This window comes from Aotus nancymaae, unplaced genomic scaffold (genome assembly GCF_030222135.1).
Source record: "Aotus nancymaae isolate 86718 unplaced genomic scaffold, 86718_ANA_hifiasm-v0.15.2.pri h1tg000108l, whole genome shotgun sequence".
NCBI lineage: Eukaryota > Metazoa > Chordata > Mammalia > Primates > Aotidae > Aotus > Aotus nancymaae.
This window is the reverse complement of record NW_026988523.1, coordinates 21,145,534-22,298,966: the sequence shown is the minus strand read 5'-3', so window position 1 is coordinate 22,298,966 and position 1,153,433 is coordinate 21,145,534. Positions and strand designations below refer to the sequence as shown.

Here is a 1,153,433-nt window from a genome sequence, read left to right as displayed (position 1 = left end):
GGCTGCGTAGTATTCCATGGTGTATATGTGCCACATTCTCTTTATCCAGTCTATCATTGATGGACATTTGGGTTGGTTCCATGTCTTCGTTATTGTAAATACTGCTGCAATAAACATACTTGTGCATGAGTCTTTATAGTAGAATAATTTATATTCCTTTGGGTATATGTCCAGTAATAGGATTGCTGGGTCAGATGGTATTTCTGGTTCTAGATCCTTCAGGATTCACCACATTGTCATCCACAATGATTGAACTAATTTACATTCCCACTAACAATGTTAAAGCTTTCCTTCCAATTTTTCCACAGGCTCACCAACATCTATTGTTTCTTGACTTTTTAATAATAGCCATTCTGACTGGCATGAGATGGTATCTCATTGTGGTTTTGATTTGCATTTCTCTGATAATCAGTAATGTTGGTCTTTTATTCATAGATTTGTTGGCCACATAAATGTCTTCTTTTGAGAAGTGGCTGTTCATATCCTTTGCCCACTTTTTGATGAGGTTGTTTATTTCTTGTACATTTGTTTTAGTTCCTTGTAGATTCTGGATATTAGACCGTTTTCAGATGAGTAGATTACAAAAGTTTTCTCAAATGCAGTAAGTTGCCTGTTCACTCTGAAGATAGTTTCTTTTGCTGTGCAGAAGTTCTTTAGTTTAATTAGATCCCATTTGTCAATGTTGGCTCTTGTTGCAATTGCTTTTGGCATTTTTGTCATGAACTCTTTGCCCATGCTTATGTCCTGAATGCCTAGGTTTTCTTCTAGGATTTTGATGGTTTTTGGTTTTACATTTAAGTGTTTAATCTATCTTGAGTTAATTTTTGTATAAGGTGTAAGGAAGGGGTCCAGTTTCAGATTTCTATATACGACTAGCCAGTTTTCACAGCACCATTTATAAAATAGAGAATCCTTTCCCTATTGCTTGTTTTTGTCAAGTTTCTTGAAGATTATATGGTTATAAATGTGTGGTGTAATTTCTGAGGTTTCTGTTTTGTCCCTTTGGTCTATATGTCTGTTTTGGTAGCAGTACAATACTGTTTGTTTACTGTAGCCTTGCAGTATAGTTTGAAGTCATGTAATGTGATGCCTCCAGCTTTGTTCTTTTTGCTTAAGATTCTCTTGGCTCTATGGTCTTTTTCTGGTTCCATATGAAATTTAAAGTAGTTTTTTCTAATACTGTGAAGAATGTCAATGGTAGATTGATAGGAATAGCTTTGAATCTATAAATTACTTTAGCCATCTGGCCGTTTTTACAACATTGATATTCTTTCTTCTACTTGATCGATTTAGCTTGTGTATGCTTCACAGAGTTCTTGTACTGTGTTTTTCAGCTCCATCAGGTTATTTATGTTCCTCTCTAAGCTGGTTATTCTAGTTAGCGGCTCCTTTAACCTTTTATCAAGGTCCTTAGCTTCCTTGCACTGGGTTAGAACATGCTCAGCAGTGTTTGTTATTACCCACCTTCTGAAGCCTACTTCTGTCACTTTGTCCATCTCATTCTTCCTCCAGTTCTCTGCCCTTAATGGAGAGGTATTGCAATCATTTGGAGAAGAGGCACTATGGCCTTTTGGGTTTTCAGCATTTTTCATTGATTCTTTCTTATCTTCATGAGTTTGTCTGCTTTTCATCTTTGAGGCTGCTGACCCTTGGATAAGGTTTTTGTGAGGACTTTTTTGTTGATGCTATTGGTGTTGCTTTCTGTTTGCTTGCTCTTCTTTCAATGGTCTGGTCCCTCCTCTGTAGGGCTGCTGTGGTTTGCTGGGGGTTTACTTCAGGCCCTGTTCATCTGGTTCGCTCCCAAACCTGGCGATGTCACTTGAGGAGTCTGGAAAATAGCAAAGACGGGTGCCTGCTTCTTCCTCTAGGATCTCTGACCTCAAGGGGCACTGACCTGAAACCAGTAGAACCATTCCTGTATATAGGGTGTCTGACAAGCCCTGTTGGAGTGTCTCACCCTGTTGGGTTGCATGGGGAGCAGAACCCATTTAACAGTGCACTTTGGCTGTTCCTTGGTGGTTGGAATGTGTCATGCTGGGGGAAAATTTGCTCCTCTGGTCTGCTTGGATTCCTAAGAACTAGCAAGAGAAAAGACTAAGTCTGCTGGTCCATGGAGACCATAGCCATCCCTCCCACTAGGGCTTCAGGCCCAGAGAGATCAGAGTTTTCTCCCTGAGCCTGTGGCTAGGGTTGTTGGAGTTCCTGCAAGGGAGGTCCTGTCCAGTGAGAAGGGATGGATCAGGATCAGGCCTGAAGAGGCACTCTGGCGCAGTCTGCCACCATCAGTGTGTTGGGCTCTGGGAAATACCTCTTGGGACCAAGCTGTCCAGCCTCCCTGACTCCGGTCGGGGAAAAGCGTGGTCTGGAGCTATAGAGATGGCTGACGCCCTTTCCCCACCCTGGAGCTTAGTGTGTTAGGAGGTAGCAGTCCCACTGTTGGTTGCTAACCGTCCCACAAGGAGCTCAGACAGCAGGCTTAGACAGTACGCAGCTGCAGTGGTCCTGTCCAGTAACAAGGTAGGCTTAAGCAGAGTCTAGCTAAGCGACTGTGGAGAATCTGCACAGCTCCCTGGTTGGGACCCTAGGCCCTGGTAGCATGGACTCCAGAGTGGGATTTTCTGATGCACGGGTTGCACAGTTCCATGGAAACAGCGCCATTTCCCAGGCTGGGTAGCATGCTCACTTACCGTCTCCCTTGTCTGGGGCTCTCAGGTGGGAGAGCCTTTCTTCCTCTGGCTGAGTCACGCCAGCCGCCTAGTCAGTCCTGATGGCAGAAGTCGCATCTCTCGGTTGCGGGCGCAGGATTCACCTGTTTTGGTTCTGTTGGATGAGAGCCTCTGATCACTGGTCCTTCTAGTCAGCCATCCTGCCCACTGCCACTGCCCCCTGGGCTAACTTTTTAAAAACTTTTTTGTTGCTATTTTGAAGAGACTGGATGCCGCTGTGGTGTTCAGGCTAGTCTCACACTCCTGGGCTCAGGCATTCCTTCCACCTCAGCATCTCCAAGCACTTAAGGCACTGAGCCAGACCTAGTTTAGTTTTTTACTCACTGCTGTGTATATTACACTTATTACTGAAAAAATATTAACAGTTGCCACATAATAATAGTTCATGAAATTTTGTGAATGAGTGAATGAATGACTCTTAATTCAACCATATTTTGATATTTAATATTTAGTAATATTTAACATCTTGATGTTTTGAATTTACAAAGCACAGTTTGACAGATATTCCATTTAATGAGAAGTGAGTACAAAGTATTTTTTATAGCTTATAATACAAAATTGGTCTGACAATGCAAAAAATACTTAGTTCTTCATGTTATTAAGAAATATTGTGGCTCAAAAACTGAAATGTAACATTATGTAAAATTGCACAATAAAGAGGAGCAACAGTATAAAAATTTATTTCAACTTTGGCTGATTTTAATTTGTTGGTTTTTTTGAAGAACTTCAAGGCAATTCATACCTAAAAAAACCTACTAATAAAATTTATTTTATTGAATATCTTGATAACACAAATCTAATGAGCATCATTTTTCTTTTGAATAATTAAGCATTGATGTTGTTGATATACCCATATGCTGGTAAATTGTAATAATTATTTTGTCAGTGATCTGAATGTGTTTGTTTCATATGCACTGATTTTTGAGAGTGTTCTTTACAAAATCACAAATTTAGTTTCTTTCCTAAGAACTCTGATCAAAATATATGTATTTTGTTTAATACTTACTTAAATCTTGAAGGTTTGGTTTGTAAGTGTAGTATTTTTCTCTAATGTTTCTTATAAAACCAAAGAGTTGTTTAGTTTTAATTTATAAAATGACTGGCAGTAGTCACCTTTTCTGACACTCTGTTTACTTTGGGAAGTTATTGTTTGTTCAATGAAATTTTCTGCAGCAGATAATCTAGTATGCAAAAATCAGTAAATAATGTCACCCAGTACAATAAAATGTTAGGAGTGCCAATTTTCGCAATCAGCTTTTCAACTTACAATGTTAAACAAACTAAAATGTTCAAGTGAAGCAATCATCTCTGCATGTGGTTGTGCATGGCTTTCAATATTAGAGGTCATTTTAACAACTCAAATTCTCCTTTCTCATTTTCTTTAATAACCAGCTTATCTTGTTTAATTATTTCAAACAAAGCATTTATACCCACTGGATTCCCAGCTGTTTAAGATAATTTGTGTTCAATAAAGTTTATTGTTGTACAAGAAATAATGAGAAAAAGGTACATTCTTTTCAGACTATAATACTTTTTCTAAGTGAAAAAGTAAGAATTTCAAAGCTCGCAGTGCACCATTGCTACTTGAGTGATGCAGTTGAGTACCTTCCTAGAAACAGTTTATATCATTTAGTTTAAGAGGACAATTGTGAAGTTAAATGTTTTTAAGAGTAATATTAGCTTACGTTTTTTGAATTTTATTTTTCTGATACTTTACATGCACCTACAGAATCTACCAAGAAAACTGTATGTCATATAAATCTTAATATCATTTACTTATGTCACCTGGTAATTTTATTTTAACCATTAGACAATGCACATTTTAAAAATAGAATTGCAACTTTTAAAATAATACAGTCTTAAATACCCTGAAATACCTTCTTACTCATACCCTGAATGATATCTCAAATCTGTTAACTTCTTTTAAATTCCACTGCCACTACTTTAGTTTCTTCTCTATTATCATTTATTCCTGGATGAGAGAGTATCCCTTTTGACTTTTTCTAATATGTTCTGCACCCAGAAGTATGAATCATTCTTTAAGATTGTAACTTGATTGTCTTATGTAAACACTGTAATGCCTTCCGATTGCACTTAAAATCACATTTATAATCCTGGAACTTATGAATCATTCTCCTGCCTTCCTCCCTGACATCATCTGCCATGTTTCCTCTGGATTTTGTGGGATCAATAGCATTGCCTCTCTTAACATTCTCTACATACTAAAGTCTAGTTGGTGCCCACAGAATTCTTCGGCTGGAACCAGCTTCATCACCTTGACTTCTGTTCTCCTTTGGGCTGAATGCCCCCAATATTTCCTGCCCTGTTATTGTAAATAATTAAAATATGTAACAATATATCTAAGTATCAATTTCTAGTTTAATATGTTTTTGTACCAATGCTTCATCAAAGTAACTTATCCCTACTATGTTCACTATTATGCCTCAGTACCTAATGCAGTATCTGCCAGACACGCCCATTGAACTATTAAAAGTATGAGTAAAGAAATTAATGACAACTTATGTGATCCTCTTCTGCTTTGTGTTTTGTAGACTGTATTGTCTTTGTGTCTTTCACTAAGACTATAAATTACTTAAGAGAATCAGTCATTCTCTCTCTCTCTCTCTCGTTTTAATACCTCTTTCTCTAATAGGATTAGCAATAAAGAATAACCCACCTTTCACTAAACCATTAACAAATATCACATTTCTTATGACATCCAATTTATATGAAAACTTTAAGTTCTACTAAAACATTCATTGAGTTCCAGTCTCCAAACTAAGCTCCATAGCTTTATACATTTCCTTTGAGATTTTTCTTTTTTATGTTGGAATAGTTTCCTTCCATCTCAGCCTGTGAAAATCTGACCTACTCTTTAACACCAATCCCAAATACAACCTCCTTTACAAAATTATTGTCTTATTTCTACAAATAAAAGTTATTTCTCAATCATTTATTTTTCCATAATATTTTTATCTATATAAATACATTTTACACCTCCTATTACCCAATATAACATATCTTCTTACTGCTGTAACAAAAATAAATCTGAATTGAAAGAAATCTTAGAGAACTTGAAGGCATTGATGCAATAGAACCAAAGCAAAACTCTCTAAATATCTTCTTCAAACATATCTCTTCTTTAAGTATATTCTGTGAATATATGGATTTAGTAAAAACAGTTATCGCCCGTAGTCAATTTGCTCATTTATCATTTTTTCTTATTACAGTTCTTCCTTCAAAATTCCACTGTCTAGGGACAATTATATCATTTGTTGAATATCTTGGGGTGTATAAACAATTTTTTCCTCGGATCACTATTATAATCACTATATGTATATATACATAAATAAAAGTCTGAGCTGTATTACTATATTGTTAGTTTACTCCAAACAAGATCCATCTTCATCATTTTTCCTCAAGCCCTTTGCCCAGCATCAATCCAAAGCACTAGGAATAATAATTGCTGAATAATATTTTAATGAATCACCAAAATTTAGTTTACCCATAGAGTCTATACTTACATAAACTTAAATGTTTGTAAAAACGTGTACATTTTCCTGGTGAAAGTAATTTTTCAAGTGAGATAATCTAGACTAATATCATGAAATTTATAGAGAACATATCAGAGCATTTATTTCAGGAAGCTATGTATTTAAAAAAATTTATTTAAGGGAACACTTAATTCAAAAAGTTTATGAGGGCCGGGCGTGGTGGCTCAAGCCTGTAATCCCAGCACTTTGGGAGGCCGAGGCGGGTGGATCACGAGGTCAAGAGATTGAGACCATCCTGGTCAACATGGTGAAACCCCGTCTCTACTAATACAAAAAAAAAATTAGCTGGGCATGGTGGCGCGTGCCTGTAATCCCAGCTACTCGGGAGGCTGAGGCAGGAGAATTGCCTGAACCCAGGAGGCGGAGGTTGCGGTGAGCCGAGATCGCGCCATTGCACTCCAGCCTGGGTAACAAGAGTGAAACTCCGTCTCAAAAAAAAAAAAAAAAAAAAGTTTATGAAATATATTTTACATAATTTTCTATGTTTGCAAAATAATAAATATACTCAAATATTCATAAAATTGTCAGTTTTAGAAAGTACTCATGGTAGTTATTCTTGCTTGAACTGTTTTGCAAATTACTGTTCTTCTTATTAATCTGATATACAATAAAATTAAGAAAGTTGATCTTAAAGATGAAATAACACATAAGTGATAAATACAACAATAGAGTTTCCTTTGGTGAGGTTAAGGACCAGATAATTTTATCTACTTTTCAGTAAATTATAGTTTTTTTACCAAAATTAATACTACGAATACACTAGTACACAGATACTACTATAATTCAACATTCACTTTTTTTATTACAAGAGTTACCTAATATTAATAATTATTCGTGTTTCCAGATTTTTCTCTTGGCCCATCAATCCTACCTAATAAAACCACATTTATATCCATAGAGTCAGGCTTTGGTTATAGTTATATCATAGCAATCACTAAAAACACTTCTTTGAATTTTAAATCCCTATAGAAAGATAGTAAAATGGGACAGATAGCTTTCCTGATCCTGTCACCCCTTCAAACAATTTATCTAATATTGCTTGCTAACTTTTATTTGTTCTCTGTTCTAGTTCTTTCTTTATTTATTTATTTATTGAGATGGAGTTTCGCTCTTGTTACCCAGGTTGGAGTGCAATGGCGCGATCTCGGCTCACCGCAACCTCCGCCTCCTGGGTTCAGGCAATTCTCCTGCCTCAGCCTCCTGAGTAGCTGGGATTACAGGCACACGCCACTATGCCCAGCTAATTTTTTGTATTTTTAGTAGAGACGGGGTTTCACCATGTTGACCAGGATGGTCTCAATCTCTTGACCTCGTGATCCACCCGCCTCGGCCTCCCAAAGTGCTGGGATTACAGGCTTGAGCCACCACGCCCGGCCTAGTTCTTTATTTTATAATGGCTTTATTGGGGTATTGTTGTTATATATAGAAGAAAGAACTGCAATAACTTATAATACGACAAGTCTCAACATATGCAAACACCATCATATCATCATGTATACCATTATCACAATCAAGGTAAGAGACATATCCGACACTCCCCAAATTTCCTTGTTTCCCTTTGTTTTTTGTTTTTATTTGTTTTATTTATTTATTTATTTATTTATTTATTTATTTTGTGGTAAGAACAAGATGTGAAATCTACCCTCTTAATCTTTGAAGTGCACCATTCTATTTTGTCAACTCTTGGGCCTATGACAGACAACAAATCTCTACAACGATTTCATCTAATATATAGAACCATTTTACTCAGGTCTTTAAATGCATTTTTCTGATACTATCTTTGTTAATTATTCTCTTTTGAAATGAATATGCTCTTGCATCATGTATTTCTATGCAATTTCACCCAACATTGAGAAAAGAAAAATCTGACATTAATCTCTCCATAATGTTCTCATCAGTGCTGAAATAAAACAGTGATTGTTCTTTTTCTGAACACCTTCAGATTTTTTTCAGTGGCACATTCTACCTAGTATTTCATTTGACGGCCATGTAATCTTTTCCATTAGACAAAAATGTACACTGAAAATAGTTTCCTTTATTTAATGTATCTTTTAGTTCCCAATCCATTGTACAAAAAAAAAAAATGCTTTATAAATGCTTGTTAAAGGAAAGCATTGATATATAAACACTTTTACATAACTAAGCATAAAAACATGTAAGAATTTCTTCTCAATCATATTTTAATTATATTGGCTTATCTCTGTTGAATTAAGTAAGCTTGGGCATATGTAAATTAAGCCAAGCATTTCTGTAGCTCCTACAAGATTCTTCAGGTCCTTTTAAGGAGATTTCATTTTGAAATAACACAGTACCAAAAAATTTGGAGTTAGGCATTTTAATGTTGGATGCAACAGTTTAATGATATCATGGACAATGGTGTGATTGTCCTGGACAATGGTGTGATTCTTTAGCATTCTCATTCTTTTCATGGCACAGGACAATTGAAGGAGTAAAACATTCCACATCCTTAAAGTACAGTGCCCAGAGAAAAAGGGATCAGGAAAAAGAAAAAAAGAATGAAACTTCTATTTATTCCTTCCAAATATGGAGGAATGTCTTTCCACAAAACCATTTAGCAAAATTTTCCAAAGTGTTACCCAGGGTTGATTCACATGTCCAACTCTAGTTCATTAACTGGCAAAGGAAAACAGGATCTTTTTAAATGGACTTAAAACAATCATTACTCAGACTCGACTCCTAGGGCATACTGCTGTCCAAAGAAAATATGAATTTTCTAAAATAAAATATAAAAGATGTCTAGTATACATATAAAACTAACTGTGCTACCACAGTGTAGGGCCCATTTCTTTTCTTTTTTTTTTTTTGAGACAGAGTTTTGCTCTGTTGCCAGTCTGGATTGCAATGGCATGATCTCGGCTCATTGCAACTTCCAACTGCTTGGTTCAAGCAATTCTCCCTGCCTCAGCCTCCTGAGTAGCTGGGATTACAGGTACATGCCACCATGCCCTGCTATTTTTTTGTAATTTTAGTAGAGACTGGGTTTCCCCATGTTGGCCAGGATGGTCTCGATCTCCTGACTTTGTGATCTGCCTGCCTCTGCCTCCTGACGTAAGCCACTGCGCCCAGCAAAGTCTGCCTTTTAATTTAAATTGTAAATTTTCATTTGATTGCATGTTCAAGCTAGAGATAAAAGAAAAAAAAAAACATAATATTGCATGAGTTTCTTTCCAATGTTTGCTTTCTCTTTTGCATTTGAGTTGAAACACACAAGCACACATACACACAACTTTATGATGCTGTTTTTCTCTACCGAATGCATTATATTTATTTCTTCTCAGGTCATGCGAGTAAACTCAGCATGTACTTACTTAAGCTCCTTTGTAATATATTAAAATTGCTTTGTGATGTATTTAAATAGCTTGTTTTGCCCCCAAAATATTAGTTTAAAAGTGGCAGACATATCTTTGTATATATCTTTGTATTCTTGAAATCCCGGACAATACATCATTTACAGGATCTATTTCCAATTGAATTGCTGAGTAGGGGAAAGGATGGATGAGGAGATAAAAGAATAAATGGTCTTGTCACACCCCATTATTTTCAGGCTCAATTATTGTTTCTTCTTAGTGACATATTTCAATATCATGCTTTCTGTTTTATTTTTAGTTGCTAACTAGCTACACCCTCCACTGATTTCCAACAATCCCCAAGCTGTATGTCCCTACAATCATTTTAATTGGTTTACTATACAGAGATTTATTGGTTTCAAGTCTTAGAGTGAGATAAAATAGCTTATCTACCCTATTCAAAAGTGAGTTTTAGATTGCAAGCTATGAGTCCCTGGCCTACTATTGTATGTTTAAAAATGGGCTGGGCGCGGTGGCTCACACCTGTAATCCCAGCACTTTGGGAGGCTGAGGCAGGCGAATCATTTGAGATGGGGAGTTTGAGACCTGCCTGGCCAACATGGCAAAACCCTGTCTCTACTAAAAATACAAAAATTAGCCAGGTGTGGTGGCATAAGCATGTAATCCCAGCTGCTTGGGAGGCTGAGGCAGGAGAGGTGCTAGAACCTGGGAGGTGGAGGTTGCAGTGAGCTGAGATGGCTCCACTACACTCCAGCTTGGGCAACAGTGCAAGACTCTGTGTCAAAATAAGTAAATAAATAAATAAATGAAAGATGGTTATTTTGGTGGTTTTGTAATATGCCATCTTAGCTAAACTGGAATTATATTTCCCAGAATTTCTTCCACCTTATTGTTCCAAATTGGCATTGATAATGAGATAAATTTGCATGATGTCCATTAAATATACTTGAGTTAGTAGCCACTTTCACAGCCTGAAGGTCTTTGTAAGCGATGCATAATTTTGCATATCATACGCATTGTCACTAGACTACAGGTCACCTGCTTGGTGTCATGTACCAGCCAGTGATCTCATTCTTTCCACTCCTACCTGATGTCCTCTTTCAGCTTTTACAGATGTTTAACTAGGTGCAAGTATATCTCTATATTAAAAGATTCCTTTGTTCTGCATGTAACCTGCATCATCAAAGTTGTTCATGAGACACAGACCGGGCATTCAATTGTGTGTGTGTTACTATTTTTCTTATGGGTTCCAGTTTTTCCTTGATGTCTTCCCATTCTTGCCCATTTTTTTTCCTCAAATTCAGTCTTAATAACTCTGGGCAGATAATACTAGATGTAGAAGCAACACACACCACTTAGGTGCTGGAATTGTGCAAGGTTAATTCCTGCAACAAATTCCTTAATAGATGACACATACAGTAATTCTGCTGCTCTGATCAAACCCAAGTTGATACCATTAAACAAGAAGTATTATATATTCATACATTTGAGCAATGAATACTTTTTTCTAGTTTCATTAATCCTAAGAGTCATTCTTTTTGCCTTAAAATGAAAAAAAAAATCAGGAAATAAATCCTCCATAAAACTCAGCAGAGCTGCTAGAGAGATTCAGTGCTGTCATGTCAAAATCCAACACTAAGCAGAGTGACAGGCAGCTTTCTAAGCAAAATGTTTCAGCACAGAAATGTGGCAGCTTTTCTGGGATAATAAGCAAATACACTTTTATTTTCTTCGTATATTTACTTTATAACTTTAATATTTTAAATAATAATGACAGCATCACTTCTCTGTCTTCAGCCCTCTTCTGTAGGAACCTTGAAATCAGAGTCTGTGTATTTGTACTCATGTCATCAATTCTAAGTTCATCGTAGGTTCTCAAAACATTAGTTAAATAAATGCATACCTTAGCAGAATGCATTGAATGAAAATACACTTCACAAATGCCATTATTATGTGGATCTCATGAGTAGCTGCGCTTTAGAAGCACAATGATTGAAGGTAACAAATGTTTCAAGGGAACAGCGAATCTAGTGAAAAAAAAAGGTAAGAGACATGAGTAATTTAAAATACACTAGAGAATCCTCATATGAGAGAGAAGCTGAAGAAGAAAGACAGGAAGAGAGAGAGAGTGAAGGAGAGAAAGAAGAGGAGAGAACAAGAACTTATTTGAAATACTTTTTAAAAGAATTCCACATGGATAAAGGCTTTACTAATTCCTAATAAAGACAGATTTAGTTACCACTTAAAGATATTGTATATTATAGTTTGTTTGAAAAATTGATTACTAGATTAGAATTGAAATTATTTTAACTCTAATTGGAAAAGAATTTGGCAATAACTAACAAAGCTATTTGTTAGCCCTTTGAATCAACAATCCCACACCAATGAAGTAAACCTGCATATATACTTCTACACACATCTCCTACTTAAAAATATGCGTGAAGTCATTCATGTCAGCATTATTAGTGAGAACAAAATAGCAGACACCTAATGGGCATAGCTGGACTACTACTTGAATAAATACTGTTTATCTACATATTGGACTCTATAATATAGTACAAAAAATAATGAAAAGATGAGGAGATTGAATTCTGTCATGACAGTCTAAGGACCTGTATGGACATGCCACCCAGTGGTACCGGTGAAAACTACTAAAATAAATAACCAGACATTGAAAGTCTCTCAAGTGGTTCTGCATACAGGAAATGAAGAAACATTTATTTGAAGAATACCTAGCAAAACTAAAAGTACAGAGAGTCTGTGGTGTTTACATCCTACTTTCTCTTATCTTAGTGTGATGCAAACTCTAATCCTTCCTTTTTGCCCAGCTCCAGTTTGAAGGCTGGGCCATTCATCAGGAGGGACAGGGCATCAGCGTTTCTTATGCTGCCCCAGCTAATTTTTGCAGAGTCTAAGTTCCACGCAATTGAGGATGAGAGTAGGGACATCTCTTTTTCCTCTCAGTCACCACTTATGAGATGGAGGCTTTATGTTAGGTCACAGGGGAAATTGTAGTTGAAAATGCTTACAATAAAAAAGAAGGAATAATTCAAATTAAGTAGCTGACGTCTCAACTTAGGCAATTTGAAAACTATCAAGCAAAAGCAAGCAGAAGAAAGAAACAATAAGATTAGAATAAATTTAGGTGGTACAGAGAACAGAAAATGAAAACCAAAATGAGATGCCACTTCAGATCTACTGGTATGGTAAGAGTAATAAAAAAGTCAGAAAATAATGTTTTTATGTGGATATGGAGAAATTGAAGCCCTCTTGCAATCTCAATAGGAATGTGAAATTTTGAAGCTACCTTGTAAATTATTCTCATACATTTCAAAGGGTTGAACACAGAGCTACAGTTGCCCCAGCCACTCCACTTATAAATATGTGCCCAAGTAAAATAAACAACGTATGTCCATGCCAAAACATGCTCATAATATCACTATTTATAACAGCCAGAAGGTAGAAAGAACCCAAAGTTCGTAACTGTTGAAATAACTAAATAAAATACACTATATACAACAAGCAAAATATGTATACATGCATATAATGGAATATTATTTGGCCATAAAAAATAAAGAAGGACTGATACATGCTGCAATGTGATGGACTTTGCAATGTGCTAATTGAAAGAAATTAATTATAAAAAATACATCACATAAGACTATTTGTATGAAATCTTCAGAATTGTCAAATACAGCATGTAGATTAGTGGTTCACTAGGGCTGAAGAGGATTGTGGATTAGACAGATATATCTAAAGAATATGAAATTTCTTTTCAAAGTGATAGAAATGTTATGTAATTAATTGTGGTTGTACAAATCTGTGATTATAATAAATTATTAAATTGTATATTTCAAATTGGATAATTTTATAGTATGTGAATTATATTTCAATGAAGTTGTTACAAAAATAATAAAGCTCCATGTACTGATATGTAGACATTCTCCTGCTATGTCATTATGTGAACAAAAAAACAACATGTATATATGTATACATATACCATGTGTGTATAAGTACATATTAAATATATATACATATTACATATGTATTATGTATGTAGACTCACATAATGAATATGTAATATGTGTATACAAATATGTACATAATTATATATATATATATATATATATATATTTCTTTTTTTTGAGACAGAGTGTCACTCTGTTGACCTTATAGAGATAGTTTTGCCATGTTGCCCAGGCTGGTCTTGAACTCCTGAACTCAGGCGATCCATTTGCTTTGGCCTGCATTGGGATTATATCCTGATAAACCCATTGTAAATTGAAATATCATAAGTCAAAAATGCATTTAGTACATCTGGCATACTGAACATTATAGCTTGGCAGAGCATACTTTAATCATGCTCAGAACAGTTATATTAGCCTATTAGACAAAATAATATAACTCAAAGCCTATTTTATAATCAAGTTTTAAATATGTTAAGAAATTTAGCTATACATTACATCAAAATTGTAAGATTTTGCACTATGATACAGTAAAAACATCATGTGTAACAATCATAAATCAGACACCTCCTTTATACTGTATTTGATTAAGAAAGAAGAAGAAATACCAATATATCCATTTGTAAAAACTCAGAAGTATAATGTAGTGATTATGAAAAGCAATTACCTACAGGAGTTGAGTGGTAATTGTAAGAATAGAAAAAGAAACAGGAGTACCAAGTAAACATTTTCATATATTTTAATAATTAGTATAACACAGAGAGGAAATACAATAAAGTAATTGAAATTGAAACAAGTAACCCTAACTTATAACCTCATTGATACCATTACCTCACATAATAAAACTAAAGGAATTATTCCAATAACCTTTAATTCAGTAATCTTATTATATAACTTCATTTGGGTTTATGCTAAGTCCATATATGAACTAAAAGTAAAACTGAATTTATTAGCTGTTTTGTTGTTTCATTTGTGGGAGTAGTGTTGTAATAATACATTTTAAAACTACTTCAATATATGATTGAATATATGAGTAAACATTAATATATTATTGTTGAGAACCAATCTGTTAATTTTGAGTTAACAGAATGATGATACCTATTGGAAAGATAGCCAGTAATAACTGGATTGGATGTAGAAGCTCATAACTTAAATTTTTTTCTCAGGGTTATTCCCTGAAAAAGTTTGGTATCTGTGACATCTCAACTTTTCCAGTAGAAATATGACATTTAATACTTGCCATTGGTTCACGCATTCTCTTCCACACACAAAAAAGTCCAATTTCTAAAAAAAAAAAAAAGAAGAAGAAGAAAATTTGGGGTCTGGTGCTAAGACAGTGCAAGGCAGTCCTGTAATGAGAAAGTAATAAAATGCTGTACAGATACAGAAACAAAGGATACAGAAAAAGGAGCTCTCAGCAGTCAAATTTGGGACAACTGGAGCATCACTGGAAAGATTGCAGTTTACTGATTAAAAATAATTCATGAGGTCTTGAAGTATTTTATGTAGATTTTATCATTTTTACAGCAGTTTAGAGTCACAACATAATTAACTAGAAAGTACAGAGAGTTCCAATGTGCCACTTACGCTCCTCTGCAACACAAACCCACATACAAGGCCCACCCCACGTCAACATCCCGCAAGAGTGATACATTTGGTAGTGGGTGCACAAACATCAACACAGTATTACCACCCAAAGCCTGTGGTATACCTTACTTCAGGGTAGTTTCTTGGCTTTGTATGTTCTATCAGTTTTGACAAATGCATAATAACATATATTCACTATTGTAGTAGGCTAGAGAATGGTTTCACTGTCTTAAAGCCCTTGTTCCTATTATTGATTCTTCCACTCCTCCACCCAGCCTCAGCCCCACTTACTTTTTTTTCCACTGTATCCTCAGTTTTGCCTTTTCCAAAATGTGATAGAGTTGGAATTATACAATATGTAGCCTTTTCATATTGGCTTCTTGCATTTAGTAATATGAACTTGTTTCCTCCACGTATTTTCATGGCTTCATAGTTCACTTCATTTTAGCCCTGAATAATTTCTCATGGCCTGGATATACCATTGTTTCTCTATTTACCCACTGACAGACATCTTGGATTTGGCAATTATTAATAAAAGTGCTATAAACATCCACGTGCAGGTTTTTGTGTGCATACGTTTTCAACTCATTTATGTGGATAAATACCAATAGTGTGATTGATTATATAATAAAAGTATGTTTCTTGATATAGTTTGGCTGTGTCCTCACCCAAATCTCATCTTGAATTGTAGTTTCCATAATCCCCATGCATCATGGGAGGGACCCAGTGGGAAGTGATTGGATCATGGGGGCAGTTCCCCCATGCTGTTCTCATGAGAGTGAATGAGGTCTTATGAGATCTGATGGTTTTATAAGCATCTGGCATTTCCTATGCTTGCACTGGTAAAGAAGGTGCCTTGCTTCCTCTTTACTTTCCACTATGATTGTAAATTTCCTGAGGACTCCCTAGCCATGCTGAAATGTGAATCAACTGAAACTCTTTCATGTATAAATTACCTAGTCTTGGGTATTTCTTCATAGCAGTATAAGAATGGACTAATTATTTAATTTGCTAAGAAACTGCCAAAGTGTCTTGTAAAGAGGCTATGTCATTCCTGCTAGCAATGAATGAGAGTTCCTGTTGCTCCATATCCTTGCCAGCATTGAGTGTTGTCAGTGTTTTGGATTTTAACCATTTTAATAGTTGTTAGCAGTATTTTATTGTTTCCACTTTTCACTTCCCTAATAATGTATAATATTCAGCATCTTTTAATATGCTCATTTGTCATCTCTATATCTTCTTTGGTGAGATGACTGTTCAAATCTTTTGCCTATTTTTTAATTGAGTTGTTTGTTATTTTATTAAGTTATCCACAAAATAACTTGGATTTTATTCGGGATTACATTTAATCAAGACACTAAGAATTGATATTTTGGCAATATTAAGTTTTCTTATCAATGAGCACTGAATATTGCTCAAGTTTTTTATTTTATTCATAAGACTTTAGTAGATTTTTACAAGATTGTTTACAAATTTTGTTAATTTTATGCCTAAATATTTCATTTTGGGGGTACTAATGTAAATAGTATTGTGTTAATATTTCAAATTTTAATTGTTCATGTCTGATATAAAGAAAAGTGATTGATTTTTTTAATCCTGCAATCTTGCCATGATTGTTTATGAGGTTTTACAATTATTTGTTGATACTTTAGGATTTTCTACATAGACAATCATACCATCTGTGACAAAGAGAGTTTTTTTCCTTCCTTCTCAATTAATATGCATTGCTTTTTGTTTTATTTTTTATTTGTTTACTTCTTCTTGTTTTTTGAGATGGAGTTTTGCTCTTGTTGCCCAGGCTAGGAGTGCATGATACGATCTTGGCTTATTGCAGCCTCCGCCTCCCAGGTTCAAGTGATTCTCCTACCTCAGCCTCCCAAGTAGCTGGGATTACAAGTGCCTGCCACCATGCTCGACTAATTTTTTGTATTTTTAGTATAAGTGGGGTTTCACCATGTTGGTCAGGCTGGTCCGAAACTCCTAAGGTCAGGTGATCCACCCGCCTCAGCTTCCCAAAGTTCTGGGATTACAGGCATAAGCCACCGTGCCCAGCCTTATTTTTTGAGACAGAGTCTCACTCTGTCACCAAAGCTGAGTACAGTGGCATAGTGATCATGGCTCACTCTAACCTCAACTTCCCAGGCTCAAGCGATCCTCCCACCTCAGCCTCTCCAGTAGCTGAGACTATGGTCATGCACCACTATGTCCAGCTAACTTTTTATTTTGTATAGAGAGAGGCTCTCACTCTGTTGCCTAACCTGGTCTCAAACAACTGGATGCAAGGGATTCTCCCACATTGACCTCCCAGTGTGCTGGGATTACAGAGTTGTGCCACCATGCCCAGTCCAGTGCATCTTCTATTATTTCTTTTTTTGTATTATTGCAATTGATAGGACATCTAGTATAATGTTGATATAGAGTGGTAAGAGTACACATCCTTGCTTTGTTTCTGATATTTAACAAGAAAGCTTTTTTTTTTTTTCCACAATTAAATAAGATGTTAGCTGTAGGGTTTTTGTAGGTATTCATTATCAAGTTTAGGATGTTTCCCCTATCCTTAGTTTTCTGAGATTTTTTATCATAAATGATGCTGATTTGTCAGAATTAATTTTTCTGCGTCTGTTGATATGATCAGGAAATTGTTTTAGCCCATGACTATCATGAATTACATTGATTAATTTTCAAATGTTAATCAGCCTGCATACCTGGAATAAATCCCACTTGGTCCTAGTGTCTGTGCTTTTTATACTGTTGGATTGGGTTTACTAATATTTTGTGAAAGAGTTTTGCATCTATGCTCATAAGAGATACTGGGTTTTAGTTGTCTTTTCTTATAATGTCATTGTCTGATTTTGATTTTGGGATAATGCTGGTCTCATAGAATCAGTTTGAAAATATTCCCTCTGCTTCTATCTTCTGGAAGAAATTGTAGAAATTTTGTATAATTTGTTTTTTAAATAATTGGTAGAATTCATCATTGAATTCTTGTTTTCTGTTTTGGAATGTTATTAATTGTTGACTCAATTTTTAATAGGCCTTAATATTTTTCATTTTTTCTTATGTGAGTTTATGCAGATGGTTTCTTTCAAGGAATCATACCATTTCATCTGGGTTGTAAAATTTATGGGGATAGGGTTGTTCATAGTATTCCTTTGTTACTCTGTTAATATCCATGGTGTCTATAGTGACAGCCTTTTTAAAGCTTATGTTATTAGTAATTCATTCCTTTTATTAGTCTTACTAAAGGCTTATCAAATTTATTGATCCTTTCAAAAACTAGTTTCTGTTTGATTGACTTTATTTTCTGTTTTTAATTTCATTAAATTATAGGCTAATTTTCAGTGTTTCTCTTTTGCTCTCTTTGAACCTATTTTTCTTGTTTCCAAAGCTGAAAGTTTAGATTTTTAAATTTTAGATAGGTTTAAAGAAATGGCAAAACCGCAATTACTTTTGCACCAATCTGATATGTCTTATTTTGTTAGATATATGGATTCAATGGCATAGATTTCCCTTTGAACACTTAATTTTCTGTATCCCCAAATTTTTATGAGTTGTATTTTTATTTTCATTTATTTCCATTTCAATTTCAACTTCTCTTGAGCTCTCTTCTTTGATATATTATATAAAAGTGTATTGTTTTATTACCAATATTTTGAGATTTTCTAGTTTTTCTTTTTTTCTGTTGTTGATTTCTAGTATAATTCCTTCATGATCTAAAAGTACACATTGTATAATTTCTGTTCTTTTAAATGTGTTAAAGTGTTTTTACGTACCAGAATGTGGTCCGTCTTGGTGAATGTTCCATATAAGCTTGAGAAGAATGTTTATTCTGTTTCTGTTGGATGAAGTATTCTAGAGAGGTCATTTAGATCCAGTTGATTGAGTGTACTATTGAGTTCAACTGTGTCCTTAATGATTTTTCTGCATGATGGATCTGTCCATTTCTGGTACACGGTGTTGAGGTTTCCATCTGTAATGATGTGTTCATCTATTTCTGCTTGCCATTTTATTTGTTTTTTCCTCACATATTTTGATGCTCAGGTTTTAGGTGCATGTACATTAGAGATTGCACATTGCTGTAGAATTGTCCCCATGTATCACTACGCAATGCATCTCTTTATCAGTAGTAATTTTCCTTGCTCTGAAGTGTGCTTTGTGTAAAACTACTAAAGCTAATCTACCTTTGTTTTGATTAGTGTTAACATAGTATATTGCTGCTTCTTGCCTTTATTTTTTATAAAATACTCTCTATATGTGCCTTTACATTCTGTCCATTTTTTTTTCATTCCCCTCTGACAGTCTCTGCCTTTTAGGTGGTACATTTAAATCACTGATATTTAAAGTGATTATTGATATAGTTGGGATAATACCTAACAATTTTGTTACTGTTTTCTATTTGTTGACTATCTTTTGTGTCTATTTTTGTCTCTCATTCCTTTTCTGCCTTCTGTGGTTTTAATTGGACACTTCATATAGTTCCATTTTCTTTTCTTTCTTAGCATATTAAATGTATTTATGTGTTAACAGAATATATATGTATATATATTTTATTTACAGAATATATATGTATATGTATAGAATATATATTCGTGTGTGTGTGTGTATATATATACACACACACACACACACTTTTTCTGATGGCTGCCATCAAGTTTGTATATTTTATTTAGAGAATATATATGTATATATATTATTTACTCTATATATGTATGTATATTTTATTTACAGAATATATATGTATATATTCTGTATATATGTACATATATAAATATTCTGTAAATAAAATTTACATATATATTCTGTAAATAAAATATACATACATACAGATACAAACACGCACACTTTTTCTGATGGCTGCTATCAAGTTTGCAATATGCATTTACAACTAATACAACTCTCCTTTAAAATAACACTATGTTAATTCATAGGCAGTACGAATAATTCATAGCAAAGTGTTTCTACTCTCTTGTTCCTTTTATCACTGATGTCAATTATTTCACATTTCCATAAACTATAATCTTTGAATACCTTGTTGCTATTATGTGGACACTGTTATTTCTTAGGACTACTAAAAATAAATAAAAAATATTTAAAATCTTGATTAATGGCTGGCACAGTTGCTCATGCTGGTAATCCCAGCACTTCGGGAGGCTTTGGTGGGTGGATCACCTGATGTCAGAAATTTCAGACCAGACTGGCCAAAATGGTGAAAGCTTGTCTCTACTATAAATACAAAAAATTAGCTGAGGATGGTGGCAGGTGCCTGTAAGCCCAGTACTTGGGAGGCTGAGGCAGGAGAATTGCTTGAACCTGGGAGGCGGAGGTTGCAGTGAGCTGACATTAGGTCACTGCACTCCAGCCTGGGCAACAAGAGTGAAACTGTCTCAAAAAAAAATATCTTCATTAATTCTTCTTTAATGCTCTTCTTCAGGTAGATCCAAGTTTCTGACATATATCCTTTCCCTTCTCTTTGAAGAACTACTTTTAACGTATTTTGCAAAGTAGTGCTACTGGCAAAAAATTCCTTCTATTTTTGTTTACCTTAGTAAGTCTTTATTTCTCTTTCCCCTTGAAGAGTAATTTCTCAGGATACAGAATTGTAGTAGTTGTTATTGTTTTGTTTCTCTCTTTTTCATGAGTGAAATTAGTGTCCTTAAAAGAAGAGACACAAGAGCTTGCCCTCTGGCTTTCTGCTGCCTTTTGAGGATACAAGGTGAAAGTGGCTGTCTGCAAACTGGGAAAAATGCCCCCACAAGACACAATCCCCACAATTCTTGTAAGCTTTGTCACTCCAAACTCCCATTTCTGACTCTTTAACTCTGACCACTGCTCTCTGTTTAGTTTCTTCCTCTTTGCATGTTATCTGGAAAAGGCATCCAGGCAGGATCCTGAGATGATTATAGGTCTTTGGTCATTTCTTTTCCTCCTCTTGGGGATCACAATAGTATATACCTGTAGTCAAATCTCTCCAAACATTTTTTGTTTGTTTGTTAGTTTTTATTTTGTCCAGTTTTCTAATTGTTTATATTGTCAGGGAAAGTTTGCGACCAGTTACTTTATCACGGTGAACATGCAATTACAATTATTCTTTCTAGTTTTTCAGTTGCCGTTCAGAATCTACATGTTTTTAATTTTCTCCACTGACTGCTACTTAAGTACTTCCTTGGTTGATTCCTACTCTTCTTCCCGATATTTTAATGTTGGAGTGCTGAGAAAAATTGTACACCCATACATGTAAATGTACATTAAAATAGTGGATAATTTGAAAACCAAAATCACCTAAGTGTATTTTTCAAATAATAAATATAGAAAAAATAATAAACATTTAACTTCTTCTTAAATTAATGTCTCTATTGAATTTCATCTCAATCAAAATCAGAGCATATTATTTTAGGATATTATTTTAGGGATAAATTATTATTTATCCCTAAAATAATAGATATTTTTTAGAGATATTATTTTAGGGCTAAAACTGTTTAGATAATTTTAAAATGTGATGGAAACACAAAAGGCCAACAATCACAAAGGCAAGAAATGAAGAGAAAAAGCAAAGTTAAAAGAAGTATCCTGGCAGTTTTCAAGACTTCTGTCATGGCTACAATAATTTGAAATAACATAATATGGTGCTTGAGTAGAATAGATTTAAAAAAATCAATGAAAAAATTAATACCCCAAACCAGAAATACATATGCAGCACTTTGTTTATAGTAAAGCTGACATTGTCATGCTAAAATCAGAATGCTCATTTTATTCAAAAATGTGGCCTCAACTGGATATAGACAAGAATAAAAAAAATTGTGTCACCAACTTCACTCACGGAAAAGAATAATCGGCCGATAAATAGTAAATATTAATAAAATATTTTTAAAATAAGGCTTTTAAAGTTGAAACAATAAATATTTCTTTGAAAAGCCATAAAGTTCTAACTATAAAGGAGAAAACAGAAAATTGCACTTCATTTAAAGTGTGAAATGTTCATCAAAATATACATTTTTATCTTGGGGTATGCCATAGCATAGATAAAAGTATTTCCAATACATATATCAATATCTCACATCAGAAATCAAAAGGGAAATCCTAAAAGTCAATACAATAGAAAAGAGAGAGAGAAAAAAAGGACAAAATAAAGAAATAAGCAATTCACGGAAGAGGAACCTCAAATATTCAGTAAGCAATGAAAATATGCTCAACTTTATTAGTCACAGGGAAATGCAAATTACTGACTTGTGGGTATTCATTTTGTATTGAACATATAGGGGACTGATGTCTGTGTATATAATATATACACCATGAAATAGTATGCAGCCATAACAACAAATGAAATCATGACTCTTGCAGCAACATGGATGGAACTGGAGACCTAATCCTAAGTGAAATAATTCAGAAACAGTCAAGTAAGACATCTTATCGCTAGTAAGATTTGAACAATGGCTACACAAGGTCATACAGAGAGGAATAATAGACACTGGAGACCCCAAAACGGTGGGAGGTGCCACAGGGATGAGGGTTGAACAATTAATTATTGTGTATAATGTTCACTGTTAGGGGATGGTTACACTGAAAGCCCAGACTTCACCACTATATAGTATATCTATGTAACAAAACTATATTTGTTCCCCAAAGTTTATTTAAAAAATTTTCCTCTTATTTTGATAATATCTTTAGAGCAGGCAATGATTTTTGCTGTCATAATTTTGACATTTGCTGTGTTTCTTGGTTTTGTTCTTTGTGATTTAAACTAAGGTTATTTAATTTTGTGATGGAGGTGAGAGTTGAAGGCAAAGGGTAAAGAGAAACACAAAGATGCTATTGGTAACACCATACAGTAAAATATGTCTCTGATAAGCTGCTGATTTTATTTAGTCTTTTAAAAAATATTTTCTCCTCTTCTTACTGTCTATCGACTATCTCAAACCTCCTTAAGGGTCTATAAGGTAAATAGCCTCTTTCTTTAGCAGTTTTTCTTCTAGTTCTCTTCTGGATATTCTCTTCTTTAATTTGCATTATTTATAGACAGGTTTGTAATATTCGTCTTCTTTCTTCCAAAATTGTATTAAATCTCTGTTTATTATCTTTATAATTATAAATTGATTTATTTCCCAACATTTTAATGAGATTTAAAAACAACAAAACATGGGACCACTAAATTTGTTTTCAATTTACCAACTTAAATCAGGCTCTCAAATATTATAATATATGATGCTAGCCAATTGTTGATGTAATGCACATTTGTAAACTTTTTCTTGCCTAGCTTCCATTTCTTCCTCTTGAGAACACATTTTGCTCGGAGGAAATTATTACCTTCCTTTGCTTCATCCATTTACGTGTCTCAGAGATATTGTCAGAGGGTATAAAATGGACATAAATTAGAGTACTCTACATTTCTTTCCTGTGAATATAATTTTATAAGAATGAATAAAGGCAACGAAACCAAAAAATGTTGAAGAGATCCCATTCCAGTGATGACATATGAGATAATACTTCATTTTTGTGTTGTTATTACCATGTTTCCAGGCCTAGTTTTCCTGTCTACTGTCTATTCTCATGCCTATTAGTTCTACTTAGTCAATGAGAGTCATTTACTGTCACTTTCCTTCAGCGATTACTGATAGAATAGATGTAAATATATCTTGTGAATTGGAGATTCATTTATAGGTTAAATAACAAAGTTGAAGAAAGCTTTTTTCTATTTGTAATTGCCTTTATGTTAACTGACTTTGCCCAATACCCACACATGGGTTGAATTTCCAGTTTTTTATAATACATTTCATAAAATGTAAGCTCATTGAAAAACATTTTGTTCTATTAAACTTTTTCTTAATACTGGCATTATGTGACTTGCAGCAAAGTGGCTGAGATACATAGTTTAAATAAAAGGTACATAAGGAAGACAAAACATGATTTTTCTGATTTGCACTTAACAGGAATAAATTTGATGTTGCTAAGGTTTAAAACTAAAATGAAATATAGTAAAAGTTCCATGTGAATTGAACCCTCAGAATTTGTCACAATTGAATAGTTATAGCCTGGATGATAAATGACTGAAGAATTTTTAAAAAGACATGATGAAGGAAGAACATAAAAGTGTTAACAAAACAATAAACCATTTTAAAGATTTATTTGGCCTATATTTGTAAATGGACTGATGAAAAGACCTAAATATATCAAGTAAATTATGCAATTATTGATTATTTGTATTATTAACATCCATAAGCATTTATTTTCTAGGTAAAGAAATCTATCATTGAGATTTAAATTTGATGCCATCTATTTATCCTCACATTATTGAATGTAAAACAATATTATCTTTGATACAATAGTATCAAAGGAAAGAAGAACTGCATTATACATATAATTCTGTGTGTTCTAGATACAATATGCTCATTTAAGTAGAAAAGTTCAATGAACTAAATTTTTCTCTGCCACCAGAAATTTTTCAATGGTTGCCTCTGGCTCCATCTTCTAGACAGAAAATCAACAAAGAAACCTCAGACTTACTCTGCGGTTTAGACAAAATGGACCTAATAGATATTTGCAGAACATTTCATCTAATGGCTGCAGAATACACATTCTTTTCCTCAGCGCACATCTCATTCTCAAAGATAGATCACAAGATAGATATGTTTCTCAAGGATAGATATGTTAGCTCACAAAACATGTCTTAAAACATTCAAAAAGACTTAAATAATATCAAGTTTCTTCTGTGACCACAATGGAATAAAACTAGAAATTAATAACAACAGGAATTTGGAACACTATACAAATACATGGGAATTAAACAAAATGTTCCTGAATAACCAGTGGATCAAGGAAGAAATTAAGAAGGATATTGAAAAAATTACTGAAACAATAATAGAAACACAACATATATATAAGTACCTACATCAAAAGAGAAGAAAATCTTCAAATAAACAATCCAATGATACATCTTAAAAAACTAAAAAGCAATAGCAAACAAAATCCAAAGTTATTAGAAGAAAAGAAATAATAAAGATCAGAGCAGACAAATGAAATTGGAATAGAAAATACAGAATATTTTGTATTTTGTACAAAATATTGATGAAACAAAAAGTTGGTTTTTTGTAAAGTTAAACAAAATCGACAAACCTTTAGCCAGGCTAAGAAAAAAAAAGAGAAGATATAAATAAATAAAATTAAAAATGAAAAAGGAGATATTACATCTGATACTGCAGAAATTCAAAGGATCATTAATGACCACTATGAGCAACTATATGCCAATAAATTGGAAAATCAAGAAGAATTGTATATATTTCTAGACACATGCAACCTACCAAGATAGAATAAGGAAGAAATCCAAAACCTGGGCAGACCAAGAGCAAGTAACAATAAACAGTCTCCCAGTAAAGAAAAGACCATGGCTTCACTGCTGAACTCCACTAAACATTAAAGAACTCTGATAAAGACACATCAAAAAAAGAAAACTATAGGCCAGTATCTCTGATGAATATTAATGTAAAAATGCTCAATAAAAATACTAGCAAACTGAATTCAACAGTTCATTAGAAAGATCATTCATCATGACCAAGTGAGATTTAGACCTGGGATTCAAGAATGGTTCAACATACGTAAATCTATCAATGTGATACATCATATTAACAGAATAAAAGATAAAAACCATATAGTCAATTGAATTGATGCTGAAAAGTATTTTTAAAAATTCAGCATCCCTTAATTATAAAAACCCTCAAAAAACAGGGTATAGAAGGATCATACAACATAATACAAAGCATATATGATAGACCCTCAGCTAATGTCCTTCTGAATGTAGAAAAATCAAAAGCCTTTTTCTCTAAGATCAGGCTTCCCTCTGAGATCAGCAACATGACAAGGCTGCCCACTTTCACCACTGTTATTCAGCATCATGCTGGAAGTCTTAGCTAGAGCAGTCAGACAAGAGAAGGGTATAAAGGGCATCAAAATTGGAAAGAAGAAGTAAAATTATCCTTGTTTGCAGATGATATGATATTATGCTTGGAAAAACCTGAAGATTCAACAAAAAGCTATTAGAACTAATAAATTCAGTAAAGTTGCAGGATTCAAATCAACACACAACAATCAGCAGCATCTCCATGTGCCAACAGTGAACAAGGTGAAAAAGAAATAACAAAGTAATCCCATTTGAAATAGCCAACATAGAATGAGATACCTAGACATTAACCAATATATGAAAAATCTCTATAATAAAAACTACAAATGATAACAAAAGAAATTGAAGAAAACACCAAAAAAGGGACAATATTTCATGTTTATGGATTAGAAGAATCAATACTGTTAAAATGTCCATACTATCCAAAGCAATCTACATTATTCAATGCAATCTCTATCAAAATACCAATGATATTATTCACAAAAGTTGAAAAAAAATCCTAAAATACATTTGGAACTAGAGAAGACCCAGAATAACCACAGCTATCCTAAGTAAAACAACAAAACTGGAGAAATCATATTATTTGATGTTAAGTTATACTAGAGAGCTATAGTAACCAAAGCAGCATGGTACTGGCATAAAAAAGGACACATGGACAGAGTAGAGAACCCAGAAACAAATACACACACCAACGCTGAACTCATTTTTGACAAAGTTGTGAAGAACATACACTGGTAAAGAGACAGTCTCTTCAATCAATGGTGCTGGGAAAACTGGATATCCATAGGCAGAAGAATGAAACTAGACCCCTATCTTTAGCCATATTCAAAGTTAAACTCATAGGTGATGAAATACTTAAATCTAAGACCTCCAACTGTGAAACTACCACAAGAAAATATTGGGAAAATCTCCAGGACATTGATCTGGTGAAAAATTTCTTGAGCAATACCCCACAAGTCAGGCAATCAATGTAACAATGGGCAAATGGGATCATATTAAATTAAAAAGCTTCTGCACAGCAAAGAATATAATCAACAAAGTGAAGAAACAACCCACAGAATGGGAGAAAATATGTGCAAACTATTAATCTGAGAAAAGATTAAAAATCAGAATATTTAAGGATCTCCAATAACTCTATAGAAAAAGAATCTAATAATCCAATCAGAAATGGCCACAAAAATTGAATAGACATTTCTCAAAAGAAGGTATAAAAATGACAAGTATTTGAAAAGGTGCTTATCATCATTGATTATCGGATAAATGAAAATCAATACAGCATTGAGGTATCATCTCACCCTAGCTAAAATAGCTTATATCCAACACACAGGCAATAACAAACGCTGGCAAGGATGTAAAGAATAGGGAACCCTCGTACACTGTGTGTGGGAATGTAAATTGGTACAATCACTATGGAGAACAGTTTGGAGGTTCCTCGAAAAACTAAAAAAGAGCTACCACATGATCCAGCAATCCCACTGCTGAGTATATATCCAAAATACAGGAAGTCAGTATATGGAAGAGATATCTGCATTCCTATGTTTGCTACAGCCTTGTTTACAATAGCAAAGATTTGAAAACAACCTAAGTGTTCATCAACAGATTAATTGCTAAAGAAAATGTGATACATATACGCAATGGAGTACCACTCAGCCATAAAAAAAATGAGCTCTCATTTGCTGCAACACGAATGAAACTGGAGATCATTGTGTTAAGTGAAAAAAGCCATGCACAGAAAGGTAGATATCACATGTTCTCACTTAATTGTGGGACCTAAAAATAAGTACTCTGGGATTTAAAATTTAGTTGAACTCACGGACATAGTAAAAGGAGGGTTACCAGAGGCTGAGAAGGGTAGTAGTGGAGTGGGGGTAGGGCGGGGTGGTGAATGGGTACGAAAAACTCCAGAAAGTATGAATTTGACCTAGTATTTGATAGCACAACAGGATCACTATAATCAATAATAAGTCAGTTAACATTTACAAATAAATAAAAGATGTAATTGGATTGTTTGTAACACAAAGATAAAATGCTTGAGGGATGGATTATCCATTATCCATGTGAATATTTTACATTGCATGACTGTACCAAACTGTCTCATGTACCCCTGCATATATATACCTACTAGGTACTGACAAAAATTAAAACTTAAAACAAAAAAAATCATCTTGACTTATGATAAAATACGCTGAAAAGATTATCAAAGATGCATGAATCCAAGGTTTACTGGCATTTTGGTCTTAAGAAATATTCCCCCACCATGGAGGCAAAATTACTTATAAAACTTGAAAATATTATTTGCATCTATAACAAAATGAAAGTTACATTTAGCCAAAACAAAAAAGTAGTGTTTTTAATTTGTAAATATTCACATTAAGTAATTAGTTGCTAATAAATAATAATAAAATATCTCTTAAGTTATGTTCATACATATAAAAGGCGGAGAACTCTAATATGGCTTCTGTGAGTCCATCCCCTAGAGTATATGCCTTTTATGACCTCCTGGCCACCACCTTGAGGGTGAATGTGTGATGGGCTATCATTTTACAAACAGGAATTTCTCATATTTAATTAAAGTATCGAATCAGTTAACTTACTTGAGAGTGGCCTCTAAGCACTAACATTGATCTCTAGCCACAAGACAAGAAAAAAGTGTCCAGAATTTCAGAGACCTTGGAAGCAGACTTTTGCCTACTTGAACCACGATGAAGACAGTGTCAACACCTTGATGTAGATCTCATGAGAACCAGAACTGAGAACTCATTCACGTGTGTTGACCTGCTGACCCAAAGAAACTCTGAGACAATAAATTTGGGACCTTTTAAGTTACTAAGTTTGTGGTGATATTTTTGGTTTTGCAGAAATAGAAAACTAATAGCACATAGCATAACATTTGTGGCTAAATGAAGATAACATAAAGCATTATCTGTACTACAGTGTTCTACATTCCTCTTATTCCCTTCAAACCATATATATATATATATATATATATATATATATATATCATATATATATAATATTTAAGAGATGTGGAATTTTTTGGATATTAATTTTTCTAAATTAGCAATTCTAACTTGCTCTTAGAGACAGCTTTCTATTTTAAATAATCTCACAAATTAGAAATACTACTTTAATACAAAACAGATTTATTCTACCTTAATAATATACTTTAAAATACTGAGAAATTTTGGATATGATGGAGTCATTAAGTTCAACAAGTGGTATGTTTTCTTATGTACACAGAAATGTAATGAATTTTTATAAAAACACAATTTTTAGTATTTATTATATTGATTTTTAATCAATTAGATAATCATATGCAAAAAGTAAGATAACCATAATGCAATTTCTTATGTTTGATAGCTAAAAAATTTTAACTGCCGTTTTATTCTGATGAGTAACGGACAGAGATTATGAGTGAACATACAGCTGGACAGTAGTGCAAGGAAAAGGAAAGGTTTCCGGTTTGATACCAAACAAAGTTATATGATATGTAACTGTGTGCATTTTGTTTGGCAAATAGTAAATACGGATTATAAGTAAATTTTCTCATCATGTATGTCAGTTTTAAAATAACGTTTTTTAATATCTTTTTTATTCAGCATTACATATTTTCTTCAGACTTCTAGAGATCAATAACCTTTATATATTTGTGAAAGTATTTAAATACAGAGAGCTATCAAGACAGTGAAGTATTGTAAGGGCAGTATCTGGAAGAGGCAAAAAGCGTAGATAGGCAGGCTACTTTGGCGCCCTCTTTTCCTCTATTGGTTTTTTTTTTTTTTTTTTTTTTTCTGAATCTTTTAGAGACTGCCGAGAAACTGAGAAGTTAATAGGATTTTGGTAGATTAATGAGGATGCTGGGGATAAGAATAGGCGTTCAGGGCTTACAAAGGAGAATAATCTCTGTTAAGCAAAGCTGATTTTAGGGTGGTATACCAAAGAGACACATCTTGAAATCAACTCAAACCTTGACTAGAGGCAGGTAACTTGGGAAACCGTGTGCCCTTTCCATGCCTGACTATGTTTAACTGTGCTGTGCAATATTGTAGCCAATAATTGTATGCAGCTATATTACTTTAATTAAAATAAAATGTTTCGATTTTTAAAACTTAATTTAAAACAGAATCTAAGCTTATTGATTATACCTTATTTGTTGTCACTAGCTAGAAATATCAGGTAATTCAAAACAGAGTTCAGTAGTTGGCTTTCCTAGCTTGGGCTTACTTTCTTAAAAGTATGTAATGTCCTTCGGAATTCACAGAAAATCCTGATTATTTTCCCCTGAAGGAGGCTGATGTGGTTTCTGGTAAATTACCTTAATGGTAACTGCTAGAATAAATTGGTTGCTACACAAAATATTGTTGCAAATTTTTACCTAATGCCCTTTTTCTGTCCCAGGATGCCATCCATGGCAAAACATGACGTTTAGATAGCACATCTGCTTAGGCTCCTTAGGCTGTGACAGTTCCCTCTTCTTTTTGCAGGAGTCTTAGAGTTGAATTACAAAGGGATTGATACAAAATCTAGCTCTGACTCCTTTAAATCTTTGTTGGTGGCACTAAATTTATAAATTTTCTCAGGATATGGTACTGTATTTATTTATTTTTTTATCCTGATCAAGTATTTGAGGATATTTAAGGGGTTTCCACTTGGGCCTCCCTGTCCGTTTGTATTTGCTTACTGTAAGTAAAATCCTTCCAGAATGTGTTCCTGCCCTAACTTTACCTGATCAATAGCTGACCTTTATCCTCACATTTTTTTTAATTAAAGAATATATCAAAAAAGAGTTGGTGCTTTAGTATTTCTTGGAACATAGTAATCACAGTGATATCTATTGAATCAGAAAAAAACCCTACTATAAAATATAAAGATATTACATCTTTTAAAAATTTGTTGTCCATGTTCTGTTTCTATGTTGTAATAAATTTCATTGAAGCATATATGTTTCCTAAAAGATAAGCAATCTACATAAAATATTATAATTACATCAGTATTTAACAAACTATTCATGCATTTAATAATAATATTAAAGTCTTCATAAAAGGTCATATTCGCTGTTCCATTATGGTTGAGGGAAATAAGTTAAACAAACTTAGATTGGTTTCTTTACCTCAGAAATGTTTATAATATTTAATATGACAATATACCTGTGAGTGTTTAAGTGGAGCACATATTAGGCAGAAGATTTTTAAATTACTTGTTGATAGTACCGTTTTGTTGTAGTTTTAATTCATAAACACCCTTTTACAACCACTGAATTAGAAAAAAATCATTTTGGAGTTTGGTGCCCATTTTTAGCATTTAATTAGGTATCAAAATGAATATTCTTTTGAATCATATGAGCATTGCTTTAAAATTGCGCCATTCTATTTTAAGTTTGTATACATAACGAAATGTAATTTATTTTTGTTATGCTTAATTTGGTCTATAAGTACTGTCCTTTACTTGGTCTTTGTTTTCATTACTTTGTTCATTAAAGTAATTATTTAATTATAAGTCATTGAAATCAGCAACTATGATTCCACATTTTTGATTCTAAACTTTTAGAGTGATATATAAGAACTTTTATTATATCTATTTATAGATTATAGATATTCAGGAAGTTTACTAAGAAACAAGTTTACTTGAAGAACTCAAGGAATGTAAAACATACATTTTTTAAAAAAAATCACTATCAGATGAATATTAATATTAGTAACATAGGAAAATCTCTTTGACAATCTAATATGTGGTTAGATTAGTTAGGTTAGAAAGTGAACTCTATTTTGTATTTAGTTGTATTTAATTAGATTAGGTTGGAAAGTGAACTCTATTTCCTATAGGGATAAATAATTACATAAATAAATAAATAGTATAAATCATATTTGAATTTAAGGCATTTGATTTTAAGGTATTTGCACATTTCTCTGCAGGTCGATTATGGGCTTCAGTTTAATTTTGAAGATATATCAGAAAAATATAACAGCTTAGACATAATCAAATTTGATTCTTTGAATATGAAGTAGAAAATTTTAGTATTCCATATAATATACAGCACATTTTTTTCTCACAGTAAATATAGATTCTTAGACAGTTTGCTAGTTTTAAGACCTCTCATTCACAGGTCTATTCTAATCATTAATTGAATTAATGTTCCAGAACATCTGCTGGTTGGAGAATCCTTAGAAATATAGAAAGACATGATGTCTGTATTAATAGAGGTGATAATACGAAATGTCCTACAACACAGATATATTTAAATATAACATATTCACATCATGCAATGATACGAGAACTGACAATGCAGAGTATATTTTTCAATTAAAGTAATGCACATAGCAAAACAGTAGTACAGTATCATAAAATTTATGACTTAGGCACAAAATAACCATGAGTATATATTTTAAACATATAAACAGAGTAAATATGAATCTTAGTCTTATACTTCAGAAATACTGAAAATATCTCTTTTTATTTTCAAGTTTTTAATTTTGATTGATTGTGATTCATATTTTACCTTAATAAAACAAAACTTCAGTTGTTTAATTGAGAACACAAGCTGAGGATACTACTCAATTATGATTGTCTGTGTGATCTGTGCACATTAGTATTTCTGTCCTATGGTTTCTCATTTATAACATAGATAAAATTACAGTACTTCTGAGATGTAAATAAAATTATACATGATAAGCTTTTATAAAGTGATTGGTTCATATTAAGTTTTCACACAAATTAAGTTTTCACACAAAATTGTTTCTGTTTTCATTATTATTATTTATAAATATTAATATTATAAGGACTTCCTCCTCTGTTTTACAAAGGTTGGGTTTCACTCTATTCAAACAATGGAAAGTACACTCAAGTTTTCTTTTAATGTTTGTACTTCTTTAGAGAAACCTAACCAATCTGGTTATTGCTGAGATGACAGTGGACTGATTGCGTAATCTTATGAAGTCCAAAGATTATTTTAAAGTCATGCACCTGATAACAACATTTAGGTCAACACTGACCGTATATACAATAATGGTCTCATAGGATTATAAAAAAACTGAAAAATTCCTGTAGCCTAATGATGTCATAGCCTTTGTAATGTGATGATACTGGTATATAAAAAACATGTAATCCCAGCACTTCGGGAGGCTGAGGCAGGTTGATCACCTGAGGTCAGGTGTTTGAGACCAGCAGGTTCAACATGGTGAAACCTGGTCTCTACTAAAAATATAAAAAATTAGCCCAGCGTGGTGGCATGCACTTGTAATCCCAGCTGCTCGGAGGCTGTGGCAGGAGAATCGCTTGAACCCAGGAGGTGGAGGTTGCAGTGAGCCTAGATCCCGCCACTGCACTCCAGCCTGGGCGGCAAGAGTGAAACTCCATCCCAAAAAAAAAGGAACCAAACAAACAAACAAAAAACCTACTGCACTGCCAGTCATTTAAAAGTATATAATAATATTTTAGGCCTTCACCTTCGCCGACCACTCACTCACTGACTCAGAGCAATGTACAGTTCTGCAAGCTTCATTCAAGGTTTAAGTGCCCTGTACAGATGTCTCATTTAAAAAATAAATTATACTGTATTTTTATTGTACTTTATCTTCTGTGTTTAGAGAGATTGGGATACACAAATACTTACCATTGTGTTACAATTTCCCAGAGTATATAGTTTTAATTCAGTATTAAAGCAGTACGTACTATATAGACTTGTAGCCAAGGAGCAATAAGCTTTACCACACAAAGTGTTAAGTAGGCTACAATGTCTAGGTTGTTTTGTGAACTCTGTGATGTTCACACAACAACAAAATGCCTAAGAACACATTTCTCAGAATGTATCCCCATTGTTAAACAAAACATGGCAGGATATCTATTGCATATTTTATGGACTCCAGAATATTTGGAAAGTTTGAGAATCCACATCCCAAGCTTCAGTCCCTCTAGAAAAGGCAAGGAACTATTCTAAGAAATTATCTCTGCCCCAAACCACTGTGTTCAATGGAGCTTCAGGCCACAGATCTTTTAAGAAGACCAATGATGTTCAGTACCTTTCAAGTCTGTTACCATTATTTGTTTCTCTCTGGAAGCTCATGAATACCTTTTATTCCTCTTTGTCTTATTTTTTCTTGGAATTTTTTAAACTGAAGAACTGGTTCACTGTGTTACAGAGTTGCTTAGGGGCTGGATGTTGCAGATTATATCACCATGGTTTCTTTTACAATGTTCTTTTATATTTATATTTATTATCAATTGGACTTTGATCTAGAGCACTCTCATCTGATACGTTTGCCAGTAGCAACATGGGACCATTTTAATCTCAACTTAGATTATTTAACCTTAAATAACATTAAAGTTTCAATTTCTCAGTTATACTAGCTATCTTTAAGTACTTAGTAGCCACATGTGGCTAATGGCCTCTATAGTGGACAGTGGAGATATAGAGTATTTCTAAAATCGCAGAGAATTCTACTGGACAGTTTTAATCTAGAGACTTGATCTGCTTCACATTGATTTCCTTTATTTCATAAAATTACTGCCTAAGTAGTAATGCAAACTTCCATTAGATCAACAGGTACTTAATATATGTATGCTTAGTTTTTGTGATATTATTAGTCATTGGTCATCATTGCCTAGGTCAGTCAGGTCTTTAAGGGTTGATTAAAAAAAGAGATATAACATTTTTATTTTATTATTATATGGATTTATTTTATAGTGAAATCCTTCTATTTGTCTTTAAATATCAGTTACTCTGAGGTTAGAAAACCAGAGGAAAGAAAGTATAAATTCTGTATTATTTCCCTTATCATGTTCAAAATAATGTTTTTAATTCTTAGCATTTCTCAGTTTAACCAATGAGAAACTATTTGTATTATTATGAAAACAAGAATGTAAAAACATATATGATGTATTTTATTGAAACATAACTATTTGGTTTGATTGTTGCATTTGTTGTTTTTTTTATCTTTGGCTCCTGGGAGCCTCTTCAAATTGACTCCTGAGTCATTTCACAAGATGATAATTTCCTCATATGATAGACTCTTGTGGGAGTATCTTATCAAAATTGCTTATCCCACACTAAAATTTGAACTTATCTATATAAACCTTGTCTTCTTTTAATGGAAATGGTTTCAAAAGATAATATACCTAATAACATTTTCTGTTGGCCTTATAAAAATCCCTGAGAGTTATAAATATATGTTTGATTTCAATATCAAGGCCTAGGAATACAGAGAAAACCAAAACAGATATTGAAATATATTGATGTCATAAAAATAGTTACATCTGAAAAAACTGGAATGGCAAAAGTCATGGAGACTATACTATAAATTTATCTATAGTGTTTGTTTTTTTTACAGTGATACAATATGTAAATACTGAAGTATATAAATAAATACATCTATAATGAAATATTTGGATAAATCTTATATTTAATAAAGCCATAATTTATTATATTGGGGGTTTAGAGATTATGCATAATCAAATTATAGTTTTATACATATAACCTTTTAAAATTCTATTTCAACTAATATAACATATGTCAGATTATAAAATTTGGAAAATAAAAAAATAGATGAATAAACAGAACTTGCTGTGGAGAGATATCATTAAGTTAAATGTCTCTGGTGTCTGACAAGATTTGTCCCTGGTTGTCAACTTCTCCACATTCTTACTGTGTGAGCCAGAATCAATTTCCCTATCAGTCAAATGATGATGATAACTGGAGCCATCCCATAGTGTTGAGATTACCTGACATACCTGATCCAAAACACATGGCACAGAGTCTTTCATACAGAAGATGCAAAACAAGTTGTTAGTATTGATATTGGAACCAGTCATTACTATCTTTATTACATACAGTATGAACATTGCCTTTAACTTAAATTGAAAATGACCACATAAAAAAGAATATGTATATGAAAAAGTAAATATGCTTTTGATAAAATGGTGGCATTTTTGTAACTTTTTAATGTATGCAGATCTTTCATTTTAGTTTTAATTAAGAATACTTTTATGGCTAGGGAAAAGACATGAAAAAAGGAGGTATGATAATTTCCAATGATCACCTTAAAATACCTCACAATCTGGCATGTCAAGCAGGCCTTGCCTTCCTGCATTATTCTATTATGAAAAAAAATTATGTGAAGTTAATGGGGGTCTCCCTCTATGTCAGGTGAAATCAGTGTCAACATTATCCCTAGGATAGAAAGCACTGCTACCTTGTTGTAATTATGCTGCTGAAACGAAGCAGACTCCTCTTTGTTTTTTTCCATTTGCATATCAGAGGAATAGACACTCTAATATAGAAGAAAACATAATGAATAGGAGTAGTTTTACAAGCTCAAAATATACAATTGGTATTTAAGTAACATTTTTATAAATCTTTTTTGGTAACTGATAAATTTAAGTGGAAGAGAGACTTAAAAGGGATTCTGATATTCAGCACTCCACCTTTAAGTGGCTAAAGACAAGTCATAAAGAACAATTTATTAAAAATAGAACATATCTTCAATACCAGTTTCATGGCAGGCAATCACTAAGGTGATTGGTGTTAAAGTGAGTGGATGAGAGAAAAAGAGTGAGGTTTAGTAATTGGTTAATGGCCACAGAACTAAGGTATAGGGGCTGATTCATTAACTCTTATGGAGAGAAAATGTTTTGACAGATACTATAACCATCGTCCAATCTCAAAGTATGAGACATTTAATCTCTTATATCATTTTTAGATCCTAAAAGAATGCATTAAATTGTGCTCAGAGCTCTTCAGTAAAGTGATGTAATGTGTAATTTGACATCAGAAGCATATCACCAAAAGGTATTATGGTCCATTATCACCAAATGGTATTATTCTCTTTAAATTCTGACATATTGTTTGAAAGTAGTGGTTTCTAACCTTTTAAGCTACAGTATAAAACTCAGAAATGTGAAGTTTTTCAATTGAACTGCTGGACATAGAGAGTAGAAGAATGAGGTAGGGAAGGGTAGTGGGAGTGGGATGGAGAAGAATCAGGGGTACAAAAAATAGAAAGAATGAATAAGAACTACCGTATAATTGCACAATAAAGTGGATATAATCAATAATAACTTAATTGTACCTTTTATATAATAAAAAGTGTATAAGTGGATTGTTTTTGTAACACAAAAGATAAATGCTTGAGGGAATGGGTACCCCATTCTCCATGTTGTGAGCATTACACATTACATGCCCATATTAAAACATTTTATATACCCCATAAATGTATACACCTACTGTGTACCCACAAAAATTTAAAAATTTAAATTAAAAATATATATTTATGAAGTTTTAAAGAAATCCTGTTTCTTCAATGGACTATTTTTGAAATTAATTACAATTCAAGAAGGATCATTTTCTACACTGTTCCATCATGCTCAGTGACAGAAATGGGGCTTGTCCTTCCACAATCCTACTGTCCATCTTGGGAAAGCAGACCCCAGTGCCTGAAAGAATTTACTTATTAGAGTATTGGACAAGGAGAAGGCAGATGGATGCAGGATAACAAACTTGAACATAGGTGGTAATAAGAAGAGTTTGGCTGAAGTGGCATGGTGTCTCACTTTGTTGAAGTTTCTATTTCTATTTGATTGATCATCTCTATGTCTAGAAACTGGCTTGCATGCTTTCAGCTCTGTTATGGGCTGCATTGTGCTGCCCTGTGCTCCTGCCCAACTTTATCCAATAACGTCCTAATCCCCAGCACCCTAATTGAATATAGGGTCTCCAACAAGGTAACTAAAGTTAAATGAGGTTATATAGGTTGGTTCTAATCCAGTATGACTGGTGTTCTTATAAGAAAAGTTTAGAGCACAGGCACACACAGAGGGAACTGATGTGGAGGATACTGGAGCCAGGGGACTATCTAAAAGCCAAAGAGAGAGGTCTTAGAAGAGGCCAACCCTGTTAACACCTTGCTCATCAGAATTGTGAGAAAATAAATATTTGTTGTTTACACCATCCAGTTTGTCGTACTTTGTTGTGGTAGTCCTAGCAAACTAATACAAACTCTGATTCCTTTCTCTCATGGTGATCTCCCCAAATCAGGAGACTTCCTTTCATCAAAATCAGGGTCTCAGATGCCTAATATTTTCTTAGTATCAATCCAGTCCTATCTACTATTTTCAGGAGAGGTTCTTTCTCTCTCATTATCCTCCTGATCTTTCTTCCTTTATTTTTTATGCACTCCTGTTCTGCTTCTTTAAAACCTTCTGCTTTAATTTTCAGCATAATATAAAAACAAATAAGAAGCATGAATTTTAGCAAATCTAATTCTCATTCAGACAATGTAAATACCCTAATGTGACTAGAAACAGAATTAAAAGTATTGTGGGAGACAAAAAATAATATTTCAAGAGCTTAAAACTCATTAGAAAATAGCGATTTAAAATTATTTTGGTAACAGACCTGGCATGGTGGCTCATGCTTGTAATCCCAGCACTTTGGGAGGGCCAGGAGGTCAGATCACTTGAGGACTGGAGTATAAGACCATCCAGGCCAACCTGGTGAAACCCCATCTCTACTAAAAATAGAAACGTTAGTTGGGAGTGGTAATACATGCCTGTAATCCCAGCTTCTTGGGAGGCTGAGGCATGAGAATCCCTTGAAACTTGGAGGTGGAGGCTGCAGTGAGCTGATATCACACCACTACACTCCAGCCTGGACAACAGAGCAAGACTCCATCTCAAATAATAATAATAATAAAATATTAAAATAAAATTATTTTTAAAATTAATTTATTCTAAAACTACCTCGTGCTTTCACATGCCTTTGCACAATTTTCATACAGACATCATATACAAACAGTGGTTTTGGTAGCTATTACTTGATAATAAGTTTTAGAAAATGACTGTAAGATGTTGAAGATAGGTACAAATTCAAGAAGAAAATTTGGGCATAATACTTTGCAAAACAGAGAAATGAGCGACAGTCAGGCTGATTCTATGAACAAGACATATATTGCATCTAATTGCAGTATATTTGTAATATTAATAGTAATTATTTTCTCTTGGCTGGAAGAGACTGTTGTGATTGATAGTGTTTCCTATATACTTTACATTATGGCTTGTTGAGTCATATACTATCTGACATTTCTTCCCTAGAAACATAATTTGGTGACTTTGCAGTTTCTCTGTATATTTTCTTCAATAAATATCATATAATTTGAATGTTTCATCAATGTAAATGTTATACTTTTACTTCATTAGACAATACCTAAATTGCAAAATGAGAACTGGGGCTGTATGTAGAATAATGATCCTAAAAATTATACATCTGAAACACTGTAATAAGTAGGAACTAAATGTTCACTCTCAGCATAGAATCTAATCATGTCAATTTCAGTGTCAATCATGGTGCTAAGGACCCTTGATTTTTCTTAGACTTTAATAATTTCCATGACTCACACACAATATAAAAGCCTGAGAAAAATGCATAATTGTTTCCATTTACACTTTATTCCATCCATTTCATTAAGATAAAGAAAAATAAAGAGCATAACAAAGCAAATAGTAAATTGAATGTTTCCCAATATGTAAAATGTTAAATAATTAGAATCCTGTAACTCATTTATGGCCAATAGGGATGATTTTATCTTTTCTAAAGATCTAATATACACTGCAACTACAGCTTGGGAAATTTGGATCTTCTAACCCTATCTGAAATATAGTTATTTTTAACTTTTCTTTCTATTTATATTCCCTTTATGGATTTTCCCCTAATTCTTGTCGATATAATTGTATTATTTCAAATGTATATGATACTAGTAAAGTTCCAAAAGTAAAACCACTAACAAACAGTGGATAAAAAGATCAATGAAACAAAGTAGGTGGGCCAGTAGCAGATCCACACAGATACAGTCAGTTTAAATTTGACAAAGTGCCAAGGCATTCTAAAAAGGAAATGAAAGATTCCTCAACAAATAATATTGAACATACTGGAGAAATGTATGATAAAGAACTAAAATAAATGCTTATCACAAATTATACATAAAAATGCATTTTAGATAAGTCCCACATATACATACATGATCTAAACAATAAAGTTTCCAGAAAGAGACACAGGATAATATGCTTATTATCCTGTATTGAGACAGGCAAAAACTTCCTAGGACACAATAAAGTGCTAATCATAAATACTAGGTAAATGGATTTTATCAAATTATTAATATAATTGACAAATAAAAGTTGTATCTATTTATAGTCTATAATATGGTGTTTTGGTATGTGTAAATTGTGGAATGATTAAATAAAGCTAATTCACATAGCCATCACCTAAGATATTTACTTTTTATGGAGAGAATATTTTAGAGCATTGCTAGCTCTGTCAGCTATTTTCAAGTACACAGTACAGTATTAATAACTATAGTCACTATTACTTGTCTATTTTCTGGGGCAGAGATTACATGTCCACTTTAGTAAGAAATGTCTCAGAGAGCTGCCATTGATATATTAGGCCCTTTCCTACAGATTTGTCTGTATCTTTGAAATTATTAGCAAAGCTTGATAATAAACACGATTTCTGATTTACTGAAATTTGATTTGACTATCTAATCATTTGATCCTTTAAAATTGCTAGTAACTAAGACTAGCAATTTTACTCCAAGATATTAAACAAAATAAATAGAAACATGTTAGCAATAACAGCAAAACCAAAACCAAAAGGTGTACGAGAAAGTTTATAGCAGCTCTAACTAAGAGTACCAAAATGCAAGCAACTATCAATAGGATCACAATAAAAAAGCTTTGGTATGTTCATACAATTGAATACTATTCAGAAAAAAATGATAAACTAAAAATAAGTACAACAACATAGATGAATTTTTAAAATATGTCCATTAAGTGAGAGGCCAGAAACAAGAACATATATATAAAAGCATATATATGTTTTGTGATTTATTTACATAAAGTTTTAGAAAAGATTATGATAATAGAAATCACATCATTGGTTACTTGGAGAAGAGGGAAGGTTTTGGCACCATGGTAGTATTCTACATCTTTCTTTAATGAAAGATTTTTCCGTGATTGCATACATTATAAAAAATATTGACCTGTCACTCAGTAGCTGTGAATTTTATTGCATATAAGGAATACCTCAATAAATATAAGTAAATTTTAAAAGATACAGATATGTGTACTCAGGGAAGCATCATTCCCTTTTTTGCCACTTCACCCCTTGTGATAGCCACCTTCTAAGAAAAATTTCTAGTTTTTCTTCCCTGTTTTTCTTATTCTACAACATCAGAAGCAACAGAAACAACAACAAATAAAATAGATTATTGAGTATCCATGGTGAGGGTTGGTAGTAGTAATTTACAAGACAACAAAACTCCATTGAGTGTGCTTAAAGAAAAAATATCACAGTACAAAACACAGCATTTTACTCTCTCCTGGCTAGATTCAAGTCTTACATTTTCAAAATGACTCACTTCCAACTGCCTTACTTTAAGCTTCTGTCAGTACACCTGAAGAAAAATAAACAAAATTAAGATACATGTTTATGAAAGGAGTTTTTTAAATCTAATTGTGCATAATATTGGCACAAATCATAATAAAATAATATTGTACCTAACAAAAGCTGGAGAATTCCTTAACCCATGATTTATTAAATTTATCAAATATTTATTGAAAATAGAAAAGCAGATTTTGAAATAAAATGCATATGTAATAATTTATGCATTCTTACATGCACTGACTGAAAATAATCTTTAGTTGTGTTGTGGCTGTTGCCCTCTGCTTGGGTGGCTGAGGGAATGGCTTCTGATCTGGTTCTCAATGCCTTCACTGTCCTTGTCCTTTGTTCTACAGATAGTTGTGTTTACTGTGTTCTTCCTCCCATCTGCCATACTTTGGGGCATATGTATTTGTTTATATACCTTATTTTAGTTTGTATTTTGCATTTGAAATTTCACTCAGATTTCACTTTAAGCGTGATTTTATTTACAAACAGCATCCTGTACTACAAATTGAGTAAAATATTTTTCCATTTAGCATCATAACAATAAGTTGTCTTTTATATTCATATTTGATGCTATAATTCTCTTTTCTGCTTGTGTTCTTTAGATCCTCATCACTGTTTAGTGCTTATTATGCATATAAAAACATCATAATCTTTACAGGGAGGATGAATTAATCACCTTAAAACGGATTCTTCTACATTGCAATGCCATTCCTCTTATACTTGAATGCTCTATCATTCAAAGTCCTTGACTTATTTTCCAGTGAATCTATGACTAATATTATGTCAGGCATAAAAGTTTTTATTGTGTTTTCAGTTACACACTTACACTGCTGTGTCTCCATTTTGAATATGCAACAATAGGACAAGGATTATGCTTCATTAATCTCTCTCATTCTCTCAGTCTCTATTACCTAAGTAATAGTTTATGCAGTAGAGGGCATCTGTCTTTTTGAAAATCACCCCTCCCCAGCACATAGCCTATACAATCACTTGCCACTTGTTCCTACTTAGGCCTGGCCAGTCAGAACATTCCATGTCCATAGTCACAATGACTGACTCAGTGTTGATAACCTGGTCCAACCCAGGCCAATAAGATTAGTTACCCTGCACATCATCTTTTCTGAAAGAAGTAAACCCCAAGATTTCTGGTACTTTATGAAGTTTTCAATTAATTAATTTCTTTCGTTTCTTTTAACGTGGTTGTTTTTCTGCAACTTGAAAGTGAGCGAGCCCCATGTAAGCCATATTTATACATTAACAAGTCTTCTCCACTTTCTTTCCTAATGTTTTAATACAAAAGACAGATTTTTATTCATCGTAAAGCAACATAAACCTCTCTATCGCTACCCACAATTCATTTGAAAAGTCTCGATTCATCAACCAACATGTTGACAGCAACTTTCTACTGAAAAGACAAAATAATTTTGTAACTGACTTTGTTTCAAAAAGATTTAATGTTGGTTTCATTCTTAATAATTAAAAAATGTAACTAAATGAAATCAGCCACATGTGGAAATCTACATACATAGTTTAGAATCTGAATGTAAAGAAAATGAAAATATTGTGTTGATTCTCTATTGTGTTTCAGCAGAAATTATTTTAGAAAAACAGAGAAAGCATTTAATGCAAACTTGTATATGTATAAATGTCACAAATTAACCTACTGCATGGTAAAACATTATCTGCTGATGTGCTGGGGAAATAAGTTTAGCTTTTTTTTCCTGCTTTTTCTTCTTTTCTGTAGTGGTAATTGTGCAGAGAACTTCTGTTGCATAGCATATAAGTAACCATGCAGAGAATAACAGCTTTGTTTTATTAACCTTTTATTTATTTTAATAAGAAAATTTTAAGAAGCATCAATGCATTTTCCCTACATTGCCTACAGTTTTATTGTTAACCTGAGAAACTTACATCACTTAGAAATTTTTGAAGGTTTTAATTACTGAAAGAAACCACTGACATTGAGTCTACCTAATTTGTTTGCAAACTTAAATCATGTTTGATTCATCATTTCCTAGCTAAAATACATTCAAGAAATTTTAAAGTGAGTTATTTGGAGCCTTGATTATCAAGTATTTTTTTCCTCCATGTTATAAAGATATATAGTCTTCAAACGTAACAAAATGTTATTATGTATCTAGATCTACACTTTGGTAATAAAATACCTTAAAAATACCCATGATGACTTTCTGCACACATAAATTCTAGTTTTCTAATAGGCATAAAATGCCTTAAAATTTGTGGAACATTTGGTACTGTAATTGATTAGAAAGCTAAATATGTAGTGTGTACTCTGTCAGAAAGATAGGTCAAGGGAAAGAAAAGTCAGAGGTTTGTGATTTTTAATGCTGTACATATAAGGCAAAGAGACTTTCAAATTAATCCTTTCAGAGATGTGATTATTACTTTTGGAAGGTCTAAATCAAAAGTATTAGACAAGTCGCTAAGAGATGACACATACCAAAGACTACAGCATTTTCAGGCCGATGAACTGAGAGACTTTCTGGCTTATTTTTCAATTTTACGGCTGTTATCTTGTAAAGAGTATAGTACCTGCTGTCAGAAAGTAATTAACCTTAAAGTACAGGTAGTCTCATTCAAGAGAGAAAGGCTGACCTTTGCCATCCTAAAGCCCTGTACACTATTCCAAATACAGGAAGGGTTCATTCTTTTTGTGATTTCACTCCAAGAGAAAAATCCTAAATTTTTTTTTTTTTTTTTTTTTTTTTTTTACTAAAAGACCCATTCAGATTCTAGTTGGGAAACAAAACAAAAAAACGTAGAGCTAATAAAACACACTCTATATAAAAGGATTCAAAAAAATAATTGCCTTTGACAAAATAAACAATATTATTATTCTAAAATAATCTGTGAAAAAGAAATATTTGAATGCTGATGGTAGTTCTAGTAAAAATTTAGTAGAAATTAATCGTGGAATAACTATGAGACAATTGGCAAACTTTTGTTCTCCTTTTTAGAGTTACAGAGACTGAGGCAATAAAATATCCATGTATTTTATATGGCAAGATGTCTAAAATAGTGCAAAGAATTTATTATCTGTAGAGCCAGACTCCTCAATTATTTGTGGAATCAAATTCTGATTAACACTATGGACTATCTTTCCCAGACAGAAATGTGCGCATGCCCAAATTTCCCAGGGAAGAAATCCACTTACTTATTTTCATTTTACTGATTTTGGTCTAAGTAATTTGTAGTTTTAATAGTCAAGAAAGATTGGTTTTCAGGCACTATTTTTTAATAAAGGTAAACCAATAAGTACTTCATATTATCTGCCACCATCTCTCAGCTTGATTACTCCAAATGTGCTTTCTAATCAGATTGCACTTTGCGTATCTATTATTTCTTACGCCATTCTGGAGGTTTGAAAGGTAAGTCATTTTATTTTTCTTCAGATTTTGCTTATCCAAAATCATTCAACTATATTTTATAAACAAGTCTATGTAAAAGTGATTTCTTTTTCAGATTGGTTGCAAGATTCTTTAATTATCAAGGACACATTGCAGCTACTGATTTTAATTGATAAAGTTAATAAAATATGAAACAATATTTTCTTGATGAAATTTCCTGTCTACTCTAATTTCTTGATCAAATCTGCATTTAAGTCTGGCCTGAGTATCATCAGAGCTGGAAATCCGAAGGCAGCCATCTCTGCCTTCATCCTGTCCATCTACAAGAATTTTATTCGTCTTAATTTTTTAAGAGTCCAAGACCAGTAACTGGTGAGCAGCAAGACTGGCGCTTGTTTATACCAATGTACACCCACTGGTAGGAAGTAGGCACATTAGCAAGTTAGGTAAAACTACATTCAGAATTAAATGTAAAGACACATAATCTTGTCATCTTTATCCACAGTTTTTTTCTGCTCTCTCTCCGAAATTGTCCCAACTGGGTTTTCTAGCAAGCCATTAGTGATTTGTCAAAGGCTACCAATTGCAAATTCTTTTCCATTCAGATTGTGGATTAATATTTTTAATGCATAAATTGGGTAAAGGAAAGGGAGAAATGTTGAGGCAGCAAAGAGCAGATTTCAAATGCAGGCCAGCTTGCACAGTGAATATGGTAGAAATGTGAGATGGCCTGGGGGTAATGACCACCCAGGAGTAAGGCAAGACTATTTTGTTCATTTGGTCAAAAGTGAACCTGTCTGAAAAAAAGCATTTTGTTGTTATTGGTATTTTGCTTTTTTCTTGGATTTCCTAATTTGTTTCCTTGGGAAATAAGATATGACATCTGACTCTGCCTCTTTTCCAAGTTCTTATCTAATTTAAGTCACATTAGAAAAATTATCACTTTCCTACTATTTAATATGAGCTTAAAATTTTTTAAATGTTATTCATTTTCATATAATAATGTATGGAACAGTGTCTGCATAGAAGACCTCAAAATTAGTTCATTCTCAATTTATGTAATTCAGTAGTATTTTTAGACTGATTTCTTCTGGACATAGAATTGCTACTTGGCTGATTTTTGAGATTTGCTTCAACTCCTTGCTGAATTTTGTTCTCAGTTGTTTAAAATGAGTACAAAATTTATGTGCTCGTGACTTCAAATGTAATCTTCAAATGTAGACTCTTCAAATGTAAACTTCAAATGTACTCAGTTTCAGATCAACTCAGTTTATAAAACCAGTTTACTTTCAAATTCTTTAGCCTTAAGAACTTAGGTTAGAGGGATCATACTTTCCGATTTCAAAATGTATTACAAAGCTACAGGAGTAAGAACAGTGTGATCCTGGCATAAGGATAGACATGTAGATGCAATATATATACTGTTTCCTTACTATATAATTTAATAGAACAATATTGAGAATCTAGAAATAAATCTTCACTTTTATGGAAATTAATTTTCAGTGATGCCAAGACCACTCGATAGACAAACTATATGTTTTTCAGTAAATGGTGAGAGGGTAACTGGATAGTCATGTGACAAAAAATAAAGCTGGGCTCCTGACGCATAGTATGTGCAAAAATTAATGTAAAATGGATTAAAGGTCTTGATATAAGGGATAAAACTGTAAAACTATCGGAAGAAAACATAAATCTTTGTGACCTTTGGTTAAGCAATGGTTTCCTAGGTATTACATCAAAAGCATAAGAACAAAAGGAAAAATTAGATACATTTTTTAAATTAAAAATTTTTAATTTTTTAAATTAAAATTTAAAAATAGACACATTTAAATTTAAAATGTTTGTGCTTCAAGGGATACCATTAGAAAAGTAAAACATGATTTACAGAGTGGAAAAATGTTTTTAAACCATTTTATCTCATCAGAACTTCTATCCAAAATATATAACGAATACTGTAATAAATAACCCAATTTGTTTTCTTTCTTTATGTTTGTTTTTATAACTTTGAGCTAACAAAAGTCAATGGTTTTGAAGTGTACTTGCAAATAAACATTAAATGGTGGATTTGTCGAAATAATTTGCTGCTACTCATCACTGTTTTATATGTAGCCTGAGTCACACGTGAGGACATTGTGATAGTTCTTATTAAGTGTCAACTTGAGTAGATTGAAGGGTGAAAAGTATCGTTTCGGGGCATATCTGGGAGTTTCCTAGTGTTACTAGAAGGGATTAATATTTTAGTCAGTGGCCTGGGAGAGGAAGACTCAGTCTCAGAAAGACCCACCCACAACATAGGTGGACGTCATCCAAGCTGCTGCCAGCATGGCTCAAAAAAGCAGACAGAACTTAAACATAAGACGTAACACCATAAAAACACTAGAAGGAAACCTAGGCAAAACCATTCAGGACATAAGCGTAGGCAAGGACTTTATGACCAAAACACCAAAAGCATTGGCAACAAAAGCCAAAATAGACAAATGGGACCTAATCAAACTTCACAGCTTTTGCACGGCAAAAGAAACAGTCAATAGAGTGAATTGGCAACCAACAGAATGGGAAAAAATTTTTGCAGCCTACCCGTCTGACAAAGGGCTGATATCCAGAATTTACAATGAACTAAAAAAGATTTACAAGAAAAAAACAAACAAGCCCATTCAAAAATGGGCGAAGGATATGAACAGATACTTTACAAAAGAAGACATACATGAGGCCAACAAACATATGAAAAAATGCTCATCATCACTGGTCATTAGAGAAATGCAAATCAAAACTACATTGAGATACCATCTCACGCCAGTTAGAATGGCGATCATTAAAAAATCTGGAGAAAACAGATGCTGGAGAGGATGTGGAGAAATAGGAACACTTTTACACTGTTGGTGGGAGTGTAAATTAGTTCAACCACTGTGGAAAACAGTGTGGCGATTCCTCAAGGACCTAGAAATAGAAATTCCATTTGACCCAGCAATCCCATTACTGGGCATATATCCAAAGGATTATAAATCGTTCTACTATAAGGACACATGCACACGAATGTTCATTGCAGCACAGTTTACAATAGCAAAGACCTGGAACCAGCCCAAATGCCCATCGATGATAGACTGGACAGGAAAAATGTGGCACATATACACCATGGAATATTATGCAGCCATTAAAAAGGAGGAGTTCACATCCTTCGTAGGGACATGGATGAACCTGGAAAACATCATTCTCAGCAAACTGACACAAGAACACAAAATCAAACACCACATGTTCTCACTCATAGGCGGGTGTTGAACAAGGAGAACACATGGACACAGGGAGGGGAGCACTATACACGGGGGTCTGTTGGGGGGAGGGGGGATAGTGGGGGGGTGGGGAGTTGGGGAGGGATAGCATGGGGAGAAATGCCAGATATAGGTGAAGGGGAGGGAGGCAGCAAATCATACTGCCACGTGTGCACCTGTGCAACAACCTTGCATGTTATTCACATGTACCCCAAAACCTAAAATGCAATTAAAAAAAAAAAAAAAAGCAGACAGAAAAAGTTACAATAAGCAAACTTGTCCAGTCTTATGGCCTTCATTTTTCTACTGTACTTGATGCTTCCTTCCCTCAAACATTAGACTCCAAGCTTTTCAGCTTTTGGTCTCATGGACTTACATCAGTGGTTTGCCAGGGGCTCTCAGGCCTTTGGCCACAGACTGCACTGTTAGGTTCCCTAATTTTGAGGTTTAAGGACACGAATTGACTCTTTTGCTCCTCAGCTTGCAGATGTCCTATCATGGGACTTCACCTTGTGATCATGTGAGTTAATTCTCCTAACAAACTCCCCTTCATATGTACGTATATCCTATTAGTTATGTCTCTCTAGAGAACCCTGACTGATACGAACATAACCTATATATACTCTACATTTATTATGGATTAGAGACAGATTAATCTTAACTTATTATAGATTATAATATATAGACAAATGTTACAGAGCGACTCAATCACTCTAAGTCATAACCATATGCTATCATTAATAGTAGATGAAAGAAACAGAAGTAATTTGATTTAGGACTCTTTTGATCATAATTGGTTTTAATTCTTAAGTAGATTACTACATAGATACAATATTTTTGAGAAAGGAATTTGTAATGATTAGCAAACAAAACTTCAGATAAGATGTAACTCCATTAACAATTATTTAATGGAACTGATAGATGATTTATAAACATTAATTTATCTGTTTATTCATAATAATAGCATAGGCTGGTTTAGTGCACTAATATTTACAACAAGTTGATCAAAACGTTGTACATTTCTTTGTTCCTTCTTGACTCCCACTGCTTCACTTGCTTACCCTTAAAAATTAATAACAATTGTGTAAAGGCTTAAAGTGAATTTGTGTGGAATTAATATACACAATGTATTTTGGTTTTAACAAGATATTTAATAGAACTCCAAAACACTATCTACAAACAGGAATTTATGACAAATAAATAGCCATTATTTTTTAAGAGAAATGTGTCAGTGACCTCTATTTTAGGTACAAATGTTATTTTTTTAGTCAAATTTTATTGAAGTGTTTTTACAAAGCCATAAAAATTTAATGTATTCTATTTAAGGTTACTAAATATAATAAATTATAAAGAGTATGCATGAAAATTAAAGTTGGTAATATTCACTGTGATGTTCAAGTTGAAACAAACAGGATGTTCTTTAATGATTATTGTAATACATAAATTTGCATGTCTTCCACATCCAAACTTCCTTCTCTAAGCAGCAGACCTCACTTCTACAGACTACATACTTACATTCATGTTTATACTGTTTGTGCCCATCCTTCTGGTCATAATAGCTATTTTGATAATAGTAAATATATTTATTCAGTTTTCTATTTTTAACAAATGAATTCCTAAGAAGTTAATGAAGAAGTCATGCAAAAGAGCCTAGCAAATTTATTTTTTAACTAAAAGTTCAATATAGACTGATACTGCATTTGAATCTAATATTTTCCTGGATTAACCAGAAAAGAAAATATCCAAATCAAGATTGTGGAATGGCCCCACCATCATCATGTCTTATTGAGAACGTTTTTTTTCTATACGTTTTAAGAGTGTAATAAATACAATAGAGCCCAAATTACATTAAATATCTTAAAGAAACATTGTATGGAGAATAAGTGGAAAGTGTGGATGGAAATCTAAAATTATTCTCCAGCTCTACTTGGGAATTGAGCCCAGGGATCTTCATCCATTATGTTCATTTAGATGATACAATTCTGGACTTCAAATCAATATTGTAATTGGATAAGACAGATTTGGGGAAAGAGTTGGTTTATTTTGCACAAAGAGGGGTGAGAAATGCTGAAGATTGAAGACAGTGGTGAATTATATGTGAAAATGACCACCCAAAATTCTTCAAATGCTTGTCTGCATACTTCTGTCTAGAAGTGAAGTCTATTATGTTTTGCCTTTAAATCTAGACTGGATTGTGAGATGCTTGTACTGCTAAATGTGGAAAATGTGACATTGTGCTAGCTTGTTCTTAAGCACTTAATAGGCCTTCCCAGAAAGTAAAATAAAATATGAAGAGATGCCGGGCGTGGTGGCTAACTCCTGTAATCCTAGCACTCTGGGAGGCTGGTGGGCAGATCATGAGGTCAGGAGTTCAAGACCAACCTGACCAACATGATGAAACCTTGTCTCTACTAAAAATAAAAAAAAAAAATTAAAAAAAAAATTGGGGCATGGTGGCGCATGCTTGTAGTCCCAGCTACTCGGGAGGCTGAGGCAGGAGAATGGCTTGAACCCAAGAGGCAGAGGTTGCAGTGAACCAAGATCATGCCACTGCACTCCAGCTGGGAAGGCAGTGTGAGACTCCATCTCAAAAATAAATAAATAAATAAATAGAAAAGAGACAGTAAAGAGGAAAAACAAGAGCAGAGCCCTAGCGAAAGCCAAATCAAAGAATGGCTGAAAGAATATCTGAAAAATAAAGACAAAGAAGTAAGACCAGAAATTGACAAAGCAAAGTTTGGAACAAAATATGCGATAGTATGGGGGAATAAAGAATGTAAAACTTGGGATTATAAAATGGCTATTAAATTTGGAAGTTAATTTATTCATTTTATATATATATATTTATATATTTATATATATATATGTATTGACCACTCTATACAGAACTCACTGTTAGATTTGTAGTAAAAAAGGCACTAAAATAGACTTGTTGATTTCAAATCATTTGTTAAGTAATAAGAAAGGATGTTTATTACCTCAACAAAACACCCGTTACCAGAGTGACGGGACAAAAGGTGAGACACATCAGTAGGTAAAAAATGAAAGACTGAGTAGGACCATAAATGCAGATCTTTCACTCATCGTGATTGATGGTTGACTATCAGGAGATTGAACTAAAGCATAGAAGGTGATTGAAATTTTAAATAAAATGTATTTTCTATTATTTTGTTTGAAGAAATCTGAACATGAGAATACAATGTGGGAGGTGGAGAAGAATATTAAGGCTCTTATATTACTCATCACACACACATACACATACACAGACACATACACACACACACACACACTGGATTAACTAAAGCTTTATACTTACAATGTAAAAATAAATCTATAAAGGAGAATACATTTATTACTAAGTGGAATGAGGAAATTGTAAGAGAAAAAGGTAACAAAAATTAGTATAGAGAAAACATTAAAAGAGGGTGACAAAAATAATTGCAAACCATGAATATGTTTGTGTGTTTGTGTGTTTGTAGGTGTTCACTCACACAAACACACATATATTTAGTAAGAGAGATTGGGAAAACATATTTGCAAGGCATATAACCAAAAAATCCATAATAATAAGTAATATTATTTAGTAGCTACTGTGGTTTTGACGGTATATAGAAAAATGTGAAGGCATCAGACCAGATTCTTCATTATAATCAATTTAAAAAGAAAAGGTGATATTATTAACTTTTATAAAATATGTATTTATGTTACTTTCCTAATTTGAATGGCTATAAGTTACTCTTGTAAATGTGAATAATCATAGACTTTTTAAAGTAAGACAAAATAGATAGCAGTTCCATTGATTGGAACTGTGTGAGGAAATATATGGTATTAGAAGGATGAGAATAAGAGTTGAGGAAACAGTGACTATGTCAGTGTCCCTAGAGAAAAAGGCCAATAGGGACAGAGAGTGAACGGTAAGTCTGGAAGCTGAGACCAAATAAAAGACAGCGTTCAGTTTCAGGCAAATGAATTTATTGTTTTCTTCTTTGTAGGCTTTTGGTAACCCATAGAAGTATTTGATCAGAGATGTGAATGCAAGTTTTTAAGAAGATCATCTGATAGTGTTCTACATATGTATTGGAGTAAGAAAATACATACCAGTGAAATGATGTAAGAAGCAAGAATAATTGTCCCCACATGGGAGGTGACAAAGACCATTATTTTTCTGTAATATTTAGAGTATTGTATCAACTGAAATGATTTACCTTGCTAAATTGTGAATGGCTTTATAATTTCTTCCCAAATTTACTTTTAATAACAGAACAATGAATGTCACATTGATCCATGTTTTATTCAAGTCTTCTAACTCAACTAGAGCCTGAATTTTCATGCTGTATTTGGCAGGGACAACTGTCATCATAATTTTGTAAAATAATGCTCAAAAATGAAAATTAAAAACCTAGTTACAATTGTCTTTGAAGTTTGTCAGTTCTGTTCTGTGATAATTCTGAAAAGGGAGATAAACTCAGCTTATGAAAAAAAGAAGAAAGGAAGTGAGCTATTTAATCTTCTTATACTGATAATTGCAAATTATGATAATTCTTTACATTGTGTGCACCTAGTACTTTCACATGACTGGGCTTAGACATCCTTGAGTATTTCAGTAAAAATGAAGTTTATATTGTAATAGGTGTCTGTTTTGTGACCAAGATTATACTTTTACTTTACCTTTCAATACATATTATGTATCTTTCATACCTAGACTATCAGATGGTTATTTTAGCACAATATACATGTGGAATATTCACATATCTATTTTTCTTCCTTGTGTCTAGGTTATGTCCACAGACAGATGCATTAACAGCAAAAGCTGTTGAAAGATTTTTCCATTCACGGATTTTAATGAGAAAGGATGAAGAATCAAAGTCCTTTTAAGGATTAAGCAAAGGATTGGTATGTATTGTATTAGAAAATCTTACCAATTTGCATATAAAGTATAGGATTTAGCTTGGTATAAATATATATGTGTATATTTTATAAAGAATAACATAAAATGTTTCCACTCTTATAAATGCAAAAATAGAGAACATCTGGTAGAGAGAGTAATTATATTAGTATTCATCACATTATAATATTTATAATAAAGAAAGTTGTGCTTTCTAAAAATTTATTTTGTTCTGAAAAACAACATTTGTTAGTGGCAGAAACTATGCAGCAAGAAAATTAGGATATATTAGATAATATAGTTTTATTGCTATACTTCAGGGATGTGAAGGAGGCTTTTGTGATTTACCACAGACCTTATGAAAGAACAGGATGCTTAAATTTGAGCCTCTTCTGTCTGTCTATCTATCTATCTATCTATCTATCTATCTATCTATCTATCTATCTATCTATCTGAGACAGAGTCTTGCTCTCTGGCCAGGCTGGAGCACAGTGGCATGATCTTAGCTCACTGCAACTGCCACCTTTCAGGTTCAAGTGATTCTCCTGCCTCAATCTCCCAAGTAGCTGGGATTACAGGTGCACCACCATACCCAGCAAAATTTTCTGTATTTTCAGTAGAGACAGGGTTTCACTGTGTTGGTCAGGCTTGTCTTGAACTCCTGACCTCAAGGGATCTTCCCGCCTCGGCCTCCTAAAGTGCTGGGATTATAGGTGTGAGCCACTGTGCCCAGCCCTCTACTCACTTTAAGTAACACTATATACTCATACAAAACTTCTTACATGTCAGATCAATAAAATACTTGAATATTGTGTTATTTTTTCTGTGCTCTTTGAACCAATAATTTGGAAAAGTTAATATTTTTCACTATAGGAGTGAATATAGACTGTACATTTATTTTTTGGGTTGTTACTATACTTTAAATTCTGGGGTACATGTGTAGATCATGCAGGTTTGTTACATAGGTATACATGTGCCATGGTGGTGGTTTGCTGCATCCATTGCCCAATCATCTACATCAAGTATTTTTCCTAATGCTATCCCTCCCCAATCACCCTCACACCCTGCTATTCCTCCCCTAGCCCCGCAACCCCCAGGCCTCGGTGTGTGATGTTCCCTTCTCTGAGTCCATGTGTTCTCGCTGTTAAACACCCATTATGTGTGAGAACATGTGGTGTTTGGTTTTCTATTCTGGTATCAGTTAGCTGAGAATGATGGTTTCCAGTTTCATCCATGTCCCTGCAAAGGAAAGGAGCTTATCATTGTTTATAGCTGCATAGTATTCCATGGTGTATATGTGCCACATTTTCTTTATCCAGTCTATCATTGATGGGCATTTGGGTTGGTTCCAAGTCTTTGCTATTGTGAACAGTGCTGCAATAAACATACATGTGCATGTGTCTTTATAATAGAATGATTTATAATCCTTTGGGTATATACTCAGTAATGGGGTTGCTGGGTCAAATGTTTCTATTTCTGGACCTTTGAGGAATTGCCACTCTCTATTCCACAATGGCTGAATTAAATTTACACTCCCACCAACAGTGTAAAAGTGTTCCTATTACTCTACATCCTCTGCAGCATCTGTTGTCCCCTTTTTTTTTTTTTAATGATTGCTATTCTACTGGCGTGAGATGGTATCTCAATGTGGTTTTGATTTACATTTCTCTAATGACCAGTGATGATGAGCTTTTTTTCATGTTTGTTGGCTGCATAAATGTCTTCTTTTGAAAAGTGTCTATTCATATTCTTTGGCCACTTTTTGATGGGGTTGTTTCTATCTTGTAAATTTGTTTAAGTTCGCCATAGATTCTGAATAGTAGCCCTTTGTTAGATATGTAGCTTGCAAAAATTTTTTCCCATTCTGTTGGTTGCCAGTTCCCTCTATCGATAGTTTCTTTTGCTGTGCAGAAGTTCTTAAGTTTAGTTAGATCCCATTTGTCAATTTTGGCTTTTGTTGCATTGCTTTTGGTGTTTTAGTCATAAAGTCTTTCCTCATGTCTATGTCCTTAATAGTAATCCCTAGGCTTTCTTTCTAGGGTTTTAAGGTGTTCAGCCTCATGTCTAAATCTTTAATCCATCTAGAGTTAATTTTTGTATAATGTGTAAGGAAGGGGGTCCAGTTTCAGCTTTCTCCATATGGCTAGCCAGTTTTCCCAGCACCATTTATTAAATATGGAATGCTTTCCCCATTGCTTGTTTTAGTCAGGTTTGTCAAAGATCAGATGGTTGTAGTTGTGTGGTATTCTTTCTAAGGCCTCTCTTCTATTCCATTGGTCTATATCTCTGTTTTGGTACCAGTACCATGCTGTTTTGATTACAGTAGCCTTGTAATATAGTTTGAATTCAGGTAGCGTGATGCCTTCAGCTTGTTTTTGTTGTTTTGTTTGTTTGTTTTTGCTTTGTTTTGTTTTGTTTTGTTTTCTTTGCTTAGGATTTTCTTGGCTATGTGGGCTCTTTTTTGGTTTCATATGAAGTTTAAGGTGTTTTTTTCCAATTCTGTGAAGAAAGTCATTGGTAGCTCGATAGGGATAGCATTGAATCTATAAATTATTTTGAGCAGTATAGCCATTTTCATGATATTGATTCTTCCTAACAATGAACATGGAATGTTTTACCATCTGTTTGTGTTCTCTCTTATTTCCTTCAGCAGTGGTTCATAGTTCTCCTTGAAGATGTCCTTCACTATTCCTGGGTATTTTATTGTCTTTGTAGCAATTGTGAATGGGAGTTCACTCATGATTTGGCTTTCTGTTTGTCTATTATTGTATCAGAATGCTTGTGATTTTTGCACATTGATTTTTTATCCTGAGACTTTGCTAAAGTTCCTTATCAGCCTATGGAGATTTTGGGCTGAGACAGTGGGGTTTTCTAAACATATAAACACGTCATCTGCAAACTGGGACAATTTGTATATCCTTTCTATTTGAATATGCTTTATTTCTTTCTCTTACCTGATGGCCCTAGCCAGAACTTCCAATACTATGTTGAATAGGAATGAGGAGAGAGGGCGTCCTTGTTTTGTGCCAGTTACCAAACAGAATGCTTCCAGTTTTTGCCCATTCAGTATGAAATTGGCTGTGGGTTTGTCATAAATAGCTCTTATTATTTTGAGATGTGATCCATCGATGTCTAGTTTATTGAGAGATTTTAGCATAAAGGGCTGTTGAATTTTGTCAAAGGCCTTCTCTGCATCAATTGAGATAATCATGTGGTTTTTGTCTTTGGTTCTGTTTATGTGATGGATTATGTTTATAGATTTGTGGATGTTGAACCACCATTGCATCCCTGGGATGAAGCTGACTTGATGGTGATGGATAAGCTTTTTGATGTGCTGTTGGATTTGGTTTGCCAGTATTTTATTGAAGATTTTTACATCAATATTCATCATGGATATTGGCCTGAAATTTTCTTTTTTAGTTGTGTCTCTGCCAGGTTTTGGTATCAGGATGATGTTCGTCTCATAAAATGAATTAGGGAGGATGCCCTCTTTTTGTATTGTTTGAAATAGTTTCAGAAGAAATGGTACCAGCTCCTCTTTGTACCTCTGGTAGATTTCAGCTGTGAACCCATCTGGTCCTGGGCTTTTTTTGGTTGGTAGGCTATTATTGCTGCCTCAACTTCAGACCTTATTATTGGTCTCTTCAGGAATTCGACTTCTTCCTGGTTTAGTCTTGGGAGGGTGTACATGTCCATGAATTTATCTATATCTTCTAGATTTACTGGTTTATGTGCACAGAGGTGTTTGTAGTAATCTCTGATGGTAGTTTGTATTTCTGTGGGATTGGTGGTAATATCCCGTTTATCATTTTTTTATTGCATCTATTTGAATCTTCTCTCCTTTCTTTTTTATTAGTCTGGTTGGCAGTCTTTCTATTTTGTTGATCTTTTCAAAAAACCAGCTCCTGAATTTGTTGATTTTTGAAGGGTTTTTTGTGTCTCTATCTCCTTCAGTTCTTCTCTGATCTTAGTTACTTTTTGTCTTCTGCTAGCTTTTGAATTTTTTTGATCTTGCTCCTCTAGTTCTTTTAATTGTGATATAAGGGTGTCGATTTTAGATCTTTCCTGGCTTATCATGTGGACATTTAATGCTATAAATTTCCCTCTAGACACTGCTTTAAATGTGTCCCAGAGATTCTGGTTTGTTGTTAGACTGTACATTTAATAGCCTTTAAGATGAATGGAAAGGTTTTGCTGTTTTTGTATGTCATTTTTATATAGAAACCAAAAATTGATTTACAATGTTAGTTTCATTGTCCTAAATATTCTAAATTGATATTTACTATGCATCTATATGTAAAATGTAAGACTTGAGAATTAATGGACTTGAGATTAGATTGGTAGAGGAATAAATTGATATTTAATCATGCATATGCAATGGAAAACATAATTATATTCCAGTCAGATATTTTCATGAATACTCTCATAACTCAACTCCAGGTTACATTTGTGAAGTTCAAGGGCTTAGCTTCAAAGCACTTGTTATTGTTTTAAAACCCTGTCCCCCAGAGAAGAGGTAGAATGTCTATCCAATAATACATTATTTAAGTACTCTACTAGTTATTTAAATGCAAATTTTCATTCGTTTTTTATAACAATACTGAGAAACAGAAGATTTACTTTATATTTTATATATGAGGAACCAAGATTTAAAGAATTAATTGCCCAAGGACAGATAATAAGAAAGTATTATAATCTTATTTTAAATCTGAGTATTCTCATATTAAAATACATTCTCTGAATTCCACCTAAAAACAATGGAACTTAAACATTTTTAGCTATAACCTCATGTGAAAAATACAAAATCTATTAACAGTTGTAGAAAAGAAGGTAAGGTAATTCTATAAAAATGCATGTGTAATCATGTGATCTTCCTAATTGTAGTAAATACAGTTTATTAGTGTTTAATGTGTTCTAAATATGTTTATTAAAATATAAACTATTTTCATATTTTGAATGGTAACTTGTATTATAGAAACCTTTTGAATATAGTAGCAAGCATTACTTTTAAATTCATAAGTAAGCTCACAATAAAGAGGTTGACATGTATAGGTACAATAAGATACAAGAAATTTGAAGAGCAACAATTGAGTTTAACACATATAGGGACAAGTGTCTAGACTTTGGCCTCCATGAAGTCAGAGCTGTTGCTGAGATCCTCACAATAGTCTGAAATGCTTGATGAGATATACAGTTATGAAACAAACAACTATAAAATTAGTCTAGTCCATGAAAAGGAAAGAACACAGAAAAATTTTGATTGCCCTGCCTAGACAATAAATGTTGGGGGAAAAAAGAAATGAAAGTAAAATAACAAATCAATGGAATTTATTACTGTGATTACTTTAAAGGCATATCTAAATTTGAATTAGAATTCAAATTTAAAACTAAACTAAGATTTTAGGAAAAGGACTGGTCCTAAGTTGTAGTTATCTAAGACAATAAGCTGACAAAAAGAAGCACACTGACTCCAAGAAGGTAGAAATGTAGTGTAGGCCAATGTTTTGATGGAGTCACCCATAAGAAAGTCCACTTGAAGAGAAACTTACAATTAAAACTTATAAAAATGTAATGAAAAATTACTCAAGCCAAAGTCAGATGAATATTATAAATGCATAAATTTAAATTTATTAATGACATAAAATTTATCATAAATATAAGAAAATATCTGAAGAGTATAAAAAATTGCCATACATATGTGAAAACAAAAAAGAACTTTTAATAATATAACAGAAGTTAAATTATCAATGAATAGTAAAGAGGCATTTCTAGATGAAGAGTATTTTATAATGATGAAATGTTCAATTGACTAGCATGAAATTATAATTATAAATTTGTATATACAACTTCAAAAGCATAAATCAAAATTGCAAAGTACATGCAAATCTATAGTCTTGGTGGGAAATGTTAAACTCCACTCTCAGTAATTCACAAGATTTTCAAAAACTGATAAGAAAAGAAAATTCACAGGATTTTCAAAAACTGATAATTTACAACAATGTATAAAAACTTGTTTTGGTCTCTAGGTCCAAAAAATCCTTTGGTATTATAAAATAAAAGCTGGATTATTTTTAATATAATTAAAATATTAAATGTTTACTAAAATTGACAATATGTGACCTATAAAGAAAAATTTTATAAAAAATTTTCAAAGACTGTTATCACTCAAATAAAACATATTACCAGTCGTGGTAGGAACAAATTTTCTCTGTTTCAAAAAGGAGGAGGTGGAGGAAGAGGCAGCAAGAAAAATAAATAAAATAGTTTTAGATTTTTTGACATTGGAGACTACACATCACAATACTTTGATTATCTCTGAGGAAAGGAAAAAAATAAGTAAACATTAAGACACCAATAACTATTTGGCTTTTACTTTTAAAAAATTGTGTTGTAGAACAAAATACATAAACATACAACACAAAGAAATCCCAGTCACTCTATGACAATCTGGTTTGGACAAGGTAATACGTGTTGCCTTTCAGGGAAGCTGATACAGCTGGAAGTAAAGGGGCAGAGTTTGGGATGCAGAAACAGAATCCAGAAAATTTCAACAAGTACCATTTTGTCATTGCCGAATACGGAAACATACATGTATACCATGAAATTTCATGTGGTGGAGCAAACAAGGCCAGGGAGCTGTGAGCTGAACTGTTTCCATGTTCCAAAGGAAGAGAATGTATATGAGTTCTGACTAGTCAAATCTCAAAATCGTCATTAATCATTCAGGGCATTCAACAGAGTCATCAGAACCTCAGATGGAGAGTAGTAAGTTAAAGTTCTATGTTGTGAATCCAAGAGCAACCACTAGAAATAATATTATTAAGCAAAAATGGAGATAGCATAGATTCATTAAAAAACATTCAATCTAATTGAAGATAATGGTTAAGTTAATAAACTCAATTTTAAAAACTCAAAATACATCAGAAAAAAAGGAAAAGAAACAAAAAAGTACAAATAAAAAAACACAGCTATCTAAATTACTCATTTTTGTATATGGAAAAGTTTCACAAAAGAGCGATTCTGAGCCTTTCATTACAATAACACTTTCAACTCGCTTTTCAAATACATTCATAACTCAAGTGAATACTGTCAGGCACAGCTCTATTGAGTCAACAGATATTAACAAGATACTATGTGTTTGTAAAACGTATTGATAGATTTTGAGAATATAATGATGATTATACCTCCCATCAGTGATCTTGCATTTCAACTTTCTTATGTGGCACTTATCCTGGAAATTCCATACCTGGAAAATAGTGGTCGAGTGTAGAGCAGCGTCCAATAAATATCCTGCCTAAGTTGTAAAATAAAACTCATATGATGGAGAGTTACAGAACACCTTAGAGGAATCCACATTACTGAATGTCATTGTTAAGGATACACACAAAAAAAGCCTCATCAAGTATTTTTCTCCTCAGTGTATTTTCTGTTAGCTCCCTGTTGCAAAAATATCATACCAATGATTTGCCTTCAGAGTAAAATATTAAACTGGAAACATTCTCACAATCCATTCTTGTTCTAATTTGCTGCTGACATTTATGTACCTGGCATACATAATCACACTAATCTCTTTCTAAACCTCCTAAGTGTCCTGCTGGACTAAACTGAATTTAAAAGACAGCGACTTCAAATACTGCTGTGATTCTTAACAGGTTTGCATTGACACCATTATTGCCTGATATACTATATTTGATATCCTATTTATTTCATTAAATATAGTTGAGAATTTTTTTTTGCAACACCATCGAACTACACTTAAAAAAATTTCTCTAATTAGAAATAATAATAAATATATTGATATAAGTGTTATTTAAATTTTCTTTCTTATGTAGTTCCATAGTAGCATTTATATTACCATTTATGATGACTTTTTATTAGCTTGATAGTGGAAGAATTCTAAATTAAATTGCTAGTTTCTATTTTTGTGTATATTTAATATTTTTTACTAGTATATAGCTTTGCTGGCTTTAGGAGCTTCTTTTGTTTCCAAATGCTTTTAATGTGACCAATTTTTTAAAATGTGTGTATTGTGGTTGTTATTTCCAGTATTTTTCTTAAGATACAAATCATAAACTTCTAAACGTTAGAAGGAAAAGATGTATAGTCTTATCTATAAGCTAAAATTAAGTTAATAGAAAGAGTAGTTTAAATCAAAATATATTAATCTTACCATGACTAGAAACATTTATTTGTAGTAGAGAAGAAATGGTGCCTGTTATTTGTCTGGCGTGTGAGCCAAAGAAGAAATTAAAGATAACATTTTGCAGAAGAGAGGGAGTGGGAAGCATTTCACCTTTATTTGGCACAAATTTCAGTGTGGTTCCCCTACTTATCACATCTACTTCTGGACTGCCACCCTTTTTTTAAATACTTAGTGGTTATTTTAATTGAAAGGATAACAGTATTTTCAAATCCTTTATAAATGATTATATATACTTTTTTTTGTATGTATAGCCATTTTTTCCTTTTTTCTTTATAATTTTATTTTATGGATTCAGGGGGTACATGTGCAGGTTTGTGACACTGATATACCGCATAATGGTGGGGTTTGGGCTTCTAGTGGATCCATCACCCAAATAGTGAATATTATACCCAACAGGTAAGTTTTCAACCCTCAGCCTCAACACACACTCCACCCTTTTGGAGTCCCCAGTGTCTTTTATTGCCCTTTGAAACTGTCCATATGTATCCATTGTTTACCTCCTACTTTTAAGTGAGAACATGTTGTATTTGATTTTCTGTTTCTGAGTTATTTCACTTAGGATAATGGCTTCCAGCTTCATCCATTTTGCTGCCAAAGACATGCTCTCATTCTATTTTATGGCTAAATAGAATTCCATGGTGTGTACATACCATATTTCCTTTATCCAGTCAGCTGTTGATGTACACTTAGGTTGATTTCATGGGTTTGTTATTATGAATAGAGCTGTGATAAACATGCAAGTGCAGGTGTCTTTTTTATGTAATGATATATTTTCCATTGGGTAGATGCCCAATAGTGGGTTTAGTGGGTCAGATGGTCATTCTATTATTAACTCTTTGAGAAATCTCCATACTGTTTTCCATTGAAGTAGTACTAATTTATATTCCTTTTTCTCCCATCCTAGACAACATCTGTTATTTTCCAACTTGACTTTGGTGTGAGATGATATTCATTGTGATTTTAATTTGCATTCCTCTGATTAGTAGTGATGTTAAATATTTTTTCATGTTTGTTTGCTACTTGTATATTTTCTTTGAGAAGTATCCGATCATATCCTTTGCCCACTCTTAAAAGGGCTGTCATTTTCTTGTTGAGTTGTTTGAGTTCCTTGTAGATTCTAAATATTAGTCATCTGTTATAATAGATGTATATTTTGCAAATACCTTCTCTCATGTGGTAGGCTGTTGATTTACTCAGCTGATTATGTCTTTTGCTGTGCAGAAACTTTTAAGTTTAATGAAGTCCCGCTTGTTTATTGTTGCTCTATTGCATTTGCTTTTATGGTCTTAGTCATTAATTCTTTGCCTCGGCTAATGTCCTGAAGAGGTTTTCTTAGGTTACTTCTAGGAATTTTTTGTAGTTTCAGGTCATATGTGTAAATCTTTAATCCATCTGGAGTTAATATTTTTATATGGTGACAGACAAGGACCCAGTTTTATTCTTCTGCATATGTCTATCCAATTCTCCCAGCACCATTTGTTGAATAGGAAGTATTGTCTCTATTGTATAGTTTTGTTGATTTGTCGAAGACCAGTTGGTAGATGTATATGTCTTTATTACCTGGTTCTCTATTCTCTCCATTTTGTTCCATTCATTTATATGTCTATTTTTTCTGCTTGTGTCATGCTGTTTTGGTTATATAGCCCTGTAGTATAATTAAGATCAGGTAATGTGATGCCTTTAGCTTTATTCTTTGTGCATAGGATTGCTTTGGCTATTCATGCTCTTTTTCTAGGTATCATTTGATTTTTAAGATTGCTTTTTATAATTCTGTAAAAAATCTGTTGGTAACTTCATAGGAATTGCATTGAACCTTAGATTTATTTGGGCAGTATGGTAATTTAAATAATATTAATTCTTCCAATCCATAAGCATGAGAGATTTCGCCATTTGTTTGCACCATCTATGATTTCTTTCAGCAGCACTTTATAGTTCTCCTTGTAGAGATCTTTTACCTCCTTAGTTTTTTTGTGTGGCTATTGTAAATGGAATTGAGTTCTTGATTTGATTCTCAGTTTCAACATTATTGTTATATAGAAATGCTACTGTTATTTGTAGTTGATCTAGTATCATAGAGCCTTTTGGATGAGTCTTTATGGTTTTCTAGGCACAAAATCACATCATCAGTAAACAGAGATAATTGACTTCCTCTTTTTCTATTTGAATGCCTTTTATTTCTTTCTCTTGTCCGATTACTCCAGTACGATGTTCAACAGGAATGGTGACTGTGGGCATCTCTGTCTTGTTCCACTTCGTAGGGTAAATTCTTTCAACTTTCTCCATTAAGTACGAGGTTAGCTGTGGGTTTGTGGTGTATGGCTCTTATTTTTTTGAAGTATGTTCTTTTGATGCATAGATGGTTGCAGGTTTTTTTTCATGAATGGATGCTGAACTTTATCAAATGCTTTTAATCATCTATTGAGATAATCTTATGGTTTTTCTTCATAATTCTGTTTATGTGGTGAATGACATTTATTAATTTGTGCATGTTGAACCATCCATACGTCCCTGGAATAAAACCTACTTGATCATGATGTACTTATTATCTTTTTGATGTGCTGCTGGATTTGGTTTGGTAGCATTTTGTTGAGGATTTTTAATCTATGTTGATCAGTAATATCAGCCTAAAGTTTTCTTTTTTGCTTGGTGCTTGACTGATCTTCATACCAGGGTGACCTTCCTTTTTTAGAATGAGTTAGAGAGTCATCCCTCCTCATTTTGTTTTTTGTTTTGTAAACAGAAAGACTGGTATAGGCTCTTTTTTTGTATCTCTGGGTAAATGTGGCTATGAATCCATCTTGTTCTGGGCTTCTTTCGTTGGAATATTTTTGATTACTCTTTATATTTCATAACTCATTATTGGTCTGTTAAGGGATATTGTAAAAAGTTGGTCAACTCCTAGATTGCTGTATAAAGAGGACTTTGCTATCTGTACATTCTATTTGCTTTGCAAAAACAGAATCAAATTGGATCAAGCTAAAGTTGGAGTGCATTTTAAGGATACTGGGATGATTCATTAAATAGAAGGAAAAGAATGGGGCTATACTCAGAAACATACCAGGATCTCAGTTTAAATGGTCATTTAAAAAATCTGGTTTGTATCTGGCTCATCAACTCCATTTCATTTACTCTATTTGGAAAAGAGTCTTCTGTTTCTTTAGGCAACAAAGGATTTTACTTTGTTGTAAGTATACAAAGCATACTTGTTTGTAAGTGTACAAAATATATATTTATACATACTCCACACCTCACATACATATACACTTCCTATATTTAAACTTCTAAACTTATGTATTACTGGTCAAGCTAACCAAACATATATTGTTTCTTGGTCTCAATTTACAATTCCTGGGAAGATTACTCATGAGCTAAAATTTAGCCAGGGTTCCTCCTATAAGTCAGGTAACAATACGGAGGGAAGGTGATTATATTGTAAACACATGGCTGACCATAACTGTCCCCACGTCCACATCATTATGTATATGGAAGATGGAATTCCTCAGATTGTTATTATATGGTAGATAATAAATTAACAATAAAAGTAATATTGGACACAGTCTTTTCCCCAAAGGGCAATCAAATAAATCGTGAATACCTAAAGCATGCTTGATCTAAACAGAAACACACAGTGTTAATAAAACTACAAGTAACTGCATACACACAAAAAATCCATGGCAACAATAGTAATAGTTTGTAATATTTATTAGTCTCTCACATTACGTTGCACAAATATTTCTAAATATTTCTTTTGCATTATTTCATGTTACAATAGACAAAAGATAAGTAATATGGGACCACCATTTATACATAAGAATTATCTGACTTAGGTAAGTCAAGCAACTTGACTAAGGCTGCACAACTGTAAATGTGTCATGTCTGAAAACTAATGCTGCCCTCCTCTCTACTAATCAATTTTGCAGGATGGAAAAACTTAAAAGAATTATAATTTATCAAGTATATATATTTATATATATGTGAATTTAATAATTTTATCTGAGGATACTAGTTTCTAAAATGTTTACATAATAAATGGTAATGTTAATAATACACACTTGTTTCAACTAGAAAGTTTAATTAAAACTGATTAGAGGGCTGGGCACAGTGGCTCACACCTGCATCCCAGCACTTTGGGAGCCCAAGGCGGGTGGATCACTTGAGGTCAGGAGTCCGAGTCCAGTCTGGCCAACATGGCAAAACCCCATCTCTACTAAAAATACAAAATATTAGCTGAGCATGGTGGCAGGCACCTGTGATCCCAGCTACTCAGAAGGCTGAGGCAGGAGAATTGCTGGAACCTGGGAGGCGGAGGTTGCAGTGAGCCGAGATCAGGCCACTACACTCCAACCTAGGTGAAAGAGAAAGACTCCATCTGAAAAAAAAAAAAAAAAAAAACTGTTTACAGGACCAATTAAATTCTGCATGCAAAAATTTATTACTAAATCTGTGAAGGAAAGACTAACACTTTTAGTTTGACTTTTTGTTTCCTCAGTCAAATTTAATTCAAAATGAATGAGAAGCTTTGCAAATTTCTGCAATAATACTAATGTTAATTTAAGAAAAAGATTGATGCTAATGTAGGTATCAGTCAATAGTAATCTAATATTAAATTTTATATTATATTATATTTTATGTATTTTATATATACATTTTGTATTCTGTATATATTTATATTAATATAATATTAATATTAAATATGGATATTTATAGTAGCCAGAAGCTTCCTAAACTGCTTCTTGTTTTGCAGCTTAGCAAACTAAACATTATGTATATTTTAAAAGTATAATTTTTCTAACATTTTAAGTTAGTCGTGTATTTGAATCACATACCTTTAGCCTTGACTTTTTTTAATGATTCTAAACACATTTTTCACTATTTGAATAGAACTCAGCTCTTCCTCAAATTTACATTTGCCTGAATGATTTATTTCAATTAAAGAACTGCATGCAGTTCTCTCAGCTTCATTCTAATGGGTTTAACAACACACTTGACAAACTTCACCTCAGCAAGAATTTGGAATTTGGCTTATTTTGACAGAAAGATATATGATCTTGGTGAATGAATCAGCTGCCTTTCTGAATAGTATAATTAACTATTAAAAAGATGTATAGCAAAAGATATTAATACCTTAATCAAAATGATACTTATTCTTAAGTTGTATGTGTAAATTTAAATATGCATACAATATATTTATCGAAGTTATGCAGTGTGGTTCAATATTGTTATTTTAAATATCTGTTAAGCTTCTCATGCAGCAAGAAAAAAGAACTATTCCTATAGGATACTAATATATTCAAATTCAGAAAGATAAATTTATTTTCTTATAACATATGAGTGAAAACTTGGTAACACCTCATGCTATTCATACAAGTGTTTACTAGACCACGATGTGCCTATGGGTATTATCATCTAAACAACTTTCCTTACTTCTCCTACTATGTTATACAAAAGTAGTTCCCAGAAAATACAAAATTGATGAATAAATTCGGCACTGAATATATTGTTTTAATATATGCTTTTTAGAGCAAGACGTTCTTCTAATTTATTTTAGGTCTAATGAGCAAAGGCTGGTGGTATAGCACATGACACAGAGCAATGACTTCAAAAATTCATAGTAAGAAACAGTATTTTACATTATAAGCCAAAGTACATACCTTTAGATATGTATACAATAGGTATGCATTCATATATGAACCAAGAAAAAAATGAGATGGATTAGATGTGACGCATTTTGATTTGAATTGTTTTCTATTTTATACCATCCTTTTCTATTCTGTTTTAGTTCACTTTATAATGTTGGATGAGGTCCACTAAATAGATTTTGCAAGAAACAGTTTGTAAGACAGTACTCTAAAACCATTTCTTTAGAGGTCTAAATACTGCAACCTCACTGCCCCTAGTGTGGTATTTAATTCTGCTTTGTTTATCTTCTACTGTGAGTTGCGAAAATTTCAAGAAGGAAAAAAAGTACATAAACTTACTATTTGTAGAGAAGACTGTCATCCATACAATGGTCCAGAATATTTTGAGTATGTTATTAGAAAGGTAATTTATTAAATTATTAGAGATATTAGAGACTTGATCCAACTAACCTAAAATGTTGAAAACTCTATTCTCCTCCAAAAAAAGGATGAGTGACATTTTTCAGTAGCAGAATTTTTGGCATAGCTCATCTATAAAGCAGATAAAACTCAGAGAAAATCTATTACTCCCATTCAACTATGAAGAATACAAATTTTAATAAGAAGTGAAATTTCACAGTAAAAAATGAGGGTGAATGTAGTAAGAAGGATATTGCTAATTTATTAGACCTGTCACTTACATTTCCACTCCCACTATGACATCGTTTTAAGTCTCAGTGAAGTATGAAGATGAAAGACTTTTGAAGTCATATCAAAGAAAAATAAGTTCTTTGACACAGAATACAGGTACCTGAATTTAATGTCTTCTCAGCTTTCACTTTCAGCACTCATTCATTATTTACCAGTATAAACTAGTACAATTAACAATAATTGTAGTAGCAGTTTCAGGTAAACAATTTTAATTACTAAACCATTCATGATTCAGTTATTGAATGCTAAATGGTCTATTTAACAAATGAAATAGATCATTTTAATGTTAAATATGTAAAATCATTTAATAAAACGTATATATTAAATTGAAAGTATTTCTATGTCAATACATAGTTAATATATATAAAATTTCAATGTCTGGACATATTAAATTTCAATAAAATTGTATGTTATCTAGAAAAAATCATATATATAATTATTATGCCTTATTTTAAATAATTATTTGAATTTTATTTGTTGCAAAGAAAAACATGCATCCTAAAGTTTATACCATTCTAAATTACTATATAAAATGGTGGATTGATATTAATTTTATATCCACTTTTTCTCCTCAATTTATTAGGTATGATAATTATTTGTAATAAATAGATAATGTAACATTATGATAAATTTATTTTAATATTACTGAGAAAAAAATTTAGTTTAGAATTCTTGACTATTACTTAAAGAACTTTTCCCCAAAACATTGCTTATATAGAATATCATTACTGAATATTATTTTCTGTTTGATCTGTTAATTTCTCTCAGAGAAGTGTTGATGTTGATCACTATAATAGTGGTTACATCCCTTTACTGAATTCTAGTGGTTTTTTTTCTCATATATATTCATGCTTTGTTGTTAGATGCATGTATTTTTATAATTGTCATGTCTTGTTGGATAATTGCACTGTTCATCAATATATTAGTTAGGTGCTAAAGCAATTGCAATTTTTGGGATTATGTTTAATATTTGAATTAAATATTCTGAAATTAATATGATTATTTCTGAAATTAATATGGTTATTTCAGCATTTTTGAAGTTAATGTATCATGGTATATATTTCACCATTCCTTTATTTTAATTTATCTGAATGTTTATATTTAAATCTGATTAATTTTAGACAGCATACACTTGGGTCTCTTCTTTTAATCCACAGTTATGATCTATCTTTTAGTTGATATATTTGGACTATACACATTCAAAGTGATAGTTGATATAGTTAGATAAATAATTACCATGTTTGTAACTGTTTACAATTGTTTGCCTTTGTTCCTTGTTTCTTATTTTCTCTCTTGTTTTTTGACTTCTGTGATTTTAATTGAGCATTTCATATCATTTCATTTTATCTCCTCTTAGCTTACCAATTATACTTAAAAATGATAATGATTGCCCTAGTGTTTACAATACCCATTTTTTTAAGTAACTAATTCCTTGTCCAAACAACACTGTACCACTTCACATGCAGTATAGGTATCTTAGAATATCCCCAAATTCCTACTTTCTGTCCCTTGTGAAATTGCTATCATTCTCTTCATGTATTTATATACTGAAATAAATCAATGTATCATTTCCATCATTGTTTTTAATAAACAAATATCATTAGATAAATAAAGGACAAGAAAATTATTTTTAAATTTTATTCTGTCTTTGATGAGCTGCAATCCTGTATGTAGATTCATTTATGATCACTCTTATTTGTTCTCAGCTAAACAAACTTTGTTAACATTTATTGTATGGCAGGTCTGTTAGTGATAAAGTTTCTTATTTTGAGTGTCTGAGTAATTTTTCTACTGCATTTTCAAAGAATAATTTTGTAGGTTATAGAATTCTAGGGGCTTTATTTGAAATATTAAGTATTTTCTGTGTGTTTTTCTAATTTTTGACAAGAAATGACCTGTAATTCTTATATATATATATTTTTTATAGTAAAGTATCCTCTAATCCCTGGCTTGTTACAAGATCTTTCTCTTTGCTTTGATTTTCTGCAATTTGAATATGGTATGTAAAGGTTAAATTGGTCCCCCCTTCCAAATTCATATGTTTAGTCTATAAACCCCAGTACCTCAGGATGTGACTTTATAAGGAGAAGAAAAATTTTACAGAGCTAATCAAGTTCGAATGAGGTAATTAAGGTGGGTCATAATCCAATATAATTGGTACTCTAATAAGAAGGGGGAATTTAGACAAAGACATCAATAAAGAAAGGATAATGTGAAGGCACAGAGAGAAGCGAGAGCTCATAAGCCTAAGAGGAAGGCCTGGAACAGATCCTTCCATCGTGGTACTCAGAAGGAACTAATCTTGCCTGTATTTCAGAGTTCAATTTCAAGACTCTGAGAAAATAAATTTATGTTTTTCAAGCCCCATACTCTCTGATATTTTCTTATGGCAGCCCTAGAAAACTAATTCGTACACCAAGTTTTGATGTTTCAAATTGTTTGTTCATTTCGCTGTTTGTCCTGCATGTTTTAGATATAGCTCTCTGTATCTGTCATTAATTTTGGAAAGCTTTGAGCCATTATGAATCAAATATTAATTCTGATTTCTTTTCTCTTGTCTTTCTGACATTCCAATTACACATTTTGGAGCTGCTCAATAGTTTTTGAAGGTTATATTCTTTCCCTCTCTCCCCTATATTTTTTAATTTTGCAAATTAATTGTGTGAACTTTCATTTTTTTTGTATTTTTTAAAATTTGACTTTAAGTTCTGGGGTACATGTGCAGAACTTGCAGGATTGTTACATAGGTATACACATGCCATGGTGATTTGCTGCCTCCATCCCCCCATCACCTACATTAGGTATTTCTCCTGATGTTATTCCTCCCTAACTTCCTCACCCCCTGCTATCCCTCCACTTGCCCACTACCACCCAACAGACCCCAGTGTGTGATGCTCCCCTCCCTGTGTCCATGTGTTCTTAATGTTCAACTCCCACTTATGAGTGAGAACATGCAGTGTTTGGTTCTCTGTTCTTGTGTCAGTTTGCTGAGAGTGATGGTTTCCAGATTCATCCACATCCCTGCAAAGGACATGAACTCATCCTTTTTTATGGCTGCATAGTATTCCATGGTGTATATGTGCCACATTTTCTTAATCCAGTCTATCATTGATGGGCATTTTGGTTGGTTCCAGGTCTTTGTTATTGTAAACAGTGCCACATTGAACATACATGTGCCTGTGTCTTTATAATAGAACGATTTATAATCCTTTGGGTATATACCCAGTAATGGGATTGCTGGGTCAAATGGTATTTCTATTTCTTCATCCTTGAGAAATCACTACAGTGTCTTCCACAATGGTTGAACTAATTTATACTCCCACCAACAGTGTAAAGGTGTTCCTATTTCTCCACATCCTCTCCAGCATCTGTTGAATCCAGATTCTTTAATGATCACCATTCTAACTGGCATGAGATGGTATCTCAATGTGGTTTTGATTTGCATTTCTCTAATGACCAGTGATGATGAGCATTTTTTTCATATGTTTGTTGGCTGCATAAATATCTTCTTTTGAAAAGTGTATGTTCATATCCTTCGGCTACTTTTTGATGGGGTTGTTTTTTTATTCTTGTAAATTTGTTTAAGTTCACCATAGATTCTGGATAGTAGCCCTTTGTCAGATGGGTAGCTTGCAAAAAATTTTTCCCATTCTGTTGGTTGCCAGTTCACTCTAATGATTGTTTCTTTTGCTGTACAGAAACTCTTAAATTTAATGAGATCCCATTCATCAATTTTGGCTTTTGTCGCCATTGCTTTTGGTGTTTTAGTCATAAAGTCCTTGCCTATGCCTATATCCTGAATGATATTGCCTAGGTTTTCTTCTAGGGTTTTTATGGTGATAGGTCTTATGTTTAAATCTTTAATCCAACTGAAGTTAATTTTTGTGTAAGGTGCAAGGAAAGGGTCCAGTTTCAGCTTTCTGCACATGGCTAGCCAGTTTTCCCAACACCATTTCTTAAACAGGGAATCATTTCCCCATTGCTTGTTTTTTCAGGTTTGTCAAAGATCAGATGGTTGTAGATGTGTGGCGTTACTTCCGAGGCCTCTGTTCTGTTCCATTGGTCTATATCTTTTTTTTGGTACCAGTACCATGCTGCTTTCATTACTGTAGACTTGTAGTATAGTTTGAAGTCAGGTAGCATGAAGAAGTTGAATCCCTGAATAGATCAATAACAAGGTCTGAAGTGAGGCAGCAATTGACAGCCTACCAACCAAAAAAGTTCAGGTCCAGACAGGTTCACAGCCGAATTCTACCAGACATACAAAGAGGAACTGGTACCATTCCTTCTGAATTTATTCCAAACCATACAAAAAGCAGGAATCCTCCCTAACTCATTTTATGAAACCAACATCATCCTGATACCAAAACCTGGCAGAGACACAACTAAAAAGGAAAATTTCAAGCCAATATCCATGATGAACATTGATGCAAAAATCTTCAATAAAATAATGGCAAACCAAATGCAATAGCACATAAAAAAGCTTATCCATCACAATCAAGTCAGCTTCATCCCGGGGATGCAAGGCTGGTTCAACATATGTAAATCTGTAAACGTAATCCATCACATAAACAGAACCAAAGACAAAAACCACGATTGTCTCACTAGATGCAAAGAAGGCCTTTGACAAAATTCACTTTGTGCTAAAAACTCTTAATAAATTAGGTATTGATGAAACATATCTCAAAATAATAAAAGCTATTCATGACAAACCCACAGTCAATATCATACGGAATGGGCAAACCTGGAAGCATTCCCTTTGAAAACTGGCACTAAACAAGGATGCCCCTCTCTCACCATTCCTATTAAACATACTGTTGGAAGTTCTAGGCAGAGAAATCAGGCAAGAAAAAGAAATACAGGGTATTTAATTAGGAAAAGAGGAAGTCAAATTGTCTCTATTTGCATATGACATGATTGTCTATTTAGAAGACCCCATCGTCTCAGCCCAAAATCTCCTTAAGATGATAAGCAACTTCGGCAAAGTCTCAGGATACAAAATCAATGTTCAAAAATCACAAGCATTCCTATACATCAATAACAGACAGAGAGCCAAATCATGAGCGAACTCCCATTCACAATTGCTACAAAGAGAATTAAATACCAAGGAATACAATCAACAAAGGATGTGAAGGACCTCTTCAAGGAGAGCTACAAACCACTGCTGAAGGAAATAAGAGAGGACACAAACAGATGGAAAAACATTCCATGCTCATGGTTAGGAAGAATCAATATCGTGAAAATGGCCATACTGCCCAAAGTAATTTATAGATTCAATGCTATCCCCATCAAGCTACCATTGACCTTCAGAGAACTGGAAAAAATCACCTTAAACTTCATATGGAACCAAAAAGAGCTTGCATAGCCAAGACAATCCTAAGCAAATTTTGGGAATTTTCCATTTGAAACTCACTGATTCTCTCCTCAGCCATATTGAGCCTGCTGATGAACCCATCAAACGTATTTCTTTGTTTCATTTCTGTTACATTGCTTTGGTTGCTAGCACTTCTTTTTGATATTTTTTCTTAGAATATTTACCTGTCTGCTTACCTTCACCACCTGTTTTTATATGTTGTTTACTTTTCCATTAGTTATTTCAAATTTATTATTTAATTACAAATTATGTCTTTTACAGTAGTCTGATTCTGATGCTTCGTATGTTTCTACACTGTTGGTGTCCTTGTCTATTGGCATTGTTATAACTTCTTGTAAATGACACATATGTGCAATAGGAATTGAAATTAATTGGCCTTTTGTGTGAAAACAATGCTAATACAGTTATCAGTTGGTCTCTGTCTAACGTTTTTGATAGCTATAGGTGTCACAGACTTCAAATTTTTCTAATACTTTTATTTTTGTCTTGCCTGTTGACTTTGGGAACCTCTAAGTACTCCTCCTTGGAAAAACTATTGCAGGTGCTTCCACCATAATCCACTGTGATGGAGCCCTGTTTGTGTAATGATAAGGCATGGAGAAATGAGTACATTCTGCAAACTTCCAATTAAAACATCATTTTTAAGTAGATTTATTTTTAGTATTGTGATCTTCAATGGTATTTCTGGAAGTTTTGGAGCAGTGAGACTTTTCTTTATGGTACTACAATGGTAGGTAAAGATCACTATACATTGTCAAAACTCACAGAAATTACAACTTTAAAGGTGAAGCTTAATGTAAACTTTGGACTTTGGGTGACAATGATATTAATATAGCTTTATCAGTTATAACACATATACCACTGCAATACAAGATGTTAATAATGGAAGAGGTTGTATATGTGTAGGGGCAGGAAGTATGTGGGAACTCTGCTCCATTTTGCCATGAACTTTACAATGCTCTAAAAATAAAGACTTTTTAAATATTTTTAAACCATTTCTTCAATATTATGGTTGTTAATTTTTCCTCCTAACCCCTACTTTTTCCCAGCATATTTATTTGGGCACATTCCCAATATATTTATTTGAAGCTCTGATCCTCATTGATTGTTTTCTCCCTTTTAGATAATATAGGAAGGCTGGAGGGTTTTAATGGGAGGTCTTTTCTTCTCCCTAACTGTGATAAATCTCTGTAAATTCTTTTCCCCAGAATAGTAAACCTTGCTACAGAGAAGTATCTGTTGTATTTTGCAATGATTTCTCCTCCTCTCCTCCTGCCAGAGCTGTGAGAGATGCCTTCAGATTTGAACCATAGGGACCAGATGATGTTCCCGGAAACAAAGTCTAAGAAGTGTTGCCCTTCCCTAAGACTATGACTTTCAGGAATTTTTTGTTTTTGTTTTTGTTTTGTTTTGTTTTAATTCTCATGCTACTATGGACTCAAGCTCCAGGAATGTATCAAAATCTCAATTTAACTCTGTCTACCAGTTAATAGCTCAAGGTACTTTGACTCAGGTAAGATTATCTTGGTTGCGACTCTCAGGATTCTAGTGTGCCCTGTAGCCTTAGTTCTCTAAGTGGTCCAAGAAAAGTCATTGATTTTTAGTTTGTCACTTTTCTCTTGTAAGAGTGGGAGTGATGAATTCCAATCTCTTCATATGTTGCAGCTAAAATTATAAATCTCCACTTTTGTAGAATATATAAATATGATCATCTCAGAAAAAAAGTTTTGTTTTTTTTTTTAAATTAGATTCTTTTGTCTCTGTCAACCTTCCATTCTCAGCCTCACCCTGATCTGGCACATGGTAAATAACTGAAAAACGTATGAAATTTGGTTGAGTGAATGAGTAAATAATTAAATGACAAGTTTCAAAATAAAAAAATTTTATAGTAGAAAAGAAAGGCTTAAAAATACTAATCTATTCAGGTTTGGAGTATCACTTGCTTAAAGTTCAAACTCAAAGAAGGGCCCTTTATCTCAACCCACATCGTGAATCTAGAACGTCACACTGTACCAGTTTCACATGTAACAGGAAGTATGGGAGAATCAGCTAAGTTAAAGAAAAGCGTTCATAGTAAGAGGCTTAATTAGAAATTCATTTAAGCTGCCCACATCATGGGTACTAATTCTGCTCCAGTGAGTTCCAAAGATTTTGGTAATTCTCAAGTTAGGCAAGTCCTCTCAAACCGTGTGGCAGCCTATCATGTAAAGCACATCACCTACAAAAAGGAGGAGTGATCCAAACAAGCCTGTATGTTGAGCTTTATTTCTGTAGATGCTCAGCATTTTCAGTGTAACAGTTTAATTAAATGTTCTTTATTATCCCTTTATGCCCTTGACTAATGTATGAGAGCAATTTTTGTGTTAGAACCTGTAGAAAAGATGGAACCTCAGTGTAGGGTGTCCACCCAACATCGTATGTCTTCCAAACAATGTCATGTGCAGGTTATCAGGGAGTACAGGTTCTTCAGGAATGATTTGATTCAGGAATTCCTTTGCCATACTTGTTTATTGTTTTTCAAATATGACAAGAATTCCCTCACCTCAAGGACTTTTAATTTCCTGTTTTCTCTGCTTAGTATGGTATTCCCTATATGTAAGCATGGACTACTCCTTCACCATTTTAATATCAACTTATTATAAAGGACATTCTGAATCACTTTGTAAATAATAGTACCATGCTTACACGAATGATTAATATACTTCAGTACTTTTCCCCCTTTTGATACCTTTGGGGGAATAATGCACAAATTTGTGTATGATACATAATACACAAATGATTAATATACTTCAATACTTTTCCCCCTTATGATATCTTTTTCATTATAATGTTATCATCATCTGGCAAACTACATTTTCATTTTTCATGTTTGCTCTATCTCCCTCAACTAAAATATGCATCTCAAGGATAAGATAAGTCTTCATCTTGTTTCTCATTGATGTATTCGTATTACCTAAAACAAATCACGTGTTGATTTAAAAAAAAGACTGAAAATGTAAAATTTAAGTACTACCTATTTTTCATACCAATACAAGATGAAGAATGATTAGATGTATATGCACCCCTAAGGCTAGGGTAACTAGAAAGAAAATGATTTTTCATTTTAGATGAAAAATACATTTACTTTTATGGCACTGTTGCTTGGGATATTTTCACAATATCCACCTGGTAACACTCATTTTTATGTCTCTTTGTCTATGGAGATTGCTGCTTCTGGACAGGTTTTCTGTGTTGGGTATGGAAGGCAACACAAGAAACTCTGTATTTCTCTCTCATTTGTAAATAAATAATATAGTTAACTCACAGTCAGAAGCTATGTTTACGGATGTTGATCTAATAAGTTTCACAAAACTATAGGTATGTTGATTGTGATTTTTACAAATATGGATGCTTTTGCAAATTTTCTTTGATGCAAACATTCTTTGGGTATAGTTGTCCTGTGGAGTCCAAGTGAGATACAGAACAATACATTGTCTTAGTTTATCTTTTCTAATTTTTATTTCTGATTTATTTTCTTTAGTATGGTGATATATTTCTGAAATCATTTTCATATTCTATGTATAATGAAATAACTTTCATTTTACCAGGGTCCTCACAGGCTAGTTTCATGTGTGTGTGTTTGAATACAATACACATTTCCATGAACTCTGAAATAAATCCCCGCTCTTCTGATTGCTGCTCTTGAATTTAAATGAATTAAAGTAAAAAAGAAACACAGCTATATTATATGTAATTTTTAGTATAATTTTTTAACCAACAAATGCCTATTTTAATATCTGGCATTATACCCTTTGTGGCTATTTGGGTTATATTTTTTGAGTCTCCATGAGTCTTTTGTACTCATTACCATAGTGACACCTATCCCCTGAACAGTGTTCTCAGTGAGAAATGAGTGTAAATGGCCTCAACTGACTATTTTTTTATTATCCTTTTTCCCTTTTAGCCTCTGTTACTGAAGGACATGCTGACCTATCTACCTAAATAGAAAAAAAAAATTTCAAAGAAAGAAAAAAGGGGGAAAAAAGATCCCGAGGCAAAGGGGACTACATGGTCAAACATATTAGTTTTGGGAGCTTGAACCCTGGCTTTAAGACAAGTTTTTACATCCTTAGGGATTCCAATTTTATCATATGTCATGACAATTATAAGGCCAGCATCCAAAGGAACATTTACTTCAGTAACATGGAAAAAAAAAAAAACGCAGTCAGAGTGTCAGAGATCAGAAGAAACTTGTAGCCAAAATGTAAATAGTTCAGTAAGTACTCCTTACCAAGGACTCTAATTTTCAACGTTGTTGTCCTTGACCTAGAGAGCACATAGCTAAAAATGTATGAAAAGCTTTGCTCTAATGCTGACCAGAGCAGAATAATGCCTCTAAAGTAGTTTCAAAGTGAAAAGAAGAAAGCAATAAGCACAGTGGTTGGTAGATTGGAGACTGTGGGAATATTCACTCAAAAGAAAGCCTTCATATCCAAATGAAGAGAAATGAGGGAACAGCACTGCAGACAGGCCCTGGTGTAGCTCGATCTGTTTTGACTCAGCTTATTTTCCCCATCACTGAGAAGGGGCAGCTGTACCATCAATCATAGTCAGATCATTTTTTCTCTGTTAAATAGACAACTTGTCAGGTAGGTAACTAAACGGATGTTATGCTCCAACAATGTCCCTTAGGAACAGAATCAACACTGTGAGCATGACTTTCCCAATACAACATTTCATTACTACGACAGTAGCAGTCCCAACAGCCATTCAGTGAAGTCAACATCAGTTGAACTTTAGCAGAATGGAAAATGTTACTTCAACAAAAAGTCGACCTGATTGAAATAGTTTCCCTAGTAGCTTATTTATTCACACAGAATACTTGTCGGGGTACCCTGCATTGTTTTAAGAGGGTCACAATTAAACCCACACTTTAAACTTAAAACTAAGTTGTTAAAAATCAGATGGATTTTGAAATTAGTATGAGTTTAAACGGTGCCATGCCAGCAATGTGTTTCTAGGAAGAGGTTTACATTAAAGTATATTTTGCTGCCTATGTGTGTCTTGAGAGATGACTATTTGATTTTGTTACCAATTTTAGAAGTAGAGCATCTTCTACCATACGACTCATAGTGGGGCAGTTCAAAAGTTCTTCAGATAGACTTTTTTGAATGGGTAGATGATATCTCGAGCTGTTTGGTATACTTTATAGTTTTGAAAATTGTAACTATTTCAAAAACTTTTTTTGTATAGGAAAAATGAAACTGTAGCATTGACTATTTCATCAAAATATATGTATCTGTTAGGAAGGTACTATGCAAGGATGTTAAAAATCTCCAAAAGAAAAAAGTCATGTGTACTTAACAATGGGGGTATGTTCTGAGAAATGCATCTTTAGGCAATTTCCATTTCATTGTTATGCAAATAACAGAGTGTTTGCTTACACAAATCTGGATGACGTAGCCTAGCATATACCTGGGCTATATAGAATTTCCTATTAATCCTAGGCTACTAGCTTGTCCAGCATGTTACTGTAATAAATTCTTTAGGTCATTATAGCACAATGCTAGGTATTTGTATATATAAACATTATCTAAACATAGAAAAGGAACAGTTAGACTATCGTATAAAAGATTTAAAAATGGTACACTTCCACAGCCCATTTTAACAGGAATAAAATTTGAAGGGTTGTTTCAAATAAAATTTGAAGGGTTGTTTCAAATAAAATTTGAAATAAGTTGTTCTGGGTGAGTCAGTGAGGGAATGTGAAGGCCTAGAACATATAAAGTCTACATTGTTGTAGACTTTATATGAACATTGTACACCTAGACTACCCTAAACTTTTTTTTTTAGATGTAGTCTCCCTCTGTTGGGAAGCTGGAGAGCAGTGGTGCAATCGCAGCTCGCTGCAACCTCCGCCTCTCAGGTTCGAGTAATTTTCCTGCCTCAGCCTCCTGAGTAGCTGGGATTACAGGTGCATGCCACCATGCCTGGCTGATTTTTTTGTATTTTAGTAGAGACAGGGTTTCACCATGGTAGCCAGGATGGTTTCGATCTCTTGACCTTGTGTTTGACCCACCTCAGCCTCCCAAAGTGCTGGGATTACAGGCGTGAGCCACCGTGCCAGGCCAATTTATTATTTTTTTAAATATTTTTTTCTTCTATAATAAATTAACCTTAGTTTACTGTAACTTTTTTACTTTATAAACTATCCAATAATTTTGACTTTTTGGCTGTTTTATAATAACAGCTGCTTAAAACAAACATACGGTTCAGCTGTATGAAAGTATTTTTTCTTATATCTTTATTCTATATACTTTTTTTTGTTTTTAGATTTTTATTTTATTTGACTTTTTTATTTTGTAAACTTTTCTGCAAAAAACTAAGACACAAACACACACGTTACACTAGACTTACACACACAGTAAGAATCATCAATATCACTGTCTTCCACCTCCAAACTTTGTCCACTGAAAGGTCTTTAGGAGTAATAATGCACATGGAACTATCATCTTCTATCATAAGAATACCTTTGGCTGGGCACGGTGGCTCACGCCTGTAATCCCAGCAGTTATTGAGGCAGAAGCGGGTGGATCATGAGGTCAGGAGTTCAAGACCAGCCTGGTCAGCATGCCGAAACCCCATCATGCTGACCACACTTGGCTAAAACTACAAAAATTAGCCAAGTGTGGTGGCGGGTGCCTGTAATCCCAGCTACTCGGGAGGCTGAGGCAGGAAAATCCCTTGAAACCGGTAGGCAGAGGTTGCAGTGAGCTGATCATGCCCCTGTACTCCAGCCTGGGCAAAACTCCATTTAAAAAAGAATACCTTTTTCTGAAATACCTCATGAAGGACCTACTTGAGGCTGGTATAGAGTTCATTTTTTTATATAAGTAGAAGAAGTACACTATAACAATAAAAAGTATGGTATAGTAAATACATAAACCAGTAACAGTCATTTATTATCGTTACCAAGTATTAGCTATTGTTTATAATTGTATGTGCTATGCTTTTAAATGACTGACACCTAGTAGGTTTGTTTATGCAATGTCACCACAAACACATGAATATGCGTTGCACTACCACATTATAGAATTTATGTTATCACTAGAAATTTTTTAAATAGGCATTTTTCAGCTATATTTAAAAAATTTTAATTCCTATGTTTAAATTTTTTTTAATTCTATTTTAAAATGGAAAATGTTCAGCTGTATTGTAATTTAATGCGATCACTGTCATATATGCAGTGGGTTGTTGACTGAAATGTTTTTTGGATATATCCAAAATAATTCAAATCAGAATCTAGAAGTGATATCTGCACTCCCATGTTTATTGCCACATTATTCACCATAGCCAAGAAACGGGAAAAAAAGCAGTGTCCATCAACAGGTGAATGGATAAAATTTGTGAAATATGCAGTCAATGAGAACGTATAATAGAGTATCATTAAGCCTTAAAAAGGAAGAAAATTAGCCATTTGTAGCAACAAAGATTAACTTGAAAAGCATTATGCTAAGTGAAATAAGCCAGTCACAGAAGTATAAATAGTGTATGATTCCACTTTATATAAGGCATTTAAAATAGTCAAACTCATAGAAGCAGAGAATATAATAGTGACTTCCAGGGACTGGGAGATGAGAGAAATGGTTGTGGATCAATAAATATAAAATTTTAGTTATGCTAGATAAATAAGCTCTAGAGATCTGTTGTACAATCTAGCACCTGTGGTTAAAAACATAGCATTGTGTACCTCAAAATTGTAAGGAGGATAAACATCATGTTAAAGATTCTTACCACACATAAACACACACAGAAAAAGGAAAAAAAAAAAAAGGAAAAAGGAACACCAAGAAAATATGGAAGGTGTTGGATATGTCTACTGCCTTATTTGCAGTGATAATATCACAGGTGCTTGCATATGTCCAAACTCATCTTTAGCATAAATGCATTAAATCTGTGCATTTCTTTGTACATCAATTATATCTTAATAGCAAGCACACATATGCTTAACATATGTTGCATTGGATTACTAAAACACATGAGTGCCATTATGGAAATTTTATCCTTCTTCATGTTTTCTCAAATAACAGTTAATATTCAGCTACTATTTCACCAATGACCTCACACCCTGATATGTGAGTGAAGTGGCAAATCAAGATAGAGAATAACTCAATGTGCTAAATGAAGTGTGAGCAGACAGAAAAATAATAAACAGGTTTAATGGCAGGTGTGGAATATGGAAGAGGAAAGACTTTCTCTTTTTTGAAAACCACTGCAGCCTTTGCAAATACATTCTATGTTCAACTTGCATACATCATTTTCTATCATTTTAAAATTTTGAAAATAATTTTTATTTCTTATTGACATTAAAAAATCATGTTTTAAGAATTTCTCTGATTGGGATCATAGTCTATTATGTTATATTTTCTAAACGATTCATTTATGCGCTCTTAAATAATAAACACATTTATGCTATTTTTTCTATTAGCAATTACCTTCTCTGAAATTCGATTCACAAGCTGTTCAGAGCATACTTTGATGGCTCTGCCTTTCTATTACTGCTCCTCAATTTCCTCCTTAGAAGTTATGTCTCAGATTATGAAAAATTGCATGATATATAGGTGATTTTGTGTAACAGATCGGTATCTAAGGGAAATAAAGAATGAAAGACAATGCATCAGATCTACCTTTGCATTCAGAAAAATCTTGACCTGAGCCAGGATGCATGAATTTAGCATTTTTCCTTCGTAGCTACACAAGGAATTTCTTGTAATCTCTGTAAGATTGCAGTTAGCTAGAAATACCAGGCTTATAATATGGTACCCAAATGAGTTTTCGAAAAGAGTAAGTAAAAATAAAATAAGTTACAAACATGATTAACACCCAATGCTAATGCAACAGCTGTTTGCCCTCATATTATTCATTCCTTTGTTCATTATATGTTTACACCATTTCACAGATGAGTTATTAAGAGATTATCAATAGATTAATTTCCTGTAAATTATTATTTTTCTTAATGGCTTTTTTTAAAGAAAAAAATTAAAATTTGCCTAAGATCTTAACTATAGCTGCAGTCACACAGTAAAATTATTTAAGAAATATATTCAATTTACAACTGAATTATCAGTTTCCTTAATTTTAACTGCGCCTCTTGAGCTAATAAAAAATGCCATATTTTAAAAATATACAGATTTTATTTGGTAAAAACACTTAACATGTGATCCACCCTTTTAACAAAATAGTGAGTGTATAGTACGACATGAGCAACGGGCACAATATTGCACAACAATTCTCTAGAATTTATTCATCTTGCTTGACTGAAACTTTATTTTATTGAATAATAACTCCCAAATCCCCCTGCCACTGGCAACCACCATTTAACTCTTTGATGAAATGAATTTGACTATTTTAGATACCTTATCTAAGTAGAATCACAACTATTTATACTACTGTGACTGCATTATATCACTCAGCATAATGTTCTCAAGGTTCATTCATGTTGCTGCATATTTCAGAATTTCCTTCTATTTTAAGGCTAGATAGTATTTCATTGTATGTATATATTACACTTTATCCATTCATCTGTTGATGAACATTTATGTTGTTTTCATATCTTGACTATTGTGAATAGTGCTTCAATGAACATGGGAGTGCTATCTTTTTAATACTTTATTTTTAATTATTTACATACTCAAGAGAGATTGTTGGGTCATATGGAAATCCTATTTTTAATTTTTTGAGAAATTTCCATATTGTTTTACATAGAGGGTGCAACAGTTTGCATTCCCAATAGTGTGCAAGGGTTTCCATTTCTCCACATCCTTCTCAATATGTGTAGTCTTGTGAGTGTGTGTTTCAGAATAATAGCCATTCTGATAGACATGAGGTGATATCTCATCATGGTTTTCATTTACATTTCCTTCATGATTAATGACATTGAACATTTTTCACATATATTAGTTCATCATTTGTATATCTCTAGAGAAATGTCTATTAAAGTTATTAGTTCATCTTTAAAAATTGGAGTTACTAGGTTTGTTTTTTGCTATTGAATTGTAAATGTTCTTATATAATTTGAAGAGTAATAAAAAATTATAGTATTGGCATAGTGACAGTCATATAGACCAAGGAAACAGAATTGTGAGACCAGAAATAAATCTATGCAGTCAACTAATCTTTGACAAGAATGCCAACAACACATAACAAGGTAAGGGAAGTCTCTTTGAGAAATCATTTTGGGAAAATTGGGTATTCATGTACAAAAAAAAAAAAATGGAAACTTACCTTAACACCGTACAAAAATATCAAAATTACTGTAGATTAAAGACTTAAATGTAAGATCTAAAACTGTAAAACTCCTGGAAGAAAACACAGGGGAAAAGTTTCTTAATATTATCAGGGGCAATAATTTATTGCATATGACCCCGAAAGTACAGACAAAAGCAAAAGTAAACAAGTGGGATTTCAGCGAACTAAAAAGCTTCCATACTGCAAAGGAAACAGCCAACAGAGTGAAAAGCCACCTCATGCCTATATAAGTGGGACGAATTTGCAAATTATATATGCACCTTATTAATGGCTTAAAGTCAACCTTTCATACACACTGGCTTTCAAAGAAACTTGAAGCCTTTACTTAGTAAGATACACCACTGAAGCAGAAATGAAAGTTTTATGCTAAAGCAACTATTAGTCCTACCAAAACTAAACGTGTGCATGCACACACACACACCTATAGCTTTTGATGTGGATGTTAACAATCACTAGAAAGAAAATGAATTCTGATAACAAATCTGTGTGAAAACACCTTGAAGCCTGCTGTACTGATTGCAAGGCTGCCTTGCCAAAAGCAAACACTGCTGTGAGAAGGGGAGCAAGCCTGTCATTTCTTTCAGTTTGTTTACATAAATTTTAAATTACTCCTTCTCAAAGAATCGTTAAGTTTTGTTTGTCAATTGTTGAAACTTATGTTGGAGAAAGCTGTTATGCCCCCGAATTTTTCTCTCCAAATGTACGATGTTGTACTTAACAGATGGGATAAAGCAATTTACAAATAATTCCAAATTATACTGTGTTTGCATGGTACTTAAGTGAAACATTTCACAAAAATAAAATGCTGCATTTTGATTAGAAGCTAACCTATTCAAGACATTTTATGAATAGCTGGACTCGGACGATCAATATGGTCATTTTGGAGGAATATAAGTTTATATTAGACAAATTTCTGATGGTAATGCAAAACGATTTTTTATCTTATAGCTGAGAGAACCAGTCATCATGCTACATTTGATTATTTTAAGCATTGTTCTGAAAAACTCATCTCTCATCTCATATTATAGATTTATTTATGTTAATAAGTGAAGTAGTCTGGACTCATCAAGTATAGCATGACATGGGCAGCTTCCAATTGCATGTTTCCTCAAAAACCTATGGCCTTTGAGAACTTATTAATATTTTATTTCTCATTACATTTTATTAAATATTGTTGCTGATTTTTAATAATTCAGCATTTCAATGATATCTACATATCAATCAAAATGTGCCAATATCATTTTTATTGATTAATACAAGCAAAAATGTGCTCTACATTTTAAAGTATTTAAAGCAGGACTTCTATTAAAATTCACATGTGTTTCCTGTATCACCCAGCACATCTTTTTACAATAGTAGCTTCAGTGAAAATTCTTTGAAAGAATTCAACTGGCTATATAAAATAATAATAATGACAGTAATAACTACAATTAATCACTCGTACATTTGTGACTTAGTAATAGTAAGCTGAGCATTAATAATTTTCAAGGCACTGCATACGGATTGCCTTGTTTAATTCGCTATACACCTTATACAGCTGCTATTAGTATTTTAATAATGATTTTTACAGGTAAAATACATCCATTTAGAGAGACTAGATTTAGAGGTTTTGAGATTTAAAAAAAATATTTTTGAGCCTCTATTTCTTTATTCTTTCTATTTTTTTATAAGATAACTTCCTCTTCTCTCCACTTTCCAAGAATACAGCTACTCTTAAAGTATGTATTTCCACAATATAGTTTCTTATGCAGAATTGTTTATTCAGCTTTAACCTCATGTTTTCAGGGATGAGGTCTAATTGGCTTATTATTATAGCTTTGCTCCTGTGACAATAAACTATAGCATGTGTATACAGTCGTGTGTCTGTGTCTTAGGCAGAAGAGGGGGTTCTTACTGAATTAAAGCAAATGAGAGCCCACCCATGTTCAATAGTTTGAAACTGTGGTGGTAGGTCTAAATGTCGAGACTGTTTCAGTAATGAGTAGAATTGAGTTGTTACAGCCTCTAAGATTTTCCTTTTTTATTAAGATACAATTTACATATAACAAAATGTCATGATCTGAAGTGTTGAGTTTGAAAAGTTTGGCTAGTATTATACACCTATGTGCCCAAACCCAAGTGAAGTGAAGATATATAGTGAAGATACGTAACATTTCCACAAGCGAGAAATGTCTGTGCTTGTTGTGCCTTTTCCAGTCACTTTTCCTCAGGTCTTGAAACAAGCATTTTCTTACTTTTATCACTGTAAACTCTCAGTTCTAATACTTCATATCAGTAGAACCATACAGTTCTATTTTTGCTTTCTCATATCCAGATATTTTTGAGATTCATTCATATTGTTTCGTTTAGAAGTAGCTCATTTATTTCTATTACTAGTAGTATGCCATTGTATGAATATTACACAAATTGCTTATGTATTGTTTGTGGACATTTTGGTCATTTCCAGGATTGTTTATTATGAATAAAGCTGTTGTGAACTTGCTTTTACAGTTCTTTTTGTGGACACAGATTTTCTTCACACTTAGAACCACTGCATGATTCTCATTGCGGACTAGGAGCATTGAGTACAAAACATTGAAGTTTTCAGCCAAATATAAGAAAGATCTTGGGAAATAGCTACAGGTATTCAAAAAAAAGTAATAAAATATTTCATGATACAGGTAATTGTACATGATTTAAAAGGTTCAAGTAGAAGGTGAAAAACATATCTTAAATGTTGGGAAGGATTTTTTGCATTTGTGGAAATTAAGGTAGTTACCTTCTTTGTACTTTTTCAACTCTAGTATTCTAAAATGACAGGATTATGTTATTTAGTACATTTAGTAGATTGACTACATCTAGTCCATTTACTTGGCATTTTAAAACAGGCAATTTCTCTAATGCAAATCATACATTTTTTAAGGAAAGTAAATTGAATCATAAAAATATTTAAAGAATGTAAGTAGAATGTTAATCATACTGCAAGGAAATTTATCTTGCATCATTGCATTTGGGGAAAAATGGTGATTGTTACGTTAAAATTGACATAGAAGATTTTGCACAGAGTACAATTATTGCAATAGTCAGATGTATTTTTACATGTGGAAATGCAATTATTTTTTACTGTTAAGAGATACTCAGCATCAGTGAAAAATGCTGTATAATCATTAGAGATTGCCAAAAATTTAACCTTGAAGAGAACATTTTACAAGGACAATATCTGCATATATACAACTCCTCAGGGCATTTTTGCACACAACTGCTAGTATGCATATACAAAGATCTTAAATTTGTGTTTCATATTTAAAAAAAAGGTATTCCCAATTGACTATAAACCACATAAGTAAAAATTACAATTTTTAAATTTTAATTAAAAGCTGCTGAACCATGATTTACTAAACTCAAAGTTTTTATTTTTTCTCATTGTACCAAATTTTAAAGAGTGTTATTTAACAAAGTGACTTTGGTTTGTGTGAATATCCTTTCAAAATATTCTGGCAATGTGACTTAGCAGCAGGGCTTTTGCCACTGACTCAAACTACTGAAAAAAAAAATACTCTAAGAAATGCAATTGTTCTGTGAGAGTCCTCTGTGGGAAGTAGAAATGAACAATGTGTTGAAATGTAAATTTCCTTCAGAGTCTTACAAATGCTGCTCTACAGGGATTTCACTTTTCAAAGGAATCTTCTATATTTACTACTCTTCTTGTTAAACTGTAACTCCCTGGGCCAGGATTTGTCAAATGATCAGAGAACTGTCACCACAGGGCTAATTCAGGCATGTTCCCACACTTGTTACATTGCATCCATTTCTGTCTAATACTAAAAGATTGTGGTATGGAAGAGATTTTTTTAAATGCAGCTTTTAGAATATTTCCAATGCCTTAATAACATAAAAAAGTTAATAAATAGGGCCATTCTTGAGACTTAAGTTAAAAGCTAAGGATACATCCTATTGTATGTCATTCTTATCTCCATCCACAGCTTAATCTAATGTGTTTATAAAGATTAATTAAATTAAATATGTGAAGCAATTTTGAATTTGAAAATAACTTGGCAACTTCTTAAAAAGATTTCTAACTTGTTCTCAGCTGCAATGTTGATGTAGAGGTAATTCATAGACTGCTGCTAGGAACCGAATGAACTTCAGAGATATTTCTTTTTGATTATCAGATTCTGTAGATAATTTATCCCCTACTGGATATATTCACTGTATATTATGTATACTCATGACACTTTAGATTAATAGATTTCTTAAAGTATTTTTCAGATCAGAAGCTTTTGGTGATGAGAAGTAGGATTTTCTGCATTGTCAATACCATTCCCTCCTATCAACCAGAACATCTTGTTAATCTGCTTTGATCTGGTTCCTTATAGTATTTCCACATTAAAAGAGAATTGTATAGTGAATATTTACACATATACTACACAGGTGCACGTGTGTATGTGCACACACTCACAGACCCCAATTGTATATGAGATTGCTGTTGACATCCCAACTACAAACTTGTGTGAGCCAATCACTCTGGTATTTCATTATGCAAATAGGAAGTTCTCCAGTTAGAGGGGGAAATGTCTATTACAGAACAATTGCATTTCTTAGAGTATTTTTTTTTGTTGATGTCTACATCTGTGAATTGAGCTATAAGTGTAGTTTAGATTTAGCTTATTAATTATGGAAGCTGTCATTTCCTTTTGTTGTAATGAATATGCTTCTATTCATATATAACTGGTGTCTGCTGTACACAATATGGGACACCATGGAGCATTTTGAGAAGCTGACATAATCCGATTTATGGTATAAAATTATTCTTCTGCCAGGAGCTGTGGCTTATGCCTGTAATCCCAGCACTTTGGAAGGCTCAGGTGGGTGGATCACGAGGTCAGGAGTTCGAGACTAGCCTGGCCAACATGGTGAAACTCCATCCCTACTAAAAATACAAAAATTAGCTGGGCGTGGTGGCACGTGCCTGTAGTCCTAGCTACTTGGGAGGCTGAGGCAGAAGAATCGCTTAAACCTGGGAGGCGGAGGTTGCAGTGAGCCGAGATGCATCACTGCCCTCCAGCCTGGGTGACAGAGTGAGACTCCATCTCAAAAAAAAAAAAAAAAATTTCTCATTTGTGGCCACTGTGCTAAAATATCATACAGAGTGGCAATTGTAGAAGCATGGGAAACCATTGCCCAGCTAGCTCAACAACATAGGTAGGAATGACACTAGATTCAACTGGCAGTTACAAGCAATTGTTAGGTGATGTCAGTATTTTAAAAGAAGTATTGACTAACTAGATTTCCAAAAGATTAAATATGGTATGTAGCAGCACTGAACATACTGTTAGTTAAAAATGTATGGTACATGCATTGGACATAGAATAAATGGCATTTGTAGGTATGATAGTTGCAGCACAGGAGGGCAAGGAACAGAGTAAAGAATGTCTCTGTGGAGGATGGTCACATTAATTGAGACTGTAGGAACAAGGAAAACAGTTTTAAAGGGGAAGGTTGTTTGTAATTAAATATTTACCTACAAATCTTAGTTGTTAAATCTACTAAGTTACCTATTCCACTGTTCTAAAAATTCCAAGTTTAGTGCTTTAAAATAACATTTTTAAAATAAATTACTGTTAGAGGCTCATCAATCCTGAGGATAATACTGGCTAGGCTCAGGTCAGCTGGACTGAATCATGCATTTGTGGGTTGTTTGTTGATACATTTTGAAACCAGCAGCTTGGCTTGCAATAGCGGAGCAGAACCAAAGTAAAAAGGAACAAGTTTAAGAAAATAATAATAAGTAAAGAAGAAGTAAAAGATAGAGCCAGGAAATAACACAACATATATTTTTTTCATACTTACATATATTCCAGAAGACTTAGGTAATTAAAAATGTTAGACTCTATTTTTAATAAAAATAGCATTACTTGAAATTTATATACTTAATATTCGAGAGTAGCTCCGTTGCTTAAAATATAGCTTTGGGGAAATAAGCACAATAAAAATTACATTCTATTAACTCCCCAGAAGACTGAGAAGAGTTTATGTTATGTTCTTAACTCTGTCCCATGGCCATGTTTAATTAAGAAATATCTTGTATCTTTTTAAATAAATTATACATTCAACACATGTATATGTGCACACATATGTACACACACACACACATATACACACACAGTCTCAAGATTTGTATACCCCTGGATAGAGCTTCTATCAATTCAAAAAGTAGAATATATTATCAGAATTTTTAAAATAAAAAAAATTGGTAATGATAAATACTTCAAAGTTATGATTATTTCTTTTTTTATTATACTTTAAGTTCTGGGGTACATGTGCAGAATGTACAGGTTTGTTACATAGGTAAACATGTGCCATGGTGCTTTGCTGCACCCATCGGCTACATTAGGTATTAATGCTACCCCTCACCTAGCCCCACAGCCCCGACAGGCCCCATTATGTGATGTTCCCCTCCCTGTGTCCATATGTTGTCATTGTTCAACACCCACTTCTGAGTGACAATGTGTGGTTTTGCTTTTGTGTTCCTGTGTTAGTTTGCTAAGAATTATGATTTCCAGCTTCATCCATGGTCCTGCAAAGGACATGAATTCATCCTTTTAATGGCTGCATAGTATTCCATGGTGTATATGTGCCACATTTTCTTGATCCAGTCTATCACTGCTGGGCATTTGAGTTGGTTATAAGTCTTTGCTATTATAAATAGTGCTGCAATAAACATACATATACATATTTCTTTATAATAGAATGATTTATAATCCTTGGGGTATATACACAGAATTGGGATTGCTGGGTAAAATAGTATTTCTGGTTCTAGATCCTTGAGGAATCACCACACTGTCTTCCACAATGTTTGAACTAATTTACACTCCCACCAACAGTGTAAAAGTATTCCTATTTCTCCACATCCTCTCCAGCATCTGTTGTTATCTGACTTTATAATGATCATCATTCTAACTGGCATGCGGTGGTATCTCATTGTGGTTTTCACTTGCATGTCTCTAATGACCATTGATGATATTTTTTTCATATGTTTGTTGGCCACATAAATGTCTTCTTTTGAGAAGTGTCTTTTCATATCCTTCACCTACTATTTTGTGAGGTTGTTTTTTTTTTCTTGTAAATCTGTTTAAGTTCCTTGTAGATTCTGGATATTAGCCCTTTGTCAGGTGGATAGATTGCAAACATTTTCTCCCATTCTGTAGGTTGCCTGTTCACTCCAATAATAGTTTCTTTTGCTGTGCAGAAGCTCTTTAGTTTAATTAGATCCCATTTGTCAATGTTGGCTTGTGTTGCCATTGCATTTGGTGTGTTGGTCATGAAATCTTTGCCCATGCCTATGTCCTGAATGATATTTCTTAGGTTTTCTTCTAGGGTTTTTATGATTTTGGGTCTTACATTTAAGTCTTTAATCCATCTTTAGTTAATTTTCATATAAGATGTAAGGAAGGGGTCCAGTTTCAGCCTTCTGCATATGGGTAGCCAGTTTTCCCAATACCACTTATTAAATAGGGAATCCTTTCCCCATTGCTTATTTTTGTCAGATTTGTCAAAGATCACATGGTTGTAGATGCATGGTGTTATTTCTGAGGCCACTGTTCTGTCCATTGGTTTATTTCTCTGTTTTGGTACCAGTACCATGCTGTTTTGGTTCTGTAGCCTTGTAGTATAGTTTGAAGTTAGGTAGTGTGATGCCTTCAGCTTTGTTCTTTTTACTTAGGATTGTCTTGGCTACACAGACTCTTTTTTGATTCCATATGAAATTTAAAGTAGTGTTTTTCTAATTCTGTGAAGAACTGCAATGATACCTTGATTGGGATAGCATTGAATCTACAAATTACTTTGGGCAATATGGCCATTTTCACAATATTGATTCTTCCTATCCATGAACATGGAATGTTTTTCCATGTTTGTGTCCTCTCTTATTTCCTTGAGCAGTGGTTTGTAGTTCTCCATATAATTTCTATCATTTGTTAGTAGATGAAAAATTAAGTCCTCTGTGTTTTCCTCTTCAGTATATCCTCCCCACTAATATCCTCCCCCAAAACTTAGTGAAAATGAATTGTGCATCTGAGCCTTGCTTAAATTACAAACCTGAAAATTATTAGCTAAATAATATTCTTTAAAATAACTATACATATGTATATATATGACATAAATTTTAATAAGTCCCTAGCAGTTTAGTAAAATTGTATTTAATAATATTACATAACAAAATACCCTGAATTCAGTAGCTTGCAGCCACAAGAATTTATTATTCCACACGTCCCAGGTCTGTTGGTCATGAACTTGAGCTGGACTCTGCTTTAGACTCTGAGTCAGGTTTGATAATAGCTGTCCCACATGTCTCCTTATTCTAGAGCTCAGTCTGAGAAATCAATTAGACAAGAGTAAAGAAAATTTCCCCTTAAAAACTCTGGTGATTTCATGCCACACATAGATATACAATTTATTAAAAGTCTTATTTTTCATTTTTCAAATGATTATATCATTAAATTTGTGTTATTAATTATTGCTTCAGAAGATTTATTTAATGTTTGCAAATTGATATCTGTGAATTAATGGACAAAATGTTAGAGAAAGGCTTGCTAGGAAGAGGAAGTTGAGGCTTACCAAGATGAAACTCAAATGTAGAGAAAGAGTTTTCAGCCCCACAATGTACTCTAATAAAGCACTCTACAAGTGATTACCTATGGGAAACAGAGACTCACTCACCTCCTCACCTCATCTAGTTTTACCACTCTTCAAAATCTTACTGGAATAAGTATGCTTGAAGCTAGTATTTATCAGAGTAGAAGTAGCTTTATTTCTAGCCATTCAGGGTCCTTTCTCAATACCCTTGGAGATAAAAATTTAGATGACAAAGAGCCTACTACCAGACAAGATATCAGAAAACATACGTGCTTCTGAAAGCAAAAAATGGGTCAAGCAAAATATTTATATAAAGTAAGTAATGTTGAATGCTTTGTAAGCATAAATGAGTCCGTGAGGTATATACATATTTTCTTTTTGTTTAAAATCATCAAAGTGCTGCTGTCAGGTAAGATTGTAAAAAAATTAACCTGCTACATGTAGAGTTTAGAAAACATCTCATAAGGTCTAAAGCTTGTACTGAGGTGGTGGGCATTCTTCTCAACAACATTTGTTACAGTTAACATGATTATTTATTTTGTTTTATACTTTTTACTAAAATAACCATTTAAAACCATTCAAATTTTGAAAAATAATATGACGTGATCCCACATAATCTGTGCTTGCTTGCTCCTAACAGAATGCAACTAAAATAAAGGTAGAAATAAAGGTAGTAATAAAGGAAAAAAGTTTCAGGCTTGACTGTATTTCTTTAATTGATACAGTAATGCACACTTAATGATAGGAATACTTTGAGAAATGTGTCATTAGGCAACTTTATCATTATGTGAACATCATGCAGTGTATTTGCACAAACCTAGGTGGCATAGCCTACTACACCTCTGGGCTATGTGGTATAGTATATTCTCCTAGGCTGCAAACTTGTACATTATTTTTCTGTATGTAACTGTAACACAATGATAAGTATTTATATATATAAACATTATCTAAACATAGAAAAGGAACAATAAGAATGTGATAGAAAAGATTTTAAAATTCTATGCCAACATACTACTTACCAGAAGTGGAATTTGCAGGGCTGAAAGTTGCTCTGGGTGAGTCAGTGAGTGAGTGGTGAGTAAATGTGAAGCCTTAGGATATTACTGTACACTACTGTAGACTATAAACATTGTACATTCAGGCTTTACAACATTATTTAAAATTTTTCTTTAATAATAAATTAATGTCATCTCACTTAACATTTTACTTAATAAACTTTTAAATTTTTTTTAGATTTTCGGCTCTTTTACAGTACTGCTTGGCTTAAAACACAAACATTGCACAGCTCTGCAAAAATATTTTGTATCATTATATTCTTAAATATTTTTTCTATTTAATTTTTACAATTTTTAAATATTTTTGTTAAAAGAAAAAAGACACAAACACACATACATAGCCCATGACTACACGGGATCAGGATCTTCAATATCACTGTCTTCTACTTCCACATCTTGTCCCACTGGAATGTCTTCAGGGACAGTAAAATGCATGGAGGTATCCTCTCCTATGACAATAATGACTTCTTCTGGAATACCTCCTGAAGGACCTACTTGAAGCTGTTTTACAGTACACTTTTTTTTAAGTATAAGGAATATACTCTAAAATAATAGTAAAAAGTACAGTAAATGCATAAACCAATAACAGTCATTTATCATTATCAAGTATTATGTACAGTACACAATTCCATGTACTATATTTTTATACAACTCACAGTAAGCAAGTAGGTTGGTTTATGCCAGTATCGTCAGCATCAGAGTAACATGAGTAATGCATTGAACTACACTACAATGGCTTTGAAGTTACTAAGAGATAAAAGATTTTTTAGCTCCACTATAATCTTATGAGACCACTATCACATAGGTGATCTGTCATTGACTGAAACATGGTTATGCAGCACATGACTGTACATAATCATGCCATTTTGTGAAAGAAACAGTTGACTTTCTCCTTTCCAATTTGAAAGCCATTTATTTCTTTCTCTTTCCTAATTGCTCTAGCTAGAATTTCCAATACTATATTGAATGAGAGGTAAAAATGGGGAACGTTGTCTTGTTCAAGATGTTAGAGAAAAAGCTTAAAACTTATCCCTGTTTGGTATGATGTTAGCTGTGCGTTTGTCATTTGGTCTTGTGCTCTTTGTATTGTGCTTATACAAAAATTTTTGATCATTTTTATCATGAAATGATATTGAATTTTATTGAATGCTTTTAAAGCATCTATTGAAATGATCGTATGTTTTCCCCTTGATTTTGCATTTATTGATTTGTGAATGTTGAACCACTATTTCATCCCTGAAATAAATCCCACTTTATCAGGCTGAATAATATTTTAATGTGCCACTGAACTAGGTTTACTAGTATTTTCTTGAAGATTTTTGCACTTATGTTCATCAGGAATTTTGACCTGTAGTTTTCTTTTTCTGTTGTGCCTTGTCTGGTTTTAGTATAAGAATAATTTGACCTTCTAAATAAATTTGAAAGTATTCATTCCTTTTCAATTTTTTGGAATAGTTTGAAGAAGAATTGATATTAGTTTGTTAAATGTGCAGTCAAAATCAGCAGAGAAGCTATAAGGTCCTTGGCTTTTCTTTGATAAGAAAGTTTTTAATACTACTTCAATCTCATTATGTATTATTAGTCTGTTTAGGTTTTTTATTTCTTTATGAATAAATCTTGGTAGATTGTAATTGCCCAGAAATGTATCTGTTTCTTCTAGGATTTTTAATTCATTCACACATAGCTATTCATAATAATCTCTTAAGATCCTTTGTATTTTTGTGACTATCAGTTTTAATGTCTCCTTTTACCTCCCTGAGTATATTTATTTCAGCCTACCCCCCGTCCTTTTATTTTTTAGCCTCATTAGGGATTGAAGATTTTATCTTTTCACAAACGAACTCTATTTCCTTGATACTTTGTATTGTTCAATTAGTCAACATTTTGTTTATTTCTGCTTTGATCTTTATTATTTTTTTCTTCTACTGATTTTAGGCTTGGTTTGTTCTTAGTTTTCTTGTTCCTTGAGGTGTAATATTATATTGTTGTTTATTTAAGATTTTTGTACTTTTTGGATGAAGGGATTTATGGCTTTAAGCTATTGCTTTATCTCACAGGTTTTGTGAGGTATGTTGTGTTTTTATTTTCACTAGTCTCAGGAATTTTAATTTCCTTTTTAATTTTCTATTCACCTAAGCTTGTTTCTGACCATGTCATTTTATTTTCTAGTTTTGTACAGTTTCCAATGTTCCTCCTATTATTGATTTTGAATTTTATTTCCTTGTGATGAGAAAATATAATTTTAATTTTTGAAAAATTGTTAAGACATGCTTTGTAGCCTAACACACAGTCTATCCTGGAATATGTTTCACATATATTCTGCAGCTGTCGTATCAAATTTTTAATAAATGTCTATTAGGACCATATAATCTATAGCACAATTTAACTCCCAGGTTTATTTGTTGATTTTCTGTCTGGATGACCTGTCTATTGCTGAAAGTGGGGTGTGGAAGTCTCCTACTATTATCGTATTGCAGTTGATCTCCTTTAAGTCTATTAATATCTATTAATATATTCTTTATATATTTAAGTATTCTGGTGTTGGGTGCATACATATATATAACTGTTATATCCTTCTGCTGTAGTGACCACTTTATCATTATATAATAGCTTTGTTTGTCCTTTTTAAATCATTTTTGATTTAAAGTTTATTTTATCTAAGAATAGCCACTCCTGCTCTTCTTTGGTTTACTTTTATGTGGAATATTTTTACTATGCTTTCACTTTTAGTATATACATGCATTTTTAGGTGAAGTCAGTTTCTCCTAGGCAGAATAGTTGGAATTTGATTTTATTTTATTCCATTTATCCACGCTGTCTTTTAATTGGAGAATTTAATCAATTTACATGCAAGATAATTCTTGATAGGTAAGAACTTACTTCTACCATTTTCTTACTTGTTTTGTGCTTGTTTTGTAAATCGTTTCTTCTTCTCTTACTGTCTTTCTTTGTGGTTTTGTGATTTTCTCCAGTAGTATGTTTTGGTTCTCTGCTTTTTACTTTTAATGTATGGATTGTAGCTTTTTACCATGTGGTAACCATGAAGATTAAAAAGTAACATTTATAGTTATAACAAACTATTTTAAACTGAAGGTATCTTATTTTATTCATCATATATAAAATTCTACATTTTTACCTTCCCTCTCATTTTTTTTTCTGATTTTGATGTCAAAATTACAGTTTTTTGTAATTTATATCCTTTAACAAATTATTGTAGCTATAGCAGTTCTAAATACTTTTGCGTTTTAGCCCTTATAGTAGAGATAAAATTGCTTTACACACCACAATTATAGTACTAGAGTATTTTGAAAATGACTGTGTATTACATATTTTTTTTTTTTTTTTTTTTTATTGCATTTTAGGTTTTGGGGTACATGTGAATAACATGCAAGGTTGTTGCACAGGTGCACACGTGGCAGTATGATTTGCTGCCTCCCTCCCCTTCACCTATATCTGGCATTTCTCCCCATGCTATCCCTCCCCAACTCCCCACCCCCCCCACTATCCCCCCTCCCCCCCAACAGACCCCCGTGTATAGTGCTCCCCTCCCTGTGTCCATGTGTTCTCCTTGTTCAACACCCGCCTATGAGTGAGAACATGTGGTGTTTGATTTTGTGTTCTTGTGTCAGTTTGCTGAGAATGATGTTTTCCAGGTTCATCCATGTCCCTACGAAGGATGTGAACTCCTCCTTTTTAATGGCTGCATAATATTCCATGGTGTATATGTGCCACATTTTTCCTGTCCAGTCTATCATCGATGGGCATTTGGGCTGGTTCCAGGTCTTTGCTATTGTAAACTGTGCTGCAATGAACATTCGTGTGCATGTGTCCTTATAGTAGAACGATTTATAATCCTTTGGATATATGCCCAGTAATGGGATTGCTGGGTCAAATGGAATTTCTATTTCTAGGTCCTTGAGGAATCGCCACACTGTTTTCCACAGTGGTTGAACTAATTTACACTCCCACCAACAGTGTAAAAGTGTTCCTATTTCTCCACATCCTCTCCAGCATCTGTTTTCTCCAGATTTTTTAATGATCGCCATTCTAACTGGCGTGAGATGGTATCTCAATGTAGTTTTGATTTGCATTTCTCTGATGACCAGTGATGATGAGCATTTTTTCATATGTTTGTTGGCCTCATGTATGTCTTCTTTTGTAAAGTATCTGTTCATATCCTTCGCCCATTTTTGAATGGGCTTGTTTGTTTTTTTCTTGTAAATCTTTTTTAGTTCATTGTAAATTCTGGATATCAGCCCTTTGTCAGACGGGTAGGCTGCAAAAATTTTTTCCCATTCTGTTGGTTGCCGATTCACTCTATTGACTGTTTCTTTTGCCGTGCAAAAGCTGTGGAGTTTGATTAGGTCCCATTTGTCTATTTTGGCTTTTGTTGCCAATGCTTTTGGTGTTTTGGTCATAAAGTCCTTGCCTACGCCTATGTCCTGAATGGTTTTGCCTAGGTTTCCTTCTAGTGTTTTTATGGTGTTACGTCTTATGTTTAAGTCTTTAATCCATCTGGAGTCAATTTTAGTGTAAGGTGTCAGGAAGGGGTCCAGTTTCTGCTTTCTGCATATGGCTAGCCAGTTTTCCCAACACCACTTATTGAACAGGGAATCCTTTCCCCATTGCTTGTTTTTTTCAGGTTTGTCAAAGATCAGGTGGTTGTAGATATGTTGTGTCACCTCCGACGCCTCTGTTCTGTTCCATTGGTCTATATCTCTGTTTTGGTACCAGTACCATGCTGTTTTGATTACTGTAGCCTTGTAGTAGAGTTTGATGTCCGGTAGTGTGATGCCTCCCGCTTTGTTCTTTTTGCTTAGAATTGACTTGGCTATGCGGGCTCTCTTTTGGTTCCATATGAAGTTTAAGGTGGTTTTTTCCAGTTCTGTGAGGAAGGTCATTGGTAGCTTGATGGGGATAGCGTTGAATCTGTAAATTACTTTGGGCAGTATGGCCATTTTCACGATATTAATTCTTCCTAACCATGAACATGGAATGTTTCTCCATCTGTTTGTGTCCTCTCTTATTTCGTTGAGCAGTGGTTTGTAGTTCTCCTTGAAGAGGTCCTTTACGTTCCTTGTTAGTTGTATTCCTAGGTATTTTATTCTCTTTGTAGCAATTGTGAATGGCAGCTCGTTCTTGATTTGGCTCTCTTTAAGTCTGTTATTGGTGTATAGGAATGCTTGTGATTTTTGCACATTGATTTTGTATCCTGAGACTTTGCTGAAGTTGCTTATCAGTTTCAGGAGATTTTGGGCTGAGGCGATAGGGTCTTCTAGATATACAATCATGTCGTCTGCAAATAGAGACAATTTGACTTCCTCCTTTCCTAGTTGAATACCCTTTATTTCTTTTTCTTGCCTGATTGCTCTGGCTAGAACTTCCAGTACTATATTGAATAGGAGTGGTGAGAGAGGGCATCCTTGTCTAGTGCCAGATTTCAAAGGGAATGCTTCCAGTTTTTGCCCATTCAGTATGATATTGGCTGTCGGTTTGTCATAAATAGCTTTTATTATTTTGAGATACGTTCCGTTGATACCTAGTTTATTGAGAGTTTTTAGCATAAAGGGCTGTTGAATTTTGTCGAAGGCCTTCTCTGCATCAATTGAGATAATCATGTGGTTTTTGTCTTTGGTTCTGTTTATGTGGTGAATTACATTTATAGACTTGCGTATATTGAACCAGCCTTGCATCCCTGGGATGAATCCTACTTGATCATGGTGGATAAGCTTTTTGATGTGCTGTTGTAGTCGGCTTGCCAGTATTTTATTGAAGATTTTTGCATCTATGTTCATCATGGATATTGGCCTGTAGTTTTCTTTTCTTGTTGAGTCTCTGCCGGGTTTTAGTATCAGGATGATGTTGGTCTCATAAAATGATTTGGGAAGGATTCCCTCTTTTTGGATTATTTGGAATAATTTCAGTAGGAATGGTACCAGTTCCTCTTTGTATGTCTGGTAGAATTCGGCTGTGAAACCATCTGGGCCTGGGCTTTTTTTGGGTGGTAGGCTCTTAATTGCTGCCTCGACTTCAGACCTTGTTATTGGTCTATTCAAGGTTTCGACTTCTTCCTGGTTTAGGCATGGGAGGAGACTACTGTCCAGGAATTTATCCATTTCTTCCAGCTTTTCTAATTTATGTGCATAGAGTTGTTTGTAATAATCTCTGATGATGGTTTGAATTTCTGTGGCATCTGTGGTGATATCCCCTTTATCATTTTTTATTGCATCTATTTGGTTATTCTCTCTTTTCTTTTTTATTAGTTTGGCTAGTGGTCTGTCTATTTTGTTGATCTTTTCAAAAAACCAGCTCCTGGATTTATTGATTTTTTGTAGGGTTTTTCATGTCTCTATCTCCTTCATTTCTGCTTTGATCTTAGTTATTTCTTGTCTTCTGCTAGGTTTTGAGTTTTTTTGATCTTGCTCCTCTAGCTCTTTCAATTTTGATGATAGGGTGTCAATTTTAGTTCTCTCATTTCTTCTCATGTGGGCACTTATTGCTATATATTTTCCTCTAGAGACTGCTTTAAATGTGTCCCAGAGATTCTGGTATGTGGTGTCTTCATTCTCGTTGGTTTTGAAGAACATCTTTATTTCTGCCTTCATTTCAGTGTTTATCCAGTCAACATTCAGGAGAAAGTTGTTCAATTTCCATGAGGATGTGCGGTTCTGGGTTGGCTTCTGAATTCTGAGTTCTAACTTGATTGCACTGTGGTCTGAGAGACTGTTTGTTATGGTTTCTGTTCTTTTGCATTTGCTGAGGAGTGATTTACTTCCAATTATGTGGTCAATTTTAGAGTAGGTGTGATGTGGTGCTGAGAAGAATGTATATTCTGTGGATTTGGGCTGGAGAGTTCTGTAAATGTCTATTAGGTTTGCTTGTTCCAGGTCTGAGTTCAAGTCCTGGATATCCTTATTAATTTTCTGTCTCGTTGATCTGTCTAATATTGACAATGGTGTGTTGAAGTCTCCCAATATTAATGTGTGGGAGTCTATGTCTCTTTGTAAGTCTTTAAGAACTTGCCTTATGTATCTGGGTGCTCCTGTATTAGGTGCATATTTATTTAGGATCGTTAGCTCTTCTTGTTGTATTGATCCTTTTACCATTATGTAGTGTCCTTCTTTGTCTCTTTTGATCTTTGTTGCTTTAAAGTCTATTTTATCAGAGATGAAAATTGCAACTCCTGCTTTTTTTTGCTCTCCATTTGCTTGGTAAATCTTCCTCCATCCCTTTATTTTGAGCCTTTGTGTATCCTTGCATGTGAGGTGGGTTTCCTGGATACAGCACACTGATGGGTTTTGGCTTTTTATCCAATTTGCCAGTCTGTGTCTTTTGATTGGGGCATTTAGTCCATTTACATTTAGGGTTAATATTGTTATGTGTGAGTTTAGTCCTGTCATTTTGATGCTAGCTGGCTGTTTTGCCCATTGGTTGATGCAGATTCTTCATTGTGTTGCTGCTCTTTACCATTTCGTGCGTTTTTGGAGTGACTGGTGCTGGTTGTTTTTTTCTATGTGTAGTGTGTCCTTCAGGAGCTCTTGTAAAGCTGGTCTGGTGGTGATGAAATCTGTGAGTACTTGCTTGTTCACAAAGGATTTTATTTTTCCTTCACTTATGAAGCTTAGTTTGGCTGGATATGAAATTCTGGGTTGAAAGTTCTTTTCTTTAAGGATGTTGAATATCGGCCCCCACTCTCTTCTGGCCTGTAGGGTTTCTGCTGAGAGATCTGCTGTGAGTCTGATGGGTTTCCCTTTGTGGGTAACCCGACCTTTCTCTCTGGCTGCCCTTAGTATTTTCTCCTTCATTTCAACCCTGGTGAATCTGACGATTATGTGCCTTGGGGTTGCTCTTCTAGAGGAATATCTTTGTGGTGTTCTCTGTATTTCCTGGACTTGAATCTTGGCCTGCCTTGCTAGGTTGGGGAAGTTTTCCTGGATAATATCCTGAAGAGTATTTTCCAGCTTGGATGCATTCTCTTCGTCACATTCAGGTACACCTATCAAACGTAGATTAGGTCTTTTCACGTAGTCCCATATTTCTTGTTGACTCTGTTCATTCCTTTTTACCTTGTTTTCTCTAATCTTCCCTTCTCGTTTTATTTCATTGAGTTGATCTTCAACTTCTGATATCCTTTCTTCTGCTTGGTCAATTCTGCTGTTGAAACTTGTACATGCTTCGCTAAGTTCTCGTGTTGTGTTTTTCAGCTCCATCAATTCATTCATATTCCTCTCTAAGTTGTCCATTCTCGTTAGCATTTCATCAAGTCTTTTTTCAAGGTTCTTAGTTTCTTTGCATTGGGTTAGAACATGTTCTTTTAGCTCGCAGAAGTTTCTTATTATCCATTTTCTGAAAGCTGATTCTGTCATTTCATCACACTCATTCTCCGTCCAGTCTTGTTCCCGTGCTTGTGAGGAGTTATGCTGCCTTGTAGGGGGAGAGGTGTTCTGTTTTTGGGTGTTTTCATCCTTTTTGCGCTGGTTTCTTCCCATCTTTGTGGATTTATCCGCCTATTGACTTTGTAGTTGCTGTCTTTCTGATTTTGGTAATTTTAAGTCTGCAGCAGCTGAACTCATAAACCCCCTTTTCTTCTCCCCAGGTGTTCTGGCCCAGGGGTTTAGCACTTTATGTTTTTCAGCTGTGTTGCTACCGTTTTCCCTGCCCACAAGGTGGCAGTCTAGTCACACTCAGCCTGCAGAGGCTTCGCTGAGCTGCTGTGGGCTCCGCCCAGCTTCCGTGTGAGCTTCCCTGCAGTCCTGTGAGTGTAGTTAGAACTGCTTCCGCTATGCTGGCCCGCCCCTGTAGTGACGAAGTCTCTGTAGTGGCGGGTTGTCTTGGTTACGGAAAATTGCCCCGGAACTGCAGGGTGTTTCCCGATGGAGGACGCCCCTCCACCACAGAGCTGGACCGTCCCGGGTTCAGCCGTGTTTCCAGAGGGGCCCTCTTTGTCCGGTAATCTCTTGGCTTGCCTCCTTGCCACAGCTCCCCTTGCTGGCCCAGAGGGGACACAGTCTCGTTCGCTTTGTTCAAGGAGCCGCTGCTCCCCGCCCCCCGTGCAGGCCGAACGGCTGCTCCGGTCCAACCAGCAGCGCTGGGAACCCGGGGAGCTTTACCGCCTGTGAATCTCCTGGTCTGTGGGCAGTTAAAATCTGCTGCCCTGTGTGCCTCTGCGTCAGCTGAAGCAGCGACTCTGAGATTCCTGGCGCTCCCTTGCCCGGGGGTCTCCTGGCTTGGCTCCCTGCTTCAGCTCCCCTTTCTGGCTCAGAGGGAACTCTGTCTCTCTCGCTCTGCATAAGAAGCCACTGCCCCCCGCTCCAGGGCGTAGGCTGAGCGGCCACTCCGCTCAAACCAGTGGTGCTGGCGACCCGTGGGGCTTTTCCTCCTGTGAATCTCCTGGTCTGTGGGCAGTAAAAGTCCGTCTGGAAATGCGGCGTCCACTCACCCTCTGCGCCTTCTCTCGGAGCTGCAATCCCGACTTCCTCCTAAGCGGCCATCTTGGATCCTCTTACATATGTTTTTGAGCTTTATACTTTCATCTGTTTTATTTCATTAATTAGTGCCCTATTATTTCAGCCTAATGAACTTTTATAGAAATTATTATATGGCAGGCCTAGTGGTGATGAATTGCCCTGATGCTTGTTTGTCCATGAAACTTCTTATTTCTCCTTATTTTTGAAGGACAGCTTTTCCAAGTAAAGTATTCTGGCAATTTTGTTTATTTGTTTGTTTGTTTTTTAGCACTTTGAATATAGCATCCCTATCTCTCTTGGCCTGTAGGTTTTCTGCTAGCCACTGGAATTATCTTTTACATGATGTTTCTTATCTTTTGAAGCTTTCAAAATTTTTTTGTCTTTAATTCTTGATAAGTTGATTATGATATGTCTTGGACAAGTCTTCAAGTTGAATTTGATTGGAGACCCTGGATGTTGGCATCTTTAAACAGATTTGTAACATTTTCAGCCATCATTTCATTAAATATGCTTTTTTACTCTTGTTCTTCTCCTTTTGAAGCTCCTATTATAAGAAAGTTTGTTCTTTTGATGGTATACCATAATTCCCATAGGCTTTCTTTACTGTCTTTCAGTCTTTTTTTATTTTTGCTCTTCTGACTGGATAATTCCAAATGTGTAGTCCTTGAGTCCACTGATGCTTCTTTTATACTTAATTGTGTCGTTATTGAAGCCTTCTATTACATTTTTGTTCAGTTATTGTAATTTTCATCTCTAAGATGCCATGTGGTTTTTTTTATTTTTATTATTACTTCTATTTGTTTGTCAAAATTCTCATTTATTACCATACTGTTTTTCAAGTTTCAATTAATATTTGATCTTTATTTTTGTGTAGCTTACTAAACTTTAAAAAGGTTTTTTCTAAATTCCTTTTTATTTATTTATTTTTAAATTATACTTTAAGTTCTGGGGTAAATGTGCAGATCTTGCAGGATTGTTACATAGGTATACACATGCCATGGTGGTGTGCTGCCTCCCTCCCCCTGTCACCTACATTAGGTATTTCTCCTGATATTATACCTCCACAACCTTCCCACCCTTTGCTATCTCTCCCCTACTCCCCAAAACCCCCAATAGACCCCAGTGTGTAATGTTCCCCTCCCTGTGTCCATGTGTTCTCATTGTTCAACACCAACTTTTGAGTGAGAACATGCAGTGTTTGGTTTTCTGTTCTTGTGTCAGTTTGCTGAGAATGATGGTTTCCAGATTCATCCATGTCCCTGCAAAGAACATGAACTCATCATTTTTTATGGCTGTATAGTATTCCATGGTGTATATGTGCCATCTTTATCCAGTCTATCCCTGGTGGGAATTTGAGTTGATTCCAAGTCTTTGCTACTGTTAACAGGGCTGCAATGAACATATGTGTGCATGTGTCTTTATAATAGAACTATTTATAATCCTTTGGGTATATACCCAGTAATGAGATTGCTGGGTCAAATGGTTTATCTATTTCTAGATCCTTGAGGAATCACTACACTGTCTTCTATAATGGTTGAACTAATTTACACTCCCACCAACAGTGTAAAAGTGTTTCTATTTCTCCACATCCTCTCCAGCATCTGTTGTCTCCTGATTTTTTAATGATTGCTATTCTAACTGGCGTGAGATGGTAACTCAATGTGGTTTTGATTTGCATTTCTCTAATGACCAGTGAAGATGAGTATTTTTCTTATGTTTGTTGGCTGCATAAATGGCTTCTTTTGTAAAGTGTCTGTTCATATCCTTTGCCCACTTTTTGATAGGGTTGTTTGATTTTTTTTCTTGTTTATTTGTTTTAGTTCATTGTAGATTCTAGATATTAGCCCTTTGTCAGACGGGAAGCTTGGAAAAATTTTTTCCCAGCCTGTTGGTTGCCAGATCACTCTAATTATTGTTTCTATGGCTGTGCAGAAGCCCTTAAGTTTAATTAGATCCCATTTGTCTATTTTGGCTTTTGTTGTTATTGCTTTTGGTGTTTTAGTCATGAAGTCCTTGCCTATGTTCATGTCCTGAATGGTATTGCCTAGGTTTTCTTCTAGAGTTTTTATGGTGTTAGGTCTTACGTTTAAATCTTTAATCCATCTGGAGTTAATTTTTGTATAAGATGTAAGGAAGAGAGTCCAGTTTTAGCTCTATGCACATGGTTAGCCAGTTTTCCCAACACCATTTATTAAACAGGGAATCCATTCCCCATTGCTTATTTTTGTCAGGTTTGTCAATGATAAGATGGTTGTAGGTGTGTGGTATTACTTCTGAGGCCTCTATTCTGTTCCCTTGGTCTATATCTCTGTTTTGGTACCATTACAATGCTGTTTTGATTACTGTAGCCTTGTAGTATAGTTTGATATCCGGTAGTGTGATGCCTTCAGCTTTGTTCTTTTTGCTTAGGATTGTCTTGGCTATGAGGGCTCTCTTTTGGTTCCATGTGAAGTTTAAGTTGTTTTTTTCCAGTTTTGTGAAGAAGATCAATGGTAGCTTGATGGGGATAGCATGGAATCTGTAAATTACTTTTGGCAGTTTGGCCATTTTCACAATATTGATTCCTCCTAACCATGAGCATAGAATGTTTTTCCATCCCTTTGTGTCTTCTCTTATTTAGTAGTTTGTAGTTCTCCTTGAAGAGGTCCTTTACATTCTTTGTCAGTTGTATTCCTAGATATTTTATTTTCTTTATAGCAATTGTGAATGGGAGTTCACTCACGATTTGGCTCTCTGTCTGTTATTGGTGTGTAGGAATGCTTCTGATTTCTTCACATTGCTTTTGTATCCTGAGACTTTGCTGAAGTTGCTTATCATTATAAGGAGATTTTGGACTGAGACGATGGAGTCTTCTAAATATACAATCATGTCATCTGCAAATAGAAACAATTTGACTTCCTCTTTTCCTTATTGAATACTCTTTATTGCCTTTTCTTGCCTGATTTCTCTGGCTAGGAATTCCAGTACTATGTTAAATAGGAATGGTGAGAGAGGGCATCCTTTCCTAGTGCCAGTTTTCAAAGGGAATGCTTCCAGATTTTGCCCATTCAGTATGATATTGGCTGTTGGTTTGTCATATATAGCTTTTATTATTTTGAGATACATTCCATCGATACTTAGTTTATTAAGAGTTTTTAGCATAAAGGGTTGTTGAATTTGTGGAAGACCTTCTCTGCATCTATTGAGATAATCATGTGGTTTTTGTCTTTGGTTCTGTTTATGTGATGGATTGCATTTATGGGTGTACATATGTTGAACCAGCCTTGCATCCCCGGGATGAAGCCTGCTTGATCATGATGGATAATCTTTTTGGTGAGCTGTTGCATTTGGTTTGCCATTGTTTTATTGAATATTTTTTCATTGATATTCATCATGGATATTGGCCTAAAATTTTCTTTTTTAGTTGTGTCTGTCTCATAAAATGAGTTGGGGAGTATTCCCTCTTTTTGTATTATGTGTAACAGTTTCAGAAGGAGTGGTACCAGCTTCTCTTTGTACACATGGTTGATTTCAGCTGTGAACCCATCTGGACCTGGGCTTTTTTTGGTTAGTATGCTATTAATTGCTGCCTCAACTTCAGACCTTGTTATTGGTCCATTCAGGGATTCAACTTCTTCCTGGTTTAATTTTAGGAGGATGTAAATGTCCAGGAATTCATCCATTTCTTCTCAATTTACCCATTTGTGTGCATAGAGGTGTTTGTAGTAATCTCTGATGGTAGTTTGTTTTTCTGTGACTTCAGTGGTGATATCTCCTTAATCATTTTTTTGTTGTTGTTTTTTGCATCTGTTCGATTCTTCTTTCTTTTCTTTTTTATTAGTCTGCTTAGCGGTCTATCTATTTTATTGATCTTTTCAAAAAACCAGCTCCTTAATTTATTGATATTTTGAAGGGTTTTTTATGTCTCTATCTCCTTCAGTTCTGCTCTAATCTTAGTTATTTCTTGTCTTCTACTAGCTTTTGAATTTTTTTTGATCTTGCTCCTCTAGTTCTTTTAATTGTGATGATAGGGTGTCAATTTTAGATCTTTCCTTGCTTCTCATGTGGGCATTTAGTGCTATAAATTTTCCTCTAGACATTGCTTTAAATGTGTCCCAGAGATTCTGGTAAGTTGCGTCTTCATTCTCATTGGTTTAAAGAACATCTTTATTTCTGCCTTCATTTCATTATTTATTCAGTAGTCATTCAGGAGCAGGTTGTTCAGGTTCCATGTAGTTGTACGGTTTTGGTTGAGTTTCTTAGTCCTGAGTTCTAAATTGATTCCAATGTGGTCTGAGAGACTGATTGTTATGATTTCCATTTTTTTGCATTTATTGAGGAGTGATTTACTTAAAATTATGTGGTCAACTTTAGAGTAAGTGTGATGTGGTGCTGAGAAGAATGTATACTCTGCAGATTTGGGGTGGAGAGTTCTGTAGACATCTATTAGGTCTGCTGGGCCCAGATCTGAGTTCAAGTTCTAGATATCTTTGTTAATTTTCTGTCTTGTTGTTCTGTTTAAGATTGACAATGAAGTGTTACAGTCTCCCACTATTATTGTATAGGAGTCTAACTCTCTTTGTAGGTCCTTAAGAACTTGCTTTATGTATCTGGCTGTTCCTGTATTGGGTGTATATATATTTAGGATAGTTAGCTCTTCTTGTTGCATTGATCTTTTACCATTATGTAATATCCTTCTTTGTCTCTTTTGATCTTTGTTGGTTCAAAGTCTGTCTTATCAGAGACTAGGATTGCAACCCCTGCTTTTCTTTTGCTCTCCATTTTCTTGATAAATCTTCCTCCATCCCTTTATTTTGAGTCTATGTGTGTCTTTGCATGCAAGATGGGTTTCCTGAATACAACACACTGATGGGTCTTGACTTTTTATCCAATTTGCCAGTCTCTGTCTTTCGATTGGGGTATTTAGCCAGTTTATATTTAAGGTTAATATTGTTATTTGTGAATTTTATTCTGCCATTTTGATACTAGCTGGTTGTTTTGCCTGTCAGTTAAAGCAGTTTCTTTATTGTGTCAATGTTCTTTACCATTTGGTACGTTTTTGCAGTGACTGATACTGGTCATTCCTTTCCATGTTCAGGAGCTCATGTAAGGCAGGCCTGGTGGTAATGAAATCTCTCAGCAATTGCTTGCTTGTAAAGGATTTTTTTCTTCTTCACTTATGAAGCTTAGTTTGGCTGGATATGAAATTCTGGGTTGAAAGTTCTTTTCTTTAAGGATGTTGAATATTGGCCCCCACTGTCTTCTGGCTTGCAGCGTTTCTGCCGAGAGATCCACTGTGAGTCTGATGGGCTTCCCTTTGTAGGTAATCCAACCTTCCTCTCTGGCTGCCCTTAGCATTTTTTCCCTCATTTCAACCCTGGTGAATCTGACGATTATGTGCCTTGGGGTTGCTCTTCTTGAGGAATATCTTTGTGGTGTTCTCTGTATTTCCTGGATTTGAATGTTGGCCTGCCTTGCTAGGTTGGGGAAGTTTTCCTGGATGATATCCTGAAGAGTGTTTTCCAGCTTGGATTCATTCTCCCCATCACATTCTGGTACACCTATCAAATGTAGATTAGATCTTTTTACATAATTCCATATTTCTTGGAGACTTTGTTCATTTCTTTTCATTCTTTTTTCTCTAATCTTGCCTTCTCATTGTATTTCATTGAATTGATCTTCAGTCTCCAATATCCTTTCTTCTGCTTCATTGATTTACCTATTGAAATGTGTAAGCTTCACGAAGTTCTCGTGCTGTGTTTTTCAGCTCCATTAAGTTGTTTTTGTTCTTCTCTAAGCTGGTTATTCTAGTTAGTATTTCATCTAACTTTTTTTCAAGGTTCTTAGTTTCTTTTCATTGGATTAGAACATGTTCCTTTAGCTCAGAGAAGTTTGTGATTACCCACCTTCTGAAGCCTTCTTCTGTCAATTCGTCAAATTCATTCTCCATCCAGTTTTGTTCCCTTGCTGGTGAGGAGCTGTGATCCTGTAAAGGAGTAGAGGCATTCTGGGGTTTGCTGATTTCAGCCTTTTCATGCTGGTTTCTTCCCATCTTTGTGGATTTATCTACCTTTGGTTTGAAGTTGGTGACTTTTGCATGGGGTCTCTGAGTGGACATCCTTTTTGTTGATGTTGAGGCTATCTATTTTTGTTTCTTAGTTTTCTTTCTAACAGTCAGGCCCTGTGCTGCAGGACTGCTGGAGGTCCACTCCAGACCCTGCTTGCCTGGGAATCACCTGCAGAGGCTGCAGAACAGCAAGGATTTCTGCCCATTCCTTCGTCTGGTAGCTTCATCCTGGAAAAATACCCACCAGATGTCAGCCAGAGCTCATTTGTGTGAGGTGACTCTTTGGATATACAGGGGTCAGGGAGCCGCTTGAGGAGGTAGTCTGTCCCTTGTCAGAGCCCAAGTGCTGTGCTGGGAGCTCAGTTGCTCCCTTCAGAACTTCTGGGCAGGGGCATTTAAGTCTGCTGTAGTAGAACTCACAACAGCTCTTTTCCCAGGTGTTCTGTCCTGGGAAGGTGTGGCTGTATTCTTAAGTCCCTGACAAGCTGCTGCCTTTTTTCAGAGAAGCCCTGCCCAGCAAGGAGGGAGTCTAGTCACAGTCTGCATGCAGAGGTGTTGTTGAGCTGCTGGGGGCTCCCCCAGCTGCTGTGCAAACCTCTTTGTGCTTTTGTTTACACAGGTAAAGTAGAGCTGCCTCGGTAATGGCAGATGCCCCTCCCCTCATGGAGTGTGACTGTCCAGGGTTGAGCTCAGACTGCTGTGCTGGCCGCGAAAATCCCAAGCCAGTGGGATTCAGTGGCTGGTCTCTGTGGTGGTGGGACCTGCGGAGCCAGCTCACCTGGCTCCCCGCCTTCAGCCCCCTTTCTCTCTGGGGTATGGGCGACTCTGTCTCACAGGGCTACAGGTGCCAGCCAAAATGGCTGCTCAGACTTTTTGCTGGGAACTCACAGCACTGGCTGAATCAGCCACCCAGATTTGCCCTGGAAACCCACAACACCTTTTGGCATGCAAGAATCTCCTGCTCTGTGGGCTGCAAAAGCCAGGGGAGAAGAGCAACATTTGATCCGGGTCTCTGGAGTGGCCAGAAAAGTCCCCAGTAGCCTCTGTTGGGTAGGAGAGAGTGCCCTCTGGCCTGTTGCACTTCCCTGGTGAGGCAGTGGCCCACCTTGTCTCGGTTTTTCCTCCTTGGGCTACACCCCATGTCCAACCAGTCCCATTGAGATGAACCTGGTATCTTGGTTGGAAATATGGAGATCACTCGCCTTCTACACCACTCTCGCTGGGAACTACACTCCGGAGCTGTTCCTATTCAGCCATTTTGGCAGAAGTCAGATTTTTTTCTAAATTCTTTATCAGTCCTTTCATAGATATCTACTTCTTTGAGGTCTCTCATTAGGAATTCGTTGTTTTCTTATGGTATTGTCATAATTTTCTGCTTCTTCATTGCTTGTGTTCTTGTGTTGGTGTCTGTGCATTTGGGGATACAACGTCTGCTTGAGGACTTTACATGTGATTTTGACAGGCCAGACTTTCATGATTTAGTCTAGCCTGGCTTTCTCGTTAGGACAGCTGATACCAACCATAGGCATGAAGTTTTCTGTCAGGTTCTCTAGTTGGGTTGGGCCACTGCCTTTGCTCTCAGGTCCAGTGGAACTGATGGCTGGGCACTGTGATCACCTCTGGTCAGCCAGTGTTGCAGGCTATATCGCCTTCCTGGTAGTAAAGCTGTTTTACATCTTCAGTTAGACAGGGCTGTGTGCTAGGCTCTGGAGTTAGGTGGAGTTGCTGCTCGAGATGGGCGAGTCCAGAGGCTATGTTCCATAGAAATGCATTATTAAGGCTTGCCTCTCTTCTTAGGCAGAGCTTTGGGGTATGCTCTAAGATTGGGCAGGTGGGTTCTTGGTTAGGGATTCAAGTCAATGGTACTGTCCACTGAATTTCTGGGTTTGACCAGAGTGGCTTTGTGGATAGGCTGTGCTACTGGTGCATCTCTGAGTGGACACCAGTGTTGGCAGGAACACAGAGCTACCACCAAAGTGCTGGTCCCTGTGAGCCCAACCCCTTTTCTTTGTTTCTACCTGACTCCAGGCAGTCTAATCTTACAGTTTCCACCAGTGTTCCCTGTGAAGTGAAGCAATATTGTGCCCCTTAAGAAGTGCCCCAAAGTACTGGGAAAACTGCATGTACCATATTGGGTTCTCTTTTCTAACTTTAGAAACTGTGTTCTTAGGGGAATTCTCTCTGTGTGGTGCATTGTTGACTTGGAATTGGAATTGGAGCAAAGAGCTCAGAGTGAGATAATTTCTCTTACTCTTCTAATGCATTATTTTGGGTTTTGTGGTCCACGTGGGTGTCTCAGTCTCATTCCCAAGTTTTAGAATTTTCACAAAGGTACTTTTATTTTTTAAGAGTTACTACTTGGACTTTCTGCGGTGACCTCCTATTCTGCCATCTTAATGATGTCCAAAGCTGAGATCTTATTAGATTTTTTTCTAAAAATACCCTGAATTGTTCTATAATTAAGGCTATAAATTCTAAGAATAATAATTTTAAATCTCCTTCTATGACCTTTGATTCTCTAGCCCCGTCCTGCTCAATAAAGTTTCTGTGAAGACATAAATGTCTATAAATTTGTGCTCTCCAATATAATAGCCACTAGCCACATTTAACTATTCAGAAATTGGAATAGAGATAGTGTGATTAAGTAACTTGAGTTTTAATTAAATTTAATGTTAATTAATTTATATTTATAGTTAAATAGCCAATTGTGGCTTTTCATTACCTAAGTTGCCTGCTAAGGGCACAGTGTGAGTGTCCTCAGATGTAGTCAGTCAACAAACACGATGGAGAAGCTGAACATCAGCCATGAACCCTAACCTGAGTCACTTCACATATGGAAACTAGGTATTGATTATAAAATATATTTAGAACGATAAAGGTAGTGAATGACCCTGTTTTACTTTGTTTTCCTAACAAGTACCATAAACTGGGTAGCTTAAACAACAGAAATATATTTTCTTGCAGTTCTGGAGCCTGTAAATTCCAATTAAGGCAAGGCAAGTTTGGTGTTATTCTGCGGTCTCTCTCGTTGCCTTTCAAATGACCCAATGTCTTCACATTGTGCTTCCTCTGTGTGTATTTGTGTTCTAGTCAACTTGCCTTATAAAGGCGTCAGTAACCTTAGAATAGAGCCCACACAAATGACCTCATTTTACATTAATTACCACTTTAAAGGCCCTATCTCCAAATACAGTCACATACTGAGGTACTTAAGACTTCAACATAAAAATATTGAGAGGACATAATTCAGCCCATAAAACAACCTATATCACTTAGCTATTGCTGGATAGTAAGGCATTTCAAAAAACAAGCACTTATTTTCAGACAAGTATCAACAGTTTGCTTGACTGAGGCTGGGTTTGGCTTGACAGCTCTCACTGCAAATCTGTAGTCACCTTTGCATAAGGCTGCAGAAGTTGGGATGAGTTTGGTTCCAGATTTCTCTCATCCTCTTCTTGGGGCAATGAGTCTAGAAGAAAAATGCTCTGGCTGAGGAATATACAGGAAAATGAAAGTGGAAAACACAAGACTCCTCAAGTTTAAGATGAACTGGTACATTGTCACTTCCATCCATTTACTATTGGCCAAAGCAAGTCACATGACATACCCCCAAAACTAGGGGAGCTATACTTCGTCTATGATGAAGCGATAGGGTAAAGAATTGAGAACACTATTGCAATTTAGCCAAAAGCCTTTACATTTTGTAAATCATGCATGGTCAAAGTCAAGAAAGCTGAATTCCATCATTAAATAAAAAGACAAAATGATATGTATAAATGAAGGAAAAATACAAGATCGTACTGTAAATAAACACAGAGTGGAATTAATCAGGGACTAGGACAATTGCTGTAAAGGGATTCACATAGCAGAGATGCAAGTTGGACATTTTCATATTCAAGAAGGATTTCTATTATTAATGATACTGGATTTGGGGAGGATGGGAAAGCAGTTTATTGGGAACTATCTGTGGTTCAGTTTTATCATTGATGCAAAAAAGAAATAATTCATTGTTGCTTTATTGACAGATTGTTTTAGATCATTTCTGTTTTAGATCATTTTACAAAATGAAAAACACAAAAGACTTTCTATTTTACATTGAAGAAAAGTGGTCACGATTAAGACCCTTAAGCATCATGCATATTCCTAATCTTCATGAATAAGGTGGCATAGAATATTTGCATAAGACTATATTTTTGATGCTTCCTTATGCCTGTGTTTGTTTTTCATTAATTATGCACGATCTCCAAAAACCAGCTAAATCCCAGTGTGCTGCAACCTGCATTCCAAAATTTTATTTTTATGTGTAAGGTGTACAGTGGAAAAGCTGGATCCAGGGGAAAGTATTTAATTCAGTTGTTGGTGAATCAGAGAACACTGTTCCTCCAACTCTCTCTGTCTTTACTATTGCTGAAATCTCATTATAATCGTCTCAAAATTCAGTGTTATTTACACTTTATTTGTATACAGAAATATATTAGTATTTATTAGAGCCAAAAACACTTTGAGAACAAAGTGGACTAAGTTTTTAAGACTAATTACTTTCTTTTCCCAGACAATTTATTTTGCATGTCTTAAGAAAAATTATGGGCGATATCTAAATTATCCTAGTTTTACTTAGATTACCAGTAATTTTTGTACTACTGATTTTACTACTGATTTTAGTAGATAACCACTCAGTTGATAGGGAATTTTTGAATTAGAAGGATGCTTTGAAATATATTATAAAGTGGCAAAGGTAGGAAGGACTACACATAAAAGGCACTTATGAACAATTAAACATTATAAGCTAACAGGAGCCATGAAGCAAAAAGGCTACAGAGAATGGGGTTGGTAGGTGATTACAAAAGAACAAAAAGATGAGATAGAGCTAGAGACAGACAGAGAGAGAGAGAGAGAAAGGTTGAGATAGGGAATTTAAGACATCATGATTATAGTAGATTAACAATATCCTGCTGCTAAGAAAACAAAATAGAGACTGAAGCCAGGTTCCTACACTTTCTCCAATACTTGAACTGTTGCAGTTGTTGAAAGAGGCCACCAAATGACCATTCTAGGGTATGTGAGAAATTTCAGTTATCTTTCTTTTAATAAAACCCATTGCTTTAAGAAGTCTGAGTGAATACAACTCGAGTCCACAGTATCGTGACAAAGTATCTGCCTTACTCGAAGGGCGTACGGTCTGTATCTCCATTTCGGGAAGTGCCATGAAAGCATGGAAATGAATTTAAGAGTTGAAATATATAAGGGTTTAAAAAACCATTATATTAGTACCACAGTATGATATAGGTATTATTACATGCACTTTAAAAGTGAGTTTCTCTCACATTCATTTTTTATGACTACCATAAAAAAATAAATGACAAGTGCTGGTGAGGATGTGGAAAAATAAGAAGACGTATACAGTTAGTGGGAATGTGAAATGATAAAGCCACTATGGAATATAGTATAGCATTTCCTGAAAAAAATTAAAGTAGAAATATCATATGGCCCAACAATTCAATGTTATCTCACTTGAAGAATTAAAAGCAGGGACTTAAGGAGATATTTGAATGCCTGTATTCATGATAATATTATTCACAAGAGCCAATTCACAGCAAGTCAAATGTGCACCAAGAGATAAATTCGTAAACGAAATAGGTTGTATACACAAAATAGAATATTATTCAGTTTTTAAAAAAATTATGACACATGTTACAACTTGGATGAACTTTGAGGACATATCTTAAGTGAAATAAGGCAATCACAAAAGGATAAATATAGTATGATTCTATTTATATAAGGTACCAGGAGCCAAAGTAATAGAGACAGAAAAGTAGAATGCTGGTTTCCAGAGGCCAGTGGAAGCAGGAAATGAAGAACTATTATTAATGAGTATGGAGTTTCAGTTTTTCAAGAAGTTCTGGAGATGGATGTTAATGCTAGTGGCGAAACTATGTAAATGTGGATCACCTGAGGTCAGGACTTTGAGACCAGCCTGGCCAACATGATGAAACCCTGTCTCTATTAAAATACACAAATTAGCTGGGTATGGTGGCGGACACTTGTAATCCCAGCTACTTGGGAGGCTTAGGCAAGAGAATCACTTGAATCCGGGAGTCAGAGGTTGCAGTGAGCCGAGATCCGGCCATTGCACTCCAGCCTAGGCAAGAAGAGTGAAATTCTGTCTCAAAAAACAAAACAAACAAACAAAAAAAGTGAGTTTCAGACTGGTTAAATAAAGTTCCTGAGCTTATGGAACTTTGAGATGCTACAGTGTGGCTACAAATCCACTTTCTCTGCTTCTGATTACTAAGTTCTTACCAAATTTACTTAATAAGTATGCAGACCCTGCAGTGAAGAGTAACTGTGCTGTGAAACGGAACAATAATTTATTACATGGAATGATACTGTATTATCCATGATTATAAGTTATTTTGGAATGATAAAATGTTAAATGACTTCAAGAGTAGTCAGAGCAAATTTAGTTACAGCAACATTTACCAACAGAGAGTAGGTATCTCATCATCTATTTATGGCAATTTTCTTTTGAGTGTAAATAATGCACAGATGTTAAGGATCATCACCTACCTATAGTCTGTAAATCCAAGTGAAAGGACAGAGTTGTCACTTTGATCTTAACAGAAGGCAGAAATGTCATGCTGTTCAGCATCCAACCCCTCATTGGTTAAAATGTCACTTTGTCTATAGAGGCAAAATATTTATTGCCTCTATAATCCACATATTATATGAAACCTAAAATTTTCCTTGAGCTGATATAATTAAATGCTTACTTAGAAATACATCATATAAATTTATGATGCTAATAATCATTTTCTTTTTAATGTGTATCTGAAACATTTAAAAGAAGAGTAATTTGTTGGAAAATCCTACAAACATTTTCAGGTTTTTCACTGCTTCTAAAATGTTGGCATTTTGATATAAAACTTTTTTTTCCCCAAGAGGGAGATGAAAAAGGATATGTTTGGGTGCCTTACTTAACAGTAGACAGATAAATCTAATGAGCATTAAATTAGACTAGTATCAGGGTTAGCCATATGTGTATTTCAGTTTAATTGGAGAAAACTATAGAGTTCATTAATCAAATTCACTATGCGACATACACAAAATGTTGCAAATGGCAAAGGCTTGCAAATACAAATACTAGAAATCATGGATCTGTACCTCAAATATAGAAATTGCTTTTATTCAACATATTTTTTGCTAGTTCGAGTGTCCATAACTTAATGTGAATTATATTTAATGACACAGGGCTACTAACATTTTAAACATGATTCAAATAATAAACTTAAGCCATTTTGAATGTAATTTTAATGTTTGATTGATAAAGATACAGATACACCAATAAATTAATCTTAAGTTCTTCATTAGTTTAACAAGATTTGTACAAATGGACTTCATAGGTTGTGTTGGGGTCTTAAGAAGAATAAGGGTGTATAGGAGATGATTGTTGTTTCTATATGTTATTTCGCCTTCCCTCTCTGCTACCCTTTGCCTTTGCTCAGTGCATGGCCCCAGGCAAGAATTATGATTTTTTAAACCAACCATGACACTCTTATCCCTTCTGTCATATTGGTAACTTTTCCACCCTCTCCTGCAACCATGATGTTCCGTTGAGCACGCTCTAACCAATGCAGTGTAAAAGCTTCAATGCTTGTGTGCTTCAGGGGATGAAACATGCTTCTTATTAAAAAAAAAAGTGAAGGACAACCAGAGAATGGAAAGGTTCTTATTCATGTGCCTCTTTTTCTGCTTGGGAAGTTGAAGATATTCTATAACTTTCATGAGACTGTATTTCCCAGACATTGGAATCCAAAGCGAGGGACTACAGAGTGATTCGACAGCGCATAATTGGGAATCAAATTAAAAACCTGGCATCTAACACTAGCTAAGATTTGAATTTGAACAGATCTTTTTACCTGGATTAGTCACCTGTGATTAAATAAATCTGAGAGTGAATACTTTGAGAATAAATCAAATAGACCCTCCACTATTTGTTAAAGGTTGGGGAGGGATAGCATGGGGAGAAATGCCAGATTTAGGTGACAGGAGGGTGGAGGCAGCAAACCACATTGCCATATATGTACCTATGCAACAATCCTGCATGATCTACACATGTACCTCAGAACCTAAAGTACAATTTTTTTTAAAAAAAAGAAAAAGGTAATATATTCAGGAATAAATATTCAAGATATTTTTTAAAAATGCAAAGATTACTAGTTAACAATTTATTATATGGAATTTAACACAAATATCTTGTAGCTACCTGAACTTGAAATATGTATAATTTAAACTGGATATATTTGTAGGAAAAATACACAATATACTTTCAGAAGACCCACTATACTTGTTCAGACACTGTAAACACATGTAGTCATTTCTAAATGGGTGAGAAAGAACATCCTAACAAAATAAACAAATATGTTTAAATGAGTCAAAATGCATTAATGAGCAGAGTTACAATTTAACTGCAAACTGTCTTTATGTTTTCAGTTTAGTAAAGATAGAATATTTAGCATTATTTTTAGTTTTTTATTTAGATAGAATAACCCTAAGCATGAAAAGATCTGCTTTCCTTTAACCTAAAGAAACCACATAATTTTTTTGTTTGTTTGTTTGTTCGTTTTGTAATATTATCCTGAGAAAGAAAACTAAAAATTAAGGACCCCAATTCACTATTCCAAAAGGAAAAAAATAAGGTGAAAACTGAGTCTTGCTGCAACTTTCTTTTTGTTCCTAAGCAGATACCTACAGATAAAAGGTTAAGTATCTCCACAGGTAGCTACTCTCTGTTCATCTTATCTTATGTAAAGTGCTGATTTACTGAGTGAGCATAAGCTGACCATTTCCCTATTTGTTTCTTCGATCGATCTTGCAACTTGTGGATTACAATACCCCCACTCTTTCCCCTCCAGCCCGTTTTTCCTCTTAAATATTGAAGCCCTCAAATTCATCTTTAGAGAAAGGCGAAGACCTCAGACTGCTTCTCTGATTTTTACTTTTTTCCCTTCTGGGCATGTCCTTAACCTTGGCAAAATAAATTTCTGAATTGATTGAGACCTGTCTCAGATACTTTCGGGCTTACAATCCTAATGTAACATGTCTGGATCCATGGTTCTTTCTAAAATGTAGTCATTTGTTATTTGAATAATATGATTCTAAAGAGCAATCTATTATTTTTTTCCTAGAATTTCTTGATTATTTCCACAACAATATTTGCCGTTACTGAGTTAAGCTTGGTGTGTTTTCAGGGTCAAGTCTCATTTAACTTTGTCCTATGTTTGTATTACATCTTTTAATAAGACCAAAAAATTAAATTGCATTTATATAAAATGGAAAATTGTCTTTACTATGTGAAGTGTGTGTTGAATATGATGATTCAGATTTTAAAAACAAAACAACAAAAAACAGTTTCTAAAATGTTTTTTCTAGTGAAAAGTTTGCCAACCAATAAGGGTATTCACTTATAAAATTAATTAATCCCAAAGCAATTTGCTAGCATTTGTTTTAGGTTGTCCTAAGTATATGACCAGAATTTGAATTTATACCTATGGCCTCAGATTCTCCCACTAAGTTACAGAAGAAGGTAAATAAGAAGGTCATCAATGAAGAAATTGAAATTACTAGAATTGCTCTCAAATTCATATTTAGACTCTTTTCTCAGCAGATAAAGTTAGGCTGCCAAAGGCCTAAAGGATTTCTTTTGGTCCTTCTATAATAGTGCCAGTTTGAAGGAGTGTACCTTTTCCCTGGGGAACTCTTTTCCATATACCAGGACATTTTTATCCTTTTTCCCTATACCAGGGAAATGTATTCACTACATTTGCTTATTTTGTATTTTTCACTACTCAGCTCCTTGTATTTGGAAAAATAACGATTCTGAGAATTGCATTATAACATCATTTACCAGGTTATCTCCCATCCAGCAGGTTACATTGGGAATCCTGAAAACAATGAAGCTACAGATGTGTCGGTTTGTGAGATGTGAGCTCAGGTATCTATCTGGGGAATTAATAAAATAAGTTATTTTTTTAGAAATAAAGATAATCTAGAAGATATTGTAGTAAAATGATTAAAATAGTAATTATTTTTAAACTACATACAAGATGTAAACCACATTTCTACTTTACAATGTAAAATAAGTAAGCACAGATCTTATCCTACCAGTGAATTCTCATTTACTATTTTTTTTTTTTTTTGGCTTCATTGGAAGCATTTTATTTATTTTTGAAATTATTATTTTTTTATTTTACTTTAAGTTTTGGGGTACAAGTGCAGATCTTGGAGGATTGTTACATAGGTATACACATGCCATGTGGTTTGCTGCCTCCATCCCCCCATCACCTACATTAGATACTTCTCCTAATGTTATCCCTCCCTAATCTCCCCACCCCCTGCTATCCCTCCTCAACCCTCCCAACAGACCCCAGTGTGTGATGTTCCCCTCCCTGTGTCCATGTGTTCTCATTGTTCAACACCCACTTATGGGTGAGACCATGCTGTGTTTGGTTATCTGTTCTTGTGTCAGTTTGCTGAGAATGATGGTTTCCAGATTCATCCATGTCTCTGTGAGGGACATTAACTCATCCTTTTTTATGATTGCATAGTATTCCATGGTGTATATGTGCCACATTTGCTTTATCCAGTCTATCGTTGATGGGCATTTGGGTTGGTTCCAAGTCTTTACTATTGTAAACAGTGCCACAATGAACATATGTGTGCATGTGTCTTTATAATAGAACAATTTATATCTTTTGGGTATATACCCAGTAATGGGATTGCTGGGTCAAATGGTATTTCTATTTCTAGATCCTTGAAGAATCATTACACTGTCTTCCATAATGGTTGAACTAATTTACACTCCCACCAACAGTGTAAAAGTGTTCCTATTTCTCCACATCCTCTCCAGCATCTGTTGTCTCCAGATTTTTTAATGATTGCTATTCTAACTGGAGTGAGATGATATCTCAATGTGGTTTTGATTTGTATTTCTCTAATGACCAGTGATGATGAGTATTTTTTCATATGTTTGTTGGCCTCATAAATGTCTTCTTTTAGAAAGTGTCTGTTCATATCTTTCACCCACTTTTTGATGAGGTTGTTTGCTTTTTTCTTGTAAATCTGTTTTAGTTCTTTGTAGATTCTGGATATTAGCTCTTTGTCAGATGGGTAGCTTGCAAAAATTTTTTCCCATTCTGTTGGTTGCCAGTTCACTCTAATGATCATTTCTTTTGCTGTGCAGAAGCTCTTAAATTTAAGTAGATCCCATTTGTCTATTTTGGCTTTTGTTGTCATTGTTTTTGGTGTTTTAGTCATGAAGTCCTTGCCTATGCCCATGTCCTGAATGGTATTGCCTAAGTTTTCTTCTAGAGTTTTTATGGTGTTAGGTCTTATGTTTAAATATGTTTAAATCTTTAATTCATCTGGAGTTGATTTTTGTATAAGGTGTAAGGAATGGGTGGAGTTTTAACCTTCTGCACATGGCTAGCCAGTTTTCCCAACACCATTTAATAAACAAGGAATCCTTTCCCCATTGCTTGTTTTTGTCCGGTTTGTCAAAGATCAGATGGTTGTAGATGTGTGGCATTAGTTCTGTAACAGAGATATACAACAATGGAACAGAATAGAGGCCTCTGTTCTGGTACAAGTACCATGCTGGTGCCAGTTTTCGTACCAGTACCATGCTGTTTTGATTACAGTAGCCTTGTAGTATAGTTTGAAATCAGGTAGCATGATGCCTTCAGCTTTGTTCTTTTTGCTTAGGATTGTCTTGACTATGCGCGCTCTTTTTTGGTTTCATATGAAGTATAAGGTGATTTTTTCCAGTTCTGTGAAGAAGGTTAAGAGCATCTTGATGGGGATAGCATTGGATTTGTAAATTACTTTTGGCAGTATGGCCATTTTCACAATATTGATTGTTCCTAACCATGAGCATGGAATGATTTTTCATCTGTTTGTGTCCTTTCTTATTTCCTTGAGCAGTAGTTTATAGTTCTCCTTGAAGAGTTCCTTCATGTCCCTTGTTAGTTGTATTCCTAGGTATTTTGTTCTCTTTGTAGCAATTGTGAATGAGAGTTTGTCATGATTTTGCTCTCTGTTTGTCTGTTATTGGTGTTCAGGAATGTTTGTGATTTTTGCACATTGACTTTGTATCCTGAAACTTTGCTGAAGTGGCTTATCAGATTAAGGAGATTTTGGGCTGAGATGATGGGGTCTCCAAAATATGCAATCATGTCATCTGCAAATAGAGACAATTTGACTTCTTTTCTAATTGAATACGCTTATTTCTTTTTCTTGCCTGATCGCCCTGGCTAGAATTTCCAATACTGTGTTGAATAGGAATGGTGAGAGTGGGCAGCCTTGTCTAATGCCAGTTTTCAAAGGGAATGCTTCCAGTTTTTTTGCCCATTCGGTATGCTATTGGCTGTGGGTTTGTCATAAATAGCTTTTATTATTTTGAGGTATGTTCCATTGATATCTAGTTTATTAAGAGTTTTTATCATAAAGGGCTGTTGAATTTTGTCGAAGGCCTTCTCTGCATCTTTGAGATAATCATGTGGTTTTTGTCTTTGCTTCTATTTATGTGACAGGTTATGTTTTTAGATTTGCCTATGTTGAACCAGCCTTGCATCCACGAGATGAAGCCTACTTGATCGTGATGAATAAGTTTTTTAATGTCCTGCTACATTCGGTACCCTGTATTTTATTAAAGATTTTTTCAACAATGTTGATCATAGATATTGGCCTGAAATTTTCTTTTTTAGTTGTGTCTCTGCCAGGTTTTGGTATCAGGATGATGTTGGTCTCATAAAATGAGTTAAGGAGGATTCCCTCTTTTTGTATTGTTTGGAATAGTTTCAGAAGGAATAGTACCAGCTCCTTTTGTATATCTGGTAGAATTTGGCTGTGAACCCATCTGGACCTGAACTTTTTTTGTCTGGTAGGCTATTAATTGCTGCCTATACTTCAGACCTTGTAATTCTCTTATTTCTTTATTTTGAACCATTTCTCTGGCTGGGATTTGTGTGTGTGTGTGTGCACACAGATGTGCTATTTAGAAGAATACAGAATTAATAGATAAAATGTTCCATATTCCTTATAGCTTTCTTAAAATCTTCCCTTTGTCTTTCTAATCAAAACCAATTTAGATTCAAAGAGAATTTTAGGGTCATATTATTTTTGCTCAAATCTTCAACTGTCCATTAAATCTGTCACTGAGGTTTGGTGGTCAGTCTATTTGCACATTTGTTTATTGAAGAGATTGTTCTTTTTTCCCTCTAATTTCTATGAATTTTCTTCCTAAATGCCTGTGCAATACTTTATTTTACTTTGGATTTGGCACTCTGATTAATACTTATTTCAAATTCTAGCCTTCACTGATGATTTTGTATCCTAGAATAAATTATGTCAGTTTAATTACAGATTCAGTTTATTTTCAATGTAAGGAATCACATATATTTATTTTTAATTTAGAGAATCTCAAAATGACAAATCATTTTCTATTAGACTTTGGATGTGATTTCTACTCAATTTTATTCTCTTCTCTAATTTTTTGATATGACATATCCAAATGTTATAACTTATTTATTTACATAGGTTATTATATTGGCTAAATCATACAGTTTGCTAAATCTGAGATATTTACAAGCACCTGAAACTTGTATGCCTTAAATCTGCAGTGTAAGAAAATAAATTTAAGCTATATTTCAAGTAATTCAAAAATATTAAAGTGTCAGATAGTTTTTATTGTTTTGTATTAATCATTATGTTATTTTTTATTTAATAAGTATTACCCCTGACTGGCCAATCATTAATGAATTGTTAGCTCTTTGTAACCATTGCACTTTAATGCTATATATCTGATATTATATAACATAATATCAGTTAGGAATTTTAATGCATTGAAGATTTTATTAAAAAGATGGAACTAAATTCTACTTTAAATTTTATAGGTGGTTAGAACGTAATATTTTTTCAATTCTAGAAAGTTCACTTACCTCCAATAAGAGTTACAATTTTTATTACAACTTTACTTGAAAGGTAAAATAAGAATTCCACAAAAAAGACAATATAACCAGTCACATCTTGATTTAAGTGCACAAAATCCAAAGCATGTAGCAGTCACAATAACTGAGACACCTTAAGCCTATGTATTGATTTTTTTTCCTACAAATTCAGTATATCCTGGCTAATGATAAAGCTCAGTTTCTGTGAAATTATATGAAGAGATTTCTTTGATGATACTCTGCCAGCTTCCTGGAGAGAAACAAGCTGGAGGTGACAAGTGCCAATACACTGTGGCATAAGTAGAGCTTACCTTAGATCTTGGCATTTCGGTTTTCAACAGTAAGAGAAGCAGTCAGTCATTTCAGCATCAATCAGGTGGATATAGAGTGACTTCATGGAAAGTAGCAAATTCATTAAATACCTTGATAGCTCTTCTAGAAGCTTTTTCTGAAATAGGTGAGATAAAAGGGCTTTTAAAAATAAACTAACAAATAAGTTGGACATGTTAAAATGAAGAAAACATGTTGGGGGCATGATTGATGAGATGCCTCAGAATGTTATCCTTGGGAAACTAAATGTAGATTAGACAAGTCACCAGAGCCTGAAGTTGCCAACTAAGGTAGCTAAATCCTCTCCCTTTAGAAAGGATCACATGTAGGACGAACTTTATAATGCTGCAAAATTCAAAGCTGATTTTGCTTTTGGTTTTGGTTTTCTCTTCGTCAATAGCAAGAACAAATGCACCTATATATTTTAAATATAAAATAATAAGGTCATATGTACATTGAAGAGTAAAGCAATAAAATTACTCTGAATTCTATAATATATTTGCTACAAAATATCACCTTCGAATATTTTGTTTTTATTTTTCTTTAAAACTTTGCTTTATTTTGTTAATGAATAAATAAACTATATAATAGGTTGAAAGAGAAAAAGAACAATGAATTGTTTTATTGTTCCACAGAGTCCATTTTTTTATGCATATATTTCCCAGAATATAGAATTGTAATAGTTAGAATAGAAATTCAAGAGATATACCATTGAATTTTTTAACTGTTTCATGATCCAAAGTGTATTTGTGTGAAGGATGAGAGCAATGGAAAAATGAAACTTTACATTTTGATTACGTTACATTTTCATTAAGTAATATTCAGTGACTTAAATGTGTGTGAATGTGTATGGGTGGAGTATTTGACCTTCTGTCTCCTGTAGGCTACTAAGACTCTTCCAGGGTGGGAGTGTCCCTTTTTGTAAGTTATAAACTGTACTTTTTCAACAGGGTATTTGGCTGGTGTTTATGAATCAGCAATTAACAGAAGGCATAATGAGTGCCATGAAAATGAAACTTGTGTTTATTATGTCTTCAGCCTCATTAAGGGCCCTTGTATTCTCAATTTAAAAAATGTTATAGATAAACATTTGCATTTGGTAGGAATTTTCAATGCTGTTGCTTGGCAAATTGCCAAGTGGGAGCAAGAATATGAAATGATCCGCCTTTTTCAAAGGAGATCTCTAGCAAATAGTGTTTTTCATGTGAAAGATATGCCAAGGAATTTAGATTAAGTAATCCTTACAGTAAGTCTAAGAAGAAAGGTAGTATCGTTATCCCATTATTTTGATGCAGTAATTTATTTTAGAGAGGTTAACTTGCCCAAGTTCATTTGTGCATTAGCAGGTAACAGAATTGGGACTTGCATCCTGGTCCTCCAACCCCACATATGATGTACATCTCATTACACGACGATGGTATACAAACTTAGAAATTAAAGTACCTACTGCATTCCGACAGCTATGAGAGCGGAGACTGCCTAAATTCAGCAGAAGTAGCTATAATTGGAATAGCAAGATTGCAATTGATTCTAAACATTTGAATGTTTACAGAAGTATTTTGGTGCTTTTGACTCTTTAAGATAAATTTTTCCCTGGCCTTCCGAATTGACATGGCACGTATACATGCATTCAATACGAGCTGAGAGTGGGATCTTACACGACTGGCATCATATATTCTTTACCTCATTATTATCTTGTTTCCTCTTCCTTTCCACCTAATTCATGCTGCTTTACTCATGTTGTTCTCTTTGGATGTATAAAGGTTTGAATATAAATCCTCATAGTTTGGTAACCAAGAAATCAAAAGACAAAAATATTCACTCTAACCACCCTCTGCCCTCATGTATAGAGTAACTGAAATAACAACTCAGTTGTCAAAAGAGGGGGAAGGGTACCTAATGGAGTCTTAGATTAACATAAAATCTGCCTGGATAGGTATTATGAGGCCTACTTTTCTCAATGTTGGAGTGACTTCTTTATAGGAACGTGTATGACAGGATCTCTCTTGTCCACTATTCCCACATCTAAAACAAACTTTGCAGAATGTTTCTTTCTTGTTGTGGTAGAGTTTAATTGCCAATCCCCTATTGGTTCAGGGTTTTAGGCTTAGGTTTGTCAACTGAAGGTTGAGGATTCAACCATCAGTCTTGGAAGCTAAGGTGTTTGGATAAGAAAATTTCATCAAAAACCCAAGAAGTTTCTGATTTATCTGTTTCCATTCAGTTACATGTGAAAGAAACAACGATATAATGAAACATCTACCTGGAGTAGTTCTTCAGCTTGGGTGACTCTTTTATTTACTGACATCTATACTCATTTAATGGCAGCTACCTCAAGGGCATCTGAAATAATAGGCTGGGTGAACAGACAGTATGCATAATCTGATCTTTGCACCTGGGTTGGTGGACATTTTATGTCCAAGTACAGCGATGTGTAGGCTTCATAATCTCATTGACTGTTGCTCAGAGAATAGAAGTAGTCGGCATTTACAGCCCCACAAGTCTCCAAGTTAGTGTATTCTAAGTAAATTTAGATTGCAGCTGTACTCTGAGAAAGCCTTTTCAGTATGACCTCCATCTCTGCTCCAGCCTATTAATCTGACCTGTATTACTTTGCTAAAGCAACAAAGAGCTAAAAAGGAAGGCCAATATTTGGACTTTCATGCAGGCTTTGTAGTTATGTTGTCTGCCTCCTTTGGTACCTCAATGAAGTGATTGTCACGACAATCAAAATCTTTTAGTTAACTTCAATAACTCCATTCAGATTATTAGTTAAGGTATGGTGTTGTAGCAAAGTTATTAATTGGTTCAAACAAGATAAAAATTATTTTTTTTCTGCCAAACTTTCACCATATCGATGCTTAGTCTGGAGAAGGAAGGAAAGTCATCCATGTATCCTAAAATTATTTTTTACTTGTGACCCCATCATCTCACAGGGATTTTTCTTAAACATAGTTGACAGTGGATCTCCAGCATGACATCTTAATTTCAGTTCTAGGGAAAGGTAAAATAAAAACATCAACAACAACAACAACAAAAATACAAAGAACTTCTGTTTCAACAAATTGATCTATAAATTGCTTGTGTTACTTCTGTTAACATCCGCTTGTCAAGATTATTTGGTTTTATGACTGTAAATTGATGTAAGAATGACTAGGGGTTCCAGATGAATAATCATGATTCTGCTAAGACTCTGACACTGGTGATTCCATTGCAAAAAGTACAAAGGGTAGAACTGATACAGCGGCGGGGTGGGAGCACATTTGGCAATTTCTATTCTGGAAGGAAGGTACACACTGTGATCTACTCGTATTTCCTCTTCTATAAATAACTACATAAATTCTGCTCTTTCTCATGACAGTTTATTTTACTTAATTTGTAGAAATTCTTTTTTTTATTTTCAAGGTGGAATCTCACTTTGTCACCCAGGCTAGAGTACAATGGTGTGATCTTGGCTCACCACAACCTCTGCCTCCTGGCTTCAAGGGATTCTCCTGCCTCAGCCTCCCCAGTAGCTGGGATTATAGGCATATGCCACCACACCTGGCTAATTTTTTGTATTTTTAGTAGAGTCGGGGTTTCTCCATGTTGGTCAGGCTGGTCTCGAACTCCCAACCTAGTTATCCACACCCCTCGGCCTCCCAAAGTGCTGAGATTACAGGCATGAGCCACTGCACCCAGCCTGCAGAAGTTCTTTAGATAAAGATAGTTATAGATAGCTAAATAGAGAGCTGAATAATATATATAAGTATCTTAATTTCTATTAGTTATATAGTTTCAAATATTCTTCCTCCATTTGAAGGAAATGTGCTTTTTATATGTAGTCATTTGGAATATAATTTTTTTTTAATTTTAATGTAACTGAATCTTTTAAAATTGTCCTTACAGTGACATATTTAAATGTTTTATTTAAGAAATCACTTGTTTCTCTGAGTTATAAGATATATAAAACCACTGAAGTTTAAGAATTTTGCTTTTCAAAGTTGTCTTTATCTGGGCAATTTTTAAAATTCAATTCCATTGTTAATAGCTTATGGATATATAATTAATATACAAAAACATTGCACACATTAATATGTACAATTTGGTGAGCCTAGCCTTATACATATACCCACAATATCATTACCACGATCAAGGTAATAAGCATATCCATCATGTCCAAAAGTTGTTTCCTTGTGTTTCTTTGTGTGTGTGTGTGTGTGTTTGTGTGTGTGTATTCATCATAACACTTAACATGAGATCTATTCTCTTTACAAGTCTTTAAATGAATGACACCATACTGTTAAATACAGAGGCATGATGTTTTTCAGCAAATCTCTAGAACTTACTCCTCTTACATCACTGAAACTTTATTCTCACTGAGTGACAACTATTTATTCCCCCCTTCTCCAAACCCTGGAAGCCACCCTTCTGCTTTTATGAGTTTGATTATTTTAGATACCATATATAAGAGAAATCATGCAGCATTTGTCTTTCTGTGTCTGGCTTATTTCCCTTAGCACAGTGTCTTCTGGGTTCATCCATGTTGTCACAAATGGTAGGATTACCTTCTTTTTAAAGAATAAATACAATTCCATTGCATGTATATGACAAATCTGCTTTATCCATTCATCTTTTGATGGATATTTGGATTATTTCTATATTTTGGATAGTCAAGATTTTCATATGCCAAGATAGAGATATAATCCAAATATCCAACTGCTACAATGAACATAATGGTGCAGATATTTCTATGAGGTATTGATTTCAATTATTTCAGATAAATAATTGCTAGATCATATGGTAGTTTATTTTATTTTTTTTTAAGGAACTTCCATACTATTTTCCAGTGACTGCACCACCTTACATTTTAATCAATAAAAGATTTCAACTTCCTCCACATCTTAGTCAACATTTGTTTCCTTTGTTAATATATGAGTGTATATATACATATATATATAGCACTAAAAGAGTTAGAAATCCTTTTTTAAAATTTTCCTATGAATATATTGCTTCCCCAGCAGTATTTGTTTCATCTTATGTGTCATATCCTTTTCCTAAGTTGACTTCTTTATTGTGTTTCTTATAGATCTGCTTATTTATCTTACTTGTCTGTTTTAATTATAATAGATTTATAATGATTCTTTATATCTAGTAGGCTAAATACTACTGGTTGGACTTCTATTTCAGCCACTGACTGTTCATGGTATTTTTGTTCACAGATATTTTGAAATAAACTATAAATCTTCATAAAACTTGGGGATTTTTAATGAAATATATTAAAACTATAAAACATTTGGAGATACATTGATATATTGATTCATAGAGTCTCCCATTTACCAGCAATGATATATTTCTGCCCATATATTTTGGAATTTAAAAAATATCTTTCAGTAAACTTTTTAAATTTATTTAAGTTTTAAATGTATTTTGTAATATTTATTTATTTATTTATTCATTTATTTATTTTGAGATGGAGTTTTGTTCTTGTTGCCCAAGCTGGAGTGCAATGCCATGACTTTGGCTCAGTGCAACCTCTCCCTCCGGGTTCAAGCAATTATCTTATCTCAGCCTCCTGAGTAGCTAGGATCACAGGCACACACAACCATTCCCATCTAATTTTTTATATTTTTAGTAGAAATGGGTTCAGTTAAATTAGTAAGTCTCTAGTTAAGCTAACAAAGAAAAAAAGAGGGGACACAAATTACCTACATTGCAATGAAAGAGGGACTGTAACTACTGATCCCAGAACATTACAAGGGTTAAAAGGGGATTCTGGTGGGGCACCCTGGCTCATGCCTGTAATCCCAACACTTTGGGAGGTCAAGGCAAGTGGATCACAAGGTCAGGAGTTTGAGACCAGACTGACCAACATTCATCATGTTAGCCACTGAAGAAGTTAGTAACATTATAAATGACAGAAGATACATACTGTTTATTGCATTAGAAGAATCAATGTTGCTAAGATGTGATTATTCTCACCAAGATCTGTAAATTCAATGCAATCTCAACTGAAAACCTAGCAAGTATTTTAATAGATATTAATAATGTCATATTAAAGTTTTTATGAGATGGAAAGGAACTAGAGTAGCTAAAACAACTCTGAGAAATAAGAACAAAGTTGGAGAACTCATATTACCTGATTTCAAGACATTACAACATTAAATAATTTTGATAGTTTAGTATGTTAAATGTATATATGCTTTTTATATACAGAAATTATATATGTGTATATAGAATGTATTAAGTATATACACATATAATTAATGTGTGTATATATGTGTGCATATATTGAAAAATGCCTGTGTTCATGTATACAGATAATCACTGCAGAAACAATTTTAGGTATGTTTATACAGAGCTTAATATTCATGCATGCTTTTTCTAGCCGTGTCCTCTGAAAGTGCCTAGGAGTAGTACACCAGTAATGATGATCACATTCAGTGTCTAGATCTTTGTTGCTAAATACCATTTTTCAGTAAAAGTGATTAGGGCTCCTTGGAGAAATGGTTGATTCTCGAGCTGAGACTGAAGAAAAACTCAATGAGTCTAAGGTATATTGCAAGGCCAGAAAGTAAGAAAGTTGGGGGAGGGGGAAAGTATGTGTCATAAGGACAAAGAGTCAACTTAATAGAAGGCTCAATAGTTGCAGCTGGAAAAGTCTGATGACATGTAAATAAACATGACACTGAATTATAACACAAGGAATAATATAAAAGCTTTCACTATTATAAAAAATATTGCATAAGTAAATAGAGGAGAAAGGGCAAATATTCCTTACTTACGAATCCAATTAAAGACCGAGGGCAGTGGCTCATGCCTGTCATCCCAGCACTTTGGGAAGCTGAGGTGGGTGGATCACTTGAGGTCAGGAGTCCTAGATCAGCCTGGCCAACAGGACAAAATCCTGTCACTACTAAACATACAAAAATTAGCTGGGTGTGGTAACACACATCTGTAATCCCAGCTACTCGGGAGGCTGAGGCAGGAGAATAGCCTGAACCTGGGAGGTGGAGGTTGCAGTGAGCGGAGATTCTGCCACTGCGCTCCAGCCTGGGAGACAGAGCGAGACTCCATCTCAAAAAAAAAAAAAAAGAATCCAGTTAATAAATGTAAATGGAATGAGAGAAATACTATTCACCACTAGAACAGTATGGTAATAATACTACAAGCAAGATCACTGGTGGATGCTAAAATCAGTTGGTAAAACTTTAAGGAGAAATGGAACAATTGCATATCCTCAAAGTGTCTCTTCCATAATATTCATTAATTTCATGGAGGTTTTAATACATGACTGCAACTTTTAAATACTCCCCCATCTTTTGAGAGTGGGCTGGACTTAGCAACTCACTTATAATAGAACATGGAAACAAAAAATTTCAGCAAATAATTTTGGCAGTCATCACCTTAACCATGTGATCAACGTTAATATCACCAGTAATAAATTATGCTAGTATTATGCATTCTCAGATATGATACATTGAGAGTGGCATTTTATCTCTATGGTATTCTCTCCAAATATCACTTACCCCAATGTAATTTTGAAACAACATCAGAGATACCCAAATTGAGAGAAACTACACAATAAATCTGACCAGTTCTCTTTAAGCACATCAAGATTATAAAACATAAGAGCAAGATAAAACATTTAATTTAATTTTTAAAAACTGTCATAGATTGGAGGTACTACATACATGATTACTAAATGCAATGTGGATTATATTTTTGAATAGCAACAAAAAAGGAGCAATAAAAGAACTAGTAAAAAAGTCTGTAACCCAATTAATAATGTACCCATATTTTTCAGTTGTGATATATGGGGTGTGTGTGTATGTGTTTGTATATAATATTTAAGTATTGTGTTAACATTAAAGGAAATTATGTACAGGGCATATGAAAACTCTGTATTATATTGCAACTTCTTTTCTGTAAATCTAAAAGTATTCCAGGCTGGGTGCAGTGACTCATACCTGCAATCCCAGCACTTTGGGAGGCCAAGATGGATGGATCTCCTGAGGTCAAGAGTTTGAGACCAGCATGATGAAACCCTGACTCTTCTAAAATTATAAAAATTAACCAGTTGTGGTGGTGCTTGCCTGTAGTCCTAGCTACTCGAGAGGCTGAGACCAGAGAACTGCTTGAACCCGGGAGGTGGTGGTGCTGGCTTGTAATCCCAGCTACTCGAGAGGCTAGGACAGGAGAATCACTTGAACCTGGGAGGTGGAGGTTGTATAAAATATGTAAGTTCTATGTATCTTGGTTAATGCAAGATAATACATATACGTTCTAAAATAAAAGATGCAAATAATAAAATATATTCAATATTTAAAATGTTTTTTGAAAATAGATATGTTAAACCAAGAACAAAATAAATTAGGATAGTATCTGTGCATCATAAATTACCATGTTTGGTCGTATGTGTATCATTTAAGGAGAGCTCCTATTTCAGTAAGCAAAGGAGAACTGTATTAGTTACCTATTTCGAAATAGAGTACTACTCCTTAACTTATCGGTCTAAGTTTTAGTTTCTCAGGGTTTCTGTGTCTAAGAAATTTAAGAACGCGTTAGAATGGTGGGTTTGATTTAGTGTATCTCATTCGGTTATAGACAGAAAGACAGTAGTGGGCAGAGGGATTGGCTTCCCAGATGACTCACATGGCTGTTGGCAGAAGGCCTCAGATCCTCGCTGGCTGTTGGCAGGTACTATAATTCCCGGATCTAATCTGTAGGCTACTTGTTTCTTCTGATGACATGACAACTAACTTCCCCAGAGTGAAGAATTCAAAGGGGAGAAAGCTTCAGTACTTTGCATGACCAAGTCTTTAAGGTCATACATGATTACTTGCGTATTATTGTATTTGTCCACAGTCAGTGACTAAGTTCAGTCATACTCAAGATAAAGGAATTAGACTCTGCTTCTTGAAGGCAGGAGCATCAAGGAATTTGTGAATATATTTTAAAACAATCATAATAATTAACTTATAGTAATGACAGGACAGGTGCTGAAATATCCAGGGTAATGTATGAGAAAGTAAAGAACATAATGCAAAACTCTCATCTAACCCATTTCAATTGGTTTTGGTTTTCCTTGTCATTGGTCTTTTATTCTCCTTTTTCTTCTCCAAGGTTTCTTAGACCATTGATTTTCTAATGGTGTTTGCTGCAGGTTTATAACCATATAATTCATTCTTTCTTCAGTCTCAAGTGTAGGTTTAGGAGAGGCTGCCAGGAACCCGTATGTAGTAGCTATCTTGTGTGGAACCGTGCTCATTTCTCTTTTATAAATATAGTACTTAAAGTACTCATGCTTATTTATAAATATACTTATTTATAAAATTTACCTTCCCTATAATCTGTGGCATTTCCTTTAATAGAGTCAATGCTTAATGAATATTTTTTGACCAATAAAAATATGTCCTTTAAAAATTATAGTATATAATTAATCATTATGCCTTAAGTAATACTAATATTATGCAGTGACCAATTTGTTGTTTTATAACAAAGGTTTCATAAATTATTTCAGATATATTAAGTAATTCAGAGCCCCTAGATTTTTCTAATTCTAAAGTCTGGAACTTCTGCTGAAACCTTCATGCACTGAAATACATTAAAAACAAGTAGATGTGTCTATAAATATTAGGTAGTTGTGAAATGTAGGCAGAAACATATTAGTGGTTATTCAACATTGTGAGGTTTTTTTTGTTTTTTGTTTTTTTGCCGTGTGAGTATCTTAGCTGCATAGAGTCAATGCTAATGATAATAATTGAAACATCATACACATCTTACTTTTCAGTGTTTAAAGCTGTCTTTCAATAATGGGTGTTTCCAGATTACTTGTTTTACATCTTAGTCGATGCCGTGACTAATTTCAGCATATTCAATCGACAGCACAGCTTTTCTCCAGCTAATGCCGTTGGAAGAAATTAAAATGGAATTTTATGGGTTCACTTTGTGTTTAAAACAGATTTGAATACTCAGTAGGATGCATATTATTTTATTTCTCATATCTCACATCCTCCAGGTTTTTATATTACAATCAAATTGCGATACCATGATGTGACCTAGTTGTCATTTCTTTCTCTTTTTTTTTGTAGTAAAGTTCATGAACTGGGTATTAGTAAAGCATTTTCTTTCTAGCACACACTCAAGAAGTCTCCAAGTGTTCCAACAGTCTGCTTGGCAATAATATTTTATTGTCATTTTTAATGCCAAGCTCATACACATTTTTTACTATGTTGCTAAATTATATATTCCAGTTCAGTCACATTTAAACATTACATATTCCAGATTGTGATCCTCACTGTGTTGCAAACAGCATTATGCCTAGTGCAGCTGTCATAATGAAAGTATTATAAAGTGCTGCACAGATATAAAATGTAAACTTAAATCTGCAAATTTCACAGAAATTAAAGATGAGCAGGGATAAAATTAACATCGAAAGCCTTGCTAGAAGATCGTTACAGATATATTAGATATATTAAATGAACACATATTTATAGAGATTCTATATTCATGTATCACCTTATTGCATGCTTCTTTCATTAATTTTTTGAATGTCAACCACATCATTTTTTAAATGCTGAGCACGCAGTAGTGAATAAAGCAGGGAAATTCCTTCCTACATGCTGCTTACATGCTAATGGATAAAGACAAACCTCAAATAAATAAACATGAAAGTATATAACATATCATATACATATGAAGAAGAATAGTAAAACTTCGCATGAATGATGAGTATTCCTGAGACAGATTGGAGGAGGGTATTTATTTTGTATACAATGGTCACGGAAGTTGTCTCTTGTGAGGAAATTGTTTAGCAGAGACCTGAAGAACTAAGAATATTAGCTAAGCTCATATGTACAGTGTACCAGGTAGAAGTCACAGTGGGTCCTTCGGAGGTGGGAGCGGGTATAGCATCCTCAAGGACCAGTGTGGAGGCCAGTGTGGCTGGAGCAGACAGAGAGATGGGTGGGAAATCAAAGATGCCAGTGGAACAGGTAGCATTGAATCTGTTTCAAAAAGAATGTTGTGAACCATTTTAAGGACATTTTTTAACAGATTTATAATTTAGAAAAGTTTAAGATTAATAGAAGAATTGAGTTGATATTAGAGAGTTCCCATATATCTAATACCCAGTTTCTACTTGTATTTTCTTCTTACATAGTAGAATATATTTATTATAATTATTAAACAGGAATTTATATATTGTTTTTTATTAAAGTCTCTAGCTTATTCAGATTTTCTTAGTTTTTACAATGTCCCTTTTTTGTTTCAGGAGTCCATTCAAAATACCACAATACGTTTAGATGCCGTGTCTCCTTAGGCTCCTGTAGGCTGTGTCAATTTCTGTGACATTTTTGATGATGTTGACAGTTTGGAAGACTACTGAAGTATTTTGTAGTATACACCTCTATCCTCTATTTGAATTTATCTGATGTTTATCTCATGATCAGACTAAGGTTATGTGTTTTGGGGACACAGGTCACAGAGATGAGGTGCCATTTTTATCACATCAAATAAACACTATCAACATGATTAATGACTGTTGATGTGGACCTTGATTGCCTGGCAGAGGGGGAGTTTGTCAGGTTTCTCCACTCTTTTTTTTTTTTTTTTTGAGATGGAGTTTCGCTCTTGTTACCCAGGCTGGAGTACAATGGCGTGATCTCGGCTCACCGCAACCTCCGCCTCCTGGGTTCAGGCAATTCTCCTGCCTCAGCCTCCTGAGTAGCTGGGATTACAGGCACGCGCCACCATGCCCAGCTAATTTTTTTGTATTTTTAGTAGAGACGGGGTTTCACCATGTTGACCAGGATGGTCTCGATCTCTTGACCTCATGATCCACACGCCTCGGCCTCCCAAAGTGCTGGGATTACAGGTGTGAGCCACCGCGCCCAGCCCCATTTCTCCACTCTTAACTGACTGTTCTCCCCCTTTTTTTTTTTTTTTCCTATACTGGACTCTGGAAGGAAGACAGTATATATATCACATACTTACAAATGGGGGCTAATCTCCCTCTCCTTGATAATGGAGAATCTATGTAAATCATTTGGAAATGTTCTGCATGGGAGATTTGTCTTATCTCCTCTTCTTATATATTTATTTGTTCACATAATATATCATTATGTTCTCATCAACATATATTTTGTATTACAATCTAATGCAAACTGTTTCTTGTTCAAATTGTTTCAGCACTGGCCGTTGAGAGCTCTTTCAGTTGGCTCCTGTGTTCTGTTGATATATCTCTACAGGCGTTTTTTGTTTGGTTTGTTTGTCTTTGCTTTGGGATACCTCCTCATTTTCCAGGATGATGGGATGAGCTGTGTTCATCTTGTGTATTTCTAGGCCTAGCTCTAGAATGAGCCATTTATCCAAAGAGCTCTTGTTCCTTTTACTGGAATATAATATTAGAAAACAGGATTTGGATGCTAACTGTGCATGTTTCACTGGGGTGTCATTTCTTTTAGGACCTGCTAGCACCTATCAAAGATATACATGTCTACATACTCATCTTTATATATTTACATATAAATAAATGTTTCCATATGTGATAATCTATATGTTACACTAATAATCTGAGTTTTTTACCTCTATATTTTATTAATTGATGGGTCTTCCTGATGCCTCTTGCCCTTACTTTTATGTAAATTCCCACTTCGACAAGAAAAACTTCACTTTCATGATTTACCATCTATTTATTTTATTGTTCAGTTCCAGTATACATGTGTAGAAGAAGAATCAAGATTGTCCACCATATCCCCATTAGAAAAACTTCATTAGACGGTAGAGTGCTTTTGTGATGTTTCTTTTGCCTTTAGTCTTACATAGGTTTCTCATTTCCAAAGTTATGTAGTTCAGCAGCTACCCTCCTTCTCACTGAGGTTGTTTCATGTATTTGTAAATACCATTATGTTCTCTTGTCAAAGTCTGCATTGCTTCCTAGAATCTTCTAATCACCTAAATGACTTTTTTGTTTGCATACACTAAGGCTCATCATGTGCTATAAGGTCTATGGATTTAAACAACCATATAACGTCATTTTCCACCGTGACAGTATCATACAGAATAATTCCCCTCCCCTATATGTTCCCTGTTCTTTTCATCCCTGTCCTCATCCCCCAACATCCCAACATACCACTCATATTTTTACTCTCATAGTTCTGCCTTTTTCAAAGTATTATCTAATTGAGGTGATACAGTATTTATCCTTTTCTGACTGCCATACTCAGCATGTGGGAGCTTGATGTAAAGAAATCAGAGTTCAGTTCTATGGTTTGAGAGTAGCCACAACACTGGAATCCAAGTTCTTGAGGGGGCTAATCTGTGTCTGAGTGATGGCAAAAATTTTATTATTAGATCTCACTGAAACCACCAAAATTGTTGACTGCCTGTTCTCTCGTATATTACAGTGCAACCTGTTGATCAACAAAAGAAAACTAATTAAAACTATTACAATATGGGAGAATGCCATCTTAACAGGCGTGTGTATGCAGATAATTTATATGTGAAGTTAAAAAGTATACTGATATAGAATATAGATAAAACATGACACAGATACAGATGTCGGTATAGGTATAGACATATAGATAGAAAGACACGTAGAGAGATGCCAAAAACATGTTTTGAAATTAAATTAACGGAAATTTTTGTTTTAAATTTATTTGAGTAGTATGATCTTGTTCTATGTCTTCATTATAATTGTGCATTTCCTAATTAACTAGTTTTACCTTTCTTCTTTACCTTTTTTTCTGGATATCAAGTAGCAAAAATTAAGTTAGTCATTTTCTCCAGTTCAAAGCATATTTTTGTTACTGATTTCTGAAAACCTCTCTTGATGTACATGAATGATTTTAAACATCCATGTCTAGAAATACCTAGTCAGCTTTTGAATTATGGATAGCCCCTCAGAGATAAAATAATACCTCAGTATTGATTTCCATTTTCTCCTGATAACTAATAATTTTGAGTATCTCATTATGTAATGGTTACCATTTTGAGTTTCTTCTCTAAATTTTCTGTTCTTATTTTTTGCTCATTTTTTTATATTAAGTATTTGATAATGGACATAGATTATTAGGTTACTAAGTTCATTATTAAATAAAACGATTAAAGTGTGTTACATTAAATTGAAAAGTTTTATGATTTAATGCTATTTTCACATATTTTGGAAAGTTAAAAAATATCTTATAATATGGAAGTGCTTCTCTGTTTTCCTCTCAAAAGAGATTCTAACCTTTAAATGGCAAAGTTTCAACTGCCAAAACATACACTGAGATTCTGGTGCCCTATAAACTTAGAATGAAAATAATTGCCATTGGCTCTAGAGTAACAGCAGAAGGGTGGGTCACCCTCTGGCACCTTTGACTTTCTACAGTGAAGTCAGAGGCAAAAAGTCCATGTGAATCTTAAATGTGAAAATGACTATATTATTGATATTTCACTTAAAACCAGAAAGAAATCTTAAAAGTGCATTTGTGAAACAAGTTTTTAAAAACTTTTGACAAAGTGTTTCTTAATATTTTAACTCACAACAAAAAAAGTGTTAGCATTTTTATCACAATTTTATTTAAAATAATAAAACCATAGGCTACTATTAGTAGAAATCATATATACCACATACTGAATGAAATTAACATTGCCTTTTACAGATCATGTACATACATTTAAATCTGATTAACAAAATGTATTAAGGTAATTAACATAACTATTTTTATGTTCTCTATGACTTCATAAGCAAACAATGTATCAGTAGAGACCTACAAATACTTTTAATCATTTATACCCTATTTAAGCAACAGTAGATCAGTTATTTAATTGATTTGGTTATGTAGAATTAACTAGGTCAGTGGTTTTAAACACAAATGTTCACCCTTTTTTTCTTTTTTTTTTTTTGGCCAATAATAATTATTTGCTATCATTAGATAGTCCAGCCTTTGGACCATAAAAAAAGAGTAGTTGTGTTTGTAATGATTCTTACAATTATAAATTACGTCTGATCTATATATGAATCTTAAATTTTAATAGTTACAAATTTAGTAATATTTGTTAAAGTTGAAAAATTTGGTAAATGTAAATGCACAGAGGCCTGGGGTATGTTTTTTTACCTAATTGTATGGTTAGCATACATTTAAATGCAAATGATTTTTCACAAAACTATAAAGAGTCAAAGCAGCATTAATTATTTTGTATTTCTGGCACCTGGGATAAACCCTAAGAATGATAGGTTTTCAATAAATAGTTGTTGCTTTAATGAAAAATAGTAAAAGCACATGGAACATGTTCAGCTTCATCGATCATGTAATTGCATATTAAAATGAAAACAATAATAGTTGAGTTTTTTGCCAATCAATTTTCAGTAAAGGTAAACCCAACTAGGAATGAACAATTGCATTACAAATGCATGTAATTATTTCAGAAATTGTAGTTAATATTATTGGTGGGGAATATTAATTAATTTAGTACCAGAGGTAATGCCTGCCACATGGGAGAATGCAATAAGACTCTGGTTAAAAATATGTTGAAGAGGCTGGGCGCAGTGGTTTGCACCTGTAATCCCAGGCTTTGGGAGGCCCAGATGGGTGAATCAACTGAGGTCAGGAGTTCAAGACCACCCTGGGCAACATGGTGAAACCCCATCTCTACTAAAAATATAAAAATTAGCCGGGCATGATGGTGGCTGCTTGTAGTCTCAGCTACTCAGGAAGCTGAGGTGGGAGAATTCTTTGGACCCAGGAGACAGAGGTTGCAGAGAGCCAAGATCACACCACTGCACTCCAGCCTGGGTGACAGAGCAATACTTCATCTCAAAAAAAAAAAGAAAAGAAAAAGAGAAAATTAAATGAAGTGAATGGATTAATAAAATATGGTATGGTAAGAAAATACGCCACATTTTTACCCCCTCATACATGCCAATATTGCATACAGAATGCAAACTTGAAGGAAGGAAATCCTTCAGTGTGCAAACATCCATGAACCTGGGTTACATTATGCTAAGTGAAATAAGCCAGACATAGATAGACAAATAGTGCATGATCTCACTTATATGTGAAATCTAAAAATGCAGAGAGTAGAATAGAGGTTACCAGGGTGTAGGGGACTGGAGGAAATGGGTAGATTTGATCAAAGGGCACAAACTATTATGCAAAATGAATAAATTCTCGAGATCTAATGTACAGCACGGTAAGTATATTTAATAATATTGTATTTCATACTTTCACCACACACTAAAGTCTGTTTTCACCACACAGTAAAACAAACAAACAAAAAAAATAGTCATGTGAGGTGATGGATATATTAATTAGCTTGATTGTGGTAATTATAGCACAATGTATACATATAACACATACATCAAAATATTATATTGTACAACTTAAATATACATAATTTTCATTTTTCAATTATACTTCAATAAAGCTAGGGGAATATTACTCAGTAAACTGAAGTTTAGAGCAGAAATAAAAGATCATGCAGTGTGGAAAATAACTGAGGATTTAATTTTCTTCCTGTCTATTCTCATTTAAAATCAAAGTATTAAACATGGCAGTACATAATTTTGGAAAGTCCAATGAGCAAAATACATCTAGGGATAAAGGTTCTAAGAATAATGGGCGAGAAAAAAGGTCTGAATTCCCACATGTTCTTGTTTTGGATACAGAAAATAGCCGATACAGAAAACTTACTACAATCTTGTCATAGAGTAGAAATCTTATACTTAGAAATGTAATGGTTGAACATGAAAGAGTATCAAAGCATGGATCATTTGGCGTTACTTTGATGCTAAGGATTGAAATGGTTCTTACTCAACTATATCTCTCTGTGCAGGAGACATGCAATTGTGAGGTATTCTACAGAATAAATTGGCAGTGACTGTGCAGCTGTAGATGAAAACATCATGCAGTGTTGACAAGGTAAGTCAGAAATACATTATAGAGAATTTGATATTAGTTATGTTGTAAATAACAAAAGCTGATTTTGCATAGCAAAATAAAATAATTTGTTTGAGTAATAAAAAAATTGCCAAACAATTTTGAATTACCAAGATTCCAGAATGTAAGTAGTCATAAAATTTTAAGAAATCTCAGAAGCAGTGTTACTGAAGTTTATTCTAGAATATTAGAGGATATAATTTTCTCATGTTATTATATTTTATATAACAGATTATAACAGAAATATTGTATAATTATGCATATCAAAATGGACTGAACATTTTTATTCATGAATTGATTTTCTGGATACATATAAATACAGATCTGACTTGGCTTTCAGATTTGTAAATTCAATTTTATTTTATAAAACATTTATTGAGATATAATTAACATATCATAAAATACAGTCTTTAGAGCGTACAATTTGGTGGTTTTTAAGATAGTCACAGAGTTGTACAATTCTGCCAACTTAAAAATTTTAGAATATTTTATCTTCCAAAATAGAAATCCTGTACCCATTACAGGCAGTTTCCGTTCTCTTCAAATCTCAAACCCCTGGCAACCAGTAATCAACTTTTGGTCTGTGTGGATATGCTTATTTTTAAAATTTCATAGAAATGTGATCATACAATATGTGGGCTTGTGTCTTCTTTCAATTAGTATATTTTCAAGGTTTATCTGTGTTGTTGCATGTATACTACTTCATTCTTTTCATTGATTAATAATATGTAAATATGAAATATTTTGTTAATTCATTAATCATTTCATGAAAGTTTTTGTTGTTTCCACCTTTTGGCTATTACAAAAAGTACTGCTAAAAACATTAGCATACAATCTTCACGCAAAGGTGTTATGAATTTCTCTTGGGTATACGCCTAAGAGTGGGATAGCTGAATCATAGAAAAGTCAGTCCACTACAATGAGTATGTTAACCGACTGTAACTATCATGTAGTTCTGATGACCATAACATCAGACATATACTTGGTAGATTCTTACAAAGTTGAATATATACCCACATATGAACCAACAATTTCACTCCTAGGTATTTAAGATAAATAAAAAATATATGTTTACAGATTTTTACACAAATGCTCACAGCAGCATGATTTATAAGGGCTCCAAGTGGAAATGCAGTGGACTGAATATATCGCCCAAAATTTACACATTGAAATCTTAACCCCTAAGCTGATGGTATTAGGAAGTGGGGCCTTTGGGAAGTGATTAGATCAGAGGATGGAGACTTTGTAAAAGGTCATGAGAGTGAGGCTTTTATAAAAGATCCCAGAGAGACCCCTTTCCGGTTCTTCCATGTATCATTACAGTAAAAAGACTGCTGTGTAGGAAACGGGCTGTCACCAGACAACAAATGTACCTTGATATTGTACTTCCCAGCCTCCAGAATTGTGATTAATCAATTTGTGTTGTTTATAAGCCACCCAGTTTATGGTATTTTTGTTATAGCATCCCAAACAAAGAAAAATAAGAACCAAACTAAATGTAAATTAATAGTGATCAGAGGGGACACCCCAGCAGCTGGGAAATGATGGCTGACTAGAGACATCAGATGCCCGTTCTTCTAAGAAGGGCCCAACTTACAGGTGAGCAATCATGGCCCAAGTAGAATACTGAGAGAATTCCAGAACCTATCAGAGAATCTGTGGTAAGAAGCTGGACAAAATCAAGGAAGCAAGGGTTTGGCAGAGATTGAACCCCAGGGAGCTTGAAGCCTCGTGAAAGGGAATATGGGCATATTTTTTGCTACCCTTACCTCTATGGCAGACTGCCAACTGCTGAACTGTTGGAGAGGCCCTCTTCCTTTGTAAACCAAAGCAATTTTTGTGGGAGGTGATGTGGGAACTTCTTGAGGACAAAGCACCATGTGGCCAGCTCACACAAGTTCACTCACACAATACCCAGACCCTAGCCAAGGCCACAGGTGCCGTAGGGTATGCAACCATTGTGGTCTGCAACCATTGTGGGCCTTTATCCTGCCAGGGAGTCTCAGCTTTTGTGTCCGTAATACTAGTTTTCTGCAAACATTCCCTAGAACCTGCTCAGATTGCAGCAATCACGAATCACCAGGACCCTGAGGAGCTGCAGGATTCCCAGACATCTAAGCCTCAGGATGGGCCCCTCCAAGGTGAAGGGAGAGTGCAGTGCACCAAAGTGTTCCTTAAGACAAAGGAAACCAGATCGCATACTCTTCTCTGCCAAAGAGCTCCCTGCTAGTGAGCAGAAGTTTACTGTGCCCTTCCTTGAGAAGATGCAGGTGTGGTGCTAGTTTCTGTAGGGAAGGAATGTGGTTGTGTCCCAGCAGACAGGTGGCACTGGTACCTAGAAGTGTATCTGGAGAGAGGGATTCTCCCAAGCTGCCAGCCACTGCTGTAGAGGCGGCTACCCCTATTCCTGCTGGAGCTTGGAACTGGTGTGCTTAGAGACAGCCTTTCCAGGACTATGGGAACAGCTGCACCTCCACTGACAGTGGGCTCACTGGCCTGGGCTTCCATGAAGGGTGGGGCCAATAACTGTCCCTGCATGGAGAAGCAGCATTCCTGCAGTAGAATACAGGCAAACCACAGAGCTGTCTGTTTTGAGCTGAGGAAAGAGGTCCTGCCTCAAGGCCAGTTTGATGGCAGCCACAGGGGAGGTGTTTTCTATGGCCTTCAGTGCATTGCTGCCTAAAGATAAAAGACAGTTTCTATCTGAACCAAGTAAGTCATGAGGCCTAGGACAGGGGTGTGATAAGAAAGCAAATCATGTTCCTGCCTGTTCAGAACATGCAGGTGGTGCAGCCTCCTCCCCCACTGTGGAGACCTCAGTGTATTACACCATGAATTCCCCCCAGAGCCCCTCACCTTTAAGGTAGGTACTTCTGCTCCTTACTGAGGTATGAGGGGTAAGCCACCCCTTATCCATAAGAGCCACCTACTGGAATGGAGATTGAACTGCACAACCAAATAAAAAAACCTGCAGACAGAAGGGCCATAGGCCCAGACAAGCAAATGCTGAGAAAATGTATCATCACTAGACTGACCCTATAAGAAAAGGAGTTCTAAACAGGGAAAGGGAAGGATGATTACTTGTCTTATAAAGGAATACAAAAGTATAATACAGAGTCATAAAACAGTTACACTGTTGAGACTGTAAAGCAACTAGATAACAACATTATGATTGGAAGAAATCTTCATGCATCAATATTAATCTTGAAAGTAAATGTTATAAATGCTCTACTTAAAATATATAGACTGATGGAATGAATTAAAAAAAAAAACAAGATTCAATCATACGCTGCCTAAAGCAAAAAATAACAAAGATCAGAGCAGAACTAAATAATATTTTGGCCAAAACCAAAACCAAACAATAAAACAAAACATTGGTTCTTTGAAAACATAAACAAAATTGATAGACCACTAGGTAGGTTAACAAAGAATAAATGGGAGAAGATTAAAATCTCCACAATCATAAATTTTAAAAGTGATATTACACCTGATGGCCCAGAAATGCAAAAGGTAATCACAGACAGTTATGAGTAACTCTATACACACGAACTAGAAAACTAGAGTAAAAAAAGAATTTCTGGAAATGTTCAACCTCTAAAGATTGAACCATGATGAAATAGATATCTTTAACAGACCAATAAATATCTTGAACAGACCAATACTGAGTAGTGAAATCAGTAATAAACAAAAATCTCAAGAAAAAAATCCCAAGATCACACGAATTGGAAAGATAACCTACAGAATAGGAGATAATATTTGCAAACTATGCATCCTACAAAGGACCTATAACCAGAATCTAAAAGGAACTCAAACAAATAAAATGACAAAAACCCAAATAATCTTATTAAAAAGTGTGCCAAGGACATAAACAGATATTTTTCAAAAGAACACATACCAGAGGCCAACAAACTTGAAAAAATGGTCAACATCACTAATCATGAGAGAAATGCAAATTAAAACTACAGTGAGTTACCATCTTACACCAGTCAGAATTATAATTATTGAAAAGTCTAAACACAACAGATGTTGGTGAGAAGGCGAAGAAAAGAGAATGCTTATATACTGTTGGGGAAAATGTAAATTAGTAAAATCTCTATGGAAAACAGTATGGAAATTTTCCAAAGAAGTAAAAATAGAACTACCATTCAACCCAACAATCTCACTACTGGGTATATATCCAAAGGAAAATAAATTATTATATTAAAAAATAAAAAAAAACCTTGCATGCTTATTTTTATTACAGCATTATTCATAATAGGAAACTCATGGAATCAACCTAAATGCCCATCAACACAATATTAAAAAAAAAAATTGGAAAGAGCAAGATGGTTAACTGGATGCACTCTGGAAGTGCCACTCCCACAAAAAGAGACTAGGATTTTGACTAATCCAATATAAATTGAACATAACTTCAGATAAAAACACTAAATGTGGATGGATAAAAGACACAGATACTGAGGCTGAAGGGGGAGGAAGGTGGAAATACTGCCTGGGGTGTATGAATGCTAGGGTTGGTTCTCAGCCCTGAACAATTCCTGGAGAAGGGGTGACTGAAAGGACTGGAGGGGCACTCATTCTCACAGTGGTCTTCTGGGATCTGCAGAAGACCATAAACCCCCACAGATGTTTAGGCTGGCAGGGGGCTAGCCGCAGAGATTAGCCAGAGACAGAGCTGCAGCAGTCATGGAGCTGAGAACCTTTGACCATGGGATAGCTCTGGCAGAGCCCATCCTTTAGTGTCCACATCCCAGAACTGCTCATCTTTCTCTGAGAGGTTCTGGCTACAGCTAACCACAAGGGAGAAAGCAGGGCCTACCTCCTGAAAGGACTTGGGCATGTCTGTCCTGCAGGAACGTGCACATATTGGGATTATTTTTTCTCCACTGCTAAGCCTGGGTGCTTTGCTCCACTTGAGTACATTATGGCAGCCTAAAAGCATTTTTCTATTTCAGCACACCTAGAACTCAACCCTGAGGGTCCAAAAGAGGGAGACATGGGCAGGTCTTGGCACCCCAGGGCTGCAGCACACAGCTCAGGAGTGCCATGCTGGGATCTGTGCCCAGCATTTGAGCAGGGTAGGAGCCCGCATTCTAAGAAAACTGAGAAGGGTTATTTTTACAATTTCATAGCCTTGTTTGGGACCTAGGCATGTCTCTTTCCAAAGAGCTGGTCCAGAAATGCTGGAACCACAGATCTCCCTGTTGGTTCTCCTCCCAAGGGAGCCCCATGGCCTAAAACACCTAACAGCAATGACAATAACAACAACAGAATTGTTAACACAGTGCTAGTGATCACAGGTAGCTTGCCCAAGGCCCAGGAATGGATTTGACGAGGAGTCGTCTCTCTCCCCCTTGCACCATGGAACACAGCTGCAAACACCAGGATACAAAAAGAGCCAAGCAGCTAAGAGCCTATCTACCGCCCATTGTTTTCAAATGCCATCTATTGGATCACAATTCAAACTACAACACTGAAAAACATTTGACTAACTCTGCCTTCTGCAAAACCAAGGTCGAGAATTCAAGAATGAATAAAGACCCTGTACAGAGCCTTAGCCATCTGTAAACTTTAAGAAGTGAAGCCAACTGTTTATATCCAATTTACATTACAGTTAAAGCAATACTAACCCTTCCAGATGAAAAAGAATCAGCACAGGAACTCTGGAAATTCAAAAAACCAAAGTGTCTTCTTACCTTCAAATGTGCTAACAAGCTCCCCAGCAATGGTTTCTAACCAGTTTGAAATGACAGATATGAAATTCAGAATCTGGATGGCAAGGAAGTTCTTCAAGATTCAGGAGAAAGTTGGAACTCAATTTAAGAAAGCAAGGCAATTCAGTAAAATAATTCAAGAGTTCAAAGACGAATAGCCATTTTCAAAAAGACACAAGCTGAACTATTTTAGCTAAAAAAATTCACTACAAGAATTTCATGATTCAGTCACAAGTACTAACAGCAGAATAGACCAAGCTGAGAAAAGAATCTCAGAGCTTTAAGACCAGATCTTTGAATCAACTTAGATAAAATGAAGAAAAAAAAACTTAAGAAAAAGGAACATAACCTCTAAGAAATATGGGATTATGTAAAAAGACCAAGCTTATGACTCATTCATATTCCTGAGAGAGTAGGAGAAAGAGTAAGTAACTTGGAAAATATATTTGAACATAGAGCCCATGAAAATTTCTCTAATCTCACTAGAGAGATTGGCATGCAAATCAAAGAAATACAGAGAACCCTAGCCAGAATCTATACAGTACAACCATCCTCAAAGCACACAGTCATCAGATGCACCAAGGTCAATGAACAAGAAAAATTATTAAAGGCAGCTAGAAGATGGAACCCTATGGGGCTATCAGCAGACCTCCCATCACAAATTTTTAAAGTTAGATGATATTGGGGACATATTTTCAGTATCCTTAAAGAAGAAATTGCAAACAAGCATTTCATATCCTGCCAAACTAAGCTTCATAAGTGAAGGAGAAATATTAATAAAATCTTTCTCAGACAAGTAAATGCTGAGGTCATACCTTTCCACTAGACAAGCCTCATAAGAGGACCTTAAGGGAGTGCTAAATATAGAATCAAAAAAATGACACCTTCTCCCACAAAAGCCCACTTAAGCACATAGCCCACAGGCACTATAAAGCAACCAGATGATCAGTCCTACATAACATCCAGCTAACAACATAATGACAGGATCAAATTTACACATGTAAATACTAACCTTGACTGTAAATGGGCTAAAGCCCTAGCTTAAAAGACAGAGAGTGGCAGGATGGGAAAAAGACTCGACCACGTGTTGTGTTCAAGACACCCATCTAACATGCAATGACACCCACAGACTCACACTAAAATTGTGGAGTAAGATCTATTATTGCAAATAGAAAACAAAAAAGAGCAGGAGTTGCTATTCGAAACTAATAAAACAGACTCTAAGACAAAATTAAGAAGGACAATGAAGGGCAATGCACAATAATAAAGAACACAATCCAACAAGTCTTAGCTATCCTAAATATATATTCCCCTAACATTAGAGCACCCACATTTATAAAACAAGTTTCTTTTGGCCAACAAAAAGACTTAGACAACTATACAGTAATAGTGTGAGACTTCAGCAATTCACAGGAAGTGGTAGACAGATTATGGAAGCAGAAAACTAAAAAAGAATCCCTCAACTTAAACTTGACACTTGACCAGTTGGACCTAATAGAAATCTATGGAACACTCCACCCAACAATCACAGAATATACATTTTTCTTATCTTCACACAAAACATATTCTAAGATTTATCACATGCTCAGTGTGTTAGTCTGTTTTCACATTGCTATAGAGTAAAATCTGAGACTGGGTAATTTGTAGAGAAAGAGGTTTAATTGGCTCACAGTTCTGCAGGCTGTACAGGAAGAATAATGCTAGCATCTGCTCAGCTTCTGGGGAGCACTCAGAAAATTTACAATCTTGGCAAAAGGTGAGGGAGGAACAGGAGCATCACATGGTCAAAGCAGGAGCTCGAGAGTGAGTAGGAAGGTGCTACACAGTTTTAAATGAGTAGACCTCATGATAACTCACTCACTGTCTGACATGTCTTGACTGTGTCCTCAACCAAATCTCATCTGAAATTCCCACGTGTTGTGGGAGGGACCCAGTGGGAGGTAATTGAATTGTAGGGGCAGGTCTTTTCCATGCTGTTCTCATGATAGTGAAGAAGTCTCACAAGATCTGATGGTTTCAAAAATGGAAATCTCCCTGCAAAATCTCTCTTCTCTTGTCTGCCACCATGTGAAGCATGTCTTTTACCTTCTGCCATGATTGGGAAGCCTCCCCAGCCATGTGGAACTGAGTATATTAAACCTCTTTCTTTTGTAAAGTGCCCAGTCTTGGGTATGTCTTTATCAGCCATGTGAAAAATGGACTAAAAAAGTAAATTTTTACCAGGAGTCGAGTGCTTCTGAAAAGATACCTGAAAATGTGGAAGCAACTTTGGAACTGGGTAACAGGCAGTGGTGGAAGAATTTGGAGGGCTCAGAAGACAGGGAAATGTGAGAAAGTCTGGAACTCCCTAGAGACTTGTTGAATGGCTTTGATCAAAATGCTGATAATTATATGGACAATGAAATCTAGGCTGAGGTGGTCTCAGATGGAGGTGAGAAACTTGTTGGACACTGGAGCAAATGTGACTCATTATTTTTTAGCAAAGAGACTGGTGGCATTTTGCCTTTGCCTTACAGATTTGTGGATCTTTGAACTTGAGAGAGATGATTTAGGTTATCTGGCAGAAGAAATTTCTAAGAAGCATATGCATAATAATCTATGGTTACAAAAAATTAATAAGTCAATATTGTATGAGGTTGGGGTGAGAGAAGATTTGCATCTAAATGATCATTTTTCGTCATTTTGGAGTGACAGAAACTCATGATAGAATTGATTTAGAAAATCAATTCTAAATTTGATTGTCTTTGTGATTAGAAGGGAGTATATATTGGCAAAATTCTTTAAAACGTCCATTATACTTGTTTTCAGAATATTTTATTAAATTATACTTCAACAAAGTCATTAAAATCAAACAACTAATGTCAAAAGAACATAAAAAATAAAATGATATTGTTTGAATACATGCAGGGAAAACATTTGTAAAATTTAAGATAATTTTAGCAAAATTAGTGGATAGTATTTGTTGATAAAAAGTAGAATAAATAAGTTTTTGGCAATATTTAATATAATTTTAAGGTAAAAACTATCAGTTAACTATAAATATGAAGGCATATCATAAATGAATGACAATTGTGCACAAAAGAAAATATTGCACTTATTAAATATTGAAAATGTTTTTCCTGAGATTAAATAAAACAAACAAGAACACTTTTACTTTAATTGCAATACCCCCACCTCTATTTAAGGCAAAGACATTTTGGATAAGTATAAAAGTGGAGCATGAAGAAGGTATAGACTGTCATTCTCACTGATAGAAATATGTTTGTAAGAAATGTCAGTGAAATCTAAGCAAACTCCATGAGAATGAATAAAGCAGTTTAGCAAGGTATATGAATACAAGATCAATACCGAATGATTATTGTGCTTCTATCCACCAGCAATCAACAATTAAAAAATATACTATGAAAGTGTTAAAATTATGAAAATTATAATTTTCAAAATCTAGGAATAAATATAAAATATATTCAAGTTTACTAGAGTCACAAGTTATTATTAAAAGAAAATTTTAAAGGCAAACAAAAAGAACTACAACATGTTTGAAATTTAGGTGATTGATCATTTTTAAGTTAGGAAATATCCTTACATTGATACAGAGACACAATGCAATTTTAATCATCATTCAAGTAGGGTTTAATTTATGGGGGTGTGTGTGTGTGTGTGTGTGTTTGCGCGTATTGCAAACTAATAAAGAAAACTAATATGTTGAATATGAGAACAAAGTTAGAGGACTTACACTTGCCAATCTCAAAAGTTATATTATTGCTATAGTAATTGAAATTATATCGTATTGGTAGAAAGACATCTAAATGAACCCATCGAAAAGAATTTTGTACAGAACCAGATGTACCTATATATAAAATTACGTGATTTGTGCAAAAAAAGAGCCATTGGAATCCAGAAAAAAGGAATTATTTTCAATAAAAGCGATTTGACAATTTGACCATCTATATGCAAAGAAGAAAAAATTAATCTTATTACCTTATACTGTATATGAAAATCAATTCCAGATGAAGTGTAGACTTCATGTGAGACAAAGTAACAAGTTTTCTAGAAGATAGTATAGAAGAATATGTTCATGAACTTTACAGAGGCAAACATTTCTTAAACAGGAGGAACTGAACATTAACTCTAAACACTGATGAATTTCACTTCATTAAAATTAATGCCCTCTGCTCCTCAGAAAGCATTGTTAAAAGAAGGAAAGGGAAAGGCAGATAATGGTAGATGTTAGTCTCATTGCATAAGGCAACAAAGACTAATATCCAAAATATATAATGAAGAGTAAAAACCAGTCTAGGACTAAAGGAGTGAAAGAAAATCCACCTGAACTGAAAGCAGAAAAAGCAACTCTACCATTAATCACAACAGGACAGACCCAGATAAAGCCAGTACAAAATTAACTGCAAACACTGTTTATCCCAAAGTCCTGCAGCAGCTGTGAAATGCTGTAATAATCCTTTCTTTAATGACTACTGCTTTTTTTTTTTTTTTTAATCAATGACATCCTAGAGCCACTTTGCCAGTCCTATCTAATACTGGTAATGCCTAATCACTAAGCTGTCCTTGCCTCATGACAGAACCCAATCCGTAGTTAATCTCTGCTTCTAAACCCACCTCAGGTACAGAGTCGAATCAGAATTGACTCTTACTTTCTTTAGATTCTCCTAAGAATCATTTGATGAGAAGCCAAACCTTACAAAAGAGGATTCCTTAATCCCTCTTGTGGAGTGGCATTTTGAAGTTCCTCTGGAATTCCTTTCTTGCTTTATCAGGTCAGTAAATCTAACTTTGTCAGACTGTGTTCTTGTCTCTTGTGCGCTTTGATTTATTAGGCTTTTGCAAATAATAATCACCAAAAAGATGTTGGGGGGGAGTGAGGGGGACAGCGAGGGGTGGGGAGTTGGGGAGAGATAGCATGGGGAGAAATGCCACATATAGGTGAAGGGGAGGAAGGCAGCAAATCACACTGCCACGTATGCACCTATGCAACAATCTTGCATGTTTTTCACATGTACCCCAAAACCTAAAATGCAATTAAAAATAATAATAATAATAATAATAAAGTACAGACAACTAGAAATATATTCATTATTCATTAGGAAACTGTAAATCAAATCCACAATAAGGTACAGCTACGTACTCCCTAAAATAGCTAAAGTTTAAAAGCTGAAAATACCAAAAGTTGGAGGATGTGTGGAATAACTTCGTCTTTCACACTGTTGCTGGGAGTGTGAATTGTTGCAGCCTCTTTGGAATGTTCATTAGTTGTATCTTCCAAAGTTGAATATAGGTATGCCCTATAATCAAATGATTCCAGTCCCTACCTCTAATAAAATTCTATGTATATATGCAAAAATATATTCATGTAAAACAATACTTATGGCAGCATTTGTTATAATAGCCTCCCACAAGAATAACCAAAATGTCCATCAACAGTAAAATGTATAACTATATCATAGGATATACATGTAACTGGACAGTAGAGATCAATGAACTGCTGTTACTTGCAGCAACATTAATGGATGTCTCACACATTTTAAAGAGTAAAAGAAGACCAAAGTAAGGTCTATGTTATTCCTAACAATCCAGGAATCAATGTTTTAATTCCAGAACAGGATACCATGGAGAATGCATAATTCCATTTATATGAAAGTTGGTAGCATATAAACCATATTTGTGTTGATAAATGTTTGGTTCCATAGTGATTGTAAAAAATGTATGACTTATGGGGTGCTGATTATCTATGCTAATCTTGGAAGTTGTAATAATCATGTCTTTATTTAGTCAGTGACAATTCTTTGAGCTATGCATTTGAAGTTAGTGCATTTAAAAAATATTTTTGTTACATATTAAATAAAAATAAAATGAAAAGATTTGAATATTGTTAGATGGTAGCTAGATGATGAATAAATAATATGATATTTTGGATTTTCATAAAAGCAACTTTATTGTTTTCTTTTTATTCAAAGTCTCACCTATTCAATGTATTATGGCAGGTATTTAACAATAGTAAGTATAATGCATTAAGAATTAAAACTCAGCATGAAGTTTTTACAAATTTCATCCATGAAGCAAATTGAAGTTATTTTTTTAAAGGCTGTTACAATAAATTATATAATAGTGTTAAAGGGAAGCGTAAACTTAGGGAAATTTGTTATAATTCACTACATCAGGAAATTACAAGAATTCTAAAACATCTCACTCTAATCTTTATCATTATAGCATTAAATATTTATGAATATGAAATTCAACTTTATATTTATTTATTTATTTGCTTTCCAATTTTTCTTTAGATTCAGAAGGTATGTGTGCAGGTTTATTACATGGGTAAATTGTGTGTCACGGCAGTTTGGTGTACAGAAAATTTTATCACACAGGTATAATATATCAGTATAATATCAGTATAATACCCAAGGGGTCGTTTTCCAATCCTAACTCTCTTTGCACTGTCCACCTTCAAGTAGACCCCAGTGTCTATTACTTTGTTCTTTGTGTTCATGTATATTCAGTGTTTAGCTCCCACGTATAAGTGGGGTCCAGCTTCAATCTTCTGCATGTGGCTAGTCAGTTATTCCAGCACCATTTACTCAACAGGGAGTCCTTTCCCCATTGCTTAGTTTTGTTAGCTTTATTGAAGATCAGATGTTCGTAAATGTGAGGTTTTATTTCTACATTCTCTAACCTGTTCCATTGATCTATATGTCTGTTTTTGTACCAGTACTATGCTGTTTTATCTACTGTGGCTTGTAGTATAGTTTTAAGTCTGGTAATGTGATGCCTGTAGCTTTGCACTTTTTGCTAAGGATTGCTTTGGCTATTTGGGTTCTCTTTTTATTCCAAATGAATTTTAGAATTTTTTTCTAATTATGTTAAAAATGTTATTGATAGTTTGATAGGACTGGCATTGAATCTGTAAACAACTTTGGGCAGTAGGGCCATTTTACTAATATGAAGTTCAACCTTAAAATAATAAAATTTGTGTATATATTTAGTTTTATCTAAGGGAGAGTAACTAACAAAACTAAAAAGAGAAAATATATAAGTCAAAATAATGCAATGTTTTACTAAACTTCTTGGGATAATATGAAAAGGAATTTATTTTTATATTCTACAATATTAAATGACGATCTCAGTTTTATTTTCACAAAATAAACTTTCACAATGCTGGCTGACACTTTGCTGGGAAATACATTCTATATTAATCTTATTTTAAAAAACAACTTTCATTTGAATGCTTTATTCAAGTGAATCATCAATACTACAACATGTATTCTTATTTTTCCATTTTAACAGATGAGAAACATTAGATATGTAAGATAATATGAAAAGCATTTTGCTAGATCCTACTCAGAAATTGTGGAGCCTGAATTTTTACCTGAGAAGCATAACTTTAAAACCTGTGCTTTTAATTGTTCTCCTATGCTGTTTTTTTTTTGAAAGTTTCCATAATTTTATCACATGAAAATAACTTATTTTTAAAAATTAGCTATATAACAAATGTCACGTACTACAATATCCTTTCTTGAATAGTATACAGTAGATTAACAGCTCCTATGCCATTTAGCTCATTATGTAATAAAAGTGAACAATAATAAGCATGATTTTAGGAAGGTACTGTTCTTTTTTTTCTGCTTATAACAGCATTAAAAACATATTTTCAGCATCATTGCTTAATGTATAATACTTCTTGAGCTTGTATTTACTAAATTTTAGTATTTTCTATTTTTAAAATAACTTTATATTTAAAATTTTTTAATAATTTAACAAATAAAATTAAATTTTAATTCTAATTTTTAGTGTGTTCTGATTTTCATAAATACTTGTTATCTTTTATATATTTTCTTAAAATATAATGAAAACACATTTTATGAAGGAGAAATTTAATAATTTATTAAGTAAAAATTCTGTTATTATATTAAAATTTGTCACTTTTGATATATATAGCCCCAAATATATTTTACATGTAGATTTAAAAAATTGTTAGGCTTTAGAAAATTAGAAATATATTACTCATGTTGTCATTTACTTTTGTGTGTTCTTGGGCAATTTGTTTATGTTTTGTAAACCTCAATTTCTTTATTTGTCTAATGAAGATAATCTGCATGTGTGTGTGTGTGTGTGTGTGTATGTATAACATATTACATATATTTTGACAATTACAATAATATAATTATATATGCTAATAATTAAAATAACTTAAGGCATATCATTTAAGCTCATTATGTGTATAACTTTAATCATTGCAAGCAGCTGAAGTAATCAATCTACTCAAATCATAAGTGACCAACCTAATGAAAAGTAAATGTTAACATGCTTAAAGTCATCATCTTAGAAAAGAAATTATCATTCTACAAGTTCAGTGGAAGTTGAATTAAGGTCCATTCTTAAAATATCTATTTCTAGTCAACTATAAGAAAGGAAAAACTGCAAGGTTTGAACTCTCACTTCTCTAACATTTCCTTGTACCAAGGGGATGAGCTGGTGCATCCAGGAATTCTGAATTCCAGTCCTGCCACTAGTTGGTCATGCCATTAAGATAACACTGCAATTGTAAGGGTCATGCCCAACAACCATGTTTGGTGTGGGCCAGTTTAATCAGCAACCAGTAAGATAAGCTGGCACCCAGGGGTAAGAGCTGGTATTTTCCTAACCATGCAGTTTATATTCCTAACAATTCAAGAGTCAATATTCTAATTCTAGAATAGTAGGCCATGAAGAATAAGATTCCTTGTTTTTTATTCTGAGTTTTGGAAAGATTGACCAAGAGTAACCAAGGGGGAAGACTCTTGAGGGGAGTTATTAATCTATTTCCTGATAAAATTTTATTCCCAAAGAACAGAAACATGGGGTACCCTCTCCTCTCACAGCTGAAGAATCTGCCCTATCTTAGTGATATCTTAAATAAAAATAGAAAATAACAGAGGAGGGCACAAATCAACCAGAAGAGAAAAATTAAAAGAACTTCAAAATTTCATTCCTCGTCTTATGTGTTTAGAGTAATGGAAGTGTCATTGGTATAGGTGGTCTGTAGGAGTTTGCTCGTTAAAAACACATTGAAATGGTAGAGTCATCTGGTAACTCATATAGGATATTTATAATTCATGCAATCTCATATCAGAACACTCTTAACAGCTTACTAATCAACATCAGGCTATCCTGCACAAGATACAATGAGAATCCAGTGTCCTATGTCAGCATTTCTGCTGTGTTTCTATGACAATGACAGTAACCAGCCTTACAGTCCCTATGGGTTGAAAAGGTACAGTTTATTGAAGGTGTACTGCATGATGCTGTGTTAGTCTGTTTGTATAGTGCTATAAAGAGCTTCCCAAGACTGGGTAATTTATAGAGGAAAGAGGTTTAATTGACTCACAGTTCATCATGGCTGGGGAGGCCTCAGGAAACCTACAATCATGGTGGAAAGTGAAGGGGAAGAAAAGCACCTTCTTCACACAGCAGCAGGAAAGAAAAGTGCTGAGTGAAGGGGGAAGAGCCCCTTATAAAACCATAAAATCTCATGAGAACTCACTCACTCTCAACCAACCCGATTGGATTACCTCCACCTGGTCTCTTTCTTTACAAGTGGGGATTACAATTCAAGATGATATTTGGGTAGGGACACAAAACCTAATCATAACAGACGCTTATTGGCCACACTTGAGATGAGGTGTGCGAACTGAGAAGTGTCAGTTTGTCCAAGACTGATTCCTTGCAATGTGGACTTCCAGAAAAGTACCTGGACTTCTCTATCGTTCAGAGGAAACTTTCTATGGCCCAGTACTCAAGCCAATACATCTTCATCATCTTTAGGTCTATCACAGGGCCTGTAAAGTGCGGGAAAATGGCTCATGCTTCTCAAACCAAACACTATTTTGGGGAATGCTCCAACTAGCTCGTTATGTGGTACGTGCAAGACGTAGCCACCGGCTCGCTAATCATACCAGGGGAAGATCTAGGGATAACCCAGACGATAAGTATTGAGAAGACAGGATAATCCAAAAGTAACGATTTTGCTTATATCATATTTGTATCTAAGCTACAGATTCCTTAATCATTCAGGAGAAGACCCCTGCATTGGATATCTGGCCCTGCTAGACGTCTTTGGGCTTCCTCAGAGTAAATGAGTAATTATAGTCTCAAATACCTGTGGCTGGTTTTGGTAGCATAAGTTTTCTGGACAAAACAGTGGGCTTAATATGAGTATTACATAATCAGTTTCTGTTTGTTTTTGTTATTCAGAGTCACTTTGAGGACGCTTGTGGTAGAGACTAAATAGCCTGCAGAATCCACATTTTTCTTTTCTCCTTGTTAATGAAACTGTTATTTTGTTGGGGGCAGCAACTCCTCCCACAGGTAGAGATGGCCAAGTGACATAGGTTTGGGCAGTGCAATATAAAAAGAGAATCACTGGGTAAGATTTCAGGGAGATAGGCTAAGATGGCAACCTGTTTTTTCTTTTGCTCTTCTCTTTCTTGCTGCTTGGAGATTCTCCAAGGAGCTCTGGCAGGCATCTGAGAGCACAAGATGAGGTCATACTCTAATGGTGGAGTGGAAATCTGGGACACTGGATACATGATGAGAACCTATCACCTTGGACTCTTGACTTTTTAAATATAAATAGAAATTGTTTGTGTTTGATTCATGATTTTCTTGACTTTCTGGCATAGTCAACTGAACTCGGTTCTACCGTATAGCATAATGAAGGCAAGATGTAAATAGATGTAAATCTAGGTAATGTGGTTTCTTCTTCTACAATCTTAAGTTATTAATCTACAAAGGTTATCCTAACATTAAAATATATACATACATATTGAAATTTATAAATAAGTACATTATGAAATTTAAAAATATCATGTAAATATGCATTCTTGTTTTTCACATATAAGTTATAAAAATAGAAAATAAGACACTAATAGCCACAACTATAACATTTCCATTTTACTTTTAAATTACACTGCATATTATATAAGAGTAATGTACATTATATTAAAATGTTAACAAAGTGCCCTGAAAAATAAACAGAGTCTTAGTTTTAACAATCTCACAAGTAGATTGATAGATTTCCTCATGACTTCACTTCATTTGGTCCCTGTACGTTTTACCTGTCATTACAGGTAAAGTGGTGAAAAAAAAAACTTTAGTAAATGTAACATTAGATGCTGTGGTAATATATTTCCATAATACTCTGATTTTGTTTATTTTCCCCATTAAATATTATAAATTATTATTGACTAAAAAAGAATATTTAATAGATATAAATGGCATAGCTCATATTGTCAAGTGTACATTGTGGTAGAATGAAAGAGAAAATAATATTGAATTAGATTATTTTAGCTTTGTGCAGTTACACAAAGCATCTGACACCAAAAATCACCAGCTTCTTATCTGCAAAATAAGAATAAACTCTGCTAAGAGATGTGAAGAATAAAGATAATGTATATAATCTAGCTGCCTAGACCAGTGCTTAACATTTGAAAAACTTTTGGTAAGTGAATTCTGACAGTGTTTATTATAACAAATATGGCACTATTGGATAAATATATATGAGAAAAATAAATAAAAGTATGGATATCTTAAGTAATTCATATTTCAAATAAAGTAACACCTGAATTAAATGAAGAAATTTGAAGTTTCTAACTCAGTCATGATGTTTTAACATAAAAAATTCCTTCTCAAATTTTCAGTATGATATTTCAGTTAATGTATTACAAAGTCATTGTAATACCTAATTTCAAATATGAGTTAAAGTGCAATTAATACGTTAGAATATCTAATGTAATTGAATCGGAGCAATATCTCAGCTAATTTTACTCATTCTACATCAGTGATTTAAAAGAAATACTCCTACCTTAGGTATTTGGTTTAGAATTAACAGTAATTATTCACATCACCACCTACCCCATTTCTCAGATAGTTGTTTGCACCAGATAACTTTCCACTTTCTCTGTTACATAGCAGTTTAGGCACTTATTATTTCAGATAGGAATCCTCAATATCATTAAACATATTATTTATTGTTGTGTTATTGCTGACTAGTAAAGTGCCTGACATGTAGTTTTTAAATTTTTTTTACATTTATATATATATATATATATATATATTTTATTTTTTTTTTAATTGCATTTTAGGTTTGGGGGTACACGTGAAGAACATGTAAGATTGTTGCATAGGTACACACATGCCAGTGTGGTTTGCTGCCTTCCTCCCCATCACCTATATCTGACATTTCTCCCCACGTTATCCCTCCCCAACTCCCCATTCCCCGCTGTCCCTCCCCTAGTTCTCCCCCACAGACCTCAGTGTGTGATGCTTCCCTCCCTGTGTCCATGTGTTCTCATTGTTCAACACCCGCCAATGAGTAAGAACATGAGGTGTTTGATTTTTTTTTTTTTTACATTTAATAAACCATTGGTAAGGAATCGATACTTTATTTGGTTAGAATTTTATGGTGAACACCAGTCACTTAATTGATAGGATGTTTTTCTGTGCCTTTATTTCCAAGACATTGTAAAGAACAATAGGAAATGCTAACATTGTTATTGATGAAAAAAAGTAGTGATAAAAACATATTTAAATCACATCAATTTTTAATTTTTTCAATAATACCCAATAGGATAGGTTGCTTAATATATGGTGAAAATGGTCTCATTTTTAAAAATGATGTAACACACGATAGTTTACTATCTATATTATCACTAGATTTTAAAAATTAATCAGCATGAGATAAATCTAATCTTCTAATTTATATATATCTACTTTGAGGTTAAAAGCACATACTCTATTCAAATCCTTTACTACTTACCTTAAGGAAGACATTATTTGGGAAGAATTAAATTCATCTTTACCATTTTTAAATTAACAACAGAATTGCATTATTATTATTTTTTATTTGTTTTGCAACAGGATCTGGCTCTGTTGCCCAGGCTGCAGTGAGCTGTGATGTGATCATGGCTCACTGCAGCCTCCTTCTCCTGGGCCCAAGCAATTCTCCCTTCTCAGCCTCCTGAGTAGCTGAAACCACAGGCATGCACTGCCATGCCTGGCTTTTTTTGGTATTTTTTGTAGAGATAGGGTTTCATCATGTTGCCCTGAGTAGTCTGGAACTCTTGGGGTCAAGCTATCCTTCTGCCTCAGCCTCCCAAAGTGCTGGGATTGCAAGTGTGAGCCACGTGTCCAGCCAAAATTGCTTTATTAAATTAAACGTTTTTAGTGTGTAATTCTGGATGCACTACAGTCTTAAGAAACAATACAGAGACAACCTATGTACCCTTTAATATTTGGCCGAATCATAGTACGATACCACAATGAGGGTATCGACATTGAAGATACAGTGCATTTCCATCATCACAAGGATTCCTCTCATTGCTCTTTCATAGCCACACTTACTTTTCCTACCTCACTCTCATTATCGTCTGGCAACCATCAGCCTGTTCTCCAGTTCTGTAATTTTGGAATTTCAAGAAGGTTATATGAATGAAATTGCCCGATATGTAACCTTTTCACTCAGTGTAGTTCTCTGGATATTCATCCATGCTGCTGCGTGAAATAGCTTCTTTGTCCTGCTGAGTAGTATACCATGGTAAGGATGCATCAGCACAATCTGCTTAGTCATCCGCTAGTGAAGGAACAACTCAGTGTTTCCAGTGTGGGGCTATTACAAATAAAATCACCTTAAACATCTGTATATAGATTTTTGTTTGAACTTAATTCTTCATTACTCTTAAATAAATATCCCAGAGTGTAATTGCTAATTTTGTATATCAAAAAAACAATTTTTTAAATGCAACTAGATAATATTTTACATTATTATTCTCTGAGAAAAAGTAAGTTAATTTTTATTTTTCAGTCACTGGCATTGTCCATCCTTTTCCCCATATTGAACATGTTACAAGGGGTTTTCACTTATATTCTAAGAGTTAAATAAAGCATTTGTTCGGTTATGCCAAAAATATCCTTTATTTTTAGGTCTGAATTTAAATGAAATATTTTCTATTTGATTAAATAACACTGTATTTGACACCAAAAACTTAGCTTAATGCCAGATCATTTCTCAATATACCTATCAGCTAATGAATTTTGACTCTATCCAAAGACTTCCAGTTAAGTGTCATTTTAGGCACAGTTTTAAGATTTTATTTTACTATCTACTTTCATCTCAGATAAAAATGTATACCTAATATGTATTTGTAAGTTGAATTTTTGCCATTATCAAAAGAATCAAAAAATTATGTATGGTCTTCTTGTTCTTACACACACAATTTAGTTAAACATATTGGTACATGTTTTAAAATAAATAAACTTTTTCAGGTTCAGTATTATGAACTGAGAAAGACCTAGAGATGTTATTAACATCTTGCAGTAAAAACGAAGAGGGAGAGCAAGATGAAGAAGTAAAACAGGAATAAAGGAAAAAGCTCCTTTTAACTTAATTATGAAATTGTGACATTGTACGTTGCTTCAGTCTCTTCTCTATATACACTACACTGGCATTCCCTAGTGAGTTTATAGTGTTAGTTTGGTGCAAAAGTAATTGCAGTTTTTGCCATTACTTTAATGGTAAAAATCGCCATCACTTTTTCACCAACCTAACATAGTATGGCCTAAGCAAAGCAAAAATCTCAAACATTATGAGTTATGTATAAAAGGAAGCATGCCCCATGCACTGTGATAATGTAGAAAAGGCTCTTATTACAGGCTGGATGGTGTCAGATACGCGGAGTTGCCAAAGGAGGCTTCTTAGAACGGGAAGCGATTGAACTGAGTGTAGAAGGATAAAAATGAGAGCGCACAGAAGACATTAACAGGTTTCCAGAAAGAGAAAGCAATAGAAACAAACAGGCAAGGAAGAAAACGTGTGTTTAAAACTTTAGTAGTTTGGTAACAGCAGAGTAAAAATGTGCGTGAGAGATATGTGAGAGAAATGGTGGAGTGATGGAATAGGGCTTTTTGTATTCTGCTAACAGGCCTGTGCCATGACTTACACGGATTTTTAGTAGAATGATAAGTGTAGATATATTTTATACATAAATCACTTGGGTTAAAATATAGAGGGTAAATAGGAGGTAATAAAAATAAATATCAAGGGTTCCATGATGTGTTGATTGTAACAATTAGAAACTTAGGTAAGAAATGCCTGATGTAGGCAATGGGGCGGGGGTGGGGATGGAGACAGCAAACCACCATGGCGTGTATGTACCTATGCAACAATCCTGCAGGATTCAGGATGTGCACGTGTATTCCAGAGCCCAAATACAATATAAATAAATAAATAGAAAGAAAAGAGAAAAGAAAAAAATAATAATCATATAAGCCAAAGATCTAAACTAAAACAGAGTGAAATTGGTATTAAACAGAAAACAACAGTTTAGAGACATATTTAAAGGATGGATTCACCCAGAGTGATGCAGAAGAAAAGGAAGAAATTCTAGATTACTTAAGACTTGAGTTTATGATTTGAATGAATGGATAGATTGTGATGAAGTTTTAAGTTTAGGAGAACAGTAGGACTGAATTAAAGGAAAAAGTAGACCCTGTCACTCGAGGTTGGAGTTGTTTTCCTGGTATTTTTGAACCCCTAGCAAAATAATGCCATGGAGGACATTACTGTTGTAGAACTGTTCAGAAGTTACTTGCGTTGTCATGGTGTCACTACATTCAAGAGGCCATTTCTAACTAAACATTAACAGTAAAGAACCTAGGAACTCACTACATCAAGTATTTATGTATATATGAATAGCTATGGCAGACCAGTATATACTTTATGCTTTCAACTTTTCCTAAAAATATTTTTAGAGTCTACCTGTTACACCTGCATAGCTATTGACTACCTAGACTCTTTTAAATATGGTCAATTATACAGGTAGTACCTATGTCACATATGTGTAGTCTGATAACATCTCTTAATTAAAGGTGTTAATAAACAACAGATAGAGATTAATGCTTTATTGTGATAAACATGTCTGTTTGAAACTAGGGGAAATGCTCATAAAAATAAAGCGTAATTCTATCATCACTATAGAAACAATAAAAACAAAAAGAGCCAGTTAAAATATTAAAGTTTATTCAACATATAATATCTGAAAAGATAATCTGTGAAAATCTTTGGATAAATAGATGTAGCACTCATAATTAGAAAGCAAATACTAGAAAAATGTCCATCGTTACAAAGGCAATTTTATTCCTCAAGTAAAATTCCAAACATAAAAAGGAATCTAAATGTTATTTAAAAGGATATTATTGTAGGACTACAGTAATTAATTCAGTGTAAAATATGCGGGTTTTAGAACATTCCAATTGTTTTGTCTTTTCAGATATTACTACAATGGCATCATTTGTATGAATGTTTCTTCACATGTGAGATTGTGTCATTAAGTCATACAATATGCAGCAAAGATTGTCAGATAAAACATATAAGCATTCTATGTGTTATATATACATACATATTGACATGTGTCTATGTGTGTGTATAGATATACAAATATTATACTGGTATTTCCGCATGAAATAGTCCTTCCCAGTTCTGAATCTGGGTGAACTCTGCGATCTTCAACCAACAAAGTGTGGCAAAAAGTGATGCTGTGCCAATTTAGGGCAGAAAATTTAAGACGATCTGACAATTTGTTAGGAAGTTAGTAGCCATGTTAAGTCAACAACTCTGAGACTGTTACGCTTAGACAGATAAAGGAAGTCTTAGGTAGCTGAGACAGCCACAAGTAGATACCACTGAAGAGAACTGAAGAACTCTCCTGGACCAGAGAGAACTCTTCTCCCCAGCTGAGAGTGCTGGAAGAGCTCCCAGCTGACACCCAGCACCAGATTACCAGCAATGTGATTGTGCCGTCTTGGACATGGATCCTGACTAGATGCAGACATTCAAACCACACATTCTAATTGACACACCAAATGTGTGTCAATAATCTTGATCACTCCTGATGCAGTGTGGAAAGCATTTATGTTTACAATGCCTTATCCAAATCCCTAACCAAAAAGTCATGAGCAAATAAGACAGTTGAGTCTACTCTAATGTGAATACTTTCTTATGCAGATATATTAATTTGCTAGGGCTGACATAAAAACAACAACAACAATGTCATTTTGAGGTCTTAAACACAGAAGTTTATTTTTTTCAAAGTTGCAGATGCTGAGAGTTCAAGATTAAGGTGCTGGCATATTTGGTTTCCCCTAAGACCTTTTTATTTCACTTGCAGACGTCTGCCTTCTCATTGCATTCTTTCATCGCTAGATTCTCTTCCTCTTCTTATAAGGATGCCAGTCATCTTAGATTAGGACCCCATACTTATGAACTTATTTAATCTTAATTATCTCTGAAAAGGTTCTATATCCCCAATGCAGCCACACTGGGAGTTAGAGTTTCAGCATGCAAATTTGGGGGGGGGGAGCACAGTTCAGTCTATAAAAACAGATATACGTAATTTAAAAATTAATACCTAGAGGCTGGGCATGTTGAATAAAGCCTGTAATCTCAAAACTTTGGGAAGTTAAGGCAGGGGGACTGCTTGAGGTAAGTAGTTAGAGGCCAGCATGAGCAGTCTCTAAAATGAATAATAATTTTAAAAATGGCCAGGTGTGATGGCACACACATGCGGTCCTAGCCAGAGGATTGCTTAAGCCAAAGTTTGAGGTTACAGTAAGCTCTGAATGTCCCACTGCACTCCAGCCTGGGCAACAAAGCAAGACCCTCTCTCTTAAAAAAAGTAGGAAGGAAATTTCTATTGAGGCAGAAGAAAATGTTTTAACTGGTGAGACTACCACTTGTAGAAGTATGGAAGATAAAATATATATTTAACAAACTAGAGAACTTTTAGATTTGGCTAAAATCATTTCAATGTAGACATTAAAAGTGACAATTAGTGTTTTAGTTTTATTCATGTGTTTCTCAGTACATTTTGCTGTAGTAGACTATCACAGAGTGGGTAATTTGTAAACAATAGAAGTTTATTTGGTTTACAGTTCTGGAAGCTGGAAAGTTCAAAATCGAGGGGCCAAGTCTGGTGAGGTTCTTCTTGCTGTGTCATCCCATGGCGGAAGAGTGGAAGGGCACATGGGCATAAGCGTGCAAGCAAGACAGGAAGGGGCAACCCCTCCTTGTGATAACAAATGCATCTTCACCGTAATAGCATTAATCCTTTCAGGGGGCTAGACGCCTCATGACATAATCACCTCTTAAAGGACTTACCTCTCAACACTGCTGTGTTAGAGATTAGATTTGCAACACCGGAACTTTGGGGGACACATTCAAACCATAGCAATATGTATTTTTTTTTAATTTTTACCTAAATGGGATAAGGTATAAATTAAAATAAATGAATTAATGAAAGAACTTATCACTTTCAAGCAAAATTTAAATAAAATATTTTCAAAGCACTTATTATTATTGTAAAATAAAACTGTTTCTCAGTTCTAATTTATTGAGCCAGCTTGAGGTTCTCAAAATGAAAAAGTTCTTAGCACAAAGCAAAATCAGGAAACTGCCAGTAAAAGTCACCTTCACAATGAGATTCCTATATAACCTTTAATGAAAACCTTAGAAAGATCTAAGGAGGGGCATCAAGACTCTCTAAACTGTATAATGAGACCTGAAAAAAGGTTAACCCCACTGACTTTGAGCCTAAAGTAGAGGAGAGTCTATTTCAAGGAGGGGTGTGTTTGTGTGTGTGTGTGTGTGTGTGTGTGTTCATGTGGCATGTGTGCATATGTGTATATTTTGTCTCCTGGCAAAGATTATAGTTTAGTACACAGGAAACACACATATTTGTAAAGAAAAATATATTCGTCTGGACAAAAAATGTTTGAAATGTTTCCATATGAAAAGAGGTTTTAGGCCTCCAAGTCCATCTGAACAGGAAGCAACTTAAGAAAACTACTTAGCTGAAAACCTGGGACATTTTTTGGGGGCTGAGAGGGGGAATAGGTGGAAAGTATAATTCAGAAGGAAGAGTCAAGAACCATAGAATCATATAGAATCGAAGTATATCCAAATACATCCAATGATCATGATCACATAGAACTATTTATAGAAATAAAATTGGACCCTAATAAGGACTGTGTTCAGCTCTAATAGCCGGGCCCTAATAGTACATGCATTCAGCTAGATTTAAGAATTATATGGACTAACAGCTGCTATCTGCCTTTCATCAACCAACCTCCATCATGAAAAAAATATTAAAGTTATGTAATTCTTACCTCAAATATGTTGGATATATGGAAAGAAAGTAACTTATCTGCTAAATTTATAGATTATGAGTTTAAAAATTACCATATTTGAGTGGCCTAGACCTGCCTTACCAGATGAGATCTGGGACTTCAAACCTGAGCTTCATGCTGTAATAACATGAGAGTTTGAATTCCTTTGGTGGGTAGTTGAATGTGACTTGCATAGGTTAAGTCACACATTAGTGGAGGGTCAAAGATCAACCTATTGTAAAAGGTTATATTGGTGGTCCCAGTGAATATGCTTCCTGGTATTTACATTATTGTAGAACTTCAGCTGCCCCTCCTCCTGCCCAAGATGGGCCTGTGAGCTGCTTTAATTAAGTGATGTGTCATTTCTGGCCCTAAACCAGAAGAAACTTGGGCAGCTTCTGCTTTTGCACTTTTAGAAGCAAGCAACCACATAAGAAGTACAAATACCCTGATCCCATTATGCTGGGGAAAAAACCCTAATATCACCATGTGCTAGAGAAGTGAGGAACACAGTTGACAGTGAGCATACTCTTCTCAGTTGAAAATCTCTGTTGAGCTTCCGGGAAACAGCCAGAACCATCTTGGTAGTCATGTGCATGAGACATCTTGCAACTGAATCATCCTTTCCCAGCCTATACATTCTAACTGTTCCTCAAACATAGAAGCAATCCTAGCTGAGGTACTACGCATGTGAAACACGAAATAATCTTGAGCATTTCATCCCCATCAAGCACCAACTGGAGCAAAGATAAGCTGCACCTGCAATGTCCTGAGGACATTCTTAATCCATTAAATAGAAAACAGATGAAACGGTTATATTAACCCATTCAGTTCTGGGATACTGTGTTGTACAGGAAGAGGTAATCAAAATATTCTGACGAAGTGCTGATAACAGTAACTCATACAATTCTTCTGATTATAAAGATCAAACTAAGTAAGAGAACTGAGTAAAATTTCTCATATCAAGAACTTTGCAAGGCCACTGTAATAAAGAGGGATTTTTTTTCAATAATTTTTTTTGTAATTATTTAGTTATAGTTCCATCTGAAATGATTTGGAATGTAGCCATATAATACTTTCTACTTTTAAAAGATATGCCTCTATTAAAATAAAAAAGTATAGATCCATTGGTTTTAATTTCAGTCCTTCTAAGATGTATACTATTGGCCTTCTGAATAAACTAAGCTGGGCTACTCTTTATGGGCTAGCCTTAGATATAGCTTTTCTCCTGTAGATGAATATTACATTCCTTATCACTTTATGAATAATTCTCTTGGGAACAACCTACTGCTGTTGGCAGCTCTTAACATTTTTCCTTGTCTTTCACCTTTGTGTAAGCTTGAATTAATAATTCAGATTGTCTTTTGGTTATATATGTCCTATGCTATGGAACTTAAATATTCATTTTTCTATATTTTGATGTGATTCCCTGGCCTCTGAAATCAACTTCTGTAGAATATTAACAACTAATGTAAACATGTCTCAGAATTGACCAGATTGAGGACTAGAAGTCTGTATTTATAAAGTTTTGTGGTAGATTCTAGTATACACCTAAGTTAGAGAACCACTGTCCTAGATATCATAAAGTCTATCCTTACTTATTTCATGCCATACTTAAGACATGTGTATATTTATATTAATAGTAATTCACAATGGTCCCTCACAATGCTAGTTGATTAATACAAATAAGCATCAGTACATAAATAATAACACTAACCTTTATAGTGATATCCAATATTGATGATAATGTGACACATAAGAGTAATTCTGGAGAAATAATTAGATATTGTCTTGCATTTAAGATTTCAGTCTATTGGAAGGTAGAGAGAAAATACATTTTCTGAAATATAAAAATAAAAGATAGTTTAATTCATATGGACAATGTAAAGGATATGACAAATTTTCTAGGGCTTTCAACAAGATAAAGAATTAGGTGAGAATGAGAGAGGAGATGCCTGATGTTTAATAGTGCATAGAAAATAGAAACAAGAAGTCCAATAACCTATTACATTTTAATTGAACAGAGGAAATATTGTTACAAGTATTTTATATTGTGTGACATTTAACATTTTATTTTTCACAGAATCAAAGCATAGGTCAACTTTTAATATTTTTTTGATAGAAGCAAAGAAACATCTGCTTTAGCCATTTTGTTATTTGGACTTGGAAATCCAATTAAAGTACATCATGGATATTGATGCAGACAGAAATGCACACAGAGATATAGATATTTATTATGAGAGAATCACTGCATGAACGGCCTGTTTTTCATTCCACCTGGTATATATACCACTTGACACTATCCTCCCACACTAACTCTGGACTTCACTATTGAATTATTTGGGCCAGTCAGAAGCTTAAGAAAGCACTTTTGTTTTTTCCATTTTTTTCTTTTGGGCTCCTCCCAACACAGTGAGTAAATGCTGAGAGCAGCCTAATGGAGGAATGTGAGCAGCACATGGAGTCATCGCAGCTAGGTCATCCTAGAGCAACCAGCCTATGCCAAACAGTCAACTTCTGCAAATACCTGAATGAGTCTAGCCAGGATTAGTGGAGTCCAACCCATGCCACTGTAACTTCAGAGTGCGATGAGGTGCATGCGTAAAGATAACTTTTGTTGTTGTAAAGCACTAAGTTTTAGGTGGTTTGTAGTATGACATTATTGTGAAAACAGATAAATTAGCCTAGAAGTGAGAGCAAAAGTTGAGCAAAAAATGAGCTGGCAGAAGAGTATGCTAAGGAAGAGGAATCATTTATTGTGGAGACTCATGTGAAGGAAAGCTTGGTTTGCTGGTGAAAACCAGTGTAAGGTATGTAGACCATGTTATGTGTTTTGGGATTGGGAGAGATTCATTGCTGTCATGCTGAGGTACCATTAATTTACCGTTTTAAAAGCCATTTTTGTTTCCTGGAACATAATAACCCATTAATTGTTTGAATCCCAAGTTGTCAGTAGTCACCTGATTTAAATTTTCTAGCAAAATTTCAAATGTGATAGGAATCCCCCCAGAAAGTTATATTACTGTCTCAGAAAACTATTCTCTGTAATTAGGTTGTCAAATTCAGGGAGAATAATTATTTATAAAGTCTCTCAGAAGCAACAACACTCCTCAATGAATATTTGAAATTCTCATTGACTTTGCCAAACTTCATACAGTCACAAGTAAGCTCAGGATTCTTCATAAAATATTGAATAAAATGAAATATCCAACAAGATTTGAAACCATTCTTTAAAATGAATATACTGCAGTTTCAAAAATAAACATAAATTTGTTCATTCACTAACATAATTTAAAAAAAACATTTTGTTATGCCTTTGTTAAACTATTATTCATTTATTCTTACATGCTTAGGCATTATGGTAGGCACTGGAAATACAGTGATGAACATAATAAACCACTGACAAGAATGGACCATGAACAGCATAATTACATGTATATTATCTGATTTATCATGACAAGCAAAGTGTGGCTGTAAGTGGTTGTAAAGTCAATAAAAATGCAAATTTAAAATTTTGATTTTTAGGAACAAAGACAATGTAACTATTACCAGATAAAAATATGCATTATCTGCTGTAACTGTACCCTGGCCACAATAATTATGGAATTTTTGAACTTTAAAAATAATTTTTAAGCAACTCATTTAGTATTTAAATTGATAGGGTCGAAATGTAACTATAATTTCTATTAATATGTTGTAATGTAAAACTTTATGTCTGTGCATTCTTTCAACATCAACGCAAATACAGCACACATACCCACCAATGTCACGATTTCAGATAAAAAATGTGCCACTCAGAAACAACGTAACTACTTTTATTTACATACAGAATCATCTGTATTGTTACAGACATAAGTTTTATCCTGTCAAGTATAATTCTGAATGGTGTTTTTTATTGTGAAAAATAATAGGAAACACAAAGTTCAATGCAAGTGTCTTATGTGAGAAAAAAAGCAGAGAAGGAATTACAGAAAAAACTTTGGACTACAGCCAAAAACAGACGAATAACCCCAAATCAGTGAAAAATTCTGGCAGCAATGATAACAGTATTAATTAATATTATATGCAAAATATATTAATTCACCTAATGCTATGTGTTGGTGTTTTACCTCATTGTGTATTCAAATAATTAGTATTTTTTTTTTAAGTGTGCAAAATTATATTACGAGGTTCAAATAAGATTTTTATGCTGCTCTAGTCTATTTGGAACAATATAGTGTAGAAGAGGCCAGAATAACGATTTATTACTTATTATCCATTGCTACATTTTTTAGTTAGCCATTAGTACTTGTTCTTCTCAATATTCTTAGAAAAATAAATGATAATGAGAAAGAATGTTTTTGTTTTGATGCAATACTACTTAGAACTATAAAAATCAGGATATGTTTTTAGTAATTTTTCATTTCTTTCTTGAGGATAGTTGTTTATAAAAAGTAGGCATTAAAAATTTAGAACAGTTTTATTTACAGATTCAATGCAATCTCTATGAAATTGCTAATACTATTCTTCACAGAAATTAAAAAAAAAAAAAAACCGTTCTAAAATTGCATGAAACCACAAAAGACCCTTAATAGTCAAAGCAATTCTGGGTAAAAGGAACAAAACTGGAATCATTACACTGTCTGATTCCAAAATATACTACAAAGCTATAGTAACCAAAACGGCATGGCACTGGCATATAAACAGACATATATGCTCAACATCACTCATCATCAAGGAAATGCAAATCAAAATCACAAGATATCATCTTACCCCTATTTGAATGTCAATTATTGAAAAGACAAAAAATAACAAATGCAGATGAGAATGAGAAAAAGAGAAAAGGGAATTTTTATACATTGTGGTTAAAATGTAAACTAGCACAGTCATTATGGAATAGAGTATGAAGTTTCCTTAAAAATTTTGAAGTGGAACTACCTTATTATCCAGCAATCCCATTACCCAGTACTGGGTATATATTCAAAAGGAATGAAATTACTTTGTCAAGGAGATAGCTGCACGAAGTCAGGAGATTGAGGCCATCCTGGCTAATATGGTGAAACCCCATCTCTACTAAAAATACAAAAAATTAGGTGGGTGTGGTGGCATGCACCTGCTGTCTGAGCTACTCAGGAGGCTGAGGCAGGAGATTGCTTGAACCCGGGAGGTGGAAGTTTCAATAAGCCAAGATGGTGCCATTGCACTCCAGCCTGGGTGACAGAGCGAGACTCCATCTCAAAAACAACAAAAAAGAAAAGAACAATTTTATATTTTTGTGAAGATAATAACAGAGTTCTCATACGCACTGTATCCAGTCTCAGCAATATTATCTTATATTGCATCTTACTTTAATATGGTTAATTTGAAACAATTAGTGAAACAATACATTTTTCTCACCTAAATTTCACACATTATTCAGATTTCTTCAGTTTTATTCCATAGTTTTAAGCTAACATTCATTTCCTGTTTCAGAGTCCTATCCTAGATACCACATTACATTTAGTAATCATATCTCCTGAAGCTCTGTTTGGCTGTGACAGGTTCTCCAGATTTTCCTTCTCTTTGATAGCTTTGAGTACAAGACAGGTATTTTGTAGACATACCAGTGACTTATCACTGTTGGTGTTAACTTTGATTGCCTTGTGGAGGTAGAATTTGTCAGGTTTCTCCACTGTGGAGTTATTCTTTCTGTCCTCCTTTATGAATTGTACTTTCTGTAAGGAAGACACTAATTTCAACTCTCACAAAGGAGCATGCAATTATTCACAAGCTCCTTAAGAGTAAAATTTCTGCTTGTTTAGAATTCCTCTACACAGGAGACTTGTGTATTTACTTAATCATTTATTTATGTAAGTGTGAATTCACAATTATTTATTCTATAGTTTGGAATAAAAATCTAATACTATTCTAAAATCATATCTTAATTTGTATAATTTTAAGGGCATAAGTGCAATTTTGTTACATATATAGTTTAAATAGTGGTGAAGTCAAGGTTTTTAGGCTATTCATTATTTCACTTAACATAATGTCCTCCAGCTCCATCCATGTTGCAAATGACAGAATCTCAGTCATTTTTAGGGCTGAATAGTGCTCTATTGTGTATATGTACCATATTTCCTTTATCCATTACTCTGTTGATGGACACTTAGATTGCTTCAAAATCTTGGATATTATGAATAGCACTACAATAAACATGGAAATGAAGATGTATCTTTGATGTATTTATTTTCTTTATTTTGGGTATATATCCAGAAGTGAAATTGCTGTATCATATGGTAGTTCTATTTTTATTTTTTGAGGAACCTCCAAACTGTTCTCCACAGTGGTTGTACTAATTTACATTCTCACCAACAGTGGATGAGAGAATTCCCTTTTCTCAACAACCTCATCACTATTCATTATTACCTGTCTTTTGGGAAAAAAAAAAGTCATTTTACTTGGGATAAGATGATTGTAGTTTTGATTCTTATTTCTCTGATGAACACTGATGACAAGCATCTTTTCATATGCCTGTTTGCCATTTATACATCTTCTTTTGAGAAAAGTCTATTCGGATATTTTGCCAAGTTTTAAATCAGATTATTAGATTTTTTTAATAGAATTGTTTGAGAACTTTACATATTATGGTTATTAATCTCTTGTCAGATGAATAGATTGAAAATATTATATCCCATTCTGTGGGTTGCTGATTGTTTTCCTCACCCTGAAGATTTTTAACTGAATGTGATCCTATTTGTCCATTTTTGTTTTTGTTGCTGGTGCTTAGACCAATGTCCTGGAGAGTTTCTCCAACGTTTTCTTTTAGAAGTTCTGTAGTTTGAGGTCTTATATTTATGTCTTCAATCTATTTTGGTTTGACAATTATATATCTTGGGGGATCTAGTTTCATTCTTATGCATATGGATATCCAGTTTCCTAGCACAAGTTATTGAAGAAACTATCATTTCCCCAATATATGTTCTTGGCTTCATTGTCAAACATGAGTTCACTGTAGATGTGTGAATTTGTTTCTGTGTTCTCTGTTCTGTTCCACTGATCTATGTGTTTGTTTCTATGCCAGTACCATGCTGGTTACTATAGCTCTGTACTATAATTTGAAATTAGAAAATGTGAATCTTCCAGTTTAATTCTTTTTGCTCAAGATGGCTTTGGATATTCTCAGTCTTTTGTGAGTCCATACAAATTTTAAGATATTTTTTCAATTTCTGTGAATATTGTCATTGGAATTTTCATAGGAATTATACATTGAATCTATACATTGTTTTGGATGGTATGAACATTTTAACAATATTAATTCTTCCAATAGTTCTTCCAATAGAACATAAAGTATATTTCCATTTTCCTATGCTTGTTTTTAAATTATTTGCATCAATGATTTATAGTTTTCACTGTAGAGATCTTTTACTTCCATGATTAAGTTTATTTTCAGATATTTTATTTTGTTTGTAACTATTATAAATGTGATGATTTTCTTCATTTCTTTTTCAGATTATTGCTGTTGACATACAGAAAAGCTACTGATTTTTGTATATTGATATTATATCTTGTAACTTTGCTGAATTTATCAGTTCTAATAGTCTTTTGATGGAGTTTTTAGGTTTTTCCAAATACAAAATTTTGTCAGTTGCCAAAAAGATAATTTGACTTCTTCCATTCTAATTTAGATGACTTTTATATCTTTCTCTTGTCTGATTGCTCTTGCTAGGACTTCCAGTACTATAATGAATAGTAGTAGTACTATAATGAATAGTAGTAGTGAAAGTGAACATTCTTATCATTTTCCATATCTGACAGGAAAGGTTTTGAGTTTTTAGCCGTTTAGCATAATACTGGCTGTGAGTCTCTCATATATGACTTTTATTATGTTAAAATGTGTTCATTTTATACCTAGTGTTTGAGGATTTTTATCATTTAGGGATATTGAACTTTATCAAATGCTTTCAGCATCAGTTGAAATGATTATATGGCTTTTATCTTTCATTCTGTTGACATGATATATCACATTGACTTGTATATGTTGAATCATTTTTGCATCCTAGGGATAACTCTCACTTGGTCGTGATGAATATATTTTTAATATGTTATTGAACTTAGTATTTTGTTAAAGATTTTTTCATCAATGTTCATTAGGGTTACTGGCCTATAGATTTCTCTTTTTTTTTTCCCCCTGTGTCTTTGCTTTTGGTATCAGAGTAATAGTGTCCTAGAGAATGAAATTGGAAGTAATATTTCTTCCTCTATTTTTCAGTTTGATTTGAGCAAGACTGGCATTAGTTCTTTAAGTGTTTAGTAAAATTTAGTAGAGAAGCCATTGGATCCCAGGATTTTCTTTGCTGGAAGACTTTTATTATGGTTTCAATCTCATTACTTGTTATTGGTCTGTTCAGGTTTTGGATTTCTTTAGGGTTCAATCTTGGTAGGTTGTACATGTTTAGAAATTTATCTATGTTTTCTAGGTTTTCAACATTATTGACATATTTCTAATTTGACTGTGCTGTGCTTTGAGAGAGTGGTTGTTATGATTTCAGTTTTTTTGCATTTGTTGAGGAGTATTTTACATCTAATTCTGTGGTCAATTTTAGAACATGTGTCTTGTGGTCATAAGAAGAATGTATGCTCTGTTATTTTTATTTTTATTTTTTGTAGAGAGTTCTGTAGATGCCTATTAGGTCCATTTGATCCAGTGTTGACTTCAGGTGCTGAATATCTTTGTTATTTTTCTGGTCAAGGGATTCCTCCTTCTGTGATACTAGAAGCCCATGATTAAAGCAGGTTGCTCTTGCCAGTTCAACTCACCTATTCTGCCATAGTCAGGAGTAAGGAATGAGTTCTGGTGCAAGGCAGCCCCATGCAGGGTTCCCAGCTTCCTCTTCAGCCCAGCTTCTCTGTCTTCCCTTTACCCATTCCCAGTACCTTCTCTCTGAAGATCTGTTAGGCGTACCCCAGTCATCTCAGTCCCTTAGTGACAGCTGGGGCCTGGGCACAGCTGGGGCCTGGATTGCCGATTTCTACTAAAATTTTTAAGCAATTTTTCTTGTTTTTTTGAGAAAGCTAGTTATATGCTACCAAGTCGACCGTCAGGAATCTTATGATCTTTAACTACATATATTTTGTCTTATATATAATGTAATAAAAATATTTAAACACTTTCTCTGTCTATATAATGACCTCAGAATATTGGATTTTTTGAATTAACCTATTCAGAATGTTCTTCCCTTTTATCAATGTATAATAGAACTTTGGATTATGTTTATAATTAAATTTTCTTTAAAAAATTTAATAAAGAAGCAAAAGTGTAAGGCATCTAATTCTACACAGAAAGACATACTGGTGATTAAAAAAAATAGTAAGTAAAATAATACCCAACTGGAAAGAAAGAAACAGTAAAAAAAAAATTAAGTGATTATTAAGAATATGAACACCTTCTTAAAAAGAGACATATTTCCATGCTCTAGAAAGACAGAAAAAATCTGATCAGTAGCACATTTAGGGAAACATGATAGGTACCTTGAAGAAAAATATGAGTGGTTGGACAAATTAGATTTGTTGTGGAGAACATGATTTTGGAAAATATTATAATAATGTTTTGTCTAAGAAGAATTCGATTTTAATTTGATTGATTGAAATGTCTCTAGTTTCAGATGTGTGTGTATCCTACAAAAAGGTGTTTGATTTTGTATGGAGGGTAAGAGAGGATGATCAAATAGTACTGTTAACTGCTTATTATGAAAGAAAATTTTACAGAAAAGCAAACTTATCATGATACATACTTGATACAATACAGGAGAAAAAAATGTTGAAAGAAAACAAAGCAATTAGTATTCTCTTACCAATGCTATACTAAGTTAGGTCACTGGTCATAACATAATCTTTAAAAATCAAAACAGTTAAATATTTCCCCCAAATGGCTTGATTTCTTGTAAAATCTCTGCTTTATGGTTATAGAAGGGATTATCTTGTATTCTATTTGAAACAGAAAATGCTGTATGTATTCAAAAATTAACAGAATTGTGTGAGCACGTGAATGAGCATTTAGTTATGAGTAGATGTCTTAAACACAAAAACCAAAATATTTGTAAGTACATATTGAAGGTCACTTGGGAAAAAATGCCAAAAAGGGGTACTGTATTTTTTACACTGATCTCAAGTAACCACAGAAGAAAATTATAATAATGATGGAGGTGGTTAGTTATGGATTTTCATTCAACTAGCAATACTTCAGCTAATTATAACCCAATATTTACCATGTACTTAATAGTCCCATTAAATTGGCTCTGAGTCTCTTCCTGAGCATGTGAGGAAATCCAGTGCCTCTACCTTGTCTTCAATTTCTAGGCAAGTAGTAAATATTACTCATCTATTTCTTACTTCATTTTCTTTGCTTCTCTAAATCCGAATATATTTTATACCATGATAATTGAAACTTTACTCAGTACTCTGACACAAATCTTCAATAGAATATATGATCTCAATTTTTCTTAAAAAGAACTCAAAAATATTGTCATGATTGGGAGTTACAATTCAGCAAAGCAGAGGAACAGAACCCCTGACTGTACCTGTAGGAGTTTTACTGACACTCAGTTTTAGCACTTGGCTGCGCCCTTTCGACCTTTTGCTCTTCCTTTTTCTTTAAATCGTATTTAATTTTTGATCTGTATTTTCTTAGCATTCAATGAAATACTTGAAGATGACTACTATGAATCCTTTGTCAGTGATCTTATAGAGCTCCATTTCATCTAGGTCCATTGTTGGAGCTTCATTAGTTTATTTTGTTGTCATATTTTCCTAATTTTGAAAAATAATCCCTTTGTCTTTATGTTGAGGAGGTGGCTACATCTTCCATTTTTTGCAAGTGTGTTTTGGAGGCAATAGACCTTTACTAGCTAGTTTAGCCTGGGATCATGGGTGGGCTGGCTGGTACCAACTCTGGACGGCAGACCTGATTACTGAGCTCTCTAATTAGACTGGGTTGCTTCTGGTACTCTGAAGTCAAATGGTAATATTGACTGTGCTTCATGCTCTGGTGAGGCCAGTAGCTGGACTCTGCCATCATGTGGAGCTGCTGGCTAGGCTCTGCAATTGCCTTTAATTCAGCAGAGCTGCAAGTTATTATTTCCCCTGGCTAGATAGTATTTTTATTTAAAATCCATACTTGAGCAGGGCTATGTGCTGGGCATCAGAGTAGGTGAGGTCTCTGGGGTCGTTGCTCAGCCACAGGGGGATGAGTAAAGCCAAAGGCTCTGCTCCACTGCTATGCATAGTGTTGGGCTTGACTCCTAGCCTGAGATAGGCTTAAGCAGAGCAGTAAGTTTGTCAGAGTCACCACTTAGCAGCTAGGGTTGGGTAGGACACAATTGTCCTTCCATGGGTAGTTGCTGACCTGCCGTTGCCAGCCAGTCTGGGGAGAACGGGATTTAATGTTTACTTCTTTCTGTCTAGCTTCGGGCAGGGTAAATGCTCCCTCTGCAGGTAATCACTGAACTGCAGTTGCTGCTCAACCCGGGTGGAGTCTGAAAGACCTGTAGACTATGCTTCCTGCAGGATGATGTTGGCTAGTTTCTCTGGCGTGGAAGCGCTGTTGGCTCCAGTGTGGAGAAATGGCCATGAACCACACCTGCATTCTTTGGTTCTAACTGACTGCAGTTAATGTAGCCCTGTCAGTACTCCCAGTGTTTCTGCGGGATGAGACAGGAGTGAACTGTTCTGTGAAGTGTTCCAGAATGGTGGAGAAGCTGAATGTCCATCTCCAACTCACTTTTCCCACTGTACAAACCATGGATCCAGGATAATTCTCTGTGTGTGGTGGGTGCTATGTCAATTGTGAGAGGGGTCAGTGCAATCAAAGAAATCTATTTCTCTTGCCGTTAGATCTAGGAGGGAGTGAAGCCTGGGGACTCCTATCCTGCTATCTTGCTGATGTCACTCCCTATTTTTTTTAACTGTAAATGAATGGCAAATTATTTATTAAAAAAATTTTTTAGACCACTGAATTAAGACGTTATAGTATATAAAGCATTCTCTTTGTCTTTCTTTCTGAAGCCAACCCAAATAACAACATGATTGACAAAATATTGTATATGTAATTAAGAAACATCTATACTCTTTGAATACAACATGTAAAGTTTGGTTTATAGTTTAGGTAAAACCAGATTGGGATAAGGTATAAACTCACAAGATCATTATGCTTTGGAAAGAGCCAAAAGTATTCAGACTTTGAAACAAGAAAGAGCAAAAGTTATCAAAGCACATGGTTAACTCTTAAGTGTAAAACTTTATTTCCTTTATGTTCCTTTATTTTGGAACAAGATCAATGTTTGACACATTAGTGGGAGAGAGAATGGGCTTAAATCTTGATTATGCAGTGGCAAAACTATCTTTGAAAATAAAAAAGAAAGAAGGAAACAGTAGGCCAGGCAAAAGATGTCACAAAAAGCTAAGTAACTGCTTTCTGTCAGAAAGAAGAAAAAGAAAAGACTAAATTAAGAACACAAATTCTATATGATATGGAGTTTACTGAGCCTGAAAAATATCTTGCAAGATTGCATGTGAGTTATATCTGCAGATTTGTCAGTTGATGAGAGGGTCTCCTGTAGGTTACAGCTCAACCCTAATACATGCCCAATATAAACAGCTAAATTTACAATATTTCACAAATAACTTGTACAGAAAGAACTTATAATATGATTAAGAATCACAACAGGCACTGGGAAAATCCACAAATACATTAAGAATAAAAATAAAGGGAAAATAATTAGACTAAGAAAAGGCAAAAGAAGAACATAAAAGTAATAAATACATCAAAGTGCAATATAGCACTTTCTGTAAAATTTTTAAAATATTCAAATGAAATCTGGCTTTTCTGATGGACTCATGCTAATATCAAAAGATCAAAGGACTCAGAAACAAAATGCTGTCAGGACCAGATAAACACGAAAATGGCAAAAATTGGGGGAAAATAGAAACACAAAATGAAAATGAAGTTTGTATCATAAGTAGTAAAAAAAATTTATAGACTGCTCAAAATATGGCAGGGTCATTGAGTCTCATAAAAATTGATCAGAGTTATATTAAAGAGGAAAATAAAGGACAAATTTATATTTTATGGACTTTACTCAAAAGGAGATCCAACATATTTACAGTTGCTCTTAGAAATGAAAACTGCCTCACACCTGTAATCTCAGCACTTTCGAGAGGCCGAATAAACATGTCAACATGCATGTGATGAGTTTACCTGAGGTTAGTAGTTGCCTGTCTATGTAAAATGTACAGATATATAGTTATACTAAAGGCTATATCTATTTATAATAATTTTAAAAGGAATACTATGTATACTTTTTTTTTTCTGAATTGGTCGGACTGTGTATTTTTTGAATGAGCTATTGCAGCTAGCAAGAGAAAAATGTATTATGGAGTCATTTGAGTGTGTGCTAGCCACCTTTCTATATTAAAACTTCAAAATAATGAATGATTTATGAAGATTCTAGAGAAGCACCATTTGTAGATTTGAGATGTCACTTATGCTTTTTGTCCATTAGATTTGTTGCCCTCTTTTGCACTTAAATACATCATTTTTCTTCTTTACCTCAACCTTCCATAAAAATAATGATTTTTTAAATCACCATTTGAAACATTACCCTGTGGAAAATATCCTATGAAAGTTATTTTAAGGAAACTACTGAATTTACTTAAAATTTTTATTGGAAAGAATAATGCAGCAATAGATATACTGAAGTTTTGCTCAGCAAAGAAAGGATTAAGTAGAAATATTGTTTGATCTGTTGAAGTTCATATGTATTTACATAAATTATAGCTAGGAAACTCTTTTTTCCCTTTCATTACTCTAAAACTTGCTTTATCCATATGAAAGCAATTACTTTTATCAAGGTATATGACTAAAGTCTGGCCCTGTTCATAGTTTGTTTTTCTAAGGTAGCATATCCTAAAAATGGAAACTGTGTTGCTCCCTCATGGGCTAGACACATATAACTTCATTCTATCACGGATATTACTGTATTTGTTATGCCTTTTTTTTTTTTTTTTTTTGGTTTGGTTTGGTTTTATTTGTCTTTAGTAAGTAAATTCTGTAATTTCTATCATTATCTTAAATTAGTTTTTGAAATTGTAAATATGTGTGTGTAGGGGCATGATACATGTGTTTTTACTTTTCCAATGAAAAGAAAATTATAACAATTAAATCTGCTTTTCATTGTATTATTAGCCTCCACCATCATTTGTAATATAGCTCTGCAGGATCTAGAGAGAGCATTTTAAAATTTTATAAACTGAAAATTTCTATTTATTAGGTTTCATGGAAGTAAAGTATAAAATTTTACATTTGATCTTGTGAGATGCCAAAGCAAAATTTTATTAGTTGTTTGTAATTCTGGAATAAGACACGTGTAATTATTAACAATTTTCATGCAGACTTATAATATTTGTGAATACAGTCAGAAATGAATAAAAATTATTTAGTCAAAGAACTTGAAATATTTTTAATAAAAATAACTCCACAAAAATTATAACTAAAAGTCAATATGTTATTTTGTCCATATTTCCCTAAAAAATTATTCTTGAGGATTGTATTATTTTATATTTTATTCATTTTTTTACTGATATCTAATATTTATACATATTAATGGGGTACATGTGATATTTTGTTACATGCATATAATGTGTAATGATCAAGTCAGGGAATTTAAAGTATCCTTCACCTCTGATATCTATCATTTCCATATGGTGGGAACATTGCAAGTCCTCTTTTCTGGCTATTTTGAAAGATTTGGTACATTACTGTTAACTATAGTCATCCTACTCTGCTGTTCAACAGTGGAATGTATCCTTCTATTTAACTGTATGTGTTACCTGTTAACCAGTCTAAAAGGCATCTCCTATTATTCGACTACTCCAGGGAAAAGGCTTCACCCAGAGCAGAGGCAGTAGAATGCCTAGGAGTTTAGAACTCAGGAGGAGTGTGTGGAGAGCTGACCCTTCCCTGCTTTGTGTGAAGAGGCACTTTGCTTTTACATCATTCATTAACAGTGGAGTTTGAATCCTTTGGTTAAGTTTCCCAAAGTTAGAAAGTATTCATGCTCAACTGCTTGAGATTTAGAAGTAACAACCCTTAACCAAAATTGCAAACATCTATCCTTGGCCTTGTCATCAAGGCTAATGATGACAAGAGAATATTAAGTATCCAGTTTTACGAGGGTGGAAATTTAGGATCTGTTTATTTTTTACTGACTTGTTCAGAAATATATGTGTATATATATGTATATATGTGTGTGTGTATATATATGTATATATATGTGTGTATATATATACGTATATATATACACACATATATATATTTCTGAACAAGTCATCTCAAAATATAACTATATATGTGTGTAAAATATAACTATATATGTGTGTATATATATATAACTAATTTTTTATATAAATTGCTTTAGTTTGAACACCAAATAATATTTGTGTATTAGGGTTTATTTTGAAAAGCTGAGTCAGGTTAAATATTAGCCAATAATTTATAGAATGAATAATAGAGATAGTTGTTTTTGATCAGAGAAAATTTCTTCATTATTCATTTTAACATTCTCTATTAATAACTGTCTTTGTAAATAAACTGACTTCAATTTAACCAGAAATGTGATGTAATCTGCCAAAACTATATTAACATCAGAGCATGAATTTTAATAAGCCAAATAGAAGACTGGAGGACAATGAATTGTGCTTCTTATAGAACGCAATTTTGAATCTTTAATGCCCAGACAAACAATTATACACACTATACAAACATATGTGAGAGCATAGTAGAAACATTTTTGCATGTGCAAGAATTCCAAAGTTTTGGTTTTCATATACTTTAGCCAAACAAGTTAATTGAAGGTGAATTATAGCAAATAAGCATGAAAACTGAAAACAAAGAATATATAAGAGAAGTTCCATCAGTTCAAGGAAAAGAAGTCACAGGAAAAGATATGCATTGCAGCAGGCATGTAGAAAACATTCATTCTGAAATGAATAAAAAACAACAATTAGAGTGCTTTGACAAAAAGGGAAGATTCTATGCACTAGATGATAAGAATATGGTCAAAGTGGGTTAATCTTAGGTTAAGGAGAAAACTATTAAAATTCATGAAGGGAAAAAATAATAAACTATGAAAGAAAATATACCCCAAATATAAAGTCAAATATAATGTGTAGCATTAGATTGAACAATTTTTTTTGAGACAGGTTCTCACTGTGTCATTCTGGGTGAAGTACAGTAGAGCAACCAGGGCTCACTACCAGCTTCACCTTCCTGGGCTCAGTTGATTCTCCCACCTCAATCTCTTGAGAAGTCGGAACTACAAGCATGCATCACCATGCCCGGCTAGGCTAATTCTCGTATTTTTTGTAGAAATGGGATTTTGCTATGTTGTCCAGACTGGTCTTGATCTCCTGGGCTCAAGTAATCTACCCACCTCGGCCTTCCAAAATGCTGGGATGACAGGTGTGAGCCAGCGGGCCGAGCTAGATTGGACAATTCATTATATGCTAGTCAAGTTTTTCTGCAAGTACTGATATTAACATCACTGTCTTTTAAGCTACATGGAGGTCTTATATTGTATACATAGAGAAGGAATTAAAATAGAAACACACAATTTGGATATTTATGGTGTCAGAATACTGTTGTTTGTTGCTTATAATATTTTTAGTGACACTGTTGTTAGAAAATACGATTTTTATTCTACAGTTAGGCTTTAGAATTTTCTTTGGCATGGCTTCCTTGTTTCTTGAAAATTTCACTGTCTGCCATAACCATCTTAGTTCATTCTTCTCAAGAAATATTAACTTTTTTTCCTAGCCATGTTTGTTCCCATCTTAGAGCCTTTGTGCCAGCTACTTGATTAGTGTTTAATGTTTTCCTTTTTTTTTTCTTTTTCTTTTTCTTTTTTTTTATTTTACTTTAGGTTCTGGGGTGCACGTGCAGATCTTGCAGGATTGTTACATAGGGATACATATGCCATGATAGTTTGCTGCCTCCATTCCCCCATCACCTACATTAGGTATTTTTCCTAATATTCTCCCTCCCCAATCTCCCCACCTCCTGTTATCCCTCTCCTAGACCCCCAACCCTGACAGACCCCAGTGTGTAATGTTCCCCTCCCTGTGTCTATGTGTTCTCATTGTTCAACACTCACTTATGAGTGAGAACATGCAGTGTGTAGGGTTTAAGGTTTTTCTGAGTTTTGGCATGGTTTGCTTCTTCCTGCCAATCAAGCTTCAAGTTAAAACATGTTTATACAGGCTTTCTCTAACAACCAAATCTAAAGCAGAGATTTTTTTCTATTATAGGGAATGTAAGTTTTGTGTGGATATAAGCTTTGTATGGCCATTTTTTATATCTGCTGGGTATCTGGGAGTTGAATCACTCACTGACTGTTTATAAATGTATTTTTAACTTTATAGGAAACTGTCAAACTATTTCCCAATTGATTGTAGCATTTTATATTCCTGCCAACAATGAATGAGAGGTCCAGTTGATGCACACTTTCAACAACAGTAGATATTAACACACTTTGTAATTTTAGCCATCTTAACAACTATGTGATGGTGTATTCTTGTGGTTTAGTTGGTATTTCTCAAATGATTAATAATGCTGAGTATCTTTCCACATGCTTATGCATCACACACACACACACACACACACACACACCATATTTGGTGAAATGCTGCTCACAATTTTGCATATTTCTTTTTAAACAGGTTGATTATATTACAACTGAGTTAAAAATTAGTTATATATTTGGGATCCATGAACTTTGCCAGATACATGTTTTGCAAATATTTTCCTCTGTCTGTTTCTGGTTTTTATATTTTTGTATCATTGACCTAAAAAAGAAATGTGTTTAACATTTGTAGATGTCAAGTATCAATATTACTCCTTCATTGTGTCTACTTTTGTGCCATATCTGAAGCATTTGCAAAGATTTTCTCATTTTCTTCATGAAATTTTAGAGTTTTAGTTTTTTATTTAGATCTCTGATCCATTTTTAGCTGTTCTTGTTGTGTGAATGTTAAGAGGAAAAAAATGTAGTTTACTTACGTAGTTTACTTTTCTCCTACTATTTTTCTACTACCATTTGTACCTATTAGGGGCCTTTTTGCAAAAAGAAAGCAACTTCCCCTTCTGTTTAAACTAGTCCTAATGGATTCTACTACCCTCAACTAGGAAGTCAGCCCAATAGATACGTTTTATTGAAAAGAATAAAGAGATGAAGCAAGGGAGGAAGACAAAGCATCCAAGTCAGAGCCTTTAATAAGATGCTTTAACTTCATGTTGAAAACAGGGAGCCAGTGAAGAATTTTAGGACAAGAAGTGACATGGTTATATTTACACTTTAAAGTGTACTCTAGCTTCAGTGAGCAGGAACAATACATATGGTTTGCTGCTATCTCATTTGTAGTACTAAATATTTATCTGTCCCATAAACCCCACAAAGAAATATAAAAGCATTCAAAGAGCAGTTGAGGAACTGATGTTTATAAATGTATCCTCTTATTCTGAGCATTAATCATTGTCTTGTTACTATGCCAAATACTCAGTAACTTAGTTCATGTGCTCAAGACCTATGTTTTCTAGGTGGTAGAGCTGAAGAGGATGAATGAAGATTGCTTTACTAGATAAAGTAACAGTTAACATTTTGTATGTCTGTTATTAGTAAAATTTTACTTTTAATAAAGGATGAACTGCTAAATATAGGCCTTGTAAGTAAATACAGCAAGCCATTGGTATTTGTAGAAGCATACTGCCTGGAATCAGAGCCAGAGAGTGAACAATAACATTGTTAAATACAGACAACATCGTTCCACACTTCCATAGTAGATAATTACAAACCTGTGTCTGATGTTAGCCAATGTTTCGACAAAAATAAGAGAGAAAGAGAAAGGAAGAAAGGGGTAATTAAAGAAAGAACAAAAATTACAGTAGGGGGTTGAACAGCTTGCCTTAACTCTAGTAGGAAAACCAAGTTTAAAAAAATGCAATTTAAGAAATATTCCCAATTTACATTACGAGAATCATTTGCACACTTGCAAAAGTGGACCAATTATTTAATTTTAGGCAGATACATAAGTAGATGGAATACGGTACTGTTCAAATGTAAAATCACTAATTGTTGTAGAACATTCTGAAGATGTTTTACACAGTATAAGTTAATTATCATGAATTAGGATGTGTGCTCATCAGGCAAGGATAAGAGCTAAAATATTATTTGATCTATCAAAAGCTTTAGGGAAAGCTTTGAAGACATTACATTAATCATCATTTTATCATATGCTAATCACATTAAGTTTGATTCTATACTTTCTTTTACATTGTATGGTTTTTAATTATATCAAGTGAATTCAACGCTTTAACGGAAAGGTCAACTCTGTAGATTTTGAGTTTTCAATAGCCGACTGTTATTAAAAAAAGAGAGAATGTAGTTTTAAAAATTCATACTTGTAAAAGTTTGAAATGGAATGCTAATTAAAGAATATATCTAAAAAGAAAACAATTGTAAGTAAATTATACTGTATTCCTTTTTTTTGTTATTTTGTTCAGAATGATATGTAACCCTAAAATATCACCTTAATAATTACTTGATTATCTTCTTGTTCATTTTCCTTTTTCTCAGAACTGTCTTTTTAGAGGTTCCATTTTTACTCCTTAGTTGAGTTTACCTATTTCTTATATATTTCTTTGTTCATTAATCCAGCTAGTTTTTAATAGTTACTCAGTGTCATCTTGGTCAGCCAACCCTATTAATAACAAGATTTGTTGACAAGTGCTGGATTTTCTGCAAAAGCTTCATTAATTTTGGTAACTTCTCCTGATAGAGGAGAACAGAGTTTAGTAACAGCTTTCACACTTTCCATTTCACACATCCCACATCCATTTTATTTGTTTAATTTTGTCTGTATTTCAGGCAGAGTGCAATCCCAAAGTTTCCTGTGCAAACCTTCCAATTCCCACTGTTCCAATACCGTTTTCAGTTGTTATCCGTTCACATTGGTCCATGAATTTAATATTGAGAGCTGAGCCAGGTCATGTACATGGTCCAGAGAGCACTTACCTCAGCCTCCAGGGCCACAGTGGGCAGGGCAGACAAGCAGTGGGCAGGGTAGGCCCACAGGGTCGCAGCTACTACAAGTGTCTGGTTCACCTTGGTGCCAGGGAGTTGTGCAGCGCCTGGGCAGTCCCAGGTCAGGGCGGCCTCAGGCTGGAATGAACCAGAACATGGTTCTTGTCCATTTTCTAACTATAATATGATCTGTCTGTTTTGAGCAGGAATGGAATTTAGTTGGACTTTGAGATTTAGAAAAATATTGGAAGAACTGAGAAATCAAAGTTCAGAAAGTTCACCATTACTGTCTCAACCAAGAGTTTGGAAGCATGTGATTTCCAACAACTCCCTGAGAAAGTGCTACATGTCTCCATTTAAAAAAAAAAAAAAATTTATTTTAAGTTCGGGGGTAAATGTGCAGGCTTGTCATATAAATAAATTATGTGTCACAGGCATTTGGTGTACAGATAGTTTTGTCACCCAGGTAATAAACATAATACTTGATAAGTAGCAATTTGATCCTTTCCCTCCTCCCACCCCTGACCCTTAAGTAGACCCTGGTTCCTATTGTTCTCTTCTTTGTGTCCATATGCACTCAAAGTTTAACTGCCACTTACAAATGAAAACATTTGGTATTTTGTTTTCTGTTCCGGTTTTAGTTTTCCTATAATAATAGTCTTCAGCTTCATTCATGTTGCTGCAAAAGATATGATCTCGTTATTTTTTATGGCTGCTGAGTCTTTTATAATGTATATGTACCATACTTTCTTTATTCAGTCTATCGTCGACAGGCTTTTAGGCTGTTTCCATATCTTGCTATTGTGAATAGGGCTGCAATGAACATACATATCCATTCATCTTTATGGTAGAATGATTTATATTACTTTGGGTTTATACTCAGTAATCAGATTGCTGGGTTAAATATTTCTGCCTTAGCGTTCTTTGAGAAATTCCTAAACTGCTTTCCACAATGGCTGAACTAATTTGCATTTCCACCAGCTGTATACAAGCATTCTCTTTACTCCACAAACTCGACAGCATTTATTTTTTGACCTTTGATAATAGCCATTCTGACTGGCATGAGATGATATCTCACTGTAGTTTTGCTTTGCATGTCTCTAATAATCAGTGATGTTGAACATTTTTTTATTTACTTGTTAGCCATGTCTATGTCTTCTATTGAAAAATCTCTGTTCATGTCCTTTGCCCACTTTTTAATGGGGCTGTTTTTTTATTGTTAATTTGTTTAAATTTCTTATAGATTCTAGATATTAGACCTTCTTCATGTGCATAGTTTTCAAATATTCTCTTCCATTCTGTAGGTTCTATCCAGAAGCTTTCTAAATGTTCAGGGAGAAATTAGGCAGTAGCAACATGAGTGGATTTCCAAGGTGTGCCAGGAAGCTTGTGTTTGATCACGACTACCTCTGAAAAATAATGGCTTGTCCATTTTTTCTACCGTCCTCATCCTGCATTAGTGTCTTTCATTGGCAAACTCTGACCTGAATCATGTCAGGAAGGATATGGATGAGTAGTTCATTCCCTCTTCCTGATGATGAAAAAGAAATCTTAAAAAGGAGTGGGTAAAAGAATGTGGTATTGGTTGAAAATGGAAGATTTGAATATTAACTTTTACTACTGCTTCTAAATAATGGCAAGTTGAACTAAGTTAACCTGTCTAGAAAAATAATTAAATAATATTATAAGCAAATATTAAAATTATCATTAATAACAGAATGATTGATTAATGTTTAATAAGTGAAATATATTATTAAAATTTATTTTAAACATTTTAATACACAAATGAAATTATGTTAAATTAAAATTTCTCATTTGATAATATTCAAATTATACTAAAAAGCCATTTATTCTACTTTCTTACATTCATCCCCATTTATATCATAAACTTAAGTGCTGCCAGCACCATATTTCCCTGCTCATATGTTTGCTCATGTTAGTCCTCTTTGTGAATTAGTCTTACAGCTTAATCTTCACATTTCAAAGTTTTACATGTTACTGTTCTTGACTGTCCTAAAGATAGTGAGAATCTCATTCACTTGCTTATTCTGTGGCTCTTGAGGGGCCTTCTGGGAGTTTCACAGTGTTAATTCAAATTCTAGCCTTTTCAATCGAGTCTATATAAATAAGCCTTTATCTTCAGTGCACAACTCCTAATCAGTATTTATTGAATATTTATTACATCTTAGCCACTCTTAGTGGAGCTAAAAATTCTTGCCACCTTAATTTATCACCTGGAAAACAACAAGTCAGGGGTTAAATCTCAAATGGTTTCAGTGAATGGACCAAGACTAGACGCCTATATAATTGCAATAAGGAATGGAGATCTGGTCACTGTTTTATAATTTTCCATTGCATAGACATAAACTCCCATTTACTCATAGGTAGATTTATATATTGGTTTCTTCTGAATTGGATGTGGTAGGAAGTTTTTTTTTTTCCCCAGGGAATTTCAGCTTGGCAGTCCAAGATTTTAAGATCTAGAAATGGAGTGAGGTGGAGTTGATAGAAAAAACAGCAGGTCCATTTTTATTCCATTCTCTAATTTAGCCTTATCAGGAAAACAAGAAAAAGAAACAACTGGTATTTTGTTTTCTAACTGACTCCAGAGTAAGTTTCTCAGTTGGTTAAATACTTGGAGTTGAAAATAACGCTATTAGTAATTAGCACTCACAAACCTAGCATAACACTCTGTCTTTAGTTACATTTATGATTAGGGGAATTATATGTTTGTTTTCTCCTATAGTTATAATTCTTTATGCTGTCTTATTTGCATTTATCTCCAATAACTTTCCTGTAATTTGTGCACATAGTATACACAATGAAATATACAATACTATACATGTACATCATGTATACTATAATGTATTACACATGTTACATATATAGTGTATTACTATATTATATATGTAATGCATGTAGCAATACATTGTATATAACATATATAATAATGTATTATATATATTTCATGTTAAATGTGAAAAACATTTACATATTTATGTTCTGTATTTTTTCAGCATATATATGAGAATGTTCTTAATACAGCATACATATGAGTATGCATATATGAGCCTATATATGAGACTATTCTTTCAGCATGTATATATAAGGATTTTCTAAATACAGTTTACATAATTGGGCAGAAAACTATATTGTGCTTTGTTTATGTAAAGATGAAAATCTTCCAAGAGGCCTATGTATTTGGTTGAATAATTTGATACAGCACTTAAGAAGCATAGTTAATTATCAGTAGATGGTTGCTGAGCTGCTTTTAAAGGAATTTAAGTTCAACTAATAGAATTTCAATTTTGCTGAATAGAACGTGTGGTATGTTTGCTTAGGACAATGGAGAAAGGTGGGGAAAGGGAAAAGAGAGGTGATGTGACTATAAGTCAGAGATGAAATTATTTTATTTTCCTGAATATTGTAGGATATAAATCTCCAAAATGTATAATGTAAATCTTATGAATTATTAATGAAGCATGAAGTGTTTTGTCTGTTTGTTTCTTTAGTGGTCACTGGGGCAAGCACTAATGGTAGTTTCAAGGTGGCTGAATTGATAACGCAGTATGCCCACTTACATCCATTTATTCTTGGTCTAGTCTATGTGACAGGTTTGTTGAGCACCCAGGACTTGTTGGGGTGCATATGTGAATGACATTTATTTTTCTCCAATAGCTGCCAACATATATCTGCTTAATTTCTTTTTAAATGTATTAAACGTATTTGAAGTTTATCTCATTAAAACAAACACTTTGCAATGAAAATTAATACTAGGGTGTAAAATATAGAGTATGCAATATCTAGATCAATCATTCCAATTTAAATCCTCCATTACCTATGCAGTGGAACCTTACGTCTCTGTCTGCTTCCAGTATCTGAGGTTTAGAGGCTTCCATGTTTTTTACTCCTCTTCCCTTACTCTTCTTCCTAAGAGTGAGCAATGAAAAAATTGGAGAATGTATCAATTTCCTAAGATCACCTTAACAAAGCACCACAAGCAGGGTGGCTTAAAGCAACACAAATTTGATACGGGAAGGGGGCAGGGAGTGCTGGGTAGAGAAGGGCGGGGTCCCTGGTGAGGGCTCCACCCTCGGGCCTGTGCACAAGGACCTAAGAGAGGAGAGGCACTCCTCTTTTTCTGCCCAAATGTTGCATTTTCCAAGATGACTCTGGCCCACCACGCCTCCCATCTTGTGCCCATAAAAAGCCTGAAACCCTAGTGGGCAGACACAAGCGGCTGGACATTGAGAGGAGCAGAGAAGCAGAAGAGCACACTGACAGACACCAGCAGATGCTGGCAGGCCCTCAGGTGGCTAGTGGACATGGAATTCTGTTGGGGGAGGTCAGAGGGGTGCTGGCCACTGCGTGGCCTGACTCCAGGGGAAGACCATCTTCCCACTCCATCCCCCTGCTGGCCTCCCCATCCATCTCACTGAGAGCTACTTCCACCACTCAATAAAACCTCGCACCCATCCTCCAAGCCCACACGTGATCTGATTTTTCTGGTACACTAGGGCAATAACCCAGGATACAAACCCCGTATTGCAAACCCCTCTGTCCTTGCAATAAGGCAGAGGGTATAATTGAGCCGACTAACACAAGCTGCCTGCAGATGGCAAAACTTGAAAGTGCACACTGTAGCACAGCCCCACCGAGGCTTCAGGAGCTGTAAACAGTCAACACTGAATGCCTTTTGAGCAGTGGGCCACCTAGGAAGGGAGCCACACCCCTGTCACATGCCCTGGAAGGGGTCAAGGAACTCTTCCTGTCTCAAATCTACTCTTGCAAACTATTCTGGGGGTTAGATGTCTGAAACGAAGGTGTTAGCAGAATTGGTTTCTTCTGAGGGCTTTGAAGGAGGATCTTTTCCTTGCCTCCCTTCTCGTTTCAGGTGACAACCAGCATTCCTGTTGCTTTCTTAGCTTTTAGATGCATCACTGCACTCTCAGGTTATAATATCACGTGGTATTCTCCCAGGATCTCCATGTCTCCTTATAAGGACATCAGTTCTATTGGATTAAAGACTCATTCTCCTCCCATATGGTCTCAACTAACTACACCTACAGTGACCTCATTTACAAATAAGGTCACACACATTCAGAAGTATTGGGTATTAGAACTTCACATATATTTTCCTGAATATACAATTTAACCCATACCAAAGAAATACATAAACATGTCATTTTCTCAATTGATAATGCTTTAGTACTCTCTTGGCTTTCTGTAAAACATACATTTGGTACTGTGGGGCAGAATATAGTTTCCCTCCTGTTGCCAGATTCCTTGACATGAAAAATTTATGGATTGACCAATTTCCAATAGACCCATCTCTGTGGTCTATTCAGGCCTTTTCCTGTTGGAGTTTCCCATTCAGAAACTGACCACTCAGATTCTGGTGCGGAACCATAGAGCTAACTATATTTAACTAATTTTCCACTTAAACGACAGGAAAATTAACAGCTGATTTGTTGTTTTTTCTTCTGTGTTCCTTGTCATATTTTTTAGAATTTTTTTTCACTTGCTCAAATTCCTAGAGAAGATTGATCAGCAAATCCACTGAATACCTGTTGGAAATGAATGGCCTGGCTTTCCATCAGTCACAGGAGCTTCACAAATATTCGTTTTGGAGTCCACCTCTTTGACTAGGCAGTGGGGAATTGTTTATAAGATTTTGATGGCATACCACAAACATCAACACTTGATAGATGAAAGATAGGATTTTTATTGTTACTTATCGCTCTGAATGAGAGAAGGCTGCCAGGCAGGGCCACACAAGGTTTGCAGCCTCAGGACAGAGTAACAACAAATTGGAGCCTGTGGGGAAGCTCATGCATGGCCATCAGGGTAGGGTTAGCTAGGTTTTCTGGGCTACCTGTGGATTAGCTAATTTGATAATTTAATAATTTCAGTTGTCTGGAACCTGACCGTGGGGCAAACAGGGTGAGGGCATAGTAGCTTCTAGTTGACAGCCCAATAAGAGGAGTGATTGGTGGTGTGGACGTAAGAGGCTGTTCAAAGACAAAAGCTTGTATTACAGGGAAGAACCCTGCTGTTAACCAGTAAGGAATGATAAAGGCATAATTTCTCACTAAGGTCACCATACCACTATTTATTCTACATCTTCTGTAATGACTGAGTCTTCTGCTTGCCTGGGATATTTGAGCACATTGTGTCCCCTCTGGGGCATGTATCTGGTGGCTCTTGGCTGTCTCCCTCTAGATTTTGTTGACACTCCGCTCCCACTTTGTTCAGCTTTGGGAAAGAGTTTCCATCTTTTTGTGGCAATAATTAAACTGTTCCATTAAACATTTTTTGTAATGACATTTAGTATGTTCTATTTCTTCAGTAAAATAAATTCATACCAATTAAACCAATATTCACTGTCAGAACAGGAAATATGTACTAATATCCTGTACACAAAGATAAACTTACTTCTCTTTGAGTTATCTTCTTCAGCCATAAGTATTCAAACTCTCTTATGCTTCCAGTAGATTGAAAATTGTTTATATGTTACCTATAATTCTCTCCTCCATATTCCAAACCATGAGTTCAAATTTTATGAGATTACATTGAAAAGCATTTCTGGCACACCTGTTACTGAATTAATGGTATGTTTCGCTATCTTTGCATGATCACAATTTAAAGCTCCTCTCAGAAGATTTTTTTAATGATTTTAAAATTGGGGGGGTATCTTTAAGAATCAGAGAACATTCTCCAGGTGAAAAAAATAAAACACTTAGAAAGGGGTTCCTCTTCAATCCTTTGCTCTTGTTATTTACAACTACTAGTATCTTAAGAGTTTACATGGCTTGAGGAGACACAGGAAATGAATAAATGGTAATTTTTCTTCCTTAACACTAGAACAATAGAGACTAAAAACCAGTATATTCTTAAATACTAGTTATTTGATTGCTCAAAAAATGGTATGAGGGAAAGCAAACAAATCCGTAGACAGAAAAATTTGTGAAATTCAACAAAATAAATCCATCTCTTCCAGCTTCACAATGTGATTTAACATATGAAACGATATGAGGAATTTTGCAGCAAATCAGCTAGACAGTATTGATTAATTCACATTTTATAAAAAAGAAATTGATCATGGCAGTTGTTTTCAGCATATAACACTTCAGTGATTCTAGAATGTCATTTTTTAAATGACTACTATCTTTAGAATTGGGAAGCATGGGAATTTGTTTAAAACTTCTTCTCACCTTTGGTCAGGTTGCAGTGCTGATATTTTTATAATTGCTTGTATATGTTTAATTTTCTTTTTTGTGGCTTTTCATGTTGCTGTCACTTCAGTTTGGTTGTGAATTATTGTCACCACATTTGTTAAATTTAACTGCCAGTTAAATGTTTCATTTGCTTTCTAAAAATCCATGGAAACCATCTAGTTAGATGAAGAGGTCCCTGGCAAAGACTTGCGGAATAGCAACATTAGCTTGAAAGAAGATTTGGGAAACAATAACACAAAACTATTTTAAGAAATGTTCAATCACTGGAATTAAAATCTAAGAAGTTTAAATATATGGCAATGGTTGTTATTAAAATTGAATTCTCTCTCTCTTTCCTTAAACACATGCAGAATCAACACTGAAATGTTACAGCAAATTGATATATGTGAAATATAAAAACTTCCTAGATTAAACATAATTAATCCAGAGGTCACTTTTATAGTCCATAAAATAACTAAGCTAGTTTTTGATTAAACTCATATAGTATAAGCAAGAAAACTAGACACAACTTTATTTCCCATGTTGCAAATTACACAACAAAATGTGTTACCATTTTTTCCTCCAAACAACTTTTGATCATGCCTGTTGCTTATGCTGAAGGTCCAAGGCAGTGAGTCAGAGTTAGAAAGAGGGGAGAAGAGTGGAAAGCATTCAGCTGGGCGGTCAGAGGAGACCACTGAGAAGTGGGAATTTGGGCAAGCTTGAAGGAAATGAAGGAGTTAGCCACTGAAAATAGCATGGCATGCCACAAAGGAGCTAGTACAAAGTTCTTAAGGTGGAAAACTATTTGATATGTTTGAGAGAATGCAAAGAGTTCAGTGTTGCTGGGGTACTGTGAGTGAGATAGATATTAGTGGGAAATGGTATCAAAGAAGTCATAGGAAACACATTCTCCAGAGGGTGAACAAGTCTGCCAATGTGCCTGCTACTGCTCTTGTTTAAGCACTGAAAACCCTTTCTCACAGGAAACCCCTCAATCTCAGGAAAACTAAGACATCTGGTCACCCTGTAAGAATCTGTGTAAGGCAATTAACAATTTTAAAAGAGAAGTCAACAGTATCTCCTGCTTGTTTGGACTGAGTACTTACAAGATGAAGTTAGTATCACTTAAAATGGACCATGAATGAGATGGATTTGGAGGAAAAAAATTATATTTGGAACAGTTGGATATGAGTTTAAGATTCCTAAGAATAAAGTTGTCAGTCTTTAAATCAAATGATATCAAAATTATGAATTTAGATATCATAAATAGTATAGATGTAAAAGAGGGACAAATATTGAGTCCTGGCGGATAGGCTGAAGATAATTGGTGAACTTAAACAGTGGTTCTAATAGAGTTGAAGGTGAAGATTGGTTCTATACCATTTAAGAAAGAATGGGGACTGGAGAAAGTAACAGAAGACAATCAAAATAAACTCTTTCAAGGGTCTTTGCTGCAAATAAAGAGAGATTTGGGGACATAGCATGCCTAAGAAATGAAATAATACATTTTTTTAAAAAAGGAGAGAGATAACAAAAAGTAAAATAATTATTTATACAGGGAAGGTGGAAAAATCAATGATGCAGATTAGAAGAAGAACAAACTGTTATATTTGTATCCTTAATTTAGAGAGAGGAATGTGCAAAAATACATTTTACGTAAAAGAATGTTAGCTGATCCTTTGTAAGGTGACTGGAAAAAGTAACTGAACAAAAAAAGATACAAGTGTAGATTTTAGAAGTTATAGGTGAATGTGGTGATGAAAATCTGTAGAATTTTTATTATTATTGTTTCAAGGCTTTTAATAAGCAAAGTCATCATCTGAGAATGGGAAAGAAAGTATGGAAGGGTTAAAAGAGATAAAAGAGAAAGATGAATTGGTTTCCTAGGAGAAAGAAGTATGGTTGAGGGAAACAAATGACGGCCCCCTAGGCAGTGCTACAGGCCTGCTGAGCTTGTATTCATCATTTGAAGTGAGACGAGTCTATGACTTGGAGTTTTTGTCCAGTTACTTTTACCTACATTAGAGCAAGGAAAGAATAAATAAATGGTTAGTTTGAGTGTGCTATGATTTGTGCAGGAAAGCACAGCTACATGAAAAAATTCAAGAATGTTTGAGGGTATGTGAGTGTGGTTTAAATGAATGACCATGAAATGGAAAGTGTATAAGAAGCAAGAAACAGAAAGCATAAAAGTTAGTGAAAACATTGAAGAATACACATGTTATAGGTCTTGATAGTTTTGAAGGATTGCTGTAAATGCCAAAAGAAGTCACCTGGAAAGAAGTTGGAAGTATTTAGAAAAATGAGTGCAATAAAATGAGATTATTGTAATACGTATATAGAGGATATAACCCTGAGAATAGATGATTCATTAAGAGAGAGAGGAGATAACAAGATCATAGGTGAAATAAATTCACAAAAATTAGAGGTCATGGTGTGTGAGGATTTCTATAGTTCTATAGAAACTGTCAAGAATTAGGACTAAGAATAATGAGAATAGTATGAAGACAGAAGCAAAAGTGAAGGCCCTTTGCTCTTCGTGGATGACACAGAAATAATGAGGTGTAATGTGTGATACGACATAAGGTACTAAGAAGTCACCCACCCTCTTATAGCCACCCTGACCTGCAGAAAGAGAAAAATACTCCTCTTAAGAAGGAGCAGGAGTTTCAATATCCTAATGGAAAAGCCAAGAGATAATGTAAAGAAGGCTTTTAGAGCCAAAGTTGAGGATATGAAGTATTTCAATATTGGTGGACTGTTGAAGGGTTTCCAGAGTCGTGGAAAGGTTAGAGAAGGGATGAAAAGGAGACGCACTATATGGGGTGTAGAGGATGGAGAAGATGATGGATGAGCAAGATGACTGTAGCTTCTTATGTCAACAATAATAAACAGAGCAAAGGGCATATTCAAATTGACTCTGATGAATCCAAAGACATCCATTGGTATTGGTAGGCTGGGGCTATTTTCAGGGCAAGAAATGTAGGGCAGCTTTATCTCAGAGATATGTTCGCATCCTTCTTTTTGCTTGCAAATTTAAAAAGTATACAGTTGTATAATAATTAATTATTAATTTAATAAAGATATTTTAAGGTAAACTGCTATAATCTAAGTCTGAAAATAGTTCTACAATTATTACTTAGGCTGCTTTGTTGCTTTTACTTTTCCACTTTTTTGGGTATTTTTGCTTGCTTTTTGTGTATTTAAAAATATTTCAAATTTTATTTTAGATTTGAAGGGTACATTGCAGATTTCTTACATGGGTATTTTGCGTGATGATGCAGTTTGGAGTACGCATGATCCCATTGCTCAGGTAGCGAGCACAGCATCCACTAGACAGTTTTTAGCCCTTGCTCTCTTCCCTCTCTCCCCACACCAGTAGTCTCTTGTGTCTATTGTTCCCATCTGTATGTTCACATGCACCCAATGTTTACCTTCTACTTGTAAGTGACAATATGCAGCATTTGGTTTTTTGTTCCTGCATTAATTTGCTTAGAATAATGGCCTCCAGTTGAATCCACATTGCTGCAAAAGACATGATTTTGTTCTTTTTTATGACAGCATAGTATTCCATGATGTATATGTACCATATTTTATTTATACAGTCCACCCTTGATGGGCACCAAGGTTCAGCCTATGTCTTTGCTATTGTGAATAGTTCCATGATGAATATATGAGCACATGTGTTTTTTTAGTAGAACAATTTATTTTCTTTTGGATTTAAACCCAGTGATAGGATAACTGGTTTACATCCAATAGGTCACATCGTAGTTCTGTTTTAAATTCTCGAAGAAATCTACAAACTGCTGAGAAAAGTAGCTGAACAAATTTATAATCCTACCAAAAGTGTGAAGTGTTTCCTTTTATTGGCAGCCTCATCAGCATCTGTTGTTTCTTCACTTTTTATCATGTCTCACATCAGAAGAACCATTCTCACTGGTGCAGGATATCTCATTATAGTTATTTGCATTTCTCTGATGATCAGTGATGTGGAACATTTTTTTTCATGTGTTAGTTCTTTACTTACATGTGTTTTGTTGAAATGTGTCTGTCCACTTCTCATGTGTCTACTTCTCATTGGGATTATTTGGCGTTTGTTTGTTGAACTGTTTAAGTTCCTTATAAATTCTGAATATAGACCTTTGTCAGATACATACTTTGTGGATATTTTCTCCCATTCTATAGGTTGTCTGTTTACTTATTTTTTGCTGTGCAGAAGCTGTTTAGCTTAATTAGGTCCAATTTTTCAATGTTTGCTTTTGTTGTGATTGCTTTTAAGGACTTAGTCATAAATTCTTTGTCAAGGCTGATGTCCAGAATAATGTTTAACAGGTGTTTTTCTAGGATATTATAGTTTAAGATCTTACATTTAAGTCTTTAATCCATATTGAGTTAATTTTTGTATATGGTGAAAGATACAGTCCAGATTCATTCTGCATATGGCTAGCCAGCTATTCCAGCAGCATTTATTAACAGGGAATTCTTTCACTGTTGCTTATTTTTGTCAACTTTGTCAAAGATCAGGTGGCTATAGGTATACTATCTTATTTTGGGGTTCTCTATTCTGTTTCGTTGATCTGTATGTCTATATGAGTATCAGTACTATGCTGTTTTAGTTACTGTAGCTTCATAGTATTGTTTAAAGTTAGGTCAATGTGATTCCTCCAGCTTTGTTCTTTTTGCTTAGAACCACATTGTCTACTTGGACTATTTTTTTGTTCTATATAATTTTATAATTTTTTTTTAATTCTGTGAAAAATGACATGGGTGGTTTGATAGAAATAGCATTGAATCTGTAAATTGCTTTGGGCATTATGGTCATTTTAATGGTATTGATTCTTCCACTCAAAGAGGATGGACTATTTTTTCATTTGTTTGTGTTGTCTGATTTCTTTCAGCAGTGTTTTGTAGTTTCCAATAAATTGTTTTTCTAGATCCTCTAAGTATTTTGTTAGATCATTACTTTGACATCTTTCTAACATTTCAATGAAGGCATTTAGCACTATAAACATTACTGTCAGCACCACTTTTCCTGATTCCCATAGATTTTGGTATTTTCTGTCTCTGTTTTCATTTATATCAATTTTTTTAAAAGTTCTGCCTTAATATCATTGTTTACCTACCATTTGGGACCAAGTTGTTTAATTTCCATGTAAATGTGTGCTTTTAAGAAATCTTCTTGGTCTTAATTTTTATTTTTTTCCCACAGTGGTCTGAAAGTACAATTGGTATTATTTCAAGTTTTTCAATTTATTGAGAACTGCTTTATGGCTGAGCATGTAGTCAATCTTAGAGTATGTTCTGTCTGAAATGAGAAGAATGTATATTCTATGGTTGATGGATAGAGTATTCTGTAGATGTCTATTAGGTCCAATTAGTCAAGTGCTGAATTTTAAGTCCAGAATATCTTTGCTAGTTTTCTGTCTCAGTGATTGGTCTAACACTGTAGCAGTGTTGAGGTCCCCTTCTATTACTGTGTAGTTAAGTATTTTCTTAGGTCTACAAGTACTTGTTTTATGAATCTGTGTGCTTTACAGTTGGGTGAATATACAGTTCCGATAGTTAAGTCTTGTTGAATTGAACCTTTTATCATTATGCAGTGCATTTTGTGGCATTTTTTTACTGCTGTTGGTTTAAAGTGTGTTTTATCTGATATAAGAATAGCAACTCCTTCTCATGTTTGTTTTCCATTTAAATGATAGATCTTTCTCTATTTTTTACTTTTAGCCTATGAGTGTTGCATAGCGATGAGATGTGTCTCTTGACTACAGCAGGTTGATGAGTCTTTTTTTTTTTTAATCCCACTTGTCTCTTTCTGTCTTTTAAGTGGGGGCATTTATATTATGTATATTCAAAGTTAATATTAATTCATGAGGTTTTGATGCTATTGTGAAGTTGTTGCTGGTTGCTTTGTAGTTTCTATTGTGTGGTTGTTTTACAGGGTCTGTGGGCTAGGTAATAAAGTATGTTTTTGTGGTAGCAATATCATTCTTTCATTTCCACGCGTAGAACTCCCTTAAAGGTTTCTTGTAAGGTTGATCTAGTGGTAACAAATTCCCTAGTGCTTAGTTTCCTGGAAAAGATTTTATTTCTCTTTCTCTTACAAAACTTAGTTTGGTAGGATAAACAGTTTGGTAAGACAATTGAATTATTTTTATCTTTAAGAATACCAAAAATAGACCTCCAATCTCTCCTTGCTAGTAAGGTTTCTACCGAAACCTCCACTGTTAGTCTGATTGGGTTCCCTTTGTACATAATCTGCCCTTTTACTCTAACTGCCTTTAAGATTTTTTTCTTTAGTGCTGACCTAGGACAGTCTGGTGACTATATGACTTAGTGACATACATTTTGTATTGTATCTTGGATGTGTTCTCTGGACTTTTTGTATTGAGATGTCTATCTCTAGCAAAACTAGATAAATTTTCATGAATCATTTCCTCAAATATGTTTTCCAGGTTGCTTACTTTTTCTCCTTCTCTCTCAAGAATGCCAGTAATTTGTAGATTTGGTCACTTTACATAATCTCATATTTCTCAAAGACTGTTCATTTTCTTAAATCCCTTTTTGTTATTTTTTTGTCTAACTGGGTTAGTTTGAAAGACTGGCTTTCAGGCTGTGAAATTATTTCTTCTTAGTCTGGTCTATTGATAAAGATTTGAATTGCATTTTGAACTTCCTTAAGTGAGGTTTTCAATTTCAGAAGCTATGATTAATTTATTTGTAAGATGTTTATCTTTTCCTTCATTTCCTTGGTTGATTTAGATTTTTTTGTGTGATTTTCAGCACTGTCTTGGAGCTTGTTGAGCTTCTTTGCAATCCATGCTTTGAATTCTTTCTCTGTCTCTTCTGACTTTCCAGTTTGTTAAGAACTGTTGGCGGAGAGAGCTAGTGTGATCCTTTGGTGATGTCACTATATTCATATTTGTCACAGTGCTAGAATTCTTGCATTGGCTCCTCATCTGAAGACACCGGCACTTCCAATTTTTATAATTATTTTCATGCAGATGGCAAAATCCTTGTGTCCTTGCCTTCTTTCTCTATGATATTATTATATTTTACTTCCCTTTCTCCTATTTCTTGGGGGAGTGACTGTAGAGAATGTTGAGTAGATCCTTTTGGCTTTGCTTCTATGGCCCTATACATTCCATCACCAGTTTTTTCTTGGGTTGTGTAGTTTGACCTTCTAGCCAATAGATTGTGCTTATAGGTAAGAGCCAACTGTAGACAATGAAGCTGAGTGGACACTTGATCTTTGTTTACCAAGAGAAGCTCACTGTTGAGCTCCATGGGTTAACAATGGGTTAACCCAGTGATCTGAGCAAATTTATCTTCTTACTAATGGGAATTTCGAGTAATACTACTTGGAACAACAATATAACACACGAGTATATGGATCATGGTATATTTCTTTATTTGATTCCATCTTTCTGTAATATCTCCAGTAGCATTAACCAATACTCTAATAAATATATTTAGTTGTGAAATTGAGTAAAGTAATAGGCACTTCTTAGAAATCAGAGAAAATATCGAACTTTGTATAATTTCCCTTGCCAAATAAGCAACATTTAGGACATAATGTATCATTGGTTCCTTCTTTTGTCTGAAAGGAGTTTAAGAAGAGGATCAAATGCCTTTATTGAAATGCAATATGAACTTATATTTTTCCTATAACCTAAGATTAATGAGCATATGAGATTTTGATAACTGTGCTATTAAAACAGAAAAGGTATGCAGAAAGAGTGAAAGACAGACATTACTATGAGCAAGCAGATGTTTTTTTCCATGTAATAATTCAGGCTTTCATCAGAAAGCCTGAATTATAGTCTGTACATTGGTATTATTGCAATTCAAACCATTAACCTTCTGAAGCACTAGTTTCTGCATAAGGTACATTGTCATTGCAATGCTCTTTCTCTGTGAAAGTCTGTGCTTGCTTGCAGAGTGAAAAGACTACTGAATGGACTTAGGGTTTATTTTCTGTTCCAAAGCAAAACCCAAAAAGATTTAAAAAAAAAAAAAAAAAAAAAAAAACCTCCCAGAAAACCCCAATTCCCACTCCCCAGCAGCTCAGAATGAGGCATAAGCTATTTAGCCATTTTCAAGGAGAAACAAAAATATCCTAATTACAGAATCAGTAATAACGTATTGTCAAAAAATACTATGGATAAAAGTGAAGAGAAACACAAAAAGAATTAGAAGAATAAATTAACAGTTCCAAAAAGAATGATGTACAATTATAATGCACAATTAAATTCAAGGCTATTTTTTCACAAAAGAAAAGAGAAAATGGCATACCTAAATAAGCAATGCTTTGTTTAAAATGTAGTTTTGGTTTTCTTAATTACTGCTTAAGATTCAGATTTTCCTTTTAGGGTTACAAGGACAAATAATCATTAGTTTCTCTCATTTCTATAACACAAGCTTAATGAGATGGTAGAATATTACATCTCTTAGCTTATATGTCCCAGACGAGTCTAAAAAAAAGCATTAGCAGAAAAATTATTTCGTTCATGTGGTCTCTCAATTAACCCTTTAAATACTGTAAGAGAGCTATGATAGCAATGAAACCAAAACGTATTTAGATTATTTTCTTGCTAATATAATGATGTATATATCTTTTAATTAAACAAATGCATACATTAAAATAATTTTAGTAATACTAATTAAGCTCATAATTTAAATGAAAGTGTGATTCTAGATGATTTCTGAGGTTTTGTTTACCTCCAAAACTCTATGTCACTATTTGTAGTTTCCAAAGTATGTATTATCCAAAGGTTTGGTAAATAACGTCGGGTAAAAATATTGAAATAGTTTTAATATATATAAATGATAAAATATATTCTACATAATAGATACAATGGAATCTTTTTAGTATGCTTTTCTCAAAATGAAGTAGTTTCATTTTTTAATTGGTTCTTTTTATCATATTCAAAGTGAAATGCTTTCAGACACCTTTATCCCAAGTATTATCTACCACATTATTAAACGTTGTTTAATAAACAGTCCTCAGATAATAACAAGTCATCAGGTAATAAAGTACATTTGGTAACTACAAATTAGATAGAATTTTAAAGCTAAAAGGAACCTCAGAAAACATCTAGACTCATACTTTCGTTTAAATTATGAGGTTACACTCGCATCTAAATAAACAAAGTGATTTGTTATAAAAATTGCCAAATAAATAAAATAAACTAATTTACAACCGCAATTTTGCTAGGGAACAAGTAGAGACTTCAAAACAATACAGGTTTCTGGAAATGAAGTGCAACATTTTTTTATGGCAAATAGTTAAATTTCATGAAGCACTGGCTCTATGATTACTTTCTATAAAGGTTGACAAGCATTATTTTTAAAATACACTTTTAATCTAAACATGTCAGCAGTGGGTTTCTTTTTTTGGTCAAAAGTTAAACTTTATAGGTTATTTCCTAGTGAGATTTAGAAAGGCAGGGCCCTAATTTCAAAGGAGATGCAACTGTTATCTCACATTGAAATAAATAATCATAATACCTTTGCTATAAAACTGTTTATATGTTACCTATAATTTTATCATCCATATCCCAAACCATGAGTTCAAATTTTATGAGATTACATTAAAAACACATTTTAATATCTGCCATTTACTTAGAGTAATGCACACTTTGAAATAAACTTGGAGAATTAGCAATAATTGGTTTTAACTTCTAACAGAGCAAATCATCATTATTCCTTTCGACACTACATCATTTAATACTTTATTCTAAACTTCAGGTTGTAAACTATTCCTTTAAATATTTGGCAATTTTATTTAAATCTCATTTTTAAGCTTAAAATTTCTATCTGATTTCTAATAATTGGTGACCATTTACTGGTTGTTAGCACAACATGAGGCAAAGGTAGATTACAAAACAGGACCTCAGTTTAAGTCAGGATCTCAATTTTCAACTACTTTACACTGTGGCCAGGATATATGCAGAAAAAATAATTATATACAATAAAGAAATGAAATTTTAGATTTTTTAATTTACTCAACAGTAAAGTCTAACTCAAAGTTTGCTGTGAATACTTAGAAAACTAACACACAAAGGCAATTTAGCTCAGTGTCATGCATATAGCAAACAATTATAGAATCTATTATAATTACTAATTCTGATAATGTGGAAAGTGACAATTAATAGAATGTTTAGTTCTCTAGGACCTTTACTATGTGAATGCATCTATCGCAGACTTGAAAAATAACAGATTATATGTGAAAAGCCAAATGTATTTATCAACCTGTTTAACTAAATTTAGTTTAGTCTTTTTTGAACTAAACAACTAAAAGTGTCAATAAATTCTGTCACTTTTATAACAGTGTGTCAGTAAAAACAGAATGAGATTGCTTTAAGATAATTGCAGCAGACATTCAATTTCCTCAAAGTGCTGAACTTTTCTCACTTTAATGAATCATGGACATTTCACAGATATCATATTAATTGTTTAAGCAACCTGTGCATCAACAAGCGTGAATTATGGTACACCCATTTTAAGAATCCTCTAACACAATTCACTTCAGCATATGTAGTAGCAAAGCTATTAACACCAGTGCCTATATTTAATTAACGTGTGGAAATGAATGAGGATTGAGTGCAAATGTGTAAATAGAAATAAAGCATTGCTTATTGTAACAATGAAACATGATGGAATGAATGAAAATAATAGTGATTTAAGATAATACAATAAAGTGGTAATTTTCATAAGCTGGGGAAGAACTTAGTTTTTAAGAGACAGTGAACAGTTTCTAGAACATGATGCTGCTGTACCATAACATAATTCCATACCATCCTGTCCCTCAAACCTGAAACAGGTGTAAACACTTAGATACGTGCTGCCCTAAGTGTTTTGCGTATATTTACTTTGTTCATGCTATAACAACCTGTGAGGTAGGCACAATTCATAGAGCCTGTATTTGAAAGATGAGAAGTTAAATAACTTACCTAATGCCACAGAACTTAGAGTTACCAAAATCTATATTCAAACTTGAGCAATCTGCTCGAAAGTTTGAACTCATAATCACTATACTCTACTTCTTCTCTAATATCTTTCTGCTTTCTGTCTGAACCCTAATATTTTGAAGACCTAACACATTAATTCTTAACTGCAGCCTACGAATGCAAGACTCAAATCAATACTGACTTACATGATTTTATCTTTTTGTTCATATTCATTCTTTAACGTTCCCTCACACACTCCCCTATCATTGCCTATTTTCCTCCTCTTCTTCTTCATTATTACCATTGTCATATATCTACAGTTATTTCTTCAAGTGGTCTGGGAGACAAGTGAGGGCAACTCGACTGTCTAAAACTTTATGCTATCTCTTTGTTAGCTAATATTTATTTTTGTCATATAATATGCTAAATATTTTAAATGCATTATTTATTAGCAGCCACTTTAAAGAGACCACTTAAAATCACTGTTTTAGTGGACATAATAATTACAATTATCTTAGTTAAAGGTTGTTCATAGACCAATAGAGATCACACTATGGAAATACTTAGATTGAGTTTTTAAAAATAGTTCAATTACAAGCTTTATTCCAGTGTTGATCATAATTCTGAAAATACAATTCTGAATGCCATAATCCCAAATATCAAAATTATAAAATACCAAAGTCTCTTAAGTCTAAATCCTGAAAGTCTGAATCCTAAAGTCTAAATCCTAAATTCCTAACACCTCACATATTGAAAATCACAATTCTGAAAGATTGAATCCTGAGGGTTGAAATCCTAAAAGTTGAATTCTGGCAAAGAGATTAGTGCATTTTCAGGTGTATGCAGCATAGTTGCATCATGGTAGGCAGAACTATTACCTTGTTTTTCTTCATTTTCAAATTAAATATGATTCAAGGAGATTCGTTTGGGTGCCAAGTTGACAAGCGGTGGAATTGTAAACTTAATTTTAGTGTCAACTGGACTCAGTTGAAGAATACCTAGAAATCTGGTAAAGCATTATTTTGCTTGGGTCTGTGAGGGTGTGACTGCAGTGTGGGCCCAGAGAGAACAAATACGCAAGGCAAATTGGTCTTTCTGAGAGCTGGGACAGATTTTTCTTCTGCTGCCTTGGACATCAGAAATTTGACTTCACCGAAGTGCATTATCACAATGTAGACTTTGATTGTAAGCATTATGAGTCTACCTAAAAATTTTGAAATCTTCTCAGTAAATGAAGAGATACCATTTTATTGCACATCTGGCTTTGTGAAAGATAAAATTTAGAAATATATTTTTATATCCTTTATATTCTTATAAAGGACATAATAAAGAATTATATCCTTTATATTCTTATATATTTTTATATCCTTTATATTCTTATAAAGGATATAATAAAGAATTATGTCCTTTAATAATACAAATGATTCAGTGATGAAGTAATATGTATAATAATATTTAGCACTTATAATCTTCAAAACATTTATAAACATTATCTAATTAATCTTTGTGTCAATCCCATGAGACAAATGAATATCATTCTTTTTTACTTATGGTTGAACAAAAATTGTGTAAAATTTCCACGTCACAGAACACAAAATGTTAGTTTTGTGCCACTGATCTCAGTAACTCACGGATTTTAGACTAATTGCAAATTTAGATTTCTAAACATGATTCACGTTGATTTTTAGAGATCAAGAATATGATTTCTAAAAGTTGTAAACTGTAACCAACATTATATAAATACTTAAAAGACAGATGTAATTGTTTCAGCTTTCAGTTGTAAGAGTCATTCTTTCCATTTATAGACAAAACTCTGAATTATCTTTTTAATATTTTGTGCTTTATTTCTTCTTCAATTGTAATATGGCATAAAACATTTACATTTACTTCAGTATCATCCTTAATAATGATTTTGAAACAAAAAAAAAATACAGTTTCACAGTAACAATGGATACTGGGTAAACTACAGATGAAGTATTCCATCCTAACCACATAACCCTCATAGTGTTTTAGCAAGTGCTAGCATGTTGATATGTGGAAGGCTTTCCCTTGTTCACACAAACATACATGTTTGGAGATACTCAGTGTGTTTTCTTGTACATTTTTATTTGGGGATAGTAACAGTCGACACCTTGTTTTGTCATTTACTTATTTACATTAAATGAAGAAATCTAAGCTACACACCTTGCCTCTCTTTTGCTCAAAATTCTGCAAGAGCTGAAATTTAAGGTCATTTCCATGTTCTACAAGGCCCACGTCAGTTGGTTTTTCTCCATCCTTGCTTTACCTCTTTCTCAGTCTCAGGTGCTGGTCTCCCTCCTGGACTGCTCAAGTTTGCTGGCACTTCAGAGTTTTCCATTATTACATTTACAGCTTTCTGCCTAAGAGACTTACCCTCAGGTCTCTACCTGACTCACTCCTTTTCTTTATTCAGACCTCTGCTAAAACTACCTCCTTGAAGAGACTCTTTCTGACCACCAGAAATGTGTGAGTGGGCAATTTCCTTGTTGTGCGAACATCATAGAGTGTCCTTACACAAACTTAGATGGTGTAGCCTACGACGTACCTGGGCTGTATGCTGTAACCTGTTGCTCCTTGGCTTCCTTTATATCCTATTACTGTACTGAATGCTGTAGGCAATTGTAACACAATGGTAAGTATTTATGTATCTAAACATAAATAAACATAGAAAAAGGAAGGTCAAAATAAGGCATAAACATGTACAAATGGTGCACCTGCATAGGGCACCTCTATAGGGCACCACCACACATATCTAAAACAAAAAGAAAAAATCACTTTTCTCTATTCATTATTCTATGGCCTTTACTCTGATTATTCTTCATTCTAGCACTTAACAAAAACTGATACACAATATTTGTTGATCCATTTACTGTTTTTATTGTTTTTCCCATAATCTTAATATTGAGCAAATAGTGAGTACTGATATTTTGGAAACTGCATTTTATTAGCGACTAATACATTCGAGTTTCTTATCACACATCTATAGTCATGCACCACATAACAGTTTGCATAATGAAGAACCACATGTACTGTGATGGTCCCACAGGATTATAATAAAGCTGAAAGGTTTCTATCAACCGATGACATCATCCTAACTGCCCAGTACAACACATTACTCACGTGTTCATTGTAATGCTACTGTAAACAAATCTTTTGCATTGTCAGTCTTATTAAAGTAATTACATACAATTATATACAGTACATAATAGTAATGATAATAAGCAACTATGTTATTGGTTTATATATTTACTATGCTGGTGTTATTTTAGACTTATATAAAAACAGTTAACTGTAAAACAACCTCAGGCAGGTCCTTTGAAAGGTATTCTACGAAGAAATAATATAAGGTTCCTTCTGTTGTTGTGATAGAAGATGACAGCTCCATGGGTGTTATTGCTCCTGAAGATCTTCCAGTGGGACAAACATAGAGGTGGAACTCAGTGATGATGATTCTGACCATGTGGAGGCCTAGAATAATAGGTGTATACACACCTTCATCTTTAACAAAACAGTTTAAAAAGTGAATAAATAACAAATTTTAAAAATAGAAAAAGGCTTTATAATAAGAATATAAAGAAAGAAAAATTTTGTACAACCATACGATGTGTTTGTATTTTTAAGCTAAATCTTACAAAAGAGTCAGAAAGTTAGCAAAATTTAAAAGCTATTGTTGTTAAGCAACACAAGACTGAGTAGCGGATAGGTTTTATTTTTCTGTAAATTTTTATATTTCTTGTCAAGTTTTCAAAATGTTTATTTTTAACTCTTCCAAAATGTGTATTTTTATATAAAAATCTGCTTTATGAATATTAGATATTTATTATCTGAGTTGGATTATTTTTATATCTTGTCATAAAAAATTGATTTTTAATATAGCAAAATATATCTATTATTCATTTATTGCTTATAAGATAGGAAGAGCTTCCTTATCCTCATACAGTACATGTAGTCCCCTAGGTCTTCTTATAAATTTTAATTATTAATACTGTAAGTCATTTTGGATTTTTAAAAAATTATAGTGTGAGATAGGAGTCTACCTTTGTTTTCTTCTTGATTGGCACACACTAATCACATTTATCAACTAAAACTTAAAATTTAACTTAAAATTCCACCTTTGTCATTTATTAAAATATATGAATATATTCCTAGATTATGAGTAATATTTCTTATATCTGTACTAAAATATAATGATTTGATTACAGTGACATATTTTGATATGTGATATTGCAAGTCTCTTTGTACATTTTTTTTTTTTGCGATTCTTGAGTATTAAATTGTCTATAGTATTAAATTAAAAGAACAATTTGGGATTATGTGCTTAAATCCATTAAACTTATCATTTTCTTCTTCTCTTATTTTAAACCCTGATGACTTACCCTGAATCCTCCACACACAAAAAAGAACCTACAAAAGGAATTAAAGAATGGGTCCTTTATTTAGAAGGTGCAAATATAGGGTAACAAGAATGGAAGGAAACAACAGGGGAAAGGAAGGTATGATGCGAGGGAAAGTCAGGCGTTGCCACGCTGGCAACTGATTTTACACAAGCCTGCAACAAATAGAACAGACTATTCCAACAGCTCTGACTGGACACTTGGGGCTTCTCCGAAAAATCTTCAAGGTTAAACTCTTTCTTTGTGCAGCACAAAAAGAAGGGAATAAGGCATATTTGTCTTTCTGGCTTCCACTTGTCCTTGTTCTCCTTCTCCAAGGATTTTTCCATAAGCCTTCAATTCTGCCATCCTCTCAGACTGTCTTATCCAGCTTGTCCAGCACCATGTTGGATCATAAACCCTATAACCTTCAGTGTGGTTCTGCCTGCAAGTCTTCATTGTCAAGATGAAGCATAAACTCCAGGCGCACAGCGGATTAGTCTAGCTATGAACTGGCAGTGAAAGAGTGCCTGGTCCTCCCACTCCACATTAAGTATTAAGTCTCTAATTGTAGCAGCATGGTTCTGGGGAAGCAGAGGCAGTTTAAAAACACGAAGAGGTGCATACTCTTTGTTCTGATAAAACTGGATTCATGAAATAAATCAGAGAGTTCTCCATCTTTTTTCTAAAATACATATTTTGGGCCATAGAAATATCTATGATCCAAAATGGCAAAACGGCTGCTAGATTGTGTGTGTGTGTGTGTGTGTGTAAAATATATAAACATATATTTAAAACATATACACATATACACAAATATATACAGGTATATATATTTTATACACATATATAATATACATGCATGTATTATATATTTCATACACATATATATTTCTATTGTTTATAGAATAGATAGAATGCAGTGGAAAAGTTTTTTGTTTTATGTAGAAATTAGAATATTTAGACACATCTGAATAGTAATTTAGATACAGTCTTATTTGAAGACTGTGACCTAGATAGAACAATATCTTAATTCCTTTTATAATAAGCTTAAGAGTTTTATGAATTACCAGTCTAAAATAATGTTATAACCACTTGAAGAATAACTACAGATGATTACATTAACAATAAAAATTAAATTTATTTCCAGACACTGGAGAAATTTCAGTGGAAAGATTTGTGTTCATTTGAAAGTTAGGATAGAGCTAATTTAATAGTTATATATTAAAATGTCTAATCAATCTTAGTATTTCAAAGAAAAATCGTCAAAACATATTTCTAGAATTTTAATTAGCTGAGTTATCACTATTTCTAGTAGTAATTCACAAAACTATTTTTGCTACAATGATTTCCTAATAATGTTGAATCAAATGTGACAGTATAACAATGAAGATTAACAGAATTTCTACTCATCATGATCTGTTTATTTGAGAATATTAAATCTACGTTATATTTAGTTTCTAAAATATACTACTCTGAAGGATGTTGTTCACCCATGGGCTTTACCCTAAGTGAGCTTTTAGATCCACTGAGCTCAATGACTTTATATGAATTTCCAGAGATTTTTAACACCAATTTTATAATTTTCTTCTATCCATACATCATAAATGCTACATCTATTGTGATAAATCTAGTATTGCTGTTATTATGTTCCTATAGTTGATTTGCCTGAAACTTTATTTCAGCCATGTACTAGAAGGATTATATCTTTGACTCAGCTGTCATCCAGGATCTCAGACTCTTGGGTTACTCTGTGACCAAAATCTATTTGTTTCTAAACTTTTCATTCACTTAATCCTATAGTTTTGCATGATCGTTTTTTTCTTTGGTCCTTAAATTTTTTCAGATACATTACACATCTTCACAGGTGTTTCCACACAAATAGTCAATTATGTTTCCCCAAATATTTTTCTTCGCAATGTGTAATTCTTAATATTATGAGAGAAAAAATAAAATTATGCCTTATTCTATATATACAGTATCCAGCCTCAAATCAATGGTTATTGGCAAATTTTTTTCATGCATCTTGTATTTTCTTCTAATGTAACTTTCAGTGGCTTCTTCTGCCTTTTATATATTCTTCAAATCTGCAATCCCAAAATTTTTATCCAAAGTACCTACCTTCACCTTCTGAGAGTAATACTACCAGACATCAAGGCCTTTAAATGATCTTTTTTACGTCTGAAAAGGTTTATTGTTTCATTATGCATTTTGTTTTTCTGACCTTCATCATGATTCAAACACAAATAATTCTTTTCTCTTTCCTAGCACTTATTTTTTCTATTTGAAATTTGTCTCCCTTTCTAGGCTCTTACTTTAGCAATTATTCTACTCATTAACATTTTGGAGGTCTCTAATAGCTACTTCACTTTTGACTAGAAATATTCTCTGCTGTTTCTTTTTTTTCCCATAATTTAGGCTGTGGTTATTTTTGTTTTGTTTGTTTTTTTATTGTACTTTAGGTTCTGGGGTACATGTGCAGGTCATGCAGGATTGTTGCATAGGTACATACATGGCAATGTGGTTTGCTGCCTCCATCCCCCCATCACCTATATCTGGCATTTCTCCCCATGTTATCCCTCCCCAACCTCCCCACCCCCCACTGTCCCTCCCTTGTCCCCCCAAACAGACCCCTGTGTGTGATGCTTCCCTCCCTGTGTCTGTGTGTTCTCATTGTTCAACACCACCTATAAGTGAGAACATGTGGTGTTTGATTTTCTGTTCTTGTGTCAGTTTGCTGAGAATGATGGTTTCCAGATCCATCCATGTCCCTACAAAGGACACAAACTCATCATTTTTTATGGCTGCATAGCATTCCATGGTGTATATGTGCCATATTTTCCTTGTTCAGTCCATCGTTGATGGGCATTTGGGTTGGTTCCAGGTCTTTGCTATTGTAAACAGTGCTGCTATGAACATACGTATGCATGTGTCTTTACAGTAGAATGATTTATAATCCTTTGGGTACATACCCAGTAATGGGATTGCTGGGTCAAATGGAATTTCTATTTCTAGGTCCTTGAGGAATCACCACACTGTCTTCCACAATGGTTGAACTAATTTACACTCCCACCAACAGTGTAAAAGTGTTCCTATTTTCTCCACATTCTCTCAGCATCTGTTGTCTCCAGATTTTTTAATGATCGCCATTCTAACAATAAAAAAATGCCATATCTTCATAATTCTTTAGTTTGGTATTATATTTCTCTACTTAAAAACATTAAAACATAAAAATTCTTCTAAAATCTACACCCTGCCCTTAATAGTCTAATGAAATTATTTCTTAAATGAGAAATAATCTAAATGTTTACAAAATTATATTTTCCTGTTGTATTATCTTTTATTTTCTCCACAAATTGTGACCGTATTCTATATAGACATATCTCTTGTTTTAAAATCAGCAACTTTTTAAGAGGGAAATAAGGCTTCTTAATAGCATTACACTTATTTCCATTCCTTATGTATGCCTAAATTTTATCTGTCATTGACAATGGTATCTCTTTTACTTACTATGCTTTTAATCAAGCATGACTGTACTCATCCTATTCTCTTGATGAAGGATGTCATTGATTAGCTTCCTAAACATCTCTGTCATCCTCCTCCTATTGAAAGAAGTTGTCCAAATTACTTTAGAGCTACAAATCTTGATAGCAATTAGGTTCTGTCACTTGGATGCATGATTACCACATTTGGAATATGTAAATAAGGTTAGATAGGTTATTTTTAATCATGATTTACATTTCTCTTCACCCCTTCATAGACACTTTTTTTCCTGTTTTCTTATTTACTTTTGTTCCTTCTTACATTTAACATCAAGTCATATTTTATAAATATAATGGCTATCTGTAGCATCATTTCAAGTTTGATTCTCCAACTTCTTGCATTTCAAGAGGCAATTCTAGTGGTGACCTGATGGCAGAAGCTTCTTGATTCTGCTTCCCAATCTGTACAATGCAGTTGTGATTTTGAACTCATACATCTAGTGTCATCCACAGATGTAGAAGTTTTCCTTTTGGATCATTTTGTGTATTTTTGGGCAATTATTTCTAATGGTTCATCCTAGAAACCATTTGTCCAGCTACAATGACAGTTTGTAAGCACTTACTCCTATATTGCTCTTTCACCAACTCATAAGTGGCTTCATTCACTACCACGAGTTTAATTTTTGTTTCTTCAGTAGATGACTAAAAAATGGACATATTTTACACTGTGAATATACTGGAGAGGAAAATACTCGTTTTTGGTAACTGGAGATTGGTTGAAGAGTTGATTCTATCAGCTACTGTCTCTGATGCTTCAGGGGAAAAAATCAATTACTTTGAATTTCAAGCTTCTTAATAATAAGAATAAAGTAGTGATACTTATCTTACAAAGCTGCCTGAAAAATAAATGAGATTATGTATTTAGAAGCATGTAGAATTGTCATGGACACACATTATTTTTCCCTGCCCTTTCACTTTTTAAGCTTCTTTTTCATAATTTTAATCCTCACCTAGATATATACTAATGATATGCAGGTGCTATCTCAAATATATCATCTCTAAAATAAAAGTAACCTGTAAAATTTCTGCTTTTCTTAACCTTCCCTGCAAGGAATTTATTTATTTGGCACCACTTTAAAATATTTGCTACCAACATATTTGTCATGTACCATTAATATCTGCATAATTTCCCACCTTTCCCAATCCATGAAAAACATTTTCATTATATTTGCAAAAATTTCTATAACATATATATTTCTTTCCATGACTTCAGCTATTATCTAATTCAAGCCATTATGTCTTCCTAGAATTTTTAAAATTTATTGAACTTGCCTTTTGTGCTCTATGTAGTACTTACTCCTTATCTTTATATCTATTTTGTAAACAGTACAGAAGGGAGGTGGTTATATCAAAATACAAGTCCAGTGATGCCACTTCTCTTCTAAGGAAGCTTGCATTGCTTCTGTATTGTATATGCATTTCCTTAGGATTTGGATCCTAGAACATCCCTGTGTCCCAGATTCTAGTTGAATGGGACTCATGGTGTGTGTTAAGTGTGAATTTTCCCCCACTTGATGTTGCCTACACTATCTTTCTGACTTCAGTTCTACTTACCCCAGCTGCTGCCTCCATCTGACAAAAGTTTTATGTTTTTCAGTTTCTCCCATTAGGAACACCATTGACATTTTTCAATTTCTCCCATTAAGGGCAACATTAAAACTTTGGCATGGTAAGAAAGTTAGTTATTTTTCACAAATATATTCATTGATATATGAATCTTTCTACTTGTGTTTTAACTACTTGAGAACAAGGGTTTTATTTACCACATGTTCTTAGTGTTTTTAATTGAGTGAAAAATCAGGGAAAAGTTGAGGAAGTGCTGTTTTAGTACTATTTTTTGGAGTTATTTATGCTATCAAAACATAAGACATATTTTAATGAATTATTCTATTAAACAAGTAAGAAAAACAAAAATAAGAAAACCCTCTCCATAAGCATTACCAATATTTCAACACTTATACCATTGTGGGAGCTCCATATATATCAAATCTTAATGCTTTATAATTTGTGCAATTAAACCTGTTTGGTGGGTTTCAATTTTAATTTCACTCATGATTTTAAATGATCTTATCATAATAGGACAAGAATTTGTAGGAAAAGTGATTTTCATTTTTACATTGATGTTTATTGAAAAAATTATATATATATATATATATATGGAATGAAAATTAAGAGAAAAGAAAGGTCAAAATGGAACCTTCCATACCTTTTAACAATATGTTATGCATTCAGTAGCTCAAAAATTATTTCAAATTGATTTTTATACTCTAGTCTATTTGGCAACTTAGCTAAATATGAGAGCCAGCTATTTCTTTCATATTTACTTTCGAGAAGGCAGGCTATCCTTTGATTGTTAAATTATAAGGTTGCAAAGTATATTCTCTTTTTAAAGCTAATAAAAGCTAGACATAAAAATTAAGAAGTATATTTCAACCTTTGTGTGTGTATGTGTGTGTGTGTGTGTGTTGGATTGTATAGTAGGTAGAGGAACAGGACATGGACTTAAGAAAATTTTGAAACCTGATTCATTTTTCTCCTATAATCTATTATCTACTTTCTTTGGACAACTGTTCAAATACCTATATAAAAATCATGTTATCTGCCACATAAAATAAATCCTCAGAAGCGATTAGGACCATGTGAAAAAGTGACCTTTTGTGCTTAAAAGTTTTATCTAGAGCTATCAGAATTCTTAATAGATTTCTAATTTAAAAATATCACATCACTATACAAGCTAACTTGTTTTATATTTCTGATACATATATATCCATTATTATCAAAAAGGCTCTTGTTATTTCATAATTATTTTGGTGGTTCTACCTTAAAATAATTGTAAACCACTTCAAGTAAGTTTTGAACTTCTTGATGTAATAAACATAAGTGTACATGTAAATAAATCACTGAAAACTCATCAGGATTTATACTTCTAGTAGAAAGAACTGAAGAATCTTTAAAGATATATGTCTAAGTTTTGAACTTTGTCTCATAAATTTTTTATTATGGATATTTTCTTACAGCATCTTATCTCCAGAGCCCTTTTTCTCTTAAATTATATATTTGAGACAATCTTATTATATACCTGTGGTAAAACCTCAAAGACCTCACAGCTTGTTCATGACTTGACTAAACACAGTGAAAATGAAGATATATTTTGATTTTGGATTATCTTGAACATGATGATATGTATCATTCTAAATATTTATGTTGCAATACTTGTTTATATTACTTGTCATATGCTATGGGATTAATTTAGAAGAAGGTCATAGTAATGAAATGTCAAGTGACAGAATAAGAGGGAAAAGAAAACAGTTAGAGGAGACACTAGATTGAAAATGATCTTATGGAAACAGAAGTTGATTCAGAACTTCAACAATATCTCATAGTCAACAAGCAAGTTTAAGAAAGCAGAACTTCTCATAATTATCTTAAGTATATGAAATGGAAGTGAATGAAATGGTGTCCAAATATGTAAGGTAAACCAATGACTATGGCCACTCTCCTAGATAGACTATACCTAAAAGGAAATTAAGGTTACATGTGCATAAAATTAACTTTGGTAATGATGATAAAATGAGGGTTCATAATTCTATGATAGTCTGAAAGTATAATATTATTGTAACATCAAATATTGAATATGATGTGTTTAGCAAAAAATAATTCATGAGCAGAGGCTGCCAGGAAGATGTTTAAGGGCATCCTAAGAGATGTGATATGATCACAAACACTGGGGGAGGATCTGTTTTCTGCCATGATTAAATTCAGGAAAAGATTTCATCAGAAAAGAGACTCACAACTCCACTCCAATGATAAACTGAAAACAAATTAAGTGTAGGAAAGCGGTGTTTAGGCAAAAAAGTAGAGACATGGAGTCTTCTGGACAGAGTTAGAAAATCATCGTATGATTGTCATCCAGCTACTGAAAAAGCAGTCTTCAAGCACTTGGTCCAACATAGTTGGAAAAATAAAGCTTTGAATAATAGAAACATTTGTAGATTATATACTCAAATACAATACTTTGTTTAAGTATCATTGATGAATGATGAAATAATAATGATACCTATAAAGAGAACAGATACTCGCATACCGAACAGAGGTGAAGTTCGATTTATAGTCAAATGTTACATTTATATGAAAGTTTCATGCTAGCTCTTTAATTCCCTGACTGTGGGTGATCCTGAATTTCTAGGTGACGTTAAATTGAGTTTATACAACATCCCAGTGCATACGCGTTAGAAGCTATCATAATAGTTCATTCTTGCACTTCTATAAAAAACTACCTGAGACTGGGTAATTTATAAATAAAGAGGTTTGATTGACTTACAGTTCCACAGGTTGTATAGGAAGCATAACTTGGGAAGCCTTAGGAAGCTTACAATCATCACACAAGGTAATGGAGAAGCTGGCATGTCTTACACAGCTGAAGCAGGAGGAAGAGAAAGAGTGAAGCAGGAGATGCCATACACTTTCAAGCAACCAGATATCTTGAGAACTATATCAGGAGACAGCACTAGGGGGATAGTGTTAAATCATTAGAAGCCACCTCCATGATCCAAACGTCTCCCACCAGGACTCTCCTCCAATACTGGAAATTAGAATTCAAAATGAGATTTGAGTGGGAGCACAGAGTCAAACTGTATCAGTGATTAAATGTCATTGCCAATTTCCTAAAACGCAAACTCAGAGAAGCGCATGACTGTTCCTTTGACTTACAAACAAGTGATCCTATGAAAAATTGGTGAAAAAGTGGGAAAAACTGAACAAGAAAGAAGTTGCACAAGTGCTGGATTCCAAACAAAGCCCATTTATCCTGCTGGAAAACTGTGAAATATAAGGGAGACATTAGTTAAAGGATACTCAGGAGAAACCAAAACTCTGGTACTTTGGAGCCCAGGGACAGGCCCCTGAAGATGCTCAGGTAGTAGAAACAGAAGCACACCAAATAAAGGAATAAATCCTCTGAAAGTTCAGCGTGATTGGAGGGTATATTGGTGGGGCAATGTCTGCAGAAATCATTTATAGCTATTCACATAGCTGATAGTAGTCATATTCCATGTTGTATCAAATGCCATTGCTGACATGTAAATTTTTTTAAAATCCAGATTGTGGGGTTAGTAGTTTTCAGAAGATTCAACTGTCATTTTCACAAAATTCTGAGTTATAGAAAACCAAAATTGTTGTAAAATATAGATCATTGGTTCCATGTAGATTAGTTCTTCAGAGAGAACTAATACAGGTAAACACCTTTAATTAATTAATTGGCTTACAAAGCCACACTTAACTATCGAAATGCATTCTAAGCTATACTATGTAAATTTGTTAGAGATTGATTAATAAAATTTAGATAACATTACTTAAGAGTCTATTAGAATTGGGAAGTAAAATTATTATTGCCATTATATTTATATCTAATTAAAATTAAAGCTATTAGTTGGTGCTCCTCTTCACTCTTTTCATGTAGAGATCACCCATTAGTGAACAGCAGCAAGAAAGCATCACTATCTAAATGTTATTTATCTGAGTAGATCTTGAATAACATGGTAATTCTTTGGCAAGAATAAAGAGGAATAATGATATTAGATGGAATTATGCGTGGATATCTATTCATTGCAGACATCGGAGAGACTACAATTTGTTTAAAAAAAAATGACCTCTTAAGATCATAGAGTTAATTGGTAGGATTTTCTTGATATAAATTAGGTGTAACCAAATCACACTAATTTTTTAAATAGAGATTTGGATTGCATAATTTTTAATCTCTGAAGTTCACCATGTTGGTTCCAAAGTTTAAATTTTTTTCTTGAGAGAAAAGAATTAAATGCCCATGAAGTTTCAGTCATGAACCGGAGGAATCTATGTACCTGTATGATCTTGCTCTTGCTCTAGAAATATAGTAGTTACATCTGTATTCCCAAGACCAATTCTTTGTCATTTATATAAGTTGCAGATACCTTGTGCAACTCTGCAACTTGCGTGTTTTACAGTTTTTATGGTTTTCTTGCATAAGAAAACATTGTTAGTTTTACTCTGGTTCTATTTATTAGTCTCTACCTTCTTTCATATATTTTTTAGGTATATTTGAAAAATCTTTGCCTATTCGAAGTTCATAAAGACTGTCTTCTATAGTTATTTTAACAGTTTGTACAATGCTGCCTTTCACATTTAAGTATTCCATCCAGTATTAATATATAATTTTTGTCAAGAAGGTATCTATTATAATTTCTTTCTGTAAGGATATCTAATTTTCTCAGTAATGTTTATTTTTAAGTCTCTCTCATACTTAGAGTTCTACCTGGTCCTCCTCTCAGATTTTCACATACACTTGTGTCTGCTTTGATGTCTATTGTGTTTCAAAGCCTGTCCTTCCCTCCAGATATTCCACTATCTTAATTTATACTTTTAACACTTTCTCACTGTTAACTCTTCATTTTAATGGATAGATAATGCTTTGGTTTATTTTCTGTAATTTTATATTATCTTTCATTTTATATAGGAGTAGTCTAAAAATTGGCAATCTTTTTATATATTTGACCAGTTAAAATAGTATTTTTAACCACTTGTGCATAGGAAGTGAAATTTCATAGTTTAATATAAATGTAAAAGATGGTTCCATGTTCTTTTCTATTTTTCTAATGGGTTAATAGATATTTGTTGTTTATTTGAATTGTTGACACATGAAGCTATTGTGTGTGATAGCATAAATTGAAAAGTTTTTCTGAATTTTAGAAAATTCCTAAAAAGTCATTTTTAATAGGAAAAAGGATATATTTCAAACCTCATTAGAAAAATGCAGATTACTCTGCATAATATATAATATCTATCTCTATTTATATTTTATTCCCCAAGTTTTTTTTTACTTTCAATAAGAAATAAAACCATAATATTATTGATTGAACAGATTATTGCTATTTAATCAAAATGACTTTATTATGGCTGTAGAGTATAATCGTGCTCATATTCAGATTGATAAAGCTAACACAGCTTTTGATTAATAATGGGATATTATGTAAAAATTCAATACCAGACCATACATTGAAGAGTTATTTAAAATATATTTATAAATAACTAACATCCCTTACGAAGATAACACCCCTTCTTAAGGGATGTTCCTGTATCTGAATAGCTTGTTGGTTAGGCAATGACTGGAATAGATACTGTGCTGAAAAACACATAAGCGCATAAAGGCTTACGCCCTTTGCTAATCAATTAGTTTATGAATTGAGGAGCACATTCAAAGTCGTGATCAGTTTTCAAGATTTCCTTGTCTTTCACTTTTCTCCAGGTTATCTAGGGTCTCAACTGCCCAAACATAGTATCTTTCTCAGCCAGGAATATATGGAGAAATTTGCTCATCCCTTCCATAGCTCTCATTTTTCTAAACTCTCCTATTTAATGTTATGGTTACGGTTGCGTCTCAGCTAGCAAAGCTACAGATGTGCAGAATCCTTTCTTAATGGCTCTGCCACTTGTAGCTGGAAAAGATTTGGGCTTCCCCTTGTCAGCTCAAATCAAGTGTGTTTCCCTCTAAAAAGAAAGCTGCTAAGGCTTTTTATTACCATCTGCCTGTTGGAAAAGAAGAATTCTTACCAAAGTGCTAAGAAGAGAGGGAAGAGAACAATCCCAGAATCACATCTATAGGTTTTCTTATTTTTCCATTCTGTCACCATAATCCAAGCAAGTAGTTATTTATAAATATATTTTAAATAACTCTTCAATGTATGGTCTGGTATTGAAATATATAATTAACATCCCTTATTTATAAAAATATATACATTTATATAAATATATAAATAACATCCTTAGGAAGACAGAATTTTTAAAATTTTACAATAGGTTGAAAAAATTCTATACAGTTCAGTAAGTGCCTGAACAAAACAGGAGGGATGGATTCTACAGTTTATGTACTGATAACTTAATTAAATAAAATAGCAAACTTCAGAAAAAAATATATATATATATTTAAATACAGAGTTGCAATTCTATATTTATTTGTTTTATTTATTTATTTTTATTTTTTTGAGACTGAGTCTTTCTCTGTCGCTCAGGCTGGAGTGCAGTGGCATGATCTCAGCTCACTGTAACCTCCACCTCCTGGTTCAAGCTATTCTCCTGCCTCAGCCTCCTGAGTAGCTGGGACTACAGGCACAAGCCACCACACCTGGTTAATTTTTTTTTATTTTTAGTAGAGACAAGGTTTCACCATGTTAGCCAGGATGGTCTTGATCTCCTGACCTCGTAATCTGCCCTCCTTGTCCTCCCAAAGGGCTGGGATTACAGGCATGAGCCACTGTGCCCAGTGCTATACTATGTTATTGAAAATGTTCTATTTTCAAAACAAAATTAGTAAACATGCAATGACACAAGAAAGTGTGACCCATACTTAGGGTGAAAAATGGTCACAATAAACTGACCATGACCATTCTGGGTGTTTCATTTTGCAAAAGCTTACTTCATAGAAGTTATTATGAATAAATCTACAAAGCAAAGAAACTATAGGAACAATGTGCCAACAAATAGGGAAATACAATTGAAAAATACAAACTGTGACAAAGAACCAAATGGAATCCTGTAGGTTAATAATACAGTAATCAAAACGAAAAGCATTCACTAATTATACTCAACAACAGACTTGTTAAAAGAAAAAAACCTGTGAACTTGAAAATATACTGATAGAAATAATCTAATCCAAAGTATAGAAAAGAAAGCATAAATTAAAATTAAAAAGAACTCACTGACCTATAGAACACAATCTTCCAACATAAGTTCAATAGGAGTCCCAAAAGAAGAAGAGATATGAAAAATGACAGAAAATTTGAGAAAATTAGGACCAAATACTTCTTAAATTTTATGTCAAACAAACCATTAATCTAAGTTCAACAAATACAAAATGAATCACACAAAAACACATGATAGTCAAACAGTTGAAAGCCATAAGGTGAAATACAATTCTTCTCAGATAAATAAAATACTGTGAAAATGTGTTTTCAGCAGACTTTTCCCATAAGAAATACAAGAGGAAGGACTAATAATGAAAGAAAATGGATCAGATGTAGTCGCTGATCTACAGGGGCAATAACAGAAATGGTAATGTGTGGACAAATATGTGGACTACATGTGTGTGTGTACAATTTTTTTCAGTCTTTTATTAATTTAGTAAAAAGAACCATAATATTGACCCAACAACAATTATATCACTAAATTACTGGGTTTATGAACTATTTAGGTGAGTTATATATGTATATCATAGCAAAAAGGAAGGGAATGGAATAATACTAGTGTGCAGTTGCTATGTTTTATAAAAAATAAGTTGTATTAAATTAGAGATGCTTATGGTAATTTTAGAGCAACAACAACCAAAAAAACTAAAAAACAAAAAGAGAAGTTAAAATGACAAGCTAAAAATATATATTTAACAAAGAAGAGGTTTGTAAGAAAGGAACAAGAATATAAAAAACATAATAAACATAAAAATTTTAAAATATCAAAGAGCATAATGAAAAATCCAAATCCTAACATATAATTATATTAAATGTGCAGACTAAATACTAATCCAAGGCCATCAATTTCCAGACTGGATGGAAAAAAATGAAGAAAAAAATTGATGTAGCTAAATTTTCACTATACAAAATATTGTATTCAAAGACACAATTAGATTTAAAATAAATGACATAGCAGGCAGCAACAAATATAAAAGAGATGGAGTAACTATATTATTTTCAGACATATAAGATTCTAAGAAAAAGAATATTACTAGAGACCCAGAGAGACGTTTTATTTTAAAAAGGTTACACACAACAGGAAAATATAACATTTATAAATGTATTTGCTCTTAAAAGAGCCCCCAAACACATGAAGTACACACACACACACACACACACACACACACACACACACACACTGTAGAATTGGAAAGAGAATTTCAAATTTAAATATAATTGGAGATTTCAATAGTGCTTCTTAGTAATTGATAGAACATCTTGACAGAAAATCAGTAGGTACATGGAATACTTGAATAACATTATCAACTAAATTAAACTGACAGGTACAGAACTCTAACCAGCTGCAGCTGAATACACATTTTTATCAAGTGCATGTGACACATTGTCTAGGATAAGCCAAATAATCAAATTTGTCTAGGATAAGTCAAAAAATCTTATTGTATTTAAAATTATTAAAATTATGCAAATTACATTCTGTAATTTCATTGGATTTTAATCAGAAACCACTAGCAGAATAAAATCTAGGAAACCTCCAATTATATGGAAATTAAATAACACAATCAAGTTACAAAGAAAACCAGAAAATATTTTGATTTGATTGAAAATGAAAAGTAGCAATATATCTACTTTAAAACTACTAACCTAAGCTGCTTCCACCTTAAGAATCTAGAAAATGAAGAGTAAGTCAAATCAAACACAAACAGAATAATGTGTGTGGGGATGAAATATAAGAATAAAAATAAATGTGATCAAATAGCAAAAAAATTAATGAGACCAAAAATAATTATTTCAGAAGATAAAAAGTGGATAACCTACCCTATAGACCCATTAGTGACAGAAAGAGAAAAGAAACATACACCACACACACACACACACACACACACACACACACAGACAAGTTACAAAAATCAGAAATGAAAGTGAGTTTTACTACAGATTTTGAAACAATTAAAAATATTAGATCATATTATTTTTAACATGTCAATAAAATGAAGTACACAAATTTCTATCAACACAAATAATCCTTATAAACTTTTTAGGTAAATGAGAGTCTTATTAAACTTGGTATTAATAAAAGAAATGGATTTAGTAAAGAAAAATATTCCCCAAAAACAAGTTCAAGCCCAAATGGTTTCAACATGTGATTTCTATCAAAATTATGAGAAAGATTTTATACAGGCCTACACAAAGTCTTACAGAAAATAGAGAAGGAGGAAATGTTTTCCTTCTCATTTTATAAGTCCCATGTTTCCCTGATATCAAATGAGATAAAAACATAACATAGAAAGGAAAATACAAAATAGCTTTTCTTGTAAAAATAAAAATTTTAAATTAAATATTAGCTATTAAGCAAAATATAAAATAATCATGTATCAGGAGCAAATGTGTTTTATTCCAGAAATGTAAGGTTGTTTGACTTTTAAAATTAGTTATTAAAACCCACAAGGTTAAAAGAATAAAAGAAAAATACCATAAGATCATCCCAATAGATGTAGAAGAAGGATTTGATAAAATTCAGCATCTATACAGTTTTAAATGTGTCAACAAACTAAGAGTAGCAGCGGTAATCATTAACCTAATATACAGCATCTATGAAAAACATACAGCTCACATCATACTTAATGATGTAGGTCTGAATAATTTGCACCTAAGATTGGAAAAAGAGCAAGGATGTTCACTCTTGGCATTGCTCATCAATACAGTTGATTCCTGAACACATGGGTTTGAACTGTGCAGGTCCACATATAGGATGATTTTTTTCCTGCAAATATATTGGAAAATTTTGGGGAGATCTGTGACAGTTTGAAAAAGCTCACAGATGAGCCACGTAGCCTAGAGACATTGAAAAAAAATTAAGAAAATTTAGGCATGTCATGAATGCATAAAATACATGTAGATTTTGATCTATTTAAGCGTAACTGTTTATGTTTTTGGTAAGGTTTCAGGTCAGCATAGGCCAGTTAGTAGTTTAGATTTTGCTGAGTCAAAAGTTATATGTGGATTTTTGACTGTGTAGGAGGGAGTTGGTGGCCCTAACTCCTATAGTGTTCACGGGTCAATTGTGTTTTATAGGCAGTTCAAGACAATGCAGTAAGACCCAAAAGAGAAATTAAAGGCAGACAGTTGGGAAAGGATGGCATAAAACTGTCTTTATTCAATGATGGCATGATCATATCTGGAGAGATTCTTAAGGATTTGGGAAGGATTATCTATCACCTTTCTATAATAATGTTTAACAAGGACATGAGATATATGATTCTTATATAAAAATCAACCAGAATTCTATCGACAACTTACAGTTTTCAAAAGTAAAGTTAAGAAAAGTATTTCTTTCACAATAATATCAAGATCAATATAATACGAATAATTTAACAAAAGATTTTAACAAAAGAAATTCAATTTCTGTATACTGAAAACCATGAAACATTACTGAAATAAAATACTACTGTGAAATACAAAGGAAAACACTATATACATGCAAGAATGTGAACAGCCTCAAAAAAGGGCCAGACGCATAACTACTTACTGCATGATTTCAAATCTATACAATTTCATGAGAAGAAAAAAGTATAAAAATAGAATCAGATTAGTGGTGGTCTGAGGCTGGGGATCATGAGTGATGTTTCTGGAGTGAAGAGAATGATCTAAAGTGGAAGATGGAGATAGTTACCTAACTGCATAAATTTATTAAGTCTCATTGAAATGAACAATTAAACTGAGTGAATTATATGGAATGTAAATTTTGCCACAATAAAGTAAGTTAAAGAGAAAAATAATCATAAGAAGATAAATAAAAATATTCTCTAAAACCAAAATCTGACTGAGAGAAAAAAGAAAGAGAACAGTACTGAACATTTCCCAAATGTGACATTTGATGAAAACAAAAGAAACAAAGCCTGTAATGGTTTATTCAGAATCCAGTATGAAAATATAATCTCTATAGATTGATCTAAAACAGTTATGAGCCTATTTAAAAACTGCCACAATAAAATTTTCAAAGTGCTAAGACATTAGATATCTTGATAGACATTTTATTCCATGATCTGACACAGTACGAGGTCAATAAAGTTTGATTGAATAAATGAATAAACATAATTTGCTATCTTAATTTGTCTCTAGTGATTTAATTTAGACTTTTATGCAAATCTTTATTATATATTTGCATACATTTGTTAGAAATATTAGTTGACTGAATATAACAGAAATAGCATTAATCATAAAGTGCAAATGTATTTTGTTTGCTGTTATGTTTTTCTTACATCTGAAGTGGATTAATAAACAGAAACCAATTAATTGCTTCATTTGCTTCCATGGAATGATATCATTCTCTAGAAAACCACTAGGATTGTGAATAAAAACTACTTAAGTTTAAGCATTATGCATTATGTGATATTTATTGCTGATTAAACTAGAAGGAAATAGCATTTCTTATAAATAAAAAAATTTTTTATTAAATATTAGCTATTAGGCCAAATATAAAATAATCCATGTATTTTATAAATATTTATATATCTATCATGAAGGAAGTGTTTTATTTTAAACATTTTATTCATAACTGTAGATGTCCCTTTCAATGGTTTAATTGAACATTTTATTAGAAAATTATTCTGAGTTTTTTTAAAAAGATACTTCTCAGCTTGAACAGCATTCTTAATGTATGCATATACATTTTCTACTTTGTTTAATTCAGATAAACTCGTAAAACCCAAATCATACTTATCCCTTGTTTTCAAAGAGTATTAAATTATTGTATTAGAGTACTTTCATTAAAATAATGTATAAAAAGATATCCTTTCTCTCCATGTTCATGTAGAGTTTTCATATTCATCAGTTTGAGATATACTATTGGTGTCTCTCTTCCCCATTCATAGTAAACACAATTAACCATTCTCTTTTTGACATAGTTCAGGGAGATAGGCTTTGATCCAACTGACTCTTGGCTAAGCCTCTAGACCCTAAGACTCAAACAGATCAAAACTACTGATTCTAGGATAAAGACTTTGAAACTCTGCATTTCCCATGGCAAGGATTTACAGTTCCCTCTATTTAAGTTTCACATATTATTAGAACATTTTTACTGTGTATTTTTTTTAGAAATAAGCATGGGTAAACGTATAATGATTTTAAAAGCACCTTTGTCTTGTGACAACCAAATGTATTTTCAATTAAGAAATTTTTTTTTAATTAAGAGTTTATTTGTACTCTCCTGAATTTTAGACATAAAAAGCATTCTTAATAAAGTTTCATATTAAAAATTGTAGTTCCGAAATTACAGTTAAAATCTAAGGAAATTTTTTTATGGTACAAATTTTAGTCGGTGATGTTTGCATGTCCCAGTTTCATAAGTTTACCTCCCTGATCTTTGAGAACAATCCACTAGCAAATTGACCTTAAAATTAATCAAACTCTTAATTTTATTCATAGACACAGAGTCATGCTTTATATTTAGAAATCAAGCAACACACACACCACCACCACCACCACCACACACTTTTCCCTAAAACAAGATAGTAATGCTTTAAAAAATAATTTTCCGGACATTTTACGAATTCAAAATCTTGAAGAAACGAGAGTTATCACTACAGTGGTCTGGGTGTCCTTCCCTTCCAAATGAAATCTGGACAAAGCACTGATTTACAGTGTGAATATCTGGTCTCAGAACTTACATAACTCCTACCCTTATCTCTCTAGCTGGTTAGCTAAGGTTCCTTGCATCTCTCACAAATTGCACTTCCCTCTGCCTATATTTATTCAATGTACTTCTCTGTTTAATATTGCTTTTTTACATTCGTTTTATTTTAGCAGAACTTTTCAATGAATCTCATGACCAATATCCATCACTTTTCTGGAAAATATTGACTTAAATAAAAAGCAGTCTTGCCTCCATTTTAAATAAACTACTTAGAGAAAGTTTTATACTTCTAGTGGTGAAAAATATTTCAAATCCTTATCTGGCACTGGGGTATAAATGAAACCTGGAATCTCTAGCATTAAGTGTAATTTCTTTCTTCTTATTTTACCACTCCATTCTCCTATTCAATAAGTGACCTCTGGTTGTCCTCACAGCTCATTATACATTAATTATAATGCATGAACATGCTAAAAGACACTCCCACCAGTGCCATGACAGTTTACAAATGCCATATCAGCATCCAGAAGTTACCCCATATGGTCTAAACAAGGGGAGGAACGCTCAGTTCCGGGAAATCCCTGCCCATTTCCTGGAAAACGCATGAATAACCCACCCTTTGTCTGGCATACAATGAAGAAATAACAATAAGTACATTCAAGCCAGCAGCCCATGCCACTGCTCTGCCTATAAAGTAGCCATTCTTTTGGCTAAGTAAGGTATACTTGCTTAATAAACTTACTTTTATTTAAAAAAATCTAACAAATTTAACATTTAACATATGCATCCCCCCAATACAATGATTATATAATTATAAGCCTCAAATAAAGTTAATTTGAGAAGCTAAACATTTTAATTATGTATTGCCAAACCCCTATTTGGGATAATTAGACAAGCCACATTTTGAAATTAGATGATCCATATCACATAGGTACAGGCTCTAAAACAGGGAAAGTAACTGCTCGCTGGCTCATGCTCACCCAACACACAACAAAGTTTGTTCTATATAACTTTATTTTAGATGTTTCTCTCTATATGTATATATGGTATAGTACCCCCAGTAAATAAAACAAACTTATTTTTAATATTTGTCCTCCTGAAGTCTTTCAGCCTACAAATTGAATATAGATTGCATTCTTTGTTATTTAACTTGTTAAAACAATTATGAATTTCAAATATTTTCATGAAAAATACTTTACTTTTAAAAATTCACTTTCTAGTCTTCACTTTGGCTTATTTTTATTCACCAGTAAAGGGCAGCTTAGCTTTATAGCACCTGTCAGTATGGCCAGTGATATGTTTCTCTCAGTACATTTGGATAGCAGTGCATGGAAGAGCTGGTAGGTGATACCAGTGCGTTGTATAGCCAGTCATCCTTTTGCCCAGAAACTTACTAAATCCTTTTTATAACACACTTCATCATTCCTATCCACAGGCCTAATAAGTCTGTTGCAGTAAAATGGTATAGTTCAGCTTTTCAAGCAGATTTTGTTCCAAATCGAACTAATATGATACATTACATAGAAGGAGGCTCGGTAATGAAATCTGTAAATATTTCTGTTATTTATTTGAAAGTTACATTTGTTTTCAGTGAGATTGTGTACATAAAATAAAGGTACACATCTATAATGTGTGACTGTGTGCTGTGTGAGGGAAAAGTATGGTGGGGATCTAAACATTTTTGAGAGGCAAATATTGTCAGCTTGTTTTAAAGAAGGGTCCGTTTATACATACATTTTGTGTTATATTAATGTTTCATGTACTATATACATAGGGTAAATACATTTTTATTTAATGTGCAACATTAGTGTAATAAATACAAACCACATGAAAGGTGTGATTTAAGAGAAATTTAGGGAAACCTGATACAAACTGTTCAATTAAGTTTATTTCTTTAATTTCCATAGGTTATTGGGGAACAGGCAATATTTGGTGACATAAATAAGTTCTTTAATGGTGATTTTAGTGCATTCATCACCTGAGCAGTATACACTGTATCCAACCTGTGGTCTTTTATCCCTCACCCCCTTCCCATCCTTTCCCCTGAGTCCTCAAAGTCCATTGTGTTTTTCTTATGCCTTTGCATCATCATAGCCTAGCTCCCATGTATGAATGAGAACCTACAATATTTGCTTTCCTATTCCTGAGTTATTTCACTTAGGATAATAGTCTCCAGTCTCATCCAGGTCACTGTGAATGCCATAAATTCATTCATTTTTATGGATGAGTTGTATTCCATCATATATCTATGTCTGTCTGTCTGTCTATCTATCTATCTATCTGTCTATGTTTCTTTTTCCACTTGTTGATTGATGGGCATTTGGGTTGGTTCCATGCCTTTGCAATTGCAAATTGTGCTGCTATAAAGATGAGTGTGCAAGTGTCTTTTTCATATAATAACTTCTTTTCCTCTGGGTAGATACCCAGTAGTGGGATTGCTGGACCAAATAGTAGTTCTACTTTTAGTTCTTTAAGGAATCTCCACACCGTTTCTCATAGTGTTTGTACTGGTTTACATTCCCCAAGGAGAGTAGAAGTGTTCCCTGTTCACCGCATTCACGTCAATATCTATCTGTTTAATTTTTTGATATGGCCATTTTTGCAGGAGTAAGGTGGTATCGCATTGTGGTTTTGATTGGCATTTCCCTGATCATTGGTGATGTTGAGTATTTTTTCATGTTTGTTGTCCATTTGTGTATCTTGTTTTGAGAATTGTCTATTTATGTCCTTAGCCCACATTTTAATGGGATTGTTTGCTTTTTTCTTGCTAATTTGTATGAGTTCATTGTAGATTCTGGATATTAGTCCCTTGTCAGATGTATAGATTGCGAAGATTTTCTCCCACTCTGTAGATTGTCTGTTTACTCTGCTGACTGTTCCTTTTACCATGCAAAAGCTCTTTAGTTTAATTAAGTCATTAAGACCCAGCTATTATTTATCTTTTTATTTATTTATTTATTTGAGATGGAGTCTTGCTTGGTCACCCAGGCTGGAGTGCAGTGGCATATTCTTGGCTCACTGCAACCTCTACCTCCCACGTACAAGCAATTCTCCAGCCTCAGGCTCCCTAGTAGCTGGGATTACAGGTGTGTGCCACTATACCTAGCTAAATTTTGTATTTTTAGTAGGGACGAAGTTTCACCATGTTGACTAGGCTGGTCTTGAACTCCTGACCTCAGGTGATTCGCCCACCTCAGCCTCACAAAATCCTGAGATTACAGCCATGAGCCACTGTGCCCGGCTATCTTTATTTTTATTGCATTTGCTTTTGTGTTATTGGTCATGAAATCCTTGACTAAGACAATGTTTATAAGGGTTTTTCCAATGTTATCTTCCAGAATTTTTATAATTTCAGATCTGAGATTTAAGTCCTTGATTCATCTTGAGTTGATTTTTGTATAAGGTGAGAGACGAGGATCCAGTTTCATTCTCCTACATGTCGCTTGCCAATTATTCCAGTACCATTTGTTGAAGAGGGTGTCCTTTACCCACTTTAAGATTTTGTTTGATCTGTCAAAGTGCAGTTGGCTGTAAGAGTTTGGGTTTATTTCTGGGTTTTCTGTTCTGTTCCATTGGTCTACGTGACTATTTTTATGCCAGTACCATGCTGCTTTTTTAGTGACTATGGTCTTACAGTGTAGTTTGAAATCAAGTAATGTGATGCCTCCAGATTTGTTCTTCTTGTTTGGTCTTGCTTTAGCTGTGTGGGCTCTTCTTTGGTTCCATATGAATTTTAGGATTGCTTTTTGTCATCTGCGAAGAAGGATGGTAGTATTGTGTTGAATTTGTAGATTACTTTTGGCAGTATGGTCATTTTCATAATATTGATTCTACCTATTCATGAGCATGGGATGTGCTTCCATTCGTTTGTATCATCTATGATGTCTTTCAGCAGTGTTTTGTAGTTTTTCTTATAGAGATCTTTCTCCTCCTTGGCAAGTTATTTTCCTAAGTATTTTATTGTCCTTTTTCATCATTTGTGTGTCCACTGTAGTAGCACACTTTTTATTTTCCTTTGCATTCACAACTTGGCTAACTGGCATAGGAAGCCTCGCTTTCGGCCTATTTTGGCTTTCAACATGCCTTCCTCACTTAGCTTGATTAGTTCCAGCTTTTGAGATACAGTGAGAGATGTTTGACTCTTCCTTTCACTTGAGCACTTACACACCATCTTAAGGTTATTAATTTGCCTAATTTTAGTGTTACTGTGTCTCAGGGTTTAGGTATGCCTGAAGAGATGGAGGGAGATGAGGAAAGGGCTTGCCAGTGGAGTAGTCAGAATACACACATTTATTAAGTTTGCCCTCTTGTTTGGTGGCTCTTCAAATAATTACAAGAGTAACGTCAAAGACCACTGACAATGGTGCTGCTGTACTCCAGCCTGGGCGACAGTGTGAAATTTCTTCTTAAAAGAAAAAAATTACCTTATCATAATAATAAGGAAAAGGCTTGAAATATTACCAAAATGTGACAGACACAAAGTAAGTACATACTCTTGAAAAAGTAAAGACTTATGCAAGATTCAGGGTTGTCACAACCTTCAATTTGTGAAAAAAAGAAAAAAAATTAAGGATCCCTGATCAAAGGGCCACTGCACTCCAGCCTGGGCAACAGAGTGAGACTCCTCTGATTCCAAAAAGAAAAAAAAAAAGAAAAACAGAAGATTTACTAGTGTGTGCTAATCTATACACTAAGCATTATTGTTTATGTTGGAGATATAGTGGTGACCACAACAGAGAAGGCTCCTGGTATTACAGATATCTTATTCTAGTCAGAGTAGGAAGAAGATGAATGAGTAGGCAAATAAGTGATAATATCATATCAGAATCTTAGTGCACTACAGCCTCCCCTATGGGGTTTAAGCGATTCTTGAGCTTCAGCCTCCTGAGTAGCTGGAATTACAGGCAAGCGCCCCCAAACCCAGCTAGCTTTTGTATTTTTAGTAGCGACGGGTTTCACCAAGTTGGCCAGGTTGATCTCAAACTCCTGACTTCATGTGATCCACCCACCTCAGTCTTCCAAAGTGCTGGGATTACAGGTGTGAGCCACTTTGCTGGGCCAGGAAATCTTTTTATACAAATGCAATTATTGAGCTGTTTCTCCTGTTTCTGCATTTGACAGCAAACTCCATGTGAATAAGGAACATATCTGTAGTTGCTAATCCCTACATCTTCAGTCTAGCAAATTACTTTGAACAAATTGGGTCCTTCCTACATCATAGTTGAAAAAATTAATGAAAGTGAATAAATATTAAACAATTTTACAGATTATCAAAAGTAATCCACTGGAAAAATTGGATAACAGCATATGAAAAAATGCTTAAGCTTATTGATAAAAAGAGATCTAATTGAAACATTAAACAAAATTCTGATCAGCATGTCAAAAATGCTTTTTAATTGGTGATATCTAGTATTTTCAAATATGTGCAGAAATTTGACATGTTAAGAACATTTAAAAAGCTAAGTTTCTTTTGCTGTCTCTCCATTTCTCTCTCTGGATACATTGTCTGAATCCCTTATTTTAAGTTTTGTTGGGGAACAGAGCAGATCTATCCCCTCTAGAAAAGCTAAGATGATGAGATATTTGCCTTCCTATCTAAGTTTCTAGATCATTATCATCACATGATGTAAAGAAGTCCAATAAAATATTGTGGAAAATTCATTATATTGTTTCAAAAGGCTAACTTCTATAACAACTCCAAAAAAACTCAGCAGTTTAATAAAATAGTATAGTATTTATTTATATAAAATCCAATCACCATGTGGCCTTATCCATGGGTTTTTCCAGTCCAGGATCCTTCCACTGTATAGCTCTACTTTCTTCATGACCTTAGAATCCTTTCCCATTGTAAGGATAATGGTGGATCATCTGTGGTAGTGATGCATATTCCTGTTGTATGCATTTCCTTTAGTCAGAAACCAGTGACATGGCCTGATCAATACAAAGGAAACTGAGAAATATTGTTATGTGCAGAATAGGAGAAGGAATTAAGTCTGGTGAGCAAATATTTATACATACATTTAGAGAAGTTTGTTAGAATCTATCAAAATTTAATTTGTATTCACAGATTTACCCTAACATCCCATTTCTACAAATATGTCTTACAGATACAAAGTGAAACTCCATCTGAACACAGTAAGTGATATCAAGAAAGTGACCTAACATAGTTAACATTCATAGCTAACAGTTTTGGTGATCCAGCTGCCCAATCCAAATCCCTGTAAATTCAACCTGTGACATGGTTTATGCCATCTGGTAGATGCTGTGAATTCTGGATTAAGTATTGATGAGAACATTTCTGGGACCTGTGGTTGGCTACTTCCAAAAGTGGCAGTAATTGCAACAATCTCCTAAGTAGTTAACACACTTTTTACCAATCTATGCCACACAAGATGTTTGGGCCAGAGGAATATTGGGAATGTAGCCCAGTTTAAGAATGAAAAATGATTGACATCTGTTTATCCCATTCAAAAACAATATTCAAATTCATATTGTTCAGAAGAGCTGATTTTTGTCTCCTCAAACATACATGTCACATCATTGGTACAAGAAATTTGTTACACTGATTACAATAAATATGGGAACAATGTATATTTGCTTGCAAAATAAAGCTAACATTCATGATGTTGCTTATACAACACAGAACAAATATAAAGTTAAGAAGAACAAACATGGATCTCTATGTGATGCGATTGGATCTATATGTGATGCAGTGTTTTTAGAAAGATGTCAATAGCATTAAATGATTAAATTAAAAGGTGCTGAATGAGTATTGGTGAACATGAAATATTATTTCTAAAGAAAAAAATATACATATGGTGTTTTGTAGCTTTTCCCTTTATTTCACCAAGATAATGTCTTATTATAAACATCCCATATTTTCTGCTCACTATATATCATTTTCTGTTGATGTTAATGTGCTTTGAAAAAGTTAACTGTTTCCTTGGTATGTTATGTCTGATTCCCATTACACCTTGTCCCATGTATTCAGTATGGTCTTTCTTTCATCATGGGAAAGAGCATATAGCAGAATGTAGAGACAAAAAGCTATCTGTATGCATGTGTTCATAATTTTAAAAATCCTAGGCTATTTTGGCAATGGAAAGAAATCTGGCCCAGATAAAATATCTAAGAAAATACATAAAGAGAACTGTAAAAACTTTTCATGCTCCTCTCCCAAACCTACCAGATCATAAACAGTGTCTCTGTGAAAAGAAGCTGTCTGCCCCTACCTAATCCCCAAACTCTGAAAATCCCAGGAATAAACAGCAGAATACTTCAAAAAAGATTTCAAAAGCTGAGAACAGAGTTATAAAACTTGATGTGTATTTTCTACTTATGACAAAGTTCAATTCTAACTAGGCATATTTCAAGCGCTCCACAGCCATATGCGGAGAATGGCTCCTGTACTGTACTGGACAATACAGTGCTAGGATGTCGCTCAGCATTCCCACGGCCCAGCGTGGTGAGGGGCAACAGTGTGGTACCCATGCATCCAGTGTTGTTATCAAACTGAAGGCAGAGAAACAGGAGGCCTAATGGGCCCAGAGGGAATGAGGAGCAGAGAATGTATCTTGCCAGAACTTTGCCAGTGGGTAAACAGACTCAGCCCAGAATAGGGAACTGATTAAAAGTAAGGTTTCACTAGCCTGGCAGAATTAGAATGTTACTCAATTGTGGAAAAATAGCATACCTTATATTTTGTGGTCTGAGATTTATACAGTACATAATTTAATTAAACAAAGAAAATAGAAAAGGGTAACAGTAACTGTTGAATTAACTAGAGAAGTAGGTTGGACCAGGGGAGAACTCTTACCTTTTACTTTTGCTTTGCATTGTGTAAATGCGAACACTTAAGAGAAAGTTGTGGTAAAATGCATCATTTTACTTTATTCTGAGGAGAAAATAAAATTTGTCATGTTTCTGATGGAAAAAGCTGAAATAATTGCACTTTTCTGCTCAGGACTTCACTTGACAATTTTAAGAACAGTGCTGTTAAGCAGAAGTTTCAGTTCAATAATATGAATTTAAAGGCAATTTCTACATTTTTAATATTCTAGCATCAATTGATCTTAAGCAGAATATTAACTATGTAGAACACGTTATCCTATTCAAAATGATTTTGTTACTTATGGGTTTTTAAAATTAGTTTTCCTAGTAGCACATAAAATAATCGAGTATTTATAACTTAGATATTTCTAAGTCCTTTGAGTTATTGATTGTAGAAATAATAACTATTAATCCAGACTCCAAGTTGCTTCTTAAGAAGATAAAACTGGACAATTAAAATTACTAACAAATTAAGATTCAATAATTATGTTACTATCATGTAAAAAGTTCTAGTAAAAGAATCATGTAGACGTTAACCCATCCCAGCATGCAAAGCAAAAGTAGATCACTTTGTCTTTCTTTAAATAAATAGCCCTGGATGCTAAAATGTATAGTTTGTTTTCTGTCCTCATATGGTGAAAATAAACAATTGGTCTGACTGTTCACTTATAATTATCTGCTTAGCTGAACCGCTACAGACAAGTTATTTTGTCCTGCAGTTAGGATACACAACGTTTTGTCAAAAGTAGAAAAACAGATGTAAAACTGTAAAAGAGTTTCAGAATGAGGATTATATGTGAACCCCATAAGATTATACTGTCTATAGTGTATAAGACTTTAGGACCTAACCATATGTGGCTGCTTAGATTTAATTAAATTTAAACAAAAAATTAAGGTTCTCAATTGCACTATCCAAATTTCTGGTGCTTAGTAGTCACAAGTGTGTGTTGTTTACGTGCAACACATAGACATAAAACATTTCCATCATCACAGAGACTTTCATTGGACACCATCTGTAAGTTGACACTGCATTGAAATGTTTATCATTTTAGAGGGCAAACACTAACTCTTTAATACGTGGCTAGTAATTAATATTTTATTTTTGTAGATAATACTCAAATATGATATTTCATTAAATATATAAAATATATTACCAATAATAAATGTAGGAGCACAGAAGGTTTTTATATTAGTGAAATGGCAGAAACAATGGGAAGGAATCCCTGCCTCTTTCAACGTTGCTCTAGGCGTGCCGATTTTGTTATAAGATTGCATAATTTTAATATTATTTTAGTATAATTCTATGCCACTCAGCTATATAGACAGATCTTTATAATTTCTGGGGTCATTTATCTGGAAAAAAATGAGTGCTCTCATATGAAAATGAGAGGAAATGGGTTACGACTGTAAATTGATGGGATAAAATGATATTTTCTCATCATTTAAACAATGGACAGATCAAGGGATAAAGAAGGGCACTCTGGAATAGAGCTGGTATTCATTACCAAGAGCTAAGCTGAAAATTGGAAAGTGAAGGATCATTACAGTGCTATCTGCATGCTTTCTTTTACCCCTGGAATGTCATGGGGAATGGGTCAGAAAGCCTCAGAAACCATTGTTCCCTGACTCAATCAGAACTCCTGTCTTTTTAAGTCAAACTACTCATGTTCCTTGTATTCTACATTCATTCCAGTTTTGCTGAAAAGATTTTTGAGATTCCTATCTGCCCCACTGTACTAAGAATATTAAAATTTGAACTTTGTTTAGACTTGAGCAAGAGTTCTAATGTTGAAATTTACCAATATCCAAGAATGGAAATACTCTGACCACAAAGCCATGAGTGTTACCAGTACACACACATACCTACACATACACACATTCCTTCTACTAATAAACTTTATAGGTTTTATGTGATTTATTTTATAAAGAAAATTTATTTTAGAAATATAACGTTAGAAATTAGGTAATTTATTTTCCTTGAGACTTTCTTTGTATGCAACCATTATCCTATTAGATACAAATTGTATAAGAAAATGATTATGTAAAATAATTGAAGGAGAACATCTGTTATGATATCTTAGAAATAAAAAAATTAATTCTATACATAAATACACTTCTATTATTGCTTATATTAATTTCACTTAATGTCATTTTTCTTATTTTCAACAACCATAAACAAGTAAGGGAACCAATATGCTCTATATGATGTAATTTCTCCAAGTCATGTTATTCCTTGAAGCATCAGTCAGCTCAAAACGAAGTCAAGTCACAAATTTCTTTATAAGTTACTACTGTTAGAGTCACCTTTGAAAGAGCTTTATAGGACTATAGAAATACTGCACAATTGTAAAGTTATTAAAGAAGCACTCATTTAAGAATAATCAGGAAACAAGTATTTTGCATCTTGAAAAGTTGTCTGTTTCACTACTGTTTTATTTTTTCTAAAAGATTAAGCATTAAATTAACAATTTTGTTTAATGTTGACAAATACATAGCTTTACCATATTTATTCCCATGACATGATAATTTATTGCATTTCCTATTTTTTAAATAAAAAGTCTAATTAATTAAGTTTCTATCTAATGTTGCCTTATAAAAAACATTTCTAAAAACCCATTTCAGTAGGAGTAGCAATTACTGAAAGGCATTTACTAAGTTTCTTGATTTTCCTCTAATAGTTTTAATAAGAAAAGAAGAGTAGTGTCATTAAATGAAATGTTTAATACATAATTGGCCTTGTTCAGTTTTTACTTTACTTAAATAATTTAATTCTCAAATGATTTTACAACATAAGCATTATGCTTTCTGCTTAGATATGAATAAAACTGGGTTTACAAACATTAAATAACATTCCCCAGTTAATAATGATGATCGAACAAGATTTCTGTTTGCCTATATTCTTTCTGCTTTTCCTGACAACAATGTGTAGAGGACTATCTGAAATCGTTGACTCCAAAATCCCCATATATATGGGTTGTGAATGTTGAAACAAATAGAAGTCTTAAGAGCCTGCTCTTCTTCCACAGCAATAATCCTAAAACAAAAACAAATTAGATGAGGTTTTAATTTTAAAACAAGGTATGGTTTGCTTATCAGGTTAATTAATTTTGTTTCTTAAAACCTTAAATTTTTATGAAACAATGGTGATGTAAAATGAGACGTTGATAATTTTCAATACAATAAAAGCATAATTGCATTGACAATTAAATAGGAAAGGAAGGCTTTATTCACGACTATTGCAACGAGGAATAGAACAAATCCCCTGAAATAAAAGGCAACAGAGTTTTTTGTCTGTTTACTTATGTTACTTATTATGTATTTATTTATTTAACTTTTAAGTTCAGGGGTACAAGTGCAGGTTTGTTATATAGGTAAACTTGTCTCATAGGAGTTTGTTGTATAGATTATTTCATCACCCAGGTATTAGTCTAGTACCTAATCATTTATTTTTTCTGATCTTCTCCCTTCTCCCATCTTCCACCCTTAGAAAGTCCCCAGCGTAGAGGCTGGGCACGGTGACACGCCTGTAATCCCAGCACTTTGGGAGGCTGAGGTGGGCAGATCACGAGGTCAGGAGATCCAGACCATCCTGGTCAACATGGTGAAACCCTGTCTCTACTAAAAATACAAAAATTAGCCAGGCGTGGTGACTGACGTGTGCCTGTAGTCCCAGCTACTCAGGAGGCTGAGGCAGGAGAATCGCTTGAATGCAGGAGGTGAAGGCTGCAGGGAGTAGAGATCTCACCACTGCACTCCAGCCTGGGTGACAGAGTAAAGAAAAAAAGAAAAAAAAAAAAAGGAAAGAGAGAAAAAAATTCCCCAGTGTGTGGTGTTTCCCTCTATGTGTCCATGTGGTTCTCATTGTTTAGCTCCTACCTGTGGAACAGAAAGGCAGCTGAGTTTTAAAGCACTGGTGTGAGCGAGTTGAAAAGTGCTGGAGGACTTTAGGGAAAAGTTAGTCAATGTGATTAGACCATCTGTGTTTGTTAATTGTCCCTTTCGGAAGTTAGACTTCTATCTTCTCACAGAGACTGAGAAACAGAGGCACTATTCCGTTTATAATTATATTTCAAAGACATGGCTACCAGGTCTTTGAGAAAGACATTCTCAAGTTGATAAACTGTTGTAAAACTGGTAAGAGGCTGGGAGAAGCTTTACATCTTGAAGAAGGGCAAGAATTTACAATGAAAAGTTTCTAAATTAGACGCACTAAGAATAGAGAGGCCAGGATCCTAAAACTAGGAAGCATTCTTACTGGAGTTTAGTCAATCTGAGGAAATGTGAAGGCTGTTTTAATGAACACTTGACACGCACAGTTACAGTCTTCCTTTTACTTTTTCAGTTTTTATTTTGAAACAATTTTAGGTTTACCCCTCATCCCTCAATTGAATAAATAGTACAGTTCCCATAGCCATTTACTCAACTTCTCCTATTTTTATCACCCTACATATCACAGTGTAGTTATAGAAATTAGGAAAGTAACGTTAATATAATGCTATTAACTACTTTTCAAAACACGTTTTAATTTCACCAGTTGCTCCACTAACTTTTTTTTTTTTTTTGGCTCAGGATCCCATTTAATTGTCATATATCTGCAGTCTTTTTCACTCTATGACAGCTTGTCAGTCTTTGTGTGTCTTTGCTGACAGACAATTTTGAAGAGTACTAATCAGTTCTTTGGCAAACTGTCTCAATTTGGGTTTTGTCTGATTTCACATGATTAGACAGAGGTTGTGCAGTTTGGGCAAGAATGTCAATAAAATTAGGTTATTCTCTTCTTAGTGTATTATATCTGGGTGTACATGATGTCAATATACCTTATTACTGATGTTGATGAGTTTATCACTTGATTAAGGTGGTGCCTGCCAGGTTTCTTCCCAGTAATTACTATTTTTCCCTTTATACTAATTAGTATCTTCTGAGAAGACACTTTGAAACTATGCAAATATCATTTTTCTCATCAAGTTTTACCTGCTAATTTTAGCAATCGTTGATTGTTCTTGCTTGCAATGATTATTGCTGTGGTGTTAGTTAATAGTGATTTTCTATTTCCATCATTCCTTCCACATTTTTCATTAAAATTCTACCAAAAGGAAGAGTTGGCTTCTCCTAATTTTTCTGTTTTTCCTTACTCGTTTATTTTTATCAGATAGACTTTGATATATACTTACATATGTATACTCCTGAATAACCTAACACTATCATTATTTTATGTTTACAATGCTCCCTCTCTTGTAAGTATTCCAATTTGAAGACTTAGACCTAGGGGATTTGGGAGCAACAAAGAAAACTTTCTCCTATGTATGTGTTCATCTGGTATTAATTGAATGGCTTTACTGCTCTAACAGGGACTCCCTAAATATAGTGACAAAAATATAGGTTTATTTCTGTTGTTACTATCCAGATTTAGGTATTCCATGGTGGATCAGTGTCTCTTTCATCTTTAACTTATGGTGACTCGTTGAGGGTCCATAAAAGCATCTGCAGTTTTTCCCATCTCGCCTCTCAAAGAGCAGAAAGAGGAAAAACACAAGAGCACATGTCAAATTGCTACAAGGCCTGTTTCCTCTCAAATTTTATTGACCAGAACTAGTAATGCATTTGCATCGATCTGTGAAGATGGCTGGGAAATGAGTCTAACTAGGAAAGGAAATTCTAGCATATGTAGAACTAAACCTCCATTATATTGAAAGAGAGAAAAAAAAGTATTAGGGAAGAACTGAGTGTCTGACTTTAGACAGACACGAAACAAAATAATATTGACCAATGTAGTTTCTCCTGGACATAAATTCAAGGTGGCTTTTGGGAGTATACTGATTTCATAGATTGTGGGAAATTTTAATAAAGCATTTATTCCAGAATTTCTAAAACTTGAAAGAGAAAGATAAGCTATTCTAAATTTAAATAAAATTTGGTTCAGTTTTGAGTAGATATTTATCCCAGTAAATTACACATTCCTACTTTATTACTATGCAAATTCCATCATACATTATGACAGGAGCTGTTTCATTCTTTACTACTGCTATGTTTTCAGATGTGAAAAATTGTCTAAGACACAAATTAGATGCTCAATAAATATTTGTTACACAAACAATCAAATAATATGTATGTAAGATTTCTACATACCAGGTTAATCTGAGTATATGTTCCATAAAATAATTGAAAATATAATAAATGATACAAATATGTAGAGGATAAATATGGCTTAAACATTAGTTATGTTGAATTTATAATTCCTGTTACATAGTAAAATATCCAAAACATACTTATTACTTATTAAATGCTTATACATGCCAGTTCTCAAAAAAACCCTATGGAGTTGAAATGTTCTTATCATAATATTTTGCATAAGAAAATGAAGATGCGAATTTTAAATTCCTCTTCAAGTCCAGGCATTTTAAAAGAGGAAAAGCCACGTCACTAGGCTCTGGCAAACTATATGTTGCACAATGTCGACAGCAGCATATAACACCACACATCCTTTTCTTACAGTGGGACTTCCACATTCCTCACATTAAGTACCTGGGTCTGCCTTCACTCCCCTTAAATCTAGATGAGTTTGCGTCCATGGGAAAAGGGACTCTGTATAACTTCCATGGGAAAAGGGACCCTATACGATAAGGTAAGGTAATAAAAGACTGTGGCATCTACTTCTCTCTTGGAACACTTGCCCTCAAGGCTTGACCCTCCATAGATGCCGTCCTCGGGCTGTGGTGTTCTAAAAATCTCTAAATAGCAGATGCAGAAATCACATAGAAAAGCCTGTGATGATGTGATGACATGAAGCAAGATGACATTTTCCTGTTCTAGCCACCATCTGGTTGCAACAGTAAAAGAGACTTGAAGTCAAAACTGCCAGCTGAGCCCGTCCCTAATTCCTTATTTACAGAAATTGAACTTTATAAAAATTGTTGCTTTAAGTTATTAAGTTTTGTGGTGATATTCAAATTGCACTTTCTAACTGAGGCCTTCACTGATTGCCATGGGTAAAACTGAAACTTTTCTGCTCCCCCCCATGCTCCCTATTTTCCTTAACTTGCTTCTTATACCTCTAACACAGTCTAACTTACTATATATTTTGCATATTTTTTCTTATATTTAGTCGAGATACCGACTGAAATGTAAACTCCTTTTTTATTAAGCAATGATATTTGGCCATTCTGTTTACTGTTGTAGTCTCAGTGCCTGGAAGTTGTTCTGACACTCAGTCATCACTGAATAAGAATTTATTGAATGACTATCTGAATGTGATGAATAAAAGAGGAGATAGAGGGGGAGAAGAAAAAGAAGATAGCTTTATATAGATTAAATAAATAATGATGATGTTGAGGAATACGTGGTATAGATATTCACATGTATCTGAAAATGCTTGATGTGATTTCTCTGAGCCCATCCAAAACCAGTCATATATATTTAGAGCTTTTATTTTAGTTCATTTTATTTGTTATCAAAGAGATTTTAGGGAAGTTCTTGGGTGTATAAAATCTCCATTCCATGAGAATGAAAACAAAACAGAATAAGAAGACTCATGATGGTAAACAGAAAAATGATCATGGCATTTGACTTGCCTTCCTGGTTTCAGAACTCTGTGGTTTTTATTGTTGATATGGTCCCTCAAATTACACAGGCATGACTTCTTTGCTTCATTTTGGTTTCAGTAATGTAGACACATGAAATGCTGGTGAATTTTCCCATGCCTAACAAAAGCAGAGTTATTGCTAGACATGGAAACTCTCTGAGATTTTAGCATCCTGCAGTACTATTTTGTCCATGAAGGTGTAAGTCTTTAAACAGACCACAGAGTGCATCCGTATCTGTATTATTTATTTCACACATGTCAATCAAATATTTTCTTTTTTTCTAAAACATCTTATCATTTTATAAATGGTTGTCAGACAACTGTATGTTTTCATCAGTAGAAAATGCCTTTATTTCTTTCTTCATAAATGTTATACACTGCCCAGAAAAATTAGAGTATAAGACAATTGCCAATAGAAAGATCTGTTAAAGAGAATGTCAAACACAAATTTTAAATTTTCTACTGTCATATTCTTACTTTATTCTTCCACATCTTATTAAATTAGAAATGCTGAAGCAATTTTGAAAATTATTATTTTGTATATAATAAAGTGAAGTTCATAAAGACTATACTTTTGTCCATTTTATCATAAAAATAAATAATTTTAATAATAACAATTAGTCTCAGGCTACTAATATAACATGTATTTAGGATAAATTTAAATGTAATCATATCTGGTATCTATCCAATTTTCCACAATTTTAAAGATATATATTCCACAGGCTCAATTTTTTGTTTATTTAACTGCATTTCATTGTTGCTTTATGCTCCAAATGACATTCCTGCCAAAATTAAATATGTTCCAACTCCATTTATATTTTGTCCCTTGGATGACCATGGAGTGACCTTGTGTACAATGTAGACCAGTAACTAACTGCCTTGATTAGCATTTAAAGGAACTTGTGAAACACTTTCAGTGCTAAATCTTTCTTATTAAACTTAGAATTTTTTTTATTACCAGTCTATATTTGGACCAGTTCTGCAATTTGTAGGTCATCTGTCCAATCTGCTTATATTTCCTGTGCATGTTTGAAAAAAACTGTCCAATAAAGGGGTCCAATTTTCTATTCAGGCAGACATAATTGAGTTAGTGATATAAGGAGTCTACTTCTGTGGATAAAAAGGTTTTGTGTAAAATTTTTTTTTGTAATTTTTTCCCAAAATCTCGACTGCTACATTAAAATAATAAAAGATACATTTCACTCTTATCTCATTCTAATATAAATATATAGACTTCCTTTAAAACCACTTCCTACATATGATACAAAAGGTCAGATATGCAACTCAAGTACCAGGATTAAGTTTGAAACAAAAAGAGAATCTTCTCAGAGAAGGAAAAGTATCTATTTATGGGAAAACCTACTTACCAAACATATTAAAAACTGATTCTGTTTTCTCTATAAAATATGTTGAATAAATGTAGGTTTTGTAGTTCTTAATATTTAAAGGACTAACATGATTTTGTTCCAAAATTGTGAGTTTTAAATTAATGCACATATAATCTAAGAAGTTTGTTCTCTGGATTTGGAGAAGCATTTATGAGTAAGATGTTATGGTATTAACATTACTTACCGGTTTTAGTATGTTTGTGCTATCGTTTGGATATTTGTCCTGCAAATCACATGTTGAAACTTGATCCCCAGTATTGGAGGTAGGGCCTAGCAAGAGGTGTTGGCCCATGGAGGCAGACCTCTCGTGAATGGCTTGGTGCTGTCCTTATGATAATGAGTACTCTCTATTATTACAGTTCTCAAGAGACAGCTAGGTGTTAAAAATGGCCTGGCACCTACCTCCTTCACTCTCTCTCTTGCTTCCTCACTAGCCATGTGATCTCTGCATGCTGGCTTCCCTTAGTTATTTGCCATGAAGCTAAGCAGATGCCCATGCCATGCTTCATATACAGTCTGCAGAACCATAAACCAAATAAAACTGCTTCATAACTTACCCAGCCTTAAGTATTCCTTTATGGTAACACAAAAATGGACTAAGATAGGTCGTATGAAAATTGGTGTTAATTTATGGTTGCATTTGTGACATATTAAGGCTATTCATTGCCTCTCACTCACAAAATTTGTACTTCTCCTTTAGGATATATCTAATGAGATATTGTTATTTAATTATGATTGTATATCTTACCAATATCAAAGAAATGTCAAACTCATTCCCTTAAAATTATTTGCTGTGTATTTCCATGTGTGTATTAGTTTCTTATTGCTGCTGTAAAAAATAACCCCCACTTGGGGCTTAAAATAATAGACTTTAAAAAATTTTATGTTTCTGGAGGCATCAGAAATCATAAATGGGCCCCACTAGACTAAAACCAAGGTGTTGGCAGGATTACATTACTCTCTGGAATCCGCTCCCTTCCCTTTTCCAGTGGGTGGCATTCTTTAGTTCCTACCCACCTTCCTTCTCCAAAACCAGCAATGACAAGTAGAGCCTTTCCAAAGGCTGGTGGCGTCTTTCTCATAACATATGCATCACTCTGACACTCCTGCTCCTGATCCATCTTCCACATTTAAGGACACCTGTGATTACACTGGAACCACCAGATAATTCGGGATAATCTCCCTGTTTTAAAGTCAGCTAGTTAGCAATGTAATGCCGTCTGCTACCTTAATTCCTCTTGCCCAGAATGTAACCTTTTCACAAGTTCCAGAGATCAGGACATGAACACATTTAGGAGACCACTATTTTGCCTTCCATAATATATTTCAATCAAAGACGTAGATTAAAGTGTATATTTATGGTAATTAGTTTGTTACTAAATGAAACTTTGAAACATTCCAATTTAAAAAATTATAGTAGGCTAGGCATGTTGGCTCATGCCTTTAATCCCAGCACTTTGGGAGGCCAAAGGAGGCGGATCACTTGAGGTCAGGAGTTTGAGATCAGCCTGGCCAACATGGTGAAACCCTGTCTCTACTAAAAATAAAAAAGGATTAACTGGGCATGGTGGCACATGCCTGTATTCACAGCTACTCAGGTGGCTGAGTCAAGAGAATTGCTTGAATCTGGGAGGTGGGGATTGCAGTGAGCTGAGATTGCGCCACTGCACTCCAGCCTGGATGACAGACCCTCTCTAAAATAAATAAAATAAAATAAAATAAAATAGAATAAATTAATTTATATAAAGCCTCCTAAGGTGTCAGACTCTTTTCTGCTAATATTTTATTTTCTGAAATATACACAATATAGTGGCTACTATAATACCTATAATATAATGAGATAACTTGTGGAATTTAACTTACCTGCATGTTTAATTTACTTGGTAAAACATAGAGAATAACTCAAATGCTGTTCATTTACAACATATACAAATGACTTTAGATAATTTGAAAGCAGTATAAGAATGGAGTAAAATTGCTATTATTAAGCAATAAATTCTACATGTTTGTATACACAGTTTCATTTTTAGTGAATACTCAGCACAATTTGATGCTACATTACTGCCCACATACTTTTCTTTCTACAGTATTTCTCCCAAGTCAGCAATCAATCTATTCTTTCAAATTAATGTTACTTCTAACAAGAGACCAAATCAAACTATGGCCAAGTTCCAGGGATCTTATTTCCTGTTCCTGTGTATTCTATTGAAATTTATTTGCAGCATTAGCATGCTGATGGCAGTAAATCTGCTTATTCGGAGAGAAAATAATGGATGTCATGTATATACAAACTCTTATGGGAAAGCGTTGTGTGAATACAATTTCTGTTTTGATCTTCAAGATGAAATATTAATGGAAATACTTTTCTAATAATGTTCATTGAAAAAGTAATTGGAATAAAATTCTAACACTCTGTCAAGTGTTTACAGTTAAGGGTTATATTAGTGATGTCTAAGTTCCCAGTGTGCTAATTTTATATCACTATTTATACAGCAGGAATGATTAGAGACTTTTCTTTTTTTGATTGTACTCCATATATATCAAAAGAACCATCTGATTACTTACTTCAGAGAGACCCTGTTGCCTGAATGTCCTGCCTTATAAGTATGTTCGTGGCAATATTTAATTCAACTCTTTAGATTTATTTTCTTAATGACAAAATAGATGAGCTAGGCCAGATATTGTATTTAAGTATATCAAAAAGAAGGTCAAGTGATTATGCTTTAAATTTATAATTTATATTTAAAAAATGATTTTGTTTACTGTTCTGTTTATAGAAAACTTTATTCTATTGAAGATATAAATACTTAATTTTGTTTCAACTTTTCTCATACCAAGCATTCATATAAATGTGCAAAAATACAATACACAAATAGAGAAAAAAAATTATGCAAATAATAATAACAAAAGAGAAGTGGCCAATATTTTAAGTTCAAAAAGCATAGCCCCTTTGACTGAAGTCTTACATAAATGTTTCCTGAAGAAATATCACATTAATTGCACCAATACATATGCACATGCCAGTACACCGTCATTTAGAGTTAAATAATAAAAAAAGCTACTTGGAAGTTTCGAAATGACCAAGAGTATAGCTATCCTTTTACCCTCCACTCTGGTCCTGCTACCATTCACACTGCACACAGAAACAGAATGATTTTAAAACTATATAAATCAGACAATCTCCATATCAGTGATTTTGAGTTTTCCATTGAATTTAGCATAAAATCAAGTTCTCTAACATTGTTTGTAAAGCTCTGCAAGATTGGACCCTTAACCAACTCTCTAGTACCTTCTAACTCCTGCCTCCATTCACTTCTTTATTAACTCAAAATAACATTTCTCCTAAACTCCTTTCACTTTTGTTCTTTCTGATTTTTTCTCTTTCCCTAATTCCTTTACTGACTAGTTTCTCTCATTGTACATGTCTTAACTCAAATATCAACTTCCTGGTGAGGCTTTCCCTAGTCAAATATTCTAAAGTAATTGTTTTACCATTTATTTCTCATTATCACATAAATATACTTATTTCTTTTGTAGCACTTTTTCATTATGAATTTATTTTTCTACTTATTTACTTGTTTAATATCTATTTTACCTGCCAGAATATGAGTTTTATGATGAAACAGTATGTGTCTGTGTTGCACCTGTGTTTCTAGCGCCTGTAGGATTAGAATCAGGAAAACGGTATGGCACTTAATAAATAATTGCTAAAAGACTAGTATAAATTATTGCCTTTAATCACGGAATCCCAAAACAGTCCACAAAATATTATGTACTTTTGTAGATGCTGGCATTTGAAGATCTCCAAAATATCTTATCAAGTATATAAAAATCTAATTCAATAGACTGTATAAATTTATTCAACAAATTTTATTGAATACTCCTTATAAGACTTGTACTGAAACTTCCATTCTTGGGCACCAGACAAGAATTCAGGAACTACCAAGTGTGGATACCCAAAAAGTTTGTCACACTGGGTCTTTGCCCTCACTGGTGGAGGGAAGCCACCCCATGAGATGAGGCAAAGGGCCCACTGACCTGATAAGACACTGCTATCCTCTGATGGCAGAGCTAAGAGAGCATTGTAACATGTCCTCTGGGGCCTTTAGGGTCACAGGCACACCCACATGGATGCTGCTGCGGACCCTGAATGGAGTTTCTGGTTTCTGCACTCTATCATGTGCTTTCTCCCGGGAGGGGTGGAGCTCAGTGGACCTAAGTAAAGAGAGTTTGCTCCTGCCAGCGCGGAAGCAGCCAGCCGGTTCTGGCACTCATTTGCTCACGTGCTCTCTCCCGCAAAGGGTTTAGTGCAGCAGGCTGAGTAAACAGGGCATCCCGGTTGTAAATCTTGTGAGAGGGTCAGGAAACATCGTGCATCTGAGTTGTTACCTTTTTTCCATTTGTATTGCAGTGATGCAAACTGAATTGGTTGTTTACAATGATATAGTTCTGTTTTTAAAAAGATGATTTTCCCTTTTTTGCTTAATACTATGGAAAAAGCATTTAATCAGACCTATAGTGGAAATATCTGTGTTTTAAGTCAAAATAATGACTTAAAATATTAACCTTCGGGATTAAATATTTACTATTTAAAAACTTATGCACATTTACCAGATGGATATAAAACCACTATTATGTTTACCCCATTATTTTCCATGATTATCTATGAATAGTAAGATTATGTTTATTATTATACTTTACAGTATTTTGTATTCTATGGATATAGAATCTTCTATACTTTCCAAGATGGTGATGTTTCTTTTATGCTTCAAAATAAAATTTTATTTTTAAATATATACAAAATAAGTAAAAATAAAAATAATTATTATGTAAAAAGTTTTATTTTTGTGCTAAGACTATTTAACATGAGATATACCTCCTTAAATTATTTTAAAATGTACAATACAGTATTTTAACTATAGGACAGTGTTGCACAGTGTATCTCCAGAATTTATTCATCTTTCATAATTAAGATTTTACATACAATTTGCCTTATTTCACTTGTCATAATGTCCTCAAAGTTTAACCATGTTGTCACATATTGCATGGTTTCCTTTTTATTTAAGGCTGAATAATATTCCATAGTTTGTTTATATCACCATTTCTTTATCTATTTATCTGTTGGTGGATATTTAGGTTTTGTTCACAACTTGCCTATTGTGAATAGTGCTGCAATGAACATAGGAATTCTAATACCACTTCAAGTCCCTAATTTCAATTCTTTGCATACATACTCCAAAGTGGGATTGCTGGATCATGTGTAGTTCTAATATTAATTTGTTAAGGAACTCCCATATCATTTCTAATTACAGCTGCACCATTTGAATGTCCCATCAATAGTGGACAAAAGTTCCAATATCTCCACACCTTAACTAACAAGTGTCTTTAAAAAACTAGACATTCTCATAAGTGTAAGGTGACATCTTATTGCAGTTTTGACTTGCACTCCTGATGTTTACTAATATGAGCACCTTTTCCTATACCTGTTGGCCATTTATATATCTTCTTTGGAGAAATGTCTATTCAAGTTTTAACCCAATTTTATTTAATTTATTAGTTTTTGACACTAACTTTTTGAGTTGTTTTATATGCAAATGTATTTGTCTCTTCCAAAAGTCATGTTGATTCAGTGCCTGATGAGGCAATATTGAGAGATTAAACCTTTAAGAGATGTTTGAGTTATAAGGGCTTTGTCTTCATGAATATATCAATCTATTCATGGATTAAAGCTTAATCGATTAATGGGTTAACACATTAACAGGTTATCATGAATGGGACTGGTAGCTTAATAAGAAGAGGAAGGGAGACCTGAACATGTTAGCATGCTCACCCCTTTGCTATGTGATGCTTTGCACCTCCTCAGAGTTCTGCAGAGAGTTCTCACCAGTGATAATACTCTTACCAGATGCAACCATTTGACCACAGACTTCACAGGCTCCATAACTGTAAAAAACATATTTCTTTCTAAATTACCTAGTTTCAAATATTCTGTTTTAAGCAACAGAAAATGGACTAATACATTATATATGTGGGAAATTAACCTGTTATCTGATTTACGGTTTGCAACTGTTTTCTCCCATTCTGAAGGTTCGTTTTCCATTATGCTGATTGTTTTCACTGCTGTGCTGAAGCTTTTCAGTTTTGCCTGTTTTTTTTTCCTTTGGTTGCATATGCTTTTGGTGTCCAATCCATGTCCAAATATACAAAATAGAAAGTAAAAAAATTAATTTATGCATACATAGTTAATTTATCTTCAAATAGGGTTTTGAGAATACACAAGAAAGAAAGAACAGTCTTTTCAACAAATGGTGTTGAGAAAACTGGATATCTTTATCTTACTTATACCATACACGCGCGCGCACACACACACACACACACACACTCAAAATGAATTAAAGAGTTACACTTAAAACCTGAAACTGTAAAACTTGCAGAAGAAAGCATAGGTAAAAAGCTTCATGACATTGGTCTTTGCAAAGAATGGTTGTCTTATGTTTCTCATGACCTTTAAACAATATATTAACCTTATTTATGTTTCATAGCAAATATGACCGTAGGGAGTTCAAAATATAACATATATTTTACAACATTCTACAGCTCTGGGAAAACACCAAATTCAGATGTTTTTCTTTTCTGAAAGCAAACCATTTTCTGTCCTGCCTTTCGAAAATGTACTTCTTCAATGTGAAGGTAGAGGACTGCTCCTACTGTGTAATGCCTTTGAGGGTGAAACATAAATTACTTTGAAGGACAGAGAACAAGTGAGCTTTGAGTTTCCTCTTGAAAATTTCTAATATAAGCTTATTATGAATTGAAATATTTTATATTTTATTAGGTATGTTTATTCTTTTCTCCAGCTTTTTTATTTAGCTCTCTTTATAATATGCCCAAGGAGTGCCATTGGAAAAGGGGTCACAATGGATTTAAACTAAAGACTGAGATGATTGTTATATGTCAATTTTAGTTTCAGTTTGCTAGGGTTGCTATAACAAAGTGTTTTGAACTGAGTGGTTTAAGTAGAATAAATGTATTGCCTCCCAGTTCTCTTGGCTAAAAGTCCAAAAGTTAATCTTCAGGCTTGGTTCCTTCTGAGGGCCATAGAGATAAAGGTGTTCCACATTTCCCTTCTGGCTTTGAGCAGCTTGCTGGCCATATTTACCATTTCTTGGCTTTCAGATGCATCACCCCAATCTTTGCTTTCATCTTCACATTTTCCTTGTGTGTTTCTTTGTGTGTCCTAATTTCCCCATTTTATAAGGATACCAGTTATGTTGGACTAGGAGCCCACCCTACTCTAATAGAACATCATCTTAACTAATTACATCTTCAAAGTACTATTTCTAAATATGGTCACCTTCTGAGGTACTGAGTGACTTCAACATGTGGATTTTTGGTGAACACAATTCAACCATAACACCTGCTTAACCATCAAATCTCAGTACACAGTAGGAGGTATGACCATTTTCTGCCATCCTAGAGCTTATTTTATTGTGGGAGGTGGGTAGAGAGGGGTAAAGCAATGTGACAGCATAAGATGACAAATCTCACAAATGAAAATTAACCTGAATGAAGATCATAAAAGTTCCATTAATGAAGGGGTTGTTGGAAAAGGCCTTTCTTAGGAATAACACTTGAGCAGAGGCCTTAGGTTGCAAGTGCTATAATCTGCTAGGGGAGTCTTCCTCACTAAGACAGGAGCATCCAGCAACAGAATGAGGCCGATTTTGAGACAAGCATGATTTGAGGTAAGAGAGGTATGCTGGGTTGATAGGGTGATATGGGGCCTTAGACACTTTTACTGTTTTTGTTTTTTTTTTTTCATTATATTTCCAGTGAGAAGAGAAGCCACTAACATGTATTTGCATGAGATGAACTTGAAGAACAGACTGATGGGTGGCAGATAAGGAGAGGCAGAAGAAGGGAAATCGGAAAGGAACCTGTGTTTGCAGTCCAGGAAAAACCTGAGAATACGCCAGAATTAGCAGAGGGTTGGCAGTGAATATGATAAGAAATAGAATTGAGACAGATAATTACAATTATATGCTGAGGGATTAGATGATAAGTATGTGAGAGAGCTATGAGTCAATGATGTTTCCAGGTTTTAGGCCTAAGCAGTTAGGTGGATAATTATACCAGTTTCAGAGACAGAAAATCCTGGGGAAGAAGCAGTCTTGTAGCATAAACCTAGAGTTTTCTGTGTTCCTGTAATGAGAAAAGCGTAAAATGTCTATTAGGCATGTAAGTAATAAGGCCAAATAGTATGGATATATATATACTTCCAAATTTAATGACAGAGCTTTTGCTGGTTAAATGAACCGATACTGAGCTCTGGGAGTGAGCTGGGAAGTGGAGGTTGGCTTTAGAAACATTTTAATTTGCAAGACTTTTAAAGTTTAAAAAACTTTAAATAGTATAATTTTGAAAATGTTTCTCATTAAATGGCCAAAATCAGTTGATCTGTGAACTTAATTGCAAGCTCTCATGGGAAATTGAACATCAGCATTGAGTGATTCTGTCTAGTCTTTTTATGTTAAATTCTATCAGTTAGGCTATCATTGTCTATAATTCCACTCTCATCATCCATTCCACTGCGAGCACTGTAGACCGACAGCTCTCACCGGTTCAGGTTCTCTGTCTTCCTTGCGGTTCTCTGAACATGTCAAGCATTCTTTTGGCAGAGGCTGTGCACTTGATGGTTCCTCTACCTGGAATTTCCTCCCGTCTTCAATAGGTCTTTGTTAAATGTTGCCTCTTCTGAGATGCCTTCTTTCACTATCCTACATAGAATAGCATGGTTGTCCTGTCACTTTCTCTCTCTTCTTCTGCTTTATGTTTCATTATAGCATCTTCCCCATTGATATGTTATACATTAACTATTACTTGCCTCCCTAGAATATCAGCTCCATCCTTACATATTTTGATACTACAGTATTAGCAGAGCCTAAAAGAGCATTTGGCAGAGACAAGGTATTCTATTTTTATGAATATTGTTAAATATGTGTCAGTTAATCAGAGTGAGGTCCTGATAAACTTAACCATCCTTTGCAAATATAATTAAATTACAGCATGTTCATGCTACACCCATCTTGATGAAGCATTCCTATTAAAATAACATTTATTATCTCAAAATTGTGAGACAAATGACTTTGGAATATTCAAAATCAGTCTTTCAATATTGTGGGGATAGATTTAGCAAGCAGAAAAACAGAAATCCTGCTTTATGATAATAAGAAACAGAGAAGGTTTATATTCACACATAATGATGACTACTATATAAATATTTGCTAATATTCTTTCTAATCTAAACGAATTTGATTTTCATTTAGGGTCTTATATTCTCAAATACATATTTATAATTTCTTACTACTGAAGCTTATAGCCAGCTCTTTTCTAGATTAAATTTTAATTAAAGCTGAGTTGAAATAGTTAATCGTTTGTTTATACACCACAGTTATAAAATCACATTGTACATACTCTGATATAAATGTTATTGAAGAAATTTCTCAAAAATAAAATATAAGATGGTGTATCTATTTTATGATATACTATTACTGTCAAATATCTTTCTCTTTTCACCTGTTTGAAATTAGATCTTTGTCTGCTAAACAAATTACTCATCATTAAACTGTTCTTTTTATAGAAATAAAGCTTTTTCTCTCAACTGTCTCTAATTATAATGGGTTAGAAGTATCAATTTTACATTTATATTAACTTAAATTGGTTTTTACTCCCTAATATTAGTTTCGGAAAAGGGAATTATAATGTTGTCATGAAATGGCAAAATGCGTGTTATATAAATAATCACTCTCCTGTTAAGCTTTCTAGTGAGTTCATTGTTTATCTGGCATCTATATAAAAACTTGCTTTTGTCTCAATTGCATGTTTACAAAATTATAAATGCTATGAGAATGCACTTTACCTTTATTGAGCTGAATGGTGGATGATATAAGCTAAATTAAATTATTGAAGTTATCATTGTTTCTGTTCATTGTGGAACCAGCTTAATTAAATTATTACCAGCATTCACATAAATGTTTTGAACTTTTCAACTTTGTAAAAATGTTGGCAACCCTTTTTTTGTATTCAGAATCTAACATGGTGATTTCTGTATTAAAGAATGACAAGTGCATCTCCATTGTTACATTTCCTCTACATTGCCTACAACACATAAAAAGGTGAATAAATAAAATAGATTATTGCCTTGGTAATAATCTGTATTATTTATTCATTCCTGCACAGTGAATTTCAGAAGAAATTTAAATATGTGGGTTCATTTTAAAACTTGTATTATTGAAGTAGTAGAGTAACTCAAAATATGAAGCACCCAAAGTAGAATATATTTGTTTTGTTTGCTGTTACTTTTAAAGAAAGTGATCTCTTTTGGAAATAAACATATAAAATAGTCCCACGAGGATACACAATCAATGCACTCCTGACTTTTAAAGAAAGTAGAACTATTTCACTGAAAGTGGCAAATTATTTAAGAAGCCACTATGATAACTTGATAAGCATCTTAAAAAGACGTTTCATTTTTGCCAACAAACTATATTTTAAATGTATATCAAATTTCTTATCCATCAGTGACCCATTTGATAGAGTTTTTTTTCCTTGTAATACATGGGATAGGTAAATTTTTTCTGCTGCCGTATTAAATACCATATATTTTAGAATCAGCTAAAACTCTTTAGATTTTTGTGTGTCTTTTCTGGTATTTTGAGTTTCTATCAGCTACAATCTTTGAGGTTAAGTTTGTATTAATTATAAAGTTCCTTCCCTAAAATCACTTATAAGACACTGTCAATCACATAAATACTCTCCTTGTTAACATCTTCATTAAATTTCATATAAAAATTGAAAAGCAATTTCTTTCTAATTCTTTTCTAAATTTCTTAATGAGCCTCAATGAGAACATTTGTTGCCTAGGAGTTGCAAATTCCTTCATCTTTAGGGGAATTTACAGACCTGCTAATTGGACTTGTGTGCTATTAAAATGCTTAAAACAGACACTATTCCTTTAAAACATAAATTTTACCTTCTATCTATATCTACATCTATATTTTCTATCACTTATCTATCATCTATCTATCTATCTATTATCATCTATCTATCAAGATAGGCTGAGAAAGACAGAGTGAACACACAATGTTTAATCTTTAGTTTCTCCTAATAAACACAACATTTTCTAGTAATCTTCTTCTGCAGAAAGACCCTCTGAGAGGTTTTAATTGTCTTTCTTTCTTACCCCTACAATGCTTTTTGATTGCCCTAGAATCACTTATACAATCTTTTGTGGATCAATGTTTGAGTTTTTGTGGTAGTTAAATCATTATAACTAAACAAGTAATGAGCAAAGTCTATATAGAATGATAGATACATATTTTCAGTCTTATTAACTATATATCCTTTAATTTACTCACATATATTTACAAAACACATAGTTATCAAAATATCTGTAATTATTATCTCTTGGATAAAAGTGATGAACCCTCTTTTTTAGTATTTTACAAAAATATTATTAGAAATAGAGTTTATATGCCTCCGAAATTTAGGTGGAGAAAAAGAAAATAAATAAATAAATAAAAAGAAATAGCATTTATAATCTCATAATTAAGTGATATAGAAAGAAAATTTTCTGCCTATTCTGCCAAATCTTCCCTCATGGCGCTCATTTCCTGTGAGTGCTCATGGCACTGCGTGACTGCCTGTCACCTGAATACCCTCATTATAGAACTCTCACCGCTCAGTCCATCTGTTCTTCATTAGAGTCCATGAAGTAATCACCACCACACACTGTACACTGACCACCCCTCTGTCGTTTGTGTGAAAAACGGGGCAGTTTTCGGGCTGAGTGATGGGGAGAGAAGTTACCGCTCTCAACTTCCTTCCCTTAGTGCTTTGATTAACCCTTACCAAAATATAACTACTATAGAAATTCCCTTGTATTTTACACAACGTTCAAAATAGGGACAACTTGCTCTTTATGTCACTAATCTGCGGTTAATTTTAAGATTTAAGGTTTACATAAGAAACCTGACATTAAAATACACTGTGGATTTTTAAAAAATATTTCCTCAATGCACTCAAGAAACATTTCCCGATGTCCTGAAATGTGTCATGTACTATTTAAGATCACTGTGATCATCAGAGAATTTATATAACTTGATAAAGAGGGAAAAGAAAGAGACAAACAGGACTCAGATGCTTGAAATGTGCTGGCAGACACAATGTCGGCACCCCTGAGGAAAACAGCTTGCTAGGGGAGGGAGGCAAAGAAAACATGTTCAGTTTTGAGGTTTATTTTGAAATGGCAGAAAGACACAAATGTGAAACTAGACCTCAAGGAAATAATCAGTGGTAGTTATATATATTTGTCATTCAGCACAGTAGCTTGGTGGAATTCCTAATATTTACTGAATAATTTTCAAGAATTGTAAAGATTAATGCTTATGAAAGGCATTTATAGAAACTGAAATTAGAAAAGAACTAAAGTCTGTTCTGATTTTAGGAAACACTGGTTTATTAAAATTACATTGTTCTTCCATGTGTGAAAAAGCCCCTGCAATTACATTCATACTCTGTATTAGGCAAATGAGTAAGTAATGGATCCCATGAGGGAGGACATGTTCCATCAAATATTAGGAAGAGTCATAAAAAGTATAATGTACAGGTATGGAGAGATGTATTTCTATGTTATTTTGGATTCACCACTGAGATAAGCCTAAAAGTCTTTGAAAAAATAAAGAGGTTGATAGAAAACACTTGAAATTATGACCTTTATCTGATCACATCTGAGATGATAGTATAATGTGAGATTATTCTTGGCCTCAAATTGTCAAAGGGACTAGTATCTGTGATTTATTTCACAGTGACATTAATTTTTAATTTTTATAGGTACATAGTAGGTGGATGTATTTATGGATTACATGAGATATTTTGATATAGGTATGCAATGCATGATAATCGCATCAGAGTAAATGGGGTATCCATCACCTCAAGCATTTATCCTTTGTGTTATGAAAAATCCAATTATACTCTGTTAGTTATTTAAAAATATACAATTAAATCATTTTTTACTATCATCAGTCAGTTGTGCTGGCAAATCCTAGGTCTTATTCTTTCTATTTTTTATATCCATTAACCAGTTTGATGAGTGAAATAAATAATTTCCTAAAATTCTTGACCTTGTATTAAAAGGAAAAATATTGTTTCAAATGTAATATCAAAAGTTGTAATTAAGTGTAGAAAAATAAAGCAAGTTTGAATGTATACATGTATGTGTGTGTCTATGTTAAGTGTGCACACACTAGTGTGTGTGTATGTCTATGTGTGTCTGTGTGTGCTTAAGTATATCTGTATATGTGTGTGTATATATATGTGTGAGTATATATGTGCGTGTGTGTATATATATATGCATATTACTTTGAACAATGGCTTGCAACAGTGTTCCAAAAGTAGCTGAAAGAGCTACCAACTGAAAAGGGAATACTGTTGATTTGCAGGTGGAAGGTAATTGTGAGCAGAGTCTTGATACAAATAAAACAAAACTGATGATAAAATGCCAGTTTTCAGGGCATGATGAGAAGTTGGACTTAATTAGTTCCAGATATGCCTGGTAGGATTAAGAAAAGGATTGGTGATTGAATAATGAAATTCTTGTTCCCATGACTGGGGTAATTTGGGGTGAGCACTAACTCATCTTAAAATGAGCGGGTAGAGCTGGAAGATCTGTGGACGATGAGCTTGGCTAAGCTCCAAAACTCCACCTGAATCAGGTTAAGAATTGGTGAAAATCTAACACCCATACCCTGTAAGTCACAGAATAACTATGATAGGCCAAAAGAAGATTCACCAGAGAGCAAAACAACCATATACATTTGCAGCCAGTCTGAGATTTGAATTTGAATTAAGACATTTGAATTAAAAGCATATGTAAAAGGTGTAAACAGGATCACTTAATCTTACCTGAAACTAATTTTTGAAGTTGTTACTGCAAATTACAAAAGGGATCTCATTTCTTAGTTACCAAAGAGTTTGTGAAGATTATTCTTAATTCAATTGGACCTCATATTTCTCACACTGAACACTTTAGAGGTGAAATAAAAGACACTATGAGAGGGACTGTTACCCAGAATACGAGGTTAAGGACATTGCCCTCATATACAGGCCTCTACAGATTACTCTTGGGTTTCCAAAGACAGCATAACTCATATGTATTAATGTTGATTCTGTTGTTGAAACCACTGTCTATAAGGGATCATTGATGTGAGAGATATAACCAGATATTACAACTAGATACTTTTTTGGGAAACATTTTTCTAACACTCATTTAAGAAAATAATTTGTACATCATAATCTTTGCTAAGCCTGTAAAAATTTCACCAGTTGAAGAGTAAAACAATATAGGGGGAAAAAAATGCTCTTCTTAAACAGAAAGCAAAAACCTGCTATTCCATCTGTATCTGCACCATCATCGATTGGCAGATTTTTATCATAGGATAAACTACACCTTTGCTAGAATAGTGTAAATTGGGCAGATAAGAAAGTCCAGGAATGAATTGTGTATTAGTCAGGGTTCTCTAGAGAGGCAGGACTAATATGTATATATGAGGGGAGTTTATCAAGGAATATTGACTCACATGATCACAAGCTGAAGCCCCACAGTAGACCTTCTGCAAGCTGAGGAGCAAGGAGACCAGCCCCAGTCCCAAAACCTCAGAAGTAGGGAATTTGACGGTGCAGACTTCAGTCTCTGACTGAAGGCCTGAGAGCCCCAGGCAAACCACTGATGTAAGTTCAAGAGTCCAAAAGTCGAAGAACGTGGAGTCTGATGTTCCAGGGCTGTGCAGGAAGCATCCAGCACAGGAGAAAGATGAAGGCCAGAAACTCTGCCAGTCTAGTTCTTCCATGTTCATCTGCCTGCTTTTATCCCAGCAGTGCTGGCCGCTGAGTAGATGGTGCCCACCTAGACTGAGGGTGGGTCTGCCTCTCCCAGTCTGGCAACATCCTCACAGACACACCCAGAAATAATACTTTGCATCCTGCCGTCCAATCATGTTGACATTCAATATTAACCATCACAGTTTGTATATAAAAAATAGAAGGATAAAGAATCGTTCTACTAGAAATATAAAATGATAGTAATTGTAATTATTCAACCTTGGGCTGCTGCTGAAGTGAGAGTGGAGGTTGAAAGCCAAGACCTTGGGGAAGAAAAGTGTTGCCAAGATGATAAGAAGAGAGTGTTGCAAAGGGCCTGTGGTGAGAGGGCTACAAGTATGAGTCTCAGGGCCTGGTATTGTATTAATATTCAGTACTAGGATTAATCATACTGACTAATCTTACCTTTGAGTTCAGGGTGGAGCTTGTCGTGTGTGGTCAATGAAACGTATCCTGCTTTATATGCCAAAATGTCATGTTCTGATATTCTTTGATGATGTAGAAAAGGCTCTGAATGATAACATAAATGAAGAACTCATGAAGGATTTTATAATTTCTCATACTGTAGATTATTCCACTAGTGTATATTATTTATCAAAGATTTAGTTTCACAAAAATATCTAAGAATATATAAAGACTATTTAATAAGTGTCTGACTAATCAAAATTCAGAAACTAATACTAAAGTTACATGGAAAATAATGAAAAAGTAACATAAACTTGAGTCCACAAATGAATAAAGTATGGGGAAAACAATAATATCATTTTAAAATGTGAGAGTCAAAAATCAAAATTAAAATATACTCAATGGAAAGGTTGAGAAAGGGAAGTAATTTACATTGGGGAAGGAATTTGAAAAGAGAATCATACACAATAGAATACTATTCAGTCATAAGAATGGAGAAAATTATATTATTTGTCACAATGTGGATAAACCTGGAGGACATTATGGCAAATGAAATACGTCAGGCACAATAGACAAATGCTGCATAGTCTCACTTGTATGCGGAATCTTAAAAAGTCAAATATATAGAAGTAGCAAATAGAATCGTGGTTACCATCGGCTGGGGGAATGGAAGTGGGGAGGCAAGGAATGGGAAGTGATTGGTCAAAGGCTACAGAGTTTCAGTTAGACAGAAGTAATAAGTTTTGAGAGCTATTGCACAACATGGTGACTATATTTAAAAATAAAATATTGTATATTTAAAATAACTAAAATAGTGAGTATCAAATGTCCTGCCACAAAAAATGATAAGTAATGAGGTAATGGATAGGTTAATAAATTTGCTTTAATCAGGCCACATTGTACACATATATCAAATCATACATTGTGCCCCATACATGTAATAATTATAGTTTTTCAATTAATATTAATAAAAATTTTAAAAAGGAAAAAGGAGACATGGTAAAAGGTATAAAACTAAAGTTTATTATCTTGTGTCATGAAAACACTTTATTATTTCAAATAATTTTTTGAGGTTTTTTAATAAAAAAAATTTGACATAGCATTTCACATATTCATGGGGTATGTGTAATGTTTTGTTACATGTCTAGGATATATAATGATCATGTCATTGTATTTGGAAAATTATTCACTTTGAGTATCATTTTCCATGTGCTGGAAACAATTCAAGTCCTCTCTTCTAGCTATTTTAAAATTTACAGTACATTATTAATTATAGTTACCTTACTCTTCTTTCAAACAGTACAGCATGTATCTTCTATCTAACTGTACATTTGTAATCATTAACCAATCTCTCCTTATCCCTCACTCCTACTCACACAGCCTTCCTAGCCTTAAGTATCTATTCTCTAACTTGATGAGATCAACTTTTTTACCTCCTTCATATGAGTGAGAACATGTGGTATTTTTCATTCTGTGCCTGACTTATTTCACTTAACATTATGACCTTCAGTTCTATCCATGTTGCCGCAAATAACATAACTTCATTCATTTTATGTCTGAATATTATTCCATTGTGTATATGCACCACATTTTCTTTATTCATCTGTTGATGTACATTTAGGTTGATTCCATGTCTTTGCTATTGTGAATAGTGCTGAAATAAACATGTAAGGTCAGGTATCCCTTTGATATATTTATTTTTTTTTCTTTGGGTAAATATCTAATAGTGGGATTGCTAGGTCATATGGTAGTTGTATTTTTAGGTTTTTGAGAAATATCCATACTGTTTTCTAAGGTGGCTAACACTAATTTACATTCCCATCACAGTATATGAGAGTATACTTTTCTCCACATCCTTGCCAGCATCTGTTACATATTTTTGTCTTTTTAGTACAATCTGAAAAGAAACCAAAGTACTGTATTTTTAATGTCATTATTATTATTATGGCTATTAGGTTATAAATTGTTTAATTCATCCATGCATATTTACCATATACTTTAACTACAAGTTTTGAATAATAATTACAAAATGCAAAAAACCTTGGAATATAATCATGCTTCCTATTGTATTAAATAAAAATTATTCTCATGAATACAGCATTAAGAATGCTTTGTTTATCTTAGATTGATTTCTATTTCTAAATAAAAATCTTTTTCAAAATTTTTCCTAATAAAACAAAATGAAACTTCACTTAATATTTGTTTATATTAATCCTATTTGTGATTTCTTTTGTTTTTAATTTGATTCTCAAATGCTCAATTTTTAATTCTACACAGAAATTTATTTGTCTTCTAGTCAGCTAAAATTTTCATATTTACATGTGTCTTATTAAGGTAAATGTAACTGAAAAACAAAAGAGAGTAAAAAGGGAAAGACATTCCATTCAGAAATTACTTTACATGTGGTTTGGGATAGCTCTTAGTATAAAAAGTTGGTGAATATAAAAAAAAACCATCAAATTCAGCTATCTGGGAGCAATTAAAAGATATAACCACTGTAATAATTTGTGCCTCTGTCTTTGGTTTATTTCCAGAAATATTCTTATAAAAACTTACATATAATAATATCTGAAGATATACAGTAAAAGTATTAAGTTAATTTAACTTTGAACTAAAATCTATAATTTCAGCAAACATTAGCATATGCCAGGTGCTTTTTTATAGGCATATAGGATACAAATACATAAACGAAAGTTTTGCCTTCTATAAGCTCACTTTAACAACTAGTAAACTGACATAGAAATACTCATTAATACATTTAATTGAAAATAATAACAATACTAATACATGTACTTGTGATAAATTTGAACTAAAGCATTGAAAACAATATAGTTGAACATGTTCTCCATGTTCCAGTGCCCTATGTACATACAAGTGTCAGATGTTATTGTAGAGATCACTTATATTTAAAAGATATATTAACTTTGTCTAATAATTTATTTTAGAAAATATCAGTTTGATTAACTTAATACAGTTCATTTTCAGGCATGAATAATTTATAACTGTTTCACTGACTAGATAGAGTTCATTAAATTCTATTGATCCTGTGGTATAATTGTATATGGAATGATTAATGCATGAAGTTCAATTATCAGTTATTAAACAAAGACTACTGACATACATGTCTTTCATAATTAAGAGAGTGTTTCAATACATAATGTGGGGGTAAGTGATGAGAATAACCAGGTAATTGAAAGCTAACTATTATTAGAAACTGTCCAGTAATTGAGAGTGAATAATTCAATACACAATCGTTTCCAATTATGTTCTTATTTCTGTTTTATTCACTCTCCTGGCCAACTGAGTGGAAAGAATCCTTTATTTTGAAATCAGTTTCATAAGGCATTGAGAGAAAAAGAAACAAAGCCTTAATGATTATTCATCTGAATGAAAACAACATGGTCACATATAACATCTAATATATGATGGCATTTAATGAGAAATACTTCTTTCTTTGTTTCTGTTTCATTTATATGGATTTGTCTTTGCAAGACAAGAAAGAATAAGAAATTTGAAAATATTTTCTATTACAAAAAATGGTTTATTTTATGAGGAAAATTTGATCAAATTAAGCATTGCCAATATATTGTGTCTCATATTCTAAAACAGTATCTTTATGTTGCTCTTTCTGTAGTTCCTCAGTCTAACTATAAGTTATTTGATATAAAGCTACAAAGTCGTATTTATCTTCGTAACTTCATAGTCTAAGAAAAAGTGCTTTTCACAAAAGTAAGCAATAAATAACAATTTGAATAGAAGAATAAAATAGCAAGAGGAGGAATGTGTAAATAAATGAATGACCTACAAAATATGTATTTTGGCTTATGTGAATAAATTGTAATAGTTTTAAATGCACAAAATGATTTATTCAAAAAAGTAGTTTACTTTCAAACCCAGATTGAATGTGAGAAAATTTAAGGATAAATTTATTTCAAACCTGGAGTAAAAATGACATCAATAATAGCTCACATTTATTGAATTCTTGCCATGTACCAGTTACTCTTTTAAGAGCCTAATGCATAATCAGGTTTAATTCTGGATGTAAATCTATAAGGAAAATGCAAATTTAATTTAGCTTTATGCTAATATTAAAATTTATAGATTCTTTATACACACAACTAAGCTTTGCTTACCTCCTTCATTCCTAGGAGTAGTTAGTTACTATACCAGTAAATGTCACTATAGCTATCTAATACCCTACTTTTAGTTATTTTAGTAGATATTACAAAGTTTTAAAAATAGATGGAACAGCAACAATCTACCAAGTAAGTACACCAAATAAACATCTGACTTAAGCTGAGAGATTTTGTCATAGAAAACATTCTGCATTGTATATAAAATATCAGTTAGCTCTTTTATTGTATATATATATTTTTTGTAAAGCCTGTACTTAAGTGAAACCAAGATATAAATTTCAAAGGTTTTGTACTCCAAAGACTTCCTAAATATTCTTCCATCTATTGGAACAGTTGTATGTTTGACCTGAAATCATTCATAGCAATTTATTTTATTTTATGGATGTTTCATTAAGTTTGAGCAGAACATTCTGGTCTTTGCTTAGCAGATTGCTCTTCCAAGCCCTTCTTTGTCAAAGTATTCATATTGATTAATTCTGTTTTGTAAATGACGTGTTGAAGTTCTTTTGTGATTATATAACCTGGGTTCAGCTTAAGAAAGGTAAAAGTAGTTTTTCAGTCCTTGTTTTCAAAATTTTCTTTACAAGAATATTGCTTCATCTCCTCTTAACCTGCCTTGAAAAGAAACTATATGCCATGCCAGCTTTTACTGTTTCAAAAGTAAATACGTGATGGTGTAAAATTACAATGAAAAAGTTATGAGTTTGTACTGGACAGAATGATCTTTCATAGAAATACTATATTTTCTGGTATTACCAATCTTCCTTCCTAGGTAAGAAAATAGTTTAGCTAATGAAAAATAAGCAATTCCATCTGCTTCAGATGAAATGGCTTAGGGGAATAAGGCTGGAGAAAATGCAGCTTGCATGTGTTTGTGTGTGTAAGGAACAGGAGCTGAGACAGACACTCTTCGGAATACTGATTACATGCAATATATGGGGGCCGCTATGTGATTTTGCTTGTTTAGCTGGTGTTTTGAGACCCAACATAAAGTCTCACTGCACATTTCCAGTAATAATAAGGGGGAAATGGATGCTTAGAAAGAATAAATTCTAAGTACCGAAGGGGTCATGAGTAATCTCTCCTTAGCTACATTCATGATGATGAAGGTTGCATAGATTTTGAGACTCTTTGTCTCGAAATAAGAAAATGGATGTTGTTCTTTTGGTACACAGTTAACATTATCTATACTAATTTCCTCTTCTAGAGAGATCAGCCTCTTCATTGTCCTCAATGGAAGTCTAATCTGAATGCCAGAGAAAATTGGTATATCCAACCTGACAACATTGAGAAGAAATATGTGTAAATGCTCTCAAGAATTGAACTCTACCTACTTAGAAGACCTCCAGCAGATCATGAGGTCAGGAGATGGAAACCATCTGGCCAACATGGTGAAACCCTGTCTGTAGTAAAAATACAAAAAGCCACATGGTTTATTTTGGTCTCTAGGTCAGTAATAGCAAGTGACCTCAAATCCCCATTCTAAATCACATCGTTGGACTTCCTGGTGTGGTCAGCCCATGCTTTAAGAATATCTAGTAACCTCAGGTGACTAGGAAAATAATTTTATAAGACAGTACATCCTAAAGACTTAGAGATTACCTCTCAGAAACCGAGGGCAAAAGCCAGATCTCTCTTTTGTCAAGGTTAACTTATTTAGCACACAATTCTGTTTTGCTGTTTTTTTCTCTCCTTCCTTCCTTTCTTCTTCCCCCCTCCCTCCCTCCCTCTCTTCCTACCTCCCCTGTTCCTTCCTTCCTTCCTCCCTCCTTCCTTTGCTCCTTCCTCCCTCCCTCCCTTCTTCCTTCCTTCCTTCCCCTTCTTTCCTTTTTCTCATCCTTCTTTCCCTCTTCTCTCATTCCCTACCTCCATCCCTTTCTTCTTTGTTCCTTTTTCATTTTCTGTTTTCACCTAAATATTTTCATCAACCTCTCTTCAAGTTCACTAATTTATTTTCTCTGTTTGTTTGTTTGTGGCTTTGTTAGGTCCACTGACATGCCCTTGAGACATTCTTCAACTCTTTTACTGTGTATTTCATTTCTAGCATATCTCTTTCATTTTTTTTATATAGATGTTAATATCTCTGCTGAATTTTCCCACCTAATCTTGAATGTTATCAACCACTCCATTAGACCCTATAAGCTTTAATCATAGTTATTTTGCATCACCTGTCACTTCCAACATCTATGTCATATTGGAGTCGAGTTCTGATGATCACTTTGTCTTTTTAAATATGTTTTATTTTGTATATCTCATGATTATCTTTTGAGTGCCACACATATTATGTAGAATAGTAGAGCTGAAGTAAATAGTATTTATGCAAATAAATGGGCATACCTTTCTGCTAGACTTTCAGTCTGGGGGATTGAGCTTTCTACTTAGAAGTTGGGCTAGATTTGAGATTTACTGTATCACAGCCTGTAAATTCCCATAGAATAGTCTGTTTAGAGTGCATTATTCTTTTTACCCCGCCAACTGCTGTTCGATCCTGAATTTTAGGTCTTCTCTGTGCGCTATGTCTCAGAGAGTTCCTTATTGTTCCCATTCTCCTGCCAGACAAGTTCTGCTTATACTTGTTATACGAGTTTTTCTGTTGTTGCCTGGAAGGGTGACATTAGAGGAGTATGTTTTCTCTTGTTTTGATTAAGCTTTAATTTTAAGCATGCACTCTTTTGCTGGGTATGGAGTGGGTAGATATTTTAATTCCTGTGCCCATTCTCTGGGTGTTTGTATGAGCTGCTTGATTCCTCTTCTTTCCCGGAGTAAAAGTTATTTCCCTGTTTTTTCAACACTAAAAATTATTTTATTTATTTATTTTTAAAGTGCTGAGATATTTATTTACTAGAAATGACTAGGTCATTCGATGAAGAACTGGTCAACCTATAAACATTTCCGAAAACTAGAAACCAATTCCTCCAATTAACTCTTAATCAAATTTTAGTTTATGTTTGTTATTTTTTTTAATAATGGAGAGTAAATCTGGAAAACTATAGTTATTTGTGTATAAGCAGTTGATAAAGAATTTTTTTATATCCTTTAAGTTCTGGGGTACATATGCAGAACATGCAGCCCTATAAGAAGAATTTACTAATGCCCTGAGGGCAGGAGTATTATTCTCCCCTGCTTTGTAAGAATTGTGTTTTTAATCCGATTGATTCCAGGTGTTATTTCTGATCCCTCCCACACAGTTTTGGTTCTTTTCTCCCAGTTCCTCACCACAATTGTTACTTCACAGAATTCTTTCCAAACTTTTCTGTGAGTTCTCATTGCAGATTGTGGAAAAGCAGCCTTAATGAGGAAGGAAGGAAGGAAGGATGGATGGAAGGATGGAAGAAAGAAAGGAGAGAAACAGCAAAACAGAATTGTGTACTAAGTAAGTTAATCTTGACAAAAGGGAGACCTGGCTTTTGCCCTTGGTTTCTGAGAGGAATCTCTTAAGACTTTGGGATGTACTGCCTGATAAAATTATTTTCCTATTCACCTGAGTTTACTAATAATTAGTAATTATTTTTCATTTAGGGATAAATAATTATCGCTAATTATTTTCCATTACTCTTCCAACCAGAACACAGCTATCATAAGTTAGTCAACTATTCTAAATGGATACCTCTTTTGCTGTTGTTTCTGTGCAAAATGAGCATGGTCCTTTCTCAATGACTTCATTTCCTTCATTGGTTTGGAAAAGTAATGAATTTGAAATTAATATGACCGCTTTTCATGAAGAAAGGAGCAACACTCCTATTTCTTTTCTTACTAGAGTAGAAATCAGATTAGAAACTACTCTTTTAAACTATGAAAAATTATCATAATGATTTCAAAGTAAATGCAGAAAACTTAACCAATATATTTTTTGATCTCCTAATGAAAGCAGAAACCTATTTCTCACAACACTTAATAGTCATCTGTTTCTGCCTTTGCTGTGGGTCTTGGAGACAAATCACAAACTTTTAGCGAATATACACGAGAGCATTAGGCCGGAAAGAAGGTACTTGCTGCTCATTTTGGAAGATGCCTGTTGCTGTCTTTAGACTTTTATGACTCCACTCAATAAGAGAACACATGATGTCACAGAATAGCCATTCCTCTTTGTGGGGAATCATGTGCAGATGCTATCAGCACAGAACAATGAGGAGAAACATATTTTGTAAACATAACTTGCCTAAGCTGGAGAGAACATAGAGGAAAACAGAGCTTACTCTCTTATTCTCCTATTAGGCAGGAGAATAAAAGAGTAAGCTATGTTTTCCTCCTTGTTACTCTCTTATTCTCTCTAAGAGAATAAGAATAATATTATTCTGCCTAATAGGAGAATAAGAGAGAATAAGAATACGCTCTTATTCTCCTATTAGGCAGGAGAATAAGAGAGTAAGCTATGTTTTCCTCTTTGTTTTTAACTGATAAATAAGATTAATTTAACATCTTGATGATAATTTGTTAGCTCTAAATGAGTAAGGGAGATAATTTAGTTCATTACCAGAATTGGGCCTTATTCTGAACCAGACATCAGCGGAAGTCATGGCGCTCTTAGGTGAGCACCACTGAGATCAGATGTATGCATTAAAACCATAGGTTAGGAAAAGGCTCATTAAGGCACATGAGTCCCCGAACCGAGACTGGAGCAAGGCATCAGATAAGCCTAGATTTCTTCAGAATCATTCACCCTGTACCTCTTAGTATCCTGGCTTATTCTAGACTCAATTTTCCATCCACAGAATTAACACAAAACTCTGCTTCTTCCTTCCTCTAGAAAAGTCACCTAAAGTGTATCTCAAACAATACTGAAATCCTTTCTGAAAACTGTTTAAGAGGCAAGACTTTATAAATAAAGGTTGCTCTAAAGAAAATACAATTTTACAAATTTCAGCTTAATTCTAACAGAATGAAAGCAAAGCTCAGAGAAAGAGTCATTTTATAAGTCTACAACTGATAAAATTATCAGAAAAAAAAACAAGAGGAGAAATCCAGACCTGAAATTATAATATTATAGCAATGTGTGTCTGCTTTGTCCTGGAGAAGATACAATGAAAGCAAGAACATTATTGACTTCTTAGTGAGAAGGTTTAAATTCAAGTTCATGATTCCATATGAAGGAAATACGTGTGTTCTTTAAAACAGAAAGCTGTGTATCTTCCCAAACCACCCATGCGGATCCATTATTGTTCTTTCTACCCCAAGAGGCAGCTCTCCATGGACTTCATCATACGGGATCTCCTGGCTTCTGACTTTCCGTTTTCTTTGACAGATGTGAGGGGAGATGTGGATGCAGGAGACGGAAGAGTGGCTTTGCATTTACCCCGTCTTCCTGCCTGGCTGTGGGTCTGGCAAGGCTGTGTTCTACAGCCAGGACTCCTCTTGGGTCATTCCTTGTCTCCATTTCCAGCCTTCACCGGATGCAGGTGAGAAACTAACGTTGGCTTCTCTACTTTCGACTTTAAAATGACAGTGACAACTGCCTCCACTGTTACTCATCTCGGTTGCCTTTCCATCTTTCTTCATCAACCTTGCCCGCATCTCTGGAAACAACCCTGTCTTTATAATCTTTTCAATTAATTCCTTTTGAGCATGCCTTCTGACTCTTTTTGGGAACTGGGCTGAAACAGCCATCAACATGAGAGCCTGAATTCCAACCCAAGTAGTGTGGCTCCAGAACGTCTTCTCTTAAGAATAGACCATGAAAGCAGAGGTGATGCCATTTCAGTTTAACCTGAGGCCCCATTGACTCAGTCGCTAACATGTGTGTTGGAATTTTTTCTTCTCTTTAGTATGTTTATCACTTGAGTTCTCTGAGAACACTTTCTGCTTGCAATATTTCTTAATGTAAGAGCCACTTCATGATGCAATTCTCTCTCTTTTTATCTCACCCATCTTACCCAAGAACTCCTGATATGTGTTATCACCAGAGCCAGCTTACTCTGGTGATGGGAGTGTCATTTAAAATCTTTTTATCGTAAGAATAAATTTTCTTGCCGGTATAAATAAGAATGGATTTCCCATTGGACACTGGGAAATGTGCTTTTATATCCCCTGGAAGCAGCAGTTCCCAGTTTTTAACCAATAGGCTACAGGATCAGGAAAAGCCTTTACAGTCAGCTTTAAACAACATTTGTTCTTGATCTAACAGGTATATTTTTAGCTCTCTGCTCATAACTCAGGAAGAGGAGTTAAATTTCTGCTCTAAAACTACTGGTAGTAAATTTGAGCACACTAAACTTTCCATGACACCTCTGATTTTTATGTCACCATTATCTTTATAGCCTGGCCTTTGAAGGAACTGATAACTCTAAGAGACTTTGCCCTCTTTTGCCAGAACATATGCTTAAAGAGATATGAGGTGAGGTGCTTTAAAATAAAAATATAAACTCTATTACAATGTGCATGGATATTTATGGTATAAACTACAGTATAATAAAATTTTTAAATCCATATTTTAAGCACACATATGTATCAGTAGGACTCTCTTCAAAATTGAGAAAATAATCAACCAATATAATAAGGTTAAACGAGACATTTTATATTTTGAAACTACTGTCAGTGGGTTCAGTTTGAAGTGTGGGTGGTAGTGAATGCTGTTACCTCCATGAGATGACGAACGCGTGGACCATGTCTTAATGCTCACACCTACTACTGCCACACACTTTAGATAACCATAGCAAAAAGAAGATAACTTGCAAATTCATTAATGCCTGCTCAAATATTCTTGTGAGCTTTAGGTTTCAAGACTAAGGATGGCTTTTTCCTCTGTCCTCAGTGCTGCCCCAGACTACTCATGATTCCCTGCATTTTATGGGTTGCCAGTGTTGAGAGGCATGGTATGGACTTGAGAAGGCCATTCGACATAGCATTATAATTTTTATTTTACAACAAGTACTATCACTCAATTATGAATGCCAACTAATCAATATCTTAAGCTCTGACCATGCAGATTCTAATCTCTCCACCACTGGCGTAGATTTGCCGAGTGGAGGGGAACGTGCTAATAGAGTTAGTTCCAGGTCTCCAAAGAGAGATAAACTGTTCTCCTCTTGAGAAGGTGTGTGCATCTGTGTGTGTAGTGGGGAACAGAGAGAGAAGAAAGATAACTTTTACTAAAAAAATGGTAAAAATAATGTCAGATAGTAGAACAAACATGATTTGACAATGTTGTCAGAAGCTACATGGGGTATCAATAAAGAAAAGAGAACGTCCACGTTAGATGAAGATAATATAGCTTGCCACTGTCCCCACTATTTCAATTTAGCACTTATGAATAAAACTCTTCTCCTTACCTGTGATTCATAAGAAAGATTTTATCCAAACAAAAATGACATTTAATGGAAAATGTTATGATCATTAAAATACAAAGTATTTATAATAATAATATCAGAGATTATATTAACATATTTACAATTATCAAACTTGATTATTATAAGTAATTATGGATTTTTTATTAAATATATGTAATATTCAGTGTATTATTATTATAATTTTAAAGACAGTCTGTTTATGTAATTACAACTAGCATGCTATGCTAAATACTGTGAAATTAATTGCTGAATAAAATATTTATAAATATTCCAAAATTAATAATATATTTCAATAATGCTTTATACTTCATGAAATTTTCCATATATTGCTTTGTATTTGTCATAACAACTTTGTTAGCTATGCACAACACAAAGTCAGTCTTTTGAAGGTTCATTGTACTGTCCAAAGTCTAACAGCTTGAGGAAGATTTGGCTATGATCCCAACCTCCATCACCTTACTTAAATAGCACATGATACTGCATCACACAATATGACAAAACATATGTATTTAGTGATAGTATCACTCAGCATACATCATTTAGGACAGGAAAAAAGTGATGGTGCTTAATGATGCAATGCAAATCTAACAAGTTCACATATAAAAACGGCATAATTTCAGGCATAATTTTATTATCAGAATTTATTCATTCAGAAAATGCTAATGAAGGAAGTACTACATGTTGGCTTCATTGCAAGTATTAGAGATGCTATAAAACAAATCAGATACACAAGTATCTGCCTCATAGAATGCATATTTTATTGGAGGAAAAAGGCACCAGAGAAAAGATAACTTAAACATGTATTATACTGGATACTTGTACGTGATAAGAATTAGTCATAGTAATAATGCAGGAAAGGGAAAGCTTAAATATAACAGAGTGACCAGGACCTTACTAAAAAGTTTGAGTAAAAACTTGAAGGGATGTGATATCTGATCAACCAATCAAGTTCAACTGCAGAAAAAGAACCAGTAGGTGATATATATTGGGATACTTATTGCAAGATATTGGGTTGTGGACTATGAGGGCTGGCTAAGAAAATCTGGAATAAACGGGGCAGGCCATCGGGAAGGGCACTGCAGAACTCCTGGACTTGAGAGCTAAAGCTGTTACCCAAAAGCCAAATTTCTTCTTCTGGAAAACTTCCATTCTGCTCTTAACATGTTTCATCTTGTTAAATCAGACTACTTAGATTATTGAGGACAATTTCCCTTGTTTAAAGTCAGCATATTATGAGTTTTAATCACATTTAGAAAATATATTCGCAGCACACTTAGATTAATATTTAATTGGCTAACTGGGAACTGTAGTCTCACCAAGTTGTTGGACAATATTGACCATCACACTGGGGGAAGAAAATTCTAGGCAGAGGAATGAGCTACTGACAAAACACATGGCCCTACTGAAACAAGAGGGCCACGTGTTTCGGATGATGTTTTAGTAAGTCCAGGCTGCTACAACCAAATGTCATGGACTGGGTTCTTCATAAACATTGTAAACAATGAAATGTACTCCTCACAGTTCTGGAGGCTGGTTAGAGTCTGGTGAGAACCTACTTCTAAGTTGCAGACTGATAATTTCTTGTTGTACCCTCGTGGCACAAAGAAAGTGAGAGAGCTCTCTGGGGCCCCTTTTATAGGGGCACTAATCCCATGCTTGAAGGCCCATTCTCATGACCTGGTCACCTCCCAAAGTTTCTACCTCCTAACACCATAAAATTGTGGATTTGGATTTCAACATTTGAATTTTATAGGGACACAAACCTTCAGTACATTGCAGATTGAATGAGTGAGATGAAGAATGGTGGGAGAGTAAGTCAGAGGGAAAACTAAATGGCTCGATGAACATAGGAGCTTGTGAGTTATAGCAAGAAGTCGGGTTTATACTCACAGTTTAAACATTACAGGGTGCTGAGAAGAACTGGATGATCTGAATTATGATCTGAATTATACTCTATGTTATCATCTGGCTTCTCTCTTCAGATTAGACAGGGACAAATGCATTGGGAGGCCAGACAATATCTCATGATAGCAATGAGAGTGATGTGGAGTTTAAACGTTCTAATTGTATTTTGAAAGCAGAGCCATAAATATTTGCTGATGGGCTGCATAAGAAATATAAGAAAAGTATAAAAATAAAAGTTGTTCCAATATTTTGGCTACAGCAACCGGGAGACTGGTGTTGACATCAGCAAAGAAGGGCAAGACTTTACGAATTTTATTTAGCAAAAGTCAGAAGTTCAGTTTTGCATTCGCCACATGTCAGATGCCTGTTAACTATCTAAATTGAGATGCTAGATTGGTGGTTGTATACATAGGTCTGAGATCAAAGACTATGTCCCAGTTGAGATTCATCAGCCTATAAATAGGGTTTAACGTTGTCAGTGTGGATGAGAAAATGGTAAGGAAAGTAAGACATTAATGTATACGTTTTAGATTTTTAACATTCCTTTTTTGTTATTTTTTAAACCTTTTATGGCTTCTGATTGATTTTCAAGTTCTTGTACACATATAGTCATTTGAAATGTTCTATATTGCATTAAATGACATAAGAATCACTCATAATCTCACCACTCAGGTCATGAATAATATTAAATTTTTGACATGTTTTCTTACAAATTCTCTCTATACATTTATTCCTTCAATGCCTTGAAATCATAGAATACATGATTTTTTTCTAATAATTACTTTCCTTAAAATTACATTTAAATATTACCTTTAATAGCTGTATACTATTCTGTTGTATACAATAGTTAACTCTTCAGCTACTATTTTTTACTTGCCTTTTTCTTCTGTGAAATGAATATAGTTGCAATGATTATTCATTCATAAATATAAAATTTTAGTTATAATTATATATCATAATGGATTGTTATACAAATTTAGTCACAGTTTTCACCTACTCAGCAATTGACAGAAGAGTTTGATAGTATGTTTTACGATCTTGTTGATCTGAAATTCTAGTTCATAAATGAAGATCAATATTTTAAAGGGTATGTTAAGTAACAAAAATACACACAAACCAGAAATGTGTGTGTTGTAAATGAAAAAAAAAAATCTCTTTTCAGCGAAAGTAGGCAATCCAAGGTGATTAGGATAGGCTGTTCACTGCTGCAGGATGACAGAGAATCTGTAATTTAGATGGCCTACTTCCTAGAAATAAATGAGAAAAGCTGCTTAAATATGTGTGTCACCTAAGATAGGGGAAGTGATGTTTAGACACTTTTATTATCTTCCTAGTTCATGAGAAGAAAAGTTCTCAAACATCCGCAAACCTATTCTCACAAGACATGCATCTAAGACCTAACTCTCAAAACACCAATTTCTGAGCTTTAACCTACCAAAGAATCTTCCATCCCTAGTGAGCAATTTCTACTTTTGCAAAATGGCAGAGCATGTCACATTTGACAACTACTTACAAAAATCAGTTTCCCTCAAAAGAGGGCTATTTGTGAAAGAAATTAATACACATACTGAAGCCTGTTAAAGTCTAAAATGAGATTGAAAACAAGTCTTTTTGAGCTGCTTGAGACCTTTTCACTCTATTGCCCTTTGGTTTCCTACATCATTCTTGTTCTGGTTTTGCTGAATACTATTTGTTTCCTCATCTAACTGCTGATTACTGCTACTTAGATCTTTGCATAAAAGTATCCAGTCTATGATGAGTCAGTTTAATTTGGTACTTTATCCAGGAAATCCTTTTCTTTTTCAAATTTTAAATTGTATTTTAGATTCTTATTTATATGTTGACGGGTATTTTTTCATCAACTTGTGGGATTGTTTTATTAGGACTGTTGCTGAATAAGTGATGGGTGAGCAAAGAATTGCTTCCAAAATAACCAATTTCCCATAATCCACCTATATAGAAGGGGTATGATGTTTTGTTGATGATATCAACAGTTCTGAAAATAAACAAATGCAAAAAATGTGAACATTATTAATATCTAATTGCAAATAATATACATCAAAACTAAAGTATGGGAAATCACTGTAATATAAATGTCAGTAAAGCCAAAAAATCAACACTCATATTTATATAAGAAATTAAAGATATATATATTTTCTAGCAAAATTTTCTTCAGGAGAAATGAAATAGCTATGTTAGATACTCTACATGTTACTTATCTTATTACTTAATCTACATTGTTAATAATGCAGTCTGGTTTAAAATGAGAAAACTTCCAAATCTGTAATAAAACCACTTCAATTTAAATTGAAATAACTTCTAAAAGCTAATGTAAAAACCAGAAAAGATCAACATAAGGCCAATTATCCCAGCCATCAAGGTGGGCACACAGACTAATTTATATTTTCCTATAATGGATGATAGTTGCTTTGTATTATTAGTATAATTTAATTCATCTAGCATACTACAGTGCTATATAAGACTCATATTTTATAGGAAAAATACTGCTATGTTTTTTAGGAAAAATAGTTTTGTTTCAAAAATGAAAATATTTAATTTTTTTATTAAAATAGGCTTGTCCACTTTGAAGAGGTGAATCTTAACAGGAGAAAGAATCTAGAGTTTATTAATAATGTTATTAAAAGCAGAATAAGGAATGGTTCGTGAATGAGAAAGAGAGAAGCTAACTATAAGAAAGGAAATAGGAGATTCAAGGCTCTGAATTTAGTTTATAAATGTCTTTATATAGATATGTGTGTGTGTATATATATATATACATATATATATTTTATATTGCACTATAGGTTCTGGGGTACATGTGCAGATCAAGCAGGATTGTTGCATAGGTACATACATGGCAATGTGGTTTGCTGCCTCCATCCCCCCGTAACCTATATCTGGCATTTCTCCCCATGTTATCCCTCCCCAACCTCCCTACCCCCACTGTCCCTCCCTTAGTACCCCCCAACAGACCCCAGTGTGTGATGATCCCCTCCCTGTGTTCATGTATTCTCATTGTTCAACACCCATCTATGAGTGAGAACATGCAGTGTTTGATTTTCTGTTCTTGTGTCAGTTTGCAGAGAATGATGGTTTCCAGGTTCATCCATGTCTCTACAAAGGACACAAACTCATCATTTTTTACGGCTGCATAGTATTCCATGGTGCATATGTGCCACATTTTCCTAGTCTATTCTATCATCAATGGGCATTTGGGTTGGTTCCAGGTCTTTGCTATTGCAAACAGTGCCACAATGAACATATACATGCATGCATCTTTGTAGTAGAACAATTTATAATCCTTTGGCTGTATACTCAGTAATGGGATTGCTGGGTCAAATGGAATTTCTATTTCCAGGTCCTTGAGGAATCACCACACTGTCTTCCACAATGGTTGAACTAGTTTACACTCTCACTAACAGTGTAAAAGTGTTCCTATTTCTCCACATCCTCTCCAGCATCTGTTGTCTCCAGATTTTTTAATGATTGCCATTCTAACTGGTGTGAGATGGTATCTCAATGTGATTTTGATTTGCATTTCTCTAATGACTAGCGATGATGAACATTTTTTCATATATTTGTTGGCCTCATATATGTCTTCTTTTGAAAAGTGTCTGTTCATGTCCTTCACCCACTTTTGAATGTGTTTGTTTTTTTTCTTGTAAATCTGTTTTAGTTCTTTGTAGATTCTAGATATTAGCCCTTTGTCAGATGGGTAGATTGCAAAACTTTTTTCCCATTCTGTTTGTTGCCAGTTCACTCTAATGACTGTTTCTTTTGCTGTGCAGAAGCGATAGTGTAATTAGGTCTCATTTGTCTATTTTGGCTCTTGTTGCCAATGCTTTTGGTGTTTTAGCCATGAAGTCCTTGCCTATGCCTATGTCCCGAATGGGTTTGCTTAGGTTTTCTTCTAGGGTTTTTATGATGTTAGGTCATATGTTTAAGTCTTTAATCCACCTGGAATTAATTTTAGTGTAAGGTATCAGGAAGGGGTCCAGTTTCTGCTTTCTGCACATGGCTAGCCAGTTTTCCCAACACCATTTATTAAACAGGGAATCCTTTCCCCATTGCTTGTTTTTGTGAGGTTTGTCAAGGATCAGATGGTTGTAAATGTGTGGCATTGCCTCTGAGGCCTCTGTTCTGTTCCATTGGCCTATATCTCTGTTTTGGTACCAGTACCATACTGTTTTGATTGCTGTAGCCTTGTAGTATAGTTTGAAATCAGGTAGTGTGATGCCTCCAGCTTTGTTCTTTTTGGTTAGTATTGTCTAGGCTATGCAGGCTTTCTTTTGGTTCCATATGAAGTTTAAGGTGATTTTTTCCAGTTCTGTGAAGAGGGTCATAGGTAGCTTGATGGGGATAGCATTAAAAGCCCCAGACAGGCTCACAGCCAAATTCTACCCGACATACAAAGAGGAGCTGGTACCACTCCTTCTAGTTTATAAATCTCTTACGTCATCTGTGCAAATTTTTATTACTTTTAAATGAGGGAATTAGACTTGATACCTTCTAAGACTTTAAAATTCTCAGATTTAATAATCCCATGAAAATTGCTAAATCTTGGATACGATATGTTTCTTTGTCCCCACCCAAATCTCACGTCGAATTTTAATTCCCAGTGTTGGAGCTGAGGCCTGGTGGGAAGTGATTGGCTCATCAGGACAGTGTCTCATGAGTAGTTTAACACCACTCCCCTTGGTTCTGTTTTCTTGATGGTGAGTGTATTCTCATGAGATCCGGTTGTTGAAAAATGTGTAGCAACACCCAACCCCCAACTCTCTTCCTCTTGATCTTGCCTGGTGAAGTGCCTGCTCCTCCTTTGTCTTCTACCATCACTGTAGGTTCCTGAGGCCTCCGCAGAAGCAGAATCCCACATGCTTTCTGTACAGCCTGCAGAACCATGAGCCAATTAAACCTTTTTTCTATTTAAATAACCCAGTCTCAGGTATTTCTTTGTAGCAATATGAGAACAAACTAATACAATTATGTATTATTCAAATATCCAATGGGGAGGGGGTTGAGGGAATGTGTTCTCTTTCCGGGTCCACAAAGGGGCATAGTTTTAAGAGCAAGAACTTCCCAGCACCATGTCCCCCTCCCATCTCTCTCCATCTGGGAGATTTAACAGTTTATGTTTAAATTTCATTGGCACGGGAAGAAACTAAGAGTCAATCACTCCAGTGGAAGTTCTATGAAACTCCTTTCATTGGCCAGGGGTCCTACAGAAGGTGGGAGTTCCTCTCAGGTTAAAAGTCCCCTTCTTCTGCACCCCTTTGGATCCCATGTTTGGGTCCCTTCCACGAACACTCTCTTCGTGGAAGCCGTCTTTCTCTCTCCTGGATTTCCCCTCTGGAGTCCCCTTCCACACACTCTCGTGGAAGCCTGTCTTCCCTCCTAAACTCCACCTCTCTATTCCCTTCCACTCAGTGTGGAAGCTGCTTTCCTCTCCTGGATTCCATCTTTCTGGATTCTCCCACTCAGTGTGAGAGTTAGCTGCTTCTTTCTCCCTCCTTCTCCTGTTTCTCTCTCTGCTTAAATAAATCACTTTCTACAAACACTTTTGAGTCCCGCATTTACCGTACACTGCACCGTGGTCCCCTCTCTCATTCTTGAGAGGGTAGGAGACCAAGAACCTGGAGAAACATCCTCTCAGGGGAGCTGAGGGCACCCTGAACCCCTGAACCCCAATATAACAGAATGAGATAATGATGGTGGAGATTAAAGAGCTGGAATGTAGGTCAAGGAGCAGTATTTCTTTCATGGAATATGCCTTACATAGTCACAAGCCAATTTATTGCTAGTGTTCTGAATATTGTAACTCATTATGTAAATGGGAGGTATTAGCAGAGCATTTAGTATTTAGTCAACTTTAAGATCTAAAATTATATATATACACACACACACATATATATGTGTGTATGTGAGTGTGTGTGTATATATATATATATATATATATATATATATATATATACTTTTTATTTATTTATTTAGAAATGGAGGTTTGCTCTTGTTGCCCAGGCTATGGTGCAATGGTGGGATCTTGACTCACTGCAACCTCTGCCTCGCGGGTTCAAGGGATTCCCCTGCCTCAGCCTCCAGAGTAAGATTACAGACACCCACCACCACACCTGGCTAATTTTTTGCATTTTTGGTAGAGATAGTGTTTCACCATACTCGCCAGGCTGATCTCGAATTCCTGACCTCAGGTGATCTACCCGCCTTGGCCTCCCAAAGTGCTTGGATTACACGTGAGACGCCGCACCTGGCCTAACATGATATTTTTATTGCTTAAAGCATTTTGAAATTATTATTTCTATGGTATTTAGACTGATGATTATAGCCCTGAGGAAGAAAGTTCAAACTGGAACCAAGCTAAGTATGGATGAATAAAAGAATTAAAGTTCAAAAACTGGTTCTGATTATTATCAAACATAAAGTCTTCAGCAAATTACTTTCTCTTGATAGGCCTCACTATCCTCACCTATAAAATAGAAATAATAAGATTAGAGAGGCACTGTGAAACTCACATGTGGTATTTGTGAAAACATCTGGCACAAGTGCATATAGATGGATGCTGCTTAAATTTTATTAAATTCTCAACTTTTACCTTCATCATCTAATCCACTTGTCATAGCTGTCTGTTAAATCTGCTTCACAAAAACCTCTCACATCTCATCTTTCTTTTTCTTCTCATTGCCAATAGTTCAGTTTGAGCCTTCATTACTTATTTTAAACTGAGAATGTTAACTTTCAACATTATATACCCACTTCTGGGTATATATCCAGGAGAAATAAAATAACTATCTTGAAAAGATATTTGTACTTTCATATTCACTGCAGCATTATTTATAGTAGGCAAGAAACGAAAACAGCCAACGTTTCTATTGTTGTCTATATATATGCACATATGCATATAGACATATAGATGCACACGCATACATCACAATTTATCCATTTTATATATTGTGATACGTATGTAATGGAATTCCATTCAGTCTATAAGAAGAAGGAGATTCTGCCATTTGCAACAGCATGGATGAACTGGGGTACATTAAGCTAAGTGAAATAAGCCACAAAAAAACAAATACTGTATGATTTTACTTATATGTAGAATTTCTTTTTAAAAAAGACTGGGTGCAGTGGCTCATGCCTATAATCTCAGCACATTGGGAGAGTGAGACAGGAGGGTGGCTTGAGTACAGGAGTTTGAGACCAGCTTAAACATCACGAGACCTCCTCCAACGTTGAGACATACTTGTAGAATCTCTATGAAATTAATACCATTCTCACAGAAATTTATGGAAAATTAAAGGCATAAAGGTTATGTAAGTTGTCCAGAGTCTACTTTAGAGTTAGCGGAACCAATAAAATTTAGATCATGCTTTTTGTTTTACCTTTGAAAACATCTATCCTCTTGTTTATCAATTTCAGCAGAATTTCAGTAATAGTTCACCATTAGTATGTGAGATCAAGATCTTTTTTTTTCTCCCACCCGCTTAGCTTTCAGTCGCTATGTTGACCCCGCCAGAATCACGTGCCCAGTTGGGCCACTCCCCTAGCCGCTGTCCACATTAGGGACCTGTGGCCACCAGGTGAACGTCCTGGGTAGCTTTTTTATCCTGCTGCCTGGGACTGGGGAACACAGGAGAGGCCTGCCAGACCATGCACCAGGCCAGCGTGCTTCCTGGTCCGCTGCAGCTTGGGCTGTACCTCGCCCCTCCCCGCTGTTTTTCTCTGGCTGACCTCTGGGCGCTGAGTTCCGCTCTGGGGCTGGGCTGTTTCCGGCCGGCAAGGAGTGGAAAGCGGTGTGCTCAGCCTTTCCACCAGACAGGCTCCTGCAGGTTTTGGTCCCAGAGACAATATTCGAAGGATAGAGAAGGAGATGAAGAGCAGAGAGAGAGCTTGGAGGTAAAAAAAAAAAAACAAACAAACAACAAAAAAAAAAACCGTGCTTTTAATTCTGGCTGGGCTGCCGCCGCAGCTTGGCACTGCTGCTCCAGTGTTAGGAGACAGGACAGACTGGGCCTGGTTTTACTAACAATTTTGAAGTTTTTTTTCTCTGGCGCTACCCCTTTCCTGGCTGTACCCCTCTTTCTGGTGTACCCCTCTCCTGATTGGCTCACCAAAATGTAATATTGGGGTTCAGGGTGCCCTCAGCTCACCTGAGAGGACATTTCTCCAGGTTCTTGGTCTCCTGCGTTCTCAAGAATGAGAGAGGGGACCACGGCGCAGTGCGCAGTAAATGCCGGACTCAAAAGTGTTTGTAGAAAGTGAGTTACTTAGAGAGAGAAAAAGGAGAAGGAGAGAGAAAGAAACAGCTAACTCTCACACTGAGTGGGAGAATCCAGAAAGATGGAATCCAGGAGAGGAAAGCAGCATCTACACTGAGTGGAAGGGAATAGAGAGATGGCGTTTAGGAGGGAAGACAGGCTTCCACGAGAGAGTGTGGAAGGGGACTCCAGAGGGGAAATCCAGGAGAGAGAAAGACGGCTTCCACAAAGGGAGTATTTGTGGAAGGGACCCAAGCATCTGAGTCCCAAGATCAAGATCTTACATGAAAATCAGCTATTAAGATACTTTGGTTTTGGGGAAAAATCTAAGAAGCTACCGCATACTTCTTTTTTTCCTTCCACTAGTTGCTCTTGAGTATTTGCCAGATTTTCAAAACAATCATCAAAAGTTAGCATTTTTTTCAGAGTAAAACTTTTATTTAACTACTGACTACTGATTTTCAAGTTTATTAGTTTCCATAAACTATACGCACAATTGTCAGATGTTTAAAGCAATCGAGCTTAAATTGATGAGACTTTAAAAGCATTTGAACATGCTGACTAGTGTGGTTATTTCATGTCAAAAAAAAAAAAGAAGAAATAAATCTGCCCAATCTAGTTGAAGGAGAGAGAAAAGCAAATAGCAAGAAAAGATTTTGATATTTCTCCAAAATAATGAGGGTGAAAATAAACACTTTCTTCAAAACAAGAGGTATATTTTTAAATTAAATCTTATCTCTTTAGCACAACCATATTTGCTACTGACTTTAGAGCAAAGAATTTATTTGTACATTAGAGCTGTAATGTAAAAATAAAAATAAAAATAAAAGTCTGAAGACATAATAATTCCAGGCTCTGCAAGCTCTAAATAATTAGTCAGTACCCTGTAGGACATGGGGATACTCACAAATATATCATTTACCATTAAATCATGAGAAAACTAAAAGAAAATATTATCCAAAAAAAAAATAAGCTTCTAGAAAATTCCTTAGATTATACACTAATACAGTTTTAATTTGCATAAACAAAGCTGAACTTATTTTTATGTGTAAATATTATATTACTGTAATTAAGAAGAGAAGGTATTGAACAAAATCGTAATTTCTGATGAAATTTCAGATGCAAACTGATCTCTCAGGAAACTCTGAAGAGTGAATCATACCTCACAGTGTATCCTACCTGGAGGAAAAGGACCTGGGTTTTAAAATCTCAAATGTGTCAGTGATTATCTATAATCACTGTTGGAGAAATAAATATAGCCACAAATTTTTTTAAGCATTTCTGGTTTTTCATATACAGGCAACTCCAGTGCTCAAAGGCATTCATATAAAAAAAATGTATAAGTGCAATCACACAGAAACTTGCAGTGGGCCCTGAGCTGAGAAAGGGATCCAAGGGGAATGGGATGGGGGTGGGGGAAGAGGGCACAATGTCACTGTAGAAATGTTCCATTAACACCCTTTTCTCTATGACAACCCTATTACTCATTATAGGTAACTGAATGAACATTTTAAAATGTTGCATTGGAAGAAAAAAGATACTGAACCTACATAAGGTAAGGTTAAAATATCCTTCATAATCAAGGATTGAACTATACATTATTTACAAACTTTAAGCGCAAATTTTGTCAGTGAAGTTCCGGGATAGTGCATAGAGATTGCCTTGAACAACTACTGGAAAATCATTGAAGACACAGGTAATGTGGAGGAGAATCTATGTGGCATTTCGAACAAAGCCATTTAGAGTATTCTTGAAGGCATTTAAAGTTGATCATGATAAATTCATGTTGCTATGGCTTTCAGAAATTCTTCTAGTCAGACGGGTATTGTGGCTCACGCATGTAATTCCAGTACTTTGGGAGGCTGAGATGGGTGGATCACTTGGGGTCAGGAGTTCAAGACAATCCTGGCCAACATGGTGAAACCTCATCTGTACTAAACATACAAAACAATTGGCCAGATCTGGTGGTGCATGCCTGTAATCCCAACTGAGGAGGCTGAGGTAAAAGGATTGCTTAAACCTGTGAGGCGGAGGTTTCAGAGCCAAGATCGCACCAGTGCATTCCAGCCTGGGTGACGGAGCCTGACCATTTCAAAAAAAGTTGTTTTTTTCTAGTCATCAGAAATGTGGGCCTTGCTTGAACTGAAGAAAAAAACATACATGATTCTAGTAATGTTATACAGACTATTCTAATTGTGGCTTTTCTGATCATGTAACATTAGAGCAATTTGAAGTACCAGTCCATGATCTTCATTATTACTAGATGAACCATGACTATATTCTTCTTAGAGAAAGCATGACATTATTTGTTTATTCATCAAATAATTAATAAATGCAAACCATGTATTAAGCAATTTGCTAGGTCTGCAATTTTATGCTGCTTTTTGGTGGTGTTGAATTTTTTGCCATGTATAAGGTTGTTGGTTTGATATAGTTTGACATTTATTTTTGGTTTTGTTACTTGTGCTTTTGCTGTCATATCCAAAAAAATGATTTTCGGGACTAAGGTCAAAGAGCTTTTCCCTATATTTTCTTTTATTTGGAGACTAGAAAGGCAATTAAAATAAAAACAATAAAACAAAAGTGTTTTTTATTTCTTTTTGAAAAGACAAAATTGAAAAGTCTTTGGTTAGACTAACCATGAGAAAAAAAATAGAACTCCAATAAATAACATGATAAATAACATGGTCATTGTGAGTGATGCCACAGAAATACAAAGGATCACAAGAAACTATTACAAACAATGAAATGTCAACATATTGGATGACTTAGAAAAAATGAATAAATTCATTGAAATGTACAACCTACCAAGACTGACTGATGAAGAATCAGCATATTTTAACCAGTGATGAGTAAAGAGATTGAATCTTAAATCAAATACCTCCCAACAATGAAAAGGCCAGGACCAGATATCTACACTGGTGAACTCTACCAAGTGTTTCAAGAAGAATTAATGCCAATTCATCTCAAAAACTTTCAAAATACTGAAGAGGAAAAAATGCTTCCAAACTCACCTCATGAGAGGTATGTGGGTCATGAAGTCTCCTCTCTCCTGCATGGATTAATACCCATTATAAAAAAGACTGGAGGCTTACTCGCTCATGAGCTCTCTTGTCAAGGAATGCCTTCTGCCATGTTATGATGCTGCAAGAAGGTCCTCACCAGTTGTGGGCCCTCAGTCTTGGATGTCCCAGCATCTGGAACTGTGAATCAAATGAACTTCTATTGTTTTTATATTACACAATCTCCAGTATTCTATTACAGCAGCAAAAAATGAACTAAGGCACACGTCTGTCAAAAACCCATGCCTCTGCAGCTGCCACTGCCAGAGAAAGAAACTCATTTTACTTCTGGTTTCTAAAATATCTAAGTATGTTTCATTGGCAGAATTTGAATAACACACAGAAACACAAAAGGGAACATAGAATGGAGTAGAATCAGATCACAAACAAGCACTATCCAGCAAAAAGGAAACAATCTTCAAACAAGTAAAGCTCTTTGAGGATTTGTCTAGGGTCCTAAAGGACCTAGGCCACTGGTGACACTAGCCACAACAATTTCAGTGAATGGATGAGTACATCACATTTCAATGGTGAATTGAAGGTGATAGGAGACTCCCAGAGACAGATGCTCATGTCAGGAGACTTTGCCCTAATGAGAAATAGAGAAGACATTTAATAATTAGTATTACAAATGGGACATGAAATTTAGTGAACTGTTTCACCCCACTTTATTCATTATTATTCATTATTTTTCTCTCCCTACCTTCTTCTCGTCTCTCTTTCTCTCTCTCACCCTCTCATAAGTTAGGAAGAACATGCAAAAAATATTTATTAACCAAAAGAAATCTTATCTAGTGGGAAAAGAGGGAAGTTCTAGACACTCTAGAGGAAAGGGATAAATGATAGGGCAATATCCCTGAACGATTTATAAGATAAAATTCACAGTGAGGTTGGCCAGAAGAGAAAACTACCCTTGGCTTTTTTTTTCCTTAGCAATTCTACTAATCTCTGCTACGTCACTCTGCCTCTAAGCATCGGTTACACTGTTGAGTTCTGTTGGTGGAAAGAGTTCAGGCTCACTTTACATTTTAATACAGAAATATTTTCAGATTGATTTTCTTCTGGAAAAAAAAAGCCTCACTGTTGTGTAGAATTTAGTGTATTATGGGAGTCCCATGTTTAGTTATGGGTGATCCCACTTTTCCTCCATTTTAAAAATCACATGGCTCTCTCTGATACTGAAAATCATCATTTTTTTGTTTGTTAACAGTTTTTTTTATTTTGTGTCTACTATTTTGCAGATTAAAATAGTATACTAGTTCTATGCAACTGCTATTATGAAGACTATATTTCAGAAATATGATAATTTCTTTCAATCAACACCTAAATTCTAATCCCCTTAAAAAGGGGTATCTAGTAGATTCCAGGCACATACCAAAAATCCATAAATCAGGAAATTTAGAAGTTTGATTTTATAATTACATTAAAAAGAGTATCTGAGTCCATTCTTTTTCTTCACCTTAAAGAAATACAGTAGATAAATGGTAATGGTTATTGGCACGTAGCTTCTTTTGTAGTATATAGTACTATAAACTTTATATTTTATTTCTACATAGGCTTTTTTTGGTGTCATGATTCCAGAAATATTTATGTAGCTGTAATTTCTTAATGAAAATATAGTTTGGAGTGTGGAAAGCCATCTGACCTAGCATGAGAAACCTTTATTATAGTCCTCACTGCATCTGTAACTACATCTATGACTCCAATCATATCACTTTATTTCTCTGGAATTCAGTTTTCCACTGTTTAAATGATGATAATACTTATTTGATTTTTCTTAAAAGTGGGTTATTTCTATGGACAGTAAATGAAATTTGTGATTGAAGACCTTAGCAAAACTCACTGTTAATTCCACCTATGTAGAAGAAAATTAAACTAGCATCAGGTCATGGGCTGAATGAAAATGTCTTTCTAGGTTACTGAAGAGGTGGAGAAAGACAGATCATCTTGTGACACCTGGGGATGGGCCTTACTTTCTCTCTGAATGAGAATGTAGACTTGCTGGTGTTACATTGGTTTCGGAGGTAGGAAAGCCAGATATTTGGAAATCCTTAAATGGAAATAACATGTTTTCCCAACATTGCTTCTAATAAAGTATTGTAAGCCCATATTTACATGATAAGACAGTGCATAAAAAATGTTATGTTGTTTTAGAACTCTGATGATTTCTCCATGATGAGAAATCATCACATAGTTAGGGAAAATGGCTACCAGGAAGAAGGAACTTCACTTATATCTTCTTCTCTCTGTCATCACCATACTAGCTTTATTTATTTTTTAATCTTTGGCTTAATAAGTTGGCTGTAACTGTATTTGTTTTCTTTCTGTCAAAGCACAATTTGCTTGAAATGCTTCAGCCAGAAGTAATATAATAGGAATAGACTCTGAAAAATTAGAAATGTGTGGCACACATTTAAGGCAAAGCGTGTACTCTTAGGGCTGGAAGATACTCAAGAAGATTGAAGAGTGAGGTGGGGACATTGGGGAGATGTTGGTCAATGAACACACAATTTCAACTGGGCAGGAGTAATAAGTTCAAGATATCTGTTGTGCATTGTGATGACTACAGTTAATAATAATACATTGTACACTTTAATCATTGCTGAGTTGGTAGATGTGAAGTATACTCACCATGAAAACACAGTAAGTATGTAAGGTAATTTATATGTCAAGAAACTTGATTTAGGCATTTCACAATATCCGTATATGAAAACTTCATGTTGTATACCATAAATACATATATTTGTCACTTAAACATAAATAAAAATAAAAATATGAAAGATTAATATGTTTGCATGTCATTGATATTTGGAAATTCATCTGGATATATCATATTTTGAAAAAAAGTACTTAGTGTATCAATAATGAAAACATAGTATTATAAAGAAAAATGTTTTTAACTGAGATTTACATTCCAACTAAAAAGTTTCCATTATATATTAAGGCAAATCAAGATGTGCATTTTAAACTATTTTCTGGTAAGCCTCTGTTTCTCCTTTACAGATTAAACTCAGTAAACACAATTGAGAATGTCACTTGTGGGTGTACATCTTGAGAATTAATGATGTAAAGATGGGGCAGTGAATTGGATTTGCTCATATGCATCAAGAAAATCTAAGATTCAATCTTCAGAGGCCATTGGGATGGATCCATAGGGATGCAATGAATTACCTCCTGGTCTGGATATTTTTCTTTTCTAATTCTCATTGGTGTTCTGGATTCCCAAAGATTTCATGGTCCTAGGAAAATCAGCATGTTCTACTGGCATCTAAAGCTGAGAGTCTCTGTAGCAAATCTAGGCTCTGACATGCGATTCTGTAAATAGAAGGTACAGGTCCATTCAAATAAGTTGCCAAAGAACTCATGTCAGGGATAGGAATAGCATTTGTCAGAAGAGATAAATTTAAAGCATAACTTTTATTGCAGCTTTGGAGTATATGCTAGAAGAGTTAAGAATTTTGTGACAGATTTGAGAATATGGGAACTTCTAAATTCAAAATAGAATGTTGAACTGAAATTAGCTCCACATGCTATTCAGTTTTAAAAATGCTTGTCACAGGAAATTGTTCTAGCTAACGTGATAATAGTTTAGACATGTCCATTAGCCTACCCACACCACTGGCTCAGCTATGATTTGAATTAAACCTCTGTGAATAAAATACACAGAACATTTGAAGGCAATATTTTCCTATCTTTCCTTTACTTCTGCAAAAATTCTGAATATGATTTTAGAATGGCTGTATTCCTCAAGGGTGTCAAAATTCCACAGAGTACTTTATGGCTTTTGTTTATTTTTTCTTTCCTTATGATAAATTATAGAATTACATTATGGAATTCACTAGCAAATTTGTCTAGATATAGAATATAAAATGTGCTTTTGTCAGAATTAAACCAATGTATTATTGTCAATAATAGGCATTAATATTGTTATGCAGTTAGAATGCGTCAAGATACATTACACATATAAACTATGCACTATAAAGGTTTTATGCTCTATTTTCTTTCAATGGATGCTTAACTCGATAAAGATATTACATGAATTGCTAAGGGAAAACCAAGTTGATTAATTATTATTATTATTTTTTGAGATAGAGTCTCACTCTCATGCAGGCTAGACTACAATGTCCCCATTATAGTTCACTGCAGCTTCAAACTACTGGGCTCAAGTGGTCCTCCCAAGTAAATAGGACCACAAGCCCATGCCATCACACCTGGCTAAGTTATGTGTAGAGATGAAGTATCACTATGTTGCTCAGGTTGCTCTTTAACTCTTGGCCTCGCATGAGCCTCCCATCTCAGCCTCCCAAAGCACTGGGAATACAGATTTGAGTTACTGTTCCTGGCCTGATTTTTAATTTTAAAATAAAACTGTTCTAGAATTTTTAGGAGTAGTCATTGGTACTTTTAAAAAATATACATTTTTGAGTTTTCTAAACATATTGGTATGTTAAATCAATTTTTATATTTGTCATTATTTTAGAAGTACTTAAAATCAGACCATACTTACATGCACACAAATTAATATTTACAAAAATATATGCTTCATGAATGTAGTGGAAGTTTAAATCAAATCTTTGACCCTGGCCTTAAACTGTCTGTCAGAGTTTTCCCCTCCTTAAAATGGGATTAATCAAATGTACCATAATGTTTTTGTGAAGATTATATATTAGTCCATTTTCATGCTGCTGATAAAGAGATACCAAAGACTTGGCAATTTATAAAACAAAGAGGTTTAATTGGACTTAAAGTTTCATGGCAGAAGGCAAGGAGGAGCAAGTCACATCTTACGTGGAAGGTGTCAGGCTAAAACGCAGAGCTTGTTCATGGAAGCTTCTCCTTTTAGAACCATCAGATCTTAGGAGACATATTCACTTTTAGGAGAACAGCATGGGAAAGACCTGCCCCCATGATTCAATTACTTCCTACCAGGTCCCTCCCACAACATGTGGGAATTCAAGATGAGATTTGAGTGGGAACACAGACAAACCCTATCATTCTACCCCAGCCCCTCCCAAATATCATGTCCTCACATTTCAAAACCAATCATGTCTTCCCAGCAGTCCCCTAAAGTCTTACTTTAGCATTAACTCAAAAGTCCGCAGTCCAAAGGCTCATCTGAGACAAGGCAAGTCCCTTCTGCCTATAAGCCTGTAAAATCAACAGCTAGTTAGTTACTTCCTAAATACAATGAGAGTACAGGTATCGGGTAAATAGAGCCATTCCAAATGGGAGAAACTGACCAAAACAAAGGGACTATAGGCTCCATATAAGTCCAAAATCCAGCAGGGCAGAGGAATCTTAAAGTTCTGAAATGAACCCCATTGACTCCATGTCTCACATACAGGTCATGCTGGTACAAGAGGTAGGTTCCCACAGTCTTGGGCAGCTCCACTTCTGTGGCTTTGCAGGGTACAGCCTCCCTCCTGGCTGATTTCACAGGCTGGCATTGAGTATCTGTGGCTTTTCCAGGTGCATGGTTCAAGCCGTCAGTAGATCTACAATTCTGGGGTCTAGAGGGCAATCAATGGCCCTCTTCTCACAGCACCACTAGGTGGTGTCCCAGTAAAGACTCTGTGTGGGTGTTCTAACCCCAAATTTACCTTCCGCACACCCCTAGCAGAGATTCTTCTTGAGGGCCCCACCCCTGTAGCAAACTTTTGCCTGGGCGTCCAGGCTTTTCCGTACGTCTTCTGAAATCTACACAGGGTCCCAAACCTCAATTCTTGATTCTGTGCACCCACAGGCTCAACACTATGTGGAAGCTGTTAAGACTTGGGGGTTCCACCCTCTGAGGCAACAGCCCAAACTGCATCTTGGTCCCTATTATTCACAACTGGAGTGGATGGCACACAGGGCACCAAGTTCCTGTTTGCATACAGCACAGGGACCTTGGACCTGGCTAACAAAACCATTTTCTCCTAGGCTTCTGGGCCTGCCATGGAAGGGGCTGCTATGAAGACCTCTGACATGCCCTGGAGACATTTTTCCCATTGTCTTGGGGATTAACATTCAGCTCCTGGTTACTTATGCAAATTTCTGCAGCTGGCTTCAATTTCTCCTCAAGAAAATGGGTTTTTTTCTTTTACCACATTGTCAGGCTGCAAATTTTCTGAAATTTTATGCTCTGCTTCCCTTATAAAACTGAATGGCTTTAACAGCTCCCAAGTCTCCTTTGAATGCCTTGCTGCTTAGAAATTTATTTCTCCAGATACCCTAAATCATCCTTCTCAAGTTGAAAGTTCCACAAATCTCTAGGGCAGGGGCAAAATGCTGCCAGTCTCTTTGCTAAAACATAACAAGAGTCACCTTTGCTCCAGTTTCCAGTAAGTTCCTCATCTCCATCTGAGACAACCCCAGCCTGCACCTTTGTTTTCAGGCTGCCGATAAAGACTTACCCAAGACTTGGCAATTTACAAAATAAAGAGATTTAATTGAACTTAAATTTCCATGTGGCTGGGGAAGCCTCACAATCATGTCAGAAGGCAAGGAGGAGTAAGTCACATCTTAGGTGGAAGGTGGCAGGCAAAAAAAAAGAGAGAGCTTGTGCAAGGAAACTCCTTTTTATAGAGGAGTCTCATATCTTATGAGACTTATTCACTATCCCAATAACAGCACAGGAAAGACTTGCATCCATAATTCAGTTACCTCTCGTCAGGTCCCTCCCACAACATGTGGGATCAAGATTAGATTTGGGTAGGGACACAGAAAAACCATATCGATTTCGTTTCTAAGTACATACCAGTACTTAGTATAAAGTATGCTTTACAAAGCATTGTTAATCTTAAAATCAGGAAGAGTTTATGGCATGTAATTTTTGTTTAGTATTTATTTGTTGAGGAACATTTAGGATGTTGCAAAAATAATTGCAGTTTTGGATCCTGAATTTTAAATGATTATAACTAGGCTGAGACAAACCTTTATTAATCAAAATAGGAAACATTATAATCAACACATTTTTGCTAATGAGAAAGATGTTCGTTTAATCCTGTAACATAAAATCCATGATTTGGGATTCAACAAACCCTCGGAAAGCATTTTCTGCCTCCTGCTGGTTGTGGAAGTGTTTTTCCATACAAAAAGTTGTTGAGATGTTTAAAGAAGTGATGGTTGGTGAGGGGTCATGTGAAAATGGCAGATAAGGCAAAACTTCGTAGCTCAATTCATTGAACTTTTGAAGCATTGGTTGTGCAATGTACAGTCAGGCATTGTTGTGGAGAAGACTTGGGCCTTTCTGTTGACCAATGCCGGCTGCAGGCATTGCAGTTTTCAGTGCATATCACCAATTTGCTGAGCATACATCTCAGATGGTTTCAGCAGGATTCAGAAAGCTGTGGTGGACCAGACCAGCAGCAGACCACCAAACAGTGACCATGACCTTTTTTTCTTCGTGCAAGTTTGGCTTTGGGAAGTGCTTTGGAGCTTCTTACCAGTCCAACTATTGCTGGTTGTCATATAAGGTCCACTTTTCATCACATGTTACAATTTGATTGAGAAATAGTTCATTGTTGTTGTGTAAAATAAGAGATACCACTTCACAATGACATTTTTAAAACATTTTTATTCAACTCATGAGACATCCACTTATCAAGCTTTTCACCTTTCCAATTTGCTTCAAATGCCAAACAACTGTAGAATGGCCAACGTTTATTTCTTAGGCAACTTCGTGTGGTTGTAAGAGGATCAGCTTCACAGATTGCTCTTTATTGGTCATTGCCAACTTCCAATGGCAGGCCACTATGTTCCTCATCTTCAAGGCTCTCTATTCCTTTGCAAAACTTCCTGAAGCACCATTTCACTGTGAATTCCTTAGCAGTTCCTGAGTCAAATGTGATGTTGACGTTGTGAGTTGTCTCTGCTGCTTTATACACATTTTAAACTTGAATAAGAAAATCACCCAAATTTGCTTTTTGTCTAACATTATTTCCTTAGTCTAAAATAAACATGAAGTAAACAGCAAGTAATAGTAATGGCATTAACAAAAAACGTGCATTCAAACAATGTGTAACATAATCACATTTATTTAAGAATGTATTCCAATATCAAATGGAAATTCCAATATCAAATCCAACATCAAATGGCAAATTCCAAAAGCAAAAACGGCAATTACTTCTGTATCAAATAATAAACAAAATACCACCACATTCAATTTTTATATGTTTCACAAATATCACATCATAAATATTTTGTAGCATAAATGGTTGAGTCTAATTACATCTGTTGAACTTAAATTTCCCGATGAATTCAACTTTATTGTTCTGTTTTCATGTTTTTATTAGGAATAAACATACAAGCATAATCAAGCATTTTTTCTCATAAATGACGGTCTGACCCTGACTGGCACCTGTGCTTGCATCCACATCTTTGCTCTGGCCTCATAAGCGTATCAAGTAGAAAATGCAGGACCTGAATAACTTAAATAAAGATTAGCTTCACCGGATGCTGCTTCTTTATAAAGAGGATGAAAACAAATTAGCTACCTTATCTTTTTTTTTAATCTGAGAAGTTGGAAAGGATCTACCCTGTAGTCCACTTCTCTTCTGAACCTGAATGAAGAGAGAAGTTTTCTTAATAACTGAAATAGATAAGGGTTGATACAAAAGCTAAATCTGGAATGTTACAAGTGTGAGGTATTCTTACAGTCATTTTTCTGCATCTGTATTTACATTCTTACATTCTTGGGTGGTAAAAAAAGGAAGCATGAAACGCCACTGGCAGTTCATAAACTTGGGCTTGAATATTTACCGTGTCAATCTCAAATGATTTTTGTGAGAATCAAAGAAGATCATGTATATATATATTTTTTGAAATGTATTAACTGAAGGAAGTAGAATTCTTCAATTAGACATTTATTGTATTTTCATCAAAACACAATAGTTATTTTATTTTTAATGTTTAATTTAAGCATTATATAATGTTTATAGTCACCTTCATCAAAACCATTTATTGAACTATTTTACCTTAATGCATAACATGTAATGCATATGCCTTATAAGATTGTGATTGCTAGGAGGATCTTTATATTTTCTCAGGACTCTAGAATATCTCAAGTTGTGTCAAAGCACTTTCTAAAATTCAAAGAATAAAATGAACATGTGTATTTACCTAAAATGTAAAAGTTGTCTATACAATTTCTCGGTAGGTAATGTGTGGAGGGCAGTCTGCTGCAGAGAGAGGCCCTGTGGTGAGCCTTGGGGCAGGGCAGAGCTGGGAGCCTATGGCTGGCCTACTGCTTGCTATCTCTGTGATACTGGCGCAGTAACCAGAGTCATCTTTAACGAGAATAAAAATGTAGTTACCTCACACAGTTACGAGGTCTAGGTGAGGTAATTGAATTTAACCCTAGCATTGCTTAACAAATGTTATTTGCATGTCTCAATAAAACAATAAACGCTAATCCAGTATTAAAATACTTGAAAATCTCTGGAAATATAGACAGGGCCCTTCCATTTGGTGTTTTCCCATCTCCTGTAAAACGTTTTCCCCAGGTGATCATTTGCCTTCTTACTTTTCATCAGTGAAGCTTCTGTTTAAATATGACTGTTGATTAATGGAGTCATTTCCTGAGCAACCTGTAAGGTAACTGTCAGCTGGGCTCAGTGGCTCATGCCTGTAATCCCAACATTTTGAGAGGCTGAAGCAGAAGGATTCTTTGAGCCCAGCAGATGGAGATCAGCAATCTAATATGAAACCATGAATGCACCATGAAACCATGGTGAAACCATGGTGCAATTTCATGGTAAGACCCAGTCTCTGCCAAAAATTAAAAAAAAAAAAAATAACCAGGCACAGTGACCTGTATCTGTGGTTCCAGCTATTCAGGAGGCTGAGGTGGGAGAATCGCTTGAACTTGAGGTCGAGGGTGTAGTAAGCCTTGTTCACTCCAGCCTAGGAGACACAGTGAGACTCTGTCACAAAAAACAAAAACAACAAAAAATAGTCTTTTCAGAACTTTTCTCTAGTTAACCATCACCTCTCATATTTCTCTTATAATTAATCACCATGTGAATCAATCTACTTGGTTAGCGTTTATTGCAGTATATATACTTAGATGTACATATAGTTAAATTATCACTCAAATACCTTTTTAAGAAATTGTGCAACATGTGACAAATTGGATCAAAATAGCTATTTTAACTTAAGGCAAAATAATTTCTCCTTTTTTTGGTAAGATTTTCTTAGCTAGGGCTGCCATCACAAAATACTATTGACTGGGTGGCTTAAACAACCGAGACTGATTTCTCACACTTTCGGAGGCTGGAAGTCTAATCGATGTGCCACCCTATTCAGTGCCTGGTGAAGGCTCTTCCTGGCTTGCAGACACCCAACTTCTTGCTAACTCGTCACATGGCCTTTTCTAGATGTGCTAAACAAGGGGAAGGTGGGGGTGGGGGTGGGGGAGAGAGAGAAAGAGAAAAAGAGATCTCTTCCACTTATTAAGCCACTGGTCCCATTATGAGGGCCCCACCCCCATGACCTCATCGAATTGTAACCACCTCCTAAAGCCCATCTCCAGATACAATCACACTGAGGATTAAGGGTTCATCATATGAATCTGAAGAACACGCAATCATTCAGTTGATAACAAAGATCAAAATATTTTCCCAAGGCTTTTTTGTGTGTGTAAAAGCAATATACATACCTTCAGAAGGTTTTTGTGTAAAACCTCAGTCACTAGTGCATTAAATACTGCATTAATTTCTACTGTTATATACTGCAATTTTCAATGCCCATGATTTTGCCAGCTATTATTTCTAGAGTTTTAATTGAAGGAACATTTAGAACATTAAAATAATTTAAATTTTATTTTTATTGCATTGGCATTTCCTGGATGATAATAATTTTATGTTTTAAAAATTGGGAGAAACTATTTATTACAGAGCTGACAGTCCATAGGTGGACAGTTCATAGGAATTATAAAAGACTAGACTATCCACTTGATTTATTTTATTCTTAAACACTTAATCAGACTTTCATAACTAGAATAAACTGCTAAGGAAAATTAAGCTCCATTAATTATTTCAAGGCCAATTTATTGATCACTTCTACTAAAGAATTATTTCAAGAGCATACAAAAATTCAGATAAATGTAATTCAAATTTTTATGAAAGTGGTCTAGAGATCATCGTTCATGATAAAAATAAACGTGATTTATAATCTGAATGCGTAAAATAAAATTCAATATATTGGCAATAAAAATGTCATTTATTTGAATGAAAAATTAAGATACTGGTTTTCACAATATTCTGTTTGATTGAAATTCCATTTGTTCTTATAACCCCATATATTTGCATATTCTTATAAAACTTAAAATTTAATTTTACAAAATCAGACAATTGTAATGACAAAATTGTATAATAGAAAATATACAAAAATGATAGCATCTATGGGCCGGATGCGGTGGCTAATGCTTGTAATCCCAGGACTTTGGGAGGCCAAGGCATGTGGATCACTTGAGGCCATGAGAGACCAGCCTGGCCAACATGGCGAAACACCAGCTCTACTAAAAATACAGAAAAATAGCTGGATGTGGTGGCCAGGCACCTGTAATCCTAGCTACTCAGAGGCTGAGACAGGAGAATCCCTTGAACCAGGGAGACAGAGATTACAGTGAGCTGAGATCAAGCTACTGCACTCTAGCCTCAGCGACAAGAGCAAAACTCCGTCTCAAAAATAAAATAAAATGAAATAAACATAATAATAGTCTATGACACATCCTATGTTAGACAAGTGACATCCAATATCATTTGTAAAAAATAATCTAAAAAGTAAATTTCATCTTTTTAAAAGATGTAATTGAACAGAAAGTAAAGTTAATTCTTAATATGAAATCCTTGGAGGCATAAAATTGTCACATATACAGAATTGTTGAATGAATGAGAAAAAGAAAGAATCCTGGATTTATTTTCTCTTAGAAAAACTTTAGGTATAGTTAATAAACAGCAAAATTCAGATAAGGTATATGAATTAAATGACATAGAGAATCAAGTTGGAAATAGATTAGATACAAGGTCAGGAGAGATCCTAAATCCTTAATTTTAAATTTCTTGAATAGTATAAATGAATTAAAATGTGGCTCTGGATTTATTTTCTCTTTTAGGATCACTGAGAAGAGCACATTTCCTTATCATCCTATGTCTAAGATATTTATTCATTAAAGCATTTTTTTTTTCCTTTGGAGACTGAATCTCACTCTGTCTCCCAGGTTGAAGTTCAGTGGCGTGATCTCAGCTCACTGCAACCTCCGCTTTCCAGGTTCAAGCAATTCTCCTGCCTCAGCCTCTCGAGGAGCTGGGATTGTAGGCATATGCCACCGTGCCCAGCTAATTTTTGTATTTTTAGTAGAGACAGAGCTTCACCATGTTGGCCCGGCTGGTCTCCAACTTTTCACCTCAAGTGTTTCACCCATCTCGGACTCCCAAAGTTCCAGGATTACAGTCTTGAGCCACTGCACCCAGCCTAAAGCATATTTTAAAAGGTTATTTGAAAATAATGTTTGACATGCAAAAAAAAAAAAAAAATGGCAAACATAAATAATGCAAAGAGCCCCTGTGTACTCTTACTCAGATTTACCCAATGTTAACATTTGGACAACTTGATAATTTGACATTTGTGCTTTGTCAATCTTCTTTTCTATCCTAGTATGTATCTCTTATTTCTCTTTACCCAAAATGAACCTTTGAGAATCAGTCACAGGTAGCATGTTTCTGTATCTCTAAGTATTTATATATATATATATTTCTTAAGAAAAAAGACATTCACTTGCATAACTACAGAATACTTATCAACTTTGTTATATTTGCTATTAGTATACTACTTTAACCTGCCATTACATTCTGATTTTGTTAGCTGATCCATTAATAGTTTTTCCTCCCATCCAGTGTGATGTCCAACCTACATTACATATGACATTAAGTTGTCATAAATCTCTAGTGTATTTTAACCTGAAGTATTTCCAAGGCCAAATATATATATTTGAGGTTACCATGAGACTTGCAAATAATATTTCATAACCCATTATTTAAACTGATGACAAGTCAACACTGATTGCATAAATTTACAAGCAAAATGAAAACTAATAAAAACTTCATATTTTAAACTCACCTCCCTACTTTTAACCACTTTTTTGTTTCTTTTTATATCTTATTGTACTGTCTTAAAAATGTGTATTAATAGTTAATATTTTTGATTGGTTTATCTTTCATCTTTCTACTCAAGATGAGTGATTTAAACACCACAATTACTGTATTATAATTTTCTATATTTTTATCTGCACTTACTGTTACCCATGACTTTTATACCTTTAGATGATTTCTTACTGCTCCATCTTTTCTTTCAGACTGAAGAACTCCCTTTAGCATTTTTTTGCAGGGCAAGCCTGGTGTTTATGAAATCTCTGAGCTTTTGTTTATCTATGAAAGTCTTCATTTCTCCTTCATGTTTGAAGGATCTTTTCTGCCAGATATTCTATTATAAGGTAAATGGGCTATTTCATCCTTCAGCAATTTAAATATGCCATGCCACTGTCTTCTGGCCTGTGAAGTTTCCACTGAGAAGCCTCTTGCCGGAAGTACTGGAGCTCCGTTGTATGTGATTTGTTTTTGTTTGTTTGTTTTCTTCTGCTGCTTTTAGAATCCCTTCTTTATCTTTGACTTTTGGGAGTTTGAGTATTAAATACCTTGACATCTTTTGGTTAGATCTGCTTTGCGTTCTATAACCTTCTCGTACTTGAATGTTGATATTTTTACCTAGGTTCGGGAAGTTTTCTCCTATCCCTTTGAATAATCTTTCAACCCCTCTTCCTTTCTTTCCCTCCACTTTAAGGCTAATAACTATTACACTTGCCCTTTTAAGGCTGTTCTTTAAATCCTGAAGGTGTGCTTCATTGGTTTCTATTTTTTTGTTTCCCCTGATTCCCAATTTTCATACAGATTGTCTTTAAACTAATTCTTTATCCTGCTTAATCAATTCTATTAAAAGACCATGTATGTTCAAGTTTCTCAACTACGGAATTTCTGCTTGATTTCTTTTAATTATTTAAATCCCTTTGCTAAATGTATCAGATAAAATTCTCAATTCCTCCTCTGTGTTTTCTTGAATTTCATTGCGTTTCCTCAAAGCAGCTATTTTGAGTTATCTATCTGAAAGCTAACATACCTGTTTTCTGGATGGGTCCTTTGTGCCTTGTTGAGTTCATTTGGTAAGATTATCTTTTCCTGGACGGTGTTCATGGTTGTGGATGTTTGTTGGTATCTGAGCATTGAAGAGTTAGGCATTTATTGTAGTCTTCATAGTCTTGGCTTGTTTGTGCCCATCCTTCTTAGGAAGACTTTGCAGGCATTTGAAGGGATTTGGCTGTTGTGACCCAAGTTATTGGTCACTGCAGCTTTATCTGCAGTAGAGGGCAGTTCAAGCCCATTAATTCTGTCGTTCTTGCAGACTTGTAGAGATACTACTTTGGCGGTCTTGGATACAATCTGGAAGAATTCTCTGGATAACTGTGCAGAGGCTCTCTATTCTCTTACTTTCTCCTCCAAAATGGAAACTCTCTCTCTGTGCCAACCTGGCTGGAGCTGGGCGTGGGTTGACAAAATTCCTCCTGTGACCACCACCACTGGGACTGTGCTGGGTCAGACCTGAAGCGAGTAAAACACTGGGTCCCGCCCAAAGCCCACTGCAACCACTGTTTGGCTACCAGCTGTGTTTGCTGCAGACCCTAGACCTCTATTATCAGCTCATAGTAAAAGCTATTCAGAAGCCTTTATGTCCTTCCCTCATGGCAGCCAGTTACTTGGGGTCCCCGGCAACTTCAGAGACGCTATATGGGAGCCAGTACCTGGAGTCAGAAACCCAAGAAAACCACATGATGTGCTATTTTGCTGCAGCTAAGCTGGCATCAAAATCACGAGACAAAGTTCTTCCCACTCTTCCCTCCCATTTCCACAGGCAGTGAAGTCTCTCCTGGTGTCTACCACCACTTCAAGCCCATGTGGAATCCTGGCAAAGTGGTGCGGATGTTTGCTTAGAGCCCAAGGTCTCTTCAGTCAAATTGTGATGAATGTTGCTAGGACTGCTATCATTGGGCAAAACTCAACCAGCATCCACGGAGGTAGCATTTATGCCAGCCCTAAGCAATGAGGACTCATCTATCCCAGTGGTTAGAACTTAAGTTTTGGCAAATCTCACTGCCATGGGTACAGTGCTCTGGGGTTCTAGGTAAACTTAAAAGGCCATTTAGGCCACAAGGACTGCAACTCCTAGGCAAATCATGGTGCCAAACTGGGCTTGGAGCCAGTGAACTCGTGGGGCATGTGACCCACTGACACATTAACTCTTCAGGGCAATGGGCTAGTCTCTGGCCCAGAGTAGGTCCAGAAATGCTGTCCAAGAGCCATGGCCTGGAACTGGGGGCCCCAACAGCCCACTGAGTATTATTTCTTACTGTGGCGAAGCTGGCTCCTAAGCTGTAAGACAAAGTCCCTTTTATTCTTCCCTCTTATTTTCTCAAGAAGAAGGCGTCTCTCTTAATAGCCACCTCTGCTGTGAATATGCTAGGTCACAATTGAAGCCAGCACACCTCTGAGTCTCACCCAAGGCCCGTGGTTTGTACTACCTAGTGACAACTGCTGATTATTCAACACCCAAGAGCTCCTTAGTCAGGTGATAAATTCTGCCAAGACTGAGTCCTTCCTTTCAATCTTGGCTCACTGCAACCTCCGCCTGCCAGGTTCAAGCAATTCTCCTGCCTCAGCTTCCCTAGTATCTGGGACTACAGGTGTGTGCCACCATGCCCAGCTAATTTTTTGCATTTTTAGTAGAGACAGTGTTTCACCATGCTGGCCAGGCTGGTCTCAAACTCCTGACTTCATGAACCGCCTGCCTTGGCCTCCCAAAATGCTGGGATTACAGGCATGATCCACCGCACCCCAGCCAATTCTTTTATTATTTTAGTTATTTGTATCATTGACTCTGTAGGTTTTTTCTTGTATACTATCTGCAAATAGAGTTGGTTTTATTTATTTTGTTTCTATTTTATTCTTATAATTATTTTGTCTAGATTTTCTTCTATAATAGCATGCATAATTGTCCAATATTAGTGGAGATAATGGTCATCTTCACCTTATTCTTAATTTAGTGAGAACAAGACATACACACTCTTTTTCATTCTAATATAGTAGGTAAAATGATTTTGCAAATACATTAGTTATCTTTGATACATGGAATATATTATGCTATATATAATAAAAACTTGTTTAAAGTAAAAAAAAATAAATGGTAGAGGTGAATGTGAAGTCAAGACACCCTTCTCCCAGAGTTGTTGTCTTTTTATATTCTTGATGTCATCCCAGTTGCTATAATTGCACTTTGAATGGAATGCATATGTTTCTCTTTCCTTGAGTTTTTTGTTCTTTTTTTCTCTTCATTCCACTACTCTTTGAATAAACTGTCTTGTGCTAATATCCTAGAAGTTTAGAAGATTGCAGTGCTTCTTTTGGTTTGGTGTGTGAAAAGTATATATTGGCCCTAAGGACTGAAAATATAAATAAATAGAGCAGGAAAAGAGAAACACATTGCACGTGAGTGCACAAGGAAAGAAATGGATCCAATGTTGCTATTAACTATAGAGATGATTTTTTAAAATTAATTTTTGAGATTCAATCTTAACTGTTTTTATTTCCTCCCCAAGTCTCAAGTGTGCACCAGGGCATTTGGATTTTCTCTCTAATAATTTCTTAGAGAAACATTAATGGATTTACGAGCATATGTCAAACCGAATCTTCCTTGTGTTGATGAGCGATTTAAACATGAATCTATATTTCTTATTGCTGGCATACCTAACTGTAAAATTAACACGGACTAATAGAAATGAAACAAGATTTGGCCTATAACAAACAAGTTGCTTTGCTAATTTGGAATAATGAACATACTGGCTTTATTAAAATAATGAATTAATTGCATTTGAGTAGTGTTCACTACTTTAAAAACTTGAATGGACCAACAAAAGAAATAGGTGAATGTTTCATATTTCTTGTTTCATTCATAATTTTTTAGAGAGGTTCAACTTGCAGAAAGCAAATATTAAATTTACTTATTAAAAATTACCTTTATCTCTCTCCAGCTGAGAAAAAAATAAAAGTCTCATCCATAATGCTTTTATTTTAACTTTCAATTTTATTTTCCTTTTACTCTGAAGGTAATACCAGCTTTGCAAAAGGAATTAAAACTTTTCTATCTTGGCATCTGTTCTGGAAGAGATAAAATAGCAAGTGGATGTAGAAAATAATTTATCTCAGTTACCACCCTTTCTGTTTTCTGTATGTTCTTAAACATTTTGTGAGAATTTGGGAGAGTCTCTCTTGTGAGCTGCTAACTGGATACCATTTTGAAATGCATTCCCTTCTTTCAGATACATAAGTAAATGAAAATACTTGCTCATATATAGAAGGCACATTCTGTTTCTCTGCCAGTGTAAATGATCTGCTTTATTTTCTAGTCCATCATTGCAATTTTCTGAGACAGGAATGAAAATAATTTCCTTAGCATACACAGTAACAAATTAGAAATTATACAAATGATTTTCATTTATTTTACTTTTAAATATTTGTTTTACATGTGTTTAACAAGAGGAGAAAATGTTCTTATACACAGAAGCATGGCAAGGCATATGTCAGAAGATCTAAAAATATTTTATTTTTATGATTTTAAAACAAATATTTTAAAATGTCTTTGTTAAACACTTCATGTTTGAAAGAAATCTAATATTTCTGAAGATCCCTTTTACTAAATATAAAATAATCAGAACAGAAAAGTAGACTTCCTTAGTATTTTATTTGAAATTTATAATAAATATGAAACAGCTCTTAGCAATTCCAACTAATGTATCTTTCTATTGCTTATATCATAAACTATATATTTGCGAACAATGCCACCTCAAACTCAATTTAATCACCATCCGCAATAATTACCACAGGCAATAGTCATTTTAATATTCTATTGGAACAGCATTATCATTTGCAAAATCTACTCCCATAATAATTATTTGAAAGTAAATAACTGTGAAATTCTGAAACATCTTCAATGACCTTAATTAGTTTATTACAACAGGTAATAGTCTTATAATACAAAGACCTAATGGTTTACCTCTGCCTTAGTCATGAAAATGATGAAATAGAAACCATTTTTATTATACATATGAGAGTATTAATTTGATATTTAAAATATATCTATTATTAATATATCATGCAGTATGTCCACTTTTTTTTTAATATACTGTATATCAAAGTTGCCTCACAGGTAAAGAATAGAACATATTAAATAAATCTCTTGAAGCATAATTTATCACAAATTCCATATGTCAAATTTATATTGTACCTTATTTTTATTAAGTCAAAATTGATTTAATTGAAGTATATCTTTTTACTTGTAACCGATTAACATTCAGCCAATTAATTTTGCTTAAAAATTACTAGTATAACTACTCTGGTATGTAAGAATTAATTTTCTTTACATCAAGTGTAAGCCTTGTCAATATGAGTTGAAATCACAGATAGGCATCTCAATAATTTTTAACACAAATTCGAGTCAATTGACTAGTACAACATTTTTCTATATTCAAACCTGCAGTTTATCTGTGGCATCTCTATATGTAAAAACTCTTACCAGAGTTCTTAATGGCAAAACTTCATCCATTGTCTTATCAACTCATTTTATCGAATTTGACCTTACTTCTTTGTTTATTTGAGGTATTTGTTCTTTACGTATAATGGCTTAATCTAAATTATATGTTAAGTGATTATAAAGGAAGGAATCTGTCTCTATATTGGGTTTCTTTCTTGTCCAGTCATCTACAGGCATAGCAAAAGTCTTAAAAGCTTAAAAACTTAAATATTCTACACTAAACACCTTATTTCTCCTCAAATAATTAGGTCGTCTTCCTGGGGATGTGTGGTTCTGTTTTCAGGAAGAAAGCATGAAATCTTCTTGAAGATAATCTCGTTTTGTATTGTTCATAAAATTCTGGTCTAAGTGCCAGTACATTATTAAATCCAGATTTCTGATCTGTGTTTTTCCTTCAAAACAAAAAATAGTTTTACTAAAATTCAATCTGGTCTGAGTATCAACTTCTACCTCATACATTTTTCAAATCTCTGCTAAATATATTTTTGTCTTGCGGTATTTTTTCACTTTCATATCTGCTAAGCCAGTCAACTATTTCTTTCTTACACTTGTATATCAAACCTCTCTTAAAAATTTAACTAGCAATCTGCTTGAAAATGGATTTACTAGAAAGCAGTTTCACATAACATATCAATTCATATGACTAAAATGTAAACTATAGTTCACTTCAGAATCCGTGGGTTTTGTCATCTTTCATATTTGCTAGTTGATAGCAAAATATGTTACAAGTTAGCATTTTCATATGAAAAATCAGGTTAATATAAATTATTATTGTTGATTAAACTTAATGAATAATAGCAATTAACAACCATGTTTAATTATATATCTTCTTTGTTAATATTTATAATTTCATGATAAGATGATCCCATTATATACTCTTGTCATATTAATAGCATATATTTTTTAAACCATTATTTTAAAAAAAGCTATTTTATGTATACAGGAATGTAAGATATTATTCTCATCGTTTCTTTTCATAAGAAACAAATGTTCATGCTTTCTAAGAGTCCTGGAGTGATATCATAGAAATACCTACTGGCTTAAAACTATCTTATGGTGAATTGCATGTTTAACAACAACAACAAAAAATTTAAGTTTTAATATGAACCTCTGGTCTCTTGCATTATTTATATTTATCCAAAGATGATTTCCAGAAACAATTTTAGTCAGGTTTTTAAAATTTAATATATTGTTATAAAGAGAGGCAAAGATATGAAGTAATGGACTATTTATATTTTCATGGTTGACTTTAACCAATACATTTCAAATTAGTTATGTTATTTAGGCTTTACAAAAAAAAAAAATTTCAAATGAAAATCTTACCATGACACATTATTTTAGAAATTCAAGTAAAAGTAGTTTGACCCAGTAGAAAGAGAATAGGGCTATGGTGGCCTTTTTAAAGAACTTCACAGAATTCCAATGACTACCAAGGAGCACAGCTTGGAAACCAGCACTGAAGGAAATTATTACTTTGCATCAAAATAGATAGTTTCAAAGCTAAGCTTTTGTTAAACTAATTGGCTGTGCCAGCCTTTTTCATAGCTAGGAAACAGTTTAAATTGTCATTTTCTTTTGTAAAATGTTTTTCATTTTGAAATGAATTATGGAAATTCCATAAATATAGCATATTTACAACATATATTGCATATTTTCTGTATAGTAAACATACTAGGTAATGTCTTTTAATAAGAACTTTATATGAATATATGTAAATTAAGCTTTAAAACCATGATATATTTACCAGATTCAACATGTCAAATAGTTGAGTACTAGCTGTTATAGTCTAGTCTTTGTGGAAAGCAGTGTGGTGATTTCTCAAAGAACTTAAAACAGAATTACTATTCCACTTATTAATCTCATTCTTGGCTATATACCCAAAGGAATATAAATCATTCTACCATAAAGTTATTTCCATGCATATGTTCATCACAGCTCTATTCACAATAGTAAAGACATGGAGTCAACCTAAATGCCCATCAATGGTAGACTGGCTAAAAAAATAATAATAATGTGGTACATACACACCATGGAATATTATGCAGCCACAACAGAGGACAAGATCTTGTTCTTTGCAGCAACATGAGTAGAGCTGAAGGCCATTATCCTAAGCAAACTAGTGCAGAAACAGAAAGCCAAATTCTACATGCTCTCACTTATAAGTGGGAGCTTAACATTGAGTCCACATGTACACCTGAACCTAAAATAAAAGTTAAAAAAATAAAAAAATCAAACCATAAAGTTGGTTTGCCATTCTTCCTTTCAGGTCGGGGAGGTGTGAAGAGTAAATAAATGGGCACAAGATAAATGAGATTTTGCTCTTACATTTCAGAATTATTCAGTGGTAAAAGCCATTCCTTATGAGAATCTAGAAAGTTTCCTTTGAGGGTGTGGAATTCAATTTGTCTTTGAGTTTTAGAAGAATTTTAATACCTATGTATGGCTGAGTAAATGTGCTCCAGGGTAAAGGAAAAGTGGAGTGAATAAAGGGACATAGGAAGAGTTAAGAAGAGGTTGAGGACAAATAAATAGATTAATATACCGGAATTTAAGGTATGTTGGCGTAGTAGAGCCTGTTGGCTAACATTTGGGAAAGGTAGGGGTCAGATGTGTATTAATTAAATGCCAAGTTGACTTTGAAATCTTAGAAATAAATGAAAAAAAAAAGCTAAATAATTTAGTTTAAGGTCAGTGCTTATGAAATTATCAGTGCTATGTTGTGTTTACCTTATTCCTACAGTAGCTCATATAGTGAGTAAGAAAGAAAAGGTATCAAGCTATGAAAATATAGTTAAAAGTGTTACTGGAACCAACAAATACTGTGTTAGAAATTCAAATTCTATGAATGAAACATTTCCTCTCTGACACCCAGAGGAACATTCTTGTGATACACTATTTAAAATTCTATTTTAAAATAGATCTGGTTTTAAAGCTGTGTTAACTCCTATATTTAGTTAGAAAAAATTAATAATACCTAATATTCGATAGTATAATAGAATAACTATAGTCACTAATAATTGTACATTTAAAAATAAATAATGTAATTGGATTGTTTGTAACTCAAAGAATAAATGCTTGAGGGGATGAATACCCATTCCCCATGATGTGCTTATTTCACATTGCATGCCTGTATCAAAACATCTCATGTATCTCATAGACATATACCCCTACTATGTACACATCAAAATTTTAAAAAGTAAAACTAAAAATTAAAATCAAAATTTTTAATCACTTTTATCTCAGTAAGGACAATTTTAACATCTCTGAGTTACTGTGAAGGTGGAATAAAATAGCAGTTGCGTATGACTGCAATGCAGGTAGTACTCAAAGCCAAACTACTGTTCTCTTTCTGATAAAACTCATAAATAGAAGTTCCATCCATATAATGGAGGGGAACCTTGCTATATAGAGCTTCTTTGGAAATAGTATTATAATACAGAGACAGAGAAAAAAAAGATACAGTGGCTAAATTTCATTTAGTTTTCTATTTGTTTAGTATTTTTAAAATTTTTATTGCCTTTTATTATTTTATAACAGTTATACCAAAGAAAAATATATTTCATTTGTCCTAGTTATGGTTTTAGTATGCCATCTCACAATAATACAAAAGGGAACTTGCAATCTCAAAGGTAGATTCATAATTGACTCTTCCCATTTAGGCCAATATTGTTCTTTCCCTAGACTTTATTTTTCTTATTACGGCGCCCTTTATTTTTTCACCTAACACTAGAATCTTTCTGGCAGCACTATATATGCAAAAAAAACATGCAACTACTCATCTGTATGGTAACAGAAAATAGATCAAAGTCGACAAAATATTTAATTGACAAAAAAATCAGCCACCATTTTCCAATAGGCACTAAAAAATAACTTTTAGTGACATTCCTTTCAGCTTTCTTTGATAAATAGAAAAACAAAGTGAGATCCCAGGAGCAAATGTGACCAATCAGGGAAGCACTCTATTTCATCTTAGACGCATATTTGTAAACTTTGTTTAGCTGGAGAAGTGCAATTTATCTACTCTCCTTCACCCAATTTTTCATTCTTTTTGACAACTAACATTAAGGGATGGCTGTTCTTTCATTCTTACTTGTAATTGCTTGTTTTACTTTTTAAAAAATGTATATTAAAAGGGAGGAAAATGAAACTTGTTTGTACTTGACATGATATGTAGATGAATCTACACTTTTCTTCATGGCTGGCTTGCGGTAAGAACAACAGAAAAATCCCACATCTTCCCCTTTGATCCTTTTTTTCTTCTACTATTTCCATATTCCTATTCATGTAATTGTGTGTGTGTGTAGCTTGCTATACTCTGAGAGTAGCTCTGCTTTAAACAAGTAATAGAAAAATTAATCAGAAGCCTACACATGGCTGAATTTGTGGATGTACAAGAAAACTTGTCAAACAAAATAATATAAACATCAAAATTCAGACATGTACTTTCATTCTTTAACTAAAATAAAGTTTGTCACAAAATAACCAGTTATAGTCAAATATATAAAGGCTTATGAAGTATAAGTCATTTATTGTGCCAGTCTAAACATTCTTAAATAATCAGCCGAGTTTTAGAAAGTATTTATTTGATCAGTCTTTAATGCTGCTCTCATTGGGTGATTAGCTATGACTTCACAGAGAAACACACCCACTTATTGTGACATCTATTCACTCTCGCACTTTGGTGCAATAGAAGGCTCACTAGACAAAGTATTTACACAACATAGGCAGGTACGTGCCTGGATGCTTGTACTTCCCATATGCCCTGGACTATGACAATTACCGTCAATAATGGCACCTAATTGCCTGCCCAGCTACCTGCTCTCCACAATCTGTTGGCCAGGACTGGGACACTCCAGAGGAGTGGGCAAAAGCTATAATATAGCCCACCACTGCCCTGACACACCCTTGGTCTGCTTATTGATCTCTAAGTTCTACCAACAGCTGCTCTCATCACCATTACCTACTTTTGAAACAACAACAACAATAGCATCAAACTGTTAGGTGGTTTCTAGACTTAATAAATAAAGAATTTCATGCATATTATTTATTCTTTTTAATGTTAATGAATTCTATCTTGCAATTTGATAAAATACAATTGAGTACATTAACATATTTTCTAACGTTTAAAATTCCCTGAGGATTTTATTTATCATTATCTCTATTATCAACCAAATCTAACTCATAGCACATTAGGTAGCCATTAACAAAGCTTACCTTAACTTTCCACACCATGAACTATGTCTTTGTATTGAAATATACATTATCAACTTAATTTTAGATTTTTTGCAATCATTAAATAAACATTTGCAAACAGAATTAAAGATACTTAAATATCTAAACACTAAACCAATTTGTTCTGTAGCTATTTTCAACCTAGTGGCTGATACTAGCCTTGTATATAAATAAAAATGATGAAAGGAAAGGGGCATTCAAGATTGACTAAGCAGAGAAGTGAAATGGTAGCAGCAGTTTTATAAGTCAGTGTTTAAACCTTCTGAACTATGCACATGAACTAGACTGTAATTTCGATATGTTTACAACATTTACTTCTCCTTTGTGTAAAAGACAATCAGAAAATTTGTAAATGCTAAGACATTTGTGTTCCACTAGTTATTTTTAATTTGATGTGTATTGTTGATTTCTTTCCAGAAACTAAAAATTATTTGCCTATATCTCTAAGTATATTCCCTGTCTTTGGTTTGTTTTCCTCATTGGTATTAATACTAAATGTACAGTTATTAGAAAAAAATTTCCTACAACTTGAAATAAATATTTAGAAGTAATTCAACTATCTTTATTTTGCTATTCCATGTAGTTTTTCTTCTAAACCAGAGGCAAGAGTTTTGAATTTGAATTAGAAGCTATAATTGAAGACTCCCTTATTAATATAAAGCTTAGAATTGTCTGAGGAATTAGCAAGTGTTTTGATTAAACTATATTTTTGCAGATGAATAAATGAATAATTTTAGAGTCAATCAACCTACACTAAATACTATTATAATAATACTTTAAAGTCACACATGCCACCAATGATTTCTAGAACAAAAAAGTTCTATTCTCCAAAAGAAAATTTCTTATTTTTTACTTAAAATATCAATGAAATGTACTTTGATACACTTTGTCATATTATATAATACCTATCCTGAGATCACCTAGTTTGACAATGTGTAATTAAATAAAATGAATACATTGTGGTATTTTCCTTCAAAAATGGGGCAAGATACTTGCTGGGGAATCTCTTCAGCAAGGCATTCACTAAATCATTATGCAATAAAATGGGATTTATTATTTCAGCAATACCTAATTAAAATTTGATCTGTTATTCTTTTTACTCTAAAGAAATATATTTACTAGATAACACACCACTAAAGCCAATTTAAAAATAACTAAGCATGAAAGTATTCCTTGATTATCACTTACTAGTATGAGTCAAATTGTGGAACAGTAGCAAAGAAACCCATTGTGAATTGACATTTTGATTGAATTCAATTATGAGTCTTCTCAGTGTTTACTTACTCTCTCAGCTATAGGTCTGACTGCATGGTCAACTTCACCACTTAATTGTGCAAGGAGGGGCTTACTCTAAATTACAATACTTATCATTGATGCATAATTTCATTTAATCCATGTGACCCCATTCTGATGTAGTTATTAATATCTCTATTTTAGGTTGAAAAAACTGAATATTGAGATAGAATAATATTTTATCTATAAACACAAAACTAGTAAATAGTAAAACTAATTCAAATTCAATCTATCTGAATCTAGGGACCATACTGTAAATCAATATTGGAGTACATGGGCAGTGCTTAAAATTTTATTTTAATATAACTTCAGATTAAATATGAAAGCAAATGAATACATTTTATTTGATTTGATTATGGAGACTATTAACATGATTACAAAAGGTTATTTAAGTAAAATAAATTAATGTAGTTGAGGTTGTAGTTTTGTTGAAATGTTAGTAACTAACCCAAAATAATAAACTAGTGAAAAGTAAAGAGTAGGGTAATTGAAGTCATTATTTTGAGCACATCTTAAGTAGATACCATTATTCCTCCATTAAATTATAAGAAACTTTAATGAAGAAAAAAACCTAAGAGGAAAAAATAAACTTGGCAAAGCAGAGAGAAAAAGACTCAGGTGAGGGGGCATGATTTTGCAAATGTGCCATTATTGCATTTTGTCAGCATATCACAAATTATTCAATGATTGCTCATGACGATTAAAATAATCTTACATATTTTACCTTCTCAGACATACATCACTGATGAACACCTGGAATCTGAATAGATTTGAAGCAAATCTTTCTGAAATCCAAAAGAGCAATATATTTTAAGAAGGCATACACTAAATATAAAAGTGCCATCTAGCATTTTAATACACTCAAAATTGTATATATTAGCCGATAAATTAATAACTGCACTGGGACATTAGCGAGAATCTGCTACAAATAGAATCAAATCTAAGTGATAAGAGTCTCAACCATCTATGTAACCAAACTGTGACTTAACTGAAATGTTGGTGACCATATACTTCTGTGAGAAAGAGTTATAGCAAGATAACTGTTTAAATAAAGTTAAATGTGTTCTTGCATAAATAAGTATACTGCAAGTATTATATACTTAAATTTTAAGAAAATTAAGAACAGAGGGAAAAAAGTACTCCATTATGGAATATTCCGAATATTTGATCAGCATTTTTGTGATGTTGTTGCCACACTGTTTTCTCTAAAAAATTATAAGAAGATAGTGAAATATAATTATTTAAACATTCAATAAACATAAATGTTATATATATATGTGTATATAAAAAACACTGAACACTAGACTTATTATTTAGTAAACTAAAAATGGTTATGGTAAGTGTAAGTCAAACGAAGATCAGTTTATTCCTAACAAACAGCCTGGACTCCATCAGTTAAATATCCACTACCCCATTTCCAGTATAAATACAAAACAAAAAGCAATGAATCCTCAAGAATGACTGACCTTGGGACTTGACAAGTCTGGCCTTATGTATAGACAGGTTGTTGAATAATTAATGAATTTTATTTCAAGAAGTTGCTTTTCCTGAATCATAAAATATTTTATGGGGCCTCAGGAAAGATTATAGCCATAACTTATATAATTGGCTTCACATTACTTTCTTGTATATTTGTTCTTTATGTGTATCTTATTCATATTTTCCACATTTTATATATAATCTGGCAGACTACTAGCTTTAATTTCTATTGATATTGTTACAATAATTACATTATTTTAATGAGATAAAAATGTAAAGTATAGTTTCTCTTTCTGAAAAGGTAAGAGTACACCTATCACTTTTAAAAATACCGTTACCACACTCATTTCCAAATTATACTGGCATACTTTGGAAATCTAAAATTATATAAAATTGTTCTTTAAATATTTTGAGATTAATGAAAATACTAATTAAGTTTAACTCTTCATATACTGTGTGCTATAAAGGTCAAATATTTACTGAGAAGTCACTTTCTAAAACAAGGTCACTCTCTATAAACAAACATAAACCCATTAACAAGAGATCATGCACTATCCCATGCATCATCTGAATTAAATGTCATCAAAAATATTAAATCTGTTTATTATTTTTTAAATGTATTTTAGATGATTAATAATAGTACATATTTGTGGGGTAAAATGATACTGAAACCATGGAAAGCAAAATCATAGATAAGAAAGCCTTCTGTATCTCACCTTCATGACTCAGCATTTTACTTCTACGGATATACTCAATAGAAATGCATATATATTTATAAAGAGATGTACACAAAATGATTATAAGAGCATTTTGTTTAATATAACAAAACTAAACCAAACCCAAATATCATTAGTATTTGAAGATAATTAAGTTATGATATACATATTCAATAAAAATGCATACAATGAGATGGGTAGATTCCCCAAATATAAAAGTGAGTAAACAAAGCCAAGCAAAAAAAGAATATATAGTTTTTTAATTCAATTTATTAACATTTTAAAATAGAAATAATAATCAATGATAATTCAATTTAGTTTTCCTTTGTGATTTCTAATGACTGGATCCTTGATATGAGGCGTTACTGTTGTGCTTATAGTGTTCTATTTCTTAATCAGGCTATTAGTAATTTGGGGTTATTTCATCTTAAGAAATTCATCTATTTGTGCATCTTTATCTGTGGTACATTTAATAAAATGTTTACTTTTGAAATTCCATTTGATTATTTGATGGACAATCATTCCCTGGACCCAAAACAGAACCTTTGGTGCAGCTGAAACACCAGATCCTGCTTTCCACTTTTTGTCGCGATGATGGTTTATTGCCAAGATTTTCTCTCACAATTCTTGTCAAATTCAATTATGTGTCTAAAAATGCTTGTATATTTTAATGAGCATTTCTAATCTTTTGTTGAACCTGGGTTCTTGGGTTATTGGGCTGGCTATGTTTCAAGTAACAGGAGTGCCCAGAATGCGTCTGGTTCTGTTTTCTTTGTTTTTAATTTTTTTTTTTTCAAATTTCACTTAAATCTACACATTTTGTGCTATTTCAGTAAAATTTCCCTCAATTTTGAGTTTGATTTTAGTTTTTATACCAATCACTCCTTTGAAACAGCTGTAATTTCCAGATGGATCTTTGTTTCTTAATCTCTTTTCTCCTCATTTTCAGCTTTTTAGCTTGTTCAGTACACTCAGTCTCTCAGGTGTGCCCTTAACATCAGCATTAAAATTTTCATAGGCTTGTGGTACTCTTTACTGCCTCCCATTTTACTTTTCTTTTATGTCCTTGCTGTGATTTGAATCCTTCAATCTCATGTAGATTTCTGTTTTTCATGGACTGTCCTTTTCATGTGACTTTTTTCCTATGTCATTTTAAATTTTTCTGGCGAGTGGAAAAAATGTTTATTTAAAATCTTAAATTCCTAGCATGTGTTACCACTCGGATTAGTTTTAACTCTCTCTCCACAACCGCGTTACCTACTTTGAAGGACCTAAATCCACCAGGAGCTAATGTAATATAGTCCCACCAGTCAAGCCCAACTTTTTGCTTCTGATAGATGAGACTTCTTTCAGAATGTGGCAATATGATGAATAATACAAACCGTGGTATCTAGCATTAGGTGAAAAGTGGCAGAGTGATTGTTTCCAAACTTCTTACTTATCAGCAGGAATACTTGTTTTCATAACTCAAAGCATTATTTTCTTGTTTAAAATCAATTTAGTTCTTTCTTTTTTTAACTATATATAAATATCAGATTTAGGCAATCTTTTTTTTTAATTATTTTTTACTGATGTAAGTTTTTATCTTTTGGGTACATTATTTAAAAGATAGTCAAGGAGAAATTTAAATTTAGAATGTAACTAGTAAAACTTAAGACAAATTTACCTTTTTATTTAAAGCAATTATACTTACTGGATTCAATTTACTTTAGACATTATTAGGCAATTAAGAAGGATTTATACCATAGCTCACAACATAACTCCTTTTTTTTGTTTCATATTATAAAATATATTTTCCTTAAGTTTGTAATATTTTTCTAAATATTTAGAAATATGCACTTTATTTTATTTAATAAAATTCATGTTAAAGACTATCAGTTCTTGAATGATGTAATTTTTCATAGATTATAAAAGTTACATGAATCTAAAAAAAAATCAAGTAGGACAGAAATTAATGAAATGAGAATTAGAAGTATTATGAGAGGTTTTATAAGGCATCAGTCATGATCTGTGTAGCCTCAATAAGTTACTGAAAGTCTTTGAGCCACAGTTTTCCTTTGTTAAATGGGGTTAGTGATATCTGTGTTGTTATGGTAATATAATTCCTATAAAGCACAGTGAACAGTGTCTAGCACTTAAGTAAATACTAAATGGTAGGTAGGCTTTTGAAGTCACTAAATGGATTTAAGGCTGATGAACAGTATGGTACAGAAGTGTATTTCCCCATATGGAGTTACAAAGCCTTTTGATATAAGTGTCAGAATATACACACAAGAAAATACTGGGCTTAAATAATTTTAAACTTCTATCTACAATTTAAAACAAATTATCTTTTATATTTCATTTGTGTTTACTTTCTAAAAGAGAGAAAGTTGTACAGTTTTTTTCACAAACTTTTATTATGAGGCCCTTCTATTAATGTCAACCAGAACAGCATCTACATAATTTTGAGAAATGCTGGTGTGCAGGAATAGATAGGAAGCCAATCTTCTACAAAACTAGGTTGGTAATTTTAGCTCAGTGACATTTTACAAATCACTGATCATTGTAAAGTCTAATGTGTTTTGTTATCTAAAAATGAATATGATGCAACTATTTAAAGAGTTAAATAATATTTTATAGCATACAGAACACAAAAGATACTTAGTAAAAGTTAGTTCCTGTCACCAGGTCACCATTTTTTTTGTTTATGTAACAAAACTTCTTTTTTTTTTTTTTGAGAATAAGTTTCGCTGGTTGCCCAGGCTGGAGTGCAATGTTGGCTCACCACACCATTGGCCTCCTGGGTTCAAGTGATTGTCCTGCCTCAGCCTCCTGAGTGGCTGGGAAATAGTCATGGGCCATGACACCTGGCTAATTTTGTATTTTTAGTAGAGATGTGGTTTCTTCATGTTGACCAGGCTAGTCTCAAACTCCTGACCTTGTGTGATCTGCCTACCTCGGCCTCCCTAAGTGTTGGGATTACAGGCGTGAGCCACTGCATTTGGCCAAACAAAGCTTCTTTAATTTTGTCTCTTTGGCATTCAAAACAAAAAAAAAAATAAGTAATTGTAGAGCACAATAATATCACAATGGGGGCATTTGGTCTATATGTTGAAAAATATTGCTTTGGACTCTGTGGAAGATGATAAAAATATGCTTATAAATTACCTAAACATATTATTTCACATTTTGATAAGAAGAATTTTGCTGTACACTATAATTTTAATAGAGCATTTAAAAAAGAAATGTTACTGTTTATATCTAAAATGCACATGTTCACATTTCTATTTTTGTTTGCTTTTCTTCCAAGAAGCTACATCTATTTGAGTGTCCCTCACCCCACATCTGTTAATCTTAGCACACATTACTATCTCTTATATATGAGATTGCATTGCCAACATTTTAATAATCAAATTTGTCTTTCCCTCAGATAAACACCAGAAAAGCCATAAGGTAGAATGGGACATTTCATAAGAAGTTGTAAAATTCTAAAGATAATCAGTACCTCAACATTTGTTAAATAGAATTAACCCAACTGTAGGCTGTTTGGCTTTGTTTGGGCTTTTCATCATGTATGGAGACTTAGCTGTCATTCTCCCTCCAAAGAAGACCTTCGTGTATAATCGTTTGGGATACACAGATTTCTGTATCTGCTCCAAAGTCAATTCCCCTGTTGTCAATCCCTGGCTTCAAAGCATTACTCACAGGCCTACCTAAGGCATCTCTACTCTCTTGAAAATCCAAGAAAGCTGCCCTCCTGGGATAAGTTGCAAAGATTACCTCATTGGCCACAGGCTTCAAAGTGGACAGGGGCTGAGGAATAAATATTTCTCTCTTAAATGTTCAGTTCTAAACTTGTCACTGTCTACCTCTTATTTCCATTAGATTACCACTAACATAAAAATATTATGTGTAATGTTGTCTTCAAAATTTTGAAAAAAATAGGGGAAGGTTACTATACATTATATTATGAGAAAAAAATTGAATATTTTACATCTGTTTTTCTTAGCAGTGCATGCTCAGATATACATTGTCATTATATGTTCCTGGAGTCAGTTTACTTTGTCAAGGCCCTTCTTCAAATTTGAAGGTCAATTACACTTTGTCTCCTTAGATTTCTGTTAGGAAATATTCTCATTGCGTCTTACGCTGAAGAGACCAGAAACCTTGTTTCACTTCTTTGCCTCTCTGAACCAGTTTAGAGAGATTTAGTTTTCATAACAAAAAGCTTATAAAGATGTTTTCCTAAGTAACAGATGATCAAATTCATATTATATGTCATAAAGGACAAGTTATTTAAATTCTCTAAGCTTCAATTTCTCAGATATAAAATAGGAATAATTACTCATCTCAAAAGTGGTGTTGAAAATTGAGTGAACTGATGCGTGTAAGGTCTTAGAATCGTCCACGCTATATGGTAAGCTGTTTATCTTAGTCACTGTTGTGATTGGTGTTCACTCTGTCATTCATTCATTTGACAAATATTTATTGAGTGCCAGCTGTGTGTCAGGTGCTCCTAAGAAAACTGGAGAATAAGAGGAAAAAGATAGAGGCTCTGACCTTCAGGAGCCTAAAGCCTGGTGAGACAAAAAGAAAAAAAAATCAGGTAGTGATATTGCTTTGAAATAATATGAAGGCAGATGCTGGGCTAAAAAATGCCAAACGGCAGAGTCATTATGAAAGTCAGGGAGGACCCACTGAAGAATATTTCACTTGGGTAGAGATCTGAATAATGAGGCAAAGTAGTTCCAGTGTAAAGATCTATGTGAAAAGTGTTTCAGGCATAAGGGACTGCAGGGATGAACATTCTGAAGCTTGAACAACCTTGGCTTGTCTCAGGAACACCAAAAAAGTTTTGCATGCCTAGAGTAGAATAAACCATGATGATCAGAGATGAGGTCATAGAGAAGCTGTCAAATGTGGTGGTGATAAATATTCATTTTTTTTCAATGTCGTGGAATGACTAGAGGGTTTTTGATATGGAGTTATTGAACTCAGATTTTCAGAACATCTCTGGCAGTTATGAAGAGAATAGACTTTAGGGTATTGTGGTATAGAAGTAGGTTTGTGAGTTTGATTAATTCTACTTTCTCAGGGAAATACGATGGTAGGTAATCCATTGAAAGTAAGAAGAATTAGTTGAATAAGTACAGAATAAAACTTTTGAAATAATTATCTTAAATACAACACATTGGAGAAAAATGCTAAGTATTCTGTATATCTTTGAGGACCTGGTCAGAATGGTTATGAAGTTTTCTTCAGGTGTGTTTACCTATACCATGGGTTTGGGAACAATGTAGTCTCAGAGGAAGTAAATAGTAAGGTTAAACCAGATTTTCTTTTTTTCTACGTGTCTATAAATGAGAGAGAGATAAGGTAAAGTAAATTAACTTAAGGCTGAATGCAATCAGCTTATAATGTTGGGTTTTCGTAATGAGAAAAGAGACCTCACGAGAAAACAGCAACAATAATTTGGTGAGGTCAGTGGATTTAAAAGTGCTGTTTGAAGTAAAGTAATTGTTGGAGAAACGTTATTAGATTATGTCTGCTGAAAAGTTTGGAGGTGGTGGTCAACAAATAAGATGCCGAAATTGGGATTTTTAAAAAATGCGACACAACTATTAGAAATAACGAAACTTAGAACATTAAAAGTTAATGGAAATCGATGGAGGAGTGTTATCTGCGAAAGTGCAGAAAGCAGTACCAAAGAAAGTGGCTTCAATTGTAGTCATTCAAAAGTACGTCTCCTCACTTCTCTCTCTTCACTGTTGTCTCACAGATAAACGTTATGCTAAAGACACACGTTTAGAAGATACACTTTTAGAGATGAGTGAAATGTTAGATGTCTTCTAGTTCAATCCTTTTATTATACACACAAAACATCTGAAATTTAGAAGTTGTGGGGACAGTGGTGCCCAATTATTGTCCTCAACATTTTCCCTTAACAGAACCGTACAGTAGTCTTTGGTAATAATATCTTCTGCCTGAAGCTCTCAGCTTTCCAGCTTCCCTACTAAGTAGGGCAGCAGTGTGAGGCATTTCTAGACTATAATATACAAGCAGAAATAGCAGAATGGAAAATCTGTTAAAAAGCCTAGACCCAGCAGGCATGTACTCTTTGGTCTTTTTCATTTATTTCCTTTCTCTGTCTACAATTCAGAATAAAATATTTAATTTTTTAACTAAGAGGACTAAATCCATATACTAAGGAGATCAGAGCATAAAGATGGAAGGTGCTGAATTCCTGATGGGTTTTGCAGAACATGTGTACCAACTCTTCCTCTAGATTTCTTATTATTCAAAGTGTAACCTGTGGGGTGGTTAGCAAGGGAGAGGAAAAATACATCCTCCCCGCAAAGGTTAAATTATTCTCTTAGTATAGCTGTGTTCTTTTCTACCTTTTGGTTATAAACTAGTCAGCTCTATTGTCAGTTAATTCATCTTATATGGGAGTTAAAGAAAAAAAAAGCTCACAAGAAAAGAAACAGCTTACAACTTTCTAAATGTTAAATGTTTTCTCCCATTTGCTCTGAGTCTGAGTCACAAATAGCAAGCAATAGTGTAACCAAATCTTCTACCATAGCATAAAATGAAATTCCACCTTTTTGACTTAGGTCTTTGCTGTCTAAATTTTCTTTCTCTACACAGATCTACTACAAGCTCTGAATTCATTAACAGGAATGAAATAAGCTGCCTCTTACAAAATCACTCAAGTTACTCAAATAAGCAGATTAGTTTTTCTCAGGTATCAAAAAGTCTTGGTGCAGATTAAAGCAAAATAAATCTGATTTTCCCTACTCATTTACAATAAATAATAATAGGAATTACATGAGGAAATCTTTCAGGGCAGTTTGTAAAGTAAATTTGGAAGCCTTTCAGGTTACTAAATAAATGGGTCATAGTAACACACCCAACTAAGGAATGTGTTCCCTTCACAATCTAAATAGGCCCCCCTAGGCTCTGTGCCTCTTTCTTTGATGTAGGCAGGGCCAAATGCAGCAATTTATCCTTCACCTTGGAAGAAGTGTCTCAACAGGTCCCACACCACTGGACAGCTAGAAATTCTACTGAGGTAGAAGGTCCCTAATTTTTAGTCAGATTTAGTTCCCATTCTCTGACATGCAAATGTCTCACCAATAAGTCTAGTGTGTTTGTTATTTTTTGCTCACTTGATCCAATCAGCATAATGTCATATATGTAATGGACAAGTGTAATATCTTGTGAAAGCAAAAAGAGATCAAAGTGTCTTTGAACAAGAGTATGACACAAAGCCTGAGAGTTGATATACCCCTCAGGTAGGACAGGAAAGGTATATTGCTGGCCTTGCCAGCTGAAGACAAATTGCTTCTGGTGAGTCTTATGAACAGAAATGAAGAAAAAAAATTTGCCAAATCAATGGCTGCATACCAGGTACCAGGAGATGTGTTAATTTGCTCAATGAAACCACACCTTCTACAGCAGCTACAATTGGAGTCACCACTTGGTTAAACTTATGATAATCCAATGTCATTCTCCAAGATCCCTATGTCTTCTGCACGGTCCAAGTAGGAGAGCTGAACGGGGATTCGGTGGGTCTTTCAAGTCTTTATGGTTGTGCTAATCTCCACAATCCCTCCAGAGATGAGATATTGTTTTTGATTTACATTTTTCTAGGTAGAGACAGCTCTAATGTTTTCCATTTGGCCTTTTCCACCATAATAGCCCTTACCCTATCAATCAGAGAGCCAAAGTGGTGGTTCTGCCAGCCGCTAAGTATGTCTATGCCAATTATGCATTCTGGCACTGGGGAAATGACCACAGGATGAGTCTGGGAACCCCCTGGACCCACTGTAAGTCACACCTGAGCTAAAATTCCATAAATCACCTAACCTCCACAAGCCCCTGCAGTAACTGGAGGACCACAGTGATGTTTCAGGTCCACTGGAATCAATGTCAGTTCAGAGCCAGTGTCCTGTAGTCCCCCAAATATTGAATACTTCCCTTTTCCGAATGCACAGTTATCCTGGAAAAAGAGTAGAGGTGTCCTTGAAAAGAATGGGAGAAAGAGTAACAGCATAAATTGTCCATACTGTAGTGGGGTCCATTCTCAAGGGGATGCAGTCTCCCCTTCGCTCAAAGAGTTCTGGGTCTGTAAACTGGCTCAAATCTAGAAATTGATTGAGGGGCCATGATTCTCTGATTTTATAATTGAAATGAGTCTCTTGTCCATTCGAGCTGGAAGGTTTCTGCTTATATAGATTAAGTAGGAATGCAGTAGGCTTCCTATTGATTTCATTTATTAATTAGCCAATGCTAGAGCTCTACAGAAGTCTGAGTACTCTTAATTGCTGCTTTGCCTTTGCTGTTCATTACAGTAGCTACACCCACCTTGCCTTTGATGGTTGAGTGCTGCTACTTGGATCCTGCCACCTTGGGATCCAGTTATTCCCATTGCATTTAAATTTTGTAGTTGAGTGACTGCGATTCCCACTATTAAATATGGCATATAGAGAAGAGCAATTACAGGGCTCTTCAAAGATGCAGGTGCTACCCTCACAAATCTATTTCACAATGCATTGGTCAAAAGTATATTTTCTGGACCCTCTCAGCTGAGATGAGTAGGTCTAAAGTGACTAATCCACTCCAGCATCCCAAACTCCCTAAGACTTTAGGTCCTTTCCTCTATATCAAACCAAGGAAGATTAGGCATTTCAAGCTCTCTCACAGTGGGCTATCTTTTAATCCATATTTCAGCTAACCAAGCAAATAAACTAATAGAACCTTTTTTAACTCCCTGAGCTGCAACATTAAATGCAGAATCCCTACTTAGTGAGTGCAAATCATTAATTCAGCCTGATATGACTCTATGTTTCTTCCACCATCATCCCACACTCTTAATATCCATTCCCATGTCTGTTCTCCAGATTTCTGCTTATGTAAATTAGAAAATTCAAGCAGTTCTTTTCAGGTGTAGGACACCCCTTCCGGGTCACACTCTCAACCTCACCTCTGTAAGCTCACTGGGACTTTAGTCTAGTTATAGATCCAGAGGCAAACAGGGATGTTGTAGGGGCTTCTGAAGAGAATCAGCATTATCTTGCCTGGCAACTACCTCAGGGGAGACCATCTCTGTTGCCTCAGGCAGCACAGGGTTTATCTCCTCAGACAAAGGTGGAAAGGCTGATAGCAGGGTGGGTCAGGGAGGGAATGTTGCCACTTCCTGGGATGGGAAGGTGGCAAAAAAGGTTCATCAGAATTTGCAAGTTCCGTGTTCCCCAGCTCCATCAGGGTCCTCCCGTCCCCATTCTAAGTTTCAGGGTTCAATTCTTTTTCAGTCAATGCCCTCACATTAATAGTAGACACCTGGTGAGGCTGTGCATGCATCTTTCACTGCAGGTCAGCCCTGCATGATAAGAGCTGGTGTCTGATTTTTAACAATTTTTGCTCTTTCTTACAGAAGATAAGACTCTCACTCAGGGCAATATTAGCAGATTTGAGGCTCAGTATCAGGGCGTTAGAATCCCTGAGTTTATCATTTTCTTTCATCACTTTGTCCAGAGAACTTAGAAGAGTCACTAAACTCCTTACCTCTCATGAGTAGTGAATCAGAACTATCACATACACTTACTTTGCATAACTCTCTAAATAGTTCATGCCAAGGACTCTCAGTATTCTCCATACTATTGGAAGTAGAGTCCTTAGCATTTTTAGTCTAATCATTTTAAGCAGTCAACTCCAGAAACCCCCAAACCAATGTAGAACTCCACCTTTAATATTCTCTTCCTCTAGAAACACTCTTCATAACAAAATCTATATTAGTCAGGGTTCTCTAGAGATACAGGGCTAATAGGATAGATTCATACATATAAAGGGGAGTTTATTAAGGAGTATTAACTTACATGATCACAAGGTTCCACAATAGGCTGTCTGCAAGCTGTGGAGCGAGGAAGCCAGTCCCAGTTCTAAAGCTAAAGAACTTGAAATCCATGTTTGAGGGCAAGAAACATCAGCACAGGAGAAAGATGTAGGCTGAGAAACTAAGCCAGTCTAGTCTTTTCATGTTCTTTTGCTCGAGTTTTATTCTGGCCACACTGGCAGCTGATTAGATTGTGCCCATCCACATTAAGGGTGGGTCTGCCTTTCACAGCCCTCTGAATCAAATTGGCAGCACCCTCACAGACACACCCAGGATCAATACTTTGCATCCTTCAATCCAATCAAGTTGACACTCAGTATTAACCATCACACTTGTGAGAAAGTTACCAAAATAATGGTTAAATACTAAGTTCCAAAGGCCATTAGGAGTATTCCCATTCTGCTAACAGTCTGTCAGCCTGGATGTTGTTTTTATATGTTTTACGTCACCATATGATTTTCTTTTATTCTTGTTTTCTTTTTTTCCTGGAAACATGCATTTCTTTTTTTTTTTTTTTGAGACGGAGTTTTGCTCGTTACCCAGGCTGGAGTGCAATGGTGCGATCTCGGCTCACCGCAACCTCCGCCTCCTGGGTTGAGGCAATTCTCCTGCCTCAGCCTCCTGAGTAGCTGGGATTACAGGCACACACCACCATGCCCAGCTAATTTTTTGTATTAGTAGAGACAGGGTTTCACCATGTTGACCAGGATGGTCTCGATCTCTTGACCTCGTGATCCACCCGCCTCGGCCTTCCAAAGTGCCGGGAAACATGCATTTCTTGATTGTTTATACAATTTATGTTTGCATTATAATAAGAAAACTTGCCTTATAATGAGACTCTGGGGAATAGTATTGAAAAGAAAAAAAAAATTGTTCCCAGGAGGATATTGCCTTTTTCAATGTGATTGCTTTCCATTGAGGCATAATAGGTATTACCTCAGGCTTTATTAAGAGATTATTATTTAGATGTATCAATTTAGCTCTGCTAATTCAATAACAAATATGCATTTCTGGACTTTTTCTTAATAGAATTAATACTGAACTAAATGAAGGTGATTAAGTTATTAAATTTTTAAATTTCAGTGATACTTTCACATTTGAATTCATGACCTCTAAAGCAGTAGCATGGCATAAATCCTGCTTCTTAGAACCTAGTTGCTTCATAAGTTGGTGGAGAATTATATTTGAACACAAAATTGTTTTTCACATATTTTTTAACATCATGATTAACAATTTGATTTCAGTGAGTTCTTAATGTAGATAAGAAGGACTTTAAATATCAAAATAAATCAAAATAAACTAATTACAACAAAAACCTTAGCTTAGCAAAATCACTGGGCTTGAGCATAGAAAAACTTTTTTCTTAGACATGACAAAGGTGCTTTTTTTGTTTGTATCTTGTTTTCTTTTCCCATAATTACTAATAAGATGTTTATTTTTGCACAATTTTGAGTATATAAACACAATTTAGCCTCATTCCTTAATAAAAATGTGAGTGTGTGGAAATGTTTAGACTTATTCCTAGAAGAAGTACTGAAGGTATTTGAAACTTGTAGTAAAGTTAAAATTCACATGCAAAGTTTATAAAAATGTTATGCTTAAAAATTTTGCAATCAGAAAAGACTAGTAAATTTTTTATGTGATGTAAACATTAACTAAAAGTAACATTGGAGCACGTTATATGTTACACAAAGCACAGAGAAGTTCATGTCTTGGAGACTGATATGATTTGGCTGGGTCTCCACCCACGTCTCCTCTTGAATTGTAATGCCTACCTGTGGAGGGAAGGACCTGGTGGCAGGTGATTGGTTTAAGAGGGTGGTTCCCCCAGTGCTGTTCTAGTGATAATGAGTTCTCAGGAGATATGATGGTTTATAAATGAGAGAGCCCTTAGCACAGGCTCTCTTCTGAGGACATGTAAGAAATGTCTTATAAATTACCCAGGCTCAGGTATTCTTTATAGCAGTATAAAAAGCATTTTAATACAGAAATTAAAAATGAAAACTTAAAAACTTGGAAGAAACTAAGAATTTGTATGTGTAGCTTCTTTAAAAGACACTATGAAGTTTAGATTAATAGTTTTTACTTTTTCTCCTTTTTTTTTTGAGATAGACTCTCACCTTGTCACCCAGGCTGGGTGAGAGTCTCACTGCATCCACCTCCTGCCTGGTTCAAGTGATTCTCCTTCCTCAGCCTCTTGAGTAGCTGGGGCTACAGGCACATACCACCATCCCTGGCTAATTCTTGTATTTTTAGGAGAGACAGAATTTTATCATATTGGTCAGGCTGGTCTCAAACTTCTGACCTCAGGTGATCTGCCTGCCTTGGCCTCACAAAGTACTGGGATTACAGGCATGAGCCACTGAACCCCACCAATTTTTGCAGGTTTTAATTCAAAAAGGAATTGGAATGAAAACAATTGGAATAAAAATGTTGTTAAACAATTTTATAGTTTATTACTTTACCTTAATATAGGCATAATTCTTAGTGTAGCATAATTTTATCAACACTAAAATTCACTTACATTTGTTTTTTTAACTTTGGTTCTCTCATTATATTGCTACTCTAAAACAGGGCAAATACTATGTCTTCAGCAATTGTGCTTTGAAAATCACTCTGACTGTATATGTTGATTGAAAAGAGAAATGGATTAAGAATGTTAACTAATTGCCTAAATTTCTAATGGGGCCTTAAATCCTCACTTGAACATATGTAATCAGTATTAAAATATAGAGTACGTATTATCCATTAGACATTGTTATATGAAATCTGTTAATCTTCAAAAATACATTGAAATAATTATTGTGATCTGAGTTTGCTGACACAGAGAGTTAAGTGTCTTGCCACCTGACACATCTAGCACATTCTCTAAGCAACATGATTCAGAGTCCATGTTCTTACCACCACACCATTGACTGCTTCTACTTCTACTGAACGTTCTGGGCAGGTTTAAAACGTTTGGATAGTGGAAGGCCAATACGGGAGTACTTTATGATTTTTGTGATCCAAAGCCTATTTATGTGGCTACTGTGTACATTATTTCTGAAATTTGATAATAAAATTTTCTTCCAGGTGGAAATGTTAGCAGTTAGAAAAGGTGAGGCAATGTTATATGCAAATACTGGAATTATTATGCTTTATAAACTATAATAGCATTAATTAAAAGACATGTCTCAATTCCAGAGGTGTTAAAAACATAGAAAAACATACATTTTTAGTTTATTAAATGGAGTATTATCTGTATTCACTTTGACTGAGTTAAGTTAAAAGAACTTTGTGTTTTTTACCTAAAACACTTATAAAAACACATTTAGACATTATTTTTTATATTTATCCCTGTCTAAGATTTATTTATCTGTTATGCAAACTTCTTTCCCGTTTCTCTATAAAGTGATTCTTCTCAGGGCAATGCATGACTACCCAAGATTAGAAATTATGGTAGCTAAGAAAATGGTGGTGGTGAAGATACAGAGGGTGGAAAGAATTTGAAATCCATTTACGAAGTGGGATTGATAGAAACCGAGTATGGATAAAATATGAGTTTAATTATTTGAATGATCAAAGTGATTGTGTCTTTACGTGTTATCCTAGTGGCGAGCAGAGTACTAGTATTCACTTGCTTCCGTATATTTCACATGGAAACACACAACTGCTATTTATATTCATTTGTTTCTCTTCACTTGTCATATCTTAATTAGGTCATAGACATTGACTTTGGAAGAGTCCCTTTACTTACGTTTTACTTTATTTGCCTTTTCTCATGTGTATCTAATAATTAAAAGTATGATGTTAATCCGGTAGTACTATCCTTCCTCTACTAGTTTAGACTAATGGTATTTCATCATTTGAAAGTTGTGTAAAATGTTCTGATAAACATATATTGAATACTTCTCATTAAGTTCTTAAAATGATATTTTTGACTGATACAAAATAGAAGAAAAATCCGATTTCTTCTTATTAATAGCTATTATCTACATGTTTTTTGGGAATCAAAAAAATTGCAGAAGGAATTTAGAACCACCTTGTATAAATGAAGGAATGTTGTGACTTTTTAAAAAGTAAGGAAGCAATTAGAAAGAAGCTCCAAGAAATATATTTTTAAAAAACAATAATAAACACAAGTTCTCACTGTCTTCCTCAGGCTGGTTTCCAACTCCTGGGTTCAAGTGATCTGCCTGCCTTGCATCCTAAGTGCTGGAATTACAGGCATGAGTCAGCAGGCCTGGCCAGTGAGTAATGTTTTATTTTATGAAAATTAATAAATGATACTTAATGCTTCAAGAGGAAAATGAATAATAAAAATGATATTGTGTGAGATTTTATCAGGTAACTCTTTGGTTTCTCTGCCTGTTTTAAGCTTTGCATTTTCCTTACTAATGATTGTTTCAAAACATTATTTGTATCACAGTTCATATTTTACATTTTAGAGAAAAATATTAATAATGAGATGTAAAAGTATTCTCAATGAACAATTCTTACACTAATATCCCAAAGTGTTCAGCTTTCAATATTTCACAAATATTTATTCCTTAAACTGAATTATATGCTTTATATGTTTGTCTCTTAGAGACACTATCTTCTTTGAACAAAAGAAAATATCCCAAGGCTATGAAACACCTTTCCATAATTATACTAATGAGTTTTCCTAATGCATTCAATCAAAAAATCGGTTCCTGAGTAGGAGCTGCCTTCAAGTGAAAAATCAGTTTTCATAGCTACAAGGCAATTCAGACAAAAATAATAAATATTATAGGAGCTGGCCAAAATTTAAATTCAACGTGAAACTTTATAACTTTACATATTTCCCACTGCTCTCTAGGAAATCTCTGTTCACATGCAATATCGAAAAGCAGAAGAAGAAAAGTTAGGGATTATTTTGACTAGACCAAATTAGAAGATTTTTTTCCTTTTTCCATTTAGTTTGACAGATATTAATTTTGCGTTTATGCTTCAGCATTGCTTAAAGCCATGCTATTAATTTTCAATTATACGAGTTAAATTCAGGTCCTACTGCCATATTCAGAAACACAAAATTAGTAATCAGTGTCCTACTAAGTAATGAGGGACTTATAAATAATATTACATTTAGTCAGAAACTTCACAGGATAGTTCCGCAAAGACATGCAGGAGCAAGACTTCATTCAACATGTGTTCTTTCTACAAGTTTCACTGGACACCTTATTCAAGCACTGAGCTAGATTCAGGGAATACAAATTGATTAACACATTGTCTTTGCCTGCAAGCATTTATGATTTATCAAGAACTTGTAACTCCTTTAAGTCCACTTAAGCAGACTCCAGAGCTCTGGAAAAAAGGGGACTTAGTGAAGCAGCACTGATGAGAAGTAATTGTGACTTCTTATCTCAGAGCAAAAGTATTTTGGTTTCTACACCTGTTTTCTTATCTGTTGATGTTGGTCGTCCTACGGATCACAGAAGTTCACTGAAATGGATGAGGTGAGAAGTCCGTGGTGAATCCCGAGGCTTACTGATATAGAAACAGACATGTTGAAGGTACCTCTTGAATACATTTGTAATTCTACAAAATGATATTTGAGTATCTCTAAAAAATTAAAAGAAAATAGAAGTATAATAATTTTAATCAAATTCGATATCATCACACAATAACAACATTATAATTTTTCCTATTAGTGCTACACACAAGTGTATGGCTATTTGATAACACATATGAAGAAAGTACAAGAGGGTAAAAGTGTCAGCTTTTAATTTCTTTCTTTTTTAACTTTTTTGCACAAGCTGAAACTTTATTTTTCATAGTAGGGAAATGAGTACTTTGACTTGGATAGAAGACCTGAGTTAAAATCCTGCATCTAGCCTTTGCTGAATCTTGAAATTTTGGTAAGAAATTTTGAGCTTCACTGTCTTCATCCAAAATATATGAATAATAACACACAACTAACTGAAAGTATTATACAAATTTAGGGAAATAATGGATGATAGGAAATAGCCATTGGCAGATGGCTACAATTGCTAATGGAATCTCCATACCTAGGGAAATAAGACAAGTGTTGAGAAGGGATCAGGCTTTCAGGCAGAATCTGAGCTATGCTGCAGCTAACATAACACTTTTCTCTTGCTATTGTAACAAATTACTGTAAACTTTGTGGTTAGAACCATATAAGTCTAGTATCTTGTAGTTCTGGAGATCATAAATCTGAAAATGGGTCTCATTGACCTAAAACCAAGACATACTCTTTTCTGGAGACTCCAGGGAAGAAACTTCTGTTTTGTTCCCCCTTTCAAAGGTGCCAAATTCTGTGGCTCATGTCACCATTTCTTCATTTTCAAAGCCAGCAAAATTGGCTGAGTCCTTCTCACACTCATCTCTCTGGTTCTCTCATCATGAGAACCCTTGTGATATTAAGCTCTCCAGATAATCCAGGATGATCTCCCACCGCTTAGGTCAATTTACCAACAATGTTAATTTCATATACAAAATCATCATTTGTCACGTAAAATGAGAGGTTGCAGAGATTAAGATTTGAGTATCATTTGGGAGCCATTATTCTGCCTACTATACCACCTGTGTAGTCAGTGATTGAATCTGTAGTGTCCTTGGGAAGACAGCTGAGAAGGAGCTCTAAAACTCCTGTGAACTTCGATTTAGACCAGGTACTACAAGGCAGAAAATTACAAAGTTACATGTAATAAAGAATGCATAATTTAAAATGAAATTATATCCAAGAAAATTTATCTAAACTTCAAAATAAATTTATTTCTGAGACAATCAGCAAAATTAATTATTAATACATGAAATCATATTAATTTTACATGGCACTCAAGCACTCATAAAAATTTAAAATAAAGTATATTTAGGATGTTCAGATAGGTGCATGGGATATAATAAATAGACATTATATTAACAAAAATTTACAACAGGCAGAGATGTAACAGGAATAAGTCAGTACAAAAATAATCAAAGAAATTTTGAAAATAAAAATGGCAGAAATTGACATTTAAAAAGAAAAGATAAAAGCACTTAAGAGACCAAATAATTTTAAAGAATAGACATTGTTAAAAAAAAAAAAAAAAGAGAGAGAGTACTGATTAGAAGAGAATACTGATAAATTCTCCCAGAATATAACAAAGAGAGAAAATAAATAAAATACATAAACATGGTCACTAATTAATACACATTGAATGGTACTGAAAATAAAGCCGATAATGTGATACTTGAGAAGAAACCTGAAGGAAGCGAAAGAGGCGAGGACAACAATCACAAATGCCTTGATGAGAGAACTTCATATACACGCAGAGTGAGGAGATCGTATGGCTGAGCAGAGAGACCGAGGGAGAGACCACTTGGCAGATATTGCTAGAGAGATAAAAGGTCAGGATTAGGTAGGTTTCAGTACACATTGTAAGGAGTAAGGAACTTTGGTTATCAATGGAGAAAGACCTTAATTGTTCACTGTGTTTGAAGTTTTCACTGAGAAGTGATGTGTTTTTGTTTAAATTTCATTATTGAAATCACAGCATATATCCAAAATTAATTCCAGGTGTAGAGTTCATTTTACCATTTGCAAATAGAAGAATGAATACAGTTAAAGAATAGCATTTGTTATTACCACAATTTCTAAGCAATGAATTTAATCTGACTGGTCTTTACTGTCAGTATCAAAAGTCAGTCAATATATACATGAGATACATGAATAAATCACAAGTAAAATAAGCATAACTGAGTAAACACTATACATAATCAAGCATATAAATTATGAATAGATGAAAATAAGATCTATGGAATAAATGTTGACATTATTTTGGAAAACTGCTACAAAGAGTGGTTTGTTTTCTTAGTTTTTCTTTATTGTGTTTCTTCAATAATACTGCAGTGACTTTTTAAATAGCACCCATCTCAAAAGTATTTTCTTTCATAGCTTGCATGTTTGATCTAGATTAAAAAATAAAAGACAACCAAACACAAGAGTACACAGATTTTCTCCTATGTTTTCTTCTACGACTTTTATAAATTTTGCCAAGTACTTTTTCTCCATCTATTGATATGGCATGTCATTTATTTTAGTTTAATGTGATTAATCTATTTATCAATTTTTGAATGTTTAAATAGTATTGCATTTCTGAAATGACTCCACTTGGCATGCTATCTAATCCTTTTGATGTACTGCAAGGTTCTATTTATTTAATAATGGGTTAAGAATATTTACTTCTATAATCATGATAGGCATTGATCTTTAGTTTCTTTTCTTGTAATGTACTTACCTGGTTTTGGTATTTAGGTAATGTCGGCTTATAAGAATGTTTAGGAATTGCTCCCTCTGTATTTTCTGAAAGACATTAAAGATTGGTGTTAGTTTTTCTTAAATGCTTGAGAAAATTCACCAATATTTAAACATGATGTTTTGGTTTTGGAATATTGTTGGTTCTTAATTTCTTTAATACATACAAAGCTATTCAGATTATCTCTTCTTCCTTGAGTAAGGTTTGGTAGTTTGTATGTATCATTGAACAAGTCATTTTTATATATGTTAGCAAATGTTCAGGCATAGAGTTATTTATAGTATTACCATACTACCCTTGTAATGTCCACGAATCAGAAGACTCCACCTCTTTTTCTGATATAGGTCAGTGTGTGTGTGTTTATTTGTTCTTATTATTGTTTTAATTTATTCGTTTAATTTAACTTATGAGGAATTAGCTTTTGTTTTCCTGATTTTCTCTATTGTTTTTCTGTTACAATATAATCACTTTCTCCTTTTTGAAAATATTTTCTTTCCTCTACATGGTTTGGGATATATTTGCTACTCTTTTTGTAGTTTTCTCTCGTGGAGGCTTAGGTAGTTGATTTTAGGTCTTTCTTTTTTTTTTTTAATAGATTTTGATTGTGAATTTTATGATTCACTTGTCTCTCCAAAGTTTGTAGCGAGGTTTGCACTGCTACCTCAGTTCTGTAATGGATCCAGGAAAACTCACGGATTTCCAAATTCAAGTTTTGTGATGATATTCAAGTTCTGTGTATATTACAGGTGAAAGCAGAGGTCTCTTCCTTTAAAAAAGATTTGAAGTCAAACTTATGTCCAAACTGATTATAGCACCTTTGAAATGTCTAGCCAAGTGCAGAAGTAGAAAGTATATGGGAAGCTGATATTGAAGGAAAATTATATTCAATAATTTGAAGTAAAAACCTAACTTCTTCAGAAAAGTAGAAAGGAACATTATATTACTGGATGGTAAATACTGGAATAAAAGAATGAGGAAATTTTCAGTGTGAAGTCTATTCTTGATGTTCATGTCAAGGGCATTCATTTATTATCTGTTCATAACCAAGGACTTCTAACTGGATAGAAATAAATATAGCTACCCATAAGAAAACCGTTATCTGTTGAAAGACTACAGAAATTATGGTAGTCTATTCCTCATGTGAGTTTTCATGCCACTTTAATATGATAATATTAAATATATTGTATTATATTTATAAATCAAAGGATTAAGTACCAAAGATCTGCTACCTAAAAATTTCAGGTGACTTTATTCCAGATTTTATTAATTATTTGAATAAACCTTCTTTAAAAACTACTATTGCTTCCTAATACAGAGTTCACTGACTCATTTTACCACTTCTTGAAGCATGAAAGCATTTTTAATATTTATTTGCATATACTATTTTGATGAATTCAGGGTATGAAAACACATATATTGCTATTTTCTGGACATTTATTACTTTCAGATTAGTTTTTGAAGTTTTTTCTGCTTTTATTTTAAAATCGCATCACAATCATATAGCAAGAAGTGTTTATGAAATGCTTGTTCTTAATGTATTTCAGGTAATTAATACTGGGTACTAGAAAGATTATGTGGCCTCAACTTTTATCTGTATGTATATCCATCTTGTTGTATGATCTATCAAGCTTCTTACTATCATAAATATGCCCCATGATGTGATTTTATAATTAACAGTTATTAATAATGAGGACTGTAAAATAAGAAAAAAAAAGTAATAAATAGTCTAAAAGTATGGGCCTGAGCTCTTCTTTCCTGATTAAATTTTGTGGAGGTTTAGAGCATAACTATAAGGATAATCATTCTTGGTTAACTTTTTTATTTTATTTCTCCAACTGCAGTTTTTCTTAGTCTCTCGTTCTTGATTCCTTTTTGGTCTAGTCAGGAGACCAGAAGTTTGACTTTTAAAAAGTGGAAACTACCATTTTACAGAATGTGAATGAATTTGTGCAGGTTATTGGTTGGCATCTTTAGAGGAAGTGATTCATGTTGAACAATCCCAAGACTGGCTATTACTACATTTTTAGTGAAACATATATTTAATTAAATTGCAAAATTTATATGTATTTTAAAATAAAAAAATGTGAAATACCTCTAGATACTTACATCAAAGATAAACTCTACAGATGTTTTCTAATAAAAATAAACATGTATTGGGCAGTTCATTAAGTGCCTTCAGATGCACTGAGAGTTTTCTATGTCTTACCTCATGGAAACTCCTTAATAATCCTATGACTTAGGGGATTTACTAACTTCATTTTATAGTTCATGAATTTAAGGTTTGATGATATAATTAACTTTCCCCAAATCAGAAAACAAACAAGTGTTTGAACCATGATTCACCCTCAAGCACTGTGATTTGAAAATCCTCATTTTAACCATCACTTGCTACTGCCTCCCAACACCTCTTTTATAAATGTCCCCTCGGAAACATATAAGAAGGTAACTTACAGCATGATATTTTGCTGGTCAGTTTTATGGCAAGTTTTGTGCTATGTTTTAGTACAGTGACACCCTCAGGAGCTATTATGTCTTCTAGGACCATTTCTTCCTATATTAAATGGCTCCTATTCTCTGTAGAATATGCTACTAATCTTGGCCTATATTTTTAGAACTTCACAAGACTTTACTGGAATAAGTTACTTACTTAGAGTTTTCCAAAATATGACCTATGCAATAGTTATCCCAAAGAAATATTCTGCCATAAAAAGATAAATAAATCACTCTCAAATGGAATAAGAAATACAACTTTCATCTTATATTGTATGAAAACACAGATATTTTCTTTTTTCCTTTACAGTTGGATAAATTATTTATTTTTAAATTTTTTAGAATATTTAAAATGTATCTGACATACATTAAGCTGAGAAGAACTCACATTCCAATATCATTACAACCATCTGTATACATTTCCTTGATTTCATTTCTTCATTTGCATCATAAGCAACCACTATTCTGAATTTTGTTTAGATTATTCTGATGCCTTTCTCCTATCACATATACATGTATTCTTAAACCATCTATGCTTTTATTTTTCTGCTTTATATATTATATAAATGAAATACTGGTGATTATATTCTGCAACTTGTTTATATCACTCTATAACATTTATGAGATGCATTCAGTTTACATACAACATATTTATTCACATGTATCCAAAGGTGAATAGTACTCCCTTGTGTAGACATGCTAAGTTTATTTATCTATTCTCAAGTTAATAGAGATATACAATTTTTGTATATTAAAGACAATGCTACTCTAAATATTCTTTCATAATTTTTGTACATATATGTGTTGTTCTCTGTTTTGTATTACTGATTTGTTTTTCATATCACTTCCTTAATTAATAATTAGAAAATGTCTCAGCAAAATGTTTGTACCAAATTTGGGGAGCCCCGTTTCACCCTCTTGGTCACTCTTTAACCCTTTTTTGCGGGGGAGAAGGCAGATGGAGATTTTTGTCAGTTCACAATATATTCACTGGTCTAGTTACAGCCATCGAGGAAATCAGTATTAGAGCGTTGCAATAAATGCATGAGTAAGTCTTTTTACTTAGGAAGTCCATTATTGATACACACATAAACCACTTATTTCAATTTGATCTTCGTTACACTAACACTGATATTTTGATCCTCTCTTAAATACTCCTTTAACTTAAATATTTAAATTACTTAGAGAAGGAAATGAAGTAGTTTTTTCCATGACACCCCACTTAATTACCAGCAATATAACTGGATATATTTATCAATAAAAATTAATGTTCTTAAATTACAGTATTTTTAAATTTTAAACCTGCAGTTTTAAAACTTGTAAAGTCAATTATGTATGCCATAAGAAAATATAAGAATAACCATGGTACTGGTACTAAAACAGATATATATATATATTTACCAGTGGAACAGAACAGAAGACGGTGTGGCATATGCTCAAGGATCTAGAACCAGAAATCCCATTTGACCCAGCAATCCCCATTATTAGGTATATACCCAAAGGATTATAAATCATTCTACTATAAAGATACATGTACTCGTATGTTTATTGTAGCACTGTTCACAATAGCAAAGACTTGAAACCAACCCAAGCACCCATCAACGATAGTCTGGATAAAGAAAATGTGGTACATATACTATGCAGCTGTAAACAGCAATGAGTTCATGTCCTCTGCAGGGACATAGATGAAGAGGAAACCATCATACTCAACAAACTAACAAGAAACAGAAAACCAAACACCACATGTTCTCACTCATAAGTAGGAGTTGAACAATAACACATGGACATAGGGAGGGGAGTATCACACACTGGGGCCTGTTGGTGGGCAGGGTAGGGGAGAGAGAGCATTAGGAGAAATACCTAACGTAGGTGACGGGTTGATGTGTGCAGCAAACCACCACGGCATGTGAATACCTATGTAACAAACCTGCATGTACTGAACATGTATCCTGGAACTAAAGTATAATAAAAAAGAATTTAAAAAAGAATGAATTAAATACTTTGCTAACTTCTTTGGAGTTACAGAATCAAGATGTTTGAAAAAGATAGTACCTGATTGGAACCTTCATGCTGAGACAACGCAGCTTTAAATTTTTTTTTCTTGACTCCAAATTTTTGAATTTGGCTCAGAATGTATAGGTCTATGATATTTTCACACAATGACAAAGTAATGGTGGGTAGGTGTCATTACATATTTATTAAACCCCATAGAATGTACCACACAATAAGTATTAATGTCATCTTTATACTTTAGTTAATAATAATATAGCAATATTGGATCATTAATTATAATAAATGTACCATACAAATGCAAAGTGTTAATAAAAGGGAAACTGGAGGGTAGTATATGGGAATGATACTTTTTGCTCAATTTTTCTATAACCTAAAACTTCCCCTCAAAGTCTACCAGTTATTTGTTTATTAACGTGACAAAAATTTTACACTAACAGTTTTTCATTAATCATTTGTGGCCTACAAGTGACTAACTGCAATTTAACAGAAGGCAAAATACTTATGGCTTATATTAAAGATATTGAAAATCCAAAAGATTTTTTCTACTCTCATGCTCAACAATCAACACCATTACCCCTGGGCACCAAAATATCTGTGTGGATTTTTCTCCATCAGCAAGCAATCAATTGTTCAGTGGACATCAGCTAGATATCCTCTATCAGTGACTCAGTGAAACACTTACTTGCATTGACTGGTTTAGCATAATGGATAGTATATAGAATACCAATAAACAACAGATAAAGAGAAGAATAGGGTGAGGTATGGGAGAAGGGTCAGGGAGGGGGCTTCTATGCCCTCCCTGGAGCACCCATCCTGTAGGAACCTCCACATGTTCAGCTATTTAGAAGCCCTGAAATACTGTACTTTGGGTTTTTGTGAAACCTTCATTAAGTAGGCATGATTGGTTAAGTTATTGGCTATGGGTGATGAATTTTACCTTCAACTCATCTCTCTTACCTGAAGGTTGGAAGGTATGGTTGACCCCACATTCTAATTATACTAATTATTCTAATCATCTAATGGCCTTTCCTGTGACCAGCCTTCATCCTGAAGCTACCAAAGAGCTTCCAGTGTCAATTCATCTTATTAGCCTAAAAAGACACACTTATCACTCTGAAGATTACAGGTATTCTCAGAGCTCTACGTTAAGAAAAGGTGAAGAAGACTAGATGTGTGTGTGTGTGTGTGTGTGTGTGTCTGTGTGTATACACACACAATGAACCTGATTAATCAACTCAGATATATATTGATTAATCAGGTTCATATATATAAATATATATATATATATCTGAGTTGATTGATCACATTCATATATATATATAAATATGAAGCATGATACTCACACTTCCTTTCTACTATTTCTATTGGTTTCCATCTTATTATCTTCGTATTTAGAATTTAAAAGTTGTAATTCTGAAGCTGAAAATCATTGAAGAATATCTAGCTATCTATGAATGAAATCATATTCTAGGTACCAATCAATCACAACCTGGTGAGGTTGCAAGTGACAGATATGTTTTTCAGCATTTGATACATTTAAGTAAAACTGTTTGCTCTGTCTCTTTACCAAAATGTAATCTCTGTCTTAAGACACAGGAAAACATAAACTTAAAAATAGTATTTTGGAAAAATATTCATTCATTTATATAAATAAATTTATTTTAAAAGACATAGTTTTAAATATTGAAACTATAAAATGAAAATTAAAGCACTTTCATAATTTAAGCTTTTATAGTTAATGTTGAATTTTACGTTGTACAGATTCTCATAAAATATTACCTTTTGAATGTTAGTTTTTACAAATGTATATCCAAATGATTTTATTTAAAAAATCATATATAACCAAATATGAGGTTTTCTTGAACTTGTGAAAAATTGTATAATTCATTTGCATAAGCACTTTTTATCACAGTGTCATCAGTTTACATAATTAAGAATAAAATGATTAAGATAACTTAATTTTTACTTACTGATTTTAAGCTTTAAAAGCAGTAGCAATACAGCTTCTTAAAATGTGATATTTGAAATTGAGATTACAATAATATTAATATATTTTGAATAAAGACATGAATGATTATATATGATTAAACTAGAATCATAAAGGTAAAAAAGTTTTTTACAAAGTGACTAAAGAATTTTTTCTTATGGCCTATTTAAGTAAAATTGGAAAAAAAATATGTAGTTTAATGGAATTCCTCCATTGTAATTCATTCTTTAAGGCAATAAAGATCAAAATTAGAGCAATCTCATCCAAGCTGACTAATTTAAAAAATTACTTGGAATTGTCTACATTTAAGAAAATGGTGATATTTGAAGAATAGGGATAAATGAAGCTGGTCTGATATAAAATTTAATCACCCTTTGATAGGTTGCAAATTTTATTTTCTATGCCTAGTTACAAGTTGTCTTTTCTCATAATGCTTGAAAGCTGAATAAGACCTAATTGACTAAAGATTGCTTCACCATAAGTGCTTTTCAAAAGTGAACAGGCCGTAATAATATTTTATTGTTCGTGATTCAAACTACATTGAATGTTAAAGTCTTACCACAATGTTTTCAAATGAAAGATTTTAATTTTGTAATTTTGGGTTTTCTCCACAAATTTACATCCACTCCCATGTGAACAAGCTTAAAAACTATGTAAGATATGTCTGTATGTTTGTCTATTCATATGTAGGATATTTAACATTGCCAGAGAAAGCAAGGTTATAAATCAGTCTGTGTTATGCACTGACTTTATCAACTATAAAACTACAGTACAAACTATGATGGAGACTGACATCCAAGAAAATGATTTTGCAGACTACGTTTAAATATCTGACTTACAGATAAAAAAGAGCATAGTTTACTAATATCTTTGTACTTTCATTTAGAAGCACCTGTACAATGACATTTTCAGCTTTATTCTTTTTGTTTTTAATTATTTTTTAAAATCTAATAATAGTATATTGTATAATAAATATTTCTGTAACAGACAACTCTTTTAACCTGCTATTTTAAAATACATAAAGTTAAAATTTTATGTGCAGTAACTACACCTTTTATCACTAGCCACATTACATAACTAATTCATTATAGAAGTAACACTTCTGCTATTGATCTACATATGTTTTCTTGATCTGCATCCTAATTGATCAGTGGTTTATTGATTAATGTCTTTTGATTACATACACCAAATTGTTTTACACTGATGTTATTTATTTGAAAGTCTTATAAAATTATTATTTTTGTGGCCTTCACTAACACTGAAGTTTGTTGCTATTCTCATACAAATCAAAACACAATTATTTTTAAGGGTTAAATACAATGGCAACACAGAATTACTATTATTACTATTTGTGTATATATTCTTAATAATGATGTTGATTTGCAAGTGACATGATATACAAGTGGTAGTTAAACATTATTTTAATTATTGAACATTTTTCTCAGTGGTTATAACATGTTCTCTCATGTAGGTGCTATTATTATTTGTATTTAATACATAAGAAAACTATATCTTAGAGCAATTAAGTAACTAACATGATTTGGCTTTGTGTGCCCACCCAAATCTCTACTGCATGTTAATAATCCCCATGTGTCAAAGGTGGAACCAGGTAGAGATGTTTGAATCATGGGGGCAATTTTCCTCATGCTGTTCTCATGATAGGTGAGTTCTCAAGAGATTTTATGGTTTTATACGGGGTTTCCCCCTTCACTTGACAATCATTCTCTCTCCTGCTGCTCTGAGAAAAGGTACCTTCACCATGTAAGTTTCCCGAGGCTCCCTCAGCCATGTGGAACTGTGAGACAATTAAACCTCTTTTCCTTATAAATTAACCAGTCTTGGGCAGTTCATAGCACTGTGGGAACAGACTCTGAAGTAAAGTGGTACTTCAGAGGGTGGGGTGCTGCTATAATGATACCCCGAAATGTGAAAGGAACCTTAGAACCGGGTAACAGGGAGAGGCTGGAACAGTTTAGAGAGCTCAGAAGAAGACAGGGAAATGTGAGGAAGTTGGAAACTTCCCAGAGACTTGAAGGGCTCAGAAGAAGGGAAGATGTGGGAAAGTTTGGAACTTCCTAGAGCCTTCTCAGGCTTTGACCAAAATGCCGATAATGATATGGACAATGAAATCCAGTCTGAGGTGGTCCTTGATGAAGATAAACAACTTTTTGGGAACTAGAGTAAAGTTTACTCTTGCTTTGTTTTAGCAAAGAGACTGGTGGCATTTTGCCCCTACCCTTGAGATCTGTGGAACTTTGAACTTGAGAGAAATGATTTAGGGTATTTGGCAGAATAAATTTCTAAGCAGCAAAGCATTCAAGAGGAAACAGATCATAAAAGTTCAGAAAATTTGCAGCCTGATAATGCAATAGAAAAGAAAAACCCATTTTCTGAGGAGAAATTAAAGCCAGCTGCAGCAATCTGCATAAGTAACAAGGAGCCAAATGTTAATCACCCAGACAATAAAATAAATGTCTCCAGGGCATGACAGAGACCTTTGTGGCAGCCCCTTCCATCACAGGCCTGGTGGCCTAGGGAGAAAACATGATTTTGTGGACCAAATCTAGGTCCCTCCTGCTGTGTGCAACCAAGGGGCTAGGTGCCCTGCATCCCAGCTGCTCTAGCCATGGCTAAAGGGGGTCAAGGTACAGCTTGGGCTGCGGCTTCAGAGAGTGTAAGTCCCAAGCTTTTGTAGCTTCCATGTGTTGTTGGTCTTGCAGGTGCACAGAAAACAAGAATTGAGTTTGAGAACCTTCACCTAGATTTCAAAGGATGTATGGAAATGCCTGGATGTCCAGGCAGAAATTTGCTGCAGAGACAGAGCCCTCACAAATAATCTCTGATAGGGCAGTTCAGAAAGGAAATGTGGGGTTGGAGCCTCCACACTGAGTACCCACTGGGGCACTGCCTAGTAAATCTGTGAGAAGAAGACCATCACCCTCCAGACCTCAGAATGGTAGATCCACTGACAGCTTGCACCATGACCCTGGAAAAGCTACAGACACTCAATGCCAACCTGTGAATGCAGCCAGGAGGGGGCTGTACCCTGCAAAGCCACAAGGGCAAAGCTGCCCAAGGCCATGGGACCCCACCTCTTGCAACAGCATGACCTCAAAATGAGACATGATGTCAAAGGAGATCATTTTGGAACTTTTAGGGTTTAATGATTTCTTATTGAATTTTGGACTTGCATGGAGCCTGTAGCAGCTTTGAATTGTACAATGTCTTATACTTAGAATGGATGTATTTACCCAATGACTGTACCCTCATTCTATCTAGGAAGTAACTAACTTGCTTTCGATTTTACTGGCTCCTTAACTTGTCTCAGATGAGACGTTGTATGTACCTGGACTTTGGGTTAATGTTACAATGAATTAAGGCTTTGCGGGACTGGTGAAAGGGCATTATTGTGTTTTAAAATGTGAGGACATGAGATTTGGCAGGGGTGGGGGTATAATAATATGCTTTGTCTCTGTGTCTCCCCACTCAGTTTTCACCTTGAATTGCAATAATCCCCACATGTCAAGGGCGGGACCAGGTAGAAATAATTGAATCATAGGTCAGTTTCCCCCATGCTGTTCTTATGATAGTGAGTGAGTTCCCATGAGATCTGATGGTTTTATTGGTTATATACAGGGCTTCCACCTTCGCTTGACATTCATTCTCTCTCCTGCCACCCTGTGAAAAGGTGCTTTCTGCCGTGATTTTAAGTTTCTTCAGGCCTCTTCAGCTATGCAGAATTCTGAGTCGATTAAACCTCTTCTTTATAAATTTATCCAGTTTTGAGGATTTCTTCATAGCAGTGTGAGAATGGACTGAAACAGAAACTTTTCCATTCAAGTCATCTTCTCTAGCACATCCTTTAAACACATCACTATGCAATCTCTTTAAAAATTGAGAAAGATGATACCTTTTTATTTAATATTTTATAATACAAAACTCTTGCTGTTGTTTTATATTATCTTTATTTCTTGGAGAGGATTCTGCACTAAATCGTTTGAAATATCCTTTTTGATATTTTTGCTAAGTCACTTATTTTAAAATATCCTTAGTATTTCTATATGACATATTATTAGATACCTTCAGACATATAGGAAATAGACAAAGTAGTGTAATAAATACTCATGTGGTTATCACCCAGATTCAGCAATAATCATGTCGTAATAAATTAATTCATTTATATTTCTCTCCATCCTCATATTAACAGCTAATTTCAGATATGTTATTTTATCCATATATATTATATTATATTTATCTATCATCTATCAATTTATCTTTTATTTGCAATATTACCACAATGCCACCATCATACAAAAAGCATTTATCTGTTAAAAACTTCAAATACCTAGTGTCAAAAATTCTAATTTAAAAGATCACATATACACATATATGTATTATATCGTAACACAGTTTTTGTATTTTGAATGCACATTTTTAAAAGATGTATATCTTGTGATTGGCTGACATATCTTGTGAGTCTTTTAATCTATAGGTTCTCTTTCCATCTCATTGTTTTGTTTTCCTTTTAGTAATTTATTTTGTAAGAAATTGCATTATTTTTACTACAGAATTTAACACAATCTGAATTTTGTGATTTCTATCTATACTATGCAGTATTAGTTTTGTTTCTGAAAATGTTTAATTATAGTTAAAAGATTGATCAGATTCAATTTCAGAGGTTGGTGTTATGTTATTTCATCAGGCAGCATGTACATGCCTCTCTTTTCTGATGTGAATAGCCATTGATGTTTAATGCTTGGGTTAATGGGTTCATTGAAAACTTCAAAATACAATCATAATATTTTAATTCCCTTATTCATTTTCAATTTAGTAGGTGGAATTCTTCAATAGAGCAATTAAGCCTCATCAAATTTTTAGTTACATTGATACCTAGTTTATGTTGAAAGCACAGAATAAATGCTTAATTCTTTCATTAAATTTTATAGGTTTAAAATAATGAGTTGATTTACTAGACATTTGAAAAGAAAAGAACATAAAACGTAAATACACACACACACATACACATATATATACTCATTTATGAGTTGTGATTTAGATTTGAAGTGTAAATGTAGTATGAGTTAAACTCATCTATGCTTATAGATATATATGAGTTTATTTTTAGCTTCCACCTATGAGTGGGAGCACACAGTGTTTTTTGCGAAACAGTGAATTTATTGGGAGCAGATGCACACTGTAAGGCATGTTGGAGGTGTTCCTAATACAAAAGAAATATGTGTTTGATTGCCATTAGTATTTATTCAAAAAATGAAAAAACATTAGAAATTTAAAAATAATTGAGAATAAGTGTAAGAACTTTTTTAATTTTTAATTTACTTAACAGAGCACCCATTGTAATTAATGCATTCTGGGTTTTAAATAATACATATAGAAATAAAATATATGTAAAGAAAAACATAAAAATAGTGGAAAATATGAAGTATATTTTCATAAGATTCTGACACAGACATGGAAGGTAGAATGGTATTATTAAAGATGTACATTGCAAATCTGAAGTAACAAATTAGAAAAATAAAGATGAACTAGTACTATACATGAATATTTGAATTAACATGGAATAGTTAAGGATACTCACTTAATTTAAATGCCAGAAAAGAGCAACACAAAATAATAAAATATAAATCTAATAGAAAATAACTTTCAGGATGGTAGATTTCATTCCAACTATATTACAATTACATTAAATGTAAAGTCGCAAGACCACAATAAAAAATCAGAGATTTTTAGATTTCATTTAAAAATAGCAGAATTCTACTATAAAATGTCTACAGAAAATTCACTTTACATATAAAGACAGACTGTTAACAACAAAAGGTTGAAAATGAAACTTGTGTCTTATCATTACTAAAAAGAGAGCTGTACTGGCTATGTTAATTATACAATATAGACTTTAAAATAAAGAAAATTTCCAGTGATGAAGACATTGCCTGGTCATAAGTGGAGGGAATTCTTAGCCTGTAGGACAAGCTGGCAAAGCTTTCTTAACCTCTCTTCCTTCTTGCTTTCCCTAAAAAGTAAGAGTAAACTGATTCATAAGGTTTTTGATTACTACATTTTCCTTATTTATTCTATGAATGAGAACTCTAGAAAGAATCCATTGCCAATTCAACATTTATGTTGTTTAGAACATATTTTTAAAATGGGAAATGCAGTAGATACAAAGGGGAAGAAGTAAGTCAGATAAGTATGACTGTGGCTCAATAATTATGTTGCAAGTTTCTACATTACAAATGGCATATACTTAAATATTACTCCAAAATATGAGACAGTAGATAGAAATGGATCTTCCCAAAAGATATAGAAAATACAATATCACATTATTTTCTTATGGAAGATGTTTTTCACTTTTTTCCCCAGAATCAGGCTGACTAGGATACTAAGAAAACTTAAACCAAGATTTTTCTTTCTTTCTTTTTTTATTATACTTTAAGTTCTAGGGTTCATGTGCAGATCGTGCAGGTTTGTTACATAGGTATACATGTGCCATGGTGGTGGTTTGCTGCATCCATCACCCCATCATCTACATTAGGTATTTCCCCTAATGCTATCCCTCCCCAGTACCCCCACCCGCTGCTATTCATCCCCTAGCCCCCCACCACCCAGGACCTGGTGTGTGATGTTCCCTTCCCTGTGTCCGTGTGTTCTCATTGTTCAACACCCACTTATCAGTAAGAACACGTGCTGTTTGGTTTTCTGTTCTTGTGTCAGTTTGCTGAGAACTATGGTTTCCTGTTTCATCCATGTTTTTTGTATCACCAACCTCCAACCAACTTCACAGACAATTGGTTTTCTACTGCCAAACAAAATATTGTACTTTGTCCTAAATTTTGTTGTTATAAATATATGGAATATGTTTTATTGACTTTGGAACAGTATTGAAAGGTCAAGTTTCATCTGTTTATAGTGTTACCATCCCCACTATACACTTGAGTGAAATCCTCTCTTGCTAATATTGAACAGAATAAAAATATGGGAGACAGGCAGTTTTAAGAGGAAGAAGATAAGTAGCATTTATTTTCCTTGAGATTCTTCCTTTTTTTCCCCTCAAAATTAGGCTATTTCAGTTTTGCACAAAGTCAATAATGGAACAAAGTTTCTCAATCTGGGGATATTTATATGCTTAACATTGTTTAATGTGATCTCTGCTTCCATATGTAGAGGCACTAAATATATATTTTAGAAACCACCACACTTCAAATCTTAGATTTGTCATGGTGTCACTTTAGAAAATTATATTCTTGGTCCTCGGTTTCTTCATCTGTTAAATGAGAAGATGATAGTATGATTTAAAAGAGATGTTGTGGGAACTCAATGCGTATATGCATATAAAGCACCACATCGAATGGCATTAAGCTCAGGGTCCCACATAAGCACCCAATAAATGTGAACTATTGCTGTCATGGTTAACACTGGTGAACTCAACTGGGAAAATAGCTAGGAAAAACTTGATAGGTAGTAAATTTCTGGTGAGTACTTTAATTAAAAATGGAAGTAGGGATTCCTTATGGCATCCTTCAACAAGCTGCACAAACATACCTATGAATAAATAATTTAAACACAGTAACTTAATCAAGATCTTACAATAGCATAGTCCTCTGTGAGAGGCAGGGCGATAGGAGTGTTTATGAGGGAATATGATATCTTCCATTTTCATTAATAGAAGTTTCCTTCCCTCTACTATTTACTCACTTATATAGATGCAGAAGATATTTATCTCATAAAAAACAGGGGCTAATTTCTCAGGTACAGGGATTGTGAAAAAGAACAGGCAAAACTATCATTAATTACAGATAATAAAATTGTTAAACTAGAATAACCCCGAAAAAGAAACTGTTTGATTATAAAACAGTTCTGTTATATGTCAAGATGTAAGTTAGACATATTAAAGAGAAAAGCATTAGTTTCATATGCTTCACTAAATTCCAAGAAATAATATAATGCAAATTACCTCAACTACCGTAGGAACAGAATACAGCATTGCATTTCTAAAACAAAATAAAGCTACTTAACTAAAGAAAACTAAAAACAAACAAAAAAAATTTCAAAGCAAAAAGATACTTCGAGTAAGGTTTTGAATAATTGGAAAGATGTATCCTTTAAGAAACGAAAAAGAGGAGAGAAAAGGAAAAGGAGGAAGTGGAGGAAGAGAAGCAGGAGGTGAGAAAGGGAAAATGTATTTTTTTATAACTCCATAATTTGGAGACAAAAAGTATACAGTAATTTGAAGACAGGAGGTTTTATATAAAGAAATTATTAACAATATGCCTGTGATTGGTTATTAAGGGTGAATAAAAGAAAAAAAATGGATTCTAAAAATTTCTAAGCCTTAAGGAAAACAGTTGGAAGGGAGCTCTCTTTCACAAAACTGTAATTCAGCCATCGTTGGAGAGTGTGTTACTGCAGCCTACTAAATTGCAGGGAAGTTGCAGGATCACCGTAGTGGTCTGAATGTGTCCACAGTGTTGGACTGAGCCTGGTGAGCAGGGAGCTGTGGACAGAGACTGAACCTAGAAGCTCCTTATTAGTGTGACATCTGACTGAGGCTGGAACATGGGTAACTGTGGTTGGATCTGTCAATCAAAACATCACCCACTGGGATGCTATCTGACTAAAGGTAGTGGTCAAGGAGCCAGAGACTGGCCAGCAAACATAAAGCCCTTATGAGGATGCTGGCAGATCAAAGTTGGCAGTCGGAAATCCTCAATCGGCTCATCGTAAATAGTTGAGTTTGGCCAACAAGGAATGGTAGGCCAGGAATGGCAAGAAGGTAACCCTCTGTTAAGTGTCACTGGGTCAAAACTGGCAAAAGGAGCTCTGCCAGCCAGGAAACCCCATCTGGGAAGCTGGGTAGCAAAGGCAGAGAACCCAGAGGGTACCTGGCAAGCTATAAGCTGAGCACTACTGGAGTCTCTCTTAATTGGTGAGTGCTTTAACAACACAGGAACCAGACAACAAAGCATACATGAAAGGGAAGGAAAACTTTTCTTCTTACCTCCTCCAGGGTCCTTCTATCACCCTTCACTGACAAAGTTTAACAATGTGATGGCTGACAAAGGAGAAACGCTGTAGTATCACAAGCAGGGCAAGGAAAGGTCAGCTTGGAGCTGGGAGGCCATAAATTAATTAATATGCACAATTTGAATGTCAATTGTGTTCCAAGTGATGTGTAGACTTAAAGCAATTGCAACTAAATTCAAGCTTGATTTTGGGAGAATCTGTCAAAAATATATTCATGTAAATCTGAAATGACAGGTTTAAATATGAGTCTAAGGAGTCGCAAAACTCTGCAAATGGGATGCGATGCAGTCCTGGTAATCAGGGCTCCAACTTCTTCAACCAGAGCAGCTCTGCTTTCGTCTGCTTTACACTTTTGAGTGCTGCATAGGCTTCGTTTGAAAGACTCTGCTATCAAAGGAAAGCATTTGAAAAACATATTCTGCAGTGGAAAAATAAGATAAAAGAAGAAAAATGAGATATGAGACTTGGCAATCATTAAAACAGTACAATTACCCTAGGCTAAATATTGGAATATTTATTCAAATATAAATAGATTGCTGTGGATTGCTTATATATAGACACAATTATAATAAACAATTTGATGTATGTTATAAGTGGCAACTCAAATCAAAAGAAAAATGTTTATCTTTCAAAAAAGGATGTTGGTATGCTTGAAAAAGCCATTCTAAAAACAAAGTGTCAGTTTATATTCTTACATCACTTACACAAATGAATTCCAGATGGAGTAAAGAGTAAAAATAACAAATTTTAAAACCCTGTGAAAGTTTAAAAAACAGATATTTATCAAACCTAGAACGTGGACAGAATTTATAACACTAGAAGAAATAGATGCACATACAAGCAAATATGTACATATGTCTCCTAATATTAAACCTTTTTAATATCGAAATGTAAGTAAATAAGCAAACTCTTATTTCAAGTGATTTCCATAAAAACAAAGGTGGCAAATTGTAAAAATAATGATTATTTCTAGACTCCTCACAAAGAGTTGTTATAGGTGACTAAAAGGGATGCTAATAAAACTTTATAATGATAATCAAAATGATTATAATTAAATCAGCATGTCTAAGTGTATCAAATAACCTAACGTAATTACCCAGGAAAATCTACTGCTCAAAACTCTACATTGGATACTGTAATTAATTTCTGTCCAAATCTAGCTGAGAAGAATCTGTAAGCATGTAATATCAAAAATAACTTCAGAAAGTTGTGATTGAATGGAAAATGCTGGCCCTCAGCTATAAAAAATGTAGTACTCTAAAGTTATCAAATGTGGAGGGACATTTTGCTACATTCCTACTAAAGAATTTCACAAGCATGAAAGATTTATAGGCCAATGTCAAGGAAACTTTCACTAGAGTTAGGTGGAACTGAACTTGGAATAAAACATGGGTTTGTAATCGTAGAGGAGTAACCAAGATATACTAAGATATAAATAGCACTAGCTAAGGTTATAAGACAGGAGAGTAAAGATATAATTCAGCTATAGTAAAAAGAAGACAGCAAATGTGAATTCTGGAGCAGATTACAGAGTGCTTTGTAAAGTCAGTCACAGCATGGAGATTTTACTACAGTAAGCCTAATGCAACATCTGCATGTCTGATGACTCTCAGGGGAAAGAGACTAGAAATAGAGCACAAATGAGAAGCCTAATGTAGTTTAAGTTAGGGTTAAAATTTGCTTATGATACAGTGAAAGTTTATATATTAAGAAATCAACTCATAAGTAAACCTTTTCAAATTGACTAGAATCAAGGAGAAAGAGAGAGTAAATGTCAAAAACAATCCAATCACTTTTCAATCTTTTGGCAAAACAAAACAAGACAGGACAGGAGTGCCACTAACCATGGCCAGGAATGCTAAAGGGATGTTGATATGAAGGGAAAATCATAGTTTTGATTTTAGACTTGCAGTGGAATGGGGAAACGCAATAATTAAGTAAAACTTTCTGTAAGTAATAGTCTCATCAAGGACCCAGGAGGAAGACAAGACTACGTAGGCTCAGTATGTAGCGGTTAAAATTAAGTACTAAACTGAAATTTATTATTTATTCATCTTCCTACAAAGAAACATTTCGAAAACGGAACTTCATGTGGTGTCCATTTAGACCTCTGAAATTAGTCAGAGAAAACAAAATAATTTTAAGAGTATTTTGTGTATTAAAGTTAATGGGAAAAGCTATCGGGGAATTCCTACAGTTGTCTTTCTCATAAAACCCATTCTTTCTTTCTCTTTCTCTTCCTTCTCTCTCCAATTCACCCTTAGCTTAATCTTGGGAAGTTAATTCCTAATTTATCCAAATTTTCTCCTGGCTCGCTGCTGTGGGCCAACTGTTTGTGTTTCCCCAAAATGCATGTATTAGAACCTAGTAGTATTAAGTAGTCATTTGGGAATCCGTTTAGTCATGAGGGCTCTGCTGTCATGAATGAGAATAGTGCCCTGACAAAAAAAAGTTGAAGAGAGCTGCCTTGTCCCTTTGGTGATATGAGGTTGCTGCAAGAAGACACCGTCTTTGAAGCAGAGTCCTCACCAGACAGCAAATCCGCCTGCACCTTAAGCTCGGACTTTCCAGTCTCTAGAACTGTGAGAAATATGTTTCTGTTGTTTGTAAACTACTACCAGGTTTTGATGGTTAATACTGAGTGTTAACTTATATACATATATACATACATATATATATATAGAGAGAGAGAGAGAGAGGATATACACACATTTATATATCTCCATATATATATCTCCCCTATTATTTCTGTCCTGACATATATATCCTATATCCTATTAGTTCTGTCCCTCTAGAGAACGCTGAGGAATAAGACATGGGTTTATAGTCATAGAGAAGTAACCAAGATATATTAAGATATATATTAGTTTGTAGTCATAGAGTGTATGTGTGTGTGTGTGTATCCTGGTAGTTATATATATATATGTGTGTGTGTGTGTCTGTATTAAGAATTAACTTACGTGATCACAAAAGTTTCACAATAGGCTGTCTGCAAGCTTGAAGAGCAAGGAGAGCCAGTCTGAGTCTCAAAACTGAAGAACCTGGTGTCTGATGTTCAAGGGCAGGAAGCATCCCCCATGGGAGAAAGACGTAGGCTGGGAGGCTAGGCCAGTCTCACTCATTTCCTTTTTCTGCCTGCTTTATATTTGCTGGTAGCTGACTAGATGGTGCCCACCCGATTAAGGGCAGGTCTGCCTTCCCCAGCCCACTGCCTCAAATGTTAATCTCCTTTGGAAACAGCCTCACAGACACACCCAGGATCAATATTGCATCCGTCAGTCCAATCAAGTTAACACTCAGTATTAACCATCACAACTGGGTAGTTTACGAACAACAAAAACATATTTCTCACAGTTCTAGAGACTGGAAAGTCCGAGCTTAAGGTGCTGTCAGATTGGTGAGGTGTCTGGTGTCTGGTGTCTGGTGTCTGGTGAGGACTCTGCTTCAAAGACGGTGTCATATATATACAGATAGAGAGAGAGAGAGAGAGGAGATATATATAGAGAGAAATAGGGAGAGAGGGGATATATATATATACACTTTTTAATGCACTATATATAATGCAATTTTATTACATGTATTCATGTATTCATCACATCACTTAAGAAATAGAAAATCACCCTCACTATTTGAGTTTGTTTGGCATGCTATAACAAAATATAACCGGGTAGCTTAGATACAACATAAGTGTATCACTTACAGTTCTAGAGGCTGAGAAGATCAAGATCAGAATGTATGCATGGTTGAGTTCTGGTGAGGGCCTTCTGCTGGGTTGCAGACTGCTGACTTCTTGCTCTGCCCTCACTTAGTAGAAGGGAAGGATAGCTCTCTGAGGCCTCTTTTATAAGGGGACTAATCTCATTCATGAATGCAGAGTCCTCATAGCCTCATCACCTCCCAAAGGCCCCAGTTTCTAATATTGTCACCTTGGTGATCAGAATCAGCATGTGAATTTGTGGGGACATAAACTCTTAGATCATAGAAATCCCCATACAAATTCCTCTTATTTTCCTTTTATAGCATCCACCTTCTTTCTATATACCTACTCACACACTAATCTTTTCTAAATGTTATCTAAATGAAATCATACAGTATGTAATAGTATGTAACTTTTAGGAATCAGCTTTAAAAAATTCAGCATAATTTTCTTGAGATTAATTAAAATTGTTGTGGAGATCACTAATTCATTCGTTTTTAATTCTGGGTAGTATTTCATGGTATGGATGTACCACAGTTTGTCAGTTTATCTGTTGAAAGACATTATGCCATTATGAATAAAGCAATTAAGAACATTGATATCCAGGTTTTTATTGATTGAATATAAGGTTTTCTTTCTCTGGGATAAATGGTGAGTCTTATGAAAGTTGGACATTTCGTTTTCTAAGACGTGACTACAGTATTTTACAGAATGCTTATTCCCTTTTTATATGCCCATCAGAAATGTGTGAGTAATCAAGCATCTCCACATCCTTGAATAATTTAGTGTGGTTACTAATTTTAGCAATTCAGGTAAGTTTGTGGAAACATCACATTGTGGTTCGAAGGTGCATTTCTCTAATGGCTAATAACATCAAACATGTTTTCCAGGTACTCATTTAACATCTGTATATTCCGTTTGGTGTAATGTCTCTTTATAAATTTTTTCTATATTCTACTTGGTTTGTTTTATTTTATTTTATTTTTTTTTGTGGATGCTAACATTTTAATGTCCTCTTGTTATCTGCCTCACTTGGATACTGAGGAGTGTAATGGTTCCACAGAGTCATAAAGTAGCCAGTACCCTTTTTAGCTTTATTGTTATTACCAACTCTAGCCTATTTTTGACTGTGGTGTTGAACTATTTCAGATAATTGAGATAGTTACAGGCTCTGGGTAAGAAATAATTATGACATGAATGTGAATACAAGGTGATTGTTTTATAATACGACGTTTTGACAATTCTTTATCTTTCTAGGTATTAGTACATTATTAGATATATAGTTTGCAAATATATTCCCCCTGCCTACAGTTTTTCTTTTTATCCTCTTATTGAGATCTTTTGCAAAGCAGAAGTTTTTAATTTTGATGAAGTTCAAATTTTTCTTATATGGTTTATATTTAGGTGTTTTTTTTTCTTGTAAATTTAAGTTCCTTAGAGATTCTGGATATTAGACCTTTGTCATAAGAATAGATTGGTATTTTTATATTAACTCAGTTCTATGTATTATTTTTATATTCCCTTTGAGATTTTCTCTTTGGCAGCTAGATTATTTAAAAGCGTGTTGTTTAATTTTCAAACATTTTATGATTTTTAAAAATCTTTCTGTTATTGCTTTCCAGTTTAATTCAATTGTGGTAAGATAATAAATTCTGTATAATTTCAATTATTTTCAATTTGTTCACTGGTTTTATAGCCTAGGATAGTCTGTCTTGGTGAATGTCAGACAAATAATTAAAAAGAAAAAGCATGTTTGCTATTGTTAAGTGAGGTGGTTTATATACATTGATTATAGCTTATTTGATTGTGTTGTTTAGCTCTTCTCTATGATAATAGGAGACTTTGTATCTTTTATTTTGCAGGCAGTCACCCTGTTTGTTTTAGCACACAGGTTCCTGGTCTACTTTTGTGGGCTGTGAATTCAAATACAATTTAGTTCTCTGAGGCTTTGCATTGTTAGCTTTGCCTGCTAGGTTTATCTGGTGCAGCTGGGATTACCATGGCTCCTTGATCTTGATTCCTGAGAGGTCACGAGAGTTTTCTCCAGGAGGAGCAACCTGGTGATTCAAAATGAGCGAAAAGGTTCTCAGTCCCATAGACCTTCTGGGAATGTCCCTTTTGAAAGTGCTACCTGGCTCTTTGGTGACACTTGGTGAAGGAGGAGAGTCTTGGGCTCCTGGGGATAAAGGTGTTTTCTGCCTTTTGCGGCAGAATCTCCCTGTTCAGTACCACCAGTTTCGGGCTGCCTGTTGGTAGAGATGCAGTGCCTCAGGACCCCAGGTAAGCAAAGGATTTCTCCTATCATCTTATAGTCAGTGATTCCTGATCAATTCTCTTGGCCTTGTGTTGTCAGTGGAATATTCATTTCATTAAGCAACAGATGTTTCTACCTCAATCACTATCCATTGCTAGGTTGGGGGTAAGGAAATACCAGGCCTGGCTTGTGTTCTGATGAGTGGGAAATGAAAGGCCTCTGTCACTTTGCTATTCATCCAGTTCTAGAGAGAAGCACATCAATTTGTTTTCCTACTTCCACATTTCAGAATTCTCCTTTGGTTGCATTATTTCCTGGGTTTATAGTTTTAATTAATGAGGCAGACCTGGAAGCAATGATTCTGTATCATTTTATCTGGACCTGAAGTGCAATATCTGGTGGTGGTGGTGGTTGTTGATGTGCTAGCTTTTAAGTTTGCCTCCTAAGACATTTATTGGCATCGTAATTCTAGAATGGTTTGGTTAAAAAAATACATCTAACTCCGGAAATATAATATTCTCAACTCCATGAAAGCAAACCGTATTAAAAGTAAAATTATTTTATAATGAGATATTTTTACTACTTCTATAGTTAATGCTTTCTGGATAGAGTCCAAAGTTCCATGGACCAAGGGGTCCATTTTTGTATACTTACAAATACAATTGCTTATGCATATTTTTACTATGCTGCATATTACCGATTTTTTTTCTATATAAGAAATCATTTTGGTAGGATTCTGCTCACAATTTAAGTGTCGTTAATTATCCTTACTCTTGAAATTGTGGTTTGAAATTGTAAGCAGGCCTTTGAGTGTTGTGAACAGTGTGAATCCTGAAAATGACTGTAAGAGTTGAATTGCTAATTTCAAAATTAAAAGCCTTGCATGAAGAAGGTGATACGTAGCAAGAATTGGTTATATGAAATGACTGCTACAAGAACTAAGAAAAATCTTAACAGAATACAGTCTTGATGGAACTGGAAAGTACAAGAAAAATAAACTCATAAACTTTTAGAATAGTTTTTGGCAAAGCATCAATTGATGAAATGTTTCATGTTTTACATGGGTTGGCAAATGAGTTAGATAGAGCTGTCATAAATATGCTTTGAATTATGAGACATAAACCAAAGTCTGTAATTAAATGGAATAAACATAAATTTTGCATATCTTTATGAATAAATACAGAAAACCTGTTTCAAATTCTTTGCAGACTTTTAAAAAATTCACAGTTTTAGTGCATATGAAATTTAAAAATTTAGCAAAGTTTAATGCTAAATTTTATGCCTAAATATGTGTAAAAATTGTGCATTTTAAGATGTTCTTTAATTCAGATTAAAGTATTTACACAGGGGTTGCTTATTTGTTTGTCACTTAAACATTAGACTAGAAATTGTCTGTTTGAAAATATCTGAGGGTCTTCACTAGGCCACGTGGTTTTTCTGCAGTATATGATCAGTCTCAGGATTATCAAAAGTTTAGTAAAATATTATTTCTATTGGAAAACGTCTGAGGAAACATTACTACATTTGCTATATTTTCAAATTAGATTGAAATTACAAAGGGTGGCAGCAAATGCTTATTAAATAGTTACTAAAAATATTGATATATTTACATTACATTGAATACTTAAAAGCATAATATGCCTGCCTAAGTTTACATAAAAACTAATACATGTAAAAATAAAACAATAAGAAATACCAATTGAAGCATAAAACTTTATGTATATACATATTCATATATACACACACAGGTATTTCTGTTTCTATGTACTTATAATTTGCATGTGTATATTTATGATGCCAACATTTATAATATTAATACTAAAACAGCAGTATTTGTGTATATACAAATATTGAGGAAGTGCAATCTTGTGAAAGAGCACAGATTTACAGTCAGATAAATTTATATTTGAATTTATGAGTGTTATTAAAGATTAAATAAGATGATAAATGTAAAATACCTAATATATTACCTGGCATATAGCAAGTGCTCATATATACTCTATGTCTGCTTACAAGCATGCAACTTTCCCAGTCACAAAGCTAACAAAATAAAATGTAAGATGTTCAATAATCTGGAGTGCTAAAGATTAGAAAAACTTGGCTATTCTGGAGAGCTATTTAGAATACTTATACCCTTGCACTAAATTATTCCACTTAAAAAACATTTTTTCTTAAAAAAAAAGAAACAGATTTCATACACAGATTTATATGCATAAATGTTTATTATAGCATAGTAATTTGAATAAGAATGAAAATAGCCAAACTGCAGAAAAGCAGATACTTAAATATGTATGATAGTTTTATATCCTGCTATATTATACAATCATTAACGTTACACTAATGCAGAATTTTACATAGCATGGCAAATCAATAAAGCAAATATATATATATATATTTTCTTTTCCAAAATAACAAAAATATTATTAAAAATAAATGGAAAGAATCACTTGATTATTTAAGGTTACAAAGCAATACTATTTGTGTGATACTGCTTTAGCCATTGAAGTGATTTGGCTGTGTCCCCACTCAAATCTCACCTTAAATGCCTATGTGTTGTCGGAGGGGCCTGGTGGAGGTAAGCAAATCATGGGGCAGGTCTTTTCTGTGCTGTTCTTGTGATAGTGAATAAGTCTCATGAAATCTGATGGTCGTATAAGAAGTTTCCCTGCATAAGCTATCTTTTTGCCATGTGCGTAAGATGTAACTTGCTCCTCCTTGCCTTCTGCCATGATTGTGAGGCCTCCACGGCCATGTGGAATTGTAGGTTTGTTAAATCTCTTTCTTTTGTAAATCGCCCAGTCTGAGGTATGTCTTTGTCAGCAGCATAAAAACAGACTAATACGGTCATCAAGGAAAAATTGTAGTAGCTTGTTAGAATTCTTTAGATTCTGATGATTCATATATTCTCTAAACTTTGTTAGTGGCATAATAAGAAATAAGGTATTAACAGATCAGGTTTTTATTACATTTTTTTCAAAAAACATATAATACACAAGAAATATACAAGCCTCTCTAAAGAGAGAGTTTCAGGCACGTGAACAGTAGATGAAGGGCTATTTTTACTGTCATTTGGTCATGCAATCACATTACATCACAGAAGCTGTTCTTTACCCCAGTCTTTCAAAGATTGACATTAATTACAGAAAACCCAAAATAAATTGCTCATATATGCAATATAATGGATAACATGGAAACCAAAACATTAAATCCCCTCTTTGTCTACTTCTCTCACTTCCCAAGGATGCTTTTGTGTTTTAGCTTTACGTGGTCTTGCTATTTTTTATTCTTTCTATTTGGTTAAAGGAAAAAGAGAAAAGAGCAGAAGTGAGCCAAAGACCAGTGTGGGTCTGATGTCACCCCTATTATCCCAGCCCTTTGGGAGGCAGAGGCAGGCAGAATGTGTGAGCTCAGGATTTCAAGACCAGTCTGGGCAATATGGTGAAACCCTATCTCCACAAAAACTTAGCCAGGCATGGTGGCATCTGTGCAGTTTTCTGTACTCAGGTACTCAGGAGACTGGGGTAGGAGGATCACTTGAGCCTGGGGAGGTCAAGGCTGCAGTGAGTGAAGATCATGCTGCTGCACTCCAGCCTGGGTGACAAAGGGAGATCTTATCTCAAAATAAATGAGTAAATAAATAAATAGTTTGATAGTATGAATAACTCTAAAATCTGTTGAACTAGGCATTGAAATAAGCATGAGGTTCTAAAACCAAGTGGGATGAATAAGTCCTGGGGAACTAGTGTATAATAAAAATGCTGCATTGTATATTTAAAAATTTTCTAAAAGGGTAGATCTTATGTTAGCTGTTATTACAAAATGATATAACAGGGTGAAGGAAACTTTTAGAGGTGATGGATAAGTTTATGACAAAGATTGTAGTGATGGTTGCTTAACTGCATACTTATCACCAAACTCACTAAATTATTTGTATTAATTATGTACAGATATTGTATGTCAAAAAATTAAATATCAAGTAAGAAATTAGTGAACTCACTTTTATAGGGTTAAATTGCCATGAAATATTTGAATCTTAAATCCTTACACAGCAAAAAATTAATTCATATTCAGCTATCCTAGAGAAAATCATTAAGCAATTGCTTATGTCAAGCATGAGACCAAATTTGAGTATACTATGACAATCGAATAGCAAATTATCTTTTTTGTAGTGTTTACACTATAATGAGAAAGACAAACATTTAAACAACCTATTATAAATATATCTTAAGTGTATTTGAATACAGAATCCTTAAGATTACAAAGGACAAGTTATCTCCTTTTCCTTCTAAATGAACAGCTGTAGTATTTCACTCAGAGAATAACTGCTGGTGATGGATGCTCTCAGTTTCTGTTTTCCTAAAAATAGGTGTATTCTGTCTATACCTGTCCCTTCAAGAGTTCATTACTAGCGATGACAATCCCAAATCACTGTAATCCAAGCACAAATTGAGATTTGCTGCTAGTCTTCCGTTCTGTGTAGTCTGACATCTCTGATTTATACAGATATTTGGGTGGAGTCCCTTAGGTCCCAGACCAGAACATAGGTTTTAGCAGAACCCAGTTTTTTTTTTTTTTTCCAATACTACGTTTTGGTTTCCTCCTTTCCTTTTTCTGTATCTTGGCCCAAAGTACTTTGTTCCTTTTTAACTCCATAATGCCTTCAAGCAGATGTGTTTGAACTCTTTGTCAGTTTTGATAGATATTATCATTGAAAGGATTGATCCAAATTAACTAGTATACCAGTATAGATAAATCATAAAAGTTTTCAAACTTAGCAAAACTTCTAAATCTATCTAGTAAGTACACCAGAAAACCTGCATTTTAGATGTTGCTCCTTCAATATAATTTCCAGCAATAAGCATAGCAAGTATCATAAAAACAACAATAAAAAACTCTACAACGCTTTGATGAAAGCGTAGTTTTGGGGTCCATTCCTTCATGATGACTAAGATTTCCAAAGATAAATACTGTCAGGTGTCTTCCTCCACATGATAATATTCTGCTCTTTATTACATTTTGTGGTTTATAATATACATAGAATTAAATATAAAACAATAGCAATTGCCTTTTTTGAAAGCAAAAGAAGCAATAAAATAGATATTAAACAAAACACCAATTAAACCAAAGGAATCTGGAAAGAAAAGCAAATGAAAGAAAATATAAATGATATTTAAAAATATATTGAAGAGACACTGCTAATATAAAGACAGTTTTAAAATTAAAAAAATAGGGAAAGGTCAAACATGGTAATATTAAACATGAGAGCAATTGCGGTTTTGTTAATACCAGATAAAATTTATTTTAAGACAAGAAATACTATCAGAGATAAAGAGGAGTTTTTCATGTAGGTGTAAGTAAGAAATAAGCTTTCTCATGTATCAGTTGTTCATACAAGCATGGACCTTTTCTGCTATGTATATTCTGTTCCATTGGGAATCTGTTTCTCTTTTGTTTCTGTTACATTGTATTATCTCTTTCTATACCTATATAATGAGTGCTGATTACACGGTGATACAATCTTACATAATTTTTTTCTTCAAAACTTTTGGCTATTCTTGGTCCTTTTCATTTTTAGTAAATTTTTGAATCAATTTGTATAGTTTCCACCAAAAGAGTACTGAAATTTTGAATTGTATTACATTTAATATAAATATTTAATGTAAGTCACATCTTTGTAATATTGCATAAGTAACATCTTTATAATACTGAGTTTTCCAGTACATTAAGGTGACACGCTACTTCATTGTTTTGGTCTTCCGTGATTTCTTTTGATGTTTATTTTTCTTTCAGAGTACAGGCCAGTCACATATTTTATTAGATTTATTCTTGCATATTTTATGTTTTTTAATATTCCTTTGTGAATTGGTTTTTATGTGTACATAGATGAATAATTAATTTTTGTATATAAAATTTTTATCCAGTGAGATTGCTATATTTTCTTACCAATTTTAATGGCTTATCAGATTTTTTACTTTTCTATCCATTCTTGGCTGATTTTGCTATGATCTCCAGTAAAACATTGAATAACTGAGAATAATCAGCTTTCTCATATGTCCTCATTTCAGGAGGAAGACATATATGACTTCATTGTTAGGCATGTAGGCCTTTTCAAAAATATGTTTTACTAGATTAAGAATGATTCCATTTCATTCCTAGCAAACTAAAATATATTATCATGAATAGCTGCCCAATTTTATCCATTGTTTTGCCACTATTGGGATAATCAAATGTTATTTTCTATTATGAATTAATGTGATACATATTTAAGTTGATTTTTAAAAGTTATACAAATATTACATTACTAAAATAAACACAATCTATTCATATTACATTATATTTACTTTTCAAAGAATATAGTTTGGTAATATTTTGTTTAATTTTATTTTTTCATCAATCACAAGAGAGAAATTATTCTATAGTATAATATTCTATCAATGCCATGATCTTTTTTTAATTAAGGAGTCAGGTTTGTGAATTTAGTTTTGGGCCTGTTGAATTTGAAGCTCCTGTAGGGTTTCCATGTGTCTACTGAACAGATAGAAATAGATGGTTCTAGAGCTCAGGAGAGTGATTTGCACGAGAGCTGTATGTTTTGAAGTCGTTGGCATATAGGTGCTACTTACAGCCAAGGGAACAAATAAGACCACCCCGGAAGACGAGGTTGAGTGGGAAGAGGGAGAGGACAAAGCCTGGGGATCTGTAATATTTTTAATATGGGGGAGCAAAGGAGTCTGAGAACCAGTTGGAGCATTGCAGGGTCTAGTGGGTGTTCTTTTGTGTGTGGAGAGGACAGATGGTAGAAAAGAAAGAGACAAGGAAACAGAGATAAGAGAATAATTCAGCTGGGCTTGGGGGACCACTGCTGCCGGGGGCAGAGTCCAGCAGTGGCCCCAAATGCCTGCAGCACTGATATTTATTGTATACAAGGCAGGGGGCAGGGGCAGGGGCAGGGGCAGGGGCAGGGACAGGAGAGTGATTGGTAGGGGTCAAGCAAATCACATTCTCACAATACGGGAGGCCACTTGGGTACAGTTCAGGGGTTCCCATGGGCATAGTACAGGGGGCCACATGGGTACAGTTCAGGGGGTCCCATGGGCATAGTACAGGGGGCCACATGGGTACAGTTCAGGGGGTCCCATGGGCATAGTACAGGGGGCCACATGGGTACAGTTCAGGGGGTCCCGTGGGTATAGTACAGGGGGCCACGTGGGTACAGTTCAGGGGTTCCCGTGGGCATAGTACAGGGGGCCACGTGGGTACAGTTCAGGGGGTCCCGTGGGTATAGTACAGGGGGCCACGTGGGTACAGTTCAGGGGGTCCCATGGGCATAGTACAGGGGGCCACATGGGTACAGTTCAGGGGGTCCCATGGGTATAGTACAGGGGGCCACGTGGGTACAGTTCAGGGGTTCCCGTGGGCATAGTACAGGGGGCCACGTGGGTACAGTTCAGGGGGTCCCGTGGGTATAGTACAGGGGGCCACGTGGGTACAGTTCAGAGGGTCCCATGGGTATAGTACAGGGAGTCACGTGGGTACAGTTCAGGGGGTCCCATGGGCATAGTACAGGGGGCCACATGGGTACAGTTCAGGGGGTCCCATGGGTATAGTACAGGGAGTCACGTGGGTACAGTTCAGGGGGTCCCATGGGCATAGTACAGGGGGCCACATGGGTACAGTTCAGGGGTTCCCATGGGCATAGTACAGGGGGCCACGTGGGTACAGTTCAGGGAGTCATGTGGGTATAGTACAGGGGGCCACGTGGGTACAGTTCAGGGGGTCCCGTGGGTTTAGTACAGGGAGTCACGTGGGTACAGTTCAGGGGGTCCCATGGGCATAGTACAGGGGGCCACATGGGTACAGTTCAGGGGTTCCCATGGGCATAGTACAGGGGGCCACATGGGTACAGTTCAGGGAGTCATGTGGGTATAGTACAGGGGGTCACGTGGGTATAGTACAGGGAGCCACGTGGGTACAGTTCAGAAGGCCCCTCCCTTTCAGGTAGCCTCTGCAAGGAGGGGAGGCATGTACGTCAGTATCTTTCTATGCACTTATCAGAGAGATCAAAAGGCTTTTAGGATTCCTCTATTCTTACTTCTCACAGCTTCTAAGAATTTACAAGGGAGCATCGGGTGGGAAAGTGGAACAAGAAACTGGACAAGGATAGTGACCATCGGAGCACAGCACCACGGACAGGTGTTTAAGCCCCTGCATGTCTGTGGGCCGGCCTGGCAAGTGTCAGGCCTACCTCAAGATCCGGCAGAGCAGAGTTTTCTCTGAAACTCCCCAGTGAAAGGGAAACTCCCTTTCACGGCCTGCTAAGTAACGGGTGCCTCCCGAGAGGCTGGCGTTACTGCAAGGCCTGCCTGCTAGGTAGCCGGTGCCTTCCCAGGCACTGGCGTTACCGCAAGGCATTTACTCTCACCTCCTGGTCACTTCTCACGATGTCCCTTCAGTTCCGAATTCTATTTCACTCGATTATGTCTATACTATAAGATAAAATGTTCCTACACTAAAGCAAAGATTAATAGAGAATAATGTTGTAATAAGATTGATTATATAATTGATTATGTGATTGAATTTAATATCTATTTGGTGTCATTTCTATAACTAAGTAATCAGTAAATATATCATTGCTATAATTAAGTAATCAGTAAATTATTCGGTATCATTGCTATAACTAAGTAATCAGTTATTTATTATGCTGAGACAGATTGTGCCTTCAGTCTCTTGCCATGGCATCTGGGCAACTTTCTTTCCACAGAGAATAGAGGAGTCAAGGCTTGAGAGCTGCTCTCAGAAAAATGCTTACATGGGATTCAAGTTAGCCTGAGTCTCGAGAAAAAGAAAGGTGACCAACAAAACCAAATATCATGGAAGTAAATGTGCAGTGGAAGGAAGGGTCCTTGGTGAACGTGGTATGAGCAGTTTTTAGGGGAGAGAAGCACCTGAGTCCTAATAGGGATGAGAAGGAGGGCAGGAGGCTGTGGCCATGCTGTATGAGTTCTTCAGTATTTTTCTTATGTTTATATGTTATTTTTTAAGCTATATGTATATATATATATAACTCACCTCTTTCAAAACTTTTAAATAATGCTTTATCTGTATCTCCATCTTTGCTTAGGCTTCTTAAAGTTACAGACTAGCTCATCTCTGCTTCCTCAGCTACTCTTTACCTTATTACTTATTTCCTTTCATTTTTTTTTTTTTTTGTTTCCATTAGAGAGGTTGGAGCATTTTTTTTCTTTTAAATTTTAACTTTTATTTTAGACCCAGTGGGATACGTGTGTAGGTTTGCTACATGGGCATATTGAACCCAGTAATAAGCACAATATCCGATAGGTGGTTTTCCACCCCACGGCCCACTCCCGTTTTGCCCCCTCTAGTGGTCTGCAGTGTCTGTTGCGTCCATGTTCAGGTCCATGTGTGCCAATGTTAGCCCCCACTTAGAAGTGAGAACATGCAGCATTTGGTTTTCCATTCCCATTTTAATTTGTTTGGCAAGAACTGATTTTTTAGAGTTCTTTTAGTTTCACAGCAAAATTGGATGAAAAGTACAGTTTCCACACACTCTACCCCTTCATCAACCTTCCGGACTATCTACACCCTGCACCAGAGTGGCACAGGTTTTACAATCTGTGCACTTACATCAACACGTTGTCACTCAGATTTCATAGTTTATATTAAAGTTCAATCAGAGTACTGTACTTTGCAAGAGTTTTGACATGTATTATATACATTTGACAAGATGCATTATGACATGATTCCACAAATACAGCATCACATACATAGTTACACTGCCCTAAACACCTTCTGGAATCTGCCTGCTTCTCTCTCCCTTCCCCTTAACTCTTGGCAACCACTGATCTCGACTCCACCATTTTGCATTTTCCAGAAGGTTATAAAGTTGATAGTATGCAGTATACAGACTTTTCAGGCTTGCTTCTTTCAATTTATAATACATATTTTTTGCTTCCTTCATGTTTTTTCATGGTTTAAAAGAATGCTTCTTTCAGTAGCAAATAATATTTTATTTTTGGATATACTGCAGTTTACTTGTTCACTTAAGTGCGTCGTGATTGCTTCCAAGTTTTGGAAACTATAGATCTACAAACATCCATATGCAGAACTTTGTGTGGACGTACATTTTCAACTCCTTCAGCAAATGCCAAGGAGTACGATGGCTGGATCATAATGTATATTTAGTTTTATAAAACTCTGCCAAGTTGTCTTCCAAACTGATTCTACTACTCTGCATTCCCAGTGGCAATGAATGAGAGTGCCTGTTGCTTCACTTCCTCACTAGTATTAGATCTTAACATTCTGGATTGTGATCAAACAGGCATTTCTCTGATGATATATAATATAGAGCATCTTTTTGTATGACTGTGTGCTACCTGTATATCTTCTTTGATGAAGTGTTTGTTAAGGCCTTTGTGCCATTTTTAATTGGGTTGTTTGTTTTCTTATTAAATTCTGAGTATTTTTAGTATATTTTGGTTAACGGTCCTTTCTCAGCTATGCCTTTTGTGAACATATTCTCCTAGTATGTGGCTTATCTTTTCATTCTCTTAACATTGTCTTTCACAAAGTAAAGATTTTTAATGTTAATGAAGTCCAGCTTATCAATTATTTCTTTCATAGGTTGTGCCTTGGCTGTCACATCAAAAAAGTCATCACTACACCTGGATGAACTTGATTTTCTTCTGTTGTTTTTAGAAGCTTTATAGCCTTGCATTTTACATTTTGGTCTGTGATCCATTATGACTGATTTTCATAAAGGTTTCAGGGACTGAATCTAGATTTATTGCTTATTTTAGATATGAATCTCCAGTTGTTCCAGCACTATTTGTTGAATATACTGTTTTCTCCATTGTATTACCATTGTTCCTTTCTCAAAGATCAGTTGACTGTATGTATGTGGATGTATTCCTGGGATCTTTAGTCTAATACATTGATTTATTAGTTTCCTCTTTTACCAATACCACACTGTCTTGATTACTGTAGCTTTACAGTAAGTCTTAAAGTTAGGTAGTGTTCATCCTGCAACTTTGCTTTTCAACAATAGGGTGTTGGCTATTCACGATATTTTGCCTCTTCCCATAAGCTTAAGAATCAGTTTGCTGATATGCAGAAAATAACTGTCACAGATTTTTATTGGGATTGCATTGAACCTAAAGATAATGCTGGGAAGAACTGACATCTTGACCATAGTGGGTCTTCCTATTCATGAAATTGGAATCTCTCTCCACTTAATTCTTTCTAGATTTCTTTAATCAGAGATGTGTTGTGTTTCTTCTATACATCTTGCACATATTATATTAGATTTGCACCTAATTAGTAGGGTATAATAGCTATGTTTTTAATTTCAAATTCTACTTGCTCATTGCTGGTATATAAGAAAGCAATTGACTTTTTATTCTAATATCATATCCATCAACCTTGCTATAATCACATATTAATTCCAGGAGCTATTTTGTTGATTCATTCAGATTTTCTACAAAGACAATCATGTCTGTAAACAAAGATAGTTTTATTTCTTCCTTCACAATCAATATGCCTTTATTTAGTTTTTCTTCCCTATTGCACAGCAAGGAGTTCCAGGACAATGTTAACCAGGAATTGGGAGAGGGAACATCTTGTCTTGTTCCTGATAGTGAGAAAATTTGTTCCTGATGGTGAGACAACTTCTATTTTCTCACAATTAAGTACAACCAAAACTGAAGGGTTTTCTTTTTTTTTTAACTGATTTTTTTAAATCAAGTTGAAAAAGTTCTCATATATCCCTAGTTTATTGAAACTTTTTTTTTTTTTAATCATGGATTTTGGATTTTGTCCAGTGTATTTTGTGCATCTGTTGATATGATTTTGTGATTTTTCTTCTTTGGCCCACTGATGTTATGGATTACGTTGATTATTTTCAAATGTTGAATCAGCCATGTGTACCTGGAATAAACCTGATCTAGTATTGGTATACAATTTGTAAAAATACTTTGTTGGATTCAATTTGCTAGTACTTCATTGAGGGTCTTTGCTTTTATGTTCATGACAGATACTGGTGTCTAGTTTTCTTTTTGTGTAATATCTTAGCTTTTTTGGTATCTGTGTGATGCTCATACCACAGAATAAATTAGGAAATATTTTCTTGTTTTTATTTTCTGAAAGCAATTGTATGAACATAATTTTTTCTTTAAAGGTTTGGTGGAATAAGCCAGTGAAGTCAGTTACTTTCTACTTTGGAAGATTATGAATTACCAACTCAACTTCTTTCATATATATAGGCTTATTTAGATTTCTGATTTCTTCTTGCGTGAATTTTGGCAGATTGTGTCAAACCAGATGAAACTGGTTTATTTCATCTAGATTATTAAATTTGTTGGCATAGAACTGTTCACAGTATTTTAAATTGTTTTTAAATTTTTAATGGTATGTGTAGTGATACTCCCTTCTTTCATTTCTGATATAATCAATTTGTGTTATCTCTTTTCTCTTAGCCTGGCTAGAGGTTTTTTAATTTTATCAATCTTTTCTATGAACCAGAGTTTAGTGTCATTAATGTTCTTTATTAATTTTTTTGTTTGCAATTTCATTGATTTCCTCTTCATATTTTTAATGTATTTTATTCTGCTAACTTTTGATTTACTTTTTGTTGTGGTGGTGGTTTTAGTTTCCTAAGGTGAAGAATTTGATTATTGATTTTTAGATTTTTCTTCTTGTCTAATATATGCGTTCAATGCTGTAAATTTCCCTCTAAGCATTCATTTTGCTGCATTCCACAAGTTTGGGGAAAGTGTGTTTTTGTTTTTACTTAATTCAAATATTTTAAATTTTTCTTGATAGTTTGTCTTTGACTTACCTGTTATTTAGAGGTTTTTTTAATGTCCACATGTTTTGGGATTGTCTAGTTATCTTCAGGTTATTCATTTCTAGCCTAATTCTCTCTTGGTCTGAGAACAGAAATTATATGATTTCTATTCTTTCTAAATGTTTTAAGATGTATTTTAGGGCCCAAAATGTAGTCTCTCTTGGTGAATGTTTTATGTGAGTTTGAAATAATGTGTACTCTGCTGTTGCTGGATGAAGTAGCCTGTAGATGCCACTGGTGGGACGGTACTATTGAGTTCACCTGTGTCCTTGCTAATTACCTGCCTGCTGACTCTGTCCATTTTTGATGAAGGGATGATGAAGTATACAATTATTACAATAGATTCTTTTATTTGTCCTTGCATTTCTATCAGTTTTTGTTCAACATATTTTTATGCAATGCTCTATTATTAGGAGCATGCATATTAAGGAATGCTATGTCTTGTTATTTGACCCTGTTTTAGTCCAAAGCATCATAAACTGAATAGCATATTAAAGAGGAATTTATTTCTTAAAGTACCGAAGGCTTAGAAGTCGTAAATCAAAATACCAGAGCATTCAGTGTCTGATGAGGATCCAGTTTTTATTATAGACAGTGTTTTCTCACTGTGTCCTCAGAAGGTGGAAAGGTGCATGTCAGTTTTCTGAGACCAGTTTTGTAAGTGACTAATCCCATTTTTAAGGGCTCTGACCACATGACACAATCATCTCTGAAAAGCTCCACTTCCCAATACAATTACATTGGTAATAGAGCTTTGAAATCTTCTCTGTCTCTAATTAATGTAGCTATTCTTACTTTAAATAAAATTAGTGTAAGCATGATTTATCTGTCTCTATACATTTACCTTTAATCTACATATATACTTATTATTTAACATGGGTTCCTATAGTTGCCATATAATTGGGTCTTTCGTTGCTCCAATTGACAGCCTCTGTCTTTGTGCCTTGAAACTACTGATATCCAAAGTGAATACTAATACAACTGAATGAGTATCTTACACAGTCATTCCTATTTTTTATTTGTTACCCTTATTTTTGTTTAAATTTTTATTTTTCACTCTTTTCCTGCCTTTGGCGCTTTTAATGAAGCATATTATATGGTATTATTTGCACTTCCTTTTTTCTTAGTATATCAATTAGACTTTTTATCTTTAGTTGTTTTAGGTTTTTATCTTTAGTTGTTTAGTGGTTGCCATTGAGTTTACAATATATATTTATAAATAATTCAAACTCACTTCCAAATAACACTATATCCTTTACTGCTTCAAGGGTAGCATGAACACCTTATAACAACAAAACAATCCTAACTTTTCTTTCCTGTCTCTTGCATAATTGCTATCATTCATTTTACAATTATATAAACACATATAAACATATATATGATGTGTAACTATTTAATTAAATACATTACTGCTATTATTATTTTGAATAAACTATTACATGTTAGAACTATGGACTATAAGAATAAGTTTTTATTTTATCATTACTTTTTCCTTCTTTAGCCCTTTCTCCTTATTTATGTAGACATAAATTTCTAACCTATGTTATTTTCCTTGACTTTAAAGAACTTCTTTTAACATTTCTTGCAAGGCAGGTCTGCTGGCAACAAATTCCCTCAATTTTTACACGTTTGAGAAAATATTCTTCTTTACTTAGAAGGATAATTTCACAATGTACAGAATTATAAAGTTTTTATTTTCTTAAGACTTTAAATATTTCAATTTACTCTTTCCTTGAATGTTTCTGAGAAGTCAGATGTAATTATTACGTTTGCTCTTCTATTAAGTAAGGCATTTCCCGCATCTTACCTGGCTTCTTTCAGGATGTTTTTCTATATCTTTGACTTTCTATGGCGCAAAAATAATATGCCTAGATGTTGTTTTGGGGGCATATATTCTGCTTGGAGATCTTTGAGCCTCTTAAAGCTGTGGTTTTGTGTCTCATATTAACTTGAAGAACTTCCTTTTAATTTTGTTTCTGGTATTTTCATTAGATGCGTCATACATATTCGGAGTTGTCCTATAGTTTTGGATATTCTAGTCTAAATGTTTTATTCTTTGTTCTCTTTCCTTCACAGCTTGGAAAGTTTCTGTTGATACCTCTTAAGCACAGAGATTCTTTACTTACCTGTATCCACTCTTTTAATAAGCCCATCAAAGGGGTTCTTCATTTTTGTTATAGTGCTTTTGATCCCTAACGCTTGGTTGCTGCTGTTGTTCTAGGACATCCATCTCTCCGCTCATGTTACCCATGTTATTACTATGTGTAGTTAGAGCTATCTACTTTATCCATTAAAGCCCTTTGCATTTTAATCATAGTTACTTTAAATTCCACGCCTGGTAATTCAAACAACCTTTCCCTGTCTTGTTCTGATGGTTCCTCTGTCTCTGCAAATGGTGTTTTTTGCCTTTCAATATACCTCATAATTTTTTCTTGATGGCCAAATGTGATATACTGAGTACTGAGCTGTCGTACATCAGTCTTTGGTAATGTGGTGGTAAAGCTTGGGTTGAGAAGAGGTACTCTATGACTAAGTCTCAGGCTTTTAGTGAGACTTTGCCTCTGGATGGTAAACTTTCCACGTTTCTAATGTTTTTCCTCACCTACATTGGTACAGAGTGGCTAGAGTTGTCTAGAATTTGGTATTTCATTTCCTCCAGGCTTGTTAGGCTTTGATAAAACTCCAACAGGTTAGGCCCTGGTAAACTAGCTTTTCCTAGACAGACCTTGTGAAGAACAGGGTGCTCTGGCATATTTCAAAATAATCTCTTTTTCCCTCTCTGTGCTGGAAGCCCAAGAATATTTTTCTCCAAAATTTACTGTGAGAATCTAGTTAATTTCCTGGAGGTAAAATGCAGAAAAGTGTGATGGTCAACCTATGATGAGGTCCTCGTGGAGTTTTTAACTCTCAGACTTGTTTACTCTGAGCCTGGAGCAATACCTAAATTATACTTCAGGTTTTTCTACTCCAGCACTGACTCCCACAGAGGTTTCTGCTCCCACATGTTGTGCTTCTCTATGTAATCGCCTGTCTGTCTCTTCAGTTTTGGGGATAGCAATTTGCCAGTGAACTTATTTCTCTTATGAATTTAAGAAAAGTTATGGATTTTTTAGCTTTTTTCTGATTGGTAGTACAGAAAGGCAACTTCCAAGCTCCTTACATGTGGAACTGGGAATCAGAAGTTGTTCATGTCTTTTTAACACTGACTATACCATTGTTTGAATGCATCACCTTTTACTCAACCGTTCTCCTACGTAAGGAGATCTTATTTCCTTCCAAGTTTTGGCAATTTCTATAAACATCCATGGATAGGCAGGTATTTGTGTGGACTTAAGTTTTCAACTTGTATGGGTAACTATTGACAAATATGATTGTAGATTGTATAGTAAGAGTATATTTAGTTTAGTATGAAACTGCCACTCTGTCTTCCAAAGAGGCTACTTTATCAGTGTTCTTGATTTTGGCCAATCTAATACATGAATAGTGGTATCTTGTTTAAAATTTAATTAAAATTTAAACAAGCTTTAACATAAGTATTATTGATTTAGATATTTATCAACTATTTTAATTTTAAAATATTATTCAGATTTATTTTATAAACAGTTCTCATCATTTTCAATCAGGTAAATACCTCATTTCAACATTTCATGCAGGTGAAAATAATTTAACCATACATTATACTTTGATTTTTATTTCAGTCCATATCCTCCTTTTGACTTATGAAATAAGAGAATGTAAAATATGAAGTTTGATTTCTAATATTGTGAATTTTCAGATATATTTACTTCTTATTGTCAATTGATGATGTCTTTCTGAAAATTATAGGTATGTTAATATATTAGCAAGATTTTTTACCAAATGTAACACTTAAAAATCTTGTATACTGACCAGACTTCAATTACCTTAATATGTCATTTTATGCTTACCAGCATTATATATGTCACTTATAGCTTAAGATTAGACTAGCAACAATGTCATTATATACAAAAACCCACCACTTTGCTAAGTTGTTTTCCAATCATTTATTACAACTGAATTTTAATTTGTAAAAATATTTAAATTCTTAAACAGAATATGAATTCCAAATTTATTGGATTCTGAGTCTTTTTACAAAATATTATGATTTAATAAAACTGAACCTTACAGCTTTAACTTAATGGTATCAAGCCAACATGAAAATACTGCTTTATTTACACAAGCATTCTCAATTTGTAATGGTAAAAGGTAAAATGTGATCAATGACATTATGAAAACTTATTTTGTTGTATGAGCTTTTATGAGAAAAAGGAGACAAATAATAATATAAATCACATTTTAAAAGCTATTCATCAGAGGAGTAAAACCAATGTTTAAATTTTAATAAACAGTACATATTTGTTTTCATGCTAGAGGCAGAATGTTTGAAAGAATAAAATAAATACATTGAAAGTTTTTCCAGATGTGAAATTTTTGCTTCTACTCTTAAGGTAACTCACTTTCATTTAGAAGATTTGCCATACTTCCAGTTTAACCCAAAGCAGCTCTTCAGCGTCCGTTTGTCAATTTGGTTGTATATTCTGGGAAATGCCCTTTTAATATTATATAGTTTTTTCCTCCAACTTATTCATAATAGTTCAGGCTCAAAATTTACAAAACATTTTTGGCATCTACTGTATCCTAAATATTTGGGCAAAATTTTTTGGCATGTATTGTATGTGTATATTTTGTATATGAATAAATAGTACTTCTATACAAAAATATAGAAATAATATATTTGCATAACTATATAAATATATATTTTATCTCTGTATATAAATATATAGATTATATTAATGTCTATAAATTATTATATTTTTATATATTAATATTTAAATATTAATCTAAAATACATCTATTTAAATATTAATATTTATAGTATTTCTATATTTTTATATATAGCATTTCTGCATATAAAATATAGAAATTTATATGTAAAATATATACATATAGAAATGCTATATATAAAATACAGAAATACTATGGATGAATATTTATTAAATATTAAATATAAAATTTAAATTTATGGATATTGTATTTATAAATATACAAATACTATATATATACTATTTTATATATTTTCTATATATGCTATTCTATATTTACATAGTATTCCTATAAAAATATATAAATTCTACATATAAAATATAGAAATACTATATAGAACATAGAATATACCATAAAAATATAGAATATTGTATATAAAGATATTTCTACATTTTAATATAAACGTTTATATTAAATAAAATGTAATTTATTATCTGGTAGCAAACCACTTCCTATCTTCCTCTCCCACTTACCCTTCTCAGGCTCTAAGAGTCATAATTTTGCTGTATACATCTTTCACCTTAATTTTTAGCTTCTACATATGAGTGGGAACAAAGAATATTTGTCTTTAAGTGGCTGCCTTACTTAATTTAACATAACGTTCTCCAGTTTTTCCATGTTGCTGTGAATGACAAGACTTATTCTTTTTATAGCAGAATAGTAACTCCACTGTATACATTTCTTCATCTGTTGATGGACGTTTAGGTTGATCCCATATTTTGACTATGGTGAATAGTGCTGCAATAAACATGAGGGTGTATATGTCTCTTTGATATATTTATTTCCTTTCCTTTGGATAAATACTCAATAATTGAATTGTGGGATCATATGGTGGTAGTTCTATTTTTAATTTTTTGACGATCTCCACACTGTTTTCCATAATAGCAGTACTTACTTACATTCACACCAAAAGTACATAATTTTCTCTTTCTCTTCATTCTTATCAGCAGTTACTTTTTGTCTTTTAGATAATCGCTGTTCTATGAGATGTTATCTCAATGAGGTTTTTGATTTGCATTTCTCTGACAAAATTAGTGGTGTTGATCATTTTTTCATGACATACTCATTTTTAAGTATTTAAGATACAGAAAAATTCTATTTGAAATTTTGTATTATCATGACTGTGTTTAAGGTAAGTAATCAGAAAGATTTTCTTTATATCATATTTTCTCCCTAATCATTGTATAAGCCAAGTGCTTCATATAACTATTTATTTACAAGATTCAGTTTGGGTATGTAATTATTATATAATAAATATGTTCCCATATTTATTTGAAAAATTAACTTTTAATAATCCTAAGAAAACTTTAAGATACATTCTATTAATATCACTTCTTTGTTAATGGATTTGTTTTCCTTCTCATTTTCAATGATTAGTGAATCATTCATAAAATAACATAAATTGATCTTAAACTATTTTTTTCTATTAGGCAAACTCTATTAAATTAGCACAATATCTATATGTTTTGAGTATAAATAAATAGATTTGTTATAAAGTGAAACAAATAAATCATCAGTACCTCTCGGTGATTTTTTTAACTACTTATCTTAACCTCATATTTTTACCCAAAAAAGTATGCTTCCTTAATATTATACTTTGTTTAAGGGCCAAGATTTATTACTTAAATCTTGTATCTTTTCTCCTATGTTGTTTGGCTCAGAACTAAGCAAACAGGCACCTTTTAATGTTAGTTGAATTAAATTAAATTGATTGATACAATATCTATTTTGAAATATTCAATATGTATTTTAATTTTGAAGTATATTCAATAATAGGTATTCCATATTGTCATAAGAATTTCTAAAAGGACATAAATAAGCCAAAAATAAATATTTCTTAATTTACTCCATATGAATTAATGATATTTGCTGTTATGAAATTAAGCAAATTTTTTTGGACTTTTTATAGCTTAAAAACTATATAAAGCAAAGAAGCTATAATTATGAGAGTTTTAAAATGGACTTTATCTCTAAGTAGATTTGGACATATTTCTGATAATTTTTACATCACTGAAGAAGTGCTGAAGGCCAAATATTTAAATCATGATGTTAAAATCAGCTAATTTGCCCCTTTGTGTTTTTAATTTGAACATTTTGTATACGTTTATTTAATGAGATTCTAATTTTCTAACATATTTGATTTCTATTGGCTTGATACCACCTTGTTAATCACCTGTGTATAGGTTTTTCTCATAAAATGCTTCCTTTCATGGTGTGCAAACATTTACTTATTTTCATAAGTAAATATTTTAAAACCTATTAAAATAAATATTCTCTAAAGAACATCTGCATCTTAAAGATGCAGTTTAAATAGTAATTCTTACAAATCTCCCTAATCACATGAAACCTCTTCCTTATTTGACCAACCTCATTATGCTTCCATTTTAGTGATTGTCAGTTATGTAATGCTATACAGCAAAATTCAGATGGGAAACTCTTTGGTGGCAGAAACTGCTTAGTTTTAAACTCACTTGTGTATCAGAACTTTTTGTACATATTAGGTATTAAAAGTACTTATTATATAACCATGCTTACAAAATAACCTAAACACAATTCTTACAAATAAAATATTGACTTCCTTTTAAAGATTTTATTGTTAATTTTCCAGGTAATAAAACCAAGCAAAAAATGTCAAACACATCAGATAGAGTAGAAATAAGATACATTTTTTTTTTGAGACAAAGTTTTGCTCTTGTCACCCGAGCTGGTGTGCAGTAGCATATTCTTGGCTCACTGAAACCTCTTCCTCCCAGATTCAAGCAATTCTCCTTCATCTTCCCGAGTAACTGAGATTACAGGTGCCTGCCACCATGCCTGGCTAATTTTTGTATTTTTGGTAGAGACAGAGTTTCACCATTATTGGCCAGGCTGGTCTCAAACTCCTGATCTCATTGATTCACCCACCTCAGCCTCCCAAAATGCTGGGATTACAAGTATAAACTACCATGCCCAGCCATATTATACATTTTTTTTTTTTACAGATTTGTGAAAACTATTACTTGTTTTCTTCCAATTTCAAATTTTTCTTTGACTTATTTGAATCATTTTAATTTACAATTGTCATAATTTATCATGGTCTATCCAAAATAGATTGATCTTTCCCCTCAAAATAAATTTTACCACAAGAGGGGATCTTCTTTACTTTAAAAATTTTTATTTTTTTCTCTCATGAACATTTTCTCTAATGAAAACCAAACTGAATTTTTGATGTTTGCAGTTCTCAGAAAGTAAGAAGTTTCTGCTACCACTAGCAATCTTCTCACAAGTCCAATATTCAGAATGAGTGCCCACATTATGCATTCAAATCACTTATTTGCATACTCAGAGATACTTTTATATGAAAATGGATAATTGCAAATCTAAATATCCATCAGCATGTGAAAATATACCATTTGCATATGCAGCTTAAATGTCTGTTTCTGTACATGATGTTAATGTGCAGTTATCTGCAACTTTTTTGATGTGTTGCTCTTCACTCTTTGAATCTTCCTTTGTTCTTTGTTCTAACAGAAGTTTTTATTTTTAGAATATAGTATGTGTGCTAGCATTTTTGTTAACTGTATTATTTTTCTATTATATGGAGAAGGCTTTTTAATCCCAACAATGTATTTTGTGCTGCTGCAGAATCAATGGCTCTATGGGAATCACTGCCCAAATCTTGTTAATTAATCTTTACCTTATCTTCCTTCTTAAAATTCATTGTTTTTTTTTTCGTCTGTTCATTTCCCCTTTAAGTAAATTTTGCCTATTAACTGAAAAAATATATTCCAAATAGAAAAACATTATTTAATGAATTGAACCTCTCACCTCTGTATTACTCTTTTGGAATACCCTTCCTTCTTCAAATCTTCAAGAAGAGAAATGATAACATAGCCTCCCCACCAATCCACCTATCCACTCTTCTATGAACTCCCTCAAACAAATAACATTTTTTTATCATTCTCTAATTAAATACTATATTTTATTCATCTGTTCAAAACCATTATTTTCCACCTTGATTCCTTTTATTCATTCAGAAAATGTATTTTGAGTACCTCCTGTGTCAGATGCTCTTCTAGATGCTTACAGTATGTCGGTGAACAAAACCAAGATTGCTGCTACCTTCTAGTGTGTTGGGAAAAGCAGCAAAGGAGAAAGGACTTACAGAGTGCCTATGTAAATTGGTTATGAGTAACATATAAGCAAGGAATAACAAACTGCAAAGGCCGCAGGAGGCCTCTGGGGAGAAAGGCCTCTCCCTCTCCATGCCTCATGTTCCGGTGCAGGGTGACCTCGGCTCTGTTACCATAAATATTGTACTCAAGGATATAAAACCCCTTCATAGCACTATGACGTAGCCAGACTTATAGGCTCCTTGTAAGGCCCTCATTCCATCAGCTGCACATAGATAATAAGCTGAAGATAACCACATGTTCTTGTTTTGTGAAGCTCCCAAACCGCCACTGTTATTAGGATAACACATCAGTTCCAGCTCACTGGTTCACTTCCGGCTCACTGATTCTCTCCACCATCACTCCATCCCTACCCTATAGATCAAAGTCATTGTAATCAATAAATAGTGTGTATGATCAGAGCTTGGGGCCTTCACTGTCTCCTCCAAAGTAATGAGTGATGGCCCCCCGGTCCCAATATCTCTCTTAATCTTTTTCTCATTCCTTTGTTGCCACCAAACAAGGGGTACCCAAGTGGGTGATGTAGGGCTGGCTCCCTACACTAATGGAGAAGGCAGACAATAAAGAATAAACATCATACATGAATTAATTTTGTATTATGTTAGAAAACAGTAAATGATCAGGAAATAAAAATTGGAGCAGATGGAGTGGTATTAGAATTAGTGTTGGGAGGAGAGAAATAGATGAAGTTTTAAAACAATGGACAGAGAAAGCCAAATTAAGATAAGTGAAGTTGAAGAAAGTTAGGAAAAAGGATATATAGGAGAAATCATTCCAAGCACAGTGAAGAGACATGCAAAAATCAATACTGGAAAGAATGACCGGCTCAACTGAGAAACAGCAGAAGGCCAGTGTGTTGGTAAAATGTGAGAATAGGAGTAGGATATGAATTCTGAGATAAGTTGTTGCTTCCTTTTTATTCATTTAATTTTTTGCTTCCCTCAGTCAAACTATCCTACAGAGAGTTACATCATTATACTCACTATGCCTCATTCTTCTTCCTCTCATTTTCACTTAAAATTATTTCACTCAGGCCTTCTCTGTGACTATGCCAAAGAAACTACTCATCAAATTAGGCAATGAGTTCCACATTAATATAGCGAAAGGTCAGTTCTGACCCAGTGCTCATCTAACATAAATTCTCAGCCCTCTTCCTTCTTGAATCTCTTGTGTCATTTGGCTGGCTTTCTTATAACTTTACTGGTCTCTCCTTCACAGTACATTTGCTGTGGTATTGTTTTAAAATGGAATTTTGATTGAAAGCATATTAGTGGGTTCAGAGAAAGAGATTGGGAAGAACCTTTCAAGAACCTTTCCAATGGAAAGGTGGAAAAGAACCTTTCAGGGATGATAGAAAAATTTTATATGTTGATTGTAGTGGTGGTAACATGTCATGTATTTGCAAAAAGTCATCAAAATGCCTACATGAAGTGGAAGCATTTTACTGCATTAAAATACTCTCTTCATAAAGGAAATCATTAAAAAATACTAAGGAATCATAATAAGCCATAGAAAGAGATCTGTATTTGTTTAGTGCAACTGATTATAAAAAATGTACCACAGCAGCAAAGAAATTTTAAAAATTATAATATAGTTATTGATTTTATAGAATTAAAAATACATAAATAATATGCTTTTAATAATTTTCTATAATTTTAAATGATAAATTTACTGAATGAATTTATAAATTTGGTTATATATGTAATTTATCTCTCTAGACTGTATGAAAACTCATAATAGTTCAAAAATATACAAATAGATGTTCAGCTTATTAGTTCTCAATTAAATAGTGCAAATTAAAATTTCTATTAGATACAACTAACGGCCAAATTTTCAAGAAAGAAAACCTGATAATACATGTTGGCAAGGATATGGAGGGTGGGACTTATACATTATTGGTAGATATATAAATATTGCATCAGCTTTGTAAAATAATTTGGTGGTGTTCATGCTGCTAAAAGTAGTAAGGGTATCAGTTTCTAAGCAGGGAATAACAACTGGGCAGTCTTATTTGTTTATTTCTATTTTATTATTCAGTGATGGTTATATATGTATTTTTTGTTTATGAATGTTCATCAAGCTGGATACTCATAGTTTATATAGTTCTCTATACATTCTACTTTAGTAAAAAAAAAAATTTATGGCAGGTACAATTTTGAAAAATACGCTCCTTATCCATATTGTCAAACTGCTTTAGAAAAAGGAATAATGACATACTAGTTCTAATAACAATATATAATTATATTATGTCACTGCATATATTACCACAGTTTTAACATTTTTAAAAGTTACCAATTGAAAAATCAAAAAATAAAATTTTAGATTGCATTTATGATTATTAAAGGAATTAAAAATGATTATATATGTTGCTTAAATGCAACCTAGTATACTTTGATAAAAATGTAAGTGGAAGTTTTATCCAAAAATTCTTCCCTTTTTTTGTGGTAATGAAATATCATTTGTTCCATGTGAACTGACCAAATTCTTTATCTAAGATAGTCACAAGTGTTATTTGTTTTTGATAGAAATAAATAGTCCTTCAATTGCTGTATTTAAGGGCATGCAGATTGTTTCTTTTGCTCAGACAGATACAATTTGTTTTCAATTATTTCCAGCATTTTGCACACCACTGCAAGAAAACGATTAAGAGAATGTTTCAAGAGTTGTTTGCTGATGTTTCTCTGACATCTTAAATGTGATTAGATAAGAGAGGCAGTTTTTAAACGTAATGACATGGGTGTATGAGATATCTTAGCTGCCACAGAGGTCTTTTTTAAACAAATGTTCACAGTCACCTCACTTGCCTTGCTTTTTAAAAAAGTATTAGACATGAAAAGCACAGTTTAAGTTGAAGTGAGAAAAAATGAAGGCTATGAATTTTGTTTAAAAACAGAGAATTTTCCATTTAAATTAGATATTTTTGTTTTCTTAATCTGTACAGAGATTAAAAACAAAAGCAATGATTTTATTACATACATTATTTTATATAGCATGATCTAAAGCTCATAGATCACAAAAATTAAAAAATACTTCATTTTGACATGAACGTCTTAATTTTCATAGCATACAGTTTTTAAAAGAAAAAATTAAGTTTAAAATGGAAATTTAAAACAAAACAATCGATGTTTTGGAGAGACGTTTTATTCGGTTAATATAAGAAAGATGCAATGCATTGTTCTTTGAAGGCTATAGTTTTCCTGAGATAGAGAAGAGAAAAACAACCCCAGCACTTTTGTTCTTGCTATCTCTCACCATTTTCATAGAGATTAATTTTATCTATTTGATATGTAATATGATTACATGCATTTTGAAGATGTTTACGGAAATCTTTTTTATAGCAACTCATAGTCTCATGCTTGTACTCGGTTAGAGCAAGTATAAAAATAGTAAACTGTGTTTATTTCCTTTCATTGTTCAATTCTGACTATTAAAATTAAATAAATATTAGGAACTACTGCTACTACTAGGGACACAGGTGTGTAATTAATGTTTGCTTTATGGCTAATATCCCAGATATCCTCTGCCATACTGAAATACTTATGTAAATTTATATGCCACAGATCAGAGATGGACCGACAATTTTATAATCCCATCTGTGCATCTCACTGGCTACATAATCTTAAAAACATAATTATGCTCTATATACATGCTTGTCCCACCTGTAAGATAGACAAACTAGTCTCAGAGAATTGTGATGAGGGTAGAATTAAATAGTATAAAGTATTAGCTCCCTTCCTGGTAAGACTTAGCTAAGAGTCCTAGATAATTATATTATTATCATTTGAGATGGAGTTTTCTGCTTGTTACCCAGGCTGGAGTGCAGTGGCTTGATCTTGGCTCACTGCAACCTTTGCCTTCTGGGTTCAAGCCATTCTTCTGCCTCAGCCTCCCAAGTACCTGGGATTACAGGTGGGTACCATCACGGCTGGCTAATTTCTGTATTTTTAGTAAAGATGAGGTTTCACCATGTTGACCAGGCTGGTCTTGAGCCAGCATTGAGATCTTGAGGTGATCCACCCATCCAAGCCTCTCAAAGTGCTGGGATTACAGACGTGGGCCACTGAACACGTGCCCAATGATCATATTACTAATATATCATATTCATTGGAAATTATTTAAATTATATGCAGATGTTTATTTTATATCTTTCATCTATGCACCTAAATAAACATCACTTATCATACAGATATGTAAATATAAATTTATATCAGCATCTTCGATCAATAAGATATCTTGCCATCAAGGCCTTTCCTCTTAATTCAGAATCTCTTTATACGACAGTGGAAAGGATAACTTATTTTACAAAGAATATCTATAAAAAAGATATTTTTTGGGCCGGTCGGGCGCGGTGGCTCATGCCTGTAATCCCAGCACTTTGGGAGGCCGAGGCGGGTGAATCACGAGGTCAAGAGATCGAGACCATCCTGGTCAACATGGTGAAACCCCATCTCTACTAAAAATACAAAAAATTAGCTGGACATGGTGGTGCGTGCCTGTAATCCGAGCTACTCAGGAGGCTGAGGCAGGAGAATTGCCTGAACCCAGGAGGCGGAGGTTGCGGTGAGCCGAGATCGCGCCATTGCACTCCAGCCTGGGTAACAAGAGCGAAACTCCGTCTCAAAAAAAAAAAAAAGATATTTTTTGCCAGAAATATTTATTTGTTAAATATCATAGGAGGACTGATTGCACTGGTAATGAAGAAATAATTATGATATAGTTGCCAAAAAGTTGCAGGCCTGCTTGGTTATTTTAGATAGTCTTAATTTTTGTTCCTTCGTATGCATCTGACTGTCCTAGTTAATATTTATCTTTCACTTGGCTCTTAGCAACTGCTGATCCTGCTGGAAATGAGTCCAGGCTCTAGATGACAAGTCTCTTTATAGATTTTGTTGTTCACCCACCATTTTTTTAGACCAAGGTTCTCTGAGGAAACATTAATATTATCCATGAGAAATAAAAATATTTTTGATATCTTCAGATGAACTCATTAAAATATGCACAATTTAAGAATTCAACTATGAACTGAACTTACTAATTTGGAAATATCCTTTAAAGTTCCCAACTTGGTAAGGATTTAATTGGTCTACTTTAAATTAGTGCATTGGTTTTGTAATAATTATTTAGTGTTTTGCTCTAAATATTCCACAATTCAAACTTTTTATATTTTTTTCACTCAGTTTACTTTTGTAAATAAATCCATAAAAGATATTTTTACTTCTGGGCTTCATAAGAAAGGTTTAGAATACTGTGTTAAGGGTAGGATACTGCAAATTCTCCTACATAATCAAATAGATTCAAAGTATTTTCTGTTCTAAACCTGACTTTACTTTGTGATAAATATATGTTTATTAATATTTCAAGGGAATAAAAAATGTAAAACAAAGTATACCAAATACAATCTGTAATATGATCAAACCAGTGACCATGTTTGAATGTACCTATTACTTTTAGGTCTATTAAAAGTTACTTATTTTGCAGTGCAAATATAAAGTTTTCATTTTTCTTTTATTTTTTTGTTTATATATGAGATTTTATACATAGTATGCTTGATGATTTTTGTTATTAGCCTGTTTAATAAATATGTAAAATAATATTGTTCAACAGTGAACAATGAATCTACTTTTATGAACTGACCTAATTCAACAGCAACCAAAATGACCGAAGGTTAGTAAATCCAGATATAATAAACATCACTGAAGTGTTAAGAATGATTGCAGCTTACATACCCAAAATGTTTGTTTGTTGTTTAATCCTTTAAAAGACCATGTACATTCAAACGTGATCACTGGTTTGGTTATATTACAGATTGTATTTGTTATATTTTCTTTTTTAAATAATTTTTCTTTCCTTGATATATCAATAAACATATGTTTATCACAAAGTGACTTCAGGTTTAGGACAGAAAATACTTTGAATCTATTTGATTATTTAAGATAATTTACAGGATCCTACCCTTAACACAATGTTCTAAATCTTTTTATGAAGCCCCAAAGTGAAAATATATTTTATAAATACATCCTTTAAAAGAGTCATCAAGAGCAGTAGTAGCTTTCAAACTTTCTTTGTGGTTTTTGATTCAAAACGCAAAAAGAAAAAGACATTCTTATAACTATACACACAACTAAACACAAAACTTATCAAGCAATATTCATGTGGACTAAGTTGAGATGACTTTATAAACAATTAGAATGGTTTCTTTTTATACCTCATAATTTGTCAAAGCGAAATCAAAGAAAAGAATAGATGTACTCATCTAAAAAGTAATGCTCATGTATGTGCCTTTTCTTCCCTCCTCTCCTATCCTTCTTCCTCTCTCCCTCCCTACCCTCTTCCCTTGCTTCCTTCCTTTCTCTTTTTCCCTCCCTCCCTTGCTTCCTTCCTTCTTTCCTTAGTCCTTCCTTTCCTCCCTGGCACATATTCTTTGTTTGGAAAGAATTTAAGAATTTGCTAATACTACAAGGTGTTTTTCATATTAAGCATATAGAGAGACTATATTAATACATATGAATAATCTGTTATATGTAATATTATGTATTTTATATATTTAGAGATAGAGTATTTCTGCCTAAAGAGATTCATAGTAAGAAAGAGACTAGTAAATGGGGCTGAGAACGGTGGCTCACGCCTGTAATCCCAGCACTTTGGAAGGCTGACGCGGTTGGATCACTAGGTCAAAAGATCAAGACCATCCTAGCCAACATGGTGAAACCCCGTCTCTACTAAAAATATAAAAAATTAGCCGGGCGTGGTGGTGCGTGCTTGTAGTCTCAGCTACTCGGGAGACCGAGACAGGAGAAACGCTTGAAACCAGAAAACGGAAGTTGCAGTGAGCCAGGATTGCACCACTGCACTCCAGCCTGGAGATAAAGTGAGACTCCATCTCAAAAAAAAAAAAAAAAAAAAAAAAAAGAAAGAGGCTACTAAATGATGTTATCATATAGATCACATAATAATTAACATATTCTGGATTATTGAAGGGGTAGAAAACTAGGGAAAACTGGAGAGAAGGTACAAATTATGAGTTGAAAATAATTAGGCAAGTAAAAAGCATAGGTGAAGGAGTAGCTATGAACAGGAGGTGAGGGATAATATATGCATAATTTTGTAATTGTGAAACAGAGACGGGAAGTCCCAAGCAATTAAAGATAAGAGATACAAAGAGGTCAATAAAAAGAATAAAATACCCCATATGAGGACCATATTAAAGACTTCTGCCTTCTGACTTTGTAGGTATAGAACATCATGAAGTTTTTTTTTAAATTATATTCTCAAATAAATTCAGATTAACAACTGAAATTACTAAAAATGTATTAAGGAGAGTTGTTTTATAATTCCACAATATCGAAAGAACATTTTAATATTTTAGAGTGTTCATAATTAGTGTTTTTCAACATAGATTGATATACAAAATAGGTTAAGACGAATAAATGGACACATTTAGAAATATGCTTTCAAAATTAAGAACATATATATATATATACACACACACATATATATCTTTGTAAACCTATTTTGAAAGAATAATATACTGGTTGCTAAAAATAATTTTTTGTTAGATATATGGCCTACATACAGGAAAGTACACAGATTATTAGTGTGTAGATTAATGAATGTCCCAAGGAAATGCACAGTCAAATATCTATCACAGATAAAACTCATGAGATACTACCAATACCCCAGAAACCCCCTCAACTCATTTATATTCGTTGCCTGCTGCAATGCCACTGAACACAGTCACTTGAACGTGAGCAAGACTGTACTCCACCGCTCTGCCCACCACCTCCCGCCTCCACTGCTACTTTCTTGACAATATTGGGGATGTCAGAAGACAATTGCTTGATCTGGTGATCTTTTGTTTCTAGTTCTCCCAGATTAGAATATGCCTAGACAACTCACAATGTTAGTCAAGACCTGGCCGATTTCTTCTCATTTTCATAGTCTCTTTGTCTATGTCACACTTACTGATACACAGACCAGGCATCCATCCTCAACTTTGGAAGGTGCAAAGCTCACACCACACCTACTCACCTATGAATGGCTCAGTTCTCTGTGGAATTCAGTTCTTTTAAATCTTTTTTCTGGTGATGCTCTAGGTTATTGTATTACTTTGCTAGCGCTGCCGTAACAAAGTACTACAGACTGTGTGACTTTAAGAATAAAAATTTATTTTTCACCGTTCTGGAGACTGGATGTCCATGATAAAGGTGTTGGATGTTAGTGGAGTTTTTTTTTTTTTTTTCTTTTAGGTCTCTCTCCTTGGCTTGTAGATGACCATCTTCCCCCTGTGTCTTCACATGGTCTTTCTCTGTGTGTATCTGTGTCCTAATTGCCTCTTCCTATAAGCACGCCAGTAACATTGAATTAGGACCAACTCCAGTGATCTCATTTCAACTTAATTACCTCTTTAAAGACCCTGTCTCCACATAGAGACACATTTTGAGGTACCAGGGGTTAGGACTTCAGCATATGAATTTCAGGGGGACTCAATTCGTCTCATAACCATAATATATTTTTAAAACATTTTTATTTTTCCTGGGTTTTTTTTTTTAATATGTGTGTGTCTGTTTTGTTTGTGGTGTTGTTATTACTGTGAGAACAAAGAACTTTTGCTTTCCCTTAACTGGACGTGAGAATCAGAAACCTAGTTTCTTTGATGAAATCCGGTTGTCTGCTGCAATTTTCTCTTTGTTCTCCATTTTCTTCATCATGTTAATCATATATGGATTGTTTTGGGGATCTTCTACTGTGTATTATTTGGAGTTATTTCTTTTCCTTTTTTGTTTTAAATTGAATCTACAGCATTTTCAAAATCAAAATCTGGCATTTCTTCCCATGTTATCCCTCCCCAACCTCCCCACCCACAGCTATCCATCCCCAGCCCCACCCCAACAGACCCCAGTGTGTGATGTTCCCCTCCCTGTGTCCGTGTGTTCTCATTGTTCAATACCCACCTATGAGTGACAACGTGTGGTGTTTGATTTTCTGTTCTTGTGTCAGTTTGCTGAGAATGATGGTTTCCGGATTCATCCATGTCCTTACAAAGCGCACAGACTGATCATTTTTTATGGCTGCATGATATTCAATGGTATATATGTGCCACATTTTCCTTGTCCAGTGTATCATTGATGGGCATTTGGGTTGGTTCCAGGTCTTTGCTATTGTAAACAGTGCTGCAGTGAACATACATGTGCATGTGTCTTTATAATAGAACGATTTATAATCCTTTTGGTATATGCCCAGTAATAGGATTGCTGGGTCAAATAGATTTTCTATTTCTAGGGCCTTGAGAATCACCACACTGTCTTCCACAATGGTTGAACTAATTTACACTCCCACCAGCAGTGTAAAAGTGTTCCTATTTCATTTGGAGTTATTTCTACTCATTCGTTGGTGTTTGGTTTTATCTCGGGACATGTAAGGTTTAAATTAAATCTTGATGCTCTATACAGAAAATTAGAGTTAATTCAAGGTTCTAGATGTTTAGCTCCTGGTCTCAGTAAAAGAGGCAAACTGCTTCAATTGAATCTTCACTTGAGCTATATTAAGACTCAGTTTTAATCTCCCTAAGGGTGTGTTTCTTGATAGTTTTCCTTCATCATAGAATTAGGTATTTAATGTTATCAGCGAAATGACCAGGCTTTCCTCTTAGGAATTTCTGACTTTCAAATATCTTTGTTGCTAGCCGACCTCAAATAGATTTTTATATTTTCTCAGTTTTTTTTAAGTTGTTCTCAGGGGTGTGATAAAAACCATTACTCCATACCCTTGGCTAGAAGTAAAGGTCTCCTAAAATTTTAATTTTACAAATAAACCTTCTACAAATAAATGCTAATTCCTGTTTTATGTTTAAAAATGAATGATAATAACTTGAATATCTTAAACAGAGCTAGGGTTAAATATATTTTTACAACACAAACCAGTGATTACTAGACAGACACAAAAATATTAAGTATAGAAAATGTGGGAAAATGTAATAATGTTTAAATTATTCAGTAGGAATCATCACATCATTGTGTACATAGTATGCTTGCTATTGAAAAAAATAGTTTTAAAACTGTCTTGACAACAGAAAATCAAACACCACGTATTCTCACTTATAAGTGAGAGTTAAACAATGAGAACAGAACACAGACACACAAAGAGGAACAACACACACTAGTGCTCACTGGAGGCTGGAGGGTGTGAGGAGGGAGAAGATCAGGAAAAGTCATTAATGGGTACTTGGCTTGATACCTGGGTAACAAAATCATCTGTACTACGAATCCCCACGACTAAAGTTTACCTGTGTAACAAACATGCACGTGTACCTCTGACCTTAAAAATGAATTTAAAAGAAAAACTGTCTTGACTGTACTGGTAAGTATACAAGTCTGTTTTTCACAAGAGCAGGTGTATATATTATTGACAACTGAGACTTCCTTTATTTTAAAAGTTTTAGTTTAAAACTAACAGACTTTACATGTTTTTGGAAAATCTTGTCACACTATATATTTTCTTAAATTTTTCACAAGTATATTAATATAAAGCAGCACAAAGAAAGCCTTATTTTATAGCAATGCTTTCTAATTTTAATAAGCCTGTGATAAACTTCTCAACCTCTTCTCAGTATGTATGCACAAATACACACACATACACTTCTTATGGACACTGTTGAAATGTCTTCAGTCTACTGAGTATTTTCATTGAGCCTATAGATAACTGGGAAATGTTGATGCATATTTATTGTTTTGTCATGTACATTAGGAGATGACCCATATATTTTAGGGTTTTTAGAATTATCGTCCATCCATTAAGTTCTCAGCCATACCTTCACCCAGTTAAGCCCAATTATTTCCAGCTGTATTAACTTCGAAATTGTTTGCTTAGGCTCAGAACATTTAATTTACATTTTATTCAGCATATTTATATTTTAAATATACCACCAGTAAAATGATTTGGCTGTAAGTAGTTTGTATGCCTTATATATCTCTTTATTTCACAATGCTATTAGTCCATTAATTTACATTTTAGAAAACACTAAAAGGTATGCCTTTTTCTCAATTTATTATGCTTTCTACCACTTCTTGATTTTATAAATTTGTTATGGTCCCTATTATGGTAATGCAGCATTGCATGTGGACTAACTAATGATGGCAGGAAACTCACATGCAAAAACATACGTGCACACTGCTGGATCGAGTTTACTATTTAATAAAAATACAAAAAAAAAAAATACCTGATAAGAAATGAAAGCAAAGAAGGAACACCATGCAGCTCGCCTGAGACTTCCTGAGCCTCACAAGCCACTCTGTAGGAACACTTTCAGGGATAGATTATGAACGTGTGTCTCGTCAGATACAAGAAACTGTATTTTATCCTGAGACAAAATCCCTGAGGCTTATACATATTAAGGAGAAAGTTAAACCAACCATTTGCTTTCATTCCTTTCATTAAAACAGTGTTTAATGAAATATGCTTCCTATAGGTACTGAGCCTAAATCAGCAGCAGTAAGACCAAGATATCAGCATTGAGGCGGGTGGGGGCAGAATCAGAGCACGAACATTCTGGAGCAGTGCCTGCCTCCAGCATTCCAGTGTCCCCAAAATCATATTTCTCTACAGGTGGGGGTTATATTGAGGTCTCAGGTAGATACACTTTTTGCTCATAGTTACTTTGTTTTCGTTAAACTCATGGGAATAACTGTACTTCTACAGTAAAAGATGTCCTCTCAGGTTTAGTGAAAAAATAAAGTCTCTAAATTTCGCATTTCCACTTTGAAAAAGACATAGTATCATATAGGAAAATATTTGTCTTATATAAAGGAAACAAGAGCAAGTCCCATGATAAATGAAAAAATATATCTGTCTAGGTCTAATCACTAGAAAGAAACCGAATAGTGATTTGAACAGGGAAAGTTGAATACAAAGAATTACTAACTGTGGCATGGGATTGCAGTAACAACAAATCACATTCAGTGTGCTGGACAAAGAAACATATTTGTGACCCAAATCTTGCTGATTTTGAAACCTCTGCTTAGAATTATGTTATCATATCTCAACAGAATATCTAAGCACAGTTCAAATCCCTTTTTTTTTTGATGGAGTCGTGCTCTGTCACCCAGGCTGGAGTCCGGTGCCACGATCTCGGCTCACTGCAGCCTCTGCAGTGAGTATACATTTGTTGATTTGTAAGTTTTGAATACCTACTAATTTTCTCTATTGAAATCTGAGAACCTGTCTATCATATCCTGTTCCCTAATACAGCAAGGTAAAAATATATACTAAATGCAATTAGATTATTGTTATCTTAAAAGGCTGTGTGTCAGTATTTTATCTGAGCTTCATTTTATTCTATAGTTTCTAACCCAAAGTTTTAATACCTGCAATTTTGAGGTAGGTGATTCCTGGGATTTGTGTATGGCTCAAGTAGTTCTACCAATTTGCTATTAGAAGTGCTTTTCACCTTTCCTTCTCATTTTTTTTCCTCAACCATTCAGCTGCTTATTGCTAAATTGTATTTGGGTTATTTTTCTTAATTGTTGGTAACTTCAATCTGCCACAGCAACAGAAATTCCATTTGTTCTGCTTAGACCATCATAGCTGATTATAGAATGCCTTCAGTTTAAATCCACATCAGCTGAAGAAATGTATCTTACAGCCCTAAGAATTCTGCATTTTCTTTTGCACATGATAAAAGGAATAAAAATGGAGAAGAATTAAAAACCTTTGTTTACAGTTTCTAGAAAATAAAAGTGAAGCAAACCACCATGGCACTTGTATAGCTATGTAACAAACCTGCATGTTCTGCACATGTACAGCAGAACTTAAAGCATAATAAAAAAAGTGAAGTAATATTATAATTTAACTATAAATAAGGCAAATATGTGTAAAAGATGACACCATCAATTATTCTATTAACTACATAATTATAAAGGACTTTCAAGGTTTTTTTTAACAATAACTGAAACTCAGTTTTAAATTTAATAAAAGGTTATTTAAAAAGAGAACTTCAGGAATCATTTTCCAAAAAAAAGAAAAAACTCATCAAGAAAATAATTAAAATAATTTAGGCATATGATGTATTTCAAGTAACATCCTGGGATATATTTTAGTATTGCTATGGACTGAATTATGTCTCACCAAAATTCATGTTGAAGTCCTAACCCCAATATAATGGCATTTGGTGATGAAACCCTGAGGAGGTAATTAGGTTTAGATGAGGTTATTCAGGTCTGCCTGCATGACAGGATTAAGCCTTTATAAAAGAGGGGCTAGAGAGTTGCTTTCTCTCTCTCTCTCTGTCTCTCTCTCTGTCTCTCACTGTCTCTCTCTCTCTCTCTCTCTCTATATATATATATATGTATGTATGTATGTATGTATATAGATCTTATAATTCTAAAATTTTGATTGAGAGTTCAACACTCATTCAGTATAGATAAACTTTGTAAATTTTGCCAATACAAACATAAACAGTAGTTTATGTTTATATAAAATTAGCTGAAAATAACCATCACTAGTAAAATTTAGAGGAAATTCTCTAAACCCATATGAATTATTAACCTATCCTTGGATAAAATGATGAATGCTATTAGTTAAAGGATATTCTATTTAGCATGTACATTATATTTGATATACCCATTTTATTTTGGCCGAGTTTTTATGCAAGGCTGCTGCCAAACTGCTTACATAAATCCACAGATGAGTTGTTTTTCAGTAATTCCGAAAGCTACTAATGGTGTGTCAATTCTGGGGATAGGACAGTAAGTGTCAGAGGTGGTTGTAACATATAATTATGTATTATTCATCCAGAAGATAATTGTACCATCCAGTTGGAAAACAAGAACACTTGAGAATCTCCAGAGCCAATAGAGGCTTAATAATCCTTATTTTTGCATCAGTTCAGTCTAATTTCTAATATCACCTAACAACTCTGGCTAGGTTTTCAATACGACAATTTTTTCTTACATTTGCTTCTAAATTCTATGACAGATAAATCAGATCCTGATTTGCTATTGAGTATATCTTCAGTGATCTGGATACGGACAAATTGCTCCTCATGACTAACATTCTAAAACTTGGTAGTTCCGCAGAGCAATAGTCAAGGGAAGTTGGAAAGGTTCATATTGCATGCTAGCAGGGTGGATATTCATTAGACAGAAGAACAATCTGTGGATTTAGTAAGGAGATCATTCCCTGTGAATAGTAACGTCCAGATCTCAGACAACATTTTATATAGTCGGCAGATTCTTGGGGAAAATTTACGTGTTTTATTTTAAAATATTAATTGAGATGATAAAATAAAGAAAAACATGGTATAAATCTTTTTATAACCATAATCTTAGTATTTTCTCCAAATTAGGCATGTGTGCATTACCCTTCTGCTACCTTTTAAAAAAAATTTTCCCATCTGTTCATCCTGGAAAACTCAAATATCTCAGGCGTATATAACATGCCACAGGCTCACATTTTGTGATTGCAGGTGAAATACTTCCTATGGTGATTTCAACACTTTTCTGCTGCCCAGTGCCAATTCTTATTCTCACCACATTTCGAGAAATATTGCGCTCCTCCCTTTAATCAGTTTGAAATTCTTAAAGTTGAACCAGCTGGTAGGAAATTTAAGACCAGTGGAAATGTATCTATTTAGACACTCAACATTTGGATAGTATCAAGAAATATTGTGCCATGTTGTGTCAATATTTTTTCAAGCATTTCATCCAAATCATAATGTCTATAAAATACTTGATAAGTTTAAAAATATGTAAAAATAAAGACTTATCTTGAAGAGTTTGTAATTACATATACAAATATAATATATAGATTGAATGTTCATCAGAAAAGTTATTTTAAGGACTATTTTCTAGGCCTCCAGGAATATATCAGTTTCTTCCTATGTATATTTAGCCACTTTTATTTGTTGCAGATAGTATGAATATTGCATTTATCTTTAGATATATTCATCATTACATAGCATGCTATATATAATTATAGATTTTTGTCAGAAAATATGTATAATTATCTTAGAAATAATGTTTATAGTCTTTAAATGTTTATTTTTTTAATTGTTAATTTTGCTCAGATTTACTCAGGGATTTATGTTTTGAAGACAGCAGCATGAAACTGAAGCCTACCAATTTAAACACCAAAATGTGGGGAAGAGGAGGAATGCAGGAATCTAAAATAGGGAGAAGGGAAAAATAGGTGTTAGAGACAAAAGAGACAGGCATGTTTGGATACTTATTAAAGGGGGTCTCAGGCTTGTTCTAAATGTAATCTCAATGAAAATAAAAATTTCTGCTTCTTTTGAGCACCAAAAGTTATGATTAAGAATTTGCTCCTTTGGGTTCTAGCCTAAAAGTGTAGTATTTTTTAGCTCTTTGAGGGCACAATTGGGACAAGGGTTAAAAAACAGAGTTAACTTTGGGGAGCCAAGGTGGACGGATCACCTGAGGTTGGGAGTTCCAGACCAGCGTGACCAACATGGAGAAACTCCATCTCTACTAAAAATACAAAATTAGCTGGGCATGGTGGTACATGCCTGTAGTCCCAGCTACTTGGGAAACTGAGACAGGAGAATTACTTGAACTGGGGAGGAGGAGGTTGCAGTGAGCAGAGATCATGCCATTGCGCTCCAACCTGGGCAAGAAGAGTGAAACTCCATCTCAAAAACAAATAAATAAATAAATAACCATGGAGTTAAAATACAGTCTGATTTTGGTGTTTCAAATTCTGAATTTCTCTAATGCCTCCCTAGACTATAGCTACATTGATCATAATTGATGTTCCATCAAAATATGTTTGGTGCATTTCATATTTGCTCCTTCACATATATAAATATGTACTTTTGCTGTATTTGATTTAATGTTTACTTTATTACACCATTAATAAACAATGTAGACCAAATTGGAACAATCCGCTCTCTGAAACATGTTTCCATTTTGATAAAAGACTATGCATCATTCATATCTAGAACTTTCTTATTTTCGAAAGGGAATTGTCATGCAATTCTCCTTTAATGATAATTTGTCTCTTCTCTACAAAACACTGTGATAACATTTTAATTTCTATGTTTATTCAAAATTACCACAATTAAATGATCCTGAATACAGTAGAATACAGTGAAAATCAATAGGGTGAAATTCTTCATTATCATCAGGAAATGAGTAAAACGTGATAACCATATAATCATCAAAATAAATCAAAATAAATTATAAAAAAATCAAAACAGAAAAGAATGTATAATCCCACGATACACACTTTGATCATTCCAAGTTCATGCATAAGTGCAGATGATTGTCCTTTCCTTGTTTTGTTTTTATTGAAATTCACTTATATGATACTTATGTGAATAAAACTATGAAAACATATAATAAAATGTAGACTAATGTAAGTAAACACTTTTTATTAAATTTTTGCACACACAATTTTTCCAATTCAAATTTTCACAGTTCTGATTTTTATATGTTCATTTTGATGGTATTGTTTGCACTGGCAATTGGTTAATAAACATATTAAGTTAGAAGCATTATTTTCTGTCAGTTCTATCAGTCGTTGTTCTTCAGTCTTTAACATACTGTAAGATATTGTTTAAGGCAACTGCCCTTTCTAGCTCAGTAGCTCAAATAAAGGGGAAGAGTGCTGTTTTTTTCCCAGTTGAAAGCATTTGAGAGTGGGAATAATTCCAGCAAGTGCAGCTGAAGCGCTTATCCAGTTGTCATTTTGATTCTATATCATTGTTTGTTTTTATAACTATGTTTACAGATTGGTAGCATTTGAAAGCACTCTACTTGCTACGAATTTGATAAGTGATTAAAAATTTGGCAAATGTTTTCTCCAAGAGCTTCTAAATAGACTCTATAAACAAAGCCAAACAAAGAGGTGCAGTGTGAATGATGACTTACCCTAATAGTTTCACAGTATTTAATGAGTACAGTAAGAGATATGTTTACGGTGTTTTTTCCTTTCCATGAGGCATTGGGAAAAATATGAGCATGTAGCCGTCTTTCCACAAGAGGGCTTCATGTTTCAAATCAGCATTATCATACTTATTTGGAACTATGCCCAGAAAAGTCTACTGCTTGTTAGTTTATTGAATAAAGAAGAGTTTCTACTGGAATATTTGGTAACTCTTCTGGAGAAGAATTTGAGGAAATAGATTTATGTATATTTGTATATTTAGGGAAAATATAGACCCATGTGTTCAAATATTATTTACATTCACATGTTTGACTCATTGACACATATATGATTATAATTTTATAATTTGACTACTCTTCAAGAGATTTTTTTTCTGAAGAAAATTTTTAGACAACCGTACTAGTTTGGGTTCTCAAGAGAAACAAAGCCAACAGGATCTGTGTATCTTGTAAATCTCTATGTCCCTCTGGGTATATGTCTGTGTCTATATACATATGTATGTATATGTGTGTATAGATATACAAGCACATATGTATATGTATGTCTGTTTATCTACAAAGAGATTCATTATAGTAAATTTGCTCATGCATTTATAGAGACTGAGAAATACCACAATCTGTTGTCTGCAGGCTGAAGACTCAGAAAAGCTGACAGTCCTCTTCCAGTCTGAGAATAAAGTCCTGAGTACTACCAGTGCTGATGGTGGTGTAAGTCCCAATCCAAAGGTGGGAGAAAACCAATGAGTAAGCTCAAACAGGCAGAGACAGGCAACACGTTCTCCTTTCTTTTGCCTTTTTGATCTATTCAGATTAGCTGATGTCCACCCACATTGAGAAGGACAATCTACTTCACTCAGTGTACTGATTCAAATGCTACGCTTATCAGAAACACCCTCACAGACACACCCAGAAATCATGCTGGTCAAATTTGTAAGCATCCTGTTCTTAAACCAATCAGGTTGACACAAAAATTAACCATCATAGCACTTCATTTTCAGTTTTTATAGACCAGAATGTTTAAGGTAAATTGCTGACTCTTAAGATGTTTCTCTCACCATATTACTCACCAGTCATTTTTTATTTTACATTATATTCACTAGTATATTACTTCATTTATTCATTCATTATTATTATTATTTGGAGATGGAGTCTTACTCTGTCACCAGGACTGGAGTGCAGTTGTGCAATTTCGGCTCCCTGCAACTTCCATCTCCGGATTCAAGCGATTCTCCTGCCTCAGCCTCCCAAGTAGCTGGGATTACAGGTGCCCACCACTGTGCCCAGCTATTATTTTGTATTTTCAGTAGAGACAGGGTTTCACCATGTTTGCCAGGCTGGACTCAAACTCCTGACCTCATGGTTCGCCCGCCTTGGCCTCCCAAAGTGCCGGGATTACAGGCATGAGCCACCACGTGGCTCTATTTTAAAAAATTATCCGTATTACTTGTTAGTCAGTTATCCATTATTTAACTTGATGGTTATATAATTATCATTAAAATATATGTTCCAAGCCTTTTTCTTTTAAATTCTGTTTATCTTATATACGGCATGATCCCATTGGAGATTTGCTATAACATGCATTATTTGTTATAACTAAGAATCAAATTATTGTTTTGTGGGCCAATTAATTTAAAATTATTAAACATATATGTTGATGTTATAAATTGCATTGATATAACTTCTATGTTCAGTATGTGTATAGGTTTGTAAAAATATTAAAAATTGTAATAAGTACTTTTCATAAGATAAATATGGCTACAATTTTATTTTAATACCATCTATCTATTTCATAGAAGTTATCTATAAAATGTTGCAATTTGACCTTGCATACGGATTTTCATGAGAATACATACTTAATTGAAAGAAAATTTAATTTTTATGAAAAGTGTTATGAAGTTTTTGAAATAGAAGAATATGTAATGTTTATGGTTAATACTGAGTGTCAACATGATTGGATGGGTGGATGCAAAGTATTGTTCCTGGGCATGTCTGTAAGGGTGTTGTCAAGGGGGATTAACATTTGAGTCAGTGCACTGGGAGAGGCAGACCCGCCCTCAATTGTGGTGGGCACCATCGAGATCAGCTGCCAGTGTGGCTAGAATAAAGCAGGCAGGAGAAGATGAGAGAGTAGACTTGCGGAGTCTTCCAGCCTTCATCTTCCTCCCGTGCTGGATGCTTCCTGTCCTTGAACATCAGACTCCAAGTCCTTCAGCTTTTGGACCCTTGGTTTACAGCAGGGCTTTACCAAGGGCTCTCGGCCTTGGCCACAGACAGAAGGCTGCACTGTGGGCTTCTCTACTTCTGAGGTTTGAATCACCACTGGCTTCCTTGCTCCTCAGCTTGCCGATGACCTATCGAGGGACTTTACCTTGTGGCCGTTTGAGTCGGTTCTCCTTAATAAACTCTCTTTCACACACACATATAGCCTATTAGTTCTGTCCCTTTAGAGAACCCTAATACAGCAATACTTGTAAAGATACATGAAATTGTATTTTTCCTTGTGAACACCCAAACTGGGAATCCTAATTTATAAACATCGTAGCCAATGTTGTTTTCAATATAGTCTCAGATTATAGTTTGTGTATGTTTTTTTTTTTTTTTGAGATACAAAAACCTCTGTCAATATGTACCTTGTAGATTTAAGGAACACATGTGATGTTTATTGAGTACCTCATCTTTAAAACATTCCTTTAAAAAGTATATCAATTCCTGTATTTTAAAGTTCTTTTTTATCCATTCATTTTTATACATTTTTATTGATAATGAATGTACATATTTTGGAGGTAGATGTGATTAGTTGACACATTCTTATAATACGTAAAGATGGAATCAGAGTTATTGGGATAACCATTAACTTAAATATTTACCTTCTCTTAATGCTAGAGAAACTTAAATTATCTTCTAGCTATTTTGAAATGTACCATAGATTAGTGTTCATTCTAGTCCCCTTACTGATATATCTAGTCAGTTTTTAATGATTACTTTTAAGGCAGAAGTATTGAAAGTAACTTTGTTTACTTCCCTTGGTTCTATACTGAATATTTAGTATATACTGAATGAATATTTTAAGTTCCATTAAGAATTTACATAGTCACTTTGGGAGGCCGAGGCGGGTGGATCACGAGGTCAAGAGATCGAGACCATACTGGTCAACATAGTGAAACCCCGTCTCTACTAAAAATACAAAAAATTAGCTGGGCATGGTGGCGCGTGCCTGTAATCCCAGCTACTCAGGAGGCTGAGGCAGGAGAATTGCCTGAACCCAGGAGGCGGAGGTTGCGGTGAGCCGAGATCGCGCCATTGCACTCCAGCCTGGGTAACAAGAGCGAAACTCCGTCTCAAAAAAAAAAAAAAGAGAATTTACATAGTGTTTCTTATGCATACTCTCATTGTTTAATCCAGATGACAAAGCTATGAAATGGTGAGCAGTACAATCATTTTATTTTATGTTATAGTTTTAGTGGGAGTATTTAAGGCACAATTATTAACAGTGTCAAATTCGTAATTTCCCAATTATTTATGGACAATTTATATCAATAGGTATAATATTCATAGAACGTTTTTAAATTTTTAAAATGGAAAATCTATTGATTTATAAATAATAATGTATGTGGTCTGGAAACAGAAGGCTAAGAAGCTAGCTATACCAGGCTTCAAGAAAGTGCATGTATACAGCTCCTGGTGTGTTTGAGAACTTCAAAAGAACAGAGCAAGTGCAGCAACTGTAAAGCACAGCAAGAGCTTTAGTGAGGTTAGAGAAATGTTAAGGATAATTTATGTTAAATGTAGAAACCTAAACTTTATAAGTGTAATGGAGATCTTTAAAAGGTTTTAAGGAAGGGGTGATCCAATTCACATAAAATAACAATACTCACGCTACTGGTCAGAGAGTGGACTGAGATGGAAAGATTAGAAGTAGGGAGTTTGTTAAAAGGATAATGGTAGTGAAGGTGAGGGAGGTTGGAGACCTTATCAAAACTGTAGCAATAGATAGAAAAAAGGAGGCACAAGCATTGTCTAAATAAGGCTGAACTAAAATGTAGCGTTATCTTTAATCAAGTCACACAAATATTCACAGAATAAAATAAGCTAAGCAGCTATAGAATTATTCCAATTAGAAGGCCTGAAGTCATTCAAATTTAAAAATAAATTCATAGGTATTTATGGGATCATTTTTCTCTTTGTTTTCTTACCAGCACACATGGAGTTAAATGATGAACAATGTTATTTATCTGTGTTTTATTTCTTTTCACAGTCTTTTCCATGCTTCAGTATTATACATGATAGAGTAATTGCATTAGAAACATGAAAATAATACTCATTAAAATTTACAATTTGAGCTGAGCATGGTAGAGAGTGCCTTTAATCACAGCTAATCAGGAAGCTGAGGCAGGAGAATCACTTCAGTTCAAGAATTCGAGGTTGCAGTGAGCTGTGATCACATCACTGAACTCCAGCTTAGGCAGCGGAATGAGACTCTGTCACTAGGGAAAAAAAAGTTTCAGATATAAAGTTTTGTTTTTGTTTTTTTAAAAAGTCTTAGCTTGCTTTACAAGCTACATAATGGCCTCATCTTGGGGTTAAATCATTGTATGTGATTGGAGCATTTGATACTTAGCAAAATTCTAGAACTGTGGAGTATTACCCTTTCTTCATTTTGAAAATACTATCTTTAATATGTTTTGCTCAACTTTATCTATGATTCTTATTTACTTTAAAGGTTATGATTGTTCCTGGTCAATTTTCCTCCTTAATAGAATTCATCTTATTCTAAGAAAGCGGCTTTAAGAGCTGAGTAGCACACTCTTCTTATTCTCCTCACAATGGAGGTGGCGAAATGCCACTCTATTATCATTAAAGGACCAGGTGAGTCTATTGAACTTGCATGATAGGGACAGTGTGTGCCTGATGAAATGCTTCAGCTGCCAGTTAGCGAAATTTTGTTCAATCAATGTAAAGTGCTGAGGTGACACATCCTGCTTTAAATTGTGAAGAGTATTTTTAAGTAGTCGACTATGATATTCAATGTCAAGGCACTGTAGTGATGTATTTAAGTTTGAAAATGCCTTACCGACTTTAAGTGCTATAAATTTACCTTTTGTGAGTGATAAGTTTGACTTTACAGAAGTTTGGCAGAGTCTCACCATTCTTCCAGCAAATATTAAGAGTTAGTTTTTTCTAACAGTCTATTTCAGTTAAATCTTTTCAGACCTTTCAAGCAAGATAGCAGTATAAATCAGGTAGCTGTTTTATATGTGTAAACACATCACAGCTCGATTACAATTATATTATCAAAATTCTCCATATTTTCACAAAAAAGCCAAGGCAGAGAATTGAAGATGATACTTAAATGTGAAAATGTTACAAGCAAGGAAAGATGAGATAATCAGATACTTCCTTTAAATAAATCCAAATTAGGAGAAATATAACCAAAATGTATAAATGAAATAGCATATACTTAAGATTGCTGATTATACAAACAATATGCTAATTCTATGCCAAAATCCACATGAAAACAGAAGGATAAAGAAAAAGAGGAAAAATAGAGAAAAAATTGTGCTTAATTTAACATATCTTCAAAAGGAACTTAATATGAATGTTTCACTTTATTATAGGAGATGTCAGTGAAAAACCAAAAGCAATTTCATAGAAGGCGTATCTCTTAGTGTAACTCTTAAATTCTGTCAGAGCATCTCTAGAATAAAGCTCTAATAAAATTTATGTTTTATGCACTGACATTCCCCTTACCCCAACAATGTCAGCCTTGTGATTGACACATCTTCAGCTGATTGAACTTCTTCAAATGGGTGAGGGAGTTCAGAGAGATACAGAAGCAAACTGCCCAAGCTAGCTCTGGGATCTCTTTGGAAAAAAGAATCTCTAAATTGTTTTACTCTTGTTGCTAGAGTAGTCTGGTAAAATTGACAATGATGTCATAGGAGACAATAATTCCATAGTTTGAGAAAAATGGAATCCAGTGATAATCCTTTATCTCAATTCTTCTTGAATTTTATCCAAGTTCCCTAATTTGAAATGGAAGTTTTTGCTGAATTTCCTAGATGGGAAACAATATGTATACTGAGAAACATAAATAATTTATCAGAAGTCTAGATTCACATGCCTTTCAATTCACTGGAAATAAAACAATTCTTACAAGAAATATTTATCTTTGTAGCTCATATTATTTTAAAAATAGGGTTACTATGAATCACATTTTAATTCCTGAATAAAAAATATGTTGAATCGAGTGAACAATAAAACAAAAAATTTTGAAGCAATATAAAATAACACTATATATAGACATAAATTATTTTCCTTAAAATTATATTTAACTTATTATTCAAGTGAATATTTGCAATTATTAGCTTTGTTCTTCCTTATTCATAAGGGCTTCAAGAGATATTTTAAATTGTCCAAAACTTACTATATTTATAAGAGAAACTAAGAATAAAGAAAAAAAATTTTCATTCAGACTATTGTTACTAAAAGAGAATAAACTTCAGGTAATATTAGGAAAATAGAATATATATGTGTGTGTGTATATATATATTCTATAGAAAATAAATATATAGAAAAATATATATATGTATATTTTTTCTTGAGATAGAGTTTCACTCTTGTGGCCCAGGCCGGAGTATAATGGCACAGTCCTGGCTCACTGCTATCTCTGCCTCCCCAGTTCCAGCAATTCTCCCACCTCAACCTCACATGTAGCTGGGATTACAAGCTCCCACCACCATGCCTGGCTAAGTTTTGTATTTTTAGTAGAGACAGGGTTTCACCATGTTTGCCAGGCTGGTCTCGAACTCCTGACCTCAGGTGATCCACCAACCTCAGCCTCCCAAAGTCCTGGGATTACAGGCGTGAACCACCATGCTTAGCAAAAAATATATTTTTTAATGAGAATACTTTAGATTGAAGAAATTACTGTCTTCATTTTCTAGCTATGCATATATTGACCATAGTGAAAGAAAAAAAAAAACTTGGTATGATTTCTAAAGTTTTTAAACTTTGTATTTTTCAATGATTTTGAAAATATATTAGAACAATATATAATTTTAATTAAATTTTAAAAGTCAAAATGAATGCAAGATAAGGCCACACCCTCTTGATACATGAGAAGTGATAACTTTAAATAAATGTAGTCCTCTACTTAGAAAACTTAACGAAACATCTCTTTACATGCAGGTTCTGTGAAGTATTGACTTTTATTTTGTACACAAGAGATTGAGCAATTACTGTGTTAGGCATCAGAATAAGACCATTGCTTTGTTATTTTTTAAATCTTCTCAATGAGCTTATTGAATGGATTTTATCAGGAATATTTGTAAATAAAATTAGGCTTAGAGAGGTTAACTAAATTGCCCAAGTTCAGTCAGTTAAAAAGCTACAGACAGTTTCCCTCCCAAACTCTGCTCTGAGCTTCTAGCAGGAACATTATAAGATAAAAGGATGTTTTTCCTGAATAAAATAAATTTTTCAATGCAGAATTTTTTAACCTCAGAGATGTCAGCAACACGAATGTAGTTTTTCAGTTGATTATTTCCTGTAATAATGAGGGCAGTTCAGCAAGGGATCGATGCCATTTGCTGTAGAGCATTACTGCAGAATTAACCACATATCGTGAAATTTTTATTAATGATTACAAATATACCAATCACATATTTCTGAATACAAAGCATCTAATAGCATCTTTACCCTTTTGGAAAATGGTACACGAAGAAGAACATCTAAGAAAAGAGTCCAAAATATTTCAAAGGTATTATTTCTTATAAGTTTTCCATAAACACTCTAGCTAGTAATCTTTCCTATACAATTGTCACACTAAAAGGACCTTCTCAACTCTCCCAGTGACTGACGGCAATGCCTATTATGACTTACAGCTTTGAGATGTGAGGTAAATGCCTGGGTAAACATCATAATGCAATACAAGATGCATTACATTTTTTTCCTGCATGTGTGATGTCTTCTTTTATCTTGCCCTAACTTCTTCTTTCAGACAAGATAGCCAATAGGTAATTCTATCCCTATTTTTCTACAGAAAAGAGACAGCAAACTGGAACTGAAAAGTGAATTTAACTTCTCTTACTAAAATCACCAATTTATTTTCATTGTCTGTGTTTGGATGAAAAGATGCTTAGAGAAATCAATGAGACGTCTTTAGTCACTGTTATGTCTCTCATCATTTTCATCTCTAGGTATCATCATCGAGTGTGTTTATGCCTCACATAGAATTATATCCACATCTCATACAAAATTACACATTTATTTTGCTCATCACTAAATACTTCAGTGCCCAGTATCTAAAATTGCATTTCGAGTACCGATGTGAATTGACTCACTCTAAAATCTAATTAACTTTGAGAGTTTCGCCTTTTTATTTTCTGGCATCTCCCTAGGTTTGAGGCCCTATTCACTTACCTGCTCTTTGAACACTTAAAAATTATCTTTTTTTAAATTTCCCAATATCACACAATTATATCCATGTGACACTGTTTTAATGCATTTTGTGTGGCTCTAAAGGTATACCTGACACTGGATAATTTGTAAATTAATAGGTTTATTTGGCTCAGTTTTGCAATCTGTACAGGAAGCCTGTGTTGCTTGTAGTGAGGGCCTCCATCTACTCTTTCATGGCAGAAGGTGAAGGGGCGGTGGGAGTGGGCACATTACATGGTGAGAGAGGGAGCAAGAACGGTACCAGCTGTTTTTAACCTACCATCTCTCACATAATCTAATAAAGTTAGAACTGACTGATGCCCATGGCATTGGCATCAAACCATTCATGAGCAATCCACCCTCATGAGCCAAACACCTCCCACTAGACCTGACCTCCAACACTGGAGATCACGTTTTAAAGAGAGATTTGGAGGGAACGAATATCCAAACTGTATCAGTCACTATCCTGCTATTTAGCATTCATGATTCCATTTTCTAATAACAAGATTTCTAATCTCAATGGAAACATGCCTTTAAAGCAAACTGGGAAGCAGATGTTTCTTGCTATCATAATTTTAAATTGATGAGTCTCCTCACCAATGAGACTTGAATTCCTCAGCTATAATTTAAAAGATCCTAGAGAAAGGCTATTATTGGCCTCAATTACATCAGAAAATCACTATCTCTAAAACAACTAGCAGTGTACAGAAAGAAGAGGGACAGTCCCCTGAAGAATAGAAGAACGTCTGGAAAGGTGTTTTAATTTTTGCGATCAGTTAAGACATTTTAAAACTCCAAAGGGCAAAAAGAGCAACAAAACCTTCCTTGAAAGGTGACAGAAAGTGTACAGGGCAGGAAAACAGATGTATTGATATATAAAACTCCAAAGTTCATGAGTATATAGGGCAGACTTCAGTATCACTTAATCCAGCGTTTAAAATGATGTCACCCTCGCCTTGTCTGTCTCCATCAGTACATCTCTCTTCAAGTTTGTTTAATTTTTAGTCCTCATGTTGTATTCAGGTGGTGGCAGCAGACCCGGGTTTTCACGTGGTCAGCATCAAGTTCAGTGGGGAGATCCATGACTCTCTGATGTAGTATTCCCAAGTAAAGTCTCAGGAATTACTTTCCTCTGCTTGGATTATGTGTCTGTTCCTAAAGAAATCAACTTGGCTTAGGAAAATGTTGCGCTGCCTGACTTTGGTCTTTGATACCTGTAACACCCGGAATCACTGGATAGTTTCTCACCCAGGCCACTGCAATAAGAATAAGAAAGTGAATTGGCCCAGACTGCTATTTTTAGATTAGTGGCAGTAGATCCCCAAGTTCAAACACATTTTCTTCTTATGCAAACATGTTGAAAATATCTGCATTTTAATAATTCAGTGGTACCACATACATGTCTAAACTTACTTGGCTTTTTCACCAAAACATTTAACAAAATATCTCATCTACCTACTGAGTCCAGATGCAAATCCTGGATCCCAGCGTATTTTAAATGTCTTTTTATTGAAACTAGATATGCATCATAAGGCTAAATAATGCATTAACTTACAACACATAAGTAAAAATGATGGATAGAGAACTGAATACGTGCAGTAGAGGAAAAAAAGCAGAGATATGTATTTGGGAAGGAGAAGTAGGGACAACACAGAGTAATACATTACATAGTTAAGTTTAATAGCACTTTGCTTGAACTGCTTGAATGAAATGTTTAATTTTAATATTGTAGTGCATTATTGCACCCTTGAGCTTTATACAAACCCTTATTTGTAAGTACTTTGCTACTGAAGAAATCATTCCCTGATATATCTTTTCTGGATGAAATATTAGTAATTTTTCATCAGATTGCTAAAGTTTATTTTCCTATTCATTTAATTTGGGGTGGGGACTTTTAGGCATTATTTTATGTGCATTTAATTAAAAAACTCAGAATTACATTTACTCATTTAAATATACTGTTATTTATATTTTATGTCATTTTTCATTTATAATAATTACGTACAGAAAAATAGGCCTTTTACCTATTGTGTTTTTGTGATAATTTCACATTTATACTCTAAAATGAAGCCCAACTTCTTAGTGCAGAATAAATTGAACTCACACTAAGAAGTTCACCTTACTCTGCCTGGAGGAAGTTCTGAGGCTCTGAAATGCTCGTCAGCTCAGTTTACACTTCTGGGGTTACTGACTGATAAATCATTATATACAACATTTTAGTGCCTTAAGAGAACAGCTTGCTGTTTTTGCAACATAAATCAGACTAGTATAAGAAAGCACTTGTTAGATTACACAGTGAAGTTCAGAAGACAAAATGATTACAAGTTAACTTAAAAACTTCCCACCCACTGTTTTCTACAAAGAGAATCAGTTGTGTTTTAATCTTTTTTCTTTTTTTCCAGACAATGTCACTTTTTCATTCAGGCTTCAGTGCAGCAGTGCGATCTCAGCTCACTGCAACCTCCACCTCTCAGGTTTGAGCGATTCTCATGCCTCAGCCATCCAGTAGCTCGGATTACAGGCATGTGTCACCCACTTGGCTAATTTTTGTTCTTTTAGTAGAGACGAGGTTTTGCCATGTTGGCCAGGCTGATCTCAAACTCCCAGTCTCAAGTGATCTGCCTGCCTCAGCTTCCCAAAGTGCTTGGATTACAGGTCTGAGCCACTGCACCCAACCCGGTGTTTTCACCATTTTTGATTCTGTTGTTTTGGAGTTTCAGAAAGAGCAAAGAATGAAACGGTAGAATAACTTATAATGTATTCTTATTTATTAACCTCAACAAATGCCACCAATGTTGGGAGGCATGTATTTTTATTTTGAAAGCTGTGTGTAGAGACTTAGATTTAGTCCTAGCGACTCTGACTCATAATTGTATAAAATATGAAACACTGTGAACTGATTTCTGCCAGTACTAATGCACACACACTATATATCATTAAGATATATTAAGAAAAAGCATGGGATCTATTTGATTTCAAATTAAAACAAAGACAGTTGTTTAAAAATTTGTCTACTAGTATTTGGAAGAAAGACATAACAAGACTGATTTTAGTGGAGCTGAAAGTCAAAAGGGTAAGAATGAAAAATTTTGGTAGAAATCAAGATGTTCTGATATTCACAGGATCGCTGAATACACTCTACAGGTAGAAGAATGGGGACTCTTGTAATACTACAACATTGGCGCTGCCCATAGATAAATCTCACTGTACTTGAACAATTTAATCTTCATCTGGGACAGATTGTTATGGCTTAAATAATGAAAGATTCTACACAAACACTTTTTTTCTGTTTGAATAAGCAAAAAGTCTACAAAAGAAATGAGTTATACACAAACTATTTAAGTCCCTTACAAGTATATTTGATTAACTTTAATTTGATTTTCTACTGATAAGCAATGAGATAATATTTTAATTATTTTAGGAACAATTTTTACATCCTAGCTTTTATTTCAGAAGAATGAGGCAATATTGTAATTGGATATTTAAGCTGCCATATATATGATTGTTATCATTTGCATGATGCTAAATAGGACAGGTTACACATCTGTGTTTTGCCATTTTTTCTTGTTCTTTTTTGGTGTATTGTTTTCAACAATAACTTAAAGATAAGAAATAAAACCTATGTAGAATTTGACAACTGTCCCCATATTGGAAACAGCAGTATCACAGGCGCTCTTTAGTCATTCTTCACTTAACTGTCTTGCTAGGCAAGACTAAAGTCCCTCTATAAAGCACACTGATTAAAAACTACAGCAAAATGAATGCCTGTGTCTAGTACTCTACATTTTAGAAATACTGCATAATCCTATTTTAGCAATTTGAGGTGTACATTTATAAGTTTGAGACATAATTTATTCCCTGCATCTCTGTGTCAGTTTTATTTTAATGCAATTCCAGAATAAGTACATGAATGAAATGTAAATGTAAAAAGAGTAATATCAGTAGATATTAAATTCGAAAAAAAATATTTTTTCTGTCAAGGCACTAAAAATTGCCTACTTGAAATTACATTTCGTTAATTAACTTTAAGAAAAGGGAGAACAATTATAAAAATTAATAGGATATTAAGTCATTCACCACGGATGGCAAAAGTTGACCTGTATTCATTTTTTAATTGTCCTAATCTATTCTTTTTTCTTCTCTTCAGTTCTAATTGTTTTTATCCATTGAGAACTGATGGATATCCATTGAGAACTAACACACATTACAATTTTGTGTTAATTTTTTCATTTTTTTAAAGTATAATATCTGTCACAAACATAAACGCAGGTTTTCTTTGTTTTGTTTTTGATTTCTGAAGCGTATGCAGTATTGTATTTGGTTTCCACGTTATCATAATTTTAAAAAATTATTTATTATACTTTAAGTTCTGGGGTACATGTGCAGATCGTGCAGGTTTTTACACAGGTATACACGTGCCATGGTGGTGGTTTGCTGCATCCATTGCCCCCATTGTCTACATTAGGTATTTCTCCTAATGCTATCTCTCCCCAATCCTCCCACCCCCTGCTATCCCTTCCCTAGCACCCCACCCCAGGCCCTGGTGTCTGATGTTCCTCTCCCTGTGTCCATGTGTTCTCCTTGTTCAACGCCCACTTATGAGTAAACATTCGGTGTTTGGTTTTCTGTTCTTGTGTCAGTTTGCTGAGATGATGGTTTCCAGTTTCATCCATGTCCCTGCAAAGGACATGAACTCATCCTTTTTCATGGCTGCATAGTATTCCATGGTGAATATGTGCCTCATTTTATTTATCCAGTTTATCATTGATGGGCATTTGGATTGGTTCCAAGTCTTTGCTATTGTGAACAGTGCCACAATAAACATACATGTGCATATGCCTTTATAATAGAATGATTTATAATCCTTTGGGTATATATCCAGTAATGAGATTGCTAGGTCAAATGGTATTTCTATTTCTAGATCCTTGAGGAATCACCACACTGTCTTCCACAATGGTTGAATTAATTTACACTTCCACCAACAGTGTAAAAGTGTTCCTGTTTCTCCACATCCTCTCCAGCATCTATTGTCTCCTGATTTTTCAATGATCGCCATTCTAACTGGCATGAGGTGATATCTCAATGTGGTTTTGATTTGCATTTCTCTATGACCAGTGATGATGAGCTTTTTTACATGTTTGTTGGCTACATAAATGTCTTATTTTGAAAAGTGTCTGTTCATATCCTTTGGCCACTTTCTGATGGGTTGTTTTTTTTTTTCTTGTAAATTTGTTTAAGTTCTTGTAGATCCTGGATATTAGCCCTTTGTCAGATGGGTAGATTGCAAAAATTTTTTCCCATTCTGTTGGTTGCTGGTTCACTTTACTGATAGTTTCTTTTGCTGTGCAGAAGCTCTTAAGTTTAATTAGATCCCATTTGTCAATTTTGGCTTTTGTTGCCATTGCTTTTGGTGTTTTAGTCATGAAGTCCTTGCCAATGCTTATGTCCTGAATGGTATTTGCCTAGGTTTTCTTTTAGAGTTTTTTGTGGTGTTAGGCCTCATGTTAAAATCTTTAATCCATTTAGAGTTAGTTTTTGTATAAGGCATAAGGAAGGGATCCAGTTTCAGCTTTCTCCATATGGTTAATTTGCATTTCCTGCCTATTGGTAATAAAAGAAAAATTTGAATATTTATAATTGGAACATAAATTTTTTTAAAGAATAGTATTAATTGTTTAACTTTTAAAATATATTTAAACAAAATTAGATAACATACACAGATATACCTAACATTTTTACCATAAGGTCAGTTTTCTGTCAAATTTGAAGATAAATGAGACATATTTTGATTTATTTTATGAATTGGATTTAATTTGAGAAAAAAATATTTAGGATGCAACTTTATACTACACACAAAAATGCTACCAGTAAAAATATAATGTCTATCCTTGTAGATTGTGTTATATAAACAGAAATTGTGCTAAGTGACATCAGAATTTTAAAAAATATCTAGGACATTAAATTTCTTGTTTGTAAATTGTACTCCTTATTTTTTCCAATTAAACATTTCTTCTCCTCAGAAGTAAGCCAAAGCAACATTTTTTTCATGGTCTATGTGTTGGAAAACACATACACAAAAGCAAGGGTTCTATGTTTATAAACAACAGATTAAAATTTGAAGGTTGTTTATGTAAACCTCCTTAAAGAGTTAAGTATCTTTGCCTGGTAGTTTGCATATTTTCACCATTTACCCCTTACAAAAATTACTTTAAGCTTTTGCTTTTCCTTTTAACAAGTAGACTGAGGATTTTAAGAATTAATTGCAGTAACTCTTTTTGCCTTTCCTAAAATTTTATTTTTATTGTTCATAATATGGAATCCTAAAGATGCATTTCCACTTGCGGATTAAGAAAGGGAACCGTTTGTTGTTGGGAATAGCTGTATCTTTTATTCTTTTGAAACTTGAGTTCTCAAATGACCCGTTTCTATAGTCTCTCTTCTAATGCTTATGGAGGCTAAGACTTAAAGTCAAGCATATAACTGGGAAGATTTTGCTCATTAGCTCTAACCCAAGCCCTCCTGCAGTGCTTCACTTCCCTAAAGCAGTTGCAAATTTTAAAAAATAACATTTGGCTCTTGGAGAAGAAACCCGGGGAAAAGCTTCACCTGGGGAAAAGAATTTATTCTTCATTATTCCTTCTATGAAGGCATATCCAGCACTTAAAATATATTGTTCTAGGGGTATTTCTGTATTGCTTTGTTTTGATTTTTTTCTTTGCCTTTTTGAAACAAAGACACATAGAGAAGAGAGAAAACTACAACTTGCAAAATAGAAGGTTATTGAAATCACAACAAAAAGTGAAACCATCAGAACGAACTCCTCTTAGCCATACTATTTTTCTTATCAATCATTTGGATTCCTATTAATCCAGTAATGTGATGTTTGTTATAGATTGTTGTCATTTCAAGCTGATTATTTAAAACCAGTTTATTTTAAATGTGTTTTGTTATTGGTGGTGTTTTAATTTTGTTTACAATTTCAATATTATACATAGATGGGGCTGATTATCACTTATGATTCTGAGACAGTGGCAATCTGCCTGTCTTTGACATATGCAAAACAGATGTTTTAAAGATTTGAGAGTAAAATTTCCTTCATGCTTCTGGAATGGCAGAATGGAGCACTAACAAGAAATTTTGTAAAATGTGGAGAACATACATATAACTGCAAAGAGTCCACCACTTCAGTCAGCATCCACCCTAATTGTAAATTCATAAAGTAGATAAACATAGGAATACTTGTATTCTCTCTAGCTACATTGAATTAGTTTACTTTTTTTGCATATGTAAGTAGTAAGATATTAAAAAATGTACATTTTCAATTAAGTACAAAGTCTATGTTGGTGTATGTTATGAGTGACCACCTATTAAGGGATTTTATCAGATTATCTCTTCCCTCTCTGTCATTTCTCTGTGTGTGTGTGTGTGTGTGTGTATGTGTGCGGTTTCTCTGTCTCTCTTTCTCTCTTTTCTTCTTTTTCTTTTCCTTCTTCTTTACCTTTTCCCTTCCTGTTTTTCTCTCTCTCTTTTTGTGTCAGACTCTGGAATCCCTTTTTTGTCCCGCAAAGGCTTAAAGCAATGGCCCCCTACCTTTTTGGTACCAGGGACCAGTTTAGTGGAAGATAATTTTTCCACAGAGAGAGCTTCGGGGGAATGGTTTTAGGATGAGTCAAATGCATTACATTTACTGTGCACTGTATTTCTATTATTATTACATTGTAACATATAACAAAATATTTATACAACTCACCCTAATGTAGAATTGGTGGGAGCCCTGAGCTTGTTTTCTTGCAACTAGGTAGCCTCATCTTGGGGTGATGGGACACAGTGTCAGATCATCAGGCATTAGATTCTTATAAGGAGCATGCAGTCTATATCCCTCGCATGCGCAGTTCACAATAGGGGTTGTGCTCCTATGAGAATCTAATACTGCCTCCAATCTGACAGGAGGCAGAGCTCAGGCGTTAATGGGAGGCATGGGGAGCAGCTGTAGATACAGGTGAAGCTACCCTTGCTCACTGCCTACTCTTCACCTCCTGCTGTGCAGCCTGATTCCTAAGGGGTCTTGGACTGGTACTAGTCCATGGCTCAAGTGTTGGGAAACCTAGGCTTAAAGGATATAAAATCTCTGGGTAGTTTCTCAGCTTTATACTCTTTTATTTTAGAATTGACAGATGATCTTATTGGGGAAAAAAAGATCTCTTTGTTGTTGTTAGGGGTGGTGGTTTTGGTAGATGCTGTCCCTGTAATTTTTACTGTTTTGTTAGCTCTTAGATGTTTTCAAAGAGATAATTATTACTGTGCATATAGCTTTTCTAGTTATTCTCAGCGTGAGCATTGGTCTGAATTACCTTTTCTATCTCTGCTGAAAGTAATCCTTGCAAAATTGCATTGGTAATATTCAACCATCTTGTTGAATATAGGTGGGGCCCAGTAATTTCACTGTTATGTAATTTTCACTGTGTGATTCTTTCCTCCAAAAAGGGTTTCTTCAGCTACTTCGAGAAGCCCGAGAATGCTTCCAAACAGGAGATGTTAAATGCCACAAATGAGAGTTCCATGCTCAGATTCACCACATTAGTGTTTAAAGCTTGGGATAGCATGGGGAGAAATGCCAGATATGGGTGAGGGGGAGGGAGGCAGCAAATCACACTGCCATGAATGCACCTATGCAACAACTTTGCATGTTTTTCACATGTACCCCAAAACCTAAAATGCAATTAAAAAAAAAAAAAAAAAAAAAGAAAATCTTGAGGCAATGGTCTATGTCGCTAGGAAAATTACCCGCTTTGGGTTCCTGCTCTTCCGCACTGCCTGGATGCCTGTTTTCATTCTGGCCCTGGCTGCTGCTACATCTTCCTGTGGCTTAGGTCTTTTCTCCCAGTTTCTCAGGCTCCAACTTCCAAGTACTTTTGCATCTTCTTCAGCATTTTTTCTGCCTCTTCAAGTTACTGAAGCTTTGGTCCTTGCCCATGAAGGTATGACTTCAAAGAACTATCACAATAAATTACAGATAGAGAGTCCTTATAAAGAGTCATCATATATCTCAATTATTACTGCACTTATTGTGAATCTCTCAATACTGAGAAAATAGGGTTAAATATTTGAGACAAGGTCACACAGCTGATATCTGGAAGAATCATTTTTCAAACCTGATTCTTCGGATGCCTTTACTCTGTTATTTTCTTTTTAGACATGCTATTTTTCCAAAACAATTCTCACATATTAAGTTCCTCAAATATAATTTAAAAATAAAGTTGAACTAGACAGGTCAATAAATGCCTTAGGATAGTTGATTGAATTAATAAGAGAAATTAGCAAATAGAAAAGAGGAAATTTCAGTATCACTCGATTTCATTCTTTAGAGCCTTTTCAACCCTTGTAAAAGTAAATATCTTGGGGCCTTTAATTATTTAATTGATTGATAACAAAATTGTATGCCTCAAAAATTTGAATCACTTAAACAGAAATAAAGTACCTAGGCAAATTCTGAGAAATTGGATTAATAAACTGAACTGCTGATATTAGCTTCAATAATATATTTCAGTTTAAAAACACACTTGTAAATAGGAGAGTACATTTGTATATAAAATACATTTTATTAAAGAAAGAAATGTACCATATCTTACAATTAACGTTTTTGTCAGGATCCTTTGTCTTTTGGGATGATTTTCTTTACATCTATCTTGAATATATAATAATTCATTCTCTTTCATATATTGAATAAATATACTAATTTTTAAAAATTTGGTTAATATCTGGCATTTATTTATTCTGAAATCTTGGCCAATTGAAGGAAAGTCTAATGTTTTCTCTTCCCTTTAAAAATATAAAATGTATCCTATAATAGCTGCTGCTATCTGCTGTAGAAACAAAAATCTAGAATTCTGAACATGGGACATTTATGAGGAAACATATTATGATAAAATAACACATTATTTCTCTATATAATGCTTACTGTGCATCGATTACTATTAAGTCCCACATAGACTGTGAGTTTGGGAGCCATAGCAGAGAGTAAGGAGCCCCCATGGTGCTTCAACCAACCCTGGCCGTTAATTGTATAATCTAAGTGGCTCATTGGAAATCGTAGGAAGTGTCTTTGCTACACAGGCAAAAAAGGATGATTGGAAAGATAAGATGCAAGATGAGAAAGCACTGCTACCCCGTGAAGTCAAGTGACAAGAACATTGTGATTGACTGTGTGCAAGGCCATTGTTAAATTGAGCAGAATCAAGACTGACAGAAAACTCTGGGGTTGGCAATCAGTGAGTCACATTTTGTTACATGCACAAGGATCAGAATATATTTTATGAAACACATAGGAAAGCTAAGAGGCATTGTGGAAAGAAAAGAAAAGATATTAAAAAGTATTTTGGGAGTTAAGCTTACTTCAGTTTTAAGAAACAGGTAAAATACATTTTTAATGATAGGAACATTTTTGTGTTTGCCACCAAAAGTATAAAGGTTAATATATTCAGATAACATATAAGGCATAGAAATAACTTTGAATCTTCAACACAGTTTTTTAGTAATCAAATTACCAATAAATTTAAAAATAGAATTAGTAATTTAAAAATCTAAAGGATACAATAATTTGGAATGCAAGCAATAACAAATTACAAAGATATCTTTAATAATAATGTAACTCTAAAAAGCTTTATAGAAAAGTTTCCAAATGTGAGGACCTTATAGTTTATAATAACAAAGTTGTTTTCGTATTTTATCTCTATAGAAACATTTTTGTTCTAACAAGAATTTCACAGGTGTTTGGATCAAGTAAATTTAAAATCTCATTTTACATTATTGTGAAATTCAGAAAAAATTTCTAATAGAAGCATATAATGTCCTAAAGGCATATTTTAAATTCTATATTTGTCAGTAGGACAAATTTTGAATATTCCTTATAATTGAAAATATTCTTAAGAATCTATAAGATTTAAAGTCTCCTTTTATTCAACACAGATTAATAACTCCAAATCATTCATTTATTCTTTAATTAATTCCTAACCAATATCATCCTATTGCCCTACTGCTTATACAACATTGAAGACGTCCTGTTGCATGTTTCAAGAACCTCAGATGCTGTGAATGAGAATGAGACATAAACAGTCAAGTAGACAACAATAGAGAGAGAAGGAGAGAAAATATATAAAAAAAATACAGGTCATTGGGTGACCAAGTCTGGGAAGATTCTATAGAATTCTTAAGGAATGGAGAAGCAATTCAAATGAAAGTGACAGAGACCATTTTAGCAAACAGAATACCATGATTTAATATAGAAGAGCAGTGAGAAACAGCATGTCGCATTTAGGATAGCATGAGGAAATTTGTTACTGGAATGCAAAGGACTAAACAGTAAGTAGAGAGGTGGCTATACCCTAACACTAACAAAACTATATGTTGATATCCACCATTAATATAGATGCAAAAATGTCAACAGAGTTCTAGTGAACTGAATCCAGCAATGTATAAAAATGCTAATGCACAATTATCAATGTTTATTCCTGGAACACAAAGTTAGTTTAATATTTAAAAATAAATCAATTTAAATATAAACAGAATACAGGAAAAAACGTGTAAACATATGAATAGTTGCAGAAAATCACTTGGCCAAATTCCTCATCCAATTATGATGTAATCTATTACTCTAGCAATGAAGGAGAACCTCCTCAATTTGTATTATGTAACTAAGAAAAATCTAGAGCTAACATCTAAAAATATTTTCCTTTAATATTGACAAGTCAAGGATGTCTACTCTTACCATACCTATGAAACGTAGTGCTGGAGGTCATAACTGTGCAATAAGAGAAGAGAAATAAAGAAAAGTCATATGGACAGGACATCAAGGATTGCAACTCTTTATTCAGAGATTACATGATTGCATATTTAGAAAATCCTGATAATTCTAAAATAAATGTTAGAACTGATAGTGAGCTTAGTAAGATCACAGGATACAAGATCAAAATACAAAAATCATTTGTAACGATATATAAAATCAATGAAATGTTGAATTTTTTAAAAGAATGTCATTTGTGTTAGCATCAAAAATATGAAATATTTGGGAATAAATGTAATAATAAATTAAAATAAATGTACACCTTTATATATATGTATATATCAAATAATGTATAGCATATATATGTACATACTCATATACACACTCATATGTGAAAGAAAATGCAGTGTAGATATTTACTAAACAGCTGCTCAACAGAAAAATCAACATGAATCAAACTGATATGTCCTGATATGGTACTGTGGCACTGTCTGTCTCATAAACCAGGATGGTGGAGAGAGAAATATAAGGAGAACAAGAGAAAATATTACTGCATCAGCTCCATTAATATTAATAAATAATACTGAAAGTACCCAAGGAATACTACAATAGTTATACTTTAAACTTTATTATTTTAAATGTATCAGTAAAAAGTTAGTGTTAACTTGTCCAGAGCTGATCTCCTACAAGTTGATTTTACAGAAAAGAAGCTGGAAGGGAGTCTCCCAGAAAGCAGTCACAGACTAGTGTTAGGCAGTCAACTCGAGAGTTGCCAGAACAGCAATATTATTAAGCTTTACTGTTCCTTTTCTTCTCTGTACTTACAGATATTCGGAAAGTATTTAATTCTTATTTCATAACAAGTGAGTTTTATAAAAAATGTGAAGAAAGTTGATAGTATTATTTGATTGCATATGTCTTACTGTGGGTACACTGGTGTTTAATATTAGAGTATTTACATATAATGACGAGCTAACTCTATGACAGATATACGTTGATGTGAAAACTTAATTCGTTTTTCTTATACAATAAATACTGAGTGATCACTATATGAAATGTGACTACCATAACTACAAATATTAGGCCCATAGCAGGGACTTTGCTAAATTAGAGATGTCAAATGCCCACCTGAGAATGGTACCTGATGTGTGATAGGACAGCTGAGTAGAAATAATTGAGTCAGTATGGCTGAAAAGAGATCTTATTTCAGGCAGACAAATAACAAGTGTGAAAGACATGAAGCAAATGTAAGCCCTACAGACAGAAGAGAATGAAAGTGGAGTTGTAAGCGAAGAGAGCACGGTTTTATACAACCTGAAGCTGGAGAATTTGGCTGCGGCCAGGCCGTGGAATTTAAAAGCCGAAGAGAGGAATTGTGAATTGATTCTAAGAACAGTGGAAACAATTCTAATGGCAAAGAATCATGAGTGGGGTATGACACAATTATATAAGTTTTGACATTATATCTCTGACTAGTTGTAAAGAATTCAGATTAGACGCAGTCAGGGGGTGCTTTCCGTTGTCCACGTGAGAAATAATAGTAGATTGGGCAAGGAATGTTGTGGTGTAGTCAGACAGATGTAATCAGAATTAAGCTATTTGAGATATTTAACATACTTACTGATGACCAAATAGGGCAAGAGTAAGACAGAGATTCACAGCGGACCTACAGAATTGGATGGCTATTGGTACCATTCACTGAAATTGGGAATATTGAAAAAAGGTTAAGTTTTGAAGAAATAGATGGCTAGTTCAGTTTTCAATTTCTTGTTTTGGAGTGCTTTTTGACATTCTTCTAATAGGAGATATTGTATGTTCAGTTGTCTGCATCAATCAGAAGCTCAGAAGAGAGGTCTGGGCTGGTAGCATACATTTTCCAGTTATTTAAATATAATTTTCCATAAACAGGCAAGAGAAACAACTGTGGATCATTGAAGCAGAAGAGTGAATTTATTGGAAGGATTACTATTAGCTAGAGAATTATTTAATGTAGTCACAGTAGTAGGGCTAGAAAAGAATCAAGAGCAAAGAAAGCAAGGTGGCCAAATCAAAGTAAAAATCACACCACAGAGCTCATACGGTAAACAAACTGATATCTCTTTACCCCACACCACTGAGGCCTCTGATACGGCTGGAGCCATCGCAGGTGCTGTGAACACCACGCTGCTGTTGCTCCTACCAGGAACACGAAAACGAACCTTTTACTTTTTGTGATTATTTTTTGTTCCTAGTTGGATATTTAAATTGCTATGCGTTTGATTATTCAACTTAGAACATATGTTTGTGCTGGAAAAGTGCACAGTTGTAACTTCTCTGAGTCCCAAGCAGTCCTATTCAGTGTAGAATTTCTCACCTACAAGAATGGGGTTCAGACAGTGAGCAACCAATATTGCAACAAATGTCCATTCCAGTCATTATACTAACTATATAATAGATTTTTAAAAATGTTTTAGGAAAATAATATAGAGTGAGAAAATAAAAATACTTGTAGTTAAAATTCTAACTAATTATTTAGATATGGCAGAAAATGTCTCAGCAAGGCTTAAATGTGACTCTCCTTAATTTTTGCCCCTGTATGTTCTTGTGGTATTTGTCGACTGATTAATATCCTGGGTTTCGCTTTTATGATTGCCTTCACACTTGAGTATAGTAAGGAATTATGCATTACCCACATTTTATTCCATGAAAACTCTCTTTGGAGACTACTCTGCATATGAGTCGGCAAGACAGAAAGCAAGTAGTAAACTACTGCTTGTCTAGACTTATGATTAAAAAGAAGCAAAGATTCTATCCTCACCAAATTCATGTGCTGAAGTTCTAATGGCTCCCCAATGTGACTGTATTGAGGGTAAGGCCTTTAAAGAGGTGATTCGGGTTAAATAAGGTCATCAAATCTAACCTTGATCCAATAGAATTGATGCCCTTGTTTGAAGAGAAAGAGACACCAGAGCTTTCTCTCTTCCATGTGAGGGACACACTGAGAAGGTGGCTGTCTGAAAGCCTGGAAGAGAGGCTACACCAGAAATTGACCATGCTGGACCTGATCTTAGACTCCCTGGCCTCCAGAACTATGAGAATAAATTTCTGTTCTTTTAGCTACACAATTTGTGGTAGTTTGTTATGGCAACCTGAGAAGATTAACACATTAATACATTCTCTGACTTTTAGTAATTTTGTGTTCCTTATGGTTTCAGGAAGATGAGAGAAGACAATGGTATATGTCACATAAAATCATCAGCTATGCTACATTACCTATACGATAGATGATATTATACAGTATATTGATAATGTTTGAAGAATTTTTCATGAAAGGATAAAATGAAAATGTTCTGTATTAAACAAAACATTTTAACATTTACATATTACTTAAAAATTTATTTTCTTTTATGATCTAGATTGAAGAAATTTTTCCATAAGTAGTAACTTTAAGTGCATAGTTATAGTTAATATACCATAGTGTGGATAATGGCATAAACAGTTACATTAGTTTAATTATAATTCTTCCTTAGAATTCAGTTAGAATTTATGCAATTGAATGATTACACTGGACAGTGTTCTGGGCTTTTTCCTAAGTATTTGGCTTGGGAGTTGAAGGGTGGCTCAGAAGATAACATTTGTCAGAGAAAGGAAAAAAATGAGGTGATCACTGTCCAAACCTCTTTCAAATACATTTACATGGTAGTTTTAATCAATCAGTAACATTGTATGGGTCTGTAAGACATTTTAATAATCTGTCACTTAAAACAATCTAATTTCAGACAATCACTATTTTGTTTTATTCTCCCCCTATTGACTATGAAGGTCATAACACTGTAACTGTAGAACCTACATACAAATTGATAGATATTTGCAATGCATATGGTTTCCCTGTACCTTCTCTACACACTTCAGGAGAATTTCAGTCTCAGCGTACTTTCCCCTTGCCTTCCCTTGCAATACTGAACAGGCATGAGACCTAGGCCTGTTTATATGCAACTTGATATTTAATTTTTAAGATAATAAATTAGACAAGCAGATACTTAGTAGAGTCCATAATCTTAAAAGAGAAGAGGTAAAGACATATAGCTATTGAGGATAGACGTTGTCTTGAGTCAGATATTCAGCATCTCACTGTGGCGTATTAGTCACATAATGGAAAGAAGTCAAGAAGAGATGAAAGATGCGTATATTAAAATAAAGGTGTGTTCTTGCAGGTGGACGGATTCAAACCAATCACTCTGTTTTTTCTTTCTTCTAAAAGTTTTGCATACATTCATTTATTGTCTAATGCAATCAGGAAATATTGGATATTTTAATTCAGGGGTTGTTTTTCTGCTAGGAAGGAAACAGTGCCAATCAAAGGGCTGAATGTGTTTCTTCAGTCTCAGTTGGCTACATGGTGTGAAGCCAAGGTGCTTTTCGTTTGCAAAAGCTAAACATAAGTAAATAAATATTTAAGACTTGACTTTGAGAGTCAGATCTCAGTGGATTCACAGTAGAATCATTTTACTCTAAAAGACAACTTTAAAGAATTTTTACTCAAATGTCTAGAGCATTAGACATAAGTTCAGTTATGTTTATTAGAGAATGCTAATAAAAGTCCTCCTAGGCCAGGGCAAATAATTACAACAGGAGGAAGAAGGTAGCAAGATGGAGGATGAGAGTGACTAAAGATAATGGGAAGTCTAAGAAGAAAGGTTTCTGCTCCACTTTTCTCTGGTAATTTTGGAAAAGAACAACTCTTAATCGGTGCTGTTCACAGTATAGTGCAAATTCTATTGTGGCATTTTAGAAAGAGAAGGGGACTAAAATGGTACTACCATGCCTCTTGTGGATGATGTGTGTTACGAAACATATCCAAGTCTTTTGGATTCAATGAGGTCTGAGAGTAGGACCTGACATTAACATGGACATTCCTCCCAACATGATAAGCTAAAGAAGGAAGCAAGTTTTGTAAGAGGCCAGTGTGGCTAGAGGAGACTGACTAAGGTAGAGAAAGTAGTAAGAGACTAGGGAGAAAAAAAAAAGATTAAATGTTTTAGTACTTGGCATTCATGGCAAGGATTTTGGTTGTAGGTAAATGGAAACCCATTGCACGTTTTGAGCAGAGGAGTTACGTTATTGATTTTCATTCTAACCGGGTTATACTATTTTCTGTGTTAAGGATAGAAAGAGTGGAATTTGGAAGGCAGAACAAGGTAAAGAAATTACAGGAATAAACCAAGTGAGAGATTACAGTGACTTGTTAATGTGTTAGCAATGAAATGAGTGAGAAGTGGTCGGATGGTAGATGTGTTTTGGACTCTTCCTCAAAGAGACTGTTTCTTGAAGTTAGACGTGGTTATGAAAATGTGCTCTTCAGTGGAGTGTGAAGGGAAGTGATATGGGCCACTTCTAGAGCTGGCCCACAAAAATCTCCTAAATGATCATCCACACCCTGTCTCTCATTGATCAAATGCATAGAGAACATCAAAGGACTTCCTATAGTCTTGGGTTAGTCAGTGAAAGGCTACTGGGTCCCTAAATCACTGGGAATCAGACCACCACACTCATTCTGCTGACGCAAATCAACTGTGTGTGAGCAAAAATTAAATTTGCTTTCTTTCTCATTTTTGTTTCTTTGTTTATGTATTTATTTTGAGACAGAGTCCATTCTGTCACCCAGGCTGGAGTGCAGTGGCTCACTGAAGCTTCTACCTCTCCAGCCCAAGTGATCCTCCCATGTCAGCCTCAAAATGAGGTTGGGACCACAGGTGTGCACCACCATGCTTGGCTATTTTTTTTTTCTTGTAGAGACAAAGTCTCCCTATATTGTTCAGGCTGGTCTCAAATTCCTGGGCTCAAGGGATCTTCCATCCTCTGCCTCTTAAAGTCCTGGAATCACGGGTGTGAGCCACGGCATCCACCTAAATTTTCTTTTCAGCAACTGAAGTTTGGAGTTGTTCATTACAACACTTAACTTATATGGACCAGATTATTCATCCTGCCTCAACTGCTGCCTCCTAAACGCTAAAGAAACTCATCCTACCAACAAATGCAAGCAATAGGTAACAATCTTATTTCATGCTGACAGAAGCTAATAAGAAAAGGCGTGAAGCATGCTGGATGTATGGCTGAAGAGATCTTATGTCTAGGATAAAGGCAGCAGCAATGATTTAAGCATAGGTTCATTATTTCTTTTGTTGTCGTTATTATGACAGTGTTAACAGTTGTCAGATACTTGGGTTTGTTCCTTTGGTTGCCTTATTCAGCACTTTTTTCTAGAAAGTGCTTAGCTCATAGATGACAATCAATACATCTTTTTTTTCTTTCTAATAAAAGGATGATTGATGATGTGAATTAAATACAGGAGGGAGTTCCTTTATATTTGTCAGTATACTTCTCTTACCCTCTAACTAGGATATAAATAATGTAACTTACTTATATTTACATCCTTGTAACATTTAAAATCTTGCTTCTTATATATAATACTATCAATAAATGATTGTTGAATAAATGCTCAATAAACATTTGTTGGGTTGACTTTTAGACTTGGTCTCTTTCCATAAATAAGAAATGAATTCACTTTATATAGTCTTTTAAGATGATTTTGTCTATAAATTCATATTTTCTTCTCAGAGGCAAAACTCTGTAATCAATGTGAAGAATTGTTTTTCATCCTCCTACAAAGTATGTATTTCTTTTGAGTAGGAAATACAAGCATTAGAGAGATTTAGAGATACCAGGAGGATTCGCAATCAAGTAGCTTAGTTCCTCTTTACTTTCATTAAAGGGGTGAAAGGCCTTTGGAGTTCATGAGACACTAAAATGAATGATGCATCCTAATTAAGTAAATGTTCAGTTCCTTTTCTTAGATGCAACACTATACAAAATATGGGAAGAAAAAGATCAATTTGCTTCATATCAATCTCTCCAATGAAAATAAACATCCTCCTACTCCTTGCCAGTTCTTCTTTTGGTGGTCTCATTTTAAATCTCAAAACTTTGTAAATATTTTGTTAATTTCACCAGCTTCTGCATTGAATCTTGTGTGTAGTGTCTTTTCTTCATACTAAGATTAGTACTTTTCACGTAATCTTCAAATGTAATGAACATTTTGCACTTTCTCACATCTATATAAATATCTGTTGTACCTAAATCAGCATGTGTTGGGTGCTAATATGTGTGAGGCTATATGTTAAGTAGTATATTCTAAATAAATCAAATTATGTAGTGTTATCTACCCTTAATTCACTAATTTCTGGAAAGCAGTGCTATGTCTATTTTTTCCTACTCTGATTTCCTATCCATACGCTATGTAAATGAATAGGAAGAATGAACTTTGTTCGTATTTTGTGGGGACAGAGTCTTACCCTGTTGCCCAGGCTGGAATGCAGCAATATGATGATGGTTCACTGCAGTCTCAACCTCGTGGGCTCAATCAGCTCTCCCGCCTCAGCCTCCTGAGTAGCTGAGATTACAGTGCACACCAGCACGCACAGCTGATTTTTGTATTTTTTGTAAAGACCGTGTTTTGCCAAGTTGCCCAGGCTGATCTGGAACTTCTGGGCTCAAGGGATCCTCCCCTCCTAGATCCTCCAATGAGCTGGAATTATAGGTGTGAACAACTGTGCCCAGCCTCAACACAGTTCTTGACTCATGAAAGTTGGTGGTTTGCTTAGTACCTGGAGAATGGAATGATGATGAAGCAAGAGTTTGCTGTTAAATCAACTGGTTCCTAGACAGGAAAGAACATACTACTTATGTTCTACTCTGTTATGACTATTTGCTTCCTATTGCAGCTGTTACAAATTGCTGCAAGTATGACTTATAGTAACACAAATTGAATTAGTTTTCAGTTCTGGAGGTCAGAAGTCTGAAATGGGTCAGCAATGTTTCATTTCTTCTGGAAGCACTAGGGAAGAATCTTCCGTTTTCCAGATCCTAGAGGGCATCCTGCCTGCATTTCTTGGCTCTTCTCCTCCCTCCTCCCCGTCACTCCACCAATGCCTCTATCCTCACATCTCTCTGACCCTTTCATTCTACCTCCCTCTTGTAAGGATGTTTCTGATTACTTTGGGCATGTAAGCTGATCTAGGATATCTTCTACATCTCTAGATACTTAGTATTTTAACATTTGCAAAGTCCCTTTTGCCATAAAAAGGGAAGCTATGACAGGTCCTGGGAGTTAGGATGTAGACATTTTGGGGGCCATTATTGTTTCTACCACACCCATACCAGTTAATCATTAAAATCCAGTTACAAGGAAAGATTGCAAGGAAGTTGTATCTTATAATTTCCTTGACTAGTCTCATATTTATTATTTTTGTAAGTTTTTTCAAAAACTGTACATATATATACATGTATCAATATGCATAAATTCATATATCCACTATGCCAATGAATATATTTTAGTCACCACACTAGTAAATATTGATAGTACAAATAATTTAGAAAATAATCATTTTTGTTAATGTCAAAAAATGTTAATTCTGAGAACTTTGAGTAGCAAAATGTTAAAAAATTATAAACTGACAGTTTCATAATTCAGCTTATAATACTACAAACATTTCACTCTTCCCTAAATATACTTGCACTTAGTTGACAGATGAAGAATGTACACTTATGTAAATACCTTGTTAATATTATATGGCATTTTCATCATATTTCTTCAACAAACTAGGAAATACAATATAGTGAATAAAAAGAATTCAACAATGTCTTTTAGTAATTTTTATGGGCTGGTTGTTTACATCTTCCCAAACTTTGTATTTTGATGCCCTAGTCTTCGTGTGACGATATTTTAGGTAAAGAATTAGGGAGGTAATAAGGTTTACAGTGGAATATAATGGTGGGACCCACATAATGGCATTGGAGCCCATAAAAACAGTAAGCTCTCTCCCTCTCTTCTCCACCTCCCCCTCCTCTGCTTTGACACACCTGTGCAGTCGTGTGACCACACAGTGCTAACTGGAAAGCAGGTCCTCTCTATGAATCAAATCAGCAGTCACTCTGATCTTGGAATTCCCAGCCTATGTTGTTTAAACCACCCAGTTTATCATATTTCACGTAACAGCCTGAATGAGCAGACTAAGATAGAAACTGGTAACAGTGCTTCAGTTTCCTCATACCTCACTTCTCTCATGTTAAAACAGTAGGTTACTTCACAACATGGTGACAGGATTAAATTAATATGGTGGATAGTAAGATATTTATAAGACTATAAAGTCTTGTGGAGAGGTCATGATTTCTAATATAATTTTATTTATGATGCCAAACATATGTCAAATATTCCAAACATTTTTTGAGGAATGCTATGATTTAATAACAATATTTCTAAATATTAGATAAAAATTAAATGCGATAAACCTTTGTAAGAATGTTAAAGAGGGAAAAATTGGTTAAGTCCTTAGTTTCATCCATTAAATTAATATTTATTGAGCTCCTTCTCTATGCAGAGAGATGTGATGGGTGGTGGAGATACAGACTGAATGAGTTGAGAATAAACATGAAAAAACGTAATCACCTTTCCTTCTTTATGGAACTGAGAGTTGACAGTATGTGCTTTGAAGTAGGTTAAGCTTGGCACCCCCATTATATGCATGTGAAAACTAATTTCTTTTCTTGAGACAGAGTCTTGCTGTCTCCCCCAAGGTGCAGTACCGTGGTGCCACTCGGCTCACTGCAACCTGCACCTCCTAGGTTCAAGCAATTCTCTTGCCTCAGGCTCCCAAGTAACAGGGATTACAGGCACGCGCCACCATGCCTACCTAATTTTTGTATTTTTAGTAGAGACAGGGTTTCACCATATGGACCAGTCTGGTCTTGAACTCCTGACCTCAAGCAATCCTCCCTCCTCGGCCTCCCAAAGTATTGGGAAAACAGGCAGAAGCCACCATGCCCCATCTGAAAACTAATTATTGATCACACAAAACACACACAGCAATACAAATGCTACTGAAAAATGCTTCTAGAAATGCTTATATAAAGCACTAATTTTTCGGATTAGTGCAAAAATTTTTATTTTATAAGCATACACTATAGACATTTTAAAATGTTTGATTTGATTCTACGTTCATCTTGTTGAATCCAAGAATGATAACCCTTTTGAAGTAATGATAACTGCCAAATGGATTTTAGTGCTGATATTCTACTTCAGAATTGCCATTTTCAAAACAAAAATGGCTTGCATGTAACACACAAATATTGATGTATATAAAGAAACATTGGTATGGCCCAAACCACTTCAGAACACTGAACATTTCTAAGTGGTTGACGTCTTGCAGCCTTTATTCAAATTGGAACTTTTTTTTAAGCTAATGGAACCTGTGTGGTGAGATTTTTTTTTTTGTACATTTTATATAATGTTTCCATTAAAAGGCACTGTCTTAATCTCTGCATTTCTTTCATATTTTGTGTGTATGTGTGTGTACAACTTCAGATATGTGTTAGATTGTAATTAAACTTCTTATTTTGAGATGACAGCTTTCCTCTTAGAACAATCCTATTTCTATACTTTTAGGAAATTTAAAAAGTAGAACATACAGGTGACATAACAGAGTATGACACTGCAAATGATTGGAATTGTGGACAGTTTATATTCCATGAGGGAGAGTAGTCTAGGGAACGGCAACCCAATGTGTGTACAAAAAGAATACTGAGGATATTTTCTGCAAAGGTAAATTTTATCATGAAATCGTTTCCAATCACGTGAAGGTGGCGGAGTGCAGGATAAAATAAAGCAGGAGAATTAAAGTTTTCTACAATGAAAAGTATTATCAACAAAGTAGCTAAGAAGACTCGGTGTGATTTATACATCTTTGCGCTACTTTCTCTTCCTTTCACCTATTTTCTAGGCCAACTCTCACAGAATGCCTGTCTTAGTAATAACTTATAGAATGAACACTAGCTAAGAAGTTAAGACACCTACATTTCAAGTTCCTTAGGTTATTGGCTAGTGTATGATTACACCAATCACTTAACCTCTCTGGGTCTCAACTTCTTCATCGTCATGAGCAATAAGATTAAATGATCCTTAATGTCCATTCAAGTTCCAACATACTTTTTTGAGACTTGAATACATTAGCTCTAGTTTATTTAGCAGCATATTGATCTTATAAAATAAAATGTGAAGATTCCTGCACACATAGGTATTTAAAAAACTTTAGACTCAAAGAGAAAACTCTAAAAACAAAATAAACACACCTGATGTGAAAATGAATACATTTCAATATATTATTGAAGATAATTATATATGCATAAATGTGTGTGTCATGTGTGACTGTCTTTGGTATGCAAGTAATAGTCCCAATTTATTTATCTTTAACCCATTTTTGTTACAAGTCAGATTTAATGTTAAAATCACCTGAATCATGTCAACATTTTGCTTCCCAGGCAAATTGCTTTCCAATTTCTGTAACAAAGTGTATCTTGAATATTGCTTTGAGAGTAGAAATTTTAGTGGGTTAATAGGCAAGAACTATATTAATTGGTACTCATACACAGTACTTCCAAGAAGGTGGCACCACGATAGCTAAGAAAAGCATTACCAATAATATAAAAGGTACTGAAGTACTAGCTGCAAATACGCATTGTGATCATCCAAGAAAGACATTCTCAACAGAAAATTAAAATGGATAACTTTTGGAGCAGTCTAAGTATAAACCAGATTTGTTCTAAAAGTAAAAGGCAGCTGGGAGATAAAAGCCTATGGCTTCATTAAGGAGTTGATCAAATGTAACCATATGAATTAGTATAGTGCTCAAACACTTAAATTGTTAAATAAACTTTAAATGCTGTAAACAACTTTTAAAGTTTATAAACTGTGGGCCACAAAATTAATATTTTTGTTATCCTGTCTTTTTTTCAGATGTTTAAGAACAGCAATCACACATTTATTTCACATATAAAATATAAATCCGAATGTTACATTTTTCTAATTTAAGTCGGGTGGGTCCTCAATGAACAAGTACATTTCTTTGAATAGGAAATTATGAAAGTAGCTTTAGGCAGCATATCAAAGTCTTATGTGAAAAGTGTGCTCTCTACCTGTCACAATTGTTAAGGGTTATTTGTAATGAATGTAATTCAGAATTTTCATCCTCTTTATGTGAATCTCAGATCTTCTTAGCAGCATTTGTCAGCCTCTCTAAAACACAGAGACATACACAGAAATCATCCTCTTGGTAAAATGAGACAACAGAAGAAACACTTCTGCTCTAGGACATCATTAGAGCTGGACAACAGCCTGAGGAAAGAAAGAAAAAACTGTTACACCAACATGTCTTTACTGCAATTTTTTTCTCTTGCAAATGTTGATGGTTATAAAGACTATAGAGAGAGTTGAGAACATGCATATTTTGTCTTGCAATATGCCACTTGACTACCTCTCTTCTGAGATTTTATACTGCTGATTTCTAGAATACTGATTGTCTAAAATGAAGTTTATTCTTCCCATAAAACTTTAATATTATACATTTCAGATGATTTTTCAGCCATTCTGTTATCATCAGGAATAAATTTTGTGCCAATTAGCTTATCCTTTATTATTAAATTTAGGGGATAATGGATTAGAGTAGGATAACAATAGACACAAAAGTTTTTTAATGAAAAATTGCAATGACTTCTCTTAGAGCAAGTCTCCTTTAACTTTGTGCATCAAAAACAGTCAGCTTACACTTGAAAACCAAGTTCACACAATTTGCAAAACGTATTATTCTCCACACTTAGTGACATATGATGTAAGCACACTTAGTGACATATGATGTAACCAAGAGCCATTTGGCTTCTTCCCGCTGATACACCTATCCACTCTTCACATTGTGAGCATGCACAGGCTGGGGGTGCTATAGACTCACGGAAAAGCAGAGGGCTTTATGAATTTATAGAATCACCACAGTATGCAAATAGCCATTGTGGATACTATTAATCAGTATCTGGTACAATAACCGGAACCAAGATGCGCATTTGATAAGTGGTTTCTATAGCCTTAATTTACCTGCAAAATGTGAAAAATAACCATTCCCAGTTTTGGAACTGAAATTATATTTCAGGATATGGCCAAGACATACTAAAAGCATAGACAGGGGGCCACTACCAAAACGATTTTCTTTATTTTCAGAAAGGAAAGAGAGTTAGTAGGAAATAAGGGAGGTACTTAAATACCACTTTAGTAAACAAATAGGGATTTAACTGCTTTACCAGTTTTTGGGTTTTTAATGTAGGATTTAAAGGACCTTAAAGCGTTCATACTGTCTCCTTAAAACCCTCTACTTCAAATTCACCCTTGCATACTACTACTCTCCTAGGAAAGAGGAAAAGAAAATTTCCACTGACCCAGCTCGTGATTTACATACAGAGAGCGAATAAATGAATGGAGTGGGGGATGGGGAAGTGAGAAGCAATCTGTTTCTTTTTCACCCGCAGAAAATAAGATTACTTACCAAGAACATTTTTATCCAGGGCAAATGTTTATTCCCTCTATCATTCAGCGCCTCAGTCTCTGCGAGAAATCAATTTCAACTCTCCCTTTCCCTCTTATTTCTTAAAAAGAGAGCGAGGCTGATAATTCGTAAGCTTCGGGGTCCGGAGGCAGAAACTGCTGGAGCGGAGGGCGGAAGACTCCCACGGCGCTCTTTACGGAGACCCCCGCGCCGAGCGCGACCCCGAGGGGAGGGCGGGGATCTCCTCTGGGGAGGGTGCTCCGGGCGGGGGGTGGGATGCATTCCGCAGCCAAAACATAAATCATGTGCGAACAGATCGGCAGGCTCTCAGTCACACGGGCAGCGCCCCGGAAAGCAGGTTTCCAGAGGAAGGGGAAGTTCCTGGAGAGAGACCAGGGGGCCTGGGCTTGCAGAGGGAATGAATGGGGCCAAAGAGCGGAGCCGGGGGCAGGAATAAAGCGAATCTTACCGACCGATCGGGCCGCCGTGTGTTCAGTATCGGGACCCGAGCACGGCAGGACCACGCGTTCGGTAGCAAAGCCGTTTCTAGCGCACGCTCCCACAGCCACCGCGGGAATCCGGGGGGTGGGGGGCGGGCGCCTCGGAACCTGACACTGGCTCCCCAGGGACGGTCCTCAGAGCCCCCGAAGCTCGGGCTTCTCAGGTCGGGCGTTCGGAGCTGAGGGCTCGCAGGAGGCCGTTGCCCTAGTCTCAGGCCGCGGAAATGCAGAGTGGGGGGCCCGGGGTGCTGCTGCGGCCGCCGCTGCGTCCCACCTCCCCCGTCCCGGCGCCCCCGGAGCCTCCCGGCACCGCGCCCCGGCCTTCTCCGCAGCTGTAGCCCCTCCGCCGCCACCCGCGCCCCCACCCGCGCCGCCCCACGCGAATCGCTGACCACTCGGTCCTCGAAAGGTGACCGGTCGCAGCGGTTTGTTTGGGGAGCCGCGGGGTTGGCTGCGTTGGGGGCCTCCTCACTACGCCTCCCTCAGTTGCTGCGAGTGAACGTGTCCGAGGGAAATACCAGGGAAACGCGCTGATGGAACACTGTTAATCCTAATAATCACGTTCCCAACGCAGGTCACTCTGAAAGAACCGAGCGTGAGAAGATCCGAGCAGGATTTCCGAAGCGGTGCCCTCTCGAATTCTCATTGGATCCTCCCCAGCAGCCTAAATCATTCTTGCTGCTATATCAATCAGGATGACTACAGCCTCGCTCACTAGTTCTCTCCTTATCTCGTTCTCTGCAACACATCCTTCCACTTCTCTTTGCAGATTTATCTGTGTTCCACCTCCTGTTCTCTGGGGTTCCACAGCTACTGTCTTTCCCCACTGTATGGGGATGTACAGCCTGTAAATTTTCACTTTGCTTAAGGATCACCACGAATCACCCCCCATCCCACCCCCTACCCTCCAATATAAAGCATTTTCACATTCTGTTTTCTTGCCTTGGGGGTTCGTGGCTCTCTGTGTAACTGGGTTTTACTTGGTTACATGCCACCAGGAACTGCTGATTCTTTCAAAGTCCCACTATCCTGCAGCTCACTACTTTGCCTTGATTTGGAAGATCATGGAGTATCTATTTGAATCCTGGATGTATTTTTCTCACAGTCTTCTTGCTTCCTGAAATTTCCTCTGGTAAGTTATTCTCTTTATCTGCTACTAGAAACTTAACTAGTGTTATTTTTAATAAGCTCTGTTTTGTTGAAATATTTCATTTTTCACATTTTTGTTACTTTCGGACCTCGAAGATCCATATGGCCATATTTATTAATTAGTATGTTAGTGGTAATTGCACTACTAAGACATATCCCATGTCATGTATTACACCAATACCTCACGTATTACCCCAATATCTTTTACCTTCTTTATTTTTTTAAATTTCTGTCCTTATCTATATTACAGGTTACATAGACATTAACCTCCCCCCCATCACCTTTCTTGGCACACATTCTTGGGCCATTTGAAAGGTCACATTTTATATGTTTATTTAAGAGAGAGCTTAAAAGAGACCTGACAATTGCAAGGTCAGGAAAGTTCACTGGTCTGATCTTCAGAAGATTGTTCAGGTCAGTATTTGTTCATCACAAGCAATTACATGGCTGAGGGAGGACTTTGTTTTAAAGTGTATTTTTATGAATTTAGCAGGACCTTAAGCGCTAAAATGCCACTGAATGGTAGGAAGAGGACTGTGAGTTTTGAGGGCACCATGTTTTCTTTTCTTAAAATGTTTCAAATCACACACTAACACGTTATTTTGGGCACAGTATTTTAATTTAGGCATAGTATTTGGCAGTACATTTCTGATTTTGTGAATTAGCTGGTGAACAGTTAATTGGACACAGAGTACTCATTTCGGAGAGGAGCTATCAGAAGAAACCCCTGATTATCTTGGTCCTAATAAATTGAAATTCAAGAGCAGACTTTACATGAAAAATTTAATTGCCTCACTCTTCCTACTTGTCTAACCCCACCCCCTGCTTTTAATAGGCATGTGAGTATGGTCAGTGCCTTTTGCTTTTATGAAGGTTTCTGTGGGCTTATCACCTCCCCTTCAGTATAGTTGTTCTGACAAATATTTAAATCTTTACTTTTACTTCACGTATTGCCACATAACGAGGAGAGCACGATATTCATTAAATGCCAAACCTGCATGTATCAGTAATTTCTAACACCCACTGAGGGTTTTCTCTGAACATACGCCACCCCTCCCCACACACACACACACACACACACACACACACACTCAAATTAAGGACAAGTTCCTGGTTTCTACAACATTTCCTTTTATTGGGATAGATGGAGGTAAGAACCTATTGTTCACGCTTTTTTTTCTTTCCTTCTTTCTTCTTTTTTTTAATTTCTGGGAAAGCACTATTCTTGTCGTCATTGATGGCTGACGCGACAACCCAAGCAATGCTTTTTTAAATTCAAAAGCCCTTTTAGCTCCCAGACATAAAAGTACTCCAGCTGCAGCGTCACCCCATCCCCCAGTCTCGGGATTCAAGGGCTTTTCCCCTGGACTCCCACCGAGAGGGAACCGGGCTGAGACCGTGGTCCGCACCACTGGGCGCCCCTCACCCGTCACTAGGTCACTAGTTTCTACCTGGTCTCCTTCCCAGTCCGGTCGTCCCGCCTGGCAAGCCAGTGCCATCAGAGTCCGTGACTTCATTGGAAGAAACCAGGGCTTCATAGAATTCAATTCAAGCATCCTCTTTGGAGGACTGCTGTTGTTGCGCAAGGGTGGAGGGAGGAAAAAAAAAAAAAAAAAACTTTCAGTGCAGTCAGATCCAGTAAGGAACAGACGTTCGGTCTTTAGGTAAGTGCGTTTTGCTGTGTTATACCTGAAGCTCACGCGTGTGAAAGGGAAATTGACATCTGAAGGGCTCCCGCAGCCAAGAACGTTTTAACTGGAGGGTTATCAACAGGCGACTCTGCCTGGAGATTTCTCCGCAGCTCGTGGCAACGCCTGCGCCACCTGAGCTCAGGGAAGGGAGGAGAGCAAGGTGCCTGGTTGACCTGCTGGCCCCAGGCTTGGGGCTGGTGTGGGAATGACCCGTGCGTGCAGGAAAGGTGCCCCCCACTCCGACCCGCTAGCGCAGGTTCTCACTCGGCCCCTGCCGCGAACCTGTGCTCGGTGTGGGCATTTGCAGCCCCACAGAGTGGGGTGCGCCAGGGGGTTTCCATCCTTCCAGAATGCTCCATTTCCAACCTTCCCAAGCCAAACTTGAGCACACCTCTTCTGCATGAGAGAATAGACTTCAGATCTCTGGAGTCTCTTAATACCTTTTTGCGTTAGTATTTAATTTATTTTAATGAGCTATATTTAATGTTAGTAAATGAAGGTTCCTGAGGATGCCTGCGGCATAAAACCCTAATCACTGTCCTTGTCTGACTGCGAAGCAGGGTTTAGAACCGCTGAATGACTTCTTAGGCTCTGGGTGGGAGTATTTTGCCGACCGTCACTCCTTCCTTTCCTTCACCAACTCCCCAGAATCTGGAGGGTGGTGGGGAGAGCGGAAGAGAGTTGGATTTCAACTTGAAGCCAGAGCTTGGAATACAAGGTTGAAGTTAAAAGCAGAGAGTGAAGATTTGGAGTCTGTCTAGCTTATTTTAGACCCACTTTAAAGCTGGCCTTTTATTTCTGGAGGTGGGAGTGGGAAGCGGGCAGATCTGGGACTCGGAGCCCTCTCTTCCAGCTCCACCGGAGAGGGGCTGGTGCTTCTTGGCCGCTGGTTACTGCTGGCGCCACAGCCAAGCAGTGACAGGGAGTTTAAGTCTCTGATGGCTGTTCTCCTACTCCCCAAGAGTTGAATCGGAGAGCCTTTTACCTTGCACCAGGTCGAGAACGTGATTAGCCCTTTAGGGAAGGAACCTCCTTGTAACAGGAATTCTACTGGGAAACCCCGTGCAGCCACTGCCTCTGAGATAAGATGCGTGTTTGGAGCCGTGTAGCATGCCCACCGGCTGTTTGAAAGGAGGAAAAGGTGACTGGGGTTGCAAATTAACCTGAGTATCACTTACAAATATTCTATCTAGTCAAACGTATGTAAGCAAAGAGGAGAGCACCAGGGTATAAAACTGCCACAGCAGCTTGGAAGACAGATGATTCAGATTTGGGGGACTTTCTTTTGCGTGTTACTTAGATTTGTTTGTCATCATGCAGTTAAGCAGGTAAGGAATGAATGTATTTTATTGACAATCATATAACTTGTGTTTTACTATCGTGATATTTTTTTCTGTTTCAAGCAATGGAATATATGCATTTTCAGTTGGTCCTGCTATGAGGCATAACTTCTTAATATTCATATTCATGAATCAGGGTAAAACGGTTTAGATGTTTGACATGCATTAATTTAACTGCTTAGTGCGCATTTATTTCAATGTTTAGCCATGTTACACAAATCATAAATTGGACCAACGTTAGAGGAAGAAATGGGAAGGGTAGAGAGTTAGAGGAAGAAATGTATAACCTTAATAAAATATGGAAGATGGCAGTTGCAGAAATGCATTAAAGACATTGCTTCTTGTTAAGGTCCCAGACCTTAATATATAAAGGACAACTGAACAACTATTAGAGGCATCTTGAACTAACAAAGTAATTTTGACTACTTGAAAGAACTGTTTTGTGGGTATTTTCATTATTTTCTCCACCTTAAAAAAATATGAGGTGGGGGTGGGTTGGGTTGTAAAACAGAACAAAAAAAGAAAGCTTGCCCAAGGGCAGTGTAGTGTATGACCCCAGTAAGAAAACCTGTGGGTTTACAAACCAGTTGGAAAACTGAAATAAATAAATAAATAAATTTAGAAAATTATGGGTTTTCTTCCCCAAATAAATTTATTTTACATTCTTGATTTTGTAGATTGAGCAGCCAAAAGATTTCTTCCACTATCAGATGTTTCTCAATTAAAATGACAAAACACATTCTGAATACTCAAATAAATTTTGTTATTATTATTGATATTGTTTTGTTATGTTTTGCTGACATGTTGAAGGAGCCTGGAGTTTCCACACAGTGAAGCAAAAGAAAAAAATACTAAAACACTATCATAAAGCTCTCCTGTTTGTTAATAACACTCTCTTTTCTAAGAAATCGTATTATTCAAATTATCTCTGGAAATATTTTTAGTACTTACATTTATTGATGTGGATCCCTGATCAATAATTTTTCTACTAGTAAGGCTTACTGATAAAATCTTGAAGAAATAAGAAAGATAATTGGAACTTTGGGTTGTAAAATCGCAAAGTTGTAGTGCTTTTCTTAGTTGGATGCAAAAGGTAGTTTTTACTCCACTAGAGAAAGTAATTTGTCAATGGATTTTAACTCCTCAATACTTTTGCATTTAATCCTCAGCAATTTTATTGTAGTAGATATGTTCATTGTGTGTGTGTATGTGTGTGTATACATATATTTGTATACATACACAAATTTTTTGGTGGTTGGAGAAGGTATTTATTTTAAATCTGTGTTGTTTTAATAATGTTTTCCAAATGAAATAGACATGATACTATATAATGATCAATTTCATTTTCTTTTAATCAGATCATATTATGTAATGTCATCTTCTCATAGGATATCTTAATAATAGAAATATACATTTTCATAAACTACAATAAATCTTGACTTTCTTCCTGCAAAATTATTGTACATTATAGTTAAGTAAATAAAACCTAAGTAGGAAGAAACCACTGGGACTCAAAGTGTGTGTGTGTGTGTGACTGTATGTGTGTGTGTGTAATTTCTACCATTAGCTTGACTTCTAGATTTGTGTATTCTTTAAATAAAGGCAGAATTTCTTTTCAGAGTAGTCTTTTTGTGTGTTTCTCTCTACAAGTACAAAGAAGACAACTGGTGGGATTTCCAAACTTTTATGTTTCATTATCCACCTATGATTCAGTTTCTTCTGTTTCTTGTATTTGTTTTTAGTTTTTCATATTATCTATAAAAGAGGCAGTTATTTACTAGAATAAGAATCTGAAACATTTAATAATTTAACAAATTGGATAGTAATATTAAAAGAGTTTAGACACATATGGGAATATGACACCAATTTGTGTCATACTTGTTTTGCACATATATTGTTTTTAGAAAAAATTTAATTTTTCTTGGAAAAGTATCCCAAAGATTTTTGGATATTATGATTGTGGCTGATGATTAGTGATGTACTCTTCTAAGGCTTTTAATGTTTTTCTCTTTCACATCCTATATCTCAGCCAATATTTCTTCCCAAAAATGAAAGATATAGCATCTGTATTTATAATGAATTGATTGGATTACTTGATGTTTTATCATGAAATACATATTTGTGCTCAAATTTTTAATATTTATATTCCACATGGGTTACTGGGAAAAGTAGAGTGCTGACACATCTAGACTTCCTTCCTGGATTTCAGTTCTAGTTTCACCCGGGACCACTCTTCATTTATTTTTCTCATCTCTCACGTAGAGAAAACAATGCCTACCTCAGAGAGCTGTAGAGAAAATGACGTAAGAGATGGGATGCTTTAGAAGACAAACGTGTTATAAAAACAAAATAGATTTTTCAAAGGATAACATTTAAGTTTGAATTTTTGATTAGTCATTTTTTATAAACTTTTATCTCCACACAATACATAATGTTGACTCAACTTTTTCTTAATATTAGTATCAAATCTCCTTAGTGGCATATGGTGTCAAATGAATTTAATAAATATTTGATATTGATTGAATATAACAGTTTTACTATGTGTAATTTTAAAAGCTTGAAATAATACACTTTCTGAGGCATATTAGTTCTTATTTATAATATATTTACTTTTGCTTTTATTCAGTTTTGGGTAGAGTCACTTTTACAAAATAGTTGCTTTTCATGATTTTTCAGTCATTTAATAAAAAGAACATCTGATTTCTTAGCAGATTTATATTGTCAACCTGGTGATCTCTACTCTTAATTGGGAACAAGATTAAAATATTTTCATGTAATAACTTAAAAGTGGAGAAACTTTAAGTAGTCAAACTTTTAATTTCTAACTCTTTTCACAAACTCATACAAAGTTTACCAGAATTAACTAGGGTGACATCTGGCATTTTTGGTATTTTAATTTAGCAACTACTTGGATAAACTTAATTAGGCAGTTAGAAGTATAACTCTGTCCACTTTCTTTATGCACTATGTGTTCTGTATAATTTTGTTATTTTGGTGTTTATAATTCATAACTTTTAAAGCAAAGCAAAATAAAAAAAAATCTGTGTGAATATTATTGATTGCTAATGGGTGATATTAGTTGCTAAAAGGAGAGGCTAGTGTAATAATATTTATTCTATTTTAGGAAACATTCTAGTTTATTTTATGAAAATGAGTCTCTGAGCATGAAATTCAATGATGAACACTAATGACCTTTCTACTGAAGACATACTTGGAAGTTCTGGCCGAGCTCTTAATTTTTAAAAATTTTTTTAGCAGTATCAAATAGCCACCATAACCATTTTATACTGGTTATCAAATGTCCTCACAAGGAACTTTTAAGGCTTCTAACCCTATCTTTTCAAAGCATACATATGAGCTATCAAGGATATTTGTATCCAATTACTTACCTGCAGACCTATTCAGTTACAAAGTCATCATAGATAATTACTTCATAAGCTTTTAATCTATTCCTCTACACTTAATGTTTAAAATAAAGTATTCATTCACACAGTTCTGAAGTATTTCCCAATTTCATATTCAAAGTAACTAATCATGAGTAATGAATTGATGCTCTAATAAATGCAATAAACTCAATTTTGATTTACTAGCCAATATCTTTTCCCCAATGGAAAGATATATCATATATATTTATAATGAATTGATTGGATTAATTGATGTTTTATCATGAAATACTTATTTGTGCTCTAATTTTAAATGTTTATATTCAACCATGATAGTATAAATTGAGATGTTTAAAAATGACATGTAGTCTACTATACTGAGAAGTCTTATAGATTCTTCTGTTTCACTGTTCTATTCAATAAGCACTACTCATAATTTGTTAATGTTTTATTTTTTAAATTTAGAGTTAAAAAGTATTCTCAGTTTAACCTATTTTTACTATTTTTTTCAGAAGTATTTGTTTTAATGCCTAAACCCTAATTTACTCAGATGAGATGTGGATACCTTTAAAAGCACCCAAAGCAAAACAAATTTCTTTTAATAGCTAATAAAGTAGCTACCATATTATAGTTCCAGCAAATTAAAACTATAAAATACACATTTATTGATTAAATTAATAAATATGTGAACATTACATTAGAATGTATTATAGTTCTCTGCTATGGAAGAATTATTCTCTCATAATGGTGTGTTTCTTTTATATTCCATTATAGATTTATTGTGTAAGAATACTTATAGATAGACTTATTCTTCCTGATTTCTGTGAGTATCAGCCAAGCTCATCAGGATTGAGCTGTTTTTTATTAACTTTTCTGGACTGTTGCATTTTGTTAATTTTAAAAGCTATCTCTAAAATATTGCGCTATTAAAAAACAATCTAGTGTTGGGAAGACTAGAATTCAGTAAGCATGCATTTTAGATTTTTCAGTGTCAAACAGTGGCCAGTATATAACTATACTGTTATTTTATAGATTCACTAAATTCTCACTATCACTAATGAAAAATATTTTCATTGAAACGTTTCAGATGATGTCCATAAATGTAAGCTAGTCTGAAAAAAAGTGATTAAATTAAATCAAAGAATAAATTTAGGTATTAAAGCATGAGCTTATTCAAGTATCATCTTAAAAATCACATATCTGTATGAAGGTTGAGTATAATTTCTTTCTGTATAATACCTTATGTGTATACTTTTAAGATACAAGTTTTTGTATCTGCTTTTAAATATGTAATTTAATGTTGTTGGCCAAAACCCCTTCTATTATAGCTAAAGTAATTATAGAACAAAAATTAATACAATCGGGAAGTTCCTGGGATAGATAGTAAGTTAAAGTGGTTTTCATGACTTTAGTATGGTAACATTTCTGATGGTTTGAAAAATCAGTCCTGTAAATGTACATACACAGAAGAGGTACTGTTTTTTTCAGACGTGAATACCTCTTAAATAATTAAAAATATACTCTAAATTGGTAGAAAAAATTATAAAAGTTTGAATAAATTATGCAGCAAAGTTGCACTAAACAGTATTTTAAGATAATCAATGCTTGCTTTCTTAACATTTTTGTATATAAAACAAGCATATTAATATATAGAACAGTCTAGCTTATTCAAAACATTAAAATTAAATGGCTATATTTGAGTTTATGGTAATAAAATTTCTTATTATTCATCTAGACAAGTTCACTAATATATAAAGATACAGTATATTTTATAAATACAGTAAATAATATTATCAAAATTATACCAAAAATAATGAGGACGAAGACCACAAGTTTCAATATCAAGTAATCTAGAAGAAAATGAATCACCAATGATTAATTAACATACCAACAACAACTAGAAAGTATTTTTTTCCTACAAACCAATTTTACTCCAAAGGGAGTTTTTTAAACAACATGTTAATTTTATTTAAAAAAAAAAAAAAACCTTTCAAGGATAAACAATTATGAAGAAATCTGTGTTTATTAGATGTATAAGATATATTCATTTCAACTTATTCAAAGTTTATACGTGTAATTTGGAGTAACTCAAAGACAGCATAATTATTTTTCCTAACATGATCTAAGAGCAGTGAATCTAGCCTTCTCTATGAATTGAAACTTAAGCTTTATACTTAAAAAAAAAGGGACTCCTGAAAAAAATTTTAAAACACATTCAGAGTATAATTTAGAAATAATTTTAAGTGTATTTTTAATTAAATTAATTGTTACATGCACAACTTACTTTTGAGTGGAGACACTTTAAGGATTTATAAGCCTCTACTCCCATCCCGAAAACCACATAAAATTTTGCAATACATAGTTCCTTGTTTGAGAATTTTTATATCAAGGATAGATTACTGACTTATTAAAGGCATGGCTATCTTTGTATTTTGGCTAAACACTAGTATGTTTGAATAGTAACTTACCTATGGGAAAAATAATTCAGAGGATTCTTGTTTCCTTTTAGAGTGAACTCTGGCAGCTTTTCATACATGTTTTTCATCCAGCCATTAAATGAAAAAAACTTTAACAAATATCTTCTTCAATCAATTGGAAAGATGAAACAACAAATTACAAGTAGAAGATAGGACAGAATAAAAATGAAAGATCACTTTTGTCATTATTGCTTTGTAAACTGATCATTCATAGCTGCAATTGAAGGAAATCAATTCTGATTTAGAGTAAGAATCAGCAGCTCCAATAATAAGTGTTGTGATTAACTGTTAAAATATTTCTTTCTCTTTAATAATCTTTAGTAAGGTAAATAAAAGTTTATTATCACGTGATTCTTTATTATTGGAGTGATACAATTTTGACATTCTTTAATACATTTTAGATATAGCTTTGCATCAGTCAAAGCTGAAGACAGTTTACTCATGATCTGAAACCAATTATTAACTGTTAATTAAAAGGTATTTATTACTAAATATTGATCTCGGTTAAGCCCAGTAATAGTGATTACCGTAATTATTGCTCAGAAGGTAATTCTTGACAGGTTAAAACAAGATGATTTTTAAAATTACCACTTAGTTTGCGCATGACATGCTAAGAATCACTAATATTTAATAGTCTCTCTATATCAGATATTGTAATGTCTCATTTTAATTTTCTTTCTTTCCAAAATTTGGCTGATTCTTTTTTATGTAAAGAGTGGCTTCAAAAATATTTTTTAAATGTTTTAAAATGTTTTTAAATTTAAAAAATATTTACTTTTCTTTTGAAATAGTATATCACAACCTTCTGAGTTTGAAGATAGGCCTATTTTAGAAGTTAAATTAATGTATTGACAAATGGTCCTTGGAAGTATCAAGTGTTCTCAAAATTGTATGTTGGAGAATGATAAACGTAGATGCTTATTGTAAGAAAGAAAGCTTAGTTAGATACTATGTAACTTTTGGAGACATTAAAACTACTGGTTTAAAATATTGGCTATCCAAGTCTCTCTGTCAACTGGGTAAGTTGTGCTAGGGTTCACTGCTAAAGACGCATTCTTTAATTAGAAACACCCAGAGTTGTGACATGATTTATTAGATGGAGTTAAGGAGGCATTGGAAAATACCACATAAAGACTTAAATACTTGATGTTAGTTTTGTTCGCTTGTTGTAGATCACCTCTGTTTTTGACTCTTAAAAAAAATATGTATCAGATATGTGATGAATTGTGTGCACTAGTGTAAACCCTGGGAACAGAACAATGGAAAGATGTAACCATTGCTCATAAGATGTTGACCATTTTTTGCTATTTGTAGTATGCTTTGTTTAAATTAATCCACTAAATCAAATTTAATGCTTAGCCACTGATTTTATTTGCACACATGTCTCATTTTGATATTGTAAATATAACTCTCTTTAAGAGAAGAGGGTTGCCTAATTCTTCAGTATAGAGAAAGGTCAATGAAGAATGCATTTTCTATGTAGGGCATTAAAGGATAACTATTAAGAGAAATGGAGAAACCAGGACAGTTCTGAAAATAGTCATAACAATTCTCAGAGTGATGATTTAGTTAGCATCTTGTGTGTTGTTGTGTTTTTTCATCTCCAAAATATGTTAGCTTCCTTTTAATGGAAACATTTCCAATAGGTTATTCTTTTCTATTTTAATAATTAAAATAAAAAGTCAGATTAACATTATAAGGGTTTTCTTTACAAATTTAATTTTTTTATTGCATCCACTTATTAACAAACTCCATTTATTTAGGGCCTTCTACATGCCAAGTTATCTTGTTGGTACCACAGAGACATTAGTGCATAAAACAGACACAAATCTGCCTCAAGTTGCCTAAACTACAATGGAATTATTACCATGTGAATTGAATGACTTCTGTAACCCAGAAGAAGACAAGTTAAGAGGTCTACTAATAATATTTATAACCACACACTCCTAAAAATGTGGAAACATTTTCATTTCCCTAAAAACTCGTAAAAATCCTGAAGATTATTATTTTGAAATTTTGAAAGTTTTTTTTTTTTACTTAGTACTTCTTTTCATTTTTGTAAAAAGCTTTACTGAACTGTCTTTGAAAGCTTCTTAAATGTAATATTTCCTTCGTCTGTGATTTCAGAGTACATGTTCTTATTTATGCTTCTCAAGAAAATAACTTCTAATTAAACAGCTCATTTCACCTTGTATGCCTGGTTAACTCCAGGGTAAGCTTGGAGCAATTATAGATTGAGAGATTTCCATTTGGTTACCAGACTCCAAGATTTCTTTGTCCCAGTATTAAGACTGTTCTTAGATTACATTAGTAAGCCATTATTTAGGAGCAGTATGAATATCTTTGCTGAACCATTTTTATACTTTCAGTTTTTCTTTGAGATCACTGTAAAAGAAAAAAATTGTAAAACTGAAATTGAGGACACTATCCTGAAGGGCAGGGGCAGTATTTTTCACATTTTCTTTAAATTGACACTTATGTGACAAAATTCTTTTGATAACAAAAAATATTTTATTATCTTTGCAAGTAGAACACTTTCTATTCTTAGATTCTGCCAGCAAAGGCAAAATCATGTTGCCAGTCATAGTAACGATATTAAATACTGGTATCTGCAACCATCATTTCTACTTCAGTTCTATATATCCTTTTAATCTTTATTTTAAACTGTCTTCTGTTTTACTGTTTTGGTAGTAAACTATATTAATTGTTATACATTTTCTGAAGCTGTTAAGAAAAATAATTATTCATGATACTTGTTAAAGACTTGTAGGATAGACTATATTCAAGGTGGGCTACTTTAATAAGGTTTGGTAAGTAGAAGAGAGGTGTTTCACTCAACTCTGAACACAAGAGAAAGTAGAATTTATAGCCAAGGAGCGGGGTGGGGATCAGCCGATAGAAAATTACTGAGAGTAAACATTAAGCATAAGAGGGGGTTTTGGCTAAACTGATCTAAAGGGATTCTTGCTAAAGACAGGCCAGGGTGGTCAGACATCACCTGCAGGATGGTGGAGGATGAGGAACCCAATCAGACATCTAGGTGGATCATATATTAAGGGTGAAGATTCTAATAAAACTGACTTAGCAGGATTCTTGCTAAAATTGGGCAACATAGAGATGAATGCAGATGCTCAGAAGTCAGGGCCTGAAAATTGAGTTAACAGGAGCCTGACTAGAGTTAGGTTCAGGAAAGTCTTTGTCAAAGCAGTCCCTATATTTTACTTTAAAATTAGATTTTCCAATCTAATATACTTTCTAAACATCTTTCATTTGAACTTCATTCTTTAATACCTGATAAATTTCTTTATGAATTAAAATTAAGTACAATCTGAATCTTACCATGATATTTTATTATATGATCATTTATGTTGAAACACCATGATATTTTACATTTATCAGATAACCTAGGTGATTCTTGTATTTGGTGCTCTTAAGAATAATTTCCCCTATGTGCTGGGCAGTCTTAAGGAATGGAACTCACCTTCTCTTCATTTTTTCAATCAGTTCCACCATTTGGTAGTAGCATTTAAATTCCTCTTTATTGGTAGGACAAGACTGTATTGACAGATCAAGTAGGAAATTAGTTTCCTTAGCAGTATATACTTCTCAGAGGAATACTAACCCTCATTAAGTTGGAAAACACTTAAAACTAATTCAGAGGCAGTGTATTGCTTGATCAGCTAAAATAAACAAGAAGAATGATCTTCTGAAACACAGGTTTAGCAGAGTAATATGACTGGTAGAATGCGTTTCTAAGGTCGGTATTAACTGGTATAATATGACTGAAAACAAGGAAGTTCAGTTTTTTTGAGAAAAAAAGAACAGAAAAATGAAAAAGTGTAATAATAATGCATTGCTAACACATTAATATAATGTCAATCCCCTGCTAGTGTATGCAGATATAATAAGCCGCCCTTAAAGATTTATTTTTTATAAAGTTAAAAAAAAGTCAGGAGTTCAATTTAGTGCCTGTTCCAAAAAGTTACTATGCCTAAGATAGTGTGTTATGTAGTAAGGGCCCCAGGGATTACTAAAACATAGTAACTGCCAGCAAATCTCTCATGTGGTCATATGAATGAAGGTGTGAAAAAGGATAACAGCAGCATATTGTAAAATTTTACAGAATTCATGAATGAAAATCTATCCAGTCTCTACTTACCTTAATAATTTATGGCCTACTTGTTTTAAAAAATTTAAAGTAGTTCTTAATATACCAAGACATTTGTCTTTGAAATTCAAAAGGGATTTCTAATTCATATAATCATCCATTTCTGTCATTTTTTAGCCCCTCATTGGGTAAATTCAGTTTCCTGTGATGATTGGAATTAAATACCATTTTACTTTGAGGATTATCATTACTTTTTAGTTTATTTAAAAAAAAAAAGATTTACTTGCTTTTTGAAAGATGTAATTTTTGTTATAACTTCTAGAAATATCCAGTGATAATTTGTATTGTTAAATGTCAGAATTATTTTATTCCCATTTTTACATGTTATTGTTTATTTCAACAGAAAACAAAGATAAAGCAATTATTTCCCTATACTCTTGGTGGAGTACAGAAAAAGAATAGCAAAATCCTACCTATTTATAAGAAGAATGGCCTACATTGTGTAAAGCATGATTTTATATCTTGATGAATTATTTGACATCTTTAGAAAATAAAGTAGCAAATTTTAGTTTGTAAGGCTATTTAAAAATTCATTACATTTAAGTAAACAATGTATAGATTAAGAAGGAACAATTTGAAGTCATTTGAAATCTAAAGTTATAGATCGTAATCACTATTTCACTAAAGTGTGAAGTTACACATCATTACCAAAAAATAATGATGCCAGTTATTGAATAATGAGGCTCTCATTCTTTTACTAATCTGACTATAGAATATGTAGCATTTGTGAACATTCAAAAACGAAAATCCATGTGTTTACACAGGTAGAGAGATAATGTATTATATTATTTATTTAGGTTTGAATATGTTCATCAAATTTAATGCTTGAGTATTGACTGATGTTCTAAAAGAGCAATGTCTTTAAAACTTTTTTTTGTACCCAGAATATTTCTTGCCAAATGATATGATTTTTTTTCAGTTGTAGTCCTTGAATTTTCACATTATTACCCCTTAAAATCGTATTAGTTAGAAATGACCCTCATATCCTTGTCATTATCTGCTGTATGAGAACATGAAAAAGTTGACTTTAATTCAAATTGTATGATTGCCTTTTAGCAAAATATTAAGTCTCATCTCATTTCACTGAAATTTATTATGTCTCACATTGTGAGACACCAACTCTGTTATATGTGTGTTGAATAGTTTTCTTTTTAGTAGTATTATAAAGTAATTTATAATAAGATTGAGTAATCAAAGCCTACTGGATTAATCTTACAATGATTCTGAAGAGCAAATAGGTAAATTAATTCAGTTTAACCATGATTATACTTTTCAACCCAATAAATATCACATGTAATCTGAAAAGAAGGTTTTCTAATTTTTGAGTTTGTGGTACGTATTTTAAATATATTTAATTAAATCACATTTAGTTTATTTAAACTATCACTTTCATCAAAACTATTAAACTATACAAAGCAGACACTCAATGAAAACCCATAATATGTAGTCACTCAGATCACTTGTTTGCTTATCATAGCTTGAGATAATAGTATCCTTTTATTGGAATTTTCATTTTACACAAGAGTGAATGCAAAAATTTTATGAAATAACTTTCAGTTTGCAATTGGTTATTATCAGGATACAGTAGAGTATAACAGGAAAGCTATGGTATTCAGTTTGGCTTCAAGAGTACAAATGGGATCTTAATATAGCTATACTGTGCTGTTGAGAACTGAAATAAGAAAATTTGGTAAAATGCTTGGTATATCAAAAGGACTAAAAAGATGTTAATTTTGTTGTGAAGAAAAGAAAAACAGCATTTCATTTCATCATCATCTTTTTTATTTTTCCCATGGGTACTCAGGGAGAACGCAGTCAAAACTATCTTAATAAATGATTTCCCAAATGGAAAGGAACAAGTTATTCACTTCCTGTTTCTTTATTATTATTCTTTAAATTCTCATTGTACTTCACAATTAGAGGTATTTTAGTCTGGCTGTTTGTTGATTAGGATCTAGGTTCGACTTTTATATATAGTTTCTATCTTTAGAAACTGAATTATAGAACATAAGTGAAAAAGTCCTTAGTTTTCTACAGTTTTATGTAATATGATAATCTCTTATCATTATGTCCAGAGCTAATAATTAATAGTAATCTTTATGTTTTTGTCCTTAACATTTTTTTAACATTAAGAATGTTTTGCTTTGAGCCAGGCATGGTGGCTGACACCTATAATCCCAGCACATTGTAGGCAGAAGTGGGTGGATCACCTGATGTCGGGAGTTTGAGACCAGCCTGATCAACAGGGTGAAACCCCATCTCTACTAAAAATACAAAATTAGCTGGGCATGGTGGCGCATGCCTATAATCCCGGCTACTTGGGAGGCTGAGGCAGAAGAATCGCTTGAACCGGGAGGAGGAGGTTGCAGTGAGCTGAGATCACACCATTGCACTCCAGCCTGGGCAACAAGAGCAAAACTCTGTCTCAAAAAAATAAAATAAAATGAAAATAAAAGAAAAATATCTCGCTTTGATACTATTTACACTTGTAGATATATGTTTACAATGTTGACTTAAAAATCATTACCTCATAAGTCTTTTGCTCTCTTTCCTCAACTGTCAAAGCTATTGTCATCCTGAGGCCTAGCTCAGATGCAGATTCAGACACAGATCCTCTGCAGATTCTTTCTTTTTCCATGAAGAATGAATTTGCTTTTCATGATACGGTCTTGCCAGTCATATCACAGCAGTTGCACCTTAACTTAGTACTTGTTTCATCAACATTTATTCAGTCACTCTACCAGTACTTATTTATGCAACTTTATTTCGGCAACTTTGGTGACTGTGTTGTTGTCGTTAAGATAGGAACAATTATTTTTCTCCCAAAATTAATCTAATTGAAGGAAAGGAGATGTGCAGGGAGGGAAACAGGCCAAACATGGAAGCAAATATGTCACATAAATGTACCATCACAGGGAAATGTACCATCACAGGGAAAGTAATGGGAGCATTCAAAAAAGGACCAACCAACCTTGAAGGGTCATGAAAAGCTTTGTGAATAAAATGATCATCCAGTCTGAGGTTTTAAGGTCAATGTTAGGCAGGTAAAGAGATCCTTGTCAAAATAGTGGTTCAGGCAGGGGAACCTGCATAAACAAAGATCTTGGAGAGAAAGTGAGATGAATATGAGGTATATGATCATGGCTAAAACACAAAGTTGATGTTTGGTTAATAATTGTCCTGGCATATATATGATATGATACAATATATGATATGATATGATATGATATAAGCAAAGGAAGATTGTTTTATAAGTTATTTCAAAGAGATCAGTTATCCTGAAACAAAAGTTGTTACTTAATTGGAGGTAAAGGATTTACGTGTTCAGATTTAACATTTTAGTAAGATCACTCTGACTGTAGTAAAAAGAACAGATTGGAGAGAGTCACATGAGTGTCAGAATTATTTGATTCCCATTTTTACATGTTACTGTTCATTTCAACAGAAAACAAATATAAAGCAACTACTTCTCTATAGTCTTGGTGGAGTACAGAAAAAGAATAGCAAAATCCTACCTGTTTATAGGAAGAATGGACTACATTGTGTGAAAACCAGTCATGAAGCTACTGCAGTAACACAGTTTAGAGGCAAAGTTGCTGGTGTTGAGCATACAATATGAGGTGGGGGTGAAGAAAAAGTGGTAAATTTTATACGTAGGGGGAAGAATGCACAGAACTTGGGGACTGATTGGGTATGTGCAATGAGTGAGAGGGTAGGTGAAAGTCATGTTTAGGCTTAAAAATTTGAGTAGATGGAAGTACCATTTAGTGAGATAAGGAAAAAAGAAAAAGTTTGGAGAATGTTTAGTTTTCATTGACAGAGGCATTGTTTTCTAATAGAAATGACCATAGGCAATATGTTCTGCCTTCCATATGGCCTTCCCAAGCTGACAGCAAGTTCCTGAGGACAGAAGCACTATCTTTATTAAGACCTTCTGTCTCAAAACTTATCGTGATGTTTTGCACATTGTAACTGATCAAAAAGATTTATTTTTTTATTCTGGTTTTCTGTATCATTACTTCTACCAAATTGGAATTGAAACAATGAATAAACTATTGTGGGAAAACTATTAAAAATTTATGTTAAAATATTTTTAAGTCATCTATCATTCATTTATTTACACAATTGTGTATTTAGTATTCATTTTTTCAGCGCTAGTATTTAAATATATAATCAAAAATAATTATTATAGTTATATATAATTATATAATAATGCTATACATTTTAAATAGATTCTGGGAGTGCTACATATAAATATTTTATTTTATAATAATAAAATAATTCTAACATTTATAATTTAATGGATTTAATAGAATAATACATATCATATTATCTGGAAGAATGTGTCTTTTTAAACAGTTACTTTGAGTATTGGATATTTTATTTTGAAGATTCACAGTTTTATATTTACAAGCTTCAGTATTAATAAGCATTAATGTTAAGGAACTATTTTATAGAGCAGCATAGTGTTTTCTTAAGAAAAGAAATTCAGAGAACGGTTGTAGATGTTGGGCGAATCAGCCAATTTTCTTTATACCTTTATCCAATACTTAAAAATTTATGAGTGTAGAGAGAGAGGAAGAAAATAAGAGACAGAGATAGAAAACGTGTTCAACAACAACTGGTGACTTGAGCTGATGGATATGTACAAGTTTACTGCTATTAGTCTTTCAATTTTCTATGGGTTCCACATTATTCAAAATAAAATTAAATATGCTTGATACGATTTTCTCAAATGACTTTTCATTCTTCAGGAGATTTTAGTTTCTGAAAAAATATTTTTGATATGCAACCAGCAAAAATCAGTCCGAATATAAAATGCGAATATAAAAGAAGAAATAATATAGCTTGCAATGTTAATCATTTAACAAATAGTAATAATTAGCACTGGATATCTAATTAGATTGTGGATGATAATATACTGAGGTCAAAAATATGGGCCGCTATGACGTGACCCATCAATCTAAGGGATATTAAGTTTAATTCAATGATTCCTAACATTTTGCTTATACCTTTGTACCTTCAGTTCTACTGAAAATTCACATTTACTATTATGGCAAATATTTTACTTCATATATTTCAATATTTTATGAATTTCAAATATATATATATCAGTATTTTAGATAAAAGTAATGTAGGCCAGGCACTGTGGCTCACACCTGTAATCCCAGCACTTTGGGAGGCCGAGGTGGGTGGATCACGAGGTCAAGAGACCCAGAGGATCCTGGCTGACATGGTGAAACCCCGTCTCTACTAAAAATACAAAAATTAGCCTGGCATGGTGGTGCTCGCCTGTAGTCCCAGCTACTTAGGAAGCTTAGGCATGAGAATCCCTTGAACCTGAAAGATGGGAGCTGCAATGAGCTGAGATTGCACCACTGCACTCCAGCCTGGGGACAGAGTGAGACTCCATCTCAAAAAGAAAAAAAGGAATGTATCGCCACCTTCGAATAGGACTACTGACAGCTAGTGAGAAAGAGTAATTATCATATATATTATAAACATATTATTTATGCGTTTATTATAATTATATGCATTAGTATATATTAGTATATATTTAACATATTTTTGATGTATTTTATATCTGCAAAGATTGTCAAGGCCATTGAGAATTTGCAAATAAAACTGTATCATGAGGTGATCTTCACAACGAATTTTATTTTGTGAGAAGGAATTTAAGAATAGGATGTGCACTAAACATATGTTTTTCAAGTAGATATATCAATATTTATGACTTTTTTCTTTATAAAAAAAACTCATAAATACTGCTTTTTAATTAAATACCATGTTTTAAACATGAATTCATGTTTGTAGTTATGTATATTTTTAATGTTTTGGGCTTTTTTGTTCTTATTCTCTTTTATTACTCTCTTTTATATAAAATCACTCTCACATGGTCTAGAAAATATTATGCATGGATGTTCTTATCTCCTTACTTGGCCACTTAGCCACTTGTTTATGAATATTAAACTCTGGACTATTTTGCATTTTCCCCACACTACAGAAAAAGTGATGAATTCATTTATTAGTTTAATAATTTCTACCCTCTTTCCTTAAACCTTGTATTTCCCTTTCTTAGCAATGTAGGTAAGTTTAGCTGTTCATCTCAGTTGTCACCTCTAAATATCCTAACACTACATTGGTACAAACCAACTATTTACTAAACCGTGTCTGACTCATGGACTGACAGGGTGATAACCCAACCCAAATGAAGCAACCAGTTAAGGTCCTACAATAATAATTTATAAATTAGTACTCATAAAATGGTGAATTAAATGTACAATTGTCTACTTTTGTGACAAACCAGGTAATGAAGCTCTTCTAATGGTGAATATTGAGTTGAATGACCACTTGCCCTAAAAATGGCTAGAAGCTTACATCCTTGCCTTAGGCACTCTACTGTGACTTTTCTCCCTATCATGCAACTCGTGAAAAAAGTTCTCAGACACTATTTCAGTATAACTTTCCTGGGATATCTTAATTTTTTCATTATAAATCTCTTTAAAAAGTTCTTATGAATATAATGATTTTAAGATAGCCCCAAAATTAACTTGATTTGGGTTAGGATTGACATTCCCATGTGTTAACAAAGTCAGAAAAAAAAATTTCTGAACAGAAGTGAGAACGTGTACCCCAAATCAGAAGCAGAAGAAATAGAAATAATTAAAACCCACAAATTATGTGGTAATTACCTCATCATTACCTGGTAATATTTTTAGGTAGTTTCCTACACAAAATTTAAAAAATCTTTTCTATCTTCTCATATATTAAGATACATAACAATATGAAATGATGGTTATGTTAAATTGTTCCACTATAGTAATCATATTACATCATGCTATATACCTTAAATATACACAGTATAGTTTTTTTTTAATGAGAAGATACAAAGAATATAAAACATGCTCAATACATTTGATAAAGAAAGTAATAAGAATGTGGTTCTGGGTAATTACCTATGGAAAAAGTACAGAATTTCAGAACAGGATCTCAACTGCCGTCTATGTCAGTTGTATCCCACTTTTTTTTTTTTTTTTTGAGAAGGAGAGTTTCACTCTGTTGCCCAGGCTGGAGTGCAGTGGCACCATGTTGACTCACTGCAACCTGTGCCTCCTGGGTTCAAGCAATTCTCCTGCCTCAGCCTCCAGAGTCGCTGGGATTACAGGCATCCCACCACCAGGCCCGGCTAATTTTTGTATTTTTTAGTAGAGACAGGGCTTCACCATGTTGGCCAGGCTGGTCTTGAACTCCTGACCTCAGGTGATCTGCCCTCCTCGACCTCCCAAAATGTTGGGATTACAGGCAGGAGCCACTACACCCAGCCCCTGTATCTGACTTTTATAACATTTTGTGTATTACAAAATCATGTGTTTCAGTACAAAAAGTTTGGTTTAATTTTATGATACATAATGGCATGACTTCATACCAGTATAAAATATGACTTATTAGGCACTATTCTAGATGTTTTACAAATATGAACTTGCTCAATTTTTCTAAGACTGATGAGGTGATCCTCTATAATAGTTTAGGAATCTGAAGCACAAAGTAAGTTAAATAACTTGCCTAAAGTCATACATCTACAGAGTTAGTAAGGGCTGGATGTTTTCTTTTTCTTTCTTTCTTTCTTTTTTTCTTTTTGAGACAGAGTCTCACTCTGTCACCTAGGCTGGAGCGGTGTGGTGCAATCTCGGCTCACTGCAATGTCTGCCTCCCAGGTTCGAGTGATTCTCATGCCTCAGCCTCCAGAACAGCTGGGATTACAGGTCCATGCCACCACACCAGACTAATTTTTTTATTTTTAGTAGAGATGAGTGTTTACCCTGTGTTGGCTGAGCTGGTCTCAAACTCCTAACCTCTGGTGATCCACCCACCTCGGCCTTCCAATGTGCTGGGATTACAGGAATGAGCCACGGCACCTGGAGGGCTGGGATTTTAACATTAACTGTTGAGTTCCAGAGTCAGTTCTTTCAACCACTATGACTATTGTCTCTTGAGGTTATATAGCCTAATTTGCTATATTGGTTATTGGATTTGGAGAAAATCTAGTTTTGTTTGCAAAGAACTATTTTCCAAGTTATTTAATAGGATGAAATAATTTTTGTTTGAATATTTTCAATAATATTCTTGTTCACATTTACATTTAGTAATAAGAGAGCTTCATTTAGATGGTATGACTAGAATTTCATTCAATTAAGAAATAGATCCTTTCAGATGAAATATGTGATACAGACTTAAGTAGTGTGATTGAATAATTTATTCTGTCTTTATGAAAAGAAAAATTACTCATTGAAATTAAAAATATATCTTCTAAAAATAATGATTAAATTTTGCCAGTTTGAATGTATATGATAAGCAAAATAAAAATTGTGTGTATAAAAAGATGAGTAATATTTGTTAGTCATAGAAGAATTATTATACTATACTACTGTGCATAATTGCATTTATAAATGTAAGTAAACTATATTTATTTTAAGATAAATCATATAGTTCTCATAAAAATATATAAAGATAATTTTTTCAGCAGATTTTAAACTTAGGAGTTGCATCATTTGACAGTGGTACATTTATACAGATAATAGAAAAAAAGTCTAGAATCTTCAAGCTCCTATTCCAATATCTTTCTATTATAATATTCTTTCTTATGGAAAATCATTTTTAAAAATGTCTTCATTTTTAAAACTTCCTATGTTGTTTACAAAAGAAGGTATTCTTCAATCCCCTCAGTGAGAAATTCATATGATTGAGGCAACTCATACAGTATGTGAGTAATGTCCTTTTAATTTTGTGATATGTGAGAGTATGATTCTGATGATCTATTTCACTCATTGTATCACTGTTTTGAGCTGCTTCAGAGCTGCAAAATTATTTCTCAATACCTCTCATACAGAAACAGTTTAGGATTAAATTATGAATAATAGGGTTATAGTTAGGAAAGCAAATTAAAACCACCAATGTTCTTATCCAAATACCAGATAAATATGGTACCTACTATTACTGATATATCTTACTTAATACTGTGAATCTTGATTTTTTTTTCTAAAGACACTGTGCTGAGTAAGAACTTACACAAGTAAACCTTTCTCATCAGTCAGAATCTTTGCACTCTATAGTTCTATCTACTATAAATAATACTATTTGAAAAGTTGATGAGGATAGAAAGAAAAATTGAATTCAAATATTTTTAGAATTTTCTGGTGCAGCATGTAGACATTTCAGCTTTGTATAAAGTTTTGTACACCGTACCATACTGGGATTACACATCTTATTACTTTTTTTTTTTAATGTTTATACTACAATGTATGCAGTTTCAACATCTATGAATAATCTGCATTAGCTTAATTTATGTGCATTGGTTTAGTTTATGTGTGTATAATTTTGGAGGTATGACTATCTTATGAATAAGACAGATGCACATTTAAATCTTTAAAGACCCTAGAAATAATTTAATTATGATTCTGTTTAAATAATCAGAGAAGCAGTTTGTTCCTAACAGAAAATTAAAAAAGGAAAAATTCTGAGAAAATACACTACTTCTCACATCTACTCTCCCACACACAAATCTATTCATCTATCAACCTGTCCTTCTATCATCTCTGTCTCACTCTGTCTCTCCCTATATCTACATCTACTTGTATCTATAACAAGTATACACATATTCACATATATATATACATACATATATTTATATATTTATGTATCCTTAAGCCCACAGTTTTACTCCATGTTTATCTAGATTACAGAAATAACTACATGAATATCTCTACTTCATTTTAAAGCATTCATCTAAAAATCTAAAAAAACTATACAATAAAACTATATCTAGTATTAAAATTTATAACAAAAATGAAATATTTGAATATATTATTTATTTGAATCTGTCCAATTTTATAAAACATGCAAGGACAAAAGGAATATTAGTTAAAACATCTGATTGCTTCTCAACAGGCTTTAATTGTCCACTGAATGAAATTGTTATGACGAGGTCAATTATGACTCAGTGTCTTATTTTCCATTAATATAAAAAGGGCACAACGTATAAAAGACATACAGCTCTGAAAAAAATTATTTTGGTTTGTATCTTATTCTCTTCTGCTAATATTAATTTAAAACAGTGATATTAGACTAAAATTTTAAAATTAGCCACCTCAACTGAGAGAAAAGAATCTTCTAGGGCTAACTAATTGCCTGTGTATTTTGTCTAGGTGTTGAGGGAAAGCTAAGAGAATGAAGGCTCTAAATCTGCAGTGGAAGCATGATATGGCGAAGCAGAGCTGGTGCTGAATTGTTCTCTCTGATGGCTCTATGGGAGTGGATAGCACTGAGTCTTCATTGCTGGGTTTTAGCGGTTGCTGCTGTTTCGGATCAGCATGCCACAAGCCCCTTCGACTGGCTCCTCTCTGATAAGGGACCCTTCCATCGCTCACAGGAATACACAGATTTTGTGGACAGAAGCCGGCAGGGATTTAGCACAAGATACAAGATATACAGGTATGAAGCAAAGGGAAAGCAATTATAGAAATATCATCCTTGAAGCTTGTGTATAAATAAGTTTATCTAAGGGAAAGTTTCAGATGGGAAAGTGTTATTATCAGAAGGGTTGATATTTTCCATGCACCATAGTAATGTTTTCTTGCTATTCAAAAATATTTCTTATAGATGTAATATATTATGATAAAAATAGATAATGGTGACCACTTGTATATCACTCCCAAATTTTACTATGTTACACTGCCTTAAAGTAAATGGCAACGTACTTGGAAGCCAAGTTTCTTATCTTAAATAGCCAAAATTTTAAAGTGAGTTTTTAAAAATTGCTTTTCCTTTCTACCTTATACCATGCTATGTTACCTTTTTCAGCCTAAATGGAAATGGTATCTTCTACTAGTCACTGAGAAGTTGAGTCACCTCATCCTTTTTTACCTGAAAGGTAATTGTACGTTCAGAAGCTAAAGGAATCAGCAAGGAAATAAAAAGTAGCAGAAAAATAGGACATGATAGCAAAGCTCAAAGAAATGGAATGGATTAAGATATATGATCTTTAACATTTATCAATGTTCTATGTTTAAAATCTAAATAAGTTACATAAAAAGAGTCATAGATTAAATCCAACAAATGGTGCCTGCTCCTATAATGTCCCTTGAATCCATTAAATAGAAGAGTGTACAACTGGTTGCCTGATGGATTAGATTGTATTGATCTGTGCCATGAAGAACATTTTATGTAAAGTTATCACTTCAGTTTGTTTATTGGTGATCAGCTTTCACAATTCCTAGTTATTGGCTTAACATTTAGGAAGAAGCACATTTGTTTTGTCTTTTTGTGTATTGGTATCTATGCAGATATTCCTATATAAATATTTTATTTCATGTTGTACGTGCACCAGAGGGCACTGTGCTTCATGTCTGTATGTAGTCATTTACACAGCATTATGAGAAATTTATAAATCCTATCAACAATGTATATTTACAGAAGAGCCTGAGTGTCCTGGACAAGTTCCATGAAGCATCACCCAATTGTTGCTATGCCTTTTTAAAAGTAAAAATCCCTTATTCCATGCAGCCAGAGCACTGTCATAAGCCTAATGAAAAGGTTTACTCTATTAAAAAAAAAAATGAAATGATGAGGCTGGGCGGGGTGGCTCACACCTGTAATCCCAGCACTTCTGGAGGCTGAGGCATGCAGATCATGACGCCAGGAGATCGAGGCCATTCTGGCCAACACGGTGAAACCCTGTCTCTACTAAAAAACAGAAATTAGCTGGGCATGGTGGAATGCACCTGCAGTCCCAGCTATTTGGGAGGCTGAGGCAGGAGAATCACTTGAACCCGGGAGATGGAGGTTTCAGTGAGCCAAGATCGAGCCACTGTACTCAGCCTGGGGGACAGAGGAGACTCCGTCTCAAAAAAAAAAAAAACAAATTCTAAAGTTTTTCTTTCTGAAATGCAGCAGAAATTTTCAATATTTTGTGACTCCGGGTTAATTCATTCTTCATTCTCCTATGTGTTTGTTGATTTAGGCAGTTTTTCTTCACACATTGTGTGAAGCTACCTAAATTTAGGATTATAAGAATGTGTTATATTTTAGCACTGTGCAAGAGGATTTTTAACAGTCTGTCAGATAAACTGATGCCAGAGCATGTCTCCATGATCTGTTGGCATTTGTATCTGGAGGTCTAAAGTGCTGTCTTATGTGTGATTGTTGTGGTTTAGCTTGTTGGTCAATCAGCTGTGAGTTGCAAACCTGGCTTGACATGCTTCTTGTTTGTATTTGTTTTTTTGTTTTTGACTTTTTGAGATGGAGTCTTGATCTGTCGCCCAGGCTGAAGTGCAGTGGCATGATCTCGAAGTGCAGTGACATGATCTCGACTCACGGCAACCTCTGCCTCACCGGTTTAAGCAAATCTCTTGCCTCAGCCTCCGGAGTAGCTGGGATTACAGGAGCCCACTACCCTAATTTTTGTATTTTTAGTAAAGACAGTGTTTCACCATGTTGGCCAGGTTGGTCTTGAACTCCTGACCTCAAGTGATCTTTCCGTCTCGGCCTCCCAAAGTGCTGGGATTCCAGGCATGAGCCACTGCGCCCCACCTGCTTGACATGTTTTTAGAGGTGGTGGGTTGAATGAAAGAGGCATTATTTGAATCACAGGTGTTAAAGGTAATGAAAAACGTGCTTTGAGGTATATTTGCAAGGCTCATATATTCTATTTGGTTTTATGCAACTCTCTTCCTGAAGACATTCATGAGCCCTGTGCTACTTATCCTTACTATGTCTTTAACTTTGTGGCTTGAATAAACATGTAAGGATATTAAATCTATTTATAAACAGTGGCGCTAGGTTATAACTTCTTATGAACCCTTTTAAACATTGCAAACGATGCTATGATCATTGACAGTTGCCATGAAATGAACAATATAATTTACTCATTAGGGTTCCTTTAGTCTTAGTAAGGTAAGTTTTGTCTTTAATATTTATCTTCAAAATATAATTTTAAAGGGTTCATATTTCATTAATGTTTGCCATAAAATATAGAATTTGTGAGTACTTAAAACACATAGGTGTTAAATTAAAGTTTTCCATATTTAAGTACTTGACTTGTCTTTTTAAAGATTGTAATTTCCTGGCCGGGCGCGGTGGCTCAAGCCTGTAATCCCAGCACTTTGGGAGGCCGAGGCGGGTGGATCACGAGGTCAAGAGATCGAGACCATCCTGGTCAACATGGTGAAACCCCGTCTCTACTAATACAAAAAAAAAATTAGTTGGGCACAGTGGCGCGTGCCTGTAATCCCAGCTACTCAGGAGACTGAGGCAGGAGAATTGCCTGAACCCAGGAAGCGGAGATTGCGGTGAGCCGAGATCGCGCCATTGCGCTCCAGCCTGGGTATCAAGAGCGAAACTCCGTCTCAAAAAAAAAAAAAAAAAAAAAAAAAAAAAGATTGTAATTTCCTAAGCTGATCAGCCCAATTCTACTAGTGCTTATTATCACTATCATCACCACATTCATGGGGAATATTGCATTGCCCTCTTCCTAACTTCTACCATTCTTTGGCTGACCACATGTGCAAGTGAATTATGGGACAATGATGATGATGATGATTTTCTTATAATTTTTAAAAATAATATACAGACATGTCATATTATCAAAAGTTGGTGTGCTTCTTCAGACCACTTATTCAAAGAATGTTCCAAATTTGAGACTAGGAGACAATTGAGATAAATGCTATGTTCCTTGAAAAAAAATTCTATTTAAAAAATGACTAATGAAAGACAATGCCTTGTTTCTGAAAGGCATTAGTAGCAAATGTAAAACATATTAAATCTGTTAAAATAATTAGGTCAAATCTCTTTCAGTTGTCTTTCTTCATTTCATCCTCTTCTGCAGCAACATATTTTTACTCCAAATATAGAATATCAAGGACACAACAATCAAAAATTGCTAAAATCATACAGAGATAAGATTTTTAAAAAATTTCATCATGTTTGAAAAGGTGTGATTTTGTCAACTAATAGGACTTACGTTTGTATTTTTAAACTACTGTACATTTAAAGACTTTTCAGAATTTGTTTCTGAAACTACATTAAGACTTGATAGGTGATTAATTTATGGGTTGAGGTCACTGAGATGGAAGATTTAGAATGAGAATGGTAACATAACTTGTTATTTGGTCAAATATTAAGTTAGATTTCCAACTATTTTCCCAATATCCTCAGATTGGTTCCCAAATATAAGAATAAGGCATTTTGAAAATATTGCCTCATTTAAAAAAATAAAGGTATTTTTTAAAGTGTTTTTACTATCAGAAGTGAGCAATGCCTGGAGAAATTTTATCTACTTTGTAGCATAGAACAGGAGGACACTTAAACCCTTAGTAAGCTGGAGGCTTGTGTTTGCGGTTGTATTTTAGAAACCCTATCCCTCAGGCTGTAAGCCTGCTAGGATATGTATTAATTTTCTCCAGGCATGGAAATCTTTATTATTTTAATACATTACAGGATCTCTAGACAAGAGACTCATTTTTTGTTGCTCAAACTTAGTTGCAGTTATCTTGAACTACTGATATGAGTTCTAAGGACACAGACTGGCAATTTTCATTCCCTTAAAATAAACATTTCACATATGTAAGTCTTCAGATGTGATGACTCAAAACAAAAGGTTTTTTTTGGTTTGATTGTTTGTTTGTTCTTCCCTTTTCCTAACTTCTACCATTCTTTGGCTGACCACATGTGCAAGTGAATTATGGGACAATGATGATGATGATGATTTCTTATAATTTTTAAAAATAATATACAGACATGTCATATTATCAAAACTTGGTGTGCTTCTTCAGACCACTTATTCAAAGAATGTTCCAAATTTGAGACTAGGAGACAATTGAGATAAATGCTATGTTCCTTGAAAAAAAATTCTATTTAAAAAATGACTAATAGAAGACAATAGTTTAAAAAAAGTTAAACGACTATATGGTCACTTTCTATGTGACAGGATTATAATGAAATAATGTGTGGAAAAGAGTAAACCTCTGAATAAATGGTTATTTGGATCCATATTAGAAAAGCATAAATTGAATCCCTTCTTTATAACATATACATAAGCCTGTTTTTATATGAAATAAAGATCTAAACAGGAAAGGTAAAAATATTAAGTTTCTAGAAGAAAATAGAGGAAAACAACTTCATAATACTGGGATAGTTGAGAATCCATTTAAATACAAGGTATTAAGAATTAAAATACAAGTATTCTTAATCAGGAGTAAGAATTGAACAGGTATTTACTGATAAAGAGTTATTTTTAAGAAGGTATAATTTTTTTATAATAAAAACTATGAAGATTCTGGTGTAAAATGTCTTTAAAGTAGCAATCCGGATACAAATCACTTCAAACTTCCTATTAAAATACTATATTAATTATCAGGAGGGAAAATGAAAACTCATAACACAGAAAATTATGGTGAATATGTAACTTTCTGCAAAAATAGGGGAGACATTTAAAAAGTTATAAACTTCTTGTAAGCTATAAGACTAGCCAAACAGATTTTAATACTTAAGATGAGCAAGCCCAAGTGCCTCAACAATGGTGGCATTTACCCTAAATACAGAAGAGAGCTGTGTCATTACCATCAGCTAACTACTCAGAAACCCGGAATTGGCTCCTAACAGGAACTATGCAGGTGTCTCTCTAAGACAGGATCCTACCTTGAGATGTAGCCACGGTCAAATGATCTCTCTCTCTCACCATGTTTGGAGCTGGTACATGGCAAGAATAATGTAGTAGGAAGAGATTTCCAAACAAAGATGCCCCATGTAATATTTGAGACACACTTAAACCAAAAGACAAAGAGAAAATATTTTTTCTGTCTATTTAAATTCTAATTTATTTTTTGTCATGTATTTTTATATGTTAAATTTAGCAACCTAGAAGGAAATATATTCATATATATTGTATTAATTATTGTATATCAATATTAATTATTGTATATCAATGACAAGGAACAAGGACTTCCAGAAGTAAGTTAGGAACAGGAAGAGGATTAACATTTAATGTAGTTAATGTAGTTTCTCCTGGACTTTCTTGTTCACATTGTCAGAGAAATGAATGTTAGGGTAAATTCTACCTCAGCTATATACTGATAATTAAGCCCAAACCACTACACATCAGTGGACTCTCTTGCAAACCAAAGAAGAATTGGAGACACTGATCAATACATTCTGTTTCAGCAAAATCTACATATTGATAGCACCCTCTATTCCACATGACAAATAAAATAATACAGTAATAGCACCTTTGGACTTGCAGTGTGTGATACTATGAATTTCACATAGTAGGAAGACCATGCTTTTACTGAAGGGAGAAATTAACATTTTTTTTTAAATAGCTAAACAAAAGAAATAAGTATCTTAAAGATTCAGTAGAAGAGATTACCTCTTCATTATCCCTCTCCCTGATACACACGTACACAAAGAAGCACACGTGAATGCTTGGTCTCTAATAGATTGTAGGAAACTGTGATATCTCTAGAAACAGAAGATGATATGGTAAAGAAAAAATAGGGTGAAAAATAAAAAGGAGTTTAGAGGATGTGATAATTATGCAAATAAAATGTAATGACAGAAATGAAATTCACACTAAAAATTAATACACAGAGTTTAGTGGAAAATAGTAAATATTGTTTTAAAATTTCTTGGAAATGTTAAAATATAATTCTTGGAAGAGATAATATTTAACAATAAAGATAACTATTGAGTTTAAGTTACCTGGGTTTATAAACGCAGACGAAACAAATAAATACTTAGAGAACTAAATTTGAGTAAAACCTTAGAAAAATTAAGCAGAGAGTGGAAATTCAAATTCAGTAATATTTCCATTTCCTACCAGAAAAAATAAGTTTAAAATATCATTGTAAAACTTAACAACAACTTGTGGATATAAAAAGCATCATGTATGTTTTGAAAGTGTCCTGCTACATATAAAGTTGAACATATAAAAAGTTTAAAAATAAATGAAAATGATAGAAATAACAAACATGAAACCAGGTGACCAGAAAAAAACAAAATACAGTGAATGTAAAATATGTAAATATTTCCAGCTTTAAAAATAATTATCATAATCAGATTTAAAATTTTTTTGAATATGCTACTTACAGCAAAGTTAACTAAGACAAAATTAGACCTAATAGAAAAAGTAAAAAGATTATCAATTTTCCTAAATGTCATATTACATTATATAATGAATAGTATATTATACATACATCTTCTAAGAGAAACTGAAAGAGAAATGTTAAAAAACTGTATAACACTAGAAACTTAATCTGCTATTTTAATTTTTCATGGATGAAATAGACCCCTGACCCCCCCACACACACAGTATATGAGTTATAAGAAAAAATATTACTTGAATACAGAATTTAGTACAATTGTATTGATATATAGAATTTTGTACACTAAATTTGTCATATAAATCTTAAATATGGTCATCGAATGTATACTCAATTTACTTCATTCTAACCCACAAAGTTTAATATAATAAATTAAATATATCCTTATTTTTTGAATTCTCAAAACTCTTAAGAATGCAAATTTAGGGCCGGGCGCGGTGGCTCACGCCTGTAATCCCAGCACTTTGAGAGGCTGAGGCGGGTGGATCACGAGGTCAAGAGATCGAGACCATCCTGGTCAACATGGTGAAACCCCGTCTCTACTAAAAATACAAAAAAAAATTAGCTGGGCATGGTGGCGCATGCCTGTAATCCCAGCTACTCAGGAGGCTGAGGCAGGAGAATTGTTTGAACCCAGGAGGCGGAGGTTGCGGTGAGCTGAGATCGCGCCATTGCACTCCAGCCTGGGTACCAAGAGCGAAGAGCGAAACTCTTGTCTCAAAAAAAAAAAAAAAAAAAAAAAAGAATGCAAATTTAAAACTAGATATTAAGAATACAAACTTAAAGAAATTAATTTCACTCTTCCCCCAGAAAATTGAAAATTCAGTTTTAATGGTACTATATATTATTCTATTTTCAAAGTATAGTCAATATAATGGGAAATTCTTTCATATTCCTTCAAATTTAAGTAAAACAAAACACATAAAAACTTAAAAAACATAAAATAAGGCTCTGATTATTTTAGGATGATCTCACGTTTTTAATATATGCAAATGAACACTAAAATGACTACAAGTATTTTACCTAAATATTTGAGGTATCTCTTGTGTAAAATTTATAGCCTTTTCCTCACACATTTTGTGATGAGTATGTGTAAATTTTATGACCAGGAAAAATATTAGCTGTTATTAAAAACATTAGGATGAGCTATCATTTGTTGGAAAAGTCACTTTCAAGTAACTAAGAATGAAATTATGATTTACCAGGGTTTTCTAGTCTGGAAAAGGGAAAGAGATTGGAGTTATTTCTCACTTAAGAAATTAAAAAGAAAGTAATACATCTTATTTATAGTACCTAATAAGATATTCACAAATGTATATATATAAGATGTTCAAAAATGTTGGTTAAAATATTGTATTTTATATATATACTATTTTATACTATATATATTATATATATATTCCAGACTAGAAAAAAGAGATTGGAATTAAATATTGTGTTTTCATTATGTAATTGGTGCTTTCACATAATCTTATTTAATCCTTTAAACAGCTTTAACAATTTCCATTTTACAGACTCAAAAATGAAAACAAAAATTTGCTGAATTTTTGTTTGCTTCTCATGTCCCTGCATATCTCTTTCATTTATGATATTGCACTAAAATCACCTGCTAACTTGAATTATGAATACATACAAGACAGGACTTCTTCATCTTTCTGTTTTATTTTGTACACTTTATCTTTTTATAATCTTTCTATCTGTCTTTATATTCCTAGAGCAAGCCAGTTGCTCACCCATCAAAAGCACTGGCTTTGCTTTTGGATATGCTGGATTCAAAAACCAATGTGAATCGCAGTGAAATTATTTCCTCTTGACTATAAGCAAGGAGGCATGTATTGTTTTCTGTCTTTGACAAAAACCAACTGTATTAACTCAGGTTTGTAACAATTTCTCAGACCTCAGTTTCCTCATTTGTAAAATTAAGGCTGCACTAGATCTCTAAAGTTCTTTTGAACTCAAAAGCAAAATGGAAACATTAGAACAAATAGATTTAAAGCATTAAAACAAAAATTAACTGTGGTTAATTCTTATATCTGCATTTATCTGCAAAAATCACTTACAAATACTGCCTTATAAATAATATATAAGAATCCCATATTCTTCTTTGTGTATATTGGAATATAACTTGTGTAATTACTTATCTGTCCCTCACCAATCTAATTTTTTCCTATTTCTTATATGTTATATTGAAGAAGCTACAGTAATAAGGAAGCTTTTTATCCTATTTGACTGGTTTACTATAAATCACTACACTGTTAACACACTAAGTGCAATGATAAATTAAGAGGAGTATTCTAGGTAGTTATTTTAAATAATAATCAAAATACATAAATAACCAAAATTATTTCAATACATGTGTTCAACAATTATATTGTTATATCTCTAATTTTGAGATTAAACTGTATATTTTAATTTTTGTTATTTAATTATAATTCACAACTGGAATATACAGTTGCCATTGGGAAAATTTTAGTCAGATAAATATAGAAATACAGATTGAAGAGTTTAGAAACTATATTCCACTTTCAGAAGAGCTAATTCTTAATAAGAATTGTATATAATCTTATTATAAATCAAAAGATGTGCTTTTGTAATAATTAATGTAATTTATATGTAATAATTTTAAGTTTAATAGTGTATTCATGTTTTTTACTATCATAATGACAAAATAAACAAGATTGCTAGTTAACACAATTATTTACAGAATAGGAAACAATTATGATGTTTTGGCATTTACACAAATACTTTATTATTGTTTTTCTCTATCTAATCCCATTTTACCCAGCACTCTTAATTCTTCAGTTTCGTTATCTCTGTGGTCTTCTTCCAAGTGAAATTGCCAGAATTATCAGGCTTGTTCTTTTTTGTTTTCACTGTTCTGAAGCTTTTGAATTTCTAATATGTATTTTTTTTTTTATGGGCACTACTCCAAAAATTTGAATTTGAAAATTAGAGGAAAAAACTGGGTTTTAACACTTTGGAGGGTTCCTTGATTTTTTTCTTGAGAGAGTGTGTGTGTGTGTGTGTGCGCGTGTGTATTTAAATGGACTTTTACAAGAAAAAAGTAATTTGCATTTTGATGTTTCTCACCATGTTACAAAAGATTCTAAAATGACATTTATTATGTTCTTTCTGCTTTTATATAAAAATAAAATAGCAATGCCTACAATATTCTTTAGAAATAGAGTTAAAAAATTAGTCCTAAGATTAAGCTACCATATTATCTCTTTCATTTTAATAAGCATCTGTGAACAAAAGTAAAAAAATTAGAACTTCATTTTCAAATTGTACCTTCAAAGTTAAAGGTGAAATGTGTACTTAGTATTTATGGTTTATAATAGATTTTAATTTGTCCAATATCCATAATTAGACCAATCTTTTATGGAAGTAGCAAGTTACCTTGCCTAATTTTTTAATTAAATTTTTTAACTTCTCCATGATTTTCAATAGAAATTATAGTTCCATAATCTGCCTTAGGCTATAATAACTATCCAGTAAAATTCAGCCTCTTAAAGTCTTACACCAATTAATTAGTAATATTTATTCATGACTTGCTTCTTTTACTGAAGTGATATGTGATAATATATAGATGTTCAAAACTGTTGGTTGAAAAAAATTACACAAAGGATGTACATATCTTCTTAAATATTTCATTCATTTATTTCTCCAAATTTCCTAGTAAACAAAGGCTATATATAAAGCATACTATATATAAACAAACCTAGGAAATATATTAGTAAACCATTTTATTTAAAATGTAAAAGCTACTAACTGATTATTGATATGAGAAAACATTATCTGAAAAGGAATTTGAGGAAAGAGACTTTATGCCAGTGAATGGTTTGTAAACTTGGGAAACACAGCCTTTGAATACAAAAACACAGCCTTTTAATGCCTTTTATTTGTTTTTATTTAAACAAATAAAACATACCTCATTAAAATTCATTCCAGAGAACAAATATTGTTCATGTTTTATACCAAAGTTTCTATCCAGGTTCCCAAGAAGTTCTGTTTATAGAAAGAATGACACTTGCCTGGTTCAGAGTGGTCATTGAAACTGAGTCCTGATTGGTTGATACAAGCTGAGCCTTGATTGGCCAGGGTAGATAAGTTCTGATTGGTTGGTTTCCGAGCCCCAAACTACAAGTCTCAGTCAGGTGTTTCAAACTGCTAGTGAAGGGGCTGGTGCACCTCTCAGTTTATCTTAGCCAGGATAACAGACATTGGTTTGACTTGATTGCAGAAAGGGAGGTCGTGTGATATTTTTACATCTTTCTCCGAACGCAGAGTCTGTGACCAGTGCACTGCTCCCTCAGGCAAGTATGGCTGTGCGGTTCTGTTTCAACTTGGAATGCTTCAGTTTGTCAGGGCGTCCATTTTGTCTGCCAGTAGCCGGGATGGATAGTTTAACGTAGGGAAAGGGAAGGTTTTATACTCTTCAGTTCCTTTTAAAGAATTCTCAGCATTCTTTGAATATCTTCTTTTAGTCAAGATACGGAAGGCTGGCTGGGTACGGTGGCTCAGGCCTGTAATCCCGGCAGTTTCGAGGCAGGCAGGTCACCTGAGGTCAGGAGTTAGAGACCAGCCTGGCCAACATGGTGAAATCCCGTCCGTACTAAAAATACGAAAATTAGCAGGGTGTGGTGGTGCGTGCCTGTAGCCCCAATACCAACTACTTGGGAGGCTGAGGCAGGAGAGTCTCTTGAACCCGGGAGGCGAGGTTGCAGTGAGCCGAGGTCACGTCATTGCACCACTGCAGCCTGGGCAGCAAGAGCGAAACTTTGTCTCAAAAAAAAAAAAGAAAGAAAGAAAGAAAAGGAAAGATAGATACAGAAGGCTTCCACAATATTTGAAAGTATTTCACTACTTTATTTTTATTGTTAAGGCACCTATACCTCAAACCCAAAAGTAATCACACACACGTGAAGAAAATACACAAAAAGTAATCCCACACTTAAGTGCCTCACCTGTTTTATTTAAATTTAATTTTTTTCTCTTGTGTCCAAAGTACGTTAAGTACTTATGTGTGTGTGTGATTAGTGCTTGCGTATTCGCCCTTGTTTTCCACATATATGGAATCTACCTATTTTCTTTTTTGAAGTAGTTGAAAAGAGTCAAAGAGAATGGCCTGGACTTTACATATCCTTAGTCTGATAGACATTTCCCTGGCTGCTCACTTAAATAGATATTAGCAGCTAACTAATTAAACTACCTCGCTTCTCAGCCAGAAATTAACAAAGGCTTAAAAAATTAGCAAAATCTCTGTTTTGCTGTGGCCTTATGTGCTGACAGTCTTATCTTAAAGACACACACAACTATTTCCCAAAACAGAATAGAAAATTAAATTTAAATAAACATACCCCATTAAAATTCATAAAGTATTTTCTCATGAAATGTCATCTTTCAAAACTTAACCATCATTTTTAAAAATTTAAAATACAACACTAAGTTTAACATTCATAAGAATACATTTCCATGTTTATTATTTAAAAAAGCAAACAGACTATAATCCTTTTTTGCGGTGATCTTTTCAGGATTGAGGGTTTTTTTTTCCCAGATAAAACCAAAGATTCTAAAGATAGCAAATGATATTAAAATTTAGCTACTCAAAGTAATGGTGTTTAACTCATGCTATCTAATTCCTATTTATAGTATAACTGTCAAGTGATCATTTAACAGTTCTTTAAATGTTTGAAATTACTGGGAATAAACCACATTCCAAAGTGTTTCTTCTAATCCTATCCCTATTCTATCTCTTCACTGTTTAATCCAATGATAGCACTCACATTACTTCACATTACTGTTCTCTTTTATTGAAATAATATTAGGGAGAGCATTGCCTGGGCCCCATATCTCATTGAAAGTAATAATAAAAACATATTTGACCCATTTGAGAAATCTGTCAAGAATTTTTTTCTTGAAATTTATAATCAAACATATTATTATTTCCAAATACGCACATTTGAAAGGAATAACTCCTGTGTATTCATTTGCATCATGACAGATATTTTAGCTGAATAGCAATAAAAATCTACCCTCAAATAATCAGAAACCTTCCAATAATTAGATAAATCTCAACTTTTTGTACAGGTTCAAAGCCTTTTATGGAAATTGCAAAATCCCAAAGTTTTGAAACTGAACCATTTTCTTTTAGCACATTTTGCTTTGAAACCTGCCCTAACTTGGATAGGTGTGAGATATTTACAGTTTATTTTTGTACTGAAAGCAAGTATTCACATTTTATTTCAAGGATGCTAATGAACTTGATTATACGTTGCTGCCTCAGATTCCATCGAAGATATGACATAATGCACATTTCCCTCTAAAATATGGAAAACTCTGAACTCTGAAGCACATTTGACTTCAGGGGCTTCAGATAGAGCATTGTGGATCTGTATTAATTTCTAGGGTTTCTTCTAGCTTCTCTCTTAGGATATTGTTTTTGATCATGTTAAATGTTGCCATAACATTCAAGTATTTTACAGAATACTGATCGATCTTATTGATCTATTAGTTTAGCAATCCTAGCTAAGGAGAAAATAAGTGAATTTCACTATGTGTTTGTTTTTTTAATCTAACTTTTTAAACCTATAAAAATACACTTTAGAACCATCCTATTCAATTTTGTGTATTAAAATTGTATTCTAAAATATTTCAATTTTTTTTATTAGAAGTGTTTTCTCATCAGTACTTTGCAAACGTTTACTTAGGTTGTGTCTTTGTAATCCTCATACTTCATTGATAAGTTTTTCAATCTTTTATTTTCCAGTTGGCTTTTAACTTACAGAGTTAAATTATTTATTTTTGTATTATGTCAATTTAATCCAGCTTTTTGGACGGTAGAGGTAAAGACAACACATAGTTGGATAGAGAGATAAGTTGGCAATGTAGAACCAAAGTATCATGGTTTTATGGACCATTTGTTCTTTGTACAAATGTATAAAATTGTATCAGCTCTTTGTGTCTTTGAGTCCTCATCTAGTAAATGAAGATGACAGAGAATTTCTCTGTTTATTTCTCACTATGACATTCCATTAAAATTAAGTTTTACTGTTCATCTTTCTGACCTAATCTATTTTATATTGCTGATATGTAGGATAACATCATTGTATATAGAAATTAAAAGCTTCTAAATATGCTGTAGAACTGACTGCAGATTTTATTTCTTTAAGGTCAATACAATTGTTTTGAGCATAGTTTTGTGATTTACATAATTATATTGAGTGAACACCATGGCTTAACATAAAGATGTCAGATTTTTCTAATTTCTAAAATTCATATGCAGTTTTTTTCAAGATAAATTTCCATTTGCTTTTAAAAGGAAAAACTATTTAAATGCAGGAAACATGAATAAAACATATCAGAAGGTAAAGAAATTTCCATTGTTGGATTCCCATAGATTTTATTTTTAGCAAATCATATGAATGGATTTCCTTTTGTTTTGTAAAAATTATACATAGCTGTTTTCTATAATCAAACTTTATACATTGAATAAATACATGTTATACTGCATTATGACTTTCTCAAAACCTGATTTCTGATAACTACTGGAAGAAATACAGTCTATTATGGTAGCATATATCTTATATTAAAGTGGTTATTCAAAGTATTGTTCTGTGAAAAGTAGTGCACTATGAGTATTTCTTCCTTTTCACCCTAACCAAAAGAATCAAAATGAGAATTAAAAACTTGCCCATGACCTGGGAACTTAGAGCTTGAGTCCTGTTTTTGCCATTATTTATGAATATTTTATTATAGGAAAGAAAATTTATTATTGATATTATAAGAGGTTAATATAATATTACTTAAAAACTCAGATTTTCCACTTCTATTTCTGGCATCTGTTAAGACTTAGGCTCACATTGTATTCTCTTCCTTGGCACTGTTCACAGTTTCAGCTTTACTGTTTAGGCCTTATGTTATCTGTCTTCTACTTCCGGTCCCAGTAATACTCCTTAATTAGATCACCACACAGCTCAACATCTTTCTACCGTTAATTCATTCAAACATAAGCACACTGTCTTTCTCTTTCTCTCTCTCTCACACACACACACAGACACCGCGCGTGCGCACGCACACACACAGACACACAGACCTTCTTACAAAAATTTGGAATTAGATGGTATTTCTTCTGCCCTGGAGTAAACTTTTGATCTGGATTTTAAAGACATGACTTATTTGGTTAAATATAAAATAGTTATATGCCATGCTTTTGTTATTTAAAACTTTAAAACTGGAGATTCAAACCAAATCAAGGCACTGAGGTTATATAAGAAATGTATTATATTAATCTATTCAATATTAGTTGAAATACTCTTCATTTTCCCTTTATTCTAATATTCATATGAACATTATGCCTACTTATGAGCAACGCTTTTTCTCTTCTAGGAAGAGTAGAAGATAAAAGTGCAGGGTAAGTTACATTTACTTTTATGTCTGTTGGCCTGCATCGTATCAGATTCAAAAGGGAAGAAACATACTCACCTACTCCCCTTTCGGGTCATCTCCCTCTTAGACACACAACTCTCAAAATGGTATCATTAGACAGAGTACGTAGAAAAAATAAACTTAAATCAGAAAAGAGATCTTTAATTTTTTCTCTGTCATAGGCAACCAGGGGACAAAAATGAAAATACAGAGGCCTGAAAATACCAGTGGAATATCTTTCTGGGGTCTGAGATTGAATCCTGTGAAGGAGAACCATTAACTTTCACAACAGGGGTGGTATTAATCTATCCTTTACTCTTGCTGTCACTTAACCTACATGAATAACTAGCAGTGTGTCACTATTATGGCATCTTGAGAGGAAACATTTACTCTTCCTTGGCTAGTGCCTTTGTCCTAATTGTCAGGGATAACTCTCTGTTCACCTTTGCATTTTTGCCTGACAGAGCACATATCTCAAACTAACATGCCATTCACTGTGGAATTAAATTTAGTATATAGCAACATTTTCTAAAGGCGGAATCTTTGTGAAAATTATCCAGTGGCTTTAATATCAAGGTGATTATGGATTTCATATAAAACGTCCTAAAAGCCAGCATAAGCTACAAATGAAACTTCATGATGGATTTTTATAGCTACGGTATAAGTTTCCCCAAAGTCAGAGTCAGGAAGTTCATCTTTTTAATAATGCAATTTTGAAAATGTTGTTACTACAGAAAAAAAACAATGTGACCATTATATTATCCTAGTTTACAAACATCAAGAGAAGTGATGAGTGAGAAAGAAGAGACAAAAAGTATTGATAGTTTCATCTTGTATCTAAATAAATAAATATAAACCTAAAATTATATTAGAGTTTATATTCTATACTATATTTTTATAGTTTTTAATTATAAAAATATTTCAGTTATTTTTATAATTTTTGTCAATGTAGCTTAAGGTTACATTTAATATTATATAATGATTAAAGAATGATCCTATAATAATTTTGCGAATTGAAGAGATTTTATCCAATTTCAGTTGAAATACTTATCATTTTCTTTTTATTCATTATTCCCTGTATGGGAAGAGATTTTAGAAATTATTAATTTGGAATCTTTTTTACACTTTTAATTTTATTGTAAAATCTTAGGAAGTGAAGTTATTTTTCAAATTACCTATACATAAATACAACCCACTGATAATTGTTTTAGTATTCCTTTTGAAATTATACTATATAAATTATAAGGAAAAATTTGTAACAAAATCTCATGGAACATTATTTTTTGAAATATTAACTCCTTCTCTAAAATATATTTTATAGTTTACAAGTCTACTAATATAAAAGTAAATGGATTACTTCCATTTCCACATATTTTTAAACAGTTAAATTATATATCAAGGAGTCATTAAACATTTTCACAAATAAGCATATTAATTACTTAAACAAATAATGAAATTGTTGAATACTTACTTTCCCAAATAATGCCAAAATAATCTGTTGATACGACAAAGATGATTTTATTCTTACCACTGCATATGAGTGTATTACCACAATAGAGACTTTAGTAGTAGGTCAGAGGGGAGAAGGGAAATTGAAACGTTAATTGAGATTTTGTGTTTCTTTTTAAGTGGATTTATTAATGTGAGCAGTTTAAGACTTCATTAGGATTACATAAGAACCCTGGATATGTTAGTTATGGATTAGTGAACAGAGGAAAAGAATTTTGAGGCGAGAGGTTCTAAGAGTACTGGAAATAAGCCATTGTTTGATGATGCTTTCTATTGAAGAGCCTGTAAGTTTAGCAGAGAGATCCTGGAATAGTAAATAAAGTTATTTGAAACTTACTTTCCTATGCAAGAATTTCCTGGCATGATAAAGTTACGTTGATGAAGATGTTAATGTAGACAGTAGGTTGTTTGCATGGAGATTGTTTATGTCTCACAACTCTGTAGTCTAGTTGGAAATGGATAAAAGCCCAAAAAGTTACACAAATTGTCCAAGGCCTTGTAGCTATTTGGTGGACAAGAGAATTAGAAACCAGGTACTTTCACATGCAATATTTTAAAATATTTCATATTTTGACTTTTGCTAAAAAAATCCATTGAAGTCATTTACTTTTTAATGAAACTATGGTAATATAAAAACCACCATTTAAAGAAGGAGCCACTTTAAACAATATTGATTATGCAGATTGCTTTGAGCAATACTCAGGTGAATATTTGCCTTTATAAAATGGGCAGATATGATAAAACTTCTGTAACTTACATTGTAATTGCTCAAGTGTCTGACAGTATTTCCTAAGGCCCTATGCTTGTTGAGAGTAAATAGTGTCTTGTTCATTATTACAGTTCCAGGATGTAGCACAGAGACATGTGCATAACATATGCTCAATAAATACAATAATGATAGAATAAGAGCTTCCACCAGATGGCACCCAGTGTCTGTAGTTCAGATTAATGCATCTGTTTATTTTCAGCTGTGGTCAGTTGAGCCAATTGAGTCTCATGATTCTATTTGCTTGATATGATTTTCAACCAGGTATATTTTCTACATTTAATTGTTTGTTATATTGTATGGGATGAATTATTCAGATAATTTTATTTAGGAATAGACATTTTATGTAAGATCATGTTAAAAAATGGATGATAATGCACTGCTCTATGTCCCACAAATTTGTTATTTATAATTCAAAAATAGTAAGAGATGTAAATTTGGATCTCGTTTTACTATTTTTTTGGATCTTATAATTTAGCTTAAGTTTATCCCATAGGTATGGGTGATTTTTATCTAAGAAGGTCACCAGATTATTGTCCTTTTCTAAGATTGTTGACCACATGCATTTTAAGATCCTTGGCTCTGGCATTGTCCACCTATGGATTGGCTCATTACACTAATTGCCCCTCTTTGACCTTTGATTCATCCACATAAAATCAGAGCAGAACAACAACAACAAATACGATTCTAAGATACTTTAATTCCCGTTTGCCTATATCTAACTAGGGCAAATGATTTCCTTATATTTCTGCATATGTTAAAAGGTAATTGTAAAAATAGTGTATAATCATGACTTTCCTAGAAGTATGAACTAAGCATGTGCAAAAATTTTATTTAACTCATTGACATAGAACTAGTAAGAAGTTATAACTTGATCGAAGGAGAATTCAATCAGGAATACTGAAATGAACTCACAAATAGATGCATAACTAATTTACTCCATAATGGGGAAAAAAGTTGATTCTCTCCCTACTTTACAAAATCTATTTTGTTTATGGACAAAATCATTTGCATTTTTATCATTTATCTAAAATTTACAAGGTTGTGAAAAGCTCAAAGGGAATGGGAAGTGCAGTCTCCATAAAATAAAATAATCAGGGAATATTCTTAGACTATGCCACATTTCTTGTTTCTCTAACAAGAAACCTGTCATGCTACAAATATGGTACTCCAGGTAAGATTTTGTTTGTACAATTGATTTTGAATTAAATCCTGGTAAGAAGGAGGACAAGTTTTATTTATCCATACAGATAACTATCTTGCTGTGAAAAGTAGAGACAGCAAAAGATTCTGGATCCTGGGTTGCCAGTGAGAATTAGATGTCATTAAAATGTTTGATTTTAGTTTATAAAACATAGATTATGATATTGTTGTGGGTTAAATAGATTATCTAGAAGATTAAACATTAACACAAAATCAACAATAATTCTAACCAACTAACAATAGTAGCATTTTCCTAATTTGTTCACTTATTCCTACATAATTATTTTTTGGTCTGCTCCACCTTGGGTTATCAATCTCAGAGAGCTCTCTCTACTTCAGGACAAAAAAAAAATGAGTTGTGGAAATCCTGACACAGTTCACTGATATAATCTGAAAGTTGTCTAAGTGATGTCTGTTCAGAAAGCTCTTAGCCAAATGTCTATTTTTTAAGGTGTCAAAAGTTTGAAGTTTCTAATTCAATCTTATTCTACACATTCTGGCTGGTACTTTATAGTACTTTTTTCAGGCAAGCATCAGAATAAAAGAATATTTGTAGAGGACAGAGTTTAAAATGGCTACTGTTGATGCATTATTGATGACTTTCAAATGTAAGAAGACTGATGAAGTCATAGTAAGAACAATTTCATTGACCAGGAAATTTGTTTTTGTGGCAGTAGAATAGTAGGCAAAAGCAGAGAGTTCTTATCTTGTACAGAAGTGTCAGCCCGGAAATGCCATGTTCCTTCATGGTGAAATTACAGCCACAAAAACACACATGGTGCCCTAGAGAATGAAAATTTCAGATGGATAGTTGGTTAAATCTTAATAATTTAAAATCATGCATTCCACTTTTGTGTGTATGTGGTATGGCCTCTGAATATCACCAATTTTGAATGGCTCAAGGGTAAGTGGAAAATTTTGAACTAACAAACTGTCAGCTGCGTGTTATGGCCCTTAAGCTAACTTATTTTGGAAATAGAAGAAATATACCACTAAATGGAAACTGAAAACTACATTGTTTTCAATTGGAGTAGAATTTCATGACTGCACTGTTGTGTGGAAGACACAATTTCTGTTTTTTTAAGTAAGAGAGCTATGTTTAGTGGGGCATAATTTGACTCGTGAATGAAGGCAGTAGAAAAGTATTGAATAGAAAGATTATTTTATAAAAATTGATCATGGATTTACATATTTGTTTTTCACAGCTTTGTTTATTTCTCATGCACCATTTTTCCTATTTGTGTGTGTGTATATGAACATATTTGTTACTGTGTTCTTCTGGTACCTTCAGTATAGTCCTTTTAATAGCATTATTTCGTTCTTATTTTGGACTAAAATAAATGTGTATTAGAGGTCATAGGTTTTGAAAGAAATTTTTTTCTTTTGAATTATTTCAGCATTACAGATAAGCTTTTGAATAACATTTCAGAAGAAAATCATCATATTGCAGATTAATATTCATGTAATTTGCATTATCTGGCAGAAAAACAAACAGTGACACAGCAACAAATTATCTAAAAAAGCTGTGGTTTACTTCTACAGTTTATGAGCATGTGGGTATTCATTTTCTTGAGTGATTTTATCATTTAAAATGAAATATTCACCTTTTTCAGTTTAATAATTTATTAACACAATTATTTTAAAATAAACAAGGCTGGGCATGGGGGCTCATGCCTGTAATCCCAGCACTTTGGGAGGCTGAGGTGGGCGGATCACTTGAGGTCAGGAGTTCCAGAACAGCCTGGTTAACATGGTAAAATCCCATAGTTACTAAAAATACAGAAATGGGCCAGGCATGGTAGCACATAATCCCAGCTACTAGAGAGGCTGAAGCAGGAGAATAGCTTCACCCAGGGGTGAAAGTTGCAATGAGCTGAGATCACGCCACTGCACTCCAGTCTGGGCAACGGAGAGAGAGTCCTTCTCAAAATAAATAAATAAATAAAAATAAATTTTTAAATATTAAAATAAATAACACAAAATAAAATTTCTAGATATTTTCTTTTAAACTTGCATACAAATATTTGAGGGTAACCTACACGTAGAGAAAAATAAATGCATTAAAAATCAATTAATTAAGCAATAGCCATACTAAATTTATTAGACAAAATTTTCATTACATTTCTAGAGTTATTTGTATTAAAAATTATGATAATTCAGAAATGCACTGTACTTTTAGTCATGGTCCTCAAACTAACAATCTTCCTAGTGAGCTAATAAGTACTATATCATAAATTACCTATTTCCTGAGACCTTCCAGTAATTATCACATTTTCCTATATTTCTATGAGATATGATATTACTCAGGAATAAGTTCAGTGAGACAAAAACCTTATATAATTATCATTTGAACAGGATATACAGATTTAAGTAGTTTATAGCACCATTACTTTGATTTCTTCTAAATTATACATTGGGATTGAACTGTTGTCAATTTATAGATTGACTCCAACAGTAAGAACCACAGCAATTGATTTCCTTCCTTCGTAAAGCTAAATGATGGTTTTTGTTAATAGTTCAACATTCCACACTGAGAAGAAAATATGGTATGCCATCACAGCTTTTGAATCTGATGATCTTTGAATGTCACTGAAAATTGGAAATTATCCCTTATAATGGTTGAAGTTGCATAGCTTAGGTAAGAGAAACTCACATGTGATACTAAAATGTATTTTAATTATACAATTTAGCTATGAGGCTCTGACTTCTTCCCTCTGCCTGCATTCTTTCTCTACCCAAAATTGAGACTCTGAACTTTACCATCTAGCTTAGGTAGACTGAGCCCCTTGCATGAATCTTACTTCAATACAAAGAAATGTAGATGAAATTACCCCACATTGTAGTATTAAATCTTTCCCTTCTATATTTTGCTAGTTCACCTTGACAAATGCCTCGTTTCTGGTAACCTGTATTCTATCTCATTTCTAAGAATAAGTAATAAACTGTACAGCAGTATTAGTAATTAGCTCTCTGCCATGGTTTTCTGTTTTAATCACATTGTGCACTTTCTTTATCTCCCTCTCCCTCTCAAATTTGACTGCTGGCAGTGTGCCTAATGAACAGCAAAAGTGACTGACTTGAGATGTTTGAAAATATCTTTTTCTCTGATTCAGCTAACCAATGGTAAAAGTAAAATTTGAAGTAAATATCTGTATTTTTTTATTAATGCTGAGGTCTTCTTAAGGAAAAACAGATGAGGTTAGGTTAAAGTGAACCAGTTTTTCTTGGAAATTTTCTAACCTTCAAATGTTAAGAAAGTATCTATAGATAGAAAATATTCCTTGAATCTCATGTAACAAGATTATGTTTTAATTGTTATGTTCTTTAAGTGTATGTTTAAGACTATAAAAATATATACTAGTAACATAACCCTTTTAAAACCAGGTAGATGTAGTTAAAATTTTGGCTGAGCCTGGTGACTCACATCTGTAATCCCAGCACTTTGGGAGGTTAAGGTGGGCAGATCACTTGATTGTAGGAGTTCGAGACCAGCCTGGCCAAGATGGTGAAATTTTCTCTACTGAAAATACAAAAATTAGCTGGGCATGGTGGTGGGTGCCTGTAATCCCAACTACTTGGGAGGCTGAGGCAGGAGAATCGCTTGAACTCAGGAGGTGAAGGTTGTAGTGAGCTCAGATCACACCTTTGCACTCCAGCCTGGTTGACAGAGTGAGACTCTTATCTCAAAAAAAAAAAAAAAAAGATGTAACTAAAATTTAAAAATCTTTAGATAACTCAATACAGTTAGAATAATATTTACAGGAAGTAATGAATATATCTACTATAAATTCAAACAGTGAAGAGTGGTATTTGTTGAAAAGTAAATTTTCATCTCATTTTGGACTTCCACTCACTGGTTCTCTGTTCTTTATTAGAGGAAACCATAATTTCACTATATAAAAATTTACCATACCTTTTGTAGTGGTTGCACAGTTTCCAAAGTATGTAAAAAACACAATTTATTAAAACATTTTCCTAGTATTATACATTTAAATTCTTTCCAGTCTATGCTGAAATGAATATTTTTGTACGTATGCCTTTGCCCATGCAGTGACATATCTGCAGAATATGTGCTTATAAAGATAAAAAATTACATGAATTCTAAATTTTAATATTGTTTCCAGTGGCCTTATAGGTTAAAGTGGTAGCTTATTTAAATTTGTGTATCTTTATTATGAGTGAGTTTACAAATCTTTTATATTCCTCATATATGTTGATTGAATGAATATATGTAATGTAGCTGAAGCAGCAACTGATTTATAGGAAGTAGTCAAGATTTTTCTCCATTATTTTCAACAATAGTTTAAGAAGGTTATTTTGAACATAGTTTTGTGATCTTAAACCTAAGGTCTATAAGCTTTGATTTTAACTAACATGTTTTGAGAATCTAATTAAATGCTCTAAGTTGTGTTTCAAAAAATATTACCTGGAAAATATTATTGCAGTATGTTTAATATGCATATGTTTTATTAGTATTATTTTTAATAGACCCATAATAATTGTACATATTTATGAAGTACAGTGTGATATTTCAATACATGTATACAATGTATAATGAACAAATCAAGGTAAGTTGCGTATGTATCATCTCAAAAGTTTGTCACTGCTTTGTGTTGGAGACATTCAAAATAATATGCATTTTATTAATAAAGAATTAATAACTGGGAAATAGTCAGTGGAAGTAATTGAAAGAACATGTTTTGATAGGTGTTAAAGATAGAATCCTGAGTGCACAATGTTTTAAATGAGTCAAACAAGACAGAAATTTCAGATGACCTCTGCAGTGTCCAGAGGTAAAGAGAGTAAGACAAGGCAAATACGTTTGTTTTGTTTTATTCCATAGAAAAAAATATGAGTTTTTGGGGGGAGGGGTTATGAGGTATTGACAATAAAGAGGAAGAGAGAGCTAGAAGACATCCTTTTCCTGAATAAAACCTGCAAGAATTTTTATTCATAGTATATTTTAGTATCAGTAGGCAGATTAGTTTTCTCTTGTTGCTGTTAGCAAATTGCTACAAACTTATGGCTTAAAGTAACACAATTTAGATATTGTGTTGATGAAAATTCTTGTGTGAGAGTGTGTGTATGTGTGTGTGTGTGTATGTATGTGTTTGTGTTTTATTCAGGAAAAGCATACCTCCTAATCCAGTTGCTTCCTTTTTATTGTCAGTATCTCTCATAACCAAAAAAACCCTATACTCATGTTTTTTCCTACTGAGGAAAAAAAGTGTTTGCCTTGTCTTAACTCTCTTTACTTTTTGATACTGCAGAGATTGTCTGAAAGGAGCTGGAGGCCATTATCCTTGGCAAATTAACATAGGAACAGAAAACCAAATATCCCATATCCTCACTTATAACTGGGGGCTAAATGATGAGAACACATTGACTCCAACAGTGAGAACCACAGCAATTGAATTCACACTGGGCTCTTTTGGAGCATGGAGGGTGCAAGGAGGGAGAAAATTAAACAAACAAAAAACAACTAATGGGTACTAGATTTAATACCTGGGTGATAAAATAATCAGTACAACAAATCCCCATGGCACAAGTTTCCCTATGTAATAAACCTGCACTTCTACCTCTGAACTTAAAATAAAAACCCACAGTTTATATATATATATATATATTTAGATGTCTGAACGCCAGACATCTAAAATAGGTCAGAAGGCTGTACTCCTTCTTGAGGCTGTAAGGGACTTTTCTTTGCCATCCAACCCTTGTTTTTAAAAAAGTTGTTAGCAAATATTTTACATACTCATTAGTTAATAAAAAATATTACCTTTAGCAGTGAGTCACAAGTGAATCATTTACAAAAAGAGACTTCCTTGTGCACTTCAACAGCTGTTTCAGAAATATGATTTACAATCAACTATTTTGTAAGTATCACTCAGAGTGGTTGTTGTTTAAAGGGTCTACAGAATTGATTTTACCTATATGATTTATTCCTTTATTTTTACATGTAATTCTTTAATAAAGCCTTTGTTTAATACTGAGTGAGTGCACACAGAGTATTTTGTAAAAGAGCTTGAAATTTACAAGGTTTTTTTTTTTTTTTTAAGTAAGACGTTAGAGTTATCTTCTTTATGCTATTTAAAGTCAAAGGACACAAGCACTCTGACCAAAGAGTAGAGAATACAGTTTTACATTCGCTATTTATAAATACTTCTAGTTTTTCATACCCATAGAAATTAGAGGAATATAAGTGTTTTCAAAACTCATCTGAGAATTTTATTCTATGTAATACACAAAAAGTCTTTGATATCAAAGGTATAACATTTTAGCACTAGAAAGAATATTATACAAATACATACCTCAAGTGTAAAGATAAGAGAGTTAACCAGCAAAAAATTCAACATTTGTAGAGATTTTTCTCCTTTTTTTTTTTTTTTTTTTTTGTGATGGAGTCTTAGTGCTGTCGCCAGGCTGGAGTGCAGTGGCGCAATCTCGGCTCTCTGCGACCTCCACCTCCTGGGTTCAAGCAATTCTTCTGCCTTGGCCTCCCTAGTAGCTGGGACCACAGGCGTGTGCCACCACGCCCGGCTAATTTTTGATGGGGTTCCACCATGGCCAGGATGGTCTCCATCTCTTGACCTCTTGATCTGCCCGCCTCAGCCTCTGAAAGTGCTGGGATTACAGGCGTGAGCCACTGTGCCCGGCAGAGATTTCTCTTATGTTACAGGCAGAAATGACTATTTTATATTCATTGTCTCTTTTAATTCTTGTGCTAATACCTCAAATAACTATTATTCAGACTTCCCAAGAGATATAAGAGAAAGTTAAATAACTTGCTTGCAAAATAATGTTCTGTTAATCCAGAATTCAAAATTATATTTCCCATAACACAACTTTATTAATTTTTAATTAATTAAATAATTGACATTTATAGGCATAATTGTAAACTAATAAAAACTATGAAGAAAATGAAATTACTTGGAACAAGACTTTCTATAAATATTTACATTATAATAGTTTGATAACCCTACCACCAGAGACAACCAACTTTAAGTTTTATTGTATTTCCTTTTAAAGATTGAGCATTCCTAATTGAAAAATCTGGAATCCAAAATCCTCTAACATCCAAAACGTTTGTTTGAGCGCTAACATGCTAATCGAATGAAATGCTCATTGGAGCATTTTGGATTTGGCATTTTGGATTTGGAATTTTGGATTAGGGAAGCTCAATCAGCATTATGCAAACATTCCTAAAGCAAAAAATAATAATAATAATAACCTCAATATCTGAAATATCTCTGGTTTCAAGCACTTTGGGTAAGAAATCCTCAACCTGTATTATTATTTTCTGGGCATAGTCCATATAGTTTAGACTACAGTTGTCTCTTGGTATCTGTGGGTATTTGTTTCAGGACTCCACAAATGCGAAAATCCAGAAATGCTCAAGTCTCATATAAAATGGCATAGTTTTTGCATATAGCCTACACATATCCTCTCATATACTTTAAATAGTCTCTAGATTATTTGTAATACCTGATACAATGTAAATGCTACAAAAATACTTCTTATGTTGTATTTTTTTAGGGAATAATGACAAGCAAAAAAAGTCTATACATGTTCAGCACAGGTGCAACCATTGTTGCAGGCCTAACTACATTTTTCATCTGTGGTTGGTTGAAACCATGAATGTGATCCCACAGATAGGTGGGGTCAACTGTTCATATTTTTAAAAGTCTTACTTTTTCTAAATTTTATAATGAAACACTTCTGTTATTGTTATATGCCTTATAGCTGTTATGTTTAATAACTGTACTAAATTTAATTACATTATGATATCAAATGAGACATCAGAAAGTAGGATGAAAGAAACTCTATACTATATAATGTAAAATGATACATAAATTATATTATAAATTCAATGTCTCTGAAGCAATACTGCTATTTTATTTTATTTTTTATTTTATGAGTGGGATGGAGATGGTGGAAAGCTGAAACTGGAAAAATTTTACTTCTTCCCTTAGAAACAATCCTGAAAATTATACTCTGGCTTTAGATATGTATTTTTTCATTACATATTTCCCAAAATAAAGGATACATATAAACTTTTACAATCCTCAGGTTTTATTATAATATTGAAAATATGAAAGTGTCATTTTTCACGCAGTGTGTTATTCACATCAAAATATAATTGCAGAACTTTTTGCAATACTGACATTGTATATGCCAATGCATTTAAATTTTTGCTGATTAAAAATAAAATGCTGGGCTTTTTATTATTTATTGGCTTTCCATGAGAGTCAAGATTTATTGGCTTCCTGTTAAAATGAATACTGTTAGAGAGGAAGATTTTATTGCAATGATTTTTTTTTAAGCCATTTACCTCTCAGAAAGGCACAAATCAACATTGTTTGGGTCTAATGGTTATTGATTTGGAAATAATTCTAACAAGTATAGCTATTTAAGGTCAAACAAAGGTTTTGCCAACTTAGCTGTTGTGCAGCGTTATAGGTTGCCTAAGCCTCTTTTCATAGGATCCGTTTTACTTTATTTGGTTTACAGATCATGTTTCTAGTAAAAGGGGTGAAATGGAAGTCTTTTCTATAATATACGATATTGCCTTGTTAAATATGTTGATACTGACCCATAGTAGAAGGAATTGCCATTCTTTGCAAGTCAAAAATTCACACTTCTTTGAAACAAGTGAATTGGCACTTTCTTAGTTCTAGCATACTGTGAGCTTTCTCCGTTGTTGAAATAAATTGGCCACTGGAGATTGATTGAGACTATGAAAACACTGTTCATTTATTACTACTAGGAGGCATGCTATGCTTATGTTGAGACAAAATCTATGTGTTTGCCAGCATCAGTCTACTGAGTTTTTAAGTAATTGGTATTGCCTTGAAATTGTTCAGTCATTTTAGTGTGCAAGTATAGATCTCTTTTCAACTCATCTTAGTCTTTTAAACCTAACTTTATGAATTATTTTACATCTATGTAAATTGTTATATAATAACACTTCTAGTTCATCGGTTTCATATCCTTTTTCTGTTCTCCAGATTATCATCTTCAAACTATCACCTATATTGTCTGTCATTATTTTAAATTTTGTTCTTTTCTTTTGCATTCTGAAATACCATTTTCCATATTTTCCTTTATGTCTTGCTACAGCTATTTGAAATGACAGTTCTCTTTGTGTTTGCATTCAACCTGATTTTTATTTTATTGCTGCAGTTCTTGTTCCCTTGAAATTTTTTCTCTTATTCATCTTCCCATAATTGCATCCTGTTTTCTTTCTCTGACTTATCTAACCTCCCAGGGTGCGCTGCTTCAAACAGGCCGTGTCATCATACTTAGTTCTTTGCATACTATTGATACAATACAGGCGTTTCCTTCTGTTAGAGAGGAAAATGCTTTCTAAAGGTAATATCCAGAGACTTCTAGATTTAGTCTTCCATGATCTATGGTATTTTTTAGAGCTTCTCTATAATGGTTTTCACATGATCTAATGTTTAAACTCTAAAAGACTCAGTGCTTATAAGAATATATTTCTACTGCCGTTACTATTCACCGTTTCTTTCTCATAGGTACAGCGGGAAGGTAGTCTACCAGTTAGAATTTCTAGAACAAATTTCTATCAGACATTTCTTACCGGGGCAAAGTTGGGATGTTATATACTAAGTCATTATGAGTTCCTTGAAAATCTGAATTCAAGAAATGTATAAACCTTTAAAGTCCCTATGACAATATTGTACTAACAATGTTCATTCTCCACTTTTCCTCACTGTATTGCCCTTTGTACCAGGACTCTATCTCCAATTTTAAAATGCTTCTCTGCCAACATCAGGTTCTTTTCTGAGACTTGATGTCTCTTAATGGATCTAGAAAGGCAACAAAGTAGCAATACTTATGATATGAATGATAAGAAAGCTGCAACCATTTGTATATTTTATGCTTGTCTCAATATTTTGACTATATAACACACTCTAGAAAATACTAAAGTAATATACACCATAGAATTAGAATGAAGGTTAGAACTCAACGTAGGAAGTTTTCTTTTGTAGAAGGAGGAAGGAGAAATACGTTTTTAATCTATAAGAGGTTGGACTGTATTAAAAAATAAAATACATATATACCAACAAAAAATCCTATGTGTGGAACTCCCACCAATTAAGAAGTAAAAGGTAATGTAATAAGAATGCAAAGTGAATAAAAGAACAGATTATGAGCAAATCTGAAACTAGATTAACATAAACTTACTTCACGTTGCTTAAAATTGAATTACAGTGATACAGAACTATAAAATCCCTATAAGAGAAAAATAATGTGAATCAAAACTGTCATAATGATTAAAATAAAATCTTTACATTTAGCATCAGTGCCAGGAGATGTGTGTATGCCTATGATAGTTTAGGGAGTGGAGGAGTTTTGAGAAATGTGTGAAGTCAACAGTTTTATAAGTTCACTTGTGAATAGAAAAATATAAATAGTTCATTCTTTTATAACTATTCTTTATAATGCTTTGATTATGCTATATTCAATGTATGAAGTATAAGTCAAAATTTAAAGTAATTTACACCATTTTCTTATCAAATTGCCAAATATGTAAAAGAAAAATAATATTTGGCATTGTATGCTGCCAGTGCCATAGTATTAAGGAGGGAAAATTCTATACTATGCTATGAACATATTTAAATATTTATAACATTTATTTAATACTTTCTCACTGACTTTATGCTATATAAATAAACAGAAAATTCAAGTCAAAATGGTGGACTGGGCTGCCTTAGACTTTCTTTCACTCCTCAGTACTAAAATGTATGGTAATTTCTTTTTAAAAAAATTGAAATCTGTAACATTGAAAAAGAAATTTTCAGCTTCCATAAAGGAAGAGGTGAACCCCCATACAAGAATGTAGGAGTCATTTGGCCTTTATTAACTAAGTTTAGTGCTCTAATGTCTTCTCAGGGAGCAGAATACATGTCTCAGATGCCTCCGCACAGGGAGCTAGAATACACCTAAACATAAAGAATTGCTCATCTTAAAAAGTAGCATGAAGGGTCTGGGGTCTAGAAAAATTCCTCCCTTATTTTCTACTGAGAAGGATCAATGGAAGCTTGCTGCCTGCCTAGGCCACAAGTGGGCAACGTCTATCACTTCAAAAATCATGTAAGAAAAACTAGTTTTTCAAAGATTTTTTAATATACATAATGATTATTTGAAATATAGTGATAATATCTAGCATTCTGTAAAAGTTACCAGTTTTTAAGTCATATGATATGTCAAAAGAAGATTATAATATGGAAAAGCTATTTTAATTCAGCCATAAATTACAAACATAAAACAAATGCTTAAATCTAAAAATATTCAGCATCCTCTAGTTTTTGAATGAGTCAAGACTTTAAATTCCCCTCTTTCCCCAGTCTCACTCTTCCAAAAGATAATTTCAGCTCTCTTTTTCTGGAAACTGGCCTTTAGAGATAAACCAGTATGTGCTATTTACAGATGAAAAATAATCCCTTATAAATTCTAGAAATCCTGCAGCTACTCTGGTGGATTAGTATGTTTCTAGTTACCTAGCACATTAGAGAACATTTGTGATGAATTTGAAGCACATGTCCTAAATGTGTCATCTTTTATGTTGACTTCCCTAGAGCAGGTGTCATTTTTCATCAAGAGTTAGTTTTATGATTTCTGAAGGTTTAATAATTCAATAATACAGGACAGAATTTTCTGGTGTCTTTTTTGAGGTTTATAGGGAATCTGAGCAATACAGTCTTCTCAGTTCTAGATTTGTTAATATATTCAAAATATGTCAACCATCTCTATGCTGAAAATGACTAATTGACCAGATTCTAAGGCAAGCAAGAGTATGTATTCATTAATATCACTGGTCACATTTAATGGATACAGGCACAGTTTTAAATGCTTCATATTGTGCATTTTCTTATTTAACCCTAGAATTACACCACAATTTAAGTCCACTAGGATTTGCACTTTATAGATTAGAAGGCTGGGATATAAACAAAAAAACTTAAATAATTATTCTCAGGTCAATTATTAAGAGGCAGAGCTGGCACATAAATTCAGTCATCTGATGAAACACCAGGGTCACTCTGGGAAATGTAAACAGGAAAGGTATACTTCTTAGAAATGGATGCTAGATGGACAATTCATGAAGTAGCCAGCAAAAGATAAGGGGTAAAATGGTTTCTAAAATAGCAAAGAAGAAGATAAGAATGTAAGGAATGTCCACAAAAAAATTTGAAAAAGTAGTAAAAGTAGTATCTGGAAGTCTGACATTTTAACATTATGTTAAACGTTTCATAAGCATGACCACTTTGATTTTCTCAAAAGCTATAGCTAGTAAAATTTTTCAGTTAAAGAAATGAGCTTATGAAGTTAAAAAATTTGTCTAATGGCACAGAACTAGTGCGTGGTGGTGCCTGGATTCAAATATGTGTACCACATAACCACTCTAAGTCTAAAGAAAGTTCTCAGAGTACTGTAGCTATTCTTTAAATGGTACAAAGATTGTTGATTGTTTGCAAACCTTACAATGAGTACTATGTCTTGTAATTAGTAACTGTCACTTTTTTAAAACCTCCGAACTTTGGACACAGAGTTGATGCTAATAGTTGTATTAATGATAACATTTTTTCTCTTGAAAATATTTTAATTCTAAATGTGATTGATTCAGTTTAATTGCAGTTGTGTTCAATTTTGGACTAATATGGGACTTTCTACATATAAATAATATCTAATGTTTACTAAAGTTTTAGAAACAACTTGCAAAAATAATTATCTTTGGTCTTTTAGAAACATTTTCTTTTATAATCTCAAATGATTCTGGCACATGCCTTCTAGTGCAATTCTATATTTTTTACATTTAGCAAATTAGACACATCTGTTATGTGGTAATATTATATTCTTATTTGATTATTAGAGAACTGAAGTTTATCTGTTTCTGTAAGTAAATCATATGATGGGTAATATGCCAAAGCAGGTAATCCTCAAAAAGAATTAAACATATTACTTATCAACCTGCTAAGAGATTTTACTTTTTTTTCACATTTTGCATGGATTGAAATTGAAAATTAAGATAACATTGAGTAAATGAGCAAACTAAATATTCATGTTTCTTTCTATAATTATGAAAATTGAAAATTATCTGTATTATTAAAAATGTAAAAACTAAAACAAGAAGACAAACTAAGCATAGCTTCATAAAATGTACACTTACCAATTTCATACATGCAAACTTTTGTTCAAAGTCTTCATGTTTTTAAATCATAGAGACTGTAAAAACTTACAATGTTAAGATAAATGCTGCCATAAATAATACTTTTCTGAACACAATAATGTGTATATTCTGTGATTTAAATGAATAATAGTTTGTTTTTTCAGTGATGTACTTGAAAACATAACAAAAATTGTGTACGTAAGTCTTAGAATCTTCATACTATTATTTACACATTTTATGTAAATGTTCTAAAAAGTATTACCTTGACAAATAGGCATGTAAAATGATAACCCAGTGAAACATTAAGAAAATTATTATTGAAGCAGATTTCCTTTTTATCATACTCATGTTTAAATCATATTTTTATAATGCATTTAGTGAATTCTCATGATTCCTAACATTCCAGATGTAATATTTTAATATATATTATATATGTTCTTAAAGTACCAAGTTTCCCGTATCTAAATATGTACATTTTCTCTTTAAATTTCTAAGTAGCAAAAATAAAATATGCAAAAATGTATAGACAACTATAAGTAAGTGTATGTATGTATGTGTGTGTATATATGTATATATAACTATATAAAGCCTCTTTCTTGGCCATAATGCTAAAATTACTTGATATGATTCCCCAATTACAATCTCATGGCCCTGTCTCTGCTTTTTACAGAAATAATACTTTTAATATAATCTTCTTTCTCATTGTTTAATGTTTAATGTCTGCCTTGCTTTAATAGGAAAACATGTCCCAGGTGTGCAGGACCCATGCTGGTTTGTTCAGTTGTATAACCCCAGCAGTGACTGATACTTGGTAGAGGTTCAAAAATAATTTCAGAAACATTGACTGAGTGACCAACTCTAAGAAACTGAAAACTTTGAAAGTGATCAGCATTAAAAACAAACCATAATACTGGTTGAAAGATATAGAGTATGATTAAATAGAAATGCTGAGTGTTTAATGACCTTTACAATGTCAATAATGTAATTTATGCAATAATAACTATAACATTGCTAATGAGGTTGAATTTCAACTATATTTTCAAAATTATGTAAAAATTCTGAATTAGAATATATGGAATAATGTGTATTATTTTTGTTTCTTTGTACTTCTGTACTTTCCAAAAGTATCTGCATCAATTATTACTCATATACAAAACATGAGACAAAAACAGAATACAAACAATAAGTTATATATTTTGATTTATAGTTTAGAATTAAATATCTTCCTTTTTAAGATTCAGCTTTAATTCAGTGAAGTGAACAATTTTATAACCCTTGTACATAAATACATATGACCTTCAAAATATTTAAAATCCCACTGATTTTAAACTGTTTTTCTTGAATATAATTGTTTTATGCATTTCTTTAGATATTATTTGAGACATAATTATAAATTATTTTATAACATAACATTTGGATATTTCTATTTTTAGTCAATCCTTGATTTATGCTTGTACTTATTGAAGTACTATTGTATATATATTTGTATTTTGGAGATAGGGTTTGCAATTTTCAGTGGTCTTCGAGAAAAGAGCTCATTAGAAAGATTATGGAGAAATTGAAGAAGTTTTATGTCGTATTTCTAATGTATTCTTCCTAGAAATCACATAATTGACTTTGTGAAAATTGCTTTTTAAATCTTATAACACATAACAATCTATTAACAGTAAAAATACAGCCCTACCTGCAACTGCCTACCTAATATGGCCTTATATTATTTATTCAAGTCAGTTTTTCACATAGCTCATTTTTTGTGTTCAGTCTCACTTGACTCTCAAAATATACTAAATCTAAATGTCAAGATTATTCTAACATGTTTCTTCACATGGCTACATCATTATAATTTGTTTTCTAATGATTGTGACCTATTATTTTCATGTGAGCAACATCAAAAAGACATTAAAATTTTAGCTACTTCTCATAAGCATTTTGAAAATGTTTGAAAAATTACTGAATCCAAAATTTAAACATAGTGTTTGCAATTATTGTAATTTAAGGAAATGAAAAATGATATAGAAAAAGCTATGTGTATAAAGAAAGGGAATATCAAAAATTTATATGAAGATCAACTGAGAATACTAGAGGTTTTGAAGATAAAAAATATTTACAAAGATTATGGACTGTGGGCACAGTAACTTCAGGCCTCATCAAATCTAATAATTAGGACATACCCTTATATTTTGTGAAATTTAAATTGAGCAAGATGATATTTTTTACATGGTCACATAAGTGACGCATTCTAAGAAATTGTGCTGATATTCATAACATACAGAATCAATTACTTATCATAAAACATCTCATTACCTTACCATGGTCATAGGATCTCCTTTAGTCTGACAAATCTTATATATAGTTATAAATTTCTCCAGGGATTAAATAATATATAGATTCATTTTTAGTATGACTTTTAAAACACTGTATCAACAGTTTATCAGTGGCCTACCTAGTCTGCCAAAACCCAGAGTTACCTTAAAAGCCTAGTTGCCCTTTATGCTACCTCAAATCACAATAACAACAAAATAATCTTGTTCAAATTCCCTCCAGTATTTTCTCTGAATAGGCTACTTGTTATTATAATATTTCAATTGCAGCTAGTATACAAGAAAAGACATTTATCTTAAGAAATGGGTCAATTGTTGCTAATACATGTGGAGAATTTAGTGATTAGCAATTTATTGGATTATAACAGGAATGATTTTGTTTTTAATTACAATTGGTATTGGGTTAAAGGTTTGTGCAGTTGTGAATAGAATAGTACCAAGGTGGTATGTGTGTCATTCTTTTTACAGTAAATAAGAATCATGCAATTCTTACATTTGCTGAAGTTGTAGGGGCAGGAAAGTAAAACCTCTGGACTCAAGAGTTTTCACCCAACAAGCTTGTTCTGACCTCTTTCTGGTAACTGCAGTAGAAAACTTTAGATTACGAAAGAGCCAAAATCTCCCTGGAAACACTGTCTTTTTCTAATATTCTCCTTCAGGCATGGCAGTCTATAAAACTTCAGCTGTTTTTGCCATTCTTTGAATGAGATAGCTGATGATACCTATATAAGTGACAGAATTTGTGATGCTTCACTTTTCAGGAATAAGATTATTGCCGAGGATGATGGTTTGAAGACATTTTCTACAATTGGAGCACGAAAGTTGCCATTTTTCTAAAGAGAAATTTTTCAAAACCTAACACTTTACTTAAGTTATATGGACAATTCAGACATTAATTAGAAATGATCTAGTGCTGAAATTGCGGTCATTTTTTGAAGTGTGAAATCTTTTAGAGAGTAAGGAATGGATCACTTTGGTTAACTTAGGGTTACAAAGTGATGGTTCAACATTTGATTTTAGCCTACTCTAATGATGAAGGTGGAAACTCTAATCAAACTACATTTACTTCCTGAACCAAGTATTTTCTTCTTCCCTGTGAGTAATCAGTTATTGCATTTTTCCAAGCTCTGACAATCTACAACTTTTTGCACACATGTTATATATTCTTGTTAAAGGTACACATTCATGGATGGTAACACAGACTGTTCAATGAGTGTGATATATTGGGACAACGGAGGACTTAATTGTGGCCAAATGATTGACAGATTATATCAACTCAGTGGAATAGGGAATTCTTAGAGCAGCTGTTTGTGTCCATCGTTGCTTCAAGACACTAACACACGCTTCTTCTTGAATAACTAGTTTTTAAGACATGACCACCTGCAAAACCATCTGTTTGCTTATTTAATCTTATTTAAGTTTCATATATAGATTTGTTATAAAAATGATTCTACTTTGGCCCCCAAATTTGTCTTGCTTGCAAACATATTATACCAACACAGCTGATATTTGTATAACCTCACAAGAAAAACAAATGCCAATGCCATTTGAAACCAGTCGTTGGTTTCATTGGCATATTGAACTGGGAATATCTTTTTTTTCTAATCAGGAAATTTGTTTTTCTTCTAGTTAACGTTGTTGACACACCAGTAATACACATTCTGTATTTTTGTGGTGATTGTTTTTCTGCTAGTTTCTTAGAAAGCTAACATGCGTGTACATGTGCACATGTGTGTATTTGTATGTGTGTGTATAAATGTATATGTGAATATAACTTTTAAAACTAGGAACTGAACAAAAAAAATGTATGAGAAACTAGATGAAGGAGGTACGGTTTTCTACCTTTTTCACTTGGTATCAATTATCACAAGTTGGTATAAGCTACTTTCTCAGTTTACTCTCATTTCAAATATCCATTCATTAAATACAATATTTTTAGAACTAAGTTTAGGTATATTAGGTACTTATTACTCAGCTTCAAACTCAATTATAAATTACTAAAATGATTTTTATTTTATAAATTGACTAATAATTTAAACTTAAAATTCATTTGTATTTTATATTTTGTACCCACAGAACCAAAATAATAAAGAGAGATGCTTGATTTACTGATTTCTTAACTCTTAATTCAATCATAAATTGGTGTCATACAATGACAGGAATTTTTTTGAAAATTACCTTTGGATTTTTGCATTAATTTTTCTAAATGTAATGCTTTTAAAACATTTTTTTCATTTTCTCTTTTGATACTAAAAGAATATGTGTAACTAGAATTTTCTAATATTCAGGGTTTAACTAAAGAGATAATATAGGCCTGGCATGGGTGCTGATGCCTGTAATCCCAGCACTTTGGGAGGCTGAGGCAAACAGATCACCAGGCCAGGAGTACGAGACCAGCCTGACCAACATGGTGAAACCCCGTCTCTACTAAAAATACAAAAAAATTAGCCAGGTGGGTGGTGTGTACCTGTAGTCACAGCTACTCAGGAGGCTTAGGCAGGAGAATCACTTGAACCACGATGCAGGGGCTGCAGTGAGCCGAGATCTCACCACTGCACTCCAGCCTGGGCAACAGAGCAAGACTGTGACTCAAAATAAAATAAAATAAATAAAATAAAGAGAGAATGTTAATTTTAAGATTTGCTTTTTTTCTTAGACAAGCTAAATGACCTCTAGGTTATAAATGGTTCTTTACATAGAAAATATAGAATATTTTCAATAAAAATCCGTCATACATTAGTTTGAGGTTGAAAACAATATAATGAATGTGTTTAGGTGCTTTTCTTTTTTAAATGATAGCTGAGTTATCAAGCCAGAGTTTGAGGAGGCTCACAATATTCCCTTCACACTTACGTAACTCCTCTCATTTTGATTCCAGACAATGGTATACGCAGAATTCTGTAACCAAAACTCAACCTCAATTTTTTGCTATGTTGTTTTTCTGATTTGCAGTATTTGTATAAAATTAGATATATTTAATTTTCAGGATCAATTATATCTAAAAGGATTTACTAACATTTTTAAATTGGCTAGTTTTGTTCATTTGGGGTTTTTGTCATGAAGATCAGAGTAGAATATCTGCAATGTGTTCAGATATGTGAAATATGAAGGAAAATGTAAAATTCACCAAGGAAAGAAAAGCAAATTGCAAAATTGTAAGATATGGAAAGAAGAGTTTTAAACAATAGAAGAGAAAATGTTTGAAAGGTATACTGGGTCACAAATGCACTGTGACATTGACTAACATTTTAATCATAAAAAGAATAAGAAGGCTGGGCAGTGGCTCACACCTGTAGTCTCAGCACTTTGGGAGGCTGAGGTGGACAGAATGAGAGCTCAGGATTTTCAGACCAACTGGTGAAACCTCGTCTCTACAAAAAAACAAAAATTAGCCAGGCATGACGAGAGGCTAAATTTCCTAGTGAGAAAAGAGGGAGAAACTACAGCCCTGAGACTTTTAGCTAGGGTGTTAAAGGCATTGGTAGGTCAAGACTAATCAGGCAAGTCACCGTGCTGAAATCTTTCAGGAATTAGGTACACTTAACTTCAGAACTAGATGCCCACCAGAGGGATTGATTGTGAATCTGTTTTATTCCAAATCTACTGTACTTAACAATTAATTATCTAAATTCATAGAGGAAACTTCTTTTTTTTCCCCATGTGTTATCTGGCTGTCTTTCAATTAATAAGAATCAAGTTGAATAATAGCTATCATCTTGCTTTCCAAAAGGAAACAACTATTTTTGTGAGTTATCAGAAATGGCACACAACTTTCAACATTTCTTTCTTCCCCCTCATCATTTTCATATCAGCAAATATGTAATTTTTATCACTTAGAAGAAAGTATCTTATATCCTATTAAAACATCCTTTGTGTTTATGACAAGTTTTTAAAAAGTCTATATTTTTGTATTGTTTGCAATTCAAACCCAACTATTTTAACTTTAGAGATGGGCCAATTGTTTAACATTAAAAACATATGCTACAGGAAGTGCCAAGTGTGTTTGTATCAAATATTTAAATAACTAAGACATATTTAATTTTTTGACAAATAACTTCCTGGGGAGTATTTAAACCAACAGCCAAAAATACTGTCAGTAATGAATAGCTTAAATATGTAAATATATATATACATCTGTTACTGAATAAGGGCTGTAAAATAAATTTTAATAGATAATGGGCATATTGTGTTGATCAATATAAGAATTCTGCCATATACTTTACTATAAAATTAGATTAATACAAATGCACAAAATATGTATTTCTGTACTTGATCTTCCTTCAAGGAGAATGAAGTCCAATGATATAATTATATTTTCCTGCCTTCTTTTATGGCAAAATGATATTTTTTGTTAAGAGCCACGATATAGGTTATATATTCTTTTCCAAAAATCACCTCTTAAATGAGTTTTATTTACTTTAATTTGTGATTTTATTTCAGTAGATTTTACTGTCTTTCAGAAAATTGTTTTGTTCTCCACTTAAATCTAGGGCATTTTACACAATTCTGAAGTGTAAGTTTCTTAGCAACAGGAAAAATGGGGAACATCTTAAAACTAATTTTAGTTTCTGAAGTAAGCATAAACCTTGTATTTAGTCCTCTAAAATAACTCCTCTGGTTTAGGTACAATGATGAATCCAGAGAAACAGATAATACCAAACTGCTTGGATCTGGAAGAAAACTTCAGGTGTCTCTACTTACTGAGGTCTTTCTGTTAACAGGCACGGGTTATCACTGCAGCTAAAGACTTCAGTTCTGAAGTAATACTGTCAGTAGCTGCAAACCTGGATTAAAAGAATTTATGCTCTTGAAGCCTTTGTTTACTTATTTGCAAGTACTAGATTATAATAGTATTATTATTATAACATGATATATTATAATATATTAGATATATTAGATAACCTGAGATAATATTTGTAAGGTACTTCACTATGACTAGTGTATATTTAAGCTGAATAAATGCTTACATCGTTATTACTTATCTCAAGATTATTTCAGAGACTTACAAATTCTTATGAGTTGTTATGAAAATCTGTGGGTACCTACTCCAGTATAAAAGCCTTTCATGCTATGCTAATGTTTCTATGTTCTATTTCTGTTTTTGAAATGTAGTTTAATCATTGAACTTCATGGTTATTTCTTGAGCACACTTAATGTGCTATCAACCCCTCTAGCTGCAGCAGTTATGCCTAGTATAAATCACATTTTTACTCTCACAAGGCTTCTGGGCAAGAGGTGGCAAGGGGGGACATATAAGCAGTATCAGCATCCAGTGGATGTTTGTTAGTCAGGCAACAGATTGAAAACTTGGCAACTTGAAAATACAGAGAAAGTGATTTGTGCATAATCAAAGCAGAGCTCAGAACTATGTCTTATATATTGATAAATATTTACCTAATATGGGTGTGGAGGAAATACAAGCAAAATAATTTAATGACATAAACCTTTGAAGAGGTTTATACTTCTTGAGACAACCTAATGGATTTGTGTTTTAAGGTAATCATCAATTAAGATTTCAATGTTGTGCTATATGTCAACTTAAAAGTCATTCAAGGGGGACCAAAATTTACTTTAACTTAGGAATATATTGAATGTGGCTGAGACACAGTAGAAGAAAACCTGTAAAATAAACATATAATGTGTTTCTCATAGAACATTGTATATGTATACACACGTATACACACATATACACACACACATTGTATATGTATATATATAATAATATATATATATAAAATAATATATATAATATATATATATATAATTTTAAGAGACTTCTGTCACCCAGCTTGGAGGGAAGTGGTGGGTGGTCTGGGTCATAGTTCACTAACTGAATTCTCAAACTCCTTAGCTCAAGTGATCCTCCCACCTCAGCCTCCTGAGTAGCTGATGCTGCAAGTGCGTGCCCCCATAACTGGTTCATTATTAAAAAATATTTTTCTATATGAGGTCTTGTTATGATGCTCAGTCTGGTGTCAAACTCCTGACCTCAAGTGATTCTCCCACCTCAGCATCCCTAATTGAGTTTACAGGCATGAGCTGCTGTGCACAGCTGAAGATTTTTTAAAATCTGAATTATATATTAGATTTTCATTTATGTAATGCTCATATACATCTGTTTAGTAATTCTTTAAAAAGTAACAATTATATTTAGATAAAAGTTGTTCCCTGGTGTCTTTAATATTTATTTTGTGATTTTTTTCTGTTTTATCTTGCTATTCGTGCTTAATTCAAATTGGCACTATTAAATATTTATCATTAATTCATGGAATTTATAAGTTGAAGGCTTACAAATTAGTGGAATTCAGTTACACAGTATTCATGCTTGCTTTGTCATGCTTCTTCAACGTGTGGTCACTAATTTAGGGATCATGTTATAAATTTATATCCTGATTGGGAGTAATTCAGGAAGGCGTGTACTTCACCAAGATTTACTTAACAAACTTACATTCTAGCAGATGCTATGTTAGAGGAGAACTACTCAGCCAGTTGATGCAAAAGAAAGATGCCGTGTCCTGTATAGCTGCTTGGCAGGCAGGTTTCTCTGTATCACAAAGTCAACATAAATTTTGAGTTAAAAGTTTTACATATAAATCTAAATCTCTATAATTAATGTATGTAAGTCAAATTGAATACTTTTTGAACTAATCACTTAAAATAGTTAATCTATTTATAGTCTATAGTTGGCAAAGGATAGAAACAGACAGAGTCTGTCTTTAGTCTCAAGAGAGGGAAATCTTACCAAGTAAGATTTCTTACCAAGTAAGAATGGCAACAATGTCATGACAGTAACTCCTCCTCTATCTTGATTTGAATGCTTCTCAGAGCCATCTTTAGTTGTTCTATGAATATGGAAGGGATTGTCATTTTTCAAACCAGTATTGATCTTCCTCTGCCTTAGTAACATTACTTTCACTTGTATGCCTGTATTTTGTTGCCTTCCTGCAAATTGGGTTGCCCAGTGAGATGTAAATGGATATTGGTGGATGTAACTCCTAAAAGATCAAAGACTCAACTGGGAGTATGTCCTCCTTTGCCTCTTTCTATTTTCCTAAAATGTTGGCCCACCTGATAACTTATGTTAATCTAATACCCCTGATAGTGAAGCCATGTACCATGAATGGCAGAATAAAATGACAGAAAACACTTCTTTCCTTGGTGTCTTCTAGAGTGGCTATACCAGCCTTTAGCATCCTGTCATTAATTTTACACACAAAAAATAAACCTATAACATATGGAAGTCACTAAGTTAGGGTCTCTTACATTAGTAGGCAATGTTATTTCTCCTGATAAACAACAAAAAAGCACAGTGATTTTTTTCAACCTCAAAGTATTATTAATTATGTAAATTTTAAGGAAAAAACTGCACCAGGGTACACATGCCACTTCACTGGGCTTGATACCCTCAGAAAACTCTGACTATGCCCCTTTGGCCTAGCTGATTAGACATAGGAATATTTTGCTGTCTAGAGTAAAAAATGTTATTTTTGTTTAAAATGAAAATGGTGTTATTTTTACTGGAAATATAATACATGGTCATTGTAAAGATTAAAATAAGTCATGCCAGGTCTGGTGGCTCATGCCTGAACCCAGGACTTCAAGGCTACAGTAACCTATGACTGCACCACTGCACTAAAGCCTGAGCTGCACAGCAAGACTCGTCTCTAAAAATAAAATAAAACTACTTTAAAATTTAAATTATTCAAAATTTTCATATTTATGTGCAATTCCCGTTAATATAATTTGTCAGTAGTTTTCTGAGTATTTTTAAACATGAATTATTTATAAATTGACTTTTAAAATTAGTGATATAACATAGGCATTTTTCTTTGTCAATGAATATAGATGGTATGTTAGTTTCTCTTAGTTGCTGTAACATAGTACCACAATCTTGGTGGCTTAAAATAATAGAAATGTATTTTGTCACAGTACTGAAGGCCACATGTCCAAAGTCATCCACACTAGATTGAAATCAGGGTTGGCAGAACTGTGCTACATGTATATATTTAAACATGTTAGATATGCAAAATAACCTTTACAAGGTCAAGAAAAAAGAAGTAAAAATATCAGACTGTGATTTTGAAAGAGATCCAGTTGTAGAAATTCAAAGACATTGAGATTCTTTTTTGTGTGTGTTTTTCTAAATTACGCTGTGTTCATGGTAATATTATTTAGCCCATAAGCATTTATATTTATTTTTAAAAGCAGTAGACTAAAGAAAATAATGCTCTTTCCTTCTATTAGAGGGGTTTTGATTATTTATTTATATCTTTTTTTTTTTTTTTTTTTTTAGAGACAGGGCCTTACTGTGTTGCTCAGGATAGTCTTGAGCTCCAGGACTCAAGCAATCCTCCTCCCATGTTGGCCTCCCAAAGTGTTGGGATTACAGACAACAGCCACCACATCTGGCTGAATAGGTTTTTAAACATCAGCACTACAACATCGATAATATGGGCCAGATAATTCTTCAGTGTGGATGGCTGTCCTATGCATTATCACATCCATTGCTGGTCTCTACCTGCCAGATGCTGGTAGCAACAATTCCCCCTCTTCCAAGTTGCTACAACAAAAATTTATTTAGGCATGGCTAAATGTCCCTTGGAGCTGAGAACCTCATACCATCCTTTACTACTTATTTAGTGTAAATGATTTCTTCAGGCCTCCCCCAGTATTGATATTGTACCATTCCAACTAATACAATTAATATTTGGAGGTTCATAGCTTAATACTTGGTGGTTGATAGACTATTCAATGCTGATGTGACAACCAAAAATTCACTGCTGTTGTGAAAGGCAAAAATTTCCATACATTGCCACATATCTTCTGGAAGGCAAAATTGTTCTCACTTGAAAACTTATTATCTAATGTATGTGATAGGAAAAAAGTTTAATGCATTTAAAACTATAGAAAAGTAAAAGTAAAACCATTCTCACTGACCTATGTGTTTCAAATTAATTAGTTGAATGTTCTTTTTCTAATGTTTACTATGTTAAGATCTTCAAACAGACCTTTATAGAGCTGAAAGGGACGTTGTGAAGAGAATAGTTCAATCCTCCTATTTTGTAGGCCAAGAAATAGAAACAACAACAAGAAAATGTCTTGTATATTATTCATAATTACATGGAAAATCATTTTTGAAAAAATATTTAAATCAATACGATTGAAACAAGACAATTTTATTTATAAAACGACAAACTTAGAAAGTACATAGTCATGGAATATAGAAGACATTATAATGAGGAGGATGTATGTTAAGAGCTAAAATAATTGAGTGATCCAACTTTCAGATTAGTTTGGAAATTCATCTCAGCCAAAGTAATAAACTTGTATATAATAAAGGGCTTTAGGTGTTCATGTGATATTGACTTTTTGCTTTTTATTGATATATTCCAAGATAAATGTATTACAGTTATCAATTTTTATTTTAATTTATTATGTACAATGTTTGCTTTAAATAAAAACCAAAGGCATAAAATTTCATACATTACATACATTATTAAGAGGTTGAATTAATGATTTTAATATATTTCTTTTCCAGATGTTAAATGTTATATAAATTTGGGTTCACATGTTTGAATAAATAAATTTAATGGTACATTGTTTTTTCTTCGATACTGATACTTTCTTTCATAATTTAATAAATAACAGGATAACAACAGTGCCTTAAAGTTTATACTCTCTGTAGAGAGCTTGGAGTGTCAGTATCATTGACTGACTACATGAGGCTTCAGTAATTTTGATGCCATGTATACTGAGGTGGAGTTGATGATCTATTACATGAGATAGTAAACTGGAATTGTATTGATGCCCAATTTTACTGTACTTAATAGTTCATACTTTACCAAACCCGCTCCAATCTAATCTGGCTAGACTGAAGAAATGCATGATTCTTTCTAATGCAGATAATAACTTGGAAGTCATCTCCTGTAGGTGTGCCCTGCTCCCCCGAGATTTGTGTGGCAGTAGTAATCCAGGATGCATATTTTTCCTAAATAAATTGCTTTGCTGATTCTATGAAATTTATTCTATAATGATCAAAGAGATTCTGATCAAGGAATTTGACTAATATATGACACAAATCACTTTATTCTAATATTTCTACTAAGCCTGTGTTTTCATACCATGTCAAGAGTCAGAACTATCTGTATGAGTCTCCTCACAGACCAGATTTCAATCTCAAGTGATATAAAATTGAGTGCATTTTAGTTTGACTTTTCCTTTACTTATTTTTCTTCAAGAACTTAATACATCTTTTAGATGAACTGGCATACATTCTGTCCTGCTGTGACATACATCCAGTTAATATACTGAAATATCGCCAGATCGGTTATAATCTGGCATCTAACTTAACCAAAAAAGAGCTTCAATTATATTAAAGTGAAACCTTAGAAATTTGTGTTGATCTCACTTTACTTTTAATCTTTTAATTGAAGTGAATTAGTTATAAAAGGTAGCTAAATTCATTATTAAATAATTAACTTTGTAATTATGCATTTGAAATTCAGAAAACATGGGTTAGAGTCAATTATTTTGGTTTTAGTAGAGTTGACATGTAGCACTTATTTTTTTTCCTGCCTAACAGAAATTAGACAAGAGCATCTTCAGTTGTTTTGGAAGAAACTCCTTGTCCACAATGATAAAACTGCAATCTCAGCATACAAATGCTTGCCTGTTTTTAGATTAACTGGTATATGTCACAGCACGACAGAATGTATCTCAGTTCATCTAAAAGCTGTATTAAGTTCTTAAAAAATAAGTAGATAAAAAGTCAAACTAATATGTACTCTATTTTATATCACTTGAGATTGAAATCTGATCCATCAGGAGATTCATCTAGATAGTTCTGACACTTGCAGTAGTATGAAAATACAGGCTCATAGAAACAGTGGTATAATGTGATTTGTGTTAAGCTTATGAAACATGGTCCATAGAATATTAAAATATGATGATGGATAAATGATTAGTATGAAGCTTCTTACATTATTCTTTGCTGATTTTGAGATGACTGAAAGTAGCCAGAGGAGCAGTTGTGCCTAAAAACTAGTAGCACAAAGAATCAGTGGTAGAGCTGAGATAGCCTGTATATCCAATGTCCTGTAACCATTGCTACATTTTCACTGCTGTAACTGTACATAGTATAACATGAACAATTTTACTGTACTTAATAGTTCATACTTTACCAAATCTGCTGCAATCTAATCTGGCTAGACTGAAGAAATACATGATTCTTTCTAATGCAGATAATAACTTAGAAGTCATACTTTAAATATATAAATGAAGCAATGGCAAAGTCAGGCTACTTCAACATCATAAATCACCAGGTATTTGTTAAATATTCCTAAGCATTCTGTACCATTCTGCTCAGGTAACATGATGAAAAGAACACCTTGATCTGGCTGACTAATCTTCAGTCTTATAACCTGAATATATTTGGATTAATTTTGTTACTTGTCTGTTCTTACACAATTGCTGCAGCATTTCTGGCATGTTAAAGGATGATTGCAAATGAAATCCCTAAATCCACATCCAGAATCCTGAAATATTACATTGGAGAATAAAACAATATTATTGCACATTTTTGCTTTATTTCAGAATAGTGTATCTGGCAGTTCTTTTCCTTTAGTTTGAATTTGTTTCTCTGCCTGCGTCTTCCGTCCTAATGTGATACTGCACTAATTTATATGGTAAGCCTCCAAGCTCCATTCTCTGTGATCCTGCAGCATCCTCAGAGCTCAAAACTGCTCATCATTATTCATGCTAAAAAATGATGTGCCACATTTCTGATTCTTTAAAAATATTTCTTATTACTACAAACTAAGAAAACATGGAATAATTAATCCTAAGGTTCAGAAACTGTTGATGCAGGACATGGATGTACTTTCTAACCACTTCCATAAATTAAATAGCATTTTCTTTCTTTTTTGTTCATTTTTTTAAAATATATTTGGTTCTATGTGTTAGAAATATACTAATTTCTGTGCAGGACTTTTAACAGCCTTTATGGATAATTATTTTATGATAACCATTCTCTTTTGATTTTGAAATTAAAACCAGTTTAAAAATGAGGGAACAGTTAATAAAACTCAATCTCATAGAGTAAAATCACTGCTGTTCAGAGAGAGAAAGCAGAAAACCCAGAAAGAAAGTTGACTTTATAATACATAAATGACACTATAAAACTATGCACATTGTTCGGCAAGATACTTAATCTTTTTGAGCCTTAACTTGATCACCTGTAAAATTTGTTAATAATTTATATTCTCTGGCAAACTTACAGGGCCATGAAGAGCCAAATGACATAATGTGTATGAAAGAGCCTAGAAAACTATAAAGTGCTTTGCAAATGTAAGGTAATGATATCAACTGCTTTTACTTAATATCACGTTTTCTTCCATTGGTTAACGTTATTCTGTCTTTGTTACTGTGCAAATATTAAAACACTTTTAGGAATTGCTATTCATTTTTAAAGTGATGTAAACAATAAGGAAGATGTATCAAGTCATGAGCATCTGTAACTTTATTAAGAAGCAATAATCACACAATTTTGGCCTGGTTCCTTTTGTCCATCAATACAGAATTATTCTGGAAAGTATATATATTTATTGACTATCAGGATTGCATCACATAATTTCTTTAATGAATTCATTTTTCTTCCTTCAGTATAAACTATTCAAATATGTCAAATTTTGCTAATGTGTAATAATATTATTAGTTATTGTTTGCTACAAAGTGACATGTTTTCCATTTGAATTATGATTTGTAAGTAACAAAACTAGAGAAAATGCAAAATATCCAGTGATTTAACTTAATGAGCATGATTTTCACAGAATTTAGGGTTCACATAATATTTATAACTTTCCCCCTGCTCAGGTTTGGTCATCTGTAACATTCCATGAGCTCTCTTAGAGCTTTTTGGGAAGATTGAGTGAGATAAGGTGGGTACATTATCTGGCATATGTAAATTCCAAATAAATTCACGTACAATTCATGTAGTCTCTAAAGAAAATCTGCTTAAAATACACATTGCTATCTGATCCAAGGACTTATTTCCATAATTTTCACTTTGGCTTGAAAACATTTGTCCAATCATTTGAAGTAATGAAGTTATTCAAAATCAGTGTATGTGTAATCAGAAAGGTTAAATTAAAGGAAATTGTAGTCCAATATCCAGAGAATATGAAGAGAACTCCAAAACATGGAAGCTCAAAATATTCAATACTTTACCATATATCTACAGAATTGCTTTTTCATTTTCTCAGTTTTCTCTAGAAAGTGTATTTCTTGTTCATATTCTAATTCATTGATGTGTTGACTCATTCCTCATGTGATCATTAAACCATTCATGTTCTCAGGGAAAGGCTCTACATTTCCTGTTCTGTGCTAGGCAGTGAAGATAGAATAAAACCATTTGGCTTCTACATCTTTATTTTATCTAAGATAACATGATTTTGGCACCTTTTTTTCCCACACATAATGGTGCCAGGCATTTTGATTGCATTCATTTTATATTCACACTGTTAGAAAGTTGGAACCAGACCTGAGGCTATACGACTGCTTCAGTGTGACCATGAGAATTTCAGTGATTCACCCGGTAGAACTTAATGGATTAATGGGAAGCAAATTTAATTAATCTTTTCTGTTTAAGCCAGAATATCATAATTTGACACATATCAAATCAGATTAGAGGCTATTCATTTCTTTATGCTTATGTGTCCCTAGGCAAATACAATATTGAATAAGTTTCCATTTCCTTTTTGGTGTATTTGTTGGTTTAGAAGATTATGTTTTCAGGAGAGAAGAATGTTTTGATAATAGAGAAAAATATCCAATCTTTTAAAACAATTAATTATTAAGCACGCTTTTGGAGAACTTTGTGAATGTGGTGCCTTTTATATTTTATTTATTTATTTATTTATTTATTTTCTTTTTTTTTATTTTTTATTGCATTTTAGGTTTTGGGGTACATGTGAAAATCATGCAAGGTTGTTGCATAGGTGCATACGTGGCAGTGTGATTTGCTGCTGCCTTCCTCCCCTTCACCTATATCTGGCATTTCTCCCCATGCTATCCCTCCCCAACTCCCCACCCCGCCCCGTCCCCCCAATTCCCCCGCAACAGACCCCGGTGTATAGTGCTCCCCTCCCTGTGTCCATGTGTTCTCATTGTTCAACACCCACCTATGAGTGAGAACATGTGGTGTTTGATTTTGTGTTCTTGTGTCAGTTTGTTGAGAATGATGGTTTCCAGGTTCATCCATGTCCCTACAAAGGACGCGAACTCATCATTTTTGATGGTTGCATAATATTCCACGGTATATATGTGCCACATTTTTCCTGTCCAGTCTATCATCGATGGGCATTTGGGTTGGTTCCAGGTCTTTGCTATTGTAAACTGTGCTTCAGTGAACATTCGTGTGCATGTGTCCTTATAGTAGAACGATTTATAATCCTTTGGATATATACCCAGTAATGGGATTGCTGGGTCAAATGGAATTTCTATTTCTAGGTCCTTGAGGAATCACCACACTGTTTTCCACAATGGTTGAACTAATTTACACTCCCACCAACAGTGTCAAAGTGTTCCTATTTCTCAACATCCTCTCCAGCATCTGTTGTCTCCAGATTTTTTAATGATTGCCATTCTAACTGGCATGAGATAGTATCTCAATGTAGTTTTGATTTGCATTTCCCTAATGACCAGTGATGATGAGCATTTTTTCATATGCTTGTTGGCCTCATGTATGTCTTCTTTTGTAAAGTAACTGTTCATATCCTTCGCCCATTTTTGAATGGGCTTGTTTGTTTTTTTCTTGTAAATCTGTTTTAGCTCGTTGTAAATTCTGGGTATCAGCCCTTTGTCAGACGGGTAGGCTGCAAAAATTTTTTCCCATTCTGTTGGTTGCCAATTCACTCTATTGACTGTTTCTTTCACCGTGCAGAAGCTGTGGAGTTTGATCAGGTCCCATTTGTCTATTTTGGCTTTTGTTGCCAATGCTTTTGGTGTTTTGGTCATAAAGTCCTTGCCTACGCCTATGTCCCGAATGGTTTTGCCTAGGTTTTCTTCTAGGGTTTTTATGATGTTAGGTCTTATGTTTAAGTCTTTAATCCATCTGGAGTCAATTTTAGTGTAAGGTGTCAGGAAGGGGTCGAGTTTCTGCTTTCTGCATATGGCTAGCCAGTTTTCCCAACACCACTTATTGAACAGGGATTCCTTTCCCCATTGCTTGTTTTTGTTGGGTTTGTCAAAGATTGGGTGGTTGTAGATATGTTGTGTCGCCTCCGACGCCTCTGTTCTGTTCCATTGGTCTATATCTCTGTTTTGGTACCAGTACCATGCTGTTTTGATTACTGTAGCCTTGTAGTAGAGTTTGATATCCGGTAGTGTGATGCCTCCCGCTTTGTTCTTTTTGCTTAGAATTGACTTGGCTATGCGGGCTCTCTTTTGGTTCCATATGAAGTTTAAGGTGGTTTTTTCCAGTCTGTGAAGAAGGTCATTGGTAGCTTGATGGGGATAGCGTTGAATCTGTAAATTACTTTGGGCAGTATGGCCATTTTCACGATATTGATTCTTCCTAACCATTAACATGGAATGTTTCTCCATCTGTTTGTGTCCGCTCTTATTTCGTTGAGCAGTGGTTTGTAGTTCTCCTTGAAGAGGTCCTTTACGTTCCTTGTTAGTTGTATTCCTAGGTATTTTATTCTCTTTGTAGCAATTGTGAATGGCAGCTCGTTTTTGATTTGGCTCTCTTTAAGTCTGTTATTGGTGTATAGGAATGCTTGTGATTTTTGCACATTGATTTTGTATCCTGAGACTTTGCTGAAGTTGCTTATCAGTTTCAGGAAATTTTGGGCTGAGATGATGGGGTCTTCTAGATATACAATCATGTCGTCTGCAAATAGAGACAATTTGACTTCCTCCTTTCCTAATTGAATACCCTTTATTTCCTTTTCTTGCCGGATTGCTCTGGCTAGAACTTCCAGTACTATATTGAATAGGAGTGGTGAGACAGGGCATCCTTGTCTAGTGCCAGATTTCAAAGGGAATGCTTCCAGTTTTTGCCCATTCAGTATGATATTGGCTGTTGGTTTGTCGTAAATAGCTTTTATTATTTTGAGATACGTTCCATCGATACACCTAGTTTATTGAGAGTTTTTAGCATAAAAGGTTGTTGAATTTTGTCGAAGGCCTTCTCTGCATCAATTGAGATAATCATGTGGTTTTTGTCTTTGGTTCTGTTTATGTGGTGAATTACATTTATAGACTTGCGTATATTGAACCATCCTTGCATCCCTGGGCTGAATCCTACTTGATCATGGTGGATAAGCTTTTTGATGTGCTGTTGCAATCGGCTTGCCAGTATTTTATTGAAGATTTTTGCATCTATGTTCATCATGGATATTGGCCTGTAGTTTTCTTTTCTTGTTGAGTCTCTGCCGGGTTTTGGTATTAGGATGATGTTGGTCTCATAAAATGATTTGGGAAGGATTCCCTCTTTTTGGATTATTTGGAATAGTTTCAGTAGGTATGGTACCAGTTCCTCTTTGTATGTCTGGTAGAATTCGGCTGTGAACCCATCTGGACCTGGGCTTTTTTTGGGTGGTAGGCTCTTAATTGCTGTCTCGACTTCAGACCTTGTTATTGGTCTATTCAGGGTTTCGACTTCTTCCTGGTTTAGGCTTGGGAGAAGGCAACTGTCCAGGAATTTATCCATTTCTTCCCGGTTTTCTAGTTTATGTGCATAGAGTTGCTTGTATTAATCTCTGATGATGGTTTGAATTTCTGTGGAATCTGTGGTGATATCCCCTTTATCATTTTTTATTGCATCTATTTGGTTATTCTCTCTTTTCTTTTTTATTAGTCTGGCTAGTGGTCTGTCTATTTTGTTGATCTTTTCAAAAAACCAGCTCCTGGATTTATTGATTTTTTGTAGGGTTTTTTGTGTCTCTATCTCCTTCAGTTCTGCTTTGATCTTAGTTATTTCTTGTCTTCTGCTAGGTTTTGAGTTTTTTTGATCTTGCTCCTCTAGCTCTTTCAATTTTGACGATAGGGTGTCAATTTTAGATCTCTCCTTTCTTCTCATGTGGGCACTTATTGCTATATATTTTCCTCTAGAGACTGCTTTAAATGTGTCTCAGAGATTCTGGTATGTGGTGTCTTCGTTCTCGTTGGTTTCGAAGAACATCTTTATTTCTGCCTTCATTTCAGTGTTTATCCAGTCTACATTCAGGAGAAAGTTGTTCATTTTCCATGAAGCTGTGCGGTTCTGGGTTGGTTTCTGAATTCTGAGTTCTAACTTGATTGCACTGTGGTATGAGAGACTGTTTGTTATGGTTTCCGTTCTTTTGCATTTGCTGAGGAGTGATTTACTTCCAATTATGTGGTCAATTTTAGAGTAGGTGTGATGTGGTGCTGAGAAGAATGTATATTCTGTGTATTTGGGATGGAGAGTTCTGTAAATGTCTATTAGGTTTCCTTGTTCCAGGTCCAAGTTCAAGTCCTGGATATCCTTGTTAATTTTCTGTCTCGTTGATCTGTCTAATATTGACAATGGTGTGTTGAAGTCTCCCACTATTATTGTGTGGGAGTCTAGGTCTCTTTGTAATTCTTTAAGAACTTTCCTTATGTATCTGGGTGCTCCTGTATTAGGTGCATATATATTTAGGATCTTTAGCTCTTCTTGTTGCATTGATCCCTTTACCATTATGTAATGTCCTTCTTTGTCTCTTTTGATCTTTGTTGCTTTAAAGTCTATTTTATCAGAGATGAGAATTGCAACTCCTGCTTTTTTTTGCTCTCCGTTTGCTTGGTAAATCTTCCTCCATCCCTTTATTTTGAGCCTTTGTGTATCCTTGCATGTGAGATGGGTTTCCTGGATACAGCACACTGATGGGTTTTGGCTTTTTATCCAATTTGCCAGTCTGTGTCTTTTGATTGGGGCATTTAGTCCATTTACATTTAGGGTTAATATTGTTATGTGTGAATTTGATCCTGTCATTTTGATGCTAGCTGGCTATTTTGCCCATTGGTTGATGCAGATTCTTCATTGTGTTGCTGCTCTTTACCATTTCATGTGTTTTTGGAGTGGCTGGTTCTGGTTTTTCTTTTCTATGTGTAGTGCCTCCTTCAGGAGCTCTTGTAAAGCTGGTCTGGTGGTGATGAAATCTCTGAGTTCTTGCTTGTTCACAAAGGATTTTATTTTTCCTTCACTTATGAAGCTTAGTTTGGCTGGATATGAAATTCTGAGTTGAAAGTTCTTTTCTTTAAGGATGTTGAATATCGGTCCCCACTCTCTTCTGGCCTGTAGGGTTTCTGCTGAGAGATCTGCTGTGAGTCTGATGGGCTTCCCTTTGTGGGTAACCCGACCTTTCTCTCTGGCTGCCCTTAGTATTTTCTCCTTCATTTCAACCCTGGTGAATCTGATGTATGTGCCTCAGTGTTGCTCTTCTAGAGGAATATCTTTGTGGTGTTCTCTGTATTTCCTGGACTTGAGTATTGGCCTGCCTTGCTAGGTTGGGGAAGTTTTCCTGGATAATATCCTGGAGAGTATTTTCCAGCTTGGATGCATTCTCTTCATCACATTCAGGTACACCTATCAAACGTAGATTAGGTCTTTTCACATAGTCCCTTATTTCTTGTTGGCTTTGTTCATTCCTTTTTACCCTGTTTTCTCTAATCTTGCCTTCTCGTTTTATTTCATTGAGTTGATCTTCTACCTCTGATATCCTTTCTTCTGCTTGGTCAATTCGACTGCTGAAACTTGTGCATGCTTCGTGAAGTTCTCGTGTTGTGTTTTTCAGCTCCATCAATTCACTCATATTCCTCTCTAAGTTGTCCATTCTCGTTAGCATTTCATCAAGTCTTTTTTCAAGGTTCTTAGTTTCTTTGCATTGGGTTAGAACATGTTCTTTTAGCTCACGAAAGTTTCTTATTATCCACTTTCTGAAAGCTGATTCTGTCATTTCCTCACACTCATTCTCCATCCAGTCTTGTTCCCTTGCTGGTGGGGAGTTGTGCTCCCTTGTAGGAGGAGAAGTGTTCTGATTTTGGGTGTTTTCATCCTTTTTGCGCTGGTTTCTTCCCATCTTTGTGGATTTATCTACCTATCGACTTTGTAGTTGCTGTCTTTCTGCTTTTGGTAATTTTTAGTCTGCAGCAGCAGAACTCATAAACCCCCTTTTTCTTCCCTCCTGGTGTTCTGTCCCAGGAAATTAGGGCTTTATGATTTTCCAACGTCTTCCTGTTGCTTTCCCTGCCCACAAGGTGGCAGCCTAGTCGCACTCAGCCTGCAGATGCTTCGCTGAGCTGCTGTGGGCTCCCCCCAGCTTCCTTGTGAACTTCCCTGCAGTCCTGTTTATATAGGTGTAGTTAGAACTGCTTCCGCTATGTTGGCCCGCCCCTGTAGTGATGGAGTCTCTGTAGTGGCGGGTTGCCTTGGTTATGGCAAATTGCCCTGGGAACTGCAGGGTGTGTCCTAATGGAGGACGCCCCTCCCCCACAGAGCTGGACCGACCCGGGTTCAGTTGTGTTTTCTGTGGCGCTTTCTTTGCCCAGGAATCTCCTGGCTTGATTCCCTGTTTCAGCTCCCCTTGCTGGCTTACAGGGGACTCGGTCTCACTCACTCTGCAGGAGGAGCCACTGCCCCTGCCTCAGGGCGCAGGCCGAGCAGCTGTGCCAGTCAAACCAGTGGCGCTGGCGACCCGTGGGGCTCTTCCACCTGTGAATCTCCTGGTCTGTGGGCAGTAAAAATCCGCTGCCCTGTTAGCCGTTGCATCAGCTGAAGAGGCGGCTCTGAGATTCGTGGCGCGTTTTTGCCCGGGGAATCTCCTGGCTTGACTCCCTGTTTCAGCTCCCCTTGCTGGCTTACAGGGGACTCGGTCACACTCACTCTGCAGAAGGAGCCGCTGTTCCCTGCCTCAGGGCGCAGGCCTAGCGGCCACGCCGCTCAAACCAGCGGCGCTGGCGACCTGTGGTGCTCTTCCGCCTGTGAATCTCCTGGTCTGTGGGCAGTAAAAATCCGTCTGGAAATGCGGCATCCACTTACCCTGTGCACTTTCTCTCGGAGCTGCAATCCCGAGTTCCTCCTAATCGGCCCTCTTGGATCTCCCTATTTATTTATTTTTGAGATGGAGTCTTGCTCTGTTACCCAGGCTGGTGTGCAATGGTTCGGTCTCAGCTCACTGCAACCTCTGCCTCCCGGGTTCAAGCGATTCTCCTGCCTCAGCCTCCTGAGTAGCTGGGGTTACAGGCACTTGCCACCACACCCAACTAATTTTTGTATTTTTAGTAGAGTTAGGGTTTCACCATGTTAGCCAGGCTGGTCTCAAACTCCTGACCTCGTAATCTGCCCCCCTAGGTCTCCCAACTTGGTGGGGTTACAGGCCTGAGCCACTGCGTCCCACCATGCCTTTTTCAAGCAGAAGTTTTGCCGGACAAGTTAGGTAGCTCATGCCTGTAATTCTCGCACATTGGGAGGCCAAGCCAGGCAGGTAGCTTGAGGTCAGGAATTGGAGACTAGCCTGGGCAACATGGCAAAATATCATGTCCAAGAAAAATCCAAAAATTAGCTGGGCATGCTGGCTTGTGCCTGTAGTCCTAGCTACTCAGGCTGAAGTGGGAGAATTGCTTGAGCCTGAGAGGTTGAAGCCACAGTGAGCCATGATGGTGCCAGGGCACTCCAGCCTGGGGGGACAGAATGAGACCTGTCTCAAAGAAATATAAATGTCTAAATAAATGAATAACAAAGTAGATGTTTCAAAATTTTTATTTTGGCCAGTTTTATGGAATGGTCAAACTAGAGCATTGAACTCTATGTTATCTGTTGAGTATGAAGCTTAGTATTCATTCCCTAAGTTCAGCACCAGTGTATGAACCTCAGACTTTTTCATCTGTTCTGTGAATAGACAGGGTGGTTTAATGGCATAGCAGACTCCATTGAAGGCACCTTGTATGAGATTTTAACAGACAACCTGAATGAATTATTTTTATAAGTAAATCGCATTTCTAAAACTGATAGTGGCTATTAAGTTTAAAGATGATGTAACTAATTTTAATTTATAGTAAGATTATACCAAAATAGGTCTTGCAATTAACTCTCAACAAATAATAGTTGTTAGGAAATTGCATTATCTGTTTGTCTTGAACCGGTGTTTCTGAATCAGTGTCAGTGGCAAGGGAATTAAGATTACCTTAACTGGTTTATGCTAGTCATTATTTACTTATGTAACTGGATAAGATCAGCATTTTCTAAATGTTATAGGGTTCCCTGGATAGAGTAGACAAATGAACAAAATTAGTGTTTTGTTATGATGGAGATATGAGAAGAATGGTGATTATAGGTGATAACTTCCACTTTCAAATATTAGCTGAGAAGTGTTTACCTACAAACTAATCTATAAAAGCATGGAAGAAAACAGATGTAACCAATCACATGTAAGTGATTAAAACCTCACTCCAACTAAAAGCATTGGGTAGTTTTTTGAAATAACTGGAATTTTCCTAGAATTTAACTTTCTCTTTTTATAACTATTTTGTGTAATACACCATACCCAGTAACCTTTTTTTACTACACTAACTAATCAGTAGAATTGATTTTGCCTAACTCAACAATTTTTGAAAACCTAAAATACCTTGACATTGTCTTTTACTATTTCGATACTGTTTTGTGACTTATTTATTCCTCATTTAACTCATAAGTTAGTTTATTAATCTGACTGTTAATCTTTAAGATCTCTTCCTGATCCCGAATTATAGGAATCTCCGGTGTGTGACAGACCTCCAGTTTGAGGTCTGTTATAAATTCAGATATGCAAAATGTTCATTTCAGCTTTCATTTCTATGTCATAGCAGGTGTTTTCAGTCAAATCTTCACATGGTTTTGAGACATCTTCATTTAGTTGTATCTTCCATATCAACCTTTCATGATGTAAAATGTCAGTGTGATGCATAGTGAACAAATGCTTACTGACTTGAATAATGAATTTTTGAAAAAATATAAAAAGAGAGCTTTTGGTGGTTTAAGGATCAATGAATTGAAAGTGATGAAACTGGGGCCAGGCGTGGCGGCTCACGCCTATAATCCCAGCACTTTGGGAGGCCAAGTCAGGTGGATCATGAGGTCAAGAGATCGAGACCATCCTGGTCAACATGGTGAAACCCTGTCTCTACTAAAAATACAAAAAAATTAGCTGGGCATGGTGGCACTTGCCTGTAATCCCAGCTACTCAGGAGGCTGAGGCAGGAGAATTACCTGAACCCAGGAGGCGGAGGTTGCGGTGATCCGAGATCATGCGATTGCACTCCAGCTTGGGTAACGAGCGAAACTCCGTCTCAAAAAAAAAAAAGTGACCAAACTACTATTCTTAGTCGTATAAATTTAAGATCTCCACTTAAATAGATTAACGCTTCAGTATATTCATCTCTAAGACCACGAGTAGCTAAATTTAGATGCCCTGGACATGCTTTACAGTTCTAAAAGTGAATATCCTAATTGTGGCTTTGTTTCCTTTCTCTGAAAATCTAATAGACGAAATTTCAGACTAGGTAAACAGACCAAAACAGGGGGGGCATTTATAGTAAGAGAGACTTCTACAACTTTCTATTTATGTAAAAGACAGTCTCTTTGCTAGTTTCAGTGCATATTATCACACAGTACGAGGAAATACTGCGTGATAATATGTCTCTTCCGACTTCACTTGTACCTGCATGTAACAAGAGACTGGCTATGAACAGAAGAGTACTACATACACATTTAAAATTTTTAGCTATTAAAAACCCCTGGGAAATTCTAAATGAGAACTGTTTATGTACTTTATAAAGTTATACTTCAATTTCATGCCCAAAGATTGTCACTTTCATTTTTAGCTTGAAGTCATTGTAACTTGATGAAAGGACACAAAGGATCACAAATTAGCTCCCCTGGGTAGATTTTCCATTTTTAGTCAGCTGCTTTAGTAACTAAGAAAACCTATTAGAAGTTTTTGAAAACATTTTATTTCTTTTCAAAGTATACTACTATTGTTGTGTTTATTATTTGTTTGAGGGAGGTGGATATTTGTTTTTCAGGTGAGGGTGTGTTTTTGGTTAAAAACATTAAGTGACATTTTTATTCACCTATACCTAGCATATCTTAAGAGTATTAGAGAATTTAGTTTATGTGTTTTACATTCATTTATGAAGTGTTCTGTTTGTTAAACACAAAAGACATCAACAAGGTAAATTAATCCCAATTTCTGTGCACAAAGTAATTATAATCTCTGGAACAAACACATAAAAACAGATATTAACAATGCAGCCTGACCAATGAGGGACAGATGACCACTCTTTAATAAAGTCATAATGGAAGATGGGTATATGAGAAGAGGTACTGGACAGAGATGGATCAAAAAGTTTTCTTAAAATAATTTTAATTAAGTAAATTTTTTACTAAGTTAAAAGGGTGGAAGATTTTGCAGCACAGGCACATCAAGGAAGACAGAGCAACATTCCATTTATTTGATTATCCCTATTTCCTCACTTGCTATTACAATATTAATAATATCTACCTCTTAAGAATTACAAAATTAAAATAAAAATGTAAGCACAAAACACTGTGCTTAGCATATCATAGATGCCCAGTAAATGTGAGCTATATTTTATTTTTATACTTCCTGTGTTTCAGGAGATTTTTAGAGCAAATGTTCTTAAAATAAAACTAATTTGCTTATTTAGCCTATTTGCTAGCAATCATGAGGATGATATGATAGAAATTATGCTATCTAAATTTGCTTGATACAGACCTATAGAATGTATACTCATTATTTTTCAGCATCATACTTATTGTATGAGAGATACATTCATCTGTAAGAAGTAAAGCCCCTATAAAATTAGGTTACCTTTTCTGTTATTCAGAATTTTGGATCATTCCTCCTGTAAATTCAAATATTCAGTGTAAACTATATTTAGATTTATAGTTGGCTCCCTGTTAATTAGATATGGATTATCAGTAAAGGTTTTAAAACTAAGTTTATCCCCTTTATAAATGTACTTATGATCTTTCACATTCTTCATCCCCAAAGCAAATTATGCAACTCCTTTGTACTCAGGAAACAAACTAATATTCATGTTAACTTAAATAGAGCATTAATTATAGGATATTTTAGCTACCCTCTAAAATCATATAATGAATTAGAAAGTAAAATTAAATCACTTTTGGGTTGTGTGCTTTTATTTGTTATTTTTAAAACTGCAACTTGTGTTCAAAAACAACACATAGTTCTTTTAACATCTGCTCCAGGTACATATATGGTACAAAAATAAAGTCTTTACTAAACAGGATGTTAGTCCTATGGCATCATTTTAACAAAATTTGACACAGTCACATATGTATTTTCTTTTCTGGGAAAAAGATTTGGGAATTTTTTCACAGAGTAAAAGAATTATTCAGAAAAATTTCAATTATTTTTATGTATTTTTATTCAAATATTAAAATTCTTTATGGTTTTTGATGAGACAATTTTCTTAAGTTATAAGGAGAATCTTCATAATTAAAATTATTATCAAATTTGCCCTTAACTTACTTGCTGTATTCAAAGTCCAAAAAGATATTCAATTGTGTTCCTTGGTCAACAAGACATGTTTTATCTAAAGTTCACATTTTAAACTTGCTGATTCAGGGAATGCAAAATTTAGAATATAATTAGATTAAAGAGTTTCAAGGCATTCTCAGTGTAGGGAGAATTAAAACATAACATTAAAGGAACTCTAAGGTGCACAACTCATTGTTCTCAGACCAAGGAGTAAGGAATAATTAAGGGTGGGTAGATAAATTAAGTCAAATGCCTGACTCCAAATATACAGGGAGGTCTGGGAGAAAGAAAGCTAGAAATGCAAAGATAGATATGGGAAATGCAGAACAGCAGCCGTGGTGGCACACTTCCCTGGTTACTTAGGGAGCCTGCAAGCTTGCCAAAGAATATTCACATATGAACAATTTCAGCAAGACGTGGGGGCTTACTGATAGTGGAACATAAAACCGGTATTTTTCTTGATTCTTCATGGCTTGCAAGAGATATGCAAGGGCCCAGAAGTCCCTACTTGCCAAGTTGGTAAAAGAGACTGCAAATGGGTAAGAAGGTGACTGGCAGAAGTTCAGAATCAAATGAAGAGACCAAAATGTATCTAAATTTTGAGTCCAGAGGTAGTCACGGGATCAATTGATAGTCCACAGTGGCAAACACAACAGCCATTGCATATTGGATCTCACCTACCTTCCACCTCCTAGTGGTTATGTAAGTCATACATTCCCTTTGTCTTGAAGAGACACTTTAAAAATGGAGGAATGGGAAGCTTTATGCATACCAAGTTGGGAGATGTATGTAAAGGGAAATGTTTACTGAAAAGGACTATGTTTACCTGACTGTACATCAATTTAATTGTTCTTTTCTTACCCATTTGCACCCTCTCCCTATATCCAGCTTAGCAGATGGGGATATTTAAGTAGACATGATCAGTTAGTAAGAAATTAATGTAGAAATCAATTAGTTTTATATAGAGAGAGAGATAGATTTCTACATTAAATTAGGATTATAAGTGTGTGTGTGTAAATGTGTGTACATATGAATCCCTGTTTGCTGCTTTGTTTTACATGTTTTCAAAACTTACTTTCAAATGAAAGTAGAATGCAAAAGAGAATGCCACTTATTTAGAAATGAACTGATGGCCACTTTAGAACTGGTTGGATGGGTTTCTGTATTTGATGACTAGTTAGTTGTTTTAATGTAATCAATAGACTCCTAGTTTTTGAGGACTTAGAAAGAAGGAAATATTCAAACCTACTCTGGCTGGTCAAGATTTTATAAAGAGATGAGGAATTGAACCTGTATCTATACCTCTGGCTACAGTTATTGAGGATGATAGTGTTTTGCTTTGTGTCTATACATAAGTACTATAAATTGTATAAATTTCTTATTACAACATTATAGTTTAATTTAAATGGAACTAAAAGCTGGTAATTCTTACTTGGTGGAAGACATTACTCCCTTTACAAATAAAGTTGCCTGTGGATTTTAATTCCAGTATTACCCATTTACTAGCTTTGTAACATTAAATTACTCATTTAACTTTATTATCTCCTGTATTGTCCACCTACACAATGACAGTAATATTCTCTACCTTCAGATTTTGTTAGGAGTATGGCATAATTAATATTTAGAACGCTGTGTCACACCTGGTGCATTATCAGCACAACAAAAATCCTTTCCCTCCCTTCCACCCTCCCTCCCTCCCTCCCTTCTCTCCTTCCTTCTTTCCTTCCTACTTTCCTTTCTTTCTTTTCTTTCATCATTTTTCTTATATTGTAATGAAAGAGAATCTGTGAAGGTGTTAGAAGGAATATACTGTGGCTTTGAAGAAGTACTGAGAAGAAAAACGAATGGTGTTCCTTTATTACTAATAACTTAAAGAGCATTAGTGGACTCTTCAAGGGTTCAAGAACCACCACCTGATGGTTCTTACCTAAATTTTATCCAGTTACAGGAACTTCCTAACTTAAATACAAACTGATTTAAAGAGTCCAGGAAGCATCTTTCTTTACAGGCAAAACTGAAGTTGACTGAAGGTAGGTTTTTGTAATCAAATACCCAGTTGTCAATAGCTCTAGAGAGATAATTAAAATATTTATGTTTCTTAGTTATATATAGATCAATTGTATATTATAAAATTATATATCAATATTTCTTAAGTGTTAATTTGACAGATATTTGTAATTTACTAGGTCAGTATAGTAAGCATTGAGGATGAATGCAATGGTTTATTTTATTGAAATACTTTAGAAAAACCAGAGAAGTCGTTTAATAGTTTTAATTAATAATTGAATTGAATACAAAGTATAGTTAAAAGTATTTTCCTTGCTAAAATTCTAGATTTTTATTCTCTTAGCTATACTTATGGAGGCTTTGCTATTTTCAACACATAATGCATGACAACACATGCTCTTCGTTATATTAAGCAATTGAATTTAGACAAAACTATGCATAAAGTCAGATCTTCTCTTACTCTCTTCATTATTACCTAATAAAATAATGTATTTGGAAGAACAATTCAAAATATACTTCTGATTAATTTTTACTCATGGCAGCCTGAGTAAATGAAAACCACAGGCACCATGAGAGGAGAAATAAATAACTGCCTGATTGTAAGCCATTCATATACAACATATATTCTTACCACAAATATCAGAGCCTGCTTTGATTTTATAAGCTCTTGTGTATTAAAAGTACAACGTACAATACTTCGTTAGTGGAGTTAATAAATCTCTACCTGAAAAATGACATTCTCAACACACTATAAAAATATCTCCAAAATGGTGCAATTCCACATGCATTCAAGAGTCTTTGCGTTTCCAGAGGGCAAATGGTCTTTTTTGGGGTAGGCACTGTGTACTCCCCAGAGAGTTAATTCTAAAATTTATGTTATGTCCATAGAGTATATTTTGTACAAATATAAATCTTTGTATAAAATATTTCAATAATTATAATTATATAGCAATGGTAAGCATTAACAGTGAGCACAATATATTTAGAAAAAAATGTATAGATAACAAAATGCAGTTTCTTTTTACCTTTAAATTTTGGTTCCTTATCTTTTTTTGCTATGCTTTAGTAAGAGATATGTGATATTTTAAGGATCTTATCTGAGAGAATAGCGCTCATGAAATTACTATTAGAAATAGGCTGATTAAAGAAACAGCATAGTTTGAAATCATACAGATTTAGAGGTTTTCCCTTTTTGGCATATGTGCAGGCATATCCTCTAAAGAACTGATAATTAGTAATTTGAAAAACAGTGCAAGAAACCCATTACAGGCTGAAATCAGAATTATTGGAAATAATGACATTTTAATTGTGCTATTTTTAATAATTCCCTGTTTTATTAAAAAAGAAATTATGTTTTGTTCTAAGGACCAATTAAATACTCCATAGTAATGAGACCAAATAACAGTAAGTAAAAAGAGAGAGAAATATGTTAAAGTATTATAAATTTTTACTGTAGTGAAAGGCTTGATACTTTTAAAAATTATGTAAAGCTTTCCTGGTTTAATTTGGACTTTGAATCAAGTTTCATACTAATTAAGTATGAGCAATTTACCAAAGTACTTCCCATACCTAACTGATAAGAAATTAAAAATGCAATTTTTAATTGCATAGAAAATATATTTTCTATGGATTTAAGTTGAGTGTAAAATAATGAAATACATGTATTTTTGTCATTTCTCAAGTTAAATAGTTTTAAAGCAAAGGGAAATTTTAAAATAAAATACTTAAACCATGTTTCCTCTATATATTTCTTACTTTCTTGACTTAGCTTTAGGGCATGTGGATACATTAAAACACTTTTTAAAACTGAAATTCTGCAGTGAGTGCACAAAACTAGCCATAACATCCATTTTAGTATAATGAAATGCAAATTTAGCAACCATTTTCAGAGTAATACATGCACTCAAGATTTTTCAGCATGCTATTAGATTTAATAGTCTGAGATGAGAGAGCTATATATAAGAAAATAAATCAAAAATATATTTTGAATTTTTCTTTTAAATACATGATTTTACTAGACAATTAAAAATGAGTATGGAAGGTTGAAGTGTTATGTCTAAAGTTTTCTAACGTTCATCAGTTCATTAAAAATAGATGTATATAAAGAATCTGCTGCTTTCCATTCATTGTTGTTATATGTATCACAGAAATAGATTCTGTATATACCTTATATCAGAGGTTCTGTTCATGTGTATGATGAAAAGCTTATTGATAGATCAGCAGAGTTTTTAAAAACATCTAAAAAATAAAAATTGTACACTAATTACTCCATGCTATTATGTTTCTCCTTCCCCATGGAGGTTACTTTTCCCCTTTAGACCTAGTCTCACCTTAGCATCTCTTTTAGGATGGCACCAAAGGCCGAAGGCCATTATCAATCAATCCATAAGGTGGACTGGCATAGTAAGACCCGATTCCTTTCATGATCTTAAAAATTTTTTTAAATAGGCAGGGCGCATTGGCTCACACCTATAATCCCAACACCTTCGGAGGCCAATGCGGGTGGGTCACAAGGTCAGGAGTTCCAAGACCAGCCTGGCCAATATAGTGAAACCCTATCTCTACTAAAAAAAATACTAAAATTAGCCAGGCGTTGTGGCGCACGCCTGTAGTCCCAGCCACTCGGGAGGCTGAGGCAGGAGAATCGCTTGTACTCGGGAGGCAGAGGTTGCAGTGAGCCCAGATCGTGCCACTGTACTCCGGCCTGGGGGACAGAGCAAGACTCCATCTCAAAAAAACAAAAACAAAAAAAAGTTTTTTAAAATCATCCCAACTCTATTTATTGATCCCTTGGATGATACTACAGATATAAATATGTATTTATGCATGCATGCATATGCATACATATAAATGTGTGTTTAACATATGCATATGTAATTTTTGACAGAGTCCCCCAGTCAACGTTCAAGTAAATATTAGAATTATAAAAAAATTGAAATAATGTACTAGACATGTGCTCTTAATATTATAATTTATAGAGGTTTCAGATATTGAAGGGTATATTTTGGTCCTGGGAAAAATACTCTTCACAGCTTTTTATTCAGACATATTTTATCCCCAATAATTTAATTCCAGTCTGGCCACAACTACAAAGAAAGTAAAGTATAGTAACTCTATGGACATAGCAAGAAACTTAAAATGATTAAATTTTAAACAAGCATTTCATTTTACTAATAGCATTTTAAAAGACTAAATAAAAATTTAAAAATATAAAATTTAAAGAAAATGCTAATTGCTGTTTAAGCCTCAAATTATTTATTTATTAAATTGAGAATTAAGATTCTTTTCCCCCTTACAATGTATTCAGGTGTTGTAGAATGGCAGTGGAATGACAAAGGCACTACTGGTGATGGAGGTTTTACATTTTTCATTCTTACCTTTACTGAAAAAAATATTAAAAATGTGAAAGTGAAAAAGAAATGTGAACTATTACAATTTGGGAGTATCTTACTTTTTAAAATAACTTTTGTATTGGGAAGGATCAAAAGTGACCTTTTTAGAAAATCCCTTTAAACATGTGTCACCCCATCTAAACGACTGTACGATGTATCATATAAGAGATGCAGACTGCTTGAGGTTCCAGTTACACTGTATCTGAGCTGAGTAACCAAGTCAAGTTACCTTACTTTTCCTAGTCTTGGGATTTTTTCTTTCACCAGTAAAGTAGGAGTAATAGTATTATCTACCTCACAGAAATGTTATGAGAATTAAATGAAGTAAGCTCAATATACCCTACTTGGTTCCTAGTCTGTATACGGGAACTGCAAATTTTAGATGATATTATCCAAATTATTGACATTATTAAGGTTACAACCATCAAGCTTGACATTAGTTATGAGGCATTTATTACTTTAATTTCAGGTTTATATTATAATATGGAGTATTGAGATTACAACATAATTTTAAAGCTCATTTTAAAGGGAGTATTATCAGATACAAATATTTTTGAAGCTATTCTCCAGAAGAGTCTTTTAATTACATTATTTGGGTTTTTTGGCCAAGCTAATCTCTTGTTCCATTTTCAACATCATACTCTCTGCCGAGCTAACCAGGTATGATAAGGTAAAGCATCAAAAATTAGGGTTATGTACATACTAACCTTCTCAGTAAAATATTGTGGAACTGAAAAGGACGGCTTTTGCAAACTAGTTAGTAGTGTCTGTCTCCCTTCGTGTATTGAATGTAAAGTGACAAACTAAACTATCTTTAATGCTGGAAAAATTGATGAAGACAGGCATGTTTTGGTCTCTATCACTGACACCAATAATCTGGTAAACCTTGTTTTGTAACATCGGTAGATTCAGTATAATTTACAGTGTCGGCATCACTCATGCCTTTCCTACATTTAGATCACCTCAGGAAGCCCTTGTTCCTGGAGAAAAGTGACTGAAAAGAACGTATCTATATCTAACACTCCTTAAGAAACCTATACACATTTTTTAAATGTCAGTTTGGTTTTTCCGAGTATCTCTTTTAAAAGAGCTATTATAAAATCTTATTCTATAGAAAATATATTTTTTGCTTGTTTTCTAATCGTTAATTTAAGACTAGACATCTATCATGATGACAAGTTGCTATTGATAGTACTGTCGACATAAATGATCTTTCCAATTAAAATGCTAATGATACTAAGTATAAACTAGCAATTATATATCAGCAAATGGAATTCAATATATATTTTATCAAGGACTGACTATGAGGCACTATAATGTTTTAAAAATGAGTAACCCATATCTTCTTCCTTCTAAAAGTTTATTCTCCATAATACTGTTCCTTGTCTGATTTTCACATATTTAGAAATAGGAAATAAGCAGAAGGAAGTCATAGAGTTCCTGATTACCAAGAGGGTAACAAGGGAGCCCCCAAAAAATTATCATCTCCTGCAGACCCCACAGATCCATTACCAGGAATAAGGAGGGATCAGGAAGCTCCTTCTTCAAATCAGACCAATTCTCCCTTAACTGGGGTGAAGGTGGGGGTCCCTGCATCCTGCAAATCTCATGCCTCCTGCTCAGCAATTATAGTTTTGCCATAGCCATAATCTTTGAGAACTTGAGAATTACTCTGAAGGATTACATTTACTTTCTTTTATTATCACATTAACTAACACAAAAAGCTCTGGACTCTCAAGTCACTCATATGCTAAACATTAATCTCCCATTCCGACACTAACTGCCATGTTTTTTTCACTGGAACTCTAGGACTGGAGGTCACTTGTCAGCGTAATTTCTCTATACTCATCCTTTTCTCTATGTATTGCATTTAGCCTCTTGCACCAAAATCTACTCTGCCCCCAAGGACATTGCTTCTCCTGTGGCCTTCACCAGTGTCGTCGTTCTCTCATTCCAAAACTTAATACTAATACTGATGGGCCAGAAGGTGAGCTAGATGACCTTTTATTTCTCTCCCTCCTTTGTGAAACTGCCTCAGATTTAAATATAATTATTATTAGAGTTCCCACCCTCTACCCTGCATCCCATCTGTTGAGGGTTTTAGCTGCCCTTCACTGCCAATCTCTGCAACGTTTTGTTTCTGTCATAATCCTTGGATATTTATGTATTCATAGGGAAAAGTCTTCTGATACCCAGATCTCTCATTTTGTTGACTTCTCCAATAACCCAGAGGTGAAGATTGTCCTCTTTTCTATCTAAGCATTCACACCATGGTCATGTCTTAGACATTGTCATTACCAGTATCTATAATTGCTTCATAAGTTTTAATTTCAAGCATCCCTCCTTTAAACTGCAAATGTGATCTTTCCAGAGTTCACAATCTAGCACCCTCTCTTTCCTCCAACCTCCAACACCTCCCATCCCATCCTGTTACCTTTCTTGTACGATGAATGTAGCATTATTTTAGAGGAGAAAATGAAGCAATAACAAGAGATTTCCTCAAAGATTTACGTGGTGTAATTGTTCACTGCTTCTCATCCCTTCTCGCCTTCTCAAAGTTACTTGCTCTAGCATTTGTCCTCTTCTCTGTGTCTATCAAAGAGGTTTGTTTTTCCAACTTTACAGGAACAGTCTCATCAGTTTACAAAAATGACTTTATTGTTCCTATAAATTAACAACAACTGTAACAACAGAAGACTCTCTTGAGCTACTGCTGCCAATTTCTCTGGACTATTGGACAGTAAACTTTATCAAAATACATTTTTGTTCATTTTATTTCACTTCTTTCACTTTTCTCATGTCTACCCCAATCAGAGGTTTGGCCCAACCCACCCACAACATTGTTCCTGTTCTCACAAGGATTAGCAAAAATTTTCATGTTGCTAAAACCCATTGTCAATTGATTTGTTTCCATTCTAATATCCATTTGCATTTGTTGAGGCCTTATTAATGTCTCAAAGTAAAAAAATTATTAAACGTGCAAAAGGATGTGCCTTAAGCTTATCATTTTGTTTTGCAATATCATCCAGGAGACAGAAAATATCTTTCCCAGTGCATGAAATACAGTTACTCATGTCAACGTTACTGGCCAAATTAGGCCCAATGTATTTCCTGTCATAATGGTTCTTTGGACATATTATCTCCCAAAAGTTAGTGATACTAAATTTTAGTTCCTAAGCCAATTATTTGTAAGGGAATAAAATGTTATTTTATCAAAATGTATTATTGGAAGTATAAAAGGATTCTTTTGCTTTGCTTTATTTCATTTTTCTTCATTTTTTCTTGAGATTCATATGCCACATGATGCCTAATTGGATATTTGATCAAAATTAGGATTCAATGATGAAGAAGAGATAGTGGTATGGAGGGAATAGATTGAATGATAGGGAGAGAGATCACAGGATGTTAGATCATGTAAAAATGTCAAATTTTGGTCAGTCAAATTTTATAACTGGTAAAAAATATAATGCAATATTTATTCTAGTACTAACATTTTTATTATATGTGTTTAATATTTTTTCTTTATTTTGTTCTAAATAAAATTTGCCCCAGTATATAATGCTTTTCTCTGTCTAAAATGTCCATTTGTCTTAGTTAACTTAAACGTACTTCATTCTTTAAGTCTTTTTTTCAACGTCACTCAGTAGTTGCTAAATATCTTTGCTTGTACCTAGTACTCTATTAAGCTCTGTAAATAAGTGAGAACCTGTCTAGTGCCTTACTTCAGGGATGCCTTTCCTACCTACTTGTATATAATATCAAGCATTCTGTATTTACATCTTCTTAACAGTGTTGCATGATTTTGGTTATTCACTTATTTTTAATTACATCTTTGTTGAATTTTTCCACTAGACTCTAAAGATAGCCACTCTGACAATTTACCACTCTATCATGAATACCTGGTTATAATAATGTCTTTCAGATGTTGAAACAAATTATCACAAACTGGGTGGCATAAAACAACATAAAAATTTATTGTCTCATGTTTCTAGCGTCTGGAAGTCCACAATCAAGTAGTCTGTGGGACCACATTCTCTCTGAACGACATAGAGAAGGATACTTCTCTCCTCTTCACAGCTTTAGAAGGTTGCCAAAAATTTTTGTCAGATTCCCTGGCTTATTACTCCAGCCTTTCCCTCTGTCATAACATGGCATTCTCCCTGTGTGTTTCTGTATCCAAATTTCTCTATTTTTATAATGATACTTGTTATTGGATTACAGCCCACACGAATCCAGTGTGACCTCAGCTCTAAATACTCTATTTTCATTTTAAGTCACAGTCATAGGTATTGGGCTTGACAGAATTCAACCCAGTAGCTTGTAGTGTCTGGAACACAGTAGGAGCTCAGAAATGTTATTGATTAACAGATCGACTGATTGCTTTTTTCTCTTGTGGATGCTGCAAGCATACAATAACTTTTCACTTTGCCTGAAATATTATAATTTCATAACTGGAACATAATTTTCCATTCATTTTTAAGGGTAATTCACTCAGAGGAGGAATTCCTTTATCATTTATGCTAAGTTATGTTTACTCAGCATCTGTTGGCACATTTATGATGAAGGAGAGTTTTTACCTTGGGAATGCTTATTTTTATTCCTTGCTCTTAATATTATAATTATTAATGTACATATATACATGTAGAAGTGGACATTTTACAAAACATTTCTCTAACCATAAAAGCTTAATTTTGGATTTATTAATTTTAAAACTTATTAGAATTCCAAGGAGAAATATCTAGTAAGTGGGTAGATATTCAAGAATAAAATTCAGTAAAGAAATGTAGACTGAAGATATAAATTTGTGAATCATAATTATAAAGTTAGCATTTAAAGCCACAAAGATGGTTGCAGTCATCAGGAAAGTTAGTGTCATCAAAGGAAAAAGAGATTAAGACTGAACATTGCTACACTTCAATGCTTAGAAAACAAATGAGCAAGCAAACAAATGAGACTAGGAAAAGCAACCAGAAAAATAAGCTAATCAGGATAACATGTTGTCTTGGAACCCATGCTCTCCGGAGCACACATACTACCTTCAAGATTTCTCATACAGCTCAAACTGCAGACCTTTGCTCACCTTTTACCTTCTCATAATGGTCTCTGGTTTCCATTGCCTTCCTGAAATTTTAGTATCCGAAATTAAACACTGTTCCAAATTCATTTTGACAGAGCAGGGTACAATGGGGCTATCAGTCCCCATGATAAGCACACTATAACTCTATTAATGCTACCTAGGATTAAATTAGCTTCTGCTAGCTTGTCATATTAGTTTCTTTGATTAACTGAAAATCCTGAGATCTTTTGCACATGAACAGTTTTCAAGCCAAGTTTCCTCCATCCTCTAACTTTTGTTATTGATTTCTAGCAGTTATATCCAGAAATTTGCATTTATCCTTATTAAATGTCATCATTTGGCTTCAGCTGATTTAGCCTTTAAAATTTATTTTGAATTTTGATTCTGTGATAAGATACAATACTGATGGTTTTAACTAGATGTCTGCCAAATGCAAACTGGAGAAGCATGCATTAATTGCCCTCTCCAATTCATCAATAACAATGATCAGAAGAGATGGAACTTGGAAACCTTTACCCAGGATAAAACTGATTAATGCTAAGAGGCAACAGTTTTTGGTGGTGAAAATGTTGGCAAATAACTTTAAAAATCAAAATGATAAGTCCTGATTTTTTTCTCACTTTAAAATAATGTTTATGGTAGTAAAATTGGAGAACAAATGAAAACATAATAAAATATTTTTTACCTTATGGCATAGCTAAGAAACAGCAATATGAGATGTAAGCCATTTATTGGGTAGTCATTTAATCCTTAATGTAATTCTATGAACTACATATTATTCACATTGTTATTTTACAGAAAAGTAAGTGAACAGTTAGGGAAGTTAGTAAAGAGACTCTCCAATTACCCATCCAAACTCAAAAGTTGAAATTAATGGATCACCTCAAGCATCTAACTCCAGAGCTGGTATACTTATTCAGTAGGCAATATTGACTCCTTACAAAATTAGTCTCTCTAAGGAATTCAGTGCAAAGTTAAATCCATAAGTAATCTCAATAACAGATAATTACTGTATTTTCAGTGATATATTTAACATTTTAAATATACTTTGTTTAGACCTTTAAAATAATAAAACTTTATTATTATTATTTACATATCTTTAAAATCTGGCATTTATTCCGTTTTACTTAAAAACAGACCAAAAACTCAGTCCCATGTCAAAAGTACAGACCTGCAGCATTAATTTTAGTGACCCCATATCTTTGACTTAAAGATTGACTCATTATTTTACCAATATGCTGTCATCTAACTTTGTTTCTTATATGTTAAACAAATCCAAGAAAATTATCTATTATAATAGCCGTTATAATGTAATGGTTTGGAATTGCTTTGTTTAAATTTTATTCAAGTTGCTTCATGAAGCAGTGATATAATTTTGAGTGAATTACTTCAATTCTCTAAATTTCAGATTATTTATGATAGCTTCACAGAGTAAAAGTATGGATAAAGTAAGAGAGTACTAGAAAAAAGCTTTAAATAGTGCTTGGTAACAATAAGAACTATTTTTTTTTTAAGACAAGTCTTGCTCCATCACCAAGGCTGGAGTGCAGTGGTGCGATCTCAGTTCACGGCAACCTCCACCTACCAGATTCAAGTTACTCTCCTGCCTCAGCCTCCCGAGTAGCTGGGACTACAGGCGCGCGCCACCATGCCCGGCTAATTTTTTGTATCTTTAGTAGAAATGGGATTTCGTAGTGGTCTCAATCTCCTGACCTTGTGATCCGCCCACCTCGATTTCCCAAAGTGCAGGGATTGCAGGGATTTTGTATTTTTTAGTAGAGACGGGATTATGTGGTGTTAGCCAGGATGGTCTCAATCTCCTGACCTTGTGATCCGCCTACCCCGGTCTCCCAAAGTGTTGGGATTACAGTTGTAAGCCACTGTGCCAGGCCTATTATTTTCTATTTTTATTAATTATCTGAATTTTGGGAACTTATATTTATAGTTTTCTACATTTTGATATCTATGTGACATATATTTCCAAAAATATTTTGCTAGATTCTATTAAAACTCTACAAGAGCAAAACATATCTAAATCCATTGATATAGATCAGATTTAAAATAATAAATTATTTACAGTTTGATTTTCCTAGAAGAGAAATATGTCTTAGATTTTTCTGCAAAAATGAAATTATCTTTATCCTATTTTGCATAAAACTTAAAGTAATAGATTTTCTTTAGATCCACTTTTGATGACTATATATTCATGACCCTATACTAATAAAATTCCCAAAAATAAAATCTGAAAAAAAAAAAGGGGAATGATAAAGTGATAAAAAAAATTGGGGCCAAGACTATGTCATTATTAAAATAATGTTAAATTATAAAATATATATGAAACCATATGACAAAAGAGAAGATTACTCAGATTGGAATCTTGGCCACATTATTGATGTGTGTTGTATGATGTTACCTAACTTCTCGTGTCTCAGTGTTTTCATCTGTGAAACTGGGATAACTGTAATAACTACTTCATGAGGTTATTGTAGTGATTCACTGGGTTAATTCATGTGAAGTGCTTAGAATAAGAAGCAGCACTTAATGATCCCTTAATAATCGATAACACTTATTATTTTTGATCCTGTATGTGGAAACACTTCCTTGTGATTATCAATAATAGCAAATATCTGTATAATACTAACTTCAGGAATGTTTTTCAAAAACCTTGTTGCAAAATGTAATCCTCTGAAATTAGTGTTATTCTCACTGTCTGTGCTAAGAAAAATAGAGCTAGAGAATATTGAGTAACTTTGCCAGGTAAATGGATTGCAAAGTGGCAGATAGGACTCCATTCTAGGTTTTCCAATTTGAAATTTATTTCACTACTCATGTTTCATTTCACATATTAACACAAAATGATATACTCTCTAACACTATGATAAACATACACTAATAGACATGAATGTCATATGAGTAATTTATAGTTTATGTTTTCTGGAAATTTTTAGTGAGCCAGGGTAAAATAACCAGAGTTTAGATAGTAGTTCTTGGTAGGCAGGAGATAGCGACACTGATTGGATTCTCTTACAAGTGGAGATGTATTGTTAGAACATCATTAGGCTGATTTCTCATTTCTGTATGTGCTCATAATTACCAAATGCCATAGTATTGCAGCCTAAAGGTGACAAGTAGTGTCTTCCATTAATAATAAATCAGGCTTTATTGTTATATTAATATTATAACAAGAAATTTATGTTCTTCTGAATGTAATGGCTCACTAAAAATTTAAAAACAAGAGGCATTACTTTGTTAATGACCTCATACAAAGCACCCAGTTAGATACTTTCCTGATCAAAATGAGTTGAATAGAGAGGAGAAAAATACACCAGGAATGGAAGAGTGCCAGTATACTAATTTCAAGGGCCTCCTTTCATATGCCAGTTCCACCTGCACCACTGTGGAGACACAGATCAATACTGTATCTATTCTGTGTTGTCGATTTGCCAAACCAAAGTGGTGAAAGCACTTGAGGAAATTTTGAATGAGGCTGGATTTACATGATCACAGTGAATTGAAATGACTGCAGCATTTGCTCTTCCCGGATTGGTTTGGTGTGGTTCATTTACAGGGCTTGAACTTCAAGGCTCATAACTAGCCACATTCATTTGGATCCTGTAAACTGGAACTGGGCTTTGGCAAATTCGTTGGCTGCTAATTTTGTGAAAGAAAATATGCAATGAGAATTTTTAAAGAATATTTGAAAGCAGTTGAAGTTCATTAGAAGGGCATTTGAATTGTCAGATTAAGGACAACTTTGAATGGCATATTCTGAAAGGACAAAACGTTCAATAAATATGTACCTTGCCTCAGCATTTGCCGAAGGTGGATTGTCCTTTCCTCAGGAAGATTGAAAAATGAGTGCCCATTTTCTTCCCCTTTAAATAAATTAAATCTTTGCTCAGTGTGATCTTTTGCAAAAATTTATACTTTGGATTTTTTTTAACTTCTTGCACTACTAAGTTGAAGTATGAGTTTGCTAAGACTCATTGAGTCAGTCCACATTTCTAATTTTCTCAGCAGCTATTGAATATGCAGTTGGAACCCGAAACAGTGTTTTCATTTGTGATGGTGTATTAGGAGTGGAATGTAAATCCCAGTTGTGTGACAAGGAAGGATGTGACAGGATTTCTAAGTGTGAAGTAATTAGGAAAATTTGAGAGAATTAAAAAACAAAAATCTTAAGTCTCTTTGGAAGTAGATACAGGCATCTAGGTTTTGCTTTCTGATTTTTGTATTTAGTGTCATGGAAGAGCACAAATAGAAATGGAAGGTCCACTGTAATGCAAATTTTTAGACATCCAGAAGTAGAAAAAATTATTTTGAAGCAAAACTGATAACAATAATAGAGAAAATGCATTGCCACACATGTTCTCTCCAAGGAATAAATGCTCATATGCAATATGTGTATCTGTTTCGTATATATACATAGTATTTTTGGCCATTCATTATTTGAGCCTATGTAACTATAATTTTATGTATCTTAAGCTTTATTTAGAGGATTTAAGCTTAATACAAAACTTTCTGACAAATACATTACCATAAAAAATCAGAAGAAGTTTATTTCCACAAATCATTTGTATGAAAAAAAAAAGAATATTAAAAGTCTTGGAAATAAGTGATGATCCATGTGCCTAGGACCTACATCATCAGTGTGTGTTAAATGAAATTGTGCTATAACATGAATGAGAATTAGCTGGTGGATTTAATGAAAAATGTGCTATTCACTGCCATTCATTTACATTATTACTATTTGATATTTAATGAATCTTTGGGAGAAGTTTATGAATATTTTTATGACTTAGACTAAAAAGAAAAAAAATGACTGAAGGGAAAACTTAAGGCCATTGGCATGACCAATTAAAATATTAAAGATACAGTAAAGTTAGACATACTAATTTCTGAAAATGAAAACAGGATACAGATACATGCTTACATTTTCTTCATTTTATGTCCCTTTACAATAGTGAATGAGAATTATACCTCATTATAAAAATATGAATACTACTTCTGAAGCTCAGGGCTGGCTTGGCACATATTTTTGAGTAGTGAGGCCAAATAATTTGTGCTCACTGAAAGCCTGTGCTTCCACAAATGCAAAGAATTTTGCACATGTCGTCGGCATTTTTTTGTTTTGTTTTGGTGGAAGGAAAGGTCAAGGAAGCAAAATATTGACAAAGTGAGAAACTAGGACAACACATTTCAATTTAAAAAAATAATTTAAGAAAATAGACAGAAATAGAAAGCTACTTTTCTACTGGGTGCAGGAATAGCCAGGCATCATGGTGTCATGGGGTATAGGGAGAGATGAGGCTGGTGCAGGAGTTTAGACTTCAGCTCTAGCCCTGACTCTGCCACTTATGAGTGTAACCTTGAAGAAGTCATCAAATATTTATGAAGCTTATATTTCTCAATAGTAAAAAAAATGCATAACAGGACTTCCTAGCTTTAGAGATTTGTAAATATCCTAATGAAGAGGGATAAAGCATATTATCTATGAAAGATGGGTGGTGTGATAGAAATAAGCCTTGATATGAATCCTGACTACTTTATTTACTAATTTTATAAGCTCAAGCAAATTGATTTTTTTAGAAGTTCTGCTATCTTTAAAGTGAATAAACAATAACACCTAATATTAAAAGTTGTAAATATTATTGACATGGTGAATCTAGAAACCCTGAAGTATGTTCTACCTGTAGATTTATTCATATATTAATAAAATTTCTTCTTAATTCAGTTTGACTTTGGGATGCTTTTTCTGATCATAATGGTTCTAATACCCTTCATTTAAATGTTTCCTTGCTTCAAACCTTAGTCCTAATATGTCTTTTCTGGAACCTAAATGTCTATCTCCAGAATCTTATTGAGTCCCATAGTGTTAAATGCAAGTATTTTCTTATGTAGATATAGAAAATTTGTTTCTCCTATATAGATCTCCCTTCAGATGTCCATTCCAATATCCATCTACTTTGTTGACATCTTCCTTTGGATATTAAATGGCTACCTCAAAATTAATATGTTGAAAATGGAGCTTTTGATATTCTTCCAAAAATTCTACCACTTTCCCTATTCCCTCACCATCACTCAGTGACTTCCACAATTTTAAAGCCTGTAGATCATTCCCAATATCTCTTCTTTCCCTCATTAACCACATTTAATCTATTAACAACCCTTGTAAGTCTCCAATCCATACATTTTGCTCCATCCCCATATCCCAAACTTAGTGTATCATTGTATTTGACCTGGACTATTGTTACAGGCATCCAACAAGGCTGAGTAAATTCAACTCAGACCAGCAAAAGTGATTTCTCAGGAATGTAAATTAGATCACATCTATATCTTGAAAATATTCATTGTCTTTTCAGTTGCTATTGGAAGAAAATGTAAATCTCTTTTCATAACCTACAAATTTCTTTATGAACTGGCTCTTTCCAGCTCTGTAAGTTTTGCTTACATCATTTTTCTCTTCCTTATTATCCTCTAGCTACCTTGATCTCCAGGCACCCTTCCCAGGCTTTTTAATTTGTTTATTTAATCCAGAATATGTTTTCTTGGCTTTCCTCATGATGGTCTCATTCCTACCTTTTAGATCACCACTTAAATGTCAGCATTCCTTGGCTGCTGTATCCAAAATGGAATCTACTTTTTAAATTCTTTTTCTTTCTCCATAGCAGTAATCTCAAGGTGCAGTTACTTTGTTATCATATATTTCCACTGGTTATTGTTAGTACCTTGTCTTCCTCACTAGAATGTAAATACTGCCAGGGGAATATCTCAATCTGCCTTTTGTGCATCAATATTCATTACAGTTGCCAAGAATATTGGTACTTTCTCAATAAACACATATTTAATGCGTAGATGTCTGAATAAAAATGTAGTGTTTTGGTTATTTGGTTTTTTTAAATCATGTAATAAAACCCTGGTGGTACATAATCCAATTTTGGTACAGTGGCTATGGTAGAAAGTTTCTATCTTTTGCATATTGTTTTTACTGGGTCAGCTTTTGTACTTAAAGCTACTTTTGTCAGGAGCTGTGCAAGGTTTGAGATCTTGCTCTGTTTATGATTCAAGTAGTTTGCCTGTCACAGGTTCATAAATGCTGGAGGAAGACATGAGATTTCTGGGTCAGGTATAAAATACTTTATGATTCATGGCATAGCAGGCAGCGTAAACTTCCTGTTTGCATTTGTTCTCCTTGCCAAGCAAGTCCTACAGGGGCCATGTGAGCGGCTCAGATAGATGCTGCTCACACTCAGTGTCACAACTGAGGAACCCCAAACTAGGAAATACCAAATCTTATAAGGGGACTGTCAGCAAACCTGACTAACTTTTGCACTGGAGGGGGACGTTATAGTTATTATTCTGGTCTGAAAACAAATATGCTCTCATCCACAAGGGAAACATTATTTCTAGGTTTCAATACTATTTGCCATGCAAGCATCCTTCAAAAGACAATCAACCTGTCCACACTCTTTGTGGAAGATTTTCTCTCTCCTCCTCCTTTTTTTCCCTCTTTTCTCTACCTAAATAAAATCACCTTTCTGCGACAACAACAACAACAACAAAAGACAATCCAGGAAAGAAGTCTTCATAGGAGGAATAAAGCCATGGACAATTGCCTATGATGGTCTGATGTTGCAAGGGGGCTACTGTAGTTCCAAAATGAAATCTTCACATAACTCTGTTCAGACAGAAAGAACAGAGCAATGCAAAAGGAACATTCTTTCCCACAGCATTTGTTGTTGTTGTTGTTGTTAGTGATGGGTCTTTTAGAAAGGTGCCAGGAGACTTTCCGTTGAGACTCTTTGGCCAGAATTGGATCACATGTTTACCTCTAGACAAAAAATACTGTCAAATACTGTCTAGAAGGAGATAATTTCCATGTTTGGTTTAACTTTGTAGTAGGTTTTGAAATCAACATGTGTGAGACCACCAACTTGTTTTCTTTGTTTAAGATTGCTTCAGTATTCAATCCCTTGAGATTCCATATTAATTTTAGGATGAGTTTTCACATGTTTGCAAAATTGCTGTGGGTATTTTGATAGGGATACACTGAATCAATATATTGTTTAGAGTAGTAGTGTTATCTTAACAAGACTACATCTTCCAATCAATGAATATGAAATGTCGTTTCAGTTATTTAGAAATTTAACAAGTTTAATTTCTTTCAGTGATATTTTGTACTTTTCATTATACAAGTCTGTGTTTCTTTGGCTAAATTTATTTCCAAGTAATTTATTTCTGATGCTGTTGTAGGTAGAATAGTTCCTTAATTTCATTTTTGGATTTTTCATTGCTACTGTATAGAAACACAATTGATTTTTGTTGTGAGTGTTGATTTTGAGTCTTTCACTTGGCTGAATTTGTTAGGTCTAATACTGTGTGTGTGTGTGCACACGTCTGTGTTCTTTCAGGTTATATATATATATAAATATGACACCTCATCTGCAAGTAGAGATAGTTTCACTTCTTCTCTTCCAATTTGGATGTAATTTATTTTTTAAACCTAAGTGGTCTGGCAAGAACTTCCAATATTACGGTGGATAGAAGTGGGGAATGCAGACATCCTTTTCTTACTTCTGATCTGAGGGAGAAGGCTTTCAATCATTCACCCTTAAGTATGGTGTTTGTCGATTCGATTTTTTTAAAGGTTACTTTTATTGCTGTCTTGAAAACGGTCTAAAGGGATCAAAAACAGGTGTTCCAATTAGAAAATGCTTACAGTGTTTGTTGCTTGGTGGTTTGAGAGATTAAAAAAAGGCAGACAGATTAGACATATATCTGGATGTAAGATGACAGTACTTCTAGCATGTACGGGGGTGGTTAGGCATGGGATTTAGAGGCGCCCTGTATAGTACAGCAACCATTAGCTATAGGTGGATATTGAAAATTAAGAATAATCAAAATTATATTAAAATTTAGAACTAAATTAAAAATTTCTTATTTGTTTTAGTCACTTTTCATGCATTCAGTAGCAACATGTGGTTAATGACTATCAAATTGGAGAACAGAGAGAAAACAGTTTCATAATTGCAAAAAAATTTTACTGGACAGCACTACTCTAGATCATGCCTGCATATTTGTCTCTGCCTTTCCTTATTTTCATGGCTAAGAAAGAGAAAATGAGTTTAAAAGCAAACAGAAACATTAACCTTTAAAAAGATAAATTATTTTACTAATATAGCAACTAACTTATGTCAGTTAACATTGGCAGAAGTTAAAAGGATTTGCTATATCAAAGGTTCAACAAAATAGATTCAGTATAAATTAATATTTAAAACTATTTTTGGGAGAAAATTGCTGTGTAATGTTTAAGAAATTATGCTTTGATATCAAACTTTATATTTGTTTTCTAGTTCAAAACAAATTAACAATTACTTGTAATTCTGTTTCTTCATAACAATGGGGATATGATAATTTTGACTACCTGCTAGGATTTTTATGAGAATGAAACAAAAATTATAGCAGTGTCTTCCACATTTAAAATGCTTACTAAGTCACAAAGAGTTATCGGTTAAAACCAGTTATAAATAAGTAGGCAGACAGATGATACCCTGATTTCATTTAACAGCACTGATTTATTTATGCCTGCATGAAAATCTGAGTAAAGTTCACAGTAATATTGAATTTTTCAAATGTGCATTCCTTTCAATGTATTGAACATTCTAGATATGATGGAATTTCTAGAAAGCATTTAGTCAAAACAGAGAATGACTGAAAAAGCCTCAGAACACCCAAAGGTAATCAGCCATTTAACCTGTTTATGTCTCGTTTCTCAGTCAGCTGCTACTAGATTAAAACAATAACAACAACAACAAAGCTATGTTTATAAATTATGCAGACTAAACCCTGAAGGGGCAGAATTTGTTCTGTAGTTACACTTTTTTTTATGGTCTTGGCAGCTGTGAGTGCCTTATAATTTAAAGATGCCCACAGTCATTAGAAGGGATCCATTTGGTTAAATTTCAAATATACTTTTGTTGTCAGAAAAGCCTATAATTGATATGCCTGATGAATTTTTTATTTTTATTATAATGATTATATTTTTATTTAAATATAAGAATGTCATGAAGGGAATTAAAATTCTCCTTTTAGAAAATGGAAAAACAAAGTCACTAATATATTTATTTGTATGTCCTAAAATAGTAAAAATCAGTAATGTCTCCAAATGTCAAGTATATCAAAGGGCTTTTTTGAAATTATTCTGTCATTATTATGGGAATAAAAGATGAAGTATTTTAAAATTGAATTTCTATATATGTGTGTGAACAAATATAATTAGATTAGCAGCCAAGATTGTTTCTTCAGAATCCAGCTATATGAGGTAATGAACTTGTGACTCAATTTATATAATTGCTTGTTCATATGTTTTGCCTGTTTTCTATTGGATTGGTTTCTTTCCTATTAAAATATAGATATTTTTATAAATTAGGTATGCTAGACTTTTGATCTATAATATAAGTTGAATTTTTCACAGTTTGTTATACCTTTTGCTTTTGACTATATTAATTGGTGGTAAACATTTTTATTTCTATAAAGTAAAAATGAATATTTTCTTTTATAATTTCTACATTTTGAAGCATAAATGGTCTTTTCCAGTACCTGGTCATAAGTGACTTGGCCCCGTCTTTTACACTGTTATTGAATATAGACACATACACACATATATTAATATGTATACATATGTGTGTTTACATATACAAATATATACAAACATGTATGTTTTATATGTGTGTGTATATATATGTTAATCCATTTGCATTTCTTAGTTTGAGATGAGTTATTGACCCAACTCCTTTATTTCCTTAATTATGAAAAATACCATTTATTTAAAATTCCATTATATCTGAATTATTTGAAATGCTACCTTTATAATAAGATTTCTCTACATATTTGGGTCTGTTTCTGAAAAATTAGTTTATCCACAAGTTATAAACTCATTTTTTAAATTACTGAGTACTAACAATATTTTTTTTTTCTAATGGACTTAATGTCTCCATGTTGCTCTTTACAAAATTTTCCTGGATTTCCATACCTGTATTTTTTTCCATATATCCTATTTATGACACCTTTAAGCAGTTGATTCTTTCTAACTCTATATATTTTCCTTTGTTTCACTCTACTTTTGCAATTGTTAAAAATGTTTTAAAATTTTACTCAAATGAATGTTTTTCATTTTTCATTATTTATTTTCAGGCTTTTTTTGTTATTTATATTATAAATAAGGTTGTCTCTCACATATGTCCTCAATGGGTCTTTGTGTGTATACATGAAGGTTATTGATTTCTGTGTTTTAATTTTACACCCCACTACCTTACTGAATTCTTTCACTTTTTGTAAAAGATTTTTCAGTTTACTCTAGTGAAATTACCAGGTTTAAATCATATTATTTGCAAATATTGCTTTTTTTAGTGCCTCCTTTTTTTTAGTGTTTACACTTCTAATTTCTCTTTTGATCAATTAAATTGGTAAAAACGTCTAGTACTGTGTTGGATAATAATGGCGATTATGAAAAAATGCTCATCATCACTGGTCATTAGGGAAATGCAAATCAAAACTACGTTGAGATACCATCTCACGCCAGTTAGAATGGCGATCATTAAAAAATCTGGAGACAACAGATGCTGGAGAGGATGTGGAGAAATAGGAACACTTTTACACTGTTGGTGGGAGTGTAAATTAGTTCAACCATTGTGGAAAACAGTGTGGCGATTCCTCAAGGACCTAGAAATAGAAATTCCATTTGACCCAGCAATCCCATTACTGGGTATATATCCAAAGGATTATAAATCGTTCTACTATAAGGACACATGCACACGAATGTTCATTGCAGCACAGTTTACAATAGCAAAGACCTGGAACCAACCCAAATGCCCATCGATGATAGACTGGACAGGAAAAATGTGGCACATATACACCATGGAATATTATGCAGCCATAAAAAACGATGAGTTCGCGTCCTTTGTAGGGACATGGATGAACCTGGAAACCATCATTCTCAGCAAACTGACACAAGAACAGAAAATCAAACACCACATGTTCTCACTCATAGGTGGGTGTTGAACAATGAGAACACATGGACACAGGGAGGGGAGCACTATACACTGGGGTCTGTTGGGGGGGAGAGGGGGGGATAGAGGGGGGTGGGGAGTTGGGGAGGGATAGCATGGGGAGAAATGCCAGATATAGGTGAAGGGGAGGAAGGCAGCAAATCACACTGCCACATATGTACCTATGCAACAACCTTGCATGTTTTTCACATGTACCCCAAAACCTAAAATGCAATAAAAAAAATAATAATAATAATAATAATAATGGCGATTATAATATTTCCATGTTCTTGACTTAGCAGTAAAGCTTCCAGCTCAGTCCATGTCATATATATGACTTTTGAGTTGAAACATAGATAGATAGATAGATAGATAGATAGATTTCTTTTCACAAAATGTGTGTGTTATATGCAATTGATTTTTATTATGTTAAGTCCTATGAAGTCTTCACAAATAGAGATTTAGCAAATACTGAACCATTGTTCCTAGTGTAATTTGTGCATATGTGTGTGTACATATGCATATCTCACATAGATTATTATCTTGAACCCTAAAACAATTCTTCCAGGTAGATTATAGTCACTTTATTTTTTAAAAGAGAAAATGAGGTTCAGAAGTGTCACTTAAGACCACGTCTCTACCCGTAACCGATTTAACATTTAAACCCTGCGCAGTTGGCTCCAGAGCAGTAGTAGCTTCTTGGGCTACACTACATTGCCTCCTACAATCTCTACTTTACACTACACTGCCTCCTACTGTCTCCATTCATACAAATGGACACAGTAGGAGGCAGTGTGTTAGGTTGGTGCAAAAGTAATTGCGGTTTTTTCCATTACTTTTAATCATTTTACTTTTGCATGAACCACAATTAGTTTTGCAACAACCTAATACTAATACTGCTCCTCCACCTGTCTCACCCCCTGTATAAGAGCTGAAGCAAGAAGACAGCAATGCCTTGTTAGGCCTGCACTGGGAATGTGTACATCAAAAACTCAAAATGTTCACTGCTCTGCTGTGGATGTTCTTTGAATGACTGAGAAAAGGCTGCCATTATTAATTTTGGAGTTAGAAATATATTCTATCCCATAGTGAAATCACAAATGTAGAATTTGCAAATAATGAAGATCATATGTATAATGATAAATATATTTATCATTAAGGAATTATGTATTATTATTATTATGCTGAGACAGAGTCTCACTCTGTTGCCTAGGATGGAGTGCAATGGTGCGATCTTAGTTCAATGAAACCTCCGCCTCCTGGTTTCAAGTGATTCTCCTTCTTCAGCCCCCCAAGGAGCTGGGATTAGAGGCATGCGCCACCACGCCCAGCTAATTTTTGTATTTTTAGTAGACACGGGGTTTTGCCATGTTGGCCAGGCTGGTCTGGAACTCCTGGCCTCAGGTGATTCACCCACCTCTGCCTCCTAAATATCTAATTTTATTCAGTGTTTTTTAAACGAATAATTATTGTTGAATTTTAGTAAATTATTCTCAGTGGGGAGGATATCGTTCTACTCTTCTTCTCAGCTATTTAATGTCTTGAGGATATTTAATGTTTCAGATTTTTAATGTTTACTAACATTTCTCTATCTTAGAATATACCCCTCTTAATCAATATTCTTTAAATGGGGTCCTGGAATTTATTCTCTAATTTTTTTTAGATTTTTCATTGATATTACTACAGAACTTGGTCAGTGAAATACCTGTTTAATGTTTGTTACCTTTGTCTATTTACTTAAACTTGTGTGATTAAAAAAGTATTTGGATGAAAATATATACTCTGGAATTGTTTTATCTGTTCTTTACAACAGTCTTTTTTTTTGTAATTCCTGAACCAAACTGAAATTACCTTATAAACAATGAGAAGAAATGGGAATTATGCCCATGTAATATGATAGCCACATTCGTTCAGGCACAATCTTTTCTTCGCCTCTAGGGTATAAGCCACTAAATGACAATTGCTAAAGGGAAAGCATATTAACACAGACCTGCAGTCACCTCTTGTTGCAGAAGCACTTTGTTATTTATTTCCATCTTATTCACATCTTGATCTTGTGGCAGTCGGAACCTTTCTGGAACTATATGGGGTTGTAACTTGAACATCACAAAGCTGCCGTTTCTGTCTGTAATCAGCCAGCTGATGTGTACTATCTTAGCAGTCAGTAAACACCCTCAGTAAGCAAAGAAGGACTTTTTGACAGGACAGTTCATTGCAGGATACAGTGGAATATCTGTGTTAGTGGAGCATCTGTATCACTGAGGAATCCACCAATGGAAATGGTCACTTGCTTTGAGCTTGGTTCAAGAGGTTGCAGAGGCAGTGTAAGCAGAAAGCAAGGCAACAGCCTGAAAGGCATCTAAGGTCCCTTCCAGCCTCTCAGGTTCAATGAATTCTTAAAGTCTGTGGGGTCTGGATTTCTGAATTGTCCTCTCTTAGCCTGTCAGGCCTGCAGTCTTTCACCTTTTCCTTCTCTGCCCTAGAGAAGTGGTTTTTGAGGCTAAAGACTATTCTAAAATACTCATAGTCATTGTGAACAACCAGAAGCTATTTGACAAGCTGCTAAGTTTTTATTCTGTGCCATTTTAACCTTGATGAGGCATGAGGAAGCCACTGAACCTTATGTCACTGTGGATGCTGGACTTGGGGCAACAGTACTGGTTGTACAGACCTCATATTCCAAGGTGGAGATGTGATAGGGTTCTGAGACCCTCTGGGTGCCTTCAGGAACTGGGCCCCCTGTGCCAGATGCCCCTGGATTAAAATAATTAATATGGTTAAATTTAACAATATCCATACTACCCAACATGATTTACAGATTCAAGGCAATCCTTATTAAAATTCTTATATTCATAGGACTAGAAAAAAATTAATCCTAAAATTCATATGGAGCCATAAAAGATACCAGTCTAAAATATTGGGCAAAAAGAATGATGCTGTAGGTATCACACTACCTGAGTTCAAAATATACTGCAAAGCTATAGTAATCAAAGCATCATGATAATGACATAAAAACAGACACACTGGCCAATGGAAAAGCAAAGACAGCTCAGATATAAGCCCACAAATACACAGTCAGTTAATTTTTCACAAAGGCGAAAGAACACATAATGGGGAAAGGACAGTGTCTTCAGTTATGATGTTGGTAAAACTGGATATCCACATGCAGCAGAATGAAATGAGAACCTTTTCTCACACCATCTTTGGGAATCAACTCAAAATGGATTAAAGACTTGAAACTAACTCTTGAAACTTTAAAACTACTAGAAGAAAACTTGGAGGACAGACTCCACAACATTAATCTCGGCCATTATTTTTTAGAAATGATGCCAAAAGCACAGGCAACAATTACGACAATACATAAAGGGGATTGCGTCAGACTTAAATGCTTTTGCACAACAAAGTAAACATGAAACAGAGTGAGGAGACTATGTATAGATTTGGATAAAATATTTGCAAACCATTCATCTGATAAGAGGCTAGTATTCAAAATATATAAGAAATTCAATTCAATAGCGAGAAAACAAATAGTTCAATAAAAATATGGGCAAATGACTTGAATAGACATTTCTCAAAGGAAGACAGACACACTGATGTTAAACAGGTATTTGAATAAATGCTCAACATTACTAATCATTAGGAAAATACAAATTAAAACTGCAATGGTATATTACCTCACACCTGTAAGACAGTCTGTTGTCAAAAAGAGGAAAGATATCTGGTAGTGGTGAGAATATTGAGAAAAGTGAACACCCTAGGCTTGACTCTTACTCTCAAGGTCAGAGTAGCTGCAAAGGTCAATGGCAGTTCTAACTCTGTGGCAGGAGGCACAGGCTTCGCCATGAGGGCTTTGCCTTACCCCTGCCACCTCTCCCACTGCCACCAAATATCCTGTAACCTACTTTTCCCATGAGCCCAGTTATTTTTAAATACAATTTTGCTTGGTGGTGCCTTCATAAAAATGCGAATGTAGAGACTTCTGTATTGGATAGTAATTTCTTTTGAATCCACTGTCATGTATTTTTTCATGATAGTTTCCTCCCCTCCCAAATTTTTCTGCTTACTCTGCTTAATGGTTTGTTGAGAATTATATCATATTCAGGAGAGAGTTTTGACGAATTAATATTTTTCTGGAAAATTATCCATTTATCTAGGTTTTCAAATTTATTTCTATAGACTTGTGTAAATTACTTTACAAATATCTTCTGTTTCTATAATGATTTCCTTCTTGCTTAGACTTTCTCTATTTTTCTTGATTAGGTTAATGAATGGTTTATCTAATTGACTTACTTTTTTCTTAAAGAACTAGCTTATAAAAGTGTGCTTGTGTATGCATACATATATTAATTCAACTATGGTGAAAATGTTAGGGAGATGAAAACTACTTAGAATAATTCTTGCAGTGTCTTCCTTTCTTTGATTTCTACTTCTCCAGTTTCTTCACTGAAATGGTCAAGAGAGAGTGGTTCATGCTGGCAGGATGAGGAGTATGATACTAGAAATGAATGAAGCCAGGGAATATTCAGTGACCAACTCCAGAATGAGTTTAAAATATTTAATAAATCAGATTATTTGCAAAGGTACAAAATATATTTATTCAGGTCTATTTTTAGTAATAATTAGTTGCCATTAATTATTAGTTTAAACATTATTTTTAAAGCATAATATATTTAACATTATGAAGCATTACACTGAAATTTAGATCTGACCATTATGTCACATATTCTGGTCTATAAGCTCAAGCTCATAGTTGCTGTAAAACTTAAACTTTCCTAGCAAGCTAGTCACAGAAAGTACATAAACACTCTACCTATTAAAAACCACAAGAGCATACTTTTTTTTCCTTTTAAGTCTATGCAAATTAGCTTGGCTGATTTTAAAGTATTTTAGAAAACACATTGTCTTTTTGTCAAGATATTTTGTCATTATATACTCAGACATTGCATATTTAATGTTAATGTGAATACCTTTTTGATATTCTAAAAATTATCACATGTTGATTTATAAAAGACTTTTCTATGATTTTAAAGACTGCCTTTTTAATTCAAATAATTATTTGAATTATAAAACCTGATTGCCTCCTTTAATTTAAAGCTTAATTATATTAATTCTGGTTTTTAAAATTAAATTTTGAATGTCAAGTAGATATATTTGAAAACGTTTCAACTATTGTCTCATAGTTGACAAAAGCTACTTTTATCACAAATATGATGTTGGCGTCCCTATTATAACAACAACAAAAGAAATTTTAATCTCAGTATATTAAACACTTATCTCAGATGTGTATCTCTTCTTTATTAATATTATAGATATTAAATGAGAATACTTACCTGGGTGATATGAGTTAGCTATGTTCCCACCCAAATCTCATTTTGAGTTGTAGTTTCTATAATCCCCAAGTACTGTGGGAGTGTTCCCAGACCAAACTGAGGGTTGGGCTGCTATTTATTGCAGCCCAGTAAGAAGATCCAGATGAACTAGGGAGGAAGAGAGATTTTATTTTCTGCAACTGGTTATAGGGAGAAGGTCTGAAAATTAATGCCAGACCAACTCTAAATTATGAAGTTTTCCAGAGCTTATAAACCTTCTAAGCTATATGTCTACATGTTAAGTGTGCATTCATCAAAAGATATAAGTGATTAATTTCTTTTAATCTGTAACTAAGGTCTGAGTCCTGAAGACCTTTCTCTGGAGTCTCAGTAAATTTACTTAATCTAAATGGGCCCAGGTGCTGGGGTGATTACCCTTATCTTGTCTCCTGATAAATCATGGAGGTTTGGAAAGTTCCTTCAGACATTCAATAAATTTGTTTGTGAAGGCCTGGGGAGTTTCTTCATAGCCAAAATAAAACTTGTTTAATCTTAAATGGGTCCTGTTAAGAATTCCTTCATTATTTTGTCATGCTTTAAGGCCCAGGAAAATCCTAGGCAAAACTCTTGATGGGCTTTTGTTACATCCCAGCCTTTGTATAAGGGCACTGGCTTTTAATATTTAACTTAACCACATAAAACAGTTGTTATGGAGGCTTGCATTAGTGAGACCTGGCCTATCACAGGAGGGACCTGTGGAAGATAATTTAATCATGGGGGCAGTGACCCTTATGATGTTCCTGTGGTAGTGAGTCAATTCTCATGAGATTTGATGGTTTTATAAGGGGTCTTTCTCCCTTTGCTTGGCACTTCTCCTTGCTGCCACCATGTGAAGAAGGACTTGTTTACTCCCCTTCCATCATGATTGTAAGTTTCCTGAGGCCTCCCAAGTTCTGCAGAACCGTGCGTAAATTAAAGCTCTTTCCTTATTAGTTACACAGTCTCAGATATGACTTTACTAGCATTGTAAGAATGGACTAATACAGTAAATTCATACTGGTTAGTGGGGTGCTGCTCTAAAGATAGCTGAAAATGTGGAAGCAACTTTGAAACTGGTTAACAGGCAGAGGTTGGAACAGTTTGGAGGGCACAGAATAAGATAGGAAAATGTGGGAATGTTTGGAATGTTTCAGAGATGTGGAAGCCTTGGAAGACAGAAAGATGTGGGAAAGTTTGGAACTTCCTAGAGATTGTTGAATGGCTTTGACCAAAATGCTGATAGTGATATGGACAATGAAGTCCAGGCTGAGGTGGTCTTAAATGTTGATAAGGAACTTTGGAACTTGAGTAAAGATCACTCTTGCTATGCAAAGAGACTAGTGGCATTTTGCCCCTGCCATAGATGTCTGTGGAACTTTGAACTAGGAAGAGATGATTTAGGGTATCTGGCGGAAGAAATTTTTAAGTGGCAAAGCATTCAAGAGGAAGCATAGCATAAAAGTTTGGATCATTTGCAGCCTGATGATGTGACAGAAAAGAAAAACCCATTTGTTGGAGCAAAATTCAAGCCAGCTGCAGAAATTTGTGTAAATAACAAGAAGCTGAATGTTAAACACCAAGACAATGGGGAAAATGTCCCCAGAGCATGTCAGAGACCTTTGCAGCAGCACCTCCCATCACAGACTTGGAGGTCTAGGAATGAAAAATGGTTTTGTGGGCTGGACCCAGGGCCCCTCTGCTCTTGTGCTGCCTCAGGACATGATGCTCTGTATCCCAGCTGCTTCAGCTCCAGCCATGGTGACAAGGGGTCAAGGTACAGCTAGTGCCATTGCTTCAGAGGGTGCAAGCCCCAAGCCTTGGTAGCTTTCACATGTTGCTGGGCTTAGAGGTGCATATAAGTCAACAATTGAGGTTGGGGAACCTCTGTCTAGATTTCAGAGAATGCCTAGTCCAAGCAGAAGTTTGCTACAGGGGTAGAACTCTCATGGAGAACTTCTGCTAGGGCAATGCAGAAGAGAAATGTGAGGTTAGAGCCCCCACACAGAGTCCCCGCTGGGGCACTACTTAGTGGAGCTGTGAGAAGAGCGCCGCTATCCTCCAGACCCCAGAATGGCAGATCCACTGACAGTTTGCATTGTGTACCTGGAAGTGCCACATACGCTCAAAGCCAGTCCATGAAAGCAGCTGGGAGGAGGGCTGTACTCTGCAAAGCCACAGGGATGGAGCTGCCCAAGGCTGTCAGAGCACACCTCTGGGATCAGTGTGACCTGGATGTGAGACATAGAATCAAAGGAGGTCATTTTGGAACTTTAAAATTTAATGATTGCTCTGTTGGATTTTGGACTTGCATGGGAACTGTAGCCTCTTTGTTTTGGCCAATTTCTTGCATTTCGAATGGGTGTATTTATTCAATGCCTGTACCCTCATTGTTTCTAGGAAATAACTAACTTGCTTTTAGTTTTACAGGCTCATAGGTGGAAGGAACTTGCCTTGTCTCAGAAGAGACTGGCTTTGGACTTTTGAGTTAATGTTGGAAGGAGTTAAGACTTCAGGTGACTGTTGGAAGGTCATGATTGTGTTTGAGGATATGACATTTGGGAGGGGCCAGAGGTGGAGTGATACAGTTTGGCTATGTCCCCACCCATATTTCCTCTGAAATTGTGGTTCCCATAATCCTCACATGTCATGGGAGAGACCCACTGGGAAGTAATTTAATCATGGGGGCAGTTATCCTTATGCTGTTTTTGTGCTAATGAGTGAGTTCTCTGGAGATCTAATTATTTTAGAAGGGGCTTTTCCACCTTTGCTCAGCACTTCTTGCTGCCACCATGTGAAGAAAGACATGCTTGCTTCCCCTTCTGCCATGACAGTTTCCTGAGGCTTCCTTAGCCCTGCAGAAGTGTGAGTCAATTAAACCTCTTTCCTTTATAAATTACCCAGTCTCAGGCAGCTTTTAATAGAAGCATGAGAACAGACTATTACACTGGGACAGAGTACCAACAGAGAAAATTTTCCATTTATTCGATCTGATCCTTTCTCATCTTACCCTTCTAAGTTTCTAAGGACAAGCTATTTTTGTTGTGTAAGTGATGAAAGATACACTGGCTATGATTATTTATACCCCAGGGGTAGGTATGTGTTATTTCTTTGGAAAGCTACTATTTTTCTTTTTCTAGTTACCTTCTTCCTATTTTTTACAGGTCCACCTGAATTTCTTAAAGAAATTTTTTCTCATTTCTCAAATTTTGACAGGATATATATGTACTTTATATATATAAATGTATGTATTATATATATACATGTATGTATGTATACTTTCTCTCATCATACTCTGTAGCATTTAAAATATTTTAATATAAATTTTAGTTTTAAAATGTTATAGTATTCATTTAATATTATAGCAATATTATATAAATTTATGTTATATTATAATTACATCATCATAATATTAAACATATATCATAGTTAGTAGTATAATATTTGTTTAATACCTGTCTCTCATGAAGAAATGTAAGCTTGATGACAGTTGGGATTCTATCTAGTTTGTTCAGCGTTGCAGGCTTAGCACCCAGCAAAAATTAAAGGCATAGAATATAGTTAAATCAATGTATAAATGAATGTCCATTTAAAGGAATGGATGGATGACTGAACACAAAGCCTCTTTTACACAATTTCCAAAACCTCATTCACAGTGGTCATCTCCGCTGGGGAGGAGCTTAGTTTCTGTTGTGGTGTGGGCCTACTTCATGTTCAGGAGTCAGGCAGGAGTCTGATTTGTTTGGGAACTTTTTATAAATTATATTTTCTAAAGATGATAACACAATCAGAAATGATTTTTTAGTTAGGATCTTTTAGTGTCTTAATGTTTCACAAGGCATCTTTGATTTTAGGGAAATAAACAACCTGTCTTCTCACGTCACCTTTGATTTTAGGGAGGTCAAGGTCCTGCCGGTCAACTGATTCTAGGCCAAATTTGATTCTTATCAGTTCATAGAGTCTTCAGTTAATTCCTTTTTGGAAATTCTACTCACAGACAAATTAATTCTCTACAATCTCTTTGTCACTCAGTAACTTGTTCCTTTCTCTCCTTCAAATTATATCTTTAGACTTAGCTAGTTTGGTAGTCCAATTCCAGTTTTTAAGCTTCATTATAAATGTTATTAGCGGAGACAGTTTGGTAAGCATTATTAAAATTTATCTTATGGTTCAACTGTATTTTATTGAAATTTGTTTAAGATTACTCAAGATGTCTTAGAATTATCCAACCTTTACTGGAAGAGCAATTCGTTAGATTATTATTATTTATTATAATTTTACATAAAATATATATTTAATGTAGCTTGTTATAATTTACCATTATAACTGTTCCAAAGTATAACCGTTACTGTTTGATCCATATTTTCATAGAACAAGACTGTTCTATGTTCTTCTGCTCTTTAGCTTTTTAATTGCCACATTTCTGTCTCTTTCATGGGTTCCATGTTTTTTATATCATAGTCTGATACTTTACATGATATAGATACTGAAAAAACTAATTTCTTTCTTTTTTTTTTTTGAAAGAAAGAAAGAAAGAAAAAGAATAAAGAAGAGGAGGAAAAAGGAAGAGAAAGAGAGAGAGAGAATGGGAGTATTGCTTTCTTGCCCAAGCTAGAATGCAGTTTAGTAATGGGTATTGAAAACCTCTTTTATACCAATAATTATACTTGATGTAAACAGGAAGGAATAAGGGAAGAAAATAACAAACGAGCAGCCAACCAATATTTCATTTAAACCTATGAAATCCTATGAGATTACTGAGGAGTGATTTACTTCCAATTATGTAGTCACTTATGGAATAGGTGTGAGGTAGTAATGTATGTTTTATGTATTTGAAGTGGAGAGTTCTATAAATGTTTATAAGTTTACTTGTTCCGGGTCTGAGTTCAAGTCCTGGATGTCCTTGTTAATTTTCTGTCTCGTTGATCTATAAAATCGTTAGCTCTTCTTGTTACATTGATCCTTTTGCCATTATGTAATGTCCTTCTTTGCCTCTTTTGCTCTTTGTTGCTTTAAAGTCTACTTTATCAGAGGCGAGAATTGCATCTCCTGCTTTTTGTTTATTTGTTTATTTTTACTCTCTGATTGGTTGATAAATCTTCCTCCTTCTCTTTGTTTTAAGTCTTTGTGTATCGTTGCATGTGAGATGGGTCTGGATGCAGCATACCAATGGGTTTTGGCTTTTTATCCGATTAGAATATATATAACTTTAATACTGGCATTTGATGCTAGCTGGCTGTTTTGCCCATTAGTTAGTGTAAATTTTTCGTTGTGTTAATGTTCTTTTCTTTTTGATATATTTTTGGAAAGGCTGATATTGGTTGTTCCTTTATATGTATAGTGCTTCTTTCAGAAGCTTTTGTAAAGCAGGCCTGGTGGTGGTGAACTCTCTAAGTACTTGTTTGTTCGCAAAGGATTTAATTTTTCCTTCGATTATAAAGCTTAGTTTGGCTGGATAGGAAATTCTGGGTTGAAAGTTCTTTTCTTTAAGGATGTTAAATATTGGTCCCCACTCTTTTCTGGCTTGCAGGGTTTCTGCTGAGAGATCTGCTGTAAGTCTGATAGGTTTCCCTTTATGGGTAACCTGACCTTTCTCTCTGGCTGCCTTTAGTATTTTCTCCTTCATTTCAACCCTAATAAATCTGGCAATTATGTGCCTTGGGGTTGGTCTTCTTGAAGAATATCTTTGTGGTGTTCTCTGTATTACCTGGAGTTGAATATTACCCTGCCTTGCCAGGTTGGGAAAGGTTTCCTGAATGATATCCTGAAGAGTATTTTCCAACTTGGATTCATTCTCTTCGTCACATTCAGGTACACCTATCAAACGTAAATTAGGTCTTTTCATATAGTCCCATATTTCCTGGAGACTTTGCTCATTCCTTTTCATCCTTTTTTGTCCAATCTTGTCTTCTCGTTTCATTTCACTGAGCTGGTTCTCGACTTCTGATATCCTTTCTTCTACTTGATCAATTCAACTGTTTAAACTTGTGCATGCTTCGCAAAGTTCTCGTGTTGTGTTTTTCACTCCATCAATTCACTTATATTCCTCTCTAAATTGTCCATTCTCGTTAACATTTCGTCAAACCTTTTTTCAAGGTTCTTAGTTTCTTTGCATTGGGTTAGAACAAGTTCTTTTAATTCACAGAAGTTTCTTATCACCCACGTTTTGAAACCTGCTTCTGTTATTGGAACACACTCATAATCTATTAAGCCTTGTTCCGTTACTGATGAGGAATTGCGATCCCCTGTAGAGGGAGAGGCATTCTGATTTTGAGTATTCTCTGCCTTTTTACGCTGATTTCTTCCCTTCATTATATATTTATCTGTCTGTTGTCTTTGTAATTACTGACTTTCTAACTAGGTCTCTGAGCAGACGTCCAACTCGTTGATTCCCAGCACCGAAATCTGAGCAATCCACTGCGCCGGCCAAAACAGCGGTGTTAAGATGGATGGTGCTTTTCTGCCCAGGAATCTCCGGACTCTGCACCAAAAACTGGCGCGCTAAGGCACCAGCAAAACTGCCGCGCCGGCCACAAGAGTCGCCCTGGCGACACGTGGGGCTCCTCTGCTGGGAATCTCCTGGTCCGTGAGCAACAAATATTCGTCTTAAAGTGTGGCGTCCTCTCGTTCTCTGCGCTTTCACTGGGAACTACGAGCCCGAGCTGCTAGTGATCAGCCATCTTGGATCTCTCTTCCTGAAAAAACTAATTTCTTACCAGAAATATTTGCTTATGTTATCTCAAGTACAATTTTTAGAACATTTAGATAAGACCATACATTCAAGTATCATTTCAGTCTTGATACACAGGGGTAGATACCTGAAACAGACCAGTTCAAACTTATGCTTACTAGAGATATCTCTAGGAAAAAATCATAACATACTCATACAAAAACTTAAGAAAAAACCCACAAATCTTAAATTATTAAAGTCTTGACTGACAGCAGAGTGGCAGGGGGATTAATTTCCCAGAATCAGTCTGAATATCATCAAAAGTTTATTTTTAAATTGCTTGAACATTTTATCAGAAATCCTACTTTTTTCTAAGAAGGAGATTGTGAATTACATTTCACATAAAATTATACTCTAATATTTGGGATATCATTTTTCTTCATTGTTTGTTCTATAGATACCCCAAACACTGCATTTCCGAAATTTAATTTGTTTTCTCTCGTTCATCAATTCAAATCTGTACCTTCTCCTGCATTCCCACTGAAGGCTGTAGCCCATCATTCACTGGGACAGCCTAAGTAGAAATCTGGAAGTCATTCAGACATTTATTTTCTGTCATCTTCCACATGCAAATAATCTCTACTCCAGTGCATTTATCTCCTGATTTTATTTAATGCACTCATTTTTACTCCATTCCTACTGTGACTACTCTAGGCCAGACTCTCCACTGTCTGTCAGATGATCCCAATAGCCTCTTACATAGTCAGTAGCAACATTGCTGTATCTATCTTCTAAAATGTAGTTAGGGCAGTCTTACCTTCATGAAATCTTGAAATCGGACCTGTCATGCCCCTGCCCACAGTCACTCTAGGATTCCCATAACTCACATAAAAATTCCAAGTTCCTTAAAAAAAAATCAGAAGATTCATGAAAATTCTACCTTTCTCACTCATACCTTGCCTCTCTTGATTATATATTTTATGATCCCTAATAAGGTATTAAGTTTCTATTGCTATCTACCAAATGACCACCAAGTTATCTGCCTAAAACAACAAACATTATTTCTGTTTGTTGTTTTGGGTCAAAAGTTTGGCAGGTGTGAACTGCGTCTCTTGCTCAGATTATCATAAGGCTAGCATCAAGGTGTTGGCTGGATTCGTCTCTGGATCCCGGGGTCCTCTTTCAAGCATACATTGTAGGCAGTACTTAATTTCTTGTAGTTGGCAGTTTCCATTTTGTTGCTGGCTGTTGTCCAGGGTCTGCTCTCAGCTCCTCCAGGTCCCCTCTTAGTTCCCTGCCTTGTGACTATATCCCAATAGACCCTCTCTTACATCAATCGTTCTTCCTTCAGGCAGGGCCCAAATTTTTCCCACAGGATTCACAGGTTAGGTAGGATATACTCAGATAATATTATATTTAACACAAAATCGAGTGATTAATAACTTACTTATAGAAGTAATATCCCGTCATGATCACAGTTCTTTCTGGAATCAAGATTTTATTTTAAAATTAAAAAAAAATTAGAGGATGTATTAGTCCATTTTCATGCTGCTGATAAAGACATACCTGAGACTGGGTAATTTATAAATAAAAAGAGGTTTAATGGACTCACAGTTACCCTGGCTAAGGAGGCTTCACAATCATGGTGGAAGGTGACAAGGCATGTCTTAAATGGCAGCAGACGAAAGAATGAGAGGAAAGCAGAAGGGGTTTCCCCTTATAAAACTGTCAGATTTCATGAGACTTACTCACTGTCACAAGAACAGTATGGGGGAAATCACCCCCATGATTTGATTATCTCCCACTGAGTCCCTCCCACATATTGGAATTATGGGAGCTACAATTCAAGATGAGATTTGGATGGGGACCCAGCCAAACCACATTAGAGGCCCTCTTAGAATTTTGCCTATCACCGGTATCAGCCAGTTTGGATTTGCTGTGAATATTGATGCGTTTGCTTACGTTATTTCTTCTGACAAGAAATTCCTAACATTTTGCTCCCGGTGAATTCTTACTCAACATTAAAGATATATGTTAGGCATAATGTTGTACAAAGTACATGTTTTCTCTTCTTTCCCAAAGTCAGCTAAGCTTTTCTCTACTCTGCTGTTACAGTATGCTATGTCTGTAGGTCCCCTAGCATGAGTCATATTAACTTAAGACTGTGTTTATTAGTTTATATTTTAAGGGTAGTGGCAGGAGAATTGCTTGAACCCAGGAGGCGGAGGTTGCGGTGAGCCGAGATCGCGCCATTGCACTCTAGCCTGGGTAACGAGCGAAACTCCGTCTCAAAAAAAAAAAAAAAAATTAGCTGGGTGTGGTGGTGCATGCCTGTAGTCCCAGCTACCCGGGAGGCTGAGGCAGGAGAATTGCTTGAACCTGGGAGTCAGAGGTTGCAGTGATCTGAGATCGTGCCACTGCACTCCAGCCTGGTGACAGAGCGAGACTCCGTGTCAAAAATAAAAAAGCAAAACAAAACAAAAACCTGGTCATATATTTTCCTAGATCACATATTCATTCTGTTTTGCTTATGTGATATGCACCAGTGGGTTCCTGGCCCCCAGTATCTCTAATCTCTTCTGAGATTATGTCAGAGTTGCTTCATCAATAACCTACTTGACTGATACCATCTACTGACTTTAAAGTCTTCAGTGGCTCCTCTGAGCCTTAATGCCCTCGTCAACTGATCCCAGTGTCTTTCTTACAGCCCTCTTTTCCTCTGATTCCTGCTTGTTCCTGTCAATCCACCATGGTGTCTATGTTTGAGTCAAAGGTAGCTGTTTATTATTCACTGAGCAAGTTCAACCACCTCCCCACTCCAACTTTTAAACATTTCACATATTTTCTCATCCTTGAAATATTTGTTATCTCGTCCCACATACTGAACAAATACATTTCAAGTGTTTGGTGACACTTTCCCTGACTAGTCTACCAGAGTTAGATATGTCTTTCTTTATGCTCCGTTAATATTGTGTAGATGTATAACTTTTGCCACGTTAAATTATAATGATTTGTTTACTTCCTTGCATCTTTCTCTTTCTCTGGATTGCAAGTTCCTTGAGCAAACCAGATTATTTTTCTTTATAACTGCTGTGCTCCAAAATCAAACACCACATGTTCTCACTCATAGGCAGGTGTTGAACATTGAGAACACATGGACACAGGGAGGGGAGCACTACACACTGGGGTCTGTTGGGGGGAAATAGTGGAGGGACAGCAGGGGGTGGGGAGTTGGGGAGAGATAGCATGGGGAGAAATGCCAGATATAGGTGAAGGGGAGAAAGGCAACAAATCACACTGCCACGTATGCACCTATGCAACAATCTTGCATGTTCTTCACATGTACCCCAAAACCTAAAATGCAATTAAAAAAAAAAGAAAAAAAAATAACTGCTGTGCTCAACACACTGCCTGATTGTTTTTGAGAACAGGAAAAACACAGCTGGGAATAGATTGAAATACAAGTCACATGTTTTCAACCAAGGCAATGATAAAACCTGTTTAAAAAAAAAAATCAATGCCATTGACTTCCCCATTGAAGATTGTCATATGGTAATACATTCTTGTTACATGGGCAAAATATGATTCTTTGAGAAATTCATGATTTCAAAAGGCAGTTTGAATTATTCAGAAACAAAGTTAATGAAAGAATCCATGTGTAACTCACTCTCACATTTTCAAGTTCACTGTTAGATATGATTTATAGAACTTACTCATGATACACCTCAGTCTTGTTTAGACTGCCTCCACAGCAATCTAAAGACATATATCACAATTTGTTGAGATAGTCCTGCTTCATACATGCTTTTCTAGTATAAATTATTAGTAACATCCCCTTTCAATATCAAAAGTACTCTGATTTGGAGAATAATTATGCAGTTGCTCTGATTACAAAGAACATTAGTGGTTTAAATAAAGTGTCACACAGACCTTTGAAGAACAACACTTCAGAAAGGCTGAATAACCACCATTGGTTACTTTGTATTTGTTGAAGGTGTTTACTGCCCTTGAATGTGAATAGTAGGGTAAGGGAAATTTATAGTTTAGATTCCACTTACATAGTGGAAAGGATGAGTAATTTGACAACTTTGTCACTGCCTTTTTCATATTTAATCTTTTAGAGCCTGAAGTGAGTCTTTTTTTCTCTCTAATGCAATCCTTATTAGTGTTCTAATAATAAACCCAAATAATTTTGTGTATCACTTACACACATGTATCAGGAGGTGAAAAGAGTTTAGCCCAGTATTCGGTTAGAGGGAGTACAGTCTTCCACAAGACTATCCTCAGTTTGATAAGTAGACAAAATAACTCAAAGAACTCACTGACAGCTACTATACCCGTGTATATGTTTAATTAAAGGAAAAGTTTATAAATTAAAATCAGGCAAAGGAGGATGAAGTACATAGGGTGAAATCTGAGAAAGTACCAAATGTGGAGGTTCCGTTGTCCTTTCCCTGTGGAGTTATGAATGGTTTTAGCTGTTGTTACATTGTAATGTATGTTTGTGGCCTCATCTACTGCTAATGGTGGAATATTCTTGTAAATATAGTCTGTATTAAGAAATTAATTTACATACTTTATACAAATCTTATGAGCGGTGTTCCATGACATGTAAAGTTTGGAAGTAAAATACATCCGTAATTTGACAATTTTGTAAGTGATTCTATGCATTCTTATTTACATTACTAGAAGATCTGAATGTTGTGTTATTTGAATGCTGCCCTATAATGTTCCTTGGTGTTTTCCAATGTTTGAATATTTACTATAGTCTATAGTTCTTTGTAAATGCTACAAAACTCAATATTATCTGTTTATTAAGTATATATTATTTCTATGATAATGGATAGAAAGTATAAAATATTAGATAATCATTTATGATTTGAGGGATTCCTGAGTATTCCTGAGAATTCTGATTTCTTGTTCATAAAATCTGAAAAATTTGGAAAGACTAGAATAGATGCAGCTAAATTAGGTAAGGCAAAAATATGCAGATATTCAAATATATGGAGCCTCAAATATTATGTTAAGGTTATTAAAAGTTGTTATTATCTAAAATATAATGGGAAAAATTGCCAAATTTTAAATAGGGAAATACGTGATCAATATTTTTTTACATTGATTTCTATGTAAAAATGGATGAAAGGATGCAAGAGTTTAAATAGAAAAAAACCACTTGGAAGACTATTTAAGAGATGGTGGCAGTGGAGACAATGAGAAATGTCCAGATCTGTAGTGTATTTAGAGGTAGAACAAAAAATATTTGGTGAGGTATCACAACAACTGTGCAAAGGGTGGCAAGTAATCTCAGCAAAGAGAATATCGTGCTTAGGAAAAGAGGAGACAATGAGTTGTACTAAATTTCTTTTAAAATTCTTAACCAAATAGTTCAGTGTAGTTTTTAATTTCTGTAGTACGAAAAACATATATGTATTTACATTCATTTAGTATGCATTTATGAAACACCTTTTAAGAGACAAGCCCTCTGCTGGGGGCTAAAAATTCCAGCATAAGTGATGCCATTCTTCCCTGAAGCAAGTTTTATCAACCTCTGCACCATGACATTTTGGGCTGTATAATTCTTTGTAGTGGGGCTGTGTCAGCATCGTAGGATGTTTAGAAGAGTCCCTGGTTTCTATCATTTAATGTCACTAGCATCTCCTTTTCAGTTTTAATAATTAAACATTGAACATTGCTAAACTGCCCTAAATCAAACCACTAAAGGAAAGCATGAGAATAAACAAATTAATAAAGTACTATAACTTGATAATAGTGACTTAAAAAGCCTGTTATGAAAATACAGCATAGTCCAATTGGTAGCAGGCATCACAGAGAACTCCAGCATCTGCTGAGGGAAGGGGACATGGTGACAGAGTAATGAGACTGGATCAGTAAGCCAAGACACAGTGTTTAAGTGACTTGCACGTTAAGAAATTTGGATTTTGTTGTGAAAGCAGTGAGGTGTCATTGAGGGACTCCAAGAAAGAAAGTGTACGATCTGATTTGTGTTCTAGAAAGGACAACTAAGAGTGAAAGTATCAGCTGATAAAGCAGAGAAGACAATGTGATTATTTAGCGGATATTAAAGAGAGAGACTTGACCCCATTAAATGCAGTGTAAATGGGGATGGTGAAATATGGGTAAATTTAAGATAGTCATATCTGGCGGAATACACAAGAATTTGGTGATGTAGCCTTGATGAAAGAGTGACAAAAAAGTTGAGGTTTCTGGGAAGGATTACTAATGATTGTTGGTGTGTCATCTACTTCCTTTTTAAAGAGAGAGAAATGATATGCTCCACAATGTATATATATATATACGTATGAGAGAACAAGCATCAAACAAGGATAATCAAGAAACTTTGCTAGACAAAATTTTGTTTGAATTCTTTTTATAATATTCATGTTTCAGTTGTAGCTTTAAAAACAAAGCATTTAATTTTAAGTAAGTCCTCAAGATTATCCTCTATACTAGTGATAGTCAAATTTTAATTAAACCAAATTGTATCATTTCATGTGAAGTGATGCTGCTGACATACTTCCAGCATCTTCTCACTTTCAAAAACCATAGTTTTACTTAGTCACTAATCAAAGCGGCATTAGTGAGGAATTCTTGGCTTACAATTTCGTTATGCACACGTTCTACATCATGCTGAGGAATACTAAAAGATAGTAACCTTTTGGCTCTTCATTTTGTGAATTTCGTATTATTAATTATAGACAATTTTGATTCTCACATTACTTTAGTTTTTCCTAGTCTGACAAACCATGGACCTTATTATAAAAAGGCCAGAAATATGTATAATGTAAAATAGATTTAAAACAAAACATGTTCTCTGATGAGAGCCTGCATCTATCATTTTAGTAAAAATCCTTCGTAGATTAGTATTTTGTTTTCCTGTTTTGTTTTTTTTGTTGTTGTTGTTGTTTTTAAGTGGACTTGCTGATAGATGGCAAAGATAATGCATCTTTCCTAAATAGCAAACACCCATATGTCTGGTAGAAGATCTGTATGTTACAGAAAATAGTATACAGACACAGTTCTAACTTTCCTAGCTAGGAATTCCATTTGTGCATGCCTCTGTGAGAGAGACATGCACAGGCACGCACACACATGTGCACGTACACACACACACAGAATATCTGTTATAGTATCATCACTCTGAAAGAAAAATTATGGTAGTATTTTATCTTATAAATGTAATTAATGGATAAGTTTGTTGTGAGGTACAGTGGAATGTCATGGAAAGATTTCAGAATAACAGAATAAAATAATAATATGTTAAGTGCAACAGAGTATACATTAATTTATGACATATTGAGACATTTCATAAAAAAGTTTTGGCATTGAAAAATCTGCACCCTTTTAATTTATTGTAAGTGGGAAAATATCAGATTTTCTTCAGTTAAAAGCTTTAATCTCTGTATTTTTTAATCATTAAATTTAAACATTCTCATGATAGGTAATACTTTGATTTCTATTTTCATAGCAGAATAGATATTTTATGGGAAAATATCTCTTTGTGTGATACTGTCTTTCTCATTACAGAATATTTAGCACCTATAAACCAAACATTAAACTCTTCTAGTATTTACCCTTTGCATTTGAAACTCAAAAGTAGCCTCATAAATTTCTAGGCTTCCTCAAATGGAACAGGATCACCAAACAGATTAAGGTTTACTGATTTGTGTGAATTGTGTTTAACTATATTTTTGGTCTACATCAAATATTCTGTAGTCAAAGTGTTATATGAACCATATTTGAAATTCCTTGATCATCTAAACTTTTATAGTTTCCACAGAAGATATATATTTTTTCTATATGAAAATTTTCCTTCCATTTTTGTTATTAGTCTGATACATTATCCTGAATTTTGGATCAAAATGCAATGATTTTTATTATTGGGCATATTCTGTTGGCTGGATATAGAAAAAATAAAGATTTATATTTGGCATTTAAAAATAAAGGAATTTTTCTGTATAAAATTTAAAATGTTTGAAAATGTTTACATCTAGCTTATTCAATGCATATTGAACTCACTCTTTTAGAGAAGTTTCAACCATATTAACATAGTAAAGATAATTTAGTTCCATTTTTTTACCAAAAAAAAATTACTTATACTAATTTGTTCATCTGAGAAATGGAGAAAATTCAATAAGCGCCGAAGTGTACATTTTAAAGCATAGTATTGTTTAGTTTATATCTGTATTATAAGAAACTACTAATCCATTTTAAAATTCTTCAACCAAACTGCATGAATCTATGGTAGTTCACATAGAAATTCATGGAAACCTTGGTTCTATAATTGTTTTTTGTACAGATGCTAAACAGGGTGAAAAGCCTGGATGATCATGGTATTTTCAACAGGGCAAAAAGCATAATTTTCTTACAAATTTGAATTTTCTCTGCCATGTAGTGGGATATGTTAGTAGTGTTAAACATATGAATATTTGCAAATGCCAAATCTATGTCATTCAGGTACCTGTCTTCCAAATTTTGCTTTGTCAGAATTTCATTCTTTTTTTTTTTTGAGACGAAGTCTTACTGTCGCCCAGACTGGAGTGAAGTGGCACGATCTTGGCTCACTGCAACCTCCACCTCCCAGGTTCAGGCAATTCTCCTGCCTCAGCATCCTCAGTAGCTGGGATTACAGGTGTGCGCCACCATGCCCAGCTAATTTTTGTATTTTTAGTAGAGACGAGGTTTCACCACGTTGGTCAGGCTGGTCTCAAACTCCTGACCTTGTGATCCACCCACCTTGGCCTTCCAAAGTGCTGGGATTACAGGGGTGAGCAGAATTTCATTCTTATGAATCTATAAATATCCATAAATTGTTGATTCTATCCATTAGAATTAGCTATTGAATGTACATACAGTGTAAGATCTTAAAATGAGAAAAGGTTTTTATTCTCTAAGTGACATTGTTTGTCTATTCATAGATATAGAACAAACTAAAATACCAACAAAGGTGAACTTGGTTGATCCTGGCTGCAGAAGCCCATTTAAACCATAATCGGGAACTTAATGAATGCTGGTAGGTTGCCACCAGGATCCTGCCTGCTGTGTCAGTTGAGTATATGGATCCAAATTCTTCCATATTTTGTAAACTGTTAAGAAAAGCCAGGCATTCATTTAGATTAGGTATAGCTATGTTTAAACAATAAAGTCAGCTTCACAGTAGTTTGGAAAACTAGTTCATTTTTCTTTCTTTCAGTAAAGCTAGAGAATCCAGGAAGGCACATGGTTTTTGTGACCTAGTTCCTTTTGACTTTCGAGGCTACCATTTTAGCATTTGGTGTCCATCTTTTAAGGCCTTTTTATTTTCTAATGTGCAACTGGAGCTCAGGCTGGAATAACATTATTCCAAGCATTAAAGTGAATAATGTTGGGAGAAGAAAAAGAACATTGTCAGCAGTTTGTACTTTTTAGGAACTTTTCTGGGATTCTAAGTCATGAGCATTTACATCCACTGGTGACTGCTAGCTAAGAAATAATGCTGTTTTTCTGGACATGTTACTACCAGAACATAGCTGTGGGTCTATATTTAAGTAGATTTGTAGAAATTCATGTTATTTCATCTCTTTGTCTGCTTTAGTCTTGTATTTCAATGATCCTATAAGCTCTAATGCTTATTGAACACAATTCTTTTGACTAAGGGTGTGGTTTTGTTTGTACCTCCTTGTCATTTTATCTGAAAACATCATGGTTTTCTAGTCAAATGCTAGTATTAATTCTGGCCTCTGACTTTTCCTTGTATTCTCCTTTTATTCCGAAAAGACTACTTGACTGCACCCTAATGCTACTCTATATGTCACAGCAGAATGAGTGCTGTACTGAAAAAGCATTTCCATTGGCCACACATAAGGAGATATTAATTCTGGCTTTTATAATTATCATACCAAATTTTAAAAACTAATTTCAAATTAGGCATATCTAATGATAAGAATTTTTTTCTCTATTTTCCCTTTATGTAGTCTGGAATATATATTTTTTCTTGTATTTATTTACCCTCTAAAACATGAAATCCTTACTTTTCATATTTTAAAATATCCATAAATGTTGTATGAAGAAATGGTGGCATATGCTTCTGTAGGTTATGGGAAGAATGCAAAGTGTTAATCCCCTTCAGAACTGGCTGTGGAAGCCCATTTATAGCTGTGCTGTTATACATTCTAGTAACAATGAACCTACTATGTTCTACTAAGAAATAGACATTAGCTTCCATATGCCTAGAGTCTCCAATAGCCTTTGATCTTTCCTAAAAGACTAATAGAGAGTACATTGTCAACCCAGGCAGAAACAGATTTACATCCTTAACTTTAACTTCTTTCTAGAACTCTATCATATGGGTTTGGATTCATTTACCTGAAGATACTTTAAAAAATTAACATTTTAAATTAGTACTTCATGTTTCTCCTTTACTTCCTTACTGACCCACTTCCCACTCTTACTTCAGACTAGTATCTATGCAAACTATTGGAAAATTATAAATTTAAAATAGGTTAAGTGGCTCATGAAAATAAAAACAGAGAAATTCAATTTTGGTGTGCTTTTTTTAAAAATGAGGAATTTGGGCCGGGCGCGATGGCTCATGCCTGTAATTCCAGCACTTTGGGAGGCTGAGGCAGGCAGATCATGAGGTCAGGAGATTGAGACCATCCTGGCCAGCATGGTGAGCCCCATCTTTACTAAAATATAAAAAGTTAGCTGGGCGTGGTGGCTTACACGTGTAGTTCCAGTTACTTGGGAGGCTGAGGCTGGGGAATCACTTGAACCTAGGAGGCGGAGGTTGCAATAAGCCAAGACTGCGCCACTGCACTCCAGCCTGGCGACAGAGTAAGACTCCATCTCAAAAAAAAATAAGAATAAGAAAAATAAGTAATAGTAAAAATGAGGAATTTGAACCAGCCCCAAACTAAGCTCTAGACTAAGGCAGCAGTCATTTTCTGGTGTCAGTTGTCCTTCAAATGTCAAACGTATCAGAACTTAGCAGAACTGCTTATGGTGTTTAATTTATGATTATCCATGCACTGACCAATCAACATACCACCTCATCAAAGTATTATGCCTCCGTAAGCTCAGTTATTACGTTTTATGAACTCAATATATAAGTTCCTCATCATTTCTTTAGTATACCTCAGTAGAAGAATAAACAAAAACTGGCCGGGCATGGTGACTCATGCCTGTAATCCCAGCACTTTGGGAGGCCGAGGCAGGTGGATCACCTGAGGTCGGGAGTTTGAGACCAGCCTGACCTACATGGTGAAACTCCATCTCTACTAAAAATGCAAAATTTAGCCAGATGTAGTGGCGCATGCCTGTAATCCCAGCTACTCAGGAGGCTGAGGCACGAGAATAGCCTGAACCAGGGAGGCAGAGGTTGCAGTTATCCGAGATCACTTCATTGCACTCCAGGCAGGGCAGCAAGGACGAAACTCTGTCTCAAGGAGGGGAAAACAAAAAGAATAAAGAAAAATTAAGATAAACTGGTATTTACTGAAGAAAAAGTTGTGTTGTGTTATAAAATAAGTGCCCATTTTCATCTACAGTGGGCAGTGAATTTTACACTGGATTAAATCAAGGTTGATCCTAAGTAGCTGTGTTAAATGAGGTTAATGTGAACTCTGAAGAAGTGTGTCTGCTATACCTGAATAAATACGAATAGCCTAACCTGGATGTGTAAAGGCAAAAGCTAAATATGCACCTATAATCTAATACACCTGTGCAGTGCAAATCAAAATAGTAGACTCTTTGGAAGATGTAAAAATGCTTAGTATATTTTCAGGGTCATTGAGGTCATAAAATATGGAGCCATAGTGCGGCATTGTTAACAGAGCAATAATCTGTGCATAAATTAGAATTATTTATACAACCATTCAGATATGTGAGGATAATTTTGGACATACAGGCACAGACAGAAACAAACTGATTTTAGAAAGTTGTGAGATTTTTTTTTATTTCATGTAAAGCATCTGACCACAGACCTGAATTATTTGGAGAGGACTGGCTTTCTCTTCAGATATGTTAGGTACTAGTAGAACATTTTGACATTAATCAAATGGTACTTACTGGTTGAATTCAAACAGAGAGAGCACTCCACTCAGTTTACAGAGTTCAAAGCATACGGCCCAAACATTTATAAGGTCTTGAGGCCAAAAAGGACTAAGGCAATAATATATCAGGTAAAAACCTTGTATTTATTTTACTTTCTAAATTTTAGGTCCATGGGGAGTAATTTCTTTCCACTCTGAATGTAGTCTTTCTGAACAGCTATTTCTATTTTATCTGTTGAACAAAAGCTTCTCTTCCCTATTAGAATTTTATCAAAGGCTCTATAAAGGAAAAGTGAAGTGAGTAATATTTTGCATATGCTTCCTAGCTTTAAGTCTGTAGTTTGTTCTGCTCCATTTTCTGTATTTCTGTTTCAACTTATACTCCTACTTATTATTGCATTTCTATTTTCCATAGAAAATATTCAGTGCATAACCTCATTCTTTATTTGTGATCTAGCTACTTGGCCACCTACTGTATAGGTTAAGGGGAACATTTTTCTTTATTTATGTTAGCTCTTTCATTGATAATTGAAAAGTTGTAAATATCAGAAAAGAAATCAAGTTCTATTCCAAGCCTCTAGTCATCTTATGAGTCATGGATACAAGACTTCAATGATCCTTATGTTTATTGGAGAAAAAAATAATATAAACTTATAGCATTAACAAGTACAATGAGAAATTCACTATTTTATGCTGATGTCTGGAAATTGTGAATTTTGGGGAAAATCAGTATTTCTGCATTTGTTTTTAAGCACGTATTTACTGAATGCCTATTACATGCAAAAAACATGGCACGTATAAGTGAAAGACAAACTTCCCGGAAGTTCATAGATTAGTAGGAGATATACTTATGAACATGTTTTATGTTTATCTCTAATGGTAAATTATCAACCAGTTTTATCTCAAAATAATTTCATAATCATTTCATTGATTTTGATTTTGTTCCTTGTTGGTTAAAAGGACACACACACACACACACACACACACGCACACACACACAGATACACCTTTCAAAATAGTGAATTTAAATCTTGACTCTCAAGGATATGGAAGAAGACACAACTTCTAGCACATACATAAATTAAGAAGATTCAAATTAAAGGATGATCATGAAAGTTGGAAAATTAATTTTTCTCCACCCTTAAGCTAATTTAATACATATAATTTCTTGTTTTCTAAAATTTAGCATTAATCTCAGCTACCTTAAAAATTATAGTAATAAGTGCTTTCAATATTGGCCTCCATTTCAGTGTCATACCATCTCTCCATCTTTTTTCTTTGTTTATTTTTCCTTCCCATACCTGCATGGCATGGGATAATTTGCAATTTTAATTTCTGTTTTCTACCCAGAATGGGTGCTCAATAATTACTTTTAAATAAGTGAAAGCAATGGATATACTCAGGAAGCTGAAATAGTATAGCCTATAGGCTAAGAGGTGAGTTAGGCAGACAAGATTCAAAATCCTGGTTAAACAGATTAGTCCATTAAAGCATCAGTCTCCTCAGATATAAAATTCCAGTTTTACATAATGTTTGTGAAGATTAAGAATTATAGTGTCGGCCTGGCATGGTGGCTCACACCTGTAATCTCAGCACTTTGGGAGGCCAAGGTAGGTGGATCATGAAGTCAGGAGATCGAAAGCATACTGGCCAACCCGGTGAAACCTTGTCTCTATTAAAATACAAAAAAATTATCCGGGTGTGGTATCGCATGCCTGTAGTCCCAGCTACTCAGGAGGCTGAGGCAGGGGAATCCCTTGAACCCAGGAAACAGAGGTGGCAGTGAGCTGAGATCCTGTCACTGCACTCCAGCCTGGCAACAGAGCAAGACTCCATCTCAAAAAAAAAATTACAGTGTCTATAAGCCTTTGACATATAGCATCACTCAAATGATAACTATTATTATGGTAACTTCTGCTGACTTTGTGTGTGAGGGGTGTTACTGTTGTATATATGTGTTTTTCTGTCTTCCATATGCTATTTTCTTACTACTGGTTGATTCTAAAAATCATTTAATGAATCATATTTATTGAGCGGCTTTTGAGTACTAGTTTCTAGGAAAACAACCATAAAAATACAGGACACTTTCTATCCTTAAGGTACTCACTTTTTCTTGTGGAAGATATCCAAGTGAACAGAAAATAATAAAACTGTGGCAAATGCTGTGATATTAGAATATGCAAAAAGTTTTGGTTAATCAAGGAGATATAAGTATCCTAGTCTGGGGCATTTCAGAGATTGCTTTTAGGGAGAATGAAGTCTAAACTGAGCACTCAAGAATGAGGGGCAGTTTGTTGGCAGAACAAGGGTGAAAAATAAAAATGCATATTCTAAGGAAAGGAAGTACTGTGTATTATAAAAATGATCTAAATTGAGAGAGATTAGCGAGATTTCTCAGATTTACTGCAACCACAGTTAGGTAGATATTGACAAGAAATGCACATCATTTGGCAAGGAATAAGCACAGGAACACTCATGACCTAAGGGTTTTTAAAAAAGGAAAAAATTGAGAGGAAAATAACACAGAAATACCAAAGATAAAAAGAAATACGTTATTATTTAAAGAGAAAAAAGTGTAACAATTTCTCGCATGCATCTAACTATATATTATTAAACAGAGTACTTGCCTTCAGTTTAGCAGCCTATTGCTATAACTAAATGTTCCCAATATTTTCCTGTATTAGTTACAATTCATATATGAGTAAATCTGCACTTTTTTTGATTATATATTTTGGCAATCTCCTCTTGCCTCTTAACTGAAATAAGGCTTTTGCAGTTTTTCTGGGATATATTTAAGTGTCTTTATAAAATTATTTTATGTTTAATAATTTTTCTACACTTGATTATTCTTAAAATATCTGTACTTGCCTTTGCAAACATATTAAAATGATAGACCTGCTAGAAATGCTACATTTTCTTAGCAATTTTACTTTCTAATGTCTGATACTTTAAAATGTCACTATTTTCCATTTTATCTGATCTTTCACTTATGCAGGTTGTAATTATTATAATTTATTTAAATATGGACATTTAAAAATTAAACTGACTAAGCTATCTTTATTTTGATTATTTACAGAGAAGATACATCTTGCTATGTTTAGAATAAATTTTAGGACTGAAAGATAATTGGCAATGATTTACAATGAATGTTTTAAAGAGAAAAATACTTTTAAAATAGATTCTTTCCACTGTTTACTGTTTAAGAAGACAGTTGATAAAGTGTTTCACCTATTTTCATGATTATTCTTTTTTTTCTGAAGGTAAATGGCTAGTTGGTGGATGATTTAGTAATTTAGTTCTTTTCATGACAGATTTTTCAAGTTAGGCTAGTTAGTTTTAGTAATAATCTTCTAAACAATTTGACATGCACATTTTACGTAACGTTTTCATGTTTTCCTAATTCTAATATTAACACTTGCTATTTTAATCCATATAACAATATGATGAAATATATATATATATGACTAACATTACTAGTAATATTGTATTTCCAAACAAATATGGATTAAAAGGATATAAAGAAAGAAGAAAGGAAGAAGGAAGAAATGTTTAGAGTATCTGATTCCAATGTTCTTCCTGATTCTAGGTCTTGGTTTCATTTCAATTCTGAGCTGTGAACTATTGCTTCATTTCATGGGCAAACTGAAATTTAATTTTTTTAACTTTAAATAATCTGGAATTAGATCTTTCAAATCCCTTTCCAGAGAAAATCTAGGTGTCTCTTTTCTGGAAAGATTAAAATGCACAACTGGTTATGAGTGGTGTAGAGACAACTAGAGTTATTGAGGTCTTTTTCAGACCTCTAAGTCTCAGTGTTTGCAATTTTTACAGTAGATCTGATATTAAATGGTATGCATGCATGAACAAGGATCCTGACTAAATTACTTTGCAGGTTAATGGATTTAATAAAATGGTCTGAAATTTATACCATAACTTTAAAATTTATGAATCATTTATGACAATTTTTCTGACAATGTACATAATATATATTAAATACAATTATATTAAAGCCAATTATATAGTTCTCACAGTGCTCACTACTTCTGCTTTAAGCTAGTGTTCATCATTCTGCAGTAATAATCTCTTCTGTATGTCTATTCCCTAAGGTCATTGATGGCATATAGGTTAAAATAATGTTAAATTGTTCAAATATTTGAACTTTATACTATGACTAGCAGTAATTTAATACTATATCTACTGCTATCATTATTGAGCTAGATTATTTATTATCTTAAACTTTTCAACGACTTCCTAGCTAAGAGATTCAAACATGATTGATTATCAGTGAACATTTGATACTATGCACATTCTTTCCTTTGTAGTCTTATTCTTGTCAGATTTTTCAGGATGAATAGAAGAAGAAATCATGATTATCAGAAAAAGTGTTCTCTAAGAATGTCATGATGATGACATTCATTTTTTAGTAATGATTCAGAGGTATATTGAGTAGCAAATTGTGAACTGAAAGTAGTAATAGGCAATCAAATCTTTGCTACTTGTATTTGCTCTGAAAGGTTTACAGGTGGAACTGTTGGTGGTCAATTTAGCAATCACAGTTGAGATAGAGCTCTGCAGTGTCAAACTGCTTGGTCATAAACAAGTTTAGTACTTTCTAACTATTTGACCTTAGAGAATTTACTCAGCTTTTCTCTATCTCTTCACTCAGCTCAAAATTGAGAATATTAAAGTAACAAACTAAAATGGGAATTCAATTAATGTACATTAAACAATTGGCACAGTTCCTAGCATAAAAAGTTCTCACAAAATTAGTTACTATCTAATATTTCAAAAAAAACTTTTTTATATTAAAAATAAAAATTATTTCCTATTGAAATTAAAGGACAATATGTTTTATCTTGGTGAATCAACATGGTTTGTTTTTATCACATATGTGCTATATAGCTCTCCAGTGATATTTAATTTTTGTATTTTTTGTATATTTTCTCATGAGCACAAGGTCAATCATGATATTGTGTATAATGCTGCTGTCTGCTTTGTCCTCATATTATGAATAAATTATGACAGTAAAATGCTTCAGAAGACAATTTTTTTTGGTAATATGGACTTAGGAGCAAATCTATAGGAATAAGCTTATGACTATGGATATTTATAAGAAGAAATCTACTTGCTGTTTGATATCTAAATATAATACATCCCATTTCATTTTTTCATAAAAATAATTTTATTATGATTTCTTGGCCTCATTAGTGTAATTGAAGGACATATAGAAGCACTTTATTGATTGGTAGAAGACCACCTCTCCCTGGTCAATATTAACAATTTTCTTTAACACCTCTAACAATTAGATATTGAATATAGTAATAATAATAATAGTGATGGTTTTATTATTTTAATGATAATAATAAAAGTAAAAATGATGGTTGAGCATCTACTATGTACCAGGCATTGAAATAGGCACTCCATTTATATATCATCCTTGCTTTATAATAGCTGTGCAGAATGCTTATTATTTTCCAGTTTTACAGTTAAGTAAGCTGAGTTTTGGAAAGGATAACTGACTTTCCCAAGTAGCTCACCATAGTGCATAGCAGAATTAAGGTTCAAAATCAGGCTAATTTGGTTTTGTTTTACTATACTGTGCAAAGTTTCTGCTTTTATTCATCTGTACCCTTAACTTCTCTCTCAAATTCCAGCCTTAAACATCCACCTTCTTCCAACTACATCTGCCACAGAAATGTAAATATTTACCTCTTCATATCTATGTCATTTTATTTTTCTGTCAACTTTCTAATTCACTCTTCCTCTGTTCCCAAAAATCTAATTCTTAGTGGTTCTTCCTCATCATACATGCGGCAGTTTCCCCAATCAAAAATTGATACATTCACCTGTTCATCTTAACTTCAACCTGTACCTTGATTGATGATAGATTTTTCTTTCCGAGATACATTTAAAGACCATGTCACAGCTCTGTTTAAGGAGCCACCATAGTTCTTTGAATCCTACTGAATGAAGTCTGCCTCCTTAAACTTATATTCAAAGCTTTTCTTCACTTGATCTTAACACAGTTTTCTGTCTTCAACCCATAAGAAAATTCTATATTTATGCTAGGCTCCAGCTAAATACAATCATTTATCATTTAAGATATACTTCATATGTTTTAATATCTATATTTATTCATTTTTACCCTAAATATATACATGTGGTTTATATAACAGTGATCAGAAGTATTATTACTTACAATAATCATGTTTATTTCCTTTTGCTTAATCCTTAGATTGACATCATAAATATGGGAGATGTCTTCAAGATAATAATCCCAAATTATGAATCTGAATGTTTATATAGGCTACATGCTGCCCAGTTGCCAATACAATCCCTCATGAGAGAGGGAAAATCTTATATCCCTAATATGAGCAACTTAGTAGGAATGATACATATGAAAGATAAAGGGGCAAGTGCCTACCTAAAATGAAATACTTGACCACAGAAAGACATCTTTTAGTACTCTTTGTAAAATAACAGAAGACTCCAGGTTAAATATCACTAGGATATGAAAAACAAATGGGCCTGGAGAAGAACATTCAGGATCTTTATAACACATCATTTTTTTTTTTCACAGAAAGCCCTAAATATGAATATGTAAGCAGAATAATGGCCCCGAAAATGTCAACATTTTAATTCCTGGAACTATGAATATGCTAGGTTGCTTGGTAAAGTTGGGGATGGAATTAAGTTTACTAATCCAAAAAAGACTTTATGATAGTCTCCTTAATGGGGGGACTATTCTCAATTGTCCAGGTGACCTAGACATTATCACAAAATTCTTATAAATAGAAATGGGAAGCAGAAGACAGAGAACCAGAGAAATGGAAGGTTGAGAAAAAGATCCATCCCGACTTTGCTGACTTAGAAGTTATAGGAATGGAGTCACATGCCAAGGAATGTGGGGTGCTCTAGAAACTGCAAAAAACCCCCACAAAAATAGGGCCTCCACTATGGTGCACAGGAAGAACTCAGTCTTGCTGACACTTTGTGATTATAGCCTAGTGACACCTATTGGACTTGTGACTTGCAAAACTTCAAGATAATTTTATAATGTTTTAAGCCAGTAAATTAGTGATAATTTCTTATGCAGAAACAGGAAATGAATACAATGCAGAAACATGAAAGTATTAGTATTGCTTCCTGATAATGTCACATGCATATGTGTGTTTGTGTCTGTGTATTTTTTTACATCTGTGTATTTGTGTGTATGCATGTGATTTCTTTTTTCAATTATGGAACTTTGTTATTCCTGCCTCTTTTTCCCATCTCCAAATAATTTGTAAAGCCTGGTGAAAAGTTAACTCTCTGAAATCTAGAGTAATGGTTTTCTTCTGTAAATATATGTGTAGTCTTTATTCATAGATCATGCTTTTGTTGTTGTTGTGGCCATTAGAAGTATTATGCTATATGTGCTTATGAAATGGGTGGCATTAACTTTACACTAAAAATAAAATTGAGTTTTGACGTTTTTGTGCCAGGAACACACACTAAAAGAAAAATGCATTTTAAAGCTCTTGTGCAAATAAAACATAAATATATGAGATATTAAAGATCATATATTATGTATAGTAAAAGCAGTTAGAGATTTTATACTAACTAAGCATGAAATACATTAAAAGAGATGCTTTATTTGTCCTATTATGTTCTGGTTTCTTTGCTGACATTTCTGGAAGTGTGTCCTCCATAGGGTTAGCATGAAAAAAGGTAGAGATGTTTGTTTAATCAATGTGAAAAACAAAAATTACTAACTAGTGGCTGGTTGCTTTTTTGTAAAGTGTGATGGTAATGGATCTTCTAAATTCCAGATGACTGGACCACAGATTTCACTTTAAACTGCTGAAGCCCAGCACTTACCTCAAACAGATAATGAGTGCTAGTCTTTCCCTTTGTCCCTAACATCATGAATATAAGTTCTACTCAACAGAGTATAAACTGCACAAGAGCAGAAATGTTTGTCTTTCCTGTTAACTGATACATCTTTAAGCCGTAAAAAGTATTTGTTGAAAAAAAAGAATGAGTATCAGACAAATTTGTGGTTTATATCCACTCACGTGGAGTATTCTCTATATCAGAATCCAGGTACTCTTGATCCTCTTTTAGAGAATAAGGATTGAGCTAAGGACCAAGTACTTAGCATTGAGAAGTGTGGCTGACATTGCATTATACAGATTTTTTTTTTTCTTTTTGAGAGTGCCTATGAGATTCTGTTTTCTCATCCATAAGAAAGGGTCTATTCTAGTATGCATGTATAGAAAGTAATTAAGAACTTGCATGGTGTTACTCATTATAGCCACTAAAGTTCCAGTAAATAGTCTTTTATTTTTCAAATGTGGGTGTCAGGAACACAGACTTGATTGGTCAATCTGAAATGTTAGAAAGATTGGGATAAATTGCTCGTAATTCCAAATATATTAAACTATCTCCTCTTGAGTCCAGGGACCCATAATAAACCCACAGAGAGGTAAATCAATCAATAAAAAGGAAGAGTATATACTGAACTATACTCAAAAGCAGTGTCATAAAAGAGTTTGTATTGCAACAGTCTTCAAAGATTTGATTATGAGATGAAAACTATGAGATTTCAGATGAGCAGCTCAAAGAAGGTTTTGAAGCCTCACACAGTTTAGCAAATGTCCCTTAGGGAGTGTCCTCCACTTTTCTATTCCTTGATTACTTTTCAAGTCAATAAAATCACTACCTGTTTGTTGTCAGCAGATAACCAGAGGCCATTTGAGATTCCTATGATAGATTGGATTGAAAGCTTTTCTTATCTAGGGATTTTATTTATCTTTGATTTCCCCAAGTTGTACAGACTCAATATATAAGATATTATGAGTCACTTTTAAGTGTGGCTAGAGAAATAGCCATTTTTACTTTCCTCTTTTGGTTCTCAGACATAGGTAATAAGTCTAATCGATCAAATTTCACTAGTGTTGTCATAAGGCACCTGTCTAATAAATTGAACAAATGGACATAGAAGTCTATTTGAAAATGTATGTCTTTTGACAGAAGAATAAATCAACGTCTTTTGCCATCTTACATTACAATTGACAAATAAAATCAGGACAATGTGTATAAAGTATTGATCTACTGTGTGTCTCAGCTAAGCAAAACATAGTCACTTTTGAAAATAAGATATGAAGAACTCAAAACACACCCATAGGATGACAGAAACAAATGCCTAAATGAGTTATATTTTTAGAAAAACGATTTGGCTCATTTTAATATTTTTTCAAAAGTATGGGAGGCAGTTGGCAGCTGGGCAATACTAGAGGATCCACATGAATAACACTGTATAAGCCACTCTGAATGAAGTCATTACCCAAGGAATATGTCCGCAATTACTTCTGTTTGGACAGAAAAAGAAGAGCTCCTCTTCACGGATTTTCATTTACTGTTTTAATGTAATTTATCTGCCTGACCTTCAATTACATTTAAGCATTGATTTCTCAGTAACCTACTTGTTTTCTTCTAGGTCATTAACACAGTGAGTTGAGATGTGATTCTAGTGTAGCTTGTACAGATATTATTGAAAGATGTGTGAGAGTTCCCAGTGTTATCAGGGTTTCTACCAGCCACAAAGGGAAAAATCTTACTTTGTTTTTTCCAGTCTAGGATTACAATCCTCTTTCAAAGATATTCTTGATTTTAATGAAGCTTTAGGGCTATCTGCAGTGCAGCTGCTGCTTTGCAGAGTATCCTGTGAAGCTTTAAGAGCAACACTGACAAAGCAGATTAACTGTTTTTGTGAAGCTTTTGAAAGCCCACTGTCCTAGAGAGAGTAAGGCAGATTGGCTTGTTGCTGAGCATTCTTTCAAGATTATGGGCCTGCTGCCTAGTTTCAGAACTGAAAAATCTTTTTTTTTTTTCCACATTCATGATCAGCTATACTGCCTTTGAAGGGAAAGCAAACTTTCTTATATATACTTGCTTACACCATCACACCTTGTAACTATCCATAAGAAACATTCCCTTTTACTGACAAGAATATATTGCTAACTATGTTTTTAGTCCTTTGTGAAATGAAGATGCTATATGATAGTTTTTCTTAATCAAAGTTCTTTACTAACCATTTCTAAGTCTAAAATTACATTACCTTACGTTAAAATTTGATCAACTGTCATTATTTCTACAGAGGTCTTGGATAGTATTTATAAGATAGTACAGGTAAGCAAGACACGGCCTACCAGGAAAAAATACTACTACAGCAATTATGCTATAAACTGATAGACAAAAGCAAGTATATGTCTAAAATTTGTTCCGTGTTTTCAGTTAAACATCACTTCTGTTTTGATATGCATCTTTTGTTTTCTTCCCATATTCTGGTCTGCAAATATTTCTTAATAAAATATATGCATACATAATAACTAATAGCTGTGCTGATACAAATAAATTATTTTTTTCTTCTGGACAATTGGAGTGGAAATGATAAATAGGCCTTAGATTACTATATACTTAAAATTTACCTCTTCAACCTAGAGTCAACGTACTCAGACAAATAAAAAATTTACATTTATTTCAATATCCAAGACATAAAGTCCTTTATTTTCTTAAGTAACCCTTAACTCTATTAAAGTGTAAACAAAATGACATGTTACTTCTAGAGCTAGGCTTAGATAGTGTGCGCTTTATGGTTTTCTACTAACTTTAGATACCACAGCAAAAGAAAAGATGTCATTCACATTGCGTTCTGAGGTTTGATTTCTTGAAAGTTCCCTCAGTTGTTTAAATTACTAAAATGTCAAGTTTAGATTTGCAGCATTTTTCCTAGACATCAGATCAAGTTTGTTATCCTTGAGTAATTGGACTGGGGCAGGGTGTATTATGTAGACTAAATGGAATAACTCCACTTTAGGTTATTAAAGCACAGTTGTAGAAATTAACACTAAGCAAAACCTTTTGCATATGTGACAGGATCTATTTCATGTGAAAGTATGACCAGAGGTAGACACTATTATAGTTTTAAAAACACATGTCATCAACAACAACAACAAAACCCAAGCATGGCCTTAGATAGTATCTAAGTCCCTGTCTATATTAGTCTGGGTTCTCTAGACGAACAGGACTAACAGGATAGGTGTATATATGAAAGGGAATTTATTAAGAAGAACTAACTCACACCATCACAAGGTGAAGTCCCACCATGGGCATCTGCAAGCTGAGGAGCAAAGAAGCCAGTCTGAGTCCTAGAACCTCAAAAGTAGGGAATCTGACAGCAAAGCCCTCAGTCTGTGGCTGAAAGCCTGAGAGCCCCTGGCAAATGCCTGGTATAGGTGCAAGAGTCCAAAAGCTGAAGAATTTGGAGTTTGATGTTTGAGGGCAGGAAGCATCCAGCACAGGAGAAAGATGGAGGCCAGAAGACTCAGACCAGTCTAGACTTTCCATGTTCCTCTGCCTGCTTTTATCCTAGCCATGCTGACAGCTGATTAGATGATGCCCACCCAGACTGAGGGTGGGTCTGCCTCTCCCAGTCCAGGGACTCAAATGTTAATCCCCTTTGGCAACACCCTCACAGACAAAATTAGAAACAATACTTTGAATACTTCAATCCAATCAAGTTGACACTCAATATTAACCATCACAGTGTCCAAATCCAAAGTCAACAGAAGGCAACATAGATAGCAAGGCATAGGGAACTGGAGGGCACTACTCAGTTTACATTAGTTTCTTTTCTCGGAGTGGAAGTGGAGTACACAGAAAATTTGATTTCCTTTGATTATCTACATATCTACCATGTAGGTATACAGTCTTTAGTATTAAACATACTCTGAACATCAAACATATGGTCCATGTTGACTGATTTTCTCACTTGGATCTTTCTCTCTTTCCAAGATGCCTTACTTTAGAATTATATAATATTGTATGTAGCTGTTATTTTTTGATGATATTCATTAAATTCTAAAGTTATTTCATCAAATATTTGTAAGTATTCTTGGTGGGTATCTTTATGGTTCAAGTCAGGAAGGAAGGAAGGGAAGAAGGAAGGAAGGAAGGAAAGGAGGAAGGGCGGGAGGGAGGGAGGGAGGAGGGAAAGATGACAAGAAGGACGGAAGGAGATTGTAGGAATTTTCAATTTACTGGAATATTACTTAGTATTCACTTTAAGAAATTAAGCCATATATTCTGTAGAAAGAGCACATTTTGTAGTGCTAGGTGCTTGCTATTTTGTCTATTCCAGTTTTCATTTACACCTATACTTTCAGGAACTCATTCTCCCTGTGTAAGTAACATACACAGTGATATTTGTCCTGAGTTAAAAATCTCACTAGAGGTCAGTGGGCTTTGATAAGATTTACATTTTCTTGAGTGGAAGAATAGGCATTTAGCTTGATTTTGAGATTTTTTCATTGTGATATTTTAATTCATTTGATGTTAACATAGATTTACACGGCTTTCTTCTAGAATCCATGCCGTGTTTGACCCATACATAGTTTACTCTAAACAAACAAAAAACTGGGTAACTATTCTAGCTTCACTTATAAAAGAAGGTAGACATGGAAACTTTGCACATCAAAATGATCTTAGTAAAGCATAGGTTAATCTTCCAAGTATCCCAAGGCAACAACTGCAATTAGATTGTTAAATAGAACTGTTAGGCATTTGTGTATTACTGGAGCTTTAGCACTTTCAAGTCAAAGAATGAGGGAAAGTAATTCTTAAACCAGTGACTGTTACAAGGAGTTGTAAAAGTTACTTATTGTAATCACTTCATTTCATTATGGGAAATTAAGGCACTAGCCTTAGTATATATCACACAGTAGTATTCCAAAACATTGAAATGCCAGAATTCCCACTTGTATAAATTCATTGATAGGCTTACAACACTACTATATAATCCTTTTATTCTTGGGGAACAGTTTTTTTTATCAGATGTCACATTTGACAAGAAGAAAAGGTTTTGTAATGGGTTGCACTATTCCTTGAGTTCGTCTATCAAAATATTAAACAGTAAAATATTTAATTGGCAATGTACATGTTACAGATAATACTAGACAAATTTATGGGAGCTAGTTTCATTCAGATTTTAAAATCTCCATTGTAATGATGATTTCTTTAAGGTAATGTTATGATTTTCCTCTCTTGAAATTATTTTTCTGAGAATATTTTGAGGTTTTCATGAAAAATATTTGCTAGTTTCAATTTGAATTTATAAATAAAGTGTTAATGACTCATGTATTCTTTAAAATGTCTAAACATCCATTTGGAGATAAGATTTTATGCAAGCTTCAGAACATAAGTAGATTTATACCACATTATTCTAAATATCAAACTTATTGTTTTCTTTAACAATCTGAGGTTCAAACTTTGCAATTATATAAACATTTATTTCAAACATCTACATGTAGGTAAAAAACTATCATTTTCTTGTATATGATAAAGTCCTCATAAGATAAAGACACTGTCCTATTATTTATGGCTTCAGGACTTAGAAGTTTTCTTCTTCTAGAGTCACTCCATCTTTTACGGCAAGTAGTAAAAGTTTAACTTTAGCCTCTAGCCAGTAAGTGAGTGATGAAATATCCTAAAATGTGCCTCGGAAGTATTTAGTGTTCCTAGTTGTGTAATCTTTAGTTTATGATATTAATTTCTGCTTCTGTTTTCACTTCAGTCTATTTTATCATAATTTGCCAAGATTGATCAAAATCTTTCTGTTCCACTTTGTCCAAGTCTTTAATGGAATTCTCCGTGTTTTCCCAGTACTAAGTGATAATTATGGCTAACTAAATTTTCCTGGAGATTTGTAGAAATGAAAGGAAAAAGCAATCGGGAGTAATTGGAATATAAAATAGGCAATATCTTTAAACTAGATATCAAATATCAAAACTCACCAAGCTCATTTACCACACCCGATATAAGAAGTCTCTTCTTAGATTCTATTTGTGTCCTGTCTTTCATGCTTTCCTCCTGTTATAGAGACTACCACCACTTCTTTTTTTGCATGTTATTGATCTTAAGAAATTTTCTCTCTGAGCCTGCTCATAGGAATTCAAATATCAGTTCATATGCAAGAACCACTACAGCATTTTAAGCTTATTATTTCAATAGCCCTGCAATCTATAGAACTTTATCTCATTCTCCCCATTTTAAGCTTGTTTAGGAGACCTAATCACATGTCATTTAAATACCCCAAAAAAATCACCTTCTAAGCAAAATGTAATTTACTTTAGAAACTAATTCTGCTCTAAAGTAGAATACAAAAAGGGTCATAGTCAATTTTCAGCACATTTTTCTTTCTATAACATAAAAATTTACTGGTGAATATACTCTCACCTTATTCAAGGATAAAAGAGTCATGCACCTCAAATAAGAAGAAATGCACCCATCTCCCTCCAAATATAACATATAAAATACAACAAAACCTGAAAATTATGATGAGTATAGAAACAATTGCATTTTTTTCAGTTTCTCATGTTGATTTTTCCTTTTTAAAAAATGCATTCGTATCTAGCCAAGAGTTGCAAAGTTCCACATTATGATGAGAAACCAAAAAAATAATTATTCACATGTTTTTCAGCATAGGCTTAAATGGACAAGACTACTCCTTGAAAATAGGGTGGGCAGGGGCCTTCACAAACAAGAAAACTTGAAAAAGTGAAATCAGAGGATAAAATCAAGCTCTTTTATTGGCTACTCCACTCATTTATTTAATTAACTTATTGTCTGAACTTAACCTGAAGTTTTCATGATTTTTAACTTTTTTACTATTTAAAAATACTTTAATTTTATTTAGGTAAATAAAATTAAAACATCTCCTTATGTGTATAAATGTGAGGTGAAAATGTGGGAAGGAGGTGCATGCTCATATAGCATTGTGAAAATTTTGATATAATGCATCTCAACTAAGGAGTTATTCTGGAACTGAGAAAACTTATTGGAATCATTAAGAGCCTTATAAATCTTTGAAGGGCTGTCAAGGAGAATCAGTAAGTAAATTAATTATGTGTTACTCAAAAGACAGAACCAGGATCAATGAGTTAAAGTTAAAAAGAAGGAGCATAGGACTCAAAATGATCACAAGATATAGATTGGACTCTGTTACAAGAAATTGAACTCCTTTTCCCAGGAAATGTTTAAGTAGATGTTGATAATCAATTACCAGGGATGTTGTTAAGGTAATTTCTACACTGGGAAATAATTTTGAAGCTACAACTTTAAATTCATTTTCAGTCCTACAAGCAGTTCATAAACAGTGTGATAAAAATATAAAATTTTAAATTTTGCCTTTATAAGGCGATGCCATAATTTGATCATTAATAATGCAGATTTGGTTTGATGCTATTAAAATGTATACATGCTTCATTTACTCTTTAACTTTAGTTTGATTTGGATTTTTTTCGTTGTCTTCATATCTTAAAAAATTAAGATTTGGCCACTCACTACAGGGTAAACATGCCTTGCCTTGGACATATGTAGAAATGTGACTTTATTTCCAGTCAGTTAGGTATTGCCAAAAAAGAAATAAGGAAGGTATGAATAAAAGAAAGCAGATAGATGGAGCCTGTTGTTTTCAGAAAAATTGTCTTTCTAGTGGCATTGTAACAGAAGACACGCCTGAGTTCCGAGAGCCATGTATTTAATGTTCGTCACCGCTCCTACTGAGAAGATACCGGAAAAGGTGAACACGTAGATTGAAATCCACACATGTAGAATACTTGGGGAGGTTTTCAGAATGGACTGATGCAGTGGTAAGTATGAGATAAGAATAGTTAGTGTTTGGCTGCCATACAGTATACCAGTTCAGCCAAATATGAGTTCTTTGGCACCAACCCTCAAGTTTTCTTGATGATGTGCTGCTTCATTGGGGAAATCTGCCCTTTGGCACCCATTTACCATACATATTACTACTTTCTTTCAGTCAAAGAAATGAAAAATAAGGAAGAGTTGGCATTATACATGCAAATTCTTTATAGGAACTTCACACACACGTTCATATATTTCTACCTTGACATGCATGTACATTGTATCAATATTTAATTTGTGAACAAAATTTGTATACCTTAAAATATAGTTATTGGAAAAATATAGCTTAAAATGGGGTTGATGTAAGTGTGTCTTACTGTAAATGGCCAGATTAACAAAAAGAGAGATTAAAATATTCTGATAATTTTAAAAAAATATTAATATTAATAAAAAGCAAGAAAAGACAGAATTAATAATCACAACCATATTAAGAAAATACTAGTGATGTATTGATAACAAAATGATTTTCCTTAAATAGATAGTTCCATGTCTATAAAATGGAAAGAGCTTAGTGACATTGCTAAGCACAATTTACTAATCATGACAAGCTCACTGCTGCAAGTAATAAATGCCACAATTAATGATACAAATGTAAGTATGAATGAATTCTTAACCATACATTGGAACTGTGTAGGAGATCTGCTGTCTCCATTAAGTGGTAGTTATGTTTTCTCTGATGGATAATCCCATTTCTGCTAGTTGGAAAAGTCTATGCAGAAGTTCTGACACTAGGCTTTCATAGACCATGTCTGAAAGGGACACTTATCACTTCTTACACTTGATGTCAAAAATTAGTCACATGGGCATCTCATACTAAAGATAAACTCTGTGCATTCTGAGGATGAACAAAACAACAACAAACCACTTTTTGAAAGCATTTAACAGACTTCCATATACTGCATAAGAATCAGACCTGTTAAAACCATGATGAAGAGTACTTGGTAAAGTATTGTTCTAAGGGACTAACTATGGTGTGTGAAATCAAGACAAAAGCAAGTTTTCGTAGCTGAGTTCAAGCTTTCAATCTATTATGCATAGGTTAAAAAAATCTTTGCGTACATACATCATTCAACCAGGAAAAGCTTGCATTATTTTTTGATGTTATATACTGATGTGTCTTTTAAATATTTCATTTTACTTTTTCATTACCCTAATAGTCCATAGAATGATGAGAACACTATAATGCCAGGGTGCAAGAGCTGGAGGAGAGGAGAATGTGAGATGACTGTCTAATGGATGTAGAGTGTTTTTGTTTTTGGTTTATTTTAGATTGAGGGAGTACATATGCAGGTTTGTTATCTGAGTGTGTTACATGATGCTGAAGTTGGGGTGCTCGTGATCTTATCACACAGGTAACAAGTATCATACCAAATATTTAGATTTTCAGTCCTTCCCCCTCTTCTTCCCCTTTCCCTTAGTAGTCTCCAGATTCTGCTGTTGCCATCTTTATGTCCATGTGTACCCAATAATCTCTCACTTATAAGTGAGAACATGCCATATTTGGCTTCCTGTTCCTGCATTACTTAGGATAATAGACTCCAGCTACATTCACATTGCTGCAAGTGACATAATTTTGTTATATTTTTATGGTGGTATAGTATTTCATGGTTTGCATATACCACATAATCTTTATCCAATCCACCACACGGGCACTTATGTAGATTTCATGTCTTTGATATTGAGAATAGTGGAACAATGAACATGTGAGTGCATGTGTCTTTCTTGTAGAATGATTTGTATTTTTTTGGATATATACCTAGCAATGGGATTGCTTGGTCTAATGCCGGCTTCTCTTTTAAGTTCTTTGAGAAACATCCAAACTACTTTCCACAGTTGCTGAACTAATGTACATTCCTCCAACAGTGTATAAGCATTTCTTTTTCTTAAAATCTTGCCAGCATCTGTTATTTTTGGCTCTTTAATAGAAGTCATTTCATTATGTCTGGTGGGAAATGGTATCTCACTGTGGTTTTGATTTGCATTTCTCTGAATATTAGTGATATGGAACATTTTTTCATATATTTGTTGGCCACTTTTGTCTTCTTTTAAGTAGTGACTGTTCATGTATTTTGCCCATTATTTTTTTATTATTGTACTTTAGGTTCTGGAGTATATGTGTAGATCATGCAGGGTTGTTGCATAGGTACACACATGGCAAGGTGGTTTGCTGCCTACATCCCCCTGTCACCTATATCTGGCATTTCTCCCCATGTTATCCCTCTCTACCCTCCCCACCCCCACTGTCCCTGTGCTAGACCCCCCCAACTGACCCCAGTGTGTGATGCTCCCCTCCCTGTGTCCACATGTTCTCATTGTTCAACACCTGCCTATGAGAGAACATGTGGTGTTTGATTTTCTGTTCTTGTGTCAGTTTGCTGGGAATGATGGTCTCCAGATTCATCCATGTCCCTACGAAGAACATGAACTCATCGTTTTTTATGGCTTTGTATATTCTATGGTGTATCTGTGCCACATTTTCTTTATTCAGTCTATCATTAATGGGCATTTGGGTTGGTTCCAGGTCTTTGCTATTATAAACAGTGCCGCAATGAACATATGTGTGCATGTGTCTTTATAATAGAACCATTTATAATCCTTTGGATATATATTCAGTAATGGGATTGCTTGGTCAAATGGAATTTCTATTTCTAGGTCCTTGAGGAATCGCCACACTGTCTTCCACAATACTTGAACTAATTTACATTCCCATCAACACTGTAAAAGTGTTCCTTTTTCTCCACGTCTTCTCCAGCATCTGTTGTCTCAGGATTTTTTAATGATCGCCATTCTAATTGGTATGAGATGATATCTCAATGTAGTTTTGATTTGCATTTCTCTAATGACCAGTGATGATGAGCATTTTTTCATATGTTGTCCTCATATATGTTTTCTTTTGAACAGTGTCTGTTCATATCCTTCACCCACTTTTAAATGGGTTTATTTTTTTCTTGTAAATCTGTTGTAGTTCTTTGTAGATTCTAGATATTAGCCCTTTGTCATACGGGTAGATTGTGGGGTTACATGTATTTTGCTTGTTGGTTTTAGTTCCTTATAGACTCTAGCTATTAGGCCTTTGTCAGATGTATAGTTCATGAATGTTTTCTCTCATTCTGCAGGTTTTGTATTTATTCTGTTGATCATTTATTTTGCTGTACAGAAGCTCTTTGGTTTAAATAGATCCTGCTTGTCAGTTTTTGTTTTTTGTTTCAGTTGCTTTGTGAACCTAATCATAAGTTCTGTAACACAGACAATGACCAGAATGGTATTTCCTATGTTTTCTTCAAGGAGTCTTATAATGTTAGATCTTATATTTTAATCTTTAATCCACCTTGAGTTGTTTTTGGTGTATGACAAATGGTACGGGTCCAGTTTCATTCTTTGGCAAATGGCTAGCCAGGTGTCCCAGCACCATATATTGAGTAGAATGTCCTTTCTCCTTTACTTTGTTTTAATGAGTTCATTGAAGATTAGATGGATATAGGTGTGTGGATTTATTTTTCAGGATTTCTAACCTTTTCCATAAGTCTGTTTTTGTACCAGTACTAGGCTGTTTTGGTTACTGTAGCCTTATAGTATAGTTTGAAGTTGGGTAAGGTGATGCCTCTGGCTTTGTTTTTTGTGCTCAGGGTTGCTTTGGCTATTTGGGCTCATTTTTTATTTCATATAAATTTTGGAATAGATTTCCTAATTCTGTGAAAAAATAATGTTAGTAGCTCAATAATATGTTCATTTTAACAGTATTGATTTTTCTAATCCATGAGCATGGAATGTTTTTCCATTTGTTTCTGCCATCTATGATTTCTTTTAGCAGTATTTTGTAGTTGTATAGAGATTTTCACTTCTTTGGTTTGACATATTTCTAGGCATTTGTGTGTGTGTGTGTGTGTGTGTGTGTGTGTGTAGATATTGTAAATGGTATTGAATTATTGATATCACTCTCAGCTTGAATGTTATTGTTGTATAGAAGTACCCCTGATTTTTGTACGTTGATTTTATGTCTTAAAACTTTATTGAAGTTATTTATCAGTTCCAGGAAACTTTTGCAAGAGTCTCTAAGGTTTTCTAGTATAGAATTACGTCATCACATTGTCTGCAAAGAGAGATAGTTTGACTTATTTTCCTATTTGGATTCTTTTTTATTATTTTCCTTTTCCTGACTACTCTGGCTACCACTTCCAGTATCAAGTTGAATAAGAGTTGTGAGAGTGGATATATTTATTTGTTCAAACTCTCAAGAGGCAATGTTTCCAGTTTTTGCCTGTTAAGCATTATGTTTACTGCGGGTTTGTCACAGATGGCTCTTACTATTCTGAGGTATGTGACTTCAATAGTGAATTTCTTGAGAATTTTTCTCATAAAGCAATGCTAGATTCTTTCATGAGCTTTTTCTGTAGGTATTGAGATGATCATGCTGTTTCTGTTTATAATTCTCTTTATGTGGTGAATCCCATTACAGATTTTTATATGTTGAGCCAATCTTGCATCTCAGAAATAAAGCCTACTTGATTGTTGTGAATTAACTTTTTGATGTGCTGTTGTATTCAGTTTGCTAATATTTTGTAGAGGATTTTTGTGTCTATTCATCAGGGATATTGACCTGAAGGTTTTTTTGTTGTTGTTATCCTTTTTTTTTTAATATTGGTTTTTCTTTTTTTTTCAGTTTTTATATCAGGGTCATGCTGGCTCCTGGCAGATTGTGTGTTTCCAGGAATTTATGTTTCCTCTAGATTTTCTAGATTCTGAGTGTAGAGGTATTCATAATAGTCTCAGAGATCAATTGCAATGTTATGTTTGTCATATCTGATTGTGCTTATTTGAATCTTGTCTTTTTCTTTTTTAATCTAGCTTGGGGTGTGTTGATGTTGTTTATCATTTCAAAGAACCAACTTTTGTTCATTTTTTGAAGGGATTTTTTGGGTATCAATTTTGTTGATTTCCACTCTGATTTTAGTTATTTCTCTTCTTTTGCTAGCTCTGGGGTCACTTTGTTTGTTTTTATAGTCCCTCTGGCTGTGATGTTAGTATACTAATTTGAGACCTTTCTAACTTAGTGATTTAGGCATTTAGTGCTAAAAACTTTCTGCTTTAATTTCATTCATTCAGGGGCAAGTTGTTTAATTTCCATATAATTGTGTGGTTTTGAGATATCTTCTTGGTATTGATTTCTATTTTTATTCCAAGAGTATGGTTTGTATGATTTTGATATTTTTTTGAATTTATGAAGACTTGCTTTATGGCTGAGAATGTAATAAATCTTGGAGTATGCTTTCTGTGCAGGTAAGAAGAATGTACATTCTGTGGTTGATGGGTATATTATTCTGTAGATGTCTGTTAGGTCCAGTAATTGAAGTGGTCAGTTCAAGTTCAGCAAGAATTGTTTTGCTTGTTTTCTGCCTATATGGTCTGTCTAGTGCTCTCAGTGGGTTATTGAAGCCCCCCTCTATTATTTGTAGCTGTGTAAGTCTTTATCAGTAAAAAAGTAGTTGTTTTATGAAATTCTGTGCTCCAGTATTAGATGTGTGTATGTTTAGATTGTTAATTCTTCTTTGTTAAATTAAATCCTTTATATTTTTCCCTTTTTACTGTTGTTGTTTTACAGCCTGTTTTATCTGATATAGGAATAGTGATCCCTGCTTTTTACTTTGAGCCTGTGGGTGTTATTATGTGTGAGATAGGTATGTTGAAGACAGTAGACAAATTGGTCTTCTTTTCTTTTCTTTTTCTTTTACTTCAGCCTCCTGAGTAGCTAGGATTACAGGCGCCCACTGCAACGCCTGGCTAATTTTTGTATTTTTAGTAGAGATGGGGCTTTGCCATGTTAGTGAGGCTGGTCTCAAACTCCTTACATCAGGTGATCCACCCACCTTGGCCTCCCAGTGCTGGAATTACAGGCATGAGCCATTGTGCCTGTTAAAATGCAGGCTTTGAATGAAGAAACCCTCCCCCGCCCTCTGCAACAAGCTTTGTTTAAGCAACATGGCTGTTTATTCACCTGGGTGCAGGTGGGCTGAGGCCGAAAAGGGCAACAGCGGGTGGTAGGATAGGAGTTTGTTTTATAGGTTGGGGAAAATTCTGGGGGGAGTGGGAAGGGGTGTTACAGAGTAAGATCAGTTACAGTGGTGGGGGTAGGGGCAAGGAGTATATATTACTGTAAGTTTAGTTACAATGGCGGCTGGGATAAGGCATAAGAGTAGTTAAGATGGTAGGTGCAAGAACAGTTAAGATGGCAGGATGAGGTGAGGAGTATTCACATTATCATAATAACAGTTAAGATGGCAGGGTGGGGTGAGCTTAATGTCCCCCGGGAAACTCTGTTGGGCAGTCAGGGATAATGGCAAATGAAGGCAGAGAAGATCAGCAGGACTTCAGACTTTCTGGGTCCAGGCTTGCACATGGAGGCCTGACAGTCTGGCTAGGCTAGTTGTTTTTTTTTTTAATCCAACTTGACATTCTGTCTCTTTTATATCAGGCATTTAGACCTTTTACATTCAAGGTTGATATTGATATGTGAGGTTTTAAACCTACTGAGAATTTCTTACATGGTTGCTTTTTAGTTTCTTTTTAGGGTCTGTGGGCTATGTACTTAAGCATGTTTTTGCAATGGTGGGTATCATTCTTTGTTTCCATGTTTGGGACTCCTTTAAGCAGTATTTGTAAGATGAGTTTAATAGCAACAGATTATTTTAGTGCTTGCTTGTCTGGAAAGTATTTTATTTGTCCTTTGCTTATGAAGCTTAGTGTGGCAAAATATGAAATTCTTGATTGGATTTCGTTTTCCTCGTAAATGTTGAAAATAAGCTCCCGGTCTCTCCTGACTTGTAATGTTTCTGCTGAGAAGTTCATTGTTAGCCTAATGGGATTCTCTTTATATGCAATCTGGCCTTATTTTGTAGCTGCCTTTAAGATTATTTTCTTTAGTATTGACCTTGGATAATCTGATGACTACTGTATGCCATGGTGATTATTTTGTGTAGTATTTTGCAGGTGGTTTCCTAATTTCCTGTTTCTGGCTGTCTACCTCGATAGTAAGATTAGGAAAGTTTTCTTGTATTATTCCCTGAAATATATTTTGCAGGTTATATGCTTTTTCTCCTTCTCTCTCAGGAATACCAATAATTCACTGTATTGGTCACTTTACATACTCCATATTTCTCAAAGACTTTGTTCATTTTCTAAAATTCTATTTTCTTTATTTTTGTATGACTGGATTAGTTCAAAAGACCTGACTTCTAGGTGCAGAAATTCTTCTGCTATGGTCCAGTCTTTTGATAAAGCTTTGAATTGTATTTTGAAACTTGTTAAGTGAATTTTTCAATCCCAGAAGCTCTGATTGATTTTTTTAAAGATGTTTAGCCCTTCCTTAATTTCCTAAATTACTCTAGAAGTTTCTTTGTGTTGGTTTTCAACCTTGTCTGGATCTCACTGAGCTTCCTTGAAATTTTTCATTTGAATACATTATTTTTAATGAGTTATTTGACCTTCAGGGAACTCACACAGGGTGAAGTTTATAAAACAGTTTATTATTTGTTGTTAACACATTAATGTAATAGGATCCACTTGAGCAGTATAAATTAGATGTCACAATATGTGAAAATGACAAATCATATTGTTTTTATGTATATGCAGAAATTATAAAAATAGTTTTAGATAAGGGCAGTGCAAATGACAAAGACAGTGTCAGATCAGCATATGGAGTGTTCTTGTTGGTCTGCCAGTTATGCAGATATATTATACAACTGTCTTCTGAATAGTTACATACCTAATTATTTTAATATTATCAAGTAACTCAAGACAACTTTACTGAGTGGTCCAGGCTTTCTGTCAGCCCTTGATGAATGCTCCTTTTCCACACATCAGCTATCACTTACAAGTACATTTTCATAAAAATTGATATGAACTCTTCAGTATGTAATTGCAGTATCTATTTCTGACCACTTCCCCTACCTTTAAAAGTAAGGCTAAGTTTCTTCTTAACCCTTTCTGGTAAATTTGCTGACTTTTATAATTTTTCAATGTATATTGACTGTGGTTTTAACTTTCTGCCAGTTAATTTATCACCAGTATATGCAGTAATATTTCAGATACAAAATGTAAGGTAGCTAAGTTCTTGCTTACTTTTCTGAGCTTAATGCCCTCTTGAATCTACAAATTATTTATTTAAATATCATTTTAAGGTAATTATAATCAAATCAAAAATTTTACTAACTATACTGCCCATTATTTAGTTTTAATATTTATTTTAAAATTCAAGCGCTTTGAAAAAATACAAATTTATTAATGTCATAATCTTTTGGTTTTATCATCTATAAAAAACATTTTTATTAGATTTTTGTTTATTGAGCTCCACAGGTTTTTGGCTCTTACTCCCTCTGAGAATCATAATGACAATAAGGTACCACAATTATTTTAAAGTCATCAATATTGCCTTTCTGCTTCCATACATCTAGCCTCAGTTAATTACAGGTAATTTATTTCAGTAAAGTTATGACAAAAATATCCTCAAGACAATCATTGCTTTGTGATTATAAAGTATTTCTACATATCTCATTACATAGACATGGATATCTGTTATTTAAAATATTACAAATAATATTTTAGACAAATTTGATACTTAGTATTATTAATCATTATTAATAAAACCATTTATTAATACTTTTTCCCAAAATAAATCACGAGGAACATACTTTTTCCCAAAATAAATCACGAGGAACACTTACAAAACTTAAGCAAATATTTCAGAGGCAATATTTGTCATCATATTGTGGAAACAGAACGAAGGACCATATGTGTGTGTTTACCTATTTATATTCATTTATCAGTGATTTATTGATGCTGCATTTTCTCCCCATATAACTTATTGTTGATTATTGATAACATTTGGGAATTTTTTAGGGGGAAATGTCTGTGTTCAGTTGCTTGTGGTAAATTCACTGGCTCTGGAACACAGCTTTATGTATTGGAGACAGTCATATGTGATCTCAATCTCCAAAATTATGATAGAACATAATTTTGGAAACTGCCATATTAATTTTCAACTTATCTTTAAGTTTTCTTTCTTATTGACCTTCCAAGTTCTGAGACAACACATACACATTTTATACCTATAGGTCTTAGAAAGTGATCTTTCTTTTTTGCTACTTACCAAAGCAAGTTAGTAGCTTGTATTACAATGAAGATCATAGTTTGACTAGATCTAGTAATTTCTTCAAAATATCTAGTGTTCTTCCTACTTTTTGCAACCTGAAACAGTTTAACAATTTTAATTTATCTTACCTTGTAAATGTATTGTTTGTCTAGTGTTTCTATCTGTAATGCCAGAAGCATACCTTTCCCATAGTGTATTTGTTTTTGTTTTTAATTTATTTATTTTTAGAGAGATTTAGGTTTTATAACTGTAGATTTTATTTTTAAAGTAAGAATTTATCACTCATCACTCCTATGCTTTCAAGCTATGCAGCTGCAAAGGAATTTTCTCTTACAATATCTTAGGTGTAACTGAAAGCTTTCCATTTGCAGTAATTATGCAGCTATCTCATGATCACGTCATGCTTGTCATGTTTGTCTTGCTTTTCCACATAATCTCAGTGGCATGAGTTATAATAATCAACCACAGAGAACCATGCAATACTCAGTCTTAATGGGAAATAAGAAAAAAAATTATTTTTTTAACATATATTTTATTGCGTTTGTTTTATTTATTATTGAATGTTTATTTTATTAATGTTGTTGTTTACCAGAAATTAGGGTTGCACAATTTTTTTAATATATATTTTATTGCATTTTAGGTTTTGGGGTACATGTGAAGAACATGTAAGATTGTTGCATAGGTACATACATGGCAATGTGGTTTTCTGCCTTCCTCCCCATCACCTATATCTGGCATTTCTCCTCATGTGTATTTGTATTCTCCCCACCCCCCACTGTCCCTCCCCTAATTCTCCCGGACAGACCCCAGTGTGTGAGGCTCCCCTCCCTGTGTCCATGTGTTCTCATTGTTCAACACCCACCTATGAGTGAGAACATGTGGTGTTTGATTTTCTGTTCTTGTGTCAGTTTGCTGAGAATGATGGTTTCCAGGTTCATCCGTGTCCCTACAAAGGACACAAACTCATCGTTTTTTATGGCTGCATAGTATTCCATGGTGTATATGTGCCACATTTTCCCTGTCTAGTCTATCATCGATGGGCATTTGGGTTGGTTCCAAGTCTTTGCTATTGTAAACAGTGCTGTAATGAACATTCGTGTGCATGTGTCCTTATAATAGAACGATTTATAACCTTTTAGATATATACCCAGTAAGGGGATTGCTAAGTCAAATGGAATTTCTATTTCTAGGTCCTTGAGGAATTACCATACTGTCTTCCACAATGGTTGAACTAATTTACACTCCCACCTACAGTGTAAAAGTGTTCCTGTTTCTCCACATCTTCTCCAGCATCTGTTGTCTCCAGATTTTTTAATGATTGCCATTCTAACTGGCGTGAGATGGTATCTCAATGTAGTTTTGATTTACATTTCTCTAATGACCAGTGATGATGAGCATTTTTTCATACGTTTGTTGTCCTCATATATGTTTTCTTTTGTAAAGTGTCTGTTCATATCCTTTGCCCACTTTTGAATGGGCTTGTTTTTTCTTTTCTTGTAAATCTGTTTTAGTTCTTTGTAGATTCTGGATATTAGCCCTTTGTCAGATGGGTAGATTGCAAAATTTTTTCCCATTCTGTTGGTTGCCGATTCACTCTAATGATTGTTTCTTTTGCTGTACAGAAGCTCTGGAGTTTAATTAGGTCCCATTTGTCTATTTTGGCTTTTGTTGCCAATGCTTTTGGTGTTTTAGTCATGAAGCCCTTGCCTATGCCTAGGTCCTGGTTGGTTTTGCCTAGATTTTCTTCTAGGGTTTTTATGGTGTAAGGTCTTATGTTTAAGTCTTTAATCCATCTGGAGTTAATTTTAGTGTAAGGTGTCAGGAAGGGGTCTAGTTTCTGCTTTCTGCACATGGCTAGCCAGTTTTCCCAACACCATTTATTAAACAGGGAATCCTTTTATATAAACTTTCTGTATTTTCTTAAACATGTTTCTGAAGTACATACTGTTTTGTTATCTGCTAACCATCCAATTATTTTTTTATCCATTCAGATGGATAAATCTCATTAGATGAAAAAAATTAAACATATACAATGCACTTTGTTCCTCAAGAGAAGAATTGCAATAAAGGGTTTTATTTCTTATTTTGTAAATGTTATTATTCTTAATGATCATCTCTTTTGCTCTCATTTGACCACTAATTATGTCAACTATATTTGAAAATCAAGTCATCATTTTGGTATCCAACATTCTTTGAGACTAAGAAAAAGCAGACCCAATAACCTTTGTATTGTCTATCCAGTTATGCTAACCAGAAAAATTATAATAATAAAAATTTGACAACTTAACATGTAAAATTGTGTTGGAAAAATAGTTTTCTCCTTATTTATTCCTTATTAAATTTGCACTACCAACACCAGGCATGTGAAAAATATGTCACTATCATATGATAGCCTATAAATTTTTGCATGTACTTCAATTGGTAGATAACCCAGACATCCATAACTAATTTATATTTTAAATAATAAGCTTTTAATGTAGCATAAACTTTGAATTAATACAACCTCAGTTAAGACCTTGAATCCTCAAAGTATAATTTGGGCAAGTTACATAATCCATCTGCACTTTGTATATGTAAAAATGTGAGTTGCATCACCCACTGTTTAAAGCAGCTGATTGAATTAAACTAGATAATTAATGTGAAGCAAATCATTACTGCTGGAAACTTAGTGAGTACTCAGAACATTGATCATGACAATGTTGATGATATGGTTAAAAATCATACAGTATAGAACTAAAAGGAATGTAACTTTATATTTATTAGAAAATTTAACATTTTTATGAATTTCTATTTGGTTGGATGGCAGACATTTAAATTCCCTTCTTTCTGAGAAGTAGATTGGGAAGATTGGCATAGTGCCTTTGGCAAAAGGCAGGGCAAACCATTTCTGGTCCTTAGGTTCATTTTTTATTCAAGCTCACAGCCTTTGCAATGTCTTCATCACTACTCTGTCTTAGGTGATGAATATTCTAGCCCTTTCTCAGCCACATTTTTTCTTCAGGTCTGTCTGTGTACTCAATCATATGTGTACTCAATCCATGGTGTTCTGTCACAGATGAGAAATGGTCTACATCTCTGAGGAGTACATTTAGGCCTATGGGTCTTAACACAGGATGCAGACGATTATTTTGTTCTCAGGCAAAGCTGAGAGCAAAGGAATCCTCAGGTCTTGTCATTTTTCTGGATGGTATTTAAAGACAAAGAACTGGTTTTCATCTCAGCTGCACAAACCTATCAGGAGTTTATCTACCTCTCATTTCCCAGCCCCTTCCTGAACTTGTCTCTAGTGGTAAGGTACAAAACAATTTTTTAGGATCAACTACTGTATTTACTTGAAATACCATATTCTTCAGTTTCTTCATCCATTGTATTAAATCTCGTGGTTTATTATATGAGATACCTTTCATTTAGCATATTGTTATTTCCCACATATGTATGTGACATGAACAACAACTCCACTTTTTAAAAAAAGTCGGCCGGGCGCGGTGGCTCAAGCCTGTAATCCCAGCACTTTGGGAGGCCGAGGCGGGTGGATCACGAGGTCAAGAGATCGAGACCATCCTGGTCAACATGGTGAAACCCCGTCTCTACTAATACAAAAAAATTAGCTGGGCACGGTGGCGCGTGCCTGTAATCCCAGCTACTCAGGAGGCTGAGGCAGGAGAATTGCCTGAACCCAGGAGGCGGAGATTGCGGTGAGCCGAGATCGCGCCATTGCACTCCAGCCTGGGTATCAAGAGCGAAACTCCGTCTCAAAAAAAAAAAAAAAAAAAAAAAAAAAAAAAAAAAAAGTCTACCTCTTGCTATGTTGAGCAACCATTTTTCCAAATGGTGTGAGGTTTGCATACCACAAGGACAAATCAACTGAATCTAAATGTTACTTGTTCTATCAACTTCAGATAAAAATATTCAGTGTAATAATTTTCAAAGATTAATACATTGAGGAGATTCTTTGACATCATGATGTTTCCAAAGCAAAGATAATCAAACATCAATTCATGAATAATCATGATGAGTAAATAATATCCAAATTTGTTTAATCAGTCAAAATGTAAAAACAGTGAAGCTGAAAAGCTTTTGCTGTTCCCTAATCAAAAGACCCGTTGGCTAATTTTATTATTTAATAAAGCATTTATTACATTTACTTGGTTCTACAAATTTAAAAAATTTTTGAAATATACAGAAGTCTCATTTCTATTTATATAAATCAGATTCTTATAATCTTCACTTCATGTTTAAAATATTTCTCCTTTTGCTTCCTATTTTATTCATGGTTTATAAATAATTATTGGCTAGAGTTAGAAACATAAGTGAATGATACTTTGGAGGTACCTTATTTTTAACTTAATTCAAAACACAATTATGGGTTCAGTTCAGGATAATAAATAGAGTGCTAATGAATTTCTTCCACTTCTGATGCTTGCCATTGGGCATTGGGTTTATGGTAGAGATTAGCTTGGATTAATTCTTCCCTGTCTGCTGACTCAACTCTATTCTTCAGTACTTTGACCACTAGATGGTAGGGTCGTGTTGTCTAACTAAACAGTCTGGCCCTGCCTCCATACAGCATAAAAAATGTAAGAACATTCATTATTTCTTAAAATTTGTCTCATATTTTAAAGGATTATTTATTATAAAACTCCATTTTAACCTGGAAATGTACATATATATACACACATATAAATACGTATATACATACACACACATATACATAGATATAAACGCACATACAACAGGACCTCAGATAATACTGTTTCATTAAAATGTTGATGATTGGCCGGGCGCGGTGGCTCAAGCCTGTAATCCTAGCACTTTGGGAGGCCGAGGCGGGTGGATCACGAGGTCAAGAGATCGAGACCATCCCGGTCAACATGGTGAAACCCCGTCTCTACTAAAAATACAAAAAATTAGCTGGGCATGGTGGCGCGTGCCTGTAATCCCAGCTACTTAGGAGGCTGAGGCAGGAGAATTGCCTGAATCCGGGAGGCGGAGGTTGCAGTGAGCCGAGATCGCGCCATTGCACTCCAGCCTGGGTAACGAGCGAAACTCCGTCTCAAAAAAAAAAAAAAAAAAAAAAAATGTTGATGATTAACAAAATTAATTTTTGGCCAGGGCCACTGTCTGTGTGGAGTTTGTACGTTCTCTTATCATGAGCATGTTATACATTCTCATATTTGCATGGGTTTTGTCTGGGTAATCCAGTTTCCTCCCGCATCCCAAAGATATGCATATTAGGTTCACTGGCCTGCCTAAATGGTCTCAGTGTGAGAGAGAGTGCGTGTGCGTGTGTGTGTGTGTGTGTGTGACTGTGACCTGTGATGGAATAGTATCCTGTCCAGAGCTGGTTCTTACCTCATGCCCTGAGCTGTTGTGATGGCCTCTGGCCACCCACAAGCCTAAATTAGAATAAGTGAGTTAGAAAATGAATGAATGAATAAATACAAATTGTTATAAAACAAAAATTCCTAAAGTATATGATAATTATACAAATGCACAATGATAAACAATGTGGCACAAAACTGCCCAGTGGGATCTCCATATTACTAATTGTTTGTTTGCAAACTGTGTAGTGGTGGGAGGGTCTCCTAACTGTTCATTTTGCAAACATCACTTTATTTAACTCATTACAGTTACAACTACTGTCACTCACTGATTCACTAAAAATAGAGTAAATAGTTTTCTTATTTAATATTAGTCTTTCTTGTATGCATGGATCACATTTATTTCAGTGTTTACTATTAGGAGTGTTTTGGGTATTTTTTTTTTTGCAAGTTTGGTGGTGATTTTATGACCAGAAATATGCTGTATGAAGTTAACTCTTATGTATATCAATCACCCTATGGTAAAATTGGGTTCACATTGTATTGCTTAAAGTCAAAGTGTCCGAGAACCTATCTACCAAGTGAGGACATACGTATACACACACACACGCACGCGCGTGCGCACACACACACACACACACACACAGGAAAACACAAAAACACAAAGATCAAAATTTAAACAAATAACTTATAGAATATTCTTTATTACATTCTCTATTTTTAAAATACATTTAAAAAATTTAAAAATGGCATTTTTATAAGTGAAAGATTCAGTGCTGGGTGTCAAGTGTGCAAAGATAAATATAATATAGCACTTACTAAGAAGCCGATAGGATTTGGATCTGTGTCCGCATCCAAATCTCACGTTAAATGTAATCCCCAATGCTGGTGGTGGGGGCTGCTGGGAGGTGATTAGATCATGGGGGAATTTTCTCATGGTTTAACACACATCATCGCCCGGGTGCTGTTGTTGTGATAGGGAGTTATAATTAAATCTGGTTGTTTAAAAGTGTATGGCACCTCTCCCCAGGTAAGACATGCTGGCTCTCCCTTTGCCTTCCACCATGATTTGAAGCTTTTTGATGCCTCCCAAGAAGCAGAACCCATCATGCTTTCTGTACAGCCTGTGGAACAGTGAGCCAATTTAACCTATTTTTATATAAATTATCCAGCCTCAAGTCTTTCTTTATATCAGTGCAAGAATGGGCTAATACAGAAGCCTATTCTCTCATAATGGAAACAGAGAAGTAATTTAAAACAAAACACAACAACAACTTTGGGATAAGAGCTATGACACAGGAATACACAGGGTGAAGAAGTATCACAGCCCAAAATGAGGCCAGTGAAGGGAAGAAGATATGCCAGAGAAGGACACAGCCATGTAAAGAGGAGAAAGGGTTGTAAGGGAGTGTAAGGTATTCCCAGCTTCAGAAGAGAATGTGAAGATAAATATACTGCTTTTAGATCCTAAAGGATGATTTAGATGAAAGATCCATATTTGAGTCAGGCGCATCAAGGAATATTCTAAAGTTCTGCTGGTGATTAGGAGCATGAAATCTTAAGGTGAGCAAGCACAAGCAGTGCTGTGCTTTATTATTGCATAGTAAGCAGAAAAGTGTTTCACTTATTCCTGTTATTAACTTTCACTCACTCAAGAAGATAAAGTAATTGAAGCTGTTCATTTTATAAAATAAGTGAAAGATAGAGTGAAATATTTAGATCTACATCTGATAGAATCATTTTAGGGAGGAGGAACCAGTCAGAAGTATGTTCCAGCTTTGTAATTCAGTGATCAATGGAAAAAAAAAATCTCTGTGAAATATTTAATTCTGATCTACTCTTTGTCTTTACTTTTTAAACAAGAGGAAAGACATAAGGACCCATTATAGTAATCAACACTTTTCCCTAATCCTGCACTTATCACCAGACATAAGAAGAAGCTTTTGCCTGTAAGTGCATTACCTTGAGAAGCAGGTTCGGAGTTTGAGTTGTATAGGCAGTTGGTGCCAATATGTAAGCACCTATTTTTCAAGAACTAGATGTGATAAACAATACTTGAGATAAATTGTTTTCCGTAGTCTAACTCCTGTAACCGAGTGAAGGGGAAATTGGTACAAGTCAAACTATTGCATCTGAGTTAAGTTCTTTATATAAATGAAAGAATCAAATCAAGAATCATTACATACTCCCCAATACTGAAAATATTAGATAAAGTTAAATAAAAGAATGGAAATGGGATTGATTATAAAAGTGAGATGTAAGGTAGTTCGGGCTGCCATTAAGATTAAACTTCAAGCAGTGAATTTGAGCATACCTTCCTTGTTCAATTTTTTAACCAATATAAAGAAAGAGGAAAGGTGTATCTTATTTGTTTCTTTTCTCAGAATAGTATTTTTATTTATTCATTCAAATATATATTGAACTTTTAAATGCTAGTCTTTGTGCTAAGGAACTGATTATGCTTGCACATGAATTTTGCCTTTAGTCAAAGAGGGAAATCAACATGTAACAGATAAAGTATATTTTACACAAGTAACATAGAGATATCAATCAATTGCAGCTACAGTGCATAACAGGGAAGAATAATTCTACCCACTCAAACCAGGAGAGATTTTGCCAATAAGGTGATAAAGTCAAAATCCTACAAAATAAGTATGAGTTTAACGGGCAAAAATTATTAACAAGGAGTTCAAGCAGGGGAAACAATACAGGTAAAGGCAAATATGTATGAAAAAATATATGCTTATTTGGAAAATGACACTTGTTCATTGTGGCATTTTTCAGTGTGACTTTCTTAAGAACTGGAAAACAGAAACTTGGAATAGCTGCCCTTGGTAATGGTAGAGTGATGTAGGTCTTAGCAACAGTTAGGTACCTTGTTTCTTCTCAAGAAGACCCTTACATCAACTGCTGGTAAGAGTAATTTTTTTTTAAGGCAAGATATTTTAGGCACTTTTTTTTTTGAGACAGAGTCTCAGCAGCTCAGGCTGGAGTGCAGTGGCACGATCTTGGCTTACTGAAACCATCGTCTTCAGGGTTCTAGCAATTCTCCTGTCTCAGCCTTGCTAGTAGCTGGATTTTCAGGCACCCACCATCGTACCTGGCTAATTTTTGCATATTAGTAGAGACGGGGTTTTGCCATGTTTGCCAGCCTGGCCTTGATCTCCTGAACTTAGGTAATCTGCTCCTTTGGCCTCCCAAAGTGCTAGGATTTCAGGCGTGAGCCACCACGCCCAGCCACATTTTTAACATAATAAATGATAATCAAACCTTTATAAAATCTAGATGTTTTTCATACTCACCCTTTTATTTGGTTGTCTTGAATTCAAGAATGCTTAAATTGGTAAATTCAAAACTAATTTGATGTAAACTCAACAATTCTTTCAGAACTCATATTTAGGGTGAATATTACCGTTGATGCGTTTTTTGTTTAGAATTGAAATGGATTTGAGATTTTAAAGGTCGCATGAGTCTCTGCAACTCTTAAGCATTATATCTCTGAGGTTGTCAGAATGTAGGAAAATTTTAAATCTTAAGTGAGAGATTTAGTAAAATATTGTGATACTTTATATTAACCATATTATCTGTGTATAACCATAACTTATTTCCACTGCTACTTTGAAACACACCTTTCCAGGGTCTGTTTCTGAGACAAAAATAATTTTGTCTCAGAATAGCAATTTAGAGAGCAACATCTGTAGCCACACTGCCAGGGTCAATTCTCACTCTGCCACACATTAAATAGTGTGACCTTGGGCAAGTGACATAATTTCTTAGTGCCTCAGGTTTCTTAGCTCTAAAATGAAGTTAATAATTGAATCTACCTCATTGGATTGTAATAATATCTGAGTTAGGGTTACAGTAGCTACTGTAACAAATGAACAGCCAAGTTTCAGTAACAAAATAAAGTCAACTTTTTTTTGGAACTCAGAACATTTCAGTGCTCATAATCCTGGTCTGTAGAGGTAGGGGTAAAGACCTGTCAGTCATTCTGGGCTCCATGTTGCTTACAGCTCTGCCATCCTCAGCTGCACAGGTGTCCAGTTGCTGGGGGGAATTGATCATGGTTGATCAACCATAACAAGTTTTTATGTATCATGCTTGGAAATGGTTCTCATGGTTTCTCGTATATCTTCTGTTTGCTAAAACTGTTACACATCTACTAACAATATGAGAGGCTGGAAAGTATTGTTGCCTGTGTGTTTAGGAAAAAGAGGAAATGAGATTGGTGATAAGGTGGTAATTTCTGTAAAATTCCTCTCTTTGGGACATCAAAATATAAATTCTATATTCTATATTTCCTTTAAAATATAGCACATACTTACACCCACCCCATGAGAGACAAACCAAAGATCCTTCCAGTCACTGTACCCAAGATCTCTGGATCTAGCGGAGTTATTTCCATCACTTCCGGATTGGTTCCTCACATCTGTCAATGAATGAACTTAAAACAAGAACAACAAACATTTTCCAGCTCAGGCAGATGACAGCCACAATAACTGCCTCTCTCATGCAGAAGAGGGAAGAATAGAAGACACAAAGCGATTATTGATAAAAATATTATGCCTGCTGAAGACTTCCTGCTTTATGGGTAGGGCATGTCTCTTGATTAGACTTTGGCTTTTCTCTCTGTGAGGAAATTAGTTTTCTGGTGTTATCTGCCATCCTTGACCCCTGCCGTTTAAAGGTTTGTTCTTATCTGTTGCTCTCTATGACCACATCTGCAGTGACCATTCTGTTAGGTAGAATTTCCTCCTTGGGAACACCACGGCTTCTGCAGGCCACTTCTTGCTTATTTTAGTTTGGACTCTAAGGGCTGTTTTAAGCACAGACCTCACTGTTTCTCACATAATTTCCATGGCATCTGATCTTAAGTTTAGTCCTCCCTCAGTTTTCTGCTTGTCTGTGCTTTGTTACATTTTCTTGCACATAATCATATGTGACTCTGTTTTGAATTTCATCAAAGTCTTCAATAACTTCCTTCATAGGTGATTCACTGTTAATACACTCTTCAGTCTTGTTTACCCTCTCCCTTCAATCTGAATTTATAAAACTTTACCATGATGCCAGTGTCACCTGTCTTAATCACATACCTTATGTCACTTCTCTGCTTTTAACTTCTGTTTTTGCACACTGATTAAGATAGAAGTCCATCAACCTGACCATGAATAACAAGTCCCTATAGGAACTGCTTCTTGTTTTTGTTTTACCTCTTGCCTTTTAGGCCCTATTTTGCCAAATATATTTTGCTTTCTTTTCACTTATAATATTAACAAGGATAATAACAATAATTAACATACTTTTACCTCTGGGTCTTGCACATGTTTCCTTGTACTGGTGACGAGATTTGCTATATTACATTAATTCTTATGCATACATTCAAGGTCTCAGTTTAGGGACTTGTATTAGGTTTTAATTGCTGTGCTAACAAATTACCATGTTTCCTGGCTTAACACAACACAGATTTATTATCTTATATTTTGGGGGGCCAGAAGTCCAATAGGAGGCACACTGGGCTAAAATCAATATGTCAGTCGTGAATTCATTCTGAGGGCTTTAGAAGAGAAACAAATTCCTTACTTTTCAGCTTCTAGAGGCCACTGATATCCCTTGGCTAATCCCCCATTAGTACATCTTTCAGCCAGCATGGTTAGGCTGATTTTCTTATTTTGCAGTATCTCTGCTTCTCTCATTTGTTCCTTTCTTCGAATTTAAGTGACATTTGGGTTATATTGGGCCCATGTAGTTAGTCCAGAATAACCTCAACATTCTAAAGTTGGGTAGTTAGTAACCATAATTCCCTTTGCCTTGTAACCTAAGATATTCATGGATTCTAAGGAGTAGGATGTAGACATTTTGGGGAAGGCCATTTTCTGCTTCCCAGTATTTATTCCTCCAGGAAACCTTCTTTTACTCCCAATTTCACATTATTATTCTTCCGATGTGTTTCTAAAGCTGTTCTTACCTTTCTTTTATTCTCCATTTAAAATTACAATTTTGATGCAGATTGATCCCTTGAAAGAGATCAAGGTCTATAAAGTATTCTTTTTAAATCTCAAAATGTCTGTCATAGTACTCTACATATACAAGTCACCCATTATATTTTGAAAATAAATTAGATAATTTATTGAAAAAATACAAGGCCCCTAAGTATACTGGGTGACTCCTCACATCTTCTCTTCCAGCCATATTTTATTTTATTGAATTGCATTTGATATATGAAAGAATAGGCAAGACATTTAAATACCTATCTGTAGTTTTTCTAATTTTGAAATATGAGTTGCAATGTATTTTACCTATTTAGTTCACCAGATATCCACATAAGAGAAGCACAGAGCTGAAGCAGTGAAAGCCTCAAGGTCAGGTATATCTGGGTTAGAATTCTGTCTGTCTTAATAGCTGTGTGTCTGTGTAATTTATTTATTTGTTTATTTATTTCTTTAGTTTTCTCATTTGAAATATAGTAAGAATCCAAGTAGCTATCTCAGGGATTGTTTGGAGGATAAAATAAGATAATGCAGACAGTACTTAGCAGAGTGTCCAGAACTTATGGAGATCTCAGTGTTTATTATTGTTGATGATGTTGTAAGAATAAAAAATTGCAAAATGTAAAACTGAACAGATACTTATACATTACATGTGATTATTGTTGAAATCACATGAGTTGTAGCATTTTGCTTTATAGTACTCTATACTTAGGAAGACTTCCCTACTATATACAAAAGGTAAATTTCTGCTAATTCTTTTACCACTTTTACCACTTTCAGAATACTGCCTGCCCACTACCCCTCATGCTGACTTGGGGTTCCCTTTCTTCTTCCTGTATCATCTATGCCATCTTTTTCTTTTACTTATGTTTCCTATTGACATGATATACATGCATCAAAAAAAGGCACTACCAAATTTTGTTGGTCTGATTTACTCAGCACCTTATCAGCGTCTTTTGAAAAATGCATAAAAACCTGCAGGTATCAATCCCCTATACTTACATAGTTACATAGTTTTGTCTATCATATTTAATTATAGTATTCTGAAATAGGTCCATTCAATTATAATTTTAACTGTCTTTTCTTTCAAATTGCCCTAAATTACTTGGAATTTGTAGTCCTCATTTTAAAATGAGAATGTATTGGTTAAAAGTAATTTGTAAATTAAAACTTACTGTGAAGTGTAAAGTTTGTGGTTGATGACATTAATGGTAGTTATTAGAAGGATACATTAGAGAATTTGAAATGGATGTTTAAAATCAAATTGAATAGAATGACAATCTTGCTCAAGAAATCAGCCACGTATTCCCAGAATAGGTTATTATAACCACAAGTTGGCAAAGATTTCCAATTAAGTGTTAGAGACTATGAAAGAAATAACCCATCACATATGACGTGACATTTCCTGAAAAATATCACCCATATCCTTAGCTATCTCCTATTATCGGATGATGCAAAATGAGATTTAATTTAAGATTTGGGCTTACCGTTTCAGAACTTTAATTTAAGAAATTTTATCTCGATCTTCTTTTCAAAACCTTTGAACCTCTCATATTTGAAAGCTTTTGCTAACTTTGGGATAGATCAAACGAAAGCCTGAGAATATTGAGAACACATCTTAAGGTCTATTTCATTTCCTATTTTGAGGCACAAAGACAACTTGTAATATAACTAGATCCACAGCTGAGGTATTCTGAGCACTTAGGAAAGGCTGCTTTATTCAGTTCAACATGTCAGGATGGAGTAGATATAGTTAGGAGATCACTGGGAAGCATAAAGTATCTCTTTTTTTCTTCAAATATCACTGATACCATAAATATATTGTTAGAAATGCTATATTTTGACTTTTCTTCATGCTTTAGTGTCATACAAAAAGTTATTTTGGCTTTTTGAGATACATGCAAATTCTCTGCAACTATTTCTAAATGATAGCTCATTTTCAACTATGTAGGAATTTTTAGGACTGTTTTTACATTCAACTTTTAAATAACATAAATTTACAATTTATATAACATCATCATTCACTATTGAGTTTTGGCACCACTTCAAATGTGGTCAGTTACTTCAACATAAATATACTTTAATTTTAAGTGTCTTTATCTACAATGTGACCTTAGAAATAAATATATTTTTTATTTTTCAAATATGTATTTTTATTTCTCTGGACAGTCTTGAGTTTAAATATTTTGTCTAAGACAACATAAACTTTGAATTTATATTAATAAAATATGATCAACATGTCTCTAGGCATGTGAGTATTTATTCTCCTGGCACTATTCTTATAAGTCATGTTGTTTTTAAACTTTATAAATTCTTTTTCATCTGTGGAAATAGATTTTACAATTGTTTTCTCTTCACTCTTCCATTAGTCTCAACTTTGTTTCTTCTTCTCTGTCTTTAGTGTCACTAGGTTTTTTACTTTTATACAATCTGGAAGATGTAATCAATTTCTTTTTCTACAGGAAAGTTTTTTTTTTATATAACACTGTGATGATATAAACTTTTCCACAAAATAAAGCAACCTTCATATTCACTGAAGATAACATTAAAATAAGTATTTTTGGTTGACCTTTGGTTTATGCACTTCCCAGATTCTATGACCAAACTTTCATTAGTATTTCTTTTTGAATCCTCAAAACAAGAATCATTGCATCTATTTGATTTCTACTTTTTTTTGGTTCCTAATCTCAAACTCTTAATAATTATACTCTTCTGCCAACCACTGCTTTTTCAAAATTCATCATGTATCTCCTTATATTCTGCCTTTCACACTAAGATTAATCTTTGTTTCATAAACATTCTCCTCGCTTAATTTATCCATGTCTGTGTTCAGGTCTTTCCCTGAGCCTTGGATGCTTTCCTCGTATTTCTCGTATATGAAAATCATTGTCAGTTTTCAAGGCAAAGTTTAAATGCTGTGTCTTCCAGGAAGCCTTTCTTGATAATCAAAATTAAAATAAATGTTCTATCTTTTTAAACTGCAGTCATTTATGATACTAGCACATGAGACCTTGTGCTTACTGTTTCAGTTCAGTGGCATTCTTGCTAGAATTTGTAATCCAACCCAGAATCAGAAAAGAAATACAATACAATTTAGGATACTTGGGTTTTTAAGTAATAGTTATCTATTACTTAAAGATAACTATTATAGATAACTATTACTTAAAGATCTCAAATTACTAAAGGATCTCATATCTGGCTTTAGCATTCAAAAAAGATTTACGTAGAGAATATGGAACCCTACACCCTGGTTAGGGAATTAATTAACATGCACTAGCAGGTATTCACTCACTTGAATTATATTGTTTTGCTCAAAATTAAATGGCTGCTTTGTTGTGCATCATGGGCTAATTAATTAATTATTCTTACCTAATGGAATTTAATTAAAGAACAAAGAAATACATAGTAAGTAACTTTAATTTTGGAAGATGAGCAATTAAAAGGCTTGGAGAAAAGGTGGAGCCTTACATAGTTCAAAGGGAACTGTTCTGTGAATATACAACTAATGAGTTAGAGAAACAGGGGGAAGGAAGGAACATTGAGTAAACAGTAACAAAGGGAGAAAGTCATGATAATCGGATATGAGATGATAACATTGCATTAGGTTGGCCATAACTGATGGTCTTGGCTTTTAGAAGAGCCCATTTAGTAAAAAAATGACATGCAATGTGCTAGATATTTTACATAAACTAGCATATATTTTCCAGAAAGATATTTTGGTCAATTCAGAGTGCTATTGTAATCATTTCTAAGCATATATAAAAACGTATTAGCATTGGCAATACCAGAAAATATGTAGTTTAACTTTGTTGTGTTTGACTAGCATTTGAATTAATCTTGATCACAAATTAGTATTTTTCAGACCTGTATGCCTTATGGTAGAATGTTTTCTATAAACATGAATATGAGCTGTTAAGAGCTCTTCTTGGTAAACTGAAAGCCACTAAAGTGTAGAACATTTTTCATGCAAGTATCTGCAAATGTTTTGCATTCAATATGCCATCCTCTTCCTTATCTGTTTCCTGTGGGTTATTCCTTGGTGTTATTTGAAAGAGGAAACACCAGTTTAGTCTGTTAAAACAGCAGTTTTCTTCAAAAAGCAACAATAAAAAAGGCGAGTCCATATATAGTAAACAACAAAAATAACAAATAAGAAAAAATATACAGATACCTAGAGACTGGCCGTTGTAACCTCCTCCATGTCTTCCAGCTGCAAACCCTGAAGGGACCTCTATGAAATCTGGTAAAGTTTCCAGAACCGCTATACTAGAAGATTAAGATAAAATAAATTAGATTAATTTTAGGGATATATTTCATTCTCATTCTGAATCTTTGATATTTAAATTTTATTTTTATTACTGGAATTAACTGAGTAATAGTTTCAGATTAGCAAATTATAAATTAGAGTGAAATGTAAAGCCCTGGAAATAATTATTTTCTAAGTAAAATGGGATTATTTCTCCTATATAAATAATCTGGGAAAATAAAAATGGATTTCTCCTCAAATGAGTCTTTGGCAATGTGAATCCACTTTAAGCAAAATTTTCATACCCCATGTATATAGGGTGCAAAATAGAGTATAACACAATGAGATTTGTAAAACAAAACTCTTCAGTAATGAGCTTAATGCCAGTCATTTGAAAATGATTTTTGTTGTAACTCTAGAAAGTTATATCACACTTCTCTAAAACTATTTAATATGTGCCTAAATCATATGTTTTTAAGTAAAAATGCAATTACAGTAAAATACACATATCATAAAATTTATCATCTTAACCATTTTAAGTGTATATGTCAGTGATATTAAATACATTCATATTATATAACTATCACTACTATACATTTTCAGAAGTCTGTTCAGCTTCAAAACTGAAAATCTGTTTATTAAATAATAACTTTGCATTTCTCCTCCCATCTCCTGGGAACTACCATTCTACTCTGTCTCTAGAATTTTGGGGTACTCTAAACATCTCATATTGGTGGAATCATACAGTACTTTTAGTAGTTTTCTATTATGATGGGCTTATTGCTCTTAGCATAATGCCCTCAAGATTCACACATGCCACAGTATGAATTCAAATTTTCTTTCGAGGCTGAATAATATTTTATTTTATGTTGACACCATACTTTGCTTATTCATCCATCTGTTGATGCATGCTTGAGTTGCTTTCACCTTCAAGACATTGTAAATTGGCCGGGCGCGGTGGCTCAGACCTGTAATCCCAGCACTTTGGGAGGCCGAGGTGGGTGGATCATAAGGTCAAGAGATCGAGACTATCCTGTCCAACATGGGGAAATCTCGTCTCTACTAAAAAATACAAAAATTAGCTGGGCGTGGTGGTGCTGCACACCTGTAGTCCCAGCTACTCAGGAGGCTGAGACAGGAGAATTGCTTGAAACCGGGAGGCGGAGGTTACAGTGAACCGAGATCATACCACTACACTCCAGCCTGGCGACAGAGCGAGACTCCGTCTCAAAAAAGAAAAAAAAAAAAAAAAAAAAAGGACATTGTAAATTATGCTGCTATGATCATGGATATACAAATATTTATCTGAGAGCCTGCTTTCAATTCTTTTAGATATATGCCCAGAAGTGGAATTGTTGGATCATATGGTAATTCTGTTTTTAATTTTATGTCCCCAAACTGCCATGCTGTTTTCCACAGTGTCTGCACCATTTCAGTTGTAACTTTAGAAACATTAACACATACAAATGGATATACATTTTAACATATGGCAATTCTATAAAGTCGAACCTTTGTTAGTATCCTTCTTACGAAAATTCAAGGAATTTAGACTCTTTTAACTGCATTTCCTCTCCTCCTTAATTGTATGTCTATTGTTTAGTTATGTTTTATAATTTACTAATAACAATTCTTATACAATCATTACCCTTTTACACTTACAGTTTTGCCATTGGTGAGAGATTTTCTTTCATCTAGTGCTAAAATTCAAGACATTGAAGTGTTCTTATGTCTTCTCAAAAGCAAAATTATGTCTAGATTGCCCTTACAGAATTACAAAGTATCGAAGCCACAGTTTTAGGTGTAGGAGAGTGTGTGGAAGGAGTTAGAGGTTCCTTATTACTTTGCTCCTTTGATATCTGTTTATCCCATATCAAAGGGAATGATTGTAAAAACTGAAGTTTATGTTCATCTGGGTTAGGCAAATGCCATCAGAGCAAATCTTGCTTCAGTGTTTGGTTCACATTCCTATGGCTTAGCTTTCTCAGATTTTTGCTTCTAAAGTTTCCTAGTTTTCTTGCCAGTTCAATGTATTTTGAAGTGTTTGTTTTAGTCCCACATTTAATTATTTTTATGGTAGAGACAATCCACTATCTTGCAGTAAATGGAAGCTTTGTTCATTATTTTTGAATTTTTATTAGTGTTCTAAAGTACAGATGCAAGGAAAATGAAAAAAAATGAAGCTACTTCTAAATATGGAACCCCTTTTCTTCATGAGGGGTGGTGAACAGTGCTTAGCATTACTGATGAGTAAAATCTACACTTTGAAAAAAATTAAAAAGCAATGAGACTGTATGATAGATTAGAATAACTTAGCTAGTTTGAGTGAAATTATGGCATTATTTTTTCTATCCATTAATATATATTTGGTGCATCTATGCACAAAGCTATTTGTGTATACAAGGGGAAATAGGAGCATAAAATACTAATAGCCCAGACTTTTCCTAGATTTGACCTAGATTTGTAGGGACAACTTAAAGATGCTTTAATTAGCCAGGTGTGATGGTACAAGCCTATAATTCCAATTTGGGAGGCTGAGGCATGAGAATCCCTTGAACCCAGGAGGTGGAAATTGTAGTGCACCAAGATAGCCCTACTGAACTCTAGCCTGGGTGGCAGAGCCAGACTCTCTCTTAAAAATAATGTTTTTAAATAGGAAGCTTGGTTCCTCATAGGACATTAAAATAAACTTAAAATATTTAATAAATATCATGTTTTCATTTTAAATTTCATTCCTAATTATTACTCTTTGATTTTAGCAGTGTTACTGAACCAATCCCAATTAAGATTTTGTTTCCAAATCTGTAAAGTGGCAAAAACACACTATACAAGACAGAGTATTTTGCACTCAGTAACACTCAAGAGTTTAAACAATATGTGCTCCTCAGAACGACATATTTTCATGAAAATGATTTATTTTTGGAAAAACTAGTACTGTCAATTGTACTTTTTACAGCTGATCAAAGCTATAAAATTTGAACAATCGTAAAGATTGAGGTAATATGTTGTTCTGCAATAGTATCTTTCACCTAAATATTCTAAAAATATTCAATGAATTTTATGCACAAGAATTACCCCACCTACTTTTGAAATGTAACATTTATATAACCCATTTTTCCTGGTCTCTTTAAGTTCATTCTTGTGTCTAGCCATAAATGCACCTGCTGTACAATAAATCTTGATTATCTGTGTTAAAGTAGTTGAGCTCTAGGATGTGGAATTTAAAAAATAACTGATCTATCCAGCTAGACTACAGAGAATTTTGATATGTTTCAAACTTTATTTATTTATTTATTATACTTGAAATTCTGTGGTACATATGCAGATAGTGCAGGTTTGTTACATAGGTATACACATGCCATGGTAGTGGTTTGCTGCATCCATTGCCTCGTCATCTACATTAGGTATGCTATCCCTCCCCAATTACCCCACCCCCTACTATTCCTCCCCTATTCCCCAACCCCCCAGGCCCCAGTGTGTGATGTTCCTCTGCTGAGAATGATGGTTTCCAGTTTCATCCATGTCCCTGCAAAGGACATTAACTCATCCTTTTTCATCCTGGATAGTATTCCATGGTGTATATGTGCCACATTTTCTTTGTCCAGTCTATTGATGAGCATTTGGGTTGATTCCAAGTCTTTGCTATTGTGAGCAGTGCTTCAGTGAACATACGTGTGCATGTGTCTTTATAATAGAACGATTTATAATCTTTTGGGTATATAACCAGTAATGGGATTGCTGAGTCAAATAGTATTTCTATTTCTAGATCCTTGAGGAATCACCACACTGTCTTCCACAATGGCTGAACTAATTTACACTCACATCAACAGTGTAAGAGTGTTCCTATTTCTCCACATCCTCTCCAACATCTGTTGTCTCTTGATTTTTTGATGATCATCATTCTAACAGACATGAGGTGGTATCTCAAGGTGGTTTTGATTTGCATTTCTCTAATGACCAGAGATGATGAGCTTTTTTTCATGTTTGTTGGCTGCATAAATATCTTCTTTTGAAAAATGTCTGTTCATATCCTTTGCCCACTTTTTGATGAGGCTGTTTTTTTCTTGTAAATTTAAGTTCTCCATAGATTGTGGTTATTAGCCCTTTGCCAGATGAGTAGATTGCAAAATTTTTTTCTCATTCTGTTGGTTGCCAGTTCACTCTATTAATAATGGACAAAAACTAGAAGCATTCCCTTAAAAAACTGGCACAAGACAAGGATGCCCTCTCTCACCACTTTTATTCAACATAGTATTAGAAGTTCAACAAAGCTAGGTGAGAAAACTATCTCTATAATTACATAACTATCTCTATGTTCATTTAAGGGTAGAGTTTTCTAAGACTGTAGAAAACGATTACATAACTATACAAAATGTTATCTGTTGAGAGAAAAAGTGGATAGTAAAACCAAGCATTTTTCAATAAAATTTATCATTTAAACATGGATAATATTGAAACAGATGTATAGTTATACATCCCTTACAGAATTACTGTGATTCTTTAAAGAATGAGAACATTGATATAAAGTTATGGGTGATTATAGTTATCATTGTTTTTACAGGGTCTCAGTTGAATATTGCCAACAAAACAAAGAAGAAACAGCATTTTATTAAGTATCTGTATGTGATGTATATGTAGTATAAAATAATTTTCTTTTTAAATTTATGATTGATACAATAATTGTACATATTTAGGGGATACAATATGATATTTGATATATGTATACATTATGTAATGATCAAATCAGGATAATTAGCATATCCATTTTCTTAAACATCATTTCTTTCCAATGAGAAGATTTTAAAAACTCTCTTGTATTTTTTTTGAAATCTATAGATATTTCAAAATGTCTGAATATTTACAAATATCTGTATATTTCAGAATATCTCTATGTTAACATCGTTGCTAACTAGTCATCCTACTATGCAATAGAAGATCAGAACTTATTCTTCCTATGAAGCTGAGGTGTTGTAACAATTGACAAATTTATTCCCATCTCCCCCTCTTCTCTTTGCTTTCTAATAATCACTATTCTACTTTCTTCTTTCATGAGAATAAGGTCTTAGATGACATATATTAGTGAGATCATGCAATATATGTCTTTCTGTGTCTGGCATATCTCATTTAACATAATATACTCCAGGTTTATTCATATTGCTCAAATGACAGGAGATTTTTATGGCTGAATAGTATTCTACTGTATAGAAATGCTGTATTTTTATATTCATTCATCAATTAATGGACATTTGAGTTGATTCCACATCTTGCATATTGTTAATAGTGCTGCAATAAACTAAGAAATGTAGATACTTATTTTATCTAACCCTGTAATTAGAAGAACTGAGTCATCTTCCATTTCCCAATTTGCCAGATTTTCACATATATCACCTTAATAATTGAATATGGAAACTGAGCCAAATTCAGAGTAGTTAAATTTTGTTGAGTGAATTCAGTGCCATCTGGACTTCTGGCTTTACTAACTTTTAATTGACCTAGTTCTTTCAGAAGTGTCCTAATACTTAATTTGTAAAATACTTACTCAAGCCTAAACCACAATAAGTAAGGCTACTTGATAGAATACTTAATTGTAATTTTGATTAAAAATGGAATAAATGAAATAAATGACTGATATTTAAAAGGTAATTTATTTTCTGTGTCAAATAATTACATAATATAGCAGCCTAATTTCTTAATATTGAATTTATAGTTTTTACTCCCTCCTTTTCCAGTCTTTATTGACTATTACTTCTGTATTACCTATTTGGGGGCCTTCTGATTACAATATATTTGTTTTAGAAAAAGAATGATTACCCTAATCTTCATAGTCACCCCATCCCTATCTGAATTATTTATTTTCTATAAAATATTATATTTAAATTATCATTAGAAGAATCATTATATAATTTATGTTTACATTGATATAAAAACATTATTGTTTCTACCAAATGTAATCTTAATTACTTTTGGAGATCGTCTTGACATTATCTTTTCTTCAAATTTTTAAAAAGTTGAATTCCCTCTTGTTCTTTATGCGGAAACCTGGAAAATTAAAATATGTTGTCTAATTATGAGAATTAGATCATTGTGTTTTTGTAAGTGTAAAATAAGGCCTTAGCATGAAGGTGATATGCCAACTTATTATAGATGCTAAATTTTAAATGAATATTTCTCTCTTGTTGCTGAACCAAAACACAACTCTAAATGTCTGTACTTTCAAGATTATTTTATGATCATTGTTACGTTTTCTGACAAGCACGTATAATAGTATTCACCAGACAGGAGCTAAACAAGTATTTTCTATATTCTGTAAAATGTTCAGATTCTATTTAAATATATATAGAGAGAGAGCACTTAACTATTTAAAAGTCACTCTTATTTAGAGGAACTCTGTAATTCTATGACTCCTGCCTATTTTCACATTTATGTTCTCAGCAACCCAAAACTAGTCTAACCTGTGGAAGGCATGAGACTTTTAAAATGTGAGCAGAAACAAGTAAGCCATGGTGGCATGAATTGCTCAAGATATTTATGAGGGGATTTTTAAGGAAAGGTTGAACACTTTGGGAAAAGTTAGATCAAATATGAATAATCATGTATAGTTGATAGGTGTCTAATATCCTGCAGTGAGAGTTCATACAAACCCAAAATTAACATACTGAACAGTTCTTACTGGTGCTGCTATTCGGATTTTTATTATTTTAAATATTTGTTATTAACTAAAATTATTTTAATTGTAGCTGGGTTTTGATTTGATACTTTATTTGTTATAGACATTATCTTTTTAAGTCACAGTGTGATATATTTAGAGTTATAGAGGTGTGTTTGACAACTTCTACTACAACTTTCATCACATATATGTGTAAACACACTTGTCCAAACTCATAAATGTGCAACACCAAAGTGAACCCTAACATACACTGTGGTCTTTGGGCAATAATAGTGTGTCATTTGGTTCACTAATTGTAACAAATATGCTACCTGGTAAGAGATATTGATAATTTAGGAGGCTGTGCATTTGTGGGGGTTGGGAGTATGTGAATTATCTCTATATTTTTCTCTCAGTTTTGCTTTTAACCTAAAACTGCTCAGAAAATTGTTAAGAAAAATGCTTCTATCTCTATACAATTAGCACCAAAACACTCTCAGCACAGAAATATAGAGAACTATAGACATATAAATTGTATCTATAAATATTTGTAGAAAAAATGTTTTCCTATAACTATACATCTGTTTCAATATTATTCATGTTTAAATGATAAATTTTTTTGAGAAATGCTTGGTTTTACTATCCACTTTTTCTCTCAACAAATAACATTTTGTATAGTTATGTAATCGTTTTCTACAGTCTTAGAAAACTCTACCATTAAATGAACATAAAGATAGTTATGTAATTATACAGAGATAGTTTTCTCACCTAGCTTTGTTTTCTCAACAACTTCTTTAATGTTTCTGTATATCCCAAAACTCTAGAAGAGTGTTCAGTGTTGTATATTTTTTAAAATTTTTATTCCATACATTTTCAGCAGGTTGCATAAATTCGTTGAAAAGATTTTTAACTCAATTTTTCCACAGGAACCTGCATTAAACATTAAGAACACCCTTTTACTAATTAACAGGATTATTAGCCTTTTAGCAGTATTTTGCATCTAAAATAGCTATTATATTTTTACTATCCATTATAAAATAAAGGAACTTAAAAATAATATATGATTATAGCAGCTTCTAGTTCCATGAAAATGAATTAGATGAATTTACCTCTATTTCTCCTCCTAAGTACAACAATAAAAAAAACCCTAAATATTATATATGAGACAAACCTTTGAGAACTTCAAAATATGTAGAGAAAGCACCTCTAGCCAAAGCATCAGAAAAGGGGAAGCTTGGCAAAATAAAAAGTAATAATAATGAAAATAACTATTTTTCTCCCATGAAACACCATAATAAAAAATAAAATAAGGCTGGATGTGGTGGCTCATGCCTGTAAACTTTGAGAGGCCGAGTACTTGAGCACTTTAGCACTTTGGGAGGCAGAGGTGGGGCAGATCACCTAAGGTTGGGAGTTCAAGACCAGTCTGACCAACATGGAGAAACCCCATCTCTACTAAAAAAGTAGCTAGGCGTGGTGGTACATGCCTGTAATCCCAGCTACTGAGGAGGCTGAGACAAGAGAATCTCTTGAACCCAAGAGGTGGAGGTTGCAGTGAGTGGAGATCATGCCACTGCACTGCAGCCTGGGCAACAAGAGTGAAACACCATCTCAAAAATTAAAATAAAATAAAATAAAATAAAAATTGTCCTTATTCCTATATAACCCAACAAAAGCTGGGTGGGACTCCCAGCCTTGCACTGGCTGGGTTGTACTGATTGGCCCAACCCCCAGGTAGGAGTAGTGCCAAGACAATTAAGTGGCACAGCATTTTTCCAGTGCTGAGAAAAAATAACAAAACTGTCACCCAGAATTCAGTACCTACCAAAAATATTCTTTAGGAATGAAATAGAATACCAAATATTCTCAAATTGAAGAACACTAAGATAAATGAGGGAATTATGGCATAACAGGAATTAAGAAAAAATGGAAAGTGAAAATGGAAAAACAAATATAAAACCTTTTTTGCTATAGTTTGCTAAAGTATTTTGACAGGTGAAGTGAAAATTACAGCACTATTTTTATGATTCAAAAGGAATTTACAGAAAATAATGAACAAAATTTTATTATAAATGGGAGATGTAAAATCAACTGAAGGAAAGTAAGGTATCTATGGGAACTGGTAAAATATTGACCCCGGTGGACTGTGATACATTATGTATATAAATTGTAGTATGTAAAGCCACCAATAAAAAAATACAAAGAGACATACTCAACATAACTATTGATATATAAACGTGGAATTTTAAAAACTATTGAAGGAACTCAGGAGGATGGGAAAAAAGAGAAACAGAATAAAAAACAAAAGAAAAAATTTTACTCAAGTTTTCCAATGTTAATCATTACTTTAAATAGAGATGGTACAAGACATTAATTAAAATACAGACATTGGTGGGAGAGATTTAAAAAATAGCTCCTATGTAAGCTGTTTATGAAAAAACCACACTTCAAATATAACAATATAAGTTAGGTGGAAATAAAGGATGGAAAATGATACAACAGGCAAACATTAAATTGAGAAAAAGAAGTAGTGACTATATTAGTATAAGGTAAAGCAGAATTTGGAGCAAATAAACCTACCAGAGACAGTTACTTACTATAATGATAAAGAATTAATACAACATGAACACATATTAGCCTTACATGTGTATATACCAAACAACTGGGCTACAAGATATGATAAATAAAATTTAATAGAATTGAAGGAAGAACTAAAACAATCTGCAACTAAAGATGGATATTTCAACACCTCTCTAATCAATTGCTAGAACAACTTGATAAAAAGTCAGCAAGGATACAGAAGAACAAAACAATGTCAACAAATCTGATCTAATCAATATATATGGAACCCTCTAACCCAATACACAGACATTTTCAGGGCTCCTGGGTCACATAAAATGGAGCATCTGATGAGTCCTAAGACAAACCTCAACAAATTATGATCCACAGAGCATGTTCTATGACCATAATTGAAGCATACAACAAAGCAATACCAGAATGACAAGGAAATTTCCGAACACTTAGAAACCAAACCACACACTTTGAAGCATACTGTAGGTTAAAGCAAAGTCCCAAAACAAATTTAAAAAGACACAGAACTGAGTGAAAACAAAAACACAAAGTATCAAAAATTGTAGAACATGATTTAAGTAATGCTGAGAGAGACATGTATAGCACAAAAAAACTTATATCTAGAAAAGAAAAAAAAATTCAAACCAATAATATGCTTCCGCCTCAAAGATATTTAAAAAAGAGCAAAATAAACCCAAACAAATGAAGAAAACATAAAGATAATAGCAAAAATCAAGGTAATTGAAAAAAGAGAAACAATAGATTAAATCAATGCAACAAAAATCTAATTCTTTGAAAATGATAAAATTAATAATAATAAAATTGGCAGCACTCTAGTAAGAAAAAGAAGAGAGTAGACAAATTACCAGTGTCAGAACTCTAACAGTGGTTATCACTGCACAACTCGTGCATGTAACATGGGATAAATGTAACATGGAATATTTATGTGTAAAGTAATGCTGGAAGTTCTATCCAGGCCAATAATGAAAACAAAGTAAATAAAATGCTACAGATTAAAGAAAAAGAGCTTGTACCTATCTTACTAAAACTATTCAAAAAACTGGAGGAAGAATGAGTCCTCCCTAACTCATTCTGTTGTTCCAGTATCCCTGATATGAAATCCAGGGAAGGACAAAAAAAAAAAAAAAAAAAAAAAAAAGGGAAAACCATATCCCAGATGAACATAAATGCATAAATTCTAGCTAAATACTAGCAAATTGAATCCACATCCACATCAAAAAGATAATTTATCACAATCAAATGGGTTTTATTAGAGGTGTTGAAGGATGGTTCATCATAATACAAATCCATAAATGTGATTCACCAAATAAACTAGAAACAAAAACTGTATGATTATTTCAATAGATGCAGAAAAAGCACTTGATAAAATCCAGCATCCCTGCATGATATGTACCCTCAACAAAACAGACATCAAAGGAACATACTTCAAATAATGAGTTATCTATGGCAAACTCACAGCCAATCTCTTAATGAAGGGGGAAAAGTTGAAAGCAATTTTCCTAATAAGTGGAAAGAGACAAAGATACACACACACACATACAGATATCATACATTAAAAGTAACATCCACCTTTCAGTCAAAGTTGCTGTCAATCTGTAAATAAGTTAATGGCATTAGGTTTGGTGTATGACCCCTGGATTCAAACTCTTGCTAGGTAGACAGCCTCAGAGAAATTATTTCTAAAAAATTTCTCTCATTTATCAAAAGGTGATAAAAAGAGCACACACCTCAGTGCAATGGTTTAAAATTCATAGGTTGATCACTTAGAAACAAGTCTAATTACATTATCATTTCAATTTGAATGATCAGGTAAAAGTTACCTGCCAGAAATTTTTAATTATCGCTAGTATGAAAGTTGGTTTTTGCCTATCAGACTTATAAACTTATTGACTGCTGATCAATAAAAAATTACATTTTAAAGTTTATAGGAGAAAACTAGTCAGATATATTTATTTATCCCATAGAAGGTGAAACTGAATTTATATAAATCAATGTGCTTTCCCTGCCTTATGGCTGGCACAGATAAGAAAAGTTAAAAATCTTCTTACAGCTGAAATATCTGGATTGCTCTTCTCCAAGTGTATTAAGTGTGAGATGCTTGGAGTACCACAACTATACATTTCACTGCCCTAGCAGGAAGTGGTACCATTTTTCTAAACTTCCAAACATATATTTTAGATATCAGTGGGAGTAGGTTTTTTCATACGATTAGTGTTTCTCAGTTTATAACAAATAGTTAACTTTTCATTTGCCCTAATCACATGAACACTCAAAGAGGATGATTGAGAAGTATATTCTCTACTGAGCTTGATTTTCTGCTAACTTTAGCCAGAGTGTGTACTAACAAGGCAGAAACCTTATTCTTTCTCATACTTAGGTGGCTATTTCATTTTAGCTCACATGAGAATATTTATTCATTTGGCGATTCTGAGTGTATTTAACGAGTGACTACTATGGGCCATTCATTTGAGTCTTAAAAATACAGTGCTTATAAGAAGAAGGAATAGTTTACATCTATGTGAAACACAAATCAAATAGTGCCACAAATAAGTTCACAGAAGGAAAAGAAAAATGTGTTACAAGTGCATATAACAAGAGGACCTGAATTAATTGGAGACAGGTATGGTAGAGAAGAAAAGACAGCAGTTTCCATTTATTATTAGTGTCTTTGAAGTTAATATAAAGTAGGTAATATTTAACAAATTTATATTATATAAATCCCAAATAGAAGATGGTAAGACCATGTGCTTGTTAGCTAACATTTCAATTTCTAATCTATACAAGAGAGTGATATCCAGAGAAAAATGAAATTACCAGTTGATATTTTATAAAGTGTTTGTGTGTAAATTTGTATCCTAACAATCAGGCCTGATTCCAACTGAATAGTTATAATTTGGGGAATGAATAATTTATACCTTGTAAACTTAAGTTTATACATTTTTCTGAAATTTTTTGTCATAAAGTACCATATTCAATTTCTCTATCTGATGTATATATGAAAGACATAAAATTAAGAGCATGCTGAAATCAATTATTTGTACCTTAAAACCTATGAACTGCAGCAACACATTTTCATTTGCCTAAACTAGGTGGGAAAAAATCTTAAAACATCTTAAAAGGAATTTCTTTAAGACTTTTAAAGACATAGTTTAGGAAAAAACATAAATTCTACTGAATTATCATTCAAAACTAATATTTATTATGGAAAATTTTCATTAAAAGGTGGGCAATTTGTATTTATTGTCATTAAAAATGCAGTTATTCTTTAAAACATCCTTTAGCTTGCCTTTTTACATCATGTAACTTGAAGCAGTACAAGAAGTTGTAATTTATTGTAACCTCAGTTATATAACTGGTTAGTTACCTTCACATAATCCATGGTTTAAAAAAGTTTGATCTGATGTTTGAGGTAGATGTTGTATCATCATAAAGAAATCTCAGTGGTAATATTGCTTAAATGATTGAAGAAATTGTCAACAAATATTATTTTTTCCTTAACAGATATTCATTTCACATTTATCTTTCTTTATGAGCATTTAACTTATTAGTCTATACCTGGACCAACAATGCTTATGTGCAGATTCTTTGAGTGATTTTATTTATAAATTCTGTAAATTTCTACTTCATAATTCCACCAAAGTCTCACTACCTTAACCTATAATTATTTTTATTTATTTGTTTTTTTGAGACGGAGTTTCGCTCTTGTTACCCAAGCTGGAGTGCAATGGCGCGATCTCAGCTCACCGCAACCTCCACCTCCTGGGTTCAGGCAATTCTCCTGCCTCAGCCTCCTGGCCTATAATATTTTTAAAAATTAACATCCTGGCATGATAAACCCACTTCACAAAGTTACATATGCCAAAAATTAGTGAGAAGTAATCCGTGTTATCAGTACTACTGTAGTTAAGTTTTATAAATTTTACTCCAAAATGTCTCTAGTATTAGTTTTATTACAGCTATGATCATAAATGAGGTGTGTTTACAGCACTGAGGTTATGAACTTGCAAAAATTCAGAAAACTTTACATTTTGTGAATTAAATTGGTGAGGACAGGATTTGAAACATCAGCTGTTTGACTCCTAAATCCATTTCCTTTTAAAAACTGAAATTGCCTATCTAAAATATTAAAATTTATGCATGAACGCAAATGTTTTTCATATATTCATGAAGATAATGAATTACTTCTTTAAGTATAAATGCTAAAATAAAAGCATTCAACATATTGCTTTTTTCAGAAAGAAACAGACTATTTTATTTTAGCTCAGTTAACGTCTATGCCTCTTGGCTTGTCTACACTGATCAATAGTTACCTAATCTGCATAATTATATGAATGTAATTTTGATAAGCTGATATAATATTTGTAATAGATATTAAACTATGCTGTCAAACTTTAGAAAGCAAAGTTTAAGCAAAATTCTTGCACATTTTCCTTTCTTCAAATGAGAAGATCATTAGCTGCATGTTTGTATATTTTTACATAAAACATTTTCTAACAAGTGTTAAAAAAAGTGATTTAAACAAGCATAATAAATTTCTATATTATCATATATATCTGCATCTGTGTTGTATTTCTTTTAAAGTTTGCATAAAACCCTATTAAACTATGAAAGTTAAAAGTTAATTAAAACTATGTAACATAAAATTAAGTTATTTTCAGTAATTTCAAAGCCCTAAAATATTAACATATTTTAAGAAATTGAAGTGTGCATAATTAGCCATCAATCAGACCATCCCTTAAAAACTTTTCAATAGCCCCACCTTCATCTTTTTGTTTTAATGATGGTCAAGAAGTTACAGCTACAATTAAGTATTGTTGCTCTACTCAGATGGCAGTTGTTTTAATGCAGTCATGCTAATTGTGTCCTGTAGTCTACTATGAGTTTGGCAGCTTTTTCAAAATCAAATAGTTATTAATCAGTGCTTCTCAGAAATCCTACATGTAAACTTTTTACATAGGTCATATTGTGGGTGGGCTTTTATATCCAGTATTTTATTTGCATAGATTCATTCTGCTAAATTTCTAGCGTCATCCAAAAATTTTTCCCAAGCTTAAAAAAAAAATTTAAACCCTACTACTATTAAATTTTTTAAAAATTTGATGTATCAAGGGGCAAATAAGAGAGTGAATTTTTTAACTTGCCAATTGCTGAGCATTTAGCTGTTTTTTAAACACTGGCTTCAGTGCTATAGTCATCTAGGCCATTTGAAACATTTTCCTTTTACCAGCTAAATAAAAAACAGTGTCATTTGTGAGATGTGGAAGCTATATGGTAAGAATGTTTTTGTTTTTGTTTTTTGAGATTCTCACTCTGCTGCCCAGGCTGGGGTACAGTGGCTCAATTTTGGCTCACTGCAACCTCTGCCTCTCAGGTCAAGCAATCCTTCTGCCTCAGCCACCTAAGTAGCTGGGATTACAGGCACACACCACCACAGCTGGGTATTTTTTAGTTTTTAGTTTTTAGTTTATTTTATTTTTTTAATGGTAGAGATGGCTTTTCACCATGTAGGCCAGGCTGGTCTTGAACTCCTGACCTCACGTGATCTGTCTGCCTTTGCTTCCCAAAGTGCTGAGATTACAGGCATGAGTCACTGTGCCCAGCAAGTAAGAATGTTTTTAAAAGTCAATTTTATATATAACAGTTACCTAATAAAACTATGGGGAGCTGATATTGATATTAATGTGATTTCTTAAGATCTGTATGATTTTACAGATGTAATTAGGACGTTATCGCTAGTAAAGTATGGAAAGTTAATTTATGACTTTTGTTTTGAATTTGTCCCCAGTGGACATAAATACTTAGGTAATATATTTATTTCAAGATTCTGTTTTTTCTGAAAATTTTAATGATTATTGATAAAATTACTAGCCAACAAATGTAGTAACGTGAAAAGTAATGTACTAATAGCACTTAGGACTTTAGACAACTTTATTTAGTGGAAATTAGCAGTTAAAGGTAAATCTTTTCACCTACTGCATCACCTGCTTTTGTCAGTATATTTCAGTTTTCTTTTTCTTTCATATTTAATACAAAATTCCTAATATGAACAATGGCAAATTCTGTACCAAATATACATATGTACTTTTAAGTAAATCATGGCAGTTTATATCTTTTAAATATACTGAGTACATTTATCTGTTTATATATATTTAAATGCTAATAAGAAAGGTTAATGGTGATGTGGCAATTATGTTACCAGTGATTATTGAAATTTGGTGATGTCATTCTTATTTCCCAACCTTTTTATGAGCTGAGTAGGGATAAAATTATGATAAATATTGTAGAAAAATAAACATTGTGTGGACATACATAATAGATGCTTGCACACCAGAATTTTTAGCAGGCAAACATACAACTTTAATAAATAAAGGCTCCTTAGAGCATGCTCCCCAAAAATATTTTCAAAGTAATGTTTTGGTTAAACTGGTTATAGCCCATATGTGTGCTCTACAAAATAGTGGTGCCTTGAAAGAGACTGAGTTACATGAAACTCTAATGATTGTGCCTATTTAATTAAAAGACTTTGAAACGTTATGATGGGGAAAATAGTTATGTTCTGTGAAGGTTCCAAGTAGAAAACAACACTTAGTTAGATAAAACAGTGTTCTTATTTAATATAAAAAAGCATCTGGATGAAATCCTGAGATGCCTTTAGGTAAAATGTTCTCATTATGATAATCACACCCAACAGCATGTTTTTAATTCAACACTTCATTGCTTTGTTTTTCCAACATATAACGAATGCATGATCTAGTTGTAACTGAGGTGAACCTTATCTTCAGGAAACAAGGATTAAAAAAAAACAAAAAACCTTGCACCCCTCAGGTTCAATTTATATATAGACATTAGCTCCTTATTAGCTTCCTAAGATTTCCCAGAGTCAAAAACTTTACATCAGTAATGATATACTAGATTATATTACTAGGAAATAAGCAAACCAAATAATTCCATAATATTTTCTGGGGTGCAGTGGTATGATCTCGGTTCACTGCCACCTCCACCTTCTAAGTTCAAATGATTCTCCCACCTCAGCCTCCCATAATCTTGATGACTTTACATGACAGAATTAATTTTCAGTTCATTCACTTGTTCATCCTGTTAAACTTTAGGGATATATGTGGACCATAGCAATTCTGGTTACAGTTGCTAATCAGCGTCCCGGGCTGATGTACCAGGCTATACACACATGTTCACACTTCTTTGGCCAAGGTAAGCCACATGGCCACAATGACTTTAAAGGTCATCAGTAAATGTCTTATCTTGTGCTCAGGAAAAGAGACACACTAGGAATTTCGATTCATATCTAGTATGTACTACTCACAATGTGGTTCTCCAACAAGGGTTTGAGAACCCCTGGTAGAACAACAGTATTTAAAACTGTTTAGATGAGCTGATTCTTAAAGGGGATAGCAAGAGTTTCTCAAAAAAGGAAAAACTGCTAATTTTTGTTTGGACAGAAGTCTTCCCTAGATTCCAAAGTGATTCTAATCATATAATTAGTGACAAAAGTGGGTTGTTTAACTGTCAAATGTGTGCCACACATACTAAATATCCATAGTTAGAAACTGTCAGGGTCATGCCTCTTTGTCCTGGAGGTATTTGCACTGTGCCTCATTATTCTTTGTCAATCCTTTTCCTGCCTCCTTGCACCAAGCAATTTATATTTTTTCCTTCACATATTGCCCAAACGTTGTCTCTGCAGAGTTACCCTCACTGGCCATGTAATGTAAAATATTGCCACACTTCATAGAGTCATATTTCATATCAAAGTCGGCTGTATGTGTATATTCAGTATATATCAGAATTTAAAACTTTTTAAAATTTAATTTTATGTATTTCTTTTATTTATTCCTAAACATTTCTACAAAAGGAAAAGGCTGTTTGCAGTTGGACAGTATGGGTCTCATCAGTAGATGAATCCCTTATCATTCACTGAGCCTGGAACATTGCAAGCATTTCTTGGAGAAAAATATAAATAAATATGGCACATGAGCATAAAGCATTTAATCAACATTTTATTTTATTATTTTATAAATATTACTTAACACATTTTGAAGTATTAAGCCTAGTAAAGAGTGTTCTTCCCTGCAGATGGTATTTGAGAATTTTATCAGACCACTTGTGAGAAAAAAAATCAGACCCAGTTTACTGTAGTTCTTTTCTAATTTATTATCAGGTTGATTTTGTCTCACTGTAAATGTATAAATTCTTTTTAAGAAATGTATAAAACATTTATAGCCATATCTTTCATTTCTCTAACTTGGCCAAATTCATCTATAAAATCACTTTGCGTCTTGAGAAATTGCAGTAGCTGAATTTCGGTTTCCAAATATGTTGTAAACCATTATTATTTTTTTTAAAAAAACTGGTTTCTCTTTTGATGATGTTTTTAAAGTTATTCTGCTGCTCCATAATATCCCTGAGGTTTTTTACGTTCCCACTCTAAAGTAAATAGAGAAAGGAAATCATTAGGGTAGAGAAAGGAAAACATTAGGGTGATGAATATAAATCATTCTTTTATTCAATCAATATACCTTAGAATATGAAAAAAATACCTTAGTTGTTCTGTTATTGTTTAGTAACTCTACATTCATATTCTAGGCATAATGAAGTCATTTTATGAATACATATTTAATCTCAGAAGCTGTTCACTTTAAGTGGCTTATTTTTCCTCTACATGATTTGGTTTTAGAGTATTCACTCCAGTTAAATAAATTATAAATATTGCTTCTCCTACTCATAGCACACAACATAATATTACAAGTAAGAGTCATTGTAATGTACTGACCCCAGCTAAACTACCAAGTGAACTTTTAAAATGAAAACATTTAGATAGATTATGCATTTATGAATAAAAATAAATTTGCTTTTCAGGGAGTTTGGCCGCTGGAAAGTAAATAACCTTGCAGTTGAGAGAAGAAATTTCCTTGGCTCTCCTCTGCCTCTTGCCCCTGAATTCTTCCGCAACATAAGACTTTTGGGACGACGACCTACCCTTCAACAAATCACAGAAAATCTTATCAAGAAATATGGGACACATTTCTTGCTATCTGCTACTCTGGGAGGTACGGCTCTTTGAACATATTTGTGCCTGTGTGTGCTTGTCCATAAAAGTGTATAAATCACAGAAAAGTGTGAATTATCCAGATAGCTACAGTTGGAATAGCTATAGAACTCATTCATTCATTTAACTTGTTCATTTTTAGCCTTAGAGGATGTCTTGTTTTTCTTTAACCTGCAAGCTCAGTCTTTCAGCAAGTCATGTCAATTTTTTTACACCAGAATATACCCCAAATCAAACTCTTTCCTCACTTCCTCTCCAGCATCTCTAGACCAAGACCTAATCAGTTTTTTTTCCTACAATACTTCTATGGTCCCTCCTCCACACAGATCTTTTAAAAACTTGAGTCAGTTAATATTCACTGTTTTAACTGAAACCGAGAACTGGCCACTTAAAGTCTAAGCATCTTGCTATGGTTTATAAGGCCTTAGATCAATGATCTGATGAATGCTGGCTTTAAACTCAGACCTCTTCTCAGCTCTCACTTCCTCATGCTCTATTTTTCAGTCACAATGATCTTCACATTTTTCTACCCAAATATTACTTTCTCAGAGAGGCCTTTTCCTGACCATCCTTTCATCAGCAGTGCCCAGTGAACCCCATTGTTCTCTATTACTTCATGATCATGTTTTGCATTTATCATAGTATTTATTATCGTGAAATTATTTGGTGATTGATGTATTATCCGTATTTCTTGCATATTTTCTTAAAAATAAGGACCTTAGCTCTATTGGTCACCACTTTAACCCCATGGCTATAATTGTACTTGATATACAGAAGGTTCTCATTAACTATTGTTTAAATGAATAAATAAGTAAAACTATACTTTCTTAGGCGACTGAGGTTCAGTAGATATGTGTAAACATGTATAATATAAACAGAGGACAATCGAGTTAGAATTCAGGAAGAATTCTGAATGAAAGCAAATCTAGAGAGCCAACTGGGTCCAGTTCACAAATAAAGATTCAGAACTGATGAGAATCAGTACCCAAGTAAGAGTAGATAAAGAAGGCATGAACAGGTTGAAAAAGGAGCAGATGCCTGAGCACATTTAGGAAACTAACTCTGGCATGGAGTCTCAAGACATTAAAGGTGAAAAATACAGGTGGCTAAGGCAGAAATGAAAGACCGGCTATAAATATACACTATTTCTCCATTACCTTCTTCCACAAATGGATGTGATAAAATAAGATAAAGAGATCAGCCACATTCTTGTTGAATCCTGATTTTCACTTCTCCCTTTTTAGCCACCTGTGAGACTTTAAAATCTATTAAGTAATTTCTCTGAATTTTAATTTTTTTAATAGAAAAGGGGAGAAAAAAAACCTATGTGATGGAACATGGAAAGGTTAGAATAAATGTTAAAAAAAAAATGTGCTTAGCACAGTGTGTGGTATAATTTAAATATGTGATGCATTGGAGCTATTTTTGTTATAGTAGTGTAAATAGCCAAAAATTTATGAAATATTTCAATAATTTTGAAGATTGATTCTGTGAAAGCTGTGTCTATTTAGCTTAGTAATGTCAATTATTTTTAATGCCATAAAATCTGAAAGGTAAAATTCAAATTATTTCTGTAACTCCTCATCTAAAAAAATTCAGTGATTTTGAAACACATACTTCATTATTATATAAGGGATTCAAACCAATTATACGTATTTCAGAAGATAAAATATATTTTTCAAGATAAGAAAGGAAGGAAAGGACAGAAGAGATCAAAAAGCACCAATGGTTACCATGGATATTCTTGTTCCTTAGTGTCAAAATTATGATGACTTTTTAATTTAATTATTTTACTATTTTGGTGTTATGGATGCCACATTTTGGCCTTAAGATTCATTTTTGTTTGGTATAGGTTTGTTTTTTGTTTTAAACCGTGTTTCAGAATTTATGAGATTAATCACTTGAGGTTGATCATTCCTATGATGGCAGTGTGCTCTCTCAGAATGATTTTTTACTTCAGTTATTTAAAAGTTTTGTTCAAGTATTGCCTTAAAGGGGGAAAGAGATGGAATTTACATCCTTACTTTCTGATCTCTCAATATTCCTTGGATTTAGTTTTAATAGTTTTTTCTACTGGAATTATTTTTCTTCTCAAAATGTTACTTCATTTTCCTGCAGGAATTTTTGTTAAGTAATGTTAATAATTCAGTTAAGATGCATGAAACTATTTAAGTAGCTTAAGGATATAAACGATCTGCAATTAAAATGTATACCAGGAATGATTTCTGGCAACTTTGACATTATTGCTACTGTACTTAAACTAAAATCTTTGTAGTGGCTGAGTTTATCATTTTATTTTCACTTGTTTTACCTGATTGAACACGAAATTGTATTCCTCCATTAAAAAAAAATTGAAGTTTGTGGCATATAACTTGAACTAATCCCTCCACTTCTTTCTCTTAATTAAGACCAAGGAAAAACTGTAACACTATGGTATAATGTATATAAGCAAACCTTTTAAACAAAAATCTAGTCGTATTATAACTAGTTGCTTCCTCAGTACCTAAATTTTCAACTAAATTTAAATGTTTTTCAAAACAAGTTGACTATAAAATACTACCAGTATTACAGTCATAAAAAGGAAATAAATGAAAAATGGCTTTTTTCCCCCCAAGAGTTATTTAGTATATCATATTGATGTAGACATAAAATTTTGGGTACCATACTTGAAGCCTTTAATGGGATATTTTATGACAGATAAAGCCAGTGATTGAATTATCTTTTTATCTATAGAGAAAAATAAATTATAAGAAACATTCTTCAATATATATTATTTTCCCCATTTATTTCATTTTATAGCCACCAGACTGTTTTATCAATATAGTAATTCAGCTTGCTTCTATTTTGGATAATTATATCCAAATTCCATCACTGTTTGAATACCTAAAATAAGCTACTCAATTTAAAGAATCAATCTTGAAAAAGATTGTACTTCTGAGATATATTGATTTCTAGCTGTGGAATATATTTAATGACTTTTTGTAATATATTTTATTATAATTCAGTATATGACAAATACTAAAATAGAAGTGTATCTGTGTACTGAATATAAAATACAAAATATGAGTGCATATAACAAAAAATGATGACTTTAAAATTGGTGGGTTTTTATTAGGGAGAAAAAGATAGTCTGCTAAAAAGCACCAAAACTGTGTTCTGGATCAATTTTAAAAGATAAAGGACTAAGGAACATACAGACCAAAACATTCATTAACATTTTTATGAAATGTTATTAGAAAATATTTATAACAATTTTAAATGTGCCCTTATCCTCATCTCCTGAATTATATAGACTTATCCACCCAGTCATAGCAGCCAGGAATGTTTTGGGTTCCTCCATTAGTACTCCTGCCTCTTTCAACTCTAAGTCAGAGAAGAACAGAACGAAGTGTGTGATCTACTGACAAGCACACCCACAAGAGAAAGACGAGTAAGAGGTGGAGTTTCTCATGGGCAGCCTCTTTCCTACACTATGCCTTTCTGTTAACTCACTGCAGTTCTGTGGGCCTTCAAACACATGATAACGATGAGGATTGTTTGCAGAAAATAGTTTCTCTTGTAGAAGAATGCAAGAAAAAAGTTCTCTTTTCCGAATGTGTGTGTGTGTGTGTGTGTGTGTGTGTGTGTATGTACACATATATATTCAGAATATATATATATGTGACCAAAATTTATTTCAGGATTGAATAGACAATATAATAAGATTTGTTAATTTAGAAAAACTTTGAAGAATAGTTTTTATTCTAGGCAACATAAAAGCAAGTTCAGTTTGACCATTGTTACTGAATGTACAATTTAAAAAGCTGTAATTAAATTTTTAGCAGAATAGTTACAATATACGTTTTTCATTTGCAAGTCTTTTTAATATTTTTCTGAAAATATTTCTTAATGTATTTTTTGATTACTATATGGCTAAACTTGAGTGTTTTTTAGATATTTAATTTTGTGTCAATACAATAAATACTTTCTCCATTGTTGGAATAAAAAATGGATGATCGATGTACAAAAATAGTATTAACGTCATACAGTAGTGATTAAAAATAATGCATACTACCTCAATTATCATGTAGTATATATGTGTGTGTGTACATATATGTAAAACTACATCTCCAACGTAGTTTACTTATCTCAGAAGTTTTACAAAATATTGTGTGTGTGTGTGTGTGTGTGTGTGTGTGTCTTTTAAAGAAACGGAAGTCAGAAGTTAGTAAGATACAATACAGATGAAATATTAATTAAATTTTTTTCTGGTTACTTGTATTTCATAGGAATAAGAACTCTGAATATGCTCATTTAATTTCAGAAATAATTCTCACTTTTCACTATGTGAATTATGTTCTGTATAAAGTATTCACAGACAGTTTTTAATTCTTTGTCATATGCCTCCTTCTTTCAAAATTGATTAACTGTTGTTGTTCTCATTTTCACTTGGTCTCTTAGGAAGTACAAATTTCTTTCACTTTAGTTTATAACATAATAAAGTTAATTCACCAGATACATACACACATACACATAAATAATGTATTTCTTAAAGAAATATGAATAATCACTTGAAGTCCATGGAATTCGTTTCTGTCTTAGAATATATATTCTGTTTTAAAGGAAAGGTAAATAAATATTTTTGAATATTCCTATCTTAGGAAATGATCAAAATAAATGTCATTGAAGGAGAAAAAGGACTGGTATACTGATATTTATTAAAATTAGTCTTAAGATTATTAATATTGCTTAAGACTATATTGGTTTCTCTCATTCTCTCTATATATATATCTCTAAGGTTTCACTGGTAAATAAAATAAAATATCTGATGTAAAAGCAATAATGTTAATCATTTTTTAACTGTTTACAAGGCAATTATCTACTGCTGTGGTTTAAAAATCATTTATATAAATAATAATAAGAAGAAACGTGAGCAAAATGTAATTCAGCTTTCTATGTCAATTGGTATTAGTAAAGGTTTTCCTGGCAACCAAGGTAAAAGATAAATGCTAAGTTGTAGAATATTGGACATTTAATTATATATTTTTCTGGTTCTTTTATATAGCACATTGATAAGATAGATAAATCACCTGTCTACTTTTTTGACAAATATATACTGAGTTATTTATGACAATTCAGAACACCCAAGATCTTCCTTAAATGAACACTTAGGTCACTGATACAGACAGACATTTAACTTGGTAGTAAATGTTATTATGGTTTAGAACCTCATTACTTGAGTGTGGTTCATGAACCAAAAGCATCAGCATCACTTTGGAGCTTGTTAGAAATGCAGAATCTCTGATTCCATCCCAGATTAAATAATTAGAATGTATATTTTAACAAGGTCTCCAGGTGATTTATATGCACATTAGGTTCAAACAGCACTGTTTAAAGTCTCTATATAAATTTAAAGTGTAATAAACTGTTCTGAGGAGTAATCTTAAAACAAATAATAGCAGAAGTTTTTAACTATACATACTAAAAATGTTTTTTAAAAATACTCGTTATATCATTGTAAACAGCTCCAAAATTAGAAGTAACTTAATTGTGTTTCACTCAGGGTAGGTTCTTTGCCACCGAACCTCAGAGCTATTTATTTCTGGTTCCTTTATCTTCATGTTACTTTACAACTGTAGAGAGTATTATGGTACCTTCACATTTGCTTAGAAAATTTATAGTCTTTTCTTCGAGGTAAATGTTAATAATTATAAGGTCAGTTGCTTTTGTTTGGGATGCTTTGCAAAACATATTATGTTTCTTTGTCAAAGTGATGTAAGGCTAGTTCTTTCCTTCCATATCTTGCAGATGCCAATTGATGTTACGCCAACATGTCTATTTCTTAACTATCCTGATATATTTGGTTCTGCTTCTTGCCAAAAGCCTATTTCTCTAAGATGTTTTTTCTTCTGATGTATATTTATTTCTAAAACACTGTCTTTTTCCCCACAATACAGTATTAGTAGATTAGTAGATAGATATCACCAGGCTGTGTACCTTTAACATGTGGAGCTTAAGGAGGATGATTATCAACCCTGAGAGCAACATATAACTGCAAACTCAATATAATTTCAAAAGGGCAATAATAACAAAAAATATTGCAAGGCTTTAGCACAAGTACTAATGTGGCTTCTTGTTGCCAAAAACTAGACATTTTTAAGACAAAAGGCTACATCAAAGTAAAACCTACAAACAATTCAATTTAAACAATGTTTTCAATGTTTACTTCTATGAGAAGGATTGTCACTCAAATAGCATTTTTTTAATAACTACAAATCACTCCAAGGCAAAACAGGCATTCACAATAAGATATTCAAACGTAAGGAAGTAGAATAAACAGGAAGACGTCTGCCATAATTGCACATAATTTTTTTTCTGGGTGGAATGTAAACATTATAGGGCAACAGACTAACTCAAGAGCAGTAGCAATCACAAAATAAAATAATAAAATAAAATAAATCCCACTGATAAAAATCAGCTTCACAGTAGTAAAAAAAGACTCCAAATTTTAGTTGATCATACAACTAAATTGTTGTTTCTGGCCAATATTATATGTTGGTTTCTGTGGGTATCTTGAGATTAAGATCTATGTATCTTGAGAATCAAGAAGGCCTCTTTTGCAACATGCCTTCCTCCTGGCAGGGGTAAAAAGCAAGAGGTAACTTTGTGATGCCTCTCCAAACTTGTATTATATCATACATCTGGCTCACTTATATTTTACTGATCAAAGCATTCTCCTTCTAATATCAGAATAAAGAGAATGCATCAGGAATGCATCTCTACAATGGACCATGAATCTATGTATGCATGTTTGCATTTATGATGATGATGTAAATAATTGCAAGGAATAACACAATCTACCACATGGTCATTATTGATTTACCTGTAGGATTCTTTTTATCATTGTTTTATCCATCATTTTTAGTTTGTTTCTACCCTCAATAACTATGTATATGAGAATGCAAATTGAGAAAATCCAAGTGGGAAGTAAATAGTATGAAAGTTCTTTAATCTCTGTTTCTTATAAACTCAACATAGATGATTGGAAGATCAGAGTCTAAATATACATAATTTTAAGGGCCACATCTCATGAAAAATGTCAAATTCTATGAGCCAACCATGGTAGGACATTAAAATGGTGATTTTTGTTTGTTTGTTTTATCATCCCCTATTTCTCATTTTCTATGAAAGCATCCTTCAATATGTGCTTTTAATGACCATAAACCACCACAAAATTTTAGTTGCACAAGACACAGCTGCATGATTTCTATGTGAAATAATCATATCTTTTTATATCCACAGTCATTAATCCTTTCACTGCCTCACAGACTCAGAATGTTGAATCATTTTAAAAATCACATTTAGACTTTACAAAATATGTGAATGTCCTTTGGAACCCATGTCATGCTTATGACCCCCAGCTGTTTTAAGAATGAATAAAAATGACTTTTGAACACAATTTTTTTTAGTTGATTGAATAATACTATTTCGGTTTTCAAATCTTAGCATTGTCATTTACGTAGGTTCTAATGAATTGTTGTAATTTAATACTTGTGGAAAAGTTACAGTAAAAGTTGAGAATGCATTTTCTCTGGTCCTAAAAATCTCAAATGACTGTGAAGAAGATAATCACAAAAGTGTGATAGTTATGTACAATTGAAAAAAAGAAGGATCTCTTAAAGGAAAGAAATAGGCCTATTCTTCATGTAAATTGAGTGGGCTTGTCAAAATTTCTTAAATATTCAACAATTCATGATTTACAAAAGTTGAAACTTAGCACAAGGTAACAAGTTTACATCAAATAGTTGTGTGCTCTGTTGTAAGTAAGGGTTTTAAACAGGGTATTCTTAAAAAGATCTATTATGGTGATGTAAACTGAAGATTTAGGTTGCCTCACTTGCATATCAGGAAGGGAAGCTTTTGCATACATGGATTATAATTCTACTGTAGAGAAGAACCATTAGCAATTTATGAATGGATTCTATCAGGCTATTAGAAATGATAACCCACTACTCTTATTAGTAATCCCATATATCTTGATTATGAGAACCATTAGAAACAATTATGACTAGGTCCAGATAGATTCCTGTGGTACAATTTAAAAACTATGAAATCCTAGCTTATGAAAATTTAAAACTTCTTCATCAACGTTAGGTCTTAATAAAAAGGAAAAGAGAGAAAGCAAACATTTATTGCACTCATAATATATGCTCCACCAGGTACTGTAGAGAGATTATATTGTTTAAGCTTCACAGATAATTGAGAGAAGGGTATTTTCTTTGTTTAAGAGATGGGAATGCTAAGTGCATCTGCAGCTTTACCAAAGCCCCACAATCATCAAGTAGAGAGATGATGTGTTATTACTAGAATTTGCCCTTACATCCCTGACTCTAAACCTCATGTTTCATTTTCCCTCATTATGTCATACTGCCTTTAGAATTCTTTAATTAAAAACAAGCCAATCAAAACATAAACAATAGAATTAGTAATAAAAGTATATTATGATATACACTAATATATTCTCATTTGATTTTCTTGTCTGAAATACATATTCTTCACGATAGAAGAAGTCATATTAATCTGTAACTTACAAGCAAATCTGGTCACTGAAAAAGAAATTGTTTTTGATCTCCTATAGATAGAAAACAAAACCCCTCTTATTTGTGATGATGGTTTTAGACCACCATTTTCCTATGTTCATCTTTAATTGCCTCAATATACATTAGGATTGTATTACCATTCATACTGTTACAACAAGGACTATGCTGAAATGGTGATCTCTAGCTCTTGTTATGTGTCACTTTTCAGTTGTGACATGGGACAACCTAACATTTGCAAAGTATTCCTAAATCAAATTTGTTTTAATTCACTGTTTTAAGGTGAGCATGTGCTCCACCTTTTTTGGGGGGGTGAAGTATGACTCAAATGGAATCCTATTAAGAAGATATTAATGATGTGCCATACTTACCTGAAAAGCAAAGACATCTTTAGAAATATTGTATTTATATGAATAGCAATGACATAGATAGAAATACGTTATTTTAGAAAAATGTTTTGGGAGATCTTTACTCTCTGTTTAAGGTTGCAGACTATAGGACAGAGTTAAAGAATTTATAAAAGTGGAAAGGCCGACTTCTCATCACAAATAAGATAACTAGTTAAATTTACTAGAAACTCCTAGGTATGGAATGAGTTGATTCATGCAGCTCTGAATAATAGTGGTGAATAAAAGAGAATAATAATATATGAATAACTTTTGAATTCTTACTGTATTTCAGTCATATTCCAAACCCTTTACAGCTGTCGATTTCAGCTTACAGCTGCTCTTTGAGGAAATAATTATGATGCTCAAGTTCCATAAGAGGAAACTGAGTCCTAAGATGTGCTGTTCAAGAATATTCAGTTACTAAATTAAAACCAGCATTAGAACCCAAATCTGTTCTACAGTAAAACATGGTACACTTACATCTAAACTATAACTAATTCTACATTTCTGTCTTCCAGGACCTCATAATCCACAGAAAAAATGTCTTCCATTGGTCTAATTATCTCTTCTGCTCAACAACATATAGATTTTCAATTAATGTTGGAACACCTTCAGTAATAGGAATATGCACTACTATACAAAGGAGACTTGGTGAAAATGATTCTCTTCACATATTTAAAATGACCTTCTTGCATCTCCAGGAGGCAAGACTGATGTCCAATTGGTTAATTGGATCAATGTTTAGAATTTAATATGTTAATCAACTGAAGAAAATATTCATTATTATGTTTTTAAAAGCTTGTAAGCCTCCTTTCAAATACGAGAATCTGTAGAAAAACATTGAATGCATCAAGGCTGAACTTGGATGCTTCTTCAAACTTTTAATGTATTTTCCAAGTGAAATTATCTGGGAATAGCCATAGTATTGATTACGAACTTAGCAATTACTTCAGGATATTTTTGTTATGAAACAGTATATTTTAAACATGGGCCAGATGTAGAACAAAAGTTGTGAATACTCATTCCATTATGATTTTTTCTTCAGTGACTTTTCAAAGATACCCAAAGTAGAAACATTTGTACAATGAATACCCATATACTCATATGTAACAACATACTGCATAAAACCATGCTACTATGAATATACTGCTCATCTCACTACAGAATAAAGTTTATTGATTCTTCATACTTTTGTCTTTAGAATATATTCCAAAAGCGGATTTACATTCAAAGTTCTGTATTCTTAAGTCATTTTATTTTTACAAACATGATATACAATTAGTAGCATTGGCTTCTGTTTTTAATTTTTAGGAATGGCTTTTAAATTTTAATACAATTTTATTTTATAAATAAAGCATTAAAAAAATGTTTCTAGTGCTTAAATACCATGGTACAATGTGTCTTCCAAAAGTGTTTCTTCATCCTGTTACCTTCCTGTTCCTGTAGGTGAAAATTCATAAATGCTTTTGGTTAATCCTTCCAGTGTTTGATGCTTAAAGAAATATATACATATATTGTATACTTGTATCTTCCCCTTGTCTTATAAAAAACTATCATGAAACAATTTTTATCTACTTTATGAAATCTCTGTAGAAATCATTTTTGCTGCCTTCTGACTGCACAGTATTCTACTGAATGGTTGTAATCAAGTTTATTACTACTGATAGGCATTTATGTTGATGCTAACTGTCAATAATAAAGCCACAGTGATACACATTTTGCATATTTTACAGTCATTCTGTGAAATACATTCTTAAATGTAGGATTGTAGAGTTGGTTATTGATAACTATTGCCAATGTTCCCTTTATATTAGTTACATCATTTTGCAATCCCACCAACAATACATTAGAGAACCTGTTTATTTCTACTTTTCCAACAGATTTGCCCAAATTGTCAAAGTCTGGATTTTGGCAAATTCTGTCATTGCAAAGTAATACACCAATATATTTTTAATTTGCATTTCTCATGCTATGACTTCGATTGAATATATTTTCAAATCTAGGTGGGCTAGGTTTATCTCTTCTTGTCTGAAATCTCTTTTCCTATTTATATCTGTTTTTCTATCAAATCTTGTTTTCTTTTCCTTGATTTCTAGGAGTTCTTGGAATGTTAAGGAATTAACCATTTGTCTGTTATATAAGTTGTAAATATTCCTTATCACTGCAAAATTTGTTTTATTGTGATTTTGTGCTGGAAAGAAATCTGGTTTTACTTGTTCTAATTCATTTATCTTTTATTTCCTTACTTTGGGATTTTTTGTTATGATATTTCTTTTCTTTGTATTTTTATGAATTTCTCTCTGGTACTTGAATGATTTCATTTCATTAAATAATAATATCTCTAATCCTTTTGGAATTTATCCTTTTGTAGAATTATATCCCTTACTTTCCAAATATTTAGGTGTCACTTAGTAAAAAGTCTATCGTTTCCCAAGGAATTACTATCCCATTTTATTACATGCGGAATTTCTATATGTACTTGTTATTTTATGGATATTTTTCCTGTTCCATTTCGTCTGCCTGTTCATGTGTCAGTCTGCACTGTTTAATTGCACAGATTTTACAATATGCATTCAGATATGGTAAGATGTTCTCATTCTTGCCTATTATTTTTAAAGTCTTTCTTACTTTTTTCACTTACAATTCATTATTGACATGATAAATATTCCTAATTTCAGGAAACAAAAAATGATCTGTCCAGGTTTTTAATCAGATTATATCATTATATATTAAGGGAAATTGATATATTTGAATGTTGAATATTTCTGCTCAAGGAAAAAAAAACTATCATATCATTTATTAAGGTCTATTATGGCAACTTTCAGAAGTGATTTATAATTTTTTTCATGTATGTTTCACATTTTTTGTTCTGTATAAAGTGTGTTCCCTAATCCATTATTATTTATACATAGTTAATATTTGTATGTTTCAATCTATTGAGTTAGTAATATTTGCTTTTACCTTACTAAGTTTTATTACTGTGTGTGTGTAGTAGTTTGTCCATTAAATTTTTATTTTTCACCAGCATAATCATATTATGTGTAAAATGAACTTAGTTTAAGTGTTTGTTTCTAACTCTGTGATTCTAATTTGTATTCTCTTCTATATTTACATTTTAATATATTTATTAGCATGTTGAATAGTAGAAGCATTTGCGGGTATGTTTTTTGGTTCTAATTTTAATGGGGATGCCTCCTGGGGTTTCCCCATTAAGAAAGATGCCAGCTTTTATGCTTAGGATCCTATATTTTATTTCATTAAGGAAGTATTTATCAGATGCAGTGGCTCATGACAGCAATCCTAACCCTTTGGGAGGCTGAGGCAGGAGGATCACTTGAGGCCAGAAGTTTGAGATCAGCCTGGGCAACATAGTGAGATTCCATCTCTATGGAAAAAATATAGTATTCATTGATTCCTAATTTATTATTAATTAATAATAAATAGTTATAATTATTTATGAAGTGTATTTTTAAGCAATAAGGGATATCAGCATTTTTGTTTCTGGAAATGTTAATATGCTGAATTATGTTAATTATTTCCTACTATTGAGCCACTCTTGCAGTATTAGAATTATCCTATTGGTCATGAGATATGCATTTTAAATATTTACTGTTGGATATTGTTTGCTATTGCTTTAGTCATAATTTTCTATCAATATTCAGTAATTGTAAAATATATTGTGTGTGATTTTCAGATATCTTGCTAATGTTATACTGTTTATAAAAATAGATTCAGAAGTTTTACATTTTCGGTATTATCAATTTTTTTATACTTAAAGTTTAGGCAAAATTCCACTGTGAACTATTTGGATGTGTTAATTCTTTTTGTTTTGTTTCTTTTTTCCTTTTTTGGTGGAAGTGTTCTGTGACACCTAATCTTATGTTTTAGAAAATAGTTATTTTCACGTTTTTAAATAAATGTTCTGTTCTCTGCTTTATTGTACATTTATTCTGTCAATTCTTTATGTAATTTTCTTTCTCCAAGAAAAAAAATAGTAGGTTAACTAGTTGTTGTTTTTTTTCCCTGAAAGAAAAGTTACTTTTGGGTGTATTTATCATTTTCACTCTTTTTAAAAATAACTAAGACCTGCTTTTACCATTTTATTTATTTTTATTTGATGTAAGTTTATTTTTCTCATTTTTCTTTGATTTTAGAATCATGTAGTTAACTCATGTATGTTGTGGTTGTGGATATTTCTCTCAGCAGTGCTTCTGCTTTGTTCCTTAAATTCTGGTACATAACATTTTCCTTTACAATTTGTAATTTTGTCTTAATTTATCCTGTCATTCAAATATTATACAATAGAGATTTTTCATATGTAGTATCTTTTGAAATTTTCTATTAACTTTTATTTTTTTATATTGCCATCAGTGAGTCATACTATATTCTTACAAATTTATGGAATTTACTAAGAGTTTCTTTGTAACAAAATATAGGGTCACCTTTTCTAAATGTTCTGTGTATTCTTGAAAGTAAGTTTTATTTGCACTATTCTTAATATAAGGTCCAAAATTTATTGATAAGATCTACCTTATTTTGAGGCCGTAAAAATTTATATCATTACTTTTTATCTCCTTTGTATCTAGTTTAGTCTAAGAAATGTGTGTTGAAGTCTTATAATATTATCAGCGTATATCTGTTACTCCTATATCTTCTGCTTTATGAAAAGTGTTGCTATTAAAGTAACTTTGCAAGTTTCAGTTATTAGCACTATACAGTATTGTTATTTTTCCTTATTTAACAGTATTTGGCCTAAATTCTGTAATATCAAGCTCATTCGCTTTGTTTAATTTACATTTACCAAGATGTCTCTGTCATTTTATTTTTAATTTTTTTAGTTGCACATGTCTCTTGCATAATTCACAGAGCTGCATTTTGAATATTTACTTAGCCCACCATACCACTGTTGTTCTTTCTATATCTATCTACAGGGTATTTCTTTGTTTTGGCACCCTCACGACTTATCACATGGATGAGTTTTTCTGATTCATTGGTAATTCTGGCATGCGTTTCCTGAAATTTCCTCATCTGTTTATGTTTTTCTTAGAGAAAATGATTGTAGGAGATTTTTTTGTTTGTGTATTTTTATAGTATTTACATATATATTCTTTTTCACTTTCAGCTGCTTCTACTCCAAAGCTGTTTATCATGTACATGACTTTATATTGTTGATGATTTGACCTACCTATTTATTCTTAAAAGACGTATTTTTTCTTTATTCTACTTCTTCTAACTGATTTCTAATATGCATGTTGGGGTCCAAATACAAACAAGAAATGTGAGTTTTAGAAATAGCATTTGTTGAAACCTAATTCTGATAAAAGCTGACCTGATCTCTGGTAGACATGTAAGAGCTCTTACTTAAAATTGGATTGTCACCTGGTCTGTGTCATTTTAAAATTGATATTATTACAAGAAAAAAAGGAAATGCCAACTACTCTATTAGACAAACTTATTTGCCCTTTCATAAAAGTGACTTGTTAGTTTATAAATGGGTACAATACTACCCAAACAAAAAGGTTCCCGAGAGAATGAAAACAGCAAGTTTGACAATTATGTACTAGATTAGTATTCAATAATATAGTTGTCAGAGGATCACAAGTTCTCAATGTCTAACTTAAATGGCGAGTTTTTGTTTTTTGGACATTGAAAACTGCAGCTTAACTGGAATATGCTCTGTGTTTTACCTTTGAGAACCTGTTGCCACTATCTAAATCCTTGACAGATTTTAGTGTTTTTAACGCAGTGTATTAACACACAATGTTTTAATACATCCTATGCATGGAAATTCTGAATTTATTACACATATATACTTACCTGTATGTACATACACATGCTTTATCTGAATTTTAAAAGTCCAAATGAAACCTGGTGTTTCATCATGTTTCCATTTGGATATTCTATTCTATGGTAAAAATTTCTGAGTAAATACAATTTCATTTTATGTACCTCACTTGTTTGTTTTACATAATTTAATTTTCTTTTGGACCATATGAATGTTATGCTAAACTATGTTAGAAAGTCAATAAAATCTGGAGCAATTGTTCTACAAAAGCTAAATAATTGACATTCAGTAACTACATATTTAAAGTGATTAATATCCCAGGCATTTTTTGAGGTACTTGAGAAATACTCATGACGAAAAAGACCCCCTCCCCTTTTGGTATATATCACTCCTTTGTTTTATTACATCTGTAATCTAGGCCTCTCCACCTGCAGATATCTAAAAATTGATTTTAAGTGGAAAATGAAATAATTTGAAATATTATTAATGCAGGAGAGGAGTCACTCACAATTTTTGTGGACAAGCGGAAGTTGAGCAAACGAGCTGAAGGAAGTGATTCCAGCACCAATAGCTCTTCGGTCACTCTAGAGACCCTACATCAGCTAGCCGCCTCTTATTTCATTGACAGGGACAGCACCCTTCGGAGACTTCACCACATTCAAATTGCATCCACTGCCATAAAGGTAAGAATAAGTTTATGCTAAAATTATCTCCTTCCATTGTTTCTCTCTTCTATATCCAAAATGCATTTCTATGTATTTGCTTATCCCATGAATGTAAACAATTATGTTATAAAAATATATTTATGATTTTTTTGCTTTCAGTTATATGATAAATTTAAGATGAAATTGTATGTATTTCAATATAATTTTTTTTACTTGATAAGTAGGTCAAGATTTTTCTTGGCTAAATGTAATTAAAATATATTTGAATTGTATAAATTTATCTTGTGGTGCAGAGACTCCCTCTCAAAGTATACATGGATACAAATTTCTTTTAATAACATCAATTTCTTTTATAATTCTCCTTAATTTATTTTACCCATTTAAAAATACTATCCTGAGAAGAACGACTTTACCAGGCTTAGAGTCTTCCATGGCACAAAATATCTTTAGGAAGTCCTGCTTCATGGAAAATTATCCCTCAATGTTTTTAACATATATAAAGATGTACAAGTGCATGGTTATATGGGTTTCTAGAAGGCAAAATATACCATAATCTAGAATTAGTGGATTAAAAGTCATTTGACTTTGAATACACTAAGGTTGACTTTATCAAAACTGAGAAAAGGGGAGAATAATGTAGTTCTGATTTTCAAAAGAAAATGAATAAGACAAAGAGATTGAGAAAGAGAGAGGAGAAATTGTTATCTCCTAAACAATAAGTTTTAGAGATATTCTCTGGCAAATTAGGTCAAAGTAATTTCATTTGTCAAATGGCCATTGTAAAATTAACAGAGTCAGAACAGTATAATCCTAGCCTACATCAACCGTAACAAAATAATAGAGAGCATTTCTGAGTGTTTCAAATCTAACCTTTCATAGTTAATACAAAAATGAATGATTAAACATTTTATTACTTTATGAAACTAAAATAAATGTGTGTTCATTTTTGTGTCGGTTAGTTGTAAAGTTGCCACTCCAACTTAAACTCATAAATGGATTAAGAATGCTAGGAAGATGACTCCAATATATCTTTCTGTTCGGGATATACTGGAGAAAATAAAAGGTAATGTGGAAATACCTTTAGCTTAAGGGGTACACAAACAGTACAGCAAAATCCTAATGTTGCTAGTAGATGGTGTTGGAAAACAGACTTTAGTAGATGTAAATCATGCAATACAGTTAGTTGGCTTCTGACTCCGGGACTAATGTTATATTGAGTAACAAGCATGTAAATAATATTTATGCTGTATTGATAAAAATGTAGCCAGCATGAATGCAGATGTTTCAGTTAATTTAAAAATTTTGTAAGATGTTGTTAGAGAAACTTAGCTTGAAGTTGTTGAGGAAAACTAGGTTTTTCCAGGAATCAATTTCAAGGATAATAACAGAAACTTAAGCCAAACTGTATTTTCTAATAGAAGAAATAATTGTTGTAAGTGATTTTATTATATGGCTATTGATTTTTGTTGTTCACACCAAGTGAAATTATACAATAGAATTTTTGTACTCTAAGTAAGAAATATACAGACACACTTCATGTCAAAACATAATGGATATTTGCACATACTTGTCTTCTCCCACAGAAGTATGTGGCAAAAAAACATAAGTTTTAATGAGGCATACTATTGTATACAGGCATTGTTTTTAGACTCTGTGAAGGCAAATGGAAATAATGATGCTTTGCTAAGTGTATAACCTAGCTATGTGGTGGAAACGAGTCCCAAAGAAGTGACACTTACAGGAAGTATGTCATCTAAGCAGTTCTGAGGACAAAGAAAGAATAATCTGGAATTTGGGAGATTCCTCAACAACCTCACCTTGACAGGGCTACAGGGAATGCCCATTGTCCATTAACCATGGAAAGGAGTTCCAGTGCATATGAGAGAAATGTTTTAAAGTGTGTGTAGAGTGGCGGGAGATGGGAGGAAAGGGGGCTTTATATTAGGTGGAGGAAACAGCAAACAGTGGCAATGATACAGGGACTATATCATTGTGAACAGAAGTACCCATCTTTGTTTGTGCTGTAACTAAGGAAAAAAGGAAATGAAATAAGCACCAGCTGATAAAAACATAGCCAAGAATACAGGTATGGAAATTCATAGGGAGTGCAGGTGTGAGGTGGTGAGGTAGTGGGGAATGGGAAAGAGCGGAGGGCAGTTACACCCTTCAGCATTTAATTTAGGCCTAATGAGAATTTCTGTCTAAGGCAGCTGTAATTTTAAGTAGCTGATGATTTTCCAGGCCAGGGTTAGCTGCAGTCAGAGTTATTGTGAAGGCTCCAGGGTAAAACACTGTGCTTATGTGCTGTGTTCAAGCAAGAGCGGAGTCAGAAACCCATGACCATGTACACTGCAGGAAGTCCACAGCTCTGTTAACATGAACACTGATGTGTCTGTGCAATTTTGTGTGGAGAGTATCTTTTATTTTTATAAGTTATCAAATGTGTCCCTGCACAGGTAAAAGGTGTCTCTCTTGATTTGTAAGCCTAAATGTGCAAGTGCTTAGAAGTAAGTTTGAGGAACTGAGTAGATGGGTGAGGCGACTTCGGTAGGCTGGATCTAAGGGCATTCAACTACTGAAATCCTTTCTAGTTGAATAAGCAATTCAGTGTAAAGTGCTCTTGTAGTGTCTGAAACCAAGATCTTAATTCTTTTACTAAATCCCTAAAGGTTCATTATATTGCTTGTATGCTTTAAATTGTCAAACTAAGGATAACAAGATTCACAATTTCTTTGATTTGGTAATGTAACTTATGTTTTAAGTGACATATAGTAGGCATTTAATTTCTAGAGCAAATATTGAATGAAGTTGCTCTGCGATTTACAGAATTTAGGAGATGGAATTGCTAAAAAAAAAAAAGTAAAATAGGATTGTTATCAGGTAACAGCAAAAATATGAGTAAATCTTCAAAATCATGCTAGCTTTTAACATGCTAATTCTTGCAAATCACAAGAGTTGAACAATTTATTTTAACTATGAGCCAGTTTCTAGAAAGTGGAATAAAGCAATTTGTTTTGTCTTTTATAATTATGAATATAAATGTAGACAGTAATTCATTAACAAATCTGTAAATAAAAAAGGGACACAAACACTCATGTAGCTTGATTAATTGCTATATTCTTTCAATTAATAGCGTTTAAATATTATTTCACAACATCACTTGTAGTCCAATAAAATGTGAAGTATAATGTTTAGAATTGCTCATTATTTTGTGAAGATTCAATTCAATGGACTTAAGTTATTCAAAAAATTACACTAACATTTTTAAGTTTATTTTTAAATAGGCTAATATACTTTAATGTTATATAGTTGACAGTGAGAAAAACACAATATATTATATACTTTGAAAGGATATTTAATTACCTGATGTGTTATGGCATACATATTTTCAAACAGGATTTTCTTATTATTTTAATTTTTAGAAGTTATGCACTGAGTGAAATTAAGTTTTTATAACAGGACACTACTAAAAATTTTGGAAAGTAATCATTTTTGTAAAATAATTACTAATATGTTACTGTATTTCTCATATTCTTCAAAGTAGAAAAGACAATCAGACAGCTTTCAAAATTATAGCATTTGGAAAGTTTTGTGCAGCAAACCTAGGATAAAGCAGAAACAATATATTATAATTAACTTTAAGGTTCACTATTCCAGCTTAAAAATATCTATCTTGAAATGATTTTTTTAGTGCTGCATAATTGACTTAAGAATGTTGTAGGTGATGTTGAAAAGAGGCACTATAGCTAACTCTGAATTTACATTTCTGAAGTTATAAAATATATTACATTAACATTTTTAAAGCTATTTATAAAATTAAACCCAACAATACTTTTCCAAGAAGCAGTTTTGTTAAGTAAATTATTTGTTATTTGGGAGTAAAATCAGTAAAACAACAATATATTTATATTTAGTTTTACTTCTATGTACATATTTTAAAATCTTACTTTAAGAAGACCTAAGAAAATATGCATGTGAACCATTCATAACAATTGCAGATTTTATATTTTGCATTCATAGGAAAGATTCACATTTGATACTCTTTTTGATTGTATATATTTAAGGTGTACAACATAATGTTTTAATATACTTAAACACAATGAAATGGTTACTACAGCCAAGCAAATTAACACCCATCATCTTTTCATCTCACTCTTTTCTCTTTGTGGTGAGAGCGGCTAAAATGTATTCTCTTTGTAAATTTTCACTATTCAATGCAATATTATTAACTATAATCCTCATGTCATACATTGGATCTCTGCATTTATTCATCCTACATAACTGCAACTTTATACTCATGACCTATATCTCTTCATGACCTCCCTCTGCCACCTCTTCCATACTGCTAACCACTCTGTTTTACTTTTCTTTTTTTTTTAAGTTCTTAAGTTACTTAATTTTTTTTTTAGTGGATTCCTTTTGACTTTCTATTAGATAATGTTATCTGCAAACAGAGATAATAGTACTTCTCCCTGTTCAGTCTTTATGCCTTTTATTTCTGTTTTTTTCTTGTCCTGGTGGTAAGAGTGGAAATTCTTCCTTTGTCAAGCTCTTAGGGAGAAGGTATTCATTCTCTCCCTATTTTGTAGGATATTATCTGTGGGTTTTTCATACATGCTCTTTAAAACAGAGGAAGTTCTTTTCAGTTCATAGCTTGGTGAGTGTTTTTTATATGAAAGGGTGTTGATTTTGTCAAATACTTTTTTGTACCTATTAAGCATGTGATTTTTTAAAATTTTTAAATTATATTTATATGATTTAACACATTAATTGATTTTAGGTTGTTGCACAAATCTTGCATTCTTTGAGCTAAATCCCATCTGTTCAATGTGTATATTTCTTTTATATGTGGCTAGATCCAGTTTGTCGGTATTTTGTTGAGGATTGTTATACCTATATTCAAAGTGGATATTGGACTATATTTTCCTGTGATACATCACAGGTTTTGGTAGCGGTTAATACTGGCCTCATAAAAGGATTTGGGAAATACTCCTTCTACTTGTATTTTGTGGAAGAGTTTGTGAAGAATTGGTATTAATTCTTCCTTGAATTTTTAGTTGAATTTAGCACTAAAGCCATCTAGGTGTGGACTTTTCTTAGTAGGTAGTTTTTGGTTATTACTTCCATCTCTTCACTTGTTATAAGTTTATTCATATTATATAATTCTTCTTGAGTTCAGTTTCAAGAACTCAAGGGGCTTAAGAGATCCTCCAACCATGGCCTCCCCAAGTGCTGAGATTACAGACTTGAGCCACCAGGCCTAACCATGTTCAGCTTTATCTTATAGCTACATGACTCCTCCAAACATTTGTCACTCTCCTCACCAACTCTATTCAGCCTTGGCCCCTCTAAAGCTGAGCAATGACGTTCATATTCTATGTCATAAAGGAAATTAAGGTCATCAGTTAAGAAAATCTCTGTTTTTCTAGATATGTTTCCATTGCATGGAAATTATACAATTTGTTGGCATGCAATTGTTCGTAGTATTCTTTTAATATCCTTTTTTATTTCTGTAAGGTCAGTAGTAATATCCCTTATTTACTTCTAATTTTTAGTTATTTCTAGTCTCCTTACTTTTAGTTATGTGAGTTTTCTCTCTTATCTTGATCAATCTAGCTAAACATTTTTTCAACTTTGTTGATCATTTCCAAGAGTAAGCTTTCTAGCTAAACATTTTTTTTAACTTTGTTGATATTTTCTAAGAAAGAGCTTTCAGTTTCATTGAATTTTCTCTATTTTTTATTTTTCAAATGAGTTAATATTTGTAAAGCTCTTAAAACAATACCTAGCATATGAAAATGCTAAAAGTCATAGGCATTATTATGCAACATAATGTTATTGAACACTTATTTTATTACACAAGTAGTTTATTTTCTCATCTCTCCAATCAGAGCTCAGCATAAGATAGGAGCTCAATAAATGCTAATTGAAATTAAATGAACCTAACTCAGCACGAGCAGAATTGATGATGTTGTGGCAATCAGAAACTGCAGCAATCCCAGAGTTTCACGTTGCTAAAATTAGGTAAGTGGTAATGACTATAGCATGAATGCTGAAACAGCTTTGAAAAGTTTCACCGGAATCCCCGGTAGGCCTTAATCTTTCTACATCCTCATATTTCTTCTGCCTCAGCATAGTGGAGTAACAGCTCTTTTAATAAGCAGAAAGAAAACTCAGTACTCTCTTTTGGAAACACTTTATTTTTAACAACACACAGTTGCTATCTATTTTCATAATAATTCTGTATATTCTACATCATAGTCTCCAAAGCATAAAGATCACAGCACAGTTAAACTAGGAAATCCTGACAGTGTAACTGATATGTAAAGCTCTTTGGCAGAATCTCCCTCATCTTTGAAATGCTTGCAGCACTGAGCCTGGAACACAGCAGTATAGTACATGCTGACACTCAACAAATATTTGTTGAATGCATTTTGTTGAATTTGTGAAATATCAGCTGCAAGTAATACTGGTGCTTAGAAGGAAAAAAATTATCTTTGTAAACTATATACCAAGTGACTTTTTATTAAATCTGTGTTACAGTGTATCTGACAAACCTTTAGTAGAAAGACTTGCCTTCTCTCATTTATTGAATGAATAAGAACTCAATGCTTTCAAAATCACCTTTTTGTTAATCATCAGTGCCTGAATATAAAGATAAACTGCATTGGTTTGCTTATATTTGATAAGATCTCTGGTAAATAAGGAAACTATTTGTTGGTTTTGAAATGTATGAACATGGTTTATGAGCCATCTGTTTTTATGTTTCTTTTGTTGTTGTTGTTGTTGTTCAAAGGTACCGTTAAATATCATATTAAATGAAATGAAAAAATACCTTTGCATTCTACTCCTCCCATATTGTTCTAAAACTGATTCATCTACTTGTCAGTAGATGCTACACAGTCTTTATTAGATATTGGATGCTTTTTCTCAATTTCTTTTATTGCATTCCTGGGTGGAGAGTTAAGTGTTTGAGATAAATATCTCCTTATTTCCCATTTCTCTATACAATTTGTACATACAAACCCCTTGGTTCAGCATGGCATGTGATATCAGAAAGATGCTGGAGAGACATGAAGAGCTCTAATTCTGGAGCTCCATGGCCCTAGGTTGGTGTCCCAATATCACTACCTATTGATTGTGTGATTTTACTCAATTAATTGTCTTCTCTATGTTTCAGTCTAATCATCTGTAAAATGAATGTAATAATAGCACTTACATCATAACGTTGTCAGGAAACTTGAGAGAGTTAGTATATTTAAGGTGCTTAGGACAGTGCCTGGCACATATTAAGTGCTTTATAAACGTTATTTTTCAAAACAATTATGCTCATAGTTATAAGTACAAGTTCAGGCAGATACACAGGACTCAGGAATAAGCTCTAACACAGAAAAATAATTGGGTTAGAGAGTAGAAATTTCAAAATCCTCTTACCCTTTCCAAAAGAAGCCAATTACTAAAAAGGAAACCAAATTAAGGGGATTTTACTTTTTAAAATTTTATTATTATTACCATTACTGTTATTATTGTGCATAGATATGGGGTCTCACTATGTTTTCCAGGCTGGTCTTGAACTCCTGGCCTCAAGAGATCATCCCATGTTGACCTCCCATATTGTTGGGGCTATCTGCATGAGCCACCATGCCCGGTTAAGGGAATATTTCTTATTAAAACCAAGCTACAATGCAAGAATCCTGTATTAAAATTTATGAAAATGTACTGAACCTGAGATACAGGCTAAGTTTTCCAGTGAATTTGTGTATTTCCATCCATAATCACTGGAGGGTAGTTGGAAAACTGGCTTGCAGACCATTCTAAAGTTCTGCTTCCCAAATGTCAAAGAATGAAGTGATTGCAGGAATTCAAATGTTTGACAACCCAATTTATTTGAGTTGTCACTTAAAATTTTGCCATGATTGTTGTCAAATACTATTGGTACTGATATTACTAGGTCTAGGTCTTCTTGGCTTGCCTCTTGTCTGTTTAATAAAGCATTTATTTTTCATGACTAAATGAAATAAAAGAAAGTTTGATTCCCCTACCTACAAATGATAGGAATTTTTAAATTCATCACTTGGGAAAGTGATAAAAACCCTAGGAAAGGCCATCTTCTAAATACATCTTTTATTGACTTAAATATTTCTAGATTTACAGAAAAGTATATGGCATGAGATATGGTATGAGGGAATGGATGCCCTATATACAATTTGCTGTCAGTTTAACATGACACGAGGATGACATTGTGATAGCAATTTTAACATTCTTGATAGTGCTATCTTAGAAAGAAATGGCTAGTCATGTCATGATCTAAACAATTTCTAATGTGGTTTAAAGCACACAGGTTTATTTTGCACTCATGTTACATATCTATTGCAAACTATGGCTATGTACAGTTACAACAAAAGCCAGCTAAAGGAGGACCTCTTCTTGAGTCCTTTGTAGCAAAGGGAAAAGTGAAAAAGTCACAGGCAGATGATGGTTTTTTTAAAACTTATGTTTAAGAGTGGCATTTGTTACTTCAGCTTGTTTTCATGCCAGTGGTAAAGTAAATCATATGGTCAGTCCTGAGGTCAGAAGGTGGTACAGTGATACAATAAGGGCTGCCCTGAGCCCAGAAAATTGTCTAGAACTTGGACCAGCAAGCATTTTTGGAGGGTGGTTTATCTTATCACTGACAACACTTAGAATTCCAATACATGGTAATGATGGAAAGCAGTCTAGTTTTATTTTTATAAATATTATCTAAAAACTCTGTGCACACGGTGCACCTTTTATTACTTACATATCAGACAGCTGGCTTTCACTACCCTGATTTTGATACTCATTGGAGAGAAGATTTATTCTTTCCCTAGAGGAAGGTATCACATATGTGGGGTTATAAAGCATCAGAAAATGTTTTGACCACCAATACAATCTATCACAGTGGCCTAAATGGAAATGTGAACTGTAGCAATAGAGGCAGAGATATTAATGATGATCTAAGGAATAGAGGCAAAATGCATTAGAGGCCTCTGAAAGAAGAGACTTCTTACAGGCTGATCTGGGTCAGAAAATGTTTTCTTACGTGCTAAGAAATAATTGTGCATTTGGTGTAATTTATATTAATGAAGTATTGACATATAAGAAATTTCATCAAAGAAGAGCATATGTTTTGTCTGTTTTATATTTTATCAAGCATCAACTCTAAACTGACCAAAACTAAGTTATTTTCTAACATTGTCAGTAATTGAAAATGTTTCCTTCAGTTTATCACAGTTATGTCAAATTATAAATGGTTACAAATAGCTCTTTGTCATTTCTCCTTTTACTCTCTATATCTAATCAGTGAACAGGTTTTGCAGATTTCTCAGGTTTCCATTCCTTCCCTTCTATTCCTAATAGGAACTAGTTCAGGCACCACACATTGTATCACGTCCTAGCTTTGTTCATTATCACACAAATGCAGCCTTCATGCTGTTCCAAGCTAAATTCTTGCAATACTTTCTTAAACCATACTTCAGAGCTGCTCAGTACTTGGAGAGTTTCTTATTTTTTTTTTTTTTCATATATTGCCCACAGATAATACTCTCTAAAATTGAATGATGCAATACCCCTGATCCCATCCTATTCAACAATTTCATCACAACTTGAGTAATAACATAAAGGACAGGCTTATGAAGTTGGTGGTAACTGGAAAGGAATTGAATAGAGATCCAAAACTACCACAGTAAGCTGGAGTAAAAATGAGCTTAAAAATATGAAATGCCATTGACATAAATATCAAGTTAAAAAAGACATATTTTTGCCCTTTAGCATTTTAAAAAATTTAATATATTATTTCTCCATCTTAAATTTGAACACTTTTTGCTCTGGGAATGAAATAAAACTTAGCTAGGTTTAAGAAGTAATTTGTGATGTGATATGTAATTCCAAATTTATTTTATGCCACTTGATAATGGATATTTTACCCACTGTGCTGCTTAAAAGGAGCTCAAGCTTTAAGTGACCAAAACTCACTAGAGGATGTGCTTGGCATAGAATTTATATTTTAGTTTGCTGTTTCCCCTCTAGGTAGATTGTAAAAAGTTGAGGTTGAATTACTTTTACATTTTAAAGTGCATACTAATTTGATATTTGTCCTATATCCATTTTCTATCTAATTTAGACAGAAATCTGAGTTGGCCTTAATTGTGTTTTCTTTTCTTTTAAACTACAGTCCTCTATTAGCAATTTTTGGACTCATAAATGGAAATTTTGTCATCTTAAAAATGATTTTTCCCTTTAAATTTAGAGGTTTGGGTGAAAAATTTAATAATCCTGTCGACAATAAAATATAGCATTAGTCCTTCGTGACTTGCATAAGACTAATGTTGGGGCCTGTTTTAGTTAGGTGCATGAAAATTGTACTCTCACCTTTACATAACTCAAAAATGGCTTAAACAATTCAGTTCAAACTCTCAAACGAGTTTACCTTTGGTCTAAGTTGAAGTTTGAAAACAAAACGGAATCCTGTCCATTGAAAATGACATAAAAGAAAGCTGGAAATTATGAAACATCCGTAATTTTACTTAATACGTACTATTTTTGCTCAAGTTAACACATTTTACTTTTCTGGATCCTTATTTTAACAGAAATCAGTTGCTAGTTTTTACAATTGAAACATCTCATAAAATTTTTTGTTTTAATAAGATTAGTGAATATATTAATTGTTCTTACTTGAATTAATAATATTAGAAATTAAAGCAAAATGTATACACAGTAAGTGATTATGTAATTGCTAGAAATAATAAAAATATTTAGTGCTCCCTGTAAGGGTAAGTATGGCTGGAGGTCTACAGATTATCCAGTTGATTTGCATATTTGGTGAATGTTTATTCAGTGTCTGTGTTGTGCTCAGGGCTGCTGGAGAATATGCTTACATAAATGAAAGCGACATGATTTTTATCTGAGAACTAACAGGCTACCGATGTTCTACTTAAGCTACAACCGCATGGCGTAGTTTTCTCCAGCAGTCTTCCAATGTTCTCAGGGTTACTACCAACAAAGTCTTCTAATATTCTTGCAGTTGAACTGGAATCCAAACAAGCAAACAAAGAAAAAAATAGCAACCCATAAGGTGAGGCATACCAGAAAAGGCAATATCATTTAGAAAAATCATTATAAGCCTCTAAAGAAATATAGCTGATAGAGAACATTCTCTAAAACTTGAGAACAGTAGTCTCAAATAATTTGCTGTTGAGAGTAACGTATTATTTAATAGAGAATTGTTACAAATAAAAAATAAAGTCTGTCTTATAACCATAAGATAAAAAGGAAAGAAAAATACAAGAAAACTTAATTTAGAATGTAATATAGATATTATATCAGAAGATTTATCATTTGAAAATATGAGTTACATAAAAGAAAAAGCACACACAAAATTTACAGTCTAAAAAAAGAAAACAACTGCATTGACAGTATTTGCTGAATTGGATGAATTTGAGCATTCCTTGTTTTCTCATAACCCAGATATTACATATCTATAAAATTATGTATTTGTAAAGCTAAAAGCAAGATCTTGTGAATAAGCAAAACTTGAGATTTATAATTCACTCACTATGTCTGAAGATTCTGTTTTAAAAAAATTATAAGAAAATAATATTAAAACCGGAGATTTCAGAATAGAAAACGTGAACAGTTGAAGTGATGGTGAGCTGTAAACAATACAATATAAAGAGGTGTATGTGAGTGTATGAGTGTGTGTGTGTGTTTGAATGTATATAAATATAGTCATAGAGTTCAAATCTCCATGTGAACTCATAGATTCTGAATATATGTACTATATTTTAAATAAAGATTTTTAAAACAAAAGGGACATAATGTAAAAACACATTGTTATCCTAGTTTAGAACTATACAGTCTCAGAATAAAATATAGAAACATACAAAAGTTTTCTTGAAACATTTTTCAGTGGAGGAGGGAATAGAAATAGAAAACTTCCAAAAGTACCCTGGGTAGGTGGAGAGTAGAGGTAGGAGAATGATGGAATGAAAAATTAAAATGGTAGCATCTTAATGGGCAGGTGGCACATTGTGGAATAGAGTTTTTGATGAAATATAATTTTCATATCAGAATAAGAAATTTCAATTATTAGTATTGGCAAATGGGAGAAAATTAGTAGTGACAAACAGATGTGAAATGAGATTAAATTAAATTAAAATAAAAAACAAATAGCAGCTTGATTAAATAGATAAAATGAATTTAAAAACAACAAAGAAAATAAAAGTACTTTTTTGCTGTTAAAAGTAATGGCAAAACCACAATTACGTTTGCACCAACTTAATGGCAAGAGGTAACACAGATTTCCTACTAAAATAAATAAAAATAATGAATTAAAAATAAAATCATTCTTCTGTGTATTCATAAGTTGATAGGAAATATATTCTGAAACCATAATAAAAAATGAAACCATGCAAATTGGGGTCACTGAGATCTCCATAGCATCTGCTGAATCAGATGGATTTGCACTTCTCTTGTTTTATTCTCATGGGGCTCAAAGTACAAATGACAAAGTTCAAATTTTGTCCAAGATAGAGTGTCTAGGGGGTACCCATAAATGTAAGACCTCCAAAGGTCTGTGACCTTGAAATAAATTTGAAATGTGTATGGGAAATGTGAATAGGTGATTTATATTTTAAAAAACCATGGGATCATATCATATCAACGTGGAAAAGCTTGGAGGATATCATGTTAAGCAGGAAGCCAGGCACACACAGAAAGCTAAATACTACATGCTTTCACTCACATGGGGGAGCAAAAAAAAAAGGGGGGGGGGATTCCTGAAAGTAGAGAGTAGAATTGTGGGTATTAGAGGCTGAGAGTGTGGGAAATACAGGGGAGAGTGGAAGACAGGGATAGATTTGTTAAGGGATTCAGTATTACAGCTAGATAGGATAAATGAGTTCTGGCATTCTGCAGCACTATAGGGTGAATATGCTTAACTAAATTTACTGTATATTTTCAAAAATCCAGAAGAGTGAATTTTGAATGTCCACAACACAAAGAAATAATACATGTTTGAGATGATGAATATGCTAATAATCCTGATTAGTTCATTATATTAATACATTGTGTACACATATCAAAATATCACTCTCTATCCCATAAATATGTAGAATTATTATGTCAACTAAAAATAAAAGGAGTAAAAAGAAAATCCCACAAGATTATATTTATACACACTGAAAAGTCATATAAGAAAATTCAGTGCCCAACACTATTAAAACTTGTAAGACAATAGAAAATATCAACTAGTTCTGATTGAAATCATTTGCCTGTAATAACAGGAAGTATTTTTTCAAGCCAGTGGTTTTCAACACTAGCAGCACATTAAAATTTTCTAGATAGCTTTTAAACGTACCAGCGCTGAACCATCATCCTCAGCAACTAACACAGGAACAGAAACCAAACACCGTATGTTCTCACTCATAAGTGGGAGTTGAACAATGAAAACACATGGACACAGGGAGGGGAACATCACACACAGGGTGCTGTCAGCGGTTGGGGGGAAAGGGGAGGGAGGGCATTAGGACAAATACCTAATGCATGTGGGGCTTAAAACCTAGATGATGGGTCGATGGGTGCAGCAAACCACCATGGCACATGTATACCTATGTAACAAACCTGCACGTTCAGCACATGTATCCCAGAACTTAAAGGAAAATTTAAAAAAAAAATACCAGTGCTTAGGATTCAACAACAGCTTGTATAAAATTTTTCAAGGATGGGCCAGGCACAGCGGCTTACGCCTGTAATCCCAACACTTTGAGAGGGCAAGGCGGGTGGATCACGAGTTTGGGAGTTCAAGACCAGCCTGACCAAAATGGTGAAACTTCGTCTCTACTAAAAGAAAAAGAAAAAAGAAAAAAATACAAAAACTATTGCAAAAATTAGCCAGGCAAGGTGGAGAATCGCTTGTACCTGGGAGGCCGAGATGGCATGACCGCACTACAGCCTGGGCGGCAGAGTGAGACTCCGTCTCAAAAACAAATAAAAATTTTCAAAGTTGGAGTTTTTCTAAAGTCCCTTATATGATTCAAGTATGCCACTAAAGTTGAAAACCATTATATAATTAATGCAAGACTAAAGCAGTTTAGCTGTCAGAATCCAGAAAAAAGCACATATCTTAAAATTTTGTTAATGACACATATGAAAATAATCATATAAAAATTTAGTAAAGTGGCTAGTGAAGAAAATGCAAAAAAAACCCCATAATATACCTAATAATAATAGTATCTATAAGAATGACTCCTTGAAGGACAGCTGAACTAATGGAAAAAAAATCTTGTTCAATATAAAGATATTAGCACACACTAATATGTGTTAATTCTCTAAAAATGTATGCATATCATTATGTTTCAATTAATGTTGCATAGAAAGGAGCTGTGGGTGGTAAAAATTAGACTATGGTAAAAAGAAAAGAAAGGAAAGTAAAAGGGAGAAGGAAAGACGAGCAACCCATCCTCTACACTCTTCTCCTCTGATCATTAGAACTAAGGCCAGTATACTGGAAAAGACATTTAGGAGAAATACTTCCATGGTTTGGGTAATAGAATGATTGAAATTAGAAAACATAGTAAATGTAGATTCTTCTCCAAGCATTTTGGCACTGATTGTGGGGTTAGCAGTTAATCAGAGGAATTTGGAGACCATTTCCTCAAATAATTTCCTTTGATATGTGAGAAAGTTAAGGACAATTGATTTTCGATGATTTCTTCTAAGAAAGGAAAGAATTGGATTTAGGACTACAACCTAAGTTTCTTTATTCAAATTCTAAAATTAAAGAAATATTGATAGGGACATAACATATTTTGATAGGAAATTATTTTATATTATATACAGAACCATAAACTAGCCAATTTAGTTTTACACTATTAAAGAGTTTAACTTTGGAATAATTTTTGTATCTTCATTTCTGTATTATTATATTTGAAAATACTACCTTAAGCAAAAACTCATATACTTCTGTATAATTCATCTTTTTATTGTTTGATTACTTTAAATTCAAAATATAAGATTATCTTAAAAGATGTATGATAATTTTAGAAGCTATATAATTATTTATATATTTATATAGATAATATCAATGTAATATCTCTGGAATATATTTCTTAGAAAATATTATATAATAAGTACTTATTTTTGTGTCTGTAAAAAATTTATACATTAGATTTCTTTCTTAGAAAATTAGTGTATCTTTATTAGAAGAATCTTATATATTAAGTGCCAGTATCTGTAAAATATAGTTCTTCTGTGCAGTTATTCATCTATCAGCATGGACAAAATACACCATTTCTGATAGCTAGGAACAGTGGCACAGTGTAACCGTAATGTTGACTAATGATAAAATTACACTTTGGAGTCTGGCACCTTTTACTAAAACAAAAATGCATATTTGTAAAAATATATTCCTTCCCCTGGTATTGCAGGTAAATTACTTTTACCTTTATATCTGGGGAGAATACTGCTGAGGCTCAGGAGCTTCATACTTCCAGTTACACAGCTAGTAAGTGACAAACCTGAAAATATAAACTAATTTTATATCTGTGCTCCATTTTTTTCTGGTAACCAAATTGCTTCATGCTCTGTGCTAGAAAATTTAGCATATCAATAGGATTATGTATAATATGGGTATTTGTAAATTGAAATATATAATTTTTAAAAAGCTTCAAGTTATTTTTCATAGCCTAAATTACATTTAATATGTCAGAACACTAAAAGGCAAATGGAGAAGATGCCTGAGTAATATAAAGAGATTTCATAATTTTCATTCCTAAGGTTCTTGTGTTTTAAATGTGTAAGAAGCCTGTAATTTTTCATTTAAAAGCTACTCAGGAACAAATCTACCTAGGTTGCTTATCTGGTTTCCTCACTGATGATAGATTTGTAACCAGGTTTTAGAGAGTGATGAAAAGGGCTGCTGGTAGGAGGCACAATAGTTGCATCAATAAGTGAAATTAAATTTATAGTAATGTAGGAGAAGCAGGCAAGCCACATAAAACAGCTAAAATAATAGCTCATACATTTCATCAGGTTTTATTTAGTTCATGGGCAAAAAGCCACATACTCAATATATTACCAAATTTTTCCCTCAACAATATTAAGTAAATTAAGTTTGAATGAATAGTAATTTTAGTTTGTAGTCTATTTCTTAGAAAAATATAAAACACATAAATTGAAATATTTGCCCACTGAGGAATCATTTTTCTCCTTTTTGATTTTTTTTGTGTTTTTACTAATTTGGTGGGTTTTAGTGTTAAGTGTGCCAACAATCATGTGGTTCTGTGGTTAAAGACAACTTCTAGACACCCAAAGTTCATAAATCTGGGGTTTTATAACCATGAATTTCTCCAGTGCAAATTGTTACTAGAGTAGCTGCAATGTAAGAAAGGCTTGATGCCAATAAAGCTTCATGAAGTCCCAGAGGTACCATGAAGGTACAAAGTTCCTCTGGGATGCTGGTCTCTGGAAGAATTCATCAAGAAGATAATAATGTAAAGGAGAAGCAGATATAGTAGAAAGGTTATAGAAAGAAGAGGAACACAAAATTTGCAATTATATTTCACACTGGATTTTTAATTATTTTTAAAATTTTATTCCAACAAATACATACTTTAAAAATGACTAAACTTTTTGTCCTTTCCATTTTTGTTATTCTTTCATTATTTTTTAAGATAAAGAATTATCTTAATTATAATAGTCTGGCTATATTTCAGCTAAAGAAAACTGGGGGAGTGGCAGCAGGACATAGTATGATTATAATATTGCAGAGAGATTTGGCCAGTTTATTTTTTTTTCCTGGCACTTACAATTTTAATAATCTATTTATAATTCATGTACACCGTATGTTTCCTCTTTCTCCTATATAATTAGATTTGGTTTTTTATCATCAACTTACTGCTGACTTTTACTGATAAGAAGTTGCTAAAGAATTTGGATTTGTCTAAACTTTTTTTGTAGCAAAGCCAGTTTATTTTTCAGAAAAAAAAAGAAATGACAAAACTGTTTCTGTAATGGCCAGTTGAAACAAGAAATCCACTTCTGTCTTTCTAATTATGCCTGAGTCTGTTGAGTTTTAGTGTGCTGCGCTTATCAGTTCTCTTGGGTGCTTGTTTAATTGGGTGACAAATGTAAGAATGTGACGGCTTCAGTATGAAATTTTAGCTAGTTTGTGCGCAGGCATTAGCTGTCCTATTATTAAAAAATAACTGAAGTCAGAAGCTTTTGATATGCTTCAGGAATTCAGAAATATTTGATAGTGCTGAAACTTCAAATGGCTATAATAAAAATAGTTTTAAGTTTTTAATCATAAGCAGTAAGATACATTTTAAAAAATATTTTAGAATAGTAATATTAAATATGGAATTTCAGAGGAGTAATAGAAAATTTTTGGTAGAAGTATTTACTTAAAGTGAAGTAGTGGGCACTTTGATATATGTTCTAATATACTATACTGGCTCCTACACTGAGAAGGAGAAAATTAAAAGTAATAATAATCACATGGTTTTATTAAATGTTAGGCACACAAAGAAGTGTAAATCTAACCACGTTCCCTGTTTTAGTACCCTGGTATAGCAGATAATCTTATGGAAAGATTGCTGGTAGGGATTTTGACAGTGACAGATTGCTTTGTGCGCACTGCTAGCTGTGATGGGCTGCCAGTGCCCTTGATTCTGCTGCCATCGTCCTCCAGGGTGGTGATATGTGCTTTTACTTCATTCAGCACTTGACATTTGCACCTGCACATTTTTAGTTACTCTGTCAAGGAAAGCAAAACAGATAATTCAATTTCTAAGTTTTTATATCATTTGGAGCGTCAGCTTGCAGTTTGCTTGACTGAGATGCTAGGTGAGTATCAATTGAGCACATTGGGTGGATGTAGAAATATTCTGATAAATAAAATACAGAATAAGAAGTAGGAATTAATAAAGGGGGTAGTTCTGTTTAGTGTAACACTCTGCTTCCCCGTGGCAGCAGACATTTTTTGCAACTTTAGTGCGATTTGCACAATTGTAAGTCAGTCCATACCAGCAGTCCCCAACCATTTTGGAACCAGGAACTGGTTTCATGGAAGAAAATTTTTTCCATGAATTTGGTGGAGGGAATGGTTTCAGGTGCATTATAATCATTCAAGTGCATTACATTAAGGTGCACTTCATTTCTATTAATATTACATTGTAATATTCACTGAAATAATTATACAACTCACTGTAATGTGGAATTAGTGGGAACCCTGAGCTTGTTTTCCTGCCACTAGACAGTCCCATCTGGGGGTGATGAGAGACAGTGACAGATTATCAGGCATTAGATTCTCATAAGGAGCATGCAGCCTAGATCACTCACATGTGCAGTTCACAATAGGGTTTGTGCTCCTGTGAGAATCTAATGCTGCTGATGATCTGCCAGGAGTAGGAGCTCAGGTGGTGATTCCAGCCATGGGAACCAACTGTAGTTACTGATGAAGCTTCCCTCTGTCTCCCGCTGCTTACCTCCTGCTGTGCAACCTGGTTCCTAAAAGCCCAGGGACCAGTACCCTGGCGCAGGGGTTGGTAATCCCTGGTCTGTACTATCTTGGATGTGTTCGTTATAACTGTTTTCTTGCCTAACCTAGCAAGGGAAAGAGAGAGCACAACGAGGTAGAGGAATAACTTGGAGTGGTTGGATCTGGAGATGTAGAAAAGGTCTAAGAGAGGAATAAGAAAAACTAAGGGAGCAGCCTATGCATTTTCTTTTGCAATTAGAGATCACTGTCTTGAAGATAGAGACAGTATGGGCTAAAGGTTCTCTTCTAATCCCATTTCCTCAATGATGTAGTTATAGTATATTTGGCTTTTTGAATAACTCCTAGTTTTGTATTTTCATTTTTCTAAAATTGCTAACAAAATCATTGTTGAAAATGATTATACAATACCCTTTAGTTTTATATGATGATTTGCAAGGGCACCAAAGAGAACCAAATTTGTATTTTGAACTTAAATTCATCACTTTTTCTATTCTGTTTTAAAGTTTGTAATCATTTTAAGTAGATTCAATAAATAAAAGGCAATGAGATTAAAATGCATAGAAGAAACAATAAAGTTTAAAAAGTAAAATCAGTCTTTAATGTTTTACCTCTTCAGATAGCTTTCATTTGTAAAATAAATATAATCAATGCTGCTTTGGATTACATTTTTTTTTTATGTAAAGATACAGAAAAATACCCTGGCTCCTGAATTCCCTGAAATATCATTTCTCTGGCCCGGGAAAAGTGACATTCAGGCCAGACAGTGGCTGTAACAACTGCAGTGGCTGCCTAATAACTCTCACTGGAGTGCGAACAATATGCCCCAGCCCTGAGCCAGGTTGCAAGCTGCACCTATTGTTTGTAACTCCGCTGTGGCAGTGAAGCTTTACTTTTCTTATTACTGATATTGAAAACATCAGAAAACTCGTTAGTCAACTGTAGAGTAACAACACATCCCTTTAGATTTCCTGTAATGAAGTTCAAGGTTACCATGCATGTAACACCATCAGTTATAGGTGTCAAAAATGTAGTTTTTATAAAAATGTCAGTTTTCTAAATGTATATTCATGTAGTTAGGAACCTAATGAAAGTTTTTTTTGGGGCTATATATTTTTTTATGATTGCTGCAATTTTAAGCTTTGTGTTATTTAAAAAATAAATCAAAATATCATCTGTAGGAGTGAGTTTTCAGGTTTGGCCTCTCCAAGACCAATCAAGTACTACACATTTAATTTCCATGGCAACCATGGTTTAAGCACAAAGGGGTCCTGATGTTATTTGGCAACTTTGTCCTGCTGAAATTGTGTCCAGTTTTGCTTATTCCATATCACACTAAATCAACACTTTAAGAACCTGAGAAAACTGTTGTCTCGCCATTGTATAATTTTATGTTTTAATGTGTACTCAAAGGATTAGCATAGTCTCTCTCGATAGGTTTGCATGTGGATATTTGTGAGTGGTATGCTTGTGTATTATTTTGATGGAGGATAAATTACAGGGTAGGAAGAAGTAGGCCAATCATTGTAGTCATGCCTGGATTCATGGTGACAAGCGCAAGTGAAAACTGCACGAAAGCAATTGCTCTTAGAGAAGACATATTCAATTTTGTTCCTAAATTGAGTTCCTTGTTTCTTGTATTACTCTCATGTAACCTTCTTCAAATACATATATTTTGCTCTACATTTTTTTCTATGGTTGAGTTTTATAATTCACAGTTATTTTGCATATATTTTATGGGTATACATGATATTGTTTATAATCATACTTTTGATCCTCATGTTTCAAGTATCAGTATTTCTTCTGTAAAAGACAAAAAGAAAAAACCCAAAGACTGTGTTTTAAAAATGCAGTTCTATAAATGAATAATTCTAATATTTAAAAAAATTTGGTTTATTGAAATTAAAAGGAATAAAATTAGAGGATATAGTTATCAGCTTCAAGTAATTTGCATAAAGGCTTAATTCAACAACTGTATGAGCTCCCTTGCATTGAATGTGTTTATCCAAGTTTGTGCTTTTTATGTGAACATATACGTCATCCTGGGTGGATAATGTATCATAGACTATTTTAAACTGTATCTCTATGTTTGGAGAAGGCCGAAGAAAATGTTGACAATGTTAAATATACTTTAAGTCACTGTATTAATGATGTATAACACACTAAGTGTAATGCTTATTATTGTGTTGAGATGCAAGAAAATTTTGTGTCGATATAATCGTTTATTTGAGGACATATAGCATTTAAATGTGAATTTTCGCTTTTCCCACAAAATGTATTGTAAATGCTAAAACAGAAAATTAAGAAACATTTTGCTACTGAAATGCTTATTCTGAGATGAACATTTTGTTTTTACATGCATCATATAATTAATGATATGTTTGAAAATTCATTTTTTAATTAGAAAACAAGCTCCAGAAATATTTCAACAGGATAAAGAATTGGGAGTGCGTTGAATTACAGTTCGATATTAAATGCTTAATAGAATATTGAATTAAGACTTAATGACTGTCAGAGGAAAAATATTAAATGGTATAATTACCTCTAAGCTCAATATTCACGTTTGAAAAAATATTATAAGGCATTATTTTCAGTTGAGAAATGAAGGAAAATTATATATATATTTTATATTTTACCATCAACATTTTAAAAAGCATTTTATTTTATTAATAGCTTTAGCAATATATTATTGTAAAAGATCTTATATGTGTGGTGACAGAAAAGATTGTTTTAGGAAATAATAGAAACTAATCAACTCTTGTATTTTACTCTTCAAAACCCTAGTGTGAAGTAATATAAGAATATGAAGGATGTTATATTTCAAAACATGAATAAATCAATACTTAGAATAAAAGGTAATTCGTTTGGCCTTCAATCAAAGTTACACTAACCAGTACATTCATAGCAATGTTTATTGTTCATGAGTTGCCCAGTATACTGCACCATTGTAATTGACTTCTACATCAATTTAGACCAATTAAATTGTGTTTTACTATACCTTTATTGTCCCCGAGAGAAGGAGAAAGAGAGAATGAATTACATTGATTAAGCCAAGCAAAGTTTCCAAAAGCTTGTTAACTATAAAGCTTGGAAAGCCAGTGTGATGTTTAGAATAAGAATTTGATTTATGAATCAGGCGGTCTAAGTCTCAGTTCTAGCTCTCATTTCATTTACATGATCTTGAAGTAGCTTGATAACATTTCTGGCTTCAGACACAGTACTTCTTTTGTATAATGAGATGGTGAGACTAGATGATTTCAAACTTCTGTTATCTTTTAAAATTTAAATATATTGGAACTTCTGCATTTTCTTTAAGAGGGTCTCAAGATAGTTTAATAAATTTGCTTTTGTAATAGAGATTTATAACTAAAAATGAAATATTTATCCACCAATCTAATCCAAAAATTTTTAATTTCTACCATGTGTCAGATACTGTGTGTAATTATGAATAGAGAGTTTATAGTTAAATAATTAAATTGAGATAATGGAAACAGATTATTGCCCTGTAACACTATGATTGGCATAATAAAACATAATGGAACTTTGTGGTAAAATAAAATAAATTCAATATATTTTTGGGAATACCTTGAGGGTTTTAATACCCTAATTCTTTGTATATTTATTCCTCAAATAATTTTTAACTCTGGGAAAACAGTGCTTTTGCTTTTGTTTAAAGCATCATTATTTTAAAAACTTTTGCAAGTAGACTTATGGGGTCTTTTTCTGATACCCCTATATTCATTAGAATTTGTGTTTTGAATGTAAACTATATAAATTTAACAAGATTTTGTCTTATTAAGTATAATGATTCATTTGAAAATACTCTAAAAAGTATTTCTAGTATGTTGTTGTTATTAGTCCTTTCCTGGTTTTGGTACAAGAGCCCCTGAAAGAAGCATTAAACAAGGAAAGGAACGACCAGTACCAGCCACTCCAAAACTGTACCAAATGGTAAAGACCATCAACACAATGAAGAAAATGTCAACTAATGGGCAAAACATCCAGCTAGCATCAAAATGGGAGGATCAAATTCACACATAACAATATTAACCTTAAATGTAAATGGACTAAATGCCCAAATCAAAAGACACAGACTGGCAAATTGGATAAAAAGTCAAAACCCATCAGTGTGCTGTATTCTGGAAACCCATCTCACTTGCAAGGACACACATAGGTTCAAAATAAAGGGATAGAGGAAGATTTATCAAGCAAATGGAGAGCAAAAAAAAAGCAGGAGTTGTAATCCTAGGCTCTGATAAAATGGACTTTAAACCAACAAAGATCAAAAGAGACAAAGAAGGGCATTACATAATGATAAAAGGATCAATGCATCAAGAAGAACTAACGATCCTAAATATATACACACCCAGTACAGGAGCACCCAGGTACATAAAGCAAGTTCTTAATGACTTACAAAGAGACTTAGACACTCCACTGTCAATATTAGACAGACTAACGAGACAGAAAATTAACAAGGATATCCAGGACTTGAACTCAGATCTGGACCAGGTGGACCTAAGAGACATCTTCAGAAATCTCCACCCCATATCCACAGAATATACATTCCTCTCAGCACCGTATCGCACCTACTCTAAAATATTGGAAGTATATCACTCCTCAGCAAATGCAAAAGAACAGAAATCATAACAAACAGTCTCTCAGACCACTATGCAATCAAATAGGAACTCAGAATTAAGAAACTAACTGAGAACTGCACAACTTCATGGAAACTGAACAACTGGCTCCTGAATGTCAACTGGATCAACAATGAAATGAGGCAGAAATAAAGATGTTCTTTGAAACCAATGAGAATGAAGACAAAACATACTAGAATCTCTGGGACACATTTAAAGCAGTGACTAGAGGGAAATTTATAGCAATAGATGCCCTCCAGAGAAGCGAGGAAAGATCTAAAATCAACACCCTGTTGTCAAAATTGAAAGAGCTAGAGGAGCAGCAAGATCAAAAAACTCAAAAGCTAGCAACAAGAAATAACTAAGATCCAGAGCAGAACTGAAGGAGATAGAGACACAAAAAATCCTTCAAAAAATCAGATCAACAAAATAGACAGATTAATAAAAAAGAAAAGGGAGAAGAATCAAATGGATGCAATGAAAAACAATAAAGGGGATATCACCACTGACTCCACAGAAATACAAACTACCATCAGAGATTACTACAAACAACTCTATGCACATAAACCAGTAAACCTGGAAGAAATGGATAAATTCCTGGACACTTGCACCCTCCCAAGCCTAAACCAGGAAAAAGTTGAAACTTGAACAGACCAATAAGAAGAGCTGAAGTTGAGGCAGCAATTAATAGCCTACCAACCAAAAAAAGTCCAGGTCCAGATGGGTTCACAGCTGAATTCTACCAGATTACAAAGAGGAGCTGGTACCATTCCTTCTGAAATTATTCCAAACAATACAAAAAGAGGGAATCCTTCCCACATCATTTTATAAGACCAACATCACGCTAATACCAAAACTCAGCAGAGACTCAACAAAAAAAGAAAACTTGAGGTCAATATCCATGATGAACATAGATGCAAAAATCTTCAATAAAATACTGGCAAACCGATGGCCACAGCACATCAAAAAGCTTATCCATCAGGATCAAGTAGGCTTCATTCTGGGGATGCAAGGCTGGTCCAACATACGCAAGTCTATAAATGTAATTCACCATATAAACAGAACCAAAGACAAAAGCCACATGATTATCTCAATAGATGTAGGGAAGGCCTTTGACAAAATTCAGCAACCCTTTATGCTAAAAACTCTCAATAAACTAGGTATCAAAGGAACATATTTCAAAATAATAAAAGCTATTTACAACAAACCTATATCCAATATCATAATAGGCAAAAACTGGAAGCGTTCCCTTTGAAATCCAGCACTAGACAAGGATGCCCTCTCTCACCACTCCTATTTGATATAATATTGGAAGTTCTAGCCAGAGCAATTAGGCAAGAAAAAAAAACAGAGGGTATTCAATTAGGAAAAGAGGAAGTTAAATTGTCTCTATTTGCAGACATGATTGTATATTTAGAAGACTCTATCATCTCAACCCAAAATCTCCTTAAATTAATAAGCAACTTCAGCAAAATCTAAGGATACAAAATCACTGTGCAGAAATCACAAGCATTTCTATACACCAGTAACAGACTATTAGCCAAATCATGAGCGAACTCCCATTCACAATTGCTACAAAGAGAATAAAATACCTAGGAATACAACTAACAAAGGATGTAAAGGACCTTTTCATGGAGAACTACAAACCACTGCTCAAGGAACTAAGAGGACACAAACAAATGAAGAAACATTCCATGCTTATGGTTAGGAAGAATCAATTTCGTGAAAATGGCTATACTGCCTAAAGTAATTTATAGATCCAATGCTATCCTGTCAAGCTACCAATGACCTTCTTCACAAAACTGGAAAAAACCACCTTAAACTTCATGTGGATCCAAAAGAGAGCCCACATAGCCAAGACAATCCTAAACAAAAAGAACAAAACTGGAGGCATCATGCTACCTGATTTCAAGCTACAAAGCTACAGTAATCAAAACAAAGCTAGAGTAATCAAAGCTACAGTAATCAAAACAGCCTTGTGCTGGTTCCAAAGCAGAGATACAGACCAATGGAACAGAACAGAGGCCTTGAAGGCAATGCCACACATCTACGACCATCTGATCTTTGACAAACCTGACAAAAACAAGCAATGGGGAAAGGATTCCCTGTTTAATAAATGGTATTGGGAAAACTGGCTAGCAGTGTGCAGAAAGCAGAAACTGGACCCCTTCCTGACATCTTACACTAAAATTAACTCCAGGTGGATGAAAGACTTAAACATAAGACCTAACACCATAAAAACCCTAGAAGAAAACCTAGGCAAAACCATTCAGGACATGGGTGTAGGCAAGGACTTCATGACTAAAACACCAAAAGCATTGGCAACAAAAGCCAAAATAGGCAAATAGGACCTAATTAAACTACAGAGCTTCTGTACAGCAAAAGAAACAATCATTGAGTAAACTGGCAACCAATAGGATGGGAAAAAATTTTTGTAATGTACCCGTCTGACAAAGGGCTAATATCCAGAATCTACAAAGAAGTAAAACAGATTTACAAAAAAAAAAAAAAAAAGAAACCCAAACAAACCCACCTAAAAGTGGGCAAAGGACACTTTTCAGAAGAAAGCATATATGAGGCCAACAAACATATGAAAAAATGCTCATCATCACTGATTATTAGAGAAATGCAAATCAAAACTACATTGAGATAACCACCTCTTGCCAGTTAGAATGGTGATCGTTAAAAAATCTGGAGACAACAGATGCTGAGACGATGTGGAGAAATAGGAACACTTTTACACTGTTAGTGGGAGTGTAAATTAGTTCAATGATTTTGGAAGACAGTGTGGCAATTCCTCAAGAACCTAGAAATAGGAATTCCATTTGACCCAGCAATCCTATTACTGGGTATATACCCAAAGGACTATAAATCTTTCTATTATAAAGACACATGCACATGTATGTTCATAGTGGCAGTGTTTACAATAGCAAATACCTGGAACCAACCCACATGCCCATTGATGATAGACTAGACAAGGAAAATGTGGCACATATACACCATGGAATACTATGCAGCCATAAAAAATGATGAGTTCATGTCCTGTGTAGGGACAAATGAATCTGGAAACCATCATTGTCAGCAAACTGACACAAGAGCAGAAAATCAAACACCACATGTTCTCACTCATAGGCAGGTGTTGAACAATGAGAACACATGGACACAGGGAGGGGAGCAACACACACTGGGGTCTGTTTAGGGGTGCCAGGGGAGTGACAGTGGGAGTTGGGGAGGTCGGGGAGGGATAACATGGGGAGAAATGCCAGATGTAGGTGACAGGGGGATGGAGGCAGCAAACCACATTGCAATGTGTGTACCTATGCAACAATCCTTCATGTTCTGCACACATACCCCAGAACCTGAAGTACAATTTTTAAAAAAGTATTTCTATAGGCAAAGAAAACCTGCAAAGTAATTATCATAAGAAAAATTGTGTATTTAAAATAACTTGCTTATTTATTTATCCTTCTTTGTATTGCTATTTAGAGGTGAGCTTACAAAAAAAAAGCTAATTTCTTTTCATTCGAGATAAGTGTATTGTTTGGAATAGAGGGTGCTTATAAAATAAAAAATATTGATATTAACCTGTTAATTCCTAGTCAAAAGTTGATTTATTATCTGTACATCTTCAATTATAGAACAGTAGTAATTATAGCCTTGAAATAAAACAAAATTAATATGACATACTCTAAGATGGTTAAGATTTAATAGTCTTGGATTTTAAAATAAACTCACAATAGTAATTGAAAAAGTAGTTTGTTTTTTATAGTCTTTCACAGTGTCAGATTTCAGCATTTTCTCTTTGCCAAATCATGTTAGAATAATTTTATATATGAAGGATGTAAGTATGAAAATCCAAACTTGCATTGTAGTACATACACATGGATGATTGATAAAAACAGACAGGTAAAGAGATAGATGTCTAGATATCAATACATATGTAGATATAGATATAGAAGATGTGGTATCTTCCTTGATGTAATTCACAAGGAAAATTAGTATTAACCAATTTCTATTAGCAAATGTCAGTTACATATAACATTTATACAGAGTACACAAAGTGTTCAAATTTGAAAACATTTCAACAATCATGGCCTGCATTAAAAAATAGGACATTACTAAAACATAAGTATTTCTCCTAATGCCCTTTTATCATCATTCCTATATCCAAAGGGTAACTACCATTCTGTATTCTAACACTATAAGTTTATTTTGCCTAATATTTTTATATTAATGGAAGTTCAGAATTTTTATATTAATGAGTTTTATATTAATAGAAGTTCAGAATTATCAAAATAAACATACAGTGTTAGAACACTGGAACATTTCTATAATGTTCATTCCACATTATGTTTGTGAGATTTGTTTATGTTCTGTATTTTGAGGACAGAATACATAACAATTTATTCTTACTCTAGTACAGTATTCCAATCTTCTGTTTACTTTCACATTTTCTTGCTGATTGCCACTTGGTATGGTTTGGCTCTGCGTCCTCACCCAAGTATCATCTTAAATTGGAATTCCCAAGTGTTGGGAGAGAGACCTGGTGGGAGGTGATTGGATAATGGGGGTGATTTCCCCCATACTGTTCTCATGATAGTGAGTTCTCAGGAGAGCTGATGGTTTTAAAGAATGGTACTTCCTCACTCTCTTTCACCTGCTGCCATGTAAGGTGTGCCTTGCTCCCTTCTCCTTCTCCCCTCCGCCATGTGTCTTAGGCCTCCCTAGCCATGTGGAACTGTGAGTCAATTAAACTTCTTTCCTTTTTAAGTTACCCATTCTCTGGTAGCATCTTTACAGCAGAATGAAAATTGACTAATACACCACTGTAATATTTTCTGTTTGGGATTACTAAGAATAGTTGATATGAACCTCTTTGCAAGTGCCTTTTGTACACACACATGTTCATATTTTTGTTGGCTGTGTATCTGGCTCATATAATGTGCCTATGTCTACCTATATACATACTTTCAAAGAATTTTCTAAAGTGATTATACCAGTTTACACTTCCAGCATCGTATGAGAATTCCAGTTTTTCCACTGTATTGGCACCATGTGGCATTGTCTGGGTTTGTATACTTGTAAGAGTTTCTGGTGAATAGATAGTAGTTTCTCACTGTTTTAATTTCCAGCTCTTTGATAATAAAGTTGAAAATTATTTCATAATTACTGGATGTTTAGATGTATTTTTTGTCAAATGTTTTTTTCAGTGTTGCTCTTGCCATATTATTATTATTAGTTTGTAGAATTTATTTATATATTCTAGATACGAGTCATTTGCTGCATATATGAATTACAACTATATTAATCGATATTTTTAAAAAACAAAGATCATACAGGGAATAAATTTTTTGAACTAATTATGTAAGATTACATCTTTATTTCTATTTAAAAATAGCATCAATACTTATATTAAATTTTAAGATATCAGAAATTCAATATAAGCCATATATATTTAAGGTTCACTAGTATAGTTTCTACCTTCGCAACCCAAAGTGTTTTGAATAATTAAAAAATAGAGACATTTATTTCTTGAAAAGGAGAGAGACAATTGAAGCTGACTGTATGATAGGGTATATGTAAGGTGAAGATCGGCAACATGTGTAAAAGGAAATAACTGGGATAGCAGTGCAGGACGCAGGTACCAGTAACAGATTTCACTACTCCCCCATTCAACTCCTGATATTTCAGACGTGGTTTTCTTGCTGCAATATAGAATAAACAAAATCTCCTCTTAAATTTTAACATTCATTTGTAGTTATCTAGATGAGATGTAGGTCTCTGGAAGAGAAAATTGATTTCAGATGGAAAGTCTTAGGTTATGCCTCTTTGGGTATAACTCTATTGTAAAAGAGCTAATTGTACTTACAATATTCCAGTGTTTTATGTTCATAATAGATGGCTGATAAAATTATTCAGAAGTTACTTTGATATAATCTAATGTAACTAGGAAACAAATAAAATAATTAATAAGATATACACTGTGAAAAGATAAAGACCATGATATTTGGGTGCTGTGAATAAAGAATAGTCTTGAAGAGCAATTGCTCCTAGTCTCAACCATTTTCATGTCTGATAAAAGGATGGGGGAAACAGTAAAGTAGAAAAAAATGGCAGTTGTTCCTCTGGCTAAGTACTTTATTTCATTGCTTAAATTTCCAACATAGGAATTTGTTACTTTTATTATTAAAAATGATAGGTTGGAACAAACGAGTAAACTGCTATTCTGTGTTTTGGCACAGTTAGCATCTCTGTAGTAAGTTGACTTTTATTTTTTCTTTCCATTTTAATTCACTTTATTATTTTAAAAAGTAAAATAAGTATGGACACATTTACTAATGTTGACATTAGTAAGGCCTATAGAGTCCTTAGGTGGAATACAATTGAAAAATAGCTTTATTTCATATAATGTGCTAGAGCTTGTAAAATTTATATTAAACCAGACTTTGACCAGTGAATTCAATTGTGAAGGATAGAGAACAAAATATAAATATGATATGCTAAACTTATTGTGTTTGTGAAAGATGAGAAAGTCAAGCAATATATAAAGATAGAAATATTCAAATATTCTCTAAATGTATGTCTCTTATTTATTATTAACATGTAATCACAATAACAGAGTAGGTGACTGTAAGAGACTCTCTGTAATGAGGTAATATTATTTGTCTTCTTTCAAGGGTTAAGTGTTAGGAGTTTGCCTTCCCTTTTCCAAGATCACATATGTCAATGAGTATGTGCTTAATGCCAATTTTACCCACAAAACTTCCTAAAAAAGGCATGGAGGGGTGTGTGTTTATATTTGTGTGATACATGTTGGTTGTCAATAGGACCACATGATAGGATAAAATGAAAATTTAAATTACCTTATACCTTAAGTATTCTCTTTAATGCTTTTACTTTTCCCTTTGCCCTTAGGCTATTACTATTTTTTATTTAAATATTAATTATACATACATCTATCATATCAACACTATAAATTATTTCTCTAAACAAAATAAGGTCTATTCAGTGTCATCAGTGGGGAACAGTAAGTGGAGAATAATTCAAAGTTGTGGTGTTAAGGAAAAAGTAATGCTTTATCCATGATAAACCACAATATCAACTCTTGCTATGTATGCATAGTCAATCTTGGTTACTATAAAGGACTTATCGTTTAGAAAATATAATAAAGTTGTCATGACACAAATTAAACATGCATTCAATGCATTTGAGTTGATGTGTCTGTATTCATCATTGATTATCACCTCTTAGTTGATGACTTCCCAATTAGTAGTCTCATCTTTGACATAACTTCTAAGACATAAACCTGTATTGCCACTCCTATTAAATATTTCCACCAAAGGGAGTCAACATGTTCAAAACCGAGCTCCCTTAGATGTCCTCCACAGTGAGCTTCTTAGCTTCATATTTTTAATGTTATCACTAATTCTGGAAACCTCAGTGGCCTTTCTCTATCAATGAACATTTTCAGTGTTTCATAATGTTGCCATTTCCTGACCTTGTTTTGTCTTGTTTTTCACAAATGAACTTCTTCAGATAAAGTTTATTGTCACTGTTTAGGATTTCATCATCTCCACAATGGCTTTAATGTCTTTCCTGCTCCATGCTAGGAAGTTTCTCCTTATGCTGCCTCCTCCTCTTTCTCTTCATCAATACTCCTGGGCTGACACAAGAACTTGATATGTTCTGTGGATATGTGAGTGAAAAAAATAGACAAAATCTCCTGCACTTGTGGAGCTCTTATTCTAGTGAGAGGTGTCAACAGTAATCATAACAAATGAGTAAATTATACAGCATGTTAGAAGCTGATAACTACTGTGAAAAATGTAGAACAAGGTAAGAAGGAAAAAAAATTGTTTTAAGAGGTAGGGGTGTTCATTTCAATAGGTTAGTCCAAGGAGTCCCAAGAGAATGAGATTTGAGCAAAAGTTTGAAGAAAGTGAAGGATTAGCTAGGAAACATTTTGAGGAAGAAATTTCCAGATAGTAGAACAACAAGTCAAATACCCCACGGCATCAGAATACCAAGTATGTTTGAAATACAGCAAGGCAGAATAAACAAGAGAAGAGATGGATCTAGGAAGGTGACAGGGAACTGGGTGATATGGTATCTTCCTAGGTTTATAAAAGGCTCTAAGTCATACCCTGGGTAAGAATAGGAAACCATTAAATTATTGTAAACAGTGGAATGAAGTCATCTAAATTGTGTTTTGCAAAGAACAGTCTGATTTTTAAGAAAGAATATCTTACTAAAAACACAAAGATTCTGACAACACTGATCTGCTTTAAATAGTTTTAAATCTTCAGGATTAAATCCTAAGGATGCATTTTCAGCATCATATAATTCATTAAATTTAGTCTCTATCCCAAGACATCCATGAAAAAGTCAGTCCATATATGAGATTATATGTTTAAGTATGAAATCTGTGTGCTGCAAACCAAAATAGGATAGAAATGGTAAATAACACAGGTGAAAATCATCAAGGAATACTTTGTGTAAATGTTTGAACATTACAAAATGTTTATACTTTGTGTTAATTTTGAGGATAGATAAAATTGATTAGTCAAAGTTGTAAAGGAGAAGTTTCTAATCCAAGTGGGGTGGGAGTGTAGGATGTTGTATAAGCAAAGGCATAGAACGTCAAGCTGAACAGGGAGATACCTGGCGTATTGGAAAGACGTGGGCCAGATAAAAGGCAAACAGAGAGTTTAGACTTTCTTGCCAACATAAAAACAGGAAAATTATAGATTTTTAAGAAAAATAAAATAATAAAGTCAGTTTTGAGAGAGTAGCCTGACAGATGGCTCTGATTTATTGAGTAAAAACAAACACAAACTATTCTCATAAAAGTCAGAACTCACTCTCTTCCATAAAGAGAGGTCCTTTGTTTTATCTTGGGTGAAATCAGTGACTTTGAGTTATGCTTTTGAACAAAGATGGCATGCATTATTTTCCTAGAATATTTATGTCCAACCAAAGGAAAGAAAATGAGTTAAAAACAAAGGGAGTTACTGCTCTCCACTATGTTTAGGTGTGTGTATTGCTGGTATGTATGGGATCCTGGACCTTTCAGTGATATTTACTGTCAAATGTATAATATTAGTGTGTGACAACTACATTGAACCAAAAGGACATTGTAAGGACATTGAACCAAAGGGACATTGTATATTTAGATAATAAAGTTGATGTTTTGTTTGCCAGGTAACAGAAACACGGACTGGTCCTCTTGGCTGCAGTAACTATGACAACCTAGATTCTGTCAGTTCTGTTCTGGTTCAGAGTCCTGAGAATAAGATTCAGTTGCAAGGTATGTAGGTAAAATTTCATTAATTGTCTTATAAGCCTGGATGGCAATTATCCAGTCGTGATTTCTTTTCCATTTTTTAAAATAAACTGCATATACGTACAGGCTGTTAAAAACTCTCATGAAAGACTAGTTTCATAATTTTAACTGGTACAAGAAAATATCAAAATTTGCTTTTCTTCTCAAATTAAGTAACATACAGCAATTGAAAATCTATTTTAACAATATTTTTCTTACATATAGTAATCATTATCTCATTATGTTACAGTTTCTTCATATGCTTGCCTGAGCTTTGACTTTGTTCTTAAACATTCTTATAAAAGTTGTAACCATATTTGTGTATAGTGTAAAATGAACTGTTGACATTTTGAATATAATCTAATGTGACATTCAAGATTGTATTTTTCTTATGGTAAATAGAAATGTACTTAAGAGTATATTAACAAAATATTTATATTCATATTATTTCCATTTTAAAGATAGATTTTATAATAATAATTTGCTATTTTCTATTACCACATATGTTAGATATTCAATACAGAGTATTGTATTCATAAGAACTTTTAACAAATACAATAGGTATGCATACTTGCTCATTCTTGTAGGCAGGAACAGGTTATGAATACACGTTTTAACACTGCTAGTTGAACAAGTTCAGATAAGTCTTTGTGATGACACTTATTGTCAAAATTAAGTTGACTGATCAAACAGGTAATTTTGAGTTGTTTTTCTCTAGTATGCCTTTTTGAATTGCATAAGTTAGAGCTGAATATTTACATTATTCAGTTTTACATAAAAATGCTTAAAAGCTTCAGAAACCCTACCAGTTTTTCTCTCAAGTTTGCAATCTTGAAAAATGTAGCAGTGACCCTGCGTGGTGGTTTACACCTGTCATCCTAGCCTTGTGGGAGGCTGAGGCAGGAAGATCACTTGAAGCCTGGTGTTCAAGAACAGCCTGGGCAACATAGTGAGAGATACAAAAAGGAAAAATATTCACTGGACATTGGTGTTGCAGGCCCACAGTCCCAGCCACTCAGGAGGCTGAGGCAGGAGGATTACTGCAACCCTCCTATGACCACACCACTGCACTTCACTGTCACTCCAGCCGGGAGACAGTGAGACCCTGTGTCTAAAAAATAAATAATTAACTAATTAATTAATTAATTAAAGGAAAAATGTAACAGCATTGACTTGTTTAAATTTGTCCCAAATAGTGAATGAATGCCATTTATTTTGAGTTGTATTGAAAGTACAAAGTTCTTAAATATTTTAACAGTTTAAATGTTACTCAATTTATCAATATCAATTATAGGTTTACATGTTTTAAAATATTTTCTCTAATTTAAATAAAAATGTTGTCCACCAATATTTCTTGCAATTCTCTACTGCTTACTCCTTTTTAATATATGGATTAACTTTCCATCAGAATATGAATTATGATAAAAATGATAACACATGTTTATACCAATTAGTATGACTATTTCAGTTTATTATGAAGAATAAAAATATTATAAAAATAATATTAGATTTATTGATTTTTGTCTACATTACTGTGTTCAGTTTTCAAAATATTAAATTATTTTTTAAAACCCTCAGTTCCTTATCTGTCTGGAAAAATAATTAACACATGGAATAAATGATGGAACATTTCCCTTTTGTATAATTATTATTTCTATGCTCTTCAACTAATGTGAGTAACTCAGAAACTCCATCTCTTTCTCTTTTTTTCATTTTCCAGTTCTATATTTTTAATTGTCTATTACAACTTTATTTATGTGCTGGTAAGCATAATGTCCTTTCTGAAAATAATATTAGGAAGTCAATTTCAACACCCTCAATATTTCATGCACTCTTTTTAAAATTTAATTGGTATTTACAATCCAAGTATAATGTTGGTTCACCTTTTCAACCTTACCTTAAAAAGTGATGTGAACTATTTATCAATTCTGGATCAATGTTACCATGGTGCCTTCCTTTGAAGGATATAGAAATTTCTGGGTCACCATATGTGGCAATTGCAAATAGCAGTATCACTGAAGAATCTTTTATTAAGGTAACAACAGAGATGTTCATGTCTTTCATAGTTAGCTAGTTAGATATTTGGTCCAATGAATCGATGGATAGAGATATAGATGATAGATAAATAAATATAGATAGTTGCTTGTGTTTTGTGTTTTGTTTCTAAGTACCAGATGAAGTTTTAGAATCAGAGTGTTTGACCCATTTTGGAATATTCTGAATTCAGGTACATTCTTGAGAGAATTCTGAAATTATGACAATTTTTCGGTAACGACCTTCTTCTGAAACTCTACTCTTCCAGTAGAAAAAGAAGTGTTCCTGAAGTGGAATTGAATCTAAGCAAACAAATAATGCACCAATAATTGTTGAAGTCAACTGGATTAGACAACTAATTCAGAACAAATCTCTATGACTTAACCATATTAAAAAAACCATTTTTAAAAAATGAGAGATATAAAAGAAGGACTTTGAGATCTGGTTTTCCTGAGACTATTACAGAGCAGACATTTTTCAAAAATTAAAAGAACCCTAGCTACAACTTTAAGTTATTGATGAAAATATATTTAAGGTAGATAATAAAAAGTAGTTGTAAGAAGTTATTGGCAAACACATATTGAAATAATAATATTTCAAATTTGTTTAACTGCTTATGAGCATAACATATCAAACAAGGTGCCTCGGAGTGAAAGTGTAACTGGAATAATGAAAAGTTATTTATTAAGTTTTGATAGTAATTTTTTGCTAAAATTCCAAGACCTTGAGAAAATGATTGATTTATATGACTGAATCACAAACACTTTTCCATATCAGTTGGTTCTCAATATTTTATTTCAATTTATTTATTTTATTTGACACAGGACTAAGCTATTTTCAGATGGGTGATTAAATTTAATTTTTAATGATAGGTCATAATTGTTTTTGGTTTATAGCAAAAATTGAATAATACTGCTTCATGAAACTTTTTTTCATATTTACTAATTATTGAAACACATTTTCTAGTACTTACATATATATATAAATGAAGATGGATAATAATTTATGCTGAAGGAAGTGTCACTCTAGTGAAAAAAAGATGCATAAACTAATCAACAAAAGTCCTACTCAGTCATTCAAGCCATGTGTTTTCAAGAAGCTGATTATATTTGCTTCAAAAAATATTTATCCATACATATCAGTGTACTTCTATTAAATTGTATATTACATACAGTAGGTATAGTAACTTATGTCAGAAGTATTTTTTAAAATTTTTATTATCAAGAAATTATATATAGCATAATTTATGCTATATAATATTTCATATTATTTAGATTTTCAGGAAATATATGTATACATATATGCATTTCAAGATATTTGCTTTTATAGAAGATAAGTATGACTAGGATTGAGAAAAGGCATTGATGAATAAAAATATATTTGAAAACAAATATTTAGGGGTAGTAGAATGAAATAATGACTAGAAGGAGGAAACGAGAGTGTGTGTGTGTGTGTGTGTGTGTGTGTGTGTGTAATTTTATTTCAGGAACAATTCTTTTTCCACTGGAAGAGTAGAGTTATGAAAAAGAAGGTCATTACTAAGAAACTGATAATTCACATAAACATGTATCTGTACACACACTATACATACAGATATACAGATATTTTCTTACTTTTGTGACCCTAATTGCTTAGGCAATTAATTATATTTATTGAATCACATGTATCTTATGTAGTTGCATCTTTTATTTTTCCTAAATATACTGCAAATAACTCTGTGACAAATATATTTCTGTCACCTTCACATTTATATCTTACCTAGCAATTTTCTTTAAAATGAGAATAGTCAATAAATATTTATTCTAGGTGAAATGAAAATTAATAAAAAATTGAATATATGTCCTAAGAGTGCTTTTTCCAACAATTTGCAAAGGAAATTTTGCAATTTGTCAAGATATTTGTAAATTAAATTTTTTTTCTAAATGTTAAGAATTTTATTAAATAGACCTCTAAGATAGTAGTAAAGGGTCAAAATAGATGTTTTTGTTAGACAGAAAACATGTAAAATTATAACAATTTAATTTTTTTGTAAGTAACAGTTTGCTATTACCAGGTTTTTCCTTAGCTTTGTATTTATTTTTACCTACTTATTTTTTTAAATATTTAGCATTTAAGTTTTCTTAAGAAGCCAGAAATACTGAAATCAAAATGATTTTTTGAAATATCATAACAAATGTTACTCCCTGAGAAAACTCCAAATATTAATTTTATAATAATTTGCATAGTTTTTAAAGAAATAGGAACTTTACTAAACATGTTCCTAGAAACTAATGAGCTATATCACTAGGGCTGTCTATACATGGCAAAGAAATAATCAATCAGTCCTTCTGTTTCCTTTAGTCATTTTTAGTATTCACTCTTTGTATTATAATAATTATATGTTGTTAATGGCATGTGATAAGCCTTACCATCAACATTCAATATGTATTTTACCAATGGCATAACTCATTATATGACATTTACATTGATGTGGGCTGGTAGTCTGCAAGCAAAATGAAAATATTGAAAACCACTTGAAATCAACTGGCAGAAAATAAATGCATAGTATTTTCAAAGCTTTGGAAAGATAGGCTTTATCTATGTTACATAAAAAATAACCAGATATTATGATAAATTACATCAAATAATCTGAGTTTTTAATCATCTCCATGATTAATCATCTCTGTTTCTGAAGGTCCATATTTATGAAGTCAGCATACATTGAAAAAGTTAAAAATATTTGCAGTATGTAGACTTAGATATTATTTTGATAGTTTAAAAATACAAAATTCAAAATTTAATATACTAAAATTTTTACTATTTTGATTGAATACCGTAAATAAGTATTTTAATTTTTTCTTTAGAAAAGTAAATTTGTTTGATTTGTTTGTTCTTCAAGGGCTTCAAGTGCTTCTACCAGACTATCTTCAGGAACGTTTTGTACAAGCAGCTTTGAGTTACATTGCTTGCAATTCAGAAGGAGAGTTTATCTGCAAGGAAAATGACTGCTGGTGTCACTGTGGTCCCAAATTTCCAGAATGCAACTGCCCCTCCATGGACATTCAAGCCATGGAAGAGAATCTTCTTCGAATAACTGAAACCTGGAAAGCCTACAACAGTGACTTTGAGGAATCAGGTAAGACATACATTTTAATAAAACAGTTTTAAATTTTGACAAAAAATATGTTCAAATGGCTAATTTGTCCTTTTGCAAGAAACTATTACATAGTTGGAAAAGTTTTCATTTTTTTATTCTTTCAAATGGATATTTTCATTGCTTTTATTACTGGTTATTAAATGGTGCTTTGTGTATTGCTATGCACTATTGGGATTAGAATTTACCCAGTACCTATATTGATGTGTTAGTCACTTAATAAATAAATTTTTTTATTTTCTCAGTACTTACCGTCTGATACCTCTGAGGTCTCTCTCTACTTTTCTAGTGACTGCTGTTTCTCTTGTGCAGCAAAAATGAAGACAGTATTTGTTTTATACCTTCTTCAGTGTAATTCTCGTTAGTGCTTATTTTCACTTTACTTATTTTTATAATAAAATTACATTAATTTTAATTGTGTAGTGTTTTGTGGGTTGTTAGTATTGTTTTCTTTTTACTTAGTTAAAAGATACATATGATATTTATTGTCTTTATGAGTTTTAAGCACATGTAATAAACACATTTATATTCTTTTATCCCCTTCATTTTCTCCCAATGCCCACTACCCTTCCTGGCCTCTGGAAACCACTATTCTACTCTCTATCTTCATGACATCTACTTTTACTAGCATCCACATAGGAGTGGGAACATGTGAGTTAGAACACTTGTCTTTCTGTGACTGACTTATTTCACTTAATATAAAGGCCTCTTGTTCCATCTGTGTTGCTGCAAATGACAAGATTTCATTCTATTTTGTGGCTGAATAATATTCTATTGTGTACATGTACCATATTTTCTTAATCCAGTCATCCACTAATGGGCAGCTAAATTGATTCCATATTTTGGTTATTGGAAATAGTGCTGCAATAAATAAGGGAGTGCAAATAAATGTTCTATATACTGATTTCCTTTATTTTGGATATATATTCAGTAGTGAGATGAATAATATGGTAGTTCTACTTGAAGTTTTTTTAGCAAATTCCGTAGAGTTCTCCTTAGTGGCTCTACTGATTTATCGTCCCACCAAAGGTGTAGAAGTGTTCCTCTTTCTTTGCATCCTGGCCAGCATCTGTTATTGCCTGTCTTTTGATACAACCCATTTTAAATTGGGTGAGATGATAGCTTATTGTAGTTTTGATTTTCATTTCTCTGATAATTAATGAAGTTGAGCATTTGTTCCTATTCCTGTTTGCATTCTTTATGCTTTCTTATGAGAAATTTGTATTCAGGTCTTTTGCCCAGTTTTTAATTGGATTATTAATTTTTGTTTTTAGTATTTTGTTTTGGTTACTGATTGTTTGAGCTCCTTATATGTTCTGGTTATTAATATGTGGACAGATGATGGTTTGCAAATATTTTCTCCCCTTCTGTGGGTTATCTCTTCACTTTGTGGATTGTTTACTGTACAGAAGCTTTTTAGCTTGATATAATTGTTTGTCTATTTTTTGTCCTAGTTGCCTGTAATTTTGAGGTTTTACACACAAAAAAAAAATTTGTGGAGACTAGTGTCCTGTAGTGTTTTCTAAATTATTTCTTCTTTTAGTTTTATAGTTTCAAGTTTTGGATTTAGGTCTATAATTTATTTTTATTTGATTTTTGTGTATGGTGAGAGATAGGGGTCTAGTTTTTTCTGCATAAAATTATCCAGTTTTTCCAGCAATATTTACTTAAAAGATTTTCTTTTCCTCAGTGTTTGTGTAGTCTTTGTCACAGCTGAGTTGGCTGTAGATGTGTGGATTTATATCTGGGTTCTCTATTTTATTCCATTGGTCTCTGTGTCTGCTGTTATCCCAGTACTATGCTGTTTTGATTGCTGTAGCATTGTGGTAAATTTTGAAGTCAGGTAGTGTGATGATTCTAGATTTGTACTTTTTTGCTCATGATTACTTTAGTTATTTGGGTATGTTTTGTGATTTCATATAAATTTTAGGATTTTTTTTTTTCTATTTCTGTGAAGAATGCCACTGGTGTTTTGATGGGAATTGTGCTGAATCTGTCAATTGCTTTGGGCAGTATTGGCATTTTAACAACATTAATTATTCCAATCCACAGGAAAAAAAAACTTTCCATTTTTTGTATTTTATTTCTTTCATAAGAGTTCGTAGTTTTTCTTATACAGATCTTTCCATCTTTTGGTTTGATTGCTTTGAGGTATTTTATTTAGTTGTAGCCATAGTATATGAGGTTGCTTTCTTGTTTTTTCAGATTATTTGTTGATTTCTGTAGTTTATTTTGTATTCTGCAACTTTACTGAATCTTTTTATCAGTTTAACAGTGTTTTCATTGAGTTATTTTTTCTAGGTATGAAATTATGTTGTCTACAAACAAGACTAATTTTACTTTATCTTTCCAATTTGTATGCTTTTTATTTATTTCTTTTGCCTACTTGTTCTGAACAGGACTTCCATGTCATATTGAATAAAAGTGGTGAAAGTAAGCATACTTATCTTGCTCCAGCCCTTATAGAAAAGGCCTTTCTCAAAAGAAAAAGTTTTTTTTCCTCACTCAGTATAGTGTTAACTGTGGGTTTGACATACATGGCCTCTATTATGTTGACGTATATTCTTTCTATACCCATTTTGATGAGAGTTTCTGTCATGAAGTGATGTTCAATTTTATCAAGTGCTTCTTTGGCATCTATTGAAATAATAATATGGTTTCTGTTCTTGATTCTGCTAATGTGATGTATGATGTTTATTGATTTGGATACATTGAACCACCTTTGCATTCCTGGAATGAATTTCACTTGATCATGTCAATGTGTTGTTGAATTTGGTTTGCTAGTATTTTGTTGATGATCTTTGCATCTCTGCTTATCAGTGATATTGACGTATAGTGTTCTCACTCCCTTTCTGTCATGTTTTTGTCTAGTTTTAGTATCAGGGTAATGCTGGCCTCATATGATGAGTTTGGAGTATTACCTTCTATCCAAATTTTTGGAGAGTTTGGATAGAACTGGTATTGGTTCTTCTTTAAATTTTGGTAGTTAGCAGCGAAGCCATCTGGTCCTGAGTTTCATTTTGATGGGAGACTTTGCATTATATTTTTGATCACCATGTTGGTTATTGGTTTGTTAATTTTTTTGTTTATTCATATTTCAATCTTGGTAAGTTGTATGTGTACAGGAATTTATTTATTTCTTTCAAGCTTTCCAATTTTCTGGCATGTAGTTGTTCACAATAGTCTCTAATGATGCTGTGTGCTTCTGGGTTCTCAGTTGTATGTCTCCTTTTACATTTCTGATTTTATTAATTTATGTCTTTCTTTTTTTCTTAGGCTAAGTATTTGTCAATTTTGATTATCTTTTCAGAAAATGAACTTTTCCTATCATTGGTCTTGTATTTTTCTAGTATCAATTTCATTTACTTCCCTTTTTCATTTCTAATTTTATTTATTTGCCTCTTCTTCCTTTATTCTTAGTCTGGCTAAGGGTTTGTTAATATCTTTTCAAACACCCAACTTTTCCTTTTGTTGAACTTAGTCTCAATTTTATTCATATCTGCTATGATTTTTATTACTTCTACTAATTTTGGGTTTGGTTTATTCTTTCCTAGTTCGTTGAGGTGCATTGTTAGGTTATTTGAAGTCTTTATACTTTCATGATTTAGGCATTTTTTACTTTAAACATCATTCTTTATACAGATTTTATTGTATCTCATACGTTTTGTTGTATTTTCATTTTTCATTTGTTTTACATAATTTTTTAGTTTCCTTCTTATTTTTTTATTGACACATTGGCCATCCAGTAGGATGTGTAATTTCTATGTGTTTGTGTATTTTCCAAGGTTCCTCTTGTTTTCAGTTTATGATTTTATTCCATTGTGGTCAGAAAAAATACTTGATAAGATTTTTATTTTTTAATATATTCAGACTCTTTTGTAGCTTAAGATATGGTCTATTCTGGAGAATGTCCCATGCACTGAAGAAAAGAGTGTATATTCTGCAACAGTTGGGCGAAATGTTCTGTTAATGTCTTTTAGGCCTGTTAGATCAAGTGTGTTGTTTATGCTCTTTCTTTGTTAATTTTCTGTCTGGATGATATGCTTATTACTGATAATGAGGTGTTAAATTTCCCTGCTCTATTTTAGTCTTATGCATATTTTTAGATCTACTAATGTATGCTTTATATACTTATAGGAAGCTCTGTTCTTGGGCGCATAAATATTGATAATTGTTTTATTATCTTGCTGAATTTACCCCTTTATCATTTTATGTTGACCTCCTATGTCTTTTTAAATCTTAGATTTTTCATCTATTTTGTCTGATGTAGGTATAGCTACTCCTTCTCTTTTGGTTTTCAGTTACATAGAGTATCTTTTTCCACCCATTCACTTTCAGTCCATGTATGTATTTCTAGGTTAAGTGAGTTTTTTTGAAGGCAACATATTGACAAAGAAGTCAAGTCTTGCTTCTTTATCCATTCATCCACTATATACATTTTAATTGAACAAGTGTGACCATTTACATTCAGTGTTATTGTTGATAAGTAAGTGGACACTACTGCCATTTTGTAGCTTGTTTTCCAGTTTTCAGTCTCTTCTTTTCTTACTTTCTCTGTGATTGATTTTTTCTGGTAGTATGTTTTAATTTGTTTCTTTTTATTTTCCATAAATTTATCTCTAGTTATGAGACTTACAAGAAAACATCTTATAGATACAACAAGTTATGCTAAAGAGATGACAACTTATCTTGGATAACAACCACAAGAACAGAAACAAACAAAGCACACAAAAAATTTTACACTTTAACTCCACTCACCCACGCGTTTACTTTTAGTTGTTTGAGTTTACAATTTTATATACTATCTCTTGACAAGTTGCTGTAGCTCTTATTGTTGTTGACAGACTTCAGTTTTGTGCTTCATATGAGGTTATCAGAGAATTGCACACCACAATTAAAGTGACAGAGTATTCTGAATGTGTCCTTGTACTTAATTTTACCAGTGGTTTTATGCCTTGAAAACTTTTTTTTTTTGGCCTATTTCTATGTTTTTACTTTCAGATTGAGGAAGTACCTTTAACATTTCTTGTAAGATAAGTCTGGTGGTGGTAAATTCTCTCAGTTTTTTGTTTCTTTGGGAAATATTTTATCTCTTCTTCATGTTTGAAGGCTGATTTTGCTGAATATTATATTTTTAGTTGCAGTTTTTTCTCTTTGAGCACATTGAAAATGCCAATGAGAAGTTTGTTGCCAGAAAGATTGAAGTTCCTTCTATGTCATTTGCTTCTTTTCCCTTGCTGCTTTTAGGATCCTCTCTTTCTCATTGATCTTCGGGAGTTTGGTTATTACATGCCTTGAGAGTTGTCTTATTGGGATTGAATTTGACTGGTATTCCCAGATTGTTCTATACCTGAATATTTCTCAAGCTTTGGAAAGTTTTTCATTATTTATTTGACTACACTTTCTCCTCCTTGCTCTTGCTCAGCTCCCTTTTGAATACCAATAATTCTTTGATTTGGTCTTTTGAGGTAATTTTCTATATCTTATAGGTGGTCTTTGTTCCTTTTCATGTATTTTTATATTTTTCCCCTCTGAGTATGTATTTTCAAATAGCTGGCCTTTCAGCTCACTGATTCCTTTATCTGCTTGGTCAATTCTGCTTTTGAGAACCTCTAATGAAGTATTCATTTCAGGAAATGTATATCTCTATTCCATGATTTCTGTTTGATTTTTTATTATTTTAATATCTTTGTTAAACTTCTCTTACAAATTCCAGAATTGTTTTCCAGGGTCGTCTTGGAAATCACTGTGTTTTCTGAAAACTGCTATTTTGAATTCTTGGTCAGAGAGCTCACAAATAAGCATCTTGTTAGGGTCAGTCACTGAAATTTTGTTCTGTCTTTTTGAGAAGGTTATGGTTTCCTGTTTGCTGTTGTTTCTTGTAGGTAAATGTCTATTAATTACATTGAATGATTAATTATTCTAGTTTTATCTGTCCAATTTGTTTCATTTATAGTTGGATATATTTGCTTAGTGATTCTTTGCTGCTGGGTCACTGCCTGACTTTTGGCTCTTAGTTGTGCCTGAAGCCCCTGTTTGTATCGGCATTGTAAATAATGAGAGCACTATCTGTCCTGAATGGGGTTGGTCCCAAAAGGATTATCCCAGCAGTGTGTGAAGGTGACAAAACATGTTCTTGACAAGAAAAACACAGTGATGGCTTTAACAAAATATGTTGTTGTTGTTATTGTTGGAAAGAACAACACGGTGAAAGAGTAAATTACACAAATGAAACAGTAAATAGATTTAGGAAGAGTTCATAAATGTTGGTTTCCTTAAGATCTATTTGATCAAAATAGCTCATAAAAATAACCAAAATAATGGAAGCAGAAATTGGTGAATAGAGGGGACTAAGATGGCTGGGGAAGGTATGAGGATATTGTAATGTTGGGGTTCAGGGGATCCCTCAGTTCCCCTGAGAGAACATTTCTCCAGGTTCTTGGTCTATCACTCCCCCAAGAATGGGAGAGGAGACCATGGCACAGTGCGCTCATAAAAGTAAATGCCAGACTCAAAAGTGTTTGTAGAAAGTGATTTATTTAGGAAGAGAGAAAGTAGCACCTAACTCTCAAACTGAGTGAGAGAATCCAGAAAGATGGAATACAGGAGAGGAAAGCAGCTTCCACACTGAGTAGAAGGGAATAGAGAGAGAGATGGAATTTAGGAGGGAAGACAGGCTTCCATGAGAGAGTGTGGAAGGGGACTCCAGAGGGGAAATCCAGGAGAGAGAAAGATGGCTTCCACGAAGGGAGTGTTCGTGGAAGGGACCCAAACATGGAGTCTGAAGTGGAAGAAGGGGACTTCTAACCTGGGAGGAACCCCCACCTTCTCTAAGAACCCTGGCCAATGAAAGGAGTTCCTTAGAACTTCCACCGGAGTGATTGACTTTTGACCTTTTCCCTGTGCCCGTGAAAATTAAAACAGAAACTGTTAAATCTCCCGGGTGGAGAGAGAAGGGACGGGGACATGGCTCTGGGAAGTTCTTGCCCTTAAAACTACGCCGTCTTGTGGACCTGGAAAGAGAACACATTCCCTCAATATGGTCATCAGATGTTACAAAGTGTCAGTTACACAGTAGAAATAGGTTTTGAGATCTATAACACAGCATGTTAATGATTGTTAATAAAAATATATGTTTCAACGGGCATAGTGGCTCACGCCTTTAATCCCAGCACTTTGGGAGTCCAAGGTGGATGGATCACCTGGGGTCAGGAGTTTGACACCAGCCGGGCCAACATGGTGAAATCCCATCTCTACTAAAAATTACAAAAATTATCAGAGCATTGTGGCAGGTGCCTATAATCCCAGCTACTCAGGAGGCTGAGGCAGAAGAATCACTTGAACCTGGGAGGCAGAGTTTGCAGTAAACGGGGATTGCACCATTGCACTCCAGCTTGGGTGACAGAGCAAGACTCCGTCTCTCTCTCTCTATATATATATATGTTTCAAAATTGCTAACAGAATATATTTCTAATATATTTCAAATATTCTCACCGTAAAAATAAATATTTGGTGTGGTGGATATGTTAATTAGCTTGAATTAATCATTCTCCACTATACATATATAATAATATCCCATTTTACCTCATAAATATATGCAATTATAATTCTTCAATTTACAGTAAAATACACATCAATTTTAAAATGATTTTAAAATCGTGGTATATTTACACAATAGAATTGTATAAAGCTTAAAGGAATGATCTAGCCAAAATACGAATAAATCTCTGAATTATCACATTGAAAAAAAGAAGCCAGATTTAAAAATATATATGTGATCCCATGTATATTAAGTATAAATTAAGCAAAGTTTATCTGTACTGTTACAAATCAGGGCAATGATACATTTGTTGGAGAAAGGGCCGATGTAATATGCATGAGGGTCTGGGAGTCTTTTTTGGTACCAAAATTCATTATTTCTTTATCTAGAATCTGGCTATATGGTATATGTGGTTTTTGAAATTTCTGAGTTATACACTTACAATGTGTATATTTTTCTGTATTCAGGTAATAATTTAATAAAATAAAAATAAGCATTTGACAACTAAATAATCTGAAGGACATAAAGACAGAATAATTGAATAGATTAATATTTTCAAAGCTCACTACATGTTATATGTTTAATTTTATAGTGAATTGGTAAAAATTTGATTTGGAATATTCATTGACCAGAGATTTTGAACTACTGGTTAGAAGCTAGTCCTGGCCAGGCACGGTGGCTCATGCCTATAATCCCAGCACTTTGGGAAGTCAAGGCGGGCAGATCTCAAGGTCAAGAGATGGAGACCGTCCTGGCCAACATGATGAAGCCCCATCTTTACTAAAAATACAAAATTAGCTGGGCGTGATGGCATGTGCCTGTAATCCCAGCTACTCAGAAGGCTGAGGCAGGGGAATTGCTTGAACCAGGGAGTCAGAGGTTGTGGTGAGCTGAGATCACACCACTGCACTCCAGCCTGGTGACAGAGTGAGACACACTCTCTCTCTCTCTGTGTGTATATATATATGTGTGTGTGTGTGTGTGTGTGTGTGTGTATGTGTATATATATAAATATGCACACAAAAGGAAGCAAGTCCTAATAAAAATCAGGCTTTTTAATCTTTTCTCACATTTGGACTATTTGTCTTAGGTTTATAACCAAAGGCTTTGCCATACTGGATTCAGTTATGTCAATATTGGGAAAACAGTGATCTAAAGAATAAATCTGTTTTTATGATATAGTACCTCTGAAACTATTTCTGATATTGAAAATTAAAACATTTAATTATTTGCTGTAATCAGTGGTCTGATGTATTCATATTTTGCTTGAGAAGTTGCCCTACTTTGGAGTAAATTCATCACAGAAAAATATTTATATTCTTTTAAATTTCAGTGTATGTATAAATAATGAACCCAAACATTTTATTGGTAAATTATATCTTCAGTAAAACCACATTCACTTTTCATGGAACTAAACAAGTGGTAAAATATTGTATTTGTATTGGACTCCTTTTAAAACTAGTAAGATATATGAAAGAGCACATTTAAAAGTTTTGAGAAAAGCTTTTGGTTGAGAGAATTTTCTTTTTTTTTTTTTTTTTTTTTTGCCTCATGGAGATAAACAAAATATAACGAGTAATGAGGCAGCTATTACATTGGGAAAATATTTCTAAAATGTTCTCACCACTCACAGGCTCTTGTAAGTTGATGGTCTTTATTCTAAGTACCATGTTTGTAAGGAAATGCACCAGCTTAGTTCCTTTCCCCCACGACTGGGAAATCATCAGAATTATGCATGAGTGCACTCTTTACATGTTTCTGCTGGGGATTCTTGTCTTTTAGGTGCAAGACATACTAATTCGTCTATTCTTATCTACATGCTTGAAATCCAAATCCTGTTCTACTCTACGTAGACATTAGAAATTGGAATGGAGTTTTAGGTTTCTTTCAAAGGTTTAATTCAATATAACAAGAAAAATTAAATAAATGCAAGTAAATAACATACTTAAAAGTTATTTTATTAAAATAAAATTTTTTTGGCTATTTTATTAAAAGAGAATATTTATTTGAATTTAGGAAATATTCCATAAATGTAAATAGCAACATGAAGTGCATGCAAGTGCATATCGTAACAATCTGGACTGCTACTAACTGTCACCATACAAAGAAGAAGGAAGTAATTTGCATATTTCATTAGGTCAAGATAACCTGTTTGTAAATGCCTTTCTGTTGTGTGTGTCTTCTCTTTTTACCGAATATAAAATTCAATCAGTAGATAGGATTAGCACAGAATCCTAAGCTATTTTTATATTTGATTATATTTGATTTATTTTGTTCTATAAAGGGCAAGTCCTGGAAAACACACCTGTTTCAGCCTGCAAATAAAAGTGTCAGGAAATTTTAAAATAAAAGTGTTTCTCTTTTCATAATTTGCAACCTGAGAAAATTTCCAACTATAATAACAATATTTATAGAAATCCTTTTATTCTCTACATTTTTAGAAAAGATTAATGTTGTTTAATAAGAAATATTGGTGGCATATATATAACATTGATTACAATAAAAAAGAATATAGGATAAAGATATATAAAAATTTAGAGGCAGAAAAAAATAAAGCACACAAAACCTCACAATAGTAATAACCACATTAAAACCAATTTATGTGTTACAATTAATTAGACGAAGATAACAATTTTGTTGGACATTACTTAGAGACAATATCTACCCAGATTTGGATTAAGGATTCAAACTTAGTGAGAAGGCTGGAAATAACAGTTTTGCATGTTTGTCTTAATAATTAAAACAAAAGACTTATGTAAATAATTACCAAAATTACCAAAAAAATAAATAACTGCTACATAGGTAAAAGTACATTATCTTTTCCAAATTAACTTTCTGAATTATCCTCAGTTGTTTTTTGATAAATGAAAGACTTCATTACTTAAGCTATAATTATGAAATATGGCAATATTCATGCAATTAATAATCCTAAGGAAAAATAAATTGATTGGTCTATATAAAGAACAGATATTTTAGAAAGTTTTTGGCATGACATTTTACTGTTTGGAAAGAATACATTACCACTTGGCGTATAGAATATATAAGGTGTGTTGCATGCTGTCAACATATGTCTTTATCAGTATCAGGTCCTATTAAATGTAGAGATATTTATTTGATGGTCTAAGAATGACAGTTGGAGGCCACCTTGTAATGACAGTCATCTAGGTGTAACTGTTAGAGAATACTAACCATTTTGACATTTCATCTCAAAATAAACTTTCTAATGCTACAAAGCTAAATAATTTGAATACTGCAGTGTTGCAAAGATTGGGTTAGCTAGATTAACAAACTTTTTTTCAAGAAAAAATAAATCTATTTTTGTTATGTAGACTATTAATTTTCTTTCTCAAAAATAGTTTTTCTCTCAGATGATATTTGACCATCAGTTTATGGAAAGAGGACATTTTCCAGGGAAAATAAGTATATCCAAATAAAATGTTTGAATTTTAACCAACATGCTACTTTAAATGTTATAATCTTTCATAAAATCTACTGTCTGTTGCTCAATGTCCATTCTCTTTCTTTGACAGTAAAGTATCCCAGATTTTTTGGGAGGATAACCTCCATTTAATTTTTGGTATTGCACAAAGTATGAGATTGAGCTTATATTGCAAGCCAAGCACAATAATCTATTTCCCTGTGTACGAAGATAGGTTCAAGATACAAAAAAAAAAAAAAAAAAAAAAAATATCAGGTCAATGAGGCCCAGAAATATATTTCCTATGGGTATTTGGAAGAGATGTAAGATTTCTTTTTTTTTTTTTCTCGCAATAGCTACATGGAATGCTATTATCTTTTCTTCTTAGTTACAGAAGAAAAACATATTTATAAAAACATTAGAGAGTTGTCCAATTATAAGAGTTGTAAGGCATTCAAGGTAGAAAAGTGTTTCTTTGGTTAAGTCCGTGAGTTGTTGAATCACTCCTGCTTCAAGCTCACCTTGCCTCTAGAGTTTTAATTACATTAGACGATAAAGTCCTTCGCTGTTAAGTCAATTTGAGATGGTCTCTCGTTCAGTATAGGCTTGGTAATCCTGCAGAAGTAAAGAATTCTCCAAAGCTTTGAGATATAGCATGGGTTACAGCATTAACTTCTTCCTCATTTGTTCCTTGCAAGTTTGCTGTAGGTTTTGCTATGTCTCTTTCCAGAACTCAGGCTGACAGCAAACCCTGAAGGGAAAAGTGATCGTGATGGCAGGAGCGAAAAACACAGCAAGCAATACATACACTAAGTCTTAAAGTTCCAGCCAGAAAATGATACATGATACACCTGCTAGGATTCCATTGGCAAAAACAACTCATAGTTAATTCAAGGAGGGTTTTTTACTTGAAAGGGAGCCTGAATATATGTGAGAAGTTCCAGTGACTCTACAGTGCACTGTTCTAATCACCAGATACTCAGTTTACTTCTCTTCCCAGGTGCAGGACTCATTCATTTCCTCCCCATGAGAAACAGAACATAAGTCACATGAATAACTGAGTCCAGCACAATGAGTGAGGCTTCACAGCCTCTTCTTCAAATCCAGATGTAGTTTATTTTGATATAAAGAAATGAAGCAAAAGGAAGTTATCTATCCCAGACATATTATATACCATGTGAGACTTTCTCAGCATAACTATAATAAGCACTTCCAGTCAGAAGGAAGAAAACAGGACACACAGAACAAGCTCAAGTTGGAGCAGTTCTGAAAATTTGAATGCCTGAACCCGAAGGTGGGGAATGCTCTTTGAAGATTCCTCAGTTTTTATTTCTGAAAGTAATTCTCTTGTCTGTTTTCTGTAGACCCAAGCTCCAACCTATGAGTGATCCTTTCTATCCCATTACCCTGCTTAGCCACATCAGAAATCAGAATTGGAGAATATGCCTGGAGGATAGCTTTCTTGGTTTCCTTTCTGCCCAAACATTGGGAATCGTATGCCTTTTTAAATTTTAAACTTCGTATGTTTGTTTTTGGCAGTATAACTCATGTAAAAATTAACTGATCTTTTGACTGAATTCAGTCAGTTTATACCAATAGCCACACCCACAGTCTTTCCTAAATATGTTTCCCGTATTTGCTTTTTGTTCACCCTATTCCTCCCTCCTTTCTCTCCATTTGAATTGAGAAATTTTATTAGAATTTTATTTGGGCTTTGTTGTTCAATGGAGAGTCTTTTCTGGGTGCCACAACTTTTACTGGACATATTCCCTAATGTCCAACAAATTAATTTATTCATGGTCATAGCAAGGGTCAAAAAAGCCAACCATGTACTATCCTTGCTATGAGACTGAATTTTAATTGGCCATTGTAACTCAATTTGTTATTTAATTATTGGGAGTTGAGAAGAAGTTGCCTCTTTCAACTCTACCTGCTTCATGGTCTCTCAGTTGTCTTTTATTCATGCTGTCAAATTCAGCAATTATTTTCTAAGTTTGAGGTTGTATGTCAAACAAGAAATGTAGATAATTCCATAGAAGCACACAATGAAATATTATCTTTGGATGAGGACATTGCAGTTTATTTTGCTCCTGTCACTTGTCTGTTGTAAATTGGCTGTGAAATCTTCTCTTATGTCTTCTCACTCCAGTATTGGGGCTCATGGTGCGGCCACCATCTAGAGCTATGTGTCACTATGACAGAGGGTAATACCTTGCCATGTTTTGCCATAAACAGTTACCAGCAAAAGAACTGGCATTCTCCCTTCTGACATCTGAGTGTGTTGGTTATACAGTATTCTTTCCTAGTCACTGCTGGCAACAGTTTCCCAGCTGTTTCCTCATGTCCTAACATGGATTGTCATCATTCCAATTTCAGCCTCTGCTAAAGGGTCCTTGACACCTTTATGATTCGCTGAATCAATGTCACAACTGGAGAGTTTTGCTTTTCATAACACTATCCTTCCCCTCCTTTCCTGGGTCTAATTTCTATATAAGATAAAATCAATTTGCAATAATAAACAACCCTAAACTCTTAAAAAGATATAAGCAAATATCATTTCTAGCTCACATTACATGCCCACAATAGGTTAGCTGGAGCTTCTTCTCAGCATTGACTTCACTCTGGGACTCAGGCTGACGGAAACATCACTATCTTGAATGATTTGGTTATGGAGGCAGTGGGAAAGCATACAGGTAATCGTCACTGGCTCTTTTGTGATGTGTGTCTAGATAATTCTCATTACTTATGATCACATTTTATGGCCAAGTATAATTTCAAACTAAACAGAAAAATGTCATTTTACATTGCCTAGAGGAGAAGATAATTCAGATTATTTGCAAACAGCTAGAATGTCAACCACAGTTGACTTTTCAGATACAAGAAACTGAAAACATCGTCTGTATCATCTATCCATATAATCTCAGATGAGAATATATACATTTCTCTCTTGCTCTCTGATGTTTTCCAATCTTCTATATTTGCAGGACAATGAAATGAATGTGTAGTTTAAGTGACCTTTGATGCATTCAATCCAGGATACTCATCATTTTGTCCAAACTAAATAGCTGAAAATAAGATAAACCAAGGTTTATTAAAGCAAGCATTGTGATCATTAGAAAGTCATTTAGTCTCTCAAAATTTTGGCTACTTTATTTTTCATTCAGTTACTATTTTTAGATTTGATGTACTAGATATAAAAGTCTAATTCTGAATTAATGATCATATAATTTTGCCTTGTCATGGGTAAAGATTTTTGACAATCATAATGCTTGTATTTATAACATAGCTCTTTTAAAGGAATTGGTAGTTGGAATATAAAAGTAAAGGAAAGAAAAAATTCTTGTAATGACAATCTCAATCTTGATTTACATGATATCAATATATTTTTAATTTATCATGATGATTTGCTCATTGCAATATACTGTAATTTGTAGATATCTCCAGTACTAGGGAGGGTATTTGGCTCCAAGATTGTTGTACAAAACCAGTTTAGTTTCCACTGCTATTTGTTTTGAATGGTCAGTGTTTCCACTATGATGTACCAATGCCTGATCATACCAGAGTTTAAAATATTATAAATATCACCCTTGCCATTACCAAATTTTGCTCTGTGCTTCAATTAATTTTTTAAAATTATACTTTGAGTTCTGGGGTACATGTGCTGATCATGCAGGTTTGTTACATAGATATACATGCACCATGGTGGTGATATGCTGCAGTCCATTACTTTGTCATCTATATTAGATATTTCTCCTAATGCTATCCCTCCCCAATTCCCCCACCCCCTGCTATTCCTCCCATAGCCTTCACCCCCAGGCCCCACTGTTTGATGTTCCCCTCCCTGTGTCCATGTGTTCTCATTGTTCAACACCTGCCTATGAGTGAGAACATGTGGTGTTTGTTTTTCTGTTCTTGTGTCAGTTTGCTGAGAATGATGATTTCCAGTTTGATCCACGTCCCTGCAAAGGACATGAACTCCTTCCTCCTTTTTTATGGCTGCATAGTATTCCATGGTGTATATGTGCCACATTTCCTTTATCCAGTCTGTCATTGATGGGCATTTGGGTTGGTTCCAACTCCTTGCTATTGTGAACAGTGCTGCAATAAACATAGGTGTGCATGTGTCTTTATAATAGAATGATTTATAATCCTTTGGGTATGTACCCAGTAATGGGATTGCTGGGTCAAATGGAATTTCTATTTCTAGATCCTTGAGGAATCACCACACTGTCTTGCACAATGTTTGAATTAATTTGCACTCCCACCAACAGTGTAACAGCATTCTTATTTCTCCACATCCTCTCCAGCATCTGTTGTCTCCTGGTTTTTTAATGACCACCATTCTAACTGATGTGAGATGGTATCTCAATGTGGTTTTGATTTGCATTTCTCTAATGACCAGTGATGATGAGCTTTTTTTCATGTTTGTTGGATGCATAAATGTCTTCTTTTGAAAAGTGTCTGTTCATATTAATTGCCAACTTTTTGATGACCTTGTTTGTTTCTTTCTCGTAAATTTGTTTAAGTTATCCATAGATTCTGATCGTAGCCCTTGGTCAGATAGGTAGATTGCAAAATTTTTTGCCCATTCTGTTGGTTACTGTTTCACTCTATTGATAGTTTCTTTTGCTGTGCAGAAGCTTTTAAGTTTAATTAGATCTCATTTGTCTATTTTGGCTTTTGTTGCCAATGCTTTTGGTGTTTTAGCTGTGAAGTCCTTGGCTATGCCTATGTCCTGAATGGTATTGCCTAGATTTTCTTTTAGAGTTTTTATGGTGTTAAGCCTCATGTTTAAATCTTCAATCCATCTTGAGTTAATTTTTGTATAAGGTGTAAGGAGGGGATCCAGTTTCAGCTTTCTGCATGTGGCTCTCCAGTTTTCCCAACATCATTTATTAAATCCTTTCCCCATTGCTTGTTTTTGTCAGGTTTGTCAAAGATCAGATGGTTGCAGATATGTGGCATTCTTTCTGAGGACTCTGTTCTGTTCCGTTGGTCTATATCTCTGTTTTGGTTCCAGTACCATGCTGTTTCGATTACTGTAGCCGTGTAGTATAGTTTGAAGTCAGGTAGTATGATGCTTCCAGCTTGGTTTTTTTTTTTCCCTTGGACTGTTTTGGCTATGAGGGCTATTTTTTGGTTCCATATGAAGTTTAAGGTGGTTTTTTTTCCCCAATTCTGTGAAGAAAATCATTTTGAAAGGTTGATGGGGATAGCATTGAATATATACATTACTTTGGGTAGTATGGCCACTTTCATGATATTGATTCTTCCTAACCATGAACATGGAATGTTTTTCCATCTGTTTGTGTCCTCTCTTATTTCCCTGAGCAGTGGTTTGTAGTTCTCCCTGAAGAGGTCCTTCACATCCCTTGTTAGTTGTATTCCTAGGTATTTTATTCTCTTTGTAGCATCTAACATAAGATGGCTATGGAGTGCCAACCAAGTGTTTTATGTAATGATTTCTGATTTAGATCTCAAATGTCTTTTGCCAAATGCCTTCTATTTGTTCCAAATGGCTTGATGTTTTTCTATGTATCAGTGCCATCATTCCCACTATCAGTAAAGAATTTGACATTTTTTGAGGGCAGAGAACAACGTATTTATTTGCATTGTTAAATAAAAGCTGTTGTAATGTGCTATATGTAGGAGATATATTACATATCTTATGTGCTGATTGAGTGATGAATGAGATAATAAAATATATGTGTGTCCAGACATTGTCCATGCCTTTGATTTACTTCATTATGTGTCTCTAAGAATGTCATAGTAACTGTAATCCTGTTCATCCTTTCAATAGACATAGTCTAAAAAACAATTTTAAGAAAGAAAAATACGACCTGTATTATTCAGGGTTCTCTAGAGGGACATAACTAATAGGATATATGTATATATTAAAGGGAGTTTTTTAAGGAAAATTGACTCACACGATCACAAGTTAAAGTCCCACAATAGGATGTCTGCAAGTTGAGGATCTAGGAAACCAGCGGGGGATCAGTCCAAGTCCCAAAACCTCAAAAGTAGAGAAGCTGACAGTGCAGCCTTCAGTCTGTGGCTGAAGACTGGAGAGCACCTGGCAAATCACTGGTGTAAGTCCCAGAGTCCAAAAGCTGAAGAACTTGGAGTCTGATGTTCAAGGGCAGAAAGCAGCCGGCATGGGAGAAAGATGGAGGCTGGAAGGCTCAGCAAGTCTAGTTCTTTCACATTCTCCCACCTGCTTTATTCTAGCTATGCCGGGCAGCTGATTAGATGGTGCCCTCCCAGATTGAGGGTGGGTCTGCCTCTCCCACTCCACTGACTCAAATGTTAATCCTTTTTGGCCACACCCTCACAGACATAACCAGGATCAATACTTTGCCAATCAAGTTGACACTCAGTATTAACCATCACACTACCTCACTGTTATTTTAAATTTTTATATAGGTATTTTGATAGATTTTTGTTTTTGTTTTTTGTTTTGTGTTATTCTTTGTCATTCAGATCTGAAGAAATGTGTGAGTGACTGCCTTCTACTAGTTCTAACAATAAGATGATTGAATGTGTAGAAATGCCAGAACACACAAACATAATGCTTTTTCTATTGGTTTCAATTTATTTATTATGAAGGATTGTCTCTCAATATAAATGTGCCTTTTTGTCAAAAGCTATTGTAATCTCTACTTATTTGAACTCATAATTCACTTGATTCAGTTTAATCTGAAAAATATTTTTCAAGTCTTTGATTCAGTATCATAAAATCAAAATAAAAGGTGACTTCAATAACTGTTTTATTATTTGCTTTCTTCATGCTGACACATGCTATAGTAAAGATAAATCAATAATAATAGAATATATTCAGAGAATTTTTGCTTGCTACTCTATGGTCAGTTTTATAAAAATATATATGATGACTTCACTAAATTGTGGATACTTTATGCTACCATTTGGATGATTTTGATAAAAATGATTCATGTGAAACACAAACTCTTAGAAGCCATGACAAAAGTTATCAACACTGAATACATTCATACCTCGTAGAGTAACCTCATAATGGTTACATGGGCTTTGTTAAAATCTTCTAAGGTGGTATATCCAGTAGTTTGTTCTTCCGGGTCTATATAAATTTAATTTTTAAGCAATATTACCTCATAATGACAAACTAACAAGTAGTTAAAATACTAAGTACTCATTCATTTTCAATGAAATGTACTATTTTCAAACTTCATTATTCTAAAGCATACAAGTGAACTCTTCATGTAAGTTTAGCGTTAATGTGTAATTTATATAAACTGTTTTATCAGTTATTGCACTGATAAATAAAGACAACAATATATAGAATTTTGACCTAAAGTTTTGAGTGAATGATCTGAACTTTTGGATTTTAGACCATTAGAAATTAATTCAAAGGCAAGATATATTATGTGAAATATTTTCTATTTAATCATGAGATCTCTCAAAACAGATATTTCAAGTACAGAGAAAATATTTTGACATTACCTGTACGTAACACAAAGTTGTTATTCATGCTCTTCAGTAAATATTGCTGGTTCTCATTCTTACAGACACATAAGAAAGTTTACCTTCCAGCTTACTTGAAGTTAGGTATAGGTATGGCCATGTGACTTGTTTGATAAAGGAAGCATGAGAAGAAACTATACATATCATTGTCTAGAGGAAGGCATTATGAACCTGGTACGATATGCTAAGTTTGCTTCCTCAGCCAAAGCAACCGATGATGTTCTAGATGTTGAAAACTGACTGCTTGTGCTGCTGAAATAGGAAAAAGAAAGCAGAGCCACCAGACGACCCTAGGTAGATGTGGAATGTAAGTTGAAACCTAGAAATTTTTAGTTCTGGTTGAAATCAGAAAACATTTGGTTGCATTTGTTACTTTGGCAAAACTATTCCATACTGAATTATGTATAAGAAGATTAAGCTTTCCCTTTCACTGTGAGTAAAAAAGATTGGTGATTATGGTGATGGTGATTATAATTTATTTATTCAGTAAAACACTAACATTATGAGATTTTAAGTTTGATTTTCTATAAGAAATCATGGTAAATATTTACTGTCTTTTCCAATTGCATAATATAATGAGTTTATGAAATTGTAATGAACCACTTATCATGAACCAAGTATAAAGGACATTTTAGGCATTACACCATTTACTCTTTAAAGTAATCCTTTGAACTATTAATGCTATTATTATTTTTTTTTACTTTAAAGATAAGAAAGCTAGGACTAACACATGTTAAGTGACTTGTACAATAGATATAATAAGTAATAAAGACAGGATTTGAGCTCAGACAATAGTACATTGTTCTGGCTGGGCATGGTGGCTCACACCTGTAATCCTAGCACTTTGGGAGGCGGAGGTGGGTGGATCACTTGAGGCCAGGAGTTCAAAACCAGCCTGGGAAACATGGTGAAACCCTGTCTTACTAAAAATACAAAAATTAGCCCAGTGTGGTGTGCGTGCCTGTAGTCCCAGCTACTCGGGAGGTTGAGGATCAAGAATAGCTTGAACATGGAAGGCAAGGGTTGCAGTGAGCTGCAATTGTGCCACTGTACTCGAGCCTGGGTGACAGAGCAAGAGACTGTCTCAAAAAAAAAAAGTATGGGGTTCTCACACCATATGAACCTCTTTAATCAAGTGCTGTTATTACATAAGAAGAACCCTTACCAGCTTGTTATATCTCTTTTTATGTCTACATGCATTAAGTAGTGGCATGTTCTGATCCAGAGGTTATAATTAATGCCTCATGATGAAAGTGAATATATGCAGACAATGCACAAAGACACATGATATAATAGTATTATTACAGGACTGAGCACAGTGGCTTGTGCCTGTAATGCCAGCACTTTGGGCTGCCGAGGTGGGTGGGTAGCTTGAGTCCAGGAGTTCAAGAGCAGCCTGGGAAACATGGTGGGACCCCTTGCCTTTACAGAAATTTTAAAAATATGTTATCCAGGTGTGATATTGCTTGCCTGTAGTCCTAGCTACTTGGAAGGCTGAGGTGTGAATATCTCTTGAGCCCAAGAGGCAGAGGTTATGACACAGTGAGACCCTGTCTCAAACAAACAAACAAACAATTCAATATGTATTACACAGAATATGACATTGATATGTATTGATATGATTGATATGATAGGTATATTAAATATGATATTAATAACCAAGTCATGGGTCCTGAATACTGACAGTGAAATTTATATGACATTTATTTGCATATTTCTGTATGTAATGATGGGAAACTCTAGAGCCAGAAGAGCTACCATTTTTACCTAGAGCGAGTTCAGCTCCTTACAAGATACCTTCAGTCACTATTAATATTTGCTATCTACCTCTTATCAAGGCTGTGAGTTACTTTTAAGGATCATAATCTAGGCTAAACACTGATTTTAACAATAACATGTATATATCTCTTCTAAAAATCAATTTGTTCATTATCATTATAATTTAATGTTTTATATGCATTTATAAATGGAAACTTTGTGGAGTGTAGCCACATGACTCATAACAATTGTTACATCTGTTTGTAAAATATATCTTTATTTTTGTTTGAGCAATGTCCTTTTGACCTCCTCCATTCTCCTCTAGTGACACCTACATAGTATACACATAGCAACCTGCCATGAGGCTAAATGGCCTGTCACTGAGAGTCCTATTTAATTTTTGTTATCTTGCTAGTATAATCTTAACAGCTAGCTTTAAAGAAGAAATAACCCTGCTGTTGGCAAAAGTCAGTGCTTCATTTAAGGAGTTGACAAAGTGCTAGAGGAAAGAGCTTGGAGTTAATTGGCAGCAAAACAAATGTGTGGTGTTATGTCAGGTTGTCAGGTAGTTGTGTTGTGTGAACTCTGAACAAGTGTCATTCTAGGAAGGTTGACCAAATTTGTCGCACTGGCTATGCAAGTTAACTCAGAGTAACAAGATAAATTTCCCCAAACACTACTGAAGCATGAAGTCTTGCCTAACTCTTAAAACTGACAGACAATTTAGCAGTCAGCTTGTCAAATGTTGTACCTGATGAAGAATCCTCTCCTTTATACAACTGAGTATTGATTATTTAATTTCTGTTTCCAGTGACTAGGAGCTCAGTATATTACAAAGTTGAAGAGTATGAGAATGAATATTTCTAATATTAAGACCGCTCTTATTTTGAAATAAATTTTTTTATTTTCCACTTTTCTGCCAAAAAAAACAAAAACAAAAACATGATATTGTCTTGTGCTGAAATATTTATTCTTTCTCTCTGGAGTCAAAATGAGGTCTACTCCCTCTACTAGTTCAGCCTTCAGGTATTTACATACAAGTATTGTCTTTGCATATTTACTTCTGTAAATTTAATATCCTCACTCTTTTAGATTGTGAAGAAAATCTTAAAAATGAAAAGATTGCTCTTTGTTTCACAAAATTTCTAAACCCTTAATCATTTTTCATCTTTTATGGATAATCTCAATTTGTCAGTGGAATTCAGAACTGAACAAAAACCAATGTTACAAATGTAGTTTTATTCATTTATTTTACATCCTTTATTCTGAGCATAATACAATCTAAGACTCCTTTAACTTTCTGGCAAGCATGTCACACTGTTCATTAATATCGAGTTGTGAGCCACAATTCCTAAGTATTTTTTCATGAAAACTACTCACGTATGATTCCCTCTTTTTGTATTTTATCATACACATACACACATTTTTTATCTTTTAACTTAATGCTGAACTTTACTTTTTAAAAATGTCCTGAAATTTATATTTGTGTTTCTACCTTGTCACACTCCTTGAACTTTTTGCACATCCTTAATATATTATAGATTAAGTTTTCCTTACTGATCATTGACATTTATTTATTTATTTATTTAGCAGAACAGGGCAAATAGAAACCTGTCATAAACTACACAAGCATTTCCTTGGAATTTGAAGAGTTCCATATGTATTTTAACAATTTATATTCACCTCTATACCTATTCCTTTATATGCCTAAAATAATATGCCGTGAAGTCTGTGTTGCTGCATGTAAGTCATGTAGTAAAGTGGTAAACCCAAAGTTAGCCTTAATTTGACAACTGTGTACTGGCAAGTGTGTTTTAAACAATGGATAGTTTGGCTGTAGACCATGGATAAGATACCTACCTCAGTAGCAATATAGTAGGATTTCTTTAAGCCTGGTACCATCTGCATTCTCTTGTTCTGCACTAGGTGATTATCTAATTATAATTTGTCTTAATATAAAGTTTTCCTTTGGGGAAAACTACCGTAACATTCCTATCTCATGTGTTATTAAAGCATATGTGACTCATCATGGAGGCCCATGGTGGCAGGAAGAGTTAATCTTTGTTATGGGTTTGGAAACAGAGGGTCAGGAAGCAAAATGTGAGACTTAAAGAGAGATAATTATGGAAAGGACCATCTTTGTGTTCTTTTCTTAGCCTTTTGTATCATTTTCTTGTACCCTCCTGTTAGTGTAGGCCTGGCCCTAAACGTATTTGGAAGTATAGTAAACATATATCTGGAATTTTCTTGCACAGTTTCTTAGAGTCATAAGTAATCAACACTCCAATTTTGGCCCCATCATTTCTTTTCTCTAATGATGAACATAGTCTGCTTCTTACCTGCTTAATGGACAGAATTTACCCAATTAATGCACCCTTTGGCCGACTCCCACGTTAGTCAGAATAGGTTAAACAACTAACGACCTCAGAAGTTCATGAGTTTTAAAACACTGTAAGTTTATTCATCCTCTTACTACCTGTGTACTGCAGGTCAACTGTTGTTTGCCTCCTACCAATCCAAGACTGAGGCAGACAGAACAAACTCTCACTTGAACATGGGAATATTTCCATGTGTGACAGGCAGAAAAGAGAACCAGATGAACTGCATCCTGGCTTGTGAAGATTCTGGTCAGAAGTTGCATACATCATTCAGGCTGACTTTTTTTTTTTTTTTTTTTTTTGGCCAAAGGAAATGATGTGCTGAATCCAGAATTCAGTAGAGAGGAAATGTTATTATTCTTTTATTGGGAAGCATAACAAAGAAGGAGCCAACTGTGGATAAATAAATATTCATTAAATCTATCAAATTTCCTAGGAAAATTTTGATTCACTAAATTCAGCTAATCTCAGTATTTAAGAAAACAGCTAAATTTAACCAATCCATGCTTAGTGTGTAATGATAGTCCTCAAACATTGTTATAATTATTATTTTAGACTCTGAAGTCCTCTCATAGTATCACAATATTTAATGTTAGAAAATATGCTAGAGATTGAATAGTCTGCCGCTACCCATCTTACATTTGTATTCCTCCTGCATAATACTTGGAGCATTGATGGATGAGCTACTCTGATGATCAGATTATTCATGTTTTCTGAAGGCAGGACATTCAATTTTTAGATAGTATTACAGTTTTTTTTCTTAATTGCCACCAATACAATCTCCTAGGTGTCCGTCCACTCATATTGGCTTTAATCTCTGAAGCTACACTTAAATCCTAGTACAGATTCCATCTAGTTTTTAACATATTTAAGTGAGTCAATTTGTTGCCACAGTCTTATTTCTACCAAAATAAGTATTATTTATTATTCATCCTTTCTTTCCGTTATATAATTTAATATTACTGCATTTTCCTATCAATTTTATGTTCCACTTCCCTCTTAAAGTTTGTTTACAGACACTCCAGGTATAACCAACTACCCACAGAAAGACAAAAATCAGCTCAGATCTTATTTATTCTACAAAGTTTTTCCAAAGTGGGTAAGTCTTGATAAGGTCTTTTTCATCAAGACAAAATTTAATCAGCTTTTATTCAAGATAAATTTGTCATTGCTTTGCCTTTTATTTTAAATCAATGCAAAATCTGAAATATCTATATGCCCAAATGTTTTAATCATTTAATTTAAAAAAAAATTGATATCATATAATGAAATTGGCAACTGTAAATCCCCTTAAGGCCTATATTTATAATAAATACCAATATACAATATATTATGGACTTTCTGATTGGATTTTCTTTTATTTGTGATAGATGTTTACCATTATTTCAGTTTGAAATGTATTTCAAATGGTGCAATAGGAACAGCAATAGATAAAATGCCAACATGCCCTTTGTTTTCATCTTTGATAAAAATATTTTTTCTTTGTTGTATCTTGCTTTCTGCTAAAATGCATACTTATATTTTGAAGTTCTCAGATGAAATAGAAGGTATTTACTATCAGGGAAATCTCCTAGGGAAAACTACATCTGTTCAACAGTCTTTAAAACAATTCTTGAACTTCCCAGCGTTTTAAAATTCTGAACCAGCTTTAATGATAACATCCTAGAATGGATGTGAAAAACCTTCCCAGGAGCATAGAGGGTATGTGTGTGTGCGTGTATGTGTGTATGTGTGTGTGTGTGTGTGTGTGTGTAAAAGATAAGTACATTTGTAATGTGTCTCTTTTAAAAATATTTTGTTCTCTTTTCATCCCAACTCCATCTCATGTTCCTTTAGAGGCACATGTTTTAAAAATCCAGTCCGTTCTTGAATAAATATAAATTATTCTTGATGAATTATATAGGCTTTAAAGTACTAAATTGTCATATAATATGGAAGTTATAACTTCATCTTATATCAACATTTAAGTCTAGATGTTTTACTTATTCTTTGTGAAAAAGAATAATACATACCTTTAGCTAATAGAATTTTACAGAAATCATCCCAGTACAGAAATGAAGATGATTGAATGCAAGTCAAAATGGTAACATGTTTTCCGTGGATTAAGCCCATAAAGAGATATCTTGTAAAATGACAGCTTCTTATGCCATGTTTACCATTGCAGTAACCTAAATGGAGTTCAAGAATAGGGGATCTGTTCATGCATTCTGTGTGTGGTACTGTGTGCTGAGCAAATGACCCTCATGGTTAATTACTCTTCTGCATTAGGCCATTTTCACGTTTTTGATAAAGACTTAACCTGAGATAGGGCAATTTAGAAAAGAGAGGTTTTAATTGGACCTATAGTTCCACATGGCTGGGGAGGCCTTACAATCTCACAAGGAAGGCAAGGAGGAGCAAGTCACATCTTATGTGGATGGTGGCAAGCAAAAGAAGACTTTGTGCAGAGAAACTCCCATTTCTTAAAATGATCAGATGTCATAGGACCCATTCACTATCACAAGAACAGCATGAGTAAGATCTGTCTCAATGATTCAATCATCTCTCACGAGGTCCCTCCAATAAACTATGGGAATTATGGGAGCTACAAGGTGGGATTTAGGTGGGGACACAGAGCCAACCCATGTCATCCCAGCCCTGGCCCCTTCCAAATCTTATATATTCACATTTCAAAACCAATCATGCCTTCTCAACAGTCCTCCACAGTCTCAACTCATTTCAGCATTAACTCAAATATCCACAGTCCAAAGTTTCATTTGAGACAAGGCAAGTGATCCTGTAAAATCAAAAGCAAGTTAGTTACTTCCTAGATACAATGGGTGCACAGGTGTTGCATAAATACAGCCAAAACAAAGTGGCTACAGGCCTCATGCAAGTTCGAATTCCAGTGGGGCAGTGGGAGATAATTGAATCATGGGGTGGGTCTTTCCCATGCTCTTCTCCTAATAGTGAGTAAGTCTCATGAGATCTGATGGTTTTATAAAGGGGAGCTCTTCTACACAAGTTCTCTTGCCTGCCACCATTTAAATGTGCCTTGGCTTCTCCTTTGTCTTCCATCATGACTGTGAGGCTTCCCCAGCCTCACAATGTGGATCTGTGAGACCTTTAAACCCCTTTTTGTTGTAAATTACGCAGTCTCTGCTATGACTTTATTAGCAGTGTAGGAACAGACTTATACAATAATATATAATTATTACTCTGTTTTTTATAACAATGAACTTATTTCAAACTTAACCTTATTTGTGTTTGTTGGAAGGAGAAATATCAAGGTTAAATGTGCCCATGAAACTTTTCCAGTGACTATCTGAACTCCACTCACAATTGACTCATTAAATGAGACAAAGCATGTATCTCAGAAAAACAGTGGCTAAAATTATTGATTCTAAAACACAAAGCGTAATTTTTCATGAAAATTTTCTTGAGTTACATATCTTCAGAACAGAAGCAAACAAAAAAACCCATCAGTTAATGTGGCCACCACTGTGGAAACATGCAGCAATAATGACCAAAGTACCCGAGTTCCTGATTATGTTTATCCATTACTCTCTTTTAATGTCTCCATATTAGTGCCTAGGTATGTGCTTCTCTGTTGGATTTCTGGCTCAGGAAACTGTTACTCTAACTGTTTACTCTGGAATGCAAACACATGTTAAATGTATTTTTGGAAGAAAAATGTATATTACAGCTATAAGTCCATATCAAAGTTCATTTGAAATATCCAGGAAGATACTAAATCTCACATTAGCAGACACATTATCTGATGTTGAGCAAGCAATCTGACTGTTTGACTTTTAGCACCCAGGAGGTCTAAATTTATATGCCACAGCTGGCAACATACCTGACTAATGATGGTACTCGGATTACAGAAGCAGAGTGCTACTGGTAGGTGAATGGAATTGTAGCATTCCTAAAGGAGCAAAATCTAATGTACTAAGAAGCATAACTAAGACTTGGAAGCCAGTGTTGGAATAATATATTAGTGATTGATGGCAATGTCTCCTTTATAGTGATAGAAACTGTAACACTTATAAATCTTGGTTTTGAAAATGTTACACGAGAATCACCACAGAAAATAGGAGAGTTTCTGTACAATCCAGCTCAAAAAACTCATGCTTATAACATGTGAACAACTGCCAACAAGTTATCTTACATGTCATGTTTTGGACTGAGAAGATATGCCAAATATTAAGTTTTTGATGATGTGTAGCTGAATATGAGTTTAAGAATAATTGAATGATTGAGTGGAAAGAAAGTGGAGACAACAAACACATTTTTTCAAGAACTCTAATATGGATATAGTTTTAAGTTTAGAATGGTGGCTTGAGGAAAATATATAGTTCCATAAAAATTATTTGATTAGCAAGTTGCTAGGCATATTTTTCCACTGAGAGGAAGAAGAAAATGAAGAAGAGAATATTAATTAGCTAAGATAAAGGCAACTAAGATCACATTAGAAAAGCTTATAGCTGTGGATGAAAATAGGCATAGTATGTATGTATCTTTCTATGAGAGATGAGAAGAAGAATTCCTCATATATATAATACATAGAAAAGTTTGAAGGCAAAGTGAATAAATGTATCAATGTTAAATCTTTTTTAGGTAGAGTAAATAAATAAGATTATTCATCAAGGGATATATAAAAACTATGCTATAAAATTAAAGTACCTATTAACATTACAAAACTGCTGGGCTAGTATTACATTTTCTTCACTGAGGGAGTGGTTTTAGATTTCTGTAAAATAAAGTCAAGTGAGATGAACTATGTACAAAAAATACTGGTAAACTCTTTTAAATCATTATAAAAATTGGTCTTATTTTGTAGATGTGATCAAAACTATACACAAGTCAATATCAATTTAGCCTTAACCACATTTACACTGGTTGTATAGATATATTTACTTGTGATTGCATATATAAAATACATATAATGCTTTTATGTCATGCATGTAATATCATAGGCTGTATTGATTTTAGAAGACTAACACTTAAATGATTACAATTTTTGTTTTAAAACTTCATGTTGAAAGAAAGCATAAAAAGGAAATAAAAATAATTATTTTATATCTAAAGTTCCAAGTGACCTTGTAAACATAGTTTAACATACTGTTTTTCCCAAAACAAGGGACTAGAGAGCTCTTTTGAATTATTTATGCTAACCATCTGTTCCTTGCTTATCATATCTTCCAGAACAGGCGAATCTCATGGCCTTCAGATGTTAGCTACTACTACTTCTAGATGAGCAGCTGTTTTCTTATCAAAAATCCATACTGAAGCTGTTCATTCTAAATTGGTAAATTTCATTAGTATCTCCAGGGCTTCAGTTGAATTAATCTACTTAAACAGTGTTCTTACTAAAAACAGGTGCTCAAGTGGCTCATCCCAATTCTATCATTTTAACAATAGTAAATAAGAAAAAAAAAACCCATGTTTTTGCTAAAACAAAATAGTATGATTGCTTTCATTTACTACTGCTTTTCATTATGAAAACAGTGTGTAGTTTTCAACATATGGTATTTTTATGATGCTGCCCTAATCAAGCAGTGATCACAATCTAGAAAGTTTCAAATGGAATTAATATTTTCACAGTAGTTTTGTTATTACATTATTAAGATGATACACTTAAATAAAAATGTTTTCTGATCACTCTGTGTGTCCTCAGGCTGCTATAAAAATTGTCACAAACTTGGTTGCTTGAAACAAAAATATGTATTTTCTCACAATTATGGAGGCCAAAGGTCCAAAATCAAGGTGTTAGCAGAACCACTGTCACTTTATATGTTCTAAAGGAGAATACTTGCATGCTTCTTCCAGCTTCTGGTGGCTTTCAGAATTCCTTGATTATAGTTGCACTGATCTCTGCCTTTGGGGTCACATTGCATCTTCCTTTTCTCTGCATGTACTTTCCCGTGGACTCCCTATTATAAGATTACTTTCCATAGCCTTCAGGGAACATCTGGATAATTCAGGTTATCAAGGTGTCAAGGAAAAAAAATGCTTTGAAGAAGTTAAATAGACAAGGAAAGGTTTGTTTAAGACAGTTGCAATAGGGAAGAAAGATTTACTTCAAGTCATTTAAACAGAAGATAGGGAAGATTTTAAGCACTGGGGTAAGTTAGTAGAAAATACTGGAGGATAATTTTGGGGAAACTTGGTTAGTGTTATTAGGCCATCTGTATTTGCTTCTTGAAACCTACAGAAGATTGGTTCTTATCCTCCCACAGAGACTACTAGCTAGGAGCCATATATATATATGTATATATTTTGTATGTGTAATTTTTTTTTATTATACTTTGAGTTCTGGGGTACATGTTCAGATCGTGCAGGTTTGTTACATAGGTATACACATGCCATGGTGGTTTGCTGCATCCATCCCCCTGTCACCTATATTAGGTATTTCTCCTAACGCTATCCCTCCCCAATCCTTCCACCTCCTGCTATCCCTCCTCTAGTTCTCCTACCCCTTAAGAGGCCCCAGTGGGTGATGTTCCCCTCCCTGTGTCCATATGTTCTCATTGTTCAACAACCACCTATGAGTGAGAACATGTGGTGTTTGGTTTTCTGTTCCTGTGTCAGTTTGCTGAGAATGATGATTTCCAGTTTCATCCATGTCCCTTCAAAGGACGTGAGTTCATCCTTTTTTGTGACTGCATAGTATTCCATGGTGTATATGTGCCACATTTTCTTTATTCAGTCTATCATTGATGGGCATTAGGGTGGGTTCCATGTCTTTGCTATTGTAAACAGTACCACAGTGAACATACATGTGCAAGTGTCTTTATAATAGAAAGATTTATAATCCTTTGGGTATATACCCAGTAATGGGATTGCTGGGTCAAATGGTAGTTCTGTTTCTAGATCCTTGAGGAATTGCCACACTCTGTTGCACAATGGTTGAATTAATTTACACTCCCAACAGTGTAAAAGCGTTCCTATTTCTCCACAGCTGTCCAGCATCTGTTGTCTCCAGATTTTTTAATCATCACCATTTTAACTGGCATGAGATGGTACCTCAGTGTGGTTTTGATTTGCATTTCTCTAATGACCAGTGCTGATGAGCTTTTTTTCAAATGTTTGTTGGATGAATAAATGTCTTCTTTTGAAAAGTGTTTGTTCATATCTTTTGCCCACTTTTTGACGGGATTGTTTTTTTCTTGTAAATTTATTTAAGTTCTTTTTAGATTCTGTATACTAGCCTTTTGTCAGATGGGTAGATTGCAAAAGTTTTTTCCCATTCTGTTGGCTGCCCGGTTCTCTCTGATGATAGTTTCTTTTGCTGTGCAGAAGCTCTTAAGTTTAATTAGATTCCATTTGTCAATTTTTTATTGCCATTCCTTTTGGTGTTTTAGTCTTGAAGTCCTTGCCTATGCCTATGTCATGATTACATTTTAAAGAGGTGGCTCCTTGGCCCTTGAGAAAAACATTTCAGGTTGTAAAACCTTCAGAAGGCTGGGAGTAGATTTACATCTCAAAGGTGCAGGGAAAGAGTTTACAATTGCAAGTTTTCTAAAGTAAAGGCTCTAATTAAAGGGAGGTCAGGGGCTTATATTCATTCATAAATCTATCTAAAGTTTAGTCAAGCTGAAGGGAAGAGTAAGGCTTCTAGGTCAATGTTGAGATACTTAATCACATCTGCAAAGATGCTTTCACTAATTAAGTTAACATTTTCAAGTTACAGGGATTAATATATGTATTTTTGGGGGAGGGGAATTTTTCAGCTTTCCACAATCACCAAAATAGTAAATAAAATTGATAAGTCTCTTTATACTCAGGGCTCTTAAAAAGTCTTAGCAACTTTAATACTTGAGAGAGTAAAAAACATCGTGTAGACTTTCACAACAGACTGAAACTGTTTCTTTATCTCTCACAAAACTGAATTGCAGAAATTCCTGCTTGGGCCTCACAGATGACCTCTTGTCTCTTATAAAACATCATTTTGTTCTTTGTCAAATTATTATTTTGTATTACTATTTTTTTAATATCATAAGCACCTTCCATTTCTTCCTCCATATTGATAGTTTTCTTCTAAAGAAGCCAATTAAGTTATTCAGTGCCACTCATAAACCATTCCGCTCAGGATTTTCAGAAAGAGTAAAGGAATCCACAAATGTAAAATAATTTTAAAATAAATTAAATTAACAATAAGAGCATTTGGATTGCCTTGGAGTGATTCATCTTTACTTTCCATACAAATATTTCACAACTTCTTACTGCAGCACTATTGACAATAGTGAAGACAGGGAACCAATCCAAATGCCCATTAATGACAGACTGGATAAAGAAAATGTACATATACACCATAGGATACTATTCGGCAGTAAAAATGAGTGAGATCATGTCCTTTGCAGGGACATGGATGAAGCTGGAAGCCATCATCCTCAGCAAACTAACACAAGAACAGAAAACCAGACACGCCGAGTTCTCATTCATAAGTGCGAGTTGAACATTGAGAACACATGGACACAGAGCAGGGAACAACACACACCATGGCCTGTTGGGAGCTAAGGGGCGAGGGAAGGGAGCTTAGAGGATGAGTCAGTAAGTGCAGCAAATCAACATGGCACATGTATACCTATGTAACAAACCTGCACGTTCTGCACATGTATCCCTTTTTTGCTCTTTGGAAGAACAAAAAAACAATTCCTATATTATATCTCTAAACTTAATTTGTATAGGATGAAACCAGGAGATGGGGTTTTTTAAGTCTCCAGGTGATGTTAATGTGCACCTAAGTTTGAGAAGAGAATCATTGTTACAGAAAACTATTTTTCCTTGTCGAAACTGAATGGTTGATGATTGTTTTATCTGTCAAGTGAGGGAGGTTGCCTCTTAGAAAGTAGTGTGTCTGCTTTATAAATGCAGTTAAATGCTTTAGCTCTGATTTCCAGTGCAATTGACCATAAAAGTATCCTCATTATCTCTTTGCTTACAGATCACTAGTTCATAATGCCTATAATGTTTCCTATTTGCATTTAAAAATTATTATTCACTGAAGTTGATATGTGAAAGATTGTGACATTTCATTCTATTCTATTTGGTGAAGTGAAGAAATTTATGGAAAGAAAAAAATATATTTTAGTGTAATTTGATGCTGAAAAAGTAATTTTGTAAATATATAGGTACACAATATTAAACACAAACTTAACTGTTGAGGGTGACTTTTTAATCTTAGTAACCCCAATATAGCAATTATTTTATTTTGAAAAAACTACTTTGATTTTCCCCATGTTTTATAATTTACTTTATTTTCCTGAGTAACATGATAATTCTGAATTCTGACAAACAACACTTTGCATGCTCTACAATAGAAATATGTAGTTATTGGTAAGGAGAGTTCTTTTTTTCCCCTATTTTTAAGACTTCACAGAGGGAGCAGAGCAAGATGGCAGAGTAGGACTGTCAATTGATTGTACCCTGCAGAAACGTCAGTTTGAACAACTACTCATGTAGAAAATACCTTCAAAAAGATTAAGAATGCCAGATGAGAGATCATAATACCTGATTGTAGGATAGTATTAAGAAAAGATGCATTGAAGATGGGAAAAAGAACACTTTTACATTACCCACATCATCCTTCCTCCAAAACCAAGCAGTCCTGTGTGAAAAAAAGAGGCTACTTGGGGAAAAGGGAAGGGAAATGAGCATAGGACTTTGTATTGAACCCAAACACTGGGCCTTCCAAAGTAAAGCCCAGCACTTGAAAGAACCCAGTAGCCCCTTATTCCAAGCCAGTAACTATAAACTAAATTTCTGCACCCTCCCTGATGCCAGAAAAGACCAAATAATCCCAGGAGGAAGACTTGCTTCGTGAATTCAGTCTCCAGCCTTTATCACCACCAGGCTAATATCAATGGCTTGAGGCCCCAGACAGTCTTTAGCACAGGAAGACCTCAGTGTCCCTGAGCTTATGGCTCTCCTTAGTGCCACAACTGCTGTAATGTATCCCAGGCTTTTGGCAGTGCCACACTGAGCAGATGCACTTGGCTTCTGGTGTGCCTCAGTACTGAACTAAATGCAGGGCTCTTCTAGAAAAATCTAGTCTATGAAGACTAAGTACCTGTATCTTACAAAAACACAAACATTGACAAACAACAAGGATCAAGAAAATCCAGGGAAGCATAACAACATCAAATGGTCAAAAGAATATGGCCTAAAGAAATGATGATTACACATTGTCTGACAGAGAATTCAAAATAACTCTTAAGCAAGATCAGTCAACTTCAAGAAAAATCTAGATAAAAATGTTAATGGGAAAAATAAACAAGTGACTAGGATGAAAAATTTAATAGATTTAAATTAAAAACAAAATTAAAGAGAAATGCTGAAACAAAAAAAAAATACAATGAAAATGCAAAAAAAAAGTATCAACATTAGAACTGAACAGGCAGAAAAAAATTATAAATATAATCACACTTCTTTTGAAATTATATAGTGAAGAGGAGAAAAAGAAAAATAATAAAAGGAAAGAAGAAAGCTTACAAATTTTACGGAACAGCATGAAAAGAGAAAATGTTCAAATCATAGAAGTTATAAAGGGAAAGAGAAAGATAATTGAGTAGAATGCTTTAGTAAAGAAATATGAGGGCCAAGTGTGGTGGCTCATGCCTGTAATCCCAGCACTTTGAGAGGCCGAGGCAGGTGGATCCTGAGGTCAGGAGTTTGAGATCAGCCTGCTCAACATGATGAAAGCCTGTCTCCACTAAAAATATAAAAAATAGCCAGGCATGGTGGCACTGTCTGTAATCCCAGCTACCTGGGAGGCTGAGGCAGAAGAATCACTTGAACCCAGGAGGCAGAGCCAAGATTGTGCCATTGCACTCCAGCATGGGAGTCAGAGTGTAAGACTCTGTCTCAAAAAAAAGAAAAAGAAATAGTAGCAGAAAACTTTCCAAACATGAAGAAAGATTTAACTAGCCAGATACAGGAAGGTTGAAGGTCTCCAATCAAATTAGATATATTTTGATCAAATTGTCAAAAGTCAAAGGCAAACCAAGGTTCCTGAAAGCAGCAAGTAAGTAAATAACATATAAGGGAGTTCCAATACGTTTAGTGCAGACTGCTCAGCAGAAATGTTACAGGCCAGGAGAGAGTGGCATAATATATTTAAAGTGGTGAAGAAAAGAAACTGCCAACCAAGTATGATGCATTCAGAGAAGCTGTCCTTTACAAATGATGGAGAGATAAAGACTTGCTCAGCTAAATAAAAGCTTAGGGATTTTATCACCACCAGACTTATCCTACAACAAATTCTAATGGGAGTTCTTCAAGCAGAAATAAGAACACTAATGTAACACAGAAACATCTGAATATATAATACTCATTAGTAAAAATCAGTATACAGTCAAAATCAGAATACCCAAAGACTATGACAGTGGTATATAAATTACATAAATTTTTAATATGAAGACTATAAGAAAAAAACCTATGAAAATAACAACATCAATATGTAGGTATAAAATATATAATATAAAATATGTTAATAGTACATAAAATTCAACATGTGGGAGGGAGGGATCAAGTAAAATGTAAAGTTTTGCTTTTTTTTTTGGCAATAAAAGTTGTTGTCATCAGCTTAAAAATACCTGTTATGACTATAAGATGTTTTCTGTAATCCTCCTAGTAATCACAAAGTAAAAACCTATTGTAGATATGCAAAAACAAAACACAAGGAATCAAAACATACCTATAGAGAAAATAATTTATTCAGAAGACAGGAAGAAAGGAAAAAAGAACAAAAGCTCAACAAAACAACTATTAAGCAATTAACAAAATGGCAGTAGTAATTTCTTACTTATGAATAATTACCTTGAATGTAAATGTGTTAAATTTTCTCCAATGAAAAGATACCGAGTATGTGAATGGATTAAAAAAAAAAACCTAGAAAGACTAGAAAACCAATAGAAAAGAGGATCAGAAACTAATATTTGATTTTTTAAGGTAAAACAACAAACTATCAGCTAGACTGATTAAGAAAAAAGAGGAAACACTACAATGATACCCAGAAATACAAAGGATTATAAAAGATTATTAAGCATAATTAAGGAATGGATAAATTCCTTGATACATAAAACCTACTAAGACTGACTAATGAACAAATAGAAAATAGAAACAGACAAATAACAAGTAAGGAAATTGGATAAAAAATGAAGCCTCCTGTCCAAGAAAAACCCTGAAACTGATGGTTTCACTGCTAAGTCCTGTCAAACCTTTAAAGAAGAACTAATACAAATTCTTCTTAAGCAGTTCCAAAAAAATCAAAGAAGAGAGAATAATTTCAAACACATTTAAGAAGGCTAGCATCATCCTTATAGCAAATCCAGACAAAGACACTAGAGAAAAACAAAATTATAGGCCAGTATTTCTGGTGAATACCAGATGCAAACATTCTCAGCAAGATACCAGCAAGCCAAACATGATAGCACATTAACAAGATCATTCATCATGATTAAGTGGGATTCATCTCAGGGATGTAAGATAATCCAAATAAGATAAAGCAAGAAATGTGAGACAACACATTAGCAGAACAGAAACAAAATATGATGATTGCAATAGATGCAGAAGGTGCAGTTGACAAATTTAACATCTTTTATTAAAAAAAACTCTCTACTAATAATATATGGAAAGAAGTTACCTTAGTGTAATAAAGACCATATATGACAATCCCACAGGTAGCATCGTATTCCTTGGGGAAAAATTGAAAGCTTTTACTCTAAAACCAAGAAAAAGACAAGAATGTTTACTCTTGCAACTTCCATTCAGTATATTACCAGAGATCTTAGCAAGAACAATTAAACAAGAGAAAGAAATAAAAAGTATCCAAATTATAAAGGAAAATGTGACTTTGTTCCTATTTGCAGACAACATGCTGTTATATACAGAACACCCTAAAAACTCTACCTAAAAAGGGTTATGACTAATAAACAAATGAATAAATTGCAGGATACAAAATCAACATTCAGAAATCAGTAGTATTTCTATTCATTAACAGTGAATTCTCTAAGAAAGAAATTTTTAAAATCCCATTTACAATAGCTACAGAAATAAAACGTTTTAGAATAAATTTAACCAACAAGGTTTATCTCTATAATGAAAACCATAAAACACTGATAAAAGAAATTGAGAAAGACAGAAATAAATGAAAAAAATAGCCTGTGTTCATGAGTTGGAATAATAAATATTGTTAAAATTTCCATACTACACAAAGCAATCTATAGATTAAATCCAATTGTTATCAAAATGTCAATTATATTTTTCAAAAAATCAGAAAAAAGCACTAAAATTTGAATGGTACTGCAAAAGCCTCTGAAGAGCCAAAGCAATCCTGAGCAAATATAATAAACCTGGAGACATCACACTACCTGACCTCAAAGTATACTATAAAGCTATAGTAAAAACCAAAAACAAAACACACACACACACACACACACACACACACACAAAGAACATGGCACTAGCATGGAAATAGACCATGGAATAGAAAAGAAAGTCCTGAAATAAATCCGTGCATTTATAATGAACTAATTTTTGACAAAAATGCCAAAAACACACAGTGGGGAAAGGACAGTCTTCAATAAATAGTGTTGAGAAAACTGAACATCTGCATACAAATTAATAAAATTAGAAAATTTTGTCATGCCATGTACACGAATCAAAAATCGATTAAAGAATTAAATATAAGACCCAAATTATGGCACTGCTAGGAGAAAACATGGAAAATACCTCCATGCTGTTGGTCTGCGCAATGGGTTATTGCCTATTGCTTCAAAAGCACAGGCAACAAAAGCAAAAGTGCACAAATAGGATTATATAAAAATAAAAAATCTTCTGCACTTAAAGGAAACAAATAATAGAATGAAGAGAAAACCTGTAGAATAGAAGAGAAACACTTCCCAACTATACATCTGATAAGGTGGTAATATACAAAATAAATTAGTAACTCAACTCAGCAGCAATAAAACAAATTTAAAAATGGGAAAAAGGGACCTAAATGAACATTTCTCAAAACAAGACTTATGAATAACCAATAGGCATATGAATTAAATGGTCAGCATCACTGATAGTCAGGGAAATGCACATCAAAAGCACCCTGAGGTATCACCTCACACTTGTTACAGTGGCTATTACCAAAAAGACAAAAGATAATGTGTTGGTAAAGATGTGGAGGAAGGGGAACCCTCACACACCTTTGATTGGAATGTAAATTAATACAGTCACTATGAAAACAGTATGGAGATTCCTTCCAAAATTATAGTTACATATCCAAAGGAAATGAAATCAGTTTCAAAGACATACCTGTATTCTCATTCTTATTGCAGCATTATTCACAATAGCCAAGATAGGGAATCCACCTGTGTCTGTCAATGGCTGAATAGACTGAATAGATTTTTTTTTCATGTGGTATGTATACACAATGCAATATTATTCAACTATAAAATGAAAATTCTGTCATTTGTGACAACATGGAAGAAACTGTAAGACATTGAGTCAAATAAGGCAGGCACAAAAAGTGAAGTACTGCATGACTACAATCATACAGACAATCTAAAACAGTAGATGTAATAGAAGTTCATTGTAGAATAGAGGTTACCAGGGTAGAGGTGGTTGGAGGAGTGGACTGGGAAGATGATATTCAAATGATATAAACACTTCAGTGAGATAGGCATAATAAGTTCAAGAGATCTATTGTACAAAAAGATATTTATAATTAAAAATATATTGTAATCTTGAAAAATGTAGAGTGTAGATGTAAAGTGTTCTAATCACAAAAATAACTAAATGCCATTGTTAATTAGCTAGATTTAGTCATTCACAATGAATGTATCTACTTCAGAACATCATTTGGTACATGGTAAATACATGCAATTTCATCTGTCAATGTTAAAACTATATATATATGTAAAATATATAATTTTTATTATATTGATATTACTTATGTTTATATTTTATATTTATTTTATTATAATTATATATATAATTTTAACATTGATAGATGAAATTGCATCTGTATGTGTGTGTGTATATATACATATATATATATATAAAAAATATATAGCACTTCACCCAGGGACTTGAAAAGCCCTTGCCCTAAGAATGTTGGAATCTAAGTTCTAACACAAACTGCATTTTCACTGACTGTGGGTTCTAGGTCACACAATTTAACACTGGTTAATTATTTGTGTAAGGAAGCTACAGATCCATTTCAGAGTGTCCAAACCTAACCAGACTCATCTAGGAAGTCCTTTAAAAATACAGAATCCTGGTTTCCTAGGCACAATAAATCTTGAAAATGGGGGAATTTTATTTCTCTTAAAAAGAATTTTTTTTTTTTTATTTACCATATCACTTTACCAAGCACCACTTCTGAATTTAGAGAAATTATACTACTAAGATAATGTAATTTTTGTTCATGAATTTTTAAATGAGTAAACTGAGTTTAATTAACCATTTTATTTATTGAGATGTGAGGTGCTAAAGATTAAAGTGTGAACTATATAGGGTTTGTGTTTTGGAAAAGCACTCAGGATAAGTCTGGTAAAGAAAACAGAATGAGTGAATGAATGAATGCTGTGAAAGTATCAGGAAGAACCATTATGTTTACTGACCTTTTGGCTCACAACCTCAAAGACTTCACCATGCACTTTTGTGAAAAGATGTGGCCTTTGTTATAGTATTTTAAATCCACAACATATTTTATTTCCTGGATCTAGGCAAAAAAAAAGATTTTTAAAAAAATTTATTTATCATACTTTAAGTTCTGGGGTACATGTACAGATCGTGCAGATTTGTTACATAGGTATACATGTGCCATGGTGGTGATTTGCTGCATCCATCATCTCATCATCTAAATTAGATATTTCTCCTAATGCTATCCCTCCCCTATCCCCCAACCCCCTGCTGTTGATCCCCTAGCCTCCCCTCCCTACATTACCCAGTGTGTGATGTTCCCCTCCCTGTTTCCCTGTGTTCTCATTGTTCAGCAACCTCTTATGAGTGAGAACATGTGGTGTTTGGTTTTCTGTTCCCGTGTCAGTTTGCTGAGAATGATAGTTTCCAGTTTTATCCATGTCCCTGCAAAGAACATGAACTCATCCTTTTTTATGGCTGCATAGAATTCCAGGTGTATATGTGCCACATTTTCTTTATCCAGTCTATCATTGATGGGCATTTGTGTTGGTTCCAAGTCTTTGCTATTGTGAACAGTGCCGCAATAAACATACGTGTACATGAGTCTTTATAATAGAATGATTTATAATCCTTTGGGTATATACCCAGTAATGAGATTGCTGGGTCAAACAGTAGTTCTATTTCTAGATCCTTGAGGAACCTCCACACTGTCTTCCAAAATGGTTGAACTAATTTACACTCCCAAGAACAGTGTAAAAGTGTTCCTTTTTCTCTGCATCTTCTCCAGCATCTGTTGTCTTCAGATTTTTTAATGATTGCCATTCTAACTGGCATGAGATGGTGTCTCAATGTGGTTTTGATTTGCATTTCTCTAATGACCAGTGATGATGAGCATTTTTTCATATGTTTGTTGGCTGCATAAATGTCTTCTTTTGAAAAGTGTCTGTTCATATTCTTTGCCCACTTTTTGATGGGGTTGTTTTTTTCTTGTAAATTTATTTAACTTCTTTGTAGATTCTGGATATTAGCCCTTTGTCAGATGGGTAGATTGTAAAAGTTTTTTACCATTCTGTTGTCTGTTCATTCTATTGATAGTTTCTTTTGCTGTACAGAAGCTCTTAAGTTTAATTAGATCCCATTTGTCAATTTTGGCTTTTGTTGCCATTGCTTTTGGTGTTTTAGTCATGAAGTCCTTGCCCATGCCTATGTCCTGAATGGTATTGCCTAGGTTTTCTTTTAGAGTTTTTATGGTGTTAAACCTCATGCTTAAATCTTCAATCTATCTAGAGTTAATTTTTGTATAAGGTGTAAGGAAGGGATCCAGTTTCAGCTCTTTGCATATGGCTAGCCAGTTTTCCCAACACCATTTATTGAATAGGGAATCCTTTCCGCATTGCTTATTTTTGTCAGGTTTGTCAAAGATCAGATGATTGTAGTTGTGTGGCATTTTTTCTGAGGCCTCTGTTCTATTCCATTGGTCTATATCTCTGTTTTGGTAACTTTACCATGCTGTTTTGATTACTGTAGCATTGTAATATAGTTTGAAGTCAGGTAGCATGATACCTCCAGGCTTGTTTTTTTGTTTGTTTGTTTTCTGCTTAGGATTGTCTTGGCTGTGTGGGCAAAAGAAGGTGTTTTATAAATGTACCTGAAATAATTTTCCTTTTTTTTTTTTTTTTTTTGAAACTGAGTTTTACTCTTGTTGCCCAGGCTGGAGTGCAACAGCACCATCTTGACTCACTGCAATCTCCACCTCCTGGGTTCAGGGGATTCTCCTGACTCAGCCTCCTGAGCAGCTGGGATTATAGGTGCCTGCCACCATGCCTGGCTAATTTTTTGTATTTTTAGTGGTGATGGGGTTTCAGTATGTTGGCCAGCCTGGTGTCGAATTCCTGACTTCAGGTGAGCCACCCTTCTCAGCCTCCCACAGTGCTGGGATTACAGGCGTGAGCCACTACTCCTGGCCTTTACTTTATTATTATAATATTAATTTTCTAAATCACTACGTTAACTAATAATATTATTGTATTTATTTATGGGGTACATAGGGATATTTTCATATATATAATGTATGGTATCAGATCAGAATAATTAGCATATTCATTATCTTAAACCTCATTTCTTTTTGTTGGGAACATTCAGTGATTTATACTTTCAAATAGCTAGAAGGAGGATATTGAGTATTCCCAACAAAAAGAAATAACTGTACCTTTAAATATGCTTTTATAGTCGATTCCTTTTGCTTGTAGCCTAGATATTTATTTTATACTTTTTGTGCATTGCTGATAGAGTAACTCAGTTTCCTGCAGATGTTTTACACAGCAATTATAAATTTTTAGATCAAATATTAATATTTGAGTACTGTAATCTAGTAGGTGACATTACATACGTTCAAGATAGAAATACATGCAGGAGGCATTGATGTCTACATTACTTTTTCTACTGATTTTACACCTTTGTAATCTATGTAATTATAACTTCTTAGAGTCAGGTGGTTAGATTTCTGTGCCAGCTTAGCCAATTTTCTATCTATGTTAAATTTATAAATATAGTAATATCTAAGAGATTCAATTTATTCTTAAAATGTGTGTTTGTGACTTCTTGTTCTTTGTTTTTTGGTCTATTTTCTTTTTGGATAATAGCTATCCTGAGAGTTATAAAGTGTTATGTCATTGCGGTTTTGATTTGCATTTCCCTGATGACCAGGGACTTGAGCATTTTTGATAAACCTGTTGGTCATTTGTATTTCTTCTTTGGGGAAATATCTATTCGAGTCAATTTTTCAGTTGGGTTAATGGTTTTTGGTTATTGAGTTATATGAGTTCCTTATTGATTTTAGAAATTAACCATTATCAGATATAAAAGGTTTGCAGATATTTTCTCCCTTTCTATAGCTTGCATTTTCACTCTGTTGATTATTTCCTTTTTTGTGCAAAACTTGTTTAATTTGATGTAGTCCTACATTTTGGTTTTGTTGAAACCCGAGCTTTTGGTGTCAATATCTGTGAAATAATTGGCAAGGCAAATGTCATGAAATTCTTCCTGTATGTCTTCTTCTAAGAGTTTAAAAAGTTCAGGACTTAAGTCTTTAATCCATTTGGGTTTATGTTTCTGTGTGGAATATGGTAGGAGTTTCATTTTTTCTTTTTTAAAAATAATTTTGACTATTATTTTAGGTTAAGTGGGTACGTACACTTGCAAGTTTGTTGCACGGGTGTATTGTTTGATGCTGAGGTTTGGTGTATGACTGATCCCATCGCCCAGGTAGTGAGCATAGTACACAATAGGTAGTTTTCCAAACCTTGCCTCCCTCCTTCCTTCCCACTTCTAGTGGTACTCAGTATCTATTTTTGCTACCTTTATGTCCATGAGTGCCCAAAGTTTAGCTCCCACTCTAAGTCTGTAAATGAGAACACAAAGTATTTGGTTTTCTGTTCTTGCATTCATTTGCTTAGGGTAATGGCCTCCAGCTGCATCCATATTGCTGTAAAGAAAATGATGTTGTTCTTTTATGGCTGTATAATAGGCCATCATTTATTTGAACAACACTTTCTTTAATCCATGATTAATGGGCACTTAGGTTGATTGCATGTCAGAGCTATTGTGAATGGTGCTGTAATGAACATATGAGTGCATGTATCTTTTTGGTATAAATTTCCTTTTGGGCATATACACAATAATGGGATTTCTGGGTGGAATGGTAGCTCTGTTTTAAGTTCCTTGAGAAATCTTCAGATGGCTTTCCACAGTGAATGAACTAATTTATATTTCCACCAACAGTATATAAGTGTTCCCTTTTCTCCATACCCTTGCCGGCATCTGTTGTTTTTTTTTACTTTTTAGTAATAACCATTCTAAATGGCACTAAATAGTATCTCATTGTGGTTTTGATTTGCAGTTCTCTGATGATTAGTGATGATAGCATTTGTGTGTTTGCTGGTCGCTTGTATATCTAATTTTGAGAAGTATATGTTCATGTCCTTTCCCCATTTTTAATGAGGTTATTTGTTTTTTTTTCTTGTAGGTTTGTTCAAGTTTATCATAGATTCTGGATGTTAGGCCTTTGTCAGTTGCATAGTTTGTGAACATTTTCTCCCATTCTGTAGGTTGTCTGTTTACTTTATTGATAGTTTCTTTCATTGCACAGAAGCTCTTGAGTATAATTAGTTCACACTTCTCGATTTTTGTTTTTGTTTAATTGCTTTTGAGTACTTAGTGATAAATTATTTGCCAAGGCCTATATGTAGAAGGATATTTCCTAGGTTTTCTTCTATAATATTTATAGTCTGAAGTCTTACATTAAAATCTTTAATTCATCTCTAGTAAATCTTTGTGTATGTTGAAAGATAGGGATCCATTTTTCAATGTTCTGCATATGGCTAGCCAGCTCTTCTAGTACCCATCTATTGAATGAGGATGCCATTCTCCATGACTTGTTTATGTCAGCTTTGTCAAAGATCAGGAGATAGATGTGTGACATTTTTTCTGCTTTCTCTGCGCTGTTCTATTGGTCTATGTGTCTGTTTTTGTACTAATATCATGCTGTTTTGATTACTGCAGTCTTATGGTATAGTTTGAAGTTGGATAATGTGAGTCCATTGGTTATGTTCTTTCTTCCTAGGGTTGCTTTGGCCATTTGACTCTTTTTGGTTTCATATGAATCTTAGAATAGTTTCTTTTTCAAAATCTGAAAAATGATGTCGGTAGTTTGATAGAAATAATGTTGGGTTTGTCGATTGCTTTGGGCAGTGTGACCATTTTGATAATATTAATTCTTCCAATCTGTGAGCATGGAATATTTTTCCATTCATTTGTCATCTCTGATTTCTTTCAGCAGTGTTTTCCAGTTTTTGTAGAGTTATTTCACCTCATTGGTGAGATATATTCTTAGGTCCTTTATTTTTGTGTGTGGCTATTATAAATGAAATTGTCTTTTTGATTGGGCTATCAGTTGCATCTTATTGCTGTATAGAAATACCATTTTTTCCTACATTGATTTCGTACAAAATTTTTCTGAAAATTTACTGAAGTCACTTATTAGTTCCATTTTTTCCTACATTGATTTTGTACAAAATTTTTCTGAAAATTTACTGAAGTCACTTATTAGTTCTATGACCCTTTTGGTGGATTCTTGGGTGTTTTTTACGTATTTGGTCTTTTTGTTAGCAAAGCGATTGTTTGATTTCTTTCCTTTTAGGATGCCTTTTGATTTCTTTGTCTGTTATAGCTAGGACTTCTAGTACTATGTTGAATAGGAATGATGAGAGTGGGAATTCTTCACTTGTTCCACTTCTCAAGAGGAATCCTTTCAGCTTTTGACCATTCAGTATGATATTGGCTTTGGGTTTGTTATTGATGATTCTTATTATTTTGAGGCATGTCTTTTGATGCCTAGTCTGTTGAGAGTTTTTATTACGAAGAGCTTTTGAATTTTATTAAAAGCTTTTTCTGCGTATAGTGAGACTATCATAAGCTTTTTGCTTTTAATTCTGTTAATGTGGTGAATCAGATTTATTGATTTGCATATGTTGAACTAGCTTTGCATCCCAGAAATAAAACCTACATGATTGTGGTATAGATTTTTAATATGCTGCTGGGTTCAGCTTGCTTGAATTTTGTCAAGGGATTTTCCCATCTATGTTCATCAGTGTATTGGCCTTGACATTTTCTTTTTTCATTGTACTTTTGTCAAAGTTGGTGTCAGGCTGTTGTAGGTTTTGTAGAATGAGTTAGGATGAGCCCCTCCTCCTCTATTTTTTTGGAGTAGTTTCATTAGAATTGGTGAGAGTTCTTCTTTGTAAATCTGGTAGAATTTGGGTATAAATCCATTTGGTCCAAGTATTTTGGGGGTTGGTAGTTTTATTAATACTGATTCAATTTTAGAACTTCTTATTGGTCAGGGAGATTTTCACTTTCTTCTTGATTCAATCTTGGGAGGTTGTAGGTTTGCAGGAACTTATCAATTTCCTGTAGATTTTCTGATTAGTATGCACAGAAATATTCATTGTAGTCTCTGTGTATCTTTGTATTTCTGCATAATCGGTTTTAATGTTGTCTGTGTTATTTCTGATTTTAGGGTTTTTGGATCTTCTCTCTCTCTCTCTTTCTCTCCATTTCTCTCTCTTTTTAATTCAAGATAGTGTTCTATCAATCTTGTTAACTCTTTCCAAGAACCAGCTCTTGGTTTCAGGTTTAATGTTATAACTGCATTCTCAGATACTATTTGTTAACGAGACAATCCTTTTCCCATTCATATTCTTGGCACCCTTGTGGAAGATTACTTGACTGCATATGCATGGATTTATTTCCAGGCTCTGTGTTCTCTTTCATTTTTCTATATTTTGGCAAGGACACGTAGAAATTGGAACTTTTGCACATTACTGTTGGGACTGCAAAGTTGCATAGCTGCTATTGTAGGCAGTATGAGGGTTCCTCCAAAATTTCAACATAGATCTTCTGTAGAACTTTTCATATAACATTTCTACTTCTGGTTATTTATACAAATGAATCAAATTCATAACTCAAGGAGACATTAACCCTCTCATGTTCATTACAGTGCTATTCACAATTTATATGTATGAAGATAGTCTAATTCGTTAACAACACATCAAAAGAATGAAATTCTGAATTATGTAACAATATTGATATACTTTGTAGATAGCAAGTGAACAAGCTAGTGAAAGAAAGATAAATAGTACATGGTTTCTTTTATGTGACCTATGTAAAATAGTCTAATTCATAGAATCAAAGAGTAAAATGGTATTGCCAAAAGATGGGAGAAGAGGGACACTGAAAGTTGCTGAACACTTTTCCCATCTTGAAAGATGGCGGCTGAAAAAGTTGAGAAGCCAGATGCTAAAGAGAAGAAACCCAAAACCAAGAAGGCTGATGCTGGTGGCAAAGTGAAAAGGGTAAACTGAAGCCTAAAAAGCCAAGAAAGGGAAGCCCTATTGCAGCCGCAATCCTGTCCTTGTCAGAGGAATTGGCAGGTGTTCCCCATCTGCCATGTATTCCAGAAAGGCCATGTATGTACAAGAGGAAGTACTCAGTTGCTAAATCCAAGGCTGAAAAGAAAAAGAAGGGAAGTTTCTTGCAACTGTTACAAAACCAGTTGGTGGTTAAACTTTGCAAAATGCCCTGATATTATCCTACTGAAGATGCACCTCAAAAGCTGTTGAGCCAGGGCAGAAAACCCTTCAGTCAGCACGTGAGAAAACTGCGAGCCAGCATCACCCCCGGACCACTCTGATCATCCTCGCTGGAGCCACAGGGGCAAGAGGGTGGTTTTCCTGAAGCAGCTGGCTGGTAGCTTGTTACTTGTGACTGGACCTCTGGTCCTCAATCAAGTTCCTCTACGAAGAACACCCCAGAAATTTGTCATTGCCGCCTCAACCAAAGTTGATATCAGCAATGCAAAAATCCCAAAACATCTTACTGATGCTTACTTCAAGAACAAGAAGCTGTGAAGCCCCGACTCCAGGAAGGTGAGATATTCCAGATAGAAATAGGAGATCACAGAGCAGCACAAGACTGATCAGAAAGCTGTGGGCTCACAAATTTTACCAAAAATCAAAGCTATTCCTCAGCTCCAGGGCTACCTGCCATCTGTGTTTGCCCTGACGAATAGAATTTATCCTCACAAATTGGTGCTCTGAATGTCTTAAAACCCTAATTAAATAGCTGACGACAAAAAATAAAGAAAGAAAGAAATGAAAGAAGGTTGCTAATCAATGGGTATAAAGTTTCTGAAGAAAGATGAACAAGTTCTAAAGATCTACTGTGCAACATTACACCTACAGTCAACACTACAGTGTGCTGTACACTTAAAATTATTAAGAGAGTAGATCTCAAATTATGCATCTATGCCACAATAAATTATTTTTAATAAGAAAAATATTAGCACAACTTTATTTCTGCCCCTAAAAATAAGAATTTTAGCTAAAACTTTCTATGTAAGATCAACATAAGACTTTAAGAAGTGCAGAGACGTTCATATTCTGGGGAAAGACTGTAGGACATGAGAAAAATACAGCTATCAGTTCTTTGGAGCTTTGTTGTTACTTTTTAAAATATATATTTTTGCCTTACATGTCATGCACTATATGGTACACTCTCCAGAAACTTGAAAATACCAGTGGGAACAGACAAAAGAAAAGTCTCCTCTCTCTAGGCACAGACAGAATCAGGAAAGGGGCAAGAAAGTGATAGACAACTTCCAGACAATAATTGTCCTGCTCATGCCAAATGCCACATAAAATGCTGCAGCCCTAACCTACCCCTGTCATTAAAGGTCAAGTAGAGAGTCTGGCTTCTGCCGTCATCAGGCTATCATGCAGTACTCCAAACAGCCCTATTGTGATGGTATGATAGAAAGCCAAGTGGGGAGCCTGGACTTTCATCCCCACTGAGTGGTAATGATTACAGCCATCCACATTGTGTCAAAGGACTCCTACTGGAAAGTCAGAAAGTCAGGACTTTTCTCACAAGCTCAAACCCCAGCAGTGTCAGTGGAGATATCTGCAGAGCATTAATGAGACATTCATCCCCCACTACCAGGATGGTATCTGCAAAAACTTGATGGGAAAACTGACCTGCCACCCTTTCCCAGCTGTAATGAGAAGCCCTGTTCCCCAGAGGTTTCAGTGGAACACAAATTTGGAACTTAAAACTTCCATGCTAACCTGCCATTAATCTGTCATTATCCTTCTTCCCTATTTGAGCAGAGTCAGACATGACTTGCAAGAAACACATTTAAATAAGCCCTAGTAGTTCCCAAATAATGCCCAAAATATTCAGGTTTAAATTGAAATTACTTATATGAAGTTCCAAAAAATCTCAACTTAAATGAGAAAAGATCATCGAAAGATGCCAATGGGAAAGTAATACAATTGCTAGAATTATCTGACAGAGATTGAAAAAGAGTTGTCACAAACATGCTTCAATGAAAATTATGATCATGCTTGAAAACTAAGAACAAAATGCAAAGTCTCAATGTGGTAAGTTAGACTGATTGCTAAGTTAGAGGTAATAGTTCTCACAGTGTACTTCTGCCTCATTTATGACACTAATTGCAACTTCAGGAATTTTCCAAAACCACTCTCAATTGTGATAATTCATTTGAAGGACCCACAGACATCACTGAAGGTTATTTCACTTACAGTTTTAAGTAATTACAAGAAATTGATGCATTTTAAAGTCGGCCAAGAGAAGCAGTGTATCCCTCACAAAGGCATAATTGATTATTTGACAGTCCATATGATTGATCTTAGTCTCTGTGTCAATGGATACTGTGTGAACCAAAGCTCCTACACTAAATCACATTGTTTGTCTTTCTGGCATGGGTTTTCCCCATCCTAAATATTGTCAATGTGCCTAGCCTCCTGCCTAAATAACACTGTAGACTATCTTTAGTAACTCAAATCTTCCAACAAAGCAAAAACCCTATCATGTAAGTCAGAGATTACCTCCCTGAGCTGAATACAAAGGCCATACCTACTTTGGACAAGGTTAATTTTTTAAAATCAAACAGTCAGCAAAGAAATGCATGTTATCAAAAAGGGCCAAATTGAGATGTTATAAGTAAAAATTGTAACTAAAACAAAACACTCAATGGATAAGCTCAACAGAAGAATTAATAAGACAAGGAAAGGAATCATTTAACTGGAAGGTAGAACAACAGAAATTATCCTATCTGAACAGCAGTGAGAAAATATTCTGAAAGAAAATAAGCAGAGACTGGGGGAATTGCAGGACTCTCACGGAAGATCCACCTTTCTTACTGTCAGAATCGTGCAAGAAGAGGAGAAAGAAGAGTCTAAACAGTATTCAAAGATATAAGAGCAGAGAATTTTCAAAAATTTGGCAAATACATAAACCTAAAGTGTATGAAGTTGAAAGAATCCTAAATAGGATAAACACAAAGAAATCCACACCAAGACACATAACAGTCTAACATTTGAAAATACAAAGAAAATAAATCTTGAAAACAAGGAAGAAACAACCTTTAACTAGAGATGGAAAATAATTTCAATAATTTTTATCAAGTACTAAGAGGATGAGAAGGAAGTGACATTTTTATGTGCTAATAGAAAATGTTAACTGTGATTCAATATCAAGCAAAAATATCCTTCCAAAATTAATTGATTTTTGTAGGTTCCAATGAAGGAAAACTAAGATAATTTTGTCACTAAAGACCTCCTTAAATTAATGGCTACTGAAGTTACCTAAACAGAAAGAAATAACGAAAGGTTCAAAAAAAAATTTTTTTAATAGTAAAACAATGAGTAAATAAAACCAACTTTCATTTTCCTCTTGTGTTTTCTAAATTACATTTGATGGCCAAAGCAAACATAATATGGTCTAGAATGTTAGTCAATATATGTAGAGGGAATGTTTAAGGTAATTGCATTATAAATGGATGCGAGTGAAGGAACTTAAAGGGGATGTAAGGTTCCTATAATTTATTCAAACTGATAAAATACCTACCCTGGTCCACTGTGGTAAGTTATGTACACATAGTGTAATACTTAAGCAGCCATTTAAAACAAATACATACAAAGACAAACACTATAAAATACTCCAGATAAATCATATAAAATTCTAAGAAAATTTCATGCACAGAAAAGCAGGACAAAAGGAAAACAGAAAGCAAAAGCAAGGAATGACAAGAGAAAAAACAGGCAGACTCGAACCTTAACATATCTAAACTTACATGAGGTGAAAGGGGATTACTTTATTTATGGCGTTCAAAAACTAGAAACAACCAAAATGCTCCTGATTATGTAAATTATTTAACAAACTTTATTTTTACATACCATGAATTTATATTCATCCATAACAAGAATGAACATTTTGCATGTACATTGGTGCAAACAAAAACTTTGATGTATCTTAAGGGCATTATGATGAGTGAAAAAAAAAAGCCAATCTCAGAAAAACATATATTGTCTGATTTCATTTCTGTTACACTTTCGAAATTAAAAAGTTATGGAGATAAAAACAATTGGTTAATATTTGCCAAGGATGAGGGACAGTTGGCAGTGGAGGGATTGGTGTAACCACAAAGAGTTGGAACTGAGCATATCTTTGTAGTGATAGAATAGTATTGATGTTGACTGGTGTATAACTATACACATAAATTATGCCTATTAATTTCCTGTTTCTGATATTGTGTTTTACTGATATTAAATACAATTGTTAGCAGAACCCGGATGAAAGGTACACAGGACTATCTCTGTACTATTTTAGTAGCTTCCTATGAATTTTTGCTATTTTAAAATAAAATGTTAAATAAAGGCAGCTGAGTATTAGCTATGTGTTACATAAAGTTTGTTTCAATATTTAAATACTGTAGCTAATACACTGACTTCTAAAGTCTTTGAAAAATCAATTGTAGTTAGAATTTTTTGGTACTATAATTTTGAGGTGGTAATTATGAGTGATTTGTTAAGCAATTTATTTAAGCATCACAAATCCTCTTGGGTGGTTACTATTGTTACTTGTGAGAATACGTAGCTTCCCTGGATTTCTTAAAGTTCCTGTAAAATGTCTTACTTATTCTCCTAAAAGTATACCATAAGTATTATATCTATAACATTTTTACCCTATTTTGGGAACAAATTTCTGTGATCTAAAAGGATACTAAAGCTTCTTTTATCAACCCAAGAAGTCCAAATAGTTGTAACTCATACTCAGTTTCATGCATAAACCCCAAAGTACCAGAAAGACTATAACAGCTATATCCATAGATGTGCACATTTGAAGGAGGAATAAAGATTCTGAATTTGAATACACCTCTAGGTTGTGAAATAGTAATGTAAAATGTGAGACACATGGGTTTACCTGGTTCCTAGAGAGATTTCAGTGATATACCAAACAGGTGAAATTAGGAATCAGGCCCATTAGACCTTTTCAAATAGGCAGCGGGCAGCTGCTCTTTCCCTTTTGTGTGCAGAAAATTTTTTTTCTCCTGGTCCCAAGTCAAAGGCATGTTGTGTTTTGGAAGAAAAGAAAATGACATCAACCATTCTTATGTCACCACAGCTGTAAGGATTAGGGAAAAGGAGGGCTGACACATTATTTACCATGAATACCACCTATGTTCACTCAAGATAAAATTAGTAAAATAACTAGTACAAAACCAACACTATTCCACTTTACAGAAAACTATGTCACAGATAGGACAAAGAACTGTCTCTAAGGTCAGATGGTTTCTGAGTGTCAGTGCAGAGATTAAAGCCTAAGTGGCTCAGCTTGAGAGTCTGTTCATTGAGCCACTACCCCTTAATGGAGAAAGGGGGAAAAAAATAAATGTAACCCATCACAAGCTGACAGCAGATGTATTTTACTTGAAAGACTATTCATTTTATATGCAAAGCAAATTTTATCTTGTTTTCATTGAGAGATTCCTTGGGGGATTTTTAATTAGACTGATGAAAATTCAGTATTCATTTTATTAATTTAAAATAAGAAAATAGAGCATTAATAATTGCTGCTTTTTGTTAGGGACAGAGACTGGGTTGACAAAACAGTGTGGAAAAAAAGAATGTCAAGGCCTCAGGTGCCAAAGCTATACAAAGTGACCTGGGAATATCATATTTAAGATTACAAACAGTCTTTGGGGGTTCTCAATATAATTATGTTTTCTTCATTATTTTTCAAGAGTGTTAATTGCCTATTACTAATTAACTTCCCATGTGACTGTCAAGAAATGTAATCAATAGTAAAAGCAGAGGAACCAAGCTGTCATTGCTTCTGTTTCTCACCCCTGGCAAGGTGTTTCTGTTTTAATAAAATGAACAGGTGCAGATGTGGGAGATTTCTCCAGAAAGCCACTAGCTAAATCAGTTCATCTCATAGTTCTGAAATTAAAATGTAGCCAATCAGAACTTTGAAATATAATTGCCTCATTTTCCAACTTAAATATATTATGGGCCTCCTGCTAGTGCTGCACCTGGCAAATCTACTTACTAAAGTTATGAAGGAAAGAGTTTGCTGAAGCATTTTAAATATTATGCTGACACTGTAATAAAAGAAAGGAGAAAGGTAGCCATGATCTAATTCTACTGATGTCTGCTCAGTTTAGAATATACTGTTATTTCTACTAAGCTGATAATCAAATTTCATTCATGGAAATATTTCAAATAATTCTGTATGAAATAAAACCTACTGAATTTAAATGCATTACCTCCCTTATAGTTCTTCAATTTCTCTTGACTTTTTTCATTACTCAGATATTGTTTTATCATTTAACTCATCCAATTTGTCTAATATTTCTTTTTTAGCAAGTCTGTTTCCTTTAATCTCTATAGTGGTTGTCTGTACATTTATAGATACTTATGTAAGTGATGGGTAGAGGCTGTAAGAAAAAGGGAATTCAATTTCTATCTCTGCTGGCAAAACAGTCGTATATGCTCTGAGATGTGATTAATCTTCATCAGCAAGCAAGAAATACATAGAACCAGTATTCAGGTTTTTAGCATCAACATTTTTACATAATTCAATAGATGTCTTTCCTACTCTTCTGATCCTATACAGTAATAAAATGTTAAAGTTTTGATTGACAAAACGTGCATTTGCAAAGTGCGGCATTACAACTGGCTTACACAAAAACAATTGCTCTGGTTAAGCATATTTAAAATGCAAATGGTTATAACACTAACAACAACAACATACACTAATATTCAGAAAGAAAAATAAACATATATTGAAAGTGAGACAAGCTAAAAATATAAATATAATAAATCCAGAGAAACATATTGTGTACCAAAGTTTTATGCATAGGCAGTCACCTATGATATCCTATTGTTCTACATTATTTAGAAATTATAGGTCTATAGTACTACATGTAGAACCCTTGGAGAAAATGTGTTACAGAATTTGTAATATTTTATCTTTTAGAATGAAAATATGATACAAATACAGTCTCTTGGTATTCAGGGGTTCCAGGACCCCCAAGGATACCAAAATCCATGGATGCTTGTGTCTCTTATCTAAAATGGCATAATATTTGCATATATTTGACACAAATCCTCTTATATGCTTTAAGTCATCTCTAGATTATTTATAATACTTAATACAACCTAATGCGATGTAAATAATTGTTATGCTGTATTGTTTAGGAACAATGTCAAGAAAAAAATGTTTCTACATATGCAGTACAGATGCAACCACTTTTTAAATTTTCTATTTTCCACCTGTAGCAGGTTAAATCCACAGATGTGGAGCACTGACAAGGAGGGCCAACTGCAGTGCATGTGATAAAACATTCCAGTTTGTTTGAGATTGCGTCATAATGCATTAAGAAACATTTATTCCCAGAAGAATTTAGGGAAAATCAGGCTTAATTGTCAAATTAATTACAAATTCTGATTCTGTTTTTAGAGCTTATGGGGTTTTAGTATTGTAAATATCAGATCGCAGTTTCCTACCAATACATACTCTTTTTTTTTCAATAATCTGCTTAATTATTTTATCTTTTTTGTTTAAATAATACATCTTAAGTTTGTTATCACAACCTTGTCTTTCCTGGCTACTGCAGAAATTGTGCACTAGAATTGGGTACTTCCACTGCAAACCAACAAACAAAACCATGATTTTGGCCTGGTAGTCAGTTGGAGATGTAGCAAAAAAATATGTCAGCCGATGTTATCCTGTGGTAGCAGTGTCATCTGCAGTTACTTGCGAGGAAGGCCATTTGCCTCATGCAATTTTAGTTCCATAGAAAGAGATTAAGAAGCAGTCTTTGTGTTTTGGGTTGATGACTAATGGCTGTGTTTGGCCCTGTGTTAAAAGAAACAGATGAGCTCTCCTTGATACATGAAACAGACAAAGTCAGAGATTTCACTTCTCCAGAGTTAAAAGAGCTAACTGCTTCTTGACCCCGAGCAGTAAAAGTAAGAATGAGAAAGCCTGAGGAACACATATTCTGCAGAACCTCACAATGAGGGTGTGGTCTTCATTTAAAATCTTGATAGCTTTAAAGTAGCCAGTCCCTTTAAATTTAAAAGAGGCACAGAGGGAAAAAACAATGTAAAGAAGTAGCCATCCGGGAACTATATCTGCAAAATAGCTGGAAGTGGGGTTACTAGTAAAGGGCCATGATTAAGAACAACCTCTCAGGAAGTAAAACCACCTCCAGAGTCAGGACCTTTTCATGTACCTGTCACATAGTGCTTCAGGATGACTTCTAATCCTGACTTTGTATCTCCCATTTGTGTACTTTATAAATGGTTATGTTTATTGTGGTTATTCTGTTCCTCCAACATTAATATTAGTATTAGAGGCAAATAACTCATTATTTAAACTTTATATTATAATCGACTTGCAGACCAATGGGAGCCATAACTGAAATTGATTAACAGACTAGTCCACATCTCTGTATGAACTTTATCTTTGCACTTGATCTAATGATGGGATAGTTGGATCATCTTTCCCAGGGAAGTGTGGAGTATGTTCTTCATGTGGAACAATGAGATGAAAGGAATATTTGATGATCATCATTTTGACACAGAATGCCCACCAACTATCATTTCCACTCTTTTTTTTTTCTAGCTTTCTTGTGGTTAGATGGTGCAATGTGATAAGTTCTGAAAAATAAAGGGTTAATGCAAGGAAAGGGTATCATTAACGGACTGAGACAATAAAACAAAACAAAACAAAAACACGCGTTCCTCTCTCTTCCCCTGTTGTGAAAACCAGGAAGGCCTTATGTTCCAGTGTGTACAGTTAGAACATAGAACCTCCATGATCCAAGATCCTGCAAAGCCCAACACTGATTCACTAAGGCATGTAATGTGAGAAATAAAAAAAATTGTTTTAATCATGTAAGGGGTGCTTTGTTACTGCAGCAAAATATAGCATCTTCTGAAAGTTACAAGAAATGTAACAGGTGTTGATATATGATAGATAGATATATAATAGATGATAGATAGATGACAGATTTCTGTTATGCTTTTCATGTCCTATAAAGAGTAAAACATATATAATAATTCTTTTTGAATATTTTCTTAACATACAATAACATGAAGAAAGTTTTAGTTTTTAATATATAAAGAATAATTTCTAAACCTATTGACTGCTTTGCTTGTAGAGAGAAGCAGCAACATTTCTGGCTAAAATCTAATGTTTCCATGGACTCCAATATAAATAAAAATAACATTCCTGGATATTGAGAGTCTAGTCTTTAGGATGAGTTAAGTAATGTATTATGAACATCTAAAACTCATTGGAACGTAAAAATAACTATGTTTTCATTTTAGTTGTTTTTATTGTGCCCCAGTCTATGAAAGAACAGAAGACTTTTTAAAGTAATATATCTTTGGTAAATCACTATTATAATGTTTGCACAATAGTGAAGCATCATTTTATTGAACATTTATTTGGAAGCTAAAAATATTGGTTCTACTCTAGATCAATCCCTCTGACAACAATTTCACTCGCTTTGCAATTTGCTATTTCAATTTAATATTGCCAGTGGTGTTAGACTTGCTATTACCTTTATTGCTTAGATTACTACAGAAAATATTGTTGTGAGAAAGGAGTAATATTGCCATGATTTTATTATTAGACCACTTTTCTTATACACAATGCCAGGAGTCTACAAAGCATCAGGCTCTCAGGCCATGCGGTATCATTTATATCTTTTATGACTGGCTCTCAGAGTTCTCCACAAAGGAGAATAATGGTGATTCTCAGAGCAATGGTCAGAGAAGCTCAGCTATGAAGTAGATAGAATAAATAGGATGCTCCAATTTTAATATTTGGTGGTGTGTTTCAGGGGAAAAATCACATGATAACTGTCTAAGTTTTGTTTCTCTGTCTCATGAAATTCCAAGACAATCTGTAGAAAGAGGCAAAATTATTGAGAGGATCCACAGCTGTTAAATATGAACTAACATAGGATTTTCTCTTTAATATGTTAGTTAGTTTGAAAAATGAAACATTACATGTAAACTCCTAGGAATATCACAGATTCCCTTTTCTTTGATTAGGTAGCGCATACTATAAATACTATGAAATTGGTGCTGCTTTTTATTATATTATTTAAATGCTATTATGTATAAAAACTGCACAGGTATTTTAAAAATTAGCTACATATTATTACATTTGAAACAAAGTATATAAACTTTGAGTTTGGCCATTTGTATGTATAGATAGGGTAATGTATATAATATATCATAAATATATATATGTGTTTATAATCAAATGCACATGTGTATGTCTGTGTACATGTATGTGTGTGTATATACCTATGTTCACATATACTCAGAACTAAATTTTTCAGTTTTAGATTTTTTCTATCTATCCCTTCAATATTACTTTCCACAGAGGAGAACTACTATGGCATAGTGGAAAATAACACACATTAAAGACAAGGCAGAGTAGGTATCAACATTGTATTAGACATTAGATGTTGGAGAAAATGTTATCACTTTGAAGCTTAGTTCCCTTGACAATAAAAGGGAGTCAATAGAGCTGAGCTACTCTGATTTACATCACAGGACTGATGAGGATTTTAATTGAAATAACATGTAAATTATAAAGTGACTTACAAACATGAAAGGTGATTATTTTCTTATTTTTTGCAGCAGCAATTCTCAAAATGTATCAGGAGAAATCTGTTGGTCTCTGAGATATGTTTAGCCAGTTCACAGGATCAAGCCCCTTGTTACAATAAAATAGAGATGTTGTTTCCTTCAGTTTTCACTTTTATTATCTTACAAGTATACAGAGGAGAGGTCTAGAAGCAACATAGTGTATAATACTGTGAAAAATTGAATACAGAAGCAGATATGAGAAGCCAGATGTTTTCTTTTATGCCAGACATTAAAGAGGTTTGCAAAATTGAAACAATGCTAATATTCTCACAAAAAAAATTTTTGGGAAAATACATAAAAATGTGTTATTTATATGTATTTCATTCATATAATGTTACTTTTATGTAAATGGTTTACATTAATAAATACATATTTAATATGGTAAATGCCTATAAAATATCTTCACAAACAAAAGCTCTTTGGAATTTTCAATAATTTCTAATAACGTAAAGGGCTCTTGAGATAAGTAGTTTAGGAATTACTGCTTTGTTTATTTATTTATTTTATTTTTTGACTAGTCAAGTGCAGTAGTGAGAAGGGGGAAAGAGTAGAACAAGGAGTTCCAACTGTAACTGACAGTGAACAATCAATTGAGATAACTCACTACCATCGGACCTTTAAAGACTTCCATTCGTGCTCTTTATTGCTCATTTTCAATGACAACTATCTGCGTATAACAGCAATGAAATGGTAGTGCCAGTGCCACTTCAAGGGCTTGAGGAGATGAAGACCAGTGTCTTTCCCTTTCTCTTGACTTTTTCTTCATGGTTACAGTGCGGCTGCTCCAGCTTTGGGTCTGCATTTTACTCCAAAGGACACAGGAATCCTCAATAAGAAGTAAGGACAAGACCTAAATCTTAAACTGAAAACATTAGCCATGAATGCATCCCTTCCCCCATATACAGACTCTTGCTTTTTTCTCATTGGCCACATGGGTTGCTATGTATACACTAGATACTGCAAGTAGTTTTATATCTGGATCTATTGCTATCCACAACAGAATCAGTCTTCCGGTTGTAATGAGTGAAGAATATGTAATAGAAAACTAGCAGCAGCTGCATTACTTGATTTGTTCATCTGAGTTTAAACAGGAAATAAATAACCAAAAATATGATAGAAATAAGGGGTTTGAAATGGGAATTAGTGCTCACATGAAGATGTAGAGAAGACAAAGGAAATGAAGAAGGTGGAAAGAGAACTAGAGAAACATTCTTAATTCACTTAATTTCAAAGCCCTGGCATGGATGGAAAACCTAGTTTGCAGACAGGTCCAAGAGACTGCATGCATCTGGCCGCTGTGAAGAGGGAACCTTGGGGAGGTATTTGGAAGCTGCTGTTCCCGGACATGCTGCCATTTCTATGGAAGCTTTTGTATCTGTTTGTGGGAGCCATCATATCAGTGCATTTTGGGAAAGACTATGTTCGAATGTCATATGTTCCTTATCATAAACTTCTGAGGATGATGGCTCCCACTTCCTGTCAGCCTTCCACATCCCATGTGACTTTCTCTCATTGATAAAGTGTAAACTGGAATTGCCCAAGGAGGAGGATCTGGGGGGAAACATACCAGCTTCAGACTTATGACAATGTTCATAATAAACAAGTTAACACAGTTGCCAATTATCTGTAAATTATTAATGCCACAGTCAGAGATGTTTTAATTTGGAATCAATAAGCATGACCAATTAGAAGCATCACGTATAGTTTTTATTCAGTAAAGTCCATTTTCTGACAAATTTCAGTAATATTATAGAAAATGTATGGAAGAGTATAACACATACCACGTTCGATTAATTCAATCCGGAGAAAAAAAGTCTTCAACAACTAAGAAACATGGTAACTCATTTATAAACATAACATGATATAAAGAGCATAACATCTCATGTACATAAAAGCCAATATTTAATTATTTGAGAATAAATTTAACTAGTATATAAGGAGTTAGCCATTTATTTGTCACCCAAAGCACTGATATTGACTTAACCAAAAATTTAATCACATTGTTTTTATTTTTCATCTAGTAGGCACTTCCATTACATGTAAAACTACTGCAAGAAAGACTTCTTAAAAAATTTTTGAGATGGAGTCTTGCTCTCACCCAGTTTGAGTGCAGTGGTGCAATCATTGTTCACTGTAAACTCCCAGGGTTAGGTGATTATCTCACCCCAGTCTCCTGAGTAGTTGGGACTACAGCCACAACAGGGCAATTAAAAAAAAATTGTAGAATTGGGGTCTTACTATACTGTGCCAACTGGTCTCAAACTTCTGGTGTCAAGCACTTCTGCTGTGGCCTCCCAAAGTTTGGGTTTACTGGCATGAACCGTTGTGTGTGGCAAGAAGACAAAATTTTAAAAAATCAGATTGCAGCTGAATGTCATGGGGCAAAATCATTGACAAGTTCCCCATTCCTCCTAGTAGTATGTAGAAATACTCAGTGTGGCTAGTGGATAATGTCTTTTATGCTTTTTCTTAACTTTCCTAATTGTTAAATAATATGTGAATTAGTATTATTTTTATTTATTTTTTTTTTTGAGATAGAGTTTTACTCTTGTTACCCAGGCTGGAGTGCAATGGCGCGATCTCGGCTCACCACAACCTCCGCCTCCTGGGTTCAGGCAATTCTCATGCCTCAGCCTCCTGAGTAGCTGGGATTACAGGCACGCGCCACCATGCCCAGCTAATTTTTTGTATTTTTAGTAGAGACGGGGTTTCACCATGTTGACCAGGATAGTCTCGATCTCTTGACCTCGTGATCCACCCGCCTCAGCCTCCCAAAGTGCTGGGATTACAGGCGTGAGCCACTGCGCCCAGCCTGAATTAGTATTATTTTAATAATTATTATACATTTTCACTTAACGTATCCAACATTTCAGGTAGCAACATAATATGAAAAACAAATTATGAATGAAATTTCTTAGTTTAAGTACTAATTTAACTTTTCTGTAAATCTTTATTCCTAGGGAAATCACTAAACTTATTCGGCCTCCGTTTATATTGGGGAAAAGGAACAAAAATTGCTGAAAAAATTAGTATCTGGCCTATGAGAGGGACTAGTGCCAAGCAAGTGTTTCTTATTTAAAAGAAAGAGTATTTTTCTTTGAGGGTATTATTACTTGCTCTTCAAAGAATGTGGAGTGTTTTCTACCAATTCTCTCTCCATTAGATGTTGATCAACATACTGCTGTTTATTTAATAAAAGCAAACAAGCAACCAAACAATCAAAACCAGCAATATGCTTGTGTTCGTATCCTAATTTCTTTATGTCCAATAAAAAACCAGTGACCTATGGGGGGCATCTAGTCAACCACACTGACCCCTTAGGCCAGCGGAAAAATCCCTCCTCTGAGATTATGTCTCACCACCATCACTCTAGCTGGATTTCTCATCTGCTAGTGGGTACATGGTTTCAATTTAGTTTGATCTCGTAGGCAGATATTGCTGGTGTGTTCAGCAGCTTTTCTCTAGGCATTACGTAGGAAGCATCACACTTGGAAAAATCTACTCAACGTATCTAAGTTATGATTATTGTTTCAATACAGCAGGCATTACAGCAATAACTAAGATATAGAATTAAAAGTGTTAAAGGCCTCTAAGAATGCTTAAGACTTAAAAGGTACTGAACATGAATTTTACTATGTAGTCATGAATATGTACTACTAATTTTGGTTATAGCCAATGAGCACAGGTTATTGCAGGATATTTCAACTAATAGTTCATCAATCTGCAATTTACACACATTGTAATTTTTCCACCCAAACTTCCTTTGCCATTTTCTCATCCATAAGTTAAAAAATGTATCTGTGTTTTTATCTTGCAGTTTTGCTTTCAACCTGAATTCTCGGTATCCATATTAGTATTAAGGGTTAGAAATATAATACATATCTTACTTCAAGGTTTTTTCCCCACAGGTCATTCGTGGCCCATAAGACATAAAACGGGGCTTCACATTTTATATGACTAAGCTCTGCTTTTTCACATGAACTGTTCTGTAGATATTTGTATTTAGATTCAGCCATTTCCTTCTGAATCTTGTTAATTGGTTAAGATATTTAAGAAATGTATACTTAATTCATAGTATATGTGATATGCTGTCTTAGGTTTTTGCAAAGGAAAAATACAAAAAAAAAAAAAAAAAACATTGTCCTGACCCTCACAGAAATAAAAAGTGATCTCCCCTTTTATATTTCCTCGGGTCTATTATTTTCCTCTCATAGGTTTCTCTGGCAATGATCCTATAATTCAAATTTATTTTACACCACGTCTCAAAAACCCAGACTGTCATACTGCATGGTTGTTATGAGATTGAATGTGACAATGTTTATAAAAGTCTACCAAACAAAAGCTCCCTTTATATGTAGGGAATCATAATTTTATTTTTCTGTCAACTCTACAAGAGTTTAAGTTTATTAAAGCAGGAGCCTTGCTTTTTTCAGAGTTGGTTTGTTCTGGGCTTTAATTAATAACTGTGTCACTTTGAGCAGTTTGCTGAACCTTGCTTAGGGAAATTTTCTCATCAGCAAAAGTACCCATCTCCTAGGACTGTTGTAAGGATTAAATGAGATAATCCATGTAAATTGCTGAGCACAGCACATAGAAAAACACTAAATAAATTATAAAAGAAAATAATAGCTAACAGTTAAGTTTTCATAATAATTACATAATTTCATCAACACAAAAATCCTGATAAAATTACTATTATTATAGCAATAATAATTATTAGTACTGTGGTTTTAACACTCAACTAGCACAGTGATTGGTACACAGTAGACATTCAACAAATATTTGTTCAAATCTTGTTGAACTACAGACTATAATTGCCCTTGAGGCCTCAGTTAGCTGTATCAGTCAGCATTCTTGCAAGAACAGAATCTGATTGCAGTAGAAAAGGAATTTATTTAAAGACATTGGATTGGATAGTTCACAGAATCAACAAGAGGATTGGAGATGCTGGCTCAGACCCTATGCCAGGAACAAGCCTGAAATCACAATAGCAGAAGCAATCTCTTGAGGGCATCAAGGAGCCAAAGAATTGCAGCTGGCACATCTGCCACACCAATACAGATCACTGAAGTCATTATTATCAATACTGTCACCAGGGAAATCATTTTATGCAACTTCCAACATTTGTACATCTTTGTTAGTAAGGGGATATGAAGAAGTTACTTGTTCTTCATTTTGAAGAGGATATCCAAATGTGCACAGAATCACCAGACTCTCAATGTAAATAACATTTATTTTCAATTCTCATTCCAGCTAGAATACCTGCTACTTGCCGGTGGTTTTTTTTTTTTTTTTTTTTTTACATATTTCACATTTTATATTTTTCAGTATTATGGTCATTAACAAAATATGTCTTGTGGCACAATGAGATGATCTACATCCTTGTAAAATAAATTGTAGCACAGATGCTGAGAAATTACTTAACCCCAGAATACAATGAGAATGTCTAACTCTTGTGACTGACATATGAAGGAAAAACTGTTCCTGATATTCTCTGTTTACAGTTATAGAGAAAACAATTTATACCAGAGAGAAAGCATTATCCCTGGTGCCAAGAATCATGCCACTGATAAAGCTACCACATCAGGAATAGCAGTTTTAATTAGAAAAACTCTATGTTGAAGCTTTAGCCAAAATACTGAGTTAATTGGAGATGGAATATGAATACTCCCTTCACAATTTTCAAGGGCTACATGTTTCCCAAATTCCTGGAATTGTATCAAGCATGAAAAACAAGCAGTGTGACTCTAGATTTACGTTATTAGTAGAAACAAGAAGCTTCACTTTGAATTTTTGCCTTAATTGATATTACTCCATAATAGCTTATGAAGCCAATGTTCTTCTATTACAATTTTTTACTGAAATAATTGGAAAGTAAGCATCTTATGGGTTACAGTCCTTATTGGCCTAATGTGCAGGGCTTATAGGGGGAATTGAATTTATTACCTGATTCTTATACAACCACATTGTGATTTGCTGAATATTGTAGCATACCCCCAGAAATTATCACTCATCATTGAAGTAGAATATTTGCCCTGCTTAGTAATCTGTGATACAGGAGTTCTGATCTTTGAAATGATTCAGGAATGATTTAGGGCTGCGAATTTGATAGAACAGTTTTCTAAATAAGATGATTTGAACCAGGCCTTTGTTGCCAGACCTATGACTTCTTCTTATTATTATTATTTTAATGATACAAATTAAATCTGACCTCAAGCCACTGGTCTTGTGTTTGTCAAGGGGCCATAATCTGATTAGTAAATGCAAAATTTCTACAGGTTAAACTTTTAAGTAGAACATTGAACTTTCTGTGTATTACAATACCTATGTCCACTGTGCCTTTGAGGGCTAATAGTTGCTACTGGCCCTCAGTACAGAGGGTAATTTTATCTTTATTGAAGTCAGAGCTGAACTAATTTCACACAGATTTTCACTCTAGTGTCCCTATCCTACAGAAAACCGCCAATGCAGCACTCATTGGAGACACTAGCATTCTTTTTTTTTTTTTTTTTTGAGACGGAGTTTTGCTCTTGTTACCCAGGCTGGAGTGCAATGGCACGATCTCAGCTCACTGCAACCTCCGCCTCCTGGGTTCAGGCAATTTTCCTGCCTCAGCCTCCTGAGTAGCTGGGATTACAGGCACGCGCCACCATGCCCAGCTAATTTTTTGTATTTTTAGTAGAGACGGGGTTTCACCATGTTGACCAGGATGGTCTCGATCTCTTGACCTCGTGATCCATCCGCCTTGGCCTCCCAAAGTGCTGGGATTACAGGCGTAGCATTCTTTTTACCAATGCATTTAATGCCTTTTCTTCCAATAAAAATGAGCAATTTCTTGGTAGTCTGTAGGAAAATTAGCCTTCTCTTAGAATATTTTCAGTAAGCTCCCCTGGGGCATGATAAGCATGGTAAGAATTGGCTTCACGATGATGGTCACTCCTTTGATTAAGATCATTGCAATGTCTGAATACGGTAAGATGAGATTAGCCCTTCAAACAGGGCAAGAGGTGCTGTGTTGCCGGGAGGGAGCAGGAAAGCAAAAGTTCCTGGTTTAGATTATTTTCAATCAACTCCGGTCATCCCACACATCTGCTTTTCAGTTCTGAGGTTCCCATGCCTCTCCAGGCATGGTTGTTTGTAACCTGAGCATGACAGATATGAAAGGAATGTAAATTCAATCTTGGGGTCAAAGTTTGTTTTGAAGCCCTACAGCTGCAATAGGTAAAAGATTTTTTTAGCACAGTCTTTGAAAGTCTCACTTTCATTCTGTGCTTTGAATGGATAGGAATTGGGGCACTTTAAGCAAACCATCTCTGTTAGTAGTAAACTCATCCAGTCTGAATTTTTCATGCTCTTCATTCAATTATATGCAGGCATATGGTTCGAAATGCCATTTCTGCAACAAGCACTTCATTCTAGGTGGGCAGAGGTGGAATTGCTGTTGTCAAAATTCCACCCTTTATAGTGTATAGATTTATAAAGCTTTTTTGTTCCAGTCATTAGGAAACCAACCAAATATGCTCTCAAGTTTCTTTAGAAACTTTTACCAAACCACTTCTGATATCTTTACCTGTATAAGCCCAGATTCTTTGCTGTAAGTAAGGAAAACAGGCTCTATATGACTTAGTTGGATAAATTCATTAAGGGATTCTGGATGACACATCAAATCACCAAGAAAAATAGGGAAACCTACTCATGTGCTACACAGGAAACAGTAAAAAATTTTGCATGGGCCTGGAGAGATGGCTCACACCTGTAATCCTAGCACTTTGGGAGGCTACGGTGGGTGGATCACCTGAGGTCAGGATTTCAAGACCAGCCTGGCCAACATGGTGAAACTCCATCTCTATCATAAATACAAAAAATCAGCCTGGCGTGGTGGCACACACCTTTAATCCCAGCTACTCAGGAGGCTGAGGCACCACAGCAAAATTGTAGTGAGCCAAAGTAGCACCACTGCCCTCCAGCCTGGGTAACAGAGTGAGACTCTGTCTCAAAAAAAAAAAAAAAAAAAAAAAAAAAAATTGTATAAGACGTATTTAGTGAGGTGAACACTGCTAACTGCAATGAACACCATATTGAAGTAACCACTACCCTTACTACTGGAAACATTATCTCCTGAGAGTGTATCTCTAACCACCCTCTTTGTCTTTGCATTAACAGCTTAAGATCAAAATCTGGGTGGCAGACCTGTTCCTTCTAGTTTAAATGAAGCACTCACTCCCTCTGTAGCTGCAAGGACACTGGAACAGTGAGGACCTGGGTTTTCCAGTTTCTAAGACATAAGGCTCTATTTAAGTAATTTCTCTAACAGTTGAATGGGGTCATAAACAGGGCAAGCCAATGAAGGACAGATTAATTGGCTTGATGTATTGAAATGCTTTAATATAAAACATGATGCATCTTTCAGAGAAAAATAAAACAGTGAGAAAGAGCATACCTTATTCCTAGGCAGCTACTAAGAAATTCGAATCTGTTTCTGATTTATACCCTCGTGTACCCATCGCTTTGTAGTTTCATAAAATCGGTCCGTTCACAAGCTATTGAACAGGCTTGCCATTTACTTTATGCAGCATTATAGTATTTTGTCAATTTCAGTGTAAACTCTATACCCATGGCTTATAGAATGGTTTGAATAGACTTACATCGATATGTGGCCACTCAAAGTCGTATCAGTGATTTACTGTAGAAGTTGGGAAATTTTGAAACTGATACAAATCATTGAAATAGTCCCTTAGAAATGTTAGGAGAAAACAGGTTAGCAAAAGTAAAAATCAATTCTGTAAGGGTTACAGAGTGGGTCAAAATTTGTGTGTTACCAGCGCTCCCTGGAGGAACAGAAGCCATTTCAGCCCTTGGTAACTTTCTGCTATTCAGGACACTGATTGCCTGGAATTTCTTTCTTGACTTTTCTTGCCTTGAGTCTTCTCACTCACATTCCCACTTCTTTCATATCTTGCCAATTTTGTATCTTACCGACTTAAACCTAGTATTTCTGTAGTGTCAAGGATTTTGATTAACTTATTTGCTAGAAATTTTTTTTTTTGCCACGGAAAATCAGAAGACAGAGGACCCATACTCCAGGAAAATGTGTCTCTAAAGGAACAGGAAATAGCTTTATCAGAGGGTGTTCTGGTTGGGCAGTAACACTGAAAATGTAGCTTCATATCTGTTTGTCAGCTTTGGAATTGGTACTTAGTATTGAGTCTAAACCAACCATAGACTAAACAACAACAAAAAGCACAGAAAAAAATTAACACACAAAAACCCAGCCAGTGAAACAGAGCATACTTGTTATGTGTTCATGTATAGATAAGCCCTACAGTTCTGCATTTAGTATTAGAAAGTAATATTTTTTAGTTTATTACTTACAAAAATTTTGTGTTACTAGAATTTCTTATGAACACATATCATTTTCCAAGAAATCCTATGTTCACAAACATAAGTAGGAGAAATGAATTTAAAGGCATTGGATTAGGAATATCATAAAATCAGAAGTGATCATTTTTTTCTGTGTAAAATCAAATGTTTGCATGGGTTCTTCATACATATCTGACACTTTTTTTCTATTTCTCTTTTTATTTTATTTGTCCTGTTACCATATACATTTTACTTTGTTCGATATTACATATTTTTGTATTGTTATGGTGCAACTGTTGCTATGCTTTCATAATTAAAATTATTATCCACATTGCATTGTCATGTCTACTGAAATGATACTTTAATTTATACCAATATGTACATTGATTTAAAAACACACACACACACACATAAAATGTGACCCAGTGGAGTTTTACCTTAGGCTAACAAGTAACTAAATAATGTCACTGTATTTAACTGTCTGTAACCAGGCACTGTAGGTCATGCCTGTGATCCCAATCATTTGGATTGGTGAGGTGGGAGAATTGTTTGACCCTGTACAATATGGTATGATCCCATGTCCACCAAAAAAAAAAAAAAAAGAAAGAAAGAAACATTAGCTGAGCATGGTTACGCATGGCTGTAGTCCTAGCTGCTGGAGTGAATAAGGCCGGAGGATTACTTGAGTCCAGGAGTTCAAGGTTACAATGAGCTATGATCATGCCACTGTACTTCAGCCTGGGCAATAGAGTGAAACCTTGTCTCTAAAAAATAATAAATAAAAATCCATTTCTGAAACATAAGGTATGTACTTGATGTATTGATAATTCAGTAGTATTGTGCTTATATTTTATATTTATTCACAATATTAATTTAAATTTTAATATAATTAGCACAATAATATTAATTAATAACAATCATAAAAGCAAGCACAAGTTTCCTCTTTCAGTACTCCCTGTCCATATTCCTACTTACCAATGGCAGAAGCTTCTGTTTTGAGTTATTTTGGTAGATTTATAAGTCAAGAAATTATTTCTAAGTAATGAAAAACTGATTAATTTTTTACATAATTCAGGAAGTAAATTATAGATGCTCAAAACTCTACGAAATTTAGAATGCTTTAGAACATCCTTGAAAATATATTCTAAAGCAGTTCTGAATAGAGGTTCTGAACATTTGAAAGTATACAATCAACTTCATTGGTCAAAGTTATTTACTTTTATTAATAAGGGCAAAAATACCAATCAGGATGTATGTACCTGAGTCTGAGTCTTTAACTTCCCAAAAATTTTCAGTTTCCCACTCTCATCTGTTTTATTCAACTGCAGAGCATGGAAATAAAGAACAAAGATATAAATACATAAGATAATTGTGTAAATATAGTAGCATTAATAAAACTTTTTGCTAACAGAGTTATGAAACCAAGCATTATCTGCATTTTGCATATAAAATTGCTTAAATAAAATTTTTGTGAAGGATTATTGGGATAATTAATTGAATTAATATAGCTATTAGTTTCAAAATAAGCTAATTAGATATCAAGTGTTATCTAGATTTTCTATCGACGGAAAAAGGAAAAAAGCACAACAAACCTTTAACTATTTTCAAAATTACTCAATTTTTAATGGAGAAGTGGTAGTAATCCAGAGAGTTTACATCATGCCTAGTTATTCATCTGTAAAGTTGTCACCTAGGCTGATTCTATTTACCTACACAGAATTCTTTAATATAATACATTTCCCTATGTATTATTATTTGCTTCATTTTAGTTTTAGGAAGACTGTGACTGACTATAACTTACTGCCAGCTTAGATGATGTTTATTCCCATTATTATTGTCATTGCAGTTTGTTATTTTGTTTCTCTATAGTCCTCAAAATTATCCTATGAAAAGTACTCACTTGATATATACTTAACATGGAGATATTTTTAGAATAAAATATCTCTAGTTACCTAGATATTAGATTTACTTTTTCTGGGTTATTTTTATATGATATTAATTTTTTTTCTTTCACAGACTTATTTCTGTATCCCCAAAAACATGGCTATTGTGTATTTTCCACTTACGTAACTACAAAAATAAAACACAATGTTAGGGTTGCCAGATAACATTTTATCTTATAGTAATTCCCCAAGCTATGTAGAAAATAAAGTATTATTTGCTTTTAGTTATGTAAATTGTTGATTTATAAATCTACTGTGTCATTCAAATTTTATTTCTCTATTCTATAATTAAAAAGTTACTAATTTCCAACAGTAAAAGAAAAGATTTCCACATGAATATTTCTGGGGGTCTTCTAAGTAGAATGAATTTCAGATTCTGAAGATGCCATCTGAAAATATTGCATATCTTAGTCATTTTTTAAAATAAAAAGAAAGGTTTATCAGTACTTGCTGTCATAGACTGAAACATCTGTAGGTTTTGTGCACAACAGGTGTTCAGTAAATGTTTTGGGTGACAGTGGTGACTCTTAATGACTTCATAATGAAGTAATTATTCAAGTGTCATGTTTAAACCTTATTTCTTAGAAATTACATACTGGCAATTTTCAGCTGGCATACATTGTTATATTCACTGTAGTTCAGTTAAAAATGAATTTTAAAATATTTTTTATCTTCAATAAAATTTACAAATTTAAAACTTGTCCTAATACTATTATAACAAACAGTGAACCTAATTAAAATATGTATACCTATAATACAATAAAGGCTTTTCAAAACTATTCAAGTAAAAGATGACACTGAAATGAGTAGTTTTCAAAGTAGTGGCATCTGCTATGTGAATAATCCAAGAAATGCTTTCCAATTTCAATGCATCAACTCTTTATTCAAAAGAGGTAATTTCACAAAAAACGGGACCAAAAGATATATAGGATACAATCAAATTTGAATTATAGGCCAGACAAGGTGGGTCAGGCCTGTAATCCTAGCACTTTGGGAGGCCGAGGTTGGCGAATCACCTGAGGTCAGGAGTTTGAGACCAGTATGGCCAAGAACATGAAATTTCATCTCTACTTAAAAAAAATACAAAAAAATTTGATGTGGTGATGCGCACCTGTAATCCCAGCTGCTGGGGAGGCTGAGGCAGGAGAAGCATTTAAACCCAGAAGGCAGAGGTTGCAGTAAGCCCAGATGGCACCATTACACTCCAGCTTGGGTAACAAGAGCAAAACACAGTCTCAAAAATAAGTAAATAAATAAATAGGAATTATAAAGTGTATCCATTAGTTATACTCTGCTTACTTAAACAATGATTTTGGCTGTGGGTGGTGGCTCACACCTGTAATCCCAGAACTCTGGGAGGCCAAGGCGGGCAGATCACTCAGGGTTAGGAGTTGGAGATCAACCTGGCCAACATAGCTAAACCCTGTCTCGACTAAAAATATGAAATTAGCCGGGTGTGGTGGCAGGTGCCTGTAATCCCAGCTACTCAGGAGGCTGAGGCATGAGAATCACTTTAATCTGGGAGGTGGAGGTTGCAGTGAGCCAAGATCACGCCACAGCACTCCAACCTGGAGGATAGAGAGAGAGACTGATTCCAGAAAAAAGAAAAAATATGATTGGACAGATATACCCTATAAAATGTTTTCTCATTTTTTTGTGTATAAAAATTACTGTTATTTTCTTTTCCTTGTTTTTCATATAAAAGTCTATTCCTTCAATGCCCAAAAGATGCTAGGGCTCTGTACTTATTTGATCTAGAACAAATAACCCCAATGTTCATGAATATAATTCACTGTGACTTGTTAAAAAGTTGCATTTCCCAGTATTGATATTTCATAAAAGGGAAATCATATAATATGTTTGTCCTTTTGTTTCTGGCTTATTTCACTGAGTATAATATCCTAAACATGTATCATTCATTTTTATGGCTGAATAATATTCTATTGTATGTATGTAATACATTTTGTATATGCTCATATTTGTTGATTAACAGTCTGATTGTTTCCACCTTTCTACAATTTTTCAACTGTCTTTTGTGTTCAGATAATTATTAGATCTTCTTGATTTTGTTTATTTTAGTGTAACATCAGCTTTTATTCCTAATGTTGGTTAAACCAGACAGTTGAAAAGACAGCACAATTATTGACTCAAAAACAAAAGCCCATATTTCAGCTTTAATTTTTTTTTAATATTGTTTCTTTAGCATGTACTTATGTTTTAAATGATTAGTCATAACAAATTAGAATATAGTCAGTTACAAAGAGTTACAAATAAGTCTGTTACAAATAAGGTCAGTTATAATTAGGGTGTATAGTTGAACATTATAATTTTACCTTTAAAATTGTATTTAAATTTAAGATTTATATTTAAAAAGGTTTTTCTTTTTCTTTAAACACTAATAAATTTATTTAGTAGTGATTTTATATATTTTGTATTCTGAATTAATGAAAATTTCTCGAAAGATCTTTAAATACACTAAGGATACTTAATACCAAAGCCACAAATGGAAGCCAGATGAATGATGACTATGTACTGAAGCAAGTTTACTGAAATACCATTAAAAGAAGCACACAGAAAAATTAAGTTGAACTTAAACTTTCTGCCCTATTTGCTTTAGCACAAATTATTTTAGTTATCTTCTTTCATCGAAGTTCTATTTTAAAGGGAACACAAAAGAAGATAATTATAAGGCATCCACATCCCCCAACTTCTATTAATTTGCTACTCACAAATGATGTGCTGTATTTATTTATTCTTAATTTTGTGTACTTATTTGTTCTTAATATTGACATATATGTTTTGGTAAAATGTGAAATAATTGTTTCATAATTAAAGTGTTGAATTTTGACATTTTTCAGATGAATTCAAGTTATTTATGAAAAGGCTACCTATGAATTATTTCCTCAACACATCTGCTATAATGCATTTGTGGACAATGGATTCTAATTTTCAGCGCCGTTATGAACAACTGGAGAACAGCATGAAACAACTTTTCCTAAAGGCACAGAAAATTGTACACAAGCTTTTTAGCCTTAGCAAGAGGTGTCATAAACAGCCCCTCATCAGCCTGCCAAGACAAAGGTAAGACATTTGTGGTGATGTAAGTGATTAAGTTTATTGTCGGGAGTGAGTTCTATTTATTTTTCTCAATGCAGGTGTGTTAATATACAAATCATGATCTAATTTTTATTATTAGAGATAATTTGAAAATAATATATAAAGTCTCAAATAATTGTAGTTATTTTTCAAAATAATAGTACAATGAGAAAAATATATACTAGCACTTCTTTCATTTTTTTCTTTTCTTATCAGAATCAAGAAATCATTTTAATTTATTGTGTGTTTAGCCAACTAATAATTACATTACAGTGAGCAGAAAAACACAAATCTCTATGGTTACATTGTGAGCCTAGGAATTAAACAGGATGAGAAAGTGAAATTCCTCAATATGTAATTTTCAAATAAAATAATTCAAGATGTATTTTCTATAACCAGTGTATGGAAAACCATAAACCTAATTCTGTTAAAAACTTCTGAAAATTACTATGAAAGCTTCTAAAATTTAATAGGAATGATGACAGACAATTAAATTATTTGTCTGAACTGGCTTGGGGAAGCAGCCTTTGAATTTCCTACTTTAGGATGTGCTGGCCAGTAAGTGTAATGAAAAGTTGTATTTATTTATTTGAGGTCAGTTTGAAAATGAAAAGCTATGGGAAAATGTATGACGGTATCACAAGAAATATACATTTGTACCATTATCTCTTACATAAAGTGCTTGAATTTTGACTTGATTCTTAAATCATTAAGATGAGAAATCTATAATTATAGATTTCTTTTGCTGAAAAAAAAAAAAACCTGAAGGTTAGTACATTATTTTAAACATCCATTTAAAGATAACACATTGGAATTTTTTTTTTTATAATTCATTGGTTTCTAGTATACAAAACAAAACAAAACTGTGCAACCATCATCACAATCTAAGGTGAGGTCATTTTCATTGCCTCGAAAAGAAATGGATTACCAATTAGCAGTAACTCCTCATAATCCCTCACCCAGTCCAAGGCTGTTTATCTCTATAGATTTGTCTAATCTGCTATTTGTCTCTATAGATTGGCCTATGCTGGGCATTTCTTGTAAACGGGATCATACAGTATATGGCCTTGTGTGACTCGCTTCTTTCCCTTAGCAGACTGCTTTCAGGTTCTTCCATGTTATAGCATCAGTAGTATGAGTATACCACGTATTGTTTATTTGTTCACACTTGATGGAAATTTGGGTTGTTCTAATTCTAAGCTATTATGAATAATGCTTCTGTGAACGTTCATGTACACTTTTTTATGTGGACATATTTTCAGTTTTCTTGGGTATATACCAAAGTAGAGAATTGCTGAGTCATCAGATAACTATATTTGACATTTTGAGAAGCTGCCAAACTGTTTTCCACAGTAGCTGCGCCATTCATATTTTCACGTCGTAAGTGACAGCTCCAACCCCTCCACGTTCTCACCACTTGTGATTTTGTATCATTTTGATTATAGCCATCGAAGTGGGTGTGAAATAGTATCTTTGGGTTTTGATTTAAATTTCCCTAATGACTAACAATTTTGAACATCTTTTCATGTGCTTTGAACATCCTTTCATGATCATCGTATATCTTTTATGGAAAAATGTCTATTCAAATCCTGTACAGATTTCAGTTTTTTTTTAAAGTTAGCATTGAGTTGTAAGAGAACTTTATATGTTCTGATTGCAAGTTCCTTATCAGTTGTATGATATACAAAAAATTCCTTCTATTCTTTAAGGTGTCTTTTTAGGTTCCAAGGCAGTCCTCTCTCTCCTCTCTCTTCTCTCTCGCTCTCTCTCTCTCTCTCTCTCTCTCTCTGTGGTCAGTTTAGCTAAAAGTTTTTCCATTTCATTTTTATTTTTTACTAACTTTAGTTTTCTTTATATTCCTTATAATTTTTTATTTTTTATTTCATTTTTCACACCAATTCTATCATTTATTTTTTCTTCTTTGCTGTGTATGTAATGTGATTTTTCTGGTTTCTTGTAATGAAAACTTAAGGTATTAGTTTGAGAATTTTCTCCTGCTAATAAAAATTCTTTTTAGTATTTCACTTTTATTTCAGATTCAGGTGGTAAATGTGCAAGTTTGTTTTATAGGTATATGCATGATGCTGAAGTTTGGGGTATGACTGATCCTATCACCCAGGTAATGAGCATAATACTCAGTAGTTTTGAAGGATTGGCCCCCTGACTTTCTGTCCACTCTAGTAGTCTCTAGTGTCCATTTCAGTATGTTTATGTCCATGAGTTAGTTCCTTTATTAGTCTGTTTTTATGCTACTGATAAAGACATATCCGAGACTGAGAAGAAAAAGAGGTTTAATGGACTTACAGTTCCACATGGCTGGCTGAGGCCTCACAATCATGGCAGAAGACAAGGAGGACAAAGTCACATCTTACATGAATGGCAGCAGGCAAAGACAGAGAACTTGTGCAGGGAAACCCGCATTTTTAAAACTATCAAATCTCATGAGTCTTATTCACTATCACAAGAACATCAAGGGAAAGACCTTCCCCCATGATTCAGTTACCTCACACAGGGTCCCTTCCACAACATGTGGTAATTCAAAACGAGGTTGGGCAGGAACACAGCCAAACCATATTGGTTCCCACTTTTAATAAGAACACGTAATAATTGGCTTTCTATTCTTGTGTTAACTCACTTAGAGTAATGGCCTCAGGCTGCATTCATATTACTGCAAAGGACATGATTTTATTTTTATATGGCTCTGTAGTATTCCATGGTATGTATGTACCACATTTTTTTTTTAAATCCAGTCCACCATTGTTGGAAACCTAGGTTGATTCCCTCTTATTGCTTTCACCTTTTTAAATACAGGCATTCCCATCAATAAAACTTCCACTAAGCACTGCTGTAAGTTATAATTTTATGTATCTCATAAGTTTTCTTATTTCCTTCACAAATAGGATATTTAATGTGTCTTTTTGTGTACTTGCAGGGAACATTCCATCACAGGGAAATGTGGCTGGGTGAAAATCTTGTTATTTGATTATAATAAACCTTATGCTTTATGTATGTAGACTAAAAGCAATTTGAAAACCATAAAATAGATTATTTTACCAAAAATCGAATATGCAAGGAGATGAGGTGAGTTAGGAAGCAAATTGGTGAGTCTGGTTATAAAGACATTTACTTTAGGGTTCTGTTTAACTAGTATATCTAGAGCTGGATATGTATGTCTGAAGCTCAGGGAAGATTTGGACAATCTCAGGGAATCTAGTCTCAGGGAATGGCTATCATTGGCTCACAGGAATCCATGAAATTTGAATCCAGCTGACCTGTGAACAACATGAGTTTGAGCTGCCTGGGTCCATTTACATGCAGACTTCTTCCAAACAAAAAGTTTTCAGACAACCTTTCCCATCAGCAGGTTCCTCATTATCAACCTGGTGAATAAACAATATAGTATTTATGGTATGCAAAACCCGTGCATAAGGAGGGCTGACTTTTTGTATTCTGTAGGGCTTACTGTGGGACTTGAGTTTGTGTGAATTTTTTTATATTGAGGATGGTGAATTCCTGAAACCAATCTTCCTGGGATACCAAGGGAAGACTGTATTATCAGAAAGTGCAGATATATGTGAGGGGTGAGTGAAGAAACAAATTGCAGTTGAGCAGAGAGTGGGGCAAAATAGATATAGAAGCCACATTAATTTATAGTAAAAATAAATAAAAGTTTACATACAAAAATGCTATAAAAGTGCAAGATTTGTTAGGAAAATGTGGGAAACTAAAACCCCAGTTCAAATTGGGAATGTGCAATATAAATAAGTAGAATAAAATAGAGATGTATTATTTGGAGCAAATTTCAACATAGTATAGATAAATCTTTGTTTTCCAAAACTTGTAACTTAAATAAATCAAATATTGCCACAGAGTATTTTTAACTTTTCTTTTTTTATTTAGCATAATTCCTAAGTTCGCTATTACTCACCACACACAAAAAAACAATGCAGACTTCTTGCTAGATAAATTTGCTTATTGAATTTGGATTTTTTCCATCACCATTTTTTATAGCCAATGTAATATTTTGTTTCTATTTCTCTTTTTTTCCATTTTAAAAGAATAATATGAAGTGACACTAGGAAAACAAAAAAATATGCACTGGAGTGTGGGCAGGTAGAATATGGTAGAGTGAAATACGGTCATTAGATACTTGAGTTACATTTTCAGAAATTTTTGAAGAGGAGGTAGATAAGCCATACCAGGAATTTGCTTTAATTACAAATTATATTTTTTTCTTGCCTTTATGGAATTGTTCTGTCCTTCCCTTGAACTTTTCTCACCCTAAGAATAGTCTTTCAATTTCTGATCTTCTAAAATCTTGAAAAATAAGGAAAAACAAACAAGACCTGCAAAGTGCATTTCCACCAATAAGATATTTTCACATTTCCTATATAATGACAGGTAGATTACAGTTACTCTGTATAATGTATAGTTCTTCCTTTTCAGCAAAGCTCTACATTCAGATTAATCTCACCACTTTTGCTCTGAGGAATTCATGTGACATCAAAATCATTTTTCTTACCTGAGTAAACTCTAAAGCCTGGGATAATTTGGTTTCCTTGAGGTAGTCAACTTTTGCTGCTATCCTAAAATTTTTCAGATATATAACAATGACTTGCCAATTTCATCACAAGATAGTAATTACAGCAATTGTATTGTCTGTTTCCACACTGCTATAAAGAACTACCTGAGACCCTGTAATTTATAAAGAAAAGAGGTTTAATTGACTCACAGCTCTGCATGGCTGGGGAGACTGCAGGAAACTTATAATCATGGAATAAGGCAAAGGGGAAGCAAGGCACATCTTACATGGCAGCTGGGGAGAGAAAGAGAATGAGAGCAAGGGGAGAAGTGCTATATTTTTAAGCCATCAGCTCTTGTGATAACTTACTCACAAGAACAGCACAGGGGAAACTGTCCCCATGATCAAATTACCTCCCACTAGGTCCCTCCATAATGTGGGGATTATAATTTGAGGTGAGATATGGGTAGGGACACAGAGCCAAATTATGTCAGCAATTATTGAAAATTATCAATGTATAATCCCTAAAACGTAACTCAGTTGTTCTTTGTTGTGCTGCCATTCTCAGAGCAGCAAGGATCCACAGAAATATTACGTTTAATGAAGTGCTGGTACAGGTTTAGCAACCAACTCTCTAGGAAAAAAGAAAGCTTTGATGGTCAATATTTAACAATTTTTGTGATATAAGTATTTCTACTGCAGTCAATGTCAATCTACCAGTGTGATGTCGCTGAACACAGAGTTGTGAATGGAAGTACACACTTAGATCTTCTGAGACAGGACACGCAGGCTGCAGCAAACAATAAATTAAAACAATTGAATATATTATTATTATGAAGTTGCTGATTTTTTATTAACAAGAGAAAGTGAGATGTAATGGAATATTTAAATACCACAGAGAAGAATGAGGTGGAGTCTACCTATTCATTATCTGAGAGCTATGTCATGTACTCCTATATATTCTCTTTAAATTTAGATATGAAAATTTTCCAAATGCTGACATATATCAATAGGCAATAACAAGAGAACTTATTTTTAATATCATCTTAGGACTCTTGAGAAAAGCCTTTACATTTTAGGAAGCTGTCAGTCTTCTAGTGGTAGATACAAGTTTTCCAAGTGTGTATTTTTCACTTGAATGCTATATTGTTATCATTGCCATTAAGTAAGTCAGTTGTTTTTCCAGAAGTGACAGCCTCATTTTTTTAAGTTTTGATAACAGATCCACCAGATATCCAAGTCTGAATAACCATCGTTTTTCTGTCAAATTCTGTCAAGTAAAAATGATTTGCCATAAAAAAGGTGGCTAGCGCAGCTTGTAACTAAAATAACTACACGTTATTTTCCTCAAATCAACTATTACAGTACTATATGCAGCATAAGTCCTTTATTTATGTATCTTGTTTTAACATACAGATTTATACTGAAGATTAAAGTGCAGTAAACTTTCTTTTAAATGCTTCAACGTGAACATTCTTTAAAACATTTCTTTTTGTTTTACAAGTATGTATCAATAAGGAATTTATGCCCACAGGACAGCAGTTTGGTGCCACTACTTTGATTTGTACTAAGCCTTCAGCAGTTTAGTCTCCATTGCTTTAGAACTGTCAGTACAAGTGTCAAAACAGTGCAAAAGAAAAATGTCTTATTATTTCTATGAAAATAGCTATGACTTTGTGCATTTTCTGATAGAATCTTGCCCTCTTTCCTCACCTTCCTCATACCTACACCCAGGGCTGTGTGGATCACTCTTTAGGATAGAGAATGCCTGAAATCAATGTCTTCTCCTCCTAAGTAGCTAATAGAAGACAAACACTTATCTTTCTTTACTAGTACATCCCTCAGTTTCATCTGAGCGCATACTGCATCACACCTGTAGACCTTCCTTGCACCTAAGATGGATACACGTATATAAATGGGAGGAATGCATGAAACTTCTAAATTTGGTCCTTAAATAAGAATATGCGTCATCTTTCTTCTCTTTTTCCCCTAGCTAAGATGACAATGTGATGGCTAGAACTAAAACTCATAACATGAAGAAACTTGTGAAGAACTTTAGAGCCTAGCCTCTTTGAGGTCACCATATAAGTCATGTATTTTTTATGTTCTGTTGTTATTTGAGAAGAATAAAATTCCATTTTGTCTAAGTTATTATTATTTGACTTATATTACTGCAGCCAAACTTGCATCCCCACAAAGAAAAATACCTTGTAGAATGGCCTCTAAATTATTTATTTTTTTTTTAACTTATTTTGTTGAGATAGTCTTACACTGTTGCTCAGGCTGGTGTGAGCATAGCTCATTGTGGCCTTGACCTCTTGAGCTCAAGCAATCCTCCCACCTCAGTCCCCTGAGTAGCTAAGACTACAGGCATGAGCCACCCCAGCTGACCCAAACTGTTTAATATTATGGAATATATGATTTAGTTAAAAATTGCATTTATATATTAATGTGAGGGATTTTTGCTGAAAGCAGTTTTATATGAAACTGTATGGAAAATTAGGAAATTAATTTTTTCTCACATTTACATGTTATAAAAGAATCTTTTATTATTTTATTATTTTTTGAGTTTCAGCCACTCCAGGATGACTCACAAGCACATGCTTGGTAATAATGAAGTAGCAAATTTACAAACCTGTATATTTATATATTAACTGTTGTTATTGAGAAATGTAAATATAAAGTACCCAGTGCTTAGGTAACTATTTTCCATTTCAAAAGCAGAAAACCCCTTTTCTTGTGTGTAGGTAGTTTCTAATATACTAATCAGTTTTCTGCAGATGTTTTTCATGTATTTCATACTCAAAGTAAGATTGGTCATAAAGATAATGGTCTAAATGCAAACAAAGGGTTGCTTTCAAAAGATTAGTTGTCTGAATTCTGATTCAAGGGAGCCAAGATTAGCTTTTTGAGGAGAACAGAAAAAGAAGAAAACAAATAGTGGGCGTGCCCCACTATTCTTGGCTGGGATAACTTCTAAAAAGTTTCAAAGTAGGTAAAAGTTGTCCTATCACTTATGCTACTATTTTCATCTAATTCTTAGCACAGCTTACATTTCAGCAACTGTGGCTTAGAAATATTTTAATATTTCTACTCTGACCTGCTCAGAAATCTTTTAATTATCTTTCTCTTTTTTAGATCTTAGATGGTCATTAGTTGAAATTAGTTTTTAAAACTAATTTATATGTATTATGTGTATGTATAAAAATTACTGGTACATTTAATTATACTATTTGTCAGCCATACCAGTCACTGATTTGGGGCATTCTAAGCAGAGCAAGACTATAATGATAAAATAATATGAAAGTCTGTAGAATTAGTGTTGTGCTTGCTTTTCTTCATCTTTTTCTCTTGGATGAAAGATTAGGACATAGACTTCAGTACCTCAACATTTTGTCCAGTGGACTTTTTCTGCAGCCCACGATGTACACAAGAAAGATGTCCAGACTCAACCCAATAAAGGCACTTTCTTTTATATAGCTAATTTTTATAAAACTAACAGAGTCAAAGGGTTTTCCCTTTTTGGGAGGGTTGGGGTAAGGAGAGATTCTCTGGACTTCTGTATGTATTTGTGCATGTATGTAATAGTTCAAAATGACTGTTCATCATCTCATTGTTTTGATAGAGAATTAGCATGTTGTTTTTTGAGCCATATTGATTTCAATTTTTACAACAATAAGAGAGTGTAAACTTTGAGTCTGTCTGAGAAGGTAATGCATAATTATTTGCCAGAGATTGGTATCTAGCACAAAAGCTACTAGAAAGCAACTAAAGTGTTGAGATAATGACTGCCGTGGTTAGTTAACAAAGAATATATTTAAAAAGAACAAAAATTTTCTATACTTATATATGAATTAATTTAAAAAGAATGTTACAAACAACCATCTAAAATAATGAATTTATCTAAGATAATATATTTTATCTAAAATAAATACATTTACACCTTTTTAAAAGGAAGTGATGTTAAACAAATTTGGAGACCCCTGAATACTACAGCTGTTTTTGGAAACCTACAACACATGTATACCAAATGCTCCATAAAATTTTACATTTAGGAAATCAACATGATTAGATTTATTTAAACAAGGAATTTTCAGAATAAATTTCTACTTCCTTAAATACCTGTTAACTTCCCCAAGTATATTCTTGGGGATCAGTGTCACATCATATTTTACCCAATTTTTGGATTGCAGGCTTTTCTTCAGTTGTAATATAGTAACTTCCATTACAGTAAAATATTTGAAAATTACTTTGAGCTGAAAATTATTTTAGAATACTCTTCTTTGCTCAACACTTTAGTTATCTTCTTCATACTGGAAAGCAATCATTAGCAAATAATTACTTCATTATCTACTTAGATGGACTCCGAGATTACACCATTACGTCCTTGTAAAATTCTAATTTAATAGGGCCAGCAAATAAAATACTGATTCATTAACTAGAACATATTGTTGTCAAATTTCTTTCGTATAACCTTCACCTCAGATTTTCATCTCAATTTTTATTTTGGCTGAGATAGAGAGTTGCTTTAAGTGAGACTCTTATTTTAATATGGATACATGAACTTACATCTAAGAGAAAAATAGTATGGAATGCAAACTGATAAACTGATTATTTGCTGATATAACATTAACTGTCAGTGGTTTGTAGATGAGCCACATAGTGTAAGTCCATGTAGATCCCAAGGTACTTATGTTTCTCCAGATCTTGTAATGTTTTTGACATTGAAATTGTTAGAATGGTTGTACTTTGTTTTTTAAATATAATAAAGTTAGGGCTGAATCTCTAATAGATCTCATCTATATTTGAATCACTTCTAGACAATTTTACTTAGGTTTTTGAAGAAGTGAATGCCTTTTAAACTGCCAAATAAATAGGAAACTGAACATCATTTTTTTCTTGAAACAAGTTTTGCTCTGTCACTCAGGCTGAAGTGCAGTGGCACAGTCTCTGCTCACTTCCACCTCCACCTCCTGGGTTCAAGCCAGTCTACCCCCTCAGCCATCAAAGTAGCTGGGATTACACGTGCACATCACATCTGGCTATTTTTTAAAATATTTTTGGTAGAGACGAGGTTTCTACTCTGATGTTGTGGTGGTTTTGTAATCCCAAAGCAGAATCCCATCTTGTGTATCAGAATTGTTTATCTTTATCTGTGACCTCCCCTCATAAACATTTCCCATTAAAATGTGGCCAAGGATAGACACCATATACTGGTGTCATCTGACTGAGATTAGAGTAGCATTTTAAAATCTCTTATTCTTTACAAAAATGTAATAGTGTATGCATAAAAGATGAATAACTCAAAGTGTTTTCTCAAAGTATGAGAATCATTTTTGTCAACTTTCATATAAATAATATTGGAAGCATCAATGCATATAAATGAAATTGTTTATTTCAAACTGTCATTAGGTAATTATGTAGATAAGATGTTTGTCCTAAACTTCCCATTCTAAATGGGAAGTTTAATAAATAATTAAATAATTATTAATCTTTATTAATTAATTGAATACTTATTTAATTAATCTTAATTAATTAATTAATCTTTATTAAATAAAGATTAATAAATAATCGAATGTTGTTAAACACTAAAAATCAGGTAAATCTTACAATTGATACCATTTCTGATCAAACTTGCTCAATTCAGTGGGGAAAATCTAATTTGAGTTGCTTTAATGATACATTTCATCTAATGCCTAATTTGGTAACACCATTTAGATGCAGTACACAACCTCTAATCTCAATAGTGTATGTTAGAATCTTCATGCAGAGGACAAATAAGTACATATAAATAATCTTCCTCGCCTCCTTTTAGCATCATTATACCATTATTTTTAATATGTATATGTGTATATATATATATGTATACACACACACGCACACACACACAGAGAGAGAGAGAAAGAAAGAGAGAGAGATATGCACATATATACCAAGTCATTAAAATGGCATATGACTGAAATCTGGAGTCTTTTCCTTGAGCATTAAATTAAGACACTTTTTTAAAAGTAAATATGGTTTTATAAATCAAGAGGGTAAAAACTAAATATAACCAGATGTGTACCAGCACAAGTCCCTAATACTGAAAAAAAAAAAAACAAAAACTGTGAAGCACTTCATTTTAGGCAGCCAACACAAGTTATAAAGTGAGTGAATGCATTTCAAAAATCAATACCAATTGAAATACAAATCTCCTGTCTCACAATCTAGATGCACTTTAGACAACAACAAATAGAACATCACAAAAGAACTCTGATGTGACAAAAGAACGCACAAGAAAATGAAGGTCAGTTTGCTGTGGTTGTTGTATTAAGCTCAGCAGGAAGAATTCATGTAGGCTTCTCAAAGGAAATACAAAAAATCAAGTCTCAGGTGACACTTTTTTTATTGAACTGAAACAAAATTAGCTCATACAAGCATGAAAGTTAGCTATAAACAAATATAAAAACAATAAACATTAGTAATAATATAGGGAAATTCTACCAATTCTCACACACACACACGTACTCAATATCCTAAGTGCACACTAACACACAGACACTGACACATGCATACACAAACACACATACTGCTTGAACTATATATTTAAAACATAAGTAGGGCAATACATGATTATGATCTAAATACATGATTTTTCTTTTATAACCTCATCTAAATTCCTATTGAACTAAACTGTCTCACTACCTGAAATTATTAAATTGTTCAATCAATATGAATAATATGGAGAGATATGTTTTGAAAGATAAACTGCAGAAAGTAAACAGGAATGAAGCTAAATCTGACCAAATCACAATTCATCACATGTAAGTGAAATACCTATCTAAGTAGCAGATAGAAGAGACATTCAATGGAATCCACCAATATCTCTTGATGAAGAACCACAGATATACCAAGTTATAAGAGATTATCCTGGAACTGACTCATTAATGACAACTTTCATTGTTAACTAGCTCTTAGGTAACATGTATTAAGTACAAACAGTGTGACAAACACTGTTCTAAATGCTTTACCATTTTTTCATTTTTAACGTGATACAATGTTATACAGTGGATAGTAGTTTTACTTCAAATTTATGTTTTATATGAGAGGAAAACAAAAGGACTTTCATATATATAAAGTGCCTTCAGATGTTATAATCTCTAAATAATTCTGAAAATATTGCTTATTAAACGATTTGATTAACAGAACAATCAACTCGAGAAGGTATATAAATTTTATTGACATGAATTATTATTAGATAGTAAATTTATGCCAAAGAAAAGATTGTCTTCTTTTACTTTGTTTATCTTTGCTTAGTAAGTTTTTCCAGTAGAATAAAACTTGAATGTACATAATTTGAAATTTAGCAAATATACAACATTGATATTTTAAATAAAATATGCTTAGTAGTTGTGGATGGCATGCGTGTTTATGTGGAGAGCCTCATAGAATAGTAATTTTTAAAAAAACTGAAAAATGTACTTAAGCAAAGATAGTTCCTAGATATAAAATAAATAAAAATGAATAGCCTACTAATAGGCAAACAAAACCTCTTAAGAAAATATAACAAAAAAGAAAACTACATCCACAAGGATATAAAAATATGTAATATAAGAAAATAAAGGAAATAAAAATTTTGTGGAAATTTATGGGAAATTTTGAATAAATAGCTTAATCATTTTCTGAATGGAAAAATAATTCTGTACATACATTTTTTATTAATATTTTCCACCAAATTAACATTATAAAGTAATATTAATTAAATATCAATTTAAGTCAACATTAATCAACATTTATTTGGGAAAACAAGTAATCAAATGTAGTAAATAATATTTTAAAGGAGGGCTAATTATAGTAGTCTAAGATTAGCAGATATTAAAATACGTTCTAAAGAAATAAAATAGTGTTCTAGAAGTGCTCTGGCTACACTGCTGAGTAGTAATTGAAAATTGCTTCACCTCTCTTTACTTTAGCTTCCTACCTGTAATGAATACCTTCCTTACAAAATTACTGTGAAAATGAATTTCTTTTAAATATGTAAAGTCTCGGAATTTACTAAAACTCAAAAATAATCTATTTGATGATGATGATGGTGATAATGATGGTGATGAAGATATAGTAATTAAATTAGTGTATATATGTATAATGACACAGTAATTGAAATAGGATGGAAAATACTACAAAGTCTAGAAATAAACTCAGGTATCTGCAGCAATCTGATTTATGAGGGTACCATTTAAATGGGCTACAAACTGTCAAGTAGAAGGTATACGAAGACATTCATTTTAAGCTTACATTAATTCCCTGATGTTAAAGTTTTAACAGAGTCGAGATTAGGTCATTTTCTTTTATCATAATCTAGTAAGGTTAAATATTTTAAGTGAAATTTTTTACTGTTTTTAAAAATTATTTCAATAGTTTTTGGGTATAGGTGGTTTCCGGTTACATGGACAAGTTCTTTATTGATGATTTCTGAGATTTTAGAGCATTCATCAGCTGAGCAGTGCACACTGTGTACACTGTACCCAGTGTGTGGTCTTTTATCCCTCACCCCCTCTCAACTTTCTCCCTCAAGTCCCCAAAGTCCATTATATCTTTTTTATGCCTTTAAGTCCTTATAGCTTAACTCTCACTTATAAGTGAGAACATATGGCATTTGGTTTTCCATTCCTGAGAGACTTCACTTAGAATAATGGCCTCCAGCTTTATCCAAGTTGCTGCAAAAAGACATTATTTTATTCCTTTTTATAGCTAAGTAGTATTGTGTGATATGTGTGCATAGATGTACGTGTGTGAATGTGTATATAATTACATTTTCTTTATTACTTATTGGTTGATGGGGAGTTAGGTTGGTTTCATATCTTTATAATTGCAATTTGTGCTACTATAGAAATGTGTATACATCTGTCTTTTTCATATAATGACTTATTTTCCTTTGGGTAGATACCCAGTAGTGAGAGTGGTGGATTGAATGGTAGGTCCACTTTTGGTTCTTTAAGGAATCTCCATACTGCTTTCCACAGTGGTTGTACTAATTTACACTTAAGTGAAATTTTTGACATGTAAATTTTAAAAATGAAATTCTTCTCTATTGGAAATTAAGAAACCCATTCCTATTTAATCCTTGGTTCAAAGAAAATTCAAAGGGAAATTTCAGACTCTAGAGATAGTAGTTCAAAAGAGAGCACTTCATAGTACTATGAGAACACAGTGAATTCTAGGTTCAAAATAAAACTCATAGTTATGAATGCCTTAATAAAGAAGAAAGAATAACAAATTAAAGTTTCATAGATAAATACAGTAAAGTTGCATGATACAAAAATCAAAATACAAAAAGTTCAAGTTACTGAGACCTTGTAACCATTTTTTTTTCATTGAACGAATAAACATTTAATGTCATGTATAGATACAGTACATACATCAGCATACACAATTTTATATATAGAGAGAGATTATAATTATATATAAAGTACATAGCCTGGAAATTATGAGTTAATGTTTTAGTGCAGTAAAAATAAATAAACAGGCAAATTACATATTATTTTAGAAGATTATTAGTGTTATGCCATCTGTATATCTGGAGAAGTGAATTACAGGCCGACTGATCAGCATGTTCAAATTCCTGAGGTGCAATGAGGCCTGGAGTGCTCCGGGAATAGTGAGAGCCCCTGTGGCTTCCCATGGAGTGTACAGTAATGGAAAATGTAGTCAGAGAGTTATTGTGGGTGACTGACAGATCGTAGGGGAAGGTGACAAAATACCCATTTTGAAAAGTATGAAGATGAGATATGTTCATAGGTAAGATTTTTCTAACTTTAGAAGGTTAAAAATATTGTTTGTATTTTTCCAGGCAACAAGAAACTAAGGGAGGCAAACTTTTATAAAAATGATATAACTTTAATCTCAAACATGATACAAAAGTGGAAACAAAAGATGAATATACTTAATGTTCTAATTGAAGTATTAAAATATAAAGTATCTTAATGGAAATAAAGTGACCACCTAGAGGAAAGGCTACAGCACAATGGGTTTCTGTAGGGTACATCCCAGATAAGACTACACAGTTGATGATGCCATTGTCCATTAATAAGATTCCAGGGCATCATGAATTCTCCTGCCCTAAATCTGGAGTCAGATACTCTCCCTGAACTCCACTTTGTTTTAGGGCAAGTCAGCAGTAAAAAGTTAAATATGAATGCATTTCAAAAAGACAATAATTGATACTGAAATTTCCTGGAATTTTCTCGGTACATTTTTATGTCTCCTATGCCTGTACACTATTTGGTATTTCTGTAGTCTCTCTTAAAGAATGTCGTACAACAAATAGGGAGAATTTTCCCCCTAATACTCTCCTATTCATTTTCATGGACACTAATACCCAAACAAGTCAACCAGATGTCATGCTTCTTGAAACTTTCAGATTACCAATCTGTTTAGGGACTCATAATTCTATATTTTGTACTCCAGTTAGCATTTGATAAAGGGATAGTACCTGGCCACCACCTTGAATCTGGCTAAAATCACTTAAAATACTCACGGCGTACCTCAGTACTGACATTCAGCTAGAGCCAGAAGATAGCAGCGTAAGAGCTGATACCATCCTTATATCGTAGGTGTTCATTCTGATGGGCTGATGTTCTTGTAGTGCTATTCATTAAATGTTTTTTAGATTCAGCCTTTACTCATCTATAAATATATATATTGCCTAGATAGAGGAATAACTCAGTATTAGGGGTGTTGCTTGTTGAAGTATCCCTCTCAGAACATTCTATTATTATTTCCATATCCACAAAGAGCTATTGTTCCTACAGGGATGCGAATGGTCCCTCAATGTCCCTTAGGAAAAGGCGCAGCTGTTTTCTGTTTTTAGGTGAAAGACTTGCTTGACCTTTGGTTAGTTCCACAGGTGAGCAGATTTAAAAACATTTTAATTTTTTTAATTTTAATTTTTGAATTGAAACCTTCTTACAAAACATCTTTATTTTAAAGAAGGAAAAGGGGTAGCTAGGCTTTCTTCTCCTATTTTCTTTCTTCAGATACCACAGAAAACTTAAGCCAAAATTCTAATGTCCGGAAAAGGAAAAATAAAAACTACGTACAGCCTTTCAGGAAATCTTTTTGCATAACAGTTCCCAGTCTCTCCTTTTATTTCAGATCTCTTTAGTGCAGAATGGTCATCTTTTTTTTTAACCTAAATAAAACATTGCTGGAACAAAAAATGAGCTTTTTGATAATTAGATTAAATTATCTCAGGAGTATTTCAATTCCATATTTTTAAATATTTCATTAGAAAGTTAAATTTTTTCAAGTATAAAAATATTTCTGAGAGGCTGTCCTCTGAACACTGTTAACATGAAGACAAATAGGGTGTCAAACACTTACAGAAAAGAAAAAAGAAAATTAAATTGTAAAAACTAAAGACAAAACGCCACTCAAATTACTATCCAAGATAACTATATCTGTGCACATGGCATTTTCTGTAAAAACAGAGATGAACATACACGTATTGAAATAGAATTACTTAAAAAAGTAGTATGAATCTTATCATTCCCAATGCCAATGAAAAAGCAAAAACCTTCCTTAACTCTTTTTAGCTCCAGCCATATCCAAATTCTTAGCAGTTTTTCAGTTTCCTACTAGACTGAGTCTTTCCGCATAGCTAATCATGAATAGTATCATTTCAGACGCTAATTGACCTTTCACATATCAGGTTCTATAAAATCCTTCTTCAATTATGTTGCTTGCTTTTATGAGCTGTTTGTTTTTCCCATTATTAGGTTAAAATAGTGATTTACATATTCTGAGGCAAGCAGTTTTTTTCTCAATCATGAATGTGGTTGAACAGAATCTGGATTGCCATTCATTTTCTTAATGATGTTCTTTGAAAAGGAGTTTTTCTCAATTTTAATAAAGTCTAATTTATCAATTATTTTCTTCTAAAGGTAGAGACTTTGAGTCCAAAGAAATCTTTGTCAATCACAAAATTAAACAGATTTTCTCCCACATTTTCTTCTGGAAAAAGGGTCTTTATGTTTTCTTTTCATATTTTCTTTTTGTTTTTTTAAACTTTTATTCATATTTTTGATAACTGATGTCTTCTTTGATCCTCATATTAACTCCTTGAGGTGTACAAATCAGGCTTTATTATTCTATTTTACATATAGGGAAAAAAATGAGGATTAAGGCTGGACGCATTGCCTCAGGGCCTGTGATCCCAGCACTTTGGTAGGCCACAGCGGGTGGATCACGAAGTCAGGAGTTCAAGACCAGCCTGATCAACATGGTGAAATCCTGCCTCCACTAAAAATACAAAAAATTACCTGGGTTGGTGGCACACGCCTATAATCCCAGCTACTCAGGAGGCTAAGGCAAGAGAATCACTTGAACCCAGGAGGCAGAGGTTGCAGTGAGCCGAGATCATGCCACTGCACTCTAACCTGGGCTACAGAGCAAAACTATGTCTCAAAATAAAAAAAAATTAATGAGGTTTAAAATATTAAGGGATACTCTAAAGGTTATACAGTTAGAAAATTAAAGATTATACAGTTAGAAAATTGTGATGTTAATTCTAGAATTGAGCCCTAGTCTAGTGCAATGTCTTCTCCACTACACTGCAGAAAAACATCTCCAAAAATGGAGTCTCAATCAAGAATATGGCTTTAAATGCCAGGCACAAAATTATCTTCATTACTGGAAAAATAACTAAAGAGTTACAGCAAGTTAGTATTGATGAAAAAAAGAAGCTCTTTTTTTACTAGCCAAAAAAATCTATAAAATATATTAATAGCTTAATGGCAAAATTTGCACGAGACACAAATCAATTGGCATTTGATATTTTCATTAGTAAAATAAATTAGGTACAGCTTGCAAGAGTATAACATTCAAATTAGAAAACCTATGAAAAACAGGCCTCATTTAAAGAAACATGGCATTAAAATGCTAAAGCCAAGGGATTCTTTCAAGAGTATTTATAAGAGAGTCAGTGTATAATTCTGCACCTGTTGTTAAGAGGACATACAACTGGTCAAGTTCCTATTTGAATTAGCATCAAAGATTTTAAAAACTAGCCTCTCTGTTTGTAAGTTTTCCCGCTCTTGTGAATAGAGATTTGTCTTTTGCGAGGGAGGAGTGGCAGACTATCATTCTCTGCAGGCAGCACCTGTTAAATTTGGCAAACTTGAGTGTCTTAAGCTGCTGACATGAATAGCTTTCCACTATGTGGTTAAAGAGGCCACCAGTACTTTCTGATGAATGAATCCATGGAATGCTAATTTTGGTATCCTCAAATTATGTGACTAGTTCAATGTTTATGTGCTGTTTTGAAATACAGTTCATCTCACTCAATTTGGAAACATATTCTACAGCTTTAATTTTAACATTTTGTTTCATAAAAAGTTTGTTTTGATGTTGAGCAATGTCAAAATTAATGTATTTTTCATCCTAAAATTTATGGTTTTAGTAAATATAATTAAACTGTTTGTATTAATATAAAGTTGACTTTTGTGCTTGCCATAAGATTAATAGTTAATAGTAGGTTTATATGCATAAATAAAATTCTGTGTGGCACATTTTTATACAGTGCGGTTAAGTAAACAGACATATCAGGTAAATTATGTTTTCATGGCAAATGAAGTCATTTAATAAACATATAATATATCACATGTAAGTGTAGATTTTGCATCTTATCTTTGTAAGAATCTTTATATTTAGACTGACAATACAAGTATATTTAAAAGAATAATCAAGATGGTTTCGAACATTAGTGAAAAGTGTTTTAGAGGTTCACTTCAACATGAACAATATTTGCAAGAAATAAAGTTTAAGTAGAGAAATGCTTATGGTAATGTTTAGCAAAATAAAAATACTCAAATAAGTGCAGTTTAGCTGTTCTTTTCCTAAAGTATTGTTAACTTATTTCCTCTATTTCCTATATATGTTTTCAAAACTCAGTTGAAATGTTATCTCCTTTCTTGAAAACTTTTCTTAACTCCTTTTCTATAACAAAGTTAGAAACTGTCTTTTGGAATTCAGTATTTCCCCATTGGGTCTTACTATATTTTTATCATATTTATTTGCTTATGTTTTCCTTTTCCAATAGAAAGCAAGACCTCAGAGACAAGGATTGTGGTTTACTCATGAGTTAGCCCCTTGACTTAACATAATGAATATCCAAAACATGTTTATGATAGATATAAAATCGGGCCTAAAAACATGAGAAGGGTAACACTAAATGTTGCCTGGAGAAAACCTTAACTGTGTAGATTTATGTCATATGCTTTATAGTCTCAAATCTGGCTTGACTAAACTCTTAAGTATCACTCAGCAATATATTCACATTTTTGCTCATTTCCTACAGTGACTTGAAAATGTTTATTACTTCCTTCAAGTTTCCCTAACCACCTTTCCTTCTAATGCCCTTTATGCATAAAAATTAATAAAATAATTCATAGTCAATATTATTTTGCAAGTCACACTCTCAAATGTCTGGCGACAAAGATCTTTTTTCTTTCTTTTTCTCTTCTTTCCTTTTCTTTCTTTCTTTTTTTTTGAGATGGAGTCTCTCTCTGTTGCTCAGGCTAGAGTGCAGTGGTGCAATCTTGACTCACTGCAACCTCCGCTTCCCGGATTCAAGCAATTCTCCTACCTTTGCCTCTGGGGTAGCTGGGATTACAGGTGCGTGCCACCACGCCCAGCTAACTTTTTTATTTTTAGTAGAGACAGGGTTTCGCCCTGTTGCCCAGGCTGGTCTCAAACACCTAGGCGCAAGCGATCCACCTGCCTCGGCCTTCCAAAGTGCTGGAATTAAGGCATGAGCCACCGCTCCCGGCCGATTTTTTTTTTTTTTCTGTGATACAACCTTCTAACAGTAACTCATCTATTTTACTTAATGCAGAAATGAAATCTAAGCCCTTTTAATTATTTTCCTTCTAAATGTAAAGTTCAACTCTGGTCTGTAATTTCACTGCATTCAGTTATAAAATCCCCTCTCACAGTTTTTTCTCTCCTCTCTTGGGTTGATTCGAAACCCAGCATGGATTTTCTAAGCCCCACCCTTATGGAACTCCAGTTTTATTTGCCTATCTCTGCTGACACCATTGAGATGTATATGATGGAGACTCAGGCCGTGAAGGCAACAAAACTACACAGGCCACTCAGGTCAGTGAGGTCCTTTGTCCTTTAATGGTCTGGACCCAAAGAAGGACTTGGCCATTCTGCCAGCCTTTCTGAGGCCCACCTATCTCTGTTCCTGGTATCTCTGCAAGGCTATACCCAGCCTCAGTTTTGCAACTCTACAGGTGGTCTGCAGGCTCCCTTTTGCCCTGATCCCCAAGTTTAACAGGATTCAATTATTTCTCTCCCGATCCCTGCTCACCACAAATGCTACCTATACCAAGGCTCAAAACAGAGGGCAAAGCACAAGGAGTAACATCTGAGCTCTTTGCGGTTTCCTACAGTTCTCTTGTCTGGAATGAGCTACAAAGTCATCTTCTCACTCATGCCTGCTTTCTGATATTTCTTGCTTCATACCTGGAAGAAGTGAATAATTTAAGGCTTTGGTTTTTAACTTATGCAATAACTTCTCCACCTCAAATCATGTGTAACTCATGTTTAGCTGTCTTCATTGAAATAAAGAGTCTCATAGTACTAGTAAATAAATTTTTTAGGTTTGTGGGGATCTACCATTCGAAAACTAGGAAGTCTTGGCCTGGTGTGGTGGCTCATGCCTATAATCCCAGCACTTTGGGAGGCCTAGGCAGGCAGATCACCTGAGGTTGGGAGTTCAAGACCAGCCTGACCAACATGAAGAAACCTCCTCTCTACAAAAATACAAAATTAGCAAGGCATGGTGGCGCACACCTATAATCCCAGCTAGTCAGGAGGCTGAGGTAGGAGACTCACTCGAACCAGGGAGGCGGAGGTCGAGATTGTGCCACTGCACTCCTGCCTGGGCAATAAGAGCGAAACTCCATCTCAAAAACTAACAAACAACAGTAATAATAATAATAATAAAGCTAGAAAGTCTTTTTATAATTTCTGTAAAGTCAGGTTGCATCATTTGTGGAATGGAAGGTAAGACAGTTGTCATGGTTATAAGAATCAGCATTTATAAAGTATCTAACATAATTTATATTTAATGAATATAATAAATATGCACTTCTTTTATTCTCTTTTAGTTTCCTCTTTCTTACTTATCTAATATCATTGAGTCTTTAAGACATTGAAGCATGGCTTTTACTCCATGATTGCTATCTTCTTCCGTCAGTCTTAAAATAATGATCAGCTAACTGCCAGATCAAATGGCTTATAACTTCTTGCCAACCTGGAAATACTTAAAAACTGTACTAGCTTTTGTTCTTTTTTCAAATTCTCTCTTTTCAGTTTCCGTGATCTCACATCCTCTCCATGTGCCACTTCTGTAATCACACCATTATCTTTCCAGTCAGTTCTTGTATTGTACTTGTTTCTCCTCCCCCTCTAATGCTATGCATACTTTCAGGCCTTTTGTTTTTAGTTCCAAGTCTGGAATTTTTACCTTGGAGAATATTCGTATGTCTAGTTGGGATGTGTCTCCCTACCTCCAGTCTCAGATCACTTCAGTTTTTCCTTCATGTGGCAATTGGAGTATTTTTTTTTTCCAAAAAATGAAAACTGGATAAAATGTCATCTCTATTTACTCTCTTTCATCTATAGTTCTTCATAGCTCACAAAGAAAAAATCATACCTTGGGCCTTCAAAATTTTACTTCTGTCTTTTTTCCCAAACCTCTTTCAGTGGAGTCAAGAGATTAATAACAGAAGATTTTATTCAGAAAGAGTCATGTTCAAATCATGGTTCCTTCATTATTTATTGTCTAATAGTGAGCAAGACACATGGCTACACTATACCTTAGTTTATCTACAAACTGGGGAGAAGTAATATCTACTCATCCAGATAGTGTGAGAACTTAAAATAGATCAATTTGATTAATTACTATACCCCAGCTTTTAAATAAGCATTTTATATAAATATATATTTAGTTGATTTGGGGTCAATTTAAATAAATGACTGCTTGAATTTCAAGTGTTTACTAAATGCTGATAGGTAGCAAGTGCTCAATAATTGGCGACCATGATTATCACATTCACACTTCTCACAGTCTTCTAGGTTTACCTTTGCTTCCTACTAGTATTTTGGACAAGTCTCTTTTAATATTTATTCATGAGTGAAAATTAAGAATAATGACTCCCTCAAATTATAAGAATTTTGCAGACTGTATAAAAAATTTTATGTATTGGTGAAACCCCGTCTCTACTAATACAAAAAAAATTAGCTGGGCGCAGTGGCGCATGCCTGTAATCCCAGCTACTCAGGAGGCTGAGGCAGGAGAATTGCCTGAACCCAGGAGGTGGAGGTTGCGGTGAGCCGAGATCGCGCCATTGCACTCCAGCCTGGGTATCAAGAGCGAAACTCCGTCTCAAAAAAAAAAAAAAAAAAAAAAAATTTATGTATATAAGAAAATAAATTAGAGGATGGAAAAAAGAAAAATGTTTGTATATGTTAAAATTGTAAGCTCACGGTAATTTAAATTTCAATGAAGAAAACAATAACCGAAACATTATTTTAGGTTAAAAATTTGCAAAAATTAGCTGGGCATGGTGGTGCATGCCTGAAGTCCCAGCTGCTTGGGAGGCTGAGGCAGGAGAACTGCTTGAACCCAGGAGGTGGAAGTTGCAGTGAGCCGAGAATGCCCCACTGCATTCCAGCCTAGTGCCTGGTGACAGAGCTAGACTCTGTCTCAAAAAAAAAAAATTTTTTTTTTGGACAAATGAGATTATTCAAAGAGTAAAGGCAGGGAATAAGGTGAGCGGTAGACTGGAATATGTAAGCATTAGAGAAAAACTGCAATTAGCGCATTGCTAATGGGAATAGAAAAGAAGGAATCCATGTGACCGCTGAGTTCAGCTGCGGTGCAGAGGTGGCTAGGTATCTAGACAGACAGTGATTTTGTTAAACAATATGTGTTCGATCTTTACGTGCATTGCTAATTAAGTCAACTTTTTTAAAACTCAGATATATTGAAACTTTTTTTCCTAGATGAATTAAAATTTTAAAACTCAGATGTATTAAAAGTCAGATGTATTGTGTAATTTTCTTTTTTAAACAAAATATAAAGAAAAATTTCAAAAACTAATAGCAATATATTATATTCTTGAGATTCAGAATACTAATACTGTCTTAATATGATTGCACCATATTAGAATTTCTCTCTTGGAATTTTTCTTTTATCTTTAACAATATAAGAAACCAGGGCATGCACCTCTTGTTGTAAGGTGAATAGAAGATGTTTGCTACACATACAAACACACACACACTCACACACCTTAGTCCTAATCGTCTTATTATTCCTAGACTTAATTTTAAGTGCATTTCGCGGTAAGATAATTTTGTTCCACAAGAAGTTAGCTACTATAGTAATATGTGCATTATTTCACCTATTTATATCTTGTTATAGAGATAAGAGAGTTAGAGAAATATCCAGACATTTTAATAAAATAGAACATAATGATATATCTTATGTTGTATTCTGCCTTTTTGCATATATTGTAGACAGCCTGCAATATTCAGATAATATGAAGAATATCAACTAATACAGAAATAATTATTCAACAATTTATAATTTATAATCCACCCCTTTACAAAATCATGATTTGAGATAAATATATGATGCTCTAGTTTAGCCTGGGGCTATAACCAGAAATCAAAGAGTTGTATGCAAGTATCACTGGTAATTTCATTAAAAGCAAATATATTTGTCATTGGCATGGTTATTGTTATTTCCATGGAACACGAAATGTACACAATTAAGATTTCCGGCTACTTCTACAATATTACTTTAATTTCCAAAAGTGGTTTCTGTTGCCCCTTTGTATACATACACACCACAATTAAACACTACCACTGTGTTAAAAATTATAACATTTCTAAATGCTCTGGAAAAGAAGGGTACTAAACTTCATGAACCCCCGATTCTATTAACAAATGGAAGAAAAGCATCAAGCATAACTGAAACAGGGAATATTCCCAGAAGCATTTCCATAAAAGAGCTTTTAACAAAATGATTACCATTAAAACCCTATCATTTAAAAATTCTTTAATGGCAGCATTACCAGTTCTTAACTTTTATTGAGTGTTTTTAACAGCAGCTTGAAAGGATTAATTCCCATATGCATTTGTTATCACAAATGCAGTAATGATTTGTGGAGATTCAACCAAGAGAATTCATCTAGGTTTCTTGGAAAGATTATCTTTAAGAAAGGTCAGAGTCTTATCAAGACAGTCATTGGCAGACATTTCTGATGCTAATAGATGTATATACATTTACTATTCTAGATGCCAAATCATCCTTAAATAACATGTGGACTTCAGCAGGTCACTACATTTGTCACTAAACCTGTAGTAAGAGGGAGCTGAGACACATCTGTCGTCTGACTTTTCCCAGCCTCCTCTGGAGGTTTGTTGCCTTGTCCTAAAGGCTCATGTTTCCAGCTCTGTAGGATCAGTGACACCAAATGTTGACACTTTATTATTACTCATATGTTTAATTTTTGAGCATTATGCAAATTAAATATCCTTTCCAAAAGCATGGATTAAAATGTAGCTTATCATTTTATAAATCAGATCATGTAATTTTGTTTTTACCCATTTGCTCTGAATAAAACTGAAGTGTCTCATCTGAACCATTTGGTTTGTATGACTCCTGCCGGTCACTGGACACTCTTCTAGAATCTTTCAACCCTACTGTCCATCACTGCCCAGGATAATTATACATCTTACTAAAAGTATATTTATAGCCGAAACATCATAACTAGTCTATGTCATTCCACTCCTGTCCTTCTTATGTATTCATTCTCCACACAGCAGTCCTGATGTTTATTTGGTAAAACATACTTTTTTCTACCCTGATTTTCTTTTCACTAATGCTAAAATCTAAATCTGTTTCTTATGACTAACATAATTCTGCATTATGACTCTCAATGAGCTCACGATATTACAGCCACACTGATCTTTGTTATCCCTTTCATGCCAAGCTCAGGTATTTGCACTCTACCTGGAACACATATCCTTTGCCCATCTGTGCACAGAGAGCCATTTCTAATCATTTGGCTTTCAGTTGAAATATCGCCTCCACAGAGAGGCTTTCCCAAGGCTCCCTAAACACTGTAGTCCTCATGCATTATTCTCTATCACGTCATACCTTTAATTGTTTCACAGCACTTATGCTTTCTTAATATTTTCCTGTTTATTTATTGTTTCACTTATTTATTGAGAATGAAAGTCCCAATGGGACTATATCTTTTCTTTGCTATTGTATTTTAAATCCCCAATACAAGAAATGTAGTAAGTGGCTTTTGGGTTTTTTGTTTTGCTTTTTTGTTTTATGTGTCTGGTTTGACTTTTTTGAAACTTAAGTACAGAGATATAAGTTATATTTCATAGTTACCATTTTCTTTCTAGGCCAGGACCCTGCCTTATTTTATGAATATATATATTTTGCCTTTTTACATCCCATATCCTGACTTCTATTCCCTTCCCCAAAAGACACACTCACCGTATAGGGCTTGATATATGTTCTTAAATGTAGATGTGCTGTTGTAATACATAAGTACACATATTTAATTTGTATTAATTGTATTATACATTGTGTTTGTTACAGTTTTACATCAACCATGTTTTTAAGATATATTCATTCTTCTCTGCCTATATTGTTTACTGTTTAATTGTTGTACAATATATATTTTTAGCCTGCATCCATTATACTTTTCATCCATTGTACTTTTTTAATCCATTCCCTCATGACGTGATTCCACACTATCTGTAACACCTACCACTGTATGCTATGCCACAGTAAATATGCTGCTGCCTGTCCTGCCTCTAATTTGTGGGGATTCTTCTGTACTATAAGGTCAAAAGTAAAACTCCTCAGTAATAATACATATGTTTATTTTCAGCAAAACAGTAGATGTTTAGTAAATATTTGTTGAATCAATCATTTAGCACTGTATAATAAACTATTTTACATTATAATTTCATCCTGTGGATAAGTAAGAATTAACCATATATGTAATGTATTACAAGTTCTTAGAGAATACATGGATAGCCTTACTATAATCTATAAATTGTTAGTTATCTATGGCTGCAAAACAAATTTCTCTAAAACTGAGAAAATTAAAACAACAAACATTTATTGTCTCATAGTTTCTGGAGGTCAGGATTTTGGGAGTAGCTTATTTAAGTGTTCTTACTCAGAATCTTTCATGAAGTTGCAGTCCAGCTACCCGCCAGGCTGTAGTCATCTGAGGGCTTCACTTGGCCTGGGAGATATCTGCTTCCAGGATGGCTCACTAACATGACTATTGGCAAGAGTTGTCAGATCCTTGACAGGTGGACTTGTTAAAGTGCTTTTTGAGTGTCCTTGTGATGTGTTAGCTGGTTTCCTTCAAAGTTAGTGATCCAAAAGTTAGAGTGAGAAGGAAAACACAAAGCCTTTTATGACTTATTCTCAGAAGTTACAGTCACTTTCATCATTTTCTGTCTGTTAGATGCAAATCTTTTCCACACTCAAGGAAAGGGTAATTAAGCCCCACTTCTCGATGGAAGAAGTTTCAAAGAACTTGTGAACATATTTTAAATTCCCCACAAAATCCTGAGGCTATAATAGAATACAATATTGTGTAAGCTCTGAATAAATGCACATTTATTATGCTATGTGTTTGATTCTGTAAACATTAAATGTCAACCTTGTGCTAAACACTTTTCTAAATAATGTGAAGAACAAGATGAATAGTTAAATATTATGCTATGAAGAAACTTACAATTGTATAAAAAAAGATACAAAGCTTAAAATGCAATTTGATAAAGATACGTTGAAATAAGTTTTACTACAACCCAATATAATACAAATACCTAAGATAACAAAGTCCCACATGATATAATACAATACACTACAAAAATTGTAATGCCATAACATGAATGAGGGCACTGTTAACATAAGTGAAATTAACCCGAATCTGTCTGGGAATAAAATTTTCACAATGAAGTTATAATGTTAGCTAAGATTTAAATAATGATTGATTAGGTAGTTTCTAGATAAATTACCCAACTGTAAGAGGCTATAAGCAGAAGAACGTGATATGCAAATGTACAGAATCATGAACATTGCAGACATGTTCAGGAATCTATAATTATAGGCCACTGGCAAACTTGATATATAGGTCCTGAGTATTTCATGAATTTTATATTAAGGAATATATTACAAATTGATATTTAGATCACAGACAATTGACAAGCTTTCATTTCAGTCAAATCATTTGCTTCTATACATTAGCCAGGACAGTTTAAACCTTCACTGCACAGTTTACATATGTTTTCTTAGCCATCCTAACAGCCCTATGTTGTAGGTACTTATTATATCCATATATTTCCAAAGTCATCATTGCAAATGACCAATACAGAATATTAAATCTGATAATGCCCGGCATCTGTCATAGTTTAGAGTTTCTAGCTCATAAATTCAAAGGGGAAGATGGGGTAAATGAAAATTGAATTGTAAATAGGAGCAAGATCATGGAGAGCTTGATAGGCCCAAAATGTGAATTAATTGTGGGCTGAATTGTTGAAGCAGGGGAATGATACTGCCAGAATTACTTGAGAAATATTTCACTATGGTGATAGTATATAATATAGCTAAGAAAGGTTGAAATTAGAGGCAGGGAACATTAGGCAATAGATGACAAAGATTGTCACAGAAGAAGGGCATAAATACAAGATACACTTAGGAAATAGAATAGACAGATCTTGTATACTGCATGGATGTGTGAGAATGTGAGAGTCAGAAGCCTTTAGAAAAACATAAATTTATAACCTGGTATCTACATTGGCAGAGATATTATGACCGTGTTAGGATAGCTGCAGTAGTTATTATAATGGTTATTATTATTATTATTATTACTATATCAGGTTCCTGAAAATTATACATTGTTAGTTAATCTCAACATCTTAACTCATGAATATCCATTCAGTGAAGATTGCTGTGAAAACATTCTGTATCCACTTTACTTTGAGTCAAAGCTTTGTACACAGCTTTTGGTAGCAAGATTTTGGACTTAGCTTCCCCAATATACACACACCTTTTATTGTTAGATAACCCAAGCTCTCTTGGTCCTAGTTTCTTCATCTATAAGTGAGGATAATAATATCTATCTGTAACAGTTAGGGCAAGCTGAGAGAACAAATAGACTCATAATGAGTAATGAACAAACACAATAGGGATTTGCTTTTTCTCATTAAAAGAACCCAAGGTGATAGGGCATAGGGATCAGGATTATATTGGTGTGAAAACTTGTATTTTTGCTCCAGATAATCATTCAGGAATCCCGATGTATGGTGGCTTTGCATTTTTGATGAGTGGCTTCCAAGGTTGCCTGGTACATTAGTATCTGGTCAGTAAAAGGGGCAGGAGGATGTGGGAAAGCACCACCTGTTTTTTGAGGGCCCTAACCAGTAGTTATCTCTGCCATTCATCCTCATTGTGTTGTCAAGAACTTGTCACATGGCCATACCTGGATGCAAAGCTGAGTGAGAAACACAATCCCTGGCTGCACACTCACTTCTTAGTGATAACTTCAAAATGTCCTGCCAGTACTTACAGTTGTTTAGAACATTAGGTAAGATAATGCACGTGGTGCTTTTAGAACAGGATCTAGAATATGAAAAGTGCTCAGCTAACATTAGGATGAGGGAAAGTGTGGTGGACAGGAGGCAGAGGACTCCCTTCATTGCTCTGCCCAGGACCTTCATAGTTAGTAAATTTTTCTACTCTTGAGATGATTAAAATAATGCTTAGGGTTAGTGAAATCAGTGAAAAAGTTTTAAAGACACAAAATCTAGTTGATTAATTACAAGAGTAAGTCAAAAAATGTTTTGATACAAGACTTAAATTGAGTAAAGCAAACTAACAAACGAGAAACAGCATCAAGAGTTTGGGCCAGATGTGGACTCCTGATTTCTCAAAGGGCAGCATGAAGACAGGCCACAAGAAAGAGAAGAGTTTTTGTTTGTTAATAATAATTTTTAAAAATGCGTGCATATAGTCAAACAGCTCATAGATTTGAGTCAGATCTCATATTTGCTCATAAAAACTTCCAAACTAGAGAGATAAGAAACATATCAAAAGTCAGACAGAAATCTTTCTCGTAGTAGCCAAATTAATATCTGGATATGATCCTGGAATTTTTTCCTGAATATATATGGTTCTACTAAATGATTTTGCCTGAACTGGCAAACTATTTATTTGTAAGCACGACTCTATGAGATTTGTATTCAGAAACTCAAAAAATAAATGCATGACTCCAGAATAGATATTTGAATCTTATAGGATACTTATCTGAAGAATGAATTTTTTGGCCACTATGTTCTTGTAAAATGAGAAATGGCTGTCTTACTCATATGCTTATCATCATTATTATTCTCTTATTCTGTCTTGATTTTAGAAGTATAACACGCAAATAACATTCTGTGTTAATCATTACAGTATGCAGAATTAATATACACATTTCTCTAGAAATTGTGACTTTTGGGAGAAATTGCTAAAAGAATAAGAAAGACTGCTAACAAGGCAGCTAAAAACAATCTTTTGTTTGCTAACATCATCTACAGTTTAAAAGTCCTCATCACGTCCATAGCATTCTCATTCTTCACACTAAGCGTGCTGCTCTAAACACAGATTGGCTTATTGTCCTTAGTGTTCAAAAACTGCACCTGTTCTTTTCTAATGGTATTTAAAAGAACATAATGCTGTAATTATCTGCTGCATGAATTACAAGTATCCCCAGAACTGGTAAATAATATAACACTACAAACTGAAATTATAATTCAGTGCTTATTTGCATGTAGATGACCAAAAATATGTCTCTCCATGCACTCTTCATCTAGTAGACAATAAAATTACTATCGTTTCACTTTTAAAAGATAGCTCTGTTTCTTTAAAATTACTTGCTGAGCTGAATACATTTTGCAATTGGTTTACATAGAGGAAACTAACAGTAAGAAGAAAATGAATTGAAAAATAAGATTTGTTTATTAAATTTCTCACTCTGATGTCCCTAATCTTGATCCTTTCTTAGAAGGAATAATTGAGTGGTTTTGTGTAAATTAGATTATCAGATAAAATCAAGTTGATTTATTTACACTTTGGAAAAGGATATATGTATAAATTAAAACACAGTGAATATTTTATTCTGACTGCTCTGTATAAACATGGTAGACTTGGCAAATCAAATCGAAACTTTCAAGTATTTATTATTATGAGATAATAATCAGACATACCTATAAGATTTTAAAATTATTTCACATGTTCTACTGCAGAACTGGTATTAATATAAATATCTGGTTTGATCTAGTGTAAGTCAAGCTTTGATAAATAAATTGAGTCAGGAAGGATCTTCAGAGCACTAGCTATATTTAAGATACGTTATATCCAATATCCCTTTTCATCACGTGTGTCAGAAATTAGTTTGCATGATTTAATCTTTCTCTTGATTCTCTGCTACTTCAGGCATACATAAAGACAATCCATCTTTTATGTGTTAAACTGATAAATCACAGCAAATATCAAGTAGGAGTTAATCCTGGAAGCATAATTTATTAATAAATAATGTGTATTGAGTGTGGAATAGTATCACATTCTACCATTTTTGTCAGCTATTGGGCAGACTTCTAAGAAATTAAATTCTATACCAGGTTGATATTTAAGTTCTGTGAAATCAGTGGACAACAATAACCTTATTCATCAACCAACTCATGTCCATTAGATGTAGGCATACATCAATTGTAGATCAATATATCCCTGAGAAGCTAGCAAAATTAGTTTGTGAATGATAAAACTGAATTGTCAGTTATATTGTAGTTATATGATATTTATATAACAAGCAGATGAAGATATTTAATTACAAAAGAATGCAATCAAAGGTCATTTTAAAGTCTGGGAAAGTATTTCTGGGAGGTTACTATATAATAACCTTGTACATATATCATAGAATCTAAACCTTACCACAACCACATAAAGTGGTTATTTATTTCTCCATTTATCTAGAGGAAGAAAAACAAAGTTCAAATAATTAATGTATGCAATTCATGTGATTATTAATAACTATAAGATAGAAATGTGGACTGACTACTGAGTTTCTGTGCATCCTCCTCCCTAATTTTTCCGGCTCCATTGTATTTAGATGGAGCCATGATACTAGTTACTGCCAATGGATTGAAAGCAGCATGGATATTACTTCCAGACCAAAAAATTTTACTCAATGAATCACCCTTTGGCTTTTCGTTCCCTACTCTTGTTGATCCTGGAATCCTCAAGTTGAAATAATGAACAAGGTTACACTGCTGTAACATATAAATCCTAGGTTTTCAGTGATGTAACACAACGAAAGTTCATCTTTCATTCTCTCTCCCAGTCCAAAAAAAAATTAGAAGGGACTCAGTTTCTTATTGTCCCTCAGACACCCAGGCTGATGTGTGGTCCAGTTTTCTATATACACCTATAATTGCTAAGTCAGGAAATAAACTGAATTATGCAATTCTTACTAAGTATTTCTTCCATTCTTCCAGAAGTGACAACATTATTTTTATTCTTATTTCATTGGTAAGAAAATGTACTTGGCCACAGTGATGGTTAGTTTTATGTGTCAACTTAGCTTATGCTATAGTACTCATTTATTCAAATAAATAATTGTTGGTGAAACAAAAACTCCTGTAACTTTTAGAAAGCATATGTGTTCAGAACTGTAAAAAGAACAAAAAGACAGGTTGAAAACTAATTATATGTTGGTAGAACTGACATTTGATTAAATACCTTGAAAAACAACTCATCTTTTACAAATGTTTTACAAATGTTTTAAATAGCCCAATGTGTTGTATTTTATATGAATGAATAACTGCAAATACTTTAAAATACTTTAATATTTCAAATTATATTATTAACCACATGCATTTTTTTTAGATATCTCTTAGGCAGATGAATACAGAATATATTATTCTACAGTTTGAAGGAAAAATTTGGAATACCTGTTCAAATATATAATCACCCCTTTAGCTCAGAAATAATAAATTCAGATAAAGATATTTAATATATCAATTTAAATTATAGTTTATTAGAAAAGACTCATAATTCTGCATTAGTAATTTTTCTACATTTATAATTTGGTTCCATATTGTGTACGCTGTTGAGACTCAGTAAGTTTGTGATCCATTAACTTAAGAAATAAATGAATATTGTTTGTGATCAAGTTAAATATTTCATTTGTATAAGAACCACATTACACTTTCAGTGTTTACCTGACTAATCATTTGTTAAATGTTTGTTTTCTTCACTGCCCTATAAATCCAGTGAAGGTAGAAACTATATCCATGTTTAAATTTGAAGAATCCCAGTACTCTTTCTCTTATGTAATGTACATTCAAAAAGACTATAGAGAGAAAACAGACAATAAACAATCAACAACTATATGCATCAGATAATTTCTGATATTAAAATCTACAAAGGAAATAAACAGGTTAATATGATAATGATTGACTGGGGAGGAGGGTGACATTTTATTCAGAGAAATTTCTCTAAAGAGGTAGAATTTGAACAAAGACAGTGAAAGATGTGGCCAGCTGGTCAATGTAGATCTGATGAAAGGAAATAAATATCAAATGCAAAGACACTGAGCATCGTCAGTGAACTGGGAATTGAAAGTGCTAATACTGAGGTGACCTGCTTCAATGGACAATAAAAATAAGTAAATACACAATTATAATAACAGGCAGTAAGTCCTATGATGGGGGGATATTTTAACAGAATATACCTCTGGAATATTCAGAAGAACACAGGTGAGGCAGGCAAGCAGACCATGGTGGAGGTGGAGTGGGAATGTGGAATGCAGTTCTCTGTAGTATTGAAGGTAGTTCTGCAAATTCAAGGTGACATATAGAAAGTGCAGCAGTACAATTTAATACAATTATTTATTTAGAAAAATCAATGTTCCTATGAAATGAACTGTTAGATTTATTTTTAATGATTTATTTTTTAAATTGTTCTTAGAAGAATTTCTATCAGCATTTTGTCAGGCCAACGTCCATTTTTTTATTCCAGTATTTAAAGATTTTGCACATGTAATTATCGATGAATGAAAACATCTAAGTTCCCCAGTCAAATCAATTCCAATTAAATTAGGGTATATGTTAAGGTGCTCTGAAGAAAAAGACTCAAATGATATCTTACACAAGGTAGGAGTATTTTTCTCACTTATGTGATTAACTAGGAAGGTTTTTTTTTATGGCTGGTATGGTAGCTTCACAGTGTGAGAGGGGCAGTTTCCTTTTAGCTGTTGCTTGTGTGGTGACTGCAGCTATCACTACAGTGACTGCATTCTAGCAGCAGTGAAGGAGAAATGAAAAAGAGAGAGCCTGCTCTTCCCTATGGAGGCAGACCTTAAAAGTTGAATATATATCGATTACAATCCAGAGAGCAGAACTTACTCTTCTATCGCTATAGGTACAAAAAAATTTAGAAAATTTGGCCTTTGACTGGCTATATATGTAGTCAGCTAAAAGGTTTCTTGCTATGCAAAAAAAGGAAGATGAATATTAACACACAAGTTATAGTCTCTACCATACCCTCTCATTGTAATTTTAATTTTCAAGTGTTAGATTCATTTCTGGAAATATAGAAAATTCTTTAAGATAACCAAATGAACCATGCAGAAAATCAGTTACATATTCTGAATAGCTATTTCAATCTCACTGCTTATTTCTTCATCATTATCGAAAAAGATTGCATGTTAATAATTGTTGAAATAAAATGTACAACCTATTCTTCAAGGAGAAAAAAAAGGTATGTTTTAAAGCATTGTAAAAGAGAAGAAAAATATATGTGCATATCTATACATTTTATTCAAAAAATAGTATGTGTATATACGAGTATATATTTATATTATGTATGTGTATATATATACCTTTAATATGCATATGCATTTTTTTGCTACACATATAGGCATATATAAACATGCTCACTATTACCTCTTTAGAATGTACTTCATGTCAGAACTCTTCATTCTGTTTTATTTTCTTAATGCTTTAAAACAGCATGACCTTTATTTAGTTGAAAGGACCCTAGTTAGGCATTTGAATACTTAGATTTGAGGCCTTGTTCTGCCACTAATTATCTGTGTGACCTTGGGAAATTATCCTTGTCAATCTGGTTTCAATTTCCTCATCTACCAAATGAAGGTGTTGGACAAGGTGATCTCCAAGGTCCTATCCTGCTTTAATTTCCTTGATTCTCTGACTCATGGTACATTGCAAATGCTGATCTAATTAATTTTCTTAGTCACCTTCATGACACTCTGTGGAATATATTTTCTCATAACGTCCAGAGGTTGATTTGTATCTGTGAAGATTTTAAAATGTTAAATATAAACACGATTTTTACTTCCATAAATGGTGCAGAGTTGTTTATAAAAATGTGCACTACTTGCATCGGACAACCACACTTCTCCTTTCCTTGTTCTTTTTACATCAATTTGCACATCTTTGCCCCTTCTGATAAGCTTTGAAATTATTTCAAATGTTTTTATACCCACAGTGTTATATATAATGTTTTGTGTTCAAAACTATTTATTAAATACATAATATAAATAAATGAGTTTTCTAAAATAGTTGTAAACTATTTAACTTGAAATGATTTTTTTTAATTCCATCAGGTATCACTGTTATTATTTTTATTGTTAATAAATATTTATTAAGCAATTTCTATGTGTGGTACATTTTGGTGGACTCTAAGAATAAAAACTTAAGTTATTGCCATCAGCTCTCAAAAGCATAGGATCATTTAGGGATATAAGGTATCTTAGTCTGTTTTATGCTGCTGTTAACAGAATTCCACTGACTAGGTAATTTATAAATGAGAGAAATTGATTTCTCGCTGGAGGCCATGAAGTCGAGTATTAAGGTACCACCATCTGGTGAGGGCCTCCTTGCTATGTCATTCTATGGTAGAACGCAAGAGGGCGAGAGAGCACTCACCGAAAGCAAGACAGCCCGAGAGGGACAAACCTGCTTTCAAAACAAACCCGCTTTCTCAATGACCAACCCACTCCTGTGATGACTATATTAATCTGTTTACAAGGGCAGAGCCCTGTGGTCTAATCATCTCATCTTGCAACACTGTTGCATTGAGGATCAAGTTTCCACCATATATAAATTAGGAAACAAATTCAAACCATAGTGTAAGGGCATATGCCATATATAAGTATAAAGATATTTTAAATGACTTCAGAATCACCAAGGAGTAGTAACTGAAGAAAATTCGGAGAATCTCTATACAATTTGTCTATAAAATAAGGGAAGAACTTAGGCAAAGTTTGATGCAACTAGCTAAATAGGGGAAATCGTTTAAATGAAGTTGTGAATGTGAGCATATTTAGTTAACAAAACAGAGTGCTTATCAATGGACAGTAAAATACAAATTTCAGCGATTCACAAAATCTAACAGTATGGGCTTTGAATAATTCACTGTAAATTTTGCAAGGGAAAGTCTATACAATTTTTCCTTTTGGTTGAATAATATGGTTATTTAGGAAAAAATTTAGAAAAAAAATCAATATTCTAATTAGTAGTTATGGCAGCATTTTGAGTACTATTAAGTACTACTTTGTGTAAGTGGTACTAAGTGCTACTTTGTATAACTGGTATTAAGTACTATCTAAATATAAGTCATACCAAGTATAACTTAATATACGTTTTACTGAGTACTTACGGACATGGAAAATGATGAGACAATAAAATTTAGAACCTGAATGGCTAGAAAAGAAATCTCAAAAACTGTTCAGAATTCTGAGATTTTACCATACTTACAAGCTAAAATTTTCACTTATTACTTTTCATATATGTTAGCAGAAGGCACAGACTCCTGAGTCAGAGACTAAGGTCATTATTACTATTGACAAAGCAAGTAGTATAAGCATTAGCATATTTGCTCCAGTTCCCTTTGCCTCCATTTCACACAGGGGTTATATAAGTGGTCCAGTGGATTATTTACATGTGATGGGTTTTCATTACAGCTGAGATACTGGGGGCCAAGAGTCCGATACTTTTTGAGCAAGCAACAAGCATAATAAGCAGTAAACAAGCCAGTTCCCCTCCTGTGGGGGTGGGGGAAACAACTATACAGGTATCTCCATCAGGCTTTGATCTACTCAGCTGCCTATGTGACCAGCTACAGAAACTTCTCAGTTTGAGAAGACAGCTAAACCTTGAAGTCTGGCACACTCAACAATAATGTGTTGAAAAGTTCAAGTGCTGTTGCAACTATCTGTCCCAACAGAAGAACTGAAAAGTGATTCCCAGTTTCCCTACACTAGACTCTCTGCTACTGAAGGACGTGACCTCAGATTTATGCATTTTTATAATCTCAGTGGCTGGCACAGACTAAACACTATCTATGTACCCATTTCTGTATTAGTTGCCTAAGGTTGCAGTAAGAAATTACTGCAAACTAGATGGTGTAAAACAACAGACATTTATTCTTTCAAAGTTCTAAAATACAGAAATCTAAAATCAAGATGTAAGACAGGTCATGCACCCTCTGAGGGTTCCAGGGAGAAAGCCTTTCATGCCTCTGATTCCTGGCGTTTCTTGGCATGCAGCTGCATTACTTCAATCTCTGCCTCCACTGTCAAATGGCTTTCTTTCCTCTATGTGTCTGCAATCTCCTATTCTTATAAGGACTTGAATTTGGAGCCTACCCTAATCTAATATGAACTCATCTAAGTTTAACCAATTATATCTCCAAAGAGCCTATTTTCAAATAAGGTTATATCTAACATTCTGAATGAACATGGATTTGGGGAGGACACTATTCAACCCAGTATAGTATTTATATTTTCTTAGTCACCTTCATATCTAGTCTGTGAGTATGTGAATGTATCAACACACGAATGTACAAGTGAACAAATGTGTGAATTTAAGACTATGTAATTGAGTTAAACAATGGTTCTGATGGCAGAAAATAATATTAAAAGAGAAGGATTCAATATTCTACATGCTAATTAAAGTTGATGGTAGATCGTACAAGTAGAGTGGTCTCACAGGCAGTTGGAGTCATGTCAGTTGAAACATGTCACCTCCCTGCTACTGCCCTTGTAATATAATATTCTTCACAATGATAATGCTCTATTATCCCCCTCCACTTAGTCATATGACATTACATTCATTCTACAAGCCTCAGTTCCTTTGCCATCTCATTTGGCTATTTCATTCCATATGATTTTTAGTTTTAAAAATTCCTCTTGCACTTACTGACATACTCCTAATTTATTTAATTTTTTATTTTACATCATGTATCTGTTCCATATATTTGAGGTTCTAGTGTAATGGGCACTTGAAATTCATCAAGAATAGCTCTGCTTTCTTTTCTAATCCTTCCCCTTTCCACTTTCCCTACATAATAGTATCTAAAATGATGCTGACAGATAATTAGAACTCAGTAAGAACTTACTGCCTAAACTTTCATATTAATGCTTATGCAAGGTTTTCATATGGAAATTAATTTAGATTTTGTCTGTATTTTATATATTTCAAAATAGAGGAACCAAGGTAATAATATTTTTAGTGTTTATTTGTAGAAATATTATTTGCTTCTGTAATAAATACAAACGTATCAATAACATATTGATAGCAAATTGATTTCAAAAACACTTGATATTTCTGTTTTGATTTTTATCACTCCATTGTCTTTGTTGTTTGGTTACCTTAATGTGTGCTCTGTTTTTCTTAATTGTACAGTTATCATTGGTCTGTGCTTTTAGTTCTATCATACTGTAAATTTTTTTGTTTTTATAAAATCAGTTTTGTGTTAATTTCTAATATTAATATGCTGTTTGTAATTGTCTTCATGTCCCCAGATAGTGAAACACGTTTTGTTATGCTTTTGGCAGTTATACAGTACCAGCAGTGGCAGTCTGCTGTTAACAAAGCAGACTATAGCTCTGGCTGATGTTGTGTTAGTTTCAGTGAGAGGTTGCCTTTTAAGACTTTTTTTTTCCAGTTTTGCCAACATGCCTTATTTATTCATGATTTCATACATAATTTGATTTTATGGCATTTTCCCTTTGGTTGACAACATGTTGTGCTATACCAAAAGATGTCTTTCTGGTTTGCATTTCTCCAAGTGTGATTTCAATTCTACATGATACATCATAGTTTAACTTATTGCATTTTTTTTTTGTTTTTAGTCTACAGACATAGATATGCCTATTTGTTGGCATTATGCAAATCTTATCTTTAAAATATCTATATTTTGTTTACAAACAGCCAGTTTTAGAAAGATTTTGTACTTAACAAAAAGTAGATTTGTAATATTTTAAATGCTTGACATTATAGGAAAACAGTACTTATATGAAAATATTAAGGTGTCATAGTCAATGAACCTGCTGTTTTCTTGTTTTCTATGCTGTATTTTGTAATACACATATTCCATACAACAAATTATTTTCTAGTCCATTTTCATGGGGTAGTAAAATTTTATTATGAAATACTTTATTGTTTATTGGCTGCAATGAAATTAGGTTGTAATAGAGGAAAACTAGTGCTGAAGGGGAATAAGGAAAACCTGGGATTTTCAGAATTCTACCTTCTTTGATTTCAGAACCACTAGCTGCTAATGACTAGCCTTTGGATAATTTTCAAGTATGTCTTCCAGAATGGCCATAGAATGTAGTTAACCTCTTCTTCCTCAAAAGGGAAAATAAATTAAAAGGTAAAAATAACACTCATTTAGCAGTTTGAAGGAAAGAGAGAAGTACCATATCTACTTGCTAGATGTGATGGACTCAGCTACTTACTTTATCGAAAACTAGTTAGGCCAACAAACAGCTGCTCTTTGAGGATCAGTAAGTGCTGAGTATGGCTCTGGCCACACCCCAGCTGGGGAGTAGCCTGCAGTCCCCAGTGAAAGTCCCCAGGGGAACTGTACCAGCAGCACAGCAGTTCTCCAAATTAGATGATGCTTATTTCAGAATCTGGGACTCCTGATGTAATGATTTTACAACACAAAAAGATATATGGAGGACTTCCGCCAAGATGGCCAAATAGGAACAGCTCCAGAGCGCAGTTTGCAGCGAGAGAGAGGCAGAAGGTGACGGATCTCTGCATTTCCAACTGAGGTACCAGGTCCATCTCAATGGGACTGGTTGGACAGTGGGTGTAGCCCAAGGAGGGCAGACCAAGGCAGGGTGGCATGTTGCCTCACCTGGGAAGTGCAAGGGACCAAAAGACTCCCCAACCTACCCAAGGGAGGCCATCAGGGACTTTTCCAGACACTCAGCACTCTGGTTCAGATACTGCACTTTTCCCACTGTCTTTACAGCCCACAGACCAGGAGATTCTCACCGGTGCTGCGCAGGTTTTCAGCACAAAACTGGGTAGCAGTTTTAGCCGGTGCCTGGAATGCCTGCAAGACAGAACCGCTATTCCCCTGAAAAAAAGAGGGCTGAAGGCAGGCAGTCAAGTGATCTGGCTCGGCAGGTCCCACACCCATAAAGACCAGCAAGCTGAAACCCACCGGCTTGAGATTTTTGCAGCCAGCACAGAAGTTTGAGCTCAAAGTTTGATCATAAGGAACTTTACACAGCAGATGGATGGAGCTGGCAGCAGCTCAGCAAGGCCTCTGCAGGCAGACTGTGACTAGACTCTCTCATTCCTGAGCAGGACATCTCTGAAAAAATGCAGCAGCCCATCAGGGACTTATAAATAAAGACCCATTTTCCCAGGACAGAGCACCTGGGAAACGGGGTGGTTGTGAGTTCCAATTCAGCACACTCAAACATCCCTGCCAAGTAGGTCTGAAGGGAGCAATGGAGCTCCCAGAACAGCACTTGAGCTCTGATAAGGGACAGACTGCCTCCTCAAGGAGCTCCCTGACCCCCGTTTATCCTAAGAGACACATCATACAGGTGAGCTCTGGCTGACATCTGGCACGTACCCTTCTGGGACGAAGCTACCAAAAGAAGGAACAGGCAGCAATCCTTGCTGTTCTGCAGCCCCCGTGGGTGAGTCCCAGGCAAGCAGGGCCTGGAGTGGACCTCCAACAATCCTGCAGCAAAAGGGCCTGACTGTTAGAAGGAAAAATAAAAACAGAAAGATATAGCTTCAACATCAACAGAAAGGACGTCCACTCAGAGACACCACTGGAAAGTCACCAAATGCAAAGACCAAAGGTAAATAAATCCATGAAGATGGGAAGAAACCAGCACAAAAATGCTGAATTCACCAAAAACCAGAACGCCTCTTTTCTTCCAAGGGATCACAACCCCTCAGCAGCAAGGGAACAAAACTGGATGGAGAATGAGTTTGATAAATTGACAGAAGCAGGCTTCAGAAAGTGGGTAATAAACTTCTCTGAGCTAAAGCAGTATGTTCTAACCCAATGCAAAGAAACTTAGAACCTTGAAAAACTGTTAGACAAAGTGCTAACTAGAATAACCAGCTTAGAGAAGAGCATAAACAACTTGATGGAGCTGAAAAACCCAGCACAAGAACTTCACGAAGCATACACAAGTTTCAATAGCTGAATCAACCAAGCAGAAGAAAGGATATCAGAGATTGAAGATCAACTCAATGAAATAAAACAAAAAGGCAAGATTGGAGAAAAAAGACTGAAAATAAATGAGCAAAGCCTCTAAGAAATATGGGATTATGTGAAAAGACCAAATCTACATTTGATCAATATACCTGAATGTGACTGGGAGAATGGAACCAAGTTGGAAAACACTCTTCAGGATATTATCCAAGAGAAATTTCCCAACCTAGCAAGACAGGCCAAAATTCAAATTCAGGAAATACAGTGAATACCACAAAGATAGTCCTCAAGAAGAGCAACCCCAAGGCACATAATTGTCAGATTCACCAGGGTGGAAATGAAGAAAAAATGCTAAGGGCAGCCAGAAAGAAAGGTCTGGTTACCCACAAAGGGAAGACCATCAGACTCACAGCAGATCTCTCAGCTGAAACCCTAAAAGCCAGAAGAGAGTGGGAGCCAATATTCAACATCATTAAAGAAAAGAACTTTCAACCAGAATTTCATATCCAGCCAAACTAAGCTTCATAAGTGAAGGAGAAATAAAATCCTTTATGGACAAACAAATGCTGAGCAGTTTCGTCACCACTAGGCCTGCTTTACCAGAGCTCCTGAAGGAAGCACTACACATGGAAAGGAACACACAGTACCAGCCACTGCAAAAACATATTGAATGGTAAAGACCATCAACACAATGAAGAAACTACTTCAACTAACAGGCAAAACCACCTGCTAGTATCAAAATGGCAGGATCAAACTCACACATAACAATATTAACCTTAAAGGTAAGTGGGATAAATGCCCCAATCAAAAGACAGAGACTGGCAAATTGAATAAAGAGTCAAGACCTATTGGTGTGCTGTATTCAGGAGACCCATCTCATGTGCAAAGACACACATAGACTTAAAGGGATGGAGGAAGATTTACCAAGCAAATGGAGAGAAAAAAAAAAAAGCAGAAGTTGCAATCTTAGTGTCTGATAAAACAGACTTTAAACGAACAAAGATCAAAAGAGACAAAGAAGGGCATTGCAAAATGGTAAAGGGATCAATGCAACAAGAAGAGCTAACTATCCTAAATATATATGCACCCAATACAGGAGCACCCAGATACATAAAGCAAGTGCTTAATGACCTACAAAGAGACTTAGAGTCCCACATAATAATAGTGGGAGGCTTTAACACCCCACTGTCAAGATTAGATCAATGAGACAAAAAATTAACAAGGATATCCAGGACTTGAACTCAGGTCTGGACCAAGCAGACCTAATAGACATCTACAAAACTCTCCACCTCAAATCCACAGAATATACATTCTTCTCAGCACCACATCACACTTACTCTAAAACTGACCACAGAATTGGAAGTAAATCACTCCTCAGCAAATACAAAAGAACAGAAATCATAACAACCAGTACAATCAAATTAGAACTCAAGATTAAGAAACTCACTCAAAACCGCACAACTACATGGAAACTGAAAAACATGCTCCTGAATGACTACTGGATAAATAATAAAATGAAAGCAGAAATAAACATGTTTTTTGAAACCAATAAGAATGGACATACAATGTACTAGATTCTCTGAGACACATTTAAAGCAGTGTCTAGAGGGAAATTTATAGTAATGAATGCCCACATGAGAATCGAGGAAAGATGTAAAAGTGACACCCTAACATCAAAATTAAAAGAATGAGAGGAGCAAGATCAAACGTATTCAGAAGCAAGCAGAAGACAAGAAATAACCAAGATCAGAGCAGAACTGAAGGAGATAGAGACACAAAAAAAAACCCTTCAAAAAATCAATGAACCCAGGAGCTGGTTTTTTGAACAGATCAACAAAATAGATAGACCATTAGCCAGACTATTAAAAGAGAAATGAGAAGAGAATCAAATAGATGCAATAAAAAATGATAAAGGGGATATCACCACCTATTCCACAGAAATACAAACTACCATCAGAGATTACAACAAACACCTCTATGCACATAAACGAGCAAATCCAGAAGAAATGGATAAATTTCTGGACACTTATACTAAACCAGGAAGAAGTTGAATCCCTGAATAGACCAATAACAAGGTCTGAAATAGAGGTAGCAATTAATAACCTGCCAACCAAAAAAAGTACAGGACCAGATGGGTTCACAGCCAAATTCTACCAAATGTACAAAGAGGAGCAGGTACTACTCCATCTGAAACAATTCCAAACAATACAAAAAGAGGGAATCCTCCCTAACCCATTTTATGAGACCAACATAATCCTGATACCAAAACCTGAGAGAGACACAACTAAAAAAGAAAATTTCAGGCCGGTATTCATGATGAACATTGATGTGAAAATCTTTAATAAAATACTGGCAAACAGATCACAACAGCACATCAAAAAGCTTATCCATCACGATCAAGTAGGCTTCATCCCGGGGATGCAAGGCTGGTTCAACATATGCAAATCTGTAAACATAATCCATCACATAAACAGAACCAAAGACAAAAACCACACGATTGTCTCAATAGATGCATGGAAGGCCTTTGACAAAATTCAACAGCCATTTATGCTAAAAATTCTCAATAAACTAGGTATTGATGGAACGTATATCAAAATAATAAAAGCTATTTACAACAAACTCACAGCCAATATCATACTGAATGGGCAAAAACTGGAAGCATTCCCTTTGAAAACTGGCACAATACAAGGGTGCCCTCTCTCACCACTCCTATTCAACACAGTATTGGAAGTCCTGGCCAGAGCAATCATGCAATAAACAGAAATAAAGGGTATTCAATTGGGAAAGAGGAAATCAAATTGCCTCTATTTGCAGATGACATGATTGTATATTTAGAAGACCTTATGATCTCAGCCCCAGAGCTCCTTAAGATGACAAACAACTTCAGCAAAGTCTCAGGATACAAAATCAATGTGCAAAAATCACAAGCATTCCTATACACCAAAAACAGACTAACAGAGAGCCAAATCATGAGCTAACTCTCATTCACAATTGCTGCAAAGAGAATAAAATACCTAGGAATACAACTAACAAAGCATGTAAAGGACTTCTTCAAGGAGAACTACAAACCACTGCTCAAGGAAATAAGAGAGGACACAAACAAATGGAAAAACATTCCATGTTCCTGGTTAGGAAGAATCAATATCGTGAAAATGGTCATATTTCCCAAAGTAGTTTATAGATTCAATGCTATCCTCATCAAGCTACCATTGACGTTCTTCACAGAATTGGAAAAAAACACCTTAAACTTCATGTGGAACCAAAAAAGAGCTCACATAACCAAGACAATCCTGAGCAAAAAAATAAAAATAAAACTGGAGGCATCATGCTACCTGACTTTATACTATACTGCAAGGCTACAGTAAACAAAACAGCATGGTACTGATATCAAAACAGAGACATAGACCAATGGAACAGAACAGAGGCCTTGGAAGTAATGCCACACATCTACAACCATCTGATCTTTACCAAACCTGACAAAAACAAGCAATGGGGAAAGGATTCCCTCTTTAATAAATGGTTTTGGGAAAACTGGCTAGCCAGGTGCAGATAGCTGAAACTGCACCCCTTCCTTACACCTTATACAAAAAGTAACTCCAGATGGATTAAAGATATAAACATAAGACCTAACACCATAAAAACCCTTGAAGAAAATCTAGGCAAAACCATTCAGGACATAGGCATAGGCATGGACTTCATGACTAAAACACCAAAAGCAATAGCACCAGAAGCCAAAATTGACAAATTGATCTAATTAAACTTAAGAACTTCTGCACAGCAAAAGAAGCTATCATTAGAGTGAACCAGCAACCAGCAGAATGGGAAAAAATTTTTGCAAGCTACCCATCTGACAAAGGGCTAACATCTAGAATCTACAAAGAACTAAAACAAATTTACAAGAAAGAAACAACCCCATCAAAAAGTGGGCAAAGGATATGAACAGACACTTTTCTAAAGAAGACATTTATGCAGCCAACAAACATATGAAAAAATGCTCATCATCACTGGTTATTAGAGAAATGCAAATCAAAACCACATTGAGATACCATCTCACACCAGTTAGAATGGCGATCATTAAAAAATCTGGAGACCAGAGATGCTGGAGAGGATGTGGAGAAATAAGAACAATTTACACTGTTGGTGGGAGTGTAAATTAGTTTAACCATTGTGGAAGACAGTGTGGCAATTCAACGATCAAGAAATAGAAATACCATTTGACCCAGCAATCCCATTACTGGGTATATACTCAAAGGATAAATTGTTCTCTTATAAAGATACATGCACACATCTATTTATTGCAGCACTGTTTATGATAGCAAAGACTTGGAACCAACCCAAATGCCCATCAATGACAGACTGGGTAAAGGAAATGTGGCACATATACACCATGGAATACTATGCAGCCATAAAAAAGGAGGAGTTTGTGTCCTTTGCAGGGACGTGGATGAAACTAAAATCCATCATTCTCAGCAAACTGACACAAGAACACAAAACCAAACACCGCATGTTCTCATTCATAGGCAGGTGTTGAACAATGAGAACACATGGACACAGTGGGGGGAGCATCATGTACTCGGGCCTGTTGTGGGGTGGGAGAGCTAGAGGAGGGATAGCAGATGGATGCATCCATCCATCTAAATTAGGCATGTGTATATCTATGTAACATGTATATCTATGTAACCAAATTAGATATTCACATGCCTGATTTATATCTAAATCAGGCATGTGTATATCTATGTAACCATGGCATATGTATATCTATGTAAACAATCCTGCATGATCTGCACATGTACCCCTGAACTTAAAGTATAATAAAGAAAGAAATCTAATCAAAATGATTACTGGGTCTTCAATAAACAATATGCTCATTAAAAAAAGATATATGGAAGGCATTAACCAATCAAAATACAATTACATGTCATCGTTGTTGCCTTTCCTGTTCCTCACATGATTTTTCCGAATAAAATGCCTTCATAGTTCACTAAAAATTTGTGTCAACTATGAACACCTGCACTCAGTATAAGTGAAACTTCATGACAGTAGGTAGTTAACAAAATAAAAAGGGTGCTGGGTGCGGTGGTTCACACCTGTAATCCCAGCACTTTGGGAGGCCGAGGCATGAGGATTATGAAGTCAGGAGTTCAAGACAGGCCTGAGCAACATGGTGAAACCCCATCTCTACAGAAAATACAAAAATTTGGCGGGTGTGTTAGCACACGCCTGTAATTCCAGCTACTCAGGAGGCTGAGGCAGGAGAATCTCTTGAACCTGGGAGGCTGAGGTTGCAGTGAGCCAAGATAGCACCACTGCACTCCAACCTGGAGAACAGAGTGAGACTCTGTCTCAAAAATAATAATAATAATAATAATAAATAATAAAAAGGAAAATAGTGTGGAAAAATCTTCAGTGTAATGTAATATTTTAAAAAGTTTATATATACTGAATTGCATACAAAATATTTAAAGGTGAAATAACTTGAGATTTGGGAGAAGCTTTGAAACATTCTAAAAAACCTGTTTCCCCAACCTAACAAAAAAGTGGGAGTTGGTAGATAAAACATATAAAACAAGATGTGGGTAATGTTTGAGGCTAGCTAATAAATACCTGAGGACTCAAGTAGAATCTCTACTGCTTGTGTGTGTGTTTGAAATTTTCATACTACATTGTGGTTAAAAATAATAAAGATTGAATATAGGCTCCTGAATATTAGCTATTGTGTCTTTACAGGTTTTCAACAATTATTTATAGAGCAAGAACTTAATGAATACTTACAAACTCTATGTATTGTTATGTGCACATTTCTGTTTATACTGACACAGCTTCTTACAGAAAGTAGTTTAACTTAAATGTTGAAAGATTTATACTACAACCATAAAGCCTTTAACAAGATGCTTCTTTTTAGATTAATTTATTGTGAATAACAATGAGACATTCTCTCTAACAAGAAACAATTGAATTACAAAAGGATTTACTTTTAGTTCTATATTCTGCAAAGACATTATACTGAGAAGGTCAATTATGTTTTGTATAGAGGAGGAGTTTAAATAGCAAAAGTAGCAGCAATTACTCCGTTTTCACCATAACTTGATTTAAACAAGTCATAAGCTTAAGTTGAGAATAACTGTGAAGAAATGATGTCCCTGTATCCAAGGCCCTGTATTTGACAGTCATGTAAAAAAAAATTGAATTTGTTTGATATACAGAAATTTTAAGTCAGATAAAACATTCTGATTCATTAACCAAAAGAGAACATGATAGAATAAAAAATACTTCATATGCAAATAGGCAAATACTTCTGTGGCTTCAATTCTTTCTTCAATTCCTCTTCAGGTAACTATTCCATAAATGAAAATTCATATTTATCTCACTTGATTTTTGAATCAGAAAATCTATTAGGAAAAGTAATACAAATGCGTTATTTTGAAATTGTGTTTAGTCCCTTTAGATTGTCATGTCTACACCAACCACTGACATTGCAAGGACACTTGAGGACATTTTACCCCTGGGTGGAGAGTGTTATATAGTAGTCATGCTACTTTGAATTTAATTTTACAAACAAATAACAGAAAGGACAGCAGGTGTTTTTGTCTAATAACCATTGGCTATGATTAGAGATATTACAAAACTATGAAAATTAATGTTGACATACCACTTTGAAAGCTAATTTTCTTGTGTGTGACATGCCATAGCATATCGAAAATATGTGTATTCCCACGTGCCAGAATAACACATTATTTGTTAGAGCCATTAGTTCTAAAAGCAGATGTTGTCTACTTCAATCAATTTTCAGCTATAAATAGTAGCTTTTAACCACATTTGTGAAAGGCAGATACTTTCAATTAGTATTTTTCAGTAACTACATGACATTTATTTTGAGGAGAAATTTAAGGCTGCCAGAATCTATCGTAGCATAGGATTATCTGGATAAAAAATACCCAGTATAGACAGTAGTCTATGCAACTTTAGGAAACAAATCCATTTTCCCTCTGATTTTACACAAGAGGTGATGAATGTGACTACCCTTAGTGACATGGAACAAAAATGGGAATAGATTGCATGAATTAGCGAAGTCGAGATGCATAACCTAACTCTCCCAATGACTGTCAACTTTTTGAGGTAATCCATTTGCTTTCTTTCTCAAAGAAACATACACACTTTGAATTTCCTTTTCTTATTAACGTAAAAAGCCAAATGGAAAGATACATAGATCTTGTTTAGAAAATCAATTTCATTCATCCTAGTCTATATGTAATCATACAGTACAGCTGCAATAAGAGATTATGTCGCCTCCGGTTTCCACAGTTACTGCTGGCTGACTACTCATGAACCCTTTTCTTATCTGTCCAAGTCAAATACAGTTTCAGAACTTCTCCCTATCTCTGTCTCCATATCACTGAGCTTGGAGAGGTGGAGAGGTGAGGTCTTCCTGTTCTTATTGTTGTAATTATGTTAGCTTAATTTATGTTACTAATAGCATGTCCAAGCATAGAAGTTTCTTTTCCACATTTTTTTTAAAGATACTGTAGAAAACCTGGGACCTATAAATATTCGTCAATTTGTAGGTGAGAAAGATCTTCAAGGATTGACACTTTGATTTATTATTCTCATTTGCTGTATTCTAAAATTTTCCCCTAAAATAAATGTCTATTCTAAATATCATAGTGGTTGAGAAAATGAAATGGAGTGGATTTTTGGGAACTGAAGTGTAGTGTTGGGAGCAGAAAGGAAAATTAGGTCATAATTTTCAAGATGTTTCTACTTTGCTGAGCATTGTTTTTACTATAACTGAGAAAATCTCTGAATTGAATATAGGCAAGTTGAACAGAGTGCTTATTGGTATCTACTAGTATGCCTATTATCTTATAAATTTTCTAAATGCATTCATTCATTCTTTGTTTACCTTAATTTATTGAGTACATAGTGACTATCATTATGAATAAGTGAGATAAAAATTCCTGCCATCATTGGACATAAAATTCTAATTACTAGATACATTTAAAACCAGAAAAATGAAAAATAAATGCAATAAGAAAATAAAGCAGAGAAGGGTGACAGAGAGGGTTACAGTGGCCAGATATTTTATATAAGATATCTATGAGAAGCCTCACTGAGAAAATATTATTAATAGTTTAAAGATCTAAAAGTGATTAAGGAAGAAATCATAGAGATATATGAGCAATGGGGGTCCGGAAATAGAAAACAGCACATGTAAATGCTCAGATAGAGAAGCAAATGTGTAGTCTTCAAAGTAGTGAAAAGACCAGTGAAGCTGGAGTAGAGTGAGAAAATGGGAAAGAAGTCCACGTGAGCTTAGAGAGTAGTGGGAGGCATAATTATATAGTTCTTCAGTGCCACTTTCCACTTGTGTACCAAATGAGGTGATTGAAGGACTGTGATTTGAAGAGTGATATAATCCTACTTAGGTTTAATATAATTACAGTGTATTTATAAGAAACCAGTAAAAGTGCAAATACACACAAACACACACACACACACACACACACACAGTGTGGCAAACTTCTCTCTAAAATATTTGAAGAGAACAGAAGATTGTTGTCTTCCCTTGGATAGCACTACTAAGCTCTGATTAACAGACTTTTGTAGCTACTATAATCTAATTTATAGGTACTGATTTTTTAGGGGTTGTATTAGGCCATTCTTGCATTGCTATAAATTCCTGAGGCTGGGTAAAATATAAAGAAAAGAGGTTTAATTGGCTTACGGCTCTCCAGGATTTACAGGAAACATGGTCCTTGCTGCTCAACTTCTAGGGAGGCCTCAGGAAACTCACAATCATGGTGGAAGGCAGAGCAGAAGAAGGCACTCCACATTGTGAAAGCAGCCGCAAGAGAGGAATATGTGGGAGGAGATGCCAAACACTTCTCAAAGACCAGATTCCATGACAACTCACTCCATACATGAGAACTCCGCCATGTGATCCAATCACCTTCCACCAGGCCCCAATCCTAACACTGGGACAACATTTCAACAGGAGATTTGGTTGGGTGCAAATATTCAAACTATATCACAGGTGTAATGAAGTATTTTTAGTAAAGAAGCATAGGATTCCTGAGGCTTCAGGTAGAACATAGACTCTTGAGGCTAGAAAGAAATTTAAAGATAATCTAGTAAAACCTAGTTGGTGTTATTAGTGAGAAAACTGATTCCCAAAGGAGGTGATATATCCTCAAATCACACAGCTCTGAAGTTCCCAAACCATGGATTGGACAGGTCCCATTTCGTATTTCAAATCCAGCCATTGTTCTCTCATGTTTGCAATATAATAGAAATATGTACCCTGATTTTAGTTTTGCCACTAATTGATGGAGGATTGGAGTAGCTTGCTATTGCTATTTAAGTTTTCTCGTTTATAAACAAGAGTAAGCTCTAGTTAATTCTGACTTGTTTTGACCCAACTGTATTTCTCAGTAATTCCAGATACGTGGAAATGGCTTAACGTATAGAAATTTACTTAATGTCTCCTTAAAGGAGACAGATACTGTTTGTTTAACTAATTAGCATAATTCTGTGAAATATCTGGATTATGTTCTTCTTTTTCTACATATATTTTAAATGGATTGATTGGACTGACAAGTTGTTTCAGGATTTTATGTTCCACAATCTCTACCCTCTCTAAATAAAGATAATAAACTGAAAGTGACATTTCCTAAGTGTCCAGTGATGGTTAGGAAGAAGAAGGATGAGCAACAGGAGAAGGTAGGAAGAGGGAGAATGAGGAGGAGTAGGAGAAGAATAATTAATCTATTTAATCAATTAATTATTAATTAAGGATGATGAGTGCGAGAATAATTGACTCAATTATTGTTTTTTCATTATCTCAAAATGTTTAATTGTCAATATTTGTACATATTCAGGGTGTACTACATAGTTCGATATGTGTATATACCGTGTAGTATTACCAATTATCACAATCTAATTAATTAAAACATCCTTCACCATCTGTACTATACATTTGATCCCCACAGTTTATTTTATAGCTGAAAGTTTGTGCCATTCAACAATGCTTTGTGAAGAAAAAGTACTACATCATTTTCTTTTAACATGAAGCACTGTGCTTTGAATACTACTTGAATGTAGGATTGATTTAATCCTGGGTTCTTTCCTGGGGAATGTTATGTTTCAGTACAGTTCTCACCAAAACAACTTAAGGCATTGATATATGTGACAGGTTTCTTCCAATTTAGAGGACTAGGAAAATGTTGAGCTTCAGATCATTTATTGGAGTGATACATGTGGGAATAAACTAAAATGAGGAATAAAATATTTCTTACACGAATCCAAATACCGTTAAGAAGACTCTAAAGAGAGACTTTTGATTCTCTAGAAAAGGAAAAAGTATGCATTAGATTAAAAATTCAGTATGTAATTTTAAATTTACAAATTGTTTTTCACAATCCAAGACCATAAATGGATTTTTCTAAGCTTTTCAGTGCAAAAACAAAAAAGCATTGTGAAAGATACAGGATATGCTACTTGCCTCCTGTGGTGCCATGATCAAAGAATTCATAATATGCTAATGCATAGAAATATTCCATGATTTTAATCTCATTTCAGTTAATATTCTATTATTATTTGACATTAGAATATATCCTCATAAATCAAGCAAATCGCATATACTCTCAACAGTAATTTGACATTGTTGCAGGAACAGTGGGATATGGATTGCTGAGGCTCAAAACATACTTACTTTTTAAAAGACTTTTTTTACATGTCTCTTATCTTCAACACACAGTAAAATGCTTTCAGGTGTATTGAGTCCTGCTTGAAGCCTCCACATTCTTTCCCACGTTGTTACTACTTTTTTGATGGTTGTACAAAGTTCTATATTTTCACTCTGTTTGGTGAAATAAAGTCATCTGTCCATTTAGTCAATAAGTTCAACTTTCTCTTTCAGATTTTCAGTCTTTATATGTATTTATTCCACAAAAGTTCAAAACATTTGGCCTGCTTGGTTTTCATTTTAAGAGTTGCTAAAAACAACTTAGTTTTTGAGGTATTTCCCTCTAAACACTTTTTTGAAATTTAGTGTGTGAATCCATTCAGTTTGCTCCACCCTGAAATACTCCTCCAATCCTCCAATCTCTGTTCACAGAAGGTTCTTAATTTTTCTTTTTAATATAGAAAGAAATTTCTGCCCATGGTCTCTCAACTTGATTTCAGGGCCAATTATCCATTATTTACCCTCCCTTCCTCTCAAGTTTTCTTATGTTTGGGGCCTTGAAATGGCAAGATGGCTCCTGCAGCTTGATAACCCCCTGTCTATTTTCAGGGTGAGTAGCAGTAAGTAGAGTAAGCCATGGCTATTGACTTATTTAAGGAATAAGAAGCAAGTCAAGACTTTCCCACATTAAATTTCTGTTTGTTTCAGAACTGTGTAATATAGCTACCTCTAATTCTAAGGGAAACTGGGAAAGTTGTTTTATTTTGGCACCTTGTGTTGAACAAAATCAAGGTTCTGTTAGCAGGAATAATGGACCTGTGACTATTGGATAGGCAACCAATGGCAAATAAGGCACCCATTCTTAAATTACATGTCACATTGCTGTTGATTCACTCTGCCCCTCACACAATCAGATACTATAACACTTCAATATATATAAAGATGGCCTCCTGATTAAAACAGAATGGAACTATTTTGAATAAACTATTTATTTAAATGAAAAGGTGATTACAATGAAGTCCAAAGTAATTCCCTTCTTCTGTCCCAATTAAAGTTTTAATAAAACAGTGTACTCATTCATGACAGTTTATTGACAGGTTTATCTTGTGCTAGAAGAATCGTGGATTGTGATTCAAAGTGTTTCCATAATCATAATTTAACTTCCACAATCAAGGGCTTTAGTCCTATTTCCATTCAGTTTTTGTAATTGTTTTTCATGGAATATAGATGTAACCTAAAACTCTTCCTAATGGCTGCAAACATCCACTGAGGTGAGCTGATCCTTTCTTAGCTTAGGCAGCTTGATTAGAAGATCTGAGCTATCCTGATCCAAGTCACTTCAGAATTCCATTTATACTGCAGGACTCCCAAAGTCACCTGGCTTTAACAAACTCTATGAAATATGTATTGTAGTAGATTGTGCTTGGCTAAACTGTAGAAAAACTATAAAAATATTATGATGATATTAAGATGCCAGTATCAATTACATCTTACTTTGTGTGGCTTCATTCAGAAAAAGCATAGCAGCTCACATTTTTTTCCAAAGCATATCTGGGCTGCCTAAAATCTCTCTAGGTGAGAGTTCAGACAACTCTCACTAAGAAGGGTGTGAGATCATAATTACCTAGAAAAATATCTTTTCTCCCTTTTTTTTTTTCACTTTATGTGCCTTTCTTGGGCCAGTAACATGATAGATAAGAGAGTGGTTGAGAGCATGAGTTCTGGCTTATTTTCATATCCTGTAACTTATGAGATATCCTCTGTACCTAACTTCCCCACCCATAACTGGAGACAATTATAGCATTCACCGCATATATTGGTTGCAAGGACTAAGCAAGCATTAATATATGAAAAATGTGTCATAGCCCGTCGTGTACATAATGAGTTCTCTTTATTGTATTAGGGTTCTCCAGAGAGACAGAGACAATATAATAGCTACAGATACACATACACACATGAGATGGGATTTATTAAAGGAATGGACTCACATGATTATGGGAACTGAGAAGTCCCACAGTTGATCACCTGTAAGCTGAAAAACTGAAGAAGCCAGTCACGTGGCTTAGTCCAAATCTGAAAGCATCTGAACCAAAGAAGCGAATAGTGTAACTCTCAGTCTGAAACTGATGGCCTGAGAACCTGAAGGACTATTGGTGCAAGTCTTGGAGTCCAAAGGCTGGAGAACCTGAAATTCTGATATCCAAGGGCAGGAGGAAAAAAAAAGGATGTCCGAGCTCCAGAAGAGAGTGTGTATGAGTTTGCCTTTCCTCTGATGTTTTGATCCATTCAGGTCCTCACTGGAATAGGTGTCTCCCCACTTTGAGTGAGGGCACATCTTATTCATTCCACTAATTCAAATGTTAATCTCTTCTGGAACCAATCCATACAGGCATACTCGAGATGATGCTTTTCTAGCTATCTGGATATCCCCTAATCCAGTCAAGTTGACACCAAAACTTAGTGATCACGTTGTATAATTGTGATTATTACTTTATGGTGTACATGAGGAATGTGTCAATAGTTTGATGGCTCTGGATATGAGAGAGGTTGTGACTCAGACCTCTAGTATGTATATATTGAGGATCTGATAAACTATGTTCAGAATGACTTTTTTTAATCCTTGGCTTGAAAATTATATATGATTTTATAAGGTCAAACTATTTTTGTTCAGATATGTATTTAATCTACATATTGTATGTAAATATGTGAAATAAATTATGTAACCTTTCATATCATGGTTTTAGCAATTATTTACATATGATGTGGCTTTTTCCGTTTATCCTCCAAAGAATCATTTTAATATCAAAAGATAATATATGATAAAAATAATACATGAATACAAAAATAAAAATAAGTTAACATAACCTTGTAAACAAAAAAGCCAATAATGTCTTATATTCAAATGATTTCAAAGTGGATTTACTATTCAAAATTTACTTTAAGGCTGAACTAGAAACACTAAGGAAAAAACTTAAGGATTTTCTCCCTGCTAACTGAACAGATGAAGCTCTTCAAATAAGTTTCTAATCTTCCTGCCAGCTGATAAAAGGCTCTCATTTATATTGTTGTGGTTCACCCCACAAGTAAGAGAGAACAGTGTCTTTTGAATACTCATTTGATTTGTGTTGTTGCTGATGTCATCCAAAGAGACTTTTTTTTCCTCCAATCACAGGATATTTTGGTTAGTGGGAAGCCTTGTCACTGAGGTGAAGGAAATGCTCTACATTGTGTAAGTTTGTCTGAAAAAACAAACTAAATATTTGTTTCTATGTAGATGTGAGATAGTAATTTAAGTTAATTCATCATTTTTTGTAGTCTCATCTGGAAAATAATGTGGCCCAAGATGGTTAGGCATACTAGATTGCTTCTGTCTTTAGAAGAGTCATCTGATACATTCTGATTTTGTTTCTACAAACATAATGTAATATTAAATTGTTAGAAAAAGTTAAGGTATAATACCTATGTAGTTCTTCGTGAAGAACAAAATCATGTGAAAAAGAACCACATAGGACCACATTTTACTGTTTCTATTAGTATTTTAAATGAGCCAACTTTTAAAATTACAAATTGTCATTCTTTAAGCCATTGTACAAATTTTATAGCAGCACACACACACACACACACACACACACACACACAATTTGCTTATTCTCATAAAAGGCAACATTTGTAAGGGCCATAGAACCAATTATTTCCTGGTGATTTTGTGGGATCACTGTTAATGCAGTTATGATTCTGAGTTCAGAATTTTATTCCAAGCACCAGAAAATGTTAATAGAAAGCTCTTGCATTGTGAGTGTTGTTACTTGGGTGACATTTTTGATAAATTAAGTTTACCTCTGCAGGACTCCTAGAAGGTGATATTACCTTTGTGTTTTTTGTTTTGTTTTGTTTTTTAATGGCCCAGTTTCTGACAACTATTGAGCTTTAGTATCTCCATCTACATTAGCATTTTAAAGATGATCAGTTTTGAAATTACATTTTAGTCGATCAAAATCCTAAACAATAATATAGATTCTAGAATGTCGTATTGTTATTTGGTGACATAGCTGTCTCATGACTTACAATACCAGAAATTAGATTATGATTTTCCAGCTCATAAATTCATTAAAAAATTTCAGTGCCATAATTATTTGATTTTCTCCAGTGGAGAGTTTTTAAGAGTTTTCACTGTTACATTTTCTCACCAACATAAATCCACGTCAATTTTGTTTGGTGGGGTTTAGCAATTTTGTTTGGGGGGTCTAGCAGTTTTGTTTGGCGGGGTTGGGAGGAAAAGCACTTTGTTAGTATCTACGACTTCTAATGTAACAACATACATTTTCTTCTTTCTTCAGAGATTATATTTCAGTTATGAAAGCTAATGTAGATAAACACAGAAACTATCAGGAATGGTATACTTTAGTGGAAATCACAAGATAAGAATCTATTATACAACACTATATTGCTATAGAGGGCTTAATTACAAATACAGTAATATAGATGATAGTTAATACAGTTGTTCAAAAAAGTAAGTCATTGTAAGTTAGCTTGTTAAGGAAGATCATTTAGGGTAGAAAAAATTAATTTAAATCTTGAACTAGCTAAGCAGAGGAAAAAAGACATTCAATTCTGTAAAAGAAAATTCCATGTTGTTGAAATTGTACATGGCATACTTAGAAGGGTAACAAGGCAGATTTGTAAGTGGGGAAAATATTTCATTGAGTAATTACAGCTAGAGGTTGTCAGAATGTAAAGGCTTCCGCGTTAGGCAGAAGAATTTATATTTTTTTATATGAAAGATACTAAGGTATCATGCAATCAGAAATTGATCGGTTTAAGTTGATTAGCTTGGCAATACAAACCTAATACAATTATTATTATTTTTAAACCTACATTCAGGCTTTTCAGAAGCCAAGTTCTTACTTTAAATAAGACACAAAGGGATGACCTAATAATATTCATTGAGGACAACAATGATTGTAAAAAGAGACAAAATAGTGAGTCCAAAGAAATTTGGTTTGGAGGGATGCTAAATTGTACCACTTTTGGAAGCACACTGAAATTTTATTAAATTATTTAAGTGATACAATTTCATTTGTTTTCAGGCTTTCAATGTTCAACAAAAAATTATTGATTTGCATTTAAACTGATGGGAAATTGGACATGAAACATATTTTAAAGAAAAACATATTATGAAAACAAGTCTAGTTTTTAAAATGTCTACCACTCACTGGGCAGTAAGAAAACAATATTAAATATATGTTTTTAAAAATCTTTTACAACAAGGGACACTTCTAGTTTAGGTCTGAATTTGCTTTTCTAGCTTCCTCTCTAGCTTAATTAATGTATTTATTCCTATCAAATTTATATTCAGTTTGAAATATTAGAGGGTCACAGATAAACAGATCTATGAAGGATGAAATAAAATTACCTTCTTTAAATCATATTATACTTTTAAAAAGCTTAAAGTTTATTGTTTAGATTTTCAAATTTGAATTCATAATGCAGAGATTTTAAGAGCAAAAAGTTTTGAAGGTTGTAATTCAAAGATTTAAGCATAAACACTATAAACTGATTTAGGTATTTTATAATAAAATTGTGAAATATATATACGTATATATATAATTGTGTGTGTGTGTGTGTGTAATTGTTTTCTCTCACAGGATACAAGTCATGTATGCGATTTGATAATAATGACCTGTTAAAATGAATATTATGGGGGGTGAATACCAGGATGTTATAAAAGATCTTGGGAGAGAACTGATTGCTCATATTTGTAAAATAATTGCATGTGTCAATATTCCTCAATCACACTAACCACTTAACAGCCTGAACTTGTGTATAATGCTTTTTAAACATTTTTATCTTAATGTATAATGTGATTTAGTGAAAACTATATTTAACAGTAATTTTTGACAGAAAATAGCAGGTGTATGCTAATTTTAAAAATGTATTTTTTGTAAGAGGCTGGGCGCGGTGGCTCACGCCAGTAATCCCAGCACTTTGGGAGGCCGAGGTGGGCGGATCACAAGGTCAAGAGATCAAGATCATCCTGGCCAACATGGTGAAACCCCATCTCTACTAAACATACAAAAATTAGCTGGGCGTAGTGGCGCATGCCTGTAATCCCAGCTACTCGGGAGGCTGAGGCAGGAGAATTGCTTGAACCCAGGAGGCGGAGTTTGCAGTGAGTCGAGATCACGCCATTGCACTCCAGTCTGGCGCCTGGCGACGGAGCAAGATTCTGTCTCAAAAAAAAAAAAAAAAAAATGTATTTTTTGTAATTTTTTTAACTTCCAGAAAAGTAATTGTGTTTATCTTTGTGTGTCTCATGTTTCTCACTTTGAATGTTGATGTGTTTCTTTTTATCTTTTGTTATAACTGGAAGAGAGATTTATCTATTGATTTTTTTGAGCTATATTATCAAATGCAGCATCAATGTGGACAGAACATTTCTATAGCTCTCTGAAAAGTAAGCAGATTTTTCTGTGTACATCACTTAACCAGATGAAGTAATAAATTATTTGGATTATATCTTTTCATTATGTTAAGAAGCTGTGATTCTGGAGAAATACAGACCAGGGATATACTTTTAGCTCTGGTACTTAATAGCTGCTTGATCTTGGACACGTTTAGTTGGTTAAAGTTTTTACAACTCATGTGCTTATCTATAAGTTAGGATAATAAGCATGCTTATATCAGGGAGTAGTGAGAGTTGTGACAATAAAAGAATCTTGTAATACTATTATGCACATGAGAAAAGCTCAATGAATGTTAACATCAGCTAATATTATCTTTAAAATATAACCTACATCTTCAACTGCTTCACCCACTTACTCATTGCCTTCTTGCAAGCCAAAATTATTAGTAGATAATTGAATTTAGGTTAGTAAATTAAAGTGTGCGTGTGTGTGTGTGTGTGTGTGTGTACTTCCTTTAGAGACTCAAAAGTTGAGGGATCTTTGAAAGTGACATTTCTTTTTCTCAGAGTGTAAAATTATTTTCAACAGTAAGACTGTCGAGTGTCAGTAGTGTCAACATGAGCCCTAGGCAACACTGCCAAAACTGAGATGGCCAGAGCAGCAGCTGAGAGAGACAGAGTGACAGAATTTTATTTGGTTTTATCTGTCACTGAGCTAATAATCAGCTTATGTTTGCTTAAATGACTGTGGGTGCCTAATTCCAAATTTATATTTAAAGTATTTGTCTGAGAATAACAAATCTATGAAGGCTGAAATAAAATGGCCTAACCAAAAAAATAAGCTAATCTTTAACTTCAAAAAGATTCTGAAATTATATTGTTTAGGTTTTAAAGTTTGGATCCACACTGCAGAGATTTCGAGAGCAATAAAGGATTAGAAGGTTGGAATAAGGGACCTTTGAAATAAGATTATTACTGCTCAGAGAGGATTTAACCATGAGACGAGGTAATTGTTTTTCTATCAACATGTGTTCTAATACTTCAGTGCAAAGCATTACACATCTAAAATACATGTCCTGAATTTGAGCAATATTGTTTTGCATATTTTTGAGGGTTTTAAAGCAACACAAAGAGGTCATACATGTCCATTTAAATACATTCTTGATCATGTTATTAAAATGGCATCTATTTTTAAAAAGATGAAACACAGGGCTACAGTGTAATATTATGCATGAGTGCATGAATTGTTGAAGAGAAAATAAAATGTTCCCTCTTCTGAAGAAACAAATGGCTACAATAAAGAAAATGCCTACAATATTTATTTAAAAGATGAGGGTAGGAATAACATTCATATTAATAGGAATAGGAGTTTACATTTATTTCCTGTTTATTCTGTACACAGGCATTCTTTTAAGTGCTTTACCTGCAATTGTGCTTTAATTCTTAGAACAACCCTATATTTATTTCCTGTTTTCCCAATGAGGTAAACGAACAGAATTCAAAGTGACAGTCTGAGTCCTAAGAAAATGGTCTTAAGCCAATATGGTGCATTGTCACTCAAGAACCTAAACATTACATCACAAATAAAAGTTACTGTGTCTTTGGTGTTGTCTTGCTATGACAATAAATGACTGTTTTCCCTGAGGTTATTTGTTAAGTCCTACCATCTGCCGCCACCGCCCCACCCGCGCCGTTATCCTGTGAAACAATACTTTCAACACATATTAAAAAATAAAATTTAGATTTTCTCCTCTGAGTTTGTCTTCATACACACATGTAACTGTGTGTCATTAAAATTGATAAGGTTCAGTCATATTCAAATTTTAAAATGGGGTTGGCATCTTCAAACTGCTGAAAGGAGATGAAAAAAAAAAAAAGAATACAAAGTGACTGGCCCAGACATGAGAGATGTTCACCAAACAGTTAACATTACTGGACCAGAACAGAAGTGATCTATTATGGCAGCCTTTAGTGTGTGGCTTATTCTTCTTATGTGTAACATTTCTACTAGAGTTTACAAATTTGATTGTACATAGTTGCCACAGAGCCCCCAAATGCATGTCAATTAAAAGCCATCTGATGCTGTCCTCGTCTCTACAGAACTTTCAACTTATCTTCTTTGAGACATATTCCTCCACATTGACAGTGAGCTGGTATTTCAGGAATCCCTAACAACAGTTTTGGGTGTTGACTGACATACATAATGGACCTTGCTACTACTGTGTATACACAACAGTTCTCTAGGACTGCATATTTTAACATGAGATTCCCGAAACCTACTCCTAGAAATTCTTATGTCTGGGGTGGGGCTCGGGAACTTGGTTCATCAATCATACCTAGCATTTTTATAGTTATTTTTCACATTTATTTCCATATAGAAATTGCTTCAATCATTTTATAACAACACTTTATTCAAAGTTTGTTGTTTAAGCATATTTCAAAACATTTATTACCTATTTTTTTCAGTGTTGGTACTGCTAAAATGCGGTTATATAAATAGCATGCTCTGCTTTCATCATTCAAGTTTTCACATTAAATGTAAGAAAAACAGTCACTATTTTTGGATCCTTATTGCACTCTTAATCAATTCACCTTTCCTCTCAACAAAAATCAAGTATCAGGAATGAGGGTGAATTTTGTTTACAGATGATATGGTCAGTGGTTGTGCTACTGAGGAAAGTGAAGAAATTTTCCAGTATAGCCTGTGAGATAGAAAGAGTCTGTAGAGAATAACCATGGAAACGGACTGGCAAATGATAACACTTATTGTAATAACCTTGTCTCTTCGGTAGTCACTAAAAATGACAGAAATGCATGCAAGAACTGATAGCCAGAAAACCACAAGGTACAGCCTTTGGCAAATGTGGTGTAGAACCCCCTTTGGAGTGTACTTCTCTCCACTGTGATGATCTCACAGAGTCCACCGCCTAATGACAATGCTGGGCAAATTCTTAGAATGATTAGGAGGATCCCTGCTAAGCTGTGTGAATGAATGGTAGCTATGGTGACTGGTATCTTCAAGTTGTTCCCAAAGTATCAAAATACTCTGTGTCATGACAATGAATACTGCAGTGCCAGTGGATGCAGGGGTGGAATCCCACTGGAGAGGTCTGCTTTGAGGCTTCATTCTGACTGTTGGCCAACCCATGCATAGACTTAAAAGTAGGTATAACATACCTAACATCTTTAATGAGAGAAGTGATCATATCTTAAGTTGATTTCATTCAAAACAGAAAAATTTTGGAGTCAAACATTTCATTCATATTGTTTCATTATGATCATTTACCAAGTGTAAGACTCTGCTGTTGGTGGGATTTATATGTTACATCCTTACATCCTGGCAACAGATCAGCAAGTGAAATCACAGGTTAACACATCGGGACTAAGAAAGCCAAACATAGTCCATAGTCATGCAGAATCATAATCTGAACAAATGTTTTCTTGAATTCCAAAGCTTGCACTCAAGGTTAAAGAGGCTAACTAACTTGTCACAGGTCACAGGGTAAAGTATGACTGTAAAGTCAGATACTCACACTCCTACTCTAGTCCTCTTTTGACATGCATATAATGTGTATCCTGTGGAGAAGAGCAGATCTTAAATAAATGGAAAATATTATAGGTTGAACAAAGATGACTAGAATAAACAGTTGTCTAAACATCTCAAATATGTCACATGATTTCTCAGTGACATAAACATTACTTGCTTTTTAGCTAATGATTTTTTTCCAAATAAATTTTAAGTGAACTCTGGAAGGTATTTTTCTCCTTATAATTCTTTCCCCTAAAAGATTTTGACACACTTCCTGAAAGATAAGGATTTCCAATATACTTTAACTGGTTCATATCATGGTATTTATCATGTCAATTGCTTTTTGAAAGTCTTCCTTTCTAGTTTCCTTCTTCTGTTCCTCCATAGCCTATTGTTCCTTCACTATAGTTTATTTATCCCTCCCCTTTCCTTAGTTCCTCTCTGGCTTCTTTCCCCCCTCCTATTTTCCTTCTTTTATTTAGAATGTTTACTGAAGTATTAGTAAGCAGATGTCAGGAACGTTGGCACATGTTTGATAAAATACAGCAGAAGACCTGCTTGCCACCCATGGGGTCACAATCCTTAGCCCAAGTGGACCATAAATAGAGTGTCTTACCAATGTATATACGTGAATCAATTGTGGCTTCTTTTATTTGTGTTAATATTTAAACATAAAAAGAAACAAAGTGAAAATATACTTAATACAAACTAATTTTGATTGTTAGGACATTTGTCTCCAAAATTCTTTTAAAATTTTTTGTTTTTTATACTTAAAGTGCTGGGATACATATGCAGAAAGTACAAGTTTGTTACATAGATATACACGTGCCATGGTGGTTTGCTGCACCCATCAACCCATCACCTACACTAGGTATTTCTCCTAATGTTATCCCTCCCTTAATCCCCAACCCCCGACAGGCTCCAGTGTGTGATGTTCCCCTCTCTGTGTCCATGTGTTCTCCTTGTTCACTCCCATGCAGTGTTTGGTTTGTGTTCCTGTTAGATTGCTGAGAATGGTTTCCAGCTAGATCCATGTCCCTGCAAAGGACATGAAGTCATCCTTTTTTATGGCTGCATAGTATTCTGTGGTATATATGTGCCACATTTTCTTTATCCAGTTTATCATTGATGGGCATTTGGGTTGGTTCCAAGTTTTCACTATTGTGAACAGTGTTGCAATAAATATATGTGTGCATCTGTCTTTAGAACAGAATGATTTATAATCCTTTGGGTATAAATGGGATTGCCAGGTCAAATGGCATTTTTGATTCTATATCTGAGGAATTGCCACACTGTCTTCCACAATGGTTGAACTAATTTACACTCCCAACAACCATGTAAAAGCATTCGTATTTCTACATATCCTCTCTAGCATCTGTTGTTTCCTGAATTTTTGGTGATTGCCATTCTAACTGGCATGAGATGGTATCTCATTGTAATTTTGATTTGCATTTCTCTAATGACAGTGATGATGAGCTTTTTTTTAATTGTCTGTTGGTTGTATGAATGTCTTATTTTGCAAAGTGTCTGTTTATATCCTTCACTCACTTTTTAATGGAGATGTTTGCTTTTTTCTTGTAAATTTGTTTAAGTTCTTTGTAGATATGGATATTAGCCCTTTTTCAGATGGATAAACTGCAAAAATTTTCTCCCATTCTATAAGTTGCCTTTTCATTCTGATGATGGTTTATTTTGCTGTGCAGCAGCTCTTTAGTTTAATTAGATCTAATTTGTCTATTTTGGCTTTTGTTGCCATTGCTTTTGGTGTTTTAGACATGAAGTCTTTGCCTATGCCTGTGTCCTGAATGGCATTGCCCAGGTTTTCTTCTAAGGTTTTTATAGTTTTAGGCCTTATATTTAAGTCTTTAATCCATCTTGAGTTCATTTTTGTAGAAGGTGTAAAAAAGGGGTCCAGTTTCAGTTTTCTGCTTATGGTTAGCCAGTTTTCCCAACATCTTTTATTAAATAGGGAATCCTTTCCCCATTGCTTGTTTTGTCATGTTTGTCAAAGATCAGATGGGCATTACTTCTGAGGCCTCTGATCTGTTCCATTGGTCTATATATCTGTTTTGGTACAGTACCATGCTGTTTTGGTTACTGTAGGCTTATAGTATAGTTTGAAGTCAGGTAGTGTGATGCCTCGAGCTTTGTTCTTTTTGCTTAGGATTGTCTTGGCTATGCAGGCTCTTTTTTGGTTCCATATGCAAATTAGGTAGTTTTTGTTCTACTTCTATAAAGAAAGTCAATGGTAGCTTGATGGGGATAGCATTAAATCTATAAATTGCTTTATAGATTTAAAAATGGCAGGATGGCCATTTTCACAATATTGATTCTTCCTAATCATGAGCATGGAATGTTTTTCCATTTGTTTGTGTCCTGTCTTATTTCCTTGAGCAGTGGTTTGTAGTTCTCCTTGAAGAGGTCCTTCACATTCCTTGTTAGTTGTATTCCTAGGTATTTGATTCTCTTTGTAGCAATTGTGAATGGGAGTTTACTCATGATTAGGCTCTCTGCTTGTCTGTTGTTGGTGTATAGGAATGCTTGTGATTTTTGCACATTGATTTTGTATCCTGAGATTTTGCTGAAATTGCAGTTTAAGGAGATTTCGGGCTGAGAAAATGGGGTTTTCTAAATATAAAATCATGTCATCTGCAAATAGAGACAATTTGACTTCCTCTTTTTCTATTTGAATACCTTTTATTTATTTATTTATTTATTGCCTGATTGCGTGGCCCAAACTTCCAATATTAAAATAAGGGGTGCTAAATTTTACTTTGTTGGGTGTGGGAACCAACTATGTGGAAAATCTATCATACAATTCTTTATTTTTGACTGCTGCTTTCACCAAGATTAAACAGGGTTAAAGAAAAGATAGATTACTAAGTATCTTATTTCTTGAAAAAATCTATTTCCTCCCTGTGGAATGCAGTAAAATAGTCAAAAGGTAGGTGGTAGAGGAGAAACGACATGAAGGAGCAAGTAAGAAAATCTCCATGCTATCTCTTTAGTCCCAGGGTACCAGAGCTTTGGCAGTATGCTGAATCATCAATATTCATACATAAGAGCTGAAACTCCAGAAGCTGAAACCCAACAGCTGAAACGCTTTCCTTCCATAATGTATCTGCAGGACATGCAAAGGATTGGAAAAGACAGAGAGCTGGAAAAAGTTCTTGCTTTTCTCAAGTGTTCAAATGATTCTTTCTACAGTGACCTACTTCCGTGAGCTCTATCTTTGCCTTAGGTCTATGCATTTCATTTTTTGTTTTCTTCTTAGGATTTGGAAACATGATTAGAGTTTACAGTGAGAGATGAGTTGGCTCAAGGAATTCATGCTTTGTTTTCAGGGAAGAAAATATAATTTTCATCCAGATAGGATGTATATTTTATATACTTTATATTAGATATACATAAATAAGAACTAAATAAAGAAGCATAAAAAAGGAGAGGGCAGAGAGAGAAGTAACAATGAAAAAAAGAAGAAAGAAAAAGGAAGGAAGGAATAAAGAAGGAAACAATGTGATTGAGAAAAAGGATGAAATGGCAAAAACATGTTGGTAACTGTAAATGATGAATCTGTAGTATTACCATCTGCAATATAAGACTGAATACAGAAATGATTAATCAAGCTATTTTATAAACCAGCAAAAGGAAGCTTTTTCACACATATATTCTATGGTGAGAAAAGGAACGCCAGCAAGAGTAGCAGAGACAGCCATGTATTGATACAATGTTTATGAAGTGCCAAACAGCCTCACATTATTTCACAACACACTGGGTATACTTTTGGGAGAATTTTTAGGGAATTTATCTTAAAAGTATCTGGAGAAATTCAGAAATGAATTCTTAGTCTTTTGTGCTGCTGTATGCTTATGTCTTTATGCTGCTATAAGGGAATACCACAGATTTGGTAATTATAATGAACAGAAATGTACTGGCTCAGGTTTCTGGAGTCTAGAGAGTCGAGATCAAAAGACTGGCATCTGGTGAGGGCCTTTTTGCTGAATCATCTCATGGTGGAATGGCAAAGACAGGGCAAGACAGAGAGCAAAAAGGAGCCAAACTTGGTCGATTATAAGATACCAACTCCCAAGAAAAGGGCATTAATCTGTTCATGAGGGCATTTCTCCAAGGACGCAAACATATTCCATTAGATACTACCTCCCTGTATCACTGCCTTAGTAATCAAGTTTCCAGCACGTGAACTTTGCGGGACATAGTCAAACCATGAATCTAGTAGGTTTAAGAAGATTTCAATCAGTGATTTTCAGTATAAGAAATAATTAAGAGGAGAATGTTTTATGGTTTCCTTAGATTTGATTTATTTTTTTCTTTTCTCTGAGTATATACAAAGCAGTTGCATTTAGAGAAACTGGACAAGAAAGGCTTTTGTATGTTTTTAATTGTGCAAATGTCAAAACATGTGTTGTATTACTTTACTAACTGCTACTTCAGAACTAGGATTTCTGAGGTGTATTAAATGTTCAGTTTAGGGTTTAAATTTCACTTAAAAATACATTTCTTAAAATGTTCCTTTGCCTAATCCACGCATTTTTTTGAATATTCAATAAATATTAAAGGCTTGTTATCTCCTGGCATTCTATTAGGCACAGGTTATATAGCTATGAAAAAAACATACAGGATTTTGACAAATGAGTATTATATGAAATGAGAGAAACAGTGTAAATAAGTAAATACACAGCAATACAAAATCCTACATAGAAAAAGGCACCATGAAAAACAGTAAGTAGATATTTAAAGGATTGAGTACAGCATATATGTTTTGCAGGAAGTCCCAAATGTATTAAATGTGAACAGCAAAATGCACAAGAATACCAAAAATAGAATTGTTGCATATCTACTGTGAAACAGACACTGTACAGTATTCTAAATACATGCATACAGTTTGAGCCTAATTTATTTCTCACAAAATCTCAGCATGGAAGATACTACTATTCCCATTTTTTATATGAGAGACTAACTGCTTGTTATAGAGGCCATGCAACTTTTCCCAGGATCATACATCTAGTATGAGAAAGCAACAAGCTAAAACCAAGGAATTGTGTTACTACAAGGCCATTGCTCTTCCTTCATTATTTTACCTGGTTTTAAACACCAAAGTAGCTTAAATAACATGAGAAAATTGGAAAAGTGAGATTTGAAATTAGAATCATGATTAACCTGGTGAGAAAAAAAGTTAATGACTCAAATCAAACATATTAAACTAACACACTTACCCCTTATTGAAAGAGCTTGTTGATTTTAATGAGATATTTTCAACTATTTTCTTGAGCAGCCTGCAAGAATAAACTCAAGCATGTTTTAATAATATCATCTCTTTGAGTGGGTACTTGTTCTTTCAATGTTGATAAATCCCTAGCATCTGAATACATTGATTGACAATTTAGAGCTGTTTTTCTTTCATTTTTCTTTTACTTTCTATTCATGCTTCTTGCAACACGAGTACTCTATATATGTAAGAGTAAATGAATGAACAATCACTGTATGCTCTAATTCTCCTATAGATAGGATAAAACCACTTACCTTTCTTGTTGGTTATCATCTAAAAACAATAACTGATGTATTTTTATTTACAATCAGCTTCCATGTGCACTAATGAGATAGGATGCAATCTCTTTAGAAGATATCACATATTTAGAAATGCATTGCAGTTCAGATCAAGTATATCTCTAATCTTGTTTTGTGCAGTGATAAATGGAATACACACACTTGTGTGTGTGCGTGTGCGTGTGTGTATGTGTGTATTATATATTCCAATCATGAGCTCTGTGAATCTTTTATTTCATTTAAATTACTGCCTGGAGATGACCTGAAGAAATGAGAGTGAAGATTTCTGAACTAAGGTTTACTGCAGTACACAACATGTCTTTGTATTTATGTAGATTCGTTTTGTTTTGTATTTCTAGAACCTCAACCTACTGGCTCACTCGCATCCAGTCTTTTCTCTACTGCAATGAGAACGGCCTGCTGGGCAGCTTTTCAGAAGAGACGCACTCGTGCACATGTCCGAACGACCAGGTGGTCTGCACCGCGTTCCTGCCCTGCACGGTGGGAGACGCCTCTGCTTGCCTGACATGCGCTCCAGACAACCGCACCCGTTGCGGCACCTGCAACACGGGCTACATGCTCAGCCAGGGCCTCTGCAAGCCTGAAGTCGCCGAGTCTACCGATCACTATATCGGCTTTGAAACTGACCTGCAAGATCTCGAGATGAAATACCTGCTGCAGAAGATGGACAGACGAATAGAAGTCCATGCCATTTTTATCAGCAATGACATGCGCCTCAATAGCTGGTTTGATCCTTCCTGGCGTAAGCGGATGCTCCTCACCTTGAAGAGTAATAAGTACAAGTCAAGTCTGGTCCATATGATTTTGGGTCTCTCTTTACAGATTTGCTTAACTAAAAACAGCACCTTGGAGCCAGTGTTGGCTGTTTACATCAATCCCTTCGGAGGCAGCCACTCTGAGAGCTGGTTTATGCCTGTAAATGAAAACAGCTTTCCTGACTGGGAGCGGACTAAGTTGGACCTCCCCTTGCAGTGTTATAACTGGACATTAACTCTGGGGAACAAATGGAAGACATTTTTTGAGACAGTACACATCTACCTGCGGAGTCGCATCAAGTCCAATGGCCCCAATGGCAATGAGAGCATTTACTACGAACCTCTGGAGTTTATTGACCCTTCCCGGAACCTGGGCTATATGAAAATCAATAACATTCAAGTGTTTGGCTACAGCATGCACTTTGACCCTGAAGCAATTCGGGACCTGATTTTGCAGCTGGACTACCCCTATACTCAGGGATCCCAGGACTCAGCACTTTTGCAACTACTAGAGATCAGAGACCGTGTAAATAAACTCTCCCCACCTGGTCAGCGTCGTCTAGATCTTTTCTCTTGCTTGCTTCGTCATAGACTCAAGCTGTCTACTAGTGAGGTGGTGAGGATCCAATCTGCTCTGCAGGCGTTTAATGCCAAATTGCCAAACACAATGGATTATGACACAACCAAATTATGTAGTTAACCATAAATGTCAAGCACAACCCAAAATCTTGAAGGAGTTTTTACAGTGCTTTTGTGGAACAGTTTATGTTTGGAAGAGTAAATTTAAATTGTCTTTTCAATATCTGTCTTATATCAGTCAATAACATTGGATGGCAATTTACACACATGAACTTGCTGACAATGAATATATTATACTGCAGTTTTGGTTTATGAATGAAATAAATACTGACACCAGTCTAGAAGACATTCTACTTTTTACAATAAATTTCATTTGTAATTTTATATGTTCCGTGGCAATGCTTTTGTGCATTACATCCTCTAGAGGGAACATAAAATGATACCAATAAAATTTTGTAGCTGAACAGTTATTAAAAAGAAGTGCTGTGGGATTCCTTTTTTCCATGAAATGAGTTCTATTTTGATACAGCTTGTTAGAACCTGGGGAAAATTCACCAAGATTTTTAATGGAAACATTTGAAGGTCTCTTTCAATTATCTTTATGGAAAACCCAACTAGATAGAACACTTATTCAGTTTTTTTTTTATGATTAACGGAGCAACGGCAGTAGTATGTTTATTACCTGTATTTAGGAAACCAGTACTAGAGACACGATTATAATTCAAATACACAGATAAACCAGTTCTCAAACATCAGAACGTTTCAGCAAACATACAGAAGAATCGGTGTGATAATAAGGCATATCATGGATAAAGCAAACCCTTCATTTCCTTAGCAACTTGCTCGCTTTCTCCTTCCCTTTCTACATTCTAGGAACCAGTAATCAGCACACTCAGCACAATCATTTTAATTTCAAGTCCTGAAAACCTAGTTATTCCAGCACTTTACCAGTGACAATAAAATAACATTTCTAGAGCTCACAAATTGTAAGGTAATGGTATAAAATAAATGTTCAAATACCTTGTTCAAGTGTAAATAGATTTGTTTCTCTCTCTCAGAGAAACTCATATTACTAAAAATATTTTGAGGAGAAAATTATTTCAGTATGAAACCAATTTTAGTTCAAAATTTTGGTTTGAAAATTGAGTTCCCATTTACCCATGAAATATTAGATATATTATTAATTGTTTTTTCCTATAAACTTGAATTTCATTTGTGTTTAGCTATATGACCATATCTGTAAAATGTGGGTTTTTTTGCTATTTACCACTCAGATCTTTTCTAGATAGCTTATAAAATCTTACTACTTAACCAAATGCATTGTCCAGGCCAGGCCAGCTTTCCTGTTGAAGTCAGGAAGGCATTTCTCAGGGCACAGAGAAAGGACCCCATGACATGGACTGGAAAAAAAAAAAAAAACAGAACAAAACACTATAATACAGCCATTCTGGATTCTTGGGCTGTTTTAATTCCTAAGCATTTAAGAGCAAAAGACAGTTCAGACAGAAAATAATCAATCCATCATAAGCTAAGTGTTGTTCTTCCAGCTAACACATACGTTACTGAATTTCTTACTTCAGTTAGCTGATTTTTTAAAAATTTACTTTCTGTTATTGTAAGTCATTCAACAGAAAATGTATATTATTATTAAACACCATCTTTCTGGTATCATAGCAAATACTCATTTCATTTAATTCTAACAACAGCACTAGGTTATAAATTATTATTCTTATTTTATTGGTGAAAATAACAAAGGTTCATAGTGGCATGTCAAGCTCCCCAAGATCACAAACTAAGTTGAAAGATCAAGATTCCAATATAGACTTCTGTGGAAGAAATTTGTCCTCTTTTTATTGCACCATTGAGCATTAAATGAACCATCGTGTTTCTGTATATAATTTCATTTCATGCAAGGCTTATGGTGAAACAGGAATAACCTAAGAAATTGAGGTCTAAATCAGCTAACATTATATGACACATGCATGTGCTCACATTACATTTAAAAACTTACATGAAACCGGCATTGATCATCCACAATTAGTCATCCACAGGGTGCCCAAGCTTTCAAAATAGACCATATGTTTCAAAAGACACATACTATGAAAGTCAAAGCTGCCTCCAGGACCTTTTCTAGAGGAGTCTTGAAGGTCCAGCTGTCCAGAGCCTTTGACACCATCTGAGCAACATGCACAATTACCATGGAGTCTGAATAACAATAATCTCATTGTGCTACTTCTTTTATTGCACAGCTCACCTATTCCTGGCCGCCATGTGAGAGAGAAGACCTATGACCACAGGTAAGAAAGTGCATAACTGGGGTCTTATCCTGGGATGACTCAGGCCTGGCAAGTGTTGGCACAAAGGTCCTGTTGAATAAGATAAAATTATCTTAGCTCCAACTCTTTCAGTGCTCTGTCAATGAGTATTTTATATCTCTGAGTCAAGGTTTCTCCTGAAATGAGAGAAGTAACATCAAGACTTTTTTTTGGAATGTTGTGTCTAAAATAACATGAATACAATCTATGTAAACATACTAAGCAAACTCTACATGGATATATAGATTTAGAGGGTAAATGATTAACACACAAACATATTTTTATGTTTCCATTTCTCAAATATTACCACTTATTAAGAAATGTTCAATTAGCAATAGACTATATTAATAATCTAAGTTAATACAACATGAGTTACCAACGTATGAGAAAAATGTGGCTCAAAAATATTTCATTTTTCCTGAATTGGCCTATATACAACCATTTTTGCTGTTGTCTTAGGAATTCAGGTATTTTTAATAAAAATAACTTTATTGTCAAAACCTTATTGAAAACAGGATGTTTGACTTCATTTAGATTCTTGATATCCCTAAATTCATGTCTCTAAATTTATCTTGAACTTAGTAAATTGAATAGAACTTGAAATTCTGAAAATCAAATACTTATTGGGAATACATTTCCTCTAGGAACATCTCTTACTGCATCAACTGTTTTGATGACCATCACAGTGTGACTTGACTTACAATCTCTAGAATCTCAAGTTGATTTTTAGCAAGGTGAATCCATTTCTGAATGTTCACTCTCTGCTCAAAAAAATAAAAATGCAGAAATAGCTGATGGTGGTAGATGCATTTCAGCAATGCAAGATGAATCATTTTCTCCCTTTCTCTCTCTCTCTCTCTCTCTCTCTCTCTCTCTCTCTCTCTCTCGGTCTATCTCTCTGTCTCTCTTTGTCTCTCTCCCCCTCAACCCACCCCGCCTCCATCACTGCTGCTGCCACCTTTGTGGTTATTCAGAAAACGTGAAGAAATTGCGTGGAAGGAACCAGGACCATGGACTGTTCTATAATCCTACACAGACCTTCTTTTGTTCTCTTCATCATGCACATTGAAAAGCTCTTCCTCTTGAAGAGATATAAAATATATTCATTTGAATAAAACATCCCATTTGAAACAACTTAGGAGCAAAATAAGACCATATATATTTGCTAAAGTGGAAGTAATAGAATATAGGAATTAAACTGGAATGAAAGTGAAAAGTTTTGGAAACCAAATAGAAAAGACAACTTTTATTTAATAAACTTGGTATCAAATTTTAAGAGGCTACCTGTAGGTTTTCCAAATCAATGTGACAAGCGAAAAGGACATATTGAGTAAACTAAACCATACTATAATAACAGTATCACTCTGCGTTGGTGCCTGGACCACTTTAAAAGAATAATTATTTAGCAAAATTGAGTTTTCCTTCTAGTCATAAGTATAATACTTATCATTTGAGTCACTTATGCTAATCTTGTAGTATCCATGGAAAGTATAGTCCAATCAGTTGAATTTTTAGAACTTGAGAGTTCATACTTTGTCATTCCCGTTTACTATACCCTCTATTTATGCTATTGCTATTGACATTCTTTCTTTCCTCCTCCTATGAGATCAGATTTATAATTTTATCTCTAGTCTTTCCTAGTCTAATAATTTCAAGAGCTATAATTCAACCACTCAATAATAATTCCAATATTTGATAAGTGCATCTTAGTTAGCAGGACATTTTTACAAACATCTCAATTTCTTCTACATGAAGGCAACATAAGCTACTTTAATGAACTAAAAATATCTGATAAATTAGAATATCCATGTCAAATTATTTGATATTTAGGGCATGGCAGCCAAGTACATAAATTAGCACATATAAATGAAATTTGAAGTGAAGCAAAAATCTTACTCTTGAAATTCTACTGTGGCTGGCAATCATATTAACCAATTAATGACTGAACTATGATTTTATGCTACAATGACAGAATATGGCTATCACATAATAACTATAGTACATAATATGTGAATAATTAAACACCTATGCAATACTCATGAGTAAGGCACCATTCTGAGGGCATAGTAAATATGCAAATTTCCAGGTAAGAGTAATCTTATTACAGGTTTCTGACTTGTCACTTCCTCCACCCAGCATTATTATGGACATAAAACACTCCTGAAAAGGACTTCAAAAGTGCAAGAATGAATAAGTATGGGGAAAAATGAGGTCCGTATAAAATACTTGTAGCAATAATAGAAAGCTGCATAACACTCAATAAGACTCAAAACATCAATAATACTTAAAAAATGTACTTACTACAGAAAATGGAAATTAATTTTATTATTTTACACAAAAATATTTAAAATGTATCTCTTATATTTGTGGTTTTGAAATATAGTTTTGTTTGTATTTTATGGTAATGAGCTGTTTTAAATATATATATATTTATTTTAAATCATTAAAATCAGAAAAAATGACAGGATGAATATTCATTTAAGTACATTATATACTAGATATTTTGGAGATTTAGGATAATAAGCAGAAAACTTATTAAAAATAAGTATAATAAATGTTTAAAATGCTTATAAATAAACCACCACCAATAAATTTCTAATAGAAACAAGGATAGCTCTCAATTTTGGTAGAATAAAAAAAAATTAGATTCTTATTTTAATACAATTGAACATTTCTTGCATAATAAGTTGGAAAAGTCTAAAGTAGAAGAATAAACCATAAAGTAGATGAATATATAAATCAGGTAAATATAAGAAATACACTTAACAAAATTATGTAAGAGTATAAAACTATATTGACAGTTTTGGAAGTATGCATTATGTTGTTAGAATAATATACCAATACTGTAAAAGATATCACTTCTATGCTGTTCATTTTTAAGTTTACTCTCCAGTAAAGATCTTAATCAAATTTTTTATAATTATAAATCTAATATAATTATTTTAAAATGTGTTTGGAAAAACAAATGGTTGTGAACAAATAAACCAATTAGAAAATATCAAATAGCAGAAACTTCCATCAACAGATATTAAAATCTATATAAAATAATAATTTAAAATTCAGAAATATAGTGAGGACATTTAAAAATAGCATTAGATGATACAATTGTCATTTTAAATGGTTAAAGGGAATATAGTTTCTCTAGGTTGGGTTTGATTTTCTGTTTGGAAAGGGGGATTCAAAAATAAGATTTAAGTCCTAAAACAAAAGAAAGGAAAAAATTAAACTCTAGTGGCTTATAGTGTTAACACCATCAACAAATAATCATATGAGTGCAACAAGGTTAAAACGTTCACATTTTAACATACTAGTGTTAAAAGATTAAAAGATTATTCTCTCAGAAAGAGCTGTTGAACAGAAATATAATTCAAGCCATATATGTAATCTCAAATTTTCTTGTAGCTACTTTTTGTTAAAAGTGAAAGAAAAACCAGAAGAAATACTTTAACATATTTTAATTAAACCAATATATTTAAGATATAATTTCACATGTAATCAGTATGAAATATTATCAGTGGGATCATTATAGATATATTTTGTACCAAGTCTTGGAAATCTGGTGTGTATTTTACATTTATCCCCATCTCAATCTGGCCGTTTTTTAAGGGCTCAGTAGTCACGTGCGGCCTGTGGCTACTTGCTGCAAGTGCAGCTGCATTGTGTGACTTTCTCACTCTTCCCGTTTCTCCTGAGCAGTCCCACCTATGAGGAAACTTTTTCTAGATGAGAGACTGTCCTGCCATCTCGATTCAACTTCATTATCTGCATTTTATGTTTTTGTTTACATATTTTCATTATGTTTGTTATCTACTTACATATATTAAAGTTCCTCCTAATGTCCTACACAGTGATTAAAACCTATCGACTCCTTGGTTAGCAAGACTGGAATTTTTCTCTTTTTCCATCATTATCTTACCCACACATCCTCCGTTATCCCAAGGCTCAATTTCTGCTTTATTTTTGAGTTCTGATGTTCTCTTTTGCTTTCTTCCTTGTTAGCTTTGCTTAAAAGGGGAGTTGTTATCTAGTCTGTCAATTTTATGTGTTTATTAGGGAGCTTTTACATTTTTTTCAAGTTACTGAGGTTGTTGTGCTGATGAAAATCTAAAATATATATTTTTCCTCTAATTCCCCTTGACACCTTTCCAATCCATGCTTCACCCAGTCACCAGAGTGAACACTGACAATACAAACCTTTTAAATATAAATCTGTTATATATTTTTCAATAGAATAGGTATCTAGCTTGTTAGTTGGCATGTAATTCTTTTCATAAACAGTCCTTGGCTATTTCTCTATCCTTCTCTTCAATTGTATTTATTTCACTGCAAACTAAATCTAACTACACAAAAGGCTTTTAGTGCAGAAATGGAAGACTCTTATGTCTCCAGACCTTTTTCTTGCATAGCATCCTGCCTTCTGCCTGCAGCGCTCTTGTATCTCACACCCTTGCCTTCCATTTATGATGATGAAGATGAGGATGATGATAATAATTCATGAGTCAGATAAAAATTACAGCACATTTGAATATATTATTCATCTTTCCATTGACAAAGTTTAACATTGCCTTTACACTCCAATTGCAACAATGTTAAAACGTTAGTGAAGACCTTTTGATAGTCTGCTGTGCTTAATTTCTTACCTAAGTATCTCTATTAGACTTTAAGTCCACAGAGGGCAGAACTGTACATAATTATATGCTTTCTTTAAGCCTTTAATATGTAGTTATTGGAAAGCCTGAAATCAGTGGTCCCTGTATCCTCTACACTTTATAAGTCCAACAAATATTGGTTCCTTGAAGGTATGGTATAAAAAATGGGACTCTGAATTTAAAGATTCAATAAAAATAGCTCCTCTGTGTAAATGTCTTAGCCTTGTGCATAATTTATTTTAAAGCAAGGTTAAAATCAATATAGCTAAGAGCCAATGCTATAAAATTTGTTATATTCTTTTTTTCTAAATTAAAACAGCATCATTGGATCATTTAAATAGCACTTGTCCATATTCTTCCGTCATTATAACAACAGCATATGGCTGATTCCACTGCCAGGCCACAGCATCATTCACCTAACATGCTTCATTTTAATAGGAAAGGAAGATGATTCAAAAATATACCTCAAATACAGATTTAGATAAGTTTTCCTTAAGGAGCTGTCCATATCATCCTACACAAAAAGGATGGAAAATGAGCAACTCGCTCAAGACATTCATTTTATTGATTTTCATACAACATAGATAATACTTCTAATGTTGCAAACAAAATATTTTAAGTGAAACCACAATTACCTAAACAGTTATTCTATTATTAAGTGTTGTGTTATAAATCACTTGAAAGTGGCAGGTATTTGCTATTTTCTGCAGTATACAATCCTCCTTTACTTGGGGTTAATAAGATAAAGTAGTATCAAGAATTTATAAAACACGGTAGCAAATTTTACATTTTAAATAAAATTTACCCTTTTTAAATCACTTTCTGTATTTTATTTTCAGATTCTCCAATTATTACTATAATTTATTTTTATTTTTATTTTTTTGGGATGGCGTCTCCTTCTGTCACCCAGGCTGGAGTGCAGTGGCAAGGTCTCGGCTCACTGCAACCTCCGCCTCCTGGGTTCAAGCAATCTCCCTGCCTCAGAGTCCCACTAATCTGCTCCAGGGAGCCGTAGCTTTCATACCTGAAGACATCACCCAGGGAACTGAGTCCCTACCCACAGCCTCTGCTTCCAAGTTCCCCAGCTCTGGCCTGGTGACCCCTCCGCCAACAGTCCTAACATTTGCCAAGTCTTCCTGGGCCTGACAGGAGAGCCTGCAGGAGTGCAAGCAAGCACTATATGAATATGCAAGAAGGAGAGAGACGAGCCCAGGAGGCTGACTGAACTCAAAGGAACAAGATGGCACCCAGAGCCGCAGGATGGAGACTGGGGGCAGCCCTCACCCAACTCACAACAGGCTGGATGGGTGGGTGGGTTGTAGAAAGGGAAAGATGGGGCTCCCCCAATATCACATTAAATTCATGGTTTTCATTCAAAACAAACAAACAAACAAACAAAAACTCCTGACCTCAGTTGATCCACCCACCTTGGGTTCCTGAAGTGCCCGGCCAGATTCTCTAACATTTATATGATGATTATACATAGCTTTAATAAGTATAAAAGTATATCTTTCTTAAAAATGTTTAAACATTAAGAGTAATACAAATATTATACTCAAATCATTTAAATGCAGAAGATTGTAGTTATAAATTATGTGAAATAAATTACAATATTTAGAAAGTGTTTTATTACTTATGGGGAAGAGGTGGAAACGTGTAAAATGTGTTATCTTAGTTATGTTTGTGAAAACTCTATAATCTTGACACTAGTTTATGATATTGTCTTGTTTCCCTTGGACAGAGAATTCTAGTAAATTATAACAAAATTTATAAAATACATATAAATTATATAATGTCTATTATGTAATACTTAACTTTTTTTGTCACCCCCAACTTTCCAGAATATTTCAGTCTATAATTTTCTATACTAAATTCACAAATAGTTTAATAGATGGTACTCTTTTATAGATATTTTCTCATCAATTTATATTATTTTCTTTTGAACCTGCAAAATCTAGGTAATATTTCTTAATCATTCTGTTACAACATACCTGTACTAACATGATGAATGCTGTATAGTGTTGTTTAAAGTTGGAGTTAAGATAGTTAAAAATCTATCTTATAACCTCAAGAAAATGCACATATATATATACATATCTTTTTTTTTGAGACAGAGTTTCACTCTTCTTGCCCAGGGTGGAGTGCAATGGTGCGATCTTGCCTCACTGCAACCTCTGCCCTGCGGGTTCAAGCGATTCTCCTGCTTCAGCCTCCCAAGTGGCTGGGATTACAGGCATGCACCACCACACCCAGCTAATTCTGTATTTTGAGTAGAGAACAGGGTTTCTCCATGTTGTTCAGGTTGGTCTCGAACTCCAGACCTCAGGTAATCCGCCTGCCTCAGCCTCCCAATAAAATATATATTTTAAAGTAGTATATGCTAAAACAGATATGCTAAAAAAAAAAAAAAGATGAATGGGATGGTAAAAATTCTCGATTAAAAGTAGAAAAGGCAAAAACGAAAAATAGAGAGTAAGTATAATAAAAACAATTAGAAAACTAGTAGATATTAATCTATGTAATTCAACAATCAATTTAAATGTAAATGGTCTAAATACAACAGATCAGATTATCATAATCAACAAAAAAGATTTAACTATATATTTTCTAAAAGAAGCCCACTTATATAAAAATTCAACTTAAAAGTAAAGGAATAGAAAAATATGTTATATACTAATGTCAGTCAAAAGAAGGCTGAAGTAGCTATATTCAATGATGAAGAAACAGGCTTCAGACCAAGAAAATGTTCAGAGATAAAGATAAACATTACATAATGAAAAAAGGGACGATTCTCCAAGAAGACATAGCAAACTTTTACAAACTAACAACAGAGTATCAAAACATATAAGGCAAAAGTTTATGTAATTGAAAAGGAAACAATCTACTACTGTAGTTTGAGGTTTCAACACCTCTCCTGAAGTAAACAGAACAAGCAGGGAGAAAATCAGTAAAAACACAGCTGAACCTTGCACAACTGCCAATCAGCTTGATCCTATTGAAATTTATAGAATATTGCATTCAACATAGGCAGAATATACATTTTTGTCATAATTAGACTGCAGCTGTATGTTGTTTTGGAGAAGACCACATAGACCCATTTCATTATGTTATATTAAGGGTATTTACGATCAGCATAAATTATTAAGGTTTTTCGTTGATCACCTGACTGATGTAGTCTTCGTCTGGGGTCTACACTAAAAGCTCACTCTTTTTTCTCCCTTTCCATACTCTACCATTTCAAACAAAGTCACTGTTCATACCCCACACTCAGTGATTAGAAGTTATGTTCTATCGCTGGCTGACTTTGTATTATTTCCTATCCCAGTCATTCTGCCTTAGAGAACCAGGTATTTCTCTAAGAATCTTTTTTTTTTTTTTTTTTTTCACTTTTTTTGTGAGATGGTGTTAACCAAGATCTAGACAGTGGATGTGCTCATTGCTACAGGATTGTCATTGCATCTAGACTCTGTTAGCTAACAGAGCAAGTACACAAAGTTAATGTAAAAAAACCATTACTCTCATGTGTACTAGTAGAATGAAGGACAGTAAATAACAGCTAAGGAAATCTGAATAAAGTATAGAGTTTAGTTAATTTGATGTATTAATATTTATTAATTGTAACAAAGATACTAATTTAATTTAATGCATTAAATTTAAGAAATTAACAACATGGAAATGGAGTGGAGTATATAGAAACTCTGTCCTATATTTATAAATTTTTCTGTAAATCTAAATTATTCTAAATAAAAGCAGTTTAAGAAATGATAATCCCGGGGATGTTCAGAGTATTGCTAGAAATTCCATAAGTAAAAATCATTTTAAACATGATTTTAAAATCTTTAATAATATATTTTGGGAAGTATTGTTACAATACTTATATATCCCCTCAAAGTAATCTTTTCTTTTTTCCTAGGTACAAAGCTTCTCAGCTAGATTATATTTTCTTTTCTCATTTGTAAGTAGTTGACTATATGTCTAAATCCTCACCAACAAAATGTTAGTAGAAAACAACTACTTCTATTTCACTTAAAAGAAAACTTGACCTGGACACACTCTCACTTTTCTTCTTGCTGGTGGATGGCCATGAAAGGAACAACCTTAAAAATCATGTTTCGAGGATGGCAGAGTCCCTAACTACTCCTGACATGACTAATTTGAGTGGATTCCAAATATATATCCTGCACATTACTTAAGACAGAAATAAATGTATCTCCCGTTTGAGTCATTACAATTAAAGTCTCCTTTTATTTTTGTTCAGACTTCACTCTAATATAATAATGCCTTCTATGCATTACTTTTCCTCTAATGTATCCTCCAATTAAACATCTAAGTACTCTAATGTATTTTCATAGTAATGAGCAAAAAAATTACAATTTACAAATTACTCTAATGCTTTATTTATTCAGTAATTTATCAGGGACTAAATAGTTTTCTATAAGGATATTTTTCAGAAACGCAAGCTTTGTACACTTTTTATGCCTTCAAACTCTTTTACGTAATTCTTTGATGCAGCTTCTCCTAAATTCCTTATACAAGTATACTAAGTAATCAAAATGACCATCAGTTACTTTATGCAGTAGTAATAACAAACAGCAGTGTTTATTTTGACACAAGTTTGTTTTGCTTTATACCAAATGACTCTATATTGCTAAAATGTTTGTGATTATGTTAATTTCACCAGGAATAATCTATTATTTGGGAACCTAGAATCACATGTAATTGTCCTAACACTATTTTTAGAAAACATATTACTCTTAGTTAAGGTGGTTACGGTAAAAAGGTATGATGCCAAAATATTTCCAAGTTGACTACTTTTACCAGGAGTAACTAGATACATTCTCCAGTAATCAGAATGTGAGATTTTGTACCTCTGTATCATAGTCTGACCAAACATTATTTATGTCTCCATAGGCATGCTACTTATCTTCTCTTATCTGTTGTGAACCTGGAAATTTTGAAATTATTTTCTAATCTTTGGAAATAGTTATCTAATGATAAATTGTACTAGATTGGGCCAATCTCATTTCCTAATATCATTTTGATGATATATGTCTACCTAAAATTAAAAGATTTGGACCGGGCGTGGTGGCTCACGCCTGTAATCCTAGCACTTTGAGAGGCCGAGGCGCGTGGATCACGAGGTCAAGAGATCGAAATCATCCTGGCCAACATGGTGAAACCCCTTCTCTACTAAAAAATACAAAAATTAGCTGGGCGTGGTGGCACGCGTCTGTAGTCCCAGCTACTTGGGAGGCTGAGGCTGGAGAACTGCTTGAATCCTGGAGGCGGAGGTTGCAGTGAGCCGAGGTCGGGCCACTACACTCCAGCCTGGTGCCTGGTGACAGAGCAAGACTGTGTCTCAAAAAAATTTTTTTTTGTTTGGTTTTATTGATTTCATTATTGAACCACGTATTTATTTCCTCAACAAAAAATATAGCCACCAACTATGTGCCTGTCATATTGCCAGCTTCTGAGAATAAAAAAATAAAAAATAAATAGAAACAAACAACAACAACAAAAACACGGACATTGGCTGAGACTGTTAGTAGATATAAGTCAATATTTATTCTTTCTTCCTTTTAATAGCAAACTCTTGACTTTTAGCTTTCCTTGGCTGCCAGCAAGCTATTACATTCTTCAGCATTTCATGTGGCAAGGTTGTGGTTATACCAAATTTTGGCCAGTAGAGATTCAAAATGACTGCGGAATGCATGCTGCAGTCATTTTCTCAGGGCTAGCAACGTAAGTTTCAGGGTTCAATGCAAAATAAAAATGCAGAGCCTTGTTCAAAAATTATTATGAATTTCAAAAAAGTGACAGCAAAGTACTAACCAGTGTAGGGACCCTTCTAAGTTCAGGGTCCTTAACAACCTCATAGCTGGCACATCAATGGACCTGAACCCGTACACTCTTAATTGCAACGTGAGTTCATAGTCCTTGTACTACCATTCCTTCCTCACTTGCTGGATACAAAAATCATGTCAGGAAGAGGTATAAATAAAAACATAAAAGCCATGTATTTAATATGAAACAGCTACCTGTTAGCCTTAAACTAACTGGAGTGAGTAATCACCAACTTCTGCATAATTGTATGAGATAGAAATACAGTTCTACCTTATATAAGCTATTGTAATGTTTGGTTCTGTTGCTGTGGTACATTGTCAGATGCCAAATGTTACATACATTTTCAATAGGCCATCGTATAAATTTGACTCTGTGTTATTTAGTGCCCATACAATTGAATTTTTTTTATTATTCTTAATTTATACAGATATAATTAAAATGGAGTAGGTAATCTCGTGTAGAAAGTTATTTTCGTGGTACTACACTGCCTTTAATATGATCAAGTTTATGCTTACTGTACCCTGCTTTATGAAGATCTATTTCTCTGATATTTTGTTTCATTTAAAGATACACAATTTCCTTAATGTTGATGTCAGTTATGCCAAACTATTGATACATATAACATTTACCTACTGTATACACTTCAGCTGACTTCATGACACTCATCATCATCAACATCAGAGATCATGCTGAACACATGGTATATTCCAGGCAGGAAAGAAAAACATGGGTGTGAGTATGATATAACACATCACCCGGCTGAAGACAGTAAAGTAAAAATCTGATTTAGTTCTTTCCTGTCTCCTCGTATAGACGGATGATTGTGTTGCAGGACTTTTCCTTAGCTCAACTAAAGATGGTATTCTTGTCTGTCCCACGGCCACAAAAATTTAGGGTCGCTGATGGTTTAAAAGGCGAATAACGCAAGGTTTTTTCGGTGAAAAGCGGGGAAATGAGGAAAGACGGAGCATTCTGCAGGCCGGAATCTCCTGCTAGAGCACTTCCGGTCGGCGTTGCAATCCCGTGTTCCACGCCGGAAGAAGAGGGGCCGGGGTCCTTTCCGCTGCAAGTGTGGTGAACTTCGGGGGCTCCTCCTCAGTGGGCAGGCTGGTTGGAGGTTCTCCGGGCACCCTTGGCACCTGGCTGCCTCATTCCACACTGTAATGGAGTGCATCTGACTGCCGTGGGAAGAAGGGTAAGGACGAAGACCCATCTTAACTGCTTCCTGCTAAAAGGGCGCTGTTTTGGGAAGCGGCAGCCAGAGCTCCCTCCGAGGCCCCTGAGGGCTCCCGCAGAAGGGGCCATCCTCAGAGGCTCCGGTTCTGGGACTGTTTGGAGTCTGAGGTCCTCAAGTGACGAACAAACAAGCCAGGTTATTAGAAAACATGTATCAAAAACAAGGAAGCGACTAAGAGCAGCTCAGAAATTCTGAGGCCTTTTACCAGCTTGCGCAGGGAGAGGGAGGGCAAAAGCCTGACTGGTAAAGGAAACCTTTCCCGTTTTGCTGACTTGTTGGGCGTCTGGGTTCCTGTCCACTGAGCATAACTCAGCCCACCAGTTTAACGTTTGCAAAATTAACTCTTTCCAGTTTGGAGTTTGCATCTGAGTGGAGTATCCCATAGTACGGAGACACAGTCACCTATCCATGTAGACAGAACTGAGGAGGAGAAAGGAAAGAACAAGGCATTATTTCAAAGGATTCTCAGGGATTCAGGATGCATTCCAAAAGGATACAGAATGAAGGTGAATGGCTGTCCATCTAGAAAGAGGAGGAGCAGGCATTCCTGGTTCCCCTCTCTTTCTAGCAGATACCCAGGGTTTATGAGGGAGAGAAGGAAAATCGTCCTCTTTCTCTCTTCCATCCTTGCATCCTAGCGAAATCCTATCTCACTGAAATGAGCAGAGTCAGGGTAAGAGAAAAAGTAACAGTGACACAAAAATAATTTTAAAAGGCTTGAATCATATTTCTCCTTAGTCAAATTCTGATATGATATACAAGCAATGCTTTGGTACAATATCAGAATGTGCAAGAATTTAAAAGCTTTACATTTGGGCTAAAAACGTTTAATTTGCTTGCACAGAGGCATTATAGATATATCTACACAAAATCTAGTGAAAACTATAAATTTCAAATTAGCATCTAACAGTCTGTTCAGACAAGATACAGAAATAAAACGTGGTTTAATTTTGCTTACTTAGGAAATTTTCCATTTTTATAAGTTCACTTCCAAACTTTTATTAAGTAACAAAGAGGAGCCACAGAATGTAAATTTTCCATTTTCGTTTGGTACATATTGCCTACTATTTTTTTAAAACAAGCAAAATAATTATACCTTCAAGAGGATGGCCATCTATTGGTGATTTTGGATTTCTTTTTACATAAACAGATACAATATGTTGATATTCTGAGCTCTAACTGTAGATAAAAGACAGTGTCACCTGTTTGATAATCTTATCATAGCCTGTACCTTCTATAAAAGCTTAAAATATGATATGAGATTGCTACTCTTTGTTCATATTGAGTTAAAAAATATTTGAAAAGTTCAGAGTGTGAAGAATGATGTTATCTCAGCTGCAAATTTTCAGCAGGCATTAAACATTCAGGATTGCAAGATAGCAAGCTAAATAAGTCACTTTATTCAAGCTGATGAAAAAAGATGTTTCACAGCCTGCAGCACTGACATTTGAATCACTACTGGCTACATAGAGCTAAAAACCTAGGGCTTTGTTTCAATGGTCAGGAGACTTAAAAGAGAATTCTAATTGGAATGAGAGAAAAATAGAGTAAATTAATAGGCAATTATACTTGTGGAAATAATGGAACAATAAAGCAGAACTAAATTCTACCTTGTAGATAAGTGATTTGGTTGCTTTAAATAAAGTTCAAAATTACTTTCTTTTAAAATAATTTGTAGAGGTTGTAAGGTGATAATACTTGCTCATTCATATTATATGTTAAATTGAGGACTTTATAATTGAAAAAAAAAAGTGGTAGAAAGGGTATTGTTTCTATCTGAAGTGAGAATAGACATTACCAGCAAACTATTTGTATTACTTAAAGTAACTCTAATAGCATCTACTGGAATATCAGACATAAAATGTGAAGAAAACATAGATTCAAAGTTCAATAAATAAGTGACTGCCATTATTTGATATATCAGCAAAAAGTTTATTTTTGTTGTTGTGTAAATTTACATGCCATCTTTTCACGCCTCAAAGAAAGTAAAACCTGGCTAAGAAACATTAGTTATGGCAAGATTGTTATAATACATAGCAACATTCCAATTACTTAAATAAATGGAAATTTACTTTTTGCTCATGAAAAAATACAATGTGGATATGTGTGCAAACCTGGTTTATATTCCAGGCTCCTTCCTTCTTGAGGCTCCATTAGTCCCTATGCCTTGAAATTCTTTACATCAATTTAGTTAACAAAATCTACATTTGGAGAAGGCACTCATATTTTTAAAACTCTGTAGCCAGAAAATGACTGTGAAATTAAGGAATAGCCCTTAAAACCACCCTGACTTCTAATAACACTTGCAGAGTCCAGTGGTCCCCAAGACTTCCCTCAGCTTAGATAACTTACTAGAAGTATTCATAGAAGTCATTGAAGATGTTCTACCCAGAGTTTCTGTTATAACAGTGAAATGATAAAGATTAAATACAATGAAGGGAACAAATGCATGAGACAAAAATCTAGAAAAATTCTATATGTGGAGCTTCTTGTTTCTCTCTTCCAGTGGAGTCATGGACGGTGCTTAACCAGAAGAGATCTGTGACAATGTGTGTGTAGTATTTAACCTCCAGTGAAGATAACCGAAGTCTTAGTGTCTAGAGTTTTAATTAGAGACTGGTGACATGGATCTGTCTTACCAACTATGTGACTGACTTATGTCTCCATATTCTCTGCAGGTCAAGCTGTTACCATGGGACCCAAAGACCTCATCTTTTATCATGTTATTAGACTATCGGGTGTGGCCAGAAACCTTCAGGTAAACAAAGGCATATTTTTCATTCCAAGTCTTTAGAGATTACCTTAGAGGCAATGGGAAAGTCAGATTTTTCTCTGGCCAAGGTAAAATCTTCAATACAAAGTAATTTACACCATTTATACTAATATTTCTTTGGTTAGAAATAGTCGCATAATGTCATCTAAACACAAGGGAGTTTAGAATGTGGACTCCACTGAATTGTTGATTCTCAGCAACAACTATACACAATGGAAAAAGGAGCATACATTTCTAGGGACAGCCAACAACCTCTGAAACAAGGCCGCTTTCTGTAATCCAGTGATTCTCAGATTAAGATTTATACAAGCTTCATGGAAGTGTAGCTGAAGATATGTAATTTCATCATGAAAATAGGCTTTAATTATATTCTTTCTTTTCTAAGACAATCTTTAAAAAGCTTATACTCTCAATCTTTAAAAATCACAAAAATTGCTAATATGTATTGAGTGCATACTACATGATAGGCAATGTTTTAAGCACTTTATAGGTATCTTTTCATATAATCCTCAGAACACCCATAAGAGAAGAGAACCTGCAGCAAGTAATGAACCTAGATTGTAACTCAGACACTTGTCCTACAGGCTCTTGCTGTGAAACTTAGATCTTTTTGTCTGAAAGATTATTTTTGCTGACAGGTTTATTTGTTTTTGCCCTCACATGTAAGTTAATAATTTTGACAGGAAAAATATTTTTGAATTAGTGAACTTGTTTTTAACTCCTGGAGATTCTGTTGCCCTGTTGCATCTGTTAGGATCATTTAAGGTACAAGTAACAGAAGAACAAACACAAACTCTTTTAAATAACAAGTCAATTTTCTGGCACACTTATCAGAAATTAAGAGTGCCAGTGTGGACTTCAGGACTATCTCATTTCATTGGCTTTGGCTCCATTTCTCAGTAAATTGTTTTTGGTCTGTTATCCTCTTCTTAGGGTATTAGTAGAATTACTAAAGCAATTTCAAGTCTCACATTCCTACATAGCAATAGCAAAAAAGAGCAAGAGTCATTCCTGAATCTTTCATTAAAGAACAAAAGTAAGAATATGCAGAATACTCACAAAACCTCATTTTCATTTTTCTGAATTATTTTAAATGGTAACTTTCATCCAGTGCTCCCCCCAAAATATATATTCATCTATTGGAATTGCAGAAATAGTTATTCATTGAAGAATGTATGAGCCATTTCACTAGCTGAACTCTTTGACTTTTCAAAATACCTAATGAGCTTTGAGTTATTGAGGACCTGTTATGGACTGAATTGGGTACCCCAAAAATGTATATGTTTAAGCCCTGGCTCAACATTGTGACTAATTTAAAGAGGACATAATATTAAATGAGGTCAAAGGGTGAAGGCATAATTCAATATAGGTGCTGTCCTGTTCAAAAGATTCAGGAGCAATCAAAACTGCGGACACCCAGATCACCAGGAATATCCTGTCCCATAAGAATAAACCACTAATTATACCAGCCAACACTCCTACTTGGTTAAGATGTTCTATATTTAGGGGCACTGAATTATCAATCAAATAAATATAAAATATAATGCCAAATATACAGGGACTCTACTTAGTGTCTCCTGCATGGCCAGTGTAATGTAATTTAGTCTTGCTCTCAGATACTTAGACAAAGACTTATCTAGAATCCAAAACTAATTAATTATTTAAACAAACCAGAAATGGTCCTTGCTTGAGTAGACTTCACTTCCAGTAAATTTATTCAGAACAAATATTTTAAATACTTTAACCTAGAAATGAAGCCAAATATTAAATCTTCTCATGTTTTCCTTTGTATTTGATGATATCTTAAAGAATTGTGTTCCATAGGACTTTGTAAATAACACCAAATGATTTATAAGAATGAATGGAATCCTATTATCAAGTTATAATTAATCATTTGACAACAATCAAGCGTATTTGTAGACACATAATACATTCACAGTCCACAAAACTCAATTACTGTGGCATATAGTTCTATATTAGTAATTTCTGTGCAGACGTTCTGCTTCACAAGCAGAGGTTTTGCTGATCCTCTGCTTTGTGTCCTATGCTGGCTTGTCCAAGACCGACTTTTCCCCGAACAGTTTATATCTGGTGAAGAATTGTATCCCTACATCTGCAGTTTTCAAAAAAGTTGAAAAAAATTTTAAAGTATTTATCAACAATGTGTGTACTTTTATCAAAATGTGTCTTTCATTTTGGAAGATTGTAAGTCTTTGGCACTTATGTTCTAAAATTTTGTAGCAATGATTCTGCTTTGGTGTGTCTGCTGTGCACTTGAAGGACTTTTGCAGTATGGAGATATTTAGATGCATGACATTCAAGCTTAAAAGTTTTCTTATTTTTTACTTCAGAATTATTTCCCCTCTCATTTGTCTTCTTTCTCTCTTTCTATCATCATTTTTTTCAACTGAGTACCTGGGGTGAATTAGTTTGAGATAGAAGTGGGAAGGGGTTGATAATAATTTTCCTTATATATCTCTAATGTGATGATGACAGACACCAATAGGACAGAATGAGTCTGAGGTTTGAGGATGAAATCATTCAATAGAATTTAAAATCTTTGTCTCATATTTTCAAAGAAATGAATTACAAAATAATAAGAATTATGTATAATTGCCTTTGAATGAATTACAGAAACTGTGTCCTTAATTTATAATATTATGTAGCTTTCCAACACAAAAAGTACTTAAACGGGTTTGTTAGGTTAAAACGTTGGTGCTATAAAGGCCTAATTAGTGTACACACACAGCAGGTAGAAACACCGCATGTGTTCTGAGAATTAGGTAATGAAAATAAATAGTGGTCATGATACAGGAGAGTACTATTTAAAAAAAATCAATTTGCTAACACAATTGCCAAATGTTTAGAGGGTAACTTTTAATGTTATGCTCCCCAGATGACATATTTTACCCATATTTGTCCTGTATTTTCTGATTTTTTGGACACAGTATATTTATTGTATACTTCTTTCAAATTAACAATTAGACACATTGCTTTGAATTAAGAGGTATTTTGCCTAAAAGGAAAAAAAGAAGTCATTAGTCATTGAGTTTTTGACTACTTTTTTTTAATAAACAAGCTTATTCTGTTTCTAGCATGAATAACAACCTATAAAATGGCTACGTGACTTACTATCCATTAAATGCTCTATCTTAATTTTGTATTATAGTATATAACATGCCATAAGAGTAATTTTTTATAAAAGCTTCTGTGTATTTCTGATTATGTTATCAGAATACATTTTTAGAAGTAGAATGGCTAGATTAAAATGTTTAAATATGTTAATGACGTTTCACATACACAGCAAAACTTGACCTTCAGAAATACACTATTATTTTTACTCTCAGTAAAATTTATCTAAAAACTTTTACAATATTAGTTGTTACTTTCTATTTATTTTTAATTTAAAAAATTTATTTATTTTACTTTAGGTGCATACTATATCTGGTATTTCTCCCCATGTTATCTCTCCCCACTCTCACCTCCCTCCCCACCCCCCGCTGTCTTTTCCCTACCCTCCTCAACTGCTCCTCTCCCTGAGTCCATGTGTTCTCATTGTTCAACACCCACTTATGTGTAGGAACATACGGTGTTTGGCTTTCTGTTCTTGTGTCAGTTTGCTGAGAATGATGGTTTCCAGATTCATCCAAGTCCCTACAAAGGACATGAACTCATTGTCTTTTATGGCTGCGTAGTATTCCATGATGTATATGTACCACATTTTCTTTGTCCACTCTATCATTGATGGGCATTTGGGTTGGTTCCAGGTCTTTGCTATTGTACACAGGGCTGCAGTGAACATGCGTGTGCATGTGTCCTTATAGTAGAATGATTTATAGTTCTTAGGGTATATACCCAGTAATGGGATTGCTGGGTCAAATGGAATTTCTATTTCTAGATCCTTGAGAAATCTCCACACTGTCTTCCACAATGGTTGAACTAATTTACACTCCCACCAGCTGTGTAAGAGTGTTCCTGTTTCTCCACATCCTCTCCAGCATCTGTTGTTTCCAGATTTTTTAATAATCACCATTCTAACTGGCGTGAGATGGTATCTCAATGTGGTTTTGATTTGCATTTCTCTGATGACCAGTGATGATGAGCATTTTTTCATATGTTTGTTGGCCTCATATATGTCTTCTTTTGAAAAGTATCTGTTCATATCCTTTGCCCATTTTTGAATGAGGTTTTTTGTTTTTATCATGTATATTTGTTTTAGTTCTTTGTAGATTCTGGATATTAGCCCTTTGTCAGATGGGTAGATTGCAAAAATTTTTTTCCCATTCTGTTGGTTGCCGATTCACTCTAATGATGGTTTCTTTTGCTGTACAGAAGCTCTGAATTTTAATTAGATCCCATTTGATTATCTTGGTTTTTATTGCCATTGCTTTTGGTGTTTTAGTCATGAAGTCTTTGCCTATGCCTGTGTCCCAGGTGGTTTTGCCTACATTTTCTTCTAGTGTTTTTATGGTATTAGGCTTTATGTTTAAATCTTTAATCCATCTGGAGTTAATTTTAGTGTAAGGTGACAGGTAGGGGTCCAGTTTCTGTTTTCTGAACATTGCTAGCCAGTTTTCCCAACACCGTTTATTAAACATGGAGTCCTTTCCCCATTGCTTGTTTTTGTCGGGTTTGTCAAAGATCAGATGGTTGTAGATGTGTGGTGTTGCTTCTGGGGCCTCTGTTCTGTTCCATTGGTCTATGTCTCTGCTTTGGTACCAGTATCATGCTGTTTTGATTACTATAGTTTTGTAGTATAGTTTGAAGTCTGGCAGTGTGATGCCTCTGGCTTTGTTCTTTTTGCTTAGGATTGTCTTGGCTCTGTGGACTCTCTTGTGATTCCATGTGAAGTTTAAAGTGGTTTTTTCCAGTTTTGTGAAGAAGGTCATTGGTAGCTTGATGGGGATGCATTGAATCTGTAGATTACTTTGGGCAGTATGGCCATTTTCACGATATTAATTCTTCCTAACTATGAGCATGGAATGTTTTTCCATCTGTTTTTGTCCTCTCTTACTTTGTTGAGCATTGGTTTGTAGTTCTCCTTGAAGAGGTCCTTAACATCCTTTGTTAGTTGTATTCCTAGGTATTTTATTCTCTTTGTAGCAATTGTGAATGGGAGTTGGCTCTTGATTTGGCTGTCTGTTTTTGGTATATAGGAATGCTTGTGATTTCTGTGCATTGATTTTATATCCTGAGAATTTGCTGAAGTTGCTTATCAGTTTGAGAAGATTTTGGGCTGAGACAGTGGGGTCTTCTAGATATACAATCATGTCATCTGCAAATAGAGACAGTTTGACTTCTTCTTTTCGTAATTGAATACCCTTTATTTCTTTTTCTTGCCTGATTGTTCTGGCTAGAACTTCCAATACTATATTGAGTAGGAGCGGTGAGAGAGGGCATCCTTGTCTAGTGCCTGATTTCAAAGAGAATGCTTCCAGCTTTTGCCTGTTCAATATGATATTGGCTGTAGGTTTGCCATATATAGCTTTTTTTTTTTTTTTTTTGAGACGGAGTTTCGCTCTTGTTACCCAGGCTGGAGTGCAATGGCGCGATCTCGGCTCACCGCAACCTCCGCCTCCCGGATTCAGGCAATTCTCCTGCCTCAGCCTCCTAAGTAGCTGGGATTACAGGCACGCGCCACCATGCCCAGCTAATTTTTTGTATTTTTAGTAGAGACGGGGTTTCACCATGTTGACCGGGATGGTCTCGATCTCTTGACCTCGTGATCCACCCGCCTCGGCCTCCCAAAGTGCTAGGATTACAGGCTTGAGCCACCGCGCCCGGCCGCCATATATAGCTTTTAACATTTTATGGTACGTTCCATCAATACCTAGTTTATTGGGAGTTTTTAGTATGAAAGGCTGTTGAATTTTGTCAAAGGCCTTCTCTGCATCTATTGAGATAATCGTGGTTTTTGTCTCTGGTTCCATTTATGTGATGGATTACATTTATGGATTTGTATATGTTGAACGAGGCTTGCATCCCCAGGATGAAGCCTACTTGATCGTGATGGATAAGCTTCTTGATGTGCTTTTGCAATCTGTTTGCCAGTATTTTATTGAAGATTTTTGCATCGATGTTCATCATGGATATTCGCCTGAAGTTTTCTTTTTTAGTTGAGTCTCTGCTGGGTCTTGGTATCAGGATGATGTTGGTCTCATAAAATGAGTTAGACGGATTCCTTCCTTTTGTATTGTTTGATACAGTTTAAAAAGGAATGGAACTGGCTCCTCTTAGTACGTCTGATAGAATTCAGTTGTGAACCTGTCTGGACCTGGACTTTTTTTGATTGGTAGGCTGTTGATTGCTGCCTCTCCTTTAGCCCTTGTTATTAGTCTATTCAGGGTTTCAGCTTCCTCCTGGTTTAGTCTTGGTAGAGTATAAGTGTCTAGGAATTTATCCATTTCTTCTTGGTTTACTGGTTTATGTGAATAGAGCTGTTTGTAGTAATCTTTGATGGTAGTTTGTATTTCTGTGGGATCAGTGGTGATATCCCCTTTATCATTTTTTATTGCATCTATTTGATTCTTCTCCCTTTTCTTGTTTATTAACCTGGCTAGCGGTCTGTCTCTTTGTTGATCTTTTCAAAAAACCAGCTCCTGGATTTATTGATTTTTTTGAAGGGTTTTTTGTGTCTCTATCTCCTTCAGTTCTGCTCTGATTTTAGTGATTTCTTGTCTTCTGCTAGCTTTTGAATTTTTTTGTTCTTCTTCCTCTAGCTCTTTGAATTTTGATGATAGGGTGTCAATTTTAGATCTTTCCTTGTTTCTCACATGGTCATTTATTGCTATAAATTTCCCTCTTGACATTGCTTTAAAGGTGTCCCAGAGATTCTGGTAAGTTGTGTCTTCATTCTGATTGGTTTCAAAGAACATCTTTATTTCTGCATTCATTTCATTGTTTATCCAGTCGACACTCAGAAGCAAGTTGTTCAGTTTCCAAGTGGTTGTGTGGGTTTGAGTGTGTTTCTTAATCCTGAGTTCTAGTGTGATTGCACTGTGGTCTGATAGACTGTTTGTTATGATTTCCATCCTTTTGTATTTGCTGAGGAGTGATTTACTTCCAATGATGTGGTCAATTTTAGAGTAAGTGCAATGTGGTGCTGAGAAAAATGTATATTCTGTGGATTTGCAGTGGAGCATTCTGTATATGTCTGTTAGGTCCGCTTGGTCCAGCTCTGCATTCAAGTCCTGGATATCCTTGTTAATTTTCTGTCTCGTTGATCTGTCTAATATTGACAGGGGAGTGTTGAAGTCTGCCAGTATTATTGTGTTAGACTAAATCTCATTTTAGGTTGTTAAGAACTTTATGTATCTGGGTGCTCCTGTGTTGGGTGCATATATATTTAGGTTAGCTCTTCTTGTTGGATTGATCCTTTTACCATTATGTAGTGTCCTTTTTTGTCTCTTTTTGATCTTTGTTGGTTTGAAGTTCATTTTATCAGAGACTAGGTTTGCAACCCCTGCTTTTTTTTGTTCTCCATTTGCTTGGTAAATCTTCTCCCATCCCTTCATTTTGAGTCTATGTGTGTCTTTGTATGTGAGATGGGTTTCCTGAATATAGCACACAGATGAGTTTTGACTTTTTATCCAGTTTGCCAGTCTGTGTCTTTTCATTGGGGCATTTAGGCCATTTACATTCAATGTTAATATTGTTATGTGTGAATTTGATCCTGCCATTTTGTTACTGGCTGGTTTTCTTTCCCGTTAGTTGACTCATTTTCTTCATTGCATTTTTGGTCTTTGCCAAATGATTTGCTTCTGCAGTGACTGGTACTTGTTCCTTTCTGTGTTTACTATTTCTTCCAGGAGCTCTTGTGGGGCAGGTCTCGTGGTGACAAAAATCTCTCAGTAATTGCTTGTCTGTAAAGGATTTTATTTCTCCTTCACTTATGAAGCTTAGTTTGGCTGGATATGAAATTCTGGGTTGAAGGTTCTTTTCTTTAAGGATGTTGAATATTGGCCCCCACTCTCTTCTGACTTGTAGGGTTTCTGCCGAGAGATCCACTGTGAGTCAGATTGGCTTCCCTCTGTGGGTGACCTGACCTTTCTCTCCAGCTGCCCTTAGCATTTTTCCTTCAATTCAACCTGGTGAATCTGACGATTATGTTCTTTAGGAATATCTTTGTGGAGTTCTCTGTATTTCTTGAATTTGAAATTTGGACTGCCTTGCTAAGCTTGGGAAGTTCTCCTGGATGATATCCTGGAGTGTGGTTTCTTCCAACTTGGATTCATTCTCCCCATCATATTCAGGTACACAGATCAAGTGTAGATTAGGTCTTTTCACATAATCCCATATTTCTTGGAGGCTTTGTTCATTTCTTTACATTCTTTCATCTCTTGTCTTGCCTTCTCTTTTTATTTTACTGAGTTGATCTTCAATCTCTGATATCCTTTCTTCTGCTTAATCGATGCAGCTACTAAAACTTGTGTTTGCTTCACATAGTACTCATGCTGTGTTTTTCGACTCCATCAAGTTGTTTATGTTCTTCTCTAAGCTGATTATTCTAGTTAGCATTTCGTCTAACTTTTTTTCAAGGTTTTTGATTTCTTTGCATTGAGTTAGAACATGTTCCTTTAGCTCAGAAAAGTTTGTTATTATCCACCTTCTGAACCCTATTTCTGTCAATTCGGCACACTCCTTCTCGGTCACGTGATCCTGTGTTGTTGAGTTGTGATCCCTTGAAGGGAGAAGAGGTGTTCTGGTCTTTGATGGTTTCATCTTTTTTGCACTGTTTTTTCCCATCTTTGTGGATTTACCAGGCTTTGGTGTCAGGGAGCTGCTTGTTGATGAGGTTGCTTGTCTGCCTCTGGAGGCGCTACTGGGTTTCTAGGGACTCCTTCAGATTACTAGAGAAGCTTCCTGTGTCTTTTTTGTTTATACTGGGAGATTAGGCCTGCCGCTTCTGCTGACCTGTAGGCGCTGCTGCCTTGTCAAGAACACCGTCCGTTGCTACATAGGCTTCTTGTGTTTTTTGTTAAAACATGTAGCCCAGACCCACCCTTCTAATGGTAGGTTGTGCCCTTCCTCCACTGGGCTGGATCATTCAGGGTTCAGCTCGGACTGTGGCACCGGCTGTGCAACCCACTAGAGTCAGAGCTTTAGCCCTGGGGGTTTGTCGGGGAGGGTAGGGACCCACCCAGCAGCACCCGGCCAGCCGTCTCCCCCTTTCAGCTTCCTCTCTCTCCGGTCATGGGGTAGGGACCTGCCCAGCTGCTCCCGCTTACAGCTCCCTCTCTCTCCGGGTAGAGGGAGGGGGTGATAGCTCAGTCCACAGGCTGTCCTGGCCACCTTTTGGGCTTATACGTCTGTTTAGTCTGTGCGCCAATCTGGGACACTGTCCTGGATTATTATTCAACTCCGCGCTTATAATTCCTGGTGCTTGACTGGCAAAGATCCCCTGTTCTGTGTATTGCTGAGGCTTTGGGGTAAGCGCAGTATCTGGACTGGAGTGCCAGATGGGGAGCCTCCGACTAACCAGTCAGATGCACTTTTTCCGTGAAGCAGCACTCCTTCCCGCATCCGTCTGCCTTGAGTGGGCTTTGCTCACTGTCGGACCAGACGCGTTGAAATGCACCTGGTACCTTGGTTGGAGCTGGGAGATCTCTGGATTTCTGTGTCTCCCTTGCTGGGTATTGTGCACTGGAGTTGTGTCTGTTCTGCCATCTTGGATGAATCTCAGTTGTTACTTTTTAATTAAAAATTTAAAATTCAATAAAAGCAATCTTAAAAAATTATAATTTTGTAAAACTAAAAGCTTAGGAATTGTTTAACATGATCACTTTATTTTGTTGATGTGGTAACTCTTCAAAACTAATTAATTGAAATGAGTAGTTATAAATTACTGAAGACACAGAGACATATCTAAAATCCAGATTTTTCAGAAAAACTCAAGTTTCAGTATTTTCTTGATATTAATCTTTTATAGCATTTCAAATGTCATCTGGTAGTTACCTTGTCAATGTCTTAGAATTACAAATGAAGTAATATTCTAGACCATTGTCAAGAAAACACTGTATCTTCACAGCTAAAATTGATTTGTTATTATATCATCATAGCTTACATTTTGAGTGAACATCTTCCTTAAGCTAAAAAAAAATTGAAACTGTTTTCCCAGAAGTAACTGGTAATAGCTGAGAATGCACTATATTTAAAAAGCTAATAAATCTGATTAGATATTTATGACTATATTTAGAAAACAATTATTTGAGGTATATAAATATGATCTACATACATAAGCTAAGAAGTAATTTGACTATTTCTTTTAAAGAGTTATGGTTTATTGTAGACATTGTATCAAGCTAATAAAATTATAATTCTCAGCTTTGTTTATACTCCCAGACCTCAATCAAATCAACATTCTTATCTATCTTAACTGTAATCCTTGCCCATGCTTATATATAATCTTTCAGTATTTCTTAAAAGAAATTTTGATATTGTATTGTTTTCAATGAACATTGATGCAGATTCACTTTTACATTTGCCTTAATCTGTTTTTTTCTTACCTTACTCCCCTTTGCTAATTCTTTCCCCCTTCGTCTTCTATCTCTTTAAAGTACTCATACACTTCATACTTATAAACAGGTACAAATAGGTGTGCATACCAACATGTGTACACATATAAGGTATTTTTAAAAATATTTTACTAACATTGGGTTATTTCATATACAACTTTACTTTTCTTAATAAACTATAACATGAATTATTACCATCTAATAGACAAAGACATACCATTTTTTAGTAGATGTGGTTAATCTTTGTCTAAATCTTGTAAATATTATCCTTGAATTGCATTGAGACTACATCACTTTGCCCACATTTAACCAAAACCACCATACCTTGGGCAAACAGACCCCACTACTGGTGAATATTTTCCCTTGTGAAAACCAGTCTATAAAATTTAGAAGAGATGACTACCTGACAGATGTACAAACATTAATGGAAAAACATAAAAAACATGAAAAAGCAAGAAAACAAAACACTACCAAAGGGACACAATAATTATCTAGTAGCTGACCCCTCAAAAATGGAAATTTATGAAACCATTAAAAAGAAATTCAAAATAATGATCTTAAAAAAGTCAGTGAGATATAAGAGAATACAAATAATTTCATGATATCAGGGAAACAACTTACAATATGATTGAGGAATTTAACAAAGAAATTGATGTTATAAGAACAAACCAAACAGAAAGCTTGGAGCTGAAGTATTCAATCAGTTAAATAAAAAATAAAATAGAGAAACATACTAGATCAAGCAAAAGAAATAATTCTATACTTTAAGACTTTTTTCTGAAATGACTCATTCAGAGGAAAGAATTTTTAAAAAGTGAATATGGCCTATGTGATATATGGAACACCATTAGTCTAACAACTACTTGCATTGTAGGAGTTCAAGAAGGAGTAAAGACAGAAAAAGGGACTGGAAGCTTATTTAATGAAATAATTGCTGAAAGCTGTCCAAGCCTTAGAACAACCAGATGTATGATGCTCAAAGGTTTCTAAACAAGATGCAACACACAAAAAAAGTCCTCTCTGAGGCACATTAGAATCAAACTGTCAAAAATCAAAGTCAAAGAGAGAACTTTATTTTATCAGCAATCTTCTCAGAAATATTTCAGGCTAGGAGAGAATTGAAGATTATATTCAATGTGCTGAAAGAATAGAAAAATAACAACTGAGAATACTATAACCAAAAAAGCTGTCCTTTATTTCCCAAACAAGCAAAAGCTAAAGGAAATGACCACATTAGACCTGCCCTGCAGGAAATGCTGAAGGGAATTATTCAAGTAGAAATTAAAGGGCAATAATTACTATCATAAACATACATGAAACTGTAAACTCCCTGGTACAGGTAAAAATACAATCAAATCCAGAATACTACAATATTTGTAATGGTAGGGTAAAAACCATATATATATACACACATATATATATATATACGTGTGTGTGTATATATATATATATATAGAATAAAGATTAAAAGTAAAAACAGTAAATAAAAACAAAATGAGCTAAATCTGTAAAGCTATAATAAGTTGTTGAGAAATACACAATTTAAAAGATGTAAAATGTGCAATAAAAACATAAACTGTGGAGAGAAAGTAAAAGTCTAGAATTTTTGTATGCAGAATGTACATGGGTATATTGCATGATGCCAAAGTTTGCATGATTATTGATCCTGTCACCCAGGTAGTGCGCATAATATCCAATAGGTGGTTTTTCAGCCTTTGGCCGTCTTACTCTGTCCCAGCCAGTAGTCTCCAGTTGTTGTCATTTTTATATTCATATGTACCCAGTGTTTAACAGTTACTTATAAATGAGAACATGTGGACCTTGGCTTTCTGTTCCTCCATTAATTACCTTAGGATAATGGCCTTCAGCTACATCCACGTTGTTGAAAATGACATAATTTTATTCATGATTGTGGCTGCATACTATTCCATGGTGTGTATGTACTACATTTTCTTTATCCAATTCACCACTGATGGGCACCTAAGTCGATTCCATGTCTGCTATTATGAATAGCACAGTGATGAACATACAAGTAAGTATATGTGTCTTTTTGATAGAATGATTTATTTTCTTTTGCATGTATATCCAGTAATGGGATTGCTGTATCAAATTGTAGTTCTGTTTAAGTTATTTGAGAAATCTCCGAACTTTCCACATTGGCTAAACTAATTTACATTCACACTAGCAGTGTTTAAGTATTCCCTTTTCTCCACAACCTAACCAGCATCTGTTGTTTTTTGACTTTTTGATAATAGCCGTTCTGACTGATGAGAGATGTTGTCTCATTGTAGTTTTGATTTGCATTTCTCTGATGATTAGTGATGTGCAACATTTTTTCAAGTTTGTTGGCTGCTTGTATGTCTTATTTTGAGAAGTGTCTGTTAATGGTTTGTTTGTTTGTTTGTTTTTTAAGAGAGTCATGCTTTTTTGCCCAGGCTGGAGTGCAGTGGCATGATGATTGCTCACTGCAGCCTCAACCTTCTGGGCTCAAGCAAACCTCCCTCCTCAGGTCCCCATATATCAGGGACTACAGGCATGTACCACACTTGGCTAATTTTTAATTTTTGTTGGAGATGCAAGGTTTCCCTATGCTGCCCAGGCTAGATATAAACTCCTGGTCTCAAATGATCCTCCTGCCTTCATCTCTTAAAGTGTTGAGATTACACTTCTTTTGCTCACTTTTTAATGGGGTTATTTACTTTTTGCTTATTGTTCTTTATAAATTCTGGATATTAGAACTTTGTCAGGTACAGTTTGTGAATATTTTCTCTCATTCTGTAGGCTGTTTACTCTGTTGATAGTTTTATTTTTATTATTTATTGATTTTTTTTTTGCTATATAGAAGATCTTTAGTTTAATTAGGTCCCACTTGTCAACTTTTGTTTTTGTTTCAATTGTTTTCCAAGGACTTAGTAATAACTTCATTTCTAAGGCTGATGTACAGAATGGTGTTTCCTAGATTTCCTCCTAGGATTCTTATAGTTTATGCTTATACATTTCAATCTTTAATCCATCTTGTGTTAATTTTTTTATATGGAGAAAGGAAGACTTCCAATATGATTCTCCTGCATGTGCCTGGCCAGCCAGGAACTGTGAGTCAATTAAACCTCTTTCCTTTATGAATTATCCAATCTTGGGTATTTTTTTTATAGCAGTTCAGGAACGGACTAATATACCATCTCACACCAGTCAGAATGACTCTTATTAAAATATCAAATAACAGATGCTGGCATGGTTGTGGAGAAAAGGGTACCCTTATTCACTGTTGGCAGGAGTGTAAATTAGTTCAACCATTGTGGAAAGCAATATGACAATTCCTCAAAGAGCTGGGTATATACCCAGAGCAATATTAAGCATTATATTATAAAGACACATGCACATGGATGCTCATTGCAGGACTATTCACAATAGTGAAGACATGGAATCAACCTAAATCCCCATCAGTAATAGACTGTATAAAGGAAATTTGGTAAATATATGCCATGAAATATTATGCAGTGATAAAAAGAGATGAGTCATGTCTTTTGCAGGAACATGGATGGAGCTCAAGGTTATTATCCTTAGCAAATTATACAGAAACAGAAAACGAAAAGCTGCATGTTTTCCCTTGTCAGTGGGAGCCAAATGATAACAACTTATGAACATAAAGAGGGAAACAACAGACACTGGGGTCTACTTGAGGGGAGAGGGTGGCAGGAGGGAGAAGAGCAGAAGAGATGACTGTTGGGTACTAAGCTTACTACCTGGGTAATATAATATGTACAAGAAAACCCCCATGACGGGTGTTTATCTGCATAACAGAAAACCTTCACGTGTACCCTCAAAACTAGAATTAAAAAATAAATAAATAAATAAAAACAGGGACATGGGTGAAGCTGGAAGTCATCATCCTCAGCAAACACAGGAACAAAAAACCACACACTGCATATTCTCACTCATAAGTGGGAGTTCAACATTGAGAACATAGACACAGAGAGGGAGACAGCACACACAAGCACCTGTTGGGGTTGGGGGGTGAGGGGAGGGAACTTAGAGGACAGGTTAGTAGGTGCGGCAAACCACCATGGCACATGTATACTTAAGTAACAGACCTGCATGTTCTGCATATGTGGTTTTTTTAAAGAAGAAATTAAAAGAAAAATACACCAGAAAACAAGTGAAATAAAATAAAATGAACACAAGATAAGAAGAAGTATGTCTTATCAAAAGACACAAAAATGGCAGGTTTATGGGGAAGGTTCTCAACATTATTGATCATTAGGAAAATGTAAATCAAAAGCATTATGAGATACCACCTCAAACTCATTCAGATGGCTATTATCCAAAGATACACACACACGCACGCACACACATATGGGAAAAGAGACAGAGAAAAGACGTGCAGAAGGGTTCCAACGTATCTATCTGTGGAAACATTCCAAATAGGAATGTGCTTGGCTAAACTGATCGGTTAAACATTTTGACAAATTGTTTTGTATACTCTGCATATACCAATTAAATTTCTGTTTTTCTATTTAAAAAAAAATCTAAAACTATTTAATGGACAGTAATGGTGATAGGCTTTTTGTCCCCCAGAGAAGTGTCTTTGTGACTTATTTTTTGTGTAAAGTGGCATTTAGCCTCTCAGCTTAATAAGTTTAATAAAACTTAATGAAACATTTTCAAACCTAATGAAGCATTTAAAAATGCAAAACAAAGGAAAGTAAAGATTGGCCCACTCCTAACCAAAAAATACTTATATAAATTTGGGGGATGGAATGTGGAAAGAGCATAAATCTAAAATAATGATCATTTAGGAGAAATTTAAAGTTGATTTGACAACATATGTAATGCATGCCCCCTTAAGAGAAAATAGTTCTCTAATATATTTTGAATTTAGGTACACAAATATATAAATATGCATTTACATTATATTTAATAATGCTGTTACATTTAAAAGCTCTTTAGTACAAAATTGCACTGAATAAATGTGGCAGTATGTTAGGGATGTCAGAGTATTGCAGAAACCAAGGCTCAGATTAAAGCAATTGACATTATTACAGAGCTTAAAATCCTGTATCAGGGACTATTCTAAAGATAAGAGTTTTAAGCAATCTCCTTTTTTTTTTTTAAAGCATCTCTGTTAGATATAACTTACAAATTTAGTTCCACATTAAGTAGATAAGTAAATGTATATAGTGAACATTGATAATAAAGCTAAATTCAGGTAAAATGTATGCTAAAGTCATTTGACTCATACAAAACATTAATAAATCAGTATAAAGTCAGTAAAAAGTGGTGATATATTCTGAATTACAAATTTTTGTAAAGTAAGAATAGTTCTTATACCTACAAACCAGATCACCAAAGTATCTGAGAGTTGAGTATATTGTTTTAATATAAATGTTATAATTGGTGACATGCTGTGAACATTTTAACATTAATTACTCTATGTGGTACTGAAGATGAGTACTTGAGTCCCAGGGTTTCCAAAACTGGGTAGTGTAACCACAGTCAGCCACTTAGCCTCTCAAATTTTGGCATCCTTTTTGGAAACATGAGAACTATAAATGTATCGCCCACCTACATTGTTGTTTGAAGCATTATATAAATAATATAAACACAATACATTTTAACTGAAATAGTATGTACACAATTTGATTGCTATTCTTGATAGTATTATTGTCTCCTAGCTCTGGATAGTAGCCAAATATGTGTGATGCCTTTCAAGATATTGTGGAGCAATTAAAAACATGTTTATTTATTGGCTTTGTAAACATATTATCTCTTTATGAACAGATAGAGACTAAAATATTACTGCACTGCCTTCTAATAAATTACTCAGCACCATTGGCTCTTAATTCAGGTTGTCAGCAAGCATTATCAACCTTTGTCTCTATATTTCTTTCTATTTATACCATGGAAATTTAGTAAATGCAAAGTTGAACCATAATCATTGAAAATCAGAAAGATCTTTATAAACGCATTGGGAGTGATCTGAGTAGTGCTCCAAAATAACCTCTCAAATTTTCTCTGCTATGGAGATGCATACTTCCCCACCCATGTGATTGTGGGTTTGGTCATGCAACTTGCTTTGGATAATACAGAGAACACGATGTGAGCCAAGGATCAAAGTGCACCTGAGTAATTTGGCTAGCTTGTTGGTTTGGGTCATCAACTATGAGACAAACATTGTCCTAGCAATTGCTGTTATTTCAGCCTGGGCACTCACTTCAGAAGCAGGAAACAGAACTGAACCACACAAAAGCCTGGGGTAATCCCTGCACACTCACAGCCTAAAGCAGAGTCCTGCAGCCAAGCATAGCCTACGTCAGCCAAAGTTTAGCAATTGACTTGCATATGAACAAGTATAGAGTAAATGCTTGATATTTTAAGACATTGCACTTTAAAATAATTGTTACTGCACATCACTGCAACAACAACTGGTTAACAAGAACAACTAAATTCAAAAGTGGATTTAAAATTTAACACTTAGAAGATGAAGTTATATGTTGGAAGATAATTATTTGAGGGTCTGATATTTCTGCGCATGTTGTGAGCAGAGGCATCAATACCTTTTTCTTCAGACTAGATTTCCAGGGATGTTTGTATAGCAACCAGCCTTGGAAGATTAAAGTTTTATTCCAGAACAGAAAGCAGGTTTATCTGCTGTCCAGTAAAATTAAGGTAATGTCTTTCTGAGTCAAAGGTTAGGCAAGGTTTGGGCTCATTACAAAATATTTTGATTCTCTTAGCTCAGAGTTCATCTCCTGTAACAAAAGCGATTATGTGCTCTATCCTTGTGAGGCCCTTATCCGGTATTCTTGTGGGAATTTGGACTCCAGAATCAGCATGTGAAAATAAGAATAGTTTGGCTACTGCTGTTAATTTGAATAATAAACTTTTGCTCCTAAAACTCATGTCTTTTTATAGCATCTAAGAAATAGGGGCATGCTAACTTGTTAGATTGCAAGTAGAACAAAATCTCAGACCCTTTATAGTCTTGACAACATGATCAAGATTCAATAGTTGGAGAAAGGGTCTGCTCTAGACACTAGATCTTGCGGCTATACTGATTAAAGACAAAAGACATAGTTGTCATCATTTTCTCTTTGTAATTAATCAAGATATTTAAAACAACTGAAATGTCAATATAACAAATTTAAGTGTTAAACTTAACTGTATATATACACATACATACGTATGTATAATGAACTCATACATATAAGTTCATGTAAGAGCCCTAGAAAGCAGTTTGAAATTTTACCTGAAAGAAATCTGACAATTTTTAAGTACATATGTTTAAGGAGACTCCCCAAACAAACTTGCTTAATCATCTAATATTTTATATTAGTAAACTATACGAAAGTAAATATTTATATTCTAAAAATCAGATCCAATGGATTATTAATAGTTGCCAATGCTTTGGTTTGGGAATGAGACAGACAATACTTAAATACCAAATTTAACAGCAATTTGAAAATTATAAACTATAGTATTATATTTCATTAAACAATCAGCCTCAAAGTTTTCGAATAAGTTATATACTGAAAGGAAACAAGTAAAAACTTTTTGTGTGTCTGTATATTTACCAGCAAACGTCAGTAAAGTGTAGAGTTGGCATTGGCTGCTAAAGATTTCCTCTGTTGTATCTGATTTAATTCTACATTTTGAGCTTTTTTTTTTTCTTTTTTCGGCCTGTGCTTTTTGTTGGAATATAGCTTTTCTCCACATGGAATGTCATATTTGACAACTTAGAGATCTGTTGAGGCAACTGCTCCATATTTTGTGTTAGACACAACACCAGTGCTATTTCTCTGCATGATAAATGACTGTTACTACCAATGCCATCAAAGAAAAGATATAGTTGTGTTGTGTGTGTTCAAAGGCCTTTATTTTGGAGATGAAAAAAATGGTGTTTTTGATTCATTGCCTATGAGAATAGACACAGGCATGCCTTGTTTTACTGCACTTCACTTTATTGTGCTTCACAGATACTGTGTTTTCTACAAGTTGAAGGTTTGTGGTAACTCTGCTTTGAAGCAAATCTATCAGCACCATTTTTCTAACATCATGTGCTCACCTTGTGTCTCTGTGTCACATTTTGGTTATTACTGTAATATTTCAATATTTTTTTCCTTATTATGTCTGTTATGGTGATCTATGTTCACTTATCTTTGATGTTATTATTGTAATTGTTTTGGGGTACCATGAAACATGCCCATATGAGAGGGTAAATTTCATCAATAGATGTGTGGGTTCTGACTGTTCCACTGACCAATCTTTTCTGCCTTTCTCCCTCTCTCCTTGAGCCTCCCTACTGCCTGATACACAGCAAATATTACTTCATATACTAAGTGATATTTGGTTGGTGTTATGAACTTTCAGGAGAACCTCTTCATTTAGAATATTTACTTGAATAACTAGGTCCAACATTTTAGATCCCATACATTCTATTTACAAGATTTTATGGGTGGCCCCACTCTGGGTTTGCTTCATTTGAAATAATTACTTTTTTGTAAAAATATACCTTAGAGGGCAGTAAGAAAAATATACTCCTTTGAGTGCTGCAGTAGTAGCTTTATACAAGCTATAATTCAAATAGAAATTAAAAATTAACTACTCCAGAAAAATTGAGGGGAGACACTCTTCCCTAACTAATTCTATGAAGCCAGAATCAGTCTGATACCAAAATTGAGCAAAGGCATAATCAAAAAAGAAAACTAAAGGCCAATATCTCTGATTAACAAAGATGCAAAAAATCCTCAACAAAATATTAGCCAATTGAATTCAGGAGGAATCAAAAAGTTAATTCACCACAATCAAGTAGGCTTCATCCTGGGATATAAGGTTGGTTCAACATGCACAAATCAATAAATGTGATTCACCACATAAATAGGATTTAAAAACCTACATTCATTTTGATAGATGCACGATTGCTTCTGATGAAATCTAACACGACTTCATGATTTAAAAAAAAAAAAAAAAACACTGGCAGCGGATCCCAACGAGGCTCCCTGGAGCCCGACACCGAGCAGCGCCCCGGCGGGGCCGAGCAGAAGCCTGCATCACGGATTCCTTCAAGGTAGTGCTGGAGGGGCCAGCACCTTAGGGCTTCCGGCTGCAAGGGGGCAAGGACTTCAATGTGCCCCTCTCCATTTCCCGGCTCACTCCTGGAGGCAAAGTGGCACAGGCTGGAATGGCTGTTGGTGACTGGGTGCTGAGCATCGATGGCGAGAATGCAGGGAGCCTCACACACATCGAAGCTCAGAGCAAGATCTGGGCCTGTGGGGAGCACCTCAGCCTGGGCCTCAGCAGGGCCCAACCAGTTAAGAGCAAATGCCAGAAGGCCCCGGCCCTTGCTGCGGACCCCCCGCAGTACACCTTTGCACCCAGCGTCTCCCTCAACAAGACGGCCCAGCCCTTCGGGGCACCCCCGCCCGCTGACAATGCCCTGCAGCAGAATGGACAGCCGCTCCGACCGCTGGTCCCAGATGCCAGCAAGCAGCAGCTGATGGAGAACACCGAGGACTGGCGGCCACGGCCTGGGACAGGCCAGTCGCATTCCTTCCGCATCCTTGCCCACCTCACAGGCACCGAGTTCATGCAAGACCCGGATGAGGAGCACCTGAAGAAATCAAGCCAGGTTCCCAGGACAGAAGCCCCAGCCCCAGCCTCATCTTCACTCCAGGAGCCCTGGCCTGGCCCTACCACACCCAGCCCCACCAGCCGCCCGCCCTGGGCTGTGGACCCTGCATTTCCATAGCGCTATGCCCCGGACAAAACCAGCACGGTGCTGACCCAGCACAGCCAGCCGGCCACGCCCACCCTGCTGCAGAACCGGACCTCCATCGTGCAGGCGGCCGCGGGAGTGGGCCCAGGAGGGGACGGCAAGACTCCTGTGTGTCACCAGTGCCACAAGGTCATCCGGGGCCGCTACCTGGTGGCGCTGGGTCATGCATACCACCCCGAGGAGTTTGTGTGTAGCCAGTGTGGGAAGCTCCTGGAAGAGGGTGGCTTCTTCTAGGAGAAGAGCTCTATCTTCTGCCCACCGTGCTATGACGTGCGCTACGCACCCAGCTGCGCCAAGTGCAAGAATAAGATTACAGGCGAGATCATGCATGCCCTGAAGATGACCTGGCATGTCCACTGCTTCACCTGCACCGCCTGCAAGACGCCCATCCGGAACAGGGCCTTCTACATGGAGGAGGGTGCGCCCTACTGCGAGCGAGACTATGAGAAGATGTTTGGCACGAGATGCCGTGGCTATGACTTCAAGATCGATGCCGGGGACCGCTTTCTGGAGGCGCTGGGCTTCAGCTGGCATGACACGTGCTTCCTCTGTGCGATATGTCAGATTAAACTTGAAGGAAAGGCCTTCTACTCCAAGAAGGACAAGCCCCTCTGCAAGAGCGATGCCTTCTCCCATGTGTGAGCCCCTCCTGCCCACGGCTGCCGTGGCTGCCCCTAGCCTGAGGGGCCTGGAGCCATGGCCTGGCATTTCTGGGTAGGACCAGCAATGGTTGCCTTAACCCTGACTCCTGGCCCGAGCCTGGGGTTCCCTGGGCCCTGCCTCATCCCCCTTATCCTTCCACCCCACTCCCTTCACCACCACAGCACACTGGTGCTGGCCACACTGGTGCCCTTTCACCTCCAGTGTCACAATAAACCTGTGCTCAGCTGAAAAAAAAAAAAACTTAAGAAACTAGGTATTGAAGGAAGGTACATCAAAACAATAAGAACCACAACCAACATCATACTGAATGGCCAAAAGGCAGAAACTTTCTGCTTGAGATGGGATGCTCACACTCACCACTCCTACTCAACGTAGTTCTGGAAGTCCTAGTCACAGAAAATCGGCAAAATTAAAAAATAAAAGGCATCCAAATAAAAAAGAAGAAGTCAAACTGTCTCTCATTACAGGGGAATTCCATTCCTAGAAAAGCCTAAAGACTCCACCAGAAGGCTACTGTAACTGATAAACAACTTCAGTAAAGCTTTGGTATACAAAATCAATCTACAAAAATCAACAGAATTTCTATACACAAATAACTTTCAAGCTGAGAACCAAAACAGCAATATAATCCCATTTACAATGAATACACACACACAGAGAGACACAGGCACACACACACCTAGGAATATATCTGACCAAGGAAGTGGGAGATCTCTGCAAGAAGAACTACAAAACACTGTTGAAAGAAATAATAGATGACAAAATCAAATGGAAAAATATTGCATACTTACTGATTGGAAGAATCAACATTATTAAAATGGCCATACTCCCCAAAGTAATGTACGGATTCAACACTGTTTCTATCAGACTACCAACAGTCATTTTTCACAGAATTTGAAAAAAAAAATCTTAAAATTCATATGGAACCCAAAAGATCCCAAATAGCCAAAGCAGTCCTAAGAAAAAAGAACAAAGCTAGAGGCATAACATTACCCAACTTCAAGCTATGAGACTACAGTAACCAAAACAGCATGGTGCTGCTACAGAAGCAGACATATAGATCAATGGAACAGAATAGAGAACCCAGAAATAAAGCTGCACATCTATCTACACATCTGATCTTCAACAAAGCTGACAAAAGCAAGCAATGAGGAAAAGGCTCCCTTTTCATAAAAGGGTGCTAGGATAGCTGGCTAGCCAAATGCAGAAGAGTAAAACTGGACACAAACTTTTTCACCATGTACAAAAGTTAACTCAAGATGGACTAAAGAACATGGATACCTCAAATTTTAAGAATTCTAGCATAAAATCTAGGAAACACCATTCTTGAGAAACAACTTATGAATAAGTCCTCTAGCAAATGCAACAAAAATAAAAATTAGCAAGTGGGACCTAATTAAACTAAAGAGCTTCTACACAGCAAAAGAAACTATCAACAGAGTAAACAGACTACCCACAGAATGGAAGAAAATATTTGCAAACTATTTATCTAACAAAAGCCTGATATCTAGAATCTGTAAGGAACTGAAACAAATCAACAAGCAGAAAACAACCCCATTAAAATAGGCAAAGGACATGAACAGACACTTCTCAAAAGACTTACATGTGGGCAACAAACACATGAAAAAATGCTAAATATCACCATGAGGAAATAGCAGAAAAATAGGATAAACTAGAATATGATGGATTATTTTATTTAATTTATCCCAATTTTTGCATTTCATCAGGAAAATGCAAATAAAACCACAGTGAGGTACCTACCATCTCACACCAGTCAGATGACTATTACTAAAAAGGCAAAAGCAAAATATACTGACAAAGCTGTGGAGAAAAGAGACCTCATATATGTTGTTGGTGAGAATGTAAAATAATTCAGCCACTGTGGAAAGCAGTTTGGAGATTTTCAAATAACCTAAAACAGAGCTACTATTTGGTGGAGCAGTCTCATTACTGAGTTTATATCCAAAGAAAATAAACCATTCTACCAAAAAGACGCATGCTATCCTGTGCTCATTGCAGCACCATTCAGGATAGCAAAGACGTGGAATCAGCCTAGGTGCTTATCAGTGGTAGATTAGATAAAAGAAAATGTGGCACATATATGTCATAAAATGCTATGAGCCATAAAAGAGAATGAAGTCATGTTCTCTGCAGCAATATGGATGAAGATGGAGGCTACTATCCTAAGCAAATCAGTACAAAAACAGAACATCAAATACCGCATATTCTCACTTATAAGTAGGATCTAAACATTGCATACTCATGGACATAAAGATGGCTACAGTAGACACTGGGAACTCCTAGAGAGGGAAGGAAGGAGGGGGAAATGGCTGAAAAACTGTCTATTGTGTATTATGCTTACTACCTTGGTGACAAAATCAATAATATTCCAAACCTCAACATTACGCAATATACCCATGTAACCAACTTGCATATGTACCTTCTGAATCTAAAATAAAAGTTGAGATTATAAAACCTAAAAAAATAAAGGGTTATTGTCTTAAAACTTGATGTTGGTAACTAATAAATAAACGAAAGATCTAGATATGTCTAGATATAAGTATTAGATATTGAGAATTAAAGTATTATTAAATGTATATATTTATAACTACTTATACAATGTTTGATTTTAAATACCACTAGAAAAATCTGAGTCACCCTTTGTCAGACTGAGTCAGAAAAGTTGAGTGATAGGAGTTCCGTGGTATAATTTGAGTTATGTAAATAGGATAGGTATTTGTTTATATATGGAACAGATATTATATAATTCAGAATGTTTTTGAATTATTTAATGATCTATATATTTTTCAGATATGAGCTCAACCTTCAGAATTTTCAGAGGTACTTTCATAACTTTAATAATGTACAATTATCAATCCCCTTTTATAGATAAGAGAGTTATGATAAAGAGAGGTAAAATAGCATTCAAATCATACTGCTAGAAAGTGGCCAGGTTTTTATGCAAACCCAGCCTGTCTGGTCCAAAGTCTACACTGAAAAATTTTGCCAGGTGCCTGTGACTTTATAGAACATATAGAACAAATAGGATCAACTAGAATATAGCAGATTATTTCATTCAGTTTGCTCCAGTTAACTTACATCTCTGTACTTACAGATACTCAACTTCACCAGTTCTCCCTGTCTCCTTTTTCCCCACTGATACATACTAAGAGTTATATTTTAGGGTGGCCAGATTCATTACATCCTTTCATTCCTCAGTCAGTACTTCCTAAGAAATCAATTCCCAGCAATAAAGCTAGAGTTTATGTAGGAAAACAGGTCACTTGTGAATGTCACAGTGAAAGGGACTGAAACTGAATAAATTTTAGTAACAATAGACTCTGGACTTTGTAGTTTTCATGTGCTTTTGTAAATCAAGAGATAAATGAAAATCTACTGACTTGTTTATATTACTCAGAAATGAAATCCAATCCTGAACATTCCTAGCAGGAGAAGAAATAGATTCTACTTTAGGGGAACAAAATCCAAATAGATGTCTGCAAAAATACTAGAAAGTGTATTGTGTATATTTAGTGGCCAATAAAACATGGTCAGTAAGGATTATTAAAGCAGAGACATGTTTAGGAAGTAAGAATGTGATCATCCTATTTACTGAAAACAATGAGACTAAATAGTTCTCTCATCATTCACAGATGAATAAACTGGGAAAATGAAAAAAGATCAAAATAAGTATCATGACATGGTTCTACAACATAAAGAATGGAAAATACTAGTTTCACATGATCATACATAACTGTCATATTTTGCAATAGATTTAATATTAAACAGAATAAATATTAGAAAGCATCTGCTTTTCACATTAGTAAATTTGAGGCAGTGTGGATGATGTGAGGCAAGAGGAAAACAAGTGATAAAACAGATGAAATAAAAAGAACAATAATTCACATTCAGGAAAAAAAGGAAAAGGCATGTTTTTGAAAAGCTAAAAATATTTTTAGACTGATATTATTATTACTAGAAGTTTAGAACAGAAACATCAATAGATGCAAAATACTTTTGATATGAAAGATACAATTAATGTCCAGAATTTAGATTAAAAAATAAAATTGAAACAACTAGTTAGCGTATGACAAACACAAATCAGAGATGGTGATGCAACAAACCATTATATTATTGATTTTTTTGAAGACCAAGAAATTAAAGATAATAATTTTAAATAAATACAAAAAGAATTCTGAGCTGAGGAAATATCAGGTTGTATGAATTTAGTACTGTTATCCGTAAAGAAAAATAAAAAGAAATAGTCCAACATGCCCACATACGTACATGCATATGTGCAAAATGAAAGGACATTTTTGGTATTTTGTTGACAGCACTATCTGGGTGACAAATATAAGGTTTGCTTTAAAACTGATCAATAATTCATTATGGAACCTCCCAAGATGGCTAACACTGAGAATCACATATTGGTTAAATATGATGCATACATAGCTGCTAAATTCCTCTCGTATGCCCCTTTCCACGTCCTCAAGAAAATTTAATAAACTCTTTAATCATGTCAGGCTTTGACATAAAAATGACAGTTTTCTTATGGAAGTGGTAGCACGTTTGCTCCATTCATTTGTCCCAAGTGAATTGGACTACACAATCAGTTCACATTTAAGAGGAAAGCTGATACAAAGATCATGCCATGATTATGAAACACAGTAAAATGGACAGCAGGATATTTGAGATGCAAGAAACAAAATGTCCTTTAAAATTGGACACTAGTGGAAACAAGTGACTCTGAACCAAAAAGCAGAGATAAGACTCCAAAGAGAAAAAACCCTGTGACTGTGTGTTAAGGGACAATGTGAAAGGTCATTATCATTATTCCAATTATTATGTGGTTGTTTAGTCTAAAGTTATAGATAAACAGATAATTATTCATTGAAAGTCAATGGTTTTATTAAAAACATTTCTGGAATGGTATTAGCAATGATTGGTGATCAAAATAAATAGTTACAGGGGCTGAAATGCCATTAATAGAGTTTGGCAGTGTTATAAAATACTTCACATATGGAAAGCTGTCTCTGAACATTTACAGGACACATCACATATCATGTCTGTGCTATAATGATACCTATTTGACCCACATTATTTGGGCATGTTTTTGGCACTCATTGTTATTTAGGAGATTAATGTTCACTAAATACCAAAAGAAAAAGATAGACAAGGATAGTTGATAGATCAGACGATAGAAAACAATAAACTCTTATAGGAAGCATAAAAGCAGAAGCACACAACAAGAAGACATATGAAGTATAACATATTCCCATGTGAAAAATTTACATATTTAAAACATCCCTGATTCTGATTAAAAATAAATTACATTAATAACTAAATAAAAAGTTGCAAGAAAGATTAAATCAAATATTTGGCAAAGACGTTAATTGCAACAAAATATAAAAAATGGGTGGCAAAACAATAGCATTATATTTCAATACGTTACAAAATGTTAACATTTTTAAAACACATTAAAGAAAACAAAAGGGAAAAATAAGAAAGCAAAAAAAATTGAAATGACAGAAATCTCTATGAACTATGTGGAATAAGCAATACATGGATTAATATATCTGTAATATTGTAACAAGATAAAATAATAAACCAAAATGCACAAAATTAAGAATGATACAGGGACATAACTACAATTATCAAAATTTCAAAAATAAGTGAATACTATGCAAAATATTTTTGTTAATCCTAAAATCATAAATAAAGTACTATGATGTCCCATTATTGATTACTATAAAATTTCAATGACCTGAGATTTCCAATTTACTTATCCTACTATTTTTTTAGTATTTGTTAACAAAGAGGGACTTTTCACTCCTGAGACTCTAGCTTCACTCCAAATTCAGCCTAAATCTCATGATCAATTCATTGTAATAACTCTGTTCCCTGCACCAAAAACTCCAATTAGTTGTGCTCCGTTATTTATTTCATTATATTTTTATTTCTTTTATTTTATTTTTTTACTCAAATACACACACAGCTCTCTCCATCTGCTTGTCTCTGAACCAATGCAGCTGAACATGACTGGAGAAAAACAACCTTTCTGGCAGCTTTAGTATAATTCAAAATCCCCACCCTGCCCAGAAACCATACTGTAATTCCAAATCTAGTCATTCTCCTGCTTTATTGCATGTTTATTTGATACTTTCTTTTCTCAATTCAAATCTCTAATACCTCCTGCCACATCTGCACCTTTGGCTGATATCTTCTTTCTTCTGTGGAGACTGAGCAATAAAGAAATTCTTTACATCCTTCCCTTCATATGTATCTTCCACATTTTAAAACAATTACCTTAGTTCCCAGCTATGTCCAACCTGCCTTTGCCCTAAATGCCCTAATCTTCCACACACTTAACGATATCACACATCAAATAATCCTTCCTCTTGACTGAATAATTCCCATCACATAACAGACTTTATTTCTGCATAGCTATGCTTTTCCCCAAAAGACATGCTGTAACTTATTTTCATCATTGTTCTCTTCAGTTCTTTTAGAGCAGAACTCTTTCATTCCTTGTCCCCAAATAATTCTTCTACCATTCTCTTAAGAACTAAGTCAAAGAAGGATTTTCATAAACAGCTTCATGAAAACTGCAATCACCAGTGACTTACATTGTACTAAATCCGATTGTCTTTGTCATCATGGTATTTTAACTATCAGGAACATATGATATAATTGAGTTTTCTCTCTTCTTTGCTTCAATTATTTTAAAGGACACCACAAGTTCTGGGTTTGTTTTTACCTTTGGGATTGTTCCATTATGATCTCTTTTGCTGGATTCCGTTCTATTGACCTCTAAGTATTGGAATGCTCTGAGGCTCCTTCTTTAGTTTGCTTGTATTTCCTTCCTTTGGTTGATTATCTGATGACCCTATTTGGCCGCCTGACCTTAAGAATCAGCAAGAGGCTGATGGTTCCCACATTTTTATCACCAGACAAGACTTCTTCCCTTAACTACAGACCCAAAAGCCTATTGAACTACTTGAAATTTCTACTTAAAAATCTTTAGAATGGACATCTCAAAGTTGACATGCCAAAAAATGAGCTTCTATCCAAAAGTTGCAGTAACCCCTAAAATCAATAATAGCAAAAAACTCAATTTAAAAAATGGGCAATAGATGTACACAGACACTCAACCAAAATAATATACAGATAGAAAATTAGTATGTCAAAAAATGCTCAACATTATATGTCAGTAAGGGCATCACAAATCAATATACTGAGATACCATTAAACAGAATGGCAAAAGTCCAAACTACAGACAACACCAAAAGTTGATGCAAATATGAAGTATTGCAAACTTCATTCGTTGCTGGTTGTAATGCAAAATGAAGCATCCACTTTAAAAGACAATGTCACATATTCTTACAAAATCATACATACTTTTTATAATTCAGCAATCATGTTTCTTGATACTCAAAGGAGTTGAAAACTTAACCTCCACACAAAAACCTGCACATGGACATTTATCAGTATTATTCATAAATGCTAAAGCTGGAAAGCAACCAAGAGTTGTCCTTCAGTAGGTGAATGGATAAATAAAGTACATCCAAGCAATCAAATATTAATAATTTATGAAAGTAAACGAGCTATCCAGCCATAAAAACACATGGGGGAAACACGTATAAACACTGTCTATTTAAAGGGGCAAAAACAGGTTTCATTTGGACAAACAGTTGTGATGAATACTAAATTTAATATATATATATTTATTGACAAACTAGGCTTTTTTAAAGATCATTTTCATCATAATCAAAAAGAATATTCAAATCAATCAACTAACAAGTGTATCCATTACTGTATTGAAAAGAGAGCAAAACAGTGATCAGTGCAAAGCTTTAGAAATACTAAAACTTTTAAAATGCAACTGAGTGCAAAGTGTAAGAAAAAATATATGTATATATTTATGCATATTCATATGTGTAAGAAAACATGAATGTAACAGCGTAAGATAAAAGGATATAACAAATATCTGTGCAAATGCAGATCTGATAATTATTACATTTTAATTATGTGAGAAATGAAAATGTGCTCTTTAATTAAATTTTTAAAAATGTCTCATTTAAATACCAAAAAATTTTAAATTAAATATTTAAAAGAAAATGCTAACATATACAAAATATTAAAGAATAAAATATGGATAAATACAATTCATGGTGAAGCAATTATTTTCAATATTACAAGAGTTCTAAATCCAAAGATTTTTTTTGCATTATTTTAAAAATTTTTGTTACTTATTTTTAATTTTTTTTATTGTACTTTACATTCTGGAGTACATGTTCAGATCATGCAGGATTGTTGCATAGTTACATATATGACAATGTGATTTGCTGCCTCCATCTTCTGTCACCTATATCTGTCATTTCTCCCTATGTTATCCCTCCCTAACCTCCCCACCCCCCACTGTACCTCCCCTAGCCCACTCAACAGACCCCAGTGTATGATGCTCCCCTCCCTGTGTCCACGTGTTCTCATTGTTCAACACCCGCCTAGGAGTGAGAACATGCAGTGTTTGATTTTCTGTTCTTGTGTCAGTTTGCCGAGAATGATGGTTTCTCGATTCATCTGTGTCCCTACAAAGGACACAAATATCATTTTTTTTATGGCTGCATAGTATTCCATGGTCTATATGTGCCACATTTTCCTTGTCCAGTCTATCATCAATGGGAATTTGGGCTGGTTCTTGGTCTTTGCTCTTATAAACAGTGCTGCAATGAACATACGTGTGCATGTGTCTTTATAATAGAACAATTTATAGTCCTTTGGATATATACCCAGTAATGGGATTGCTGGGTCAAATGGAATTTCTATTTCTAGGTCCTTGAGGAATTCCCACACTGTATTCCACATGGTTGAACTAATTTACACTCCCACTAACAGTGTAAAAGTGTTCCTATTTCTCCACATCCTCTCCAGCATCTGTTGTCTCCAGATTTTTTAATGATGGCCATTCTAACTAGCCTGATGGTATCTCAATGTGCTTTTGATTTGCATTTCTCTAATGACCAGTGATGATGAGTGTTTTCCATATGTTTGTTGGCCTTATATATGTCTTCTTTTGAAAAGTGTCTGTTCACTGTGCCTAGAGTGCTGCAGGGTGAAGCCTGCCATGCTGCCCACATGCCTACGTGCAAAACCAAGCACTACCAGCCTCCTGGCTCTGCAGAGCCTGACTGTGGGCATGTTGTTTGTTCCCTTCTCTAGGGCAGAGTACGCCCTCTCCTAGGCTAAGAGGAAGTAGCACCCCTCCCCTCACCATAGATGCTAGATGGTAGGTAGCATAGAAATGATACCTGGCCCCCTTTATCACTGGAGCCCCACTCCCTTCTCCCATCTGGCCTGAGATTAGGGGAGAATTGACTATTTCAGAGGTGGTGAGTGGCCTCTCTTGCTGTCAGGGCTCTTGTCAGAGCAGCCAGGCTGGACAGACCGCCTCCCTCCTCTCCATGTGACGAGTACCTGCTGCTTTGGGGCTCAGGCCCCCACTCCCTGTCCCCAGAGGAGATAGCCCCAGACAGACTGGAATGCTGTGGCATGAGAGCACGTGTGTGTGACGGCCCCACCATGGTCCTCTCTCTGTCCCTCCATCTGTATGTTTCTCTCTGTGTCCCTTGCACGTGTGTGTGTTAGAATGAGTGCGTGTGCATCAACTCATTGGGCTCTTGGCTGCTTACAAGGCAACTTTGACTTGGAAAGACTTTCAGCTCTTTGGAACCAAGACTTCCTGGGTTCCTCTGGCCTTGGCCTTGTTCCACCATAGTTATCTGGGTATTGGGGAATGGGAGCTTTGGGGGAGTGACTTTTTAAAGAGACACATACAATTTCTACTGTACTACTGTCCATTGTGGGATGATTAAACATGCTATTTAATTGTGAAAAAAAAAATTAAAAACAATAATGAAAAATAATAAAAAATAAAATATTTAAAAAAAGTGTCTGTTCATATCCTTCACCCACTTTTGAATGGGTTTGTTTGTTTGTTTGTAAATTTGTTTATTTGTCGCTTCTGGATATTAGCCCTGTCAGATGGGTAGATTGCAAAAATTTTTTCCAGTTCTGTTGGTTGCCAGTTCACTCTAAGGATTGTTTCTTTTGCTGTACAGAAGCTCTGGAGTTTAATTTTATCCCATTTGTCTATTTTGGCTTTTGTTGCTAATGCTTTTGGTGTTTTAGTCATGAAGGCCTTGTCTATGCCTATGTCCTGAATGGTATTGACTAGGTTTTCTTCTAGGATTTTTATGGTGTTTGGTCTTATGTTTAAGTCTTTAATCCATCTGGAGTTAATTTTAGTGCAAGGTATCAGGAAGGGGTCCAGTTTCTGCTTTCTGCACATGGCTGGCCGGTTTTCCCAACACCATTTATTAAACAGGGAATCCTTTCCCCATTGCTTGTTTTTGTCAGTTTTGTCAAAGATCAGATGGTTGTAGATGTGTAGCGTTGCCACCAAGACCTCTGTTCTGTTCCATTGGTCTATATCTCTGTTTTGGTACTAGTACCATGCTGCTTTGATTACTGTAGCTTTGTAGTATAGTTTGAAGTCAGGTAGCATGATGCCTCCAGCTTTGTTCTTTTTGCTTAGGATTGTCTTGGCTGTGCAGGGTCTCTTTTGGTTCCATATGAAGTTTAAGGTGATTTTTTCCAGTTCTGTGAAGAAGGTGATTGGTAGCTTAATGGGGATAGCGTTGAATCTATAAATTACTTTGGACAGTATGGCCATTTTCACGATATTGATTCTTCCTAACCACGAGTGTGGAATGTTTCTCCATCTGTTTGTGTCTTCTCTTATTTCCTTGAGCAGTGATTTGTAGTTCTCCTTGAAGAGGTCCTTTACATCCTTTGTTAGTTGTATTCTTAGGTATTTTATTCCCTTTGTAGCAATTGTGAATGGGAATTGGCTCTTGATTTGGCTCTCTGTTAGTCTGTTATTGGTGTATAGGAATGCGTGTGATTTCTGCACATTGATTTTATATCCTGAGACTTTGCTGAAGTTGCTTAACAGTTTAAGGAGATTTTGGGCTGAGATGATGGGTTCTTGTATATGTACAACCATATCATCTGCAAATAGAGACAATTTGACTTCCTCCTTTCCTAATTGAATACACTTTATTTCTTTTTCTTGCCTGATTGCTCTGGCTAGAACTTCCAATACTATATTGAATAGGAGTGGTGAGAGAGGGCATCCTTGTCCAGTGCCAGACTTCAAAGGGAATGCTTCCAGTTTTTGCCCATTCAGTATGATATTGGCTGTGGGTTTGTCATAAATAGCTTTTAATATTTTGAGATACATTTCATCAATACCTAGTTTATTGAGAGTTTTTAGCATAAAGTGCTGTTGGATTTTGTCGAAGGCCTTCTCTGCATCTATTGAGATAATCATGTGCTTTTTGTCTTTGTTTCTGTTTATGTGATGGGTTACGTTTATAGACTTGCATATGTTGAACCAGCCTTGCATCCCTGGGATGAAGCCTACTTGATCGTGATGGATAAGTTTTTTGATGTGCTGTTGCAATCGGTTTGCAAGTGTTTTATTGAAGATTTTTGCATCTATGTTCATCAAGGATATTGGCCTAAAGTTTTCTTTTTTTGTTAAGTCTTTTTGAGATTTTGGTATCAGGATGATGTTAGTCTCATAAAACGATTAGAGAAGGATTCCCTCTTTTTGTATTGTTTAGAATAATTTCAGAAGCAGTGGTACCAGCTCCTCTTTGTATGTCTGGTAGAATTCGGCTGTGAACCCCTCTGGACCTGGACTTTTTTTGGTTGGTAGGCTATTAAATGCTGCCTCAACTTCAGCCCTTGTTACTGGTCTGTTCAAGGTTTCAACTACTTCCTGTTTTAGGCTTGGGAGAGTGCAAGTGTCCAGGAATTTATCCCATTTCTTCCATGTTTACTGGTTTATCTGCATAGAGATGTTTGTAGTAATCTCTGATGTTAATTTATATTTCTGTGAAATTGGTGGTGATATCCCCTTTATCATTTTTATTGCATCTATTTGATTCTTCTCTCTTTTCTTTTTTGTTAGTCTGACTAGCTGTCTGTCTATTTTGTTGATCTCTTCAAAAAATCAGCTCCTGGATTTATTGATTTTTTGAAGGATTTTTTGTGTCTCTATCTCCCTCAGTTCTGCTCAGATCTTAGATATTTCTTGTCCTCTACTAGCTTTTGATTTTTTTATCCTGTTCCTCTAGTTCTTGCAATTTTAATGATAGGGTGTCAATTTTAGATCTTACCTTGCTTCTCACATGGGCATTTATTGCAATAAATTTCCCTCTAGACACTGCTTTAAATGTGTCCCAGAGATTCTGGTACTTTGTGTCTTAATTCTTGTTGATTTTGAAGATCATTTTTATTTCTGCCTTCATTTCATTGTTTATCCAGTTGACATTCAGGAGCCAGTTGTTCAGTTTCCATGAAGTTGTGTGGTTCTGAGTGAGTTTCTTAATCCTGAGTTCTAATTTTATTGCACTATGGTCTGAGACATTGTTTTGATTTCTGTTCTTTTGCATTTGCTGTGGAGAGATTTACTTCCCATTATGTGGGTTTTAGAGTAGGTGTGATGTGGTGCTGAGAAGAATGTATATTCTGTGGATTTGAGGTGGAGGGTTCTGTATATGTCTATTAGGTTTGCTTGGTCCAGATCTGAGTTCAAGTCCTGGACATCCTTGTTAATTTTCTGTCTCATTCAATATTGACGGTGGATTGTTAAAGTCTCCCACTATTATTATGTGGGAGTCTTAAGTCTCTTTTAGGTCATTAAGAAATTGCTTTATGTATCTGCGTGCTCCTGTATTGGGTGTGTAGATATTTAGGATTGTTAGCTGTTCTTGCTGCATTAATCCTTTTACCATTATGTAATTCCCTACTTTGTCTCTTTTTATCTTGGTTGGTTTGAAGTCCATTTTATCTGAGACTAGGATTGCAACTCCTGTATTTTTTTTGCACTCCATTTGCTTGGTAAATCTTCTTCCATCCCTTAATTTTGAGCCTATATGTGTCCTTGCATGTGAGATGGGTTTCCTGAATACAGCACACAGATGGGTCTTGACTTTTTATCCAACTTGCTAATCTGTGTCTTTTGATTGGGGCATTTAGCCTGTTTACATTTAAGGTTGATATTGTTATATGTGAATTTGATTCTGCCATTTTGATGCTAGCTGGTTGTTTTGCCTATTAGTTGACGCAGTTTCTTCATTGTGTTGATGGTCTTTACCATTTGGTACGTTTTTGGAGTGGCTGGTACTGGTTGTTCCTTTCCTTGTTTAGTGCTTCTTTCAGGATCTCTTGTAAGGCAGGCCTGGTGTTGACGAAATCTCTCAGCAATTGCTTGTCTGGAAAAGATTTTATTTCTCCTTTGCTTATGAAGCTTAGTTTGGCTGGAGATGAAATACTGGGTTGCAAGTTCTTTTCTTTAAGGATGTTGAATATGGCCCCCAATCTCTTCTACCTTGTAGGGTTTCTGCCAAGTGATTCACTGTGAGTCTGACAGACTTCCCTTTGTTGGTAACCTGACCTTTCTCTCTGGCTGCCCTTAGCATTTTTTCCTTCATTTCAACCCTGGTGAATCTGACGATTATGTGCCTTGGGGTTACTCTTCTTGAGGAACATCTTTGTGGTGTTCTCTGTATTTCCTGGACTTGAAAGTCAATTATATTCTTCTCTAAGCTATTTACTCTAGTAGCATTTCATCTAACCTTTTTTCAAGGTTCTTAGTTTCTTTGCATTGTGTTAGAACATGTTCTTTTAGCTCAGAGAAGTTTGTTATTATCCACCTTGTGAAGCCTGTTTCTGTCAATTCATCAGATTCATTCTCCATCCAGCTTTGTTCCCTTGCTGATGAGGAGTTGTGATCCCTTTAAGGAGGAGAGGCATTCTGGTTTTTGGTGTTTTCATCCTTTTTGCCCTGGTTTCTTCCCATCTTCGTGGATTTATCTATCTGTGGTCTTTGTAGTTGGTGACTTTCAGATGGGGTCTCTGAGTGGACATCCTTTTTGTTGATGTTGAAGCTATTTCTTTCTTTTTTTCAGTTTTCCTTCTAATAGGCCCCTCTGCTGCAGGACTGCTGGAGGTCCACTCCATACCCTGCTTACCTGGGGATCACCTGCAGTGGCTGCAGAACAGTAAGGGTTGCTGCCATTTTTTTCTTCTGTTGTTATTGTCCCAGAAGGGTACCCACCAGATGTCAACCTCAGCTCTTCTTTGTGAGGTGTCTCTTTGGATATATGGGTGTCAGGGAGCTGCTTGAGGAGATAATCTGTCCCTTATAGGTGCTCAAGTGCTGTGCTGGGAGCTACATTGTGCCATTTAGAGCTGCTGGACAGGTACATTTAAGTCTGCTGCAGCGGCACTCATAACTACCTCTTTTCCCACATGCTCTTTCCTGGCAAGGTGGGGCTTTATTTGTAAGCTTCTGACGTGCTTCTACCTTTTTTCAGAGATCCCCTGCCAAGCAAGGAGGTTGTCTAGTCACAGTCTGCCAGCAGAGGCATTGCTGAGCTTCTGCAGGCTCTGACTAACTGCTGTGTAAACTTCCTTGTGGTTTGGTTTACAGAGGTACAGTTAGAACTGCCTTGGTAATGGTGGTCTGCCTTAATAATGGTAGACTTCCTCAGTAATGGCAGATTGCCTCAGTAATGGGGAACTGCCTCAGTAATGGCAGACTTCCTCAGTAATGGTGGACTGCTTTGGTAATGAGGGACTGCCTCCATAATGGCGGACACCCCTTCCCCCACTGAGCTGGACCATCCAAGGTCCAGCTGTGCTTGCTGTGAAACTATCAGTCCAGAGCATTTCAGATTGCTGGTCTTTGTGGGGTGGGACCCAAGGCACCAGATCACCTGCTCCCTGTTTCTGCCCCCTCTTTTTCAGTTGAATGGGTGGCTCTGTCACCCAGGTGCTCCAGGCACCAGTTGAAATGGCCACCCAGATCTGTGTGAGTTTTTGTACGGAAACTCGTGGCGCCAGCTGAAATAGCCATGCTGGAAACTCATGGTGCTTTTCAGTCTGGGAAAAGTAAAAACTTGTTTGTAAATGCGGTGATCACTCCCGCTCAGCATTGTTCTTGCAGGGAACTGCACTCCAGGGCTGTTTCTATTCAGCCATGTTGGATCTGCCCCAAAATATTTTTTATTGTACAAATATTCAAAACTTTCTCTGTAAAAATAGCATTGACAATATTGAAATGTCAGAAGCCAAACTTGAAATAAATGAGAGCATTCTTCAAATATATAAATACTATCGGAGCCCAGAATTTGTTTTTCTCTTCCCTGTTTTGTTCCCGAAAATAATTGCACATCCTTAACACAGGACAATATTTGTTCAATGAATAACATTTATAAAATGTGACTACTATCAAAAAATAGTGCTTAAAGGATATGAACTGGCAGTTTAACACAGAAATAATAATAATGGCCAAGATATATGTGAAAAATATTTACATCACTTTGCACACACACGTGAACACACACGTTTGCATGCATGCACAGAAAAAAAATGATAATAAGGCTCCCAGCGAGGTTTCATGACTCAGCTGTCTTTAGATCTGTGATGACCTAAAAGGGATTCTGCAGAAGACAGAAGGTGGAGGAGAATTATGTTATTAGTCAGATGGTCAAAGCGTATCTTCTCAACCATTCCTGAAGGAAACTGTGGGTCAACCTGTGGCACTGGCATCTTTATATCTGGTAACTCCGATGTCTCCTCCCTTATTCTTTTCTCCTTACTGAGGAGATACTCTTCTTTCCATTTTTGAAATGAGTATCTTAGCAAAAGACTATAGAGAGAAACTATCTTAAAAATTAGAAATCAAACACCTTAAAGTTCTTCTAAAATGATCACACAGTATGTCTTTATAGCAGAATAAGAAGAAAATAAAAAGACTAAGCTTAAAATCATAAATTACAATCATGTGCTGTATAACAATGATTTGGTTAATGACAGGCTGCATTAAAAACAGTGGTCCCATAGATTGTAATTAAGTTGAAAAATTTCTGTTGCCCACTGACATCGTAGTCATCTTAATGTGAGAGCACAATTACTTTATTTTTTATAGATGTAGTGTAGCCTAAGTATATAGTCTTTATAAAGTCTAAAGCAGTGTACAGTTACATCCTAGGCCCTCACATTTACTCAACATTTACTCATTGATGCAACAAAGGCAACTTTCAGTTCTGCAAACTCCATTCTTGGTAAGTGGCCTATACAGGTGTATCATTTTTTAAAGATCTTTTATACCATATTTTTACTGTAGGTTTACTATGTTTAGATATGCTTAGATACACAAAATACCTGCCATTGTGTTATAATTGCCTACAATATCCAGGAGAGTAACATTCTGTACAGGTTTCCACCTGAAAGCAATAAGCTATAGCATATAGCCTAGGTGTGCAATAGGTTATAGCATCCAGCTTTCTGTAGGCATAGTCCATGATGTTTGCATAGTGATGAAATTGTCTAAAGACACATTAATCTGAATGTATCCCCATCACTAAGTGATGCATGACTGTACATGAAATCCAAAAAATAAACAGTATCTCCTTGGAGTGGTTTCTTCACTCTTTGCCCCTTCATCTTGCTCCCTATCTTTAAGTCAGTGGGCATCAGCTTAGACCTCTGGGCTTTGCTTAAAAGAATCCACATTAATTACTGCTCATCAGCATTCATCATGGTGACAACTCCTGTTAGCAGTGCTGTTTATTTTGTTCTCACCCTTTCTGCTTGGCTGTCAAGTAGAAGAATTTTATGGTTCTTGAGGGAGCAATTCTTTGCTATGACCAGCTGGTTTGAGAAAATAAAAAAGTCTTCTTTTCAGTGTTGTGCTGGCTTTGGTAATTCCTTGTAAATAAAATGGCACAAATGCAGCAATTAATAGTGTTTCTTAATTGAGTTCATTTATAACATAGCAAAGTTAAACCAACCAAAAAGCTGTTGAACAAAATCCTGAACTCTAATAGTATTTCAAGTGCTTTTTATAGCTAAGGAAAGAACTTTATATTGTCTTCTATAGATCATATTGATATATTGCTTGGCTAAAACTTTATAATAATGTGTTATTACTTTATAATATCATTTACATTTATTTTGTATTACATGCTAGTAAGTTGTATTTTGGACTTTCTGGATTAATTCTTTTTTATTTCAAGAGTTTTCCTTAATTGTATCTTAAACTCAGTGTTTAATAAAGATTGGTGCATCTCTTACAGACTCTTCAGCTCATTAACTCAATGTCTTTGTTTATGAAATAAGTTTATAATAAGAGTAAAGTCTGAACTTCAAATAATTAGATGCCGTTAAAAATACTGTAGTGGCATTAGGAGAGGTATTTGCCTTGTGGTAATATGTTTTTGGTAATTTTGGAAATATATATCAGTGAGTAAAACTAAAAAAGCTAAATTAAAATATTTAAAAAAAAATCTTAAGCATCAAGTAGCTAACAAAGTAGTACAGAATTACTGGCCACAATCTAAAAGAAAAAGACAAAATTTTGGAGAGGTGAGACCAGAAATGAGGGATTCTTTTGTCGAGGGGGGCATTACAGGTACCCCAGAAATGGTTAAAATAGAAGAGAGATTTGACATCCTTATAGGGCTAAAGAAACAGATGCTCATGATTCTAAAAATAGTAAGTACAAATTAGAAATAAATTAGCTTTTGCCAAGACTTCAGTCCCAATTGAAATAATTGTTTCTGCCTAATCTCCAAAACTAACATTTAATTAAGGTGATAGTATGCTGCCAAGTGCCATCCAAAAATAATGCAAATATCTTCTGGAAAAAATAACTTTTAACTCAAATTTACTCTGCAAATCTTTTATTTTTTTAAATGTAATGAATAATACAATATCAAAGATATTTAGACATGGCAGAATAAATGACAAGATGGTAAGAAATAGCACAAGAAATCTTGTTCTGTAGGGAGATGAAAGCCAACATAAAACTGTTTAAATGAACCCCAGTAGAAATTCTAATCTTAATATTTCAATGAGTAAAATTAGAATCCAGTGGATTAGCAGTAGATTAGATATAGCTTAAAAATGATATAGTGGTGGCCAGGTGTGGTGGCTCACGCCTGTAATCCCAGCACTTTGGGAGTCCCAGGTGGGCGGATCATGAGGTCAAGAGATCCACACCATCCTGGCCAACATGGTGAAACCCCGTCTCTACAAAATAATTAGCTGGGCGTGGTGGTGCACGCCTATAGTCCCAGCTACTTGGAAGGCTGAGGCAGGAGAATTGCTCAAACCCCAGAGGCGGAGGTTGCAGTGAGCAGAGGTTGCGCCACTGCACTCCAGCATGGTGACTGGTGACGGAGTGAGACTCTGTCTCAAAAAAAAAAAAAAAAAAAAGATTTAGTGGTTTGGAAGATGGCTTAGAAGAAAATATCCTGAATGAAGATCAGGAGTTAAAAGAATTAAAAATACAGAAGAGGATGTAATTAACTTAGAAGATGCAGAAAAAAACCTAACATGTCTTTAGTTGGAGTACAATGAAAAGAGAAGTAGAATAGAATGTGGCAGAGGTTATATTATTTAAAAACACAAGCTAAAATTTTTGAAACTAATAAAAAATTAATCCACAAAATGAAAGGACCCAGTAAATCCCAGGCAGAAAAGATAAATAGGAATCCACACCTAAACATATGTACATATTCTATAATAAAAGTTAAAGCAATTTAACACCGTGAAGAAAATTTTAGAAACAGAATATGATAAGATTAGAAACAGATTTTTACCACCAAAGAGTGTAAAAAAGATTAAAAAGGACCAACAGATTTAAAATAAAGGAATCAAGAGCAGCAATGGAAGTTAGAATAAGTGAATAATAAATAACTTGAGAAAAGTAACTAAGCCAGAATTCCATACCTTGCTACTTTGTTCCATTGTAGATCAACTATGTTCTCTTCTTAGCTGTTCTAATAATTTGTATTTCTCGTTTTTTCAAGGTTGCTAGAGGTGTTTAAGTGCAGATTTCTGGTTTTTTGTTTCTGTTTCTTGGTTTAAATGCCTTTTATTTGGAATTCATTCATTCTCTGAATTTTCCTTCTGTTATGGAAATTTTGTACTCATTATCATTCCTATCACCTCTCTACCACTCTATTTATTTCCCTTTGAGATTATGTATGCACATACACACATTAGAATAGGATAGATAGATAGATAGATAGATAGATAGATAGATAGATACTCAACTTACAATGGAGTTAAATCCTAATAATCCCATTGTAAATTAAAAATATCCCTAAGTGTAAAATTAGTTTTCATCTTACATTTTCAACTTATGCACAACATGCCAGATTGTCATTCATGCAGCATATTAAATGCAGTATCATATAGTTGAAAAATAAATTGTAATCATCTGTGTGTCTGTGTGTGTGTATATATATATGTGTGTGTGTGTGTAATAAATTAATGAATGATGCTCTCTTTATACTTTTTGTCTTTTACAATTTCCTGTTAAAATGTTCTCCAACTCATCTTTTCATACTGCCACTCAGATGGTTACTTCAACTCTTCTTCCAGTTCAGTAATTTTCTATTCAGCTCTTTAAATCTGCCCCAGCATTTGTACAATCAATTATTGTGTTTTTCATTTCCATTATTTTTGGAACTTTTCAAAATTTGTCTAGTCAATTTTCATAGTTTCAAATGCTTTTCTTGTATTCTAAATAGCCTTATTTTGTTTTAAGCAACATTAATTTATATATTTTGCATCTGTTAATTCCAGGTTTTCCACCATTGTAGGTGTGAGCACCCTTTAAATGACTCATTGCAATGTTTCTTTTCTTTCTTAGGTTAATTTTATTTCTAACTTTACAACCTTTGGGACATAACCAATATAAAACTTTGTGGCTCAGATTTTATTTTTTTTCCTTGAGAAAGGAGTGTCCATTACTTCAAATATTTCAAATTCTTCCCTCTCTTCTTTCCCTCCTCCCTCCCTCCCTCCTTCCTTCCTTCTTTCCTCCCTCCTTCCCTCTTTTCTTTTTTCTCTTGCTCTTTTCCCTTTCTCCTTTCTTTGTTTCCATACTTAATATTGAAAATTATTGCTCTGAAGCCGTATTCATTCAAGCTTATGGTTAGAAGTTATGTTGGGTAAATTTTCTTTTTGTGTCTCTCTTATTATTTCTTCATATTTACTCTAAATCTAAAGTGAAATAAAAACAACAATGTTACTTTTTTCCTAATTTGTATTACACTTTTTAGAAAATTTAAAAATTCTCTTTATATAGATCCTGCAAATTTCTTCCCCAGTTTATTTTTAAAGATTTTATAATTTTGTTGCTATAGTGTGTGATATTACCTGCAGTTACAATTTGATCTAGTTATTTTTTTTATAATGTTTATCATAGGCACAAAATATATATGGCTAACTGACTATTCTTCAACGACATTTTTCATCTTTTTCTTTGGTCTCGAGTCAAAAGGGCACATATATTTTATGATTTAATCATAATATTCATCACCTCTGGGCTCAGTGGTAGATCCTATCAGTTAATTTGATACATATCAAAGCAAAAGTCTTTCTTTATAATATTTTAAATTGTGTCCTGAAGAGAAGTTGATCTAAGAATGTATAAGTATGTGCTGCTTCCAGTAACCAGGTTTTATATCACTTGAGAAAGCCTGTCTGGGAAAATAAACATATGAAAATAAGAGAATAAGAGATGAAAGATACAGATGTCTATTATGATCCCTTTGTGCTGCCGAAATATACATATGTGAGACAGTAAAGTAATTTTATTTATTATTTATTCATGCATTTGTTTGGCTTTAGCTAGTTTAAGTTGTGTTTCTGGTAGATCATAGGATAGGGCTCTATGCTTTTAAAAATAACTTAGGTAAGGACTCTTCCATTTGATCAAATCTTCTTATAATTCAGAGTTCTGCCTGGGCAGTACTGTTGTTCAGCCTTTTATAATTTCATATCAAAATTTTCATTTTCTCCTGTAAGCAGAACATTATTTTCCTTGATTTGATTGTCTGTTGAGTTCCTAGTCCCAGTAAATGAATAGTGTATAAAGAATAAATTTACACAAATGAATATTAATGGAGAATTTGTAATGTCTCATTATTAAAACAAGCAAAACAAAGATAAAAAATATTCTTAGACTATTAGAGCAAAATATTTGAAAGATTAAGTAATTAATACTTTCCCTCCTGTGTCAACATATTTTTGTTTCTGAAGCCTCAGAAGGGTAAAGAGGCTTGTTAATGTTACTAAGTTGTTATGGCAAGATCAGCTTTGTATGTGTCTTTGTGTGTTTGAGGGCAGGAGTGGGGATGGTATTTTAAGGTTGGCAAATAAGTAAGGGAGGGGCTAGAGGAACAGAAAAGATATGTTCTATGAAGCACAATTTTCAAATTAAAAAATAAAATACAAATCCTTCTTAAAAAAACAAAATTGTGTTTCTATTGCTTGATGACAGGTATGTTAAAAGTATTTTTATCTTTCTAGAAAATTATCAATTTTGTCATAATAATAAAAATAGAGAAAATCTTAATCCCAAATCTATGTACCCCATTGTCATTGTTCTTTTCAAAATAAAATTTTCAATAATGATTGTATTGTTCAGCATTATGTATTATATCCATTATCAATTTATTGCTTCCTAGCTCTCAATTTTCTTTTTATTTTTCTTTTAAAATTTACTTATTATACTTTAAGTTCTGGGGTACATGTGCAGATCATGCAGGATTGTTACATAGGTATAGCCATGGTGGTTTGCTGCATCCATCACTCCATCATCTACATTACATATTTCTCCTAATTCTATCCCTCCCCAATCCACCCAGCCCTGCTATCTCTCCTCTAGCTCCCCACCTCCCAGTAGGCCCGAGTGTATAATGCCCCCCCCAGCTGTGTCCATGTGTTCTCTTTGTCCAACTCCCACCTATGAGTGAGAACATGCAGTGTTTGGTTTTCTATTCTGTGTCAGTTTGCTGAGAATGATGGTTTCCAGCTTCTTCCATGTCCTTGCAAAGAACATGAACTCATCCTTTTTTATGGCTGCATAGTATTCCATGGTGTATATGTGCCACATTTTCTTTATCTCCTCTATCATTGATGGGCATTTGGGTTGGTTCTAAGTCTTTGCTATACTGAGGAGTGCCACATTAAGCATACGTGTACATGCATCCTTATAATATAATGATTTATAATCCTTTGGATATATACCCAGTAATGGGATTGCTGGGTCAAATGGTCGTTCTATTTCTAAATCCCTGAGGAATCGCAACACTGTCTTCCACAATGGTTGAACTAATTTTCACTCCCACCAATAGTTAAAAGCATTCCTATTTCTCCATATCCTCTCCAGCATCTGTTGTCTGCTGATTTTTTAATGATAGCCATTCTAATTGGCATGAGATGGTATCTCAATGTGGTTTTGATTTGCATTTCTCTAGTGACCAGTGATGACGAGCTTTTTTTCATATGTTTGTTAAATTTACAAAAAAAAAATGAAAAAAAAAGAGACAACCACATCAAAAAGTGGGCAAAGAACATGAATAGCTCTCAATTTTCTTTCTTTCGCCTTATTTTGCAGTACTAGAAGTAAAGCCTGTAACCATTTCTCCTTTTCAAGTCGGCACCATGTTAAGACTTTGCCCATAAAGGACACTGGGAGGTCACTGCAAGGCGTAATTGAGAAGAGGTTTTGCTTTCTGATTCCCTTTTTTGGAAAATACATTTTCTACTTTTTATTTTTTAAAAGAAAATATTATTGTTATTTTAATGTGTTTCCTAACTCTGAAATCTGAATCATCTATGGACCTACTTCTGTTATTTATTTATTTTCCTTGATTCTTGGCCATATTGTATTGATTTTTTTGTATGTCTAGTGATTTTTAAATATGTTTGTCTAACATTTTGTAACAAAACCCTGTAGAGTCTCCTTCAGATAATAACTTTCCCCATGGAGGATGGTTGATAATCTATCAGTAATGGAGCTGAGGCAATGCAGGGCTTTCATTTTGCGACAAGACTTACTTCACATCTAATTTGTTCCTTTTCCCTGAATGTGACCCTTGTGGGGTTTTGTTGAGAACAAGTATGCAGCTTTGTCTCCAGATCTCTGTGAGACTGTGAAATACATGTATGCTATTCAACAATTTCTGAATTAGTTTCTTAACGTTTAACCCTACAGGTTAAAAATGTGGAGATCTTGAGTGGCTACTTGGTAATGTGTTTGAGGCAGCCACCATTTTAGAATTGTAGTTTGTCTCCCAAGCACCTTAAGACTAAAGAGATTTCATGCTGATATAGCAGATTATTCTGCCCCAAAAATCAGCCAGAATATGAGGAAACCTGGGATTGGCATTTGAAGGTCTTCCAGTTTTCAACCCACCACAACAGTCCTGAATGACCATGATGCACTTCACTGCTAGTTTCTATCTCCCACAGTTTTCTTCTCTCTGCTGGGAGCAATTTGGACTGTCTCCAGAATCAACAAAAACTTTTCAATGGAGAAGATGGTTAATAACCACCTGGAAAGAACTGTGTCCTCCACAGCATTATAATATGGCGAAACATAATTTTTGTAGTTTATCTGCCTTCCTCTATTAATTTGTTTGAAAGTGTTGGAACTTCACAATCTACCATATTTTATCTGAAAGTAAAAGTTACTGTTTTTCTTTATTGAGAATTACTTATATAGAATAAATTTACTCAAGCATACATTTTGAAAAGTTTTGGCAATTGTATATAGTCATATAATCATCACTGTGATTCATATTTCCATTACTCTAAAATGCTTCCCTCTACCTCAGTAAAGATGATTTCTTGGCATATTTGCATTTAGCTTTCCTTTTTGAAATAAATTTGTCTTTTTGTTTAAATATTTTTCTGAATACTGTCAACTCTTATCTTCCAATTCTTTTTTTGTATATTTTTTATTCTAAATATTTACATTTCTGACTTGCATCCTGTCATATCTTTCATTGCTTACTTAATTATATTTAATTTATTTTGAAATATGTGTCCTCCCCTTTGTGGTTGGAATTTGGGATAGTGTTTTTGTTGGCTAATTAGTATTGATTATCTCCTTCTGTTTTACTCTTATAATTTAATATATGGTGCCTACCACTTCCCATTTATTTATATTTGTTCTCTTTATTTTTCGGAACATCAATTACAAGTATTTCTTTTTTGGGACAGAGTCTCGCTCTGTCGTCCAGCCTGGAGTGCAGTGGTGCAGTCTCAGCTCACTGCAGCCTCGCCTCCTAGCTTCAAGCAATTCTTCTGTCTCAGCCTTCTGAGTAGCTAGCTGGGACTACAGGCACATGCCACCACTCCTGGCTCATTTTGTATTTTTAGTAAAGATGGGATTTCACCATGTTGGCCAGGATGGTCTTGATCTCCTGACCTTGTGATCACCTGCTTTGGCTTCCCAAAGTGCTGGGATTACAGGAGTGAGCCACCTCGCCCTGCCAATTACAAGTATTTCTAAGGAGAAGTTGGCATTTGAGGGAAGGTTCTATAATACATAACATCTTTTTTTTGAATAACGAGGTTTGGTGAATCTTCTGATTTTGTATTGGGGCTCGTAGGTTCATCCTCTGGTTTATACCTTTTCTTTACCATCAAGCCTCTAAGTGGTATCATTCTCTTTCAAGTTTCTTTACTTTCTCTCAATAGTAATGTTTTTCAAACATTATGGTGTCTGTGAACAAACTGACAAACTCGCCACATCATGCCTTTAGGTACCATAGTAGTCAGTGTTCTGATCACTGGCTCTTAGACCACTTCCCAAAATTCCCCCCAAATTTTTTATCTCAAGATAAAACTTTTGCTTTTTCAGGTGATCCTATTAATTTGTCTAGCATTAGAACCTTGTTGTATTTTCCCTTATCCTGAACCTTGCTGTATTTTCCCTTTTCAGTTAAACTTTATCCGTCCCTGTGTAGTGTTGTGAAATTCAAGAGTAGGTGCTATCATTTTCAAATATTATTTACATATAGGTAAAAAAATTTTTGACGTCTTCTGGTTTTGATTATGTGTGATTTTTAGAGAATATGGGAGATTTGTTAATACCATTATCTTTTGAGATGCTGGATTTCATATTTTAGACTCATTTCCTTAATTTCATATCCTTGTCCTATAATTTGGGCCTTCAGCTAATTAAAAAAACAATTATTTGTCCTTATAATCTACTTCTTCCTTCCTCATTATTCATTACATTCAAGTTACCCTGGATTCTTATTTCCATCTCCAAAACATGGAAACTAACTGTATTCTTAAAATCTTTGCATATCTTATTCCCTCGTCCTGAATGCTCTGGTGTGGAATCTTCACACAATTAAAACATTCCTCCCATTATCAAGATTTCTTCAGTACTCACCCATTCTGTCAGAGATGTCAGGCCATCCTAGTCTAAGTAGCCTCCATGTCTCAATTAATATAACCATTCTTTTCCTACTATTATCCTATCTCATTTTATTAGTAACATTTGCACTATTTGCAAATTTATTAGCTTAATAAGAAATTTATTTATTCATATATTTATAGTCTGCCTACTCTAATAAAACTCAATATAAGAAAACTCAGTATTTATTCATATATTTATAGTCTGCCTACTCTAATAAAAGAAAACTCAATATAATCTTGTTAGTTAATATTGTATTTCCAGAACCTAGAATCACGCCTACACATAGTAGGTCTGTAACATCTTTGCCCAACTAACAGTTTTTTTTTTTTTAATCCAGTTTTGTTTTGTTTTTGCCTGTGTATTCATAGTAGCACATTGAGAGAAATCTAATATTTCACCAGCAAACTGTGTCAACTTTGTATTCCATTTTGATTTATCACATCAGAAGTGTTGTGGGTTCTGTAAGTAGGAGTACTAGATCATATTGAAGCTTTGAATTATTATTCAATTGTATAGCTTTTGTTTAGACATCACCTGAAAGTTATTTAAATTTCTGTCATTATCAATACAAGAAGCTTTTTATGTCATTCTGTCCTATGTGCAAGTTCAGAGGAAGACTTGCCTGCTTAAAAGCATTTCTTGTGATGTAGATTTTCTAAGCATCTCTGCATGATTTCTCTCTATGAACAATTTCCACTCTGCAGGAATTATTATTTACTCAATATTCTTTACCTCAAAGCAGCAAGCACTTTTAAGGAGCTCACTAACAAGATATAAACATAACATTTATCATTTCACATGCGTTTTGCCTTTCTTTGAAATTCTTTCTCCTTAAACTTAAGTCTACAACAAATCTTAGTCTTGAAATATCCATTAAAAAGTAGAAGTAAAAATGAGAAAATTGCACAACTGTATGGGTAGTCTTCCTTTGAGCTCTGTAGGGTTCTCCATTTTTCCAAAATATTTGAGCCAAAGAAAGAAGAAGCAATTTGCCTGCTCCTACTTTTAGCAGTATTCCTGGGTAGAGTCCATTAAATAGAAAGAAAGAATGTGTATTTTCATTTGTTATTCCTGAAGGCAACATTTCACAGACATCCTTGTGCAATATTCTAAAGAGTCACTTTATATTATAGATAATCAAAGTTAGATATATTCAGAAATACGGGCAACTAAAGGATAATAGCATGGAGAATAATTATTACTCCAGATATGCGATAATAATGTATAGAATGTTATCAGTACATTGAAATAAATAGTCGTATTTCCTGACTCTCCTAAGCAAATATTGCCAAAGTTACTGAAAAATGTTTTATATATTAATCAAATATACTTGGGTATTATTGTAATGCTATAACTAATAGAATATCTGAGAAGCCAAAAACACTTAACGGTATGTTATCTCCTTGTGTAATTAATTTATTTAAAGCATTCTTACATATGAAAGAAAAATAGAGCAGTTTCTTCTTATGCATGCTTCTGTTTTCCCTGGTACCAATTGCCTGCTGTCAATTGCAGTCTGAAAACATTAAATGGAAAATTCAAGAAGTAAGCAATTTTTTCTGCCATTCTGATTAGCAAGATAAAATCTTGAGCTATCCTGCTCCCTCTGGACCAGGACATGAATCATTTCTTTGTCCAGGATATCCATACTTTATATGCTACCTCAACTAACTCTTTGGTAACCATCTTGATTATTAGATTCAGAAAGCATAGTATATACAGATGGTCCCTGACTTAGGATGGTTAGACCTACTTTTTTTTTTTTTTAATTTACAAGGAGTTTATCAAGTTATTAAATGCATTGTTGACTTGACAGTATTTTCCATTTATGACACACTTATCAGGGTGTAACCCCATAGCCAACTGAGAAGGATCTGTATAGGGTTTAGTGCTATCTGTGGTTTCAAGGATCCAGTGGGGTCTTGAAATATATCCCCCACAGACAGGGAAAGACTACTGGGTAATGAAACTGAACTTGCCATCAGGAAATCATGTTTTGTTCTTATTTCCTCCATTTCTATCACTCAAGTACAAAAATAATGAAAGTTTTTAAGGCAAAGTATTGAGTACAGCTAGAAAACATGGTCACGTGTTCCTCCTCAAAACTCCTGGGATTTTCTCACACATTGCTTTCCTAGTTCTCCTTTGACTTATTTAAGCAGAATTCCATTTAATCTGATACGTTTATTGTTGCTCTATGCATTCTCACCTCATTGAATTTATTCATAGTGTTTTACATCTTGAGCTATCTTTCTATATTTTATTATTGGTTTACTCAATAACCTGACTGTAACACAATTAATAAAATTTTATAATAATATCTAGTTTTACATAAAAGAATTAAAGATGCTATGAAGTAATAAAATGTAGAATTGGATTCTAAATGTCCTTTCATTCATTTTTCCTGTGGCAGTACTGGCGAAGGTAGCTGCATAACTGGGGATGACACAGAAAGGGAGAATCAGCTATGAGAGATTTCCAGCCATGATGGAAACAATGTGAGTAGAAAGATACTTTAAGAGAAGGATGAAATAATGACTATCATATAAAGATGAGCACAGTATAATTATTTTATTTAATTTGGAGGCAAATGTGTTTTTCCATAGGGTATCCTCCACAGGACAGAAGTCACTTTGTCTTCTGTCTACAGACAAGAAATGTTTTGTATTACTATTGGTTGTCGTTATCTATGACTTACAGACTTATAAAATAGTTTCCATAAAATCAGAATCGTGTAACCTGCAGGATGCTACAGAGCATGCATAGACGTTTCTCTTGAAGTACAAATACTTTTCTGCAAATATAGGGTGACAATATACAGGAAAATATGCAGGTAATTCTGTCATATAAAAGATAAAGTGAAACTAAAATTTCTCAATGGTTGTTCAGAGGTTACAACCTTTGAAGACAGACTGGTAGTATTTCTTGCGCAAAGATTAAAGAAAGGATAGATTATTAGCAAAGTGTAGAAAATGTTGTGATGATTTTGTATTTATATTACCTACCTATAGCATACTGGTTTATTATGTGGAACATTTCATATTTAACTTGGATTTATATCACCAATATGAGCAAAGTAGAAAAGCATACACTATTTATACTATTTTTTTGTTGAACAGATGAAGTGAGGGGCAACTGAGGCAATTACATATATATTACAAATAAAAGAGGGACATATTATCACATAAACTGTTGGATAATTCTCCCTCTGGCCTATGGCCTAAAGTACATGTACAGATTATTAGAACACCCTCTTTTCTTTGGAATAATTGCCTCGGGTTTTCGTGTTAGTAGGTGTTTGTCCAATCTGTTTGGTGGAGTTAGTCCAATTCTGAGTAAAAGTGAGGAGGCCGACTTCACATTTATTGTTTAATTGCCTCATAGCTCCTCATCACTTTGGCTGTGAAAGTCTGGCCTGTCGTTGCCAGTAGGGAAAGGGAGATCACCATTCTCTCCAAATAACATCATTTTCTAAATGACTATTGACATTATGAAACTATTCAAGCTAACCTATTAAAAACATAAAAAGGCAATCAAGTTAGCTTACTAACATTTACAGCAATATTATATTCAAGAGATTGAGAAGTTGACTTCTTAGTATGTTAATATGCAACTATGAAAAGTAATACATGAATACCAAAATCCATACATTCAGCAAGAGCAAGGTGTCTAGACTGGGGTCCTCACAAGCACACACTTAGTTAAATTAATAAATTACTTTCTAAATTAGTGTCAAAAGAAAAGATAGTTGTTTCTACTTAGCTGTGTCTATCATCCTCTCTCGTGTATTTTTTCTGTGTTATTTACAGAGTATAATGTTGATCTCTGTATCTTCCCATTAGTATAATTTTTTATTTTAGCAAAATAAGACTATAAATCAATACCAGCTACAATAGAAATGCGATTATGTAGTGCTATTTGAAGTTTGGTTACTATCATAAGCAATCTTGTATAAGATTCATTTTCCCCCTTGTACATTTGTATACAAATTCTTTACTAGCCTACAGAAGAAATGTTTTAAAAATGATTGTCTCTCCTTATAAATTTATTCTAACACTTTTTGTGGAGGGATAAAAATGCAATTTGTTGTTTTATTTTATCCCACTGTGATAACTTCATTGCCTCGAGGTTGGATATTATACAAAAAAAGCATGTCATGAAATGTCTGAGTATCATAATATATTTGAATTATTAGAATAACATTAGATACAAACACAAAAATTGTGTTGATGTTATGCAAACTGAGTGGTTTTTTGTCTATTTCAATTTTTTTTAAGTTTTTGAAATTTATTTTTCAATTGATATTTTTTAAACTTTTGACAACATATTTTTCATAGACCTTTTCTTTAGTGAGAAGTGTCAGTGCTGCATTCATATAGAGACTGCTTTGCAATGCAGGGATATACATGTTGTGACCTTTGGCTACTTCTTAGACTCTTCAAAGAGCAATATTTCTCATGGCTCCGTTTTTTGTTTAGAATATTCTCTTCTTAAACAACAAGATGTTTTATCTATTACCAAATATACTAAAACATTTATAAACTAGACTAAGTAATATGATATTATATGTCTCTTTAATATTGTCATCCAAAAATGAAACGTTTAAAATAATTGTGAAAATAATTTTATCAATTGTCCAAAAGTTAGAAGAATAACACTTTGTTCTAGGACTGAAACAATGAAATAAAAGATAACATTATCTTTTATTCGTGCAACTCCTTGGAATGGGTATGAATGTGATTTTATAAGTAATTGAAGGATGTGTTTTACTTGATATATTTTATCAAGAGTTTTCCATTTGCTTATATCAAATTTTTGCCACTTTTGTGAACAAAATGACAATGTATTTTCTCTTCAATATGATTGTATTATTATATTAGCTAAAGGTATAGAGTGAGTCTAGGCAAAGTATTATTATCTTTCTGCACAGTTAGGACTTTCTGTGAAAATTTTACTGAAAGTTAGAACCTGGACTAAAAGACAGCCTTGGAAGTAAAATTACTCTGACTAGAAAGAGAACTCTAGATCAAGTTTTACTTCTCTAGAGGTATGTGTTTACATTTCAAGGAGGATGAGACACAAGACTATACAGATATTCTGAGGGTTTTAAAGCTTGAAGACATTAGTTTAATCTTCCCCCTAGAAACATAAATTTACATTCCAAAGGGAAGTAATCCAGGATTATTTTCCTTTGAGTTCTTGAGAGAAACATCTGTTAGGAAGCAAAATGTTTCATCTTTCGAAAGGGAATAGGTAACAACTGACCGACTGCTACATAATCTCCTAGATTCATATGGTTGGGGCTTCCGTGTATCTTGCCTCTCTGGTGCCTGTGAATGACCTCTTAACTTACTCTCATAGTGTTGCCCTGGAAGAAGATATTGGGAATTGGGGAACTGGCCTGGTTATTGTTTTAACAGGCTTGGTTATTGGCTTTCAGTGAATGAAAATATGCTTTGCTCCAAAAACCATGAGTATATATTCAGGATATTAATAACTATAGATATTAAAAACTTAACATATGGTATTTCTAAACAGGTCATTTTTTGAATGTATCATTATTGTTAAATCCCTGGGGAAAATATTTTCAAGTTTCCAATGTATTCCTAAATTTTCTAACTCTAGCTTGTCTTTGAAGCCACAATGAGAGATTATATTTAAACATCCATTAAATCTCAGAAGGAATGCCTGTAGAAGAGGTCAGATAAAATTTATAATGCTTGCTTAAGAAAATTGAAAGTTCTGTGAGCATTCATGAATTGCTTAACGATTCATACTCAATTTTTATATATAATAGTTTGTCTTTCAGAACTTTCAGAAAAATGAGATAAATATATTTTAAAATATTTAGTAAAATATTTAAAATTGTGTTAATGATTGCCAGCGTTGCTGATCCTCAGTGAGACTCTCACAGGTCACAAAACAATTTACAAAGTAGCCAGAGTTTACCTTAAGATTACTCAACTCTACGTGAGGTTCTTACTCAATTCTTCCTCTATAAGAGTAAAAACCATGAATATTTGTCCTGTGCAGCCACATACAAAAAGCCAGAAAGCTAAAGTTAAACTATAAGTTAACCCAGATACACTCAGAGACAAATCAAACAACTACCATAATTTGAGATTTCCATAGAGAGATTTTTACTATTGGTTGGTACTATGAGACAAATTAAACTGAAGTTATTAAGATCTAAGTTGCTATTCAAGATATTCTTTTGAAATTTATATAGCATATATTTACTTTGGGACAGGCAGTTGTAAATTTCAATGTGTTTTAGGAAAGGAAGTCCGAGGGTGCCCTAAGAATTTTTTAAAATCAATTATTTTAAAGGCCAATTTTCAAAATTAACTGTAGAAAGCACAAAATAAAATTAAAACCCTAAAAACCTTACATGTAAAGCCACTTCAGATACAAGTGTCCCTGGATACCCAAAGATTACAGAAACTAAAATTTGTCTGGTCACTGTTATATAACAGATTTCTTCTTAATGATAGTGTGATTGTTTATACTGCATGTAAATTTTTAAACCCCAAACTGTCTCTTTAATAAATTCAGCCTGATGCATCTTTTGAAGTTGAAAGATTTACTACTATTTTAATTGACTCAAAGGAAATATATAGCTTTCTCTGGAACCATTGCCAAAAACAAATGACATGCCATTGGATCCATGATTTCAATTCCTGGGGCAGTAGTATCTTCAAAGGGAGAAGCAATTGATTCATACTATGCAACCTCAGGCTAATTCTCTAATTAGGTGACAATTTAGATGCAGTGCATGCCCTAAATGCTGTGTGGAGTGTGAGGTACAGACAGGAAGATGCCTGACTGTGGTAATGTAAAGAGAGCAGATGGCCGAGAAAACACAATTTCTGCAATTATTTTAGAGTTGTAATTGTGTTGGTCAATTAATCATTATTATTAAACTTTAATTTTTGGAATATTAATCAGAAAAACTATTTCAATTGTCTGAAATAATTTACCAAGTAGATCAGTGATGAACATTCAAAGTTTTGCCATAGCATAAAATAGTAATAATTTTGTCCCTGCAATCTGCTATGTGAATTATAAAAAATAAGTGTAGAAATACAACATTAGTACATTTATCATAGCTTTGTCCCTGCAATCTGCTATATAAATAATAAAAAAAATGAGTGTAGAAATCTAACAGCAACACGTTTACCATTGGTTGAATGCTTTGCTCAATAAAATAACTATTTGCATCATGTTTATATTTTAGCTATCATTAAAGTATACCTGCTTTGAAAAATATATGCGTCAGCTTACGTATGTACCACCAAAATGGCAGGAAAAGCATTGCTTTTAAAGATATATATTCTTTAAATCAAAATTAAAGATAAATTATATTTTGAATATAGAGTTTCCTGGATAATGGCATTACAAAATCTCATAACTGTTAGTACAGAATTATCAAACTTGTAAATTGTAGGGGGACTAGGGGAGAGACAGTGGGGGACGGGGTGTGTGGGGAGGGATAACGTGGGGAGAAATGCCAGCTATAGGTGATGAGGGGATGGAGGTAGCAAACCACCTTGCCATGTATGTACCTATGCAACAATCCTGCATGATCTGCACATGTACCCCAGAACCTAAAGTACAATTAAAAAAACTTACAAATTGTGAATTTTAACTCATATTTCTATTTGCTGTATATAAAAGCTGAACATTGTAACCAACATGTTAAATGTAAAGAAGGAATATTAGCATTTTTGTATTTATTTATTTAACTTTCTCATTCAATGGGATTTCTCTACTACTGTCCTGTTTGCCTGACACTAATATTCTATCTTGCAAATATCTTTGTTCATTTCAAAACAGCCCTGCCTCCTTTAATGTAGACACTACTTAGGTCTTTTGTTGTTGTTTGGTTGGTTGGTTTGTTTTAGTCTTTTCTTTTTCTTTTTGTGGAGAATGGGGTCTTGCTATATTTCCCAGGCAGGTCTCAAACTCTTGGGCTCAAGCTATCCTTCCACCTCTGCCTCTCTAAAAGCTGGGATTACAGGTGTGAGATACTGCAACTCACCAACATTACTTAGTATATTCCAGTCATCAGCTATTTTTGCCACATCTCAGGATTTCTTTCTCAGTAGGTTTTAAAAATAATGCTGTGTCAAAAAATTTTCTTTTATATTTTAAAGAGTACATTAGAAATTTCAGAAAATGAGATAGATTCTAGTTAGTGCCAGGAGGAGATATATAGCATGGAAAGCAGATTTGCTCACTCCAAATCAAACCTGAAGATTATTTATAGAGGAAAGAAAAGAAAACAGATTCAAGAAACTAGGAGAGAAAATCCAAGATACAGAAATCCTGGAGGACAGATGAGTATGGGAGAAACACTGCTGTAGGTCTAGACCAGAGAGCATCAAGAAGAATCCTTGAAAGGTTAGGTCGGAGTAAGGGTTTTAAGCATCAGATCTTGCTTTTACTCTCCACATTGTCTTACAACAATGATTGCCTGTTGTTTGCTGCAGAAATGAGCAACAACAGTTGGTATTGATGTTCACCCTATAAAGGCAGTGCAAAAGCTTTAGTGAAGTAAAAGGCTGATGTTAAAATGTCTGCATTGGCCAGAGCTTTTACTTCTTGAATTTTCACTTCTCTCTTTCCTCTCTGGGTGAATTGCACCCAGGAACCTGCCACATTGAAGCTAATTCCCTACTTTTCTTTAAATTTATGGACAAGAACCTGTTATAGGACTAATATTATTACTAAATTAAGTGATTCCAATAGGAGAGCACAAACTCACATGCCAAAACTAAATATGCGAAAAGCATAAATACTGAAAACATACAACATACTAAATAACATGTGGAATAACGTTCCTCTGAGGAAAGTTATTCAAAGAGGAAGAAAAATAACTAACAATGAGATTGTTTTTATAAAAATATAAATTTATTAGCAGCATACAAAAATAAGAAAAAGAACCAAGTGGAAATATTAATACGTTAAATACTATCTAATACACACACATACATGTATAAAAATAGATGCATTAAATCTATCACAATAGATAGAATACATAGTAGGATGATGGGGAAGTATAATTAAAAACAAAATCTTCTTCCAACCCAGATATTCTCTCCACAAAGATAGTAAAGAAAGACAACATTCTAATTATTGAATAAGCATTAAAACAGAATGTGATGTGCATCGCAGGCAATCCACTAAAGATTGCAAAGACAAAGAAATATCCCTCTTTTAGAGGCCAAACAGATACAACCCATTACATACATGCTTTCAAGATAAATATTAACTGGTTCTCAGGTAAGAGGACTTGACAGCACCATTTATCACACATAGCTCATCCTAACTTATGGTAATTGGGAGGCCCACTTGTTTTAGTTAATTAGCTTTATCTAAAGGAGAAAGTGTTGTCTCATATCTTTAAACAGGAGGTAGTTTTGCAAATTGGAGCAAGTCAGTCACCAAAATTATGATTCTGTTTTTTAAAAACTGGGAGATAGAGGTGCCATCTATTTGTTGTTTACATTTGAAAGAGATGGTCTTCAGGTCCTTGAGAAAGAAATTTCTGGGTCATAAAGCTGACAGAAAGCCTACCTAACTTTCAAAAGGATATATACATGTTTCAAGATAAGAGAGAAGAATAAGGAAAATTTCCTCCCTTATTTTTAAAAGGGAAAATAAAGCCTCTTGTTTTTATTTGTTTTGTTTACAATAGAGCTGAAAAACATGAGTCAAACAATACATTAAAATCTCTACCACATAGCAGCAGAAATAATAAAGAACACATAAAACCTGAAATATGAGAAACATAGAGTTAGAAGAACAAGGCTGGAGGCATCTACTTTTCTTTCTACTTGAAAATATATTTCAAAGCTACAGTAATAAATATGTACACAGTATGGTACTAGCACAAAGAAATAGACATAGACCAATGAAACAGAGTGAACCAGAATTATACCAGCATAATATACAGTCAACTAATCTTTTACAAGAGGACCAAGAATACACAGTGGGAAAAAAACAGTGTCTTCAATAAATGGTGCTGAAAAAGCTGAATATTTATGTGGAAATAATGAAATTGAATTCTTATTTTAAAATATGCTTTAAAAACTCAGAATGGATTAAAAACTTAAATGCAATACCTGAATCTATGAAACCACTATAATAAAAAAACAGGAAAAGCTCCATGACATTTGTCTGGGCAGTGATTTTTTTTTTTTTCATATGACCCCAAAAGCACAGCTAACAGAAGTAAAAATGGACAAATGAAATTACTTCAAACAGAAACGTTTCTGCATACAAAGGAAACAATCAACAGAATAAAAAGAGACCTACAGAGTGGGAGAAAATATTTGCAAGCCTCTGTAGATCTGATGAGGAACTCCTACCATCTCAAAATAAAGAAAGAAAAAACAAGTAACCTAATTCAAACATGGACTTCAATAGAGATTTCAAAGACATTAAAATGGCGAACAGGTGTATGAAAAAAATGTTCAACATTGCTCATAATCAGGAAGATGCAAATCAAAACCATAATGAGATATCACCTTGCATCACTTAGTATGACTGTTGCCAAAAAAACAAAAGATAAAAATTGTCAGCAAGGCTGTGAAGAAAATTTTGTGCACCACTATTGTTGGGAATATAAAATAATGCATACGCTAAGAAAAACAGTATGGAAATTCCTCAAAAAATTAAAAAGAAACACCATATGATCTTATGGTACCACTTCTGGGTATATATCTACAAAAATTTAAATAAGTATTTAAAAAGACTTGTGCACTCACCTGTCATTGCAGCACTATTCACAGTAGCCAATTTAGTGACACAACCTAATGTTCATTGACAGGTGAATTAATAGGTATGATGTTGTATCTACATACAATTATATGATTAGTCAGCCTTTAAAAAGGAGGAAATTCTGCCATTTGCAATGACATGGATGAACCTTGAGAACATTATTCTTAGTAAAATAAGCCAGTCACAGAAGAATAAATACTGCATGATCCCATTTATAAGGTAACAAAAATTGTTGCTGAAACTCTATTTATTTTGTCAATATTTAATACTCATTAATGGATACATTGGGAGCAAAAGTAGCCATCTCATTAAAGGATACATTTTAAGTAACATTATACTTTTTGTTAAATAATTATTTATTGACATTTTATAACACATTTATTATTTTCATTGATTGTATACTAGTATTAATTTTAAGATAAGTCAGTGTAGACATTGGCTTGGGCAAGGATTTCAGCCAAGAACTCAAAAGCAAATGTCATAAAAACAAAGGTAAATGACTGGGACCTAATTAAACTAAAGGGCTTTTGCACAGCAAAAGGAAGAGTCAGCAGAGTAAACGGACGACCCACAGAATGAGAGAAAATCTTCACAATCTGTACATCTGACAAAGATCTAATATCCAGAATGGACAACAAACTCAAACAAATCAGTAAGAAAGAAACAATCCCATCAGAAACTGGGCCAAGACCGTGAATAAACAATTCTCCGAAGAAGGTACACTAATGGCCAACAAACAGGAAAAAATGCTCAACATCACAAATGATCAAGAAAATGCAAATCAAAACTGCAATGTGATCATATCTTACTCCTGCAAGAATGGCCATAATCAAAAAATCAAGAAACAGTAGATGTTGGCGTAGATGCGTGAATGTGGAACACTTCTACACTGCTGGTGGGAATGTAAACTAGTACAGCCACTATGGAAAACAGTGTAGAGATTCCTTAAAGAAACTAAAAGTAGAACTCCCGTTTGATCCCAGCAATCCCACTACTGCATATCTACCCAGAGGAAAAGAAGCCATTATATGAAAAAGATACTTGCACACACATTGTATAGCAGCACAATTCACAATTGCAGAATCATGGAACCAACCAACCCAAATGCCTGTCTATTAACTAATGGATAAAGAAACTGTCATATATCACGATGGGATACTATACAGCCATAAAAAAAGAATGAATTTATGGTATTGCAACGACCTGGATGAGATTGGAGACTATTATTCTAAGTGAAGTAACTCAGGAATGGAAAATCAAATATCATATGTTCTCACTGACATGTGGGAGCTAAGCTTTGAGGAAACAAAAGCGTAAGAATCAAACAATGGACTTTGGGGACTTGGGGAAAAGAGTGGGAGGGTGGCAAGGGACAAAATACTGCAAATATGGTGTATACGGCTTGGGTGATGGGTGCACCAAAATCACAGATCACCACTAAAGACCTTACTCATTTAACCAAATACCACCTGTACCCCAATAACTTACGGAAAAATAAAATTAAAGAAAGAAAAACAAGAGAGTCTATGAACAATGAAAAAATTAAATTTAAATTATATAATCATTACACAACATATAATATGAAATTAACAAGGGATAATAAATGTATTGCCACAATTTTCTGATGGCAATATAATTAGGAATTTCAGTCCAATGAAAATAAAGAATGATGAAATGGCTGTAAAATCACAATGGGTTTTAGATTCCACTGGATGCATTTAAAAGCATTGCAACAATTTGATTGTATCATTATAATAAAACAGTTCTATTCTAGTGACAGTTTTCACAAATTCTCACAGACTCTCCTTCCAAATCTGTCTGTGTAGCAAACAACTTTGGAAGTTAAAGATACTATCTCCCTCTGAGGAAGAGTTCATATTTGTAATTCCTAGCAGTATAATAAAGAAAATGTTTCTCTGCAGAGCAAAGATCAGGCAGGTTTGCTAGCAAATTCATAACACTGGAGGTTGCAAAAGGTCATGGTTTCTCAGTTGAGAGAAATCCACTATCTGTGTGTGTCATCCACATAGTCATACCCCAACATGGCCCCCATGGGACTTAAAAACATGAAACATGCTGTCTGCTCAGCCAGCAAAAAAAAGAACCTTTTTTTCTGTCTCAGGAGTCTCATGCCTTCCACCAGCATCTAGGAACTTTTACCATGTTAGTGTGTTAGTACATGAGTAAAACCTCAGATCATTTGCAGTTCTTGACAAAATATTTACATTTATAATCAAAACTATATCCTTCATATTTATAATTATGATGAGATGTTTAAATCAAAGTATAAATATATATGCTCAAATATGAAGACTATGGGTATATTTTTAATTTATTAATTATGTAATTGTTGGCTACTCTAGTGGAAAGAAGAAAGTTTTCTTGTCTGGAATTTTCTGTCCTACTGCTACATGCCTACTGATCTGTCTGCCTGCAAACAGTAGGTGTTCCAAATCTCTATGATGAATGAGTGAATACTTTAATCAGTCTACCCCTAGTAAAAAAATAAAAATGAAAAGGCAATATTTTCAAAATTTGATAACTCATATTTGTGGAAAATAGAGGAGAGGCTGTATTTTGCTTTTGATTTCAAAACTTACTTACACAATTGTATAAATTCATGCACAAATCCTTAAAATAACAGACAACTTTTGTTGATTCAATTTTTCAAGATGTTTGCAGAAAACATTAGCAGCCATCTTATTTAATGATATATTCTGAGGTTTCATAGATGTTGAGATGATTATGAATAACTTTCATGATGCAGAATATCAGAGTTTATTTGATAATGTGTGGCCAATGTAAAAACTTGATATGCATTCAGCAATTTTAAGTAGGGACACACTTTGCACATATGTTGTCAGCTGTATACATGGACTTATTTATAATACATTTTAGTGAGAAGATTAAAAAAACTCCGAAACCTTCTCAGTGTTATCAAATCTGCATAAAATATTATTTAAATACAAGTAAAATTCTATATATTTTCCCAAACATTTGAAAGCAGAAATAAATACTAAGTCTTCAGAAAGTTTTGCAGTTAGTCAAAAACCTGATGAACAGTGACAGAGGACTCGAACAGCAAAGGTTATGCTTATGTAATGACTGAACACTAACACCTGTGTCAAATTATTTTTTGAAAGGTGTTGGTGAATTAGTAGTTGGCTGATACTAGATTCCAAATATGAATGTAATTTGAGTATTATTATTATTATTATTAAATGCTAGGTGTTAGAACAATTATCTCCAAAGAACTTAACTTTTATCTTCAAAATAGAAGAATTAAAAAATCTGATCATTTTCTACAGAATTAGATCCATATGTGTGCCATTAGAAAATGTATGAGAAAATAAAAGTTATAATTGGAAATTTTGATAATATAGTTTTTCTATATTGTAAGAACATTGTAAGTAGAAACGTGTTTCCAAGCATTGTCAATAAAATAACTATAATGAAATGCCAATAATTCCAAGAAGAATATCTAGATTACAAAAATTTTAAATTTGCTTTGAAAGTAACAGAAACTATTTAATTAAGATATGGAAATTCTTGATTGCTTCTTGAAATACAATACCAATTTCTTTTTTTCCTTGATATATGCAAAACTTAGCCTCATCTATAGTATGGCTAATTTAATCAATAGTATTTCTTTATCCAACAAGTTCTTCAAAGTAATATACTTGCATCACCATATGCACAGAATATTTGGGATCAAATTTCAATTCAATACAATCTCAGAGTAGTATAACAGAAAACCTGTTCCTTGACCTATAAGGTATTGAATAGGAATTAGTATCTAAACTTTTGTAGATTGAAAGGCTCAAATATAAGTTCACCAATTCAACAAATGTATTTGATTCTATACTAATTCATCTCTTTTAAATGAATTTCACTGTGTTGGTATATATTCTATATGGTCTTAGACCTTGGGGTTATAGTTGTAGCTGATAATTGGAAACATGCTTAATGAAATTCATCATTTTTTGACCAAGCACGGTGGCTCATGCCTGTAATCCCGGCACTTTGGGGGCGAGGAGGGCAGGTCACCTGAGGTCAGGAGTTTGAGACCAGTTTGGTCAACATGGTGAAACCCCATCTCTACTAAAAATACAAAAATTAGCCAGGTGTGGTGGTGCACATCTTAGTCCCAGCTACTCAGGAGGCCGAGGCAGGAGAATCACTTGAACTCAGGAGGTGGAGGTTGCAGTGAGCAGAGATCACATCACTGCACTGCACTCCAACCTGGGTGACAGAGTGAGACCCTGTCTCAAAAAAAAAAAAAAAAATGAAATTAATCATACTTTTTAATTAAATTTCAGTTGTAGAATCATGTGCAATACCTAAGACCTACTTAAATAGTTTTAAATTGTACCATACCAAATAAGCTTACTGAGTAGTATGATCCATGCACAGTATATTGACTTTCTACGAATTGTTTTTCTTATAAAATGTAAATCAATGTTAGTTAAAAAGCAAACAAACAAATCTGTGGCCAATTTGTTTCAGTGGGAACAATCTGAAATATGTGTGTACATATATGCTATTATATATTACTTTTTTCATTGCTAATAGGCAAGTAGTGCAGATTTAAACGAAAGTCACAATCTATTTAATAATTCTAAATTGTATGTGTTAATATGTAATATGTAGCCATTCCAACTTATAAAACATAATCTTTCAAAGATAAATTACTATAGATATATCCAGACTATCACCATCTTGTCTTCTGTAACTTATTTTTCTAAGGTTTTCATTTATTTTTGTTTTCAAAAGTCCTGCCATTTCAACTAGTTTGTAATGGTTAATCTAAACACATGCAGACCATATAAATAAACCTAATGACAAATAAGTCTAAGAAAGTTATGTTTTTACTTCGAGTAGATGATGAGCTATTATTAATCATACAGAATGTTATGTACTCTCACATAACAGTGCTGTTAAATACTGAGTTGAGATGCAAACAGAACACCAGTAGGAAAGAATTCCACTCTTCTCTGTTTAATAAACATACTAATTAATATCTCTTGCAGAATAGCTTACAAAATTACAGTCTCTGTGGTAAGAAAACCATTATGAACCTTAGGGGGAAATATAATCATATTTAACAGTAATAAAAACAAACAAATACTTGAGTTTATTTTAGTAGCAAATATAATCCATAGTTCTATCTTATTCCTGGAAGCTAGTGACATATTTAGAAAAGCATATTTGCAAATGTTTTCAGTACTTTTGAATATCTATCTTTATTGATTTGTAAATATAGTTATTTATAGAATCAATATTTTTAGAAATTTTACTATTCAATCAAAATGGCAATTAGGGAGAAAAGTAAATGCATACCACAAATAGTAGCTAAAATTGTATTTATAAATCATAGCTAAGAAAGGAAAGACTGAAAATTTCTTGCAACTAGAGCTTCTTCTTCTTAAACAGTCCCTGTAGGGACACTGTAACAAACACTTGATGTGAATACTAAACTCTTTCTGTGAATAAATAAAATGTCTATAAAATTCTCATAGACATTTACTAGCAGAAATAGATGAACACTAAATCAACAAAAAAAATAAAGCAAAAATGACCATATGAAAGTGTAAGTTTAATATATAAAGAGCATGAAGTCAAATAAAATTTATTAAAATTTGTTTCTTTCCTTATTTCATTTTCAAATTCATTAACAAATGGATGATGCATCTTGAGATTCACTGCATCTAAACAGCTCTATAGATGGGTGACATTACATATTTTAGTCCAAGAACTTAGAATAAAGCATGGTTGTCTTAAAATCTTATGGTATTATTTGATTTTATAATCAGATTACCCAAATTACTGGGATCAAAAGTCATCTTTTAAAAAAACAAATGCTCTTACTCTATTATTACCCTGTGTAATGAGCTAAAATATTTTCATACATTCCTGCTTTCAGTCATAGGAAGAAAGCCATAAAATAAATATTTGGGAACATTGACACAAAGAACCCAGACTTAGATGCCAAGGAACAGCTCTGGGTCACCTATTTACTTACAGTCAGCAACAACTTTTTGAGTACCTCTGAAAACCTGAAAATCTAAGAGGAAAATGTCTTTATGTGCAAATTTGCCAGATTGTTGTTCCCAAACTATTTCTGAAAAGAAATTTCTTACACAAACTCTAAAATTTCGTTAAAATAGTATAGATATTTCTGGTGGGAGCAGAAAAAAAAATTATCTTAAGTGACAGAAACTTCAGGTGCATTCATTTGCTCCAAAGCAAGGAGTTAGCTTTCCAAGAGAAAGACAATCTTCAGAAAGAAGGCTTGGGACAAATTATTAATAATTATATATTTGATATAAAATTGAATGCCTGGAACAGATCATATTTTAATATGTTCTCTGTACTGCAAGATTAGTTTAAAATTATTCATGCAATAAAAATATTAATAATGAATGCAAAAGATAATCACATAGTGAAAACTTTATTGAAATCTATATAAGCCATCAAAATATACTACTGTGATAAAGGACAAAATAAATAGATTAGTATTTTTTAATTACATTAATATATTTTCTCTTAAATCGACTTTATTTTAGCTTCATCAAAAACTTGAGATACACTATTTTTACATCCCTTATTCTTCCTGACTCCACACATACATACCCTCCTCCATTATCAACATTTCTCACACTTGTTACAACTGGTGAATCTACGTTGATGAGTCATTATCCACCGAAGTTGGTAGGTTACATTACAATTCATTCTGGGTGCTGTACTTTACTTTAGTTTAACAAGTGTCTAATGACATATGTCCACCATTATAATACTGTATGGAATAGTTTCCCTGCCTTAAACATTTCTGTCCTCTACCTATCCATCTTTTTCTCCTCTTAATGCCTGGCAGTCACTAATCATTTTCTGCAGATTTGTCTTTTTCAGAATGTCATGTAGTTTTAATTACACAGTATGTAGCCCTTTCCAGTTGGTTTATTTTGCATATTAATATACATTTTAAGTTTCCTCCGTGTCTTTTCATGGCTTGACAGTCCATTTCTTTTTAGTGCTGAATGATATTCAACTGCTTGAATAGCCACAGTTTAATTACTGATTCACCTACTGAAGGGCTTTCGGTTGCTTCCAAGTTTTGGCAATTATAAATAAAACTGCAGTAAACATCTGTGGGCTAGTTTTTGTGTGGACTTAATTTTCTATTAATTTGGATAAATACTAGGAACATAATATTACTGGTAAGAGAATGTTTACTTTTATAAGAAACTGCCAAACTATCTTTCAAAATAGTTGTACCATTTTGTATTCTCATTAATGATGAATGAGAATTCCTATTGCTCAACATTCTTGCCAGTATTTGGTGTTGTAGAGTTATGGATTTTGGTCATTCTTTTAGGTATGTAGTGGTATCTCATTGTTACTTATGTACTTCCTTACTGGCATATGATCTGGAGCATCTTGTAATATACTTATGTGTCGTCTGTACATTTTCATTGGTGAGGTGTTGATTCTCCTCTTTGTCCATTTTCAATTAGTCATTCCGTTTTTTTTAATGTAGATTCAACGGGTGCATGTGCAGATTTGTTGCATGATTATATTGCATAAAGATGAGACTTGTGCTCCGAGTGCATCCATCAGCCAAAGAGTGAACATTGTTCCCAACAGGCAATTTTTTAACTCTCACCTTGTTTTCAACCTCTCCGTTTTTTAAGCCCTCAGCATCTATTATTATCATTTTTATATCAATGTGCACATGTTATTTAGTTTCCACTTATAAGTGAGAATATGTGTTATTTGATTTTGTTTCTGAGTTATTTCACTTAGGATAATGGCCTCCAGCTGCATTTATGTTGCTCCAAAGGATATGATTTTATTATCTTTGCTGGTATTCCACTCAGCACCTATCAGCAGTTTGTTGAATAAAGAAAATGTGATGTATTTTCTTTATTCAACAAACTGCTAATAGATACTCAGGTTGATTTTTTTTACTTTCTTACTGTGAATAGTGTCATGATATTGCATTATTGTTGAATGCTAAGTTCCTTGTAAAGTTTCTGTAACAGTTCTTTATCAGAAATATCTTTTGCATTAATGCATTTTTTAAAAAGGGAGGGGGAAATAAAACAGAGGAAATGCTTCCCAAATAATTCTTCTGCCAAGTTCAGAGAATAATTTTCACATGATGTGATAATAGAAGTAATTTAAATTTTGGTCTTTCCTATTGAGAATCACTAGGTGCATGGTTTATGTAGAATCTATTGTTAAACAGAAGAATGTGTAGCTAAATGAGCATCATAGACAAGAAAGACGTGCAAAATGATTCTCATTTATTCGGAACCACAACAAATTTAAAGCTTGAAACAAATGCATGTGGCTGGCCTGTTTGCCTGGAGTTTGACTGTATAACTGACTTTTTAGAATTAACTGATATGTAGGATGCAAATATTATTAAAAAGAGTAATTGAAATATGCAACTTTGAAATTTAACAATGGTGACTGCAGGAATTACCTTGAAATAAAAAAATACCCAAAAAAACAACAAAAAATATTCTCAAAGAAATACTATGTAGTTGACCTACTTGGAATTTCTAGTACATAGTGATGTTGGAAGAAGTAGACTGGCTTTTAACCAATTTCATTATTATTTAAAAATATTCTATAGAGAATGACTCCTTATTCTTATTGCCTCCACCTGGTGCAGACTGCTCCCTCTGTCCCATCCTTGCTATGGCACTCTTGAGTGGTATCTTCATAGACAGACACATAGGCACACCCCAATACCTTCCCACAGAGAAAATTAAGCAATAACATATTGAGGATGAACATTCTGGATGGAGACTTCTGAGTAGAAATATTCTCAGAATATTTTGCAGAAGTCTAAGAATTCTTGCTATATATATCTGGCACTGACCTTTATTTGCTTTATGTACTATACAGGGAAATGTGGAGGTTTGTATTGCAGGATTTATTTTTGTGAAGGTAAAAATAAATCACTTTCTTTATAAAAATACTTTAATATGGTAAAATAAAAGTACTTCTGGTCATTTGTAGTATCTATACCAAGTCTCATCAAGAAAGTAAGTTTGTTCTCCTTTTCCCCGGGAGGACGACATATGGCTTCATGGAAGAAGAGTCCGCTTAGTCATCTGTTGCTTGTTGTTAGGCAACTACATAGCAAACAAATACATGCTCCGAAAACTATATTATATATTTTTAAAAATTCTCCTAATTAACTACCAAATATGGCTCAGTGTCAATGCTACAGCAGTGTTTATACATTTTTCATTTTTTCCTGTAACTTTACTTTTTATTTGTTTTTATATGATATTATTCACAGCATTATAATTTGCTCCATACAACTTAACTGTTATCTTCATCATGAATAGTTGTGGAATGAGATCTTTTCATTATTGTACGGCAGGTCCTTGAATAATGTCATTTTGTTCAATGTCATTTTATGAAAATGTTGGTGAGAAAAGAGAATCTGTTCTTGGCTGAGGCCATAGTCTGTGTGCAAGTTTGCATGTTCTCCCCATGTCTATATGTCTATCATTAGCACGATACAACTTGGGTTCTTGGTCATGAAATCTTTGCCTCAGCCAAAGTCTAGAAGGCTTTTTCCAATGTTATCTTCTAGAGTTTTTGTAGTTTCAGTCTTAGATTTAAGTCCTTAATCTATCTTGAGTTGATTTTTGTATAAGATGAGAGATGAGGGCCCAGTTTCATTCTCCTACATGTGCCTTGCCAGTTAGCCCCATTTGTTGAAGAGGGTGTCCTTTCCCCACTTTATACTTTTGTTTTCTTTGTCAAAGATCAGCTGGCTATAAGTATTTGGGTTTATTTCTGGGTTCTCTATTTTGTTCCACTGGTCTAGGTTCCTATTTTTATACCAGTACCATGCTCTTTTGGTGACTATGGCCTTATACTATAGTTTAAAATCAGGTAATGTGATGCCTCCAGATTTGTCGTTTCTGCTTAATCTTGCTTTAGCTATGCGGGCTCTTTTTTGGTTCCATATGAATTTTAGAATTGTTTTTGCGAATTCTTTGAAGAATGATGGTAGTATTTTGATGGGAACTGCGTTGAATTTGGAGATTGCTTTTGGCAGTTTGGTAACTTTCACAATATTGAATCTACCCATTCATGAACATGGGATGTGTTTCCATTTGTGTCATCTATGATTTCTTTTAGCAGTGTTTTGTAGTTTTCCTTGTAGAGGACTTTTGCCTCCTTAGTTAGATATATTCTTGAACTCCTGACCTCAGGTGATCCACCCACCTCAGCCTCCCAAAGTGCTAGGATTACAGGCGTGAGCCACCGCGCCCAGCAAGTTAGATATATTCTTAAGTTTTTTTTTTTTTTTTTTGCAGCTATTGTAAAGGAGGTTGAGTTCTTAATTTAATTCTCAGCTTAATCGCTGTTAGTGTATAGAAAAGCTACTAGTTTGTACACATTAATCTTGTATCTGGAAACCTTGCTGAATTCTTTTATCAGTTCTAGGCACTTTCTGGAGGTGTCTTAAGGGTTTTCAAGATAAACAATCATATCAATAGCATACAGTGACAACTGGACTTCCTCTTTACCAATTTGGATGCCCTTTATTTCTCTCTCTTGTCTGATTGCTCTGGCTAGGACTTCCAGTACTATGTTGAAGAGGAGTGGTGAGAGTGGGCATCCTTGTCTTGTTCCAGTTTTCATAGGGAATGCTTTCAACTTTTCCCCATTCTGTATTATGTTGGCTATGGATTTGTCATAGATGGCTTTTATTACCTTGAGTATGTCTCTCGTATGCCAATTTTGCTAAGAGTTTTAATCATAAAGGGATACCGGATTTTGTCAAAGGCTTTTTCTGCATCTACTGAGATGATCATGTTATTTTTGTTTTTAATTCTATTTATATGGTATATCACATTTATTGACTTGCATGTGTTAAACCATCCCTACATCCCTGTTGTGAAAACCACTTGTTCATGGTGGATTATCTTTTGATATGTAGTTGGATTCAGTTAGCTAGTATTGTGTTAAGGATTTTGGGATATATGTGTACATCAAACATATCAGTTTGTAGTTTCCTTATTTGGTAATGTCCTTTCCTGGTTTTGGTATTAGGGTGATGCTGGCTACATAGATTGACTTAGGGATGTTTCCCTCTTTATCTATCTTGTGTAATCGTGTCAAAAGGATTGGTACCATTTTTTAAATATATGGTAGAATTCTGCTGTGAATCCATTTGGTCCTGGAGTTGTTTTGTTGGTAATTATTAAATTACCATTTTAATCTCATTGCTTGATACTGGTGTGTTTGAGGTATCTAATTTTTCCTGATTTAACTAGAAGAACTGCATTGTTCCAGGAATTTATCCATCTCTTCTAGATTTTCTAATTTATGTGTGTAAGGGTGTTCATAGTAGTCTTGAAGAATCTTTTGTATTTAAGTGATGGTGCCAGTTGTAATATCTCCTATTTTCTTTCTTAATGGATTTTCTCTCTTCTTTTTTTAATCTTGCTAATGGCCTATTTTATTTATCTTTTCAAGGAACCAGCTTTTTTTCATTTCATTCATCTTTTATATTTTGTTGTTGTTTCATTTCATTTAGCTCTGCTCTGATCTTGGTTATTTCTTTTCTTATGCTGGGTTTGGGTTTGGTTTGTTCTTGTTTCCTTAGTTTCTTTTGTAACCTTAGAATGTCACTTTGTGCTCTTTCAGTTTTTTTTGTTGTAGGCATTTAGTGCTCTGAGCTTTACTCTTAGCACCACCTTTATTGTATCCCAGAGGTTTTGATAGGTTGTGTCATTATTGTCATTCAGTTTGAAGAATTTTGTAATTTCCATCTTGATTTTGGTTTTGACCTAATGCTCATTCAGAAGCACCTTATTTAATTTCCATGAATTTGCATGGTTTTGAAGGTTCCTTTCAGAGTTGATTTCCAGTTTCATTCCACTGTGGTCTGAGAGAGTGCGTGATATAATTTCAATTTCCTTAAATTTATTGAGGCTTGTTTTATGGCCTATCATATGGTCTGTCTAGTACAAAGTTCCATGTGCTGCTGAGTAGAAATAGAATGTGTATTCTACACTTGTTGGATGAAATGTTCTGTATATATTTGTTAAGTCCATTTGTTTTCGGGTATAGTTTAAATCCATTGTTTCTTTGTTGACTTTCTCTCTAGATTACCTGTCTAGTGCTGTCAATGGAGTATTGAAGTCTCTCACTATTATTGTGATGCTATCTATCTCATTTCTTAGGTCTATTAGTAATTGTTTTATAAATTTGAGACCTTCAGTGTTAGGTGCACATATGTTTAGGATTGTGATATCTTCCTGTTGGACAAGGTCTTTTACCATTATATAACGTCCCTCTTGGTCTCTTTTAACTGCTGTTGCTTTAAAGTTTGTTTTGTCTGATATAAGAAGAGCTATCTCTGCTTGTTTTTGGTGTCCATTTGTATGAAATGCCTTTTTCCACCCCTTTATTTTAAGGTTATGTGAGTCCTTATGTGTTAGATGAGTCTCCTAAAGGCAGCAGAGAGTTGGTTGGTGAGTTTGTATTCATTATGCATTTCTGTGTCTTTTAAGTGAAGTATTTAGGCCATTTACATTCAATGTTAGTATTGTGATGTGAGGTACAGTTGCATTCATCCTGCTATTTGTTGCCTGTGTACCTTTTTGTTTGTTTGTTTTTGCTTTTTAACTTGTATTTTTGTTTTATAGTTCCTGTGTGATTTATGCTTTAAAGAGGTTCTGTTTTCATGTGTTTTCTGGATTTAAGATTTAGAGCTCCTATTAGCAGTTCTTGTAGTGGGGGCTTGGTAGTGGTGAATCTCTCAGCATCTGTTTGTCAGAAAAATACTGTATTTTTCCTTCAATATGATGCCTGGTTTCACTGGATACAAAATTTTTGGCTGATAATTGTTTTGTTTAAGGAAGCTGAAGATAGTGTCTCAATCCCTTCTAGCTTGTAAGGTTTCTGCTGAGGTATTTGGATGACTAGGTCTCTAGCAAGGCCGGGAACATTTTCCTTGATTAATCTCCCAAATATGTTTTCTAAACTCTTAGATTTCTTCCTCAGGAACATTAATTATTCTTAGGTTTGGTCATTTAATATAATCCCAGACTTCTTAGAGGCTTTGTTTATATTTTCTTATTCTTTTTTCTTTGTCTTTGGTGGATTGAGGTAATTCAAAGATCTTGTCTTTGAACTCTGGATTTCTTTCTTCTAGTTGTTCAATTCTATTGCTGAGACTTCCCAGAGCATTTTACATTTCTGTAAGTGTGTCCAATGTTTCCTGAAGTTTTTATTGTTTTTTCTTTATGCTATCTATTTCCCTGAATATTTCTCCCTTCACTTGTATTGTTTTTTGAATTTCCTTGCATTGGGCTTCACCTTTCTCTGGTGCCTCCCTGATTCGCTTAATAACTAACCTCCTGAATTACTTTTCAGGTAAATTAGAGATTTCTTCTTGGTTTGGATCCATTGCTGGTGAACTAGTGTGATTTTGGGGGGGGCTGTTAAAGAGCCGTGTTTTGTCATATTACCATAGTTAGTTTTCTGGTTTCTTCTCATGTGGGTAGGATCTGTCAGAGGGAAGGTCTAGGGCTGAAGGCTGTTGTTCAGATCCTTTTGTCCCATAGGGTGTTCCCTTGATGTAGTACTCTCCTCCTTTTCCTATGAATGTGACTTCCTGTGAGCCAAACTGCAGGGATTGTTATCTTTCTTCTGGAGACCCAGGAAGTCTTCCTGGCTCTGAGCTGGTACTGGGGGTTATCTGCAGAGTCCTGTGATATGAAGCGTCTATGAGTCTCTCAGCTGTGGATACCAGCACCTGTTCTGGTGGAGATGGCGGGGGGTGAAATGGACTCTGTGAGGGTTCTTAGCTTTGGTGGTGTAATGCTATATTTTTGTGCTGGTTGGCCTCCTGCTGGGAGGTGGCACATTCCAGAGAGCATCAGCTGTGTTAGTACGGTGAGGAACCAGCAGTGGGTGGTACCATAGAACTCCCAAGAGATATGTCCTTTGTCTTTAGCTACCAGCCTGGATAGGAAAGGCCCATAAGGTAGGGGCAGAGCTAGGCGTGTCTGTGCTCAGACTCTCCTTGGGCAGGTCTTGCAGCGGATGCTGTGGGGGACAGGGATGAGGTTCCCAGGTCAATGGAGTTGTGTACCTAGGAGCATTTGGCTACCTCTGTTGATTCATGTAGTTTGTCAGGGAAGCAGGGTAAAGCTGGCAGTCACAGGCCTTACCCAGCTCACACATAAAGCAAAGGGCTGGTCTCACTCCCATCATGCTCCCCTAACAGCCACTAGTCTGTTTCCAGGTGGTAGGTGAGTCAGGCTTGAGAACTTGCCCCTGCCTACCGGGTTCCCAGCGCTGAAAGGAAAGGACTTGGTTATTCCCTGGCCTGTGGAGTACGCACACTGAATTCACACCCTCCCTCGAGTTCTGGCCAGGGCCAGGAGGCTTCTCTCCCAGTTCAAATTGTTACAAAGTTCAGCAGAAGACTTCCTTCTCCCTCTGGCATTTTCACCCCACTCTTCTGGCCACCCTCCCAAAGGATCCCTATGGTGTCAGGCAGGAATGGCCTGCTTGGACACCCAGCAAGCTCCCAGGGCCTTTCCTGCTGCTTCCTCTACTCCGTGTTTTGCTGGCCTCTCTGGACTGACTCAGCTCAAGGTAAGGTCAGAAACTTCTATCACAAACAGACCTTCAGTTTACCTGGTAGGGGTATGCATTTTGGAGAGGAGGATCTCCCTTTCCCACTTCTGCAGTTGGGCACTCACAGTATTTGGGGTGTCTCCCGGGTCCTGCAGGAGCATTCTGCTTCCTTCAGAGGGTCTGTGATTTCTCTCAGGATTCCTGGTTTGTCAATCTTCCTGTCAATCTGGAGCTAAAATTCACAATGCGAACCTCTGCACGCTGCTCTGTCCATCGAGTTGAAGCTGCAATCTAGTTCTGTCTCCTGTCCACAGTGATGATTTGGTGTCTCATCTCCCTGGTGTCTTTTTTTGTGTCCAGCTTTCCTCTTTTCATAATGACACCCTCATGTAGTTTGTCTTCTTATGGAGAAGGCAAATAATAGATAAAATAAAACATATAAGGAACTGAAAATTAAACATAGCATTTTAAGAGATACTAGGAGATGCCATTTTCATTAGGCTGGTCAGATACGATCCTACTGAAGATCAAATGTTAATATGAAGAGCTAAATGAAAGAAAAAGAAAAAAAAAAGAAAGATGAGAATCATTAAGTAACACCTTCCTGGCCAGGTGCAGAGGCTCGCATGTAACCCCAGTACTTTAGAAAACCAAAGTGGGAGGATAGCTTGAACTCAGGAGAGCAAGACCAGCCTGATCAACATAGGGAGACCTTGTTTCTAAAAAAAAAAAAAAAGTAAAAAATAAAATAAAATAAATAGCCCAGGTATGGTGGTACATGCCCATGGTCCCAGATACCAGGGAGGCCGAAGTGGAAATACTGCTTAAGCCCAGGAGGTTGAGGCTGCAGTGATAACTGTAATGCACCACTGCACTCCAGCCTGGATGACAGAGTAAGAAAAGAGAAAAGAGGAGAAGGGAGGAGAGGAGAGAAAAGAGGAAATTTGGAAAGAAAAGAGGAGAGGAGAGGAGAACTGAGAAAAGAAAAGAGGAAAGGAAAGAGGAAAGGAAAGGGAGAAAAGAAGAAGCTTTTTTATAAGATAGTTGAGGTGAAACAAACCTGGAATATTTAAGGAATGGCAAAATGTTCAAGGAGCTAAAGGGAATAAAAGAGTGGGCAGACAAAAATGATGTTGGAGAAGGTAATTTCCTGAAGATTACATCAAAGTCTTTTCACCTAGTTTTTTTGAAAGGTCATTGGAGTTTTAAGGAGGGTAATGATGTGATTGGATAGAGGTTTTGAAAGGATTTTCCAGATTCCTATGCCAAAATGGAATATAACTAGGAAAGTGTAACTAATAGAGAGCTCAGTTAGGAAGTTATTTCAGTGTCTTAGGAAAAAAGTTGATTATAGCTTTACCTAAGGTAGTGGTAACCAAGTTAGGAATAAGTGCATGGATTGGAGATGTGTTTTGCAGAACTGATAGGATTTGCTGATGTACTGGATACACAGCATAACACAAAGAGAAGAGTCAAAGATGAATCTAAGTAACATTGTACCAGTAAATGTTAATAAATGGCTTTTCAAAATTATGTGTGTATATATTTGTAGCACATAATATCCAAATATTAATGAGATATAAAATACATATTATGAATTTCATACAGCCAACTAATTTATTCAAGACACATTGTTGCTTTTTCTTTTGCCAAAATTTTGTATCTGTAGATAGCCTATGATTGCAATTCAACCATGATTTGACAAATGGAGTAGTGGTAATTTTTCAACCATGACTATTAACTTACTGTTAATTTCTCACTGATAATTTTATATTTATTGAACTGAAATGTCTGTCAGCTAAATGTGATCAGTACTGATCATAAGTCTTCTCATTTGAAGACTGTTACTCACTTGAAAACTATTTCTCTCTTCAAACTATTTCTCACCTGAACTTTTTGTATAGTTTTGAGGTATCAGAGCATAGTTTGATTCTACATAATTTAATAGTGGATTATTTTGGAAATCAGCTCACGAAATTTTTAAAGAAATAACAATAAGCTGTGAACAGTCTTCTGCAAAAGAATTTGGAGGAAACAGACATTATTCCAATAAAAAGTTTGCAAAACAGGACGATGCAGCCTTTGGTGTAAAATAAAGGTGTCTTCCCAAGAACAAAGGGAGGGTTTGGGTTTTATAGCAAAAGTTCCTGCTCAGGTGTCCAATCAGGTCCATTTACATAAATGATGGATACAAACTTACTTAGTTCTGATTGGTCACTGCAGCAGAGTTTTGATTGGTTAGTGCACATGAGCCCTGATTGGTTGATACAGCTAAGCTTGGAAAAGCCTGAAAGATGAACAGAGGTGTGGGTTTTGGGGGAACTTGTTTTAGGTGTGTGACCTCTAGTCAACAAATGGCCATTTGATTCTACAGAAAATTTAGACCCAGTTAGTCACATGGGATCAACTTGAAGGGTTGGCTCTCTCAGGTTCACATCTGTTCACAAGGCTTTCATAAGTCAGTACCAATCAGCTCCATAATATACCTGATTCTCTGGTTCTGGCTTGAGCAACTCTGTGTATGGTGGCACCATTTCTTGATATCAGGAACATGTTGTAAGATTGGTGGGCAGTGGGTATTAAGAACTGCACTGGGGCTTTTTAGTTACAACTGTCTATTACAGCTGCCGTGAAGTTTTTTGGCACCAGGGACCTGTTTCATGGAAGACAACTTTTCCACAGTCCAGAGGGAGTGGGGTATAGTTTCCGGATGAATCAAGTGCATTACATTTATCACCAGATGTTCATAAGGAGCTCACACCCTAGATCCTTCACATTCACAGTGTTCGCAATAGGGTTTGCACTTCTGTGAGAATCTGATGCCACCACTGATCTGACACATGGTGTAGCTCAGGTGGTAATGCTCACTGCTTACTTCCTGCTGTGTGGACAGGTCCCTAACAGCCCTCAGACAGGTATTGGTTGCAGCCCCCTGTTCTATTAGACATGGCTTCTAATTAACAATTACCTATATAAATTTGGAATTCGGTAGAAGGTCAGGACTAGAGACAATTTTTATGCATTAAATCAGTACATAAAGGTATTTAGGGAGATGTAAGATCAAAGAACGGGATGATTTTAAGAAGGGAAAAGTATAATAGGTTTGCATGTTGTTGGCATAATGCAATCTAAAAATGTTGTAAGTAGTGTTAGTCTGCTCAAGCTGCAGTAACGGAATGTCACAGATTAGGTCACAACAGAAATTTATTTTCTCACAGTTCTGAAAATTGCAAGTCCAAGGTGAAGGTACCAGCATATTTAGTTTCTGATAAGATCTGTCTTCCTGGCCTGCAATAGGTGCTTTTAGTTCTGTGTCTTCACATGGCCTTCTCTTTGTGCCCTCACAGAGAGGGATCTCTGGTGCCCTTTAATCTTCTCATAAGGACTCGTACTTTTGGATTGGGGCCCCACTCTTATGACATCATTTAGCCGTAACTACCTCTGTAAAGACTCTATCTCCAAACACGGTTACATTGGGTGTTAGGGCTTCAACATATAAATCTGGGGAAAACACAGTTTGATTTATTACAAGCGTATGTCTTTAATCTTTTTCAACATTCTTGTATACATGCACTGTGCTTACTCTTTAAATAATATGGAATGGAAATTCTATATCCTGCATAAATAATATATCATTAGAATCTCTAAAATGAAAGAAGCATTGGCAATCATTAGTCCAGGGTCAGCAAGCTACGTTATGTAAGTCAAGCCCAAATTTATTTGATAAATAAAGTTTGTTGTTGTTGTTGTTGTTTTGGAAAACAGTGTACATTCATTTGTGTGTGATTTACAGTCTCTTTTGTGCTACAGCAGAGAGCTAAGTAGCTGCAACAGAGACTATATGACCCACTGCAACAGAGACTATATGACCCATGGATCATAAAATATTTACTATCTTGCTCTTTGCAGAAAAAAGTTTGCAGATCTTAGTCTAGTTCAAACCATTCATTTTACAGAAAAGAAAACTGAAGTTTAGATATGTTAAATAAATTATTAAGCTTAGTGGTAGGCAGCCTTCAAGATAGCCTGGAATGAGTCTCAGCTCCTGGTATTAATGATGTTATATAGGCTGTTGCTCCAATACTGAAGCAGGGCTAGCCTATGTGAACAACAGAGTATGGCAGAGGAGAGAGTATGTGACTTCTGAGATTAGGATAAGGGTATTAAATGTTTCTTGCTCTTGATCTGGTTCTGGGAAAGCCAGATGCAATGGAATCAGGACACTTAAGCAACCCTACTGAGGGGCCCAAGTGGAGAAAAACTAAGGCTATATAATAGTAGTAAGTACCAATTTGCTACTTTACATAAGTTAACCATTTGGAAATGGCCCTCCATCCCAGTAAGGCCTTCAGATGACCAGAGCCCCAGAATAACTGATTGCAACCTTATGAAACACTATGAAAAAGAACTGCATAGCCAAGTTGTTCTGGAATTCCTGATCTTCTGAAATTATTAAGATGTAATAATTGTAATTGTTTAAACTTGTTAGGTTTTGGAGGCATATGTTACAAAATATGAGACAGCTAATATAGTGTGAGAACAAAAGTTGTTATTAAATATATCCATGAAGTAAAAGAAGGAAGAAGAATGCTGGAGAGTTTGTTTTGTTATGTTTTATATTTGTTTTTATAATTTAAATGCAATATTTATAAACTGCATAATCCAGGTGGAAAATCTGCTTTTGGATTTAACTGAAAACGTGTCGAAATTTTTAGTCACAGAATTTCTTCACTTTATCTTAAAAATGTAAGAAATGATCATATTTTTTGTTAATGAGTAATCATTAATTAAACACTCTATTTGGTAATCTGAGTAAGTAAAGGAGAACATAATATACGCCTTGAGTCAGGAGCCAGTATTATACCAAGAAGTATATTTATGAATTTTGTAAGGATATGTGTAATCCATATTCCTACTACCAATTTACAATAGATTTCAAGAAACATGTAACCTAAGTTAATGAGCCTAATTGCAAAAATAGCACTAAGCCTTAGTATCTCAGACCTCTTAAAATTTTGACTTAAAATTTGACTTAAAATCTTTTCTGTGTTTACCACGATTTATGGAGACGGAATACACTTATATTGCCTTGTGCATATTTATTGCTTAATAAAATAAATTTGGGAAAGAGAATGATTCATTAAGTTCATACAAAAATACAAAATCAAGCATATTCTCTTAATCCAATTTTTAATTTAATTTTCCTGTGGGAGGATAGTCATAAATGCAAATTAGAATATTTTAAAAAGCATTTTCTTTAGACACTTAAATATATTTCTTAAACTATTCCAAAAACTTTTTCCCAAGATTTTTTTTAATTTAAAATGACTGTAAAATTCTGGAATTGGGAAATCCATGAATCAGATATTTTTACTCTGCATAAGGTATTAGATTATGAAATACATGCACTTGTTCTTACAATTGTTTTTTATAGATTTCCAAAATATCTTGAGTCTGTAACTGTTAATTTGGGCTGTACATATTTTGCATAATTTATTAGTTCCCCTAAAGTATGATGAAGTTCCTACTCTGTGAAAGATGTCGCACCATGTTCTGTGGGTGATTCAATGTTATATAAGAAATGTGACTTGCTTTCAAATATGTGTCTATCTGGAGAAGTAAACCATGAATACAAATTAAAAAAAGACAGTAGAAAATGATGAGGGCCTTTAGGAAGCAATAAATTAAGTGCTATTATAGCATATATGAAAAAAAATAATTCTAGTCCACGAAAGAAAAATTATAAGGGGGATGTGTCATTTAAAAAAAAAAAAATCTGGTAAAAATAATCTGGAGTTGGGGAGATAGGGAAGGATGGGATCATTCCTTTCCCCACACTTTTTCTGCATTATAGAAAAGCATAATCAAAGTCATGTTAGTGGAAGGAATCACAGAATATAATGAGAGGATATCGTGATAGCCTCTTTGCTCTAATCATAGGGATAGTGTAGAGGTGCTGGTCATGTCAGCTGTATCAAAAGTTAAATGGCATAAATCACACTAAATTAAAACAAAGCAATGATATTATTTGACCAGAGCTTCAGGGAGTTTACTAGGTATTACAGTGAGATAAGACAACCCACAGAATGAAATAAAATATTCATAAACTATACATCTGACAATAAATTAATAACCAGAATGTGTAAGGAATTCAAATAACTCAATAGGGAAAATATCTGATTTTAAAATGGGCAAAATACCTGAATAGAAATTTCTCAATGAAGACATACAAATGGACAACATATATATAGAAATATATTCAGCACCACTAATCATCAGAGAAATGCAAATCAAAACTACAATGAGATATTATTATCACACTCCAGCTAACAGGATTTTTATCCATAAGACAAGCAGTAATGAATGCTGGCAAGGATATAGAGTGAAAGGAAATCTTACACACTGTTGTAGGTGGAAGTGTCAATTAGTACAGTTACCATGGAAAACAGTGTGGAAGTTCCTCAAAAAACTAAAAATAGAAGTACATATGATCCAGCAATCCCATTGCTAGGTATATATCCAAAAGAAAGGAAATCAATATTTTAAAGAGATATTGGCACTGCCATGTTTGTTGTAATGTTACCCACTATAGCCAAGATACAGAAGCAACCTAAATGCCTATGAATGGATGAGTGGATAAATAAAATACGGTCCATATACACAACAAAATATTTTTTAGCCGTAAAAAAGAATGAAATCCTTCAGGAATTTCATTCTCACAACACTGGTTAGCTGAAATGTGTACAGGGGATATGGTATGGAAGATCTACAATAAAATTTTTTCAAATACTTCATCTTACTATGATTAATCCTAGATGATGAATTACTTTTGCTTTTTGTGTCATTTCCATAAATTCAAATTTTCATAAATGTTTATAAATGTCCATAAATTCAAATCCTGATCAATCATTTCTAACATGCATTTGAGATTAATGGAAAATTTGTTTCAATTTATTTTTTAAAAAATTGGATGGGGATAAGACAATTTAGAAAATAATCAATATATTCAAGATGACTTTGGATTCTCTGTCTTGCCTTTATATATGAAAGAATAATAATATGGAGGAATAGTATGAAATCTAAAAAAATATTTTAAACAGTTTAAAACTTTGAAAATATGTAAATGAAGTGAGACTTTGTCCAATAGTTCCTTTATTTTACTCTGTTAAATACGTGTCTTTTGGTTATTTAATGTAACCAAAAATATATTATCGGCTTCTTACATTCTGGGAAAACAATATATTCACAAAACTAACAGAGGGAGGAAAGAGAAATGACAGAGCAGAGAGTGAAGAGAATGAAGAAAAAGAGAATGTGAAAGGAGGGAGTGGAAAAACAAAGCAAAGGGAGGGAGGGAAGAAAGAGGGAAACAGAGAGAGGAAATTAGTTCTTTTTCCTTGCATGCCCTTTTTCTGAAAGTTGCTAGCAGATGACTTAACGAAGGCCAAGTAAATCTAAGCAAATAGATGTCTTCAGGGTATGTGAATGACTCACTGAATTATTCATTTCTATTGCATTTCAAAGATAAAATTTAAAAGTATTGAATCCGTATTCTTCCTATAAAACTTTTGATGAATTTTTTTTTTTAGTTCAGGAAGAGAAAAATACACAAAGATAAACAAAATAAACAAAAATGTTAATTAAAAGAAAAGAGTTATCTTAACTTTGGGAATCTAACTTTCCAACTGTGTAGAACTGACAGGATAATGTATCTTTAAAATAATACAAAAGAAAAGCATAATTTATAAACTATCTAAAATCTAGATTGATACTTTGTGAGGGCAAACAAAATATTTTACACTTTCAAGGTTAATATAGTCTTTCATGTGCACTAAAAAGTATCAACTAAGAGATAGCCAATTACAAAATTTGAATCAAGATTGTGCCTTTTTAAGGCCTATACCCAAGTCACCTCTGCTCTTTCCTTTAAGCTAATTTATATTTTCTGGATTGTGATGTTGATACTTACAATTTGCAATATATTAAGCTAATTTATATTTTCTGGGTTGTGATGTTGATACTTACAATTTGCAATACCTTATAATATCACACTTATTTTATTCCCTTCAGCTGCTGACCTTCACATATATGGAAAATGAGCAGGGTAAATACATAAGTTTACTTTTATGAAGTTGTGGATAAAAATAAAAATAAAAAATCCTTAACCATTTATTTCATATATAAGAAAAAACATAATAAAAAGTAGTCAGTAGGAAATTCTCCTCTCAGCATTATTCTACTATTGGGACAAATGTTAATTTTTTTTCCTTATAATCATGTATATATTTCTAAGTATATTCTCAAGTTTGAACATTTTTTTTTCCTTCAGAGCTGCATCATGAAAACTTTCTTTTTACTTGATATTTCTTTAAGCTCTTTATTTTTCAGTGAATTACATTTCTATAAAATTGTCAATAAAAATATGTCTGTCAAAATGCGTCTTCACATTTTATGTCACATTCATGAGAGAGATTTTTCTATAACTTTGTCGGTAATCTGATATTGTGGCATAGTGGTCAAGGTATGGATTTTAGAATTCAAATACTGAATTTAAAATTCTGACACTGCTCTGACTCTGTGACCTTGGGCCTGTTGCTAAATCTCCCTCTGATTTAATTTCTTTGGTCTAAAATAAGAGTAATGCTGGTAGCAACCTCACAGGGTAATCTCCAGGAGTAAATGAGATGACACACATGTAGCACATAGTGCTGTGTAGGGCACACTGCTGATCTTCAATAAATCTGACCTATTTTTATTCTCAGCTTAGGCCAGGAGTTAGAAAATGACTCAGGGATTTTTCTTGATTTTTAATTATTAAAGTTCAAACTGCACCTATACTTAAATGTGAAACAATCATCCACTTTATTGTTAGAAAACTTTAGTGAAAGAGTTGAAACATTTGCATCAAAATTTAAATTTACTTCCTTATTTCAGAAAAATGGTAATACATTTCTACAGATCAATTTTTTTTAAAACAATAAATTCTCATGGTCTAAAATACAAAAAGCTACAGGTAGTTTATATAATTTATCTCATATGCTAAGTGCCTTAAGAAAAGGGCATAGAAAGTACTGTGCCAGCGCCCTTTCACTAGGAAAGCTGGGAAAGTTTTCCTGGGAGGCAGCATTATGCAGACTTAACTGACAAGAGGGAAGGAGATGGGTAGGAATCTGTACTATGAGTGGAGAGAAAACAATAAAAAAAATACAGCTTGGAGGCATATGTATCATTCTATACATGACCCCTACCTTCTCAAAAAATGGGATGTGTATGAAACATTCTATTGTCAGAAGGTTTTAATGATTTTCAGTCAGAGGACTAAAACACAAATATATCTGTTATTGCTGAAAGACCAAAAGCGCCTCTCCTTGGCCAGGTTGTGATCATTTGGGCATCAAAAAGAGAATGATAAAGCTTGGGTTATAGAATATATTGATTCCACAAAAAGTCCTGTGAATCTGATAATATGAATCTATAAAAACATCGATGTATTCTATAATATAGAAAATCTAACATGTAATACACACTGAAACATTTGTTATTTCAGTTTCAAAGCAGTAAAAATCTGGGAGTGGTTTTAGCTGGTAGTTTGGTTCAAGGTCAGGTTGCAGTCCTCTCAAGGCTCCACTGTAGCTGGATGATCTGCTACGGAGCTAACACACCTGGATCCTGGCAGGCTTTAGATCCTCATAGGTCATTACTGAAGCCCTTTCGGGTACTACTGGATCTTGGCTTTTCCAAATAGAAAGAAACAGAGAAATTAGAATGAAAGCCACAGTGCTTTACATTTTATTTGTTTATTTTAAAAATAGATTTAGAGAGTACAAGCACATTTTTTGTTACATGGATATATTGTATAGTGGTGTGGTCTGGGCTTTTAGTGTAACCATCACCCAAATAGTGTAAATCATACCACATGGGTAATTATTTCTCCTCTCTCAACCTCCTCCCACCCTCCCATGTTTTGGAGTCTCCGATGCCTATTATTCCACTATGTATGTTCCCGTGTAGTCATTCTTATCTCCCACTTACAAGTGAAAACGTGTGGTTTTTGGCTTTCTGTTTCTGAGTTACTTCACTTAAGATAATGGCTCCAGTTCCATCCATACTGCTGCAAAAGATATGATTTCAAATTTTATGACTGAGTAGAATTCCATGGTATATAAATATACCACATTTTCTTTATTCATTTGTCCATTGATGAGCACTTAGGCTGAGTCTATGACTTTGCTATTGTGAGTAGTGCTTTGATAAACATATGAGTGCAGGCGTCTTTTTTTATATAATCATTTCTTTTTCTTGGGATTGATACCCTGAAGTGAGATTGCTGGATTGAATGGTAATTCTGATTTTAGTTCTTTGAGGAAGCTGCATAGCATTTTCTATAGATGTCCTAATTTGGCAGAGTATGGTGGCACTCTAAACCCAGTGCTTTGGGAGGCCTAGGGTGGAGGATCAATTGAGACCAGGAATTTGAGGTACAATAAGCTATGATTGCTTCACTACATTCCAGCCTGGGAGACAGAGCAACACCCTGGCTCAAAACAAAAACAAAAACAAAAAACAAGCAAAAACAAGAAGACTTTTTATAACCTAGTCTCCAAAGTTGCTCACCATCATTTCAACTTCATTTCACTTGTTACAAGATAATCACTAAGTCTCAGCCATACTAACAGAAGAAGAATTTGGGTTCAACTCTGAAAGACAGAAGTAGCAAATAATATGGATATATTTTTAGAACCTGTGAGTTACGACCTATGTGGCAAGGAAAAAAATGGTGTCAAACTGTATTTTTGAAAGATTGTGGATTAATCAAATGTTGTAAATGGAAAAGGTGACTCAAGACATAATACATTGTGATCTCGGAACTAAAACTTCAAGATTATACTGTTAATTCGAATGAGTTATTTACAAAGATAGGCAAAATTTTTTGATAGTATGAACTGATGAAGTCAGTATGAAACAAATGACAAGCCAATTGACCAGGTAATGTCTGAAAAACATAGCTAAAAGAACACAAGGAGAAAGAACTGACCTTCATGACAATTAAACGTTCATAATATTGATGAGCTTGAAAAGACTCATTGAAGTAAACATGGAGTTTGACTGTAGCAAGTTGGTCTACTGACTCAAGGAGGTTTAGATACGCTAGCAAATCTACAACTTTTCTAGGAATCAATTATTCAGTAACCCAGAACTTAAAACTTTGACTTGGATGAAGAAGTAGTCTTTTCCACTCATGTCTGATAAGATTCATATAATTCCAGAGATATAGAAGTGATTATGGATTGCACTGCAATTTTTAGAAGATATGAGAACACATGGAAATAATTAAGAAATTAATTCAATCAGTGGTATTATCATTTTTATATAAATATAAGTATTATAATGAGTATTATCATATTTTGTTTATGCTTTGTCTGTGATTGAAGATGTTTGCAGTGTTCTAAAAACAACCATAATAAGTTTATAAAATAGCAACTGAAGTTCTGGATGTCTTTTATTTTTAGTCAACAATCTATTTTTTTCAATAAATTATTTTTTTTCAAAAAATTTATTTTTAATTTTACCATATTTTAAACATAACTATGTAAGTATTTATTAACAGATTGATAATATTTATAAAGAAACATAGACTGTGTACTTAATAGTAAATATTACCTTCCACGATCCTAAGACTCACACATCGAGATTTGAATGAACACTGTTGATGGAGACAGAATATATATAATAAATAATTGATCCCTTCATTTAAAATGAATATTAAGGTTGAAGCACTAGAAAAGGAGCAATAAAAACCCAAATGAAAAATAAAAACACTTTCTTTGATAATAGTGCTCAAGTTGATTGTTGGGCTCTTTCTAAACTATCACCTTTACCACAAGGCAACTGAATTATTTTAAGACTATGCTTTACAATAAATAAAATATTGGAATAATCCTATAATAATTTATATTATTCTTTAATTTAGTTGGTATTTCTAGTCTTTCTTTCCATTGTGCCTTTACTTCCTGTGGCTACAGCCTTAAGCCCTTTCAGATCAAAAAGCTTACAAATGCCATTCCACGCATAAGCTTTCTCAGAAACACTTGTGCACGTTTTTCAACTTAATGAATTGATTTGTTTTTGATGTTTTAACTAGATTTAATAGTGCAGAAAAAATGAAATAATAAGCACACTCAGATCTTGAAATGTAATAAAATGATCATATTTTTCTGTAAAGACTATTGGATGCTTCAATTTTCTTTCCTTTTAATCTTAATGAGTTTGATCATTTGATGTACTCAATGCGTAACTGAACATCCTGGTGCATTTCTAAAAGCTGAATAATTTGGAAATAATTAGTGTTTTTTATAATACAAGTAAACTTCTGACCATTTATACTAAAAGAAGACTTCATGAGAAAAATATCTGAATTACAGTAAAGAAAGCTAGAAAAAAAGAATAAATAAATTCAATTTGATAATGAATTTAAATTCCCTAAAGGTAAGGATGCAGTTGCCACTTAATGTCTATTCAGAGTTAAATGTGTAGTTTGAATGCATTTTCATTAAGAATCAGCCACAAATTGTGAGCATTTTATAAAGTAAATTGAAGTAGTGGGTTTAATATATTGAGCGAAATTGGGGCTTATAGTAATATTAAAAATGTTCATAATTTTAATCATAAAGAAAATGTACGTTGTAAATCATGATGAGTGATTGTCATTTTCTTGGAGCTAACAAGTCAACTAAATAGAAAATGGGGTGAGGAAATGTCCATTGTATAAATGCTAAACAGGGTAGAGGCTACATAATGGGTAGGAGACACAGAGCTGTGGAAAATTACAAGCCTGGCAAAGTGACATTGTGATTTTTTATTTCATGTTTGCCGTGTCTTAAGGGACCCATTTTGAAGCACAGAGAATTAAGCATACATTAAATATGACAGAAAATTAGGAAAGGACTGGAAGACATAGAAGAATGCTAGCATTTGTTCAGTTTGTGTTGTTCATATGAACTCCCAATTATGTTTCATTGCCTTCATTAAAAATTAGATTCAGTAATCCAGAAAGTCACGTTAGTGCAGGAATTTAGAATTGCTGTAGTGCTTCTGTCAAAAAACTAAGATGAAAACTCATATGCAATATTCAGATAATAAGAGAGTTCAGGAAGATGGTCAAGTACAATATCAACTTACAAAATCAATAATGTTTCTTCAAAACAGCATTTACCAATTAAAAAATATAGCAGCCACAATTGCTGGGTCTTACACCTCAAATTTCTGATTCAGTAGGATTGGGGTGGGGCTGGATAATTTGCGTGATTAGCAAGTTCCCAAGTGGTATTGCTGTTACTAGTCCAGGGTTCACATTGTGAGAGCCACTGCCCAACAAAAGTCTGCACATGTGGACCAAGAGACATGTACAGGGAAGCTTATCGCAGCATCAGTCATTATTATAAAGTATTGATAATAATTCATTATGTCAATCAACAGAAACTGTAAATAACTCAGAGTATATTCAGACAATTGAACATTCTATAGTGGTACCAAAGAAGGAACTACACCTATATACATTAACATAGCTCATTCTCACACTGAGCAAAAAAAAAAATCTCAGAAAAATAAATAAAGGTTTTAATGTATAAAATTCAATGTGAAACAAATTAAGATATTAAATTCTTATAATATTACATAAGAATAGGTTTAATTATTATCAAAACATAAAGAAAAGCAAGAACATGACTAACCCAATAATAGAGATAGTAGGTTTCCTCTGTAGGGTGTGTGGGTAGTGGGGAGATGCAATCATGGAGAGTATTGTTCTATTTATTAAGCTTGAGGTGAGTTATTGGATATTTGTTTTATTCTACGTTGTACAGATACATGATGCATACCTTTTCTATTTAGGGTATGTGTCAGAATAAAAAAATTATAAGATAATGTGATCCCACTCCCAAAAAAAAACAACTTCATCCCACTTTCCAAGATATTTGGCTGGAGCGTAGTGATACAGAAAACCAAAGGGAAGAACTAAATAAAATGGAAACCAATAAACCATGTGAACTTTTTATTGCCAAACTTTAGAATACATTGAAACAGCAGCAACAACAGCATTCTGAAAATAAGAGAGAAAACTCTAAAGATCCTGAAGAATCTTGGGAAAATTTGGTTTCTGATGAGGATTTTTCTGCACTGTCCTTGGAGTGAGCAAACACAGAAGATTCAGAACCTGTTAGAAACCTCTTTAGGAAGGTGCAAAGCACACCTAAGTATTAGAGACTTCCAAAGGAAAGACAACAATTTACTGTATTTAAACATTGGGATTCAAGTGTCGAAACTCTTAAAAGGCACCTGGTAGTGGTTGTGGCAGGTACAAAAAGGAGTGGTAACAGTACTCAGGTACCACATTTTCTGTCGGAAGATTGGCCTCTGACTGATTGGGGAACAAGTAAATGTAACATCATTGTCTGTACCCAACCTCAAAAAATCTCAGCAGTTGAGTTTAGCCACCAGAGTGTGTGATGAATTGAGCTGTGAAAATGGACCTGGAGGAAGGAATTCTTTGTGTGGATATCAGATCCAGATGTTATTCTGAGCTTGTGAATCTACTAGTTTACTCTATTGTACAACAGGAGTTTTGCCAAGGAAACCTGATGGTCTTTTTACTAATACGTCTCATTTTATTGTAGATGAGGTTCATAAAAGAAGTGTCCAGTCAGACTTCTTAGTAACTATCTCAAAGGAAATTTTACAGAAACATTCTGATCTATAGTTGATTCTAATTAGCGCCACTGTGGACAGTGAAAATTTTTTTACATATTTCATACACTGTCCCATTCTCCGAATTTCAGGAAGCATTTATCCTGCTGAGATTTTTCATTGTGAAGATATAGCAGAAGAAACAGGCTTTGTACTGGAAAAAGAGTCAAGATATTGTCAGAAATTTCTGGAGGAGGAAAAAGAAATAACCATTAATGTTACGAGCAAAGCAGGGAGAATGAAGAAAAGTCAAGAATACATGTCAGTTCATACTAGAGCAAATGCTGATTTAAATATATCTTACCGAAAGTACAGCAATGGCACTCAGCATGAATCCTCATAAAATCAACCTGGATTTCATTTTGGAACTTCTTGCATATTTAGATAAAAGTTCCCAATTTAGAAATATTGAAAGAGCAGTATTAACCTTTTTACCGGGCCTTGCTCATATTCAGCAGTTGTATAATCTCCTATCAAATGATAGAAGGTTTTATTCTGAATGATATAAAGTGGTAGCTCTGCATTCTATTCTTTCTATCCAAGATCAAGCTGCAGCACTCAAATTTCCTTCGTCAGGAGTCAGAAAGAATGTTTTAGCAACAAATTTTGCAGAGACAGGTAGCGCTATTCCAGATGTTATCTTTGTAATTGATACTGAAAGAACAAAAGAAAATAAGCACCATGAAAGCAGATAGAGGAGTTAATTGATTGAGACATTTTTCAGTAAAGCCAGTGCTTTGCAGTGCCAGGGGAGAGCTGGGCAGGTCAGAGGTCAGAGATGGCTTCTGCTTCCATGTGTACACAAGAGAAAAATTTGAAGGTTTTATGGATTATTCTGTTCCAGAAATCTTACATGTACCTTTAGAGAAATTATGCCTTCATATCATGAATTGTAATCTTGCTTCTCTTGAAGTTTTCCTTTCAAAGCCTTAGATCCTCCTCAGCTCCAAGTGATCAGCAATGCAATGAATTTGCTCCAAAAAATTGGAGCTCATAAGCTAAATGAGCCTCAACTGACTCCATTGGGACAACACCTTGCAGCTTTACTTGTGTATTCAAGATTCAAAGATGCTTATTTTTGTTGCAATATTTGGCTGCCTTGACCCAATTGCAACACTAGCTGCAGCTATGACAAAGAAGTCTCCTTTTACCATACCAATTGGTCGAAAAGATGAAGCAGATTTGGCAAAATCAGCTTTGGCCATGATGGATTCAGACCACCTGATAATCTACAATGCATATCTAGCAGGGAAGAAAGCAAAACAAGAAGGAGGTTATCATTCTGAAATAATATTTTGCTAGAGGAACTTTCTTATTGAACATAAACTGTTCACCCTAGAAGTAATTCTTACCATAGCTCACTCTCTCAAGAATCATGGATAAGTATAAAAGGCTTATTTGGAAAAAAAGAATGCCTAGGAAAATATTGAACACATTGTATGGGTTTAATAAACATTTGTTGAATTAGAACAAAAAACGGATTTTCTTAAAAATCTCGAAGAAAAATTTGGATAAAAATACCTATTATTTTACTACATAAAGATCAAGGAGTTCAACTTAACACAGGATACCTACAAAGAAGTTAACAGATAATAGACTGTGATAACACCTATCACCTGTTATTTATATTAAAATAGTTTAAAATAATATGATTAAATAATTGATAGAAAAAGCTATCCTCAAATCAATGAGTTGAAATACAAAATCTGATTTCTCATGAATGTCTGACCATTTCATTAGTAGTTATACAAATAAAAATGTAAATAATAACCATTTTATACTTGCATGGTTAGCAAACATGAAATTTGATTGTATAAATGTTTTGGTGAATATGTAGATAGTTTGAAACAAGTGTATAATGCTGGAAATAGTTTAATCAGAAGAATCCATATGGAAATATAAAATAAAATTGAAAATGAGTGTATATTGTGATCTGCAGTTAAAATCTTTTTACCCAGAAATGCTTGCCCAGTTTCATGAGAATCATGTATAGAAACATTCATGAAAGCAACATTTTTGCTAGCATTTAGATAAAGGCAACTTAGATGTCTACTTATGGGAAATGGACAGTAAAACATGGAGGAAGCCTGCATAAAAATATTGTGGAACATTTTGAAATAGGAAAATATGTGCTTATATGTAACTGAAATAATTTTTGCTTAAATGTTATATTAACAAAGAGTATAAGACTTATAACACAATGTTATTTAACATAAATAAGCAGGTATGACCACAGAAACAAAAACATTTCTTGGCTTACTAAGATGTAGGTGCACATGCATGAGCACATACGTGTGCATGCACACACACATTTAACCATGAGGGAAGGTGGTAGACATTGTAAATGAGAAATAGAAATGATAGTAAAAAAATAATTTAAATAAAGGAAAGACCTTGCAAAACTTGATATGCCATGTACTGTGGGGTATGAAAACTCTCTAATATGTACCTAAATTCAAAACAGGAAGAAAGAAATAAAATTATTTTAAGGAGGGAAAAAAGGGAAAGAGGAGCCAAGAGGAGGGAGGAGAGAAAAGTAAAGAAGCAAACCTGTAAACTTCTCTTTTTTAAGATTTCCACAATATATGTCTAAACATTGAAATTCCTTGTCTCTAGTTTGAGTATCGATGACAAATTTTATGTTTTTAACCTAAAGACTCCACCAAAAAACTATTAAAACATATAAACAAATTCAATAAGCTGCAGGATACAAAATCATCGAGCAAAAATCAGTAGCATTTCTATATGCCAAGAGCAAACAATTTGAAAAAGAAATTACAAAAATAATGTCATTTGTAACAGCTACAAATAAAATAAAATAGCTAAGAATAAACTTAACCAAAAAAGTGCAAGATCTCTACAATGAAAACCATAAAACATTGAGCAATAAATTGAAGAAGATACAAAAAATGAACAGATATTCCATGTTCATGAAAGAATCAATATTGTTAAGCTGTCCATACTATCCAAAGCAAACTACAAATGGAATCCAATCCCTATCAAAATACCAATGACATTCTTCACAGAAATAGAAAAATTAAAAAAAAATCATATATATGAAACCTCAAAGGACCCAGAATACCCAAAGCTATCCTGAGCAAAATGAACATAACTAGAGGAATCATATTACCTATTTTCAAATTATACTACAGCTATAGTTACCAAATAGCATGGTACTGGCATAAAAACATACACACATACCAGTGGAACAGAATACAAGATCCAGATATAAATCCATATATTTACAGTAAACTCATTTTCAAAAAAGATTCCAAGAACATACATTGGGGAAAGGACAGTCTCTGCAATAAGTGGTCCTGGGGAAATAAGATATCCATATGCAGAAAAATGAAACTAGACCCTTATCACTCATCATATTAAAAAAACAAATCAAAATAAAGACTTAAATCTAAGGCCTAAACTTTGAAAATACTGGGGAAAAAAAAAAAAAATTGGGATATTCTCCAGGACATTGGTCTGCAGATTTCTCAAGAAATATACCAAAAGTACAGGCAACTAAAGCAAAAATGGTCATACAAAGCTTCTGTATGCAAAGGAAACAACAAGGTGATGAGACAGCACATTGAATGAGAGAAAATGTTTATTAACAGTCCATCTTGCAAGTGATTAATAACGAGAATGTGTGAGGAGCTCACACACCTCAAAAAGAAAAATATCTAATAATCTGAATTTAAAATGGGCAAAAGGTCTGAGTAAACATTTTTCAAAAGAAGACATACAAATGAAAAAACAGGAATATGAAAAGATGTCCGACATTACGGATCATCAGAGAAATGCAATTGAAAACTACCATAAGATATGACCTCATCCCTGTTAAAATGGCTCTTACCCAAATGACAGGCAATAACAAATTCTGATGAGGATGTAAAGAAAAGATAATCGTCATACACTGTTGGTGGGAATATAAATTAGTACAACTGCCATGGAGAAGAGTATGCAGGTTCCTCAGAAACCTAAAATGAAGCTACTATATGTTCCAGAAATCCCACTGTTAGGTACCTATGCAAAAGAAAAGAAATAAGTATATTGAGCAGTTATCTGCACTCCCATTTTTACTGCAGCACTATTCACCATAGCAAAGATTTAGAAGCAATATAAATGTCCATCAGCATATGAATGGATAAGGAAAATGTGGTACATATACACAACGGAGTACTATTCAGTCATAAAACATGATGAAATGCTGTCATTTGAAACAACATGGGTGGAACTGGAGGACATTTTGTTATGTGAAATAAACCAAGCACAGACAGACACACTCCACATTTTCTCACTAATTTTTGGAGCTGAAAATTAAAATAATTGAATGCATAGAAGCAGAAAGTAAAATGAAGGTTTCCAGAGGCTGAGAAGGGTAGTGGGAGTGGGAGGAGGTGGAAATGGGATTGGTTTAATGGATACAAAAATATAGTTTCATTGAATGAATAAAATCTAGTATTTGAGAGTACAGTAGGGTACAGTCAACAACAATTTGTTTATTTTTAAATAAAAGAGTATACTTGGGATATCTGTAGTATAAATAAATGATAAATGCTTGAGGTAATGGACACTGCATTTATCCTGATGTGATTATTATGCATTGTATGCATCAGAATATCTCATGTACCCCATATATGTACACCTACTATGACCTACAAAAATAAAAATTATACAAACAAAATTTGATGCATTTGCCATACAAGATAAAATACATCTTGCAAATATGAAATGAATTTGTCTGAAAACTAAGAAATCCCTGCTGGTCTGAGAAACTACAGAAGAATTGTTTGGAAGTGTGTCACACATGAATTTCAGCTTGCTGGCTCTGCCTTTTAGAATAGTAACACCAAATCATGTAAGTTCTGAGGTAGTTAACTTATTCTCGGATACCTCACTGTCGTCTTGCTCTGTTTCTGTGTGTTACGATGGCACGGTTATCTCAAAGGTAAGGCGTGCTCCTGGAAGATATGGATGCTCTAAGTCTAATGAGTGACACATCACATTTTTATTTACTAGGACATAGCTTAGACAAAGGGGTGATTTTAGAGAGGTAGTATTGCCTCTACAGGTAGGTGTAAATATTAACAGAAAAAATCGGAATCACAAAGAAATATAAAACTCTTTAGAAATCATAAAAGCTTAATTTAAAAAAAATTAGTAATACTTTACTAATTTACTAGGACATAGCATCACATTTTTATTTACTAGGACATAGCTTAGACAAAGGGGTGATTTTAGAGAGGTAGTATTGCCTCTACAGGTAGGTGTAAATATTAACAGAAAAAATCGGAATCACAAAGAAATATAAAACTCTTTAGAAATCATAAAAGCTTAATTTAAAAAAAATTAGTAATACTTTACATAGATATTATTTATTTCATGTGGTTTAAATTTTATTTTTAATAGCAATTCCATTTGAAATATTGATTTTTATTGTAAGACTTGATAATCTCTGATTTTCTAAAAATTTCAACCCATAAAAATGACATTTTGCTTGTAATGATATATCAAAATATCTACATCCGTCCCAGCTTGGTATCACTGGCCTTGTGTTTATTGGCCCAGGTGTGCTGTATACCCAAGAAGCCTGCCAGGCAAGTGCTAGTAAGTTACCAGTTCAGTGCTGATTATATCCTGCTCCTAGGTTTCTTCTACCTTTGATTTCAGTAATTCAAGGCTAAATTCCCATACCCAGACTTGCAATTCAGGCCCAAACAAACTTTCTCTGCAGATGCTACCTCAGTAATAGCTGCTGCTGAACCTCATTGGTGGTTATGCTTACTTACCTGACAGGCCCCATCATAACCCTTCACTCTGCCTAGAGAAAAAAATGTCTTAAATTTTGAAACCCTTTATAGAACTTGAGCAATGTTAATTACATCGCCTCTATTCTACCTTTATTCAACTGATCTACAATTTTAGTTCTAATTTCTGAACTCGTAGCTTTGCAACTTTGCCTACAAATTAGAAAGATGTGCTTAATTGTCCTCGTTTGCTATTGTAGCTTTTCCTTTGCCTAACACAATGTCTTGGTCAAAGGCTTCCACAGTCCATGCTGAGATGCTATAGATTGGAATGTAGGCATGAATGACTTAATTTGCTGCAAAAGGAGCTAAATGAGAAGGATAATACTCTGGAACTGGTATTGATTGTTAAGTTGGAACACTGCCAGAGGTGGTAAGACATGAAGACTCGTAGGCATTTACTAGACTTGGCAAAGTAATAAAGGAATAGTTGTTCTTATAGGGTGCAGCACAGTTCTCTGGGTGGGCTTGGATTTACTCAGTTCTCGCCCCTTTCTTGCTTGTAGTTTTCAAGAATAACTGCAGAATATATCAGGAATTTGTGTGTGGGAGACCTCATAAGTGAGGAGGCAGGAGTCAGAAGCCTCAGCCTATTCCCATATAAATAATGAAGCAGAAAATAACTAGAGATATAACCATAGTAGTTATTCATAGGTAATCTTGGTTATTCATAGGTGATGTTGGTTATTCATAGGTGATCTTGGTTATTCATAGGTGATCTTGGTTATTCATATGTGATCTTAGTTATTCATAGGTGATCTTAGTTCTTTTACTAATGCCTTTCAGGTGGCGAAGTGTGAACCTGGGGTGACATTGTGAAAGGAATGACCCTGAGGCAAGACACTTAAAGCCCTCTGTCACATCTGTGTAAGGGCTGCTGGAGGGCGCCTCAGCTGTGCGGCAGCGTAGTGCCAGCCCTGGAAAAACACCGGTTGTTTAGCCATCTGGTGAAGGAGACGTCCAGGATGGCTGAGATCTCTCCTTCCTACGGGGAGTTAGGAGAAAACTCCTCTCCTCCAAGGTCTTGCGGTAGGCCTGACAGTTGTCAGGTAGACCCACAAACATCTGGGGGCTTAACTGTCTCTATGCAGTGCTATGCAGTGCTGTGCTTCAGTGGTCACTTTCCATGTCCACTCTCATATTCCGCTTCTGCACCTGGTTCCATTTTGCTTAGAAGAGATAATTAGTAAAAGTAATATAAATCTTAATGTCTTTGTTCTTTCTTGACAAGTACGAAAAAGTGCAGATGCATTACACTCCTTACTTGATCTCAGCTAGTAGAAGGCCTTGTGCCCCGACCTGTGTGACACGTGATGTGCTTGACCCCATCACTGACCACCAGTGCCACGCCCTACCTACCCTGCCCCCAGCTTTGTACTCAATCATAGTTAGAGTGTCCAGGCACTCGGGGCCACTGCCAGACTCCACACTTTGGTTGGCAATGGCCCCCTGGGCCCAAACTCTCTTTTCTCTATCTCTGTGTCTTGTGTCTTTTATTTCTATAGTTTCTCGTCTCTATACCAGCAGAGAGGGGCTCAAAGGACCCTGTAGGGCTGGACCCTACAGAATGCAGTATCCTGAGATAGATAGAAACTGCCTGAAAAAAGCCTGGGCTTTGTTCTTCTCTCCCGTGGAAGTCAAGCTGAGCTTTCAAGTTTTAGTTCAGTGAGTCAGTTCCCCTGAACTATATAACCCATGGTGGGCTGCATTTTGAGGTCCTATAAAGGGACACATGCAGGTAAGACCCTCTCTTCCCCAGGCAGTTTTCTTGAGACTTAGGGGACCAGCTCACAAACCGTATGCATTTCGGGCATATGTTCAGGCTCCCCGGTCTCAGACCTTGGTGGCCAGTACACTGTGACCCTGTTCACACTGGAGATTACTACAGATAATCCACTGGCAGATGAAATCCACAGATTTATCAAGGAATAGCCAAGTCATTGTTGCCAAAATGTTGGCAGTATGCATCTGCTGGTAGTTTGATCCTACTGTGTGATTGTATAGAAAGTATTCCCATTCCCACAAACAACAACTTCAGTACTGGAGCAGCTGGGCTGCTAAGCAGTTTGCCCCAAGCAGGGTAAAAACCAGAGGCTACTAATGTGAGCTCTTCATGATAAATTGGCTATCGTCTGTCAGGGGTTTGATCTCAGGGAGAAGGCAAGAGCTCAGCTAGTGGAATTGTTGCATACGTGTAGACTTAGACAAGAAGCAAGGATCAGAAAGTGGGTCTAACTAAGAATTTTTAAGTTTCTCTGGTTAATACTAGGAATAATTTCAGGGCCTTCAGTGTAGTGTTGGATAGCAAGTGATATTGTACATGGCATAGGTAGAGATATTTATTGTTTTATTCCCTTCTGTATCTCCCTCCCCCTAGATTAGTGTTTGATTTCGAATAAGCATTCAGTAAATATATGCTTAACGTAGAACAGATAAACACAGGAATGGGAGGAAGGGTTCATAGTCTAAAGAATCAGGCAGGTCCTGACACAAACACAGTTGTAAAATTCCTAATGATAAACGCTTGTCAGTCAGAATAGTCCCATTGTGCATAAGAATGCATAAAAACGCAGGCTAAAAGACAATAAATCCATGTTTGACATAACTGAATAATTTCTGTTTTTGTATTTACAACATAGAGTGCAAAACTATTCAAGTAATCTAAACTACTAAATATATATTTAAAAATATTTACAAATTATATAACTGTAGTATAAATAAGTGCCATGTGTATTACTTTTTTGTTTGTTGTTTTATGTAAGTATCAAGAGAAAACAATTAGAAATTATAATAACCACAGGTCACATCTTTATTAGCATTCAATTTAGTTTCAATTACACTGTTAATCTTTTTGTCATGTCACCTACACTCTTAGGTGAAATAACAATTAGATCTGTGGAAACTGAAAGAATCACTGTTTAGAGTATTAAATGAATTACTTAGCAAGATGTTTTTCTCATGGAAGAAAATTACTTTTTAGAAGTCTCTCACTTAGTATAGTAATTTTTAAAAAATCAGTTTTGAGAGTTAGGAGGCAGAGCAAGATGTCCGAATAGAATGCTTCAGTGATCGTTCCCCCACAGGACCAACAAACTGAACAACTATCAATGCAAGAAGGCACTTTCATAAGAACCAAAAAATCAAATGAGTAATCATACGATCTGGTTTTAACATAATGTCAAGGAAAAAGGCATTCAAGAGGGTGGAAAAGAAAATCTTTCATTGCCTACACCATCCTCCTTCAACTCCCGTCATTGCTGCTTAGAGAGAGTATCTCTGCTTGAAAGAGGGAGAATGAAGTGAATGTAGTACTGTGCATTGGAACTCAGTGCTGCCTTGTTACAGTGGACTACAACACAGAGCAGACTTCTGCCACTGTCCACAGAGGGAGAATTTAGACTAACCCTGGGCCACAAGAGAATTCTTAGCCCCATGGTTAGGAATTTGAGCCCTGGTTGGCTCCACTACCAGCTGACTGAAGTGGCCTAAGATCCAGAAGAAATTTGAGTGGCAGTCAGGCCACAAGGCCTACAGTCTTTGGGCAAGGTCTGGAGTTTCGCTGGTCTTGGAGGCTGTGGAATTGGAGTGTACACAGGTCAGTGCAAGACCAGCTGTGGTGGCTCAGGAAATGCCTATATCACTCCTCCCTCAACTGTAGGAGCTTAGGGAGACACTCCTTGGAGACAGAAGAGAGAAAAGTACAGAGGACTTTGTCTTGCAACTTTGGTAACAGCTCAGCCACAGTAAAATAAAGCACCAGGCAAACTCCTGAAGCCCCCAGTTCCATGCCTTAGCAAATGAATGATGTTTCTAGACTTACCCTGGGCCAGAAAGGAATTCACTATACTTGAGGAAGAACCCAGTGCTGTAAGGATTCACCACATGCTGAAAAATAGAGCCCTTGGGCCTTGAACAAACATTACTAGTAGTCAGGCAGTACTCACCGTGGACCTTGGGCGAGTCCCAGAACTGTGCTAGCTTCAGGTGTGACCCAGCACAGTCCCATCTGTGCTTGCCATCAGAGTGGTCATATCATCCATCCCCCAACTCCAGGTATCCCTGGAGAGACTTCTTAAGATTGGGGGAAAGAGAAGGTTAAGATTGGAGGAAAGAGAAGGAAGAGAGAATGAGATGTTACCTGATAACCCAAATAATTCTCCTTTATCTTACCCAGGCCTACCAAGGTGATGCCTCTGTGAATCAGCAGTACAGTGTTTCTATGTAGGACACTCCCTAGTGTTTATATGGCTGCATTGACCGTAGGCTTAGATCATAACACCCAATTCCTTTGAATATGATGAAAACCTTCTCAAGAAGGTTGGGTTCAAACAAGCCCATACTGTGAAGATTCAAATAAATACCAAACTCTTTACTGCCCAGACAGTAACGAAAAATCCACCAGCATCAAGAATTTCCAAGAAAACATGACCTCACCAAACGAGTTAAATAAGGCCCCAGTTACCAATCTTGTAGTGACAGATGTATGTGACCTCACAGAGTAAGAATTTAAAATAGCTCTCTTGAGGAAGCTCCATGAACTTCAAGATAACAGAGAAGCAATTCAAAATTCTTTCAGAGAAATTTTGTAAAAGATTACAATAATAAAAAAGTCAAACAGAAAACCTGAAAATGAAATATTCAATTGACATTCTGAAAATGCATCAGTGCCTATCAACAGCAGAATTGATTAAGCAGAAGAAAGAATTAGTGAGATTGAAGACAGGCTGTATGAAAATACAGTAAGAGGAGAAAAAAATAAATTGAAAAAATGATTGCCAACAAGATCTAGACAACAACTTCAAAAGGGAAAAGATGAGATTTATTGTCCTTAAAAACGATATTGAGACAGAGAGACCATACTGGAAGTTTTATTTAAAGAAATCACAACAGAGAATTTTCCCAATGTGGTGAAAGGTATAAATACTGAGGTCCAAGAAAGTCATAGAACACCAAGAAGATTCTACCCAAGTAAGAGTAACAGGCTTATGTTAATCAAAATCTGAAAGCTCAAGGATAAAAGAAAGGATTCTAAAATCAGCAAGAGAAAGAAGAAAACAACATATAAAGGAACTCCTATATGTCTGGCAGCAGACTTCTCAGTGGAAACCTTACACGACAGGAGAGAGTGAGAAAACATCCAAAGTGCTGAAGGAAAAAAAATGTTTCTATCTAGAATATTATATCCAGCAAAATTGTCTTTCAAACATGAAGGGAAAATAAACACATTTTCAGACAATCAAAAGCTGGGAAATTCTGTAAACACCAGACCTGTGTTATAAGAAATGCTAAAGGGAGTTCTTCAGTCTGGAAGAAAAGGACACTGATGAACAACAAAAAATCACCACTCGGGAATAGTAAATACACAGACAATACAGAGTAAACCATATGTTAGGCTACACAAAAGTATTTTTTTAATTGAAATAATGTCAAGTATCTTTTCTGACCAAATGAAATAAAATAGTAAGAGGAACTTTGGAAACTACATAAACAGATTCAAGTTAAATAATAAGCTTCTGAATGACCACTGGGATAGTGAAGAAAGCAGGAAGGTGAAAAAATATTTCTTGAAACAAACAAAAGTATACACATAACATACCAAAGCTATGGAATCCAGCAAACGTAGTAGTAAGAGGGAAGTTTTTAGCACTAAACACATACATCTAAAATGTTAAAAATTTAAAAAGTAAGAGTAATCCAAACCCAGAGTTCATAGAATAAAAGAAATGATAAAGATCACAGCAGAAATAAATGAAATTGAGACTAAAAAAATACAAAACACCATTGAAAGGAAAAGTCGGTTTATTGAAAATATCAAGAAAACTGCCAATTCTTTAGCTACACTAAGAATAAAAGAGGGAAAATACCAAAAAATAAAATCAGAGATGAAAAATGAGACATTACAATTAATACTATAGAAATTCAAAAAATGTTAGAGATTATTATTATCAACTAAATGCCAACAATTTGAAAAATCTAGAATAAATGTAAAAATTTCTGGGCAGATACAACCTACAAAGATTAAACCATAAAAAAAATCCTAAACATGAATAGACCAATACCAAGTAATGATATAGAAGGAGTAACAAAAAGTCTCATCAAATGAAAGCCCAGAACCTGATGGCTTCACTGCTAAATTCTACCACTTAAATAAAAATTAATACCAATTATACTTATTTAAAAACATCTAGAAGGAAGGAATACTTCCAAACTCATTCTATGAGCCCAGCATAACTCTGATACAATCAGACAAACCCACAAGAAATAAAAGAAAACTACAGGTCAATATTTCTGATATACAGAGAGCAAAAGCATAATAAAAAAAAACTAGCAAAAACCAAAAATCATGATCAAGTGTGATTCCTCCTGCCGATACAAGGATAATTAAAAATGTGGAAATCAATATGACTCATCATGTAGGCCAAATGAAGGATAAAAACCATGTGACCATTTCAAATGATATTTAAAAAGTATTCAATAAAATTCAATATACCTTTATAAAAACTATCACAAAAGTAAGTATTGAAGGCATACCTCAATATGATTAAAGCCATATATGACAAACTCGTAACTAGTATCATGATGAATAGGGAAAACTGAAGGTCTTTCCTGTAAGATGTGGAACAAGACAAGGATGCCCTCTGTCACCATTTATTCAACATGATACTAGAAGTCCTAGCCAGAGCAATCAGACAAGAGAAAGAAATAAAGGGCGTCCAAATTAGAGAGGGTATAATCAGATTCTGTTTTTTGAAAATGTTATGATCTTTTGTTTAGAAAAAAAAAAAAAACACATCCACCAGAATATGATTAGAATGATAAACTCAGTAAAGTTGCAGGATACAAAATCAACATATAAAAATCACTAGCATTTCTATATGTTAATAGTGAACAATATGAGAATTAAAAAACAAACAAAAATTTAATCCAATTTACAATAGCTATAAATAAAATACCTGATATGATTTGGCTGTGTCTCCACCCACATCTCATCTTGAATTCCTATGTGTTGTGGGAGTGACCCAGTGGGAGGTAATTGAATCATGGGGGCAGGTCTTTCCTGTGCTATTCTCATGGTCATGAATTAGTCTCATGAGATCTGAGGGTATTCTAAAAGGGGAGTTTCCCTGCTCAATCTCTCCCATTGCCTGCTGCCATCATGTAAAATGTGACTTTCTGTTCCTTGCTTCTAGCCATGATTTTGAGGCTTCACCAGCCACATGGAACTCTAAGTCAAATTAAACCTCTTTCTTTTGTACATTGCCCAGTCTCAGGTATGTCTTTATCAGTGAAAGTGGACCAATACAGTAAATTGGTACCATTTTACCAATAGTGAGGCATTGTTGAAAGACACATGAAAATCTGGAAGTGACTTTCGAACTAGGTAACAGGCAGAGGTTGCAACAGTTAGGAGGGCTCAGACAAAGACAGGAAAATGTGAGAAAGTTTGGACCTTTCTAGAGACTTGTTGAATGGCTTTGACCAAAAACCTGATACCAATGTGAACATAAAGGTCCAGGGTGAGGGTTCTAAAATGCAATTGACGGACTTGTTGGGAACTGGAGCAAAGGTGACTCTTGTTATGTTTTAGCAAAGAGACTGGCAGCATTTTGCCCTGCCCTAGAGATTTGTGGAACTTTGAACTTAAGAAGGATGATTTAGGGTATCTGGTGGAAGAAATTTCTAAGCAGCAAAGCATTCAAGAGGTGACTTGGGTGCTGTTAGAGACATTCAGTTTTATAAATGAAGCAGGGCATAAAAGTTCAGAAAATTTATATCCTGAAATGTGATAGAAAAGAAAGACCCATTTTCTGAGGAGAAATTGAAGCCAGATGCAGAAAAATGCTCAACATTAGTGACCATCAGAGAAATGCAAATCAAAACCATAACAAGGTAATATTTTACCCCAGTTAAAATGGCTTATATCTAAAAGACAAGCAATAATGAACGCCGGTGAGGATGTGGAGAAATTAAGGATTGATGGGAATGTAAACTAGTATAGCCATTATGAAGAATAGTATGGAGGTTCCTCAAAAAAACTAAAAATAGAACTATCATATGATCCAGCAATCTCACTGTTGTGTATATAAAAGAAAGATAATTAGTATATCAAAGAGATATCTGCACTCCCATTTATTGCAACATCATTCACAGTAGCCAAGATAGGGAATCAACCTAAGTGTTCATCAGTTGATGAATAATTGTTTTAAAAAAGTGGTACAAATACACAATGGAATATTATTCATTCACAAGATGAAATCTTGACATTTGTAATAATATGGATGGAACTGAAGGACATTATGCTAAGTGAAATAAACCAGGCACAGAGAGACAAATATCACACCTCTCATTCATATATAGGAGGTAAAAACAATTTAACCCATGGATATAGAGTGAAATGATGGTTATCAGAAGCAGGGAAGAGTAACAAATGGGGGAAGTGGTAAAATGGGGATGGTTAATGGGTAGAAAATATAGTTAGAATGAGTAAGATCTAGTATTCACTAGCATAATATGGTGACTATAGTTAATAATTTATTGTATATTTTTAAATAAATAAAATAGTGAAATTGGAATGTTCCTAATACAAGGAAATCTTAAATGCTTAAGGTGATCAATACTCTAATACCCTGATTTGATTATTAAACATTGTAGGCCTATATCAAAACATCACATGTACCCAACAAATATATGCAACTATTCTGTAACCATAATTTCAAAAAATTTAAAAAAATTTCTTCTCTAACTTATCCATTATTTCATCAATTTTTATTCTTAAATGGACAGTAATCGTTATTCATTATTATCTACTGCTTACCTGCCTGACATCAAGCAACATAAAAAGAAGAATATAACCATAACAAAAGTAATCATTCAAGCAATATTTTCTGTTACCCAATTATAATAAAATAGACTGAGTCCATTTGGTACAAAAAGTCTATTAGATTGGTTGATATTCTATAATAAAATAAAGTAGTATGTAGGATAACTAAATTTTTTTAGTTTTAATGATTTTATGTTGTTTATCATGAAAGTGGTTCTATACCACCCATCAAATCAAACAAAAATCTTATCTATGTCTCTAAAAGAGAACAGAAAAGGAAACTTTAAAAAATGTATGTCTATTGTTTCATTGTCAGAAAATGTGGTTGTAAGGGACTTCTTTTTTTTCCAGTACAAAAAGCACATTTTGCAGTTTTAGTACAATTAACATTTTAATTATTGGTCTGTTACAAATGACAGCTGCCTAACACATTTATTATTATGCCACCAGTTAGGCAGTAAACTCAGCGACAGGACAAGTGTGGAGTGGAAAAACGATTTGTAGAAATGTTATAGTACTGTGGATTTAATTTTTTTATTCTGCCATGTGATGGCAGTAGAAATGTCAATGATTGACATGGATTGTTTGAGATTCAGATTGAGATAACATTTTTTTTCTGGATTATGGTAAAGAAAAAATGTGAATAGAAACAACTTATTTTTACTGCAGCACCCTTTATGCTTTAACATTGCACTATTTCTTGTGCATACATTTTGTTTCAAAAACATCTTTTTCTCATTTATTATTTTTTTATTTGTGCATAATCCTTCCAGTTATCTGGGCTCAAACTCTCAGATTAATATTTAATGCCTTCCTTGCTCTTTATGAATGAGTTGGCTGATGAATCATTTAACTCTACATTCATGTAAACTCCTGTCTTTCTCATTCCATTTCCAAAGGCGCTGCCACTACCTTATATTCAGTCATAGTCCAGTATTGTTGTCATTGTTTATTTGCCTTTACTTGCCTCCTGAACATTTTTCACATTATTAGACTCCTCTATATGTGGTCACCTGTTTGAATTGTTCTAAAATGTGTATTTTTAATCACCTGATTCTTCTAGTCCTAAACTTTCACTAGCTTGACACTAAGAAAATTAAATTCAAAATATTATTTCAGCATTTTAAATCTTATAGAAGATAGTCCCAAGCTACATTTGCAATATATCCCAGTATTCATGAAGTGCATTGTATGCACCAAAAATCAATTTGGTTCTTAAATCTCATCTCAAATCCCACTCAGGAGAATAGTTTTAATCCGAAGCCCTTAAACTGATAATATTCTCATTATCTTTAACTTCAAAGGTCTTCGTGCATGATTGATTATTCTGTTTTATTTTACAGAGAATTGCATAGCTGTCTAATTTGCTAGATTTTAAGCCTCTTGAAGTCAATGTATATGTGAACATCACCTATTTACCTTAGCAAAAGCTTCTTGTAAGTATCAGGTACTCTAAATTTTTATGTTATTCCACAGATGATTTTAATTTAAAGTTTTATTTGCATGGCTACTTTCTCTTCTATTCACCATATTGAAGAGTAGCCATAATGCTATTTTATACAAATAAAGACAATACTACTAATGATGACATAGTCCATTTTAAACACACTTTTGCGTCGGGCTTGTTTTGGGGATTGAATATAGAAAAGTCTTTTGAAACACTCTCTCCTTAAGGCTTTAACCAAGTAAAAGAAGCAGACATCGTAAAAAATTGATGCTAAAATATCATATCTCCATGCTGTAGAATGTGCAGAGAAAAGCAAAGATGCACATAAAGGGAAAGTAAAGATGCATATCAGGGAAAAGTAAGTCCGCTTTGCATGATCAGGAGTTTCATCAGGAAGGTAGTATGTGAGCTGATCATGAAAAGGACATGCATACTTATGGACTAGAATTACTTGGCAAAGGCACTGAGTGAGGTATTCTAGCATCTCCTAGCAATAGTAAACAGCTCAAAAGGTTAGGAGGTGAAGTCTAACACAGTTGTAGGGTGGAGAGCTAACAGGCTGGAGAGATGCACCAGGAACACTTGGTAAAGGCTGTTCATGTGCTAGAGTCTGGAGAGTGTTTTTTCTGTAATGGGGACCTCTGTATGCATTCTGGGATGGAACAGGGCTGACTTGGATTCACATTTTAGGAAAAACATGGTTACAAAGTATGACTATGGTGGTTAACCTATTTTCAGTTAAAGAAATAGCTTACAACTTGTAAATATTTTGCAGTCATCTTACATTTCTCAAAGAGGCTTTATGTATATGACTTCATTTATACACTCATGTTGTGTGAGGGCTAGAATCTAACCTTTCTAATGGTTCATTTACTTCTACTGAGCAGAGAAAAGGGTGGGGTGGTAAAGAAAATTACAAAAATATATTATTTCAACATTCAGAAGAAGTTGAAAACATTGCTAATTAACTGACTGAAGAACCTTGCCTTTACACTGGCCTTATTAGTATTTTGCATGCATATTTTCCTTGCTTTAATGTGAGTACATGTGATGTAGGAGCATAAAATGAGTGTTAGACTGCTCTGATTTGATCATTTTCTCAGTTTGGTTCTGCTCCTCATGCTTTGCACGGTTATATTTATGGGCTTGCTGGTATCTTGTCCCTGCTTGATCCATATCTCAAACCTAGGCTTAAAAAGTCAAAAATGATTTTTCACAGTTCATGGGTCAGAAAAATATGTGTGAGATAAGTTTTCACAATGAGTTAAGGCACAAACGCATCTTAGGAAGCTGTCAGGTATGCTCTGAGGACAAAATATGAAGAATGATGAAAATTGATACAATGTGAGGTTTTTAAAAAGTAATTTTTTTTCTTTATGGTAATGTTAAAATCTAAAATAAATCAATAATTAAAAATAAATTGTATACCAATTTCCCTTCTTTTCACCAATTATAGATTGTTTTAAATTTGAAAACATGACTCTTTGTCATCTCATTAAAATTTGGGAGTAATTTTTCACTTTTATATCTTTATACAGACATTAAGGTAAGTTAGTTGAATCATAATAAATGTACTATATAAAAATATTGTTAGTTGGTTCTTTACATATTAGACAAGGGGTTAAAGAATAATATCTCCTCTCTATTCACAGATAGTATAATTAGTATATTACCACAGTTGCCTTGCTAGCTTTGGAAATTGTGGATGTGGAAAGCAAATGAGTGCTAAATGTTTATCACATATCTGTAAAAAATATTCTAGTGTCATGATTGCTAAAAATTTTCTAGAGTCCATGCAAACAGTTTTGAATTTTATTTTATTCTAGGATACATAAATTATTGCTCTAAGCTGTCACTTTCCTCTGTGTGTGTTCACCTGAGCTCAGTTACTATTTGAGTTCTAGACACTCTTTAAAGCTGTCTGACCTGTCTGTCATATCACTTTAGTGGCTTAATTGGTGAGGTCATGCCTGAATACTTTTTTGGCCAGATCATGAGCCCTTATTCTGTAATACTTTAATTTGGCTTCTAATGTTAATTTATCATTTGAGATACAAAGCACAGCAGTGTTACTCTCTCTAGGTAAGCTTTTACAGAAATAATTGTGAGCTGACTAGTCATGACCTTGGCTTTATCTATGCTCAATTTTTGATCTAAAACTTTAGTGAACATCAATTTTGAAATCATTTCCAAGTACACTGAGAAATAGCATTTGAAGCTTGGGACCATAAATTCTCCTTTAGATATTTCTCTGTTCAGGGTAGATTGAGTAGGATTAAAGGGAGCAGTCATGCACTCAGGGTTAAATAAAAAAGGTATTACACTTGAATGGTAATTTAGGTAGGACGGATGTTTTTCACATTACAGACACAGGGGTAAAGCACAGCAGGAAACTGTTCAGTGGGGAAGATAAAGGGAAATGATGCTTTAAACCTCCCTGACCCACAAACAGAAAGAAAAGCCATTATTAACTGAAACCAGGAGCAAGTATAAGGCAGAGACAAACAATCATGCTATGAATCACCCAGGTAAGTTAGTTGCAGTTTGCTTGCACCAGATACAAAAGTTTAGTAATTAGGAATGCGATAAGCAAGGTTTAGTCATGTGACTAATGAGGAAGATTAAACTGTGATTTAAAATAATATGTTACAGTAGCAAATAATACAGGAAAATGTACATTAAAACCCATATGATATATTTTTTGCACATATTAGTTTAAAAAAATAAACGAAACTACCAGGTCTGAGTTGTGAACCCAAAAAATCTGAGACAGGTCTCAGTCAATTTTGAAAGTTTATTTTGCCAGGGTTAAGGATGCACCCTTGTCATAGCCTGAGGAGGTCCTGAGGACATGTGCGCAGGGTAGCCGGGCACAGCTTGGTTTTATACATTTTAGGGGAGACATGAGAAATCAATCAATACATGTAAAATGTACATCGATTCATTCTGGAAAGGTGGGAAACCTTGAAGCAGGGAAGGGGCTTCCAGGTCATAGGTAGGTAAGAGACGAATGATTGCATTCTTTTGAGTTTCTGATTAGCCTTCCACTAAATACACAATTTACAGAATAGTCACTTATGCCTTAGTGTGGCTCAGGGAAACAGTAGGTCAGAGGAAGCGATCAGATACATATTTGTCTCACATGAGCAGAGGGATGGCTTTGAGTTCTGTCTATCCTTTGTCCACAAAGAATTTTCTTTATCATACAGTGAAGTTATCAAATGTTTGCTTTGCAATTTATATAAATGGTATTACATTATATATACATGTACTCCAGGAGACAATCTTAAGAATTTTATAATAATATTATAATGGAAAAAAAAGAAAATATCCCAAATATATATGAATATTTGGTGAAAGATGAATGGGAAATAGTGGTATATTTATATATTAATATACAGCATGGAAAATAAATCATCTACAGCTGCATTCATCAGTATTGTTTAATCGAGTATATTAATCTCAGGGAAAAGTTCAAAAACAAGCAAAATTTTATAATACGTTGTTTAAGGATAAAATTATACAGAAATTCAAGGAATGGCAAATGCAATATTTTAGATAAAGATTACTTGGGATGAAAATAGACTGGAAGCAGGGCGCTTGCTTTTGAGTAGAGGATAGGAGTTAATGAAATAGTTCATAATTTGGGCAGTCAAGGATGGTGTGTTCATTGAAACAGTTCACGGTATAACTTAGGAGCCATTTTGTTACATCAAATTTTCATGATTAAAAAAGTTTTTAAAGCAACAAAATCAACATATAGAGGCATTTTTATTATAAGAAAGAAAATGAGAGCAGGTAAAAACTCAATCCTATTATTTTCTACTAGTTACACTAAAATGAATAACCCTCAAATTTACATGTGTAGACAAAATGGGTTTTAAAAAATTTTAAAGAAAATTAGAATGCAATAAGTAACTGAAGTCTTTGTTTATATCTGCACACACTTCGTAATCCAAAGAAATTACCTCATAAATACAGGTTTATAATAAATTTATCTCAAGAAATATTGCACACGAAGGATATAGCATCAGAAAAAAAGGAAAAGATATATGGGTTGAAGTTGTCAAACCTAGGTTCAGTAAGATTGTTGTTGAAAATATTGTACACAAATTCATATATGGATTACACTGACTCAGGCTGTGGTGCCTTAGAAAAGCAGAGGACTGTATTGCCCTGCCCACTTTGGCTGACTGTGTCAGAGGGTTTTGATTCTGATGGAATTCATGCAAACCCAAAGGGTGAGACCTCCTAGTTTTCTTAATATATATGAATACGAGTGTCATATATGTACATGTTTAATGATGAGTATTTATATATATGACATTGTATATATTATATATACTATATATAGACAATGTATATACTATAGACACTGTGTGTGTATATATACATATGTCTACATATGTATATATATACATTGTAGATATACATACTATATATACATATATATATTGTAGATATATACACATATATACACATGTATACACAATATATACATATTGCGTGTGTGTGTGTGTATATATATATATCTGGCCCAGTGTATTAGGAAAAATTGAGTTGTGATTGCAGAATCAGAAATGATGGCAAAGCCAACAAACAGAAAATCCAGGGTTGTCTTTAAAATAGCTTCGTTTGGGACTCTTTGGGGGAGGGGGAATAAAAACAAAGTTGGAGCATTCTGTATTTTCCCTATTTACCCTTCACTATTTCAGAAAGTACCCATTAAATATAAGATAGAGTACAATTAAATGAAAAGAGAGATTTTTGCATGTGACAAATTTTTGAAGCGGAAATACTATTGCATCTCTTTTCCATTTACTTTATCATTTTCTTAATCAGTCAGTTATATGAACATACTTGCTTTACTTCCAAAAATGTTCCCAAAGTTAGGGGTTGGTTTTGGAAAATTTTATGATATTCATCTCTACACACTTACTTTATATAAAACAACAATTGTCTTTTAAAGAATGTCACTTCTAATTGAAAATGTTTTATTTTCAATTGCCCATAAAAAATCCGATGAATTTTGAAATGGAGGCATTGATTCAACAATATATATTTCTGAAATAGTAAAATGATTTATATTGCTTGAACTCTATGCTAGCAGATTTCCAGGAAAGATTAGATAAAATACCAATAGCATTATTTCTCTAGGACATAATAATATTCTTTTGCAGTTATTTAGAACCAGGTATGTTTACTTATAAGTGAATTTAATGAATCTAACAATTAAATACAATCAAAACAATATTTTCTGGAATAAATATTTCCCTAAAGACTTATTCCACATAATGACACATTTTCTATAGTTTCAATGACAGTTTGATCAGATTTTTAAAATCAAGTTAATTGTAAATTAACACAATTTTTCTGGAGGATGGTTTTTAACTCTGTGACGTTTATAACTTAATTTGCTTGACACATTACTGTAGCTATTGGTATTGGCTTACTGTTATCTCTAGCTACTAACGTCACTGTTGTCTTAGATTGTTCAAAGATATCCGTGAGACAAGAATTTGAGAGGATGTAGAAGTGTAAGGGAGAATAGGATAAGGGTGGAAAAATGATAGAGGGTAGGAAAGTCAGCTATAAAGAGAGCTCGATTGTGGCAGTGTTTTCTTTCTATTGTCTCCTGGAGCTTACTTTATGGGAAAACCTGGAAAATGGCCCACAACATATGCTTCAGTTTCATCTGATCCCAAAAATGAGAAGGATGAGGGAACTGAGATATTTTTGCATCAGCTCTCAAGAGTCTTTGGTTTAAAGTAATTGTCTCAGGGTAAGGTTATTAATTATTTGGTGCTTTCTGTTGGCTTCATGTTGTCATTGTAGCTTTACACAAATTGTGATGGAGAGAGGAGCCATTGAACAAAGTGAAATTGACATTGACATATGGTAGTCTGCCAGAGCACTGAAAGAGGATCCAGGAAATGTGAGACCTATAGCTATGTTTTTTTATCAAGATTGTTTTGGCTATTCTAAGTCCCTTGAGTTTCCAAAAACATTTAATGATGGAATTTTCTGTTCTTTCAAAATATGTTATTGGGATTTTCATAGAGGTTACACTGAATCTATAGAAACCTTTGCATAGCATTAATTCTTAAAAATATTAAGTTTTTAAATCCAAGAACATGGAATGCCTTTCCATTTATTGATATCTTCAATTTCTTTCAGTAGTATTTTGCTGTTTTCAATGCATATGTATTTCATTCCCCTAGTTATGTCTAAATTTTTTGTTGTTTGCTATTATAAATAGAATTTTTTTCTTAGTTTCCTCTCCAGATTGTTCCTTATAATTGTATAAGAACACAACGAATTTTTGTGTTTTTATTTTCTATCATGGAACTTTGCTAGATTTATTTATTTTAATAATGCTTTGTGGAATCTTTAGGGTTTCTATACACCATATTATGAGTTCTGTGAACATTAATAATCTTACTTTTTCCTTTCCAATTTGAATGCCTTTTATTTCTTTTTCTTGCCTGGGTAAGAATTTGAGTACCATGTTAAATAGAACTGGTGACAACAATGTACAGAATTGTAATGTATGTTTTTAGTATAAATAGAAGTAAACTTTAAAATAACGTAAGAGAACAGTTATATGTAAGAATATTGTTAGATAAGTTACTTAATTGTACCTCAGCATGTATAATAGTAAGTAAAGAAAAATATTTTAAAATTTAAACAGAAATGCAAGGGACATAAATTATCTGAACAATTTTAAAAGGCAACAAAATTGGAGGACTTTTATTGTCTGAGTTTAAGTTTCAGTCTAAAATAAATGTTTTCAACACATTCTGGCATTGGCATAAGGAGAGAGAAATCACTAAAATAGAGTAGTTTACTGTAATTGACCTATAGTTATATAATCAAATAATTTTTGACAAAGCAACTTCATCTGTTCCATTCAGAAAGAAGAGCATTTTCAAAAAATGGTATAAGAATATTAGGTATCCGTATTAAAAATGATGAGCCGTGAACCTTCCTTACACTATATACAAAATTTATTTTGAGACGGATTACTGACTTAAACTGTAAATCAAATACTGTATAGTTTTAAAAGAAAATAGAAGAAAACATCTTTGTAATCTGAGATTAACAAAGGCTGTCCCTAAATTATCCAAAAAAATCTAATCATAAAAATATATGATTAAAAGCATCTTAAAAAAATTTAATATGTATTTATGAACTACATATATATGATTAAAAATACATTAAAATGAATAATAATGCAAATTTGCAAAGAAAATATTTGCAATAGAAATATTTGCAAAATAGTTAAAGAACATATAAAGAACTCCTGAAGCTCAATGATAGAGAAAAGTCATACTAGGAAAATTGGGAAAATGTTTAAACAGTCCTTATGCACAGAGCTTAGGGCAATGACCAATAATAGATTATTTAAAAGAATAGTATCATTGAGTTACCAGGATCATGCAAAATAAAACCCCAGTGAGGTACAAATATAGATGCACCAAAGTGGCTATAATTAGAAGGACTGATAAAACCAAATGTTGGGAAGGACTGGTGATCACAGTGTAAAATGATACAACCACTTTGGATAATTCTTAGACATTTTCTTATACATTTAAACACACACTTTGTAATAATACATTTTTATAACAATTTTCAAAGCCACTTCTTTATAATAGTCTCAAGCTGCAGATAATCTAATGTCTACCATCAGAAATAAGTATAATTTGTGATTTGCTACATAATGGACATGTACTCATCAATAAAGACAGATTAACCATCAATGTACACAATAACATGGGTAAATCTCCCAAAAATGTCATCTGAAAGAAATCTTACCATAGGATTGTATAGAACATCATTCTAGTATATGTAATTTTAGACAATGGCATTCCAAGAAGGAAAGGGTAATAGTGGAAGTAGTATCTCCTGTGAGCCAAGTATTTTAATACTGATTGTTTTGAAAATCACCAGTTTATAGTAATATTTTAAAGATAAGTTTTAGTTGGATTTTATCGTTTTAAATTCTCTACCAGCAATGTGCCAAGTATTGTCAGCACACAGATCAGATTTCTACTGCCATTTTCCCCCTTGCATACACTGTTTTTCTAGAATAGACAAACTTAATTCCTGTATATTACTTGCTATTGCTGTCAATGAACTCAGAAATGTAGAGACTTAAGCAACCACCATTTATTTCTCACTGCTGTGTGTGTTGGCTGAGGAGTTCTGTTCATATGGCAGCACACCCTGCATACCTCTTCATTCTTCTAACAAACAGGCTGTCCTGGGCAGTGACAGTGTCCAAGAAAGAAAGTGAAAGTGCAGAAGCACCTTTTGAAACTTCCGGGTCATGTTTGCCACTGCTGAATTGAATAAAAAGTCACAAGTCAAGTGCTGAGGCCATGTGGGAACCCACCATCCAAGGCCATAGATGCAGGTAAGGTGTAAAAACTTGGGGCCATTATTGCAATTGATCTACCATAACTCCCTTTTGAGGGATTGCTCTAACCACCTGTGATATGAAACTGAAGATAAAGTCTGAGATGCTGAGTGGTGGATGAGGGAACATAAAATAAGGGTGATGAGCTGACATTGCTTGTGGGAATGAATGGTAGAGGACAGCTTCAAATGGAACAGGCCATTTCTACTGAAATGTCTGATTAACTTGCTTTTCTCTGCTTCTCCTCATATATTTTTCAATAGTCACACCAATCACTATGTTACGATATTAAGTAAAGTAATTGGAGCACATACTCAGAGAACTAGTCATTCACTCTACTAATCCCTAATTATATTATTATCACTTCATCTCTTGCATAGGACATAAAACTGATTTCAAACGGTAAACATTGGTGAAAACAGTTGGTAGAGGTGATTTGCGGAGAAGAATTTTTGTTTTTACCTTCCAATATGATTATCTCACAGTGTTTGTAATGTGTGGAAACACCTGAAAGGCTTTAATATGAATAAATAATTTAAAAAGTAAAAAATGTCAAATAGTTTTCTAATATTTCATTTATATCCTCTTCTCAATTCTTAATATTTAGTAAATTTTATAATGTTAGGAAGGAATTATATACATTAAGAGTGTGTGTATATATATATAAACATTTTACATAATTATATAGATAATATAATTGTATATAATTATACAAAACATATTGTATATAATTATATAGTATATATAAATATATTGTATTTATTTATAAAAAATATATATTTCATATAAAATATATTTTTATATAATTTTATATAATTTTTATATTGTATGTATATTTTATATATTTTATATTTTTTATTTTATATATTTTTTATAATATATATGTATATTTTATATAATTTAACATAATAGATTATATTACATATAATATAATACATTTGATTATGTATATATAGATTATATAATCTATTATAGATTATCTAAACTATATATATAGATATCGATAAATAATCTATATCTATATATAGATATTGATAAATTAAATATATAGATAACTATATCTATATATAGATATCTATATATTATAGATTATCTAATCTATATATAATAGAATACTCTATAATAGATTAGCTTTATACGTAAAATAATCTATTATATATAATCTATTATATATATATAATTATATATATTTATGATTATATATCAATATATATGAAATGTTTATAAATATATATAAAATAAAATATAAATTATATTTATATATAAAATATTATATTTAGATATATATAATATATAAGATCATATATATTATTAATCATTATTAATATATACTTAATGATATATTAATCTATAATCATTTATATGATTATATATTATGCATAATATATAATCATATATATTATATATTATATATAATATATATCATTTATATACAGATATTTATATTTTATATATATGAAATATAAACATGTAAATATGTATGTAGTATATATATAATATATATAATTATATAGAAAATATATATACATATATAAATATATATACTATATATGTGTATATATATGAAATATAAATATAAAATATATGTATATATACATATATATACAATATATGCATACATTTATATAGAAATATATATAACATAAAATATAAAACATATTTATATATAAAATATAAATATATGTAGATATATATAATATATTATCATATTTTATATATTATTAATCATTAATATATAATCATTTATATATATTTTATACATATATATAATACATAATTATAATTTTATATGTTACATATAATTATTTTATAATTTATAGAAATTATACATATATAATATAATTACAATTTTATAATTTATATAAATTCATATATAATAAAATATATATGATATAAGATATATTATATATATTAAAGTTATCTATATTAATATATGTTAATACACATTACATAATTTATATATAATACATGTTATAAACTTATGAATATTAATATGTAATTATATAATTTGTATATGTAGAAATATATGTAATATATATTGATATATATAATTCATATATATAAATTCATATATCTATTATGAAATGTATACCATATTATATATAATACACAATATATATTATGTATATTAATACATAATTGTTATATATATTTATATTATATATTATATATACATTATATATTATAAATATAGAGATGTAAATAGATATGTATATATATTTCTATTATATTGTATTACATATAATTATGTATATTATATTTAAATTATATTTATTTATATAATATAAATAATATATTCATTATATATTTATATAATACATATTTATATTATATATAATTATATATTTACATCATATATAATATAGTATATATATTATATGTATAATTTATATATGTATATAAAAATATATTAGATATAAATAATATGTAATATATATTTATATATTATATATACATATATACATTATATATACCTATATAGGTATATATGTGTATATACATATATCGGTATATATGTATATATATACATATGTATATTTTAATGTATGTATTTATATATACACATGTATATTTTATATATATATGTATATATAAATTTATAAATTTATACATAAAATATATGTAGTTATATACATATAAAATATATTGATACATGTATATAAAATATACATATATAAATATATACACATATAAAATATACATGTGTATATATACATATACATACCTATATGTATGTATATATAATACATATCAATTATATTTTATATATTATATAGAAATATTACATATTTATATTATATATAATATATATATTTTATATATATACACATATATTTTAATATTTTTAATATATGTATGTATTTATATATACATATACGATTTATATATACATATATGTTTACATTTTATATAAATATAAAATATACATATTTCATATACATAATCATATATATGTATATATAGATGTATGTATATATAATCATATATATACACATGTATACATATAGATGTATATATGAATATTTATAATGTATATATATGAATATACATATATACATATATAACATATAATCAGAAATATATATAATATATACACATATATATGGTTATATATGTTATATATATGTGTATAATATACATGTACATATAATTCTGTATAATTATATACAATATATTTATATATTTTATATAATTTTTAACTGTTTTTATATAAAATATATTTTTACATGTAATTAAATACATTTATATATTTTATATAATTTTCTATATATTATACATTATTATATAATATATATACACAGAATATAATTATAGATAATTATATAAAATATAATTATATAATAAAGATATATACAGAATGTTTGTTATGTTTATATGTTATAATATGTTTATATATGTTATAAAGATTATATGATTATATATATAAATTTATATATTATATATTTTTATGATATATACTGTATATATACATGTAAATATATATAATGTATTATACAGTACATATATACAGAATTATATATTCTGTATATATGTACTGCATAATTATATTTTTCATATATCCTGTAGATACATATAATTTTATATCTATAGGATATACAAAATATATAATAAATTATAAATATATATAATTACATGTAATTATATATGTAACAATTATATCTACAAGTATAAAATTATATATAATAGGTATAAAAATATATTAATAAATATATAAAATACATATGTGTAATATAGAAATAATATATAATATATAGAAAACATTAAAAATAGGTATAAAAATTTAAAATATATAATATACATAAAAATATATTATATATAAAACATATACATAAATGTATATAATATAAAAATAAAATATATATGATAAAATATATATAATTATTTTTAATATATGTAATTAAAAAGATATATATGCAGTATATGTATATACAGAGATATGTAATTCTGTATATATACATATTTTATATACCTACAAAATATACATATTTCATATACCTATAAAATACATATTTTATATACATATATAATCATATGTACATGTATATATATTATATATATGTACATATATACATATCTATAGATGTTTATATAGGTATATATACATCTATATGTATATGTGAATATACATATATATCTAGTAGATACATATATAATACATACTAAATATATATAATATATATACACAAATATATATATAATTGTGAAATTATATGTATATATAACCATATATGTGTATATATGTGTATATATAATGTATTATATATACATGTATATATATAATTCTGTGTAATTATATACAATATATTTATTTTTTATATAATTTTTAACTATATTTTTATATAAAATATTTTATATATAATTAGTACATTTATATATTTCATATATATTATATATTATGTATTATATAATATATAATGCATATATTGTATGTATTTTATATATATGCTGTACATGTATATAAATTATATAATATCTATAATAGATATATATATAATTATACATATCTACAGGATATACAAAATATAAAAATATACAGAATATATATAATTAGATATATCTTTTTATCATGTATAATTATACATATATGTATTATATATTTCTATTATATATAATGTAATATAAAGATATCTCATGTGTAATTATATAATTATATATCATATTTATGCAGATTAATAAAAATACCTATGATATATAATATATATTTATATGTACAATTGTACATATATAAAAGTATATATACATATCATGTATAATTATATATCATATAATTGTACTTAAACATAATTATGTATAGTATATATATTTTATATAATTATATATAAATATACATTAGGTATAATTATAATTATGTATAATATATAATCATAAGGTATTGTAATTCTGTATACTATATAGAGTTATATAGATTTACAATTATATATATGTATATAATTATATATATAAATATACATATGTATTATATGTTATTCATTTTTTATATAGTCTGTATATATATACTGTAGATATATATCTACTATATATATATACACAGAATATATGAAATATGTAACAATATGTATTATATATTGTATATAGGATATAAAATATATATAAATATATCAGTATATAGTATATAAAATCATATATAATTATTTTTAATATAGATATATAATACAAATATATAGTTGTATATACATATTTTCTTATATTTTTTATAGTTATATTTTCGTTATAATATTTATTGTATATTCTGTATATTTAGATATATATAATATATATAATATATACCAGATATATAAATATAAATACAATTTAATTACATATAATTATGTCATATTTATATCTAATCTATATATATTATGTATATATGTAATTCTATATATGCCTATAATTATATAATTCTGTACATATGCTTTCTGTATGTATATTTGTATGTAATCTACATAATTATTTATATATCCTGTATATATATTTTTCATTATATATTCTGTATATACTTTAGATATATAAATATATTTATGTCATTATATCTTCAGGACATATACAGAATATATAATGAATGTATGTTTTATTATATATTCCATATATATCTTCTATATATATTCTATTTTATATATAGATATATAATTATATATTTAAATATATAGTAATATATATACAGTATACATATACAAAATCTATAATAAAAATATATACATATATGTGATATATATAATATATACATTTTTTGTTGTATTATATATGTAACATAATTATATAATGTGATTATATGTATAATTTTATATATAATTAGATTATATGATTATACATCATATATACATTATATATAATTATTTACATAATTATAGTTATGCATAATTATATATAATGTAATATAATCGTACATAATTGGAAAAGTCTGTTTTATATATATGTGATTATAATCACATACATAATGTGATTATCACATATATGTGATTATAATCACATATATGTGATTATATATAAAATATAAAAATATATCATGTAATATTACATTATATAATAAATTACATATCTAGTGATAATCATAATTTATAATTATAAATATAAATATAGACATGTAATTATATGATATATAATTATATCTGATTATAATTATACATATATATGAATATAATTATATATTTTATATGTATATTGATATATATTACATTATATATCATATATATTACATTGTACATAATATATGTATAGAATCACATATAGAATTACATGTGTATATATTTATAATTATGAATTATATGATTATCCCTACATATATAATTTATATATAATGTAATATAATTACATTATACATATATATTTATTATATATAAATTTTTATATATATTATTTATAGAATACATAATGTACATTATATATTTTTTATATATAATACAGATACTTTTCCAATTATATATAATTATATTGAGACTTTTCCAATTATAATTACAATATTACATTATATATAATACAAATATATATATAATATCTAAATATTTATACATATATAATTATATGTCTGCAGTGTATATATACAGAATATATAAAAATTTATATATAAAATATATATATCTACACTATAGATGCAGAATATATAATAAAAATACAAATATGTAATAAAAATATATAATATATATATAGATATAATTTTGTATATTTTCAGTATAGATATACAGAATATTTAAAACAGATATATGGTATATATGTAGTGGATATATAGATATGTTTATATTTTTTAATTTTTTCATATATATATAATTATATATATCTACATTATGAGAATATAAAGTGTATATAGTAGTCCTTAAGAGGCTAGACTGAAAAGTAAATTTAGTCATATAATATACTATATCAAATATCAAAATGGCATAATCCATAAAAAATCATGGTAATGCAATCAGTAAGATCAAAGCAGGTATACCTGCATTTCTTGTACCAAAGAAAAACAAAGAAAAAAAGTTAAATCCATAAAAATATTTATATGTTTTAAATTTGGAAGTTTACACGTTAAACATTATTCTCATATAAAAGATTACTAAAAAAGTTTATTTAAAAACCATGTTTTTGTCATAATATCCCCATTCTCTAACTCAGATAACATGAATCTGGATGCCATCTTTGACTCTTCTTTTCTTATCTTCCACATGGCACCCAAGGGTTTATTCTAACTCTTCAGTGTATCTTACAACTAAATCTTGATTTCCATTCCTAAAAGACACTCCTCAACTATTGATGCTTACTGTCTCCTAAAAAGACTATTATAATACTGTCAGCAGACGTCCAATGAGGAAGCTTAAATTATACCCTCCCTAGAAATAAGGAGGCAACTTTCCCTTCTGGAATGTCAAACAAACAAAAGTCACCTCAAGTGGGGAACTTCAACTTCCGCCCTCACCTGGGAGTAATGATGCATTTTCTCCTTCCTCAGCAGGCAGTGTCACAGGAAGCCTGATAAAACAGAGGATTCAAAGAAAACACAGAGGTTCATAACATAATATTCAAAATGCCCAAGAAGATCCAGGAAAACGCCACCACTAAGAAACTACCCCAATGTTGAGATTACACAAGGAAACAAAGACAAAAAGGAAATGTCTAAGTCTGTACCAAAGCAGTAATACAGAACAATATTAACAGAGCATTGTCATCTGCTATATTCCATTGAAATTCAAAATTTTACTCTTTTAGAATATCTGGCATTTAAGATTAAGCTCTGGTAATAATTATAACTTTATCGTTTTGATAATCTATTGTGTCTCAATACTCTGAAAACTAAGGGGATATAATCACATTAAGGGTTAATATGTAGAGTGTTGTTTAGAAGACTATTTGTTCCAAAATAATTTTTCTAGGTTACTAGCTCTGGCACCTGCAAACTAGTACCATTTTTGGGTCCACTAAAATCTGAAAATGTCTGATAAATATTAGAGACTTAAAGGCATAATAAATATATTTGAATTAAGGAAAGGAGGTATTAAAAGGTCAAAATGTATCATGTTCCTGAAAGATAATTTTTTATCCTATATCCAGGAACATCAGGAAGGCAATTTATGCTCGTGAAAACTGGGAGATAGGGGTGATCATTGAAAAATAATATTGTCCTATATGTGTTATTTTTCCTTTCATATTTTACAAATGTTTTTATTAATATTATTCTGCTTGTTTTATACTTTATTCTCAGGGCAGATAAGAATACATATTGTATACAAATACCTATTTTAGAATTTTATTTAAAATTTGTATGTATTTCTGTTCAGATTATGTGTTTTTATAGATAAAATAAGGCTACATTAAATAAGGCTGTGAATATTTGATTTGTTTTAATAATTATGTTACTATGTAAACATGAAAATAAATCAATATAGATAACTGGTTGATGTTCTTAGTATTTTAGTTATGAAATTTAACAAGTATAGAAATAATGAATGTTTTTAAATCACATGGAGCTTTTCCATTAAAAAAGAAATATAGATTTTTTCAGCTCCACCTCTAATAATCGTATACATTATATAGTATAAAAAATACATGCTTTTGAAGTAGAATCTATCAATCATGACACACCAAACATCTTATTGTAAAATCACATCATTAGATATGAGATCCATAAGTTTCCTGTGAAGATACATGAGGCAGTGTTAACCAGGCAGAGTAAATATCATGTTTCTCCCTCAGCAGGCCCACTCTAGATGCATAGTCCTAACCTTCAGGTCAATTTAGGCCTCAACCAACTGGTCTTGTTAAACATTTTAAAAAATATAAATCAGCATTTCTGCATTTATCAAAGTAAAAAAAAGTACTATGAGTATGAAAGCAGTCCTTTTGAAAGAATTCCATAAATGCTATAAAATAGTTATCTTAAGCCTTTTAAAATGAACAGCATTTCAGAATTATTCAAATAAGGTATTTTTACTGGTAAAAACTCGAAAGTATGACTGTTTACTTGATATGAATGACCCCATGAACTCTTGAAATAAAGGAATATAGATAATTGTGTTTTATACTCACAGCTATAATCTGCATTGTGTAAAATCTACTTAGAATTGGTATAATATAATATTACAGTCTATTTTATGCCTAATGTTTTCATTCTAAGCATTTCTAAATTTCTCTGCTTAACAATTTTAAATTGAACTGTAAGGTAAAAACATAATTTAGGTTACTGGAAGTCAATTAACTCTGCATGATACTTGAGAAAAATTGTCTTATACAATTGTAATTTCAGAAAATAAAAACCTTCATGTTTGTTTTTACAGTGGCTCACATCAAGGACAATTATATTTTTAGCTCCAACGTAGCAGAGAATAAAGACAATTTTTTTTTCTCTTTTACATTGTTGACTCCACAGTAGCCCCATAACTGAAGAACTTTTCACTAAATATTGTAGCATATTAAGTGCTTTGGGTCACTTTAGGGAATGTTGTTTTAAAAAAGATTAAACCACTGATGACTTCAGCTTTTAACCTCAGTCATAAAATCCAAGTACTCTACTATATCCCTGCAATTTACATGCAAATAATCTTTAAACAAAACCAATCTTGAGGGCTTTTAGATAGTGAATGATAAATGGAAAGGAATTTTATAAAGTGTGATAGTGAGCAAGTCTGATTTCTTTTTCACATCAATCATCCCTCCACACGGATCAATTAAAATAGTTCCTGTGCTTTTGAGGGAGTCTGAGAAAGCAAGTTCATCATTTAGCTGCCAGTGGTATTACCTTGGGGAGAAGTAAGCTGATCCAAAGGGTAAGTGTTAATTGAAAAACGTGGAAGAAAACTGAAGATCGTTTCTCTATGTTTGCTTACCTACAAAACCAAACCTGAGTTGTGCCCAGAAAGCTCAGTAGTCTTGACTAAAACCGTGCATACTTAATAACAGAAAGGATGCAATTTTTATAGTTGAGCTCTTTTTTAATAATGAAATTATCTTTTCAAAAAACTACTTTCAGAAGAATTTTATATGATAAAAATTATATGTATATTTAATAGAAAGAAAACGTACTCTTTATTTTTTCACAATCTTGCTATTTATATTATTGTAAATCAAAAAATGTAATACAAAGTTTGTATTCAGTTTTTTTTTTTTTTTTTTTTGAGACGGAGTTTCGCTCGTTACCCAGGCTGGAGTGCAATGGTGCGATCTCGGCTCACCGCAACCTCCGCCTCCTGGGTTCAGGCAATTCTCCTGCCTCAGCCTCCTGAGTAGCTGGGATTACAGGCACGCGCCACCATGCCCAGCTAATTTTTTTTTGTATTAGTAGAGACGGGGTTTCACCATGTTGACCAGGATGGTCTTGATCTCTTAACCTCGTGATCCACCCGCCTCGGCCTCCCAAAGTGCTGGGATTACAGGCTTGAGCCACCGCGCCCGGCCCAGTTTTTTTACTATGAATTATTTTTGAGACATAGAAAATAGTTGCAAATAAGGAAAAAAAATTAAAAATAAAAGAAAATAATATAAAGCCTTTACTAAAAGGATCTTGACTTTTTAGTGAAGAAGTTGATTCTGAGTCTGGGGCAGGGAATGTACACATTGAGCCTGGATTATTTTGTTATACCAAAAGTAAGAAATAGCCAAAGAATAATTAAAATAGATGTAACAGACAACATGTTATTTTGAAGGGCCACTCACTGTCCAGATATTAATAATAATAATCTGAATTCATAATGACATAAAAAAATGAAGAAATAAATAAGACAGAAAGGAAATCTCTTCCTTACAGAGGATCAACTAATAAACATAAAAAGAAGTAGAGTCAGAAAAGTATCAGCAGATGGTAAACCCAACAGATCAAATTGATAAATAAAACCAATTACTTACAAAAAATAATAATTTCATAGTAAGAATACTTGGTAGATTCCTTAACCATGTTATCAAATTCATATCACAATACTGGGACAAATAAACATCATGTGCTTCCAGATATAACATTGAGAAAGGCAATCATCACTTTTATAGTATTCCTACCAAAACACATGCAAAACTCAAACTGAAGAACAAGTCTAAAAAACAATTCACCAGTTCTCTTCGAAAATGCCAAAGGGAAGAAACACGGAGAAAGGTCAAGGAGATGCTCTGGATCAAGAAAGATGAGACAACAGAGTGTAATCCATGATAGTTTATTGGATCCTGAACCAGGAAAAGATACTTTTAAAGCACAATGGAACAACTGATGATATTTGAATATGATGTGTGGATTAGGTAATATTATATCAATATTTGTAAAATTGTACTGTAGTTATGTAAGAGTATATTCTTTTCCTTAAGAAGCATACTATAGGGATATGATTGTATAACTTATTCTCAACTGGTTCAAGAAAATTTATACATCTACATACATAGATACCTGTGTATATACTCATGCACACATGGATAAAGACACAGGGATAATAAAAAGGTGAATGGAGAAAACTGTGAATATTTTGTCAAACTATGTAAAAAGTCTATGGGAGTTCTTTGAACTATTTTTGCAGCTTTTAAACTATTTTAAATTATATCAAAATAAATAAATGTTTTTGAAGGAAGAAATGAGAATTTTACTACACAACTAAGTTGACAGAGATAAAATTTTATCAAAGAATCAAAGGCATCATTTATCATCACATCATAAGAAACACTAGAAATAAATACAACTAATGTGTAAATCAGATTGAATCTAAAATGTACATGTGGGATCAGAACTTCTTTAACCAAATATTTGAATTAATCTTGAATGAATCAAGAGACTAAACATTTTAAATAATTTCTTTCTGATTATTTTTTAAGTTACTCGGCTGCACTAGCAAAATGTAGCACATACACACAAAAATAATTCTTACTAGATTCTCATTCCTTTCTTTCCTTGTTTAGTCTACTTTCTTGCAACAATATCTGATTATAATAGTCATGTGTCTTGTCTACAGACAAAACAACTACCCAGAAAAATTGCTGAGGGTTCTTTATCTCAAGACTTGAACACAGATTAAGAAAATAATGAGAATAACAGAATAAACAAACTTTGGAAGGGAAAAGTAGTTACATATTACTGCTCATTTAACTATATATTGTTGAAGCTTTTCAGTTGGGTTCAAATATAAATCTCTAGTTTCTCTTTACAAATAACTAGAGAAATGCCTTAGTTGATATTAACTGGGGAAATATTTACTTTTCTCATATACTCTAGAATCCTTTATTTTCAAGTTATCATACAAACTTTTATGTCATTGTTTTTCTTTCCATTTTTTGTATTTCACTTAGTAAATTATTCAACGTGTAATTACTAGGTCATTAAGTATTGCAAATGAGTAAGAAAGTAAATGGTAGGAGAGGGAACAATCCAAGATGGCCGGTTAGGAGGAACTCGGGATTGCAGCTCCGAGAGAAAGCACAGAGGGTGAGTGGACGCTGCATTTCCAGACGGATTTTTACTGCCCACAGACCAGGAGATTCACAGGTGGAGGAGCCCCACGGGTCACCAGTGCCGCTGGTTTGACCGGTGCGGCCGCTTGGCCTGCGCCCTGGCGCAGTGGCTTCCTGTACAGAGTGAGCGAGACTGAGTCCCCTTTAAGCCAGCAAGGGGAGCTGAAACGGGGAGCCAGGCCAGGAGATTCCCGGGCAAAAAAGCGCCATGAATCTCAGAGCCACAGTTTCAGCTGACGCAGCAGCTCCTGGGGCAGAGCAGACAAGACGGTGTCCCCTCTTAGCCAGCAAGGGGAGCTGAAACAGGGAGCCAAGCCAGGAGATGCCTGGGCAAAAAGAAAGTGCCACGGCAAACACAACTGAACCCCGGACGGTCCAGCTCTGTGGAGGAGGGGCGTCCTCCATTACAGAGTCACCCTGCAGTTCCCAGGGCAATCTTCCGTAATCAAGGGAAACTGCCACTACAGAGACTCCGTCACTACAGGGGCGGGCCAACATAGCAGAAGCAGTTCTAACTACATCCATATAAACAGGACTGCAGGGAAGTTCACACAGAAGCTGGGCGGAGCCCACAGCAGCTCACCAAAGCCTCTGCAGGCTGAGTGTGACTAGGCTGCCACCTTGTGGGCAGGGAAAACGGCAGCAGCACAGCGGAAAATCATAAATCCCTAACTCCCTAGGACAGAACACCTGGGGGGAAGAAAAGGGGGTTTATGAGTTCTGCTGTTGCACACTTAAAATTACCAAAATCAGAAAGACAGCAACTACAAAGTCGACAGGTAGATAAATCCACAAAGATGGGAAGAAACCAGCACAAAAAGGATGAAAACACCGGAAACCAGAACCCCTCTCCTCCTACAAGGGATCACTACTCCTCACCAGCAAGGGAACAAGACTGGATGGAGAATGAGTGTGACGAAATGACAGAATCAGCTTTCAGAAACTGGATAATAAGAAACTTCCGTGAGGTAAAAGAACATGTTCTAACCCAATGCAAAGAAACTAAGAACCTTGAAAAAAGACTTGATGAAATGCTAACGAGAATGGACAACTTAGGAATATGAGTGAATTGACGGAACTGAAAAACACAACATGAGAACTTTGCGAAGCATGCACAAGTTTCAACAGCCGAATTGACCAAGCAGAAGAAAGGATATCAGAGGTCGAAGATCAACTCAATGAAATAAAACAAGAAGGCAAGATTAGAGAAAACAGGGTAAAAAGGAATGAACAAAGTCAACAAGAAATATGGGACTATGTGAAAAGACCAAATCTACATTTGATAGGTGTACCTGAATGTGACGAAGAGAATGCATCCAAGCTGGAAAATACTCTTCAGGATATTATCCAGGAAAACTTCCCCAACCTAGCAAGTCAGGCCAATATTCAAGTCCAGGAAATACAGAGAACACCACAAAGATACTCCTCTAGAAGAGCAACCCCAAAACACATAATCGTCAGATTCACCAGGGTTGAAATGAAGGAGAAAATACTAAGGGCAGCCAGAGAGAAAGGTCGGGTTACCCACAAAGGGAAGCCCATCAGACTCACAGCAGATCTCTCAGCAGAAACCCTACAAGCCAGAAGAGAGTGGGGGCCGATATTCAACATCCTTAAAGAAAAGAACTTTCAACCCAGAATTTCATATCCAGCCAAACTAAGCTTCATAAGTGAAGGAAAAATAAAATCCTTTGTGAACAAGCAAGTACTCAGAGATTTCATCACCACCAGACCGGCTTTATAAGAACTCCTGAAGGAGGCACTACACATAGAAAAGAACAACCAGTACCAGCCACTCCAAAAACACACGAAATGGTAAAGAGCATGAACACAATGAAGAATCTGCATGAACCAATGGGCAAAACAGCCAGCTAGCATCAAAATGACAGGATCAAATTCACACCTAACAATATTAACCCTAAATGTAAATAGACTAAATGCCCCAATCAAAAGACACAGACTGGCAAATTGGATAAAAAGCCAAAACCCATCAGTGTGCTGTATCCAGGAAACCCATCTCACATGCAAGGATACACAAAGGCTCAAAATAAAGAGATGGAAGAAGACTTACCAAGCAAATGGAGAGCAAAAAAAAGCAGGAGTTGCACTTCTCATTTCTGATAAAATAGACTTTAAAGCAACAAAGATTAAAAGAGACAAAGAAGGACATTACATAATGGTAAAAGGATCAATGCAACAAGAAGAGGTAACGATCCCAAATATATATGCACCTAATACAGGAGCACCCAGATACATAAGGCAAGTTTTTAAAGACTTACAAAGAGACTTAGACTCCCACACAATAATAGTGGGAGACTTCAACACACCATTGTCAATATTAGACAGATCAACGAGACAGAAAATTAACAAGGATATCTAGGACTTGAACTCAGACCTGGAACAAGCAAACGTAATAGACATTTACAGAACTCTCCACCCCAAATCCACAGAATATACATTCTTCTCAGCACCACATCACACCTACTCTAAAATTGACCACATAATTGGAAGTAAATCACTCCTCAGCAAATGCAAAAGAAAGGAAATCATAACAAACAGTCTCTCAGACCACAGTGCAATCAAGTTAGAACTCAGAATTCAGAAACCAACCCAGAACCGCACAGGTTCATGGAAAATGAACAACTTTCTGCTGAATGTTGACTGGATAAACACTGAAATGAAGGCAGAAATAAAGATGGGGTTCGAAACCAACGAGAACAAAGACACCACATACCAGAATCTCTGGGACACATTTAAAGCAGTCTCTAGAGGAAAATATATAGCAATAAGTGCACGCATGAGAAGAAAGGAGAGATCTAAAATTGACACCCTATCGTCAAAATTCAAAGAGCTAGAGGAGCAAGATCAAAAAAACTCAAAAACTAGCAGAAGACAAGAAATAACTAAGATCAAAGCAGAATTGAAGGAGATAGAGACATGAAAAACTCTACAAAAAATCAATAAATCCAGGAGCTGGTTTTTTTTAAAAGATCAACAAAATAGACCACTAGCCAGATTAATAAAAAAGAAAAGAGAGAATAACCAAATAGATGCATTAAAAAATGATAAAGGGGATATCACCACAGATTCCACAGAAATTCAAACTATCATCAGAGATTATTACAAACAACTCTATGCACATAAACTAGAAAACTGGGAAGAAATGGATAAATTCCTGGACAGTTGCCTCCTCCCAAGCCTAAACCAGGAAGAAGTCAAAATCCCGAATAGACCAATAACAAGGTCTGAAGTCGAGACAGCAATTAAGAGTCTACCACCCAAAAAAAGCCCAGGTCCAGATGGGTTCACAGCCGAATTCTACCAGACATACAAAGAGGAACTGGTACCATTCCTTCTGAAACTATTCCAAATAATCCAAAAAGAGGGAATCCTTCCCAAATCATTTTATGAGACCAACATCATCATAATACCAAAACCTGACAGAGACTCAACAAGAAAAGAAAACTACAGGCCAATATCCATGATGAACATAGATGCAAAAATCTTCAATAAAATACTGGCAAGCCGATTACAACAGCACATCAAAAAGCTTATCCACCATAATCAAGTAAGATTCATCCCGGGGATGCAAGGCTGGTTCAATATACGCAAGTCTATAAATCTAATTCACCACATAAACAGAACCAAAGACAAAAACCACATGATTATCTCAATTGATGCAGAGAAGGCCTTCGATAAAATTCAACAGTTCTTTATGCTAAAAACTCTCAATAAACTAGGTATCGATGGAACGTATCTCAAAATAATAAAAGCTATTTATGACAAACCAACAGCCAATATCATACTGAATGGGCAAAAACTGGAAGCATTCCCTTTGAAATCTGGCACTAGACAAGGATGCCCTGTCTCACCACTCCTATTCAATATAGTACTGCAACTTCTTGCCAGAGCAATCAGGCAACAAAAAGAAATAAAGGGTATTCAATTAGGAAAGGAGGAAGTCAAATTGTCTCTATTTGCAGATGACATGATTGTATATCTAGAAGACTCCATCATCTCAGCCCAAAATCTCCTGAAACCGATAAGCAACTTCAGCAAAGTCTCAGGATACAAAATCAATGTGCAAAAATCACAAGCATTCCTATACACCAATAACAGACTTAAAGAGAGCCAAATCAAGAACCAACTGCCATTCACAATTGCTACAAAGAAAAAAATACCTGGGAATACAACTAACATGGAACGTAAAGGACCTCTTCAAGGAGAACTACAAACCACTGCTCAATGAAATAAGAGGACACAAACAGATGGAGAAACATCCATGTTCATGGTTAGGAAGAATCAATATCATGAAAATGGCCATACTGCCCAAAGTAATTTACAGATTCAACGCTATCCCCATCAAGCTACCAATGACCTTCTTCACAGAACTGGAAAAAACCACCTTAAACTTCATATGGAACCAAAAGAGAGCCCGCATAGCCAAGTCAATTCTAAGCAAAAAGAACAAAGCGGGAGGCATCACACTACCAGACATCAAACTCTACTACAAGGCTACAGTAATCAAAACAGCATGGTCCTGGTACCAAAACAGAGATATAGACCGATGGAACAGAACAGAGGCGTCGAAGGCAACACAACATATCTACAACCATCCGATCTTTGACAAACCTGATAAAAACAAGCAATGGGGAAAGGATTCCTTGTTCAATAAGTGGTGGTGGGAAAACTGGCTAGCCATATGCAGAAAGCAGAAACTCGACCCCTTCCTGACACCTTACACTAAAATTGACTCCAGATGGATTAAAGACTTAAACATAAGACCTAACACCATTAAAACCCTAGAAGGAAACCTAGGCAAAACCATTCAGGACATAGGCGTAGGCAAGGATTTTATGACCAAAACACCAAAAGCATTGGCAACAAAAGCCAAAATAGACAAATGGGACCTGATCAAACTCCACAGCTTCTGCACGGCGAAACAGTCAGTAGAGTGAATCAGCAACCAACAGAATGGGAAAAAAATTTTGCAGCCTACCCATCTGACAAAGGGCTGATATCCAGAATTTACAACGAACTAAAACAGATTTACAAGAAAAAAACAAGCCCATTCAAAAATGGGCGAAGGATATGAACAGATACTTTATAAAAGAAGACATACATGAGGCCAACAAGCATATGAAAAAATGCTAATCATCACTGGTCATTAGAGAAATGCAAATCAAAACTACATTGAGATACCATCTCACACCAGTTAGAATGGCGATCATTAAAAAATCTGGAGACAACAGATGCTGGAGAGGATGTGGAGAAATAGGAACACTTTTACACTGTTGGTGGGAGTGTAAATTAGTTCAACCATTGTGGAAGACAGTGTGGCAATTCCTCAAGGACCTAGAAATAGAAATTCCATTTGACTCAGCAATACCATTACTGGGTATATATCCAAAGGATTATAAATCGTTCTACTATAAGGACACATGCACACGAATGTTCATTGCAGCACAGTTTACAATAGCAAAGACCTGGAACCAACCCTAATGCCCATCAATGATAGACTGGACAGGAAAAATGTGGCACATATACACCATGGAATATTATGCAGCCATCAAAAACGATGAGTTCACATCCTTTGTAGGGACATGGATAAACCTGGAAACCATCATTCTCAGCAAACTGACACAAGAACACAAAATCAAACACCACATGTTCTCACTCATAGACAGGTATTGAACAATGGGAACACATGGACACAGGGAGGGGAGCACTATACACTGGGGTCTGTTGGGGGGGACTGGGGGAGGACAGTGGGGGGTGGGGAGTTGGGGAGAGATAGCATGGGGAGAAATGCCAGATATAGGTGAAGGGGAGGAAGGCAGCAAATCACACTGCCACGTATGCACCTATGCAACAACCTTGCGTGTTTTTCACATGTACCCCAAAACCTAAAATGCAATAAAAAATAAAATAAAATAAAATAAAGGTAATATGATTTCTGATCTTGGATTTGCAACTTAGGAGAAGAGATAGATACAGGGACTAATTTTTGTTATTGTGTAGTTGTGATTATGTCAGCGATTTTAGTACTATATACAATGAATTAATAATCTGTGTACAGTTGTTCAAAGTTAACTTTAAGTATAGTGCTACTGTTATTAAAGAGAGTTGCTTCTTTCAATAGCTCTTTTAAATATCACTTTGGTATTTTTTTAAGAAAGCACACTTCTTAAACTAGCCATTTATTATTTTTAAATAAATTTATAGGGTACAAGTGCAGTTTTTTCCTGGAATACATTGCACACTGGTTCATGGGTTTTAGGATATCTACCAGTTGAATAATGTACATTGGAGCCATTAAGTAATTTTGCATTATCCGCCCTCTCTCACACTCTCACCCTTCTAAGTCTTCTTGATCTATCATTCCACTCTCTGTGTCCATGTGTGCTATTTTTCAGCTCCCACTTACGACTGAAAACATGATATTTGACTGTGTCTGACTTGTTTCATTTCAGATAATGACCTCCAGTGGCATACATTTTGCTGCAAAATACATAATTTGGTTCCTTCATATGCCTGAAAAGTATTCCCTTGGCATTTTTAACTTTAAAATGATAGACCTAGATTTCTATTTTATTTTTTCTCTAATTTGAGATCTTTCCACCTTTTGTCTATAATATTGTCAATCTGTAATAATGAGGAGAGCTATATTCTGTTTTTTGTGTTTTTTAGAGGGTGGAAACTCTCCTAATAAAACAAAACAAAAACCAGAATATAGCTCTCCTCACCATTAGGCAGAAATCTAGTATGAGCGGGCTGAAACTATTAAATATCTCTCATCAGTGTCACTCTCTACCCTACTAGAGCAGTTCTGGTTTTCCCTTTTAACCATTTCCTTTCTATCATTATGCGGGTGCTGTTAACATTGCTCCTATGTTCCAAATCAGCAACAGTTTCCCCATCAGGTACAGGATAATGTCAGTAGTATTTTGATCTGCTGTTCATTCACTACCTTGACAACCTTTTCTCACCTTTGAAGTTGTTCAAATATAGTTTCCTTCTATGAAAGATGACTTTTTTCCCTAAAAGCCACTCTTGACACTTATTACCTTTTATTTACATATAACACTTCCATTTCTTGGTAATTTTTACATGTGTATTTTACCTGCTCCTTAAGATTATGGGAAGTGTACTAACTTTGTATACCTTTCCATACCCTATCTCCATGGACCACGCTATCTTCAACCCCTAGTATGATGCCTGCAACAGAGTAAGTTCTCTTTAGATTCATGTGGCTAATCAACAGCTTCATGTAGCCTTTCGCTATGTCATTAATAAGTAGAAAGAGTGTGGGAAGTGGGTTAATACAGGCCCACATTTGAATTCTGACTATAGAATTCACAAACTGAGTGATCTCAGGAAAGTTGATTAGTCTTAGGAACATTAAATTCCTGATAAGTAAACAGAAATATTGACCTTAGCTTTCTTGAAGGGTTGCTGTGACAAATACATACAAATAATGTGTATAAAGTTCTAAAATAAGATGTGGAATGGAATAGCACAGAAAGTGTATTGGCCATACATACCTAGAGCAGCCATGACACACACACACACGTGCGCGCGTGAAAGGAATGATTCTAAGAAAGCCAAGAGCTGCTGAAGATGCAGAACTAGAGCGACTATGACTCCAGAGAGGAAGAACTTCAGAGTCAAAAGAAAAATGGCCTGAGAGGGAAACAAATGAAGACAGTAACAAAGAACTCAGAGAAGGGTAATGAGGATAAACAGAACTAAAAATGGACTGAATGTGAACGGTACAAAACAATTAGACTTACGTTTTATGGGATTCTGTTATATATGAAATTAAAATGTGTAACCAAAATTATACAAAAGACATAAATATACATTCAATTAAAATGTTCTCATGTTCTAGTTTCATTTTGGAGGTGATAAAAGTCATAATGTGAGTTAGAATGAATAATGTATATTATAATATTCAGGGTAACCAATTAAACCAATTAAAGGAAAGTGAAAGAGTAGACAAATTTACATAAAGGGAAAATAAAGCAATATGGAATAGTATATAATCTGACTGCCTTAACTTCCCTCACCTCTCTGAACTCCTATCCCCTAATTGTCCTCATGGAGTCTGGCAGGGACATATCCATCTGAGATTCTTTGTTTTAGAAGTTTCTCCTGTCTGGCACAGCTTTCCCTCAATATATGCATAGTTCTGGCTCTCCTCACATATGGGTTTTATATTTCCTGTATTTCTTCCCTTCATGATTTTCTTCTTAGCTCTTACCACTAACATACAATGTATTTTACCTATTTACCTTACTGATTTCTTTTCTTGCTCACTAGACAGTAGCTCCGTTTCTGTTTATCTTGTTCACCACTGTGTTCCCAGTACCTATACTTGTGCTTCAATCATAGTAGGTAATTCATAAATAGTTTTGAATGAATTGATACTTGCATAGTAGAAGGAATGGAGAGAACATAGTTATGGTCTGAATGTTTGTGTCACCACAAATTTATATGTTGAAATTCTAAGCCTCAAGATGAAGCCTCTGGGAGATGGTTAACCATGAAGGCTGAGTGGGATGAGTGCCCTTATAAAAGAAGCCTGCAGGGAGCTGTTTTTCTCCTTCCACCATGAGCAGACACAGTGAGAAGGCTCCATCTATGAGGAGCAGGCCCTAAGCAGACACTGAATTTGCCAATGTTTTGATCCGGGACTTCCCAGACTCCAGAACTGGGAGAAATAATTTTTATTTATATGCCACTCATTTTGATGTTATTTCGTTACAGTAGCTCATATGGACTAGATCAAACATTGACTTCCAATTTGGGGCAAGATGAATTGGAAATAATCAACGGAAAACAAGATAATGTGTTATTTGCAGAATTAATGCATGCTTCAAATAGCCAACTGTCTTTTTAAAAGTACAAACAGTTTAACTGCAATCATTTCATTTTTAAAACCAAATGATCTCATTTTTAAAATGAAAGGTCAGATCACATGAGCACCCAAGTAAAATTTAAGATAAAAGGAGACATTAAGACTAGACTTTGAAATCTGATACTCTGTGGAAATTAGAGGATGTAGGGAAACCATGTCCACTCATCGTTTTGTACTGTTTTTGAAATATTGCATAGGATTAGTAAATACTATTTCATACTATTTAATAAATGTTTATAGATTTGTTTTGGTGGCAACTTTTGTGCACTTAGCATCTTATATGTTTATATAAAAATATATAAATAATGCATGAAAATTTGATAGCATAAAATTAGTAAGAAAAGAAAGAAATTAGAGTACTACAATACCAAGTTTAAAGTGGATCTTCTATTATGACATTGGGTCCAATTAAGTTTGAAATGCCATAGTTTATTAATTCTCCATTGAAACCAATTATATAGCCCAGGAACAAGTCAAGACCTTAATACCTCTTCTATCTCAGTTATTTTATGAAGGATAAGATGGAAAACTCCAAAGGTACAGAAAGCTGATAAAAAGAGATAGCATTTGCTACTGTTTATATTTCTACTCTCCAAAACCCAGGTTGAAATGTAATCCCCAAGAAGGCAGAATTGATGGATGGAGTCCTTGAGAAGTGATTGAGTCATAAGGTCTCTGCCCTTATAATGGGTTGATACATTCATAAATTGATGGATTCATAGGTTATTATGAGAATACAATTATGGATCCATAAGAAAAGAAAAACCTCAGCAAACATGCTCCCTCATCATAGGATGCCCTGTGACCCTTCAAGACCCTGCAGAGAGTTGCCATCAGCAGGAAGATGCTCCCCACATGTGCCTCCTTGAACTTGGACTTTCCAGTTCCAGAACAGTGAGAACTAAATATTACCCCACTCCCACTTTTCTTAACAAATAAATTACCTGTTTTCAAGTATTCTGTTGTAAGCAACAGAAAACCAATGCAAAATTAGAGCTGCTTTCCATTGGTAATCAACCTTTTACAGAGGATGGCTAATCTGAAGGGAACACTGGGGAAGAAGAGTTTTACCTTCATACCCAGTAAAGAAGTTTTTGTCTTTGTGTTTTAAGTATGTGTTAATTTTATCAGTTAAAGTGGGTAGGAAAAAATGTTTATAATTGTAGGAAATACTGAATGTTTCATTTGCTTTTTAAAAAAATGGTTATTTTTCTTTTTCACTTAATTCTTCTGTTATGCATTTATTAAAAGAAATACAAATAAATTTTTGCTCCTTATTTAATTAGTACCTTACTGAATTGTAAACTACATATCATCCTGATTCTTTTATACTATCTGCCTAAATTATAAAACTTATATTTTGTTCTTTTCCTTACTAAATATTTATTGAGCACTTACTTATTTGCCAAGGACTCTTCTGTGTGCTAAGGATATATTAAATAATAGACTGAAAACAGTCCTGAATGCATGAGACCTACATATTAGTTGTGTGGTGTCATATTAATAGTATAGTTGTATAATATTTAAAAGGTACAAATTGTTATGGAAAAAATTAAGCAGGTAAGGACAAAAGGGACAGGGAATTTTAAGTACACTTGCCAATGTGTGACTCATTGAAAAAGTGATTTGATTTGAATTATTTTTTGACATGTGACGTTGCTTTGAGAATAGACTCTAAAGAATAAGCATTAGTACTAGAAAAGTGCTAATCTTCTAACTGTGGTAATAACTGAATTATTTGGAGAAAAAATGGGTAAAAATCAGAAGTGGTCAGATTCTACATTTTTTTATCTTAAAAAATAGAATCAAGATATTTTCCCTGACAGATTAGCTATGGGCATTAAAAGAAAAGAAATTAAAGAAGACATGAAGCAAATGGTTGAATGAAGTGCCATTAATGAGAGGAGAAGAAATTCAGATGAATGAGTTTGTGCACAATATGAAAAATTCACATTAATGTTTAACTGAGTGTTATACTACCAAATGAGAATACTGAGTACATTAGTTGTACATAAGATTCTGGATTTTACATGCTAAATCTGAGATGGAGCTATAAATTCTAGGTTTTCTCCATATAAGTGATCTGTAAAGTAACATAATTGTGTGGAATTACTAAAATAATCTCATATAGAGATAAAAGAAGAGTTTCACAGATTCAGCTCTAAATATTCCAATATTAAAAAGATGAAGAGAAGGCATAGAAGTACCAGAACCAAATGAGTTGTAGGAGTAAGATGGAGAAAAATGAAGGGAGTATCATGCCCTGAAAATTATGAACAAAGTATACAAAATAAGAGAAAGTACCTTGCCAGCTTAAAGGCTGCTGACAGGTCAAATACAATAAAAACTGATAATTTTTCATTGGATTTAACAATATGGAAGTAACTGGAGATTTAGATAATAGTATTTTAGAAGAATGGAGGTACAAGACCAGAATCTTCCATACAAAGGGCAGAATTGACCTAATATGGATTCAGGGAGTACCCTTCAGTAGTAGCAGGGGACAAAGCAGAGTATATATGCAGGCAGGCACGTTATACACAAGGTGAAAGTTCCTGAAAATTTTCTTCCAATTACTTCAGTTTTCTCAGTGAAATATTAAGCAAAATAATGAAAAAGAGGATGGAATGAAAAAGATCAGATTTTAGGTGCTTATATTTCTCCTCAATCTTTTATGGTTTTTCTTTAAATTCCTACTTTTTGCAGAGTTTTCAAATAAGTTTTTCCCCATTCTCTATCATGGATCCTTCAGAAATAATTCCAGAAGTTCAATAATTGAACATTTATCAACTTTTGCTTCAGAGACAAACTAGCATCTGTTTTTTGTCTGTTAATCAAATTTTCCATTTATATTTTGTATAGCACCATTTACAGGTCTAAAGCCTTTTCTATTCACAAACTACATGGGCTAATTAAACAATGTCATTGAATAAAGAAATGCCTATATGTTCATTAGACACCAAGAAATAAAACACTATTTAAGTAGGAAGTAAAGAAAATGAAGAAAAATAGAATGTACATATGCACATATATGTATATGTGTGTGAGAGAGAAAAAAGAGAGAGTTAGAAAGAGTTTAAAGGTGATGCTTTCATTGGAATGACAGAAAATTACCAAATTTAATAATAGTACCCCTGACATTTACAAAACAAGAAGAATCACAATGAAGGCAATACCTGTGCTAACTGCATTCTCTTTAACTTACACAAGAGGTTTCAACATAAATGAGCTCTTTCAGTCTTCAGTAGTGCTCTATGAGGTAGATAATATTTTGATTCCTATTTTATAGATGAAAACTCTAAAGCTTTTAGTAGAATATTACTTGTCCAAATTCACATAGCAAGTAAGCAGTAAAACTAGAATTCAAAGCCAGACAGTGCTCGGTTGCACTAAATCACTACTGGACTAAATAATTCACCTACATGGGATATATTATAGTTTTATTGGAAGGCTGAAGAATTACCATACATTTTTTATGGAAAGTTCTTTTTACTATATTAGATATTTTTTGAAGACCCATTTTAGTAGAATGACTTTTGTTTTCAAAAGCAGATATGAATCAAAACTTAAAAACTACACTCTAGCTACTGATGTGCAGGATTGATGATGATGTCATTCTGTAAAGAACAAAGCAAAACATTTAATAAAGTGTTTCTCCTTGGATGTTATGATGGTATCCTGCCTGTGAAAACAGAAGATTGATGTGAAAAAAATGCCACTCTTTTTTAACTTGCTTAAAAAACCTTTCTATGAACATACTTCTCCTATCTAAACAAAAGAAAGTGTCTTACATCACTATGTAAAGACCTTTAACAGTGTGCGTTAGAATCATAAAACATAATTGTTAATATTGATTAAATGCACAGTATTAGTCTATACTTTCCTAAAGCACTTTACATTTATAATGTCACTTTACTGTTGCACTAGAAGTCCACATTTGGTGTTTTAATAACTCCAGTTTACAGATGAGGAAACTGAAGGACTAAAAGTTAAGTAATTAGTCCAAATTGAATAGGTAATAAGTGAAGTAGAGAGATGAAATAATTATTTATCTATTATCTTATTCAAAATAGACTTTAAATGTGCATCATTCTATAAAAATTACTCTGGTAAAGAGCTTCCGGAAATGCATATTGTATAAGTTAGCATCAGAAAACATGATTAACTCCATATTCAACTCAGAATTCTCTATTCATCCCAAAACCCTTGTTCTGTGTTGGTTTCTTAAACTATTTTTCTACTTAATTGATGACTCAGTGACTTTTTTTTTTTTAAAGAGATCTCTTCACTAAAAAAGATACTCACTGAAGGCTTTACAAGGAATTCCCATTAAAATCTGAATCAATTTGTCCATTATTTTTATGCTTTTAGATTACATCTGTGCTTCATTTTATTACTTAAGAAGATTAGTGACTGCTACATGCTCTTTAATTAGTACCAATTATACAATCAATTAAAAGGTAGAAATTATAGAGAAGAATAACTCTTACAGTCACTTTTCTTTACAGTTGGAAAGGTGGATTAACAATAGAAGAACATACTGTACTACATAAATTTTCATCGTGTGTTTTTTGTATCCTGTTTTTTATGTGTGTCGACAGTACTTTAAAAAGTGTGCTCAATCCATTCAACTATCGAACTAAACTACATTTCTAGCTTTGAATTATTGTGCTCTTGGAAGAGATGGAACACTTTTGTTTTGCAAGGTAATCATTTGGGGAGAAACTGTTTTTAAGGTATCATATTGTATAATCATGAATCATTTTATATTGAAAAATTGATGAACTAGTTTTTAGTGATTTATGTAGGACTGCCTGGAAATCACAAATAAACCAATCAAACATAATTGCAGATAAATTTCTTAAGTCTAAATTCTAGATATATGCATGACTTTATCATGAACATTTGAAATAGTCTACGTTCCTTACGTTCAGGTAACTTTAACTGCCTCAATTGCTATCTGCCTTTATTGTAAACAAAAACATGAAATGAAAAGCGTCATAATTAAGATGCCTAACTATCCAAATGCGTTCAACATTTTACTCAATGCATTGCTTTTTTTATTTTCCTGTAAATTTGCTGAAAGAGAAGCTGGAATAATGGAATTAAATGAAGACATGAAAAAATATCCAAAGTCTCAGCGTTAAGAAATCAATGAAACCACATTAAAATCAAGTAGTAATTTGTCAAAAAGGTTTCTGCATATTAATGGTTAGGAAGGTTTGTCAAGCACATGTAACTTTTGAAGAAACTGCTTCAGTTGGCACAGTATCCTCAGGAACAAATAATATAGAATATCATGGATATCTTTCAGGGCTATTTCTGTGATATTTCAATGGAGACATTCCTTCAGATAATACATGTATATGCTACTGTGCTTGTAAAATTGCTGACGGTAAGAGATATTTGTATTCAGAATAGATACTATAAAAGTATTAATAGCTTATAGAGATACATACAGAGTATCTTTAAAGGATCAGAAGGTAATAGAGAAAAACTATATTCTTTGAGAAAGAATCTATGATTATCAAAAATACAATTTTAATATTAATTTAGATTGTAAGACAAATTCATCACAATTACACAAATGTATGAAATGAATTAGCAACATTAATTATTCAAAAAATACTAGTAAAATATTTTAAATGGAGAATAATATATAGTACATAAATAAATCAATATGTCAAAGTTGAAGTAGAAATTTTTCCTATAATATTGAAATATTTTTGAAAACACAGGAATTACAGAACATTAGATGTGGCATTATTTATTTGTGATTTGCACATTACAATTACTATGTTTAAATATAAAACTGAATGACATTATTTAACTGCATTACAAAACTGTGGTCATTCATTGTCTGTAAAGAAATGGAATATATGAATAAGCAACTTGATAAATATTTTCACTCAGTTTTTTTTTTCATTGGATGTTTTTCATCTTAGTTTTTTGAAAAATATGGTATTCAAATTACTAGTTTATTTCATGAAATAATGGTCTAGTACCTCTCTGTTCATCTGTATTTGATCTCCAATTTTTACCACAACTATATTTTATGTGCTCCCATAGTTTTATTTAGGGACCTATAACTGGACTGTGATTAATATTTTACATAATCTCTTCTCCCTTAATTCTATGAGACTCACAAATTTAAATTTTATTCTGTGAATATCTTCTCTGTATATGTTTCAATGAAAATATATTGGGCTCTGTACTGCTAACTTCAGGGAACTTTGCTTTGCTTTTGTGCATTACAATTTTCCGAAATGAGAAGGTTCAATAAAGTATTATTGAAGCAAATAGTTGGAGCTGTTTCTCCCCAGAGTCTGTATTCGAAGTAACTAAGGTATATGAGGGACATCCTCTTCCATTCACCTGAATAGTATCTGTTGTCTGGTTTTACTCTCTAATAAAGTCAAGCACTAACTTTTCCTCCTCGTGTCCAGTTTCCCTATATGGCTTGCCACTGAAAGCAGGTGTCAAACATTACTTTAGTCTCTACATTTTCATTTGTGAATAAAGGACATTGAATCTATAAAATAACTGATACTGTATTTCACTTTATGGTGAAAGTGAAGATCATATTAATTTGTACTTTAGGTTGAAGCATATAGAAAAGGTGCGCCTTGATAAAGTAATTATAACTTGTTCTAGAGCAACAGTTGCCAGAAAGTCAAAGCCTCAATCAATAACCATACAACTGCCCATGATTAACCACAAGTCTTAAACAAACAGAAAAAAATGTGAGAAAGAGTATCATTGTGTATTTTAAAATCTCAAAATTATGCAAAAATTCAAAAGATATGTTTACTAGGAGAGATCTCCAGTACTAAGAGCAGAAAGTTATACATTGAGTACTATTTATATCAGCTCATTGGATTATTCCAGAAATACTCTAAAGGATGATTAATTTTCAGAAATAGAAACATTAAGTGATTTCTTTGAGGGCCCTGTCTTAGAAAATGATTAAGCCTGGAGAAGAACCAAAGTCCTCTAACTTTAAATCAAAATATTGTATCCAACTGTTGAATGCATGATAAGAAAAGTTGGGTATAAGTTGCTTTTAACTCCAATTTTTTTTTTATACAATCAAATATTTTTCATCTATTCTTCTTCCTATGTAAAAACATAATTAGCTCCTATGACACCCAGTCACAATCTTCCTTGGATCTGTGCACTAATGTATATTCAGAGACACTACAGATAGTCCCAAAGCCACTGCATTTTCCCTAGATTCTGCCTTGGCACATAGTAGTTGCACATTTATTTATTTTGTGACTAAAAGAATGAACTTTCCATGACTGTATTTGGGAGTAATTATTTCAACTACTAGCATTGCTCCAAAGATGGTTTATTAAAATTATAAAAGTGATATGAACATTTGTGATGGACAAAGTGTCTCTTGAAGAGGTGCAACATATGTGTGATACATACTATGTATAACATCTATATATCTATCTTCTTAAAGATAAATCTGTTAATTATAAAATGTGTTATATCTAAAGTTGTCTAAGGAGTTGGAATGTGTAATATAAGTTTCTAGAAGCTTAAACTTTTAGTTAACATATAGCCACAAGAAAATAACATGCCAATATTTCTCAATGACTTTTTATGATCCTTAGACAGCAAGGTCACAATTTAATATTGTTTGTGAAATATCTCCAACAGCTTCTTGTTGGGACCTGCATATAAAACTCAGAACTCCTTTTTTTCCCCCCAAAACAGAGTTTCGTTCTGTCACCCAGGCTGAAGTGCAATGACACGTGAATGACACATATCTGACTCCAATCTCATCTTGTATCCTGTACAGATGTTGTCCTTGTAACTTCTCGTTTCATATGCTTACATATAATTTTATTACCCTATATAGTGATTAATATATGTGTGTATATAGAAATTCTTACTGATATATTCTATTGGTTCTGGAATTGTATAAAACAAGTATCATACTCTGTGTAGTTTTTCTGAATTTGATCTTTTCATTCAACATTATATTTCCATGATTTATCTGTTATTATATGCATCATAATATTTGTTTACACTCTTAAATAATATTCTATAGTGCTAAAGATTGAATGTTTATTTCCCCCCAAAGGTCATGTGTTGAAGCCTAATTCCCAAGGTGATGGTCTTTACAGGTGGGACTTTCAGAGACAGATAATTAAGTCGTGAGCATAGGGCACTCATGAATGGAATCAGTGCCCTTAGAAGAGAAAGAGACTGCAGTTATCTCTGTGTGTGTCTTTGTCTTTCTCCCTCTCTTCAGGCCACGTAAGGATACGACGAGAAGGCAGTTGTCTCCAGACACAGAATCTGCTAGCGTTTTGAAGTTGGAATTCCCAGCCTCTAAAACTTTCAGAAATAAGTAATTGTCTTTTAAGTCTCCCAGTCTATGTTATTCTTACTCTAGCAGCACATAGCGACTAAGACATACTGTGTGAAAATACCAACATCTCATTTATTGATTTTTTTCATCAGTGGACATCGGGTTTGATTCTAGGTTTTGTTGTTAAAATCAACGTTGCTATGAACATTCTTGTACATGTCTTTTGGTCAACTGCTGAAATATTTTTTCATGCGTATGAACACAGAGTGTAATTTTTAGGCATGACTATGGGGTGCTCAACTTTAGAAGATAATGCTGAATTTTATACTACAAAGTTGTGTCAGTTAGCACTTTCATTACCAAAACTAGATGTCATTGGTGCAATACTTCTCAAGTATTTGATCTGATTATTATTATCATTATTATTATTTGCCATTCCTAAGAGTGTAAAATGAAATTTCATTGTGGTCAAATATTGCTCTTGTTAATCATGAAACTGATGATACTGAGCATCTCTTTTTATGGTGATCTTTGTTTTTTTATTTTCCTACTGGGGAATGAGTGCATATATTTGCTAATTTTTCTATAGGGTTACATAGTAAATTGTGTTAGAAATGACCCCAGTCATTTGTCTCATCCCAAAGGTCCTTTATCAATTCTACCCTCAAGTTAGGGTCTGTATTTCCTCCCATTGACTTTGAACTGGCCCTGTGACTTGATTTGACAAATAGAATGATTACAGAAAGCGACCCTGTGTGACTTCTGGGCCTAGACTTAGAAAGCTCTTAGTACTTCTATTTTCACTTTTGCAAAGCCTGAGCCATCAATTAAATAAAGAATTCTGACAAACAAGCTAGATGAAGAGGTCACATGGAGATAAGACCTGAGAGATGTGACCACATGTTCTCACTTATAAGTGGGAGCTAAATGGTAAAGAACTTATTAACAGAAAGAAGGAAACAACAGACTTTGAGGTCTACCTGAAAGGAGGAGGAGGAGCAGAAAAGGTAACTATTGGGTACTGTGCTTAATACCCGGGTGGTGGAATAATATGTACAACAACCCCTGTGACATGTGTTTACCTATGTGACAAACCTTCACACGCACCCCCAAACCTAAAATAAAAGTTAAAAGAAAAAAAGAGTCCCACTCCTTCTCAAGCATTTGACTACTCCAAAGCAGTTGCTGAAAATGTCTGAGTCATGTCATTTTGTACTTTTCTGTCCTTGTCTGCCGTCACATGGATACAATGTAGCCCAGAGACAAGTTGTCTCCATTGAGCATTGCCTAAATTGAAGAACCATTAAAAAGAAATGGTTCCTGTTTCAATCCAATAAATGCTGGGGTGGTTTGTTACACAGCAACAGATTATGAAAACATATTGTTTTCTTATTATACATTCTTTACATTTTTCATGCCAGTGTTTGAGTTACATGAACTATAAATATTTTTCCCAGTTTATAGCTTGATTTTTAACTCTTTAACATATCTTTGGATGAATAGAAGTTTTTGAACTTAATATACCCACATATAAAATGCTCACTCTTTAATAGTGAACACTTTTGCAGAATTTCGAAAATCTACCACTGCTCAATATCAAAAATATATTCATCTATATTTTCTTTCAAACATTTTAAAGCTTTCTCTGTGGTATTTCAAGTTTTCAGCCATCTGGGTTTCAATTATGGATATGTTTTAATGGAGGAATTCAATTTCATTTTTCTGTCGATATGGATAACAAATTTTTGCTGCTCATTTTGCCACCTCAGCCCTAAATCAAAGTGGCATATTTGTGTGGATCTATTTTGGGGTTCACTATCTTGTTCTATATGTCAATTTGCCCAACTTTGTACACTTTTTACACTGTCTGAATTACTATAACTTAAAATAAGCCTTGGGTTTTAGCAAAGGCATTTCTTCCACATTTTCCTTCTTGGGAGAGGTTTAAACTATTTACAGTCATTTGTTACTTTAGGTAAATTTTAGAATATTGACTCTGTAGCTAAGTTTGGATCTGTAGAAAAGTAATGATATATTTATGATATTCATTCTCCTATTGTTATTGGGTACATCTCATTATTTTAGAGTTTTGATTTTTTAGATAAATTTTATAATTTTCTATTCACAGATCTTGCACATTTATTACAGTAATTTCTATATGCTTTGAACTTTTCTCGCTATTTAATTTTCTAAATATTGCTTGTAAGCATTTTAATTTGCTTATGGATCAATTTGCTTATTATTCTTGCTTCAGTCCACCTTATTATTTATCTTATTTTTGCTAATACTGATATATCTGTAGCATCTTCCTCCCACTCATACTTTTAAACAATCATGTCAATGGCAAGTGATGACTATTTGCTGTCTTTATAATACTCATGCTTGTATATTTTTCTTTAACACTTGCCTCCTACAATGTTGAATATACATAGCGTTAATGGCCTTCCCTTGATTATGAAGGCGATACCTCTCTCAATACTCATTCAGAGTTATGTTTATTGAAAACATTTTAACTTTATGTTTATTAAGTTAAATAATTTTTAATGTATTCCAAATATCCTAAGGACTTCTGTCTAAGCATTTTTTAAAAGAATAGGCATCAAATTGTATCAATTTTTTTTAACAGAATGAGACAATCCTTTTTATAATTTAGCAATTGACTCAACCATCTATTGATTTTCTTTATTGTAACAAAGTTATTTTTTATTTCTAGAAGTTTCAATTACAGTTTTATTTCCAAGTGTTTTTCTAACATTTCCCTTGTGGAATGCTTTATTTAGAAACTGCATAAATTGCTTATTTAAACATTTTATACATAGATATTCTGTATTCTGTGATTGATACTCAAAATATAAATAATCCTTAGGATTAAATTCAGTTGCATATTGTTTCTTCAGAACTAAGTATTGATGGGATTCTTGAGTGTTTAATAATCTCTGACTGTGAATTTACTGCTTCATCTAGTTCTATACTGGTTCTGGGTTCTGTATTGAAGGTTTTCTCCAGAAAATGTTTGCTTCTAACATTGACTCTTAAGTAGTTATCTCAGGTTCAGGTTTTTTACCTTGTTGTTTTCCAAAGTTTAGTAGCCCCACTCAAATGATCAGGTACTGTGCTTGGAGCAATCACACTCCTGGATGCTTATGGGTCCTAAAGGGCTTCCTATATATAGCTCTCTGCACCTTCATTACTCAGGCCTGGATCCCCAACATATTTTCTCTTTCCTGACTGTCTTGTCTCTTTTCATACTACCCTAGGGTCTGTGATGCTTCCAACCCAGATCACATTTGTATAATTGGAGACATTCTTTAATTTTATACTTTAAATAGATTTGTAAAGGCTGATGGGTGTTCCTAATTAAAGGGAATCGAATGGGTAGTATTTAAGAGTAGTAGAACTACCAGTATAGTCTGAAAATGCACAACTGTAGCAAGGTGTTATGCATCTCATATTTAAAGCTTAAAACAACAATTCTCCCTCCCATGGCCCACCTTCCCCACCCTCCGACACTGATGCTATCAGGCCACTGAGGGCAGTCAATGGGACTCAGGTCTTAGTAGTTACTTCACGGATCATAACTGACAGAATTTCCATTGTGATAAATGCTAATGGGATTTTGGAGGTAGGGAGAAAAAGAGAAGATGGTTGGCTACACAGTGATATTAACATTGTGTCTAGAAGTACTATATGACATTTCAGCTCACATTTTGTTGGCCATAAAAATCACATAGGAATAGTTTAATTAAAGTAGCTGGAATATTTCTCCTTTATGAATGATAATACTACATATCTGTGACTAGTTCTAATGGGTGGAATATTCTTCACTTCTATCATAAAAATTTGTTTCTCACTCAGGTATAATATGCTTACTCCTCCCAAGTTAGGCAACCCAAAAGTCCAACACAATAACCATCATGTCCTATGATCTGGCCTTTATGATAATCTTAGATCTGGTCTCTGCCTTCAGATCTATGTGTCAAGAAGACAAGTAATATACCGTCCACAAATTCATGAAAGGAGGTAGGTTTGGGACAAGAGAACTGCCATAAACATTCACATTTTGAAAGGGAAGGATTAGAACCATACATTCTCCATTCCCAGGATGTGAGTTCCTACACCTCACATCCTGGAAATGGAGAATATTCTTAGATTAGGCTAAGATTTTGCTCACAGAAAGTAGTTTCTTAGTTCATTGTCTACATCAGCCTGTCATCATCCAGTTTCTTTGTTTTCTTTTTAATTATCTTCTTGCAGGTTGAGCAGCCTTCTCAAGCCCTATTCCTGCACATAGAATACAGGGAAGTCATGGGAGGGCTTTAAGTACTGAACAATTGTTTCTTTTAAAATTTCTTATTAAGCAGACAAATGTTTCAGGAACTTGATAGGCTGCTTTTTTATTTGACTCTCCTTCATTCCACGTGCTAAAAATCACAGCCACAATTTTTTGGAGACATAACTAAGTATGATGAAACTGAGTATGTTCCTCCCCCAAAATGTATATGTTGAGATCCTAAATTACAGTATGACGGTATTTGGAAGTGGGTCCTTTGGAAGGTCATTTGCTTATGAGGTTGGCGCTCTCATGAATGAAATTAGCATCCTTATAAGAGACACTAAGGAGGGCTTTTGCCCTCTTCCAGCCACATAAGGATATAATGAGAAGCAGGAGTCTGAAACCAGGAAGAGGACCCTCACCCAAACCCAACCTTGTCAGCATCTTGACCTCTGACTTCCAGCCTCTAGAGCTGTGGGAAATAAAGTTTTGCTGCTTATAAGCCACCAAATGTATGACACTTAGTTGCAAAAGCCCCAACTAAGGTACTGAGTAATGAAGTTTTGTGTAACATGAGCATATCAGTTCTCCACAGAAAAGCCATGCTTTATTCAAGTTGCCTCTTTTAACCTCTACATCTCTGATGTCTGTTTTCATAATGGCTAATAATTTTCTGAACTCATTTTTTTAAAATAACTTGTCTAATGCAGCTGACAGTTCACAAATTTCACTCTTAAATTCCCTTTTCCACCCTTTGAATCCAGCAGATCATTTGTTTTAGTAAATAATATCTTAATAGTATGCATCTACACTCATTTGTTTATATATTGTCTATAGTTCTTTTCTTGCTGTAACAGCAGAGTTGAGTAGTTGTAATAGAGAATGTATTTCCCACAAACCCAGAATATTTTACTACCTGCCCCTTTATAAAACATATTTGCCAACTCTTAATCTAGAACCAAAAGCTTATTATATATAAGTGGTTTACCAAATTTTTGCTACTACATAACTTAAATATATCCAAAAGCATCTAACACCAATAACTTCCAACCTCCAATAACATTTACCTGAGTATCCTGGCTGGCTTCAGATTACCACAGCCAGGTAGCAGAATGCAGTGCAGTAACAATATTATTGCCAAGTGCAATTTAGGAATATACTTGTGTATTAAAAGATCATAAAGTTATATGGAATTTTCAATCAGAACCACAAAAGGCATTAAAATGTGTAGTAAAATAGGAATAAAGAAAGAACAAGGGCAGCAAATAAAACAGTAAAAGATATGGTAGATATTAATCCAACAATATCAATAATAACTTTAAATTTCAATGGCCTAAATTAAAATATGGAGATTGCTAGTGTATTTTTAAAAACCAAACTATATTTTGTCTATAAGAAAGCCACTTTTAAGTACAAAGAAACAGAGATTAAAATGTAAGAAATATAGAAAAATATACTATGCTAACACAAATCAAAAGAAAGTATGAATAGTTGTATTAATTTCAAATAGCGCAGCATTCACAGCTAGGTAAGATCTTAGCAATAAAGAGGGGCATTACATAACTGCAAAAGGGCCAATACTTCAGGGAGACATAAGAATCTTTAATGTGTAGCTGCCTAAAGACAGATCACCAAAGTACATGATGGCAAAACTGGTACAACTGCCAAAAGAAATAGATGTATACACTATTTAGTAGGAGACTTTAGTACCTGTTCAGCAGAAATATAAAAAGCTAACAGTCAGAAAAACAGCAAAGGCACAATTAACATATCATCAATCCACTGGCTATGACTGAAGTCTGCAGACTATATCATCCAACATCAGCAGGTTACACATTTTTCTCAAGCTCATATGGAACATTCACCAAGATAGACCATAGTCTGGGCCATAAAACACACCTTAGCCAATTTCAAACAATGAAAATCCAACAGTGTCTGCTCTCTTATTACAATGGAATTGGACTAGAGTTCAGTAACAGGAAGGTAGCTAGGAAAATACGAGACACTTAAAGATTAAATGACACATGTCTCAATATAACATGGATCAAAAAAGCCAAATTTCTAAAATATTTAAGAGATGACAAATTTCTAAAATATTTAACTAAATAGAAATAAAAGTGTAACATAAAATTTGTGGGATCCAATAAAAGTGTGCTTATAATGAAATTTATATAAGCACTGGATGCATATATTAGAAAGTAAGAAAGATCTAAAAGCAACCATCTAAACTTCTGCATTAAGAAATTAGAAAAAGTAGGCTAAATTAAATCTGAAGTAAGGAAAGGAAAAGAAAAAAAATTAGGAAAAAAAGGAAATTACCATGAGATAAGAATACACAAATTGCTAGTATCAGAAATGAGTGATGTGACATCACTACAGAGCTTACAGACATTCAATGGATTATAAAGGAATATTATGTACAATTCTATGCCCACAAATTTGATAACCTAGAAAAATAGACCAATTACTTGAAATACACAGTCTGCCAAAATTCACAGAAAAAGAAATAGATATTTTCAATAGGTCTTTATTTTTTAAAGAAATTGCATGAGTAATTAATACTCTTCCAAAACAGAAAGTACTTTGTCCAAATAGTTTCACTGGTTAATTGTACCCCAAATTAAAAAATGTAAATTATAACACTTTTATACAAACTCCTTCAGGAAATAGAATAGAGGAATATTTTCTAACTCATTCTGTGAGGCCAGAATTATGTGAATAGCAAAACTAGACAAAACCAGTATAAGAAATTAAAACTATAAACCAATGTTCCTAAGGAACATAGATGCAAATCTCTGTAACAAAATATTAGCAAATCAAATTTAAGAATGTATGCAAAGAGTTACAATAATGATCAAGTGAGATTTATCTCAGGTATACAAAGCTTATTTAACACTTGAAAATAAGTTAATGCAGTTATCATATCAACAGGCTAAAAAATAAAAATTACAGGATCATATTAATAGGTGAAAAAAAGCAACTGACAAAATCTAACACTCATTTAAAACAAAAGCTCTTTGCAAACTACAACGAGAAGGATATGTCCTGAACTGGACAAATATCATCTAAAAAAATCCTCTAACATCATCCTTAAAGATAAGAAACTAGTATCTTTCCTGCTAAGATAGGGCAAAGACGTGCCCACTCACCACTGCTTTTTAATATTATACTGGAGGTCCTAGTTAATGTAATAATGATACAGGAGGTAGAAAAAAATTTATTTAGGCAGATAGTGAAGGCAAAAAAGTCCTCAGCAGAATTTCTTTACTAACAAAAGGCAGTCCCCAAAATAATTTCTTTTCTAACAAGGATCAGCCTGAAAAATTGAGCTACAAGCATAGATAAGAAAGCTGGAGCTTGCATGTGGGAATGCTGGCAGCTGTACCAATAGAAAAGGTTAAATTAAATTAGCAGGAAGTCAATGGGGGACAGGCATGTCCAACATGGAGGTTCCATCTTCCTTTTCTTTGTTACCATATGTACAGTGAGAAGGAAATGGGCAACAGCTGTAGCTCAGGCAGAGAATCCACCTGCATAATAAAGATTAGGTTGGGGGCTACCAGAGATTCTGCCCTATGCACATGGCACACCTAGTCCAACCTGGTTTTTGCACCTAATATAGTCAGACAGCACCTCCTTACCAGCTTATCTATAAAATGCCCTGCATTTCACTGCAGATCCAGAAACCTATTTTTCCAGGAGCCCTCTCTGTAGCAGAGAGCTATTCTCTTTCTTTTGCCTATTAAACTTCTGTTCCTCATCTCATTCTTGTGTGTTCATATCCTTGATCTTTGTGGCCATGAGAAAGTGAACCTCGGGTATCACCCAGACAATGATACTATTACAATAAGACAAGGAAAGAAAAAGGACTGCAGATTGGGAAGAAAATATAGATTTGTCTTTGTTATCTGACGACACAATCATCTATATAAAATATCTGAAAGAATCAACATAAGAACTCTTGGATTAATAAGCAATTATACTAAGTTTGCAGGATGCAATAATAATATGCAAATGCCAATAAGTTTCCTATATACCAACAAAAATGAAGTAGAATTTTAAGTTAAAAATACATCATTATTTATGTTAACACTTCAAAAATGAAATACATTGACATAAGTCTAATAATACGTGTACAAGATCTGTATGAAGAAAACCACACAACTCTGATGAAAAAAATCAAAGAAATGAATTAATACATTGTTTATTGATAGAGTCAATATTTTCAAGAGGTCAGTTCTTTCTAACTGATGTATCAATTCAATACAATCCCAATCAAAATTCCACCAACTTATTTTGTGGTTGTTGAAAGACTGATTCTAATGTTTATATGGAGAGGCAAATGACCCAGAAAAGTCAATTCAGTATTGAAGGAGAATAACAAAGTCCTAAGACTAACACTGCCCTAATTCAAGACTTACTATAAAACACAATAATTAAGATAGTGAGCTACTGGCAAAAGAATAAACAAATACAAAAATGATACAGAATAAGAAGTCCAGAAATATACCCACATAAATTTGACATCCTTGAAAAAGAGTAGCAATACACTGAAGAAAATATAATCTTATCAATAAATTTTGCTAGAACTGGACATCTGCATGCAAAAAAGTGAAGCTAGACACAGATCTAAGCTCTTCACAAAAATTAACTTGAAATGCATCATAGTCCTAAATGTAAACTCAAAAATATAAAACACGTAGAAGATAGTACAGGAGAAAACCTAGATGACCCTGAATATGGCAATGACTTTAGATACAATACCAAAAAAATTATCTATGAAAGAAATTTTATGATGATTTATACTTTATAAAAATTAGAAACTTCTGCTCTATGAAAGACAATAACAAGATAATGAAAAGACAAGCCACAGACTGGGGGAAATGATTTGCAAAATACATATCTTGCAGTGAGCCGAGATTGTGCCATTGCACTCTAGCCTGGGAGACGAGCAAAACTCCATCTCAAAAACAAAACAAAACAAAAAAACAGCTTTCCAAAATACAAAAATTTCTTACAACTTAACAATATTAACAACTCCATTAAAATGTGTCCAAAACTTTAAGAGACACTGAACTGAATAAGATATACACACAATGAACAAGTAACTGACTATTGGGTACTATGCTTATTATCCAGGTCACTAAATAATTTGTCTACGAAACTTCTGTAACACAAATTTTATTTATATAACAAATCTGCATTTACACACCTGAACCTAAAATAAGTTGTTTTTTTTTTAAGTTGTTCAACGCCATATCTAATTAGGGAATTACAAATTTAAATAATAATGAGACACTATTCTACATCTATTAAAATGGCCAAAATCAAAAAAAGACAGCACCAAATACTGACTATGTATGTTGTGGAGCAACAGAAGTTCTCATTCATTGCCGATAGGAATGCAAATACAAAGTGGACACTTTGAAAGACAATTTGGCAATTTCTTACAAAACTGAACATACTTCTGCCATATGATCCAGCAAATGCACTTCTTGATATTTACCCAAAGAAGTCGATAATTATGTCTACACAAAAACCTGCACACATATGTGCATAGCAAATGTAATTATAATTGCTAAAACTTGGAAGCAACTGAAATGCTCTTCAGTGGGTGAATGCATAAACAAACTGTGATACATGCAGACACTGGAATATTTTTTAGTGCTTAAAAATGTATTATCAAGCCATGGAAACACATGGAGGGACTTTAAATTTATATTACTGTAGGATAGAAGACAATCTGGAAAGGCTGTATTTGTATGATTTCAACTATCTGACATTCTGGAAAAGGCAAAACTATAGAAACAGTAAACAGATCAGTGACTGCCAGGGATTAGAGAAAATAATGAGAAGAATAGGGAAAGCACAATTTTTATACAGTGAAACAATTCAGCATAATACTGAAATGGTGGATACATGTCATTCATTGTCCATTTCTCCAAATGCCAATCAGTTTCCTATATACCAACAATAAAAAAGTGACATTTTAAGCTAAAAATGCACTACTATTTATGTTAACATCCCTAAAATGAAATATATTGCTATAAATAGAATACATACAAAAGCTCTGTGCGGAAACCTCATATAGCTGTATTGTGCAACACCAAGAGCGAACCCTAATGTAAACTGTAAACTCTGGATCATAATATTGTTCAGTGTAGTTTCAGTGATTGTAATAAATGTACCCTTTTGTTGCAGGATGTTGATACTGAGGGAAGTTATGTGTAGGAGGATAGGGGTGGTCAGAAACTCAGTGCCCCTTTTGCTTAATTTTTTTCTGTAAATCTAAAACTGCTCTAAAAACAAAATTAATTTTTAAAAAGAGTTTTTAAGAAGCAGACACATACATACATACATACATGTATGATAAATATAATAAAGGGTAAATATTGACTCTAGGTGTTCTAATAAATGCTATTTTTTTATTAGCTACTGTCATTTATGGGGGATGGGATACAATGAAAGTATTACTAGAACTAAAATTAAATTGTCAAAATAATCCAAAATAGAATCAACCTAAATTGGGGTTACTACTGAGGTTAGAGAAAATATCTCTATTGAATTTAAAGTTCACTATTGTGTAAATTATAAAACATCAGAAGTTCTCTTTTTTTTTTTTTTTTGGCTGTAATTGCTCATGACATCTGTTTATCTGTCACTTCATTTTAGTTTTTTTTTAAATTTAATTTTTTTATTGCAGTTTAGGTTTTGGGATACATGTGAAGAACATGCAGGATTGTTGCATAGGTACACACATGGCAATGTGGTTTGCTGCCTTCCTTCCCATCACCCATATCTGGCATTTCTCCCCATCTTATCCCTCCCCAACTCCCCACCCGCTGCTGTCCCTCCCCTATTTCCCCCCAACAGATCTCAGTGTGTGATGCTTCCCTCCCTGTGTCCATGTGTTCTCACTGTTCAACACCCGCCTATGAGTGAGAACATGCAGTGTTTGATTTTCTGTTCTTGTGTCAGTTTGCTGAGAATGATGGTTTCCAGGTTCATCCATGTCCCTACAAAGGATATGAACTCATTGTTTTTTATGGCTGTGTAGTATTCCATGGTGTATAAGTGCCACATTTTCCCTGTCAAGTCTATCATCAATGGGCATTTGGGTTGGTTCCAAGTCTTTGCTATTGTAAACAGTGCTGCAATGAACATTCATGTGCATGTGTCCTTATAATAGAATGATTTATAATCCTTTGGATATATACCCAGTAATGGGATTGCTGGGTCAAATGGAATTTCTATTTCTAGGTCCTTGAGAAATTTCCACAGTGTCTTCTACAATGCTTGAACTAATTTACACTCCCACCAACAGTGTAAAAGTGTTTCTATTTCTCCATATCCCCTCCAGCATCTGTTGTCTCCAGATTTTTTAATGATCACCATTCTAACTGGCATGAGATGGTATCTCAATGTAGTTTTTTTTATTTGCATTTCTCTAATGACCAGTGATGATGAGCATTTTTTCACGTTTGTTGGCCTCATGTATGTCTTGTTTGGTAAAGTGTCTGTTCATATCCTTCGCCCACTTTTGAATGGGCTTGTTTGTTTTTTCCTTGTAAATTTGTTTTAGTTCTTTGTAGATTCTGGGTATCAGCCCTTTGTCAGATGGGTAGATTGCAAAAATTTTTTCCCATTCTGTTGGTTGCCGATTCACTCTAATGACTGTTTCTTTTGCTGTGCAGAAGCTGTGGAGTTTGATTAGGTCCTATTAGTCTATTTTGGCTTTTGTTGCCAATGCTTTTGTTGTTTTGGTCATGAAGTCCTTGTCTATACCTATGTCCTGAATGGTTTTGCCTAGATTTTCTTCTAGGGTTTTTATGGTGTTAGGTCTTATGTTTAAGTCTTTTATCCATCTGGAGTTAATTTCAGTGTAAGCTTCAGGAAGGGGTCTAGTTCCTGCTTTCTGCACATGGCTAGCCAGTTTTCCCAACACAATTTATTAAACAGGGAATCCTTTCCCCATTGCTTGTTTTTGTCAGGTTTGTCAAAGATCAGATGGTTGTAGATGTGTGGTGTTGCCTCCAAGGCCTCTGTTCTGTTCCATTGGTCTATATCTCTGTTTTGGTACCAGTACCATGCTGTTTTGGTTACTGTAGCCTTATAGTATAGTTTGAAGTCAGGTAGCGTGATGCCTCCAGCTTTGTTCTCTTTTCTTAGGATTGTCTTGGCAGTATGGGCTCTGTTTTGGTTCCATATAAAATTTAGAGTAGTTTTTTTCTACTTTTGTGAAGAAAGTCAATGGTAGCTTGATGGAGATTGCATCAAATCTATAAATTACTTTGGGCAGGATGGCCATTGTTACAATATTGATTCTTTCTATCCATAAACATGGAGTGTTTTTCCATTTGCTTGTGTTCTCTCTTATTTCCTTGAGCAGTGGTTTGTAGGTCCTTCACATCTCTTGTAAGTTGTATTCCTAGGTATTTAATTCTCTTTGTAGCAATTATGAATGGGAGTTTGCTCATGATTTGGCTCTCTGTTTGTCTGTTATTGGTGTATAGGAATGCTTGTGATTTTTGCACATTGATTTTGTATCCTGAGATTGCTAAAGTTGCCCGTCAGCTTAAGAAGATTTCGGGCTAAGACAATGGGGTTTTCCAAATATAACATCACGTCACCTGCAAACAGAGATAATTTGACTTCCTCTCTTCCTATTTGAATATGCTTTATTTCTTTCTTTTGCTTAATTGTTCTGGCCAGAACTTCTACTACTATGTTGGACAGGATGGTGAGAGAGGGCATCGTTGTCATGTGTCAGTTTTCAAAGGGAATGCTACAGTATGATATTTGCCGGGGATTTGTCATAAATATTTCTTATTATTTTTAGATACATTCCATCAAGACCCAGTTTTTTGAGAGTTTTTAGCATGAAGGGATGTTGTATTTTATCAAAGCCCTTTTCTGCGTCTATTAAGATAATCATGTGGTTTCTGTCATTGGTTTTGTTTATGTGATGGATTACATTTATTGATTTGTGTATGTTGAACAAGACTTGCATGGAGGGATGAAGCCAACTTGTGGTGGATAAGTTTTTTCATGTGCTGCTGGGTTCAGTTTGCCAATATTTTATTGAGGATTTTTGCACTGATGTTCATCAGGGATATTGGCCTGAAATTTTCTTTTTTTATTGTGTCTCTGCCATGTTTTGGTAACAAGATAATGCTGCCTTATATATACAACATACCAGAATATTTGTGACACAGCTAAGGCAGTGTTAAGAGGAAAATTTATAGCATATGTTCACATCAAAATGTTAGAAAGATCTCAACTTAACAACCTAACATCTCAACGAAAAGAACTAGAGAACCAAGAACAAACCAACGCTAAAGTCAACAGAAGACAAGGGTTAACTAAAATCAGAGCTGAACTGAAGGAGACTGAGACACAAACATTCAAAAGATCAATGAATTCAAGAGCAGGTTTTTTTTTTTGATAAAAACATTATTCAAATGGATAGACTGCTAGTTCGACTAATAAAAGAAAGAAGATTCAAATAAACATAATGAGAAACAACAAGTGGGATATTACCACTGACCTGACAGAAATACAAATAACCATCACAGAATGTTATGAATATCCTCTATGAATATAAGTTAGAAAATCTAGAAGAAATGGATAAATTTCTGGACACATACACCCTCTCAAGACTGAACCATGAAGAAATTGAGTCCCTGAACAGACCAATAATGAGCTCTGAAATTGAGTTACTAATAAATAGCCTACCAACCACAAAAAGTTTAGAGCCGGATAGATTCAGAGCTGAATTCTACCAGATGTACAAAGATAAGCTGGTACTGTTCCTAATAAAACTATTACAAAAAAATTGAGGAGAAGGGAATCTTCAATTTTTGAGGAATCCTTAACTCATTGTATAAAGCCAGTATCATCCTGATATCTTATGTTGTCATAAACACAAAATTTCTGAAAATTTGTCATGACATATTACACCTACTTTAGGGGTAAACTGGTGTATATGATAGAAGGTGTAGGTTAATTAATAATCCAATTGAAGTCATTTTGTAATATTTTAATTAGAAAGGGTTTTTATTTATTATAACATTTCAAACAAATATCTGTGCTCAATATTTAGGTGTCATTCAAAATGTAATATGTATCTCTCGTATTTTGCATGAGAACATTCTGTTATTCACATAGAAGTGAGATAGTTTTTAGGTATTTATAACTGAACTGTGCATTTTAAATTAAGAATTATTTTAATAGAATGTAAAAAAAGATTGTAACAAAAAGAACCAGATGTTGGCCTTTCAATTAAGAAAACAGTAAGCCTCAACAAAATAACAAAGAACCAATACCCCCATTTCAACAAAGCAGCAAAGTAAAAGCTGTAACAGATGCTGTTTTGAATATTATCAAACACTTTACAAAGAGGAAACTCCCTTGAAAGTTTACTAGTTAGAACATGCCAATTTTTGATTAATTCTGTTTTTTTCTCAGTGCTCAAGAACTCAAGCAGAACACCTACTTGCCCCTGCAGTGTTAGAGGCAGAAGTAATGATCAAGTAATTTAAAAGAAATAAAATTCTGAGTCCAGATGGCTATAGAGCAAACTATACAACTTTTAAAGAAAGTTTAGCATACTTATTAAAAAAAGCCTTTCCTTACATATGATAGAACATTTTACAGCTGACATAGCAAAGAGTACTTTCAACATAATCTCTAACTCTTTCTGATTTCAGCCTGTATAGTAGGCTCAACATGATTCTATTACAATTCTGGTGGAATGATCCACAGACATTGTTGATACAAGTCAAGTGTCTGTCAATGTACCATTCTGTGTGTATACATGTGTTTACACGTGTGCATGTAGCTGTTTAAGTGTTTAAGGACCTAATTAAAGGTATGGTTACTCTCTGAAAGAAATGCACATTTAACAAATCTGTAAAATTATGGGGAATTTTGTGAACCTTAATATTTATACATTGTTCTTTAAAGAAGCAAGGACCCTAAAGTTAAAATGAAAAACATATAAAAAATTACTATGAAATAAAAGTCACCTTTCAAATCAGAGAGGAAAGAATACTCAATAAATAATGTTGGAAAATGTTTAGAAAAGCGTATACATCAAATCCCTACCTCACACTGTTTTACAGAGAATTCATAGGATATTAAAACCACAAATAGTTTTTAGATAATTTTTTAAATTAGAGAAATAATAGGACAGCAAATGTGTGCTCTCAGACTAGGAGAGGGTTTTTTCAAAAAGACATGAAAAATAAAAGCTATAATGGGAAATGAAATAAATTTAAACATGTCAAAACTATAAACCTCCTCATGAGAATAATTACTATTACCAGATTTTAAAGACTTGGCTTTGAATTAGAAAATACTTTTAATATAATAGCTGAATAATATTAAAAATTTAAAGACAGTAATATTCTCAAGGGAAATGTAAGCCCAGATTTAAACAGACATTTACAGAAGCAGAAACACAAATATATATAAATATATGAGAATATGTTTGATTCTATTAGTTATTGGTCAAATCAATTTAAAACAGCAGTGAAACATTATTTACCATCAAATTGCCAAAAATTCGAAGTTAAAAAATACTAACTATTGGTGTGTATTGTGCCAAACCCTTATCAACTCCAGTGAAGAGGACACCTGGTTCAAAGGAAAAAAAAAAATGAAAAAGACCTAGAGGCAGCAGATGAGATGTGGAGTTTTATGGAGAGCTTACATACAAGGCAGACAGTCCAGTGTTGGTGGGTTGAGCAGTATTACTGCATGACCCAGTGGTGGTAGCTGAGCAGAAGTACTGCAACCACTTGCAGGAGGCATGCCATTTGTATAGCATTTTCACTTAGCACCCTTTCCCAAACAGTCTCCTCTTGGTAAATGTATTAGGTCATTCTTGCATTGCTATGAAGGAATACCTGAGACTGGGTAATTTATAAAAAAAAAAAAAGAGCTATAATTGGTTCACGGTGCCACAGGCTGTACAGAAAGCACAGTGGCATCTTCTGTTGAAGTAGCTTCAAACTGGGACAGAGGCAAATGGAGAGCAGACAGATCATATGGTGAAAGCAGGAGCAAGAAAGAGTTGGGAGCACAGGAAGGTGCCACAACCTTTTAAACAACCAGATTTCCTGAGAACTCCCTCACTGTGGTGAAGACAACACTAACCCATGAAGGATAAAGCCCTATGACCCAAATGCCTCCCAAGCCCTACCTCCATCTTTGTGGATTAAAATTCAACTTGAGATTTGGGTAGGGACAAATATCTAAAGTATATCAGCAACCTTTATTTAACCCAAAACATGGGGCCTGAATCCCCTCTACAGCTCATATTCCATGGGACAGACCAGGCCTCAGACCTCCCTCATAGATAAGGAACACATCTCTAGGTTGGCCACTCCCAATTCCCTAGCTTTGAACACACATTCAGGTGCATCTGCTATATAAGGTCATTCTCAGGGTATGCTTAAGTCATTGTTATCAGATACATCTATCATACAGTATATGTATGAGAACAAGAGGAAATTTTACATGTAGCTTATAGGCTTATACATTGTTATAGTTATTTTGGAGGATTTATCTTATTTGCATAAAACAGAAAAATAAACACATTATGGCATAGAAAGTCTTTTAGTGGGATCTACACTAGAGAAAATGAATACTTGCACAATATTTCTGCAAAGTTGCTCATTGCAGTATATTTCCTAATCATGACAAACCTGGAAAAAATCTAAATGTCCCTAAATTGAGGAAGTGTGGTATAAACTAAGGTTCAGTTTATGCTTCAGTTAAAAACATGATAGCTTTGTATTGCTGGACATAGATCTTATTAAATGAAAAAAATTAATCATTGAACATTAGATTAAGCATAATACCATTTAGGTAAGAAACAGACAAATAAAACAAATAAACCAACAATATTCTGCCTATCTGCAGTTCCACAGAATATGTATTGTACAGAAATATTATATAAAATTACCTTCAGGCAATGCATATGAGGTGCCTATGAAATGCAAATTAGTGTTATGTTTAGACTTAGGATTTAAACACATAATATATCAAGGTATCTCACTGTATGTATGTAAACATTCTAAAACCTGAAACACCTCTGACCCCAAACATTTTAAACAAAAGATACTCACTTGTATATATAACTCTCCCAAAAGATTGAAAATAATTTTATGATACTGTATAACAAGAAACATATGAGACATTCATTAAGGAAAATAAACTAGTAAGAACAAAATTTTGATATAAATATCTACAAAATATAAACGAAATATGCTAGATACATAAAATTTCCATTTATGCTAATCAGAAACAATTGACTATCAGTAATTTTATACGGTTTGACCTAATATTTTAGGGACCATTCACAGTCTGTTTTAAAATTATACTCTTCTCTTTTGTATGAGAGACATTATTGTGATTGATCAGTGGGTCAGTTACTATCAGTCATTTAAAGTTACATTTAAAATTATCTATAAAATTGTACAAATAACTTTATAATTGAAAAGAAAGCTTCTCAACAATATTAGAACAAAACTAGAGTCAATTTGAAAAAAGAAAACTAAAATAAATAAAAAGATATAAAATGCACAAAATAGAAAAATTCTTCAATAGGATGAAAAGTCATGGAATTTGAGATTGTAAAATGTCAGTTTCAATTAGAAAATACAGATATATTAAATAAAATTAAACAACATGCTTCTGAACGACCTTTGAGGAAATAAAGAAGTTAAGGTAGAAATCAAAAAGTTCTTTGCAAATAATGAGAACAAGTCCAGGTGCGGTGGCTCAGGTATGTAATCCCAGCACTTCGGGAGACTGAGGTGGGTGGATCATGAGGCCAGGAGATCGAGACAGCCTGGCCAACAAGTTGAAACCCCCTCTCTACCAAAAATACAAAAATTAGCCTGGAGTGGTGGCACATACCTGTAATCTCAGCTACTCAGGGGGCTGAGGCAGAAGAATCACTTAAACCCAGGAGGTGGAGGTTGCAGTGAGCCGAGATCGTGTCATTGCACTCCAACCTGGGCAACAAAGAGAGACTCCATCTCAAAAAAAAATAAATAAAATGGAAGGAAGGAAGGAAGGAAGGAAGGAAGGGAGGAAGGGAGGGAAGGAGGGAGGGAGGGATGGATGAGAACAAAGATAAAACACACCAGAATCTCTGGGACACAGCTAAGACACTATGAAGAGGGAAATTTATAGCACTAAATGCCCACATGATAAAGTTAGAAAGATCTCAAGTTAATAACCTATCATCACAACTAAAAGAGCTAGAGAACAAACAACAAACCAACCCCAAATCTAGCAGAAGACAAAGAATAACCAAAATCTGAGCTGAACTGAAGGAGACTGAGAAAAGAAAAACCATTCAAAAGATCAATGAATCCAGGATTTGGTTTTGTGAAAAGACTAATAAGAGATATAGGCCACTAGTAAAGCTAATAAGCAAGAAAAGAGAGAATATCCAAATAAACACAATTAGAAATGACAAAGGGGATGTTACCACTAATCAAAAAGAAATACAACCAACCATCAGAAACTTCTATGAACACCTCTATGCACATAAACCGGAAAACCTAAAAGATAAGAAAATTACGGGACACATATATCCACCCAAGACTGAACCAGAAAGAAACAGATTCTTTGAACAAACAAGAAAAGCAAATACTGCATGTTCTCACTTATTAGTTGGAGCTAAGTTATGAGAACACATGGACACCAAGGGTAGAACAACAGAGACTATTTGAAGGTGAAGAGTGAGAGGAGGAAGAGAATCAGAAAAAAATAACTGCTGGCTACTAGGCTTAGTTACCGGTGATGAAATGATCTATACAACTATCCTCTGTGACATAAGTTTACCTATATAACACGCTGGGACATGTACCCATGAACCTAAAATAAAAGTTAAAAAAATGTGTAATCTCACTTTTGATTAAATAAATGAAACTAAATATTAATAAACACAAAAGCTGCCAAACAGTCCTTCTATAATATTAGCTAGCATTGATTTTGTACAACTAGTGTGTCCTAGGTACTATATTTATAAAGCCCTTTCAGTAGATTATCTGGTTTAGTCTTTACAAAGCAAAATTAATGCCTTAATTGTTCTCAAGTACCTTGTCAATTCTCAAGGGAGAGTTTGGCCTAAAAAGGTTGCTCAATCTATTTTGGATTGTTGAGTAAATGAGTGAGGTGCAGAAATTAAAGAATGGAGAGATTAACTTCCCAGGGTCACATAACTAGAAACTGGTACAATTGGGATTTAAATTTGGGATTTAAACCTGAGTCTTTTGACACCAGTTACTGCCTAGTTAAACGTCATGAAATATTGCCTTTGTAGATGTTTATAATTTTGGCAAAATTATGAGACAATTGGTAATACATAGTTTTCTTTGGTAGTACAATTTAGTGCAAAAATATGGGAAGTATTTGGCAATTTGTATCTTAAATCTAACTGCCAGACTGGGTGTGGTGGCCCATTCCTGTAATCTCAGCACTTTGGGAGGCAGAGGCGGGAGGATCACTTGAGCCCAGGAGTTCAAGACCAACCTGGACAACATAGGAAGACCATGTATCTATAAAAATTAAAAAAAAAAGCTATGCTCGTGGTGTGCACCTGTGGGTACAGCTACTTGCAAGGCTGAGGCAAGCAGATCACTTGAGCCTGGAAGTTCAAGGCCGTAGTGAGCCATGATAGCACCACTGTACCAGCCTAGATGAGTGTGATATTCTGTCTCTACAAATAAAGAAATAAAAATAAAACTGCATACTCCTTAACTTCTCAGCTCATGTTTACAATTCATACTGAAGTTACTTAAAGTAATATTTTAAAATCTTTATTGGCAAATTGTGTGGAATTAGAAAAAAATAGAAAAAATAGAAAGCCTGTCTCTATAAAGCAATAGCACATTTAAAAACATATTCCACTGTACCCCATGAATATATACAATTATTTGTTAATTAAAAAAGAAATAATCATAAAATTATCTATCTATAATATTAAGCAGCATTGAAAATAATATATTAGATTTATGTGTATTTACATTAACCAAAGTTCACGCAATCCACATACGTTTGACTGCAAAAGAGAGAACACACAATAAAATTTACTTCTCTCACCTAAAGGTAGAGAATGCAGAGATAGTAGTGAGGTCCCATTAACAAGAGATCTTATTGTTCTGCCATCCTCAAAATGTGGGTTTCATCACATGTACCATATTGGCTGCTTTGAGCTTACACAGTAGCAGCTACATTATAGGCATTAGGAAAAACAAAGGGAGGGAGAAGTAGACATCTTCCTCCTCAGAGTCACTGGTTCTCAAAGCCTGAACCAGCAAGTCAGCATCATCTGGATACTTGTCTAAAATGTAAATATTCAGGCCTCACACCAGTCTTTTTGAATCAGAAACTGGGGTTGGGGCCTTCCACTTTGTCTAAACAAGCCTTCCAGATTATTCTGATACAGGTAATTTTTCAGTGTTCTAAAGATAGTTCTGGGAAATTTTATACACTTAGAATGCCTTCCAATTATTCAGAATTTGTCATATGACCATGACAAACTGCAAATCAGGATAAAAAGTAAAATAAAATCTACTCTGGGTAGCCACAAGAAAAGCTTATCTTACAGGTATGTTAACGAAATTTGAGAATGAATAAAGGGGGCAATAGACAGTTTGCTACATTCACAACAGAATGTTAACATTAATAAAAGATAAAGTAATTTATATAAGATTATATAATATTCTTAATACATGATAATCATGTATAATTTACTAAAAATCAATATATGCTATTATATTTTTGAATGTATGTTTCCATATGAGTAGCAGTATACATTTACATGTCTCCAGAATAAGAAGATGCATTTTGGTGGAAGAGGAGACTTTTACATTTTTCTTTTGACTTCTATATGTTTCTTTTTCAAATATTATATGCTACTTGGATAATTTAAAACAAAGAAAAAGAAAAAATATTCCTTCAAGAGACTTAATTGATAAATTAACAGTTTGCAGTCGAAAACAGTATGTCCCCAAAGAATGAAAATGAAAGCAAATATCTAAATATTACATGTTTTTGCCATTATACTTTAGGACGTGATTGTAGTAGTTGAATGGAAACTCAGGGTTCTTTTTCTATGTATAATTCAGGATAAGTCCAAAAATGATGGCATGGCTGCCAGAATTCTTGCAAGAAATCACATAATGATTCATAAATCCTATGAGAAGGCAAAATTAAAATCAGTCAATTATATTGCTTGTTAGCAACTGTGTAACGTTTTCTGAATTATGTAGATCACTGGTCTTTGAAATATAGTCCTTGGATCAGCAGCAGCAGAATCACCAAGAAACTGGTTAGAAATTCATATTCTTAGGCAGTAACCCACACCTATTTAATCAGAAACTCTATGGGTGGAGCCCAATAATTTTCTTTTTAAAAAAAAAGCTCTGCAGGTGATTCTGATGGAAGCTCAGGTTTGAGAACCACTGACCTAGATAATTACCTTACCCTCTTGCTTTGTTTCCCTTCTGCAAACATGTCAGTAATTGCTATGGAAATGTATTATAATGCAGTCAACATGCAATTATCTCTGATATTCAGGGAGCAGAATGATTTGGACAAGAGAATACCATGGATAATCCCCACATCTCTCTTTAGCTATTAGATTCAGACTCCGCCCACCCGTAGATTTTTTGCCAGAGCCCCTAATGAGAACTGTAATTGACTGACTCCTGTTTCAGCTCTTTTATTTCCTGGCCCACTCTCTGGTGAAGGTGCTAATGAGCAGTGAAATAGCCTGAAGGCAGACAGCAGGAGGGAAGAGGAGACAGCCTTGTCCCTCTGAATATTTGAGAATATACTATAATATCAGAAACAATTTTTTTAAAACCCTCTTCTTCCTGTCCTAAAACTTCTAAACATGACAATATTATATTCATTTTTAAACACTTTATAGTCAAACTTTGAGCCACTATAATGGTAGTCATATATACTCAATATTACTGTCTGTCCCTTCAACTCTAGGCTGACGGTTTCTCTTTTCTTTAGTTCTGTTTTTCTAGTTGTTTCAATCTATTCTTTTCTATAACTGCTATCAACAAAGCTTTTCTTTCCTTCCCTCTCTATCTCTGTAAACTTTCATCTCCTTATTCAGTTGGCTTTGAATGCTAGTCTGAAAACCTACTTAAAAACAGATGAGACAGAAATGAAAAGTAAAATAACATTAAATACCAGGACACTATTATAGATTGAATTCCAAAGGAGTTTCAGGGTTTGCAACATCAAATAAACCTCAGTTTGAAGGGTATTATTTGGCTTTTCTTTCTGTAATGCTTTCTGAAAAGTGGTAGCAAGAAAAAAAATCTTTTTAGAAATTATTTTGTGATTTTGTTCAAAGAAAATAAAAACTCCTATTATCAACATAGTCATAATCATACCAAACTCTACTTTTTCTATATTTTTTTGTTTGATTCCAAAGATAACCCCTCCAAAAAACTAATATTACTATCTCCTAAATCTTAAAAGCAATTTTATGAGATTTCTTAGACATATATTGTTATCTATCACTTAGTACAGTCAAAAGGACTGGTAATAAATAACTGGTATGTTTACCAGTGATATTGATGAGACTGTTACTACCAGCATTGATGCTGAAGCCATCTCCGTTGCTAACACTGATAGTACTATATTAATCCTAATTCTCTTCCTGTGAGGCTGAGTCATGTGCCATAGTTGATGTGATTTAGCTCATTGATCTGTTAGATATCTTTGTTGAAATCAGTGTGAAGCAAGGTTGTGGTTAATTATTAGAGTAATGTTTTCAAGGTTTTACAACATAGAAATGTAACTGAAATTCAAATACCAAAAATTAAGTTACCATCACTGCTTTTGTTAAAATGTACTGTAAGTCTTCCTCTTCAAAGTTGTTTCCTTTAGAAGCCCTTATGTAAGTATTCTCATTAATTTTAAGATGTTTTAAATTTTAAAAAATAGAATGTTTTAAAAATTATTTTTAATAATTCTCAATGTTTCCAAAGGATTATATGTTGACACTGAATTTGAATTCTGATAGAGCAAAAAATATTTGGAACCAGTTCTTATGAATAAAATATGTATTCAAGCTTTAATGAAAATAAAACATATTAAAAAAGAGAATATGCATTTTGGTGGCTGTATAAATTCTGTATTTTGGTCTTTAGCATCAATTAAGAACTAAGTTACAAGCTATGTTTTTATGTGTTTTTCCAGAATGGTCTGGTTTACCAATGTACTGTTAGATTGTCGATCAAAGTATATGGCAGATGCTACTTAATGGGTTAATATAGTATCAAAGATATTCAATTTTGTAATATAATCAGTCCTTAACTAAGCCAACTATGCCACCATAATTGATGAAAAGCAGTAAAATCGGACAGGTGCAGTGTCTCATGCCTGTAATCCCAGCACTTTCGGAGGCCAAAACAGGCTGATTGCCTGAACTCAGGAGTTCAACACCACACTGGGAAACACAGTGAAACCTCATCTCTACTAAAATACAAAAAGTAGCCAGGCATGGTGGCATGTGCCTGTAGTCCCAGCTACTCAGGAGGCGGAGGCAGGAGAATTGCTTGAACCCGAGAGGCGGAGGTTGCAGTGAGCTGAGATTGTGAGATGGCACCACTGCACTCCAGCCTGGGCTACAGAGCAAGACTCCATCAAAAAAAAGAAAGAGGAAGAAGAAGAGGAAAGAAAGAAAGAAAGGAAGGAGAGAAAGAAAAAAAGAAGGAAGGAAGGAGAAAGAAAAGAAACAGAAGAAAGGAAAGAAGGAAAGGAAGGAAGGAAGGGAAAGTATATTTAGAAATTGGAACTTGAATTTTTCCCTATACACATCCTCCAACTCTGTATTTTCATTTTGTTATCTGTGGTGCATGAAAGAGCAGCGCTGTTATCTAAAACAGTTCAAGACAGCATATTCAATACCCTATTTAATCTCTGAATTCTAAATAAAGGCGTATTTGTTTAGCACCTGTCATTGGAAAGAATAAACAAAGCAATAATGTATTTTAAATAAGCTGTTATTAGTTTTGCTATTAAATATGTTCAGCCCTAACTTTTTTAAGCCAGCAGCTGTTCTCACATAGAGAAACAGACTTTTCCATTATTTTCACAGTGACAGACTTTACGAAAATAATTCCTACCATTTTTAATCATGCTTATTGACATGCTTAAAGAGTTGCAAACATCTGGGAATCCAAAAATTTCTGCCTATATTTAAATCCAAATCTTGAGTATTATTTCTTTTAAATACTGTAAATCCTAAAAAAAAAAAAAAGGATAAATAGAAATTAAAATAGTCACTATATTACAGAGTTGCTAATGTTACTAAATACAAACTACCCTAAAAGTCAGTGACTTAAAACAATATTGTATCATGCTTACAGATTCTGTGAATCAGGAACTCAGATACAATTCAACAAGAATAACTATTTATACTCTCTAATGTCTATCTACTCAGCTCAGAAAATTTGAAGGCTGGTGGTGACTCAAGAATTTGGGCTGGAAAAGGTGTTTATTTATGTATCTAGCTCCTGGGCTGGAAATGACTTGAAGGTAAGAACTGCCACCAGCTTTCTCTCCTGTAGAGTAAATGCTACAAGTAGAATGGCTGCGTGATTTGCTACATACCTGTTTAAATGTTTAGAAAACATAGTTTTCCTAACAGGTTACACCATTTTCCATTCCTACCAGCAGTGGATGAAGGAGAATATACATATGATATTAGTCATCATCATAATTTGGGTGTCAAAGGTAATTCTATATATGTTTTCCATATGCATTTATTATTTTATTATTTATTTTATTTTTGTGGGTATATAGTAGGTGCATATGTTTATGGGATACATGAAATATTTTGATACAGGCATACAACGTGTAGTAATCACATCGGGGCAAATGTGTCACCTCAAGCATGTATCCTTTCTTGGTGTTAACCCAATTATAATCTTTTAGTCATTAAAAAATGTACAATATATTGTTGACTGTAGTCACCTTGTTGTGCTATCAAATACTAGTTCTTATTATTCTATCTAACTATATTTTTGTATCCATTAACCATCCCCACTTTCCTCTCCCACCCACCACCCTTCTCAATATCTGGTAACCATCATTCTACAATACTCAAAGTTTCCATGGGTTCAATTATTTTAATTTTTAGCTTTCACAAATAATTTAGAAAAAGTTTGTCTTTCCGTGCCTGGCTTACTTCACTTCACATTATGACCTCCAGTTCCATCCATGTTGTTGCAAATGACAGGATTTCATTATGTGTCTTATGGCTGAATAGGACTCCACTATATATATGTATCACGTTTTCTTTATCCATTTGTCTGTTGATGGACGCTTAGGTTGCTTCCAAATCTTGGCTATTGTGAAGAGTGCTGCAGTAAACATGGGTGTACAGACATCCCTTGGATGAGTAAACTTTGGCCTGACTTCTTTAGAAAAGTGCTTATCAAAATTTTCACATAGATGAATTTTTCTTATTTATATGGTTACTGTTACTATTTTTGCCTTATTCTGCTCCCCATGTCTTGTTTCATTTTAGTATTTTCATTAAAGTGTTTAGGTTTCTCTTTGACTGAGGAATTATTTTTTTGCCTTACTACATTTTAAAATTTTTTTAGTGTCCATGGGGGAAAAAATAAAACACACACACACACACACACACACACAAAGGTGGAGAGTAAAAAAGTTTACAAAATCAACTTGAGAGTGTTCAGTATTTGTTTTCTTCTTGTCATTTTTGACAGTGTATTGCTTTATATAATGTATTTAAAAGCTTCTGAATATAAAAATGTGATGAATCATCTTTTAAAATATAATAATATATATTTATTATATTTTAACGTATTATTATATTATAATGTGTTATTTTAACAATAACCATGTGTTTTCTGGTAAGTTTTTTTTTCATATGCACAGAATGCTGTTGGATTAGTGAACAATTCTGACTAATTTTTTGTCAATTATTGTATATTCAGAAATTAAAGAAAGGCACATTTCTGAGTAATTTTCAATAAAAAATTGAGAAAGCGGTATTTAAATAATCTTAGAGAATCAAGTCATCTTTCTCATATTTTTTAATGTTTTAGTTAGAAGAACAACAGAAAATAATAATTAAGACACTAGGAATTTAATTACAAAGAAAAATTACAATCTTAAGTGGTAACTTAATTAAAAAGATTTATTGTGGATGAGGAAATATGTATTAGTTAATTTATTCACGGTATTAAAATATTACTAGAAAACATCTAAGATTGAAAATTAGGCCAGGTGCAGTGGCTCATGCCTGTTATCCCAGCACTTTGGGAGGCCAAGTTGGGGGGGATCTCTTGAAGTCAGGAGTTCAAGACCAGCCTGGCCAACATGGTGAAACCCCATCTCTATTAAAAATAAAAAAATTAGTTAGGAGTGGTGATGGCCACCAGTAATCTCAGCTACTCAAGAGGCTGAGACACAAGAATCACTTGGGCCTGGGTGGAGGAGGTTGCAGTAAGCTGAGATTGCACCACTGCATTCCAACCTGTGTGACAGAGCAAGACTGTGTTTCAAAAAATAAATCAAATCAAATCAAATCAAAAATTAAATAATGTTATGCAAATATCTTTAAAGAAAATGTCATTGAAATATAGAATTGATTTTAAGAAGAGTGATCAAAGATTCCTCTTGTATCCATTCTTTAATAAAATTCTTTATTTTGTAATAAAGTATTTTATTTATTTTGCTAAACTAAATGACATTATTAAAAATGTATGACAAGAATACCAAAGATTAACAGAAATAAAAGGCTATTTTTTTAAGTCGTAGGAAATCTAGAAACAATTTAATGACTTGCATTTTATTTCATAGAAAAGACATTTTTCAACTTATATGTTATGCATTGCACAATATACACTAATTTCTATGAAAAAAATATTTTATTAAATTAAAATGTGTTTAAAGATCCATTAATCATAAAATCTAGAATAATATAAAATTCTTTTTTTTCTAATGAACACTAATTCCGGTCAAAAACCTTTATTTCCTTTATCTTCCCTTCAAGATAGGCATTTGATAGACAGATGGAATTCTGTTTTTAGCCAACTTACTGCCTGACACCCTGCCAAGGTATTTAGGTAATCTAGATTACCTAAATCTATGAAAGGTGCTCCCACCTTCCATACCTAGACTAGAGGCACACCATCTTTCTTTCAGACACAGCCTCATCATTAGCTCCCCTACCACTTTCTTTTTACATTAAATACTTAGTATATTTTAGTAGACAGCATGATATATTTCATATGCATTTCCTTGCCTAGCCCAGTTTAATTGAAAGAAATTTTCTTCTTATTTAACTCTATTTCACATAAAGATGACCCCAGCTCACACAGCACTTTTGTGTAAATTTAAAAAGGAAATCCCTTTTGCATGGTCATGGCCCTCCTAGAGTGCTGGACCCGGCAAAGGGGAGCCTAGATTCAACCCTACTCACCCTCTTGGCCAAGTGTGCTAAAACTTCATTCTCCTGTATTCTCTGTAAACACACTGGGATCTGGCCTAGGCAACATGGATTTACTTAGCACTGGATCATTCCGAGAAACAGATTCGACGCTGTAAACTAAAATAATTTCCACAATTTTATAATATCTTTGAGTTCCTCATATTTTAATGGTGCATATTATATCATAAACAGTGATTTTCATGAACAGGAAGGGTGAATAGTTACACTTGTAGAAAGGTGATTGTTTACAATACAATAATGTAATTTTCTTCTTAATGCTTATTTCTTCCTTTAAAAAAATATTTAACTCTGCAGTAAAACCCAAGTAAAAATAATTTGGTGAAATACACAAAAGTATGAAATATTTCTTAGTTTTTGATGATTTTCTTTTATTAGAATTTAAAATTTAGCTATAATAAAAAATATGATTCACCTTGAAGATAATGACATTTATAACATATGTTTTACATAAAAATACATTATTGTATCAGATTATTCCTACTTTGAGAACAAGGGAAGAAGCATTTGCTTAGTGTATTCAAAAGTGAAATTCTTGTTGAATAGTTATATGTACAATACCTCATAAATATTTATAGAATCCTAAGCAAAGAAACACTTAGCACTCTGAATTTTATAATCACAGTTTTGTTAACAGTTCAAAAGTTTCATATTCTCCTTTGAGAGAGTCAGTCTGATCTATTTTTGAAATATTCGGTAAAATATCATATACTAATTTTTAAGCAAATAAGAAAATTTTGCAAGTAAAATATAAGCTGCTTTGGTTATCCCACTTGGGTTCCATAGCCCTGAAGAAACAGTATTTAAATTTTTATTTTAGAGATTAGTTTAATTTTTTTCTTTGTTTTTTTTTCAAGATGTGGCATCTCATATAAGCTCTTCCAAGTTTCTTAGAAAATCCAGAAGTACTTTTTTTGCTGATTATAAACTTCAAATGAACACAATCTGACATCAAACATTTAAAAAAATTGTAAAAGTAGAACATTAGAGTGTATGCTCTCAAACTTTTCATTTGTTAAACAACTCTGTTCATAACACTGATGATAGTTTTCTCCACACTAGTGCCTGGGAATAATTTTCAGAGGCTATAATATTTGCTATTCTGAAAGAGCAGCTTTAATAAATTATGAAGAATTTTCATCAAAAGTAGTATTTGCATTAGTTTGTAGCAACATTTATCTTATTTAGCTCTAAGAAACTTCCAAATTAAAGAAAGATAAAAATGTTGATTAACATTATAAGGTTTTCTGTAGTGTGCTTATGGGCATTATCATCATGCATGGTGAAACTTTTTCCTGTGCTTGATTCTTTTTCTTCCTAATTAATTACAAACATATGCAATATTAAGAACAAAATGATTTTCAGCTACTGATGTGCATTGGTTTCACATTTAAAGACATTTATAATAAAGAATATTAACTCAGAGATAGGGTTCAATATCTAGGTTGCACTTATTGGATCATCTCCGTTGTGTCGTTTTTTTCTCAGCTAATAAAGATGTTACCTAATAAAGGTGTATGATCAGCTAGGCATGGTGGCTTAGGCCTGTAACCCAGCATTTGGGAGGCCAAGGCAGGCAGATAACTTGAGGGCAGGAGTTCCAGACCAGCCTGGCCAACATGGCGTAGTCCCATCTGTACTGAAAACACACAAATTATCTGGGCATGGTAGCACACGCCTGTAATCCTAGCTACTCAGGAGGCTAGGCATGAGAATTGCTTGAACCTGGGAGGCAGAAGTTCCAGCAGCTGGGCAACAGAGAGAGCCTCAAACAAACAAACAAAGATCTATGACTACTTTTCTACGATAATTTACTTTATTTGAGCACTTTTGAAGATGTTCTAAGATAACCTGTAAAATACACAAAATATGTGGAATTACATGATTATCTTAATGTGTATCAATTATTAGGTTGGTGCAAAAGTAACTGTGGTTTTGCCATTAAAAGTAATACAAAAACCACAATTACTTTTGTGCCAACATAACAAATAATATAATCATCAGAAGTAGCTTATAAAGCAAAATCAAATAACTGGCATTCTTTTTTTTTTTTAAATTTTGAGATGGAGTTTCACTCTTGTCGCCCAGGCTGGAGTGCAGCGGTGCAATCATGTTCTGCTCACTGCAACCTCCGCATCCTGGGTTCAAGCGATTCCCTTGCCTCAGCCTCCTGCATAGCTGGGATTACAGGCACCCGCCACCATGCCCAGCTAATTTTTTGTACTTTCAGTAGAGACTGGGGTTTTGCCATGTTGGCCAGGCTGGTCTTGAATTCCTGACCTCAGTTGATCCACCTGCCTCTGCCTCCCAAATTGCTGGGATTTACAGGGTGGGGCACCGTGGCCGGCCTGGCATTCTTAATAATTGTTTGTGAGCAACAACAAATGAAAACAAAAACATACAAACAAAATAAATAGTATTTTGAGATACATTAGTTTGTAAGTCAATCACTCTAAACATTGTACAATACAGGAATCTGAGTATAGTAGTTCCTATGAGTTAAATTTTTCCCTATAGTTCAGTTTTAAAGCACAATGATGTTTCTTTATAGTTTTCTAAAAATATTAAGAATTTTGTCCTACTTTTGTTCTCCTTAATTAAGTATTACTTTTCTCTTAAGGGCAAGTTTTTCAATTAGGAACAACTTTACCCTTAAGCTTATTATCCATTTAGTACAGAATATTTCAGTTTTAATTTCACTAATCAGTGCATTTGGAAAGATTCCTCACTTTTCAGCTATACAAAGTTATCTAAAACAATTTGCTTTCTCTATGCTCATATTTTATTGGCCCTTCTATTATTCAGGTTCAAATATGTAAAACATCTTTAGGATTCTTGTTACATTTGCATTATAATCCTGAGGAGCTGTTTATATTTTTATTGCATTGTACTATTAATTGATTTTTTGTCTGTGCTTTTGGACTTGAATGAAATTATCTGCTGTCTAACAAATGTTGAGGTCTTAGTCCCATTAGTTTATTGTATAAAAGATATCTTAAATATTTTGACATCGATGATGGCATAGTAACAGAAAACCCACATAATCCTGGTTTGATTGGTCTACTAGTGGACAATTAACCTAAGAAGAACCATCCAGTCATTTGTGTTGTGGCTTGGCATAAAATAACAGTCTAAATAAGATCAAGAGGATAAAGAAGATGAGGGAAATAGCAGAGCATTTTTGGAAATGATGCTGATAGATACCAGAGAGACTGAGAGAGAGAGAGATTAAAACATACAAGCCTTAGCATCAGAACCATGATTGTGACCTCAGTTTTAATATGCTAAAGGTAATATGAATGTATAATTGTTCCTTGCCACCAAAATACCTAATATAAAACTTGGATAAACAGCTGTAATTAAGAAACCCATAGTCCAAAACCAATGACTGCATCATTAACACTATTAGTAGGATCAAAGAAGAAGAATATATCCTGAGGAATAGGAAGAAAACGCAAAAGAAATTAAGGTGTACCGTACATTTTTTATTAGTCTTTCTGTATCTATATTATAGTGAGTGACAGTGAGTTACACAAAGGCAAGACTTTTTTCTGTGTTGTTCTACAGTCTATCATCTACAAGCGTTATATATTGTGCAATTTAATATCTTCCTTCCATTCTTCTTTTATTCCTTAATCTGACCTAAACTCTTCTTTCCTTCCACACTTCAACAAACATGTCTTTATCATATTAAGTTTTAAACAATTTAAGGAGTAACAGGTGAAGAATTTTTTATAGCTGTTTCAATATTCAAATAATTTATTGTCTGGTAGTAGAAACAGACTAAATCCAATTTTTTCTGAAAAAAAAATTCTAAAAGATGTTAGTGGCGAACATTCAATCCTACTTTTCGCATTCCCTCATGGGGAACCTCACTAGAGTAATACTATAGTTTATTTCCACTCTGACATTTTCTCTTACCCAGGATTGATGCATATGATGGAGATCATGTGAGGTGGAGATTGGCCCACTTAGCCAAGGACTTTTTTCTACTTTTCATAAAATTTGAGATTTAAAAGGATAGAGCTTACATTCCCTACAATTTCATTTTTAATTTTATTAGGGCTAATTCCTATAGGAAGATAACTTCAATTGTTCAGCTAGGTCACTGACTCTCTAATGCAGAGATAATTATCAAGTAATATATTTGGAATCATAGATGATATTATGTTCTTCTTTATCCCTATGTTTATTACTAATTACTCTTGGACAGAGAAAAAAGGGTGATTATAGATTTTTAAAAAATTTTAACAACAGAGAGAATAAAGGCTGTTAAAAGAGTATTTTAATGTGACCAATTTTAACAAGCCCTTTTGATGTCATATTTCATTGCAGCTGTATAAAATAAATATCATCACCCTAATCCTCTCTATGTCTGTGACATTCCCCATTTTGAGCCTCTTCCCAAGGAGCCTCATACATTCCTTGATGGCCGTTCTTACCCAACTGCATTTGCAAAATAGCCACCATTTCTGGCACATTCAATCTATGTTTTCTTAAATCTCATTTCTTTATTGATGAACATTCTAGTAAAATATATTTTTTAAAATCCAATATAAATAATATTTATTATAGATTTAAAATAAGGACGCCCGCTTTTGAAAATAGTAGAAAAGAAATTCCAAAACTAATCTCTCCCAGAGAAAAACTAGAAAAAACTGGACCACACATATAAAAATCAACAGTTATGGATAAGAATTTGGAGGTGTCAGAGAGATTATAAGACAGTAAACATTATTGGTCCAGAATGCAACAGAAGTCAGAGGCAACAAGTAAATGGAATACATTTTTCTGAGAACATTTTCCAACTCTGGAAAGATCACTGAGAGAAAGACAGAGGCACTCTTGAGACTCCTGGGATTAGGAGGAAAGAAATAGGAGCCCAGAAATCATTAAGGAGTGATGACACTTAGGTAACCACATTGTTACATGTTGAGATCTAAACGTGCTCCTTTGTAAGTAAGAGAGAGAATTAGGAAGTAGGTCTGCTTTAATGAGTCCCATTTCCTGAAATTGGATTGAGTTGAACTCTAGTATCTCTGGTGAAAGTAAACATAAACTCCATTTGAAAAAAAAAAATTGTTTTAGGTCTTAAATTATCTGTGGAAAGAATATTGCAAATACAGTACCCACCAAAGCTGAACAAGTAAAGAATTTACAGAAAGATGCTCAAGAAAAATAAGTGCCCAGAATGAACCAAAGAAATACAGAAGGAAAAAGGTCTTAAGAGAGATTTCAAGATATATTTGTCTTGGATATATATTTACTCGAAGATGCAGAATGAGAAAAGAGAAAAGCAATATTAGAATATATAAATTACAGTGTATACTTTTTTAAAAAGTAAGATATGGAACCAGAGTAAAAGTGTTACATGAAATCCAAGCAGGAGAAATAAAAGAAATCCATATTTAGAATTATACTAGTAAAACTGCTAAAAGAAAAAAATCTTTAAGACAGAATAAAATCAATATTTCAAAGAAAGATCAATAAATAAAATGGAATAATCTAGATTAATAATAATGTTAATGTTGATGTAGATATGCTGGCAGAATATAGAATAACTTAAAATACTTAAAAGTCAGGTTGGCTAAATAAGTCCATCTTGTAAATTTATACCAAATAACATATAATGCTCTTAAAATTAAACTATATATAATTTTAAAGACAAAATTTATATATGAAAACTATAATTATTACCAGTTGTTAAGGGAAATACTAAAGTGTGTTAGTTAAGTAAAAATATATGTGTGTGTGTGTGCATATGTGTATGTGTATGTAGCCTGAAAGAAAATTGGAGATATAAAAATAAATAAAATAGCAAATACTCACATAAATCTAAATGATCATTAATCATACAAAATAGCAATATTAATATCTTATGTAATGTGAAAAGAAAATAGCATATAGGCTTGGAAAATGATAAAGGGAGTTAGTCTGCTCATGTCTTTGAATAAGGGGACACATATCAATTAATGCTAGAAATTTATACAATTATATGTATGACTACTATTCTAACAGAGAAGAAAAAGGTAATTATTAAAAGACCTGGATAAATAGAGGGAAATGTCATATACATTGATTGGAAGATAATATCGTAATTTGTGTCAGATCTTTTCAAATTTCATTGTAGATTCAATTTAAATAATTTTTTTAAATTGTACTTTAGGTTCTGGGGTACATGTGCAGATCATGCAGGGTTGTTGCATAGGTACATACATGGCAAGGTGGTTTGCTGCCTGCATTCCTCTGTCACCTATATCTGGCATTTCTCCCCATGTTATCCCTCCCCACATTACCCATCCCCTGCTGTCCCTCCCCTAGTCCCTCCAACAGACCCCAGTGTGTGATGCTCCCTTCCCCGTGTTCACATGTTCTCATTGTTCCACACCTGCCTACGAGTGAGAACACGCGGTTTTTGGTTTTCTGCGCTAGTGTCAGTTTGCTGAGAATGACGGTTTCCAGATTCATCCATGTCCCTATGAAGGATGCAAACTCATCATTTTTTATGGCTGCATAGTATTCCATGGTGTATATGTGCCACATTTTCCTTGTCTAGTCTATCATTGATGGACATTTGGGTTGTTTCCAAGTCTTTGCTATTGTAAACAGTGCCACAGTGAACATACGTGTGCATGTGTCTTTATAATAGAACCATTTATAATCCTTTGGGTATGTACTCAGTAACAGGATTGCTGGGTCAAATGCAATTTCTGTTTCTAGGTCCTTGAGAAGCGCCACACTGTCTTCCACAATGGATGAACTAATTTACACTCCCACCAACAGTGTAAAAGTGTTCCTATTTCTCCACATACTCTCCAGCATCTATTGTCTCCAGATTTTTTAATGATTGCCATTCTAACTGGCTTGAGATGGTATCTCAATGTAATTTTGATTTGCATTTCTCTAATGACCAGTGATAATGAGCATTTTTTCATATGTTTGTTGGCCTCATATGTCAAGTGAAGTCTATTGCCTTTCTCTTCACTCTGGGCAGGTCTCTGATTTGCTTAGGCCAGTGGGATGTTAACAAACGATTGCTCACTTTCTACTTTGGAACATGTCTGCCACCTTGTGGAGAAACCCAGGATAGCCTGCAGGCGATGAGTGGCAGGTAGCCCATTTGTCCATGTTAATTCAAGCAACATCCTGGCAACTGCTGGAAATGTGAATGAGGCCTTCTTAGATCTTCTGACACCAGCTGATCTGTCAGAGCACCAGCAGTTTATCAGAGAGGCAAGCAGACCCAGCCAAATCATCTCAAATAAAAAGAAGTGCCATCTAACCCACAGAATCATAAATTAAGTAAATGGTGATTATATAGGCACCAAGTTTTGGGATGGTTACTTTTCATAGTAATGGATAATTGATAAAGACACTCAAGAGTGACTAGAACCAGATTAGAGTTGTTGAATGGCAAATGATGCCGCTGAACCCACACAAAACTTCCATCCCTATTGCCATGGCAGCTTTCCTCAGGAGCGCGATGGAAAAAGAAACTCACCAACATTCCCAATACAAGTAATCTAGTCTACCTGATTACTGAGAGCATTCCCTGATCTTCTTTGATGAACATTTACATGAGATATGATTCCTTTCATATTTTCTGACCACTCCCAAAGTTCCACATATATCTTTCCCAGACTCTTTTGTTATTCATCTTGTAATCTGTTACTCTGAAGTCTTTGCCGTGTAGCTACAGCATTATCTTTCTGTGACAAATCCCTGCCCATTTAGAAAAACTTAATAACTAATGAATCAGCATAGATCTGTGTACATCAAGCAATCTCCTTTTCCAGGCAAAGTAGAAAACCTGGTACACAGCACAAAGATATGCAAACTAGGGTTCCCTTTACACAGTGTTTCAGAGGCACCTTGAAAGGGCAAATGCCGTTTCTTTCTATGGGCCAGTGACCCAGTTAATGGGTAAATATTTAAAAAAAAAACAAAAAAAAAAACTCAAACACTCTCCAGAATAGTGTGTATCAACTATGGGTCTAGCTTCAGAAAACTTGATGCTTTAATATCTGCCCTAAATGCATATGTCTGACATGTCTTAATCTGGACAACCTAGTAATACGCTTGAGTCACACTGCTTGGAAATCCTGACTCCTTGTCTCTCCCTTACTCCTCCTCAGGAGCAGTCCTCCTCCTATGGGCATGCTTCTCTACCAATATAAAGTCTACAACCCCAGCTGCCTCCTTATTTGGCTTTCACACCCTAGACCTTGACACACTTGTCCTCATTACCCCCAGGCCGGGTAACAGACAACTAGGCACAGCTCTATTCCATAGAGCCTGCTGGAATTATTCAAACTAGCCAATCCTAAACTGCCTTCCTGCCTCAGCCTCACCTGTTTCTTTCCATGGAAACCACAATGCCAGCTCTCACCCAAAAAATTCCCTTTTCCTATATTACTAGAGTTACCACTTTGGGGCTTCCCTATGTGATCCCGTGGCATAGACATTCCTTTCTTTTGGAGTCTGATTATAATAAAGTATATGTCTGTGGCTGCCATTTCTTGATCTGTTGGCCTTAGTATACCCCGAATTTTCCATTACTACAAAAAACATTTGGAAACACAGTCCCAAATTATCTTTCTTCCTCAATTAACTAGTCATATAGATTTCTCCATATGACCATAATTTTGAGGAGAAAGAGGGAGTCATCCAGATACGTGCCTTGGAAGTGTGAATCACTTGCTGATGGAACGTTTTAGTGCCTCTGCTTGCTCAAGCTTGATCTCCTAGATATGACTTTCACTTGATGCATGCTTGGTGAGTCAGATAACAGCCAGTTAATCATGGCAGTTCAGGTCTCATTGTAGGTTAAAGGCTAAAATCCAGCAAGCAATCTCCACCAGGGCTCAGCAGGATGAAAGGTGCTTTTAAAAGTAAGGCTAATTCTCTTCAGAAAGCAAGATGCACTTTAAAATCTTGAAGTTCTGATATGAGGTTTATCTGTACCGGACTGCCAAAGGTTGCATGCAGCATCTGTATTAGTAAAAGATATGCAAGTGCCTTGAATCTACTGGAGACATCAGGGTAAGTGTCAGAGCTGCTATCATGTGGCCCGGATCTGCCACACAGCTTTTTCCTGTGATGTAACGTACCCTGCTTAAAACACTGTTGGCTTCTGTATATATGTACGCATACACACGTCCTGCCACTTTATACATATATATGTATGTAAGGGTAATTTATATAATATTTTAATATATAAAGTTTACATTTATACATGACTATTAAGTTTGTAGTTCATATATGTTACACACACAAAACCACACACATACATGTATACACATACATGCATAAACACATACACACATAATGTATACATGTATATGTGTGGTTTTGTGTGTGTGTATATAGTGTATACGTGTGTGTGTGTGTGCGCGCGTGTGAGTTTGTATAGGCAGAACATTTTTACCCCCAGAACCAAAAGATAACCCTGGTAAATAGCCACATATCCCTTTGGTGAAGCATATGAAGTATGATTTACACTTTGAATTTTTGGTAGCATAAGTGGATCTTACCTCAAGAGGACACAGTCTACCTTCCCTTCATTCAAGGGGTTCTTTTTCTGTGAACTAGATCATGTCTGACAATTTCGTGAGCAGTCACAACTCTTTGGGAGTGATTAAAGTGTGGTCTGTGTTTACCATTGCGAGAGAGTTTTAATGATACAGATCAGGTGAGCCTCAAGTAAGACACCCTCTTATCGCAGTCCTGGTAACTTCCAAAGATCAATGTGGAGGAGAATACTTCTGATTATTGCTCCAGCTCTATTATCCTCATTAGAGTAACTAGCTTTCCTCTGTAACCACAGCTAAGTGCTGCCTCCTGGCGTCCGCTTGTCCAGCATCCCATTATTATTGTTGAATTAAAGGAGCCGATTGTGATAGATTCGCCTACGTCACTCTTGGCCTACAGAGAAGTGAACACTACCTACCATTTTCACATTTGGTATTAACAGTCTTCTTAATTTTATCCATTGAGTGGAATCAAGTGCTATGTCTCTGTGGTTGAACTTGGTATCTCCCATAAAACTAATAATACCAAAAACGTTTTAATGTTGGTCTTGAGCATTTGAATATTTTCTTGGGAGAGTATTTTTTCAAATCTTATGCCCATAGGGTTGTTATATCATTCAGTTATAAAAATTATTTATTATATTTGAAACACTAGTAGTTCTCAGACATATGTATTACAACTGTTTCATGCAATCTGTGAACTATCTATACATTAGCAGTTTTAATTTTAATCAAATCCCATTCACATGATTTTGCTTTATCGTTACTGATTTATAGATATGGATAAAATTGGGCTCTCCATAGCTGCATAGAGGCTTTAAGTGTAACTACATCTAAACACTTAATGTGAGTTAGTGCCAAGGTTCATTTCTTTACCCGCGTTTTTAAATTTTCCGCATTGCAAATTAATTCAAAATCTTCCTTTTCTCCTTTGAATGGATTTAGTGACTTTTTCAGAAATTAATTGACTCTATAAATACAGGACCTAATTCTGAATGTTCTCTTGTGTTTCACTAATCTATTTTTTCAGATTTTGTGCCAATATCATGTTGTCTTGATGACTGTTAATTGATAATGAATCTTGACATTAGGTAGTACAAGTCCTTTTTTTTAAAAAAAAAATTAAATTGTTCTAGCTATTCTAGATCCTTTGTGGATCCCCTTGATCTTTCTCAGTTTGGTTTTGTTGGTTGCTTTATTCTTTTCTGTTTTGCTGGAGAAGATCTAGAGTTAACTCTAAAAATAATCTGCCCCTACAGTATCTTGTTCCTTATGAAGGCTATCTTCACCGACTGTCATGGTGTTCACTGAGGACTGCGCAATCTGGCTGATCAGAACTAAAATAGTTTCAAGCCCTGTCTAAGGTGTGGGTGTTGCTCAGCTAATAGTTTTCAGAACATTATTGTCTGCCTTATTTTGTGGAGTTTTACCCTTTGTGCAAACAGATTAGTGTATTTTCAACAACAACAACAAACAAACAAACAAACAACCTCTCAAAGAAACCTGTGGTGAATTTTGGGAATTTTTCTTTACAAAAACCTCCTTCTTACTGGCATTATGCCCAACAGATTCCAGCTGTATTAGTCTCTAGGAACTGCAATCACTTTCCCCTCAATTCTAAAATGTACTGTCGTATGATGGGAGTCTGATTACTGATACCAAAGTTTGGAATGTTAACCTAGACAAAAATATATTACAAATTTTACCTAGTTTATTTTCTGAGCTGCCTGTTCTATTTTTAGTTTATTGAGAACTGTCACCATGAACATATGGTACATTTTGTCAAATGTTTCACTGGCATCTATTGAGATTATTTGAAATACTAAGGGCCAAAATTAGAGTTGAGCTCCTGGTTAAAACCTACATGTGATTTATAGGCCTGCTTACAGGCCATTAAATACAAAGGCTTTTCCTCATAGACCTTGCAGAGGGAAGCTACCCTCCCCCTCAGAACTAGTGCACAGCCAATACGCTGCAGTCTTTGAAAGAAGAAGTTACGTTCAATGTCTCAGGCAGATCATGCTCATCACATATTTGAATTCCTAGACAGGTACCCTTATTCTGAGGTCTCTGTCTGAGGCCTTGAATAGAACTCTTTTTAAGGAGCCTCTCTCTGCTCAAGCTTTCTTTCTAGAGTAGAAGGGTAAGTCTTGGAAACACTTTTCCCTACTCCAACTCAGTCTGCTCCAAGCTCTCTGCACCCCTACTTCCCCAACCCTTCCACTCCAGAGTCCACAGAAACACTGAAGACCTGTTTGGGTCTCCTTTAGCAGTGAGACAACCTCCACCTGTGTAGATCCTCCTGACCCCTCTGTGAATGCCATTCCTTGGGGGGAAATGCAATAGGGTAGATCGATGTTTCTCCTGATTTTAGACACTTGCTCACACCATCCCAACAACTGTTTAAGGGCTTAATTGTTTCTTTTTGACTTGTTGCTTTAGTTGGCTTTCCAGCACCTGGCAGCTCAGATCTCCTTTGACCAGCCCAGCTGAGCTATGGACGCTCTTCTGTGTCTCTTTCTCTCCTCATCTCTTTTGGCTTTGGGAGTTTCATTTATAAATTCTATTGCTTCTTTTTTTCCAAGAGGGAATTTTTTATGCTTTTTTTTGTTCGCTTTAAAATATACATATCTTTTATTAATTGTTTAGTATATTAATTTTGGAAAATATGGGTGCTATATAAAAGAAAAAAAATATTAAAAAATTTAAGACCATTGGTGTGGCCTTTCAACAAAGTCTGTACTAATTTACATTCTTATGGTTTGTTATATGAGAATTCCCACTTCACTGAGCACCAAAAACTAGTGTTATCATTTTTCTGCTCTTCAACCATTTGATGGCTTGGAAATTGAATCTTATTTATTCATATGTGTATTTCTGAGTCACACTTATTTTTATAATGTATTCTTAGAAAATGCCAAGTTTCTTTAGGATTTTAGTGTTTTGCTATTAGTTTTTAAAAGCTATTCTTTGTGAAATATATTAACAATTTTTTCTACTTTGGAAATACTCATTCCAAGGTCATCATGTATTATTTAATTTTTATGATTATTAAGGCTAATAATTATTGTTTTAATTGATAATTTTGCTTACTGTTCTATTATACTGAATAAGTTTTTAAAAGTCTTCTCTACAGTTAAATAGCATTTCTGTGTATAATTGAAAAATGTTTACATTTAATACCTTTAAATTTTTTTATTCTTTTAAACCAATTATTATATTATATATTGTTATTGAATTGTAGAATACATTGCATTTCCTTAATTTATAACAATCAACCCACTGATTTCTTATATACATATATAAACACACATATACAAATGTTTTACTTTCTCATTGCAAAATTTAAATAAGGATGATGATAAGAATATACTGAGCACTTGTAATACAGAAAAGCACTTACATTAAAATGCTTATAAAATGAACAAACAGAAAACCTTATGCCAAAAATATTTTCCAAGATATCTGTAGCATCTACCAGCATTTTGAGAGATTACTGAACACTCGCTATGAGCCGACGCTAACATTAGGGGGATCCATGATTAATGTTTTAAACTATTGTATTGTATAATTCCTTACTACATAAATTTATCTCTTTAAAGTCTCAGAATCCATTGTTGGTTTAAGTCTGTCTCAAAGTGGGTCCACTGAGTCTATCAACCTGACCTGTGTTTTTTCAACCTAGTTTTGAAGATGTAGTTGGAACAAAGTTTGGCAGAACACCTATGTTGGCACCCTGACATATGGAGTGAGGATTATTATGATAAAATGGGCTACGTGAAATCCCTAGACTTGCTTCTTTCTTCAAAATATCAAACCAAAGCAATATAATATTTCTAGAGAAATCAGCAAACTCAGTGCCACATTAAAAGTTGTTAATGATCAAGGAGTAAAGAGTTTAATCGTGTCTCTGTTGAACTTGGCCTGTTCGGAGAGTAAAGAAACAGAGAGGTCTGAGAGACTTTGGAGGATATTAGTGAGTTATCATGAACTATTCCATGTTGTTTCAAACTGAAGTCACTGTTACAAATCCAGCCTCTTTACTAGAGTAAGTCTGGATGGCCCCTTATATCCAGTGGGTGGCTATGGACATGCTTGTCTACAGTTGCTGATTGACTTATAAGCATCAAGTTTTAAATACTTCAGATGCTTTGATAGCACATGTGTGCCAGGAGTTGGCAAATCAACCTCACTCCTGTTAACAAAACTATAGTCAAAGAGCCAACAGTAAACAAAAGCCACTCTAGGTTTTCCAGGTTTGAAAGTTAATATAGGAATTAAAGGCTTATAGAAATATTAGGGGAACCACGAGAGGAAAGGTCAGGAAAGTTAACTCTGAATAGTAAGTAATTTAGCAAAAATTTCAGGAAAGTAACCAGAGATCTCAGCCAGAAGCTCCCAATGACTGTCCTGGAAACTGCTCCAGTGCTAAAGGTTCTATGTGAAACTCTCACTAATTGTCTTTGTGTGCAACAGCCAAGCAGGTCGTTACCCTGCGTTCTTTGAAACAGGGCAATGAAATTTCTCATCTGTTCATTTGTCTGGCTATGGCCTTCAGAGAATAATGGCTTCTCCAGATTTTCTGTCTTCCAAAGCTCACACAAGTGTTTTTGCTGGCAAAGCTTAACAGAGAAACATACGGAGAGAAGGTTTTGGGAAATGCAGAGGAGACCTTGGAAAGCTGTGGTAATGATATCAAATTGACAACAGTCAAATGTCACAAGAAGAAATCAAATTACCTTATTTTATGAATGAAGCAATAACGTAGTGAAGTTGTTCAACATTTCAAAGCCATTAAGCAGCACAGTCATTTATTCACAATTATAAGTTGCTTACCCCACCACCCAAAGCAAAGGACATGTCTTTTTTACTGCTATGATCTAAGAGACTAAAACATTATCAGTTGTGTGTAAGTATTAAATAAATATTTGTTTAAAAATTAGTGATAGCATAATATTTTATTTAAAAAGACATTGTTTTGTTTGCTCAGGAAATTTTCCTAGACATTTTAAAGACTATTTTTTTCTCTATCTGCTCTCTACTTAAGCCTGAAGCTATTCCTAGCATACATTAAAACTTCCAGATCTATCCTTTGAGCATTTTGAAATTTTATATCTTTGTGCTAATTATTTCCTTCATCCTTTTATCACTTTCAGCAAACCTCACTTTAAAGCTGAAGTGCTAGTAAAGTTTTATTCTGGCCGTCTTTTACACCTTTTCCTCTTGTGAAATTTTCTCTTGTGAAACTTTTTACACTTGTGAAATTGATGAATGGTTCTCCCTTCACTTTCTTATCTCTTATCTCTTCTTGTATAACATTTTATATTACTTCAGAGTGCTCTAAGAACTCTTCAAACATCTTGTCACACTGATTTTTTACCCTATGTTATTCAATTTTCCACTTAAGGACTCTTACACATTTTAACATTTGAAAATTACGAGTTTAATTTCAGTCTAACCTACTGATCTCAGCTTAGTAGATTTAATGTTCTTTCGCAACTTAATAGAAAAAGGAATTCTAGATACTAACTTTTCTTTTTCAGTAACTGTTTAACTGGAGAACCTTGGTTTGATTTTTTAAACTGGTGGTTCTTTTTCAAACTCCTTAATGACTTTATATTTCTGAGAAACTGGGAAAGAGCACGTTGGAGTGAGTTGAGAATCTGTTTTTGTCCAGTATTGACTCAGTAGGCTATGCTAGCAATTTTTTGAATTCTTGTTTAAAATATTTTAGGGCAGATGAAGAAAGTAAACAGTTATTGGAGTTTAATAATTAAAGATTAAAGACTCAAGTGCTGACATAAAGAAAATGAAGAAAGAGGAGCAGTAACCTTGCTCCTCTGTCAACATTTAACTTCTGTATTTGTTGTGAGACCCAGTGATCTTGGTGATGTACTACTCTTCACAGATGTGATTACCTTCTTATTAGACAGTCAAAGCAAGTAATATTTGCCAATCACATGAAATTTAAGGAGGGCTCAAAAACATATACCTCAAGGGAAAACGGCTGTGTTGACAACAGCACAAGGCTCTCTTTATAAAACTAATCATGTAATAAATTTTGCCTTCCCAACAAGTGCCTTAGGATTTAAATATGTTTAATATCCTATATCACTTCATGTTAATTAGGGCTAAAGATTTTTTCCTGGGTTTGCTTTAAATTTATTAATCAATTTTTATATTGTACTAGCCATTCTCAAAGTTGTCAGATCATTGAAATAAATGAAAAGTGCAAAAGTACAAAAATAAATAAAATAATATACACCCAAATTCTAATGTATTTTTATAAAACTCCCCAAAAATCTCTACTTATTATTTTAATTTAGAAGCACTGGTCTTTCTGTCTTTGATGTTCTTATTGAAATCATGCCTTTTTTTGTGTGTGTTTGCAGTCCTTTTTAGTCCAGGCTCAGGTTGACTCTTACTTTTGGTATCTTTGGCTAATTCAGTAACAATTGAAAGAAGAGAGCAAGTAATTCCTTGAACTCACATTGCTAATACTGAAAGAGAAACTCCCACTTTTAGTAGTTCATCAGTTGCTTTTCTTTCTTAACGAACATAAACAATCTAGCTCTGTTCTTTCCAGAGTTATGCTAATCTTTAGTTTTATTTATTATACGTACTCTACTAAAAGATCCCTTTGGAACTTGTAATCAGTCTTGACATTTTTTTCTGAAATACTATCATTTAATACATCATAAGTTTTATCTCAAGCAAATGGAGTTGGTTAAATTGAAATTCTTGTTGTGTTCTCTATGTTACAATGATTATATTGTCATCAGTCAGAGCAGGGATCCAAGCGGCCTTGTAGCAATAAAATCATAGGAACGTTCTTGTTAGCGTGGGGAAATGAGCTAGGCCGTGCTTGTCATTCTGTCCTTCCTTGATTTGAAAATTCTTCTCAATACATCTTTCGAAATACATACCAATGTTTTACTCTGTTGGGATCTTTCGAGCTCAGTGAGAGCAAAAGAAAATCTCTCATCTAGGAGTCCACAAATGTGGAAAGTGTCAGCTGGCAACTGGCTGTGTCAACAGTTCACTTTCATGTATCATAAAGCTACGGACGAAGTCTGTCCCCTTCAGAGGATAAACCGTGTCTCGGCTATAATGATTCCTTCTCTTCCCAAATTATAAGAACAGGACGGGGAAGTGATTTGAACAAAGTGTCTGTTTTCTTTCTCAGGAAATAAGGAATAAAATAGCTCTTTTTTAAAACACATCTGGTTTGAAGGGACTATTTCCTTACTTTAAACTATAAAAATAAACATAAAAAATTAAACAAAATATTAACTTTTAATAACAGAGAAATAGAACAGAATATTATACTCAGAGTTCTCCCTATATTCCTAAGTACTGTAATAAAGGCTATAGAGAATTTGTCTTAAACATCCTTTACCATAACTCCTGGAGTAGGAATTATTTTAATTAACAAACATTCCTGTTTGAAATGTAACGAGTTTCCCCAAATTTTCAGAGCTCCTCTGAAGTCTTTTGTAGGATAGAGAATGTATTTCAATAAGCAAATCACAGCCAAGATTTATTTTCCCTATGTGACCCTTTCCATGATTGAGGAAGGAGAAAGAAGCAGAAAATCATCCTTACTGTTCTATGTGGGATCAATTTAATACAGAGTAACAGTACCTGGAACATGGTGGCATATGTCATAAAAGGATACTAAAGAGTAAGACATTTAAAACTGTTTGTACTAACTAAAGTAAAATATGATAAGGTATTCATCCAGATTAACTTTCTGTCTTTTCTGCATATTATGTACTTTATAGATGGCTTTGCATTATGATCTCAAATATTTTTAATCATTAAAAGAAACATAAGCAGTTTTTAGCACTCAGCAGACAGCAAGCATATGTAGAAGGACCAGTTTTCAAGATGGTTCACAGTGTAGCTTTTCAAGCCAGGAGTGAACAGTGGAAAAAGCCCATGCTGTTCTCCGTTTTTAAGGACAGTGGATTTGTTTTGTGTGAATAGCAATGCACTTATGAGTCAAACAGTGGACTTTTCCCTCTGGTGCACCACAGATAATTTCAATTAACCTAAGCAGGTACATTTTTATTCTGTTTTTAGACAAGATATAATCAGAACTGAGAGCAAAAATGTTTATTATAACTTCCAAAATTCTTTTTTTTTTAGTAGGAGTCTTGCTCTGTCGCCCAGGTTGAAGTGCGGTGGCCTTATCTCGGCACACTGCAACCTCTGCCTCCTGATCTTAAGTGATTCTCTTGCCTCAGCCCCAAGCAGCTGGGATCACAGGCACCTGCAACCACGCCCAGCTATTTTTCATTTTTATTTTTGTAATTTTAGTAGACACAGGGTTTTACCATGCTGGTCAGGCTGGTGTCAAACTCCTGACCTCAGGTGATCTGCCTATCTCAGCCTCCCAAAGTGATTGGATTACAGATGTGAGCCACGGCGCCACATCTTCTAGATTTCTGTTAGAATTTTCATGTGACTTTTCTTACAGATTTGATGTGAGATTAATTGATTTTTTCAGGAAACTTTTTATTATCGTGAAATAAATCTTAGGTGGAAAGACTGAATGTATTAAATGTGTTTTTGTTTTTGCAACTTTTATAATTTAATCTAGTTATGTTGTCTTAAGAACAAAGAATGACCTGAATCATTTCTGCATTTAAAGTTAATTAATAAATTGGATGCGATACTTGACAAGATTTAATATAATTTTATAAACACTTCTGAGATCTACTCTTTGTAATTCTATATCTTTTAAAATTAGACCTCATTAAAAAAGTATCTTCTTTATTTGTATTTTATCTTTGAAAGACTGGAATTAGTAGGAACATGTGAAAATCTCCTATATCAGTTTCATTTCTGAGTTTTAAAAATTGTTTAAAATTCTCTTTACATGTTTTGGGATTACTTGGATATGCTCTTTTACAATGTTTATATTTACTTTCTGGGTTATACTTTTACTGATAGAAAATTTAACATTTTAAGTTCCATTATATTTTCAAAATAAACTTCTTACATGATTTTTCTTTGTAAGCTGTTAGTAAATAGTTATTGAATAAATATTAATTTAGTAGTTCCATATTCCAGGTACACATGCATATACATATGATGGAAGTATAAGGAAAGAAAATCCTAGGCAGATAAAATAGCTTGTAGAAGGGCTTGGTATGTTCATGATCCAGCACGTTAGCGTAACTGGATTCTAATGGGTTATATATAAAGGGAGTACAAGATATGAAATCAGCAAGTAGGCAGAAGTTCAACCTGAAAAGGGCTTGAAGACTTAATGATGTTTGGGTTTTATCTTATATGTTTAAAAGTTTAATTATTTAATAAGTATTGGATAATTGTAACGCATTGAGAAATAAAAATCCAGGAGAATAATAATGGCCTAAATATAGTAGTCTAGATGAGAAGTAAGGGTGGCTTGTACCAGGGAGGTAACAATACAGAATAAATACATAAATCTATTTTGAATTAGTTTATTAATGAATTGGATACAGCAGATGAGGGCATGACAAAGCTGGGTATTTATTTGAACTTATATGTAGATGGTTGAGGTATTTCAGGTTGAAGAAACTAAGATTAGAAATGCGTTTGTTTTGGAGAGCAGAGAGAAATAATTAAGAAGCCTGAATAATTTATATTAAATGAGAATGTCAAATGGGCATTTGGACATGTGACATAGAGACAAAGTAAGATCTTAATTTGTGAGTCACTGACATATAAGTAATGTGTGAAATTGTGAACCTGCACAGGCATAAGACTAGAATAGAAAACTTAGAACAAAGACAAGGGTCACAAATAATACTGACGTGAATAACAGAATGTAGAAATATTTACTAATTACTTATTGAGTGTCAGGCAATACAAGTATTTACATGTTTATTCTCTGATTAATCTTTGCAAAACAATATACGAGGCCAGTTAAATCATTATGCATAACTTACAAATTTAATAATGCAGGCAGAAAGAAGTTCAGAAACTCGACAAGAATCACACTGAGCAACTGTATTGGAGCCAGCATTTGAAAACTACAAGAATGTACCTTGGGTCTACACTCCTTTCCACGGCAATATGCCATTTTCATACATAGCCACATGTATAGTACTCTGAGACAGAGAGAGACAGAGAGAGAGAGAGAAAGAGAGAGAGAGAGAAAATGAAAGTGAGGCAGTAAGAGGGCAAGAGAGGGCTTTTTGAGAGAGAGAGTGAATCAAAATGCTAATGATGATCAGATACTGTGGCTAATTTTTAGCATCTGAAAACAGATTTGACAAAAGAGGCAAATAAATGCACAATCACAATAAAGCGTAAGTAGCATGAGAGAGCTATGATGAGTACCATGTTAATTCGCAATAAGGACTTCTCAGTCATATGGGAGGGTTGCTAGAGAACTTGGTATTTGAACTAAATATTGCTGCGTGAGATAAGTAATAAATTATTACGTAAAAAGTAGCAGGTAATATCACTATCCTATGTCAATGATTATTTTTCCGGTATCAATGATATTTGAAACATACTCTACTCATTACTTCACATACATTCACCTCCCAAAAAGTATCTAGGAAGTACTTAATAACAACATTGTGTAAAACTACAGTAAAAATTGGGGGACGATTTCTTTTAAGATGTAAAGAGCCATAGTCTTAATCAATTGTTAATATTAGATTTAATTAATTTCTGTAACCGCAGTCATAATATTGTAGTATTATGCTATATTATTAACATATAAAACAAAGTATCATATTATGGCTATTTTTATTTCCTCATATTAGAAATTCTACATTATTATATACATTCTTAGTTTTAGTCAAATCAAAATATTTAAATGTTTATCATTTATATATATATATATAAAATGACATATTGACAATGAATACTTCTTTGCTTTCCATTATTTATAATTGGATGGCATTTAGTGAATATGTTAAATGATGTTCAGTGCAATTAAAAAGGACATTTACAAGTCAGCATGAATTTTCAAGGCATGCCTTTTGCATCATCGGCTAGGATAGATCTTCCAGCACCATTTCATTTTTTATAACTTGGGATTTACAATTTATTACTGTGGGCCAGAATAATGAGAAGGACTCCAGACTAAGTAATGTGTCAGCATTTTTACCAAAAAAAAGTTCAGGATATCCCAAAATATTTTAGATTTTAATTTTGGAGGAAATATACACTTGATCTTGAGATAGCTTTTAAGTTAGAAACAATATCAGTGAACGGGCTACATGCCCCACAGTTGTCAGCTTCCATTGCTCCTGCTGAGGGGAACTACCCTCCCCATTGACACACAGCCACCCTGTCCCTGCCTAAACATTTTGGCTGTGGCTGGGTACCCTTCAGAGGATCCAGCCCACAGAGACTTGAACTGTGCCAAGGGTCTCCTGCCACTGGGATAGAGAGGAGTGGGGAGACTAGACACCTTCTTATACTCCCATGACAGGTACCACCACTGATCCTTCAAGAGGGAAGTGTGAGTGGGTCATGCATCTTCCAACTGCTGCCTCCACTACTCTTACTGACTGGGGAGTAAGGGAGTGTCTGTATTCCCTCTGGACAGATCCCAGCACAGCTGACCTGCCCCTACCTAATCATTTCAGCCGCAGTTCAGCACCCTCCTCAGATCCCAGGTCCCTGAGGTTGTCCTGGATGTTACTACCTTTAGGCTTTAGCTACCTGAGCATTCTGACAGCACTCCTGGAGCCAACCTCCCTGTCTTTGTCACAGTCAGCACCTGGAGCATGGGGACTGGCAGTCCAGACACTCTAGAACTCATGTACAATGTTCAGGGGACCATCTAGAAATCTAAAGATTGAGAGATTGCCTAGTCCAGTCCACCACTACTGGAACATGATCACTGCTCCTGGGGTCTGAGATTGGGCCAATCCAACCAGCTGACACCACCATAGCTGACAACCACCTGTATGTGCCACAAGGCAGAACACTTACCTTTATCCACATGAAGCAGCAGCATACCTGCACTGGAGAACAGGCAACCACAATGCTGCCTGCACTGGGCTGAGAGAAGAAGTCCCACCCTGACCCACTACCACAGAATACTTTAGGACAGGTATTTTCTATGGCTATTAGCTACATTCTGGACTGGAGATAAAGGAAACTGTCTGATTTGAGAGTCATGAACTCTGGGACAGTGTGTGATAGGAAAACAGATCACATTCCTACCTGCACAGGATATGGAACTGGTGCAGCTCCCTCCCCAACATACAGAGACTTCAGCACATTTCACCAAGGGCTCCCTCAGACACTTGCATCAGGGCTAGTGTCTGCCCTGGTTACTGGGATATTGATAGGTGATCCTGGTAGTCTAGCTCCACCTAGTTTTGACCTCACCACCAGGATGAATACAGAGACTAACCCATCACCTAAAACAACAGAGAGTACATCCTAGTAAACAAAGGTCCAGCATACATCCATCTGCTTTTGCTGTACCTTGATGTTATTCACAGGTGCCACCTGCTGGCCCGGAGGCTGAACTGCACAACACAATACAAAACCTGCTGAGAGATGTGCACAGGGCTAAATAAGCAAAGCCAAAGGATCCTCCTACATATGCTACATTTGCAACCTCAGGGGAAAAAAACATCATTGAAATGAAAGTAAACGTAAAAGTCAGAAGTGACAACTTTCCCATCTGAGAAGAAATCAGTATAAGAACTGCAGTATCAGTAAATAACAGAGAGTTGCAACATCTTCAGAGGACCACACTAATCCCCAAGCACTGGATTCTAACCAAAATAAAAATTCTGAAATGACATGCAAAAGAAGTCTTAAAATAAAAATAATAAGGAAGCTCAATGATATCCAAGAAAAAGTTAAAACCTAACACAGAGAAATCAGAGAGATAGTACAAAGAGTAAAAGAAGACATAGATACCTTTAAAGAAAAAAAGTACAACATAACCTCTGAAAATGAAAATTAACTAAAAGAGTTACAAATTACAATTTAAAGTTTTAACAACAACCTACACCAAAGAGAAGAAATAATCTCAGAGTACAAAGATAGGTTTTTTCAATGAACCCAGTCAACCAAATTTTTTGAAAAATTTAAAGATAAAGCATTCTAGAAGTATGAGATCATGGAACGTGACCTCACCTATGAGTTATAGACATTTCTGAGGGAGAAGGAGAAAAATTAAAATGATTAACAGACCAATGTGATGGAATAACTCAGGAAGAAAATCATAAAATTCATATACAACCAAAAAGAACCTAAAAAGCCAAAGCAATCCTAAACAAAAAAAATAAAGCTGGGGGCATCATGTTATCTAACTTCAAACTATACAATAAGGCTATAGTAACCAACATAACAAGATGCTAGTGCCAAAATATTAAACAGTTCATTGGAACAAGGCAGAGATCTCAGAAATAAAGCCACATAGGTACAACCAACTTTTTGACAAAGTTAACAAAAATAATGGAAAAGGGACACCCTATTTAATAAATGGTGACAGAAAAATTATACAGCCATATGCAGAAGAATGAAACTGGACCCCTATCTCTCAGCATATACAAAAATTAACTCAAGGTAGATTAAAAATTTAAATGTATTCAGACAACCATTGATGGGCATTTGCATTGATTATACCATGGAATACTATGCAGCCATAAAAAAGAAAGATCATGTCTTTTACAGAGACATAGATGGATCTGGAAGGTATTATCCTCAGCAAACTAATGCAGGAACAGAAAACCAAACACCACATATTCTCACTTTTAAGTGGGAGCTGAACAATGAGAACACAGGATACAGGGAGGGGAATAACACACATTGGAGTTTGTTGGGGAGATGAGGTGAGAGGGAGAACATCAGGAATAACCACTAATGTATGCTGGCTGAATACTTAGGTGATGGGTTGACAGGTGCAGCAAACCACCATGGTATGGAAAGAAAGAAAGAAAGAGAGACAGAGAGAGAGAGAAAGAAAAAGAAAAGAAAGGAAGGAAGGAAGGGAGAGAGAGAAAGATAAGAAAGAAAGAAAAAAAGAAAGAAAGAAGCAAGACAGAAGGGGAGAGAGGAAGGAAGGAAGGAAGGAAGGAAGGAGAAAGAATTGAAATTAAGACCTGAAACTATAAACAACCTAGAAAAAAACCTAGAATAAGCTTTTCAGGACATTGACCAAGGCAAATAATTTTAAAATAAGACATTAAAAGTAAATGTGACAAAAATAAAATGAGAGTTAATCTAAAAAGTATGTGCACAGCAAAGTAATAATCAAGAATGTAAACAGACAACATAAAAACTGGGAGAAGATATGTGCCAATTATGCATCTGAAGAGGAGTAATATCCAGAATTTACAAGTAACTCAAACCACTCAAAAGATTAAAAAAAAAAAAAAAAAACTCAGTTAAAAAATGGGCCAAAGACATGAACAGACACTTCTCAAAAGAAGACATAAAAGTGGCAAGCAAACATATGAAAAACTTTTCTACCTTGCTAATCATCAGAGACATACAAACTAAAAGCATAATGAGATACCAACTCACAGCCATCAGAATTGTTTTGATTAAAAAGTCAAAAACAACAGATGTCAGTGAGGATAAAGAGAAAAAGGGAGAGCGTATACACTGTTCATGGGAATGCAAATTAGCACAACCATGACGGCAAACAATATGGAGATTTCTCAAAGAATGGAAAATATAGCTACCATGCGACCTAGAAATCCCACTACTGATATCTACCCAAAGAAAAAGAAATCGTTATATCAGAAAGACATCTGCACTCGTATGTTTATCACAAAACAATTCACTACTCACAATTGCAAAGTCATGGAATCCACCTAAGTATATATCAATAGATGTCTGGATGAAGTGTGATATATGTACACAATGGGACACTATGTAACCATAAAAACAATGAAGTCATGCCTTCAGGAGGAACATGGATGGAGCTCCAGGCCATTATCCTAAATGAAATAGCTCAGAATCAGAAAATCAAATATTTCAAGTTCTCACTTGTAAGTAAGAGCTAAACAATGGGTATACAGAGTGATAGATAAAAACAATAGATGCTGGGGACTCCAAAAAGGAGGATAATGGGATAAGAATGAGTGTTGAAAATTATCTATTGAGTACAATATTCACTATTTGGGTGAGCAGTAAACTAAATCCCAAATCTCATCACTACAAAATATATTCATGTAACAAACCTGAAAATATACCCAGTGAGCCTATACAATTATTTTTAAAATAAAATATACCAGAAATATTATGACTTTTATAATTTTTGGGTTTCTTGTGGTTCATCTAATAAGTCAAAATTTCTTAATATGAAACGGTCCACATAGTCATAACAAGGGTATGGTAAAGAGTGTGCATTATAAGGTAACTGAAATCAGAGACCAATAAAAGATTTTAAGGATATTGCTCAGAAGGGGCATCGACCACTTTGTTTTTCTGATGAAACATATAACAAATATACATGCATATACACACACATACTCATGCATATACACACACACATTCTTTAGTAAAAGAGAAAATTGTCTCAACATATATATGTGTATATGAATGTACATATGTCTGTCTGTGTATATATGTGTGTGTATATATATATCTCTATAGTTTCTCTATATATCTGTATGTATCTCTATATAAAGAAACTATAGACATATATATATATAGAGATAAATTGTGAGAAACTCTTAGAAATTTACTTTTCTCCTAAAGAATATGAACTCAAGTAATTAAAATTACATTTTGTTTTCTCTAAAGCTTGCTGTAGAGTTGGTCAAGTTGTACAAGATACCCAGTAATTCTAACCTCTTCAACTTACAAATGAACTAATAGATGATCTGAGATGTTAATTTAACTTACTACCATACATACTGAAGTAAATAAGGACAAAAACTTGAAGTTGTCTGTAACAGTTTCCATATGACTGAGGAAAGATCTATTTCAAAGTAGTGACACAAATTTCAACTGCAAAGTAAACTGTCAGCTATAAAATACTAAAGTGGTGATATTTCTTAATACATAAATTATTTCATAAAGGATAAGTAGCACATTTAATATTTATGATGTCTCAAATGTTTTACTTTAATGAATATTAGCTCCCATATCAGTAAATAGGAAACAATAGTATAACTGTGAAGCTGATTTGTTTCATATGTAATTTTGATCAGGTACATTAATATTTTAAAGCTTCAGTTGACAAGTTTTCTCACAGGAAAGTGTAACCACAGAACCAGAACAATCTGGTTGAACTTTGTGTCATGATTTTCAGTCGCCAAGGACCCCAGGTTTCAAGTTACGTAACCCAAGCAACCATGCAATCAGACGAACCACACGTGCAACCACAGGAAGGCCTAAGAGCTCAATCCAAGGAAAGGATTGAATAAAGAAGCACACACCTCATGATCCATGATTTAATTAGATTGATCCCTGGCATCACACCATGGCATAGTCCAGTTAGATCATGACACCAGACATCACTGCATTGCAAGATCTAATCACATCATACATCATTACCCTCTGTCTGTGAAACCTACACCAGTATCTCGCTGAAGAAGACAAATTTGTGTGTTGTCTTCTGTCTCCTTTCCAGTCGATTCACAGTAAATCTTTCTTTTCTCAAAAGCCTGTGCCACATATTGGCTTCTAAGCATGTTGAGAGGCAAGGCTATTGCTTGCTTGATAACAAAAGGACACACTGAGGCAACATAAAACCTTAAGAAAAACTAAAGCTCCTACAAAAATGCCTTTGTTTAGTGCAAGTAGTAGTTGATTTACTGCTTCATGAAATTCTTTGATTCTACTCTTTTAAATTAGAGCCAAGAGCCACAAATGAGGAAAAGATGAAAACATTTCCTCCAAATCGAAAAAAAAAGATAGAGAATAGTACACACCACCAAGGTTTCAAGTTTAGAATTTTGGTAACACTGGTCTCTTTTGAAAGTGAATCTCTATAAGGATCCACAGTGAATGAAGAAAGCAGAGTTTACATTTTAAGGCTACTAAGGATATGATTCTGTGTGTGAATGCCAAGGGAGAGCTAGCTATGCTACTGGGTTTTCTTTGGATGGTTACTTTTTAAGGAATCTATACTTGAAAAGTTGCATGAATTTTAATTGATCTGCTTCTAGCTTTATCTTTATGAGCCTTGATATTTGAGCTTGCTATTTAGCAAACTATAAGATTATTCAGGAATATACATACATACATATATATATATACTATTATAGCAATAATATGTATACATTATCCTTAGTATGGGGCTACAAAATAAAAACTGTAATGCTGTCATGTCAGGTCTATACTAATTATGAGTTTTCTTCCTTAGTTCAGCATTTTCCCTCTTTTTTTTTTTTTTTTTTTTTTTTTTGAGACGGAGTTTCGCTCTTGTTACCCAGGCTGGAGTGCAATGGCGCGATCTCGGCTCACTGCAACCTCCGCCTCCTGGGTTCAGGCAATTCTCCTGCCTCAGCCTCCTGAGTAGCTGGGATTACAGGCACGCGCCACCATGCCCAGCTAATTTTTTGTACTTTTAGTAGAGACTGGGTTTCACCGTGTTGACCAGGATGGTCTCGATCTCTTGACCTCGTGATCCACCCGCCTCGGCCTCCCAAAGTGCTGGGATTACAGGCGTGAGCCACCGCGCCCGGCCTTCTCCCTTCTTTTAATGTGCGAAATGTCTTTTGGAAGTTATGTTCTCTCTGCTTGGACAATCATCTTCACCACTTACACCTGCCTAAAGTTTTCAAGTAGCATCTTAATTGAAAGTTTCTTAAGAAGGTCTCCTCATTCTATATCGTATATTTTAATCACATGGACTTTGGAATCAAATTCCTTTATTAAAACATAGCTCGACCACTTATGAGATAGGTCATTGTAGTTAGGCAGGATATTTAACTTCTCTCTGCCTTTATTTTTTCATTTGTCAGTTGGAGGATAAGCATTTACTATCATGTAAAAATATAAAAACCATTCAAAAATTTTAGATATAAGTGTTAGTGCTGGGTTTTTAATATGCATCTTTACTTATTTTATCAGGAGTGCAAATGAAATCTCTGGAATCAGATGGAGTTTTTAAAACTTTACAATAAATTGCATGTGTCTCTATCTCCATGCCCTCACTGTTCTAGTCATTACACTTAGGGTGACACCTTGAGATCCAATGGTGGGAATTTTGCTGCATGAGTGGCTGGAGGTCCAAAAATAAGGGGTGTAGAGGATGATTTTCCTGTGCTCATACAGTAGAAAGAGGTAGCTATTCCTCTCACTACCTGAAAGGGTCTTCTCCATGCACCAGTTCCACTTTCATTTTCTAACTCTTTAAGATGTGAATAAAGTCTTTGCAGGAGTCTATTAGCTCTGCATGCCTAAGCTTTTAAGTTCTCTCTGAGTGGTGAGTCCCATTACTTATTGATATGCAAAATACCTAGAAAGATAAAGCTTCAGTCTTTCCAGGAACCTTCGGTGCTTAACCTGGGACCTAGTCCAGTGCTGTAATTGGGTGTCTCCAAGAAATGAGACATTTTACTGCCCTTTGGGGTCACAGCAATCAACTAGACCAATTTCTACACATATGGTATGAAGATGGTTTAGGAAGCTGGGGCTTTTTACAAAAACACTGGGAAATTCAGGGAAGTTTTTCTTTTTTCATAATTAGCATTAATGTGAGCATCAGCATTGCTAGGCATTTTTTTTTTTTTTTTTTTTTTTTTTTTTGAGACGGAGTTTCGCTCTTGTTGCCCAGGCTGGAGTGCAATGGCGCGATCTCGGCTCATCGCAACCTCCGCCTCCTGGGTTCAGGCAATTCTCCTGCCTCAGCCTCCTGAGTAGCTGGGATTACAGGCATGCGCCACCGTGCCCAGCTAATTTTTTGTATTTTTAGTAGAGACGGGGTTTCACCGTGTTGACCAGGATGGTCTCGATCTCTTGACCTCGTGATCCACCCGCCTCGGCCTCCCTAAGTGCTGGGATTACAGGCGTGAGCCACCGCGCCCGGCCGGCATTTTTTATTATATACTTTCAGAGCCAACTTCTGTTTCATAACATATACCACTATTGTAGTTATATTTAGGTATATTATTTTTGCCAAATGTATGTATAAACCTTTAATTTGTTGCATATATGATTTTTTTTTTAGATGCTCTGTATTTTTACCTCTCAAATATAAATGCACAATTCATCTGAAACATTTATCTACCATAACATTTATCAACCTGTCATTTCTTTTGTTGAACTTTCACTCAAGTGTTGTTCAACAGAAGTTTCTTTGATGATGAGTGTGTTTTATATCTGTGCAATTCTATGTAATAGCCAACAGCCTTATAGCTATTTAGCACTGGATATTTACATAATGCGTCTGAAGAACTGAAGAATTAATTTTATTTCATTTTAATTTATTTAAATATAATTTAAATAGCAACATATGACTGTATGGCTGGTGGTAACAGCATTGTATCACATAGTACATTCTCTTCCATTGATTTATTTCTGTGTGTTTCTAAAGAAATTTAAAATTATCGTTGCATAACTACAGTCAGGAAGATCTCTAAAACCTCCTCCAGGTTCAATAAATCAGTGGAAAGGCTCACAGATCTCAACTAAGTTGTTATCCTCATGGTTTCATTTAATTTTAATGAAAGGATACAGATTAAAAGAAGCAATAGGAAAAGGCTTATGGAGCATGGTGCAGGGAAGACCAAGCATGAAGCTTCCTGTTGTCATCTCTTAAAGGAGTTGTGTGAAATCCCTTATTCCTTCCAGCAACAATGTCTGGCAATACACATGGAGCCTTACCCACCAGGAAAATTCATACAAGCACGAGTAACCAGAGTTTTTATGGGGGCCGATCATGTAGACACGACTGACCACACATATGGCTGAATCTAGTCTCCAGGCCCTCCAGAGATGGAGGTGACACCATGTGGTCCAAAGCCCCCAACATAAACTACCTTGTTAGCATAGGTTAAGTGGCATAGCACAGGGTCATCCAGTAAATGAAGACATTCTTAACAGGCAGTGCATTTGAGTAAGTTCAAATCACTCCTCAGAACATCACAGGCAAAGAACAAACTGTTCTTTGGGCAAGGTTAATCTTTAACTGAATATATGTAATACACCTCAAGATTTAGTAAATTAAGTCCAAAATTATTTTTTCATCAAGATTTTTGACATTGGTGAAACTTTGCATTTTTATATAAATTTGCAATCTATTTGCTCATTTTTGTTATAATTGTTCTTGAATTTCTTGAGCAATGGTAGATGGGAAATTGATAGGAATATTGAACAGATAATTGATGAGGAAAGGTAAAAGTTTTTCAAAACATCCCTCCTGCCTTCACATTTGGAAATGGGTTAAGAAGAAATTTAGTACAGAGTTTGGGAACACTTCATCGGGGAATTTACATTTTCATCAGGCTTTAAATAAAAGCAAGTTAAATTGTTTAGAAATACAGAAAGCATATTGGTCAAGGATGTGACATAAAGTTACATTGAAATCTTGTTGGAAATACAATTCCTCACTACTGCTAGAACTTGTATTTATCTTACTAAAATTTTTAAGCAATTAAAGCAATCATACAACATGGCAAAGTCCTCAAAATATCATCTGACTTTTAAAAATCTGGAATTCAATCAATAATAGAGTTCAAGCATATCTAACACCACCAGTGTTATTTAGACTCATTAAAAGAAAAAAATGACATAATTTGAAATATGAGACATATTTATGCAGTGCTTTATGAAGAGAATGCAGCTTACAAATTTCATACAGTGACTATTTAATCGTCAACAAATTGTTTAGCACTTAAGTGCTAGGCACTGTTCAAGCACTTGATAAATTTTAACTCCTTTAGGGTTGATAACCTTGTTGGAATGAGTATTTTCTCAATTAACAACACTGTGTTATGTATTTCCTTAGTGTATAAATTTAGAATATTGTGAGCCTGTTTCTCTAGTTAATTGGAGATACATAATGCAGGGATCACTGATGCATTCAGAATTCATTAGAAGAGCAAGAGCACTTGGTCTTCTTCCTCAAGTCATTACATAGGGAATTTGGAGAGCTGTAAGCCTCCAGAAAGCTAAGTGATCTTACATACTATCTGAACACAAATTTTCCACTTTCCACAAAGAATACACAATTCACTAAATCACAGTCAGGATTGTAATTTTATATGGTTTAGTATGTACTTTGCAGGAATTACTGTTACAACAGCAAAAAAGCACTTGGAAAGTATCTAAAATTATTTTTCACTCAATGCTGTATATTTCTCTGTCTAACTATGACAGAGCTGCAGTTCAGATAAACATATTTATGGTGGTGTCAGTTCATATCAAGCACATTGGGACAGTGAGAAAATGTAATCTTGATAGAAGAAAATTTCATCTGATTCTCAAGAGTCCATGCTCTACTGTAATGCATTGGAAATTACTACCAGAATGTTGTAACCTGCACATCATCACATCTCATGAGACATTCATTATTATGATAGAAGTGCCTGAGGCTTTTTTTATTCTAATACTGTCTTTGTAAGGTAACTGAATAAACAGATGGTTAATGTAAATACAGTTTAGTGCTTCCTAACAATTATTTACAGAAAAATAATGTTGGCAGAACAGAAACAATTTTGACACCTGTTTATGTCTACATAAAATGAATGTTGACATAGATATCCAAAAGGGACATTAACCATTTTTCAAACATAGTATATCTTTGTTCTTATTGCCAATGTTCAGATTTTTCATGTTTAGCTCTCTTCACTACCTTAAATTTTTATAATAATACAACTTTTTGTTTTATAAAGCACCTTTCAAAGCATGCTTGTATATATTACCTCTTTTGATCTTCAAACCTGAGCATACATTATCACTCAATATAGGTAGAGTAGCTTGTTCTTTTGGAAAAAAAGGCTCAATAACATTACATTTTTCTTTACAGAAAGGATACCACATTTTTAAATTAAACTGAATATAGCTAAGAAATAAGAGTAATTTGTTGCTTTATATGGTTTATATATTATAAATTATATGAAAATATATAATTCTAAATTAATTAGTTTTTAATAAAATCAAAGAAAAGTAAATTATGAAGTATTTCTTCTGCAATTGTTCTTTTTTCCTTCATATAGTTAGCATAAAGTTCATTTCGAAAGAAAGAGCCTCAATATATCATTGCATGACTTCAGAAATGATGCCTATATTTTGTATCTGTGTATTTTCACAATGCATACTTTTTATATAGTATATATTGTGATAAATCCAATTTAAGTCATACATTTCTAGATACTAATTCCATGTCCTTTTCTTCATTCAGTATTTCTTCTTCCACTTTTGCATACTGTGGCTAATATTCTGGTGAATTTTCTCCTAGAGTCTTAGTTCTGAGAGCAAGATGGGAACATTTTCAGGTAGCCATATTGAATTTGAAGAAGATGGTGTTTGAAGGTCAGATTGAGAAAAAATGAAGAAGTCAGAAAGCAATAAAATATTGAGTGCCATAATCGCAACCAATAACAATTAGTTTAGGATAGTATTTTCACATGATTGACTTCGTAACTTTGAAGAAAACCCTGCTACACTAATTTATTACACTCTTTTATTATTTGCCATGTCTTCAGTTATGCGTTTCCTAATCTCATCGACTTTCTGAAGGCATTTAAGATATGAAATCGAGTTACTGACGAATGTTCAGGACATTTTGGGGGGGTATTTCCCATTTCACGTCAGGGTAAATAGTCTTTCACACAATTATAGATAATACTTACTTCTCAGTGCCTATATCTGCCTTACATTTCTCTACCTTAATTTTTATTTTTTCCATGTCTATGCTTTTTTAAAAAATCCCATTTTTAAATGCTTACACATTTCTTAATGCCAAAGATTCTTTCTTTCTATTCGTATATGTTTTATTTCATCCTGTGGGCATGGAGTCATAGAAGTCCAACTAATCCCTTAAAATGTTATTAATCAGATAATTTTAAAAGTTTTGATTTTAGATAATTTAATAGTTTACTATAAATAAAAATTTTATTTAAAATATACTATACTTTAAAACAAAATGAACTTCAATCCAATTTAAAGCAATTCCACATTTCCCATGTTGTAAATGTAGAGAGTTCAGAAGATTATAACAAATAGTCAAAATTTTTGTATAACACCACAATCCAAAGTTATCTACTTTAGGCTCAAAGACAGGCAAAGAGAGCAATTTTAGAGAATTTTATTCTACTTCTTGCATCTTTGAAATACATTTATACTGACTTAATTTTCCAGTCTGTTACTGCTTTCAATGTTATATTTCTTTTTTTATTTTTATTAGGAAATAATCTCTGCATATTTACTGTAAGAAATTCAATAGGCATTATGGGAGATTAATTTACAAACATTTTTTGTCATGTCACAATATATTCAAAGATACAGAGTAAAATTATGTGCTCTATCACTTCACTGAAATATAGTAGCTCCTATGAGTTTAGCAAATATTTCCTTCATTAAACAAATTTGTACTTATTAGACAAACTTATTGTTTCAGGAAGTGGGACTATGTTAGTGAACAATTTAAACAAAGAACCAGCTATCATGAATTCTACAACCTGATGGAAGAGGCAGGTAATAAATGAATATACACAGAAATAACTAATTTAAATATCATAAAATATGAAATAAAATTAAATAAAATAAGGGGTTAGATAATCCGGGAATTATTATCTAAGGAGATTTTATAAGAGTAGAGACCAAAACCATTAGCAGGAGTAACCAACCTGATGTGCTCTATTACATGACTTAAATGCTATTCAATCCAAAAAACAATTGTATTATGTAGATACTTTTATACATTTGAGGAAATGATGCTCAGAAAAATTACATGCCATGTACAAGACCATGATAATATAAAATGGGGAATAAATAAAAGACACCTAAAGTTTAAAAAAGAAATTAAAGTGTCCCTGTTTGCAGAAGACATAATCTTATATACAGAAAATCCTAGATATTCACCCAAAAATTCACAAGAGCTAATGAAAAATTTCAACAAAGTTGAAGGGTACAAAGTCAACAAAAATTAGTAGTCTTTTATACATGAACAGAAAACTATGAAAGATAAATTTAAAAAATTTCCAAAATTGACAAAGTAATCATGAAAAAATAGAACAAAGTTGGACGCATCACATTATCTGACTTCAGAATACATTACAAAGCTGCAGTAACCAGAACAACGTAATACTTCCATAAAAAACAGACACACAGAGCAATGGAATAGAATAGAGAGCCCAGAAATACATTTGTGCATTTACAGCCAACTGATTTTTGATAAAGGAGACAATAACGCACAATAGGAAAAAAACACACCATCTTCAATAAGTGGTATTTGGAAAACTGAATATCCACATGCAGAAGAATGACCCTTATCCCAAACATGTAGAAAAATCAGATTGAAATAGATTAAAGACTTAAATGCGTGACCTGAAACTCTAAAACTACTATAATAAAGCACAAGAGAAAAACTCCATGACATTAGTCTGGGTGCTGATTTTTAAAAAATTATTACCTGGAAAGCACAGGGAATAAAGTGAAAATAGACAAATTAAATTACACAAACTTAAAACGCTTCTGCACAGCAAAATAAATAATCAACAGAATGAAGAGACAAATAGAAGTATGTGAGAAAATATTTGCAAACTATACAGCTGGTGAGGAGTTAACTCAAGCAATTCAATAGTAAGAAAACAAATAATATAATGAGAAAATGACAAAAGCACCTGAAAAGACATTTTGTAAAAGAAGAAATGCAAATGGCCAAGTGGCATATAAAAATATGCTGAACATCAGTAAGCATCAGAAATGCAGGTTAAAACCACAATTAGAGATCACCTCACACCTCTTAAAATGGCTACTATCAAAAAGGTCAAAGATAACAAGTGTTGGCAAAGATTTAGAGAAAAGACAAGTCTTGCACACTGTCGGTGGGAATGTAACTTAGTAAGCCACTATAGAAAACAGTATGTGGTTCCTTAAAAAGTTAAAAATAAAATTAGCATATGATCTGACAATCCCAGTACTGGGCACACATCCAATAAAAAGTGAAATCAGTATGTCGAAGAGATAGCTGTACTCTCATGTTTACTATGGCATTATTTATAATAGTTGTAAATACGTGTTTGTTTAACCTTAGTGCATATCAATTAATGGAGAAAGAAAATGTGTTATGTGTGCATAATGAAATATTGTTAGCTCATAAAAAGGAAGAAAATCCTGTAACGTTTGACAACCTAGATGAAACTGGAGGACATTATGTTAAGTGAAATAAATCAGGACCCTAAAGACAAATACTACATAATCTTGATCATGTGTGAAATCTTAAAAAGTTGTTTTCATAGCAGTAGAGTACAAGGGTGGTTATCAGGTACTGGTGAGGTCGGTGGGGGTCAGCTAGGGAAAATTTTGGCAAAGGATATAAAATTTTACTTAGGTGGAATAAGTTCAAGAGATCTATTGTACAGTATGGCCAATATAGTTAATAGCAAATATTCTATTCTTGAAAAATGCTGGATTTAAAATGTTCTCATCACAAAAATGATATGTAAGGAATGTGTTTGTTAACTAGCCAGATGTAGTCATTCCACAATGTGTATATATATTTCAGAAAATTATGTTTTACGATTTTATCTGTGAATTTAAATGACGAAACAAAACAAAATTACATGTTCTAAGTTTCTGATAGATCTATAGCTCTCTGTTTTTGTTTGTTTGTTTTCTGAGACTGCTCTGTCGCTCAGGCTGGAATGAAGTGGCACGATCTTAGCTTTCCTGCCTCAGCCTCCCGAGTAGCTTGGATTACAGGCATGCACCACTACACCTGGGTAATTCTGAATTTTTAGTAGAGACGGGGTTTCTCCATGTTGGTCAGTCTCAAACTCCGGACCTCGTGATCTGCCCACCTCCGCCTCCTACCACTGAGCTTGGCCTTTTTTTTTTTTTTAACAGTCCTTCCTAAGGTCCAGCTGCTTAAATGTCCTGATGTAAAAGATCTCCTTGTACTTTAAAAAAATGCCCCCCTTTTTTATGGTACTTTGGGCTCTGGGGTACATGTGCACATCCTGCATCTGCTGCATAGGTACAGACATGCCATGGTGGTTTGCTGTCTCCATCCCCCTCACCCCCGCGTCGCTTACATCAGGCATTTCTCCCGGTGTTATCCCTCCCCATCCTCCCTGCACCCACGCTGTCCCGCCCCTCCCCTCCCCACCATCCCCCCACCTAGCCCAGTGAGTGATGTTCCCTTCCCTGTGCCCAAGTGTTCTCATTGTTCATCACACGCCTACGAGTGAAAATATGCGGTGTTTGGTTTTCTGTTCTTGAGTCAGTTTGCTGACAACGATGGTTTCTAGATACATCCATGTCTCTATAAAAGACACAAACTCATCAGTTTTTATGGCTGCATAGTATTCCATGGGGTGTATGTGCCACATTTTCTTTGTCCAGTCTATCACTGATGGGCATTTGGGTTGGTTCAGTGTAAAAGTGTTACTATTTCTCCACATCCTCTCCAGAATCTGTTGTCTCCAGATTTTTTAATGATCGCCATTCTAACTGGCTTAAGAGGGTATCTCGTGGTTTTGATTTGCATTTCTCTAATGACCAATGATGATGAGCAAAAAATGCCCCATTTTTTAAGCTAGTACAAGCTATTTTCTGTTACTTGAAACCTAAAATGCCCAAGCTAAAAGTACTTAATTATAAATAATCGAATTAAAAAGAAGTAATAGTTAAAAAAACTACAAAAACTATTTAGGTCTACATTTTACTTAAAAATCTGTTAATAATGAAAGAAAAGAAAGGAAGTTGAAAATTTTCATGTAAGATATAAACAAGAAATACGTCATAGGAAACTACCAGTTGAATCAAATATTCCTTAAGTACCCAAAGTGTTCTCTACCTAGATGTAAATGGAAAATTATCTACAGATTACTTCTATCCAATACAGCAATTTAAATAAAATTAAGGCTGAGTTGTATATTTGGCAAGAATTCTTTATAATGAAGTTATAGTTTTTGAACGAAAGTCCGGATGCTGTAAGTGATAAGGCTGGTGAAAAATGTTTTTATTTAATACAGTATATAGCTAGGAAATTTAGTTTCCTGATTGACATCAGAGACTCATTAGATCATAGCTTTAAACTTCACTACTGCATTTGAAGAATATGAGCTGAAAGATGTGTAAAAAAACATTTTTTTAAGAGTTAATAAGAAGTGGTGGAAGTAAAATGACCTTAGTGATCAAATATGTGATTACCAGATGCCAAACAAAACTGTAATAACCTGTCTACAGTACTTTCTAGAACATTAACAACAAGCCAACAAGCAAACTGTAAAAAAAAAAAAATTTTAAGTGAATAATGAAATGTTAATAGTTAAAATACTAAGCAGTAGAGTTATATAGTTTTCTGTATATTTCATGTTTTCAACAAACAAATTTATTGCTCAAGCTCTGACACATAATGCATTTTGATTCAAGGATTATGGGATTTATTTTATACTTTAATGCATTTTTTCTTTTTCAATTTTCATCTATGAGACATGCTATATTTGGTTGATATCATAACCTTATCAAAAGAGAAATAAGTCAATGTGTTTTAGTATTAATGTTTATTGAATAGCTGTAATTGTGTATAATGCTGGACTTTTGAATTAAAGTAAAAGATAAACCAATGACAACATGGTGAAATACTTTAATTTTGTACATTACGGAATAAATTTATGTTTCTAATTTTAAAACATTTTAGCTCGACAGTATTATTGTCATTATTTTATAATTATATTTTATAGTGTTTAGTATGCTCTGCATGCCTTCTATGCAATAATCTATTTTTATGTTGATTGTTATTATATTTAAACAACTTTTATAAAATGGATCCTGGTGCTTTTTATATTAAAAAGATTCATATTCTTAATTACTCAATGCTAAGTTAACTGAGACATTTTAATGTTCCCTAGATTGGAATTACATTAAATTTAACTTCTATAAGTTGGCTAAAAGGTAAATAGCACTTTATTGTAATACCTGCTGGGCTCTGTTACTTTCCTGCCAAACCAAACACCAAGCAATGGTGCCATGTAGAAAGGCTGACATTCAATTATGTGAAACACAAAGTAATCCTATAAAATTTGTGATTTAACCTTGATCTCTTTCTTTTTCAAAACTTAAATAATTAAGAATATTCAAATAATATTTTCGTTATGGCCACATACATCATCTTAGGTAGTCACCTAAGTCAACATGGAGTTTTTTTCCTCTCAAAAAACTCACTATCCTAACTCACTCCTGAAATTGTTATCATTTATGTCTCTGATTTCCACTGAGCCATTACAATTTCGGAAATTTCTTGTTAAAATATAAATGGGAGATAATAAAAGTAGGACAAGGCAAGTATCCTACATGCGCCTTTGGTATACTTTGCTTCTACATTTATTACATAAGCTGCTTATCAAAGCAGAGACCAGAACTGTGGAGGAATGAGCATAAGAGAGGTGAATTGTGATAAGAAGTAGAGATGTGAATTGCTAATGGCCTGTGATGATAGTACTAGAGACCTGTGAACACGGTACACCTAGAATTATGTGGTCTTGGAAGCAGGGTAGAGGCTTATGCCTGGGGTTATCTATGTCCCTTTATCCATATGACAATCATGTCCTGGATGGCCTTATCAAAACTTTTCTTGTTTTTGATTATCCTGCCTTATTGACATATATTGGAAAACACCATGGAATGCAGGCACTGCTGGTCACAGAGTTATGAATAAAGGTGGGAAACAAGATAATCCAGTATTTGAATATCCTTGATTTAACTAAAACGTAATCAAGATTTTTCAAGTTCATGCTTATTCTGAAGGAAGTCTTACATAATTTCTTTTTTAGATTTTTTTCTCTTATAATGTTCTAGGAACAAAGTAATGCATTAGGATTACAGAATTCCTTTCAGGACAGTGACTCTAAACATTTGATACATAAAATTTTAGTCTACTACTTTCAATACTTCTTTGCCTTTCTTCTTTTGCTTTTCTTTTAAAATCGTGACTTAGGACTATTTTAAGACTTGGTTAATCACAAATTTTGGGGATGGCAGAGAGGCAAAAATTCTAAACAAATCTTAACCCCAAAATCACAAACTAAGGCTATAGCACATCACACAACAATGCTGGTGATGAACGTGTAAATACATTAAGGTCAATATAGAAATCATACTTGTGACAAAAGTCAAACTAAACTTATACACAAGATACTAGGGGAGTTTGATATTCCCCCAGTCTGGGACTGGCAGAGTGCTAATGGGGGAGGAATTTTATCCTGAAGATAAGAAAAATGCCAGCTAATATTAAAATATGGGTAGTAGGAGATAGATTAATAAGAAATGGAGGATACACTTTAAGCCTTTGGAGTATCATATGTAAAGACATATCTTAATTAGATCCAGTTGCATAACTGTAGTTAAGACTGCAGAAAGAACTCTTTCCATCTCACTGAAAAGAAATGCAGGTGGCAAGGTAAGTACAATAGGTATTATGTTGGTAGGAATTGAAAAAAAAGTTTTGATATTTTTTCTGAGATTTGGAGAAACCAAAAAAGAATTTTTTTAAATTGAACAATGATCAAATCTGCATTTTAAATCAGTCTTTTAGATGAACTTCAGATTCAAATGGTATGCTTCAGAAGGCAAAGATAAATGGCCAGTGGAATATTACTTGCAGAGTGATGCAAAGCAGTAAAATTTTTCATGAAATATTATATATAAAAAGCATTCTTAAACCCTGTTAACCCTTGTCCCATATACTAAAGTTGATAATAAAACTACCAGCAACCATTTTTCTGCTGCATATATGCAAATTAAGACTAGAAGCTATACTGCTAACTTCTACTAATTATTGTCTTTGCTAACAATGGTCATAAACGGCTTCATCATGCTATATATTGATTGCCTTACTGCTAAGAAGGGTATTTATAGCTGTGGGTACATGTTTTAAAAAACATCTTTTCAACATCCATAATACTAATTGAGATTTTCTATAAATATATGGTAATAAAACTACTTTTATAAAATAAAGAAGGTAAGTTTCCCTCTTCTGTTTTAGAAAACTCTTCTGTATTAGGAATACTTCCCCCTTGGTCCAGATTTTTGGACCAGGATGTCGACCTGGAGGATGATATGTGGAGTAAAACCGCTATCCTTCAAACACGAAGCCAGCTTCTCCAAAAATTAATTTTGCTCGAAGAGAATTCACATAATGAAAGAAAAAAACATTTCAAAGAGGATTTATAAGGCAGGCAATAAATATGTAGTAAAATTGTAAAACTGTTTTTGCTTCAATGTGAAAGAGTGAGCTGGGGAATTCTCATGGTAGGAAAATATGTGATCATGTGCGAACACATTTTCTGCTCTTGGATACAATAAAGAAAGGAGCTGGTAAGCCTACCTTGGGAAAAAAAAAGTTACAGAGTGTGTTATATTAATAAAGGCTTTCAAAAAAAAAAGGTCTTTTAAAATCTCAAATTACAGGAGTTTGAGAATAACATCCAAGTAGCTAGAGCAGTATAATTAAAGGCATGGAGGATGGAGAGAGTATGAGGAACTGGGAACATGAGAAGCATCATGTTCAAGATTTCTAGGAAAGAAGCTTTTTGTACAAAGTGAATCAGAAATAGCTTATTAGACCTCCTAGCTCTTCATCTCATCTATCATTCAATTTCCACTTTTCTTTTCTATTATTTACCTATACCTACAAAGAGATGAGCCCTATATAGAGATATGAAGGTAGATAAATACAGATGTAGACAAATATAATATACCATTCACATGTAGGTATAGTACAGACACTATACATAACCTACATCTATCCACATTCTATTTTTATGACATTTACTATCTTTAGTAGAATATAAACTTCATAAGGGCATGGACTATTTTTAGTTTGCTTTACCACTCTAGATCCATGAAATAGAAGAATTCGTGAGACAGGGTGCTCAATAAATTAATTAATAAATGGATGAATGAATAAGTGAGTGAATAAGTGAATAATATATAATACATATGAATAATATAATGAATGAATGAATAAGTGAATGAACAGAGTAAAAACTCTATCAAATTCTCTGCATTCATTACTACTCAGACCGCAGAGCCAGTAAAGTTATTTTCTTCTAGGTTATCTCTGAGTCAGTTCCTGAACTATCCTCCTCCATCAGTTGTGTGGACATTAATGCACACCCTGAACCACAACCTTTAATTTCAGATTGTCTATTTTTTTTTAAACTGGCGGCAATTCTTCTTTTGTTGATGGCCTGTTTAGTTTTAGCTTTTGAGCACCTCTTATCATTTGCATTATTCCTGCATATCTATCTGTTCCCAGTTCAAACTTTCTCCCTGTCTGGCTCATGTAGCACTAACATACTGTTGTCAAAACAGTCCTGAACAATAAGTGATATAAACTAAATCTATGTTCACCAGGATTAAAGCTCTGAGATGCCATCTGCTTTGTTTAACACTGTACCTCTAGTGCCTAGCCCAGGACCCAGGCAAGAGATGTGCTCAATAAATGCATGATGAATAGATGAGTAAATCAGTGAATATTTGCTCATCTATTTTACTATGCAAAATAAAGGAATTAATAAAAATCAAAGGCTTATCATATATTTGATTTTCTTAGAAGGGTAGGCCTAAATTATTATTTTGAATTATAATTTCTTAATTATATATACATATATTATCCAATGTTAAAGTTGGCATAATTTTAATGAATTACATCGTTTCCCATTATAAACATTAATTGATTTCTAAAATTTTATTTTTATAAATATGAGGCAACCAGAAATATGCAGCGATTGATTTTCTAAAAGATGATTTAAACATTTTTTTTCTTTGGTAAAAGTAGAACGGAGATTTAGAAGAAATTGAAACATTAGATTTACATTCTTCAGAGCATAGCTTTAAATTTATAACAGAATATTTTTGGTTTGTAGCGGTTTATATAGCTTTAGTTTGTTAAACCTAGAGCTGCATTTAGACAGTCAATCTAGCAGATTTTTGTCTTTAAATCTGTGAATGCAGAACTACTTTTTGAATGATCTAGTACATTTTTACTTTAATACTATCAGCACTAGAGGTACTTTTGCATTATCCTATAGTTTTAAGAGTATGAATTCCCTTGAAAATGTCTGCTCTGGACCTTTTAAAACATTTATGATTCTGCCATTGAGCATTTTATTTCAGATGCTCAATTCAGAGACCCATTCATAGACTGTTCATGGAACATTTAGCCGATTATTTTTCCGTTATTTCTGAAAGCTTATATTTACAATTCCCATTATTTAACACTTTCTTTCTTACTTTTAAAAATACTTTAAATTTAATGTTAAACAAAATTCTCAATTGTGATGATATGACTATGTGAATAAGCACAAAATTTGCATAAAATATATTTGGCTCTAATTGGATAAATTTTATAAGTTTACTTTTGTGTGAATTCAAAATGTGATTTGGAGTGCTGTCACGTCTAGTTAATGTGCTTTTTCCAATAAGTACTGAAGATTTCAAAAAAGAATATGTGATAGATTTTGCTATAATATGACAGACTTTGTAGGGACTTGAATATAAGCTATTTCATGTTTTCTGATGAAAAATTTGAAGAACAAAATTCTCGATGCCTCAAATTTGGGCATATGTATTTATGCATACTGATAACCACAAGCCACACAATGACTGCTTATTGTAGGCACTCAGTAAACATTTTCTTTACTCAGATACCATTTCAAGGATATATGCAGTTCGCAAATGTGTATGCATCTCTATTCGTATTTATATGTACACACACACGCTTAAAATGTTACTTGGAAAAATCGACTTGGGATGTGTGTCCTGCATACATCATCTTCATCTTAAAATTTCTATAATTATTTTGACGCATAAAATATATCTGGTTATAGCCTGAGGGAAACTCGCCCAGTGCCTGCCCTGTCACTGGGGGACCTCTTTCCCCAAATGACAGGCAGATCTGTCACAGAGTGTGATGATTTATCTCCTCTGATTTCATCCCGTAAAGATGCCCTATACAAGGTGAAGTGATAATTTTCCTCAGAGTTAACATGTCCTATGTCTCATTTTTCATTCTAGTCCTTGTGAAATGACATCGAACACTAAATTGAGAACTAATTTTGGTTGTGAAGTTTGGCTGCCTGCCTGCTTCTCTGAGAAAACAAGCAAATTATCTGTACTTTTTGTCACGGAAGTCATATGACACTGAGCTGTCCTTTCTTTTAATCCATGATGAGGAGCAACAGAAAAGAAGTGACAGACTATAACAAAATAATACATTTTGCCAGAAAAAGTTATCAAAAATATGCAAAATGTTTAATTTGTGAAAAAACAAACAAAAAAATGAACAAAAAACAGCAGACAAGTCAGGGGAGAGCGTGAGGGCTGGAGAAAGGCTGAGAGTATATATGATGGCCACAATTCAAAAATATGCAGTTAATTTACTATAATTTTGGATATAAAAACAAGTACAATTATACAGTTATCTGAGAGTAAACAATGTACAAATCAACATATTATTTTCATCCAGCAAGAAAACACTTGCTTGTAAATGTTTGTCTTAAGATGAAATCCAATTTTATAATTTGTTCTCTAAATGCACTTATTCACGCATATAACCGGGACAGTGAATTGGAACATATGGGTGGGTTGAGAAAACATCTATCTGCTGAACTTTTAATTTTACCTTACATAATTAAGAATTTTCCCTGAGAAACAAAATTGATCATAGATTGTAATTTATCAGTATGTGTATTAACAGTGAGAAACTCAGACACAGGGAAGTTATATAAATTTAGTAAGTCACATAAAAATAGATTAAGAATAGAGAAAGGTTGTGCTTTTTAAAAAATATGATTTTATAAAGATTGATATACTAGAGGGATATGGCTATATAGTCAAATTGAATGTAAATTTATTAACCCATTTCCCATTTGCCCGGAGAATACGCTTGTCTCTAATCCTAAAGTAGTATCTGTAGAAAACTGCATGTGATGTTACACTCTGTGACAGAATATGTTACTTTCTGTAACAGAGATGTATGTGATGTTACATTAGGATTAAGGGTAAGAGTATTCTGTAACAGGAATGTATATAACTTTACATTCGAATTAGAGACACGTTCTGCTTAGAAATAGCTCCAATAACAGTTTCGTATTTTATTTTCACAGTGAAAAATCAGTCAGATTTGCTTAAGCCTCAAAATGGAGTTTATGTAAAATTAAATGAGCATTGGCAGCAAGCTGCAATTTTTTTTCTAAATGGGAAATGGGTTAAATAAATATTATTTACAAATTTTGCAAGTCACTCCTGTGAGCCCTGACGTTATGAAGCTTATAAGCTAAATAACTTACCTAATGGTACAAATGAATATAGGAAAAAGCAGAGTAATAGCTGATGTCTGTTGAAAGCTTGCTAAAAATGTCTGGTACTAAATACAATCAATGCTTTACATGAATTATTTTATTTATTCCTTCCACTGCTTCTGTGAAGTAGGAACTATTATTTGCATCATTTTATGACTGAGGAAAATAAATCATAAAAAAGAAAAATAATTTTCACAAAGTGTTAACTAGTAAATGATGGAGTCAGAATGCAAAGAGACATCGAGATGCATTTAGTAAACTTAGACTAATAAAACGCAAATGTGTTAAGTGCTTACAAGCATCTGGTAGCACAAAAGAGAATAGAGATACATCTAGAGAGGGATAGAAGAAAGAGGTGGCATTTCAGCTACAATTTAAGGAGGTGAATTTTCTTCAAGCTGGAATATGAAAAATAAAAGAGTTACTTCAAGAGAATGTAACACTCTGAGCAAGGGCAAGTAAAGAGGAAAGGTCTTACTTTTTGTAATAACAAGTTTTCTAGACTGTCTGGAGCATAAGCTTCAGAGAAAGCATTTGAAGGAGATAAAGCCAGGAAAAATCATTTGCAATTGGATTCCTAACTTCAAATTCCGTGTCCAAACTGCATTACAAAAATAGGAAGACTGCTATGCAAATAAAGCAGATCCTCAAATATTATACTCAAATATTGATTCCTCATAAAGTTGATTAGATAAAAATCACTTTGCAGACAAGGCCCCATCTGTGGAGAGTCTGTGTGTCTTCCCCATGTATGTGTCAATGTTCTCTGGGTGCTCTGGTTTTCTCCACAGCCCAAAGATGTGTAGGTACAGCTAGCTGGCTGAAGGAGTGAGTGAGTGACTGGCCAGAGTGAGTGTGGGTATCTCTGTGAGTGTGCCCTGCAATGGAATTGCAACCTCTCCACGTGGGTTCCCACACTGCACCCTGAGCTTCCTTGATGGGCTCCCGCCACCACAACCCTGAACTGGAAGAAGAAGGTAAGTAATTATATTGTTTTTATGAATATTTCCTAAATGTATGTATCACTCATATTTCTTTTTTTTTCTTTTGGAAGTCTTTATTATTATTATTAAGTTCTGGGGTACATGTGCAGAACGTGCAGGTTTGTTACATAGGTATACATGTGCCATGGTGGTTGGCTGCACCCATCACCCTGTCACCTACATTAGGTATTCCTCCTAATGCTCTCCCCTCCCCTATCTCCCCACCCCCAGACAGGACCTGGTGTGTGATGTTCCCCTCCCTGTGTCCATGTGTTCTCATTGTTCAACTCCCACTTAGAGTGAGAACATGAGGTGTTTGCTTTTCTGTTCCTGTGTTAGTTTGCTGAGAATGATGGTTTCCAGCTTTATCCATGTCCCTGCAAAGGATATGAACTTAATGCCTTTGTTTCCTGATTGAGCTAGACCTCAAGACCAGTCAGAAGAAAGTAAGGTCTTCTCGTGTACTTCAGGAGCATGCATGCAGCACTGAACGTGTGTTCAGCCTTCTAGGTCCTCAAGAATATACCAGAGCCCTCTAAAAATGTTATTCCTAGATGTTTCTTTCAAATTTTTGGCTGGAGTCTTATTTTTATTTTATTTTTTAATTTTTTGAGTTGAAGTTCCACACTTGTCACCCGGGCTGGAGTGCAAGGGCGTGATCTCAGCTCACTGCAACTTCTACCTCCTGGGTTCAAGCGATTCTCCTGCCTTAGCCTCCCGAGCAGCTGGAATTACAGGCATGTGCCACCATGCCCGGCTAATTTTTGTATTTTTAGTAAAAATGAGGTTTCACCATGTTGGCCAGGCTGGTCTTGAACTCCTGACCTCAGGTGATCCACCCACTTCGGCCTCTCAAAGTGCTGGGATTACAGGTGTGAGCCACTGCACCCAGCTTTGGCTGGAGTTTTAAATTACCAGCTGCCATCACAGTCTTTTTTCCTCCAATTTTTATTGTAGGTTTAGTGGGTACATATGCAGATTTTGGGTAAATTGTGTTTCACTGGGGTTTGGTGTACTATAATTTTGTCACGCAGGTAGTGAGCATAGTACCCAATATGGAGTTTTTCAATCTTCATCCTCCTCCCACCCTCAAGTAGGCCTCATGACTACTTTTCACCTCTTTGTATACAGTTATATTTAATGTTTGGTTCCTATTTATAACTGAGAACATGTCGTATTTGGTTTTCTGTTCCTGTGTGATTTGTTTGGGATAATGGCCTATTATCCCACGTGTACCCATGGTGCTGCAAAGGACATGATCTTGTTCCTTTTTATAAATGCATACTATTCCATGGTGTATATGTACCACATTTTCTTTATCCAGTCCACATCTAGGCTGATTTCATGTCTTCATTATTGTGAATAGTACTGAGCTGGAAATATACACGCATGTGTCTTCACAGTAGAGTGATTTACATTCCTTCGGGTGGGATGGGACCCACTGGGACCCAGTAATGGGAGGGCTGTGTCAAATCACAGTTATGTTTTAAGTTTTTTGAAAATCTCCAAATTTCTTTCCACAATGTCTGGACTATTTTGCATTCCCACTAACAGTAAGCATTCCCGTTTTCTCTTTTCTCCTACAACCTCTCCAACATCTGTATTTTTTTTCTTTTTTTTTTAAAGAGATGAGTCTCACTTTATCTCCCATACTGATATACTGGCAAAATCACAGCTTATTGCAATCTCAAACTCCTGGATTCAAGTAATTCTCCTGACTCAGACTCCCAGAGTGCTGGAAATATAGGAATATAGTCATAAGCCCATGCACCTGGTATTTAAAAAAATTTTAACAATAGCTATACTGACTGGTATGAGATGGTATCTCATTGTGGCTCTTATTCACATTTTTCTACTAATTAGTAAAGTTGAGCATGTGTTATCCTTGGTGCTCATGTGTTTGTCTTCTGAGAAGAGTCTATTCTTGTCCTTTGCCCCCTTTTTAATAGGGTTGTTGGTTTTTTGCACATTGATTTGTTCCTTACAGATTCTGGATATTAGACCTTTGTCAGATCATAGTTTGCAAACAATTTCTCTCCTTATGTATGTTGTTTGCTTACTCTGTTGATAGTTTCTTTTGCTATGCGAAGGTTTTTTAGTCTACTTAGTCCCACCCGACGATTTTTGTTTTTATTGCAATTGTTTTTGGAGTCTTTGTCACAAAATCTTTGCCACCAGTTATAGCAAGAATGTTATTTCCTTGTTTTTTTCCCTAAGGTTTTTATAGTTTTATGTCTTCTATTCAAATCTTAAATATACTTGGAGTTTTTACACGGTAAATGTAAGAGGTCCAGTTTCAATCTTCTCAATATGGTTGGCCAGTTATTCCAGCATGATTTATTAATATAAGGACTTCTTTCTCCATTGCTTTTTATTGTTTTTGTCAAAAACCAGATGGCTGTGGGTGTAACACATTATTTTCGGTCCTTTAACCGGTTCCATTTGTCTATATGTCTGTGTTTATCACAGTACCATGCTTTTTGATTGCTTTATTTCTGGATGGAGCCTGGGCTCTGCTGGGAGCTTCTGGACTGTGTGCTCTAACCCAGGGAGCTGGAACCATGCCTATGGCTTTTTCTCTTGTCCCTTTATGTTAAACACCTGCTGAAGGGCTGAGGTGTTCCCAATCCACTGGTGACAAATTCTGATCGGAGGTGCCTGTAAACGTGCTTGGTGGAGCAGCAGCACGATAGAGGGGATTTCCTCACATGTGTGTACATCATTAGGGGGCAGTGGTGGTGGCAGCTCACATGCCCACACTAGCAGAGTAGCATGGAGAGGACTGTAGGCACACATGTGCCACTGGCGGCCCCTGTGCAGAAGCTCTTCAACTGTTAGGTGGCGTCTGCTGCTGAAAGAGGTATGCTGGTGGCCTCTGGCAAGGGCTTCCTCTGGGCAGCCACAACTGTGCTACAAGCAGCCAGGCAGGAACCCTAGGAGAGGCCAGCAGACATGGGGAGCACTCAGATCAGACTGGCCCCACCCCACAGGCAAGATGGCCCTACTCTCACCAGGTCTGGCATCCAACAAATGCTAAAGCCACCTAGAGGAGTATGGGAATCCTTCAGGATGCCCATGGCCATGCTCCACTGCAGCCGTTCCCTCAACAGACCCTGTTGGCTCTTTTCAAGCTGGAGTTCTGTCTCTGTCAATTCTCTGGGCAGTTGTTCCTGCCCACTCAAATGTCCATGAGGGTCATGGGGTCTCCTGCGGCTAACATTCTGAAGGTCCATGGCAGGAGTGAGCCACTTCACACCTCCTTCACTCACGACTTCCCCAGAAGCTGCTCAAGGTTCCGAACAAGCCTTCATGCTTGGCAACCACATGCAGGGTTTCCAGCTTCTTCCCCTTTGAATATGGGATCTTCATCCCTTCGATGACTCTCAATGCCTCAAAGATCTGTCTGGATTATGCCAGTATTCCTGGTGGCCTTGTCTCCTAGTGGTAAAAACTTTTCCTGTCCATATCTAGTTGACCATCTTACACCACTGTATTAAAAAGTGGAAATTTAAAAAAAATTACAGCTGAGTGTTTTCAACTATCACCCTGAGGGTAGGGCTTTTCTCACTGAGCAAGCTCTGTATTAGGTCAAAGAATCACAGTGTTCTCTCAGTGAGATTTTTCAGGAACTGTGTGGTAGGTCAAATATTGGCTAGGAATTTTTGAGAACTCTGAACTGATCTAACCCTGCCTGTGGCTCTAAAGCTAATGCTTTCTATAGCTATTTTTGTCATAAAACTACGAATTTTCAGGTCTGTCAGAGAACTGGGAACAGTAAAGTGGTAGTAGCCGAGTTAAAGTATCACAAATCCCCCTGTTTATACTATGGTTCAGCTCTTTTCTAAAATAAATTATTTTGAAATTGTTTTAAACTTTGGTTAATTTTTGGAGTTCTAAAAAAAATACTGGCTATGATAATTCTTTAAGAATTTTTATTAGTAATATGGGGGACAGAATTTATAGATATCTTCACTTTGCCATTAAAGGAAGTTCTGCCTCTCTTAAATTACATTATATTTAATAATTTATTATAGAATACAGGATGGGCGTGATGGCTCATGCCTGTAATCTCAGCACTTTGGGAGGCCAAGGCTGGTGGATCACCTGAGGTCAGCAGTTTGAGACCAGCCTGACCAACATGGCAAAACCCCATCTCTACTAAAAATCCAAAAGCTTAGCCAGGAGTGGTGACAGGTGCCTATAATCTCAGCTACTCAAGAGGCTAATCAGGAGAATCGCTTGAACCCAGGAGGCTGAGGTTACAGTGAGCTGCGATGGAACCATTGCACTCCAGCCTGGGTGACAGAGTGAAACTCCATCTCAAAAAAATAAATACATAAAATAATGATAATAATTTATTATACCAGATAATTACAGTAGCTAATACTTATATTTCTAAATGTCACTTAGTGGTATAAGCATTTCACATATACGTATGTGTATATATATATATGTGTGTGTGCGTGTGTATTTGTCTGTATGTATATATACACACACATATATAAAACTTCTATATATATATAAAAATTTAAATCTTTACAACAATCCCATGGGACAGAAAATATTACCTCTGTTTTATACAGGAGAAAACCAAACCATAGAAAGTTTAAGCAGACTAACCAATGTCAGTAAGAGGGAGGCCCAGTTCTGAAACCAGGAGATGTTTTCAGAGCCTTCGTGAATAACCATTATGTTATCCCCCGCTTAGGTGTATGACACTTCGGTCTAACCTAATCTTTGGTGTTATCCAGATCCCTTATCTTCCAGACCATTATGCTTATACCCAATGCCTTTTCCATGCTTTATTTCACCAACTGCCCTATTTTTGTAAACGTTACCCATTATTACCCAAACAACGTATACTCTATTTGAGCTTTCCTAAATATTGTATGATTTCAAGACAACATTTATTCATAGCAATCTATAGAACATCATTACATTGTATAAATTGGCTGGGCATGGTGGCTTATGCCTATAATTCCAGCACTTTGAGAGGCTAAGGCAGTAGGAATGCCTGAGGACAGGAGATTGAGAGCAGCCTGTGCAACACAGTGAGACCCCTCATCTCCACGGAAAATTTAAAAAAAAAAAAGCCAGGCATGGTGGTGTGTACCCACAGTCCTAGCTACTAACCTAGGAGGCTGAGCAGGTTAAATGGCTGAGTCCAGGAGGTTGAGGCTACAGTGAGCCATGATCAGTGCACTCACACAGGTAAGAGTAGTCATGCCACTGTACTCTTACCTGTGTGAGAGAGTGAGACCCTGTCTGAAAAACACAAAAATTAAAAATTTAAATTATCTTTCTGTCTTTACCATATGTACATCAAGGACAAGACGGTACATTATTTCCCATAGTCACTAAAAAAAATTATGTGTTAAAGAGTCTATAGTGATTGGATAAGTGAACAGAAACAATAAAGCAATTTTTTTTTTACAGTGTAACCTCGTATTATTTTACTATTTATTTTGATTTACCTGTATTACATAAAACTCTATTATATTTAAAACACTCTAATAATACATTTAAGTCATTCAAATTGTATGCAAACATTTCTTATATTCTGTTAGTAGTTGAAATATTTTCCAGTGCACCTTATTTTTTATTGCTTTATTCCTACAATCCTAAAATAATAGCATACAATTAAACAGGAAAATAAAGTGTTCTAATTGCCGATCTTATGTCATAAGTGTAAACTATAGTTATATTACTATTTTTCCGCATTTTTTTGCCTTGGTTATAAGTCAGACATTTCTAATAATTGATTCTAGTGAGCAAGATTTGCATAATTTCTCAGATGAATCACAATACTAGAATTAATTTCTCACAACTTTGTCACATATAACATATTAGACACATGTTTGGATTCTATTTGTTCCACTTAGTCCATCTGTTACACTGAAGTTTGATATATTTGTGGATAATATAGAAAAAATATATCATTCCCTTTATTTTAAGAAGCTTTATACAAAAAAATGTATCATTATATCTATATATCTTCTAACTTGATAATTTTGTTTGGAATCCGTTTTGTCATAATTAGTTTTTAAGCTTTGTCAATTCGCTTATTTTTCATCTTTCATATGCAGGAGTGTATGGGTGTAATATTACTGCAAGTTACATAGAACTCTGGAAAAACAATATTTTACAAAATTTCAGTCACTTAAAAATATACAAATCTATGAAGAAACCATAAACAAAAAATGTTCTAAAAGGGTATGAGCTATAAGGTTTTATATGAAGGATGTTTTTGTTTGACATTCACTTTAGAAAGAGGAGCTAGGAAGATTTAAACAGCCAGCATGCCCAAACTAATTTCTCCTGAAATGGCTTCTACCATATTCACATCTGGTTCATCTAATTAGGTTTGCAACTGTTACACTTTCAGCATTCACATTTTATAGGAGTGTACTTATCCATACAGTCAAAACAGAGTATCATTTAGTTTTTTTTTAAGATAATAATATATAACCTGTAGTATGTTATTGGTTTTGTTTGGTGGTGGTTGTTCTATTTACTTAACTTTATGTTTTACATTTTTCTAAACACTAACATTTTTCTTCTTATTTTTATGGATGTAGAATCTCTAGCTAGAGTTTCTTGTTTCTGGTGTGTAACTCTACTTTCAATATTCATATATCCTGTGAGTGTGATTTGTCTCAGCATGGAATATCATGCTTATTTCAAAGTACACTCCCTTCATTTTTCTTGCAAGACTTTCAGTGTTTCTAAGAATCTGCTTGGTAGGGAATAGCACTTTATACAGGTCCTGTGTTTTGCTGCTTCATCTGACAATTTCTGTGTTTACACAATGAGTGGCATTCAGTGGGAGAATATAAATATTCCATGAATTTGGGTTGAGTTTTCCTGGATTTTCTGGTTTTATAAGTAAAAACTCAAATAACATTCAAATACCTCTAAAGTATTAGTTAACAGAGATGTGTTTTTCTCGAGTTGATACAGGAATACAATTGTTTAAACATAAAACAAATGAGAAAATTCCAGTAAAGACATCATAGTATAAAAGCATCCACTGATAACTGATATTATTTTTTAATATAAACTAAATTAATGTTTCAAAATAAAAAAGTTAAGGTATATAAGAATCAGTGAGAATTCCAATAGAAATGATTCAGATTCATAAATAGACATTATTTTATAAAGACAGCTGGAAGCATTGCCTTTGAAATCTGGCACTAGACAAGTGTGCCCTCTCTCACCACTCCTATTCAGTATAGTATTGGAAGTTCTACCCAAAGCAATTAGGCAAGAAAAAGAAATAAAGGGTATTCAATTAGTAAAAGAGGAAATCAAATTGTCTCTATTTGCAGATGACATGATTGTATGTTTAGAAGATCCCATCATCTCAGCCCAAAATCTTCTTAAGATGATAAGCAACTTCAGCAAATTCTCGGGATACAAAATCAAAGTGCAGAAATCACAAGCATTCCTATACACCAATGACAGACAAACAGAGAGCCAAACATGAGCGAACTCCCATTCACAATTGCTACAAAGAGAATAAAATATCTAGGAATATAACTAACAAAGGATCTGAAGGACCTCTTCAAGGAGAACTACAAACCACTGCTCAAGGAAATAGGAGAGGACACAAACAGATGAAAAAACATTCCATGCTCATGGTTAGGAAGAATCAATATCATGAACATGGCCATACTGCCCAAAGTAATTTGTAGATTCAATGCTATTCCCATCAAACTACCATTGACTTTCTTCATAGAATTAGGAAAAGCTACTTTAAATTTCATATGCAACCAAAAAGAGCCTGTATAGCTAAGCCAATTCTAAGCAAAAAGAACGAAGCTGGAGGCATCATGCTACCTACAGTTGACTTCAAACTATACTACAAGGCTACAGCAACAAAAACAGTATGGTACTGGTACCAAAACAGATATATAGACCAAAGGAACAGAACAGAGACTTCAAAAATAACACCACACATCTACAACCACCTGATCTTTGACAAACCTGACAAATACAAGCAATGGGGAAAGGATTCCCTGTTTAATAAATGGTATTGGGAAAACTGGCTAGCTGTGTGCAGAAAGCTGAAACTGGACCTCTTCCTTGTATCATATACAAAAATTAAGTCCAGATGGATTAAAGATTTAAACATAAGACCTAACACCATAAAAGCCCTAGAAGAAAACCTAGGCAATACTATTCAGGACATAGGCATAGGCAAAGACTTCATGACTAAAACACAAAAAGCAATGGCAACAAAAGCCAAAATAGACAATTGGGATCTAATTACACTTAATAGCTTCTGCACAGCAAAAGAAACTATCAGTAGAGTGAAGTGGCAAACCACAGAATGGGAAAAAAATTTTTGCAAGCTACCCATCTGACAAACGGCTAATATCCAGAATCTACAAAGAACTAAAACAAACATACAAGAAAAAAGGCAAACAACCCCATCAAAAAGTGGGCAAAAGATATGGACATTTGTGCGGCCAACAAACATGACAAAATGCCCATCATCATTGGTCATTAGATAAATGCAAATCAAAACCACAATGAGATACCATCTCAAGCCAGTTAGAATGGCGATCATTTAAAAATCTGGAGATAACAGATGCTGGAAAGGATGTGGAGAAATAGGAATGCTTTTACACTGTTGGTGGGAATGTAAATTAGTTCAACCATTGTGGAAGACGGTGCGGCAATTTCTCAAGGAAATTGAAATACCTTTTGAAATACCTTTGGTCAAATAGAAATACCATTTGAAATTGAAATATCTTTTGAAATACTTTTGGTCAAATAGAAATACCATTTGATCCAGCAATCCTATTACTGGGTACATACCCAAAGGATTATAAATCTATCTATTATAAAGACACACGCATATGTATGTTCACTGCAGTACTGTTCACAACAACAAAGACTTGGAACCAACCCAAATGCCCATCAATGATAGACTGGATAAAGAAAATGTGGCACATATACACCATAGAATACTACGCAGCTATAAAAAAGGATGAATTCATGTCCTTTGCAGGGACATAGATGAAGCTGGAAAACATCATTCTCAGCAAACTGACACAAGAAGAGAAAACAAAACACTGCATGTTCTCACTTATAAGTGGGTGTTGAACAATGAGAACACATGGACACAGGGAGGGGAACATCACACACTGGGGTCTGTTGAGGGGTTGGGGGCTTGGGGAGGCATAGCAGGGGGTAGGGATACTGGGGAGGGATAACGTTAGGAAAAATACCTAATATAGGTGATGGGGGTATGAAGGCAGCAAACCACCACGGCACATGGATACCTATGTAACAGTCCTGCAAGATCTGCGCATGTACCCTAGAACTTAAAGTAAAATTTAAAAAAAGAAAAGAAAACAGAGAGAGACAGAGACAGGATTCTGTTTCCCAGAGGACTTTAAATGCCATGCTTCTCACCATGAGGGCCAGTAGTTCACAGGACGCCTATTGGCAGAGACAGATAATGAAATAACAGAAGAGGTGGACAAAGAGAATCAGAGAGCCCTGTATCTGTGTATTTGTTTCCAGAATCTATTCACTCACATTTCTCTTGTCTTCCTCATTTCTCTTGTCTTCCATGACATACTCTTGAATCTTTGATTATAAGTTGCATTTTGTCTTTAAGGTAGATGAAATGAATTTTTCAACTTATAACCCAGAATCCTAATGTAAACAGTCACAACTGGTTCCCTCCACATTTGTTAGGGCTCGAGTAACAATGGACCACAAACTGGGTTGCCTAAGGAACAGAAATGTATTGTATTTTCTACACTAACCAGATTGCTACATCAAGGTTAAAGTCTTTACTGCTTGACTGGGAAAGAATGGCAAACAAAATCTCTGGTTGGAGATTTCTAAAATCAGTACCCTTTACAGTCCTGAAATTCTCAATCCTCTTGAGATCTATAGGTCTGCAAAAGAAGCCCTCTTTCTTTTCCTGTTAAAAGCTACTTCTTGGCTGGGCATGGTGGCTCAAGCCTGTAATCCCAGCACTTTGGGAGGCTGAGGCAGGTGGATCATGAGGTCAAGAGATCGAGACCATCCTGGCCAACATGGTGAAACCCATCTCTACTAAAAATTAGCTGGATGTGGTGGCATGCGCCTGTAGTCCCAGCTACCTGGGAGGCTGAGGCAGGAGAATTGCTTGAACCCGGGAGGCGGAGATTGCAGTGAGCCGAGATCGCGCCACTGTACTCCAGCCTGGGGACAGAGCGAGACTCTGTCTCAAAAAAAAAAAGAAAAAGCTACTTCTCCCTCTTGCTTATACAGGTTGCAGAAGCTTCTGCCATGCAATGCACCTCTCAGGATCTGTTTTCACTATCCTCCCTTGCCACCAGATCAATAATTAACATCAGGTAACGGTATATCTATGGAATTTTGGAGTTTTTAGAAAATAGCATTTCAGAAGCAAGATGGAGTGACGTCCAACTCAAGTAATATTTCTCAATCCTTACAAATGAAAGGTTAAAATGTTATAATACAAGGAAGTATCATCAGAGCCTGATGGTAATCTCCTGAATAACAAGAAATGACTTCTTGCCCAGTTGTCAAACCTGAGTCAGTTATTAGAACTACATCAAAGGGAGGGTAGGCCCTTCTAACACCATGGGAATTATGTGCAGTAAATATTTTAATGGTCATTCGTAAAAGACACTTATGGCTATTTACTCTGGTACTTGTAAGAAAACCATTTTGAGAATATTTGGCACAGAATCTGAGATGCCACTGATATTCAGGCACATATTACCATAGACCTTCTTTTATAGTGAAGGCATATAAGATCAAGTAATAAATGGAACCCTGCCTTATATCTGGCTTACAGGCGAGTCTGTTGGTCCACTTACAGCATTTTACTAGTTCCTAAATAGGTACTTGGAATGGATATATTTGTTAGTTGATAGAGACCCCATATTTCTTAGCTCCTTAGTCCATAGGGTAAGAGTTATCATAGCACAGAAAGCCAAGTGGAAACTTCTAAGACACTCTTCCTACCCCAACCCCACACACATACATGCAGCCTGGAAAAAATTCTAAAACAAAATACAATGTCACATTTTTGGTGGAATAGGATAGATTAATACCGCCTTTAAAAACCTGAAAGAAAAAAAAACGGAAAGAATCAGGAGGAGTTGCCTCAGTCACATCCCAATTTATTTAATAGTCTTGGGCCTGCAAAAACAAGACATGATTATAGTAGGTTAGCGCAAATAATTAGCAGCCCAACTGGAGCTATGGTGTCAGAGATGAGAAGATTTACTCAGACTTAACATAGCCTCCATTATAATGCTTGCACCTTTGAACTGCCAAATGCACTTTTCCAATCCTAATCAAAGGGAAGGACCAGAAAACATTTGTATGCATAGGATAAGAGCAAAAATATATGCTTTCTACCTTGCCCCAGGGCTATATTAACTCTCTAGACTGCTGTAATAATACGGTCCTAAGGAATTTGAACCATCTGAACATTATATATTATATAATTGTTTGTATACTGAACTATCATGTATACTTATACTTGGAGTTCCAGAACAATGAGAGAAAGAGAGCATAGAAAAAGAAATATTAGAATAACATGATCTAAGAATTTTACAAATTAATAATGGTACCAAAGTACAGATCCATGAAGCCCAGAAAAGAAATATTCAGCAATAAAAAGCACTAGACTATCGATTTATACAACAGCAGGGGTTATATTTTATAAGAAAAAAAGCTAGTATCAAAAAACACTAAGCTATGCAATATAACTTGTATGTATGACTTCTGTGAAATACAAAAACGATAGTTTTTGAGTTCAGATTAGTTAATTTTGGGATTGAGGATGAGAAAAGAGGTTAACTACAAAAGAGCAGCACAAGGTCATATTTTAGAATAATTAAACAGTTATGTATCATGATTTTGATGGTAGATATGATTCTATGCTCCTGTCAAAACTTGTACAATTATATATCACAAATATGGAACTTTATTGTTTCCAAACTTAAACTTAAAAATTATAGTGTTCATTGCTTTACATTCTATTTCTACAGCTTCTAAAGGTTTTCTTTTTATAAAGAAATATTTCTTCTTTACTTATTCCATGTCTTTGACTCATTGAAAATTTGTATTTTTAGTAATGAAGAGTTAATGCTGAATTTATCCAAGATGCAGGGAAATATAGAGACATTTAAAATATCTTTACAAATTTAGTGAAAATGTTGACAGTACCAAAATGCTTTGGCATGCAGTTGCTAATTTCATGTAGCCTTTTAAAAAAAGCAATATTTATAAAGTGACAGGTACAAGGAAGTTATGTTCACGGATGTTAGCCATTTTCAAATAGTTTTCTATGTTTGGGAACATTCCTATGTTATGTATTTCTTTTCCTCCATATAGAAGTCAAAACACTCTGGTTTTGGGTCATTCTTTTATCTAAGATACATGCAGATTATCTAGGCTCTAATATCATTAAACACATCTATGAAACAGTAATAACTGGAAGTTAATAATTTGAATAATTGGAAGTTAATTATCATTAAACACATCTATGAAACAGTAATAATTGGAAGTTAAGTAGACAAAATGTGAACAAAACTTTATTTTTTTTTCTGGCAGAGCAGTGGAAATGACAATGATACAAAATCCACAATAGTTACAAATTTAAGACTTTTCATAAAATTATGTTCTATAGTTTAATAGTACTTTAAGAAATTTAAATGGTAGATTATAAAGTTAAAACATGAAAAAAAAATCATCCTAGGGATGGTAGAATGTCTTAAGAAAAATTATCTCTTGGCTCAGCTCTTTTTCCATTTTAATGTCCTCACTACATATTTACACTAAAGCAATAATGCTTAATACACTATTTCCCTATAGAAGACTCTGCTGAAATACCAGATAACAGAGTTTAGAGTCATATTGCTATTTAATAGATTATCAAGAAACCAAAAAAATTAAATTTAAATAATATATACAGATTTTATCTATGTTATATATGTTTAAAGAGCCAAAATATAATTTACTTATGGTAGTAATTTTACCCCCCTCTCTCTCTTTCTTTCTTTTTTTCTGTCTTTCACCTCTATTTCTGAAGTTTATCTGTATGTCACTGTCAGGGAAATAATGCCTGAAAACATCTCTAGAGATGTAATAAAATAATTCTTCACTAGAACATTGTTTTGTTTATTATTTTGATAACTGACCATGGAAATGTGAGATCGTAGAGCAAGCCGCTACTTATGGATGGCAAAGATAATACAGACAGAACATTTAGTAGGGTTCCCTAATATTGTGCATTATATTTACTTGAAGGAGGTGTGTGTCTAAATACAAAAAGTAATCTAAAATCATAAATAGACAAATTGTACTGCCACAGCAGAACAGATATTTATCTTCTACTTTTTAGGTAAAATTCCCATAAGGAATAAAGTAGAAAGGATTTGACTTCTAGGTCAGATTCCTGTTCAGCAGCTTTGGTGATTTACCCTAATGTGGCCTCCCCACTTAGTAAAGTATTGGGGATGAGACATTAGGGAAAGCAGCAAAGAAATTCAAGGCAACCTGGTTATCAGCAGGGAGCAGGCTATGTCCCTGGGAGCAGTCAGAATTATTTGAAATGCTATTGAGCAAATGCTGTGATGTTCTCTAATTCTTGTCTTCCCCACCCTCTACAGATCCTTTCTCTTTTTGGTTGAACAATTAACAACAAAAAGAGTATCTTTTTTTTTTTTTTAAAGTGAGTGTCTCTTCAGCTTTAGAGGGTATATTCACTTCAAGAAGGCTTTCTTCCGGCCTATCATGGGTTTGTGGTGATTTGTTATTTAAAAAGGGAGGTGTTGCCTCTTCCAGTTATTAAAATCCCCTTTTCAATCTTGATAGTGTAAGAATTTAGCTATACAGAGTGCCAATAGAAGCCCAGGTTTCTATCATAGACGACAATCTTAACCACACTAATACAATTCAAGAATGATGCTCAATACCACAAAACGTCCATATACAACCCTTCAATCTGAACTCTAATAGTAAGTTTAAAAACATAAATATGATACTTTGATTTGTATCATATATGCTGGCAATCTTCACACAGAGAACCAGGATGTGCACCAAGAAAATCTGAGCAGCTGAGATGTCACATTTCTTCTCAATTCCTATAGGAGATAAAAAGAATGAGCTACCTCGAATTTTCTTGCTACTTAGGCTAGACAAAGAAGGTTCTCTTTAGTGACAAACTTCTTTCTTAATCTCCTTGAATTTGGTCTTTTAGAAGTCTAGAGAAAATATGCCATGAAAAATATTAATAACAACAAACTTTTCAAGACAATCTTGAGAACACCCAGGGAACAGAGAAGCTCAAACTGAACCCCTCTGAAAGGTGTGCATGTATGCCACAGTTATATCAATCTTTGTTTTATGAGAATTTTGTCACCTTATTGATCTCAGTTATCTGATCTGTATGTTCTCAAAAATGTATTAATATTTGTTTCTAATATAGAAGGCATTGGAGTTTTTCACTGGTACAAATTAAACTTTAAAATAAAAGTCAATAATACACAATAACTTGTTTGTACTTTAATATAATTCAAACCATGATTATTACTGATAAATGCCTGAAAAAATCTCAATTCAAAGGCAACAAATTATTTTGTTTAAAAAATAGAGTTTGAAGGATCAATTTATAGGAAATATTAAATAGAAGAATGTTTCTTTGATTTCCAAACAACTCATTTATCTAGATGTGCTTCTTACATCACTTAATGGCACAAGCGTACTTCTACACTGTTTGCAAAAGCTATCTGATTTATCACTTCATTGAAGTTTTATTAAAAGTTTTAGTTTGATGTATTTTATCTTTGTACACTCACATAAAATGGCCTTAGAAGTTCAAAATAATTCAGCACTGGGAAATACAATCAGAGCAAATTGCATTGGATTTGGAGGTCTTTCTAGAGATTAAAAAAAAAATGACTAATAGCCAGTTAGTAAATGTCAACTGAAAATAAAATTCTAAAGCAGAAACTAACTAACAAATGTTTCCGCAGTTGTTTTGACAGGTGTATAAAAATGACAAGAATTACTGTAGAATCTATACAATGACAATGAAAAGGATTTGGAACATATGTGTGTACATATACATGTATGCATGCTTACAATGTTGAAAGATAACATAATTTTTAAATATATACATATCCTAGAATATGCTAACCCTCTAATTATTGAAGATTTTCAGGTTATGTTAGCCGTAAAATTTACCACTTTAAAATGTCTTCTCTTAGACACTGTTAGAATATATCAGCACATTTTGTTGTAATGGAATTAAAAAACTTCATTTAAATATTGTTCTGCTATAGCCAAGTGTGAATATTTATTTCCAAAGAAAAAGCTGAAGATCATGGTTTCTGCTTTTTTTTTTAAATTAAATCTCCACTTGTACAAGAGAACACGTGAGTATCTCTTCAGCTTTAGAGGGTATATTCACTTCAAGGAGGCTTTCTTTTGGCCTGACATGGGTTTGGCATCTGAATACTTTGGCATCTGAATAATGAGTCTATAAAGAGACTGCAGAGAAAAACAGAACAAGAAAGGTATCACCATTTTGTCATTTAAAAAAAAAACATAATAAAATGAGCATTATTTCAATAAGATAAAAGGGGAAACCTTAACAAATTTTAATTTATTGTAAAGATTAGATAATACAAGAATGAAGATTCTTCATCGCAAACAGGCCAGCAACTGTGGGATGGGTAATTAAATAAGAGCTTTGCCTTGTAGATTATATGCCCAGGTTACCTTTCAGACTTTTCCATGTAGAAAAACTGAAAGAAGACAGAAACATGCTTAAAGTTCATGAAAAATACCTAGAGAACTAAGATCTTCCCTTCACTCCCTCTTTGCCTATTTCTCTCACATGCTCTTTCTTTTCTTTTTTTTTTATTATACTTTAAGATCTGGGATATATATGCAGAACCTGCAAGTCTGGTACATAGGTGTATATGTGCCATAGCGGTTTGCTGCACCCATCAATGCATCATCCAGGTTTTAAGCCCACATGCATGAGGTATTTGTCTTAATGCTCTCCTGCCGTTGTCCCCCCTACCCCCACAGGCCCTGGTGTGTGACGTTCTCCTCCCTATGTCCATGTGTTCTCATTGTTCAGAATAAAATACCTAGGAATACAACTTACAAGGGATGTGTAGGACCTTTTCAAGGAGAACTACAAACCACTGCTCAAGGAAATAAGAGAGGACACAAACAAATGGAAACACATTCCATGCTCATGGATAGGAAGAATCAATATTGTGAAAATGGCCATACTGCCCAAAGTGATTTGTAGATTCAATGCTATTCCCATCAAACTACCATTGACTTTCTTCACAGAATTAGAAAAAGCTACTTTAAATTTCATATGCAAACAAAAAGAGCTTGTAAAGCCAAGCCAATTCTAAGCAAAAAGAACAAAGCTGGAGGCATCATACTACCTATAGTTGACTTCAAACTATACTACAAGGCTACAGCAACAAAAACAGTATGGTACTGCTACCAAAACAGATATATAGACCAAAGGAACAGAAGAGAGACCTCAAAAATAACACCACACATCTACAACCACCAGATCTTTGACAAACCTGACAAAAGCAAGCAATGGAGAAAAGATTCCTTATTTAATAAATGGTGTTGGGAAAACTGGCTAACCATATACAGAAAACTGAAACTGGATCCCTTCCTTACACCTTATACAAAAGTTAACTCAAGATGGATTGAAGTCTTAAATGTAAGACCTAAAACCATAAAAACCATAGGAGAAAACACAGGCAATACCATTCAGGACATAGGCATAGGCAAAGACTTCATGACAAAAACAGGAAAGGCAATTGCAACAAAAGCCAAAATTGACAAATGGTAACTAATTAAACTAAAGAGCTTCTGCACAGCAAAATAAACTATCATCAGAGTGAACAGGCAACCTACAGAGTGGGAGAAAAGTTTTGCAATCTATCCATCTGACAAAGGTATAATATCCAGAATCTACAAGGAACTTAAACAAATTTACAAGAAAAATCAACCCCATAAAAAAGTAGGCAAAGTAAATGAACAGACACTTCTTAAAAGATTCCTACTTTTCAAGAGATTATGGTTTATTAAAGGTGATAAAATCATGATCTACTTATGATTATTTTTAATGAATAAAATGTTTATGTGAGTACTGAATTCTATAGAAGCATATAACACTCACAGAATGAGGAAGTGGACCAGAGATTAGGTAGTCAGAGAAAGCTCTTTAATTTTAGGTTCTGATTAGGAATTTGATATGAAATCTCCATATAAACATTTAAACATTTCAGAAATGTATAAAGAAAGAAGTCTTATATAATCCCATAAATCAGATATACAACAAAATATTTGTAATGGCTGCTTCGTCTATCCATATATATATGTTTCCTTATCTATCTAGAATTCCACCCACACATCTTCATACTCCTTTATCTAGTTTACTATAAAAACATCTATTAGGAATCACGCTGCTTATATATTCATACACTGTGTTCACCTCACAATATGATTGTGAATATTTATAATATACATTTAATATACCAAAAAGCATAATTTTAATGTCAGCATGTCCAATCTTATTTATGTAATTTATAAATGTTTCTATGCTGAATATTAAAATATATATCTATATTAGGATTAATTTGCTTGTAACAATTTTCTTGTCTATAGCCCTAATTATCAATAAAAAATAAATTACCAGAAACAGAATTGTTCCTGAAATGCCCTGCCTAATCACACTATTGAAAATTTAAACCACTTTCTTCCTCTATCTGTAGTATATGTATATACCAAAGAATAATTTAAGAAAAAAAAAAATATGCAGCACTATGCATCTCATTAACCACGGCCTTTTCACATTTATATTTCTGTTGTTTAGCAGAGTGCTCTGAATATGGTAAAAGTTTAACAAATGTTTGTTTTATTAGGTGGTTTTTTTTTTTTAACTTAAATCTATATATTGGAGATGGTATAGTTAAGTGGTATTTATTCTAATGATTTTATCAAAAACTCTTCCATTTAACAATCTTGTTATAAATTGGTTACAACAACTGACTAATTTTTATTTATCAAAAAGTCATTCTGCCTTATTTCTTGAAGAATGTAAAACTTAATATTATGCTAACTCATACTTTGGATTGAGCTGATTTTGACAGCTGTCTAAAATGTTACAGTTCAATTTCATTGACTACATAAAATTGAGATATTCATGAGGACACATGTTTTGAAGCTGCTTGAAAAAAATATATAATGTCTATATTAGAGGTGCAAAATCTGGTTAAGTATATATATATATATATATATATATATGGACTTACGAATATATATGTAATGCATTTTTTAAGGACATTTTACATTTTAAAGATCTGATTTACTGGCTTCTCATAAAACAATCAGAAGATCTCTCTAACAGTGTGACAGGCCTCTTGCCTGAGGAAAAGTAGTCAGAGCTGAGTTGTAGCTGCTCTTTATAAGAAGTACCCTCTGTGTTTAGTATCATTCATTTTACTTGCAAAGTTAAACCATGTAAACTTTAAAATTAGAGTTTCCTAAACCATATAATACTAAAGCAATTAGTTTTGCATTTTAAATTTATTTACTTTTCTTAAAGCAAAATCAAGAAGATTGCCTGACTGGTTCTTTTATCGTCTCTGAGTCACTGAAAATTCAAAAAAAAAAAAAAAAAAAAAACTTTTGAGTTGGTGTTTTAATCTATAGTTTATATTCCTATCTTCATGTTATTTCAATAATATCCAAAGCCAATAACATGATTCAATTAGAGTACATTTGAGCACTAGCAAAAATATTTATTATAATCATTGTTTCCAATACTATATTATTTGTTTTATCTTTAATATTACTAAATACTAATTTTGTCATGAATCCCTTACTTATGATTAAAAGAAGTCAGTTGTATTAACTTAGCATAAGATACTTTAGTTTTGTGAGGCTGAGGATGATACAAATTTGAGATTATTTCCCTTTATTTGGTGATGAAATGGAATATTCCAAGTGTGTTTTAGCTGGTGTTTTGACAAGACTTCTGGATTAGTGAGGTGAAGGATTTGACCGTTTTGTATCTCAAAACACAATGATCAAACTGGATAAAGCTGTCAAAAACAACGATTTCAGAATTCTGGAAATTGGCCAGGCATGGTGGCTCAGGCCTTTAACTCCAACACTTTTGGAGGCCGAGGCAAGCGGATCACCTGTTAGTAGTTTGAGACCCGCCTGGCCAAGATGATGCAACCCCTTATTCCCTTACACCTCACTCTGTGTGTTTAGAATCCTTGTCAGGGAAGGACAAGCTTTGAAAACCAGCACCTCTGCTGGTGAAGTGTGCTTGCTTGATTTGTAGAGAAGAATGAAAATATCTCATGGCTGAGGAATTGCCTGAAAAAGTAACAGTATCAGTGGCAAAAAAAGGGGAAAGGGCCATCATAGTAAGTCTCCAACTGCAGTCCTGGTTGGGGAAAGTAAAAACCAGGCAGACTGTCCAGAAACTTATCAGGTAAATCTGGGAAATGAAATAGTATAAAGGAGCTCTACGAGATGCCATATATTGCTGGCAGTCTGGAATGCTACATGATCAAATAAGGCTACACAGGCCAGATTAGGGAGCGGTCTTGCAATCTGCAGTTCCACAGCTAAACTTGAAGCCGTGCACATACACAGAGGAAATGGAGAGGGCCTGAAGGAAAGTAAACATCAAATTAGATAAGTAGACTTCCTAATTTTTTATTGTAGTTCCATGCTAAACAAGATTTATCAGCAGAGAATGGAAACTTTACTTGTTCATGGTGTTTAAATTCAACCACAAATCATGAACCGACCGTTAATTTGTACTGACACTGGAGTGACTTCTAGGACAACAAACTTAAAGTTAAAACAAGAATAATAAAAAATAATCAGTGACATCAGCATTTTTACTCTGTGAGAAAGGCACACTTCACAAATGGAATCCAGGCAAATTACTAAACAAACAAACAAGTAAAGCAGCAATGAACACAACCCCCTTAGAGAAAAATCAGAATTCAGACTTGCTGCACTGTAGAACCAAAAGTGTTTACTTTAGATGTTTAAAAATTATGAAAAATGAAAAGAAGCAAGCAAATGTGACTCATATTCAGGAGAAAAAAACATTAACTGAAACTCTTGTTGAGAGGTCCCTGTGTAGCTCTTAGATGAAGATTAAAAGGTACTTATTATAAATATGTTCTAATAAATAGAAGAAACTATATGAAGTATTAAAGGGAAATATAAAAACACTAATTAAATAGAGAATTTAATTAGAGAGATGGAAATTTATACAGAAAAGAGTCAACTGGAAACTCTATAGATGAAAATTACAATAACAAATAAAATTTACTAGAGCAGTCCAGTAGATAATTTGAGCTGTGAGAAGAAAGAATAAAAAATACAGACATGTCAATATAAATTTCCAATTTAAAGAATAGAAAAAGAATAATTTAAAAAGAAATTAATATCTAAGAGATGTGGGGCGACAACTCTACCAACATATAGGTAATAAGAGTCAAGAATGAGAGGAGAGAGAAAAGGGACAGAAAATATATTTGACGAAATAATGGCCTTGAATTTTCCAAATTTAACGAAAAACAAACAATGGATTCAAAAAGCTCCACATGCATTAGGTAGGATTTTTAAAAAAGACATGGCACATAGAGGATAAATACCAAAATGGAAAATGTAAATTATTTGTATTATACTTTAAGTTCTGGGGTAAATGTGCAGATTGTGCAGGTTTGTTAAACATACATGTGCATGTGTCTTTATAATAGATTTAAACATATAAGTGATTATATTAAATATGAATAGACTAAACACAGTAATCAAAAGATATATATTGTAAGCCTGGATATGAAACTAAAATCCAATTCTAGTCTCTAGAAGAAAAGATTTTAGATCCACCACTAAATTGAAAGTAAAATATTACAAAAAAATATGCTATGTAAATAGTAACAATGTGAAAATATTTAGACATTTTAATACTCACTCTCAATAATATAAAATAAACTAGGTGCAAAATAAGTGAGGTATAGAAAGACATGAATAAAACTACTAACTAACATAATATGGTACTTATAATTACTTCAGCAGCTAACAGAAAAATATGGGGCTTTTTTTTGAGAACATATGAAATATTCTCCAGGATAGACTGATAAGCAGTAAAACTGATCTAAAAACACTTAATAAGATTGAAAATTAAGCAAAGTGTGCAACCAAACAGAAAGGTAGTATATTAAAGCATTCGACAAAATTTAGTTCACTTTCTTTTTTTTTTTTTTTAATGTCCAACACATCAGGAATACAAGGAAACTTCTTCATCATAATAAAGACCATATATGAGAAGCTTACAGGTAACATCATACACAATAGTCAAATCCTGAAAGCTTTTATGCTAGGAAAAGGAAGAAGATAAGGATGTCTGCTTTCACCAGTTCACTCTAACACAGTATTGAATGTTACAACCACAGCAATTAAGAAAGAAACAAAAATGAAAGCCAAATAAATTGGAAATAAAAAGTAAAATTATCTCTGTTCACAGATGGCATGACGCCGAATGAAAAAACTCTAAAGAGGAGTCCACAAAAAACCAAACTGTTAGAACTAATTTAAAAATTCAGTAATGGTGTTGCAAGATACAAAATGAACAAAAAAAAGTTGTATTTCTATATAGTAACAACAAAAATAAAAAATAAGGCAACAATTCCATTTTATATAACAATAAAATAATAAAATACATAAAAAAATAATAAAATACCTAGAAAAAAAATCAAGGAGATAAAATATACATACACTGAAAATCACAAAATGTTGGTGAAAGTAATGAAAGAAGACACAAGTAAGTTTAAAGACATCTGTGTTCATGGATTGAAAGACGTAATATTGTCTAGATGTCAATACTACCAAATGCATTCTACTGATTCAATACAATTTCTATCATATCCCAAGGGTAATTTTGGCAGAAATAGAAAATTCTTCCTAAAGTTCATTTGCATTCTCAAGGAATCCAAGTAATGAAAACAATACTGAAAATAAATAAAGAACTAATACACACTTTAACATGGATGAACCTTGAAAATATTGTGCTAAGTGAAATTAGTCACACAAAAGGAGAAAATATGTACGATTTTACTTATCTGAGGCACATAGCATAGGCAAATGCATTGAGATAGAAAGTAGAATAGTGCTTACGAGAGGTTGGGGAGATAAGGGAATGAAGATTTACTGTGTTTGGGGTGTAAATTTTCAGTTTGAAATGAAAAATGTTCTAGAAATGGATAGTGCTAATGATTTTTTTTTTTGCATCTTTTTTTTTTAAGTTCTGGGGTACATGTGCAGAACGTGCAGGTTTGTTACATAGGTATACACGTGCCATGGTAGTTGGCTGCATCCATCCCCCTGTCATCTACATTAGGTATTTCTCCTAATGCTATCCTCCCCAATCCCCCCACCCACTGACAGGCCCCAGTGTGTGATGTTCCCCTCCCTGTGTCCATGTGTTCTCATTGTTCAACATCCACCTATGAGTGAGAACATGTGGTGTTTGGTTTTCTGTTCTTGTGTGTCAGTTTGCTGAGAATGATGGTTTGCAGCTTCATCCATGTCCCTGCAGAGGGCATGAACTCATCCATTTTTATGGCTGCAGAGTATTCCATGGTGCATATGGGCCACATTTTCTTTATCCAGTCTATCTTTGATGGGCATTTGGGTTGTTTCCAAGTCTTTGCTATTGTAAACAGTGCTACAATAAACATACATGTGCATGTGTCTTTATAGTTGAATATTTTATAATCCTTTGGGTGTATACCCAGTAATGAGATTGCTGGGTCAAATGGTATTTCTATTTCTAGATCCTTGAGGAATCTCCACACTGTCTTCCACAATGGTTGAACTAATTTACACTCCCACCAACATCATAAAAGCGTTCCTATTTCTCCACATCCTCTTCAGCATCTGTTGTCTCCTGATTTTTTAAATTATCGCCATTCTAACTGGCTTGAGATGGTATCTCAATGTGATTTTGATTTGCATTTCTCTAATGACCAGTGATGATGGGCTTTTTTTCATATGTTTGTTGGCTGCATAAATGTCTTCTTTTGAGAAGTGTCTGTTTATATCCTTTGCCCACTTTTTGATGGGGTTGTTTTTTTCTTGTAAATTTGTTTAAGTTCTTTGTATATTCTGGATATTAGCCCTTTGTCAGATGGGTAGATTGCAAAATTATTTTCCCATTCTGTTGGTTGCTGGTTCACAAATGGCATACTTAAAAATGTTGTGAATATACATAATGCCCTGAATTGTACAGTTACAATAGTACATTTTACACTGTGACAATTTTACCAAAATTAAACAAAGTTAAAATATTCTATGAGAAAAATTATTCCATCCAGTAGTGCTCCTTCCAATTCAAGAGCTAATTTCTGAGTGATGGCTGTGTATGGTAGGTTGAGGTTAAACTGGAGCCCTACATACCTGAAGGAGCACTTCCAGGGCACTTCCCATAATAGTCTCTTACTTGGGCCTATCAAAGGCATGCAAGCAGGTCTGCACATTTAGATTATGCTATTATCTTTAAATGACGTTGCATATAATTTAGTTTAAAATGAGTAAAGGATGTGAATGTCACACAACTTTTGCTTAAGTTGTTTTAAGCGGATGAAAAGAACTTTATTTTCACGAAGGTGCCTAAGGTGACAGGAGCCCTTTCTCTTAAAAGTTGTCAATATTATAGCTCGTGAATAACACAATTATTTTGCATTGTATTAAATCTTTTATTTTTTTATGACAAACATTTGAAGTATATCGCAATTTTTCAACCTTAAAAAATATTGCTGGACTAATTCCAGCAATATTTCCTCAATTAGATTTCAAAGTCTGAAAATAGACTTCATTAGCCCTCGTGTTTGGCCACTGGGATTTTGGCTTCGTCTGCTGCATCATCTTTCCTTTTTCATGAAAAGCAGCATTACAGCTGAGTGGTTTTATCAATTTGCTTCCTGGCTGTGGAATGCAGGGTATCCAGTAGCCTTCCTGCATTAGGTACTCTCTCTGTCCCTTTCGGTCTACACTGACAGTATTTCTACTTCAGTCAATTTCTCAAGACTTTTGGGGTACATTGCATTTTATTTTATTAGACAAAAGCTACATCTACATGTATTTTTAGATTTTGAATTAATTACATTGAATTTTATTTTATCAGACAAAAGCTACATCTACATGTTTGTTTGAGATCATTCCTCTTCTATTTTTGGCTTCTGTTAAATTGGCAGAGGGACAACACCCCTTACCTTCTCCGAGAGGTCTCCTGATTTCATTGAAAAGAACTCCGAAAAACATCCTTAATGTCTTAAAACAGAGTGTGCACTCTAACCTTTTGGTCTTTCTGAGATCTCAGCAAATATCATCATAGTCACATACTCAGCCTTTTTCTATGACAAACTTTCAGCAGCAACTTCTGAGTTTTGGCCCCTTTGCCATCAGAAGAGCCTTATATTCTGGCTTATTTCTGCTCAAAAGTCCTCTTGATTTTCTCTTTTCTGTTGCTACATACCATAAGCAGCAAGAAGAAACCAGCGTTGTTTAGAAATCTTTTTAGCTGTACACCCAGGTTCATCACTCACAAGTTTAGCTGTCCAAGTAATTAGAGAACACAGATTCTCTAATTACTAAGATTTTCTAAATACTAAGATTCTGCCACCACAAAACAAGATTATTCCTTCTTTCATTTTCTGATAATGTGTTTCTTACTTCCTTCTAAGCCATCATTGGCAACATTCTCAATGTTCAGATTTATGGTCATATTGTGTTCACTGTGATTTTAGCTTTCTGTAAGGTAATTTATGATTTCTTCATAATGCTCCTTTACTTTCTTCTGGGCCCTTACCAGTGTGGTCTCTGACATCTACTTTTCTGCTAATAGTCTGTTCTAGGCAATCTGTGATTTTTCTAGTAGTCTCCTCAAACGTTTATTCAAATTTTCTTCCAGTATCCACCTACTTCCCGACTACAAAGTCATTTCTACATTTCAGATATTCTTAAACATAGTACCCAACTTTTGGTACCAAACTCTATATTAGCCTTCTATTGCTGCAAATTTGCAGAACAAATTACCACATACTTGGAAACTTAAAAACATTTATTATCTTATAGTTTTGCAGATTAGCAATCAAGGTGTTCTCCACAAGATTCTCTTCTTATGGTCCCACAGGCTGACATTAATATGACATGGCCAAACTGTATTCTTACTTAGAGATTCTGGATAAAATGTGCTAACAAGCTCATTCAGCTAGTGGTCAGAATTTAGCTCCTTGCTGTGATAGGGATGAGGACTCCTTTTTATTGCTGTGAACTGGAGAACACGCTCAGCTTCCGGCTACTCACGATTCTGGGCCATATGCCTTTTCACCGGCTCTCACATGCTCTCTCACGCCATAGCCTGAAGCATGATGCCTCATGTCAAATTTCCCTCATGCTTTTTACCTCTGAATTCCTCTCTGTGGCCACAGAAAACTCTGCTTTTAGTGGGTTAATGTAAATGTCTGTCCTATGTGAATAATCTCCCTATCTTAACTGATAAATAAGCTTAAATAAAACTGCAAAATCCTTTTTGCCATACACATTATATAATTATGGTAGCAACAACAGAGAATAAAGATCATGGGGCCATCTTAGAATTCTACCTAAAACAGAGCCCAGAGTAGGAAGATACAGAAATGGAAGCAGAAACATCTGATAATATGATGCCAAAATATTATCCCAAACTGCTAAAAGACTTCCATTCACAGATTTTTAAAGAGCTAGGAATTATGAGAAGAATAAATTTTTAAAAAGCAACAAATAGAAACATCATAGTAAAAATGATTTAAAAAGAATACTAAAAGGGTTAAAAAGACAATTAAAAGCAACTAAAACATAAGTTACTTCAATGTGACAATGTTAAAGTTTCTTGCAATAGAGAAAAACAAGAAAGCTTGTCCTCACCCCAAATGAAATAGTATCTTAAAACTGCTGTAAGACACCTGCCTACTTATAATTATATATCTGTAAAATATCCTTTAAAAAAGTGTGATTTATCATATAAATTGTCTATGCAAAATATGTACAATAGCAATATTTTAATAATTGCATTTATATTAATTACTATATTTAATAATAGCAATAAGAATCTTGAGGGATTCTAGACAATTATTTAATATTAAAATAGTGTACTATTGAGGCTGCAGTTCCCACAAGAGGCTGATGGTACATTAGAGCCCAGACACTTGCCCCCACCAATATACCATCTCTCCTGTCAGTTTCCAGTGGAGAGGCTCTCTGAGAGGTGGGGCTCACACGTACGACTTGGAGACTGGTGGTAGTTTGGGGGTACAGCAGAAAGCAATGTTCTTTGCAGGTGCTTTCTGATATGGAAGCCGCTGAAAAAATCAGGGAGGCTTTGTAGAATTCAGAGTAACGATGACTACCAAATATTGCAGAAATACTCAATAGTTTATGCATTTTTGTGTTCATGAAATAGTTTTAATATTGTGAATATAACCATAGTTGTAGCTCACATTATTGAAAACGTAGTATCTTCCAGGCCCTGCTAAAGTACTTTATTTGTATTACATTTTCTGACTGTCAAAATAAGTATGAGGTATACACTCTCATACTGATTTTTAACAGAGAGAAAACTGATAATGGCGAAGGCTGAATCTGGAGCCCATACTCCTACTCAACACTGCATTATATAAGAACATTCATAAGATGTTATTTGCAATTTTTGAAATTTCCTAAAGTAGTAAAGCTCAAATTACTTATGATTTATTGTTATTACGCACTGCATTTTTGTGCAGTTCCCACAAAATTCACATGTCGAATTTTGGAGGTGGTACTTTGAGAGGTAATTAAGTCAGAGTATAGAGCCTTCATGTGTGATATTAGTGGCATTATAAGAAGAAACCAGACAGTTACTTCCTCTCTCTGCTCTCTGCCATGTGAGGCTCCAAAAGAAGATGGCAATCTGCAAATTAGGAAGCAGGTCCTCACCAGACACCTCATTTGCCAGCCTCCAGAACTGTGAGAAATAGACGTTGTTGTTCAAGCCATCTAGTCTATGGTGTCCTGTAATAGCAGCAGAAATTGATGAAGGCAATCCTTAATATGAAAGACCATGCAGCTATTTGAATGTGGTAGACTTAGATGTACCCACATGCAAACACTTTTCACATAATGCTAAGTGTAAAAATAAAAGCAAGTTGCAGAACAATATGTAATGGAAATAACTAGATATATGTATGAAAAGTAAATATGTAAATTCATAGCAAAATTTCTGGAAAGATATACTGGCTACCTGAAAGAGAGTGAGTAGGATTCTCAATTAGGGTATGGGGTCAAGACAAATGAGGAATTGGAAACTGAGTTATGTTACTCTTATACTTTGTTTGGCTTAAAAAAAAAAAAAGAAAGACTTTTTCTAATATTGTAATAAAAACAAAATGTAAGAAAAAATTATTGTTTGATATTTCTGCTTATTAATGGGGAAAAGTATTTCATTATTTTAAATATGAGACAATTATGCTTTAACTAAGACATTTAGATGTGAAAAAACAGACTGCTTATGAAATCATAACAGATATATTTCTGTTCCTTATGGGACCTAGAAGTTGAAGAGAACAGGTATTTCTTTACTAGTATACCTACAAACTCACTTTTCTAGTGTCAGCAAACATGTCTATCATAATGGATTGCTTTCAAAAATTTATATGACATATTCTGATGCTATCTTTAAATAATTTATAAGAGAATAAAGTAAGATATATGGATTAGAAAAACAAATAATTATACATGCATATATGTTTATAAACTTGTTTTATATAGTTTATTAACGTGCATAACAAATTTTTAGCCAGAAAAAGAGGTGCATTTTCAAAATTCATATGATTAGATCATGCCAAGTTGCATGCTGTTTCAATTGTTGACTGACCTGAGAACATAATTTGATCAAGTAAAGAAAACAAATGCAGAAAATCTTACAGATAATGAAAATGAAGTTTCAGTGAGGATGTGCAAGAGTGATGACATTGCTGCTTTATATTTTTGGTGGGATGAAAATTTAGTCTTTATAGAGCTTTAATAGAAGAATATTCATTTCTACTCTCATGAACATTGGATATAGTTAAATTCTAGATCCAGAGTTTCAGTATTCCTATAGTGAAATAAGAGAATATGCACAGCGGCAAAAAAAAAAAAAAAAAAAAAAAGAAATCGGAAAGACAGCATTACTTAAGAAACAAACAAAGTAACAAAAAACAAAAAACAGGTAGCACTTAAAAAGATCAGGGAATATTTAAACGTATATATGGAAAGGCCTAAAAATGACCTGACAATTGTACCATAACAGAAACAGACTGGAAATTTAAAATGCTGAAACTGACTATTGTATTTCATATCTATATTTTCAATTCTTCATATCAAAATTTCCTTTAAATGTGAAATTACTTTAAAGAAATTGGAAGTTTCTAATGTAAAAAGAGAAAAGATAGTAAACAACCAAAAAAATCTGTTTTTGTATTACACTCTAGCTACATTTATATTTGAAGTCAAACATCACAGTAAGGTGTTAAACTTGAAAAGGAATACCTTATGTTCTTTGCCAGTTGCACTCCCTGAAATTGTTTGTCATCAAAGTCCTCTATGTTGATGCAAAATTACCAACGCAAAATGCAAAGTGGAGGTGTGATGATAGTTTGATGGCCATCTATACGACATGTAGACTGGTTATTTTTCCTCTTAATAAGCTTTGACATGTAAGTGTTCTTAAAGTTCAATGCCATACAATTTAATAAGCAAAAATGTTAAATTTTTGATGATATCTTTATTTGAATCAAAAGCAAATGTATTTGTGAAATTTGTATGTGTATTATGCTTTTATATTTATACATAACATACATAATGATATATTAACTAAGCTGTTTTATACTGAAATAGAATTGCATTATATAGGTTTCAAATAAGATGTGAATTACATATATGAATATTAATTTCCCATTCTTTTATGAATATACTAGCATGTAATGTGCAAATTGTAGCAAACTGATTCATTCATTTCACAATCATTTATTAACATCTACCTTAAGACCTTCAGTGGGCAGATTACCTGTTATCCTAAGTAGTCTACCCTGCATCGTTCATTAACTTTAAATGCCTTAATAGGAACACCTAATGAATTTGTATGCATGTAGTAAAACGTTAATAACCCTTTCACAGTGTTTAGAAAAAGGCCAGTGATTACCAAGATGAACATATTCTTTTGTTTGTGAGAAAATCAAGAATCAGAAGGTTAAACAATTTGGTCAAAGGTTTGTTAGTTTTAGAACTTATAATTACCTTCCTTCTATCCTACTACACAACTGTTTCTCAAACTGGGATCTGTGGACACATGGTCTTGCAGACATACTCGGGGAATTCTATATTCTATGGAATGTTTTAGTCTTCATCACACTAACTTTGTTTCATTCTAAGTGATCCGTGTCTCAATAAATGGCAGTAAATAGCAATTCAAATTTGCTAGTCGCTTAGTCCAAAAATGGCAGTTCTGTCTTTTACTATCATTATTATTTAATACCACACAAGCTGTTCATTGGAAAATCCTCGGGTCTATATGAGGAACCAGCAAACGTTTTATCTAAAAATAAAGATTCTAAGTGTTGTAGTTTTTGTAAGTAATATAACCATTGTTACAACCGCTCAGCTCTGTTGTTACAATGTGGAAGCAGTGCTAGACCATATGTCAAAGAATGGGTATAGCTCTGTTCCAATAAAATCTTATTTACAAAAATTAGACAAGATTATGATTTCAACCAAGGTCTGTAGTTTGCTAACTCCTTTAATGACTTCTCAAATGTATCCTGGAGGTGAAAATCTCTTTTTAACATACACAAAGTTATCTCCCTCATATTTCAAAAAGCACTATGCTACTATCCCATCTGGTCTCTCTGAACCTAATGCACCAATTTAAGCCTATTAAAACATTTTTATATAACACAGCTTTGAACTGTGTTCTCACCCAAATCTCATGTCAAATTGTAATTCCTAATGTTAGAGGCGGGGCCTGGAGAGAGCTGATTAGATCATGGGGGTGATTCCTTATGAATGCTTTAGCACCATTCTCTTGGTGCTGTTCTTGTGATAGTAAGTTCTCACGATATTTGGTTGTGTTAAGTATGTAGCACCTCACCTTATCTTGCTGCTGCTCCTCCATGTGAGATGCCTTGCCTGCCTCTGCCTTCCGCCATGATTGGAAGTTTCCCGAGGCCTCCCCAGCCATGCTTTCTGTACAGCCTATGGAACCGTGAGCCAGCTGACCTCTTTTCATTATAAATAACCCGGTCTCAGGTATTTCTTTCTTTCCTTCCTATTTTTTTTTAATGGAGTCCTGCTATGTAGCCCAGGCTGGAGTGCAATGGCATGATCTTGGCTCACTACAACCTCTGCCTCCCGGAGGTTCAAGCGATTCTCCTGAATCAGCCTCCTGAGTAACTGGGATAACGAGTGTCTGCTACAACAGACACCTGTTTGTATTTTTTTTTTTTTTAGTAGAGACAGGGTTTTGCCATGTTGGCCTCTTCATGTAAAAACCTCTTCTTAACATACACATGGTTATCCTTCTTATATTTCAACAAGCACTATGCTACTATCCCATCTGGTCTCTCTGAACCCAACACACCAATTTAAGCCCATTGAAAGATTTTTATATGACATGGCTTGGATTTGTGTTCTCACCTGGTCTCAAACTCCTGATCTCAGGTAATCTTACTGCCTCAGCCTCCAAAAGTGCTGGTATTACAGGTGTGAGCCACCACACCCGGCTAGTCTCAGGTTATTTCTTTATAACAGTATGTGAAAGGCATATAACAGTATGTCATTATATTAAGACATAATGACATTTTAATACAATTTTCTAATTAGGTATAATAGAATATTCTTATTCGCAAATCAAAAAGTAGGAAAAGGCATATGCAGTGAAATGTTGGTACCTATATGTCAGCCTTTATCTTGCATGCTGATATCCACTGCTATTATTTTATTTCTTAAGTTTCCCTCTATAAATCTAGAAAAATAGTTCAGCAGATATTAGCTTTTTCAGCAGATGATGGCATACAATATTCAATAATCTGCTCTTTGCCTTTTTATTTATTAATATTGCTTATATACTTTCCATTTTGTTACATAAATAGCAAATTCACTGCTTTATTATGACTGTCTTGTATTTCATTTCATTGACAGACATTTAGCTAACCAGTCTCATACTGATGGCCATTTAGGATGTCTGTCATATTTTGCTACTAATGTTAATACTGTGCTAAATACCATTATATTCATATATACATGGACACAGTACATGGGCAATTATAACTATTAATACAGGCCTCTCTCACACTGCACCCTGGCTTCTTTACCCTTTTTCACCCTTCACCCTGATGTTTTCATTCTAGCATCCACAGATACAGATGTGGATATAGATATACATAGACACAAACACAAATATATAGATTTAAAAACATATATATCCTCCTACATTAGAAGGTAAGCTCTATGAAAGTATGGACGTTGTATAAATTATCCTCTGTAACCAGTGCTTGGTATATAGTAGGCCATTATTAAATATTTTTTAAATATCTTTATTTAAAATTTAAATATTTCACAAACATTTCAATTTAAAACCAAAAAAATTTAAATACCTTTAAAAATAGAAGCTGAAAAATTGTTAGTTTGAGTTTTGGTTTTAAAGATACTATTAATCCACTCAGTATCCATTCAATGAGAGAGAAATGATACCACGCCCTACTATTAGTGAAGAAAACAACATAAACTCTGTGTTCTTGCCAAATGATTTAGATTAGTGATGCATTCACCAGTGTTTGAGTAGAAATACGGTTATGAAAATTTAGCTATCATAAGGCATAAGCTGTAGGCAAATTAAATTATAAAATCAACTTTACCTAGCACAGTTGGTTATTTCAATAATGTTCTTATAAAATATTATTTCTGACATTAAATTAATGTTGGTAATTTGAATAATATTAATTTTATAGTGTTTATAATTAATTTTTAAATTAGTTTTGATTGTATAGCTTTATGAGCAATGGGAGTTTATACATAGGCCTATGTTTTGAATTTCTTAAGCAACTATAAAATGAATAATTTAATTCAAGATAAGAAGTATGCAAGTTTACACATAGGTATGTATATATATATACATATATGCATTTTTTTCATTAAAGGAAGACTATGCATATGTTTGAGAAATAAAGGCAAAAGTATATTTTCCTTTTGTGGATATATTTTTAGAGCATTTTTCCACCAGTGGACTTTAAAACTCCATAAAAATAGTTGCTATTTCTGGTAAATTATGTAGCACCCTATAAACAATATCATTCCCGAAAAAATGGGGAGGGTAATAGCCAAAATGGCCAACTAGATGCAGCCATGAAGAGCTTCTCCCACCAAGGGAGACCAGACTGTCTAGTACCCTGGCATTCTCCAAATAGATCTTTCTAGAGAAGGCATTGATTTCTGGAACTTGAAATTGACCAAATGGACCTAATCAACATCAGCAGAATATTCCACCCAGCAACAAGAGAATACACATTTTTTTTTCTCATCTGCACATGGCACATACTCCAAGACTAACTACAGAATTGGCTATGAAGAAATTCTCAACAAATTTACCAAAGAACCAGAATTATACCAACTACACTCTTGGGCCACAAGGCAATAAAAATAGAAATCACTACCAATAAGATCTCTCAAAATCATGCAATTCCATAAATAATAAACAACCTGCTCAGAATGACTTCTGCATAAAAAAAAAATTGATGCAGAAATCAAAATAATTATTTAAAACAAAAAAGCAAAGATAAAACATGCCAGAATCTCTGGGACACAGATAAAGCAGCATTAAGAGGAAAGTTTATAGCACTACATGATTACATCATGAAGTTAGAAAAATCTCAAGTTAATAACTTCACATCATACCTAGAGGAACTAGGAAATCCAAGAGCAAACCAAGCCTAAAGCTAGTAGAAAAAAAATAAATCACCAAAATCAGTTGACCTGAAAGAAATTGCAGAACCAAAATCCATAGGAAAAATCAACAAAAACAAAAGTTGTTTTTATGAAAGAATAAATAAGATGTATAGACTACTGTCTAGATTAATAAAAAAAAAGAACATCCAAATAAACATAATGAGAAATAGCAAAAATAACATTACCACTGATGCCACAGAAATACAAAAATCCCTGAGAGGGTTTATGAACACTCTATGCACAACTAGAAAACCTGAAAAAAAAAAGATAAATTCCTAGAAACATACAACTACTCAAGACTGGACTGGGAAGAAATAAAAATACTGAGCGAACCAAAAATAAATTCCAAAATTCAATCAGTTATAAAACACCCACCAACAAGAGAAAGCTCTGGACCAGAGGAATTCACAGTCCAAATTCTACTAGATGTAAAAGGAAGAGCTGGTACCAGTTCTACTAAAATTATTTCAAAAAATCAAGAAGGAGGGACTCCTTCCTAACTCAATCTTAGAGGCCAGTATCATTCAGATATCAAAAACTAGGAGAGATAAAAAGAAAAAAAAAATCAGGCTACTCTCCTTGATGAATATAGATGCAAAATTTCCCTACATAATATTAGCAAATCAAATCCAATAACACATCAAAAAGTCAATCTACCACATCAGGTAAACTTTATTCCTAGGATGTAAGGTTAGTTTAACATATATAAATCAATAAATATAATTTATCACCTAAACAGAACTAAAAACAAAAGAAATCAGAGGTGACAAAAACAAGTGGAAAAATATTCCATGCTCATGGATAGAAATCATCAATATTTTTTAAGTGGCCATACTGCCCGAAGCTACTTACAGATTTAATGCTGTTCCCATCGAACTACCAATACTATTTTTCAAAGAATTAGAAATAGACTATTCTAAAATTAGATGGAACAAAAAAAGAACCTGAATAGCCCAAGTAATCCAAAGTAAAAAGAACAAATTCAGAAACATCACACTGCCTAACTTCAAACTACACTATAAGGCTACAGTAAAAGCACTCCCTATTCAATAAGTAGTGCTGGGATAACTGGCTAGCCATATGCAGAAGATTGAAACTGGACCCCTTCCTTTTACCATATGCAGAAATCAACTCAATGGATTAAAGATTTAAATATGAGACATAAAACTACAAAAACTGTAGAAGAATAGCTGGGCCTGGTGACTATAATCTCAGCTAAATGGGAAGCTGAGGCAGGAGACTCGCTTGGACCTGGGAGGCAGAGGTTGCAGTGAGCCAAGATCACGTGCCATTGCACTCCAGCTTGGGCAACAAGAGTGAGACTCTGTCTCAAAAAAAAAAAAAAAAAAAAAAAACCCACAATAAAAAACCCAGAAGAAAACCTAGGAAATAACATATTCTGGACATAAGCAAAGATTTCATAACGAAGACTACAAAAGCAACTGCAACAAAAACAAAGACAGGTAAGTGGAATCTAATTAAACTAAAGAGTTTATGGACAGTAAAATAAACTATCAACAGAGTAAACAGAAAGCCTGCAGAATTGAAAAATATATTTGCAACCTATGCATCTGACAAATACCTAATGCCAGCAACTAAAATAAACTTAAACAAATAAAAAAGCAAAAATCAAACAACCTCATTAAAAAATGAGCAAAGAACATAAACAGATACTTTTCAAAAAAACATATAATATGTGGCTACTAAACATATGACAAAATGCTCAACATCACTAATCACTAGATAAATGCAAATTAAGACCACAATGAATATATCCCCTCAAATCAGTAAAAATGGCTATTACATAGAAAATAACTGATATTGGCAAGTTTGTAGAGAAGAGGAACGTTTATACACTGCTGGTGTGAATGTAAGTTAGTTCAACTGCTGTGGAAAGGAGTTTGTACATTTCCCAAGGAACCTAGAACAGAGCTATTCAACCTACCAATCCTATTACTGGGTATTCACTCAAAAAATATAAATCATTCTACCAAAAAGACACATGCACTCATGTGTTCATCCCAGCACCATTCACAATAGCAAAGACATAGAATCAACCTAGACGCCCATCAACAGTGAACAGGATAAAGAAAATATGGTATATATGAACCATGGAATACAGCACAGCCATAAAAAGAAGGAAATCATATTCTTTCCAAATACATGGATGGAGCTGGAGGCCATTATCCTCAGCAGATTAACACAGAAATAGAAAACCAAATACATCTTCTCCCTTGTAAGTGAGAAGTAAACATTGACACACATGGACACAAAAAGGCGAACAAGAGACACCAGTGCCTACTTGAGGGTAGAGGGTGGGAGTAGGCTGAGGACCTAAAAACTGCCTATCAGGTACTGGGTAATAAAATCATTTGTACACGAAATCCCAGTGACATGCCATCTACCCATATAACAAACCTGCACATGCACTCCCTGAACCTAAAATAAAAGTTGAAAAAGAAGAAAAAACATGCTAGCAACTCTAAATTCTGCCTGTTAAATTTCCATACAAGTCATTAAACTAAATATATAATCAATTCGCTCCCTAGTTTCAGAAAGAAAAAAGGTATGAGGGGTTATTAAAGTTCATAGAAACCACGTTTCAAAACTATTTAATAAGTTATTATATAGTTTGATACATAATTAATAATTGAATTCTACATACAAATTCCTAATAGGAAAAGAATAAATGCCATACTATTAATTCTCATTTCAAAGTTTGTTTTTCTCAAGTGAATAATACTGATAATATGTTGCCACATTGTGTGGGTGTATTCACACATTTAAAGTATAAAATAACTTGCAAAAATAAAATGACATAGAAACTCAGGTTTCATTATTAAGGCAATTAGGTGGAACACAGAAATGGCAAGCCATTTAAATGTATCAGACATTAATGCAAGATATATAGCTTTCACCGTGTGTAATATTTAGACATTTAAGTGATGGAACCCCATAATAGCAAATACTCATTTTTTACTGATCTTTCATTTTTTTCTTGACTTTTACATATTACTTGAAGATTTAGAACTGTGTTAGCTTGAACAAATTCTTCAATCTCTCCCTGGCTTATTTTCTTAATTTAGAAGGAGGGTAATAACTTGCCTTAACTAATAGAATTGTTAGAAGGTTTAAATCAGTTAATAAGTACAAGGTTCTTAGAAAACCGTTTGATGCTGCGGAGAGCAGAGAACTGTCAGAGCAGGGAACAGGGCAGAGCTTGACTTGACTCTTGAGCCTCCCAGAATTGTAAATTGAAATGAAGTTGTGATAACATTTTTCTTCCTTGGTGAAATACTGTCATTCCACATTGTCACCTTCATTCACGGATACAAGTGAAAGTTCCAGAATCACTTGTCCTGACTGTATTCTTTTCTGAGTGGTATTTCCTGAGGAGAATCATGACAGTATATAATTCTGGACAATATTTAATGGTCTCCCCTTTGACCTAGCCAAGAAAGAACAAAGGGAAGGAATAAAAACAAAGGAATTCCACACTTGCCTGAAGACATCTTTTGTACATACATTGAAATCTCTAAATGCTGCTTTCCTGAAGGATATGACTCATATACGCAGGAAGCTCAGAAGCTCCAAGTATATTCAAAGAATGTTTTGCATTAAATTTTTCTCAATGAGTTGATGCCCTGGGACTCTAGGAGTCTGGATTGTAGAATGTATTATTTCAGTAATAAGCTCTAATTAGAATCCTACTTTGTTTAAATCAAATTAAAGCTCCGCTTTTCTTCCCAATCCTAAATACCAATATCTTCTCATTTTCTTTGTTCAGTGAGAAGCTGGATTTTTGTATTTACAAACACTTCTCCCTCATTCAAGAAAAATTTTAACAAATGAAAAATAAATTCAGCCTTTTGTTTTTCATAAGTTGGTGATTTGAGATTTCCATCAACATTGTTCATGTGCAACATCTGTCTTTTGCTATTTTTAGTTGATACAGAGAGGAAAAAAATGTAAATTAACAGTTGTGCAGAAGCATTATTTGCTCTGATAGATTTCCATCTCAGTTATTTAGTAGTCCCTCTTTATCCACTAGGGATATGTCCCAGGAGCCCCAGTGACTGCCTGAAGCCTTGGATAGTACCTAACCCTATATATGCTATGTATTTTCCTATGCATAGACATCTATGTAAAGTTTCATTTATACATTAGGCTCTGTAAGAGATGAACAAAATTAAATATTAGTAAATACAATCATAGCAATAAAAGCTATATGAATGTGGTCTCTGATTCAAAATATGTTAATAAAATGTATTCATCTATTGTCTGAATGCAGTTGGCTGTGCATAACCGTAACCGTGGGAAATGAAACCTCCCTGGACAAGGGACCACTACTGTACTCAGTTGCTCTATTTTAGTGACAGGACGCTGGTAAGGAAGCTGTTCTCTGCTTCCCATTGTGAGAGGTACAAGCTTCTGGATACAGGTAGGAAGGTATCCTACCTGTGAACAAAAGGATTTCACACAACAGTTCAAAGTCCCAAAGTGACTCTGAAGATCTGAATTTTGAAATAATTTGAAGATTGCCAGTAATGTTTACCCAGGACAAAAATAAAGAAATACTAGTATCAGGAAATAGGTACAAAACATTCTTGGCTGAAGTGCTGAGATAAAAAATTTTATTCATCATGGACCCTGGAAACTCAGATTGTGTTCCTCACGGGAAAACTTCTTTTCCATCTGCTGGACTTGGTGCTTCCTGAGCTTCAAGCTGATTAAATCAATGGGGCTCCTGTCACATAAGGGATTCTTGCTTTTGAACCCTAACATGGTAACACGTCTCTTCTCTCCTTTTCTCCTGAGCCTCCTCCTTTTGATCCAGCTCCTCCAAAAACATGCCTGTATGTCATTTTCTCTTCTGAAATTAAGGCTTAAATTATTCTTCAGAAAGAACTTAGCTTGACCCTTCCAACTGTAGCCCCAACACTAAGTCACATAAACTACTTTTTAGATTATCTGAGGATGTGGAAGTATTTCACTAAAAAATTATAAATATCCTTCTGGACAAATATCTCCCATAGGCTTATTAAATAATTTCTGGCAAAATAATCTAAAAATTAAAACCACAGTTGAGCTTCAATGCTGTCATGCCACACACTTTTCTCACCTAGGCCTCATGTGCACAATGATCCTTCTGGCCTACATCCCTCTATTCAAAATCCTAGAGCAGATAATTTGATTGGCTTTAAAAGTTTTTATAAAATGCCAACTTCGTAAAGTGCTTATTTTTAAAAATGAAAATAAATTTTCACTCACATGCACAAATAAAAAAATACTTATTGAAACTGTCAGTCATTCTGAATATTTGGAAACACTTGGATTACTTTATGTTTCAAGTGAGATAAAGACATTTACAAAATCCTTTTCCAAAGTGAATTTTTACAAACAAATTGCCAGTGTCGGTTTTTAGGAATGCTTATGTGAATTCAGTTTAAATTACAGAACCAGAGAGATAAAGGCCAATGAGTCATACAATGAACTACCTCTGAAATTCATAATGTAATTAAGGAATATAAGATGCTGTTACGAAACAGTCCTCTTCCTTTAAAACACAATAATTCACAAAACATAGGTTCAATGTTTGCTCAATAAAATCTCCCATTAGTAGACGGGTAGAATTCATGAGCTTGTTCTGTAATTGTGAGAGTGCGTTTTGTTGTTTCCTGCTTTTCTTCTAAGTATTATTTCCATTAATGAATAAATCACTTCATTTGAATAAATCTTAATGAAAAGTTATATGAAGTATGTATGCATTTTAATGTTTTGATGAACAAGTATAGCAGTGTAGCAAATTATGGTATTCATTGGCTCTACATGGGATATAACAGAATTTTTCACTTGCCTCAGGTGTCTGAAATGTGGGTGTAATAACAGACTCCTATTGCTCCGGGTGACTCACGGGAGGAATGTTTATGGAACTCCAAAGGAAAGAAGCTAGTTGTAAGTAACATACACAACATAACTGTTTCATCTTTAGCCATTAGTCTGCAAGTGTCAATGCCTATTTTTTGATTGTATTCAAATATGCTTATGCATCTATAATGATTTTGTATGACATGTATGCAGACATAATGAATGTGTATGTGTATGTAACTCTGAATCTTTCACCGTGACCATCAAGACAAATTTTCATTATTCCATTATACACCAGTCCTAATCAATAGACCAGGAATCTCTTATTATTTTTCATTATGGAGAACCTATTTGTCCTAAAGATGTCTGTGTCATTTATAGTCAGCTGTTCTTCAACTTTGTAATTTTTTCATTATATCCTCAGGAAATCATGCTTGGTCATCATCAGGTAATTATACTATATTCTAAGTATCTTCTTTCATATTTGCCCTCATCTTCTTAGAAGAACTGAAACCTGGACTCACTGAGGCTACTGCTTCCCTCCTAGTACTCCCAAGTGACAGCTGGGTTCTTCCACACAAACTCCATATTAAAGATCCTGAAGGTGGACTTGGTAACATTCATCCTCCCCATTATGGTTTGCAGAATATTGTTCCTCTCTTGTCACCAAATTACCCCAGTCATAAATTTTGACACCAGATTATACCACTTACTTCCTATCCTTTTCGCTGTCATACGCATATGAATACAAATACGTGTAACTCTCAGTGATCCTGGAGAGACCTCAGTCTCTGCTCCCTTCCCACTATATTTCAACCTCACTGTCACCATCTACCAGCTCATTCTTCATCACGAATAAAAAGCTTTAGCACCTGGATAACTGTCATGACATCTAAAGTTATTGCTTTATTCCCTGTTAGTTTAATATTCATTTAAATTATCAAATAACTTCACTATTTAGCTTTATGGGTAACCCCCCATATAGGTACCGAGGAAGGAGAGCTAAGCAGAACCCTGGCACGATTAAGGCCTGGAGAATATCTAAGTTTATAGTGTTACTACTCAGTTATTTCCATATATATCTCCAGGTCTTAATTGTGCCAGGGTTCTGCTTAGCTCTCTTTCCTCGGTACCTATATGCGGGGTTACCCACAGGCTTCTTGGTCTCCATTTATCCAGTAATCATGTTCTTCATTCTACTTCAGTTGTTCATTCTCACAGAGAACTCTATACTTTGTTATTAACAACATCATCATCATTTGTGATCTCAATTTCAACCACTCCACTCTGCAACAACCACTTTCTATCCTGTCTTTCCAGCTCCGCTTTCAATTACAATCACTTATCAACCACAACAATTTATTCAATTATTTTTATTATTTAAGTGTCATGTTCTTATTGAAGCTTTCTGTGGCCACACAGTACAAAATTGCAACTGCCCACCCGCCTTGAGGTCCATAGCTCTCGTCTCAGTTTATATTTTCAACCATACCATACATAAATGGTGGATATATGATGAAACTGATGATGCTTACAAATCCAAGTTCCTCATTTGAACTGGCTCCTTCAAAGAACTTCCAACTAATTTTGTATCTACAATATTTATAATTTCTTTACAAAATCATCATCAAATTATAGAAGAGTCATAGAACCCACAAAATTTGGATCTTCTCTTGCTTAAAACTTCTCAATGCCAACTATATAGTTATCTCTTTCTTGTTTTATCACATATGTATTGTCTTCAGTAGACTGTCCCTCAGTAGAATGCAAGCTCCCTAAGGTGTATTAGTCCATTCTCATGCTGCTATAAAGAATTGTCTGAGACTGGGTAATTTCTAAAGGAAAGAGATTTAATTAACTCACATTTATGCATGGTGGGGTAGGCTTCAGGAAACTTACAATCATGGCAGAAAAGGAAGGAAACACATCTTTCTCCACAAGGCAGCAGGATAGAGAAGTGCAGAGGAAAGGGTAGGGGAGAGCCCCTTATAAAACCAGCAGATCTCGTGAGAACTCACTCACTATCATGAGAAGAGCATGGGGAAGCCATCCCTACAATCTAATCACCTCCCAGGAGGTCCCTACTTCAATATGTTAGGATTATAAGAAGTACAATTCAAGATGAGGTTTGGGTGGGGAAACAGCCAAACCGTATCACAAGGGAAGGGATTCTTGTCTGTTTTAGTCACTGCTATGTTCTCAGTCTCACAAGGAATAACTTGAATATGGTAAACATTTGCTGAATTATTTCTTGTTTCTCAAACTAATCTCTATTATTAATGTTGTGATTTTTATTATTAAATGAAGAAACAACTGGCCGGGAGCGGTGGTTCACGCCTGTAATCCAAGCACTTTGGGAGGCTGAGGTGGGTGGATCACTAGGTCAGGAGTTTGAGACCAGCCTGGCCAATATGGTGAAACGCCCTTCTCCACTAAAAAAAAATACAAAAATAAGCCGGGAGTGGTGGCGTGCACATGTAGTCCCAGCTACTCAGGAGGCTGAGTCAGAAGAATCACTTGAACCGGGGAGGCAGAGGTAGCAGTGAGCTGAGATCGTGCCACTGCACTCCAGCCTGGACAACAGAGCAAGATTCAATCTCAAACAAACAAACAAACAAACAAACAAAACAAACAAAACAAACAAACAAACAAACAAAAAACACGAAAAAGAAACAACTACAATCCTGCTAAACTAAGAATCAAAAATAGATATAAATGACAAGTTCTAAAATTTACAAAGTAGAAAAATTGTAAGATATAAGATATAGAACGTAAATAGTTTATAAAGTAGATTCAAGACCACGGATATGATAGATACAACTGCTTTAAAGAGAAAAATTTAAAAAAATTCTTTATGCTTCCGCAAACAGATCTTGAGGGGGAAAAATATGCATTATGCTTAAAGAAATGCAAAGTGATCATGTGGCCGTTTACTGTTAGCACAAAGGCAAAGTAGCAATCTCAACTTGGTTGCCTAGCAACGAAGCGGCGGAATCCACGTTAGTGGAGTAAGTTCAAAGCAGTTTCACAGAGAACAAAATCATGCTTCATTCAGTGTCAATTCTAATTTTAAAAAGTAGTAGGATGTTAAAACTTTGTATAATTCCCCATATTTCGTGAAGATAGTGCAGGTGCATTAAGACAGTTTGTACAAAGGTGAGAATATAGATGTCAATTTTTTTTTAACTTTGAATTTCAGTGTGTGACATCAGTAGGAGAATAAATGAAATAATACGCATTTCCTTAAGCTGGAAATGACTGTTACAGTTTTTGAAGGGTGTCAAATTGGCAATAAGAATTTAAGTTTGTGTATTTCTTTTTCCACCCAGCAACTGTATTCCATTCATTTAGAATCAAATGCTTCCTCGGTTGAAGGCAAAGGTCATAAACCTTTGCTCTAGCTTCAAAGGACCCACAGCAGTGAGGATGAAGGCTCCTGCCTAGAAGATGCATTATTCATAAAGAGATAAATCCTCCAGTCATTAAAAAGAGATGCTGGGCAGAAAGAAAACTTAACAAATATGCATTATATCACGTTTCTTCTAAAATGTCTATTTTCAAAAAATCATTTCTCTAGTTCTTTTTACATTTCTGGAATGGAAATCATGACAGAATGTTTCAAATAATTTCCTCATTTGGGAAAACCTTAGAATAGCGTCAGAACTTCTCTTAGCTATTGAAATACGGGAACATTTTGGACATGCGTAGATTCCAGGAAGAAGGGAATTCAGGATAACAGAATAAAAGGAGTGAAATCTAAGATACGAAGTGATGTTAACACTGAATGCATTATTTTGACTGAGGTAAGTGGATATGAAAGGGAATGCTAAAAAAAATACGTCTGGAAATGAGGATTGCCTTGAGAAAAAGTAAAGATTATAATGATAGTCTACAGAATTTGGTTGTGATACTACATGCTGACAGAAAATAATGAGAATATTCAAACAGGTGAATTAAATGGTAATAGTCATGCTTCAAAAATTAAATCTGTCAGATGAATAAATGCTAAAATGGAAATGAGAGAATGAAGGCAGAGAAATCAGTAAGGGAACTACAAGAAGATTACATTCCAACAATGAAGTCTAGGATGAGAAAGATGGAAATGGGAATAAAAAGAAATTATCCCCACAGTGCTTGCGGGAACCTGTTTCCTCATGTTTTCTCGCCCTGGAATAAAATCTTTAAGTGTCTGGTTCCTTCCCAGCATCCACGTTTTATCTCAAACGGTGCCTTGGAAAGGCTTTTCCTTACAACTGCCATCACAACTTTCATTTTATAGTCCGCTTGGATTGAATCTGCAGTAACTACCATTTTCTGAAATGACCTTGCTTATTTAGTTGTTGTTTATTTATCAGTCTTCTCTCCTGAAACCACTCACTAAGATATAAGTGCCACAAAACCAGGGTCCTTTTCTCTTCTATTCACTGTACATCCACAATGTGCTGAAGAGTCCTTGGGATATTCTAGGCACTCAGCAAATTATGTTGAAGAATAAATAAAATAATGAATATGAAGTGTCAATAAGTGATTGTTGAATAAATGGAGAAATAGCTGGGATGAATGAAGTCTTTTGAGCTCATGAAGCTTAGACCATAACACATTGTTTAAGATATATCCAACCAAAAGGAGTTGTCAACAGAAGTTTTAAAAGAGGAATTTTTGAATGTTTGTTTTATTAATGTTGTTGTTTTACCTGAAATTAGGGTTGCACAATTTTTTTAAATATATATTTTATTGCATTTTAGGTTTTGGGGTACATGTGAAGAACATGCAAGATTGTTGCATAGGTACATACATGGCAATGTGGTTTGCTGCCTTCCTCCCCATCACCTATATCTGGCATTTCTCCCCATGTTATCCCTCCCCAACTCCTATCCCCTACTGTCCCTCCCCTAGTTCCCCCCAACAGACCCCCGTGTGTGATGCTCCCCTCCCTGTGTCCATGTGTTCTCATTGTTCAACACCTGGCTATGAGTGAGAACATGCGGTATTCGATTTTCTGTTCTTGTGTCAGTTTGCTGAAAATGATGGTTTCCAGGTTCATCCATGTCCCTACAAAGGACACGAACTCATTGTTTTTTAAATTTTGAACTATACAGCATAATTGGGTCTATATTTGGTTTGTAAAATCACCAGTTTTATAACCCGTATAAATGGCTTAACATACTTTAACACCCAGTTTTCTAATCTATAAAATAGGAATAATAATGTTTTAAGTATTAAACATATATCGCTTAATATTAAATGAGGTAATTCATGTAAAGTGTTGATTGCGGTGATTGGAGCATCATTACTTCTCATTATAAATTAGTTATTATTATGAAAACCATTGTTAGCCACTGTGCAATGGTTAAAAGAACAGATTTGGGAATGAAACTGCCTGCATTAGTGTTAGCTTTTACCATGACTGATTTATCTTGGCTTGTTCTTTTCATTTGTGTTAGAATTCCTTCTTCATAGGCAGTATAGCATAGGAGTTATATGTACAGATTCTGGAGCCAGACTGCTGGTTTTGAACTCTGGTTCTCACATTTGCCAAGCATGTTACCTGCTCAAACCTCTGTGGCTCCCTTTACAAAGGTGCAAAATACATATGTCAGTACTACACACAGTGTGGTTATGAATACTGAAGGCGTTTAGTGGCCTGAAGTCCTGAGTACTGTGGCTAGCACATGCTAAGTTCTATATAAATTGTTAAAGAAAATGAAACCTAAGACTGTTGTTATAAGAGATAAACAAATTAATCATTAAAATCACACAACTTCGTAGCAGTTTGTAAATCCTCAATAAATATTGTTATTAGTAAAATGTCTGTATTACTTAAATCATTGTAGCTTGTAAAGATAATCTAGCTATATCAGTCCATGTAAGAAAATTCAGCACCTCCAACAAGAATTATGATCTCGGCTGGGCGCGGTGGCTCAAGCCTGTAATCCCAGCACTTTGGGAGGCCGAGGCGGGTGGATCACGAGGTCAAGAGATCGAGACCATCCTGGTCAACATGGTGAAACCCCGTCTCCACTAATACAAAAAATTAGCTGGGCATGGTGGCGTGTGCCTGTAATCCCAGCTACTCAGGAGGCTGAGGCAGGAGAATTGCCTGAACCCAGGAGGCGGAGGTTGCGGTGAGCCGAGATCACGCCATTGCACTCCAGCCTGGGTAACAAGAGCAAAACTCCGTCTCAAAAAAAAAACAAAAACAAAAAAAGAATTATGATCTCAACCTCTGTACAGATGCATTTCCAAGACACCCACAAGATTATTCCAAAATGTGTATGAGTAACAATGAACAGAGCACCTACCATGTTTTATTTAGTATTTTAGAGTTCAACTTTTACCACAGAGCTTGATCTTAAGACTAACCTGGTTCACTGAATTTATGTAAGTATGCTTATTTTATAAATGTAGTGCATCGAGGCAAATTTCAAATTATTTAAAAATCGATAGATAGGCATCAAAACCTAACAATTAAACCACAATGAGATACCGCCACCCTCCCACCAAAATGGCTAAAAAATAAATTTAAATAAACCCTTACATTCTATTCGAGTAATAATTCAAGTAATAATCCTACTTGCGATATTAAAGAGTTTCTCCTTATTTTTATCAATACCTGATGCAAAAAAATTGTGAAATTTTCACTAATTGAATGAGTGTGGAGCAGTGTCTTCCTGCTTTAGTTTGCATTCTTCTTCTTAATATCATTATCTCTTTAGATGAATAGAAACTTGGGATATTCATTTCTACATATTTCATTTTATATTCATTTTCTATTTTTCTATTAATTATTTTGTTTGTGACATATAGGTTGTTTCTATACTTTTAATATTATTCTACTGTTAGTTATATGTGTTGCAAATATTCACTCACTACTTGAATAGGTCAATTCAATTTAACTGGAAACTTTTATCAAACAGAATACTTGTAATTAAAAGGTTACATTGGTCAGTCTTTACATTTATTGTGTCTTATTTGAGAAAAAACTTATTTTTATCATCAAATATTCTGCTACGGGGGATCGATCCAAGATGGCCACTTAAGAGGAAGTCGGGATTGCAGCTCCGAGAGAAGGCGCAGAGGGTGAGTGGACGCCGCATTTCCAGACGGACTTTTACTGCCCACAGACCAGGAGATTCACAGGAGGAAAAGCCCCACGGGTCTCCAGCGCCGCTGGTTTGAGCGGAGTGGCCGCTCAGCCTACGCCCTGGAGCGGGGGGCAGTGGCTTCTTGCGCAGAGCGAGAGAGACAGAGTTCCCTCTGAGCCAGAAAGGGGAGCTGAAGCAGGGAGCCAAGCCAGGAGACCCCCGGGCAAGGGAGCGCCAGGAATCTCAGAGCCGCTGCTTCAGCTGACGCAGCGGCACACAGGGCAGCGGATTTTAATTGCGCGGAGAAGCTCCCCGCATTCCCAGCGCCGCTGGTTGGACCGGAGCAGCCGCTTGGCCTGCACGGGGGGCGGGGAGCAGCGGCTCCTTGAACAAAGTGAACGAGACTGTGTCCCCTCTGGGCCAGCAAGGGGAACTGTGGCAAGGAGGCAAGCCAAGAGATTACAGGACAAAGAGGGCCCCTCTGGAAACACGGCTGAACCCGGGACGGTCCAGCTCTGTGGGGGAGGGGCGTCCTCCATTGGGAAACACCCTGCAGTTCCCGGGGCAATTTTCCGTAACCAAGACAACCCGCCACTACAGAGACTCCGTCACTACAGGGGCGGGCCAGCATAGCGGAAGCAGTTCTAACTACACTCACAGGACTGCAGGGAAGCTCACACGGAAGCTGGGCGGAGCCCACAGCAGCTCAGCGAAGCCTCTGCAGGCTGAGTGTGACTAGACTGCCACCTTGTGGGCAGGGAAAACGGTAGCAACACAGCTGAAAAACATAAAGTGCTAAACCCCTGGGCCAGAACACCTGGGGAGAAGCAAAGGGGGTTTATGAGTTCAGCTGCTGCAGACTTAAAATTACCAAAATCAGAAAGACAGCAACTACAAAGTCAATAGGCGGATAAATCCACAAAGATGGGAAGAAACCAGCGCAAAAAGGATGAAAACACCCAAAACCAGAACACCTCTCCCCCTACAAGGCAGCATAACTCCTCACCAGCACGGGAACAAGACTGGACGGAGAATGAGTGTGATGAAATGACAGAATCAGCTTTCAGAAAATGGATAATAAGAAACTTCTGTGAGCTAAAAGAACATGTTCTAACCCAATGCAAAGAAACTAAGAACCTTGAAAAAAGACTTGATGAAATGCTAACGAGAATGGACAACTTAGAGAGGAATATGAATGAATTGATGGAGCTGAAAAACACAACACGAGAACTTCGCGAAGCATGTACAAGTTTCAACAGCAGAATTGACCAAGCAGAAGAAAGGATATCAGAAGTTGAAGATCAACTCAATGAAATAAAACGAGAAGAGAAGATTAGAGAAAACAAGGTAAAAAGGAATGAACAGAGTCAACAAGAAATATGGGACTATGTGAAAAGACCTAATCTACGTTTGATAGGTGTACCTGAATGTGACGAAGAGAATGCATCCAAGCTGGAAAATACTCTTCAGGATATTATCCAGGAAAACTTCCCCAACCTAGCAAGGCAGGCCAATATTCAAGTCCAGGAAATACAGAGAACACCACAAAGATATTCCTCTAGAAGAGCAACCCCAAGGCACATAATCATCAGATTCGCCAGGGTTGAAATGAAGGAGAAAATACTAAGGGCAGCCAGAGAGAAAGGTCGGGTTACCCACAAAGGGAAACCCATCAGACTCACAGCAGATCTCTCAGCAGAAACCCTACAGGCCAGAAGAGAGTGGGGGCCGATATTCAACATCCTTAAAGAAAAGAACTTTCAACCCAGAATTTCATATCCAGCCAAACTAAGCTTCATAAGTGAAGGAAAAATAAAATCCTTTGTGAACAAGCAAGTACTCACAGATTTCATCACCACCAGACCAGCTTTACAAGAGCTCCTGAAGGAGACACTACACATAGAAAAAAACAACCAGCACCAGCCACTCCAAAAACGCACGAAATGGTAAAGAGCAGCAACACAATGAAGAATCTCCATCAACCAATGGGCAAAACAGCCAGCTAGCATCAAAATGACAGGACCAAACTCACACATAACAATATTAACCCTAAATGTAAATGGACTAAATGCCCCAATCAAAAGACACAGACTGGCAAATTGGATAAAAAGCCAAAACCCATCAGTGTGCTGTATCCAGGAAACCCACCTCACATGCAAGGATACACAAAGGCTCAAAATAAAGGGATGGAGGAAGATTTACCAAGCAAATGGAGAGCAAAAAAAAGCAGGAGTTGCAATTCTCATCTCTGATAAAATAGACTTTAAAGCAACAAAGATCAAAAGAGACAAAGAAGGACATTACATAATGGTAAAAGGATCAATACAACAAGAAGAGCTAACGATCCTAAATATATATACACCTAATACAGGAGCACCCAGATACATAAGGCAAGTTCTTAAAGACTTACAAAGAGACATAGACTCCCACACATTAATAGTGGGAGACTTCAACACACCATTGTCAATATTAGACAGATCAACGAGACAGAAAATTAATAAGGATATCCAGGACTTGAACTCAGACCTGGAACAAGCAAACCTAATAGATATTTACAGAACTCTCCAGCCCAAATCCAGAGAATATACATTCTTCTCAGCACCACATCACACCTACTCTAAAATTGACCACATAATTGGAAGTAAATCACTCCTCAGCAAATGCAAAAGAACAGAAACCATAACAAACAGTCTCTCAGACCACAGTGCAATCAAGTTAGAACTCAGAATTCAGAAGCCAACCCAGAATCGCACATCCTCATGGAAATTGAACAACTTTCTCCTGAATGTTGACTGGATAAAAAATGAAATGAAGGCAGAAATAAAGATGTTCTTCGAAACCAACGAGAATGAAGACACCACATACCAGAATCTCTGGGACACATTTAAAGCAGTCTCTAGAGGAAAATATATAGCAATAAGTGCCCACATGAGAAGAAAGGAGAGAACTAAAATTGACACCCTATCATCAAAATTGAAAGAGCTAGAGGAGCAAGATCAAAAAAACTCAAAACCTAGCAGAAGACAAGAAATAACTAAGATCAAAGCAGAATTGAAGGAGATAGAGACACGAAAAACCCTACAAAAAATCAATAAATCCAGGAGCTGGTTTTTTGAAAAGATCAACAAAATAGACAGACCACTAGCCAAACTAATAAAAAAGAAAAGAGAGAATAACCAAATAGATGCAATAAAAAATGATAAAGGGGATATCACCACAGATGCCACAGAAATTCAAACCATCATCAGAGATTATTACAAACAACTCTATGCACATAAATTAGAAAACCTGGAAGAAATGGATAAATTCCTGGACAGTAGTCTCCTCCCATGCCTAAACCAGGAAGAAGTCGAAACCCTGAATAGACCAATAACAAGGTCTGAAGTCGAGGCAGCAATTAAGAGCCTACCACCCAAAAAAAGCCCAGGCCCAGATGGTCTCACAGCCGAATTCTACCAGACATACAAAGAGGAACTGGTACCATTCCTACTGAAACTATTCCAAATAATCCAAAAAGAGGGAATCCTTCCCAAATCATTTTATGAGACCAACATCATCATAATACCAAAACCCGGCAGAGACTCAACAAGAAAAGAAAACTACAGGCCAATATCCATGATGAACATAGATGCAAAAATCTTAAATAAAATACTGGCAAGCCGATTACAACAGCACATCAAAAAGCTTATCCACCATGATCAAGTAGGATTCATCCCGGGGATGCAAGGCTGGTTCAATATACGCAAGTCTATAAATGTAATTCACCACATAAACAGAACCAAAGACAAAAACCACATGATTATCTCAATTGATGCAGAGAAGGCCTTCGACAAAATTCAACAGCCCTTTATGCTAAAAACCCTCAATAAACTAGGTATCGATGGAACGTATCTCAAAATAATAAAAGCTATTTATGACAAACCAACAGCCAATATCATACTGAATGGGCAAAAACTGGAAGCATTCCCTTTGAAATCTGGCACTAGACAAGGATGCCCTCTCTCACCACTCCTATTCAATATAGTACTGGAAGTTCTAGCCAGAGCAATCAGGCAAGAAAAAGAAATAAAGGGTATTCAATTAGGAAAGGAGGAAGTCAAATTGTCTCTATTTGCAGACGACATGATTGTATATCTAGAAGACCCTATCACCTCAGCCCAAAATCTCCTGAAACTGATAAGCAACTTCAGCAAAGTCTCAGGATACAAAATCAATGTGCAAAAATCACAAGCATTCCTATACACCAATAACAGACTTAAAGAGAGCCAAATCAAGAACGAACTGCCATTCACAATTGCTACAAAGAGAATAAAATACCTAGGAATACAACTAACAAGGAACGTAAAGGACCTCTTCAAGGAGAACTACAAATCACTGCTCAACGAAATAAGAGAGGACACAAACAGATGGAGAAACATTCCATGTTCATGGTTAGGAAGAATTAATATCGTGAAAATGGCCATACTGCCCAAAGTAAGTTACAGATTCAACGCTATCCCCATCAAGCTACCAATGACCTTCCTCACAGAACTGGAAAAAACCACCTTAAACTTCATATGGAACCAAAAGAGAGCCCGCATAGCCAGGTCAATTCTAAGCAAAAAGAACAAAGCAGGAGGCATCACACTACCGGACTTCAAACTATACTACAAGGCTACAGTAATCAAAACAGCATGGTACTGGTACCAAAACAGAGATATAGACCAATGGAACAGAACAGAGACGTCAGAGGCGACACAACATATCTACAACCACCTGATCTTTGACAAACCTGAAAAAAACAATCAATGGGGAAAGGATTCCATGTTCAATAAGTGGTGTTGGGAAAACTGGCTAGCCATATGCAGAAAGCAGAAACTGGACCCCTTCCTGACACCTTACACTAAAATTGACTCCAGATGGATTAAAGACTTAAACATAAGACGTAACACCATAAAAACACTAGAAGGAAACCTAGGCAAAACCATTCAGGACATAGGCGTAGGCAAGGACTTTATGACCAAAACACCAAAAGCATTGGCAACAAAAGCCAAAATAGACAAATGGGACCTAATCAAACTCCACAGCTTTTGCACGGCAAAAGAAACAGTCAATAGAGTGAATCGGCAACCAACAGAATGGGAAAAAATTTTTGCAGCCTACCCATCTGACAAAGGGCTGATATCCAGAATTTACAATGAACTAAAAAAGATTTACAAGAAAAAAACAAACAAGCCCATTCAAAAATGGGCGAAGGATATGAACAGATACTTTACAAAAGAAGACATACATGAGGCCAACAAACATATGAAAAAATGCTCATCATCACTGGTCATTAGAGAAATGCAAATCAAAACTACATTGAGATACCATCTCACGCCAGTTAGAATGGCGATCATTAAAAAATCTGGAGACAACAGATGCTGGAGAGGATGTGGAGAAATAGGAACACTTTTACACTGTTGGTGGGAGTGTAAATTAGTTCAACCACTGTGGAAAACAGTGTGGCGATTCCTCAAGGACCTAGAAATAGAAATTCCATTTGACCCAGCAATCCCATTACTGGGCATATATCCAAAGGATTATAAATCGTTCTACTATAAGGACACATGCACACGAATGTTCATTGCAGCACAGTTTACAATAGCAAAGACCTGGAACCAGCCCAAATGCCCATCGATGATAGACTGGACAGGAAAAATGTGGCACATATACACCATGGAATATTATGCAGCCATTAAAAAGGAGGAGTTCACATCCTTCGTAGGGACATGGATGAACCTGGAAAACATCATTCTCAGCAAACTGACACAAGAACACAAAATCAAACACCGCATGTTCTCACTCATAGGCGGGTGTTGAACAAGGAGAACACATGGACACAGGGAGGGGAGCACTATACACGGGGGTCTGTTGGGGGGGAGGGGGGATAGTGGGGGGGGGTGGGGAGTTGGGGAGGGATAGCATGGGGAGAAATGCCAGATATAGGTGAAGGGGAGGGAGGCAGCAAATCATACTGCCAGGTGTGCACCTGTGCAACAACCTTGCATGTTATTCACATGTACCCCAAAACCTAAAATGCAATAAAAAAAAAAAAAAAAAAAATATTCTGCTATGTTTCTTCTCCATTGATTTTTCTGTTTTGCTTGTCTACTTGACTATCTCATTTCAATATCCCTATATAAGCAAAGCCTCGCTGGAGTTCATGGCTGATGGTATAAACTTTGGTCAATGACAGACGGGAGTCCATGGCCGCTTTCAACTTAAAGTTCTGTAGTAAGATTTCCTAAGGTATATGTCATTGACATTATTTTAGAACAGTAGTTTCCAAAGTGAAATTAGCAGTCCAGAAACACCAGAATCCCCTTGGAACTTGTAAGAAATTAAAATTCTTGGGCTCATTCCCAAACCTACTGAATCAAAAACCCCAGGACAAGGTTCAGCAATCTATGTGTTAATAGTAATCCCAGATGATTCTCATATATGCTTAAGTTTGGGAAGGATTTTACTAGAACTCTACAATTACATAATCAGGCAAAACCAAATGAGAATCTCAAAGAGTTATAGATTTTATAGCTGTAACAGGTAAGAAAATAAAATTTTTTCACCAAGAGCAAGCATGTCTTTGAACTATAAGAGAAGACTTAAAATATCTAAAAATCTAAAGAAATATAAGTCCAATCAAATAATATAGCAGCCAGGGTAAAGAGAAGAAGAAACATGGTAAACATATACAACACACAGAGGCATGGGCTATATGGCCACTTCTTTCTTTAAATTATTGATTATCGGTTATAGACTATAAATTTGGGTAATAAATCCTATCAGTACTGCAAAAACCAAAAGTTAATCTTCATTATGGTTATTAAAAATGGTCTTCAAGAAAGTCTAGTAAATTTAGAAGGCAAGTCCCCCCAAAAAATGGGGAATGTTCCTCAAATTGTTTGTGACAATAAGAATTACTTGTGTAGTGGTTAAACACATTTTATCCTGAAGAAAATTTAGAATTATGTATATAAATACCTAAGAGAATGAAAGTTAAAACATTAATATTTTGATTAAGAAATCTGTGCAAATATGGAATTTTATGTGCATGTCATGTTTATGATATTCTTGCTGTCACAGGATTCATTTCCCAGAAAACACAATGGCACATAATCTTAGGGGATGACCCTTGCAGCATGGACTGCAATATTTAGGAAACAGAAATAAATGAAAATAAGAGTGAGATTGAGAAAGAGAAAATGTTATATGGACTCATATAGAACTACCATATCTCCAACCAGTCTATCTGGCAATTGGAAGAGAGAATAATTTATCCACAGACTGCTGTCTTTTGCGGCCCAAAGTCTACTCCACCAGCCATGAACTCTACTGAAGCTTTGCTTATAGGTTCTAGAGGGTATTCTTGGCATCTGACGCTGCGGCCCAAGGATAGCCTGCAGGGTGACAGTAAGAGGTGGGGAATTGTAAGCTCAGAGGAGGAACTGAGGGGAGCCTGAGCCGCTCCAGCAGTGGGCTCCTTAATCTGGCAACGCAGTGACTAGGTTTCAGTGTCATGGGAACAGCACAAACTGCTGTTGAAGCTGCTCAGGCTAGAAAGGAAAGCAAGCATGCAAATCTGAGCTGATGCAAAAACCCAGCACACAGGCCTGTTACACTAATTGAATCAGTCTCATTATTAACAGCATGGGGATAGGCTTCCTCAAAGTAACAGTGAGTGTTAACAGTGAATATTAAAACTTGTAAGATTCATAAATCTAAGAATAAGATTTGTATGTTTAATTACAGACCTCTAGTTTAAGTTTTAAACTTGCAAGGTTTATTAATTTTGAAAAAAGACTAAAATTTGTTTCTGTCCATACAAAAACACATTCTGCTCTTTCATTTGAAAGAAAAAAGGGAAATAAATCTCTCCTTGATATAACATCTTTCTTGTTTTTTTAATTTATTTATTATACTTTAAGTTCTGGGGTACCTGTGCAGATCGTGCAGGTTTGTTACATAGCTGTACACGTGCCATGGTGGAGGTTTGCTGCATCCATCACCCCGTCATCTACATTAGGTATTTATCCTAATGCTATCCCTCCCCAATCCCCCCACCCACTGCTATTCCACTGTCAGTATTAGACAGATCAATGAGACAGAAAATTAACTAGGATATCCAGGACTTGAACTCAGATCTGGACCAAGCAGACCAAATAGACATCTACAGAACTCTCCACCCCAAATCCACAGAATATACATTGTTCTCAGCACCACATCACACCTACTATAAAATCGACCACAAAATTGGAAGTAAATCACTCCTCAGCAAATGCAAAAGAACGGAAATCATAACAGATTCTCAGACCACAGAGCAATCAAATTAGAACTCAGGATTAAGAAACTAACTCAGAACTGCACAACTACAAGGAAACTGAACAACCTGCTCCTGAATGACTACTGGATAAATAATGAAATGAAGGCAGAAATAAAGATGTTCTTAAAAACCAATGAGAATGAAGACACAACGCACTGGAGTTTCTGGGACACATTTAAAACAGTGTCTAAAGGGAAATTTATAGCACTAAATGCCCACCAGAGAAGCGAGGAAAGATCAAAAATCAATACCCTAACGTCACGATTAAAAGAACTAGGGGAGTCTCTTCAACTCCCACCCAATCTCTTTGCTCCCTGCTATGGTTTGAGTGTGTCTCCTCCAAAAGTCTTGTTGAAGTTGTATCTCCAATCTGACAGTGATGGAAGATAGGGCTGAGTGTGGGATGTTTGGATTAGGGCACTGCCCTTCTAAATGGATTAACGCCATCTCACAGGTGGGAGTGAGTTTTCCTTCTTACTGGAATGGATTGGTTCCTGTGAGAGCGGCTTGTCACAAGCACGCTTGCTGCTCCTGTTTACTACTTCTCCCATGTGGCTGGTTCCCCGTCCATTTCTCTGTCATCTTTTGGCACAGGAGAAGCCCTCACCACCAGCTGCCAAATGTTGCCACCCAATCTCGAACTTCCCAGCCTTCAGAACCATGAGCTTAATACACATCTGTTCTTTATTAATTACCCAGTCTAAGGTATTCTATTATAGCAGCACAATTTGAACTAAGGCACTCTCCTTCACAGAAAGATTTCTCCAAAAAGATTGTACTCGGTGTCTCCACTTCCTCAATTTCTAACTTCATGTCAGTACTCAGGAAACAAATCAAACATCTTTTTTCAAGATCAATGATAATTTACAAGTTGTCAAATTCTATATATTATCCTCATTTTAGTTAATCTTTTAATTTAGTATTTGTAAGCCATAAAAAATTACCCAGGTGATTTCAGCAAAGTGCAAAAAATATATATTTCATAAAATGAAAATAAATGTTAACTATCTATGTTCCAGGAAAAAAGTGAAACTGTGAATGCTTGTTAGATATACGTAGCAAAAACTAATGACTATCTGTTCAGTGCACTGCCAGTAAAATAATGAAGAAGAACGACAATTTTGCATCTACATGTTTTTCTGGAAAAGTTTAAAGTTATAGGGCCAAGATTGAATTGACCTTTCTAGCCGTTATAATCCAGTTTGGGTTATGAAGCCAAATATTTTCTAAGATAAGAGCACGATAGCACCTTGAATAACTGCCTAACTACTGATTGTTCAGTAGTAAGTGCTGGGTCATCCTCAATGAAGAATGTTTAGGTACTGTCACCTAAAAATGCTGGATCATTGCCCAGTAAGGAAAACAAAATCTGCCATACTTGACCAGCACTTATTTCTTTAAGCTCCTTCCTCCCTCCCTTCATCCCTCCCTCCCTGCCTTCTTTCCTTCTTTCCTTCCTTCCTTCCTCCCTCCCTCTCTCCCTGCCTTTCCTTCCTTCCTTCATTTATTCCTTCCTCCCTCCCTCCATCCCTCCCTGCCTTCTTTCCTTCCTTCCTTCATTTCTTCCTTCCTTCCTCCCTCCGCCTTCTTTCCTTCCTTCCATCCATCCTTCCTTCCTTCCTTCCTCCCTCCCTCTCTCTACCCCTCCCCCTTCCTTCCTTCTTCTTTCCTCATTTCTTCTCTCTCTCTCTTTTTCATTTAAATTGGTGGTCGCCCTCACACTCCTCTGCTGACTGTTTTCCCTGTACCAGCAATATAGCAAATACATACCTGAAGGTTGTTCCCTTCACTAAGGCGTTCCTCTTTGGGAACTATGACTTCAAAATCAGTAGACATCCAATTTGAGAAAATAGAAAGCAAATATTTCACAAGAATAAAATAATCACCAATAGTAATAGTGAGAATAGTGACATCTTGATTCATTCACCTGTAATTTCTGTCTATGGAAGAAATTTTATCTATTTGATGCTGACTTGGAGCATATAACTCTTCTGGGAGGACATCTGACATTTCTTCAGCCCCAAAAGGTGTTGCCAATAAAACTAACATTAAAACTGTGCCTTCTTAAGGCCGTTCTATTTCAGTCTCAGGCTAGCGATGGGAAACATGGTAAGACCACTAAATTTCATGATCACAAGTCTATTACCACACATGATTTGCTCTAACATAAGTTTCTCAGTCAAAAGTAATGCTATGTGTAATTCTATAATGTTGAGAAAGATACTTCAAAGACCACAGAGGTGATTTGTGCATAAGCATTGCTAATAAAAAAAGGCAAATTTGTATCCACAGAAAAGGACTACATCAAAGAAAAGTAAGCATTGCTCTTTTCATGATAGAAGTGGCTGGGTGACCTTCTGCATATTTCCAGGGGAATGATGCCATGTTGGGCATGCAGTGTTTGCCTCTGCCCCAGGCAGTGGGGTAAAGGCTTTGCAAGTGAATACGTCTATGGATGAACCCATGTCAAGCCTCTCTTCCCAACATCATGCTACTTTCTCTGTGACTCTATTTGACAAGGAAAAAATCAGTACCTATCACAAAACATTTCACCTTGTCCACCTGATTATTAACACTTTACTCTTCTATGGTTGCTTCTTGGTGAGAAGCTCATGAAACCCAAATAGCTTCACATTCTCTGCCCATTTGGAGATGTCCAACATGTACCTCTTCCCCAGACCTTCTTTCCTAGAACTCCAAACTTTCCAACTTTGTTTTTTTCAGTTCTCTGATTATCCAGCCAAAATATTAGCCACTATCAATACTCAGTATAAATTCATTTGCTAGTTTTCTCTCTCTGAGCAAAATGCTTAGGTCTGAGAAGGCTTAAATCTCTGACTCTTTTTCTTGGAGCCATGATGAAGAGGAAAATAATACTTCGGCTATCTATTTACAAGAGATACTAGCATATTTGTAAAGAAGAATCTGTCAAACAGACCTAACATGTTTTTTCCTCAGTCAACCTCTTATAGGTATCACCTAGGAGTCCATAGGTATGAATTCAGAGGGATGACGCAACTTACAGTAAGGGTCAGGGGAATCTGTGCCATTTGGTCATGTGACTCACTTATTCCTTCAGAATCTCTTCAAGCCCAATAGCATGTATAGCACTTCCATTTAATGCTGGGATACTACTGAATCTGCTTCCCAATCTTATAGTTTATTGGATTAGACAATACCCCGTTCATGCTGAGCATATCAGGTCCCATGGTAAGCTGATTGGCTCATAGTCCAGCCAGTGGCTATTTTGTAAAAGTAGAAGAATGCAGAGGATGGTACAACTTTGCTTTGAAACCCTAAAAATTTACATGCATTTCCTTTATAGAGTCCTGCTCATGGCTCCTAACAGCATTCTTCTCTACAACAGGTACTTTGAGTACCATTAGATCTGCTGTGCCACAATGATCAAGTGGCAGAATAATTTCATGGTAGCCTAGATTTCTTGCAGTGATACTATTAGCTGAGCACAACAGGAAGCTAGAAATCAAGAGAAATCAGTTAATGTAGTTCACAAAGTCACCCCATCCATTCCCATGACACAAGGATGGTAAAAATGGTGGATACTAGATCTGGAAGAACAAATAAAGAATATCAAACACACTGAAACTGGCATATTTTTAGGATCCATCATTGAACCAATCCAACCAAAATCCTTCCTCTTTTTTGTATTGAAGTGGGCAAGAGTGTTGTTGTGATCTTAGGCAATTTACTTGACCCATGTAGGCCTATGTATCTTTTGATTTTTCAATTTCCAACTTTTGTTTTAAGTTCAGGGGCACATGAGCAGGATGTGCAGGCTGTGCCTTGGTGGTTTGCTGCACAGACCATCCCACCACTGAGCTATTAAGCCCAGCATCCATTAGCTATTCTTCCTAAATTTCTCCCTCCTTCCGCCCCCCACCCTCCGACAGGACCCAACCCTGATGTGTCCACGTGTTCTCGTTATTCAGCTCCCCTTACAAGTGAGAACATGTGGTATTTGGTTTTTGTTCCTGCGTTAGTATGCTGAGGATACTGGCTTCCAGCTATATCCATGTTTCTGCAAAGGACATAGTCTTGTTCCTTTTTATGACTGCATGGTATTCCAGTGTCTTTGTACCACATTTTCTTTAGCCAGTCTATCATCAATAGGTATTTAGGTTGATTCCATGTTTTTGCTATTGTGAATAGTGCTGCAATGGACATACATATGCATGCATCAGTATATCAGAATGATTTATATTCCTCTGGGTATATAGCCAGTAATGGAATTGCTGGGTCAAATGCTATTTCTGCTTCTAGGTCTTGGAGGAATTACCACACTGTCTTCCACAATGTTTGAACTAATTTCCACTCCTGTCTATGGCCATACCACCTTGAATGTGTCTCATCTCATCTGACCTATGCGTCTTTATATGTACAATGGGAACAACAATAGTTCCTACTTCAAAGAGTATACAGAATATAAAATTAAAGCATTTAACCCAGTGCTAAGCAAACATAACACATTTAATAAATATCAGGTGTTAATGTTGCTGATAATTTAAGGTAATTTTTTAAGTAGGGAAAGAATAAGTTTGCTGGCAATAGAATATGAAGATTCTGAAATCTTGGCTGACGAATTAGGACTTTTTGATGCATACAATCAGCGCTTAGTAAATCCAAGAAATACTTAAGCTTAATTACTGTCAATAACTAGATGGTTACACTAAGAATTCTTTGGCAATTAATTCACTGTTGAAAACTATTCAGAGCAGGGAGAACTTTCTGCTTCTCCCACTGGTAATTTCAAAACAATAAAATTAGCATTGTGTTAATGGAACCCTTAAGGTACCGGACATGAAGTTGTATAGTAGCAAAATCTCAGGCTGGTGCAGTAAGTAGGCAATGATTCTAAGACAGAAGGAATCGTCATGCGGGAGAGAAACATTTTCAGATTCTACCAATTTGAAGACTCCCCTCATTTTATCTTAATTCATACTGCAAAGTAAATCCACTTTCGTTCCTTAACACGTATCTTAGAGCATGCAGAATAATTAAAAGATGTTCTGAAGAGAAGTTTACAGAGAGAAAAGTCATTCTTACACCAAAATAAGTAATGACTTAACAGATTCTAAGTTGAATGCTTCAGCTTTACATGGATCAGTACAACAGCTACTTGTAACCAGAATTTTCACATTTCAGAAATGCTGCAAGTGAAAGTTCTGAAGGTAAAATGTAAATTTTGAGACACTACAAATCAAAAGACAGTTTTTTTTTTTTTTTGCAATCGATGTAAGTTGATTGTTACAAAGATAAGAAAACCTCAAGACTATAGACAAAACTGAACCAAGAGAATAAAAGGAAAAGGGCAACACCATGTTTGCTACCTGGTTAAAGCTTTCACAAGCACATCAGAAAAAAGATGGTAGAAATACAAGCTGAAGTTTGAATAACGCAAGTGTCCACCTCACACACATGGCTGAGGATCTTTCCTTACCTTAGGATGTGTAAAGTAAAAATGGTATATGGGTGGGCATCGGGAAAGTCAATATAGTTTTAAAAATCTATCAATGTGTAATAATGTAGAGAAGGGAGACATAGCTTTCCCTAGACATTGAAATTAGTCTGTGACTCCTAAAGTGGCCAAGAACAGCTATACAAGTATTATTTTTAACTATGAATATGTACTTAATGTTGGCCAAATGGCAGTATGCAATTTTTCATGAATTTAAGGAAGATTTTAGGAAATTTTATTGGTAAAAATTACAAATACGTCATCTAAAACTCACAATAAGATTACTAAAAGTTGTAAGTTTGCTTATAATGTCTCCAAAGTAAAATTTTAATCAAACTATAAAATTCATGGAAATGCTATATCGATCAATGATATGATTTATTCACATTGATAATATACAAGCAAATTGTGTCAGGCAAGTTATACTCAAAGAAAAAGCATCTGGACAATGTTAGAAAGAAATGAGTCTAAAAATAAAAATAAAAAAAAAAAGAAATGAGTCTGAGAAAATCTCCTGTGATAACAAATACACATATTTTCAATGATTAATAGAATTGGGGAATATGCAAACAATTCATATTTGTTCTGGTCATTTGACGCACCAGACAAAAGGACCTGTATCTCAGAAAATGGTAACTTAATAAAATATTTGTTTTTCAAATGATACTAAAAATGGTATTAAAGTCTATAAAGTAAATACCGCACTGTAGCACACCGCATTTTTGAGTCCCACAAAAGAAAACAGATTTACATTTTGGCATTGATAACGTTATATAGTTAAGAGTTCATATGAGAAAAGTAAGCCAACCTATGACTCTCATAACATAAATATGGTAATATAACTAGTCTGTGCAAGAGAACATAATGAATAAGCATAATCCTATTCTTCAGGTTTATCAATTTGGCATGTGACAGAAATACAAATGAAATTCAACTGAGAAGAGAAAAGGTGTATTAGCATATTTATTCCACGTATAAGAAGGGTGCTAGCTGGCCTAAAGGATAAAGATGATCAAACATTCAAACAGCAAGAAAATTGTTTCTCTACGCTTGTCTTTCTTTGGTATTCTGAGAAGACCGAATACTTGTTACTCCTCTTGTCAGTCAAGTCACTGAATCAATAGAGAATAAGTCATGGCAGTCAACATTATTACCGATAATATTGAAAAGATATAGCTTAGATAGCACAGCCAAGAGGACTTGGTAAGTGAACTACTAATTTAGACAGACTTACCTTCCAGTCACAGGCAATGATGTTGGAATTCTTTTCATACCTCTTATTACCTGCTCCATTCCAGAAGAAGTTGTAGAGAGTCCAATTTAGTCTTTCCGAATGTGTCAGTGGATGTCATTCTATTTTTCTGTGTAAGAGAACAAAAGAGCCCTTGAGTTACATTAACTGAATTTTCTTTTTCAAATGAAAAGAACATGAATTGAGAGAGGTAGTTCCCCAATACATTATGTTTTGGTTTATTTCTATATGTCATGCTTATTCTCTGATGATCAGCATGTATTGCAGGAGGTGTGACAACTCACAGCGCACTATTCACAATCGCAAAACTCAGTGGCAAAGCAGAATGAAACACACATCAGAAAATGTGATTTTCTCCTTCCAAATTAAACATGTCTATAGAAAATGTTGATTTGCTTAACTTGGATTATGTGCTTATCCCTTGAAAAGTCACTGTGTACATCTGACTGAGATAATTATCATTGGTGAGACTGAGTTTCATGTTTACCTCTAGAGAAAAGCAGCAGAATATCTTTATAGGAAAAAATGGGAAGTAGCAGTTCTGAGTAACAGCCTTCAAAAATCTCTAAAAACATGTATTTAGTTTACTTTCATTGATTCAACAAATATTTACTGAAGGCCTGGAGTGTGATGACTGCTCTGCCATCTAGCAGTTATTTGCACTTCAACCTGACACTGGATGCCAAGATCGTCTGGATGCTCATTCTTGGCCAAACAGACCTGTAATACTCTATGTCTTTAATCATTCAATTCCTACCATCTGAAAGCACATTTCAGTATGTTTACCAAATTAAATATAACGGAATCAGGTTAATATCAGCCTTTCAGGTTCTCTCCATTTCAGACTCTGTAATTCTCCAAACTTAAAATTATAAGCCTATTAATAACTTCCCCTTTTTCTCCTCCTACTCTTCTGTGTCCTCCTTATTTATTTTAATTACACTAGATTAGTTTGTCTTCAATTTTCTTGGAATTTATTGGTAACCAAAATTTAGGATTTTTCTTCTGATTTTCGGGAACACTTACATATCTTTTGCTTGATTTGCACATATTTGGAAAATCCACAGTGTTATAATGTGAAGAACTTCCCAGAGTAAAAAGCATCAACATTTGAGAATTCTCCTTACATCATCCATAGATATTCATATGAAGTCAATAAATTTTTATTGTTAAAGAACATTAATAAAATAGAAACTTCTGCCAGTTAGTTTAAAATCAAGAAGTGGTGGTAAAATTACATTTGTGGTTGTTTGGGGACTTTAAAAGTATTATATGATGGTTAAAAAATATCTCATTTTTAAAATAATTCATAGAAAGAAAATTAATGCATGCATCTAAAATGTATTTATTGGGCATCTATTCTACATCAAGCACTGTTTCTGGACAGTAAGGGTATCAGAGTGAACAAGATAGACAAAGACATTTCTGTTATGGAGCTTACACTCTCCTGGGAATAAACAAACACAATGAATTAAAAGGCTATTTTTAAGAATTATTAAGCAAAACAGTTTATAAATGGATAAGAGGTATCTGGGTAGAGAATAAATATGGTTTTTAGACTGTTTCTATTAGGTCAAGATAAGGGATTTGAATATGATTCTGGGTAACTGAAAACTATTCAAAGGTTTTTAACTAGAAAGTAATTTGATGTGATTTGTGTTTATTCTTTGTCCTGAAATCTTTCGTCTGATATTGCTACAGCCACTTCATCATTCTTTTGATTAGTGTTTGTATGATACATGTATTTATTTTTATCCTTTTACTTTTAACCTACAAATATCATTATATTCAAAGTAAGTTTCTTACAGATAACACACAGTTGAGCATTTTTTAATCTATTCTGACACTCTCTTTTAATTTTTGTGCTTCAGCTTGTGTAATTAAACTTCTTTTTTTTTTTTTTTTTTTGAGACGAAGTCTCACTGTCGCCCAGGCTGGAGTGCAGTGACACGATCTTGGCTCACTGCCACCTCCACCTCCCAGGTTCAGGCAATTCTCCTGCCTCAGTGTCCTGAGTAGCTGGGATTACAGGTGTGCGCCACCATGCCCAGCTAATTTTTGTATTTTTAGTAGAGACGAAGTTTCACCATGTTGGTCAGGATGGTCTCAAACTCCTGACCTTGTGATCCACCCACCTCGGACTCCCAAAGTGCTGGGATTACAGGCATGAGCCACCACGCCCGGTCTAAACTTCTAATATCAATAATTTGAATTTAGGTCTATCATTTTTTATTTGTTTTATTCTTGCTCTTTCTGTTTCTTCTGTTGTTTTTTGTTTTGGTTCCTCTATTTTCTCTTTCCTGCTTTCCTGATTATTTCCATTTCCTGAAATAATCCTGAAAGGGATTATTTCAACCTTTTTTTGTATCTCATTTCAATTTATCAACTATATTTTCTATCACATCTCTTTGTATAATTCATTTCTAGTGTTTGATATCAGGATTACAATATGCATATTTAACTTTCCAAAATTGAACTAGAATCAGTATTTTACCCCTTCAAGGACAATATAGACAGCTTATCATCATACAGGTAACTTTATTGTCCCTAGTTTAGATTACTGCTCTCTTATAGATTACATCCACATACATTTAAAACCCGTTCAACAAAGTTATAATATTTACTTACAAACATAAAACATAGTTAAATAACTCAAGAGGAGAATAACAGTCTATTACCTATAGCCATACATTCACGACTTTTATTACTATTTTTCATTCTTGATGTTCCAGGTTTCCCGGCGGTAATGTTTCCTTTCTGCCTACAGACATTCTTTAGTAATTTTCTAGAACAAGCCTGTTCAGTGAATTTTCTGTAATCTGAGAATGCCCTGATTTCCTGTTCATTCCTGAAGAATATTTTCACTGGATATAATATTTAGATTGAAATTCTTTCCATTAGCATTTTAAAAAGAATGCTCCACTTTTTTCTGTCTCTAGTGAATTCCGATAAGAAATCTATAGTTTTCCACATTGCTTTTGCCTCTAGAAGCCTCACTTTTCTCTGGCTGCTTTTAGGACTTTTTTCTCTCTAGTTTTCAATAGTTTAATTAAGTGTGTTTGGATGTGGACTTCTTTGAGGTTATCTTGTTTAGGGGTTCTCTGAGCTTCTTGAACCTGTATGTTTATATGTTTCACTAAGTAGAGAAAGTTTTGGGCAATTCTTTCTTTATTTTTTTTCTGCACAGTTTTCCTCTCTTTCTGGGACTCTGACGATACAAAATTTAGAAATTCTACAATTGTCCCATATGTCTCTGAGAGCACTGTTTATTTTTTGATCATCTGTCTTTATTCTCCATATTGGATAATTTCTATTGATTTACTTTCAATTTCACTGACTTTCCTTTTTCATCTCCACTTCGCTAATGAGCTCACACAATGAAGGTTATGTTATTGTTGTTATTTTTTATTCATTCTTGGTTTTTGGAGCATTTTAAAATAGTTGCTATAAAACCCTTGTACTAATACTTACAACATCTATGTCACTTCAAATATTGATTTTTTTTGGCAAATATTGATTTTTTTTCACATCAGTTGGAGTTTTTCTGACTCTTCACATTTCAAGTAATTATGGACTGTACCTTGATATTTTGTATATAATGTTATGAGGTTCTGCTTCTTTCTTAAACTCTTTGGAGACTTCTATTTCTGTTTTAGAAGTCAACCAACCCAGTTAGAATCAGGCTATAAGTTCTGTCAAGCTTTTTTTTTGTGTTATGTTTACAATAATAGTCTTCAAAATCTTTACTTTTCTGTTTGAATGTGGTCTACATGTGACATACTCAGTTGCCAGTCTGACACCTAGGCAGCGACTTAGCTTTTAGCTCAATTCTAAAGCATTTTTGTGATTTTGTTTAGTATGAAATCCATGCATGAAGCTTGGAGATAAGCCCACAAATTCATAAACAACTTTATAGGGTCACTTACTGTGTTAGGCTATTCTTGTGTTGATATAAAGAAATACTTAAGATTGGGCAATTTATAAAGAAAAGAGGCTTAATTGGCTCATAGTTCTTCAGGCTGTGCCAGAATCAAAACAACAAAATCTGCAGTAAATTGTGTTTGCAGAGTTAAACATGTAAACATAAAGTTTTTTATTTGTACACAATCAGAGAATAGTATCATTTTCAGTTGAAAAATTTTAGTTGCATTTACCAAATATAAAAATATATAATATTACTAAATATGTATATATGAAAAATGGAGTCAAATATAGACTTTAAGCTTGAAATTATACCTAGGCTTTTTCTGATACAACATATGCATCTCATTTTTTGTATTATGAAACATATTGTCAGGATTTTGGATAATAAAAGTCAGTTATGCTTATTACAATATAAACTAAATGCACAAAATATTAATGGTAAAAGTGTTTTCACTGATAATAAACTCATTTATAAATTTCATTGAACCTATTTATGATTAAAAAGCATTTGAATGTTATAAAAATGATAAATATAAAAATTCTTCATATTTAATTATTTTCCCTAAAATATAGTGAACAAATAAACACCTTAGATTAACATATATGGAAATCTGAAACTTAAGTTTACTACACTGATAGTTAAATATGACCAAGTTTCTGGTACAAGTACAACTTAAGGAATGCTATTATTTAAATGATGTCAGGGTACATTTATATTGTTTTTTTTCAACATCTAAATTATCTTTATAAAATCAAGAATATATTAAAAATTCAGGATGATACAAATAAAAATATATTAATTTAACAGTTTGTTTTCTTTACAGACTAACCTAGTTCTCTTTTGAATGAGGACCAACAAACTTCATTTCTACTTTTATTTGATTTTCTCACATAAACCTTTGTTTATTGCTTTGGAGCTCAAACTGAAATAAGCTCCCCACAATTCTCTGAGCATTCAGATTTCAAGAGCATTCAGATTTAAATCAGAGGTGTTTAATAAGGGAAACAAATATTTGGTGATTAAGCAATGTAACTGCATAAATGATGGGGAGATCCTATGTCAACCTTAATGAGATGTAGCAAGAAAAACATGTTGAATCGCAAAGTTCGTCCTGGACTAAGTGCTTCGCCTATGCCCTACTTTGCCAGTGGTTTATATCTACTTGAACTTTGAATTACTAGGTAAAACTTAAACTTCACAAGATCTCTAGTTTATGTAAGTCTAATTTAGCCATCTTAATAAATACATTTTTATTTGGGCATCTAATGTGTGTTCCCTCTTTTTAAACATTTCAGTGGATTTGCATTGTTTTGGGGGAAGAAATTCAGTTCCTTAGCATGATCCCCTTGGCCTGCATACCACAGCCTTTCATATTCCTTTTAGTTTATCTTCTTTTCACTCCCATATCATTTTAAAAGCTTAATTCATTTTTAATTAATATACTTTTTTTTTTTTTTTTTTTTGCAGTTTTAGGTTTACTGAAAAAAAATTGAGTGGAAAGTGTGGAAAGTTCCCATATACCTATCACTCCCCTCACCCAAGTTTTCCCTTTTATTAACACCGTGCATTAGTGTGATATATTTGTTAAAACTGATGAACCATTTTTATTAACTAAAGGTCATAGTTTCTAATGGGTTCATTCATTGTGTTATACAGTCCTATGGGCTTTGACAAACATTTGATGTCATATTTGCCATTTCAGTATCGTACAAAATAGTTTCAATTCTTTAAAAATGCCCTGTGCTCCAATTCATCCCTCTCTCCACTACCTAGAGCCTCTGCTAACCACTGATGTATTTATTCTGTCCATTGTCTTTTCCAGAATGTTAGAAGGCTGCATCGTTAATGTTACACAGTACACTATAGTCTTCAGCAATGCACATTTAGGAGACTTCTATGTCTTTTCTTCACTTGATAGCTCATTTCTTTTTATTGATGAATAATATTCTATTATGTGAAAGTATCACGGTTTGTTTTTCCACCTTGAAAGACCTTTTTATTGTTTCCTGGTTTTGCCAATCATGAGTAAAGCTGCTATAAACATTTGTGTGCAGGTTTTATGTAGACAAAAAGTTTTAACTCATTTAGATAAATACCAAGGGGCATGATTGCTGAACCATATGGTAACAACGTGTTTAATTTTTGTTTGAAACCTCCAAACTGTCTTCCAAAGTAATTGCAGCATTTTACATAACCACCAGCAGTGGATGAACGTTCTTGTTGCTCTCCATCCTCACAAGCATTTGAGGGTGCAAGAGTTTTAGATTTTAGTCATTCTAATAGGTATCTAGTGGGATCTCACTGTTTTGATCTGATATTTCCCGATGACTTATAATGTGTAATATCTTTTCAAAGGTTTTCATTTGTTTATCTTTTTGGTGAGATGTCTGTTAAGAGTTTCTTTCCATTTTTAAAGTGGGTCTTCTCTCTTCTTGTTGCTGAATTTAAAGTGTCTTTGTATATTTTAGACACAAGTCCTTTAACAGATTTGCACTTTGCAAATGCAAAAATTCTCTCTCAATATAAGGCTTGTCTTTTCATTCTTATATCAGGGCCCTCTGCAAAGCAGAAGTTTTTAATTTTTATGACATCCAAGTAAACCATTTTTTCTTTCACGGATTGGTACTGTGATTTTGTTGTTGTAGCTAAGAAGTCATCTTTACTTGAGACTATCTTAATTAAACCCAAGTTCAACTAGATTGTCCTTTATGTTATAATCTTGAAGCTGTATAGTTTTGTGTTTTGCTTTTAGATAGATTATTTATTTTGAGTTTTTTTTTGTGAAAGGCATAGTATCTGTATCTAGATTTATTTTTGGCATGTGGATGTCCAGCTGTTTTATAACCATTTCTTAAGAAGATTATTTTTCCCCACTCAATTGCCTTTGTTCCTTTGTCAAAAATCAGTTGAATATATTTGTGTAGGTGTCTTTCTTGGCTCTCCTGCTACACTGATTGATGTGCTTATTATTTTACCAATACCAACACTGTCTTAATTACTCTAGCTTTACATCAAATCTTGGAGATGGATAATATCGGTCCTTCAAACTTGCTCTTTTTCGTCAATATTTTCTTGACCATTCTGGGTCTTTTGCATTTTCACAAAAACTTTTAAGTCAGTTTGTCTACATTCATAAAATAATTTGGGGTTTTGACATAATTTGAGAAGAACTGACATCTTGACAAGATTGAATCTTCCTAAACATATACATGGAATATCTCTCTATTTATTTAGATATTTGCTTTGTATAATCACAGTTTTATAGTTTTCCTCAAATATTTCCTATACGTATATTTTTAGAATGATATCTAAGTATTTCAGTTTTGTTACTGCTAATTTAAATGATACTGTGTTTTTAATTTCAAATTTCAATTGTCCCTTGCTGATATATGAGAAAGAAATTAACTTTTATGTCAATCTTGTATCCTATAACCTTGTTATAATTTTCTATAATTGCATATTAGTTCCATTACCTTTGATTTTTACATTTATTTCTTTCACAAACTATTTTCACTTGCCTGAAAGACTCGTGTTCTTTCTAGCTTGAAAGCATTTACACATCCTCTAATCTGAACCTGAAAAAAGTGCTCTACTCTCTGCTTCACCTTTCTACTCCCTTTGCCCTCTTTCAGATCCTTGCTTGATACTACCTTAGAGAAGATTTTTCTCAATATAAAAAGATTAACATACATATTCCATTCATATGTCTTCGTAACACCCCAAATGTCTTCTGTCTGTCTGACAGTTAGCTACTGTCATAAATATATGTCTATCATCCTTATCAGACTATAAGCTTGTTCAGGCAGGTGTTATGCTTGCCCTATACATTGTCAGCCTCTCATCCATTTTCTTAGTATACACTACACAGACTTTCACTGTCTACTGACACATTAAGTCACACCAAATTTTTTCATGCAAGCATGTCTTCCCCACTGAAATAATTTTGAAATTCTCTAAAGACAACATAATATCATTTGTTTTTCTTTTTCTTTCTGAGCTTTGCCAGTTCTAACAGTCTTGCTTTGAATTTTCAATACATTAAATAAATATTATTTTCACTTAATCCACAAATACATCTCAACTCTTCTCAACCCTAATGTTGCCAAGACCAGAAAAGAAAATGTTAAAGTCTTTGTCATATTCTTTTGCTTCATTTTCTCTCCTTTAAATTAAATGCTTTTTGAGTTCCAACTTATGATACCAGTATGATTAAAACTGTCAAATGCAGCACTATATCTAGCCATGATGGTGGAAGAAAGTGCATTTAATTCAATATATGTTTTAAATACATGAGTAATTATTGCATTGTAAAGCATAATAGTTGTTTTCTCACAGCTAGAAACAGTAGAGCACAAAGGATGCTAAACCTCATCAGTGTGATGGATTCCTTGTCATCCAGAAAGTGTATTTGAATGGTGTTACAAAATCATCGTAGGATTAATGTGTGCCATGGCTACACTTGACATTCATTTATTTATTGTTATTGAATTTACCCGTGTTTTTCTTTCCTAGTTTTAAGGGTTACATTGTAGTCTATGTACTGTACTAGGGTTAGCATTCCCAGTTTTGAAAACAAAGACATGTAAACCATAATCTTCTTCAATATTCACTTTTTTCTGCAAAGTTTAATCCAAGAATCTTCTTGAATGTTGTTTGGTTTTTCTTTAATTATAACATTGTAGAAATAAAATAGATGAGTATTAGAGACAAAAATAGGAAAAAATACATGCTTCATATATATTCCATATAAATTAACCCATGTTTTTGCAAATGTTCATATGTGCAATGAGTTATTGAACCTGCCATAATTCTTTTTCCATTTATATAGTAGATACTCACTACTGTTAATGTTAATTATTCAGTGTCTTCTGTAATCTACATGTAAATAATGTCAATTAAAACCAGAAAAAAAAATAGTCCTTTTTTTCAAGGAACTACAGACAGCAGAGAGAGAAGGATGAATTAATGTGATAAATGACAGAGTTATGAGCAAAGTGCCTGGGGACAGGAAGGATTCCTAACCTGACTGATGTGGTGGAGTATGGAGGCAAGAGATGCTTCTAGAAGTAGTCATATATGATGTGCTTTGAATCCACACGGTCATGCAAGTCTCCTTCCACTGCCCATGCAAAATGTTGTGCCAAGATTAAATCTTGAAATAACCCTGATAAGAATTTAGAGATTTCTAAATTCAAGTTTTCTAGCGTTTACGTTATTGAGCTCTGTCAGTGACTACTTTGAGCTATTATATGTATTCCACAAAGATTCAGTATTGTTGATACTTATATTTGACTAGATTTAATGAAAAAATATGTGCAGCTGCTATTTTCAAAGCATTATGGCAGTGCTGACAAACACAAGATGAGGTAGCAATGATTCTGCCTCTACTTTAGGCATAAAATCCAGTGGGAAAATTTCTTCTGGCTAACCCCAACTTGCTTATTTATAGGAAAAGGTAGGAAAATTAGTTTAACATGTAGTTTTTCCTTATTGACTTGCATATTTTATTTAATTATTCAATAGGAATAGTCTTAGTAGCAGATATTTGAAATAAACAAGTTTGTTTCTAGAGCAAAATAAAACCCAAAATGTCACAAGATTTGTAAAATGGCTGAGCATGCTCTCTAGCTTACTGTCTAGTTTCAACAGCTATTTTGCAGGTGCAGTACTGAATTTATTTTTAAAAAGTGAGGGTCTTTTATAGGATAGAGGACACTGCAAGTATAATTTGCTAAATGAAACCTTGCTGAGGTGAGGGCAGTACTCCTGGGGTGCTACTAAATAGAGACAGCATGGCAGCTGCCCTTCCTTGCCACAGTAATAACAGGATTCTATTCTTAATGGTAACATTGGGATGACTGACAGCAGCTCTGGACTAACGCCTCAGAGTGACTACCTCTAGCTCCAGGAATCCAGGAAATGGGACCTAGTTGCTGCAGGCATTATTGTCATTATTATCCAATAATTATTACTCAACTATGTGGGCAAAATATTTTATTGACTTGTAATTATTTCTAAAACTGTAATTGTCAGTAAGTAGGTAAAAGAAAAATCTTAGAAAAAAGTTTATACCATTTGAAAAAATCAGAGTTTTAAACTAAGTTACATTTTAGTTTTATAAAGCTGTGATTATTATGAAAGTAGTGATTTGGAGAGAGATCAAAAACATAACACTCATGGTTAATTCATTTTCTTCCACAGCACTCATTCAATAAATGTCATTGACTGATTTCATGATGTGTAAGGGAGGTAGCTGAGGAAGATCACCACAGGATTGACAGCTATACCATAGGAGGAAAGACTCACTGGGGCAGGAGAAAAACTGCTGCAACATAAACTTTACTTATTTAGTAACAGTGTAGAGAAGAGACTGCTGACAGAAGTTGCTGGAAGCAGGTGACCCATGAGGACACTGGTACATTTTCTTGATGAAGTCACAGACCTGCAACGGAGCTGTGGCAATGCTAAGAGTATTAAGAGCTCATAGTTTAGAAAGACGAATAATATCATTAATAAGGTAAAATTCATGAGGAAAATTAAAAAAATATATATGACTATTGTTTTGAGCTGAGTAACAGAAAAAATGCCAATAACATTAACGAGGAGAGATAATATACAAACAAGCAGTGGCCAAATTGTATAGACTAACAGAACCAGGACCCCAAATCTGCAGCAGTTAAAGAAGCCAAACTGCAATCTTTGCAGCAATTAGCGCCAATGCCAAGACTTGATAAATAATAGACAGCTTCCCTATTTTTGCCCCAAGTTGGGACTAACTGAAAAAGCTAAATATGCTGCTCTAAAAAAAAATCACATAAAAGATCTTACTTCTAGTTAGCTGTCCTCCAGCTTTCTCACGCAAACAACCTCCAGTCAGGGCACACCTGAATCCTTCCCCTTTTCCCACAATATAGCTTTCCCACGCCTCTTCCTGCCTTTGACTCTCTATACCATAGCAAGCGGTGAGGGCCTAACTCTCCATAAGCTCTGAATAAATAGTTGTTGCTTGTTCTCATTTGGGTAATCCTTATTTATTTCCACTACAGAGGAAAGTATCAGAGTTTAGAAAAAAATTCAAGGTGATGAGGTCACTTTTAGATTTGAGTAGGTGTTGTATTAAGACCTCCAGGTAGGTCTGTCTAATAGACAATACAATATTTGATATAGTATTCTGAAGAAGAAAAACTACAAATTGGTTCACCACTCCAATTCACATTATTCAGTACACTAAGGAAAAATGATTAACAAAGTGAAACGAACAAACAAAAACCACTGTCCACGGGGTTGGTAAAAGATTAGCATTGTTGAAAACACGAAATGCACCGGACCGTCAAGGAGATGATTTTATTCAGGCTGCTGAAGTTAGGGGAAGTTTTATTAATCACGAATGTGTCAAAAAACAGCAAAAAATGTCAGGTTTTTTAAAGGCAACTGAACAAGGAAAGTATTCGTGAATGTTAGGGAGTCAAGAGGGAAGACGGAGACAAGCCTTATTTCAAATATATGAGGGTATGGCAGTTGCTCCTGATAACTCTTTCCATTTGGGAAGATAAATACAAAAACAAAATTTCTTGCTTACCTAGTAACCTCTACACAAAAGGAGAAGATAAAGAAAAAGTTGCATTATTCAATTAGCATTAATCCAGAATGTGATCCACTTCACAATCTGCTAATAGATTATAAAGACAGAAAGGAATCTCCCTGTTATACAGCCAAGCAAATATAATTCATTACATACATACTCTCAAGACAAACAATAACTCGTCCTCATGTTAGAGGATTGATGGTACAATTTGTTACATGTAGTTCATCCTAAATGCAATTGATAATGGGATTGAGCATCTGTGTTAGCTAGGTTTAATCCAAAGGAAAAATAAGCTTGTCAAACTTAGGTTCCTATTATGAAGAAAACTGGAAGATGGAGGAGCTATCTTCTTTGATGTATACATCTCAAAAGAAATGTTCTCTAGGTCTTAAAGCTGGCAGGATGTTTATTTAGCTTTTAAAAAGATTTACATACATTTTAAAGAGACAGAGAGAGGACTTACATGTTTTCTAAGATAAATGCTCTAAGAAAGGGAGTGAGGATGAGTTTCTTCCTTCTTGTAAATAGGCTACATTTTCTTTTCTTTCTTGATGCGTATTTACCCTTGCAATGCTTCCTTACCCTTCCCTAGGAGTGCTCCATCCCCAATTTCTTCATTTCTTCGGTGGGGATAATGATATCAATCAAACTATGTTTTTGTGATGATTAATTGAACTTGTACATGAAAACAATTAAAACTGTGCCTAGCACGTAAAAATTTCCGAATAAAGTTTCATTAATGAGAAGTAATTAAATTGTATATATATGAATTCGGAAGAAGTTAAGCTATTATTTATCTATTATTTACATAGTTAACACTAAACTTGATAAAATAGGAAATTAAACAGGTCTGTAGCAAGCAACACATTTTTCTCTAATCAAAAAAGAACACAGAAGCCCAGTGACTGGTGACTGAAATTGAGAAAATACTTTTCTGGATTATATTTCTGAAGATACTGATACGCAGTGCTGGGAAGAGAAGAGCGTGGTCCCTTTAAATAATACAGAAGGTAGGAAGGGGTCTCTGGCTAGTGCCTATGCCCAAGGACCTAGCTGAGGACAGGCACTCCTGCCTTAGTGCCCAAATGTTGCATTTCCAGCCCCGCGGCCTGCCCATCTGTATGCTCCACGACAGGCTTGAGCAGCCGGCAACTTTTCTCGTTTCAATACTATGTCAATGTACTTGTTTTTTAAAGTAATAGAAAGTAGTCTATTTGAGCAGAGGAATAGAGAAACTCAACAAAAATACACCAAAAAAAGAATGCTATTTTTTCTTACGGTTTGAGAAATGGAATACCCTTACTTGGTGAGAGTAAATCATTAAATGGGATGCCAAAATTTAATCCTTTTAAATTAACTTTGTACTTTAAAACACCTCTTTAACTCCTGAAAACGTATGCATTCACAAGCAACTGTTTGAAAACAAATGTTTTTCATTTAGAGGAGAGCTTCCTCCCTGAAGCCCAAAAGAGGTAAGAATTAGGTAGAACTAGGAAGAACAAAATTACTTATGGAAATGAACACAGTATTTGAACACATCAGGTGATGTAAGAAATACATAGGCAATATGGCCCAAAGCGAACCATTGTTCTTGGGGGTTGGGATAAAAGCTCGTGATGGGTGAGTGAGGCAGTACGGGGAGATATGAGAAACCCAGGAAGAAACATGAGTCTGGTCAAAAGACACCTTTTAGATCATTAGAATTGGAATGAAACTGCTAATGGTACAGGAGACACTTTGTTCTGCAACACAAAATGGTTTGCCTTTAAAGTCGTACAAAACAAAACAACTCAACCAAAATAATGACTTTCTAACTAATTAAAAACAAAACTTGTTATCCTCTTTAAGGGTGCTTAAAAAATTTTAATTGGAAACTGCAAGTCTTCTAACATCTGTTAGATGTTTTGCCAAATGTATCAAAATGAGAGTTGCTATAACCTTTCTTCTTACACATTTTAATGTCTTCAGACACAACAGTACACATATTTCCTGAATTTCTTCATATTAAATGAGCTCCCAATTAAAACTATTTTAAATAGTTAGTTTCTCAATATTCTGGAACTGCTCCTTTCTGTGGTAAAAATTATTTTAATTAACACTTATTCTATATTTTCAAAATATGAGAAAAAACATGTTTCCTTGAGAAAATTTAGTCTGTTTTTTTTGGATGTTATCCTAATTTATATGGGGCAGGGTAAACAGATATAACATAAATGAACAGTTTTTTCAATAAATTATTTAAAGCTTAACAATAATTAGATAATAATTTGTTAATTTATTTACTTTTTGTGTTTAAATGGTACTATATATTGAATTATCAACATAAGGTATTATTCCTTGTTTGGTAGGAATCTTACTACTTTCTGATATCTAATGTTACATGGATATATTCATCCTTAAACAGTATGTTTTTTTTAAATCCAAGAAAGAATAGCTATTACTTAATCTTCATTTTAAGAAACAGAGTTATAATTTATTGCTAATAGCACTGGCCATCTTTCTGAATTTGAAAATGCTTTTATTTTCTAGAACTCAACACAAGTTATGTGACTGGAAAGTAATTATCACAATTAATCTCTTGCTATCATATTCAAATCCGTAAGTCTCTACTCTAGCAATAAAATGATTTTGTTACATGAACTACTGGAGAAAAAAGGAGGAAGGCTTTTTACCATTGTTTACTTAACTAACACACTGCATGGACTGTTACTCTTCATTTCCTCTAAACACACTACTCAACAGACTCACAATGGTAAAGTGTTTCTGGCTTTTAGGGGATACACTATAGAATTTTCATTCTTCTGGAATTAAATTTTGCTTCCCTCAAATTAATGACAATTGTTCACAAAGTTATGTGTACTAATTGTACTCATAGCACTTAAATATCACCAAAGAAATATGAGAGCAAAATGAAAGTAATCTCTTTAAGCCTGAATGCTTTGAAAATATTTTGTTTGAAAAGGTCTTATGAATTCAGTTTTTTTATACAAATATTTTGCAAATTCACTTTTCAAATGACAACAGTAGAAAATTTTATGTGAAAATCTAGAAAGAGGGTGCATTCATGTTGATTTATGTCATTATGTTTTTATTTTATATAAAAGAGGTTAAAGAACAATTATTAAGGTGGGTACGGCTGTGTTTTCTGTTAGAGAAACAATGCTAGCCTGCAAGGTGGATCCATAGTTGCAGAAATGTCCTTGACACTATATAAAAATATTGTCAGTGAGTATCAACAAAAAGTTATTACTTTAACAACTACATGATTACTACTTTCAAAGTATTCTGTTTTTTTTTTTTCTGTCTTAAATTAGTCAACTTAAAGGATGGGTCACATCACAGGAGAAGGCCTTTCATGCATGAGATGATGAGCTCATTGTGCAGACTGAAATAAGCACAGTGTACAAACAGGTACTTTGGTAATGGAACTTATGTTAAGTGTCACATTTCTCCCATTCACTTGTAGGTATACAGTAGATGCCTACCACAGAGTACATAGATATGCTACAGGTGTGGAGATAAAATGACAAGGAAAGAAGTATTTTTATGAAAAGTAGGAACTTAAAAGCACCAATTGAATTTGGTTTATTGTTTAGTATAATACTGACCGAATGGAGGGTTAGAGGTTAGAGACTGTAAATGTGCTCATGAAGAATGAGCGAGATGATGTCTTGTTTCATGTCTGGCATGTAAAAAGCATAGATGTCATCACTTTTGCTCACATAACAAGAAACACATGGTACAGACTGAAAATCAATTACTCTTCTTGGACATAGAAAAGAACTGGAGTTCTATCTACTGCAAACTGTCACTCTGAAATCTGGGGAGACAGGCGAATCCAGAAAGTCACAGTTGAGATTTGCTAAACTGGAGCAGAAGCCACTGGAGCAGTAAGCTGATAAACACTCTTAAATGAGCTGGGCGTGGTGGCTCACTCCTGTAATCCCAGCACTTTGGGAAGCTGAGGTGGGGCGATCACAAGGTCAGGAGTTCAAGAACACTCTTAAATGGTGATTTTGAAGACTATCATACCCAGAGACTGAGCGTGGGCTAGCTTGAAAGTAAAAAATTGCTCTGGGCCACAGTTTTAACAGAATCCTCAAACATTCTAGATATGACCTCCAGGAACCCTTCCAGTGTCTCACAGTAAAAGCCAAGAAATCTTGTCATTTAGTAGGAGGAGGGGAAAAGTAACAATTGTGAACTATGAGTGTCCAGAGCATTCATCTTGATATCAAGACCTAATCTCCAGGGGCAAAGACTTTTCAGAATCTAATCCCACCTGGAGGAAGGATCGTTCTCTGACCCCAGTTCCCTCTAGTTTACATATTTTGCTTGTGGGTTTGAAGGAAAGCTAAGAAATTCTTATGAAGGCAATGATCCAGGGACACAGGCTCACTAGAAAACTGAGACCTAAGGATAAGATCACATAATTTCTCCTCCCCAATATCTTACCATCACAAAAAATAGGGCACCAGTATAACAGTGGATTACAATTTAAATTTCTAGAGTACATGAGTCTATGCAGAAGTTTGTAACAAAGCACATTTAATAAAAATAGACAGAGAAAAAGCAAAAAAAAAAAAAAAAAAAAAAAAATTGAAGGCTTTGACCAGCTACAGAAAATATTAAACACTGCCCAACTGCTGGCTAGCTAACATATGACCTCACACTAAGGATCTACTTACTTTAGTTCTTATTGCCATTATGTTTGACTTTCAATAAAACATTATAAGGCTGCTAAAGGCAAGAAAAACACAGCCTAAACAGACCAAGCAAGCAGGAGTACCAGATTCAGATGTGATGGGGGATTGGGGATTTAAAATAGGGTGATTAATAAGCTACGGGCTCCAAGGCAAAAATAGACAAGAAATAACAGAATAATGTAAGCAGAGAGATAGAAATGCTATGAATTAGTCAAAGAAAACTGCTAGAATTTTTTTAAAACCTTGTACCATAAATGAAGAAAACGTTTGAAGAGATCATCAGGAGACTAATGAATGGCTAATGAATGAACCAGTGAGCGTGAAGCTAGGTGAATAGAAACTTCCAATACTGAAAGAAAAAAAATGTTTAAAGACCAGAACACAACACCCCAAAACTGTGGGAAATTTTCAAAAGTTGTAACAAATTTCTAAGTGGTACATCAGAAAAGATAAAATGACAATGGAATCTAAGAAATATTTGAAGCAGCAATGGCTAAGAATTTTCCAAAATTAATTACAGAATCTGACTATAGATCTAAGAATCTTACAGAATAAGTAGGATAAATTCCAAAGACTACACCTAAAACTATATTCAAACTGCACAAAACCAAAAACAAAATGGGAATCTTCTAAGAAGTCAGGGGTAGAGGTCAGTGAAAACACTTACATGTAAAAAAAATTAAATAAATAAATAAATTACTTAAAAAACACAAGAATTACAATTGATTGCTTGTGAAAATGATTCAAGCAAGGAGAAACTGGAATAAAATCTTAAAATTGTTTAATTTTTTTTAAAAAATGGAATTGTATATCCAGTAAAATCATCCTTTTAATCTGAATAAATACTATCGCAGACCAAAAGAGGAAAGAAAGATTATTTATTGCCAGCAGGCATGCCCAGCAAAAAAATTAAAAGAAAAATAATTCAGGGAGAATAAAATCATATATATATATATATATATATATAAAAACTTGGATCTATTGGACGTGCATCAAGAGATTTTTCTTAACAGAGAAAAAGAAGAAACAAAAGGTCAAAGAAAAACTCTTACTTTTCATGTTCCTAGTTTTAAACAGTGTTAGTTTAAAGCAATAGTAGTAACACTGTACTGAGTCATTATAGTTTATGGTTAAGCAAAATGAATGACAGCAACCTCAAAAGGAATGAATAAAGGAATTGAGAATATTCTGTTTTAAGATGCCTGTCCTATATATAAAATAGTAGAGTGATATTTAAAGGTACAATTAGGTAGTTAAAAATGTATATTTCAAACTCTAAAATAATCACTAATTTATTTTAAAAGAAATGATAATTTATATACTAAGAGAGAAGAGAATATTAAATCACATATAATGCCCAATTAAAACTAGAAAAAAGGTAAAGAGAAGATAGAAGATTAAAAAAAAGCCACAGCTACAAATAGGTTAGGTCCAACTGTATTAATAATCGCTTTAAATGTGATTAAATACTTAAATTTAAAGACAGAAATCTTTGCAGTGAATATAACACCAAGATGCATATATATGTTCTGTGCAAGAAACTCATTTTAAAGGTAAAAAGTTACATAGGTTAAAAGTAAAAAGATTTAAAAACATAGCATATTTATAAAGAAAAAGCTGGATAATTTGTTACTTTCACAGAAAAATAAATAAAAAGAAAAAATTAAAAATAAAATAAAAAGAATGCCAGATTATTTACTTTCATACAAATCAGACTTTAGAAAAGTTTCAGCCATATAGAGGGTCATTACATTGCAATAAATAAATTATTTCTCTAGGAATACATAAGAATACTAAATGTGTATGAACCTAACACAGAGTTTCAAAATACGTGCAGGGGAAATAATAAACTGATATAACTAAAAGTAAAAACTTCCAAACCACTATTCTAGTTGAAACCTTCAATACCATTCTTTCAATAATTTATAGATAAACAAGGCAGAAAATAAGTAAGGATATAGTTGACATGAAGGTCAATATCAGATCTAATTAACATTCAGGAAATACTACCTCCAACAAAATCAGAATATACATTCTCCTCAAGCTAGCATGGAATATTCACCAAAGTTTGACATACTGGGCCATAAGGCTCACCTTCACATATTAAAGAAAAATACAAATCATACAAAGTACATTACCAGACCACAATTATATTAAACTAGAAAAATAGCTGGAAAAAATAGCTGAAAAATCTCCAAATATTTGAAAATTCTAAAAAACAGTTATAAATAACATATAGGTCATATAAGACTCAAAATACATTTTAAAAAACTGAACTAAGCAAAATGAAAATGCAATTTAAAATTTAACACTGTAATACTGCAAAATACAGTATTTGTAATACTGTAAAACAAAGTTTAGGAGAAATTGATAATATTAAATGTGTATGTAATAAAACAAGCAAGATCTAAAATCAATAATGCAAGCTTCTGTCTTTGAGAATTAAACAGGGTAAAGCAATTTAAACCTAAAGCAAGCAGAAGAAAAGAAACAATACAAACCAAAGCAAAATCCAATAAAATCAAAACAACAATTAGACACCACCTAACACAAGTCAGAATGGCTACTATTAAAACACCAAAAAAATTACAGATGCTAGCGAGGTTTCAGAGCAAAAGAAATGCTTGCACACTGTTGGTGGTAATGTAAATTAGTTTAACCACGGTGGTAGGCAGTGTGGCAATTCCTTAAAGAACTACAACAGACCTACCATTTAACCCAGGAATCTCTTTAGCGGGTATATACCCTAAGGAATAGAAATCATTCTACTAAAAAGACATATGTTATATGTTCATTGTAGCACTACTCACAATAGCAAAGATATGGAATCAACCTAAATGCCTATCGACTGTAGAATGGATACATAAAATATAGTAAATATACATCATGGAATAATAATACTATGCAGTGTAAAAAAAAGGGAACGTGCCCTTTGCAGAAATACAGATGGAGATAGAAGCCATTATCCTTAGCAAACCAACCCAGGAAGAGAAAACCAAATGCTACACGTTCTCACTTATAAGTGGGAGCTAAATAATGAGAACTCATGGATACAAAAAGAACAATGGACACTGGAGCCTATGTGAGTTTGGAGGGTGGGAGGAGGGAGAAGATCAGGAAAAAGTACTATCAGGTACCAGGCTTAGTACCTGGGTGATGAAATAATTTGTACAGCAACACCTCCTGTCATGAGTTTACCCATATAACAAACCTGTACGGGTAACCCTTGAATCTAAAATAAAAGTTTAAAAAACGGAACCAGGTATACAATAGAGAAAAACCAACAATATCAAGTTGTTTTTTCTAAAGATTAATAAATTGGTAAACCTATATAGGCTTAGCAAAACTAACTAAATAAATAAATAAAAGAAAAAAGAAAAGAAAGAGAGGAAGAGAAGACACAAATTACCAATATTGGAAATAAAACAGGGTATTTACTTCTGATCTCATTCATCAAAAGAATAATAAAGTAATACTGTGAATAAATTTTTTTGATACTAATCTGAAAATGTAGACAAAATGGCCCATTTTCTTGAATTGTGCAAACTACCAAACACATGCAAGGGAAAAAAAAAATCTGAATAGGCTGTATCTGTTTAAAAAATTGAATCAATTAATCACTTTCCAAACAAAGTGCCACACCCAGTTGCAGTCACTGGAAAAATAATGCCAGTTCACTACAATTTGTACTGGAAAATAAATGCAAAAATTCATGTTTTAACTCATGAGTCCAGCATTACTCTGATAGAAAACAAGATAAATCTATTGCAACCAATGAAAAGTACAGAGCAATACCTCTCAGGAATATAGACGTAAAAATCCTGAGTCAACTTCCTGCAAATTGTATACTACAATGTATAAGCATAATTATCCATCATGACCAATTGGAATTTATTCCAAGTATGCAAGGTTGGTTCATTATCTAAAATTCAATTATTATAATCAACATCATAAACAACAACAAAAAAACAAATCATATGATAGTATCAATTGGTACAGAAGTATTTTAAAAAGTTGAATCCCCATTCATGTTAAAATCCCCAAACAGACTGGAAATACAGAGGAATTTTCTAGAGTTGATTAAAAAAGGAAACACAGAAAAGCTGTAACTAACATTTTATTAATGTGAGAGTAACCAGATACACTTTTTCTAAGGTTATGAATAAGCCAAAGATGTTCTTGCACACTACTCCTATCCAACATTTTCTGGAAGTCCTACATAGAGTAATGGAAAAAAATAAATCTGTACAGATTGAAAAGAAAGAAATAAAGCTGCCTTTGTTTGAGGCAATATAATTGTCTATATAGAAAATCTCAAAAACTCAACAAGCCCTTCTAAAACTAATAAATGAATACCACAAACTTAGATGATACAAGGCTAATATTCAAATCAATTGTTTTTCTTTATTCCATCAATAAACAACTGAAATTTAAAATAAAATGAAACAAATTTACAATAGAACTTCTACCCTTCAGTGAAATAAGTATTACATATTAAAACATCACAGGATCTTTATTCAAAAAATTTCAAAACTTTATTGAAAGAAGCTAAAGATGTAAGTAAATGAAATCTGTCTCATTTATGGAATAAATACTCAAAGTATTTAGAAGTCAGTTTATCCAAATATAATTTATAGATATAGAATAATCCCAATGTTAATCCTGCAAAGTATTATCTACATGTTGACAAACAGACCCCAGCATTTGTAAAGAAAGGTCAAGACCTAGATAAGCCAATGCAATATGGAAAGTCAAACAAACTTCACAGACCCAAATTCAAAATACAGTTTCAGTGGTGTGGTAATCAAGGTAGTATGGTATTAGCAAAAGAATTGACACATAGATTACTGAAAACATTCATCCAGAAATAGACTTACACAAACGTAGTCAACTCATTTTTGACAGAGGAAAAAGGACAGTCTTTGCAACAAATGTGCTGGAACTTAAAAAAAAAAAAAAGTAAAAAAAACCTTATATCTTTCACAAAAATTAATAGATGCTTAATAGATGTAAGCATAAACTGCAAAATTAAAACCCCTAGAAGAAAACAGAGAAAAAAAAATAGGTGACCTTGATTTTATGATGAAACATTTAGATACAATACTAGAACAATAACAAATAAATTAAAACTTCTCTATGAGAGGCACTATTAAGAGAATGAAAAGATAAGGCAAAGGCAGAGAAAAATATTTGCAAGATATCTATCTGATAAAGGATTTGTTTCTGAATTTTACAAGAACAATAAGAACACAAATCTTTTTTTTCAAATAGGCAAAATTCTGCACAATCAACTCACCAAACAAGAAATACAGATTGCAAATAGACACATAAAAGGGTGTTCACATATTTTTCATAAGAAAATTGCAAATTAAACCAACCATGATATATGTTTACACACCTATTAAGATGGCCAATAATCCTGCACGATCTGCACATGCACCCCAAAACTTAAAGTATAATAATAAAAGGAAAGAAAAGAAAATCCCACTTTTTGAGGAAAAATTCAAGCCTGCTCCAGAAATTTGCATAAGTAATGAGGAGCTGAATGTTAATCAACAAGAAAAGGTGAAAAAAGTCTCCAGGGCATGTCAGAGGTCTTCATGGCAGCCCCTCCCATCACTGGTCCAGAGGCCTAGGAGGAAAGAATGGTTTTGTGGGCCAGGCCCAGTGTTCCTGTGCTGTATGCCACTCCAGCTGTGACTAAAGAGGGCCAAGGTACAGCTCAGGCCATGGCTTCATTGGGTGCAAGCCCTTAGCCTTGGCAGCTTCCACGTGGTATTGAGCCTGCAGGTGCAAAGAAGTCAAGAATCGAGGTTTCGGGACCTCCATCTAGATTTCAGAAGATATTTGGAAATGCCTGGAGGTCCAGGCAGAATTTTGTTTCAGGGGTGGGACTCTCATGGTCAGTGTGGAAGGAAAATGTGGGGTTAGAGCTCCCACACAGAGTCTCTACTGGGGTACTGCCTAGTGGAGTTGTGAGAAAAGGGCCATTGTCCTCCAGATCTCAGAATGGTAGATCCACTGACAGCTTGCACCATGCACCTAGAAAAGCCACAGACAGTCAATGACAGCCCATGAAAGCAGTCAAGAGGGGATCTATGCCCTGCAAAGCCACATGGGTGGGGCTGCCCAAGACCATGAGAACCCATTTCTTGCATAAGCATAACCTGGATTAAGACATGGAGTTAAAGGAAATTATTTTGGAGCTTTAAGATTTGACTGCCCCACTAGATTTCAAACTTTCATGGGGCCTGTAGCCCCTTTGTTTTAGCCAATTTCTCCCATTTGGAATGACTGTATTTACCCAATACCTGAACCACCATTGTATTCAGGAAATAACTAACTTATTTTTGATTTTACAGGCTCATAAGCAGAAGGGACTTGCCTTGTCTCAGATGAAACTTTGGACTTTAGACTGTGGACTTTTGAGTTAATGCTGAAATGAGTTAAGACTTTGGGGGACTGTTGGGAAGGCATGATTGGTTTTGAAATGTGAGGACATGAGATTTGGGAGGGAACAGGGGCAGAATGATATGATTTGGCTCTGTGTCCCCACCCAAATCTCACCTTGAATTCCTATGTGTTGTGGGAGGGACTTGGTGGGAGGTAACTGAATCATGGGGGCAGGTCTTCCCATGCTGTCCTTGTGATAGTGAGTAAGTGTCAAGAGATCTGATTATTTTAAAAAGGGGAGTTTCCCTGCACAAGCTCTCTTCTCTTGTCTGCCGCCATGTGAGATGTGCCTTTCAACTTCCCTTTGATTGTGAGGTCTCCCCAGCCATGTGGAACTGTAAGTCCAATAAACCTCTTTCTTTTGGGAAAAGAAAAAAAAGGCTGAAATCCAAAGATGTGCAACAACAGAAATTACCATTCATTGTTGTTGGGAATGCAGAATAATACAACTACTTTGGAAGAAATTTCGATGCTTTCTTATAAATCTAAATAAATTTTACTATAAGAGCCAGCAATCGTACTCCTAGGTGAATGTCAAACTGCTTGGAAAACTTTGTCTATACAAAAACCTAAATGCAAATGTGTATTTAAAAAACTGGAAGCAACCACGATGTTATTTGATTGGTGGCTGGATTAAAAAGCACTCTGGTACAAATGTACAATGGAATATTATTTACCAATAAAAATAAATCAAGCCAAAATATATATGAATGAATTTTAAATGCATATTGCAGAGTGAAAGAAACCATACGAACAGGCTACATAAGACTTCTACACGAAACCAGGCAAGTGTCAAAATCCACTGAACTTTACAGAGCAGAGTGAACCCTAATATATGCAACTAAGTAAAATCATTTGGGAGGTGGAGGCTCTCAATTTGGAATGAAGAATATTATGAATTATGAAAACACTTTAACCATATTACAATGTATGAAACAAGTTCGCTGAAGAGCGCTGAGGCAAAAGGTACTGGCCTGCGTAACTCTGGAAATGAGTGGATTCCTTAACAAAGATAAAAGAGGTTGTATAGAACACTTACTCTGTTGATGAATCCCTTCTCATGGGGGTATGGGTTAAAAATTCTGACTCTGCTATGCATGTATACTTGAATTTATCAATTATGTAAATTAGTGTTGTATGATGGGAGCCTGGGTTCTCACTAAGTGAGCGGTTACAGATAAGAAAGGAAAGGAGTCTAGAATATCCATGTGGTTCTGCATTACAGTTGGAGAGATCAATATGAGTTTACATTTAGTTTATTATAAAGATGTTTACATATAAAATATGTATAGTTATGTGCATATACATAGATATTCATATATTTTCTTGCTCAATATTCTGAGAAGTTTTAGAAGCAACAACTCTCCAACAGCACTGAGCACTCCTAACCCCCAGATCTTATTTTCTAATATTATTTACCAATAAAAGGAAACAGAGTTTTTAGCAAAATGGCTGATTCTAAGAAACTGGGTCAGGAAATATACAAGGTGAGCCTGGAGCCTGAAAGGAATGTGTCAAGTGCACGAACTAAATAAGTCAAAGCAAAACAAACCAAAAATCCCAACTATGAAGGGAGTATACCAAGGGTATGCAGGAATCAGCCAAAAGATGTCCCAGTGACAAAAGCTGGAAAAATCTTAGCAAAGGGTAATATAATATTGACACTAATTAAAAAAATAATTTTCCATGAACCCACATTGATAACAGATAATTGAATAAATGAAAAATATAGTGTCGAAAGGACAAATCTCACCTGCAGAAGGGTCACTAATAATTTATGTAAATACACTGCTTTAAGGAGGTAAAACGTGACTCTCCACTCCGTAAGTATGGGTTGTGCTTAATAACACATTTGCAAAGAGTACAGTATACAAACAGAGAGGAAGGAAGAGCAACTTCATAGTAGAGTAATTTGGCAATACTATCTCAGGTGATCAAGTCAACTTCAACAGTGATAACTTACGTCCACAGTATGTACCTGTGATATGTGTGAGGCTATGGCCCCTTACCTCTGTCATCCTCCTCCCGAAAACCCAGTCTCATCATGAGAAAAATTAGATAAATACTAATCAAGGACATTCTTTAATATATTTGCCCAATATTCCTCAAACTGTCACAATCATCAAAAACAAGGACAATGTGAGAAAACGTGTGAGCCAGGAGACTAAGGAGATGTGACTACTAAATATAATGGGGTATTTCTAATACAGAAAAAGGATATTACATAAAACTAAGAAAATCGGAATAAAGTATGGATTTTTGTTAATAATAACTATTGGTTAATTAATCATGGGAAATGCCACGATTAACAATGTAAGATGTTAATAGTGGGGAAAAGTGAGGGTGAGGTGTATGGGAACTCTGTACTATCTTCTAAATTTTTCTGTAATTATAAAACTGCTCTAAAAATGTAGTTGATTAAAAATATGGTGGACCTAAAACTATAAAATTATGAATTATCAATGAGATATGATCAACATACTAAGTATATTAACATGAGAAAATGAATTATTAACAAATATACTGGGGTAGTTAAGAGCACAGATGTGAAAGATCAACTGCCTGCTTGTGTTTTAAATATTGCTTTATGAAGCTGGCTATGTTCCTTAGTCACTTTATACCTATTTCCTCCACTCTTAAGTGAGCTTTATCGTAATAAATGTCTTCACGTTAAAGAACTAAAATGTAAGAGATACTTAAAATCTTAATGAAAAACAGTAAACCTCAAAAGTGCTGCTTATACCCTTCACCAAGCTTCCCCTAAGGATAGATCTTACATAGCCAGGGTTCAATTATGGAAACTTGGAGATCAACATTAATACACCATTATTAATTAACCCACAACTAATATGAATGTCACCAGTTTCCTACTATTGTCCTTTTCTGGTTGTCAACATTGCATTTCGCTATTGCGTCAATTTTGTTTCCTGTAATCCGTGATAATACATCAATCTTTTCTGTTTTTCTTTTTTTATCATTCTGACACTTTTGAAGACTAGTGGCTAGTTACTTTGTAGAATGCTTCTTAATTAGGATTTTTTGATGTCTTCCCATGACTAGATTGAGTGTACATTTTTTATAAGAATAAAAAAAAGTAACGTAGTGCTCTACTCAGCCCATTACATCAAGAACAAAAAGGTGCCTATCCTATTGGTGATGTTAATTTTGATCACCCAGTAAATGTGTTGTCTGCCAGGTTTCCCCAATATAATGTTACTATTTTTCTCTTATAATTAATAATTATCTTATGGGAAGATTCTTGGGGACTCTAATACTATCCAGTTTCTTCTTGTATTTACTACCTATTGATAATTCTTACCCCCAATGCTCATTTATACTAATGGTTACCTAAAGATGTTTTTCTATTTCTATTATTTCTTCCACATTTATTAATCCAAATTCTACTATAAAAACCTGTCCATTTCTCTAATTTATTATAAATTCAAATATTTATTATTATCAGCTCTCCTTAGCATAAAGACACTTGCTATGTACATCTCCCTGTTTGCTGTCATTGTCACTGGTTACTGTCAGGTCACATGAGATATTTAGAAGAAAATGTAATGATGCACACACCAGAAAAAGGAAAATTTGACATGAAATTAGTATCAAATTAGCTAAATTTGAGAACCATGGGACATTCGCAAGTTAGCTAACTTTATGTTCATTACAGCAGTTGCTATTTATTACTTATTCAGTTAATATTTGTTGATGGCCTATTGTGAGTCAGACATTGTGATGATTCTGAGGACACAAGCTTAGGGTCAAGCAGCTTGCAGCCTCTTGTGGAAGACAGATATACATATGTTTTCCACATATAAATAAATATGTCACATAAATATGAAATTGTAATACAGCACATATCTAAAACAGCATGTAAGTACTTTACATACTGGAGATAAGATATACATAACGTTTCTAAGATAGAGGTGTAACCTAATCAAGACTACTAGAGACATTTTCACTGAAGTAAAAACAATCAAAATAAAATATGAATAATGAGTAAGTCTTAATTGGGTTTGAACATTAAAAAAAAATCAGGACACAAATCACATAAAAAAGGCCCTGTGCATGCAATATGATTTAACACTTTCTAGTTAAGAAGTAATAGAAAAATATCTTATTATATGTAATTTTATATTATGTAAATTTTTTTATGGAAACCAAAACAAGGTAAGTAAAACATTCTAGAGAAAATGTTTCAGAGATTAACTGGAAGACCTTAAAATACACAATAACTCTGTACTTAGAATAAAGAATAAAAACTAATTTCTGATTAAAAACTGGTTAGCTGAAAATATTTTTCAACAATATGAAGCATGTGTACATGGTAATGTCTACCTTTAACAACATAAGAAAATGTCTCTTACCCATTCTCATAATGGTAAATTATGCCAATGTGGTAAAACACAAAAGGCAAATGTGTGTGTGTGTGTGTGTGTGTGTGTGTGTGTGTACATATATATATGAAATATATTTGGAATGTTGGATTGACATAAATATTAGTTTAATAGCTGATATGATGGCATAACTGTCTTCTAGTATCTCCTCTTCCAACAATACCTGCCTCTCAGAGGAAGTGAAAAACTGAGGACTAATAAGGAGTTCTGCAGAAAGGTGATTAGAATTAAAACCCGTGTTTACTATCAACAGCCTTCCCACTTACAATAGATAATAATTAACATAATTTATTTTGCCTGTTCAATAATTGATATAATTAAAGTGATATAAAAAAGGAATGAAAGACAAAGTTTTATAATATGCATAGGTTTAAAAAGAACAAATTTAAAGACATTATATTTTCTAATAGATGTCTCTAAATAATATCAGTTATTGTTTCATAACTTACAGACACTTCCTTTTCAATAACATTATCATTATTTTGAAACTATGACAAAAACATTCTAAAATGTGTAAATCAAGGTAGAACGAAAAAGAATAGCTGAAAGATTTTCAAAGTCAAGAAAAACAAAGGGAAACTTGCTTTGACATATTTTAAAACATGTTATAAATTCACGTAAATGAAGGTTGAATTTTATACAAAACAATGAAGAATTCAGTCAGTTAAAAAAGAAGTATCACTGAGGGAACTCCTTAAGCTAACAAACTATTTGTAGAAAATTGTTGGTTTCATAAATTGTTCAAAAAATAAGAATTAGTTAAAAACTGCTAAGAAAAAAGGAAAACGATTTGAACCCATAAACAAGGATAACCCCCACCCACCACTGCACAAGCATAAAACACATAGAAAACATGAAGGAAAAATTTGTCCGATCTCAGGATCAAGATAGATCCGATATCCTTCAAACTATCAAAATAAGCCACAAAAATCTACAATATAGTTTACTTTTCTTTCAATTTTGTACAATATTTAAAACAAATAAAACAAAAATATAAATAACAAATCAACAAAAATTTTATATAGATATAGCAAATAATGTTAATACTCTAGGGAATTCTGAAAAACAATTTACTCTGATTTTCCTATGGGAAAGTTTATGATCAAAAAATCCACAAGTGAAGAACTGTAATTGCCAATAGCATATGACAAAAATTTCCAAATTACCATTGATCAAAACACATTATAGTATACATGGAATGACATTCATTGTTGTGAGATACATGATAGCACAGATTAAATGACACTTTTATCTTGCCAAACAGAGAAAATGCTTTAGAAACTAACATCCAGTATTCATCAGGGTATAATAAAATGTCCGGTTTCACAGCCCCAAAATAGCAAAGCACTATAACCCGTCTGCAGTACTGTTTTACAATATTTATCAAGTTATCTTCTTAAATACAGATTCTTTAATAGATGAACTCTAGGCATTGAAAGGAAGAAAACAATTAAGATCTAAGTAATTACTTATAAAAGAGAATGCTCAATTCAGTGCTATTTTGATAGCAAAATATAAGAAATAACGAGAAAATAACATAGTAACGGTATAGTATAGAATATGTAGAAAAATATTTAATAAAGTAAAGTCTATTTAAATCCAAATTTGATGTATGTATACAAATTAATATTAAAGTGATATTTGAAAATGCAAATATTCACGAATAATGAGAAAATTGTTCAAAAATTTAAAATGTTGAAAAATACCATAAACACGAAATTTATAAAAAGAAAATATTTTCATTAATGGATGCTCTAATGCCTTTGATATTATCATGTGAAACAGTGTTTTATGAAACAAAATACTGATTATGGCACAACACTAAAATCCAATCCAATCCAATAATATGTTATATAATCTAAATTATGGAATGTATATGTACATATATAAATATATGTATACAACATATTTTATATATGTTGCTATCTTGTAGCTTCTTTTAATAGTGAAGGTAAAGTTGATAAAGTTTCCTTTTTGTGTTTTTACGTGTTTTCTAAATTTGCTATGTATTTTTCTAATTTTCTTATAATAATTATTTCATAATCGTAAAAATTAAACAGCATCTTTTAATAGAGCGATTTAATCTTATTTCCTTGAATTGTATTCACCAAGTGTAAGAAGAAAAAGACAACTAGAAAGACAAAGTTCACATCTTTACTTTCTTTTTCCCCATAATCTTCAAATATTTTGATATGATTCTTTGGTGTTTGCTAAAGCAGTTCTGGACAGAAAAGTAAAATAGTACCTCAAATCCTTGAAATAACAACACTCCTGCTGCCTCCATGAACTGCCTGAGACCTCTGATTTCCCTGCAGAAGTAAGGGAAAATGTGCTTAGTTCAATTTTACTTAAAAATAATCCATTGAGATCCCAACTTTTAAAAGTATATAAAGAAATCTTGACTTCCAGTATCTGTCTGAATACTGCCTAAAACTGAAGACTCATATTTGTCCAGTATCGAGGACATGCATTTTCACCCAGTGTGAAACTTCTAATGAAGAGTGTGCAAGATTATAGAGAACTTTAGCACCCTATCCAGAACAGCATGTACAAGTGAGCCGTGTTATTATGCAACAATTACAGTTTAATAATCTTTACACATATTTCCATGTTTATCTTACATTTCTTAAAAAATCCAATATCTCAAAAATTAATATGAAATCATTGCATTATCTTTACAGGCAATAAAACCTATCACCCATTGTGAATATTGTTTTATTCCATTCCAAAGAATCTTCAAGTGAATATGAGCTACATACAAAGAAATAATTATATATATAAATATATGAGAGAGAGAGAGAGAGGAACTCTTCCAGGTAAACTAAAATTAAACTTTCTAAAAAACACAAAATTAAAAACTCAATAACCTTCAAATTAATTTCATTTTATCCAACTTTATTACATTTTATATAAATAGCGATAAAAATTTATACTTATCATAAAGTGAAAACTCTCCTCTAAAAGCACTTTATGAACTATATAATTTTAAACCAAGAAAAAATAATATAGCATGCTACAGCACACTCATAGAATAACATTATATGTATATAAATATTAATCTAATTTTATTGACAAAAAAGTTGAGGTTTACTATAGATTTTTGATAAGGCTTTTGCTATTATAAAGTAATAATTAAAGTTTTATGGTCTATATATAGTGGAAAAATGAAATTTTTACGGCTTTTTCAGTGTTTCTATAAAAGTCTCAGTTTCTTGAGTAATGGGAATGTATACAGTATAAAGAAAGATAGCACTTGCTTTCACTTCCCTTAGAAACATTTTTTTTTCACATGTAATGAGAATTAGATCTGCACCTAATGGGCAAGCTAATTGTTTCCATTCAGAAAGCTTTCTCTTATCTCTTTAAGAGCCCAAAGTTTACATTCCCAAATAGGCAACTAGGTTAGAGCATTGTTTTTCTATCAAAGAAATTTCTCTCAGAAGGGAAGGGGAGAAAATAATATCTTTCCCATTTATAAATGGAGGAAATTAGTATTTTCCCAGTCCTTGCCTATAGAGCGAGCCCGCAATGTCTGTAGAATACTTTTTCCATTTGGCTTTTAATAACATTATTGCTCAGGGTTATTGGGTATGGGTGGACAGGCATTGCCATGCTACTTCAGAGGATTGTTGATTGGACTGTGAGTATAATAAAGCTCTTTGATCACGTTTATGTGCTTGATATATACGGTGCAAGTGGTGTAATATTTTGGACTTTTCACAGTTTCTGGCATATATTTAAATATTGTTTTCCATTTTTCCTAAATAGAGTCATTTGTTAATAGGGAGGCATGAATATAAAATGATCGATTTGCAGTCTTGTCTTTGGATACTCTTTAAAGTTATTTTTCTGCAAATAGTAACCTTTCAAGTTGTGCTCAAACACAGTTTTATGACATAGCCCCAAAAGATAAAAATTTATCATGGATATAGGGGCGATTTTTTCTTTATTCTTTTTTTTTGAGACTGAGCCTTGCTCTGTCACCCAGGCTGGAGCGCAATGGCATGGTCTCAGCTCACTGTCACCTCCACCTCCTGGGTTCGAGCGATTCTCCTTCCTCAGCCTCCCGAGTAGCTAGGATTACAGGCACGTGCCACCACGACCAGCTAATTTCTTTTGTATTTTTAGTAGAGATGGGGTTTCACCATGTTGGCTAGGCTGGTCTCAAACTCCTGACCTTGTGATCCACCCGCCTTGACCTCCCAAAGTCTGGGTTTACAGGCGAGAGCCACTGCGCCTGACTAGTGGTGATTTGTTAATTACAACAGCATAAAAACAGCAGCTCCATTTGCAAGTTGTAGCCTAGAGAATCTATCTCACAATTATTACACCCCTTTTGTTATTAACAGGAAGCAAAACCAATTAGTAATATTATGCTAACATTTCTCAAATGTTCTGAATTACTTTTCAGAGGACTCTAATATCAAAACAGCTATTATTTACTTTGAAAGTAAAGCAGGATGGGAAATCCATCAAGGCCAAGAAAGAATTTTTTTAAACTAGAAATGTTAAAATGAAATGCCTGATTTGAAAACAGCTGTAATCATGCAATAAATTTAGTCTTCTGTAATATAAAAAGGTTACATTCAGTGTTTACTGTGAATATTAATAAAATAAGGTACAGTACTATGATTCTGATTACTTTAAAAACCTGAATGTTGATAAGATTAGTTCAGATTATACAGTTAATATTCTACAAATTAATATCTCAAAATTATAAATATCAGTTAACACTTGAAATGTACTTAAATAACCTAAAATCAAAGTTCTATTTTTATTTACATTTTAAAACTGTATTTCTAGCTTCTATATTTCATATTCCATAGTGTCATAATAAATGCAAGTCACAATCACATCTAAAGCAATCAATGATCCTAGACAGTATTACAAGGTAACAGTGTAAATCTAGTACTAATATATCCACTTGCATATTTTTATTTAGTACTCAGTAAATTGTGAATCATTATAACCTTTTTTTCCATATTCTTATGAACATAAAACTAAATTCTAAAATTAAGAACTCATATTTAATATCCTTTTAAGTATGCTTTACAAAATAAACTTTGAGAACTAGAACACTTTTCACGACCAAAAGAAATGTTAGCAGAAAACAGATCAAAATGGTAAGATACTTTCATTTTCATATAGACTTATTTATCCCTGCCATAAATATTTTAATGTATATACTTAGTAACTTTGATTTACAATCTACACAATGATAAATAAGTTGTGTATTATAACTTCTTTGTATGTGCATACAACTTACAAAAGACTTATTTTCAAGGATAAAATTAGGAAACTAATTAATAAGATATTTCTAAATTTTTAAAAGATTTTCCTTTTTTCTTTTCTCACCTTTCATTGTCTCATCTACCTTCCCTAAATAGATTTTTGTTCCTATCACTTCCCTGACATCTTTCTTAATACCTAATCTCCATGTTGCCAAATTCAGTGACCATTACAATAACCTCACCTCAGTAGATCATTCAGGAGTGATTGATATAACAGAGCTTTCTCAAAATACTTTATCTTCTTGGCTTCTGTTCCACGTCTTTCTTCTGATTTTTATTCCTCATCACTAGTCAAACTTAAGAAATTGTGTTCAACCTTGTTCAACTGTAGTGTGTCTCATCTTCTTCACTCAGTCTCTAAATGTGGGAATGCCCCAAGATTCTGTCCTGGAATGGCTTCCCTTCCTAACCTGCACAATCTTTTTAGAACTCACATTCTAAATATTAATCTGCATACTGATTAATTTTATATTTTTATGTCTCCAATTTTAACCTCATCTGTGTCTTCTAGGTTTAAATATAACTATGATCTGAACTTTGTGTCTGGCAAAAATGTATGTTGAAATTTAATTTTCATTATGGTGGTTTTAAGAGATGGAGACTTTAGAATGTAATTAGATTACAAGGGCATTACCCTTATGAATGGGATTAGTGCCCTTATAAAAGTAGTTGAAGTGAGCTGACTTGTTCCTTCTGCCATGTGAAGGCACAGCATGAAAGTACTATCTGGGCGAAATGGGCCTTCGCCAGACATTGAATCTTATGGTGCTTGATCTTAGTCGTCACAGCACCCAGAACTGTGAGCAATACATTTCTATTGTTTATAAATTACCACAGTCCAAGGCATTTTGTCATAGCAGCTAACAAACTAAGGCAAATATTCAAATGCTGTGCATCTAAGTAAACAGATGTCTCTGCAAATCTGCTCTTCTCAGTCTTCCATTTCTCATTAATTTGTACTGTGACTCCTTTGCAGTTAGAATAAAATTAGCGGCTGCTTAATTCTTCCATTCTCCTCCCTTTTTCATGTACTCCGTTACAGATCCTGCAAACTCTACATCTACAACTTAACCAAATTCTGTATTTCTCCACATTTTGTGACTCTCTAGCCCCAGTGATTCTCCTTTCTTTCCTGTAACAGCACAATAACCTCCTAAGTGGCGTCTCTGCTTTTATTCTTCCCAAATACTTTCTGCATGAAGCAAATAAAGTAAGCTGTTAAAATATATATTGGATTTGTCAACCACATGTTTGAAAATTTTTGGTAGCTTATCACTCATTTGAAATAAAACCCAATCCCTTTGTCATGGAATACAACGGCTGGCATGACTGGGCTTTTAGCAGCATCTCTCACAACAGGCATTATCACTTACTCCTTCACACACTGTCATGCATCCACTATGTTTTTCTTTTCCATTTGAGAAATGTGTTAAACTCATTCTTATGTTGGAGCTTTCACACTGTTTCTTCTTCTTAGGAATCTTTTCTATGATTTGTCCACAAACTGATTCATTCATCATTAAATCTTAAGTTTCATATTCTTGTCTCAATGTGAACTTCCTTTAAAATCCAATATCTAAAATACAATACCCATCCTAGATCTCAAACACTTTATATCATTCTCTTTTTTCTCTATTAGCCAAAAACATATTGAAATTTTCTTGAATACTTATTTACTTTCTCTTATCCACTGTAATGTCTGCTCCAGGAAAGCAGGGGCCATTTCATGTCTGTCCTGGGCTGTATCAACAGCATGTGAACATAGTAGGATCCCAAAAACCTTTGTTGAATTCACAGACATAGTGCCTGAATTTTCAGAGCAGAGATATGTAATTTAAAATAACTACCATGATTTTTATTTTAAAATAAATACTTGTGTAATAATTGGCAAGATAAAAGTTCCAGTGAAAAGTCAACGGATTATCAATAAAATTTAGAGAAAAAAATGAACTGTTTCTTGTAAGATGGAAAACTATATCTCTGTTTCTGTGGCAACATCTTTAATTGCTGTGCAGCTTTAATATTAAAAATCAAAATCCTTAAATCATTCAGAATAAAATAAATGTATGACCAGTCTCAATTTTCCCCTTCATTCTTTTTTTTAATGATTTTCTTCTCAGCTACATTCCCTCTCATTACACCTTGTTCTTATTTTTATTTGTTTATTGACCAATTGCTCAACTTAGTAAATTCTATTAAGGATATTAGCATATACTGTGGTTTACCACTGTTGATATAGAATGAAGCACAAAGGCTACATATAAAAATTGCTCAACAAATGATTAGTGAATAAGTGAATTAAAAATATGATTGTAGGCCTGAAATACTTAGTACTCCATTATCAGTTATCATTGCCATCTTAATTTTACAAGGTTAGCACCAATCCCATAAATTTTTAACTGAGTAGAAGTGATTTCTCCTTTCATTGAACATGTAAGATTTTTGTGTCTTTTTTTTGAAACACCTATAATATTATACATATTTTTGTAAATATATAGCAAAACATGTTATTTCTTTAGTGACAAGAATTCACATCTATCATGGGACCTTATATTGGCATTCGCTTTTTAAAACAACTAGCAAAGTGAGTTCAAGTATGGCAGAAGTAGTTTAAACAAAGAATGAGTAAATGATTAGGTCAAATCATTCAATTTGTGAATGCTACAAAGTGTTACTTAGAGGACTTCTGGCTTTTATTTGCTGCCTGTCAAGTGGCCACACTTCTGTCAACAGTGAGTTAAAGTGCATTGATAAATCAAGATGTTAAGCCTGTTATCAAATATCAGTCTTCCCAATATAGAACCCCTTAATGTAGTACTATAAAAGAGAAAATGAAGAACATATGCATTTGCTTTTCTTTTTCTTAGGAAATATCTCATGAAACAAATCACTCTTCAACTGCCAATGAGAACTGTACAGCAATAGTACCTTATCATGAACAGATGTCATTTAATTTGGTAAGATTCCCAGCCTTTGGCTGGGAGAAGTAGGGTGCCTTTTGCTTAGCCAAGGCTTCTCTTCCATCCTGTCAGCATTAATTCACTGATATGGGCATTCTATGCATAAACTGAAATAATATTTTCTAAAAATATTCCAGAGGAGAGATGGAGAAGAACTCCTCAAGGTCAAAGGTACAAGGTTTCAGTTAAAAGGAGCAGTAAGTTTTAGTGTCTGTTGCACAGAAAGGTGACCATAGTTAATAATAATGCATTGTATATTTCAAAATTGCTAAAAGATTTTTAAATGTTCTCACCAAAAAATAATAAGTACTTGAAGTTACAGATATGTTAATTAGCCTGTTAGTCATTTCACAGTGTAAACATATATTCAAAACATCACATTGTACCCCATAAATTTAAAAACAAAACAAAACAAAAAGATTAATCCAGTTGGTAAAGGAATCAGGCAGTACTTTGACCTAGTTAAACAAAAGGAATCTTTTTTGTAAAATAAATTATAAAGGGTCCCATTTCTCATTAACTGAAAATAGAATTAATTGAATTGGCTTAGGTGAAGTCTAAATCATGGAAGTAAATGAAAATAAGAGTGAAGATAATTTAGAAACAAAATTATCAATAAAACAAGTTGGTGTTTAATTTTCCTCCAATACTACTGAGTTCCTTCACACAAGGTGTTTGGAAACTTTTTCTGTAAAGGGCCAGGTAGTAAATATTTCAGGCTTGAAGGCCATAGGATCTCTGTTGCAACTGTTCAACTCGCCTTGTTGCAGCAGAAAATGTAGCCATAGATAACACAAAAATGAATAGCTGTGTTCCAAATACACTTTATCTACCAAAGCAGAGAGGAAATGAGATTTGGCTATGGATGGTGGCTTGCTGACCAGTGCTTCAGGCAATAACTATGGTAATTATGCATTTTTTCCAATGTTTCAAATTTATTTGCAGAAATTATTATACAAATAATTGATATTTAATAACCCATAACCATGTTTGAATTACTGACATCTCACAGAGAGAATAAAATTTTTGTCCCAATGAAGAAGACGATAGTTATGAGGGACAGGAAAGTAACATGTGAGCTCATTAACTGAATAAATATATATCACTACTAATAGTAGTTTGAATAATTACACTGAGAAAACTAGTAATAGCATATGGGTACTTGACATGCTGTGTATTATATTCCATTTGGTCATGAATTTATTCTATCTGGAGTAAACATTTTGTATAAATTGTAGGCAGTTGAAAACTTTTGAATGTATCGATTTAAGTCAGTCACTAACTATGCAAAAGCATGTACTGTGTCATTTGTGCTTCATGGCTTTGCACATACCATTTATCTTCCTGGATGTCAATTCCTTCAATTGTTTCTATGAAAGCATGACACCACTATCATATTAACATAATTGGAAATAGAAAACTCAATTGAATGACAATAACATTGACATTGATATCATATCCTAACTCTGTCCTTTTTGACATCAGCTCTCTAAACTTCAGAGAGTTTCATGGAATCTTGGAAGTTCATCCTCAGTTGCTCAATGATTTAGCTGAGTTTCAACCAAAGCACTTTTTCTTATATATAACCATCTTACTGGTCTAATTGTGTGTAGCCTACTGCTGCCAACCAAAATGTAAGTTCCATGAGGAAGATTATTGTTTGTCTTATTACAACAGTGTTCTTATGACTGGCATGTACTTGGTATTTCAAGGAAATTCTAAACTTGCTAAAGGAAGCTATCATCTATTTTTCTTTCACCTATAATGGTATCCATTATAGGGCAGTTATTTGTTGCAGAAGACCTAGATAACGCTTACTTTGGATCAGTTAGAAATGTCTTGAATTTCCTTAAATGTTTCTAACAATGGATTTTGAGTGTCATAAAGCTAAATGAAAAAAATATCCTTTATCTTTATAGATTAGATGTCCTTTAGGTTGATGGATAATTTTAGGCCTCAAAAACTCCCCTATTGTAGTTTACATGCAACTTCACTATCCAAGATTTGGCTGTCTCCCAAATTCATGTTAGTGTTCCAGCATGAATTTCCAGTTTCTACTGATCCATTTGGAAGAGTAAATAGAAAAGCAAATTGATTTTAACTTGAGTGCTAATTCTTATGGATTGGTAGTGGCTGTTTAGAACATTAAGATGAGAAATATTCTAAAGTTACATATGGGTTCAGCTGGGGAAGAGTGCTTTGGGGGATTAGTGATGTCGTTTGAGAAAGAGGAGATTGGGCAGTCGTATGTGCACCTTATTTTAGAATGAAGCATAGATGTATTATCCTAAAAGCACTTTTCAAAAAGCGAGTATATTACTATTGTTTAAATAACACTGCTGCTTTCCTTTTTACATGCAAATGGATATTTACTTTGTTCTTTCCTCCTCTTTTCTGTTAGAATAAAGATGTCTAGTATATTTTAGTCTTACATTAGTTATTAATATGAGTATCTCTTGCTTGATCAAATTCTTAGACTCAACAGCCATAAATAGATTAAAAACTTAATGAACTGTGTATTTCAATTCTATTCTGTGTTAAATTTTAAATAGTTATCTAATAGTTACAGGAAAAACAAATGTTAGCTGATGAAATATTAACAGCATAGTAGAAAATATGAAAACATAATTGAATAACAATGAAAATAACATTAATATCAGATCATGTCTAGACATTTTTACTACCATTACATTATTTATCATGGATGTCAATGTTTTAATGGCCATCCGTTCAATATACAAAGTACTACATGCCATTAAGATACTAAATTACTATCAGATGCAAAAAAAAAATGAATTCATACATCTTGTGTCCCAAGCATGTACTTATATTAGAAGACATAAAATAAAAATTCCTCTCAGGAGATAGAAGTTACATGTTACCAGTGTGAAAGTTATCTTGAATTGTAAAATTTCAAATTCATTTATACTGCTTTATTTCCATCCCACTGGGTATGAAATTTATGATATGGCACTTGGAGCCTATTAAGTCTAGAAGAGAAAGATGGTGCGACATGATGAAGCAGAAGCTTGTATCTAGAAGAGTTTGAAAATATAGATATGAGATCATGGTACAAAAAAGATCACTATCAGTTCAATCCACTGGTTTGAGGTTAGAGAAAAATATCTGTATTACAGTGACCCTATGACCTACTTATTTCAATTGTTATTTGCTTGAACTTCTTCATGAACATTAGCACATAATTGTCATCTATTGCAGTTTGTAGACTTTAACTTCAAGACTACTTTTTAAAACCTATCAAAAATAAATCTAAGTAAAAAAAAATCACTATAAATTCATAAAATGGGGACATTATTCAAATGAAAAGTTAAGATGAATGTGACCAGTTATTTACTAAAAAAAGTTGGCAAATATTGATGAGCTTTCATAAACAATTATATATACACGCACAGACAAACACACACACACGCCTCCACATTTGTTCTATTTTGTCCTCACTGATGGTAAATTTATTTCAGTATTATATCTCTTTGAAGGCTGGCATCTGTAAATAATTGAGGTATTCTGAAGTAGTGTTGATCATATTTACATAATTTAGAGTGTTAAAATTTATTTCATATATATGAAATATAATTTCTAATGACTTCTGAGTTTTAACTTTTATGATCCCACAACACAAGTCCAAGGTATCTTGTATGTAAAAGTTTATCAAATATTTGAGGATTTGGATATATATTGTATTTTCTGCATTTTATTCTCTGAATTACACTCCCCAGTTCCCTAAAAACTTTCTGATTTTTCTGTCACCATGATCAGACTTCATGAATACAACCTAATCTTTTTTCAATGTTTTTCCTAAAATGTTGTGCTTATAAAGATATATATTTAATAGCAGGAAAAAAAACCTACAGTCCAAGTATATGTCAGTCAGAGGATGTACTCCAAAAATCCCAGTCTATCAGTTGTAATAAAAATTCAACAGAAGAAATACATTTCTAGAGCGTAGCCTGAAGGATATGCAGTCCATACAATCATTAAGTAACTCTAAAAGCTTTTTTTAGATTAAATCAGACAATTAGGAAATTCCCATAAGATTATGTTAACTCTCTTTTGCTTTTTCCATGACAGAAGCAGATTAAATTGAAGAACATTAAAAGAATAGTCCTTGGAAATTCGTCACTCTTTTTTTCCATATTTATACTTAAAAATGTTTGTCATTATATCACCCCATGCCCATTTAGGATAATGTGTCCCTCTTCAAATTGTGTGCAAGAAACTTTGAAGCCATATTTTGGCTCACATTTTAGAAGAGACTAGCACATCACCCAACAGATTTTGTGGGCAAAGATCATACCTAACTAATTCTCACTTTACTTCCTTAATTTCTCAGTTACTTAAAATAGTTATGTAAAGCAGTACCATTCTTGTAAAGAACAAATTGACTAGTGAATAAGAAAATAAAATAAACCATGATTTGCTCATAGAACAAGATCCTGTAGCAGGTAAAGTTACCTACTTTACTTTTACAACAATATAAGACATGGTAGTTAAAAGGATTTATGCACATAAAGGCTACTAGAATCCACCTATGTTTCAAGAAAAATTTACATTTTTCCCCACAAATGAACATTTTTGCCACGTGGTAAATAGATACTTATTGAGTGGTGGTGGCAAAAAGGTAGATATAGCATGGCATTTTCCCAGACCTTATAATCTAGTCGCAAGACATAAGAAAGTAATCCATAAAAAGTTATAGTGACATGCACATTGTAAATTGAATAAAGGACAAGGAATATTCAGAAAGATTGGGGTGAGGTTAGTAATGCTCCCTAGAGAAAATGACTGTAAGGTGTTATAATGGGAGAAGTGGAAATTAGATAGAGAATGAAAAGGATTAATGCGTTCCAAGCAAAAGGAATATAATTTATACCTAGGGGTTGTAGTAAAAAGCAGAATGAGCTTCCTGGAAACAAAGTAGTCTGGAGATGCTGAGACCTACACATTGAAGAATAGAGATAAGTAGTTGCATCTTTTTCTTGTTTTCCTCATGAACACCTTGTTCCAGTTATCTATTACTGCTTAAAATTCCACTCTAATATTTAGTGACTTAAAAATAACAATGACTTTTTTTTTTTTTTATAATGCTGTGAGTTGGCTGGGCAATTCTTGTCTCATCTCATCTGGCTCCCTCATGCAGCTGCAGCCATGGACACTACAACCGGATTTAGGGAGTTCAGGTGATCTCATTCACCAACTTTCAGCCAGTTGGTGCTGGCTGTCAGCTTGGACATCTTAGATTTTTTCTACGGGCTCTCACTTGCCAATAGGCTAGCTAGACTGGCTTTTTCACAGTATAGCAGACTCAAGTTCTAAGAGGTCCACGTGCCATTTTTTCCCATTCTGTTACCCAAAGCATGTTAACAAACCAGTCGAATTTGAAGGGAGGAAAAATGGGCTTCATGTCTGGGTTAGGAAGCAATAAAATCTCTTTCCCTGTGAGTACGAAACAAATTACTGCAGTCATCTTTGTCAACAATCTATTAACACTGCCACTAGCAGCCCAGTGTTTCAGGAATGTCATTGTGACAGACCAAAAGCAGGAAGGCTCATTATATGAGATGGACATGCCCCTACAAAATGGAAAAGGTTTTTTAAAAAATGGGTGTGTACTAGGCTGGAGGACAATTTTTTAAAAATAACCAGAAGATGGCAATATGTGTTATAACAATTCATATAGACAGGCTATTTAGAAAGTTGGGAGTCTAGAGTCAATTTCTGTGAAAACCTGATTGTTTTAAACCTTCATTTCAAGTGTTTAAAAAACATCTACATGTTAGAGTCTTTTTTTTTTCTTGGAGTATAAAATTTCTTAGTTTAAGCCAACATAAAAATTAAAAATATTACTTAAAATTTATAGCACACCTTTCAAAGGAAACCAAAAAGCTGAAGAATAAAAATATAATCCTTAACAATTATTGCAATTTAAAATACAAAGGACTTTTATTTGCTTTATCGTACTTAAAATCTGTAACAACTCTGAAAAGTAAATCTTATTATTCTACTTTAAAGATAAGAAAACTGAAAGTAGGCGCCTTGCAAAAAGTCTTGTCTCTCATTCTAAATGAACTAAATCAGAAAAGGAAATTTGGTCTCAGTCTAAGAATTGAGAAGACGGAGAGTCTGGACCATTTCCAAGATTGTTTTCCTTCAGTTGACACTGAATCAGCAAACAATTAGTGTAGGAGACACACACAGCCATACAGAAGGATAACAGGGAGGGGATGCAGTTTCTCACACAGGATGCCTGAAGTTCTGTAGTCAGCGTGAAACCTGGGGATGCTCTGAGTTGAAAGGACCAAGTAACTGCAGGTTCCCTGACTTAGATAGCCTGGTTGGCAAAGAGGCCACATCAGCTCCCAAGAATTTACCTAGTGCCAAAGGCATTCTTACTATGCATGTTATACTGGTCTGGGTTCTATTACTAGGTTTCAAGTTCTGAAATCTTTACTTTTTCTAAAACATTAAATTGCTTACCAATTGAGATATCTATAATTTCTAAATCTCTAATTGTTTTTTGTTTTTGATTGATTCTCCCTCTGTTGCCAGGCTGGAGTGCAATGGTGCAATCTCTGCTCACTGAAACCTCTGCCTCCTGGGTTCAAGCATTCTCCTGCCTCAGCTTCCCAAGTAGCTGGCATTACAGGAGCCCACCACCACACCCGACTAATTTTTGTATTTTTAATAGAGGTGGGATTTCACCATGTTGACCAGGCTGGTCTTGAACTCCTGACCACAAGTGATCTACTTGCCTGGGCCTCCCAAAGTGCTGAAATTATAGGTGTGAGGCACCATGCCCCAGGCCTAAATAACTAATTCTGATTTTAAATAATTAATGTGAGACATATGGCATCCAAAATAATGGTGACATATCTAATTATACAGCACCTCTATGTCATGCTAATAAATTATATGATAAATATGCTCACCAGAAAAGATTTCTGTTAAGTCTAGCTTATAGATTTAAAGATTTTTTTCCCTTTAGAATCATGCTTTAAAAGTACTTAGAGGAAATATTATGTAGTAAAATATTTTGAGTGAAAGTGAGAAAACTATGTCCTCAAATGCTTCTAAGATTTTGTCTTAAATTTGGAAATATTTATATAACATCTTATAATAAGATGACCCTTACTTTTCTAGGTCACTTAAACTTCAAAATACGGCAAAAAGCAAACATTGACCTTTTTCTGCATTTGAATACAAAAATAAAAGCTTCCTTATTTTTGATTCTTTACTTTTTGGACCATCTCCAGAGAAGCTCCGCCTCACTGCAGATTGAGTGGGTTAACCTGTTGCCCTCAAGACTATTTGTCTCTATGGAACGCTACTCATTCATCCTCAAAGGCACCTTTGCCTTCACAGCCATACCAACAGAGACGTTTTTATACAGAGTGAATTAATCATATTTTTGTCATACTGCACACAAAATAAGTCACTTGATGCAACAGAGCAAATTGTTAGCTGTAAGTTCACTCCATTAGAGTTTTACAGTTGATTTTAGTTATATTCTTCTAGGAGACAGGCAGGATTGATGGTAGGATGAAAATATTTTAATTTTCAATTTGCTAAAATGCAGCACTCAACTTCAATAACAAAGCCTAAAGTAACTCTAGTAAGAAGGTACTATTATATGGAAACAATATTTATTATATTTTTATCAGGAGTTCTAATGTATTTTCTTGAGCCAAATTGTGAATTATTTAAAGTAATATAGGTGCTAATATTTATATGGGTTATAATTTATTTTAAATAATTAAAACTTTATTGTAATTTTAACTTACATCCCAGCAGTTTAGAGTATTTAGTATTTTATGTCAATAGTTTTATCTAGAAAATGACTTTCTTTTGTCTTATCTTTTTCTACAATCTCAGCTACTAATTACACTGAAATTTATGTAAGCAAATTTACCCTCTTAAAACTTGTCCCATGAGACAGCAGAGAAAAAATCTGAAAGAGAATCCCATAAACCATACCTTGTTTTAAACAGCCTAAAGAGATATGGAAACATGGATTTCAGCCAAGAAAAGAAAAAGAGTAATGGGAAACTAAATTAATTTTAGAAGTTATAAAGAAATAAGTACCAGTAATTGGTAGATATAATATTAGGGTAATTTAGAAATACACATTTTAAACATTTTTTAAACAGAAAGCTCCTTAGAAGCTTTCTGTATCTATGCCTAGTTTCTTACAGACACAATTATCATATGATCATTTTAGAGCAATTTTATTGTCTTTGACTTCCGAGAGAGGTTTTTATGGAAAATGGTGGGTTGAGTCTTTCACAGTTAAAATATTGTAGCCAGTTGTATAAAATTATAATTATCAAAAATGTTTTTTCTTTTTAATTTGGTCCAACCACAAGCTATTGATCCTGCAAGGCTATGGCAAAGAATCCTTTTGTTCCTAAATCTGTTAAGAGTATGTTTTCTCAATGATGCCCACTCACACCTAAATACTTTAATACATATCAATTAAAAACAAGGACATTCTCCTGTAGAGTCACAAAATGCAGCCATTAAGTCAGGTCATTAACATTTATATAGTTCTACCATCTAGTCCAAAGAGTCTATTTATATTTTGCAAATTTTCTTAATGATGTTCTTTATGGTAAAAGAGACAAATACATTATCACCTCTTACATTTGGTTGTCATGAACTTTTTTTTTTTATTCTGTAGCTGTTGTTTTCACTTTCATGGAGTTGATATTTTAAATATTATTGGATATAACATTTTACAGAATGCATCTCAAACTGCATGTATACAATATATTGATACCGTTAAATTTAGCCTTTCACAGGAATATTACAGAAATAAGGGTGTGTTCTCATTCCTTTGTATCAGATGGTACAAATTTTAATTTGTTTTATTGCTTTTGATATTCAGGTGGGTAACTTGAGGGAAGAGAGAGTTTGGTAGCCAAATCGAACCCCCAACAAGCAATTGCCCCCTACAGTAACACCAAATTGAACAACTTTTTACACCAGAAACCACATTCATAATAACCAAAAAAATTAGCTGTGCTATCTCAGTGCCTGGTTTTTACATAACATCAAGAAAGCTTGCATTGAAAAGGTTGGGAACAACAGTCATGTAAATGTGTGAATTTGTATTTGCTGCTAGGATAACTGATTAACCATATGCAAAAGATTGAAACTGAACCCATCCCGTACACCATATACAAAAACCTTAAGATGGATTGAAGACTTAAATTTAAATCCAAGACCATAAAAACCCTGAAAGACAATCTAGGCAATACTATCCTGGACATAGTAATGGGCAATGATTTCATGACAAAGATGCCCAAAGCAATCTTAACAAAACAAAAAATTGATAAATGGGGTTCAAGTACTAAAGAGCTTCTGTGCAACCAAAGAAACAATCAGCAGAGTAAATAGACAACCTACATAATGGGAGAAAAATTTGCAAACTATGCATCTGACAAAGGTCTAATATCCAGCATATATAAGAAACTTACATATTTACAAGAAAAAAAAAGTCTCATTAAAATATTGGTAGAGGCCGGGCGCGGTGGCTCACGTCTGTAATCCCAGCAATTTAGGAGGCCGAGGCGGGTGGATCACGAGGTCAAGAGATTGAGACCATCCTGGTCAACATGGTGAAACCCCGTCTCTACTAAAAATACAAAAAATTAGTTGGGCATGGTGGCGCGTGCCTGTAATCCCAGCTATTCAGGAGGCTGAGGCAGGAGAATTGCCTGAACCCAGGAGGCGGAGGTTGCGGTGAGCCGAGATCGCGCCATTGCACTCCAGCCTGGGTAACAAGAGCGAAACTTCATCTCAAAAAAAAAAAAATTGGTAGAGAATATAGATATCATCACTGATTCAACAGAAATACAAACTACCATCAGAGATTACTACAAACAACTCTATGCACATAAACCAGTAAATCTGGAAGAAATGGATAAATTCCTGGACACTTACACCCTCCCAAGACTAAAACAGGAAGAAGTTGAATCCCTGAATAGACCAATAACAAAGTCTGAAGTTGAGGCAGCAATTAAAACCTACCACCAAAAAAAGTCCAGGTCCAGACAGGTTCACAGCCAAATTCTACCAGATGTACAAACAGGAGCTTGTACCATTCCTTCTGAAACTATTCCAAACAACACAAAAAAAGGGAATCCTCCCTAACTCATGTAATGAGACCAGCATCATCCTGATACCAAAACCTTGCAGAGACACAACTAAAAAAGAAAACTTCAGACCAAAATCCATGATGAACATGGATGCAAAAATCTTCAATAAAATAGTGGCAAACTGAATGCAACAGCATATCAAAGAGCTTATCCATCACAATCAAGTAGGCTTCAACCCAGGGATGCAAGGCTGGTTCAACATATGCAAATCTATAAACGTAATTCATCACATAAACAGAACCAAAGACAAAAACCACATGATTATCTCAATAGATGCAGAGAAGGCCTTTGACAAAATTCAACAGCCTTTTATGCTAAAAACTTAATAAACTAGGTATCGATGGAATGTATCTCAAAATAATAAAAGCTATTTATGACAAACCCACAGGCAATATCATACTGAATGGGCAAAAACTGGAAGCATTCCCTTTGAAAACTGTCACTAGCCAAGGTTGCCCTCTCTCACCATTCCTATTCAATATAGTATTGGAAGTTCTAACCAGAGCAACCAGGAAAGAGGAAGAATCAATATTATGAAAATGGCCATAAAGTCCAGAGTAATTTATAGATTCAATGCTATCCCTATCAAGCTGCCATTGACCTTCTTCACAGAACTGGAAAAAATCACCTTAAACTTCATATGGAACAAAAAGGGAATCCACATAAGCAATCATAAGCAAAAAGAACAATCATAAGGAAAAAGAACAAAGCTGGAGGTATCATGCTACCTGACTTCAAACTATATTACAAGGCTACAGTAATCAAAGCAGCATGACACTGTACCAAAACAGAGATATAGACCAATGATACAGAACAGAGGCTTCTGAAGTCAGGCCACACATCTACAACCATCTGATCTTTGACAAACATGACAAAAACAATTAATGGGGAAAGGATTCCCTATTTAATAAATGGTGTTGGGAAAACTGGCTAGCCAAGTGCAGATAGCTGAAACTGGACCCCTTCCTTACACCTTATACAAAAATTAACTCCAGATGGATTAAAGATTGAAACACAAGACCTAACACTATAAAAATCCTAGAAGAAGACATAGGCAATACCATTCAAGATATAGGCATAGGCAAGGACTTCATGACTAAAACTCCAAAAGCAATGGCAACAAAAGCCAAAATAGACAAATGAGATATAATTAAACTTAAGAGCATCTGCACAGCAAAAGAAACAATCATTAAAGTGAACCAGCAACCAACCAAATGGGAAAAAAATTTATGCAAGCTACCCATCTGACAAAGGGCTAATATCCAGAATATACAAAGAACTAAAACAAATATACAAGAAAAAACAAACAACCCCAACAAAAAGTAGCAAAGGATATGAACAGACACTTTTCAAAAGAAGACATTTATGCGGCCAACAAACATATGAAAAAATGCTCATCATCACTGGTCATCAGAGAAATGCTAATCAAAACCACATTGAGATACCACCTCACACCAGTTAGAATGGTGATCATTTAAAAATCTGGAGATAACAGATGATGTAGAGGATGTGGAGAAATAAGAATGCTTTTACACTGTTGGTGGGAGTGTAAATTAGTTCAACCATTGTGGAAGACAGTGTGGCGATTCCTCAAGGATCTAGAAATAGAAATACCATTTGACCTAGTAATTCCCTTACTGGGAATATATCCAAAGGATTATAAACCATTCTATTATAAAGACTCATGCACACATACGTTCATTGCAAAGACTTGGAACTGACCCAAATGCCCATCAATGATAGACTGGATAAAGAAAATGTGGCACACATACGCCATGGAATACTGTGCAACCATAAAAAAGAATAAACTCATGTCCTTTGCAGGGACATGGATGGATCTGGAAACCATCATTCTCAGCAAACTGACAAAGGAACAGAAAACCAAACACTGCATGTTCTCACTCATAAGTGGGTGTTGAATAATGAGAACACATGGACATAGGGAGGGGAACATCACACGCTGGGGTCTATTGGGGGTGGGGGTCTAGGGGAGGGATAGCAGGGGATAGGGAGATTGGGGAGGGATAACATTAGTAGAAATACCTAATGTAGGTGAAGGGGGGATGGAGGCAGCAAACCACCATGGCATGTGTATTCCTATGTAACAATCCTGCAAGATCTGGAGAACGTAAAGTGAAAAAAAAAAAAAAGAAAAAAAGAACATGAACAGACACTTTTCAAAGAAGATGTACATGCAGCCAATAAGTGTATGAAAAAATGCTCAATATTACTGATCATTGGAGGAATGCAAATCAAAACCACAATGAAATACCATCTCACACCAGTCAGAATGGCTACTATGAAAATGTCAAAAAATAACAGATGCTGGCAAGGTTGTGGAGAGAAAGGAATGTTTATAAACTGTTGGTAGGAGTGTAAATTAGTTTAGCCATTATGGAAAGCAGTGTGACAAATCCTCAGAGAGCTAAAAACAAAACTACCATTCAACCTAGCGGTCCCATTACTGTGTACATACCCAGGGGAATATAAATCACTTTGCCAAAAAGATGTGCCTGTGAATGTTCATTGCCGCACTATTTACAACAGCAAAGGCTTGGAATCCATCTAAACGCCTATCAGTGGCAGATCAGGTAAAGATATTGTGGTTCCTATACTCTCCGGAATACTATGCAGCCATAAAATAGAATGAGATCTGTCTTTCCTGGGAACATCGATAGAAATCTGGAGGCTACTAACACTGGCACAGAAAACCAAATACCACATGTTCTCACTTATACGTGGGAGCTAAATGATGTGAACTCATGGACACTAAACGGGGAACAACAGACACTGGTGTCTACCGGAGGGTGAAGGGTGAGAGGAGGGATGGGAACAAAAAAAAAATAACTATTGGGTACTAAGTTTCATAGTGGGTGAGTAATAGTCCGCACATAAAAACCCCATCATATAAGTTTACCTATATAACGAACCCACACTTTTGCCCTTACACCTAAAATAACAGTTAATAAGTAAATAAAAAAGTGGTTTTAGGAAAACAGACTATCCATACATATAAGAATGAAAGTAGTTAACTGTCTCTCATCAAATAGAAAAGTCCAATCAAAATGGATAAAAGACTTAAATGTACAACCAGTGTAAAACTATTCGAAGAAAACAAAAGGGACATTTTCCAGAACAATGGTCTGAGTAAAGATTTTTTGTATAAGATCTCAAAAGCACAGGTAATCAAAAAAAAAAAAAATAGACAAATTGGATTAGATCGAGCTAAAATGCTTCTGCACAGCAAAGGCAACAATCAACAAAGTGACAAGACAACTCACGGAATGGAAGAAAATATTTGCAAACTGCCATGTGGCAAGGAATTAGTAACCAGAATATACAAGGTACGTAAACAACTGGCAAATAATCATAATAATCAAATTTTAAAATAGGCAAAATATCTGAGTATACACATTTTCAAAAGACATACAAGTGACCAACTAGTACATTAAAACATATTCAATGCCACTAATCATAAAATAAATGTGAATTAAAACTACAATAATATCATCTCTCCTTAGCTAAAATGGTTTTTACCCAAAATTCAGGCAACAATGAATACTGGTGAGGATGTGAAGAAAGGGAAACGCTTGTTCACTGTTGTTGGAAATGTAAATAAGTACAGTCACTATAAAGAACAGTGTGAAAGTTTCTCAAAAAACTAGAACCAGTCTAGTATATGATCCAGTAATCCCTCTGCTGGAAATCGGTATATCAAACAGATATTCGCGCTCTCATGGTTTTTGGTGTTCTATTCACAATAGCCAAAATATGGGATCAAACTAAGTGTCCATCATTGGATGAAGGGATAAAGATGATGCATACACTAACACAATATTCTTCAGCCATAAAATAATGGGAGTCTGTCACTTGGATGAAACTGAAGGACATTATATTAAATGAAATTAGTCACAGAAAAACAAAAATGGCACTTGTGAGAATTTTTAAAAATTGAACTCATGAAGATATAGACTAGAATGATGGTTACCAGAGGCTAGAAGGGTACTACTGGGGATGGGGAGATAAAAAGCGAATGGGTTAATGGATCCAAAAATACAGTTAGGTCGAAGGAGCAAAATCTAGTGTTTGGTACCACAATAAGGTGACTTTAGTTAATAATATTTGATTGTATGTTTCAAAATAACTAAAAAGTAGAAATGGGATGTTTCTAATTCCAAGAAATGATAAATTCTTGAGGTGACGGATATCCCAATTATCCTGATTTTCATCATTACATATTGTACACTTGTGTCAAAATATCACATGTACCTTGCAAATAAGTACAATTTTGTATCTATAGTAACTAAAAATTAAAACATTTAAATATAAAGTAGATAACCTGATTAAAGTGTTCTCTGCCAGGTTTATTCACTATATTATGCACTATTGTTTTGCCCTTGTAAGGATTTTGCAAGGAAATGATTGCATGAGGAGAAGGGGAGAGCTTGGTCAACATCTACAATGTTATAGTTAGTTAGATAAGAGGAATGAATTTTGGTACTCTGTTTTGCAGTAGAGTGACTATAGCTAACAATAACGCATTGGAAATTTCAAATAGCCAGAAGAAAGATCTTGACTTTGCTCATAAAGAAAGAAATTATAAATGTATAAGGTGATGGATATCTTAACTACCATTATTTGATCATTACCCAATTTATACATGTATGGAAACATCACATTGTACCCTACGATAATTTCAAATTATTATGTGTAAATAAGAAAAGACTGAGTTAAAGAAGATATTTATTCCTCTTTCTTTCATACATTTATGTCTGTCTATACATATTCAAAACCAAAATTTGACACTAATATCTCTAATTTGAATGCAACATTACAGAAATTATTCTAGACTTTTCTCCTCCTTTATGTATCTTCTTTGACAGAGATAAAATTGGTTCTCATCACCTTTAATATATTTATTTTATTTGACAAGGTCCTCTGGCACGTAACAAATACCCAGTCATCATTGCAGTTCCTCCTATTTAGGTGTTCTCACCCTACTTGGCCTCTAACACATCATGGCTGGTAGCGCCCTCATGGCTCTGACACTTGATGAGGGCCACCTCCTGTTACATGACCACAGGGTAGGCATTCTCCTCACGCCTGCAATGTGCTAAACTCTCCAACACCAAGCACAGGGAGATTCCCACCTTATCGAACCTGATCTAATGACTCTTGGACTAAACTATTCAGTAAGGAAGAAGTGAAGGCAGATGGAAAGGCAAGAAACCAGACAGGCAGGCAAGAAGGCCAGCAGATAGCAGAATTATTCTTTAAAAGCAAACAATTAGGAAACTAATTTTTCTCACATGGAAGTTTCGTTAAACTATCTGGTAATAAGATACCTTGAACGGCTGTTTTTCATGGTAGATACTTTTCATATATGCCAGCAATAAAGGAAAAAAAATAATACAGCTGCCAGAGTGCATTGCTTATTTGCTCAAACTTTTTTAGAAAAAAGGCATGCTTCTTTATATGCTAATTTCCCCCTATCTAACCCATTCCAGAAAAGCCTGTAAACAGCAACAATAATAACAAGACTATAAACATATTGGCCCTGACTCATACTATACGGTCCTGGTGCAGGGATTATTAATACAAAATAATCAATAATGTATTAACTCATGACACATTACATGATGCTTTGGAGATAGTTCATGATGACAGAGATTTCCATATACTTCAGATTAGTTTTGTGTGTTTTGCTTTTGTTGTTGTGTTGACGAAATGACTTTTCTAAATATCAGTCAAGCCACAACTTGTAGCAACAACTGTGTGCTCTGTGCATGTACAAAAATCCAGTTCTATATGGGAGCAATCTGTTTGGCCTAAATTTTAAGTGTTTCAGCCAATGTAAGTGAAGATTTATATTCCTTTGTGATCTACTCACCCCAACAAATCTATAAGGTCATGGTCAGAGAGTCAATTCTGAATTACAATCAGCAGTACAAGAAGCAGTTGTCTTTAAAAAATCTGCAAGATGTTAGCTGTAATGGATATTTTGTTATTGTCAGATTGCTTGATTTTGGTTTAACTATTTTCTGGAGAGATTACAAATTATGTCTTCATAACAGACTCAGAAAGAGTAACTGCAACAGTGTTTCTAATTTTCAATCACTTGATTTTATGATGTAAACATGACAGAATTTTGCAGCGTAGTAAAAGAAAATAATTTTACTAAATGTATGATTCTACTGAGATTTCTATTTAAAATAATTAGCTATGTAGATTGTACAGGAGAATTTTAAAAGTCCATGCTGCCTGGCTTTCAGATGAGTTTTTAAATGTATTTTTGAATCTGCAGCTTATAAGATATTATTATTCAATCATTTTGAATATATACATTTGGGTGAGGACAGTTTCTAACAAAAATATGGCTCATAACACCAGTTTCATTTCATTACCTTCAGTACCTTTAGAAAACATGCTACAGTACTCTATTCCACATTAGGTAAATTTTTTTCTTAAAATCAGACTTTATCATGTGAAAAGCACATTCTGGATACTTACACAAATTTGACTTATTATCTGATTATAGGTATTTCTGATTACAACCATTATTTGGATATAGGATAGTTGGTTTATAATCGTTAATGAATCACAGTTAATATGATCACTTCAGTTGACTGTTGCATCTTTACATGGGAAGAAGGAGTGGATGTAATGAGAATAGCACAATCTTAGAAGTAAAATAGTTCTGGGTTCCACATCCCATCTCTGATACCTACTAACTCTGCCCTTGGGCAAGATAATCACCATCACTTTCCTCATCTGCAAAGGGAATAATATTAATAGCTACCTAATATGATTAAAGTTTCATAAAATGATACATGTAAATAACCTGGCAGCGTTCCTGGGAATATACTATAGTTCAACATGATATCTTATGACTGTTAATAACTGTGCCAGTTAGGAAATTATTCAGATAAAATTTGCATGTATTTGTGTATAAAAACAAAAATCAATTTACAATCTACTTTCACTTTCTTCCTCTACTATAGAACCTGTAAGCAGCCTAAAGATTCGCCTTCCCTGTTTCTTTACAGCTAGAACTGATCATAAGTCTTCTGTGGCCAATGGAATAAAATAAAAATATACGACTTCTAGCAAAACATTTTCAAAAGGGACAGACTGGGAGGTCCTAGACTTTGGGCTTTTGTTCCTTCTCTTTTTTCTAATACATGAAATGGGAATGTGATGTTTGAAACTGGTCAAGTTACCTTTCAACTGTAGTGATAAATGTCACTTTAAAAAGATGTCAAGAATAGAAAAATAAAGAAACTGAAATTGTTGATGAAGTTTTTTGGGCAACAATGTGGAAGGCAATCCATCTGCTCCAATATGACTTAACTAAACCTAGAAACTCTTGCCCAGATAACATTAAATCTTACATTATTGTTAGTTTCAGGAACATCCCCTAATCTGTTTATCTGACCAATAGATTGCTCAACTAGTCCTCACTTGTCTCTTTTCAGGACAATAGATTATTCAAACCCACTAATCAACTGGATATCTACTCTTCAAGAGTCCCTTCCAGAGCCTTGCCTCCCTACAGTCACTAACCCTTAACTATTGTTCCTTAGACTTTACCCAGTCTCAAGCAGCCTCCAAGTTGAGAGAATCATCTTAAATCAGGTATCAAATATCTCAAAACTGTCTGTCTGTGGCCTCTTCACTCTAAGTAGCTATTAAGAAGCACTCAAAATAGTGGTCTCCCTTACTACATTAAATAGTAAACTTGCATTTGCGTTATGAAGAAGATATTTTAGTGGACTTTTCAGGGACTTAGTCAACAAATACATACAATGAGATTCTTGCTACCAGTAAAATTAATGTCTACTAAACTTGAGTTTTGTTATTTCTTCCTAAGCATGTCTCTAACAAATGGTGTAGTTACTATTATAAGTAATTTCTGTAAAGATACTAGCACAGTATTTAGCATATAATCAATGAATGCTAGTTTTCCTTAATTTGTGACCACCCATTAAAAGTTAGTTCATATAATATTTTTAAACAGATTTTGAGAGGCCACTTTTAAAAAGTATATTCTGTCCTGTCATTCAGAATTTTATTCAAACAAACACTCATTCTGTTATCTGCTGTGTGACTCTGGACCCATTGATAAATTACTAATTGGGCCTCAGTTTCCACATGAAATTGTCATAGCTACTTTACTAGATTTTTGTAAGGAAAATAAAAAAACATGTCATTATTAAATAAATGTAAATTATCTAGGAGAAGTCTTAATTCTGTTGACAAAAAGAATCAAACTCTGTAAAATATTTTAAGAGATCTATTCTGAACCAAATATGAGTGACCATGGCCCATGACACAGCCCTCAGGAGGTCCTGAGAACATGTGCCCAGAGCAGTCAAGGTACAGTTTGGTTTTATATATTTTAGGGAGGCATGAGACATAAAGCAAATACATTTAAGAAATACATTGGTTTGGTTCAGAAAGGTGGGACAACTCACAGCAGGGGCTTCCGGGCTTTAGGTAAATTTAAACGTTTTCTGGTTGACGATTGGTTGAGTTTATCCAAAGACTTGGATAGAAAGGAATGTTGAAGTTAAGATAAAGAATTGTGGACACCAAGTTTTATTGTGCAGAGGAAACTCTCAGATAGGAGACTTCAAAAGAGTGCAGGTTGTAAAATGTTTTTTGAGGAATCTGATGACTCTGTTTCTTGGGGGTGGTCATCTTTTCTAGTACCTTGAAGGGGTTCTCTCTTTAGCAAGGCTAAAGACAATGGACATAGCACCAAATATGTTTTTTAAGGTACTTTCCCTCTCTCCATCTCTTTCAGAAATGCCAATAAATCATAGGTTTGGTCTGTTTACATAATCCAATATTTCTCAGAGGTTTGTCTATTTTTTAAATCGCTTTCTCCTTATTTTTGTCTGTTGGGGTTTATTCGAAGGAGTATTCCTAAAGTTCTGTGACTCTTTCCTCAGCTTTTTCCATTCTCTTAGAAATGCTTCCAATTGCATTCTGAAATTCCTGTAGTGAATATTTCATTTCCAGAAGTTCGGTTTCCTTTTTTCTTAAAATGGCTATGTCATCTTTCAACTATTAAGTAGTCTTACTCTGTTCCTTACATTGGATTTGAACTTTCTCCTGTATGTCAATGAATTTCCTTGCCATCCAGATCCTGAATTCTTGTCTATCTTTTCAGCCATTTCAATCTGATTAAGAACCATTGCTGGGGGGCCTGTGCTCTTGTTTGGAAATAAGAAGCCATTCTGGCTTTTAGAATTGCCAGAGTTCCTGTACTAGTTCTTTCTCATCTGTGTGGGCTGATGTTTCTTTAATCTTTGAAGTTGCTCTCTTCTGGATGAAGTTTTCTTTGCTTTTATATTCTTTGATGTCCTTGAGGGCTTGACTGTGGTATAACTTAGGTACAGTCAATTGGCTTTATTTCTGGGTGTTTTTAGTGGGCCAAGGCTCAATTAAGCACTCCTGGGCTATGTGCTATAATGCAGTAGGGCTGGGAGCAGGCACATGAGTTTGTTCTCTGCCCTCTTTAGGTTAAGCTGTTCTGGAAGAGCTGAGGTGTTCCCAGTCTGCTAGCAACAACAATACAATGGGGGCTACTGGCAAAAGCACTCTGGAGGTGGGGTAGGGGGATTCCAACATGCATGAACATTGGTGGAGTGCAGTGGGGAGGCTGCGTGTGAAGGCATGCCAGCCAGGGAAGGCTGTGGGTATGTACCAGGCAGCAGGGGAGGCTGCAGGTGGGTGCACACTGGCTGTGGTTCATCTGTAAAAGCACCCTGATGATCAGGTGACATCTGCTGGTCAAGGAGCTATGGCAAATTGAAGCTGTGCTGCAAGCAGGTGTGGCCAGCCAGGAACCCTGGGAGAGGCTGGCAGATAGAGGGGCACTTACATGATACCGGCCCCTTCCTAGAGACAAGACAGACTTGCTCTGTCCAGATCCTGAAGCCAAGAAAGGCTAGAGCCACCTACAGGAGTATGGTGATCCTTAGGGGATGGGTACCTATGGTCGGGCTCTACTGCAGCCATTCCCATGTCAGACTTTCCTGGATCTTTTGAGGCTGAAGTCATGCCTCTGCCAACTCTCCAGGCAGTTTTTCCTGCCAGCTCAGATGCCTGTGAGGGTCCTGGGGTCTCCTACAGCTAGGATCCAGGAGGTCCACGGATAGAATGAGCCACTCCATGCCTATCTTGTTCACTATTCCCCTAGGAATTAGAGCTTGAATGTTTGTAAATGAATTCATCATTTAGAAAATTGGTATAAATTTAAAATAGATTTCAAAAATATTTTTTTCACTATCATAAAAGACAGAAATGAGTGCAGGTGCTCAGCAACCCTGTGCAGGTTTCCAGCTTCCTAACTTTTCAGACTGGGATCTGTGTCCTTCCTCTGTCCATTTTCAGTGCCGTCTTTCCAGAGATCTGTTCACAGTGTCCCAGTCTTTTTGATGGTTTGGTGTCTCTTGGTGGGAGAGGCTCTTCCTGGCTGCATCTAATTGGGTATCTTTGCTTTCATCACATGTAACTTTTGAATCTGTCAAAACAACTACTTAGAGCTTACTGTTGACTGGAAGACTTACTGATAACATACACAGTAGAGTAGCACTTATTTTATGTGTTATTTATATTATATAATGTATTATTATAATAAAGTAAGATAAAAGAAAAGGAAAGACAATGTTATTAAGAAAATTTTAAGGCAGAGAAAATATATTTGTTATTCATTAAGTGGAATTGGTGCCCCATGAAGGTCTTTATCATAGTCTTCACAATGAGTAGACTGAGAAACACGAAGAGGAGTGGATGGTCTTGCTGTGTCAAGGGTGGCAAGAAAGGCAGGCACACTTGGTATAAATTTTATAGAAAAATTCACTTGTAAGTCGACTTGTGAAGTTCAAATCCATGTTGTTCAACAGTCAACTGTAGTCTTTTTGAATAAAATCTCTATACTTCAGTCTGTTTCTTCAGGTTTCACAATTTATACAACTGATACCAATCCAATACCACAGCTGTTGGAATTAATCAGTTAGATTACCATTATTGGAAATAAAGTCTATAATCATTTATACTTGATATTATCTTCAAGATATGTTTGCAATGAGATAAAACTTAACTATTATTAAAACTAAAATCTGTAGCAATGGTGGTACTTCTTTAATTTTATCTTGTTTTCCCATAGATGATTTGTTTTCCATCAGTACCTTTCTCTGCCAATAGTGAAAAAATATTTTTGAAATCTGTTTTAAATTTATACTAATTTACTAATTGATCATTTATAAGCATTCAAGCTCTAATTTAAATGAAGCGTTTCTCTTTTTGTTCATTATCCCTCTTCATCCCCCGGTTCTCTCTGCAGAACTGCCTCTGGTTCCACTGGTACAGCAGTAATAAAGGCAATGTCTTCCTTCTCGTGTACCACTGTGTGTTCTGTTGGCATGGTTGATGGCAGTCTGTAAATGCTGTAGTTGATACTTCCATCTTTCTTTTTATAATACTCAAGTTCCGAGAGACTTTCCTGAATTATTTGGCCTAAATATAACTGCTTTCAGTTATAAACACTGCTTTGTGAGTGAGTATTTCGCTCTCTGTTCAGCTTCCTATTCCATTTCTCCACAACCAGCCCCTCCTTTGAAATCTGGTTCTTACACTGGACCTCCAGAAAAAGTCATTAGCTTTCAACTCAGCACTCACGTCACCTGGAGATTTAAGTAGAACAGAAAGCTAAACCCAAGAGATTTTTACAGGATCATTTATCTCTCTGAACAAGTTACTGTGAACTGTGTCTCAAAATTTTGGGATATTTGGGCAGGGAGGCTCAAGATGTCATCTCTATCCAGAATCCTCATCAGAGACTGAACAAAACGCTCTTTCTCTGGCCTCAATATTATTGCTATGTACAGATGCTCCTCAATTTGTGATTGGGGTATATCCCTATAAACACATCTTAAGTTGAAAATACTGTAAGTTGAAAATGTATTTAATACACTGTTGAACATCATAGCTTAGCCTAGCCTGTCTTCGATGCACTCAGAACACATTCATCTACAGTGGGGAAAACTATCTGACAACACAGTACACTGTGGGGAGTGGCTTGCTCGCCCTTGCCGTCACTTGGCTGACTGGGAGTTACACCTTGCTGCCACTGCTCAACATCAGCAGCGAGTATTGTACTGCTTTCTACTGGATGAGCATCGCTTTCCAACCACCAAAAAATCCTGGATTATAATATTATTTCTATTATAATAATTCTATGTTTAACGTAAGAGGCTGAATATTACCTCTGTTCTGTATTCCTACATGTTTAATTCCATACCCCTTCTCACTTCCACATCTCACCCAACTAGACTAGCCAGTGGAAGTCCTGGGTCAACAAGGAAAGCATCAGGTATTTAGGGAGATAAACATGGAAAAATCATAATTAAAAATGAATGTCCGCATTGCACATGAAGAAGCAGCATTAAGTTAGGTTTCAATTCTATCTGTTTCTCTCTCTCTCTTTCTCTCTCTTTGTCTCTCTGTCTCTGTCTTTCTCTTTCTGTCTCTCTCTCTTTATCCATCTACTTATTATCTGGAGTAGTAATAGAAAACTCAATTCTAAATAAAAGTGGACTGAAAAATAAAATAATTCAAAAAAGACTAAGTGGTTTATGTGAATCTGTAGTTTTTCACATAGTGGTTTACTTCTGAATACAAAGGGTCTAACTTCACTTTTACCAAGTTAGAAATTTAAAAATAATTTGTAGGAAGTACTTTGCTTTTAAAAGTTTAGTTTCTACTTATATAGAAGAGTCATAAAACATTTTAAAGTTTTATGTTATAAAGGTTTTGAAAGAAAAATGTCCTTGGCCCATAATTATGTTTCATTTCATAACCTGTTAGGTCCTATATCTCAGTGTAGTTAAAGACCTGAAAAGGTAATTTGCATGTTTTGATGGGAAAATCTTAGAATGGAATTTTAATATCCTTCTGCACTTGATTAAAATAAAGGTGAAGACTTGAATCAGTGCATTAAATGTCTATAACTCTCACCTCTTCTCAGTATACAGGGTTTTATAGCTTTACTAAAATAATTCCCATGTCATAAAGGAGCAGAACTTAAAGAGTCATTCCTACCTGTTTGCACACTCACTTGCCCATTCTCCCAGCAGTGTTCAGGAGGAGTCCATCTGTTATTTTCACTCAATTTTTTCATGTCCAAAGCCAAATAGCTAAATTTCTTTCACTTCTTTTTTCTAGTTATTCAATTTAATATATAATATGCTTAAATAATTTTTTAACATTTAGTCGATCACTATTTAATGATAATCTACTGTGATCCAGGCAATGTCCTAGATTTTTAGAATATGTTAATAAACAGAACAGACAAAAGAAATAACCCTATCCTCATTGAATATTCATCCTATTTTACATTTTAAGGCCTACGTTTCTTCCCCTCTTCAGATAGATATCTTTTCACAAAAATGCAGTAAATCATTTCATATCAATAATTTTACTTCACATGAATTCAGAATAGTTGCAAATAGTATCATAGAGCATGTTCAGGGATGGCAAGTTTTGTTTACTCTTGCACAAGTGTTAGCTATGTCTGGAATTTGCTTTAGAATTTCTAGGTCTAGAGGATTTCCATTGGTCATATTTGGACAATATAATAGGCAAAAGAAGTATGAATTTTCTTCATTAAAGGGAAATACTAGGAGATCTAAAGACTGAGAACAACCAACACACACACACACACACACACACACACACACTCCTACAAACAATGTAAAGACTTACAATAAAGGCAGCTTGAGAAAATATTGGCTTTGGCTGCTATTAAAATCCAGCTCTGATTCTATATTTATATGAGAAATTTTTAAAACATAGGTTTTTTTAGCTATCTTCTCATCACAATCCCACTGCTTATTATTTTAAGATTTTGCCTGCCCTGTATTCATTTCATACGTTTCAATCGGCAGTTTCACAACAAATACTTCTTTCTGTCTTTCTTTTCCTTCTCCTCTCCATCTTCTACTCCTTCTCTGCTTTTTTTTCCCTAATTTCCCCAAATGAAATATTTCAGACTGAGTAAAAGAAATTTCTAGGTGGGCAGTTTTGAAGCAGACTTGGTGATATGCAATTTCCCTGCCTAGAAATACACTGGACATATTATACATTAGTGATATAGATGCTAATTAAATATGCATATTTTGTGCATGAATGTGCTCAAGTAACTAAAAACGTGATGAAACATGATAAAGATCACAGATTCACAAACACGAGTGTTGGTTTAAGTTTTCTGTCCAGCCTATTGTGGAGAGTTATAGGGTGGATTACATTATATAAGTAAGGAAAAAGCATAGTGCCTGGCTCACAGCAAATAAAAAAATATTAATCAGAATCATCACTATCATTATAAACAAAACTACTACAACCTCTGTTATCATCATTTTAAAAGGAACATTGAGACTTTATATTGGGTGAAAGAGCACAATTTTTTAGCACACTATTGTAAATGTGTCTAGGGATCATACACAAATAGTCAAATGACAAAGTTTTAAATTCACACTTACAAGGAAGTATAGGTATGCAGTATTACAGAATATATTTTCTTTCGTTGATAAATAATTCATGATACCTAGATTTAAATAATATACCACAAGCAGCCCTTGGGCAGTCTTTTAAATTTATTTTCTTAATAAAATATCTATGGAAACATAAAACAAGATGAAAATTCACAACCCTAAAATGTTAAAATACCATTCGAAACATTGGCAGATTTTACAGAAACTTTTGCTAACTTATTATGGTTTGAAGATGAATTTAGATAGAGAAATAAGCTTTCACTAAAAACCAAAGGCTTTTATTAACCAGAGAACTCAACAGACTCAAGTGGTCTTTGATAATGTTGCTCGGTTAAATTTTACTTTCTCAGAGCTTTTCCCCTCCCAAATTCCAGAGGCTTTAGTTAAAATGCTATTTCCTTCATACTGTTTCCCTGATAATGCATTCCATGTTGATCCCTTGGACTATCTCTGTTTCAACCCTCTTCATTTCTCTACCACAAAGTATATGCTTCTTTAGGAGCAAGATGATGATCTATTTCTGATTCCCATCCCATCCTCACAGTCAGGGGCAGTGCCTGGCACAAAAGAGAACAGCAATTGGCATTTTCTTGAATAATTAATTCTTTTGCCTCATCAAAGTCTTGAGTGAATAACAGAACAAGCTAGAGAGAAGACCAGAGCAACACACTACAACTTAAAAAGTAATCTCCAA

The 1,153,433-nt window shown here is 34.0% G+C and overlaps 1 protein-coding gene, 1 long non-coding RNA gene and 3 pseudogenes across 5 annotated transcripts; 3 read left to right on the top strand and 2 right to left on the bottom strand.

Annotated features, from left to right (window-relative positions):
* The first annotated feature begins 278,391 nt into the window (after positions 1-278,391).
* BRINP3 (BMP/retinoic acid inducible neural specific 3) lies at positions 278,392-801,875 on the top strand. Of its 4 annotated transcripts, XM_064370415.1 has the most exons (10): positions 278,392-278,441; positions 280,297-280,358; positions 323,279-323,366; positions 446,175-446,460; positions 610,247-610,437; positions 625,679-625,869; positions 658,204-658,309; positions 663,237-663,473; positions 733,462-733,684; positions 800,400-801,864. In XM_064370415.1, exons 4-10 carry the CDS (start codon positions 446,225-446,227, stop codon positions 801,514-801,516), a joined length of 2,301 nt encoding a protein of 766 aa, XP_064226485.1. In that variant the 5' UTR covers positions 278,392-278,441; positions 280,297-280,358; positions 323,279-323,366; positions 446,175-446,224; the 3' UTR covers positions 801,517-801,864. The 4 variants fall into 4 exon arrangements, with proteins under 4 accessions (XP_064226485.1, XP_012300121.1, XP_012300122.1 ...); XM_012444698.2 differs by lacking the exons at positions 278,392-278,441; positions 280,297-280,358; positions 323,279-323,366 and adding exons at positions 421,626-421,795; positions 422,339-422,896 and having other exon boundaries at positions 800,400-801,875; XM_012444699.2 differs by lacking the exons at positions 278,392-278,441; positions 280,297-280,358; positions 323,279-323,366 and adding an exon at positions 424,444-424,577.
* Positions 419,047-421,589, bottom strand: LOC105711792 (uncharacterized). The gene is made up of 2 exons (XR_001106151.2): positions 421,265-421,589; positions 419,047-420,069 (listed from the first exon to the last, which is right to left on the bottom strand). It is a non-coding gene; the product is annotated as an uncharacterized LOC105711792 (long non-coding RNA).
* Positions 793,564-794,121, bottom strand: LOC135272317 (integral membrane protein GPR180-like; annotated as a pseudogene).
* Positions 801,876-815,918: 14,043 nt separating the features above from the next.
* Positions 815,919-839,141, top strand: LOC105727603 (PDZ and LIM domain protein 7-like; annotated as a pseudogene).
* A 64,753-nt stretch (positions 839,142-903,894) lies between these two features.
* Positions 903,895-941,795, top strand: LOC105711576 (ATP-dependent RNA helicase DHX29-like; annotated as a pseudogene).
* The last annotated feature ends 211,638 nt before the right edge of the window (positions 941,796-1,153,433 follow it).

Excerpts from the sequence above, each read along its gene's own strand:
- BRINP3 (XM_012444698.2), top strand. The coding sequence starts at position 446,225 with ATGATATGGCGAAGCAGAGCTGGTGCTGAATTGTTCTCTCTGATGGCT. Across the intron at positions 625,870-658,203 it reads TTGCATCCACTGCCATAAAG|GTAACAGAAACACGGACTGG; the intron begins GTAAGAATAAGT and ends TTTGTTTGCCAG. Across the intron at positions 663,474-733,461 it reads CAGTGACTTTGAGGAATCAG|ATGAATTCAAGTTATTTATG; the intron begins GTAAGACATACA and ends GACATTTTTCAG.